Raw genomic sequence first — 1149487 nt, forward strand, 5'->3', positions numbered from 1 at the left:
TTATCCCAATTATTAGTACCATTGCATTTATTGCTATGACCGTGTACTAACTTTACTAAAATTAAAACATTGCAATTGCATAAATTAATATTAAAGTTTCAAAGATAATTACAATTACATAAATTATAAAAAAACATAAAAATGCATAATTACAAATTATGCAAATATTTATTAAGCACATTGCAACAATGCACAGTATAAAATAAAATTCAAACTAAAATTTAATCCCACTCATCTGTATATTAAATAATAATGTACAGACCTACTGGCCTGCAGAAAGGTTTTAAAATTAACTGTTCTCTCATAAAAAGTGCATTTAGGTGAAGAGCATTTGAAATTTTTCTCTGTAGTACTAGAAAGTGCATTACTTCTCCAGTAGGCAAGACTGTTATCACTTCTGGGGATGGGGACTTCAGACAGATAACCATCTAGCTGTTGAGCAGTTGAGCTTGTCATCTGCCTGACATTTGAGAAATATTTGAGAGAGTGTATTTAAATAGGGCCAGGGCATAAATAAACATTTTTATCAAATTAAAGCAGAAATCTAGCAAAAAATCTAGCAGAAATATGGCTACAATCTGATATTATGCATGTATATGTATATGTGTGTGTATTATATATGCAGAGACGAGTCTTTTTTTTTTTGCGCTCTGATCTCAGTCTCCTGCGCTTGGCGCTTCTCCGTCTCCACGCGGGTTCTCCGCATCCAGCGCGGCCTGGAGCATTTCTCGTGTGCTCTGCCATATTTCCGCGTCCAAGTAATGGTCTTTATAACGCGGATCAAGCACATTCGCGATGAAGTGCGGAGGATCCGAAAAGATCTCAGTGAGACGTGTGCTAACAGACTCTATAAGACTGTACTTTTCTTTGTTTTCACTTCGTGGTCCGTCTCAATCTCTTTGTTAGGAGACGCTTTAGTGCTGCGAATAAAGGAATAAGAATAGAGAGAATGTTCTCTATTAAGACCCACTGGTGTGAAGTGAATGACGCGGGGAGCTCGTGGTCTGCGCTATGCAGGTGCACGTGCAGGTCGCGGTTTCTGTTTGCGTCATCATAACATTTCGGCCGTGTTGTTTCGGTAATAAAAGTGTTTCGGCCGAAAACCGAAAATGCACTTTTTGGCCATTTTCGGCCGAAAATTTTCGGTGGCCGAATATTCGGTGCATCCCTAATATATATACATATAAAACAAAGATTCATTCCAATTACAAGATATTTATAATGTTCACAAATTTATTACTAAAAATTATATGACCTGTGGTGCAGACCTGGATAATGTCCTAATTTAAATTCTTCAGCTTTCATTTTTCAATCTAGTTTATCAGCATCACCCCAGAGTTTTGGACCCCACTGTTTGTACTTTAAAAATGTTGACCGCCAACAAACTTCTTCTGAAGGAAAAGGTTCACGTACTGTAGATAAAACTGACTCAGTAGCTTCTTTATTTTTTGTGGAAAAAGACAGAAATCATAAAGAGACACCAGAAAAGATCACTCATAAACAACTTTACATACGTAGACTTAATAGTAGGTGCAAATTCTGCAAAATTGAAGATATGAAAAAATAAAATCTTGATGGGAAAAAAAACACTAAACAACGGAAGGCAAAACTGCAAAACTGGTTGTCCTTCACCACAGTTCTGATCAGTCGTCAATCAATCTGCTTCGACGTTGCTCGGGTCATTATTTTTCTCTTTTCCTTCTCTCCTGATCTCTCTGTTCTTCCTCCGTGTTTTTCTCTAGCACTTGCCCCTCTTGTCACGCTGCTGGAATTTCCTGAGCCGACGGGCCCACAGGTCCTTCCACGGGATGAGCAGGCTGCCCTTGTCCGCCACCACGCCGCTCTGACCGCGGGAGTCATCGTCATCAGAGCCCATCAGCAGGTACTTCCGTCCCAGTTTAATTTTTGGGCATTTGCAGGCCACATCTTTAGCGCGCACCCACAGGAGCTGGTCTCCTCTGCGAATGCGATGTCCACCCTGCTTATAGACCGATATGATGTTGATAGTGAATTTCCACCATTCGCCCGCCTTATCTCCTTTTAGCACGTGAACCTGGACAGCTGTGGAGAAAACAGTCTGATTAAAAGATGTTAGAGGACACATTCACAGAAACAAAAAAGTTGTATATTAAATAAGTTGTGAGATAAAATTTGTAAGTTTTATTTTAAATGATTTTTGTAATTATGAAAATAATATTAAAATGAAATTATGTGTATATATATATATATATATTATTGATTTCTAAATTGACATTATTATTGAATTATTAAATGACTTCTCTTTCTACCATTAAAACAACTTCTCTTTTTGACCTCGATTTATGTTGCCATACAATCTCCTTCCTTCCATCTCCTGATACTGATAAAAAGGAAAATTGGAGACCAGCCCATTCCGTTCTCTTCATAATCTTTTGTGTGAAACATCAAGCTTTTTTGTTACTTTAAAACGTTTATCTGAGTACCACCCATAGAAAAAAAAGAAAAAAACTTGTTTCACTTAGACAGCAATGAGATTGATTGGAAAGCAAATGGAGATATTTCCTAAAGTCTCCTTTTTTTTTTTACTTGTCTTTTTTTTTCATAAGTTTGAATGAAAATGGTATTGTTTTAATTAACCTTAAAAGTAAAAAAATTATAAGAATAATACATTTTGAACAAAAAGGATAAGATACAGTAAATATAAATATATAAACAAAAATATGTAAACATACAATTGAACTCATATACTAAAACTTAAAAAAAAAATGTATTGCCTTTCATGTAAGCGTAACAATTTGTAATAATAATACTGTAATAATAATAATTGAAATACTCCTCCAAAATCCTAAAGTTTTTAAAGGTTTACATTGAAAAAAGCAATCCAGGACTAAGTCTTTTGGACACAGTTCACTAAGTATCCACAACTACGGTGCAAATGGAAGGAAAAAGTCAGACATCAGATGTTAATGTCCAGTCCATGTGGTAACTGCTAACAAACACAGAGATCCCCGCGGGTCACACCATTTGAACTATCATCAGACTCACAGATTGCGAGCTAATCTGTACTTGACGTGGAATGGTTTCACACAGGGAGGACACCCAGAGGGAGAAAAAAACCACCTCTATTACACATTTAGCATGGACCCGGTGTGTAACGGTGAGGCATGGCTGTGCCACCCTGAAACACTCACACACACCCTGCGGCCAGTAACCCATGAACCAGTGGCACGTCATGTTTAAGAAATATGCCATTACAGCATTGTGTGAAAATGACACAGGAAGTGCTCTTTCTTTCCTAGCGCTTTTTCTTTTCGCTCTTGAATGTGAACACTCTCTTTAGAGAGGGAGGCAAGGATCACCCCGATTGCTGAAAGGAATGTCCCAATTGAGCAGCAGGGGGGGAGGCTGTGAGCAAATTGCACCCAATTTGAGAGAACTCACTCCCACAGGCCCGCCATTCATTGCCTGTGTTTCTCTGGGCCAGAGCCCGCTTCACCATCCAAATAACAAGAGGTAAAAAGAAAAGAAGGGTGTGCGGAGGGTAGCACGGCCCAGAGAGGAGGGAGGCCACTGTTTATCATCCCAGCCACAGAGAAGGTGGCAGAAGAATGGCGGATGTGTTTGGAGCTCATGAGCTATCAGAGCCCGGCTGGCGTGAGAATTCTGCTCCGGGTCTCGCTCTTGACCTGCTCTCGCTTCTCCACGGCGGGAGACGGCAGCGAGCCGAAAACTGACTCAAAATGTGCTATTGGGCTTCTTGAAATAGTTGAAAACAATTGCTTTGACTTAGTGGTGATACGAATTTCTGTTCATACGTGTTAAACATCGATACATAGCTTGTCTGGGTTAGAATTATGTTTTGTTTTCTAATGAGTGTTATTTTGAGAGGGAAAACTAGGTCATATTCATGATCATAAAAGCAAACACATCTCAATAGATTAGAATGTCGTGGAAAAGTTCATTTATTGCAGTAATTTAACTCAAATTGTGAAACTCCTGTATGAAATAAATTCAATGCACACAGACTGAAGTAGTTTAAGTCTTTGGTTCTTTTAATTGTGATGATTTTGTCTCACATTTAACAAAATAAAACAATTCACAATCTCAACAAATCAGAATATGGTGACATGCCAATCAACTAATCAACTCAAAACACCTGCACAGGTTTCCTGAGCCTTCAAAATGGTCTCTCAGTTTGGTTCACTGGGCTACACAATCATGGGGAAGACTGCTGATCGGACAGTTGTCCAGAAGACAATCGTTGACACCCTTCACAAGGAGGGTAAGCCACAAACATTCACTGCCAAAGAAGCTGGCTGATCACAGAGTGCTGTATCCAAGCATGTTAACAGAAAGTTGAGTGAAATGAAAAAGTGTGGAAGAAAAAGATGCTCAACTAACCAAAGGAACCGCAGCCTTATGAGGATTGTCAAGCGAAATCGATTCAAGAATTTGAGTGAACTTCACAAAGAATGGACCGAGGCTGGGGTCAAGGCATACAGAAGTGTCAAGGAATTTGGCTACAGTTGTCCTATTTCTCTTGCCATTCCTGAACCACAGGCAACGTCTGAGGTGTCTTACCTGGGCTAAGGAGAAGAAGAACTGGACTGTTGCCCAGTGGTCCAAGGTCCTCTTTTCAGATGAGATTTCATTTGGAAACCAAGGTCCTAGAGTCTGGAGGAAGGGCGGAGAAGCTCATAGCCCAAGTTTCTTGAAGTCCAGTGTTAAGTTTCCACAGTCTGTGATGATTTAGGGTGCGATGTCATCTGGTGGTGTTGGTCCATTGTGTTTTTTGAAAACCAAAGTCACTGTACCCGTTTACCAAGATATTTTGAAGCACTTCATGCTTACCTCTGCTGACCAGCTTTTTGAAGATGCTGATTTCATTTTCCAGCAGGATTTGGCACACTGCCAAAGCACCAAAAGTTGGTTAAATGACCATAGTCTGGGTGTGCTTGACTGGCCACCAAACTTTCCAGACCTGAACCTATGGGGTATTGTCAAGAGGAAAATGAGAAACAAGAGAGCAATAAATGCAGATGAGCCATTGTCAAAGAAATCTGGGCTTCCATACCATCTCAGCAGTGCCACAAACTGATCACCTATCTACAAATCTATTTGTGGCGGTCAGTGTTAATATTGTGGTGGGCCGCCATTAATAAATCAATGTATGGGAAACCCTGCAGTATGGTATAGTTAATGGTCACACTGACAGGTTTTACATGATAATCCCATTCAAGTTCAAGCAACATCCTGGCAACCACAAAGAATATGTTAGCAACAGCATAGAAGAATACTGAATGCTGGACATTAGCAACTACATACATGTAGCAACATCTTTAAACTACAAAGAATACATTAGCAACCACAAAGCATTGTGTATATTGTAATGGTCAACCTACCAACCAACCTAAATGCTTAGTGCTGAAAATATATTAAATGTGTCATCACTATTTGTTTTACATATATAAAGTGTGCGTATATTGAGAATGTGTTACTGTAATATATCAAATCTTTCCCCCTCTCTGTGTGTGATGCTTTAATGCTGTGATCACTGGCACTGGTTTCATCAAACCCTGCCAAAAGGGCACAATTCCTGTCTGAGTGCAGCACTAAACCACAGATACGCCATGCGGGTGGCAAATGCTTTCCAGATTTGTCCAGGTATTGAGAAAGAACCGTTTTTTCTTCGGCAAATGAAAGGTTTTGTTTGTTAGTAGGTTAACTTTGTTTCTGCCCATGTTACAGCTGTAGAGACTAAAATTGTACAGAGAAAGGCAATCTTTTTTACAGTCAACAATGACATGAAATGGAAAATCTGCTGCTTTTTTCTTAAAGAAAAAAAGACCCCAGTAAACTCAAGATGAGTGTTTCTTTTGGAGTCTCATACAGAGTGCTCAGATTTACCAAGATACCAGATGAGAAGAATTCATACGATATTAAGGGGGTCATAAGATGCTGCTAAAAAGAACATTATTTTGTGTATTTGGTTTAATGAAATGTGTTTATGTGGTTTAAGGTAAAAAAAAAAACACATTATTTTCCACATAATGTACATTATTGTTTCTCCTCTATGCCCCACCTTCTGAAACGCATCGCTTTTTACAAAGCTCATCAGTCTGAAAAGCAAGGTGTGCTCTGATTGGCCAGTTATGCAGTGCGTTGTGATTGGCCAAATGTTTCAAGTGTCTGACGGAGGTGTTACACCCTTCAACATTTACTGTTATGGTGTGTCCCGGTCAGGACACTGGCATGACATGACAAAAACAATAAAACCCATTACAAACGAGACATTTGTTGCATCCAGTGGGGACATAATTACTGATTATAATGACTTATACCGTCTTTTTACACGTTGCATTGCATATCTCGCCATGTAAACATAAAACTATGTCTGCATTTGTGATCGGAGAAACGAAAAACAACAAGTGATACTTTACACTGCTCAAAATTTGCGTTTGAATAATCAGTGGCAAATCCTTTACATATATAAACCTACTTACATACAGTGAGTCAGAAGCGCCAGACTGTCCTTGCAAAAAGTGAGGAACGGCCTGCGGCTTGAGTGAGCAACAGCCAGCAGCTAGAGCGAGGAACGGCCGCGAAGGAGCATCCGTTGGGCTTGCAGCAATCACGTGTGACAACCCTGGGCAGTGTTATACAAATCTTCCCAAATCGTGATGTAGACATGTGGGGGCGTGTAAGAACGAGCCGTTTTGTGTGGTGGTGGACAAGTCTTAACTTTTATAAAGAATATCTCTTTGGATTTGAGACTTTAGTCTTTGTAACATTACATTTCTTCTTTATGCACCAAGAGCTTGTAACACTCCAAAGAGAAAGGAACAATTGAAATCACATCATATGAGCCCTTTAAAACAGTGAGAAATTATGAGTATGCTTGTCAGATTCACGTCACGTTCAGGAGTGGCTTTTAAGAGGATTTCAACAGTTCTGTCATTTGGGTGTTTTTTTTTTTCTTTCTCTAAACATATTTAAGTTAACAAAGCTGATATAAATTAAATTAAACATGTTTAATCATTAATGAAAACTAAATGGGACTCCATTAACTCTGATCAGAGACAATGAGCAACATGAGCAAATTTGGGTTGATTTTGACCAATACAATTATAATTTCTCAGCATGAATTGTTGTAATCATTTCGATTTATGGCTGACATAAAACTTTCACCTGCTGTGTGACATGCCATCCATCCGACATTACTTTAAACCCCATTTTGTTAAACTTTTATAATTATCATGCATACTGCTACTGCCTTCATGAGCTCATATTAACTGATTAACATGACATTTGCAGTTAAAAAAAAAAATCTTGGTCACACTGCAGGGAAGTTGAAATGTAGACAAAGTGAAGTGAAGACAAAGAACTGATTAATAATAATGTAAATACATTCTACATTTTCCCTGACACATTCATTATTCATTATATATATATGATATCTATATCCTGATATATCATGGTGATAACAGAAGTGAAAGCTATGCACAATGCAATGCGACTATGTTAAAGTGCCTGTTTAATCTGGCGAGTTAAACTCTCTTTTGCATGAGGCCACAAGGCACAGGCCAGCAAAGCCATCCATCTCCAAAGCTCCATTAGATCGGCTGAATGGGATGAGACCACTTTTCTTCTCCGTCATGACAATGTGAAGAGAAAGAGAGAAAGAAAAAAACTAGAAGGTGAGGGATTTCTCTCCTGATTGAGAGTGGGAGAGAAATGAATTTAAAAAGAGGAAGAGGCCCATAGATTTGCCAGGTGTCCCGCTGGTTTTCAGTCTCCGTGGCCAGTGTGCTGGAACACGAGCCGCACGCGGTACACAAGCCGGCCTCTAATCTAATTAGTGCGCCTGATTACCACACTGAAGCTCCTGTGAGCTCCCCGCTGGGACGCCCTACGCCCAGCCGCTTACGCCAGGGCACTGACTGATGCTCCGCCGCGTGTGTGTGGCAATGCTAAGGAGCTCCGTACACACACTGACACACACACAAACACACGGTTCTTTGATTCATTGTCATTCTTCCCCCACCCAAGAGTAGAAGAATGCGCCTCTTTCAGACTGCTGTCTCCGTAGTGACGGCAAACAAAAGCGGATCAACAGGGAGTATTTCTTTCTTTCTCGCCTCTCTGCCTGTCTCATCTTCCAGCGCTGGGGAGATTTAAAACTTCAGCAACAGAGAGCTGGATGTAACAGCTCTACCTGGTAGTGTAAACGTCCTCTGGGTTCTGGACGATTTTTATTGTGTTGATACAAGCATCTGCTGCCATTTCACTGAGACTGTCTGATCAGACAAGGGTGCAGAATCTAAAATAACATTTGTCCAGCATCTCTGTTATGAAAAGTCATACTTTTTCTGCTAATGGTTTCCTAATACGCTTATTTGCTGCTTAAGAAACATTTCTTATCAATGTTGCTGCTGAACATTTTTGTGGAATCCATGATGGGGATTCCACACACTTTATTTTAAGATGTCCATGTTACACATATTACATGTACTTACTATTATAATAACAATTAATTATGTAAAATTACATGCAAGTAACCCTAAGTCAAACCCTTACAACCATATAACTCTTGGATCAGTTCCCAAAAGTAAAAGGGTTAGTTCACCCAGATAGCAAAATTATGTCATTAATAACTCACCCTCATGTTGTTTCAAACCCGTAAGACCTCCGTTTATCTTTGGAACACAGTTTAAGATATTTTAGATTTAGTCCGAGAGCTCTCAGTCCCTCCATTGAAGCTGTGTGTACGGTATACTGTCCATGTCCAGAAAGGTAAGAAAAACATCATCAAAGTAGTCCATGTGACATCAGACGGTCAGTTAGAATTTTTTGAAGCATCGAAAAAACATTTTGGTCCAAAAATAGCAAAAACGACGACTTTATTCAGCATTGTCTTCTCTCCTATGTCTGTTGTGTGAGAGAGTCCAAAACAAAGCAGTCTGGATATCCGGTTCGCAAACGAATCATTCAGTTCACCAAATCGAACTGAATCGTTTTAAACGGTTCGCGTCTCCAATAAGCATTAATCCACAAATGACTTAAGCTGTTAACTTTTTTAATGTGGCTGACACTCCCTCTGAGTTCAAACAAACCAATATCCCGGAGTAATGCATGCACTCAAACAGTACACTGACTGAACTGCTGTGAAGAGAGAACTGAAGATGATCACCGAGCCGAGCCAGATAACGAACGAAAGATTGACTCGTTCTCGATTCGAGAACCGAGGAGCTGATGATACTGCGCATGTGTGATTCAGCGTGAAGCAGACTGACACACAGAGCGTCTGAACCGAACTGATTCTTTTGGTGATTGATTCTGAACTGATTCTGTGCTAATGTTATGAGCCCAGGTAAACCGAAGGCTTGAATCAAGGGCAATCATCGCAAATGATGCCATTATACGTCGAGCGCAAAAGAACCGGTGAACCGTTTTCTTCAACCGGTTTATTGAGTCAAACTGTCCGAAAGAACTAAGGGTGATCCGAAAACCGATGCAACCGGTTCTTGACTCATGAACGAGTCAGTCTTTTGTTCGTTATCTGGCTCGGCTCGGTGTTCATCTTCAGTTCTCTCTTCACAGAGTGAAGTCAGTGTACTGTTTGAGTACATGAATTACTCCGGGATATTGGTTTGTTTGAACTCAGAGGGAGTGTCAGCCAGAGGTGGAAAGTAACGAATTACATTTACTCGCGTTACTGTAATTGAGTAGCTTTTTTGTGTACTAATACTTTTTAAAGTAATTTTTTAAATCTGTAATTTTACTTTTACTTAAGTATATTTTGTTTAAAGTATTGTACTTCGCTACATTTTAAAACACATTAATTACTGAGTAAAAAAAAAAAAAAAAATCGCTCCCTGGAAACTACGTCAGTAAATAATGGGCAGGAGGGCAAACTGGCGCTAAAATCACAAGAAAGATGCAGACGGTCAAAACAGGCGTTAGTGGTGCAGACACCGCTGAAAACGAAACCCCGTCATATTCTGAAGTTGAACTCGAAGGAAATGAAGTGAACCCCTGGCCATATGTATGCTCTATTATGCAGTGTAAGCTGTACTTGCCTAGGAAGACCAAACTAGCAGCTTATAAAATCTCGACAAGACATCAACCCTTCGCAAGAATGTAGAGGTAAGCTAAATAATTGCATCGTTGCATTGGTGGTTAAAATGAAGCTTTGACATTTTAGCAAGAGGTTTTGCACAAATTAGCCAAAAAGACAGTGGCGAGGAGTTTGCTATATATATCATCTGCGATAATATCATGTTTTTTGTTTTAATGATGTGCGCGCTTATAGTGCGTTCTTTCACTGTGTGATTCAGTCTCCTAAAATGCATTTAGAATCATAGGCGCCGATACCGTGGAGCACCCACGGAAAATACCGAGCACCCACGGAAAATGAGCACCCACGTGTGCCAGTGCCAGACTGCCAGTAGGCTACATTTATTTAAAATTAAACATTGCAGTTGGCGCTATGAAGCGTCTGCCACACTGTGATTGGTTATGTTGTTGTCAGTGACAGTGACATAACCAGTCGCATGCATGTTCCATATCCTATCCACCAATCACAGCGTTTCTGAAAACGTCCCATCCCCCACTTTACAGTGCCGTGCGAGTATGTAATCATTTAATGCTTTCCGTAATCACTAATCATTAATCAGACTAAAATGGACAGATTTGTTATAAAAAAAAGCCAAACCTATTAATATTGATATATCGACATTATTTTACTGGATCTAGTGGCTTTGGCTTTTTGTGAATAAACGTCCAGTATTTTTTCTCTTTCAAAGTTTTGTCTGTCATGTTCTTCCACCTCATTTCATACCCAGCAGTACGTTAATATGTAAATGTTACGGTACATTCCCTAGACTCCTTAAAGTTCGTAACAGGGTTTAAATGGGAACATTTTTCTGCTCAAGTATAGGCCTATATACGGTTTAAAAGAGGAAAAACTAATGGACACAAAAGTAGCCTACTTTTGGACAGAATACAAGTTCTTTGTTAAATACATAAAATAAAAAAATATTTTTTTAGCCTATATGAATAATGGATTCGAAACCTCAAAGAAAAGCCATGCCACTATCAAAAGAAACCTCGAAACATAAATGAGGTAGACATTCCCAGAAACTCATTATTTTAGTCGCAACAATCGGTTAATGGAAACGCTGTCCTTTCGCAATAGTCTTTTAATCAATATTTACAAAACATTAATTTCCCAAGAAGCTGAACGCATTAGCGGTTACGTGTCAGTTAAACTTTTCATCTCCAATCCTGTTTGTATTTTTGAGAAGTGACGCTGTTGTGTGTGTTTGTATCGGCCGCTGTCCATTAGCCTAAGGTTCTGAAATGCAATATTTTTTTAATAGCCTAGTCTATTTTTTTATTTTTTAAATGGCTTGCGCCCTTGAGCACCCACGGAGAAAAACATAAATCGGCGCCTATGTTTAGAATGATCACAAAATTGAAGATATAGGGGCAGAAAATTCACATATTTATATAATTTCATACATTAAATCAAAATCACACAAAGAATGCCGTCTTTTCCTCCAAAAATCATCATGTATATATACATACATACATATATATATAACAGTTCAGTAAACAAGTTAATTAAGAGACTTGCGTTTTAGACACCATATTGCCTTTTTTTAGCTCTATTTCTACAACCGAAAATAATTCCAAACACAGCCACCAAAGCACAGTTTTGCGTCTCTGAGCAACGTGACAGTGTTTCGTTCCTGAATGAATCAACCGTTTAAATGATTCGGTTCAATCGCAATGACTCACTTATTAACAGTGACTTGCTGACACATACTGGCCATTTTAATATCACATTTAAAGTATCTTTTGATTTTTTTAAATAATTAATTTCTTATCATTTCAAATGAGTATTCAACATTTTATGTCTTGTATATCAAAACATTATTCATGCATTTGTAACTGCAGGTTAAATGCATTCTTGTCCTGCACTAGTGTAATACATCTAAATGCCACTTCCAATGAATCTTCTGCATTTCCTCTGCATTAAAAGATGAGTTTGTTGATACTGGTTTGCCTGGTAACAGCCCAAATGTTTTATTATTCTAAATAACTGATTCCTTTAATTAAAAACCACTAGTTTGAGATTAATAGACCTATCCCAGGGGTGTCAAACTCAGTTCCTGGAGGGCCATAGCCATAGTTTAGTTCTAACCCTGCTCCAGCACACATATCATGTAGTTTTCAAATAAACCTAAATGATTAGATTAGCTGGATCAGGTGTGTTTAATTAGGGTTAAATCTAAACTGTGCAGGACTGTGGCCCTCCAGGAACTGAGTTTGACACCCTTGGCCTGTCCCATTTTTGACTCCCTCCCACTGTTAAAATGTAACTAAGTAATTTTTACTCTGAGTAAATTTTAAATGAGCTACTTTTTACTTTTACTTGAGTAGATTTTTAGACTGGTACTTTTACTTGTACTTAAGTAAAATTTCATTATTGTAATGGTACTTTTACTTGAGTAGAATATTTTTGTACTCTTTCCACCTCTGGTGTCAGCCACATTAAAAAAGTTAACAGCTCGTTTTTGCTATTTTTGGACCAAAATGTATTTTCGATGCTTCAAAAAATTCTAACTGACCCTCTGATGTCACATGGACTACTTTGATGATGTTTTTCTTACCTTTCTGGACATGGACAGTATACCGTACACACAGCTTCAATGGAGGGACTGAGAGCTCTCGGACTAAATCTAAAATATATTAAACTGTTTTCTGAAGATAAACGGAGGTCTTACGGGTTTGAAACAACATGAGGGTGAGTTATTAATGACATAATTTTGCTATCTGGGTGAACTAACCCTTTAAGTTAATATATGCTTTTATTTAGCAAGATCATATTAATTTGATCAAAAGTGACAGTAAGGACATCTATAATATATAATGTTACAAAATAATTTGGTAACACTTTACAATAGGGTTCCATTTGTTAACCATTTAATGCATTGACTATGCATTAACATTAACCAACAATGTGCAATACATTTGCTTACTACAGTAGGCTATTTCTTAATTTTTATTCATGTTAGTTATAAAAACACAGCTGTTCACTGTTAGTCCATATTAGCTCAGATCAATTTAATGACATTAATAGATACAACTATGGATTTTAATAATGTATTATTAGTAAAGGTAGAAATCAACATTAACTAAGATTAATAAATGCTTTAGAGGTACTTTACATTATTAGTTTATTGTAAAGTATTACCAAGATTTTTGCTTCAAATAAATGCTGTTCTTTTGAACTTTCTATTCATCAAAGAATGTATCATGGTTTCAACAAAAATATATAAATAACCAATAATAATTGATAAAACTGTAACAAATCATCATATTAGAATCATTTCTGAAAGATCATGTGACACTGAAGACTGGAGTAATGATTGCATCACAGGAATAATTACATTTTAAAACAGAAAAACAGTTATATATATATATATATATATATACTGTATATACTGTATACATACACAATATACACAATATATATATATATATATATATATATATATATATATATATATACATATTTATATATATATATATATATATATATATATATATATATATATATATATATATATATATATATATATATATATATATATATATATATTAGTTCTTAGCTAGGCCTGCAAACATAACTGTTATTGTCTGTTTTAAATGTGAATATATATATATATATATATATATATATATATATATATATATATATATATATATATATATATATCATGGGGTCTCTCTGACACATGGGGGCCGGTTGAACAGGGACACACCATTAGCCCTTTCATACTCCCCACCCAACGAGATTTATACTGCAGTCGGCTTAGCCAGTGTTACCTGTCCTATATAACATCAACATGATGAATAATTTCCTATGAGAACAACCTCCAAGTATGAACGCTTGTGGCTAAGAGTGAAAAACGAATGAAACTTAATACCATTGCCTGAACGATAGCAGCTCCAGATGACCAGCAATGCCATTAATAGCTCCTTCTCTCGCTTTCTTGGATTGATTTTATTGTTTTGCTAATCTGTGCCGTTGCTGATTCAACCGGTGGATATTATCTATATTAATATTATCAGCTTCACCCCAGAGGATGCCTAAACATGTTTTGGAAACCAGAGAGGGATTGTAAATGAGACATCTCAAGCAATGAGCAGTAAGAGATGTTAATATAGATAAGGTGCTACTAATTAATGAGGAAATTGCACTTCAGATGGCCTGTGTGTGTGGGATAAATTGGAAACTTGTGTATCTACAACTTTGATTCTGTGTTCGACAGTTTTATCCGCAAAGTCATATTTGAATTTTTGCTAAATGTTGCAGGCACGCTGAGGCCTTCATATACACTCGCATTTAAGCCTGGATATAAATATGTTTTGTATATGAAAGCAGGGGCGGCTTGTCGGGGGAGGCACAGCTTCCCCAAAATTTTGAGGTGAAAATGAGGAAGATTTAATGATAATAAAATTCACAATTCTTATGGGTTCTTATGGGTGCCAATAAAGTACCTTAATTTTTAAGCATGTACAGTTTTCAACATGCTTTTATCAGGGATTTCTCACATATGTTTACATATACAATGTTTGGTTACATTTTTACCAGGTTCCAGCACAGCCAGAAACATTTCTTATGTTAGAAACATGCATTGCATCTATTTAGGGACACATGTCTGTCTGTCTTTCTTCATTTTTTTCTTTCTTTCTAGCTTGGCAGTGTCTTGAGCAGAGGCAGTGCGGTCCTCACTGTTGGACACCGCAAATCTCAGATGTGTTTCCAGACTTGAGGCCAGTCAGGAATGAGTTTATGATATCACACTGTGAAATCAAACATCTTTCTCTCCACTCTGCAAACAGCCAGAGGACCTGTGTGCAGTCAAACAGAGATTCTACCTCTACCACATTTGCATGCAAGAGCCTTTATACTGCACCCTGATATAAGGTGAAGTACAACAAATGTTGTTTAATATACACATTCATTTCATATAATTTAGGGATCTGACAGACAGTTTAATCCAGGGAAATTTACAGTAAAGTTGGGTCAGTAAGATTGTTTTTAAAGACATTAATATGATTATCAATAGGAAATCATTCCATTTTGAACTCTATTTATCAAAGAATCCTGAAAAAATTTCACAATATTACGGTTTTTACTTTGTGCTTTTGGTCAAATGAACGCAGTATTGGTGAGCATAAAATATTTTTTTCTTTGTAATCTAATATGTTTCTCATATCTGGTAGAAGATGATAATTCACATTTTTGTTTTGCCACTTCTAACCTTAAAACCTATAACTACATTCTTGGACTTCTATAAGTCTGTTATTATATTAACTATATTAGTATTTAAACCTGTGAAATCTCTGCTTTCAACAGGAACCAGCTGTCCCCTTTGTCCTCTAGATGCTGCGAGGCACTTTGAGCGTGTCCATCTGGAGAAACCTGCTGAGTTCACACGCTTTGATGCTATAACACAAACCTTTAGCCTCTGAATAAGCTGTCAGCGCTATGAGAGAGGGGGCACACATAAAGAGAGAGATAGAAAAGACGTAGAAGAGAAAGATGTCTAGTGATGTGAAGTGAAAAGGAAGCAGGCGTTTCTCAGTAGGAGCTACTTACCGAAATCTTTTTTGCAGTATTTTTTCATGGTGACCTTCATCTTGCCCTTGGGAGTCTTACAGTGGGAGTCACAGTCTGAGGAAGATAACAGACAGAAAACTCGTGAAACGCAGGTAAAATCTGTGTGAAACAACAAAATGAGTTTGTCAGATGTGGAGGAAAACACGAGGAGGCATAATCTGGCATATTTGTTGTGTTGTGTTTTTTGTTGAGACATCAAGCTTAAAGTATGGAACTCGTGCTCAAAGAAGAAAAACACCTAAGTTTTACTCAGAGGCCAAAACTAAAATGAAAAAAAAAAACATTCCATTTGGCACAGTTGCTGATATTTACGTATATGTCCAAAAAACTAAGATGAAATTCTAACAGCTTGTAAATCAGTGAGATCTATAGAAGACTACTTAATTAAAATGCATAGACATGTCAGCTGTCACTCTATATTTCCTAATAATATGTCTTAGTAAGATGATATTTAAATGTTTTATGGTCAAAGCGCTGTAGTTTTTATTGTGGGGCAAAATATACAATTTAATGCAAGACTAAGAGATTAACAATTCAATTCAATTCAAGTTTATTTGTATAGCAGTTTTTACGATACAAATCATTACAAAGCAACTTTACAGAAAATTACGTTTCTACAATATTTAGTAGTAGCTTATGTGGTGACTGTCTGTTTGTGCACGTATGAAAGGATTTTTCAGAAAAATTAATACAAGACGTAGTCAGCCAGACGATGAACACTATTAACCGCAATTATTATATGATGCAGTCACACTTGTAGCAATATAAAAAATGTAAAAAAAAATCAAAGAAAAATTTAGATTACACTTTATTTTGTGTCCTTGTTACAGTGTAATTATACATTTAAGTGCTGAGTAATATTAATTAAAGGCATGTTTTCACTATATGGTTAGGATTAGGGTTTGGTTTAGGGATACTTGAATGTAATTATGCATAATTTATTGGTATTACAATACCGAGTACATGTAACGTTTAACAAAGACACTGTAAAATAACACGTTAACAACATTTCCCGAAAGTTGTATCATATTTGAAACTCATATTTTAACATGATTTTTCTACAAAAAATAAATTCCACTTGTTTTGTATTATATTGTCTAATGCAATAACGCTGACACACTTTTAAGTGTAACTCAAGTGATTTTGAAGCCTCTGCTACATTCGCATATTTAAATAGATTCACGTAAGACCTAATTAAGACTTAATGACTATTTAATCATTAAATCTTTTCTTCACTTAACCCAGTCATTTTCTCACCCTAATTATCAGCGCCCCCACCAAATCCCCCCACTTACTCTGCAATGTCAGGGCCGGGGGTTCACAGGTCATTTAAACTTCATTCAGGCACAGAACACCCTCATCACAATGCCCACAATAACGAATCCTCATTCAAACAGCTCTTTCCACATATAAACCTCAGGGATGACGTCCAGCGCGCTATGATTTATGTATTCAACACCGCCGTGGAGATTTGAACCCCACACTGAGGCCTGGCCCGTGGAGTCACTTCAACGCCAGCCATCTTCTAGACCCAAACCAGAGCGCTGGCTCGGTTCTCCTGACGCAAACCGATACCCGAGAGCCTCTCGTTGCAGCTACTTCAAATAATAATACGCAATAACTGCGAGATTTTTGGCCGACTGGAAGAGATGGGAGCGAGAAGACCTTTCAGCTTTCGCCTGAATATGGACAAACTTCATTATTTTCTCCGGCCCTCTGTCCAATCCACCCTTTTCATGTCCCTTTATATTCCGTTTGAATGAGGTTACCTGGGCAACGGCGAAGCAGGAAAGAACCACCAACCCGAATAATAAAAAAGTTTGAAGGGGGAAGTAAAAGGGGGGTTGAGGGCTAGAAGAGCGAGATGTCTGGCAGCTTTGGGGGGTGGTGGTAACACAAAAAGGTGGTGCGCAGAATTAGGATGTGAAGGACTGTGGGGGGAGAACTGGAGGCAGGAGGTGAGAAAAAGTGCGGAAAACGGGTGGCGTCCCAAAAAAAATAAATGATTCTGGCGAGTCCATATCAGCCACGCCTGATTTCCATGTAAATGCATGAACGGAGGACGGGGCAGCTTTTGTGTGGCGACGGCCCCTGTCCACCTCATCCTGCCTCTCTTTGATAAGACTGGGCGGCTATAGGGAAGCGGCACAATGCCTGACGCTGCCCATTACACCCACGTCCCATCCATAATGGACGTCCCCTGTGGAGGGACAAATGTCTGCTTAAAAGAGTCCCTCAAGCACAACTGTGCTGCTCCGCTGGGGAGCCACAACAGTGTCCTCACAGTAAACTACAGCAGGACAGGTGAACAGAGGAAGAAAAGAGGTTCAACTTACTATTAGATTTGGACACTTTTTAATGAAATCTGTTTAATCTTAGAATAGTTTATGTTAATATTAATAATTCTATCTAGAATTTCAAACTTTTAAACATATTCTATGTGCCATTCAAAAGATTATGGCCAGAATGTTTTTGAAAGTAGTCTCAGGGTTGCATTTATTTGATCAAAAATACATGAAATCAGTAATATTGTCAAATATTTTTACAGAATGAATCTGTTTTTATTCACATACATTTTAAAGCATAATTAATTCCAGTGATGGCAAACGTTGAAAACAGTTGTGCTGTTTAATTTTTTGTGGAAACATTGATTGATTGTTATTTACTAGAAAGTTTGAAATACTGTAATAGCATTTATTTCGAAATAGAAACACTATAAATGGATTTACTGTCACTTTTGATAAATTTAATGCATCCTTGATGAATACTTGATGAAGTATTAATTTCTTAGTAATCACAAACTTTGGAATAGTAGTTTATATAATTTATAATATAGTGATGTTTCGTGTTTTGTATTATCATTCTGTCATTTTAATTTCTTTATAGTATTGACAGAAAATCAAAAAAGAATGAAAATAAGAGTTCTGAATCCACTTACATTTATTTGAATAAAAATACTTCCTTATTGTAACATTGAAACAAACATTTTCCATAAAGCAGTTTTCAAACAATATGTATTGTGAAAAAAGTGCTATACAAATCATGTTGACATTAATAAAAACAGGTTTGTAAAAAAAAAAAAAAAAATACTGTGCTAGCTGCAATATTTTAAATATTTTTTAAATCATTTTAATCATTTTACTTTTCAATTTATACATTTATATTAATTATTTATTATATATATTTCACATTTTATGTAAAATGTAACAAGTTTCTGGGGGAAAATATTTGACACAACAAAAGCCAGACCCAAATTCATGTCTCCCAGATACAGTATAAGTACCACCGATGCAATATTAAATTATTAATTAATAATAATTATTACTCAAACAAAATTGATTGCTTGGTCAGATGGATGCAGACCATATAAGAACCAGCACGTCACACTGACCACTGTGCTAACCAGGGAAACGTAACTGCTGTTAATGAAACATCTCAGAGCTGATAGAAGCCAGGCAGCATTCAGCGGCTGAGTCTGGCTCCACGGGACGGCTGCACGTCACAGGCGTTACTCCCACAGCGCAGACAGTGATCGGGCTGCTTGGGTAATTGAGTATGAATAGAAATACATGGGTGTGTTCTCCCTCATGGCACAGCGCTGCGAGAGTGTGACGGGAAAGCAAACGCATTCAAATGAAGCATGTAATCAGATTAGAGTCCCAGCCAGTTTCGATGGTGACTGAGACCGAGCGAGTAGAGAAGGAAAGCCACAGCTCATGTTGATATCCTCACGATTAAGAAAACCTCACGTTGATCTTATAAATCAAAGATCCACTGCTGCATTTTTATGGTTCTGTTTTGGCAATCTAAGGCATGCTGTAAAGTCAGCACGCTGATGGGGTTTATTGTGTAATGTTGACACAGGTGGCAAATAAATACATAAAAAGACATGAAATATTGATTAGATTTGTTTTGGCATGAAATGAGAGACAAACTAACACGGCTATGTAGACAATTTTTTGTTGTAACACTATTCTAAAAAACTGGAAGACAGATTAATGTATTATTATTAATATATATATATATATACTTAGTATACTTTTATAATAACTTTTATAATAAAATGAATTCATTTTAAGTTAATTATATGTAAAAGTTATCGAAGCATGTTTCTGCCATTAAGAAATTAAAGAGTAACTAAACCCTAAACCAACTTTTTTTAGTTAATGATCTATAACAATGGGGCTTTATTAGTGCTGTTCATTGATTCGAGTAACTTTTTTGACATTTGAGTATAAAGTGTTTTAATTCTACAATATATGGTGTAAAAACGTGTGAGTGCTGCCCTCTTCAGGTTGAACGGTGGCTACTGCAGTTGATTTTTCCTATTGGATGTTGCGGTGGCAAGTGAAGTAAGCGGTGGCAGGTGACGTAAGCAGTTTCCAGCTCACCACGCCCCTTGGTACGAGCTACCACGCCCTTGGCAGTATAAAACCATTAAAATCACTGTAGTGAGTCAGGAGCTGGAATAGCGAGTATTGGTAACGACCAGGATAGACTAATATAGCATCTATTTAGCATAGCAATTATATAGTTATTTAGATCTTCAAGTTAGCGTAGATTTATCTGTATTTAGTACAGTGGTCAGGATGGTACGGAGGTGTGTTGCTAGTTGCGACAGCACTGCTGGACTGCATAGTGTACCAGCAGACTTTAAAATTAAGCACCAGTGGTTGCATGCATTTGGCCTGGAAGACCGCAAGTTCCCGCCTAGAGCTCGAGTGTGCAAACTGCGTTTTACACGGGATTGCTTCTCCAACGCAATGGAGGTGGAAACTGGCTTCTCCACACAGCTCGTGCTGAAACGCGACGCGGTGCGGGAGGTAAGACCGCAGTTTGAGCCAGCGGCTCGAATTGATATGAACAGACACCTCGACATCCTCGACTCCAGGTAAAAGTGGGGGAGAAAAGTCCTCTACTTCAAATGATCGCTCTGTTGCAAAGCTACTTGCGTCATTACAGTCACTCTCCATTTTAGCGTCTCTGACAGCAGCTGTCAATCAATCCTCGCATTAGAGTCTCAGGATCACGCCGCACTCGCTCAGCCCCGCCTTAGGTTCATCCCCTCTCCGCTGTGATCTGCCCACTTTTCAGCATTTTTCAAATATTGTCAGTGGGTGGAGTCAGGCTCTGAGCAGGGGTTTAGTTACACTTTAAGTAAGAGAAGACTTTATTAAATTTATTAAATTTTATTAATATAGAATTCTTATTAATATATTATTTTAAATTAGTAGTAGTAGTAGAATTATTATTATTATTATTATTATTACACAATGTAGATTTTTTTTTTTTATGATTCTGTAATTCTCTGTAAAATGTTGTTAATTATTATTATACTGTTTATTTTCACGTAGCATCAATTTTTGGGTAAACATTTAGACCATGTAAATTTTAGAACTTCCACCACTAATTATGGAACATTGATTAAGTACATATATATATATGTATATATATATATATATATATATATATATATATATATATATATTTTTTTTTTTTTTTTTTTTTACTAATTTTACATGGTTTTTTTTTTTTTTTGAATTTTTTGCAAGAATTGGCACATTTTAAAAGTTTCTGGAACATTTCAGAACATTTTGGGACTAGTAATTAAAAACAAAACTGTACACATTCAGCGTACACTTCTGAAGTTTTGGATGATTCACTCTTGGTAACCGTTTATGTTACCAACTGTTACAACTGTCTGTTGTTAGCTCAGTATTATGCATGTGCTGTATGTAATTTTTATGCATGATTAAAAATAGATTAGTAAGTTATATATATATATATATATATATATATATATATATATAATTATTATTATTTTTTTTCATGAGTACTGTTAATGGCACACAAAAGGTAATGTGTTTTTTGTATTCAGCATGTCAAACTCCATAAAGAAACTTAAAAAATAAAAGTGAAACAAAAAACGTTCATGGTGTAATTATCAACAGTTTGCATAGAATGTTTGAATCAAAGCACAAAAAAAATTGTGTTTAGACTATCTTCCCATATAGAGCTACACACATGCATTATTAAGAAGTGAATCTGAAGCTCCTGAAAGTATTTTTAAATGCGGGTTTTCTTTTCGTTCCTGGACTCACCTGTGGGCTCTTCTGAACTGCTGTAGGTGGCTGTGGGTGCAGCGACAGGAATCTCTGCGACAAACAGTCAAGAACAAACAATCAGAACCTCGTGGAACTTTATACTACCTTCAATAAACACATTTGAACTTTCATTGTTATTTTTAAGATGAGGTTAATAAGACATATCAGGTTTATAAGACATTTCACTGATGACGTGAAGATGTGGCGGTGTCTAGTTTTAATGGGTTTCCTGTCTAAAGCCCCTACTTCCTTTTTAAGTGTTCTGCTGTCACATATACACCGATAGGGGATTGAGGATTGTTAAAATGTGCAGTTGGCAAAAAGTGTGATGTCGCAAAAATTTAATATCAGGCTATTAAAACAAAGGCACGTTATATCAAGAAATATATGAGAAACCAAATATTTTCCACTCAGTTGACGGGGCTCCCTCTTTCTCTCCAGGTTTAACAGCACATTTGTTACCTACCCTGAGAAATAAAAGGAAATCTAGTTTCTCGGGGATTTCGGGGTTTCATTTGTCTACATGAATTCTTGCCAAGCAAATCTGAATGGCTTCGTGCGTACAGTTGCTTTTGTCAGCAGTCCAGATAAATCTTTATTTCGATGTCATCAGTTACTGCATAATAGAAGTGGTTCACATTAATAGGCACGTATTGTATTGCGCTCCCAGCGAGTATCTAATCAAGAAATGCCAGCTGCTGTGTGGGCCTGTCCTTAATCGCCACAGAGACCGTCTGCTGCCTTGTTGATACTGCCAATAAACATATCACCCATCATTGCCCCGGAGCAGGCTGTGAGATTTATGAGTTGAAAGGCCGTCAGCGAGGTTCAGGGCAGACTAGGTCATGTCAGCCAGGGCTTTATGGTCTGTTTGACTTGGTGGAGGGCAATCAGCAAATGTCCATCCAAGGAAATAATGGAACAGGGGAACGATACGGAAATTAAATGGGCCGGGGCCATGAAATCATGAATAATAATAGGTGTTTATGCAGAATTTCTTTGGAGTATTATTATTGATGTCTCTGTGGGTGGTAATGGGACAACAAGTCATGTTGGACCACCTCATTCAGGGCAAAAACATTTTTGAATAATAGACTATTATTTGTGCTTTTATAACAACCATTTTGTGTCACTGTGTTATTTATTTAGAGGTCACCCTCATTTTTCAAGAGGTAGAGGAGAGATAATTTAGTGTACTTCAGCACTGTTTTCCCACTAATGTGTTTGAAAATGGCTTTTTATTTAGTTTTTTACTATTATTTTTTGTTATTCAAAATTATAGTACAATTGCAAAGTAGGAGGTGTGAAATTTATTCTACAGTACTCTCATTGATATGAATAAATATTTTAGATAAAAATACACATACAATTTTTTTTACCACAACCAAGAAATAGGAAGCTATATAATAGATTTACTTACAGTAGACTAAGGATTATCCTATATGTTACCCAAATTAGGACATAAAATCTTGATTTTGCTAGTAATTTTTCACCAGTAGTGGTTTATCTTTCAATTATCCTTTTTATCAAGCAGTTTTCTGTAAAACGATGTCTTTGGCAACATTTCTATTGAAATGACTATTGTATATTAATGGAGGCTTTCTTATTTCTTGATTAAAGATTGGAATTTTTAAAGCTATTTTTCAACACTAATAATGAACATAATCCTTTATAAAGACATAGAATGAGAAAGAGAAAAAGAAGCCAGATGAATCTTACTGATACAGGGGGCGATAGGTGATCTGCTTTGCTGGTATCCTTTAGCGCAGCGGTTGCAGGTGATGCCAGTCACACCATCTTTACACGGGCACTGTCCAGTCGTCTGGTTACAGGTCTTTCCAGCTGCTCCAACCGGATGACAATCACAGGCTGAAAAGAAAACACAAAACCAATGGTTACTACTGCAGTACTGTAATGCTTAGATCTAGTGACTGAGCAAGTGTATTAGATCGCTCTGTTGAAATTAGTTCAGTGAAAAAAATCATCAACTCAGCTTTCAGGTTTAAAACAACCAGCATTCGTTTGAAAATCAGACTACACAAGTCACCGTGTATGTTTGTTGATGCGCTCAAAATAACCGGCTCATAAGAATTATTTCATTCTGTAATCAAATCACGAGTCCATTCACGACGATCGTAGTTGTTTCAGTAATAAGAATTGGCCCATAACAGTCATTAGTTCACGTTTATGCTGTACAGTTTGCACTGAATGTTTTGATTTACTAAAATGAACCAGCTTATAAGAGTCATTTTGAATATGACTACATGGTGAACAGTTATTATATCACATTCAATACAGACTACAAACTGGTAAAATATAATTTCTTTTGTTTTGGTGATGAAGATTTTGAGGCGGTGGAGTGCAAGGTTATGCCCCTTAAAGTAATATTAAATCTGGAAATTTACTTTAGCATATTACAAACTAGAAACTTCTGTTTGAAATTAGATTGTGGCGTTTTAAGAATAGTTATTGCCCACACCTGTGTGTGTGTGTGTGTGTGTGTCTGTGTGTGTGCGTGCGTGTGCACTGTGCCTGGATCCTGTCCAGACTACTTCCACGTGAGTGTGTAGGTCTAAGTGGAAATGGTGGATACCCGCTGTGTTGAAGCAACAGGTACCTGGCATGTGTCAGTGTGTGTTAATACTTCTTGTGATCTGACATAGCACTGTCATATGCAGAGGCTGTGCACAGCCTGATCAAGTTTCCAACGTAAAGACATTTGGCAAAACATAGCCCTCGCAAAAAAGGCTGAATAATGTTCCCATTAATGACGTAACGGCGTGTACTTCAAAGATTCTCTTGCTGAGCTGTTAGTCTGGATGATCACACGTTAAAATGTGAGAACTTCTTTGTGCGCTTGCACTGCCAAACATTTACCATAAAGCTGTTTGTTTGAAGTGTCAACTCAACTCTTCCCTTCAGCCGTTTTTAATGTAGCAAGGGATTCATTTGGAAATTTTATAAAGTGGTCTAGCCGCAGCGAGAGCTCAAAGCTCTTGGGACTAAAAAAAGTTGATGAATATTAGAAGTCACTTCTTGAATTAATAACAAAGGCAATTGTTTGTCTCAGATTTATGCCTGTCCAAGAGAAGCTGAACACAGTCATAACAGTGCCAGAACAGAAATGATTGTTCTGAAGAGACGAGTCACTGTGCCGTTAATCATTTGCAATTTTTCTTTTCTCGCACTACATACTGTAGGCAACAACTTTTCAAGCGTACCTTACAAATAGCTGTCTGTCTGGTGGTCTGTCTGTCCATTCATCTATCTGTCTGTCTGTCTGTCTGTCTGTCTGATCATATGTCTGTCTGTCTGTCTGTCTTTTTGTCTGTCTGTCTTTTTGTCTGTCTGTCTTTTTGTTTGTCCATCTGTCTGTCTGTCTATTTGTCTGTCTGTCTGTCTGTCTGTCTATCTGTCTTTTTGTCTGTCCGTCTGTCTATCTGTCTGTCTTTTTGTCTGTCCGTCTGTCTTTTTGTCTGTCCGTCTGTCTATTTGTCTGTCCGCATGTCTGTCCGTCTGTCTGTCTATTTGTCTGTCCGTCTGTCTGTCTGTCTGTCTATTTGTCTGTCCGTCTGTCTGTCAGTCTATTTGTCTGTCCGTCTGTCTGTCTGTCTGTCTCTCTGTCTTTTTGTCTGTCATTCCGTCTATTTGTCTGTCCGTCTGTCTGTCTGTCTATTTGTCTGTCTGTCTTTTTGTCTGTCCGTCTGTCTATCTGTCTGTCTATTTGTCTGTCTGTCTATTTGTCTGTCTGTCTGTCTGTCCGTCTGTCTATTTGTCTGTCTGTCTGTCTGTCTGTCTTTTTGTCTGTCTGTCTGTCTGTCTGTCTGTCTGCCTGTCTGTCTGTCTGTCTTTTTGTCTGTCTATTTGTCTGTCTGTCTGTCTGTCTTTTTGTCTGTCTGTCCGTCTGTCCGTCTGTCTATCTGTCTGTCTATTTGTCTGTCTATTTGTCTGTCTGTCTATTTGTCTGTCTGTCTGTCTTTTTGTCTTTTTGTCTGTCCATCTGTCTATTTGTCTGTCCGTCTGTCTGTCTGTCTGTCTGTCTATTTGTCTGTCTGTCTGTCTGTCTTTTTGTCTGTCTGTCTGTCTGTCTGCCTGTCTGTCTGTCTGTCTTTTTGTCTGCCTGTCTGTCTGTCTGTCTTTTTGTCTGTCCGTCTGTCTATTTGTCTGACCGCATGTCTGTCTGTCTTTTTGTCTGTCCGTCTGTCTATTTCTCTGACCGCATGTCTGTCTGTCCGTCTGTCTGTCTATTTGTCTGTCTGTCTTTGTCTGTCTATTTGTCTGTCTGTCTTTTTGTCTGTCCGTCTGTCTGTCTGTCTGTCTATTTGTCTGTCTGTCTTTCTGTCTGTCTATTTGTCTGTCTGTCTTTTTGTCTGTCCGTCTGTCTATCTGTCTGTCTATTGGTCTGTCTGTCTGTCTGTCTATTTGTCTGTCTGTCTGTCTGTCTTTTTGTCTGTCTGTCTGTCCGTCTGTCTATTTGTCTGTCCGTCTGTCTGTCTGTCTGTCTGTCTATTGGTCTGTCTGTCTATTTGTCTGTCTGTCTGTCTGTCTGTCTGTCTGTCTTTTTGTCTGTCTGTCTGTCTGTCTGCCTGTCTGTCTGTCTGTCTTTTTGTCTGTCTATTTGTCTGTCTGGCTGTCTGTCTGTCTTTTTGTCTGTCTGTCCGTCTGTCTATTTGTCTGTCCGTCTGTCTGTCTGTCTATTTGTCTGTCTGTCTTTTTGTCTGTCCGTCTGTCTATCTGTCTGTCTATTTGTCTGTCTGTCTGTCTTTTTGTCTGTCTGTCTGTCTGTCCGTCTGTCTATTTGTCTGTCCGTCTGTCTGTCTGTCTGTCTGTCTATTTGTCTGTCTGTCTGTCTGTCTGTCTTTTTGTCTGTCTGCCTGTCTGTCTGTCTGTCTGTCTTTTTGTCTGTCCGTCTGTCTATTTGTCTGACCGCATGTCTGTCTGTCCGTCTGTCTGTCTATTTGTCTGTTTGTCTTTTTGTCTGTCCGTCTGTCTGTCTATCTATTTGTCTGTCTGTCTTTCTGTCTGTCTATTTGTCTGTCCATCTGTCTGTTTGTCTGTTCGTCTATTTGTCCATCCATCCATCCATCCATCCATCCATCCATCCATCCATCCATCTATCTATCTATCTATCTATCTATCTATCTATCTATCTATCTATCTATCTATCTATCTATCTATCTATCTATCTATTGACAATTGACGCCATACAGAAGAATTGTAGAAATCATGCTTTGAGAACAGAAAATGATTTTAATAACAGAATTTTAGCAGTTTCAATTGGATTGGTTTCACAATTTCCCCTCACTGATGATTTAGCTGATGTTAATAAATGCTACACAAAGGGGTGGGATGCTTTGAATTTCAATGTCCACTTAACATTCTGTAAAAAGCAGCTACAGTTCTGCACTTAAGCCACCCACCAACCAGCCCACCGCCTGCTGAATTACGACACCACTCTTACGCCTTCACAGACGACCCTACAAATCTACAGCACATAATCTAAACCAGAGCTACTAATAATTCAGCAGTAGTAAGAAGAGATGCTGAGGAAATGAGTGTGAAGCAATGCGGAATGGACTGTAAGTTCTCATGGCTGTTGAAAACCCCTCTCCATGTTTAAAGGAACAGTTCACCCAAAAATGTAAATTCTGTCATCATTTGTTCACACTTATGTCATTCCAAATATGACTTTTTCTTCAGTGGAGTACTAAGGGAAAACGTTTTTTGATTTTTTTTCCCCCCAGGCCACACATTTACATGCAATTACAGTGAATTAGGCCTAAGCCTTTAAAGCTTCAAACAGGGTGCAAAAGCATGATAATAGCAGTCCAAATGACTTGTGTATTATATTCTACGTACATATGCTGTCATAGTTATTCACTAATATCCCTGTAGAGGGCAGATAATCACAGTGAGTCAGCAAAATTGTCACAGAAATTACTGTAGCCTGATTTGTGAACTACTCATTGAGACCTGTTTTGTAAACTGAATCAAATTATTAATTGAAAAGATCAGATTTAAAACAATGTTTTGTTTACAAATCAGATAATGAGACAGTCTGCTACTTTCTTTAAAGTTGGTTTAGATTAGATTTTTACATTATTTAGATAAACTTTTGAATTTAAGTTATTGTCCAGCCATTTATGCTACATTTACATTTATTTTCATTTATGGCTATTTTTGCTTTTTTAATATTACTTTTTTATTGCAACTGCATGGACAATAATTATATTTCAAATTATTCTGAGCTCCACAAAATAAAGTAAGTCAGGATGCATTATTATTATTATTATTAAATAATAATAATAATAATAATAATAATAATAATAATAATAATAATAATAATAATAATAATAATAATAATAAATGGCTTCATTAAACATTAAACCCTAGAGCTTTTATTTTCCAGTGAGCTTTTAAAGCTTCACAGTTTTATTCACAGTGCTTCTGGAAAGATGGTCGCACATATTGTGTTTTCTCTCCGAACTCTGCAGATGTAGAAATGAGTTTGTGTGGAGCAGCATTTACTGCAAACCGAGCCGACCTGAGACAATGAAAACCTGGATCATGAGTTGCTTGCATAAGAAAACAGTGCTGCACTTCACTCTGAAATACTTTGTATATACCCAAAGTTCTGTCATAAATCTGTAGATGGTGCAGTGGTTCAACAGGTCAAACTCAATCTGACATAATGACATCATTAACACAGCGGCACAGCTGATTGGTTCTTTTTATATCAGCAGTCAATGCGCTTGCTGCTCAACATTCAAATACTTGGCTAGTGGTTGCTGTAGCAGTTGTAGTGTAAAAACCCTTCACCTTCCCCAGCTCCACCTGTATAGATCTGCTACCGGGTGATTATGTATGCTTTATGTGGGGTTAATTCATACAGTATATACAGCAGCAGTTTTTCTTACTCATAGCAGCATGTCTATTAATGTATTGACAATTGCAAGTCTCAGTTCTAGCTCTGCCGCAGAAGCCGCAGTGTAGCATATCTATTCTGACAACACTAAACACATTAACATTGTCATGTAAATTACCATGCTAAACCCTCAAAAAGTTGTCATAATAGAAATGTATTTTATTAAATTGCAGCCTTTGCAATTTGAAAATCAGATACAGTGATTTCGGTTTTATTTGGATTAATCAAACAATGATATGAGGGTGAATAAATAATGAGAGAATTTTTATTTTTAGATGAGATATTTCTCAAAGTGCAAAGGTGAGAGAAAGAAATTACATAGTTCTTGTGGGTGGCATAGTATTTACACTGTCCTCAATGAGGGATGAAGTTGTTAATCTACAATGTAAAACATACGATGTTCCAGACTGCCATTGACAATGGATCTTGTTTGAGGTCCGATTTGTCTTGGTAGGTGCTTTGTCGCCTTATTTACAAGCGATATTCTTTTCTTTTCCAAATGACCCCCTATAGAATTTCCGAAAGCACTGAACACTTTTGGCACAATGTTGCGTTTCCTGTCCAAAACAAGCACAATGAGATGGCTGGCTGACATGAACAATAAATACGGCAGTCCGCTAGATGACGTCACAATGTTAAGGAGTTTGTCACCTGAGACGGATGAAGCAATCATCTTGACAAAGGTAACTGGAACTCCTCAGCATTTCCCGAACAAGCTTTGACTTTACCGGTCATTTACTGTATGTTAGGGTCATTACAAGAGGCTGCTTTTGTAAAACTAGCATGCCTGTATCCCTCGCATTTGGCCTCCAAGCATCCCATATATAGCCTGAGTAAATGTTTTGGCTGGCAGAAGAAAGCTGTTGAAACCCTCATCTGAATCAGATGCATTCCTCATGTGATAATACACAGCAATGTCAATGAAACTTGGGCAGTGTTTGCCATCCATCACATCTGCGCTTTGGAACACGACAGTCCACAAAAAAGTAAGCTGCCCCAGTGATTGGGTTAGCAGCCTCTCATATCAATTATGCTGCGGTTTGTTGAAGTTTTCAGTCTGTCAAAACTCTGGGTCTGCGAGAGTCAGATGAGAATACAAGTTATCTTGGCTTGAAGGTGGGAAATATGCAAGAGCACAGAATGTTTTGTGAGTGAATGGACTATGGGAACACTGGGGAATGACATTGTGAAATTCATCAGTGAACCAACAGTGGATAAAATCCATGCATTTAAAACTTAGAGCCGTCTTGGTATGTATTATTTCAGATGGCTGTGAAAGACATAATGTAAGGTTCCATGTTTTATAAGAAAGGTATTATATGCATTTTCTCACTTCATGTCCACAATCAGGCTCTGTTACAAAACATAGTGAGGTGCAAGTTGGATAAGTGACTGATTAGGAACGTTCTACTTGTGAAGTGCATGGGAGATTTGACTCACAACTGATTCAAACTGATTTTGCAACAATAGAATTAGCACTTTATTTTCTAGGCTAATTTCAATATACTCTAAGCACAGAAATACTTAAGTTTATATTTTGCAATTCTGACTTTTTCCTCGGAGTTCTGATTTTACATATTGTCAATAATGTGTTTTTTTTTTGTTGTTGTTTTTTTGTAATTCTGAGGTTATACCAAAATTCTGTTTGTTTATTTTTTTATTTTTTGCCACAGAATAAAAAATAAAGCGGTAATTGCAACCTTTTATCACATAATTCAGACTCTCCCTATCAGAACATTGAGTTTATATTGCAATTCTGAGCATATATATATATTTAACCATTTGGACTTTTTTCCACAAAAGTACTAGATTATATGTCTTAATTTCGAGTTTTTTTTCAAGCAAGCTATAGACTGTACAATTGTGACTTTTTTCCTCAATTGTGAGATATAAACTCTTTGAATTGAAAGGGGGAAAAAAAATCCAGAATTGTGGGATAAAAACCAATTACATTTTTATTTTTATCCAGCAATGGAAACAAGGTTACATTCATTTATCTTGAACGATTGGACGATTATTTTCACTAAATTATGTTTTATTAAAGGTTCCCTGAAGTGCCTTGAAACAAGCAGCATTATTCTATGTGGTGACGTAATTTCAACTGAAACAGGAAGAGATGGCGGGACATATCGAAAAGCCCCGCCCCCTTTTTAAAATAGCCAATATATTTTTTTGTTTGATTATGTCTGCTCGGGCCAGAGACGTTGAGCTCGGTAAAGCCACATTTGACAGCCACAGTCTAATAGATTACCCCCTAGAATCAATATGAAACTCTTAGTCAAACAAAATAGTGGTCATAATCACGCTGAGGCTGTGTAGTTGTAAAAGTTTTTAATAAATGCAGACTCATGCATATGATCCGCTCCATGCGATTGCTTCTCTGGACCGGAACCAAAGTTCCGATGTGTGCTGACATGGTTCGTGTGGAACAAAGTGAAACCAGACCTCATTTGCAGCAAATAATAATAATTCCTTACATTTATATAGCGATTTTCTAAGCACTCAAAGCGCTTTACATTGTCAGGAGGTATCTCCTCATCCACCACCAGTGTGCCGCATCCACCTGGATGATGTGACGGCAGCCAAATGCATATTAACAATGTCTGAATCATTCCCTATCACCTACACAGTGCACTACAAGGCATTCACTGTACAGGAAATACTACAGTGTGACTGATCTCAGCCAGCGCTTCAGCATCTGTTGTTATAGTGCAGGATTCTAAAAGAGCATTTGATTGGTCTGAAGATTTGATGAGAAGATGAAGTATGATGTGACATCAAACAATGTTCGGGAGGAGCGCATCTTTGCCTAATTAACACAGGTGGAACACACTCAAGTTAATCAACACCATGGTATAAATACAGCTGATCTATCCATTGACGGTTTATCAGCATCCCTCCTCCACCCCTTTTCCTCACTTCGATTTCATATTACACTAATACGGGGATACTCTAGGTTCAGGCCATTCCCGAGCTCGCAGATATGCATTACTATACTTCAGCTAATTATATGCATTGCTGCCTTAGAATTTGCCCAAAAGAAGACATAATCATGCTACAGCCTTCACATCAGGAGTGTGCCTTATGGTCTTTAAAATGCTGCCTACATAGCTCACAAAGTTTTTGAACAGAGCCTTACAGAACATCTGACCTTTAAGTGTGAACGTGAGGTCTCTCAGGTCTAGAACATATGGGTAATCTCGGGTGCCTTTACATTTATTTTTCTTTCATGGAGTGAGTGAATAATTGGCTTGTTTCACTATTATTGTTAATATTCTCTGTTGTCCCAAATTCCATAGCAGTCCTACTTGTCTACTTGGCCTGTATTCATTTTCCAGGAAACCCTTTTGTATAAATACTATCTTAATCTCTTTCAGCTAAAACTCATTAGATTTATCTAAATCAAGAAAATAAAAAATAAGGCATCTAAAACGAAAAAATCTGGGACATATTTCAAAGCATTTTGTGGATTTGAAGAAGGACATTTCGAACCAAACCCCAAATTTACCATGTTTAAGTATATTTTACCAGATGTTTTACATAGTTGTTTCTCAAATTGATTTATAGTCATGAATTACGTTATTTACTTTTTTTATTTTTTATTACTGACTTATAAAATAATAGTTCTCAGTTGGTTTACCCTATTCGCTACATTCTATATTCCTAATCCAACTATCTTATTAACTATTAATAAGCTGCAAGTTAGTAGTTTATTGAGGCAAAAGTCATAGTTAATGTTTCGTTAATAGTGAGAATTGGACCTTAGAATAAAATGTGACTGGATTCTTAATAAGAAAAACTCTTATGAAACTTTATCTGTCAGGAAGAAAACATCCTGTAAAACAATTTAAGCAAAGCTAATATTTACAGTTGTCTTTTCTCTACATTTCTGCATTTAGTTTCTGCTCTTGTAACTTGCCATTGCTATACTGTGAATAATATTGATTCTCTACGGTAAATTGTGTGTGATGTTGTTAGTCACTCTGGACAAAAGCATCTGCTAATTTTATTAAATGTAAATATATTTATATTCATGCTGAACACTGAAACCCTGCAGCACTGGGATATTCTCCTTGGACAACATTTTGGGGAATATTGTTGATCTAACATGTATTTTTATCTGCAGTATTTGTAAAGTAATTGACATTTTCCCAGTGTACATGGTTGCTTACCTTTGCAGGCGCGTCTGTGTGAGATGGCCTTGGTCATGTCTCTGTAGTAGCCCTCTTTACAGTAGTGGCAGTGCCGTCCGGCTGTGTTGTGTCTGCAGTTGAGACAGACTCCTCCACTCCTGCGGCCCGATAGCTTATACAGCTCCATGTTGAAGCGGCAGCGGCGGGCATGTAGGTTACAGTGACAGACTTTGGGAAAGAAAAAAAATGAGAGTTGTTTAGTACAAGCCACTGAATTCTCAGAAATACCTGATCATGTCTTTTATACATGGCTTTATAGAAATAGTTCACGCAAAAATAAAAAGGTACTGAAAATGTGCTAACCTACAATGAGAGTCCAAACAGCTGATAAAAACATCACAATAATCCATAATTAATCAACACGGCTCCAGTCCATCAATTAACTTCTTGTGAAGTGAAAAGCTTTGTTTGTAATAAATCCATCTATAAGACGTTTTTAACTTAAAAAACCCTGCTTCCAGCTAAAATATGAGTCCTCTATCCATAATATTGGTTTCTGTGAATAAATGTTTTCAGCAGATTTTCATTTTTGGGTGAACTATTTCTTTAACTGACAGGAAATTGTCCTAGTAAAGGGCAAACGACTAAGAGATCACATTCCCACATTTTTACAGATGCTTATCTGTAAAATACCCATGACGCTCATATTCACCCTCACAGAGTATCATATATTTTAGTGAACAACCATACAATTGCTTTATTGCCGCAGTATTCTTCGGTGCATGTAGCTCCTGGCAATGTACAATCTACATCTGATGTGATGTGAACTGATTTAGGTGGTGTTTTCTGTCCCCTGGTGATCATAGAAGACCCTTAACACAGTGAGCGAGAGGAGAGGCCAGAATCATCGAGACGTTTGACTAGTATCCTGAGAGAGCTTTATTATTTTAATGACATCACTGGATCTCTGGGCTTCCGTCCATTTACAGCATCTCATTTAGAGACAACAGCTTCATAAAACGACTCGCTCCAGATCCTGTGCTCTCACACACACCTGCTCATGGCTTTGACCTCTGACCTCTCCTGGTGGTCTAATCATCTATCTATCTATCTATATGTCTATCTGTCTGTCTGTCTGTCTGTCTATCTATCTATAGTAGATAGTGTATCTATATATTCTTATATCACTCTATAGTTCCATCCACCCATCATATTGTCCATACTGTTGTTTGTTAAATCGATCATTCTATCTATCTATGGTAACTCCATACCTGATATAAAACTATGAAATATCCATAACAATCTGTAATAACCATAAAAGTGAGCAAACCACAAAAGAGAAACAGTATTTCTGCTTCTACACAGATACTGCAGCCACACTCACACCCAGTGAGGAGTCTAGATGTTAGTGACTAAATAGGGACATGGACTGTCACTCACACATACACAGGAAAGAAGTGTTAAGCAGCTGTCGTGTTTTATTCTGCAGACACCTAGAACACTTTAACCACTCAGCACAGGGATAACACACCAGGCTTTGACTGTCTCTTCCTCTTTTACAAACTATCTTCCGTGATACTTCTGATAATGACACAATTTTCACCTTTTTAGAAGCAGCAACGTGTTCATACTTAGTCACATCAGTTTTGAGTTAAGGCCTATAAGTTTAAATTATAAAATACACAAGTACAGTTATCTTTTTCAGTGGAAAAACACAAAACAACTTAATATTGTAGTAGAATTGAAATGAATTGCTCTCTTTGCACCAGCTCTAGGCCACTTACTCCTTTCTCCAGTCCTCTGAAAAGAATGAGCATGTTTTTCCATTATATTACCCTAATTCATTATGATTCTATTTGTGCCGCAATTCTGTCCTCTCACTCAGCAGCTCTGTGTTTGTGTAATGTTTCTCAAAACATTCCATGCACATTAAATGTTTTTTGCTTTTATTCTGCTTTCTTCTGATAGTATCACAGTATCATTACAAATGTCAGTTAATCAGACTATGTGAAGATGATTTATTGTTGGTTGTCTAAACTAGTTGGGAATGGAAAAAAGTCTGGTAAATTTGTCATTCATCCAGCTGATTGTGAAAAGCAGACCAAGCCCCTTTTTGCATGTGAAAGACATCCAGCCAAGCATGGCTCCATTATTTACAACAGTGACCAGCTCCTCTCACTACGGAAGCCTTGCAGGGCTTTTGGGTGAGTGACTGGTAATCCTCAGAGAACTGAAAATCTGAAGCAAGAGGTGTAGAAATGGGGCGAATTATCAGGCTAAACTGAGATGGTATAAACATGGTTAAATGAACTGAATCCCGCCATTAACGTCAACACTGAGTGCTTCCAAATGGTGCATGTGGACCAAAGAGGGCGATTAAATCTGTAAAAAAGACGGGCTATCAGTGCTTGCGCACATACTTTTAACAGGTGTCCAGAATATATGCACACACACACACACGTTTGTTTTTGTGAGAAGTTGAGACATCCCATAGGCGTAATGGTTTTTATACTGTACAAACTGTATATTCTATCACCCTTCACCAACCCTACACCTAACCCTAACCCTCACAGGAAACTTTGTGCATTTTGAGCATAATCATATACATATACAATACATAACAGTATACAGACTGCTTTTAGAGCTTGAACTACTGTTAATTTCCACAGCATATGATGGAAAGTAACAAAGCTTCCAGGAGAGTGACTGTGCAATGCTAAATCATAGTATTCTAACTGCAATACTTCTGATGGCCTTAGATAAATGTAAGCTCATAGGAAAAGAAGACTCATTCATGAGTCACTTGTAATCTATGTGAAGTGACTAATATAGTCATTGATATGATAAATTGTCATGTGTGTGTTGAAAGGAGTGGATGTACAGTATGTGCTGTGCTTCAGTCTCTTGCTTTTGTCATTCTGTCAAGAATAATAGTCAACAGAACTGTATGAAAACATAATTTGAATCGCTACCAGCTATTGGAGTAGCTTGTGGGCTTTTAAATGTCAAATTAAAGTATGGACTCATTTAGCTAAAGAGAAGTGCATACTATATACATTTGAGTAACAGTAGGGTCATCTGTTTTTCAAGTAACAAGCTAGTTTTTTTTTTTCAGTGAGTGGTGGACAAACACTACATTGTTTTTTTTAGTTTTTTTTTTTTTAGTTTTTTTATGTCTGAGGTGAGAATAATAAAAGATCCACCTCAGCAGTCCTGTCTCCTTTTCTGTAGAGCTGGAAAGTTTGAATCATTATAGTCAATCGATTCACCTGAACCAATCTTCCTCTCATAGTAAGTGCTGGACTTTCTGATTCATTCTAGTGAATCAGTTAAACAATCCTCTTTCTTGCATAGGCAATGCTGAAAAGTCAGACTCATTTTAGTGACTCAGATGGTTCATGCACTGAAAATCATTTAAGTAAAAAAGTATTCATGATTCAAAACCCTGTAATATGTTTTATGGTTTTTGAGATGTAACTTATCGTGTATTTGTTGCATTTAGTATAAATTTACCTGTTCAACTTAAATACTGTCACCCCAATTGAGTTAATTCATTCAAAACCAATGTCTAATAAACTGTGAAATACAAAATTGGCTTCTTATGTTGTTGAGAGAATATATATACTTCATTAGTTATAGAGCAGGGCCCATAACGGAAATAACCCCTTAATTCTCACCCGTACTCTCGGGCGAATACAGGCCTTTCCAGATGGCCACGCGGGAGAGGAAAGATTTAAAAAAATTACAAAAAGAAGCAAACCTACTTTAAATAGAGCGTTTCGGTCTATTTATTTATTTATTTTTGTTAAAAATTACAAAAAGAAGCAAACCTAGTTTAAATAGAGCGTTTCTATAAATATTCTATATTAAGAATATTTATTTAGAGCGTTTATATTATTTAGAGCGTTAATATATATATATATATATATATATATATATATATATATATATATATAGATAGATAGATAGATAGATAGATAGATAGATAGATAGATAGATAGATAGATAGATAGATAGATAGATAGATATATTGGCTTTTCTTGGCTTTATATTTATAGACACACACACACAATATTATTACATTATTACAATAAATAACAATGTATTTTAATTAAATATAATTAATATGATAATTAATATGATATAATATTAATATGTAAATACACTTATATTGTTGTCTTATGAATAAATATAATGTCGGTCACACTTTATTTTATGGTCCAGTTCTTGCTATTAACAAACCATTAACTATGATTTTGCCTCAATATACTCCCAATTTGCTGCTTATTAATAGTTAGTAAGGTAGTTGTTAAGTGTAGGTTTGGGGTAGGATTAGGAATGTAGAATATGGTCATGCAGAATAAGTGCTTTATAAGTACTAATACACAACCTATATGTTAATAATAGACATGCTAATAAGCAACTAGCTTATAGTGAGAATTGGCCACTAAAATGTTACCATAATGTATTTTTATAATTATGTGTATTTATATATTATTGAATTTACAATCCAAGTAATCCATACATTCAAAGAAAGCAAATAAATAAACTCAGAAATTAGGCCTAAGTTCTGTGTAGTAAAATGTGAAATGGCACAGGGAAAAAGTATTGAACACATGAAGAAAGGGAGACGCAAAACGGCATGGAAAACCAAGACACCAGCAGAAATCTTGTCAGTGGAAATTAATATTAGCTGGTTTGGTCCCAAATGAGGGCCTATAAAAAACTTGTGTCTCATGACCAGCGTGTCATACAAGAAACATTTTACGATGGTTAAAAGCAAAATGCTCTCTCAATACCTTCACAACTTTATTGTTGCAAAACTTACTGATGGTATTTGTTACAGAAGGACTTGTATACTTCTGAATGTTCCAATGAGCATTGTTGGGGCCATAACCTCGGAAGTGGACAAAAACTAAATTTCATCATAAACCTGCCGCGCCTAGGTGCTATTTGCAAGATTTCTGACAGAACAGTGAAAAAACAAATTATCAGAAGAGTTTTCTAAGAGTCAAGGACCACTTGTGGAGATCTACAAAAATGCCTGGAATTAGCCACGCAAGGCTCTATTTTTTGAAGAAAAGCATGTTGAAGCTTGTTTAAAGTTTGCTGCACAACATTTAGACAAGCCTGTGAAATACTGAGAGAATATAGTTTGGACCGATGAGACCAAATTTGTACTCTTTGGATGCCATAATACACTCCCTGTTTGGAAGTCAAATGGCACTGCACATCACCCCAAAACATCATGATGTGGCACTGGCAAATTTCATATAATTGAAAGAAGGATGAATGGAAAAATTTACAGACATTCTTGATAAAAATCTGCTGCCATCTACCAGGATGATGAAGATGAAACAAGGGTGGACATTCCAGCCAGACAATGATCCCAAACACACAGCCAAGGAAACTCTACTGGTTTCAGAAAAAGAAAATAAAGCTGCTAGAATGGCCCAGCCAATCACCTGACTTGAATTCAATAGAAAATCTATGGAAAGAACTAAAGATCAGAGTTCTTAGAAGAGGCCCACAGAACCTTCATAATTTGAAGACTGTGTGGAAGAATTTGCCGAGATCACACCTGAGCAATGTATGCAACTAGTTTCTCCATACAGGAGGCGTCTTGAAGCTGCCATTAAGTATTAAATAAATTTCAGTAAGCAGGTTCAATACTTTTTCCCTGTGTCATTCCATTTTATTATACATAACTTAATTTCTGAACTTATTTGTTTTGTTTTCTTTATATGTATGGATTAGTTGGGTTGTTACCAACATCTGGTGAACATTTCATGTCAACCGCACCTTTAGAAATATATTTACTGAGGAAAAATGGTAATGTGTTCAATACTTATTTTACCCGCTGTATCTAAATATATATATGTGTGTGTGTGAAATTTTTTTAAATTATTTTTAATTTTTATTATATATATATATATATATATATATATATATATATATATATATATATATATATATATATATATATATATACACTGTATATATATTATTCAAACATAATATATTTATAAGTGTAAATATTTACACTTTTTAAAAAAGAATTATCTTATTAGAATATAATAATATAATATATAATAGTAGCACCTGTCCATCAAAAGCTCACTATCCAATCAGAGTAGATCACTGGTAACCCCGCCCCCACGAGAAGTTTGTGTCAAAACTCCAAACGAAAAACTGCGAAGCAAAAGCGAAATCTGAGGCAATACATTCAGAATCCATGATCAGCGAAAACGAATCTTTGAAAAACATTGAGAACATTGAGAAAAACAAAAATGAAGCATATTTGAAGAGCCTGTTACATTTGTGCAACTGTGTTAATTTTTTTTATTTTCAATGTGTTTTTTTTTCTTTTGTAATTGAATATTTTTGATAGTTTCTGAAAAAGTTACGTTCAGTTTTATAAAGTTTCGTTCATTTTTATTGAAGCAAATGTAATTCCATATAACTGGGCCTCTTAAGTTGTTGTGAATCTAAGGACATCTAAAATACTCAAACGGTCTGTAAAATTTTATAATTATCCAATCAGTAATGTCCAGGTCTCTATTTCTTTTATGAATAAATATTGCTAGTACACTGCGCCAATGATAACAATATGTAATCGTTAATAATACATAATAGCCAGAATATCTCTGCCCATTTCTCCTGTTTAGAGAGCTGGAATGGGCCCAGGTCATTCCATAAGGAATCCGGCTGGTACTGTTTCTACGCTCCTTGCTCAGAGGGAAGCGGTCCAGCTCTTCTCAGAAACATAACTTGTTTCTCATGGCCTGTGTATCTTCATGTCGCACTCTATTGACTCCTCGTAGAACCCCTGCGCTGTGTTATTAAACTTCCAGGAGGCTTTCTGAATCAAAATGGCAGTGTGTATATGAGTCCTTACAGTAACCGTGATTTGTCTGCTTGGGCGGGCAGCGCTGGAAGACATTTGCCCATAAAAATTTCCAATTAAATCACTGGCTGACACATTAGTCGTGCTAATATTTCAGGGCTTCTGAGCAATTTATGAAAATAAACAAAATAGGTGGGATGTCGGCATGTTCTGTTAAAAGTGTATGTTTCCTTTTGGAATATAATCGCAGCAGAAATGTGCCAGGATGAAACTCATTGCACCTCGCTGACTTATTGCATCAGCCAATCATTGCCCAGCTTGTTAGTCATTTGATTTATCTCCGAGCTTTGCCTGTTTGTTTTCCTAAACGCAACACACCCATTGAGTAATTGGTGATTAATTTGCAGCGCTTTAATTTTCTTTACATGTACAGTGTTAAGAGTGTTAGAGCAGCTGTAAATCTCAGGGAACCTGCCAACAAGACCAGCCTTAGGACTCTTCAGATGCTTTTCCAATTCAAATGAAAACATCCTGTCACACTGAAAAACTTTCATCAACGAATATACAATTGGATCCATAACCAAGATTTAATGTCTCTAATTGGACTTCTACTGGTGTTCCTGCAGCTTAACTAGTATAGCATGACTCTAGCTATGCCAAGGTCAAGGGGTTGATTCCCAGGGAATGCATGTACTGAGTTGTGCACTGTTCAAAATGTAATTAAGAATGTAAAAAAAAGGTAGAAAAAAGAATTGTAAGATGATTGTGACTGTAATAATTCAAATATATATATTTATTCATTTTTATTTTCAAGTTTATGATGTGTTAAATTCCTTTGAATTACAATTCAATGAACTCTTCTTCCTTTTCATTTCAATTTATTGTTCAGAATTCTTTTGATACTTAGAAAACAAACAGCATGCACACTTTGAATAAAAGTGTCTGTAATTTTAATAAACTATATTCTACATGTTTTAACTGTATGAGAAAACAAACTTGGGCACATTAGTTTACATTTCTGCCACATCTAAAAGTCACACGTGTGTGGCATAAAATTCCTGCTTCTTCACAATAATACATTTTGGACATATCGTTACTAGACATACCTTGTAAATGTTGATATTACTTAAGTACAGTATATATAAAATGCATGCATTTATAAGTATAGTATAAAAGCATTTATAAACAAAGATATTCATCTATTTACAATATATATAAAATATATACTGTTGAAATATATGGTTATAATAATAATCATTGTATAGACAATATGTCCAAATTTACTATGGTTATTTTATTAATTTAAATCTTCATCTTCCCAGAAAATTATATATTGCCTTATAGGTAACATATATGTCATATTCTGTATTACATTTTCATATGAAATAAAGTCACCTACTATGATTAAATATGCCAACTTTAAGTTGTTTTTTCACAAGGGTGGACACTACTTTTATGCTTGCATAAAATGTAAATAAAACTACTTGAACTTTTACTTATGTAACCATGGTACCATGAGTAGTGAATGAGACACTGCGTCCTCTAGGGGTTGCTATGGGGAATGCCTCATCGTGACCCGTCTCTGAAGCATACATTGAAAAACACCAACAACACATTGGCCAGTGACAGCCCATGACGTCAATACCGGTGCAACTATAGTATAAATAGGTGCCAGGAGAACACATAATTCACTACTTCATCTGAAGCTTGCGTCCGAAGCATGGCAGGAAGCCAGAGGATGCAGTGTCTCATTCCCTACTCAAGGAACCTTGGTTACATAAGTAACCTGAGATGTTCCCTTTAAATGGAACTTCAAACTGCATCCTCTAAGGGTTGCTATTGGGAATGGTATACCCACGCCACCATGCTGAGGGGAGTGCAGACCAGAACCCGGGCAAGCCAACTCTAAGTACCAACTCTAGCATTTCCATGGAAGTTGCCCCTGGGAAGTTAGATGGCTGTCTGTGACATTATCCCTTACGGCCAAAGGCATAGGTTACATTCCCAAACTTACCTGTTAGAGCTCAAGGCTTGGAATCAAGAATATATTCCTTTAAAGGGATACGACCTACAGCCTAGCATCATATTAAGTCTTGGCCTGTCACACAGGGACTACCATTTGCTCTCGCAAACGCTTGCTAAAGGAACTGTCTCAACAGACCCCTAGTAGCAACAACCTGTTTAAATAGGTATCCTGAGGACACATAGATGGAGTGGTGCCCAAGATGAATGTGGCTTTTACCAGCTTTTACCATCAGGGGAAATGGGAAGGGGAAGGTAAGGGAAGATGTAAAACCCCCAAAGGGGATGAGTAGATACTCAAATATCACTCTGAACCTGATGAAAGTGCTGAGGCCTTGTCTGGATCACAACCCTCAGGCCTTGCCTACAGTACCTTCCTTTGACCCACGATTCCTCCTACCCCTACCCGCAGGTGGGGGAGGAGCGTGAGCCGCCACACTGGCCTTCTGTGCCCGTCGCTGATCCTCAGACCAAGACGGACCAGGACCTCTATGTTGTATGGGCTCAGACCTGGACCTTCATGGAATTAAGGATTTGAAGGCCGCTAAGCACGCCTTCGCCTCCCTGAACATCTCGACCACCATCTCAACAGAGGTAACGAAAAGTTTGGAAGGCGAAACAGGAGTATCGAGAAGAAAGACCCTTTGTTTCTTTCCGATATCTGCCAGGTTCACCCACACTTGTCTCTCCGTTACTACCATAGACCTGACCATTGTGGAGGTGGTCTGCTTAGTAGCATGGAGAGCGAGATTTTTGGTGCAGCACAGTTCAGCTACCTCATCAGGAGAAATTCAGGTCTTTCAGTAGATCAGCCTGATATGCCTGGAGCACCGCCATCATGTGCAACGAAGACACAGCCTGACCTGCTGCTGCGTATGCCCCAACATTTAAGCAAGATGTATCCTGAACCGGCTTAGATGGCAAGGAGGGAGTATTAAGAGAGGACGTCTCACACATAGAGAGATAGATAGTCAGTGTCTTAGGGCATCCTCTCGTAGCCGTATTCGTGCATCACCTCGATGTTGGCATAACTCATATGCTGGAATTGATGGATGCGTGAAGAAAAGGGCCTCTTCCATTCCTTCTCAATCTCTGTATGGAGATCAGGAAGAAATGGAAGGATCATCTGAGCTGCAGGGCTATGGCCAGAAAGATAACACACATCGAGACGACCTCGCGGTGTCACTTTCTTAATGGTTCCACAATAAGTTCAGCCTCACCGTGGAGCAATCCATAACCTCGAACAGCTCATCATATGCAGGGCAGGAGGATTGGGAAGGCTCAGCCTCAGCATCTTCTCCTGCTCGTCCTAGGCCGAACACAGCAAAGCACTGGCCCCCTGATAATACAATGTAAATAACATTATCCTCCATCAGCTCTCTCTCATCCACAGCCGACAAGCATGAGAAGGAAAGCCCCTCTTTAAACTCATCGGCCAGATCCATCTGGGATCCCCACAAGCTTATTCTCCTCTGTGCCTCAGCAGTGGTGGGTCCTGGACCGCAGTTGGCTTCTGACAAACGAGAGCGGAGCTTTTTTATCTGAAAATGTTCACAATGAACGCAAATTTCCCTCTCAAGGACATCACGTGCATGCTCTTCGCCCAAACCAAAAATGGAGAAATTGTGTCATCAGGCGTTAAATAAAAACGACACAGATGCACACATCCTCTAGACGTTTTGCTAGTGCTCGCCATTATGATAGAATAAATATCACTCTTACCACGTTTAAAATGCACACTTCAAACAAAACAGTCAGTGAAGATGAAGAAGAGGATGATGTGTTCTCTCGGCGTCTATTTATACTATAGTCGAACCAGTAGTGACGTCACGAACGTATTGTTGGTGTTTTTCAATGTATGCTTCAGACATGTGTCACGACAAGGCATTCCCCATAGAGACCCCTAGAGGACGCAGTTCGAAGTTCCCTTGAAAGGGAACCAACTTCTCAATGGCAGCTACTGTACAATGTATTTGAGACTGTGACTTTAATTCTCTCCATTCCAATTTATGCATTTGGCAGATACTGTACTTTTATTTTAAGATACATATTTTATCTGTAAAAATGTGCTTCCAGGAGATTTAACCCATGACTTTGGCATTTTTGTTACCATCTTATGATCCAGCATAAAAATTGTTCCAGACAATGGCAGCATTTACTGTAAGCTTTGTCCAACATCTTCAGGTTTCTCACAGTTGTGTAAATTTTGGTAAGTTTTCAAAGACTGTTCTACTGTGTATTTACTGTACTACTCTGGGTAAACACTCAGTAAAATTCAATAGAGTTGAAGGCAGAAGACAAGTGGAATTGGTGGAATTCTAGATTGGAGCTGAGCTCAAAAGATAAAGACATTTGTTTCAGTGCTGGACTCCAGACACTGAAGAATTTGGCAGGGCTGGATAGGCTTCCCCACTGAACATAAATCAGTTTGAAAGGGGGGACCACAATGTGAGCACTTCCCATCATTTTGGCATTCCTTCTGTTTTTCAAGCCAAAGTTAATCATCCTCACGACAGGCCCGGGCTGCAGATGTGTGGCCCATAGGTTTCACCGCAGCCGGAGTCTGGGGTCCAAATCCCAAATGATCCGTAAATAGGAATCTCCCTTGGATTACGGCGTGATACGGCATGGGACGGACGGATTGTGCTTTTCCACTGCAGGTGTCGTCACTCTGGCCTCATTGTCTCTCACCAGCTGAGATTTACAGCCCTTGAACGGCACTAAGAAGGCTCATTGAGGCTGCGTTACTGGAATAAAGCTTCACGCTGTGGGAAGGCCTCCATGATAAGCTTTACAAGGTGTACCATTGATGTGGGTGATTGCAAGGCAATGCACATCTATACTTTCAGGAAAAAATGGAACATCTTTGTACCTTATTTAACACAAAATTGCACATATCCTTAGATATACATATAAAGTTCATACCTTCTGAAAGGGTATAGCCATTGTGATAGTTTTATACCTTTTTGGTTTCAGTGTGAATATAAAAGGGATGCATGTCATATTAGAACTCTTTTTTTTTGTCAGTATTGTATACTTGTTAGCTGATGGAGGGTATTTAATTGTAAACTCAGATCAGTGAGACCTATAATCAATCAGTCCCAAAAAGAAACAACAAAACCTGTGCTTATCGAAAGAAAACAAGTTGACAAAATCTAATTCAATATTTAGTAATAACTTAGCCTTGCAAGAAATTCATTAGAAATTATTTGTTGGCTGGTCACTGCTGAACACCACAATGTATTGAGGTGGGGATAAATTCAAAAATACACAATTTATCAAATTTTTAAAGTAGTTGTTATGCCTTATGAAAGAAAAGTCAGTTAAGTTGTAGTCCAGTGCGATAGTATTAAACTAGCCTTTTCAGGAAAAATAAAATCTTCTCTGGGTCAAAGTGACATAAGGGTTAAATCCATTCCACAGGTTTTCCTCCAAAACCAATGCAAAACATGCGGAAAAAGTCTAAATATTACTCTCCTTAATATCTCAGTGCACAAGAATGTCTTAAATGGGTCGTATCATGTGGAATCAAATTTTCCTTGATCTGTTTTTTTTTGAAAACTTTGAAAACATAATGTAATTTTAGAATTCAAGACATCCTCCTCAGAGGAAAAAAATTCCTTTTATTGAAGCTAAGCTGCTTATTCATTACTAACATTACTAACATTATAAGTGGAAAAGAAATGACATGATGGGACTCTTTTAAGATCTTAGCCATTTGTATTGCATGCTAGAGAACAGTTTGTAAGAAAGAATAAAACTAGGGATATACTTATCTATAAGCCAGATCCAAGTAAATGAAGAATATGAAGGTGTTTCTAAAGCTACTAATTAAAAGTTTGCCTGAGGAAACAGAGAGCAGTAGCCTGATGTCAGTCAGATTCAATTATAGAAGAACCAAGAAAATAAGATGAAACTTGCAGTCTGGCTGTAGGTGTGTTTTCAGTATGCCACAGTGGGCTGAAGCTCAACCAATCTGCCACACGCTCGACCTGTAAATTACAAACTCCAGGAGATTGTTCATCCTAACTGTGGTTTGACTGTGCTGTTGCAAGCCTGTCATAAATAACAGCACAAACTCCACCTTGTCAATGTTTTGGGCTGAATAGCCTCTAAACTGAGACGTAATCTGAGATTCCATGACTGAGATTTTAAAATAGCCTTCAAATAATGGAGTTTCCTGAAATAAACATAGAAAATACATTTTAAAAATACTAAATAATACTTAAAGAAGTTTTTTTTATAGAAGATTATTAGTCAAATAATAATAATTTTTTCAAAATGGTTGATTTTTAATAATTTGATTCATTGAAAATATTACTTCATTTTTACAGCTACACAAATTCATGTTCAAATCAGTGTGTTGCCATTTCCTTGTAATTGTTTGTAAAATTTACTAGTAATTTCTGAGTGAAAATTGTTTCTACTGTTTCAGCGCATGTTTATTTGAAAAATTAATATGAAAAACAAGGTTTTGCAAAAAAATGTAAGTGGTGTTGTGAGTGGCATTACTGTTGTTGTGTATATGACAAAATTTCTCGCTACTTAATAGCTTTTGTTCAGACAGGCAGCAAAAATCCTATTATTATTATTGTATCTAACTTGTAAAAAAAATACAAATAAACAAATAGTTTTTTACTGTATTCGAACAAATAATTAATTATTAATTATTTTTCAAAGTTGTAAATGAAAGATTATTGTAGTATTGTAGTACAAGAAAAAACTACTTTCTACTTCAAAATTTCATCTTTTATTCAATGTGATACTTGATGTTTCTTTGTAATTATTTGTGAAATTTATTAGCACTTTTTGTGTGAAAACTGTTTCACCACCAATTTTTTTCAGTCCTTTCTAAAAGAAAACAAAAAACAAAACAAGCAAACAAAATAAAGCATGAAATGTTTAGAATTTGGAAATGTATATTTTGAACCTTCAGAGCTCTGTTTTTTTCGGTCATACAAAGTTTACAATATCGCCTGTTGAAATACACTCATATTCTCTCACTCCTTCCTCCTAGTAAACTTTTTTATTTATTATATGTGAAGTGTACAGTGAATAATTTAACATTTGTGTGCAATGTAAACAAAGCCTATGATATTCTGGTGCATAAATATGATTTCTTCCCCGTTTTATTAACCGCCAGTCAAAAATGATACTATAAATGTAACAGCACAACAACACATTTTCAGGTAGCACCATTATTTATCATTTTAAACGACAGCTGTCTAAGAAAGCCTAGACTCACTGTGCCACACACTTTCTAATGAAACACACCAGAAATTAGGTGGCTTCCAGCAACAGGGTGGGAGAGGAAGAAGGAAAGAACTTCCTGCTGTGAGCCACAAGTGTCTTGGGAAACACACTGAAGCCAATTACGTCCTGAGCTAGAGAGCACACACAATGCTCTGACCTATGCAACTGTTTGTCTGGTAACCCTTGGCAACACCAACATGCAATATGTCATCGCTCTGTGACCGGCTTCCCGCATCTGTCAATACAATGTGGTGCATCATCAGCTCCAGGGAGTGTTTTTAAAGAAGTCTCTTTTTCTCACCAAGTCTGCATTTATTTGATCAAAATTGCAAGAAAAACAGTAATACTAAGAAATATTATTACAATTCAAAATAACTGTTTTCTATTTGAATATATTGTAAAGTTGAATTTTCAGCATCATTACTCAAGTCTTCAGTGTCCTTCAGAAATCTACCTAATAGGCTGATTTGCTTCTAAAGAAACATTTATTATTAGTAGTATTATTATTATTATTATTATTATTGTCAGTAACACTTGTGCTGCTTAATGTTTTTTAAAACTGTGACTGTATGCGCATTTAAGTTTGGAGTATTTATAGTGCATTAAAAAAGAGTTTGCTAAGGAAATGGTGAGTGTTTTAACTCAGACCCTTGACTCTTCAGAGCAGCTGCTGAGTGATCTTGACATTTGCATTTTGTTGTGTTGGACACAGGACACAGAATTCACTCTGTTTCCCATTAGAGAGCGTAGAGGGCAGATAGCATATCTCTACAGAGTTATCCTGCGGAAATAGAGGTCACTATCTGGACAAATATACCAGTTATAGGACCCAGGCCTTTGGCGTGATTAGAAAAGTGTCCAGCTAAACGCTTAGCTTACACAGGAAGGATTCACCAGTTTCCAAAAAGTAAGTTTTTCTGTATTCATTTACTGAATAGAAGAAATATTTTCCACACTGCAAGCGAAATGCTAACGTGAAATGATGAAATCAAAGCCAATCAAAGCATATTTGATGTCTACTATAGAGTGCTACAGGGATGATGTATTTTTGTAGGTCAAAATCCAGAAAGAGGTTAGTACCTCCGGTTCCATCGTTCTCAAGTGAAATTGTGTCTGGTTAACACAAGCCCAAAATATTTTCACATTTATTTTACAACATTAAATACATTATTAATACCACCTTAGGTGTTTTAAAGCTTTTGCATGTCTTGAAAAAGGCAGTTGCTAACAGGTAGCTAAATGTGATTACAGAGGTCGTCGGGACATTAACTGTATATACACCGAACAGACAAACTCATCTACTCACTAGTCCACTTTGACAGCCTCATTGTGTTTATAATCATGCTCTTGCAAACTATTGAAACTAAAACACTAAGCGGAAATTTTTAATTGTATTTTATTTTTATTTTTTAACTAAAGAGTTAACGGAAGTTTAATGGTGATGACATTGAAGTCATGACCATGGTGCAGTTTGTTCGTAGCCTACGTTTAGCTTTTTACTTTTGTTGATTGTTTTTACATAGGCTTCCAAATTCATAAAATATTTGTGATAATATGAGAATATACAAACAATATGATGGTTTCTGTGTATGACTGCACGCTCATGAGACTCTGTGAGCACAGCAGTTCACTCAGACTCACCCAGGAAAAGCCAAAAGTTGTAAAAAAAAAAAAAAAAAGATGAATAAAATCAACATGAAATACAATCTATGTGATTCTTTTCTTTCTTGTTCTGTTGTGCTCATCGCAACAAGAAGTTATCATGTTCATCTGCCATCTGTTATTCTGACTGTCATGACAACCAGAGTTCCAGTCCAGAGATAGGCTACGTTAGGCTACATCAAAGTCCTTTCAGGCAAGTCGTGCCACTCGGCCGCCATCTTGGCAATGCCTCCGGGCAGCTATTTGAATTTATAAATGAATGGGCAGAGTCAGAACTGCACTTTCACTGGTCACCGGGACATAAAAACTGCATGTATAGAAACAGCAGTGAAAAATGATAAAAATAACTGTAATTTTTTTATGACTTTGCCCCAAAATAAGGTTTAAAACACCTTTTTCCCCACAGGTTATACCTTTACTACGCATGCGCAAGGGTTCTTCAACTGTGCGCATACGTCAGTGGAACCAGACGATAGGCTTAAATGTTTCCCGGCTTGACTGTTAAAAGCAGATGATTGGCTATCCAGCGGGAGGGGCGGGACATGTGCACACAACCTCCAGCAATTTTGACCCTCGAAAACTGAGACTTTTAAAAACTCATTGCATTTCAGTGTAAAAGGACCAAAACGATGGCATAGCTGCCCATATTCGCTCTGCGTATCCTCGATGACCTTATAAACAATAACTTCCTGCTTATTGTTGTACACATATATTGTAAAAAAAGATGGACGACGCACCTTCACTCACTTCTTTTGACGGAAAGTGAAGCCGCCATTGTATTTATTGCGTTGATTTGGGGCCTGAGTCTGTGCAGTAGAGAGCGAAGTGGAGCCACGTCCCACTCACACTCCTGCAGGGTCAATCGCAAACACCACCCCTGACCCTTTTTAAATTAGCCTGACTGTTAAATTTTTGAGTTTTTAGTCTGCTGATTGCTGTATAAGTGGCTTGTGTTAAAATAAGGTTAATACATCTCCAGTCTCTTCCTGAAGATCAAGAAAAAGTTAATTTGCCCCTCAGTTCACTCAGAGAAGCTGTCAGTCTCAGCTGTCAATCATGACGTCACATCCCGTTTTATAGCATCACTTAACTAACTAAAGCCAAACTTATTTAAAGAGATCATATGACATTGCTAAAAACAACATTAACATTATTTTGGGTATTTGGTGGAATGCCATGCGTTTATGCGGTTTAAGGTTGAAAAAACACATTATTGTTGCTCCTCTATGCCTCACCTTTCTGAAACGCGTCGATTTTTACAATTGTTCTGAAAAGCGAGGTGTGCTCTGATTGGCCAGCTAGCTAGTGCATTGTGATTGGCTAAATGCCTCAAGCATGTGATGGAAATGTTACACCCCTTACCATACTGTGATGGCGTGTCCCGGCACAACGAGACAAAACCATTGAAACCCATTACATACAAGGTATTTGTTGCATCCATTGGGGACATAATTACTGATTATAATGACTTATACTGTAATTTTACACATTGCGTTGCATATCGTATTCACATGCCACGTAAACATAAAACCATGTCAGCATTTGTGATCAGAGAAACGACAAACAACAAGCGCTACTCTACACTGCTCAAAACTCGCATTTGAATTGTCAGTGGCAAACTCTTTAAATATATAAACATAATTACAGGCTGTGAGTCAGAAGCGCCAGACTTTCCTTACAAAGTTGGAATTGCCCCACTGTATAGAAACAGCCTTTGTTTTCTAATTACTTTTTCTCTAACTGTTTTCTAATCTTGAACCAGTCCTCCATAAAATGCGCTGCACACACTCGAATATTTGGGTTGAATTGTTCTAGAACAGTGTTGTAAATACAACTTAACCACTGTTTCTTAGTTGTGTTCTCTTTTGGAAGGCCAAACAATGTAGTTTCGCGTTCACAACAGATCACCCAGCGTCTCCACAACATGGCGACAGCAGCAACAATATTACAGCGAGCATAAAAGTTACGCCTTCTTTCTTTGCGTAAACATTTGCATCCATTTAATAATTTAAAGCGCCCCTTTATGCCATTTTAAAGGTTGCTAATATTTTTTTATGAGTCTTCTAAAACAGGTTTACATGCAAGGTCAAAAAACATGTTAGTTTTCTCAGAAAATAGATTTAATTTCCCTAATTTCTAAATGATTTATAAACAACTCGTGCGAAGCAGTTCAAAAAATCAGTCTCTTTAAACCCTTCCTTTCCGTGAGCCCTCACTGCTGTGATTGGTCAGATGTCGCAGTCCTTTGTGATTCATCCAGAGCTGTAGAGAGATCCCACTATGGTTCTGGATTGGTCTACTGCAAACAAAGCCAGCAGGCCAAGGAGCTTGTGTGGCGCTAGGGCGGCCTCCGGGAGAAAGTTCAGGAAGAACGTAGCAGGAAGCTTAAGTGGGGCTGGTAAGGCAGGGGTTTGGTTGGTGCTGGCAAAGCAAGAAGCCTGGGTGGATCCGGTAGGGCAAGGATCATGGGAGAGACAAGGAGAACAGACAAAGAGAAGAGTCCTCCAGATCCACCGGCCTTGGGACCACCAAAGTCAGGCCCTCCAAGCAAAAACACAAGATATTACGAAGCATGAATTTGTAACAGCAAAAGCAAGTCTGAAAGACTGAATTGCACAAAACAACCAACATACTGTACGTATATACACCAGCAGGATAATCAAACTAACAAGACACAGCTGAAACCAATGAAACAATGAGGATGCATGGGATGACAGGAGCAGAGTGAGGGGAACTATGGGAAATGCAGTCCAGTTAAAACATTAACACAAAGTCCAAAAGAGCTTAAGGGCACTCCAGCAGATGACTGTGATACTGCCATTATATGTACAAGTACACATGGGACATTTTATTTTTAAAATCTCCTTAAGAAGGGCATACGGCATTAAGAACAACACAAAGCTGAATCAATTATTTAATTTTCAGTTTCCTGTGAACTATCCCTTTAACCAATGAGATTTCAATGTGGGTGGGGCTATCCAGCACGAAGCAGTAAAAATAGAAGCCTAAATCTTTTCAGAATATTTATATAGTATACAACATGCAGAATTTGAATGCTTTGCAAATACTTCATTTTGACTTTACTGATGAGAAAGACAGTTTCACAACAACTAAGCCTCAAATACAAGGCAATCATCCCTATCTGGTTTTACAGACAGAAATCTGATCTTCTAGATGGTATAATATGTAGAATAGTTATGGCTTGAAAATGCCTCTGCTTTCTAACAGCATGTGGGCCACCCAGTGGGAGATCACGACTCTGTCTGAATCATCTCTCAACAGCCATTGACAGAAGAACTTAATCCATCTTTTCCTCCCCATTGGCAGCCATTGTGCAGACGTAGTCATGATTGGACTCATTTCTGCGTTCACTGCAAATGCGCCTTTGATGTGATGGTAACAGCAATGTTGAGGAGGCTAGTTTGAAGCTGTTATTCAAGCTACATTACAAGCTACTCATCATTTAAAATAGTTCAACTACGGATTGTCCCAGCAGCGGCAGCAGATCTGAAAGGAATTTTGGGTAATTAGCTGGAATAAAAAAAAAAAAAATTGGGTAGTAGTAAAGGAATCTGATTTTTAGCCCTGGCTTGAATATGTGGCAGCACAAAAAAAGAGTCACTGAATCAAGAAGTACGAATTCTGTTTGTCTGTGCCAGTGTGTATAATCCAAAAGAAGTGTTTGTGTGTGTGTGTGTGTGTGTGTGTGTGTGTGTGTGTGTGTGTGTGTGTGTGTGTGTGTGTGTGTGTGTGTGTGTGTGTGTGTGTGTGTGTGTGTGTGTGTGTGTGTGTGTGAGAGAGAGAGAGAGAGCGAGGGAGAGGGAGACAGAAAGAGCAGAAAAAGTGTCATTCATTATTCCACCTTTTTGTCTCTCTAACTCAGGGTGGTCCTGCGTTAGCCAGAGCACTATCACAAACACAGGCAAAAAAAGATTCAAACTGGCACAGCAAAATCCAACAGAAACATAAATGTTACACCACACAAGCAGATATTGACTCTCACACATACACAACTACCCACAACCCTTAAACCCCAAAATACATGTTTACTTCTGAGCTGCTGTTGTGGTTGCCCACTAAAAGAATGTTAGCACGGTCAACATACTGTGTCATCAGTTTTTCAAACAATACTTACCCATACGGTGTGTTTAAATACTTAAATGATGCTTTTAAGGAATTTCTTGTATATGTGGCATGGTAATACCATGGTATTCTTTGAATGCCTCAGAGAATCATCTGAAGAACCATTTTGGAATGGAAAGGTTCTTCATCAAACCATGAATTCCAACAAAGAACCTTTTTTTTCGGTAGGGTAAGCTATATCAGAAAGGCTAGTGATAGCAAGCTAGCTTTGAAAGCAAAATCCCCCCCTTCTCTGCATAATCACTCTGCAAAGCCACTTTGTTACGCCTCCCGCAAAACAAATGAACACACTCAGACAGACCAGGGGCTAACCTGTGACATGATGAGAGATGGCTTTGGTGCAGGATTGAGTTTACCTCATGTCTCATTCACCACTGAGAAAACATTACAGTACAGTGCATATAATATTATAATAATAGCATGTTTCATTCATGCTGGAATGCACTGAAGACGTATCATGTCTGCCCAAACAGGGTGCACATGTGTACTACATGTTCAGTCTATATGTTCAGTGTTCACCTTCTTGTTTTTCTTCTTTTTTAATGTTGGTTGGCCTCCATCTTTTTGGTGCATTACCGTCCCCCTCTGTTCTGGAGTGTGGATCAGTAAGTAAATTAATTCTACTATACATTAGGGGTTGAGGGGGACAAATGAGGAAAATAACACACAAAAAAAAAAAAAAAACTTTCCGGTACCCAACCCCCCCACCATCTCCACTGTATATACTGCTAAATTGTTAGATGTTCTTCTATTCCTCTTGCTGGAACCACCACACCAATTCCCGTCACTCCTGTCTCCGGGTTCTTAGTACCGTCAGTAAAGATTTGAGTATAGTTTTTATATACTTCTGTAACATGATCATTAAACACCCCAACCTAATCAGCACGTTTTTCTCTCCTACAGATGCCAATCTACCTCCGGATATTTCATCTTCCATGGAGCCATGACTGAATTTACTATTATAGAACTAATTTTCATAATCAATCACCCCAAGATCTTTTGCTATTTTGTTCCCTATATGACCAAAGTTGTCCTTTTTTACCTCTCTCTTTCATCCAGCACTCATTCAGCACTTCTATTGTGGGATGCAAGTCATTGTGCCCCTGCAAATTAACCCAGTAGTTTTAATCAGATGCTTCCTTCTTACTTCCAGTGGTATTTCTCCTAGCTCTATCTGTATAGCTGAGACAGACAATGTCTTAAAATCTCCACTACACACTCGCAATGCCTGAGCCTGAATTACATCCAATTTTTTTCTATCTAGCTGCTGATGTATACACTATACTGCCATAGTCCATCGTAGATCTAATCCAGGCATAGCGATAAAAAAATGGACACAGCGACCCCATTGGAACTCAATTGAGACAAGTGAAGCCCATTTTTAGTGATTTTTAGCACTTCCGTTTCTGACGCGCAGACTCAAACTAAGCTTGATGACGTCAGCAACCTGTCTGACAGATGTAAATCTTCTAGTAGCTGTGCGTGCAAACTGCCATTGTTAATCTTGCAGAGACGGCGAGCTTGAGCAGGGAGTTCTTTGGCGCGAGTGAGCAGGAGTAAGTATTCTGATTCATTATTTTGTATAGTATTTTAAAATGTAACGCCAGGGCTTGTATCTATGGGCTTCTCTCTTGACGTCTCCCCGATTGCCTGCGAGGTTCTCCTCCTGTCTGTACGGTAATTTCTCTACTGTGCGACAGAGAGTCGAGTGGTTATGACGCAATCGTTAGCCTATTTTTACAAAAATTGTTTCTACGGGGCCATAATGTAACATAGAAGGTAATGGAGCCCTTTATACATTGTCGTGTATCTTTAGAAATAAATAATGGACAAATGGAGTCTTTAAACGCCTCAGATGTAAAGTTATTCACTGTCAAAGTGACGCCAAAATGAATGGGAGTCAATGGGATGCTAATGCAAGTGAAGTTCTGCTACAAGATGGCGGCACCCGGCCGACTTCAACTTCCGGTCGACTTCCTTCCCGCCTGAATCCAGGCCACATAAATTATATTCAATGATTGGCAATTTGCAAAACCCATTCTCTACCAACCAAGCATCTCATTACATTTGGCATTGCCATCTACTGGCCTGGCATGCATAATACAGTGGCTTTAGTTGTTTTTGCATTTCCATTTGATGGGTATCATTTTGACAACATTGTCATTTGTATGCAAAACATTACTGTCAAGTAAATGTAACCTAAGAGTGTACTGTACAGTGGAGGATTACTCAAAATAAAAATTTCAATTTCAAGTGTAAATATCAATATACGTATAAATATATAGAAGATACTTGTTGTGAAAAAGATAGAAATTCTTTTAGTCATTTATTCATTATAATAGTAAATATCATTTGTTACTGTTCAATACTGCCACAAATCCATTTTATTCAGCATTTCAGCATTTCACAGATGAGCCTTTATTTTTCCCAAAACAGGTGTATTTTGAAAGTGACTTCATCACAGGACCTGAAACCTGCCGGAAAGCTTTGGCAAGAATTTCGACCCCATGGATGAAACACCAGCACAGACATCCAAAAAGAGATTCAAATAATACTCAAAAGGCCGATCGTAAATATACACAGACTGACGGGGGATTAAAAACATAAATATTAGCAGGGAAACAAGCAGAAGGCCAAAGCAAGCAGACCCTTCCACCAGAAAACGGACCATCTCTTCTAACCAGCCTCTAAAAGCAGGATATATCGTGTTTTCTCTGAACTCCCATAAAGCCAAACAAAGCCTTTTGGCTCATAAGTCATGTGTGTTTTGAATTATGAGCTCAACAAAACAAAATCCCTAAAACATGGAGCTCTTTGCCCAGAGCACTGGTGATACACTGGGGTTTGGATTTTGAAATCCCAAAATACATCCCTTTTGTGTTTTCTTTGTCTTGTTCTGTTCTGCTGTTTCTTTTTTCTTCCCCCTGTACTTTACCACAAAATCACAAGCCTGCGATCCTACAGTTTTGGTTAGTCAAACAATGCTTGTGGTTTCGTGGATGTTTTTAAAATGGCTATAAATAAAAGAAATGTAATATTAAAGATTTGTTCTCTACAGGAAAAGTATTGCATAAACAGTCAATAGCAAGTAAGTGTTTTTTTTTTTCGTCTTCATTTTGTTTTTAAAATGGTGTTTCCTAAAGAATTATGTTAAAAAAAAAGTTTCTTCAAAACACAAAAAAATATATTTTGAAGACCAAATAGTTTATGTTAACCACTGACCTCCATAGTATTGGGGAAAAAACTACTATGAAAGGCAATGGCTACCGTCATTTTTTGAACAAACACAAACGTTTGCCTACGATCTTCAAAATATCTTCTCTTGTGTTCAACAGAAGAAAGAAACTTGAACAACAAGAAGGTTAGTAAATAATAACAATTTTCATTTTTGGCTAAACTATCCCTTTAAGGTTAAGGATGTGAGCAAATACATAAGTATTTGTACATGTTATACATGTTACACTTATGTGCACAAATTGTGTTGAGCAGAGATGTGGCACAGTTAACTTTGCGGGAAAAAAAACGTAATGAAGGAAGCTCACATTTATTTATTTATTTATTTTTTAGATCTGATAAAGAAGTAACAGCTATCTCAATGGCAGATCTTACTACACTGCGGATTGTGTGTTTTCTGCCCTGATGTTGAATGGTTTGCCCTGAGTGAGTCATTGAGTCAGCTGACTGCAGGGGCATTAGGAGATGTGTAAGTTTCCATGCAGTTGGTGTCAGAAGCAGCTCTAAAGGACTGACCAGCAGTCCACCTGCTTCCGTTTAGCAGCTCAAACTTTTTTCTATCTCTTAGCATTTGTTTTCATTTTTGTGGCTTCATTTTCTTCTCATTTAGGGACAGGGATCACACAGACATAGTTTTGTGTTATTTAAACTATTTAATTTCCTGTTTTTAACAAATAACTTGATATTCTGAAGCACATTGATAACAGAAGGTTCTTAAAAATTTGTCTAACCACAAACTGCTTTGTGTCGAGAAAACCTGAAGATTTTTTATGTTTATTTTATGCTTTGATATGATATGCAAGATTTTAGACCAGTCAGATTTCACAGTGGGTGGGGCTGTACTCATTTGCATTTATGCATTTGGCAGATGCATTTAATCAAAGCGACTTCTACTGAATTTTAGGTCTATCACTGCATGCATTCCCTGGGAATCAAACCCATGACGTTGGGCTTGCTAGTTCCATGCTCCATTGTTTGAACTGAAAGTGCTTTCCCCTTTCTACTCAGTGTGATGCTAAAGTAATGCAAACTAAGTTATAGATTTGTTTTTAAATCTGGAAAAATAAATAATGGATGTATTATTATAAATAATGTATTAAAATAAAATATAAAAAAACTATAAATTGCTGTTTTATTTTGTCATGATTTTAATAATTGCAATACTTTTTATAGAAATCAAGTAATCGCTTGAAAATAAATATAATCTCATTATTATTATAAATAATATAATAAAAAAATCAAATATCATTTCAAATTTCTGTAAAATACCATAATATAAAAAAATAGGTTAAAATAACATTTGTTCCTGAAAACTGAGCAAGAGGAATTTTTCTCCTTTTTACTCAATGTAATGCAGCAGCAAGAAACTAAGAAATTTATTGATTAAAAAAAAACAGTTGAAAAAAGAAATGTAATTAAAGTAATTATAATTTTAATTATATATATATATATATATATAAATATATATATATATATATATATATATATATATATATATATATATATATATATATATATATATATATATATATATATATATATATATATATATATATATATATATATGAAGAGTTCAGATGCAAAAGCCTCTAAGTGCCATCTGAAATATTCATCTAAAATTAGGATTTTTATCAGGCTCCTATATTTATGTTCAGTTATTTCACTTTAATAGCCTGGAAAAGGACTTGCACATTGCAATTAAAGTAAAATAATATCAATAAGATAATAATATCAAATCAAGTAACTGATAAAAAAAAGTTAAAAGAAAAAAAGTTAATAATGTTATTATTATTATTATTATTATTATTATAAAATAATACAAATAAAATATTATTTAAAAATATATAACGTTTTTCAAAATTTGAAACTGTTTTAGTTGAATTAAATGAAATTTGTTCGTGAAAGCTCCACAATCACGTTTAAACACACACGAGGAACTGAATGTCTAGCAGTCATTGTTTTCTGCAGGGGGCTGCAGAGGTTTTATGACATCACCCTTTTGCACAACTCTTTCATCAGACTTTGGTCCGAAAACCACAGATGGTCCACAGATCTCGAGCAGCTCTTCATGGTAGCCCAGAAATCTGCTCATGGTTCCTTTTAGTCTGCTCGCATCACAGCTGGCCACAAAACACCACGACCCCGAGGACCACAGTGGAACAATGCAGAGAGATCCAACACAAGACAATTCCAGCAGTCTGCTCTGTGTCAAGAGCTGCGATGCACGTCTGCCTTAATTAGCTTCCATGCACGGGTTAACTTGCTTATGTGAATGTTTAGTCCACAACAAAATTTTGCTAACAGAAACAGCAATCTGTAAACTATATTTCATTTTATTTTAGGGCAATCCCTGATAGAAGTCTACTCATATATCTGGAGCGCAGGAATGCCTCATGTTGTCATTTTAACCTATTTTTTTTTTATATTATGAACTTTGTGTTGGATGGAGGTTTGAGCTAATTTGGTATTGATTTAATCACAAAATATTGAAAACCTCCTGCCTGCTGAAGACATATTTGTGTACAATGAAAATTAATGTTTTGAAAGTTTCCAAAGAAGCTGAATTTTCATATGGTTTCCAAGTCTGCACATGCTTTTAGTAAAAAAAAAAAAACAAAAAAAAAAAGATGAAAGTTTTGATCTTAGGATTGCTGTGGGTTATTAATGAAATGTTGTACTTTTATCATAGGAGATTTTATCATCATTGTATGAAAGCCTGTTTCCAACATGGAATAAAAAAAAAAACTTTTCTCATTTCTCATTTTTTCAGAATTGCGAGATATAAACTCAGAATTGTGAGACAAAATGTTGTAATTACCTTTTATTTTTTTATTCCATGGTCTAAAAAAAAAGAAAAAAAAAATCACAAGATGTAAGGTCAGAATTCTGACCTTCCAAATTGTGAGACATATACTCAGAAATTCAAGAAGAAGTCAGAATTTTGTGTGTATATCTCGCAATTCTGAAAAACAAAGTCCAGAAAGTAATTTGTCCTGTAACTTTTTCATTATGTGGTGGAAACAGGAGTCCATACCATTGCCTTTTTCAATCTAAAGTTTAAACACTAAAGAAGCTCTAAAATAGATAGGTGCATTATGATAGATATATATTTAATTCAATATTATACCAAAGATCCAAAATGACACATTTAGCACTTTTAACTCCACAAAAGTGATTTTTGCATTGTGTCTGTGTCATATCTGTGTAACTGAGAGAGATCCTGAGTCTGATAATCAGATTTTGTTATATCGCTTCTCACATCTTACAAAGATACAGCATTCACATACCAAGCCATCAGTAGCTCTGATAGATAGTTATGCTTGAATAGTTTATGAAAGGTTAAATGCGTCATAAACAGTGGCATCATGCATCTGATTTTTGAGGAGGTGTTAGTGTCAATTCTGGCTTACTTGACAAGCTAATGTTGCTCAAAATAAACTCCTGTACTTCTTTTGACTGATTTTAAATATTTTAACTAATTTTGAAAGCTGAGGTCTCTTAAGTTGTATCTAAAGTGTTTTATCTTTATTCTCCACAATGCAAATGTGGAATATATGACAGGTAAATACACACATATACATTTTACAGTACAAAAGTACAAAAACTCTGAAAGCTACTATATACTGTGAGATCTCTATGTCTTAAACAGTTGATTAATTTAAAATACATCAAAATATTTTTAATAAATTGTGTCATCAGTGTCCATTCTGGATTACTAGACAAGATAAAACATAAAAAATACTTTATTTTTTAGCTATTTCATGTAGCAGAACCTTCTGTTTGAACCAAATGATCATGATTGGACTGGCCAAATTTACACAAGCAAATAAATGATTTATTTCAAGGCATTTTAGAGCTTTTTAAACAAATATGCAAATGTATTTCCACTAATAAATAACTGTTTTCAGAAGCTGCATTTCAAATTGTCGAAACTGCACAAGACATGATGCTTTTAATTGTAAAATCCACAAATTATTATTTAAACAGTTTTTAGGTATTTTTCTATCAAATAATCTATAGTATTTATTATCAATAAAAGTGACACTGTAATTTTAACCTCTGCACATATAACTTAAAAAATATTATATTATATTATATTATATTATATTATATTATATTATATTATATTATATTATATTATATTATATTATATTATATTATATTATATTATATTATATTATATTATATTAGATCTTACTCTGTATTTTTAAAGTAATGTGGTGATAGTTAATGCATTTATTTCAAATAGCAGGCGTGGTTTTAGTGTTAGAAAATGAACTGAATGCGTCTTCAAGGTTAGACCTTTATCTTAAATATTTTTATCATCATAATGCACAAATTTGGAATAAATAATAATAATAATAATAATAATAATAATAACAGTATAACTGCATGACATATTTTAGTCTGCTGGCTTTTTGCCCTGCATGTTTTTGCAAGTTTGGCAAAAAAAATGTACAGTGCATACATAAAATCTGGAAGTATCTAGATAACATTCCTATCTTCATGTGAATACTACACCTAATTTGCCACAAATACCTGCCTTGCCCACCTCATTCCACAGAGTAGAATGGACAGAAAGACTTACTCTTAATTATGAGACACCTAATCAAAGCAAGCTAATTTGTACCAGATGTAACAATCTCTTTGAAAAAAGTTTGAGACAAAACTTTTGACCAGACTTTTTTCTTCGTTTCTTTTTATTTATGTTTTTTGGCTGATCTCATTTACAATCAGTCTTCCTGTTCACCTCTGGATTGTCGCGTGCAAAAGCACACAGTGAGAAAACAGCTTCTGTCAGTCATCTCTCATATCATGATGGTGCCCTCATTCTCCATTCATGGGAATGAACTTTTATTTATAACCACAGGCCCACTGACACACATTCATCTACTGTGCAACAATGTTTGCATGTGCTTGACGGCCATCTGTCAGGAGCGTTTGATATCTGTTCACACGTTTTTAATTTAGTTTTTGAGTTCACCAAGTGACAACAACCTCATCAAATAGAGCATTTGCTGACAGATATTTTTTTTTTTTTTTTTGTTAGGGAGTCATGTTTAACACGGCATGAATAGAATAGAGAAAATCTGTTTATGATAGTAAATGTGACAGGCCATAAAAAGAGCAACTTAGACATTCGATGAAACTACTGAAGGAGCCTTTATGATGAATCCAAAATTATTAGTCAAAAATGAAAGTAATTATACAGTTCTTTCACAATGACACAGATACTATTTTTTTCCTCAATTGGAAACTGACTTTTCATCTGGAACCCAGAAGTTTACTTTCAACTCGACAAAACAAACAACAAGACTGATGTAATCTTCCCTTCAATCTGATAATGACACCTGTCTTGCAATAACACGACAAGTCTTTTCAGCAGATCTCGCCCTCCAAAATGCTTCCTTCCACAGAATGGGTGTTGAAAGGCACTTCCAAACTCAGTTACACCCACCCACCCATTAAGCGGAACAACTATGAGCACTATATGGCAGCCTGTATAACATGAGTGATTCCAAGCTAAATTTGTTGCAAAAATAAAAATAAATAATGCAACAGTAGTATGTTTTAAAATGAGATTACAACAGATTTGTTTTAATCTATAATCAAATGTCTCAAATCGAATCTATTAATCACTTGCAGGAGTAATGTGAATTATGTGGGATTACTGTAAATAATAGGATTTATGCGGAAACATGGACACATTGTTAGGCGTTCACATGAGTAAAATGTGGGACATTTTCTGAAGTATTCCTCCCATTAAATGTGTGAATAAAAGGCCTATTCATCTTTTTAAAAAAACTTGCAATAAAGTAAATAATATCTAAATTAATTTACATATTTTAAATTACAATGAATGCAGTTTGTTTGGAGCATTTCAACTGCCTAATCGAATTAGCCAGTGTGGACTGCTCAGGTTGAGAGTCTTCATTAGATTCATATGTTCAAAAGATTCTGATAGGAAAATGATGCAATATAAAAAAATAAAAAAATAAAAAACATCCCAATCATCGCTTCAGAAATTAAAAAGAAGTCTAATTTTGATCCAGTGTGTTCATTTGCAGTAAGTGATGTTATACTTTTGGAACTAAAGTTGATCAATTAATAAAAAAGAAAAAGAAAGGCTGAGATCTATGCAACCTACAATGAAAGTTTTGTGTTCCCTTCATACTTTTATTAATTACATTATGCAGATCTCTCATTTCTTATTTTAAGCTTATTACCCAATTTTTTTTCATTTCTGCGATTTCTGCATCTTGTGAGGTCCAAAAATCTGAAACCACTAATGAAATATCAACATATTGAGCATTTTTCTAATCTAATATACATTTCTTTAATCTGCCTATATACCAATTTGAGAGAAAATTGCTTTCAGAGTAATACAAACTATTTCAAAGTTTCAATGTATATTTACTGTAGCCTCGGACTTTTGGACTATAGGAAAACACTTCATTTGAACTAACAATCGTCACTGCATTATATATGTAAAAAACACAGATCCTAGTTAAAGCAGGAGACTTTCATTCATACATTTTCATATTTCACTATACCACCATAATAACATTTACGCATGACTCATTGATGAAACCTATAATTAAATGTTTGCCTAAAAACAAATCATCAGCACCTGTTGAGCAGAAGTACATCAGAAATAACTCACCGACTCATTGTATATTAAATGTAGCCTCAAACTTTTAGACTGGGGAAACACCAATCATTTGCATCAACAATCGTCACTGCGTTATATAGGTAATAACCACATACCTTAATTAAAGCAGGATACTATCATAATACCATTTATGACTCATTAATGAAACCTATTCTGAAATGTTTGCCTCAGGCTGCACTTGGAGAGATAAAGCGCATCAGAAAGGACTCACCGACACACTCGTTGGCCTCTCTGGCCGTCGCGCGTTGCCACGGCCGGTCGTAGTGGAACGGCTTACATCTGTCACACTCCGGTCCCGCCGTGTTGTGCTTGCACTCGCACACTAGGTTCCCTTCGCGATCCTTTACGCACTTTGACGCGTGCCCGTTACACTTGCACCGACCGCCGACCTGCAGGTCAGACACGGCGTAAAAATACGAGTCCCTGGCGAGCTCCGAGTCATCCTCGTTTTCATCCCCGAATGTGTGCAGCCGGTTGAAGGTCACTTTGATATCGGTGGCCGTGACCCAGTCCTGCAGGACGGGAGAGTTGTCAAAGTCGTGCGCGGAGGGTCTGCCGTCCAGCGTGCTGAACGCGATGAGGCCGCCCGTTAACGGCTGCATGTCCGTGTGCGAGTCCGTGCAGATCGCTTCCTGCTCGTTCTGCTTGGTGATCGCAGCTTTGCTCGGTTTGTTGTACATTTTCTTGCACTGGGTTGAGTAGAACTGAAAGGGCACCCAGGTTTTTCCGTAATCCATGGACTTGAAGATGGCCATGGACTCAGGGCGAGGAGAGCAGAACTGGAGGCTCACGTAAGTCACCTCGAACTTCTTCCCCAAGGACAGCGTCAAAGTCACGTTTTGCGGGTATTGCACGTAGTTTTCCGACTGCCAGCAGGTGAGGTTGTGAGGGTTGTTGAGGTCTGTCAGGTACGCAGGGGGATGTGACTTCTTGGGGTCCGTGGCATCGCAGATGTTGCAGTCCCTAGATCTTTCCTCGTCCTTCTCGGTCACCACGCAGTACCGTGACGCCGGAGCGCCGCAGGTGCTGGATACGCGCACGTCCTTTCCAAACGCGGAGTTCACAAAGTCGGGGATGCAGCGTCTGGGGTTGCCGTTCTCGTCGTAACACGGGTCCGGAGGAGAGGATTGAGCCGCGAACATACTCATCCCGTATCCACCGCGAGCACCGGCCACCATCCCGATGATGGACACCGTGGAGACGCACGTTACCAAAATCCTTATCATTGCAACGGGTCCTCGGTGTCCCTAAAACAGCACTGAACAAATAAAGAAACTTTTGCATTTAAAAAAAGAAGAAGACCGAAATGCATGTATTTATAATAATGTAGCTTGCAGTTTCCAATAGCTATGCTATGTGTGAAAGATCTGTGCCTAATTACAGGCAACTTTTTTTAAAGACAAATCCACAAAGTGCACTATACCTCTTTGCTCTGGTGGAGAAGTATGGCAAACCCTTCTTAAAACGAAATTATAGGGTACTCTCCCCTTCTTTTCTCTCTACCGGAAATGTTGTAATCTCTTTTCCCACTTTCAACCGATATGAAACAGAAAACCCGCTATTACTTTCCAAGGCTGCCTTTCTTCCTCTGCCTAACTCATTCACACCTCTGCCTCTCTGTGACTGAGTGTCGCAGCTCAGCCCTTCTCTCTTTCTGCTGCTCTGCCTGTGTTCAATAGGGGGTTCAGTCGTTTACCATTCTCTCTGTGCGCCTGCATGAGTAAAGCACTTTATTGCCCATGTGTGCAAGAAGCACAATGGAATTCTAATGTACGTTTATCTATAGTTGCATTCCCAGCTATTCATAGGGAAACTTTTGAATAGGCCTATCTGGAAAAGTAAAACTTTATTTATTATTTATGCGTGTTTACAGCAGTTATTTGGGAGGGGGGGGGCTTTGCGTTATAAATAGGCTACAATTCGAATATTCATCTATATGTGTGTATAGGTTTTTTGCATTATTTTTACATTTTATTTAAAACTAAATGCATTGTTTTATATATATATATATATATATATATATATATATATATATATATATATATATATATATATATATATATATATATATATATATATATATATATAATTGCATTAAATAAATATGGCAGAAAAAAATCACTATGAAAAAAACAAATGATCACTAAATCACTCTTACTTTAAAACAGCAGACAATATAAGCATACAATACAACATAAAGCAATACAAAAAAAATGAATTAATAAACAAATAAAGGTCTTGGTGGATAGACAGACACACAGATTGACATGCAAATTGAAAATTTTGCACTATAGCATAGTCGTACATTCCGTTTTGAGTTGTAACCCAAACCTCTTTCACTGGATGTGGCGTTTAATCTGTGGAAACGTAAATAAATAGCATATGTACATCATAAATGTGCATTAAAATCCAGACGCAGATCTGATAACGCAAATCCTCTGTTGGCCACCCACCGTGTCCCGTACTCACTTGTTGATTCACCGTTCCTCACAATAAAGAAACAGCGCCACCGTGTGGTAGAGTGGAGAATAGTCTGACCAGCAGGAACTGACCTGACTAAGCACTCTCTTCATTTACTTTTATATTTGAAAGTTGTTTTGGATCAGTGCAGGCACGATAATTGAGTAGGCATATCAATTACCCAAACGATTAATTTCCAATCGTGTGGCATTTAATATTTGGCCCAACTGGCCATTTTATAAGATTCTATGAAGTAGGAAATGTCGAAACTTTTTTTTCTTTTTTTCTTTTTTGGTGTGTGTGTGTGTGTGTGTGTGTGTGCGTGTGTGTGTGTGTGTGTGTGTGTGTGTGTGTGTGTGTGTGTGTGTGAACGATGTTCAAAGGTGTGTGTATTTTTTTTTTTTGCTCCAAAGTTTTAGGTTTCAACTTAATACTGCTAATACTATAGTGTATTTTTAAGTATTAGAGACTTTCATGATAGGCCATATGTAAACTGCACACATACAGTAGTATGTTTATAAACTACTAAAACAATAAACTTGTTAGAAAAAAAAAAATAAATTAGCAGTAGAAAAAAATCTATAAATTAGCAGGCAGCTGTGTTTACTATGGAATTTGTGATGTTTCAATAGAATATGAAGAGAAGTTTGTGCTTGTATTCTGTTGTTGTGTGTTGTGCAGGTTAACTGAAAGCCACTGTAGCAGAACAGTCATGCTGCTTTAAAAGAGCAACAAATTCATAAGTAGGGCCTATTCATCTTCTTAAAATGACTAAATAGATCACACATACTTTTTTGTTTCTATGTTATATTTCTTATCCTGCGTGTCAGCTTTTCTCGCCACTGTCCTTGGTGCTGAAGTCATGGACAAAATGGAATATATAAACATTTGTATGTCTTCTGAATTGTGTAATGTTTTTTTTTTGTTTTGTTTTTTAAGTATCCTTTAATATTTATGTTTATTCAATAATGAAATGTTTACAAATACATTTTTATTTGAAAGTTCATCAAAAAAATTAGGATATCCCAGATGAATTTGTTGCTTCATCAGAGCAGATTTTGATAAATGTATCATTACATCACTTGCTCACCAATGAATCCTCTGCATTGAATGGGTGCCATCAGAATGAGAATCCAAACAGCTGATAAAAAACATCACATCAATCTATAAATAACATATATGACTCCAGTCCATCAATTAACATCTTATGATGGATTTGTTTCTTACAAACTTGCACTATACAAGACATTAATTGATGGACTGGAGTGGTGTGGATTACTTGTGCATCATTGGGATGTTTTTGTCAGCTATTTGGATTCTCATTCTGATGGCACCCATTCACTGCAGAGGGTCCACTTGTGAGCAAGAGATTTAATGCAAAATTTGTCTCAAAAACTAAGAGTGAGGTTCCCTCAAACTGTGGCTGCAACACATCATTACACAGCCTCTATTTTAGCACCTGATGGGTTGTGGGTTGCGAGCTACAAGAAAACTTCAGAGTTTTCCATCAGTGTATGGTTTTATTTGATTCATGTAGGCACAATGGATTTTTATGATGACTGACCAGTGAGGACTCACACATCTATGCACAGATGCTCAAATACAGAACTTAGGTCAGTTTTTAGGACCACTAAAAACAGGAAATGCATGTGCATGTCACTGTTCTCAGGTCCTCTTTTTCATCAGCAAAGGTTAATGTCACAGATGAACTTCTTATTTTAGCTCTTTGGTGGTAATGTCATAACTCCGCCTATGTCTATATATATATGTGTGTGTATATATATATATATATATATATATATATATATATATATATATATTATTTTTTTTTTTTGGTGCATGTAAAAATATGGTACAGTAATTTGTCATTAGTCAAGCTCTGTGTCTCCTTATCTTCTCATTTTGGGGTGAAATGACATTAAGACCTATGGTAATGAAAAAAAAGCCACGTGTGAAGTGTTCTCAGTGTTGTGGTCTATGAAAAGGAAGTAAACCGTTTCCTCACATACAACAAGAGCTGTGTTCAAAAAATAAAAAATCCTTATTAAAAAAATAAACCTTTTAGCTGGACTGAGGTAGGCTATGGGGGTTGGAGAGTTTGTAGGCCTAATCATAGAAATCAAATATGGTTTTATTGGTTTTGTAAAAAGAAGGAGAAAACATATTTATGTCCTTGCTTACTTTCTGAAACGCATCACTTCTCAGAATGTAATCATTCGATCAAGCGATTTCAAAGACGTCATTGACAGGCTTTGCTGATTGGAATGGGAAGTGCTCCACTAACGCGATGTGACGTAGGCCGAGCGGGCGGGACTTCGTCTGCGCTGCTCTCCTCTGTCATCTGTAAAGTGAGAATGAATTGAAGCGGATTTGCATCAGACAAACAAAGGTAAGCCGATTTAAAGTGTTCTGTGAACGTTCAGAACGTGCTTTAGTGAACCTCATGGCACAAAAATCTGCCTCCAACAAATTGTTCTCTTATGTGTTAGCAAAATTATGGCGATTCAAATGCATTACAAATTGTTTACCTCAGTCATGGTGCTTTACATTGTGTCACCATAATGGATCTAAAAGATTTGTTAGTTGACAATTTTATATAGTCATTTAAAACGGATGCTTTTATATTAGTTTAAACATGTGAAATATAAAAGATAAAATAATATTTTATATATGCATGTTAAATATAGGCCTATTTATTAAAGTAAAAAAATTAATTATTAAAGTGGTGCTCACGATCATTTGTGAAACATTCCTTCAGAGGAATGAAGTATGAATTAAACATGATTTCAAAAAGTTGTTCATAATAGGCCTACAGAAATTTATTTAATTAAATTAAATTAAAATTGCTATGAAAAAAGAATAAGTAAAGGTCAAATTTGAAATATTACGTGACTGAAACGAAACCTGTTAGTTACAGATGTTAGAAATCCACATGAGGGCTGAATTTTTATTTATTTATTTATTTATTTATTGCCCTTAATTCTGTTTCTGTATTTAATTGGTCAATGAAGTGCAACCAGAATGACCAGATCCCTTTTTGTTGAAGATCTGAATGCATTTAAGATTTCTTTTTTCATTAATTTATTCATTCATTCATAGATTTGTTCATTTATTTTTCCTAAAACTCTTTATTAGGGGTCATGTGCATCGTTGAGCCTGTCACTGATCTGTATATTGTTCATGTACAGGTGCTTCTCAATAAATTAGAAATGGTTTAAGTCTTTGGTTCTTTTAATTGTGATGATTTTGGCTCACATTTAACTTAAACCTACTTCAGTCTGTGTGCATTGAACTTATTTAATACACTAATTTCACAATTTGAGCTGAATTACTGAATTAAATGAACTTTTCCATGACATTTTTTTTTTATTCATTGAGATGCAACTGTATGTTTTATATAGTCAGTCATTATATCTGTCACTAGAAGATCCCTTTTCTTCATATTAAATGTAATAAGAAACAGGGGTGGAGCTCGAGTTTTGGCCTCCATAAAGGTGTTATGTCCAGTCTTTTCACATGATAAAAGAGCTTATATATGAGGGTGATTCACTGCCATTCTCATACTCTGCATGCTGGTTAAAGGTGAAAGAAACAGGAGTCTAAAAATAGCTGCTTAGCTACACATTTGTATTGCAGGAAACCAACCGAGTCTAATCTTCAGTCTATGTATGAGAGAGAGAAAGACAGCTTTTAAATGTCAAGGCAGTGAAGTGCCTGTTTCTTCCCTTTAGCACAGGTAGGCACTCATACAGATGATCTGACAGGAAAAGAGACTTCCTTATGAGTGATTATTCAAATACCTTCTCTCGACTGGGATTGCCACAGTTCCACAGTTCCTTGTAACAGCAGTGTTATGCACAGAAGGTAGGAATTTACTGTGCATTTCTGTTTTGCACATTATTTTGGTGTGGATAGTACAATAATAATCAAAGAATAATTGATTAGAATATACTGTTTTGGGTAGGAAGAAAGCAAAAGCATTTGTCTTTCCAGAGTGTCAAAAGTATAGAAATAAGGTTGTTTAGTGCAGTTCTCAGTTGAGCATCAAGCTGCGACCCACTGCAATGGCAAAACGCTTAGTATAGAGAAGTAACCTTAAAATAAATCAATCGTCAAATGATCATGTGACATTAACTAGCTGCATATTAACTTGTAAAATCTTAGAACTGCATGTTTTTGCCATGTGGACAATACTTGTGTTTATAGATCACTCTTAATTGTAATGTAGACATTTCTGTACAGCTGCTTTGAAATGATATGCATCGTGTAAAGCGCAATACAAATAAAAGGGAATTAAAATCAAACAATAAGTTTATTAATAGTACGATAAACCACACAGGCCCAACAATATGCAAAACTTATAAATTAAACAACTGCATAAACAACTAAAGTGTGATTTACTAGTTGAACACACGGAGCAAACACTATAGTATATTAAAAGTAAAGTACTGTGCAGCCCTTGCCATGACAACAAAAGATATAGGAAGCATTTTCTCTTTTTTTTTTTTTTTTGCTATCCTATGCATTTTAATATTTGCAGTTTACATTGTTTTTTGCCCTGCCATCTGCGGCCTGTTTTTGGGTTGTGAATCAGTTGAGAATCACTGATTTACTGTGTTTGAAGCTCATTCATTTGTTAAATGTAGATATATAACTATATGTCTAGTGTAGTGGTTCCCAATCCTGGTCCTGAAGAACCCCCAACACTGCTCGTTTAAGTGTCTCCCTGTTCGCACACACCTGATTCATCTCCTCAGCTCATTAGTGAAGACTCCAGACCTCAAATGTGTCTGTGTCAGATAAGAGAGACACCAAAAGCCTGCAGTGTTGGGGGTTCACTAGGACCAGGATTGGGAACCACTGGTCTAACACATGATTTATGAGAAATAACAACATTTCTGTCAATGTGAAATCCCCTGAGGTATTCACACCTTTGAATTCTGCTTCCTGTGCCGAGAACTGTAGGGTCTTTTCTGCATCGGTGTTGTGCTCTCTATTTTGACACACTGTAATCTCAATGCAGGGACTGGGCATAACATGCAGAATAAGTATATTGTGCCAAAGTAATCATGTTGTCAAGTTCCTTCATCAAGTTTTGCGCTCATTGTGATATATTGCTGATGTGTCTGTGTGCTTACAGAAGAGCATGTTCTCTCTTTTTTGTGCTTGCAGACATGAAGGACCTTTCTAACTGACTCATCCATGTCATGTGGACATTATCTGAGCTGTGAACCCCACCATGGAAGGAACATGTACTAAAAACACTCTTTCTTGACACTTGCTAGTCTATTATAGATTACCGAATTTCGTTTCATACACTACGTTTAGTTTTATTATTGCACGGAAACATTCTTTCTGAGGGATTTATATTGATGTTAAAATGGAAATTTAAGTTGTATTTTATAGTCTGGATTTCTTGGATTTTAGAAGTTTTATTCACCTAATATTTATTTAATAGTGTACACTATAGTATATTTCTGTAGACTACAAAAATTACTGTTCAAAAGTTTAGGGTCAGTAGGATTTTTTTATGTCAATTTATATATTGTTTTATAAAATGAAAATGAACATAATAATAATAATTTATTATGTTTTTTCTTCAACAATATGAAGCAGCACAACTGTTTTCAACATTTAAAACAATATGGAATGTTTCTTGAGCAGCGAAACAGCATTTTAGAGTGATTTCTGAAGGATCATGTGACTGAAGACTGAGTCAACAAACAACAATTGAGTTAATTGTACATGAAAAACTTAATTAATGATGACTAAATTTTTTAACAATGCCATTTTAGAAACCCCAACCCCTTTAATTAGAACTTAATAAGTCCATAACACCGAATCAATCAATCAGAGTGCAGCTGCTTCATACAACTCATCATATAGACCTTTTTTTAATTACAGTTTATGAACATATCACAAATATACCTGAATCACAATGTTACATTTGAAAGTTTTTGTTTATATATTCGCTTTGTTCTAAAATATATATCAAGCTCATTGACTCAAACTTGGTAATTTATTACTCACATACATATCTAATAGTGCTACACTTCTGCAAGAGGGTGACAGAACAACAATTACCCATAATACACTGCAAAATCCTCAGCCAATGAGATGCAAGTCTGTATTGGTTTTAATAATCTGTTATTTTTATGCAACAATGTTATGTTGGCTGAACAAATAATTTTTAAGTAAAGCTGACAATACACACTTTTTTGTTGAGCGAACTAGATTAAATTAAGTTCACATCGTTAAATGTATTTTTTTTAAGTAATCACAACATGAACGGATTAAGTAAAATCGGCAAAAGTGAAAGTAATTTTTTTATGAGTGTATATATATTACTATATATTAAACCTTCAGATATGAAGGTAAGCTACGAAATAAGCTGGGGGCTCCGTGCGGGGGTCCCCAGACGAATAAGTAGTCGTGGACCAACAGCAGAGGTCTATCAGGTATGGAGGGACTAGTTGAGTGGCATCACTAGATCCGTTGCAAAAACTCCATTTATGCCAATGATATTTCTCGACATGGCGAGTACAGTCCGCCATTAAATAAGACGGCTGCCTCCACTGCTCTGTGGGTAGTCTTCCGTGAGCATTTCGTTTCCTCAAGACAAGGCCGCGTTGGGGACACGCGAGAGGCAGGCTCAACAGACAGAGACCTGGCAGCCCCCTGCAACTCCACCGTCCATCTGGTTGTCTAGAGTTTATCTCCTGCCACTAGATATTGGATTCTGGAGTGAAGCTGTAGAGATAGGGTTTGCGCACCTCTCTCTTCACATTAATCCACTCTCTGCGTATGCTATCACTTCACCGTACAAGTCCTTCGGCGATAGGGTAAATGTGACGGAGGCAGGTCTTGGATCAGACTGGCAGCCTTTAGCATGAGCCCTGCACGGAGGCGGCACAAGAGTGATGGTCGTTGTGTGGATGGGTTGGAACAGCGTCCACCTTCGGTAGCTTCTTGTGTGACTGAGCAGCCCTCTTCAGGGTCCGCACTGCTCACCCCCAATCGGGGGGAGGGTCTAGAAAAGGTGACCCAAACATTGCCTGTTCCCTACACTCCTGGGCGGCGCACCGCTGTCGTCAAGGCATCCCATTACGCGGTCGGAAATATAAATCGAAACTATTAATTTTGGCTACATGGAACGTACGCACACTTCTTGATGTGCAGATTGGAACTGACCGACCACGCAGGCGCACTGCCCTGGTTGCGAGCGAGCTTAACAAATACAACATTGACATTGCAGCTTTGAGTGAGACCCGACTCGCAGGAGAGGACTCGCTAATAGAAGTCGGGCAAGGATACACCTTCTTTTGGAAGGGCCTTCCAGAAGATGCCCGCCGTCTATATGGAGTAGGTTTTGCCATTAAAAGCAGACTGCTACAGAACATCCCAGAGTCTCCTGTGGGAATCAGTGAGCGGCTGATAACTTGGCGCATTCCCCTTGCGAAGGGTCGCTATGCAACCTTGATAAGCACTTATGCACCAACTCTGGATGCTGAAGAAAGCATCAAAGATGGCTTTTACGAGTCTCTTGACAGAGCTCTTCACAAAGTTCCTCACACTGATAAACTTATGCTTTTGGGAGACTTCAATGCCAGAGTAGGCACCAGCAACATGCTCTGGCCTGGGGTAATCAGGAAACATGGTTTAGGTAACATGAACAGGAATGGCCTGCGACTCCTCTCCCTCTGCTCTGAGCATAAACTGGTCATAACCAACACAACTTTCCAAATGAAAAATAAATACAAAGCATCATGGATGCACCCCAGATCAAAACACTGGCACCTACTGGACTACATTATAACCCGGCAACAAGATCTACATGAAATCTCCATCACCCGAGCAATGCGTGGGGCGGAGTGCTGGACAGACCATCGGCTGATCAGATCCAAGATACACCTAAAGGTCCGACCTCAACACGCCAGGCAACAACCCTCAAGACGGCTCAACAGTCGAGCTTTAAAATATCCTGACATCACTGCATCGTACCGTCGCTGCTTGGCTAGTAACCTTTCCTCCACTATTACTCATCCCCTACGCAATACAGCTGAAAGTGTATGGGCTAACCTTAGCTCAGTTATACAACAAGCCGCTTCCGATACAATTGGTTTCACCTCTAAACGTCACCAGGACTGGTTTGACGACAGCTCCCTTGAAATACTCAACCTCCTGGAGGAGAAGCGTAAAGCCCTATCTGCCCACCTCTCCAATCCACAATCTCCCTCTCTACGCTCACACTGGAATAAGATCCGTGCTGAGGTGCAACGACGGCTTCGCATAATGGAGAATGACTGGTGGCTCAGGAAAGCCCATGAAATTCAAGGTTATGCGGACACCAACAACTCTCAAGCTTTTTACGATGCAATAAAATCACTATATGGACCCCAAAAACGCAGAATCACCCCTATCAGATCTGCAGACGGCACAATTCTGTACAAGGACAAACAAGAAATTCTTGAGCGTTGGGCTGAACATTTTAACACCCTCCTTAACCAATACAATCCGACTGAACCCACTGTCCTGCAGCACCTTCCACAGCTCCCACCTGTGCATGAGCTAGATGACCCTCCCAGATTCTCAGAAGTCCTGGCAGCAGTACGAAGTCTCAAGGACAATAAGTCTGCTGGTCCTGATGGAATCCCTGCAGAGGCTCTAAAGAAAGGCGGGTATCTGCTCACCAAAAATCTCCACCAACTTGTCCAGATAATATGGGCACAAAAAGCTGTTCCACAAGGCTGGAAAGACTCTCACATTGTTACTATCCACAAGAAAAAGGGGGACATGTCTATCTGTGGAAACAGTCGTGGGATATCCCTGCTCTCTGTGGCAGGGAAAGTATTAACAAAGGTCATGCTGTTTCGTCTTACTAAGCACATCACAGAGAGAATCCTTCCTGAGTCACAGTGCGGCTTCAGAAAGGATCGGTCCACCTCCGACATGATCTTTGTTCTACGCCAATTGCAGGAGAAGGCTAGAGAACAGAATAAAGATCTGTTCATTGCCTTCATCGACCTGGCAAAGGCATTTGACACCATTGACCGCCAAGTCCTTTGGGTCATTCTGGAGAAGTTTGGAGTGCCTCCAAGGTTTCTGGAAATCCTACAACAGTTTCATGATGGCATGCAGGCTTCTGTGATTGTGGGTACATCTCTATCCCCCTCCTTTCCTGTACAGGTAGGAGTGAAACAGGGGTGTGTACTGCCTCCAGTGATCTTCAATCTCTTTCTGGCAGCAGTCACCCTCCTCTCCCGCAATTCCCTCAGCCCCGACGATGGTGTTTGCCTACAGTTTCGTCTGGACGGGAACCTCTTTAACCTTCGCCGCCTGCAAGCCATCACCAAGACCACCAACACCACAATTCATGAACTGCAATACGCTGATGACTGTGCCCTCCTACTGCACTGCAGCACACACTGGATGTTGTATGCGCAGTCTACCAAGCTTGTGGTCTACGAGTCAACATCAAAAAGACTGAGATCATTGCACAGACCAAGGCCCCCATCCTTACACCTCCTGAATTCTACATCCATGGCACACCAGTAAAGGTTGTTCAGCACTTCTGTTACCTCGGAAGTATCCTAACACCCACCTGTCTCATAGACAATGAGATCCAGGCACGCATAAACCTCGCCTCCTCTGCCTTTGGTAGACTTCGATCTCGAGTCTTTGCTAATAAAGATCTCCGTACCTTCACCAAAGCGGCCGTCTACCAGGCAGTCTGTGTTTCCACCCTGCTGTTCAGTGCGGAAGCTTGGACTCCCTACCGCAGGCATATCCGGTGCCTTGAGGGCTTTCACATCAGATGCCTCCAGCTCATACTAGGTGTCACATGGAAAGACAAAATCCCCCATGCGGACATCCTACAGCGCACTAACTCCAGCAGCATGGAGGCAACCATTGCTAGGCGGCAACTGCGATGGGTTGGACACGTTATCCGCATGCCCTCCCACCGCCTACCCCGACAGGTCCTCTATGGGCAGTTATACGCAGCCAACAAGAGACCTGGGGGTCAGAAACGTCGCTACAAGGACCACCTCAAGTCGACCCTGAAAAACTGCAGCATCAACCCTGGAGTCCTGGAAACAACTGCTGCCGACCGCCAGGCATGGAGCTCTGCATGTGGTCTGGGGGCCCAATTAATCGAATCACATCGTACCCAACACAGAACTGTGCTACGTCAGCGCAGACACCAACGCGCCCAGCCACAACTACACCCATCCTCAGATTCAGCACTTACATGCCCCGACTGCGGCAGGGCATGTGGCTCTCGGATTGGGCTTTATAGCCACCTTCAATGGCACCGCCGACAGCAGCGGCTGCCTCAACACTCCAACAATGCATCCTAGAAGTGACGTCATCTTCGAAATCGATGGACTGCATAAGAAGATATATTAAAATAGAAAATGCTTATTTAAAATTGTGATAATAGTTTGCATTTATGCTATATTTATTGTGTTTGATAATATAAATGAAGCCTTTGTAAGCATCCCTAGTAAAGAAAAAAAATCACATTCCATTATTTATTTAAAATGTATTTCATATTAAATATACTTTAAACCATTAACATATTTCCTGACATATCACTTAAGACTTACTGATATACAATTATAATTCAACTTTACTTGGAGTATTTCTTTACTGCACAGTGCACAATGCACATTTCTTAATAAAATGTTTAAATATCACTATTAATAAGGATTTAAATGCAAGGTATTTACAGTGTACCTGAAGTATTCTTGCAATAGTTCCACTTTAGCACAATCAAATTTACTTTAAGCATTAATTATAAACTAGTTTTAAGTATAGCCTACAAGTTGAGCATACCAAAAGTACAATTACAGGGTATTTTTATTAAGCACATTAATATGAAAATATTTTGTAGAACAACTTAGCACAAAACAAATGTATTTCAAATAGATTTTAGTATATATTTGTTCTCTAGGGATAAGAGTCTTAAAAAATCTGACACGAAACCTTTGAACAGTAGTGTATATATAAATACTTTTTCTTAAAAGCCAAAATCTGGGAATTTAGGACTGAAGTTTTCAAACTTAATTGTCCATGTTACATGAGAATTAAAGGAGCTGTGTGTACTGTTTTGCAGTCGGTGGTGTGTCCTCAGTCGTGGAGTCTAGTCTCTACCACAATGTCCATTCTATCCTCAGAGAACTGGACGCTGAACCTCAGGCTGGATCAGCCTGCAATAAAGGTACCTGCTTTACTATGACAATCTAAACTGAAAGTTAATACAAATCTGTGCATCTCTAAAATGTGCCATATAGCCTGGAGATATCATGTGTTTGATATCTGGATACAGATGAAAGAAAATACGCTATTCCCTTGTTTATGAAGTGATTAATGGAACAGTTCAACCAAAAATGCTCCAAACCTGTTTGACTTTTCTTAATTTTCTTAATGGAGCTCGATATGATAGTTCATCATAATCACATCTGCCAATCTCCGACAAAGAACCAAAAAGTACACAATTCAAGATTATATGTTGTATTGTTTCATATATTTAAAAGACATCTTTATGTGTGTGTGTGTGTAGGCATGTTGAGATGGACTCTGCATAACAGGGTGGACAGTAACCCATCTATCAGTGTCCCTCTTTTGAGGGTTCTCATAAAAGAGCTTGAAAAGGTTTGTTCCTCAGTCATTGTTTTATAGAATATCCGAAGATTTGTACAGCGAATAATAAGCTGTTTTGTCCTTAATTTGATTTATTACAGGCGGAGAGAATCGATTCCAAGATTCGCATTATTCCTTTACTTCACACACTTGTCTACACGGTCCTACAGGTCAGATTTCTAGCTTTGTTTTTCCACAGCGTCTGCGAATGCTTTGTTTGTTTTGTTATTGTTTCCAGTCAGTGATGATACGGAATGCGTCTGTATGCAAGTTCCCGGCAGATTTGTTATTGCAGGAACAGTTCCTTGTGTCTGGAAAACAACATGATTGGGTTGTTTTCCAGCCATATGTGATGCGTGTTACTCATCGGGGTTTCTGCTTTATTTCAGTCTGTATTTATTCCAGAAGATCTATATCGAAGGATGTATTTATGCTTGGAAAGTTTAGTTAAGTTACCTGAACCCTACTGTGCAGTCGCTCTCAACTATGCAAGACAGATGAAAATGGAACAAAATGCACCAGGTAATATATGCAGTTAACGTTAAAGCAATAAAAGCATTTCTGGTGTAAATCTGGGGTTAAACCGGAATTAAACTGGGATGCTTTCCATGAATCATATTAATTGTTAAACTGGATATTTGGAGTTTCATTTTCAGTAAGATACACTCATTTAGCCAGATTTCTTTTCATGTGTATTTCTTTCTAACCACCATTCATGTGAGGAGACAGCATGTTTGGATACAGTTTATCTAAATACAATTTAATACATTCAGAAGATGTACCACAGATACAACTTAAATATTCTGTTAACGCTACTAGCATATTCATAAGCAAATTGCATTCTGTGGAAATCCCATCCTGCAACTTTCTTCAGGTGCGGTTTCTTTTATCTTTTTTAGGAATACTGTATCAGAGGAGAGTCAGTGCCGAACATAATTTATGCAATGATCTTTATCCACTCCGTGAGAAGTAAGTGTAAACCAGGTTATTAATATTCTCATCATTTTACACACGTACGTTCCAAGATTTGGTGACAGTAAGAATAATTCTTAACAAATTAATGCTTATTTTAATAAGGATGCATTAAAATGATAAAAAGTGACAATTACTGTAAGACTTTTTCACATTATTACAAAAAAAAAATATTTCAAATGAATGTATTCATGCTTATTATGATTATTTGTAATCATTTATATTTTAGCTTTCACAAAAAATAAATAAAAAAAATATCAACATTGATAAAAATGTTTTTTTTTTTGCCATCACAGGAATAAATTCACACCATTACTATTTCTATTTTTTATCAAATAAATGCTGCCTTTGTGAGCATAAGAGACTTTAAATATATTATTATAAATATATTATTTATATATTATATATATTATTTCTCTTCTTTATTTGTATTATTTTTAAATGTTAGCGAACTATTCTTGATAACTAATTCCACCTACATATTTCAATTCGGCCCACATTGCTCAGTAAGTCAGACCATAGTGACTCATTTATGATTTTTTTCACTTGAAATCAAGGTGTTATTACAATGCCTTTTTACAAGAAATAACTTTACATGTTTGTGCCTAATCCACAATTCATTGTTTTATTCATAAATACATAAATGTTTGCATGTTATTGTCTCTGTATTCACCGTGCGCGACTTTCTCCATCTTTCTTTCATCAGGGTGTTTGTGTTTGTAGATCCTGTTGTGTTTCCTCTGTCTCTGGTGAGTGCGCTCAAGGCTGACGTGGAGTGTGCACCAGGAAGAGACTCAATGATCTACAAACGCAGAGTTTTACTGCACACTGTGCTAGCTGGATTAGGAAAGAAGTGCCAGATTGACCAGCTCTCACAGTCTCTAGAGGTTTGTTGTGTTTAAAAAACATCTGTTATACAGTATAAAGTATATTTACCCATACCATACCCATTTATATATAATACCCTTCTAAGCGGATTTAAATGTATTTATATATATACAGTATATATATACTGTACACTACCATTGAAAACTCAGAAGTCAATATATTTTTTTTAAAGAAGTCTCTTTCACTCAACAAGGCTACATTTATATGTTTAAAAATACAGTAGAAACAAAAACAAAAAACATAAAAAACTTAAATACAATTTTCTGTGAAAAAAAAAAACATTGACTAGATATGTAAGTTTTACATGGGTTAATATACTTAAAAAAAGTAAAATAAAATTACATTTTAGTATATATATATATATATATATATATATATATATGTACAGTCTTATGGAAGATATTGCAAACTTATGTGTTTGGAGAAACTATAAGAGCGTATTTCAGTAGCAAAAATACCTGCAGCACAATATCACATGTGGTGAACCTTGATAAACATAAGCAAGTTTGATCCTGTTAATCATTTAAAATGTCCAGAAATTCTTTGCTGAAAGATCCTGTACCCTAAATAATTGCATATTTTGTTAATTTCAGCATTTAGGTGAAGAGCTGGATCTCCACTTCCAGGATCTCATCACCATCCTAGAGCAGAGAACAGAAGATGGACCTTCTGATGATAATCAGTACAAAACAAGATTACAGGAGTTCTACCAAGACATCCTGACTGCTGCCAAAGGTAGAAATTATCCTCAACATGGTCCCGAAAGACACTATTTATTCCAAACAAGCTCAAACATGTAGTTATTTCACACGTTTGGTCATTTTAGATCCGTCATGTCCAGCCTCACAAGCAGAAATTCAGCTGCCCAGTCCTGAGGTCAGCTTCCATGTCTGGACCAAAGAGGATGTGATATGTGAGCTCAACTGCTGTTATTTCAACAAATGCTTGTACACTTAAAACTAAGACTGCTTGATTCCACCAAAGAAAATAAATAAAAGGGTAATTGTGACCATCAAAGTTCATAACAAGTAGCTTTCCCACAAGCTGAAGTATATAGTTATCTACAGAAAGTGCCCAGAGTCATTGACGGAAACACAAAACACCTATATGGTAACACACATGACACTAAAATACTGCAATAAACAGTCACTAGACAACAGAAGATGTAACATAAACCCCAAATGTACATAACTGATAACATAGACTATTAAGAAACATTATTTAAACAAAATAATTTCAAATGTGGAGTGTCACGAAGGGAATTCTGTGAATATTAGTTTACATTTTTTGACTAAATTATAGATTGACTTGTTCTTTTTTTACAACTTTACAATCTTGTGTTTTTTCCTGTATATAAAGGTGCTGGTCATATAATTAGAATATCATCAAAAAATGATTTATTTCACTAATTCCATTCAAAAACTGAAACTTGTATATTATGTTACACACAGACTGATATATTTCAAATGTTTGTTTCTTTTAGTTTTAATGATTATAACCGATAACTAAGGAAAATCTCAAATTCAGTATCTCAGAAAATTAGAATATTGTGAAAAGGTTCAATATTGAGGACACCTGGTGCCACACTCTAATCAGCTAATTAACTAATTAAACACCTGCAAAGCCTTTAAATGGTCTCTCAGTCAAGTCCTGTAGGCTACACAATCATGGGGAAGACTGCTGAATTGACAGTTGTCCAAAATACGACCACTGACACCTTGCACTAGGAGGGTAAGACACAAAATGTCATTGCAAAAGAGGCTGGCTGTTCATAGAGCTCTGTGTCCAAGCATATTAATAGAGAGGCGAAGGGAAGGAAAAGATGTGGTAGAAACAAGTGTGCTGTACAAGCAATAGGGATAACTGCACCCTGGAGAGGATTGTGAAACAAAACCCATTCAAAAATGTGGGGGAGATTCACAAAGAGTGGACTGCAGCTGGAGTCAGTGCTTCAAGAACCACTACACAGAGACGTATACAAGACATGGGTTTCAGCTGACGCATTCCTTGTGTCAAGCCACTCTTGAACAACAGACAGTCTCAGAAGAGTCTCGCTTCAAAAAGGACTGGACTGCTGCTGAGTGGTCCAAAGTTATGTTCTCTGATGAAAGTAAATTTTGCATTTCCTTTGGATATCAGGGTCCCAGAGTCTGGAGGAAGAGAGGAGAGGCACACAATCCATGTTGCTTGAGGTCCAGTGTAAAGTTTCCACAGTCCGTGATGGTATGGGGTGCCATGTCATCTGCTGGTGTTGGTCCACTTGTGTTGTCTGAGGTCCAAGGTCAAGCGCAAGGTTGGGGGTTCGATTCCCTGGGAACACATGATAGGTAAAAATTGATAGTAAGTCAACGTTCCTGTAAGTCACTTTGGATAAAAGCGTCTGCTAAATGCATACATTTTATTTAATTTACACCGGGAAGTTTTAGAGCACTTCATGCTTCCTGCTGCTGACCAACTTTATGCAGTAATTCAGGCAAAAGGAGCCCTAATAGTAATACTAAGTATTGAGTGCTGTACATGCTTATACTTTTCATGTTCATACTTTCAGTTGGCCAAGATTTCTAAAAATCCTTTCTTTGTATTGGTCAGAAGTTATATTCAAATTTTCTGAGATACTGAATTTGTTTTTTGCTTAGTTGTCAGTTATAATCATCAAAATTAAAAGAAATAAACATTTGAAATATATCACTCTGTGTGTAATGAATGAATATAACATACAAGTTTCACTTTTTGAATGGAATTAGTGAAATCAACTTTTTGATGATATTCCATATGACCAGCACCTTTAGTTTAGTGTGGGAACCTACTATTAACCAGTTAACAGTTTTTTTTTTTCTTGAAGCGTTTTTACAATATTTTACAGTTACAATTACAAAGAAATTTACAGTGTAGAGCTCACAACTGTGAGATGGGAAAATTCTGAAAAAAGTTGGAATTATGTGATATAAACTCACAATTATGAGAAATAAATCAGAATTGTTAGATTAAAAAAATCACAATAATTTTTTCTTGTTATTCTGTGTTAAAAAAAAAAAAATTACGAGATTGTTACAAACACGCCAGGTTCCACCTCCACGCAATCACTACGCACGCCCTCACCGGAATACTAAGCACATCCACCTGATCCTCATCACCACCCAATCACCTCAGCACCATAAAAACCAAACACACGCACTCAAACGATATCTGGTCTCGTTCGCGACAAGGTCTTACCTGTATGCTAACTCTAAGGACTAACTCTTCTTCTACTTACCTCTCTCCAGCGATTCTCCGAAGATCCAGATCCCCAGTGTGCGTGTGTGTGGTTCACCTTCCTCCTCTGATGTCTTCACCCAGCCTGCACGGATCCATCCCTCACTCCACCCTACACTACCTGCTTCTCTGCTTGTGTCTGTTCAATAAACCATTCTGTCTGTTACTCCTCAGCCTCCCGAGTGATCCATAACAGAAGACCGGACCCACAACGCCAGGCACAAGCATGAGCCTCACGGACCCCTTTCTAGATCTGGTTAATGCACTCCGAAGGACACTCATGGCTACAACTGCATCCCCAACACCAGCGAGCACTTCCATCAACGATGCCAGCACTTCCTCACCTTCCATTCACGCCAGTCCCATGGCCCGGCCAGCGCCCTACTCTGGTGCGGTCGAAGAATGCAGCGGTTTCCTCCTACAATGCTCGCTGGTCCTGGAAATGCAACCGCACTTGTACCCCACTGAGAGATCTAAGGTAGCCTTTGTAATTTCTCAACTGCAAGGTAAAGCACTACTGTGGGCAGATTCAATATGGACTCAAAATAACCCAGTTATCCAGTCTTATTCCAGCTTCTTCGACCATTTCCGTGAAGTTTTCGGCAGACCAGCTTGGGACTCTTCCATTGGTGAGAAGCTGTATAATCTCAAACAGGGGGAAAATGTCTGTCAATGAATATGCCCTTCAGTTTAGGACTCTAGCGGCCTCCAGTGGATGGAACGAACAGGCTTTACTGACTACCTACCGTCAGGGATTGGAACCTCGAGTGCGGTTGCATCTCGCTGCATACGAGGACACCATCGGGCTAGAATGATTCATCCAGCTGTCCATCCGCTTCGCCACTTGTATGCAGTCGTGCCTCGAAGAGTGCCAGGCGTATTACTCTACGCCACTCTGCCGAACAGAGGCCCTCAGCTCCCCAGAAACAGCCAGTGAACCCAGTGGAAAACCAATCCATCGCCATCCCTCACTGCTACGCCCCCTTCAGTGATGTCTTCTGCCCCAAACGGGCCTCCAAGCTGCCTCCACACCGGCCATGGGACTGTGCAATCGATCTGCTGCCGGGTGAACCAGTGCCTAAAGGAAGGATATACCCCCTATCCATTCCTGAGGAGAAGGCCATGGAGGAGTACATCAAGGAGGCGCTGGCTCAGGGTTATATTCGTCCATCGACCTCCCCTGCTGCTTCGAGTTTCTTCTTTGTGGAGAAAAAGGACGGAGGTTTAAGACCATGCATTGATTATCGGGTTCTCAACAATATAACAGTGAAGTTCAGGTACCCAATTCCCCTCATCCCAGCTGCCTTGGAACATCTCCGTGGTGCCACTGTGTTCACCAAGTTGGACCTCCGCAGCGCCTACAACCTCATCCGGATACAAGAGGGGGACGAGTGGAAGACCACCTTCCTAACCCTACAGGCCACTATGAATACTGCGTGATGCCTTATGGACTTGTTAACGCCCCTTCCATATTCCAGGACTTCATCCACGAGGTGCTCCCGGAAGTTCCTCCACAAGTTCGTCCTAGTCTACATTGATAATATCCTCACCTACTCCCGGAGCCTGGCAGAACATCAACGCCACGTTGCAGAGGTCCTGGAATGCCTGAGGGTCTACCAACTGTATCTCAAGGCCGAAAAGTGCTCTTTCCATCAGCCCTCAGTGCAGTTCCTTGGATACAACATCAGCAGCAGTGGCATCTGGATGGACGGGGGGAAGGTAAACGGCATCAGAGATTGGCCCACTCCAACCACCATCAAGGAGTTACAGCGGTTCCTTGGCTTTGCCAACTTCTATAGATGGTTTATACAAAACTTCAGTACCATCACCAGCCCTCTCACCAGTCTCCTCCGTAACAAACCCAAATCTCTCTCCTGGACTCCTGCCGCCACGGAGGCCTTCCACATCCTTAAGGAGGCCTTTATGACCGCCCCACTCCTGGTCCATCCCGATCCCGACCGACCCTTCGTCGTGGAAGTCGACGCCTCTACCACCGGAGTGGGAGCGGTCCTTTCTCAGCAGCAGGGGAATCCCTGTCGCCTCCACCCATGCGCCTTCTTCTCCCGGAAACTCAACCCGGTGGAGGTCAACTATGATATCGGCAACCAGGAACTGTTGGCCATCAAACTGGCCTTGGAAGAATGGAGGCATTGGTTGGAGGGAGCCAAACACCCCTTTCTGGTCCTAACAGATCATAAGAACTTAGAGAATCTTTGAGTGGCCAAAAGATTAAATCCGAGACAAGCCCGCTGGGCGTTATTCTTCATCCGCTTCCATTTCACCATCTCATACCGCCCTGGGGTGAAAAATGTGAAGGCTGACGCCCTCTCCAGGTGTTACGCCCCTGAAGAGAATCCTGAAACTCCGGAAACCATTCTTCCAGAAAGAGTCATCGTCCCACTCCACTCATACACTCCGCTCACACACCGCTTGGCACTGGTCACCCGGGGGTCAATGAAACCCTCTCGTTGCTGAAGGAACGCTTCTGGTGGCCCAACATGGCCTCGGATGTCAGGAGGTACGTGAATGGATGTACAAGCTGCGCCATATCAAAAAGCCCTCGCCATCTTCCATCAGGCAAGCTCCATCCTCTGCCCGTTCCCAATCGCCCGTGGTCACACCTAGGGGTGGACTTCATAACCGATCTTCCTCCTTCAGATAACAATACCTGCATTCTTGTCATAGTGGATAGATTTTCTAAATCCTGTCGTCTTCTTCCTTTGAAGGGTCTGCCCACGGCCATGGAAACGGCTGAACTGTTATTTAATCATGTCTTCAGGTACTTCTGCATCCCGGAGGATATCGTCTCGGACCGAGGCCCCCAGTTCATCTCCCGGTTATGGAAGGCTTTCCACTCACTCCTAGGTGTGGCCATCAGCCTGTCCTCCGGGTGCCATCCCCAGTCAAACGGGCAGACGGAGAGGAAGGTTCAGGAGATTGGACGCTTCCTCCGTACCTTCTGTCACGGCCACCAGGACTCCTGGAACCAGTTCCTTGGGTGGGCCGAGTACGCACAAAACTCCCTTCGTCAACCTACCACCGGACTCACTCCATTCCAGTGCATACTCGGCTACCAACCCCCTCTATTCCCCTGGTCAGGTGAACCCTCGGATGTCCCCGCCATCGACTACTGGTTCCGGGAGAGCGAGAGGGTCTGGGACGCGGCACACCACCAACTCCAGCGGGCTTTACGCAGACGTAGAACGACAGCCGACCTTCGCCGATCAGAGGCCCCAACGTACCAACCCGGTCAGAAGGTCTGGCTGTCCACCCGAGACATCCGCCTGCATCTGCCCTGCCGCAAGCTAAGTCCCAGATTCATTGGCCCATTCACCATCATCCAGCAGATCAATCCGGTCACGTACAAACTCCAGTTACCCCCTGAATACTGGATTCATCCCACATTCCATGTGTCTCTCCTTAAACCTCACCATCCTTCTGTCTCTCCCTCCACAGAACCTGGCAAAACGGAACCCCCACCTCCACTCCTCCTAGACGACGGCGCAGCCTATGCAGTGAGTGACATCCTGGACTCCCGGCGGCGTGGTGGACAACTGGAATATCTAGTGGACTGGGAATGATACGGTCCAGAGGAACGTTCCTGGGTCCCACGCAACGACATCCTGGATCCTAACTTACTCGACACCTTCCACTCCAATTATCCTGACCGACCAGCTCCCAGGGGAAGAGGACGTCCACCACGTCGTCGGGGTCCACGGCCCTCAGGAGTGGGCCATGGGGAGGGGGGTACTGTTACAAACACGCCAGGTTCCACCTCCACGCAATCACTACGCACGCCCTCACCGGAATACTAAGCACATCCACCTGATCCTCATCACCACCCAATCACCTTAGCACCATAAAAACCACACACACGCACTCAATAGATGTCCGGTCTCGTTCGCGACAAGTTCTTACCTAACTCTAAGGACTAACTCTTCTTCTACTTACCTCTCTCCAGTGATTCTCCGAAGATCCAGGTCCCCAGTGTGCGTGTGTGTGGTTCACCTTCCTCCTCTGACGTCTTCACCCATCCTGAATGGATCCATCCCTCACTCCACCCTACACTACCTGCTCCTCTGCTTGTGTCTGTTCAATAAACCATTCTGTCTGTTACTCCTCAGCCTCCCGAGTGATCCGTAACAGAGATGTAAATTCAGAGAAAAAAAGTCGGAATTAGGAGATAGAAAATCTTAATTCAAGAGAAATAAAAGTCAAAATTTTGAGATGTTAACTAGCAATTTCGAATGAAAAATGTCTGAATTGTGAGATAAAAATGTTGATTACCATTTAATTTTTAATTCTGTGGTGGAAAAAATAATTGTAAGATTTAAATGTTGAATTCAGTGAAAAAAGTCAGAATTGTGAGATATTAACTTACAATCAAAAGATAAAAAGTGGTCATTTTTATTTTGTATTTGTGGTGGAAAGAAAAAAAACTGAATTGCAAGATGTAAACTTAACATGCAGAGAAAAGGGACAAAATTTCAGACAGAGTTCTGCCTTTTTTCTCTGTATTGTGAGTTTATAGCTTATAATTTGGACATCTTTTTTTTATTGCATGAGAAATTATTTTTTTTGTATTTTGATCTCAAGGTGGACACAAATCATGTAAATTCATGTAAAAAAACACGGTGCATTTTACATTTTCTTTTAAACAGGGAATGAGCTTGTTAACTTTGCACTTTACACGGACCGAAACCCTGCTAGTCTGGATGAGGATGACCTGAAGCGTACCTCTGTCGTGTCCACGGACAGCGGCATAGAGGGAGACATGCCCATCAGCGAGCTCTCCTCTATAATGCTGGAGTCTCAGGGCGGCCCAGAGGAGCAGAGCAGCTCTCAGTCTTTCTACAGGAGGCTGTGTATGCGATGTCCCAAAGCTGGCAACAGAATGACGCTCATGATGGAGGCCATTAAGGGAAATGGAGGATCCAGCCTCACTAAAGAGCAAAGGAACCTCACGGCTCGGATCCTTGTAATGGGTGACGACAGAACGCTAGGACATCTCGCAAGGACTCTCCACACTATACGGTAAGAAGTTTACATCCATTATTTTACACGTTTTACCCTTGCATTTAAAAAAGGTTTGGGTCTAATTTGTGATGCTTTCATCTTTCTGTGTTTGTGCTCAGGAAAAGGGAGGCACGACATCTGCTGCTGACAAAGAGAGTAAACATAGAGATGTATTACATTCCAATGACTGACCAAACACTTTCCCCTGTTCAGGTAAAATATATTTTGCTTTTTTCATTTAAAAAACACCAGCAATGACAGCTCACTGTAATGCATGTGCTTTCCAGGAGGGTGTTCCTGAAGACATGCTGACATTGGCAGGATATTTGGGAAGCGTGGACCCATGGTATGACTGTAATATCAACGGTTTGGGAGCCATGATACTAAAACTGGCCCAGATGGTAATTATTACACTTTTGAAGAGTCCACAATATGAATGGGAATTGTTTAAGTTCTTGGATAAGGTCCTTTTATCTACTCTGGATCCTTTGCACTCCCATTAACAATATTTTAATGGGATAAATATGTGGAAAAAATAAATTAAATTCTATTATTGAATCAGATTTTTTTTCATACATTACATTGAAAAAGATTAATGAGAATTACATTTTTACATCTTGTCATTTTCAAAATGACAGTATTTTAAGTTTGCCTTAACTAGGCTATATATAAAATAACAATACTAAACAGACTGGAAATGTGATAGCATATTTAATTATTATATTTTTTTTTATACTGAAAAATTGCATAATATGTACATTTAACATCACTTTGTTATACTATCATGGCTAAAAATATCGGCCCCCTTGGTAAATATGATCAAAGAAGGCTGTGAAAATAATCTGCATTGTTAATCCTTTCGATCTTTTATTTAAAAAATTCACAAAAATGTATCCTTTCATTGGATAATAAGAATTTAAAATAGGGGGAAATACCATTATAAAATAAATGTTTTGGTTGCAATTTATTTTACAGTACGTGTACTTACATGTACTTATAGTGTACTTACAAGTGTATTTATCTAAGAAAGTTCTGGTAATACAAGGTAACTACATGGGGTAGGGTTAGGTTTAGGGGTAGGTTCAGGGTTAGTACCTAGTTATTACATAGTTATTGTAATTACTATAATAAATACATAGTATGTACATGAGAAACAGGACTGTAAAATAAAGTGCTGCCAATGTTTTTCTCTAATACACATTTGGCCACAATTAAACAGCACACTTTCATTCAATACTTTTTGAAACCTCCATTTGCCAGTTTAACAGGTCTAAATGTTCTCCTATAATGACTGATGAGGTTAGAGAACACCTGACAAGAGATCAGAGACCATTCCTTCATACAGAATCTCTCCAGACCCTTTAGATTCCCAGGTCCATGTTGGTGCTTCTCCTCTTCAGTTCACTTCTCTCATTTTGTACAGGGTTCAGGTCAGAGGACTGGAATGGCTATAGCAGAAGCCTGGTTTTGTGCTCAGTGACCCATTTCTGTGTTGTTTTTGAGGTTTGTGTTTGGATTATTGTACGGTTGGAAGATCCAAACATGTCCCATTATAAGATTTCTAACAGAGTCAGTCACTTACTGATTTTTTATCTGTTGGTATTTGATAAAATCCATGATACCTTGTATCTAAACAAGATGTCCAGGACCTCCAGCAGAAATATAGGCCCACGACATAAAAAAATACAGCAGTATATTTCATTGTACACATGGGGTACTTTTTATACCTGTGTTCACCAAACCCATCTTGAGTGTTTGCTGCTAAAAAGCTCATTTTAGTTACATCTGACCATAGAAGCCAGTCCCATTTGAAGTTCCAGTCATGTCTGATAACTTATATATGCCTTAGTTTGTTTTTGGATGAGCTAGGATAATTTTTCTCGAAACCCTCCCAAACAACATGTGTTGATGTAGGTGCTTGTTTGACAATTTTTTTTAAGGTTTTCTGAACACGAGACTCAACAGTTTTCTGCAATTCTCCAGCTGTGGCATTTGGAGAGTATTTAGCCACTCATCCTCCTTACCATGCACACGTCCTCTACCAGGCAGTTTTGTAACTTTTATTGTTGGTTGGAAATTCTTAATTATTGCCCTGATGGTTGAAATGGGAATTTTCACTGCTCTAACTCTTTTCTTAAAGCCACGTCACTAATTTGTGAAGCTCAATTATCTTTTGCTGCACATCAGAAATATATTCTTTGGTTTTTCTCATTTTGATGGATGATTAAGGGAATTTTGCTTTGTTTTGCCTCCTCTTTATATTTCTGTGAAACAGGAAGCCATGGCTGGATAATTTCATGTTTATAATCACGCTGGAGTGCTCAAAATTTTAAATATGAATGGGAATATACTTCAGAGATATTTTACTCATAAGAATTTCTAGGGGTGCCAATAATTGTGTCCAACGAGTATTTGAGAAAAACCTTTATTTCATAATGATATTTCCCCCATTTTAGATTCTTATTATCCAAATGAAAGGATACATTTTTGTGAATTTTTAAAATAAAAGACCAGAAGGATTAACAATGCAGATTAATTTCCACAGCCTTCTTTGATCATATTTACCAAGGCTGCCAATATTTTTGTCCAGGACTGTATGAACAAATAGTCAGACACAACATTGATTTATAAAGGTATTTGTAAATGTGTTCGATTAAAAAAGAACAGGATCATAAGAGTCATTGGTTCAGGAGCCAAACTGGAGATGGTGTATATATCTGAATCACTAAAAGGAATCGGCTCATAAAAATTATTTGTTTGGGAGTCAGACTACACTGCGGACACTGCACAGTATGTGTTTGATTCGCTATAAAGAACTGTTTTATTAAAGTCATCCGTTTGAGAGTCAGAGTACACTTGGTGTGCTGAATGTGTTTGATTCACTATTAAAAATATAAAATAAAGGTTCGTAAGAGTCATTCATTCGACAGTCGAACTGGTTGCATTGGATTTTTTGGACACTGGGGATGTTGTATGTTTTTGATTAACTAACTAGCTCATAAGAAACATTTATTTGGCAGACAGTTGCACTCTATGTGTTGATTTTCCAAAAATAACTGACTCAAACAAGTAATTTGCTAGTTTTTGATTCACTGAAAAGAACCAGTTCATAAGAGTCATTTGTTCTGTAATCAGACTGGTTTTTGGCTTCCAACCCTAGTTGACCCTCTGTTACTTTAATAAGTGTACATTTGTGTAATTATTTCACTGAAATTAAGATCACGTAGGCTAAGTGTAAGAGCAAGAAAATGCTTGATAGCTCTAAAGAATCTGAGCAGCAACTTAATTATAGAATGCAAGCTTATAATGTACATATTTTCTTGGTGTTTGAAAAATGCTGTAAAAATTGGTGTTTGCTTTTTGTGTGCTTCTGTTTTGCTTGTTTAATTTTATTTTTCCTATTTTTACCTATGTATGTATGTCTGTCTACAGTTATTATTTGCCAAATGAAACCGAAAATGCTTCTCTACTTGATATAAATATATATGTATATTTAGCAATTCAGGGTGTTTTTAAACCTTCCTCTTAATTGATGTCATTGTAGAAATCAACTCAGAGTGAATCTTCAGGCCCCAACACCTTCCTGCTAGATATCATCTCATACTACACACGTGTCAGTCTGCATCCGGTGCATTTACCCATCTACTCTGTCAAGGTTGGATTGAATCATGCAATGATTATTTTAATTTAGTCATTTAGCATATGTTTTTTATCCAAAGCAACTTAACAAATGAGGCAAATGGAAGCAATTAAAATCAGCAAAAGAGCAATGATATGCAAGTGCTATAATAAGTCTCGGTTAGCTTAACGCAGTACACGTGGCAAGACTTTTTAAAAATTGTATAATAAAACATAGAATACAAAACGTTTAGAGCAAGCTAGTGTTCGTTTGTTTTTGTTTTGTTTTTTTCTTAAGAAAACAAGCAATTAGTAAACGAATAGAGTCTAAAAGGGGCAAGTTTTTTTAAAGAAAATAATTAGAATAGAGAGTGCTAGAGTTAGAGGGTCAAAATAAAGATGTAAGAGATGTCTTTTAGGTGATTCTTGAAGATGGCTAGTGACTCAGGATTGAGTTTGGCAGGTAATTCCACCATGAGGGAACATTTATTTAAAAAATCTTTGAAAGTGATTTTGTGCCTTTTTGCACAATAAAGTGAACGTTCACTTGCAGAATGCAAACTTCTAGAGGGCAAATAAGTCTGAAGTAATTAATTTTGGTAAAGGGGTGCAGAGCCAGTGGTGGTTTTGTAGTCAAACATTAACTCCTTGAATTTTATGCGAGCAGCTATTAGTAGCCAGTGCAAATTGATAAACAGAGGTGTGATGTGCATTATTCTCAGCTCATTAAAAATGAATCTTGCTGCTGGATTATTTGTAAAGGTTTGATAGAACGGTCTGGAAGACCTGTCAAGAGAGCATTGCAAAAGTCCAGCCTGGACAGAACAAGAGCTTGAACAAGAAGATGTGGAGCATGTTCCTGTTCTTTTGATGTTGAATAAAGCAAATCTGCAGGACCGGGCAGTTTTAGTAATGTGGTCTGTGAAAGTCAGCTGATCATCAATCACAACTCCAAGGTTTCTGGCTGTTATTGAAGGAATTATGGTTGATGTGCCTAACCGGATGGTGAAATTGTGATGAAACGATGGGTTTGATGGAACCACAATCAGTTCTGTCTTGGCAAGGTTGAGTTGAAGGTGATGGTCCTTCATCTAGAAAGAAACGTCTGTTAGACAAGCTGAGATGCAGGCAGCTATCGTTGGATCAGGATGGAATGAGAGGTAGAGTTGAGTGTCATCAGCATAGCAGTGATATGAAAAGCCATGTTTCTGAATGACAGAAGTCTAGTGATGTCATCTAGACAGAGAAGAGAAATGGTCCAAAAATTGAGCCCTGAGGCACCCCAGTAGTAAGATTTGTTGCGATCTGCGATTTGGATACCTTACCTCTCCAAGACACCTCAAAGGACCTATCTTCTGAAACCAGACTGGTTATGGTTATGGATGTTGTTCTGTGTGAGAAAGGCAGAGACTTGGTTGAAAACACCTTGTTGTTTTTGCAGTGAAATTCAATTTTATTTGAATAGTGCTTTTTACAATACAAATCATTGCAAAGCAACTTTTTAAAGAAAATTAATGTTTCTATAATATTTAGACGTAGCTTATCAGTGGTGACTAGGGGTGCACGATATATATCAGCCGATGATTAATGCGCATATAGTCAGTAAAGCTGGAAAAAATGCACATGATGGTATTTACAGCTGATTAGATAACCGGGTTTACTGACGAGATGCACATTAATCATCGGCCAATATATATTGTGCACCCCTAGTGGTGACTCAGTTTATGTACATATGGCTTAAATGTATGGAAAACTCAATTAACCTTTTCGCACATGAATTTAATATATTTTAGCTGAGCCCCCAGTGTGAGTTTTTTTAGTCGACCATTTTTTTAGAATGTACCGCCTTAATGTTTTCATGGCGATGCGTCATGCTTGTCATGTGACACAACACAACCGCATTAGATCTGAATGAAACATGGATCGCTTTTATTTAGTTTTTCCTGTTTTATTCAAAACATTCACAAACATGCTCACTATATAATGAAATAGTCAATGCAAATATCTGATATTCCAATTCTAAAATATGTGCAAGTAAACCTGTTTGGTAGTTTAAACACATTTATACTGGGGTGTTGTTAGCGCAGTGGATAAGACACATGCCTTTGGTGTGAGAGACCCAGGTTTGAATCCACTGTGAGACACCAATGTGTCCCTGAGCAAGAAACTTAACCCCTAGTTGCTCCAGAGGCATGTGACCTCTGACATATATAGCAATTGTAAGTCGCTTTGGATAAAAAGCGTCAGCTAAGTGAATAAATGTAAATGTATATCGACCGTATTAGTTGATCAACACCGGGTGATGGGCGCTGCCATGTTAGTTCACACTGAATCCATCCTCTCCTCCAGAAACACATTAAAGTAGGTCTCCAGTAAACTGGGAGAAGAGCAGAGTAAACTTTATAGTTACTTACACAATCTGTATATGATATCAGTAAAAACATCTAGTCAGATTATATTTGTAAGTATCATTATCGCCGTTTCCATAGACATCAGCGTGTATTTTACAAACTGTAAATGTATGGTTTTGCTAGAACTTATGTGTATTTAAATGTATATTGTTGAAAACACTGAATATTTGTGATAATATGACAAGCACTCAGCGTGTCCGATCTGGCTCTGTGCCAGCCAAAGCGCGAAAGCGGATTTAAATTCAGCAGTTGATGACATGACTCACTGAAAGTTCTTATCACACCGGTGTGATCATACACTTCAGGGACCAGCCAAAACTGATCACACCAGTATGATCGTATGCGTTATGGTTAAAGACGTAATCAAACAGATGACGAACACTATTAACAGCAATTATAGTAGCTTGTTTATTTAAGATGCAGGACAACCCCTTAGCAGTGCATTACAATAGTCCAGTCTAAAGGTCATGAATGCATGAACTAGCTGCATCAGAAGCAGGTAACAACAAGGAAGAAGAGAAACTGGTCTATAGTTCTTGAAAAGAGATGGGTTTAGGGAGGGTTTCTTAAGTAGTGGGGTTATACGAGCGTGTCTAAATGCTGAGGGAAAACACCAGTGTGAAGGGATGTGTTAATGATGTGAGTGTGTGAATATACAACTGCAGGAGAAATGGCTTGAAGGATGAGATGGAATAGGATCAAGTGGACAAGTAGTAGGATAATTAGAAAAGATGAGTTTGGAGACTTCTGCCTCAGAGAGTGAAGAGAAAGATGTGATTGAGTGTATGTTTGCTGGTAAGATGTGCTTGACAGATTGTGGTGTGGAAAACTGTGCACTGATGGTTTTAATTTTGTTAATGAAGAACTTGACAAAGTCGTCAGCTGTTAGAGTTGATGAAGGAGGGGGAGGAGGAGGACAAAGGAATGGAGGAAAATGTTTTAAAGAGCATACAAGAGTAAGACAAAATGTTCATTTTGTTATGACAGTATGTCCTTCTAGCAGTTGAAACATTAGCAGAGTAGGAAGAGAGGAGTGACAGATACAAATTGAAACATTTTTTTTTTATTTGTGCCATACCCTTTCAGCAGCCCTGAGCTTAGAACAATGTTCCCGGAGAACATCAGATAACCAAGGGGCAGAAGTGGTGGTACGGGCTGGCCTGGAAGACAAGGGGCAGACAGTGTCTAAACAAGATGTAAGAGAGGAGCAGAAAGTATCAGTAGCACTTTTAGCATCAAAAGATGATAACTGTTTAGGGGGAGGAAGCAAAGATTAAACCACAGCAGATAGCAAAGAGTGTGAGAGTGAGCATAGGTTACGTGTCAATTGTCATCATCTTGTCTTACTGAATGAATCAATACTTGTGTAAAAAGGAAATTGTCCTCGTGCTTATCAAATGTTTGTCATGATTGTAGAGCTTGTGGGTTGTTTCCATGTCAAAAGGTGAAAGTCTCAATGTTCTCATGTCTAGATCTGCTTCTCTGGCCTCAGCAGCACCACAGTAGAGGAGGTGTTTGTGGCTCAGCTCACCGTGGACTTTCCCGAGGTCAAACGCTACAAAGCCACATTTAAAGACACAATTAAAGGTGCTGATTTCATTTTCATTTTTGAAATGTTTTACTTTTATTACATCATAGCCTGTATCTCAGTACTTTTTCATCTGCTTTTTACAAAATTTTGCCTTAAAGGTTCAGTGCGTTACAAAAAATACAACCCACAAGAATTTCATGGTACAGTTGTGTCAATTAATTATAGAAAGGTGAGTATTTTATTGACTTTTTTTATTGACAAAATCAACAGAGTATTTTTAGTGTCTTATGCACTGATCTTAAAAAAGTGAGCTGGTCGCACAAGTGCAACTGTTGACCCCAGTGAGTTAATGTTTCAATATACACTACCATTGAAAGTGTGGGGGTTAAATATAAGAATTAAAAAATGTTTTACTGTTTTTAATATACACTACCATTTAAAAGTTTGGTGTTGGTAACTTTTTACAAGTGAAAGAAATATCTTATGCTCACCAAGGCTGCATTCATTTGATAAAAATGACAGTAAAAACACTAATACTGTGAAATATTATTACAATTTAAAATTGTAAAAATTATTTCTCTTTGAATATATTTTAAAATGAAGTTTATTCCTGTGATGCAAAGCTGAATTTTCAGCATCATTACTTGTCTACAGTGTCACATGTAAATAAAAGTAATAAAATCTTTCAAAAGAAATAACTTACTTTTGAATAAAAACTCATTTAAATTAAATACTTACTTAGTGTGCAAAAAATAATATGCAGAATAATTGCATAAAGTTTCTACTGTATGCATAATGTTCTTTTGATACAGAATCCGTCATAAAAGTTCTGGTGTTTACATTTCTTTTAGGCTTCAATAAGTGATAGAGAAAAGGAGATGGGAATGTCTTTGGCAACAAGTGGAATGTTGATCAGTGTTTTGCCTTCATGCAGAGTCAGAAGTATGTCACATACTTAAAAAACTAAAACAGTCTTTGTCATTGTTATAATGACAGCATTTCTATTAGTGTTAACGTTATTTTATTTTAGTCTCATTAGAATACTTTTGTAGTATTAATTATTTTAAATAATTTTTTATATTTTAGATATTTATTTTAATTTTTGTTTTATTTTTTGTCATTTTAGTACTATTAGTAAAGGAAAATTTGAAATGTTAGCAATGCAGACACAGGTTTCCTCACTTGTAATGTGGCACTTTGGTCTACAGGTCTACACAGTGTCAGCATAAGTTTACAAGATATGAATCCCACAAGGCCCAGCACAGTAAGTGAACATGTTATACTTATAACAGAGTGATTTTTTTTTCTGTTCTAGATGTTTAATTTAGCAATCTTGAATGCAATACTGAGGTAACGATCCTGTTTTCTCCCTAGCAATCATTCAGAGCTGTTAGTGCCAATATCAGAGTTCTAGAGGAGCAAACATTCACAGTCTGTTTGGATAAAGACCCACGTAAAACATTTAGAAATGTCCATAGGTGAGCATTCATATTATAATGCCTTTCTAATTGTAAAATAGCAACAGTATTGACCTCTTTTTTTTTTTTGCTTTTATTAATGGCCAACATGACCTATTATGTATAACATATGTTCCTGAGGCATCATACATTTCATCTTTTGTCCACAGCATTAAAGTTTCTCCATGCTTGGACCCGGGATACTCCCATCAGCCGAGTACAAAATCCAAGTACAGTTTGGGAGAGGGAAGTGAATCGCTGGGCAAATATGTCAACAAGACCCTCAACAAGACCCTCACGCTACCAATCAACACCTTCTGTGGCACTGACCAATGACTAAACGACTCGAAATCATGATAAAAGAGCTTGAGTCATGAGACAAACTGAAACCTGATACCTCAAAGAGGCTTTTATTGTTTTTTGTGTGTGCATTTCCTCTTTTATCTTTTCTCTGTTGCCTAAAACACATGTAACCTCAAGAGGCCATGACTTCCTGCTGGACCGTGAACAAATATGGTGTTCATAGACTAACTAAATGTGTTGAATTGGTGTCTGTGAATTGTCCTTGATATTTGTAAAGCATCCTGCAGTCTGCAGATTTTAAAAAGTCATGTTTACACTACTTTTTTTTTTTTTTTTTTACTTTCATAACAATAATGTGTCTGTATGATACTTGGACATGTTATTTAACACTTTGGAAGCACTTAGACTTTCATTTGACACTTGCCATTAACTAACAAGATTGCATTTTAGATTATAGCTGCATCCGAAATCACATACTATCTGAGTAGGTACTTCTTTTGAATAATTAATTACTTTACGACTGTTAAAAAGTATGTTATATAATCTATATAGCATGGAAGTGTGTACTACATGTAGATGTACTACAATTGACATGTTGTCACTGTCATGTGACCTATCCCATCACATGTGTCCCATAACTTAATATGTTTACTTAAGAATCATCATCTGGGTACTTTACACCTAATGTTTTATGAATAATTTTAATTTGGACATACTACTCTTTTCACACATTGTTTTTTTGGCTACAAGTGAAGTATGCAATTTGTATGCAGCCTTGTAAGCATTTAGATTAGAATAGCATGGTACCCTATTTATTCTGCAGTATGCAGATATATATATATATACTGTGTGCAATATGCAAGTATGGAAACCTGTTACATACATATGTGCTGTGGGCTACAACATCACACTTAATGGGGTTATTGTATTTCACAATGCACCTGCCTTTTATTTACTTGAGCTAACAAACATTTCTTCTTGACTAATTTTTTGATCAGACAGCCAATAACTGTAGAGTAATTTATATTATAACTCATTGAATTAAAGGTGCAGCATAAAGGTTCATGTGACTTCTAATTTTATACTGTAGGTTTAGTCAGTTTGATGCAGGCGTCGTGTTTGGAGTATACGGCGATTGACATAAACTGGTTTATGACTAGATGAGATGAGATGATTTCTGGGGTAGTTGATGAAGATGAAATGAGTCAGATGACTGCAATTGAATAAGTAGTAGGAAAGGACTAGAAAAGAGAAAGAGTGGGCGAAATCAAGGGAGTTGGGTAGATATTCAAACAAGTAAAAGGAAATTAGATGGAAACAGCTCAGAAGAAGATAATAGGGTTGCATGTAAAAAAATATCGTAAGAGAGGAATATAAAGTAATTCTTAAATTCAGAAAGGAAGATGAACATGTTAATCTAAGTCCAATAGTATTGTCTAGAGAGCTGAAGAAAAAGTTAGGAGAAGTGGATACAGCTAAGATTTTGAGAGATGGAAGCCTGTTTGTAATATGTAAAACAGAAGAACAAAAAAAACAAAGCACTAAAAAATTGATAATGTGTGCAAGAAAAAAAGTAAATGAAAGGAATTTGTTGGGTGAGAGACAAATGAAACAGGGAGTGATAAGAGGCATTCCAATCGAAGAAGACCTAGAAAGGCTCAAACAAAGTATTTCTGGAAGTGAAGTGAGTACAATAAAAAGGTTGCAAAAAACAATGTTGTACATTTAGAAGGGAAAATCATATGTTGTGGTGATTTTAATGCTCATAGCACGTTATGGGACAATTGTCAAGTCAAGTTTATTTATATAGCCTTTAAAAAAACATAAATGCTGACCAAAGTGCTGCACCACATAGCAAACAAAACATACATTGTACAATACAATTTAAAGACTAATAATAAAATATGAAAAGAAAGCAAAACAAAAATAATAGAATTAAGACCGGAAACATCATGCAATTTAAAACAATAATTAAGACTAAAAAATAATAATATTAATTTAATAATTAATATCAAGTTACGCATATTCCTGAGAAAAAAAAAATAAGTTTTAAGAGAAGATTTAAATGTAAAAAGTGTAGGGGAAAGTCTAATGGACAAAGGTAGGGAATTCCAGAGCTTAGGACCAAGAACTGAGAAAGCTCTGTCGCCTTTGGATTTAAGTCGAGATTTTGGAACATTTAATATCATCTGAGTGGAGGATCTGAGTGTTCTCATTGGACAATACGAGTGGAGAAGGTCTGATATATATGAAGGAGCAAGACCATGAAGTGATTTAAATACAAATACTAAAACCTTAAAATCAACTCTGAATCGAACAGATAGCCAATGAAGTGATGATAACACAGGTGTAATATGTTCTCTCTTTTTTGACCCTGTTAAAAAACGAGCCGCAGCATTCTGTACCAGTTGTAATCGTGAGAGAGAGGACTGATTTATTCCAGCATATAGAGTGTTACAGTAGTCCAGCCTGGTTGAAATAAACGCATGAATAACAGTCTCCAAATCACTAAAGCTTAGAATATTTTTCAGCTTGCGAAGTCCCCTAAGCTGCAGAAAACTGGCTCTAACTACAGAGTTGATTTGTTTATCAAATTTTAATTCAGGATCAAGTTTTACTCCCAGATTTTTTACTTTATCACGAATGCTATCTTGAAGGGGGCCTAGAGTAGAACTTATATTATTTAACAGGTGTGAAGGGCCAAACAACATAACATCAGTCTTCTTCTGATTTAATTGAAGGAAATTATTGTCCATCCAAGCCTTAATGTCCTCTAAACAAGAAGAGAGGAAACTGAATCAGTACCTGATTTTAATGGAAATTAGAGCTGAGTGTCATCGGCATAAATATGATATGAAACTTTATGGGCCTCAAAAATGGAACGAAGAGGGAGTAAGTATAAGGAAAATAAGGTTGGACCCAGAATTGAGCCCTGGGGCACCCCACAAGTTACAGGAACTGAGCTTGATGAAAATTCTCCAATATCCACCAAAAAATTCCTGTTTGTGAGATATGATGCAAACCAATCTAGTGCACCATCACGAATGCCAACTTCAATGTCCAATCTCTTTAACAAGATACGATGATCCACAGTATCAAAAGCCGCACTTAAGTCTAATAATCGAAGAATAGTACAGTCGTGGCCAAAAGTTTTGAGAATTACATAAATATTAGTTTTCAAAAAATTTGCAGAAAACTGCTTTTAGATCTTTGTTTCAGTTGTTTCTGTGATGTAACTGAAATATAATTACAAGCACTTCATACGTTTCAAAGGCTTTTATTGACAATTACATGACATTTATGCAAAGAGTCAGTATTTGCAGTGTTGGCCATTCTTTTTCAGGACCTCTGCAATTCGACTGGGCATGCTCTCAATCAACTTCTGGGCCAAATCCTGACTGATAGCAACCCATTCTTTCATAATAACTTCTTGGAGTTTGTCAGAATTAGTGGGTTTTTGTTTGTCCACCCGCCTCTTGAGGATTGACCACAAGTTCTCAATGGGATTAAGATCTGGGGAGTTTCCAGGCCATGGACCCAAAATTTCAACATTCTGGTCCCCTTAGTTATCACTTTTGCCTTATGGCACGGTGCTCCATCGTGCTGGAAAATGCATTGTTCTTCACCAAACTGTTGTTGGATTGTTGGAAGAAGTTGCTGTTGGAGGGTGTTTTGGTACCATTCTTTATTCATGGCTGTGTTTTTGGGCAGAATTGTGAGTGAGCCCACTCTCTTGGATGAGAAGCAACCCCACACATGAATGGTGTCTGGATGCTTTACTGTTGGCATGACACAGGACTGATGGTAGTGCTCACCTTTTCTTCTCCGGACAAGCCTTTTTCCAGATGCCCCAAAGAATCGGAAAGGGGCTTCATCGGAGAATATGACTTTGCCCCAGTCCTCAGCAGTCCATTCACTATACTTTCTGCAGAAGATCAATCTGTCCCTGATGTTTTTTTTTTGGAGAGAAGTGGCTTCTTTGCTGCCCTTCTTGACACCAGGCCATCTTCCAAAAGTCTTGGCCTCACTGTGTGTGCAGATGCGCTCACACCTGCCTGCTGCCATTCCTGAGCAAGCTCTGCACTGGTGGCACTCCGATCCCGCAGCTGAATCCTCTTTAGGAGACGATCCTGGCGCTTGCTGGACTTTCTTGGACACCCTGAAACCTTCTTTATAAGAATTGAAGCTCTTTCCTTAAAGTTCTTGATGATCCTATAAATTGTTGATTTAGGTGCAATCTTAGTAGCCACAATATCCTTGCCTGTGAAGCCATTTTTATGCAACGCAATGATGGCTGCACGCGTTTCTTTGCAGGTCACCATGGTTAACAATGGAAGAACAATGATTTCAAGCATCACCCTCCTTTTAACATGTCAAGTCTGCCATTCTAACCCAATCAGCCTGACATAATGATCTCCAGCCTTGTGCTCGTCAACATTCTCACCTGAGTTAACAAGACAATTACTGAAATGATCTCAGCAGCTCCTTTAATGACAGCAATGAAATGCAGTGGAAAGGTTTTTTTGGGATTAAGTTCATTTTCATGGCAAAGAAGGACTATACAATTCATCTGATCACTCTTCATAACATTCTGGAGTATATGCAAATTGCTATTATAAAAAAAAGATTTGTAATTTGTCCTTCTTCCATTGTCTTTCTGCTCTTCTACATTTTTTTCTTAAGACTTTTATGTCACTATTGAACCATGGTTGATTATTTGATTTCAGTTCTTTGGTTTTATAAGGGGCAATTATGTTTAAAATTTCTAAACATGAAGAATTGAAACAATTTACCAACTCCTCAACATTCTGATTCTGCAATGATATCATATCACTATGAGCTGGAAGGGCCAAAAAAGCATCCATAAATTGCAACGCAGTGGAAGGGTTAATAGACCTTGAACGGTAGGTATTGGGCTGGTTTACATGACTAGGACAGGAACTCACACTGTCAAACAAAACTGGCCAGTGATCAGACAACCCAGCATCACTCACAGATTACTGATATTAAGGCCTAATGATAGAACTAGATCAAGCGTGTGACCCAGTTTGTGTGTTGGTCCTGATATGTGTTGTGTGAGGTTAAAAGAGTCTAAAAGATGAACAAAATCTCTCACAAGAGGTTTCGAAGGACAACAATAATGTATGTTAAAATCACCAAGAATCAACAACTTGTCAGTACTTGAAACCACATTGGATAGAAAATCTGAAAACTCTCTTAAAAAGTCATTGTTAACTTTTGATTATAATGATGGTAATGGAATAGTGATTAAAGAGTTAATGGAGATTAAAAATTTAGTATGTTTAAATGATGGAAGGGGAACAAAGATTAATGTTAAAACAGGAACAAAAACAGCTATTGGGTATATGAGGTGTTTAGAAAATCGACATAGGGAGTGGTAATTATCCCATAATGATTGAAAAAAAATTAAGTACAGGTGTAATACAGGAGGAGACAAATGTTTTTTTGAAAAGGCAGATTGGGAAGCATTTAGGAGTATTAATAAACAAGAAATGGGGAAAAAAATGAAGTGAGATGAAGAAGATGTCGATAAGATTAATAATGATACTTTTAATGCTAGATTGTAAGCAGCAAGTCAGACTATTCCGAAGAAGGGAGGTAAGAAAAAAGAAGATTGTACCATGGTGGACAAAAGAATGTGATAAAGCAATTAAAACTCGAAATAAAGCTATTAAAATGTGAAAAAAGAATCAGAGTTTTCAGAATTTTATTGAATATAAAAGGAAGCAAGCAAATGAAAAAAAGGAGAATCATTAAAAATAAAGAGTTTTGGAGGAAGTTTTGTTACACGGTGGGAAGGGAAACAGGAATATGGCAAGTATGGGGAATGATAAAAAAATGAATGGGATAAAAAGAGAGTTTGGGTATCCAATTTTAGGGGTGGAGATATAACAGCTGTAAAAGATGAAGAGAAAGCAGAAATTAAGGTGAAAAATTTGGTTAAAATATATAAATCAGAAAATATTATGAGGAGGTTAAAAATAGGAAGGGAAATGACATTGGAAGCAGTATAAAGAAATAATACATAGTGAGGAATACAATAATGATCAACTAAATATGACATTTACGAAGTCAGAGTTAAATTGATCTGATGGATCAGATTTGCTATTTAAGTAATCTCAGTGAATTATCCAAGGATGTTTTATTAAAAATGTATAATAAAATTTGGGAGGGAAAATTACCACAAAGTTGGAAGGAGGCAGTTATAATTCCAATATATAAACCTGGGAAAGATTGTACAGATCCAGGAAATTGTAGACCTATTGCTTTGACGTCTAATATTGGTAAGATAATGAAAAAAAATGGTGAGTGAAAAGTTAATGTATCATGTGGAAAATAGTAAACTGTTATCCAAATATCAGAGTGGTTTTTGAAGATGGAGAAATACAATGGATCCAGCTGTGTGTTTAGGACACAAAATAAGGAAAATAAATGGAGAAAATGTAGTGGCTGTCTCCATTGCAATAGTTGAGGAATGGTCATTTAAATGGGGTTTTAAATTCTCAGTTGACAAATCAAAGATTATGTTTTTTACAAGGACAAAAATGGAAGTGAAGTAAAACTAAAATTATATAATCAAGAACTGGAAAGAGTGAAACATTTTAAGTATTTAGGAATATGGTTTGATGAAAGAGTTACATGGGTGGTGTATATTCAGAATATAGTGAAAAAAATGTAAGAACATAAATACAATGAGGTGTTTAGTTGGCAGTGAATTGGGGCAGATAGGATGGCATTAAAGGCCATGTATAGTGGATTGGTTAGATCTGTGTTACATTATGGTTGAGTGGTGTATGAATCAGCAGCAGAAACGTCTCTTAGAAAGTTAGTTAATATACAGCATCAGGTATTGAGATTATATACAGGAGCAATAAGAGATTGTGAGAGCTGAGATTTTTTGCAGTATTTTTTTCCGGGACCTGTGGGTTTCTGTCCTTTCTAGGTAGGTCCTCTGTGAGCACCCCCCTTGGCTGGATTCAGAAACCAGGTGCTCGCCTTGCAGTGTTACTTCACTCGTCAATATTGTGTCCAGCCGGTATTATAGCCCTGGTTCTGACTTCATGCTTCCTGGATTAAGCGGCCAGGTCATAGGCTTTGGCGGGAGCCTTCTTGATCATCAGGCCCCCGGCACAGCACTGCAAAATTTCCTGGATGTCTGGCTAGGTCGCCCTGGGTGGCTTCCTGGTCACCAGGATATCCACCCTTGCTGAGGCATCGAGCGGGAAGTATAGGCGTTTGCGAGAACCTTCTTGGATAATGTTGTCTCAGGAAGTGCTCCCCCCACCGCAGAGGGTTGTATTTGAGTTTGCCTCTCCTTTTGGTCTCAGTTCTTCCGGGCATCTGTGACAGATGCTTTGGAAGCTTAAAGTACACATGCAAAGTTATGTGTACTTTCTGAAATACACATGTTGGTAAGTGTGCAACTTGAACACTTTGCACACTTTCTAAAATCTACATAAGTTTTAATTGTTTACGTAAGACTCACCTGTTCGGTGAGGGTTACGTGTATTAGCTTCATTCCCTTTCTCTGAGTTGTTTAGGCCCCGGTACCTTAGGCTCCACTCAACCAGTGTGTCTCTAACACTAATCAGTGAACAGATGCTTGGGAAACTTTAGGTACACACTCTAAGCTCTGTGTACTTTCTGAAATCCACATGGTGGTAAGTGTGCACTCTGTGCACTTTCTGAAATCATGTACGGTAAGGTTTACGTGTATTAGCTTCGTTCTCTTTCTCCAGAGCACCTGGAACCAGCAGCATTAGGTGAATTAGGCCCGTCCTCCACCTCTCTGATGCGCTTTTGGCTAGCTTGCAGTACGCTTACCCTTCTGATTCTAACAATCATGCTGTAGGTCGAGCCCCCTCTCTCGTTGAGAGCTGGGTGTGTTCCTCCCTCAGCTAAGTAAATTACTGCTAGCTGTTCCAGCACTGGAACATGCGGTAGGTCAAACTCCCCTTTCATTTGAGAGCTGGGTGTTTGCCCCTCCCCTCGGCTAGATATTTACTGCTAGCCACTGTAGCATTATACCATATATCGAGTTGATGACTCTCAAACATACTGGTTTTGGGATGTAATGGTAAGTGTGCATGTGAAGTCTTTGCACACTTTCTAAAATCCACACTGTGGTAAGTTTGCATGCTAGTACTCTGCATTCTTTCTTAAAACCTATATGGTAAAGGCTTTGCGTGATTGCTTTGTGCCCTTTCTTGAGTTGGTAAAAGCTCTGTTCATCCTGGGCACCACTCCACCTATGTGGGGTGGTGTTGGTGCATTGGATAAGACACATGTCTTTGGCGTGAGAGACCCGGGTTCGAATCCACTGTGAAACACCAATGTGTCCCTGAGCAAGACACTTAACCCCTAGTTGCTCCAGAGGCGTGTGACCTCTGACAGTTATAGCAATTGTAAGTCGCTTTGGATAAAAGCGTCAGCTAAGTGAGTAAATGTAAATGTATTTTTTTCTAAATAATGATTAATAATATTTTGAACATTCAATGAATTGACAGATGCACTTCCACTTATGATTTACTTTAGCTATTTAATTTTATTTACAATTTATTCACTTTAAATAAATTATAATATAAAATTATAGGATTAACAGGAATTGTAGTTGCTCAACACCACAGGAACAGTTAAAAAAAAAAAGTCTTAACTCACAACTCCAGAGGTTCACGGAAAGAGAAGGGGGAGGAAGGATGGTGAACTTGTATGTTAGTAAAGGCAGGCGCAGGAAAAAAATACTGTTCAGTGTTCTGGGGACACCTTTAGGACTCAAACCTTTTCACCAGCATCTGAATCAAATAAGGAAGAAAGATAAGATACAGAATTAAAGCAACATTCATTTTTATGATAAGCTTCCAAATGGTTTTCCAGTATAGACAGAGGAGTGCAAACCCATCACCTTCACAAGGTGACTACAATACAAATAGGTGCCAAGATACAATCCTATGCAAAACACTGACATATTTTGACCTAAAAGGCTACTGTTTCCTAAAAATGACACATTTGCACCCCTGTAGACAGTCCATCAATGTTCAAAATCAATCAAACTTCATCTTAGACAAATGGGGTTTCTTACCTTCAGGTTTCTTCTTGAACTTGTGTTTCTTGTTGGAGCGTACAGCATTGAGGAGAATCTCCTGCTCGATATGATGTAGCATGTTGGACAGTGTGATACACACTCGTCACCTCTGCAGCAGTCACTTTGTCAGCTAAAGAGTCGTTTTTAGGTCGGAGGAAAGTCTCTTTCTGTCGGACACGTTTCTTGTGAGTCTCCGTGAGTCTGTGTCGTTTGACATCATATTCCCCTCCATGTCCGATTGAGAAGGACGTTTTGCAAAGGTCACAAAAAGCCCTCTCGTTATCCCCCTCAACACCTTTCAGCCACAAATATTAATTTTCCCAGTCTTTCTTGTACCCACACCTTCTCTTTTTAATTGATGATGGCGGTGCCTCAGACTCAGTCTCTTTCTCCATTTTTCGAATTGGAAAGCGCACATCTAAAAGTTCCTTCCCAGTGTGTCTGGTATGCACGTGCGTGTGTGCTGTCATGACAATAACAAAAAAGTTGACAACAACCTAATCAGCAGTTCAACTGAGGGGTGGGTGTGGCAACAGTAACATGCTGAACTGTCAAGTAATGTTCGTTTGGCTGCCTGGGGCTCGAGGATATAGAGCGACCAACTTTTTGACGTCATGGGCTGTAGCTGGCCAACGTGTTGTTGGAGTTTTTCAATGCATGCTTCAGAGACGGGTCATGACGAGGCATTCCCCATTGCGACCCCTAGAGGACGCAGTGTGTCGTTCCCTACTTAGGGAACTATGGTTACATAAGTAACCCGAAAATGTTAAATGTTAGTCCAACTGTACCACTAAATTTAATTTATCAGTAAGGAAAAGGATCATTGATGAGTTATCTATTTATACAGGGGGAATTATTGCACTGCTATTAGCAATACAGTGGATAGAAGACATAAGACCTTTGAAATCAGTTGTTTGTTCAGATTCATGTTCATCTTTGGCTAGTTTACTACAGTCACTCGAAAAGTAGACCAGACATTTTAATGGAAATAATTCAAACGTTATTATTATACAGTGGTATTTGTATAGGTGCCGGTGCATATTGGTATCCAAGAAAATGAAACTGCAGATAAAGAAGCAAAAGAAGCAGTTAAAAACAACTTAATTGTTAATCTAAGTAAGAATGAAATCAAGAGTATTATCAAGAAAAGACTGAAGGAAAGGTGGCAAAAATACGGAAGTTCTAAGCGGCCATGCATTATAATTTTTTTCCTTCTTGTTTTCTCGTTATAACGACTTAATTTTCTCGTTATCTCGACATAACGAAAAAAGTTTTCTCGTTATAATGACTTAATTTTCTCGTTATCTTCACATAACGAAAGTCATTTTCTCGTTATAATGACTTAGTTTTCTCGTTATCTTGACAAAAGGAAAGTCGTTTTCTCGTTATAATGACTTAAATTTCTCGTTATCTTGACGTAAGGAAAGTTTGTTTTCTCGTTATAAGGACATGACAGTTTTACCGTTGCTATAGTAACGAACTTAACTTTGACAGGCATCTGATGGACAACCATGCAGGCGCTCTTACTGTAGCATATATTTCAGCAAATTTTGCTTCGCCTAGGTAATAACGTCTACAATACTGTACATAAATAAAGGCTGATCAATCACTGTTGATTTGTCCAGAGACAGTACACCAAACGTTTTGTTGTTGTAATTAACATGTTTAAATGGCAACACCACGAACACAGAAAGAGTGCCTTCAGAAGAATGCAGAACTATTCTAAGATCTTGAGCTGCTTGGATTAAACTCACTTTTAATTTTCCATTTATTTGAAATAAAATTATATATAATTTGTAATTTTTAGTAGTCATTATATGCTGTGACAGATATATCATGTGCGTTACAAGCTTCTGTTTGAAAAGATCGTTCATGTGCAGTGTATGTGTGTGTGTGCAGAAAAAAAATAATTAAAACATTATAGAACACAACTGAATTAAATTAGCCTATGCACTTTACATATACATCACATTTCTCATCAATATGGTTAACAATAAAGATTAATAATAAGGGAAAAAAGCACATCACAAATAGCCTACATCGTTAAATCCTGTCCTACTGTAGATAAATAGAACATCTCCGCTTATTAACTACCTAATCATAAAGATAAAGGTATAGGTGCAAACAGAATACAGTGACATCAACCTTGGTTTTAATAAGCAGTTTTTTTATGACCCAGAACGCATTGGTGAAACTCGTGCATCTAGCAAGAACTTAATACACAAAATAATCATATTGATTCAAGCATTTAACATTTATGAATTAATTAAATGTCAGTAATGAACAAGACTGCACAAATTATAGCGATCACGAGGAAGGTCCGTGTACAGTAAAGTGGATAGTTTGTACAACACCCCATCAGTTATACTCAGGTCTATAGTGCCACCTGCTGGCGCAGTTTTGTAACTTCTTAGAGAAAATTAAGTCATTATAACGAGAAAACGACTCACGTTATGTCGAGATAACAAGAAAATAAAGTCTTTATAACGAGAAAACAAGAAAGAAAAAAATTATAATGCATGGCCGCTTAGAACTTCCGTACAAAAACAATGGGATAAGGAAAAAAAAGGTCAGTGGTATTTACAGAATTAAAAGGAAAGTGGGAGAGATGAGAAGTGCAGGAAAAATCAGGAGAGAGGAGATAGTAATATCGAGGATGAGATTTGGACACAAAATATTAAATAGTACACTTTTTAAAATGGGTAAACATAAGTGAATTTTGTGGACAAGAAGAAACAGTAGAACATGTTATAATGTAGGCCTACTGTCAAAAATATGACACTGAAAGGTGTCTAATGCGAAATTTAGAAAAAATAAAATGCCATTTACACTGTTATTATTACAATTTACTCTGTTATCATTTTACAAAATAACTCAAGGAATGAATGTTATGGTTTTATTTTTCAATGGCTTAAAATAACTAATATGTGGGCGAGAATATAAAAAAAAAATTGGGTGGAGAGGAAGTATGTCCTTTTGATCCACACTCCATACAAGTTAGTGGCTGAAATACACAATTTTTTTGTTTGTCAACCAGCAACACAATTTCAAGAAGGATAACTTTATACTGTACGTTCATCTTCTCACCAACAGGTGGCGGGGGTAAACTAGAGTTTGCTCGATACGCTGAGGTCGGCCATTGGTTGTTTTTCAAAGAGAAAGAAAACTTGTTACACTTTACCTGGATACGGTGTGGACATGAAAAGCCAACGAAACCCTTAATCGACAATATTCTGTCAAGCAAACCATGAGTTTACGGTTACGTTAGACTACGATAGATCTCAGGTAACGTTAAATAGCAAACCCACGGCAATCTCGTGACGTGTTACAGCAGGTGCACTATGATGACGTTACCTGTACTGAGAGTTTGTCGTGTAGGCTACTTGCAGATGTTAAAAAGTCTGTTTTTATTATTATTAATATTATTTAAGTCAGCTCATACTATTTGCAAGATTACAAAAGGCTTTTGTGGAAAATATCTGCTTCAACTCTTAAGTCTTTCAGGTTTCATTTTGTGAAATTGCGATACACAGCATGCTCTCTTATTTTTTATTTTTTTACATACACATTTATTTTCCTCTCATACAATGTTTCGTTTTATAGAAGTGTCCTATTTTAGTAAATTTTGGTGAGGGGATGTTTTGTGTACATAAGATTTAAATGCAGTTTACTGGACACAGTTTTGCGCCATATGGTGTCAATGAACCCATGCTGTTTGATAAGTAATATAAAGTAAATATAAAGTAACGTTACAATGATAATGTCATGGGAATTAAACACCTCGAAGTACCATTTAAATACAATAGTGCATTTTCTCTTTGTTCTAAAATAGTGTTACCCATTAGAAATAGACAATGTAAAGTGAAATAGAATTTATATCAAAGAGTACAATGGTATTACTAGTACTGATATAATATCATTTAATTGTGTGTGTGTGTGTTTGTGTGTATATATGTATATGTGAGTGTATTTATATATATATTATATATATATATCCAAAAAGTACCATGGTACTACCATAATAATGCCATGTCATGATACAACAACTTTACCATTATATACAGCTCTTGATTGACCTGTAAAGTTGCATATATTTTTTCACTTAATTTAATCGTTTTAATTCACACAGAGCGCTAACTGAAGTCGACAAACATGATGAAGAAGGGAGCAATGCAGAAGAGCAAGCAGTGGAATGTGAAGGCGGCTTTGCGGCTGTCAGGTCTCTTTCACTTCCTCCATTCCTGTGGCTCTGGTTGCCTTCTTCCCTTCCTGACCCTCTACTTCCGAAACTTGGGTCTCAGCGCCACCATGATTGGTATCATCATGGCGTCCAAGCACCTGCTCGCTCTGTTGTGGCGCCCGTTCTCCAGTGTCCTTGCCAGACAGTACGACAAGCGGCGGGCGGTCATAGTGGGCTCTCTGCTCTGCTCTGCATTGGTGGTTTTGACTCTTTTGCTCTTCCCGTCCACAGGAAGCCAAGCTGAAAGTGGACGGTGTAACACTAGTCAACCCGATGCTGATCCCACTGCCATTCTAGAGAGGACTATGGTCCCATCGCAATCAAACGCTACTGTTAACTCTATAAATCAAACATCTGTAAGTACCGAGCCCTCTGTTGAAGTTACCCCACTTGTAAGCTCCAACTGGTCAGCAAGAGGCCTAAAAACTTTGAAGAAGCCTGAACAGGAAGAAGATCCTCACAGTGAGTTCCTTGGGAGCCTAAAGGTGATGGATGCCCGGCATCAGATGTTCTTTCTGGTTCTCATTGTGATGGGTTTATGGGAGTTAATGGCCGCCCCATTGGAGTGGACAGCGGATGATGGACTCTACGAATACTTGGATTTCGTAGATGCCACCGATCACTATAATGGTGTGAAGGTCTGGAAGCCACTTGGAGCTGCTTTTGGCAACTGTGTGGTTGGGGTTCTTGTAACCAGCCTGTTTTGTCTTACAGGAACTACATTGGAGTTTTACTCCTACACTGTATTTATGATCCTAACCATCCCAACAGCTGTGCTGCTACCTATCTACCTCCGCAAGCGTGAGCGGCCCACTAGTGGAGGCTTTAAGGCACTACAATTGGTGCATGGGAACTTGCAGGCAATACTTTATGCAACCACTGTCATCTTGATGGGCATGGTGAGCTCAGCTGTGTCAGATTTCCTCTTATGGCACATGCAGGACTGCGGTGCAACCGAAATCCACATGGGCATCTCTTTAGCCTTGGCGCACTTAAGCCAAACTGGCTTTGCTCTATTTGCTGGGCGTCTCTCACTGTTTCTAAAGTGCAATGGTTGGTTGCTAGTACTCGCCGTTGTTAGTTTAGCCCTGCAGTCTCTTTATTATTCCTTCCTGTGGGGCCCGTGGGCTGTAATACCCGCTCAACTGCTGGCAGGCTTCAGCACTGGCGCCCTCTGGAGGTCCGTAACATTGCAAAGTGAAGACATCGCCACTCCCGGCATGGAAAAGACCATTTTAAGGCTGTTTGAGGTGCTTTCTCTGGAGTTGGGAGCTGCGTTTGGCAGTCTAGCAGCTGGGTTTGTGGTGCAAAATTTTGGGGTCCAGGTGCTTTTCCAAGGCACTGCAGTCACTCTGGCTTTGTGGAGCAGCGCTCTTGCCGTACTCAAGTGGAAGATTCCTCGGCAGCGCCGGATAAACTACTCACGCCTGCTGGCCGCCAACACAGAGATGAGCGAGTCTGAGTCAGACCAGGAGAAAGACTGGCTTGAGACGGCTATGGAAGACGACACCAGGGGGATCAACAAGTGGACAGCGGATCAATCTTAATCAATGGAAACAAAGACTGATTTATTAACAGAAGGCAAATTAAAAGAACTAAGAGTGTAATAACACTGGAACTCTTCAGTACACTGAAAAAATATATATTTTCTTACTATGTATTTTTGTCTTGTTTTCCATTGAAAAAAAAAATGAGTAATGACAATCAATGACAAGTTTTGTTTTCTAATATAATGTATCAAAATTAAGTAAGTTTATGATTAAAAAGAAATATATTTGTCAGTGGAGAAAGAAAAATAACTTTGAAGTCAAAATGGGAAGATTATTTTTTCTAATCCTATTGATACCCTATTTTTTTATTATTATTATTATTATTATTATTATTATTATTATTATTATTATTATTATTATTATTATTATTATTATTATTATTCTTTAGAAAACAAAATGTCTTGTCAATATACTTCTCAAGATATTAAGTCTTGTTTTCTGGGTGCGGGGGGGGGGTGTATGTTTATACTTAAAACAAGAAAAAATGTCAGTGGGGTAAAAAAAAAAAAAAATTAAATTTTTTTATTTATTGAATTCTTATTTTTTAATTATTCTTATTTTTGTGAGTATTTGTTGTTTTACAGGCCAGTAAGACTTTGTAGAAGTCGGAGACTTTGTTTTTTATTTATTGTGCTTAGGTCTTTCACATTTTCCACAATTAAGTGTCAGTAGCACATGGGGTTTATTGAAGATAATCATAATAAAAGTATCTACTTTCCAGTTTAAGGTATTGGGAACACTTGGCTTAGAAATAAAGTTTGCCAAAGCTGTAATGAGAAAAAAAATCTTCCCAAACTTGTTCTTGAGTAAATTTTCCTGTATAGCTTGTAGAGCAGTTTGTACAGTAGCATGTCTGTGACTGACAACTCTTAAAAAAAAAAAAAAAAGGAGAGAGAGATGGGAATCAATATTCTTAACATTTTATTGTTTGAAATAAAAAAGATCTATTAAATAATTTCATCTTTCAACAAATGCATGAAGTCAAGCGTTCATCATTTTGTCTAAATGTCTTGATATGCTCTGCATTGTATGGTGTACTTTGACCCAGTGTTAATCGTTTTATGGCATTATTACATAATCAACGAGTGTAAATTTGCCATGTTGATATTTCATGGCACAGCAATATGTCAGTGTTGATGTTGTCTCCTCACGATCAGAATTAAATCTCTAAATCAAGCAGCATTGACCCCAGGGTCAGACCACACAGCTAAAAGTGTTTTCTCCTCAAAGGGTTGTTTCAGAAGCACAATCTATCAATGCAGCCAGGCTGTTAATAGTTTAGCAAGATCCCTTCAAATTATAACACTCCCTTAAGATGAAAGCCAAACCACACAAACATTTTCTGTAGGCCTCATTCACGGTGCAAGCATACTGTGTGTTTAACACTTGTGTCCTGACTGTTAACTGGGATAAAGCAGTTTAATTACAGTTCAATTTCATTAAGGCACATGCTCGTGTTATCATAGTAGAAAGGCTGTAGCGCTGATAAAATGTTTCTAAGAATTTGTGACATGGATAAATCTACTACTGATAGGGATTTGTTAAACTGAAAATGTTTTCTAATAAAGCATTAATGTTGCAGTGCTTGTCTGCTTTTTTTTTTTTTTAATTTGAACATTACAAAGGGATCGAGTCCACTGGCCCAAAGATTGTGCTTATTTAGATCTGACTAATTTTTAAACTCTGTCATAAAAAAAATAAAAAATAAATGTTATGTGGTTTTAAATCAAAATATGACTTTTTGTTATGTCCAAGAGGAGAACAGACACAATAAAAGAAAAGGGAAATAAATAATATGTTAATATTCCTATGAACTATTAGATATTATTATTATTATCAAATTACTCTTAATTATTACTCCCATTATTACACTTCTTTTGTTTTCATAACATGTTGCCCCAAGAGCACATTAATATGCAAATTAGATACAGTGTATAGATACAATGGGAAAACCATCTTATGACCATTTTAAACACATACTTCTTAAAGCAACATGGTATATCAAATCATTTTGTTATATTTTTCATAACAAATGTATTTTAAGGTTTATTTCAGGCTAATAAGAAACCATTAACTTTGACATGTGCATCAATAAACTCCTAATTTGCTGATAATAATAGTTAGTAAGGTAGTTCTTAAGTTGAGGTATTGGGAAGAATTAGGGATGTAGAATATGGTCATGCATAATTTGTGCTTTTTGAATAATAACAAATCGCCAATGTAGGCATGTTAATAAGCAGTTAACCAGTTACAGTAGAAAATGGTCCCTATGTAACGGAGTTTAAATAATGCTGTTAAATTCATGCATTAATTGGGGGAAACTCGACATTGGCTGGCTGTTGAGTCACTTGCATTTATGTGCGTGATATTGTGGGCGGAGTTATGTAATTACCAGCAGAGTCCAGTGTTCCCAATTTAGCAATTTTGTTGCTAGATTTAGCAACTTTTCAGACTACACTAGCAACTTTTTTCCAAAAAGCACCTAGCAAAAAATTTAGCAATTTTTTACATTTATTTGGCAACTTTTGTGTGACCTATGACCTTTCAATCCTATTGGCCAAATAGCGCTTGGCACCGCCCCACGCATGCGTACGCATCGTATACCTGGGTGCCGCACGCTATTTAGCTCAGATTTCATTTCTTTCAGGAAAGCGAATCATCTGTGCCCTAGGAATCATCTCGCGTTCTCAGCGGTTTTCTCCGAGCAGTGTTACCTCCTCTTCGCGGACGCGATGAATTTTCGGAAGTGTAAGGAACCGTGTACCAGTTTCATCACGAAGGGAGACTCTCATGAAAGGTGTGTAGTGTGCTTGGGTTTACATCATGCACAGGCAGCACTTAGCGGCCTTTCTTCTTGCCCTCACTGTGATGGCCTGCAGCTTAGAGTACTGCGCTCGAGAGTAGAAGTGTTTTCTAAGGTCGCCCCCGCGTCTAACCCCCGCCGTGTCACTTCTGCGGCTGCCGAGGCACCGCACGAGGAGATGGCTTGGGGAGAGATGTGCGACATGGATTACGAGGACAGTGCTGCACTGGAGTTTTCTCCACGTCGCTCGCTCTCCCCTACCCTAGTGCAGGAAGCGAGCTTTGTCGAACCAGTCGTGTTCTCAAACAAGGATTTACAGCCCACCCCGGAGGCATATGATTGTATCTCCTTCGGTTGTGGGCGATATGATGATGACATCTTATCCACTGCGGCCTCGGGGTCTGAGGACTTCGCGGCCGACTCTAGCCATCTCCCTCCTAGTGGACAGGAGAAGCGTGTTTCCTCCTCCTACAGCGAGCTGTTGGACGTTGTTTCTCACGCGGTGGGTAAACTGGGACTGGATTGGGAGGTTGAGAAGGCCGAGGCCCAACCTTCATCGAAGCTGGACGACCGTTTTCTGACTAGTCGTACACCTGCGTAGCCCCGAAGGCCCCTGCCTTTTTTCCCGGACCTCACTGATATCAAGGAAAAGGACAAATCTTTTCTTATGGACGCCCCTGTTTCTAAGGACGGTTTGTTTGGAGAGGCGGTCACTTCGGTGGTGGATAAATTTAGGGCAGCGAAATAGCAATCAGCCGCCTTCCGCCAGCTGATTCCTCGCAGGCCCAGGGAGATTGAATGCCAGCAGGCACCCGCGCGTTCTCGCTCTACCTCCTCTCACCGCCAACGAGTTGCCTCACGAGAAGAGCCTTCACCTATGGCGCCCCCTCGTAAGGATTGGGGTTCTAAGGTTTTTCCACCGGCTCACCAGTGACAACGAAAGAGGTTAGACCTGAGCTCGACTGCTAATGCCTCTCATTCTTGGGCCCCGAATAGCAGCTCCTGATACTCTCGCTACTTGCCAGGGACTGTGCCCTACAACCAAACAACTAGTTTGTCACGATCGATCTGAAGGATGCATATTTTCATATTCAGATCATCAAGAGACACAGGAAGTTCCTCAGGTTCGCTTTAGAGGGCAAAGCGTATCAATACCGCGTTCTTCCCTTTGGCTTAGCTCTGGCTCCCCAAACTTTTTCAAAATGCATGGACGCAGCTCTGGCCCCGTTGCGGCTCCAGGGCGTTCGCGTGTTAAACTACTTAGACGATTGGCTGGTGTTAGCACAATCACAGACTCAAGCACACTCTCACCAGGATCTTGTGTTGAATCATCTAAACAGCCTGGGCTTATGCACAAATTTCCAGAAGAGTGTTTTAATTCTCTCTCAAAGGACAACCTTTCTGGGAATAGACTTGGACTCTCGCGTGATGAGAGCAAGACTATCTCTCTCGCGTCATGCGTGCGTCGCTTCAAAGCGGGCCGCACAATGACGGTGAGCTTGTGCCTCAGACTTTTAGGTCTAATGGCAGCGGCATCCCCTGTAATCTGTCTGGGCTTACTTCATATGCACCCTTTTCAGTGGTGGACGAAAAGTCGGAACATTTCACCAAGTTGTCTTCCGCATCGGATGATTTCGGTGACACGGAGGTGAGTTATGTCAATAAGACAGTGGATGTCAACCAAATTCCTTCTAGCCGGAGTTCGGCTGGGGATTTGACGCGTCTTTGACCGGTTGGGGAGCTGTTTGTCAAGGGCGCCCAGCTCACGGAGTGTGGATGTCGACACAACGCAGTTGGCATATAAACAGGTTGGAATTACTGGCAGTTTTTCTATCTCTCCAGTACTTCTCGAATCTGCTGATCGGCCGTCATGTACTTCTCAGGTCAGACAACATAGCGGTTGTGTCGTATCTGAATCATCAAGGAGGGTTGTGCTCTCGCCCCCTGTGCAGGCTGGCGAGAAATATTCTTCGTTGGTCTCAGAACAGATTTCTGTCGATCCGAGTGGTTCATGTCCCCGGACGTTTGAACTTCGGAGCGGATTTGCTATCCAGACAGACTCTGGAGTAGGGGGAATCGAGGTTGCACCCCCAAACGGTGAGCCTCTTATGGCAGATTTTTGGAGAAGCAAGAGTGGACTTATTTGGGCCGAGCATGACTACGCATTGCCTGCTGTGGTTCTCCCTATGCCCTCCATCGCCCCTGGGCTTGGATGCGTTAGCTCACAATTGGCCCAGAACCAGCTTGTATGCTTTTCCCCCGATTCGTCTAATTCCAGCGGTGTTATCCAGGATACGGCTGGACAGAGTGGAGCAGCTGCTGCTGGTGGCTCCATGGTGGCCCACACAGCTGTGGTTTGCAGACCTGGTCAGTCTGTTAGCGAGCTCTCCATGGGAGATTCCCCTCAGACAGGATTTATTATCGCAAGCACAGGGAATGATTTGGCACCCAAGGCCAGATCTATGGAAGCTGTGGGCGTGGCCTCTGAGCGGAGTGAGTTAGTATGTTCCGGTCTTTCTGTTGAAACCACCGAGACTATAATGAATTCTAGAGCAGCTTCTACGAGACGCTTATATGCTTTCAAATGGAAACTGTTTACGACCTGGTGTGGAATTCGTAATATGGATCCGGTTTACTGCCCAGTGGCTTCAGTACTGGAATTCCTTCAGGACCGTTTCTCTGATGGAGTAACGCCAGCCACTCTGAAAGTTTCCATGGCAGCCATTTCAGCTAACCACGTATATATAGATGGTGCTTCAGTGGGCCGTCATCCGCTGGTTTCTCGTTTTATACAGGGTGCGCGACGGCTGAGGCCTTTCCGCCCTGTGCGAGTTCCTTCATGGGATTTATCCATTGTGTTGCAAGGTTTATCAGGGCATCTGTTTGAGCCCTTAGAAACTATACCGGATAAAATCCTGACTCTAAAGACAGTTCTTCTTGTGGCTTTATCCTCCCTCAAGAGAGTTGGGGATTTACAGGCTCTTTCTGTTTCACCCTCGTGCATGGAATTTGCACCAGGCTCTGTGAAGGTATTGCTGCGACCGAGGCCTAATTATGTCCCTAAGGTCGCTTCTAACCCTTTCCGCTTTCAACAAGTGGTCTTGGAGGCTTTACCCCCTGCAGAGGCGGAGCCAGGAGATTTGAGTCTTTGCCCTGTCAGAGCGCTAAAAACTTATGTTGATCGAACAGCCCCATGGCGCGAATCTGACCAGCTGTTTGTCTGTTTCGGACACAAAAATAAAGGCCATGCTGTCACAAAACAACGCATGTCCCATTGGCTGATGGAGGCATTATCTTTAGCCTATGAGGCTCGCTTCGCCCTTAGTGGCTTCTTTACAAGCTTTTCTGAGTGGATCTTCTATGGATGATATCTGTGCTGCGGCAGGATGGTCCTCACCGAACACTTTTATCAAGTTTTACAGTCTGGATGTGAGGACGGCTCCTGGCTCCCGGTTTCTCTCTGCTTGAGCAGATGCTTCCAGATGCTTCCTTGGATTCCAGCTATCAGGTACATCAGGCATTATGGTATAGGGTTCCCATATGGTGACGTCACCACAGCATCGAAGTGACCTATGAAAGGGAACATCTCGGTTACGTATGTAACCACGGTTCCACGGTTCCCTGAATAGGGAACGAGATGCTGCGGTCCCGGACGTTCCATACCTTGATAGTATTCTTCTTCAGTTCATGAAATCTGAGCGAAATAGCACGCGGCACCCAGGTATACGATGCATACGCATGCGTGGGGCAGTGCCAAGCGCTATTTGGCCAATAGGATTGGCGGGATGGTATGGGGCTTCAGACATTCGTCACACCGAGGGATGTTCCCATACGGTGACGTCACCGCAGCATCTCGTTCCCTATTCAGGGAACCGTGGTTACATACGTAACCGAGATGTTAATTGCTGTTTGCAATTGTTTGATTTATTAATAATAAATCGATGTTAGCTTGTAACTGTGATTGCTGATCACTTATCACATTGCAAGAACAATATCTAGAAAAATGGAAAAGGTACTAGTATTTTTCCAGGACATTATACATTATCCACTGTAAACTGAAAACACTAAATACAATGCGTAATTAAAAATGCTGGTAAAAAACCTGTGAAAAATCTATACGAAAAATTCCTTCATTCTAACATAATAGATTTTGCCCTATTTTTAGAGTGTAGCATACTAACTAATACAATACTTAAAACTATTGCTCAGAATGTGTAGTAGTTTTACTAGTTTACAAGCTAAAAAAATAAATCTGAAATTGTTCAAAAGATTTGTAAGTGTTCAACAATTCAAAAAATACAGTTGTTTATATTTTAATATTATATTATGCATTATTATTATTTAAATTAAAATATAAATCAACATACAGTATCATATCATATATTTTTGCTTAGATTTGATGCAGTGACACAATTTTGCATAGTGATAACGTAGCGCCCTCATCACGCAATGACATCACAGCGTCATTTAGCAACTCTTAGCAACAAATCAACCTTCCTTTATCAACTTTCTCTGAAAATTAGTTGGCAACACTGGCAGAGTCTCACATCTCTCACTGCTGGTAAGTCGCATCAATAAGCGCTGTGTCATAAACGGAGTTTAGATTCTTTTCAAGTGCAAGATTTCTGAGCAACGTTGATGCTTTGATGTAGCCTACACTAACCAGCTTTTGGTCGTGTTTGTCCCAGTTTTGTCTGTCCCAGGCCCAGTAAAGCAAGATTTTAGTAACCATCCACCTGCTCTCAGTGTGATTTCATCCACACACACACAAACAGTCACAATGGTGCCCATGACCCGTTTTTTCTTCAATCAAGATGGCTCCTGAAGGGTTCATCTTAAAGCTTTCACTGGAGTCAGGTGGACACAATTTTGCTCAGGAACTTTTTTTTTTTTTTGGTACAGTGACTGCACTTAAGCAATTTGCGATTTCTACTAAGGACAATTTGCTATGCGGACAACAGCACATTTTAGGATTTTAATTTATTGTATTCATTTTTTTTTACGAGTACTGATATTCATTATGAGTGGTTTTGATAACTATCACACTCCAGTCTGTGGAAGTAAAGGTAGAGGATGGGGTTTATTGAAAGTGCCAAAGTCTTTACAGTTCAGTGGGCCTGATGTACAGAGTGATGCTCATATAGTCACAGACAGTTACAATTCAGATTCTGATCCGTTAGTTTGTGAGGGATCATGCAAGTTTTGCAGCGGATGCTTCAAGGGAACAAAAGGGTGTGTTTTCATCTACTCCATACCCTAATGCACAGCCGCCAAATGTAATAATTGAAATGACTGACCTAATCAGCCAGGTAGGTCAGCAAATTGCTGACAGTATAGTCACCAGAATAAGCCCAGCACATAAAGTTGACACACATTCAGTTGATAAATCCTCCAAAAATGTGATTGCAGATGGAACAGCTTCACAAATGTCATCAATTCCTGTCTCTACTTTTGAATGTGGAACGATGGAAGGGTGAAGACATGCCTGATAGAGTGGGGACAGCTAAGTTGAAGGAGAAAATTACTCTAGAACCGCATCATGAACATCTCGCTTGGGCTCAGCTTCCAGAGTCAACAGCTGTTTCTGTTGGCAGCACAGTCATTTTTGAGCCGAACCTCTGTAAAAGCCGTCCAAGCAACGTGATCATAGGGAGAGTCATCACACCTATGTGGAGCAGCAGATGGGTGCCATTCAAAATAATTAACCCTACAGACAAAGTAATTATTCTTAAGAAAAACGTGAAGATCGTTGATGTTTTCACTTGTATAGCAGTAAAGGAGTTGTCTACACCCGAGTCCCTGAAGAGTAATGTTCAGTGTGCTGCAAGTCCTGTAAGTCATGTGCAGACCAGTTTTGGAAGGAGAAACATGCTGGATAAATTCGGACTGCACGATCTGGATCTGGATGATTGTGAAGTGTCAGAAGAGTGGAAGGATAGACTTCTGAATCTCATAGAGAAGTATGAGTCAACCTTTTCACATGGAAAAATGGATTGTGGGGAAGCCACTGACTTTGTCCACAAAATCCACTTGGTGGACGAGAAGCCATTTCGACTCCCTTATCAACATGTAGCCCCCTGCCACTATGATAAGCTGCGCACTGCCTTGAATGAGATGGAAGTTAAAGGCATTATAAAGGAAATCTCAAAGTGAATATGCATCTCCGCTAGTTTAAGTGTGGAAAAGGAATGGTGACCTTCGTATTTGTACAGATTTTAGATGGCTGAATGCAAAGACAGTGAAGGACGCTCACCCACTCCCACATCAAGCTGATGCTCATCAGCTTTGGCAATCATCAGCGTAGCTTTGGGGGGCAACGTTTTCTTTTCAACCATGGACTTGACTTCTGGCTTTTATAATGTTCCCTTGTTTGAAGATCATAAGAAGTACACTGCTTTTTCCTCTCCTTTCGGCCTTCATGAGTACAATCGTCTACCTCAGGGTTTGACCAACAGTCCAGCAACCTTTATGAGGATGATGATGTCCATTTTCGGGGATGAAAATTTCACTAGCCTTCTCTGCTATTTGGATGATCTGATGGTTTTTGCTCCAAGTGAACAAGTAGCCATTGACCGACTGGAATTGGTTTTCTCACGCCTGTCTAAACACAACTTAAAGCTAGCGCCAAAGAAGTGCATGTTCCTCAGGAGATCTGTCAGGTTCTTGGGACATGTTGTCACTGGAAATGGTGTCCAGACCGACCCAGAAAAGGTGAAGGTGATCAGTGACATCCAGACTACTGACCTCATGGAAGCGGATGGCATAACACCTTCTCAAAAGAAGATCAGATCTTTCCTGGGTATGGTTTTATATTATCAGCATTTCATTATAGACTGTTCTGCTAAGGCAAAACCTTTTTTCAGTCTCCTGTCAGATCGGTCACAGAAAAGAGCTCAGAGGAAGTGTGGTCGGATGAGGAAACCACTCAGTGTCGTGAAGCTTTCACCCGAGGATTGAACTAGTGAGTGTCGTACTGTTTTTGAAACTCTGAAGCAAGACCTACTGCACAGTGTGACTCTAGCACACCCAGATTTCAGTCATACCTTTATTCTCTCTGTTAATGCTTCATTCGATGGCATAGGAGCGGTGTTATCTCAGGTGCCCCCAGGAGAGAAAATTGCACGTCCAGTTGCTTTTGCCAGCAAAACACTCCCCAAGTCTCAGATGAACTACCCAGCACATAGACAGGAATTTCTGGCTTTAAAGTGGTCCGTTTGTGACATGTTTAGCCACTGGCTAAAAGGGAGACATTTCACTGCATGGTCTGATAATAATTATTTGACCTATATTCTAACCAAAAATTGGATTCGGATGAGTGTGAGCAACGATGGGTGGCGAAGCTTGCAGCATACGACTTTGACCTGAAGTTTGTGCCTGGCACGAAGAACGTTGTTGCAGATGCCTTGAGCAGAGAGCCCTTCGTCAAGTCCTGCGTCAGCCATCGTCTGTTGAAAGAACCATACGTTTCTCTCTTGGATGAGGTAAATGGTGTTGTTACCGGGACCGTGCAAGATGCCTTCCGTGTCACTAACAACTGTCAGAATGTGCAGGCTACCAGTGACGATGGAACTGAGAACAAACTACAGGATGGTGTGAATTACTCATGTCCTGGATCCATTGATGCTGTTGAAGTTTCTGCTTTTCTGGGTGCTCACTGCGATGGCGGAGTTAGCCCATTACCTGTGACAAGTACCACATCACTCCAGCTACCTGATGAAGATCCATCTGTTGCAATCCCGTTTACCAGACTGGCAAATCTCCAAGAGCAGGACAACATAGTCAGTAGAGTCATTGACTATGTTCTGAGACATAAACGTACTTCAAAGAGTGAGAAAGCAAAGTTACCTAGCTCAGTGACAAGCCTTTGGAAGCACTGGAAAAAGCTAAAGATTCATAATCGTGTGCTGTATATATATGTTTATATATATATATATATATATATATATATATATATATATATATATATATACACACACACAGGCAGTGTTGGGTATAGTTACTTTGGAAAGTAGTTAGTTAGGTTACAACGTTACCATCAATTAAAAGTAATCAGTTATGATACAGCGTTACCTATTCATAAAAGTAACGTGTTAGAGTACTCATGCGTTACCAAAAATTAAAAGCCGTTTGCAGCAGCTCGCACATGACAGACACAGCCCCCGGCCCCTTTAAATGCACCTAGAAGTCGTGACTCCCGACAATGAATAACATCAGTCATCCGACTAAATTAACACTGCAGCATAACAATAACACGAAAGACAGTCAGAAATAGGCTATTCCACATGGCGTTTTATTTATTTATTATCACAGAACATATCATTAATCAAAATTCGCACCTACCCAGCCCGGGTAGCCTAGGCTACTGTATATTATGAGCACCACAAGATAACTCCTGATTTTTCTTTAACTTTAAATAATGCAGTTATCAAAGTACAAGTATGCTTACTTGTAAACACAACCTTAAACAGGCTTGCAGATTTAAATCCATTTAGAAATGATGAACAACCAGCCAGCCAACGATCTAACAGAAATTAACAGCTGCCTGTCAAACAAAAATGATAACAAACCGAATTAAATCCTTCACTGCCACACAGGCAAATGACAAATCGCTTAATAGCCGAACTAATTATTAATAAAGTGTCACTCACAGTCACAAGCCTAAATTCGCTTTAACACAGTCCTCTCACATTTACTCTTCAAAGTAGTGATTAAAACGTAGCAGAAGCAGATTTTCGAAACGTTTGTCCGACAGTCGATTTCTCCTGGGAGTAAGAACGAGACTCCCGAGGCTGAAAAGCCTCTCCACGGGTGCGCAGGGCACAGACGTATCACAGCCATTGACTTTACGATCACAGAGCTTCGGCTCCGCTGATACATCCGCAGGTGGCACAGTAGACCTAGGCCTACTGTCTGACAAAAAGCAGGCTGCAGTCGGGATTTTCCTTTTCTTAAAATAACGGATTACTTTTTTAAAAAAATAACGAAGTTACTGATTACTTACGCACGAAACTAACGCGTTAAGTTACACATTTCAGGAAAAAAGTAATTAGAGTACTCTAACGTGTTACTTTGTAACGCGTTACCCACAACACTGTAGGCCTACATAGGGAAATGACAAAACTAATGGGGAATTGGCTTAGTGCAATGATTAATGACCAGGGACAGCTGAGTGCAATGAAGAGACAGGGATCGTGGGGAATGTAGTTCAGGAAGTGACAGACACCGTGGGGAAAGAGGACATCTTGGTTACCCAGGGAACACAAACCAGACACTGTGACACTCCTATAGTCTGTGCTTAGTGTGGAACCTGGTACCATTCCATTCTTTCCTGGGGAAGAGATTAATTCTGACATACTGTATTGTAAAGCTCTTTTACACACACCTTTTTTTTTTTTTTTTTTTTTTTTTTTTTTTCTTCAATCTCTACTGTAGATTTAGTTGTTACAAATGCTGGTTCTACCCCAATTTAGCAGAATTTAGGGGGGTGTATGTAACGGAGTTTAAATAATGCTGTTAAATTCATGCATTAATTGGGGGAAACTCGACATTGGCTGGCTGTTGAGTCACTCGCATTTGTGTGCGTGATATTGTGGGCGGAGTTATGTAATTACCAGCAGAGTCTGACATCTCTCACTGCTGGTAAGTCGCATCAATAAGCGCTGTGTCATAAACGGAGTTTAGATTCTTTTCAAGTGCAATATTTCTGAGCAACGTTGATGCTTTGATGTAGCCTACACTAACCAGCTTTTGGTCGTGTTTGTCCCAGTTTTTGTCTGTCCCAGGCCCAGTAAAGCAAGATTTGAGTAACCATCCACCTGCTCTCAGTGTGATTTCATCCACACACACACAAACAGTCACACCTATACTAAAGTATTTTTCTTTTCTTTTCTTTTCTTTCTTTTTTATTATTATTATTAGTAGTATGTTCTAAACAATTTAGGCTTAATGACCAAACATTAAATTCACAAAACTTTTTTTTCTAGGCATAAAAAAGTGCGGATATAATAGCACATATTAATCACATTTTATAAGATTAAACGGTTAAGTCTCATAAGTGTCATAAGGGTAGCCTATTTGATCTTAAAAATAATAAAATAACTAATTTCGGAAGGAAAACAATTTGATTTTAACTTAATGTCACTTTCTCCTTTATTCACAGGGTGGCGCTTTCAGGTGATGGGAAAACACTTGTGTTGAGCATCAATGTGTCACACTCACTCACAGCATCGGCAGCAGGCGCGGGCGCGCGCATCATTGTGCGCGTCACCGAGGACATGGAGTGAAAATCTCCTTCAGTCAAACTGCGCTTTGATTCACCGGCCGAAGAGCACAGCAGTGGCAGTCTGATCCAGCTCAAACTTCAACTGTGTTGTGGAGCTTGAAAGCATGGAGAAAGGACGCAGCAACCCGAAACTGTACGGATCCCTGGATCCAACAGAGCTCCGCGGAGACACTGTCAAACAAGGTGATGAAATTCATCTATCTCTGCGTGCGTTTATGAATGTTGAGTGCTTTCTCGTGGCATACTTGACTTCAGTTTGACATATGCACGAAAGATGTTACTTTTGCATTGATGCAGTTCTCTTTAACATCGTTTAGAATTTAAGTTATTTATAGTGTCGCTAATTCAGTCCATAGTTACCTAAAGCAACGTGTATGTGAAAGGTCTATTTAAATGAATTCATGTTTTGAACGGGCAACAGACGATGTATTTTATATTAGTAGGCTGTTTTGAACAATTATGAAACATACATTATGTTTTCACGATTTTTCTAAAAGTAGCCTATATTAAGTGAACTATTAAGTGGGTGTTCAAAAATACACCCACTTAACACTTTCTTTTAAGTGTTTTTATTATTATTATTATTATTATTATTTTACCTGAAGTGTAGGCTACTACCAGTAAAAGCCATTGTCTGTCTCTCATTTAACAGTTGGCTACATTTAAAGTTATTTTTCCTGTTAGGTTCCAGTATTGCTTTCACACCAGGAAGCAGCTTTTTGCTCATTCCTGCATTCCTGCTTTCTTCTAATGATCTGACAAAGGAAATCCATCAAATCATATTTTCATCATTATACAGATTCTGACAGAAGGGTGGAAAGAGCGAGACTGCTGTCGGCTGGCATGACTGATTTTTAGCTACTAAAAATTCCAACAAACGGATCTTGTGATACCTGAGCAACTGTAACGCTATACCCCTTTCATGGATTTTCGTTCCCATATAGCAAACTGTTTTGTTTTTCCCCACTCATTGTTTATTTAACTAAAGACCATGAGAAAAATGGAATCCAGTTACGTTCTCATAATCTTCGCCAGTCACTGAGTTGAAATTAAAGAACTGAACAGTCAGATATGTAAAATATATAAGCTTATTTGTTGGAGAGATTCAACTAATTGTATCCCACATAAGAGAGAATATCTTTAACAGATGGGGTCCCTAATGTGAGGTGATGCCAAGAATGCGTTCTGTTAACATCCCATCATTATCATTTTCATCACGAGGCACAATATAGCAAGATGTTAATTTTTTTAAATCTGTTACAGAAACACTCAGCTTCATTAAGTGAAATAATTCAGTTCTCCTCATGACTGTGCCGCAGAAAACAGCCGTGCAGATGGTTAAATCGGAGTGCTGTGCTCAAGAGATTTTTATGCAAAGTTACTTTGCAAATTGAAAACTGTCTTTGTGATTCAGCTTTTCTGCGTGACATAACGGAATATCGCAGTGAACTGAATAAGAGAGGAGGTCCATCGCAGATGGATACGTTTGTTAAAGGCTTTCACTTTAATTTAATGCGGTCTGGGGAGTCTCAACTGTTATCCAAACTGTCATGCACAGCTTATGTAAGACATTCTGTTGTGATTCTCACAAAACAAACACAGATCCCATTAATTAAAGGAATAGTTCACCAAAAAAAGAAAAGATTTGCTTAAATTTACTCACCCTCAGGTTGTCCAAGATGTGCAAATTTGTTTCTTCATCATAATTTGGAGAAATGTATCATTACATCACTTGCTCAGCAATAGATCCTCTGCAGTGAATGGGTGCCATCAGAATGAGAGTAAACACAGCTGATAAAAACATCACAATAATCCACATGACTCCAGTTCATCATTTAACGTGTTATGAAGAGAAAAGCTGTGTGTTTGTAATAAACAAATCCATGGAGTGGTATTTAACTTTAAACCATTGCTTCTGGCTAAAATACAAGCCTTCTATCCATAATATTACTTTCTCCTGTAAAAAGAAAAAAAAGTCTTCGTGGTGCAATTTTATAACAAGATGAAACACCAGCGCTGATTTTGCAACAAACAAACGCACTTCGCTCCAGGCAAAATCATGCAAATCCACTCTGCAGCGATCGCACACTCTGACATGTGCCAGCTACAAAAGAGTTTTGACTTTACAGCTGAAAAACCTCATATCAAGTCAGAAATGTGCTTTCTAGACAAGAGTGTTTCAGAGCAAAGCCTGAACTTTAACCTGTATTGAAAATCGGCAGTTCACTAGTACTTCTCATTAAATCTGAGAGAACTTGACAGGCTCTGAAAACTTAAAGTGCCAATTCTTTGGCACAATGATCTAACTAGAATCAGGATTCAATGACTTTAATGGTTAGACATTCACCTTTCAAAAGACATAAATACAAATAAGTCATATAAAGTGCTGTTTTCCTTACATCTCTTGGGCTATAACAAGGCCGCAGTGCGTGTTTCGTAGGATTTTAATGCTGTTTGTGCTCAAGCAGAAGAGACGTGGTTTTAAATTCTGTCTAAACACTTAGTGTTGGTTTCAATGACACGTAAATATTATGCCTCAGTACCTCCTTGCATCTTTAAATGAACACTAAATGTAATTGCATAAATAATGCCAAACAGGTTTCCTGATTACTTCCCTCCTTTCCACACTGGTTGGACAAACAGATTGCTTTGAAGTGGTTATAGTGCTTTACAGAAACTTTTGATGTTCAATGCGGTAGTTCCTGTGGTAAAATGCAATCAAATGCTTTGTGTGTGTGTGTGTGTTGTCGTACTGCATGAGCTGGTGTAGTCGCTCCAGGCATTGTGACTGAAACTGTGAAGACTGATTGACACTGTGAGATAGCGTTAGATCCCAACGCCTCCTCTGTTCCAACAGGAATGATGCATATTTACAATCTCCAGGTTTAAGGGTTTTCTCAAGCGTAGGAGATGTGCCAACCTGATCTGTTTTTGTCACATTAATGTTTTAAAGGCTGTTGATCCACCTACTATCATCACTAACCATATATTGTGTTTAAGTTTTTTTTATATAATATAGACACTAGTAGATGACCAGCATGAATATTTATGATATCACCAGTGATATTTTGCACACACACACACACACGCACACACACACACATGTGCACACACACACACACACTAATCATAGGCTTATATTATAAGGCTTATTATATTATATTATATTATATTATATTATATTATATTATATTATATTATATTATATTATATTATATTATATTATATTATATGTTTTTAGCAAAGATGGACAATTATTGACACTTTAAATAACACTCACCCCCAAAGAATGATTTAGACTCGTTTATACATCATTGTATAGGGTCCACAAAGCAAAATCTAAAATTTTCCAAGTTCCTGTTCGGTCACACACCCCTCTGGTTGAGAATCACTGATCTTCAGACATGGTTTTACTTTTTACACATGATTAAGAAGCCTCAAGTTCACATTCTTGCATCTCCATCTAAATCCTCTCTGACTTCTTATGTTCCCTGTCAGAGTATCACGGTTGTTTTAAAACATGAAGCTGTATGAATGTTCTGCAGTCCTGCAGAGTTCTCCACGTGTGACACAGAACAAGTCTCTAGTGAACTGACACATGTGAATAAATCTGTCAGGACTGATCTGAAACATTTGGGTGGGCGGCACTGACTCGTCCACACACACACACAAACACACACACACGTCTCAGCACACTAACCAGACCACATCAGGGTATCCCATAATCCTGCTCTTGATTTATTACCCGTTTTCTATCCCTTTTGTTTTGCCTTGGTGGATATGGTTTGTTTAGACATCTTTTCTCATTGAGTGTCAGGCAATTAAAAGCCAATATCTGCTCAGACCTGTGAGGTGACTCATAGCTTATAGTGTTTCTGAGGGCAGAGAGAGAGAGAAAGCATTGAAGTGGAGAGATGGAGGGATAAAAGATGTACCTTATATCAGAACAATGTGTTCGCTCTCAGTCTGATGAAGGTGTCTGTGTCAGGCGGCAGTAAAAACACAGATAGCAGCTGTAAGCCAGTGAACTCGCCTGGGTGTTCTGTTTACCACTAGATATAAGGTTGAACCCCTTAAAGATGCTCTGTGTGTTGATATAAATCACACACTTTCCTTTAAATAGGTGATTTTGTGGGATTTCTAGTTTTCCTGTGAATGCTTTTATTTTTAACATATACTGCATCTCTGTCCCAAACCCACTCGTTTTACTCGACACATAAAATGTGTCATTTGTTAAATCGATTGTCTAAAACTGTTTTTTTTAAGTGTTCTAAGCAAATACATTTTTAAAATACATTTGTACACTTTTAAAAGTTTTTTTAAATTTTTTTATTCAGATCAATTCAGCAAGGATGTGTAAAATTGATCGAAGGTGACATTAAAGACATTTGTAATGTTACAAGTAATTAGTAATAAATTCTGATGTTTTGTGCTTTGTATTCATCAGAGAAAAAAGTATTGGGGTTTTCACAAACATATGAAGCAGCACAACTTTTTTTAGCATTGATAATAATAGTTTCTTTAGCAGCTAATCAGCACATTACAATAATTTCTGAAGGATCATGTGACACTGAAGACTGGAGAAATGATGCTGAAAATTCAGCTTTGCATCACAAGAATAAATTACATTTTAAAATCTATTCAAATAGAAAACAATCATTTTTAAGTGTAATACTATTTCACAACATTACTGTTTTTTTTTTTTTTTACCATATTTGTGATCAAATAGCCTAAATACAGCCTTGCAAAAAAAAATCATAATAACAGCACTGTTCCTTTGACTCGGTTTTCTTTACCTGATTTGCTTTGGCATTTTAGAAAATGACAGCAATTAAAAATATTGAATAACCCCAATTGCCCATACAGAGACACACATATTACAGATTACATACAGTACAATATTTGTAATATAAGTCTGTATACATTTGTAATTATAGATGTGGAATAGCATAGCATCATTCCAGTATGACATAATTCTTATTCATTTTAGTCTCATGTTTACATGCATAGGTGTAAATTAAGTGAAATGCCACGTGTGTTTGCTTTGTCGATCTGCACTAGGGATTGCAGTGGCCTTAACCATAACACTGCTGGATTTGGGGGTCAGTTCCATTGTTTTGAAATCCAATAACTGTGTAAAACTGAAGGCCCAAGTTGTTGCCATAGAGACAGAACTTAGTTTATGAGGCATTGCAGTTGCTGAACGCATCATAGGATAAGCCAAATGAGTCATCGGAGGATACGGACTGCCTCACTTTTAAGGTGCAGAAAAAAATTCTGCTGTTTTTCTCAAGGCTGAAGGTCTTTAAAATACAGACATCGAATTGAGAAGTGAACCTTGTATTATTTTGAATTTAAGACAGAGTTGTTTAAAGGAGTAGTTCACCAAAAAATTTAAACACATTCTGCCTTAGGCCATTCAAGATGTAGATGAGTTTGTTTCCTCATGAGAACAGATTATGAGAAATGTAGCATTGCTCAGCAATGGATCCTCTGCAGTGAATGGGTGCCGTCAGAATTTGACTCCAAAAGCTGATAAAAACATCACAATAATCCATAAACACTAATTTTTTTAAGAAATCAAATCAAATTCTAAAAGACAGCTTTGAATGTTTAATAAGAAATTTAGTGCCAGAATGTACGCTTCACTATTATTATTATTTATTAATTTTTTTTAGATGTTCTTTCAGTTTTATTAGTATCTGCCTGTAATCATACATCCATATATAGAGCACTGACTCTCTGAATTAATGCTACGTGTGATTAAAATGATGTTGGTCTGTCATAGAGTGACCAGAACGCTCTCGCCCACCCTCGGATTCCTGCAGAGTTCAGTATTAATAACACGAACCCAATTAGCACAGTGACGAGCATCATACACAACACACACTGCAGCACCGTCACACAACTCCTTAGATTCAAATGTGGCTGGACAACACCAGGGTGCTTATTAGTTGATTCCAGATTAGAGAAGCCCTGCTTCTGAAGAAATGTGTGATGATGCTGTTATTTTTATCTTCAAGGGAAAGACAACAAACTGGCAAAACAGTATACAGTATCTAATGCAAAGTTTTGGTCATTGTTTGCTTGCCCGTTCCTTTGGAATACTGTCATGCGTTTCCATCCAAATATATTTTTATTATGGTTTAATATAATAGTGTTTTTGTTTAGTTTTTCTGAAATTGCTTCTTGACATGGGTGTAATGTAATGTGCTTGAGCAGTTCTCATCATAGCTCATGCGTTCTTCATCACAGCTGAAGAGGATGTGGTGTCCATGGCTGATTCCACCATCACTGTGGAGGACATCGAGGGAGAGCTGTTCAAAATCGAGAGGATAAAGGATGCGCTGGTCCGAAAAGAGTCCGAGCTCAGATATATGTGAGTCAGGTTGTTTAAAATGAGTTTTACTGTGTTTTTGTACTATGGTAGAACCTGAGGTAGCTCTTTTACATACAAGACGAAAGGAATCGTTCACCCAAACATGAAAAATTGCTGAAATTTTACTCACCCTCAGTCCATCCAAGATACATCTACATGCATTACATCACTTGCTCACCAGTGGGTCTTCTGCAGTGAATGGGTGCCGTCAGAATGAGAGTCCAAACAGCTGATAAAAACATCACAATAATCCACAAGTATCTCCAGTCCATCAGGTAATGTCTTATAAAGTGAAAAGCTCCATGTTTGTAAGAAACAAATCTATCATTAAGGATTTTTTTTTACTTTAAATAATTTCTTCTGGCCAAAATACAAATCTATAATCCATAATAATGCTTCCTGACATTAGACCATGTCTAATACATTAGACAACTACAGAAAAATTTAAGTAAGTATCCCATAACGCAATGTGACAGCTGATGCTATCTAAGCTGACATGACCATAAAAAAAACAACATAGAAATGAATAGACACAGAAATGGAGGTTAGGACATGACAATAAATGAACAATATTCCTGCTGTTAAGTTATATTCACACAGATGTATCAATATTAATTGTTAATCGTAAAAAATATCTACAAAGATATAGAATGAGGACAATTCATATTCATTATTTGTAAAAGAAAGACACATTCAGCAAAAAGTTCATTTAAAAAAAATAAAACTCTGAGAACGTGTCACATTGACTTGTTTGTTTTTCATTCAATACCAGTTTGAACACAAATGCTGTATATCCAGCATCAGTGCAGAGCAGGAGTGTGAGATGCCAGGAGTGTGAGATGCAGGCGTATAGATGAGACAAAAGCAGGGGAAATTGTTGTGGACATTTACAGATAAAGGGATGCACTGCATTTATTTACAACAGTAGCGTCTGATGGAGTCTGTCACAAGCCCTGCAAGTGAGATTTGTCTGTTATGGCAATAATATGTGTCTGCCAGAGCTAAACATCAACTGCAAATATATGTGTCTGTGTTGTTATTTGTGTGTGTTTGACAGCAAAGTGAATACTATATAGGACAACATATTATCTGTTATTTCATTGCTGAACAGAGACAACCAGTGAAATATATTTTCAATGAAATCATGGCATTCACACTTACCTGGCTAACAAAATATGATATAAGAACATTTCTATTAATTTATGAAAATGTTATGTCTAGATGTTAAAAGCACAATTTTTTAAACCATGTTTTTTCTTGCTTATCCAATGTTAAAGGAGGGTTGTATTTTATAATTTCGCAAACATTATGAGATTGTTACTTTTTAGTGTTTTCTAAACATTCTGTAACATTAACTTTTAAAAAACTGTTATTCAAACATCCAGCTAAAGCATTTCTGAACTTCAGCCAAATTTCTAAGAACGTTCCCTGTTAGCTTGGTACCTTGATTTCTGAATTGGCCTAAAAAATGTTTTAAAGCATGAAGACAGCTTTGTGAGGTTATGAGGTCATTTTTGCATTTATTCAATTATTAGCGCTGTCAAATGATTAAACACACACATACATTATATATTTATTTAATATTAACATGTCTATATTTATATTCATATAATTTATATTATATATATATATATATATATATATACTTTATATATATACACTGTATATATATATATAAATCAATATATATATTATATATGAACAGAACGTATTATTCTGAAATGTATACATGCATGTGTATTTATATATAAATAAAAAATATTCACAGTACACACACACGCAAAATATTAGGGAAACAAAAACTTTTACACAATTAATCGATTGACAGCACTATTTATTATAGAAAGAAACTGAGATTTTTGAATGATGGTAAAAAAAAAAATTATAAAATAGATTTAAAAAAAATTCTCATTTGTCAGGACGGATGACATCCAGTTGTGTAAGGAGATCACAAGGCTCAAAAAAGAACTCCAGAAATTGGTTTCCATCCCAGGTATGTTCCCCAAAAAATGCTGTACCAGAATTTGAAGCAATAATATTGTGCTGTTGCATTGAGCCTGTGAGATGATACAGATCTCATTCTCAGTGGTGAAGAACATCTGTTTTTAGTTCAGAGCAGAGACAACGAGCAGCTCACCGATGCTTTAAACCGTTCTAAAACAAACATCATGTCTGTTAGGTACTCAAGTAATATTATTTGTTCTCCAGTCCATTCAAAATATTAAATTGCAAATTAGTCCCACGGCATATTAGAATGATTTCTGAAGGATCATGTGACACTGAAGACTGCTGAAAGCTTTGCCATCAAACAGACTATAAGAGAATTTAAGAAAAAATGGATTGGCTATCCAGTATAATACAACTGCTTTTAATTTCTGCATGTTGTTTATTAGCATCATTCCTCCTGCTTTCATGTCAGCTTGTCTTCAGCACATGCTTGTGACATACTTCACTATAGGTCTCCTGTTTCCAAGGAGATGCATGAGATGCTCCATGTTTTGTTTACTGCAGAAACCTCATTTCACAAGTGCATACAAAGCTTGTGCGCACGGATGAGGTTATTTATCCACACCGTGCAGATAATAATGTCTTATACTGTGTACCATCCCAACCCAAGTGGGGAACACACTTCAGTGCTAATGATCTACATTTATTCTGAGACCTTCAGGTCCTTTCTGGCTCATCTGTGATCAGGATTTTGAAGTACTTTTATTATATCATCATTTACTCATACCTCATGTTGATCCAAACCAGAATGATGTCCTGTCTTCACAACAACAAAAAAACGATATTTTGAAATAATTTCTTATTTTTTATTTTAAAAATACAATGAAAAAATGTTGTAGGATTTGCTTAAAAAACCTAACAAAAAAGGAAACAATTTTCACTTAGAAACTGATTATACATTTTACAAATAATTAGAGAAACCACAAGTAACAAACTGAATTAAACGTGACATTTTTAAGTAGAAAGACTGAAGTAACTCTGATAATTAGTTTTAACAAGTTAACATAAACTAAGAATGAACAATACTTTTTTTATTTTTATTAACTAACATTAGCAAAGATTAATAAAGAGTGCAATTAATGCAGTTTTCATTGTTCGTTCATGTTAATTAATACATTAACTATTGTTAACAAATGATCAAAAATGCAATATTGGGAAATATTATCACTCTCTCTCTATATATATATATATATATACACAGTGTATATGTGTGAGTGTGTGTGTACATATATATACACACACACACACACACACACACACACACATATATATATATACAGTACAGACCAAAAGTTTGGACACACCTTCTCATTCAAAGAGTTTTCTTTATTTGCATGACTATGAAACACGTGGAATTATATACATAACAAAAAAGTGTGAAACAACTGAAAATATGTCATATTGTAGGTTCTTCAAAGTAGCCACCTTTTGCTTTGATTACTGCTTTGCACACTCTTGACATTCTCTTGATGAGCTTCAAGAGGTAGTCACCTGAAATGGTCTTCCAACAGTCTTGAAGGAGTTCCCCGAGAGATGCTTAGCACTTGTTGGCCCTTTTGCCTTCAGTCTGCGGTCCAGCTCACCCCTAAACCATCTCGATTGGGTTCAGGTCCGGTGACTGTGGAGGCCAGGTCATCTGGCGCAGCACCCCATCACTCTCCTTCTTGCTCAAAGCCCTTGATGCCTTCACTGTGAATCTACAATTTCATAGTCATGAAAATAAAGAAAACTCTTTGAATGAGAAGGTGTGTCCAAACTTTTGGTCTGTACTGTATATATACATACACACACATATATATATATATATATATATATATATATATACTCTATGAAAAATAAAGGTGCTTCACAATTCCATAGAATAACCTTTTTGTCAATGACAAATAACAATTCAATAAAGAACGTTTAACATCTGAAGAACCTTTCTGTTTCACAAAAGGTTCTTTGTGGCGAAAGAAGGTTCTTCAGATCCTAAAAAGGTCAGAAAGAGATGGTTCTTTAAAGAACCTTTGACTGAATGGTTCTTTGTGGAACCAAAAAGGTTTCTTCTATGATATCACTGTGAAGAACCTTTTAAGCACTTTTAATTTTAATAAGTTATAACTTTTGCCTGATTCTCTGACTAACAAGAAGTTCAAAGGAACAGCATTTATTTAAAATAAATATATTTTTGTAAAATTATGAATGCCTTTACTTCCACGTTTGCTCCAATGTTCTTTGCAGACAAAGACAAGTCAAATGAGGACAGACAGCGTGAGGAAGAGCTACTTCAGCAGATCCAGAAGCTGGTGGAGACGCGGGACTTTCTAGTGGATGACATGGAGTTTGAGAGGCTCAGGTCAGTTTTAAAGAGCCGCTGGTCTTCAGGGACAGGAACGTGGGCCGCAACCCTTTAGATTGCCAGCTAGCATGCGTGACTGTCGGCCCCAAGAATGTGTTTTGTGCCTCTTGTGGCTGTTCCCTCATCTGTGAAGATACTGCAATCCAAGAAGATACTTACTCTCCACTTGAAGCCAATAATCCATGCTTACCTCACACACACACACGCACACACACACACCACGCTTACAGACGGTCCCAGCGGCTTGATTCTGAGAAACCAGAGAGATTGATTTGCAGGCAAGAAAGAATTGGAAAAAGAAAAGAGGTGTTTTTTCGGTGGGTTGGGCTGATTGCCATCTGCCAAGACCTCACGATGATGTGTGTGTGAGTAATCGTGAGTGACGCACGCATCAGAGCCCAACACCAATAAGGTCCTCACAGTTTATTCATGGGATAAATGAGCCGCCGTCACCCACAAGTAGTTATTACATGGATGGATGGATGGTGGAGAGAGAGAGAGATGTCTTGGTTTGCACACTAAACTGATGTGCTAAGTCAATAATTGATTGTTTGATGTTTGAGTGTGAATGTTTGGTTAATGTTCTGTGTCTCTCTTCACAGTTGTTTGTGTGTGGTTCTGGTTTTACATTTCAGGGACTGTGAAATAGTAAATCCTTTTGGCGTTGTTGGGAACTAACAACAACTGAACAAGAACAATGGCTTTATAAAAATGCTGAATATAATCTCAGTGAAAATATATAAATACAGAAAGCTTAGTGTGATTTATTAGCTTGGAAATTAGGATCATTTGCAATGCTTTTGTATCTAGAGCTTTAAAAAACAGTCAAATTTATTTCATTTAAGTCTGAAATATTTTGAAGCAAGAACAGATTCAGAGTAAGGTTCAGTTTTAATCACAAAATCTTTTTTAATATAATGTTGTAATTATGCATTTTAGCTTTAGTGAATTGATACAGTTTAGACAGAATAATTAGTGGCAAAAAAATGCAGTTGTGTGCCAGATTAAAGGTTTGGGGTCAGTAAGATTTTTAAGAAATTAATATTTTTATTTGCAAGGGTGTCAATAAAGATGTTTATTATGTTTTAAAATATTTATTTTACAGGTAAAACTATTCCTATGGAAAAACTATTCCTTTTCATCAAAGAATCCTGAAAAAAATGAATCTCAGTTTCCACAAAAATATTAAGCAGCACAATAATATTAATGAATTTTTCTTAAGCAGCAAATCAACATATTAAAATAATTTCTGAAGGATCATGTGATACTGAGTAATGATGCTGAAAATTCAGCTTTACCATCACAGGAATAAATAGCATTTTAGCATATTCAAATACAAAATCGATATTTTAATAATATGTCACAATATTACTGTTTTACTGTATGTTTCTTCAAATAAATGCAGCCATGGTGAGCACACAAGATATTTAAAAACATAAAAAATCTTACTAACCCTACACTTTTGAATGGCATGTGCACATGAAAATGTATCCTGACCAGTGTTTGGAATAACGGCGTTTAAAAGAACGACGTTAGGTAACGACGTTATTTTTTCAGTAACGGGGTAATCTAACTAATTACTTTTCCCGTCGTTACAACGCCGTTAACGTTACTGAACGTTAAATGCGGTGCGTTACTATGCATTGATTTAATAATCACTCCTAAAAAAGGACAACACTTAAAGTCTTTGGGGTCATTTTTACCCCAAACTTTTAAAAAGCGATTGCATAAGGAAATATACATTTTTTATATGGAAAACTATATATCATTTTTTTTATTTACTTCTCAACTATACATTTATGCTGTGTTTTTGTGGACATTTTGAAGTTTTTTACCTATTTACTGCACAATTACATAACTAGGCCATAAATTGGCTCATGAAAAATGATTTTTTAAAGAAAAAATCACTTAATATGCAATCCGAACGCACCCCTGGCTCACACAGAGAGTGAGCAGGTGGGTTAATAACGAGATAAGCGATTATGATTGGCTAAGGCAGAGTCATGTGTTTCATGGTAGCCAATCAGAGCCAGTGTTTTTACACACACGCGCCAGCGGCGCCAAACACACACAGAGACACACACGCAACAGCTACACAGAGATTCGCAGCAGCAGGAGAAATGGCGAGTCAGGGGCAATCCGAAGAAAAGTTGGCTCTAGGTGGAGATATAAGCACTACTTCAAATTCATTGTAGTCAAAGGCAAGAACGTGCAAGTAATGTGTACATGTAATGTGTGACACACGCATCTACAAAGCTAGTGGCCAAAAACACTTTTCTTACAAAGAGTGCAGGATAGAACTCTTGCTGTCTGTTGACGTGCAATAAATCTCGAAAGTTATGTACGAACACCTGTCTGTTCTACTTATTTCAACTGACTTGTGAAAACTGCTAAAAAAAAACAAATTCTTTGACATATACCACCTTTTTTTTTTTTTTTTTTTTTTTTTTTTTTTTTACAGTAACACAAATAGTTACTTTCCCTGGTAACGAGTTACTTTTATTATAGAGTAATTCAGTTACTAACTCAGTTACTTTTTGGAACAAGTAGTGAGTAACTATAACTAATTACTTTTTTAAAGTAACGTTCCCAACAGTGATCCTGACATATGTATTTGTATGTATTTCCGCGTTTGCCTTCCTGACGCCTTTTATTCTCCACTCAGAGAGCGAGAAGAGGACAAAGAGATGGCTGACTTCCTTCAGACCAAATTTCCCAGCAGGTGCAGCATGAAAAGTATGTATGTGTGTGCTACTGTGGTGCTGTGAGCTCAAGGCCAAGGCCTTAAACCTCTGTTTTTCTGTGTTGAATGTACAAATTAACATAATATATTCTTTGAGCATCTTCCTATTTGTTTTACTCACTGCCTGCTCAAGTTTAATGAAAATGGAAACTAGAGAAATTAATAAAGAAATTAATTCTGTTCTCAGGGTGTTAAAGGGAGACACTGCAGGCAAAAAACACAGTTTTTCATGCACCTGTCAAGTTTGAGATTTTGGGCTTTTTGGTTTTTCATAAAGTGTTTTTTCAGAATGGTGGAAAGAAAACATCCAAAAGACACTGTTTAGTGTTTCTTTTATAGCACTTCTATCTATTTGTGTCAATAGATTTCAATTACAATACAGATATTTAAAGGCCGTTTTCTCAAAATGAGTTTTTTTCTCCTACAATGAGCCATAAATCTCCGCTTCAGTATTACTTACACACACCAAACTTTACATTTTTATTCCTGTCTATATCCTGAAGGGTTTTTTTACAAAGGGATTTGTTCATATATAATTTGCCTGATTATATAAAACATTTGAATCCCCCCAAAATTGTGAAAATATAGTGCTTTCTGTCCGTTTTAAGCATTTTCTGAATTATTCTGAAAAAGGAGAAATTCCCTCTCTAAACACTTTTGACTCTAATATGCCAAAACAATTAAACAAGAATTTTGAAACTGACATCATCCAGTGTTTAGATTTTTGCACTACAAATTTATGCAATTTAGTGCATATTTCTTTAAATGATTACTTATTTGCATTTCTAAACCTAACATTTTAGAAAATTTGTAATACAAAACTGTTTTGCAGTTATCAATGTAACCAATAAGCTGGGTAAGCAATAACTATACTTTTTTTGTTGTTGTTTTATAACACTATTCACGTGCAGTGTCTCGCCGCTGTCTTCATTGTTTTCTTTTAGTTCAAAACTAATGAGCTAGTTCAGAACCAGAATAAATAATGCAGAAGTACGTGAATGTCACTGAAAGTGGGAAGGCTTGACTGTAAATTAGAGAGAACACAGTCAAATACTAATCAGTGTTGTGGTGAGAGTTTGAAACATCTCTCAAAAATATAGAATATATTCCATAATCATTAGCCTCTTTTACAATCTTATGAACTGAGCTTTTCACTCAAAGTAAACATATTTTAATTCATCAGAACTCAGTCCAACAGTTCAGTTCAGTGTGAATCGAGATTTATTTACATAGCGCTATTTTCACGACACATTATTTTCTTCTTCTCCAAAGCAGCTTTACAAAAAATCATTATAAAAAAATTAAATAGAAAATTCCAGTTAAATAAACCAGCACAAGGCACATGGCAGAAAGAGTGCAAACCATTGAAGTAAACAAACCGCAAAAGAGCTTATTCAGTCTGATTAAAGTGACAAAAAGCTCAGAGAGCAGTTCTTTATTTAAACTAACTCAAGAAGTATTTGAATGAGGTAGTGAGCAGACCAGTGCTTCACAAAGTGTCTGGTGCAGGTCACAGTTTGTTAGTGGGAGGGGGGAGTGGAAGGACCTGGGGATGTGGGAGCTGGGAGCAAAACAGTGTAGGGGGTTCAGAGTTCAGTGGTGCCTGGGGAAAAAGAGGGGAGGGGAGAGGGGACAAGGTCGGGAGGGAGTTCAATTTCATGTCCTTCAGTCTGCTGGTCCTGGCCTGGAGACTCCACAGTTTCCTCCCTGATGGCAGCAAACTGAAGAAGCTGTGTGATGGGTGTGTGGGATCGATGCAGAGGACTTTACTGGGTTCCTTAAATGTCCTGGAGGGAGGGGAGAGAGACTCTAACCATCTTCACAGCTGCTCACACTATGCGATGATGGGTCTTCTGGCAGGACGCGTTGCAAGCGCCATACTACACAGTGATGCTGCTCGTCAAGATGCTCTCAATGGTGCCTCTGTAGAAGGTGTACATGATGGGGGGTGGGTCTCTGGCTCTTCTCAGTTTACGGAGGAAGTAGAGACGCTGCTGTGATTTCTTGGCCAGTGCTGCTGTGTTTTCAGTCCAGGAGAGGTCCTCTGTGATGTGCACACCCAGGAACTTGGTGCTGCTCAATCTCTCCACAGTCGCACCGTTGATGGTCAGAGGAATGTGCTGAGTGTGCACTCTCCTGAAGTCAACAACAATCTCAGAGAGAGATTGTTGTCACTACACTACCCAGCCAGGTGGCTCACCTCGCTCCTGTAGTTTGTCTCATTTCTGTTTCTAATGAGACCAACTACAGTTGTGTCATCCGCAAACTTAATGAAGAGGTTGGAGTTGTGTGATGGTGTGTAGTTGTGGGTCAGCAGAGTGAAGAGGAGGGGGCTCAGCACACATCCTTGGGGGGCCCTAGTGTTGCTGCCGACCGGTACTGCCTGAGGTCTTCCAGTTAGAAAGTCCAACAGCCAGTTGCACAGCGAAGTGTTGAGCCCCAGCTGGACCAGTTTGTGAATGAGCTGTTGAGGGATGATTGTGTTGAATGCTGAATATGCTAAGTCTATGAACAGCATTCTGACTTATGAGTTTTTTTTTTCTCTATACGTGTGAATGCTGAGAGGACGGCAATGTGGCGATGGTGTCATCGGTCGAGCGGTTGGACCAATATGCAAACTGGAATGGGTCCAGAAAGGGGGGAGGGCACACTTGATATTGTACATGACCAGCCGTTCAAAGCACTTCATGAGAAATGCTGTCACAGGTCCGCGGTAGGGGCTTGTAGTCCTTAATGGTCTGTATCCCCTGCCACAGGCTCTGAGTGTCTCTATCCTCCTGGAGTACTGTCTCTTAGCCTGTCTGATGCCGCAGGTTAGGTTGTCCTCCGGCCCACCTCATCTCCAGCTCTGAAGTCAGTGTTCTGCGTCTTCAGGAGTCTGTAGACCTCCCCTGTCATCCACGGCTTCTGGTTGGCCCGGGCAGTGATGGTCTTTGTGACTGTTACATTGTATGTACAATATGCGTATAAATTTCCAATTGTTTACATTTTGCAACAATTACATCTACCTTTTTTTGTTGCAATTACGTTTTTTTTAAATAGTATACTGTATATTACTTTTGTTTGTATGCAGGTAAAGTCAGATGCACTTTATATCCAAATATTTATATATTGATGGGTGATAATATATAGCTGATATAACAATGAAACAATTGAGATTTCCCTTAACATAAGTACAGTACTATATACCAAATCTCAAAAGCTTGATTGAACTGAAATAATTCAATTCAGTTTAATTAAAATCAACTCAAATTATATGAACTGTGCTTTTCAAATTAGTTCAGACTAAATCTGACTCCTAAAATCAAATCAGTATTTTCCACTTAAGTATATATATATATATATATATATATATATATATATATATATATATATATATATACTGTATATATATATATTTTTTTTTTTTTTGGTAGAACTTTCCTAAATTCCCTAAAAAATATATATTTTATTGAAAATTTTTCACTCAGAAGTTGTTAGTACATTTCACATTTAATTACAAATGGCAAGAAACACATTGAGTTAAACATTACATTTTGAAATAGAAAGATTTTAATAGTAAATGTATAATCTTTATTCTATTTACAACTATTGAAAACAAAAATTGTACAGTGCACAGATAAGTTAAGCTCATCTAATTCAATTAAATTCATTTAAGCCCAATATATTTGCAAATGTTCTGGTATGAATATACCTCAGCGCTGATGCTCAATGGTGTTCAGAGATGCTTGAGAGTGTGATTTAGAGAAGGTCACTGCATTTCTCTTGCTCGCTCTCATTCAGGTCATACCAAGGACAAGAGAATGATGTCCAGAGCCCAGCAGACATCGTCTCCGTACGTGACCAAGACAGGTGTCACCCTGCTGAAAGAGTGCTGCGGCTTCACCTGCTCCATCATGTAGATACGTGAATGTAAATCAGGAGAGAGTGACGAGTAAACAAGCCCCCAGATCTGTGATTCAGCACAATATTTTCAAGCACTCTTTCACATTACACTTCAGACCAGACGGCAGTGCATGAGCGCCAAACTGATGTGCATATTATGAAGAATTATTGCATTAACCTAATCGAGGAGACATCTAGAATTAGCGGTGTGATTAGATGGTACGGTGTAGTTTTAAAGGCACAGTTCACCCAAAAATTAAAAAAAAAAGAAAAAAAAAAAAAAAAGTGAGTGACGTACATGTACAGTTCTCTCTCCACCTTCAATACCACGACTTAGGTGCACTTGAGCAAGGCATCGAACCCCCAACTGCTCCCCGGGCGCCGCAGCATAAATGGCTGCCCACTGCTCCGGGTGTGTGCTCACAGTGTGTGTGTGTGTTCATTGCTCTGTGTGTGTGCACTTCGGATGGGTTAAATGCAGAGCACAAATTCTGAGTATGGGTCACCATACTTGGCTGAATGTCACGTCACTTTTTTTTCACGTCACTCTTGCTACACATTATTTGCTCCCTTCCTTCCTTCTTGCAAAAGACCATATTATCTGTTGTGGAGTTGCATCACCAGCCAACCACAATGAATGTCACCAAAAACACTGACATTGTCCTTGGGTTTCGAAGGAAAAGTTCACCTAAAAATGAAGATTCTGTCAATATTTGGTGATAGGGAGGGTGATAAGGATCTGCTCTGTCCAAAATCTCTCCAGTTAGGCTAGAAATTGAAGTTTGCTAAAGTTCATATGGATTCAGTGAAGAGCAGGGTTAATATAAATGTTAACTAACATGAAATCATGTATATAAAAAAACGTATTAAATCAAATCAAATTACTAAAAGTTTATTATAATAAAAATAAAAATAATTTCATAGTAACAAGGGATTTGAGGTGAAATAATAAACCTTTACAAATGTTTCATATGCTTGTAGTACTGAGGAGTACTAGCATGTTTTATTATTATTTTTTTTTTTTTAATGATGGTGTACAATTAAACAACCGAGACTGCCAGAAGATCTGCTTACTAATTAGTGAATGTGCACCTTTGCTCCTGACTTCTACCTTCACAGATTTCATCTTCATTTATAACTATGACGCTGATGAAAGTTGTATAGTTTTGTGGTGCCCAATATGTATCTTGACATAATACAAATGCAGTCTGAAAGTTAAAACATATATTTATATATTTTACAATTTTAGTTAATTTTCAAATTTAATAAGGAAATGCCTTTATCTTTCTCCACTGTAATGTGCTTTAGTATTAATAACATTATTTATATGTACAAATTGTGTACACTACTGTTTAAAAGTTTGGGGTCAGTAAGATTTTTTTTGGATGAATACTTTTTCAGCAAGCTGCATTACAGTATCAGTGAAGATGTTTATAATGTAACAAAATATCTCAGTAAAACATATCACAGTTTCTGCAAAAATATTAAGAAGTACAGAAGGCTTGTTGCAGAACATGATGCTGTAAATTCAGCTTTGCAACATTTTAAAACCTAAGAAAATGCAAAAAATTATTTTAAATTGTAATAATATTTCACAGTATTACTGTTGTACTGTATTTTTGATCAAAAAAATGCAGCCTTGGTGAACATAAAGATATTTTAAAAATCTTACCGACCCCAAACACCGGAATGATAGTGTATTTGTGATGCATCGTATTAACTAAAGTGTTTATGCAAAAAAATGTAATCTGTTTTTCTTTGAAAAAGAAATCAAATTGTGAAGCTGGTGATAATTGTCTATTAATATGTGCAGCATCAAAATATTGAAATATAATGCTCACAGACATACTTGACATGTACTATGCTGCTTAGCTGTGTAGGAATTTATTTATCTTCTTTTGTTATTTTCATGCCTCTAAATGATATTTTTCCACTAATGAATATAAAAGAATTATGATGAATGAATCGATGCTTCATTGTGTTTCAGTGGACAGCTAAATATACTACAGACACGTAACATTATCTTTTATTGAAATAACAGAACTATGATAATCAAACTCGAAAATATAATATGAAACAAACAGAAAAGGAAACATCTTACAAATCATAGTACAACATCTTAAGTTTGAAGATCCACATTCAGTGACCATTTCTTAAAAAGATTTGTCGTCCTGTAAAACTGTGGAAAGAGTGATTTTATGTTGATTTCACATTAGTAAAGTCTCCACACACCAAAACAAAAGTCCCAACAAATCTCATCCTGAGCACTAACATTACTCTTATTTAATAAACCAAGGTCACTGAGTGTGTGGCTGCATTGACTGGTTCCGGCAGGAAGGAACCGAGAAATTACAGGCAATAAATGTCTGCGGATGTCAGATCTGCTGGTATTTTGAATGAGCAGACTCTCGCTCTGAACAGTATAATCAGGATTCAGTTTACATGGCCGATTCTTCTTTATCAAGCTCTCGCAGAGGATCCAGCGTCTGTGACATTTCGGTTGATTGGCTGAACTCTGTCCACAGCTGTAGGGATATCCAGCTCATTTCCCCTGTCGCTGCTGGCAGTCTGATATTTACCTCTGCTGGCACGATCATGACAAAATGATCAAACTCATAATAAATATCTCCTCATTGGTCTTGACAGTATCGTCACGTGAGGTCGATTATTGACACTCAGCTGAAAAATGAAAAGCTGATTCTTTTTCAAATGGATTATCGACTCTTATGAAATGCTTTCTGCTCTAGCAAAGACCATTTTATTCTTGTAAAGAGCTTTTTCCCTTGCTTTGTGTGCTGCTGACAAGATTGTTATGTCCATTATCTGCACAGGTTATTTACTATGAACACATGGAGGATTTTTTTTTCTTTGACTTTTTTTCTAGAGCTCCTAAAATCTGTGTGAAGATACGCAGTACCATTTGGGGTCGGTATGATTTTTTTAATGTTTCAGAAAAAAGGCTCACTGAGGCTGCAGAACAGTAATATTGTGAAATATTAGTACAATATAAGATTGTTTTATATTTGAATATATTTTAATATGTAATTTATTCCTGTGGTGGTAAAGCTGATTTTTCAGCATTTTTACTTTTTACTAATTTTTCTCATTTATTATTGTCACTTATTACCCTTTATTATTATTATTATCAATTGTTATCAAACATTTATTATTATTATCAATGTTGAAAACGGTTGTTTATAATTAAAATATTCATGAAAACCATGACACGTTTTATTTTTCAGGATTCTTTGATGGAAAGAGAACATTCAGAAGAGCAGCTTTTATAGAAAGGTTTTATTACAGTGTTAACTGTCACTTTTGAATCAGTTTAATTTAGTTAGTTACTGGTTTACTTTATTTTAATAATTAGCTAACCAAAATGTGTTTTCTCACACTCTATATTATTATTATTATTAATATTTTTTTTTTCAACCTCTTCAACCTTTTCCTCTGTTGATCGTCATCACACTCCGAAATGTGGCGCGTGAGTCACAGCTGACTCATTCGTGAGCAAGTTAATTACAGGAGGATGTTCTCGTGACTTCTGCCTCTAATGAAGAACTGTGAAAAGCTTTGAAATTTTCTCAGGTATGTTAATCAGCAGTCAGACACACGCCAAAATAATTATTTTTCTGTTCATCTGTCATTTTCTTGCCGCTATTATTAGAATTATCTGAAATGACGTGCAATGCTAGGACAAATTTAACACCATGAAATGAAAAAAATGACAAATTAATGAATAATTCGCCATTTTATTAGCCTACAGTATATATCTGCAGTGTAACAAAAAATGTATAAAAACATCTTTCATATTAAAACAATGTTATTTGTTAAATTTAATTTTTGATGTATTATTGTTATATTTATCCCCCATTTTTGTTTATGTTCTGTTTGACGGTAAGTATCTATATTTTTGTTTTTGAAAGTGAAAAAATAAAATGCAGGGGGAAAAAATATCTGTAATGTACTGTGAATTTCTGATCTTAACTGCTGTATTTCACGTCAGTTCCACATGTGTTTTTTTTTTCTTCTTCTTCTTCTTTTTTTTGCTTGCTCTGACGCCACCAAGTGGTTCATCACAAAAGTTCATTGACTCGGACGAACTATTATATTGATAATAGTTCTTATATCAATGTCGTTCTTTTACGTACAGAATTTATTTCAAATGACCAATTTATTACATTCTTATGAATAATTGTTTTTTCATTTATCATTTCATTTTAAATATTTCCCCAAACTTTAAATGAAAATGTATTATGGTTTGTACCCCAATAGTTTGTACCCCAAAATATTAAGTAGCAATAACTGTTTTAAACATAAAAAGAAAACGAAGAAGAATAAATGAAACAAAGGATGAAATACTATGCTTATTATAAGATTATCTCAGCAGTGTATAGTGTATGTCAACTAAATCTCTTGAAGTTAAGAAACTGCAAGGCCTGAGATGGATAAGTACTGGTTTGGTGGCTTGTATCTCTAAACATGGTTGACCTTTAGAGACAAAAAGTCTAATATTACTGCAGACAGATGTGATAAAGTCTGACGTGCATCAAAATTGTCTTGACCTCCCTCAGTTTTTATAATACCAGCTATAAATCATATGATTCTAGTCTTTACGAGACTAAAATAAATAAATAAATAAATAATGCATCTCATACACCAAGGATTCAGATGTTTTCTGTGAGCGCACACACACCCTGACAGGTCACCAGACTGGTTTTGTTATGAACTCTCAAATCAAATCATGTGGGCAACACACTAGGGCAGGGCCTGCATTTCACAACACCACACCTTATACAATGCATAACTCCATGGTAATAAGACTTTCCATCTCCAAACAATAAGAATCTAATATGCAACCTGAAAAACTGCAGTATGCCGTGTACTGTGCACAATATGTAAGCGCTGAACACCTGGTTGACCTACAACTTTTACTATAATGTGCAACACATATAGGCTACAGAACTGAATGCATGGAATATGCAATGGAATGCATGCAATGGAATCTTACAATGCAATGTGTTCACACACATCCTTCAATTTCCAGTGAGATGGGTGAGAATCAGCAGTTCCAGAGTTGTTTGCACTGCACTCTTCTGTCACTTAATATTTTATTTTGTGTGTCAATCTATTAGATTACTTCGTGTATAAAACCATAATCCGCACTCACTAAATTAGTCTTATTTTTATCGTTTTATTTGATCTGTGTAAAACAAAACGCTAAAGACTTTTTGTTAGTGCGAATCATGGTTTTATATTGGCTACTGAGTAATATCAGCAGCAATTTTAAAATCTTTGTACTTGGTTCATTATTTGCTCTTTTTACTTTTAATTTTAATTAAAAAGACACAAAATTGTCTTAAATTCCATCTTGTTGACATGCAAAATAGCTTACTGCTGTTCTAGACAAGACTGTAGAAAGCTACTGTTTTAAACGTTTATTGTTGCACAATGCATTCTGTTTTACATACTAGCGAAAACTGTAATCAGCATACAGTGTGCACTGTAAACTTAGAAAAACCCCGCCAGTGCTACTGTCTCTTTAAGAGATGACGTAATCGGTTAAATTTGTTTCAGCTGATCAGTCCAAAGCCGAAACACTGAGCAGCAGAAACGCTCGGAGCCTGAGGATGGAGTTTTTCATAGGAAACCCTTTTTCTACACACGTGGGTCAACTTATAGGTAAGTAACACGCTGGATGAGATCACAAATCATAAGCAATACGTTTAAGCGAGCACCAGAGGAACAGATAAGCGAGTGAAAGTAAACTTGATGTGTCCAATTCGACTGCTTGATATTTACATATATTTCGATAATATTAGCCGTATATTCGTGGCTACTTCACTTGCAAGACACACGAACACGTATGCATCGTTTGATTAAGGATGAAAGCATAGGATACGATTAAATTTCGATTGACACTTCATTCGTGCAATCCAATGTCTAAGGCGGGCTCAAAGCCCCGTCGGTGTGTTCGTGATTGGTGGAAATATGTGTCAATCAATGCTGTCCGCAAATAGATGATGAAGGGCGGGACGAAGAGGGTTTGTGTTGGTTGCAGGTCTCAGAATACCCTAATAACGTTTTGACCCATTTTCTTCATCGCATTTTGTTTAGAAAATAACTATTTACATCTAAGTATTAAAGCGGTTATGTAACCCATTCCAGAATTTACTCTCGGTTTCACAAGAAATCCAATATTAGGGCTACTTTTCATTAATTCCAAGGGCTCTTCTGCTTCCCTTGATAGTGTCATTGCAGCTAGACACTCTTTTAAGTGGGCTGCACAGAGCAATTAGTTGAGGAGGAACTGTTTGTTCCAGCCAAACACGATAATTATGCATTAGCAGCAAAATTGGCTTTGCAATGATTTCTCCGTTTGATGAATAGAGTTGACAGATTGCCCAAATAAACTTACAGGAAAGGTTCACACAAACATTGAAATTCTGTCACGATTTCACAGTTAATTTTAATTTGTTATTTTTCTGCGCAACATAAATTGATTTTTAAGAATTTTAATTCACATCATCTCCTAAAGCGTTCCATTTGGAACATTATGTATGGAATGGATATATGTGTATATAATGAAAACAGCATGGGTATATAATGACCGAATTTCTATTTTTGCCTAAACTGTCCCTTTAAAGATGCTATTCATGTTATTCATGTTCATGAATACCAGTGTAATGACAGCGCTTTTGATGGAGCGCGCCCTTTCATACTGTTGTAAAGCCTGTTTTCCCTGCCTAAGAACATAAAGCACTGTAAACAATACAGCAAGTCACATTAAACTCCGTAACCTGGTTCAAATGATCAGTTCAGCATATGGGTGGAATATCTCTAATCCAGAATAAATTCAATGCGAGTATAAGGGGTCTTTTTAAAGTTAGTCTGGGCTCTTCTTTCAGAAGTTCAGTGTTTATTATGGAGTCAAAATAACGCCTTATGTATACGCAAAAAAATTAAAATTTGCAAAAGAAAATAAAGTTTTTCAAACGAAAATTAAAGTATTGAGGAAAATAAACTTGCTTTTTGCAAACAAAAATTTAGAATTGCAAAACATAAATGAAACGGTGCGAAAGCAATTTGCAATACATATTCTCCATGGTCATATCTATTAATTTATCTGCAACGCTGCTATTATTTTGCGTGTCAGTCTAGTTTGAGCTTGCGATACCGTTTTCCCTTTGCGCTTCATTTTTCTCAGGCGGGAAGGAAGTCGACCGGAAGTTGAAGTCTACCGCGTGCCGCCATCTTGTAGCAGAAATTCACTTGCGTTAGCATCCCATTGACTCCCATTCATTTTGGCATCACTTTGACAGCGAATAACTTTACATCTGAGGCGTTTAAAGACTCCATTTGTCCATTATTTATTTCTAAAGATACAGGACAATGTATAAAGGGCTCCATTACCTTCTATGTTACATTATGGCCCCGTAGAAACAGTTTTTGTAAAAATAGGCTAACGATTGCGTCATAACCATTCGACTCTGTCGCACAGTAGAGAAATTACCGTACAGACAGGAGGAGAACCTCGCAGGCAATCGGGGAGACGTCAAGAGAGAAGCCCATAGATACAATCCCTGGCGTTACATTTTAAAATACTATACAAAATAATTAATCAGAATACTTACTCCTGCTCACTCGCGCCAAAGAACTCCCCGCTCAAGCTCGCCGTCTCTGCAAGATTAACGATGGCAGTTTGCACGCACAGCTACTAGAAGATTTACATCTGTCAGACAGGTTGCTGACGTCAGTGGGGATTTCTTTAAGACTGCAAGGGAAGCTCAGCTTCCCCTCTAATGTAAAAAAAAAACAACGGTCAAATATGTACTATTGTGTATTATGTATTGAGTTAATCAGCTACATGTCGGCTGACTCGATTTTCTTCTCATACATTCCCGTAGCGTCACAGTGCATTTCCCTGTTGAAGCCGAGCGTCCATTGACTTCAATGGGGCTGCTTTGAACAGTTTTTTCAGTGCTCCGAAGCTAGACGGTCATTGGATAAATGCTGCGATTATGTCCCGCCCACGGACGCTCAGCGTCTCTGGAGGTGAATGAGGAGTGGGCTGGTGAGCTTCCGCGTGATGATTGGAGGATCTGTCGATCTTCTTTTGACTGACAGCGGTCTGCACCATAAGAAGTCGGTGAAGCTGTTTCACGCTCAGTCCCATGATCGCGGATTTCTCAAGTGTATTCGAAAGACAAACTGCGGCAATATTTCTTGATATTTGTAAAATGCAGAACCACCACAAAATTAAATTGGTAACTAAGACAGATTGAAAATGTGCGCACACACACACACACACACACACTATAGCCATCTAGTGGTTAAAGTGATTTATTACAATTTTTAAACTGAATTTTCCAAAAAATGGGCAAAAATCTTACATTAAACCTTATAAAATTATCCATGGTATCCCCATGTATGAAAGTTAGAAATCTGGGTCTTTTATGAAGTGAATTTTACCTGACATGCTTTTTTCTTTTTTTGTAAAAAAAAGCCTATTTAAATAAATATTTATTTATTTATAGAAATTTAAAAGATTTAAATCCTCCAAAAACTGTGCAAATGTTTAGTAAAAACATAAATGAACAGAGTAAAATTATATTTGTAAAAAATTAAAATATTTTTCTATTACAAAATTAAACGTTATTGTCTGGGGTCAAAAAGACCCCGAGTGTCACTACAAATGAAGACCATCAGAGGGTTATAATGTAGGCCGAAAATGAGCTTCCCCTCTTTGAAAGACTAGCAGCCGCCACTGGCTGACGTCATCAAGCTTAGTTTGAGTCTGCGCGTCAGAAACGGAAGTGCTAAAAATCGCTAAAAATGGGCTTCACTTGTCTCAATTGAGTTCCAATGGGGTCGCTGTGTCCATTTCTTTTACTGTCTATGATTTTTCTGCACGTCTCTCTTTGTGGCACTGTTTTGACGTGGGGGTGGAGTCGAGGGATGGGGGCGTGTACAACATGCCTCCCTGGAAGTGACGTCATCGGCCCGAGACGCAGCTCACTGATCCAGGTCCTGTCATGATGAGCAGAGACTTTCGAGTGGATCGTTTCTTTTTATTCAATAGCATTAAAACATTCACGTTTTCGTTTTATTAACAAATGTATGTGTATTAGCAGCGTTTGCTCAAGTTAAAGAAGTTGTTAACATGAACATCTGCTGTTTATTTCTCTCGATGTGCACACTTTTATAGCGTTAAAATGTGTATTGTTTCATTTGGTTAACTGCAAGTGTTTGTTTAAAATCTCTTAACTTATAGAGGACGCCAGCGCACAGAAGCGTTCTTTGTTTACATTAGTTCAGAGGAAAACGCAGCCCTGAAGAGTTTTGTAAATAATAGCCTATACTGTAAAAGCCAGACATGCCAATAAAGCTTTGATTATGCTATGTGACAGGAATTTTTACTGGAAGTGCACTTTAGAGGATGAATTTAACAATAACTATATAAATATCCTAACCCTATAATAATAAATAGTAGAATTATAAATGAATAATTGTGAAAACACTCATTTATCACAGAACGTTAATTAGGTAAGCAATACACGAATTGAAAGGGGAAGTAAGCATAACAATAAATATAAAAAATATAGCACTAATTAATATAATATTATTATCAATTATATACGGTTAGCCTATATGAAGGAATGAATAAATGAATGATGCATTTATATAGAGCTTTATTGTGTATTGTTGTCCACCCAAAGCACTGTACGATCATGTGTGTCTCTCCTCAACCACCAGCAGTGTGCAGTATCCACTTGGATATATTATATATACCGTATTTTCCTGACTATAATTTGCACTTTTTTTCATAGTTTGGCTGGTCCTGCGACTTACAGTCAGGTGCGACTTGTTTATCAAAATTAATTTGACATGAACAAAGAGAAAACATTACCGTCTACAGCCACGAGAGGGCGCTCAGTGCTGCTCAGTGCTCCTGTAGTCTTCACTGAAAACAGACCGCTCTCTCGCGGCTGTAGACGGTAATGTTTTCTCTTTGTTCTTGGTTCTAAATAAATATGATTTATAGTCCATTGCGATTTATTTATTTTTCCTCATCATGACGTAATTTTGGACTGATGAGACTTATACTTAGGTGCGACTTATAGTCCGAAAAATAATAATAGCCTTATATGAACATATATTACATAAAAAGACACGATCAACGGACTGTGGGATGGATAAAATATATTTTATTAATCTCTGATAATCTCAGGTTGCTCTGGTCACCCTGGTTTGTTTATTTATTAAACTCGTGGCCATGACATTATCACGTTCCCAAGAATTAATCTCGTGGCCACTACAAAACTAAACCAAAAAGACTCGAGTAAAAAAAAAAAAGTATCTTACACTGACAGTCATTTATTAATTTATGCCAGTAGTTAGGGTTAGTAACCCTATGTAAATGAAAAACGAATTCGCGATCGATATGAAACTTGTCGTAGACCTCTTTAATGATGTAAGTTATAGTTTATGAAGTGAATTGCATTATTTTACATTAAAACTAGCAGTAACCCTGAACTAATGTAAACAAAGAACGCTATAAAAGTGTGCACATTGAGAGAAATAAACTGCAGATTTTCACAGTAACAACTTCTTTATTTTGAGCAAATGCTGCTAATATACATTTGTTAATAAAGCAAATAAAACGAAAACATGAATGTTTTAATGCTATTGAATAAAAAGAAACGATCCACTCGAAAGTCTCTGCTCATCATGACAGGACCTGGATCGGTGAGCTGTGTCTCGGGCCGATGACGTCACTTCCAGGGAGGCATGTTGTACACGCCCCCATTCCTTGACTCCACCCCCACGTCAAAACAGTGCCACAAAGAGAGACGTGCAGAAAAGTGAAGCGCAAAGGGAAAACGGTATCGCAAGCTCAAACTAGATTGACACGCTAAATAAAAGAAGCGTTGCAGATAAATTAATAGATATGACCATGGAAAATATGTTTTGCAAAATCATTGCTTTCGCGCTGTTTCATTTGTTTTGCCATTCTTTATTTTTGTTTGCAAAAAGCAAATTTATTTTCCTCAATATTTTAATTTTCGTTTGCAAAACGCATAGTTTGATTAAGGATGAAAGCATAGGATATGATTAAATTTCGATTGACACTTCATTACTTATAATCAAAACAGTGCCACAAACAGAGACGTACAGAAAAATGAAGCGCAAAGGGAAAACGGTATTGCAAGCTCAAACTAGATTGACACGCAAAATAAAAGCAGCATTGCAAATAAATTAATAGATATGACCATGGAAAATATGTATTGCAAAATAATTTCTTTCGCGCGGTTTCATTTATGTTTTGCCATTCTTTATTTTTGTTTGCAAAAAGCACATTTATTTTCCTCAGTACTTTAATTTTCATTTGCAAAACGTAAATTTTTTGCGTATATATATAAGTCGTTAAATTGAGTCCATACGTCTACCAGTGTTATGAATCATAAACCACACTGCTGCTGATGAGTAAGATGACAATAATGTGCTGGTGTAATATCAGGCCAGTCGACTGATGATTCATGGACGCTTGTTATGTGTATGTGAGCTGTTTGAAGGCAAGAGTAAGTTCCTTTAAAAGTTAAATGTTGATTTTGTTCATGGGGAACAATGCTTATTAGCTTTTAAACAACTACATAATCACTTTGGGTTTGTGTTTCTGCATGCAAAATTCAGTTGTACTTCTCAAAAAGAGATTATAAGTAATGTGATGTAACCATGTTGTATCCATTCAGTTTAGATTGAAGTCTTTGTGTGTGTCTCTGACTGTTTCTTGGTCTCTTGCTCAGAACATGCCACCAGTTCTTCTCTCCCGTCTGAAGACTGGGGCCTCAACATGGAAATTTGTGACATTGTCAATGAAACAGATGAAGGGTGTGTATGTTGTCAGATACAACAGATTTCTGTTTATATGGTCATGGTAATTCTTTTTAAACTCTCCCCCAGTTGTATTTGGACGTCAATGTATTAGACCATGAATTCCCAGACTAACATTTCTATTTTGTCAGCTGAAATGATTTGACCTAAAATATTAGCTTGAAATCCCTCAGGCCATCCAAGATGTGGATGAGTTTGTTTCTTCACCAGAACAGATTAGGAGAAATGTATCATTACATCATGTATCATCTGCAGTGAATGGGTGCCGTCAGAATGAGTCCAAACAGCTGATAAAAAAAATCACAATAATCCACAAGTAATCCACACCCCATCAGTCCATCAGTTAATGCCTTGTAATGTTTGTAAGAAATGAATCCATTATTCAGATGCTTTTTCAATTTAAACCTTTGCTTAAATCCGCTATCCATAATATTAGTAATATTGCTTAATATTGCTTTCATCTCATCTGAATCGGGAGTGAAATATGCACCAATCAAGCACTGTTTACAAGCAAATACAATCCTAAACGGTTCTAAACAAACATGTTGGTGTATTTTGACAACAGGGGATGACCTTTTTAGAGTAAATGTTATTGTGAATTATGGAGTCATATTTCGGCCAGGAGCAATGTTTTAAAGTTAAAATATGATAATTATGAATTTATTTCTTACAAAAACAATTTTTTTGCTTCACAAGGCATTGCTTGAAGGACTGGAGTTGAATACTTTGTCATTTTAGATGACCTGAGAATGAGTACATTAACAGATTACATTACATTCATTAACAAGTAATCACAGTAACACTTTATTTTAAGGTGTTTTTGTTACGCGTTAGATGTATTTGCTATTATAATAACAATAAATGATGCATAATTACATGCAAGTAACTAAGCGAAACCCTAACACTAACCATACAGTAAGTAAATGTATTTAATCAATATTACTCAGTACTTAAATGTATACTTACACTGTAACAGGACATCTTAAAATAAAGTGTTACCAAAATAACTAATATTTCACAACCAGAAAGTATCAACAATTTGTCTTCATTTTGAGCTGTATAGCTCAATTAAACTATTTTTGCCACTGTTATCATTCTATAAATTACATACATGTAATTTATAACATAAAAGAACATCAAATAATAATAAATGGCTTAAGTGTCTGAATATAATTATTTAATTTAACTGTATGGTGCTTTGAGGTTTTTGATAGTATAACTTATATTATGTAACATTACATCATTTTTGTGATGCTGCTGCTCTGTTTGCAGACCTAAAGATGCAGTCAGAGCGATAAAGAAGAGGATTCTGGGAAATAGGAATTTCAAAGAGGTTATGTTGACTTTGAGTGTAAGTGTCAAACATAATGTCATTGCCATCGACTCAATGTCTTATTTCACATAATCTTTGGAATCATTCTTCTGGTTTTGCTGCAGGTGTTGGAGGCCTGTGTGAAGAACTGCGGACACAGATTCCACATCTACGTGTCCACCAGAGACTTTGTGGAGAATGTTTTGGTCCAGACGATCCTGCCTAAAAACAACGCCCCATTGGTTCTTCAGGACAGAGTCCTGAGTATGATACAGGTCCAGATAAACCCTTTATAAACTCTGAGTAAACCGTCTTTGTGCAGCTCACATTTTTTGCTGTGAAGTGTGAAGTATTCAAACAAAGCTCTGGGTGTGTCTGGCGTCTGGTTCTATCTTTCTCTCCCTCTAGGCGTGGTCCGATGCCTTTCGTAGTTCTCCAGATTTGACCGGGGTCGTGACCGTCTATGAGGATCTCAGGAGAAAAGGCGTTGAGTTTCCCATGACTGAACTTAGTGGCTGTTCCCCTATACACACTCCCAACAGGGTATAAACTGCTGCACATTCAAATCAAGCAGCTTTTAATAAACAATTATAAATCCAAGTAAAGATCTATTGGGAGTCATATGGGGTTTATAAAAAGTAAAAAACATAAGAACATCTCAAAATCAGATAGTATATCGTCTGTAGAGTGCTAACATGCAAATATGTGCCATTCCTTTGCGTAATCTCAGAGTTAGATTTATTTATTTATTAATGCTTGTCTCCAACAGACCATTGAGTCAGTGTGTCCAGTAACAGCTCCCACAGAAAGTCACTCCGTCACATCCTTACAGCCACAGAATACAGAGACGCCCATCACACTGTCACCTCAACAGGTAACTCACACACACACACAGCCAGCACTTCTGACTCAGGCTGAAGTGAGGGTGCGACTGGAACAGTTTAGTAATTAATAAAATGCTATGGATGGACTAAATTGACTAAGCCGACAATTAATATTTAGTCATTTGTATACATCTGGTACATGATGGTCATTGCACAATTAACCCCCAAAAGTGTGAGTACATAAGCACTACTTAAGTATTAAGTATTTTAATATTTGTATTCTAATTAACATATTTAAATTGTAATTTGCATGATATATCAGCATTTATTTATTATTAATAGTACATTTTAAAAAATTACATGAATTCAGATTAATATTAACTATTTATAAAAAAAAAAAAAGCTAATATACATAATGTTTGTTCATAGTGCATTAGCTAATGTTAAATTCTACATCTTAAAATGTAAAAAAGTATATGTAATGGTAAGTACATGATGTAAAATGCTTTTTTTTTTATGACCGTATTATTGAATACTGCTGGTTTTAAGCATGTTTGTGTTGCAGATGAAAACGCTGACGACTGAGCTGGAGGTGGTGCGTAATAATATATCAGTGATGTCAGACATGATGAGACAGATGGAGCCTGCGAGTCTTGAGCCATCAGACACAGAGCTGCTACAGGTTACAATCAAACACGGCCACAAATACACATCCTTACTTTCTGTTCTCAGCATGTACACACTCATCCTTCAGTCATGATTTTAGGCCTATAAATGTGAAGGATTGTTGCTGTTTCTCTTCTCTCTCTCTGCCGGTCAGTAGCAGCTTTACTCCATGACCAAAGATATGCAGGGCCGGATGGTGGAGCTCATACCCAGACTGAGCGATGAGAAGCTTATAGAGCAGCTACTCTGTTCCAATGATGACGTTAACACCACGTTTGCACAGTATCACAGGTTAGAGGCAAATTGCCTTGATGATAAGATGTTTGTGAACATGCTATGAATAATCCATCTATGAATGATCATTTCATGCACATGGAGAACTGCAAGGTTTAAATGTGTCATAAAAAACGGTAAATAATTATATTTTATTTCTTTATAATACTAAAACCAGATAAACTACACAAAGTTAAGGCAAACCGTTCCATAGTTCAATATGTGTTTTCCTTGCTTGTCTCACAGAATCTCACATGCTATAAACGCGCATTATGAGTGAACAGACATCCCCATTTTCCAGGGACAGTCCTGGTTCTTAGTGTCCTGTCCATGACCTGTTCTGTTCCTGGACATGTCCCTGTTTTTCAGCACATCCAAAACACCCACAAAATAATACACTCTAAAAAAATCCAGACAAAACTAGCCTGCTGGTTACCAAAGCAGTTATTATTTTCACCAGTAGTTGCTTGGTTGCTCTGCTAATTTAGACCTTAAGAATTTAACCTGGACAAGAGCAGAGCCCAATTTTCATCAATTATATACAGTAGCTTCAATGTAGTTTTAATGTTGCCATATTCATATTAAAATTGAAGTAATACTGTTTGTGTGTATTAAATAACAGGACATGAACAGTGTGCAGAATTGCTTTGCACACAATTGACATGTTTCAAAAGTTGACAAACACACATCTTAGTTATGCCGAGTGGGTGGAAATTAATAGATAAAAAGTTGAACAGTTGTACCTGCAACAGTTACGTATGCAGAAAGCACATACTTTGTGAAAATAAGCCTAAAATTCAAAATAATAAAAGAATATAATTTGGGGGTAGTAAAGCCACATTTAAAAAAGCATAAACATTTGAAGAGATTAAAAAGTTGAAATTACTCTACATTATGTTCAGTTTGTGAATATTAAAATAAAGTATATTTTTAAATGCATCATTTTTGAAGATTTATCATATTCATTCATTTAGTGATGTGCTTTTGTAAAGTCATAATTGCAATAATACAGTTTTGATCTGTTTGCTATTTGCCATGGTTACTATTTAGCATAATATTATATATATATATATATATATATATATATATATATATATATATATATATATATATATATATATATATATATGGCAGAAATAGTAATAGTAGTATGCTATTCCAAACCCCTTTAAAAACTACATTTCCCTGATGACCAAGACTTCCTAACCTTAGAGGCTCTCTTTATCTGCAATTTATTCAGTGTACTGCCACCCTGTGGACAACAAAATCATGGGCCTTGGGAAGTTTATGGAAATAAATAAAATCCTAATCATTCATGGGGATTTTTATTAATAAAAATACAAATAAATACAATTGTTTTTATTCAGCTAAAACTGCTCTTTGTGGGTGGTTAAAAATCCTTATAAAGTTAGCATGAGCAACTGGAGAAGGTCATGAAAATAAATTCACTGAAAGTAGTGGAACCCTGAAATATCACAGCATTTAGATGTCATATCTCGCTTCAAGGTTTTTTTTATTTATTTATTTATTTAATAACACATCTCATCAGTGTTCCCTAACGTCTCTTTTTTTTTAAGATTTGAAAGACATCTCAATAGACAGAGCAGTGCACAATCGGTAAGAATTCATACATTTGATATCAAATCCACTATAATGACTGTGTTGCTTGTTTATTTGATTCATTCATTGTTCATTGTTGTATTTCAGAATCCAGCTAACACAAATCTTATTGATTTGGGAACTTCAAACCAATCAAATGCAGCCAATGGAGCTCATAGCACAATCAGCCAGTCGGCAGTCACCACACTATCCAATCAGATGGCAGGACTGAGTAAGTTCTGCTTTTGCTTATATTTCTGGATCATTTACACTCAGATTTTATTGTAATATTAGTCTTCACGGTTATTAATAAATTATTTTTTTGCATTATTTGCTACAGGCACAAAAGCTGATGATTTAAAACGAAGTGAAAGCAGCTCATCACAGAAAAGGTAAGAATTTAAGGAATAGTCCACTCAAGAAAGAAAGTTTGCTCCTTCATCAGAACAGTGGGATGCACTTCCAGGGCACGCAGCTCCCGTTCCACCACATCCCAAAGATGCTCTGTTGGGTTGAGATCTGGTGACTGTGGGGGCCATTTTAGTACAGTGAACTCATTGTCATGTTCAAGAAACCAATTTGAAAGATTCGAGCTTTGTGACATGGTGCATTATCCTGCTGGAAGTAGCCATCAGAGGATGGGTACATGGTGGTCATAAAGGGATGCACATGGTCAGAAACAATGCTCAGGTCGGCCGTGGCACTTAAACAATGCCCAATTGGCACTAAGGGGCCTAAAGTGTGCCAAGAAAACATCCCCCACACCATTACACCACCACCAGCAGCAGCCTGCACAGTGGGAACAAGGCATGATGGATCCATGTTCTCATTCTGTTTATGCCAAATTCTGACTCTACCATCTGAATGTCTCAACAGAAATCGAGACTCATCAGACCAGGCAACATTTTTCCAGTCTTCAACTGTCCAATTTTGGTGAGCCCGTGCAAATTGTAGCCTCTTTTTCCTATTTGTAGTGGAGATGAGTGGTACCCGGTGGGGTCTTCTGCTGTTGTAGCCCATCCGCCTCAAGGTTGTACGTGTTGTGACTTCACAAATGCTTTGCTGCATACCTCAGTTGTAACGAGTGGTTATTTCAGTCAAAGTTGCTCTTCTATCAGTTTGAATCAGTCGGCCCATTCTCCTCTGACCTCTAGCATCAACAAGGCATTTTCACCCACAGGACTGCCGCATACTGGATGTTTTTCCCTTTTCACACCGTTCTTTGTAAACCCTAGAAATGGTTGTGCGTGAAAATTCCAGTAAATGAGCAGATTGTGAAATACTCAGACCGACCTGTCTAGCACCAACAACCATGCCACGCTCAAAATTGCTTAAATCACCTTTCTTTCCCATTCTGACATTCAGTTTGGATTTCAGGAGATTGTCTTGACCAGGACCACACACCTAAATGCGTTGAAGCAACTGCCATGTGATTGGTTGATTAGATAATTGCATTAATGAGAAATTGAACAGGTGTTCCTAATAATCCTATAGGTGAGTGTGTGTGTGTGTGTGTGTGTACAGGACATACATACATTACATGCATACATCACTTGCTCACCAATAGATCCTCTGCAGTGAACGGGTGTCTTCAGAATAAGAGTCCAAACAGCTGATAAAAACAAAACGATAATCCACATGACTTTTTTTGTCTTGTGAAGTGAAAAACATATTTAGTACTGTTTGAGTATTTTGTAACAGTGCTTGATCTGTGCATAATTCTCTTGAGATTCAGACAAGGTGACTTATTCACTGGAAAAAAACAATACTGTGATTACAGGGCTCATATTGTAAGATAAGAAATTCTTTATTGATTTGTTTCAAATTGATTTGTTGGACTGCAGTTGTGTGGATAACTTGTGGATTATTGTGATGTTTTTATCAGCTGTTTGGAGTCTCATTCTGACGGCACCCATTCACTGCAGAGGATTAATGCATTCAATGCTGAGCAAGTGTGTGACATTTCTCTAAATCTGTTCTGATGAAGAGGCAAACTCATCTACATCTTGGATGGTCCTCAAATTTTAATTTTGCTTATTTCGCATGATTTCAGTTACTCTTTAAAAAATAAAGGTTTCAAAAGGGGGTTTTCAGATTGATTCCATAAAAGAACCATTTTTGGTTCCTTAAATAATTTTTCTTCTAATGTGAAGAATCTGAAGAACTTTTTTTTTTCCCTATACAGAACCTTTTGTGCCATGGAAAGGTTCCATTGATGTTAAAGGTTCTTCATGGAACCACAAAGGCCAATAAAGAACCTTTTATTTTTTAAAGTGTTGATTGTGTTCAAAGCATAAATGTTGAGGTGCATCAACACTAAAGTGTAATACTTGATCTTTCTATAACATATTTTGTGTGATTTTATTACCAGTCCAGAATGCTCTGCAGGTCCAGTGGGACTTGCAGCCAGTCAAAGAGGGCGACAGGACACTGGGGTGGTAAGTGTCTCTGAATTATTTAGTCCTGCAGAAAGGATATCATGTTGGAAATAGAGCTTTCAATTAGCTTCTCTTTGTATTACGACAGCAGCGTTCAGTAATGAATGTAACACCATTCAAGCGGTTTCTGTGTGGTGTTTTCACTTGCCATTGGATGCAACGATACATGTCCATCATTTAAACCGGTTGTGTGTCTATGTTAAGGATGACAGCCTAGACTCCACCCCTCTTGGCAGCTCGCCTCAGTTTCATTGGATGCTTGAAAAGGGAATGGTGGGTCTGATTGGCTGATAAAACAGTCGGCCTCCAGTGTGACATGCTATTGGTCAAGCTGGGAGCTTTTATCTTTTAGCATGTCAACGTTTTTTTCTCATTTGGTGAATGTGTCTGCTGTCTTGCTTCTGAGTGGCCCGCATGGTTTGAGGAGCTTCATTATCTTTATTTGCTGACGGTTCTGTGGGAATTTTGGTATTTAGCTCATTCTGTATTTCAGGCCTGGATGCTGAGCGATCCATAGCTCCTCAGTGCCTTATTTTATGGTGTTGCCAAATTTCAAAACGGCTTACTTTCCATCCTCAGGACTGAAGCATATTGATTCTTCCTTTACACATTAAAGCACTGAGAAGCAGGAAGCTTGTTTGAGATGGGTGTGGTTTGCGACAAATTCTATTGCTTTATTGTGCTGACATGAAGTAACAAATTATTTTCTCCTGCTGTCAGATTCCTGTCAATCAGAGTGAAGTGATGGATGACATTGAACAATGGCTGGACGTAGATGATGTAAGTGACACAAACTGGGTGCTAAGCATTGAAATTGTGAGGAATATAACCATTCTGGCTCTAATTCGGATTCTACTTGACGATTCTGATTGCATTGCAAATTCAAACTCTTCCCCCTCAAATAATTGGGCATATAACAATAACACTATTCATGTTTTAAAACAACTTTACAAATATCAAAATTCACTTATTAAACCACAGCTCTGGGTCTGTATTCTGAGAATCCTCTCAGAGAGCTCCCAATTTAGATTAAAAGTGATTCAGGACCAATTTGAGAGCACCTCTGAGCTAGGAAAAGACAACAACTTTTATCTTAGTGAGGAAGCGGGGCAGTCCTCGTTGCTAGCTATGACACAGTCTTTTAAAGACTGTGATTGGTTGGTTGTCCAAGAAGGAAATTAAAGAGTGCTTTTATGAGTAGGGTCTATTCACATTGAAATTGCAGGTGGATTTTTTCCTATTTTACTCACTCTCTCTCACACACACACATTTTATATATATATGTATATATATAATATATATATATGTGTGTGTGTGTGTGTGTGTGTGTGTGTGTGTGTGTGTGTGTGTGTGTATGTGTATACATATATATGTGTGTGTGTGTGTGTGTGTGTATACAGGAGCTGGTCATATAATTAGTATATCGTCAAAAAGTTGATTTATTTCACATTTCACATTATTCCATTCAAAAAGTGAAACTTGTATATTATATTCATTCTTTACACACAGACTGATATATTTCAAATGTTTATTTTGATGATTATTACTGACAACTAAGGGAAATACCAAATTCACTATCTGAATTATTTTAAGGGTTTAGAGGAAACATTTTAAGAGGAAACATTTCTAAGAATTTTCTTAGAACTTTGTTACTAGGAGCAACTCTTAGAACTAAGACTTGTCATGAATACGGGCCCAGAAGTTTGAAATGAATACTTTTATTTACGCAGTAAGTTGATAGAAAAGTCATGTTAGAAAAGATTTATTTCAAATAATTGCTGTTCTTGTCACGGTGTCAGTTTCCACAAAAATATGAAGCAGCACAACTGTTTTCACGTTGATAATAATGTTTCTTGAGCTGAAAATCAGCATATTAGATTTCTGAAGGATCTTTACCATCACAAGAATAAATCATTTTTACAGTTTTACTGTATTTTTTATACAGTACAGTTTTACTGTATTTTTTTTATATAAAATAAATGCAGCCTTTTTTTAAGACAGTAGTGTATACGAATATGTATAACTATAAACTGTCATGTGAACCAGTCAGTAATTACAAAAGTCTTAATATAAAAATAGTGAACGATGAACATGACAAAAGTAATAAGCGGTTCAATACATTCAAGTTCAGTACTACTTTACATCAAGTTGACTGAAAATTGCACAATAAGACCTTTTATGAAGAATAAAACATTATTCAATATAAGTGATTTTATGTCTTAAGACATTGATTATGGTTTATTGTATTTCATAAGTGTATTTGTGTTTGATGTTTTGGGACAGGAAGATGATTCTGAAGGAGTGACTAGTGAAGGTAACCCCCCTTAATATGGCTATATGATAATGCTTCCAGCTAGTACTTTTAGCAAACACATTTAATCTGAGGTAGCTTTTAATTGACATCAAAAATGTGGAAAAAGCTTCAGTCCTTCTGTGCCATATGCTAAAATTATATTTGCATGCTCACTTATCTTTTCTTCTGCATATAAGACAGTTGTCAACATTTCTAGTTTTTAGAGAATCTAATCCCATTCTGTCAGTCTTCTGTATGACTAGTCTTCCTGCTGTAAGAGTATCAGTCTGTGTAGCTCATTTCTGATCTGCCGGATGTCCTTACATACTCACCTTCATCATCAACACTTAATCCTCCACCTTTCACTGGTCACCTAGTTTGTTGCTTGTGGTTTCTTTACATTCGCTGTACCCTCTTTTGTCAGAAACAGAATGGGGCAGTAGTTTAACTGTCTGTGACTCGTCACATAGCACATATTTGCTTCTGCTGCTTGTGTCCAGTGCAGACATTACTGACACTTTAGAATTTGAAGTGGTTTCGTGCTAACATGCTTAGTGACTTAAACATTTGTTTTCCACAGACCACCTATTTAGGAACTGATTGGGGTTCTTATAGCACATTTTAAAACATTTCTTAGGCTATTTCATGTGCTATTTTTTGCAGTATGTCTAATATTCAGCGATTATTTTTTCAAATCAAACCACATTTCTTACGACTGCAGATTAACTTCAGTGTCTCCTTTCTGTTTCACCCTCAGAGTTTGATAAGTTCTTAGCAGAAAGAGCGAAAGCAGCGGAGCGTCTTCCTTCAGTAAAAGCATCACCGCACGATCCTGGCCGTTCACAACTGTAGTTTGATTTTCTCTACAAAACCCTGTTCATAACGTCCAACATTTGTTTTTCAGTTGATTAACCATGTGCTCACTTTTCACTTAATTTATAGTATTTTGGTTGATTTCTAACCATGTAATGTCTAAAAATTAGGTGTGGGATTTGGAGATGTTTCATATTTACACACATTTAGTTTTTTTTTTGTTTTTTTTTTGCAGCTGTGTAACCATATGAAATATTTTTATAACCAGATATTAATTTCTTTAGTACAGTCTATTGTAGCGGTAATTCTTTAATATTTTAATGGAGAAAGGATCTACGGTGACCCATTTTAGCGATCTTTATTAAAGATCTTGATTGTTGAAGTTAAAGCCATTGTATGTGTATATACTAAATATATTATATTAGGCTGTTTTGAAGGAAAGAAGTGGATTTTACAGAGAGACTTTTTGTGGGTTTATGTTTCTTTGTCATCTGTTTCAACTTTACAGTTCTGGAAAGTGGAAATTAAAAAAGAAAAAAGGAAAAAATAAAAAGGCACAAAACTGTGTTTTGAAATGTGCTTTAGAAATAAAGAAAATAAACTTGGAAATTACAATGAATGTGGTTTGTCTGCAGGCTACTGTATGTCTCTAGTATGAGTGTAATATGTACAACCTTATACAGGTGCTGGTCATATAATTAGAATATCATCAAAAAGTTGATTTATTTCACAAATTCCATTCAAAAAGTGAAACTTGTATATTATATTAATTCATTACACAGAGACTGATATATTTCAAATGTTTATTTCTTTTAATTTTGATGATTATAACTGACAACTAAGGAAGATCCCAAATTCGGTATCTCAGAAAATTAGAATATAACTTAAGACCAATACAAAAGAAAGGATTTTTAGAAATCTTGGCCAACTAAAAGTATGAACATGAAAAGTATGAGCATGTACAGGACTCAATACTTAGTTGGGGCTCCTTTTGCCTGAATTACTGCAGCAATGCGGCATGGCATGGAGTCGATCAGTCTGTGGCACTGCTCAGGTGTTATGAGAGCCCAGGTTGCTCTGATAGTGGCCTTCAGCTCTTCTGCATTGTTGGGTCTGACATATCACATCTTCCTCTTCACAGTACCCCATAGACTTTCTATGGGGTTAAGGTCAGGCGAGTTAGCTGGCCAATTAAGAACAGGGATACCATGGTCCTTAAACCAGGTACTGGTAGCTTTGGCACTGTGTGGAGGTGCCAAGTCCTGTTGGAAAATGAAATCTGCATCTCCATAAAGTTGGTCAGCAGCAGGAAGCATGAAGTGCTCTAAAACTTCCTGGTATACGGCTGTGTTGACCTTGGACCCCAGAAAACACAGTGGACCAACACCAGCAGATGACATAGCACCCCAAACCATCACTGACTGTGGAAACTTTACACTGGACCTCAAGCAACGTGGACTGTGTGCCTCTCCTCTCTTCCTCCAGACTCTGGGACCCTGATATCCAAAGGAAATGCAAAATTTACTTTCATCAGAGAACATAACTTTGGACCACTCAGCAGCAAATTGAATTTGGGATTTTCCTTTAGTTGTCATTTATAATAATCAAAATAAAATAAATAAACATTTGAAATATATCAGTGTGTGGGTAATGAATGAATATAATATACAAGTTTCACTTTTTGAATGGAATTAGTGAAATAAATCAACTTTTTCATGATATTCTAATTATATGACCATGCAGCACCTGTACAGTTTATGTTGAGGTTATGTTAGAATATATTCAATAAAATCTGTTGTTTGAAAATCTTTTGTTTTTATTTTTATTTTATTTTTTACTTAACACTGCAATACTTTATGATGTTTAAATTCAGCCCACAAAGACCAAATATAAAAATGGCCCAGTTCAAAACCGTACATTGGCCTGATTCTTAATACTGTGTTTATACCTGGGTAATTCATGGCCAGGGGCGGACTGGCCATCTGGAGCACCGGGACTTTTCCCGGTGGGCCGCTAGCCAATGTGGGCCGGCCCACCCGGTACAGAAATATATATATATATATATATATATATTTTTTTTTTTTTTTTAATTGACGGAAATCATAATATTACATCTCTTTTCTACGCAAATGGATGAGTGAGTCGATCGCGCAGCCAACAAGCGCGTTTTCGTCTAATTTAGAGAGAGACAGATTCATCTGGTACAGCGAATTTCTCTGAGCAGCAGACCACTGTATACATTCACTTAAAACATAACCGACTGTGTTTACGAGAATACTTGCAGAGACAATTATTTTGAAATAATTGTGTGTGTATTTGTTCATTCAGAAGTTACGATACCCAAAAGATGAATTAATTCTTTGTACGCGCATTGTCTGAAATGCTGCTCACAGCGCGTGCTTTGAACGAGTGCGCGCAAGCTTCGGACGCGCGCAAATTGTTTAAAAAAGTTGAATCAGCAAGATTTAGAAACAAGTGAAAACGATCAACTACGATACATTTCACCCCTCCAAGCGAGTGAACAACGCGAATTTTAAATCACTATTCACGATAGCCCGTCGGGAAGAGCAGTGATACATTTTGGAGCCCGACTGCAAAACACAATAGCCCCTGGACGATAGCTAGCGATTTTGCGAGCCCTGCACCTCAGATCTATCCAGTTTGTGAACCACTGGTTTCCACAATGTTTTCGTTAAACAAAATAAATGATTATTTTAAAAGATTTACTCAAGAGAATAATCTGTTCACGAATCGGATCATGAACTTATATTACCGCATATTCATGCATCTGTTAATTGCAGTGTTGGGAAGGTTACTTTGGAAATGTAATAGGTTACAGATTACAAGTTACCCTATTTAAAATGTAATAGTAGTGCAACTTTTTCAATTACTTTATTAAAGTAATGTAACTAATTACTTTTGATTACTTTTTGATTACTTTTCAAAATCTCCAATAAATGTTTATTTGCAACTGTTAATCATCTTCAAACATTTACACCATTCAGGTTTAACCTTACAGCAGTGCTCAATACTGTCAGACTTTTACAATCCTTCATCACTTGAATTAAGATGATCAAATTTAAACACATGTCTGCATGTCTGCTTCATTAATTTCCACATGGGGCGGACTGGGATAAAATTTCAGACCGGGAAATCTCAAACTCATACAAACAAATTCATGGACAACACTATTTTTTGTATGGACCTGATATAAAAAAAGATTTAAATCTTTAGTTTGGGGACATGCAAAATAATTAAAAGTTCTCTCCTGAACTTCACCTTCACTTCATTTCTTTTTTCTTTTCAGTCTCTTTATTTTGCCCTGTTATCCATCTACCTCATGACTTTAACACTCAAGATTTAACAAAACTATACTTTCTAAATTGCCTACATGTCAAATTGAGTGCATCACTACAATATAAAATCCTAATACTGAACATGAGTCATGTTTTTCCCTCACAAAAATTAACTGCTTTTATTACGTAAAAGTACAGTAACCATGTTTTTTTTTAATTATTATTATTGCAAATGGATTACCATTTGTATTTATTTTTAAATAAATAAATATGTTCAATTTGGGAAAGAAATCAATTACATCTGTATGTGGATGTGTGTAAATATTCAAATGTAATCCCCACTGTAATCTTTAAAATTTTCAGAAGTAACTGTAATTTAATTACTCATTTTTTCTTAGTAACTGTAACTGATTACAGTTACATTTATTTTGTAATTAAATTTCGTAATTAAGTTACATGTAACTAGTTACTCCCCAACACTGGTTAATTGAATGCAAAGTGTGAGTTCTAGGAGAATGTTTGTCTCGTGATGAACATGTATCGCTCACTAGGAGTCGCTAAATGAACAGCTGCAGCACGCAGGTTATCTTTTTTTTTTTTATTCAATGGAGGATCAGTTGCCCTATTGGTTAAAATCCCCAAACAGTATACTTAAATACCAAATAAATAAATTACATCAAAACAGGGGCGTTTGCGTTTTGATGTGGTGGGCTGCTGTGGGCCAGAATGTCCAGGGCCACTTTTTGGTCCCAGTCCGCCCCTGTTCATGGCTGTTTTTATGTTTCATGATAAACTTGTGACCTAAACTCAATCTGCTGTTATTTTTACTGTTAAGGCGCTGAATACAAATGCAGCTGTTGCGTGCAGTAGGCAGATTCTGGTTCCTCACTAAGCAGACCAGAGCCTGGTCACTACACTGCTGGGAGACCCTTTGTGAAAATCTAGTTGGCTGCTGCAACTAATTTCAGTCCAGCCAGCAGGAGGCGATCATTCCATGTATTGAATGGTTGTAAAAGTCCTAGTGTAATGCCACCTCAATTACAAATTTGACTTTGTTTTGTTTTTGTAGCTGGTAGCACATTCTGATGGCTGGTAGGCCGTTGTGAAAAACTAGCTTGCTGCTATAGCTAGCTTTAGTCCTTCCAGCAGCAGTTGCTCATTCCCTGACTTGTATGGGTGCAAAAGTACTAGTGTAATGACACAGGTTTTAGACTGTGAAAAGGAGCATCCTTCAGAAGAGGCATTAAACTGGCCTCCTGACATTCTTTTGTCATGAATTCCTCACCTCAATTACAAATTTGACAATGGTTTTGTTTTTGTAGCTGGTAGCACATTCTGTTGGCTGGTAGGCTGTTGTGGAAAACAAGCTTGTTGCTGAAGCTAATTTTAGTCCTTCTAGAGGGGGGTGCTCATTCCTTGATTTGTATGAGTCCACAATTCTTAGTATAACGAATCAGACTAGAGCCTGGTCACTACATTTGCTGGGAGACCCTTTGTGAAAATGTAGTTAGCTGCTGCAACTTAAAGTTTCAGTCCAGCCAGCAGGGGGCGATCATTCCTAATATAATGACGCAGACTTTGGAGTCCAAGGTGTTTTGGGGCCCTGGTGAAGTTTTGACATGTCCTGACAATTGTGCATTTTTCATTAACTTATAACAATATTAATGGCTAATGTCTTACTACACTGTAATTTGCACAAACTGTGCTACAATAATATGTGAGCAGTATGTAGTTTGTATTTGGGAGAAAAACACTTGGTTATTGAAAAAACAAAATAAAAAAGTTACTGAGATAAGGCCGTTTGTTTGTTTTACTTGCCCGTCCGGTCAAATAGCCTGATAAAAACATAGCCTAAGTGACAAAAGAAAAAAAATCGAAATAATTCTATAAATAATAAAATACTATCAAGGCCGCGCTGAGGTTCACTGTTTGTCTCTTCAAAACAAATGAGCGTAACACACATAGAGAAACTCAGAAGGTGGTAACTATTCAAAATGTTAATTTACTCCTAGCATGACATAGTTAAGTAACATACCATGACAAGTGAGCTATTTTGCTGAACATTCTCATGACGCAAAAGAAAAAAAAAACCATGGCACGCATTACGTGAAGTCTAGTGCACGTGCGCATTTAAGTGCGCTCTTTCACTGCATACTTCAGTCTAATAATATACATTCAGAATTAACACAAATTCAAGACATGGGGACAGAAAATGTATATGTTTCTACCACCTCATATAGTTAATCAATTGTATATGAAGAGTCCATTTTTAACTCCAAAAATGACCATGATTACACGGTTTTTTAGTTATTTTATTTTATTTTTATTTTTTATACAACAGTTCAATAAACTAGAAGACCCATATTGCCTGTGTTTGTATTTCGACAACATAAATAATTCTACACAAAGCCACAGTCACTAATATAGAGATCAATGGTCACAGCACTGTTTAGCAACATGACGGTGTTTCGCATGTGAATGAATCAAACATTTAAAAGATTCAGTTCAACCGCAATTACTCACTTATTAAAAGTGACTTAATTTCACATTTAAAGTATCTTTTTTATTATTTAAATAATTTCAGATATCAGTATTCAACGTTTTATGTTTTATATCAAAACATTATTCATGCAGTTTTAAAAATAGGTCTTTGTAAAGGTAAATACAAATATGTAGATATGAGTATGTAAAAGCTGACAGAACACTGATGAAAATATTGCTTCAGAATAAATAGTTACTGTAAATATGAAGACTGTACTGTAGCTTCAAGATTGTATTGTACAGTATTGTATCTTCTGCCATAAAAAGAACAACATTTACATGTTTTCAACTTAACTGTGTCTGTGAACAATCCTTTATAAGCCTTTCTTTTCCTAATACTTCAAAAGCTAGAGCTGTCCAAGTTTGTTTAAAGCCACATAACAATTACACAATGCCAACTGGTGAATTATTTAGCATTGAGACATTTTGATGCTTACAAACAATATATAAATAAAGCTTGAATAAATGAAGAAGAGAATAGAGCATTTATTTAGGCCTAGGCCTATTTGTGACCAGTGCAGTGCATAATATTATGTCATGCTGTACATACAGTGCAACATTTGCATTTGTTAGCAAATCACACTTATTATTGATCTCTTTCACTCAACTAAAGCTAATTTCATCACAAATCAAATATGGCAAATATCTCTTTAGGTATGTATTTATAAAACAAGACAAGATCTGAGTGGTCAGTATTAAAATGCATTTATTATTAAATTACAAAAAAAAATTGTAAAATACAACACACATATTATCTTAAAATACTGAAGTCTTCATGCTGTGAACTGTCCAGTGCTGAATGGAAATGGTGATGTGATGCAATTTAAAAGTGAGAGTGAGTTATTTACTTTACAGTGATTAGAAAAATAACCTTTAGACAAAAAAAAAACGAGAATAAATAAATAAATAAATAAATAAATAAATAAATAAATAAATAAATAAATAAAACCAAGAAGCATTTAGGATTTTGAAGACTTGAATAACGTTGTGTCGTCCAGTATGAACTTCAAAGTTCGGAGAATCTCATTTCTGACGATTTCCCACGCGCAGTAACTGAAATCCTGCACAGAAAAATGACAATAAGCATTAGAATGTTTATTATGTAACACAAGAGATGACTTAAGTTAGAAGTTGAGGACACAAGAGTAAGCTATACCTTTTCTTTCAGAGTTGAGGATAAGGTCTCGAAGTAAACCCTGAGTGAAGCTTCTCTGCTGGGAAAATCCTGTGCCTCTTCAGAATTTCTCATGATCTATATTTGCCAAGACCCAGAAAACATGAAATACAGAATATGAAAGTCATTATCAATTTCTTGTTAAACACAAAACTTTTGATAGCTATTCGAAGATCTGGAATTTCCACACTGTAAAACCCAACAGTGAAATTAATCAAATGAAATTAATTGCACTCAAATAATAAAAGTTCATTGGACTTAATTTAAATAAGTTCTGTAAACTCAACTCTGTTGTAGTAAGGTGAACTTAAAATGATTGCGTTTTTAGTTCCCAGCATGCTTTCCATCAGAAAACAAGGGAAATAAATGTAGAAATTAAGTGTTATTGTGTGTTTTTACACAAGATTAACATAGAGGGACATAAGTTAGTACTTAAATGTTGTGTAATGATAGAATTTACAAAGGTTTCTGTTATGTTGGTTTTGTGTTACCGTTGCGGTGAGGAGTACGTAGAGCCTGTGGTTAGGTTGAGGATGGACAACGAAAGACTAAATTTGAGTGAATTTCCCACATTATGCGAGTTATATAAATATTTATAAGATAACAATTTAAGGCAACTGGAAATGTCATTTTAAATTTTATGTAAACTTAAAACATTTAAAAACATCACTTAAATGTTTTTGTGCAATCTGTTACAAAATATTTTTTGATTTCTGTGAACTTATTAGGGTTTACAGTGCAAAAGATTGCTCGGATGAACTAACCTACAAAGAGACAAAAGACTCAAAGAGCTGGATGAGCGAAATAAAGACAATTTACTTGTATTGCAGAATAATAATAGGCTAATAATCAGTTAATATTGTGTGTAGCCTTTTTTCTTATTTTCTAGGGTGTCTACTTTCCTCCCAGAATAATTTCATCTCTAAAGTTTAAGATATTATCATAGGAAAATCAAGTTAGCTCTTTTCTTACGCATTTGCTTTTCACAGTCTGCTTGTATATGAGGCCTCGAAAATTGATCCACTTTTGTTCATCCCACTGGTCGAACTCTGGATCACTGGAGTTCTCGAAAAGTGCGTCAATATTCTCCAGTGTCTGGTAAACAGCCTTTTCTACACCAGTAACCTTCAGGAATAACAGTTGAAAAGTAAAAACGTGCACAAAAGTCAACCAGAAAGTATTACAATTTAATTAAAAAGATTCATTCCAATTTTGTACCTGATCCGTATTTTCGGAGTAGAACGCATTTTGCGGGAAATGAATGGCAACCTTTTCCTCCAGGCACTGACTAGGGAAAAGACCTCCCTAAAACAAAATTAATATTCGTTAATGAATAGTATATATATATATATATATATATATATATATATACGCCTACCACTAAATTACACCACTTACTTACCGTAGTATTTAAAAATCTGTAGGAGTCCTCCATTAAATCCTTACTAAGGACGCAGTTGGTTGGCAATGACCAAACCTGCGCAAAGAAGAAAAAGGTGCACAGCAGGGCCACACGAAGAATGTCCATTCTGACTGATGCCTAAAGCAGAGACCAAGTGAGTTTAAAACAAGGATTCATCATTATTCTGATTCTGATTCTGATTATGAAGCAATGTATAGGCTAATCAGATTCATCACAATAAACCACTGATTCGACTGCTTACCTATGCCGTTTGTCTTTCACAACTTGTTTGTCGTTAGATATTGTATGAAGGACTCACGGTAGGTCTACAGTTTATATAGCCGACTGCGTTTTGCAAACAGATCGAAAAGTGAAAGGCCTGACTGTTACATCCATTTTCTGTCTACATCTTATTAGAAATGCATGGAGACTATTGATGAATTTCCATTTTCGAGACGTTTGTGGTCGTTTCATTCAAGTGCATCTCAAATGAAGAGCGATTTCCCCTTCGTTCATGCGAAACTAAGATTATGTGTCGTAATCTGGTTTTGGAGTTACAACCATTGCTTTTAGATTAGATTTAACAAACAAATACATTCCAGCGAATATGAAAGAATTATGACAGATGAGTTCAGCAGAATAACATTGTGGCATGCAGACACTTGTTTTTGTTCAAGACGGAACTAGTTGACAATTTGGCTACTGTTACTGTTCAAGTAGACTTAGTCAAGATGAGCTTGACAAAATAGCATACAATTTCAGACATACAAGATGATTCATATAAATAGGAATTTGCAACCGATTCATCAAATCATAAAATACTAATTGTAATCAAAATGATGGCTTTTGCTTTACAGTCCCTGGTGACTATGATAATTACATATTTGCATAATTTGCAAAGTGTCCTGGTGTAGCTGCCATGTAAAAAACGAACAAAAAAAGACAGTGCTCTAGAGGAATGTGATATTGGGAGGTTAACCATGCTCATAACACTGCCTACTCTATGGCCAGTAACAGATGTTTGATGTGTGAGATCCTTTCTCGGGTAGTCCTTCATGGCCTCATGTCTCTCACCTCTGGTTTTGGTCTGGGCCTGTGGTTATAAATTAGACCAACAAATGCTCAAATTATTCATTTTAATATTTAGCTTTATGAAGTAGAACTAATTTTGCTCTAAATGTAGCCCATCGTCATCTATTGATTATATTAGTAATCCCCAGATAATATTATTATTTTCTTATGGCTGTAGTAAAATGAATAACATTAATGACACTTTTTTTTAACAACGTTGTCTTTATAATATGATCTATTTATATCTGAATGTTACATTTTGAAAGCTGAATAAGAATGTATGACCATAATAACAGACTGGGATTTGCCCAAGTCTGTATGTAGTCTGTGGTTAGGGTATGCCAATAAAAAAAAAAAAAAAAAACTTTTATCTGCTTCTAATGAAATACAACAACTGCTATTTTTCAACCTCGTGGGTATATGGAGACCCCCACTGGCGTCTTACCTTAGAAAGTGAAAATGAGGACCGGGAACAGAAAGTGCTGAGTGATGACGAAAAGCCACATCTGTCCCTCCCTAACGGTTAAAAACACTAGCCTACTGTGTGAGGTCGTTTGAGAGCAAAAGGAATCAAGCACTGGTGCTGGATGTTCTGCCAAGCGCCTCAGGGAGGATTTCTCGGTGAAACCATGGTCTCTGGTAACTCATAAACTCTCGGTCTCTGGCTGCCGGCTCATAAGAGTCAAATAAACATGTACATACAAGACCAAATTACCAGTGGTTCCTGATGACACTGGGTTCTTAGGATTCATTTCATTTACATCTTTAAACTGAGGCAGAAGTCAGAATAAAAATGAACCAGCTGTTAAGATGGTAGTTTATATGTAGGTCATATACTGTATGCGCTCTTAAAAATAAAAAGGTGCTTCACATGTCAGAGGAACCATTTTTGGTTCCACAAACAACCATTCAGTCAAAGGTTCTGTAAAAGAACCATCGCTTTCTTACCTTTTTATAATATGAAGAACCTTTCACCACAAATAACCTTTTGTGGAAAAAGTTTTCAGCTGTTAAAGGTTCTTTAATGAACCATTTAGACAAAAAGTTCGTCTGTGGCATCTTGAAGCACTTTTTCATTTAAGAGTATATACACGGTTTAACTTTTAAGTGTAGAATAACATTTAAAAGAAGCATAAATAATATTCTCTGAACTGGAAGTCAAGTCATGGTTATTTATAGCGCTTTGTACAATAGGCTGTCAAAGCAGCTTTATACAGTGTGACGAAGGAACCAAAACTCCACCGTTCTCCTCTTGCCAGACAAAACCTCCAGTGCAGAGGACTCTGGTCTGGTTCCCGGGGTCTTGTCCCAATAGCCTGTGGCGGGAGGAGCAAACATAGACACAGTGGCGTGGCATTTATTAACAGAAAATAACGAATCACATGGAGGAAAAGGTGTCCAGAGGGGAAGAGTGTCCAAAATAAAACAGGGGATGTGGTGTCCTCGTCGTGCTGCGGGGTAGCCTATGTGAAGGGCAGGTAGTGTTCAGGAAGGGAGGGTCCAGGTAAGAGGCGTCCTGTGGGCGCGCGCACGCACGCGCACCCCTCCGGGTCGCGAGGCGAGGGGCGGCGTCTTCTTTCAGCGGCTGCATCCTTCTCGCTGGCTTTGAAGGGGGCTAGACGGCCAGGCTTCCTGGCCTGACGGCCATGTAACGGATTCAGTACTGGTCCGGCAGTTCACGGGAATACCTCTACGCACCCCTCCTGAACCCACGAGGACACCAGCATGCAGGGGGAAGAGACCGGTCTCTCGAGGAGAGGCGCGCTCTGCATTTAAACATGATGATGAGGCTCCATTTGCCTCAGGTGTGCTCCATCACACGCCGCCAGCACTGACTCGTCCAGCGCCCCTCCTCTCACACGCCCACTTCTGTCGGGAGCCTGGTGAAGGGAGGCGATTAAGGGACGGGGTGCCGATGATAATTCAGGAGAGCAGCTGACTCGTCACAGGCCATTTAGGCAAGGTGGTCTTCGCTGGGTATCTGTCTCTGGGGCCCATCTAGTTGTCCTGGTCTCCACCGACATTCAGGGCTGTAGGGGTCGTTTTCTTATCCACCATCTGTGCTGGATACAGTCTGGATCTGGGTGGCACCATTACCTCAGAGAAGGAAAGAAACAGACTAATATTAGCGCAGATGCCAATGAGAACAAGTACATTTTAATTGTAGTAAACACTCTAATCATTTAAACATATTACCTGGAAAGAAGACAATAAAGTCTTCTTCGGTCTGGAAAGTACACACACACACCCTGTAGTTGAAGTGAAGCCGTCTGGTCACGCGCCAGTGTTTGGTGCCTTGAAAGAACTTGTATCAAATTGGAATGAGGACAAAGCACCAATGGAACCTTTGCAATGGAATTTACAATGTAACAATATTTATATTATATTTATTCATTTAGCAGACGCTTTTATCCAAAGCGACTTACAGATGAGGACAGTGGAAGCAATCAAAAACAACAAAAAGAGCAATGATATATAAGTGCTATAACAAGTCTCAGTTAGGTTAACACAGTACATGTAGCAAAAAAAAAAAAAAAAAAAAAAAATATATATATATATATATATATATATATATATATATATATATATATATATATATATATATATATATATATATATATATATATATATATATATATATATATATATATATATACATACAATTGCATAATAAATGAAAAGAAAATAGAATACAAAAAGATTAGAAAGGTAGTTAGATTTTTTTGAAGAAGAATAGAATTAGAATAGTGAGTGTTAAAGTTAGAGGGTCAAATTAAGATGGAAGAGATGTGTTTTAAGCCGATTCTTGAAGATGTCTAAGGACTCAGCTGCTCGGATTGAGTTGGGGAGGTCAACCCACCAGGAGGGAACATTTAACTTAAAAGTCCGTAAAAGTGACTTTGTGCTTCTTTGGGATGGCACAATCAAGCGACGTTCACTTGCAGAACGCAAGCTTCTAGAGGGCACATAAGTCTGAAGTAACAAATTTAGGTAAATGGGTGCAGAGCCAGTGGTAGTTTTGTAGGCAAACGTCAATGCCTTGAATTTTATACGAGCAGCTTTTGGAAGCCAGTGCAAAATATCAAAAGCAGGTAATTAACCTCTTTCTTTCTTTTTTTTTTTTTTGGCACACAAAAAAATCTCATAATCCATTGTACAGCACAGGGAGCCCTGATGTTGACTGTGTTCATTTGTTGCAGGGATTTAACAAATCTTGTATTTCATATTATAGTTCTACCTTAAACAGCATAAAAATAATATCAAACTATAACGGTCTGCCTGCTGTTAAATAGCATGGTGACGTTTTACAAATTGATCGATTGTCCCAGTGTTTACTGAGCTACGGTCTTATCCAGTGCAGGAACTCGTGTGCACGATCTAGTGATTCACTACCGAGGGAACTGACTGACACATACCCTGCTTTGACAACGGCCCTTTGAAAGCATTAAGTTTATTTTCGTTCGGAACGAAAAGAATTAAAATGAAACAATCAAGATGAAATTGAAGTGCAGACTTTAAGAGAAATTTTTGCAGGCAATGACAGCCTTAAGTCTGGAACTCGTGGACAATTTTCCTTCCATTCTTCTTTTCTTCCTTTGTGATGATTTGCAGGCCTTCATGCAGCTGACTTCAGTTGTTTGTTTGCAGGTTTTCTGCTTTTAGTTCTTGTTTACATAATAATTACACAGTACACATATATTATGTATATAATAAAACACACACATACAGCATTTTGAAAATATTTGCATGCATATTCATATAAATTATATAATATATAAATAAATTTAATATATAAATGTAACATTTTTCTTAAATATATACATGCATGTGTATTTATATATACATAATAAATATAAACAATACACATATTATGTAAACAAAAACCTTTATTTTGGATGCGATTAATCACAATCAATCGTTTCAACATCACTAATATTCATATAGCTAAATATACGTGATGGTACGATTTGACTGCATGATTTTTTTTAATGACTTTTTATTTTTTTACTTTGACAAAATGAAAAGGAAATTGATGATATAAAAATAAACTTATTCAAAATACAAAGTACTGGCCTTGTACATCTGTATATTACCTTATGTAATTTTACAACATACTAATTAGTCAGTATTATCAGAAATATGATCATGTACTTTATATAATTTTAAAAAGTTCCCATCTGTGTATTATCTGTTTGATTTATAATCATGCCAATGAATAGACGCAGGGAATTTTAGGTCAACTGTGAAGCCTGTTTTTATGGCTCTAATGATATTATTCTTCAACCAAAACACATCAACTTGACAAAGAAAACTCAGTAAACTGAACAAAAGCAGCAAGGCAAAAGCAACATATAAGAGAGGGACATAATTAGGATTCATTGCTTCAAGTATATTTTATTTCACACAACATAAAAAAAAGCGAACATACTAAAACCTGTCTTAATGTATTCTAAGTTAAGTCAAATCAGTCAAACAAATAGGCAGATCATGTTCAGTACACACGATTTTAGATGTTAATGCATTTTGGATGTCTTTCTTGGCTTGACCACTGATCTATAATATAGAACATATACATGCATACATATAAATATATATATTAGTCATATATAGATCAGTGGCTCTGACCTTTAAACTTAACCTGTATGGTCATGCTAGTATCAGCCATATAAAATAAATAAATAAATACAACCTGAGAATTGCTTTGGAAATAGTGAAGAGGAATCTGAGGTCAGTTGCACTGAAATTTGGAGGTTAACCACAGAGGATAAGCGTAATGCAGCACACATTATGGTCAATACCAAACATTAAAGAGAAAACTTATATCATTTCCAGTGGTCACTTATCCGGAAAACACTGGCAACTGTGTGGGTTGAAAAAGTTGAGTGGGTGTCAGTGAGGGAGGTCTACTGTGAGGTCCCATGGGAAATCCTCCTCAGTATTACTGTCCGCATCTTCAAACTCATTCCACGAGATGTCATTTACCTGCCACATAAAGCAATTGGCTATTAGACCATGTAGCCCTACGATTGGTTGATACTAAACCACTGACCAGATAAGAACTGAAAGAGATTGGCTAGTCCCTCATAGCAATGGTTGATAATATTAATGACCCTTATTACTGAGACTTGGGACACATTTTCATACATTTACTTCTCTGTACATAATAAATTTAATGCACCATGGACCAGAATGTTCAAAGATCTTGAAGGAACACTTACTTTTATGACTCCTCCTGAGTTCTCTTCTGGAAGGATCTCATCTGGATCATACTTGATCTCAATCGCTACTTTCCCATTTCCTATGGGACAACAATGACAAGAAATGGATGTTACCGCAAATTATAATGTACTGTATAATGGTTATGTACAGTAGGTTGCTAAAAATACTTACCCAAGATCATGAGAAGCACTTTTTCAAAGGCAGCCACAACAGCTTTATCTTTTGCACGTTTCATTAGCGTCCCTCTTTTTCTTAGCTTTTCTTCTGGATCTAAAATAATTTGACATTTTAGCAGATTTTACATTTAGTCATTTAGCAGATGCTTTTATACAAAGCGACTTACAAAGTACAGTCGTGGCCAAAAGTTTTGAGAATTACATAAATATTGGAAATTGGAAAAGTTGCTGCTTAAGTTTTTATAATAGCAATTTGCATATACTCCAGAATGTTATGAAGAGTGATCAGATGAATTGTATAGTCCTTCTTTGCCATGAAAATTAACTTAATCCCAAAAAAACCTTTCCACTGCATTTCATTGCTGTCATTAAAGGAGCTGCAGAGATCATTTCAGTAATCATCTTGTTAACTCAGGTGAGAATGTTGATGAGCACAAGGCTGGAGATCATTATGTCAGGCTGATTGGGTTAGAATGGCAGACTTGACATGTTAAAAGGAGGGTGATGCTTGAAATCATTGTTCTTCCATTGTTAACCATGGTGACCTGCAAAGAAACGCGTGCAGCCATCATTGCGTTGCATAAAAATGGCTTCACAGGCAAGGATATTGTGGCTACTAAGATTGCACCTAAATCAACAATTTATAGGATCATCAAGAACTTTAAGGAAAGAGCTTCAATTCTTATAAAGAAGGCTTCAGGGTGTCCAAGAAAGTCCAGCAAGCGCCAGGATCGTCTCCTAAAGAGGATTCAGCTGCGGGATCGGAGTGCCACCAGTGCAGAGCTTGCTCAGGAATGGCAGCAGGCAGCTGTGAGCGCATCTGCACGCACAGTGAGGCCAAGACTTTTGAAAGATGGCCTGGTGTCAAGAAGGGCAGCAAAGAAGCCACTTCTCTCCAAAAAAAAACATCAGGGACAGATTGATCTTCTGCAGAAAGTATAGTGAATGGACTGCTGAGGACTGGGGCAAAGTCATATTCTCCGATGAAGCCCCTTTCCGATTGTTTGGGGCATCTGGAAAAAGGCTTGTCCGGAGAAGAAAAGGTGAGCGCTATCATCAGTCCTGTGTCATGCCAACAGTAAAGCATCCTGACACCATTCATGTGTGGGGTTGCTTCTCATCCAAGAGAGTGGGCTCACTCACAATTCTGCCCAAAAACACAGCCATGAATAAAGAATGGTACCAAAACACCCTCCAACAGCAACTTCTTCCAACAATCCAACAACAGTTTGGTGAAGAAGTTGTTTTTTCTTTCTTTTTTATATAAATAAATAAATACAGAATAGGATAAAATAAGAATAGAATAAGTGCTAGAATTAATTGGTCAGCTGACGGCAAAACAGATGTTGTGAATTTATATATATATATATATATATATATATATATATATATATATAAAATGTGTATATATAATTACACCAGTCATTTTGTCTATTTAAAAAAATGAATGAATGAATAAATTAAAAAATACAATAAATAAACGAATTAAACTAAATGAACAAATAAACATGGAACAAATATAAGAAAAAAAACAAGATATAATTTTTTTAAATTAATTATTGTTAATTTAATATTAATTTGAATATTAGTATTATAAATGTTTAATTTTGTTCTTATAATTAATATATATTTATATAAATATATCAGTGTTACATTACTTAAACCTCTAGAAGTGTTGTTTTTACTTTAAACAATTACCTTCTGGGAAAAAAAATTAAAAAAATAAAAAGATTATTGCATGCCTCAAGCCAAGACTCACCTCGATCGTTGTCTATTATCTCCTCTGCCACCCCGACCCCCTGGCAGCTCATTCCATGCTGTTGGAAGGTCAACTCTGCTATGCAACCATATTTCAAAAGCACACTCTGGTCATCTGTTTCTTCTTGGCACCCTGCGTCCATGCATCTTGAGATGTCCTTCAGCTGTTGAAACACAAAAAATGTTGTTTACAAACCAGCTATGAACAGGAGCACACTTAGAATTGAGGGTCAAGAGTCTGTTCGGTGTATATGATCAATATTGCTGCTTACAGTAACGATGCGAGTAGACCAGCCACCAAAGCCCAGGTAGTGATTAGCCAGGTTGTGACATTTGGAAAGGCTGAGAGGTTTAGAGCTATAGAAGGACAGATTCTGTTTCGTGCTCAATCGGACCTGAGGGATAGATTGAAAGAGATAATAAGAAATGTATTTGCAAAACAACTTTCAATTGAAACATGCAAACCTTCTTTAAAATAAATATAAAAAGTAACCCATATGTAAAACATGTGCGAATCACATTACAGCTTTATCTGTAGCTGTAATACATTAGGCTACCTTTAAAGGAGAAGTTTGGAAAAGACACTGTTTATCAGTGGCCCGCTGAGCTTTAGATGCCTGTGCCGATGAGTAGAACTTCACCAGTGCATAGAACCCAGGTTCTGCCACCGTGGCATTGGGACAGACCTTCAACAGGTAAAGAGCTCCAAAAGCTGAATACACGCTCCACAGGGACTCCTAAGAAGTTAGAGGAGCCGTTTAATCAAAAGTAATTAAGCTTAAAGTTGGGTAAATTTATGCAATTGCTGGTGATTTTACACTAAAACTCCCAGCCAAACAATCTATGACTTGTTATGCAAACATAATGTAACCTAATTTTTTTTTGGCAAAGGTTAATAAACATAACCTAACTCAAAGAGCAGTTGAATTGTTTATTCATTGGTCATTTATTAGATACGTAACAGTGCGATGAAATATAATAATATAATATAATATAATATAATATAATATAATATAATATAATATAATATAATATAATATAATATAATATACTTACATAAATGTAGGCCTCTGAAAATGTTGGCTGAATGTCCCAAACGAAAATAGTTTTGTTGTTTTCGAGAGGGACTTTAAAATCAATTATATCGACCTCAATATCCATGAGATTTGGACTTCAAAGAAAAAGTTACAACTCGAAAACGGTGTAATTACCTCATAAAACATATGACTAAAATTAAAACGCCAGACAAATCTGAATAATCAGTTCAGGCGGTACCCCTCTGTGACTTCCGTAAACAGAATCGCATTTGGCGCGGTTAATGGACGTCATATTACGTAAAGCGCTGTGATTGGATCAGTGGAAGGATTCCGAAAGGGTTTCCGCGGTAACTACGAACGTTCCAAACGTTCTAAAAGCGTTTACAATAATAAAACAACATAATTTATGAACATTTTTACTTAACTTAATAGCATACGTAAAGACCCGGAGTGTTGCGTTGCAGAACAATATTGCTTTTATTTTTCATTTTATTTGTTAAACTAAAGATTAGATAAGCGCCTGTAGAAATAGTACAATTTTCGGATTATTTTATCTTGTTCATTGTTTTGGGATGCATTACAGGAAAATGAAACCACACAGGTCAAGAAGATTGGATGCAATTTTTTAACTTTAATGAAGAAAGACACAGAACTTGAGAATAAGATGCGCTAATAATAAGGGCATAATATATGAGACAAACGAATGTTTACATGTATACAAGAGTGAGTCTATCCATTTAGATTACAATTTTAACATAATACTAATCTAGGCTTTTTGAGCAATAATATTGTACACATTAAAAGCTCTTTGACTAAGGCCAATCTGGCCACATTTTAAAATATATTGCCATAAGCACCACTGTGAAATCAGATCCATCCTTTTTAAAGAACAGCTTTAATTTAAGAGCATTCCCTTATGAGAAGAATAAATACAATAGTGGTAGACAATGTTTAAATATAGGAGGGAAAAAGAAAAGACAGGCATAGCCATGCAATTGGTTGACAATTCCTGTATATATAAGACCAGATCATTATAATTTAAGGAAGTTTTAAGGACTTAAACTGGTTTTAGATTTGCAGGCATTGACTAGCAATACATCGGCGCCCTCTACAGGGTGCAGTTGGAATCCAGGGATCTCCTGCAATTTGCAACCCTCAGGTAGGTTTCGACCTTGTGCATGTCCTTCTTAAAACAAGCCAGCAGACGAAAGCTCTCTCTGAGGTTGTTCTCCCCCATGGTCAAGTAGAAGTCCTCAAAAGGCAGTGGTACGGAGTCATTATCATCTATGTTTGGTTGACCATCGAGACATCCCTGTGCAGATACAAATACAAAATGATCTTACAGCTGCCCAAATAAGCCCTAAAGATGTGAAGATGCTGTCACACCTCCTGGTACAAGTTGTATGAAAAAAATAAAGTAGCCTGGAAGCTTGTCTCTCTAACCTTAATGAGCACATTGATGCCCATTTTCAAGTCGGCCAGCTTCTCAGTGATCTGGTTGGGGTTTCCGGCGGTCAGGCTGTTTGAGACGGTTCCGCTCAGGGTCTGACTGGGGTACTCCCAAGACTCAGTGAGGCGGAAAGAAATGCGAAGGAGCTTCAACATCTGAAGAAAGAAAAAATAATATGGGAGGCTTTAAACCACAGGCCTTTTTTGATGTGTATGCTTCCCAAACTATGATATGTAAAACAATGTGTAATGATGGAGATATTTAATCTCTTAGCATCTACTGTGGTTTGTAAATATGTTCTTAAGGATTTCCATTACCTATAAGAAATTTAAGAGTAAAATTGTCATCCACTTATGTGAAAACAAAAATATTTCACTCGCAATATGCATGTTTTCTAATGTTGTATTTTTTTTTCATTTGATACTATTTGTTTCATAATTGTATATATTATTGATCTTTCAGATTACACATACCCCTAAATATGATTATCCTCATGAGAGGGACCCCAGCCTAAAATTTAAAAGGCAGCTATATATATATATATATATATATATATATATATATATATATATATATATATATATATATATATATATGACCCAATTTATACAGTGAAAATTAATATTATACATTTGTTATATGTTATTTTAAAATATTTAACTATTATTATTATAACTTTTTTTCTGCTCACTATAGTACAAAATGTATTTATAATGCAACTTTCTATTATTTTTTACTTATTTGTTATTACTGTTTGTTATTTTAATCATATCTGTGTTTGTTAATACTAAATTTAATCATATCTGTGTACTTCATTCTTCTTATTATTTATTTTTATATTTAACTTTTCCACAGACACCATAATATCCCTTGCGGCGCCCTGGTTCGAAAACCCCTGGAACAAAGCATGTTGGGATTACATTTTTAATGATGTCGTTTACTCACAGAGCTCTTCTGTGTTTCATCTTTTCCAGTGGGCGCCTCAATGTAGTCAGAATTGCAGAAAGACAGCGGGAAGATTTTACTCAGCTGTCTGCGCTCCTCAGGCAACAGGCTGTCCTCCTAGATAAAAAAAAAGACAAATTGTATTTAGTATTGTATTTAAAATGTATAATTTATAATACATTTAACTCACTCAGATAACTAAAGAAATGCATCTGCGAGCAGTGACGAGTTCTCAAAGTCCTACGCTTTTAAACCTGAACAGGTGTGACCAATCACATTTGCTGTAAAGGAAAGGTTAGAATCTAGTTCTGAATAGATTTGAATGAGAATCTTACAAAGTCGTTAATCATTTTAGCGGCGAGCTGGTGCAGGTGTTGTACACGAATGACTGCGTTATTGAAGAGCCGCTGGTTATCTGATGCTCTCCCCTGGTTCACCAACAAACTAACCAGCACCACCGACAACAGCCCTAATGCTAGGAGAACAAAAGAAGGAGATTTATTTTTCATTAATGTTTTTTTTCCATGCTCCAATAAACTCTTTAAACTAGGATTTTATATAAATATAATATTATATTATATAATCTATCATTTATATATGTCAAAAATGAGATATGATATCATGTCCTAGGTTCTACAACTAACATGCAAAAGAAAGCCACCACAGAATTACCTCTAGCCATTTCGCTCAGGGTAGACCAACTCTTGCAGACTTAGTTAAAAGCTTCTGAGTGTTTGTTTTTCTGGCTCAGATACTGATATTTATATGTGGCATGAACATGTTTTGATGCATCTTAATGCATGAGAGTTGAAACTCGAGAGTTTCCATGAAAACTATGCTTTAATATGCATTGTTATGTGTATTTAGACACCATACGTTCATGATGTAGTGGTTCCAGTCATTTATGTGTATGGCTATTTCCATGACTCTGGGATGATGTTAGCACAAAGCCGAAAGACCATTGTTTTTTGTTTATTAAAAGGAATAATATTGATATGAAATGGATAAAAACCAAGTTTATACTCCATATGAAAGTTTGTAAAAACGATATATATATATGGTGGTCTTTATATTCTGGAAATGTTTTACAAACCACTCATTATATACAGGAGCATCTCAATAAATTAGAATGTCATGGAAAAGATCATTTATTTTAGTAATTCAACTCAAATTGTTTAACTTGTGTATTAAATAAATTCAATCCACACAGACTGAAGTAGTTTAAGTCTTTGGTTCTTTTAATTGTGATGATTTTGGCTCACATTTAACAAAAACCAACCAATTCACAATCTCAACATATTAGAATATTTCATAAGACCAATAAAAAAAAAAAAACTTTTAGTGAATTGTTGGCCTTCTGGAAAGTATGTTCATTTACTGTACATGTACTCAATACTTGGTATGGGCTCCTTTTGCTTTAATTACTGCCTCAATTCAGCGTGGTATGGAGGTGATCAGTTTGTGGCACTGCTGAAGTGGAAGTCCAGGTTTCTTTGACAGTGGCACATCTTAATTTTTTGGTCTCTTTTTTTCATTTTCCTCTTGACAATACCCCATAGGTTCAGATCAGGTGAGTTTGCTGGCCAGTCAAATGAAATCAGCATCTTCAAAAAGCTGGTCAGCAGAAGGAAGCATGAAGTGCTCCAAAATTTCTTAGTAAACAGGTGCAGTGACTTTGGTTTTCAAAAAACACAATGGACCAACACCAGCAGATGACATTGCATCCCAAATCATCACAGACTGTGGAAACTTAACACTGGACTTCAAGAAACTTGGGCTATGAGCTTCTCCACCCTTCCTCCAGACTCTAGGACCTTGGTTTTCAAATGAAATCTCATCTGAAAAGAGGACCTTGGACCACTGGGCAACAGTCCAGTTCTTCTTCTCCTTAGCCCAGGTGAGATGGTTCTGACATTGTCTGTGGTTCAGCAAATTCCTTGACACATCTGTGTGTGGTGGCTCTTGATGCCTCGACCCCAGCCTCAGTCCATTCCTTGTGAAGTTCACTCAAATTCTTGAATCGATTTCGCTTGACAATCCTCATAAGGCTGCGGTTCTCTCGGTTGGTTCTGCATCTTTTTCTTCCACACTTTTTCCTTCCACTCAACTTTCTGTTAACATGCTTGGATACAGCACTCTGTGAACAGCTTCTTTGGCAGTGAATGTTTGTGGCTTACCCTCCTTGTGAAGGGTGTCAGTGATTGTCTTCTGGACAACTGTCCGATCAGCAGTCTTCCCCATGATTGTGTAGCCCAGTGAACCAAACTGAGAGACCATTTTGAAGGCTCAGGAAACCTTTGCAAGTGTTTTGAGTTGATTAACTGATTGGCCTGTCACCATATTCTGATTTTTTGAGATTGTGATTTGGTGGGTTTTTGTTAAATGTGAGCCAAAATCATCACAATTAAAAGAACCAAAGACTTAAACTACTTCAGTCTGTGCACTGAATTTATTTTATACACAAGTTTGACAATTTGAGTTGATTTACTTTATCTGAAATAAATTAACTTTTCCATGACATTCTAATTTATTGAGATCCACTTTTAATCCAGGGGCTGTAATTGGCACGTCGCTTTATAATGAGAAGATGCATGTAACATTGCCACGTAATCTGTAAATGGTGTCAGCTCCTTCCAAAAGGACATGTTTTCAATAATTATGAGAGTAAATCAGGTCATATACGTGTTTGCTTTCACTGCGGGGATGCAGGAGGATTTTCCTATTCAGATGTGGTCTGGCCTGTGTGTAATATTCAGCAGTCTTGGGGTTGTGAAATGTCAGAGTGACATTAATAGTTTAATCTCTTGCGGGGAAAAACAAAATACAATCTGTTTACCTGAACCTCATGGCTGTTTGGCCTGTCACTTTAGGTTGTCGGTAAAAGGACAGTGTAACAGTGTGTTCTGTGACAGTTCATGTAGGATAATTAGTTACATGGCTGAGAATGTCAAGAAACATCTGGGCTATATTTAAGTAAATAAATAAAAATATATTTATATAAAAATATATAAAAAATATATAAAAAATAATAGAATATAAAATTGTATTACAGTTTCTACAAAATATATTAAGCAGCACAACTGTTTTCAACATTGATAATAATCAGAAATGTTTCTTGAGCACTAAATTAGCACACTAGAATGATTTCTGAAGGATCATGTGACACCAACCCTATCTCACGGTGGATTCGTACTAATTCGTACGATTTAGCCACTTGGTTAATTTGTACGAATTAGTACGAATCCGCCGTGAGATAGGGTTGGTGTCACTGAAGACTGGAGAAATGATGCTGAAAATTAAGCTTTGCATCACAGGATTAAACTACATTAATTATATTAAAATATTTAAAAAATTTCATCCTCAACAGTAATGAGAATAAATTTGCAGTAAAACAATGAAACTTTTTATAAATAATGTCACATCATTTCTTACATTTCTCAAAATATTAGGAAATAATTTATACAAAATATAGGCCTATATTTATTTTCTTTTGATTCTGGAGTTTAATATGTCCTCTTCACACAATAATATGATATTCACACAATATTCACAAAATAACTATATATATATATATATATATATATATATATATATATATATATATATATATATATATATATATATATGTGTGTGTGTGTGTGTGTGTGTCTTTTTTTCACAGAAGCTGGTCTCAGATCAGCTTGGCAGAGAAACATCTAAAGAGTGAGCAGAACTGAGAGGCAGCACAAGCATTCATACACTGTAAGTTACTTCCACCCTGTGGTTACAGTCGGAATGGAAGCAGGTGCCAGAGGTAAATCCCTCATGATGCCTCAGCTGTTCATACTGGGCATTGTGATGACTGTCTATAGCCTACCGCCTGAACTTGGCACCTGTCAGTCAAGTGTGAGGAACCAAAACTCCTTGAAGAAAGCCCTGTCAGGTGGATCTAGGAACACCGTCATAACTCCAAAAACCAACTTAATGAAAAGGAACAGAAAGAGAATATTAGGCTAGTGACTTTGTTTTGTATAAGAATGCGTTGTCAATGTCATCTCATTTCTAGCCACAAGAAGGCGCCACTAAATTCTAGATCTTTTCTAAAGAAGTTGCATTCACGAAATTCGAGCTTGATGTTTAAAAGCCTTGAGTTATTTAATTTGGAAGTCTCGGACATTCACAGAAAATAGCTTACTTCCACTTTGAAAACTAAGGTGGATAGCACTTTAAACCCCTAGAAATGTTGATCAAAGCATTAAATATCTCTAAGAGAATGCTTGCAATTACTTTTGAGTTGAAGTACTGTACGATATCACTGATTACACTGAAGTAAATGGAGATCAGTTCCATCTCAAGTTAAGGAGAGCTGGCTCAATGCTGCTACGATCCCATGTCCAAGTAGACGGCTTTACATACCGGACACATTTAAATAACACGTTCTATATAGAGAACACTGTCTAACAGTCACCGACCCGCTTCCGCTTCTGACTGCCGACTGAACCGATATGGGATATGACCCTCTCTTTGCTCTGTAGGCCTATCACTTTTTTTAACTTTACCTTTGGCTTCGTTAGTAAGACGGTTTCTCAGTCAGACACACAAAATATGAATTGTCCAAGCAGCTTGTCCTATGTACACACACACACACACACACACACACACACACACACACACACACACACACACACACACACACTCACACACACATTAGACAGCATTTACATTATGTATATTTTATAAATAGCTTCAATGGAAGCATGAAAATCAACTAGATTGAAGTCTGTACAAAGAGATCAGACTGAACCCACGGCCTTGGTGTTGCTAGGACCATAATATAGGCCTATTCTTGACAACTTTTAGGCAAAGAAGAAGCACCTGGGCCTGAAGCCACCTGCAGCATGTTCACAATGACCTTTGGCCCTTTAATTGTAAACTCTTCTTGAAAGTTTGACACCATTGATGTTACTCATGGCCTTAGCTTTTCTGCACAAAGATAAGAGCTGTATTTCTGTGTCCTTAAACGGTTTGAGGATGGGCTCTTCCTTTAAGGCAAACTCCACCTTGTTCCCACTTCTCGTCAACTCTTGTTTCAAAGGGGGCGATGTTACACATCTACCCTGGAATGCTCTGACTCCGTCCCTCCCGCTCTCCGGTTCCACAGGCTGCTCATCACAGCTCTCCAGTCGTCTCATGTTGCATCTCTTCGGGCAGCTGCGGCTTCTTTGCTTTGGAGGCAACCACTCGTTGACGGGACGAGTTTCTCCATTGCTTCCTTAGCTTACATAGAGGCTGAATCCCAGGAGAGGCTGTTCACATTCCTGTACAGCCTGTAAAGGAAGCAAACAAAGGTTGTTCAGGTCAAGTGCGCCACTCTAAAAATGCTGAGCAATGAGTAATGTATTCAGCAATCAGTTAACGAATCGACTCGCGCATGTTTATTTGGAAAAGTTACCGAATAAATGTTGGACCTGTGACCTAGCGGTTAGTGCATATCCTCCAGACACAGTTGTGTTCGTGTGAGTTACTAACTCCACAATAATGACCTGTCAACTGTTTCCATTAATAAGCAGCCCCTAAAAATAAAATATAATTAAATAAATAAAGGCAAAAACCCTAATGACCAATGTAAAAGAGTTAAAAAAAACACAAAAGAGGACAAATAAATAAATCAATAAAATAGAAGAATGTGAAAACTGGAAAATGTATTAAAAAAGGAAGGAAAAGCAAGCAAATATTACATATGTTATAGTACGTTTATTATGATTCTAGTGATTTTTTTTTTTTTATACTATATGAGTGTCACGGTCATTGCCATGAAAGAATGTGTCTCCAAAGACACATTTAAAACTACAAACCAAGTTTTAATTAATGGTTTCAAATGTCTGCTTTCAGTGGCATTACAAATAAAGAGGGTTCATTTCATTTCAGAATCTTCTCTCCAGTATTAAACTGGACACTGAGTGTGTCACTCAAACGGCAGTGAGAATGAATGAGCATATTAACACCACTCGGCTTCCACTCATCAGAGTGAAAGAGATGCAGTGAACACACTGACCGGCTGTTCTGAGGTCACGCTTCACAGCTGACCTCTGACCTCATTTGTATGCATGGCACTTGTGCGGCTGTGATCCAGGGGACGCCGCAGTAGTTCTGTGACGTCCAGTGAGGGGCATGTGTGCTTATGTGTATAGGTTTGAATACGTGTGTGTATGTACAGTATGTGTGTGAGAGAGTCACTAATGCCTTGACTGAAGTATTCAGTGCACCTTCAGTGAAGCCTTCATTTACCTCTGCAGTTCATTCATTTTAACAGATATTTATGCCTTTAAATTTTATTATTATTAAGCCTTTATTAAATATGATAGACTGCACGGATGAAAGAATATAGCATTGCTGTCTTAAAAGTCATCTCAATACTATAAATAGTAAGTATTGTGACCACAGCGTGGCATATGTTTGCAGTATCAGCTGGAAAATTTGCTATATATATATATATATATATTTTAATATAATGCAACAGTTCAATTTACCATCTCTTAATTGCATTAAATGGATTAAAACCCCAAGGCTCAAAAAACAAGTTTATTTCAGTCATGTAAACAGAGAAAGAATATACAATAAAATTTACAAATGTTTCAGTTCTTGAATTTTTTGTTTTTGTTTTTTACAAGTTCTATTGCATGCATTCAGCAAGTGACAGATACTGTGAGGTGTCAATACATTCAGCGCATGAAAGAGTGTTATTAATGTTAAGCAGAACATTATAAAATAATCTAAAAATGATTAAACTTAAAAGTTTCACAATTTTCTGATATTTGAAAATTAAATGACCTGCAAGATTTTGATCATTGCATTACATGAAATACATTTTGATTAATATTATTAATAATATGTCTTGTACAATTGAATAAAAATGATAAATGAAAATGTTTTTCTGAAAAGCATTTGGCCTCTGTAAATACTAGCATTCAGTTATTCTGCATTCTCTCTGGTATTCTCTGCTTCTGCATTCTTATTTTTTTCTCTGTCACATTATTATTGCATGAACAAACTGAATTATGGATAGGTTACATTTGTCCTTGTAATATTCTGTCTCTCTGCTCACCTCCCTCACTGTTGGTTTGCATTCTACAAAGAAATATAATAAAAGTGAAAGAAATGCCATTAATAAACTTTTGAAAGCATCAGAAACTTAATGTTTAAGTGTTCCAACATTTGTAGCACGGAGGGCTTAAATAAATTGGTAGCATCGGTAGCCAGTGCATGTTTAATCACATAAAATGGATCCTCAAAAGTACAAAATGTTTCACCAATTCAATAAAAAATAAAATGTGAAATGACAAGCAAAAAAAAAAACAAAAAAACTTCCTAATAACTCTTTAAATCGGTTATGTGAGAGACAGATGAATTGTTAACTTTGCAATAAACTGTTGATTACCAAAATGAGAATACATTTATGAGTGTGCAACTGTAATTCCTGGATGAGTATATTAAAGCATAATAGGGATGCTAACAGTCACATTAGCTTATTGTAGCAGACATAAGTAATGTGTCCACAGAACATCATGCACAGTTTCCACACAAAGCTTATAAAAAGCTGGCTAGTTTTTTTTTTTTTTACTTATGACCCTGACACATCCATAGATACATGTTAGTTTTTCTGACATACAATGACCTGGTGAAGCAATCCTTTGCATAGTTTCATCTACAGATTATTCTCTGTATGTTTTGTCATTACATCCATTATCACAACTGGTCAGAACAACCTGACGTTCAGGCCACAACTGCAAATCTTTCTCATTTATAATAAATTATATCTAAAAGTAAAAATAAAAAATGACCTACATAAATAAGCCAAGGATTTCACAGACTATATACTTGCATTAAACAATTTGCAAGCACACCCCACACACATCACCTCATGAGGCAATTTAAACATTACAGAATTCATATTTACAATATATTCATCTGGGGAGCTAACTGTTGGGAAGACTCTTTTACAGTTTGTGTGTTTTATGGTATGCCTTAGTTAATCTTAAAGTGTTGTTTTGTCTTGGGGCCAACTAGAGATTCTGCTTTTACTTGATTTAAGGTTTAAAATACTGCCAGAGTCAAAAACCAAATTAACTGCTGTTAGTAAAGTCTGCATAAAGGCAAATACTGTTATTTACAGTGAACTGTTAAGACTTTGCTAAATGCTAATAATCAGGTCATTTTTAATGTTCATTTTATTTACTGCAAAAGTGTTTATTTTGAATTGAATTGTAAAAATCATTCAAATTAGCTGTAAATATAGATCTCAGATGTGTTAAATGTTAAATGCAATAAAATTAGATACTACATAAACATATGCAATTCAGGATTTATTTTAGGCTTTGCCAGGTATCATGACAAGTCCCTCCTGTTATTCCTCTTAATTAGTTAAGTAAGGATTAGTAATCATTACCCTTTTACTTTTAAAAAATGTTGTCATGTCAGGTTCTGTGCATTAAAATCATTGATATCTGCACTAAGAGCCCAATCATTTCCATTGTTATTAGACAAACAGTTGGTGATCATCTTCTCAAGGGCAGTACTGAGAGGAGCCATCGACTGCATCAATAATATTGATTACAACTCGAATCTTCCCCATACTGACTCCATGAATTTCTTTCATTCTGGCTGTTGTGTGCCAAAGTATAACTCTGAACAGTCTCCTAAGGGGGTCTCAGTATTGCTGGGCTTTTTTTTTAAGTGTACATGTCTTGATCCTGTTACACAATGGACTCTCTCGAGTTTTCTGCAGTGGCTGAGGAGTCAGGAACGGGGAAAGGGGCAGAGTGCAAGACCACATCGCTCTGAACTCTCACCGGGGGACGCTTCACCCCATGTTGTGGCTTCCCATGTTGAGAGAAGGAGAAACCCTTAGGTTTGTCGTCTTCAATAGCTTGATCTCCATACAGACAACTCATTTTCTTAGCTATCATCCCCACTTTTTCTGGCGCCTCTTCACCTTGTCTCTTCGAGTCCGTCTTCTCTCTGTACATATACGAGGCGTGTTTGAGGCCGCGTTTGAGGACGTGCTTGCGGTAGGCTCTTTGAATGGTCGAAGCGGACTCTTCTTCTTGCTTCCGTCTGAGAGTGCTGGTGATGGGCTCATACGAAACCTTCGAGGGGTTGTTGGCCATGAACTTCTCCTCCATAGTTGCTTTCATGGCATCCATGGCATCAGAATCTCCCAGCACCTCTGTAGTGAGGGCCAGGAGGATGTCCAGACAGTGGATCTTATCACCAGGGACCATGGGAAGGTCCATTGTGATCAGCTTAAGGGTGTTCGGCTTCGGGATCCTCAGGGGGTCTTTCAGCGTGTCGCAGAATTCGGACAGTCTACTGTAAGCGATGAACTGAGAGGCGGTGGGGTCAAACTTCTCCCAGGTTTCGTAGAACATCTCAAAGTCGTCCTCGCACAAGGGGTCGCTGCTTTCTTCTGTCGCTACGTTGAAGTTTTCAAGGATAATGGCTATGTACATGTTGACCACGACGAGGAAGGACATGACAATGTAGCTGCAGAAGAAGACGATGCCTACCGCAGGGCTCCCGCAGTTTCCTCGGACAGGCGATCCCGAGTGCTCCACATCCGGGTCGCAGTCTGGTGGGCTGTTGAGTATAGGTGCCAGCAAACCATCCCAGCCGGCCGAGGTTGTGATCATGAACAAGCATATGATACTGTTCCCGAAGGTCTCGAAATTAAACATGTCATCGATGCCACCTTCTTTTTTCACATAGCCAAAGTTGGACATGCCAAATATGGAGAAAATGAACATGATTAAGAATAGAAGCAAGCCGATGTTGAAGAGGGCAGGAAGTGACATCATCAGCGCGAACAGTAATGTCCGGATTCCTTTGGCGCCGCGGATGAGCCGCAGGACGCGGCCGATTCTGGCCAGTCGGATGACGCGAAACAGCGTAGGCGACACAAAGTACTTCTCGATGAGATCTGCCAGCAAAAGACCTGTGAGAGAGACAGGAAATATTATAAGCAATGATATATGAGAGAAAATCTAGTCTACAACAAGGTACTTTTTGCATTCATGTTGCTGTTTATATGATTTTGAAGTTTAATGACCCTAAAAGTAAATCAAGTAAAAAATATTTAATGGATTATATTACTTTAATATAATAACTTTAAAGTAATTAAGTAATTAAATTTTCCTTACACCTTAAGAATGTGTGTGAACATAAGTGAAAGCAACACACACACACACACACACACACACACATATATATATATGATATAAATATATATATATATATATATATATATATATATATATATATATATATATATATATATATATATATATATATATATATATATATATATATATAAATAAGCAGTGAAGCAGATTTGTTAAAGTATTAATTTTTGTATTAAGATTGTCATATTATCTTCTAAAAAAAATTTTTTTCTTTAATGTAATATCAGGACAGTTATATAACCCTGACAGTTTCTCTGGCTTCATGCCTGACAATAAATAAATAAATAACAAAAATATAATGTATATGATAATAAATACTATATAATGTAATGAATTTGTATTCAGAAAAACATTCTCATTATTTAATGGTATAAAAGATGAAGCCACTGCATTAACTGTATTTGGATTGTAAAAACATGGAAGTAAAAAATGAGCATCCTGTCCCTGACCCTTTAACATTTTTCTGCTTCATGATTACTTAATGATTACCATCAGTGAAGCAGACTTACCTAAGATTGAAAGAATGACCACCACAAAATCAAAAATATTCCACCCAATGGAAAAGTAGTGATAGCGCAGGGCAGTGATCTTGAGAATACACTCCCCGGTGAAGAGTACGATAAAGACGAAGTTGATAAAGAACAGAATATATTCCTTCTCTTCACTCTGGTCATCGGTCTCCACCATCATGGTCACCATGTTCAGGCAGATCATCACCATAATGAAGATGTCAAAGAACTGCTTGGTGACCAGGTCGAACACCAAACCTTGGAAGCAATTCTTCAAACATCAGAAGAGAAGAGCACCCCAAGGAAAAGAAGGTGCGAGTTAGTACAGATTCAAGTCTTTTAATGGTTAATCTGGGGCGGGGGGGACTATTACCGTAGGTCTTGGAATTGGTTTCTGTGGCTTTTTGGCGCCAAGTTTCTTCATGGCATTGTAGTATTTTTTCTGATCCTCGGTCATGAAGATGTCAGTTCCTCCTAAGTGTAGACACAGCGACAATTATTTCAAGACAGAAGGCATTTTAGTGTTTCTACAGATCCAGAAGACCAAGTGCCAACACTTATCTTTGCCTTTTGTTGGTTGAAATTGTCAATGATGACACCGATGAATAGATTGAGGGTGAAGAAAGAGCCAAAAATGATGAAGATGACAAAGTAAATGTACATGTAGAGGTTGGACTCATAGTCTGGCTGATTTTCAACCTACACAGAGAACAAAAACAATGTTTAGGAATAAAACATATATTACAGGAGAACAATTAAAGATCTCTTAGTCAAAGGCTGAAAATCAACATTACATTACGTGAATCCACAGCACTATACATGATGTCCATCCATCCTTTGAATGTTGCCTGGAAACCAAAATATATATATATTTTTTGGTTTTAAGTATCCAATTTTTTTAAGTTTTTAACATTGCAGTTGTTTATGGATGGCAGACATTTGAAGATTAATATAAATGCTCACCACTTGCAGTAAGGAGAGGTATCCCATGCCTACGTTATCAAAATTAACCTTTAAATTCATCCATCGCACACTTGGATCATCCTCTACGAGCATTAAACAGTCACTCTTATTGTTGACCAGAGTGGCTGGAAAACGTTCTTCGGATGTCATGTTATAGCAGTAGAAAAACTTTCCAGCAAAAAGGTTGACTCCCATGATGCTGAAGATGAGCCAGAAGATCAGGCAGACCAGGAGAACGTTGAAGATGGATGGAATGGCCCCCACCAGAGCGTTCACCACCACCTGTGAATACACAGAGTGTGAGTGCTTGGAACCGTACCTTAAATTGTTTGTGGTTTTTAACTTTCAAATGTATTAGATGGACACGAGCACAATATATGAAATGTGAGAACAAGGAGAGCTAATAATATTAGGGATTTGCTGATGAACAAATGATGTCCAGGTGAGGGTGGGCAGCGGAAAACTCACCCTCATTCCTTCAAACCTGGAGAGAGCTCGAAGAGGTCTCAGCGCTCTCAAAGTCCTGAGAGACTTAATGGCCCCCAGATCAGAGTAACCTAAGATATTTGCAGTCAAACTGATCAGGGACACCTGCAGAGATATTCATTAAAATACTTATTTTTCATCAATAATACATCTCTCAACAGTTATAACCATTTAAATCCATATTATTTATCAGGAATGGGTTAAAAGTGACAAATAATATGCATGGTTAAAAAATATCTATATATTTCCTAATATTTTCTAAAGAAAGTAGGTCAAATATTATAATACAAATGTTAATAAAAATAAAATTATAAATAAAAATCATTGATTTTCTGTTTAAATGTAATGATGGCCATTGGCCTTTTACATTATTTCTTTTCAGTGGCTGTTAAAATGTTTTTGTACACCACTGCCTGTCCTGCAAAAGCCACTGCATTTTGTTGATCTTTAACAATGATTTTCCAAATATGTTTTTAATCACATAGTGATCCCTGTCACCAATACAAAAGAAAAAGAAATTTTTGTTGTTGTTGTGAATGTGTATTCACACTCTGTACTGCATGCAATAAAAAGCAAAATAACATAAGTGAAATATGAATCAAATTCAATTAGAACTGGGATTTGTTGTGACAAACTTCAGTAACAATGATTCAGATTGAATAGTGAAATATGTAAAGACCAAACTTCTTGCGATGAGATGTATGCTATCCATACTTTTAGCAGAATAGTGCATATGAAATGAACTATAATCTGCATTTTAAGATGCAACCTGGTCCTGTATAAGCATGAAGACATTGAACCTTTCTCTGTTGGCCGGCAGCGAACAACTTGACCCCACCCACAAACACATAATTTTACTGACGACTGCTTCTCTAATCTTGGGGAGTTCACCGTGGGATTCACTAAACACTTGCTCTTGAAAGATGGATCAGTATCATGTTTATCTGGACCAGCTGGCTCCACTGAATCGCAAGTATGATAAACAATAGATGGTTATATTTTCTAACAAGTGTTCAAAATACGGAACTATGGCAATGGGCCAAATTGTTTCCGACATGCGCTGTACGCGGTAGACCAATCACAACAGACTGAGCCATCTGACCAATCAGAGCAGAGCAGGCTCACGGAAAGGAGGGGTTTAGAGAGACTGAATCTTAGAACTGTTTTGCACGAATCATTTGAGAATCGCTGGAAAATGAGGTGATATTAAATGCATGTTTTGAAAAAACTAAAGCGCTTTTTGACCTTGCATGCATGTAATCCTATTGTAGAAGACTCCCAAAACAATATTAGGAACCTTAAAAATGGCATAATAGGGCCAATTTAAGGATCACAGATGAACAAAGTTTCGTATAAAACAATAGTGTCAATTTTATATGTACTTTAACTTGACATTTTCTGTAAAATTAGGAACAACTGATACTCACATCAACAATGAGAAAGTCCAGCCAACACCATGCGTTTGTGAAATAGACCTTGAAGCCATAGGCTACCCATTTCAGAAGCATCTCAATGACAAACACATAAGTGAAGACCTGATCTGCATATTCAAGGATGATTTTAATCATTCTTCGTTGTTCAATATATATGTCCTCAAATGCCTAATAAACAGAAACGAGGTTTCAGTGTACTGTGATCAATCAAGTATCATTTTTTGTTTCTTTCAATGGACTCACTAATGCTCCACTGCTGAGGAGGATCATGAAGATGATGAAGGTTTCAAAATAGCTGTGCTCCACAATGGTGTAGCAGGTTTTACGGAAATTCCACCATGTCTTCCCTTTACCTTGGGTCACGTCAAGCTCCAAGCAAGGACATCGCCTGAGGCAGTCTGGGAACGCAGACAAACCAAAACATTAATAAGAAGAATATAACCCAGTACAGCATCATGATAAGTCATAGTTCACGTCTCACTCTCTGTGTAACAGTCTTTAGGGATGGTGGAGTCCTCTTCTTCCTCTTCTACCACCTCTTCTACGTCAGGAGGTTTGTCCACTGTGCTGCAGGTTGATGATTCATCTCCATCTTTCTTCTATACAGATGAGAAAACTGGAAATCAATTTCTGGTAGGATTAGTACTTTTACAAACTCTTTTTCTAATATCGTCTGCTGGTCTGGCAACTGGCGAGTAAAGTCGAGGTCACACTAGACCAGGGATGTTCAACCGTCTGGCAGACTTTACTTCCAACCCTGCTCCAACACACCTGATTCACTATACAATGCATCGAAACACTCCATTTTACTGCAATGCTTCAGTCTTGTAGATTTAAAGGTATTTTTGTTTTAAATTGTCTAAGAGTTGATGCTGTGACATATCAATCTCCTATTGGTCACACATCTTCACGTCATACAAATTCGCAGGCCAGAGTTCACCACAAGTTTCGCACAAGTTTGTGTTTCTTGTCTCTAGCGTTCACATGTGTACAAACTAAATCAATGGAAATATATATAGTGTGATTCAAAGTGAAAGATATACAAAGAAAAACAAACCCTTAATTTTTTGCTAATTACCTGATACAAGCATGCAAATAAAAATGTCTGGAAAAAGTAAAGGTTAGATAATCTTTTCAGCTGTTCATTATCTCAGAAACCTCATATTTCACTTCAGATCTAGTTCGATTCTTCACACGAGACTTGAGTACAGATTTGCGTTCATGTTCCCTCTCTCTGACACATAGCTAGATGTGAAATGCAGTGCTGTGCGACACATGGGGGCATGACATACGAACTGTGTTACTTGATCCAGAGGCATGCCAACAAGCAGTTGCCTAATGAATTAGGGCCAGTGTGCTTCTACAAATAAAATATGAAATAAAATGCATGAACTGAACTGGAAAAATGTAAATTTTACAGGGAATTGGGATTTAGTGAGGTAGGGATTTATGGCACTGACATGCTTTAAACGTGTTGTTGTAAAATGGGTGCTGATCAGAACGTTGTTCAGTAAGGTAACTAATCATGCTGGGGGTCTTTCCCACGCCCTGTCACCGTGTCACATGGTTTCTGCCATTCCTTAGACATACTCTCTAAACAAGATGACCCGGGGGGCTCCAGATGGACTTTGCAGGTGTCACAGTATTTGAGACACATGTCTAGGTGTCAAGAGATGTTGATGGACAGATGTCAGCGATACTCTGGCAACCCTTTTTGCATTTGTGTGATCTTTCACATTAGACTGTAGGAACATAACTATCAACATTTTGCACTGAAAAAAACTCACTTTAGTATTTTTATCGATGTCCTCTTTGTCTCCATCCTCAGAAGAACTGTTGCCATCATCATCGTCATCCGATTCACCGTTGGCTATAGGCACTTTGACATCAGACAGACCGGAATTCATGGTGATTTTAGAAGTGCTTTCTTCATTTGCTTTCACACCTTCTTCCTTAGGCTTCAGGCCCAGAAATTTTCTCAAATGTCCGATAACAAAGGCCTTTACCCAGTCAATGCCTCTTGTAATTCTAGCAACAGCAATCTGCAGATTGTTCATCTCCCCGTCATCATCAGACGCTGCCAGGTTGTCTCCGCTGAAGGAGCTGAGCAGCAGAGCCAGGAAGAGGTTCAACACCTTCAGGACGAGAACAAGAAAAAAGAAAAATAATAATAATAATTCAAAGATTAATACAATGACATACTAAAATTGTAAAGTGATAGGGATCGGTGGCCCATGAGGCCACTGAAGAATGGGATAGTTTGAAAATAGTATTTTCATTGTCAATAAAGGGATAGTTCACCCAAAAATGAAAATTCTGTCAATTACGCACCCTCATGTCATTCCAAACCCGTAAGACTTAAGAATTAAGATTTTTGATGAAATCCGAGAGCTCTCTGACCCTCCATCGACAGCATTGTAATTACCGTGTTCAAGGCCCAGAAAGGTAGTTAGGACATTTTTTAAAAAAGTCCATGTAACATCAGTGGTTCAACCTTAATTTTATGAAGGCTCGAGAATATTGTGTTGAAGACTGGCATGGAAAAGAAGAGATTTTTGAATAAAGTCATAACTTCTGTTTTCGTTGAGCACAAAACATATTCTCGTAGCTTCATAAAATTATGGTTTCAGTTGCATTGCTGTCTATGCAGGATCAGAAAGCTTTTGGATTTCATCAAAAATATCTGATATTCTGTTCTGAATATAAACTAATGTTTTACAGGCTTGGAACAACGTGAGGAGGAGTATTTAATAATTTTCATATTTGGGTGAACTAACCTTTAAATTGTCATGGTCATTAAATTTTAAGGTCATTAAAAATCCAAATGTAAAAATAGCATTATCTGAAGAAGGCTGTCTATATCTATCTATCTATCTATTGGTCGGTCGGTCGGTCGGTCTGTCTGTCTAAGATGGAAATCCACTCACCACTAGGTTTCCTATAACCATGACCATCATGAAGACGACGATGCACATGCCTTGGCCAGCCACTTCCATGCAGTCCCACATTGTTTCGATCCATTCCCCACACAGAACACGGAAGATGATGAGGAACGAGTGAAAGAAATCTGTCATGTGCCAACGAGGGAGCTCACAATCCACTGATATCTTACACACACATTCAGTGTAGCTTTTTCCGAAAAGCTGCATCCCCACCACAGCAAAGATGAAGACAATAATGGCCAAGACGAGGGTCAGATTCCCAAGAGCACCTACAGAATTACCGATGATCTTTATCAGCATGTTTAGGGTTGGCCAAGATTTTGCCAACTTGAACACACGCATCTGCAACCAAAAGAGCCATGATTTGAATAAACAGTTTAGTCCTGAAATTTTGAACATTGCAATTTCAACAATTTTTGTATATAAAATACATTAAAATGTACAATTTTACAATGCAAAACACAATTTCCCCCCACAGCCATTTCAAGTTTGGGGTCAGTAATTAAAAAAAAAAAGAATATTCTTATTCAGCAAGGATATGTTAAATTGTTCAAAATTGTAAGTAAATGCATTTATAATGTCAGAGAAGATTTCCTTTTCAAATAAATACTATTCTTTTGAACTTTCTATTCATCAAAGAAACCTGAAAAAAGTAGCATGGTTTAAACAAAAATTTTTACATTTTTAAAAACTGTTTAAATTTAATAAATGTTTCTTGAGCAGCAAATCAACACATTAGAATGGTTTCTGAAGGATCATGTGACACAGAAGACTATTAAAAATGCAGAAAATTCAGCTTTGCATCAATAAATTACAATTTAATATACTGTAAATTCAAACTGATGTATTTGTGAAGATTGGTGAAAAATCCCTTTAAGAGGCAGTCAAACAATGATATTTTACCTACCAAACGGAAGGACCTCAGCACAGACAAGCCCTGAACATCGGCTAAGCCCAACTCCACCAGACTCATGGTCACTATTATGCTGTCAAAAATGTTCCAGCCAACTTGGAAGTAATAATACGGGTCCAGTGCGATCAGTTTTAGCACCATCTCTGCTGTGAAGATACCGGTGAAAACCTGCAGGGGAAAGAAGACATCATAATGTAAGGAAAACACCAGATTTTGTGTGCTGGCAAAATAACTATAGTATAATAAACATTAAGTTTTCAATATACATTTTAAAGGTTCAAGTTATGATTGATAGGTAGGTCTATGTACCAGGTTTCCCACTGACAACATGTGTTCGAAATGTGCAGTCATAGGATAGTGCTCCATAGCCATGAACATGGTGTTGAGCACAATGCAGATGGTAATGCCCAGATCCACAAAAGGGTCCATTACAAATAGGTAGATAAGCTTCTTGAATTTCACCCATGGCAAGCAGCAATCCCATTTCAGGAATATGTCAGCAAACTTGTACCAGTAGGGAGGACATGGCCTTTGAGTATCCTCCAGCTCTATTGATGAAATTATTTTAACACACAAAACCCAAATGTATGAGTTGGCTTCTTTAATTACTGTGGATCTCGCTATTTAAACTAAAGTGAAATGTGAACTTACCATCTAAAGCATTGTTTGTGGTGCTCACCGCACTCCGTTTTCTCATCTGCGAGTCAGGGACTTCCAAATAATTCATGCTACCTTTGGATCCATTTGACTTCGAGAGGGGCTTCAGTGCAATCCCGTCATAGTCGTTCTGCATTTGGTCATCTTCGTCTTTCTTTTTGCTGGATAGTGATGTTTTACTGCCATTTATCATGTTGTTCTTCTGCTGCTTTATGCAAGGCAAAATCAGAACTGACAATTAGTATTACTCAAACTATATGATCCAAGGATCTATGACAAAGTTTGACAAACCTCAGCTTGTTTTTTGAGCTGATTCAGGATTTTTGCATACTCTTCCTCCTTTTCTTTAGCTTCTGCAATGGTGGCTTGATTCTGTTCAGCATATGCCATGGCCACCACAGCCAGAATCAGATTGATGAGGTAGAACGAACCCAAGAAGATGATGACTACAAAGAAGATCATGTATGTCTTCCCTGCTGCACGGAGCGTCTGAAACATTTAAGAGACTTTTTATGCTTAATTCGTGTTCTTGTTCAAGTCACAGAAGCATAGAAAACAATAGTGCTGCGGATACTTTTTCTTTGCTAAAGAAAGTTCAAATGCTCACACGTTATTTTATGGTCCAGTTCTCGATATTAACAAACCATAACTATGATTTTGCCTCAATATACTCCCAATTTGCTGCTTATTAATAGTTAGTAAGGTAGTTGTTAAGTGTAGGTTTGGGGTAGGATTAGGAATGTAGAATATGGTCATGCAGAATAAGTGCTTTATAAGTACTAATAAACAACCTATATGTTAATAATAGACATGCTAATAAACAACTAGGTAATAGTGAGAATTGGCCACTAAAATAAAGTGTTACCGTTCAAATGAACAGCATTAATTTCCTTCTTCATTTACTGTGTCTTTTCTGAATAAACACATTTTCTTATTCAAAAATAAAATAAAATAAAAACTAACCATTTAAATGGCAGCACACCTGAAACAAGCTTTGTCTTTATGTTAAGCTGTGTTTTTTTTGCTGCAATTGAAAGTATTGGACAATCTTAAGTTTTGTTATGGAGCAATTTGTGCCACATAAAAGAGAGCAAAGAACAACGTGACTTTAACAAGATACATATACCCACCAACTGGAACAAGTTCTCCCAGAAGTCTTGAGTCATTAGCCGGAAAAGGGCTAAGAAAGCCCACGCAAAGTTGTCATAACTAGTGTAGCCATAGTTTGGGTTTTGTCCAGCTTTCATGCATGTGTACCCTTCAGGGCACTTCCTGTGAACAGCAATGGCAAACAGGTCATTTAAACAACAATATATGCATATTTATAGTTCGTTGACAATGGCTTCGTTGGATACATTTAGAATTGAAATTTCTACTTGCTTCTGGTAATCCACAGTGTCAATTCAAAGTTGATTAAGAGGATTACTTATGAGGAAAATAACATATTTGAATAGCGTACCCTGCATCAGAGCTGTTCCCACATATTAATGGATCCGCTTGGCCAGGCACATAGTAGTGGTTCGCTATGGCAGAGGAATGGAAATCAAATAATCAATACCGCTGCAAGGAGAATCTGATCGCTAAAATAATTTAAGCAACAAGTTGTTTTCTTAATAATTCATATGTGCAGCAATTGTGGGCTACATTTCATGTCACATTACTGATGCAAGAAGTCACCTGGGTTTTCAATATATTCCTGAAAGTCGAATGTGCTGTTGGCAGTGCCATTGATGTCAGTGTAATTGAAGAGCATGGTCAGGTTATCACTGTTGATCCAGGCAAAAGACCGGACACACTTTTGCCGCAAATTTCCCATGAACAGTTGCAGGCCAATGAGAGCAAACACGCTGAGACAGAAGACAGTGAGGATCATGACATCCGCCAATTTCTTCACCGACTGAATCAAGGCGCCAACGATGGTTTTAAGACCTGGAATTTGCAGTTCAACAAAATCTCAGCTCAGGTATTCCCAAATTATACAAAAACATGTTATGACTTCAAGTTAGTAGCATTCATATTTTCTGTTGCCAGGTGAAATGACATGCTGTATTAACCTGGAATTACAGTTATTGTTTTCAGGGCGCGAAGAACACGGAAAGTCCTCAGAGCGGATACATTCCCCAAGTCCACAAACTCAGTGAGGTACCTGTGGATGAAGTGAAGAGGATTATTATTGGCTTATTATGCTTATTCCTTCAAAACCTCACAATTATACCACTGACACTTCATAAAAACACCTTGAACATTACATAGATTTTTACAATTTGGTATTTTACCAAATATTGACTATTACTGTTATTTTTAAAAAAAGGTATACTTATAATTTAGTACAGCACTATTATAGACAATGTAATTACATGAACAGATAATAGTCAATGTTAGATTTAATTACTTGCAACTGCTTCCAACATGTCTGGTTATAGATTTCTGTACATCTGATCATTGGCAGTGAACATGATTTATGTAACTGTTCTTTTGAAATATTCAAAGAATTCAAAGAAATCTCTTTTACAGAAAGGAACTTTCTTAAATCATATTTTCATCAGAGTTTGCTCAAGCAGAGTCTCAGCATGTTATTAGTGACACTTTGTTTTTCCTCCACAAGTATGGTCTTCTGAGAAGTGTAGAAACTGCTGGGGTCAGAGATATGTTCAGTGTAGACTATATTTAGCTGGAGTGCAACAGTCGATCACAGAAGCCAAATGGCATCATTATGTGTATACTATGGACCAATAGCAAGTTTGGCAACTGGATCACGGTGTGTAGTTTTCAGTGCAACTGAATTTATGTAGAAGTAGTTCAGGAGATGTTTACCGGTATTAAAATACTGTGAGAGAATATTGAGAGAATTAAAACTCAAAACCTGCTCTTAAACTTTGTATATTAAGGATTCAATTGACTAGGCATCAAAGGGAAACACACTAGAAATCACATTTATTAAATTTTTCTGATAACCTACAACAAAAATAGTTCATAGACTACTGTATACTAAAGTATACTAAAATACCTTTAGGTATTGGTACCAAGGAATACTATGGATGGCAGCAGAGGGAATGCAGTGGTAATAACAACCATGTGGGATCTCAAAAGTCCTCGGACACCATCAGAACTACAATCAAACCGCAGCCTTCCTTGTTCTGAGGAGGGCCAAAGTGGGAAGTTAAGAATTACTGCTAAAAATAGGTCTGGTAAGTGATCTCGCTTTACAAGTGGATAAACATTTTCATTCAGCCAGGCTGTGATTGTAAAGGGAGATGGGGGTGGACCTCGGGGACACGTATGGAGAAGCTGAGGAGGACTGCCTTGAGAGGACCAGGACCTGCACGCAGCCTCATTACACTTTTGGTGATGCTGTAAACAAACTGACCCTTGACCTCTCACATCTGAGCGCGTATTTTCACAATGCTTCTGTGTCTAATGTGGTTGCCAGACCCCACCTATCTCATGCACCACATACCCTGACAGAGCAAAAACTGATTAGTCACACACTATGTTGACTATTTGGATCGGCATCTGATTACGGAAACTGCTGTTAAAAATAAAACGGTAAACTATTCCAATCCTCTTCTGAACAATCCGTTTGCATTTAATCACACTGCGAATTGAAGTATTTATAATGCAGCATTTTGCATGTACTGTCACACTTTTTCTTTTGTTTTACACATTTTTTACATTCATCGCTACATTGAAAGCCATAACAAATCTTTGCACTGGCTTGTTTAACCTCGGATTTTACACTTATAGTGATTCAGGGTCATACTTACGCCATGGAGATGACCATAAAATCCAGCCAATTCCACGGATCTCGCAGGAATGTGAAGTCACCGATGCAGAAGCCTCTGGACAGCACCTTTACAAGCGCCTCAAAGGTGTAGATGCCTGTGAAAACGTACCTAAGAGCGACCAAATTACACAATAAACAATCAATGCATATAAACCTGTCTTAATAACTTCCACATTATGTTGCCGGTTGGCTCATTTTATAGGGATTTTATGTCAAGAGCATTAATTATCAGGGTTGTGCACCAGAAATAAATTAAGAATGTCATTAAGTTTCCCTGAATTTGAATGAAATTAGTATTGAGAATGGAGAATTGTCATTCAAATTCAAGGAAGCAGAATTATTAAGAATGCTGGGATAGATTTTGGAGATATGTTGCAAATCTTACTCTACTGTTTTGCTCCATTCTGGAGGTTGACTCATCGTCATGAAAACGCAGTTTGCCAAGATGGTTATCATGATGAACATGCTAAATAATTTGTTTTGAAGTAAAGGAGAACTCAGAAGGAATGATCTGTGGCTCTAAATGAAACAGGTCAAAGCATTACACAAAGTTAAGATGTCACCCTAAATAATATATGGAAATCAAAGAACAGATGGAGAACATCGTTATATGTTGATATACATTGACAAAATGACATTATATACAGTATATATAAGTAGTATTTTCACGGGCTATATGAAGGATATGAATGTATGAGTATTCTTATGGCCACTCGTCGAATAGGGCTGAATGGACTTATAATGTAGCATGCAGGTTCAGCATTGAATCGGTATATTGTATTGCCTTTGGTGACCACGATGAACGTCTGCAAAACAAAAAAAGAGACACAAAATCTCTTGTGGTATAAACAATGTTCTGTTCAACCAGATTTGTAAATATTTATGGACATCTATGCTTTGGTATTTCGCTTTTGCCACTGACTTTTTTGGCTTTGTAGAATGGATCCAACTCTTCCAAAGGAACATTGAGGAGATTCGGTGGAGGGTCTCCGTAGATGAAGGGTAGGGGCTTTCCTGCTTCCAAATCACTGGTGGGTTTGGGCAGATCCTCCTCAGGCACCTCGATATTCTGGGCCTTCATCTGCTCCTGCTCGGCGGCCTCTTCTGCCATCCGCCGCTCGATCTCGGCGAGCGACTCCAAAGTGAAGGGGCGGAACACATCGGCACCTGTGGGAGGGAGCAGGCTCGCCATCTTGACATTCTGTTGAAGGAGGGCTGCCACCACTTCGGGGTCTCTCAATTGTGCCCTGCAGGGACAAAATGTATTAATATTTTACATTATAAATAGCATCTACCATCACAGCTTAATTTCTGCACATACATACAAAAGTTTTTCTAAGAGTTTGAAATAAAACAGGTTATTCTGAGATTTGAGTTTAAATAGTTAACGTGACATTACGCTGCATTGGAATTATAAGTTCCATCTGCATTCTGAGCAGTTTTGACACATTGAGCTTCCAAGTTTTTGCGTTCCATAGACTCCTGTAGATAGAAACCTTTTTGTTTTCTTAGAAAAGGTCCAAAATGCACACAGCTTACAAAAGAAACCTCACATGATGATGTAAATACTGTAAGTCGTCACAGAATAAGAATTTGGACAAAAATGTGAGATAGCGTATAATTCCTAGGTGACAATTCTATACACTACTGAACAAAAGAAGTTTTCTTTTTAAAGACATTAATACTTTTATATCATCATGATGCATTAAACTGATTTTGTGTTACATAACATTCTATTTCAAATAACTGCTGTTCTTTTCAACTTTTTTTCATAAAAGAATCTTGGGAAAAAATTATTCACAAAAATATTACAATTTTAATAATTTTTTTATAAATTTTTACTTAATTTTTGATTCAATAAATGCAGCCATTAAAACATCAACCACAAACTTCTGAAACAACACACAAATACACTTTTTTTTTTTGCTTTGTAGAAAGATCCAACTCTCCATATAGTGAGATGACTTTATTAACATCATATTTATTTATTTATTTTTAATAACTGTGAGATATAAATTCAAAATTACAAGAAGTCTAATATACAAGGCACTTTCTTTCTTCAGGACACAGAAAAATAAAAAAGACAACACTAAAAACTAAGAATAATATTCCAGTTGAACTAAACTGTACATCACATTTAAAGCACTATTAATATCACAGCACTGTCACATACAACAAAAAATGCTGTATACAGACCAAAGAAGTAACCTGTTTGAAAAGTTTTCAAACTTACAGTTGACGTGGCCATAGTTTTAGGTTCTTAGCTCTGTTTGGATGAGCAGCACGATTCCTGCGCCAAACCTCCATTAGGTTTAACTTTCGCTTAGGCATGGCTGCTGTGTCCCCAAGTTCTGTGTACAGTTAAAAGCTCTCGACAAACTGAAGGATGTAACTTCAACTGCGCGCTGAAATTTGGGGCTGCTTTTCTACTTTTGGGTCAAGCTTGACCAGGATGAGAGCCTGCCCCCTCAGAAACACAAAACAATTCAGATCACAAAGATTTGATTGAGGCCGAGTTCATTGGGTTGTCTACAAGTGGGTCGTCTGTAAGTTTCCACTTTAAGAGATTTGCTCCAGACAACCCTCACTTTTCTTAGAAAAGAAACAGTGATGAGAAGTCTCACTTACGTTTCTAAATATGTAAGAACAAAGTTAACATTTTTCAAAACGTTTTAGTATATTCTCCAAGTTATGATATGATAGAAATCATTGGGATTTTAATGTGAAGAATCAACAAAACTGCAGTCTTTTCAAGTGACCTTAGTCAAGTGGGCTTATTGAAGTGGGCTTATTGAAGTCTTTCTGTAGACTCCACACAGTGGCTATGTGAAGCGGTGAGTCCCTGCACATGTGCGTACATGGAGAGCAGAGCACTGCTAACTTCCCAGAAGCTGTGTTCTGGTGCCAGATCCACCCAGCAGGGGGATGGTCACTATCACATCTTTCTTCCATCTTCCCAGTTTTTGAAATACATTTTGTAATGTGAATGGATTTCTTTGGTCATTTTGAAAACAGCAATAATTAATTTTATTGGCAGCCTCTATAGGAGGGATGGTCAAAAAGTTATTTTTGTAGTGTTCATGCCATCACATTTTGAAAGATATTAGGTAGGTAAATTTGAAATAATTTACTCCACATGTTTGGTGGACTATAGTATAAAAGCAGCTTATTTAATTAAAAAAGGAAAAAGTCACACTTATTGACTAATACAATGCCAAAACAGCTGCCATGTTCCACCTGGTCATTTCATGTGTCTAAGTGATCTACAGTACAATTCAATTAATTTAATTTTTCATAACAGAATGCAATTTTTGTATTCAGATGGTGTATAACATTAATGCAACCTACATATACCTCAGTCATTGAATTTTATGCATATGAAAACAAAGCTTTGTGGGACATAGTTAGGGTCTTTAATGTCATGCATTGTATAAATGTCCTAGCTCACATGTAATTTTATGGAGTTTTTGTCTACTGGAAGATTTTTGGAAAAAATGTTTTGTCAGCTAAACAACTGTTTGGTTGTTAAATAAGAGCACAATTCATTGAACATGCTGTACTTCCATCCCTCATAGCCGCGTTTTTTGCTGGGTGTATGCCGCTCCTTTAAGCACTGGTCAGGGGCCAAAGGCGAGCTTGGGTCATTCTGCTGTTACATAACACAAACTCACCTGTTTTCTGACAGGAATGTGATACGACCTACAGTCTTTAATGAGGCCTATTATGCTTGGCACGCCTGCCGGTGATTAATATAGCTGTCACCCTCTGGCAAACAGGTGTCTGGGTCCTTCAGATTGTGCTACAGTGAATTTATTAAATTTGTTATGATTTAAAACGTTGGTCTGAAGTTGTGAGCGACTGAAGTCGAGGACTCATGCTGTACCTCAGCAGCTGCTGTAGGCCATCACCCCGAACGGCATCGGGTTACTGGTGACTCCACTCATTCCTGCCGTGTGTTTGCACGCTTACATTGTGCCGATAGACAAGCCCCGCCTCCTGCTAAATTCCTCCCCGCCCACCACTCGATCTCTCTGTGGAGTCTTTGCTTTTTTATTCAAGGACCCCTAAAATCATTGCATCCTTTCTCAGTGCCTTTTTCTGTGTTTTAAATATATACACCAGTGGTGTGCAGTGATGTTCTGAAACGAGGCGGCAAAGTCCTCAAAAATGTTTAGATATATATATATATATATATATATATATATATATATATATATATATATATATATAAACTTAATTTCATGTCCCAGTCACAATTTCTTGTATTAAAAAAAAAAAAACATTTAAATTAAATTAATATATTTACATGAATTTTCTATTTATTAAAGCCCAGAATCTCTTTTTTGGGATCATCAGTCATAAGTGCTCAGTAAATATTGGTCACAAACGCAAAGAGGACACAAGAGGATTTGTTGTATGAACCAATCACAGCCGAATATAACCAATCATATCCAATCATATCGAGATGGAGGCATTGCCTTCTCTCATGTGACTTTTCCCCATTCATTCTCAATGACCCCCCACCAAACACTCTGCATGCTTTAGAGGATCTGTTAAAACTCAATGGGCTCAGGGGAGGCAGGAGAGATGCAGACTCAGAGTCGCAGAGTCGCTGTTGGACAATGTTTCTTTAGAAAAACAAGTATACACTTTTTAATGTTATGTTTTGTAATACTGGCATTGTCTTATTTTTGTACTACAAATTTTTTTCTCATCCAATATTTTGAGGAGGCACTGCCTCCCTTGTCTCCTCAGAGGAAACGCCCCTGATATACACACAGGGCTGTTATCAATATTGACAATTTTCTGTTATCTCTCTCTCTCTCTCTCTCTCTCTCTCTCTCTCTCTCTCTCTCTATATATATATATATATATATATATATACGAACAGTAAACAATAATATTATGAAATATTTTTACTGTTTAAAATAACCATTTTATATTATTTTAATTTATTTCTGTGATGCAAAGCTGAATTTTCAGCATCATTACTTCAGTCTCAGTTCAGTGTCAGATGATCCTTTAGAAGCAGCCTAATATACTGATTTGCCGCTCCATAAACATTTCTTATTATTATCAATGTTAACAACAGTTGTGCTGCTTAATACATGTGTAGAAACAGTAATACTGTATTTATTTTTAGGATTCTTTGATAAATACAAAGTTCTAGAATAGAAAACCTTTGCAGCATTATAAATGTTTTTCTGTCACTTTTCATATACAGTACAGACCAAAAGTTTGGAAACATTACTATTTTTAATGTTTTTGAAAGAAGTTTCTTCTGCTCATCAAGCCTGCATTTATTTGATCAAAAATACAGAAAAATATGTAATATTGTGATTTTTTTTTGTGAATTATTTATTAAAATAATTGTTTTTAAATGTATTATACTTTAAATTATCATTTATTTCTGTGATGCAAAGCTGAATTTTTAGGATCATTATCACATGATCCTTTAGAAATCATTCTAATATGATGATTCATTATCAAAGTTGGAAACAGTTCTGCTGCTTAATATTTTTTCAGAACATGTGATACTTTTTTAGGATACTTTGGTGAATAAAAAGTAAAAATAAAAAAAAGAAGCTATGTTTTTAAAAAATAAATATATTTTGTAATAACAATATACACTACTGGTCAGTAATTTGGGGTCAGTAATTTTTTTTTCTTTTTTTTTTTAAATAAAATCAATACTTTTATTCAGCAAGGATGTGTTAAATTGATAAAAAGTGATAGTAAAGAAAATATATTATTAGAATTTTTTTTTATTTTGAATAAATGCAGTTCTTTTTAACCTTTTATTGATCAAATATATTAGACAGCAGAACTGTTTTCAACACTCATAATAAATCAGAATATTAGAATGATTTCTAAATGATCATGTGATAGACTGGATGTTACATGTAACACTGAAGGCTGGAGTAATGATGCTGAAAATTCAGCTTTGCATTACAGGAATACATTATTTTTTTTAAAAAGTATATTCAAATAGAAAACTATTATTTTAAGTTGTAATAATATTTCACAATATTAATGTTTTTTCTGTATTTTTGATCAAATAAATGCAGGCTTGATGAGCAGAAGAAACTTCTTTCAAAAAGATTAAAAATAGTAATGTTTCCAAACTTTTGGTCTGTACTGTATATAAATTAATAAAACCTGTTCGTTTGCACTTTTTGTCATCAACAAATATTGAAAGATAACATATTGTAGTTATATTTAAGATTTTATTTTCTATTTTGATATTGTTTAATATATAATTATTTTGTTTACTTTATTTTATATTTTATTATAAATTACTTATTTTATTTTAGTTTTATTTTATTCCAATTTATATATATATATATATATATATATGTGTGTGTGTGCATGTGTACATACACACACACACACACACACACACACACACACATATATATATATATATATATATATATATATACACACACACTCAGAGAGAAGATTTATTATATTGTTAGACAAGGCCTGTGAAATTATTAAAAACCTATTAAATATGATAATGAACTAATTGAAAGTGACAATCTTTGATAATAAAAGCCCCCAAATGAGGATATATCAGAGACATTACTTTGTAAGGCGACCATTGTTTGAAAAAACAAAAAATAAATAATATATATACATATCTATCTATCTATCTATATATATATATATATATATATATATATATATATATAATGAGGACATGAAAATGCACTGGTACTGCGTAACAGGGATGACTGTGTCTCTCTTGTTGCCCTGGTCTCTCTGAGAGATGAAGAAAGGGAGACAGAAAGCACAAACTCAAGAGTGTGTGATCAGAAGGAGACCAGATTGGCACAGTGAAGCCCAATAGTTGTGGGAAAATATCAGCCATCATTCATCTCTGGCAGCTGAGATGAAAAATAACCTGACAGGAGCATGTTTGGAGGAGGGAACAGTTGAGGTGGCTTGCAGTCCAGTACATGTAACCCAATCTAAAGGGTTTACAGTCCTTTGGAAGGCCCTGTCCCAAATGGAGCACTTGATGAATAAAAGGTTAAAAAGAACTGCATTTATTCAAAATAAAAAAAAAAAAATTATAATAATATATATTCTAATAATATATTTTCTTTACTATCACTTTTTATCAATTTAACACATCCTTGCTGAATAAAAGTATTGATTTTATAAAAAAAAAAATAAAAAAAAAAAATTACTGACCAGTAGTGTATATTGTTATTACTATTTTTTATTGCTATTTTTTTTTTTACTTTTTATTCATCAAAGTATCCTAAAAAAGTATCAAATGTTCTGAAAAAATATTAAGCAGCAGAACCGTTTCCAACTTTGTTAATGAATCATCATATTAGAATGATTTCTAAAGGATCATGTGATAATGATCCTAAAAATTCAGCTTTGCATCACAGAAATAAATGATCATTTAAAGTATATTCAAATAGAAAACTATTATTTTAAGTTGTAATAATATATCACAATATTACATTTTTTTCTGTATTTTTGATCAAATAAATGCAGGCTTGATGAGCAGAAGAAACTTCTTTCAAAAACATTAAAAATAGTAATGTTTCCAAACTTTTGGTCTGTACTGAATATATATTTATATTATATCATGTTACATGGCTCATGTTTTCTTAATCTCTTAAAGGAACGGCATACACAGAATCACCCATCAATGGTTTTTAATGGATTGTGTCAGACTTGGTGACAGCCACCCGGGCCACCAGAGCTCACAGTCAGCAGATCAGAGACACGCACCATATACTGTGAAGCAGGGGGCCCAAGGTGAGACCTGAGAACTAGCGTCTCCCTGACACAGACGCAATCCAAACAGGCCATTAAAGTCAGAAAATCTGATACATCCAAGCTGACAATAAACAGACAGGAGTGAAGTTCCAGATGGCAACATGTTCAACGAGTGTTTTCACCCGGCAGAACAAGACATCAGTTGTGTAGGGCCAGTATAGGGTCAATGGGGATTTACACTAGTCGTGGACTCTTCACTGTGCTGACAATGCCACCAGTCACACGAGCAGAAAGGCTAAACTGGGTCTGTAGCGGCTAGAGGTTTGCCGTAACAGGGCCTTTCTATTCCAAATGCTGTTTAGGATCATACTGGTCTCATAACAACACTTCATTTTAGTCAACATACAGCAAAGACTCAAAATACTTTTGGATTGAAAAATAAATAAATACATAAAAAAGGTAAGATGCTAAAATATTAAAAAAAAAAAAAAAAAAAAAAAAAAAAAAGAGAACATGGAAAATGTTGATTTTCAGACATTGGAATTCTACCATTAAAAAAAATACAAATAATAATAATAATAATTAATGCTAACATATATTCTGAAAGGTTGCGTGCTGTTTTACCACAAGTCCATTTTCATATCTCAAATGATGCACAGACATTACATTTCAAACATTATTCAGAGAAATTTCTTTTTCAACTTTTGCTAAGGTTAATTTCATAGCATTTTACAGTATGTACTGTATACACTATATATATATATATATATATATATATATATATATATATATATATGCGTGTGTGTGTGTGTGTGTGTGTGTGTGTGTGTTTGTGTGTGTGTGTATTTTTGGAAAGCTATAAATATAATTAATAAATGAAAATAAAAATGATTCAATAATAAAACAAAATTACTCAATTACTAAATAAACCTTAATATATGATATGCCAGTATCAAATTTTCATTTTGCGATTTGTTTCTCATGCTTTTATCATGGTATACGGTATTACCACGGTATTGAAATTTACAGTAGTTTCAAAAAAGTGGCCATAATACAGTATAACAGATTTAATAACTTTTTTCTTATAACAAAAATAACTGAACATTTAAATACAATAAAGCAATACAGAAAAATATATAAAGTTAAAAGTTTTACACAGATTAAAGTGCAAAAGAACTATAAAGACCCATAGGTATCACTTTACAATAAGACCTCATTAGTTAACCTTAGTTAATGCATTAACAGTCTCAATGTTACATTTGATAGAGGAGTTAATAATCTTTGTAAAAAAAAAAAAAGGTTTGATCATGTTAGCTCCTTAAATAATGCAGTTTCAACTTTCGATTTTCGTTGTAGTCCAGATTAAAATTTTACAAAAATTATAAATAGCCTATTAAGTCTAAATATTTAAGTATTTGGTGTTGTGATATAAATCATAGCAAATCCACAAATCTGAAAGGCTATTAAAATAAATGTTAAAAAGTAGCGCAGCTGCTTTATTTAAGGGGTTTCCAGGGTAGCGGCTGCATTTTCTGCAGTTTAGCGCCATCTGCTGTCAGAGAGTGAATGTGCTTTCATTCAGCACTTCTCTCACGTGTTCCCCATGTGCTTCTCTTATGTGCTTGTTTACATCAGAGCGCACAGAGTCTTTCAAGCAGCATACAGCGGTGTTGTGCATTTTGACCAGTTGATGGGAAAAGTATTCTTAAAATGCATTACAAATTCTGATTAATTTGTCATGTATAATTATTCACAGTATTTAGAAGTGCCCACGATAACAATATCGTGCATATTCATTACCATGATATATCGCATTACCGAATACCAGCACGTGTCTAGTTTTAATTAATATCTTTCACCAAATTTTCATTTATATATTTCAAATATGTATAGAAATAACCATTTGGGAATTGGCTTTCTTGACAATTCTTTTTTAAGACTAATTTCAAAACATTATGTCTTTTGTAAACATCAGTTCAAACAAGTACACACAAACTGATGGAACGAACTGCATACACACACACTGATATTCTATTTCATACATTAATAACCATTTGATATTTTTTATTCATAGTTTTAATTCATGTTAGATTTAATCTTTTTATGATGGATTTTCTTAGTTCTATTTAAAGTCTAGGTCTGAGACATAGGTTACTTAATTTATTTTTTATTTTTTATGATTTATTTATATACTTTAAACAAATAATAATAATACAAAATAATAAAATACAACATTTACAGAAACAGGGGAAAATGAAAATACACAAAACATTACAGAAAGAAGATGCACTGAGAATTATTTTCCCCTCAAAACAAATAGAATAAAATGAATAAATTAGAGTACAGTACAATCACATACAGTAACAGTAAACATAGCAGTGTACTGGCCAGGCAATACAAAATTAGTATCAAGTATTACTTATTATTAGTATTAGTATCTAGACTGGTGATAGATGTGGGGAGAGACAAGGGGATCACACACAAAGAGCAGGGTCAAGCTGGAGAGTTTTGATATGTTCACAAAGGGGTTGCCAAAGCTTGATGAAAATGGTGCTAGGTCGGTGAAGAGAGTACCTAATTTTCTCCAGTTTCATAAAATAAAGAACATCTCTTATCCAGCGAGTGTAAGATGGAGGGTGAGGGCTTTTCCAATCCAATAGAATTAAACGCCTAGCTAAAAGAGTCAGAAAGGCTACGGAATCTGAAAAGTGAGAAGGCAAAGAATGGCCAGGCAGGAGAACCCCAAATAAAGCTGTGACTGGACAGAGTGGGATATCTGCCGAGGTAATGGCAGACAATGAGACAAAAATTTGTCTCCAAAAGGAAGACAGGGCAGGGCAGGACCAGAACATGTGAATTAAAGTGGCTGAACCAGAATGACACCTGTCACACTCCGAGTCAATAGACGGGTTAATGCGTGCTAAGCTGGTCTTCGACCAGTGGGCTCCATGAACCACCTTGCACTGTATGAGTCTGTGACGTGCGCAGAGGGATGAGGAGCAAACCCTTTTCAGGACAGTCCTACTTAAATTTTTTTTAAAGAAAATGCATAAATAAATGGCCTGGAGGGACAAAAAGGGATGAACGTGTTCATACATATTGTAAGATCTGCTGTGGCTCAGGACCTGCCACATGAGAGAGGGCAGATCAGGCCAGCAGCGTGAAGGTGATCAACACAAGACTGTCTCTCAGGAACAAGTGTCACTCCAGCATCAGGCTATTTTGTTCCAGAAACAATGTTGCACGGCTTTAGGCCTTTGGCTCCAGTGCCAGAGACACTGAAGGAATCCACCGGCATGTTTAAAGCAAGGTGGAGGGGAGCTTTAGAAACAGGATGTTCGTGGAGAGCTGCCGATGTACCGTATCATGTGGAGGACTGACAGCAGGCCATGTTTATGAGCCTCTCGCACATTCTCAGTTTCACAAATAAGAGAATTTACATAAAGTGGAGCAGCAGCCCACTGTTAGCACAGTGAAATGGTAAGAGACTACTGATTCTACAGTATATCTATTCATTTCCCCAGTAAGGCTATTTTTAACCCAACACAGCAGTGAATAAGAGTGTAAGCTGTCAAATAAAATCTACATTTACATTAATGCATTTAGCAGAAACTTTTTTTCCAAAGCTATAACTCAAGGCTTAAAAAGGCTGATGTAATAAAGTTGTCTATCACTAATACAAAAATAGACTTTTCTCATTTTACTAAATGAGCTGTAATGACAATCAAAAACATTTATGCATAAAATACATGAAATGGCTTGACAAGCACAGTTTTCATATTAAACAACGTTTAAAGTTTGGGCAGGTCATACACTTGAGTTCAAAAGAAAGGGGTCAGTATGAAGTTTTTTTTTTTTTTTAAGAAATAAATACTTTTATTCAGCAAGGACCCAATAAATTGATCAAAATGACAATGATAAAAACATATATATTTTTAACCATTTTAATAAATGCTGTTCTTTTGAACTCTTTATCAAAGAATCTTGAATAAGGTTTCATGGTTTCCACAAAAATATTAAGCAGCAAAGCTGTTTTTAACATTGATAATGATAAGAAAATGTTACTGGAGCAGCAAGTCAACATCTTCAACTGATTTCTGAAGAATCATGTGACACTAAAACTAGAGTAATTAGGATGCAAACAAAATAGTTTTGCATCACAGGAATAAATGACATTTTACAATATATTCAAATAGAGAACTCTTATTTTAAATTGTCATAATATTTAATAATATACTGCTGTTTTCATTGTATTTTTTTAAACAAATAAATACATCCTCAGTAAGCATCAAAAGAGATTTCTTTCAAAAAATCGTACAAACCCCGAACTTGAACAGTAGTGTATATTTTTTAAAGTTGTCGATAGACTTGAATTATCATTGTCAATGATTATCAATAATCATCGCCATTAACAATGATATGCTATACTTTCTAATATTTCCAGAGAGCATTTGATTTGACAAAAATCTGTAGCACAACTTGAGTCATCAATATTTTTGGTCAAGAGAAAGATCACATCAACTTTTAAGAGTATACAAGCGTATAGTTAGCCTCAAAGCTAACAAACATAGATCAAAAGCCACATATAACTGTAATAAAGTTAAAGTAAAAGAAAGTAAAAAGTGACTGTAGGGAAACAGTACTAAAGAATGCCGGACATATAGGAATCACGTCAGTGTTCAGAGATGACTAACAATGAATAATGTGTCCGCTTATTCAAGTAATGACGGTAGGAGCTTTTTTGAGCAAGCATTACAACAGTGTTCATGACAACACTTTGTCACAGCTACAAGTGGCCACTACACTGTCCCATCACCCCGCCGCCGCTGGGTCGCGCAGCCCCGACCGCTCTCTCAGATATGAAATACAGTACCGTTCCTCCATCAGTGGCCTGTCATAAAACCACTCGTAGCTCTGATAAAGTGACGCCATAACGTGGTTTCAAAGAGCCCTGGACACAGACAGCTTTTACTAAAGTCTCTCTCTATCTTCTTGTTCTCTTTTGCATGCACACATTGTGTTCTCCTTCTCTCGTGGAGTCATATCTCGTTTGTACTCTGACACACTTCAACACTCTGACGCTTAGCGATCGCCTCTTGTCTAGCATCCTCACGCTGTGTGACTGCACGCGCTCCAGCCAAATACTCCATGTATGTATTCTGATGTATAGCAGACGGCCTCAGATCCTATTCTTGAACATTTCATGAGGAAAGCAAAACCATTTCAAGTTCAACAGTGAATTCTGCTAACACTGCACTGATACTAAGAAAGAACTCCAGCAATGTTATGGCCATGGCAGTGTCCCCGCTCTCCCCTCCTGTGACCTCTGACATTACTAACCGCCCTGAACAACAGCTATTCTGCTCTTTCTGATTATTTGAAATCATACTCACGTAGCTGCTTCACAATGTGACAGACCTAGAATATGCAGCAATACTACACTATTCTCTGTGGAAACACTGAATAAGCTTCAATCACACACCAAAACATTTGACAGTGCACTGAAACACAACTGGTTTAGAATTGACTTCACTCAGAAGTTCTTAGTAAGTTTCACAAATAATTACAAAGGAACAGCAATTACACATTGAATTTACTGACAGAAATATTATTTTCTTGTAAACATACTCTAATAATCTTTGTTTTATTTACAGCTTTGAAAAATAGTTTTTACAGTCTAGCTCTAATAACTTCTAAATATCAAAATGTTGTTGTAATTGCACCTAATAACAGTTTTAAACTTGAAAAATAAAATAAATAATAATAAAAATAATAATAAATCACTGACCAGCTTAACATGTTAAAATCTGTATTTTTGTCAAGACTTACAATTAAGATTTTTCAATTAATCTTATACAGGGTTTTGTTGTCTTTATCATAACACACAATGAAAAAATAAAATAAAATAAATTAAAAATAAATAAATTATAATAAAAAAATAAATAAAAAAAATAAAACAAACACAAAAAACAGGGTATTGTTGTTTATCATAACCACAAAAAAAATCATAATAATAATAATAAAATAATAATAATCTAGGACATAGTCTTCACACACACACATGACTTCTCACAATATTTCCTCATGTCCTCCCTGACATGTTATCAGGGTTGTGCACTCAAATTTCTCAATGGCTTATCATTCTGTTAAACCCATTGGGACTGTATTTCTCCAATTTCAGTGCTAGTGGCCAAGCAAGCATGAGAATCAAGACCTTGTCACAGCGGCCAAGAACAAACTAAACTCTAAGGCTAAACTCTACTGCTGTCACAAGCTTGGATCACTTTACATCCAATGCTGCTGTCTAGCGTGGCCCAGTTTTATTTTCCAATGACGAAAAGCATAAAACATCTCAATCATACGGTCATCACGCAGTCACAGATCACAGGTACACACACATACTTACACATATTTACAACTATTTATTTGATCAAAAATACAGTAAAACATAAATATTGTGGAATATTATGACAATTAAAAAAAAAAATCTGTTTTAATATATTTCAACGTTAATTTTTTGTGTTATGCGAAGCTGAATTTTGAGTCTTCAGTGTCACAGGATCCTTCTGAAATCTTCTAATATACTGATTTGAAACATTTATCATCATTTACAATTTTAAAAACAGTTGTGCTGCTTAATATATATATATATATATATATATATATATATACATATATATATATATATATATATATATATATATATATATATATATATACGTATTTTTTTAACTGTTTAAAAATTTAAAAGGACAGCATTTATTTGAAATAGAAATCTTTTCTAACATAATGTTTTCACTGTCAATTTTTTCAGTTTAATGTGTCCTTGCTGAATTTTTTTTTTTTTTTTTAAATCCTGACCTGATATATATATAATGTGTTAAAATAGAAATAAAGAATAAAACAGCAGCACTTTCACAAGTGTTCTCAGACTTTGAGAGCCACTGTACCCCATTGCACATTTATGAAAACATCTCCCTGCAGAGTCAACCAAACTAGATGAATGCGTCTTCAATGTCAGCACAGGCAAAAAAATCTGCGGACGTAAGATCTGAGGCTTCCAAGTGGGAAATGTATACCATTAATGCATCTTTATTAAGTAATCATGGTATACATTTCCAGCGCTGAAGGGCAGCGTAGGAAGTGATGATCTGCCTTGTGCAAGGCATGCATCTGAATTGAACAGGCAAACTAATTAAACGCAGAGGTGTGAAACTCATGTGCCCCAGTCTCAAGATACCCACATATCAACGTCATCTCATGGCCGACTGTCCCAGACATGCTTTAGGGCTCCCATACTGGGAAAACGGGACATCTTCCATACTGGAATTCGGGACATCTGAAATCTGAATTCATTCAATCTCACAAGGAGTTTGGCTTTTACCAGGAAAACATCTCTAAACAATGAATCAGTTCAGTTCAGTTCAGTCAGTTCTTCCATTCCCATGCACAACCAAGCCTAGCAAACTCTCAAAGAGGAGGTCCAGCGAGCAGTAGCGCAGGCGTCACTTCGAGGAGCCAGAGTCAGGACTTAAATGGAGTTTGGGCTGCTGACAGGTATTAATACGAGACAGAGACTCCAACCTGATCTGTGTGTCTAATGAAGGCCCGCGGGACAGGGGGCAACCTGGCCCCCTGAGATATCTTGCTCTCTTACTCATGGCATAAGCCTGGCAAGGATGTCGCAAGCTTTGGTAGGGTCTGGCAAAGAGTAGCAGGAGAGTAGTTGATCTGGGCCTAGACGTTCAAGAACATGCATTTGATCCTCTTAATTCCAAAAGGCAGCAGATGAAGCCATCGGCTCCCTAAAGACAGCCCTCCACTCACTTGCAGGACAGCAGGTGATCATTTAGCAGAGGCTCGCATAGTGAGGTTGTCACGATACCAGAATTTCTCTAGTCTATGACCTACAAATTGAATTAGAATATTCTTGATTCTAGTTTCAATACCATGGAAAAAGCTAAAACAGCATTAAACACACTTGCTACTGAAAAAGTTCGGTGACATGTAGTTCATGACCTTGTTCTGTTTGAGTAGCTATAGCAGCACTACTGCTTGCCACTGTGTTTTGCTGCTGATTCAAGCGACATTTCCAAGTTCAACTGCACGATCTTACTGTGATGAGGGCTTGGCTCATGAATATTAATGAGTTTATGTGACTGCATGCACCATGAAAGTTAGAAAACAACATTAGCACGACCAAATAACATAACATTCATTAAACAGACCATGCTTTCATAAACTATGGCATTCAAATATTTGGGGTCAGTACAATTTTGTAATGTTTTTAAACAGCAGTTCAGACCAAAAATAGAGCAATATTGTGAAATATCATCACAATTTAAAATAACCGTTTAGCCCATTCGTTTTCCAAGATACTTCAAATCCTGAAGCATTTATTTGAAATAGAAACGTTTGTAACATTTTAAATGTTTTTACTGTCACTTTTGATCAATTTAATGCATCCTTGCTGAATAAAAGTATTAATTTCTTTAACAATCTTACTGACTCCAAAGCTTCGAACAGTAGTGACTCATTGGTCATTTTGCAAGCTCTTACTGTATTGTACAAGAGCCACATTTCTTGCCTCATTAAAACAGACAAAAACAGAACAAGCTGAGAATAAAGTCATGGAGTTTCAAGAACAACATTACAAAATCAAAGCAGGAATATTTTGAGAATAAAATCAAAATTATGATAATTAAGATGATGCTTCTAAACCCATTAAAAATGATATTGTTACTTAAACCAGACTTATATCTACTTATAATACACAGAACTAACAAATATTGCTACTTAATATGCAATCACATTGTAATTGCTGTTAATAATGTTCATCGTCTGGCTGACTACGTCTTGTATTAATTTTTCTGAAAATTCCTGTCATTTGCACATAAACTGACAGTCACCACTTATAAGCTACTACTAAATATTGTAGAAACTTAATTTTCTGTAAAGTTGCTTTGTAATGATTTGTATCGTAAAAAGCGCTTTACAAATAAACTTGAATTGAATTATGGAGCAACTAATGCCTTTTTTAATTTGAACCTACAACCTTAGAATAAGCAGTCTACACCTCAGGTTGGTCTTAAGATATGTTTCTCAAACCTGCCTTTCTCATTTAACCGTAAATGTTAAAATAATTCAATGTTGTACAAATAATCCATAAAATGTATAAAGAAAAAAACACCTAATTGAATTATGTTCACACTGTATTACAGACGCTTATATGCTTGAATGGACACACAGATTCACACATGTGAACTAGACCGTCTGAGGTCAGCATGTCTGTAAACAGGATGTCTCTGGAGGTGAATATCTATGCCGAGAGATGGAAGAGAGACAGAATGTCGGCTCTAATGGCCAGATCAAAGGGAACTCCTTCCAAATAGACATCCTGCAGTGACATGGGACAGTCTCAGCCATGCAGTGCATCTGAAATCTGAATCTGAATCTCAGTGTTTTATCCAAGGGTAGGAGGAGATAGTTCATGTACATAAGTGTCTGGTCAGGAGTTAAAACATCTAAAAGTATCTCCAAAAATAAAGCCTGGCTATAAAAGAGCAATTCTATATTCATGCAGCAAGTTGCCTAGCAAAGGTAAACAGCTGACACTCTGCTTAGCGTCGTCATCTCTTTAAGCGGTTTAAATGGTTTGTGAATTTATCCACTGAAAACAAAATAAAGCTATTTGATAGTATATCCGAAAAATCACAAATCCATAGATATTACATTTCTTAATTTTACATTATCTGAAGGATTTATCATATCTGGAGGATGTTGTCATGTAAAAATTAAATATGTTATATATATACAGTTCAAAAGAAAAAGTCTATTACGTTTATTTAATCAAAAATACAGTAAAAACGGAAATGTTGTGAAACATAATTTTAAAAAGAATCTATTTTATTATGCTTTATAATATAATTTCTTTCTGTGATGCAAACTGAATGTTCAGTATCACATGATCCTTCAGAAATCATTGTAGTATGCTGATTTCACTTGGTGCTTAAGTAACACTTTTATTGTTATAAAAGTTGAAAACGTTTGTGCTGCTTAACATTTTTTTGCAGAAACGGTGATACATTTGTTCAGGATTTTTCAATGAATAGAATATATTCATTATTATTTTATTATTTTACAAATAATATTTGGAACAATGTCGAAGTCTGTGCTGTCACTTTTGATCAACTGAATGCATCCTTACTAAATAAAAGTTTGGTAACACTTTATTTGAAGGTGTCCTTGTTACACATGTTACATGTAATCACTACAATATATTATGCATAATTACATGTAATTAACCCTAAATCAAACCCTAATCCTAACCATATAGTAAGTACATGTAGTTAATTAATATTACTCAGTACTTAAATGTATACTTGCACTGCAACAAGGACACCTTAACATAAAGTGTAACCAAAAGTTTATTTGTTATACAGTGTCCATCTTATTCTTCTCGTAAAAATGTGTGCGAACATTTGTAAATTCTGTCTTTGGCCTCCGGTCTCATTTGCTTCAAACTGATGTGTCATATTATATCAGTGTATTATCTGAATTATGAACACACTGGTTTGTAATGCAAACAGTTTTACCATTTACTGTACGTTAGCCTACTCTTCTCCATATTTCCCTATAGCAGCTAATGAACCAGAAATCTTGCACACAGGCTTACTTCCACGTTTAGGAATAAGGTGGATATCATTAGAAATAAAGTGACATTCTTGTCTTTTCTCACTTCTTATTTCATCAAGATTCAGAACAGCACAGATTTCTACCCTAAACTCTCATTGCACAAATGAAGATGTGTTCATTATACATAAAAACCTCTGTGATACTAATCAGTCTTTGACCCTGTGTGCTCTCTTCTAAAGTTCCTGATTCAAATCAAACTATTTCCTCTCACCTCAACTGACTGTGCTCAGTATTTCAGAGTATCATTCATGCAAACCTGCAGCAGAACCACAAACAACAAGAAGTGACCCATCCTTAAATAATTAGCACATGGCACTAAGCAGGGCTGTCATCCGGGGGGACAACAAGGAATGTTGTTTGGGGCTCTGTGATGAAGATGCGCACTAAGTTCCTCTGAGAGAAAATAAAAAAGTTTCTTCAGGATTACAATAACAAGAAACGGCTGAAACTCCTGATAACTGATTTTAGGCTTTATCTCAGTATATCCGTGGACTTCTCTAACCAAACGAACTGCAAAATGAAGTGCAAGTACATGCACTTCTTCTGTGAGCATCATCTTTAAGAGAAAAAATTATCAATAAAGTGAGACATAGACAGTTGATCAAAACAGAATCAGAGAGACTGTTGGTGGGTACTGTGAGTGACCTCTCCACTGCAATCAGTGCCTCTGTGAATAATAATCAGTATTTATCCATTAGTTATTTGACAGAAAATAATTTATATAGAGAGAGTAGATCTTACAACTTGAGATGAGTACTTCAAACACTGAATGTGTAAAAATATGAACACATTGTTTGCCTTAAAGAGCACCTATTACAACCAACAATTGGGCTCAGCAGGTGGATCTTTGTAATCCATACTATAAACAGAATATGTCATAATAATCACAATAACAGAAAAATTAGGAAATAATAAAACTACAAAGCACAGATATACTTAAGTTTTCTAAAAGTAAAAAAAAAAGTAGTAGCCTATCAGTTATAGCTGACGTTTTGAACCAATAGAATATTTGGAAAAACTTATTCAGCTATGTTGCATAAAAGCACAAAGCAACTCTGAAGTTCAAACTTCAATGCCAAGTTATAAAAGACTAAGAAGATCAAGAGTGCTTTTAACCAGCCCATTAACATCTGTTGCCAGTACATGACGATTACAAAAATATCCTTATTACTTTTTCTTTCTTTTTTTCATTACCTTTCTCAGCAAGACAGAAGGTTTTCCTTGTATCCTACGTCCGAAGGTTAGTGTTTGTTCAAATCCACGCCGAAACTTCTGCTGGTCTGGGAGAAAGTCCAGGCTCCGGGCAGCTGTCGCTCACGCGCGGGTGTCTTGCATGAAACCTGAGAAACGCCTCAGGTAGGATCATCACTTCGCCTTAAACTTCGGACTCTCTGCCAACTTCCCACAACCCTCACACTCCTGGGGGATAAAACCCGGATTACGATATAAAATTCACGGTAATTTTCAAACAGCATAGTAATGTTCGTGGATAATGCAGTCACGTTCACTATATCTTAACATGCTGACAGGAGTGAACAAGTTTGTAGGCTAATTAAGACAGTTCTTAGCTGGCTGAAGGTGGATGTTCAACATCATCTAGAGAATTTTAGAACTAATAACATTAACTGTCTCATATATGTATTGAAAATTAAAGAGCTATCCTATTGAATTTTTAAATAGTTTACTACTTCTTCACAGGCCATCTGTGCCATGTCAAACGATTGCAACATCACCATAACCTGACATTATAAAATACGCGTGTCTTTTCCTCTTAAAATACACACATGCAGGCTAAACACACTACATTTCTTACACTAACCAGATTATTTATACACATATATTAATTTAATAGAGAAATGTTTCGAGGTTTGCTCAAGCGGCCACAGTCAAATGCGACAACAGCCGTCTCGATACTCTAGTATCTGTTTTCCAACGAATCGTTGATTTTAAAGGAGCGTTTCATTGGTTGAACAGACTGAACGAGTCTCTGTTTTGAATTTGAACGTGACTCAAAGCTTAACTGAACTACTCATCTTTCTTATTCATAAGTGAACTGAACGAATTCATACACGCTTTCTGGAATCCCGTAGTCAATTTGTAGACACGCACATTTTACTAAACAAAAACATTCGTTCATTCATTTGGTCGCCATTGAAAGACTTGGCATTTAATGAATCGGTTGAGTGAATGATTCAGTGAATCACTTATAGCCTAACCTATGAAAAAAAAATCCACCACTTGTCACCATCAACTGTAACTTGCAAATGACATGTTAAATAGCAACTGTAACGTGTCTACAAATTTCAGTGTCGGGGAATATGCTTTTAAAAGTAATGCTTTGGAATACTGCGTCACTCCATAAAAAAACGTAGCTAATTAATTGCATTACTTCATTACTTTTTAATGGAAAGTAGCCTAATGCATTGTTACTTTTACGTTACTTTTTGTCACCTGGGCTATGCTTGCATATTTTTTTTTACTTTGAAAATAAAAACCCAAAAGTTGTATTTTTGTTAACTGTAAAGGCCCTTTCATCAAAAAGTGAATTAATAAGGCAGGCTGGAGGAAGTGCCTCACAGTACTCCAGATTTCTCTCAACATGGGACAAGAGAGCTGTCAGTGAATAAATGGAAAAGCAAAATAACTTGTGTTACTTATTTTAAAAAGTCACTCTAAAGTAAATTTAAAAGCAATGTGTTGCTTTCTATCTGGATATTTTAGATCGGTCGTGGGCCCTGTGTCTCACCTGGATACCCGTTGATGGTAACATTTCCCAAAGTTCCCAACATTGCTCAAAAAGCTGCCCATGCAGTACATCAGCCAGTTTCATGAATGCGGACCATATAGCCTACGATGTGAAGAGAAACTGATATGTTAATAAAATATGTGGGCTATTATTAAGCATATATACAGGCTTTATAGGGTTTGTCTTTCAGTGAACAGAATTGTTCTATTCATTTCTGCCAAGTGGCTCTTAGAAAGCACATTTTTTTTTATATAGTTCATAATGTTCTATGATGAACTGTATTAAGTCATGTTTTTGAATATCTGTAGATGAAAACAGGAAATCGACTGAATAGACTGCATTCATGCATATGAGCAGATCAACTGTTCCCTCTCTTCATGTAGTCTCGTGTGTATATTTCCAGAGGATTTGGAAGAGGGTAAATCTGGTCCAGGATTTTCCAGATACAGACAGGCTTTGTGGAAGAATAAGCTACATCATACACAACAATACTGCATTCAGAATTGTAATTCACAATGAAAACTCAGTAATGGACTAGAGACACCAAGTAGTCTGTGACATGATGGATTGATATCCAGCATTAATTTAATATTACTTGAGACGTCAAACACAGGTCAGCCTTATTTTGGTGTCAATGCTGCAATGGCAAATATATAATATAATAATATAATATAATATAATATAATATAATATAATATAATATAATATAATATAATATAATATAATATAATATAATATAATATAATATAATATAATATAATATAATATATAACTTAATGATTTAAAAATGAACCCAGTGTTCTGAATGGTGTGACTGATAATGCATCTAAATGAAATTGGAATAGTTCTTTAACAGACTTGTGCTTGAACTCTCTTTCCAGACAGAAGTTGTCAGTCCACCCGTCTTAACACCTGTCACTTCAGCTCATTCTGGCAGCACAATGGCTCAACCTACTGGTCATTTGTAGTAATACACTAATGTGAGCATCAGAACATTAAAGACTAAAAATATAGTAGTATAGTAAAATAAAGTACACTAAACTGGATATAACAGCAGTATCTTATCTACTCGCTGTATTGAAAAAGCCCATAGCCTATTTAAAATAATAATAATAATATGTCTAGAAATACTGTATATCGATAGAGACAGAGATATAGAAAACAGCCTTGTTACATTTATGTAAATTGCAGCGTTCACTTTAAATTCTCAAATAACATTTGCCCTTTTGAATAATCAACAGCAATTCAATATCAGCAGCTTCTACAATTAATTAATGCTGCCCTCGTGAGGAGCATAAACAGAAAGACTGTAGATAAAGGTAGCAATTTTGTAGACAAGAGAATCTCGTCTATTCCAGTGCTTTAAGTGGGCCGGTACGCACCGGTACTCAGTACCACCACTTCCAAATATAGCTCTTGAGCGTACCGCCACCTCTCCGTGCGCCCAGAACGTGCTTTTAGCGTACCGGTACGCTCATTTGGACATCTGTTTTAAGGTTTAATCTTTCGCCTGCGCTTCCGCTTCTCAGTGCGCCCTTCACAATGCAAGCTTCCAAATTCGTCCCACCGAGAGCAGAGACTACATTGCCCATAAAACCTTAAATTTTACAAGTGAAAAGCGCACGCGTCGCTTTTGCCATTGTCAACCACTCAACGTGTCCGCAGAGAATGTGTGAAACGCGCACATTCTGCTCAGTGGAACTGGAAATTCAAATATAGTGAACTACTATTGATATGCTCTCTTGGCTTAAGACTCGAAGGATTAAAAGAACACGGCCAGAATTAAATAACTCACTGACTGACATCCCACCAATCCTGAATAATATAGCTGCAGGTCAGACGCAAGCTAATAAAGTAATGCAGTAGCTCTTTCAGGTAGGATGACCAGACGTCCCGAAAAATTCGGGACAGTCCCGAGATCTAAACTGTTGTCCCGAATCCCGAATCTGGCCCTAATTGTCCCGAAAATTATACTAAAGCAAAATCTTGAGTAGTTATTGTTTGATAAACATTAAAAACTGTCTGCGGAGGTTGAGTCGTCCTGCAACCAGCCCCCGCCGGCTGCTCATTGGCTGCAGCATCTTTTTTCTAAGTTAAAAAAAAAATACCGTGGGCGGCTAGGCACGAATTTAGATATTCATTTATCTAATTAATCTATATGCACAAAGACAATACGACCTTTTGTCCCCTTTTTGTTTTAAAGCTTGATGTAGAGAGCACAAGTTGCTGCAGCTGCGAGGAGGACAGTGATGCACGCGTACAGGAGTAATTGACAGTTAGCGGCACTGTGTACAAAAAATACGTTTAAGCTCAATAGCGTTAGCGTTACAGAAAGGTCTGATTTACGCACTGTTACAACAGTCAATGTTTTTTTTTTTTTTTTTTTTTTTTTACAATGACATTTGAGTTCATGATTTTAATGTTGTTGTTTCTTGTGACAGACTAAAGAGTAATGACAGACGGTTGATCTTTGAATAAAAATGTGTTTAGTTAAGGTTTGAAATTCATTATCTTTTATTATAGGCTACGAAGTCTAATATCATAAGCCCCCCATCCCGTCACCCAAGACCGCAGAAAATGCAAGAGCTCAGATCAGGTGATTATGAATTTGAAATGCATTGATGTTTGGTACTGTTTCCAATAGGATATAGATGGAGAAAGGCCGTTCTATTTTAATCTTGTTGTCTCACATTTTCCTTTTAGGCACTACTGTCCTCTGCAGTTATCAAGAGTCCTTCAGCCCAGCTATGCTCTCTAATGCCCTTGAACTATTTTCCTATATGAGATTTATTTATTTATTTATTTTTTACTGAGTTGCACAGATTTTCTGTATCATCAGTCTAAACAATTATTTTGAAATGCATTGCAAGGAGCAAACTCCCTCCAAGTGTATTCAGAAATTGAATGCATTTGTTGGTATATATAGACTATATTAGGTATATTTGTTCTCATGAACTTGTGTCAATGATTTTTTGACACACTGTCAGTTGGCATAAAAATAAACAAACATCAAAATTAAAATGGACCTTGCCTCAACGGCATCAGTTCCTACTTTATACGAAACATGGAGCAGATTTTCTCATAAAAACTTTTACAGAAACAGCTAGAAAGAGAAAAGACTCTGGATCACTAGTGTCTGTGTGTATTACAGATTTACAGGATGAACGATAAAAGGAAATACACATTACATGTGTAAAACATTTTTCTTCTAAGAAAGTGTCTTAGATCCTCTATAGATTTGCATTTTGGTTAGTAGTGGTAAATGCTTTTAAATAAAGTGTTTTTGTTGTAAATGTGATGTGATATGGATGGAGTAAACAAAAGATATATCATACTGTGACTTATGTGTAATTACTGATGTAGTATCCAGAGTTTTCAGACAACCGATGCTCAGATGTTTGTTTCTTCATGAAGAGGTTTATTTTGCGACAGTGAACGGCTAACTGTTTATGTTCTCACTTTATCCCATGTTAGTACAGAATTAAATATTTAAATATTGATTTGAGCTCAAACTATTTTATACATTTACCCATGTGTTATTCTAAAACCCAAAAAGTTGTAGAAAATGCACTGAATAAAAGCATTGCCCTATAGCAACAACAAGACATTTTCACTTAAAGGGACACAGAGTTAATTTCACTGTCAACAGTTGTTTGTATAAAACAATCAGTCACCAGTGTGATCACAGAGACATGAATTTTGATTCAATTTCAGTTACACCAACAAACAGACTGATATTATACAGTGTGACCATTATTAGAAATGTCTGACCACTAGATACCTTGATTGACCAATCAGAATCAGGGTAGCATATTCCAGAGAGGCTAGGTGAATAAAATTATCCACAATTAGTGTATACACACATGATTACATTACAGACAGCTCATTCTTATGGATTAGTGATAGACCTGTGTGGGTCCACAGCTGGCAAGTGTTAATTCACAGACCAGAAGAGCTCTCCATTCAAAGGCTATTATATTTTTCATGTTTGTCTTTGTGGCTCATGGCAATGGAGATGCTGTCATTTGTCTCCCTTATTGTCAGGCTGTGGGACGCAAGCATCTCCTTTGATTTTTCAACACAATGACTCATAATAGCACATTAGCTTCAGCTGTGTCCAGCAGGATTGAGAAACGCTGAGGCAGAGCGGGTTATTGTGTTAGTGACACATGGAGTGGTACGAAGATACACACAATCTATAGCAGCAGCAGCAGCAGCACAAGAAGGGATTCTTCACATTTGCAGCCAAAGCTGCTTCATGGATTACTGTGAAGTTTGTTATGCTAAATATATTTACATCCAGAAATAAACTGCTACTTCCTGTCTTGTTGCCAGGATACCTTTATATTCACAGTTTGAATAACAATGTTCAGTTCATTTTAGTTGACTATGGCCTGTATATTCCCATGCAGTCATAGTGTAACATTCTCTTGAAATAGATTTGCAGGAACACCAAAAAACAAGAGGATAGCTATTGAAGACATCATTTAAACTAGTGTTGTCTTATCAATTATATAAAATCCTGGGGCTAGTTGTCAGGTTTTATTTCAGTAAATATTTTTCAGGATATATTTTGTATTGCCCTGGAAAAAAAGCATGCATTTACTTAAGTTACGATTAATACATTTACATAAAATTACATCATTTAAATTACTCAAGTGCTATTATAAAAAAATATATATATATTCTAATACTTTTTATTAGATTACAATTCTAGAACGTTTTGAGCTATTGAGTACTTTTTATTTTTAATTAAACAAGTGCATACATTAATATCAAAAAGTCAGATTTATGCTGAAGAGAAATCTCAGTCCTGAAGAAGAACAGACAGTCATAGTGACAAGGCTGAGACGCCACCTAATGGCCAAAAGTGTTTGTAACAGCCAGACTTTATCTCCTGTAGGAAATAATGCAGCAATATCATCATTTGACATTTTAAAGTTGGTGTATCAAAACATATTGAAATAAAGAGGGGTTAAAAATCCAACCCAGGAAGGCAAGTCAGTGCAAAAAACATTATCAGTGTCCTATAGAAAACATCAAAAAAAAAAAAAAGATGCCTACTCATTCACATGTGGTCTACTGCTGAGCAACTCCCACCCTAGCCCAACCTCAACCGAGCGCTCTCAGAAGAGCATCTCACACATCTGAAGAACACAGGGACATTGAGAACATCAATAGCATCGCTCATTTTCATACAGTATTCTGAGATAACCTATTATTGGTGTTGCATGTAAAAGATCAAGATAACTTGCTAAGCAATAGGAAGGTGAAGGAATTTACATTTGATTTTGCAATTTCTCTGTCTTTTGGGATAAAACAGCAGCAGGTTGTGAAGTGGTGAAACAGAGGAGCACAAGGACTCTTACTGTTAATGTGAAGCTGTCCAGGTGAAGGACTTGGCTTGGTATGTAACTCAGGGGAATATGGCTGAATTTGGGGGGCAGATGGTGCAATGTGTGTGTCTGTGTGTGTGTCTGTGTGTGAGAGAGAGCTTGTGTGTATCATCATTGACTGTTAAGATTAGACTGTGAAACTATATTGGGGTTGATCATAAAAGCACACTGTTTTTAAAACAGTAATGCATTAGCTTGCTGCGTTCATTGTGCAGTGAATCAGCAAAAATCTGACCCAAATGTCTAAGACTTACTGTAGAACCAGCTCAAAATAACAAGAACGGATGTCATATTTCCAAGTCTCAAATATGATAAGCTTTGGATGACCTTTATAAACACATTAAAGCAAGGATGTCCAATCCTGCTCCTGCGGGCCAACATCCTGCAGATTTGAACTCCAACACACTTGCCCAGAAGTTTCTACAGAGATGAAGACTTTGATTAGCTGGTTCAGGTATTTTTATTAAGGGTGGAAGCTAAACTCTGCAGGACAGTGGTCCTCCCGGAACAGGTATGGACGCCCTTAGTGTTATTTTAGTATCATTTACATACTCTATACTTTTCATTTAATTATATTGTTATATTTGATGCTTTTAGTAACATTTTATTTAGTAATTTTCTGTTTTCTGTCATTTTTTAAATGTCTACATATTTTTTTATCCCTTCAAGTAAAACTGAATGAAAATGAGAAATTATGCTTAAATGTATTTTTAAATTGTATTTGATTTGTTAATGTTTATTTTATTCCAAGTAATAAAAAAAAAAACAAAAAAAAAACTTGTAGTCACAGTAGCATGTTTCACACAAAATCTTTAATAATAGTCTCTGCCAGGGATTTTCAAACTGAGGTCTGGGAACTTTCAAGGGGTTTCTAAATGGGTCCATGTCTTTTTCTCACATAGTATAAGCTCCTTATAGGCCTATATGGGAAAAATCAAATATAAAAAATAAAAAGGTTTGTTAACCCTTACTTCATTTTTAGAAAGCATCTGCCAAGATAATAAATGCAGATGATCACAACGCAGTCACCCTAAAATGTAAAATATAATGTAACACACAGGATAGCGGTCGGTCCGGTTGTGAATATGATAGAAATGTGATGTTATTAGTAGTGCACGGAGCTCATCCTGACATCATTCTTGGTCTCTCTCTCTCTCTCTCTCTCTAGCGCCATCCTCCCTTTGCAGGACGCTGAAGGAGCTGGCGGGGTTTGTTCATGCTGACTGCTGCAGTTGGACAGACAATAACTCAGTGTGCCACAGAGGTAAGTCAAACCGCTTTACAAACTCAAAGACTTGTATTTAACAGCGATTCATCATTGATCAAGCACTGAGATATGCTGTTAAGCCATAGCACCAAGTTTTTTGTATTTAAAAAAAAAAAAATTACCCCTGCGAACAGTGTAACGTTATTGGTGTTGAGATGTTAGTGAATCCGACTGCTGGGTGTGTGACTGAGACATAACGGGCCTGATTTTCTTTAGTTTAATCTAGAGATTAAAGAAAATGCATGTAGTCTCAATGAGATTGCATCGATAAGAAAAACTGTTAATAAATCGGATTGCTTTCTTCATGCATTCGCACCAAAAGATAGTTGCTTTCATGGATGCACAATATAGACAATAACCATTTATTTATTTTCATTGAAAAGAATATTACATTGCATTATGTTTGCCTTTTAGCATGACATGAAGGAATTTCATGAGATCTCGATGCAGTGTGGTGACAGAACGCATGCAATGGTTCACGTGCACGCGGTTTGCCGGTGTGGAAAAACCTAGAAGTATTGAGACACTGACGATGGAGCATAATGTGGCTCACACCGGTGCGTAAAGTGAGTCGGGATGAAAGGTGCCAGGTTTTTTTTTCCACAGGTCCGTTGTGGTCATAAAGGATGACAAATCGATCATGGGGTTTTATGCGGCTTTTGCGCGCGGTCCTGATCCGCCTGACAGCGATAAGCTGACTCGACGCGTCGCTGATCCTCCGGCGTAAAGCGATTTTCGCAGTTTACTCTCGGCTGAGAATGTTGCTGATGTTGCGTGTGTGTGTTTCGCCATGGCTACACAAGGTTCTCCTTTATCTGTAGATTTAAGGTGATTTAGAATCCACGTCTTCGAAAGAACCCTCTTTTTCTCCTAAGCGAACACGGCTTATTGAAGATGCTGACCGTTGTAACACCACATGGGGCTTTTGTCTGGGCGACTCAGCAAATAAAACAGTCTATGGAACGAAAATGTGATATCACACAAAAAGACTTCCACTAGCCTAATGGGAAATAGAAGCAACAAGCCTGAATCGGTAACATATAATCAATCTCCCACGTATTTTTATTGCTTCAGTTTACATGTAATCTGACCGTTAAACTACATAAAACTCGCTGTTTTTCTTCTGTTTTATGATTTGTATGAGAATAGAAGGATGTATAGACTTAATTCTGCATTTTCAAGGCAGCGGACACACCTTGCTCCCCCGCCCTCCCCGTCTCTCTCTCTCTCTCTCTCTCTCTCTCTCTCTCTCTCTCTCTCTCATCACGGCTGTTGCTTGGCCACACTCTCATAATCATCGCCCATTGTTCGCTCCGTAAGTAACATTTCTTTTTAAAAAGAAACATTATGAATTCGAGAATCTTGGCTGTAACATTTAAAAACCTAACGGTCGACTTGCATCTTTCTAACCCCCCTACGCCCATCTCCGCCGAACATGCCGCCTGCCTTCAGCCCAATGGCACAGTCGCCTTCGTATCGATTATTTATGTAGTCTTTCATTTTTATTTATTTTTATAATATTTAAAGATCACGAAATGACATTTGCGGTTGGTATTTCAGCATGGTTTTACAGCAGTGGCTCTTTCTGGAGAAGTTGATCGATATGTAGAGTAATGGTCGGTCGGTTCCTATTCTGTAATAGCCTACGTTTTTGTCATTGCCTGTCTGTGGAAATTATAAACACGTAGTTGACTAAACTCGTTATTTTGAGCCAGTGTTATTAGATTGTAGAAAAAAAGGAGGAAATTAATAAAGTGACCACAGAGTTCAAATATCCGAACAAAAAGATACAGCAAGGGATGTACAAAAAGAGCTGAGGAAATTAAGTACTAGTCCTCATTATTAGTTTTGAACAGATTTACAAAACGAGACATTCCAGTAAAGCTGACAAACATGATTTAAAATTCCCACTCATTAACTGAAGTTGTTATACTAGATGCTGTCTGCAAAGCTGCTATAAAATAAAAGCCAAAAAAAAAAGTTAATTAATAGTCTGGGGTGGGCAGAGGGGGTTGCTTTTGCGTTCATAAAACTAAGCCTATTTCTGACAGTAGATCCCACCGTTATTAAGAACCAGAGTGCCTTCTGTCCAGTTATGCCAAGCATAATCTAATTAACCATGGCAATTAAGGAGACCCATGGAACATTAGGTAAATCTGATCCGTTTACAGATCTCGCGATGAAGTGTGTTACTCCTGTCAGACAACCGCCTGTTACTTGCCTCAGTTTCTCACTGTTAGTCACTTATAGCTTCAGAATGGAAGAGGTTGGTCTTGATTTCGGATCACAATTCTCCTTGCATTTAGAAGAAAATTTGCTTCTTATAATGACTGCATCATAATTTAGCTTACTTCATTAAAAAGTCATAATGATAAGTCATTTAATCAATATTCTCAATGAATTACATTACTGTATGTAGTAATTGAGTCATATGTTTTCGACCATATGTTGTCAGAGGGTCTCCACAAGGGGGATGTGAGCAATAGAGTTCACTTTAATTTTATTAGAAGAACCATTATCGCCCAATAAGATCTCAGGAACATCCAGGGATACGACAAATACGACAAACCAGATTCAACAAGTCTTGAAGACATTGAGACAGTGTCTCTCTGGTCTGGTAGGCCAGATCCCATGTAGTGTGCACTGCAGTCCTGAACTCCCTGATGCACCATGGCAACAGATGACTAACTTCCTGTGTGCAGCGGCTGGAGATTACAAATGTGTCTTGCACATACACGCAAGCTGATTTCATGGCGTTTATACATCTTATATTCTCAATATTGAAGCCATGTGAGTAGTTTATGATGTCTGTGCCTCTCAGCTATCTGCATCCGCACACATTTAGTGGTGGATGTATATCACCAGATTGACATTTTCCTCTTCATGACAGCATCTGTACAACACATGTTCACGTAAATGCCAACCGTCCTTTTCAGGGACTGAATATTTTCATATGCTAAGTGGATCATGCTGTTATCAGCAGTGACTTTGTCTGGCAGCATGAGCATTATTTCATGTCAGCCAGAGTCCGCGCACACAAATACATTGACTGCTCAGCCAGTTGGTTCATTTAACGTGCAGATTCAGTTCAGTGGGGTGCGAACTGAACTCTTGTGGAGTCTGGGCAAGACTTGGGAGGTGGGTCTAGACCACATGGCAAATGGGAAGGTTGCGTCTCTCGGTTAGATCAAGGACATCTCTGCTGTTAGAGCAGGTGTGACATGGGCAAATCACCACAGCACGGTTTATGCATAAATGAGGCTTTTAAGTCATGACTTTCTGTAATCTGTGTGTGGAACTCAAAAGGTGCATCTCTGAAGAATATCTCAGTCACTTTGTTACATATCAATTGAATAAGGAATGAAGACATCAAGCTCCAGAATGACCAATTATTTATTAATTAATCATTATTCATGGAAAGTCTCTGCCCTACAGCTCACCTTGATGTGTTCATGAGATGTCCAATTTGTAAAGAAATCATTGTTTTCAATTCAGTGAATCAATTAATTTGCTCAAGAATCAGACCATTCTAGTTCTCACTAACTCAATGATCATGTCTCACTGAATATCAGAGCAATGGAGTGAAGATTAATAGTGAATAACCACATACATTCAGTTTTTCCCTCAAACAAAACTATCATGTGGCTTCAGAAGACATGGAATATAGGGAAGGAGCTGAATGGACCACATTAATAATACTTGTATGATGCTTTCTGGAGGAATTTTGGAGCCATACAGTCATGGTCTCGATTTGCTTGATCATATTGAAAAGAGAGCCTAGATTCTTTTTTTAAATGTTCACCTGTTTAACAGGTGAAACAAACCTAAAGAGGTTTGAAATGACATTTATTGACAGAATTTTGTGGGTGAACACATAAGCATGATTTTGGTGAGGGCCAATGAAAAGATAAGCTCCTAACCACTGGATTTAGTGTTTACCAGTTAATCTTGCTGGCTGGTGCAAGCATGCTGCAATGCTTGAGAAAATACTGAACAATTTCTTGATCAAGCTGCACCTGCCATGCATTTGGCACATGCAGACTTCCAGCCATCGCCCTCACTGATCTTGCTGCCCAGTGCTGGAGCTCTGCGGGAACAGACAGAGAGAGAAAATGAGAAAGAGATGGAATAAAGGGTGGAGACATGAGATGGATGCACATTTTTGAAGTGATGCTGCAATCTGCACTGCCAGCTGGGATGGACAAAACTAGGTCAGAGGCAGAGCGGCACCTAACTGTGCACAGACAGGGAAGCTAGCAGTGTTGCCCACCCTTCAATAACAACCAAAGCACACACACAATTATTACCGTTCTACAAATTGTAAAAAAAAAACAGTAAACAATTTCACACTAAACTGCCCCTGGGAAGTAGTTCCACCTGAGTGTACTTGACTTTGGTGTTTGTTTTTGCTGCTGCATTGTTGCAGAGGCATTCCAGAACCATCTCCTGGACACTTCAATTACACCACGTATAGTGCACTTATGTAATTGGTCCGTCTGAAAAACTCTGAGAGAGACCCATAAATTTAGTGAACAGAAACGCTGAGCTGTAAAGGACAGTCTGGTTCATTTAAAGTGGTCATTGGATGCCTATTTTCCACAAGTTGATATGATTCTTTAGGGTCTTAATGAAAAGGCTTTGACATAGTTTGGTTAAATGTTCTCAATGGTAGTGTAAAAAACTGCTTTTATTTACCCTGTCAAAAACAGCTCTATTCAGAGCAAGCCATTTTCTTGCATTTTCCTTTAAATGTTAATGAGCTCTGCTGACCCCGCCCCTCTCTTCCTAGCCACTCTCTGAGGGACTGTTTAGCCGCATTAATTGTGAAACTTGCTAATTAGAACATTATTAGGAAAGGCCATTGGCAAAGATTCAATAGAAAACCTTATACTCACTTCTTCTGTAGGTGAGGCTGGATCACGAATGATTCACGCAAACATAAACGTATTTAGGTAGATCGGGGGTGCATTCTCTTCAAAAACAAATGTAATCCACTGCATCTTCAGCAGCTCAGATGTCAGGAGTAAATGACGACTGCTATTTTCATTATTACATCAAACTAGTGTTGTCAAAAGACCCGGTACTTCGGTACCAAGTCGGTACTAAAAAAATGTAAATGTGACGGCACCAGGTTTCTTTAAGTACCGGTGGTACCGAGGACCCGTTCAAACCCGGTTCAGCGCTATGATTTCCGCGAAGCAGAAAACGAGGACGGAATCTCAAAATCCAGTCATGAAAATGAAACTTACATTTTAATATGGACAGTCATAGAATTTGTCAAAGTTAGCATAAATTAATCAAATCAAATCTCCATATGGACCAGTATCTGTAAATGTTAAGCCGCAAAAGTTGTTTGAAATATGAATCCGTGTTCTGCGCGTCTCTGTGTGAATTAATGAATGGCAGAGACGTGCGGGTTTGTTTACTACATAGACCGAAGCGCATGACGCTTGCATTAATTTCAGCATCTGAGCTTCAGAGTTCTCTCTCCATCAAGCGATCTTTTCAGTTTCTCACACATGCAAAAGAGAGAGCGAGAGTCTTACCACGCTGAATCGACACGCTATATGTAAACTATTCTTTATTGTCTTTTCCTGTAATGGAGATCATTCAGAATTATTCATATTCATTTTTGAACAAGCAGAAGACATACCGGTTTCTCCGGTAGTGGGCGGAGCTAATGCGCAAATGGCAATTTCATTGGCTGGCGCTGATTTAGTACCGTCCCTGTTTTGATTTCAGCAAATCATTTTGACCGAACGCGGACAACGTGATTAATATTCATGAACCCAGCAGCTCATCAATTCATAGTGCATTGTATATACATTAGTATGATAGTAGAATTAGTAGTAGTATTATCTTTTAATAATAATTCATATGAATAATAATTAATATGATCTATTACTATTTTTTTACAGAAACCATCAATGACCAAAAATATCTTAAGCATCACCACCAGTCTTAAGTTCAGTTAAAATGACAAATATGCATTCATTAGGCCTAAAAGTTAATTTTTACATAAAGGCATTGTGCTAGAAATATTACTATTATTTAGTAAAATGTATGTGATACTGCTACTAATGTTGAAAAAATTTATAAAACTTTATTTTTTAAAGAAATAAATCACAATATTTCTTACATGTTTTAATTTTAATAGAAAATCCCTTTATTTACCAGAAATAAAATGTGTTTAAATTTCATAAATTAAAAGACAAATTAAATTTGGGTGAAACTTGTTTACTGTTTTTCATAATTATATAACTTGTAGAAAAACTTTAAACACGATTGTAAATAAGTATAACGAATGGCATTGGTTTTATTTTTAGTGCTAAAAAGTTTTTTTTTAATTAGCATATTTGTGTGTTTTGCTTTGGTACCGAAATTGGTACCGAGAACCGTGGATTTTCACTGGTATCGGTACCAAATACTGAAATTTTGGTACCGTGACAAAACTACATCAAACACCTCGATCACTTAGGAGTTATTTTCGTCTACATCTGCTCCGGCGGTGAAACATTGGTGGACTGATGACAGTTCACTCAGGGCGGGTCTAAGGTAAGACACCAGTCCAGTCTGTACTGAAATGCTACTGTCAATCGGTTCTCGATTTGAGAAAGGCGTAAAGATTTTAGTAGATTAATAAAAAACACTGGGTGGATTTTTATAATTAAAGGGTGGTTGTGTACACACATTGCCAACACACATTTCAGTTCAAACAACTTGGAAAAGTGCATGTCGCATCCAATGACCCTTTTAACCCTCAGAGAAGCTAAGGTATGAGTGTATCTCTGGGCTGTTAAAGGGGGCAGATGATTAACAAGCTAGTATTTTAGTTGTAGGGCATTGACCACCCAAATATGGAGCTGTGTTCAGAGTATAGTAGGTGGATTTAAGCTCAGACATACCGTCTAAGGAATAGCTACCATGTCTAGACAGTCGTCTAGACAGTCATAGTTCATCTGCCTCCAGCCTGTTAAGGACAAAGTATGTAATTTGGTTCAAAAAATTTTTTTGTTATCCTGGTTCAAAAAGTCTCTTCACATCCGATAGCAATCATTAAGTTAAGTTGTCTAAATGTATTTACATGTATTCATATCTGTGTAAGGCATAGGACCATAAAATCTTCCAAGGATTACGAAAATCTCAACATTTGTATGATAATACATCATCAGCATGTTCCATTATTATTGTAATATTATGAGCTTTGTACTGTAATGAAGGTGAAGGAGACATGAGGTAATCTGACAGGGTAGCGTTCAACCCTATACCAATGCCATCTCTCATCGTGTCTCTGGTTAGTCTCTGGTCTGCCTGTGCACGTTCATGTGTTTTAGAGGTGTGGCTTTGAAGAGTGATTATCCAGGGAGGGTGAGATATTATGCTTCAAAGTGAGCTATCGCTAGCCTTTCCAAAATCACCTACCCTAGATTTGACCTGGACATGACAGATATTTTGATGTAGGACTGACAGATTCCTCAAGATATTCTGACTAACGCATTATTAAACATTAGCACAACCAGGGTAACTGAAAAAAATTCTGCATGAAATGCTGTTTGCAACCGAATTTACTTCTATAATGTGTATTCAACCATAAAGCTGATAATTATTTTAGTTAAAATAAGAGCTTTTGAGATGACAGTCCACAAAGTCTTGAACAGAGTTATTACATTTAAAATAACATGAACAGATTCATTATTCACAATAAAACCAGGAATGTTTATTAAGAAATAAATGAAATAGAGTAAAAGTTTAATTCATGTTGACCTTAATGAAAACCTCAATGTATTAGAGGCTTGGAAAGCAGACAAGCCATAAAACATAGAAAGGAAATGGAAGAGTGCAAACGGATGGCTTACAAATAATGAATTTTAAAGCCACAAGGGTCTAACATAATTATTCAGAGTTCAGGACACTTATGTCATATGTACTGTTCTCATTTACTCTTTCCATTAAGTCATTAACCTTTATTATGCTGCAAAGATCAAGATTCTTAGTGCTGGAAAAGCTATGGATTATGAACATTCTGAGGCACCATCCAAGCAAAATGATGATGAATTTCATGTGGAAGGAGGGTGTCTGTGTGGGAATTGACCATATTGACTTGGTGGGCTGGTTACCGTGGAAGCAAGAAATGTCTTTGAGAGCATTATGGGTATACATATTTAACTTGCCAGGTTTTTTCCTGCTTGTTGTTTGGCTCATTGAAGATGACCGATTATTGATTTCTCTTCTTATGGCATCAGCTGGGTTCTGTCGACGTCTGCACTTTTTTTTCACAGATTAATCTCTGCCAGCAGAGTGTTTGCCTCATTTTCTGCCCTTGCTAAGGGCTGTACATTTACTGACAAGCCCTAATTTCAGAAAGAGTCATACATGAGGTAATGTGAGGTTATGTATCGCCATGTCATTATGTCGTGGCACACACACACCCCTACCTCCTGGTATCTGGGGTGCTGGGTTTGACAGATGGTCATTTTCCAATTGAATAAGCAAAAGTCAGGTCAGTTTTGCAGAAAAACGTCCGATCTTCACCACACTAGGACCACTGACAGGTTACATAGCATCACATTTAGCACGCAAGACTGGATTAGCATCATGCCATATTGAGAATTGGCCACTGGTTCTTCAATATATGACAAGGTTTGCCACGTTTACACTATTTGCTTCTGATCATAAGTCGACAGTGCTGATCTTGACCATCTATGTACAGCTTTAAAAGAAACAAATATCTGATTGATTTGAAAAGGCTCAAACAAAAGGTTGTGGCAAAAGGTTTCATTCACATCACAGCATATTCTGGTGAAGAACCGCCTACTAAGACAGGAAGAGACAGAATGATGAAATGTGTGCCAGTATTTTACTAAAAAGCCGAAATAGATTTTTTCAAATTATTTGGCATAATTATTGCATCCTAAAAAAGTGCCTCTTATGTCAACTTGGTACCTTATTAACTTGACTTGACTCTTGATTGTTAAAAAGCCCTGTGTGCACTTTGATCCAGGTGATAAATCAGGCCCCCCTCGAAATCTGGTCTCCATTAGGACCCCAGTTTGATCCCAGTGGCTCAAATGACTATTAATAGGTACCAGATGCTGTCTGCAAGCACCTGATTACAATTCCTTCAAAATCATGTTATGATAAATGCTGTTTGAACCACGTTATAATGACCGTTAATTGATGTATTATTAGTAAGCTTATAGCATACAGATAACCTGTTTAGCCTGATAGCTTATGAATATGCACTCACCTTACATGTAATCAATTTTTTTGCACTATATAGTAAGCCATACATATTTTACATTGTAACAGTGTAAAAACTTCATAATCTCGAGAAGGAGGAGGCGGGAATCGGCGGACATTCAAATCAAAACTTTAATAACCAAGTAAACACAAAACAGCGCAACAGCCCCTCGCAGACAACTGTGGCGCTCAAATAAAAACCAAACACAAAACTAAGCCCAGGCCTGGTCCTCTCTTGTCCTTCACTGTCATTGCTCCTCTTTTGTATCCTTCCATCTCCTCCGTGGGGCGTGAGACCGGTGAATGGAGCAGGTGTCGCTCATTTCCCAATCACTCCCGCCCCACTTGTCACATACATTCATATCATTCACATGAATTTAGGATAATAATTAACTGATAGTTGATGGAGACCTCCTTTCCAAGGAGGACACTATTTGTCATGACACCAGATGAGGCACGAAGACAACCATCCTATGGCGCTGCTAAGGAGACATGGTGATGGAAATATGAGATGAGAGGAAACATTATACTTTAATGTTTACTCACAAAACTATTGCATTCCCTCAAGAAACTTTGGGTTCTCTTGCAAAACTGTTGCATTCCTCCAAGAAACTTTGGATTCTTTCGCAAAACTGTTGCATTCCTCCAAGAAACTTTGGATTCTTTCGCAAAACTGTTGCATTCCACCAAGAAATTTTGGGTTCTCTCGCAAAACTGTTGCATTCCTCCAAGAAACTTTGGGTTCTCTCGCAAAACTGTTGCATTCCTCCAAGAAACTTTGGGTTCTCTCGCAAAACTGTTGCATTCCTCCAAGAAACTTTGGGTTCTCTCGCAAAACTGTTGCATTCCTCCAAGAAACTTTGGGTTCTCTCGCAAAACTGTTGCATTCCTCCAAGAAACTTTGGGTTCTCTCGCAAAACTGTTACATTCCTCCAAGAAACTTTGGGTTCTCTAACAAAACTGTTGCATTCCTCCAAAAAACTTTGGGTTCTCTCACAAAACTGTTGCATTCCTCCAAGAAACTTTGGATTCTCTCACAAAACTGTTGGGTTCCCCTGATAAACTTTATGATCTCTTGCAAAACATTTGTGTTTGTGTGCAAAATTATTGCATTTCCCAAAGAAACTTTGGGTTTTCTCTCACAAAACATTCACTTGCAAATCTATTGCATTATCCCGAGAAACTTTGTGATCTCTTGCAAAACATTTGCGTTCTCTTGCAAAACTATTGGGTTATCCCGAGAAACTTTGGACTCTCTCACAAAACTATATTGTTCCTCCAAGAAACTTTGTGATATCCTTTGCAAAACATTTGTGTTTGCTTACACATTTATTTCATTTCCCAGAGAAATGTTGTTGTTGTTTTTGCACCTCATATTATGTCAGGCACAAAGGTTTTGCAAAGGAGCGCAAAGTTTCTCAGGTAAATGTAAAGGTTTTGTGAAAGAACACACTGAGATATTACTTTTCCAATCTTTAATTTTTTTTCCATCACTATATGCCTTTAGGGGCTCCATTACCAATCAGATCAGAGTATACCAAATTGAGAAGGTCATCAAATGGTCAGCAAATGTACCGACTACATGGATACATGTCGGTGGGCCATGCACAACCTCAAGTAAACTTTCAGATCTGCTGTGCTGCAGGATCATTTAGCTCAGTGTGCTCAGGCAAAATAACGTGATTTGATGAGAGAAGACAGGGCTGAGTGCAATGAAAATACCCATGATGCCCCAGTCCTTTAGATGTGATGGCAGCCTATTGCACTGTTGTAGCAAAATCAGTGAAAGTCCCTCTAGAAATCTGCTGTATCATACAGTTGCAGGCTCTGTCTGTGTGTCTGTCACTCTTTCTTTTCTCTCGCCTGAAGTCTCTTCATCCTTTCATTCCCAAAGTGCTCTCTTTTTTTGTCCTCCTCCCTTTCTTTTTTTCTCATTTGCTGAATTCTTTCCTTCTGCAGTTTTGTCTTTGTTGTTTTGCTCTCCTTTCCGCCTACACGCTCTTGTCCTTTCAGCTCAAAAACCCTCACACATTCCCTCTCTGTCTCTCTCTGTTTTGTCTTCCTCATCACTTGTTCTCCTTTGCTCACTGTTTACTGTATTGTTGCAAGCAGGGCTCAGCGATAAGGCTTATTTTCGGCTTGTTATTTACTGGCTAGTCTGGGCCAGTAATTCAGTAATTACTTCAATGCCTAAATTTTTACTAGCATTACCAATTATGCAATTTATTTAGCAATGTGTATAAGATGTGTCAAAATAAAACTAAATTTCTTTAGGCATTTTTCATTCTTTTTTATACTAACAAAAATAAACGAATAACTAACAAAGTAAATAATAATATATTTTAATTTTAATGTTTAAAAATGTTATTTAATAATAGGACATTTTACAGCTACTCCATGACAGCTGTAAATTCATGAACACAGTTTCTGGAATATGATGATATACTTTGCAAAACATTTCTGACCGACTTATAATTTTTAACCCATTCTTACTGATATTTTCAAGTAGGCTAACTAACACCTAACAATTATTTTGAAAATCAGATAAACTGTTCAAGGGTTAGTTAGTTCACCCAAAAATGAAAATTGGCCCATGATTTCATGATTTAATTATTCCCATAAAAAAATCTGGATTTGACACAAAAAAATCCATATTGTGCAAAAACGTGCACTTGATCTGAGACGTGATTTTTTTTTTTTTTTTTTGCAATTCACCTAGTTTCTTGGTGATGCTAAAAACATCAGTGTAAACCAAATAGTTATGTTTGCAAGGCATGCAAACAATGTTCAACAGTGTAGTACAGTCCAAATAAAGAAAGTGACATTTCTGTCAAAGGGCCCAAAACTCCCAGACGCTGGCTCTGAACCAGCGTGTCATCCTTGTTGTTGAGCTGTTCTGTTACATTAGTGTACTACACACTTCTTTCTTTTTCTGCCCCCCTCCTTCCTCTTTCTCTCAGTCTCCATTTCCCTTTCACCCTCTTTTTTGCTCTCTCATTCTCTCGTGCTTTCTGCAGTAATGTGTCTTGCATATTGATGAGGTGAGAGTTGCCCGTCCCTGGCTGAAGGCCAACTCACATTACAATTCTCCGTCTCACCCTTTGGCCACTTCAGTCAGGGCCACCCCTTAGCTATATCGACCACATGTTGCCCTGCGTTGTCTTTCATGAGCCCTCTGCATTCCAAGGCCTACCCTTCATAAATCCAGCATTGCCCTTTCTGCTCCGTGCCAAGCCCTTAACCACAAATAAAAGACAGAGAGCGAGAGAAATCCATCGTCAGGAAGTAAGGCGTCGGCTTCTTAAAGGGGCACTTACATTTTCACTGCACTGCCCAGGAAGGATCACAATCATTCAGAGCATCGTGAACAGCAATTTTTTTGTAAATCTGAATTCCAGCCAGAGGAGACCAAATTGCATGAACATAAAACTCAATAAAACATGAAATCTCAAATTGTACTGTAACATACTCCTGGTTATTCATTGTGCATGTGATTGCACAGAGAGAAAATGTTTGTCTTTGCAGTCTTCTATCAGGATGTAATACCTTGCTCTGCCTACAAACTGGTTGATGTCATCAGTTCCTCTTATTCTTGAAACCCATCTGGTGTCTGCTCTCCACAATCCAGTCGATTCCCTATGGACAAGATCAAGTGTTCAACTGATGGAAATTGTCATGCTTTTCATGACATGCATTCAGAGCCTTCTAGCAAACATTGAATTACACGCCAAACACATTTTTTCTTCTGTCCAGACCAGCATGTGCTTCCTCAGGCTAGTTTATGCTAGTTAGTTCTAGCTGGTGAACCAACATGGCTATGTTTTTTGCCAGCAAAGTCTGGTAAACTAGCAAGTGAAGCTGATTGATTGACTGAACTGTTTAAGATGGTTAAAATAAATGTTCCATATAAAATACAATTTTGTAACGTTTTACAAACTCGTAATTCAAAACTTGTAAATTTTCTTCTGTGGAACACACAAACACAAAAATAAAGCATGTTCACACCGCTTTTTCAAAAAAAAAAATTAAATGAAAAATTAACCAGTAACCTGGGGCTATACTTAAAATTGGGTGGCCATATGCGCTGTTCATACAGGACACGTCCCGGACAGAATTTTAATATTGCCTAAAACATCCAAAGCAGTTTGACCAATAATATGCAATTAATGTTCCTAATCGACCAATCGTGGGGCTGCGCGTGAGAAGGTGAGATCTACAGGGAACAATGAAAGCGATGCAAATATGCGCACGTGTTTGTTTGTTCGTTCGACTTGAAACATTGCTGTGCACGATCAAATAAAAAGACACCAAAGTAGGTGCGAGAGTTATTCGAAAACATAAGGAGCCGTCTGCTCTGCTCTCTAAATCTCTCATGAATGACACACAACGATTGACCTGCACATTGCAAACAGCCAAAACCTGGATATTTTAGGCAATATTAAAATCCTGGCTGGGACGCATTAATGGTGCATATGGTCAACCTAACTTAAAAGCATCATTAAAATTATTGATATGGCCTCATGTACGCTATATTTCAACATCATGTGAGGAAAAGAAAATCATGCAGAACCATGTGAGAACCAATGGTATTTGAAATATTAATTTAATCTGAAGCCACTGAACCTATAAAGTCATCTTAAAAAGAAAGTTGCAATCAATCTTTTTTCCCTATTGTGACATTGTGATTGAAATGACTTCTTGAATAAGGATATAGGCTTGGACAATTTTTTCAATCTGTAATTGATTGGATAAATCTCTTTTGCTAACTTCTAACTTCTCATATGAGTGATGGGTTGTTGGAAGAGATGGATTATGGTCTGATGGGGATTCCAGGATACCATGCTGAGGACCATCATCCTAAACGTACCATCTGCTGAAGACCAGCTCCAAGGCTATCCTCACTTTTTTTTTGTTGGCGTTTTTTTTCCAGGTTTTAAGCATTTTAGATGTTGCTCCCCAGTTTGTGTTTTCCGACAAATATTTTTGGTAAATAAACCAGTCCCTAATGATGTGGTGGTTTCCACTGGTTATCTAGTTCTGGACTGACTGTGGCTGCAGATGGTTTCTAAGCTCTGTTTACTGATATCACAGCTCGCTCTGAATAATGCATAAGGATCCTGCGGGAGTCAGGCTTGAATTTGCACCACAGCTGCCTCAGGGAAACCCGGCTTGGGAGAGTTTATTAAGGTGGTGACAGATTCTCCCTGGAGAATTTGAAGAACGACGCTTCCCAATCTTCAGCGCATTTGTGCAATCATGGTACTGGGGACAAAACACCTTCAAATACAAAGCATAAGGGAATAGTTCACACAAAATATGTTTTTCCAAACCCATATGACTTTGTGGAACATGAAAGTTGAAAATGTAATGATGTTTTCCATATTCTTTGCAATTAAAATAAAGGTGACTGAAGCTTCAAAGCTACAAAATAACCATAAATTGGTCCAAATCATATGGGTTAGAAATGAAGACCGAATTTTCATTTTTGGATGAACTATGGCCTTTAAAGGCCATTTTGGCTTCTGGTGTTGTTCTACCCTGCTGGTCACTGCTGACTTTGAGGATGATGTAATTGACAAATGTAAACCCACCCCTGCAGCTTTGGCACTATTTTCAGCTCCACAGCACTTCGTGCCTAAAACAACTTGGTTTTCATTATGACTCTCTCATCCAGATGACCTTGATGTGTGGGTCTCGGAGTGCAGGCGAAACATTTGGGTGTCCGATAACATACACAGCGGTCATCCACAAAAAGGAATTATGGGATGTGACAATGTCGTGTGTGAGCCATCTAATCCATTTCAACACAAATGGAATTCATGTTTACGGGCATCCTGTGTAAGGCAGATGGATGGGTGTGTTCACTTTTCTGTCTCCAGAGTTTACTAATAGCTCTGCTGGGACTACATAAATTTGGCTTAACATTGTGTAAAGTATAACTGCTAAAAGAAAAACCACATCTTAGTTGTATCAGGAAGAACACACTCAGACACACACAGCACACCATTGACCATAAGTAAAACAACAGGAAATGGCTTCCCCTGGGCATGATTTAAGTGTAAAAGAAATCCCAGTGCCATCAATCCATCATTTAATACCTTCAAACAATATCTAATCTTGCTCTCTTCATTGGATGAAAGGTTCTGGTACCTTCTATGTATGGCAGAGAGACTCGAATTGGCTTTCTGTCAGCCAGTAATTGGTTTTTACCTATAATGGACAACACGTGCACATTAGCAATTATGTGATTTCTACATGTTAAGAAGCTACATACCAGAAGCTGTTTTTGAGGAAGAGAGGTCTCTTACCACTTCCTGCTGTCCTGCTGTTTCCTGTAATCTTATTGCCTTTTGTGTGTTTCATTCACCATGGCAGATATATTCACTTTGTATCATGGGATTGATTGAACATTGATCATATAGAGTCTGAAAACTTGGGAACTTAATCATAATTTATAGTTTTACGAAATAAAATAACTTGTTTTCCATAAAGGGTACATTTTTTGACAAATAAAGATCAAACTGAGCAGAACAGAATAATTGCTGAATGATTAGACTGAACACTCACTGCTCACATTGGGTTTATTAATCACTTGATTTATGGACTATCATTTGCTTGTATTTGCCCATCTTATCTCTTTATATACAGTTGTCATTACAGTTTTTGGTCAAATTATATTATGCATCTAACTTCTTTTTAGAAGATGTTTTAACACCCAAGCAACAAGAAAAATACATATCTGACTAAACTTCCTCCATGGGATGAATTTATACTAGAAGGTACTAGAAAATGACTTTTTCTAGTACTGCAGCTATTTTGTCTCTATGGTATTTGAATTCCATTTTTGTCATTTTGATGATGTTTTTTTTTTTTTTGTTTATTTATAAAAATCTTTATATTAGAATCTCTTTTAAAATGGACTTTTCTTGTGTTATTTGCTCTTGCCAGGTCACTCTTTTAATCTCAGCTAATAAAGTAAGCTAACTAAGATCATAGTGTAACCGTAGTTAAAAAAGGTTACTAACCAATGAACAAACCAACCAACCAACCAGCTAACTCATGACTCTATGTAAGTCATTTGTATCATACACTGGATCAATTTGTGATCGTTGCTCCTGCCTGAGCTAGATCACCTTTTTTTAATCTCAACTAACTAAACTAAAACAACAGCTAACAAACAAACAAGTAAATATGTCTGTGCTGTACTAATAATATTAATTGGAAGTGAGGGAGGAGACGTCTTATGGCTAAAAGGCAATGCAGCACTTATTTGTCACATTGCCACATTAACCCCTGATGACTATTTTCTTTTTTTAACTCTACAGACTGAAATCATCTCAAAATGGACCATCAGGACCACATGAATTCTGGACAGGTGGGTGACTCTCAGCACTCTCCTGGGAACAACATAGCATCTGGAGTAGCCAACATGACCATCGGTGATAGCCATCAACAAGACATGAAGAATGGGAGAGCAGCGCATATGGGACCGGGTGATGGGCCAGTGAAAGGTCTGTATATAAAGAGGGAAAAAAAAGTAGTTACTGTAATAAAAATAGGGGGAACAAAATGTAAGCCTGAAAACCCCCTTTTCCTCACAAAGCGCAGAAGAGCTGAGTGATACTCACGACAGTGTGTTTCTCGCTTATGTCTTGTCTCATACTGAGAAACCTGACACATATGCTGACGGTGACACTCAGCCATGTGTTGGTTTCAAATGTCTGTGAAGATTTTCATTCATTCAGGTCCACTGCAAAATGTCTTGTAGAATTTATTTGTTGGGCCTTATTTTTCATTTGTTGAAGGACAACGGAGATCACAATCACAGTTTCCACATAACTGGTTTACAAAGTATTGGTTTACAAAGTGATTGTGATCCTTATGAAAATGTGGTACACAAACCCTTTCATTTTAAGGCATCCCGATTCCCCACCAAAGGGTTCCCACTTCCAATGGAAAACCTGGGAAATGAAGAAGAAAAAATTATATCTCCAGGTGTTGAAAAGTTAGAGAAATCAATCAAATTCATGGAAAAATTGCAGAAATCTCTTTGTAGAAAATATTAAACGTAAATATATTTGCGATAACTAAAGAAAGACACCTAAAGTTTTTGGACAAAAGAGATGTCTTCAACTGTTGGAAAATGAATTTAAGAATAGCTTCTATAAGACATTTTGTCCTGCCTGCATTGTGTGCCCACAATCATTTTTAAAATGTATATTTGGTCATATAACATTGATCGATTTTCTTTTGGTTTCTTATGATGTATGCTTGGATGAGGCTCAGATGTGAGGAAATAGGTCATAGTTTACAAAAAAGGGTAATCTGTCTTACCCGCTTTGAATTGTTCTGGTACAACTGACAAGCTTTCAGCAAGCCCCAGGCTCCCTCAGAGAGCACAGACGAAACCTTCTTATCAACCAGCAACCTAAAATTACATCTCAATTGTGCTGGCAGAAGTCATCAGAGCAGAATGTCTCTAAAATGACAAATTCTGTCAAATAAATTTAGAGAAACAGAATGACACTGGCTTTTAGAGTTAGTTTGTCTATTAAGAAAAGCTGTTTGAATGGCAATTATAGCTATTGTCTCATGAACAAACTAACAGATGCATCAAGGTCTTGTTCTTTGTTTAGGAGGAGGAAATAATTTTGACTTTGTTTGCAATCTAAACCACCTCAGTCCTCTGCTGTCCAAACTAAAAGCTCACCGTTCTCTCATAGAGGACACACATGAACCGACGCCAGAGGTGACCACCCAAAAGCCTGTTTTAGAAGACTCCAAACCCAAGCCCTCCTTTGATAAAGATGTTCCACTGGGTATGACCCTCCTCGCTACAGTTGTGCGACTCGCTGTACTGTCCTGCCTGTTGCTCAGCTTCATATGGCCAGTTCCCTTGATTGCATTACTCCTTATTACGCTACTGATTTGACTTTCAATTTGGTCACAGCTTTGATTAATTTTTTGATTAATTTTAGGATGCAAATTAAATTATCTGCATAATTATCAGTGAAATAATTAAATAAATAACTGACACTTTAATGTTTTTTTTTTGTAATGAATCATGAAAGCCAGCCTCTCATATTTCTCATGGACAACTGAGAGCGCTAAATACAAATGTAGCCATTTATCATCCACGTCTGCTGCTTTTCTCCCAACACTATGCTTTGATTTCCAACGGAGGGCCCTATGCCTATTACGCTTATTAACAAACATTTTTTTCTATTATTATTTTCCCAAGTCCAGGCTGTAGGGTTCCCACGGTCATGAAAAACCTGGAAAAATCTGAGACTTTGAAAGTGGCTTGGAAAAGAAATACAACTTTAAATGCTGTGATAAAAATTATATGAGAAATTTATAGTGACAGTAAATTTCCCTGATTATTAGGGATGTCCCGATCAGGTTTTTTTTGCCCTTGAGTCAGTTTCATTTGATTTTGAGTATCTGCCGATACCGTGTCCCGATCCGATATATCTATAATACATTAAAAAAGAATAAAGAAGAGTGAAAAAAAACAGATCCAGGATGTTCAGTAAATTACATTTTGAAATATATTCAAATAGAAAACAGCTATTTTTAAATAGGCTAGTAATAATATTTCACAATTTTACTGTTTTGCTGTACTTTGGATCAAATAAATGCAGGCTTGGTGAACAGAAGAGACTTCTTTAAAAAAAACATTAACAAGCTTACTGTTCAAAAACTTCTGACTGGTAGTATATTGTATATACTGTATGTATTTGGCTTAGAAATCTATAACTTCTGGACGATAACAAATAATAATGATTTGTTTATATACTACAAACACTTTTTATCACATAATAAGGCAGAATAGTTTCTGTACTGTAATAAATGCTATGTCAGTCAGCACTGCATTGTTCATATACTTTATCACCTGCCGGAGATTACTTGAAAAACCGTATTTTGTCGTAATCGTATATTAATGTCTTCGTGTTTCCAAAAGTTTCTGTTTTTCTGTGAAAACAACTGTTTTCATACAGCGATATCTGGATGCTTTTGTTCATATTAGGAATTTTCTGATATGACTTTCTGCGCGAGAGCGTCCTCTGGCGTCGAGTATGAATGAAACACACACTGCATGAGAGTTCAGCGCTCCGTGGTTCATCTCGCTGTATTCTGGGTCCGAATAAAACACCAGATCATGCGTAGACTATCCTGTCTTTTTACATTTAAATCTATATTTATTCACACCTTTAATATATATATATCAGAGTCCTGATCGGGAGGTACCGTCCGATTCCGATTGAGTCTGAAACCACGTGATCTGACCCGATTTCCGATCACGTGATCGGATCTGGACATCCCTACTGATTATGCTATGTATGGAGAAAGCCAAATCCTCCATTGAGTCACGTTCAAACCTTTTGTATTTTTAGAAATTAACTGATGTACAAATAGAAATCATTGTAAAAAATCATAATAATAATAATAATGAACAACAGAAAAAGTCACACTATAAACAGTAGGAACCTTAACACTAATATAACATTTTGCCTTGCTTTGCCTTTGTTTATAACAAGTTTCCAAAAAGAAATGCTTATTACATTATGAACAGTGAAAATGACATTGATTTTTTTGGACCAGCATCAAGCCTAGAACTTCTCAGGAGTAACCTTGTCATGTTCTTAGAAGCTTTTTGGAAACTTAGTTGAGTTTTTCGCTGATGTTGTGATATGCTGATGTAAAGCAGCACTGAAAAAAATCATTGAAAGCTAATTGCATGCCTTCAAGCTTGTAAGATGCAGTTGCAAAAGGAAGTAGTGTTCCCAAGCAACATAACTAGCTCTTTAAAGGTTTCAAGGCCAGTAAAAGCTCAGAATATTTGTCATAGAGCTATTAGGCAGGTCTACTCTATCCTTCCTTTTGCATAAGAGAATAATGCAAGTTCTAGGCAGGGTGGTTACTAGACTAAATAGTGGTGCCCAGAACATCCATTTAGTATTTTAAATGGTCAATCAGTAAGTGACATAAGCACTAGAGTTGCTAATGGCTTAGATGGATGCAAATGTCTGGTGCCATGACCTGGACATACAGGCTGTAATAATAAGAAGAATAATAATTCTTGTTATTAAATCAAAAGATTTAACAGCTCTAGTTATCACTATTATGCCAAATGCCAAAACTTATAACAGCCAAAAATATTTACATTTGAGTGAATATAAAAAAAATAATAAAAAGAAAGATAAAAAAAAATGCACATTTCATGGAATTCTACTGTCGCTTATTTTATTTTAATTGTACTATTTGACTTTAAATTAGAGTTAAATAAATAAGTACATTTGCACAAAATGTAACCATAAATAATCAGACACACACACACACACACACACACACACACAAACATAAAGTCTGCCTTCTGCCATTACATTGGACATATAATTACCTCACAAAAGTTCAAGGTCTAAGTGAATGGACTTTAAGACAATCTTCATTTATCATTTATCTCCCAGAACCACAAACTCATTGATCTTGTTAGAGAATTAGCAGTCTAGTTGAGACAAAGGCAGTAAGATGGCGTTACGTATGTTGTATGCTGTGGTTCTATGAAGTTGGGAGTGATGTAAATGTATTAGACTACCATTAGCCATCAGCTGAATATTTCATGTTAGAGAACATGTTGCTGATGTTTGCAGTATGGCTGAAATGGGTCTGCAACTTTAATGGCTACTAAGTCGACTTTACAATCGAGCTCTTCACTTTTTATGAGCTGACAGAGAGATCAAATGTCTATAAAGTTATTCATAATGTAGACTTTTTCCATTCATTTCATATGATAAGCCCATTTTACTTTAAAGCTATAGAGGAAGGGTTAACTTAATAAAAACAATTTTCTTAGCTTCCTGTGATTTATAGGTTGATAAGCAGTGTGCTTGTCTGACACCCATCAAGGACATAATATCAGCAAATTTACAAGACAATTTATTAGCAAAATTGCATAATAAGATCAGTTCACCTACCGAACAGGGCAAAATAATCCTATAGCTGCTGTTAATGTTCTCCATATATCATCTGCTCTTTTAACTTGCTTCCATGTGATCACACAACTTTGACCGGTCTGGACGGACAGCAGGAGCTGGAGAAGGTATGGTGGGCTCACCACCCCCTTATCCCCCTGCAGTGTGAAAGCCCACAGTATTTACATCTAAACAAACATACATTGGGCTCATATTTCGCCACAACTTCATTATTTCATTGCTTGTGCATACATGCAAAAATGAAAAAAAGAGATCTCAATGGGAACCATATTCTTCCCAATTAAGTCTGTTCATATTGACTCTATCTCGCATAACTGTATCTAAGAAATGAAAAGTCTGAGAATAACGAAGCATTCATTTAAAACTATAACTGAATGCATTAAAAATGTTTCAAATGCATTCATAGCACAGTGTCAAACATACACTTTACTGCTTAGATCAGATCCAGAAGGTTCTATCTGTGCATTAAATGATACTTGCTAATGGACAATGCACCAATTCATTGCTTCACTGGTCATTTTGCTACAAGTCATCTATGCTTTACACACTGAAGCTCACAGAGATGTGGGTCATTGTGGATATTGTGGTTTGATTGGCCAGTTCATATCGTTATTAATGGTTTTAATTGTTTTTGTTGTGATTGAATGAGTGATGAGGCACTTTTATAAGCATTGATCTTATAACCCCTTGACCCTTCTTCACTGACCCCCTCATTTGCTACTGTAGTTATTAGATTTTAAAGTACAGTCCATGTTTATTGTCTCCTGCTTGCTAATTTAGATGACCAAGCATCAATTATTGTAAAAGTTTCTTTAACTCAAAGTATAGTGTGTAAAAACAGATTTTTGGACTGTTTAACTTGACATGAAAACAGAAACTTGTGTTTTGTGTTGTGTTCGGGCCCCTTACGTGGTTCTGTGCATTGAGTTCCTTTCAGTTCCTTAATTCCTTTTCTTTCTCTGCTTCTAATGTTGACTGTGGAGAGAGCGTGGTTAAGTGTTGCTAATTCTATAGTGTTGTATGTGGCTGTTCCTATCATTCTGCCTTCCATGTCATCAGAAGATTTAACACCTGGAAGTCTGCCCGAGAGTGGCCGGAGCAGTGCGGCATCAGTGGATGGGGAGGGAGAGCGAGAGAATGGGCAAAAGGAGAGCTCTGTCAGCTCAAGAGAGTCTCCAGTGTCTCCACATCCACTACCGACAACTCTAGCTGATGATATGGGTTCAGGGATCATGGGCTTTGACAGCCAGGTGAAGAGGAGTCCCTCAGAAAAGATGACTGACCATCATAGTACCAGTGGCTCTGAGGAGGAGGAGAAAGAAGAAAATGAGTTGGAGAAATCTGAGAGAAGATATGGTTCTCCTAGTGCGGAAGAAGCTCCCAGAAGTGCTATCAACATTAAAGAGGACGAAGAAGAGGACAAAGAAACAGTTAGTGATGAAGAAGAGGAAGAAACTGGAATTTCTTTGGTGCCCTGTTCTGCCACCCCAGACTTGACAACCCAGAAAGGTGAAAGCATTGACGATGAAAAAGAAACCCCTTCTCATCTTCCCATGACTCCAGAGGAAGCTAAAAAACGTGGCCTATCGTTTGACTACACAGAACCTCAGGATCCCAGTCGTCAAAGTGGTCCTGTGGGCTGGGAATGCAGCTCTGACAAAACACCACCAGAAAGCAAGAGCCCCGACTCCTGCAGGGCTGATCCGGGATCACCTCTTTCTCCCAGTGCTGCTGCCGAACCTAACCAAGAGGAATCATCTCTAACAGACTTACAAACAGATGCTCAGGAGGAAGAAGAGGAAGTAGAGGTACCAGAACCTGAACAAGTAGAGGAGGCAACAACCATTTCTCCATCCTTCCAAGAAGTTGCTGCGCCCAAGATACAGCCTAAGGCAGAGGAACATAGAGAACATGAAGAAGAAAAAGAGATCAAGCATGAGAAATATTTGGAGACGAGCGATGATGATCAAATTGATACGGAGAAGGTAAAGCCTGTTGCCAAACCTGAGCCTGTTGCTGTTCCCCAACCTGTTGCAAAAACCGAACCTGAAGCTAAGGATGCCGTTAAGCCCGGTGCCCAATTAATGGCCACAAAAGCACCAAGCAAAGCAGCTCCTATCAAAGAATCTCCTGCAGAAAAAACAAAGAAACCCGTCGCTACAGTTGCTGCCACTCCTTCCCCTAAATCTGCTCCTAAACTTCAGAAAACTCCCTCTAAAGATGCTGCTCCGGCCAGAAAAGCAAGTGTCCCATCCAAAGGTCTGTTTTCCGTTCTGTTCCTCCAAACCCCTCACAGATCTTCTTTATTTCACCTTCCCTTTTCTTCTTTTTAAAGTAGATCAGTAGAAATACGCAGTACCCTTTCTGAAAAGCGCACACTGCAATAAGAGTGTGTTCGGTTGAAGAAACGGACTGCTTGTAACCACAAAATCTCTCTCTCTCGATCCTTTGTACCCTGTGTGTCTTTCTCTTCTCCTTCCCTCTCTGTGTGTGGTCAGTGTTATTTGGCTTGTGTCTGTGGCTAACTCTGTGCATTGATTGTCCGTTACTGCTGGCACAGTTTTCACCTGCCCCTCTCTATTGCATGTTACCTGTGCATGTGTGTTGAATGTATCACTCACAGAACTGTGCTTTACCTTTATGGGTCCAAACCTCTCCCAGATGTCTGTGTTATTAAACATAACCAAGTGGACCCAAAGGCCCATGCTGGTGGGGGTGACTATAACACACACTGAAAGGAGAAGGTCAGCAATCGCTGCTGGGTTCAAGACGAAATCCCCTAAATGTCTCCCACAGCTGTGCAGACATCTTCTACAAAAAGATCAAATAGCTCACTCAATAATGTGAAACATTTATTTTTGCGAACTATTTTAAGACAATCTTTTGGTACTCAGCAATCTAGCAAGCTAAGTTTGGTGCTTGCAAGGCAACTTCATGATTTTATTTTATATATAAATACGAAATTAATATATATATATATATATATATATATATATACTGTCCAGTTCAACGGTATGATGAATAAATATTAATGGTAACACTTTACAATAAGATGTCTTTTATTAACTAACATGAATGAACAGTGAGTGAACAATACATTTATTACACAATTTATTAATCTTTGTTAATGTTAATAAAAATAGTCGTTCATTGTTCATGTTAGTTCATAGTACATTAATGTTTACAAACACAACTTGAGATTTTAATAATGCATAAGTAAATGCTGAAATTTACATGAACAAAGATTAATAAATGCTGTGAAAATATTGTTCATTATTATTTATGTCATTTATATGTGTTAACTTATGTAATTAACAAATGAACCTTATTGAAGAATGACCGCAGATGAGGCATTAAGTGCATGGCACTGAAACCAACTTAGCATTTTACAGAATTTAATGTAGAAATGTGGTTGCTCAGTTTTTCAAAATCAGTTTTAATCATGTGACTGTTAATAGATTTGAACGAAGAAATAAAGAGTTACTCCACACAGGCGATTTATTGCAAATAAAAAAACAAAGACAAGTTAAGAAAACGCGGTACTTATTAAGATAGTCACCCTTTACTTAAGTATATGAACACAGAAAACCGCTGTTAATAGGTTATATAATATTTCCCAGTCTATGACTTGTAAAATAATGTCAACTTACTCTGATGAACACGGCTCTCCTCGCAGCAGCTGAGAGCGCTGCGCCTTCTTCTTGTGTGACAGTGTCAGCGTTAAGGCACAATACTGCCACCTGGGCACTCAACCAGGTACTGGCGCTTGAGTATTTAAATGTGGTGTTATCATAAGAGAACTGTTCATTTTAAATATTGCGGTATATCATCACACACGAAATTAACACGATATCGATAATTGTTGCTTTAAATATCACGGTTATCGTCAATACCGGTATATCGCGACACCCTTAATTCAAAGCTTAAAACCCAAGTTTGCTGAAACTTTAACAACAATCATTATTATTATTTATTTATTTTAGTATTATTATTTTTTTGCCTTGCAAGCACTGTTATTTACTTCAGGATTTTTTTCCTTGTACAAGTTTAAAACATTCTTAATTCTTTGCATTTTATAATAATGAAACAAGCTCAAATCGATTGATGCCAAAGAGGTCCTTGTAAAAGTATAGGTTGCTGAAAATGTACATTTTGTCATCATTTACTAACCCTCATTGCACTAAACCCAAATGACCGTGTTCAAGGAATATCCTGACCTCTCCACTGGACTGTTTTCATGGACACCGGACCATTATGTTAGCTGAAATTGAGAAGCAGACCAGTTCAATCATTTAAATACGTTGTGTGAACTGGATTCATCAGTTCATTTAAAATGAATCCGCGATCACTCAAAGAGAATTCCTTCATGAACTCTCATAATGAATACACCAAGAAGAGAAAGGACAGATTTTCAGTGATTTTGGTCTGTTCCTCATATAAAGCTAAAGAATGGCTTCAGAAGATTTAAAATAAACTCTCCTGTTTCATGGAAGAATAAAAAAAGCATACAGGTTTGGAAGAAAGAAACTAAAACATGAGGAGGGTGAGTAAATGGTGACTCAATTTTCATTTTGCAATAAGTGTTTGTTTCTGAACGTCTATCATAAACAAACATACCAAAATGAAAGGCTGGAATCGCTGCTTCGGGAAACAGGACTTTCAACATCACAGCTTGAGCACTGATGCAAAAACTTTTCTTCGAATCAAGTAGATTGACATCTTGATAAGTCTTAAGTTTTCAGGCCACCAAAATGTCAATATATGAGCTTGCTCTTACTATTACTTCTTTTCTTACAGCCAAGGCTGGAGCAGGGGCAACTCCTGAAAAAAAGGTACATTCATTATCATGCGTGATGTTATGATTTGTGGGAAAAGCAGCTATAAGTCCATAGCCAGATGTGCTAAAATACGCAACAACTGAGGAGTCATTAATTTAAATCATCTTCAATTTTATTTTGGTATTTTTTCCATTGCATTTTAGCATCTCTTTAATTTTTCAGTTAATTTCCTGATTGCTTTTTGCCATTGTTTTACATTTTTGTCTTTATCACCTTCTCAAACACATAAGATATCCACCACAACCCCGCATGCAAAATCTAGACCCACTTCTGCCCCCGAAAGAGGGTCTTCAGTCTCAGGCATCCCCAGCAAAAAGCCCTCAGTCTCTTCCTCAACTCTACCAAGTCGCTTTAGCACTACAGGCTCTGCAAAATCTGTAAAAAGGCCCAACAGTGCAGGAGCAAGAGAGTCCAGGGCCACGGTGAGTACTGCCACCCATCCTTAACCATCGGGCCTAGTGAATTCCCCCTCAAAGAGAAGTCCCCCCAAAATGCAAACCCTACAAGGAGACTGAATTTACAAAACCTGCGACTTCACAACATCAACATACTTATTACCAGAGCAGAAAGAGAAGCTAAAGAATGGATTTCTGTCATGTTTTGCATGTATTGTTTCAATTAAATGGTTATAAAAACTCCCTGAAAAAAAGCTGAGAATGTACTATTGGCTGATTGTTGTTTTTATTGTTCATATTTAGGCTGGAGATGCCAAGACAAAGACGGCAGGTGCCAAACCCCAAGGAGTTGGCATCAAAATCCCTGGTAAGTGATTTTCATATGCATCTTTTCAAGGGTCCACATTAATCTTTGTTTAGTACCATGAAAAGGAAGGATACTTGCTGACGCAACCTTTAATTTACCTTCTTGCCAGTCTGAAAAGGAAATTGAATGTTATTATGTGAACTAAGCACTTTCAGGCAATGTCCTCACGATTTAAAACAAATTTCACTTTTTAATGCATTCTCTCATGGCATTCAGTGTGACATGACTAATGAAATGCACTGATTACAAATTCATAAGCAAGTCGAATCTGGAAGAGCTGTGTGGTTCAGTGTATTCACTGCATGTCAAACTGCAAAAGTGATCAGAACTTCTCATCATTTTACTGCGCACCATTTAACAAGTCTTCAGGAAGCACATAATATCTGCCTACTTGAAATGGGTTATGAAACCCCAAGGGAATGATTCTCTATTTATAAAGAATTTACATGACTGATTTGTACCACTTTGATTTGTGAAATACAGCTGCTTCGCGGATGGAGCAGCGAAAGGCAGGACCAGGGTCCATTGAAAGAGGTAAAAAAAAAAAAAAAAGGAGGAAAAAAAAAAGCCTCTTTTGTGTGGTAGCTAGTTTAATGCTTGCAATCAAAAATTCTGCACAAAACTCCATGAAAGCTCCTATATATTCTACAGATTTTCAAAGAAAGGCTGGAACGCGATGGTGAGCATGAGTTCATGTTCCTGGATCATCATTCATATGACTTTAAAGGAAATACCTGTTTTAGGCTTTGATCGGGGTTAGGTGTTTCTACACTCTTGTTAATCAGCTATAATTTCACACTGATTTTAGGAATAAATTATGGGTAGGGTTAGGTTTTTGGGGCAGGGATTGGGGTAAGTCTATATTTTTGGACAGTAATGTTGGTCCAGGATCAACAAAAGATGTTGATCCAGGAACATGTCTTACTTGGTAAAATCACGGTGACTGGAAAGCGATAGTTAACTAAAGAGTAAATAATCAGAAGAGCATAAAAGTACTGAAATATTTTGGTCTTCTGATGTTTTTCATCGTCAGCTGACTCACCTAAAACCCCAGACCGTAGTGGTTGCAGCAGCCCAGCCAGTCGGTCCTCCACCCCTGGACAACAGGTGAAGAAAGTAGCGGTGGTGCGCACCCCTCCCAAATCACCTGGTTCATTGAGATCTCGCGCCCCGATCACTCCTGTTGCACCCATGCCTGACCTGAAGAACATCAAGTCCAAGATCGGCTCCACCGAGAACATCAAATACCAACCTGGAGGCGGGAAGGTAATTCGCTCATGCATGATTTTCAACTGGTAAAATCAAATGTCTGAAAACAAAACCAGCTGGTTTGGATGACTTTATTGTGAAGTTGAAAGATTTGAATACAGTCCAGCTCTAGGAGACAACTTTGACCACATCTGATGGAAGTAGGCCAATCATGTTTGAGTGGAGATTTGGATTCATTTTTTAGGTTCATATATTTGACAGAAAAGCCTATAATCAAGTTCACTCATGTTGGAGACAGTTAACCATTGTGAGACTGTAAATTGGAAGTAAGTCAAGACTGAAAAGGAAATGTTATGTTTTTAACAATTGAAGAAACCTCTTTGCAGAGCCTGGGATCTTCAGCTCGACTCAGCATCGGGTTAACGCTCTTGACTCTCCTTGTCCTTTTCCAGGTGGCTATTGTTCATAAGAAGATCGACTTTTCTAATGTTCAGTCTAGATGTGGATCCAAAGACAATGTCAAGCATGTTCCTGGAGGTGGTGATGTGAGTAACTGATAGGGCTAGAGCTCCTCACTAATAGAAAAAAAAATAGTGTAGTTTGAAGCCGTTAACATTAGATACAGCTGTAAAATAGTGCAGGAAAAAAAGAGAAAAACAACCAAACATACTATTATTTTTCTGCTGTTTGATTGAAAAAAGGACCCCACACAGACATGATGTATATGAAATATCCTGTAAAAAGATATGTGAATTGGAGCAGTTTCTTCAGGATATTACCCCACATATGTCTGAGTCTAATAATCTACTTGATGTTTTGAAATTATCAAAAACGATTGACTTAAAAACCTCGAGCTTTGACTATGACTGCTGCACATTTCTAACAGAAAGGTTCAAGTATGTAAAGCTCCCAAAGACAGTTCTGCACACTCAGTGTGGATAGTTACCTTTTGTAACGAATGAAACCCTGACACACATACCCACAGTCAAAGCTTTGAAGTAGCTCTCCATCAACAAGTCAAGTATTTTCTACCAAACACCCACACAGCCAAAAGACAAGTGAAATAATTGTTAGATTAAGTTAGATTAAAATCCATTCACCTGTTTTAACTTACTAATGAGCATGAACATCCAAGACTTAAAAAATGCTGTAATTTGAGAGTTTTTTATTAAATACATCGTTTTTATAGACTTTCTATTACATTAAAATAGAACTTACACAGTATAGTCTTGCATCTTAGCATATTAACAGTCCTGTTCATACTATGTATTTTCTATAGTGATTACTGTTACTAGGTAATGACCCTGAACCTACCCCTAAACCCCTAAGTAACCCATTTAGTTACCTTATTTTACCCATTACTTTCTTAGGTAAGTACATTGCAAGTATACATAAAGTCACTGCAAGAAAGTGCAACCAACTTATTAGCTTTTAAGTAGGGATGTCCCGATCAGGCTTTTTTGTCCTCGAGTCCCAGTCATTTGATTTTGAGTATCTGCCGATACCGAGTCCCGATCCGATACTTCTATAATACATTAAAAAAAAGAATAAAGGAGCGAAAAAACTGATCCAGGACGTTCAATAAATTACATTTTGAAATATATTCAAATATAAAACAGCTATTTTAAATAGGCTAGTAAAAATAACTATTTTTTCTCTAAGTTCTAGCTTTTAATTGGCTTAGAAATCTATAAATGCTGGACAATAACAAATAATAATGATTTGTTTATATACTACAAACACTGTTTATCACATAATAAGGCAGAATAGTTTCTGTACTGTAATAAATGCTATGTCAATTAGCACTGCATTGTTCATATACTTTATTTATCACCTGCTGGAGATTACTTGAAAAACAGTTTATTGTCTTGTTCGTATATTAATGTCTTCGTGTTTGCATAAGTTTCTGTTTTCCTGTGAGCACCACAGCATAGCTGGACGCTTTTGTCCATATTAGGAATATCCTGATATCAGCGCGAGAGCGCGCTCCGGCTTCGAGTATGAATGAAACACACACTGCATGAGAGTTTAGCGCTCTGTGATGTTCATCTCGCTGTATCCTGAGTCCGAATGAAATATCAGGCCAAGGGCAGACTATCATGTCTCTTTGAGTTTGAATCTATATTTGTTCACACCAGCTCTTGAAAACAAAGTGATGTCATGCCGCACGCGTTGCTGTTTCTGCGTGGAGTCAAAAGGGTCTAATTCTATGCCACCGCATAACTAAAGATGTGTTAAAAAATAATGAGAATATATATATATCCGAGTCCTGGTCGGGAGGTAACGTCCGATTCCGATTGAGTCTGAAACCATGAGATCGGATCTGGACATCCCTACTTTCAAGCTCATGTTGATCTCGCAAGAGTTAACAGTTAAAATGTGAACTGACTAGTGGCTTTAGCTATGAGCTGTGCTAAAAAATGCCAGTTTTGTGAAGGTTTGGCGAGTCCAGGGACTGCAGCATGCCTGCTCTGGCAATGCATTTGGGCAAGACATCCATCTAGATGCCTTTGCACAAACTAGGTTCAATTTATTTGCCTGAATCCCCAGTGTTGGTATCTCCTCTTACCTAGTGTTCCTCCTGGTGATGCACTCGGACCGCTGACTGGTTGCTGTGTTGCAGATGTGCTGTGTAGATTGCATGCATGTACAATAAATTCCTCTGCAGGTGGAGATTGTGAAGGGGTTTCAGGTAGTCAGATATGCAGAAAAAAAAAAAACCTCCATTACAGTGCTTGCAAGGTGAATTCATATCCATTAATCTGCATTCAAATACTTTTTTTTTTCCACAAACTGCTTAAAGTCTCAATTCAAACAATGCTTTGTAGATCATTTCATCCTTTGGTGTGCTACTTTTCTTCTCTTCTTATCTGGATCACTTTGCCAAAGAAGTTGTTTTTGTTGCCTTACAAGCGCTGGTATTGCCTTCAGATGTAAATTTAGTTATATCTGAGTTTCGCCTGAAGCAGTTAATCAGATATAACATGAATTCTTGCATTATAATTTCTTCCCTCTATGAACCCATGGGTCCCTTTGACTAAAATATTGAGTGATGCATAAATTGAGTGAATCTCTTTTCTGACTCAGTATTTGGGACAGAGAAGAAAATGTCCATGTCAAGAATATTTTTTGAAAAGGTATTTACACATTTTGACATGTAATCATAAAAAGATCGTGTGTAAATGCCCTCTAAGATGTATTCAGACAGATAGTAACCAGTCTGTCATATATCTGATGTCAACCTAGTCTATGTACATACTGTATATTTTATGCCTCCTAAATTTAAATATGTCACTCCAATAAAATAGCATGAAGCTTGAGTATATAAATTGGATTTAGATCTATTTTGTGGTGGCAAGTTACTTCTCTGTCCCATGAACCCTGTTGTTGTGAATAATGGTAGTTTTCCTACTCCAGATCATCAGCTCCTCGGGTGCCTGAGCATGCGGTTCATTTCCTTCCAAATTGCTCTGTTTGATAACTGACTCGATTTATTCCTCATGCTTCAGGTTCAGATAGTGCACAAAAAGATCGACCTAAGCAACGTCCAATCAAAGTGTGGCTCCAAGGTCAACATTCATCACAAACCGGGTGAGATTTCAGTCAGAAACATGACCAATATTGCTTATTCAAGACATAAAATGTTTCTGCATGTTTCATATTGTAAAATTTCTTTACATCTTATTTACCCGAATAGATTAGAAGTGCCATCCCTATCTCTATCTTCACCTTCAGTACACTAAAAACAATTGGGAAAGGTTTGATTTAAACAGAAGTTGTCCACATTCATCTGTATTTTAGGAGGTGGAAATGTGGAGATCAAATCTGAGAAGCTGGATTTTAAAGGCCAGTCAAAAGTTGGATCTCTGGAGAACATTGGACATGTTCCTGGGGGCGGACAGAGGAGGGTATGTTCTTGACTTAAATGAGTCACAAATGTGCAATACTGTGTTGAATAATTTGTCATTTGGATGAAACTAATTCACAACAATAATACAAATGCGTAAGACAACAATGTGTTTCATGATGCATTTTGATGGTTTTTATCTACTCTTGCCTGCAATGCCCACTTGAAAGTTTCCTCTTTATGTTAGATCTTGCTATGGCCAGCATGCTTCCTCCTGCTTGGCAGACCTCAGTGTACTTGTTTTGCACATATTTTTGCAGACTCCTTTGAGTTGCCTTTAAGATCTAATTTTCTGCTCCTAATCTAGATCAAATGTTATTATCCTGTGGCCCATTAACTAGTTATTTAAATGTTTATTTCATCCAAAATCTTAAACTTGCTCAGAATTTACTCATGTTGTTCCAAACCGGCATGACTTTATGTCTTCCATGGAACACAAAAGAAGACGTTTAGCAGAATGTTTTGACTCCTCTTCTCATTTAATGAAAGTGAATGGGGGCTGTTGGGCTTCTCTAAATCATACGACATGAGAGTGAGTAAAAAAAACACTATTTTTATAGCGTTAATCTCATTTAATTCAGTCACAACACACAAAACCAATGCATATAAGGGTATTACAATTATTCCTATAGGCTCTAATGAATTACATATAATTACCGTATTTTCCAGACTATAAGTCGCACTTTTTTTCATAGTTTGGCTGGTCCTGCGACTTATAGTCAGGTGCGACTTATTTATCAAAATTAATTTGACATGAACCAAGAGAAAACATTACCGTCTCCAGCCGCGAGAGGGCGCTCAGTGCTGCTCAGTGCTCCTGTAGTCGACACTGAAGACAGAGAGCGCCCTCTCTCGGCTGGAGACGGTAATGTTTTCTCTTGGTTCTTGGTTCTAAATAAATGCGACTTATAGTCCGATGCGACTTATATATGTTTTTTTCCTCATCATGACGTATTTTTGGACTGATGCGACTTATACTCAGGTGCGACATATAGTCTGAAAAATACGGTATATATTAAATGAATGAATAAGGATGATTTTAGATATGTAATAAATGAAATCAATGTACAGCACAGGATTTATTGTATGATAGAAGCTGGGTCTTGCTCTCCTTCATCTTCTCTCTCTACTGAGTATATTTTCAATCATTTTTAAGATCACTGCATTTTCTAGTGTGCTCCCTTGCTTAGTGTTAACTATTCTTCCATTCGGCGATCTGCTGCTCCTGTGTCCCTTTTTTATCACACTTAAACTAAAACTGTTGACTGAGTGCTGCTTTCATGTGTTCACACTCAGAAACATTCAGTGATCGAGTAGGTGTGGTGATCTGAGAACTATATCTGAGCGCATGAAAGAAAATATACTTATGTCAAATCATGGAACTGGATCTCGGATGAAAGTTTTTTATAAATCAGTAATAATCTCAGAATTATTGTTTGAGAAAGATGTTTTACGGTGGGTGACATTTAAATTAATTACATTTTTAGTCTAGCACATCATAATTATGGATCCAGAACACATAAATAAATGAAATTTAGTCTTCTGATCAAACAGTTTTTGCTATTAACTTATTGATGGGCATTATTATTTGATCCACAGGAGGAAGATTATAGAGTAGACTGGCACTCTTACTTGGAAATACTTAAATATTGAAACAGCTTCACGCTTTCTCCCAGCATTCCCTCTAGTTTGAGTGTTTTTATATATATTTTTTTTATCCCTTCATAACCTCATTTCATACTTTGCATCCCAACACATTTTGTTTTGTTTACCCATAACCATGTGAACTATGTGGCGTCCACACTGTAGAGGGAGAAGGGGAAGGAAGCAGAGCCGCAGGCCGCGAATGCTTCCTCTAATGGGGACGCTGTTCACTCTAATGATGTGGACATGACCTTTGACCTTCCCTCCTCTGAAGGGAACAGTCTGGTTAAGTCAGAGGGCCTCAGTAAGTATAACACTGGAATCGTGGGTCTTTTTTCAATTCAATAGTGCATTATCTTTATAAGAAATATTTTAGTACATTTATGATCCCACTTATGTGAGCAAATATAACTATTCTTATCAAAATGAATGGGGGATGGATTCAGAAATTAAAAGTACTGAATGTTTATTTTATATATATATATATATATATATATATATATATATATATATATATATATATATATATATATATAGACATACTGTACTGTATTTTATAAGACTCACCTTACCATATTGCATCTAGTTGTCCATGTAAGTCCACTAGAGGGAAGCCTTACTGCATGACTTTCTGCTGTCTCTGCAAATGAAGCTGGGACAGATATACAGACTATTATAAAAAAATACACACTGCCATTCAAAACATTCTAGTTTTTTAAAGAAATTAATACTTTTTATTAAGCAATAACACATTAAATTGATCACAAGTGATTATAAAACTGTCAAATAAATGCTGTTTATTTTTTATTTTCTATTAAGAAAAAATAAATCACGGTTTCCAGATAAAACTTTAAAAAGCACAGTAAATCAGCGTGTTATGCTGCATTCATGCCATATCGTAATTACAGTAATTTCGAAAGGACTAAACATGAGGTTCTATTTGGCGCTGTTCGTATTCTTGTGACTCGAACACAGAACTATCGCACTATCAATGCCTAAACATAGCCGTGGTCAGAAAACCCCCAGTTCACAAGTTACAATTACGAGTTCTACGACTTTTTACGAGTTGGTATATCATAATAACGGTAATTACAATACGGCGTGAACGCACCTAGAGAAAGATTTCTGAATGATCATGTGACACTAAAGACTGGAGTAATGATGCTGAAAATTCAGATTTGCATCAGGAATAAAATTTAATTTCAAAACATATTAAAATATATATTTTTTTATTTTCCAGCAAGACTGTTTTAGTTTGTATTTGCTCAAATAATGGCAGCCTTCGTAATAAACTTGGTGATATATAAAAATAATAAACCTTAGTGACCCCAAACAATACATACCACCTTTCATATTATGTACATATTATCTTACAAAACCTGACAGTTGTTCATATGCACCCAATTTAATCCGAATTCCTCCTTCCCTCCCGTCAGATTGAGAGCCACAAGCTAAGTTTCCGAGAGCAAGCCAAAGCGCGCACCGACCACGGCGCTGAGATCGTGTACCAGTCCCCCGACATTTCCATGGATGGATCGCCCCGTCGCCTTAGCAACGTGTCTTCCTCCGGCAGCATCAACATGACCGACTCCCCACAACTGTCCACGCTAGCTGATCAGGTGTCGGCCTCCCTCGCTAAACAAGGCCTGTGAGCTGCCGGCACCAAACCACACATTGAAAAAAAAAAAAAAAAAAAAAAGTTACAAATGTATCTCCTTCAGTCCTTTCAAAAGAGGTGCTTGTCGGATTTCTCCTAACTAAAGGTTGTCCCAGCGGCTTGTCTGCTTGTGAAATAATTTTTGCCTCCTGGCACGGAGAGACAGGTATTGATGTTATTGACTTAGTATTAACAAAAGAGAGAGAAAAAAAACTTCAATTTAAAAGGAGCTGGTGGTGTATTGGTCCAAATGGTCATTTACAGCACTGAGTAGCCTGATTTTTTTCGTTTACTACCCCGTTTTTTAAAAAGAAACAATAATGACATTTGCTTTCAAAGCTGTATTTGCTTCGTTGCCTTATTGTGAATGTTTTTATTTACCATAACTTATGCACTCCTGTTTTGACATGCAGCGGTAGTGAAGGCAAACATGCTACATGGTTCTGAAGGATAGGACATTTGATAGGACAGAAACATTTCAAACGCTCCTAGGTAAAACTTACAATCAGACACAATAGAGGCCCGCTATATAGTTATTTCAATCAAACGCATCAGCAAGCTCTATAGTGCATGCTTTGGTGTTTAATAAAAGCTTTTAAACTCACAAAACACCTCAATTGTGTGTTGATACAAATTAAAACAGTAAAGACTTTGATAAATCATATTTCAGATGAGTCTAGGATACAGTAATTCTATTATCATAGTTTGGAAATGTCGGTTTCAGACTTTACCTGTGAACTCTATTAAACTGCACATCCTCATTCATCACCAGAGCAGATTCTCAAGGCTTATCTGTCCTCGTAAATGCACAGAAAGTTGCATCGCTGAATGAAATCTTGCTTGGCCTCTAGCGACTCTTTGACAGAGAGGAAAGCAAATGTCAATATATAAAAATAATCACAAAAATTTTAATAAACTGTTGTACAGGGCTCAACAATAAGGATTTTTGTCTATCTGGACAGTTGTTTACATTTTTTTTATATTAAATTTTTAGCAACATAATTTGTCTCTACAAATATACATTTTAATTCTAGATTTTTAAACATTATTTAAATCAAATAATTAGAAACATAACTCCATTTTACATAGAGCTTTTTTTTAAAAATATATTTATTAAATTATTTTTAGCAACATATTGTTTAGGATGATTTTTTTTTTACACTGCTAAATGACAAATGTAAAACCTAACTGATAATGTCTAGTAATTAATAACAACCATTGCATCATTCTCATGGCGTCATTGCTTGAAGTTTCCGTTTTCAAAACAAAAATGCTTGCTATGTTTAAAAAGATTTACGAGACCAAATATAAGATGTAGTGACGGCCTCACACAGGCCCCAGATCACACATTGTCATTCTTATTGTTGAGCTCTGAAGTCGTTTGCCCTGCACAAGCACCATCAAACTCAATATATATCACTCGGTACATCCTCTCATTGTTTCCTTCTGCTTATATCTGTATGGTAATGATGCTTCTGTGTGTAAAATGCTGTTCCAAAGCATGCGTGTATGGACCACTTTAATAGACATGAGAGGATTTCAGTTAAAAGCACTCAATAAAATAACTAACATCACATCAGGAAATCTCATATTGAGGACAGACAACAGAAAAAGTGCCTCCCGGTGTCCATCAGCTACATTTGAGAAGACCGTCTATGTTTTAGAGATTCTCTTTGGTCTAAGATGGATCATTTGGTGTAAAACACGGTGCAGGACATTTAACACATAGCCAAGCTCCCCTCAGTAGCCTATTAAAGCCTTCAATAGCGTCATCAATCCAACCCAAACCAGATTCCCAGCATGCAATCCACTTCACCCATGGTTGTGAATATTGGAACCCAATCACCACACCCCTGTCCAACTACCTTTTTACTAGAGCGTTAAACTCATCTTAAAACACGAAAAGAAAGAAGAAAAAAGTGGACTAGGATTGAAGGAACAATGCTACCTGCTAAAATCCAGGTTTATGTTGCACTATTTTTTTCTAATAGTATTGTGTGGACGATGTCAAAGATGTACGAATGCGTTCAGAAGATCTGATTTGGATCGGACACTAAGCTTTTTGTTTAATATCTGCAGTGCATTGCAGCTTTAGGCTCATTTGAAAGTGTATGCACGGATGTGACAGAAGAGCTGCCTTTACACAAACTGCATTACTCATTTAGATGTATATCTTGCATTTAGAAATGTGGAAAAAAATATATAATAATAGGTAAAATAGAGGAATAATTTGCATCCAGAATATCAGTTTAGGACTTAACTAGTGCCACCTGCATCTTAACATGAGCCTGAGACGCTTTAGACGGACTGCTGTAAACCCAACACTATGGCCGTCCTACAGCATGCTGCTAACATAAACCTGAAGAACACAATTATCAGATCAAATGTTTAAAAACGGCACTGGATAAGGCCTTTTAAGTCATTCCGCCCTTTATCTGGGTTTCAAACGATTCTGTAATAATCTGTTAACCGGTTCCGAGGTCTCTCTATCTCTCTCTCCCGTTTCATTTCCCGCCTCTGCTCTTCTCCTCGCAGTTCTTCATTCTAGCTTGACAGTTGTGATTGTCTTTGTCGTAATGTGTTTTATTAAATGGTTTACACTGATACTCCTTGCTGTAAACGTGAATTTGGAAATAAAGTCCTTATTAAACTGCTTTGTGTGTTCTTTGTTTTTCTGGAAGATCACTCTTCTCTCTCGGTTTCCTTTTCCCTTCAGATGATTTACTCAGTGGATGCGTGTTATTGGACGTGGTTATAAACACTAGATATACTTAAAGGTACAGTGTCATTTTTTTACGTTTGAAAGATTCACATGTGAAAAGCTAGTCCAAGACTTGAAATATCGGTTTAAAATCATGAATACTGACACGAGACTAAAAGGTAAACAGGAGACAAACGAAAGCAGTTTTTAAAGTTGCATATAGCGGGTCGCCTCATGTTCAGATCACATGACAAGACGAATACTACAGAACCAAGTCAATTACGGAGAATATGGCTTTTTTAATGAAATGTGCAAGCATATGAATGTGAGTGATGCAGTATCATCGCCGGTAGATGGCAGAACAAAGACTAAATCGCTGTTTTTCCAACCGAGTACCTTTCAAAGCATCCTGGGAACGTAAATGGGAAGCTATTTCAAGAATGCAAATTTGAAAACGCTATCATCAAAATATTGCTGCTTTAGTTTCAATTATAGAAAAATAAATGCCGTTTTCCCCTCTTTTTACAGGCTGCTTCAGCTAAAGTGCACAGAAGTGCTGCAGTTAAAATACAATGATATATATATATATATATATATATATATATATATATATGCAGCCTGGTTTTAATTTTACCTGGCCATAACTTTATCCAGATAATTACAGTGCAGACAAATAACCACAACCTTTATCTACTGACCTTGAACATTAGTGTGAACAACTGTAATATGTTTGTAAGGGTTTAACGTTATATATGGGGAATTCGTGGCCTAGTGGTTAGAGTTTGACTCGTGGGTTTGTGGGTTCGAGTCTCGGGCCGGCTATACCACGACTGAGGTGCCCTTGAGCAAGGCACTGAACCCCCAACTGCTCCCCGGGAGCCGCAGCATAAATGGCTGCCCACTGCTCCGGGTGTGTTCACAGTGTGTGTGTGTGTGTGTGTTCACTGCTTTGTGTGTGCACTTTGCATGGGTTAAATGCAGAGCACAAATTCTGAGTATGGGTCACCATACTTGCCTGTATGTCACGTAACTTTCATATAAATACGTCAAATGCATATAAACATGTTAAAGAAATGCAAGGTCTAATTCAAATTCTTACTGATCATAGAACATCTCACAGAACAATTGAAATTTCTACATATAGGAACCTGATGAAAGCATGTTTCTAGGACAACAGAAAGACAGAAGACGCTTGAGTACAATATAATTCACTTTTAATTTGAAAAGCACAAACGGTTGCCTGTCTGTCAGATAGTTGCCAATTATCCATAAACTTTTTTTCTTTTTTTTTCTTGATGCCTCTCCATAAAGAAAGTTAAATATTCGTGTGTCTTCTCCCTAAACAATCAGGACAGCTACAGCCTGAACATCAAACACAGTAAAGAATCAAACAAGGTATGTACAAAATAAACTTTTTTGTTGTTGTTGTTGTTGTTTTGTACAAACTATTACATGCTAAAGTATAGACCAGACTCACCCAACCCTCATTCCCCACACTGGAAATTCAAAGTATGAAAATAACTCACACGATACAATATTGGCTTTCGAAAGCTAGTCAAACCTTATGGTACATTTGCCTGATAAGTACACAGACCCCCATAGAGAGAGAGACATAAAACCATAATTAATGATATTAAGAATGAATGGGACAGTCATAGATGGTCCCCTTATGATTTGCCACACAACCTCAACAGATGAGATTTCTCTGACACTATGAACGCTGATACACTCCAGTGAGATAAAAGGAATATATTAAGGATTTCTGGTTTACATGACATCCCTTAAACAAGAACAAATGGCTACAATAGCTAGAAACGTGTGACGACAGATACAGAGAAGCTACTTATAAAAATCTTAAGTAACTGGTGTCCGCTATTAGACTTGTACATTCGTATTAGTTCAAATAACAGGAAGGAGTAGCAAGCAGTGACTCACTGACTGGGGAGCTAACAGAAATCATTCCTCATCGTTACACAATGGAAAAAAACCGGGGCTGTGACCGCCAGCAACAGAGGAGCCAACGAATGAAAATTTGCCAAGTCCTTTCCTATCAAGCACTCCAGCTGACATTATTACTCGAACATCAAGTTACGGGATTCGATGGCTGTAGCTACTGCAGATTGTTTTATTAAACAAAGAGTTTAGACTTGACCAATCAATGAAGAGCTATTTTATATAGGGTTCGAACGAAATCGAGGTCAAGTGGCAGCAAATTTCAGTTTATATTGGAGTGACAGAACGTTTTCTGGACTAACCTGATCATGCACAGCAACGTCAAGTGCTTTAAAATTCACACTAATGCAGGCCCACACGAGAAAGAGCCATCTTGTTCCACGATGCTACGCTACAGAGTGCAATCTTGTCTCAAATGTTCACATCCTGTGCGTTTATTCAGGCAATTGTAACTGGCAATCGTGTCGTGCAAGAGACCAATTAAGTGCTCTAATCAAACAGACAGTGGCCTTTAAAAGGTGCATGAGAGCAGTTTGGTTTTCTGGCACCTGCTCTCTCTCCGTCACTTTGACAGAAGTGGGGCACAGACAAACCACCGTATTAACGAGAATGTAGGACTGAAATGAAACCAGAAAGTGGAATTCATGCACTTCTCGGGCAAGTTTGTCTGTTTAAAATAATAGGCAGGGAATGTGTAGAGAAAAAGAATTCGAAGTGCTTTCACACACTTTGTCTCTTGCAATCCTTATCATTGGCTTTATTTTTGCGTTTTATCACTCCAGTATAAACTTCAAATCTGAAGGAGTAATTTTAGGTGGGATATTGGAAAAATCTGGAAGGGTGCCACACACAATGCAAGCTGAGCCCCTCAGTACGACAGCATGCTAAGGGGGAAGTGCTCTTCTGTTACATACGATACGTTTCGGAGCTTCTTATTTTGGTTTAGCCCTCAAGCTAATTTAATTTAATAAACTTTTTTTCTCCAGTGACCCAAAAGCGAGACTGAATTAAAACAGGTCTTCATATACATCTCCATACAATTCACTAAAAAGCGTGAAAGAATTAACTGATGTTTGAATATCAAACAACAGGGTCTTTCATTCGTTTCGTCGTTGGTTATTTTTTTCCATCTATGCTGCTGCTGTTTCAGGAGTTTGTGAAAGCTGGTGGGCGGGGGTTCGGTGGGTGGGCAGAGTCTGGGCTTCATCGGTGAGTAGGTTTGGGTGGGTTGCTTTGTTTTTGCTTGGCGCAGTCATCGTCGAGAGGTGACGAAGGCCCAGCGTCAGACTCTGACTTGGACGACCTGCACCCGGACACCCGTCGAATGGTCCTACAGGGCCTCTCGCCAGCTGGACTGTGTAGGGTTTCGCTCTCCTGCTGCGGATCCACATCCAGGGGAAAGGTCCGGCATTCCCACGGCTGAACCGGCTGGGGAGCCTGTAGGGACAGAGACACGGAGTAAATGTGATGCCATCTAAGAAAACCCACCACATGGTGAAATTGGACCTTTTTTAGGTTTTGATGCAATATGAAAGCTTGAACATGACAAAAAGTTATGGCTATCTGAAGTTGGCTGATGGCTATGACTTTCAGGAATGGCAAGGACTTTCACTGACATCAAGCAGATTTAGAGGAGCACGATTGTTTATTAAGTGAGCAGCTACCTCAGACAGCGTTGTTCTCTTCCGTTTCACCATCTCACGATATTAAAAAATAAATAAAACTTTGCCTGCCTTAGTTTACACAGGACAGGACTGTGCATTGATGCACCTTTATTATATGTTAGGTGGTTTATTTTGATAGGTTAACTGTTTTTGTAGTGTACCTCCGCAGCGCCTTCTTAACAGTTTTCTGCTTGCTGCACTAAACCGCTATTTTTCTGCTCTAAACAAGTGAATTTTGCCAAGATATTTTCAGAGATGATAGACAAGAGATATTATGGAATAATAATTAAATGAAAACCTAATTTTGACGAAAATACTGACATTCAATATATTTTTCACATTTTCTGAAAATGTCCCAGCATGACATCTGACAGGGTTTTCCCAGATTGCATCACAAGTATCCGAACACAGAGTAACCAAAAGGTTTTTTGTTTCCCAATTCCTCCTCAGCTGGACCAATGTGACAGTCCTTGTAATAAACTGAGCGCATGTGAATTTGAATGTTCAATAACCTGAAACACTAGCCAACATAAAGGAAATTTATCAATGCTTCTTCTATATCAGGAGCCTACCATTTCCTCGTAGGTATCTGGGGAGGAGCAGCGCGTGTCCTCATTGGACTGCAGCCGCTGCGAGTCTCTGGAGCCAGGCGTGTGGAGGCCGGACAGCATCAGCATCTCTGGACTGACAGGGCTGGAGGGAGATGTCACCGAGTTGTAATCATGCAGCATGTGGAAATGCGCCGTGTCTGGAGACGAGGGCTGCGGTGTGGAGGGGTTTGTGCCGAACAGTAACGGGGTTGTCCGTCCGTCCACAGACTTGTATGACCTGTGGAGACAAAGATAAGTGCTGGTCATCCAGTGTGTTCAGACTTGGCAGGTTTGATTCGATTTAAACAAACTCTAGTGCGATTGCTGCATTCGTGCTGTGAATAAGTGTAAACACTGGCAATTAAACCTTGGTGCACACCATACAAGAAAAGATGTGGTTTACCTGAAATATGAACGCAACACAGACCAACGACATCTAAACTAACCAAAAGCCAGTACAGTTTGGAAGAAGCATCAGAACTGCCATGTCTTTGAAGCAGATCTTTCTTTGTGCGTGGAACAGGAGTTCCCGGCGCCGTTTTGACTTTTCACATTTGATAAATTTTTGGTGTGTTCTCAGCTTGTGAAAATTCAAAAAAACGACGAGTGTTTAGCTCTGCACAAAACATTGTTTTGGATGTTTGGTAAGATCTGTTACAAAATATATGTCATAAAAGCTGCCCAATCAGGTTATGACCATATCCTCATGCCTTTGGCTTCGTATCTTTAGGTTTGGTGTTAGAAATGAGTGTGAACCAGGACTAATGTACTGAGTGGAACTGAGGTGACGTCGCTGAAATGCATATTGCGTCAATAAGTTCTAAATGTACTGTTGAGGTAAGCGAACTGCCTGTAGTCATTTTCTCTTGTTTAAAACTAGAACGTTACTCATTTGGCATCACAAAATGGAAAACCGCAGACATTTGCAAAGTTGTTAATCAGGAGAAATTGCACTCTTTCCTAAAAAGGGCAGAGAAAAGCGTTGCCCCACCTGCTGCCTCTTCTCTTTGCGATGTTGCTGGCAGTCCAACTCCAGCGAGAGCGCTCCTGCTCCTCACACGGAAGGTGAAGCTGAGAGAAAGTGACGTCAGAGAGATCCTCAATCTGAGACAATGAGAGAAGATCACTGAAAACACTATTCAGGGCTACAGGCTATAAAAAAAATGAAACATTAACAAACCAAATTACAGAATCACTAGATAAGAAGAAAAAAAAAAGTATCGGCTCAGAGTCATTTTTCAGGAATCAGACATTGTGTGTTAACACTAATTAATGATATTTGACAAAACTGCTTTCCAGACTTGTCTAGATTTTTATTACATTGTCAGCCAGTTTAGATCTTAAAACCCTAATGAGCTGCCAACCAAGAAAGCATTTTGAGGCATCATCATCCTGCTTAAATGTAACAAACCATTAACACCCTAAATAACACAGCCTAAAATAACTGCTAATTGACCAATTGCAAGGCGTACCTCCACAGCATCATCCTCTTCAGATATTGGTTTTGCAAAAATGTCCACTTCTCGCCAACTGCAATTAAAAAGCAAAAGGCAGCATATTTAGCAGGTAAAGAACGATTCTTTGAATATATGATGCAGGTATGGATAGACAGCTTGTGTCTTTGACCTTGGGGTAAGGATCTCTTTGTACTGTAGTTTCTCCACGCGGGTGGTGGCGGCCACAGACATGGGGATGACGATGTTATTGATGTCGAAGGGGCTCTCTCCTCTCCGTCGGCGAATAGTCTGAAAGAGTCACATACAGGCCTAAGTAACATGATCTCAAGAGTTTCCACAAACAGACGCTTTGAAGAGCATCTTACGGTAGCGCTGCTGTTGAGGTGGAGGGGTGTGTAGGTCTCGGATATTGACGGCTGTCTCATCAGAGGACTGTGGGTGGGTGTGTTGAGAGCAGACAGAGATGGGCACGGACTCCCTATGTCCATATTCAACTTTGGAGCATCTACAGACAAACCAAAGACAGTGCTGAGTCACAGGACTTCACTCGATGAGTTCGAGGGAGATGAAAGTAAACAAGACTGAAGCGAATAATTGAATGAGGAGGGGAAAAGAATGAATGAATGAACAACATACTTTCAGTACAGTCCAGCAAGGGTTCACGAGGTCGCTTTCGGCCGTGAGTCCTGTCAAAAGAACTGCTCCGGCAGAAAGGCTGGCGAGAGTCATGTTTACTGGCACTGATTGGGATGTCTAACTGCTGCTGAAAGACCTTCTCTGAGCGCACCTTAGGATGCGACAAACCTGAGAAAAATGGTAAACAGGAAGATTGTTGAATTGATGTAGAGGAAACAATTTTTTTTAACATCTTAATCTCTGCATATCTTGACGTGTTACAGCGATTGTGCTTTACACTTTCTCTACCTTTTTTTCTAACTTATCTTTTAATCTGTACTGTTTTCCATTTTAATCTTTAGTTTTTTGTGTTGTTTTCCAGAATCTGAATATCTAATAACATCCTTTCTTTGCCAGTATACTTTATTTTATGTAATGTACATAGTTTTGCAATATTTTTCTTGGACATATGCAAATTGTTTTTGCAAAACAAATGATTGTCATGCCAAAATATCTCAATAGTTTGGACTAAATACACAACTACCAATAACAGTAATATGTTTCTTTATATTACACGTGACTCAACTCTACAATACACAACACTACATTTGTACGTCCTTTAGAGTTCTATAATTCATACATGGAATATGAAAGAAACAAATGGAGTCAGCAACTGTGGCTGGACTTGTATGAAATAACTGAAATAACTGCTGAGACACTGCAAAGAGCGTCTGGCAGAGAGCAGCTAATGACAGCCAGACACTCAAAGGTCACTTTAAATGCCCATAGGGCCCATCACATTTAGACCAAATTTAGATTCTCCTAAAGGTGTGAGAATTTGCCTCCATTACACAAAAAACAGCTCCTGACATTTCAGATGCTGAGGAAGCAGGGAATTTTCACTCAATATTTTGCATACTGCCAAAGCCATGGCCTACTCGCGTACAATAAGTATTTCCGTCGCTTCATATGTTATGGTTGAACCACTGATGGCAGATGGACTATTCTAATCATGTCTTTCTTACTTTTCTGGACCTTGACAGTGTAACTTACTTGGCAAATATTTGAAAATATCTTAAATTGTGTTCAGAAGACGAACGGAGCGCTTTTATAGGTTTGGAACAACACGGGGGTTAAGTGATTAATGACAAGTTTCAATTTGGGGAGGAGTATCCTTTCAATATTTTCTATTTCGTTCTTATTTTCAATTTTAATAAAAGCCCTTAAAGGCAAATAAATAAGGGGTTTTGGGGTCTCTTGTCGTTGTTTTCACACTCACGGACTGTGGAGAGGAGAGAGTTGGCGAGCTTGTGTCGGTCTTTGGATGACGGGTCTGATAGGCGGCTACCCAAACACAACTTGTGCTTGAGCGAGATCTTCTTGATGGGCTTGATCTTATCCAGAGGACGATTCTGCCAGTGTCCCTTCAGCACACGCTGCATATGGAGATTCATCATCACATCTGACAGAGAAAATGACAGTTTATCATCTGAAACATGGTCTCACACTGTCAGAAACCCATGCTTCCAGGTAGATCATGTCATCTGTTCCTCTTCCTAATCAGTCATCAAAATGTAATAACTTTCTCCACCTCCAAGAACCTTGCAGACTTCAAGTCCTTTTTCAATTCCAGATAGACAAGTCTCACATAACATTCTCCTTGTTGAATATCCTGTTTCACTTTAAAAAACATCAGATAGTGAAAGTAAAATCGGATCAAACTGGCTTTATAAGACTTCCATTGGATTTTTTTTTTCATTGATGGGCTAGAAACAGCATTAAGAGGTCAGGTAATTATGGGAAACGGGATTGGGATTCAGACAGAAGCATTTACATGTAACTACCTTCCATCCAAACTGATTTGAAATGCATTTAAGGAAAGCATTATAACTTTAGGCATGTTCATTTATGAATCACATTTCACACACAATTCAAAGTGTTTTTTCAAAGTGTCAAATTATTGATAAAAAATAAATAACCATGAAAGAGCAGGGCATCCGGATTTTTCAAAAATATCTGTTTATAACATAGCTATCCTTAAATTAAAACAATCTGCAAAGTTGTAAATCAAAAAAGTGCATGATAAAGATAATGTCTCTCTCTCTGACAACTCAGAGTCGCCTTAACGAGTAATCATATTTTCAAATCTTGTGCCCGTCACTGGGTAACACATTTGCATAATCCTTGCCTGCCCACCGAAATATGAATAGAGTCTGATCAGCCCACAAACACTTCCACTAGTTAGTGTGTTTACATCATGTTGAGAAGACCCTGTGTTCAAGGATACCACAGAAATACGATTCAAACTTTTTTTTTTGGCTTTTATCTTCTTAATTTGGACTAAACAAGCTCTCTGAAACACAACTTGTAAGTACGATTGAAATGTTATGCGTACATTTTCAATTGAGTGCTCAGTGTGATGTATACCTTGTGCAGCTTTAGGTTTCCAGGTAAGACACTACTTTCTTATTGAAGTAGTTCTGATCATTTTCTGTGAACCGACAATTTCCTAAGAATGTGTTCGATTATTGTAGAGTGATGTTGTTCTTAATTACTTAATTAAATAAAGAATGTAGTTTAGCACAGTTTTTTTTTCTTGCTGTACCGGTAGTTATAGGGTTAATGCGAGAGAGACTGTCATTCTTCGAACATTATAGTAGACAGATTTTGGCTTAAAAACTGTATTGTTTCATCAGTTAGTCACGTTAGCACTCAAGTGTTCACAGTTTAGCAGCTAAACTTTAGCTGTTGGCACGATTCGCTTGCATAAGTGTATTTGTATTACATCATTATTATAAAGAATGGATTGGCGCTGTATATTACTGTTTTATGTAAAGGTGCTCTGTCAATACTAGCGCTGGCTAACTGGCTCAAGAACTGCTCTCTGTGCCAATCACAACAGGCTTAGCCAGTTGACCAATCAGAGGGGAGGGATTTGCTCCGAACTTCCTAGGAACGGGTCATTTATGAATCATTGGCAAATGACTAATATTAAATGTTACAATGTCTTCTGACCTTAGATGCATTCATTCGGCCTGTTTTAGTCTTCTTATTTTTTTTATTTTAGACATCCATTAATTAGCAACAGGACACCGTGCTATCACGACTGTCAGGAGTGGCTCAACAGTGTTTAGTGTCCCGCAGCAGCAGCAATAGTGTGCAGTTAGTAATCACCAGCAGAGGGCATCAGAGCTCACCTCTAGTGTTCATTGTACCAAGGTTCCACTTCCTTTTTTCCCTCTATCTACTCGAGTTTCACCCATGCTGTCACCTGCCTCTTCCATGCCCATCATTCATTTGCACAATAGACACCAGATTAGAGAGGACAACCGGTTCATATCAATGAGGGAAAATACCTCTCTCTCTCAGCCAGTCTGACTAAGCTAGCTGCTACTGGCATGCTTAGTCAAGAGTCAGATTGCACTGCTCTTTAAAATGGTTATCACTGCAAAGGTCAGGGAGACGAATGCTTGATCAGCTAATTCGACCAGCACAGCACAGGACTGCTGATCTAAGACCAGCTCCTCAAATCTAATGCTAATGAATTCTCACATACATAAAAAGCAAAAACTGTTCTGAAATCTCAGAACTAATGACCTGCTCTAAACCCAGAGCAGCCTGCAGGTTATTTTAAGAGGTGCAATACCCAGATCCAGAATTATTAACACTTAAATTAACACCTAGTTGTCATGGAAAAAAAAAAAAAAAAAAAACTCCTCCTTGAGGCAGACTGTGGGAAATTAACAGCAGTGATAGATAGAGCTTTGCTAGTCATGTGTGAAGACCTAAGTATACTTCAGGCGTCCATGTGATGCAATTGTCGTCATCAGAAGTGTCTGTAGACGTCTGCACAAGCAGTCCACATGCAGCCCAATTTTGTGACTGCATGGATGGTAGGCATTCAAGAGTGAAGGTGCGAGGTGAAATGTTGAGACAAAATGAGTGGTGCTGTACATGTATCAAACTCTTCCATGCGCGCTCGTCCACATTTGAAAAAAACGTTGAAAGCTGTGTGGATACTGCGGTGCGCGAGACGGAGCAGAACAAGGAAAGTTAAGCATACCTGCTTTAATGCTGTTACTGTTTTTGTCTACAAGTGGGCATACCGGAAAGAAAGAGAGAAACAAGCAATTAAAGGACCGGGGTGTGTCCTCACCATCTGTGAATGAGAGGATGGGGTGAACGCAGGGGTCGAACTGTGCCAGTCTGTCCAGTAGAGGGAGCTGGTGCTGGGTGTCTGCAGGAGGAAGAGCACGTCCACTGCACATCACACACTGAGCATTCAGCTCACAGCCACAGCGAGGAGCCACTGACCTCTGAGCCTGGCACAGAGAATGACAAGCACAGAAGATAAGAGCAGATGTTGATAAACTTAATTAAATAGAAACATCAGCCCTGCATTGATACATGACTGCACAAAAGAATAAATATTCAATGTATACTACAGTTCTTTTTTAAGAAACTAATACTTTTAGGGAGAAAGGATACATGCTGTGCTTCTGATCAAAGAATAGTGAAAAAACACATTACCATTTCCATTTAAATAACGATAAAAGAAAAAGGTCTAATATAAACCAACTGTTTTCAACATTTAGATGAGGTTTCAATAGTAATGATGATTTGTGTTAGGAACAAATTCTGGACATGACCATGAACAAAGTTTTTTTTCAAATGTTTTGCAGCCTTAAATTCTGAATAGTGTATTTAAGATAGTAAGGATTCGTGAACACGCTGCACATTGTTCTTTTTTGTCCAGCAGCAGAAAAAAGCTCAACACCAAATAAACAAACAAAGGGGTCTGAAAATATATTATAAAAAAAAAAGACTGTGAGAGAGAAGTATTATACTCTGTATAAAACCAGACATTTCTCTGTGTGCTCAAAATGCATGCATGGATCATCATCAAATATGCTTTTTATTCATCTTAAAAACAAAAAACAAAAAAAACAAACAAATCAAGTCTTTCAAGTGCCGTCCTCTGCGATCTTGCTTTTTGTGACCAAAATCTCAAAAGCACCAGCATCCGAAATGTCTATCTGGCAGTGATCAGCCTTTCCCTTTGTCTCCGTTGACTTGAGTCAACCCTTCCAACCTGATGCTCTCACACAAATCTCTGCAGCAGATGACCACACACCAATCCTGAGCTGCTGACCCAGTTTTGCATGTGTGCCTTGTGCTCATGTGCTCGTGTCATTAACCCAGAGCACAGCGCTGGAGAGAAAGAGAGAACGGGTTGCTATTGGCAACTGTGCCCAGTTTTTCCGAGCCTATTCAAACAAGAGTGCTTCACATTAGAGCAGGACAGTTGTACAGGGACTATCATCGCTGCAATCACAGAAAACACCTGGAATTACAAAACTCAATGGGTTAATTAGTTGCAATGTACTGCAAAATTGGTTGCATTTCAACAAACAAAAAAGTGTTTCCAGATCCATTTTGCACATTTTGAAACATGTCAACTAAAGAACTAACAAAGCTTTTATGTGCAAGTTAAGCAGAACTATTTAACTGACAAATGTTCTGCATAGCTGCACATTTAAACATCGACAATATTCAATCGTAATCTGTAAAGCAGCCAAAATTTTTTTTAACCTATTAAACTGCTTATATAAAAATTTTAATAGAAATGATATATTAAAATATATATATTAGGGCTGGGCGGTATACCGGTTCATACAGAATACCTGTGTTTATTTTTCTTATGATATTTCTTATGATATATGATACTGATTTCTGGCAGTATCATATGATAAGCTAATAAGCTGGCAGTATGTTTCTATCTGTCCTTGTTCAAACGTAATGGTGGAGACTTTAAAAGCCATTGAGCTTCTGTCCCTATCTGGGGCAGCGTTCATCAGGAGTGCCGGACATAAATTTAGCAGGTAGTTTATAACTGGCAGTGTGAGTGAATCTGGCTGTTAGTACACTGATGACAATAGTGGCATTTCTCATAACATTTCAAGAGTGTTGACTCTGAATGACATCCAAGCGCTGTTATTTGTAATGGAGCTGAGCTTGACTGGGGTTGAGCTTATTGTTTTAGCACATGCCTGCACATTCTCGCTCACAGTGTGCCTGCGTTATGGGAGGAATCGAATTTTTAAAGGCTGTTCAGAGAACAAATAGATCTGTAAAAGAAGAGCTGAGACTTTGTAGCCATCTTATGAATATGATAGGACAGCTGCCTGTTAGACATGGACTGTTTCACCATGTCCAAACCAGAGATGGGCAGATGAATGATAAACGTGTCTTTCACGTAAATCCAAGTTTCTGTCCTAACCAGCCAAACTAAATTTTTACAGCCGCTTAGTTTCTATTACACATAGAAACACCACTCGACCAAGATCCTGACCCTATAAATTAAACCTCAAACAAAGTCAAAAATGTCCAAGTTCTAAAACATGCAATATTATGTGACAAATCCATCAAACTCCACACGGGTAACCATTAAAAGGATACTGCGGAGGCTTTAAATATGGTTTTCTGCTTTCTAAAGACTGACACAAATCACACAATTACTCCCTATATTGATCGTTTTTAAGAAAGTTAGAATGAATAATAAGTGCTTTAAAACACGTATTTATTGCATTTCTCTCTGTTTGCATGTACATATTTTCGAGAATAATTTATATCTTTAGTTCAATGACAATATAAATACCAATAATAATTTTACACATACAAACACACAACTGCACTAAAGATATGATAAATTATTCTTGAAAATATTTGGATCCAAAGATGCAAGATATGCAACACATTTTTTCCCTATTATCATATTCGGAAGATAAAACTTGCTTTAGTCAACCATTTGTCATTCACAGCAGTGACAGTTCTGAAGCAGTACTGTGATCTCTGTAACACTGCGTCTATTTAATCTGTAACCTTTATAAGAAGCCCACTGGGACCTTAAAGAGCTCACTACATCTAGAGTAAAACACTTCCACAGGTGACATTGAAAGCGCTTGTTTTAGCCGCTTCGCACACCTCTCGCTCACTACTTTCATACCTACTGATCTTCACTGACATGTCATGTCAAAAAATTAAAATGAGGGTTAAAAAAAAAAAAAAAAAAAAAAAAGGTAATTTGTCATTAGTGTACAGTTTTAGTGCAAATGTGTTGTGTTAAGTGTTTAAGTGTAAACAGCCCTCTCTGCTCAAAACCACAAATCTCCTTACCTTACGATTGAGACTGGTGAGCGAGCCGGGCCGGAGGACTCTGCGCTTCCTGCATGAGAGCAGCGGACGTGTGCGGGCCGCAACACATGTGCTGTCTGGTGCAGGAGAAGCCTGAGGGCCCATCTCCAGCTTCTGCTGGGACTCGGAGCGGCTCTGCTCGTCTGGGTCCAAAGTGACAGGGGAACTGGGCAGTAAGCTGAATGAGAAGAAATCATCTTGAATGAACATGACAATAAAAGTGACATTTCTCTTTTCAGTGAGGAAAAAAAAATGAATGAATGAATGATATATGGTCTTTCATACCTGTTGATAACACCATTGACCTGTTTCACAGGTCCACAGCTTTTCCTCAAGTCAGTTTCTGTGACGATACCATTAGATGATACAGATGTTTCCACTGCAACAGTATCAAGCTCCTAAAAACACAAAAAACAGATGTGATGTTGGAAAAAAACATCCCACCAATTTTGCCCCTGAGTTGGTCTGGATTAGTTGAATGGTTCTTGCTGCATTTCTTCACTACTCTGAATGGATGAAAAGGTCAGCAGTGCTTTGCATATGACAGACAAAAGGACTGAGTGTTTGTAGCCCCTCTTCTCAATTCTCTCGCTCAACAATCCCAGCATTCTCTAAGGCTATGCGTGGGCCCGTATCATGAGCGCTTTATCTGTTTGTGTGGGAATTAAACACACTAATGGGTCTTTTATTATAGATAATTCATTAGTTATAATATGGTGTAAGAGAAAATAACACGTTTGTCTTACATGATAGTTTAGACTGAGTTCAGGACTAGGCTGACTGTGTAGTAGTCTGTTTAGGGTTTTTCAGTGTGGTCATGGGTCTTACCCGTGGGACAGGGCAGGTAATGGTCTCTGTCTTTGAGTCACTGCTGTTCTCTGGTACTGACTCACACACTGAGCTCTCCCCAAGTGCAACACAGCCCTATCAAGGCAAAAAACAGACAAATTATAGACCAGAACTTCAGTCCGTCAAAATCGTCTCAACCTTTCTATTTTTGATTTTCTAGAAAACAAACAAAAGTAATTCAGATCAGTAATTATTATTATTATTGTTATTTTTAAAGAAATTACTACTTTTACTGAGCAAGGATGTGTTAAATTGATACAAATTGACATTGTTTCCATCATTGATAATAAATCAGTATAAATTCTGAAGGATCATGTGACACTGAGAACTGGAGTAATGATGCTGAAAATTCAGCTTTGATCACACAAATAAATTATATTTTAAAAGTATAATAAAATAGAAAAATGTTGTTTTAAATTGTAATTTTTGCAATATTACTGTCTTTCTCTGTTTGATCAAATAAGTGCAGTCTCGATGAGCAAAAGATACTTTAAATAAAATAAACATTTTTACTATGTAGAAAATAAAAACGAAATAAAGTTTTACAGTCAATATTACATTTATCAACACTTGTCTCACTCTTTTTTTTTTTTTTGAAAGAAATCTTTTGCTCTGCATTGTTGCAATTATTTGATTAAAAAAAGACAGTAAAAACTTAAACAGTTAATATGTATAAAATATCATGAAAACTGTTTTATGACATCAACCAATACATATCTACAATTTCAACATTTCATGTAGAGTCAGAATGATCTTAAAACACAGCCATCATTTCACATTTCTGGCAAATAGTGCCAATTCATGATATTCTCCAAATGATCTGATTGTGATTAAATCACACAAGGAAAACAAGTTGTAAAAGTGTCAGTTATACAAAAACAGAGCAAACAAATGATGAAACAATGCCACGGGAACATGAGAGAGCTCCCACGTTGCCAAGTTACTGTGGCAGACGCTGCCTCTGCTGGGTTAAAGCTTAAACTACACAGTAAACAGCACAAAGTGAACATGCACACCTTGCTGGAGCGGATTTGTCTGTAAATGTCGGTCTGTTGGCGTATACGGTACTCCAGATCTGAAACCTGGGCCTGCAGCCAGTTCCAGTGACTGATGATGGCAGCTCGGTCAACAGCATAACGGCCTTCTGCTCTCCTACATCTGGAAAACACAGAAATATACTGCTTACAACTCACAGCAAGAATCATTCATGTTTACGAAATATTTGTCTTCATAATTAGCATTCACACTGAAGTTTTAGATAAATGCACAAATGCATCCCCAGTGACTTTACTTCTAAAAGACTTGTCAAAAGTTGTGTCATGGTACTTAGTGTGGACAATGAGTTATAATTTGGTTTGAGTCATTTTCAGACGCAGTTCTTCACAAACTCCAGTCCTGTTTCTACCCACAGTTCTACAGTCCTTTTTCTTTATTAGAGTAATATATAATGATGTGGAGTGAAAAACATTGAGTGACCTTTGTCTGCTGGTTATTGCCTCCCCACAGCACATAGTGACATGGAAGTGTGAAAACTAAATCTGACAGGAAGTTAACCAAGAACATCAGTTCCATCCAAAACTTCCTCTAGATGTTTGTGTGTGTGAGAGAATTTAGCAAGCCACTTGACAGACCATTCGGTGAGACTTTTCCCATAAAAACTCAACTTCATCCCTTTGAACATCACAAAAAATGAAAAAGATATAACCAGGGTCAAGCACTGTCAAAAATGCACCGAGCTGACCTCCGACCTCTTTACATTAGCCCCAGTACATTCTTGCATAACCTCTGCTCTCAGCTCTTGCAGTGTGGCAACATAAACCAAGTAAAAGCAGTGCACATTACTGAAAATAAAAAGATTGCAAAACCAGAGGAGAGAAAAACAACATCTTTTTCATCTGAAGTACAACATGACTCAAGATTTCCCTGAATCAGAGCAAGTAAGAGATTTGAGAGATACAAGTGAAGGGGAAAAGGAAAAGCATCACTGTAACCACAGAAGAACATGATGAGAAGAGAACTAAAAGCGTACTGAAGACAGAAACATACACTTATCACTACTTTTTGTGTTTTCTTCTAACAGGCCAATAAGTATGCTTTTTATAGGCTGGAATTACACTCAGATCTGCTTTAGAGGAGCTTGACAACAACAAAAGCTTGTCTGAAGCCTCACTCTTTTTCTTTTCACCAGAGAAAATACCAATCAATAGACTCTCGTTCTCAACTTTTAAGATTTTTGTGTTTTCGTGCTTTTATCCTGTGGGTTTCAGTCCCAGATATACACAGAATGAAACCAACTTTTTAAGGTCATTTTCGCTAAAATCACAAGTTCCCAGTTGGTTTTCAATGGGAAAAAGCATTGGTTGCTGCATGCCATTGAGCAATCACATGTTATTGACAACCAATCAAAGGACATTGAGTTTTTATGCAGTCAAAGAACCACAATGCAGCAAAGCACTAGTTATCTACCAATAACATGTATGAAAAGGGTTTGTGTCTTGAGTCAGCACTAGCAGCTAAAGGTGTGTGATATATCGTCTATGATAATAACGTAATTCTTGTTTAAACAATATGCAATTTTACATTATCGAGTGTATCGCAACAACCAAACAAACACCCAGAGAACATACACATAAACATGATTTAGATTAGACTCAAGCACATTAAGAATTCATGCTTTCACTCTGTGATTAAGTCTATTAAAATACTTTTAGAATTCCCCCAAACTTTAAGATAATTGGGCCAAAAATGTTACTGATAATTAAGTTAATATCACACGTAGAGTGAAGTTTTTTCTCCAAATATCAGCACGAGTGCAAATGTGATGTTGATTTGAAAAGTAAAATCTCTGCATCTCCGAGCAAAACTCAACGGTGTTTCGTCACGGAATCTATCAGCCGTTTGAAAGAAACCATTAAATGAATGACTCAATGACTCACTCTTGCATTAAACAAGTATACTGCCACTTCAGATGCAGATTCTCAGTTTCCTCTGCCCTAGTGTCTTACTATTAGAATTTGATTCAATTTAAGCTTGAGACAAAAATGATGCTTACATTTTGTAATTTCAATTTTTTTCTGACATAAAAGGTAAAAATGTCCATAAAAAGGTAAATATCAATTTTAACTTACTGGAAAAGTTCATTTGTGTTATGCCTGCAAACTAACCACTGCACAGAATATGAAGAACATTAAATGCTTTGGGAGTCAGCTTTCTATGGCAGTCCTAAACCTGTGAAAGTACCAACACAATATCATCCAATTATCATATCAACAAAATTCCTTAAAATATCTAGATATCACACCCCTACTACCAACACCACATAGACACTGGATTGCATTAAATTATTTGGACTAAACTTGTCAGATGTACTGATACTTCAGGAACATGCCAAACTGTATTCCCACTGAGAATCTGGAAAGATAACTGGCCCAGATATGAGCTCACAATCTGTGATCGTGAGGAGAGCTGGCATTTATCTGTGCTACAGCCTGCACACACAGACAGAAAATCATGCTCCACTTCACTTCAACGAACCTTTCAGTTTCATTCTTAAAAAAATGTAAATAAAAATTCACTAACATTAAAGGGATAGCCCATTCAAAAAAAAAAAAAAAAAAAAAAAAGGTCATGATTGTTGACAGCACACTGACATACAGCGCCATTGCACTACGGGAGTTCGAATCCGGACTCAAGGACCTTTGCTGATACTGCACCTCCATCGGCTCTGATCATAATAAAGGCAAAAATGGCAAAAAAGGTAATCATTTATATTTTCAAGGAAGCTGGTAACCAACTGGTTTTGCTTCCTATATGCTTCCATTCTATGGACAAAAAAAGAAAAAGAAAATATAATGCAAGTCAATGGGAACTACAACTATTTGGTTCCCAACATAATACTACAATTAAAAACATTACTAATAAACAATTAAAATGTATAAATATATTATTATTGATCTAATAATATTATAAACATCATCAGAACACCATGAACAGGCATAATAAGTATAACTGTTCATATTTGGACGACCGATTTTGAAGACAACGTGCATATAGATTTCACAAATAACAAAAATCTATTACGAAGAGACTGACAAAGAAAGGAATGAGGCTTCTGTAAACATGCTATGATTCCCTGGAACAAGCTTTACAAACATTGTGTGCAGTCTTTTTTTCTCTTTGCTGGAATGCCATGTTACCTCTCTTGCCAGTTCAGATGAGCGTTTTGTATTTCTGGGCATTCAAAATGTTTCCACATGGGTTCAGGGTGGGGGAGGGACTGACACGTAATACACACAGCTGCCGCAAGAGGCAGCACATGAACATAAGTGAATATGATGCATGTTTCATGCCAGGAAGAATGTGATATTTTTTTTTTTGTCTGAGTGAAAAGTGCTTTTCAAATGTCTGTATGTGTGTGAGAGAATTATCTTGCATGCATACAAGTATTACATTTGATCCGAGCAAGCTATTGTGGTGTAGAGACCCCAAGTGAGCACAGATCAGATGCTTCCCAACCCGTTGTCCTCTGAGGAAACAGGAAACAAGCTGGAAGCGACCACAAAATTAAAACAAGAGACTGTGTAAAAATCAAAGGCAGGTCATGTCAGCACAACACAACACAACACACACTCCTTGGTTGGGTGCGAGTAAGGGAAATTTGCATAAGCTAATTTGATCTACGAAACATTTCGATGACATACGAGCCTTCAAATGTACGTCACATGCCTGCTATAACACGTCATGCCTATGTAGACTAAAAACAATGCAATTAAGTAGAGATCGGCCGATATGGGTTTTTCTATAGCCGATGCCGATGATTAGAGGTCAGGGTCAGCCGATGGCCGATATGTGCTGCCGATTTTTAGGGCCGATATCTTGAAGTTTTCCCCTTCATTTGCATGCAAAAATGTCACACTAATAATAAGTGGATGCAAAACATTTCTAAACTTATCATCATTTATTGAGCACTGACTGGTATTAAAATAAAAAATGTATCCAAAGTTAACCAAACAAAATCAATAAACTGACCAAGTATTAAATATATAAAACGGGTCATATATATATAAATAAAAGTCAATCATTTACATAAAAGTTTTAGAGCATTTATCAAGTAATTTTTTTCAAGTTTGTTGGAACATAAATGTAAACTTAAATATACATTTAAATAAATACAATTTTAAAAATAAAAATCTGAAAAATATAAAAAATAAATATATAAAAAATAAATAACAGTAGTGCTGCAAACACACTAGCAACCAGCAACATTTGTGTTTGGTATAAATGACACAGAACATCTAAAGTGCATTCTATTTTCAAACTTACATTGCAGTCTGTTCATTATTAAAATAAAGTAGAGTCAACCAAACATATAAAAGGTTACACTGGTCAGTTTACCGGATACCGGTCCACTCTGCTGTTATGCCAAGGACGTTTTTGCTCATGTGAAGAGGATGATCTTTATCGTCTAGTTTACATTAAATAAATAAAAAATATTATAGTTTAACATTTAGATACATTGCAAATATGGAAACATTTGGATATGTGCAGAACGAGACGTGAGCAATAACCTCCAAATACATCTAGTCAAACCCGCGCTCGCTCGTCCTCGTATGGATCGGATCATTTTTCGGATCAGCAAAAAAAAAAAAAAAAAAAAAAAGGCCAAGACAAATAAACATACGTTTTGTCTTTTTTTTATTAACATTAAATTATTAAATTAAAATATATGAAATCAACTTAAAGTGCACGTAATATCTTCTTTTTAACATAATAGCCCGACTTCTCATCTCCCAGTCTGCTGTGATGGTGAGCAGTTATCGTCACAGAGCTCTCCGTCCCCCTGGACGTCCACCCGTCTGTCGTGAGCGCAACAGAGGATGCTCGGGATAGTTCATCCACAACTGTTTTCTTCTCCTGTTCATAAAGATCTGGCACAATATTTTCACTCTAACCTCTTTCCTCATCATTATATCTGACAGGGAATCCAAAATGAACCGGCCGTTCAAGCTCCTCCGTTCCTCCGCTCGCCATGACCACTGAATGTGGATTAAACATGCGCAACTTTATTTTTTTTTCATAAATCAATCCGCGGGTCACGTGTGTGCCGAACCGAAGATATTGATGCGAACGGATCACGGATCAATGATGATCCGTTGCACCACTACTATAGTGTGTCATTTGAAAACATTGCAGATGCGTTTTAAAATACAACAATGAGCACCACGAAACCATTTAAAGAGGCGCATTCAGCGATCTCCTTGACGAGAAACAGTCAACAAAGTAAAATGATCTCCAACGTATGGCGCGCTCTCTTCATTTTATCAAATGATCATAATCACATCTATTCATTTTACAGTCCTGCTACTAGCATTTTATTCAGACTGAAACCCCTTTAATTCGGGTGAGAAAGCTTTTTTTCCAAGTGGCTTTTGCACATAATAATAATAATACCGCTGCAGACGCATTTTGCAGCATTAAGTAATAAATTGATCATTAATTTAAACGACGATCGATCATGGAAATTATCGAATATTGACATCCCTAAATACAAATGAGTTGGATGGAAAACTGGTTATTGTCTGCATCAAACCATGCTTCCGAACAAATGTGATTCACCGTTCTGGGCAGCTCCAGGACAGCTGTCTCTCCGAGCATGGTGCTGTCTGTGAACGGGACGGAGTAACGTCAAAGACAGTTTACTTTGGTAACGTCACGCTGCAGTGTTTGTTAGAGCTGCCAACTTCTCCACCCCATTTACAGAGTGAAATTCTCTGACTACCTTTATCTCCCAGGACTGCTGTTGAATCTTCCAAAAGTTTTGGCTTGGGGTGCTTCACATGCAGTGGCAGCAGCAGCACTTTCCACCGCACCAATAACACGGGGCTGCCCGTGTTAAGTCGACGTGCCTGACTTAAAATCGGCGCTACTAAACACGGATATCGGCCGATGCCGATATATTAAAAAATGACAAATATCGACAATTAAGTAGTATTATATGTAACTTTACTCAAATGCCCTTCAATTTGTCCCATGCAATCTTCCGGTCCACTTTCGTCAAAAAATAAAGAAATAAATGCATTTGTTTTGAAGGAATTTAAACATTAAAAATAAGCCCACAATTCAAATCAATAAACCCACAGGTCTACTGAATTTGCCACCATCTCGTACTCTGTCAGTGATAAAAACACAGCCAATTAGCATTATAAAAACACAGCCTATTTTCCAGGACCCAGATTTAGCTTTGATTAACAATTACCCACTCCATTTGACACAAAACAGAATCCTTTTAACAGGACAAATCACAAGCCCTCTACAGAAACAAGTCACACACATACAGCCAAACATTTATAGGCCAAATAATCCAGAAACCTTCAGCTTGATGCCAAGTAGTTCATCATAAGAAAAGGCCCACGTTCACTAGGGTTGGCAAAGTCAGCTGATGGCTGACAGACATCATGATGTTAAGCTGACATCGTGATTCCTTCAAAAAACAGCACTCTTTCAAATTTCTGCATGGAAAGAAAGATGCAGTGATTAAAGAAGAAAGCAGTCATGTTTACAACTGTGGTGATGAGCACTTATCTGGATCAACTAAACACTAGATTTTCAAAACTTTGGAAATATTTAAAGTCTGCTGTACAGGCTCTTTAAAAATATGTCCTCTCTCGGTTTTAAGATCTGCTTTATGCAATTGACCAATACCGGTATCGGCCGATAGTTGTTTGTTAAAATCAGTATCGGCCAAAAATAAAAAAAATCCTAACTGTGTATCCCCACATAATATTACGTTTCACTTTCACTATGCAGAGACATCTATAGATTAGTCATTTGTAGATAAAATCCCCCTGCTGTGGTACTATCAAAATACTTTTTCCTGACACAAATGTTTAGAGTTGGGGGCATGACTATATGTTTGAGGAGTAATATTGCAAAAGGAATTAAAAATTCTTGATTGCTACATGCTTCTCCAAAGCAAACATTGGCTGTATCAATGAAAAAGTACATAAACCATACTGATTCTTGGTATAAAAAAAAAAAAAAAAAAAAATGAAAGCATTACTAACCTCTTCTTTAACTCAACTTGAACATCACATGATAATGTGTAGCACTTAAAATCATAACTTGCAAGCAGAGCGCAACCACTCAAAAATCTCACCAAGTTAAACGAGATGTTCTGAAGCGCTGATGATCAACAGAAAAGTAGGGGAGACAGATAAATAAAGCTGCTTAACCTTTCTCTGAAGTTTCCTACAGACTGTGACCTCTGCACAGAACAAACCACGATAAAGTCTAACATTAGCACTAGCGAAGACAAAATCACAGCCCAACTCAAGTGGGAATGGGTGGAAGGACAGGAGCGTCCCATCTCAAGGTCAGAAAACTACAGAATCTCTCTCTGTAACACACACAGTGCCTGGGGATTTTGTCAACTGAAGCAGTACCAGGACTCTTGTGATCAACGCTGCAAATCTCAAAAGCAAAACTCTCTCTAATTAAATACAACAGTCATAATTATCATTATTTCTCATCAAAAATAACAACTGTATACACACATTATAACATTATATATTAATATACTACTATTACTATATTAATAGTGCGATGATTTATAATAATAAATCACGTTTTGTTTTGTTATTACTATTATTTTAATTACACTACTTCATTACATAATAAATGTAATTAAAAAAGGATACTTTTATCACTACTGCAATGTTGGTGTCAAACCAAGAGCATTTTCAGGCTGGACTCGCATTCACATCATTGCTTTTATGATGAATTCCTTTGCCTCCGACACTTACATACACACCCTGCTTTTTCAGGAAATGACAGAACGAGGTGGAGAGCAAAATGAAAACACAGGAAATCTAGCCTGCGGTGATTACGCGGGTAACATGCAGACAGCTGAGACGAGAAGACTGAATACACACTCCTGCATGCATGCAAATAGCAACGACCTTGAGCACAATCATTCATAATAGAGTTAAGGTGGTTTAGGAAGATGCCGATGGCATGGGGGAGTGGGGTAAACTGTTGGGCAAAAAGTCAAAAAGCATTACCCTGCATTTGTAATCACGGTGAGAAAGTGTGCATGTGTGTGAAGGGCAGAAGAGTGCTGACTTCAAGGCCAGGGACAGAGCCACTCTACTGTAGACATGATATGAGCGTTGTCTGGAGAACAAAGAGTTTGATGTGATGAGAGAGAAAGAGTCCCGCCCCCTTCAATGTCACATGACTGGCAGGAGGCAGACATGGAGCAAAATAAAGGAGGAAAGAACAGAGAATGGAAAAAGAAAGAAAAGGCACGCCAAGTTTACTGCATGAATATAGTGTTTAAGCATGCTTAAAATAGCTTTTATTGTATTGTTTAGGAGCTGTACAGGGCTGAAAAACTCATTCAAAAGCATTCCTTCCAACGATGAAAAAATATACAAAGAAGCATTTCCTACATCACTCTTAATCATGTCTATTTCTGTATTTCACCAAACTTCATTATTTAGTCAAATCTGACTATGATTTCTGCTACCAATAACTGAAGTCTGTAGTAATCTCAAAACCTTGTTAATATTCTTCACCATATTTCATATTAAACTGATATCATCTAAATAATCCATGGCCCATAAACTCAGAGCAGTTGTCTTTTACGCACGAGTATGTGTGGCATGTGTGGATGGTGGGCCTGGTCTCTCACACAGGAAGCCCATGCCCCCATTTTCCAGCTCCCAGTGCATTACTACAAGTCAGCAGATTTCCACAGTACTGACCATACGCTCCAAACACACTCCCATATATCCCCCACTGCTCTCAGTTTGTGCTGGAGGCCGTGGTTTGCTAGATAACGCTGTGAACTCGTAAATAACGTGCCCATAGTCATGTGTGGGGGGTGTTAGTACTGATAGAAGAGGGTCTGGAGGGTCTGATAATAAGCATGTGTCTTTGTTGACCACAACACAAACCGACCGTTGCTCCCGCTACAAAAGGGCTAAAGTGGCGCCTGAGGCTAACAAAAGAAATTAGGGTTGAATTGCTGTGCTAATGTTTAACTTCAGCAGCTAGCCTACATGAAAACAGTCTCTGACTAGTATTTGAACATTCTTGATGAAGAAACATTCAATCACCCTTATTTTTATTTTTGAGCCGAGCACTATGAACTTCATAAACACATCCCATTGCTAAAAGGTACTGCTCACAGATGTTAATCTCAGGTGTTCCTACAGGAATATAGTCTCCACAGGTTCAACTACAGGTCAGAGTAGGACATGATCAGCTGATCACCGCTGCACAAGGACAGATATGATGATTGCAACATATATTCCCAAACATGTAAATATTTCCAGCGTAGTTTAGAGAAAAACAGTGATCCATCTGGAGAGTTTCTGTAACTGATGGAGCTTGCATGTAAACTCTTGCATAAACGGGGTGACGCTGAACTTTTTTAGCCACTTGAACAAACACGTGGCCTATAACCATTTAAGATTTATTTGTAGATGGTGAGAAGGTCAGTGCAGTGCTGAAATTTGTTTACTATGGTATTCTGCATATCAGTTTAAAATGCTTTCTCCACATTATTTAACTACGGGAGGAAGCCAATTTAGGTGTTTAAAAAAAAAAAAAAAATGGAAACCGGACGCGCTCCGAGAGAAGGCCGTTAAAATCAATTTTCCTATTTCCATTTTCAAAACTTGTGTAGGTTGGTCCTAGGGCTGTAGCTATCAAATATTTTAGTAATCGAGTATTCTACCAAAAATTCCATCGATTAATCGAGTAATCGGATAAAATGTGTTTTTGCTTAAAGTACAATATTAATTATGCAAGAGAAAATAAGAGTCCTGTGTCTCTCAAAATAAACAAAGTTTCCTTTTTTAGAAAAAAAATATTTTTATTTTTTAAATGCATAGAATACAATGCATAAATCAAAAATAAACTAGGGATGGGCATTTTCCACAAATATCACATTCGAATATTTGAGCTCACAAAAAACGAATATTCAAATATTCGTTTATTTAAATTAAGTTTAATGAGTCAGACATTATTTTTCAGCAACATTTGTTTTTGTCATTTTGAACAAGCTTACAATAAGCTTGAACATTACACATCGTGTTTTGTAGCTGAAAACCTTTAACAATGCGTGCAAACAAACAAAAGTACAGATTAAAAGCAAAAAAAAAAAAAAGTGAACAAAGAAAAAACGTAAAGCAGCCTGCAGCAATTATGCTATTGTACAGAACGCGCTCTGAGGGCACAGACGTTGGCGGGACTCACAATAACGCTCTGCTAAGCGAATACGTTTTGTGAAGCGCTTCGTGTTTTCGTTTCACCACTGAATGGGATCCTCATCTGGTGGAATACATGGCTCCAGTAAGAACTGTTCCCACTCGTCTCGGCTGGACTCTCTGTATCATCGCTGAAGAACTGGCTCAGCCTTTTCCGAGGAGTGGGCATTGCATCTTCTTCATCGTGGCGACTGCATCCGCACCACTCGCATCAAGGAAAATGTTCTCTCTTTTTTTTTTTACTTCTCTCATGTTTTCATCGATTAACCTGAGATGTTTGTGCCGAGGGTCTAGGGCAGACGCGAGAAGAGGAGTTTTCACTGCATTCTCCAAGTTAGCTGTGTTTATTCGTTGCTTGAGAGATGCTGCAACAATGTTCTTGGATCACTTTCTGTGATTCTCACGGCATATTTGAAGTACTAGAAGACCGCAGTTCTTTTAGGGGGCGTTCACATATCGCGTCTTTTGCATGCTCAAGTTCGTTATTTCCAATGTAGGCGCGCGGTATGCGCGCTCATAATGGAAGCGACGCGGTCCCGTTTTTTCCAGGCGCGTCCGAACACCATCGATTTAAAAACATCTCAACTTTCAGAATGCCGCAAGCGCACCGCACGTCATGTGACAAGAACTTAACATTCAGCTTCATCCTTTCCTGTAACAACGTTGAAAGTTCAGCCAAGATGAAGGAACAGCTGATCATAGCGGTATATGGATTGCCATTTTGAAATAAATTTAGTAGCAGAGCTACTGAAAGCGATTTTTTTTTGTGCTGCAAATCCATTTATCCTTTGCTGAAATTTCCGCGTCTTCATGGAGAGAATGCGTCGCCTCAGGAGCGCTTCTGCCCGAGCGCTTTGGAAAGAAGGAGAAAACGGAGCGCATAGCCTTTTCCACGCCTTATTAGGCGCGATATGTGAATGGCCCCTTAATCATTCATTATTTTTTGCTTGCATACACCTTCAAATATGTTGTGGAGAATCACAGAAAGTGACCAAATTAGGTTTTATTGTGAACCTTTTTTTTTTTGCGAAATTCGAATATCATTTTTATTTATCGAATAATTAGAGCAGAACGAATATTCGAATGTTCAACTATCCGTGCACATCCCTAAAATAAACATTTAATTATTACCCATTGTTTCTCTGTCTGTACTTGTACTGTGAACAATGACAAAGTTGACAGATGAATTAAGTGCTGTCTTTCGGACAGTTCAATTCAATAAACCGGTTGAAGAAAACGGTTCACCAGTTCTTTTGCGCTCAACGTAATGCCGTCATTGTCGATGATTGCCCTTGATTAAAGCCTTTGGTTTACCTGGGCTCATAACACTAGCACAGAATCAGTTCAGAATCAATCACCAAAAGAATCAGTTCGGTTCAGACGCTCTGTGTGTCGGTCTGCTTCACTCTGAATCACACATGCGCAGTATCATCAGCTCCTCGGTTCTCGAATCGAGAACGAGTCAATCTTTCGTTCGTTATCTGGCTCGGCTCGGTGTTCATCTTCAGTTCTCTCTTCACAGCAGTTCAGTCAGTGTACTGTTTGAGTAAATGAATTACTCTGGGATATTGGTTTGTTTGAACTCAGAGGAAATGTTAGCCACACAAAGTTAACAGCTTAAGTCATTTGTGGATTAATGCGTACTGGAGACGCGAAGCATTTAACCCTCTAGAGTCGATTAACGCGGATACGCGTTAGGAGTCATTTTCTCCTGATAACCCTGAAAAGAACTTAAATTACACTTTCAGTTTTAATCGTACAGATAAGAGCAATACATCAATCGAATCTGTAAAGGGTCTACTTTTTTTGGATACAGCCATAACAAAACTTTGTGCACTTATAAAATAAAGATAACAAACAAGGTGTTCTGTCTGCAGCCTTTGTCTGCGCTGATCTTCATTTACAAACATGTCATTAAAATGAACTGTAACTCAGTGAATACTCAACGAAGAGACAGAGAGATATATCTATAGAAAGCTTGACAGGTCTACTTTTAAACTAAACAAGTGCTGCCGAAAACAAATATTCTGTGATAAAGTAATCCATATGAAAACAATGCGATGTCCGTTTTTCACGTCTCCCTTCATTATATCTAATGTGACCGCGCTGAACGCGCTATTCAGATTCAAACGTAACTTTTTGGTAAACAGGGGATTTACTATAAAACAAAAACATGGAATAAATGTTGTGTGATTTAAACCTTAAAAAAAATGTTTGATTTTTCTTTTTAGTAGTAGGCTATGTACATTCTGCTGAACAATAGTAATACATATCTGGCAAATACTTGTCTTTAAACTAAACCGGACTTTTATTTTGAAGGGTTGACATACCTTTACAGTTCTGTGTATGTATGTGATGTGACAACGGTCAAATGATCATGAAGTGACTGTCAGAGCAGTTCGGTTGATGTTGTTCATGTGTTCACGTCCTTATTTAGTGAGACAGCAGAAGCTGAAATCACCGGAGTGTCACGTGTGCAACCATCATCTCCACATACTGGGTAAAAGAACATCAGGTTCTCAAGCTCAAGGTACTAAATGCAGTTTAATCTGTACACTGGTAATGTCTGAGTGCATCAAGGAAAACATATGTGGTAGGACTTGTTGACTATGACTCATATAATAGGCTAAAATAAGACTGGGGACTGCAATTTGTTCAAAAACTAGCATGCACATAAGAAATACAGAAGAGCCAGATGGGTTAAAAGGTAGCCAGGATGCAATTCTTAAGTAACTGAAAGATGCACCTTTACCATGCCGTTCTTTAGCATGATGAGAGGTAAAACCCCATAAGCACTGCAGCTACAGCCATCAAAGCAGCACTTTTGTACAAATTCAGACACAAAAAAAAAAGTCACAGAGAAAAAAGGGCTAAACAAACCATAAGATGTGATAAACTTGATTTTTTTTAAACCCAGAATAGTTCTGGTGTAATGGTTATGAACTCTTAAATGCAGAGCGAAGATTGCTATACATGTAGAGCCTTAAGATTTTCTTGATGCAGAAAATGTGGACGCAATTGTGGATTCCAGGCCTGAAAATGGAATTTACTATATAACATGGAATGTTTTATACATTTTAATTTAATTTATCAATTTGCTAATTTTGGATAAATAAATGAAAAGTAGGTCAGTACACTTAATGATATGGACTACGGTCTATGAATATTAAGAAGCAAAGCACTATTTAAATATGAATTCAACATTTTCTGTGTGCCTCTGAATGAGGTAGACACACTGTTTAATTTACTACACACATACTTAACCATGCGTTATGCCCACTGTGATTTAAGTCAATGTCACCTCAATATGAGTACATGAACAATCTCTAAAACTGCTCTGAGAGTCACTTCATTAGCATTTTTACATTTATTTTGAGAAAAACTATAGTCATATCTTAAACTTAAAAAAAAGTCCCTGTAAAAGTCAATTCTGAGAATGGTTTCTGAATGCATCATAAATGTTAAAAATGTATTGTTGAAACACATTAAAAAGAATGTGTAGTACTGAAAATTGAAGTTAGACCGGATTCATCAATTCTGTGTTCAGGATTTTTTGGGCGGGGCTAAAAAGAGGGTTCGATGACACACTAGAGACCCGAGCCATGGCCCCTCCAATAACACTATAACTAGAGCATATTCGCATCAGTTCATCCACTCAATCTTGAGTTTTCAGTATTGTTAGTAATACACTAGGACAGTGGTTCTCAATTCCAGTCACCCAGCTCTGCATACTTTGCATGTCTCTGTTAACACAACAGATTCAGATAATCAGCTCGTTAGATGTGAGCTCCGTGCATGAACGGTGTTCTGATTGACATGGTCCCTACATAGTGTTTATTGCTCCTTACTCCCTGAGCAGGGAAAATCTGTTTAAGTTGATCTCACTTTCGAACATTCATTGTACAGATTTGCGTTGCGCAACGTCTTCACACACGGACAAATACCTCTGTAAATCAATACAATTTAAATTCACGTCTCGCACACTTCAATGCACTTTGAATGGAACATTACTAGATTTTAAATCATTCAATTTTGTCTGAATGTTTAATACATTTTTCTGTGGTGCGACAAACTCAGAACACATTAAATATTGCCTTTACAGGGACTTTGTTAAGTCTTCAAAACAACCCATCAAAATAAAAGTTTGGTTTAACTTGAAGAAACTGTGACAGAAATATTACTTAATGTGATGATAGTATTATTACTAATACAATTATTATTAAAACATTACTTTTAAGTTTAGATGCACCAGTTACAATTTTCTTGGCCGATTCCAATTTCTTTTTAAAGTGTGGCCTGCCGATCTAAAAATAACAACAACTGATAGCATATGCAAACAAAAATTTATACTTTAATTTATATGGATTTTTTATTTATTTATTTTTTTTACATAAATTATTAAACATTACAATTCCCCCAATCTGGACAGAGTTGCAGATGCTCTCTCACTTAAACAACTCTCTGTTAAATAACGTGCTCTGTGACTAGAAAAATAGGTAGAAATAACAATTAACTGAAAAAGAGTAGCTGTACTATTTAACAAAACAGATGTCTTTTCCCACCATTTGTTAAATAGTTATTTTAGATTAAACTTATTAAATGTCATCTTTTACATCAAATTCTTACATTGTTTTTTAATTCAGTTAGAATAATAAGAAACTGTAAAGCTGTTACCTTTAATTTTTTATAAAAAAAATTAATAAAAATAATTAGCATATTTTTGTGTTTTGCTTTGGTACTGAGAACAGTGGATTTACACTGATACCGGTATCGAATACTGAAATTTATGGTACCGTGACAACACTAGGATCTACAAGTTTCTATGAGTGTGGTTGCGCTCATTTGTTTGGTTTTCTGCACAAGTCTCTCTCAAAAACTCACTCAGGCTTCGCAAAATCATCTGGAACGACACAAATACATTATCAATCGCCGTAAGTGTGACGTCAAAACAGACCGGCTCCGATTCGGCAGACTGACCGGCTGGTCACTGGTTCGGGCCGATCATGCAGAAAACCGGCTAATTCCAGTCCCTGGCCGGTCGATTGGTCAGACGTATTTCTGGAGAAAATAAAATCTATTAGTTTTTCATAAAATTATTATTTAAAAATGCTTTTAATTATAAAATTAAATTAAATTTTTTTGATTCATACAATTTAATCAACCATTAAAAGACTAGAAAAATTTGAATGGAAAAACTATACAGAAAAAAAAAACAATGCAATATCGAATTCATAATCAATGGTAATTTGTGATTATGAACAAGATATTGCACAGCTTGTCAATGATCTACAGCTCTGTGTATTAAATGCCACTCCATTTGAAAGCATGTGATTGAGATTTACTACTTATCACAGAACCAGCTTTACTGACGAGATGTGCATAATAAGAGTATGCGCCTTATGCAGCCCTACTGGATGTTACAAAACGGTTACAGAGAGAAGATTTCATTTCACACCACAGATGTGTGCTGATCAAGGGAGCGTTTAAGCCAGACACACTGTGGTGATCAGATATAAACCAGCTTGATCAAACCACTAAAGGAGGAATCAGACACTATTTGGAAATGTGTGCATCTGTGATGCACTAAACACCTGCTGGTGTGACATCAAACACGCTCTGATCTGAAAAGCAATCACTCACAGCCTTTGAGAAACAGACACCTCGAACAACCAACGAAGAGCTAGCACTACGCTAATGTTTCAGTCATTGATGCACAAGCAGTGTGACCAGACAAACGTGTTTGTACGCTCATCAACAATAGCAATTTCAGTGACAAAAACCATGTTAAATATAACCATTTACATTTATACATTTGGGAGACATTATAAAAATTGTATCCAAAATGACTTGCATTGCATTCAAGATAGATTTTATCATTTCAAACAATCAGACAAATACTTGAATAAAATATTTTCTTTTAAATCTAAATGCATATAATCCACTGTATCAGTCAATCACCATTTACTTAAGCTGTGCTGCAAAAAGCATGTTGCAATGCATATGCAATGATTCAATATCACAATGCATCAAAATATAGCAACTAGAAGAAATTATGAAATGACAATTTCAGAGTTTGTGCTCATGTAGACTATCAAAACAAAACTTTTACACAAAAGCTTAAAACACCTTTAGAACAGGTTTCGATTTCTTCCCAGTATTTCACAAAAGGAAGCTGAACAGTTAATTGATTTAAAGACACTGAACTCTGCTGAACTTGTTTAGACACAAACATTTTATTAGACTGAAAAACAAACACCATTGCTCTAAAGTTACTTGAGCAGCCAGCAAAACACAACCACATGTGGCTTCAGCTTCCAACAGTTCGGGGATTGCTGGCTGATGTGAGCCTGTACTGCATCCAGCCAGCCTTTTTGTATTTGCGGTGGGATAAAAAAACTATTTTGTGTGGAGTGTGAGGAGTGATGAGATCCATGTGCATGGCAAACCTGAAATTTCATTCCACCCTTTCAGGACTGTAGAAATCGTTACACATAGTGGCACTCCCAAACAGCACAAGGGCACATTCCAGTAGATAAATCTGATGTTCATCCAGTGTTTTAGACACAGCAAGAGGATCTCCTCTTGAAAACGGTTCCTATTGGAGTCAGGTCCAATCAGCTCATAAGCTTTGGACTGAAACCGAGCCAAAGTAGCGGTCAAAACCCAATGCTGGAAGAGAGCAGAGACTCTGTGCTTCCACCCCAACACAGTTCAGCAGCTCAGGAATTTGTATTGTGGTCCCCAGACAATGTTCAAAAACAATAAGATTATCTGCAGCGCATTAGTGCTGCTTCCCGATCAAACACACACACATACACTCACACACAGATCTCTACATGAGACTAAAGTCTTTCCACAGGTTTAGGATTAAGTGCTTTAAACAGGTTTAGGCTTACAAGTCAACTTCAAGTCTAACACAAGCACGACCTGCTGACATAAGATATTACAAACTAAAGAGAGACCAAGCAGAGAAAGAAAACTTGACTTTAAAACAATAAAAAAACTCAAAGCAGAATCATTCTGTCGGTTTTCTTCACAAGACATTCTTCAAAATATCTTTTCATGTTCAGCAGCAGAAGAAAAAAAAACAGGTTTGGAATAAGTCGAAAAGTAACCATGTCCCTTTGAGGTATCATAGAGACAAGCAACTCAAATTAAATACAATTTCTAAATTAAAGATGTCATCTTAAGCCATGCTCACACTACAGGAGTTTTAAAATCCTAACAGATTATGAAATCTGTTTTCTTTGTAGATTATCTTCCCTCGAATCTTAAACATGCACACACCACAAGATATTATTAAGATTATGATTCCAAAGGGAGCACCTAACGTGATCTCACGCAGCTGATCGTCAATGATGTGTCAGTTATGCTTACATATGTTAGCAAGCGTGCTAGCAGCTTTCTGCACTTACCCGGTATGTTCAAAACTGAAGCGATTTCACTCCAGCACTTCTCTTTCTCCTGATGGTTGTGATATGTTTTTGACATTATACAGACAAACATGTTACAACAAAATGCCAAGAAGCAGTTTCCTCCTATTCCTCCACTATCCATCTCATAGAGCAGCCGTTTAGTGGTCACGCATTGGCTATTGTGAAAGTACTGATAATATAGCAGTCATCAATCCCAATTTAAATCCTGAATATCAAACATGTTTGATATGATCAGGGCAACCAAGATTTGTGAGCGAGCAGATCGGGAGGTGCAAGATTTGACAGGTGAATGACATTACCAGATAATCCACACCGAACATCGGGACTGATCAAGGTGCTCGACAAGATTTTTGCTCCGATTGTGGGGAGGGGTAAATCAGGCTAAAAGTCCTGTAGTGTGAGCCCGGCTTTAGTGTTTTGATCTGGAATATGCAAAACTTTTCCACTTTTTTTCATGACACTCTAATATTAAAAAATTTGGGCTCAGTAAGCTTTTTATAAAGACTTTTATTCAGCAAGGATGTATTTAACAAAAAATAAAAAATAAATAACAAAAGAAAATAGCAAAACAGCTGTTTTCAACAGTGATAATAATAAATGTTTCCTGATCAGCTAATTAGCATATTAGAATGATGTTTTTGCCAACACAGAAAAAAAAGATTACTTTTTTTGGTTCAAATAAAAGTTAAAATTTTCTTTTAATACATATTTAATGTTCTAATAAATAAAAATATATATCTATTTTTTTAAATCAGTAATCCAGAGAGCTTGTTCTTTGGCCAGTAGTGACTGTATCTGTCCAACAGCTGCCTGACATATTAACACAAGACCCAGTTGTTAATGGCTCTGATGGTGAAAAAAAAAAAAGCACAAGGCCAAATTGTAAAAAGCTGGTTGCTGATGTACTGCCACATCTATAAACTTCTTGCTTGTTTGCAAAAGGCTCCATACATATATTGGCCCTAGAAACAGTAAATGAGTACCATTATTTGTGCTGTTGCTTCTAGAAGGTTTTGGCATTGTTAATTTGACCACCCGGGAATAAGTGTTAGAGACACAAGGACTTTAGCAAGAATCTCTTTACTGCCAAACAACATGCAGCCTAAACTTCATCCTACTGGTGCAGACTGGGGAAATTGACGAGGTGATTATATGACATCACGATAGTGATGAGTCATACTAATGAACCACCAAGTGTGTGACATCATATTCATTAGCTGTGATCCACACCAGCACAAAGACACAGACAAACCCTCGGGAAAGGTTATGTGACCTGGACCACAGTTATGATGCTTGCATATTTCATTACAGAACAAAAACAGGCCAAAGAAAGAGGCAACACATTGAGCAGTTTTATTCAATCACTGTACCACACACATTCACAGAAGCACGCACACACACACACACCCTTCACAGAGGAGTCTTTTTATTATGGGCCAGGCACTGCAGGCGCTGCCAGGTACAGATGATAGTGAGCCATACAGGCAGAAAGAGGAAAAAACCCACGCTGTAGGTAAAACTCTACCTTATCAGAAATAAATAAAAAGTGCTTAAAGACCTCATGAAAACCAAATATCATGACAAACCATGTTTATAAGCCAGTTATATATCAGTGTTCTTTTGAAAGTAGACAAAATGTAAATAACCCCTTAAAGGGATAGTTCACCCGAAAAATGTAAATTCTGTCATTAATTACTCACCCTTATGTTGTTCAAAATTCTTAAGACCTTTGTTCATCTTTGGAATACAAACTTAGATATTTTTGATGATACCCAAAAGCTTTCTGAGCTTTTCGCATAGACAGCAAGGAAACTACTACAATCCAGGTCCAGAAAGGTACCAAGGACATCAATAAAATAATTAATGTGACATAAGGGTTTCAAATGCATTTTATGAAGCTACGAGATAGTGTTGTCAAAAGACCCGGTACTTTGGTACCAAGTCGGTACAAAAAAAATGAAAATGTCACGGTACCAGGTTTCTGTAAGTACCGGTAAATGAGTAAATGTTTTAATTTTAATAGCAAATCCCCTTTATTTACCAAAAAATAAAATGTGTTTAAATTTCATAAACTAAAAGACAAAATTAAATTTGGATGAAACTTGTTTACTGTTTTTCATAATTATATTACTTGTAGAAGAACTTTAAACACAATTGTAAATAAGTATAAAGAATGGCATTGGTTTTAGTGATAAAAAGTTTTTTCTTTTTTAATCAGCATATTTTTGTGTTTTGCTCTGGTAACGAAATTGGTACCGAGAACCGTGGATTTTCACTGGTATCGGTACCGAATACTGAAATTTTGGTACCGTGACAACACTACTACGAGATTACGTTGTGTATTACTTTGTGTATTCAGTTTTGGAACAACATGAGGGTGACTTATTAATGACAGAATTTTTTAATTTTCATCTTGGGTTACTGTAAGGAACTGAATTATAGGGCCCTACTTCAACCAGACAGGCACATGTTCAGCCTTAATGAGACTGAGACCTAGTGATTCAAAAAAAATTCACCCTCATCAACTAGGGCTGCATGACACTGGAAAAAACTCACATTGCGTTATTTGGTTTTCTGCGATATATATCTTGCGATATAAATAAAGAAACAAAGATACAAATGAAATAATCAGTGATTACATTTTTTTTCCAGGAGTTCTTAACAGTACTCAGGTACAGAAATTAAATAATCAAAATGTACAATAACACTGCATAGTCTTCACTGTATAAATTATATCTTACAAATCTGTTAAAGCTACAAAAGTGATTGTTCTGTTGTTTGATTAACACGACACAGAAAACCTCATTAAACTGCTGAACCAAAATACACTCACACATCCATTTCCTTGTTTACATTCACCTAAGTCATAGGCAAATTAAAAAGGATTCTCTTGCAGAGACATGCATTCTGCCAAATTTCGCGCAAATATACGCGGAAGTTAAAGGAATTCAGTGTTCACGTGCATCTGCATGGCTTTCACTGTGTCTACACTGGACGTGAGCAGTGCGGCACAACAAAATACTGAACACATTATAATCCGCGATGCTGTCTACAGATGCTGCGCGACACGACAAGTGTCACTATCTCGACAAGTCCCCGTAAACAACTGCCTTGTAGGGCTGGACGATATATCTAGCAATATGATCATGTGCATCTAGCAGGGATGGAAATTAACTTTTTGTACTCGGCCACTGTGGCTGGTGGATTTTAAAATCTACCAGCCACTCAATCTTTTTACAAGCCACTTTCTTGTTTTTAACTGGCAATGTGTAACTGCATGTGAAAATTAATACTACAAGATCTACAATACTTAAACAGTTTATTTAATCTCAAGTCTCAATGAAATACTGACATTTTATCTTTCAGTGATGCTCAAAAATGCTGCCTATCTAGGAAACAGCAGACTTGCTGAAGCAGCTCATTCTCTCAACTCCGTAGCCCAACCGGATGATACACTGCACTGAACTTTTTTAATGCACAGAAACATTTTACGATATTCTAAGTTTTCGTACGCATTAATAATGTTGTATTTAATCCCAAAGGAAAGGATTCACCAGTATTTGTATGTGTAAGGTATTTGTGTTTATTTTATTTTTTTCTGTCGTTGAGGGAACACGTGGGGAAAAGTCCCGTTCAACACGATCACTGAAAGAAATCTCGGCTCGCAAACGTTTACGCCGTCGACAAATGAACGCACAGCGTTTTTAATACATTGTGTTTACGCGTCTCTTCACGCCAGAGCTTGGCAATCGCCATTGGCTAGTAATTATTTTAGTTTACTCGCCAGTCAGTCAACTTTTATAATAATCAAGTGTTATTTAAGAATAGAAGTTTAGTAATTAGAAGTAAACTTGAAAACAATGTTTGAATGCTTAGTAGTTGTTTTGACTGAACATTTTAACTGGACTGGTGGTGGTGCTTTTTTGGTCATTCAGTGTTTCTGTAAAAAAAAAAAAAGAAAAAACTTACAAAAATACTGATAAGATATTAATAATACGATTCCTACTAATACAAACTATAACACACACTAAGGATTAATGAGCTGCTGGATTCATGAATATTAATCAGGTTTTGTGTGTTTGCTTGAACTGATTTGCTGACGAGTGTTCGCGAGTGAAAATATCTTTGCTAAACTTAGCCTCCAACTAACACACTGGCGAGTAAAATCAGATAATTTATTAGCCATTGGCTAATATTAGACAATTTAGTAGCGAGAAGGAAGATTTAATCGCATATGAGAGTGATTTACTCGCAATGTAGAGGGTTGACTTACTACCCACAGAGCTAACTTCTGAAAAAGTACTTGAAGACTGGAAATAAAATGCATCCCCCGGACAGCAGTTATTAGACAAGCGACCGATAATACTGTTTGTTACTTTGCTTATTATGCCGTTAAAAGCAATAAGATAAACACAAACTGTCCATATAATCTAAAATGTTGCAGAATGCTGGAGGAAAATGAATTTACCGGGGTTTGACAGAGACGTGACAGTATGTGGAAACATGTGCGCGATAAATTCAACTCTTCACACGATCTTGTATAACATGAGCGCGTGCTATAAAACGTACTGTAAACAACCAACAAATATATCACTCTACCGGTGGCACTAACTTCAGCTGCAAACACTGTACTGGGAACACCGCCGCCGTTTCGAGCCTGGTTTACACCGCCTTTCTCCACGGAGCTGCTTCGGATGATATTACACTTTATTGCGTGTTGTACACACACTGGGGATGAAAATTAACTTTTTTGTCCACCGGCCGGGTGAAACAGTATGCCATTTTTATTTACCCGCCACGGTGGCAGGTAGGTGAAGCGAGTTTACCCACCACAACACAAAATCACCCGCATTTGGCTCGTGTTTATTTCCATCCCTGGCATCTAGTCATGAAATCTGGTTCAGTGATAACAGCTAAATTGCCATCACCTGTTTTCAAATGGAGCGACATTTAATAGACAGAGCAGTAGATCACTGACAAGCTATACAATATCGCGTTCATTAGTGCAGATGAACTGACTTCGATAACGAACGCGATGTTGCGTAGCTTGTCAGTGATCTACGGCTCTATTAAATGCCACTCCATTTGAAAGCAGCTAATCACGGAACCAGATTTACTGACTAAACGCGCATGATCATATTGTGTCTGTGCGGGAGGAAAACATTGCACATCCTGCGATGTGACTATCACAGATGTGCATTAGGGCTGCAACTAACGATTATTTTGATAATCGATTAATCTGTCGATTATTTTTATGATTAATCGATTAATCTTTATGTACTTATATTTTAGTTCTGCCCATCTTTATCATTCAACATACTTTTTAGAGATTAACCATTTTGCTTTGTCCTATCCTCATCAAAAATATACCTAGAGTTTTGTTTTATTATGTGTTAGTAATCCTTCGTCAAACTCTTCTGCAATCAAAACACTGACCCATACTCAAAAAGGAAATTTCACAAGGAGATTTCAAATAATGTTTTCACCATGGCAGTCCTTAGAGCTCCTAAAGTAGTTTAACACCCCGAACAAAGCTTATTAAGGAATCTTTCAGAAAATATTTTCATGAAGAATAAGAATAAAACAGAATAAATTTGCAGTACATTGCAATTTATTATTTTTTTCCTGTAAACACACAACTGGGAAACAGCTTTATAGCTTTTGCTGTGAAATTGTAAACAATCCTTCGAATAAAGTGCCAGTGGCATGAAACCTGAATGGAACTAACAATTTAAAGTAAAATCCATCAGAAGTTTGTATAAAAAAAAAAAAAAAAAAAAAAAAAAAAATATATATATATATATATATATATATATATATATATATATATATATATATATATATATATATATATATATATATATATATATATATATATATATATATATATATATATATATATATATATATATATATATATATATATATATATATATATATATATATATATATATATATATATATATATATATATATATATATATATATATATATATATATATATTTGCCACACAAAAAACTTGTGTAAAAAAAGAACAGTGAATACTTAGGGGAAAAAAAGGGCATTTCAAATACATTTAAACATTTACCTCTCTCATTCAGTCATAATTAGGCTGCAAGACGGAATTATGAACTGGTAAACGACAAACTGATCACAGAACATGTTTGTAAATATTTAAATGTTAACTGTTAAAAAGCAATGTTATTAGCTTTTACGACTAAACATTTACAAACAACAACATTGTACTGGAGAATCTGCACAAATAAAAGTCTTAAACAGTTAAACAGTTCAGTAGTGCAGAGTTTACAGGTTCCTCTTCTTTTTTGAAGGCTCAGAGTAAAGTTCTCCCACACTTTGGATGACTTCGTTCGATTAGTTTTATCTTCCGCTTTTTTCTTTTAATTTCTTTTTCTTTCTCAAGCTTACTCCACTGCCGTCTGTCTCAACCATCTCGCTGAATACTGCAGACGCAGTTCGGGAAGCACGTGACAAAACGAGGCCAGCTATTGGCTATTCGCTACTTCTCCTACTGTACTGGCTGAATAAAACCTCCGGGTGGCTCATTACTGCCACACTTTGGTCACCGCAGATTTGAAATATGCACAAAATGAGCCGCTTACGGCAAATAAAAGTTGTTTAGCAACTAAACGATTACTAAATGAGTTGACAACTATTTTAATAATCGATTTTAATCGATTAGTTGTTTCAGCTCTAATGTGCACATCATGATATCGATGCTGAAATTATATCGTGCAGCCCTATCATCAACCAAATAGAAAGTAACAAAAATTACATGATCAGAAAATCATGTTGTCATTTCATTATTTTCACTCTTAGTATTAGGAACAACTATTAACTGTTGTTTGTTTATTATCACAACTATACAATTTTATTATTTTTTATTAACAACAACAATTACTATCATATTATATTTTTGTAAAAAGACAAGCCGTTCAAAATGTCGTTAAGTTCATTTCAAAAGAAAATGTCAATGCTAGTTTGAACATTTATAAGGCGGTTTAAAATGGTTAAATTGAGCCAAAAGGCAGCACAGGCTCAATTCAAGCACATTTCTACCTCACAAACTACCAAACATCAATTTTTCAGTGCAGAAGTCTTTTGTACTACGTGCAGGGTAGTACTACCACACTTCCTACAGCAGCATACTGCAGCTCTGAAAGGTCGTGGACATGAGCTCCGAATGATCACCAGACAGACAGAGCATGATAGACATCTGACAGTGGAAAATTGAAGGAAAAAAAAAACAAAAAACCCACCTTTACATGGTTTCCACGGAGATACTCTACCATCACCAGTAAGACACAAGAGACAGTGGGGGCTGCTGTATCCCGCAGTCCAAAGGGCAACAGGGTGGATGGAAAAAGCTGCTGGCAGTTTCAAAGCAGTGCTGATGTTTAAAAGGATCCCCTTAAATATTCATTTGAGAACTGATTTACCATTTCTACACTAATGGTTAAGATGCATACTCAAGCAGAGAAAACCGGTGCTTAAGCAGTGGGTAAGAGCAAATTAAATAATTTTCAATTAGCTTTGAGATGGAAGTTAAGACTGATGGAAGAGAGACCAGAATGCACAAGCAATGGAGTGAAACAGATGACCGAAAAGCAGTAGAAACTAGGCAAAACAGGCATTTCCTTTTTTTTTACTAACTCATGTCCTTCCCTTTGTGTAACATTTAAATAATTTTTAAAGCACATTCTAGTCATTCTTTAATAAATAATTCAAAGTAATTGAGGGCCGTCAAGTTACAAAATTACAAATAAATACATGCATAACAGTAGTCCATGTGACTCATGCACTATATTCAAACATTTCTATGATAGTTTGGCCTGAGCAACAGGCCAATATTTTTGTCAGTAATTACTAAACATCTTGACATCTGCCCAGGTACCCCTCGGAGAGAAGCAAAGTTTGATTTGTGAACAAATCTTTTGAGTTTTTTTTTTTTTTTTTAATAAATAATTAATTTCTCAAATGCTACAGTTCTGTTACAAACTAAATAAATCTTTACAGATTGGACAAATCTGGTTCGAGTTCAAATCCCTGACTCAAAGATCTGGACACAGCAAACCACAATCACTGGAAAGAAAGCATTTAGTGCACAATGAGAAAGTTGAAAATATTACATCTGCTAATCACACAAAGCCATTGCAGCTTCAGTTGCATGAACTACTTTCACTTTATGGCACGTTCATGGCACATTTCTTCTTTTGTGTTTTACTGAAGAAAGGAAATCATTCAGATTTCATACAGGTTTGGAAGAATGTTCAGTTTTGGGTCATCTAAGCCTACATTATAGATCAAACATCTTTTTACAGATTCAAGTCTGTGCATAAACAGCCCCTTTGCATTCATTTTACTCATGTATATAAAGGACAACATCAGCTGAACAGAGCTGCCTCATAGTGATAGCCCTGGAAGCAACAGCGCACAGCTGGGTCTGCCCTTTAAAAATCAGTCAATCTTTCTCTGCTGCAGTCTACCACAAACACAAACAGTCTCACAATCACTCAGGACCTGTTGAGATTCTCAACATTTCTTGGGTCACACCAGTCGGTGGCTACAGCAAACGACACACAATCACCCTGCAGTTAGGTGTGTATAACACATGACTGTCTGTCTCATTGTCGGAGTTTGTTGTTCTCTTGTACTGAGTGTGCGTACCGGAAACCACAGTGCCACAATTTAAGATCTCTCACTTCCTGTACTCACTAATGTGGGACACTGAACACAAATTTTAAATGGCTGGTGACAGCTTTAACTGTACTATGCCCCTTTAGTGATTTTGTAAAATAGAACTTAAAGTAAAGGTTAAATCTTTTTTTCCCCCCAAATGTTCATATTAGGGCTGGGTTTTGAGAAATTTCATGATTCGATTCTCATTCACAAGATTGTTATTTGATTACCAATAAGACTTGATTCAATTCAATATAGATTATTTTGGATATATAACAGGTACAGTACATCCCAAATTTCTCAAATGAAAAAAAATCTCAACTAATGGAGTAAAATACAGCCTACATGAGAAACAACAGGGGGCAACGAGGAGTAATTGTCCTCTAAAATCACCGGTGAGTAGTAGTCATTTTCCGGTACAAGATTTCTTGCGTGGTTGATGAATGAATCATTTCTCTATGTAAAAAAAACGTACTTCAAATAAAAATCCTTGGACAAACTATGCAAAAAACCATATGCATAGTTTTCCATCAAAGGGTCAAAAAGCACCTGATCGAGTTTAAACTTCACATTAAGGTGAAGACACCAACGGTGTCGCTGTTGGACAGTGTTTTCTCTACTTCCTGTTGGCCTTCTGTAGCAAATTGTAGCTGTTTTTATTTTATTTTTTTCTCTAGAATCTTTATCTTACTATCACTCTCTGTTTTTTAAAGTGGTAAAATAACTTAATTCACACCATATTTCTGATATTATCGATCAATCTTATCAGATTAACTTTGATCGTTCACTTTTATTTTATTTCGTGAGTGCAGTACACCTGCAAAGCGTTAGCACTCGTTAGCTTGTCATTAGCGTCTTCATTCGAACCTATCGCTGTTTTCTTTTCTCCTCTCCCTCGCTCCAGTTTTTCACAAGTTCATCAAACAACCGCAGTAAGAATTTTCATCAAGCACGGTGAGTAATGGCTTCTCCTATCATTGTTTCTTGCACCTCTTGCCACATGTACAGTTTATCTATCTCTGTCGCTGATGAGGGATTCACATGTGATAAATGCAGGGAAATAGTTAGGCTGACAGAGAAGATTTCAGAATTAGAGACACGCATCCAAACTTTAATTGAGGACAGTAAAAATGTTAGGGCTCTAGATACGGCTTTGGATACGTCTAGCTCAGGGATTCCTGTACATTGTTCGGTTCCGGAAACAGAGCCCCAGCAGCAGGGCAACTGGGTGACAGTGAGACAGCATAGTCGTGGGTCAAAACACCGCTCTTCTGTTCCGATCAAAACATTAAACAGGTTCTCCCCACTCAGTGATGCACCCACTGAGAAACCTGATGAAAGTGCTCTAGTTATTGGTGATTCTATTGTACGGAACGTGAATATAGAGACACCAGCCACCATAGTCAAATGTTTACCGGGAGCCAGAGCGCCTGACATCTTGGCAAATTTAAAAGTGCTGGCTAATGCTAAACGTAAATACAGTAAGATTGTTATTCATGCCGGCGCTAATGATGTTCGACTTCGCCAGTCGGAGATCACTAAAAATAACATTAAAGAGGTGTGTGAACTTGCAAGCACGATGTCAGACACTGTAATATGCTCTGGTCCCCTCCCTGCTTACCGTGGTGATGAGATGCATAGCAGATTGTCATCACTCAATGGCTGGATGTCTAAGTGGTGCCCACAGAATAACATAGGTTTCATAGACAATTGGACGAGCTTTTGGGGCAGACCTGACCTGTTTAAAAGAGATGGTCTTCATCCCTCCTGGGGTGGCGCCACTCTTCTCTCTAGAAATATGGCAAATAGTCTTAGTGTTTATACTTGACTAACTGGGGCCCAGGTCAGGAAGCAGACAGACTGGCTAAACCGACCGTCTGCTAGCTGTCTCCCGTCACAGAGGTCAGTTAATTCTCAGCACATAGAGACTTTTTCACCTAGATATCACACTATAGAGACTGTGTCTGTTCCCCGAACGTCCAAACCAAGTTAAGATTAACAATTTAATTGAGGTTCAACAAATAAAAAACAGAAGCAATATGGATAAACAAATGATAAAGCTTGGCTTATTGAATATCAGATCCCTTTCTACGAAAACACTTTTTGTAAATAATATGATCACTGATCATAATATAGATGTACTCTGTTTGACAGAAACCTGGCTAAAACCTGATGATTACATTATTTTAAATGAGTCCACCCCCCAAGATTACGGTTATAAACATGAGCCACGTCTAAAAGGCAAAGGTGGAGGTGTTGCTTCAATTTATAACAACGTTTTCAGGATTTCTCAGAGGGCAGGCTACAAGTATAACTCGTTTGAAGTAATGGTACTTCATATAACATTATCCAAAGAAACAAATGTTAATGATAAATCCCCTGTATGTTTATGGAGTACCTCAAGGCTCAGTACTAGGGCCGCTACTCTTCACGCTTTATATGTTACCCTTGGGAGATATCATCAGGAAACATGGTGTTAGCTTTCACTGTTATGCTGATGATACTCAGCTCTATATTTCTTCGCAGCCCGGTGAAACACACCAATTTGAAAAACTAATGGATTGCATAGTCGATATAAAAAACTGGATGACGAGTAATTTCTTACTGCTAAATTCTGAAAAAACAGAGGTGTTAATTATAGGACCTAAAAACTCTGCTTGTAATAACCTAGAACACTGTCTAAGACTTGATGGTTGCTCTGTCAATTCTTCGTCATCAGTTAGGAACCTAGGTGTGCTACTTGATCGCAATCTTTCCTTAGAAAGCCACGTTTCTAGCATTTGTAAAACTGCATTTTTCCATCTCAAAAATATATCTAAATTACGGCCTATGCTCTCAATGTCAAATGCAGAAATGTTAATCCATGCATTTATGACCTCAAGGTTAGATTATTGTAATGCTTTATTGGGTGGTTGTTCTGCACGCTTAGTAAACAAACTACAGCTAGTCCAAAATGCAGCAGCAAGAGTTCTTACTAGAACCAGGAAGTATGACCATATTAGCCCGGTCCTGTCAACACTGCACTGGCTCCCTATCAAGCATCGCATAGATTTTAAAATATTGCTTATTACTTATAAAGCCCTGAATGGTTTAGCACCTCAGTATTTGAATGAGCTCCTTTTACATTATAATCCTCTACGTCCGCTACGTTCTCAAAACTCAGGCAATTTGATAATACCTAGAATATCAAAATCAACTGCGGGCGGCAGATCCTTTTCATATTTGGCGCCTAAACTCTGGAATAACCTACCTAACATTGTTCGGGAGGCAGACACACTCTTGCAGTTTAAATCTAGATTAAAGACCCACCTCTTTAACCTGGCATACACATAACATACTAATATGCTTTTATTATCCAAATCCGTTAAAGGATTTTTAGGCTGCATTAATTAGGTAAACCGGAACCGGAAACACTTCCCATAACACCCTATGTACTTGCTACATCATTAGAAGAATGGCATCTACGCTAATATTTGTCTGTTTCTCTCTTGTTCCGAGGTCACCGTGGCCACCAGATCCAGTCTGTGTCCAGATCAGAGGGTCACTGCAGTCACCCGGATCCAGTACGTATCCAGACCAGATGCTGGATCAGCACCTAGAAAGGACCTCTACATCCCTGAAAGACAGCGGAGACCAGGACAACTAGAGCCCCAGATACAGACCCCCTGTAAAGACCTTGTCTCAGAGGAGCACCAGGACAAGACCACAGGAAACAGATGATTCTTCTGCACAATCTGACTTTGCTGCAGCCTGGAATTGAACTACTGATTTCGTCTGGTCAGAGGAGAACTGGCCCCCCAACTGAGCCTGGTTTCTCCCAAGGTTTTTTTCTCCATTCTGTCACCGATGGAGTTTCGGTTCCTTGCCGCTTGTCGCCTCTGGCTTGCTTAGTTGGGGACACTTCATCTACAGCGATATCGTTGACTTGATTGCAAATAAATGCACACACTATTTAACTGAACAGAGATGACATAACTGAATCCAATGATGAACTGCCTTTAACTATCATTTTTGCATTATTGACACTGTTTTCCTAATGAATGTTGTTCAGTTGCTTTGATGCAATGTATTTTGTTTAAAGCGCTATATAAATAAAGGTGACATTGACATTAAACTGCTTCTGCTTCATACAAATGCCAGCACAGACATACATGTTCGGCTAGAATCACCCTGAACTCATGCATCTTCGTAGGGTTGTGCGATTAATCGAAATTGCGATTTGAGACGTTGCGATTTGCTAAATCGCAAAAACCTGCGATGTGGAAGCGATATTACTCTGTTCCAGCATATGCATTACTGTCAGTCTTGAGTGACAGTCTTATTAACCAATAGAGTGAGCACACCTCCATTCTCCCCAATCAGCTCTGCTCTAGGCAGCTGTGTAAACGCCCACCATAAAAAAAATAAATAAAAAATAAAAACCACCGGAAAGCAGGAGAGAGACGGAGTGGGATTATGGCGTCTACAGGGTCAGGTCAATAGTTAGGCAAATTAAAACTAAAGAAAAACGTTTGTTAACTTAAACTTTGAAAAGACAGACAATGAACAAAAAATATAATTTACAAGAGCTGTGTCACAAGCATATCAAGAGCATCTCTTATTGCATGTTCGCTATTCCCAATTCAGAAGACCGCACACACAGCCTGTGTTTCTGAATGCTTCTCATACTCGCTCCTCTCTTCCCTATGCGGTGCAAATCCCGTGTCATGCGAGCCGTTCACACTCGCCGCACTCACGCAGTCAGTATCGTAACGCTCTGTTATATTCTCGCGCGGCCCTGCACCGCAGATCTCCACGAGCGCATCTGGCAGTATGGATGAGGCTCGACGCAGGTTCGCGCCTGGCTCTAGTTTAAAATGAATGTAAATTCAGTCTAACGGTTTGCTAATTTCTCTTGAATGAAATGAAACAGTCAGCACATTTTCCACTTGTTCTTAAAAATCCCAAATACAGTGTAACATGTAATACTTTAATGATTGACTAAAGAAATAGTTCTTCATTTATATAAAAAATTTATATTTCCAGTGAAATTCAGTAACAAAATTAATTCTATAAAATTAGTTATACCATTATAATCTTGTCTGCTGAAAAAAAGTAAAATAATAAATAAAAATATATACATACATATATAATATATATAGTGTTCCTGAGTTGGTAGAGTATTGCACTATCAAGCGCAAGGTTGGGGGTTTGATTCCCCGGGAACACATGATAGGTTCAAATTGATAGCTTGAATGCACTGTAAGTCGCTTTGGATAAAAGCGTCTGCTAAATGCATAAATTTAATTTTAATTTTTTAAATATATATAGGATAGATCAACAGTAATTCCTATTGGATTCCTAATTTTGTAATGGTTTCATGGAAGCTATAATTTTTTTTTTTCAGCAGGGTTATGATAATTATACTGTGTAATCACACTGTGCTGCACATTATTGACAATATTAAGCTGAAGCTTGAGTTTGCAAAAAAAAATAAATAAATAAATAAATAAAATCGCAAATCAAATCGCAATCGCTATATCTGTCAAAAAAACCGCAATTAGATATTTTCCCCATATCGCACAGCCCTACATCTTCGGATGTGGAGCTGCACAGAAAGTAAAAAAAAAAAATGGCGTACACAGCGCCACGCAAAATGAGTTCGCGCACTCAAAGTGAACTTCCGGCAACTCCACGATGACGTCATATTTGTTGCAGATGAATAGAGTATAAATCAGCCTTAATAGAGATGCAGATGTGATGGAGGCCAAGTGGATAAGCATGGTCAGCAGTGAATGTGATCTGAACTTTTGCTTGCTTCTCCCAGCATATTCTTCCCTCATGGAGTCTCTGAGAGAGGAATACTTTAAGTCACCATAGACGCTACGAGAACACAGCATTGTCTTGTCTTCCACTACACCTGCTCCTCTTTCCAGATCCCTCCAGAGGATCAACAAGTTGAGGCTGTTGGCGTGTTTCTAGCGCAGCATACATGATTTAACACACGTTAAAAACAGATTAATGTGAAACCCACACTGAAGATTGTTAAATGTTTTTAAGTGGGCCATATTTATTTATTTTTTTTTCAAAAGCGATAGCTCATTTTAAAGTATATTTTAAAGAAAATGTAGTTCTTACATTATTTTTCTATACAATGACTCGCTGGGGTCTCTAACCTGCAATTACCCTAAGCTTGTAAAAACCATAGAATACAGTACAATAGAACAGAAGATAATTGAACCTCCAAATCAGAATTATGTTGCGTTTAGTCCATGTCTGTGTGCTTTGAAGTTAGCTATATAATTTCCAAGTCATTTTCTTCAAGGAAAACATAGCAGAAATATTGATAATTCACCTTGCACTCAGACTTGCAAATTTGTGTTCAGAAATATGCTCTTTAAAATGAAAATGTCACCTTCCTCCAGTACCACCTGCCTCGGACTAGCAATAGCAAAAAGCTAGTCATATGCTGTGTTCAATTTACCTCGGATGTTGGAGCTGGGAATGATGTCACACCCAAGTGAGAAGTCAGAAAACCAAGATGGATGCATTCATAGATAAAAAAAAAGACAAAAGCAGTATTTTGGACCGATAAAGCCATAGTATCAGGTCCACAAATATTGGTTAGTACTGTGTTGGCCGGGCAAAATGGCAGAAAAAAAATCTATTTTGCACTTAAATATTACCAACATTAGAATTATATTCGAGTTTAAAAGACTTTTAAGACTTAAAAAAGGTAGAAAACAGCTTTTGGCTTCTCTTCTAGAGGCCACGAGAGGGGATGAATCGGGCAAAATATTATTAAAGGGGTTCAACAATGTTTTAAGCATCAATACCAGTCTTAAGGTGTGAGTAGAGGGTTGGATTATTAGAACGATTAATCGACTAATCTTTGATTATTTTGCGGATTAATCAGTAGACATTTTTGGATGTTTCATGTTTTGCAATTAGATAAAAAATTGTTATACATATTCTAACAAATAAATAAATGTAATCACTTCAGCATTTGAAAGTCATTATTTCATTACAATGAATTGAATTTCCAATTTCCCAGTACAAATGGAATGCAGTAATATTCATGGTTATTGGATATATGGATATATCAATTAATAGATCAATAAGATTAGAATGAAAACTAGGTGGCCTATCCACCATGCATACAAACAGAAGTACTTACACATTTGTGCTCGTGCACACACACATAGAACACACAATAACATGCAGACAGAACAGGTGCAGCAACATGACTGTGGACGGGATGCAGAGACAGGATATTTTCCTGGCAGTGCTTGTATTTTAAGCAGCAATGTGTGTGAAGGAGAGGGAGCAGAAGATGGAGAGAAGGCAAAAAGAAAAAGAAGCAGAATGCAGGAAAAGCAGCACAAAAGCTTTCAGAGAAAAGGAAAAATGAGAAGGAAGAGGAAACAACAGAAAGTAAGATAAACATAGAAAGTGCAACGACAGCAGATCCATGAGAAACTGCTTCTGTTTGGCAAATCAACTGTACGCACAATTTTGTCCCTCAACATAATTAATTGATTTTCATGACAGATGATACAGAAACGGAGCACATCAAGCCCTTAAATATGGATCGCCCATGAATGTCATGATTCAGTTCATCAGAAAGAGAAGACAAAAATGCAGAAGACCTCAGCTGTCTGGGAGCACTTTAAATTGAGTGAGGACAAGACAAAGGCAGTGTGCCAAATATGTGATTTGAAACTGGGTTACCACAACAGCACATCATGTTTGAAAAATCGCCTGAGTTCTGTTAGTATGCCTATAGTATATTGTTGGTGTAAAACAAACAAAAACAAAACAAAACAGCTTTTATCCGGAATGTTAATCAATAATTGTACGCATTAAAAAAACATGCACTTAATTTGCTTGTAAAATACCTGTGAATAGGGCAGTAAAAAAACAACAACAAAAAAAAAACCCTACAGTAGCCCAGCCTAATAATATTTTGTCTATATTAAAAGTATTGCACCAAAATGCGACACTGCACTCCCTTGGGTCCGCAGCAACACACCCACCACACGTGAAGTCAACTGGATGAACGATTCTCGACATATGAAAAATGCAAATAGACAGACAAACACAGAGATTCTTGCCTTTATTACATGGTGTCGACAGTTGTTGTGTTGCACCATGCCACAACAACTAAATCTGTCTATAAGGGACGTAACAAAGCGACTGTTGAAAATCATTTTAAATGTGTGTCAGACTGTGTCATAAATAGAACGCAGCAGCAATTTACAGTTGGGAATAGGCATGGGGCAGTATGAGATTTTGATGGTATGATAACCTTAAGCAAAAATATCACGGTTTCACAGTATTATTACAGCTTATTTATTTACAGCTCTGAACTGGATAAAAAAAAAAAAAACTTTTCTCAATGGACACAGTATATTTTGTTTTTGAGAAACATACAGAATATTAGAAACAGTAGAATTAATTTTTTTCTTTGATTTATTTCCTAAAAATAAAATAATGACCTATATTATTTAACCTAAATCTGTAATTAGTTATTTAATTTTAGTTATATAATTAATATACATATTTCATACCATTTAGTTATATAATAATAATCATACACAATTTGATTTAATAATAATCCAATTTGAAGCAAAAACTGAATGTTCTGACAAGCTGTGTGAAATTATACCAAGTAAAATTTTCAGTAGATTCCCCTCAGAAACACATTCATCTAAAACTCAAAATCAATATTGAGGATTTTCTTCCAATGCTTTGTGCATCATGAACAGTGAGTGATCTGCCTGCTACAGTATAATTTTTTTTTGTTACCTTGAAAGGCTTTGTCTTTACAAAAGGGAAATTAGTTTGGCTGTACTGCTCAGACAACTTGCAAAATAGTAAAACCAACATGACAAAGAATTGTAATAAATTGTAATATTTATAATAATAATAATAATAAAAAAAAAAACAACGTGATTTTATTTTATCCATATTGCCCACCCCTACTCTGAAGCGCTGTCTTCTCTTGAATTGCATCAAGGAGAGCCTGGTGGGAAAAAAACTATTTTTGAAGACTCTTGACAGCAGAAGGCTGCATGACAGGTACAAATGTCTGATGTTTGACCAGTTCAATGACTCACTTTCATTCAAACCGGTTCTAGCTAACAGGATTACAACACGGAAACAATGAATGCCACCAGCTGTTGCATGCAAGTACGTGAAAGCTAATAGCTAGTCCATGGTACCAAAAGGACACTAGCACGAATGAGAAATGTGACCGCACTTGTGTGTTCATAATGGATTTAGATGCTGGTCTTCATGGAAACTTGGTTATTTAGTGTGTTTTTGTTCCAGGAGGGACATGGATCCATGCTACACCTTATATGGGCTGCTTGTGGCAAACCGGGTTAATCATTAGCAGTGACTGAGCTTTCTTAATCTATTTGAAATAAGGAAATAACACAAAATAGCAACAAAATCTCAGTAACTCTACATAACAGAACACAAAGCATTACATCCTCCTTACAATGACTTCTCAGAAATTCAACCCTGTTTACCATCTTTGAACCAAACTAGCACAAATGAATCATTGGGTACAGACAGCACTCAAGTGACATCTCGGCTCATCAAGACACTGGCTTTAATGGCTGATTAAGCAGCAACACAAATCAGCTACCTATTAACAAAAAGGCCTTGCATGCATTTACAACATGCAGTCATGTGGTACTCAATCCCACAAGGAAATCTGTTGCATTACCAGCAAAGGACTAAAAAAACTCATGAAAAGAAGTGCCTATGGATGTGTGGAAAGCAAATGGTGAAGTTAAAAAAATAAATAAATAAATAACATAAGCTAGACAGTCCTGTGCGTCAACACGCTTCACTATGCTCGTCGCATAATCTGCAAGTAAGCCTATTTGTCCTTGCGCAATAGTCATGTGACTGACTCTGCTGAATGTAGGTTATCCCCGCATGGAGTGGCCTTAGACTGTTTTACTAAAAAAAAAAAAAAAAAAAAAAAAAAAACCTTCTGACTCACTGGGCCGTTGAGACAGTATCCAACTACAATGATGTAGTAAAAGAGACTGATTGAGGAATTGTTGTCAAGGAGTTGATTTTTAAAAATACATCAAGTGAATTAGTCAAATGTGGAATTATTCTCAGCTACACATCTTAACATGACTATGCTATCATCAAATATCAGATCTGCCTTGTGAAGAGGATTACTTTCCTTGAGTCTGAAATATTTGCTAGGTTTGAGAAACAAGGCACTTGGAAAACATGGAGAAAAAAAAATGGGAAAGATGGTACAAAAAAAAACAACAACAACAAATAAATATAAAACAAACAACAACAGGATGTAGAAATTAAACACCTCATCTTTGCCCTCCACTTATTCAGTGTGTTCTTATCCAGAGTTTTGGATGGGTGAAAACAGGCCCAATCACTGAGTGACAAAGTGTACTTATGGGTTTATGGAAGTGTCTGCCTTTCAAGAAAATTCCTTTGACTTTTGAGTGTATTATACAAGGCTCAGCCCTTGGAAAGAGAACGGCTGACTTGGTGTGTGTTAGAGAGAGTGCGGGCTTTTGTCCTCGTCTAACCAGGAGAGTAATGATATTCAAGAGATGAACACATACCTCAACCATCAAGAAATTCCATTGTAGCAAAAGTAATTGGCATGATCTCAAAATAAAGAGAAGAAATCTACACTTACAAATGAACAGTGATGAACAACAGCCACTCACTGATTGTTCAATAACTTTTGTAGATCACATAACACGCGAGAACACAATGGTTTCATGAAACAGCTTGACCCAGCCTGCATCAGCACTTATCCTACATCAGAAAAATTTACCATCATACTAATTAATCCATCTGGATTGCATTTTCGGAGGAATGATGAAGGTTGGTACTCACAGAGGAATGTGGCGTTGCTCGATGTCGACCCGAGCCAGTTCATCCTCCTCTACATCAGTTTCTCCTCCTGAGCTGCTTTCTGTGGCGTCAGAATCGAACGTGCATTCGGTGGAATGCAGGTTGGTGGTGCAGCTCAGGGACAGTTGCTCTAACTCAGCCGGCATGGATCCACTCTTCAGGAAACGTCTTAGTCCGTCCCTTTCCTGAGGGGTGAGTGAGTCATCGCCGTAACGCCCCCTCGGACGCCTGGCATTCAGAGCACCCAAAGTGCTCTTTAGTAGTCCGCCTAACTGTTGTTGCACGTGCCGCTCTACCTGCTTGGCCTGCACCACCTGAAGCCGTTTGCGTAATCGCCGTAGCCGCGACTCGATCTCCCCTTGTCTGCTCTGGCTGTGCTGAGTACGGTCGCTTAGCTCCACTCCAGGACCAATTAATGGATCTTGGTGGGCAGCGAGTAAGAGTGCTAACGTATCTTCACTGCCTAGCGGTGGACAGTCCGAGATTTTGTCTTCTGTAAAAGGTGCGATGGAGATGAGAGATGTTGAGGGAGGTTCTCCATTACTGGGACAGTTCTGGGACTCAGCCGTTGGTGGCTGGTGCTGCTCCACACCTTCTCGAAGAGGACCGTTACTTGTCAGTCCTCTGGTAGAATTGATATCTTCAGTCTGATTTGACAAATCCTGCTCGATGGTATATTGGCCACCATTTAAGGTCACCGCATTGTCTTGGTCAGTCAGTTTAGTCACTTTCTTTGCTATGCCGTTGACAGTGGCACCTTGCACGGTGGGCAGCCCACATGGTCCACCTCCTCCGCTGGCACTCATGATGCTCTTTGGCTGCTCCTCGCAGAGATCTAAAGCCTGGTGCTTGCGTGGTATGAGGCTTGGCAGTATGCTGTGCGTCTGCAGTAGAACACCTTGCAGCTTCAGGGACTCTTTTGCCGAGGACACATCTGAACAGTGATATGAGGTAACAAGGGGCTTGCAGGGCCCGGCCCCACGAGAGGGGCGCTCCTCCGAGGCCTTGCGCTTGACGGCACCGTTACTGGACACGAGGATGTGGTTGCCGGTGCCACTTCCCTCCACGCCACTCGGGGAGAGGGTGGAGGAGGACGGAGCCAGTTTGAAGCGTATGCGGTGAGCTTCGGCCGGAGCGTCGGTCAGAGCGGGCGCCATTGCAGCCATGCAGCACTGGGAGGGGGCGGGCGAGGGGGCCTCTCCCGGTGCCGAGGCCAGCTCCACACCACCCACCTACCACTGTGCCAGGGGGCAGCCTGAAGAAACAAGACACAAAGAAACACCACGAGTCAAATTTAGTGGTTCATCATGGATTGACTAAACACAAAACGGCAAACAAACAAACCACACTTCAAGTATAAATGAGAAGATGCACAAATAAACGCTGAAAATAAACGTGGATTTGCGCATCTTCTCAGTTAACAATGGCTCTGTGTAGTAACAGCTGCTCTATGTGAAATCACGCACCTGATGGAATTTACCGCTGATTAGAGAACCGGCTTTACTGACGAGATGCTCATAACGATCGGCCGATCGTGATCGGAGCAGCCCTACTTTTATTTATTTATTTTTAGACGTTTTTATCCAATACGACTTAAAATTGGGGAATACATAAAGCGATTTTTCTTAAAGAGGCAAACAAAGGAGATAGTAGTAAATATTAGGATTTTATTTTTGAGTTTACTATAAAATAAATGTATTTGTATTTAATACTAGGACTGCCTTTTATTTTTAATAATATTATCACACACTATTATTTAGTTTATTTGCTATTATTAAAAAAAAAAAAGACTAAATAAATAAAGTGCAATAATATTATAACTATTAATAATTAATTTTTTATAATTAAATCTAATGGGTCACACTATATAAAGTGTGAGGCCCAAACCAAATCTCGACAAAAATTATGTGCACCCTTATGTATATACACAGAGCTCTTCTTAAACCAGAGACAGTACACAGACTTGTGTTCTTAGCTAAAAACGTGTGTGTGTGTATATATATATTTAAATGCAAATGCAAACATAGATATATGTATCAAATATCGTAAAAAAAAAACTGATAATAATCAAGATACAATTTCTTTTTCCATATATTGTCCAGCCCTACTATAAATGCAGGTAGTAGTTGACAGCACCAATAACTAGGCTGAACCCGGAACATAAACCAATTCATTCTGCACTCTCAAAACCCTTTAGGTTTAACCCATTCTTATTAAAACTAATAAAGATGACGTTATGTGCCTTAACAGAAGGTTCTTAAGAAATATAAAAATAGAGTGGGGTGACTCACAGTAAAGCAACAGGGCTCAAAGCTGAAATGTCACCTTGTCCTGTCAGTTGGCCATTACAATAAATTATATGTGAGAAAGAAAAGACGGTTAAACTCCCTCTTCTCTAGGCCGCTCACGATAACAAATTTTGCTAAACGATAAACTATCCAAGAAATTATCGTGATAAACGATAATGTTGTTCTAAGATCAGTTTCAACTAATATAATGATAATGGCATAATAACGCAGGTACACCTTTTCAAAGATCAATAAACTTCCAGGTGCGTCAGCAAGACAACTGAAGCGAGCGAAAAGTAGGCCCATTTCGACAGAAAGGGCAACGAAGTTACTTGCACAAAGTTATTGTATTTTATTTTAATACCGCTTCACATATTTTGCAAGTACAATGCTGAATCAATTGAGACGCAAACATCCACAAGCAAATGCAAGGCGCTTCCCAAAGCTGGTCACTCTAGCGAGACGTTATCTTTTTATTCCCGGGACATCTGTGCCATCGGAGAGGGTGTTTTCTACGGGCTGTCCACATGCTGCGCTCCAGACTAACCCCAAATCATGACATGCTACATTATAAATTGAAAACGTATCGCGGCCTGAAAATATTAAATCGAGCTCATTTTTTTTTGCGTGATTAATTGATTTATCGCGACAGGCATACTCCTCTCAAAAATGAAAAGAGCTTAAAAAATTAAAATGTATAAAAAAAAATCGACGTGCAGAAACTGACAAAACAGTAGTCACTATCTTCCATGAAATTACATTTATTTTTTATGAAACATTCAAACGAGATTGGTGAAATACTGCAACTGCTTCACTGATGATAAATAATTATAGAAAGATCACTTTTGGATGAACGAATCCTTTAAGGTGCAAGCAAACTGAGTGGACAATTTTTTTTTTACTGAAATTAATGTCATTTTCCATTTTAAGGTGTTTTTTTTTTTTTTACTTTAATACAGGCTAGTTCCAATGTTTGGCTGACGTGTAAAGAAACAATGGATGTTTACTTGGCATGTGTGTGTATAATAACAAGAACACCGCTATTGCGGAAGGATCATAATCCTGTGGTAGGGAGAAAAAAAACAAAAAAAAACTTTTTATAATACCAAAGATGACAGAAGAAATTGAGTGGGGGCGAGGTCGTGGTTAGAACTTGGTTGAGTGCATCACACAACATGACGACGAAGTGCTGCTGTAGCCTCAAGTTTTTAAAGTTATTACACATGCACCTGAATAATTATCTATGTAAGTAGATGTTACAATTATGAATTTTTTTTTATAAATTGCTTACAGTGACATACTGGCCAATGATGTAATCTGCAGAATTTACACTTCAATTATGAGACCTCAGTGTTTGCCATACATTGAGTGCGGGTGTTTTTACATCACTGTATCTTCAAAAGAAAACCTACCGTCTTCAGACAATTGAATGACATTTTTCTTTAATCTTGCATGTAATGTCTGATAAAGCAGTGTTTTGTTTTGAGCAGAGAGGTTTGTGTACAGCGTTCAACCTCGATCTCTCCCACTGCTGGCAGAGAATGAGTTTGCATATATATATGCCGCCTGGGAAAGACTGGACTATAGTTTTATCAAAAGACCCTGTACTTCGATACCAAGTTGGTACTACAAAAATTAAAATTGTACGTTTTTAAAAAAATTCAGGTCATGAATTTTCCCAGGTTTATTTTTTGTATTTTTTTTTTTTTAAGTATTGTTGGTACCGAGTACCCGGTTCTTGATGCACTATCCGAGAGGTTCGCAGATGTGCTCTCTTCATAAAAGCACAGAAGTGGCCACATCAAAAGGATTAAACACACCAAACTAGCAAAACACTTTAAAAGACAGACACCCAGAACAAACCTCACACCTCAGCGCTTATTTGATTAAAGCCATTACTAGAGAAAACCTATATATTTCCCACTCTACAAGCGCCTCCTGCTGGCAGAGAATAAATTTGCATATATATATGCCGCCACAAATAAAGTGCAAGGCTGTGGAAAACACAGCCACTGTTATAAATATTATTAAAAATTTTAATTTGAATGTCGGATTTAAATGAACGATGTTTATAGAGTTATTAATCATTAGCATAAGTGCGGTTAATGATAACAATGAGCATTAGAATGAAGTTTCTTTAATTGATGATCTAACTTATTAGGGTAAAAAAAATTCAGGAGGACATGATGGTATTTACTGATACTGAAAGTGAAAGTATAGCCCTACACCAAGCACAAACGGTGAATCTTTTGCCCACTGTAGATGGTCCTTTGCCAAATGTCAGAGGTGTGAACAATGTTTGCCAGGGTCGGAGTGTTCATCGCAAAATTAGCAGGCGTGTTATTGTTGCGGGGACGAGGCGGGAGATTTTTTACCACGCTAGACATGTATATTTGTCTTCTGACTGCACCTCTCCGCAATCGCGGCGACAGTATTGTAGTGGAGACTTTGTCTAATGCCACTGGGTATGTTATGGGACAGTTAGGAGGCAAGGTGGGGAGTCGCAATGACACAGACAGTAGTCCGAGCTGTGCACACTCGGCGCGTGCGCGAGGCAGATCTGCCCGCGCTGCTCGTTGCAGGAGCAGAGGCGATGTGACACAGGGCTTAGCTTTTGAACTAAACCGGTCTTGTCTACTTGTGTTTGTGTGTCATATGAATAATATATATGTGCCCCATACATGGAATCAGATTGCCTGCTCTATGTATTAAATTGAAAATCTCTACAGCAAAAGACCGCTACATGCATTCGATTTGTTTCTACCATTTATTAGTAATGATTTACACAGTTTGTTCACTACTATTCACCTGAGCATTCAGTATTGTGCAATAAAGCACACAGAAGGTGAGGGACATTTTGGGGGGAAAGAAGTGCTGCATTTTATCATTTAAACGTGACTTTTCTTGAAAATCCTATAATTCAAGATGACCACCCCCATATGACGTCATAATATGCAAATTAGATGGGAAAATGTAATCCCTACATAAACATTTTTATAATTGACAGAAAGTCTTTATCTTTTATCAATTTTAAGATATAGCCTTTTGAAATTAAGATGTCAAAATTGAATGTTTTAGGAAAAAACCTCTGGCGCCTAAAGGGTTAAATAAACTGTGCAAAAAATATGTTAAAGAATGTATTAGAAATGGTTAATATTGTGTCATCAGTCAGAGAAGCAGTTATGGGTCTTTTTTTATCCAACTTGGTGGTTAAGCTAGCCTTTAAAATTCAAAAGCACTTTAAAATTATATACACTGTTTGGATTAAATGAAAGTATAGTCAAATTTGTTTAATTAGCATGTTATTGTCTTTTGCTTATTGGTATTGGTACCGAATACTGAAAATTTGGTACAGTGAAAACACTACTGGACTATGGAATATAAATTCAACTGTATTTCACTTTGACTGCAATTCATGTTATAATGTTAGAATTGAATAACAGTACACAGTAAATGCAGTTATTTTTAAGCGGTTGTTGACATCCTATCTAAAAAGGTGATTTAGCCAAAAAATAAAAAATAAATAAATCACACCACCAATCACACCGCACTGGGATAGCCTATCACATCACATTTTGTTTTTTGGAAAGCGGGCCTTCAACATACCCAGAACTAATAGAGTTGTTTGTGCAAGGCTGGGGAGAAAGTATTGTAATAAATGTAAAAAATAATGCATTTTTCAAATCACCAAGCATGGGAGCATGTTCTAGTACACCCCCAAAACAAATTCAAGACACTGTAAAAGAGCATAATAAGTAGGGCTGGACGATTATGGCCTAAAATCAAAACCTTGATTACTTGAACATTTTACGTCGATTACGATTAATGAACGATTATTTTGTTTCCGTTTTGTTTTTTTGCCCTCATAGTTCAATGACAAGGTTTGTACTGTAAATATGATTGACTATCAGCAGTTATTTTATCTATGTTCGTAACAATTCTTACTATCATTTGAATTTTATCGATTCCGATTCTTATCGATTCCAATAAGATAAAAAAATCCAATATAAAAAAAAGTTAAGTCAAACATTTAGACGTCAAACATTTTTACAAAGCATTCTGTTGCAGCTGAATAACATGAGCAAAAATCAGCAGCCTACAAAACACTGCAAGAGGAATTTTGCCTGTGATTAAAAAAAATACCATAGCAAAAACAACTAGATTAATATAAATTTCAAATATTAAAGTGTTAAAGACAAGTAATAAGATAGGAACAAAAAAATCAATTAACAATATCCTAAATACAACTAAACTAAATTTCAGGTACAGAAACTTTATAAGTTTAAAAACACTGCATAGTTTTCTTTTTATTAATAAAATAAAGATTAATCAAGTTATTAAATATATTCAGTCAAGATCAGTGAATGATTTTTTGTTTTTGATTAACATTAATGACAACGCGTTTATTAGGCTGTTGTCTCTTTGAGCAAAAATACTGTATATGTGAGTTCTCTCATCTGTTTATGTTCACGTAAGACAAAAACGGCTGAGTTTATGATATACTGATGTAGTTTTCTGTATCGTAGTTTCGACTTGGAACAACCTTTTCTACAGTTAAAATACACAGAACAGTCCAAGAACGGACACAAACCGGGAACCCGCAGCGCGACCGCCGACCGCTGCTCTCTATGCACGCGCTTCTGCTTCATGTGCGCTGCACACAAACATGCTATAAGTTATGATATTCTAAGCTACTTTATTGATAAATCACAGAACAACGCTGATGACTAGTTTCTGTGTTCCTCTGTGCGCGCGATCTTCATAGCTACTGTTTATATGAGTGTTCCTGCCACAATGCAGCTGTGCGAACATGGTAGCTCGATATAATAATACACATCCAATCATCTAATCGCTTGAATGTCCAAACCATAAAACAAATACAACTGTCAAAGTTTAGTGAAGACTCAAGGCTCACCGCTTACGCGCCATCAGTATGTGTGTCGAACCGGCGTTCACCTCCGTGTTTTGCTTTTATGCCACTGACTGGACGGGGCAGTCATGAGGCTACACACGCGCTAGTATGCTTTTAGGGGAGGGGGGGGGGTTGTTAATTAATCGTCAAGCCCTAATGAGAAAACTCCTTAAAGAAGGTTTACATGATTAATCACTTAGCATCACATTTTTGTGTTTTTAACCATTTTAGGTGCACACCCTGAGCTAAAAGATTACTTTTTACTAGAGCTGAAACAACGAATCGATTTAATCGATAAAAATCGATTATTAAAATAGTTGTCAACTAATTTAGTCATCGATTCGTTGGTAAATAACTTTTATTTGCCGTAAACGGCTCATTTCGTGCATATTTCAAATCTGCGGTGACCAAAGTGTGGCAGTAATGAGCCACCGGAGGTTTTACTCAGCCAGTACAGCAGGAGAAGTTGCGAATAGCCAATAGCTGGCCTCGTTTATGTCACGTGCTTCCCGAACAGCGTCTCTGCAGCATTTAGCGGGATGTGGGAGAACTTTACTTTGAGCCTTCAAAAAAGAAGAGTAACCTGTAAACTCTGCACTACTGAACTGTTTAAGGGGACGTTCACATATCGCGTCTTTTGCGCGCTCAAGTTCGTTATTTCCAACACCGCACCGCATCGAGTTAAAAACATCTCAACTTTTCAGAATGCTGCAAGCGCATCGCGGGTCATGTGACAAGAACTAACCAATCAGCTTCATCCTTTCCCGTAACAACGTTAAAAGCTCAGTCAAGATGAAAGGAACAGCTGATCATAGTTGTATATGGATTTCCATTTTGAAATAAATTTAGTAGCAGAGCTACTGCAAGCGATTTTTTGAGCTGCAAATCCATTTATCCTTTGCTGAAATGTCCGCGTCTTCAAGGAGAGAGCACGTCATGGTTGCTTATCAAAGGCAGACGCCTCAGGGGCGCTTCTGCGCGAGCGCTTTGGAAAGAAGGAGAAAGCGGCGCGCCTAGCGTTTTTCCACGCGTTTTTAGGAGCGATTTGTGAACAGCCCCTAAGACTTTCATTTGTGCAGATTCTCCAGTACAATGTTGTTTGCAAATGTTTAGTCGTAAAAGCGGATAACATTGCTTTTAACATTAAAAGCTTTACAAACATGTTCTGTGATCAGTTTGTAGTTTACCAGTTCAAAATTCAGTCGTGCAGCCTAATTATGACTGAATGACAGAGGTAAATGTTTAAAGATATTTGAAATGCACTTTTTTTCTAAGTATTCACTGCTCTTTTTCACACAGCAGGTTTTTTGTGTGTGACTGTCCAATTTTTTTTTCTGGACAACCTTCTGATGGATTTTACTTTAAATTGTGTGTTCCATTCAGGTTTCATGCCACTGGCACTTTATTCGAAGGATTGTTTACAATTTCTCAGCAAAAGCTATAAAGCTGTTTCCCAGTAAATAATACAATACAATGCACTGCAATTTTATTCTGTTTTATCCTTATTCTTCGTGAAAATATGTTCTAAAAGGTTCCTTAATAAGCTTTGTTCGGGATGTTAAACTACTTTAGGAGGTCTAAGGACTGCCATGGTGAAAACATTATTTTAAATCTCCTTGTGAAATTTGCTAGAGTATGGGTCAGTGTTCTGATTGCAGAAGAGTTCGACAAAGGATTACTAACACAATAACACAACTCCAGGTATATTTTTGTTTAGGATATAACAGTGCAAAATGGTTAAAATCTCTTAAAAATCTATGCTGAAGGATAAAGACCATTTATTAATAATTTACTTGGGGAAAAAATGGAAAAAAACTAAAATATAAGTACATAAACCGATTAATCGATTAATCGTAAAAATAATCGACAGATTAATCGATTATCAAAATAATCGTTAGTTGCAGCCCTACTTTTTACATGTCCGTGTTCTGTTCCTTCTGAGTGTATCACAGAAATTCTCCTGAGGAAAAACATAAATAAATCTAATACACTTCAATAAATCACATCCCATAGGCACATCACATTTAGCAAAAGTCATGTTACATGATTTTAGTGATTTGCATGTGAAATTGGGCTTCATTTATTCAGCTTCAATAATGAGACTTTCTACTAAAGTTCCTACTAGTACTACTTTTTTTACTCACAGCATGTCTGGTGTGTATACTTAAAGTGTATGGGAAAAATTAAAAGAAATTAAATGAATATTTTGCAGTGACAAAAGTCATGCATCATGCTGTAACATTATGAACATATAATGCTTTTCTAGCAGAGATATGAATGACTAAGAGATTGACTTCACTTTATGTTTTCCTCATTTTATGACACATTTGTGTTCAACTACACTTCACAAAACGACTTCCTGTCATGTGGAACTAAACTGAAATCTGGTATTGAACACCTTGTGCCACCACTGACGTGTCAATCAGAGTGGTTGTACTGCAGCTCATATGACCATTACCAGTACTAGATAACTGATCTTCAGGCTATTATTGGAACGAAAAATAAATAAAATAAATAAACTGTCAGCCACAAATCAGATTGTGTCAGAAAAGCATGAGACGATCTTTGTGAACTCTGTGTGTGCATCCAAACCTCCCTGGGTGGGGTGAAGGCTTGTCACAAAGCCTTTTATCCATTATTTCTAAGGAACTACTAGTCAGAGCAACTCTGATCTTACTTAAATTTTTCTGCAGAGCAGTGTTCCATAAAAAAAATGTAACCACACCTATAAGAGCAGCAATATCCTACAAAAAATGAATAAATGGCATATACCGACAAGTATCTTCAAATTAATTTGGTGGATACAATGCAGATACACAAAGATGTAAACAAACTTGCTGACTTTAAAGGGAAACTGTGTGCACTACGCATCAACAAGGCCGATTAAGGCCTGACATGATCGTTGATTCTGGAACTGACACTGAACAGTAGGGGTGCAATGGATCGTAGATGATCTGTGATCCGCACAGAGCAGGCTACATGGGAGTGACTGATCGCTGTAGCTCCTCAGTTCAACAACAGCGGCAGTGCGTAACGCACATGAACCAATCATCTCCTCCACATTAAAACCAGTTTCAGCACAAAATAAACATGAGTCATGACTAAACATCCGAAGGCAAGTTAAAAGAAAGAGTACAACTTTACAATCCGTATCCTGTCTCATGAAATCGCTCAATGTTTCAGCCATGCAAATACGTCAATATAAAGTCCTGTAAACAATGTCACGTAACGTCACTTTTACCTCAGAAACAAACATCCGCGGTTCATATGTCTTAAGTGAACAAACAGCTGAAAAAAAAACGGATGTATGTCAGTATTAGGTCCGTGCATTTGGTCTTAAAGAGACAGCAGCCAATAAATAGCCTGTTTCTGTCTGCTAATCAAACACCACCACAGTTCTAACAAAGATTAATCTATATTTAACTTTATTTGCAGAGGAATTTGCCCTCTATCATTTTTTGTAATCGAGTTACTCGAGGAATCGTTTCAGCCCTAGTGCCGATATTTGAAAAATGACAAATGTCGACTGATATATCGGCCTTGGTGATATATCAGTCGACCACTACTAAAAAGCTCACGCATATTGAAGGTCTAACCAATACAGAAAGCTAAAAAAATTATTTTGGTAATTACCAATACTGTTAGTTAAGAGCAGCAGTGACGGGCTCTACAAATCACAAAGGAAGTTTTCAAAAGACCTGCTTTGTGGACTGAAATGTGTGAAGGTCAAAAACATGCATTTCAATGACTCCGGAGTGGTGGAGGGAAAGAAAAGCTTCCCTGGTGCCCATCTCTCACACAATCCAAGAATTTGCATTTGGGCACTCATTTACAGACCACGGACTATTCTTAGACAGGTCGAGAATGTCATCAACTACTGACTCGTATTTTCCCAGGGGACACTTTTTATCCTGAGCACAGTGCAGTTGTGTAATTGCAATTAGCTAAAGCCTCAACAACACTATCAACACTGATCTCAGCACCTATGCCACACACAGTGCTGGCTTCTGAGAAAACATAAGGTACTTACTAATTAATCCTATTCCAGTTTTTCACAGGAAATATATTTGTTCTCTCTCTCTCTCCATAGATAGATAGATAGATAGGTACACATACATACATATCTTAACTGAATATATCAGCTAAAAGGCCCAAATAAGTAAAAACCTTGTTCTTTTTTTCCTTCTTTAAACTAAAACAGGGATGGTTTGTCGCAAAATAACCCCTTAACTGTCACTCGTGTTTTTGAAGATAGACTTGAATGTGCATGATACAAACCTAAATTTTTATAATTCATGACTGAAAACATTTTGTAACATGATTTTGATGTGCCATTTACATGGTAATGCAATGTCTGATTTTAAAATGGGTTTTAAAGGATGAATTTTGAGATTTTATGTTTTCAAGTGATATATAACTTCTGATGATTTCTAAAACATGATAGAGAAAAAGGCAACGAGAAAGTCTTTTTTTTAAACAAAGGTCAAAACTCATTTTGTAATGTAGATTTCTGAGGGTGCACTCTTGTCATAAATTAATCTATTACTTTTCCTACATAATTTTTAACAAATAATATTGGAAAAATATATATTTGGGAGTCTTGAACCTTTCCAACGATATATAGTTTGTCAGGATTAGATTAGATTTGATTGTAATATAGTATAGTCAACGTAGGCGTCCCGTATACGGGATATATACGGGGTGACAGTTAACAGGATAACCTAGGCATTAATCATTCACATTCAATTGTGATTAAAACTCACCTTTACTCATTTCAATTCAATTCAATAAAAATGATTTCAGGCGGTTGTAATTAGCGGTGTGCACGGATAGTCGAACATTTGAATATTCGTTCTGGTCTAATTATTCGATAAATAAAAATTATATTCGAATTTCGTAAAAAAAATAAAAAATAAATTAAAAAAAAAAGTTCAAAATAAAATCTAATTTGGTCACTTTCTGTGATTCTCCACGGTAAATTTGAAGATGTATGCAAGCAAAAAATAATTAATGCATGAATAAGGGGCCGTTCACATATCGTGCCTAAAAACGCGTGGAAAACGCTAGGCGCGCCGCTTTCTCCTTTCCAAAGCGCTCGGGCAGAAGCGCTCCCGAGGCATCTGCCGTTGCTGAGCAACAATGACGCTCTCTCTCCATGAAGACGCGGAAATTTCAGCAAAGGATAAATGGAATTGCAGCACAAAAAAAAACGCTTTCAGTAGCTCTGCTACTAAATTTATTTCAAAATGGCAATCCATATACAGCTATGATCAGCTGTTCCTTCATTTTGGCTGAGCTTTCAACGTTGTTACGGGAAAGGATGAAGCTGAATGTTTAGTTCTTGTCACATGACCTGCAGTGTGCTTGCGGCATTCTGAAAAGTTGAGATGTTTATAACTCGATGCGGTGCGGAGGCGCCTGGAAAAAATGAGCGCGTCGCACCCACTGGTATATAGATCAGTGGTCACACCGCGTCGCTTCCATTATGAGCGCGCATACCGTGCGCCTACATTGGAAATAACGAAATTGAGCGCGCAAAAGACGCGATATGTGAACGGCCCCTAAGAACTGCGGTCTTCTACAGTATTTCAAATATGCCATGGAGAATCACAGAAAGTGACCAAATTCAAGAACACTGTTGCGGCATCTCTCAAGCAACGAATAAACACTGCTAACTCGGAGAATGCAGTGAAAACTCCTCTTCTCGCATCTGCCCGAGACCCTCGGTACAAATAGCTCAGGTTTCTCGATGAAAACATGAGAGAAGTAAGAAAAAAACACTTTTTTTGAACATTATCAGAACAGTTTCCTTGATGCGAGTGGTGCGGATGCAGCCGCCGTCACAAACGATGAAGAGGATGCAATGCTCACTCGTCAGAAAAGGCTGAGCCAGTTCTTCAGCGATGATACAGAGAGTCCAGCCGAGACGAGTGGGAACAGTTCTTACTGGAGCCATGTATTCCACCAGATGAGGATCCCATTCAGTGGTGAAACGAAAACACGAAGCGCTTCACAAAACTTATTCGCTTAGCAGAGCGTTATTGTGAGTCCCGCCAACGTCTGTGCCGTCAGAGCGCGTTCTCTCAGCGGCCGGCCTTATTGTTAACAGACTAAGGAGCCGACTTTCCCCCGATCATGTTTACATGACCGTATTTCTTAACAAGAACATGTAAAAATAGAAAAAAAGCAAAAAAAGATTTGCTGACAGTTTCAAAGTTAAGTAGGACGTTCTACAATAGCCTAATTGCTGCAGGCTGCTTTACGTTTTTTCTTTTTTCACTTTTTTTTTTTTGCTTTTAATCTGTACTTTTGATTGTTTGCACGCATTGTTAAAGGTTTTCAGCTACAAAACACGATGTGTAATGTTCAAGCTTATTGTGTGTAAGCTTGTTCAAAATGACGGAAACAATAAGTGTTGCTGAAAAATAACGTCTGTCTCTTTAAACTTAATTTAAATAAACGAATATTCGTTTTTTGTGAGCTCAAATATTCGAATGTGATATTTGCGGAAAACGCCCATCCCTAGTTGTAATGTTTAGATTAAATTTCTCAGTCTGGCCTGAGGAGGAAGTGCCCGAATGGGAGCTTATCTTTTTGACTGTGTACTGCCTTTTATTAAAAGACCTTCATTTGTGAAAGGTTGACATCTCATGTCCATGAACTACTTAAAAAATGTATTTTTTATGAAAACTGATATGAAGATGAAAGAAATTGTACATATTCTGAATTCACTATTGCAAGTAAAACGGACTTGAGGTGTTAAACCTAAATTGCAAAAGATGAAATGTTCCATATGACGTAATTTCATAAAAGCTGCAAATATAACAATCAAAAAGCTGTTTAAAATAGGTTAGATGGAATCCAACATCACACCACTACACATTTCAACTTCCCGAAAGTGATTTATGTCCGCTACCCTTGTGGGAGGTAAATGAACTTTAAACCCTAGGTTTGGACTAACCTTGGCTAACAACTTAAGAACACTGACACAGCTGGTTCGATAAAAACAACAGTAGTGGATACGTTCTTTAAAGTATAATTATTCTGTGCTATCATTCTCTTCAGAAGATCAATCTACGAAAAAACTAAATAAGAAAATCTTTGACTTCAGAGACAGAAGGGCAACTCAACATTCTCATGGAATCTTGAAGTCCTTGATTTCTTCCATATGACTCAAGTATTCCCAGCTGGGTGAATTTACTTTCAGAAGCCCTTAAAGACTGAAATCAGAAAGCATTTCATTTAAAAAGACTTAAAGCAAATAACTAATAATAAATTCACCCACAAAAAAGACATGTTGTTTGTAAAACAGACACACTCGCCCTTGTAACAGAGAATCCATGTTACCGTATTTTTCGGACTATAAGCCGCATCTGAGTATAAGTCGCATCAGTCCAAAAATTCGTCATGATGAGGAAAAAAACATATACAAGTCGCACCTGACTATAAGTCGCATACGGTAATTGGATTTGAACAACAAAAATCTCTGGGTGCAGGCCTCCGTGTCAGGTTATTTTTCCCAAACACATTAAGCAGGTGGTCCTGTCTTACAATCTAACTGACTCCTCTACCTGCTCCCAGGCAAATGGCCCAGTGGATGTCTCCAGCCCTGGCCTTGAACTTTCCAGAGAATCCGTGATGTCTCCAGACACTGTTTGTCAGCAGCTTGCACTTTCTTTCACTTTTCATTTTTAACCTCCCAGAGAGCAAAGTCTTGCCAATCTCATCCCCTGCCAAAAAGAACAGTGTTCAAATTTTGCACTTAATGGATACAAGTTAGGAGCTAAGCCTTTTAAGTTTAAAATAAAACCAGGCCTTGGGGTTTGGAGTTCAGACAAAAAGCAGGTACTGTATGTAGGTGGCATTGATGTATACTTCAAACTGACATTGATTGTGAATAACACAGTAGTATGGGTATCAATACTCAAATGGATCATAACAGGATTAAAGATTGATTGATTTATATGCCTCAAAGAAATAATTATATTCTCTTTAAAATTCACTTTGACAGCCTTCAACAATGTGGGAGCCAAAAATAACAATTCCATGCAGCTCAACAGCAGAGATCTGCAGCGGCCCACACAAAATTTACATCAAGAGAGTAACAGACGAATTAAAAAACAATATATACAAGTGTGTAAACATGACTTTAAGGTCACATTGCTCTACCTAGAGCTCATTTCTTGCCCTTAAAATCACAAAGGGGGAAAAAAAGTGATTTCCAAATGACTGCACCACTTTGAAAAAATTACGGCACTTAGTCAATGGTATTGATGTGTTACATAGCAGCTCATCCTGTGAGGAGGGGATGTAGGACAATGATAATGGATGGAATGAAAAGAAAGTACATAACAGCTCATAATCATATGCCAACCCCCAAAAAACTCTTAAAATATTAATAAATTTGTTTCAACCATTTTTTAAACCCCATCTGGGGAAATACAAAGGGTTTCAGAGAAACAAACAGGCCTCAATTTAATAAATAACAGTCGATTTATTGTGGGACAGACAATGTGTAATATATCTGAACGTCCTAAACAGATCAAGGTACAAATGTCAAATTTACCACGAAAGGCATATAATAAAATAGCGTCATTAATCAGGAACAAAGCATCACGGATGTCTCTTTAAACCATAAACATCACGTACACATGCGGAACGGAACCTGTTATATTTGAGACCTGAGATCAAGTGAGTGCTGCGAAAAATATGCAACGTAACGCATTATATAATGGAAAAGTACAGCGCGTTACACTAACCACAGGTTGAGCAGGTTAATGTTCTATTACACATAAAGCCCTCTGATGTCCACAACCACACGAAATACTGCGATAAATATAAATAAACCCCCAGATTATACAGAAAATACGGGTTAGGGCGAGCTTAAGGCCATGAAGAATCGCTGCCAGCGTTTCAAAAGCTGGCGTGATGCCTACTGAAGCGGCATTTTTGTACATTATTAGAACGTTTCGAGACGTAAAGGGTTCTAATGAGAATTCTCGGTTCGGCGGGGCGAGGACAGAACTGGAGGGGGAAAAAAGGGGAAAGCAACCAAATATTATGTAATGCAGTTAGTTACGGAAAACTCCCCGTGTCCAGGCTTGATGCAGAAGTTGTAACTGTTTACCACCCGATTGCATCATTTTTTTGCACATACATGCGTATATTTAGTATTGAACAGATACCGGAAATCAATTTGTGCAATTATTTTCTTCAGAAGATATTATAATAACATTCCTTCTCATATTTTTTAGCACCAATGCACAGTCTTAAAGGGCCAGCTCGCGTCGACTGTTAAAATTAATCTGTATTACTGGAAATCCATGTAACGCATAGGCCTGGGACAACATCGAGTAACTGATAGTATACGCTTCGCACCAACACAAACGAAAGCCTACTGATGTAGATACAGCAGACATATACTGCGCACCCACCCCGCGTGCGTTTAACCTACTCAATGTAAAGCGTGAACGAACTGGTCTCGCGTTTGATTGCCAGCTATGCGCTTTCATAAAACTGACACGTATATTTATGTCGGGCTGATTTTGCAACCTTGATAGTCTGACTTTCAACGCCGCCTACTTCACGGGTTTTACCAGAACAAACGGTGGAAAATAACTAAGGAGAGCGAAAAGCGTCCGCATTTGTGGAGTTAACGTGCCCTCGACGTGCTCCGTTTCACCGCGCGTCGATTTAAGTTCATAAATGCGCTAATAACGTCTCGAGTTGCCTCACGCCAGCGAGTTTTAAACTAACAAAGAGAAAAGGAGGAACCTACCACGTGATGAGGAGCCGATTCCGGGGGAAATGTATGTGATAAATCCCCACGCTTAAGAAATATAGCAGTAATAACTGACAGGCATAGGCAATTATCCAGATGCAGATTCCGCTGTTGCACGTTCAGGTGGAAAAATCCCGGGCCTCTCGCGCGCTCCGGTGCTCGGTAACCCCCTCCTTTTCCTCCTCCCACTCCTCCGGGCTTCGTTTAGGAATCACGAAATGGGCGAAAGAAACGGGGGCAGTCGAGCTATAGGAGCCCAGTCGGCTGTTTTTCAATCGCCCCTTACAAAAGCCGCGAAAATGCAGTGAAATGTATCCCTTTTCCGGTCGTTCTTTGAGCGCGGTCCCTTCTCTCCTTCTCCGGAAGGTCTTCGTACTCGTTGTCGGCTGAGAAAACCCCGCTTTTGTCCGTTTTTTATTGTTGTTCGTTCGAGGGGGAAGCGACGAGCTCGGAAAATGGCGGCTCGATCCTCTCCCTCGGATCGCGAGTCTGACAAACAGAAGAGCGGAGCGGCGCAGTGGCGGGAGAGACACGTTTGCTCCGAGCGGCCAATAGAGGCGCTAGGCTTCCTGTCATGACGCGTCAGGACAACAGGTGGCGCCACAATGAGAACATTTACTCTAGCACCAAAATATTCGATTGAAATGTCATTTATTTAGTCGAAACCGACCAAAATATGTATTTGCCCATAGATAGAATGTTTAAGTCCGAAGAAAATAGCATAGCATGACACAGTGTAACATAAAGATGAAATTAACACAATAAAGAGTACCTAGAGCCCTGCCCAGTGTTGAATGTTTCTAGAAAGAAGCTCTAAAGTAAATGTGCCAGTAGAGGGAACTCAAGGGTCTCTAAAATGACTAAGAGACAGGAAGTGTTTGAGAAAATCATACTGAATGAAGTGCAATATGACCTAAAAACACTAAAGAAATCTGAATTGCTATGCATTAAAATAAATGTTATTCTTGACCTCTTCATGTAAACTGAACTAAAATGCAAGAATTAGTAGTCAGTGATAGTAGTTATAACCAGGAAGACAAAAAAAAAGGTAAAAAATGGATTAATTAAATGTGGATTTAAAATCTAACAATACATTTCTATCTTAAAACTCTGTGGCTAAGGCATATTTTAATCACAGCAGATTAGAAATTATGAAACCTAGTTCCTAGGCTTCCTGTTTCTAGAGGTCCTCATAAACAAAAAGACAGCACCATCTGCTGTTTATAAAGGGAATAGTTTTAACTACCCTCCAGTGGCAACATATTTAGCTGACTATTTTGCCTGTTTATTCTAATAACTTTAAGTATGCATACGGCAAGTACATTCCCCTAAAATAGTACGTGTGAATGTATTAAAACAGATGGTGTCCGACCTTAGAAATGACTGGGTTCAGTTTGATCTGATGGTTTACTGGGACCTCCATTATAAATCCAAATGTGACTTGTAGACTCCGAAGCGAACAAGACAGTGGTTCAACCTGCAGTCTGTTAAAAAAAAAACTGTTAGCATTTACATTTATAGACAAACTGTTGGATACATTTTTAAATATTAAGTCTGAATTACATTAATTCATAAAGCACTTTTAATTCCTCTCGAAATTGTTTAAATTTTAGATTTTAAGGTTTAAATATCAAACCAAAAACATTCGTTACATGAAATAGAGCTAAAGTACTGTAAACACGTCGTTAGTCTGTCACTATCAGATCTCGGTGAAACAATAAAAAGAGATTTTAAACGTATTTACGTACGTAAGTTAAGCTTAAAAGATCATTAAATGTAAATAAATGAAGTGGGGGAAAGACTAACAACATCAACAACAAAAAAGTCAAATTCAAAACAAAAAACGGCGCTTTAGCAACTGCGATTCCGAAAGTGGATGGTGGAGTTATTTCAAAAGTACACAAGCTGCCTACCTAGACAGCAATTCTGACGCCATACGCGCGTTCCAAATGCTGTTTAAATAGTCAGTTAACTAGGTTTTGAAACACAACCACATACAATCAATTCCAATGTAATAAAAACTTGTATAGAAAACAAATAATGGATATTATGAATAAGAATATTACATCATCTATTCACGTTAATTAGATAAGTTCTTTAAATACAGTCCGATATTAATTGTATTTACTCATAGGCCCGTTGACTGTAGGTTTAGCATGCTAACATCATCAGATGATAGTCTCTGCTGTATTATAGCCTTTCTTTCATCCGCGCTCACATCTTGAAGACGAATTTAAAGAGTACATTTTTAGCGGACATTTTCATCTGTAACTACAGGAAACATGTACATTTTAGAGTCGTTTTAATTTTATCTGGAGGTTAATTCTGACAGACTGAGAGATTTTTTTTTGTACCCAAACAATTTTTGGCCTGTTGACTTCAATCTCCGGGATGAAATTACTTTGTCCTAATGTCTACCGCTCACTGAATGAGAGGGAAAATAAAACACTGTTTTCTTCTAGATCTTATGCGACATTTTACGTTGAAAGCTGTATTTTGCCCATACGAAAATAGCAAAACTAAGTCAATTTTAAATGACAGAGTACAGAATTCACGTTCACTTACCTGCACAGAGCAACCAGACATGAGCCGGAAGTACCGCCTCATTTCAACCTGTGATTGGTCAGAGAACGGAAAGGCGGCCGCTGATTGGCTGGTTTATATGTTTTTAGCAAGAGATGGGCTTACGAGTGAAAGTAAAAAAAAACTGTTAACTTTGCTAAAGAGTTGTTTATTTGTTAGATGTTATTGTCTGTTTAATGCATATGTACTAAACACACGGTCACGTTTGAACTTAAATTAGGCCTAACATGAAGCTTAATATCACCGTATCACTGTTAGCTGTTGTCAGTCTCGCAAACGATTTTATGAATGTCAGCGCTTATCTATGGAAATAACTTATTATTAGACATTCGTAATCACGCTATAAGTGCTGAAACCTTCTATAATTGTCCACTGAAGCAAGATCGCATTTTAACTTGTTATATTTCACATTAGTATCAATAACTAACAATCGTGGCATTTTCGGGTAAATCGTGGTTCTACAAACCCATGAACCCTCAAAGACAGTATTTAGGAAAAAACAAAAGTGTGGATCAATGTATAACGTATTTTCCTTCAATGACCACAGCAGGACTTTCAGTCAAATTTGTTTATTCTATTACCTTTCAATTCATTTAAAATATACAATAAGAAGCATTTAGCAGAGATCAAAAACATTTTTTTAAATAATAAACGTTCTGGTAAAATAAAATCCATTAAAGATGCTTTGTGCACATTTTCTATGTTCATCAGTATTGTTTTCAACAGCACCAACGTTTCAGAAAATTGTCTTAAGAAGTCTGACCACTGGTCACTGTGCCATACAGTAGTGTTGTTCATTTGGACAAGGTGGTCTGGTTTCCTAAACACAGATAAAAGTGTGTCAAGGAAACCACCCCACCTATACGCTCATTTAATCAACAATTCTCTAATCAATGTCTTACAGCTGGGCACATGGATTTGGATGTTTTGAAGGTAGAAAAGAGCAGAACAGATGAGTGTGAGAGTGGCACATTTTTCTAATTAAGACATTATTATTATTTTTTTTTTTAAACATAAGTGCTTCTTGAGCATCAGTCACACACACAAGTTTTAAAATACGGTGGAAAAACATCTGCATCCTCCAGAACTGTTACTTTCTAGCTAACACTCAGAAACATTGCTCTTCTAAACAGATGGTAATCTGATAGAAGATATGCAGTTTATGTTGAATCTCTTATGCCAAACGCTTTTTTGATGTGGGCAGAAAGTGCTTTTTTTCTCCCAGCAAATACGTTCCATGATCAAAAAGGGAGGTGAGAGGAATCAAAAGACTACCAACTCTTACACAGGTCTTTATTCAGAGTAAATGCTGATAAAATAACATAAAAGGCCTAAGCATTAAGACAGGAACATCCATGAATGTCTGTGGCTCTTTTTTGAGTCTTCAACTGACAATTAACTTTTTGAGAAGACAGTGGCGTCATTGGTAAATCTGGGCAATTTGAGTCTGCGATAAGGGATGCCTGCCAGTGACGATGAGGGATGAGACAGGACCAGATGATCAGACCGATGAGAGACCTCGAAGGCATGATGACAAGGGGATGGAAAAAGGCAAGAACGAATGATGAAAATAAAACGACAGAAATGAGGAGGTACTGTTATTAGCAGCAGTTTGTTTTCCTTTTTTTCTTCTTCCTCCTTTTTCAGAGCTGAAGTCTTCAAGTAGCCCCCAGATTGGCATTGTAAAGTCCAGAGTGGTGTCGGGGGCTACAGAACCTCATCGCTCTCCGTGGTGTGGAGCTGCGTGTCATCAGCGTCCGTCATACTGCTCTCTTGTGACTCCTCCACCTCCGCTGCTGAGAGCAACAGACAACATTACATAGAGCACACAGGTCCACATGCATGGCTCACTGCATAGTAGACTTACTTGAGTAGTAGGGATAGTCATCAGGAGTGACAGGTTCGTCATCATCTGGGAGGTATCGCTTATCTATGGCCTCTTTGATCTGATTATTGGCCCCTTTAGGGTCCAAGTCCATGGCCCAAGAGAAGTTCATTAGCGCCAGATGAGTCTGGCCAAGCTTCTTATAGACCTTTATAGACGATGAATATTTTTTAGTAAAAGATATATTTTTATTAAAAAGATCAAATAAGTACACAGAAGTATACAACTGAGTTGTAGGAGTACCTTTCCTATTAAGAAGTAAACAAGGGACTCTTTGGGCACTATTTGTTTCAGCTCTTCAAGCTCCTGCAAAGCCGCCTATAAGGAACAAATTAGTTCATTTTCAAAAAGATGGTTTCTGAAGGCTTTTTTTTTTAGACCAAGTAAAGAAAATTCAATATGGTGTCTAAAATGTAAATGTTTTGCATTAACAATGCTTCAAAGTTGCTTATTAAGAAGCTTTTGGCTTGAATACCTCTGCTCCAAATCAACAGAATATGAAAATTTTTTTACCTTTTGATCATACTAATGTTCTTTCTCTGTATTTTGTCTTGTTTTTCAGTATAAATATCCAAACATTCTTAAATTTGTTCATTTTAAGCATAGACTATTTAAATTGTTATATTTTTTTAGGGTGCATCTCAATCTCAAGTAAATGGATCTAAATGTATATTAGACATTTGTTTTACAAAACATAAGGTGCAAGCAACATTTAATGCCATAACTTTAAGACTTTCTGCTGCAAAAGACTTTTGATGTCTTCATTAGTGAATGCTGAATCTTGACTGCTTAATGTCATGATACAAGTTGGGGAGTACCTTGTACTTTTCATTGGCAAAAAGAATAGAGGCCCTGTGGAATTTGCATAGCGGGTTCTTGGGGTCGATGCTTATGGCTCTGTTGAGGGTCTCAAGTGCATGGTCTGATTTCTTCAAAGCATGTTGAACCTGACATGGAGCACATGAGAAAGGATATGAAGATGCAGCAATGCAACAAACAGTCTGCACCATGTTTTACATCAATTTATGTAAAATAAATGCATTAACAAACTCAAGCAACAATCTTGCACTATTATTTCCCAAAGATATAAGCTGCTTCACTTTAGATTAACATTATTTTCTCTGCATTAGGTTTACTTACCACTCCAATATGACAAAGCAGCACAGAACTCTGAGGATTGATGCTCAAAGCCTTCTTGAAATGAATTTCGGCTAGGTTAAATTTCTCCTGCTTGTAGTAAATCATTCCCAAACCGTACCTAAAAGACAAACACTGAGCCTTTTTACTGTAAAAATGACAAGCGGTTTTCATAATTTCACAATATAAAATGAACAGTTAAGATTTTTTTTCACATTTCTGGTTTCATTTAAAGTAGTGTCTCATTTCCAAAGCCAACGAGTAGAGTCTGAACCGTACCAGGCATTGTAGTGACGTTTATTGAGGCGTATAGCATTGCGGAAGCAGCCCAGGGCTTTCTCCAGCTCCTCTGTGAGAACTAGTTCATGCCCTAATAGTGTGTATGCGTATGCAAAGCTGGGGTCCACCTGGATGGCCCTTGTGAAGAACTTAATGGCTATGTCATGTTCCCGCTGTAAGCTGAAACAGTTACCAGCTACACACCAGGGCTGTACACAGAGAGAGAGGATGATATAAACCTTAAGAAAAAGCATTCAAGATCTGCAAAGCCTGTTCATTTGCTATACTACTCCGAGAGATGTACCTCTGGTGAGTTTTTGTCCATGTCAGTGAGATCTTTAGATAGGGCAGAAAGTGCAACATCCTTTTGTAAATGCCAGAGCGTTGTGGAATAGATCTCCATACCTTCCACTCGATAGCTCTCAATACGCCGGACTTCTGAGAAAATCCTCTCCGCCTGGTAAAACAGACACATTTACATTTATTCATTTAGCTGACACTTTTATCCAAAAAAAGGATAAGAGGTCGCACGCCTCTGGAGCAACTAGGGGTTAAGTGTCTTGCTCAGGGACACATTGGTGTCTCACAGTGGATTCGAACCCGGGTCTCACACACCAAAGGCATGTGTCTTATCCACTGCGCCAAAACCACCCCAACACAAAATTCAGTCTTATCTTTTCTGCAATTCACAGTTTGAATCATTTTTCAGCTGAAAACTCCTAATTTGAACAACTCTGACTCACCTGCATGTATTCAGCCAATTCAAAGTGAGCTCGCCCGATCTGACCCAGCACCCAGCCTGTGTTGTAGTGGTGTGAAGGCAGCTGACTCAAGATGTTAATGGCTTCTCTGCAGTTGTACGAGCAGAGAGCAAGATAGCCCCTCCCAATATCCCGCATCAACGTCATCAGCCCATCTGAACGAAACAGAGCAAACAAATTCAAGTTTAGGTGGAGTTACATTTTCAAAATACATCATATTTAATAATCCTTCCTTTTTAACAAATGTTATAATTTGTTTAAAGTTCTTTGAAGTCAACATGAAACCGAAGCTGTGATGGTGTTTTCTTCTCTATTGTAACAGAGCTTAATGACTTCTAAGAGATATTTTGATTAAATATTATGAGGGCACATAATACAATTTTTTATTTATAATATTATAATTAGTTAATTAAAATATAAATACTGCATTATTTCATAAAAAATAAATTGCATTTGCATTTGATTAGATTTAATTCCTTAAATACATCTTAAAAAGACGACAGATCTCAAATACCTGCAGCAGCCTTTTGTAGACTAAAAGCCTGGAACTGCGGTGAGCTGATGTTGCCTTTTCCTTCTATGGAAGAATCAAGCTTGAGGATCTCGATGCTCTCATTCAGGTTAGATGGGGTGATTCCTCCCTTACCCGTTTTCGTTTTGGTCTTTCGGTTAGGAATCTTGGTGGGGAACTTCATTTTCAGCTTCTTGCTGTTCTCCTGCTCAATTTCATCATAAAGAGAGTTGATAACACTTCCTCTAAAGAGTGGTTGAGGATTTTGAGGAGTGTATGAATAAACTTGTATGTGTGAAGACAGTACCTTGGCAGTGGAGCTGGCACTAGTGAAGAGTCTTGAGCTCCGCCGTGGCTGCACATTTGGGGGAGCAGCAATGGTTGGGCTCAGCACTTGTGGTGTAGAACTACAAAGCAGAAAGAGATGTCATCAGAAGCCATTATCATAGCCATGAGTTGCCGGTAGAAATGTGCGATGACATATACCTGGTCTGTGGGGCAGTGGTCTGAGTTTGGTTGAAAGGGTTTGGAATGACCTCTCTGCTGTTTCCACTCTGTGCAAACACTGACTTCGTCCCCACTTGGCTGATTCTACTGACGGCCTGAAATGGCAAAAATTCTTGATTTAAAAAGACATAATTTATCATTTGCAGTTTTATTATATTAAGACTATTTTTGTCATTTTAATAAACCTTACATAAATATAATTTAGAAAATGTTATTTGGATGGTTTGTATTATAACTAGGACAAAGAGTTTTTTTCCACACTCTTTTTGAATAAGAGTTCAATGTACCAGTACTACAGTGAAATTAGTTATTATCTTGCTACTAAACTCCACAATTAATTACAAAGAAACATAACGTAAATTTTTAAGACTAGACAATTTAAATGTTTAAAGACTAACCCAGACATTTAAAGAAAAAGCTGCAAAATCACATTTACATACAAAGTACGCTTCAATACCATTTTTGTATTAGAAACCTGTCCGTTTCTGCTAAAATTATCTCAGTAACCAAAGGTTACAAACAAAGAATTAATGTTAAAGTAATACAAACAGGTGTACAAAAAGGTTGTTAAAACTAAACTGCATTACTCTTTTTTTTTTCCTGGTGAAATAAACCTTGACTAATGTTTTAAGATTTTAAGGGAAAAACACATTTATACAAAATCGTAGATCACAGCCCATGGAACTACTTGAACTGCAAGCTGCTAGAAATAAAGCTGACTAACCTTCTTTGGAGGGCCAGGCGGAGGAGGAGGTTCCATCCCACTTCCACTGTGACTGTAATTTTGAAGGTATGTTGGGTCTCCCGGGCTCGGCTCCAGAGGCAAAATTCCAAAACTACACCGTTTTAAACAGATAGATACATAAGAGCCAAATAATCACATCCATAATTTGAATCATTAAAAAAAGTACTAGGGAATACATTAAGAAAGCCTCGTGCACGGTTAAGTGTGAGGTGCGATGGCCTTAGTGATGTTTGGTCATTACCTCGGTGTGAGGGGGCTAAGTGTGGCCGTGCCCCCCAGCAGACATCGGCCACTCTTGGGTTTGTTTTGCACTTGTTTGGATAATAGTGAACCACCAGTGCCCAGTGGCACAGAGTCTGGCGAGATGACGGAGGAGTCGATGTAGGACACAGAGGAGTCCGTATTCAGGGAGTACTTTGAGTTAGAAGATTCTAGATTGAGCCGGTTTAGCTCCTTTAGAGAGAGAAGAAAGACAATCCATTTGATATGTCCCTAAACAATATCTCCCTATAAAACACTATAAAAACCACAGGAAAGACATACCAAAGTGTCTTGTGGGGTCTCCATTAGGATGGTGTCGACTTGTCGGTGTCCCATGTTGTTACTAGGTGTGTGTGCAGGGCTGATGGGAGGAGGGGGTACGACTCCTCCACTGCCTCCACTGAAATTCTGCAAGGAGGTAAATCTAAAGATCTGCTCTGGATCCGGTCGCTCTCCTGTAGCACAGAGAACAGAGTTTAAAATCAGATTATCAGGCATCCTCTCCTAGGAGAGTCTTGTAACTGTGCTGCTTGGATGAGGTTCTTATGATGACCCTAATTAATAACGAGAAAGGAACTCACCGATTTGACATAGAGACTCAAATGGAGACCATAAGAAAGGGTTCTCGCTCATGCTTTTTTGGTAACATTCAGCTCCTTTTGCTATCCGGTCTGTTTTGCTGCAGGAATAACAAAAGGAGCAGGATAATCACAATTTTAGTTTCATAAGATGCCATTTGGGGTTTTCCACAACTTGAAAATCCAATAACAATCTTAGACAAAGAAAACAGCAGATTTTACTGGATTTAATGTAAATAACAATGGCTCATTGGCTAAAGGAAAATGTCACATTTACAGTTTCTCTGTGTTCGGGAGAGTCATGAAGAAACCAAAGAAACAGTGAGAACAATAAACCAACAAACTTACTGATGTCTATGGAGGTATACTGCAGTCAAAATACAAACAATACCAATTTAATCCTATGTAGTAAAGTCCACATCCCCCGAAGTGATCTTTCTCTTGGTTATTAGCACTTGAACGAAAAGTGTAAAGACTATGAGGCTATTTAACAAAACATCTCATTAAGAACAGGAAGAGAGGAATCTCTCATATGAGAATATTCAGAACTCTAAAAGTAATCTATCAATAGTAACTGAGTCCTGCTCTACACAAGTGCAAAAACACAAGTCAAAAGAGCCCTGTCTGCCTCTAAATCCATTACAGGTAAAGACCTTTGGAACCGGCTTGCTTTCTCCAACAAATTAAACACAGCCTCTCACTAGTGTATTTTTCCCAGGAAAAACTGCAAAGCAGATATTTTCGTAATTCAGTAAGGTTCATTGATTTCAGTAGGTGAAGGCAAGTAGCAAACAAGCTCAACGTACCAGTAGATTTGCCCCAGCAGAGCCAGAGTGAAGCAGGCCGAGTCTCCAAACTCAGTAATGATGTCGTCTTGGCTCTTCTGTTTGTTCAGGACACCTCCGGTCAGGATTTGCTCTCCCTCTGCCAACCTGCCAGAGAAAAACACAAATCAATCAAAACGGCAAGAAATTTGTAATCAGATTCATAAGATGAGAATCACTGTGTTTAGACCTGATGTTAATCTCCTGCCTGCCATAGTATTCATGGCTAATAAAATGTAATTTTAAAATAACACTCATTCTAATGATTAATGTCCTCTTGTATTTCATTACATTGCTCTCAGGTAGGGATTTCAAAAGTTACTCTACTTCAATACTAAAGTAAAGCATTATTTCCTATACATTGATTTATTTATGACAATATTCACATTGACTACCACAAATATCCACCGCCCCCTGCCCTCCCACATCTCACACACACACACTAGCGTGACTTTAGCACTATATTTAGCACCTTTCAGACCCATAAAAGGTACATACTGACAAACCTAGCGACTTTTTTGGATAAACCTTAGTTATCATTCTGTTGGAAGATGTCACCATTACTGCCCTGTGAGCTCGAGGTCTGATTCTCCTGATGCAGTATCTAAATATGAGCATAGTTCATCTGTCAATATGCACATAGTTTGTTACTCAGACGCTGACAGTGCGCTTAATGGGACAAAAAGGTAATATAGCCAAAACCACCACATATAGCCCCTTTTAAGTGTACATGCACAATGGTTTTATCGGATTATAAATCAGGATTTAAGGAGTTAAGTGCGAGTGATTCCTGGTTAGAATGTAGTATATTAATGGGTCGTGTTTAGTCACTATTTATACTTGTTTTATGTACGACAACAGAAAATATGTAAATGGGAACAGTTTTATTGGGCATTCATTTGTTTTACAGTACGAGACAGCATATCAGGTAGAACAGATCTGAATGCAAACTTGACACAATGATATCATTAATATGCAAATTAATATGTATCATCACCTGCTGCCCCAAGTCTCACAGAATCCTGTGGGAAACACTGAACACAAGGCTCGTTTGAGATTAGCAAATTCTGCGCAGAACTGATCACCACAAGATGCATGGCGGTTAGAATTGTGTCCGAGGGTTGTACACCTTGCTTTGATGTCACGCTGACGTGTGCCCAAAATCTCTCGCGACAGCGACCCAACCATGAAGTGGAGCACAGTTGGTCTCCCCCAGCTTCGCTGAACAAAAGCACGATGGGAAACGACTTGCTGACGAGACAGCTTCATTCTCATTGGCTCAAATAACTGTTATGTTGCATTCTCTTCTTAAATATTAGATTTTTATATCTGGTATCATGTGATTATGTGTTTAAGAATTAGGCGTGAATATTCACAATCACAATGGCAGTGCAATCTCTGTGTGAGATATGTGACGGTTGTCAAAAAAAAAATAATTCTAAACTACGTTTGTATTAAAGTAGAAATGGATGATAAATACACATTTGAATGGAATTAAATAGCAAATACTTTGAGTGTCATTGTATCATTGTAATTATTTACATATAAAAGGAACAGAATTGAAATTATATCATGTTCATAAGTAGGGGTGTGCACGGATAGTCGAACATTCGAATATTCGTTCTGCTTTAATTATTCGATAAATAATAATGATATTCGAATTTCGCTATATTTTTGTTGCCATAAAAAAAAAGAAAAAAAGTCAACAATAAAACCTAATTCGGTCACTTTCTGTGATTCTCCACGGCATATTTGAAGATGTATGCAAGCAAAAAATAATTAACGAATGAATAAGAACTGCGGTCTTCTACAGTACTTCAAATATGCCGTGGAGAATCACAGAAAGTGGCCGAATTCAAGAACACTGTTGCGGCATCTCTCAAGCAACGAATAAACACCGCTAACTTGGAGAATGCAGTGAAAACTCCTCTTCTCGCGTCCGCCCTAGACCCTCTGCCTAAACATCTCAGGTTTCTCGATGAAAACATGAGAGAAGTAAGAAAAAAAACTTTTTGAACATTATCAGAACATTTTCCTTGATGCGAATTGTGCGTCACCAACGATGAAGAGGATGCGGCAATGCCCACTCGTCGGAAAAGGCTGAGCCAGTTCTTCAGCGATGATACAGAGAGTCCAGCCGAGACGAGTGGGAACAGTTCTTACTGGAGCCATGTATTCCACCAGATGAGGATCCCATTCAGTGGTGAAACGAAAACACGAAGCGCTTCACAAAACTTATTCGCTTAGCACACCGTTATTTGTGAGTCCCGACAACGTCCGTGCCTTCAGAGCGCATGTTTACATGCACGTGTTTCTTTACAAGAACATGTAAAACAATAGAAAAAAAATATATATAAGATTTGCTGACAGTTTCAAAGTTAAGTGTAAGCTACATTCTGTACAATAGCCTAATTGCTGCAGGCTGCTTTACCATTTTTCTTTGTTGCTTTTAATCTGTACTTTTGTTTGTTTGCACGCATTGTTAAAGGTTTTCAGCTACAAAACACGATGTGTAATGTTCAAGCTTATTGTGTGTAAGCTTGTTCAAAAAAGACAGAAACAATAAATGTTGCTGAAAAATAACGTCTTTCTCATTAAACTTAATTTAAATAAATGAATATTTGAATATTCGTTTTTTGTGAGCTCAAATATTCGAATGTGATATTGCTCTCAACCTTTTCTGAGGATGGTACTCCCGTAGTTATGCTTGGAGATTCCAACATCCATCTAGATAAACCTCTGTTTGCTGATTTCCACACTCTGCTTGCCTCTTTTGATCTCAACCGAGTGTCAACTATTGCTACTCACAAATCAGGCAACCAACTGGACCTTATTATACGCGACATTGCTCTACTGATCATGTTCTGGTTACTCCACTGCACACGTCGGATCACTTCCTCCTCAACCTCAACATGGTCCCTGCCACATCACTTACCCCTCCACATGTCATCTTTCGACGTAACCTACACACACTTTCACCCTCCTGGCTATCTGCAATGGTTTCATCTTCACTTCCTTCCCCTAAACTGTTTGCATCTTTGGATGCTAACAGTTCTACTGATACTTTCTGCTCCACTCTTACATCTTGTTTAGACACTGTTTGTCCCTTATCTTCCAGGCCAGCCCGTAACACCCCTTCTGCCCCTTGGTTATCTGATGTTCTACGCGAATACCGTTCTAAGCTTAGAGCTGCTGAAAGGGTGTGGCGCAAATCCAAAAATACTACTGACCTTAATGTGTATCAGTCACTCCTATCTTCCTTCTCTGCTAATGTCTCCACTGCTAAATTGACATACTACCATAACAAAATTAACAATTCGTCTAACTCTCGCATGCTTTTTAAAACATTTTCCTCACTTTTTAAAACTTTCCCCACTTTGCATAGACTTGAACACTTTGTTGGCATCAGTGGAAGTGCATTAGCATGGTTTAAATCGTAGTTATATGACCGCCATCAGTTCGTAGCAGTGAATGAAGATGTATCCTATCGATCACAAGTGCAGTATGGAGTACCTCAAGGCTAAGTACTAGGGCCTCTACTCTTCACGCTTTATATGTTACCCTTGGGAGATATCATCAGGAAACATGGTGTTAGCTTTCACTGTTATGCTGATGATACTCAGCTCTATAATTCTTCGCAGCCCGGTGAAACACACCAATTTGAAAAACGAATGGATTGCATAGTCGATATAAAAAACTGGATGACGAGTAATTTCTTACTGCTATATTCTGAAAAAACAGAGGTGTTAATTATAGGACCTAAAAACTCCGCTTGTAATAACCTAGAACACTGTCTAAGACTTGATGGTTGCTCTGTCAATTCTTCGTCATCAGTTAGGAACCTAGGTGTGCTATTTGATCGCAATCTTTCCTTAGAAAGCCACGTTTCTAGCATTTGTAAAACTGTATTTTTCCATCTCACAAATATATCTAAATTACGGCCTATGCTCTCAATGTCAAATGCAGAAATGTTATATTTGGCGCCTAAACTCTGGAATAACCTATCTAACATTGTTCGGGAGGCAGACACACTCTTGCAGTTTAAATCTAGATTAAAGACCCATCTCTTTAACCTGGCATACACATAACATACTCATATGCTTTTATTATCCAAATCCGTTAAAGGATTTTTAGGCTGCATTAATTAGGTAAACCGGAACCGGAAACACTTCCCATAACACCCTATGTACTTGCTACATCATTAGAAGAATGGCATCTACACTAATATTTGTCTGTTTCTCTCTTGTTCCGAGGTCACCGTGGCCACCAGATCCAGTCTGTGTCCAGATCAGAGGGTCACTGCAGTCACCCGGATCCAGTACGTATCCTGATCAGATGCTGGATCAGCACCTAGAAAGGAACTCTACATCCCTGAAAGACAGCGGAGACCAGGACAACTAGAGCCCCAGATACAGATCCCCTGTAAAGACTTTGTCTCAGAGGACCACCAGGACAAGACCACAGGAAACAGATGATTCTTCTGCACAATCTGACTTTGCTGCAGCCTAGAATCGAACTACTGGTTTCGTCTGGTCAGAGGAGAACTGGCCCCCCAACTGAGCCTGGTTTCTCCCAAGGTTTTTTTCTCCATTCTGTCACCGATGGAGTTTCGGTTCCTTGCCGCTGTCGCCTCTGGCTTGCTTAGTTGGGGACACTTCATCTACAGCAATATCGTTGACTTGATTGCAAATAAATGCACAGACACTATTTAACTGAACAGAGATGACATCACTGAATTCAATGATGAACTGCCTTTAACTATCATTTTTGCATTATTGACACTGTTTTCCTAATGAATGTTGTTCAGTTGCTTTGACGCAATGTATTTTGTTTAAAGCGCTATATAAATAAAGGTGACTTTGACTTCTTTGTCCTCCTCCTCCACCTCCTGCTTAATCTCTAATAGCTGACGACTTTGCAACGTTTTTCATTAATAAAATTAAACACATTAGTGCACAATTTTCCACACCACAATCAGTCAAGCTCATATCACCAACAAACATACACTCATTTACTACCTTCTCTTCACTCTCTGCGGGCAGAAGTCTCAAAACTCATCATTTCTAATCACCCTACTACTTGCCCGCTTGATCCTATTCCATCTCATCTCCTTCAAGCCATTTCTCCTGCAGTTGTACCTGCACTCACTCACATCATCAACACATCCCTCCACACTGGTGTTTTTCCCTCATCATTTAGACAGGCACGTATAACTCCACTACTTAAGAAACCCAACCTCAACCCATCTCTTTTAGAGAACTACAGACCAGTTTCCCTTTTTCCTTTCATTGCAAAAACACTTGAACGAGCTGTTCAACCAAGTCTCTACATTTCTCACAAACAACAACCTCCTTGACAGCAACCAATCTGGCTTCAGAAGTGGACATTCAACTGAGACGGCCTTGCTCTCAGTTGTTGAAGCTCTAAGACTGGCAAGAGCAGATTCCAAATCTTCAGTACTAATCCTGCTGGATCTGTCCGCTGCTTTTGACACGGTTAACCACCAGATCCTCCTATCAACCCTACTGGCAAAAGGCATCTCAGGAACCACACTTCAATGGTTTGAGTCTTACCTATCCGATAGGTCCTTCAAAGTATCTTGGAGAGGTGAGGTGTCCAAGTCACAACATCTAACTACTGGGGTGCCTCAGGGCTCAGTTCTTGGACCACTTCTCTTCTCTTTCTACATGGCATCATTAGGTTCTGTCATTCAGAAACATGGCTTTTCATACCACTGCTATGCTGATGACACTCAACTATACATCTCATTCCATCCTGATGATCCGACGGTTGCTATTCGCATCTCAGCTTGTCTAACAGACATTTCTTCCTGGATGATGGACCATCACCTTCAACTCAACCTTGCCAAGACAGAACTGCTTGTGATTCCAGCAAACCCATCGTTTCATCACAATTTCACCATCAAGTTAGGCACATCAACCATAACTCCTTCAAAAACAGCTAGAAGCCTTGGAGTTATGATTGATGATCAGCTGACTTTCTCAGACCACATTGCTAAAACTGTCCGATCCTGCAGATTTGCTTTATTCAACATCAAGAAGATGAAGCCCTTTCTTTCGAAACATGCTGCACAACTCCTTGTTCAAGCTCTTGTTTTATGCAGGCTGGACTATTGCAATGCCCTCTTGGCAGGTCTTTCAGCCAATTCTATCAAACCTTTACAATTAATTCAGAACGCGGCAGCAAGATTAATTTTTAATGAGCCAAAAAGAATACACATCACACCTCTGTTTATCAATTTGCACTGGCTTCCAATAGCTGCTCGCATAAATTTCAAGGCATTGATGTTTGCCTACAAAACTACCACTGGCTCTGCACCCATTTACCTAAATTTGTTACTTCAGACTTATGTGCCCTCTAGAAGCTTGCGTTCTGCAAGTGAACGTCGCTTGATTGTGCCATTCCAAAGAAGCACAAAGTCACTTTTACGGACTTTTAAATTAAATGTTCCCTCCTGGTGGATTGACCTCCCCAACTCAATCCGAGCAGCTGAGTCCTTAGACATCTCCAAGAATCGGCTTAAAACACATCTCTTCCATCTTAATTTGACCCTCTAACTTTAACACTCACTATTCTAATTATATTCTTTAAAAAAATTCTAACTACCTTTCTAATCTTTTTGTATTCTATTTTCTTTTCATTTATTATGCAATTGTATGTATATATATATACAAGGTTTGGAGGACTGGAGGATAGTGAAATTTGAATACAACTACTGAAATTTTTGTGTAGTATCAACCCTAACACTAAGCTTCTGGCAGAGATAAACATAGATACAGACATTGGGATATGATGATGATGAGTCATGAGTTATGATTAGTTGGGGAATAATTAGTCATCCATACTTGTTCAGTTCCACACAGCACTTGGCCAGGAGGTATTTGCATTGTGGCGTGGTGCAGCTGTGTCCTTTCAGGAGGTGGTAGGCCTTATACGCCTTCCCTGAACGGTAGTAGCACGTAGCCAGCAGGAAGAGCGCTTCTTCTGAATGGACTGATAGGTGAGAAGAAAAGAAATTCAGAGGAAGCTAAAATTTGCCAAAGCTAAGAAAATAAGGAATAAATGGAATGGACCTCAATACTTAAATGTCTTGTACATGTCTTCTCTTGTATTAATAAAATGTTTACAATTTTGAAAATACAACTTTCAACAGATCTCAGAAAAAAAGCTTATGGCCAGAATATCTCTGTTGCCAACCATTAGAATATGAAAATATTTTTTTACTGTTCCTTCTGATCACACTGCAAAAAAGTGATGTACTTCCTCAGTATTATAGTTTTGTGTCACACAAACTTGTTTTAATGCGATGCCTGAAATGCCAGCTCTGAAAGACGAGGGGAAATGGAGGATGTTGTCTGCCTGTATGGAGGACGATTTGTGCAATTACCCTCAGCATAGAGTCTCTCTGCCAGGAATACTGCATCTCGGTAGGCGTAGTGGTTCAGAGCATGCCAGACAGCAGCCTATGGAGCAAAACACAATGGCTGTTACCTTCATCCCTTTTACAGTTGACGAAACGGAGTATGCATCACAACAAAGATAAACCATAGCACTTTATGAATTAGGGTTAATGATTTTATTACCACCTGACAGCAAGTATACACTTCTGAACATCACCATTACAAAAGAAATGGGCTTCCACATAAACAATGATACTGACTGCAGAGATTGTTTTTTTTACATATATCATGTATATGATATTATCTGCTGTCAGTAAGTCACGTCTTGATCACAGTTTTAAGAAATGGAGAATGATTTCAGACACTATATACAAAGTCTGAAGGTAAGGAGGGAAACCAGATGATGTTGACAGACGGGATAAACATAGGTGCGCTTGGACGCCCTAAAATACTGTCTAGTTAGGCTGCTCGTTCTTGATTTGAGACACAGCCAATGTATACACATTGTACATACATTTGAACTGACAAGACACACACACACACACACACACACACACACACACACACACAGGTTTAGCAGCTGTGCTTGATGAACCGTAGGCTAGTTGGTAACGTTATTTGACAAAGACTTACTAAACAAACAACCTTTGACTTTTTTTGGCTCATTACACATCATAACATATGAATTTAAAGTCCAACCTAAAAAGGAAATCATATGTTATGATTTTATCGCTGATTAGCTTCTATTTCAGACAACTGACCAGCTCCAGAAATTGCTAATTCACCAAATCTCTTCAAATGCACTAATTTGTGTCAACTTTACTCTTCATATATTTCGTGTTTGTGAATACCAGTCATCTCTGTAAACATTCAATTTCACAACTTAATTATCCTCATCACCGCGATATTTTAACCCAAGCGTCAAAATAAAACATCACTATCCCAACATAAATCCCAATAAATCAGAGATAGCTGGCTAACCTGCAAGACAACACATTAGCTTCCTTGAAAACTACTAACAAGCAAACTGCCCCGAGTTGACAAGCATCGAGTTTATTACAACAGCTATTGTAAATTAAAATAAAAGCAATGTGTGGGATGTTTAAAGGCAGGTTTTGTGTGAAGTAAAGGGCATAGGCCGTTAGCATTAGCAGCTAACTAAAGCCGCGGTGTAGCAGTGTTCAATCATCCGGTCTCTCGCGCTGGATAAAAGTCTTCTCCCGCCACTGTGTCTGCAACAGAGCGCTTTACCGTTTAGCTAAAATACCTGGACAGGTTCCTGCAACACCGTCATTCCGTAGCCAGGCTCCTCTTCACCACCTTTTTTTGGTTTCTTTGCTCCTTCTTCAGTTGCCTTCTTAGCTCAGTATCCACTCCAGGCCAGAAGTAGCAAAACTAGCATCGAAGATTTGAACATTCCAACCGTTATCGGTGAATCCGGAAATGCCCGAACACGACCGATTCAAATACATACTTTACGATAAGGGCCGATGTCTGACGGAAATTTCCGATTAGGAAAACTCAATTTTCGGAATCATAAGGTGAAATTCAGGTAAAAAAGGTAAAAATTTCAACTAAGTATAGTGTTGTTAAGTTAAGCTTTAACAAATTATAATATTAAACCTCAATACAACACCGTTTTTACGATTTAAATGGGCAATTTCTTTATTTGTTTGTAAAACATAATCATCTATAGTATTTATGGGGACCAAATAAGCTGGTGACAATACAAGAAAAAATGTTAAAAGTTATTACTGCACCCCCAAAATTGAAAGCAAGCTAAACTAGCATAGCCTACTTTACCTAAACAGATATTTAGGTCGAGTATGTCTAATATAGCAGTAGCCTGCATGAGATGTAATAAACAATACTATAGTATGCTATACTATACTATATACACTATATTCTGATGGATAGATGGAAATTGAGAGAGTTATAAGTGTTTCGTAAGGCATCATCATCTTCAGTCTCACTTTCTGTCCAAAAATTGTGCATGTGTTTGTGTTTATGGGGACAAAATGACCCTACAAAGATGGCAATATCCAAAAACCTTGTACTTGTAGGAAATTGTTTTGGCCCCCATAAGGAAAACTATAAATCATACAGAATTACGTTTTTTGATAGTCTAAAAATGCAGAAAATTTTGTGTGATGGGTAGATTTAGGTGTATGGGTTAATGGATAGAAAAGACAGTTATAAAACCCATTTATAGGATGTTTATAGAATGTCCCCATAAAACATGGAAACCCAACATGTGTGTGTGTGTATGTGTGTGTGTGATTTGAGCTAAAGAAACACAATTTATTATAGGATAAATGACAAACAGTTTCTGAGATTTATGTCTTTCTTTAATAATAATAATACAATATATATATATATATATATATATATATATATATATATATATATATATATATATATATATATATATATATATATATATATATATGTATGTATGTATATGATGGACTGGTAATAGGGGAAAAGTGGGGCTTACCAAGTGGATTTGTCTAAGAAGGAAGGAGGAAGGGACTGAAATGGTAAGCCAATCACATCAAACACCAATTCAATCACCAATTTGAACATAAAAAACGTTTTTAGTGTAATTCAGTAACAATTACAAAAACCAAAACTACTGGCTACTTTTTTATGTGGCTTGGTCTGAAGTTGGTCTGAAGATATCTTGATCAAATAACCGCACTCAGTGTGATACATTTCTCACTTAATAAGACTGCCCTTAAACAGAAACATAAACAGATGTCTTTACCCCAAAGGGGGTATTTAGTGATTATGATATATTGGCCAGAATCTGTATTTCCCAAATGTCAGACAAGAATTCTAATACTGAACCGCTCATATCATCTTTTCAATGCAGTGACTTCATGTGGGGTATTCAGTCCAAATGCATGTCTTTTTAACTATACTTGTACATAATAATTCCATGCATTTATATAGCACTTTTCTTGGCACTCAAAGAGCTTTACATTGTCAGGGGGTATCTCCTCATCCACCAGCATCCACCTGGATGATGTGACAGCAGCCATATTGCGCCAGAACGCCCAGGAGAGGAGAGGAGACAGAGTGATGAGGCCAATTAGCAGATATGGGGATTGTTAGGAGGCCATGATGCCAAGGTCACACCTCTACTCTTTTTGAAAGACATCCTGGGATTTTTAATGACCACAGAGAGTCAGGACCTTGGTTTAATGTCTCATCCGAAGGACGGTGCTTGTTGACAGTATAGTGTCCCCATCACTACACTGGGGCGCTAGGACGCACACAGACCACAGTGTGAGCACCCCCTGCTGGCCTGACTAGCACCTCTTCCAGCAGCAACCTAGTTTTCTCAGGAGGTCTCCCATCCAGGTACTGACCAGGCTCAGCCCTGCTTAGCTTCAGTGGGAAACCAGACTTGGGCTCCAGTCTCCAGGGTGATATGGCTGCCGACATCAGTGTCTTGCCAATGTATTAGTAGCAGTAACATGGCATGGCATTGCAACATTTGTTATATAATATTTATATTACCTACTAAATAATATGCTCAAATGAAAAGTACGATTGCTGCCCCAACAAACACTGAATTCCAGCAACTGTAGCACAATAAAAAAGACAGCTGATTCAAAACATGCAATCCAACAGACAAATATGCAATGCTTTTCCTGCTGTTTGTCAGGTGTGACAGTGTGAACTTGCCTTAACAGTGGATGCAGATGTGCTCCATTAGATGGCACTAGTGCTATTCATAATGTATCTTGTCTGCATCTTTATGCTGACAGTTCGTAAAGCTAATTCTGCATAATATCACTTTTATATGCAGAAAACATTGATCTATATTACATACATATTACAGACATTTTTTTAATGTTTTATGTAAGCATGATGATATGACACAAAATATATTTACATTCAGATTTTTGGCAATATATGAGAATACAGTGGACACAAAGAGTGTGGTACATAGTTAACACAAAATGACTATTTGCTGAACACTTACTCACCTTGATCAGTTGATTTCTTCATCACAACAGATTTGGAGAAATTGAAGGTTTGCTCATCAATGAATCTTTTGAGAGTCTAAACATCTGATTAAAACTTTACAATAATTCACAAGTAATCTACATGACTCCAGTCCATCGGTGTATTTATGTTTGTAATAAACAAATCCATCATTACAAATTTTTTACTTCAAGCTGTTGCTGACTCTCAATCTGCTTGAACTCTTATTCTGATGGCACCCATTCACAGAAGAGGACTTGTGAGCAAGTGATGCAATACTACATTTTCCAAATCTGTTTTAATAAGGGAACCAACTTCTCTACATCTTGGATGACCTAAGGTGAGCAATTTTTTTTTAAATTGCCATTATCTGCAATAAGTAGAATAAATCTTAGAAAATCCAGCTTTTTGTGTAAATATAATCTATCACAAATAGCTGCTGCCCTTTTTTTTTTTTTTTTTTTTTTTGTTAGTTAAATAATGCATTGATACTCATTGATATGATGCAACGACACTGAAGTGTTTAAGAGGCCATTGTATATAGGCAAATGCCTTCCACTACTCCAGGCTTATTTGAATGCTGGCTGCATCTTCTTGGGTCTAATAAAAACTTAATGAAAGTTCCTTGTAGGTTGAATGAGTATCTCAGATTCTGCACTCTAAATTTACTCTCTTCAGTTAAAGTGACACACTTAATTGATTGGAGTTGGGATGAACTCCAGCACGGGATTGAGGATACTGGGATACGATCCTAGGGCACACCAGCACTGATGATGTGACATGCTCAGCTGGGATGATGTGACACTGGGTCGATAAGTAATTTAGCTGTGGTATGTTCAGCTGGGTGCTGCATTTACAACATTTAGTGCAACACTTTTAGATCAAGTCTGGTAATTCACACTGTGAACATGAGCCAAAACCAATGCAATTCTGCATCATGTCGGATTTAGAATGAAGTTGGCCTTTAAAGCGCATCACAGTTTACCGCATTTTGAATGAAAGAATATTATCTAACAGTAGTCTAGCTTGAGCTAGTTTTAAACATTACAATGTCTGCATGCATTCCTTTAAAAATAGAGCATTTTTAGCTGATCTGTTCTTGAAAATTTTTAGTATAATATATTTTATTCATTAATATAAATTTTTTATGACATTGGAGATTATTACATACCACGCTCCTGGAAAATCCAGACTTTGTTTCCTCTGGTTTTTCATGATGTCTGGTACCTGGTAATGAGATCTATTTACATGTTACTCTACATTTCACTTGGTGGCACTGCAGAACCACGTTCGGCTCAGTCCGATTAGTCATTGATTCTGAACCTCGGCTTTTAAGAGTAATGGAACATGTTAGTGATTACAGCTTTATTAAACATAGTTTTTTGAGAATAGCTATGCCTTGAGGGCACATGGACTTTTGGGAGAGAGGAAGAATGGCTCACTGATTTTCATTAAGGTTTGGGAGAAGTTCATTGGGACACTTTTTGATTTGAATCTGCTTTCTTCTTAGAACCAATTACATTTTCTTAACCGAATTTGTAATGATATGGTTAACAGTGGTTCGATGACGGTATATAAGATGCCTAAACAACAAGTCAATTTTACGAAAACAACACTCATGTTTATAATATCTATAACCCAGACCTTTTTGGTGAATTTATTACATATTTTGGCTAATTTGTACCTGTCAGCAAGAATGTACTACTTTCAGCTCAGTTTGACATATTTTACCATGTTTAAATCCATTCTTCAGAGCTCTACAATTACTGAACAAAATGTGAAAAAAAGTCTGTAGATTCTGTCTGCCTGCATATGGGCTGAGAGAATCATATGAAAACATTGTTATTGTTCAAAGATGTTTGATGTTGCATTACATCGACTTGCACTCCCCATGAGAAGCTTTATTATTATTATTATTAGATGTTGCAGATGATATTTTCCTTTTAAGATGTAATGACCTAAATTTGGGCCCACTGGTATTTGTTTATGCTCCAAGACATCAAACAAAAGATAATCAATTAACGAACAAAACCAGCACTAAGAAAAGACTCGTTTGGCATCAGATCTAATCATTCTGAGATACAGCAGACCTCAATCACTGTCACAAATCACCCCACCAAATGTACAAGATGTTGTTTTGTGGTAAATACAGTAAATGTGGTTTTAGTTTGTTCTCTTTTGGGTTTTTTGGGGGGGCTGGTCATCCATGGGAAAGAAATATTAATCTCAAATCCTTATGCTGCGCGTGTGGCTATTTCAGAGCATCATAAAATCAGCAGGTCCATTTCTTCCCACGCCAGGCTTCCTCATTCAGCTGCCCAGTTCTGATCAAGGCCCAAGCCGCCTGGTTCGCTCCATGCTGCCCTTTGTGACATATAACCGCATTCGCTTCTGTTGATATTGCTCAGGATTGAAACCAAACATCTTATCCTAATGCTGGGTACACACCAAAAGATTTTTTTATCATATAAGATTTTCAAAATAGACCACAAACATGAGGATAAAAAAATCCTAGATTTGACCGTTTTGCTCCTATAGTGTGTGGTATGCTATGGTGTGACAAAGACAGCACACCACACATGAACAGATTTTCTACCAGAGTCTCGACTGTGAACGCAGGAAATCTCGCAAGACTTCAGAATAAGCATTACGGATGATATGCAGGAAGAAATTGCAATGGTAGTGTTTGGAATGATTTTATACACGACACATTGTATAAACATTTGTGCTGTTGCCACAAATCAACAAGCTGGTCCTCCATCTCTGCTGTCCACATCAATTTCACTATGTGCTGCACCATGACTGCTTCCGTCTTCCATCAACTCACTTTCTGATTGGATATTGTTTCGTTTCACGTGATAATTTCCAGAGCGTCTGCGCATTTGTCCTCGGAGTTCCCCCCTCACAACACGATTTCTGATCGTAAATATTAAACATTTTGAATATTTACGATTTGCGATCGGGGCAGATCCGAGGTTCTTCCGATCAGGTTCGGACACACACCTCACACCAAGAGAAAATCTGATAAAATAATCTGTAGAACCATCAAGATAATCAGGACATAGCTAGGACTGTCTGGAGGGGGGAAATCGGCCCAAAATCTGACTTTTGGTGTGTCCCCAGCATAAGCCATCCCTTTTTAATAAATGACTAATCCCATAATGCACAGCAAATGTTTTTCCCCATGCTGGTTATTAGATGAATGACACAATTTATTTTAATGATCACTTAGATTATGTGTGAGGTAGAAAAAATAAAATAAAATAAAATCTGACTAAACCTTTCATTTGGATACATAAAGGGATGTCCTAAAATGAAAGGATGATTAATTATATATGTATAAAAATTTTAAGAATCACAGCTTTCATGGTTTTTAAAAAAAACTTAATGCTTAATTAATATAGACCACTCATATTATGTAAGGAAATTAAACAGCAGTGTTATTTAGCCAGGAAACCATGACCTGTGGAGGTGGGACCATGAGTGGCTCTTATTCAAATGGGAGCAACACAGTTTTACATTGCCACAAGAGAGTCAGTGGGCACTCTGAGATCATATCAAGCTAAGAGAACTTTGTCCTGGATCCATTTTACAATTCATGGTTACAAATGGGAAATCAAGGCCAAATTCTAACACATTGGATGAAATAATCATCTGTTCTCAGGCATCTGCTTGTTTCAAGTTGTTTAGTTTCAAATTTCAATATTTTATTCAGAATACAACATAGATGACATATCAAATGTTTAAACTGAGAAAATGTATAATTTTAAGGGAAAAATAAGTTGATTTTAAATATCACAGCATCAACACATCTAAAAAATTTGGGACAAGGTCATGATTACCACTGTGTGGCATCGGTCACTGTGATTTTGTCAAGTAAGACATGTTCCTAGATTAACATCTTTTGATGAGCGAATGGCACGGTGGATTGTGTTCACCAACAATGTTTTCTGGAAGTATTCCTGAGCCCATGTTTTGATTTCCATTACAGTAGCATTCCTGTATGTGATGCAGTGCCGTCTAAGGACCCAAGATTATGGGCATCCAGTATGCTTTTCCATGACTGTTACAGATTCTCTGGCTCTTTGGATTATATTATGCATTGTAGATTATGATAACTTCAAACTCTTGGCAATTTTTCTCTGAGAAACTCCTTTCTGATATTACTCCACTATTTTTCGCCGCATCATTGGGGGAATTGGTGATCCTCTGCCCATCTTGACTTCTGAGAGACACTGCCACTCTGAGAGGCTGTTTTTATACCCAATCATGTTGCCAATTGAACTAATAAGTTGCAAATTGGTCCTCCAGCTGTTCCTTATATGTACATTTAACTTTTCCGGCCTCTTATTGCTACCTGTCCCAATTTTTTTGGAATGTGTAGCTCTCTTGAAATCCAAAATGAGCCAATATTTGGCATGACATTTCAAAATGTCTCACTTTCAACATTTGACATGTTATCTATATTCTATTGTGAATAAATTTATGAGATTTGTAAATTATTCCATTATTTTTACTCAAAATTTGAACAGTGTCCCAACTTTTTTGGAATCAGGTTTGTAATAATAATACATTTTATCTGTAATGCACCTTTCACAATCTCAGACCTGTACTGCCACAGTAAATGACATTGAGATAAATGGAAAAAACATGCAGGGTTCTGGCCACATTATAGACATTCTTGGTTTGAACATATGGAACACCTCAAATGTCTATGGAAAGGAATCAATAATCTGCATCGCCTGTAGTTTTTTTTAACAAGTCACTGAGGACTTAAGTTTACTCATGGGTGTCGTTAGGACATTTTTAGTGGGGCTATAGCATGAAGTGCTCCAAAATCTCCTGGGCCCATATTCATAAAGAATCTTAATCCAAAAAGTAGCTCCTAGTGACAAAATTCTAAGAAAATTCTTAGAAATGTGGGCGTTTACTCTTAAAATTAAAGAAAAAGTAAAGAAAAAAGTAATTCAGAAAGCATCTTAACCCTTAAAGTTTCTTTAGCAGAGGAGAAACTGGCAGAAAGACGAAGAGGCAGAAGAAATGTGTTGCAGACAATGGATGACAGTGAGTTAATAAGACGCTATATATTAAATCGTGCAGGGATCATGTTTGTGACTGATCTTATTAGAGACATGCTAACATCTCAGACACAGCGTAGAAATGCCATAGTGCCAGAAATTAAAGTAATCACTACATTACGATATTTGGCAACTGGGAAAATGCAACAATGCAATAGTGATGATTTGGGTCTGTCACAACCTTCTGTAAGCAGAGTGGTCACACAAACATTTACAGCACTTTCAGAACATCTTATTGTGTCGCAGTTCATTTCGTTTCCACTGGACATTCCCACCTTGCAGGCTCAAAAAACTGCATTTATGAATATAGCAGGCTTATAGGTGTGCACAAGCAGGGGGAATGAACTGTTAATAGTTTGTGCTATACGCTCCCATGTCTGCTTCTTGTCCCTTGCTGTGACACCCGGCCCGAATCTTCCTTTAGGAATGGCCTTGTGTTCATCCACTAACTGGGCTAACAGTAAACACTGTTCCTCTGTCCAGTTTGGCTTTCTCGCCCTTCTTGGTTTTGATTCCATGTTTGATACATTAAAACCAACATTCAAACCACCAATTAAATAGGACAGCAATCACTGTAATTGGAAAGAGTGGAACAATTTTTATCATTCTAAGCCAATCAAATACCTTATAGGAAATTAAAAGCATGGTAAATAAAAAAAGGATTTATATACACGCATATAATGTGTGTGTGTGTGTGTGTGTGTGTGTGTGAGAGAGAACGGTCAAATAGGAAAAATTATGCATGTAAAACCTTTAATGGAATGTAAATTCACATCCAAGCTTAGCAGCAGGAATCTGCGAGGGCAATGGACAAGAACAGTGGTGCAGGCTTAGTAACAATTACTCTTGTATGGTTGTCTTTTTACAGTAAACATTAGTGCTGTCAAAATGAATGATTAATCCAAGTGGTTAATCAAAAAATAAAAATGAAAAATAACTCATAATCCTGATACCTTCTTGATTGATAGCTTCCTGTATTTGCTACATACGTCTGCTATGTCCATTGTTGGTGGTGGTGGGGGGGGGGGGGGGTTAACGATACAAAGTTGGTAAAGCCTAGTTATCACAACATTGTCAATCGCGTTGTCAATCACAAACGCTAATTTATTCAAACGTCTCGCTACTGAACTACCTACTGGAGCTTAATTTGCAGAGGACGAAGAGAAAGCACCCATTTGGTAAATGAGCCAGTAGTGAGAAATAATAACTTTTAAGTAGGGTCCGGTGCCATTTTGATACTTTAAAAACGTTACCAGTGCCTGTACCAAAAAAAAAAAAAAAAAAAAAAAAAACCTTGGATAACATTAAAGAACATTACAAATATTTAAAATAAATCCATAGCTTTCACACGCTCCTTGAATGCTCTCATTTCTCAAGTTGTGCTTTCATTACTCTAAGGCTAATAAATGTATTTCACAATCTGGGTCATTATTTAATACAAAACCACACATAATGTTTCTACTGTGTCTCTGTCAATCTCTCTGATATTTAGTTAAAATGAGTGCTGTCTGTCACTGTCTTTAATCAGTTCTGTGAATTACTGTATAGTCATTCTTTATAAAGTAGCAACAATGTCGTTTGTAAAGTACAGTACTGTGCAAAGGTCTTAGGCACGTTAGTATTTTCAGCCCAAAAAAGGGTTTTAAGCCAGTGATTTATGTGTCAGTAGGAAATATCAGTTTGCCATTAGTTTTAATAATAATCTAGTGCGATTTTGAATGCACAAGCAGTCTGACAACTGCAAAATGAACGTTTGGAAATGTAAACTGATATTTTTTACTGACACTACAGCAAAATATATAAATAACTGGCAGAACACCATTCCTTTGGGTGAAAATACTAACGTGCCTAAGACTTGCACAGTAGTGTATGTATAAAGTATGCATGATTAAATTAAGCATATTTAAATAAGTACAATTGAAGTATGCCTTCGTTCATATGCTTTAAGGGCTAGATTTTCACTGGAGGAAACAGCTGTTTAGTGATGAGCGGTGAACAGAGAGAAAACTTTACAGTAGATGAGAAACCGACTGCTCCCTCGTGACCTTTTGTAACATGTATTTATGACAAAGAACTGCACAGATACAGATATTCTAATAATCTATCGATAAACACACACCTTATATCCTCTGTTTCTGTTTGAGTCCGTTCGCACTGCTCTGCGGGGACTACAGCGATTGCGAATTTGTGTACAGATTATGGAGCTAAATGCTATAGCCCCGCTAAAAAAGTCTAGCGACGCCCATGCTTCTTGTGTAGGCCTACATTTCGGAGAACCAGGACAAACATTTCAATCAATCGCCCAAGCATTTAAGAGGCACCAAAAATGAGGCACCGAAATCTGCGTCCTTATTCGGTTCGGTGCATACCGGTTCCATACCCAGCCCTACTTTTAAGAAATATATTTTTTGATAAATGAACCCAAAACTGGCTATGTCCTTGCTGGAGTGTGATGTGATTTGTGTCATGTGCAGGTGCGATGAATCGCGTACAAACCAATAGGGTGTCGGAATTGTATATGTTTATACTTCTCTTCCAACCACAATCAAATTCACTCCATCCGGATGGCGCGATTTATCTGGATAGGTTTTTTTTTGTTTTTTGAATGATGACAAGCCGGAATGGCTTACATTTATTTTTAAAATGTAAGGAGTAGAAAGTACAGATACTTACGTGAAAATGTAAAAGTGTAAAAGTAGAAGTAAAACGTTTTGTTCTCATTCAATAGCGTAAGCAGTCAAACTGATAATGCAGTATTGTTAAATAGTAGTGTCTTCTAAAGGGGTCATCGGATGTCCATTTTCCACAAGTTGATATGATTCTTTAGGGTCTTGATGAAAAGTCTACAATATACTTTGTTTAAAATTTCTCAGTGGTAGTGTAAAAAAACACCCTTTTTACCTAATCAAAAACAGCTCTGCAGAAATCAACTTGATTTTTGGAAGTGTCTTTAAATGCTAATGAGCTCTGCTGCCCCCGCTCCTGTATTCTGTGGGCTGACTAACCGTGCTCTGAGAGACTGTTTACTTTAGCCACATTTAGCAGCCAAACTTGCTAACCAGCACGTTATTAGGAACAGCTATTGCAAAGATTCATAAAAAAATAAAATAAAAAAAACTTTCACTTCTGCCATAAGTGAAGCTCGATCACGAATGATTCACATGAACATAAATGCATTTAGGTAGATCGGGGGTGCATTCCCTTCACAAACAAAACTAATCCACTGCATCTTTAGCGGCTCAGATGTTGGGAGTAAATGACGACTGCTATGTTCATTATAACATCCAACAACACAACACCTTGATCGCTTAGGAGTCATTCTTGTCTGGATCTGCTCCGGCGGTAAAACAATGCTCACTCAAGGTAAAACGTTACTGTCAATCAACTATAGTGGGGCCTTCATCTTTATGATGTGACAGAAAAGAAGCTGAGAATGGCCTGATTTGAAAAAAGGGGATATTATTTTTAGGGATTAAATAAAAACCACTGAGTGGATTTTTATCATTAGGTGTGTTCAAACAACATGTAAAAGTGAATTTAGCATCTGATGAGCCCTTTAAACTCCATGTAACAGGGGCGAGGCTACATAAGGGCCAGGGTTGACGGCTGGCCCACCCAATCAGAACAGACAAAAAAAAATTGCATATATGACAATACTAATCACTTAAACACGTACAATAAATTTCATAAAAAGATAATTAATGTAGAGCGAAAACTTTTTCATATAATTGCCCTACTGCAACAGCCAATCAATAAGCTTAGTAGTACTGTTTAGCCAATCGCATATTGTTGGAAGGATGGGAAGATGAGTTAACATCTGCTAGTGAAATAAATTTTTAACATACATGACACGAGACGAGCATGTCGAAACAGATATCTTTAAATATATATATATATATACAAAAAAAAACAAAAAACAAGAACAGATCCCGAAACATCGACATCAACCCGGTCTAATCGTTGAGAAAAGCAACTGATTTATCCACACGTAATGAACCACTTGCTCAGCTCCATTTACGCGAGTTTCCGCGCACAACAATAAGTCTAGACATTTTGCTTCTAAGTGGTGGATACACAAAGTTCCCATTTCTAGAGTACAGCCAAATTGTCTCTGGTACAGCATAAAAGACAATGCAGTGTACTGCAAGATGTGTCGTCATTTTAATGACACTATGCTTGAGGGAGTGTTTAAAGATGGGTACCTAGACTCGAAACACATCACGCAGGCTTGTGTATGGCACCAAACGTTAAGCAACATCTGATCGCTTTCGAAAAGTATAACACCTGTCAGAAATCAAGTTTAAAATGAACACAATTACTGAACACTGATGTCTTGTTACTTTGTCTTTGTATTTTAACCTTATCAAAGAACCTAATAAAATATGAAAATATATGGCATTATTTTACTGACAAATATGGAGAGAGCGCATTATTGTAGCGCGGAAACACATTAATACAATGTGTGCGCACAAATCTCTTTGCTCGCGCGAAGATTTTCTTGATCTTGCACAAAACCGGACACACGCTCAGATTTACTCTGCTTTCGTCCGAAAAAGCGCGCTCACTTAAAACTTGTCTCTCCTCTCGCTCAACTGTGTCCTGTGCACGCTCAAATCTCTCTGGGTTCATGCGCGGTAGATAGCTATTAATTATTTTCAAACATGAATTAAATATTGTCAAAAGTTATCAACCAATCAGATTTCAAAGATGGATCTGTAAATTCTTTACAATTTAATTGTATTAGAAAGTAATCAGGTGTTTGGATTATTTGTAAATAACTTAATTTAACAGTTTGGTCAAAACCTTCTGAACAATTTATCTAAACAAACAAGAAAGCATATTATTCTTAAAATTAATGTGGTCATATCGAGCGCCAACCTCCCGGTCTCTCTCGTGAGGCCAATAAGGAAGTGACTAAAACTGCAATTCATCGACTGGCCGCTTGAGGCTGGCTGCAAAAGGGAGTCAGTTCCATAGACTCCCCATGTTAAAATGCCCAACTTTACAGCAGGAAAAAACATGTTTACAGCCTGGTTCAAAAAATGATTTTGGTCTAAATAGCTAATTTTGCCCTTCATGACAACTGTGAGGGAAGTGAATTTTTTTATAACTCATCCGTTTAAATTATATTAAGACTTAAAGTTCTGCATAATTAAAGGCGTAGCCACTTGAGTGACAGGTGGATTGCCGCTGCTGACACTGCCGTCGTGCTAGGTGGGTGTGGCTACAGCAACTAGCTCCCGCCTTTTTGCCCATTTTTGATTGTCTGGCAGAGTCGCGCGGTGACGCGCTGCCAAGATGGCGACGGCCGCTCTACACACTTTAGGCTTCAAAAACATACTTCAGGAGACTACGGGTGACGTCACGGACACTACGTCCATGTTTTTACACAGTCTATGGGTCATATAGGCCTATATATATTGTGTACTTATAGCCTATAGATAGATAGATAGATAGATAGATAGATAGATAGATAGATAGATAGATAGATAGATAGATAGATAGATAGATAGATAGATAGATAGATAGATAGAAATACATTTATATTACAATAAATTGATTTTATTATTTTTTTTTCCTACTGACCCACCCCCACGGGTAATGAGTCGACCTGCGCATCACTAGTAGTCATTGACGTCCACCCTCCACCAAGGTCCACTCATTTTAAAATTTCTGGCCTCGCCACTGCCATGTAAGGAAGCCAAAAGCAACAATAGCAAGCAATCCAAACTCCATCATGTGACATAAATGGAGAAAACCAGTCTCACTAGGGTATCAGCTTTCCTCTTGCCAAATGATCAAACACAATGTGATTTATGATTCCAGTCTGCATCAGATTTGTGGATTTGTATTATTAAAAAAATCCAATCCAGCTCCTTCTGAAAACCAGAATACGCCCCGTCGGCATTAGGTGTGAGAGGGTTTTACTATTCAGTGAATTCCTAATGTATAAAATTAGGTCTCTTCCTAAATTTTTTCTTCCTCTAAATATCTCGTTTGCTTCAGAAATACATCAAATTACAGAAGTAAATGGCTGTTCACAAACACGCCGTCTTCTACTTGGTTGATCTTTGACCTCATGAAGATGTATTTAAAAAGTGATGTGATGTTTACTCATTAGCACCATGTTCTATCTGAAATTGCTTGGCATGACATTGAAGCTTCAGGGTCAATTTTCAGGCTTGTTCCTTTGTTAGAGGGGGCTGGGTTTATTGAAGTCATGGTGGGAGCTCTACAAAACCAGAGAAAAACACTGAGAAGCGTCTAAGCTGTTTTGACACCTTGTTGTTCATTAAGGCAATGTGCTATTGGCATGAGATGTCCCTTTAAATAGTACACAAGCCATTTAGTTTTCTCTTAGCTCTCAACAGGTCTTTGTTTTTCCTCTTCTTGCTTAGCATTATGAAAGACGTTTTAATTTGTTGTCATTTTGTTTTACTTGTACTAAATACATGTGCTATTGGTCGCTTGTGTATTTTCTACTTATATCTGGATCAGTATTTTGTGGTACTTGAAGAAATTCTTAGAGAAATTAGATTTGGAATTATTAGCAAGATATTTTTTTTTACTTTTGAGTAAAAAAAAAAAAAACATGACCACAGGGAAATTGCGTGCAAACTGAGCCTTTTTAAAATTGTGTCAAATGCTGTGCCTGATGTTTACAATAATTAAATTAACTGCAAGGTTTATTTACCCTAGTGAGGTTAGATTGCTACAGATTTGTTGAGATTGTTTAGTTGTCATTGCTTGAGGGCACATGCATGATTTAATATCTTTTCTGAGTGAACCTTGAAATACAGTGAAAGAGACTGAGACTGCATTTAGGGGAACAGTTTAGTTTTCCCGCTCTAAAAGGTCTTAAAGGCTTTTCCTCATGAATGCACGTAAATGCAAATATTCTCAAAGGTCAAACAATGTCTGTGTCCACATGATGAGATTGGGGTCACAACCTTTTACTCTTGAGACACAATTGCCTGGAAGACAGCAGGTCAAAAACTATTGGGCACTAATCTCACAAACTGGATGAATTCGATCCCAGAGGTCAAAACAGAGAGACTGTGATCAGGCTGTCTATTTATTTGTCCCTTGAGGGCATATGAGAGGAAACATCATACCGTATCTCAAATTTAATTTCACAAGGAAACCAAATATATATTTACAATGGAAGGTTTTAAAACCACTTATATTAAATATATTGAAACAGGAGCATAGTCACAGTGAGTGGACTTATGCCCCATTCCAGCAGATTTGAGAGCATGTAACTGCATCTGATTGTGTCAATTAGTATTCATTAGTGTCATCCAGTGATGTGTGTGTGTATATTTGTTCTAATGCTGTTTGCCTAGATGCAGTTATAAGGGTTTATGCTCATGGACTGGCATAGATATTGTCTGACCCATATCATTGTCATTTGTTTGTGTGTTAATGACAGATAGTGGTGAGCAACAAGATATGCGATGTTGCTTTAGATTAACATTTAGGGAAATTAATACCTATTTGGGGTGTTTATTTAGCATACAAAATAATTAATTTTGTAATAATTTCTTGGCAGTGTTAATTGACTGAAATCCTAATCCTAATCTTTGTTTTTGTCTTCATCACCTGTGCTCAGTTTTACTTGGTTCATGTCTTTTCCAGCACATCACCTTATAAATAAATGTGTAAACATTAACTTGAGACACCTCCATGTTCAATTCCATATGACAGTATTCTATTGCACATGTTTGTCAGTTCAGGGCTGTGACCAGCTCACACTCAATTCTGATATTGCCCATTTAAAAAAAAAAATAATAATAATAATGTTACCCCCACCTCCCCCCAAATAATTTAAAGAAATAAATAAAAGAAATAAAAGATATTGAATCTTAGCAATAAATCAGAAGTGAGAACTAAGACTTGCAGTGTGAATATAGCCATGGATACATTCTTTGGTTTTTTTCGCAGGGGAAGGACAAAAGCCTCCATTTGATCTCCATTTAATCTCATTACTCTCTAGGAAAAAACTACTGAGATACTACAGAGATCTCAGTTGTGATATTCCTCCTAACATTTCACATTTACATATTTATTTGAAATGATGATTTCTGCAGCAGATAAAAGATATTGATGTTTGTGTTCTGTTTCATGTGGATTTCTATTTTTCCCCTCTCTGTTTTCATATACAATGTATTATTCATATCGAAATGACTAAAAATTTAAACTGCTAGCCTTTCATCCTCACCTATGTAAACAAACATACCATAAGATCTGAAAACAGCAAAATGGCAATCGCATTCACAAAGACTGGCTCATTCTTAAATATAGAATGCAATCAATTCTGTGCATACTGCTGTTTTCCTTCATTTGCTGTGACATTACTGTAGCTCACAAGGCTCATTTACCCCATATCATTGTCACACCTGTGTGGTGAACGCTGAATCATTTGCAGCTCTGCAGGAACAGAAGTCACTAAAGCTCTTTGACAACTGCCCATGCAGTTCGAATCATTAAAGGGTAAATACTAAACCAGAAAGTTTGAGCAAAACACTACCCATCTTCAGTGTTGGGGAGTAACTAGTTACATGTAACAGCGTTACGTAATTTAATTACAAAATAAATGTAACTGTAATCAGTTACAGTTACTAAGAAAAAATGAGTAATTACATTACAGTTACTTATGAAATTTTTAAAGATTACAAAGGGGATTACATATGAATATTTCACACATCCACATACAGATTTAAATGATTTCTTCTGAGACACAAGGCCCTATAATTTCCGCGATGCAGAAACAGTCTGGTTCGTAGAATCCAGTCATAAAAACGGGATTGCTATTGCCTAACGCGGACAGAATATGCCACATTTTGGACAAATAAATCAAAAGTAGGTCAGTACACTTGAATCAAAGCATGGACTAGTGTCTGTGAATATTAAGCCGCAAAAGACATTATGAATGACACTATGGGAAAACAGGCGCGGACCGGACATCGGGAGAACCGGGACAATTCCCGGTGGCCTGGTATAATTGCCTGCCGAATGTACAAAAGCGATCATTTCCGAATCCGCCATTCGATAATTAAATCTCTAATAAATCATGGATCGGTTAGTCGTGACTCGCGCGCTCTCCGCGCCTCCGCCAAACGGTTTGGATCAGACTCCGAGTAATCAATGCGAGAAAGAGAGACCGGAGTGGACTGAAGCGCACAGCTGGAGCAGAGAAGCGCCACTTCTGTTCAGGGTTTCAATGCAGGTCAGTTTCATCTGTAAAGATGCTTTTGTAGTTTTGTATTTGTTCACTTAGTCAAAGAGCAACAGCACATTGATCACACTCACTCAAAATATTGTATAAACGACATCAATATTATCTATTGTAATGTTACAGTAGCCTAGTAATTTAGCTGAAAAATAATGAGATATTATTATAGGTTTAGGGGAAGCTACGACAGACAACTACACCTTACGACAATTAATGTTTTAATATTTTTCTATAAATCCAGAGACAAAAGGTTACTATTGTTAAACCATGCCACAAATTAAAAATTATTTTACACATTTATTTATTTAAAAACAAATACAAATGGTAATCCATTTGCAAATAAATAAAACACGGTTAATGTAATTTTATATAATAAAAGCATAGTAAATTTTTGTAAGGGAAAAACATGATTAGGATTAGGATTTTTCTATAAATATATTGAAGTGATGCACTCATTTTGACATGTAGGCAATTTAGAAAGTATAGTTTTGTTAAATCTTGAGTATTAAAGTCATGAGAGAGATGGATAACAGGGCAAAATAAAGAGACTGAAAAGAAAAATGGAAGTGAAGGTGCAGTTCAGGAGAGAACTTTTAATTATTTTGCATGTCCCCAAACTAAAGATTTAAAACTTTTTTATGTGAGGTCCATACAAAAAATAGTGTTGTCCATGAATTTGTTTGTATGAGTTTGAGATTTCCTAGTCTGAATTTTTTTCCCAGTCCACCGCTCATGGAAATTGATGCAGACATGCGGTTTCATTTACTATACATAGGCCTACTGAAGCTCGAAGTGTTTTCAACCTCTGCCGTCTCGATATATTAGTACATGAACACATAAACACAATCTCTATCATGAATCACTTCATGAGCATTTAACTTGTTTTGAGAAAACTATCATCATATACAAAGAGCAGCAATGTTTCAGGATTTTAGTACACAGAATAGGAGGTATGCTTATTAGATATAACATATTTGAGTTGATGTATATGCTTTTATTTATTATTTTTTAATTAACTATTTTTCTTTCCAAACTATTAATAGTTAGAATGCTAGAAGCAGTGTTTCCTGGAATTATGCAAAAATTTGGTTTCAAAAAAAGTTTCACTAAACAATTTCTTATGATTTTAAATTTGCATTGAACTTCAGATCAATCTTAAAGTAAAATGCAGAACTAAAGTCTGATTGTGTGGTGGATGTTCAAATTTGATCATCTTAATTCAAGTGATGAAGGATGGTGAAAGTCTGACAGTATTGAGCTCTATTTAAACCTGCATGGTGTAAATGTTTGAAAATTATTAACGGTTGCAAATAAACATTTATTCGAGTTTTTAAAAGTAATCAAAAAGTAATCAAAAGTAATCAGTTACATTACTTTAATAAAGTAATTGAAAAAGTTACACTACTATTACATTTTAAATAGGGTAACTTGTAATCTGTAACCTATTACATTTCCAAAGTAACCTTCCCAACACTGCCCATCTTCCTCCTTTAAAGGGGTCATGTGATTTAAACCTTGGACACTTTGGAGTGTTACAAGCTCTTGGTGCATGAAGAAGATCTGTAACGTTGAAAAGACTAAAGTCTAAAATCCATAAAATATAAAATTTAACAGCCATCCCTCCTTCCTAACACGGCTCGTTCTAACACGCCCCCACATGTCTACATTATGCTGTGAAAAGATTTGCATAATGCCGTCCAAATGTTCACTCAAAGAAAGAAGGCTTAACTTTTGTCCTCACTGTAGTATTGTTGTTGCTGCCGCCACCATGTTGTGGAGATGTGGTGTGTTTCATTGTGAAAAAGCTAAACTACTTTGTCCTTCCAATGCCTAGAGCATAATCCGCCGGCCGTCGTTCACTCAGCCCCGCCGGCCATTCCTCAATCTTTGCAAGGACATTCTGGCGCTTCTGACTCTCAGTCTGTGAGTAAATTTTTTATATTTAAAGAATTTGCCACTGATGATTCAAACTTGAGTTTAGAGCAGTGTAGAGTAGCGCTTGTTGTTTGTGTTTTCTCCGATCACAAAGGCAGACATGGTTTTATTTTTACACAGCGCTATGGGCGATGTCAAGTCTGCTTTATTGTCAATTCTTCCACATGTACAGTACATACATACAGAGAATTGAAATTGCGTTACTCTCAGACCCATGGTGCATACCAGTAGATAACACTAACAGTAGAGCCTAAAATCTAGATCAAATATAAAATACAATTAAAGCTGCAAGCAGCAATGAACGGACCCTCGCACCCGGGCTCACTGCCAGTGAGTGGCTTTAGTAAAAAGGTGAACGGCGAGAAATATGCATTTAAAGTCGTAAATTTAATTGGAATATGTCAAAGTCATATATATATGACAATCTTCCTGTTGCCAGCAGGTGGCAATATCATTATAATGGAATATTGGCCTTTAGATGTGTTCAGGTCAGGACTCTTAACGCACATGTGAAGTTTTGGGAATAGCGAACATTTTATGCCTGAGTTACAACAACTTCTCTTCCTATGGCGAGACATCAAATTTTGTCACAACGCCATGGACACACCCTTTAACAAATACTCAAAATCTCCACAATTTAACATTGCAAAGACCTTTAGATTAGACTGACCAAAATAAATTGTTGATGTCATTAAATTTCTTGGAGTATTTTGTTACAGCGTAAAATATGTCACTTTGGTGTTTTACGTGTCTACCAATTTTTGTACATGTAAATGAAACGTAGCTCGAGGCGCAATCCGTTGAAAGTGTATAGGTGGCGCTGTCGAGCCATTTTGCCACACCCGATGGAATATTGGCCTTCAGATGTGTTCAGGCCAGGACTCTTATTAAACATATGAAGTTTGGGAAAGATCTGACATTTTATGCCTGAGTTACAACAACTTTTATTCCCATGGCGAGACTTTGAACTTTGTCACGGCGCCATGGACACGGCCTTTAACTAAAACTCAAGATCTTCACAATTTAACATCAGACAGGCCTTTAGATTAGATTGACCACAAAAAAGACATTGATGTCCAAAAATTTCTAGGAGTAGTTTGTCGCAACGTAAAAAAAGTGACTTCCTGTTGCCAATAGGTGGCGCTATGACTATAACTGAATATGGTTTGGGAGTGAGTTCAGCTTCCTAATAGCCTGATGAATGAAGCTGTCCTTCAGTCTGGTGGTCCTGGCCTAGAGACTCCGCAGTCTCCTCCCTGATGGAAGCAAACTGAAGAAGCTGTGTGACGGGTGGGTGGGATCATCTGCGATGCAGAGGGCTTTATGGGTGAGACAGGTTCCATAAATGTCCTGGAGGGAGGGGAGAGAGATCTTTCAGCTGCTCTCACTATGCATTGTAGAGTCTTCCGGCAGGACGCATTGCAGGCGCCATACCACACAGTGATGCAGCTCGTTAGAATGCTCTCGATGGTGCCTCTGTAGAAGGTGTACATGATGGGGGGTGGGTCTCTGGCTCTTCTCAGTTTACGGAGGAAGTAGAGACGCTGCTGTGATTTCTTGGCCAGTGCTGCTGTGTTTTAAGTCCAGGAGAGGTCCTCTGTGATGTGCACACCCAGGAACTTGGTGCTGCTCACTCTCTCCACAGTCGCACCGTTGATGGTCAGAGGAGCATGCTGAGTGTGCACTCTCCTGAATGCACTTCTCCATATTCAAAAAGAGATTGTTGTTACTGCACCACCCAGCCAGGCGGCTCACCTCGCTCCTGTAGTTTGTCTCATCTCTGTTGCTAATGAGACCCACCACAGTCGTGTATTCCGCAAACTTAATGAAGAGGTTGGAGTTGTGTGACGGTGTGCAGATGTGGGTCAGCAGAGTCAAGAAGAGGGGGCTCAGCACACATCCTTGGGGGGCCCCTGTGTTGCTGCTGACCGGTACTGCCTAAGGTCTTCCAGTCAGAAAGTCCAACAGCCCGTTGCACAGCAAAGTGTTGAGCCCCAGCTGGACCAGTTTGTAAAGGAGGGATGATAGTGTTGAATTCTGAACTGAAGTCTATGAACACCATTCTGACGTATGAGTCCTTTTTGTCTATATGTGTGAGTGCTGAGTGGAGGGCCGTTGCAATGACGTCATCGGTCGAGCGCTTGGACCGATATGCAAACTGGATTGGGTCCAGAGAGGGGGGGGGGCAGACTTGATATGGTGCATGACTAGTCGTTCAAAGAACTTCATGATAATAGGAGTAAGTGCAACTGGACTGTAGTCATTGAAGCAGGATGGAGACTGCTTCTTCGGGACTGGAATGATGGTGGTAGTTTTGAAGCATGTGGGGACAACAACCTGACTAAGTGAGATGTTGAAAATGTCTGTAAAGACATCAGACTTCCACTACACAGTCTCTCAGTACAAGCCCAGGATTGTTGACCGGACCCGGAGCTTTGCGTGCATTGATCCTGCTGAAGGATCTCCTCACGCTGTCCGGGGTCAGCGTCATCACTTGGTCACTGGGAGGAGGTGGAGTCTTCTGTGCAGTGGACCCGTTTTGTTTCTCAAAGTGAGCGAAGGGGGCTTGTAGTACATAATGGTCTGTATCCCTTGCCACAGGCTCTGAATGTCTCTGCTGTCACTGAATTGATGGGTTATCCTCGTGGAGTACTGTCTCTTAGCTTCTCAGGCCCACCTCATCTCCAGCTCTGAAGGCAGCGTTCCGCGTCTTCAGGAGTCTGTAGACCTCCCCTGTCATCCACGGCTTCTGGTTGGCCCGGGCAGTGATGGTCTTTGTGACTGTTACATCATCAATACACATCAATACACTATTTGGCCAATCACAATGGACTGGATAGCTGGCCAATCAGAGCACACCTTGCTTTTTAGAACGATGAGCTTTATAAAAATCAACGCAGGGCCTAAAACAGGCCGGGCCGGGTGGGGCTCACAGCCTCGGGCCAGTAGCACTGAGGCCAGAATAGCGCAGGGTTTCCACAGTCAGGGCCTGAAGTACGCTGCGCGTCACTAAAACACGCCCCTTTACACGTCTCTCAGAACAACGTCATGCAACCTCATCATTTCACCAACAAAGAGAAGTTGTCAGAAAACTAAGAAATAAGTCACTGGAACATGCGCGACCACACACAAACATGATTAAAGAGGCGTTTGTTTGCATGCTTTGTTAAATATTAAAATTCAAAAGCATCAATGTTTTACTATAGAATACCTGATACATTGATCATAATGAATTAATTTATCAGGACTCAAAATCACACAGAAATAAATGTATTTATATTTTATTTATTTATTTTTAACGCTTATGAAAATAGACTGCATATTCAGTCGAGTCTGTTTCTGTTTATTTGTAGTCACATTTAGAATGAATGATAATATCTCTATTTTTATAAAAGCTCCCGAACATAAAACATTATTATATTTCTATGATAGGCTACGTGGAGCTAAACTCTCGAGACGAGACTTATGACAGATAATATAAGTTACTAAATAATTACACAATTGTGATAGAGAATAAGAAGCTGACATGTGATTTCTTCAAGCGGTCATATTTACCATGTTTACTATGGTAATGTTAATGCCTAGTGTGCACAGTCTTCTGCATCGTTTATAAATATTTCTGACTTGTATGGTGATTATAATTCACATCAGATCAAGTTATTGCAAAGACTCCTGCTGACTGAAAGTGAGTTTTGAGCTCAACTTATTTAAAAAAAGTGTTTATTGCTGGTGTTATAGCTGTTAGCTTTCTGAAATGATCCTCAGCGCAGACTCTCTATTTTTATAAAAGCTCCCGAACATTAATCATTAGGCTATTATCTTTTGATGATAGGCTATGCAACGTGGAGCTAAACTCTCGAGATGAGATGACAGATAAAATATGTTACTAAATAAATACACAATTGTGATAGAGAATAAGAAGCTGACGTCTGATTTCTCCAAGTGGTTGCATTTACCATGTTTACTATTGTAACATTAATGTTTAGCGTGCACAGTGTTTTACATCGCTTATAAGTATTTCTGTCTTGTTTAGTGATTGTAATCCACATTGGATCAAGTTATTTCAAACACTTGCTGCTGACTAAGAGTGAGTTTTGAGCTCAACTTATTTAAAAAAGTCTCCAGACGTTGAGAAACTCCGCCTTTGTTCATAACCCCTCCTCAAGCCCCAGCTGGCCCGCTTTGGCCCAAGGTTTTTGGCGGGCCAAAAAACCCTGGCCGTTGGCCCCAAGGAAGCCCCGACGAGGCACGATCAAGCCCCGGAAGTGACAGTGGAAACGCAACTGCCCCTGGCACGCACTAGCACGCCCGGTTTACGCCTGACAGTGGAAACGTGGCTAATGAAAGCTGCCATGAATTCCAGACCTTTAGTCTGAAGCAAACATTTGTTTGTCATATAATTATCCTTTAGTCAATTTTATCTCCATCATTTACATAGTCCTCTTCATGTTTAAATTAGCAAATGCACGAGTAAGCGCTGTGCCAGTTTGAAAATGGCAGCCAAAGCATCACGAGGAAAAAGCAAGCACATACAACGTAACATGAGTGGGGGCCCCCTTGGGGGGAAGCAGATGTATTGCTCCATGTTATATTAATAAAGACATTTCCGATTGTTCAAATGGTCAGCTGTCGGGGCCCCAGGCTATTGCATGCCCTATTGCTACGCCTCCAAGGACAGGTTTGGGAACCACTGATATAAAGTATTATGCATTTATACTCAGTTGCTTTCACAGATACAAAGTTTGACATAAATTAGACTTTGTGTTTATTATTATCAGATTTTATTTTCAGGGAGGAGTGTGTTGATATGCAAGGTATTATGCTGTGTGTGTTAACACAAGCTGGTTGAGTAGTGAATTGATAAACCTGCAATTTTGTTTTCAGAACAGGGACACGTCTCTGTACTTAACCATCCAAGTGTACAGTATTTGCTCTTTAGATGTTTGTTCGTTGTTCCCAGTGATTTAGTAAAAAAGTGTTCTGCTATCTCATGCTCAACATAATTACCATAATTATGTGGTATCCCTGATTTTAACAGAACAACAATCCTAGTACTTTTAGTCCCCATTGTAACTGCTAAGTGGTTTTCCAAAGATCAGCTTAAGAGCTTCTAGAGTGGCGATTTAGGATTTACTTTTAGTGTTACAGTATAAACACAATGCTGGCAGGGGACCAGCATTACATTACAGGCACCCCAGGTTACTCATAAGATTAGATTCTTAATGGCAGCTGCTGGGATGCCAAATTGGAAAGGCTTTAAGGAGCAGATTCATGACTAACCTGTAAGCCTTTTGGAAGTTTGCCTTGCCCTTGACTAAAGGACAAGACTTTAGTTATGCATAAATGTTCCTTAAGATCTTCAGGTGTCAGGTGTGTAACTATAATTTTAAGGGTAACTAAAGTTTCCTCAAAGTGAAAGTCGTGACATCTGCCAAGTATGGTAACCCATACTTGGAATTGATGCTCTGCATTTAACCCATCCAAGTGCACAGACACAGCGGCTCAGGAGCAACTGAGGTTCAGTGCCTTTGTTTAAGGGCACTTCAGCCATACAACTCCTGCCAGCACCGAGACTCAAACCTGCAACCTTCTGGTTACAAGTCCAACTCTCTAACCATTAGGCCACAGCTGACCCCTCAAATTAAGTTAATGATTTCTACTGAGTAACAGTTACAACAAATACAAGTGTCTAGGGAATCCTTTTATATCTAGTTATTAGTCCTAGCAGGTTATTATCTAGTTATTATCAGGCAGGATGGACATTAAGAGAGCAGAAACATCATGTGATGGATTTGATGTAAAGAAATATTTAATATGTAAAAATAAAACAATTTTAATTCAGTCAGGCAGCCAAAAATAATGTTGCAAGAGTAGCAGTGTAGCGTATCATAATACAACATGACATTTAATGCTAGTTAATAGTTTTTTTGAAGTGTGCTATAAACACACGATTTTAACCACGATTAAAAAAAAACATTATTATTTAAAAAAGATTAACAACGATTATTGGCGCATGTTTAACAAGATGACACAATTTCAGTCTTTCTACTTTTAAAATTTAATTTAATTTAATTCAGTGTGTTACTTCCCATTTCTTTAGAATGAATTGTGAAAATTGTTTCAAATTTTTTTTTATGTATTCTCTATAATTCTCAATATAATGTGACGAGGGAATTGTAAACTACTTAACATGCAAAGTCGAAAACAGCAAACGTGACATAAATGACGTGAAAGTGATTATTTAAAAATGATGGCTATGAAATAATGACAAGAAAACACATCTTTTTATTAAGTTGTCACAAGTTGCACACAATAACATTGTAGCCGGTCTGATTCACAAATAAATTACTCTAATGAACCACTTTTTTTTAGTGAATCAAAAACATACAGCATTGCCAGTGAAGTCTGATTCATGAACAAGTGACTCTTATGAACATAATCTTTTTAGTGAATCAAAAACATACAATAACACCAGTGTAATGTAAACATGGACAAATTCATCTCTTGAATTGGTCCTTGTAGTGAACTGTTCAAAAAGACTCATAGATATTTAGAATTAATCAGGTGATTTATTCACTGAATAAACTCACTAAACCCATCGGAGAAGTTACTGAATAAACATCACCAAATCCAAATCGAATCGAAAGCTTGTGCTAATTGAAACTGAATCAGGAATTGTGTATCCACCAGGAGCCATACTGACTACATTAGTCTAGTATATAATAATACCTAAGAAAACTATCATTACAAGCCAAACCAAAATACAGAAAAAGACAAACACTCACATGTAGTGATGCCATACTCCAATTAACTGCACAAAGAACTGTGTTATGAAAGACAAAATTAATACAAACCTCCCCTAAAGATTGAATTAAATGTCTAATGACTATATGGAGCAATGCCAGAGAAGCTAACTTAGTCCAGTTCTGGATCTCAATACATTTTTCTCACTTCATTTATCCTGGCTGCTTATGTGCTTAAAATGTCCACACATAGGTTCTGGTCCATTTCTCTTCTGTTTCACCACAGTAAGTCGTCTTGTTAAAAATTTCTGTCCACTTTCTGGGATGTACAGTTAGGAGCCCATCTGTGAGGTGTGAATGGAAAAGCTGTCAGCTAGATGTGTTGAACAGCTGAAAGCTGTGAAAATGTTGACGCAAGCCATATTTGTGCCCATGTCCAGAAATAAACCTACTAACTGTCTGGAGTGCCAATACAGGTATTTATCCATTAGGACACCACATCTCCCTCAGATGTCACTTGATCACTGCAACATCAAAGTTTTTTTTTTTTAAAGTCAAAGGTTTCTCTTGAATTCAATCATGGTAAAGTACAATTTTCTGATCTCTCAAAATACCTAATACTTCAAAGGATTTTTAGGCTATAGTTAATAATACATTTTAACAATAAATCCTATAAATCATTTCGCCAGTAGGTGGCGACAAAAAGCTCTCTTTATGAGTCACTAAAGCCCCGTTCACACCAAGAACGATAACTATAAAGATAACTATAAAGATAATGATATTAGCGTCCACACCAGCGAACGATATTGTCTGTTTATTCTGAGCGCACGTGCGTCTGCCGCTTTAAATCCTCGAGCTTATTATAGCAGGATGAATTCTGATTGGACGTCAGTGTTTGTATCGTTCATCAGTTGGAAAAAAATCATTCTGAAAATGATTCCAACGATACCGTTTCTCTATGCCTTTATCGTTATAGTTGTAGTGTGGACTCTGCTATTCTTTAATATTGAGAACGATTTTTAGAACTATATCCTTATCGTTATCTTTATAGTTATCGTGCTTGGTGTGAACGGGCCTTAAATCATTCAGAACTGATTCATTCAAAAGCATTGATTCACACATTAATGTCTGAAATGTTTAACCAGTTTTTGTCCATAACAGCTCACTACTACCACAACAGATGTGCAACAACACATTTTTTTGCTTTGTTTTGAAAAATTTTCATTGGTGGGACAAAAAGACAAAGCAACTGTCGCCAGATCAATATTAACTTCTTTATAAAGCTCAAAGCAATATCACATTCACAATCATTTTGCTTGTCTGAATCAGCAAAGCTGTTTTGATATACGCTAAAACATAAACACAATATGGATGTCCTGACAGCATAACACAAAGTATTCAGATATATTTAGCTTTATAAACTTCAACTTCAGATCAATTATAAAACAATAACAAAACAATAAGTCTAACCATTTCACTGTTGAAAAGTGCACAGGCGCAATGATATTATGCAGTGCCTGACATTAGTCCCTATCACTGCGCTTGCTGCACCAATGGCACAGCAGTGTAGTGTAGTTCCTAGCCATATCGTCCTAGAAAATCGCAAATTTTAATTTCCCGTCAGTCTTAGTACATGATGTAACTACAGAAGAGTCAAGTTTTAAATAGGAAAAATATACAAACTCTTTGGTCATTTCTGAACGAGATGCTTAGGGTCTAATCGGATTCAATGATCTATGCTAAGCTACAGCTAAATTGCTACTGCCAGACCCGGGGATCGGGTGAATGGATTCAAAGATGGTAAAACTCAACTGTTTAACTCTAGGGGAGTTGGAAAATGAGCATTTTTCAAAAAAAGTGGAGTGTTCCTTTAATTGTAAGAATGATAACATCTTTTTTAAAAACAAGATCAGTACTGAATTTCTTACAACCCGAATTCCGGAAAAGTTGGGACGTTTTTAAAATTTTAATAAAATGAAAACTAAAAGACTTTCAAATCACATGAGCCAATATTTTATTCACAATAGAACATAGATAACATAGCAAATGTTTAAACTGAGAAAGTTTACAATTTTATGCACAAAATGAGCTCATTTCAATTTTGATTTCTGCTACAGGTCTCAAAATAGTTGGGACGGGGCATGTTTACCATGGTGTAGCATCTCCTTTTCTTTTCAAAACAGTTTGAAGACGTCTGGGCATTGAGGCTATGAGTTGCTGGAGTTTTGCTGTTGGAATTTGGTCCCATTCTTGCCTTATATAGATTTCCAGCTGCTGTAGAGTTCGTGGTCGTCTTTGACGTATTTTTCGTTTAATGATGCGCCAAATGTTCTCTATAGGTGAAAGATCTGGACTGCAGGCAGGCCAGGTTAGCACCCGGACTCTTCTACGACGAAGCCATGCTGTTGTTATAGCTGCAGTATGTGGTTTTGCATTGTCCTGCTGAAATAAACAAGGCCTTCCCTGAAATAGACATTGTTTGGAGGGAAGCATATGTTGCTCTAAAACCTTTATATACCTTTCAGCATTCACAGAGCCTTCCAAAACATGCAAGCTGCCCATACCGTATGCACTTATGCACCCCCATACCATCAGAGATGCTGGCTTTTGAACTGAACGCTGATAACATGCTGGAAGGTCTCCCTCCTCTTTAGCCCAGAGGACACGGCGTCCGTGATTTCCAACAAGAATGTCAAATTTGGACTCGTCTGACCATAAAACACTATTCCACTTTGAAATAGTCCATTTTAAATGAACCTTGGCCCACAGGACACGACGGCGCTTCTGGACCATGTTCACATATGGCTTCCTTTTTGCATGATAGAGCTTTAGTTGGCATCTGCTGATGGCACGGCGGATTGTGTTTACCGACAGTGGTTTCTGAAAGTATTCCTGGGCCCATTTAGTAAGGTCATTGACACAATCATGCCGATGAGTGATGCAGTGTCGTCTGAGAGCCCGAAGACCACGGGCATCCAATAAAGGTCTCCGGCCTTGTCCCTTACGCACAGAGATTTCTCCAGTTTCTCTGAATCTTTTGATGATGTTATGCACTGTAGATGATGAGATTTGCAAAGCCTTAGCAACTTGATGTTGAGGAACATTGTTTTTAAAGTTTTCCACAATTTTTTTACGCAGTCTTTCACAGATTGGAGAGCCTCTGCCCATCTTTACTTCTGAGAGACTCTGCTTCTCTAAGACAAAGCTTTTGTAGCTAATCATGTTACAGACCTGATATCAATTAACTTAATTAATCACTAGATGTTCTCCCAGCTGAATCTTTTCAAAACTGCTTGCTTTTTTAGCCATTTGTTGCCCCCGTGCCAACTTTTTTGAGAACTGTAGCAGGCATTAAATTTTAAATGAGCTAATTAAGTGGATAAAAGTGTAAAATTTCTCAGTTTAAACATTTGCTACGTTATCTATTTTCTATTGTGAATAAAATATTGGCTCATGTGATTTGAAATTCCTTTAGTTTTCATTTTATTAAAATTTAAAAAACGTCCCACCTTTTCCGGAATTCGGGTTGTATTTACATTTACAAATATACACTTATATAACTGCAGCTCTGCTAACACATGCTATACTTCTCTAACCTGAGCATCATGTACCTGCACACCCACAATGCTCTTTTGTCACTTCAATTTGAAGGTCAAGGCAGCAGAATTCGCCGCGGGAGTTTCACTCGTTCATTCTGGTTAGTGTTTACATCCCTCCTCAAGCGCAAGTAAGTCTGGCTTTACAGAAACTCGCTGATCAGATCACAGACACAGAACAACAACACCCGGACTCTGTTTTAATCATTCTTGGGGACTTTAATAAAGCCAATCTCTCCCGTGAACTGCCAAAATACAGACAGCATGTTACCTGTCCCACCAGAGACAGTAATATACTGGATCACTGTTACACCACAATAAAGGATGCATATCACTCTGTTCCACGAGCAGCTTTGGGACTTTCTGATCACTGTCTGGTTCATCTTATACCGACCTACAAGCAGAAACTTAAATCTGCTAAACCTGTAGTAAAGACTGTGAAGAGATGGACCAGCGAAACAGAGCAGGATTTACAATCTTGTTTTGACATCACAGACTGGAGCGTTTTTGAAGCTGCTACCACCGATCTGGACGAACTCACAGAGACCGTAACATCCTATATTAGTTTCTGTGAGGATATATGCATTCCTACCAGGACTTATTTAACATTCAACAATGATAAGCCATGGTTTACAGTAAAACTCAGACACCTTCGTCAGGCCAAAGAGGATGCCTACAGAAATGGGGACAGGGTCTTGTACAATCAGGCCAGGAACACACTGAACAAAGAGATTAGAGCAGCTAAAAAGACCTACGCTAAAAAGTTGGAAGACCAGTTTACTTCCAACGACTCTACTTCAGTTTGGAGAGGACTGAGAGCCATCACAAACTACAAGACACCATCCCCTTGCACTGAGGCTAATCAACGACTTGCTAACGACCTGAATGAGTTTTATTGTAGATTTGAAACCCCCAACACCCACTCTGACCATCTCCCTACACAACCATTAACACCTCCTGCAATCCCCCTCTCCATACCTCCTGCTCTTCAAATCTGTGAAGATGATGTGCGCCAGGTCTTCAAGAAAAACAAAAGAAGAAAAGCACCAGGCCCAGATGGCGTTACACCAGCCTGTCTGAAAACCTGTGCTGACCAGCTGGCCCCCATCTTTTCACAGATCTTCAACAGATCTCTGGAGTTGTGTGAAGTGCCTTCCTGCTTCAAACGCTCAACCATAATCCCCATTCCAAAGAAACCCAAGATAACAGGACTTAACGACTACAGACCTGTGGCTCTAACGTCTGTCGTCATGAAGTCGTTTGAAAAACTGGTTCTGGCTTATCTGAAGGACATCACTGGACCCTTACTGGACCCCCTGCAGTTTGCGTACCGAGCAAACAGGTCCGTGGATGATGCAATCAACATGGCATTGCACTTCATCCTGCAACATCTGGACAAAACAGGGACTTATGTGAGGATCCTGTTTGTGGACTTTAGTTCGGCTTTCAACACCATCATCCCAACAACCCTCCAGACCAAACTGACCCAGCTCTCTGTTCCTAGCTCTATCTGTCAGTGGATCACCAGCTTTCTGACAGATAGGCAACAGTTAGTGAGACTGGGGAAATTCATGTCAAACAGCTGCTCCACCAACACTGGTGCCCCTCAGGGATGTGTTCTCTCCCCTCTGCTCTTCTCCCTGTACACCAACGACTGCACCTCTAAAGACCCCTCTGTCAAGCTCCTGAAGTTTGCAGACGACACTACAGTCATCGGCCTCATCCAGGACGGTGACGAGTCTGCTTACAGACAGGAGGTTGAGCAGCTGGCTGTCTGGTGCAGTCTTAACAACCTGGAGCTGAACACGCTCAAAACAGTGGAGATGACTGTGGACTTTAGGAGAAACCCCCCTGCACTTTCCCCACTCACCATCATGAACAGCACTGTGACTGCAGTGGAGTCATTCAGATTCCTGGGAACCACCATCTCTCAGGACCTGAAGTGGGACAATCACATTGGCTCCATTGTGAAAAAAGCCCAACAAAGGTTGTACTTCCTTCGCCTGCTGAGGAAGTTTAACCTGTCACAGGAGCTGCTGAAACAGTTCTACTCAGCCGTCATTGAGTCAGTCCTGTGTACTTCAATTACTGTCTGGTTTGGTTCAGCAACAAAATCAGATATCAGAAGACTACAGAGAACTGTTCGGACTGCTGAAAGGATTATTGGTGCTCCCCTGCCCACCCTCCAAGAACTGTACACATCCAGAGTGAGGAAAAGGACTCAGAAAATCACTCTGGATCCCTCACATCCAAGTCACCCCATCTTTGAACTTTTGCCATCTGGCCGGCGCCTCAGAGCCGCAAATACAAGAACAGCAAGGCACAAGAATAGTTTCTTCCCCCAGGCAATCTACCTCATGAACAGTTAAATGTTTCCCACTTAAACTTATGTAAAAATGTGCAATATCCTTATATTTATTTGTTACCCCTCCATCCTAGAACATTCCTGCATCTCACTCAATCCTATTCCATTATCATTTATAGCACAATTGTTTATACACTTATTTATTTGCCAATTTGTAAATCTCCTGTAAAGTTTTTTTTTTTTTTTTTTTTTTTTTGTCTGTGTGTTGTTGTCTCTGTTTACTGGAAGCTTATGTCACTAAAAAAAATTCCTTGTATGCGCAAGCATACTTGGCAATAAAGCTCTTTCTGATTCTGATTCTGATTCTGATTCTGAATGAACTTGAAGGTTCACATTTAAAGATCATCAAGAAAGCTCCACTTGAACCAAGCGGTGTGATGCTTTCTGCTGTCAGAAATCTTGATGAGAACCACATGGAAAAAATGTATCATAGTATGCTATATCAGATTATGAACATAGCACTGTTTGCTGCTGTCAATTAAAAGAAGTTTTCTTCTTTTTGTGCAGAAATCCTTTCCACATGCGACATTGTCTCAAGAACAGACAACATTCTGAATCCAGAGTGTAGCGCTCTGTTTACTATTTTTCTCATAAACTCTAGTTATATTTGGGACTGCAACCAAAAATCCTTATAATATTTAACATCTCTGGCACTTGTGGGCAAAATCTCTAAGGAAAGAAATATTCATTTTAGTATTTCCAGAAGCTGGTGGTAAACCACAACTTCAGATTCCCCCAAGAAATCCTGTTTGTGATATGTTAAAATGAATGTACCGCCCTCTCTGGGTCCTTCACTCTCCTGTGGCGCAGTCCTCATACCATGCATTTTAACTGCTTGACAGGATGCTTTCAGTAGTGCGATATTGTAAACACATCTCAATATCTGGAGGCCTTTCTGATCATTCCCAAGAGCGGAAGGCAGCAGAAGCTTTGCAGTGTTTTCCTGATCAGGTTGGTGAGTGCTTCGCATAAAGTCCAGTGTGCAAGATACTTGAAGAAGCTCCAATAATATCAACTGAGTAACTTTATTGCATGTCGCTGCTCAGTTGTGGCATCTAGCTTTCTGATATTTCCTAATATTAGCTGTCGTTCATGGCATCACTGTGTAACAATACATTTGTATACAGTAAGCTATATTTAACATATTTCCATTGAACTTGTACCAAACAAAAATAATAATTAAAAATCCTAGGGAAAGCAATTATACAGTCTCTGCAACATTTGATTCCCTCAAATGCATATAAAATATGATTTGCTCAAAAAAATGTTTGCCCTGATGAAAAAAAAAGAGATGAAAAATGTGGTATGTTTCATATATATATATATATATATATATATATATATATATATATATATATATATATATATGGGTTCAATGGAAGGTAGCTAAAGACATTTAGTCACTGCAAAATGTTGCTAGCCGTCAAACTGGTGAGTCATGAAACCTAGATAAGGTTTATCAAAGAAGTAATTTGGTTTGTTTTTGTTTTTTTTGCCAAAGGGGTCTGTAATGTCACTAAGTTGGCAAACAACATCCATCGCTACTTTTGTGACTCTCTTTCATACAAATGCCTCAATTATGGATTGATAGGTTGTTTGCAATGACATGATTCTGATGATTCTATGCAAGCTATAAAATGTACTAACATTGCAATCTGAATAGCTATCCATACTGCTGCACAAAAGTACTTAGAATTCCAACTGTCCCTTTATTAAATAAGCAAACAACCAATTAACCAATTAATGCTTATTTTGTTGTGAAGAGTTCTGTAAACCCTGTTGAATTGAATAGCAAAATAATAAAATTAATATTTCACCTAAAAAGTTCACTACTATCAAAGCGTTATCTTATCACTGAAATTGCATGCAACTAAATCTACTTTCAGCTTTAATAATTGTAAAAAATATCTAACATTGTATCTGAATTTGCTATGCTTGCTACTGCTATTAAAATTCACTAAACTTGCAATCTGAATAGCTATGCATAATTCTGCTACAGCTGCACGAAAGTACTTACAATTGCTATTAGCCTCTTTATTAAATAAGTAAATACTATAAAATAATACCTATTCACTTTGAAGAGTTCACAAAATCTACTATGAGCCCTGTTAAATAAGGAAAATTAATAAAATGCCTATTTAAATTTAAAGAGTCACTTACTCTCCATGCATTATCACCATAGCATATACTGTATAAAAACAGGCTGTAATAATTAAAAACTCCATAATCATCGGGAAGAAGGAGGCGGGAACCGGCGGACAATCAAATGAAATGAAAATGAAACTTCAAATGAAACTTTAATAATCAAAATAAACACAAAACAGCGCATCAGGCCCTCGCGGCCGACTGATGCGCACAAATAAAAACAAAACATAAAATAAAGCCCAGGCCTGGTCCTCTCTTGTCCTTCACTGTCGTCGCTCCAGTTTTATATCCTTCCATCTCCTCTGTGGGACTCGAGACCGGTGGTGGGTCGCAGGTGTCGCTGATTTCCCAATCACTCCACCGGCCTCGCTTGTGTTCCCACATCCCTCAGCTCAAGCTCACTCAGCTAGAAGTGTTGCATCCTCCTGGGTGCTGGCTCGGGGTGCCTTGCTGACAGATATTTTTAGAGATGTGGGCTGGGTGACCCCCAACACATTTGCTAGATTCTATAGCCTTCATGTGGAGCTCGTATCTTCCTTTATTCTCACCTCAAATCGGTAGTGGCTCTAAGAGGCCCCGGGGAGTGTCGGCTTGCTAAAACTACTCCAGAGAGTCCATATCATAGACCCTGTCCAGCTCCTACGTCCCTTTGGCAGCCAGATGTGGTGGAGTGTCTGGCACCAGGCCTTCACTCGCTGGGTTCCATATGTGAGTAAATCCCATATGTGTAAAGTCCACAGCATAGCCTCAGAGCCTGTGTTTCCCCTGCAGACTTCTGCCATTTTCCAAGAAGGTTACAATCACTTCCATTTTTCCATATACACCTAAATAGATCATATGTGTATTTGCTCCCGAGATCTCCTTCAGGAAGGATGGAGCTTCCACAGCATAGTTTTCCCAGTGTTATCCAATCTCACTGAGTGGGTAGTGCTTCGACAATGGTGAATGGAACTACTTGTTGTGAGCCCCAGCCTACACCAAAAAGGGGTGCAGGCGGCTCGCACTGGGCACGGAAGGGGCAGCATTCATGCCACTTTGGTAGGGAAGGAGGGAACGGAAACGTCACATACTGTTGCAACGGCTGCTGTACCACCGCTGAGCGGCGGGGTCATCGGCTCGGCTCCTCAGTGAAAATGTGTATTTTTTGTATTTGTATATACACACACATTACATCCACATTTTGAATTATTTGATAGCCACTAGCAAATGTACAGTAAGCTATTTATTACTGCAAAGTAAACCCCAAGACTCTTATGTGTATGGAATGTTCATATGTTTGGTAATTTAGTCCTTCATTTATCACATCAATGAAGCTTGAAACAAACCTTGAGAGAGAATCTTCTTAAGCTCTCTTTGAAAGAATATCGAAAACTTTACCATATCACAAGTGACATTTTCTGTTTAAGTTAAAATCAATTTGCATCAGTGCATGCTATTTGGTACACACATGAAAGCCAGCAAATGAGTCTCTGTGGTGGCAGATGCTAATCTTGGCCTCCTTTACCACAGTAATTTAGTAAAACTGGCAGCAGTGCCATGCTCATGAGCGTATAGAACTTCCATTAAAAATAAGTGAAGATTGGACATGCTCAGTCTGTTTGCAATCTACTGCATGAGTTTGCAAAGAGTAAAAAAAAAAAAAAACTTTGTGGGAAATGGGATCATTTAGCTATGGTTAAAGAATGTTTTGCTGATATTTCAAGTGAAGACTTTAAAATGCATGATTTTTCCCCTATAGTGCTATAAAATGAGTCATGTTCCAGAACTGGAGGCTAGTTACTGTACATTTGCGTTTGTTACATATTCTTTATGTGACTTTCTGAGTACAACAATGAAATCCAAACTAAGCAAAATGGGAAATACATAAATCAGGCAAATTAGTCTGTAAAAAAATCAACACTTAACAACTGTGGTACTGCGACATGCAGTATTTTATCATTTGTTTAAACATCATATTTAAATGAAATCCACATCTTTTCTATGCAAATTATGCTCATTATAATCCCCCCCCCCCCCAAACATTTGGATTTTGTGAACACATTTGCATCTTTGTCTGGTTTATGAATTGCATTGGGAGCTAAAACAATCTAAACAGTGAATTCCTCCAATGATATTTCGTTATTGTTCTGAGAATCCAATAAAGTTTTGTGCTGTTAGTGAAAAGTGTTTCTTCATTTTTGTTCTCCTTATGTCCTTCATGAATAAGTAGGACACAGGTGCATCTCTTACACATTTGATATCAGTGTTTGCATTTTTATGTTATGGTAAAGGTTAAAATTTGGATAGAAGAGAATAAATCCTCATGGGATCCTTAGTGTGCTGAAAAAAAAAATACAGTAAAAAAAAATAAAAATAAGAAGAATACGGTGACATATGTACACCTCTTTTCTGTCAAACAGCACCCAGTTTTGCATATTTTGTCAGTAGAATAATCTCAAAGAAGGTCAGGTCTACATATAGGCCGATTTTTATTAGAAGGAAACAGGGAGTATCACTGGTCTACAAACAAACAAAGAGAAAAAAATCTCCTTTTTTTTACGCCGGTTTTTAGCGGAAGTAATGTATAGAAAACCTCACGGTAGCCCAGTTAGAGGAAAAATAGGTCACAATGGATGCAAGAATCATTACTTTTTTTGTATTTAAGTTAGAGGTAAAGGTGAAGTAACCTCAAACATGTCATCCTTGCATTTGGCTTTTAAAAAAGGGTATCGGTTCAAGGGTGTATAGAGGTGGTTGTAATGAATACTGGACATGAGACACAAGTAGGTTAGACAGGTCTGCTAATAGTGGGAGCAGCAGGCTGAATGTAGGACAATATTTTTCAGTTCAATCAAGTCAGGAGATTTTCTGAGATAATTACTTTTTAACTTTATCTTAGAGTTCACATTATAATTCACTATTGAATTCACTGGATTCATTCCAGTTGGATGCACTGAAATGAGTTCCAATGCTACACTGATACTCAGAATTATCCTTCTTCACATATTTTAATGGATTAATTCACTCAAAAATGAAAATTCTCTCATAATGTCATACCAAACCTGAATGACTTTCTTTCCTCTGTGGAAACGATGTAAGAGAAAAACATTTTTTAGCTGTTTTCTTTTATATCATGGATGGGGACCAGATGCTCAAAAATTGAACAAACTTCAAAGTGAAAACATGATAAATGTAAAATACCATTCTACTACTACTAGCTTTTTAAAATATATTTTATATATATATTATTTTAGGGTTTTCATTTTTTTATTTTAGGATTTTATTCAGTGACAGTAAAGACTTTTATAATGTTACAAAAGATTTCTAATTCACATAAAAACTTTTACTTTGATCTTTCAATTCATAAAAAAATTGTATCATTGTGACATATTATCACAATTTAAAATAACTCTTTTCTATTTTAATATATTTTAAAATTGTATTTATTCCTGCGATAGCAAAGCTGAATTGTCAGCATCATTACTCCAGACTTTAATGTCACACGATTCTTCAGAAATCCTTCTAATATATTGATTTGCTGCTCCAGAAACATTCTGATTATTATTCATGTTGAAAACAGTTGTGATGTTTAATAGTTTTGTGTGATTCATTTTTTAGGATTTTTTGATGAATTGTAAATTTATAAGAAAAGTATTTATTTGAAACAGAAATATTTTGTAATATGTAACAATATTCTTAAATTATTATTAATTTTTGTTTTTTGTTTTTACATGGTCACTATAGTTAGTCTCCTCTAAATATGTCTTTGTATTTCGGTCCATGTTATACTTTAGTTATTAGTGACCAGAAAAAAGAAAATAAATTCAAGCAAAAATTTACTGGTGTAAGAGCCAGTACTTAACTGTGGTTAAGTCTTTTACAGAGCCAAACTTTCCTGCACAAAATCACCTTTTCTTCAGTGGAGAGGTGTGGAACAGGTTGAACACCAGCTACTCAGTGAAAAAGGGGTAAGAGTGCCTCTGCTGGTTATGTCCCCACATCCAGCTTATGCTGTTCTCCCCTCAGAAAGCTTCTGGCACTTTCACAAGGGCTTTCAGTCAGCTTTATTCAGTAGTGTCCCTTGGTTGACACACCATGCTGGGTGTGTACGTGTCATTCAGGAAGAATACCTGAGAGTGTTTGGAGCCAGAAAGCTTTTAGATGTCAGCCAATGTTAAGCAGAAAACCAAGGAAATATGACTAAGAGTCTGTCTGAAAAGACATTTGAGCAGATTGCATATTGGCAGTTAGAGAACACTAGCCACAGAATTAAGGTTCAGCTCCATTTGCAATGCTTTCTTTGCAGGAGCATGAAGATTAGACAAACAGTGAGCATACATAATACATGCTGCACTGATGACTACAAAACTCCTAAATAAATAAATAAAAAACCCACATACATGTGATGAAGCGAAGGCAAAAAAAAAAAAAAAAAAATATATATATAGTATACCAGTTTCAACTAGATTTGCGCCAACAATTTCTTCATTGTGATTTTAAAAACTTTAATAAAACTCTGTCAGAAATATACTATAATATAAGAATGATTTATGAGAAGAAAAACATATTTCTAAATAAATAGATAGATAGGCTCCAGCATCCTATGACTGAAAGAAAAGAAAAGCGGTTTGGAGAATGGATGAACTGATGGATGGAAACAAATGGCCACACTTGTTCATAATATAATGCTATTAACCTAACCGCATGGATGTGCTATATCGCAGCGGTTTTGCAAATGTAACTGTGATTGACAATTTAAATTGTGACTGGTAATGTAATGACGGCAGAAAATCCTCCCGTGTTGATTTAACACATACTGAGTTGACAAGATGTGGCTGGACTCAGTTAAGCTCACATCTTGCATAACTCCCTCCACACAGTTTTCGTAGAACTTGACATTTTTTTCCAGGTAACTGACTTTCATGTCCATGATATTTTTTCACATCATTAAAAAGTACTTCAGCATCTCCATTTGGCTACTTTAGCCATTCTGGGCAAGGTACCTTTGAAGGAATTCAAGGAAGCGAGCATGTAATGCCTCTCAGGACAGCTTTTCTATTACAGTGTACTATGTTTGTGTGTTTATCTATTTATTAAGTTAGAACCAACAACAATAGCGATTGGTTTAATGCAAACCAAATTTTATTTATTTATTTATATTTCATATGCTTCAAATAGGGCTATAATGAAAAAATGAGTTGTGTGGTTCACCCTCTTCCCAGCATGCATTAGTAACTTATCTTCTGATGTCAGGATGACCTTGTTCCTCTAATCCAAATGATCATTTAACCTTATCATGTTTCATATAGCCACTTTTGAGGTCTGTGTGATATTTCAAACGATATACTGTATGTGCTTGCCATAAATGCTTAACTGCTGGTGTTATGAGATATCAGTCACTTTGTTTTCCATACTAAGCATTTCTCTTGTTTGAGAAATTGAGCAAAACAGACAACATTGTGTCTAAAATAACACAATATTAACTTGATGAACTGTTGTATAAGATGAGTATCACATTTTCACTAGTGTGATATTGCACTTAGCCTAAAGCTCGTGTGATATCTCTTAACTATGTGATGTAAATATGAGACACAATCTCAAATGGGTATTTTGCCCCATATCTTGAATTTTAGGGACATTTTCTAGGCTCCATCATGCAGTAAGTTGTTGCTCTGCCTCATATTAGTCATCACTCGACTGTATGAAATGGCAGATGATACACATAGGTCTGGGATGGGGCAAATGCGTTAATAATTTTAATGCGTTATTTTTGAGCCCCAACCTCCCGCTCTCTCTCGTGAGGCCAATAAGGAAGTGACTAAAACTGCAATTCATCGACTGGCTGCTTGAGGCTGGCTGCAAAAGGGAGTCAGTCCCATAGACTCCCCATGTTTAAATGCCCAATTTTACAGCCTAAAAAAACATGTTTACAGCCTGGTGCAAAAAATTATTTTGGTCTAAATAGCTAATTTTGCCCTTCATGACAACTGTGAGGGGGGTAAAAATTTTTTATAACTCATCCGTTTAAATTATATTAAGACTTAAAGTTCTGCATAATTAAGGGCGTGGCCACTTGAGTGACAGGTGGATTGCCGCTGCTGACACTGCCGTCGCGATAGGTGGGCGTGGCTTCAGCAAGTAGCTCCCGCCTTTTTGCCCATTTTTGATTGTCCGGGAGAGTCGCGCGGTGACGCACTGCCAAGATGGCGACGGCCCACTCTGCACACTTTAGGCTTCAAAAACTCTCTTCAGTAGTCTACGGGTGACGTCACGGACACTACGTCCATGTTTTTATACAGTCTATGGTTATTTTTCTCCATAATCTATAATCGAATTAACGCTTTAAATGACCAGCCCTACTAAATAGTATACCTAGTTAGTAGATACTTCGACAGAAAGGTTCAGTCCAAACCATTTAGAAAGATGAATTTTAAGTTACCCACAAATACCTCATTTTAGTTGAATCAGTGGTAACAATACTACACTTCAATATGCCCTTGACATTTGACATGAGTTGCAGTACAAAAAGTTCAGTAAGAAGCAACTCACAGAAACTGTCACTGAGAAGCAAATTAGAGACACAAATGTGAACAACAAGTTAATTTCATGGTGGGATTGTTGGCTGAAAGCTTGACCATGGTAACATAGCCCACATCAGTTGTTGATACGGCGCTAATTAAATCTGAGAAGTCTATCCAGGATCTCCTCATTGGACCTCGGCACCCATCACATTCTGTCATGAAAACCCCTTTTCCAACATATTTGGCATCTTTCTTCCACTCTCCACATCTCACTGCTGTCTCCCTGGGTCTTATTTTCTCCAAAAGTCTCTCACCCCTGTCGACAGCAGCTCTGCTTAATTGGAAAGGACAGCATCTCACCCAGCACCCAATAATCGCCTTTGACGGGCTCAGAGCCTGGCATCCCACAATGCCCCTCCTCCTCTGGATTTCACAGCACTCACATTTAACATACGCCAGCCTTAATTATCAATAATCTCACCTGTATCTGCATTTTAACCTTTATTATTGTTGGAAATAGGGAATGTGCTACTCTTTTACAAGTGTCAGTGAAACAAATTTCTTTCAACAGATGACCGAATAGATTGAATAGATTTATATACATATACTGTATGTATACACACACAGAGGAAGGCAGACATTTAGATTGACCTATATATCAAATATCAGTTTGTTTCTTTCTTTCTTTCTTAAAAATAAAATATAACATTTTGAGCCATAATCTACATAAAGGCCCAATAGTGTTTGTAATTGTGTAATATTTTTAATGTCTTCACTATTATTAGAAAAGGTACTACTACAACTACTACTACAATTTGCTATAAACTTCTACAAATGCTACTAAAAAATAATAATAATAATAATCACATAAGTATTCAAAGCATTTGCTCAATACTTTGTTGAATCACCTTTGGCACCAATTACAGCCTCCAACATTTTTGAGTATGATGCTACAAGCTTGGCACACCTATTTTATGGGCAGTTTCTCCCATTCATCTTTGCAGGACCTCTCAAGCTCCATCAGGTTGGATGGGGAGTGTCAGTGCACAGCCATTATCATATCTATCCAGAGATGTTCAATTGGGTTCAGGTCTGGGCGCTGGCTGAAAGACATTCACAGAGCTGTCCCATAGCCACTCCTTTGTTATCTTGGCTGTGTGCTTAGGATCGTTGTCCTGTTGGAAAATGAACCTTTGCCCCAGTCTGAGGACCAGAGCAGGTTTTAATCAAGGATGTCTCTGTATATCACTGCACTCATCTTTACCTTGATCCTGACTAGCCTCCCAGTTCCTGCCACTGAAAAACATCCCCACAACATGATGCTGCTATGCTTAACTGTGGGATGGTATAGGCCAGATGATGAGCGGTGCCTAGTTTCCTCCAGATATGTTGCTCGAAATTGAGCTTCATCAGACCAGATAATCTGGGGGGGGGGGGGGGGGGGGGGTTCATGCATCTTTTTTAAGTTATCGTCCTGATGTATCCAAAATCTTTAGCATATCCAAAACCTCAGAACAACTTGATGATGTAACAGAAACTACGGACCGGACTCTCTCTTTTCTAGCATTTTAAATACAGTTGCTCCTTTACGCTTAAGGAAGGTTAAGGAAACAGTATGACACCATGGTATAATGAGAATACTTGCACCCCAAAGAGAGCAGCCCGAAAAATGGAGCGCAGCTGGAGGAAAACAAAACTAGAGGTATTTCGTATTGCTTGGCGGGAAAGTAACCTATCCTACAGAAAAACATTAAAAATGGCTAGATCCGATTACTTTTCCTCTCTTTCAGAAGAAAACAAACATAAGCCCAGGTATTTATTCAATACAGTAGCTAAATTAACGAAAAATAAAGCCTCAACAAGTGTTGACATTTCCCAACATCACAGCAGTAATGACTTTATGAACTACTTTACTTCTAAAATCGATACTATTAGAGATAAAATTGCAACCATTCAGCCCTCAGCTACAGTATCGCATCAGACAGTGGACTATAGACCCCCTGAGGAACAGTTCCACTCATTCTCTACTATAGGAGAGGAATAATTGTTAAATCATCTAAACCAACAACATGTATGTTAGACCCTATACCATCTAAGCTCCAAAAAGAGGTGCTTCCAGAAGTCATAGATCCTCTTCTGACTATTATTAATTCCTCATTGTCATTAGGATATGTCCCCAAAACCTTCCAACTGGCTGTTATTAGGCCTCTCATCAAAAAACCACAACTTGACCCCAAAGAAGTAGTTTATTATAGACCAATCTCGAATCTCCCTTTTCTGTCCAAGATACTAGAAAAGGTGGTATCCTCACAATTATATTCCTTCTTAGAGAAAAATGGTATATGTGAGGATTTCCAGTCAGGATTTAGACCCTATCATAGTACTGAGACTGCTCTCCTTAGAGTTACAAATAATCTGCTCTTATCATCTGATCGTGGTTGTATCTCTCTATTAGTTTTATTGGATCTTAGTGCTGCGTTTGACACAATTGACCACAACATTCTTTTGCATTGCCTTGAACACTTTGTTGGCATTAATGGAAGTGCATTAGCATGGTTTAAATCGTACTTATATGACCGCCATCAGTTCGTAGCAGTGAATGAAGATGTATCATATCGATCACAAGTGCAGTATGGAGTACCTCAAGGCTCAGTACTAGGGCCGCTACTCTTCACGCTTAATATGTTACCCTTGGGAGATATCATCAGGAAACATGGTGTTAGCTTTCACTGTTATGCTGATGATACTCAGCTCTATATTTCTTCGCGGCCCGGTGAAACACACCAATTTGAAAAACTAATGGAATGCATAGTCGATATAAAAAACTGGATGACGAGTAATTTCTTACTGCTAAATTCTGAAAAAACAGAGGTGTTAATTATAGGACCTAAAATCTCTGCATGTAATAACCTAGAACACTGTCTAAGACTTGATGGTTGCTCTGTCAATTCTTCATCATCTGTTAGGAACCTAGGTGTGCTATTTGGTTGCAATCTTTCCTTAGAAAGCCATGTTTCTAGCATTTGTAAAACTGCATTTTTCCATCTAAAAAATATATCTAAATTATGGCCTATGCTCTCAATGTCAAATGCAGAAATGTTAATCCATGCATTTATGACGTCAAGGTTAGATTATTGTAATGCTTTATTGGGTGGTTGTTCTGCACGCTTAGTAAACAAATTACAGCTAGTCCAAAATGCAGCAGCAAGAGTTCTTACTGGAACCAGGAAGAATGACCATATTAGCCCGGTCCTGTCAACACTGCACTGGCTCCCTATCAAACATCGTATAGATTTTAAAATATTGCTTATTACTTATAAAGCCCTGAATGGTTTAGCACCTCAGTATTTGAATGAGCTCCTTTTATATTATAATCCTCTATGTCCGCTACGTTCTCAAAACTCAGGCAATTTGATAATACCTAGAATATCATAATCAACTGCGGGCGGCAGATTCTTTTCCTATTTGGCGCCTAAACTCTGGAATAACCTACCTAACATTGTTAAACTCTTGCAGTTTAAATCTAGATTAAAGACCCATCTCTTTAACCTGGCTTACACATAACATACTAATATGCTTTTAATATCCAAATCCGTTAAAGGAGTTTTAGGCTGCATTAATTAGGTAAACCGGAACCGGGAACACTTCCCATAACACCCGATGTACTTGCTACATCAGTAGAAGAATGGCATCTACGCTAATATTAGTATGTTTCTCTCTTATTCCGAGGTCACTGTAGCCACCAGATCCAGTCTGTATCCAGATCAGAGGGTCACTGCAGTCACCCGGATCCAGTACATATCCAGACCAGATGGTAGATCAGCACCTAGAAAGGACCTCTACAGCCCTGAAAGACAGCGGAGACCAGGACAACTAGAGCCCCAGATACAGATCCCCTGTAAAGACCTTGTCTCAGAGGACCAACAGGACAAGACCACAGGAAACAGATGATTCTTCTGCACAATCTGACTTTGCTGCAGTCTGGAATTGAACTACTGGTTTCGTCTGGTCAGAGGAGAACTGGCCCCCCAACTGAGCCTGGTTTCTCCCAAGGTTTTTTTTCTCCATTCTGTCACCGATGGAGTTTCGGTTCCTTGCCGGTGTCGCCTCTGGCTTGCTTAGTTGGGGTCATTTCATCTACAGCGATATCGTTGACTTGATTGCAAATAAATGCACAGACACTATTTAAACTGAACAGAGATGACATCACTGAATTCAATGATGAACTGCCTTTAACTATCATTTTGCATTATTGACACACTGTTTTCCTAATGAATGTTGTTCAGTTGCTTTGACGCAATGTATTTTGTTTAAAGCGCTATATAAATAAAGGTGACTTGACTTGACTTCACTGAGGAGAGGATTGAGTTTGACCACAGCACCATAAAGACTGGATTGGTGTGTCGCAGTGATGTTTGTCCTTGTGTAGGTTTCTCCCATCTGCATATATGAACATGGAGCTCAATTAGAGTGACTATCAGCTTCTCACCAGTTTAACCAAAGCCCCTCTCCATCAATTGCTCAGTTTGGCCAGGAGACCAGTTCTAGGAAGAGTCCTGGTTGTTCCAAACATCTTCCAATATGGATAATGGAGGCTAGATGCTTCTGTGAACCTTCAATACTCTTCCCCAGATCTGTGCCTTGACGCAATCCTGTTTCTTAGCTCTACAGGCAGTTCTTTTGACCTCGTGGCTAGGTTTTTGCCCTGATGTGCATTGTTAACTTTGGGACCTTATATAGACAGATGTGTGCCTTTCCAATCAACTGAATTTACTCCACTCCAGTGAAGTTGTAGAATCATCTTTTTTTTTTTTTAAATACATTTGCAGAGATTTCAAACAAACTTCTTTCACGTTGTCATTATGGGGTATTGTTTGTAGAATTTTGACGAAAATAATTAATTTAATCTTTTTTTTAGAATAAGGTTGTAACATAACAAAATGTGGAAAAAGTGAAGCACTGTGAACACTGCCCGGATGCACTGTATAAAATCTCTGCCCTTGCGCCAGTAACAAATGGTGCAGGGGCAAAGATGAAATCCCAAGTCTCTCAGAGCTGTACTGACCCCTGTTTCAAACATCATCCATGCGAACCAGACTCACAGAGGAAGTTAGTTCCATTTTTCCATTACTTACTTTGAAGTGACTTATGGTACGTTAATTGCAGGGACAGTCTTCCCCTTGAGCAGCCTGGTGTTAAGTGCCTTACTCAAGGGCAAAAGACAGAACTGCAGTGGTGCTGTTACACATGAAGTGATGTGATGTTTTAGTCAAGAAGGAAAACGTGACTAAATCAATAGATACAGCATCAAATATTCATGTCTCAAAGGTTGGCATGTCAGTGCATGGGTACGTCTCTAACTTGACAAATAATTGCGCTGAAAGGGTTTTTATTCATTTATTTATTGCCGGTTGTGCAGTGGTGCAATATATCATATTCTGTGTCACAATCAATCATATTTTAAACAAACTGGTTATGTAAATTTAGTGGATAATGTGTGTATATACAGTCGCTTGTTTCAGTCAAATGATTTAATGAATAAGCGTTTTGATAAAAAAATTATCCAGAAAGATAGTAGTAGCTTGTTTTGTTCCTAAATAAGTCACTTTTTAATGACTCAACTGAGTAAATGAATGAAGCAACTCACTCATAAAACAATTCACTTGTTACCAATTAAACCTGCAGAAAGAGTCAATTACAACCACCCATCACCGAGACACAGACTGGCAGCATATCTTAAAAATTATGTTGTTATAATTTATTTGCCATTCACTGTGAAATAATGAAGCCGAAATGGGAAGACACCAGGGAGTGACATTAACCAGAACTATTGGAAAAATATCTCAGTTAATTCAAACAGTGTCTTTGTTTGATGTTGGACATATTTCATAAGATTTCATGATATTCTATTCTAGGCCTTTCCTCTGGGCTTAATATTTCTTTAGTGCAGATATTGTAGTGACCTTTAACTGTCAAATATCTGTATACAGTGTCTCAGAGGTTGCTTGATGTGTAGCTGATGTGTTTATATATATATATAAAAAAAACAACTGGAAAAAAAATCCCAAAAAACTCTAATCCCTGAAGCAGTGATAGCATAAATATAAATCACGACAGTAGCTGTATAATTTAACATACACCAGTTATAGCCCAAATATTAAAAGGAATAGTTTGCAATTCTTTTTGAAGATTTAGGGAGATTTTGCATTACATCATTTGCATTCGTGGAGCCTCTGCGTTGCATATTGCCAATTTGCAGATTTTAGCTTCACAATATGTTAATTAATAGACTGGATTTATGTGGACTGCTTTTTGATTGATGTAATGTTTTTATCAGCTGTTTAAACTCTTATTCTGATGGCAACCATTCACTGCAGAGGATCCATTAGTGAGCAAGTGATTTAATGCCAAATTGCTCCAAATCTGTTTAGATAATGAAAAAAAAAAGAAAAAAAAAGAGTTATCATATATTATATACCGTACTCCTTTATTTGATATTGGTTTTATAATTAACAAATGTAATTCTTCAGATTCTTAGCATTGATTCAACTGAAATAACTAAACCATTTGATTTAATTCAGTTGATTAGAATAAACACTCTTGAAAGTTTCAGAAGTTAAAATAGATTTTTGATTAGAGAACTTTTTTTCCTGATGCAAGAACATATTCTGCCTTTTTATTTTAGAGTACTGGCAGAATATCTGGAAGACATTGAGCAATAATAGTACATTTTGGTAATGAGGTGGCCATAACACACTAATAAAAAGTGTTTCAAAACAATTGCCAAGCAACCCGAGGAGAACAAATCTGAAACTGAATTCCATGCAGTAAGTTCAGTTTCAGCAAGATTTACAACTTGATCCTGCAGCAGTAGGTTAATTATGGTTTCATACAGCTAAGCTATCAGGCTTCCCAACACAAGAAAATTGTTTTGGGGGACAATAGAGCTGGAATAACCACATTATTATTAACTGTGAGTTGTAACCAGTGTTCAGAATTTAAAGTGATTGGCATCTCTGATTAAAAGCCGTCGAGATTCATTTAACGAACAATGCAGCGTGAAGCAAGTGCTGCTGTGAATACCCGCAGTATCCTTGACCCGTATAACATACAAGAGTGAGTCAGTCATTAAAAAGGCATTTTCTCCTCTCTGTGAATAGACCCAGATGGAAACAAGAAAAAAGGACACAGGTGCATGCGTTGACCGATGTAAGGAGGCGATAGTGGAAATTGTCTTGTTTTGCCACAAGCCTCTGATAAAAATGTATCTTTGCTAGAGATGAATGAAAGGACTTATGCTAACAAAGCCCTCTGTTAAGTGCAGGTCAACTGCAAGGAAGAAGTAGAGCTCTGATTTCATGCAAGACTGACATTAACACTTCTACATTCTAAGAAAAGTCTTTCAAAATATGGTCCAATATAGTGTGTTAATGTGACATTTTTTCACAGGTGTTTTACTCTGTATTTTAGGGTTAAAGCAAATGTCTTTAAACTTAACCGATATTAACTAGCTTGCAGAAAATTACATGTACAATTTTCCTTTTATACTATATACTTTCTTACAGTGTATAATACAGAAAAGATATACAGTGTATAATACAGATTATTACTCGTACCTCCAAATGACCAAAAAACATGTTGTGAACAGCTAATGTTAAATTCAGATGCAGTATAGAGACATTTTATTAACTTTTATTATATGTTTTAGCCGTGATTCCCATCCACTTACTAAAAATCTCAGTTTGTATTCTACCGAAGAAACAAAGTCTCCTACATCTTGGATGCCATGGGGGCAGGAGTGGACTTACCCTAAAACCAGGGGGCCCCTAAAATGCTTTTCACAAAGGAATTGCACATTAAGCACTGACACATGAACAATTGCCGTTTACAGTGTTTATAGGCTTTAGGCCTGTGTGTGTCCTGTATTTCTGTCCACTGAATCATCCATGCCATTAATTATGAATTTATCAGTTTTTTGCATGCCAGTCAATTTCTGCAGAGAAATATTATGCCAAATAGAAGCAGAAAATCGTGCTATACACACTTTCATGAGATCGGGTTAGCCTACAAAAATTAATTTGTTGGCTATTTTACCAATGGGAATACAACAAATTCATGACATGGGTGATAAAAAAAGAGGCATTCAGGTATTCAGAACAGAACAACTTAAAAAAAATTGTTTTTACTGAGTAAATGACTTGCCATCTCCTTATTAGATATCCCTTTAAAGAGAAATGTACGGATTAAGTAATGAAAGTGTTTCTATTTTACCAATGGGAATACAACAAATTCATGACATGGGTGATAAAAAAAAAGAGGCTAATAAATAATTTACATATCATACAAAATTGCATTGCAGAAAATCCTTTACATGTTAAGGTATTCAGAACAGAACAACATAAAAAAAATGTTTTTACTGAGTAAATGACTTGCAATCTCCTTATTAGATGTCCCTTTAAAGAGAAATGTACGGATTACGTAATGAAAGTGTTTCTATTTTCGATTTTAATTATTTTGTTTTAAAGTAGGCTAGTAATCTAAAGCGTTTCTTTATTTTATAAAAGCACAACATTTTGTTGATATTGTGAATGCACACAAATAAAACTAAGCCATTTTTCAGTTTAGAATGAGGTATTACTCAAACCTTTATTAGCAAAAATGACTGCGTATTAAGTTGTTTCCACTGTTGGAAAAAACTGCAAAATGATCGCACCTTTGCCTCCGTGTTCTGCAGAGTGTGCTTCAGCTTCAAATATCCTCACAAATGGGACAAATTTAAACCAACATTGTGATATGCTTGAACTGTTTTATATCTATATATTTTAGGAAAGTCGTGATGATTTGAGAAGGCTAAATTAATCAAACATATAGGCTATGATGAATTCACTGTCTGCCGCTGGCTGTTAAAAAAACAACAACAAAAACAACAACAAAAACAACAAAAAAACGTACATTCAACATTTTTCTAAATTTATTTTATAAAAAGACGAAACAAAATATAATCACTTTTCCATTACATTAAAAAACTGAACTATTTTAATAGCTGAAACAGTAGTATACTTTTTTTGGGGGGAAAGAGGAGAAATACAGGTTAATCCACTTTATGTAACGCTGTTTTGTTCTCATCTGTGAGCATGCTCTTGATATATGTATTTAAAGCCATTTAACATGAACATTAAAAATGCAGAAACATTGGATACAACAATGGGGCACCATTGTGCATCAGCAAGCATCAAAACAAAAAAAGAACCTCAAGGTTGATCCAAGAAACTGTTTGAAAATGTATAGGGGCCCCATTCCTATATTTTGCCTGGGGCCCCCAATTCACTAAATCGGCCCATGCCTGGGGGTAAGCAGTTAAATATAAAAATTTTATTTTTGGGTGAACTATCCCTTTAGCGGTTTCTTCATTAAAAATGCTTTGCAAATAAAAAATAAGTATTGAAACTATAAAAGCTATATAGCACAACAAACTAAAAGCACAACAAAATTAAAATAGAAATAAAATAAAAGCTAAATAACAATGTTATAATAGTTTATAAATAATACTAATATAAATAATGAATAGTACATTTGTAAAATACATTTAAAATTAATCACATGAACTGAAGAGTCATGTGAGGTGCTGTTCTGCATTCTGGTGATTTTTACTAATAAGCTCCAAAAAGGACAAAGAAGTAGTAAATAAAGTCATAAAAGTATTAAAAAGAAAATACATTCAAAACAGTCTTGTCAAACCAGGTTTGATGTCAAGCACCTTAGGTTCTAGCATGTCACATAACCAAGTTTAAAAATATTTAAAGAAAATTTCTGAATTATCACTAAGGGGAAGATTATCAATAAAGAATAACTTAAATTTTCAATTTGAATTTTTTTGCACAAAGCTATGGCTTGAAAAGAATTGGAACATTCATATGGACTTTTATGATACCATCATGCTGTTCTTTTTTTGTATTTAGAGCTTGGCAGCATAAATCATCATCCCCGTCATCACATGGAAATTAGCAGTGCAGACATTCAGCCTATAGCATTTCCTTTTGTATTTCACAGGGGAAAGAAAATGATAATACGGCATCAGAATGACACAAGGGTGAGTAAATGATGACAGCTGTAACTTTAAAACATTTCACACACTGAAAGTGCTTTGTGCAACAAAAGAGCAGATTTAGAAATGGTGCAGAAATCACAGAAAATTCAAAGGGGCTGGCTCGAAACATCTATGAACAGCAGGAGGAGCAGAAGCAATGGCACAGTAGTTCCTGAGATAGATATGGAATATAAACACAAAACAATATGCTCAGTCACGTAGAAGGTATGCTTGTTGTGTCCATTCAGTCGATGCCTCGCTGCTCGGTGGTCTTCGCTTTCATCCCAGGGCAGCTTTGCAGAAGGGCGCGTCTAAGATAGGTAAAGGCTGAAAGGGTCAGATGGAAAGGAACATGGTCTTCATTCAAGTCGACATAGTGGGCACACATGAATACACAGAAAGAATGGAAGGAACAAAACACGATTACAGTGATGTCTTGTGTTTGGAGGAGAAATGTGTGTGATAATGTGTGTTTGTGTTGGAATAAGGCCTGTTTGAAGTGGATTTAGGTCCACTTCAGAGAGTCTCTTCTCAGAATGTGAAGCACAGATGATGCTTTAAATAGCCTTGTTAGCCTTGAATTGGAATTTTTTTGTTCAAGAGTTGGAGTTTAAGTTGAGTTGGTCACAGCGGAAGTTGAATTGGAAATTGATTTGAAATTACATAAAGAATTTACTGAATTGCCATTAAAATTAATTTAAAAAAGTCACACAATAGAATAACTCTTGTTAGTTTTACTATCAAAAATCAAGAGTGAGTGTTCTGTGTATGTTAACATCTTTTAAATCCTCTTCATGTCGATCATAACCATTTTGGGTAACGTTTTTTCCACCATTGTCCATAAAATGAAAGGTAATTACTTACAATGAAAGTCAGTGTGGTTCAGTGTCGCTGTAGTCTTCTTTTCTTCCACTAAATGATAGCAGATTTATCTATTCATTCATTCATTCATTCATTCATGAAAGGAAATATAAATGAATTTAAAAGGAATACTCTATTTTATTCTCTATTTTATAATCTGCATTTAATCCTGCACGGTGCATGATGCTTGAGGAAGACCATGACTAGAGCTATTAATGGAAATGTGTAGCACTATCATCAAATATAAGCTATTCATTTTGCTCCAGGTTGCTATTCATATATTTTACTTTGAAAAAGAAGCTCAGCACAACATGAGACATTCACCTTCACACATGTCTGTGTAATCTAGCTTGAGGTTTCGAAACCCTCCTTTGCTTTCTTTGACATATGAATTAATCTCCGCCTGCACATATTTAAAAGGTCATCTGCACTGGCTCATTGCTGGATAATGATGACTGCTTCACTTCCCTCTGTGCTGCTGTACTGTGTGAATCTCTCTAAAACCATTGCTTTTGTGGAAGAAATAGAAGCAGAACCCTAGACATTTATGGGTGCTGCTGTTTACTGAACATTCCTATATTTTAAAGTGACCACTTCCTTTCAGTAATGAAGTAAATCCATCAGGAGAGAGATGAAGTTTATAGTGACGTTTGGAACACATTACATATGTGTACCACACATAACTTGTGAAACCAAAGTCATTTTAAGGGCTGTTCCCACCAAGATAAGAACTTCCCATGAAACACATGCAAAACAAACTCTTAAAATGGAGTAATCGATAAACCTCTTCTGACTTATTCCAAAATTTTTTAAAATAGATTTCCTGTTTATTGCTTAGGCTAGGGTGCTTTATAATATGAATACTCAAATACTGAGTTAGGGTTAGGTTAATAAGTTAACCTAGCTCACCAAACAATTCTGTTATTAATTTGTCGTCACAAACCAGTAAGACCTTCGTTCATCTTCAGAACACAAATTAAGATATCTTTGATGAAATCCGAGAGCTTTCTGACCCTGCATACACTGCTATCTATCTACATTTGGTTGATAATTTGTTCAGCACCCTAAGCTCAGATTGTTCAGAACCCAGTTTGTACCTTATCACTGCTGTTTTGCCACCCACTAGAACTGGATGATACCAGTAAGAAACTAAAAGACAGATAAGATTGTGAGTGAAAAATGCTGCTCCAACTGTGGGGAGAGCAGATGGAAACAGGGTTGCTTGCAAAACTGCAATCAGTTTCACAAATAGCCTATTAGAAATCTAGAGGAGGCTATTAATATTTTAAAAAGCCTGTTATTAAGTTAGGTATTGGGTAGAATTAGGGATGTAGAATATGGTCATGCAGAATATGTGCTTTTTAAGTACTAATAAACAGCCAATATGGTAGCTAATAAGCAGCTAATAAATAGTGATAATTTGTCCCTATACTAAAGTGTTACCAGTTTACATTGACTTGATATATATATAGTACAGACCAAAAGTGTGGAAACATTACTATTTTTAATGTTTTTGAAAGAAGTTTCTTCTGCTCATCAAGCCTGCAGTTCTTTGATCAAAAATACAGAAAAAAACAGTAATATTGTGAAATATTATTACAACTTAAAATAATAGGTTTCTATTTGAATATACTTAAAAAAAATAATTCATTCCTGTTGTCACGGAGACGAACCCCGTGATTCCCTCTGATGGCCAGCAGAGGGCACCCTCACCTGAATACTGACACACACACATCCATTCACTCACTTACACTGACAACACTACATTTCCCATAAGCCCCGTCCTTGGACTCTGATCACCTGCACAGGTGCCAATCATCAAGACTGTGCATATAAGCTGGACTTTCACAGTAGTTTGACGCGAAGTCTTGATTTGCTGTGTCTGTCATTTCTGAGCGTTATACCCGTGTTTGATTTCCTGTTATCGATTCTGTCTGTTATCTTCTACGTACCTTTGCTGCCTGCCTACCGACCCCTTGCTTGTTACTGGATTTTGATTCTCTGATCTTCCCATGCTGTTGATATTGCTGGTTCCGACCATTGCCTGTACGACTACGAGTCTTTACAATAAAGCCTGCATTATGGATCCCATGTTGTGTTCTGGATCATTACAGAAGACTTCGCCACAACAAGATCCAGCGGCTTTTGAAGGTCTTCACACCACCATGGCGGCCCAAGCCAGTCAGATTGCAGCCAATCAGTTTCAGCTGAATCGACTGACATCGATCACAGAGGAACTCGTCAAGGCCGTGCAGAATCTCCACACAGCTCCCGCCGCCACACCAACGCCGAAGGCATCCGCCATTGCCCACGCGGCAGGAATGCCATCTCAGGCCACTCCCCGTCTTGCTTTCCCGGATAAATACAACGGTGACGCCAGCAAGTGTAAGGGATTTCTATTACAATGCTCTCTGTTTGTGGAACAGCAGCCCTCACTGTATACTACGGATACTGGGAAGATCGCCTTTGTTTGTTCATTATTGACTGAGAAATCACTAGAATGGATTACGGCCGTGTGGGGTTCCGATGGATCTGCATTTACCTCCTTTCAGGATTTCCTACAACAGTTCCGGGCAGTTTTCGATCATCCTAAGGAGGGAAAAGGAGCTGGAGATCGCTTATTGGAGTTGTCACAAGGCAGAATGACGGCGGCGGATTATGCTCTACGATTTCGCACTCTGGCTGCACAAACTAACTGGGTGAGCGACACATTAAAAGTACTCTTCCGCAAGGGGCTCAATTATGATCTGCAAACGGAACTAGCATGCAGAGACGAGGGCAGAGATCTCAACAGCTTCATCAAACTGACCATATCCATTGATAATCTGCAACGTGCCCGGCGACCCAACTCCCGTCGCACTGAGCATTCAGCACCCTTGCCCTCTCAGGAATCTACTGAACCCATGCAGGTCAATACTTTCCACTTATCTACGGAGGAAAGAAATCGACGTATGTCCAATAGGTTATGCATGTATTGTGGACTGCCTGGCCATCAACGCAACCACTGCCCCACTCGTACCTCTACCTTCTCCCAACGCTCGGTGAGTACTCCTCTCACTTCCATGTGTAATACCCAGAGTGTAAGCATTCCCGTTGAGTTTTGGATTAATAAAAGTTATCACCTCTGCCTTACTCGATTCCGGGGCTGCAGGCAATTTCCTTTCTGAAGAGTTTGCTCAGAGGTGTAACATTCAACTCATTCCATGCTCTACCTCTCTCTCAGTGGAGACAATAGATGGTCGTCCACTGGGTTCAGGATCCATCACTCACCTCACCCGCAAAGTCATAATGGCGGCTGGCTTACTGCACAAGGAGAGGATCCAATTCTACATCCTTCCCACATCTCACACACCCGTGATTCTTGGATTACCCTGGCTACGTCTGCATAACCCCCAGATCTCATGGAGAGAGGGTCAAGTGGTGAAGTGGAGCAATTACTGTCAACAGAACTGTCTTTCGCTGGTCAAACCTATTCCTGTCTGTTCCGTGTCACTTACCTCCGTTCAAGAGTCCATTCCCGATCTGCCAGAGGAATACGCAGATCTTCTGGAGGCCTTCAGTAAGAAACAAGCCAACACCTTACCTCCTCATCGCAAATATGACTGTGCCATCGATCTTCTGCCAGGGCATTCTCCTCCAAAGGGTCGCATCTTCCCACTGTCTCAACCAGAGTCAGACGCCATGAAGGATTACATCAAGGAGGAGCTCCAGAAAGGGTTCGTCAGACCATCCACATCCCCTGCTTCATCCGGGTTCTTCTTCGTAAAAAAGAAGGATGGTGGCCTCCGTCCCTGCATCGATTATCGTGGACTAAATGAAATGACGGTAAAATTCCGATACCCGCTTCCGTTGGTTCCTTCAGCCCTCGAACAACTTCGCACTGCCCAATACCACACCAAATTGGACCTGAGGTGCGCCTATAATCTCATTCGCATCAGGGAGGGAGATGAATGGAAGACCGCCTTCTCCACTACCACTGGACACTATGAGTATCTTGTGATGCCGTTCGGACTGGCTAATAGTCCATCTGTATTTCAATCATTTATTAATGAGGTTTTCAGAGACATGCTGAACATATCTGTGATCGTATACATCGATGATATCCTGATCTTCTCTAACACCCTTCCTGAACACATACAACACGTCCGAGCAGTTCTCCAACGCCTAATTCAATACCAGTTGTACGCCAAGGCTGAGAAATGCGAATTCCATACAACTTCCACCACTTTCCTAGGTACATCATCAGTCCAGGAGGAGTAGCCATGGACGAGAAGAAGGTCAACGCCGTGCTCAACTGGCCTGAACCCACAACCCTCAAGGAACTGCAATGATTTCTGTGATTCGCAAACTTTTATAGAAGATTCATTAGGAACTTCAGCACTGTTGTCGCCCCGCTCACCTCACTGGTCCAGAAGGGAACTCATCGACTCCAATGGTCAGATTCCACTCACAAAGCTTTCCAAACCCTGAAACAACGATTTAGTAACGCGCCCATCCTCTGTCACCCTGACCCCTCATTGCCTTTCATTGTCGAGATGGACGCATCCAACACAGGCATTGGAGCTATCCTGTCACAACGCCCAGATCCTGCCGCTAAACTTCATCCATGTGCCTTCTATTCTAGGAAACTCAACTCGGCAGAGCGCAACTACAGTGTCGGGGATCGGGAACTTCTTGCCATGAAGGCAGCCTTTGAGGAGTGGAGGCACTGGCTAGAGGGAGCCACACATCCGTTCACTGTACTAACGGATCACAAGAACCTGGAGTACTTACGCACAGCCAAACGCCTGAATCCCCGTCAAGCTAGATGGTCTCTGTTCTTCACAAGATTCGACTTCTCAGTAACTTACCGACCCGGCTCCAAGAACACTAAGGCAGATGCCCTGTCACGTCAGTTCGAGGAGGAGAACATTCAACCTGCTACAGAACCAATCTTACCGTTCCATGTGGTGGTTGCTCCCATTCAATGGGATATCATGACTCTGCTCCAACAATACAGGGAGCAGAACGAGAACCCAGTAGCCTGTCCAGCCGATAGAATCTTCGTTCCTGAAAATCTTCGTGACCAGGTCATCAGCCAAGTTCACTGCCATCCATCATCCGGTCACCCAGGTATCACTGCCACCATCAATCAACTGGAGAACCGCTTCTGGTGGGAATCACTGCACAAGGACACAGCTACTTACATACAGCAATGCAATAACTGTAATATTAACAAAGCATCTAAACAATCTCCCGCCGGTCTCCTGCAACCACTACCCATTCCTCAACGACCTTGGTCTCACATTGCCATTGACTTTATTACAGATCTTCCCAGTTCACAGGGCTATACCACCATACTCACCATCACAGATCGGTTCTCCAAGGCTTGCAGATTCATTCCATTACCCAAACTACCTACCGCTCTCCAGACGGCAGAACACCTGTGTAACTGGGTCTTCCGATTGTATGGTTTACCCGAGGACATTGTGTCAGACCAAGGACCTCAATTCACTTCTCAATTATGGTCAGCCTTCTTCACAGCCCTGAACATTAATGTCAGCCTCACCTCTGGGTATCACCCTCAAGCGAACGGACAGGTAGAGAGGCTCAACCAAGAGCTAAACCGTTTCCTCAGAGCTTATTGCAACCAGAATCAGGACGATTGGGCTCGATACTTACTATGGGCAGAATACGCACAGAACTCCCTTATCAAACCATCTACCGGTCTAACTCCCTTTAAATGTGTACTGGGGTTCCAACCACCAATGTTCCCCTGGTCAGGGGAACCAACGGACGTCCCAGCAGTAAACGCCTGGATGGCATTCAGTGAGGAGGTTTGGAATCGGGCTCATGTTCACCTGCAACACGCTGTTAGGAGGCAAAAGGAGCAAGCGGACCGCAGAAGGCGCCCAGGTCACGATTATCAGCCTGGCCAGTGGGTATGGCTTTCAACACGGGATCTCCGTCTCCGGGTTTCTAGGTTTCTATTTGAATATACTTAAAAAAAATAATTTATTCCTGTTGTCACGGAGACGAACCCCGTGATTCCCTCTGATGGCCAGCAGAGGGCACCCTCACCTGAATACTGACACACACACATCCATTCACTCACTTACACTGACAACACTACATTTCCCATAAGCCCCGTCCTTGGACTCTGATCACCTGCACAGGTGCCAATCATCAAGACTGTGCATATAAGCTGGACTTTCACAGTAGTTTGACGCGAAGTCTTGATTTGCTGTGTCTGTCATTTCTGAGCGTTATACCCGTGTTTGATTTCCTGTTATCGATTCTGTCTGTTATCTTCTACGTACCTTTGCTGCCTGCCTACCGACCCCTTGCTTGTTACTGGATTTTGATTCTCTGATCTTCCCACGCTGTTGATATTGCTGGTTCCGACCATTGCCTGTACGACGACGAGTCTTTACAATAAAGCCTGCATTATGGATCCCATGTCGTGTTCTGGATCATTACACCTGTGATGCAAAGCTGAATTTTCAGCATCATTACTCCAGCCTTCAGTGTCACATGTAACATCCAGTCTATCACATGATCATTTAGAAATCATTCTAATATTCTGATTTATTATGAGTGTTGGAAACAGTTCTGCTGTCTAATATATTTGATGAATAAAAGGTTAAAAAGAACTGCATTCAAAATAAAAAAAAATTATAATAATATATATTGTAATAATATATTTGCTTTACTATCACTTTTAATCAATTTAACACATCCTTGCTGAATAAAACTATTGATTTTATTTAAAAAAAAAGAAAGAAAAAAAATTACTGACCCCAAATTACTGACCAGTAGTGTATATTGTTATTACAAAATATTTATATTTTTAAAACATAGCTTCTTTTTTTTTATTACTTTTTATTCATCAAAGTATCCTAAAAAGTATCACATGTTCTGAAAAAATATTAAGCAGCAGAACTGTTTCCAACTTTGATAATGAATCATCATATTAGAATGATTTCTAAAGGATCATGTGATAATGATCCTAAAAATTCAGATTGCATCACAGAAATAAATGATAATTTAAAGTATAATAAATTTAAAAACATAGCTTCTTTTTTTTATTACTTTTTATTCATCAAAGTATCCTAAAAAGTATCACATGTTCTGAAAAAATATTAAGCAGCAGAACTGTTTCCAACTTTGATAATGAATCATCATATTAGAATGATTTCTAAAGGATCATGTGATAATGATCCTAAAAATTCAGATTGCATCACAGAAATAAATGATAATTTAAAGTATAATAAATTTAAAAAACAATTACTTTAAATTGTAATAATATATCACAATATTACATTTTTTTCTGTATTTTTGATCAAATAAATGCAGGCTTGATGAGCAGAAAAAAACTTCTTTCAAAAACATTAAAAATAGTAATGTTTCCAAACTTTTGGTCTGTACTGTATATATATATTGTGACGTGTGTCCCGAGCTCTCATCAGCGTCGCCCTGGAAACGGAGCAGACACACCTGCACCTGCTCATAACGGGCTGAGCGGTCACACCTGCACCTGGTTGTTTTGCTCACGTCCCCTTCCTTTTTCCCAGGTGGCGCTCCTCCCCCAACGAATGGAAGATCTGCTGAAGCACCTCACCGAGGTGAGCATCTGCCAGCAACAGATCATGGAGCACATGGCCTCCCGACAAGGTGAAATGGAACGAGAGCTCGCCGCCCTCCGCATGGCCGCCGCCCCACGAACTCCGCTACCTGAACCCCGAGCCCAGGCTACCCAGCTCATCCCCAAAATGACGGCGGATGATGATGTCGAGACATTCCTTCAGATGTTCGAGGCGATCGCCGCGGGACGAGTGGGCATGGATCGTGGTGCCGTTGCTGACGGGAGAAGCGCAACGGGCATACTTTATGCTTACCCCCAAGCAAAGCGGTTCATATGAAGAGCTGAAGAAGGAGATCTTGGGGCGGGTTGGACTGTCGCCCATTAGCGCTGCCCAACTGTTCCATGACTGGTCCTACAACCCACGGCAGCCCGCCTTGCGCACCCAGCGACCAGTCGGCAGGCCAGCGGTTCCCGGGCCACAGGATGAGCCCATGCCTACCGAAGCTCCCCACTCCCCTGGACGCACTTGGCTGGCAGGCTGTGCCGTACATGCAGAAACTCCAAAGCAGGCCCCACGGGCGGAAGTTAAGATAAATGGCCGACCGGTCTTCGCCCTCCTCTATTCTGGCAGCGCGGTCACCCTTGTCCGGCCGACTGTCCTTCCTCCACGGCCTGAACCCAAAGCCAGACTGCCCATCACCTGCATCCATGGCTGATACCAGGGAAGTACCGGCGCGGCGCGTCACTATTACGGCGCCCCCTGGCCGGTGGAAGTCGGGATCGTCAAGGATCTGCCAGTTCTGGTCCTCCTCGGCAGGGATTGGCCAGGGTTCGACCACCTGTCCGCCTCCTCTAGCCAGCCTGTCAGCCCTGCCGGGAACCGCCCCAAGCGTCGGACGACCATGAAGCCCCGACGGCTCCCCGTGCTGCTGGCATCGGACAGCCCCAGAGAGGGTGAGTCTTCCCATCATAACCCTTACCTCTACTATGACCTCTTCCAGCAGGTGACTGGGGCTGGGGCCTTCGCCCGGGAGCAACATGAGGATGACCGCCTCAAACACTGCTGGGCCCAAGTGAGGGTTGCTGATGGGAAGGACTTCCAACCAGCACCCCACCCAACACCAAACTTCGTGGTAAAAAACGGCCTGCTGTACTGTGTCACTGTACCGGACCCTTGCTCATCTTCCTCCCGTGGCTGTTGACATGCACCCCCACATCTCGGCCGCCCAAAAGTCGGAGCTGCAACACCTGGTCAGTCAGTTCACTGATGTGTTCTCTCCCCAGCCAGGGCAGACCCACGTTCTCAAGCACTATATCCGCACAGCACCCGGAGTGATCGTCTGGCAGCGGCCCTATCGTGTTACGGAGGCTCGACGACACGCCATTGAGGAGGAGGTACAGGAGATGTTGAGGTTAGGGACCATCGAGCCATCACGCAGCCCCTGGTCCAGCCCCATCGTCATGGCTCCGATGCCTGACGGCACCTTCCGCTTTTGCAATGAATTCCTCCGCCTAAACGAAGTCTCGGAGTTTGATGGCTACCCGATGCCGCAGGTCGATGAATTGTTGGACCGCCTTGGAAGGGCCTGGTACATTTCAACCCTCGACCTCACCAAGGGCTACTGTCAGGTCCCCCTAACCGAGCAGGCCAAGCCGAAGACGGCATTCTCGACCCCTAGTGGCCACTGGCAATACCGGGTCCAACCCTTCGGCCTGCATGGGGCTCCCGCCACCTTCCAACGTCTAATGGACATCCTCCTGTGGCCCCACCAGGCCTACGCGGCCGCCTACCTGGACGTCATGGTCATACATTCCGAGACTTGGGAGGATCACCTGGAACGGCTGCTGAAGGTGCTGTCGGAACTCCGCCGGGCTGGGCTGACCGCCAACCCCAGTAAGTGTCACCTGGCCCTCACCGAAGCCAAGTACCTCGGCTACCAAGTGGGCCGCGGCCTCATTCGACCCCAGGAGAAGAAGGTGGCGGCGATCCTCTCCGCACCGCGGCCCACCACCAAAACTCAGGTACGGGCCATTTTGGGGTTGGCAGGATATTACCACTGTTTCATTCCTAACTTCTCCTCCTTAGTCTCTCCCCTGACAGACCTGACCAGGAAGGGGCAACCAGAGAAGGTCCCGTGGAACCCGGAGACGGAGAGCGCGTTCCAGCGGGTGAAGGCCGCCCTCACATCCGAGCCCATGCTCAGGGCCCCCGACTTCAATCGCCCCTTCCTGTTGCAAACGGATGCATCCGATACCAGGTTGGGAGCCATCCTCTCCCAGGTCCTCGGCGGTGAGGAACACCCGGTGATCTATATCAGCCAAAAGCTGACCTCAGCGGAGCGACGGTATGCGACCGTCGAGAAGGAGGCACTGGCCGTCAAGTGGGCAGTCCTGGAGCTTCGCTATTACCTCCTCGGCCACCAGTTCACCCTGATTACAGACCACGCCCCTCTGCAGTGGATGGCCCGGGCGAAGGACACCAACGCCAGGGTGACTCGGTGGTTCCTCGCGCTCCAGGACTTCCACTTCACCTACAATACCAGGCGGGGACGGCCAATGCAAATGCCGATGGTCTCTCGAGGATATGGTCAGCTTTCGCAGGTCTGTCAGGCTCCACTCCCCGCCCTCCCCAAATCTCCCACTTCTCCACAGGGACAGGACGACGCTTAGGGGGGGAGTGTGACGCATGTCCCGAGCTCTCATCAGCGTCGCTCTGGAAACGGAGCAGACACACCTGCACCTGCTCATTACGGGCTGAGCGGTCACACCTGCAGCCCTTCAAGGACGGGCTTTATAAGCTGCTACTTTATTTTAGCTACTTTTAAATACATTTCGCTGAAAGTTAGTTAACTAAATTTATTTAAATGTAGCTAAAATTGATTGCAACCACTTACCTTAAAAAAAATGATATAATTAATCCAGTGTTTATGAAAATCTTAAAATGTGTGTGTTTTTTTATTACATGTTTAATCATTTGAATATAATCTTTTCATGGCAAACACATTATATATTTCATCTGGGAAAATACAAATCAACTCAAAAAGCCAACTTATATATTGACTTCTATATATAATATATGTAATATACGTACACTTATATGTGTAATATGCTCGGCAACAAAAATATATTTTGGCATACATACAGGCTTTGGTGTATCAAATTATGCTGTAGAGGGAGATCTTCAGAGTTCGTCTGCCTGCTGCCTCCACCTGTCAAATGTGTGAGAGACACAAAGTGTGTGCTGTTTTTTCCTAATATTATTGTACCAACATAGAATATTTATCCCCTTTGGCCATAGATTCAAATGAAAGGGAGGAGGGGGGATCACCCTTACTCTCTCAAACGCTGCCTTTCAAATGCAAATTATGGTTGTTGGTTTCACTAAATGCATTTTTTTTTTAGTCTCATTTTTAGCTTCACAGAGATTGCCGTCTCTGATGTATTGGGAAGCTATATGATGAAGGAACTGACCTTTCTTTTAAGGAAAAATAAATAAATCTAAACAACAATTTCCTCACCTTTTGTATTTTGTATCCTCTTTTTAAACTGTTGTCAGTGGTTTGGGACTTTACAAAGACACCCAAAGCCGTGTGTGAGCTTGTGAGAAATGATCAGATTCGACATGCAGGAAGCTGTCATTCACATACAATAGGTGGCTGCATTGGGTGTCAAGAGGGTGTCAGCCGGCGAGGATTATGGTTTGAAGTGTTGGTCTTTTGGAGATAAAATATCTCCAGGCAACAGCTGCAAAGGTGTATGCAGAATTCTATGGAAAGTCAGGCAGAAAAATTTTAATGTATTATGCAATGGCAAGAATTTAAAAAATCAAGTTTACAAAGCAGTCGTGCTTTTGAAAGCCATTGTAATTGATTTTCAGAGCTTTAACTGTCTTGCTATGTCTGGGGTGTCAAAGACCACAAGGCCATTTTAAAAGCTTTAAAAAGCATTTAAAAAGATTTTAGTTAAAGAACTTAGTTAAAAGTTATGTATTCTTTGACTGGTCTACACACTGCCTTTTCTCTGTTTTGACCTTTTAGGTACTAACATGTCCACTTTAGATACTTATATGTGCATTTAAAGTACCAATATGGGCCCTTTAGGTTCAAATGTGTACTTTTTGATAAGGTACTACCCCAGTGACAGCTTTTGTAGATTTATTTTTTTCCTGAGCGTTCATGCACAAAATGATGAATAAAACGAGTGTTTTTTGCTTAAGTTTTTATTAAATTAAGAATCCACAATAAAAGTATATTATTGGTTATGTTATATATTATATAATATGAAAATATCCTAATTGTGTAATACTATGGAGTTTTGCAAATAGGCTATAACTTAGCTCGTTTTATTGTAAACCAAAAAAAAAAAAGGGTGTACATCCACTGCATACAATGTGAAAAAGTTTCCCACTCGTAATTCCGACTTTCTAGTGATGTTTATGTGCATTTCCTATGCCTATGATGTCCTCAGCAGCCACTCACCGCAGTATCTGCTTGAGCGTTTGGTTGAAGCGCTTGACCAGGCTGCCCATTTGCGGGTGGTATACGGTGGTGCAGAGCTGTTTTATTTGGAGGAGCTTGCAGAGGTCAGCCATCACCCGGGACATGAAGGGGATGACATGGTCAGTCAGAAACTCAAAAATATGATCTGTCCAACATGACTTGAATGCACCAAAAGCATCTGAACAGTAGGAACAGTAAGCAAATTCCTACCCTATACTGAATCAGTTACAGAATCTATGTAGGGAAACCTTTTGCCGTCACAGCTCATTTGGGTTTCATTTGAAATGGTTTGATTTCCCCAGTAAAAATGTATCTAACAATGTTAAATGTGACACCATCTTTTCTGATGATTAAGAAAAAACTGCTAACTTTCTGCTGGAGAATGTTTGTATGGTTTATATGGTCTTTGTAACACCATACAAACTTCATAATCTCGGGAAGAAGGAGGTGGGAACCGGCGGACAATCAAATGAAGACTTTATTAACCAAAATAAACACAAAATAGCATGACAGCCCCTCACAGACGACTGTCGCACACAAACAAAACCAAAACACAAAATAAAGTCCAGGCCTGGTCCTCTCTCATCCTTCACTGTCGTCGCTTTCTTTTGTATCCTTCCGATCTCCTCCATGGGACGTGAGACCGGTGAGTGGAGAAGGTGTCGCTCATTTCCCAATCACTCCACCGGCCCGTCCCACTAGTCACAGTCTTGTAAATGCATAATCAGCAAGTTAACATGAATACGAAGTTAACGTTACATTCAATGTTAAATCATAACATGAATATGGGATACAGTGTGGATCACAAACTTCAGGTCCTCAGTGTTTAAACTTAATTCTTAAACTTCCAAACTTATAATGATCTAGTCAATATAGGCCTAACTATTATATTCAAACTACAGTACTTTCTCAACAGTGTGCACAATAAAGTGCACATATCACGATACTGGCAATTACCGACACAGCCAGCTGAGCCAAATGAGTCACACAAAGTCATTAAAATCAGTTTATGCATGCTGGCTCAGAATGTAGGTTTAAGTACAATACAATAATGTGTTATGACTGATGGTGGTGGAATCATCTCTGTACATGAAGACTTCCAACTACACAAGGAAAATTTCAAACAATAATATATTCTTGCTTAAAGGGGTCATCGGATGCGACATGCACTTTTACAAGTTGTTTGAACTGAAATGTGTGTTGGCAGTGTATGTACACAACCACCCTATAATGATAAAATGATTTTTTAATCTACTAAAATCTTTACCTGTTTCTCAAATAAAACTGTTCTCAGATTCTTATCAGAATCTCACAGAAGAAGGTCACTCCTACTAGTTGATTGATAGTACGTTAGCGTTTCAGCACAGACTGGACTGGTGTCTTACCTTAGACCCGCCCTGAGTGAGCTGTCATCAGTCCACCATTGTCTCACCGCCAGAGATGCAGAAAAGAATGACTCCCAAACGATCAAGGTTTTCTGTTGTTGGATGTAATAATGAACATAGCATTTGTCATTTACTCCTCCGACATCTGAGCCGCTGAAGATGCAGTTGATTACATTTATTTTTGAAGAGAATGCCTGGCCCGATCCACTTAAAAACGTTTATGTTCGTGTGAATCATTCGCGATCCAGCCTCACCTACAGAGGAAGTGAGTATAAGTTTTTTATTAAATGAATCTTTACAAATCGCCCTTCCTAATAATGTGCTATTTAGATGAATGCACGAGAGGGGCGGGGTCAGCAGAGCTCATTAACATTTAAAGCGACATGCAAGAAAATGACAGGTTAAAAAGGGTGTTGTTTTACACTTCCATTGAGAAATTTTAACTAAACTACTGTGTGTTACAGACTTTTCATTAAGACCCTAAAGAATCATATCAACTTGTGGAAAATGGGCACCTGATGACCACTTTAAAAAAGTAAAAGAAAAATAAGAAGAAAATTATAAATACTAGTTGCCTTTTTTCCTTCCAGCAACCTAGCTGTTTACTGACTGACAGTAAATTTGATTAAAGGTAAGGTGATAATAACTCTGGGAATTAATTTTGTCAGTTATAAGTGAGAATAATGTAGCCACATGTCTGTTCAGAATGTTAAGTGGCCTGGGACCGCGAGTGCTAAAACGGGCACATCTCCGGCTGGTTACAGTATTGATTTGTGCGATGAAAAGCATGATTACAGTGTCAGAAAGCAATCTTCATGGACCTTTTAAGGTACAGTTAAGAGCTGAATGAGACAGATTTGTCCATAAAGTCGTCAGGCTGAAGAAATGGAGAGAAAGTGCTTTGTGATTGTCACTGCAGTGGTTTGGTGGATCCATATGCCAATTTCTACAGACTTCAAATGCTCCCTATTCAAGAAAATGTGAAGAAAGTCGAAGCTCAGATAGCCTGCAGCTTGTGTGATTGGCAAGCGTAATGCAAGAGGCCAAGAAATGACCTTGGCAGCCTATACAGGCCACACAGATCAAAAGACAGTTTGCCATTACAGACTAAAAGCATCTAGGTTTACTCTCTTTTGAGTAGGAAATAATTGCTTTTATCTTTCTATGACATGTAAATGAGTCAACAGTTTACATAATGGCAGAGGGTGACTGAGAATTAAAATCAGTTTTTCTGTCCCATTCCTTCTCAGGGTTTCACATGTGCTCTTCTTCTTTGTACAGAAGGAAATAGTTACAAATAAAGACAGTTTTGGCAAGAAAATCGAGGCCTGGAAATATTGGCCCAAAATTACCCAATAGGGTCTTTTAATTCTGCATAAAAGTAATGGGGTTATAAATGAATAAGGAGGCTGGCAAAAGTTCAGATGAGCAGTCATCCATGGTCGGGTGCTCAATGCATTGTTCATTGTACAGGAAGTAGAATTTATTCCTTTGTTAACACTCTGTTAAGTCACATTTGGAAATGAGAGGAAAGCATGTGATGCTCTGAGATCAGAAAATATCTTTGTGATCTTCATTTGGGTAAAATTAACGGTAAAAAAGGGTTTCCTATTAATATTTGCAAGGAGGTTAAGGAAATTGTTGTTATTTTAAAGAATTTCTTACTATTGTGCAAAAATGTTTAACTATTTGAAAATCCACTGATGACAGATGTACTATTCTGACGATGTCTTTCATACTTTTCTGGACCCTGACAGTATAACTTACTTGGCAGTCTATGGGACAGTCAGAAGCCTCCCGGTTTTCATCCAAAATATCTTAAATTGTGTTCCGAAAAGGCGAACATAGCTTTTACGGTTTGGAATGACATGGGGGTAAGTGATTAATGACAAAATTTTCATTTTGGGGTGGAGTATCCCTTTAAGACAATGACTTGTTAAATCAATCAGTGATGACATTACTAAATTAATCTGTACTTTTGAGCAAGTTGCTTCAAAGAATGATTCAAGAGTCTCATCGATAAAAACAGGCACCTGTCACCACCAACTGGCCAGCTTTGTTACTGAAATAAGCATATTTCATGATAAATATAATATTTAAACTATAACAGCTCAACCGAAATCAGAGTTCAGATTACGTGTATCTTATTATCTTTAATGAAATTATTCTTAACCTGATTACACAAGTTTTTGAGAGATGACAGAATTGAATTTTAATTGAATACTGTCAACTTGTTTGGATTTGTAGCAACAAATGCCTTGATCTGACTTTGAACTGACTCAAACTCAAGTCCAATTTCACTGAAATACATTCAAACTTCTTACACAATGAGGTTTGATTAAAGTGACTAAATAAATCAGTAAAGGCAGTCCAATACATTATTTTCTCTAACTCCTGAGTCAGTTTTAAACTTCTCCAACTCTTCCAAACCTAAACTTTTATGAATACACAAACCATATGGTCTCAGGGACCAAATATTTTACCTCAGAGGGCAACTCACCCTATTCTTTGTTATATGAGAAGAGCATGAACCAAACTCTGGGTTATCCAAAAAGTGATCCAAGAAAATGTAAGGGAGTAAGGTGAAATCGGTCAGAGATGGGAATGAAAAAAGAAATCAAAGTGCTTTATAAAAGATATAATATTCTGTCTCCATTATAACTTTCTGAACACTTCTCTTATATTTCCTCTCTTAGTGCGTTGTGTCTTCTAATACACAGCATACAGTATGTCTGAGGGTTTATATAATGGCTTACATATAAAAATTATAATTTTTGATTTTATATCTACATAACTAAATAAATATTGGAATTGTAATTGAATGTAAGTATTCATATATTCAGCCGAAAAGTTTTTAAAGCATGAAACACACACACACACACACACACACACACACACACACACACACACACACACACACACACACACTTAATTTTTTTTATCCATGTTGCTGGTTTCATTGTGAACTATTCATCCATGCATTAGTTTTCTTCTTCATGAAAATTTTATTGGCCTCATTAATAATAAGCTAGAGGTAATCAATGATATATTTTTCATAATTTGTACTTCTTTTAGTTCATATGTTTAAGCTTTTAGGCTATTCCTCACCAAAGCACTCCATTAACTGCAATACACTTCTACAAGAGGGTGAGGACAAAATAGCACATATCTAAAAGGTATGCAACATCTTGCTGTTTTACGCAGTACATCCAGGCACCTCATTTGGTTTTGAAGCAGCCTTATTATCTCTATCAGCCACCACTGCTTGTCATTTAGATTTCTCTCATCTTAGAAATCCTGCATCAGTGTGTGAATGGCCAATCTCTCAGACACAATCCAAACGGACCACTCGGATTTCTTTCATGCCACACAGCAGCATCCAGATGGCTGTTAGTCACAGTCACTTCCTTTCAACCAAGAAAACCGCCTGATTCTGCTCTTCTGTGAGGCTGCCATCCATGCATAAATGTTATTTGACTCTGGAAAAGACATCATAACTTGGTGACAATGGGGTCTTTGATGGAAAATAGGGGTTTAAGCCTCAAACAGCTTTGTGGCTAAACTAGCACTGACGGATTTGGAAACTCAGCTTTCAGTCTATGACAGGCCAACTCTGTAAAGCCAAGCTGTTAGCTAAATTAACAATGATAGCTTTGACTCCACTAAATGACAGACCTGATTTTCATGACGACTGTATCAATTTAGGGCATATTGTGCTAGGATCAGAGAACAAGCACATGAATTTAGCAACCTAAATGAGTGAAATTGTAGACATTTTCTACTAATTGAGCCACTGTTTCTCACGTTTCTTAATGTAAAACTTTAATAGTGTTAAATCATACTATTCTGTAACACTATACAATACTACACTGCACTGTACTATTATACTGTACTATCCAAACTGGGGTCAAATCAGAGCAAGTATTATATGATTTGTGTGAATTTTTTTTTTACATTTTAAATGTATAGTGTTTGGCTTGCCAGCCATGTTTGTTATAGCTTTATATATTTGTATAATGCTTTTTGTACTGTGACTTTATAGCATAACATCTATAAAACTGCTTAAACTACATTGGCTTGTCAAGTCATTTTAATTTATGCAATGTTCAAATACCCAATAGTTTATTAATTATAGATGTATATTAAATTTGAAGCAAAATGGCTTTCCAAACAAGGATCCTATGTTATGAAAGCCCATTTCTGCCTCAGAATAAACATAATGAATGGAGAAGGAAAAAAAGGGAGTCAGAATTACAAGATATAAACTCAGAATTGCCTGTAAAATGTTATATATATTTACATTCTGTAAAAAAAAAAAAAAAAGAAAAAAAAAAAAAAATATATATATATATATATATATATATATTTCTGCCTTTTTTCCTTAGAATTACGAGAAACAAAATCTGAATTGTGAGATAAAAAGTTCAAAGTACCTTATGCACTTTTTTATTCCCTAGTGGTAATGGGCTTCCATACTTTACAGATACTTTTACGTTATTGAAATGATGAGGTCAACCAATATTACAAAATCACTTCTGACAGATGCCACGGAGAGAAGCAAAATAAGGCATTAGTGACATTCTGTCTGAGACTTTCAGACATTCTACATTTACCTAATCATGACCAAAGTACATAAGACATGATTTAATTAAATGTGTTGTAAAGCATTAACTGCATTTTTGTTGAAAGCTAGTATTACTCACAGCCTTTATTTTAATAAGGCAAAGGCTAAATGAATGGATGAACTCTGTTTCAACCCCTCTGTGAGTGTTACTGCCCGGAATAAGGAAAGTACTGCTTTAAAAACCATCAACTTTTTAAAATAATTGCAAGATAATTAGTGGCATTTAATATAAAGTCTGAAAAGCACTTTGATTGAGCTTGGTTCAATTTATTCTGCTCTCTACATTTAATTTCTCTAAGCTTGTTATTATTTTAATTATTTAGTTTTTACATGATATGCCTATTTTTTTATTAACCCTTGGAGTCAAGATAGCAATGTTGTGAAGGGTAAATGTTACAATTTGTTTATATAATTAGTAGACTTTTGTTTTTCTTTGCATCTTGTCTTACAACACAGGTGTAACCTGAAGTCAGTCAACTGATCTCCTAAAAGTGCCTCCAGTCAAATGTTTCCGCCCTGTCTGAATCCATCTTGAGATGATGCTGTCACCAGACATGCCTTGTTATATCATAATGCCTGAAACTAAGACAACTAAAGTAACTGCCTTTGTCATTTCTACTTGTGCTCATGTTGACTTTTTTTTTTTTTTTTTTAACCCTGAGGACGAGCATTAGTGGAAGTTTCTCATGTGTACAAGAGCTCAACAGATGGGCTAGTGTTTGTCATTGAGACTCCTGGCTCTACTCCCACCCTGGCCACAATCCAGAGACACAGTCCTGGAGTCCCTTCCATCCTTCCTCCAGCAATTACTAACAGATTCACCAGAGAAACTCTGAACGAACATTCATGCCCCTCAGAGAGCTTCTCTTCATGAAACATTAGGAGAGGATTCTCTCATTTCAAGAGACTTTCAGTAAAATTTTACACTTCTGTTGTTGCTGTACTTATGATGAGAATGAAGAGAGGTACAAGTAGAAGTTCAGATTGCAAAAAAACAAACAAAAAAAAAACTACTCAATATCCTGAACCAGTGTCCGAATAAATGTTTCATATCATTTTTGGATTATATCTTGTAAACTAAAGCTATATATAATGTGATACGATATAATATAATGAATTGATATTGATCAAGCCTCAATACTGTAGCATCCCATTATAAATAATCCTATTGGAAAAAAATTTATTTTTAAAAATTTAAAGCTCTACCAATTTCTAGAATGCTGGATTGGATTGACTGAATGATCATTTTGTGTATGGAAGCCCGTTTCCACCACTGAATATTAAAAATAAAAAAAGGTAATTATGAATTTTTATCTCACAATTCTGACTTTTTTTCTAACAATTTTGAGCTTACATCTCACAACTGACTGACGCAATCTCGCAATTCTGACTTTTTTTTTTTTAGAATTGTGAGATGTAAACTCATTCTGAGAAAAAAGTCAGAATCGTGAGATAAAAAGTCGCAATTGCCTTTTTTATATTTTTAATTCAGTGATGGAAACGGGCTTCTATACATGTGACTAATGACACTACAGTCCCAAGAAAAATGATGTCACGGCAACATTGATTGGCTGATTGCACCAAGAACAGACTAGTTCCCTTTCAGTCGGTCACGTTCGACGTTACGAATGGGATCTCGCCCGAGAGCCCAATCACCTTCGAGTGGTACAAAACGAGCCAATGGTACACAAAGTACCTTGGTCTGCGGAATTTGCATCGCGAGCTCTGCCCCGCAGAGCGGGTATATAAGGAGCAACGCGAGCAACTCGCATTCAAGCTTTCGCTCCGGAGCCGAGCACATCGCTTGCTGCTTTCACCGGAGTGCTGCAAGAGTCACTGGTGTTGGTGTGACGGCGCGATTCAGCGGTTCGTCTGGGTTTCCTGCGACAGCTCCCGCGTTCCCCTGAGCGCTTCAACACCGCTAAAAGAGCAATTTCTCTCACAAAAGAGATACGGGCCGATTTGCGTCTTTTTAAAGATGTCATTTCGCCCGTGTGTTTCTGGGTGCGGTCGATATATCGCTCCTCGTGACGGTCACGATCGCTGTGTCACGTATTTGGGCTTCCAGCACGCTGAGACTGCGTTCGTGGATGGCTCATGTTCTCATTGCGGGGACATGACCATCTCGGCGTTGAGATCGAGACTCGATTACCTTAAAAGGTATAGAGTCCCCTCTGCCACACCCCATTCTAGCTCTTCTTCTCGTAAGAGGGCTACTTCGGCTGGTGGCCAGGGTGATCTGAGGGTTACTGTGTGGGCTTCCCCGACGAGCGAACCTCCTCGGGCCACACCCCCCTCACATACGCCGCAGCCGGTCGAGTTTCCGGATGAGTTTGCTGGACCCTCTCAGGCTCCTGACATCTCATTCGGGGCTTGCGAAGAGGACCGTATGTCGATCGCTGCATCACAAGGCGGGCTTGAGTCCTTGGGAGATGAGGATTCGGCTGCGTTGCCTCCCTCGGGAGTGCCAGCGTTGTCCGAGTCCGATCCCGAGCTGAAGGCCGTGCTTTCCCGGGCAGCAGAGAGCATCGGCTTGAGTGGAACCCTCCACCCTGTCCTGAGCGCTCGAGGCTGGATGATTGGTTCCTGGGGGCTGCTCATGCGGATCGCCAGCACCCCCCTCTGGTTCCTTTCTTCCCGGAAGTGCACCAGGAGGTAACCAGTTCATGGAAGGCACCTTTAACTGCCCGAAACCGTTCTGGTACTTCCTCCGCCTTCACTGCCCTCGATGGCGGGGCGGCCAAGGGGTATGCTGGGATTCCCCCGGTGGAGCGTTCTGTTGCGATGCAACAGAGCTCCTCCGCTTGGCGTGGTGGTCCTAAGCTGCCCTCCAAGGCCTGTAAGTTCTCATCCACGCTTGTGGCCAAGGCTTACAGAGCTGCGGGCCAGGCCGCTTCTGCCCTGCATGCCATGGCCTCACTTCAGGTCTATCAGGCCAAGCTGCTCCGGAAGCTGCATGAGGGCAGTGCTGACCCAGGGGTTTTGCAGGAGGCGCGCACTGCTACCGACCTCGCTCTCCGGGCGACAAAGGTCACTGCGCGCTCCTTGGGTCAGGTGATGTCCACTTTGGTGGTCCAGGAGCGCCACCTATGGCTGAACCTGGCAGACATGAGGGAGCCTGACTGGGCTCAGCTCCTCAACTCCCCGGTCTCCCAGGATGGTCTCTTCTGCGACGCGGTAGAGAGCTTTGCCCAGCAGTTCTCTGCCGCCCAGAAGCAGTCCGAGGTCATCAAGCACATCCTGCCCCGGCGGCCCTCTGCTGCCTCCACCCTGCCGCTAGCGCAGCCGCCTCAGCCTGCTCGTCGCCGAGGGCGCCCCCCTGCGGCCTCCTCCACTCCTGCTCGGCCACAGCAGCAGCCTTCACCCCAGCCGCAGCGAGAAGATGGCCGCAGAAGGGCGGCACAACCCGTCTCTGCCCCTAAGCCTGCCAAACGCCAGGCCAAGCGGCGTTCCTTAGACGGGCGACCCGGAGTTGGAGACGTCAGCTCATCAGGAGATGGTAGCAGGACCACTCCTTCCCCCAGAGAATCCTTTGTTCTCATTTTCTTTTTGTTCTGCCACTGGCCCTGCGGCCGGTGGAACCCAAACCTTCACTAAAAGACTTGTTTCCTCTACCTCCGGGTCCCAAGAGGCCACAAACGACAGTTGGCGACGTGCTTCCTCGCCGCTCTCGTTCCCCTCTCCCCTTGCCAGTTTCCAGGCAAAGCCGACCCGAGAACGCTCCGCCTTCTCATGCCCTCTTTGCTACTTGGAGTCAGATGAGTGCCCGCACTCTGCCCCCGCTAAGGGACGCTATGCCTCCCATGCCGGGGCTGTCTGCTCCACCACGCTGCCCCACTGTGGGTACGCCTGTAGTCCCCTTGACCCCGCTGGTTCGGTTCCTGGGAGCCTGGATAGAGCTCCCCAGGCCTTCCCGCTGGCTCATCCGGATGCTCAGGCTCGGCTACGCGATTCAGTTCGCCCGGCGTCCCCCCAGGTTTCGGGGTGTCCACGCAACGATGGTGGGCAAAGATGCCCCCGTCATGCGCGCGGAGGTCGCGACCCTGCTGGCAAAGGGCGCGATAGAACCGGTCCCTCCAGCCGACATGAAGTCCGGCTTTTACAGCCCTTACTTCATAGTACCCAAGAAGACAGGTGGGTTACGGCCAATCCTGGACTTGCGTGCCTTGAACCGAGCTCTACACAGACTCCCGTTCAAGATGCTAACGCCCAAGCGCATTTTCGAATGCATTCGTCCGATGGATTTGTTTGCAGCGATCGACCTGAAGGACGCGTACTTTCATGTCTTCATTCTTCATCGACACAGACTGTTTCTTCGGTTTGCTTTCAAGGGGCAGGCATATCAGTACAAGGTTCTCCCATTCGGGTTGGCCCTGTCTCCCCGCGTCTTTACGAAGGTCGCGGAGGGAGCCCTGGCTCCTCTCAGGGAACAAGGTGTCCGTATCCTCAACTACCTCGATGACTGGCTGATCCTAGCTCACTCTCGAGAGCGGTTGTGCGAGCACAGGGATCTGGTGCTCAGACACCTCGCCCGACTGGGTCTTCAGGTCAACTGGGAAAAGAGCAAGCTCTTCCCTGTGCAGAGGATCTCTTTTCTCGGTATGGAAATAGACTCGGTCGCCATGTTCGCGCGGCTTACGAACGAGCGCGCGCAGTCACTGCTGAATTGCCTGAGACAATTCGAGGGCAAGAGAGCGGTTCCACTGAAATTGTTTCAGAGGCTCCTGGGGCATATGGCGTCCGCAGCAGCGGTCATACCGCTCGGGTTACTCCATATGAGACCGCTTCAGCACTGGCTTCACGACCGAGTCCCGAGATGGGCATGGCAACAGGGCACGCTCCGAGTGACCATCACTCCAGCCTGCCGCCGAAACTTCACCCCGTGGTTGGACCCCTTGTTTCTACGGGCCGGCGTACCCCTAGAACCAGTGTCCAGACATGTTGTTGTATCAACAGATGCCTCTGCCACGGGCTGGGGTGCCATGTGCAACGGGCATGCTGCATCAGGTTCCTGGACAGGACCCCGACTTCAGTGGCATGTCAATTGCCTCAAGTTGCTAGCAGTACGTCTTGCTCTGCACCGCTTCAGGGCCCTGCTGAAGGACTAGCACGTTCTGGTCTGTACGGACAACACTGCGACCGTAGCGTACATCAACCGTCAGGGTGGTCTACGCTCCCGCCGCATGTCGCAACTCGCTCGCCATCTCCTCCTGTTGAGTCACAAGGAATGTCCGATTGGGTCAGTGCTTTCCTTTCTTCAGGAGGGGTTGGAACGAAGGCTGTCTCCTTCCACCCTCAAGGTCTATGTGGCCGCCATTTCGGCTCACCATGACCCTGTTGAAGGTAAGTCTCTTGGGAGGCACGATCTGATCATCAGGTTCCTGAGAGGAGCAAGGAGGCTCAATCCGCCTCGCCCTCAGCAAGTCCCCTCTTGGGACCTCACAGTGGTTCTATCAGCACTGCAGAGAGCTCCCTTCGAACCCTTGCTCTCAGTAGAGCTAAAATTTCTATCTTTGAAAACTGCGCTCCTGACGGCTTTGGCTTCGGTGAAGAGGGTCGGGGACCTGCAGGCATTTTCAGTTGACGAAGCGTGCCTGGAATTCGGGCCAGCTAACTCTCACGTTATCTTGAGACCCCAGCCTGGGTACGTGCCCAAAGTTCCCACCACTCCTTTTAGGGATCAGGTGGTGAACTTGCAAGCGCTGCCCCTGGAGGAGGCAGACCCAGCCCTGGCGCTGCTCTGTCCAGTACGTCCGCTCCGCACCTACGTGGACAGAACTCGGTGCCTTAGGACCTCAGACCAGCTCTTTGTCTGTTACGGAGGCCAGCAGAAGGCAAAGGCTGTCTCCAAGCAGAGGTTATCCCACTGGATAGTGGATGCTATTCTCCTGGGTTATCAGGCTCAAGACCTGCCATGCCCCCTAGGGGTGAGAGCTCACTCAACTAGGAGCGTAGCTTCCTCCTGGGCGCTGGCGCATGGCGCCTCGCTAGCAGACATCTGTAGAGCTGCGGGCTGGGCGACACCTAACACATTCGCGAGGTTTTATAATCTCCGTGTAGAGCCCGTGTCCTCCCGGGTACTCGCCCCTTCGGGCCAGTAAGGACCTGCTCGGTGTTAATCCGCTTGCTGCGCCATTCCACTCCGCGGACTGGATGCGTGCGCTATTCCCCTCAGGTGAGTTCCTCAGTCAGAACCCTGGGTTCCTCCAGCATTGTTGATGTCCAACACTTGTGTACATGCCCCTTGGTCAGTCATGTGTGGGACTAGGTGCCTCCATGTGTCGTGATTCCCCTTCTGGGTAATCCCACGTGTGTATGTCCACAGTAAGTCTCTCCGCAGCATGTGTCTTTCCCTTGGCAAGCCCCTTGCCAGCTCTGTCGTTGTAACTTCCACCCTGTGGGCTGGGTACCTCAGAGTTCTTATGTATCACCACCTTGGTAGATACCTGCCTTCTGTAAGTCCTCCCACGGGCAGGCAGCCTGCTAGCATATGTCCAGCTGGAATATGCTACCCAGTGTAGTCTGTGTGAGCTATAGGCCCTCACTCGTGCTGGCCTCACGACAGGGTGCTATCACTCACACGGGTCGCTGGAAGACAGCCATGTGGCGTTTTGTAAGGGACCCCATTCGTAACGTCGAACGTGACCGACTGAAAGGGAACGTCTTGGTTACGTATGTAACCCTCGTTCCCTGAAGGAGGGAACGGAGACGTTACGTCCCCTTGCCACATCGCTGTTCCGCTGAATGGTCGGGTCACTGGCTCGGCTCCTCAGCGAAGACTTGAATGCGAGTTGCTCGCGTTGCTCCTTATATACCCACTCTGCGGGGCGGAGCTCGCGATGCAAATTCCGCAGACCAAGGTACTTTGTGTACCATTGGCTCGTTTTGTACCACTCGAAGGTGATTGGGCTCTCGGGCGAGATCCCATTCGTAACGTCTCCGTTCCCTCCTTCAGGGAACGAGGGTTACATACGTAACCAAGACGTTCCTTTTCTGATGACTATCCTGAGACATTTATGTATATGTGACTGTCACTTGGGGTATGTTTGTAGCAATAGCTACAAATACATTGTATGGGTCAAAATTATTGATTTTTATTTTATGCCAAAAATCATTGGGATATTGAGTAAAGTTGAATAAATGTTCCATTAAGTTATTTTGTAAATTTCCTACTGTAAATACAGTATATCAAAACTTATTTTTTGATTAGTAATATGCATTGCTAAGAACTTCATCTTGACAACTTTAAAGGTGATTTTCTCAGTATTTAGATTTTTTTGCACCCTCATATTCCAGATTTTCAAATAGTTGTATCTCGACCAAATATTGTACGATCCTAACAAACCATACATTAGTGGAAAACTTATTCAGCTTTCAGATGATGTATAAATCTGTTTAAAAAAATTTACTCTTATGACCCTTATGAGGTTTTGTGGTCCAGGGTCACATATATTCATTCACACACAGAAAATATGAGATCATGTTAGATGCAGAGATAGTGTTGTGTTTGAAAGAAATGTAAGAGAAGAGAAAGCCTGAGGGTGATGGACAGTAATGCATGAAGACCCTTGAAACATTTTAATCCTGTAAAGCTTTGACATATGTGCCCAACCCCATTAAAAAGCTTTCACCTACTTTGTCATCCAGTGCCTGGAGTGCTATTGCAAAATAAATAAATAAATAAAAAGTTTTGTTTAAGTTTTAAAAGGTTTTATGGAAATGTGTTATGTGGGTGTAATTGCACTAACTGCATTTCACTTTAGATGTTATTGTCTAATAATTCTCAGAGGGCTGATCCAGTATGTCCCTTGCATTGATTAATTTAAAACTAGTGATACAACAGTTCTGAATTTTAGCCTTCCACATACAGGCCAAAAGCATATTGTCAGGGAATCATCACGGTCACATCCACCTCCATCATCACAGACACCTGTTCCCACTCACACTCGATCCCTGTCACTGGATTACTGATCACCCGCACCTGCACTCACAAATCAAGTCAGCTACAAAGCCACTCTCACCACAGTGTTTCATCATCTGGTCTTCTGTTCACAACCTGAACTGTTTCCTGACTCGATGTGTACTTACTTGTGTTGTTCTCCAGTTAAGACCCATTGAACTGTCTCCAATATTCAAGATTCTCACCTGCCATTTGCTCCTCGCCTGTTGTTTCTGGTGTGATTTATGATGCATATTGGACATTTTATTTGTTTTCATGCGGTGCTGTCGATTTTTGCAGAATGCCAGACTAGAGTAAGTGTGCGAGTGTAATGGAGAGTTTGTTTATTTGATAAAAGTATAAAACAAATCTGAAAGAATTTAGTATTTTTTTTTGACAATTGAAAATTTGACAGTGGACTGAAATATACAGAGAGCTATATATATATATATATATATATATACACATTTACATTTAATCATTTAGCAGACGCTTTTATCCAAAGCGACTTACAAATGAGAACAATAGAAGCAGTCAGGTCAACAAGAGAAAAACTACAGTATACAAGTGCCATGACAAGTCTCAATTAGTCTAGTATAGAACACATAGCCAGGTTTTTTTTTATTTTTTTTATAAATGAAAAGACAAGAAAATGAAAGGTGCAGGCGAAAAAGATGAGTCTTTAGATGTTTCTTGAAAATGAGTAAAGACTCAGCTGTACGAATTGAGATTGGGAGGTCATTCCACCAGCTGGGCACAGTCCAGGAAAAGGTCCGTGAGAGTGATTTTGAACTTCTTTGGGATGGCACCACAAGGCGTCGTTCACTTGCAGAGCGCAAACATCTGGAGGGCACATAAGATTTAACCAGTGAGTTTAGGTAAGCTGGTGCCGTGCCAGTGGTCGTCTTGTAGGCAAGCATCAGTACCTTGAATTTGATGCGAGCGGCTACTGGTAGCCAGTGTAACCTGATGAGGAGAGGAGTAACGTGAGCTTTTTTTGGCTCATTGAAGACAACCCTTGCTGCTGCATTCTGGATCAACTGCAGAGGCTTGACAGTACATGCAGGAAGGCCCGCCAGGAGAGCATTACAATAGTCCAGTCTGGAGAGAACAAGAGCTTGGACAAGAAGTTGGGTTGCTTGCTCTGACAGGAAGGGTCTAATCTTCCTAATGTTGTATAAGGCAAACCTGCAGGACCGGGTCGTTGTAGCAATGTGGTCTGTGAAGCTTAACTGATGATCCATCACAACTCCTAGGTTTCTGGCTGTCCTAGAAGGAGTAATGGTTGATGAGCCCAGCTGTATAGAGAAGTTGTGATGAAGCAATGGGTTAGCTGGAATCACCAGGAGTTCGGTCTTCGTAAGGTTAAGCTGAAGGTGATGGTCATTCATCCAGCTAGAAATGTCACTCAGACAGGCTGAAATGCGAGCAGCTACCGTCGGGTCATCTGGCTGGAATGAGAAGTAGAGTTTGGTGTCATCAGCATAGCAGTGATAAGAAAAGCCATGCTTCTGAATGACAGATCCTAATGATGTCATGCAGATGGAGAAGAGAAGTGGTCCAAGTACTGAGCCTTGAGCAACCGGCATAGCAAGGTGGTGTGACTTTGAAACATCACCCCTCCAAGACACACTGAAGGATCTGTCAGAGAGGTAGGACTTAACCCACAGGAGTGCAGTTCCAGAGATGCCCATCTTTCTGAGGGTGGAGAGGAGAATCTGGTGATTAACAGTGTCAAAAGCAGCAGACAGGTCCAGTAAGATGAGTACCGAGGATTTTGAAGCTGCTCTTGCTAGTCGCAGGGCTTCAGTAACCAAGAGCAGAGCAGTCTCAGTTGAGTGGCCACTTTTGAAGCCAGATTGGTTGCTGTCCAGGAGGTTGTTCTGTACAAGGAACATAGAAAGCTGGTTGAACACAGCTCGCTCAAGTGTCTTTGCAAAGAATGGAACAAGGGATACCGGTCTGTAGTTTTCAAGAAGCGCTGGATTTAGAGATGGTTTCTTGAGCAGTGGGCTTACCCGAGCCTGCTTGAATGCTGAGGGAAATGTTCCAGAGTGAAGAGAGGAGTTGATAATGTGAGTAAGCGAAGGTATGACTGAAGAAGAGATTGCTTGAAGGAGGTGAGTGGGGATCGGATCAAGTGGATAAGTAGTAGGATGATTGGACAGGAGAAGTTTGGAGACGTCCATCTCTGAGAGTGGGGAGAAGGAGGAGAAAGAGTGTGCGTCGGTCATTGTGAAGTTGTCTTCAGTCTGCGGTGTGGAGAATTAGTCACTGATGGATCTTGTCTTATTTGTGAAGAAAGCTGCAAAGTCGTCCGCTGTAAGAGTCGATGGAGGAGGTGGTGGCGGCGGATTAAGAAGAGAAGAGAAAGTCTTGAAGAGTGTCCGAGCGTCACAACAGTTGTTAATTTTGTTGTGGTAGTAGGATGTTTTAGCCATGAAGACATTTGCAGAGAAGGAAGAGAGGAGAGACTGATACATACTGAGGTCGGTAGAGTTTCTTGATTTCTGTCATTTCCTCTCTGCAGCCCTGAGTTTAGAGCGATGTTCACGGAGAACCTCAGACAGCCAGGGGGCAGATGGGGCGGTGCGTGCTGATCTAGACAACAGTGGGCAAAAATTGTCCAAGCAAGATGTTAAAGTGGAGCAAAGAGTGACCGTAGCGCTGTTCGTGTCCAGAGCAGAAAACTGAGAGAGTGCAGGAAGTGAGGATGAAACCACAGAAGATAGGCGAGATGGAGAGAGTGAGCGTAGGTTCCGCCGAAAGGTGACCTGGGTTGGAGTGTGAGGAACTTCAGGAGTAAGTGCTAGGTTAGCAGTAATGAGGAAGTGGTCTGAGGTGTGCAGTGAGCAACTGAAGAGTTGTCCACAGAGCAACAGCGCGTGTAGATGAGGTCCAGTTGGTTGCCTGATTTATGAGTCACTGTAGTAGACACTCGCTTGAGATCAAATGAGGTAAGCAGAGTTTTGAAGTCAGCAGTCTGGGGTTTATCTAGATGGATGTTGAAGTCACCAAGCAGTACCAGAGGAGTACCATCTTCAGGAAAGTTTGATAGCAGCACATCCAACTCCTCCAAGAAGTTTCCCAATTGACCTGGGGGACGATAAATGACCACAAAGTGGATTTTAACAGGGTGGGTTACAGTAATGGCATGTGATTCAAATGAACCAGTACCTGTAGGTGATGGCTGATGATCAAATTTCCATTCTTTTGATATAAGGAGACCCGTACCTCCACCCCTCCCAGTGGTACGAGGAGTTTGGCAACAAGTGAAATTAGTGGAGAGGGCTGCAGGGGTGGCAGTATCTTCAGGTTTGATCCAAGTCTCTGTCAGTGCCATGAGGTGGAGACCGGAATGAGTAGCAATAGAAGAAATTAAGTCTGCTTTGTTAACTGCAGACTGGCAGTTCCAGAGACCAACTGGAATAGAGAGCGTAGTAGTAGAGGTCAGAGGGACAGGCCGTAGGTTTGTCAGACAGGCCTTCCTGCGACGTACATAGCATGCTCTCCGAGTGATAGTAGTGATAGTAGAGATCTGAAAGCTCATAGTGACTACAAGTGTAAGAGATATTTGAGAACAAGGTATACAAAAAGTAAAGAAAGAGGAGAAAAGCAATACTCAAGTGCCCTGTTGGTGTCCTTGCTTGGTGGAATCGCGCAGGTAGAGTCGATTGTCTTTACACTCGTCGGTCTTCACACGAGGAGGATTCACACGAGGGCTGCCGCGACTTCTGCCGCGGTGAAACCTACCGCTTTTGTATTTGCCTGATTACCTGTGATTGAAGTCAGCTGGACACGCCTCACTATTTAGCAGATCTAAACTGGGCAGTCGCGCGACCAAGCGCCACTTTCAGCACGTATTTACCAGGGTAAGACACACACAATTTAAACCAAAAACTTTCCTAGCAATGACGATCACACAGTAGTCTAATGAGAAAACGACACAAAACACTCACAAGCTGCTGTCCTTCTCTGTTGCTCGACTGTTTCTTCTGACAAGTGCTTGCAAAACAGCTAATTAAGTACTTTCTGGCTTTGGCCACGCCTCACTATTTAGCAGATCGAACTGGGCAGTCGCGCGATAGGCAAACGCAAAACCAAGCGCCACTTTCAGCACGTATTTACCAGGGTAAGACACACACAATTTAAACCAAAAACTTTCCTAGCAATGACGATCACACAGTAGTCTAATGAGAAAACGACACAAAACACTCACAAGCTGCTGTCCTTCTCTGTTGCTCGACTGTTTCTTCTGACAAGTGCTTGCAAAACAGCTAATATACATGACATTCAGCCAAGTATGGTGACCCATACTCAGAATTCTTGCTCTGCATTTAACCCATCCAAAGTGCACACACACACACTGTGAACACACGCCCAGAGCTGTGGGCAGCCATTTATGCTGCGGCGCCCAGGGAGCAGTTGGGGGTTTGATGCCTTGCTCAAGGGCACCTAAGTCATGGTATTGCCGGCCTGAGATTCAAACCCACAACCCTAGGGTTAGGAGTCAAACTCTCTAACCACTAGGCCACTATAAAGGCTGCTTAAATACATTTGCACACAAAAACATTTACATATTTTAAAATATACACAAAATGCTTGCAAAAAATTACTGGTAGAAAATAAATTAATGTAAATATATTTTGAAACATTTTAGATTATGTTTTTGGTGGAGATCTGGGAATATGTATTTATATATTATGTACAATATAATATGTAGAATGTATTTATGTATTAGACTTTTATGTTTTCAAAATTTTAGTTGAACGCTGCATGCTTTATGAAATGATAAAATGTTATATTAATAACATTATATTAAAGATTAATTGCATTTTCTAAAATGATATTTAGCATGTTAACATATACTGATAACTTCAGTTTAGTTTATTAGTTATGTAAGAATTTAATTAAATTGAGGAGACCTTTTCCACACAATTAATTCAAGTTTATTGAACACTTATATTTATTTTTCTAGAGCTTTTAATTTGGATTATAATGCTTGGAGCATTTGAATAAAAAAACTGATCCTGTTAAACAACACAACAAAATTTGTTCTGCAAAAGAAGTATATCATTCTTTACCAGCTGTCAGTCAGTGTTCTGCTCAGTCGTGACTGATGTGTGTCAGTATTCGTCTTGACAGATATCAAGCAGCACTAAGTCTGTTAAATATTTGGCATTTAGAATATCACCAGGAGACCCCAGTGAGGTGTGTATTTTAATCGGTGCCATCCCTAAAATGTGCAGCAATGTCTCTTCGGCAGGCAGGTTTCATTAATATAACATGGCATGCTCTGTTCTAACATCTGACCCATTAGGCTTTGAGTTTGGGTAGATAAATCTGACCCGGTTGTGTCACCACCTGACCTGTCCAAACCATTTTATGACAGTCATGTTTCATATATTCAGCTCTGGCTCTGGCTATTATCTTAATTCACTGTGAAATCACTGGGGCTTCAAACATTCAGGCAGATCTGTTCTTTCACAAAGGACCATAGAGAAGCTGTGTTACGAAATAATCCCTTCTTGGCTATGTCCAACCCTTTTAAATGACTCCTGTTGTGTAATGATTTTCAGGGATCCATGAATCTTTTTAAAGTATTTGAATTGCTTAACACGTACTATGACAGCAATACATGTACGCAATACCTGTAATGAGGTCAGTGCGTTAGCTTAAGTAGAATCTCTATTATAATTATAAATCTTCCAACATTATTTATTTCTTGTGATGTTCAGCAACTTTCATGTAAAAAAATGACATAACTGAATGCAGTGTAATGTACTGTGTGTGCTAGTGTTTTTCCAACATTGAAACAATCTACTGTAGGAGGATTTAATTTGCACCCTGAAAGCTCTGATGGGTCATTTATGGAAATTTATCGATGTGTGTCATAGCAAGTGACTTTGTAAAACTGATGAGATGTTTTTCTCCCCATATGTCAATATATATACAGTATACAGTATATAAAGTACACATACTGTATGTATGTGTGTATTGTTCCATGCTGATTTACAATTAAATGTGTTATATGTTAATGCAAATTATGGGCAACAGGTTTTTAAGTATACATTTTAAGTATATTTTCTTGGATTAAAATATATAGAGCATCTTAAAAATGCATTTGTATTTTCTAAATTAAACAAAAATTGTCGAATAGCATATTAGGCTACGTTCACACTGCAGGCTGAAACGACCCAATTCAGATTTTTTTGCCCCTATGGGACCTGTATCTGATCTTTTCATGACAGTCTGAACGACACAGATCCGATCTTTTCAAATGTGACCCAGGCCACTTGGGTATGTGGTCCTGAATCCGATACGTATCCGATCTTTTGAAATGCGACCTCCGTCTGAACGGCCAGGCCACATGTATCTGACTCGTACGTCATTGATACGCTACAAACGTCATAATTCTGCGTTGAAGTAGGCGGGAACGAGAACATAAACTGATGAATTCTGTATTAGTGAAGCCACTCACATCAGTATCCCACCACTCCTGGCTGCGACTCCGCACCCACACATTTCTCTGTACCGACGTTGCTAACACTGATTCACAAAACGCCATGGCCAAAAACCTTGCTCTCCTCCTTCTTTTTAATTTTATTCTTAAAACGAGAAGATTGTTATTGTGCTGGCTCCGTTGGGAAAATAACTTTAATATTGCAAAAAGAGCTCCGCTGTTGACTACACTGTTGTTGACATCCATGTTTAACGTTAGCTACTTCCGGAAACAACGAGTGACGTCGTTGAGCGTTGAGTACTCTTCTGCGCATGCGGGTCACTTCTGGGTCATTTCACGTTCACACAGGAGATCACAAAAGGTCGCATTTAATTGGAAATGTGAACGACCTTGCAAAAAAATCTAATTTAAAAAAAAAAATCGGAATTGAGCATTAAGCCTTGCAGTGTGAACGTAGCTTTATACACAGTTTTGGGGTTAACACATTACAAGTAATCAGAGTTATGTAATCAGATTTTTTCAAGTAACTAGTAACGCATTACTTTTTAATTTACAAGAAAATATCTGAGTTACTTTTTCAAAAAAGTAACTGCAGTTATTTTGTTTTCCCATTCACTGACTGACAAGTCTCCTGTCCCCATAATAGGAGAAATCGGAGGTACAGAGGCATTGTGTGTGCTGTGTGAACATGATGTAGTTCTAGACTAAATGTGAATGTGCATTAATTTATCCCAGTCACAAAAAAAAAAAAAAAAACGTATTTAGTATTCATCAAAATTAATTAAAACAGTGAAATGCAAACTCAGGATGCAAAACTGCAATAATTAAATATGTTAAATAAAACAAATTTATCTAATCCAATTTTATTAACTAATGGCCTCGCTGCTGACCTTTGATGATCCTGTTCAACCATACTAATAAGTTACTGTTAATAAATAAATAAACTAATAAATACTGTTTTTTTCAGACCTTCTTCTCCTGTGTTCTACTCTACAGACGTGAATTAACTTTTCCTTCAGCCTGAGGTTTATTCATTACACTTTTAGGTGTGAAAGGGCTTTTACATATGCTATAAATAGAACTTCTTATTAAAAACAATCAAGCCCTGCTTATATTTAAAAAGTAACGTAACGCATTACTTTCCATGAAAAGTAACTAACTTAATTAGTTAATTTTATGGAGTAGCACAATATTGTAATGCATTACTTTTAAAAGTAACTTACCCCAACACTGATTATACATGCCTATTTTTTTAATATGTTGAAATATATTGTAATATATACCAATATAAATATTGATTGGTTTATTGACCGATGTATGGATCAGATCCTGGAGCAAATAAGTTCCAGCAGATATTATAAAATTGTCAATAGTTCCTCCATAAAAGAAAATAAATTAAGCATGATCGATGTTAAGCACACTAATCGGCAAACTCATTAAGATGTTTTATTTCCATTTGGATAAAAGTAATATTTGTTTTTTACATGTTTAAATGTTGTTATTATTATTATTATTATTATTATTTAACAATTTGATCTACAATTTGACAATATATATATTATAGAATTATTATTATTATTTTTTTTTGTTACCTAAAGTTTAGTTGAACACTGCAGGCTCTGTAAGTCTATAAATAGTTATATTCATCAACAATGACTCCGATCAGGCAGAATTAACTTATTTCCTTGGTTCCCTTAAAGAAAATTAGCCTTGTTGATAATGTCATTACAGACTCCAGGCAGCCATTTCTGGTCCTAATGTACAAGACTATTTTCAAATGGTTTGGGGAGCAAGGCAAGTTCACTCTTTGACCGCCATCTTTACCATTACAATTGAACCCTGGACTGATGGGATTTTTCCTAAAGTCTCTGTGCATGGCGTGCAAGTTTGATGGCATATGTCACAAGATAAACCTGTCTGCAAGTTCTGTCTAGCATTGCTTTCCAATCCTTAGACAACAATACCATCTCTATTTAGTAATATTGATTCATTTAGCAAATTGTTTGCTTACAAAATCAATTTTTACAAAGCCAGAAGCCATGCCATCAGCGAGTTACAGTTAGGCTTTACCTGGAGTCTCTGGGGTTTAGTGTATTCCCAGGTTAATTTATAACCCATTGGTTTAAATAAATGTAAAAAACAAACTTTGCGCAGAGGTTAACCTTCTGGTGTCGATCAACGCAAATACGCGTCTTAAGGCATCTTCTCCTCATAACACTGAAAATAACTTAAATTACACTTTCAGTTTTGATCATACAGATAAGAGCAATACATCAATCGAATCTGTAAAGGGTCTACTTTTATTTTTATACACACATAATAACAACAAAACTTCTCCAGGCCCCCAAAAACCCCTTAGACCTCAGAGTTAAAGGTAGATATGTTATGTTTTATTTAAATTACTGTACATGAACGGATAAAAATTAATTGGCTTTATCCTATATGTATTGCTCCATTTGAGTACAGACAATACAAGGCCCAGTGTGAATTAGAGTTTAGGAAGCACTATTATTTGTTCCATTTCCTGATGATGTACAGTATTACTTAATGCCTCAAATGCAATAATTACTTCTTACTGTGCCAGAAAGAAGATTCGTAGGACATGACTCATTTTCAATCTAAAGAATAATGCAAAGAGTGCATGAAATCTACATACTTAGAAATTTACATAACAAATGACTTCAAATTTTTCATGTGCATCTAAATATTTTTAAAGGTTCACTGTAAGTTCACTGCCAAATATCAATCTGTCCTGACTGCAGGGATGTAAATAAAATAACTATACTGTAAATACACACACACACACACACACACACACACACACACACGCACACACACACACACACACACACACACACACACACACACACACACACACACATTTTAGGTACTAGTTTGTTTAAGGTCCTTTAAAAAATCCTTTCTCTGGTTTGAATGAATCATCAACTTTTTTATTTATTTTTGATTGCAATGCTTTAAATAAGCTGAATAAGCTGTACTTTTACAGTTATTCATGTTGCTTCTCTGGTAAATCACAAACTGTCTGTTGGTCATTTCAACAGAGGGACTGATATCTGAGATCTCATGCTTCCAGACCAACATTTAAGTGGATACATGAGGAATGCAATTCCAAGTGAAATTCTTCCAGATTCGTACATTTAACAGCTCCAACACATTTAATGCATTCCAGTGATGTTATGAATACTGTCATCTGAGCCTGGATCTTGTGTGTTTTGCTCTTGGAAACGTTCCCTCATGAGGTATGATGGAATGTCAGAAGTCTGTATGGTAGTATCTGGTAGGGTCTGTCAAAGCAAAGCAACACATGTGATATGATTTTTTTCAGTCATAAATAAGCTTGGAAAGCTTGGTTTGCGGTGTTGAAACATTTTATATTCTATTCACATTAAGATAAAAAGTTATGATTTTTTTATTTTCAAATGTTTTCTATTGTAATACACTATAAAAAAATATTTTTTATTTCTTGTGCAAAGCCAATTTTTCATCAGCCATTATTCCAGTCTTCAGTCTCACATGATCCTTCAGAAATCAGTCTAACATGCTGATTTACTATAACTGTTAGTTGTGCTGCTTAATAATATATATTTTTTAGGATTTTTTAAATAAATAAAGAATTAAAAATAACAGCATTTATTCAGAATTATTATAATTCTGCAATAAAAGTCTTTACTATAATTTTTTAAAGAACAATTTAACACAACCTTGCTGAATACAAATTTCCTTAAAAAAATAAATAAAATAATATATATATATATATAATTTATATATTAATATATATATATATATATATATATATATATATATATATATATATATATATATATATATATATATATGATATTATATTATATTATAGCATATTAGAATGATTTCTGAATGATCATGTGACACCAAAGACTGGAGTAATGAGTACTGAAAATTCAGCTTTGCATCATCAATTATATTTAAAAGTGTATTAAAGTCGAAACATTTATTTTAAATTTCAATAATATTTAATAATTTTCCTGTTTATTTCTCATCTGTATTTTGAGGAAATAAACACAACCTTGATGAGCTTAAGAAACTTCTTTAAAACAAATCTTACTGATCCCAAACTTTCAAACAGCAGTGTAAATATTTTAAGATTTTTTTATATTGTCTTATAATATGCAATATGATACCTATAATAATTTTACTAAGTATTGTCACAGTGCCTGAGGCAGAGATGTTCACAAGTCTTTATTGCTGGAGTTAGAGTGAAGTCTGAAGTCTTTATTGCTGGAGTTAGAGTGAAGTCTGAAGTCTTTAACCTGGAGTCTGAGTCAAGTCTGAAGTTTTTATCACTGGAGTCTGAGTCAAGTCTGAAGTTTTTATCGCTGGAGTCTGAGTCAAGTCTGAAGTCTTTATCGCTGAGGTCTGAGTCAAGTCTGAAGTCTTTATCGCTGAGGTCTGAGTCAAGTCTGAAGTCTTTAACCTGGAGTCTGAGTCAAGTCTTGAGTCTTTGGTCACGAGTCCGAGTTGAGTCTCAAGTCATTTAATGGCTTGCTGAAAAAATCTCATTCAGAATTTCAGAACCCTCATGAATTGAAATCTTCGTATTTACGAAGCTGTTTTATAGGCTATAGACAAAATGTATGATCTATGATCTGCTTTGTAAAAAATAAGAAAGCAGTGTTAAGATGTAAGGTTACTGTACATCAGTGTTGGGGAGTAACTAGTTACATGTAACGGCGTTACGTAATTTAATTACAAAATTATTGTAACTGTAATTAGTTACAGTTACTACGAAAAAATGAGTAATTAAATTACAGTTAATTAACAGTTACGTTAATTTTTAACGATTACAAAGGGGATTACATTTGAATATTTACACACATCCACATACAGATTTAACTTATTTCTTTCCTAAATTGCACTGACTATTCTGAGACATACCGCCCTAATAATTTCCGGGATGCAGAAACACAGTCTGGTTCGTAGAATCAAGTCATAAAAACGGAATGCCTAACGCGGACGGAATATGCCACATTTTGGATGACTAAATCAAAAGTAGGTCAGTACACTTGAATCAAAACATGTCATTGACTAGTGTCTGTGAATATAAAGCCCCAAAAATTCAATATATGACTTGCACATTCTGCGTGTCTGTGGAAATCAGGCGCGGACTGGACACCGGGAGAACCGGGACAATTCCCGGAGGCCTGGCAGCCGATTTTGCCCCACTATTTAATATCATTATTGTATAATTGCCTGCCGAATGTACTAAAGCGATCATTTGATAATTAAATCTCTAATAAATCATGAAGTGTTAGTCATGACTCGCGCGCTCTCCGCGCCTCCGCCAAACGGTTTGGATCAGACTCAGAGTAATCAATGTGTGTGTGAGAGAGAGAGAGAGAGAGAGAGAGAGAGAGAGAGAGAGAGAGAGAGAGAGAGAGTGGACTGCTGGAGCAGAGAAGCAGAACTACTGCTCAGGGTTTCAGGTCAGTTTCATCTGTAAAGATGCTTTTTTTGTCTTTGTTTATTTTTTTTATTTATTCAAGCAGCAGCACGTTGCTCACCAGTCATCACTCAAAATACTATATAAAGGACATCATTATTATCTGTTGTAATGCTACAGTAGGAATTTATCTGAAAAAAAATCCGATTTTTTATAGGTTTAGGGGGAGCTACGACAGACAACAACACAACCCTTATGAAAATTAACATTTTAATATTTAACTATAAATCCAGAGAAAATGGTTACTATTGTTTAAATGTGGTAACCAAAAATGTAAAATTATTTTACAAATGTATTTATTTAAAAATAAATACAAATCCATTTGCAAAAAAACAAAAACATAACAAGGTTATTTTACTTTTATATAGGCTAATAAAAGCAAGGTTAATTTTTGTAAGGGAAAAACATGACTCGTGTACAGTATTAGGATTTTTCTATAAAGATATTGTAGTATTGTAGAGTATTGTATTGTACAGTATAGTTTTGTTCAATCTTGAGTATTAAAGTCATGAGAGAGATGGATAACAGGGCAAAATAAAGAGACTGAAGAGAAAAATAGAAGTGAAGGTGCAGTTCAGGAGAGAACTTTTAATTATTTAGCATGTCCCCAAATTAAAGATTTAAACCTTTTTTATGTCAGGTCCATACAAAAAAATAGTTTTGTCCATGAATTTGTTTGTATGAGTTTGAATTTTCCAGTCTGAATTGTTTTCCCAGTCCGCCCCTCCTGTAAATTAATGGCAAAGACATGGTTTCATTTACTACACATAGGCCTACTGAAGCTCGCAGTGTTTTCGACCTCTGCCGCCTCAATATAGGAGTACACGAGCACATAAACATAATTTCTAGAACTGCTCTGTGTCACTTAATGTGCATTTTACTTATTTTGAGAAAACTATCATCATATACAGAGACAGCAGTTTAAAAAAAACACCAATGTTTCAGGAGTTTATTACAAAGAATACGTCACATGCTTATTAGATAACTGTATTTAAGTTGATGTATATGCTTTTATTTATTATTCTTTAATTTTCACAAATTTAGAAAAGTAATCAAAAAGTACTCAAAAGTAATTAGTTACATTCCTTTAATAAAGTAATTGAAAAAGTTACACTACTATTACATTTTAAACAGGGTAACTTGTAATCTGTAACCTATTACATTTCCAAAGTAACCTTCCCAACACTGCTGTACATCCAGCCTGTTATTTATAGGCCATGTTTTAATCCATTAACATGTTCAAAACATTCAAAATGTTTTTCTGTAATGAAAATTCTATAATAAGAGTATGGATCTACCATGACACACAAAGAAATATGTGACATTGATATTACAAAACCACAATCGCGAATATGACACATAATTACTGTATTTGCATTACTGTTGTGGTATGGGTAGGGGTAGACATTAATAAACAATAACTTTACAGGTAGAATTTTTCATTGTCGAATTGTACTACCCACTGTTTTAATGGGAGGTAGAAAGTAGGACAAATAGACAGAATGCCGTCACTGAAAGGGTATGAATAAAGCACGTTTGGCTTTTGATAAAAATACTAGAGGATATAGCGCTAAAAGATATTTACTATAAACGACCCTGGGCGCTTGTTATGTGATCTTCTCCGCTGTTTTGACACGCTGTTCTCAAAAAAATGGTGCTGTGTTACGGTTGGCAGTCAGGACGGAAGCCGGGGGTGCAGATGCGGTCCCCTTTTTTGAATATAATTTATATAAGTATTTAAGGAAAAAAGACTCAAGTTGCTTTTACAATTTTCATAAGTACTTTTCCTCGAGTCATGTCTGGAGTAATTTCTGGTAGAGTCTTAGTCAAGTCTGAAGGCCATCCTGGGCACACCAGATGAAGACTGTGACAGGTATTAAAAATACCTACTTTATAATAGTTTTATTTGTAAATGTAATATGAGTAAGATTAGGTAAGATAATGGTAATTAAGATAAGAATCACAGTAATTAGTATAACTGGATGCTATTGCAGTTGCCAAGCAACTTTTTTTCATTAATATTGAGTTCAACAGCATGAGATTCCAAACACAGGTATATCACTACTTTCTCAGTGCTGTTGTTGTTATTTTTTCTTTTTCTTGAGCAGACCTGAGTTCCCGTGAGCCAGCTCCTCTCTCAATAGCTTACTGCATTATCTGACATTCTCCATCTGTAGCTATTGACCAACCACAGTAATTTAATCTATGAAGCAGTGTGTCTCCTAAAACACAACCTGGGTGTTTAGGGTGGTCAGGCAGATAAGAGGTGGCTTTGGAGCAAGGCCTGCACCCCGAGCACTTAACCTTATCTGCAGAGTTCTGATGCGCATGTGTGTGGCATTGCTGTGAACCTAAAAGTTGGGTAGCACAGGATGATAGATTAACAATTGTGATACAAGACTTTTGAACAGCATAACACAGAAAACACAGAACAATAGCAGCCAGATACGCCTTTGGTCACAATGGGCAGATTTATAGGTCATTGAGAATGCACCTGGAATTTAATGTAAAAATAGTTGTGCAGGCTTTTAATGGACATACAGTTCATAGTGTCTGTAAGGTCACAAACTGGTTTCAGAATTAATTGACCCTCTCAGGTCCTTTTCTGGCCAAAAATTTAAATATAGGTGTGGAGGTGCAATAGCACAGCAGGCTATTTTTAAATATGCCTGTGCTTCTATAGAAAAGAAAAGTCTGAAATAGCTCAGGTAAAGGTGACCCTACAGACAAAAAAGGATATTAAAGAAATTTTAAGCTGTACCACACAACTATATTGCAGTAGATGCAGTAAATATTTAAATGTAAAATAAATGTTTTGAAATAATTCTCTTATGCTCACCAAAGCTGCATTTATTTGATCAGAAATACAGTAAAAACAGTAAAATTATTAAAAAATGTGACAATTTAAAAACAGTTTTCTACTTGAACATTGTCACACCATGGACTGTTTGTTGTGTTGTCTTCCTCATGTGCTCTGTTTGACCTAGTTTCTGTGTCCGTCTGATTATTGTCATTGGTTTCAGGTGTGTGGCATTAAAGTGCCCCTATCATGCCATTTCCAATATTGCATTTCATACAGTGTGTAATATAGCTGTATGCAGTGTTGGGGAGTAACTAGTTACATGTAACGGCGTTACGTAATTTAATTACAAAAAAAATGTAACAGTAATCAGTTACAGTTACTAAGAAAAAATGAGTAATTAAATTACAGTTACTTATGAAAATTGTAACGATTACAAAGAGGATTACATTTGAATATTTACACACATCCACATACAGCTTACTTATTTACACACATCCACATACTAAGACATATGGCCCATAATCTCCGAGACGCGGAAAACACATTCGTAGGATCCAGTCATAAAAATGTAATTCAGCCTATAACGCGGACGCAATATGCCACATTTTGGACGAATAAATCAAAAGTAGGTCAGTACACTTGAATCACAACCCGATATGGACTGATGTCTGTAAATATTAAGCCGCAAAAAGACTGAATATGAATCCTGCACATTCTGCGTGTCTGTGGAAATCAGGCGCTGACTGGACATCGTGAGAACCGGGACTATTCCCGGTGGCCTGGCAGACGATTTGGCCTTCTACTTTAATATTGTTATTGTATAATTGCAGGCCGAATATACTAAAGCGATTATTTCCGAATCCGCCATTCGATAATTAAATCTCTAATAAATCATGAATCGGTTAGTCGTGACTGGCAATGGTTGGGCTCGCGCGCTCTCCGCGCCTCCGCCGAACGGTTTGGATCAGACTCCGAGTAATCAATGCGAGAGAGAGAGACCGGAGTGAACTGTGTAAGCGCACAGCTGGAGCAGAGAAGCGACACTTCTGTTCAGGGTTTCAGGTGCAGGTCAGTTTCATCTGTAAAGATGCTAATGTAGTTTTGTCTTTGTTTACTTAGTCAAGCAGCAGCAGCACATTGCTCGCAATCACTCAAAATACTGTATAAACGACGTCATTATTATCTTTTGTAATGTTACAGTAGTAAGTTAGCAGACAAATCATCATATTTTATCATAGGTTTAGGGGGAGCTAGTGGATACAAAAACACAACCCTTAGGAAAATTAATGTAGCCTATGGTATGGCACTAACCGTGGTTTAACTATGGAATTTGTAGTAAAAATAAATACAAGTGGTAATTCATTTGCCAAAAAAACAAAATTGCACTTACAAAACATGGTAAAAGTCAAATAAAAATCTTAAGTATTAAAGTCATGAGAGAGATGGATGGATCATGGAAGTGAATGTGCAGTTCAGGAGAGAACTCTTGATTACGTTGCAAGTCCCCCAACCTAAGGATTCAAATCTTTTTCATGTCAGGTCCAAAAAAATAATAATAGGGTTGTCCATGTTTCAGAATGGGTTGTGGGTGTATGAGTGTGAGATTTCCCAGCCTATTTTTTTTTCCCAGTCCGCCCCTCATGGAAATTAATCTCTAGAACAGTCACTTCATGAGCATTTTTTACTTATTTTGAGAAACTATCATCATATCATATCATATACAAAGAGACAGCAGTGTTTCAAAAAGACACCAATGTTTCAGGAGTAGTACACAAAATAGGACACATGCTTATTAGATAACCGTATTTGAGTTGATGTATATGCTTTTATTTTTTTATTAACTATTTTTCCCCAAACCATTGTTAAATGCAGTTAGATGCCTGTAGTTATGCAAAGATTTGGTTTAAAAACAGTATCTATAAACTATTTCTTTTGATTTTAAATCTGCTTTGAACTTCAGATCAATCTCTAAGTAAAAAGCAGTACTAAAGTCTGATTGTGTGGTGGATGTGTTCAAATGTGATCATCTCAATTCAGGTAATGAAGAATGATGAAAGTCTGACAGTATTGAGCACTACTGTAAGGTTAAACCTGCATGGAGTAAAATGGTTCAAGATGATTAACAGTTGCAAATTAACATTCATTAGAAATTTATAAAAGTAATCAAAATGTACTCAAAAGTAATTAGTTACATTACTTTATTAAAGTAATTAAAAAAGTTACACTACTATTACATTTTAAATAGGGTAACTTGTAATCTGTAACTTATTACATTTCCAAAGTAACCTTCCCAACACTGGCTGTATGTGAATGTACTGTAAATTATCTGCAAAGTTGTAAAGCTGAAAGTGCACGATGAATAAAGTTATTGTCTCACAAAATAAAGAGTCGACTCTGAACAGCTGAAACGAGTCGTTATTGATAAGAATCCCACTTCTGTGATGGCTAAACGTCACAAGGTAATACATTTTCAGAATTTTCGCCAATGTTCAACGTTGGCCAGCCGCAAACAAATTGACCGCGTCCACAAAGGCATCATTCTACTGATGACTGCTTCTCTAATCTCTGGGAGTTCAATGTGGGATTCACAAAATATTTGCTGTTGAAAGATGGATCAGTATCCTGTTTATTTGGACCAGCTGCTCCACTGAATCACAACCTGAAAGTATGAAAAATAGTAGATGTTTTTTTCTAGATATTTTAGATATTATATATTTTCTATAGAGCATTCAAAATACAGAACTATTGAAACCGTATGCCGTAGACCAATCACAACAGACTAGGCCATCTGACCAATCAACGCAGAGCAGGCTCACAGAAAGGACGGGTTTAGAGAGACTGAATCTTTGAACTGCTTCGAACTAATAATTTGATCGCTTGAAAATTAGGTGATATTAAATGCATATTTTGAAAAAACAAAAGCATTTTTTGTCCTTTCATGCATGAAATCCTATAGTAGGAGACTCCCAAAACATTATTAGGAACCATAAAAATGGCATAATAGGGGCATTTTAATTACCCTCATCAGTCCTACTATTTAAGTTGTGTTCTGTTCACTTTGTGTTCTGTTTATGTTTGTCGTGCAGTTGTGCATGCGATTCCGCCTGTCCATCATGTGTTTGCCCTATTGTGGATTATTAAAGACAATTTAAATTTTTCATCATCTTCCTCATGCGTTTCATTCAACCGTGGCATGACAGAAGACCGGAACTAGAAGAGAAATAGTAAGCTGTGCTTTTTTGCACACCCTGCTGCTCAGAGCAAGAGCCTGAGCCCACCACTGACAGAGAGCCAGAGCCTCGAGACTTCATTCCTCTGGCTAAACCTCATTCCTCCGTCCCTCTGGCTCTGTCAAGCTCCTCTTTCTCTCCAGCTCCACCTTGATCCTCTGACTCTCCAGCTCCACCGCAGCCTTCCGGATCCCTGCCTCTGCCTCGGTCGCCGGAGCCATCTGCTCCACCTTGACCCTCCAGACCCGTCACCCTGGCTCTTCAGATCAATGTCTCAGGCTCAGGCTCGGGCTCCATCACTTACTGCTCCGCCACCATCGACTGGCCCCCTCGGGCCATCAGCCATTCCTCCACCATGGCTCCTCTCTGTCGGCTCAACCATGGGCCGCAATCATGGCTGTGGCCTGGTCCCTCCTGGCTCCTCCTGCTCCTGCCTGTCTCCTCCCTCTGTCACCCAGGCTCCTCCTGCCCATGCTACCTGTCTTCTCCCTGGATCCTACCTCCATCATCACCCACGACTCTGTCGGTCGTCTTTCTCCCAATCATATTACCTCTAGATCCATGCATTCATAGACAAAAAAACTAAACAGAATCTAAAAAGAATCATTGCCCTTAAAATGGCAATAAATGAAGAAAATTTTATTTGAAACTAAGTAATTTGTTAAGCAGTTCCTGATTTTCGTTTACACAATAGAAAAACAGAGCATTGCTTTACATTATGATAGAGGCATTTACATCTGGAGAACATGCATGTTTGTTTATTGGCTTTGAGACACTCTAATTGCTGCCAGCTTTTTACAATGATGAAGTAAAAAGGAAGTGAGCATCTTCCTATCTGGCAGTCTTAGAGGGCAATGTGCCTTTGGGCAAAGTCATGACGCTGTTCCTAACATTAAGCGGGGAGCGAGGGACTGTTAAAAGCACTGCTGCCACATTAGAGCATATAAACGTGTCACAAACTCAAGCTGCCATCATCTTGTGCTATCAAGTGAATTTATGTGAAAAACACCACATCTTTTAACTGTTTGTGCATACTTAATAGGTGACAATAATCTATTAACCATCTGTCATAAATTTCCAATTCATTAACTCAATCACAAATGACATCTGAAATAAAACAAAGGACACTGTAATGCTTCTAGTTTTTTTAGATAGCAGTTTGCTCATATTGAGTTTGATGTACAATTACTGTAGCTTAACAGTTCAGGTTAGGATTACATCAATTAGACGTGACTTTCAAAATGCATCAGTCACCATTTACTCTCCATTGCTTAAAATATGAATATGCATGCAAATAAATGACTTTAGAGTTCAATGTGATGGTGTTCAACTGGTATTAGACCTGGCAATCAAAGCCGATTGTTTTTTGCACACCTACACACATTTCAGCTTATAATAAATAGGTTAAGACAGTGACCTTGCTTTCAGTTTTCTTGCTTTTAAGTTTGCTCTGCATAGAGGAACTGGCCTTATGTATTGTGGAAAACATTCCATCTATTTCTTTGGTTTGAGAATGTCTTTCTGAAATTGTAGTTGCTCTAGTGTTGGTTAATGAAACGAACCACGATCAGACAAAGTCCAGTTCTTCTCTGGTCCCTGTGGACATTGTTCTTAAGATTTCTGCAGGTTTTCTGTGGTCTTGGGTGAACTCTACGTGTTCAAAACCAATTTCTTTTTGCGATCTTTCAAGAATTATTGAGGTCATAGTAACGTGACCCTCTGCTCTGACCTCTCTCTTGGTCTATGTGGGAATTTAACCAGATGAGTGAAATAAAGAAAACCAGTGATCTGGTCCAAATGTCAAACAAAGACCCTCTCAGAAGCTGGAGCTGTGTGGGGTTCTTTAGCCAAATACATGGATCTTTGTTATGAATGAGAGGAGATTACATAGTTTAACAAGATTTATTTTCGCATGAACTAATTTATGCTTGAATTGAGATATCTTGAAGCAAAAACCTCCTACTCTTTGTATGATAAAAGTTATTCTCAATTCTATTACAAAATGTCAGTTGCATCTGTTTTTTATTTTAGCTAACTTACAAAAAACTGAATATTCAAAAAAACCTGCTGAATATTTTTTTGCATCCATTTGGTCTTTTTTATTTTTTATTTAATATGTTTATGACGCTCTTACAATTTCCAGGACCATTATGCTTATTGCTCTGAAGCAAGTTTTTTTCAAAAGCTTCACTGTCGCTGTAATCATGCAAAATAAATCCACCCAAACATCCATCTCACATCAGCTTAATCAAACAGATATATAAAATTTTCCATATACATTTCTGCATTTAATACTAATGCATCCTAAACTCACAGACATTTTCCTTTTTTAAAATGGACCATACCTTACATGATCCATTATTTATTCTCACTTTGATTGCTGATGTTTTCATGTTACATTTGGTCTTGAAAACAGTTCAGCCAAATTATCTGAAAATGCAGTCCAAGATGTAGAAGAACTTGATTCAGATTTGGAGACATTTAGCATCACATCACCTGGTCATCAGTGGATACTCTGAAGTGAATGGGTGCCATCAGAATAAGAATCCAAACAGCTGATAAAAACATCACAATAATCCAAATTTTTTCAACTTGATCTGTACTCCTGGTTAAGATGTGATGACTTTTTCTCGTATTTTACAGCATATTGAGCAGGAAGCAATGGTTTGAAGTTAAAAATGTTCTGAATTTGTTAATTACAAACACAGCTTTTCAATTCACTGTATGTTGACTGATGGACTGAAGTCATGTAGATTACTTGTGGATTATTGTGAGGTTTTAATCAACTGTTTGGGCTCTCATTATGATGGCACCCATTCACTTCAGAAGATCCACTCATCTACAAGGGGGGAAAAATTCAAATTTCATGGTTTTTATCTTGTGTGTGTATAAAATAAATAAAATAATTTTTCATTAAAAAAATTGTCTGGAAAGATTTGGTACAACACTCAACCACATAATGGATATTGTACAAGTCTAGTAAAAGTGTAGGGATTTCCCAAGTCAGGTGTTGCTGTGTGTATATAATTTTCCATGTCCAAATCATTGCAGCAATCATCTCACTTACATTTATTGGGTGTTAGTACCCTCAAAAGAATCAAAAACATCTCTGTATATGGAAAAAAATATGCTTTTAACATCTGTACCACAAGAAAAAGTTATTTGTGTTTGTTTGGCCTCAGTGTTCATGTGCTGTCAGTGATGTGTCTTCACAAGCTGGGCCTTCTAGGGCGTTTTCACACCTGAACGACATCTGAGCTTTCTTGTCAGATTAATTGTAGGTGGTATTCCTTATTGATGGTCTTAAGCAAGTCAAGGTTCGGTCAGAGGAAAAGCATGAAAGAAGCATAAAGTGAAAGTCTACAAGAATGATTCTATGAAAAAAGGTGTAAAGGTAATCGAATGTGCTTCATTATAATGAGAAACAGCTTAGGAATTAGAACAGGTAACGGAATTTTGAAGAAATGTTGTTTTTGAGCTTTTCAAGCCAAATGAACCGGAAAAAAATTGCCCTTTTTGGGATTTGTTTTCTACTAAAACAGATCAACTTTCTCCACAATGTTCTGGCTCAGATTGCATGTTATTTCAAAGCGTCCAGGACATCCTGAAGAATATATATCATTATTACAGATAGATCATATGTCATGTTAACCTGAAGAAGGCTTTCAAACATTTCTGTAGAATTACAAAAACATGATGTAATGACGCACTGAAAAGATTAAAGTCAATAGCATGCCCTTTTAAGGAACTCAGTATATTTGAAGTGATGTGATGTTGCTACTGTACATACAGTGTGATTTAAATGAATACTAGCAATTTTTATTTACCGAACCTGTGGAAATAAACACACCACAATGGAAACATATTTAAAAAAGAAAAACAATTTAATGCACATCTTGATCAGCACAGTACTATATGCCTTCAACATATGACTTTACTCTTTGTGTAGTTGATTTAATATAAATTTCTGTACAGTTCCTAAATTCTCTCAAACATCGAATCAGTCATAAACAAACAGGAGCAAAAGTAATAAATAGAATGTTCTTGAAGCACTGCAGAAAATGACAGAAATGATGGAAAGATTGTCTCACAGAACCACAAAAAGCAAGACATACAAGGTTACATCGTCTTCACACATTCTGGACATTAATGTGATGGATATATTGATATGAGTCACGTGTGTGGGCTCGTGTTTTCTGACCTATTTAAATAGTGAGATAAATATATAGATATTTTTTCTGTGCCATACATGTATAAATAAATATTTTTTTCTTTGTACACTTTCACATCAGCGACTAAACACAACAGAAACACCCAAAAAAGATCACGTTTTGACATCGTTGTTACAAATACAGCTACACAGCTTGTACTTGTTCGGACCTTCTGTACATTTTACAACTTTGGAAGAACTTATTCACAACCTCAAAAAAAAAAAGAGAAAATAAACTTTGCAGAAATCCTTTTCTGAATCAGTATTTTTGTGTTGTTTTCCAGTAAAACAGTTAAACATCTTTAAAACAAGATAAATGTACTTATTCAGTTTACTTAACAAAATAGATTTATTTTGAATAGTTTTTAAAATAAGAAAAAATATATATTTACACAGTTTTATTTGTAAAATAAATGTATGTTTTAAATGCATTAAATACTTTACTGGAAAACAAGACTAAAATAGTGACAAAGAAATTATTATTATTATTATTATTTTAGTGAATAAAGAAACAGAAACAAACACAGACACCAGTGTTGCTTCTCACAGATACAGAAAATTAAGCCAGGGCTCACCAACACAGAAATGACAACACTACTAGAAATGACTGAACTAATACTGAAAACGTACAATTTTGGGTAAAGGATGGTGGCCAACAAATCTGATACAGACACTGACCTTACCAAGAATGGTGAGTCTGGACATTTTTATCTTTGAACAGAAGAAGGTATTGGAGTTATGTGCAGAGACAAAATGATAAGTCATAAGCAGAGACTGTTTTTAGGCCTTCTTTGAGGTACGTTGGAGGAGCACACCGTGTATGCCGTACTTTGGAACATTGCATATGTTGGAGGGCATGGAGAATGCTAGCTTGCTTTGGAATGGGGATGGCTGTCTGGAGGTCACATGACCTATAAACAAACTAAACATATACAAACAAGCCATAAAACCCACAAACCACTATTATATCTTGTGTTTCAAAGCTGAAGTGTGTAATTTATGTGCCTCCAGAGCTGTTCTGAATTACTTAAAGGAATAGTTTATTCAAAAAAGAAGCTTTATTATGGATTATTTGACTCACATTTTGACCAGAAGCAATGGTTTGCAGTTAAAATGCCTTGTTTTCACAAACATGCAGCTTTTCACTTCACATGACGTTAATTGATCATTTGCTGAGCAAGTGATGTAATGCTACATTTTTCAAAATCTGGTTAAATGAAGAAACAAACTTTTTTTTTTGAAGAAATATTCCTTTAAACACAATGTTATGTGGTTGCTAGGGAGTCCTGGGTGGTTGCTAGGTTGTTGCTTTGGTTACCTCCTTTAATTTAAGTCAGGGTTTTATCACTTGCAGGAAAAAAAAAATCTAGAATCTGGTTATCTAGAAAACAAACAGCACACCAGGCAGTCACACCTGAAATTCATTGCTTGAATCAAATCTGCTCAAGCAAACAGAACAAAGTTCATAGAGCCATAACGTTAGAATTATTATTTTTTTTAAAGTCAAACTGTTAATGGCTTACATACAGTTGCCTGCATATTAAAATGGGACACATTTACAATACACACTTCACCTTTAAAGAACAGCCTGACAGATATATATCCAGTTCTGAGAGAGCATTTTACACTCCTAAACATAAAGGGCAGTTTTGAACCAGTAGGCCATAAAGAACTACTTTGGGATCCCAAAAGAACCTTTTAAATGAACAATTCTTAAAAGAACCCTTTTTTTCTTAAAGTGATGAACATTTGAATAATCGAGTGAATACTTCCATTCTCTTTAGTGAAATTGCAAGTTTCCGTGCAAGTTAAAGGTTGCTCATGGAACCATAGATGCCAGTAGGGAAGCTTTAATTTTAAGAATGAATTTGCATCTAGTGCCAATGAATTTAGTAAAATTGTGGCACTACTTTCAAGAACAGATTGATTTGTAAATAATATATGTGATTATGTTTTATGTGGTATACAGTATAAATGGTTTAGGTATGGTTAGACCGTAAACACTAGAATATGTTTCTAACTAACACTTAATTCACTTAGATATGTCACTAATTTAGCTCTTCAGGAGGAGAATATATTGTAATATTATTTAATGTTGTATAGACTGTACCTTTGTCTCTAGATGGTCTTTTTGCTAGTAGCCCCACAGGTTCGTTTACGAAGTGAACATTTGAGCTGTTTAATATTAAAGTGCTATAAATAGTGAGGCAAAGACTGATGGAGTGTGTCTGAGCAGTGCTGTGAAAGTCTTCAGGCCCATGAAGCTAAATCAGATACCTCACGATTCCTCACGCACCAGCGAACAGATCTGTTCGACATAAATAGTAACCTAAGCTTCTCTCATTTCTGTCCACATCACATCCATCACTGTCTGAGGTGTTTTGCTCTTCAGCATCCAGCTATTCTTAGTTTCTCTATTTTCATTAGGCTGTTTTCTGGGATACATGAATCTGATTGGTCAATCGCAGTCAGACTGACCACTAAACTGCACGCTTAACCATTGTCCCTGAAAACCTCTGCAGACTCTTTCTTCTGACATAATCAAATCATTTCACATAAAATCAATATTTCATATCCATTTATGCATTTAAATGATAAGCACTGGTCTTAACAAGTGGAATAATGTACAGACAGATGGTCATTATCTCATAAACCCCTTAATGACCGGCGGACTGTACATTATCTCCTGATATATTTTTGTCCACTGGTATATTGTGCTGTGAGAGAGACTTGTTTGAAAATTTCGTGGCTTGCCAGTAAATTGATGGGATGATTTGTTTCATTTTTGTAAGTTGATCTTCCTTTGCTGTTGCAATTTGAGATCAACTTTAACAGGCCATTATATAGGCTTTATTTAATAAGTAACCACAGATCAAGACAACATCCATATGTGGTTTGAAATCATTTAAATCTCAGATTTTAGATATTTTAATCATGATTTGGAGTGCTACAATATGTAAAAAACTACAGTTCAAAAGTTTTGAGGCCAGTGAGATTATTTGAAAGATGTTAAAAACAGTAATATTGTGAAATCATTTCTTAACATTGTCAATGTTAAAAACAGTTGTACAGCTTTTTTTTTTTTTTTTTTTGGAAACTGCTTTTTCAGGATTCTTTGATGAATAGGAAGTTCAAAAGAACAGCATTTTTTTTATTAAAAAATGTAAAATTTAATTTAAGAATATAATTTTAATGCATCCTTGCCAAATACAAGTGTTCATTGGAATAATAGCTTACTGACCACAAACTTTTGAATAACAATACACAAAGTGCTCAGTATTGTTTGGAACTGTGTCAGAATGTACTCCCTCACTTTTTCCTCATTTTGTTTACTCAACAGTGAACAAAAAGGTGGTTTGGTACACAAGTTCAGCAGAGTGGAGAGATGTCATGACAAAAAAAAAAATCTACCTTCTGTCCTCTCAGTTGCTGACATCCGGATATTTAAAAATGACTGTGCACAGCCTAAAAAAAAAAAGAAAAAGAAAAACATTCATAGCCTTAGTCTTAAACTTAGTAAAATTACCCTTGTGTTTCAGTTTACTAGCAGCAGTGACACAGCTTGGTCCTCAGTTTGTCAGGTACACACACTGCTATATGGTAATTAGCAAACTTCACAATGCTAGTCATCCTATATATACACAACTAGATATCTAACTCGTATATATGGTGCTACTGGACACGTACACAACAAGCATGACTGAATGTGGAATCTGCTGAAGCCTTTACAAATGATTCTCACACAAGTACTTCAGGAAGGTCAGAAGAGCACAGAGGCATAGATGAAGGTCCTGAGTCAGTTTTTTTTCTTTTAAACAACGTTGCTCTCCCTATCAGATGTGATTGATTGGATGTATGAGCACAAAAGCTAAATCTGCTTTACTGTGCTGAGTCAGCAGTGAGCGGTCACAGGACTCGGTCATTGGCGGCTCAGCTTGGCGAGGGATATAACATATGGATAGATGTTAAATGACTCTACGTGATACATGCAGATCTCTCTTGACTCTAATGATATAGGAGCAGATTTGGCTGAGGTGATTCTTCTGGACTGATTCTATTGGGATTTGAACTGAAGAAGCTGGTCCTAGAAAACACCAAAGCTCACTATTCGACAATTTTTTCAAATTTACTTCTGCACAGAACAGCTGTCCAGAGAAACTAGAAAAAAAGGTACACAAATGACATGGTGACTTCCCCGCCGTCCATAAATTTCTGCCCACACCAGTAGTAATGTAAATATTGAAATGCACCTTGTTTCATATAAATAACTGACATTTTAAAATAGGATGGTTCAGCCAAAATGAAAACTGTCATCATTTACTCACCCTCATGCTGTTCTGAACCCATTTCTTTCTACCATATTAGATATATCTACAATTTTAGATAAATATGAGGTTGAGTAATTGATGACAGAATTGTCATTTTTGGGTGAACTATCCATAAGGCTCTTGGGCAACAAAACCAACGTCTTTTTTGAAAGAGTCTCCAGAGTCCAACTTCTCAAGTATTTTGTACTACGATCATCTCTTAAAACTGCTTGATAACTGGGAATTTATATGAAATGGAGAGCTGGAGTGGTCAATTGAAATACATTCAATCACCTGCTTGGCTGAGGCTCAAAATGCAGGATAAAATCAAAATCCTTTCTTTGTTCTGTGATAAACCCCTTATTTAAAAGATTGTGTTATGTGTTTAGCATTGGAACATACCGTCTTCTACCTTAGCAGTCATGAGAGTCTTTCATGATGTTGTTCCCTTTCCTGTGAGCTTCCTTCCTCCTTTTCCCCAGGGTTTAGAAATATCCTTGAGTCCCAGGATGCAAACAGGCTTAGAGAGCATTAATACATACCTTTCATCTTTGTAAAAACTGTTGACAATTTTCACACTACATGACATACACGGCAACAGATATACTCATCATATCACAGCGAAAACTGTCCATGTTGAATGAGTTTGATCACAGAAACTATTACTAGCTGCAACAACGTGGGCAATGATGAGCAGCGAGTGAAGAGTAGGCAAAAAAATATAAGGGTCACAATCTGAACATCTCGGAGAAAACGCCAAACATTTGTCCCCAATTTATCCAGCCAGAAGATTCAATCACAATAATGAAAGTTCGCATTGAGATCTGTTAAAGATACTGTTTGTTTTCCAATTGGAAAACTGGTGGGGTTTTTTATGATTACGTCATTTTGTTTTAAAAATCCTAAAACTATTGCACTATATGGCCAAAAGCAATTAATTAATATATGGCCAGAAGCAATTAATTCCCAAACTATTTGGCATAAATAGAGTTTATCCTCCCTAACAGCTTCCAATCTTCTGGGAAGATTTCCAGTAGATGTTGGAATATGGATTTGATCCCATTCAGACACATGTATGGCTAACAATCGTAATACTTTTGGCCATCTACTGTAGTGTATATCATATAGTATCTTACTCTGATAGTTAGGAATAATCTGAGCTCTTCAATGAGAGAAGAATTGAGAACAGGATGCGACAAACTCTGTCTATTGAATAAATACACTCTGCCAGTATTTAACAGCCTTTTTTGTGTATGTGTCAGATTCCTCCCATGGTCTCCCATTGCTGTCTGAGAACACCAGTGCTCTAATCTGTTTCTGAAACAGTTTTTCTCCCTCTGTGTTTGGCAGGTGGACCTCATTATCTCAGTCAATTTCCACCCTTCATCTATGTTTCAGCTCAGGATCATACCCTGTTTGGCCCATAGCTGTTATCCCTGGGTTTTGCAGAGGATGTGGATGGTTGGCTGAGGACAGAAAGAGCGGGAGCAGAAGAAACGGGGACAGGTGCTTCACTTCAGTTATGGTCAGACGGCCGACGACTGCTTGATGCTGTGGAAACTGACCCGTGTTGGAGAGGTGGGTATAGACATGGCCCGTGCCACCCGTGCTCGAATGGAGTGCTTGTCCTGCCAGCGGTGCCACCGCTTACGAACGGCTGAGCGTACCTACGGACAAAGAAAGAGACTTTACTATTGATATTAAGAATTTAATGTATAAAGACCGAACAAGTTAGTGTCACTACAAATTTTTAAGAAAATGTATCTTATTTGCAGGAGTATAATTTAAATTAAATATTTATCAAATTAGCAGTATTTATCTGTCACATACACACACATGCAAAAGCATTTTAAAAAATGTGTGTGTGTGTCTGTGTGTGGGTCTATATATATATATATATATATATATATATATATAAAATTGAGAATGAATGGGCAAAAAATGCCTCCATCATGATATGACTAGATATGACTGGTTATGATTGGCTGTGATTGGTTCATGTGATAAATCCTGCCTCTTATTCACGAATCTGTCTGAACGAAAATTAAAATGGTGCTAATGGGAATTTAAAAAGTAAGCAAATATCTCACACACTTACATGTATCCACTCTGTTACAACGAAATAAGACTTGTGTCTTAATGTCCTGAAAACACAATCTGTCTTGAGTTGTTTGGTGAGCTTGGTGAAATCTCTATGATCAATATTTACCAAGCTTTGATGAATGATGATCCAAAAAATTCAAAAAGAGTTTAAAATTAAATATTAAAAGAAAAACTGAACGTAAGTTCACAAATAAAATATGTCGTTTCAACTGTTACTGCATTGAGTTATTATTTTGGAATACTGTAAATCTACAATGCTTAAAAAGCATAACTTAATGAGATTCATAATTGGCTTTAATAAATAGAATATTACATTGTTCATGTAAAAATATAAAATGTATTGCTCTTTTTTCTCATAGTGTAAGTAATGTTTAACCGAGAAAATCCCAAACTCAGTATCTCAGAAAATTAGAATATTACTTAAGACCAATACAAAGAAAGGATTTTTAGAAATCTTGGCCAACTGAAAAGTATGAACATGAAAAGTATGAGCATGTACAGGACTCAATACTTAGTTGGGGCTCCTTTTGCCTGAATTACTGCAGCAATGCGGCATGGCATGGAGTCGATCAGTCTGTGGCACTGCTCAGGTGTTATGAGAGCCCAGGTTGCTCTGATAGTGGCCTTCAGCTCTTCTGCATTGTTGGGTCTGACATTTCACATCTTCCTCTTCACAGTACCCCATAGACTTTCTATGGGGTTAAGGTCAGGCGAGTTAGCTGGCCAATTAAGAACAGGGATACCATGGTCCTTAAACCAGGTACTGGTAGCTTTGGCACTGTGTGGAGGTGCCAAATCCTGTTGAAAAATTAAATCTGCATCTCCAAAAACTTGGTCTGCAGTAGGAAGCATGAAGTGCTCTAAAACTTCCTGGTATACAGCTGTGTTGACCTTGGACCTCAGAAAACACAGTGGACCAACACCGGCAGATGACATAGCACCCCAAACCATCACTGACTGTGGAAACTTTACACTGGACCTCAAGCAACGTGGACTGTGTGCCTCTCCTCTCTTCCTCCAGACTCTGGGACCCTAATATCCAAAAGAAATGCAAAATTTACTTTCATCAGAGCACATAACTTTGGACCACTCAGCAGCAGTCCAGTCCTTTTTGAAGCGAGACGCTTCTGACGCTGTGTGTTGTTCAAGAGTGGCTTGACACAAGGAATGCGTCAGCTGAAACCCATGTCTTGCATACGTCTCTGTGTAGTGGTTATTGAAGCACTGACTCCAGCTGCAGTCAACTATTTGTGAATCTCCCCCACATTTTTGAATGGGTTTTGTTTCACAATCCTCTCCAGGGTGCAGTTATCCCTATTGCTTGTACACTTTTTTTCTACCACATCTTTTCCTTCCCTTCGCCTCTCTATTAATGTGCTTGGACACAGAGCTCTGTGAACAGCCAGCCTCTTTTGCAATGACCTTTTGTATTTTGCCCTCCTTGTGCAAGGTGTCAGTGGTCGTCTTTTGGACACCTGTCAAGTCAGCAGTCTTCCCCATGATTGTGTAGCCTACAGAACTAGACTGAGAGACCATTTAAACGCTTTGCAGGTGTTTTGAGTTAATTAGCTGATTATAGTGTGGCACCAGGTGTCTTCAATTGAATCTTATTGAACCTTTTTACAATATTCTAATTTTCTGAGATACTGAATTTGAGATTTTCCTTAGTTGACATTTATAATCATCAAAATTAAAAGAAGTAAACATTTGAAATATATCAGTCTGTGTGTAATGATGAATATAATATACAAGTTTCACTTTTTGAATGGAATTAGTGAAATAAATCAACTTTCTGATGATATTCTAATTATATGACCAGCACCTACATTTGATTTAAAAAAAAAATAGGGGATAATCAGATGCCTGTGGTCACATGAGAAAAACCTGAACCGCTTTAGATGTAATTTGTAGGGGGCCATTTCACTGAATCAATGTGTCGGCTCTCAGAAAGACTGTAAAATGCCTTGCTCTCTGCAAATCAATCAGATGGATGTCGGAGTAAACATTTAAACCACCTCTCTGTCTCCACCTCAGTCAATACACTGTAGGGGGACTGTCTTTGAAGCGGTCAACGGTCAAATATTTGCCGCTATGGACAGCGTACAGCTTCCACGCCTGTTGCTCTCTCGCCAGATTAGGTTTTTGATTCAAAGTCACCAAAGCTTGTGTCAACAATGCTGCCTGTGCTGAAATTTAAACCAGTAAACACTTCACAAGCCGCTGAAGCAGAAAGACAAGTAAAACTTCCAAACATGTTTAGAATTCAAATCACTGTGATTCAAGTCAGGAAGGAATTTCTTGTTTGCACAGGGAGTCTTGAACATTTCGGAAAGCGGATGTTTAGGTAAGTTCTACGCCAAGTTTTGGTACCATCTAGTGGTTTTGTGGAAAATAAAATCGAAGGCACCTTTTACCCCGGGATGTCTTTAGCCTCGATGTACCCTATCTAATTAAAACGGCAAATTATATTAGCATTACCAATTTTGTTTACCTACAATTATCATGCAATTTAATTATCAAAGAAGTTTAATTCAGAATATTCTTAACTTAACGCTCTGAGTGGACAGAGGTTGAATAGACATGAAACAGATGCTGGCAGCCTATGGCACAGTATCAACAGTTGCCTATGCCCATGAGGGTCAAAGGTTAGTCTCCACAGTAGATCAAAAGTGAACAGCAAAGACCTGGTGCTGTATGTAATTAACCTTGGTGGTGGGTGTGAAGTGGGGGTTTCAGAAGATGAATCCGGGAGGTCAAACTCATGACACGCGATGAAAAATCATTCTCAAGAAGAAACTTCTGACTTAGCTCTAGGAGCTTGACTCACTCTTTTTCTGTATTTCTCTAAAAGCATAAAACCCCTTGGGTCAGTGACTGCTGATACTTAAAGCAATGTTTGAAATACAGCTTTCAGAGTATTTGCTGAAAATAATCCCCGACATTCACTTTTTCTTTTAGCTCACACAAGCATGAAAGTCTAACTGTGCTTTCCTAAGTACATAATTGTAACTGAGACAGTAGACTGAGGATTTCAGGGCCGATTACCATCTATATATTTAATCATAAAACTGCACATATTTAACATCGCAACTCTTTTCAACCTTTCCTTCAAAACTAGCTTTAAAACTGGTCATAAATAAGCTTAATTGACCTTAAAAGAGAGAGTCGATCAAATCACTGCACTGATTTGTCTGTCAAACTTACTGAGCTGTCTGTGACATACAATATGTAACTACTTTTTTTTTCTTTTGACAAATTCCCAGCATCATGATGGTGTTGTTATGGTACATGCCATAAAAGATACGACAGGCTAGTGAATGAAGTTTTGTTCATTTGCAGACTCTATCTTTCGTCTTCTTAAGTTATATTTAGTGTTTCAACATATTTTTATTAAAGATGATCTACAATTAATTCCAAAATCATCTGGTACATCAGCGAAAAATCAAACTAATAAAGACATTTTTTTTGACGGACATAAATAGACTAACCAAGCTTTAAAAGAGGTAGGCCTGGTTCAGTAAATCTTATACAGTCAATTATTAAAGCTACACTCAAATTTCACTGATTCTCATGTGTATTGTGACTCAACAGTTTAAATCGTGAATACAATTTCAAGATTTTTTTTGTGAATAGAGATTACAATTTTGGCCTGTTTCTCCCTAGCAACATAAGAAGTCATGTGAACCTTTTCTGTCCTTTTACTGGAGCATAAAAGTGTGCATAGACAAACATTTTTATTGCATGCTAAAGAAAAAAAAATATGGACAGTGTACACAGTGTACAAGTTTGGAACAACAATGATGACATTTTCATTTTTGTTAAACTATCCCTTTAAATAGCTTTCACTGGTAATCAAATAATAATAATAATAATAATGAAAAACTAAGATGTAACACATTGAGAGAAAGTGAGCAAAAAGCAATCTGGCTGCAAGAAAGTGCTTTATTGTGCTTCCAAGCCAGATCATTTCTCTGTTGTCCTTTGACAAATGTTTGTTATTGCAGCTGTAATATAGTACTACAGGCCTTTCATGTTGGAGCCAAAAGTACCTTCTGAAGTATCACAACGCGATGACATTGGTATTTCTTTGGAGGTCTTGTGTCTGACATTGCGGTGTCCCTTTCATATGTACTTGGAACAGATCAATGTTATCGCTTTGACTTTAAGCAACACTGTACACTCTGCTTTGCTCGTGTATTCTGATATCTATCTGTGATTCAGGGTGACCTCAGATCAAGCCCCACACTTGTTCACTGGCTAAAATGACAAAGAAATCAGCCCCGACGGATCCAATCCTGGATCTTTTTACAGCATCTGTTTGCTTAGAGGTACAACATGATGCTTAAGATATGCGTGCGTTTGCGATCTGGGCACGACGCTAAAGAGGAACATTTTGGCTGGATGTTCCCAAGGGTTTACTGTCCTTTTCAAAGGTCATGTAATACAAGCCAGATTTAGACCTCTCAGGAATTAATATTTTATGAGCAGAGTCTGTTTTTATAGTTATTGACTGCCAAAAGGGTGGTTCTGGGTTAATGGTGAGTTAGGAGGGTCTCGATGTGTACTTTTTTTGGCTGGGTCTCATTGGAGAGCTATGGCTGAAGAAATCTCAATTTCTTTCTCGCTTTAGTAAAGCTCTGGGCATACTTGGGCAGAGAGTGGAATCAGAAGAAGAAGCTTTCTTACCTCACTGTTCAAAAAGCAGTAGAACACTGACACAAAAAAGCCCTGTAAAGAGAACAAGAGAATGAGAAATTTACATTTACAAGAAAAAAAATAAGAAATAAAATTTTGATAGCCTAAAAGTAATATCTCAGCATAAAACAGGGTTCACAACCCATTTATCTCAAGTATCTTCAAATGAAATGGGATATTCAGAGTGACAAGTAGAACAAATGGGAATGATTTCATCCATAATAACTGTATTATTAGCTGTCAATCATAAATGAATCATTATCAAATCATTTTAATACTGCTTGTGTCTGGGTTACATGAACAAAACATGAGTGTGTCAAATAGCTGACGCTGAAAGCAGAAGACTCATTTTTGTGTAACCTTCAAAAGGGAAATCTGTGCCAATTACATCATCACAGAAATAAAAAACTTGAATAATACATTGCCTATCAAAAAAAAAAAGGTATATGATTTTGAAAAGAAGAGAAGCAATCCTCAGCATCACCCCTTCGAGGAATTTAAGTAAACCAATAAACGGTTTTGCTGTCATTACGGTTACATAATATCCTCTTTTTTCTGGCATAGTATTTTGCAAAGAAATTTGGTAAACCTCTGATAATGCCTACAGTAAAAGCATTTTTGGGGATTTTCCCCCCACCCATTTAAAGCTAATTAATGCACTTTTATTTACAAATGAATTATCTGTATTTTATAAGAAAATGTGTTCTTTGCATATAACTGTGCGACAGTGAAATGGACAAGCAGAGCCACTATGGACCATCAGTTATACTGTATAGTTTTGTATTATCCATTATATAATCTTTTTTTTTTAATTGCTTTTTGATTTTATTAATGATTTTACATTATTTTGTCAGTTTGATCAGTATTGTGCCAAAACTAACCAAAACAATCAGTTTCCTAACATGACCACCCTAAAATTCAATTTTGCCCACAGATGAACTATCATTCCCATGAGGAGTCGGACAGATGTGTGAGCAGATGAATCTGTTGAAAACATGGCTTCGACATGCGTGAGAGACCCCCGGGGAATGCCAGGAAGCAAATGGTGCAAAACAGGAGACAGAGTTGACCTTGTGTGCTTCGGATGTCAAGGCAGACTTTAAGAGTCTAGAGAACACTAATAAAACACTAAAACTCAAAATACACATTTAGTCGTGCAAACTAATTGTGTTTTGCGAAAACAAAATCCTTAGCATGTGATGTTTCAGCACAAAACCTGTGTCTTACACACTATGCACCTGCAATTCAGTATAAGCAAGCATTTAATGCATTTAAAAAACACTGCCAGTATTTAGATTTAGTCACTGTTGTTATTTTCAATGCAAATTAAGCTTATTTTACAATGCAACTTATTCACAAACCTCAGCACTTTTTGTAAAAAGCAGAAATAAACAACTCAATCAGCAGGTGCAATTTATTCTTAGTGAAAATCATAAAGATTTGTTTCGGATCTGCTTTAAGATAATTAATCAGGGTCAAAACTGTGTTTGCTCACCTGAAAGGACTCTAGGAAAGAGTTGAAGTAGATGAAGACAATCTGTGAGATCTCATCTTCGCCTGGGTTGACGAAGAACAGCATGTATGTGATGCCCAGCAGCGGCAGAAGAACCAGTGTGGCCTTTACTGCTTTCCTGTGAGAGTCAGAGACGTACAGATGATAATAGACCAAATTCACAAATTAAAGAATTTAGAAATAATTTTTCAAAGTTGTAAATGAAACAAGATTATTCAAGTTTCTTACAAGAAAATAATATTAGTTTAGTCGTTCTACTCATGCTTGAATTAGTGTGTAAATTGCAATTTCTTTGCAATTATTGTCTAAATTATATTATATTAATTATAGGGGTAGTGTTGGTGCATTGGATAAGACACATGCCTTTGGTGTGAGAGACTTGGGTTCGAATCCACTGTGAGACACCAATGTGTCCCTGAGCAAGACACTTAACCCCTAGTTGCTCCAGAGGCGTGTGACCTCTGACATATGTAGTTATTTTAAGTCGCTTTGGATAAAAGTGTCAGCTAAATGAACAAATGTAAATTAACTAGAATTTCTGAGTAAAAATTGCAAAATTTTACACAAAATAATGTGACAGTGGCTAATACACAAAGAATTCAACAGGATGACATTGAGATGAATTTGGTTTAACCAGTATGTATTGCATTTGCTATGGGCCACTGACTGTGACTGTCAAGACATTAGTTATAGCTGGAGGGAATATGAGCTCCACACACACACACACACACACACACACACACACACACACACACGCGCACATATTTACTTAGATATCTAAATGGGCACATTCCATCGGCGTAATGGTTTTTATACTGTATATACCGTATATTCTATTGTCCTAACCGCAACTGTACACCTAAACCTACCCCTTACAGAAAACTTTCTGCATTTTTATAAAAACTTAAAAAACGTATTTTTAAACCAGTTTTACAAATGAGGACAGCCCCAAAGGGAGGTTTTTGGAGATTTTCTCAGGTTTAGCTCACTTTTGGGTAAAAATTTGTCAACAAAATATGGTTAAGTAGGTACTGTCTCTCTCTCTCTCTCTCTCTCTCACACACACACACACACACACACACATAAACACTCTCCCTTCTCTCCTCTAACTCTCATCCTAAATACACATCAATCATCTAAACAATCATCCATCAATCCCTACCTCCCTTATTTATGCCACAATTTTGACACAGCACACTAACAGCTTATTATAAAGTTCCAGACCTCAGAACAAACAGCAAACACCTCTAAATTCAGCATCTCAATCCGCTCATCCTCTTCCATCTTTATGCTTCACTCTCAGGAAAGGCAACTCACACATTAGATCTCTTTATAGGTGAAGTGTGTAATGTTTTGGATGATAAAAAGTACAGACAGTTGCAAGCAAGCCCATAAAGTATGATGAATAGCCCATATAGTGTAAACACTGTGTTTTTATTAAAACCGCTGTTTGTCACAGCATCATTAGCTTGCACAACAGTCTTATGCTTTCCAGATTCATTTTATAGCTCTAAACGTTAACTGTATGCAACTGTCGCCTTGCATCTACTATCCTTTTATATCTGTTATTATTTTTCATAAAGTATTTTAGGATAATTGTCTGGAAAATGATACCCAACTGGGCCCAGACAACCTTTAGAGTGTTATGTATGGCAAGTCTTCTGGACTAGCAAAAACATTCCTGTAGGATCTGTCAGTGCTGAATAGTCCTCCTCACCTGTACTGAATGGTCTCTGAGGTGGTGGAGGCCCTCAGTTTAGTCATCAGGATCCTCACAATGTTGAAGAGAAAAATGAAGTTAATCTAAAGATGGAGAGAGGAAGAGAGAAAGCACTCGATTTTGCTCACTTCAGTATGAATATGAACACTATCAATATGAAATTACAAACATAAATCATAGAAAATGTAATAAGACTTGTGAAAGGGGAAGCGCCAAACAAATAAAAAATGCTAAATGACCTGCACACACCAAATCTCATGAAACATTTGTGTAATTGCACAGAATCCCCACTGTGCTGACTCACCAGCAGGACCAGGATCATGGGCCCCTGATAAATATAATCAGTGTAAATGCCGGCCCGCTTCCCAAACCAGCACCTGCACAGACAGAAAAAGATCACAAAGCCCAGAAAATTATTATACAGTATATATAATATTTCGAGCCAGTTTCTTCAGATACAGCGTGACTATTTATCGATGTAACAATATAAAGGGATTTTAAGATAATTATATATGATTCTAGCACAATGATTAAACAAGCAAGTCTAGTAAAGTGAGTAAAGAAGATCCACTGGAAAATATATAAAAAGAAGCTTTTCTATATATATATATAAAAAGAAACAAAGCAAGGAAGAGAAGGCAGCCAGTGTGTCCCTTGGGCAGATATGCACCAGATTTGTTAATCTTACAGTTTCAGTTGGGTACACGGCACAATCAAGACTGTCTCGGCTGAGTGTGTCAGTTTTACAGGAAGAGAGGAACATATTTTCTTTGACCTCGTGTTTGCATATATATATATATATATATATATATTATTATGTTGAAGGCAACCTGTCCATCCGGTCGACGGTCAATTTGTAAGGGATAGACTAATTTGGCTAGCCTCTATTTAATGGAGAGTTTGTCACGGTTGGTAAACCGTGATCTCAGGGTTTTTCACATGTGGGTGAAGTCTGTGTGTTACGCGTCAGCATTGATTTTTCTTGTGGGCGTCTCCGCTAATTGTCATCAGCAACAGCTGTCACTCATTACTCATCCCTATATATTGGCCTGTCTAGCGTTTGTGAGAGCGTTGTTTCATGTACTTCATCTGATGTTTGCTTTCTTGTGTGTTTCTGTGTTGGATGTCCGTGTCTCCCCGGAACCCCGTCCATTCTTCATCAGCATCATCACTTACCTTCGGCTCACTTCCCCGCAGTTCCTGTGTCACCCTCTCCTGCTGCCATCTCACCTCCGCCATTCGGATCCTTTACTCACCTACATCTTCCTGGACTGTGTATTCCCATCAAGTATCATCCGTGTTTCATCTATATGTACTGTGTCATTAATTTCATTAAATATTTATTACTCGCACTTGCTTCCTGCCACTCTTTTCACCCAGTCATTACAGAACGCTCTCACCAAGCATGGAAGCAGCAAGCACCACTTCACTCTCAGAATTCATCCACCACAGTGTCAACTGCATGGATCAGCAGCAGGAGAGCATCGTGAACACCGGACGCGCGATCCAAGCGCTGGTGACACAGGTGTCCGAGCTCACCCAGCAGATCCATCAGCTCACCTCTCCCGCTGCGCCAACTGCACCGCCTGCGCCGCCCGCCCCCCGGGAGGTCTCCCAGGACCACTCCCACGGTCGGTCCCGTCTACGATCACCAACCCATGCAGGTGGGTAGAGCTCGGCTATCCCGGAAGGAGAGAGAGAGGCGGAGGTCCCAAGGACTATGCATGTATTGCGGTGGCTCGGGTCATTCCCTCCATTCATGCCCGGTAAAAGAGCCAGCCCGGTAGTAAGTTTTAGGCTACTATCGGGTGGGATCTCCGCTGGAAAGTCCTCAACTACATCTTCGACTCTCCTTCCGGTTAAACTGTGGTGGGAGAACCACACTCACGACTGTCACGCCCTTCTGGACTCTGGAACCGAAGGTAATTTCATTGACTCTCTCCTTGCACGTCACCTGAACCTTCCTGTCCTTCCCGTGTCTCGTCCCATCCATGTCACCGCACTCAATGGCCAGGAACTGCCTCACGTCACTCACTACACTGACCCCATAACTCTGCTCACATCAGGAAACCACATCGAAACCATATCCTTTTACCCCATGGACTCCCCTGTCGCTCCCATTGTTTTAGGTCACCCCTGGTTGGTCAAACATAATCCACGAGTGGATTGGGGTTCCAACACAGTCACTTTGTGGAGTGAAAGTTGTAATGAGTCTTGTCTGGTTTCTGCGTATCCTGTTGTGCCTGTTTCTGTCTTTCAGGAGGAGACCATGGTGTTATCAAACGTGCCCGCAGAGTACTTGGACCTGAAGGAGGTGTTCAGTAAGTCCCGTACTGCTTCTCTTCCTCCTCATCGTCCCTATGACTGTGCTATAGATTTAGTTCCAGGTAAGTCTCCGCCTAAAGGCAAACTTTACTCTCTTTCTATTCCGGAGAGGGAGGCCATGGAGAAATACATTTCTGATTCCTTGGCATCGAGGTTCATCTGCCCTTCCTCTTCTCCAGCGGGGGCGGGATTCTTTTTTGTGGATAAGAAGGATGGTTCTCTGCGACCTTGTATTGACTACCGAGAGCTGATTAACATCACGATAAATAATACCTATCCTTTACCGTTGATGTCTTCAGCTTTCGAGAGGTTACAGGGAGCATCCATATTCACAAAATTGGATTTACGTAATGCTTATCATTTGGTCCACATCAGGAAGGGGGATGAATGGAAAACCGCCTTTAACACCCCTAGAGGGCACTTTGAATATTTGGTGATGCCGTTCGGGCTCTCCAACTCGCCAGAAGTTTTCCAAGCCCTCTTTAATGACGTGTTGAGAGACATGGTAGATCAGTTTATATATGTTTACCTGGATGACATACTGATTTTTTCTTCATCTCTCCAGGAACATGTGCAACACGTCAGACGAGTGCTCCAGAGATTACTTGAGAATGGTCTTTTTGTCAAGGCAGAGAAATGCTTATTCCATGCACAGTCTGTTCCCTTCCTAGGGTATATCATCTTGTCAGAGGGAATACGTATGGATCCTGACAAAGTTAAGGCTGTGATAGATTGGTCATCTCCAGATTCCCGTAGGGCCCTGCAGTGGTTTCTGGGGTTGGCCAATTTTTATCGACGTTTTATTCATAACTACAGCCAACTAGTCTCGGCTAGTCTCCCATCCTAGTAGCCCCTGATCCCACACTGCAGTTCGTGGTGGAGGTCGACGCATCAGAGGTGGGAGTAGGTGCAGTTCTTTCCCAACGTGCTGCCTCGGATGATAAGATGCATCCCTGCGTGTTTTTTTCACATCGCTTATCTCCTGCTGAACGCAATTATGACATTGGTAACAGAGAATTGTTGGCTGTCAAATTAGTTTTAGAGGAGTGGCATCCCTCATTGGAAGGGTCAGGGGTACCTTTCATTGTTTGGACCGATCACAAGAATTTAGAGTACATTAGAACTGCCAAAAGACTCAATTCCAGGCTGGCTCGGTGGGCACTTTTTTTCAGTCGTACTGCCCGGGTTCCAAAAATGTTAAACCCGATTCTTTGTCACGTCTTTTTAATCCTTCCGAACGCCCGGTGACTCCCAAGTGTATTTTACCTGAGAAAATTGTCGTCTCAGCACTTGTTTGGGAGGTCGAATCGAAGGTCAAGATGGCCTTAGAAGGGGTAACTCCTCCGCCCGGATGCCCACCGAATTGTTTATTTGTGCCGGAAGAGTTACGGTCCGAGGTTATTCAGTGGGGTCACTTCTCTAATGTTGCTTGTCATCCAGGGATAAGCCGAACCAAGGGTTTAGTTAAGCAACGATTCTGGTGGCCACTAATGGCTCGCGACATCAATGATTTTGTTTTGGCTTGCTCAGTTTGCGCCAGTGGTAAGTCATCTAACCGACCTCCAGATGGGCTTCTTCAACTGCTGTCTGTCCCTTCGAGACCCTGGTCACATATCTCTCTAGATTTTGTTACAGCCCTCCCGCCCTCTAATGGCATGACGGTCGTTTTGACCATAGTGGACCGGTTCTCGAAGGCGGCACATTTCATTCCCTTGCCCAAATTACCTACAGCCAAGGAGACAGCGATCACTGTCATTGATCATGTCTTTCGGTTACATGGCCTCCCGGTAGACGTGGTTTCTGACAGGGGATCCCAATTTATATCCAAATTTTGGAAAGAGTTTTGCAAATTGTTAGGAGCGATTGTTATTCTGTCTTTGGGTTACCATCCCCAGAGTAACGGGCAGTCTGAGCGATCCAACCAAGATTTAGAGAAAACGTTGCGATGTTTAGTCTCCAAGAATCCTTCTTCCTGGAGCCAACAACTCTCTATGGTGGAGTACGCTCACAACTCGTTACCAGTGTCAGCCACGGGCCTCTCTCTGTTTCAGTGTAGCTTAGGTTACCAGCCACCGGTTTTTCCTAGTCTGGAGTCTGAAGTTGTGGTCCTCTCCGCTCACGGATTAGTTATTAGTTATCACATTATTAGTCCGGTGACATTCCGCCTCAAATTACCTCCAGCGTACAGGAGAATTCATCCCGCCTTCCATGTGTCCAAGATTAAACCCGTGTTTTATTCACGTATTAATCCGCCTACCCCGGTTCCCCCACCGCCGCGTCTCGTAGATGGGGAGCCAACTTATTCGGTAAATCAAATTCTGGACTCGAGACGGAGGGGACGATGATTCCAGTACTTGGTGGACTGGGAAGGTTACGGTCCGGAGGAGAGGAGTTGGGTACCTGCTAGGGACATACTGGATCACTCCCTTATTGATGATTACAATCAGCAGGTAGGCCCTTCTGGGAACTCCAGGAGGCATTCCTAGAGGGGGAGGGGGGTACTGTCACGATTGGTAATCCGTGATCTCAGGGTTTTTCACATGTGGGTTAAGTCTGTGTGTTACGCGTCAGCACTGATTGTTCTTGTGGGCGTCTCCGCTAATTGTCATCAGCAACAGCTGTCACTCATTACTCATCCCTAAATATTGGCCTGTCTAGCGTCTTGTGTTTGTGAGAGCGTTGTTTCATGTACTTCGTCTGATGTTTGCTTTCTTTTGTGTTTCTACGTTGGATGTCCGTGTCTCCCCGGAACCCCGTCCACTCTTCGCACAGCACCATCAGCATCATCACTTACCTTCGGCTCGCTTCCCCGCAGTTCCTGTGTCACCCTCTCCTGCTGCCATCTCACCTCCGCCATTCGGATCCTTCACTCACCTACATCTTCCTGGACTGTGTATTCCCATCAAGTATCATCCGTGTTTCATCTATATGTACTGTTTCATTCATTTCATTAAATATTTATTACTCGCACTTGCTTCCTGCCACTCCTTTCACCCAGTCGTTACAGAGTTCGCCCAGAAATGACATTTCTGTCATCATTTACTCATTCACCAACCTGTATGAATTTCTTTCTTCTGTTGAGGAGAAAAGAAGGCATTGTAAAGAATGTTGGTAACAAACACTTGTTGGTCCCAGATGACTTCCACAGTATGTAAAGAATACTATGGAAGTCAAGTGGGACCAGAAACTGTTCAGTTACCCACATTCGTCAACAGATCTTTTGTGAAAGAAACTCATACAGGTTTGTGAGTGAGTAAATTATAACAGAATGATAATTTTTGGGTGAACAATCCCTTTAAGTGAAAAATAAATTTTCAAGACACCCTAGCGCCCACCTTGATGTACAGCCTTTGACACTAACAACATAATCCATGTCCTATTATATGGTTAGCATTGTTTGCTTGCTGTGCAGAACTGTGACCCATTTTTGGGTCAAATGCACCAGTCGAGAACCACTTCTCTCTATCGTGTATAGCAGATGTAAATGAGAAAGAGAATTAGAGTGGTGTTAAGGACTGTAAACAGAGACTCTTTAATTACTTTGTGCAGGAAATGGAACTGTTTAGTTTGTTAGCACTTCAGAGCCATCAATTAAGAACTATTCACACACAAGAATTAAGTTCAAATTGGACAATGTTACCCATTTCCTATTCACAGCCAACAGAGAATAAAAAAGTCCACTTGTAACCATCCATCCATCAATCATCCATCAATCATCCATCCATCCATCCATCCATCCATCCATCCATCCATCCATCCATCATTCATTCCTCAATCATTCATCCATCTATCCATCATTCATTAACCAACCAACCGTCCATCCTTCCATCCATCCATCCATCCATCCGTCCATCTGTCATCAATCATCAATTATCAACCAACCAATAAACCATCCATCCATCCATCCACCCACAGTTTTTAGGGGTATCTATCTATCTATCTATCTATCTATCTATCTATCTATCTATCTATCTATCTATCTATCTATCTATCTATCTATCTATCTATCTATCTATCTATCTATCTGACTATCTATCTATCAACACTGGCTTTCTTATATTACAATAAATATAATTTTTCATTCACTTAAGCCCAAATGTAAAAAAAATGACAATTATATACCATCTACCCCTATTTAATATGAAGAAATTAACATTTCTTATTCATTGTTTGTTTGTAAAGTTTCCAATCTTGACACTGAAGAAGCTAATGAGGAATATCTGCCCTAATCCATCCTTTTAAAATGTCTCATAAAGCATGCTTGTTTATTTGTTTCTTTTTATACAGGGTGATCTTGTACTGTATATATATAATATCATGACTATTGAACTGTAGGGCGTTAACATCAATTTTGTGAGTAGCAGGCGTTAATTAGCCTCACTCAGAGCGCAGAATGCTTCTCTGGCTTTATCGTGAATCGATTGTTTAATGACCAGAGTGAGGGTAGATGACGGAGATAATTGGAGTTAATCTAACCTTTATTGCTTTTATTGTAAATGAGGTGAGGCAGCTTGTGTGTTTAGAGTAAAATACAGGAATTATACAGAGATAAATAAAGAAAGAAAATGGAAGAAAAGCTCAGCATGGGAGAAACTCACTTTTCATTGTCATAGTACAGCTTGCCAATGGCCCAAGCGACGATAATGGGGAATGGAATACCTGATGAAAAAAGCAGAGCAAATTTCCACCCACTCTGATTAGTTCGAAAAATCAAAGACATTGTACAAACAGTATAATTGATACTATTAAGGAACTGTGTGATAAATCCTCGGCAATGACTCATTTGCAATGCATTTTTAATGAGGAAAATCCAAGGCTTATTATTCGCATAATAATAATTTGCCCATGGTTCAGAAGAGAACCTGATCAAATTGCAGTGCTCATTAGTGTAATTATCAAATACTGTAACTGTGTCTCCTTTTCAAGTTATTAACTGACAGTAATTTAATCACTGCTGTACTTTAAAGGCAACATGAAATCAGAAATGACCTTATTTGCTTTCTCAGTTCTTGCACTGTGTCCATAAATGTTTGTCTGCTTAATTTTAAATCATAAATACTTTGTGTAAAGTGGATTTCTTTTTTCTTTTCTTTTCTTTTTTCTAATCAGGCATATAATATGTTTGAAGCAGGGCTGTCAAACAATTAATCATTTAATTACATGCAAAATAAAAGTTTGTGTTTATATAATATATGTGTGTACTTTATATAAAATATAAATAAAATATATAGATATATTAATAAAGACATGTATGTGTATCATATATACATAATTAATATACACAACACTAACACACATATATTACATACACACATTTTATTTTGCATGCGATTAATCGTAATTAATCATTTGACAGCCCTAGTTTAAAGTGTTAATAAATAATTAATAAATAAATATTTTTGTTACAACTTCTTATTGTGGATAAAAATATTTTAAGTTAGCCTAAGCTATTCATAGATTTTTAGGGCATTATGGACAAAAACAAGTACTTGATGTGGAATAATTCTATATCAACAATGTACATGTTCATCTCTTAATACATGTGAGGGCACATGCCATAAGTCATAAATTATTTCAATATGCATGATGCAAAAACTGCATAATTTCCATCATAGCACATCAGGGTATACTTACACCAGCCTATACAAATGAACATCCATTTCCTCAGTTTGTCGGTGGAGTATGTCAGTACTATGGCTGTGTGCAGATAGCAGCCCTCTCCAAACATCCAGAAGAAGTTGGTCACATGGAAATAATTATACGCTGCTGTGACCAGCCTGCACCAGATCTGACAGTGATGAGAGAAAGAGAAATCCAGTTAGATGTTTAGAAACTGTCCTAAATTCTGCCTTAGGAAATCACCATGCCACTTCTTGTTAGCATTCTCTGTTTTAAAATGCTTTTTATTTTAATAGTTTAAGGATATGAAATCTTGCGCATATGTGTGTGTTTGCATGTGTGGAAGGGTTTCTCTTTATGACTGAATCAGAGTTCAAACACCAAGCAGGGGATAAAACCTTTTTACTCCAGGGATGGGACATTAAAGATGGGTAAATTGGGATGGGGGGGGGGTCTAAAACGAAGCCTCGGGATGGAACAGATTTAGATTAAAGTATGATGAAAGCCAGTGAGTTATGGCTTCTCATGACAGGACTATCAGAAGCACAATACCTCTTAGGACGTAATACAGATGGTCGCTGTCAAAATGAAAGTCTTATTTCTGAATGTGAAATATTTAAGCTTTTGGCAGATCAAAAGTAGTTTGATCAGATCTGAACAATTTCTAAGGCAGTTTTATGAGATTTTTCTTTTTTTTGTGTGAAGAAAACAGTGTAAACACTAGTGGTAATATCCTCAATGAAGACTATGGTGAAAAATGTATGTTGACGAATGTTTTCCCATTACTAAAATGAGACGATGACGAAACGGAAATAAGGTCAGTAAACAATAACTGTGACTATAACAACATGCAATATCATTGATGATAAAATACGAAACTGAAATGTATAGAAAATTATATATATATATATATATATATATATATATATATATATATATATATATATTTTTTTTTTTTTTTTTTTTTTTTTTCTTTAAAAAAATATATATATATTATTAGAAAATAAGACAAAACTATTGTGGACTGTTTTACACGCCTCTATTATGCCAGCATTCACGTTTGTGGTTGCCACATATAAAGACTTCAAATCCCCAAATCAGAGCTTCTCTGTTGAAAAGATACATTTTCGGGAAGGTTGTTTTCTTTAATTTATGCAGTCTGGCAACTTCGGTCTTGTGTTCTGTCTTGAGCCTCTTGCTACATGGAATAAATGCACTTACCCAACTGCTGTTGTTTTAATAGAGAATTACTGGAACTGGGAATTTTACTGTTATCATTTTTGTTTCAGTTTTCATAATATAGACAGAGAGAGTCTAAATCTTTGATATTCATTTATATAATAAATAGCTTATACTGAAATAATTGCATTCATAAGAATCGTATTCAAACTGTAAAACTACATGAAAATTGTATAGATTTTTTTCACATCTTATTGGTATTAAATAATATAGGTGTATAAATTAAATAGTTCATATGAATAAATAGCAATTTACACAATTAATAAACAATACTAATTTCTACTTTAAATAAATTATGTTCTTTTCACCATTCTATTACAGTTTTTCTCAGTTGCTTTGGTACATTTCGCCACCTGATGACATCTTCTCCTGGCCGAAAGCTACAGTCATGCAATACAGCCAGTTACTGAGCAAGATAGCATCATTCAGATGTTTTCAATAGTATTTCCCCTGGGACACCAGTGACTTCCAGGAAAGGCTGGATGGAAACCAAGGAAGATTGGTGACGCTGGAAAGACAGATGACCTCCAGGAAAGACTGGCGTGGGTGGGCGAGGCTAGCAACCACAATCACAGCACTCGCAAGAGGGCACCAACTAAAGCTACAGAACAAAATAATGAGCAATACCCCCAGGGTCTCCCGAGAGGGGGGGAAGATGAGAGACCCAATAGGACGGACACAACGGTTATGGCTATGGAAAACACACAGATTACGAGACGGCTCACCCAAACCACACTTACAGGGGAAGTGTTGGAAGTAAAGTGCCACTGCGGGAAGCTTTGCAAAAATGCAAGGGGACTTAAAATACACCAATCCAAGACCCAATGTGGAGAAGGGAAGAAGCAGACGCAGCGCATAGTGGAGACACTAAGTGAGACGCAGGAGGACTCCAGTCAGGAAGCGCCCCACAGCACAGGAGACCTCTCAGCACCTGCTCCATCCCAAAGCCACAGGAGGGGCTCTCCTAACACTACCTCAGACACCCAACTTATGAAAGAGAAAGTGAGATGGCCCCAAGCAAACAACAACACTGCATGGAAACAACTAGACGTGGACCTAGACAGAGTACTTGAGGCCACTTTAGCAGGAACAGCTGAGAAGAAAATCGACAGTATGACAACAATCATCACCACCATGGCCAGAGAGCGCTTTGGCACAGAAGAGAGAATGGGTAGCAGCAAAACTCATGTAAACCGGCCAAACAGGAGGACAAGAGAGATCTGGCAATTGAGAAAGGAGATCAAGATCCTCAATAAGCAGTTCAGAATAGCAAGTGCTGAAGAAAGGAAGGGCATACAAGAGCTAACTAGTGGGCTTCGAGGGCAACTCCACAGACTGAGAAGGGCAGAAAGGTCTCTGAAACTGAGGAAAAAGAGAAGGAAGTGAAGCGGGCTCAGTTCATTAAGGACCCATACAGGTTTACCAAAACACTGCTTGGTGAAGCAAGATCTGGAAGACTGACCAGCCCTAAGGAAGTTGTAGAGGAGTTCCTGAAGGAGAGCCACAGTGACGCCCTCAGAAACCAGGCTTGTGGTGCACACCCAAAGATCAGCAGAACTGCTGAAACTCCTGAGGAAGAGCTTGATACCAGTGAACCAACATGGAGAGAAGTCCAGGACATTGTGCAGAAAGCCCGTTCAGCATCTGCCCCAGGACCAAGCGGTATACCTTATAAAGTATACAAGAGATGCCCGATGCTCCTCCGCAGGTTATGGAAACTGTTGCGAAGGATATGGACAAAAGGTATCATTCCAACATCCTGGAAAAGAGCAGATGGGTGTTTTGTACCCAAGGAAATGGACTCCTCTGACATCAGTCAGCTCCGAACCATTTCTCTCCTAAGTGTTGAATGCAAGGTATTCTTTTCTGTCCTGGCAAAAAGGATGACTACCTACATGGTGAAGAATGAATATGTTGATACATCAGTCCAGAAGGGTGGCATTCCAGGTTTCTCCGGGTGCTTGGAACATACGGGCATCCTCAATCAGTTGATCAGAGAGGCCAAGAGGAGCAAAGGAAATTTAACGGTTGTCTGGCTCGACTTGGCTAATGCATACCGTTCAATCCCACATGGCATCATTAACACAGCTATGGAACACTACCATATCCCCTACCACACCAGGGGTATAATTACCAGCTACTTCGGAGGATTCAAACTAAGGTTCAAAACTGCCCACTTTACAACCCAGTGGCAGGTCCTGGAAAAGGGAATCGTGACAGGCTGCACCATCTCCCCCATCCTGTTTGTCATGGGAATGAACCTGCTCATAACAGCTGCAGAAAAGGAATCCAGAGGGCCATCAATGGAGTCTGGCATCCGCCAACCTCCAATAAGAGGTTTTATGGATGACCTTACCATAACAACTTCAACCCTTGTGCTAGCAAGATGGATCTTGAAGGCCCTTGAAGATGGAGCAACATGGGCTCGGATGAAATTCAAACCAAGGAAATCAAGAAGTATGGTGATTCGAAATGGGAAAGTGACCAGCAAGTTCCAGCTGCGAGTACAGGGGGAGACGATACCATCAATTGAGGAAAACCCAATTAAGTGCCTAGGTAAATGGTACAACGCATCCCTGACCGACAGATGCAATGTTTCCAGGACAGAGAAACAGGCAGATGGATGGCTGAGTAAGATCGAGGGGTCAGGATTGCCAGGAAAGTTCAAGGCCTGGCTCTTCCAGCACGGCCTGCTACCACGGCTTATGTGGCTACTGACAATCTACGAAGTACCTATGACAGCAGTGGAAGGAGTCGAGAGGCGAGTGAACAAACACCTTCGCAAGTGGCTCGGAATCCCACCAAGCTTCACGTCAGTAGGGCTATACACCAGGTCTGGTCAGGTACAGCTGCCCCTATCATCAGTGGTGGAGGAGTTCAAGGTGGCAAAGTGCCGGCTTGTGATGATGTACCAAGACTCCACTGATGAAAAAGTCAGGAGAGCAGGTGTCACTACGAGATCAGGACGCAAGTGGGTGGCTGACACATCAGTGGCACAAGCCGAATGTGCATTGAAGCTGAAGGACGTCATCGGGAACCCATGCGTAGTGGGGCAAGGATTCGGATCCACCCACTTTCAGCAGTGGGGAAAAGCAGACCCAAGGCAGAGGAGGGACATGATTCAAGCCGAGGTCCGACACCTGGAGGAAGAAAGGCGCATGTCTAGGGCCGTCGAACTTGGAGTACAAGGTGCCTGGACGAAGTGGGACCTGCCGAAGCGGAAGATCACATGGCCTGAGATCTGGAGACTGGAGCCCTTTCGCATCTCCTTCCTGCTCCGTTCAGTTTATGACACCCTTCCATCACCAACAAACCTCCACAGATGGGGTATGAGGGAGGACCCATCGTGTAGGCTATGCGGAGGGAGGGGAACAATGGAGCACATACTGGCAGGATGCAAAACAGCCCTTAGCCAAGGAAGATACAGGTGGCGCCATGACAAGGTTCTCTTTGCACTGGCTGACATCTTGGAGCGGGAGAGGCAGAAAAAGCGCCAGACTAGTACAAGGCCGAGGACATGCATTCAGTTCATCAGAGAAGGGGAGAAACCAGCAGCCCCCAAGAAGATCAAAAATAGCCTCTTGCAAGCAGCACCATCCTGGGAGATGGTGGTGGACCTGGGAAAGAAACTAGTCTTCCCCCAGGTTGTGCAAACGCTGCTGAGGCCAGACATGGTCTTAGGGTCTGAGGAGGCAAGGAAGATAATCTTGATCGAACTGACGGTCCCGTGGGTAGATGGGTGTGAGGAGGCCCATGAGCGGAAAGCCTCAAAGTATCAGGACCTTGTTGAGCAGTGCAGGGCAAAAGGGTGGCAGACCTGGCTATTCCCGGTTGAGGTCGGGTGTAGGGGTTTCCCGGCACAGTCTGTGTGGAAGACACTCACTGCTTTGGGTTTAGCAGGAAGGGAGAGGAAGGCAGCTGTCCGTAGGTTGGGTGAGGCAGCAGAAAGAGCGTCTTGTTGGCTCTGGAGTAGGAGGGAGGAGTTGAGCTGGGGGCCAGGAGGAGGAGGGCAGTGACTGGCCACCACTGCCGACCCGCCAACTGGAGGGTGTTGTGGTTCAGGGTCGAAACACCCCGTGAAAGTTGGACGCCACCTGATGACATCTTCTCCTGGCCGAAAGCTACAGTCATGCAATACAGCCAGTTACTGAGCAAGATAGCATCATTCAGATGTTTTCAATAGAATCATCCTTGAGATTTGCAAAACAGTAAGTGCAATTCTCAAAACAACTTGTACAAATAGCAAAACACAATGGATTACCTGCAAAAGCCAGTCTCCTGCTCAAAATCCTTAGTTCATCTCTCAAAAATAAATATCTGTGTCAATGAACATGTCAGTGCCATCAGAATGACAAGTCCTTGTGTCATAGTTTATGAATAAGACAGTCAAATCGCTTAGTCATGTTGTCAATATAACAGTGTACTCTGGAGGGATGTTCTGATGTAAACTATGGCAACATTTTGGATGACAGTAACTGTACTGAACAGTATGCCATATGCTTATGTATGCCATATATCCATTTCAAAAGTACAAATTTACACATTACTGTATGTGGGATATTTATTTGAAAGAGACTGGATAGAATTCCCAGTTACACTTTTACTAGTGGTCTGACCAAAAAATAACAATAAAAAACCTTAACAATGCCTTTGTGTTATAGAAAAGGAAAAAAGAAATATGGGCACAAAGATGAAAATAAGTAAATTTTCAGAATGTGTAACTCTTGTGTTGTCCTCTGTCTATACAGTATAAGCTTTCCAACTGAAGATTCATGAGATGAACCTTTGAGCTATTTCAGAGAAATGGTTTATCATTGGTTTATCATCTACATTCTCTTCATTTACTTGCATAATTCATGCCAAATTGACAAAAAGTCTAATAATAATTTGTAAAAATAAAAATAAAAAGTGTGCTTGGCAGTTTATGACAACTAGATTAACCATTTTGCATTTAATGACTTATACGATGAACTAAAGACTAGATGTTTTGAGGGGTAAGACTATTGCACAGAAAACTATATAATACATTTTGAGCGATATGACATTAGCAAATGATAATGTAGGAAACCGCAGATAAATGTACGTAATCAATTTCATGAATGTACAAAAGCAATCGCAACTTGTTCAAAAGAATGAGAAAATGGTTTTATGATGTGTATAAATGACTAGATGATGTGGAGGTTGTACAAGTAGTTTTGAGAATTTCATTTCTGATTTGAGAAATGCACAAAAGTGACTGAGAAAAACTGTAAGTGCTAAAACACAAAGCTGTAAAAGGAAGAACAAGTACATAAGAAAAATACATTTACATAACTTTTTTTTTTTTACAGTTAACTTAATACTATTCCACATACTGCTGTTATCCCACATACTAAATATTACTGTTTTTTTTATTAAAAACATTTATAAGAGATTTCGTAAAAAAAAAAAAAAAAAAATTCACTGCCCCCAAACTTGTGACCGATAGTGTAAATACTTCTAAAAAGCATAGACTGATGATAAAGAAATCATCTAACAGACCAAAAATAAATTAATAAAAATAAATAAAAACGTGAATGACAGAGATGTTAAAAAAACAATATAACAGAACTGCAGCTGGATGGGAAAGCAAAGATCTTCTGACATTTGCAAGAGACATCCAGATCAGAGGGGCTTGTGTGTGTCAGCCCTCTATTTAATCCTGTGTAATCCCAGCCGCCGCTCCTTTGTTTTGACCATATTTCATCACTGTGCCCTGTCAAGCTGTTGTCTAACGAGAAGATAAAAAATCTGTCACTCTCGGCTCAAGATTGAAGATTACAACTGTGAGTTATGACTGAAGTGGGAATTCAATGGTCACAGAAAGATTATACATTTTCAGACCTCCGAGTTTTCTTTAAATCTGTAAGAGATTGCAAAATCTCAGGCTAACACTTGTCTCGGATATATGGGCTTGAAAAACCGATGAAAGTTTATTGTTTCCCAGCATTAATCAGTGAGCTAATAGTCCATAGACCATTACATATGTACAATTTTTTTATCATGTCGAAAAGCGGAGGGAAATAAAAAGCTTCTTCAGTCATAAAGTCCTCTGGCTCTCAGAAGTACTTCTGCAGAATTTTACAACCATCTTCCATAATAGGCCCCCTGGTGTGACAGGAATTTAGGGCCATGTAGAGATTATAAACTTCTTTGGGATCTTTATTGCAAATTTTACAGTTAGTTACTGAACAATGTCTTTCATTAACAGGCATTTCGTAAATTCTCCACAAAGTGACACTTTTCACAATAAATGTGTCATTTGGTGCTATAAAGCTCAGCGAAGAGCTGTTTGCTCTGACTTGTGAGCCGTTTCTAAACAGATGCATCTTGTACATATAGAAAAAAAAGACATAATGCAAAGCTCAACCTCGTTAAGCAAAGAGGATTGAGTCAAGATGGTCTTTGTATAAACCAAGAGGCAACCGGGTTCACGTGCTTGAACTCTAATTGAAACGATTCAAAACAAGTGCATCAATGACATGGCGTATTTACACAATTTCCTTCACATTTAAACAGCCTCTGGCTTTCCATTCTGTCCAAGAATGCTCATTTTATTTCATCTAGACAGGTTGACGGAAGGCATTTGTCCACAAATCTTTTTATATCACTTTAAAACGTCTCAAAGCTTTCTTTGAATGAAAACTAGGAGAATTAGGCCACTGCTGTCTGCACAAAGACCTGGAGGAATGCTTAATAACCACTTCTGCCTTGAAACCCATTGTAACTTTTTGCTTCCTTTTTTTTAAGTTTCTCACTAGGAGGGTTCAGAGGTAGAACAAATGTGTTGCCTTGGAAAATCTTAGCATGAAGAGCCAATTAAGTCAGTCCTCGCATAAAATACAGATAAACAGGTACAAATTTTGCTTAGCACATACAAAAGATAAGTATCAAGGACAAACATGGCGCAATCAAACTATGTGCATTATAAAGTATGAGGCTGAATTTCGATGTAAATGGTAAAGCCTCTTGGGACTGATATTGACGTGGCAGTATATGAATTAATTGCTCGGCTCAGTTGACTAAGGAAGCACAGAAATGTGGAGGGTAATTCATTCTTGGGGAAGCATAGCGAATGGTGACTCAGGGGCCGAAGTGTTTGCATTCCCATCCAAAACACCCACCAACACACATCTAGTGCCAACAACACCATACACTTGAGACTAGATAGATTTCCATGTCTGTTAGACAGCAGAAACAGAGACCCAGGTGTCAGGGGCAGGTTTTGAATGCAATTAAATGAATAGTTCACCCAAAAATGAAGATTTGCTGACAATTTACCCTCAGACCATCCAAGAGGTAGATGAGTTTGTTTTATTCATTACAGATTTGGAGAAATTTAGCATTACATCACTTATGTCCAATTTAACCACTTAAGTGAATGGGTGCTATCAGAATGAGAGTCCAAAAAGCTGATAAAAACATCACAATAATCCACCAGTCAACATACTGTAAAGTTAAAAGATACAAATCCATAATTAGGGAGTTTTAATTTTAAACCTTTGCTTCTGGCTAAAACACCAGTTTAAAACCCATAACGCTGTGTGAATCTGTTTTTCAGATCTGTGCATATTTCTCTACTGTTTCAGACGAGATTACTTTTTTACTGGAGAAAGCATGATTATGTTTTGTTGACTTCTATTTTAGTTGGAAGCAGGAGTTTTAAGTTAAAAAAGCAATAAGTAGCCTAATGGGTTTGTTTCTTACAAACATGCCGCTTCTTACTCCAAATGACGTTAATTAATGGACTGGACTTGTGTTGTTTACTTGTGGATTATTATGAAGTTTTAATCAGCCATCATTTTGATGGCACCCATTCACTGCAGAGGAACCATTAGTGAGCAAGTGATGTAATGCAAAATTTCTCCAAATCTGATCAGATTAAGGAAACAAACTTGGAAGGCCTAAGGGTGAGTACATTTTCAGCAAATTTTCATTTCGAGTGAACTATTCCTTTAATAAACTTGTGTTTGTCTGCATGTGTGCCAACAGAATGAGAGAATAACAGTAGGGTGAAGAGAGAGAAATAGCGAGAACGAACAATGGATGGAACAAAAATGTGGGAGTGCACGTGTTGTAAGAAATAACAATGGATTACGTGTGCACTGCTTGTGTATTTTGAAAAGAAAAGTAATAGGAGAAGGAGAGAATATTCGTCTGCGTGTGTGTTTACTCACCACATTGCTTTCATGCACCTCTGGGTTCATAGTGAGCTGCACCACGAACCAGGTGGCATTTCGCAGGATAAATGCTGTAATCAGGTTCCAGTGGATGATATTTCTCAGACACCGGATACTCCTGAGAATAGAGGGAAGGGAAGATGGAGGAGGCAAAAGATGGAAGGAAAGAAAGAGTTAAGATGTTAGATGAAATACACTCCTCGTATCAAGGCTTTTTGTTGTCTTTTTCAAAGGGTGTGAATGCATTCACAGCATGACTTCATGTTGTTTTATTGGTAGATCCATTGTGCTGTTGAGTTTTCTCAGCGTGCGGTCCCATCAGAGCACATTATGTTTATCTTTAAATGGCTCACCAACTGCGTGAAGCAGTTGCATCTTCAAGTACACACATTTCATATTCAGAACTCATATGATAATACACACAGGGATAATACTGATTAAAAATGTATTCAAATTAATCAGAGTATATGCCCTTTAAAAAAAACAAAACAAAGGGACAGTTCACAAAAAATAAATAAATAAATAGAATAGAATTATAATAATCTATGATCATTTAATCACTCTCATGTCATCTATGTGATTTTCTATATTTTGTGGAGCACAAAAGAAGATATTTTGAAGAATCTTGCAACCAGACTTTTTTTTTTTATCTTTTTTTAATATTTTTTTTTTTTTTTTATGTTCCACAGATAAAAGAAAACAGCCACAGGTTTATGAACTGTTTTTCTTGAGTAAACTATCCTTTCAACAACCACCTCTTTGACAGTGAAAGTGTGCTGTTTTCCCATCATCATTCTTTTGCTTGATTCATATCCGTTAGAATTTTGGAGTCAGGGAGAGAAGCAATGAAAAATGGTTTGGTACTTCAAACGATAATAAACATGGTGCCTAACAGGCTTTCATTGTGTGTTTTATACTGTTGAAAATGTCACCAGTGCCTCAAGAGAAATATTTGGATCGGGCTGCCGCTTCGAAAAGCTACATTCCAACTTTTCAGGATTTTACAACAGGTTTCCTGGTTCTGAAAGGCTTAAGAAGAAGCTGCTCCAATATCAGTCGGAATAATGTTGATCTGAAGCAGGTCAAGAAGTTGAGGGCAAACTCAATGCACTTTGAGTGAACTTGGCTTTCAGACTGACCTTCTAGTTTTGTGTCATCAAGCGATGAAAGGTTTTGCCCTAACAGCTGTACATAAACACAGTCAGAAAGGCTATTTACTGCACAATATTCCTTGTCTTTATGTTGTATATTCTCTTGTGTTCTAGTATATAAAACACCATCAAGATGCATTTCTCTGCAAGCTTCTATTTTCACCAACACATCTGCTTAAAACTTTTATAACTGGCTGTTTTGTTTTACTGCTGCCTTGCGACTGAGTGAGAATTTGTTAGTGAATGACCTTTGTTTGGCCTCAGGGCTGTTTATATGTGACATCTATCAGGGAGTCATGCTGCTATTTTTTTTTTTTAAATGGGACTTCAATGCCAGTCCAGGCTCAACATTGCAACACTGGCAAGATAAAATAATAAAACAAGAAAAACAAACAAACATGTTTCAATAGTTAAGGGTAAGATGTGTTAACTTTTGATTAGCATGCAAGAAGACTATGGTTTAAAACATTTTCACAAATAAATTTATCATAATTTGACAGTCAGTGATCCTCATGAATTTTTATTCTTTAACAGTGTGTTGTAAATGACTTTCTTTTTCTGCTTCTCTCTCTCTTGTTCTCATAAGTTATGGCATAAATAATGGCAGTGCGACTCAAAGGTCAATTTGCCTGTGATATCAGCTTCAGGCTGGAGTCGGTATTTACGACTGACCAAAGACCAACAGTGACCTCCAGATCAAAGCAGTCATTATGGATAAGCAGCAGAACTACCCAGGTCAGAAAAATAAAAGAATAACTTACAGTACAGAAGCATGAGTAAACTCTTAGGGAAGTTTCTCAGTGCCACAAGCAAACACCAACAGGGTCAAAAACCAACAGAACTGATTTAGCAGCCATAAATGAGAAGAAAGCACAATTGAAGAACTCTATTTTGAGGAATGTAAATACTTCAGTCTCACTGCAGAGGACAGACGGGTAGGCACAGTCATCTCTATAATGATCCCATGAGACACATTTATAGATCTTAAGGAAAATGGGCTGATGCATGCATGCATGTTTAAGGTTGAGTTATGCCATATGAAATGCACCCTAAAACATTTTATTTTGCATCTGCTTCTCTGTAAATGTCAGAGGGATACTCCACCCCAAAATGAAAATATTTACATTAATTACTTACACCCATGTCATTCCAAACCCATAAAAGCTTTGTTCATCTTCATAACACAATTTAAGATATTTTGGATGAAAACCGTCAGTAGTTCAACCGTAACGTTATGAAGCGACAAGAATACTTTTTGTAAAACAAAAAATAACGACTTTATTCAACAATTCCTTTGTCAACGGTCTCCTCGGTGTCTCTTCATATCACCGTATGCTGCGTATGCTTTTCTGTGTCAGCTGCGCACAAGGACACGCTGTTTCTAAGCATATGTATGCTTTTGATTTGAAAGAAAACAGCGCATCCTTGTGATGGGGCTAACACAGAAGAGCATACACAGCGTACGGTGATATGAAGAGACACAGACAAAGGAATTGTTGAATAAAGTCGTTATTTTTGTTTTCTTCATGTACAAAAAGTATTCTCGTCACTTCATAATGTTACGGTTGAACTACTGATGGAAGATGGACTATTTTGATGATGTCTTTCATACTTTTCTGGAGCTTGACAAGTTACTTGGCAGTCTATGGGACAGTCACAAGCCTCCCGGTTTTCATCCAAAATATCTTAAATTGTGTTCCGAAGACAAATAATGCTTTAACAGGTTTGGAACGACATGGGGGTAATTGATTGATGACAAAATTTTAATTTGGGGTGGAGTATCCCTTTAACCTGTTAAGGGTTATTAAGCAATGATGATTTTACATCACTTATTTAACCCAGTTTCTCATATTTTATTGATTAGTTTAAGTTCCACTGGCTGCTGGACAGGAACATAATGTTGTCATGCATGTTTATGCCAATAAAAACTGATTAATATACATCCTTCAGTCTCTCTATGCACCCTTGACCTCTTTTCCAGTTAACTCTAACAGCTCAAAAAACAAAAACAAAAACAAACGTAAAAAAGAGAGATAGAAAAAAGATAGAGGTTTTGTGGATTTGACCTTAAGCAATAAAATGTGCCAAACAATTACATTTCCTGTCAATGAAACAGGATCATATGCTGTCATAGATTTAGATTTCTAAAAAAAAAAAAAAAAACACTAACATTCTTGAATGCATTTATTTTCATAAATGTTTATGAAACATTTCATTTCATTTTCATTTCACGTTCATTTTCAATTTCATTTCACGTTCACCTCTGATCCACACACATATTATCAAACACAGATCCCATAAACACACAGTTAGCAGTTTCCTCAGTTGTGCATTTATGTGTCATCTCAGCAGGAAGCTGCTAGTCTGGGGAAATTCATTTACTGCAAGGGATGCAAGGAAACAAATTATGACATTGCTCAGCACCAAAGCCTTTGTCTCTCTGCCTGTGCATCTCATTAGCAGATCAAAACTAAAGAGAAAACAACATCAGCATGAGAAACAGAAACATTTTTAAACATTTCCGAACAAAAAGTCAAAACAAGAACATTAGCTTTTAAATATGCTTTAGTTTTGCAGTTATATGCTTAAATTATTGCCAGCCCAGTCAGAATCTGCACGTTTCTTGCAAGTTATTCACCTTTTCCAATGCTGAGTTTGAGGGGAAATCTGCAGAATTTATTTCAAATATAGTAAACAGAGCTGCGATAACCAACATTTTATTCTTAACTAAAAGCATCAAAAAATTAGAACAGATAGAATGACTGACATAGATAAAAGGACAGAATGGTGGATGGACAGATCTTTCAAAATCATAAAAAATAGGTAGTGCACCACTAGGATTGTTTAATTTTTATTTATTTTTTTCTCCAGAAATGGAAATGCTAATGGACATTTTTCTCTAGGTGTAACACACCTCCTTGAGATACAAACAGCCATTCAGCTGTAATGGTAACATATCAAAGAGATGAGATGTCTTGAAAGTGACATCAGAGTGGCTCCATTAGAGCTCTAGAATAAAGACAAAAAGTATCAGTCAATGCTTTTTGTAAAAGCTTCTCTCACACAGATATGGAGTCACTATTCTTTACCCAAACCAGATCCTTTACCCGAGACGAAACCGCATTTCTCAGCTGGAAGCTCCACCTCAGCTAATCATTTTGACTGTTTGTCAGATTGTACAGCAAGATCAAGGTACCGAAACCACATTTTGTTTGAGAATGGATATAAATAAACTCCCGCCTATCAAAATTATCTGCGATAAACACGATGGGGAGAAAGCCATCTGACATCTGCAGGATAGATGGATGGATTGTGAAAATGATGATGCAATTTTCCTGGTGACAGATGGGAAGGCGCGCCGTCTTCTGAATGGTAATCGCCAGCTTCAGAGATTTATGAAGAAGAGATGAGATGAAACTTGACGTTTAAACTCAAGTCATCACTGATGTTTATGAATGGCGCCTCTGGTTTATAATTGCATATTAAAGGTTATCTGACTAAGCGCTAAATCTGCTGTCAAGCTTTCTCTTTTCGTATCTTTTTCATCCAATTTGATCATTAATATTACAATTACAGCTGTCAATTTAACACGTTCATCTAGTACAACTAATTATAAAAGAATAATAATAATAATAAATAAAGAATCTACAAAGCAAAATCCATTATACCAGATTTATAATGGGGGAAAATGGATTATGTTAAATTTTATGGAAAGAAAATGAATCACAAATTGGCTTTATTTGCAAAATTATTTGAGTATCTAATGCTTTACTCCCGTCACAATGTTTTATTATTAATTATTATTATGTCTGTAGTATCTTAATTCAGGGACTGTTTCTAAACAAATATTGAACTGTGACTGATTTAAGCAATAAAATAGCATATTGTGTGATTAATTCATTATTTTGTTATTAACTGAAAGCCCCTTGGTCTATTATAATATGTAAACAGGCAATCAAAATTATCTGTGCATGCTATTCAAAAACATATATCATATCTACTGAAAGCACTGTGTTTCAGAGGTTTTTGCCACAAATTTGTATTTGATTTAATTTATCTCCTCAGTTAATTGATTGCAATATCTAGTGTGATGGATGTATGTAGACAAACAATGGGAGCGGGTGAGGATGACTTTTATCTTGAAGAAGGATGGCTGTGAGGCCAGTGTTGTCCTTGGGAAGACACAAGCTCTGGGCATTTAGCAGCAGAGTATCTGCCGCTTTTGCGGTTCCCTGACCTCGTTCACACAACACTCTGAGCAGCTGCTTCTGACATTACTTTCTCATTAGTTACGGATGGTACACCCACAAATCTTCACACACAAACTGTACACACACACACATACACACACAATCAAACTGGCAGTGTAAATACACTATGCTGGCAAGGCTTTGTGGTTAAATGTGGCTGCATGCAGATGTGGCTGTACTTTCTGTTAATTAAGTCATGTTAACATAGTGCATTGTTAAAGATTTTTCTAACATTTCCCACACAATGCCAACTAACAAATTTGTCTTTTACTGCATAACTCTCATTAATTTAACCCCCTGCAGTTTTCAGTTACTTTATTTCACTTTCAAAAGGAGACCTGATTAATGTTTTGCGAGTTTACAACATGTATGTATATTTTAAAATATTGTTGTTAAATGGAAAAAAAGCATGCCAGGAGGGAGCCCTGGAGTATAAAAGGTTGAGAACCCCTGCCCTAAAGCTCAACAATTTTTTCAATAAGTGACTCTTACCTCCCAAAGAACTCCTCCAGTGGAAGTACACATGGATGTCCACTGTGGCTCTACTGGAGTGCGCTGTGATTGACCCTTTTCCCCATCCCCCTGAGCCCCAAATGAGCCTTTAAATCCCTGTGAGCCACACAAGAAAAGGCCACATACTCGATACCGATCCAGCCCACATCATCTGGACTCTATGTGATAGCATGTTTGTGTGCGACACATTAAGCATGTGCAAATACATAAATGATTCATCATTAAAAAACAAGCACCGGAAAATCCATTCCGGATCTATGAAGAAAAACAGCGTTATAACAGATGAAGGAATCTGTTCCTTCTGGATCGATGAGCACAAGCAAACAAAGATGATGAGGTTTGAGAAGTAAGATTAGAAAAAATGACCTCAGCTAATAGATGAGGGCTTCTGCTTCCCATTCAGAAACAATTTCCTAGATAAATAAGGTGCACACAAACACACACACACTCTCCCTAAGCCATAGTGGGTTTTATACTCTACAAACAGTACTTTCTATCACCCTAAACCTAAACCTACCCCTTACAGGAAGCTATTTCAGATTTTCAGTACACTCCATTCTGTATGATTTATAAACTTGTTTCCTCATGGGGACCTAAAAAATTTCCCCACAATATTTACTTGTATTACTATTCTTGTGGGGAGATTTGATTCACTATGCTTCATTAAAATAAACAGCCAATGGTGTAAAACTGGGCCACTGCTGCCTCCGTTTAACTCAAAGGGTTACAAACTGTACATGACAGTATGGATCAGGGGCACAAGCCTTCTCCAATTACCACCCAAGCAGTTAATCAGAGCACTATTTTTGCCATGACAGCCCGCAGATGATAAAATGCAGAATAATTACCCTTTTTTCTTAGTCTCTTTATAACATCTGTCAATGCCTTCACACTTTTAGTACTATTACTATTATTGGTTGTCAGAAGTAAAGTTGAATTGACTGAGCAAATGAGCATGAGGACATTTATGTTGATTCATATTTCAGACATGAATGGCAGGCTGTAGAATTCTTTTAAGCGGCTATAGATGCCATAACGCCTCTCTCGTCATTTTAATTGGCCGATGTTTGACTTATTAGATATAAAAAAATATGTCCATTATGCACCCCTCACACAAAAAAATGTCCATTTATAAAAAACCTTTATCACTCAGTTTTAAAATTACAGGCTAATGTAATCAGATTTAAGGGAAATAATTTAATAATTTGATTAATAAGCATTAGCTCCATTGAAAGCAGCCCAACCCTTAAAAATACAATTTCAGCCTATAATACCTCAACTTGGGAGGCCTGGACATCTCAAACTGCTCGATCCACACACAGGGCACAACTCGTGTTGCCAACCATCACCGTAGTATCTGAGGGTGGGGGTCAGGGAGGCGCTCTCTGTGCTGACAGGCTGGCAGTGCTGGTGACAAGTGACCATAAGTTCTCCCCAGTGGAAACCTGGGAGTGTGCCTGCTGCAGCACTCATGAAACAAACTATTAATACAGGACTAATCCTATTCATGCCGCATAATAATGAATGAAATTAAATCTCTACTGCAATAGGTGTTATGAACAGCAATATGATCTATAATGCAGTTTAATAAATATAATGTTAATTTTCAATACTTTTAAATAACAGACAGAGTTATGATAACTAAATGTATATACATATATACAAAATATTGATTTGAGCTTCATTAAGAAAGGTCCTTTTTTTAATAAATTACATATCCAGAGTTTTTTATTACAGTATTGTAACTAGTGTGACCATCTGTCCAGTTTTATGTCCACCTACTGTGCAGGCTTGAGTCAGGTGCTCATTTGTCCTCCTTTTAATATCATCAATATTTGATACTTTATCTGATTTTAGATAATAATAACAATGATTATATATTATACATATATTATTGAATGTTTTTGTTCTATTCCACCAAAAGAAATAGTTAAAAACAAAGTGGCGGCAGAATTATTGTGTCTCTGACTAACAGTGGTGTTTTGTTCTTAAATGATTCAGCTGTTTTGATTGACTGTATTGTTTGAAAGAATCAACGATTCACTCATTTAAGCCCCGTTTACACTAGTGCATTTTCGTTTTAAAATGCATAACTTTCGCTACGGTTACGTCTATCGTTTACACTTCTCTGGCGTTTTCAACCCTCGAAAACTGAGAAAACGCTGCAGACCCTGTTTTAGTTTGAAAACTCTGGGGTTGCGTTTCAGTGTAAACAAACCAAAATTAAGACTTTTGAAAATTATGGCGTGGCTGCCCACATTCGCTCTGCGTATCCTTGACAACCGTGTAAACAATAACATCATGCGCATTGTTGTACCCATGTATAGATAGTTTCATCGTGCGCACACGCCTGGCCCTAAGTTAACTTCCGGTCTGTGTTGTGTATATTGGTCTGGCTGCGGTGCCTTCTACAAATGCAGTTAAAGTTAAGGTGTTGAGTAGACTGAAGTTGGGCTCAGGTGGTTGTGCTGTGGGATGTGTTTCCCATACATTTATTTATTTTTGGAGACTCGCCACTGAAAGATTATTTGTTTTTAATTAACTTTGGTTGAATGTATTTGCTATCAACTGTATGCAACTGTACTTTGTTCACAATAGTGTGAAACAACTGGCACATATAAACAGCCTCTTAGGTCAACATCAGGTCAATGAATGGGCTCTCCATGGGAGAGATCCTTTCAATTCATCAAAAGGTTACACTATCATTAGCTCTCCATGTGGTGTTATTGTATTGTTTGTAGCACATTTGTTAACAGGTATAAAGGTCTGTTCTCACAGACAGTACTTTGGGTTAAGACTGTTTGAAGGATGACATGCTAACATCACTGCTGAAGAACTGCTACACTGCTACCTTCAATAAATTCTTCTCCCCACAAGAACTTTGGTCAAGCTTACTTATTTTATGTATTAGAGAAATCTAGTACATTGGCGAGCCACCCAAACTACTGCTCAGTCAAATACAGCAAAATCTAACACCATGATTTTTAAACTGAACGATTTTCAAAAAGGCTTCGTTGAATAAACATGAGTAACGTTACGTACTGCAGGTTTAATAATAATACTTCCTTACATTTATGTTTAAATATCAAAACGAGGCCCGGGGGTTTTTATATCACTATTTCTGAAGGAAGACTAGCATGTTATATGCCTGATAACGCAGCGTTTGTGAGCGTAGCTCTGCTTTGTTTACAGCTGTTACTGGGGAAACCTCTATTTCTCACGCTTTATGCATCTCCTGCTCGGAAAAAAAATGTATTTGCATTTTCATTAAGTCCACCTGATTTACACAGCAAACATATTTTTTTTTTGTTATCAAAAAAATTATCTACTCTAGAGGGACTTGGCTGTTGTTATTGATTCTATTTGGAAGTCTACCGGAAGTTAAGTTAGGTCCACAAAAGCGCGCATGCGCAGTAACTTTTGTTTATGTTGTTGCCGTTGAAACCGTCTATAGGTAGTAGATTCCCTATTCGATCGCTCTAAGCACAGACGCATCCGCAATCTAAATAAAAGGGAATCTACCTATTCATAACAATTTCTATAACTGCATGAATGGTCACGTGACATGCGTTTTAGGTTGTGTATACTCATTACTCATAGAATTTCTTTATTCCGTTGACTTCAATTTATTTCTAAATGCTATGTTAGTGAATGGCTACCAGCAACTGTTAGGTTACCCACATTCTTCAAAATATCTTCTTCTGTGCTCCGTGGAAGAAAGAAGCTCATACAGATTTGGAACCAGATGAACATAAATTAAGTTAGAATTTAAATTTTGGGGTGAACTATCTTTTTCGTGGATGAATCTTTTAAGTTTAATATTATTTTTCACTTTTTATCCTGGCTTCACTGAATCCTGCAAAGTGTGCTCCTTTCTGTTGTTTTAGCAATTGCCACCCTAATTGTAAATTTGCAAATGACATTCTCCTCCTCCTCAAAAGAGTACTTAAGTGCAAAAATCAATCGTAAACACTTGAATCACTTGAATCTCCACTCATACAATTTGTATGCTTTTTAAGCAACTCTTCCTTTCAGTCTCTTCTGAGTCTCTGCATGGGTCTCGCAGTCTTCCGGTGCCTGCACACGACTGAATGTGTTTTGGTTATTAGCATTCCCACTGCCTGCACTAATAGGAGTCCGTTATCACAGCTGTCTATTCAAGTCCTCCCCCTCATCACTCACTTCCCATTGATCCACTGCACCAAGCCTTTTCGGCTTAAGATGTGTCCTTTCAAGAATAATCGCCCGCTTAGAGTCGGGCTCCACAATCACAATCCTCTGCAGCTAATGTTGAGAGGGGTCACAGGCAAAAAGCACTGAGTAATGCAATTTTAGGCCATAAACATCGAACCAAAATCGTAAACTGCAGGGAGCTAAAGCAGGCCGTTCTCTCTGCAGGAGGTCGGCGCTAACAAGCTGCGGCTGCTTTGCGCAGCGCCTGCGGCACCAGAGGAACGAGCCTCCTAGAGCGTCCTTCAGCACAAATGGTGTGCAGATGTACTGGTAACGTTTCGTGCTGGGGCCCAGTAAGAGTGACCTGTCTGTCCACTCGCAGAGTATAGCGGGGGTGCTGGCGAAGTGCCATTGCCTCATACAGCGGCCATGTGCTCCGAGGTCTGCTGACTCTATCACCCTGCTGACCCTCATTGCGTAAGCATGGACGGAAATAGAAGAGCAGAGGTCCTCCTCATCTAGTACTGCTTAAAGGAAGAACAAGTTTACTTCTGACTGTTTCGAGAGTGACTACATAAAGACAAGGCACTTTTCAGAGGTTAACAGATGGTTATCATATCTCTAAAGCACTATTTAGATGGAAGTAGTTTTATGTAGTAGTTTTATATATACTTTATACATACACTACTTTTCAAAAGTTTGGGGTTGGTAGTCTTACTACTATTAACTAAAACTAAAAAAATAAAAAAAACTTAAGATCAGTTATACGTCATTTTTTTAAAAACATAAATTACATCAATGATGCTAAAATAACACTGAAATATTTTTTTTTAAAGAAGTCTTATGCAGACCCAGACTGAATTTATGCAAGTACCTTATTCAGGCATTTTAAGCAGCTATTACTCCATTGTCACATGATCCTTAATAAATGCTGATTTGGTACTCAAAAAATATTTCTTATTATCGATGTTGAAAACAGTTGTGCAGCTTAATATTTTGTGTGGAAACCATTACTTACTTTTTTTTAATTTCTTTTGGGAGGAGAACTATTTTTTTAGGATTCTTTGAATAGAAAGTATAAAATAACAATGGGAAATAGAAATCTATTGTGTCTTGACTGTAACTTTCAAACAAAATAATGTGAAATTAAATATATATGCAACGAAGAATATATAGAAACAGTGTTCAGATGGGAAGTTAGCAGTACTACCAACTGATATTTTACTTAGAAAGTTGGCGAAACAGTCCATAAAGAAGGCTCACTGGGCAAAACATCAACACATTTCGCTCACAGTAGTTGACAAAGGTCAAAACAAATGAGGTGAGGCTTTGTGTAATAATAATAAACCACAATTTATTCCAATTCAGACAGGGTTACAGCTCTCAGACAACCATAACTGCTCCGTGATTTTAACTTAGGATTTTAACACAATCTCATTCAATTCTGAAAGGATTAAAATCACAAAACGCATCTGTGAAACACAAAGATACATGACCTCCTCAGGGAAAACCAGATTCATCCAAATAAACATCAACAGCCGAAAACTGCTAAAAAGCTTCTACCACTAATGTGGCTGATTTAACAAAGCGCTGTTTGTGATTTTATTAATACATTTGTTTTTGCCAGAGGACATCTAATGGACAATTGTTTAGCAAAATTTAGCAGGATACATGGTACTCTAGTTAGAGTCATGCAATCGCTGCTTTCATGGATTTGTTTGCTTGTGTTTTCAGTAAAAGCTCTGATTGTTTGAAATAATGAAGCATTAATCAATTTAGTTGATAACATAACATAATCAAAACCACTTTGGAGTCTTCAAAGATGAATACATGCTTTCATTTGAAAAGTACTTTTTATAGGTAGAAACGCTTTCGTTCTGGGATAAAGAGTCTTGATTTCAACTGGCATTTATTGTTGTTTATTTTGAGGCATTAGAGAAATACTGTCATTCTGCTTCTCTGTATTCCCTCCTGTCTCTGCCCTGAGGCCACATGTAAGAAGGGTTTTTGTGTCACACAGGACAGGAAGGTTCTCCCAGTCTAGCCTTTTGTCAAAAAACAGGATGAAGAAGAAGAAAAAAAAAACTGCCAACAGTGGCTTGTCACTGTTATGCTGACCTGAGCTATTGTGGCTGAGCCCTTCAATGGTGCCGCTCACAGCAGCTTTGCTCTCCCTCCTGCTTTTTACCCATCACCATTCATTCTGTGAATGACGGGTTTAACTCAGCTGACAGGTGAGCACTGATATGGAATACAAGGGCATTCCTGAAATTTTGTGAGGTTACAGTGCTCTATAATCTTAGTGACATTATAGTCAAGTCACTCTTGTTCCTGTAGGTACTGGCCTATTAGCATTCATATAGGATGATTGTATCTAATAACCAGCTCTCAATGCAGGAAGGTACCAAACATGACAACTGGATGTGCTAAATTCAATGGGATAAGATACAGTAAGTACTTCATTCTGGGTGCTGAACTGGATCTTGTATAAACACTATAGTTTGATCAGAAAATCATATTTTGATTATTTGGCAAATATTGTTAATTTTATAATAAATATACTGAGGCTTGTAACTGTTCATGTTTGTGTCCACCCATAGAATTTGTTAATAGAAAAACATAAATTATGTATGGATAAATTAATATTGCTCTTTCATTGTATTTTGTATATATATATATATATATATATATATATATATATATATATATATATATATATATATATATATATATATATATAATGCTATGATATATATGACCACGGACCACAAAAGTGTCAATTTTCTGAAACTGAGATTTATACATCATCTGAAAGCTGAATAAATAAGATTTCCATTGATGTAAATGCTGAAAATCTGAAATCTGAGGGTGCACAAAAATCTAAATATTGAGAAAATCGCCTTTGAAGTTATCCAAATGAATTTTTAGGAATACATATTACTAATCAAAAATTAAGTTTTGATATATTTATGGTAAGAAATGTACTTAATATTGTAATGATTTTTGGCATAAAAGAAAAATCAACAATTTTGACCCATACAATGTTTTTTTGGCTATTGTTGCAAATATACCCCAGCGACTTAAGACCAGTGTTGGGGAAAGTTACTTTTAAAAGTAATGCCTTACAATATTGCGTTACTCCCTAAAAAAGTAACTAAATACGTTACTTAGTTACTTTTTATGGAAAGTAATGTGTTACATTACTCTTGCGTTACTTTCACGTTACTTTTATATATGAGCAGGGCTTGATTGTTTTTAATATAAGAAGTTCTATTTATAGCAAATGTAAAAGCCCTTTCACACCAAAAAGTGTAATGAATAAACCTCAGGCTGAAGGAAAAGTAAATTCACGTCTGTACAGTAGAACACAGGAGAAGAAGGTTCAACACTCTTCAGCAATAAAAAAAAAAAAACATTGAAGCACAATTGCTAGTTTATCTAAAGTCATTTTTTAATTATTAGTATGGTTGAACTGGATCATTAAAGGTCAGCAGCAAAGACACTGTTAATAAAATGGGAATAGATACATTTGTGTTATTTAATATATTTAGTTATTGCAGGTTTGCGTCATATTCTGAGTTTGCATTTCACTGTTTTGATTAATTTTGATGAATACTAAATCTGTTTTGTTTTTTTGGGAGTGGGATGAATTAATGCACATTCACATTTAGTCTAGAACTACAGTAACATGTTCACACAGCGCACACAACGCCTCCATACTTCCGATTTCTCCTAATATGGGAACAGGAGGCTTGTCAGTCAAAAAATGGGAATACAAAGTAACTGGCGTTACTTTTTGAAAAAGTAACTCAGATATTTTCTTGTAAATTAAAAAGTAATGCGTTACTTTACTAGTTACTTGAAAAAAGTAATCTGATTACGTAACTCGCGTTACTTGTAATGCATTACCCCCAACACTGCTTAAGACACACACAGACACACACACACACACACACACACACACACACACACATACAGTTCTTTAGATATTAAATAGAATATTATGTGTATGATTATTTCTTCATTTATTAAATAAAGACTGTAATAAATATGTTATTTATTAATTAGTGTTTTCTGCAATTTATGAAATGTTATTATATTATGCAATTTAAAAAAACTTTATTATTTATTAATTTCTGATTATTTATAATGTTGTAAAAATTTAATATATATATATGCATTTATATATTAAACAATTTTATATGTGTGTGTGTTAATTATATCTTATCTATTAAATATAATAATATGTGTGTGTGTATATGTATGTATATGTATATTCATGGTGTCTCAGAAACACTTCTAAATCCTGGATCCCTTGCTGTGCAAATGCAGTCTGCTGAAACATTAATAAGCCAATTTAATACTCCTGTCCTTCTGTCATTGTGGATAGACACAAAATGGCTGGAGGGTCCGAGTGCAAGAACTCTCTGTGTTTACCCTGAACATCTGTTCACCGTGTATTTCATTACACTTTCTCCCTGCTAGAGGACCCGCTTGAGCCCAACTACAACTTTACAGCCTCTGTACTCGCACCCAGCCTCAATTTATCCATGACGCACTGACTTGGGAACATTAGCTAGACAGACAGAGGGTTATCAGCAGGGCACATCGTTGTGAAAAGCAGCATCCAATAAATCTGTCAGCTGACTCCTAGCGTGATTTTGATTAGAAATCCAAGGAAAGATGCCAGAATATCTTCCCCGGATTAATCAAGGCAGATTAAGTCTGGGATAATCTAGTCTAAATAATCCTAAACAGCAGGGTTATTTCAGCTGCTTACCCGCCTCAATCTGTGGCCAAAACACCAAAGAGTGTGTGGGAATGCTGAAATACGTGACTATTCTCCTCCTCACATCCAGTTTGTCATATTGATCCAGGCTAATTAAGGCTTGGGCATGTTCCCATAGAAACAAGTCTCCCAGTTTGATTGAGCATAATATAATGAGTGCCAGCTCACTAAAGACCTTCAGTTCTCATCCCTAAACCATGGCACTTCTGGACTGGAATAATCATGAAGAGGAGCGTGCGTGCCCTTGATGTGCTGCTAAGATGTCTTCATTTCTACACCATCAGTCTAAAATCTCATTGCTGGGAGCACTCCAATGACCCATGACATATCGATTTCTCAGGTGCCCTGACAAGAAAGAGAGATAACCTAGACAGGTTGTCCTTGGACCTCAGAAGCCAGCGAGCATATACAATTCTCCGTTCTCTGCTATTCAGCTGGCCAGCCGATGAATAGTTTCTGTCAGCAGCTGGAAAATCAATTAATGTCCTGATGGGATGTGACAAGAAGACAGCCTATATTTGTGTTGGGGGCTGAGCCCATGTCCCTCTCAGTTAAACTGATTTAAAGTTGATCCAAGTAAAGGACACTGGACATGTTAGGAAGGCTGTCCAGAAAAGGGATCATATAGGGATATCTGGGATTATTTTTTGCACACGCAAAAGCGATCTACAGAAGATACAAAATTGAAGCTCCCACTGATGTGTGTGTTCAGTATTTTTATTAGGGATGTGGGATCTTTCTATCTATCTATCTATCTATCTATCTATCTATCTATCTATCTATCTATCTATCTATCTATCTATCTATCTATCTATCTATCTATCTATCCACACACATATACATACACACACATTAGTTTTTAAAGAAAGATACTGATATATGTTCAGATATTTTTATTTAAGGAGAAAATCTACAACCATGTTAAAACCCAAATTGTTTTCTTCTGATAAGCACTGCTTAATTTGTGAGCCAATGGTGTGCGTTTGGAGCAGAACTTTTGGATATGATTATCCAACCAATAGCAGAATGAGGAGTGTTTGGAAAGTCTGTTTGAAACATCAAGTCATTATTTTTGCAATTCCATTTAGTTGGTGGGACAAAAATTACACTTTACTATATTATCATACAGGACACTGATAACACCATACAGCCAAAACAAGCACTGCTGATGGACACTATCCCAGCTGAGCCCTGCCCACAGAGCTCCTCACAGACAGACTGTGATATATCAAAACAGCTACAAGATTCACCACCCAAGGACGACTTTCTGGAAAACAGCCAGGGAAGCCAGGACAACATATCACAGCCACCGGAAACACCAGAGCCACAGCCCATCTCACCAGACACATTATCCCTCTCTCCAGAATCTCCACTTCTGTGCTTCTCACAGAAAATGGAGGAATTGGTGTATGCTGGGACTAAACTCTCTCACTCATTCGCTGCTAGCCCTCAAAAAACGGCGGGCCCCCAACAACCAAAGACTGTGGGCCATGTTCCTGTGAGAGCTCTCAGACCGCTGCCACAATGCCAGGGCCCAAACCCTCTATCTGCTGAAGGTGAACCAAAAACAACTGATAGCAGCACTCAGTGATATGTGTCGGGTCCCCGCTATAATAGCAGCAACATTCACAAATGCTTACAGAACAAGCGGGAACCCAGTGTTCCTGTAGCTTTCTCTATTTCAGTTTTATCACGTGATAGAAAGTCTAAGGCCTTCTCAAGCCGAAGGGCAAACTCATCTAATCTGCGGCCTATTATGCATCCAACTAAGATTGATGTAAAGACACAAAGCACTGCCATCAAGTTAGCACTTTTAAACATTCGCTCACTAAAAAATAAATCATTTCTAATCAATGACTTTATAACCACAAACAATCTGGATTTTATGTTTCTAAATGAAACATGGCTAGAAGACAGCTGCAGTGCAACAATCCTAAATGAAGCAGCCCCTCGTAACTTCACTTACATGAGTGTCTGCAGGACTGTTAGGAGAGGTGGAGGTGTAGCTGCTCTATTTAAAGATGTCCATCAATGCAAGCAAGTGTCATTTGGTCAGTACTTGTCTTTTGAATATCGAGGGATTGTGCTGAAAGGGGATCCACGCATTCTGTTTATTATTATTTACAGGCCTCCAAAATACTCTCCAGCCTTTGTTGAAGAGGTCACAGAAATGTTATCAATGATTTCCTCAGAGTTTGACTGTTTTGCTATTGCAGGGGATTTTAATATTCACATAGATAATGCAGAAAACAAAAATACAAAAGAAATGATTGAGGAAACGGTTCTAAACACTTTTGACCTGATTCAGCATGTGCATGGACCCACACACAAAGGTGGATACACTCTAGATCTAATCATCAGTAGGGGTCTAAACATTTCATCCATTGTTACTAAGGACGTAGCACTATCTGATCACTTCTGTATTTTCTTTGATATTTTGATCTCTGCTACCACTGAATCTAGATCTGTCTCTGTCAGAAGGAGATGCATAAACGAGAACACAAGTGTACTATTTATGGAGGCTATATCTTTAACACCAAGCATTTCTGCAGACTCTGTTGATATTTTCCTTGATTCCTTCAACTCAAAAGTTAAGAATGTTATTGATGATATTGCACCAATAATAGTAAGTAAGAAAACAAACAGACAGAAATCAGTTTGGAGAAGATCAACAGCAGTTCAGACTATGAAAAGACAATGCAGAAAAGCCGAGCGGATGTGGCGGAAGACGAAACTTGAAATTCACTATAGCATCTATAAAGACAGCCTTTAGGCTTTTAATGTGAAACTAGCCACAGATAGACATAATTTCTTCTCAAACCTTATAAACAGTAACTTAAATAACACTTATACTCTTTTTGCCACTGTTGAGAGACTAACAAACCCCCCAAGTCAGATTCCCAGTGAAATGCTATCAGACAGCAAATGCAATGAGTTTGCTTCATTCTTTTCTGAGAAGATCACCAATATCAGGAAGGTGATTAGCACATCCTCAGATAATGCAGAGGTCAGACAGATTCGGCCACAATATCAAAAAGATACTATGTCTATTTTTGAAACAATTGATAGCAAAATTCTGAAAGACATAGTGCTTGTCTTGACACACGTCCCACATCTTTTTTCAAAAGTTTGCTTAACTGCTTATGAGCAGATCTTTTAGAAGTGGTGAATGCCTCACTTCTTTCTGGGACGTTTCCAAACTCCCTAAAAACTGCAGTTGTTAAGCCCCTCCTGAAAAAGAGAAATCTTGATAACACCATTTTGAGCAATTTTAGACCAATATCTAATCTTCCTTTTATAGGCAAAATTATAGAAAAGGTAGTTTTTAATCAGATGAACAAATACTTAAACTCAAATGGATACCTGGACAATTTTCAATCTGGTTTTCGACCGCATCACAGCACAGAGACAGCACTCATTAAGATAATAAATGATATTCGCTTAAATTGTGACTCTGGCAAAATATTGGTGCTGGTATTGCTAGATCTCAGTGCTGCGTTTGACATTGTCGATCATAACATACTACTAGAGAGACTGGAAAACTGGGTTGGGCTTTCTGGGATGGTACTCAAATGGTTCAGGTCATACTTAGAAGGGAGAGGCTATTATGTGAGTCTAGGAGAGCATAAGTCTAAGTGGACGTCCATGACATGCGGAGTCCCACAAGGCTCAATTCTTGCACCACTCTTGTTTAGCCTGTATATGCTTCCACTAAGTCAAATAATGAGAAAGAACCAAATCGCCTATCACAGCTATGCTCATGATACCCAGATTTACCTAGCCTTATCTCCAAATGACTACAGCCCCATTGACTCCCTCTGCCAATGCATTGATGAAATTAATAGTTGGTTGTGCCAGAACTTTCTTCAGTTAAACAAGGAAAAAACTGAAGTCGTTGCATTTGGAAACAAAGATGAAGTTCACAAGGTGAATGCATACCTTGACTCTAGGGGTCAAATAACTAAAAATCAAGTCAGGAATCTTGGTGTGACCAGGAGACAGACTTTAGTTTCAGTAGTCATGTCAAAGCAGTAACTAAATCAGCATACTATCATTTAAAAAACATTGCAAGAATTAGATGTTTTGTTTCCAGCTAAGACTTGGAGAAACTAGTTCATGCCTTTATCACCAGCAGGGTGGACTATTGTAATGCGCTCTTCATTGGCCTTCCCAAAAAGACCATTAGACAGCTGCAGCTCATCCAGAATGCTGCTGCCAGGATTCTGACTAGAACCAGAAAATCTGAGCATATCACACCAGTCCTCAGGTCCTTACACTGGCTTCCAGTTACATTTAGGATTGATTTTAAAGTACTTTTACTCGTATATAAGTCACTAAATGACCTAGGACCGAAATATATTGCAGATATGCTCACTGAATATAAACCTAACAGAGCATTCAGATCACTAGGATCGAGTCAGTTAGAAATACCAAGGATTCACACAAAACAAGGGGGGTCCGCCTTTAGTTACTATGCTGCCCGCAGTTGGAATCAGCTTCCAGAAGAGATCAGATGTGCTAAAACACTAGTCACATTAAAATCTAGACTCAAAACCCATCTGTTTAGCTGTGCATTTATTGAATGAGCACTGTGCTATGTCCGAACTGATTGCACTATATTTTCACTGGTTTTTTTTTTATGTAAAATTCATTTTCATTTTCAGTTTCAGTTCATTTTCTAACTGTTTTTAAATTCATTTTAAGTAAATGTTTTAATCATTTTAAAAGTTTTAAAATTGCTTGTTTTTTTTTTGTTATTATTTTTCTTCATGATTATTTTACTTTCTTTTATGTAAAGCACTTTGAATTACCATTGTGTACGAAATGTGTTATATAAATAAACTTGCCTTGCCTTGCCTTGCCTATTAGGTCTCCTGAGCAATAAAGGAACCACCACTGAGCAATACATTTCCCTATATTTGTACAGTCCTAAGAATCCTTAGTTGCTTATTCATCCACACACTTCACAAGGCAGTAGCAGTGGTTCATACATGAATCTCTCTCATGAATCCACCTGTGTGGCTAATGCTGATGTTCAATTCTGTTGAAAAGCACTCACAGCAGAGGCACTCACCCACCTGAGTCTCATGAAGAGGATGAAGGCGACCAACAGGGCTCCCAGAGAGATACAGTGTCCCAGGTAGTTTATGATGACTGCAATGTGGTAATGCAGCTTGCTCTTCTTCTGAAAGATCACAAAGGGACAGACACACATAGAAACATATTAGGAAGATGAGAGACTGATGTCCTGGAGATATCTGACATCTAATCCCAACATGGAATAACTCCTAAAAGCTTTCTGGGGCATTACAGGGACAAAAAAAAAAAAAAAAAGTTCCAGAGGACTCTTAAGAGCTCTATGAGGGACAAAAATACCCCTGACTGCCCTCTATAATAGTACAGTATATGTTATTTTGCTACCTGCTATTATCCTGCAAATTTAATTTCAGAGAAAACTTGACAAAACCATTGAAAAACATCATCTGGAAGCTATTCAGGTGGCAGGTATTGAAAATATTCCTTAGTCAACAGTCTTCAAAGCAAGTTTTTTTTTCTTCTTTAAACTATTCACATAAAACGGCATCAAAGGGTTAGTTCACCCAAAAAAGAAAATTAGCCCATAAATTACTCACCCCCAAGTCATCTTAGGTGTATATAACTTTCTTCTTTCAGATGAATCCAGTCAGAGTTATATAAAAAATTGTCTTTGATCTTTCAAGCTGTTTCATGGCACTCAGCGGGTGCTGCATGCATCAGTCCAAAAAAAGTTAAATAAAAAGCACCCATTAATTTAAAAAAAAGTATCTCACATGGCATGGCATTCTGTAGCAAATTGATGAGTTTATTTCACTATTTTTGGACTGAAACACTGCAACACTCACTGAGTGCCTGAAAGAAAATTGAAAGACAACTTTTGATATAACTCTGACTGGATTCATCTCAAAGTAGAAAGTCATACGAGGATTACTTGAGGGGGATTTATTTATGGGCTAATTTTCATTTTTGGGTGAACTAACCCTTTAATATGTAGTGTTGAATTTGTTATATTAAGAAACTGTAGTCCCTCATCATACTACTGATTGGATTGGACACCTTTAACATCCTGTAATCTTTCAATTTTCTAGATTATTACACTTATCTGGTGAGTGCTATATGTGAGTGCCTCAGTGGACATTAATTCTAAATAAGCATTAAATAAATAACTTAACATTACACAGCAGCCAACACATGTACTGACCCTTAACCTAATCACATACTAAAAAAAAATAGTCTCATCCATAATAATTAGCCTTGCACACGATCGTATTACACCACTCTGCCTGACACTAATGCTAACAGCATCCAACCAGCAACTGTTATGAATATTTCACTCTGTGATGAGTGAGGCAGATGTTCATGGTCTCCGCTATCACGATGATTGCCAACCTGACATAATTTCTTTAACTAAGCGATTAGCTTTGACTAAGTCAAACGATTGCTTGCTTATAGCACAGCAACTCACATAAAACTGAAGTTTATGCTCATGTTTGAGCTAAAATGTCATGCTTGTAGGGGGAAAAAAAACATATTAATAGCCTGGCCAAATGATTCCATGAGGCATATGTTGATCATGTAACACTCAGGTTAGTGTCTGTGAGCATATAGGCATCATGTGCCCTTTCATTGCCAGCCCAGCACCTTTCCTTTCTCTAGCCCCTCACTGCGTCCTCCTGGTGCAAAAATCTGTCGCTATATTCTTACCGTCGTCACAGGACGGACCTATGAGGCAAACCCCCACTGGCCACTGCAGACCCTGCAGACCACTGAAACTAGAGCACCAGACTGTCCAAGCAGGGGGAGGAAAGTCAGTTCTAGAATCCAGTGCCTACAAATCCACAAGGCTCATGACACAAGCCAGCTAGCACCATTTAATTCATCAGAAATCGCTCAGTTGGCAGATCAATCAGAAACTGCAAGGACTGATGTGCTTATTGCTTTAAGGAAGAGGTAATGCTTTAGGAGAGAATTTAGAGAACAATTAATAATAATAATAATAATAATAATAATAATAATAATAATAATAATAATAATAATAATAATAATAATAATAATAATAATTTCTCAACAAAACATAGCAGTCTCCATAAGATATATTATAAAATGAGATTGGGTCTTCAAGGGTTAATTTATACTAAAATGATTCTCAGTTATTCACTCACCCCCACATTGTTACAATACCTTCATATAAAAAACACAAAAGAAGATTTTTTTTATCAATGTTTTTCTACTGTTTTGGTGAAACAATACAATTCAGTGGGGTCCAAAACAACAGTGGACTCCATTAACAAACCATAAAAAAAATTGTGTGTTTGAGCGTGAGTAAATGATGACAGCATTTGAATTTTTGGGTGAACTATCCCTTAACAAAATATAGTGGATTCACACACACTACCATTCAAAAGTTTGGGGGGTGGTAAAATTTTTAAAATGTTCTTTTTCACCAAATTTTAGGGGCACCAAAGCTACTATTTATTACACAAAGCTGCTATCTATAATAAATAAAAAAAATAAATAAAAAAATAAAAAATAAAAACAGTTTTTTTTTTAAATAAATGTTTTTGATAATAAGGTATTTTCAGATATCATTTATCTATCATTTATGATTGAGAAATCAATCAATTGAATATGTTGATTTACTGATCAAGAAACATTTCTTGTTATTAAATGTTAAGAACAGTCATAATGCTTAATATTTTTGTGGAAAACATTATAATTTATTATTATTATTATTATTACAGAATTCTTTGATGAATACAAAGCTCATAAGAGCAGCATTTGAAACAGAAATATTTTGCATTCTGAACATTCTGAACGTCTTTAATGTTACTTTTGATAAATCTAATAAATTCTTTCTCAATAATGTGTAAGTTTATAAAAAAAAATAAAAAATAAAAATACAAACAGCAGTGTAAAATTAAATTTTTAAAGGTCCCAAATATATCTACTGACTGATGATTGGACAAAAATATTAGCCAAATATATAAAAAAGGAATTGGACACTAAGGGATAGGGGCAACATGACCAGAATCTTATATCACGATATGCAACGTGATCTCATGAGAATACGTGTGTATTTTTACGTTAAATGTGGTTCTACCACACGTACATTTACTTACGTTTTCATGCACATAAAAACGTACAACTTAGATGTATTTATAGCAGTAAAACGTACAAATACTTACGTGTTAGCAGCTAAAAAAACGTAAATAATCTAACGTAAAGTGTGAATTTATATGAATTCCCATGTATTAATATTAAAATCGTGGCTTTAATGATTTAATATGTTGTATTTAATTGTCATATCAATAAATGTTTTATTGAATTTATTGAAAGCAGTTTACTAATCTACTTAATAGGAAATAACATTTCTGTGCATGCTGCAACACATAGATACACAAAAGCACAGCATACAATTACAAATCACATCCATTTTATTTGTTTGCTGTATTCCATATCTTTAGAATCCAGATGTTTGCAAGGAACATATCCATATCAATCGATCTTCCTCTTCATTCTCAGCAACAGCGTCCGTCACAGTCAAAGCCCGTGCTCGTTATGATTCGAATTTGAAAATAGCGCCAGTGCGCCACAGGAACGTTACGACATGGTTTACGGCACTAATATCGAACTCTCATTGGTTCTCACATAATTCGTCACAGATTGCGACATGTCGTGTTTCAGTTGATAGACATTTGAAATCAGTACTGCTACTGCGCCAGAGAGAAGACAGATACATAATTTCACGGATTAATAAATTAAATTCTGCTCTGTACCCTATAAAAACTATTACCTCCAGAGAGGACTGCGACTGGAACTCATTATCATTTGAACTACTTTTGGTACCACTTTTGATATTTTTTTGCAAAAAATAAATGATTAACATTATGTTTGTTTGTCTGTTATTTGTTTATTTATAACAGTAACGTTATGTAGTTTTAAGAAATGGTTATGGGTAGGTTTAGGGGTAGGTGTAAGATTAACGTTAGTGGCTCAAAATAACGTTTTAATGTTATATTTTTACTAAAATTGTGTTTTATTATGTTTTTTTCTTTTAACATTCTGTATAAAATTGGTAGGTTTAGGTTCGGGTGAGGTATAGGGATCTTACATTTATCAAAAAAACTTATAAAAAGGGAAAATATACATAAATATTTAAAAAATTAATCCGATACGCATTGAAAAGCAGCCTCATGAGCAAATTTCTATGGATAACTGACTGGTCAGAGAACACGTTCTATCTGTACGTATTTGAGGTTGTTTTTACGTAAATTTCGATACGTATCGAACCTGTAATTACGTCCAGATAATACGTAAATGACACTGTAAATACGTAAAGGCACATACGTATTGGACAGTTTTAATTTACGTCTAAACATGTACGTTTTGATTGTGAGATCAGGCTGCGATATGAGTAATTTTATTTCACGCAAACAATATATATATAACAATATCGTTATTTTTGCTTTAAATAAGGTCTTCATGATATCAACATTTATGATACCACAGAAATAATATAACATAACATAATTATTGTTGTTAGTGTCAGTATCACAAACAACATATACTAGCCTAAACAACAACAACAACAACAACAAAAAGTGATTATTAAAGTCATAAAAGTGATTTAGTCAAGAGCAGCGAGAGATTTTCTCTCTTTTGTTGTTTTATTAACATGATTGACAGACAACAGGAATATAAGACTGCTGTCACTTTAAGAGCTGCCTGATCCAAAACACTGTTACATGTTTTCTCTTTCTCAGCTGTTTGTTTTCACTTATAATTACCTATATTACTGTGTTTACGAACATGTTTGCAAAGCATTTTGACATACTAACAGCAAAACGTGAACTAAGAAAAAAAGATCCACTACCCGTTAATGAATAATAAATAAATACAAATAAAAATAAAAATAAAACAATCAATCAAGTTAATCAAAAAGGATAAAAACTAAAACCAAAACAGGATCACTCCTGCAAGGAAATGCCATCACCAGACGCCATCAATGCCATTAAAGTTTTTATAGTAGAAATCCCCAATTCCACTTTCAAGGATTAGGGAAATCTCTCCTCACAGGGTAAAATAAATAGATCACACACGGGACAATTTCTCTCTGTTCAAACCCATGCATCACAGTGCAGATAGCAAAATTAGTTTTCTTTCGCTCATGATTACATTTAAACAGCTTCAAATCACTTTTTCATTTTAAACTAATGCTTAAAAACACATGCAAACTTTACGTTTTCATGACCACATTGCACAGTAACATCACGTGAGCGTATAACCGCAAAAGAGGTGAAAGTCCAAAATCTCTACTGGTTGACAAATTTTAAACCGGTTAATTGTTTCTGACAGTATTTCACTCACCCCTATTGGACACATATCAAAGATGTCAAAGATCCAGAAAAAAACTCCCACCCCAAACTCACTGCGTTGGTCGATCCAATGGCAATATGTCTGGCCCAGTCAGGCTTTTCAAACTAAACTATTACAATTCTGTTCAGTGCTGCTCTGAAATTACACGCTTTACCTTTAAACTCTCCCTTTCAACTGTCAGACTAAAGGACTCTAACAACCCTCCACATTTTCTATGATTTGGGCATTAATAGGGGTTCACACTCTCCCCTCTGATGCCACTTCTTTTAACTAAATCCTAAGAGAAGGGCTCTTCAAAGCAGCCTCAACTGATCCCTGCATTGTATTATGCTTGCCCTATTTTAAGAGGAGGCTCGATGCACCAACACATCCACAGTATGCTCACCAATACAGAGCAAAATGTTCCCCCTCGGGATGCTGCTGTCTCCTGGTTAGACTACAAGTCGTCTATAGGTGGACAGATTCGCACCCAGAGAGCCTGTGGGAGTGGCTGCTTACGCATTCTGAATTTTGCTGTTAGTTTGTATTTTTACAATGCAAAGCCTCTTGTAGGCTTTCTGGAAATTTCTACTTCACTAGATACATGAAAAAGCTACAAAAAGTGGGCCATTCTCTGTGGATGCTAGCTGGAAGGGGGCTGACTACATTCTTGCATTAGCACCCTATCTGTTACAGACCCCGCAGGGAGCTTGTAGGCAATGGCAGACGCATTGGCGATGCCCTCTTGTTGCACTTTCCTCTGTAGAGTGCTTTCTTGAGTTGAGAGAGCATAAGGGTTTAGCAATCTTAGCACCTATGTGGCTTGCAAAATACTTTAGGCAGCTGAAAAGAGGAAACATAGTCTTTTAGAGATGTCTTGGCTCTTTAACTTCTGTCTATAAAGGGCTGCAATGCAGGCGGAAACTTCATCGGTGTAACATTTCATTAGGTTATTATGCTTTTGAAAACATTTCCTTTACAAAATCCACTACAAAATTTTTACTAGCAGCTGGATATGTCAACATCTCCTCTCTGAAAAAAGCATATACAAGACTAAAACATATTTTAGACACTTGAACCATTTTAAACTTAAAGGTTCTTTACTGGCATTTATGGTTCCCTAAAGAACCTTTAACATCCATGGATTCTTTCCATTGCACAAAAGGTCCTTTAAAAAAGAAAAAGGTTCCTGATATTATTAAAATGTTCTTCAAAAATGGTTCTTTTAAGGGCTGTTCACTGCACAATTTAGAGTAAGATAAAAATCAGTTGACACTTTGCTGATCTTGTGCATGTTTCTGTCTCATAGGTGGTTTGAGGCCAATTGCTCATTGAGGTTAAGCACTATCAAATCGAATGGCATCCCTTATGATCTCCATCCTTGCCACAAAGAACAATTCATTGAGAACACAAGGCATTTGTTCTGTTTCTCAGCAATAAAAAGGATAGGGGAAGTGGGGGAACAGAAATTTGGATAAATATGGAAAATATGACAATTTTTTCAGCTATAATGACAATACGTGATTGTGTGTGTGTGTGTGTGTACAAACGCTAAACCTTAGCAAAAAAAAAAAATGTAACAAGATAAAAGACCACAAATTATTGTGGCTCATTGATCTGAAGGTAATGATTTAATTGTGCAATTGGATTAAAAACATGTCAGGCTAGAGTGCCTGAACCGGTCACTGGTCTTTATTAACTTGTTGCACTCTGCATGTGGAGATTCCCTTAGTGGTTCAAACTGAAATCTTATTATTTCTATGAGACACTGGATTGCTGTGTGCTCCTTCTGTGATAGTGTTCCTATATTTCTGGCTCGGAAATCTCACAGGTAAATGACAAAGCTGCTTTTTACTGCTTAAATCAATCCCCAGATCACCCTTGGCTCTCTTCATTTTTGTAAAAATATGTTTTGAATCTTCTAGATGGGAACACACCAACTTTTGCATTTGAAAGAGTCAGGGAAAGGTTACACAGGAAGGTTCAAAGTTCTGAATTTCCCAAGAGATTCAGATGATCTTGGCTATCTTCAGTGTTTTGATACTTAAAAACAGATGAACAATAAACTGTTCTGGTAATAGATTCCTCAAAATTTCAAATCAAGCTCTGGTGATTGTCAATAGTGACAGAAAGAGTGGATCCTTAAATATTAAAAAAACATATGTCACAGCAAACTTGTAGTTACTGGATGCTTCTTCATCTGTGGGCACTTTTGGTCTTGTGGACTAACATACTGTAAATGTCATTAAAGTACTATTTGATCACCACCATTATTTCAACAGTTTCATCAGTGCATTCAGACATATTTGTTTAATTCTTTCCCCTAGAACCACCATGAACAAATTCAATTTCCACCATTTGTGGAATAAACTTTTGATAAACTTTGTATGTTTTACAAAGTCTACGTGTGTATCTAGCATGTTACATATCCCAAATACACACAATTAAATCATATTTTCATGCTTTTTGAATACTTTGACTTAATTACAGCATGACTGCAATGACACACAATACATATTTGTTAATTAACTTTTTTCTTTGCACATTGCATTTCTAAAATTTCATTTTAAGCATGCTTTTCACTCACACTGTTTTCTCATTAGTGAACAAAGACACTAATCTCTGGGTATTGTAAAAATGTCTTTCAAAACTGATACAATGAATTTTCATACAATAATTATGGCATTCTGTATCAGGCAAAATTATAAAATCGGTATAATAATGCATTTGAAGAGATAAAATAAATGATGAAAAGTTTCCAAGGACTTAATGTGGCCTTGTTATTTAGGAAGAAAAAAAAAAGTTTTAGTTTTTTTTATTTTAGTTTTAATAAAAATTTACCCATGGAACACAAAACTTCCTATAGCCGCAGAAACATCCACCTACTGTCATAAGTACACATTTCACGCCATTATGATCATGTTAATCAAAGTCAATCCATTCTGCTTGAATCCTGTGATAGCTGCCACACCACACAGTCTCTCATTTGTTTCTTTTCAGCCTGAAGTGCAGCGATTGTAGGTTTATTCAACCTGCCTGGCCACGTATGTCCCCCAAGGCGAAACCCACGCAAGTGAAGCCTCCCCTGCTGGCTCCATTTCCACATTTGCCTAAGCTGTGAGTACCACAGAGTCACCACATGTTCTCCTATGTGAGCGAACTTATTAATTATTAAATCAACAATCCTGTAGAAAACAGATGGCACAGATAGTGGGCAGCTAACGCACGTCTGCCTGGTATTTTGTATGTGTGTGTGTGATACTTTAGGTAAGTGGGTGGTTTTAGACTGCCAGTTGGCTCGGATGCTGAATTGTGTGTATTGCATAAATATCGCTATAGAGGATAATTGCAGTTGTTTTTTTAATATATTTTTTTATTATAAGTCCAAACAAAAGCGTGCTTTTTGTTTGTTCTTTCTGTTACACTGTGTTTACAATGACAGGAGCTGAAGTGCTAAAAAGCCATCATCACCTCACATTTAACTTGCGTTTGTTATCAATAAACAATACTGTGCTTATTTTAATGCATCCTAAGTTTGGATCAAGAGACTTGAATGAATACATCATGCTGTGCTACTATAATGAATGGTGTTGCTAAAAACGAACTTTTAAAAAAGCCTCATCTATTAAAACTCTGCATCAAAGAGAACCCGTCAAGCCAGATTCATTCAGATTGTTTTCTCAAAATGTAACTTTCAGCTAATGTGTTTGCATTGGGCAGAAAATAGATTTAATGATTAATTTAAGGCACATTTCACACAAGAATGAAAATTCTCAAGTTGTTCAAAACCTGTTTGATGTCTTCTGATGAGCACAAAAAGTTGGTAGCCATAGTAAAAACATTTCAGACAATGGAAGTCAATGGCTACCAGCAGCTGTTTGTTTACCAAAATTCTTCAGAATATCTTATTTTGTGTTCAAAAATAGAAAGAAACTCGTGCAGGTTTTGAACAAGGATGTGAAATAATGACAGAAATTACATCTTTCCTAACTATCTGTTAATATACGTGTAAGCACAGGTAAAGCTACCTGGTATTTCTACCAGACGCACTCCCGCTAGTGGCAGTTGGGCAGCTGCAGGGTCATCAGCATGGAGCCCTTGATGTTTCACTGCTTTAATCAGTTCCCCTAGGATCTGTCTCTCCCCGAAGCCTTGTCTTTTCTGCATATCTAGAGCCAAAATCTGCCCTGCTTGCCTACCGGTGACAACAGGGACCTATCCTGTACGAAGCTGCTTAGTGCCTCTCCCACTTGCCTAAAAAAATTGAATAGGCTGGTATGATGTTGACATGCTGTCTTTGTTCACTTCGAGTCTGCGTTCTTCAATAACCTCTGCTAACTTCTGCAGGATGTGCTTGTGGCGCCACCCATACCTGTCCTGGGTCAGAGCAGTCTTACAGCTGGAGAGGATGTGTTTTAGGCTGGGACATTGGTGGCCACAGAGCTGGCAAAACTCTTCTAAGCCGTACCAGCGGTGCAGGTTCTGGGGGCTTGGGAGGGTATCATACGTGGCCCTGATCAGGAAACTTAACCTTGCTTGGGGCAGCTTCCACAGATCAGACCATGTGATGGTCCTGTTGATTACGGCCTCCCAGGTTGTCCATTTCCCTTGCTGGGATTGGCTCACAGCTTTGACCCTATAGCTTTCCCCTTCCTCCTTCATGACCTCCTAAACAATCAGACTATTCCTGTCTATCTTTGCGGTTTTGGACCATATCCTGGTTAACGTTGTCCATCCAAAGCCTGTCCTGACATGTTGTATCAAAACCACTACCTCTTGGTGTTTCAGACGAGTTATGACCTGATGCACTGCTTGTTGTGCATCCCATCTTCTTCCGGTACGAAGTTGGGCATTAGCATTTTGTACCACTGTGTCAAGAGAGTCTTTCAGCTCGAACAGCTGCCCTCATCTTTTCCAGTTTGTAGCCCAAGCTGATGGAAGCCTCAAGGCATTCTTCCCAAACAGTTTATTATTTATATAATATGCTGATTTAATAATCAAATTAAATGCAAATCAATCATGTATGCAATCACATACATCAATATTTGCTAAAAAAAAAGCATGCAAATAATGCAGTATTGGGGCAGAAAAGTGACTCACTGAATAGACAGTTCAAAAAGTAGCCTAATATTTGTGTACTAAATTAATGTGGTAAATTGAGCCTGATATTAACATTTTCACTGAATTTCACAAAATAATTTTAATAACACACACCCGCTCCTGGAATGCAAAGTAATATACTTGGCTCTATGGTGCAGCTAATGCTGAACAACTGGCTTAATGTATATTTTTTTCATGGTAAAGTGAGTTTTGTTAATTGCCAAGGAGATGTGTTCTGGGAAAGTTGCTTTCCAAATAATATGTTTATTTTGTTAATAAATCTGGCTTGATGAGCTCTGCTGCTTGGCTGAGAGCAGACGCTCTCTCTCTCTCTCTCTCTCTGAGCTTTATTGCCTTCTGTTTCTGATTCTAATTGAATGTGAATGGATTCTTCATCAGTGTTGACTTGCTAAAATATTGTTTTCGAATGGTGGCCGAGTGATGCCAAAGCCTTCACAACATCACTTGCTTAGGGTGACCAGGCAACTGCTTGTGTCTTGAAGAACTCTTCACAGATCACAATAGACAGACACAATGACAGAAGATCAGCACTGAAAAACCATTTCCCTGGGGGGAAAATGCATTTCAATTTACAATAGCCTGAGTGATAATGTAAGAACAAACATTTATTCAGTTCTTCTGACAGCAACATTTGAAATATTCTGCAGTGGGCACTTGCTCCACAGTGCTTCATTTGCTCCACAAGAGAGGCTTAAAGTTTAAAAGACACCGCCGTACCTCTGAGTACCACTGTTAAGCTTTTAAGCTAAGATACCAAAGACTTCATGACCCTGCATTTTTGCACCCTTTTTTAGACTCATTGTGTAAAATGCTTTGAATGAAGTGGCAAGAAAAAGCATTTGCAAGGAAATACATAAATTACTTAAAGTGAGAGGAGGACAGTATATTGGGCCAGCATTACATTAGTATTATTTCTATAATATTACAGATTTATTAATACTTTCACTTAGCTTTATTTTTATATTTTAATTTTTCATTTTAATTATTGTTTAATGTTTGTAATTTTATTGTGTGCCTTTAAAAATATATATTTTTTTATTTATTTGTATTTTTACAACAGATTGCAAGATTCATTGGCGAATCAGATTGGACTTTGAAGGTGTGTGCAATTTATGGAGTGAAAAGTATGAATTACTTTCATGAACTAAATCTGCTGTAAAAGGTTGAGCTGTTTAGTCCCACTGAAACGTGGACATGTCTGTATTTGTGTGTCCCCATCTGAACGGAGTTCAATCTCAGAAAAGAAAGTGCAAAGCTGTCATTGGGGAGGTCCCAGTGCTAGCTCTGTACTTTCTTTTCTGAGAGTGAAACCTGTACTTTGTATTTTATTTTCTAAGTAACAAAAGGCACATCTTTGATAACTAAACTATATGGTGCAAACTATGTTTGAACCTACGTGCCTGGATCAAGAAAAGCCACTAACTACAGTACAACATCACTCCTCCAGCTGATCACGTTAACAGCATGACCTGATTAAGTGGCTCTTTTTCTACTTTAAATACAATGCACATGAATTCCAACAGTGCTCTCTATAATGAGGGAAAACCCTTATCGCTAGCTAAAAAACAGCATCTAGTGGTAATCACATGCTCCAGTAAGCCACTGGCTGTGGTGGAAGCCCTCCCTGCTGTCTAAATATAAATCTGAGCATTATCCTTGCTAGCCCACTCCTCCGTCCTACTGATTGGATGAGCGATTTCGCTTTTCGCCATCCCTGTGTGAACAAAGGCTTAGCACAGCTGGTTAAATTGCTTCCTTTGAGGGAAAATAAAAGTCCATACATTATTAATCCCCCCTCCCATGTTACTTCTGTAACACCAAAGGACATCTAATGAATCTTGTAGATGTTCAACATCTCTGTCTAACAGCTATCCTGTGTTTCACAGAGAAATTCACTTACAAATTCATTCAAACAAGTGTTTTAGATGCTGTATACTGACATAAATACAGTAAAAATATATACAGTACAGACCAAAAGTTTGGAAACATTACTATTTTTAATGTTTTTGAAAGAAGTTTCTTCTGCTCATCAAGCCTGCATTTATTTGATCAAAAATACAGAAAAAAATTTAATATTGTGATATATTATTAAAATTTAAAATAATTGTATTTAAATTTATTATACTTTAAATTATCATTTATTTCTGTGATGCAAAGCTGAATTTTTAGGATCATTATCACATGATCCTTTAGAAATCATTCTAATATGATGATTCATTATCAAAGTTGGAAACAGTTCTGCTGCTTAATATTTTTTCAGAACATGTGATACTTTTTTAGGATACTTTGATGAATAAAAAGTAAAAAAAAAAAAAAAAAAAAGAAGCTATGTTTTTAAAATATAAATATTTTGTAATAACAATATACACTACTGGTCAGTAATTTGGGGTCAGTAATTTTTCTTTTTTCTTTTTTTTAAATAAAATCAATACTTTTATTCAGCAAGGATGTGTTAAATTGATAAAAAGTGATAGTAAAGAAAATATATTATTAGAATTTTTTTTAATTTTGAATAAATGCAGTTATTTTTAACCTTTTATTCATCAAATATATTAGACAGCAGAACTGTTTCCAACACTCATAATAAATCAGAATATTAGAATGATTTCTAAATGATCATGTGATAGACTGGATGTTACATGTGACACTGAAGGCTGGAGTAATGATGCTGAAAATTCAGCTTTGCATCACAGGAATACATTTTTTTTTAAAGTATATTCAAATAGAAAACTATTATTTTAAGTTGTAATAATATTTCACAATATTACAGTTTTTTCTGTATTTTTGATCAAATAAATGCAGACCTGATTAGCAAAAGAAACTTCTTTCAAAAACATTAAAAATAGTAATGTTTCCAAACTTTTGGTCTGTACTGTATATATATATATATATATATATATATATATATATATATATATATATATATATATATATATATATATATATATATATATATATATATATATATATATAATGCATTATTTTAAAAGTCTTTATAAAGACTTACTTAATTTTCAATAAATTCAATATTTCTTCATTTGTAAGAAAATGTACATAAAGTTATACTTAAAAAAAAACATCAATTTAATATCCTATACAGTACGTACTGCATTTAAAAGATGCTATAATAAAACAGCAAGTTGGGAGTGCATTTACTATTTATATCCAAGAATCTAACTAACTTTGGCAAGTAGCATCCAGCAGGAACATTTGGAACACATAAAAGAGTATAAAGATAAGCTGCAAATAAAAAGCAAACCATGTTTATGAAGGTCGTATAACAGTCTTGCTAAAGATTCAAAAGTGACAACTCTCAACAAGAATGCATGGACTCTATTGTGTTGATTTTACAGTGATCTACCTGAACGAAGAACTCCTGAAAACATGACTAGTGTCCCACATTCAGTAACACTTCCGTATCCTTCACATTAGATTAGATTCACAAAGTCTAAATGCAGTAAACTGTGGGAAAAAAAATTATGCAGGGTGCAGAGAAAAGCTTATATTTTGCATGTTACTCTTATTTAATACAACAATTTTCATAAAAACAACAACAACAACAACTATATTACAAGCTTTATAAGCTGTTTCTTCTACTGTGCAAGCAAGAACAACTGTCCTTTTGTACAGAGAGGTTCATGTGGTCAGTGTCAAATTTGCACAGTGATTTAGAGATATTCTTGTTTTGATTTTTAAAAAAAATAATATTATTAAAATAAAAACCTTATTATAATAAACTTTTAAATCAAAATTGTTTGATCACACTGTATAAAACAATTTATTGACCAATAATTATTAGAAAACATATTATTTATGTGTCTTTGTGAAATAACTGTAAGAAAGTATTTTTTTAAAATAATTTTATAAAGTGCAATTACGTACCTCCTCATTGAGGATTTCCTGACATTGGGAGTAGTTTCCCTTCTTCGCCCAGGTGCCATTGGCAAGACATTCTCTGTACACGTTATCTGAAGAAAACACACACACACACACACACACACACACACACACACACACACACACACACACTGGTTATTGATTGAACCCCTTATTTGACTTCTATGGCAGATATCGAGCATCGCGTTAGTTCAGTCAGGCCACGTTAGTCACGCTTGCATCAGCTGACAGTCAGCAGTTCCTGACGTGTACAAATCCAGTCTTGACACCTATCACCTGCGGTCTATTTAAATTCCCATTCTTCAGTGTCTCTTCCATCGCATCGCTGCTTGCAATTAACTCCCTCCTCCAACCCCAACTCCACCAACTGAACCTGTAATCCGATCTAACTTTGTTCTTTCTTTACAGTCTCTTCATTGGAAGCAGTCTCTACCACATTCTGTTTACAACTCATGTAATTGTGAATAGTAATTATGTATGCTTATAATGGTTCTGTTCTGTACCCCAGGGGGGTTTGTCTTGCTGCTCTCCCCGCTCTGTCCAAGCATGGCTGCATACATAACCATACCGCCAACACTAACTGTATGCAATTATAATTGTCATTAATATACTTGACGGAAGTGGTCCTGATTGAAAAAATAGTTTATATAATGTTCATTCTGAACATCTGTGGACAGATATGCCACTTCTTCATGCATGGTATGTAATCCATTACATAATTCAAAAGTTATGCAATATGACCCAAAAACACTAGGAATATTAATAGGGCAACAGTCAATATTCAACCTCATGGTGAATGTAGGTTTGACCTTAGCATGGATATTTAGTTAACCTCAACTATATGTTAAAATCTAGTCTCACATAAAACTGATTTATGACTGCAAACCCCCCATAATGTGCAGTGAAGAAACAAGTGTAACATAAACTGAAAGAACGGAAAACATCAAACATCTTTTACTCAATTTTGGTTTACAAACATCTCCTGAAACCTGAAACGTCTGTGGTAAAATCCGTCCTGGGTGCAGATGTGTATGAAGCGATTTCAGGTTTCATTTCTCATTTCCATTTCAGTGGTTTCCAATTTCATTGTAGGACATTTCCTCTACAAGGCTTATATTGTGCATTGAACAGTCATTGTTAGATCTGTTTGAAAGTTTTCTTCTTCAAAATTCCATAAAATAGGTTGAAATCCAACAACATGAGAATCTGGGGCACAGTTATTTTCACTGAGCACTCAGAACTCTGCTGACAAGAAATGTTGAAATACAGTAGAGCCATAAGCATTTTATTCAGCGACACTTATATTACTCTCTTGCAGGAACAATCCGAGTGTCTTCCTCTATAGTATTAAGGTTGGAAATGGGGTTAGTATTGCATTATGCTTCCGGGAGCTGTCCTGTTCAAGACTAACAGATACCTCAACCAGACTAACTTAATCACTGATCTGAAACCCACACAATAATAACTGTCTGTTACCACTTCAGCCATGGGAGGAGCTAATTTAACCTGTTAGCTAGCACCCCCCATTATGGGACTCACAGCTGAAAGTGCTATACCTAACTTATAATTGTAACAGTTTCCTACTTCAGTGTGTTACAAACATATTTTTGGTGTCTTTGGAAAGAAGACACTTTGGGCTTTACTTTTTACCAGATTTGATAATGCTCAAAAATATAAAAAGTTATAGACACTGAAGTGCCTTGAAATTTTTTTTTACCACACTTAAATATTTTTTTATTTGATATAAAAATACATGAAATGAGTCCTGGAGCAATCTAGAAAAGTAATGGGTTGAAAGCCACATGTCTCATGAGTTTCTATTTCAAATCTGAATAAGATATCATGAAAAATGAGACTCCTGCAAATATTTTTCTGAGACTATGTCTAGACCCCCCACCCCACAAATATAAGAAAATATATTTCCCAATAGTATTGAATGCTTCTACAAACTATTTAGTCAGTAAACATACCACTGCATAGTTTTTTCTATTATAAAACACTAGACAGAAACTTAGACATCATATAAGTGATTTATTTTAACACTAGAAAAATACAATAAGAATTAAAGCTGCAAGCAGCGATGAAAGGGCCCTCGCACCCAGGCTCACCACCACCCGGTGCCCATAGGAGGAACAGTGAACGTTGGGGCATATGCTTATAAAATAGTAAATACTTGTGCCACATTTCCTGCTGCCAACAGGTAGCGCTATGATTACAACTGAATATCGGCATGTCAATGTCTTCATGCCAGGACTCTTACCAAACATGCAAAGTTTCGGGTAGATCAGACATCTCATGTTTAAGTTAGTATAAAATAAGTAATTGAATATTTGTTGAATATTGTTGAATATAAAAGTTGAATATTGGCCTTTAGTTGTGTACAGGCCAGGACTCTTATAAAACATGTGAAGTATGGGTCAGACTGGGAATTCAGGGTATGCATGAGTTACAACAACTTCCTGTTTCATAGTATTAATAGCATCCTTTAGCACATATTAAGTGTTGCTAGCATGTTTGAGAAGATTTCTAGCATGATTAGCACACAATGGCATATTTTAATGTGTTGCAAATAGTGCATTAAAGTGTTAAACATGACACTTCCTGTTGCCAGCAGGTGGCGCTATGACTATAAACGAATACAGGCATGTTGATGTGATGTGACACTTTTTAATTTGTTCCTAGGAGTCCATAACAGTGTTAATCTTGTCACTTTCTGTTACCAGCAGGTGGCTCTATGACTATAACTGAATTTGGTCATGGGTGTTTGTTCGGAACAAAACATCTATCACACGTGTGAAGTTTGGGGAAGATCGGACATTGCTTGCCTGAGTTACAGCAGCTTCCTTTTTCATTGCATTAGTAACATGCTTTAGCCCTTAGCTAAGTGATGCTAGCATGTTTTAGTATGCTTCTAGAATGTTGCCAGCCTATTAAATACTTATTGTTGTTTTTTATTATTTTTCAAGGAGTCCATAACAGTGTTAGACATGCCACTTCCTGTTGCCATTAGGTGGCGCTATGAATAGTATCGAATATGGGCATGGTTATGTGTTCAGGACAGGACTCTAATCAAACTTGTTCAATTTGGGGCAGATTGGACACTGTATGCCTGAATTACAGTAACTTCCTGATTCACTGCAGTGATATGATGCTTTAGCATTTAGCCAAGTGTTGCTAAAATGTTTAAGTATGTTTCTAGCATGTTGCCAGTGTATTTATCACTTCCTGGCACTTTTTGATATGTTGCTAGGAGTCCATAACAGTGTTACACATGACACTTCCTGTTACCAACAGGTGGCGCTATGACTATAACCGAATACGGACATGTTGATGTGTTCAGTACAGGACTTTTGTCAAACGTGTGAAGTTTGGGGCAGATCAGACGTTGCAAGCCTGAGTTAGAGCAACTTCCTTATTCAATGCAATAGTTGCATGCTTTAACATTTAGCTAAGTGTTGCTAGCATGTTCTATTATGCTTCTAGAATTTTGCCAGCCTATTTAACACTTTTTGACACTTTTTAATTTGCCCCTAGGAGTCCATAACAGTGTTAACCTTGTCACTTCCTGTTACCAGCAGTTGGCACTATGACTATAACTGAGTTTGGTCATGGGTGTTTGTTCGGAACAAAACAACTATCACACACATGAAGTTTGGGGAAGATCGGACATATCTTGCCTGAGTTACAGCAGCTTCCTTTTTCATTGCATTAGTAGCATGCTTTAGCCCTTAGCTAAGTGATGCTAGCATGTTTTAGTATGCTTCTAGAATGTTGCCAACCTATTAAATACTTATTGTTGCTTTTTATTATTTTGCAAGGAGTCCATAACAGTTTTAAAAATGCCACTTTCTGTTGCCAGCAGGTGGCACTATAATCAAATACGGGCATGTTGATGTGTTCAGGAGAGGACTCTTATCAAACTTGTTCAATTTGGGGCATATTGGACACTGTATGCCTGAATTACAGTAACTTCCTAATTCACTGCAGTAATATGATGCTTTAGCATTTAGGTAAGTGTTGCTAACATGTTTTAGTATTTTTCTAGCATACTGCCAGTGTATTTATCACTTCCTGGCACTTTTTAATATGTTGCTAGGACTCCATAACAGTGTTACACATGCTAGGAGTCCATAACAGTGTTACACATGACACTTCCTGTTACCAACAGGTGGTGCTATGACTATAACCGAGTACGGGCATGATGTGTTCAGTACAGAACTCTTGTCAAATGTGTGAAGTTTGGGGCAGATCGGATGTTGCTAGCCTGAGTTATAGCAACTTCCTTATTCAATGCAACAGTTGCATGCTTAAGCACTTAGTTAAGTGTTGCTAGCATGTTTTATTATGTTTCTAGCATGTTGCCAGCCTATTTAACACTTTTTGACACTTTTTAATTTATTCCTAGGAATCCATAACAGTGTTAACCTTGTCACTTCCTGTTACCAGCAGGTGGCGCTATGACTGTAACTGAATTTGGTCATGGGTGTTTGTTCAGAACAGAACACCTATCACACATGTGAAGTTTGGGGAAGATCGGTCATTGCTTGCCTGAGTTACAGCAACTTGATTTTTCACTACATTAGTAGCAGGCTTTAGCACTTAGCTAAGTCTTGCTAGCATGTATTAGTATGTATCTAGTATGTTGCCAGCCTATTTAACACTTGTTTACACGTTTTAGTATGTTCCTAGGGGTCCTTAACAGTGTTAACCATTTCACTTCCTGTTACCAGCAGGTGGCGCTATGACTATAACTGAATTTGGTCATGGATGTTTGTTCAGGACAGAACACCTATCAAACGTGGGAAATTTGGGGAAGATCGGACATGGGTTGCCTGAGTTACAGCAACTTCCTGTTTCACGGCAAAACATCAAATTTTGTCAGGCCGCCAGGGACACACCCTTTGACGAAAACTCAAAACCTTCGCAACTTAACATCACAAAGGTCTTATGATGACCCTCACCAAATTTGAAGACAATCCGATTTAAACTGTAGGAGAAGTTCGTCAAAGTACGAGGCATGGAAATGGCAAAAACTGCAAAAAAATTGTAAAAGGAAATTCAAAATAACTTTCTTCCTGTTGGGTTTTGGATTTTGTACCAAGAGACTTTTTTGTAGATAATGGTGTGCTACATGTGTGTACCGATTTTCATGCATGTACGTGAAACGTAGCTCGAGGCGCACTCCCTTGAAATATAACAGGTGGGGCTATCGATCCATTTTGCCACACCCACTTCTGAAACCTATATTAGATGTCCTGATGCGTGTGCAAAGTTTCGTGAGTTTTGGAGCATGTTTAGGCCCTCAAAAATGTGATTCATTTCGAAGAAGAAGAAGAAGAAGAAGAAGAAGAAGAAGAAGAAGAAGAAGAAGAAGAAGAAGTAGAAGAATAAACGGAGTAATTCCAATAGGGTCCTCGCACTGCAGTGCTCGGGCCCTAATAATTTGAAAAATATTATGACTTGATCATCACAGCATCAGCATATTCTGATATGATCATTGATCATCAGCATATTCTGAAATAGCTCCTGGAAATTCAGCTTTTTTTTTATTAAATAAATGTTGCTTGGTATAATTCAGCATATTTATGTGAATTACTTCAGCATTTTTATTTTATTATATTTATTTTTATTTCAGTATTTCAAAAACAAACCAAAAAAAAATAATCTAACCTACCTCAATAAATATTTTCCTTAAAGGACACATAAATATTTTGCTGAATAATAAGACAATATATTTGAACATTTAGGCTATACGGCTTTCCTTGGAATACTGTAATGATGCATCTAAATATTCCTTTCCTTTGAACTGACTGTGCACAAAGGATGCTCGTTAACTTTTAGCTAATGTGAGAGTCATTCACTGGTTGAAAAAAAAAACACTTTGTCACAGAATCTTCTGTACTATATTTTAGTTTCCATGGGAACTGGTGCAACTGTTGCAACTTTGCCAATTTGAGCATGTATGTAGAGCAACGATTCAAGTCGAGGTGATGCTACAATATAATGATTAGACCCCCGACATCAGCACCCATCATAACAAGAAGCAATTACTGGAGTGATATCAGCTAGAGCTTGCTATCCATCATAGAACTGTGACAGCAGAGGACAAGGACATGGCTGTTTTTCTTAATCCATGCAGGCTGGAGGCACACTATTCATCCAGGGAATGTTAAACATACAGCAACAGTTTTCTTGTCATTACACAATGTTAGAAGTTTGGTGAGATGCAGAAGTCAGGAAGTTGAGAGGAATCTGTCACTCCATCGATCACGTGTGCACTGACTATCTATCTATCCTATTAACATATTAATTAATCGAACTTTAGAAATATGAATTTTTTTTTTGAAGAAGAAGAAAATGGCGGACGTTATGTCACATTTTGCACTAAAAGTCTGTGTGACTTATTATTATTATTATTATTATTATTTGAGTTGTTTTCTTATGATCTCCAAAAAACAAAAAACAAAAAAAAAAAAACCATGCACTCACAATTTCTCTGGACAGCCCCAAACTAAGTTAACATCTGTCAAACATCATCCTATAGCCACAGCCTCAAGCTGAATGGCAATGAAACTGTCCACGTGATGATGAAATTATAGCCTCCTTCTCAAGTGTCCGACAAATATATAAAAATGCTTCATCAATGAAAGACATTGGTCTGTTTTAACCTCATTGAGACCCTGGTCAAATTAACAACAAATTCACTCAACTGTGATGTAGCATTTTATATACTGCTTTTAGAAATGTTTTTTGTTACGGTCACACCAAGTAAAGAGCGATGGAAAAGTTGGAATCACCACCAGATACTAATATTTTCCTTTTAGATTTTCCTTGTACAGTTTATTCTCTAACTGTTTTGTCTCATGGGAAAGACTTTAATACTAACATAGACAAGCAGTAAACAAACAATCAAAAAAAAAAAAACAGTAATTAGGACGCTTCTGACACAAATCTAGACTTTAACTCGACTGGTAAAAAAAAGCTGAAGGGTCCAGAGAGAGCCTTGAAACAGTGACTCAAACTCACTTGCATTTAAAAACAAAACTCAACCCAAACACTTACTGAAGCGAAGGAAACACTCTTTCCATTACTCTCTCTTACTAACTTCCTCTCGTCTTTGCCTTTTGCTCATGGCGATATTGATTGAGCATCTGAAGGTGAATGGCAGCTCCATAGATCACACAGGCAAACAGGGCACAGAGGAACCGCTCCACGGTGAGTCATCTGCCTCCTGTAAACCTCCACATCCAGCCGGTTTGATCATCCGCACAATTGCCTGAAGCAGATCTGATGGTGTGACGAGACAGATAGAAGGTTGTCACTGCTTTCGCAACCAGCATAGCCATTTCTGTGGGGATGTGTAGTGAACAATGCTGGAAAACAATGCAGCACTGTGACAGAGTGCTGATGTATTAGTTAAACAATAGCTGTGCGATTAGGAGGAAGAGTAAGATGAAGAGAAGAGAAGAGTGGAAATTCCCCTAGAAGTGGCTTGTCGTCTTTTCTGACTTGCAGCACAAAAAGTATGAAAAATTCTATTAACTGCTGAAACCACACCTTCTTTCTTTGCGTGAACATTTGTGTGGCATTATGCAAATGTTTCCACATCGTGACGTAGACATGTGGGGGTGTGTTAGAACGAGGTGTTTCAGGGGGGCGTGGCAGAGTCTTAACTTTAATAAAGAATATCTCTTTGGATTTCTTCAGGAATCTTATCTATGCACAATGCACAGTCTATGCACAATTAGCATAGGGAAACTTGAAATTGCATCATATGGCCCCTTTTTAAATGCTGTTCAAACCACAGGAACCAATTACATTATATATATAAAGAACTTCAGCAAAGCAAAAGCTGTAAAAAGGTGATTTTTTTTTAAGATTAAAAAAAATTATAAATATGATACTACCATATGAACCAAAATAACGCTATACATATGCTGACGTGCTGCCCACGAGACTATTGGTGCCAATGTAATAATTTTATAAAGTAAAAATAATAATAATAATTAAAGCTGCAAGCAGCGATGAACAGGCCCTCGCACCCGGGCTCACCGGCAGCGAGTGGCTTTAGTAAATAGGTGAACGGTGAGAAATATGCATTTAAACTCATAAATATAAGTGGAATATATCAAAGTCTATTCCATATATGTGCCAATCTTCCTGTTGTCAGCAGGTGGTGCTATCATTATAATGGAATATTGGCCTTCAGATGTGTTCAGGGCAGGACTCTTATCGAACATGTGAAGTTTGGGGAAGATCAAACAAATTATGCCTGAGTTACAACAACTTCTCTTGCTGTGGCGAGACATCAAATTTTGTCATGGCGCCATGGACACGCCCTTTAACAAAAACTCAAGATCTCCACAAGTTAACATTGCACAGGCCTTTAGATAAGACTGACCACAAAAAATACATTAATGTAAAAAAAAATTGTAGGAGTAGTTTGTCGCAGCGTAAAACATGTCACTTCCTGTTGCCAGCAAGTGGCGCTATGACTATAACTGAATATGGGCATGTAGATCTTTTAAGGGCAGAAGTCTTATCTAACATGTGAAGTTTGGGGCAGATTGGACAATGTATGTCTGAGTTACAGCAAAATCCTTTTTCATGGCGAAACATCGAAATTTGTCAGGCCGCCATGGACACGACCTTTAACGAAAACTCAAGATCTTCGCAATTTAACATCGCAAAGGCCTTTAGATTAGGCATACCAAATTTGGTGTTGATCTGAATAAATCTCTAGGAGGAGTTCGTTAAAATACAACGCATGGAAATGACAAAAATTGCACAAAATTTGCTCATAATATTAAAAATAACCGACTTCCTGTTGGGTTTAGAATTTTGCTCCAAGAGTCTTTTTTGTAGGTATTGGTGTGTTACATGTGTGTGCCAATTTTCGTGCATGTACGTGAAACATAGCTGGAAGGCTGTTGATTTTTTTAGTATAGGTGGCGCTGTCGAACCATTTTGCCACACCCTCTTCTGAATCCTATATCAGATGAAAATTTTCACCAGGTTTGACGCGTGTGCAAAGTTTCATGACTTTTTGAGCATGTTTAAGAATAATAATAAGAAACAGAGCAGATACAATAGGGTCCTCACACCATCGGTGCTCGGGCCCTAATGAACAAAGCAGATACAAGAGGGTCCTCGCACCTCGGTACTCGGGCCCTAATTAAAACAATTAATGAATAAATGAATGCATTCATGCATTTGGATCATTACTTAGGGGTCCAATATAGTATGGAGCAAGTGATGGTCGCATTTCCAAAAGCCTACTGTAAAACAATGTAGGAACGATGACAAAAAATGCACACCGCTACATACAGAATGTTGCACAGCTCCATTTCTCTCACATGCTCCGCCAGTGACCCATGGAGAGCAAATGTCACTTAGCATAATGAAAAAAGACCCTGCTCAGCTGCCACTGAACTGGCTTTCTCTGTACCAGTCAAGAGAGCTCACTGAAATGGTGCTGAATTGCAGCATTTGCAAAAAGGCCCAGGCAATAAAAGAGTCTGTCAAGGTCAGACAGAGACTGACAATGCCTGAAGGAGAGCAGGAAAAGGGAGCGAGGAAGAGAGATTGACAGGAGGAGAGAGAGAGGAGGGATGAGGAGTTATGTCATGCCATGTAAAACCCTCCTCCCACAGTGGGAGTATAATTAACTTTAACACACTTGCCCTGAGGTGGCAATTCAGAAGCTGAAGATTTTCACTTCACATTTCTTCCAAGGGTTGTTGTATGCTAACACAAACCTTTTATACAATATTCTATACTTTAAAGATGAGAGCACTACATAGGAAGTAGTAAATGAAAATGACTGTGTGGAATTCAATTTTCAATCCAAACACTGTGCTCTAAAGAGATCAACTGAACCCAAAGATCTTTGGTCAGCAAACATAAATAGAATAAAGAAAAAATATTGATATTGTGCTTACAATATTTTAGCCTATTTGTATTCCTAATCAACCATTTCTAGATAGCATGATCTAGATAACATGATCAGATCTCCTTGGGACAATTTTGGTTGAGAGCTTGATTAACTGAGTTCATTTTTTCATTGCGTTTACAATCAAGATTGACTTTATATCAGTATACTGTAGCTGCAACAAATTAAGGTTTAAAACTGATATTGCTGTGATAATTTCTTTTGCATCGACAGATGTGTAGCACAAAGCATCAAGAGTGAGTGGGCCATGTCTTTTCTGACCTATACATTGAACTGAATGTACTACATAAAACAACATCTTTTGTTTGCTCCTAAGAACTGAGAGAGATACCTTGAAAAAATAGCATACATTTGTGCAATTGCTCTAATGCTCGAAAAAAAAAAAAAGTGGTATTTTACTGTCCGCCATCTGACAACATCTTTTTAACTATAAAAAATATGATGAAAAAATACAACATGTGGAAAATCTGACTAACCATTTCAATAGCCTATTTTTTTCTTATTTTCTAACTTTATTGAGGCTTCTTATATTTTTGCCACCAAAAATTTTCTCCAACAAACCACTATTAGATGTGGTTTACCTTAAATGAAGTCAAGGCAAATTGCTGAGTTCAAAGCTCTTTCATGAATTTGATAGATAATTCAATGTTAACTTCAATGGCAATGAATGCATATTCTTTTCATTACTGTTAAATAGAACTATGTCACCCTGCATGAACTTTAGAAATGAACACAAAGTAATTATATTTAATTAATTTAAAGCCTTCAATGTCATTTCACTCAATCTAATGTGCTAGAAAAAAAAAAAAGAAAAAAAACCTCTGCAAGCATAGCTGCAATTGATTCTTAGCACACTTTTCAAAACCTCAGAACAAAATGACAGATCTTTAACACATGTAACACATATTATTTCATTCAAAACTTGCTATTGTGCTACTGTGGTACTGGTATCTTTTTTTTTTCCTCCACATAAATTCAAACAGAATTTTCTGTCTTCATTTTTCCCCCTCTCAAATCCTTAAGCATATTTTAGTTAACTTGGTACAATTTACCTTCCAAATGTAGTTAATGTTAAACTTTTCATTTGGACCTGTTCTCATTTATTTAATTGTGTACAAGCACAATCTGACAACAATAACTTTAATGGTTCATTAACAAATGCTTTGGCATCCGTGCATCTGATCATCATCTGATAACCACAATATATGTTTACCAGGTACATTCAAAGTGTTTGTGTGTATGCACTGACTTTGTGAATGAACAACGTTACAACTGCCCATTACAGAGATCATGAAGATGGGCAAGTACAATTTTGAAAGTCAATATTATTAACAGTACCGACAGACTGGAGAACCTTATGGCGGTGTCATTAGATATTACCAACATTATGGATTTTATGTCAGTTTGTTTGGGTAATACAAGTGCATTTTGTAATGTGGCATTTTTCATTGATTTGAAATATGTATCTTGATTGTTTACTATTGATTTAACTAATATCCACCTCTTGAATCTGTCTGATAAGCCCTCATTTCCACAAAGACTGATTGGTTCATCTCCCTTACAGTCTATGCTTTTCTGTGCTGACAAAAAGCAAATGCTCAATAACACACTGGTGACTGTCAATTCTGTGATGAAAATTCATTATTTTTGAATTTGGATTTCATTCATTATGTTTTGATGTGTTTGAAACTTAACAGACTCAACATCAAAACATTTGTTGATTAAAAAATAAGTCCACTTGATTTAAGTGATGGTGAAATTTGTTCAAATGAATGAGTACAAAAGCAGATAATTTATTATTATTATTATTATTATTATTATTAATATTATTATTATTATATTGGCAAATACTATTACTCTTTTGGTGTGTTGTTATAAATTAGTTCTAACTCTAAATTCAAAAATTCATTACCACCAAAAAGCATGTACATAAAAACAGTTTTTCTTTCAATTTTTTTTTTCTGTCATTTAAAACAGACAGATTTCATTCCACTGGGGAATAAAAACCATGAGAAAAGCCAATATGAGCACACAGACTGTGTGCAGTGCCCTGTGAATATTGTGAATGTTCCTGATTTGTGCTACACACTGCCTGAAGCTCTACAATATGCTGCAGCCACGGGACTTTAAAAATCAATCATGCTATCAGCTCCAGTGAGTCTTAATACACTAATCAACTTACCCAGCAACTGTGGGTGTATTGCCATTCCTTCATGCGTATGTGAAAGTATATCAACCACACACATTCTCACAAATATGCAATCCCATGACAGCAAGATTGTTACAAGCACCTGCTTTATTACATATTTCACGGTCTTTCTAAGCTTTGTTCCAGGTGTAAGAGAAAAAAGGAATTATTATTAAGGATAAAGCAATGCAAACAAATCATTACTCCTGAGTTCTCTCTGTCCCCTGGCCACACGTCCGTATTCTCATATAAGTCATCTTTAATAATGACTTTAGCATCAGACTTCATTCTCTCAATCTCCTCCTCTTTAGATCCTCTTTTCCTGTCTATTTTTCACTTTTTTGCTAAACAAGTTACATGTGTTTCAAGAAATATGACTACTGGACATTCTCTCACCGAGAGCCTTGGCTCCACAAGAAGAGTGAACACTTTCATCTCCCCAGATATAAATTAAATTAAGGATTAAGATTACATTCAGTTTTAATGTCTAAGCTTTAACTCATCTCAGCTACTATTTCTAAAACTTCAAAAAGACCTTAAGGCTTGTGAATCTGGAGCCACAGGGTTTGTTTGATGGACGTAAATCAAACCGAACCTTTGAGAAAGAAAGAAAGAAAGAAAGAAAGAAAGAAAGAAAGAAAGAAAGAAAGAAAGAAAGAAAGAAAGAAATGTAATGAAGGGTGGGGATATAATGGGAAAGAAGGGAATAAATAAGGACACAAAAATGAATAAAAACAAGTGGAAAGATGAAAGGAAGGATGGAAAGAAGAAGGAAGGAAGGATAAAAGAATGAACGAGGAAGACAGAAAAGACAAAAAATAATGAAAGAAAAGACATAAACGAAAGAAAAGACACAAAATGAATTAAAGAGAAGGCTGGAAGGAAGGAATGTTGAAAGGAAGGAAGAAAGAATAAAAAGAGAGAAGGGAATAAAAAGAAGACATAAAGAAAGAAAACAAAAGGAAGGAGGGAAGGAAATGAGAATAAAAAGAAAGAGGGGAATAAAAAGGAGACAATGAAAGAAAACAAAGCAAGGAAGGAAGAAAAAGAAAGATGGGAATAAAAAGAAGACAAAAAAAGAAAACAAATTAAGGATGGAAGGAAAATAAAGATGGGTATAAAAAAGACAAAGAAAGAAAACAGAAAGAAGGAAGGAATGAAGGAAAGGAAAAATGAAAAATAACAAAAGGGATGGAGGAGAAAATGGGAAGGAATATTGAAAGGAAGGGAGAAAGGAAGAATGGAAGGAAGGAAAAAATATGAAAAAGAAATCAATAACGAGAAAACAAAAGAAGGAAAGAAGAATGAACAAAGAGAATGTGAAAATGCATCATTTCGTAAAAAAACTACACCTCTGTCCACAGGGAGCATTTAGAACTCGTCTCTGAGGGATACTGGAACTCTTTTATCACAGCAGTGAGTCTCGCTCATTAGAGCTACACACACAAACACACTGGCAGAACAATTAGTGTGCTTGTTAGCAATGGTAAAACATAAATTGGTAGCATGCACCAGCTCAAAAACGGCACACTCTCTCCCCCTCTGTCACCAACACACAAACATGAATCTGAAAGCTTGTTACTGTATGTAGTGTAGCTCTCAGCTGTTGGCTCGGTTATGATGCTCAAACTGCTGTTGTTCCTATCAAGCAGTGCCAGATGTATACATTCATCCAAAACATGACTTCAGCAGGTTACAGGCGTTGAAAATACCCCCAAAGACCTGCCATTGTTTGAAGTCCAACAACATCGGCTTGACAAGAGATGTGAAATATATAAGTCAAGCGCCTAGGTCTTCTATAAAACGGATATAAAAAAGAAACAGCTTGTGCTGTCATAAACAGGAGCTAACGGGACTGTGATGTGAGATGCTGAGCACTTACTGGTGGTGTTGTAACGGACTCCGAGGAAGGTCTCTGGACAGGGACGGGACACCACTTCTCCAGCACTGCTCCTGGGCCAGCATGTCCCAATGCCATCAATCGAAGTGTTACAGAACAAACCTGAAAAACAGAGGGACAGAGAGAATGCAGGAGATTACAGAATCCTGGGAAATCTATCATCATGAAATTGTATACTGGGATATAATTTTGTCATAATTTTGTGTGCTATATAAATACATTATCGGAGAGGACCATGCAAGGTTGCTCAGTGAACATACATTAGGCTACATTGTGTTAGAGCGCTATACACAGTTTAATATATGGGTAAATTTATATAAAGGCTAATTTAGAAATATATAAAGTTATAATCTCCAGATACAGGCAGGCCCAGTTCCTGAATCAAATCACTGAGGGTGCTTCTGAAATCAGTGTGGGTGCTCTAGCCCCTGTTCAGTGATAGTGGCATCTGCATAATGCTGTGTTTAGGCTACACAGGGTTCTAGACTCATTCTTCCCATTGGTCGCTCTTTTGCGACTAACTTTCTCAGTTGGTCGCATGAGCACATCATTTGGTCGCATTTGTAATTTTTTTTTTTTTTTTTTTTTTTTGCTACAACACAGCATTAACCATAATCATAAATATCTATACACATTTAACTTTTTAAGACTAAAACAAAAGACTGATTCATTGTAGTTCTTAATTTAAAAGCACAACAACAATAAAACAGTAGGCAAACTAGCTTACATAATATTTACTAAAAAAATTGAATAAGATGAGGTATGCTCCACATGCTATATTATATACAGACAAATACATTACAGAATGTTTAGCAAACACTGAGGAATCAAATAAAAAAAGCTTAACATGAGGTAAACAGCAAAGAAAACAAGCTTTTTAAAAGAAAAACTAAAAAGAAAAGGGAAACTAAACAGTGACAGGTGACAGTGACAGGACTGCACGTTTTTGTTTGTTTGTTTTTTTTCACAAGAATACCAACATGTTCACCTTTTCTGGTTAACGAAGCCTTCTTTTATTTTATTTTAATTTGCATATTTTGAGAAAACAAAAGGGTTGTTTGACCTTGAATGCATGTAAACCTAATGTAGGAGACTCCCAAAACAATACTAGGAACCTTAAAAATGGCATAATAGGGGCACTTTAAGATCATAAAAATATTAAAGTTAAAGGCTTTAATAAAGCAGTCATGGTAGCCATGTCAGTAGTGCGAGAGGGTGCTAGCATCTGTCTAGAGACGCTAAAATGGTAGAAATTAAATTTAGCATATATATATATATTAGGGCTGAAACGATTCCTCGAGTAACTCGATTACAAAAAATGATCGAGGCAAATTCCTCTGCCTCGAAGCCTCTTTTAATTTATTTGAAATTTCACGTCAGGTTCTTTCGCAATTATTATTTTTTTTTATGTGACACAACGCGTTTACGTCACCCACAAAGAGGAAGGAGACACAAGCGGCGCGGGCAAACGTAAAGAGAACGCCGTGGCGTGTGTCCATTGCAAGATAGAGCTGGCATACCACAACTAGGACCCTATGATTTCGGCGATGCAGAAAAAACAGAGGTAATCGCGGAATCCAGTCATATAAACGTCTCGGTTACGTATGGTAACCCTCGTTCCCTGAAGGAGGGAACGGAGACGCCACGTCGGTGACCGACGAATATGGGATATCGCTTCGATAGACCATTCTACTTCGAGTGTAAACTAAAGGAGCCAATGCACATTGGCATGCAATTATTGCATCCAGCTGCCGCTGATCACTGCGTGAGTATAAGAGGGCAGCAGGTGCAATGCATACCAGTTTTTCGCTGAGGAGCCGAGCCGGGGACCCGGCAGCTCAGCGGCGGTACAGCAACCATGGCGACGGGACGTGGCGTCTCCGTTCCCTCCTTCAGGGAACGAGGGTTACCATACGTAACCGAGACGTTCCCTTTCAGTCGGTCACTCTCGACGCCACGTCGGTGACCGACGAATATGGGAACCCTATCAAAGCGCCATGGGTGCTGCCCCTTCCAGTGCCCTGTGCGAGCCGCCTGCGCCCCTATTAGGTGTAGGCCGGGGCTCAGAACAAGTAGCTCCACTCACCATTGTCAAAGCACTACCTCACTGGGTGAGATTGGATAACACTGGGAAAACGTACCCGGTCCGCTTGGAGCCGGGACGCTGCGGAAGCCCCATCCTTCCTGAAGGAGGTCTCGGAGGCAAATACACATATAGCATCCGTTTAGGAGTATACGGAGAAATTTGAGGTGATTAGAACCCTCTTGGGGAGGCAGAAGTCTGCCGGGGAAACACGGGCTCTAAGGCTATACCGTGGACTATACACATATGAGTACCGCTTAGGTCTCAATATGGAACCCACCCTTCCATGGTTCTCACAGATTCATCATGAAGGTCTGGCGCCGGACGTTCCGCTGCATCCAGCTGCTTAGGGGTGATGGAGGATCTCAACAGGGTCTACAATACGGACACTCTGGAGCGGTTTAAGCAAGCCGACACTAACTGGGGCCTCTCAGTGCCACTACCCGTTTGAGGTGAGAACACAGGAGGATACCGGCTCTACACGAAGGCTATAGAACCTAGCGAACGTGTTAGGGGTCGCCCAGCCCGCAGCTCTACAAATATCTGTCAGCGAGGCGCCACGAGCCAGCGCCCAGGAGGATGCAACACTTCTAGTTGAGTGAGCTCGCAACCTGAACGGGCAGGGCACATCCTGAGCCTGATAAGCCAGGGTTATGGCATCCACAATCCAGTGGGCCATCCTCTGCTTAGAGACGGCACTCCCTTTCTGCCGGCCTCCGTAACAGACAAAGAGCTGGTCTGAGGTCCTGAAGCTTTGTGCTACGGTCTACGTAGCACCTTAATGCTCGGACGGGACAAAACAAAGCCAGGGCTGGGTCTGCCTCCTCCAGGGGCAGCGCTTGCAGGTTCACCACTTGGTCTTTGAAGGGTGTAGTGGGAACCTTGGGCACGTAGCCTGGCCGGGGCCTCAGGATTACCTGGGAGTCAGCCGGCCCAAACTGTAGGCACGAATCGTCGACCGAAAATGCATGCAGGTCCCCTACCCTCTTGATGGAGGCCAGTGCAAGCAGGAGCAGAGTTTTCAATGAAAGAAACTTTAGCTCAACTGAATGCAAAGGCTCGAATGGGCCCTGCTGTAGTGATTTAAGCACTAGAGACAGGTCCCAAGAGGGTATACAGGGGGGGCGGGAAGGATTTAACCTCCTGGCCCCTCTAAGGAACCTGACGATGAGGTCATGCTTACCCAGAGACTTCCCATTCACGGGGTCATGGTACGCAGCAATAGCGGCAACCTGGACTTTGAGGGTGGAGGGAGACAGCCTTCGCTCCAACCCTTGCTGCAGAAAGGATAGCACGACCGCAATCGGGCATCTTCGGGGGTCTTCTCGGCGAGAAGAACACCACTCAACGAACAGGTTCCACTTCAAGATGTAAGCGTGTCTCGTAGACGGTGATCTCGCCGAAGTGATGGTGTTCACTACCTCTTGGGGTATAGGTCACCTAGAACCTCCGCGTCCCGTCCAGGGACCAGACATGGAGTTTCCAGAGGTCTGGACGCGGGTGCCAGATGGTGCCCCGTCTCTGAGTCAGTAGATCCTTCGTCAGAGGAATTGGCCAAGGAGGGGCTGTCGCAAGGAGCACTAGTTCGGGGAACCAGGTCCACATGGGCCAATACGGCGCTACTAGCAAGACTTGCTCCTTGTCCTCCCGGACTCTGCACAGTGTCTGTGCGAGAAGGCTCACTGGGGGAAACGCCTACTTGCGTAGGTCTTAAGGCCAGCTTTGTGCCAGAGCGTCCATGCCGGGAGTTCCCTCGGTCAGGGAGTAGAACAACTGGCAGTGAGAGGTCTCTGGAGAAGCAAACAGGTCTACCTGAGCGGCTCCGAACCATCTCCAATTCAGCTGGACCGTCAGGGGATGGAGTCGCCATTCTCCCGGGAGCATTGCTCGAGACAGCTCGTCGGCTGTACGACTGAGCAGGCCTGGAATGTGAACGGCACGAAGTGACCTCAGAACCTTCTGACTCCAAAGGAGGAGGTGGCGAGCGAGTTGCGACATGCGACGGAAGTGCAGACCTCGGAGGCAAATACACATTGATGTACGCAACGGTCGCAGTGTTGTCCGTTCGGACCAGCACATGCTAGCCTCACAAGAGACCTTTGAGATGGTTCAAGGCAAGGTGTACTGCTAGCAACTCTAGGCAATTGATGTGCCACTGCAGCTGCGGGCCCGTCCAAACCCCTGAGACTGCATGCCCGTTGTACGTGGCCCCCCAGTCGGTGGTGGAGGCATCCGTGTAAACCACAGCATGCCTGGAGATCTGCTCTAGGGGCACCCCTGCCCGGAGAAATGCAAGATCTGACCACGGAGTGAGGGTTTGGCGACAGGCCGGTGTAACTTGGACCCGGTGAGTGCCGCGCTTCCACGCCCACCTCAGGACTCGGCCATAAAGCCAGTGCTGGAGCGGTCTCATATGTAATAGGCTGAGCGGTGTAAGTGCCGCCACGGCCGCCATATGCCCCAGGAGCCTCTGAAAGAGTTTCAGTGGGACCGCTGTCCTGCTCTTGAACGTATTCAAGCAGGCTAGCACCGACCGCGCACGTTCCTCTGTGAGGCGTGCTGTCTGTTCGACCGAATCCAACTCCATATCGAGAAAAGAGATCCTCCACGGGAGTTTGCTCTTTTCCGAGCTGACCTGAAGGCCCAACAGGCTCAGGTGCCGGAGCACCACATCCCTGTGCTCGCACAACTGATCTCGATACTGTGCTAGTATCAGCCAATCGTCTAAGTAGTCGAGAATGCGAACACCCTGCTCTCTGAGAGGAACGAGAACTGCCTCCGTGACTTTCGTAAAGACACGGGGAGACTGAGACAGCCTGCAGGGCAGGACCTTGTACTGATATGCCAGTCCTTCGAACGCAAACCGCAGAAAAGGCCTGTGGCGCGGAAGGACGGACAAATGAAAGTACACGTCCTTCAGGTCGATCGCTGCAAACCAATCTTGGGGACGGACGCACCCGAAAATGCGTTGCTGTGTCAACATTTTGAATGGTAGCCGATCGAGGGCCCGATTCAAAACTCGCAGATCCAAGATCGGTCGTAACCCACCGCCTTTCTTGGGTACAATGAAGAACGGGCTGTAAAACCCCATCCTCATATCGGCTGGAGGGACCGGCTCTATCGCGTCCTTCGCCAGTAGGACTGCGATCCCTTCCCGCAGGACAGGGGCATCGGACGCTTTCATTGTAGTGGAGCGGACACCGCAGAGCTTGGGGGGGAGCCGGGCGATCTGAATCGCATAGCCGAGGCTGATGGTTCGCAGAAGCCAGCGAGACGGGCTGGGTAGTGCTGACCAGGCGCCTAAAAACCATACAAGCGGGACCAGCGGAACCACAGCCGTACCCGCAGTGGGGCAGCGAGGTGGAACACAGGGACCCAACTCGGGCGGCTTGTGAGCAGGCCGGAGTGTGGTGCGAGTGTGGGGTGCAGGGCTCACCTGGTTCCACGGGTTGGCAGAGGGTACGTGAGTAGGGCCTTTGTTGACGCTCTCGAACCGCCCGCTGCTGCCATCTGGCGAAGGAGGAGGATGAGTGAGGTCCGGAGCTTGGCCGTGCGCAACTCTCCGTGCCCTCCTGGGACCCAGAGAGGAAGAAAACTGCTCTCCTGTCGAGATTCCCAGATTCTCCGCCTGACCCTCCTCCAGGGGAGGGAGAGGTGCCTTCACCATCCCCCAGAAAGCAGCTACCTCTCTCCGGGTCACCCGGCCCGGGGCCTCTTGCTCTTCTGCTCACTGCCAAGTTTGACGGGGGCCGGGACGGGAGGGGCAGCCTGCCTGCGCCCAGCTCCACGGCACCACTTGGAGGCTGCTGCAGATGCGGCGTGTGAGCGGGGGCGGATGCAGGGGGCTGCCCTTGGCGACGAGCAGGCTGGGGCACTGCGGCCGGTGGGCGGGTAGATGCAGCAGCTGCCCGCCAGGGCAGGATGTGTCGGATCCCCTCAGTCTGCTTCTGGGCAGCAGAGACTTGCTGGGCCAAGTTCTCGACTGCCTCGCCAAAGAGGCCGGTCTGGGACACAGGGACATTAAGAAACCGGACCTTGTCGGTGTCCCTCATGTCTGCCAGACCCAGCCAGAGATGGCGCTCCTGGATCACTAATGTGGACATCGCACGACCCAGGGAACTCGCGGTGACCTTCGTCGCTCAGAGCGCAAGGTCAGTGGCGGTTCGGAGCTCCTTTAGAACTTCCGGGTCATGACCACCCTCGTGCAGGTCCTTCAGTGCCTTAGCCTGGTGCACCTGCAGTAACGCCATGGCGTGTAAGGCGGAAGCAGCTTCCCCGCAAGCCGTATAGGCACTGCCGGTCAGACCAGACGAGTGCCTACAGGCCCGGGAAGGAAGCACCGGGTCTCCACGCCAGGAGGAGGCGGACTTAGGACACAATTGCATCGCTACCGCCCGCTCCACCGACGGGATTCCCGAATACCCCTTCGCTGCACCGCCATCGAGGGTGGTGAGGGAGGAGGAGCCCACCGGCCGGTTTCTGGCAGTAAAAGGTGCCATCCACGACCTGGTGAGCTCGTCATGCACTTCCGGAAAGAAAGGCACTGGGGTGGGGTGCTGAGAACCAGCGCGCGCCACCCCGAGAAACCAATCATCCAGCCGCGAGGGCTCGGGACGCGGTGGAGGATTCCACTCGAGCCCTACCCTCTCGGCGGCCCGGGAAAGCATAGCTGACATTTCGGGGTCCGACTCAGGCCTTGCCACCGTCCCAGAGGGCAGCAGCACAGCCGAATCTTCGTCCGACAGCTCTCCCTCCGATGCTGAGATCGACATCCGGTCGGGGGGAGGCCCACTGGATACCACTGGTACGCTTTTAGAGAAATTTGCTCTTTAGGAAATGCTCTTTTAGTGCTGAGGCGCACAGGGGAATTGGCCGTTTGCAACACGACAGGGGTAATGCAGCCTGAAGTGTGCAATCCACTCGACACAGGAACGACCGCCGCTGAAGCGCCGTCTCGCCAACACACGGAGCTTCCGAGAGCGTGCTGAACTCGTAGTTCACAGCAGACACAGTTGAGCTGAGCCATACTAACGCTCGGCTCCGAAGCGAAAAGCTGGTATGCATTGCACCTGCTGCCCTCTTATACTCACGCAGTGATCAGCGGCAGCTGGATGCAATAATTGCATGCCAATGTGCATTGGCTCGTTTAGTTTACACTCGAAGTAGAATGGTCTATCGAAGCGATATCCCATATTCGTCGGTCACCGACGTGGCGTCGAGAGTGACCGACTGAAAGGGAACGGAATTTACAGTTTAAAGCGGAATGGCACGGAATTTGCCAAATTTTGAATGAATTGAATGAATCAAAAATAGGTCATTGTACTTACATCAAATCACGATATGGACTAATATCTGTAAATATTAAGCCTGAACAGTCTATTTAAATATGAATCCTGCATGTTCTTCGTGTCTCTGTTAATGAATGGAGCAGAAGCACGACTTCCTTTATCAGCGCGGTGACACACTGGCTGCGTGGCGCAAGCATCTCAGCTGCGTGGCGTGTCCATTTTTAATTCAGCTCCCATGTTAACAGGTTAGAGCTTGCAGACTGCCTGCGTGAGACGCGCGTCCCAGGCGCGTATGCTAGAAACAGAACCAACACCTATTTTTCACGTGACACGCAAGCGTGTTGGAAGCGTTTTCAGGCAAACTAGAATAGGAAAATATGTTTATGTCATTTTGTACACAAATACATATTAATTCATGACATTTTGATGTTTGAAAGTCTATAGGTTGACATAAATTCAGAAAGAAATGTAATTAAAAAAAATAAATAAATAATTATCGATTTTCAAATATTGCACCTGTCAAATATAGTCTATTTTGCCGTCAATACTGTTGACGGTGTCCTTTATCAGTAGGCTTTATATTTATGCTTAACATGAAGGTGTAGGTGTGTAAAACAAAGTTGAAATAGACAAGAGCCTGGTCTGTCGGCGGCCTCCCTCTATGTCACCTACAGCAGCAGCAGCACACCAGGCAAGATTCTGGTGCCATGCAGAAAAAACGCCACGCTCACGCCACGCAGCCAGTGTGTCACCAGCACACACTGAAGCGCGCGTGACGCTCGCGGTAATTTCAGCGTCTGCTGTCCCACTAAATAAGGACGTGAACACATGAACAACATCTCCAGAACTGCTCTGACAGTCACTTCATGAGCATTTGACCGTTTGAATTAAGTAAAACTAGCACATCATCACATACACAGAACTGTAAAGGTTCGTCAACCTGTCAAAATAAAATTCCAGTGTCCTGACATTTTATCCTACCCGTCAGATTTTCCTACCCGGGTTTACTGCGCATGCGCACATCAATATCGCTTCAATATAATTACGCAAAAACACATTTTATCCGATTACTCGATTAATCGATGGAATTTTTGGTAGAATACTCGATTACTAAAATATTCGATAGGTACAGCCTATATATATATACATACATAAACAAGCTTTATATAATTTTTGAAATAATGAAAATTTGTTTGTGTCTGCTTATTTTATTAATCAGTGTTTCAACCATTAAAGAATAAACAGCATTTTCCATATTTAATTTCTGGGTTAAAAAATGAAAAACGAATGGACGCAAAAGTACACAGACCGTTTTTGTCTTTTTTAGTATTTTTTGTGTATTAGTATTTTTTTTTGTATTTATGTGTCTATAGCTTTTATTATTTTTTATTTCAGCTTTAGTTAATAATTTTAGTTATTTTCGTTACATATAGTGCACTGAATTATATCAAATTAAAATATAAAGTTTAATTTCAGTTAATGTTTCAAGTAACATTTTATTTATTTATTTACTAATATTTTAGTTTAATAGCTTCTGTTTTAGAAACCCTGGAAAATAATAAACAGAAGACAATAAATAAAAGTAGTGATGCCACTAACTAGCTATATATTTCTGTAGCATGATTGTAGTTTAGTTGTTTTAATTTATTTTTTATGTATAAAAAAAAGAAAAAAAAGAAATTCACTTTTTACAGTGAAATAGCCCATTCACACCAATAACTATAACAATAACTATATTAGCATAGCACACTAACGATACATATAAGAGGAAAAAATGTTTTCAAATTGATAATCAGTAGAACCATTATTGATAATTGAGCAACAATAATAACTGATAAGAACTGAGCAACAAATCAACATTAATGATTTCTTATGAATCATGATCTATAGTGCAGAAAATGCTGTTTTTCCATCAGAGCAATAAATTATATTTTAAAATATATTCAAATAGAAAAAGTTATTACAAATTGAAATAATATTGCACAATATTACACATCTATTTTTACTGGGTTTTGATCAAAGTGCAGCATTACATTGAGTGTAAGCATACAGGGACTCCTTTCAAAAACATATATTTTTTTTAAATAAAAGAATAAATGAAATGAAATAAAAGAAAATATGTATTGTTGAAATGCAGTGTTATTTATTGGTAGCTGAAAGCATAATCTGATTAAACAAAATATTTATTAAACAAACACTGAAGATAATGTGCAGAATTCTGTGACTGGTGTTCCAATATTCGATGATAATGCACTGAGCTTTCCGCTACATGCACAGAATCAATACTTACCGTTTTAAAATTGAGTCAATCAGCACAAAGTGTTTCCTATTACATGCGCAGGAGATCATTTAACACTGGCTATTTTCTATGTGGTTTCTCAGCAACGATCGAGTCTTATGTTTCCTAAAGAAATGTTATTTCTTAAGAAACTGGAGAGTAAACATATTCAGAGGCTCTGGTATAAGCACTTAAGGCTATTAACGGTGATGGCTGCATGGGAGGCACGTGGGATTCATGAAAATGGTTTCAGTTGGATATCTCTTTATCCATCTTTATCTCTGTGGCTTTTTTCTATGTGTTTGTGTGAGCTGCAGGGCACACTCGTATCATCTGAATTGGCCTCTTTTCCAGAATTCCAGAGTTTTTTTTTCACACATTTTTCTTATAAACAGAGAGGATCTGTGGAACCCAGTAGAGATTAGAAATTGTTTTAAAAAATTTCTTAATCTTCCCTTGAGACTTTCACATATATGTCTTAATCCACTGCATTCTGGGTACATTTCATTACAAAAAAAAAATTATAATAATAATAAATACATTTGACCATGGGATCTGTTTGACAAACAATGGAAGACATAGGTTGTGCTTGCGAAACCTGTTTTATTTATTTATCTATTTATTTATCTTGTTATTCTATTGGCACAAAAATTACATCTTTCCATTTTGGAATTTACTGTTTTGTTATTTATTATTAAAAACAGAATCTCTAGTGCATGATATCATGGCCAAAATTTATTGCAGCATCTGAAGTAATTTCACATGCTCAAAGCCTACACTAAATATTTTTTTGGGGATATCACTGTCATGACCACTGGTTGAAACACTGTGTTTCTGTTTGCAATTTGTCATATCGAGTTGTAAACTGACCTGTAGAATTGGTGGGACTAGACGTCTGATTCCACAAGATCAAAGTGCGAGCTGGGAACAGAAAAGAGAAGAAGAAGAAAAAAACATTTATCAATCTCATACATCATTTTTTTTCTGATTTTAGTTCACCCAAAAACGAAAATGAAAAATGAAATTGAAAAGAATACGAGAATACTTTTTGTTCGCAAAGAAAACAAAAATAACTTTATTCAACAATTTCTTATCTTCCGTGTAAGTCTTTGACGTACTTTCATGACAATACCATGCATGTGTGTGGTGCTGCTGACGCAGAAATCAGCGTAGAAACCAGATGCGCTGTGGAATAGATTTTACGGGTTTGGAACGACATGAGGGTGAGTCATTAATAACATAATTTTATTATTTGGGTGAACTAACCCTTTAAGGGTTTGGAACGACATGAGGCTGAGTAATTAATAATGACTTTCATTTTTGGGTGAACTGTCCCTTTAAATAAATCCATAAATAAAAATTTTAATAAATGAAATAAATGCATTTTTACAGTAATAATTTTGAAAAGCTAACAAAAAAATGATATACAGTAAGTATTACTTTATCAGCATTATATTATTATCAGCATTTCCTGTGCAGAAATACATGTATACTGCAGTGCTTCATACAGATAATACAATCTCATACACAACCTTCTCCAGGTTTAATGGCTTGAAACACCATATATTGCTCAATGACTTGTGGATGATGACAATCCTGGCTGAAAGTGTGACACTTACAAATGCTCCCACATTCACTTTTTCTTTCATCTCAACACAAGCTGCCATCAGATTTACTTTACAGCACATATTTCTGGGTTTCTTGCTGACAAAAGATCAAAGCCTGCAGATGATATCTATGCAAATAAAACAAGGAAGACAAAATGTTGCTATAGCAGACAAGGCTGTTTGTATAATATAATATAATATAATATAATATAATATAATATAATATAATATAATATAATATAATATAATATAATATAATATAATATAATATAATATAATATAATATAATAATTTTATTTTTTGTGTGTGATTCTTTCTGCAGGTAACATTATTACACCCATAGGTTGTGATAAGTGACAAGTGAGTCATTGAATCAATTACAACCAATTTGCTCAAAAGCTAAATAATATAATAATAACTGTAATAATCGTGCCCCCTGACCTTTATGTATATACAGAAATATCTCTACCATCAGAGTAATTCAAGCTTGAAGTACTACATGGAATGCATTGGTGTTTGAAAGTTGAATTATACTGTTTATTTGACACTGTGTCTTTAATAGAGTGCTGGCAGTACCAAGAAAAAAAAAGCCTGTGTGAGACTAGTGTCTTTAGAGTTACAAATGACCTGCTCTTATCATCTGATCGTAGTTGTATCTCTCTATTAGTGCTATTGGATCTTAGTTCTGCGTTTGACACTATTGACCACAGCATTCTCTTGAATAGACTAGAAAACTTTGGTGGCATTAATGGAAGTGCATTAGCATGGTTCATATCATACTTATCTGACCGCCATCAATTTGTTGCACTGAATGAAGAGGTATCATATCGATCACAAGTGCAGTATGGAGTACCTCAAGGCTCAGTACTAGGGTCGTTACTTTTCACGCTTTACATGATACTCTTGGGAGATGTCATCAGGAAGCATGGTGTTAGCTTTCACTGTTATGCTGATGATACTCAGCTCTATATTTCTTTGAGACCCGGAGAAACATACCAATTTGAAAAATTAAAGGAATGCATAGTCGATATAAAAACCTGGATGAGGAGTAATTTCTTACTGCTAAATTCGAAAAAAAAAAAACAGAGGTGTTAATTATAGACCCTAAAAACTCTGCAAGTAATAACCTAGAACCGAAGGTTTGATGGCTGTTCTGTCATTTCTTCATCATCAGTTAGGAAACTAGGTGTGTTATTTGATAGCAATCTTTCCTTTGAAAGCCACAATTCTAGCATTTGTAAAACTGCATTTTTCCATCTCAAAAATATATCTAAATTACAACCTATTCTCTCAATGTCAAATGCAGAAATGTTAATTCATGCGTTCATGACCTCAAGGTTAGATTATTGTAATGCTTTATTGGGTGGTTGCTCTGCACGCTCTAGCGAGTCCAAAATGCAGCAACTAGAGTTCTTACTATAACCAGGAAGTATGGCCATATTAGTCCTGGTTCTGTCAACACTGTACTAGCTCCCTATCAAACATCATACAGATTTTAAAATCTTGCTTATTAATTATAAAGCCCTGAATGGTTTAGCACTTCAGTATTTGAATGAGCTCTTATTGCACCATGGCACCTGGCTTAGATATAACACTTACACATTTTTCATTTTCAAATCCGTTAAAGGATTTTGAGGCTGCATTTATTAGGAAAACCGGAACTGGGAACACTTCCCATAGCACACAATGTACTTGCTACATCGTAAGAAGAATGACATCTACACTAATATTAGTCTGATTCTCTCTTATTCCAAGGTCACCGTAGCCACCAGATCCAGTCTGTATCCAGATCAGATGGTCACTGCAGTCACTCGGATCCAGTACGTTTCCATCCCAGATGGTGGATCAGCACCTAGAGAGGACCTCTCAAGCCCTGAATGTCAGCAGAAACCAGGATAACTAGATGAGCCCCAAAGACAGATCCTCAATATAGACCTTGTCTCCTAAATGGCCATTAGGACAAGACCACAGGAAACAGATGATTCTTCTGCACAATCTGACTTTGCTGCAGCCTGGAATTGAACTGCTGGTTTTGTCTGGCCAGAGGAGAACTGGCCCCTGACTGAGCCTGGTTTCTCCCAAGGTTTTCTGGCTTGCTTAATTTCACACTTAATTTCCAGCGATATCATCGACTTGCTTGGACAGATACTATTTAAACTGAACTGAGCTGGATGATGACATCATTGAATTAAATGATGAACTGCATTTTTGCTTTATTGACACACTATTTTCCTGTTTAATGCTGGTCAGTTGCTTTGTTACAATCTATATTGTTAAAAGTGCTATATAAATAAAGGTGACTTGACTTGACTAGAAATGAATTCGGGTCATTTCAGCAGAGATCTGAACAAAGCCACTGAGCATCAATATAATTCATTGTTGTTTTCACCAGATATTTTCAGATATTGGGCCCTATCATACACCCGGCGCAATGCGACGCAAGGCGCAGCGCAAGTGTGTTTGATAGTTTCAGTCCGGCGCTGTTCGCTTTTTCCCGTCCAGCGCCACGTCGTTTAATTAGCGAATGCATTGCGCCCATTTGTGCACCCATGGGCGTGCTGTATTGCATGTATGGTCTAAAAAATAGGTGTGTTCAGGCACATTGCTGGCGCATTGCTATATTAAGGAGCTGAAAATACACTGCGCCATAGACCAACTCAAACTTAGTCTAAAGTCGGTAGAAAATGCGCCTCTGGGCGGGTCCACAGTGCGCGTTGACTTTGCTTATTACACACAGGGATGCGCATCACACAAACATGCCAAATATTAAAAACAAAAGGATTACAGTGTAAAAGAATATTATTGTGTACATAAATATAAAAATTTAATGATGGATAGTCATTGCATGTATTAGAATTAGGCTACCTATTTGCTATTCAGCATATTACTACTTATAATGATGAATGAAATTGGCAAATTAATTGAACAATCGTGCCAATACACACACATATATATTAACTGACTCATCGCGCGGAGCTATTTGAAAGCCTGCACTGCTACTTCATCCCACGCCTTCTTCACCTCGGGAAGCTTTGGTGGATTCCTGCTTGTCCCATACATGATCTGCTCGCATGCTTCAACTTCGTGCACGAGCAGATCGGTTTCTTGCTTGAGAAGCGTTCAGCTTTTCCGCCAACAAATTCTGCCATGTAAATAGCGATCTGCCATGGTGCGAGCGCATCTCGCTCTTAAAGGGCATGGGAGATGACACTCTGATTTGTTTATTGAACGTTACGCCCATTACTTATTAAGAGAATAGGGACAACCCATTCCAAAATCTTGGACAATTTTCCAGTCGTTAAAATATCAAAATTGGATCTGCACCTTAGCTTTGATAATTTTGGATGTTTAAAACAATTACTTATAGACAAAGTGAACAAATAAGAAAAAAAAAATATGAATCAAAATGATTCTGAGAATCTTTTTAATTGTAAAATACTTTGTTTGTCAAGCAAATAGCATTTGAATCTTTACTATAGGGATTTGTGCACCTTTTTTATCAAATCTTGGTTGAATTTGTTTCTCTATTCACTCTCCTGTCTGCTGTTCACCGAGATAAAACAAGCACACATCTATTAATCTTCTACTCACAAAAGCAATGGACAGTTGCTCTGGCTCCATGGCACTGAAGCAGAATACAAACACACACACACTGGAGCAGAACAACCCAAGCTAGCATGTCACTGTGTCTGTTCATCCTCTGGCCCGGAAATAACAGGTGAACGAACGGGGATATCGCTGCTGAATAATTCATAATGTATATGAGCAGCTCTGCTCTCAAAGTCTTTTCAAATCGCAGAAACGCATGTGCAAAACAATGAATTCTCAGTACCGTGCCATTAACATATTCATTCAAAAATGAGGTCCCACCCTGCGGAATGAAGTTTGTTTATTTGGCAGCACAATGAGGGTCACTGCTGTTCCTACAAATGTAATTTATCCTGACATCCATGTTTTTAGATTTTATGGGAACAAAATTCTGCTCAGGAAATAAACACATATGATATGACTTGCTTTATACAAGTTACTACACATCTCTCTCTTGGATAGGATCGACTGTGCTGAAAAACTGTACTCATAGTTTGAGGTTTACTTTCATAAATTTCTCAAAACATCTGCTGATCTTAGCATTGGAAAAAACATAATAATGGACACTGACCAATAATTGTGGCTATAGTATATGGCGATACAGCAAAATCAACTCTAAAACAAGGAGGCTGCTTAATAATTATATTATAATGAATAGAATTTGAATTATTTAACTAATCAGGCTATAACCTATTGACTAACTGCTAAAATGCTAAAATGATTTTCAGCTGTATTATTAAAGGAGCTATGTGGAGGTTTTTACTTAAAAAAATCTTTAAGATAGAGTTTTCATTTGCACATGTATGAGCCAACCATGATGTAAAAAAAGAATGACACCTCGACTGTCCACCACGGTTGCCTCTATCAGCCTGTAGGCTCAATTTTGTGTGGAGGAGTCGGGCCCGAATTGGCGCGAAAATTCACAAAATGTGACGTCATGCGCGTTCTCGTCTACTTGGGCTTACAACCGTTCTGCACGCAAGCCATTATAGTAAGCAGCGGCAATAGTGTTTTCAAATGGACTCTGCAGATGGAAAGAAGCAACCAGCCTCCAGCACAACTCAGACACCCACGGACATTCCTCGTAAGTAAAAAAAAAAAAATAGCGTGCGCACTGAGAACGAGCATGAGACTGGCTGCAGTTCCTCTAACGGCCACTGGTGTCAGTAACGGTTAGAAATTTCAGAACCTACGCAATGCTCCTTTAAGCAATGAGAATCATTCAATCAGAATTTGAAAAGGGCACTTATTTAATGCATATCCATCGGAACATGGCTTGTACTGAAAATAAAAAAACTAAACATTTGCGATCACACATTTTTTTTTTCACGTAATTTACAAGCATATCTTTTTTTATGCATAACCTACTGCACTTGTTACAAGACTAAGTTTAAGTAAAATACATAAATGGGATGGGTCACTGAAATGCATAAAATGCATTTAAATTAAGACGATAATAATAATAACAAATATTAGAGTTTTATTTCTTATTGTGTGATTAATTACATATTCTATGAAACTCCACATAGCCATGATAAAGAAAAACAAAGTCATTTGAAAATAAAAAAATACATGCTACTTGTACTTCAGTGTTATTTACATTGAGTGGGCTCAGTATTAGTTAATCACAGCTTTGTTGTGAGAACCCTGGTCTTTACACATGCTTGGATCTGTGAATTTTAATTTCAGAATTACGTCAATTATAGCTACACAAACAATCATAAAATGGCACACGAAAGAAATCTGATCACTTCAGCTCTTGATATTTTATAGGTAATTATACAAAATATGACCTCCAGGAGACATGACCACCAGTTTTATTTTCACAAACAATATTTCAAGCTGGTTATGTCATGGTAATCTGAGTCATGGTCATGTTAAATATTTGCATTTGCATTAAATTTAAGTTTCAGACTTCAGTCGATCAAATGTATTCCCTTGGCTAAATAAAATATGTTTCATATTATAGTATGGTTGGTGAGCTGAGTTGACCTGCAAATTTGTGTAACTGCTCATACAAATTACAATTGTGTATTTATTAACATCATAAATTAATTACTAAATGTAAAAAAAAATATTTATTAATTTAATATAATTTCAGCTGACAAATTAATTTGAAATAACCCTGCTTCTCTGTTCTACAAAACTCGGGAGACCAGTAATAAATGATAAAGCTCTTGACCTGTCCTGATACAAACACAAACAGCACCTTGTAAAACAGCAGGCTGTAATCAAAGGTCAGTTTGTTAAATGACTCTTAAACTTCTCTTCGTCAAGACTCTCAATTAGTATCACTAAGGTTACCACAGACAAACAAATCAGGAAAATCCAGTTAGCCAGAAACACTTGATTAGTCAATTGCACTTCAAAACACAGGCCATTTTAGCTACTCTTTCTCAAAGCACAGTGTTTACCGCCAATTTAAGAACTAGACGGTACAAAACTCTGCGTTTACAAACTGTCCAAAACAATCTCAAAGACATAGACACTATAAAGAATCAAAGCCAAAGAGATAGTTTCTGGTACAGAATACACACAACATATCCACCCTCATCTGTCCCGAAAGACAGCATAACTTGGCATAACTTGAAAATCAATTTTCTTTGAAAGAGCAGGCTACATTTTTGGACCATATGACAATCATTTCAGATGCAGATATTCAAAAGATGTTTCTATGTGGTTCGGGAGGCCAGATTTTCTCATGAGAGCACCTAGGAGGGAAGGTAACATTCAACATCAACTGTCTCTTTGCGTCGATACTGAGCATGACAGATGCGTTGAAGGTATTACTCGGCATTTCCTAATCATCCCCACGGGGACCTGCGATCCCTAGACAGCCACATTCCTGGCCTGTTTTCCTTCCTTGTGATGCAGCACATGCAAAATTGAATCTTAGACTGGTAGACACAGAACATCTATTAAAAACTTTTCATCATTCAGCTCAGCCAATGTGAGTTTTTTATCTAGTGATATTACACAACATTGACTCCTTGTGAGTTCACAATTGTTGCGCTGGCACCAGCAGGCTTTGTTGCCGCAGCTGCACTGGAGATTAGGGGTTGAATTCCACAAGACTTGTGTAATCATATCATCACTTGATCGAGCCAGTGTAAGGTTTTGGGTTTACAGGCATTAAGGACAGATTAATTATCCGTTATATGGCGAGCATTTAAAAATACGATGTTTGGTTTCATCTTGGAAAATCTTATCTGAAATCACTCACAGTTTTATAGTTGTGTTAATGCTGCATGAAGAAATACGACTGTAAGACCTATCAGATATTTGACAACTGCAAATAACTGCAGGTTTAACCAGTGAGCTATTGACTCACCGAATGGTTGTAAGGCCCTGTACACATATATAGTTCAGTGGTGTAAACTTGATCCATTAATCTGTCTACCAGATGGATTAGCACGTGTCTCTTTTAAAGAGGAAAGCCACGGTAACTTCACCGTGTGTGAGAGATTTACTCTTTGAGGTTTTAAGGAGGCATCATTTGCCAGATTTCACACCAGATTGGTCTCAGCTGGCCTGTTATGAATATCTGAACATAGGTTCAACTTTTCAGCAAAATATAATATAATAAATGAGGTAAAGAGTGTGACTCACGCACCACGATTGGTCGATTATGTACAATACCTGCATGCTATTGGTCAATCTATTTTGGATGTTATATGTGGACAATATAAAATTTTTGTAACAAAGTTAGCACTTTTTAGCTAACATCTAACATGTTAAACTTGGCATTCATGCTTCTAATTAAGTGTTTAAATTGTTAAAATATGAATTCAGAACAAATATGAAAAAAAGAAAATAATATATATATATATATATATATATATATATATATATATATATATATATATATATATATATATATATATATAGGAGTACTTCAAAATCTTGACCCCCATTCACTGCCATTATAAAGTTTGAAGGACCTTAAATATAGCTTAAATATAAATATGACTATATATAACAAGAAATTTAACATCTAAAAGAAAAAGGTCATTTACACCTTGGATGGCTTGAGGGTGAATAAAACATGGGGTAATATACATTTTTGGGTGAACTATCCCTTTAAGTTTTTAAATTGTTAATATACAATTTCAAAATAAATGAAAAAATAATAACTTATAATAAATTATGATCTCTTAGAAATTAGAAAAAACAAAACAATAAAACGTTTAAACAATAAAATAATAATAATAATAATAATAATAATATAATAATAATAATAATAATAAAAACTGTTGGCATGGTTATGAAGCCTGCATTACAAAAAACAAAACAAAAAAAAAACACATTAAAACATTAAAAACTTAAGCAGTTCACAGCCATATTTGCATGGTGACTGTCAATCAAACATTTTTTGCAGCATGCACATGTCTATGTCAAATACCAGCAGCTACTTAAGATTTTTAACATAACATTTAAACCAATTGCTCCATGCAAACCCAGACACTGAGATTTTTTCAGAAATTAAATGATCAAATTACCCTATTTTTTGTTATGGTCAATTACTCTTGGTATCATCTGGAATCAAAATTTTTTCGAGACAGAATTATAAACGGCATGCTATCGCATTATCGCATTATGTTTTTTTTTTTTTTAATTAGGGCTAAATGTCATCTTTTTTGGGGGGGGGTGGTAGGAGGGGGTATTTTATATATATTTTTATGAAGAGACACAGTCGATCCTCAAATGAAACATACAATTTTAACTACTGTATAAAAGATCAACCATAGAGCAATTTGTTCAGTTTAGTGTACAAAACATAAGGCTTAATCGATGTTTACAAATATTACTAATGAAACATAACATTTGCAGTTGAAAAAGAAAATCTGATACTTTTTCCCTAAGAGTTCACACCAATTCACACTCGCTAAGACTTTGCAAAGCTCTGAATGCAAACAAATCTGTAGTGTTTTCTAGCATTTTTGCATTAGTGCTCGATTTACCCCTCATCTTCAACTGCAAACCAAAATAAACCCCAGTAAGTCTTGAGCTTTTCAAAGCAGAGCGAAAAACAACAACTGAATCCAGCCATCACAACTTTTATCTCCTTATATTGCCTTTTCTGAGCAATAAGAGTTATGTTTGTCACGGATTATGTTTTGTCTACATTGAAAAAAAAAGTCACGTATCCCATGGAACACGTTCAATTATTCTTGTTGCACCCTATCCCCATTCGCGAAATGAAAAAATTAGTTCAGTTCAGAATAGAAAAGCATTAAACCAGGGTTTCTCAGCTTCAAGGGCCACACTGCTAATATTTATAGTATTATTTTTTATAAAAGAGCTCATTATTTACTCAACCTTATGTTGTGAAAATGTATGAGCTTCTTTTGTGGAAAATAAAAGAACATATTCTAAAGAATGTGCATACTTTGAAAGTCTATGGGGTCCAAAATGAGGTCATACCACACTGACTCTCAATTAACAGGCACAACCATTTAAAAAAGTATACTCTTTTTGTGTCCCGCAGGTTCATGCATGACATGTGTAAAGCCCAAAGTCTCCTGTAAATGTGTTTAGTAAATGTTCTCAGATGTTTTCAGATGTACTGGTGATATGCAGCTTAAGAACAAATCCCATGGTCCACCCTGACACTTTATCAATACCTCAAATGGGAGACCATTAACACCGGCCATTAAGTTGACTTGTGTAACTGATCTATGACCACGTTTCCCAAACCAAATCTAAACTCTTATATACCTCAAAGCAAAATCGGCTTAAGATCCGTTATGGAGACTTACCTGTAAGATTTGTGGAGAGCAGGAGCAGAGCGTCGCAGGTCAGGTCAGCGGTGGCCCTGGAGATTAGCGTAATCCAGATGGTCAACACCTGCAACGGTGGTGCAAAGAAAGGAAATTTGTGGAGGGAAAACAAAAGTGTGGCTTTAGCATCCATCTGGATATCCAGAAAGAGACAGCATACAACGGAAAAGTAAATCAGGTCAACATCTGTCTCATGCTAATGCAGGTACGCCTGTCACACGGTTGTGCTACTGAAGTCATGCACTAGCTATGTTTGAGAAACAGACTGAGATTAAAGCTGCTTTCGAAGGCATGAAACTTTACTCTCCCACTGCTTAATTGGTTACCAGTAAAACCTTACAGTTATGTAAACATAGCATGTTCATTTACAAGGAAAGTCCCCAGGGAATTACATATTATTTCCCCAATTCTGTGTTATCCATTTTATTTGTATTTTTTGGATTATGTGTTTTTGTCAGGCCTGTGTTCCTGTCTTGTCTTGTGTACTTTGTTTCCCATGTCCTAGTTTCTCCCTCCATTCCCATATTTGGTCCTTCCTGTTTCCTGTTCCAATTATGTTTGATTTATGTTGGCTGTGTTTCCCCAATTCCCTAGTTTCCTCCCTTATTACTTTTTTAAATTATTTTAAACTTAAACTGAAAATTATTTAAACTTTTTTTCTTAAATTTTCTTTGTCCAGTATTGCATGTCTAACCCTACTACTAAGTGCCTGTTCCTGCCTGTTCCATGTACTTCCCTATTTGGTTAAACTCCTTCGTCTCCTTGTCTCCTCCACAGCAGCAGCAACCGTGACAGTTTTAAGTTATAATAATAATAATGATGACAATAAATAATACAATAAAATTTGTGAAATTAATTACAATACTAAATATAAAAAAATATATAATAAATTAAATTAAATTAAAACTTGCATTTTTTGTATACTTGTATACTCTTTAAAAACATGGAAAATATGTAAAAATCTTGGTTGTTTGAAACAAACAAATGAACGAACAAACGAAGGAATGAATGAATAAATTAATTAATGAACGAACAAACGAATGAACAAACGAACGAACGAACAAACAAAAGAACGCGTTAATGAATTAATGAATTAATTTTATAATTTTAGGTAAATCTTATTATAATAATATATTTCTGTCATAATTTCTTCAAGTTAAATTGGACTTTTATTTTGGTTGTTTCTTGTGAAGACCTTTGTGTTGCAGTGTGTATTTGACCATACGTTTTAACAAATGAAACAGCTCATGAAGTGAACTATAAGAACAGCTTTGGATATAAAGTTTATGTAAAGTGAGACAGCAGACGCTGAATGTATACTGTATTGTATATGTATTATTAGTTTATTGTAGTGTAGTATAGGCTAAATATTGAAAATTGTTAAAAAAAATTATCAATATCATGGACTTATTTTTATGATAAATATAGATTTAAATGTTTTGCCCTGCTCTAACTGTAGGTTTAGATGCACTTTAAAATTATACATTTCAGTCAAACTAAAACAGTGATTTCTCCATTAGAATTGTAATGTGACATTTTCGGTCCAGCTGATATGGTTTTAACTATTTAGTCTCAGACCAGTCAGTTTTTTTTACATAGTCAGACTAAACTGTAGCAGATGTTACATGTATTTATGTGCTAAATATCTGTAATTCAGGTTATTATTTCTTATTTAAAAGGATAGTTCTAATTCTCATCAACAATGTAGCACTTCATTGCACAGTTATTTTATACTAAATTCTTTCCAGCTTTTATTTAAAAAAAGATTTAAGCTTCAAGATTTAAAGATTTAATACCCAGAAGACCAGGGCTTTTGTTTCAACATTCATGTTCAGGACACGAGAGGGAAAAATCACAGATGTGACCCTTGTGTCCTAACATCACGCCGACTAAATGACTCCCTCTAACCGAACTAAATGCAGTTTATTATTTTCAAGCGGAATCCATTAGATATGATTTACTAAACCACAGCTTTAAGACTAATGGCTCTTTGAACAGAAAGAGAGACAGTGAGGTTCTGCATGTGCTTGATTTGCTATAATGTGACCGTCTCTAATTCATAACCCTGGATAAAAATACCCTTACAGCACACTAAACCCACACAAAGAATAAGGATGAATGAAATGATGTCACCTTCCTAAAACAGAAACGGACAGCAGTCAATGACTGAGCCCATTAAATTGCACTTCCATTCTTAAAGGACTTGAGGCCTCAGTCATAAAGACTGCAAAGACCCCGGATGGTCACATGACCTCTAAAAGCTTTCAGGGCCAGCTGGATAATCCTTCCACACCCCATAATGAAACCATGAAAATGTATACCACCACCACAGACTCATTATGTCAATGGAAAGCAGCATTGTCACATTGAGTGAAGTCTTTCAGCTAGGTGCAAAATTTTTTACTAGCTGTTCAAAAATGACTAAAAGCTCCCAGTGGCGTGAGGTGAACAGCCCACTGTCTTCTGGTCCCTGACCTCCGTCACATGAGGACATGTTTATAGAGTTCAATGTTGACAGCTCTAAAGACCATCTGCAGCACATACTTGAGCTAGTGGGAGACAAACAGTGGGACTGAGGAGGGAAAAACGTAAGAAATACAGCCCCTGGTGTGTTTTATGAACTGGCAGACTAGCACTCCTCTCGCTGGTCAGCTGCTGGCTCACTCGCCAGTATTCTTCTTGAAGCCTTGAACTGCTTTTTCCTCAGGTCCTTCCAGAAACATCCCAAACACTTATACTATTTTCCCCCCAGCTTTCCCAATCCCTCCGCTGTCTCTTTCACAGACTTCATCCAGACTGGCTTGTTCCGCAATGTCGCTGAAGGCTGGTTTCATGTCGAGGGAAGGTTGTGCCTTCAGACTTTCCTGTCACTTGGAACAGTTTCACTTCATCGCCCTCAGCCACCAACACTGGAGGGCCATTGTATAACCCATGTGCTGGACAGCATTACCCAGGAGGGCTTCAAGCTGTACTGTACGCACACAATAGTTTGACAAACTACTAGAGAGCTTTGTGCTGACATAACCAGCGGGGAGTAACAAACTAATAGTAGAGGTGCTACTAACTTAACTACATTTTTCAGTAGCCTGAAAGCAGTTAAGCTCTATGTAGTAATGTAACTTGTCCGGTGTCAGTCTCTCGCTTATGAAGCATTTTAAAATCTGATTAGTTTAAGTGATTCCATTCATTCAAGTGAACTTCAAACAAATGACTTACTGATGTCCTGCAAATATGTCTGCCTAGATAATATAAATTATTATTATTATATATATAAAATACAACTTTATCAAGTAAAATATCATTAAGTTAAATACTGTTGTTTATTGCTGTTCTTTTTTTAAATGGATGAATAAATGAAGTGGAAAATGAATGAATGAATGAATTAATTAATTAACTGATTAATTGATTTATTGATTGATTTATTAATTAATAAAAATAAATAAACAGCATATGAAAGGGATAGAAAAAAACTAACACTCAAAATAAATAATTAAATAAATAAATACATTTTGTGTGTTAAAGACAAAAATAAAACTAACACTGAAATGAATGAATGAATGAATGAATGTGTGTATGATAGGAACAAATATAAACTTAACACTGAAATGAATGAATGAATGAATGAATGAATGAAATGTAAGGGATACGTAAATATAAATCTAACACTGAACTGAACTGAATGAGTGAGTGAGTGAGTGAATGGATGAAGGAATGAATGAATCAATCAATCAATATAAAGCCAAAAATATTAAAACATGTCATTAAGAAGCACAATGCAAGTCTAAGCTCATCTTTTCAACAACAGTGCTTTTTGATCTTGATCAAAGCCAAAGCCAAGTACTTAAACATCCTCGATCTCCTTCAAAAGTAAGAACAGTACAAAACACACATTACTGTTCATTATCAAAACACCCCAGACTCCACAGGGAAGCTTTTAAGCATCTCTCTGATACTCCTCCTAAGAGACTGGGAGCTAATGAAAAGGCATCAGGCTCAGAAATGAACTACTGTTTTCTCAGTATACCTCACCTCACATTTTAAACAAAGACCACTCTGTCTAATGCTATGCTCCAGGCAACCCGTAACCAGTGTTTTTCCAACCTTCTACCTGTGAAAGTGCACCAGAGCGGCAGTGAACTCATACTAGATCGATGTACTCCCAGATCCGAGCTCTGACGTCACATAGCCCATGAAACAACAATGGCAGGCCCTCGGATAATATTGCATACTGATGCAGTGTTTATGCAAGTGGTACACGGTGAGGCAGTTTGGTGTGACTTGCCTGGAACGCTACAAAGTTGCGAGTCGTGATCTGAAGTCATGATTTACGGGTTTAAAAACCCGTCAAAAAACAAAAACGCAGCATAAGCTTATGGCCTTTACCTCATTTTGCCTCCTTCTGTCTCTCTCAAGGAACTTCAGACTGGCCTTGAAGGAACACCCTGCTGCAAAGCAGAACGGAGAGCTCCCCTATCACGCAAATATAGGGCCGGTCCCTAAAGAACCGTGGACGAGGAGAGACTCCTAACTGCCTGAGAGGTGCAAGAGAGCTTTAGCAAAACCCCAGGTCTTTTTGCAAATCAAGGATGAATGCAATGGGACACTGGGAAAATCAGCCACGTGGGATAAAAAGCTCTGCAGCTATCTGAAATAAGCTGATAAGTGAGGGAAGATATAACACCAGGAAATCAGATGACACTAAACAGTCATTACTTGAGGAGTCACAGGCCTCATTCTCTTGAAAGGTACTGCATCAGAAAGGTCTCTTGATTTATGATCTATGATCATAAGACCACCTGAATAGAAAATCTGCCTCAAACTCAATAAAATGTGTTTATTTTAACTTATTATAATGGATATAATTTAGTTATTATCGTTAATGTTGTTCAAGTGGCCATTATGATGATGATTCAATAATTTCATAATTTCTGCTTTTCTAGGTTAAACACAGGAAATCTGAAACCTCTGGAGCATCCTAAAATATAGCACTCTCGGGGCATACCTTGGGAATGACTGGTCTAAGCTATTAGACACTTTGTTGAAACAGGAATGAGATGTGACAATTCTCCATATGCTTTGGCACAGTACATAAACTATTTATAAGAATGATATATGAAAGATGGCATCTTAGTGAATTTATCTAATGACTCTCAACCGTTGCTTGCCATCTTTCTCATTGTGACTTGCAAATAGGATGTAAAGGAAATGCAATTTCAACTCCCACCCCTAGCACTGATCCGTATTCTAGCAGAACTTTATAAGTCTGGCTCTTTAGAAGCCATTGTTGAGCGGCTTAGAGCAGATCAAATTCTATCCAGCGTTGCCTGCATGTTTCTCCAAGGCAGGTCTATTTTGGGCAGAGAATCAAACATCTAATCCTCCTTACAGTCCGAGAGGATAAAAAAGTCACATTTTAACTAGCTATGTCCAAACTACTCTGAACAATATCCTCTTCTTTCCTTCTGATTCTGTCTTGCCATCTCTGCCTGCACTTTTTCTCCTCTTTCTATTTCCACCCTCCAGTTGCTCTTGATGCTAAACTTTTTGGGATTAAATCCATCAGTCTGAAAGCGCAGTTGGAGAGGAAAGGTCCAGTTGTGCTGTTGTGTGCATTACGGCAAAGCCTTTCTAGGAAACAATAACCAGACTTAGTCACAAGTGTCTTATCGCTGTCATACAAAATTAAAGATGGTGCAGCTATTCAACTCGATCCATGTTTGCAAAAGCTAGGTTAGGGTACTAGACATAAAAAAAAAACTAAAGTTACAATAAAAAGGAAAATGTATACATAATGCAATGAAAAAATAAATGTTTCAAAGTGAAAATGTTACAGAAGATTTCTTTTTCGAATAAATGATGTTCATTTGACTTTCTATTCATCAACGAATCCTGAAAAAGATCATGGTTTCCATAAAAATGTGAAGCAGTGAAGATATGAAGAAATGTTTCTTGAACACCAATTCAGCATATTAGAATGATTTCTGAAGGATCATGTGACACAGAAGACTGGCTTTGCCATCACTTTTCATTTTAAAAGACATTAAAGGGGTCATATGATGCTTTTTTGGAAGATCATTATTTTGTGTATTCGGTGTAACAGAATATGTTGACATGCTTTAATGTTCAAAAAACACTTTATTTTTCAAATACTGTATTGTAGGTCCTCGATGCCCCGCCTCTCTCAAACACGTGATTTTCTACAAAGTCCCTCCTTCCGACAAGCGCAGTCTACTCTGATTGGTAGCATGGATATATTTTCACTCACTGAACACTAACTGAGCGCTTCAGAGTTTCGCTCTCCATCAACCGATCTGTACTTTTTCACTTCATCTAAATGGACACACAGCGCACCTGTATTTGACGCTGTAAAATCTAGTGTGAAGGCGCACGACTCGCCGTCACTTTGCTGATAGTGCTGCTTCTCACACATGCAAAGAAAGAGAGAGAGAGAGAGAGAGAGAGAGTCTTACAACGCTGAATCAACACGCTACATGTGAAATATATTCTTTGATGTATGTTCCAGTCAAAATAATGGAGTTCATTTAGAATTATTCAGCTTTTTAGAACAAGCAGAAAATATGCAGGTTTCTCTTGTAGTGGACGGAGCTAATGTGCAAATGGCAATTTCATTGGCAAGTGCTCATCTATTACCTCCCTGTTTTAATTTCAGCAAATCAGTTCGACCGAACGCAGACAACGTGATTAAGTCAGAAGGACCTCCTCTCCTAGGTTCACAAAGTCGTCGTACATGAAATGCGTTGCTCTTCTGTTGTAAGTAATCTTAAATATTCCTAAATGCATCTACTTTCAGAAGGCCAAATAAAGTGCTTTTGCTTTCACCTAGATACACACAGCATCTCCCTGACAAGGCTGCTTCAACACTGAAACCACACTTTCTTTCTTTGCCCGAACATGTGAACATTATGCAAATATGTCCACATAGTGACATAGACATGTGGGGGCGTGTTTGAATGAGCCATTTTAGGGGTGTGTGGCGGAGTCTTTACTTTGATGAAGAATATCTCTTTGTATTTGAGACTTTAGTCTTTGCAACTTTACAGATCTTGTTCATGCACCAAGAGCTTGCAACACTCCAAAGAGCATCATATGACCCCTATAAAATCTAAAAGTTATTTAAAAAATATATTTTTACTGTATATTTGATCAATGCAGCCATGGTGAATGTAAGACACTTCTTAAAGGGATAGTACACCAAAAAAAAAGACAAGTCTGTCATGATTTATTTACCCTCAAGGTATTCCAACCTTTCTTTCTTCTGTTGATTATAAAAGAAGATATTATGAATAATGAGGGTAACCAATTTGGGTGTACTATCCCTTTAAAATAAAAGAAAAAAGAAAAGAAAAAATTAATACATACATATAAAAATACATTTTACTGATCTCAAATGTTTGGTACTTTATGTTTTCTTCACAAATTTTGCAAAAAACAGGACTGAAAAGGTTATATAAACAGTTAAATTGTCACATGCAGTTACATTGCATCTGAACTCTTGGAACACTTCTTGTCCAATCAAATCACTGGACTAAAACTAACCATTGTATAAAATGTTAATGACAATCCCTGTCTCTAAAATAGCCGCTGCTAGTGAGAACACTATGATTTTATGAAGACCAGAATAAGACACTATTACATGCATGCAATGCTTTGCATATTTTGCTCTTTCGAGGTTCCCACATTCGTTAAGGCTGCTCTGTGCCTGTTTAAAATTTCTTTGTAAAGATCCAATGCAGCATAAAAGACTCAATTATGCCTTCCCACCACATCCCCTAGTAAATAAATGCCATAAGTTATCATTGCTTTTTAAAGGCTTTATGCCACCTCTGATCACATTTAAACAGTCTGTGTAAAAACACCTATATTGCACCTCACAGGTACTTCTGTGCCACCTCTGCACTGTAATTGGGTATGAAACTAGCAGTCTGAAATGGAAGTACCAGGTATTCATATATATTTACTAAGCTTATAAATTATACAATTTTGCTTTAAAAGAGGTTACAGTTGAGTTTAAAGAGATACTCCACCCCAAACTGAACGCAAGCAGCGATTCTGCGTCAGCCCAAATGTATCCTTGTGGCGTGGCTGACAAAGAAGAGTGTACGCTGCCTGCGATTAGCTCAAATTCTCCAAAATGGCATTACGCTGATGCAGAGAAACACAGAGGAGACAAATTGTTGAATGAGGTCATTATTTTTGCTTTCTTCACATACAAAAAGTAAAATCGTTACCTCATAAAGTTACGGTTGAACCACTGATGGCAGATGAACTATTCTGACAATGCTTTTTATATTTTTTTCTGGACCTTTACAGTGTAATTTACTTGGCAGTCTATCGGACAGTCACAAGCCAAAATATCCTAAATTGTGTTCTGAAGATGAACAAAGCTTTTACGGGTTTGGAACGACATGGGGGTAAGTGATTAATGACAAAAAAATTCATTTTGGGGTGGAGTATCCCTTTAACACTGTGGTTTGGGTTAGGAGTAGGCTAACAGATGGAGCTATCAAATATTTAAAAAAATTGAATCCTGGTCAGTTTTGTAACATATCAATCATTCCAAAGTAAAAAAAAAAAAGCCTCGCACTGTGATTTTATTAGTATTCATACAGTAATTCTAGAACACATTCTGTACATTTTCATATGTTTGAATAGACACTGAAACATGCAATACGTGTCAATATATCAATCTAAAATGCAAACATTTTTAGAAATAAACATCTTTAGAGATTTACAAACATGAACAATTCATTTGAAGTTCCCAAAATATTATATTTATGAATTAATGGGTTGATTTGATTGTATTTTTAATCCTTTTTTATGTATGACTTTGCTGTCTAGTCTTATCTGCATTTCATTAATAAATAACTTTACATTTAAAATATGTATTTATTAAGCAAAAGTTCACCATTATTTTTTTTAAAAAGTCCTGCTATAGAATCATTAAACTCTTGTCGTCGGAAGAAATGCTTGTCTCTAAAGTGATCTATATATAAAAATGTTTACATTTTAGATGCTGTCAATATCATGATTTTAATGTCTTTCAAGTAAATTGTATTCCATTAAATACCCACAAACACTAATAAGGCATCTATTTCCAGCTCAATGCAATATTAAAATGACTATTAATAAAGCATTTCATTTGTGAATAAATAAATATTCCTGTGCTGAGGTTTAGCAGAACATATATTATGCAAAACTAACTCTCCAATCTGACTCAGTTCATTTGATTTTCCGGCCCTGGACAGTCTGTTCTCATAACAGCAACGATAACAACCGTAAGCGGTGTGTTGACCCTGTTTCGCAGTTGTTTGAAATTAGATATTATATTTTGTGGTCAGTCCTCTGAGGTCAGCTGAGGAGACTGGCAGCAGTTCCCTGGCAGCAGTGTTGCTAATGTGTAATCCTGCTCTAACAATAGCCATTAACACACAAGAACAGCACATGCAGCGGTGTGTTCCACACACTTCTCCTCTGTCCACTGGCACAGCCTGCGCTGAGACAAATGGCTTGATTGGCTGGAGCCAGCCACTGTGCTGTCTAAAGAAGTGTGCAGTGTGAGCATAAGCCTGGATCCTTCCAATAAAGACTGCACGACGGGCTGCTGAGCCACAGGCGCTGGAGATCGCCAGCAAAGGAAGGATGATCTTGGGATGCAAAGGCTAGAAATCCTAGGGATTGATGCCAGCCTGCTGGTTGAAAGCGCAAAGCCAGTGTGATCCCACAGCTCCATCTGACAACTTCAGTCTTTAGGGATTTAAATCTGAGGGCCAGAGGTACTATACAGCCATCTTATGAAATGTTCTGGGGGTTAATAGAACTGCGTTTAGCTTATATCACTGATCACTGATATACTCTTCAACCCTTCAAATCTTCTTTTTCTTCTTTGAAAATAATTTAAATTCACAATAATTAAACACTAACATGTAATTACATGCTTTCTAGACTGATACGAAGCAAGGTTATGATCAGTAACAAACTATCATGAATTTTAGTGAAAACATAGGGTCAGCTAAAAGTTTGCAAGAATGAAAATTAAACAGAGACTATAAATGTGCACTAAAAGAATAATGATAATAATAATAATAATAATAATAAAACCCCCCAAAAATGTCAGAAAGCTACTTTTTGCACTTTCAAACAATGTTAAATGTTTTGTGTATAAAAGAGATAACACTGAAATAAATTAATGGCTGACCTTGAAAAATGCTGTCAATTTTATGCTATGATCATTTTTACTAAATTAAATGAATGAATAAATAAATAAACAAATGAATGAATGGATGAATGAATTAATATGTATGTATGCACTCAAACACATTTTCACTCCCATGAAAACATAGATACATATATTTATTAGTAATTTTCCAAAGATTAAAAAAATATAAAAAACTATTTATAAACAAATATATATATATATATACATATATATATATATATATATATATATACATATATATATATACATATATATATATATATATATATATACATATATATATATATATATATATATATATATATATATATATATATATATATATATATATATATATATACATATATATATATATATATATATATATACATATATATATATATATATAGCAGAGTTTAACAGCTGCCAGATATATAAGGGACACATTACTATTCACAAGTTGTATACATGACACAGTTTTATACATGATGTTGTGATATATTGTATTGTGTACAGATACATGCAGACTGCATGTATGTTTAGAGGGTCTTAAAAAATATCTTACAATCTAACATTTACCAATAGGAACATTCAACAGAATAAAGTAGGTTTATGTGGCAGTTTAAGCTCATAGGTGAATTGTGGACCATTTCTCTAATTTCTCTAATTCCAATTATTTTTTTATTTTTTATCCAAAGGGTCTGACTTATGAGGTGTCTGTCAATGCATCATCTCAATGTGACTTCAGACTTTTACAATCCAACACACTGCCATTCACCAGCTCCTGACTGTCTTAGTGCCAAGCCACAGACCACACCATGACCATATGGCATGGTATGAGATGCCAAAGCAGGAGAAAGAGAACACAAGAAAGTGAAGAAAGTAATAGGGCTGGGGTGAAAAAAAAATTGGAATCAAATAATTTTAAAAAATGTTACACATCTACATTAATTTGCCAATGTAGAATGCCATACTACAATACCAGTGTCTGTCTCAGACAGCAACCCACAGGCTGCCCACAGTCCATTCAGTGCCATACATATTGCAGACAAAACTAAAAAGCACTTTATCAGTGTGGAAAACGTACTCGGTTACTAAACGTAACCTCGGTTCTCTCTAGAAGAGCGAACGAGTACTGCGTCTTAGCTAAGACGCTACGGGAAAAGTCTCTTTTCACGAAATACTGAAGCAAAAAATTATCCTTAATTTTGTATTTTTGTAAAGCGCATTTGCAGCAGTACACAGCCATAGGCGAGACGGCTCGCTCGCTCACTGGCTTGTTCTGCGGCAACTGCACAGCCTATCGAGCGCAGGCTGATGCAACATCAGACCAATAAGGGCGCTTCGCGCCCTACTTGCCACTTCCCGCCGAAACGGGTGTGGCCCAACCTATAAAAGGAGCTCGAAAAGGCTGACTCACCTGATTTATTTCATCGCCGAAGCGAACCAGAGTGAATCGTACGCACGGCAGAGAACGCAGTACTCGTTCGCTCTTCTAGAGAGAACCGAGGTTACGTTTAGTAACCGAGTACGTTCTCTTACGAGAGCTCTCTCGTACTGCGTCTTAGCTAAGACGCTACGGGAACCCGATGTAAAACGCCGTGCGCGCAGGGATCACACACCGATAAACCTGAAGCAACGCCCAGGATATACAGTGCACAGTCACCTGAGGGACTCACAGAGAGTCCGGGACAGAAAAAAGGGGGGAAAAACCCTCCGTCCCATATCTAGCAGCATCCGTAGATGCGGCAATATGACATCACACAGTCGAGGCAAGGCCTGACCAATGTGGCAATGCGGGTCTTACGCAATACTGCCCATATAACAGTCGGCAGCGCCTAGCGCTCATGAATTCAGAATTCCCCTCAGGGCCCTGATTCTTCTATACCGACAGCAGCCTTGCTTGCAAGGCGGGAACCTCCAGGTTATAGAACCTGATAAATGTAGACGGCGAGGCCCAACCCGCCGCCATACATATATCCTGCAAGGAGATCCCAGTAGACCACGCCCACGATGAGGCGACGCCTCTTGTGGAGTGTGCTCTGACGCCCAACGGGCACTGAAGGCCCCTGGAAGCGTAAGCTAACGCTATGGCGTCAACTATCCATCTGGATAGAGTCTGTCTCGAAACAGCCATTCCTTTGGAACGTCCACCGAATGAGACAAATAGCTGCTCCGTCTGCCGAAAGGCAACAGAGCGAGACACATAAGCTCTTAAAACCCTGACAGGGCAAAGAAGACTCGAGTCTCCATCCTCCCCTGACACCGGCAGGGCGGACAGGGCAATAACCTGAGCCCGAAACGGTGTGTTGAGGGATTTCGGCACATAACCGTGCCTAGGTTTGAGTATGACCCTTGAGTCATTGGGCCCAAACTCCAAGCACGACTGGCTCACCGAGAGCGCGTGCAAATCACCCACACGCTTCACAGAAGCGAGAGCCAACAAGAATACTGTCTTGAACGACAGATGCTGAAGGCTAACCGATTGGATAGGCTCAAAAGGGGGACCCTTCAAGGCCTCCAAAACCGCCGCGAGGTCCCACATAGGGACTGACGGAGGTCTGGGAGGATTCAGCCTCCTAGCTCCTCTGAGGAACCGGATGACTAAATCGTTCCTTCCTATTGACTGACCGGACGCCGTTTCAGAAAACGCCGCGATGGCCGCCACATAAACTTTGAGCGTGGATGGGGCTCTGCCCTTATCCAACAGCTCCTGTAGGAAGGAGAGGACCTCCGTCACCTCACAACTAAGGGGTGAATAACCTCGAGCTGTGCACCAGCTGGAGAACACCGACCACTTCGAGGCATACAGACGTCGTGTCGACGGAGCTCTAGCCTGAGTGATGGTATTTAGCACTCCCACTGCGAGATCAGCGGGTAACCGTTGAGTGCCCATACATGGAGGGACCACAACTCCGGTTGAGGGTGCCAAATCGAGCCCCTGGCCTGCGAGAGGAGATCTCTCCTCAACGGTACCGGCCATGGGGCGACATCTGCTAATTGCATCAAATCTGGGAACCATGGTTGGTTCTTCCAAAGAGGTGCCACAAGCAGTATTGAACATCTCGTTTCTCTCACCCGTTCTATCACCTGCGGAAGGAGGGAGACGGGAGGGAACGCATAAAGCGGGCAGCACGGCCATTTCCGTGACAGCGCGCTTTCGTTCTTGGAAAAGAATGCGGGGCAGTGAGCGTTTTCGTGGGACGCAAAGAGGTCCACCTCCGCCATGCCAAATCTCTCCCACAACAGCCGCACTGTTTGCGGGTGTAGAGACCATTCGCCCGTAGGGACATTGCCTCTGGACAGCCTGTCTGGACCCAGATTCTGCAGTCCAGGCACATGCACCGCTCTCAGCGAGCGCACGTTGCGTTGAGCCCAAATCAGGAGGCGTTCCGTCAGCCTGTACAGGTTTCGGGACCCGAGACCGCCCTGGCGATTTATGTAGGACACCACGGACATGTTGTCCGAACGGACTACGACGTGGTGATCCTTGATATGGGGACAAAAGCGCGTCAGCGCATTCTCCACTGCCAGCATTTCCAGGCAGTTGATATGATGGAGCTTTTCCCGTTCTGACCATAGGCCAAAGGACGGTCTGCCTTCGAGCAGCGCTCCCCATCCCGAAGTGGAGGCGTCCGTCGACACCATTTTCACACTCGGGGAAGTCCCCAGGCTTACACCTGATCGGTACCAGCCGTTCGCTGTCCAAGGTGCTAGAGCCGCAACACAGCTCTGATCGACCTTGAAATGCAGCCGGCCAGACGCCCACGCTCTGCGCGGCACCCGAGCCTTCAGCCAGAACTGCAGGGGGCGCATGCGGAGCAGGCCCAGCCGCAGAACCGGAGATGCTGAGGCCATGAGACCCAGCATCCTTTGACAGTGTTTGAGCGACACAGTCGCGCCGCAGCGGAAAGAACTCGCTGCGCGCTGAATGCCCATCGTGCGCTGTGGTGACAGTCGCGCAGTCATGGAGCACGAGTCCAGAACTATACCCAGAAACAGGATCGTCTGACTGGGGTTCAGCGAACTCTTCGCCCAATTGACACTGAGGCCGAGCTTCTCGAGGTGATCGAGTAAAACAGCCCTGTGGTCCACGAGCTCCGCTCGTGATTGGGCCAGAACTAGCCAGTCGTCCAAATAATTCAGCACTCGTATGCCTCTGAGTCTGAGAGGAGCGAGCGCTGCATCCATGCACCTCGTAAACGTACGAGGAGCTACGGACAAGCCGAATGGCAGGACTGCAAACTGGTATGCCTGGCCCTCGAAGGCGAATCTCAAAAACCGCCTGTGGTTTGACGCTATCTGTATTTGAAAATACGCGTCCTTCAGATCTATTGACATAAACCAGTCCCCTCCGCGAATCTGCGCGAGGAGCTTCCTGGTCGTGAGCATTTTGAAACTGCGTTTCATCAATGCCTTGTTCAGCTGCCTTAGATCCAGTATGGGCCTGAGACCCCCGTCTCTCTTGGGCACCAGAAAGTATCTGCTGTACAGCCCCCCCTCGCTTTGAGCTTGAGACACAGGCTCTACAGCCCCTTTGCTCAACAGTTTCGATATTTCTGCCCGAAGTATGTGTGCTACTTCTGTTTTGACCGTAGTTTCGACGCGCGCTGAGAAGCGCGGCGGGCGTCGAGAAAACTGTAGCGAGTAGCCTCTCTTTATAATGCCTAGCACCCAATCCGAAACCCCTGGAAGCGCTGACCATGCATTTGCATGAATGGCTAAGGGCTGGATGTGACACGCGCTCCGTTGACTGGGCAACGGCGGCGCTCGAGTGTGCTGTGCATCTGAGGCGGGGAGCGCGCTGATCACAGCGGGCAGATCGCTCATCCTCGACCCCGTTCCGGCGCTTAACCGACTGGAGGGAGGCTGAGCGGGTCCCGTGGGACTCAATATATCTGCGAGTAACCGTGGGCTGCATGTGTGCACTTTTACCACTTCCAACTCGCCGTCTGCCTGTGCAGAATGTACGTGCACAGGCCTCGTTTTTACAGAAGCCCCGCGCCGTAAGTGACATAGTGTATGTGGGCACTGGGAAGTGGGCACGTTTACTATGCGGCGCGCTCGACCGATCTGTGTCGATCTTATGTGCGCCCGCCCTGTGTGCAGGGCTGTGCTTACATGTGGGGATGGGCACTGGGTAGTGGGCATCGTCACTGCATTTAAAGCACCATCGGCCATGGCCGGACGAGCGTGCACGGGTTTCGTTTTTACAGAAACCGCATGACGCGTGTGACATAGTAATTGTGGGCACTGAGGGGTGGGCACGTTTACTATGTAGTGTGCGCGACCGACTTGAGTCGACATTATGAGCGCAGGCCCTGTGTGTAGGGCTGTGCTTACATGTGGAGATGGGCACTGAGGAGTGGGCATCGTCACAACATTTATAGCACCATCGGCCGTGGCCGGGACACCAGAAAAAACGCTGCTTTTGTGAAACATCTGGGTAGCCGTGATAACGGCTTTTGTGTGCAGGCAAGCGGGCACTCGTGCAGGCTTGCTCATTGCAGAAAACACTGAGGCAGTCGCAACTCTTGGAACTGCAACAGCGGCGCGCTTGGGTGAGAGCTCGGCCGCAGCGGAACTCGAACACCGGCGCTTTCCCAGCAGTGCTAGGATGCTTTCGGGGCTTCTGGCTTCACCGCAATCCTCTGCCGCGGCTCCCGCGGCGCGGGGCGACGGCTCGAAGAGCGAGAACGGGGTCCCGAGCTGCGTTGCTGACGCTGTCGTGATGGCGCAGCAGGAGGCGGTGGGCGTGACTGAGAGCTCTGTGGGGCCGGTCTAGAGCGGCTAGCTGCAGAACTGGAGTGCTTCGGCAAGAAGTGCTTGAACGCCTGTGAAGCTTTCTGGTCCTCGGCGAATCTCTCCACAAACTCGTTGACGGAAGATCCAAAGAGGCCGGTAGGAGTTAGCGGAGCGTCAAGAAACGCAGCGCGCTCAGACTCCTTGATGTCAGAAAGCGTCAGCCACAAATGCCTCTCAGCCACCGTAGCGGAAGCCATAACCCGTCCCATGGCCTGTGCAGCGGACTTAGCAGCGCGGAGGGAGAGATCCGAAGCACTCCTCAGATCCGCGAGACAGATCGCTTCAGGTCCCATCTCATCCAGCTTGCGGAGAAGATCGCCCTGGAAAATCTGTAGCGTCGCCATGGTGTGTAACGCAGACGCAGCCTGCCCAGCAGCAGAGAATATCCGTGTGAGCAGCGATGACGTCATGCGGCAGGCTTTGGATGGCAACGCCGCCTTAGTCCGCCGTCCAGCAGAGGGCGGGCAAAGGTGCGCTGCTATAGCCTGTTCCACCGGCGGAAGTGACAGGTAGCCTCTGTTCTTAGCACCGTCCAGTGTGGAGAATGCTGGCGAAACAGATGAGCGGATTCTCGCCGAGAATGGAGCGTCCCAAGCCTTCGCCACTTCTTCGTGAAGCTCAGGAAGAAAAGGGGCGTGTTTTGAGCTTGAGGAAGAGCGCTCATCCGGAAGATATTTACCATCCAGCCGGGAACGTGAAGGGGGCGCTGGTGCAGACCACTCGAGGCCGAGGCTCGCCGCGGCCAACGAGAGTACACGCATCAGCTCCTTATCGATATCCCCCCGTCTGCTGGGCCTCTGAGCAGCTGGCGCGAGATCCACGGAGCTCGTCCAACCCTCACTGCCCGAAGCAAGCAGAGAGCACGTGTCTTCTTCCTCCGACGCGGGCCTGAGATCCACTTCCTCCGATGACGCGTCGGCAAGCAGCGGACACTGAGCATCGGGAAGCGATGCAGGGGAGACCGGCGAAGCGGAGGGAACCGGCGAGCTCGGCTGAGCTGGAGGCGGTTCTGGTAGACGCTGCGAGCGGCGCTTCTTACGGCGCTGCGGCGCAGCGGATGATGCAGGCTTCGAGAAGTATGCCAGGCGAGTCCTCAGAGTCACCATAGGCATCAGCTCGCAATGAGGACATCCGCCATCAGCGAGCGCGAGCGCTGCATGGTCTTCACCCAGACAGGAGACGCAGATGACATGACGATCTCCTTCGCTGAGCGGGGTTCTGCACGAGCCGCACGAAGGCATCTTTAAAAAGACGCAGCTCTTTTGTGAATGTGCGTCGCAGGGCGAACACACACACAGATTATGACAGAACAAGGATTATAAAGGATATGGGCGCCGGATAGCGCAGCAGGAACGGCAGTGGAAGGCGGCGGTGCCAGCGGCTTCAGGATGGCTCGTCCTGCTGATATGCTCTTCCAGACGGCGCTTGCTTCCTCGTGATCCAGCGATGCGTGAGCTTCGCTGAAGAGATGAAAAATCAGGTGAGTCAGCCTTTTCGAGCTCCTTTTATAGGTTGGGCCACACCCGTTTCGGCGGGAAGTGGCAAGAAGGGCGCGAAGCGCCCTTATTGGTCTGATGTTGCATCAGCCTGCGCTCGATAGGCTGTGCAGTTGCCGCAGAACAAGCCAGTGAGCGAGCGAGCCGTCTCGCCTATGGCTGTGTACTGCTGCAAATGCGCTTTACAAAAATACAAAATTAAGGATAATTTTTTGCTTCAGTATTTCGTGAAAAGAGACTTTTCCCGTAGCGTCTTAGCTAAGACGCAGTACGAGAGAGCTCTCGTAAGAGAACTGTAATCTGTCTGGTTGACCTTACACAACTTTGATACACTTCTGAAGAAGAATCAGTCACTGGAAGTTACTAATAACAATGTTACTATACATTCATAAGCAGAAGTGTCAAATAGAATAAACAAACCAAATAAAAAGTATTATAAAAAATATCAATTTAATTCCAAGTCAAATAATGTTGGACTTGGATAATAACACAAATGTCATTTCTTTACCACTTTTATGGTGCTTCTATGTAATTTAGGAGCTTGACAGGGGAACAAATTGAGTATAAACACCTCTCAGCACAGGTGTGCTCGTGCCTGCAGTGAATCATGAAGTGCATGAGTCAAACAAGGCTTAACTCATTAGGGATGCTAATACAGCATCCCTACCAACTGCTGATTTCTTTAGTAAAGACTTTTAAAATAATTTTTAATTGCTGTTACAAGAAACAACACTATATTAATTCACCTTAAAACTCATTGGAAATACTGGTAGGAATTAATCACAAGTCTCTTAACTTCGATAAAGACATTTTCTTACCATCCTTACACAACACTAAGCTCATGATTCATGAACCCTGGAGATTAAAAGACAAAAGCATTCACATTCAAGGGCTTGGAGGCAGATGGACACATCCCTTATTAAAGCAATTCCTAGCAAAAAGTGAACACAGAGTGATTGTTCCTCACAGCCATATGCGCTTCTAGTCAGGGTCAACACTTTTCCTCACGAGGATACCCTGAGATTATATTTTACTTGCAACGAAACGTCAACATCGCTAGTTAACGAAATGCGTCATCACTACTTAGAGACTTGCAATCCCCTACACTAAAAAAGCTCAGTCCAAACTTTCCGTCTACTTTTCTGAAACCAGCGAGTGACTCATGGGTGCTAATTTGGAAAGAGTGCAAGAAAACAACTCTCCCCATCTATCTTGGGCTGGCTCAAATGGACAGGAAGATGGACGGGGGTGGGTGTCACTTTTTTTTCACACAGTGATGATGATGCATCTTCATCTGCCCACAGAAACTTCCTGTCTCTTCATCTGGTTTAATGACTGGTCTGGTTGGCGAAGATGGCTCGAATGCGTCGTGTATGTGTGATTAGCTTGCTCTAATGCTGAATGTGTGCGAGTATGTGTTTGATTAGATGCATGTAATTAGCATGCAGAAGCTTTGTCGTGGACAACAATAAACAGTGCATGTGTGCAAGCATGCAATTTGGTTTTTAACCTCTGCCGTGAGTCAACTGATTGGCTGCCTGATTAAACACCTCCAGCACTGTGGTCCTCTGCGACGTGATTGGTGGAGGGAGAGAGTGTAGCTCTGTTTAATTAAATTGACATTAATTAATGAGCTCTGTGACCCAAAACCATGAAGATCATAAATTGCTTGCAAAGCAAAAATAAGTGATGTGTTGATTACCTCTGTTTTTTGGTGCTTTTAAGTCTGTCAGTGCCAATAATCATTAGTGTTTTGGGATTGCTTTATTTCAATGTATTGTTTGAAACACTAAAGAGCCTTAAAGTGACGGTGCCCTGTGTCTTGTGTTCTTCTGATGGTTTTTATATGCAAATAGACATACAGGGGTTAGATAAAATAATGTGAACAGCTGGAAAATAGGTAGTATTTCATTATCAGTTACCCACCCTCAAGTTGGCCCAAAGCTGTATGAAATTCTTTTTTCTGTTGTCCATAAAAGAAGATAATTTGAAGAATGTTCAAAAGGAACCATTCGCGGTAGCCATTGACTTCAATAGTACAAAAAAATATATACACTAAACGTATGCTCCGGTGAGAAGAAACGAATGCAGAAGCATTGAGGAGGGAGCAAAAAAAAAATGAATTTGCTGCAAACAAAACATGGTTCTCACAAAACTTGCAAGAACGCCGCTCTCTCCTTTTTTTGATTTTTTCACTGTTACCTCCACAAATTATATTAACCCCTTATTATAATTGGTGTTCACATTATTTTGTCCATTGTACTTTGCCTTTTCCACATATCTGTTAAATCCTCAGGTGCTTTTTATTACATTCTCATGTTGCTTGATTACAAGCAGTAAACAGAGCTTTGAAATATGCTCTTTGGGCAGCTAATAATCTGTTCAGGTTTCAATAACCTCCACTAACACTATGAACAATCACTGAAGCTGTTTATAAAATAAAAAGAGAAGGTGAAAATTGGCCCTGATGATATGAAGTATTAATCATCTAGCACTGCATGAAAGAGTCATTTTAATTCCGTGAATGAGTGCTTGAAGCTCAGCTTGTCAGGTGGATTCACAACTAATTCATGCCAGGCTGGTAATAGATATAGCAAATTATGAATCTAGCATCAAGCCCTGTCATCATGGGACCAGACTGATGGCAGATGAAAGAGAACTTCATTAGACCCGACTAACACCACAGGAACTCTGTTGGTGTTCATATTGGAAACTATTCATGGAATAGCATGGCAGTGATCAGTATTTCCTACAGGATTTAGTCTTGGCATTTGTATTCGGGAGGGGTGGTATCTATGCCCTCACCCTGGCCACAAACCAACTGAGCCTAACAGCAAAATAAAATTAAAGCAAAACAAAGACGATTTTTGTCATGATCCTGGCTCTTTCCTTCTCTTTTTTCATCCCTTACCTCCCTCTGCTGGTTGTTTTTTGTCCTACTCTCACTCTTACCCCTCATTACCGTCAGCTGAATTCCATTCTCTCATCATCACACCTGTTCTCTATCTGCCTCCTTTGCCTTCGCTATATCTAACTTTCTTTTTCGTGTTTGTGTTGTCGGATTATTGTTTAACCTAGATGCACGGAGCTGAGTGTAACCATTACTTCGCTATAGTCGTGTCTTGTCCTGTCTAGTCCAGTCCAGTTCTGTCTAATCAGTGTTTCACATAGAGCCTCAGTATAGCAGTTGTTTACCTCTTCTGTGCTGTACCCAGCAGTCTTCGTAGAGGGTTGAAGAGTACTTCGCATCTCACCTGTGCCCCTGGTCTCTCCGTTCAAGAGCCACCTGGATCTCCAGCTGAAACCCTGAGTTACCATTTTGAAGAAGCGGTCAAGGACCCTGAAATACTTTTGTGAATCTTTCAGTTCTGTTTGTCAGCCATGCGGCACATCCTTATTTTCTCATTAAACAAGACTGTACCTGCTTAACGTCTCTGGACCCCTCTGTTTCATCACAGAATAATCCGACCAACGAGGAATGGATCAGGCTGGGAGTCACCCTTTCCAGACGATTGTCTGACCAGTTACATCTGGTTAAAAGAGGAGATGTTACGTGTTTCAGCCCTGGTGGCCTGTTACATTGAGGGGCTTGATGCCGAGATAAGGGACGAGGTGTTGGCCCGAGAGGTCCCGACTCGCCTTGATCCTCTGATCGATTCCGCCTTACGAGTAGAGAAGCTCTTTGAACTGCGCCAACGGGCTCGCCGCGCTCAAACCACGCCTACCCCGTCATCCACTGGATGCTTTCCATCTACAGTCTCTGTCGCTTCTGAACCGATGCAGCTGGGAGGGATCCGAATCTTTGCTGTTGAGCGCCAGCATCAGATCGTCAATCGCCTCTGCCTCTACTGCGGCGCGGAGGGACACTTTGCCGCGGTGTGCTCGGTAAAAGCCAGAGCTCACCCATCATAAGAGGGAAACTGGTGAGCGCCTCTTCTCTGGCCCTTCCACCGCGCTTCTGGACCACCTTCCCTGTTTCTCTCCGCTGGGCCTAATCTGCTGCTTCCCTTCCAGCCTTAATAGACTCTGGAGCGGAGGAGAATTTTATGGACAAGAGCTGGGGATTCGAACAGTAGATCGGGATTCCTCTCGTAGATCTTCGGGATTCCACTTCTATCTTTGCCCTAGATGGTAGTGTTCTTGCCCAGGTTAACAGTTCTACAGCACTGGTGAGTCTCACAGTGTCCGGTAACCAGAGAGAGACTATTTCTTTTTTAGTTATTAATTCCTGGAGACCCCTGTAGTTTTGGGTCATCCGTGGTTGTCTGAACATAATCCTCATATTAATTGGGCTAAGAATTCCATATTCTCCTGGGGTTTGTCATGTCATGTCAGATGTCTTGTGTCTGCTGCCTCTCCCGTGTCTTCTGTTTCTGTCTTTCAGGAGGAGCCAGGCAATTTGTCTGGGGTTCCTGAGGAGTACTTCGATCTGCGGGTGGTTTTCAGTCGTTCCCGGGCCACATCTCTTCCTCCGCATCGGCCATACGATTGCAGTATAGAGCTTCTTCCGGGTACCACTCCCCCTCGAGGGAGGCTTTATTCTCTTTCTCTCTCTCATAAGGCTCTGGAGAAATATCTCTCAGAATCGTTAGACGCAGGCACTATTGTTCCTTCCACCTCTCCTGTGGGGGCTGGGTTCTTTTTTGTGAAGAAGAAGGACGGCACGTTGCGCCCCTGCATAGACTACAGAGGCTTGAATGACATAACGGTTAAGAATCAGTACCCGTTACCCCTTGTGTCATCAGCATTTGAGATCCTGCAGGGGGCACAATACTTCACAAAACTGGACCTTCGCAATGCCTATCATCTTGTACGAATCAAGGAGGGTGACGAGTGGAAGACGGCGTTTAATACACCTCTTGGGCACTTTGAATATCGTGTTCTCCCGTTCGGGCTAGTTAACGCCCCATCCGTATTTCAGGCTCTTGTTAATGATGTCCTTAGAGACATGTTAAACCTGTTTGTGTTCATTTACCTTGACGATATTTAGATTTTCTCTCCGAATCTCCAAGTTCATATGCAACATGTTAGACAGGTTCTTCAACGACTATTAGAGAACCGTCTTTTTGTCAAGGCAGAGAAATGCACCTTTCACGCTCAATCTGTCACGTTTCTCGGTTCCGTTATCTCTTCCCAGGGTATTAGTATGGACCCTATCAAGGTTCGCGCTGTTACTGACTGGCCCATACCAGAATCTCGTGTCGCTCTTCAACACTTTCTGGGTTTTGCTAATTTTTACCGACGTTTATCCAAAATTTCAGTCAGGTAGCAGCCCCCTTACTGCGCTTACTTCGGTCAAGACTCAATTCTTGTGGACGGAGGCCGCCCAGGCAGCCTTCGAACATCTCAAATCGCTCTTTTCATCCGCTCCTACCCTTATCTCCCCCAACTTAGAAAGTTCATTGTCGAGGTCAACGCTTCAGAGGTGGGTGTTGGGGCCATCCTCTCTCAGCGCTCCTCGGCTGACCATCAGATTCATCCCTGCGCCTTTTTTTTGCATCGCCTTACTACTGCTGAACAGAATTATGATGTAGGTAACCGAGAGCTTTTGGCCCTTCGTCTCGCTTTAGGGGAGTGGTGGGACTGGCTGGAGGGATCTGCGGTCCCGTTCGTAGTCTGGACTGACCATAAGAATCTCGAATACATTCGGTCAGCAAGGAGACTTAATGCCCGTCAGGCTCGTTGGTCCATTTTCTTTATGCGTTTTGATTTTACGATCTCCTACCGGCCGGTGTGCAAGAATCTAAAGCCCTTCCGTGAGCAAGACATCCGCCGCTTTATCGCGTCCTGTCCAGTCTGTGCCCAGATGAAGGTCAGTAGTAGACCCCTGCTGGGTATCTAAGACCCTTGCCTGTGCCATCTTGCCCCTGGGTGCAGATCGCCCTTGATTTCATCACTGGTCTCCCTCCCTCCAGAGGTAACCACGCTATCCTCACCGTTATAGATCGCTTTTCCAAGGCCGCCCACTTTATTCCCCTCCCTAAGCTCCCCTCCGCCAGGGAGACTGCTCAGACAGTCGTTTTTAGGATCCATGGTCTCCAGGAGAATGTAGTGTCTGACAGAGGGCCACAATTCTCCTCCCTCTTTTGGAAGGAGTTCTGTCGCCTTATCGGTGCCTCAGCTAGTCTCTCCTCCGGGTTTCACCCACAGACGAATGGTCAGGCCGAACGTGCTAATCAAACTATCGGTCTGCTGTTGCGTAGTCTCGCATTTCGTAACCCCACGTCTTGGGTAGAACAGCTTCCTTGGGCAGAGTATGCATACAATTCTGCCCCTGCGTCTGCTACCGGTCTGTTGCCTATCCAGGGTTATTAAGGTTACTAGCCCCCCCTCTTTCCTTCCAACACCGAATCCAAGGTGCCATCCGTATGAGCGTTCATCCAGCGTTGCAGACGAACTTGGAGAACGGTCCGTTTGGCTCGCTACCACTAACCTTCCCCTTCAGTACCCCTCGCGTAAGCTGGCCACTAAATTCATTGGACCTTTTTGCATCATTCAGATTCTTAGCCCGGTCTCTGTCAGACTCCGGTTGCCGGCCAATCTCCGACGTGTTCATCCTGTGTTTCATGTCCCGTTTCGTGTTGAGGGCTCCCCCGTCTACCGAGTTCATAGGTTGCTCGATGTTCGCCCCAGGGGGAGGGGTCATCAATTTCTGGTTGATTGGGAGGGTTATGGTCCTGAGGAGATGCTGGATCCCCTCCCGGGACATTCTGGACCGCTTGCTTATCGACGATTTTTACCACTCCCGTCAGTCCCCGTCTTCTAGTGCACCAGGAGGCGCACCTTGAGGAGGGGGTACTGTCATGATCCTGGCTCTTTCCTTCTCTTTTTTCATCCCTTACCTCCCTCTGCTGGTTGTTTTTTGTCCTACTCTCACTCTTACCCCTCATGACCGTCAGCTGAATTCCATTGTCTCATCATCACACCTGTTCTCTATCTGCCTCCTTTGCCTTCGCTATATCTAGCTCTCTTTTTCGGGTTTGTGTTGTCGGATTATTGTTTAACCTAGATGCACGGAGCTGAGTGTAACCGTTACTTCGCTATAGTCGTGTCTTGTCCTGTCTAGTCCAGTCCAGTTCTGTCTAATCAATGTTTCACATAGAGCCTCAGTATAGCAGTTGTGTTTACCAGTCTTCTAGAGGGTTGCAGAGCACTTCGCATCTCACCTGTGCCCCTGGTCTCTCCGTTCAAGAGCTGCCCGGATCTCCGGCTGAAACCCTGAGTTACCATTTTGAAGAAGCGGTCAAGGACCCTGAATTACTTTTGTGAATCTTTCAGTTCTGTTTGTCAGCCGTGCGGCACATCCTTATTTTCTCATTAAACAAGACTGTACCTGGTTACGTCTCTGGACCCCTCTGTTTCATCACAATTTTAGCAACATGTTTTTTTTTTTTTCTGTGAATAAATGAAACGTCTCGGGTTACTTGACTGTAACCCTGTTCCCTGAAAAAGCGGGAACGAGATGCTGCGCTCAATAGCGCTAATGAGAACATTCTTTGTTCGACCGGTTGTGAAGCACGTGTGTCAAACACGCCAAGAATTGGCTTACATAACCTCGGCAGGTGACGTCACTGATAACGTGCACCTGCAGGTTATAAATAGACGTGAAACGGAAACATCCTCAGGTTACCCCTTTGTCTGAAGAGACGTCCGGACACGTCGACAGTGTGGCATTGAGGCGCAGCATCTCATTCCCGCTTTTTCAGGGAACAGGGTTACAGTCAAGTAACCCGAGACGTTCCCTTTCAAAAGCTACTCTCGATGCTGCGCTCAATAGCGCTAATGGGAACGAGAATACCAACGCCACCACACTGTAAGTGTCTGGACCCCCAAGGCTGTGTAGTATGTGTGCACAAACATCGAAGAGGTCTCAGACATGACTCTGGGATGTGGACTCAAGGGCATGGGAGCCCGGAGTAGCATCGACATCCAAACTATAGAATCTGACAAATGTCTGCGGAAAGGACCAACCTGCCGCATCACACACTTGCTGCAAGGGCGCACCTCTTGCTCAAGCCATTGAAGATGCAACCCAACTGGTTGAATGGGCACTAACTCCTAGAGGCGAAGTTTGACCACGTGCCTCGTAGGCTAGGGCAATAGCAACCCTCACCCAATGTGAAACTGTTTGCCTGGTGGCAGCCGCACCCATGACTGCGGCCCCCACGGCATATGAAAAGCTGCTCTGACTTACGCCACTGGCTAGTGCGTTGGAAGTAAATCTGAAGAGCACATACTGGGCACAGTAAGTGAAGTCTCTTCTGCTCCGGTGTTGTAAATGGCGGAGGACAGAAGACTTTGGAAATTAGTAGGATGGACATCCAAACTATAGAACCTGACAAATGTGTGCGGAGAGGACCAACCTGCCGCATCACACACTTGAGCAGGAACATCCCTCACCCAATGTGAAACTGTTTGCCTGGAGGCAGCCCCCCCCCCGGTTGCGGCCCCCATGGCATATGAAACGTTGCTCTGACTTATGCCACTGGCTAGTGCGGTGGACGTAAGTCTGAAGAGCACGTACTGGACACAGTAAGTGAAGTCTTTGCTGCTCCGGTGTCGTGAATGGCGGAGGAAAGAAAGCTTCGAGAATGACCGGATGTATGGTCGAGAAAGGAACTTTTGGAAGATAGTTAGGGTGAGGATGCAAAATAGCTTTGAATCACCTAGGGGCAAAATCGGAACAGGATGGCAGGACTGACAAAGCCTGTAAATCCCGAATTCTCCTTAGAGATGTAACGCCCATAAGAAAAACAATCTTTAGAGTCAGAAGCCTGGCAGGCGCTGATTCTAATGGTTCGAATGGGGGGCCAGCCAACCCTTCGAGCACTATGGCTAAATCCCATGAAGGGACCGTAGCTCTAGTGGGTGGCCTCAACCGCTTAGCCCCACGAATGAAGTGGGCAACTAGAGGGTGCTTTCCAACAGAAACCCCATCAATCAGAATGTGGCAAGCCGAAATAGCGGCCACATAGGTTCTGAGAGTACTAGAGCCTGTGCCTGAGGACAATTTCTCTTGCAGAAATTCCAGTACTGAAACAATTTGGCAGTGAGCTGGGTCTGCATGGTGTGTCATGCACCAGCCCTCAAAAACACTCCATATGAGGGCATAAGTTCTTTTAGTGGAGGGAGTCCTAGCACTTAGAATAGTCTCTATTACTGTGGCTGGAAGGCCAGCATCTGTGGTTGGTCCCCTCAGGGGCCAGACGTGAAGGTTCCAGAGCTCAGGCCGGGGATGAAATACTGTCCCCTGTGCCTGAGAGAGAAGATCTCTCCTGACTGGAATCGCCCAAGGCGAGCCATCGAGGAGGGATATTAGATCTGGGAACCAAACTCCGGTCGGCCAACGGGACGCTATCAGTAAGAGGCGAGACCCCTGTCGACGGACCTTGGCCAGGACTCCCGGGAGCAGAGCAATCGGAGAAAAGGCGTAAAGACGCAGTCTTGGCCACGCATGGGCCATAGCGTCCAGACCCAGCCCAGGAATGTAAATCGCCCTGAGGGACAGGAACTTGTCCTGTGCCCAAAGCAGAACCTGGTGCGCTAACTCATTCGAGTGGCGCGACTGCAGTCTGCTCTGGCGATTCATTTAAGAGTCTACAGATGTGTTGTCCACCCGCACTAGGACATGGTAGCCTCTCAACTGCTGGAGGAAGTATTTCAGGGCCAGAAATACAGTCTTCATTTCGAGGCAATTGATGTGCCAATTCGAGAAGATGACCTCTCCAGATCCCTTGGGCTGGACAGCCAACTAAGGCCGCTCCCCAGCCCATGAGGGAAGCGTCTGTCATTAGCATCTTGCGATGACAACACGGACCTAGAGTGGGACCCAAAGTGAGAGACCGGGGTCTGAACCACATAGATAGGGTACGAAGCCCCTGGCGCGTAACCCTTAATTGCCACTGGGGATTGGCCCTTGGATGAAATCCCCTGGCTCTGAGCCACAACTGAAACGGTCTCATGTGCAGGAGGCCCAAAGGTATTACCGTGGATGCAGCTGCCATGAGACCTAAAACCTTCTGAAAGTGATGAACAGTGACTTTCTGGCCTAGCTTGATGTTCTTTAGGGTGTTTAGAATGGATTTGATGCATGCAGGAGACAGCTGTGCCTGCATTATGATCAAATCCCATACCACACCCAAATACGTTGTCCTCTGAGCCGGAGAGAGAACGCTTTTCTTGCCGTTGAGTCTCAACCCCAGAGATTCGAGATGAGCTAGGACGACATGCTGATGTCGAAGCGCAAGCCCTTGAGACTGGGTCAGATTCAGCCAGTCGTTTATATACATTTTAAATGTGGATGCCCTGGAGTCGTAGAGGAGCCAGAGCTGCATCCATGAATTTCGTATAAGTGCGGGATAACAAAGCTAGGCCGAATGGAAGAACCTGAGACTGGTAAGCTTTGCCCCCGAAAGCGAACCTCAGGAACCTCCTAAGTTGTGGCAATATTTCAAAATGAAAATACACGTCCATAGATCTGTGATTGGACGCAGCCCCCCGTCTTTCTTGGGAATCAAGAAATACAGACTGTAGTAGCCTGACTCTCTGTCTGGCAGGGGAACACATTCTATGGCCCCTTTGACCAGCAGAGTCTGTGATTCCTGTGTCAACAGATATGCAAGTGCCGGTTTCACAGAGGTGGAGACCACGCTGTTGAAACGCAGAAGACGATGTGCAAACTGAATCCCGTAGCCCTTCACTCCAGTTCTTTTGACTCATGGGGAGATATTTGGCAGTAGCTTCCACGCTGCCAGCTTCTCCAAAAAGAGCACTTAATTGTGACACTTTGTTTGTTGGGGGGGGGGTGTCCTGAAACGTGGCAGGAAGCAACAGAGCATGTATCATTTTACTGGAGGCCACTGCCCCCCGAAACACCGGTGGTGGCGGAGGTTGTTCAGTGATCCCCTAAGGGTGCCAGGGAGGAGCCTTATACTTCTGATAGAATTTTCCAGGGCCCTCCCTGAGGGGACACACCCTTTGTCCTGGGCACAGCTTAAGGCCCTTGCTTTGGTCGTAATGACTGTACTTTAGTCCAGCTCCATCTGCGGCTGCCAAGTGCTACAAGCTGCTCCCCAGTCTTATGAGGGGGCGCACAACTCGCCACACTCTCTGTGAACCTCCTACCCCAGAGGAGCTGGATCGAGTCGGGACTGTTTATTTATTTATTTCTTGACAGCCCCGACACTTGAGCACAGTGAGTGAGAAACATATTAAAGGTCTCCTCCTGGCACTCAGACTTATTTCTTTATTTATTTTAATCAGCCTGATACGCCTGCAGAACCTATGGTGTGCAGGGCAGTACTAGTCTGACCCACAGCATGAAATGTGTTCCATCCAAGTGCAGATGCTGCTGCAGTACGTGGCTTGGCAGGAAACAATTGCTGTCCTTTCATATATATATATATTTTATATATATATTTTTCATCATCATAATCATCATCATTTTCATCATCATTTATTTATATTTTTATTTAAATGATGTTGCTCCAATAGGGGAGAGATAGCAGCTAGCGTCTCTCTCACCTTTGAAATCATAATATACAAAATCTAATTTTAAGGCTTTAATCTGGTCACTGCACGAGTCACTACCTAGTAACTCCTCATGTCCTTATAATCGCGAGAGGAGCGCTAGGAGAGAGCACTCTCAATGTCCATTTCAACAGAAGCTAGAGCTACAGCAGCCTCTGCCCAATCCGAAGAAGTGCTTGGGCACGCTTCGGAGGTGGGCGCGAGAACCGTCTGATCCTCCAGATCGGAGCGCGATCTTAATGAGTGGGAAGCAGCTCGTTCCTCGTGAGAGCAAAGAGCATAGCGCGGATAGGAAGTGAACCGCGGTGCTTACAACTGCCACTCTAGAACGCAAAAGCAGCCTTTTTTTTTTTTTTTTAAACAATAAACATGCGATTTCTCTTCAGAGATCGGCCATGGAGAGCGAGGCACACATCTCATATGGAATCAGCAAGAATAGTTAGAACTTTCTTTCTCCCTTTTTTCTTTTTATAACTCTCAAAATACTTTCTTTTAAACTAATACTTTCATCAGCGTGACACACACACACACAATGCGGTCTCTGAAGACAAAGAAACCTGAGGATGTTTCCGTTTCACGTCTATTTATAACCTGCAGGTGCACGTTATCAGTGACGTCACCTGCCGAGGTTATGTAAGCCAATTCTTGGCGTGTTTGACACACGTGCTTCACAACCGGTCGAACAAAGAATGTTCTCATTAGCGCTATTGAGCGCAGCATCGAGAGTAGCTTTTGAAAGGGAACTGTGCTACTCATTGACTCTGAGACAGGCAGAGCAGGCAAACTTTGTATTTAAATAGCAATATTGTTTGTATTTTAATATTCATGGACACTAGACCATATTGCGATTTGATTAAGAGTACAGCTCTAGTTTTGATATATTCATCTTAAATTTGCCAAATTCCATGACATTACAAATTATACTGTAAATTGCATTTTTATGATGGGATTCTGCAATTACAAGCATGTTTTCCTCATTACGGAAATCATAGTAGGGAATAGTAGTATGGATTTTTCAATTACTTTAAATGTGATTATTTTACATCAATACACCAGTAGGTGGCAACAGAATATTTCAAAAACAGTGATTCATTCTTGAATTAAACAAATTAAAAAGCTTGAATATACTTGCTTACTAAATAGTAGGCAAAACAACAATATGGAAAGAGTACTATACAACAATACAGCCATACTGTAGTTCCTCTTCAGGAACTCGAGCTGCGTCGAAAACGCTACGGGGAACGTTTCTAGCGTGAGCGACTCTGAATATCATGTGTAATCTGTTTTATGGAAGAGCATGACGTCACGGGTGGGGTGACGTAAGCGACCAGGAAGCTATAAAAACACATGCCGCGCAGCTGGCATCAGGGATTGAAGCACACTGTTTCGGCTCTTGAGGGAGCCGACTGCCTGCCCTGATACGAGCCAGTGTGGACGCTTCGATCCCGGAGGACTCTTCTCGAGAGTCTTCGCCAGCGTTCCCCTGCTTTCGTCGAGGCGGAGCGGTGCCTGCATTCGCTGGGTTCGCAGATAGATCTGCTGGAGGGTACGGAGACTGGCGAGTCCCTATCTCCTTCCTCACCCACCAGATCTACCCGATCTCCGGGTTTGGAAGCCTGAGCTGCGGTCCTTCCCCCCGAGTAACGGCCGTGACGCACTGCCTTTCTTTCTCCGAGGAGATTGAAATGGAGGGCGTCGATGAGCTCACAGTTGCACAAACATCAACTGCATAAATATCATTTGCAAAAGCATCAGTTTCACAAGCATATTATGCCTAATTTTATAACGGACAGCATTAATGAGGAGCGCAGCTTGCGCAGTCAGCACTCTGGAAAAGTAAGGGGGCTGACTGTGCTTCTCACATATCTGGGGACGGGCTGAAGATGGCTCTTCCTATCTCCACCCGTTTCCCTAGATCTAGAGTTCGTTCTCGAGGTTCGGAAGTACGCACAGCCGATAGTACTGCAGGCCTTCTGCCCTCCTCCCTTCCGAGAGTCTGACCAGAAGAAGCTAATTGTATGTATCCAGCACGAGTGCTAGACACATACGTCCACAGAGCTGTCCTGTAGAGAAAATCGGACCAATTGCTAGTGTGCTACGGTCCCCCCAAAAGGGGCTTTCATGCATCTAAGCAGACTATTAGTCGTTGGATAGTCGAGGCTATCAATGCCACCTATGAGTCCTCTGGTCTTCCCCCATTGTTGGGACCCAAGGCTACCTCTACACGGGGTATGGCGGCCTCCAAGGCCTTCCTAGCAGGTGTATCCATGCTGGACATCTGTAATGCTGCGGGGTGGTCCACACCACGCAAGTGTCTCGTTCCCTCAAGGAACCATGGTTACATGCGTAACCTAGAGACGTTTTTTTATGAATGAGTCATTTAATCATTTAGTCATCAGATTCATTCAAAAACACTAGTTAATTCATGAGAGAATCAAGTGTTTATCTTTCTGACTCACTGATTCATTCATCAAGATCATTCGGTAAGACTTGACAGTGTCACATAAACAATCAAAAAAAAATTATAATTTTTTTATGTTTACTGTCAATATGTCTTTTTATAGCACCCAGTCTTTCTGTTTATCACTTAGCCTACAATTCATAAGCTCATTTTGTTGTGGCACAAGAGATTTGGTAGCAGCACAGGATGCAGTAAACTGATTTGCATGTTAGAATAATTTTGGGCTATATTTGGACAGCTAATGTCTGTGTACAATGTCTCAGCTCTGCTCACATGAGGTCTAGATGATGGTGGGCTTGATTTGAGTCATCATGCGCTATGGCAGATTCCCCACAACATCACACCCAAACTCATCCAGCTTAATGAACGATCACTGAATGATAAGAAATTAAGCAGCTGGAACATTAAGCAGATTAACAGATCAAAGACATTGCACTCTAGAAACATGACTGGCTTCAACACAGACACCAGTGCATGTTGGGAATCCACATATATGAGCGTAAATATGACCACAGACTTTAACAGATTATCAGATGATTAAAAAAAAGAGGCAAGAAGTACCAGCTTGGCTCCAAATCCAAATGTGTTTTGTGTCAGTCTCAGCGCAGAAATAGCTAAGCTTTTTTTCTACTTTCAGACTTTAATAGACCAGTCTATCAAGAACTGAATGAGAATATATTGATGCTTACGAAAGCAAGACAAAAATAGCCTTTCCTCCCCAGTGTGTCTGGGTTTCCACTCTCTGGCATCAATATTGTATTGGGGCAGCTGAGCTTAGAGCAGCAAGGGTAAGTTTGTGCACATGTGCACATGCGTTTGTGAGGACTATTGGACATGCATGCAAGCACATAAGTAAATATATATATATATATATACACACACACACACACACACACACATATTTAAATATGAAGAGTTTGGTTCCAAAACGCAACAAACCCATTTTGATTAATTTAAGTAAAAATGTGTTTTCTTTACCAAAACAGTGGCTAAATGAAAACCACTATTTTCTGTTTCAAACTTTCACATTGCATCTTTAGGTTATAATAACATTACAAATAGGGATGCAGATGAGAGCCAATAATGATTTTGTCTGAGCTATGAATAAAATATAAATTTATATATATATATATATTATATATAAATATATATTTATTTATAAAAATATTTTATTGGACTATAAGTCGCACCTGAGTATAAGTCGCATCAGTCCGAAAATATGTCATGATGAGGAAAAAAACATATATAAGTCGCACTGGACTATAAGTCACATTTATTTAGAACCAAGAACCAAGAGAAAACATTACCGTCTACAACCGCGAGGGGGCGCTCTATGTCTTCAGTGTAGACTACAGGAGCACTGAGCAGCATAGCGCGCCCTCTGGCGGCTGGAGACGGTAATGTTTTCTCTTGGTTCATTTCTCTCGGTTCATGTCAAATTATTTTTGATAAATAAGTCGCAACTGACTATAAGTCGCAGGACCAGCCAAACTATGAAAAAAAAGTGTGACTTATAGTCCGGAAAATACGGTATCTTATTTTTTTTAATGATTAGAATAAGTATGTTTTGGTCTAAATTAATTATCTGAGCCCCATATCCTTGTGAGTCATGAATAATTCTCAACTTGAGAGGACATGAGAGGACTCTCTTTTCGTTATTTTCCCACTTTAGCAAGTTAACAAATCTTTTTTATTTTTTATTTTTATGAACCTGCTAATAAAAAAGGGTGGTGGACTGAGTCATTTCTGGCTGAATTGAACAGGCGATTTGAAGCAATGGCCTTGAGTGTGGTGTGTAATGCAGTATTCAGCTGAAGCATTATGCAAGCCTTAAGATTCATCCTCGGCTTGTGACAGCTGAAGTAGATCTTGTGAAATGTGCGATTGCATCGCCGATTACTCTTGAGAAACTTAAAGATAAAGTAGGCAACAGAAGGAAAAATAAACCCAACTTTTCAGACTACTGCAATTGGCACTCACGCTGCCCACTGGTTCGGCTACATCAGAAAGTTTCTCAGTTATGAGGAGAATCTGGCTCCGATCGTCATTGGCACAGGACAAATTCTCAGCTCTATCTTTACTACACATCTTTACTCTATCAGAAGAGAAGAGATAGTGAAAGAAAACAATGGGCATCAATTCGGAAACCATGAAATGTAGAACATATAAAAAAGTGTTTGTGGCTCGTCTGCCAGTGGGTGACCCACCAAGCATAAAAGTGAAACTCTGCCTATGGTATCATTTGTGGTTTAATAGACACATTTTTTTCCAATCTGGACAAGTGCATTTACAGCCCCACTGGAGAGACATTTCTGTGAAGTATATAAATAATTTATCCTTTATTAGAAAAAAAAGGCATTAAAAGATTGTACTTGCCTGGCTGCGACATAGACTGTAAATTGGTTAACCATGGACAAAGCAGAAACCCCAGTCATAAGTCTGTCTAGCAGAAGCAAGAGGGCCAATTTCCTCTTTATCTGCTTCATCTCTTCAGATGAGGTCCTCTACACTTGAAAGCTAAAATTGCCAAAAATTCACTCTATTACAAATTTGGAAAATTTGAAGGTAAGATCTTGAATCTTGAATGACTCTGCTTGTACATGAGGTACTGTAGTTTAGCATTAAGTCTGAACATGTTACTGAAGCTGTCACTGAATATATAGACACATAACATAATTAAATGTGCTGTGGGCAGTATTATTTTAGACTACTGCACACAACATATTCATACTACCAGACAGATATTACTGAAATCTGTCTCCTCCCAGACATCACACATGTCTGCGACAGCCCTAGGCTCTGTAAACACCAAAATGGGGTTTTAGTTTTTAAAACACACTGTTTTAGCCAATCAGATAAGAAGCCAATCAGAAAAGTTATCTGGAATTGAATTATTTTGCCTAGTTTAAAGGTGACTTCAGACTGGCTGCCGAGTCTTTAAAGAAAGAGTGTGATGTTGAAGTTAGAAAAATCACCTTTCAAGAGCTACTTCACCTAAAAAGAAAGATTCTCTCCTTTGTCACTCTCAATCCGTATTATTTATTTCTTTCTAAATGTTGAAACTTCAAAAAAGACAAATGTATCGCCATAAAAAAATAGTCTTTATGACTCATGCTGTGTATTCAAGTCTTCTACTTCTAATTCATCTGATAGCTTTATGTGAGTGGCACAACAGGTTTGACATTAACGATGCAAACATCTGCTTCTTGTGTGTCCCAGTTAATCATGCAACAATATAAATATGTGCAAATTCAAATTGAGAGCAACAGCAGAGAAAAAGTTTTTCAGTAAATAATGACTGTAGAGCTATTCTCTAGTTTCTTACACTGCTTTTTTACACTGTTTGCTTTAATGCTTCTTTTAATAGCACATAGTTTGTCATTCATTATCAATCACACCCACAATTTTCTTTAGTGGCTGAAATAAAGAAAGCACAGAAATAGAGCAGCATGAAAGTGAGCATATGGTGACAATTTTCATTTTGGGGTGAATGAACCCTTTAATATAAGAATGATTGCTGTTATAGTACAACTATAAGCCTCGCAGAAGCAATAATTTCAGGATGAGAGCTTTCTGTTCATTCTCAGGCACACAATTTCTCTTTTCTCTGTGTGTTATATTGGTCCATTTACAGTGAGAATCTGGGAACAACAAGAGAATGCTTTCAATTGTCACATGTCTTCCTGGCAGTGCTAGACAGCTTTAGGCAGAGTCTCTGTGGGCTATTTATCTGTAAATGCAGGAGAACAACTGAAGGATGCTTAGAGACTTTGAGACGCTAACCTCTCCTAAAATCAGTTCAGTAAGGTCCCACAGCATTCCTGCCTGGACTCAGATGGTTTGTGCTGCCTTTGTACAAAGATGATAAATAAGACATTTGAACATACGATTTTTATTATTTGCTTATGCAGTGATTCAATAAATGATCATCCATGCTGTCTACAAATAAATAAATATAGATTTTTTTTTTTTTTTAAATTTCACTGTTTTATGAACCTGACAAAATGACCAGCTAACATTAATTGACTAATAATATCAGCAGCACATGTGAAAGTGTGAATGTGTACTAGTTAGGTTAATATAGTGAGGTCATACTAAATAGATTGTAAGAGCAGACCGATTGTTATAAAAGGAGGGAAGAAGGGTTTTCAATCATTGTGTTCTTGTTAGCAATGGTTACCTCCAAAGAAATACTTGCAGCAAGATGGCCTCACATGCAAGGAAATTGATGCAAAGAATATTACACCTGAAAGAACCATTTAACAGATCATCAAGAACTTCAAGGGGAGTGGTTCGACTGCAGTGAAGAAGTCTTCAGGACGTCCCAGCGTGTGCCAGGACGTCTCCTCCTGAGGAGTTAGCTACAGAATCGTGTCTCAAGCAGTGCAGAGCTTGCTCAGGAACAACAGCAGGTTGGTTTGAGAGCAACTGCACGCACAGTGAGGCCAAGACTTTTGGACAATGGCCTGGTGTCAAGAAGGGCAGCAAAGAAGCCACTTCTCTCCAAGAAAAAGTCAAGGACGGACTGAAATTCTGCAGGAAGTACAAGGATTGGACATCAGAAGACTGGTGCTGGTGCAAAGAAGTTATTTCTCTGATGAAGCTCCCTTCCAACTTTTTGGGACATCTGGAAAATCGATTATTCGGAGAAGAAAAGGTGAACACTACCATGAGTCCTGTGACGTGCCAACAGTGAAGCATCCGAAGAACATCCATGTGTGGGGTTGCTTTTCAACCAAAGGAGTGGGCTCGCTCATAATTCTGCCCAAAAACACAGCCATGAATAAAGAATGATATCAAAACATCCTGCAAGAGTGAATTCTTCCAAAGATCCATGAACAATTTGCTGATGATCTGTGCATTCTCCAGCACGATGGAGCACCATGTCACAAAGCAAGAGTGATAAAGAAGTGGCTCGAAGATAATTACATTTAACATTTTGGATCCTTGGCCAGGCAACTCCCCAGATCTCATTCCCACAGAGAAGCTGTGGTTAGCTAGTCCTCAAAAGGCGAGTGTACAAGCAGAAGCCCACAAATTGTGATAAACTCAGAGAATCAATAAGGCAAGATTTGGCCCAGAAGTTAATATTCAGCATGCCAGAGCAAATTCCAGAGGTTACGAAGAACAAAGGTCAACACTGTCAATATTGAATATATATAATATTTATTTATTTTTGCCAATAAAAGCCTTTACAACTTATTATATACTTATGGTTGTTTTTCACTATACCATAGAAACATGTAGAAAAAAATAATCTACAAATACCGAAGCATCAAACTTTGCAAAACACAAACTTTATGTCACAGCCATAAGTTTGTTCATTCTGAAAATGGGTTTTTGTAGGAAAGTCAAAAGTACTGGTTTATACTAAAACAAGAAAATATATCAAATTAAATTGGGTCTTTTTGTAGTATCTGTACTGTAGCTGAGTGCTATCTAATTTGAACATGGAGGAGAACATACATACTGCTGAGTAAACAGTTTTGAGCGTATCTAAACTTCAGCATACACATTTTAATTGCCTAAAAGAGGTGTTTAGCAAACAAGGAGTTAGCTATTAAAATTTACAGCTTATCGCTGCTTTGAGTTCCAATTCTGAAAAAGGCCAACGACGGGACAAAATTATAACTGCCATTAAATTGTCACAGTGGAGGTCAACGAGTGTGTTGAAAGTGTTAAACACATCTGTGGTTTAAGCACCAGTCTAATGAAAACCAAATTACCAACCTCAGGGGTTCAAACACGTGAGACTCTGCCAGGGAGCAACTTCATACTTGCAAACCACAAGAAGTTTAGAAATCTGACATTCTTTTGAGAGTTTCTGCCATGAAACAAGTGGACTTCATTAACTCAATAACTGAAATGATGAGGATACGTCTGTTCCTGCCATAAAGTTCAAGACAGTGAACTGTGATTAAAATTGACTCCGAACGGCCAAGTGAGTGTAGAATGAGGGATGAGATTCTATATTCGTTTTGCCTTTTCTTCTCTCTGCATGACACAAACAATATATAAAAAACAATATATAAAAACAGAAATGCACATGTATAGCTATTTGTGATGACAGTGATGAATGGCTTAGGTACCTTCAAAACAACACACAAGTTCTAGGGCCCTGAAACACTTCAAACGCCTGCGCTCTCCCAAATGCTGAAACTTACAGGGAAGTTAATTGCAAAATACAGAGAGCAACTCCGAGAGGATCGGAGAGCATGCTGTGAATCCATCTGGCTCATGTGAACGCTCCTGCTGATTGCTTTTGCAGGCGGAATGCAATAGGAATCTAATCTTCTAATACAGTATGTAGGTCAGCTTGTTGCAAAGTCCTCAAACTGATCCGTGGAATCACCGCCGCCTCTTAGTTGTGGGAGAACCTGATAGTAAGCCCTGAAAATTGAATCCTAGCCCTCTCTGCACTCAGACATTCTCCCCGGCTCAACGCGGGCCTGTGGGGTTGGGAAGCGGGAAGCTGAGAGGAGGAAGCAATCCTCACAAGGTGGTCAGGGTTAGATTAGCTCCTCTCCTCTCTTGTTGAACGGTCACCCAGTCGCTACGCATCATGGGTGCCATGGAAACTGAGATGACAGGGGGAGGGGTTTGGCACGGACGATCACTCTAAGCTGTGCTCATCAATTATAGAAAGACTTTGGGAAGACGTACTTTCACTTTCACAACTGAAACCCTTTCACCTTTTCAACAAATGGACACAGTTTAACTTTCATTAAATGTTAACTGACAAATTCACAAGATCAAATTAAATATTGCATGAACTGTTTTAGTTTGCATTAATTTTATATGAGGCAATTTGGTCAAGCATTTTAAATATGCTTGAGCCATACATTTGGTCTAAATACAGTTTAACAGTTTGTCATCCTCTACTAATAAAAATCTGATAATATTTTATTTTCTTTATAAAGTTTAAAAGTATTATTTTGTATAATTTTTTTGTTAATAAAATTATAGTTTAAAATTATTTCCAATATATTACTATATATTAAGTTACAAATATAAATAAAAATGTTGGTTTATAATTACTGATATCTAAAGCCTGGTTCACACGGGACGATTTTAAAATTGTCGGCCGATTCTCCAAACCTGAGAGACCCCACACACGGCGATAAAAAATCACGGGTCGAACAGTTTTACTCGTACAGTGTGTGGTGTGCAGCCACACGGCAAAATCAACACATCACACACGAACCGATTTGACTCCCGAGCATTCCCAGGTCAGACGGGAAATCTCGCAAAATCCCTTGTGACGACTCATGTGCGTCATCCCTGTGGTGCAATAGAAATGTGCCGCCTTCCAAAGGAGTTATTGGTGGGCGTTCTTATCGAGGACACCTGCTATTGCTTTCCGGTCTCTTCCTTTAAAAAGGGCCTTATGACAAATGACTGGAAGGAGGGGCGCGGCTGCATTTCGGACTTTGTTTGTTTGCTTTCTGTTTATGCTTTGCATTGCATCCAACATTACTACAGCCCATTACACTTCATTCATTCTAACTTTACACCACTGATTCCTGACAGTTTCATGTTACTTTGTTTCTTTTCTGTATAGTTCTCTTTTGTTAATAAATTTCGTATATGTTTTGGCACTTCAGCGTGTGTCCCCATCTTTGTTGCGTCCTTCTGAGCCATGGGACGTAACATCCCTCGAGATCAAACGTGACTTCACAGTAAACAATCATGGCGGAAGAAGAGGATGCAGTGGCCATAGTTTGTGCTTTGTTTTTAACCGAAAAAAAAACCCCACAAGAAAACGCGAGCATGGACTATACTTGCTACATTATGATATGGAGGTGAGTTGTTGTTTTATCTCATAGAAATGTCGTTACGTACTACACTGATTAATTACCGTTGAAATAAACGTTCATATATTCGTTTCCATGTACTCTGGTGGACTGCAGTTGTGGATGTAGTTATGCCCATCGACTTTCTGGTGCGCCATGCCGCCGGCTGTTTTGATTTTGTTACCCGGTACTTCCTCGCTGCCTCGTCACCTCGCTTTCTGATTGGCTACACGCCACAGTCCACAGGCTGCGTGATCGTTTGTCCTCGGGGGACACCACACATGAGAAGAAATCGGGCCAAATAAATCCAACATGTTGGATATCCCCGATTTGAGATCGGAGCAGTCCCGACGTCCTTCCGAGCAGAGGAGAGCAGTCTTAACACACCACACACGGCAGGAATATCTGGTCAGATTATTTTACGATAATCGGAGCAACCTTAAGATTGTCGGAAGGGGTGAATCGGGGCTAAAATCGGCCTAATTATCCTGCCGTGTGAACCAGGCTTTAGTTGTCCAATAAATTAAAAAACATTTTTAAAAGCTGAAAGTGAATGAATGAGCTTGACAATTGTAGTCAATATTAGCTATTATAAATAAACACACAAATAGATAAATAAAACAAACAAATTAATACATATAGTTAACCCAGTACACCACATTAGTGGAAAGTGTGTTTGTGTTCCAGTAATTTAAAGATTTTTTCTTATAATAATTGAAAATGAATGGCTCACCTTGACAAATATGGTCAACATTATGCTATGATAATCGTATTTTAATGCTTAAAAAAAAGGAAATACATTTAGTTTAAAATGTCAAAATCATAAGATAATTGAAAATGAATGGTTGAAAATGAATAGCTTCCTTTGATGTCTTTTAAATTAATAAATAAAGAAAAAATATGGGCAACCCAAATATATTTCATTTGTGCAAAGTGTCTTCTGTTTAAGCATTTGCTTGTGTCCAGTCTGTTTGTTTTAAGATGTGTCTTCTGTTCTTCATCTCTATGAAAGAGCCTGTTTATGGCCATAATAGTATTTACACAGGTTGCCCACTTTTACCCCATTGTTTATTTACCCCATAATAATCTCTGTGTGTGTGTGTGTGTGTGTGTGTGTGTGTGTGTGTGTGTGTGTGTGTGTGTGTGTGTGTGTGTGTGTGTGTGTGTGTGTGTGTGCGTACGTGTGTGTGTGTGTGTGTGCGTGTGTGTGTGTGCATGTATGTTTACTCAGGAGGCAGTCCTTTCAAAGGACATGGGTGCTATGCAAGTTCATGTGTGTGTGTGTGTGTGTGTGTGTGTGTGTGTGTGTGTGTGTTTGTACGTACTGTGAATCTATGCTAGAGTGTATGGACAAATGCATAACGTAACTTTCTCTGTGTGCTTTCAGAAGTGGGATGCTTCGCGCTTATGTGGGACGCAAATGAATGAGTAACCATGTGTGGTATTTGGACAGATTGTACAGGGTGTTATAGTTCATATTTGTGTATGAGTGCATGGATGTCTACAGATACTAGTTGGAGACTAATTGTGACAGTAGCGTAAAATCACTTCAGTCACTATGTGTGTACTGTTCTCACATGACAGCTGGTCTGAGAATGCCAAGCAAGCAAGAGTACAGAAATGCCTTTCAAATCAACTTGCCAAGCTTCCATAATGAAAATTGTGCTTGATTTTGCCTAAAACTAGTCTAAGATCAGAGCCTTTCAACTTCAGCCCCTTGACACTGTATGAAAACACACAGCATCTGTATTATTCATTATATTTCTGCTCCTCTATTTTTAGAACAACTAGAGCAAGGTTTTTTTATGGCTGACATATGTATGCCTAATCTAGATCCCAACCTCAACCTAACCTCAACCTTGTTTCAAAAATAAACTCAACCAAATCCTCAACTTAACCCCAGTCTAACCCAATGCCTCAAAATTCAACTGAGTTAGAAAAGGCTTCTGCAAGGAGAAGTTTCAGAAGAAGTTTTCACTTCCTGCAACCAGCTACCTTTTCAAAAGTTATTTTTATGGGCCTTAATGCCTTTTATTAGAATAGGACAGTAGAGAGATGACAGGAAAGCATTGGGTGGAGGAATCCTTGAGACAGGAATCAAACACAAAGTTGCACTCTAAGTCGATGCACTGACCATGAGGCTGTCAGCACCAATGGCTACATTTTATTTCTAAACACTCTGGAAAAGCAAAACAAATCTTTTTAATGTCTCATGAAATTAGGGCCAAAACAATTAGTCAACATAATCAACAACGTCAAAAATAACAAATTGTCAACAAATATTTTTGTTGATGTCATTTGATCTCATCACCTAATATAAGAGCATACAATAATGCGGTTTGACCAGTGTGGCGCTGTAGCGTAAGACTTTTAATGGAAAGTAAGTAATTAGAAGACACAGCACATTAGAGCAAATGCAGCCGAACCCAGTGTTGCCAAGTCTACAGTTTTCTACTTTAACATTGTTGCTGCAGGTTATTTTTCATGTCCACAGGTTTGAATGATCCCAATTACATGATATTTAGCCCATGGAATTGAAATTTTACCAGGCTCCATCCCCCACCCCCACCCCATTGAACGTGATTTTTCAACAAAACTAGCCCGCTCGAAACGGGCTAGTTTTAAGTAGCTATTTGGGCGGTTTTGTTGTGAAAACCTGCCAACCCTGGCCGAACCTGAAGTTGCTGATGTGTTTGGATGAATATGTAAATATATGCTGTGCTCTTTTCTCCTAATAATGCAATAAACAAAAACAACCAAACACTGGTGAGAAAGCAGCAGCTAAGAACGTATCTGATTACAGCAATGAGGGTGTTTGCAGTTTGGTATTCTACACCAGTAAAGTTCAGTCATGTCACGTTTATTTATATAGTGCAATAGATAGCTTTAAATCAGGCAGCTTTGCAGTATTAAACATGAAAAGCCAGAGTCAGTGTCACTTTCATTTAGAATTAAAACCTGATTTTCTGTAACAAAGCAGTTATCCAGTGTGGAGCTAGCTAATGATCAAATCTTTTTAAAATGATTGTTTGATCTAGCTCTGGACAGTTTTGATTATCATACCCCTATAAGGTATTTTAAATGGGATTATGTTTATACAAAAAAAAAAAAAAAAAACTTACCACTTACCTTTGTTTTTTTTTTTGTTTTTTTTCGTTATGACTTACAAAAGGAGATGTCATTCAGTTATTTTTTTCATGTGTGACCCTGGACCACAAAACCAGTCATAAGGGTCAATTTTTTTCAAATTTAGATTCAAACATCATCTGAATTAAGAAGCTTTCCATTGTTGTATGGTTCGTTAAAATCGGACAATAATTGGCTGAGATATAACTATTTGAAAATCTGGAATCTCGGGGAGCAAAAAATTGAAATGTTGAGAAAACCGCCCTGATTTTGAAGTTCTTAGCAATGCATATTACTAATAAAGTTCTGATATATTTATGGTAGGAAAATTACAAAATATCTTAATGGAATATGATCTATACTTAGTATCCTAATGATTTTCGGCATAAACTAAAAAATAAATCATCCATGATCCATACAATGTATTTATTGTTGGCTATTGTTACAAATATACCAGTGCTGGTTATGACTGGTTTTGTGCCCCAGAGTAACTAATTAAATGCTGAATGAGAGTGTTTCTCTGTCAGCTCATTTTATGTACCAAATATATTTATTTGTATAAATTAATTGTGTAGTAATCGTAATTACATAATATGATTTTCAAAAGCTGAAGTGATTTATTTTATTTGTTAGAATATTTATATAACTCTGTATATAAGTCTACTGATTAATCAGTGAAATAATCTGCAATCAGTTGATTAATTGTTCTAAATAATCGTTAGATTAAATGATTATTCAAATAATTGTTTGTTGCAGCCCTACATGAAATCAAAACATAGTCCATGTCTATGAGCTTTAAAGCCATCTACGTATTATGCTAATATCCTGCTTAAAAGTTATAAAATACTTACACATATACACTTTTTTTTCATGCTTTTTCTTTTGACAAAGATGGTAGTTGGTATTTTGGATCAGGAAAAAACTTAATACACTTTTTTTTTTTTATAGTAGTAGTTAAAATAAATCTGACCACTGATAACATAATGGACATAAAATGTGATGACAAAAGTAATAAAATTACATGAACTAAAATAATAACAAAACTAGAACCAAATAAATAAATAAAAATAAACTGAATAAAGAATTAAAATAAGCAAATACAACAATACAATAAAATAAAAACAAATAATAAACTAAAAATACTCTACTAATAAAATCTAAATAAAAAAACAGCTGATATTTCATTTTTGAAAGAAAGGAAAATATAAATAAATAAAAATAAAATACAATTCAGAGCTTGTTTTGCATGCAGATTTAACATTGTGTACACTATTAAAAATAAAGGTACTTTAAAAGGTTCTTTACAGCGAAGTCATAGAAGAACCATTTTTGGTTCCACAAACAACCACTCAGTCAAAGGTTCTTTAAAGAACCATCTATTTCTTACCTTTTTATTATCTTAAGAATCTTATTTTACCACGAAGAACCTTTTGTGAAACAGAAAGGTTCTTCAGATGAACCATTTCTTTATTGAACCATTTAGACAAAGATGGTTCTTCTATTGCATCGTGAAGCACCTTTATTTTTAAGATTGTACTGTACCCCTGACCTTGAGCCTGCACTGCTTGGCTCTTCTCGCTGTGGGGCCGTTAATTGTGATAAATGGAGATGACACAGGCTGCAGTGTTAGCGCAAGGAGTCAATATCTTTTATGCCAGCGTTCCACGCAAGCATAGCTGGGTAATTAATGAAAGATGCTTGGATTCTGTGCCCCTCCACCTGCCTGCACACTTCATTCAGTAACCCCACAAGAGTGAGAGTGAGGCAGTATATACAGTAAATGAGTTACATTTGTCAGTTTGCAAAGCCATAAATAGGGGTGTTTTCTGTTGCCCTAGCATAATGTGGATATGTCTGAAAGTCTGTGTGAATCCATGTGAATATGACCGTTACTAACACGTAAGCGTTTTTTAACACAGGAAACATGCTCAAACAAATAAACACACTAGTAAGTATGCTTGGAAGAGAGGATGTCGCCATGGACTATATTCCTATGGGACATACAATGGGGTCCAAAGGACCACATTGAAAATCTGGGATTCAGGATCCAATTTAAATCCACAAATAAACACAAGGTTTAAGGATTCTGAATTGTTTAAAACAAAGAAAAGTTATGGTGTAAACTGAAGCCTCAATAAAGAGAACTTCCTGTAAATATTACTCCAAATTAGCTCTCATGATTTTGAAGGTCATCGGTGCTTTTGAACTTACTATCATTTCTGAATTATAAACACTGGTCCATATTTGTAGAGTAAAGTACATTTGATGTTGTGTCAGTGTCAACTATGCATAGGGGATGGGGTGCACCGTCAGCATAAAAGCAATTTTAAAAGGCACAGTACAAACTACAGTATACTGTTAGAAAACGTGCTACCTTTCTCGTTCAAAATGCACAGACAACAGAGACAGAAATACCTTAAAGACCCCATCTATTTGATGAACACAAAGACTTTTAGATACTCAGTACACTTAGGCTTGACTTACTGTCATGTATATCAGGGACAAAGAATATATATATCTTTATAACTATCTTCTCGCTTTCTGCTATAATGATTATTCACTAGTGTGATGCATTTATGCTTACTTTACCTTTAAATAAGGCTGTCAATTTAACACATTAATTAAGTGCAATTAATTAAAACAAAAGCAACATGCTAAAATTACCTAATTAATCATAGGTAATAATAATAATAATAATAATAATAATAATAGTAATAATAATAATAATAAAAATAATTAAAAATAAGATTTAAAAAAAATCCAGATTAACAAACCACTTCAAAGGACAGAAATCAAAATTTAAGTCAGGAGATTCTAGCAAAAAAGCATGGCAGAGTAACACTATATATATATATATATATATATATATATATATATATATATATATATATATATATATATATATATATATATATATATATATATATATATATATATATACATACTATAACTATAATAAGAAGAATAAAAACAACAACAATAATAATAAGCTTTATTAATATTGAGCCTTTTAATTAAGCTCAAAGTGCTTTACACATACGCATGAACATCAATACATCACACATAAAAGACAAAAAAAAAAAAACATAATACATGAGAAACAATATATCAATGAAATACATACAGCAACAATTTGAACTAAATGCTACAGGGTAAAAATATACATTTTTAACTTTCTTTACTATTTAATTTACTTATAACAATTTACTATAACTGATGATAACTTTTAAAGTTGCTTCTTGCGAGATCTATTCAGTGCCCATCACAATAATTTAACACTTGTCTCATCAAATACTGACACGTGCCATAAATAGTGATTCAGTGAATTAATGATTATTTCATTATTTGAAAGAATTTTATAATTTATGTATTATTTAATTTTATAACCAATGGATAATATAATTAACATGAATAAGTATTATTTAAAACTGATTGAGAGTATGTCTGTTAATCATTCTCATTTTAGCATCATTTATTTTGCACCGTTATTTCTTGCACAAAGCTAAACTGATGTGTGCTGCAGGCCGTTAGCTTTATTCTTGCCAGTAAAACTGAAAACTGAAATTGAAAACTGAACTGAAGGAAATAAACACAAGAGAAAAGGGAGACAGATTTGATAAAAGGCTTTGCTAATATTGTACTTTTCATGATGAAATCTTGGATTTGACACAGTTAAACAGATCATATTTATATCTCTTCAAACAGAAATTATATTCACAGAATAGAAAGAACAAAAGAATGCAAAAGCCAAAGCTTTCGGCAGAGATCTAATTTAGTCTTCTCAAAACAAACGGCTCTTGCTAATTTGCATGTCTAATTTGCTGTGAGAATACATTTCCCTCCAAAAAAGTAAAAAATAGAAGCAAACAAGAACATCAGTCCCTTTCCTAACATTGCAGCATTTGCAATGAACCAATACAAAGGAAGAAAGTCTTCTGGGAAGCCACTGCAAGCCCCTCTGATGTAAATGTGTTCCGTTTTAAGTGAGACACAAGTTGTGAAAAATGCCGGATGGAAAGGGAAAATCGATTGGAAAGGGATGAATGAGGTTTTGTCTTTTCTTGCAACAGCTGCCAGGTACCAGCTGCTTGTAAAGAGCCACTGACAGGCTAATTGAGTTAATTCACTCATTTCATATAAAAAAGGACGTGGATCTGGGACAAAGTCGGCATAGTGATCACTGACTCAGCGAACAGAATATCTTTCTTACTCATATTAAACCGTGGCAAGCTGCGAGAGAATCCCATCATTCTCTGTAGTACAAAACAACATGTGTTGCATGGGCACAGAATGTCATGAAAACACCCATTCACATTAAACATGTCAGTGAAACTTGTAAGTGTGGGGGTTGCCAAGTCACAGTGAAAATGCGTGGCAGGATCAGATGCAATTTTGACTGTGATACAGAAAAACATATGGATTAATATTAGAAAAAGTCAGTTTCCACTTCATACTACTGTGACATTTTTGGCTTTGACGTTTTGACTTAACGTATGAACTAATTCGATGAAGTGTTTCATGATTAGTAATGGGAAATCAAGGATGGAACAATATGTTCAAATAATGAACGATATCCTGGACTTTATCGTATTTCTAAACTATCATCTTCATGCATTAGCTAATATTTCATTTTAAAACGTCCAACGATTCTCCAAAATTTTTCTGCATTCCAGACTGTCATTCAAAAAGGTTTGGAGTTTTTAAAGGGCCAAAGGACTTTTGAAATTAATGCAAGTTTAATTATCCAAAGTTTGTAATTGTTCACATGTTCTAATATACCTTTTTCAGAGATTGTGAAGACACATTACCACAAATATTACATCGTAATTATATAAAAAAAAAAAAAAAAAATATATATATATATATATATATATATATATATATATATATATATATATATATATACATACATATAGTATTGTCTGTTCACCACTATAGAAGTTTACCTAACTATGAAGACTTGTGCTTCTGAGAACCCTGGAAATCTGAAAAGGGTTTGTGATTTTGTCACTTTGCACAGTATTTGACTTTACAAGTAAGGACATTGTAGGGAAGAATGCTATATTTAGGGTACTTGAGATCTGATGTATTTCTGTAGGTTACCGGTCCATTGTTTTTAAGGACTCCTAGATCGCCAGATCCAGCTCAGGTTCATCTATACTCCTCATTTGCTTTAAACACAGGCATTTTAAGTGACTCATGCTAAATCTATACCGCAACCTCATCTCTTACAGAGAACTTGCCATTCAGCCTTTAACAAAAGTGCACTTCCTGTTCCCTCATCAAAAGCCCCTCTCTGAAATCATGGACCGACCCCTTCATCAGAGTATGTTCACTATCGTGTAATACAGCTTTTGCGCAAGCCTTGGCACTCTTTACACACACTTTTATTCACACTTTTTCGATTGCCAGCTATCTCCACTTCAGGCAGACCGGCTGTGCTCCATGCCTACACTAATTAAGTGAGTTTAAAGAACAAATGCATTTGGTCTGAGCCGTCCAGCTTTTAAAATGTCCAAAAGCTTCCAACAATTCCCTAATTACCTTATTAGGTAAAGCACAATATTTATTTAAGTGATTTATGATAACCCATAAATTTACTTTGACACTCTGGAGGTGATAAAACCAAGTCTTTAAGTGAGGTTATTATGCCAGCGCACAACATTAAATCTGTTATGTCTTTCTTGAAGAAAGAAGCTACTATGAAGTCATTCTTTTCCTAATGTTAAACTATTCAAACCAGTATTTAACAAACCTGATGGAAAATCTGAATCCTTTCCATTAACCAGTTTATTTGAACCAGTTCATTCAGCTCATTTTTTGCGTAATTTCGTGTGTCCCACTTTAGTGGTCCCAGTCAAGATTCACCTTCTACAAAACATAAAACCTTTTAGAATGCAAATATAACTTGCAATAAATATAAACAAAAAAGTCCCCTTTCATCCAAAATGAATTGTTTAAAATAATTATTTATGCCAATATCAATTTGTATATGTGGATTAATTTTTTGATAATAATGCCCTTGCTTCCCTCACTTTCAAGCATGTGTAGGTTCTTGGCTCATTGTGAACTAGACATATCTGAATGATCCATTCAAACCAAGAAAAAAAATAAAATTAATAAAATTAAATTAAATACAAACACTCACTCAGTCCAATTCATGAATTGAGAACCAGTTCAATTAGTTTGTTAACAAGATTTGACTCAAGAGAAAAACTTATGAATACTGTATATAGATATCATTAAGCGATAAACTTTTTATCACATATGTGTGTGTGTGTGTGTGTGTGTGTGTGTGTATAATTTGTAGCGCTTTCTTTCCTTAAAAAGGAACTGAACATGTAAGGTTCAATACAAGATTGATCTTGATTTAACCCATTAGTAGTAGTAGTATTAGAATTCTGCATAGATTCTGCAATAGTAGTATTTCTGTTTTATCAATTTAAACAAAGCAGAACCAAAATGTTTCCAAGTACCCTCTGGAACCCCCCGGGACTTGGTTGGGTATTACTGTTTTAAACTGTGGCCTGTTCTGGTAATGAGAAAATGACAAAATAGCATTAATGCCGTTTCCGATGATGAAAGCTATGTGAACAATTGCGTCTAATCTCTGTTTTCATAACGTTAATTTCATACTTCCCCTAATTCTCTCCCACAACACCCAGAGCGGAGAACCAAGCAATATTTAAACAACCAATTCAAGACCGGTATGATCTGAAGCTATTAAATTCTGAGTGACAGAGGAGGGTAAGGTCGCATATAAAAACCATCCCTAAATGGCAACGAGCTGGAAAACTTGAGATCCTGCGATTCTCGGCAGCAAGCTCATTTTCAGAGTTTGAGAACTGCAGAGGGGATTTGAAAATATACATTCAGAAAAGGAACTCCCAAATGGCTTAACATCATTATAATGATCTACATTTCCAGGAGATGCAGCAGAGGAGCAATCACTGAAAGAGCTCCTAAAAGAGAGACAGTGCTGACAAAAAATGCCCAGCAGGGCTTTAGCACTAAATAAGCCACCATTTACATTGCAGTATATATTAAAAACTAATTTTTAACTAATTTTCGTCTTGACTGCTTATGAGAATGTGAGCCTGTCATCAAAAAGAACAATGTGGCCCAACGCAAAGTCCAATTCTAAGTACTTTAGAGGTTGTTCGCTGCTCTGGGAATCCTTATCTGTGTTTATACTCAGTACATGTTCGATTAGTCATGCAAAGACACTGTGGTGCATGAACCATGCTAAATAATAGACACAATATTGACCTCTGGGATATTAAAACTACAAAAATAATGGGCTGTACCTGCCGTTGCTAAGACACAGTGAGTGCTGAATGCATTTGGATGAGTCTGAAACCCCTAAACCTCAACAGTACCCTCGAAAAGGTTGATCCAGCTCCACAGATTCAACTTTTCCCAAAAAACTGCAAGCATGGCTTGATAAACAGGCTTCCTTCTTCAAAACAGAACATGAGACATGCACACCATTCAATATGTACACTATAGTGTGAAAGAATCCAAACAGCCACAACGGCTACAATGAATCAAGGCAGCAAATTTATAAGCAAACCAGACTGCCACAAATAGCACAAAATATACTGTCATTTAAATTGTGACATCTTGAGGAGAAACACATGCATCTGAAATGTTGTTTGTCTTTATCTAAAAGCTTCAGCTCGAAGCTGTTGGGTCTGTGGAGAGTGAGAAGCTTTTCCGCTCCTTACTTCTCTGTGATGAGTTAATTAGACCTGTGTGCTTATTGAACTGCACTGGGTCGACTGTAATTTGACAAAAGCTTCCGTGCCTAACCAGCCCGAAGGAGTCGTGTGTACAGGTGAAATGATTCTTCCTGTGGGGTGCTATGAACACACAAACAAACACGTGTCCTGTGGGGCGAATGACCTCAAAGACTCTCATTTCTTGCAGGACGGGTTGTAAAGGATGCCTTCTGAGCTCCCGTCAGGTGTGCCAAGGTGTAAATGAAGGGCAAACAATTGACTTGTAAACAACCGGCGGCATTATGATGGAAATATGCGATCAAAAGAGCTATAGGGAGGAGAATGAAATGATAACGATGTCATTCACGGCTAAAGAGGGCAAGATTACACATTCATAAGCCTTTTCTTTCTCACAGATGGCTCGGTTTTCTTCTGGCCTCAATTTTATCGCAATCATCAGCACAACAAGTCAATCATCTCGGATCTGACCTTTTGACCTCTGTAGCTGCTGGGAAAAAAAAGTTAGTCAGCCTTCAAATGCCAGGAATTAAATGTGGGTATTGCATTTTTGGAATTTAAAATTTCCTCTGAGATCACAGCAACCACGCCGATGTGCTGAGGCAATGAAAAAGAGTCAAATATAAGTCGATTAGCAGTTGTATGGAATCCTAATAGCTTCTTTGCACCCCTGCCAGCCACTTGGGACATTTCATAACACTGGCAAAAGCTGCAAAGCCAAAATCACGGGACCAACTCTTCACTCGCTAAGTATTTCAAAACTCAGATACGATAAATCGTCACCCAAATCATTTTTCTGGGAAAAATATTACCCGCAGCACTGAAAGTGATAAAACATATTATTGGTAGCTGAAAGCTTGTATGTTTTGACTGTCAGAGTTTCAGCACATTACTTCAGAATGGTGCCAAACTGGGCCACGGTCCAGAGTGAAGACTAATAAACTTGCTGCATCCTTTATAAGGCTAAAAATAAATGCTCTTTTCTTCTTCACCTTTCAGTGATGTCATTTTATATTATTGAGAATCTATGATATGCTTGTGATGCATTGCCAAGCTTCTATTATAAGCTAGAATTGACATTCTTTTAAAATGTCTTGCGGCTCAGCTGAGGACTGGCAGGGGATTGTGTCCTGTCCCTGCTTGTATTTACTGTCTACAGAATTCAATAGCACACCCACACACTGCTGACTCACATTGGCAATGATCTCCCCCATCGAAGGATAGTCATTAATTACCGCCACTGTTTCCCTTAAAATCTCAGTGTCAAATGATAATGACGAGTCTTATTTTACTATATTTAAACAAGACAAATAAAAAAATTAGGATAGAAAGGATTAGAAAAGCCTTTTTAAATCCAACATCAATTTAAGACTTTTTAAATCCAAAATCAATATTAATAATAACAATGATAACAAATACAACTAGTGTGGAAAAATTTGAATGGCAAAAGTCATATTTTTTATGACCATATTATGTCAGTTACACTTTAAAAATACCAATCTACTTGAGTCATTAAAATCTATTTGATACTGTTCTGCATTCCCACTAAACACTAGTGATACAATGGAAAGCCACACGATGTACTTTTATAGTAACTGTCACTAGAACCAACAGACTGAAAAGAGCACAGTGTTACCCACACAAACATAATACCATTAGGTTAACACACACAATGATAAAATATTGCTTCAAATATGACTAAAGCAATACTCGGAATGCACATAACAATTAATCAACACAAATAAGAAGAATCTAATCTTTTAAATGACATTTTAGCAGCTGTGATTGTGTGGGTTTGTAGGATTATGGGAAAGCCTCATCTCGAGGGAGAACATTTTGATTTTGGCATCAATTTGCCGTACACGTATGTGTATTGCCTTTTTATAAGGTAATTTATACGTTGCAGTTTAAACAGTGTTACAACAAAACTGCATGTGTTGACTTCTACAATTTTACACCGTAGCCTATGAAGGTAATTTACAGTTAACCAATTAAAAGGTTTCCATTGCATTGTAGCATGTTCACTGTTAAAATCACCAACATTTGACCAGTTAAGCTACTATGCGCTTTCATGGGCTGATATTCGTACCTGTGGATGGAGAATGCGTTTCATTGCTCCAGTGTTTTTCTGCAGAAACCTTCAAACAAGCACAGAGCTCTTTGCTCCAGATGCAGCTGTCCGGATGCTCTGCTCCGGGGGGACAGACCTCTGTTTGAAAAACAACAGATATGCACCCAAAGGATGGTCAGGGCAGCGCTCACAACTGGAAATAAACGGATGAATTCTGCGTGTATTTGAACCACTGTCTCATTTTCACCCAGTTCCAGGTGAGTTATTAATAACACAGGAGGATATATCCTTATTATTTAGTGATTCAAATGAACGCTTAATCCTCGGTAAATAATCTTCTGTCAGGTTTAATTCTTAAGGTCTTCGGAGGCAGGTGTTTATTCAGACACGATCCAAGTCACGCGCAACACTCGGTCCAGTCAGTGTTCCCTGTTTGATATTAGATATGAGAAGCGTTTCGAACTGCTCCCCTGCAACTGGAACTCAACTTTTCTGAGAGTACTGTCACTAATTGCTCTGTTTCTTCTCCAAAACGATTCGTTCCTTGTAAACACGTCGGATCCTCTTCACGTTGCTTCCTCACACAGAGAGTGACCCTCTTGCGTCCCATCGGTCAACAGCAATGCGTTCACATGTAGCCCCTATATGACAGCGAGGAGGCGTTACTGCGCGCAGATAAGAGAAATCGGCGTTCGGATTTTGCGCGCGTGCGGATAAATGTTGTCCTGTGAGAGGAATGTGACGACAATTGTAAGAAGTCTTGCTGACGCGCGAGTGGAGCTCGCCGGTGCAAACTAACCCGTGCCGTTCCCACGCGGGCTGCGCGTCTTCATCCTATCCAACCAGTTCATTCTCTCGCGTGCGCACAGCAGCAGGCTCAACGTGGAGCTTTCATAATGAGTCAATTCCATTCCAAAGTGAGCATCACTATACCCTGCTCACTCTTAAGGGGGATAACACTTGAAGTGTATTCTCTGGAGGGAACAGGGTGCATTACGGTTATTTGGAACACCACGCACGAATATCTACCGCCGTCACTAGCTCTTTATTTTTCATCATAAAGTTGAGCTTAATAATAAAACGTGCTGAACAACATCGCGTTACCGTCGTCATTTGAGTCAAATGCAAACCATACTGTGTAGCCTGTCGTGTGGCGCTTAAATAACTTAAAAACATAATATAATAAATATAATATATATATATATATATATATATATATATATATATATATATATACGATGATCATGTCTTGGAAAGAATCACGAGGACCCACCAAGAAGGATCACGTAAAATTACATTAGAGAGCAAAAAACATTCCTTTTTAAAGGCATATTTGGACTTCATCTGATCTAATGGTGCTGATCCAGCAAAAGAACAGTTGAGACGCAGATTATAAGGACCTAAAAAAATAACCTAAAAATTAAAATTCCTTCATACCACCCCGAAAATGAATTTAATTCGCACACTGATTAAAATCAAAGCATCACAGAGGCGCTGCTTAGGGGTTACATTATACCTCCTTCTCTACGCTTTGATCGAATGGGTTGTTGTTTTGTGTGTGTGTGTGTGTGTGTGTGTGTGTGTGTTTGATTTTTTCAAGCAAAAATTAAAATTAATGTCAAATCTTTGAAATGCTGTTTCATATGCTATTTTTTATTAGCCTACTTTGGAATGAAGGCTGGCAATGGATGTGATAATTTGTTTCTCGTTCATATAAGGTAGGTGTATTAAGAAACTGTGGAGAGGAGAGTTATTGAATGCATGTTTTGTCGCACAGTTGTGCGTGCATCATTCTAAACGGACGCGATGTTGTCGCGTGGCTTCAGTGGATGCTTCTGCTGCCCGCGCTTCTCAGTACACAGAGTCTGTCAGATCTTGGTTCCAAAGCAAAATGTCATCTCATCTTTCCAAAGAACTGGAAGTGCTTTATATATTTTTCCTAAGTTAAACAGAACGCATGGTACTCTTCGTTTTCATTTCAGCTCCATTCATTCATTCATTCATTCATTCATTCATTCATTGAGAGTGCATAGCCAAGAATAAATTCTTGTCACAGGATTTGATCTTACCTCAAATCAATGAATAAATAAAATTATAGTCTATTCTATCCATTTATAATATTTACAAATGAATCCATTCATTGAAACATTTACAAAATAAATGTATTTAACACCATTTACACTTCTTTAGAAGCTAAATCTTTAATGTAACATTTCTAAAACTCCTAATAGTTCAGTTATCAAAGATCGCTCACAATAACATCTACAACTTGCAATTTAAAGTAGACAAAATCAGCTAATTAATCCTAATACTTGTCATTTTTCAGCTTTTGAGTTCAGTATTGTTTGTGGCACTAACCACTCTTGTCTAAAGGTGACAGCACTGCAAATCCTGCACAAGTATTTCCAGACACAGTCCTCTTTAGATTTAAAGGGTCTGGTGTCACAGGAGCACAGACAGTCCTGGACAGTGGTGTTGAAAAGAACAGCTTGCTACATTTAATCATTCCCCATATCACAGTAATGTGACTGTTCATTCCAGTTGCTTTAAAAAGACTTTAGATGACTTTGCTTTAGAAAGAAAGCAAATGTTTTGAAATGCATTTGCCTCCACAAGCTGATCTGAGAACAGTGATATGCCTGCTGATTCAAATTGTTTCGCATTATTAAAATTGTTATGAGAGCATTGACAGAAGCGTCTACTTTTAATATAAAAAGATGTATTACAAGATCTCTTTTTTAAACTTAAAGTTGATAGTTTACCCAAAAATACTGTCATCATTAACTTAGCCTTTCGTTTGTTCCAAAGCAAAATATTCCTAAATAAAAATTCTAAAATATTCCAAATATATATATATATATATATATATATATATATATATATATATATATATATATATATCCCTCTATAGAACAGAGTTGCCACATGGCAACAATAAATTTCTACTTATTTCATTGTTATTTTGAAAACAAATTAATAATAATCAGAAATGTATTTCAAAGGACCAGCCTTAAGGTAGTCAATAATGTGTAATTTTTAAGTCAAATGAGTTAAATGTTCCTCCAAAACACTTTTTCCCACAGTCACCCTCACATGGAGATCACCTGTTGAAGTGCTCCAGAAATTGCTCCTTTAACCTTGTTTCTGAACATATCTTCTTCTTAAGGAGGATTTTTTTTTTGCATCATCTTTGTTTAGTAAAGTGCATATTTGTATTCAGAAATCAACATTGCCTAACATAGATTTACTGTAAATTGAGAAAATTTCAATTTTGCCATATGGTATTACTTTATAATGGAATTGAAGTAAGTATTTTCCCATTGCAATTTATATATATATATATATATATATATATAGTTATTTTAATAATACGATTGCAGTTATTTATTTATTTTAAGTGTTCACTGTAGCATAGTTGTATTGATGTATGAATAAGAACATTCATTATTCTTTTCAGAAAATTATCACATCATCTATTTGAAAGGGCAATATGAAAAGTGTAGAGCTGGCTCTTCCATGTGATGACAATGAGGATGAGTTGACTTTCAATGACTATAACGATGAGTGTGAGTGTGTGTGTGTGTGGGAGGGGGGGGGGTGTATGTGTATATGTTTCTATAGGTGTGTGGCAGATTTTGATGGAAATTAAGATCGGATGCATCAATTTCAATTGAAATGAAAATCACAATTTAATAAAAAAATTTGTTTGACATTTTCCATTGTGATACAATGTTGCGATATGGCAGCTTTTTTTCAAATAATATCTTCCATCTACATACATCTCATGTCATTATGTCAGAAATCTTTCTCTCTCTCTCTCTCTCTCTCTCTCTCTCTTCCACACTCTCCGAGAGAACCATTCATGACGAAACCATTCATTATCACAACACCTGCAGTGGCATGCATATCATTTTACTTTATGGCATGCTGTCAGCTCGGCTGTGACATATTGACATTCGTTTTGATGGTGCATGGTGCACTTTTCTATATGGCGCACATGTCTCATTCATATCGTCACTAATCGTCACTGGGGCATTTTTGAACAGAGATGAAATGGTATGGGTGATCTTGTCCTCCCATAGGGAATTGGCATTTTAGGCAGACTGAATTTAAAAGCAAGCTCTAAAAGCAATAGGAATAGACATTAATAAAGTATAAGCTTATGTACTTGACAAGATCAGATTCTGTTTTCCTTTTAGGCTTGGAAATGGAAACGAGAGCTCTTCTCATTTTTAATAGGCAGGGGAGAGATTCTCCATATATATATATATATATATATTCCATTTATCATTTATTTAGGAGATGGTTCGACCCCCACACAGGTAATTGGTTGAGTACAGTGTAGATATGTCCAAAGAAAACCTCCCCTTGTTTAAATGGAATAGCCTTTTCATTTTCAGTCTAAATATAACAGCCTAATTTGATCTAGGGTATTTTTATGGTTTCAGTTGTACTGTTTAATTTGTCTTAGTGGTCACTGCTAATTTAAGAGAAAGAGGATGACATCATAAATGCTCTTGTGAAAAACCAAAGGCCAAGTGCATGAAAATAACACTCAGTGTCCTAAGACTTCCATTTCCATGCAACATTCCATAGACAAAATTATTTTTATACAGCACAAACTGTATTTTCTGGGAATACCAGGTACACACACACACACACACACACACACACACCATTTGAACTACCCATTGTTTAGTATTGGTTATTACTACTTAAAGGAAAAAATTATATTATTGTTTACTCGTGTCATTCTAAACAGTGTTATTTTAGTATTATTGATTTACTATTATATACTATTATAGTTTTTTTGTAAATATGTTCATATGTTTTTATTATAATATTTATATTTACATTCTTAATTTTAATTCACGTTTGTAATTATGTTCTCGTTTTTTTGTTATTTTTAGAATTTTTTAGTGTATGCAGTTTTTATTAATTTTATTTCAGTTTTAGCTTTAGTTTTTTAGTACATGCTGAATTGAAAATTAATTAAAATGAGAAAAAATGGCAGACAGCTTGAAATAAGTGTGTTACGTTTCATAATATCATTATAGTTATTATATTATTTTAAGTAAAATTATTTGTATTAACATTTTGTTTTCAGTTTCAGTTTTAATTAACCATAATTACCCATGTGTCCAAGTCTGTATTTCCAGTAAATGCCAAAATATGAAAAATATGAAAATAAAGTTCACTGTGGTCAATTTATTTGTTATTATCATTTTATTCTACTTTTTTTCTTTGTATGGATATTTTTTGATAAATCATTTAAAAAGGCAGTTTTTCATTTAAAAAAGAAGAAGAAGAAGAAGAAGAAAGAAATAATGCAGGTGAGTTAATGTTAAAAATGTTTATGTGTATTTTAAACTTCTACAACTGTGTAAATGGGTTATTTTTTCTTCCCTTAAATTATGTATTCTGAGAGTGCAAAGCTCTAATGTAATGGAAGTCAATTGCAATTTGCCATTAAACCAAATATCTTGTGGAAAGTTACATCATTATTTCATTTGGAGTAAGTTAAGTAATAGCAGTAGAGCTGAATGAAAAATTCCCTGGATCGTCTGGAATAAAAGGTAGACATACATAGATGGCTGCTTTGGCACTTTCATCAGCCATACTGAATTTATGTTGTCATAAATGAAAAACACAATGACACATAGAGAGGAAAGTCATAAAAAATATTAGAAAGGGTCAAAGGTAATCATCCATGGCAGCAACCTGTAACATCAAACTTGAAATAGGTTGAACAAGCATCAGAGGGTTCATTTAGATCTACAATTTGTAGACCATCTGGAAATATAAAGATAACAGTCTTGCATGTTACCCTGATCCAAACAGAGTGAACATCTCCAGTTAAAGCTGCAAACCTTGGCTGCCACGCACCTTAAAATATACCCAGGCATCCCGTAATGCAATGTGCAGTATAGATACCCAGCAAACATTTTTTAGTCTTTTTATGAATGTGGTGGTGACAAGGGGCATGAAGAGATCCACGCCAACATGCCACAGAACACAACATCCTTTTGAAGCCAAACCACATTTGTATGCCTCGTGGAAAAAAATAATGAGTGCACTGCAACATTGCACGACTGATCAGATCATTTTAGTTTGCAGAAACAAAGAAGCAGCGCAAAGCAGAGATCGTTCGATCACAAGTCTCTAATCTTTATCTGAGTTAAAAATTATACTGAGATCAAGTTCTGACTTTTGCCATCCTGTTCAGAAAGATGTTCTACACCACCCAACAGAGTTTCAGAAATAGAAATAATACATTGACTGTGACTCATGTGTCATGCGGATATGCTATGTCCCAGTTTTCAGCCTGAGACTGATATCTGTAGGTCTCTGAGTCGAGCTATAATGATAGACTCTAAACACTTACCCCTCTCCAGAGGAGTTGAGAATGTTAGAGAATGTTGTCTAACTTGCTTCTCTTGTTCTGCAGAGGTCTTTGACAACATTTCAGACCGTTTCGAAAACAACTTCTGCTTATAAACTAATGCTATAGTGAAGGCTTGTTTGTGACCAATTTCAGCTGCATAAAAATGAAAAGAGGAAAAATAAAATCAATTTATATACCTGCCCAAGTCAACTCTGACACCACAATAAATACCAAGTCTGACAAAATTTGTTTCTCAGATTTAGAACATGCTGAGACTACAGTGATGCTTATTATAATTATCTGTTTTACTATACATTTTCTACTATATGTTTATTCCTAGTCCTGAGCCCATCCATATGTTGACCGCAAGTTAAACCTTTTTTTTTTTTTTTACATTTATCGCTCATTATCATCATTAATGCACATGAAATTACGAAATTATTTTAATCAGGCTTTCTCTTTAAAAGAAGGCAACAGATGTCAATATGTTAAATAAACAAATAAAAGTAAAAAATAAAAAGTTATTAAAGATCAAAATTAAAATAAAAAAATAAAATAGCAATTTAATGCTATAATCTGACATTTAGGGTAACAAGATTTTTAACGAGGGGAGAAAATATACTTCAGGACTTGATTTCATCTATTGGAAATTCAGTAATTGTGAAAGTGTGTACTAAAATAGACCAAGATGATAATAATTTGAAAAAGTATTTTCTGACATTAGCCAAAAATGCTATTTATTCAACGGCAGAGCGAGTTAATTTAGTTAACAAAATTTTACAAAGTCAGTTAATCACACAAAATAAGAATGCTAAAGTGCATTAGGGTTACTTTCGGTTTCATCTTGATTTTTATCTCTAAATATCTGCAACAGGGAATTAATGCAATAGTGTTAAGGATGATTAAAGATGTATATTTTTTTAAATGGTTAATCCACTGAGTTGGGCTTTATTGCTCTATTTCTCATGCCCCGACATTAAGCATTTCTTCAGGATGTCATGCATCAAATGCATATAATCTATCATAACAATGCTTATTTCAGACTGAAAAAGGAAGCGAGACGGAGAATGTTTACACAATAAACTGTGCTATGAATAATTGCCGCTCTCACAGAGTTTAGTCTCCAGTTTCTGCTGATTTATTCAGTGTCGTGTGATTTGATTACTATGGTTTTATTCACCGTAGTGTAACCTGAGAGGTCTACAGAAATGCTCGCACACAACAAACCCTTGACCCACATCCCAGCCCCCCAGAGATTATTGACAATCAGAGTAACCTGTCCTGTCTGTCATACACTGGGCCTGGAAAAAAAGGTGACCAGGTTTGAGCTGAAGCCAGAAAGGAAAGCATAAACACAACACTCATTTTCCAGTCATCAAAAGTAGAATGAAACGATGTCCTCTATAATCAAATAAAACTGGTTTTCCTCAAAACTCTATAATTAATGCAGGCAACCCTGACAGCGACAAACCCCATGCAAATACATCGTACCTGAAGTGCTGAGCTATGCAAAATATGAGTCAAGGTCAAAGCTGATGCAGATGGAGACCAGATGCAGCATTCCTCTTCTGCAGTATATTTTCATTTGTCCTAATCATTAGCCATTAATAAAAAATAAAAAAGTCTATTTAAAGATAGAAATAATGTTAGTATTCTATTATAACAATTATATCAACCCTGTGAGACCCAAATTTAGAGAAAAAAACTGTAAAACCATTTATATGTTGTTGTGGGAGGCCTTTAATGCAGAAATAAATGAGTTTAATTGTTTTTATATAGTTTAGTATGTTTTTAGTTATATGTAGTAACATTACAACGTCAGGCCTTTAGGGTAGACAAATTTAACTTATTTTACTAACTTCCTGAACAAATCTAAAGAGGATCTAAGGGTTCATTTGCAGGGTAAACAGCAGCTTATATATCCATACACAAATGATCACACAATAATAATAATCAGACAAGTCATGTTTTTATGAATATTATATTTATTATAAACAAATGTTAAATTGAAACCATTTACTGGTATTTACAATGTCTAGCTCTGTTCATAGCCATGTTCAGTACCCATAGTCTCATAAGGATTTTATAACTGCTTCTTTCTTTTTTAAACTGTACTCATTGGTGTTATCTGTCAGAGCCACAAACCTTCAGAAGTACTCCAGTGGTGTATGATGGGAGACTGCATCATTAGTGATATTGTCATCAGAGAAATGAATGTTGAGACAAATCAAATCCTTTTGCAGACAGATGGTCTGTGTTCTTGAATGGCCTGGTTTTGTTGGCTTGATGTTCACAGAATCATCAAAAATGGGTGGTCATTTTAATTTTCCAGTTCACAGGCATCTTTATTTTACTTTTTATCATTTGTATCAGAGTCCATCTCAAAGTCTTTGTTCCCATTTTGGATGGCATCAATGACACCATAATCATTAAAAATTATGAGCTTACTTGTCTAGTAGCTTTCTAAATGGAAAAAAACTAAATAAAAAAGATTATTTTCAAGGATAAATAATTGCCTTGGCAAGTCGAACCCAATCATACATAAACATTTTAAAGAATTCACCAATTTAGCAAAAACTACACATTCCACAGATTTCAGACAATACAGTCTGATGGCTTATTGTGCTCTACTTATCATGATAATAGCACATATAACCACCATATTCTGGAACATTATCACGTGGCCCTCATGCATCAAGCACACATTTGAGCAAACAAGTTAAGCCCAGAAAAGAAAGCAGAAACACTAAAGTATATTTTAAAATATAGTTGTAAATATTGCATGACAAATAATTTTAATTCTCAAAGAAATCATTTATTTGTTAATTCAACTTGAACTTATCATTTACTGTAATAATCATTTAATTTGGAATAAATCTCAAAATGTTAACAAATAAGACATCAATACTATATTTTGTCACAGACAAAAATGGTCAAAAAGTAAGTTGCTAACAAATTAGAAGTACAATTTTTCAGAGGTGGACAGTAGTGAAGTATTTTTACTTTACTTTACTCAAGTAAATGTTAAAAATTATCTGTAGTTTATCAGAGTGTTTTTCTTTGGAAAACTTTACTTCATTACATTCCAAAACATAATGTCATACTTTTTACTGCACTTCATTTAAAAGTTGTTTGTTTTACCTTTAATACTTAAGAACATTAAAATTTTTGTACTTTCTTGTACTCAAGTAAATCTTGTAATTACTAATTAATAATTTTACTTGAGTAAAAGTAAGAAAGTAATAGATTTCTAATGTAATTATATTTAATATGAAATGTAGCGCAGTAAAAAGTACAATATTGTGCTCTGGAATGTTGTGAAGTAAAGAAAAACACTCTGATGAAGTACAGACACTTGAAAAGTACTTTTACAGCAGAGTAAAAATACTTCACTACTGTCAGCCTCTGACAAATCATTCATGTAATGTATAAGGTGCAAGAGAAGGTAAATTTTGCTACCACCTTTGCCCAATGTTGTAAAACTCAAAAACTTTTAATTTAATCAAATTAACTTATTTAATCAAAGTATTTAACAGTACCTATATTAGTATTAGTAATATATCTAATATAATATATAATAGTAGATATCAGTAATATCTGTGTGATTATTACTAATCACAAAAAAAAAAAAAAATACAAAAATAAATACAAAACATATTTTCTTGGGATTGGGATGAATCATGCTTCTTTGTTTGTTGTTTGTAGTCTGATGGTGGAGTCTGGGTTTGACAGGTGCCAGGAGGACATTACCAGCCTGACTACATTGTGCCAATAGTAAAGATTAAAGTTGGGCTGTCATGATATCAGATTTTTCACTACATGATTATCGTGGACAAAATAATTCACTACATATATGTGTGTGTGTGTGTATGTGTGTGTTTACGTATATATATATATATATATATATATATATATATATATATATATATATATATATATATATATATATATATATATACGTTGGTTTTAAACTACCACAGTGTACCCCTAATTAATTATTATGATAATTTTTAAACCCCTAGGAATAATAGTATTAGGCTGTTTTTCAGGAGTTGGATTAGGTGCCTTACTTCCAGTACCTCAGTACAGTCCATAAAGACATGGGTGGATAGGTTTGGTTTGGAGGAACTTAATCCGCACAGAATTCTAACCTCAACACCATCAAACACCTTTGGGATGAACTGGAACGGAACACTCCAAGATCTTGTGGAAAGCCTTCCAATAAAAGTAAAGGCAATTGCAACTGCAAAAGGGGACCAATTCCATATTAATGTATTTAAAATGAAATGCCAATAAACTCCCTGATGGTAAAGCAAAAAATGACAGTATGCATCTGTACACAAGAAAATATCCAAAGTTATAAAAAAATAAAATAAATAAATAAATACAAAACTTTGAGTAGACACTATCAGAGATGACAATCCCTCACTTAGCAATGGCTAACTGCAGCTCTTTTGTTCCCTCCTGCTAAATTTCTCTACAGTTGCCTAGGCAATCAAATTATAGCTAATAAAATGTATGTGGCCTGAGTCTTACAAGAGCATATTTCTGAAACTCTGTTACATCCTTTTATAGAAAAACGTACATATGAAACTGGCATGTTCATTTTTAAAATGTTACAATGCTCAAATGGTATTTCATAACAGAAACGATCTAGATCATTCCAGCAGACACACATGCAAATGGTTTCAACTATAATGTACAGACAATGTAAAAATGTGGCTCTAACTGCTGTCTTCCTCTATGTCCTGGCAATATGAAAATCTAATAACCGTTAGTACTTCCTGTCAATTAATTATTCAGCGTCACCTGAGGACAGTCCGCAGTGCGCTCAAGTCAGTTATGCTATCTCTCAAATTCCGAATGCCACAGTAAAATGCAACCTTTTCAGACAAGCCAGAAAAGAATCCACTATTTTTAGGTCCTTGTCACTGGATACTTCTGAGTGCTTGGTAATGAGCTGTACTGCGTGTATTCTTCATGCAGTTGTCTCTGTTGTCCCCACTGGTTGGCCCGCAGTGACTCACCTGCACTCCTTGATGGTTATGCTGTTGCTTCCTATCGCAATGTTCTTTATTATTCATTATGATGTATTTATGATTTTCTTCCAGTGTTGAGCTTGTGATTTTTCGCTGTGTTGACTGTTTGCTTTGTTACATACATGTCCTTATTGCACTCAATGATTTAGCCTAACAAATTGTCTCTTGTTGAAGACTGTGATACCATACTCCTGAGGTCAGTGAGCTTGGTGGACGCACACTAGAGATGATGTGACTCGCACGCTCTCAATTCACACTGAAATGAGTCTGTTGTCCGCATAACAAAACATACTCTGCTGTGGCTTCTATCGATTTCAGTCACTCAAGGTCAGCACTAATTGAGCATAGCGGCTCTCAGACAACAAAGAATTGACCTGCTTACAGTGACACACACACACACACACACACACACACACACACACACACACACATCAGCTGAGATTTATGAAATGACTAGGCAAAGTTCTCTCTCCAAGTTTTTGTTTGTTTGTTTGTTTTGTGTAATGCAATTCCCCAATTCTGAAATTAAATTTACTGTACCCTAGATTGTCAACCATACAATCATATATATATATATATATATATATATATATATATATATATATATATATATATATATATATATATATATATATATATATATATATATATAATAACAAATATAAAATAAAATAAAGTGTTAGAAAAATCGTACTCGGTTACTAACGTAACCTCGGTTCTCTCTAGAAGAGGGAACGAGTACTGCGTCTTAGCTAAGACGCTACGGGAAAAGTCTCTTTTCACGAAATACTGAAGCAAAAAATTATCCTTAATTTTGAATTTTTGTAAAGCGCATTTGCAGCAACACACAGCCATAGGCGAGACGGCTCGCTCGCTCATTGGCTGCTCTGCGGCAACTGCACACCCTATCGAGCGCAGGCTGATGCAACATCAGACCAATAAGGGCGCTTCGCCCCTTCATGCCGCTTCCCGCCGAAATGGGTGTGGCCCAACCCTATAAAAGGAGCTCGAAAAGGCTGACTCACCTGATTTATTTCATCGCCGACGCGAACCAGAGTGAATCGTACGCACGGCAGAGAACGCAGTACTCGTTCCCTCTTCTAGAGAGAACCGAGGTTACGGTAGTAACCGAGTACATTCTCTTACGAGAGCTCTCTCGTACTGCGTCTTAGCTAAGACGCTACGGGAACCCCATGTAAAACGCCGTGCGCGCAGGGATCACACACCAATAAACCTGAAGCAACGCCCAGGATTTACAGTGCACAGTCACCCGAGGGACTCACAGAGAGTCCAGGACAGGAGGGGGGGGAAGCCCTCCATCCCATATCTAGCAGCACCAGTTGATGCGGCAATATGACATCACACAGCCGAGGCAAGGCCTGACCAATGTGGCAATGCGGGTCTTACGCAATACTGCCCATATAACAGTCGGCAGCACATAACGCTCACGAACTCAGAATTCCCATCAGGGCCCTGATTCGACTATACCGACAGCAGCCTTGCTTGCAAGGCGGGAACCTCCAGGTTATAGAACCTGATAAATGTAGACGGCGAGGCCCAACCTGCCGCAAAACATATATCCTGCAAGGAGATCCCAGTAGACCACACCCACGACGAGGCGACGCCCCTTGTGTAGTGTGCTCTGACGCCCAGTGGGCACTGAAGGCCCCTGGAAGCATAAGCTAACGCTATGGTGTCAACTATCCATTTGGATAGAGTCTGTCTCGAAACAGCCATTCCCTTTGGAACGTCCACTGAACGAGACAAACAGCTGCTCAGTCTGTCGAAAGACAGCGGAGCGAGACACATAAGCTCTTAAAACCCTAACAGGACAAAGAAGACTCGAGTCTCCATCCTCTCCTGATACCGACAGGGCAGACAGGGCAATAACCTGAGCCCGAAACGGCATGTTGAGGTACTTCGGCACATAACCATGCCTAGGCTTGAGTATGACCCTTGAGTCATTAGTCCCAAACTCCAAGCACGACTGGCTCACCGAGAGCGCGTGCAGGTCACCCACATGCTTCACTGAAGCGAGAGCCAACAAGAATACTGTCTTGAACGACAGATGCTGGAGACTAATCGATTGGATAGGCTCAAAAGGGGGACCCTTCAAGGCCTCCAAAACCGTCGCGAGGTCCCATATAGGGACTGACGGAGGTCTGGGAGGATTCAGCCTCCTAGCTCCTCTAAGGAAGCGGATGACCAAATCGTTCCTTCCTATTGACTGACCGAGCGCTGTTTCAGAAAACGCTGCGATGGCCGCCACATAAACTTTGAGCGTGGATGGGGCTCTGCCCTTATCCAACAGCTCCTGTAGGAAGGAGAGAACCTCCGTCACCTCACAACTAAGCGGTGAACATCCCCGAGCTGTGCTCCAGCTGGAGAACACCGACCACTTCGAGGCATACAGCTGCGGTGTCGACGGAGCTCTAGCCTGAGTGATGGTATTTAGCACTCCCACTGAGAGATCAGCGGGTAACCGTTGAGCGCCCACACATGGAGGGACCACAACTCCGGTTGAGGGTGCCAAATCGAGCCCCTGGCCTGCGAGAGGAGGTCCCTCCTCAACGGCACTGGCCACAGGGCGATGTCTGCTAACTGCATCAAATCTGGGAACCATGGTTGGTTCTTCCAAAAAGGTGCTACAAGCAGTATTGAACATCTCGTTTCTCTCAGCCGTTCTATCACCTGCGGAAGGAGGGAGATGGGAGGGAAAGCATAAAGCGGGCAGCACGGCCATCTCCGTGACAGCGCGCTTTCGTTCTTAGAAAAGAACGCAGGGCAGTGAGCGTTTTCGTGGGACGCGAAGAGGTCCACCTCCGCCCTGCCAAATCTCTCCCACAACAGCCGGACAGTTTGCGGGTGTAGATACCATTCGCCCGTGGGAATGTTGTCTCTGGAGAGCCTGTCTGTAGATTCTGTAGCCCAGGCACATGAACTGCCCTCAGCCAGCGCAAGTTGCGCTGAGCCCAAACCAGGAGGCGTTCGGCCAGCCTGTACAGGTTTCGGGACCCGAGACCGCCCAGGCGATTTATGTAGGACACCACAGACATGTGGCCTTTGATTTGGGGACAAAAGCGCATCAGCGCGTTCTCCACTGCCAGCATTTCCAGACAGTTGATATGATGGAGCTTTTCCTGTTCTGACCACAGGCCAAAGGACAGTCTGCCCTCGAGCAGCACTCCCCATCCCAAAGTGGAGGCGTCCGTCGACACCATCTTCACTTTCGAGGAAGTCCCCAGGCTTACACCTAATTGGTACCAGTCGTTCGCCATCCAGGGTTTCAGGGCTGTAACGCAGCTCTGATTGACCCTGAGATGCAGCCGACCAGATACCCGCGCTCTCAGCCAGAACTGCAGGGGGCGCATGCGGAGCAGGCCCAACCGAAGAACTGGAGATGCTGAGGCCATGAGACCTAGCATTTTCTGAAATTCTCTGAGCGAAACGGTCGCGCCGCAGCAGAGAGAATTCGCTGTGGTGACAGCCGCACCATCATGGAACGTGAGTCCAGAGCTATACCCAAAAACAGTCTTGTCTGACTGGGGTTCAGGGAACTCTTCGTCCAGTTAACACTGAGACCGAGTTTCTCGAGGTGATCGAGTAAAATGGCCCCGTGTTCCACGAGCTCCGCTCATGATTAAGCCAGAATCAGCCAGTCGTCCAAATAGTTCAGCACTCGCGTGCCTCTGAGTCTGAGAGGAGCGAGCGCTGCGTCCACGCACCTCGTAAACGTACGCGAATATGCGCGAGGAGTTTCCTGGTTGTAAGCATTTTGACACTGCGTTTCGCCAATGCTTTGCTCAGCTGTCTTAGAACCAGTATGGGTCTGAGACCCCCGTCTTTCTTGGGCACTAGAAAGTATTTGCTGTACAGCCCCCCCCCCCCCCCCCCCCACTTTGAGCTTGAGATACAGGCTCCACAGCCCCTCTGCTCAACAGTTTTAATATTTCGGCTCGAAGTAGGTGTGCTACTTCTGTTTTGACAGTAGTTTCAACGCGCGCTAAAAAGCGCTTAGGGCATCGAAAAAACTGTAGCGAGTAGCCTCCCTTTATAATATCTAGCACCCAATCCGAAACCTCTGGAAGCGCTGACCATGCGTCTGCATGAATGGCTAGGGGTTGGATGCGAAGCGCGCTCTGTTGGCTGGGCAACGGCAGCGCTTCGATGTGCTCTAACATGGGCGTTAAGCCTGTGACATTTGAGGTGGGGAGCGCGCTGATCACAGCGGGCAGATCGCTCGTCCTCGACCCCCCCACGGTGCTTAACCGAGTGAGGGAGGGCTGAGCGGGTCCCGTGGGACTCGTGCTGTCTGTGAGTAATTGTGGTGATCGACTTGAGTCGCTTTTACGGGCGCGAGCCCTGTGTGAAGGGCTGTGCTTATATGTGGAGATGGGCACTGAGCAGTGGGCATCGTCACTACATTTATAGCACCATCGGCCGTGGCCGGGACACCAGAAATTCCACCTTTTTCGGGAAATATCTGTATTTTTGTATTTATTTTTTTTGTGCAGGCAAGCGGGCAACCGTACAGGCTTGCGCATTGCAAAAGACGCTGAAACAGTCACAATCCCTGGAACTGAAACAGCGGCGTGCTTAGGTGAGAGTTCGGCCGCGGCGACTCGTACACTGGTGCTTTCCCAAGATGGCTTCGGGGCTTCCGGCCTCACCGTAATCCTCTGCCGTGGTCCGGCGCGGGGCGACGGGTGGTAGAGCGAGAACGGGTTCTCGAGCTGCGTTGCTGAAGCTGTTGTGCTAACGGCTTTTGTGTGCAGGCAAGCGGGCAACTGTGCAGGCTTGCACGTTGCAGAAAACGCTGAGACAGTCACAATTCCTGGAACTGAAACAGCGGCGCGCTTGGGTGAGAGCTTGGCCACAGCGCAACTCGTACACCGGCGCTTCGATGAAGCAGCAGGAGGCGTGCAGAACCGGAGCACTCCTAAAATCCGCGAGACAGATAGCCTCAGGTCCCATCTCGTCCAGTTTACAGAGGAGATCCCCCTGGAATATCTGCAGCCATCGTGTGTAGCGCAGACGCAGCCTGCTCAGCAGCAGAAAAGATTCGCGCGAGCAGAGGTGACGTCATGCGGCAGGCTTTAGATGGCAACACCGCTTTCGTCGGCCGTCCAGCAGAGGGCGGACAAAGGTGCGTCGCTATCGCCTGTTCCACCGGCGGAAGTGACTGGTAGTTCCTGTTTTTAGCATCATCCAGTGCGGAGAATGCTAGTGAGACAGACGAACGAGTTCGCACTGAATATGGAGCGTTCCAAGCCTTTGCCACCTCTTCGTGAAGCTCAGGAAGAAATGAGGCGGGCTTTGAGAAGTACGCTAATCCGAAAGGAAACTACCATCCAGCCGGGAACGAGATGGGGGGCGCTGGTGCAGACCACTCGAGGCTGAGATTCGTCGTGGCCAGCGTGAGCACTCGCCTCGGCTCCTTCTCGATGTCAGCTCGTTTGCTGGGCTTCTGAGCAGAAGGCGCGAGATCCTCGGAGCTCGCCCAGCCCTCACTGCCCGAAGCTAGCAGAGAGCACTTGTCCTCTTCCTCCGACGCGGCCCTGAGATCGACTTCCTCGGACGACGCAGCGGCAAACAGCGGGCGCTGCCCCTCGGGAAGCGATGCAGGGGAGGCCGGTGAAGCAGGGCGAACCGGCGAGCTCGGTTGAGCTGAAGACGGTTCCGGAATCCGCTGGAAGCGGCGCTTTTATGGCGCCTCCGCGCAGCAGAGAATGAGAAAAAGGCCAAGTGAGTCCTCAGAGTCACCATGGCAACAGCTCGCAGTGAGGGCATACGCCGTCAGCGAGCGCGAGCGCTGCATGATCTTCACCCAGGCAGGAGACACAGATGACGTACCGGTCTCCCTCGCTAAGTGGGGCTCTGACGAGCCGCAGGAAGGCATCTTAAAAAAGACGCAAGCTCTTTTACAAGGCTCTTTCAAAAGACGCAAGCTCTTTTCGCAGGGCGAACACACACACACGCATAAAGAACAGTTGGATATAACAGAATTGAAAGGATATGTGCGCCGGAATGCGCAGCAGGGACGGCGGCGAAGGCCAGCAGCTTCAGAAGTGGCTCGTCCCGCTGAGATGCCTATCAGACGGCGCTTGCTTCCTTCGTGATCCAGTGATGCGTGAGCTTCGCTGAAGAGATGAAAAATCAGGTGAGTCAGCCTTTTCGAGCTCCTTTTATAGGGTTGGGCCACACCCGTTTCGGCGGGAAGTGGCATGAAGGGTGCGAAAGTGAAAGTGAAGTGACATTCAGCCAAGTATGGTGACCCATACTCAGAATTTGTGCTCTGCATTTAACCCATCCGAAGTGCACACACACAGAGCAGTGAACACACACTGTGAGCACACACCCGGAGCAGTGGGCAGCCATTTATGCTGCGGCGCCCGGGGTTCGATGCCTTGCTCAAGGGCACCTAAGTCGTGGTATTGAAGGTGGAGAGAGAACTGTACATGCACTCCCCCCACCCACAATTCCTGCCGGCCCGGGACTCGAACTCACAACCTTTCGATTGGGAGTCTGACTCTCTAACCATTAGGCCACGACTTCCCACTTCCCACAGCGCCCTTATTGGTCTGATGTTGCATCAGCCTGCGCTCGATAGGCTGTGCAGTTGCCGCAGAGCAGCCAATGAGCGAGCGAGCCGTCTCGCCGATGGCTGTGTGCTGCTGCAAATGCGCTTTACAAAAATTCAAAATTAAGGATAATTTTTTGCTTCAGTATTTCGTGAAAAGAGACTTTTCCCATAGTGTCTTAGCTAAGACGCAGTACGAGAGAGCTCTCGTAAGAGAACTTGTATTTGTTATTACTACTGACTGCTATAATAATAATAATAATAATAATAATAATAATAATAATGTTCTTATTTTCATTAAGAATATAATACAAATATAATATTTGATATATTCAAATTAAAAAGAACATTTTGGCTATAATTCATTAAGATTTTTCTATTTAATAAATATAAAAATGTATAACATAATTTTTTAATAATAGTAAAATAATAAAATATAACAGCAAAACAAACTATAGTGTTACAAGCATCTTATATTTGTTACTACTGACTGCTGTCATAATCATCACCATCATCGTCACACTAGTAGTAGTAGTAGTAAGAAATACAGTTAATGCATCCATAAAATTACATTTGGACCATTAATCAATTTCTTGGTTTACAAAAAATAACCTCTGGCTAATCTATGTGGGGTAAAACGATACACCTTTGTGCTCATGGTTGGTGACGCAGACATTGCTTGCCAAATCAGTATAATAAGGCATGATTTTGCAGTTCATCTGGTAAGGCTAGGCAAAATCTATTCAAAGAAGCAATCAGTCGAAAGCTTACAAAAGTGTGGCAAATGTCCTACTTTGTCTAAAACATTTTGTAGACATGAAAACACTATGAAAGGAAGAATTGCGAAACATGGAGTTTTGGTGTAAAAATACAACACCAGTTTAAAAGCTGTAAAATGTAGGTCACAATTCATTGTCCAAAGAGCTGAACAAGACCTGAAATGCACATAAATTTTTAAAGCTCTGAGAACGAGCGAGCACATTCTATGTCACATTAGGTTAATTTATTAGCAGACATGTGAATATTAAATCATGCCCCGCGGAAATCCTTCAAGGCTTTGCTTCTGGAAACAGTGACACTAAATTCCCTTTTCAAATCTGAGCATAATAAGTTATGACAATTTTGATATTCCATCTATCATACACCTTTATGTTATCTGATGGCTAGTGGGAGTTCTTGTTCTGTCATCCACAGTACAATGTCTGAAGCTGAGCTCTTGAGTTTGATTTGTCATGAACCAGTGTTTGGGGAAGATTCTGTTGCTTGTCAGAAGTAACTCATGAGCTACGCTTTTCCACTCAAGCTACACTTTAAAATAAAGTAGCTAGTTTCACTACACTAAAAAGTAACATAAGAAGTCTAAAATCTAAAAAAAGAATAATAATAATTAAAAAAATACAAATTTAGGATATTAATTAGGGTAAAATATATTATGTTGCAACATTTTCAAAGTAAATTATCTAGCGAGTGGCACTTAAAAAATATTCAAGTAATATAAGTTTAATTCAAAACAGATGACCATGAATCTGGCCATGTTTCACAGGACTTTTAACCGAGTGCTCAATATCGTAAAAGCAATGCTGTACCATTTGAGCTACCGAGCAAGTTTACCTCGTCAGAAAAGCCATACATATGGAGCTGGTTATGTGATGCAAATGGCAAAATGTAGTAGGTGTGCAAGTAACAGTGTGAAAATAAGTCTTTATTAATTACAAACCCGATTCCAAAAAAGTTGGGACACTGTACAAATTGTGAGTAAAAAAAGAATGGAATAATTTACAAATCTCATAAAGTTATATTTTATTCACAATAGAATATAGATATATAAAATGTTGAAAGTGAGACATTTTGAAATGTCATGCCAAATATTGGCTCATTTTAGATTTCATGAGAGCTACACATTCCAAAAATGTTGGGACAGGTAGCAATAAGAGGCTGGAAAAGTTAAATGTACATATAAGGAACAGCTGGAGGATCAATTTGCAAATTATTAGGTAAATTGGCAATATGATTGGATATGAAAAGAGTGGCAGTGTCTCTCAGAAGTCAAGATGGGCAGAGGATCACCAATTCCCTCAATGCTGCAGCAAAAAATAGTGGAACAATATCAGAAAGGAGTTCCTCAGAGAAAAACTGCAAAGAGTTTGAAGTTATCATCATCTACAGTGCATAATATCATCCAAAGATTCAGAGAATCTGGAACAATCTCTGTGCGTAAGGGTCAAGGCCAGAAAAGCATACTGGATGCCCATGATCTTTGGGCCATTAGACGGCACTGTATCACATACAGGAATGCTACTGTAATGGAAATCACAACATGGGCTCAGGAATACTTCCAGAAGACATTGTCGGTGAACACAATACACCGTGCCGTTCGCCGTTGCCGGCTAAAACTCTGTAGGTCAAAAAAGAAGCCATATCTAAACATGATCCAGAAGCGCAGGCATTTTCTCTGGGCCAAGGCTCATTTAAAATGGACTCTTGCAAAGCGGAAAACTGAGACGAATCAAAATTTGAAATTCTTTTTGGAAAATTGGGACGCCATGTCATCCGGACTAAAGAGGACAAGGACAACCCAAGTGGTTATCAGCACTCAGTTCAGAAGCCTGCATCTCTGATGGTATGGGGTTGCATGAGTGTGTGAGGCATGGGCAGCTTGAAAGGCACCATCAATGCTGAAAGGTATATCCAAGTTCTAGAACAACGTATGCTCCCACCCAGATGTCGTCTCTTTCAGGGAAGACCTTGCATTTTCCAACATGACAATGCCAGACCACATACTTCATCAATTACAACATCAAGGGTGCGTAAAAGAAGGATCCAGGTACTGAAATGTCCAGCCTGCAGTCCAGATCTTTCACCCATAGAAAACATTTGGTGCATCATAAAGAGGAAGATGTGACAAAGAAGACCTAAGACAGTTGAGCAACTAGAAGCCTTTATTAGACAAGAATGGGACAACAGTCCTATTCCTAAACTTGAGTAACTTGTCTCCTCAGTCCCCAGACGTTTGCAGACAGTTATAAAAAGAAGAGGTGATGCCACACAGTGGTAAACATGGCCTTGTCCAAAATTTTTTAGATGTGTTGATGCCATGAAATTTAAAATCAACCTATTTTTCCCTTAAAATTATACATTTTCTCAGTTTAAACATTTGATATGTCATCTATGTTGTATTCTGAATAAAATATTGAAATTTGAAACTTCCACATCATTGCACTCTTTTTTTATTCACAATTTGTACAGACTCCCAACTTTTTTTGGAATCGGGTGTCACGGTTGGTAAACCGTGATCTCTGTGTTTTTGCACGTTGTGGTGAAGTCTGTGTGTTTCGCGTCGGCACTGATTAGTTTGTGGACGTCTCCGATAATTGTCATCAGCAGCAGCTGTCACTCATTACACACTCCCTATATATTGGCTTGTCTCACGTCTTGTGTTTGTGAGAACGTTGTTTAATGTCGCTTCCTCTGTCTGTTGGCTTCAGTGTTGTATGCGTTTGGATGTCCGTGTTTTCCCAGGAACCTCATCCACTCTCCGCACTTTCACTAAGCAACAAAGACTTACCTTCGGCTCTATTCTATTGTTAAACTCGCTATTGTTTCCAGTCCTTCATTCACCCAGTCGTCACATTGGGTTTGTAATAATCTGCCCCATAATCATAATTTGTCTGAAATGTCCTAAAGTTGCTGACATTTTGTTGCCTTATTGTTTTTTAAAGTGTACGTTTTGGAGTTCTGCAAAAATGTAGGTAGAGGCATGTTTTTCCAATGAACCTATGTTTAAAAACAACCCAAGTTAATAAAACCCTAGTGAATTGAAAACAGTGATGACTGTCACAATTTTAATGAAAATATCACCATATTGATTGATCAGTTTCATTACAAAGAACAGGGAGTTCAAATGGACTAAGGATTCAGATGAATCAGTAATTTGTATTTTATTTTTGTACCTCAAAGTTTGTTATAACCAACTAAACCAAAAAGCTCACTGCAATGATTCAGACTTCCCTCAAACTTAATTTTCTTTCCCCTCAAGACATTAGAAGAACTGAATTCCATTACGGAGAATGGCTGTCAGCCATACACCGAGACTTCTTCAGTTTTGAGTAGCTGTTGGTAGAGGTTATCAAAAAATGCTGATTTCAGACAAGTTTCTACATGTATGACCCAGATTATGGTTACAGATGTAGTTGCAAAATCTGATGCTGTTGGCAGAAAGCTGCTTTTACCTCGAGAGAAATCTGGTTGTTCAATCAACCTTACTGTCAGTCCTTATCAGCTAGATGCCCTCAATACAGCGTCATGTGACTGTCTGACATTTGAGGACTCCTATAGGGACTGACTGCACACAGGGGATGACGTGGGCCTGTTTTTTGAGGGGTGCCAGTGGCAGTCCAGAATCAGTCGTTGACCCTGGTGAGAAAAGACATATATTTTTTTTGAAAGAAAGAAAGAAAGAAGGAAGGAAAGAAAGAGAGAAAGAAAAATAAAAAAAGTAGCCTACCAAGTATGTGTGACATACTGTATATGGTTTGCTGTTTTTGACCTCCTTTGCTTAATGCCTGATTAGAAAGCATCTTATCATGAATTCTTGTTATGTTTATTTAAAAGAGTTTCTCTTAGCAGAAAACACTATGTTAAGCTTGTAGGCCAAGTCATTAGATTGTTATCCATAGGCTTACTGAAAACACATTTCACATTATTCTCATATATATATATGAAATACTATTTATAAGTTTGGAGTTGGTAAGAATTAAAGTATATATATATATATATATATATATATATATATATATATATATACTTAAAGCCACTTATACTCACCAAGGTAAAAATAATAATATCATGTAATACTATCGAAAGTAACTTTCAATGGTTTTATATATTTTTAATTTATTAAAAGCAGATTTTGCAGCATCAGTACTCCAGTCTTCAGTGTCACGTGATCCTTCAGAAATCATTCAAGAAACATTATCTTATTATTATCAATGCTGAAAACAGTTGTGCTGTTTAATAAAACATGAAACTTAAAAAAAAAAAAAAAAAAAAAAACATTTACAAGCATTTATTTGAAATAGAAATCTTTTGTAACATCATAAATGTCACTTATCAATTTAATGTATTATTGCTGAAAAAGGTTTTTAAACAAAAACATGTCATTTTTTTATTTACAAATACACAAACATCATAATTTCTAACCAGGCTCTGAATAGAGTATCAGTAATTACCCATCATAACTTTCTTTTCATCCCTTGCCATCATCATAGTGCTTCCACACAAGACTCATTACTCCTCAGTCACTCCACCATGACATGTGGATCAAGGGTCAGCAAAGCCTGCAAACTGTGGGACAACTGGACCTAACAAGGTCAAGGTGGAGTTGGTGGCAAACTTCTGGCAAACCTTGTCTGTTTGATATATTTATGGCAACCGGGCATCCCGGTATATGCCATTCTCCTTCTAACCTACTTTCCTGGAATGACAGCTGTGGGTCATAAAGCAGATGATGGCTGAGGCACTGTAAACACCTTTTATTTACTGGGTATTCTTGATGCCAAGTTCTTAGCTTGTCTAAATAGAGATTGGGGGAAGGGACAGCAGGACTTAACAGCCATGCCAACTGTTTCCATGATGATAAGGCCCACCTGAGATATGCGGCCATTAAACTTGCTCAGTAACTCACCTGGTACAGCACTGCACTTGTGATGCAGATTTCAAAATGACAATTCCCACCACTCTCAACACAACAGCACAATGTTTTGAATCACATGTCCTAACCAATCGTCTACAAATCAAAATACTTTGTATTATGAGGAATGGTACAAATGAATGTCGAGCCCATGGTCGAATGCTAATCAACATGTGTTTTGTATCATACTTTGTTCACAGAAGCAACCTTTGCATGTTTTTCTCTTGTTGTCAATGATCACTTAACCTTCTGTTGCGTGAGAGGAATATATACCTATTTGTTCAGAAGCGTATGCTTTTCAGTAGCACTAGAACATGAGACATGGACATGTGTGAAAATGAACTGACAGCAGCCTGCAATTAAGTTGCTAACAGGAAATACACAAATCCCTCTTTAAATGCCATTCAATACCCTTCTTTCAATTGTTTTTCATGCACTGTAGCTCAGAATTTTGACAAGGTCTGAAACATGACTCGCATGCCCTTTAAAAAGATGCTTAATGTGCCTGTCACTGCAACGTGTTTAAACACTCATTTCTGCTCAACATTATAATCAGCTTAAGATATTCAAGAAATGGCTCTATATTGCATGTGTATGGACCAATTAAAACATCATGTTAGAAACCCTTTCTTACAGGCCTTTTAATTCTCAGTTGCTATCTATAATTAGACTTTAAACTCTGTTCTCAGTAGGACACTGAATCTTAAAGGGGTAGTTCATCAAAAGTTAAAAGTCAGTTATCCTTTACTCACTTTCATGTTGTTCCTGATTGACTGAGTTTCTTCAGTTTTTCTCTCTGTTATCAATAAAATTAAAGACAGCAGTTTCCAACATTGTTTTGGAGCCTCATATTTCATTATTATTATTATTTTTATAACTTAAGAGTCTATAGAATGACACAAGTTTGGAATGGCTTGAGGGTGAGTAAATAATGAATGTTCATTTTCATGTGAACTATCTCTTTAAAGGTTTTTGCAGGAAGAAAAAATTAAGGGGCAAACTGCATATCTAAACATGACATCATAGCCTGTTATGTCCAAAGCTGAATTTGTAGTTAAACTGGACATTTTAGGTGGGTGAGATACAAGGTGATACTGAACATGTCTGATTATGTATTGGAGCAGATCTCACACTTTCACTTCATGTTGCGTTGGGACTGTGAGCTAAAGACGGGATTAAAATGCCGAAGTGCTGTCCCTGCTGTTTGATTGTGGATGCGGAGAAATCCTGCTATGTACTTAAGACCCAGACAGAAAGATGAGAAACACTGTCAACATGTTTTCTCAGTTCACTAGAGTTTACTCTACCTTACATATCACACTTCTCTTACTTCTTTACATTTCAAAAATAGCTATATATATTTTTTTAAATACTGAGGCAGCAAAACTGTTTAAACATTAATGAAAATAATTCATGTTTCTTGAGCATCAAATCAGCATATTAATTTAATTTCTGAAGGATCATGTGACTGGACACATGTAATATTGAAAATTCAGCTTTGCATCACGGGAATAAATAAAATTTTAAAATAGAAAACAGTTCATAATATTTTACTGTTTAACTGTATTTCTGATCAAATAAATTTAACCTTGAGCGTAAAATACTTTTTTTCAAAACATTTAAAAATCTTACAAATCCCAAACTGGCTGACACAACAAAAGTATAAAAAAGATGCAGTGAACTGTGTTACGGATCACTCGGGAGGCTGAAGAGTAACAGACAGAATGGTTTATTGAACAGACACAAGCAGAGGAGCAGGTAGTGTAGGGTGGAGTGAGGGATGGATCCGTGCAGGCTGGGTGAAGATGTTAGAGGAGGAAGGTGAACCACACACACGCACACTGGGGATCTGGATCTTCGGAGAATTGCTGGAGAGAGGTAAGTAGAAGAAGAGTTAGTCCTTAGAGTTAGCATACAGGTAAGACCTTGTCGCGAACGAGACCGGACATCGATTGAGTGCGTGTGTGGTTTTTATGGTGCTGAGGTGATTGGGTGGTGATGAGGATCAGGTGGATGTGCTTAGTATTCCGGTGAGGGCGTGCGTAGTGATTGCGTGGAGGTGGAACCTGGCGTGTTTGTAACAAACTGAAACCTTAAAAGACTTGTATCACAGCATAAATTCACAAAAGGTGATTCTAACTACAGCACTGCCAAAAAAGAAACATTCAGTAGTAACATAACATCTTTGTGTGTGATTTCTAGCCTTTGCTATTATACTCATCTGACACCATCAGAAAAAAATCCACTTTGAGTGCTGCTATCATTTAAGCACAATATGACATATCAATACCAAGAAATTCTTCGAAGCATGAAAAAATATTTTACTCCAACTTTTCACTCAAATTATTATGCTGAAATAAAATATGCAAAACTGAAGCATTTTCACTAGTGGTTTCAAACTTTTGGACTCCACTGTATATCCAACGAAGGCTTACTTGATGAGTGAATATAAATGACTTCCGGTCAGTGTTTCAAGCCACAGAATTGTATATCCATGTCATATGTACATGAGCAGAGAGTCACTGCAGGCAAGACTGAAAAGAATAGCAAAATAAAAATGAAACAAGATCAAACCGAAAAGGTTATTTACCTTTAGAAGTAGAAGTAAACAAAGCGCAAGATGAATAATAATCAAGACTCGGGTTCAGTAAACTAATTCTTGCCACTTGAACGCTCTACATTCAATCAGTCTGACAGGTGTATTGCTCAATAATAATGAAAAGGACTTTCTGAAAAGCTGTCAAATTGCAATGGAGGGTCACCTTCAGCCCAAAATCCTCCTTATTTCTCCCACAGAAAGCTTTTCCTTAATCTGACATGTGAGAAATCAGGCATCAGTGAGCGAGGGATATGACCAGTTCATTCAATTGTATGGCCATGAAGAAAGAAGGATTCCTTCAATCAATTCTCTATTCATCCATCACCTCTGTATGTTATTTACTTTACACCTATAGTTAAGGTCAAAGGAATTTCATGGATACTCATTAATGTCAACAGTGTCATTCAGTACAATACTGAATGAGTGGGTGTAAAGGTAGTTCCCATTCAGTCGGTCATGCTCGACGTCACATCAGTGATGACAGATGAATTAGGTTCGTCAGAGAGACAATCCACTTCTAGTGTAGCTAAATGAGCCAATGCACATTGGCATGTGATTATTGCATCCAACTGCCGCTGATTACAGCATGAGTATAAGAGGCAGCAGGTGCACCGCATTCATTTATTTTTTCGCTTCGGAGCAGAGCGGTAGTGCATCACTACTTCGGTACTGCAAAGCAGATAGCCAGTGAGTTCAGGTGTTCATGGATGGTGCATTTCCTTTTTGGGGGGACATGACCATCTTGGAGTTGCATGAAAGACTCCTCTGACGCGATCCAGTGTTCGTCTCTGCAGTTGGGGTGGCGCTGCGTCCAGTGGACTCAGATGTGATTTCAGGATCACGGTGACTGCTTCCCCTGAGTGAGTTCATCACCCCTCAAACATTCTGCAGCCGGTGGAGCGGCTGGAGGGACGTGCTGGCCCCTCTACACTGTGGAGGGAGCCAGCCGTTTCCTTCGGTTTGCCCCTTGAGACCAGATGTCAATTGCAATTGGTGATCTCTCTCTCTCTCTCTCTCTCTGGGGATGACGACTTGGCTGCGTTGCCCCCTTTGAGTGTGACAGCGTTGTCTGAACCAGACCCAGAGATGGCTCTGGGCTGGCGAGAATGTAGGGCTCGTGTGGAATCCTCCACCACGCCCCCAATCCTTCATGGCTGAACGAGTGGTTTCTCAGTGGATGTTGCACTGGTTTTCAGTGCCCCCCTCCGGTGCCATTCTTCTCAGAGGTGCATTAAGAGCTTACAGGATCGTGGAAGGCATCTTTTACTGCCCTAAACAAATCTTGTAGGTCCTCCACTCTCACCACCCCTGATGGTGGAACTGCTTTGGGGAACACGGGCATTACCTCTGTGTAGTGGTCTGTGGCCGTGCAACTCCATGTGTCCACATACTGTACATTATTGTTTCTCCTCTATGCTCCGCCTTTCTGAAATGTGACAATTTTTACAAAGCTCATCATTCTGAAAAGTGAGGTGTGCTCTGATTGGCCAGCTATCCAGTGCGCTGTGATTGGCCGAATACCTCAAGCATGTAATTGATCTGTTACGCCCCTTAACATACTGTGATACATGGGTCCCAGTCAGAACACCGGCGGGACAAGATGAAAATGAGGCATTTGTTGCATCCAGTGGGGACAAAATAACTAATTATAATGACTTATACTGTCTTTTTACACATTGCTTTGCATTGCACCGTGTAAACATAAATCCATGTATGCATTTGTGATCGGAGAATTGACAAAAACAAGCACTACTCGACACTGCTCAAAACTCGGGTTTGAATCATCAGTGGCAAGACCTTTAAATATGAAAACCTACTTACAGACTGTGAGTCAGAACAGCTGGCATTGTAGGCTCCTCTCCCAGATGCAGGATACAGTCCTCCATTAAATGCACTGCACACATCTTAATATTTCGATTGAACTGTTCTGAAACAGTGTTGTAAATACAACTTTTAACCACTGATTTCTAGTTGTGTCCACTTTTGGAAGGCCAAACTAAGTATTTTCCCTCTCGCAACAAAATACAGCATCTTCACAACTAGGCAGCGGCGGTAGCAGCAACAATAAAGTTATGCCTTTTTTCTTTGCGTGAGCATTTGGGCAGGGTTATGCAAATCTTCCCACATCGTGATGTAGACATCTGGGGGGCTTGTTTAAACAAAGCGTTTTAGGAGGGCGTGGACCAGTTTTAATCTCTCTTTGGTTTTGAGACTTTAGTCTTTGCAACTTCTTATATCTTATATATTCACGAACAGCTTGTAAAACTCCAAAGAGAAAGGAAAACTTGAAATCGCATCATATGACTTATCATATGAAGCCATTCCCTGTATTAGAGTCAGTTCATATTCCAGATCCAAATGTTTGTATTGTCAGAGACAACAGGAACTTTAAACAACAGCTGCAGCCCTGGCAGCCAAGAAATGTAAAAATTACTGAGCACCAATACAGAGAAAGGCATAATGGACAATCATCCAGCCACCCAAAAAATAATAAATAAATAAATACAAATTCTTTAAAATTAAGTAGGGTTAGAAAATAATTTACACTAGTGTTCAAAAGCTTGGAGATGGTACAATTTTTTTTTTTTTTTTTACAAAGTTTCTTATACTCATCTTAATCTATTTAATTAAAAATATAATTAACACAATATTGTGAAATATTATTACAATTTAAAATAACTGTTTTCCTTTTTAATATATTTTAAGATGTAATTTATTCCTGAGATGGCAAAGATAATTTTTTAGCAGCCACTACTCCAGTCTTCACTGTTATGTGATCCTTCAGAAATCTTTTTAATTTGGTGATGCAGAAACATATTAGAAAATGAAGCAATTTTTTGATACCATCAAAATATTTACAAGCAGTTGTGGAGATTTCAGTCTTTCTTCATTCAAGGAGACTAAGCAATACTTGTATGACTGCCGAGTCAACTGACTTCCCTTAAAGGAATTTTGGTACAGATTAAATATAATTTTTTTCCTGCATCATTTTATGCTTTTAACTAAAATGTAATGTGGAGGGGAATTATTTTTATTTATTAAATAACAAAATATTTAAATAACAATATATTTTAATATAGTTACTAATAAATGCTGTTTTTAGCACTACCCAGAATCAACTGAACATCAGAAGTCCCAATATTCTTGTTGGTCTATTATATAGTCCCAATATGGGGGAATCTAAGATCAGTCCAAAACTTATTAAGCTTCTTCCACACACAGGAAGGGGTTCATCTAGCCAGCATAAAATCCAGGAAATAGAAATTTTGATGTATGGAATGCAAATGTTGTAATTCTTGATGAAATCCAGAGACTGACTGTAAAAGATAAGACAGAAGTCTGTGCAGGAGTACCTGTTAAAGGATTCTATTTCGAATATCATTCCATGAAGACTTTAACTGGAAAGAAAATGCATCGAAATGAAAATGCATAAATTGGAACCATCAAATTATCAGGAGAAAGATGTTGAGTCAGGTTTGCTGTGTGGAAATGCTTCATTCACTCTGAATGTTACTCTGAACAAGGATTCTGATGGGCCAAACTATGTCAGCAAAACCAGCTTTTTTAGCTACTGCATAAAAAATAGGAAATGCTAAATTCGTAACATAGTAAATATAAGAGGAAATATTTGCATTTTGATTGCATTCTTTTATTAACTTTGCATGAAGCAGTGCACTTGCATAATTTTTATTCTACACCACACATTTTGGCCTCGGTAAATATATGTATTTTTTTTTTCTAATTAGATTTAATTTCTAATAAGACCCGAAGAGAGCAGAATCTGTGTTGTAGGCATCAACACAAAGATGAAAGATGGCACTCATTTTACAAAGTGTGAGAATGGATCATTGCACAATATTAAACACTGAAATCATGTTCAAACAGCTGTTGCTTTTATGTAAAAAAGATCTTCATGCAAACTGACTCATAAGTGACTTTAGAAAGGTGACTTTCAAACACGTAAAAAAAATTGAATAGTTTTACTGTAAATTAATCGAGCAGTTTACTAAAATGTCTTCTTTGTCTGTTCATGAAAGTCACAGGTCAATTTTGATTGAGAGTATAGTTTAGGGATTACTGCTTATTAGAATGCATATTACTAGCACATTGGCTGTTTATTAGTACTTACAAGGCACACTTTAATGCATTATTCTGAAATTTATTATTCTACCCTTAATCCTTCCCCATACTTAAAACTTAACAACCACAACACCATTAATAAGCAGCAAATTGGGAGTTTATTAAGACTAAAGTCAGAGTTAATATTTATTTCACAGTGAGAATATATACATACACTTGTTCAAATAGTGAGCATTAAATGCTTCGGTAAAACTTTCTATGAAGCCTGTATTTATAATACATTACAAGGGTATTCTTAAGTAATTATAATAAATGCATAATGCACTATAAAAAAAAAAACTTATAATATGTTATATCAACTCATGAATAATCATAACAACAATTATAATACATATTACTTACATATTTGTGGTTATAAATTTAAGAGTATGATTATTTATAACACACAATGAACACCATATTAAATCTACTTCATTTACAGTATAATGGACTGTATCATATGGTGACATTGTTTATTAAAGATCTGCAAAGTATCTTACTACAGCTTGTGAGTGGCTAGATGTTGAGTGTTATTTGAGTGTTTCCTGTGAAGCTAATACTAATTTAATTTATCGATGTCAGCTTAATACTATATTTTTATATGGTTAAATTTTATTTTGATGGTCCCCTTAATCAGTCAACTATAAGAAACTTTGCAACCACATGCCAACTAACTCTCATTAGAGTATTAGTATGCTCAAGAATGGTAGAATCTAGTATGGTAGAATAAGCTGACGTACTTGTAAAGACACTTATAGTCATATTACACATTCATCTGATCAGATATCTGATCTTATGGCTGTTTGAGAGAATTCTTTATTATTATTATTATTATTACTACTACTACTACTTATAAGTGGTCTTTGATCGCTTTAAGCAAAGTAGCATCAGAAAAATGCAAGATATGAGACTTATAATACATTATAACTATGAGAAGTATACAGTCGTGGCCACAAGTTTTGAGAATTACATAAATATTGGAAATTGAAAAAGTTGCTGCTTAAGTTTTTATAATAGCAATTTGCATATACTCCAGAATGTTATAAAGAGTGATCAGATGAATTGCATAGTACTTCTTTGCCATGAAAATGAACTTAATCCCAAAAAAACCTTTCCACTGCATTTCATTGCTGTCATTAAAGGACCTGCAGAGATCATTTCAGTAATCATCTTGTTAACTCTTGTTAAACGAGCACAAGGCTGGAGATCATTATGTCAGGCTGATTGGGTTAGAATGGCAGACTTGACATGTTAAAAGGAGGGTGATGCTTGAAATCATTGTTCTGCCATTGTTAACCATGGTGACCTGCAAAGAAACGCGTGCAGCCATCATTGCGTTGCATAAAAATGGCTTCACAGGCAAGGATATTGTGGCTACTAAGATTGCACCTAAATCAACAATTTATAGGATCATCAAGAACTTCAAGGAAAGAGGTTCAATTCTTGTAAAGAAGGCTTCAGGGCATCCAAGAAAGTCCAGCAAGCGCCAGGATCGTCTCCTAAAGAGGATTCAGTTGTGGGATCGGAGTGCCACCAGTGCAGAGCTTGCTCAGGAATGGCAGCAGGCAGGTGTGAGCGCATCTGCACGCACAGTGAGGCCAAGACTTTTGGAAGATGGCCTAGTGTCAAGAAGGGCAGCAAAGAAGTCAATTCTCTCCAAAAAAAACACATCAGGGACAGATTGATCTTCTGCAGAAAGTATAGTGAATGGACTGCTGAGGACTGGGGCAAAGTCATATTCTCCGATGAAGCCCCTTTCCAATTGTTTGGGGCATCTGGAAAAAAAAAGCTTGTACGGTGAAGAGAAGGAGAGCTAATATCAGTCCTGTGTCATGCCAACAGTAAAGCATCCTGACACCATTCATGTGTGGAGTTGCTTCTCATCCAAGGGAGTGGGCTCACTCACAATTCTGCCCAAAAACACAGCCATGAATAAAGAATGGTACCAAAACACCCTCCAACAGCAACTTCTTCCAACAATCCAACAACAGTTTGGTGAAGAACAATGCATTTTCCAGCACCGTGTCATAAGGCAAAAGTGACAACTAAGTGGCTTGGGGACCAGAATGTTGAAATTTTGGGTCCATGGCCTGGAAACTCCCCAGATCTTAATCCCATTGAGAACTTGTGGTTCAAGAGGCGGGTGGACAAACAAATCCCACTAATTCTGACAAACTCCAAGAAGTGATTATGAAAGAATGGGTTGCTATCAGTCAGGATTTGGCCCAGAAGTTGATTGAGAGCATGCCCAGTCGAATTGCAGTGGTCTTGAAAAAGAAGGGCCAACACTGCAAATACTGACTCTGCATAAATGTCATGTAATTGTCGATAAAAGCCTTCGAAATGTATGAAGTACTTGTAATTATATTTCAGTACATCACAGAAACAACTGAAACAAAGTTCTAAAAGCAGTTTAGCAGCAAACTTTTTGAAAACTAATATTTATGTAATTCTCAAAACTTTTGGCCACGACTGTAGTCCATTGTGAAACGTTACCAATACTTCTTTCAAAAAACATCTTACTATATATAATAACATATATTAAATCGGTCATAACCAGGGTTCTAAATTAACTTTTTTGATCACCAGCCAATGTGGCTGGTAACTTTCTAAAGTTACCAGCCAATCAGAATTTCCACTAGCCATTTTTTTTTTTCGGTAAAAATAACAAATTATGAGTGCCACTGAATGCATTTGATCATTTTATTAACATTGTTGGCATGAAAAACACATATAAAGATATAACCCGAATTCCGGAAAAGTTGGGACGTTTTTTAAATTTTAATAAAATGAAAACTAAAAGACTTTCAAATCACATGAGCCAATATTTTATTCACAATAGAACATAGATAACATAGCAAATGTTTAAACTGAGAAAGTTTACAATTTTATGCACAAAATGAGCTCATTTCAATTTTGATTTCTGCTACAGGTCTCAAAATAGTTGGGACGGGGCATGTTTACCATGGTGTAGCATCTCCTTTTCTTTTCAAAACAGTTTGAAGACGTCTGGGCATTGAGGCTATGAGTTGCTGGAGTTTTGCTGTTGGAATTTGGTCCCATTCTTGCCTTATATAGATTTCCAGCTGCTGAAGAGTTCGTGGTCGTCTTTGACGTATTTTTCGTTTAATGATGCGCCAAATGTTCTCTATAGGTGAAAGATCTGGACTGCAGGCAGGCCAGGTTAGCACCCGGACTCTTCTACGATGAAGCCATGCTGTTGTTATAGCTGCAGTATGTGGTTTTGCATTGTCCTGCTGAAATAAACAAGGCCTTCCCTGAAATAGACGTTGTTTGGAGGGAAGCATATGTTGCTCTAAAACCTTTATATACCTTTCAGCATTCACAGAGCCTTCCAAAACATGCAAGCTGCCCATACCGTATGCACTTATGCACCCCCATACCATCAGAGATGCTGGCTTTTGAACTGAACGCTGATAACATGCTGGAAGGTCTCCCTCCTCCTTAGCCCGGAGGACACGGCGTCCGTGATTTCCAACAAGAATGTCAAATTTGGACTCGTCTGACCATAAAACACTATTCCACTTTGAAATAGTCCATTTTAAATGGGCCTTGGCCCACAGGACACGACGGCGCTTCTGGACCATGTTCACATATGGCTTCCTTTTTGCATGATAGAGCTTTAGTTGGCATCTGCTGATGGCACGGCGGATTGTGTTTACCGACAGTGGTTTCTGAAAGTATTCCTGGGCCCATTTAGTAAGGTCATTGACACAATCATGCCGATGAGTGATGCAGTGTCGTCTGAGAGCCCGAAGACCACGGGCATCCAATAAAGGTCTCCGGCCTTGTCCCTTACGCACAGAGATTTCTCCAGTTTCTCTGAATCTTTTGATGATGTTATGCACTGTAGATGATGAGATTTGCAAAGCCTTTGCAATTTGACGTTGAGGAACATTGTTTTTAAAGTTTTCCACAATTTTTTTACGCAGTCTTTCACAGATTGGAGAGCCTCTGCCCATCTTTACTTCTGAGAGACTCTGCTTCTCTAAGACAAAGCTTTTATAGCTAATCATGTTACAGACCTGATATCAATTAACTTAATTAATCACTAGATGTTCTCCCAGCTGAATCTTTTCAAAACTGCTTGCTTTTTTAGCCATTTGTTGCCCCCCAGCCAACTTTTTTGAGACCTGTAGCAGGCATTAAATTTTAAATGAGCTAATTAAGTGGATAAAAGTGTAAAATTTCTCAGTTTAAACATTTGCTACGTTATCTATGTTCTATTGTGAATAAAATATTGGCTCATGTGATTTGAAATTCCTTTAGTTTTCATTTTATTAAAATTAAAAAAACGTCCTAACTTTTCCGGAATTCGGGTTGTATATACACTGACTCAAATTTAAAATTATTAGTTCCCACCACGAAATTGCTTGTTTTGTTTTTTCTTTTGCGTAACTTATGCCGCGTTCCAGGCAACCTGTAACCCGTGTTTTTCCAACCTTATACCCGTGAAAGTGCACTGGTACGGCAGTCAAACCCATGACTTCCCACCCGTGAACTCGTACTAGGTCAATGTACTCCCAGTTACGAGCTCTGACGTCACACAGCCCGCAAAACCAAAACAACAATGGCAGCACCTACGGATGCAGTGTTTCTGCAGGCGGTAAACGGTGAGAATATTTATACTTTAGGAAATTATAACGTTGCAGTCAAATTAGTAATAATAATATAGTAATAATGCTGGTTTGTTTACATCTAGCTACTACCACAATTCCTTGCGCTCAGGTAGTTTCACGTGACTGGCCTGGAACGCTACGAAGTCGTGAGTCGTGGTTTGAAGTCGTGATTTACGTGCTCAAAAACCTGCCTGGAACGCAGCATTACATGTGGCAATCCTGACAAAGCATTACGACATTCTTGTGATCAAACACAAGCCATCATGACCCGTCAGCCATTTGGCATTAAAATTTCTTTTCTTTGTTTCTCTGTCCGTAATACGGAGCCCCGCACGTCACCTGTAGGAGAAAAAAAATCAATCCGTGGCGACGGTTTTGCAATCCGTCCCCTCAGTTTATAAACCGTACTCACAAATTCATAAACTGTTCCCTCGGTTTAACAAATCGTGCGGCGCTCAGATTTTGTAAACCGTTCCCTCGGTTTTTGAATCCGTACTCACGAATTCATAATCCGTGATCACGCTTTCGCAATCCATTCCCACGGATTTGTAAACTAGCACGCATTTGTGGCCCCGCCCCCACCGGCAGATTCATTTCTGTTTATTAAACATTATTTTTCATAGTATCCAACGAGACCATGATCAGCATTCACAAAATAGTCTTCTTTTTAGCGTTTATTTTACATTAATCACCCATAGGATAAGACATAGTCGCCTGTGTTTTATGGCCAAAAAAATAAACGCTAAAAAGAAGAAAATAAGGGTAAAAAGCAATACAGAACAAATAATATGCCGGTTATGTTTTCATTCCTTTTCTCTCTAACTGAATGCAATGTTATTTTTGGCCTAATTATTTAATAATAACATTAACTGTGAAGCATGCATCTAACTCCGGCAGGTGGGGTGGGGTGGATGGAGTTTAGTATAATAAAATCACAAAAATAAGTCTTCATGTTAAGAAAGAACTGTACACAAGCATTTCCAAAACTGTCAAAGGTTATTTAGATATAAAGCAATTCATGAATTATTTTATGACAGACATTTTTACTGTCTTGTAATAATTTATTTAGCCTACAAATTAAAATTATAAAAATAACTTTCTTTTTATTTTTATCATTATTATATATTATTATACAGGTTATGCATAAGAATCTTTTATCCAAAACAACTTACAAAAGAGGAAAACTAATTTCTCCAGAGTCAGTCACAATGGCAAGTTTATTGTACAATAATAATCAAGTGCTATTATAAGATTATCACAAATTTAACAAGATTTTGATGCACATCTTTCTTATTAAATCTTTGTATTCCACCTCGTACTACACTTGATAGAGAATCTACACTTTGCGTCTTGAGTAGCGTTACACCCCTAGTTGGTTTGATTCAAGTCAAACCTTTTCTTTAATGTGTCTTAACTGACCTGACTATGTGGGGTTATGCCAAATAAAATAAAATAATAATAATATTATTTTTTATAAGGGTCAAACAAGTAGCTATTTAAAGTCATGATTGCATGTTTCCTCGTTTGACAGCATCAAAAAACTTATACCACCTATCACTATAGCAACAAAGTGTAGTACTTCTGCATATATGGACACAGATATAGTGCTCCCCCAGCTAACACCTTCAGCTGCATGCGATTTTCCCTGGTTCCCCTGGTTACTGGAAATGTCTGGTTTAACCTCCTCAGCATATGAAGCTAGGCAATTACATAACAGAGGAGCGGTTTGTTCTTACAGGGGAAGATCCGGGGTTCACGTGTTAAAGGTCTCAGCTAGAGACAAGTTGCATCTTCATCAAACAACCGTTATATTGCCCCTGCTATTCTACAACACAAGTCAACAAATCCTGTTTGCTGCAGCTCTGTACACTGTCATTATTTCACCCGAACAAATGTTCTCATTTTCTGCTGCTGAACTATCCATATTGAATGAAAACAAATGGGCTTGACAATAATTTATGATTATGCAGACATGATGATAATTATACGTAACTTTTTGTTGTTTTGTTAACAAACACAAGACAAAGTCACTTTAAAATTAGTTTGTTATTTTCTGTCAGAGCTGCAGCACAAAGAGTAGCACATTGTTCTCGTATAAAGAGCTGTTGTGCTCTTGGGGACACGGTTTTAAGTTAAACCTCACTCCCCGATCTCAAGAGATGCACTAGCATTAGTCTGAAGACTGAACAGACTGGGGCTTAAATACATAGACAAATGAGGGTAATTAACCCATAAACGACACATTAAATAAAATAAACCATAATTTGTTACTTCATGTTACTGCATGTCGTCACCTTTATTTATATAGCGCTTTACACAAAATAGATTGTGTCAAAGCAACTGAACAACATTAATTAGGAAAACAGTTTGTCAATAATGCAAAATGACAGTTAAAGGCAGTTCATCATTGAATTCAGTGATGTCATCATTCAGCTCAGTTCAGTTTAAATAGTATCTGTGCAATCATTTGCAATCAAGTCAACGATATCACTGTAAATGAAGTGACCCCAACTAAGCAAGCCAGAGGCGACAGCAGCAAGGAACCAAAACTCCATCGGTAACCAAATGGAGAAAAAAACTGGTGTAAAATAACGAAGTAAAAATACTTCTTTACAATACTTAAGTATTTTTTTTGGAGTATCTGTACTTTACTTGAGTTTTTATATTTCAACCAACTTTTACTTTTACTCCACTACATTTTCTAATAAAAATTTGTACTTTTACTCCGATACATTTCCCCAAAGTATATTTGCTACTTACTACAAAATAGTCAGAAGAACACAGACTGCAGGAAAGCAGGTTCGACGAATCAGTGGTCTGGCGTTTGCAACTTAAGACTCCTAAAACAAAACACCTTTGCTCACGTGAAAACAACTGCGCGCTGCTCACAACTGCGGATGATTTCATTTTCCACTCAAGTCGAGTTTGGGTGTGTGCAATACAGCATTGTCTGCAATAATATGGTAGGTGTTGTTGTAATTATGTGCAATCTGTTTATTAAGTAGGAAATATTACCAAATCATGCACAGAGCGCACTTATTTATTGGTCTATTAAAACTCAAAATTCCAGGCATTCTAAATTGTAGATGACAACAATGCTTCTGTATGCATTTTATATTTATATAACTTCATGTAGGCCTAGTTAACTTAATCTTGATCACACAAAGAGTACCGTTTTTCTGCAGATGCATAAATATATTTAATGATCATTTTATATCAGTTCAGTAAAGCAAGTGACTTACATTTTAGACATAATATTGCTTGTTTTTGCTCAATTTTGCTAACATAAATAGTTCCAAACAGATCACAGCACTGTTTTGTGTCTCTGAGCAATGGACGGTGTTTACTTATTGAATGAATCAGCTTTTTGAACGAATCGGTTGAATAAGTGATTCACTCATTAACACAATCAAATGCTTTGTTTCTGAATGAATCAGCTGTTTGAATGAATCGGTTGAATCTCAATGACTCTAATTAACATTTATTCACTGTCGCATTAACATTTATTCTTTTTTTTTTCTCCATGTTTTAAATTATTTCTAATATCAGTATTCAACATTTATAAAAACAAAACATTAGGCTTATTTACGCATCTGTAACTGCAGATTAAATGAATCCATGTGCCCTCTTAGATACATACTGTTACACCCCTGGACTCATTTAGTGTGCTTTTGCCCCTGTGACCCAGTTTCTGTCTCCCGTGTTTGGTTTGATTAGTTCCCAGGTGTGTCTATTTTATTGCCCATGTGTTCCATGTCCCGGTTAATTTAGTCATTCCATCCACCTGTGTTTCCCCAATTATCCCTTGTATTTAAGCCTTGTCCTTTAAGTTCAGTTTTGTCAGGTCTACAAACCGCTTACGTGTGTCTTCCTATGTGTTCCATGTTGGATATCCCCTGTGTTGGATTTAATAAAGCCTTATTTCGTTTATCCTCGGCTCCGTGTTCCTTCCGGCAGCATAACGTAACAGAAGACCCTACCTAAAACGTTTAGAATTTCGTGTGTTCCCTCCGTTTTGTTTTCCGTTTTTTCACAGTATTTTCTTTCCGTAGTGTGTCGATGGATCCCCTCTTTCGCCCCGAATACCTCCTCATCCTGCTGGAGCAGGAAGGGCGTTCTCTTGAGGACCATACCAGACTGTTTCTTCTGCTAGCGAATGCCACCAGCTACCCGGACTATGCGCTCTGCACCTGCTATAACGCCAGCCTGAACTCCAAGTGCAGAGCGTTATCGTCCGCAGATGGTCCTCAGGAGGATTTCGCTGCTTTCGTGGAGTGGGTGCTGGAGAAAAATGGATCCGCATGGACCATCAGCACCATCGAAGAGGATATCTCCAGCCACACTCCCGACCCAGAGACCAGCCAACCACCTTCAAGCCGCACGGAGCCAGAGCCCACCGCAGCCGCAGAGCCCGAACCATTCACGGACAGTGAGCAGGATCTCGAGAGCGCGACTGACCAGGTGTGTGAGCCGGCAACACCGTGTGTCGTGGGAGTCTTAGTGGAGATCGAGGGCGTGGAGGAAAGCCCTTCCCACATCCGTGACTGAGGGTGAGCTATATTCGGTCTCGGGAAATATGGAGCAACTTATGGATCTTATGGACTGGTCTATGGAGGTAATCCCTGAATCCCCTGTTTTTCCAGCTCTGAATTTTCTGTGACTCCGCTGGTTCCGCCCAGCTCTGAATTTTCTGTGTCCCCGCTGGTTCTGCCCAGCTCTGAACTTCCTGTGTCTCCGCTGGTTCCGCCCAGCTCTGAACTTCCTGTGTCTCCGCTGGTTCCGCCAAGCTCTGAATTTCCTGTTTCTCCGCTGGTTCCACCCAGCTCTGAATTTCCTGTGTCTCCTGTGTTCTCTCCCACCTCCTCCTAGACCTGCCAGTTCCCCTACTCCACTTCCGCTGGTTCCGTCCAGCCCTGATCCTCCTGTGTTTCCTCCCATCCTTCCCCTCTCTCCTCCTCCTAGACCAGCCCGTTCATCGACCTCCTCTCTGCTGGTGCCAGTCAGTCCCGCAGCTCACCCTCAGTCTGCGCCATCTGGGCGCGATGGTTCGCCGCTGGACTACCAGTGTCCAGCTCCGCCTTGGCGTGTTAAGGCCCTGTCTCCGCCTCCAGCCTCCGAGCCCTGGACTCCTCCTCGGTCCTTCGACCCAGCGGCTCCGCCTTGGCTCTTAGCTCCCTCGCCTCCACCGTGGCCTGGCATCCCACCTGCTCCACCGGGCTCCCTCGTCACTCCGGCTCCACCTTTGTCAGTTGTCGACCATCCGCCGCCTCAGAACTCCACTCCTCTGGCTTCACCTCGTCACTCCATCCCTCCGGCTCTGTCAGGCTCCTCCTTCCCTCTGGTTCCACCTCCATCCTCGGTCGCTCCGGCTCCACAGCGGTCTTCCAGGACCCCGTCTCCGCCTTGGTCGCCAGAGCCTTCTGCTCCACCTAGGCCCTCGGGATCCTCGACGTCACCCTGGCTCAGCGGTTGCGCTGCTCCATCTTGGGCTCCTCACCCACCGGTGCAGTCTCCTACTGTCGGACCCCTGGTGTCGTCGGCCGCTTCTCCACCGTGGCTCCTCCCGCCGTCGACTCCACCATGGATCTCCGTCCTGGCTGGTCTCTGGTGGACCATCTGGCTCCTCCTGCTCCTGTCTCCTCCCTGGCTCCTTCCTCCGTGGTCCCTGTCAGCTGGCCCCCTCCTGGGAGTCTGTCCTCCACTGGAACATCCTCCCAAGTTCCCACCCACGCCTCCCTCTGTTGTTTCTACGGTGCGAGGACGCACCTACCGGGAGGGGGGAGTAATGTTACACCCCTGGACTCATTTAGTGTGCTTTTGCCCCTGTGACCCAGTTTCTGTCTCCCGTGTTTGGTTTGATTAGTTCCCAGGTGTGTCTATTTTATTCCCCATGTGTTCCATGTCCCGGTTAATTTAGTCATTCCATCCACCTGTGTTTCCCCAATTATCCCTTGTATTTAAGCCTTGTCCTTTCAGTTCAGTTTTGTCGGGTCTACAAACCGCTTACGTGTGTCTTCCTATGTGTTCCATGTTGGATATCCCCTGTGTTGGATTTAATAAAGCCTTATTTCGTTTATCCTCGGCTCCGTGTTCCTTCCGGCAGCGTAACGTAACACATACACTGTTGGCTAAATGCTATTTCAGATGCAGATTCCAAAAATGTTTACTTATGTTGGAATGGAAGATACTAAGTACTGGATGAAGTGCTTCTTATTCTTACCCAAAAATACAAAATGGAAGAAATAGTTAAAACTGAAGACAATCTTGCTACTCAAACTGTGCATGAACATTTTTTATATAGATTTATTTGCTTCTTTTCCATTGTGCATTTACTTGTACTTTTACTTTCAATACTTAAGTACATTTAAGATTTAAAAAATACTTTTCGTACTTAAGTACAATAAATAGCACATACTTTACAAAGTAAAGTCATTTTCTGGTAAGATATATGTACTTTTACTTGAGTCTCTTAATTGACCTGACTATGTGTCATTACGCCAAAAAAAAAAAACATATTTTTTTTATAAGGGTCAAACAAGTAGCTATTTAAAGTAATGATTGCATGTTTCCTCGTTAAACTTATACCACCTATTACTATAGTGTACTTCTGCATGTATGGAAAAAAATGTTTTTTCTTATTTAGTCTTAGGAAATTTTCGAATATTTTTACCGGTAGATGCTGGATTTTTGACTTTCACAAGCTGTAAGCTCTTATCATCAAAATAAAAATAAAAAAATCTAAAATATAAGAAAGTTTCACATTTTGAAATAAGTAAAAAAAAAAAAAAAAAAAAAAACTTTTTCACAATATTCTTTTTTCTTTTTTTTTTTCTTGTTTGTTTGATACACCTGTACAGTAATTTCCAGTATAGCTACTTTAGCTAAATCAAATTTGTTTAGAATTGACAAATTCTGCATCCTCAACACTGTTACTGAACTGAATTAAATCCCCATTGAACTGACTGGAGCTGAATAATTATACTATTGTCTTTTTGGAGCTGCTTTAGAGTAGAATTTGGATTTATCTTATATTTGATTAAATTGGCATCACTAATTGTTACTTCCCTGTTCAGTATGCGCTTTGAAACAATCTGTATTGTAAAATGTGCTATATAAATAAAGATGACTTGACAGTTCTTGATCAAAATTAGCTGAAGATGTGAACTAGAATTTATGTCATTATTCAAAGACCAGTTAAGCAGATAAATCCACCTCTACATTTACCAACACAGCTGCAGAACCCAGATGCAAGAAGCTAAAATGCATACAACAATTCAGCAGGAACAGCTAATCAGGCTATCAGGAGTGAATATTAAATAATAGTATGTATATTACTATCAAGATTTAATGTTCACATCAGGTCAGTGCTTCTCATATGGGGGTTCATGATTCACTCTCATGCACTCATTCAAAACCGCTCAGACCTCTGGCTGGGTGCATGTAAATATGATACTTTCATTTGGATTATGCGGAGGTAATTTTCCCCTGTGTGATCAAATTTTAATGGAAACTAAATTAACTGAAACAGGTCTGCAAGAAGTATTGGTTCCTTGTGGTATTATAAGGTTCAACATTAGTTTCCGATGATGCCAGTGATAAATATTACATTTGTTCCTACCATTATTGTCTGCGGTTAGAACCACTTAACATGCAAATTAACTTGTTTTCTAAAACAGAGAGGAGGAGAGGTAATTTCCATCTGATTGTTTATGCGTAGGGCTCCATCCCTACGTCTTTTTATCGCCATCTCAAATGGCATGCATTGATCTCATAAAAAGCTATTTGGATTTGATAGACCTTTTAAAGACAATTCGCTGACGCACTGCTCTAGAACCGTGCTTTTGTTTAATTGATGCTACTAAGAGTTCAGTCCTCTGGCCGTACGTTGTTTAACTCAATGTCAGCATTCACAACGCAATAAGATTATGAATGATGATTTGGTCATTTTCTGATCCATGCTAACTTCACATCACAGATCACAGTAATTCAAAATGCTGGTTACTTGAAATAGCAAAGAACAACCTATTTAACCCCACCATTAACAAGACAGAGTCAATGGCATGCATTAGATTTTGTTGCATTGTCCAGGACACAAAGACTGCACTTTAAACCTATGTGCATATTGATAATTAAATTTCCACGCAGTTGAGACAGAGTGAGACATAACTCACACGAGGAGTATAGTGTGGTTATGTTTCCGCTGTCAGCCTTGTAGTATTTATAACAAAAACCACCTCTGTCACGGTCAAAAGCAGCTTTAAATAACTGAGTTTTGTGGGCAAATTAACAGTTTTGTGTTCTATTGTACTTTAAAGTAAGACATAGTAGAACAGAGTGCAAATGACTGGGATTACACGGTGGTCTTCAGTTGAAAAAAATAAGAATAATAACATAAAGAAAATATTTTTTGAGAAAAAAAAAAAAAATGCAGGATTTTTCCATAAAGTGGACTTGATTGGGTATCAATGTAGGCCCAAACTGCAGTTTCAGTGCAACTTCAAATGGCTCTGCATGACCTCAGCCAAGGAGCAAAGGTGTTTACGTATCCAGTTTTTATTTTTTTTCTGAAAAAAAAAAAAATAATAATAATTAAATACTTTTTAACCACAAATGCTTGTCTTGCACTAGCTCTGCAATGTACATGTTCATGCATTACGTAATCATGTTGGAAAGGTCACACAAGGTTAGTTTTCTGTGTATGACAGCTCAAAAAGGTAGAGTAGTGTGAAAAACTCCATCCCATTTCTCCCCCAACTTCAAAATTGTCCAACATCTCAGTTTTTTTTTTTTTTTTTTCAGGTGGGATCCTGTAAAGTCCTTCGAAGCTGAATTGAAACTGCATTTTGGACATTCAAGTTTATTTATTTGTATAGCGCTTTTTACAATACAAATCGTTACAAAGCAACTTTACAGAAAATTATGTTTCTACAGTATTTAGTAATAGATTATAAGTGGTGACTGTCAGTTTGTGAACATATGACAGGATTTGTAGAAAAGTTAATACAAGACGTAGTCAGCCAGATGATGAACATTATTAATATTATTAATAATTAATAATTATTATATGATGCAGTCACACTTGTAGCAATATTTGTTAGTTATGTTTGTTGATTCAGGGTTAGCATCATCTGAGGTCCTCTGAGGGTCAGCATCATCTCTTCTCAGATGTTCTGGATCCAGACTGGAGCTTGTGTATATCCTAGATTTACATCCCGTGGCAAAACATAGAAAAAAATCGAGACATCATTAGCATAGCTGCTGTTCCAACAAAGTAAAAAGAATTAGTTTAACCCAAGCTAAAGAATAAAAATGCGCATTTGATCAGATGCAACTACACTCACAATTTAAGATACATTATTCGAATGCTTGGCGAGATGCGTTTTTAATCTAGATTTAAACAGAGAGAGTGTGTCTGAACCCCGAACATTATCAGGAAGGCTATTCCAGAGTTTGGGAGCCAAATGTGAAAAAGCTCTACCTCCTTTAGTGGACTTTGCTATCCTAGGAACTACCAAAAGTCCAGCGTTTTGTGACCTTAGGGAGCGTGATGGATTGTAGCATGGTAGAAGGCTAGTTAGGTATGCAGGAGCTAAACCATTTAGGGCCTTATAGGTAAGTAATGATAATTTGTAACTGATACAGAACTTAATACAGATATACAACCCATTGATCCCGACTGAATGGAGAATAATCCTGGACCGTTTTCCTCAGAAACCTTAATGATGTCTTTTTGACTGAAGAAAGAAAGACATGGACATCTTGGATGACATGGGAGTGAGTAAATTATCAGGAAAATACTATTCAGGAAGGGAACTAATCCTTTAAGACAAAAAAATTGTGATAGCGAACACTAACACTTTGGAGGTATGGAACGGAACCAAGAGGCCCTTTTCTGAATAGACGTCAATGGCGGAGAGGCTTCTGTAACACGGCGCCAGAGGTGGGTAGAGTACCCAAAAACTGTACTCAAGTAAAAGTAAAAGTACTTCTAGAAATATTTGCTCAAGTAAAAGTAAAAGTACTAGTCTTGAATAGTTACTTGAGTAAGAGTAAAAGAGTATCGGATAAAAAATCTACTCAAGTAGTTAGTTACTAGTTACTTTGGGTCATATATACTGAGACTATTTTTATTTAGATATATAGATAAAATGTATGTAATGTATGTGTGCGTGTATAAATGTATATATTTCATCAGCCTTTACTCCAATTTATGTAATTTATTATAAAACCCTGTCTGTTTACTTAAGTAACAGATATAGGTGTCATGCCATAACATATTTTTAATATGACTGACTTTATATTAAATGTGAATTTAACATGGAAAGTTAATGTGATATAAATATTGCTACTAATCTTTCATTGTTCAGAAAGAGAGCAAATAACATTTACATTTATCAAAGATCATTTTCACTGACAGTCTAGATTTCAATCACTCTCAGAAACTACTATTACCATTACTCATCGGAACACAGCAGCTGATGATATGACTTGCTGAACGTACTCGCACCGGTGTGATTGTATTAAAATTTATAAAATCTTAATCGGCTATTTTTTGTCTTTTGGAAGCTGCGTTCAACTTGACTCCCCTCTGTTATAAGCCACACACGTACAATTTAATGTCACAGTGGTATTGTGTACTGTAATCGAATGTAGCCCAAGTTATTACCTGTTAAACAGTAGACAGCACACACGGTCCCTTACGAAAATTAACCATGGTTTTACAACAAATAAAACCAAAAAATCATGGTTACTATAGTTAAACCATGGTAACCACAAATTAACCATGGTTTTGCTAAATTAACCATAGTTTAACCATGGTATTTGTAGTAAATCTGTGGATATACAAATGGTAGTCAATACGCCAAAAAACCATGGGTTACTACAGTTTTACTATAATAAAACCATGGTTATTTTTCGTAAGGGGTGTTCATCTATTAAGGATCTCCATCGCTAGCAAATAATAGCCTTTGCAGATTTGCTTTCAATTCAGTGCAGTTCCAGCCACGTTTCCAACGCTCTTTCTGTTCTTAAACGTTACAACTCCGAGTGAACCACTTCAGACGCTCAACGCGTGCGGCAGGGAACTGAACGACTCATTCAAACTGATTCATGAACCAATTCACTCGTTTGCCAATTGGTTTGATCAAGCCTTTGAACAGAATTGACTCAAAAGAATGAATCATTCGCGAATGGGCATCGCTCATTGCCCAGAGAAAAGTAGACGGCGCGTTTGGAATAAACTGAAGCATTTATAACATTTATTGCATTAAGATAAAGTAACGAGAGGAGCGTCGCCCACAGTAACGAAGTAAAAGTACAGATTTTCCCCCCAAAATTTACTCAAGTAAGAGTATAAAGTACCCATCTTTAAATATACTCCGAAAAGTATTAGTTACCCCAAATAATTACTCAAGTAAATGTAAGAAGTAAATGTAACTCGTTACTACCCACCTCTGCACGGCGCACACGCTTTGTTCAGTTAAGTATATTGTTGGGATAGGCATCACTCATAATATCGACACCACTATTTGTATTCACCATGTTCTAACTGCTAATCAGAAAATATAGGAGCGGCTCTCTAGAGATGGGTAATCACTGGAAACTCACAACCAAGTATTATGGTAAGTATAGTACTTTTAATCAAATTTTTGATTAAAGTATGAAGTAGGCCTTTTTAAAGAAAATAGTATAGAAAATAATGTAAATTAACAAAATAAACACCAAATTTCAATATAAAATTTAAATTAAAATTAAACTGGGTTTTGAGTACTCAAATCTTTGGTGGTATACACTCAGTTACCCACACAGTGAATTAACTCTTCCTTTCAGGTTTGCAACCCACATTCACTGTACAAAAGAAAGAAATACATATTCCTTAAAGAATCCTCTTTAAGTAGATCACTGTTCAGTTCAAGTCTGTTCAAAACGTTCTGATATCAAATAAAGTTCAGATTCTCAATCACTTATCTCAACTCCAACAATGTAGCAGTAATTCACTGTCCACAGTGTATTCAGAAATCCTTTCCTCTTGGACAGAAAAGCAAAAGTTTCAGTTCTTGTAAATCTTCTCAACTTTTGTCCTCTGCTTCCTTCAGATTCAAGCTGGGTGGCTCGCCATCAAAGGATCATCCAAAACAATCCACCGACAAAAACCTGACCTATTAAAATAAGCCAGTGATTCAATAAAACAATCATTTTACATGGTTTTCAACTCCAAAAACCAAATACTTTCAGATAAGTATTTCTTACATTACGATAAACTTTCTGTTTACCAGAATTTAACAGTAACATTTGCATAAATTGACTAACATTTCAATCAATCAACATTTATTTGTATAGCGCTTTACAACAACCGTCAGGTATCCAAAGTGCTTCACATCATAGAATACAATAAACATCATATCATAAAATACATATAACAAAAAAGAAAACAGCAAGAGGGAAATTGTGTCACCACTACTATGTATTAAAAGCCATCCTAAACAGGTGGGTTTTAAGTTTAGACCTAAAAAGAGTTTCATCTGCAGTTGTACGGATATCAGGGGGTAACTTGTTCCAAAGTCTTGGGGCAGCAACTGCAAACGCCTGATCACCCCAACGCTTGTACTTTGACCTTGGGACTTCTAAAACCAGTTGATTTGAAGACCGTAACGACCGGCTGTGCTCACGCAGGGTTAAAATCTCACTTATGTACTCTGGTGCTCGGCCATTTAGGGCCTTAAAAACGAACAACAAAATCTTAAAATCTATTCTAAACTGTACTGGAAGCCAGTGTAAGGAATAGAGGACAGGAGTAATGTGTACACGCTTAGGTGTATTTGTTAAAAACCGAGCGGCAGCATTTTGCACAAGTTGAAGTCGTGCAATAGAGCCTTGACTTAAACCTACGTAGAGAGCATTACAATAATCCAACCTCGAACTAATAAAAGCATGAATCACCTTTTCTAGATCATGCCTATTAAGAAAAGGCTTAACTTTAGCTAGAAGACGAAGCTAAAAAAAACTCATTTTGACAATATTGCTGATTTGCTTGTCAAATTTCATGTCGCAATCAAAAGTAACCCCTAAATTTCAGACAGCAGGCTTAAGGTATGGAGCCAAAGCCCCCAAACTCACCGCTGAACCGTTTGGGTTGCCGAAGATGATACACTCCGTTTTTTCATTATTTAAACTAAGAAAATTTTGTGACAACCACATCCTAATATCATCGATACAACTAAGTAGGGAGTCAAGTGCGACATTATCATTCGGTTTTAAAGGCAAATAAATCTGCAAGTCATCAGCATAACAGTGAAAGGATAGATTGTGCTTTCCTATAATACTCCCTAACGGCAACATATATAAAGAAAACAAGATTGGGCCAAGAATTGAACCCTGGGGTACCCCACAAGAAAGAGGAGCAGCCGACGAGGAGCATTCACCAATCATAACAGAGAAGCTCCTATCTGCTAAATAGGAGCTAAACCATTGAAGTGCCAAACCTCGAATGCCCACACAATGCTCAAGACGAGAGAGGAGGACTGCATGGTCCACCGTATCGAACGCTGCTGTGAGGTCCAAAAGCACTAACACAGCAGGACTCCCGGCATCCACAGACAAGGCAATATCATTATGTACTCTTAGCAGTGCAGACTCGGTACTGTGACGTGATCTAAAACCAGACTGAAATTTTTCAAGGACAGAATTTTTCTGCATAAAGGCTTGTAACTGTATAAAAACAACTTTTTCCAAAACCTTTGACAGAAAAGGCAGATGAGAAACTGGTCTAAAGTTAGATAACACTGAAGGGTCAAGATTTGGTTTCTTAAGTAGGGGCCTGACCACAGCATGTTTAAATGCAGCTGGGACACAACCTAGACTAAGACACAAATTAATTAAAGTGAGTAAACTTGACCCAATGGCGGTATTAAAAACTTCTTTCACTATCCTGGCTGGGACAATGTCTAACGGACAGTTGGTGGGTTTCATGTGCTGCACTACCTCAGAAAGCAGTGTAAGTGAAACTGGCTTAAAATCCTCAAAAACAGCAGAAAGCACCGGAGCAGCAGGTACAAACACGTTAAAATTAGCACTGCAGTTTTGCCTGACAGCTGCTACTTTGTCAGTAAAATAACCAAGAAATTTCTCACATGTACTAAATGAAACCTCTGTCGGATCAGAGGTGCATGGATTCAACACAGAGTTAATGGTATTAAATAAAACTCTAGGTTCATGACAACTGCTATTTATGACCGAAGAAAGATAGTGCATCTTCGCCGCCTTCACAGCCTTCTGGTATGTGGCTAGGCTGTCTCTTAATAAACCTAGTGAAGAAAATAATTTGTCCTTTTTCCACTTTCGTTCGGCTTGCCTACAGTGTTGCCTAAGGGCCCTTGTGGTGTCATTTAGCCAAGGATCCACCTTAGGTTTAATAGATTTAGTCCGAAAAGGGGCAATAGAGTCTAGAATTTCAGTGCTTGTGGAGAGAAACACAGAAAGAATATTATCTGGGGATGAAGGAGAGACCAGACCATTCATAGCATAAAACTGTGAGCCCATAAACGCAGAAGCAAACTCTACACCTACGGAGGGTGTGATGCAGCGGCGCCTAGAGGCTGAGGAGACAGGTTTACTAGTGGGTGGTGGAATACTGATCTCAAATCTAATGGGGAAGTGATCTGAGATACCAGATTCTGTTATTTCTTCAAGTGAAACTGAGAGCCCGTGTGAAATAATGAGATCCAACGTGTGGCCAAGTTTATGTGTCGGACCTTCCACACATTGATTTAAGCCAAAAGAACTTAAAAGAGTTTTAAAATCATGAGCAAGTGGGTTTGAGGGACAACACACATGGATATTGAAATCCCCACAAACCAAAAGCTTATCATATTTAGGAACAACATCAGCTAAAAACTCAGAGAACTCGTGCATAAAATCTTTGTTTGGCTTTGGTGGGCGATAAATAACTGCAAACAATACAGGATAATCTAGATCAGCCACAAACAGCTGAAGTTCAAAACTATTATAGACAAGTGCAGGTAGTAACCGGCATCTGTACTCATTTTTGAAGAGCGTGGCCAGCCCACCGCCTCGACCTGACACTCGTGGGGAGTTGTAGAAAGAGCAGCCAGGGGGGAGGAGCTCCGAGAAGGCGCTGTCATCACCTGGTTTCAACCATGTTTCCGTCAACAACAAAAAGTCCAGAGCGTTTGTCATAAAATAGTCATTCAATATAAAAGTCTTATTTGTAAGTGACCTAGTGTTGATCAGCGCCATGTGAATTGAGCGCCTTTCAGTCCGTTGGGAAGCAAGACTGAGCGGGCGGAGATTCCCAAGCACGCAGCCTCGCTTGGAGGAGCGCTTCCTGTTCCAGTAGCGGGGAGATGGGCACTCGGAGCCCGGTACAATCGACCGGAGCCACCGGTAATTGCATGCCAAAGAACGCACATTGCAGCCGATAAACCCAGCTGACGACCCAAAACACGGATGACCCCGATCGCAGGTGGAGGATGATGTCAGGTACGCTCTGAGCCTGACACGTATTCCGCCTCTCTTCCCGCGTTTCCTGCGGCAATTTCTGCGGAGTGGCAGGCAGGGTTCACGCCATAGATAGGCAGGTATGGACGCGATGAAAGGCGGCAGCGTGGCTGACTGACCAACAGAGCCATAGATCGGCACTTTCTCCACAGAGTTACATATACTTAACAAAGTCAGGCGGTCATACACCAGCAACGGTGACACATTTCGAGTGACAAGCAGTAGAAACAGACAAATTAGCAATAATCCCAGCAAAGGTAAACGGCGAGCCACACACAGCGGCGCCATTTTTGATAGATAGAACTTTTCTCTTTCTCTCCCATACAGGCTCTCACGTGTATCGGATATTGCAGCCACGTGAACTGCAGCTCATGTGTAGGCTAATTAGCAATCTCGACAATTTAACAAATACAGTGCAAAATACATACATACATCAATTTCAATAAAGATTAAACAATTAAACTGTTTTCATGCGCTTATTTTTATAATGAACAACTTTGGAACAAAATAACTCACCATATCCAGTATTTCTGTATAAAACTCAAAAATAAAATCCTTCCGAACAAAAATAATGACTGGATGTCAGCACTTTAAGTCTCCCCTCTTGAATTACAATACGGATTGAATATTTTTTTACTTTTTTAAAGTATTATTTCCTAAAGGCGGACATACACTGTGCGATTTCGCAACCCATTCTCACTCCAAAGGCATCAAAAACCGAAGCATGGTCAAGCGCCCCTAGCGTCTCTTTTATGACGCCAAATGTGCCTCTTGGCGTCGAAATATCGACGCACTACGTCCTTCATTGCTTTCAGTGGGAAACATTTGGCATCAGAATTTCGACGTGAGGACATGAGATGTTTATCGCTATGAAATCACGTTCAAGAAGTCACACACATCGTGATACTTGCTTATCAGTTCCACAGTTTGGGTGAGTAGTCATAAATTCGCTCTTTTAATGCCTTTTATATAATGTATTCTGTCTTCTTTATTAATCAGATTAGTGCCATATGTTTAATCGCTGTATTATATAGGTCATCCGCGGCTGTCTTTGAGTTTCATTGTGTTTAAATAAATGAACACAGCTGCTAATTAGTGAGATTAAACTCTACAGTATCTGTCACGTGACTTGCCATACATCTTCGATCAGTTTTATATTAATTTCACTTCATGTAAGTTCAATGATGTAAGTTGTATTTGTAGTAAAATCATGGTAATCACGACACTTACAATAGTAATAAATGAAATGTGAAGTTAAAACACAGTAAACGGGACATTTACTATGTTTTTACCACAGTAACTGTAGTTTTACTATGGTATATTAGTAATCAATACAACAATACAATAATCACCAAACCAGCTATGTTTGTATTACTGTAATGTTAGTGTTATTATGTGCTTTTATATGACACATATCACAGTAATCATATGTTCTGTACCATGCTTTTAATACCTTTTAATGTAAATCCAAAAAAAAAAAATAATTAAAAATAAATAAATAATAAAAAATGTATTTTTTCATCTTGCAGTTCATTCATATCAGTTTATATCTAAATATTTAGCTCACAGATCATTATTAACATTCTTTATATAATTCAATTTTATTTTCTCTCCCCTTTTTTATTATTTTTATTTTTAGCTGAAAATTTTTTGCAAACATTTGCAGCAGTAAGTCTGTGATAGTTTGTCTCTTTTATCAAACATTCCTGCTGTTATAATTTGTACAGCATTTGTTGTTTCTTAAACTGTTGCACTGTCCAAATACCCACACTTGCCATCTTTGCACTTGACCACTTGATTACTTATTTGACGTCTTTCCTGTATTTGGCCTAGTGTTCTAGTGAGCATGATGACCACAAGTGTGTGTCGAACTTTTCATGACCTGATGACTGTGGTTCCCAATCCTGGTCCTGGAGACCCCAACACTGCACGGTTTTGGTGTCTCTCTTATCTGACAAACACACTTTTGAGGTCTTGGAGTCTTCACCGATGAGCTGATGAGTTGAATCAGGTGTGTTTGATCAGGGAGACATCTCAAAGGTGCAGTGTTGGGGTTCTCCAGGACCAGGATTGGGAGCCACTACCTTATGGGACACTTATGTGTTTACAGAGATTTTTATAATCTAATTATCAATATTTCACATACTGTACATTGGACAGCTTTCCGTGACCTCTTGTGAGATCTCGGCAAAAAGTCTGATAATTTATTCCAAAACATGATGTTTGATGGGATACACTAAGCGTTGTATAGTGCTCCGGAGCAGTATTGGAGAGGTTTAGTGTGTGTTAAGGATGCTGTGCTTTGGCATTATTAAGACCGGGGACAGTCTTGTGCACACACTGTCATGTACACACACTCTCAAGTGGCCAAGGCTGCAAGTGTGGGTATCTGGACAGGGTCAAAGTCTTAAAAATGAACCCTAAACACAGTCACACATCACAGTCTTAATAATTCAGTTTAACACTTGTATGATATTGTACAAGCCCCAGGACTGTCGAATCTGGAACTATCAAAAGAATTCATATGACTATAGCTTGCTATTAATTACTTGCTTCCAATAATGGATGCATTTAACATTTAATTATACAGAATCTTTACAGAGGCTGCTTTTATGGTCTAAACAAAACCCAGTGTAATGTACAAGTTGCACGTAATTAATAATATTTCCTTCCTTTCTGTCTTACAGGATTGTTTGCAGATAACACTGTAGTTTTTCCTATTGATAAAGCATTATGTTCTCTTTTTCAAGCTTCATACAGTAAACTTTACTTGGTGTCTTCCTAATGCTTTTATCATTAAAAAAAGCATCAGTTCTCATCAGGAGTTTTAGTAAAGGAGATATTCATACACAGTCTTCCCCTAGTTCCAGTCATGAAGTGAATTCATTATGTTATTGTCAAAGGTAGCAGGTGTTTATTTTCCTGAACACTTTCTCTGTCTTCCATTGTTCGGACAATCAGTGTTTATTTGATGCTTTGCTGATAGAGTTTTATAGATGATATTGCACACTTGACATGCATGTCTCCATGGTGTTATTTTGTGAGTTTGAAACATTTACATTGTGTTGTATAACATTTTGGTCAATTTAATTTTTAAGAAAATTTATCTTTTTCCAGTGTTCTCTGAAAGACATACTGTATTTATCCAACTTTCTTTTTATTTTCCAATTTTCACTATTTATTTACAATTTACTTAGTTTAAATGAACAATTATACAGATAAGAACTTTAAATATCAGAAACTATTCATAATAATTATATACAAAAATAATTGTAAACCTGGAATAATAGGTAAGTCCGGGTTACACTTCACTATGCTTAAACAGCTTTTGTGAGGAAATAGCTTATGATTTATTGAATCAACAGCCTGTTTGTTAATCTCCAACATGTTTTATACTAAATAATACTTTAGCTGATAACCATATACAGACTTTGCCTTGATAAAAAATAAAAAAGGCAGAGGAATGTTGCAACAGGTAGCTAATATACAGCATTACTACCAACAAATGTATCACATTACTAATAATAGATGTTGTGTAATATTGTGTGTTGACTAAAAATATTTATGTTTTCTTTCTTTGGTTTTTAGATGATACCTGAAAATTAGACTTTAATTACTAGTGACTTATTGTCTTTCCAGTGGTATGTACTACCGACCCTCACATCTCTCAGTAATAAGGCAATCTCTGACTGTACACAAGCAATCCTTATACCTGCTAACCAAACATACATACTTTTATAACAGACATTGGAAAAAAATGGGTAAAAAACAGAAGCGATTCAACTTATTAGAAGTCTGCATGATCGAAACTGATTTTTCAGTAACCCAAAAAATAACCTAACCTATTTTCACCTGTAGCCAAATAGATCTAGCCTGGTAATACCAATCTCTGCTACTTCGCTTTGCTTCGTAGACAGAGTCTGGAAGGGCATAATTTAATTGTCAACCATTTTCTTTCTTTTGTGTGTGTGTGTGTGTGGGGGGGGGGGGGGGGGGGGGTTGGATATGGCGGCCACTTGTCTGAAGTTTAAAATCATTGGCTACCCGTAAGCCAATCACATAACATTTGGTTATGCAGAGGTGGGTAGTAACGAGTTACATTTACTTCGTTACATTTACTTGAGTAATTTTTTGGGGTAACTAATACTTTTCAGAGTATATTTAAAGATTCTTACTTGAGTAAATTGTTTGGGAAAAATCTGTACTTTTACTTCGTTACTGTGAGCGACGTTCCTCTCGTTACTTTATCATGCAATAAATGTTATAAATGCTTCAGTTTATTCCAAACGCACCGTCTACTTTTCTCTGGGCAATGAGCGATGCCCATTTGCGAATGATTCATTCTTTTGAGTCAATTCTGTTCAAAGGCTTGATCAAACCAGTTGGCAAACTAGTGAATTCATGAATCAGTTTGAATGATTCATTTAGTTCCCTGCCGCACGCGCTGAGCGTCTGAAGCGGTTCACACTCAGAGTTGTAACGTTTAAGAACATCAGCAGCGTTGAAAACGTGGCTATGGAACTGCACTGAATTGAAAGCAAATCTGCAAAGGCTATTATTTGCTTGCGATGGAGATCCTTATTAGATGAACACCGCGTGTGCTGTCTTCTGTTCAACAGGTAATAACTTGGGCTACATTTGATTCCAGTAAACGATACCACTGTGACATTAGGTTGTTGTACGTGTGTGGCTTATAACAGAGGGTCAAGAGTCAAGTTGAATGCAGCTTCCAAAAGACAAAAAATAGCCGATTAAGATTGTATTAATTTTAATACAATCACACCGGTGCGAGTATGTTCAGTAAGTCATATCATCAGCTGCTAAATTCAGATCTGTGATCGCTGGCTGGCGCTGAGCATTTTTACAGCACTGCGCATTATAACCAATCACACACGATTCTGTTGAGCTTTTGAATGCAATGGGCAATCAGAGGTGTTACGATGAGTCATCGCTAAAATGCCGGTGCTTCCTTCACTCGCTCGCTGACTGGAGACCTCTTTCTGGCGAATTCTCTCGTCAGAAACAACAAAGTGCAGATGTGTGTACGAATCTATAATTAAGATATTGATTTCACAGTATTAACAGTTTCAGTGATTTTAATGGGAGTTTCTGAGAGTGATTGAACTCTAGACTGTCAGTGAAAATGATCTTTAATAATGTAAATGTTATTTGCTCTCTTTCTGAACAATGAAAGCTTAGTAGCAATATCTATATCACATTAACTTCCAATGTTAAATTCACATTTAATATAAAGTCAGTCGTATTTAAAATATGTTATGGCATGACACCTATATCTGTTACTTAAGTAAACAGACAGGGTTTTATAATAAATTACATAAATTGGAGTAAAGGCTGATGAAATATATACATTTATACTAGGGCTGTGAATCTTTGGCAAGGCAGCGATTCGATTCGATTACGATTCATAGGTTTTCGATTCGATTCAAGAACGATTTTTGCAAATTTAGAACGATTCAATTCGATTCGATTCACAATTAAATTCGATTCGATTCGATTATAACGATTCGATTCTGCATTCTTTAAGTTCATTCACGGGATTACTTAAATGCTTCTACTAAATTCTTTAAATGCTTAGTCAGGGGCAAATTACAGTAGCATTTATGGTTAGAGAAAAATAGGTTAGAAAAAAAAAAAACTTTTGTCCATTGTTAAATGCTAGTTTAATGATCCGACATGGCATACATAAAAATGTATGTAAGCCAAGTTTTTAAAAAAGAGCTTAAAGAGTATTATGTATAAGCTAACATTTTGTCACACCAGGGGCGTAGCCATAATTTCAGAAGTGACAGAAATGTCAAATACAATCATTTTATGTATGTAGCCTATATAATAATAATAATAATAATAATAATAATTATTATTATTATTATTATTATTATTATTATTATTATTTATTTATTTTTTTACAAAGAATTATCTTCTTTTTTAATTACTTTTAATTAGCTGTAATAAATCAAATACACTGCTGGATAATAATCAATGATTTGTAATCGATAATTTTATGATTGTTTTATATACTAGGCTAAATTTAATTAGCAATTATTTAAATTTTCTGCACAGAATAAGGTAGAAAATATACTTTATAGTTTCTGTACTGTAATAAATGTCAATTAGCACTGCATCATTCATAAATTGTTTGTGTTTTTTTTTAATTTCATCAGTTCATTCTGCTTTTATTCAGTTTAGCTAAAGATATAGCACGTCTATGAGAGCGAGATCGCTTCTCTTTCAGTGTGAAAACGTCTTCATCTCTATTTAACTTTTCCTCTCCATCAGCGAATGATTCTGAGAGAAAACGTGCCAGATGTCTGTTTGCTAATGAAACAAACGCTACTTTCATGCATCTGATTATCAGATAAATCTCGCGTTCTTATTTCAAGGTCGTTGTTAATGCTGTGGTTAATTTTAAAAGTTTCCTTCGTATATTCGGTTCATCCGCATTGCTTAAAAACATTTATCATTCAATGGATCTGTGCGTATGATTTAGACATTTACATTTCTGCTCCGTCCATGCAATAAATACAGCTGTAGACGGCTCCGGTAACTCCGTCGGTAAGATGCAGAGAGCCATTGACAAGCTACAGAAAAGTAAAACTACTTCACATTAGCATTACTGGCCACGAGTCCTTTAGATCACACGTCAGCTGCGTCAGAGACGAACGGAGTGCGAGCGCAATCCTGTGACAGTCTCAGTCGGTAAACAGTGGAGCGCGTGAAGGACAGATAAGAGGCACGATTCACGAACACTCTTCAAGGTCTCCATTAATTCGTGCGTGTAGTAATTTAATGTGTATACATTTTGAAAGCATTGAATCGCTATAGAAATCGCGATTCATTCGATTCTTAGCATTTTGAACCGATTACTGTCCAAGATCGGTGATTCACGATTCAAAAATCATGTTTCAAGATCGATGCATATGAATCGACAGGGTTTGTAATCGATGCATCGAGAAAACGAGTGAATCGTTACACCCCTAATTTATACACACACACATACATTACATATATTATATATATATATCGAAATAAAAATAGGCTCAGTATATATGACCCAAAATAACTAGTAACTAACTACTTGAGTAGATTTTTTATCCGATACTCTTTTACTCTTACTCAAGTAACTATTCAAGACTAGTACTTTTACTTTTACTTGAGTAAATATTTCTAGAAGTACTTTTACTTTTACTTGAGTACAGTTTTTGGGTACTCTACCCACCTCTGTGGTTATGACGTGCATTATGCACCGGCTCAGCCGCCTCGAACTTCCACTTAAAACACTGAAAAAAAAAAACATAGAGTGAGTTTCGCTGCCTCTTTAACCTGATCCTGCATGAGAGCAGCCAAGGGGGACACAATCACAGTTATCACCTTGCTGGACTTTGGCCTACCCAGTTTCTCGCTGACGATTGGGTAACAGTTGATAAATTAAACTTTTCCCAAAACCTGTCGCGATTAGGGCCACAACATCACCTCCATTCAAAATGTAAAACCAAACACTGCGAATAGCATCATGTGTCTCTATTAGGGCTGGGATAAACAATTATTTTTTAAACGATTAATCTAGCGATTATTTTTTCGATGCATCGGTTAATCTAACGATTAATTTTTTCCAGAACGATTCGATTTCGATTATCTCCCCATTAATTGACTACTAACAATTTATACACGTTGATTTATATATCTGAATGAAAAAAAACATGAATTGCTTAACATTGCAATATATGTTTATTGCTCTTAAAATTACAAAATAAAAGACTGACTAAGAATGCATTACTTTGCACTTGTATAGAGATAGCATTCAATAAAACCTTGAAGCCTTGAAAACACATAGCTTACTGAAACAAGCTTACTGAACACATAGGGCCTAACTTACTGAAAAAAAGTTCTTCTTTCAGATGAAAATAACAACAACTTGATGTCTAGCATTCAATAAAAAGGTCACCCAAAATACTTGATTAGAGCAATTGAAAGAATACAGTAACCAATGTAAACTTGAGGGCTTTAAGCTAATACAGAGTGCTTTTCCCAAAAAAAAAAAAAAAAAATTAACAGTGGGAGCCAGCAGCCTGTCATATAGAAAAAAAAATCTCCAAATGCTCCACGTGAAACTTTGGCATCCCGCCCTTTTTCTATCGTGTCTAATGATTTTGGTTAATATGCACGAGGGAGGGAGGGGGAGGGAGAGAGAGAGAGAGACAGAGAGAGACAGAGAGAGCAAGACAGCGCTCGTGTAGTTTGAAGACTGTGAGTGCGCGAGCGCGCGTGAAACTTTGGAGTTTTTCTATCGTGTTTAATGATTTTGATTAATATGCATGAGAGAGAGAAAGAGCAAGAAGCGCTCATGTTGTTTGAAGACTGTGAGTGCACGCGCAGCCGGGGCTCTCTCTCGTACACGCCCTGTCACTGTCACTCACCGATCAAATAAGGCTTAGACAAGGCACCAAAAAAAAGATCAATGCAGAAAAACCCCTGGATTGGTTATATAACGTTGGACAGAATGTTGATCCGGCCATCGCGTATATTCAGCGCACATAAGGTAAACGTTTTGCATACGTTTTTTAGAGAAATAAAAACAGGTCGATGAATCGATGCGCATATTTTGCGCTGACGTATTTTTTGCGTCGACGTCATCGCGTTGTCCCAGCCCTAGTCTCTATGTCCGCTGTCATTTTCGATTAACCTAACCTAAACTACAATCTTACATTTGGCACTCAGCGTCTACATCACGGCTCTCAGCCTGCGCTCTGTTCGTTGATAGGCCAGCTGTTTTGAGGCCAGAGGAAAATGTCTAAGGTTACGTATGTAACCCTGGTTCCTCGAAGGAATGAGATGCTGCGTCAAGAACGTTTGGGGAATGCCTTCAGCATGACATCTCTGAATAACGTGTGTAATCTGTGTGGCACTGTGACACAGCATCTCATTCCTTTGAGGAACCAGGGTTACCTACGTAAACTTAGACGTTCCTCTTCAGGAACTCGAGCTGCATCGAGAATGTTTGGGGAACAAGAATGCCCATGCCGCCAGACTTTCAAATCTCTGCCTAGTGTGGAAGAGCACAGCTAAAGCAAGAGAAGGAGACAGGAGCCTGACAGTAATCGGGGACAACCCGTCCAATGGCCAAACTCCAGAAGGAGTGAGTCTTGACCCCCAAGAGAGGGGAGATCAGAGGACTCGAGGCTTAGGATAGCATCCTGATCACCGCTTAGCATAAGCTTCTTCTGGCCAGAGGCCTCAGCCTCAGCGAACCATGGAGGAAACATGTAACCAGAGGGTTTCTGCCTCGGTTGAGAGACCGGAAGCTAAGATTTGTGCCTCCTCAGAGACCACACCTACAGCCTCTAAGCTCCATGTGGGGGCGCACCCTCCGCCTGCGAGAGGAGATCTCTCCTGACGGGAACCTCCCATGGAGTGCCGTCAAAAAGAGAAATCAGCCCAGGAACATGCCCGGCCAGAACTAATAGCAGCCGGACTCCGTCCCGGCGAACTCTCTCCATAATTCCCAGGAGCAGAGCAATCAGGGTAAAATGTACAGTTGAAGCCTCGGCCAGGTCTGTACCATGGCGTCCACCCCAGTGGAGCTGGATGAGTCAGAGGAAGCCAGAGGGGACAGTGCGATGTTTCTCGAGCCGCAAACAGATCCACCCGAGTCTGGCCAACCTCTCCAACTCTGCTTCATCACCTTGGTGTGAAGCCGCAATTCCCCGGGCCTCAGCCCCTGTCTCAACAGGATGTCTACTCCCATATTAAGATGCCCAGGAATATGGACTGCTCTCAGCGAGAGGAGTTCACCCTGGGACCACACAAGGATCTGGTACGCTAGTTTGTATAAACGACGTGAACGCAGAACTCCTTGGTGGTTGATGTAAGAGACCACTGCTGTGTTGTCGGTGTGCAGCAACACATGGTGACCTGTTAGGTCTGGGAGAAAGTAATACAGTGCTCGAAGCACAGCCAGCATCCAACATCCATTATCCAATTTGGTGTACTTGTTCTGCTCGAGAAATCAATACAAAATACAATCCAAATCAATACTAAATTTAAAACAAACCACTGTCTTAATATCATATTAAGTATTTCTCTTTCTAAGAGTTCATTATACATTGTGCTCCATAGTGATGAATGAAACTGCAAAGTAAATATGGTGCAATAATACATGTATTCCTGAAATACAAAACAAGCCATACCAAACATAAGCAATTCAATATGAAATTGATATTGAAATTGAAGAAATTGGTTGTAGACAGCAAATGTGCCTCATAGAACCTGAAAAGTGAAGCTGTGGGGTCTTTGTTCACCCCCTTGGTGACTGGCTGCAGTACAGGTCATTAACCCCGCCCTCTCCAGATGATTTTAATCATTTAATGTAGTGGACAGCGATTTTTTTTAAATGGAAGAAGCAAAAATTATGTTTATAAAAATACCCGTATGTGTGTACATTGCCTCAGACTCCCTGACTAAGGTGACAGGGACTACCTGCCAGTGCTGACAACTGGGATGTTCTTACAGTTTCCATTGATGTTCTGAATTAATAAAAGGTAGAAAGAAAGAAAGAAAGAAAGAAAGAAAGAAAGAAAGAAAGAAAATAGACTGACATTGTTATAGCAAAAATAAATAAAAAGTTAATAAACTTTGCAGTAGTAATATTAAATAAATATGAATAAATAATGGGAGAAAGGGAGATAAAAGGAAATTCTGTCATGTCACTCCAAACCCTTATGAATTCTTATCAGCTGCTGGACATGCATGAGCGATCCATTATTTATGATATGCATTGTGTTAAATCACTGCTAGAAGTCATTCTAAGTGCTACAATAACACAGCTGAGCTCTCACTGAAAGTATCCTTTCAGAAGAGGCACTGCATGTGCAAACTGTAAGTGTCCAAGGCTGCAGCAACAAATACAATATTATGAGTCAAACCATTACAGGGCATTTCTCTTGCTGCCTGCAACCATGTTCTTTCAATCACATTTAAAATCCCCATGACTCTGAACTCGTTTACATTTTTTAAAATGAATCCTCCCACAAGGAAACATTCTTATCTAATACCCACGATTCCAAAATATTTAATCCTAAACATTTAACCTTAATCATAGCCTATGACTCACTTCATGTCTATTATGACCAATAATAATAAGACAAGCCATTCCCTAAATGGAGTTAACATCAATACACATCAATCTCTAAATGAAACCGAGACATAAAGCTTAGCAGCTCTCCTGCTGTGCGCTGCATCTCCTCACGCCAGACAGCTATTTAAAACTCAGTACAATCCCAATGTTAATATCATAGTGCTTATTATGTATATACTACTAATGTGACTTTAATTCAGAATACATGCCATTAAATAACCCCTTCAAAGTGTACAGTACAGTTCTTGTAGGGTCAATTCACTGGGACATGCTGGGGTAACGTGCCTTGCTCAAGGGTACATACGACTTGGTTTTCTCTGTAACCATCCATGACCTTGAGAGTTGCTGTTTTATCTGTGGAGGAGGGTTGATTTACAGTACATATTATAAGGCATTGTGCTTCATCTTTTTAATGCTAAAATACTAATTTTCTTCTTAATTTACTGTGCGGACATAGGTATAACAAGCCAGTAAGTGTTAGTACCAGTATAGGTCTAATGCCCAGGGTAGTTATCCATGAGCATAACCAGTCTTCAATACAATTGCTCAGCTAGTGCAGGACATAATATGGACCCTATTTTAACGATCTAAACGCAAAGTGTAAAGCGCACGGCGCAGGTGCACTCAAGGCGTGTCCAAATCCACTTTTGCTATTTTAACGACGGAAAAACGGTCCATGCGCATTTTTGGAATGGGTTGTCCCCTATTTTCTTAATGAGTAAAGGGCATAACGTTCAATAAACCAACCAGAGTGTCATCTCCCATTCCCTTTAAGAGCGAGATGCGCTCGCGCCATGGCAGATCGCTATTTACATGGTGGAATTTGTTGGCGGAAAAGCTGAACGCTTCTCAAGCAAGAAACCGATCTGCTCGTGCGTGAAGTTAAAGCGCACGAGCAGATCATCTACGGGACAAGCAGGAATCCAACAAAGCTCCGTGCGATGACTCAGTTAATATATATGTGTGTGTATTGGCACGATTGTTCAATTAATTAGTGAATTTCATTCATCATTATAAGTAGTAATAGGCTGAATTGCAAATAGATTGTCACGGCTCGCAGATCCTTTTGCTCATTCTGTGTCGCTGCTCTGATTGGCCATCAGCGAGCAATCAGATCAGTGATAGGTGCGTCTTGTTTCTGTGAGCCTACTTATAGTCCTGTGTTTGTCTTGTCTAGTGTCAGATCGTTTGTTACTGTTCTCTGTCATTCTCGCTCCTTGCAGTGCCGTCTAGTCCAGTTTGTTGGAGTTTCCTGCCGTAGTGCTTGTGCTTGGATTTAAGGTTGTCGCCTTCGCTGTTTGCTGTTTCGGTTCCTGTCTTCGAGGTTATGCCCACTGCAGTCCCTGCGCTGCCAAGGAGTGACTGCCGACCGAGAGACTTGTTTCCTACCATCTGGCCTCTTTGCTCTCTTGAACATTCAAATAAAGGCTTTGTTCATTCACAACTGGATCCAGTGTTTGTTTGCCCTGACATAACGATCTGACCATCATGGATCCAGTGAATGTAACCGAGGTACGAGCGATCCTCAAGAAGAACGACATTCGATTTGATCGTCAGGATGAACAGATCACGGCTACCGGTCGAGCAGTTCAGGCCTTGGTAGTGCAGGTCTCAGATCTCACCACCCAGATACAACAGCTGAGAGTCGAGCCTGTCCACGTGCCCACTGTGCCTACACCATCCGCTGTTTTACCCACCAGCCGACCTACCAGCAACACAAAACCCCGACTGTCACCGCCTGCTGCCTATTCGGGTGAGCCCAAACTCTGTCGTGCATTTCTGACTCAATCTTCACTGTTCTTCGCTCTGCAGCCCTCATCATTTCCCACAGAGGAATCCAAGGTTGTACTCGTCATCACGCTGCTATCAGGTAGAGCGGTGCTGTGGGGAACAGCTGTATGGGAGCAGCGACATCGGTGTCTAGAGTCGTTCCAAGCTTTCAGTAGTGAACACAGGAAGGTGTTCGATCGGGCTGTGTCTGGCAGAGATGCGGCCAGGGTACTGGCGGATCTATGACAACGCAACAGGTCAGTGGCAGACTACTCCATCGAGTTCTGGACGCTGGCAGCGTAGTGCAGCTGGAACGACGAGGCACAGTGGGACATGGTTCTGCATGGGTTGAATGACCGTATCCAAGACGAGATATACACTCTGGACTTACCGACTGCATTGGATGGATTGATTGGATTGGCCATTCGAGTGGACGCAAGGTTGCAATGTCGAGATGGTCTGCGACTCAGAGACCGGGTTCCAGACATGGAGGCTCGTCCCCCCTTTCCTCCTTGCGATACAGTCAGTACCGCACTCAATCCCGAACCCATGCAGGTGGGCAGAGCTCTCCTTTCCCGGGAGGAGAAGGAGCGCAGAAGAGCGCAGGGTCTGTGTTTGTATTGTGGAGCAGCAGGTCATTTCGCTACTAAATGCCAGGTAAAAGTCAGGGCCCGTCAGTAGCAGGGAGGTTACTGACGGGTGGCATTTCCCTATGCGAATCCTCCCGTGAATCAACGCTCCTCCCGGTGAGACTGCAGTGGGCCACCTCTCATCATCAGTGTGAGGCTTTGATGCACTCTGGGGCGGAGGGAAGTTTCATGGATCAAGGCCTGGCCCACAGACTCGGGATCACCCTCATTTCCATCAAGCCTCCTATCCTTATTATTAGCCTTATTATTATTATTATTATTATTATTATAATGCTGTTTCTATTTATCATGAAAAAGTAGATAATAAAAGTATAAGTAGACATAAAAGTACAACTGTTTTTTGAAGATCATATGACACTGAAGACTGGAGAAATGGCGGCTAGAAATTCAGCCTTGCATCACAGGAATAAATTACATTACATTTTTAAATATATTAAAATAGGAAGCAGCTACTTTAAAATGTAAAAATATTTCATAATATTAAAGGTTTTCATACTGTTTTTTTGATCAAATACACACAGCATTGGAGTGCATTTGAAGTTATTTTTTACAAACTGTACATAATATAATATATTATTTTATTTGATTTTATTTGATTTTATTTTTTGTGACGGATGGGATGCTGCCTTATTGTGTGGCTAAAACAATGCATCTTAGAAGGCAGCATAATCACAACACTTCACCCAGAGGAGTGGTTCTTATTTCACAACTCAAGTTCTGGATCCATCATAAAAGCATACGGCCAAGAGCTCTTTTCATGAAACAGCCTTTGATTAGCTGCCATATTGCTTCAGTGATCAGTAAAGTGGAATAGATCCTGACTGGGACCTGGCTGACATTTGCTGATCTCATAGTGGTACTGAACCCTTTCTAACTCATCTCTCTGGTGATGAGAAGATCATGTCCTCGGGGTGGCCAATATTTAGCAGGTGACTAATCACAGAGCGCTATCGATTGGGCTTCATGAATGGAAACTGCTCTCGTCTCTTCAGGGGTGACTGGTTCATGCTTCACAGGACTCATTCTACCCTATCCTTCCTCTTGCCATATTGGCATAAAAACTCATTTCTTCACATGGCCACAGCATGTATCATTAACTGAATCTGTCATCAGCTAATTCAGACTGTGGCCTCCTGCCAAATGGCCATGAAGGCCATTAGCTCTTGAGTAAGACATCTGGCCTCTTTGCTAACTTCGTAAGAGGAATGTGTGTGTGCATGATGGTTTCTCTAATGAAAAGGCCATTGCACCAAATGCATAATACAGTTAACAGAATACTCAAAAAGAGGAAATTCTGTCATAATGCACTCACTGTAATGTCATTCCAAAACCCCTTTGACTTACTTTCTTCTATGTAACAAAAAAGACTGCACTTTCCCAAGTAATTATAATGAATGAGGACTGAAGCTGTCAAAAAGCACCATAAAGGTACAATAAATGTTTCATCAAAGAAATCCATATGACTTCTGCACTACATTTTCACTAGCCTGGTTTCCATCCAAAGTTGCTAATTTAATGTGTGCATAAAATTGGCAAATAAGCACTATTTCTATCCAATGAGTCAAAGAGAAAAAAAGTTTGTCACTTCCTGATAAACTGGCACTATGTATCCCTAAGAAAAGGGGTAAAAGCCACTGAATATAATAATATTCATCTATAATAAATTACTTGAACCTCAGAGCGAGCAGACAAACACAATAAATGTCAGCATGGCTTTTCAGAGGCGGATGCCTGCTATTTGCTGTTGTAAGATAGTTCTGGGAGGCAATCATACAGAAATACTTTGATAACAGACTTATGTCACACATTTTAGAATGACCATAGCAACATTTCAGATGCTGTGAAAAGAGATCTGTCTGCTGGTTAGCCAGGTTTTGCCATCCTATAGTACAAAGTCACAACAATTTTTTGATAAGCATGGAGGGATTTATTTGGCAAATTTGTTTCCATCTCCCATTAATTGCATTAACCCTTTTTCACACAAGTCAAAAAAACACTTAAAGCAGGCATAATTTTTTTTTGCGAATTAAGGAACTTTTATTCAAAATTTGGCATTACCATCTCTCATCTCTGTTGCGATACTTCAAAATGTGCACAAAAACAGGGTGAATGGATCATTCAGGCCAGTTTACGTGAACTGGATCAACTGATAAAAAAAAAAAAAGATTAATTTAATGAACTCTTGATTTATTGTCAAGATGTCAAGATTTTAAGTGAATAATCACTTCCAATAATGACTAAATGTTTTTTACTCAAAACAAGAAAATTAAGAAAGTTAAAACCCTTTAGGAACACCCCTCCTCTTCAGATAACCTTCAGGAACTTGCTATGGGAAAATGCTATGGGAATGCATGCAGTGTGACCATGCCCTGAATCCCATGTGCAATCACTCCAATGGAGTGGCAAAACATCACAGACAGGGTGACGTAGAGACCAGGAAGCTTAAAAGCACACGCGCACCAACAACAGAGCGTGGGTCTCTTACATCAACCACCATGAATGTCTGCACTTATGTCCACTTTACAGGCTGGTGCACTAGATCCTCTGGTTGGCCCATGGGAAACTCCTTGAGAGCAGTTCACATTCCTGGGCATTTCAACAAGGGACTAGACATCCTGTCAAGCCAGGGTCTGAGTCCCAGGTAATGGAGACTCCACCCCCAAGTGGTAGAGCAGATTAGGAGAGCTTTTGGCCAGGCTTAGGCAGACCTGTTCGCGTCTCAAGAGACCTCTCGGACTGGATGCTATGGTACAGACTTCGCCAAGGCTTCATCTGTATGCCTTTCCACCCAATTGCCCTGCTCCCAGGAGTTCTGGAAAGAGTGTTCCACGACATGGTCTGTCTTCTGCTAGTTGCCACATTCTGGCCAGGATGAGTATTGTTCTTGGGCCTTGTGTCACTTCTCAACGGCTCTTCATGGGAGATTCCCATCAGGAGGGACCTCCTTTCTCAGGCGGGGGGCACCATATTTCACCCCCGCCCGGAGTTATGGAAACTGTGGGTGTGACCCCTGAGGGGGCACAGCTCATAGCTTCCGCCCACATGGAAAGAACCTATATGTGTATATATGCGCATATATGAAACCTATATGCAGTGTATATGCACATATACGCTGCATATATGCACATATATTATAATATAAGCTGCATATATGCGCATATATGCTGCATATATGCATATGTATACTGCATATATGCCACAAATAGGCAAAATTGAGGTGCATATATGTGCATATACAGGAAATATAGGTCTCCTGTATTGCTTCTTCATATCCACATAGAAGCCCTATACATACAAGATATGTCTTCTATATAGCTAATGGCAGGATCTGGTCATTTTGTAGCTCATATCTAATTTTTGATATACTAATTTTTTGACATATCTAATTTTAGATTTTTGTCATACATGATGCCTAGCTTATATTTTCTATCATCAAGGCAAGAACTTATGTATGTGTGAACATGTGAAATTGGTATCACATGTAATTGGCATGTTATGGAATTTAACTATGGCAATATATTAACATTATATACAGAGCCGGACAGTAACGGAGTAGCCTACATTTACTTGAGTACAGTAGGCTACTTAAGTAAAATTTTGAGGGATCTGTACTTTACTCGAGTATAATTTTTGGGGAGTACTCATGTAGTATACATGCCAGACCAGCATGTGGCGCTGTAATTCTGCCACAGAGATACACTTAAAATGGAGAAGAAGACATGGACTGAGTCCCAATTCGCCTACTTATACTACGACCTAAAAGTATGTACTTTTTTTGTGAGGAAAAATTACATACTTTTGAGTGTGTAGCAAAAGAGTATGCACGTTCTGGGATATACTTCGGTGACGTCATGCAACGTGAACGACAACGTGGTTGCCTAGTTACGCACACCACAACTGTTAACGTTTCATTCATTCTTGTATGTCCAATAACATTTTATTTACTATTCCCATCTTTTTTTCTCATCGTTTTTTTTCACAATACATTTTACAATGTGTTCTTCTACCAAGTTGAGGAGTGAAGAAGCAGGGCGGCGTCGTCGTAGAACCTCCCGCACGCAATGGGTTCTGGGCAATATTAGCACTTAGAGTGTGCATTGATCTGCACTTCGAATTCTAACCGGAAATAGTAGACCATCCGGGTATCTTTGGAATACTCTTTTCAACATACTACGATTTGGGACGTACTAATTCTAGTTTTGCATACTATTTAGGATGGATAGTATGCGAATTGAGACTCAGCCATGGATTTGCTGATAAACCTTGCGCATGGTACACAAACGAACATGGAACAATACATTTATTAATCCGTGTTAATGTTAGCGTTCAGTGATTGTTCATGTTTTTGTTGCTGTTACGTGATGTAGTGGTGTTTGACTAGGGGCGAGACGTGGGCTGATGGCTTCATATTTTCAGAAAATGTACTGATTCGCCGTCCAGACGAAACGCAAAGGCGGCATTTTCAAATATATCCACTCTGGGACCCGGTTTCAAAACATCGGTTTCACTCTTCCAAAATGCCGGATCCGCGTGGACGAAAATGCTTACCTATTAAAAAATTTGTGCGCCAAAAAAAAAAAGGAAAAAATAAAAATCTCGGACACCCTATCAAACGTCATTGGATAGTGCAGGAAGGAAGAGGAGGAGAAGGAGGAGGAGGAGGATGAGGCGCGTCATGACAGACCTTCAAAGAATAATAAAGAATTTTTTTTTCTTTCTGTTCAGTTTTTTGTCTTATTTTTGTTCTTGTACTATTTGATTGTTCTGGTAAATACGTAATGTACATTTCTATATTTTGCACTTTTATTTATGTGGCCTAGCAGGTTTTTTGTCTTATTTTTGTTCTTGTACTATTTGATTGATCTTGAGTAAATAAATAATGTACATTTCTACATTTTGGACTTTTATTTATGTTGCCTAGCAGCTATGGATTTAAATTTTACTATTATAGGTGAACATATAGGTGCATATATACGTGCATATATGTACCTACAGTATATAGGTATATGTATGCACATATATATGTGTACATATATGTGTAAATATATGTGTGCATATATGTACATATAATATAGGAAAACGGCCAATTTTATATACGTCACATATATTAAAAACCTATATGGAAACATATATGTTTATATAGGTTTTTTTCCATGTGGGTGGTCTCTCAACTGTTGTTGTTGAGATCATCCTTCAGTCCAGAGCTTCTTCAATGAGGAAAATATATGCCTTGAAGTGGAACTTGTTCACATCTTGGTGTAGCAACCACCAGCTTGACCCAGTTTACTGCCCAGTTGTTTCAGTGCTGAAGTTCTTGTAGGGTTAACCCACTCATCCTTGAAGGTATACGTGGCAGCCATAGTTGCTTATCACGCCCTTCTTGGTGGTCAATCTTTGGGGAGACATCCACTAGTTACACATTTCCTGCATGGTGCACTGAGGCTGAAGCTTCCCTCTCTCACCCAGTGAGTTTTGTATGGACCAAACTTTTTTGTCCTTTTTGAAGCTTCAGTTCAGTTTAAATAAGTGCATAGAAAAGATCAAAATTTCTTCTTTTGTACTCCCTAGAAGAACGAAAGAAGCTCACTAACTGGAAAAGATGAGAGGCTGAGAAAATGGTGAACATAATCCTAAAATCAATTCTACACATTAAATTTGAGTTTACTTTTAATATCTAGATCAGTCATGAAACTCTAGATGCCAGATCTAGATTCTCAACTAATCACAATAGCTCATATAGTTGCATGAATCTCACTATGCAGGTCAACATCACTCCATCATAAATCTCCTTTGGTTTATCTCAGCTTTGGGGCACAGATATCCCATTTCTTTTGTCTCAGATTGATTTTATGATCTTCTTAGTCAGGAACCTTTTGAGGGTATAACAGGTCAAAGACCAGTCTTAATAATACATTACCACTCTACATTTCATGCACTGACAGCAGTCATTTACCATGTCAATGAAACACATCAACCTTCTCCAAATTCAATTGTGCTCTGAATTTTTCATTTTGAAGGTGAAGTCTGCAATTCTTCTATGTTTAAATTAGAATAGCATACTAGCATACCACTTTTACTATGTCTGCCTGCTTGGTGATGCCAGCAATGTAGAAATGACAAACAAATTCAATCGTCGCTTTCAAAATGTAACAAAATTGTTTGTTTAAAGGGTAACATTTTATAATAAAGTTCCATTTATTAACATTGGTTTCCTAATTTAGTTTAACTAGGGTTAATTGTAATATTTACAGAACCTCAGACACTGTTATCTTCTGAGACACACAATACACACACAGTGCATTAACATACAGACATCTGTTTCCACATCCCACTGAGAGAAAATGTGGGAAGATGCCTCTCTCACATATGCATCAGTTTATTTTCATCCCCTTCCTTCCCCTTACCCATCCCCCCTCCACTTGTTTCACTCAGAATTGTCAATAGTATAATGTTCTACATGAATGCAAGTGATATTTACAGTCATGTTTGGTATCATTTGAATAGTTTCAGGGCGAGTGGTACAATGGTCTCAATCTTACGAATGTAGACTAAAAGATAATACAGATCTTAAGAGTTAAGAGATATTTTGATTACTGTAGAGGGTGTGTCATTCCATGCAAATTTCTGTGTCTAAATGTGTAAATTTGGCTTGATCAATACAAATTCAAATTGTTAGTTCCTGTCTCCATTTCGGGGGATGTTTTGTCTTGGGCTGAGTACTTAAGTATATCTTGCAAGTAGATCAGGGCAATTCTGTAGCCAGAAAGCCCATAGTGTGGTGTGTGTCTCTATGTCAGGATTATGGAACTGTCTGTGTGTTTTTGCCCCTGTGACCCAGTTTCTGTCTCCCGTGGTTTGTTAATTTGATTCCAGGTGTGTCTAGTTTCTTCCCTGCGTGTTCCATGTCCCTGTTAATTTAGTCATTCCATACACCTGTGTTTTCCCCATTATCCTGCCTTTATAAGCCCATGTCCTTTTTGTTCACTTTTGTTGGGTCTGCTTATCATGTATGTGTGTCTTCCTCATCATGTATGTGTGTCTTCCTCCTGTTCTCCATCTTGAATTTACCTGTGTTGGATTAATAAAGACTCTCTCGATTATTTCTGGCTCTGTGTTCCTTCTGGCAGCATATAGTGTAACACTCTGGAGTCAGGTATGTGTCTTCTACTCTTAGATTTATCTTTGAGAGTTTGATGATTGTATTGATATGATGTGATCCCTTTGAATTAGCTATGTAATTGGCATAATACATAATTACATTACCTGAAAATAAACTCTTACATTTGACTTTATTCTGATTTACTCTGTAATTATTGACTCTAGTAGAATGTTGTATCCTTGTTAGCATATGTTCTGCGTCAGGTTAGTAACCGACTAAAATTCAGTTAAGCTTGAGCATGGGGCACACCAACTGTATCTTTAGAGATCTGGCTAACACTTGGTATTCATTCAAGTGTACTTAGAAGGTCTTATAGGGAATTTCTGTTTAGGTCAACTGGATGTTCAACCAGCCTAACCTATTCTAGCTAAGAGTACATGAGGACACCATGGCATGACCATACCAAAGCTACTATCAGGGAAAGTAATGCTGGTCAGCTTATCTATACTAGTGGTCGTGACCTCTGACTAGAAATAATGTTTAATTAAAGTGTGTACAAATCTTTCGGGGCTAATTAAAAGTACTTTTAGAATGAGCAAGCATGGGAGCGGCCATCTAAATTATTAGCCAATTACCTCTGTCTAATAACCAAGACTGATGAGAATGTAACCATAAGATATGCTAACGGCCAAAGCGATATCTTTGAGTGACATCAACACCCGAATGAACAAGTATAATGATAAAGAATAATCAGATGTCTACATATTATCCTATAAATGATCAATGATAATTGACGTTCTAACTCAAATGCGAGGTCATAATATAATGGAGTCAGAATTGAATTTAACCTAAATTTAATAACGTTGTGTGCTGAAATGAATGAAACCTTCATCCACCATTGGAAACCTCCGTTTGACCGATCATGTGGACCTTACATAGTAAATGTCATAGAAGCATTATTTTTAATGCTAACATACACTACAACTACAACATGCGTCTTTGTTGGTTTCCATTAGTTAATGCACTGTAAAATGACGCGACCATTAACAGTTATTTTTCATTATCTAACATAAACAAAAATAAATTAATACTCACTGTTAAATTGTTAGTTAACGTGTTAACTAATGTTAATTACTGAGACTCTAAAATGATACCGTTTAAAGAATGAATGATTTTTACCAGTCAAATCAAATTAACCTGGGCAAAAGCTGAATGAAAGCACACAAAGAGTAGGTATATCACAAAATACCTGTTAGTACACTATAAAACAGTTATATCTGGTTCTAGACAACTAACAATATTAGTTGTTAGTTACCAGTAAATACCGGCAGTATTATTTTGGAGACCAGCATGGTTAACCTACAATCTGCAAAATTTATTCCATATACAGAAGAGTCAGGTGGCAGGGCAATTAGCTTATCTTAAGATCCTCCTCAGAACGTATGCAGGAGGCTGAGTAAATTTAAAATATAAAACAATCCATCTATAGACTTCTATGACAAAAGGTTGGCACTCTTCCCTTCCTACACTTTCTCCTTACCCCCCCTCCCCCACCCCCTCTCTCTATCCTTGATGTTTCAAAGCATGCCAGGTGGGCTAAATATAGCAGATTCTTTCTCCCTGTTCAGCAGTCTTTGAGACTGGGAAGCTGGCCCTAGATTTAGGGATGGCAAGCTGACAGAGAAGAAAAATATAGTTTAGCAAGCCTGGATTCAATCAACAACTGCACACTATAAATATACCTGTGACTTTCACGTTAATTAATATACTGGTTCTCACTCAATTCTCACTCAACTCAGTTGTTGATGTAAATAACTGTGATTACTGTAAACATTTTTGTTAAATTCCCCAGATTGATCAACCCAAATATTGTTACATGAACCCACCATACTACAACACCACCATAAACAGGACTTCCACAATACGAAGTTCACAGCAAATTTCCCAAGTTTACAGTGGTGGCTCTAAATAGCAAAAACGTATGTAAAATTGAGTTTTCTAATTCCAAGTGTGATTTTCTATCTCTGAATTAGGGGTGTCGCGATATACCGTTATTGATAACAGTGATATTCAAAGCAATAATTATCCATATCGTGTTAAGTGGGTCGTCCCTGTTATACAGTGACTTTTATATCTCATTGATTTTTAAATCATTTTCTCTAAAATTAGTCACATATTTATAAGATATGGCTTATTTTTTTCATTATTATTTATTCAGGTCTTTATCAGTTAAACAGAGATAATAGAAATTATAAATACAATTTTGTATTTTACACACCTTTTTAATGATATATGCGTTCAATTTTATGATGTCCTCCACAAGAAATATAAACCATTTAATTATTTAAAAAAAAAATTGAAATATGTTTTATGTTATAGACTGCCTCTAATCATACATATAAATCATTTGAAAATTATTTTTGTACAGTTTTATTCAATTACCCCGTTAGAACATACTTTCTCGCCTTCCAAAACTGACTGCAATTTCATTGAGACCATTTTCAAGAAGTGATTTATTTTTTCCACTGCAATTCAACTGTACAAAATGAGGTAAGCTTCAACTCTCACTCCTAATTTTTTTTTAGTTTTTGAAATGTTATCCTGCTTATGTTAAAAAAAAAAAAAAAAACAATTATGAAAGTTTTGAAAAAAAACAATGTTTGAAAAAAAAATTATGAAATGTTATCCCACCCTTAAAGTTCCACCCTGTTAGGTTATATTGTGGAGAATGTTTGTCCTATAAAAAAATTGTAAAAACAAATTTGAAATGGTTATAAAAGTTCTGTTAATCTGTAGCAGGTTAACTAGCTAAATGTTGATCACTCAATGAGCAATGGCTAATTTAGCTCAATTCCCCCCCCTGTTAGATTACACCCTGTTAGGTTTTTACACCTAAGGGGTTGGAATGTACAACTAACAGGGTGGAAATTCTAATATAATAAATTGTATTTAGTGTATATAGCACTACTGTGCAGAACCCTTAAGCTCCCAGGTCACTGGTACAGAACTCTATCTTGGAGGTAAAAAAGACCACCCACTAGGCTGAGCATTGAAATATTAAAATTAACATAAATAATGCAGCATCAATTTTTTCCATCATAATTATCATCATAATTAAAACCTAAGAATGGCATCACTGTTCATTACTATTCCTTCTTGAGATGTTTTTTGTGTTTGTTTAATCTAGTTAATTCAAATAATTCATAACATCTAAAAAAATTTATGTCTGTCTCTCCAATTTGTAATGCATTCTCTAGCCGTCTGAACAGATAATTGTTTTGCCACCTTGATTGATTGTAATAAGGAACCACATCTGTATTTTTTGTGTCCCTCCACCAAAGGAAATCTGGATTGATAATTTTTCTATTATTATTTATTTATTTATTTTTATTGTTTTGAAACAATATTATATACGTGCAGTTCTATGGAATTACATTTGGTTCAATAAAAAGGAACAAAACTTTATACAACTGAACGTAACTCTTTTTTCAGAAACTATCAAAAATATGCCATTACAAAAGAAGAAAAACACGATGAAAATGAAAAAAATGAACTCAGTCGCACAAATTTAACAGGCTCTTCAAATATGCTTCATTCTTTGTTAATGTTTGTCAAAGATTTGTTTTCACTAATCATGGATTCTGAATTCATTGCCTCAGATTTCCCTTACGTTTCGCATTTTTTCGTTTGCCGTTTTGACACAAACTTCTCATGGGGGCGGGCTTAACAGTGATCTACTCTGATTGGATAGTGAGCTTTTGATGGACATGTGCTCTCTTACCGGGAAATACAGACACCACTCAGTGGCATGCATATTGGAAAGGTCTTGTGATTGAGATTTGTATTACTAAATATGTAAATAATATTTGACCTTCGATCGTCTCAGTCTGTAAAGCTCTTGTCCTTCAAGGCAGCTTGAAGTAAGCTTGTGTTACTGAATGACAATAATAACCCGCAACAAACTGTTGCACACTGTAACATGAAAAACTTGTATCGATGTTATTGGTTAGTCTTGTGCACTGCCTTTCAGTATCCTTTTGTTTGTTGAGTCAATAAAGTAACTCAATAAAGTAAAAAAATAATTAATCCCCGCCCCACAAGGTTTCTATAGATATCATGATATATCGCTATCAGGCACACTTCTGTGTAGTAATTGAAACATGTCTGCGCCATTCATTACCAGAGACACGCAGAACATGCAGGATTCATATTTAAATCGACTTTTGTAGCTTTATATTTACAGATACATATCGTGATTTGATTTAAGTGTAATGACCTACTTTTGATTAATTAAAAGTTTGACGCATTCTGACATTTCGGGTAAAAATGTGAATTCTGTTATGACTGGATAAAGACTACACTGCGTAATTTTCCATTACGTAAGAGTCCACATAAGAGTCCACTTGCCTGATGTGAACATAAAATATCTTACATGCCACCACTGGTGAAAAGGCCAGTGTAATGCAAATATATTTGAAAGGTCTGGGCAGGATATCGTCACCTTCTTGCGAAACCAGTCAGACCTCATGAGACACATCGGATCTTGCGAGATCTCGTGCCACAAGATCTCATCACACCCCTAATCGTTACCAATTAATTATTACCTATTATTATTTAGCAAGGTTGCAGATTGAAAGTCACAACCAACACTGATAATAAGAAATGTTTCTTGAGCAGCAAATCCACATATTAGAATGATTTCTGAAGGATCATGTAAAACTGTAGAGTAATGGCTTTGCCTTCACAGGAAATAAATTACATTTTAAAATATGAATATAGCACCATGGTGACATTTACTGGAGGTGAATCAAGAAAAAGTAATTAGAGTGAAGTTTCCTGAGAAGGAAACTAAACCTGAAACATTTTGTGACATTGTATGAGCTGTGTTCAATCCTCATTTATGTGCTCTCCAAATATTGACAAGGGTGGCCCATTTTCTGAGCTTAAGTGATTGGTACACTAAAATGAATAACTTGAAACAAATCCCTATTCTAACATCATAGCCACCTTTCATACAACACTGAATTTAGTCCTTGTCCAGAGGAAAGATGCTTAGCAGTGCCTTTTACCATAAGGCAGTCAGTTTGAGTAACATTAAAATCATGTTCCAGCCTATTTTGCCCAGTACAAGCTGAGAGCAGCGGAAGAACACGTCAGTGGAGACAATGAAATGAAAGATATTGTTCCCAGAAGCCCTTTTAGCGCCTTGTGACAAAGTGACGCTTTTTAAATATATGTGGAAAAAACAAAGTGTTCGGGCGCCAGTTGATCATGGTTTTTAAATGGACTGAGGGGAGTGCTTCAGTCACCGCTGTCAGGAGCTGACGACAGTTTTTGTTTCCATTTAATAAAAAGGAAAGAGGACAGAGTATAAAATTGTTTCCACTGCTTCTCTTTTTTCCTTTCTTTCTTTTCAATATTATGTGCTTCAAAAGTCTTAAGATGGTCCTAATGTGAATGTAAAGTAAACGTCCCTAATTCAAATTAGATAAACCAATTTGAGATCATGGAGGGAGGGAAGAGAAAGTGTCTGTCAGTCTTGCTAATAGGAGGGAATTTTACTGGTTGTATTAGTCTCTGAACATGTTTTTCTCACACTGGAGATTCCAAGCTTCATCTGTGATGTCATTTGACTGAAGATTCAATGAGCCGTGTGCTTCAGAAACAGCGAAACGCAATGGCTCCCAAATGCCCCAGTGATGTAATGAAGGGGCGAGTATATATGTGTGCATTTACCTTCAGTATTATGAAATCAGATTAGTACTCTAATGATCTGAGTCAGAAGAGATAATGTAATAATACAAATCCCTCTAATGGTTAAAAGTTTAACCTGGAATACGGATGAAAGAGGGGAGGTTGATTATGGATATCTTTAGAATCTGAAGGAGGAACACCTTCATCTGCAATGATCGGAGTAAACAAATTACTCATTCACAGACTCTAAATTATGTGTAATTGTGTATTGGGTATACTTTTCGATTCTAAATTGTCAGTACATGATTTTTTTTTTAATGCAATTTTCAATGAGCAACATTTACATAACATAAGTGTGAAATGCAACAGATATTTTCAAAGTTTTTTTTTTTTTTTTTTTTTTTGTATGATGTGAATAGGATGACCTTTCTTGAGTTGCAATGCTGAAAAAAAGTGTGATATTAATCCTTTTGCTTTCTAAGTGTGTGAGCAGCTTCTAGAAGCTCAACTTTATAAAGTCAAGCTGATTCAGAAATACAGGATTCAGCATGACATTAATAATAATAATAATAATTCATATTTGTGGGCACCTTTCAAGACACTCAAGGGCACCTTAAAATTCTAAAATATATAATAAAATAAAAAACACAAACAATAATACAAAGAAATAGCAATAACCAATAACATTTTATTGGTAAAACTAATAATAATTTACTAAATTACTCAGGATAGGCTAATCTTAAAAAATATATATATTAATAATGTTTTGAGACTAGGGTGACCACCGGGACAGTCCCGAAATTTGAAGCTTTGTCCCGCATCCCGCAAGTCATAAGCAGTGTCCCGCATTTTAATTTTGTCTTCGTCATTTTATTTCATCATTCTTTAAATTACAATTCTACAATAAAAAAAATGTTAATAAGAAAACACTGAACATGCGCAGCGCAGCCGTTATTATTGGTTCTAGCCAGAGCGGGAAAATAAACACTGAGAAAAAACCCCCCACACAGACAAAAAAAATACGCAACAGAAAAATGGAGCTATCCGGAACTCCCGAGAAGAAAAAGCGTCTTTGTTCGTATAATAAGGAATGGGAGAAAAAATATACATGGTTAAAACCAGTTACAGGTGACCCTAAGAAAGGAGATTGCAGTGTATGCCACCGAAGTTTCACCATCACGCATGGAGGTGAGGGGGATGTAAAGGAGGCACGGAGATGGGGAAAGTTACAAGAGAAATGCACAACAAAGAAATGCTAACTCTAGCATGACAAGTTTTTTTTTCTCCACCGAAAGATGGGAACCAAAATAAAATCACAGCAGCTGAAGTGACAAGTGTCTACCATAATGTGCAGCATGGTTTCGTATAGGTCAGGCGACTGTACTACTAAACTAGCCCCAGTCATTTTCCCCGATTCAGAACTAGCAAAGAAGCTGGCTTGTGGAAGAACGAAGAGTGCATCTATTGTTACAGGTGTGCTTGCACCAGCATCTTTAGAAACATGCTTGAAACAGTTAAATACGCCAATGATTGCAGATAGACCGGATTCTCTTCCACACTTTTCCATTGCGTCTGATGCATCAAACCATGGAACAACCAAGTTATTCCCGTTAGCATTAAGATATTACACACCCGACCTAGGAGTGCAGAACAAACTGTTGTACTTTTATGATGATTGCAATGAAAACTGATGCAATTTTCAACCAGGTTGTTTCAAGGCTCGAGGAGCGAAACCTGGGGTTAGAACGGATCTCTGCATACTCAGCTGATAACGCCAGCGTCAATTATGGTGTGCATAACTCTGTGTATAAAAAAACTGACGGACAAGAATGCATCAGTTATCAAGGCCAACTGCGTGGCCCATATTCTGCACAACTGTGGGAGGTATGCAGGCGATAAGCTGAGAATTGACATTGAGAACATAGTCACAAAAGTTTGCAACCACTTTTCGTCTTCAGCTAAACATGTGCAAGAATTAAAGGAAGAGTTTGTGGACGAGGAGTGCACGGCTCTTTACAAGAATGTGCCAACACGGTGGCTAAGTTTGTGGCCTGCTGTCAAACATCTGCACGACTCCTGGCCAGCTGTCAAAAGCTATTTTTTATCTCTTGGAGAAGAGCGCTGTCCATCAGCACTTTGGAAATTGCTCGGAAATTGTGAGGATGGAGAAGACGTGCCCTGTGAACTCCAGGCATACTTGCTGTTTTTTGCAAAATAGCCTCAAAGTTTTTTTCAACGCAGAGCTTAAAGTTGAGGGAGATGAGACAACTGTGTGTGAACTTTTCGAGTTAATGACCAATCTCAAATTGAAACTAGAGCAAAGGAAAACTATTGATTCTTTGGATTCGATACCAGTACTCTCCTGCAACAGTTTCCCACCGCACAGGTTGCTGTTATAGAGCAGGACTTTCTTATGTTCTATGAAAGAGCGCTTGCTTACCTACACAAGTGGTTTGATTTCACTGATGGCAACTACCTAAAGCACATCTCATGCCTGGCTAGCAAGAGGGACTTTAGCTTCCAAGACCTCCGTGGAGCAGCTGAAGCATTAAAAATGAGCTTTAAACTGGACATGAACCAGTTGTATGATGAATTCTGTGTTCTTATGCTGCACGTAAAGGAAATCGCAACAACAACAAATCCTGTTGCATCTAAGTGTGGACAGTTCTGTTGAAGCACATCCGTGCACCAAACATAACAAGACATAACATGACCAGGACCAGGACCAGGACCAGCGGATTAATGGGTGAATGAAAACGGGCTTTAATTTGGATACATGAAACACCGGATGAATTCTCCTGTACGCCAGAGGGAGTTTGAGGCAGACTGCCACCAGACTAATAATCTTGGTGACAATAAATGGGCCAATAAATTTGGGAGCAAGCTTATTACTGACGGATCGGAGAGGAATATTCTTTGATGAAAGTCACACTTTTTGACCTACGACGTAGACGGGAGGTTTCAACCGGTGGTAATCGGCCTGAACCTTGGTGCGCGCCCACCACCTGGAGCAGGGTCAATCTGGCCCATTTCCATGTGCGTCGGCACCTCTGGATAAATGTGTGGGCAGAGGGAACCGCGACTTCTGATTCCAATTCTGGAAAAAGTGGTGGCTGGTACCCTAAACTACACCGAAAATGCAATATCCCGTAGCTGGTAACGAATTATGTGCGTATTCAACCCATGAGAGCTGCTGGCTCCAAGAGGAGGGGTTCTGAAAAACCAAACATCGCAACACTCGTTCTAGATCTTGGTTGGCCCTCTCCGTCTGACCATTACTCTGAGGATGAAATCTAGAAGAAAGACTAACAGTCACCCCCAGTAATTTACAAAATTATCTCCAAAATTTGGAAACAAACTGAGGCCCCCTGTCAGAGACCATGTCCATCGGGAGGCCATGTAAGCGATAAACGTGATCTATGACAGTAACCGCTGTTTCTCTGGCAGAAGGTAATTTAGGCAGAGGAATGAAATGAGTTGCCTTCGAGAACCGGTCCACCACGGTCAAAACCACCGTGTTTCCCTGTGAGGGAAGGAGACCCGAAACGAAATCTAGAGAAATGTGGGACCAGGGTCTCGAAGGAACTATCAACGGCTGAAGGAGTCCAGCAGGGGGTTGATTGGAAGACTGCGAAACAGCACAGACAGAGCAAGCCAAAACAAAAAGACGAATGTCACAAGCCATGGCTGGCCACCAAAACCGCTGTTTAATGAGAAACATGGTACGATTAACCCCAGGATGGCAAGCTACCTTGGAATAATGACCCCATTGGATAACTTCGTACCTTAAAGCCTCTGACACAAACAACCGACCCGGTGGGCATCTGGGCGGGGGCGTTACCCCTTGCGAGGCTGTGCGAACCTTCGACTCGATGTCCCACGTGACTGCAGAAATAAAGACTTTCTGAGGTACAATGGGTTCGGAAAACGATGGGTGATCCGAAACATCAAAAATACGGGATAATGCGTCCGGTTTGATGTTCTTAGAACCTGGACGATAAGAAATAGAATAATCAAAACAACCAAAAAAAAAAAGAGCCCACCGAGCCTGCCTAGAGTTTAATCTTTTAGCGAACTTGATGTATTCAAGATTTTTGTGATTTTCTTTTTGTGAAATTGCAAATAAACAGCCAGTAGAAATTGGCAAAGCCCAGAAACCTCTGCAGGGCCTTACGAGACTCTGGGGTTGGCCAATTTACCACAGCCGGGATCTTGTCAGAATCCATGCGCCCCCCCAGGCCGAGACGATGTATCCCAAAAAAGGAATAGACTGTGCATGGAAAATGCATTTCTCCGCCTTGACAAAAAGCCCATTCTCTAACAGCCTCTGAAGCACTCGCCTGACGTGTTGAACATGTACCTGGAGAGAATGAGAAAATAAGGTATGTCATCCAGGTATACATAAATGAACTGATCTACCATATCTCTCAACACATCGTTGACGAGTGCCTGGAATACAGCGGAGGCGTTACAAAGGCCAAAAGGAAGAACAAGATATTCAAAGTGCCCCGTGGGGGTATTAAAAGTGGTCTTCCATTCATCCCCCTCTCTTATGCGAACCAAATGATAAGCGTTACAGAGATCCAATTTCGTGAAAAATGACGCCCCCTGCAGACGCTCGAAAGCCTACGACATCAACAGCAAAGGATAAGTATTCTTCACCATGATGTCATTCAACCCTCTATAGTCAATGCAGGGAGGAAGAGAGCCATCTTTCTTTTCACGAAAAAAATACCGCACCGGCTAGAGAGGAAGAGGGGCGGATGATCTTGGCTGCAAGAGAATCAGAAATATATTTCTCCATGACCTCCCTCTCCGGATTGGAAAGCGAATATAATTTGCCTTTAGGCGGAGACGTACCTGACAATAATTCTATAGCACAGTCATAAGGACGATGCGGAGGTAGAGAAGCAGCCCAAGACTTACTGAACACTCTCTTCAGGTCGAGGTACTCACGTGGCACGTTAGACAGGTCAGTGTGATCATCCTGAAACACAGAACAAGACACAGGAGAACATGCAGACAACAGACATGACGCATGACAATATTCACTCCAGGACAAGACAGAATTTTTTCCCCAGTTTATGTGGGGATTATGGAGCACCAGCCAGGGATGCCCCAAAACCACAGGAGCAGCAGGAGTGTCAGTGTGGAGAAAGTCAATGTTCTCAGTATGTTGTCCAGAAATGATGAGTTTTACTGAGATTGTTGAATGTGTGAAGGAGGGTAATGGCTGCCCATTAAGTGCCACCGCAGAGATGGGCTGAGAAAGTTCCACCATGGGTATATTAAGTCTTTAAGCAACTTTAATGTCCAGGAAGTTACCCTCCGCCCCCAAATCCAAAGCCTCACAATCAAACATTAATGAATGAAGTGTCAGCCTTACCGGTAGCGAAGTGACAGAAAGAGAGGAATTATTAAGAGTTGCTCCACCCATCAGTAACCTCTTACCTACTGGCGGGCACCAGCTCTACAGTAAAAGCATAAACCTTTCTCTCTGCGTCTGCTTCTCCTGCTGTGAAAGGCGAGGCCTGCCCATCTGCATGGGTTCGGGATCATGGAAAGAGAACTCACTCTCCTCAGTGACTGAAGACAGGTTGCTATGATGAGTGACGTCAGGGATCCTCCGTAGTGTCTTCTGTTGGACACGCCTCCTTACTCTGGCATCCACACGAATAGCCAGAGTTTATCCACCCCTGCGGGAAAATCCATGGAATAAATTTCATCCTTGATGGTGTCCGAAAGTCCGTGTAGAAACAGGTCCAACTGTGCCTCAGAATTCCAGCCGCACTCCGCGGCTAAAGAATGAAATTCGATAGAATAATCCGCTATGGTGCAATTCCCTTGTCACAGCTCCGCGAGAAGTCTAGCTGCCTCTCTGCCATAAGCAGCGTGATCGGATTGGTGGATTGGATTCAGGTGGTTGCTGAGAAGAAACGGTTTCTAACTTGAAGCTCTGAAACTGAGTGGTAAATTCCGAAACCTGAGCGACCAGGGCTTGGACAGCATGACCCGTAGCCATCATCTGGTCCTCTTGGCATTCCATGCGAGAGTTACTACTGGTTAAAAAGTCTCATAATTCTGCCGAGCTCGCTGGATCCATTCTGGTTGGTTCATTCTATCACAATGATTAAGTCTCGAAATCCAATTGCGAGGGCAAAATGGTTTATTTGCAAGGGAATAAGGTCCAGAGAATACCAGCTGGAGGAACAGGAACACAAGTAGACAAGAGAGACAGACGAGAATCAACGAACCAACAACACGAACAGGATTGCCAGCCAAACTTAAAGGCAGTGCAAATGAGTTGCAGCTGGTGCTCATTAATGCAGCTGCTGCTAGTTAACAGACGCACACAATCAGACACAATCAATACTTTTTATCAAAAGTATTGATAAAAGTCCTGAATCCACAGCCATTGACAAATAATTTGTGACTTTAATAAGTGCTGTCTCCATGCTATGAAATGGAAGAAAGGCAGACTGAAATTGCTCAAACAAGTTAGTCTCCATTAAATGAGCATGTACCTGCTGAGCAATATTTTTCCCCCCAGTAATTTAGAAAGAAAAGGTAAATTAGAAATGGGTTGAAAGTTTTCTGGGTTGTTAAGATCCGCAACAGGTTTAATAATTATGGGAGTTATAGCTGCTACCTTAAAGAATGAAGGAATAATACCAGTGATAAAAGAATGCATGATTTGAGTTATCATTGACATATTCATCAAAACAGACAGTATTAGTATTAGTATTAGATTTAGGTAGGATGGTAAACAGTTGTTATGATAGTGGGTACTGGTCCATTAACTTCTTACACCATGGATTCAAAAGAATCATAAGACGGTACAGCTATAGCTGACACCTTCCATTTCTTATTATATAGCATTGCTAGACCATCACCTCGACCCGAGACTCGAGGCTGGCAAGCGTAAGAAAAACCTGGAGGAATGGACTGGTTCAGTTGAGAAAGTCATTGTGTTGCTGCCATATCTCACTCAAACAGAAAAAAATCTAACTTACAGTCTTTACAGGATACAGGTTACTTCAACTGAAGCAACGACTGAGTCATGCAGCTGCATAGCATAGCTAGCAACATAGTACTTGTTTCCATATCTCAGGGAACCAAGGTAACATTTATAACAGAGAACGTTCCCTATTGATACTTCTCTTATACTGCATCTGCTAAGATGCTATGGGAACCAATACAATTATGCCGTGCTATGGCAGAGGAATGACTACATGTGTAGCCTTGCTAAGTGGATAATAATAGTTAACACCACCCATGGTGAACGGACTAAGATCACAGAGGTCACACCTGGCCTGAGTAATCGTTCCAGAAGATTAACACTTCCCCAAGAGTAGGCTAGCATAATTTCATCAAATATCCACTTAGAAAGTGTTTACTTTATGACCGGAAGCACAGCCACTGAAGCAGACAAAGAGCTGTTCAGACTGCCTAAACGGGGCGGAACGCTTGATATAAACTTTCAGTGCCCTGACGGGGCAGAGTAAATTCAACTCCTGGTCCTCATCTGAGGGAGGAAGCTCAGAGAGTGTAATTACCTGTGCTCTGAATGGAGTAGAGAGCACCTTAGGTATATAACCATGCCTTGGTTTCAGGATGACCTTAGAGCTTCCAGGCCCGAACTCCAGGCATTTGTTAGACCGTTGCTAACGCCTAGTAGCTGAGTGATTTTCAACAACAGATATCGAAGGTCAACCGACTGTAATGACTCAAAGGGAGGACCCTTCAGGGCCCTCAGAGCAGTAGGCCTTGCTCTGAACCGAAGTGGGGACCACCCCACTGAAACGTGCGAATTTGAATGAATAGCCTCACTTTGTTATCCCAAGAACCCACTCTGACATTTCGGGATGGCTTGCCATGCCTCGCCCCAGAAGTCAGGGGTTGGTTTGAGTACCTGGTGGCTGCAAGGGAACACAGTACTTGTGAGAAATGGAAGAGGAAATCTGTTCTCTTTTTGAAAATGCATGCTATAACAGCGAATCGCCGCTTGGGTGCTTGAACGTCTTTTCAGCAAACACATCGCCAACTGCACCTGGAACTGAATGGGATGATTAGCAGCTTAAGAGAGGCAGCTTGGGGGTGGTCTGGCAGCAGTGAGACTTGGCCCCCTCCTCTTTCTGTCCCGTAGAACAGGACGACAGCTGAGGCACAAGGTGCAGTACTATCTTGGGCCGGGGTCCCTGGTGATTTGGAAACCAGCAGCTCATCATCACTCCCAACGAACAAAACCAGATTACTCGCACTGGGATGCTGGTCAGGCTGGGTACAGAGGACGGGGGAAGCCTCTCTGTATGTAGAGAGTGACACACGTGGGACAATGTGAGCTATATCGCATCCGAGTGCTGCGATCCTCAGCCCCACAGTTTTTTTCCTCACATGTTCCTGGGAGGAAGAAAATGGAAAAGCGTGAGGGGTGGAGTGCCTTTCTGAAAATAAAGCTATCCGCAAGCACAGAGAGGCAAGACTCATGTTCTCATAGTTGGAACAATCTGTTTAGGTGAGCGCGGACTCCACTTTCTCCAAGCAGGAAACACACTCACAGTGCCCGTAATCGGCATGCAGGTGGTGACCTGTACATATGGCAGTCACCGCTTGTTATTTGAAACAACACTGTAAAAATTTGTTTTTAGACATTTTCTCTTTATAAGGCTTGCCAGATGGTGGCAGGGGAAGCTGGACCAATACTGTGTGGCACTGAAGGGCAGCAGGAAAGGCAGCAAATCAGCTAAGCAGAGAGGTCGCTGCTCCTCTGCAAGGTGTGTCAATGGCAAGCAGGCTCTTCAGTCAGCAGAGATTAGCATGGAATGTCATCTTCGCTGAAGGAGAAGAAATTTTAATCCTATGGCCTTTCTGGTGGGCTTTAGAGGACTTCTTGGTTATAGATTTGTGCAGAACCGCTTCCGAGACACTGGTTAATATTTTAAAGTGTACTGCACAAACCAAAAGGCTTCAGTTCAGGAAAAAAAAAATTCCCATAGCATCTTAGCAGACACAGTATGAGTAAAGTATTGATAGGGAACTAGCAGTTCCAGTTGCTTCTATAAAAGCCACAGATTTTACTATGTTGACCCAAATTATATGTACTGTTAATGATGTTTGAATTGGATAGCAAAATTTGCATGTCTTCCAAATAAAAAAAATGGGTCTGAAAATGCATTAAGGAATAAAAGAAATAAGAATTTTCCCCAATATTTATTGCTTTGAAGTAATAAAAAAATATATAAATGTCTTTATTCAAACCATTAAGGAACCAGAATCATTAAAATCAATCAGAATCTTTATATTCTGTATGATACCATCTCTAGTAAATGGTAAGTCAGAGGACTGATGAGGGTTTTAAACCACTTATATTTATCTTAAATACAAAAATATTCATATTTACTCACACAGTCCTTAATCTTGATCTCAAAATCTAATAAATTAGAGCAACATTGTTGTGATTAGGTGGTACGTGAATGTTCTGATTTGACCAGATGTGGTACTTAAGGACTTTGAGAACCAATGGAGACACTACACAAATATTGAAATATTACACACTCACCCAAGACAGAATCTGTAGTTTAGACTAACCTGTAACAATGTTCTTTACTGCCGAGAACTCTGTTTGTTGCCAGGGATGTTTGATTGTCACCCTTAGTGTGAATCAGTGGTGGTGTTATTAACTTCTGTTGAAATGTAGGACAAAACTCGTTTGCAGAGAAAAAAACATTTGAAAATAAGGTGTATATATGATGGCAAAAAAGCAGTTGCTGGGGAAAAGAACAGTTTGAAAACAAACCGCAGTGTAAAAAATTTTTATATAAAGGTTGTTACAAAAAATTACAACATGGATTACAAAAATATAAAATAATGTAATGTAATATAATATAATTCTGAACTGTCTTTTCAAACATCCTTGAAGACAGAATAGTTGTCCTAATTGAAGAATCACCAACTAATGAGATCATGCTGAGCACAAACACACACTAGAGATAGTCATGGAACAGAGAGAATGGAATGCTATGAAAATACAAACCAAAGCACACACACACAAAGTCTGAGTACAAGACACACTGATGGAGAGGCAATCCGGTGATGTCATAATCTCTGTGCAAGACAGTCATGCATGGAAATGCTCACTCTCTCTCTCACACACACAACTACCCAAACAGATCCACACCCACACAAATGCACTGAATCTGGGACACTAGTCATTCATCAGCTTGTACAGTCTCCAAACACTTTCCCATGGTTTTTTTCACAGTAGCAAATTTTTAGCATTATATGCAATAAAAGATAGTTATTTTAAGACACTGTGACAACAGCGTAAACAAATAAATCCCTTAACACCACAGCCAAAAATGGTTGTTTTTTCAATACACTTCTTGGCTTGTGTTGGAACACTGGTTTGTGTGGGTCCCACTGGACTTCTTCAATCTTCTTCAACAGCTCCTGATGCTAAACAGACATCCCAGTGGTACAAGCAACTCAAAGAGAAGCCTAAAACTCCAAAAATACACGTCCTCAATTCGAATTTCATTTTCTGAAATACCAGGATGCTCAAACTACAGCAGGTGGTCTGCGTGCTTGTACAGAAAGCCTTATTCATGTACAGGAAGACAACAGCATGATGTTATAATGTGTTCTTCCAACCATTTTTCCTACTTTAATGGTTAGTTCACTCAAAACTGACAATTCTGTCATCATTTATTTACATTATTTATAGCAGTTTCTGCAGCTTCTTTCATTTTTTCAATGATTCATTCTTTTAAGCGAAGAAAAATGCAATTACAACATTCATTATGTGTGTCTAGATCATCAGGACATCATGTTCACCTCTTTGTACATGCAAGCCACCAGCTGGCATTGTACCATGCTGATATTTCAAGAGAACGATTGAAAAATGTTGTTTCATATTGCTTCATCCACAGACCAACATCAGGACAGACATTTAACTCACAAAACACAATACTGTCATAAGGGGAAATAAAGAACAATCACTGAAACTTGTTTTATATGGTAAGTACAAAATGCGCTCATATGGAGCGCAACTGGTAACTATTGAAAACGGGTTGTAATTTGTGTTATCTTGCTGTAACACGTTCAAGCATTGGATGCTAAAATCTGTTCAGCTTACCTGGCACAATCTTCTTTTGGTTAAATGGATACAGACAAAAAATAAGAATATTATTATTACAAAATAGTACATATTTAAAGTGTGGATTCCTCCACTGGCCAGTCTAATATACTGTAAATGAATTGTTTTACAAGCAAGTAATGTCCTTGTTAGTCCCATTAGCCCTGCTGGTAGATGTCATAACTACACCCTTCGATAAACAAAAAGCATCTTTCTCCATTGATGGCCATTCAAAAGTACCCATGTACTCTGATGAGTCACTACAAGTGGTCATGGCAACAAAAAAAAATTGATAGATAGATAGATAGATAGATAGATAGATAGATAGATAGATAGATAGATAGATAGATATCACAATATAGATATAACACAAAAATAGATAAAAAGGATGGAGATGAAGTGTTGACTAGCTACAATAAAAGTTCTATATAGACTCTATAGAACTATTTGTTTTCACCTTTGGTACAACAGAAATTACCAAACCTTTATTTTGAAGTGCAGATTTCAATTTGTATACCTCTGTAGTCCTGCACCAGCCAAGTAATTGATATTGACTGACATAAATGAGAACAAGTAGCTTTCTCCAGGTTTTATGGACCCCTTTGGCTCTCCCTCATCTCTGTCTTAAATGTTCTTCCTTCACTCTTGTTCCACATAAACTGAATAGTGAATCTGTGTAAGTGGCTGCAGAGTGTATTGCGAGCAGCGGCTCATTCATTCCCTCACCATATTTGCAGTAATCTATTTATCGCCCAGTGCAGAGTCACGACACGCTCTCTAGTGAGTCTACATTAGAAGTGAGAGCTGAGGCATGAAGAGATTTACATGTTAAATGTCACTTCCTTGGTAAACATTTTTAGGGGAATGTGTATGCAGCATGCTGTGTGTCATTAGTTCCCTGCCATGACAGATGATATTCTCTCTAGATTTTATTCTTGTTTTCCCTCCAACTGCAGAGAGAATACACAACATACCCAATAATGTGTGGACAACCTACTTCAGCTACATTGCTTTACTGGCACCCACATAAAATCAAACAAACATTCAGGTTTATTTTTCAGCCATTCACTGAATTATGAATGCGTTCCGAAAAGAATGCAATATCTGACTCCACCAACATGCTCATTACAGATTTTACACCCCAGTAAAGACTGTTTGGTCATTACAATTCTTTAGTCCTCTGAGGAACAATCTTGAGGTTACCATGGTTCTTGGCCAAGTTTTCCAATCAAAGGTAATAGCATTTTAAAAATCTAACCTCAAACTTGAATATTCAACGTATGCATATGCATAGCAAATCCAAGTTGCTAGAGCACTTGCAGGTGTAAAATAGTTAAGTAATTCAGTGGAGACAGAGGAAGCTAAATCTTTAACATGCACAGAATCACAACAAGGTTTCTGAGTGGCAGGTTTGAAATGGAAATGAGTTTGGATCAATGTTTAACTTAAACACCTCTTTCTGATAGTACCAACTTTTTTTTTTAATAGCTGTAATATACATTTCTTTAAACTGCTGAGGAAGTGTCAGCAAGTGTGAATAATACATCACACACACAAAGAGACAGACTTAAAAAAAATATATATTGGATCATTTCATCATCCCAATCTGTCATGTGTCACCCAAGATAGACACAAAGCTCCCTGCGAAACCTCTAAGATCATTCAGAATTCATCACTCTTGCAGTTTTGGCACTGGAATATGCTTTTATTCACTCATTATGGCAAAATTAATCTCAAAGGTGAATCTATAGCTCTCTTCTAATCACCAAAGATTCAGTGGTGCCAAATATCCCCATAAAACTCTACAACTTCCAACACATTTTTTAAATTATTATTATACATGTATGAATGCACATGGTATATTGATGAACAAGTAAAAAAACAACATCAATACATACAACAACAATATCATAAACATATAATGTGCCCTGTCAGAACATTATCTAAATGTACAGTACCTCTACCTTAAAAGATAAGTCAAAGTTTAATGACGTTCAGTGAAAAACTATATTGACTTCAAAAGCATAATTCTTTGAAATTAAAAACAAACAATCAATGTTATTATTATAAACAATTAATAAAAGTATTAGTATTATGTTTATACATTATAGAATGCAATATAAAATTGTGTATTTTACATATTCCTTTAATCATATAATTAATAACAAAAAACCTGAGAACTTTCATCCTGTTCTTTTCCAGTTTCTTCTCCCGCACAACACTTCCCATGAGCTGAGTAACTGTCTTTTTCTAGAATTCATAAGAAAAGTCATAATTTATAAGTAACAAACTCTTGAGCATTACACTGACACCCATTAATTTCCATTAAAAAAAAATGCATTGCAGGTTTCTTTTGACTAAAAAATTGCTAAGACCAGAAAGTACATCTGAAGCAGTCAAGTAGGAAATAAATGTAATATCATGCATAATTAGATGTTGGATATAAAGGTTGCTTGTTAGATGATTTTATGTAAATGATTATAAAGACACAGTATGACATACCGCTTTGTAGGCATGTAATTATAGGAATCAACAAACTTTGTTTACATTAAACATTATGATGCATTGGGTGATTGAAAGCCTTTTTATGTCTGTTGAGTAAATAAAAGTACACTGCCTGCTAAACTTCTGTCTAGATGTTTACTGTTGTTGGCTTAAGGAAATAGTTTCCAGTCTTTTGTGTAAATTAACAATGCCAATCAATAGAATTCCAATAGAACCAAAATAAGAATGGGGGGGAGGGAGTGAAGTTATGGGAAAAGGTAGCGTTTAACACTGTTCTTTATACAGATATTTGCCCGACATTTAATGTCTCAGAATTCAGTGTGAGAAATCAGTGCAGTTATAAATAATGAACTGATTTGCAATGAAACTGCCTAACAAAGGTCTTTTATTCAGCAAGGACATATTTATTAAAACTGGCAGCAAATACATTTATAATGTTCAAACGATTGCTGTCCTTTCAAAATTTTTGTTTGTCAAAAAATCCCCCAATACTAACCAGCACAATTTCAACATTGATAAGAAGAAATATTTCCTGAGCACCAAATCAGTTTATTAGACTGACATCTGAAGGATCATGTGACACTGAAGACTGCAGTAATGCCTTTTGAAAATTCAGCTTTGCATCACAGGAATAAATACAATTCATATATATATATATATATATATATATATATAGACAGTACAGACCAAAAGTTTGGATACACCTTCTCATTCAAAGAGATGTAGACTCACACTGAAGGCATCAAAACTATGAATTAACACATGTGGAATTATATATGGATTTATATACATAACAAAAAAAGTGTGAAACAACTGAAAATATGTCATATTGTAGGTTCTTCAAAGTAGCCACCTTTTGCTTTGATTACTGCTTTGCACACTCTTGGCATTCTCTTGATGAGCTTCAAGAGGTAGTCACCTGAAATGGTCTTCCAACAGTCTTGAAGGAGTTCCCCGAGAGATGCTTAGCACTTGTTGGCCCTTTTGCCTTCTGTCTGCGGTCCAGCTCACCCCTAAACCATCTCGATTGGGTTCAGGTCCGGTGACTGTGGAGGCCAGGTCATCTGGCGCAGCACCCCATCACTCTCCTTCTTGCTCAAATAGCCCTTGATGCCTTCAGTGTGACTCTACAATTTTCATAGTCATGAAAATAAAGAAAACTCTTTGAATGTGAAGCTGTGTCCAAACTTTTGGTCTGTACTATATATATATATATATATATATATATATATATATATATATATATATATATATAGTAGTCAGCTGATTTTTAATTTTACATTTTTGAGTTGTTAATGAATGCTGAAGCACCTGAAAAGAAAGCTTTTGTTACCGTTATCACTAGCAGTCAATGACTGCGTTTACATGCAGCCAATAACCCGTTCAAAACCGGGATATTAGCAATAACCGGTCACGCACGGCCATGTAAACACCGGCAAAAACCCGGATTTGCGGATTTACCTGGGGTACCCCTTTTCCAACCCGAATATTTGGTCTTGTAAACGCGTTTCGGCATATCCCCATCAAAATGTGTGTTCTGCGCATGTTCTATTCGCAAGGAATCTTGGTCTTTTGAGTAGAGACGGCGCATAAAAAACCGCGTGCAGTATAGAGGCACAGTAGTGTCAAGTGCTGCTGGTGGATCAGTACCAGCGCTAAAGCGCAAACAAAGACTATCGCTATCTGCCCCAAACTATTCATTATCCGCCTGCTGCTGCTGTTGTTGTTGTTGTCTTTGGATACAGGAAGAAGAATCGGAAATGACGCATATTGCGTCTTGTTGTCCGTACGTCCAGACGCTAACCGTGCGTCGCCGTTTAAATCGGGATTGGCGACTGATTACACATTCATGCATACAGGAGTAACTCTCTCTGCTCACGCATGTAAATGGGTTATCCCGAATGTTTCAGAAACTCGAATAGTGACCTTAACCCGACCATAACCCGAATTTTAACTGCATGTAAACGTAGTCAATGTTAATTAAGTCTTTCACAGGTAGCCTACTTGGGTCCAGAGTATCAGAGCTTTTCAGGAACACTGTTTAGATTATTTGAGCAAATAATAGTAGAGAAGATGTACTGTAGAGAGGAATTAAAGCAGTTCTGTTGAGAGAAGAATTGCTAAGCAACAATTTCCTTGGTGTGACATTGTCTTTAACAGAAACATTATAGCCAAGAAAGCAGAAGTGTGTAAAAAGAACTCAGAACTGAGATCTTGTCCTCTCAGCAAAATGGCTATATGGAAGAGTGGATGCTATATGCATAAGTGAGGAGGTTTTACTGATAATTTTTTTATGGAAATTCACATGATGAGAGGTTAAAATGTACATTAAATGTACATTTAATTTACATTTAATTACATTTAAAGTTGATAGGAGAGATTCTATCAGTACTAGTACACTAGAAAGAAGGTTTGACCTTTACAGACCTTGTCTATTGGGAAAACAGTGCTTGGGTGTTTAACAGATGGTGTACTTTTCTAGTTTTCCATTAAATTGAACTGAGGAAGTAAGTACATGCTGATGTAACTGAACATATGAGATCAGTCTGCAGTGCAGTGTTTGTGTTTTTTTACTTCTGCTTCTTGAAGCTAGAATTAAAGAGTCTGCAATTGTTTTTATACATCCAAAGGACACCAAATTAAAAAATTGTAATTCATCACAGCTATTTTTGATTGGATATTGTTAGACTGATGATGGGATACTCGTGTTTGTAACAAGTAAAATAACAGAACAATAACTGTAAACCACAATGTAACAGAAATAACAAAAATTAAAGGGGTCATATGACATTGCAAAAAAAAAAACCCACAACATTATTTTGTGTATTTGGTGTAATGCAAAGTATTTTATGAAATGTATGGTTCAGAAAGGCCTGATGAGACCAAACATAATAACCAATTATAAATGAGCCATTTGTTGCATCTAGTGGGGACATAATTACTGATTATAATGACTTATTCTGTCTTTTTACGTGCTGCGTTGCGAATCGCTCAGTGCAAACATAAAACCATGTCTGCATTTGTGTTCAGAGAAACAACAAACAACAAGCGCTACTCTACACTGCCCAAAACTCGTGTTTGAATCATCACTGGCAAATTCTTTAAATATGTAACCCTACTTACAGGCTGTGAGTCAGAAGTGCCAGACTGTCCTTGCAAAGTTGGAATTGCTCCACTTTATAGAAACAGCCTTTGTGCACTGAAGCATTGTAGACTACTGGTTCAGGAAACAGTCCTCGTCCTCCGCAAAATGCACTGCGTACATCTGTATATTTGGGTTGAACTGTTCTGAAACAGTGTTGTAAATACAACTTAACCACTGATTTCAAGTTGTGTCCTATTTTGGAAGGCCAAACAAAGTAGTTTGGCTTTCACAACTAAACACACAGCGTTTCCATGACATGGCGGCATTGGCAACAGCGAGAATAAAAGTTGTGCCTTCTATCTTTGCATGAACATTTGGGCGGCGTTATGCAAATCTTCCCGCATAATGAACTAGATGTGGGTGCACTTTAGAGTGAGCCATTTTAGGAGGGCGTGGTTGACTCTTTTATAAAGAATATCTCTTTGAGACTTTAGGATTTGAGACTTTAGTCTTTGCAACTTCACAGATTTTCTTTATGCACCAAGAGCTTGTAACACTCCAAAGAGAAAGGAAAAATCATATGACCCCTTTAATCTTAACATTCGGAAAACAATCAAATTCTAACAGTATCACATGATAGCATTAACAAACAACAGCAGATATCCAAAACGCTATATAAAGGAGCTAAAAATAATATGCTTTAGACCACCAGAGGCAGTGAAACACAGAACTGGTTGGGTAACAACTGAAAATTAAAAACAGAATTTTATTTAGCCTAATCACTAACATGCTTACAAGAGGCAAGATCCTCTGGTCAAGGATAATGGTGCTGTTAGTGGCTCAAATTGCATTGGTAGTTGTTCAAATGACTTTTAAAGGGCATACATAAATGACATATGGCAAGGAAAGGAAGACCAAAACCAGTTAAAGTCATTCAACTCATCTTTTTTTTGTGAGTTTTTTATTTATTTATTTTTTTTTTTTTGAGGGTGCATAGGTGGGATGGGAGCTCGTCATGCTGTAATATACAGTATGAGTATAATTGATATAGGCTTACATTATTTATTTTTCCCTTTTTTTATACTACCAAACATATTAACTACTTCACGAAATATCTCAAATTCTCAAATTTGTATATGTATAAGTAAATTAAAAGGAAATTTTAAGCACTCTCAAAAACTCTCATTATAATCCCTGAAGCTGTTTACACTGTGAAATATCCTGCTTACATCATATGCACATCTGCACTTTGCTGTTTCTGATGAGAGAATTTGTCAGAACAGAATTGAATTCCTTTCAATGACTCATCTGAATGCCTCTGATTGATCATTGATTTCATAAGTTCAACAGAATCGTTTGTGACTGGTATTAATGCGCAGCGCTATAAAAACGTATCTCTGGCTCAGCGCCAGACAGAGCACAAACACAGATTTGAATTTAGCAGCTAATTCTGTGCCGCACTGCACATTCTAATCATGCCGGTGTGATTATATAAAATATAAAAAAATATAACTTTGCTATTTTTTTGTCTTTTGGAAGCTACGTTCAAAATCCACTTGCCTCAAAAATCTGTGAATGGGCATTATGCCACTGAGCTCGCCCTTTAGCCATGTAACATCCCTGGGCAGCTATTTCCAATCATGCAAGTACAACTCTTATCTGCCTAAATGGGATCAATAAGACCAACATTATTTGTTAAAACAACATTAATCTGTCAGTAAAGCATATACCTTAAAAAAACTAATCCTAATCCTAACTCTATGGTAAGTGTATATTGTTAAATAACATTAATCAGTACTACTCGTGTAAAAGTACACGGGTAATAAGGACGCCATAAAAAAAGTGTAACTGATTAATTTAGATATTAATGGTAGGGCATTGCAGAAATGCTAGCAATGGCAAGCTATAGCTTTATTATTTATGATTAGACGGATTTTTTTTTTTTTTTTATCTAATCAGATTATATAAATATAAATAAATAAATTTAAACCCCTTACTGCTATTGAGATGTGAAGAGACTTAAACCAGCATAAAAAAAATGTTTTTGAACTAAATAACCTACCCTGCCTTTATAGGCTAGTGACAATGCCCCTGAATTTTTGAGAGACCCCTACCGGAGGTAGAACTAAACCCAACAATGTTTTTCCTCATCTCTTAGGTCTCCCATATATGAAATGGATTCTTGGCTAAAAAAAATATTTTACTGCTAAAATTGTTAAATTAACAGATATGGAACTTAATAGGTAGCCAGTGCAGAGACTGTAAAATTGGGGTAATATGATCATATTTTCTTGACCTGGTAAGGACTCTAGCTGCTGCATTTTGGACTACCTGTAGCTTGTTTATTGACGAAGCAGGACAACCACCTAGAAGTCCATTACAATAGTCCAGTCTAGAGGTCATGAAAGCATGAACTAGCTTTTCTGCATCAGAAACAGATAACATGTTTCGTAGCTTGGCAATGTTTCTAAGATGGAAGAATGCGGTTTTTGTAACATTGGAAATATGATTTTCAAAAGACAAATTGCTGTCTAATATAACACCCAGATTTCTGACTGTAGAGGAAGTAACAGTACATCCGTCTAGTTGCAGATTGTAATCTACAAGATTCTGTGTGGTGTTTTTTGGTCCAATAATTAATATCTCTGTCTTATCCGAATTTAATTGGAGAAAATTATTTGTCATCCAATCTTTTACATTTTTAACACACTCTGTTAGCTTAGATAATTGGGAAGTTTCATCTGGTCTCGTTGAAATATATAGCTGAGTATCATCAGCATAACAGTGGAAGCTAATTCCGTATTTTCTAATAATATTACCAAGGGGCAACATGTATATTGAAAATAGAAGGGGACCTAGGACGGATCCTTGTGGCACTCCATATTTTACTGATGATAAATGAGATGACACCCCATTTAAGTAAACAAAATGGTAGCGATCGGACAGGTAGGATCTAAACCATCTTAGAGCCTGCCCTTGAATACCTGTATAGTTTTGTAATCGATCTATGAGTATGTCATGATCTATGGTGTCGAACGCAGCACTAAGATCAAGTAAGACTAGAAATGAGATGCAGCCTTGATCTGACGCAAGAAGCAGGTCATTTGTAATTTTAACAAGTGCAGTTTCTGTGCTATGGTGGGGCCTAAAACCTGACTGAAATTCTTCATACAGATCATTTTTATGCAGGAAGGTGCTCAATTGAGCAGACACAACTTTTTCTAAAATTTTAGACATAAATGGAAGATTTGAAATAGGCCTATAATTTGCCAGTACACTAGGATCTAGTTTTGGTTTCTTAATAAGAGGCTTGATAACCGCCAGCTTGAATGGTTTTGGGACGTGACCTAAAGATAACGACGAGTTAATGATATTGAGAAGCGGTTCTTCGGCTACAGGTAACAGCTCTTTTAGTAATTTAGTGGGTACAGGATCTAATAAACATGTTGTTGGTTTAGATACAGTGATAAGTTTATTTAGCTCTTCCTGTCCTATATTTGTAAAGCACTGCAGTTTATTTTTGGGTGCGATGGATGAAACTGAAGTGTTAGACGCTGTAGAATCTACATTCGCTATTGTATTTCTAATGTTATCTATTTTATCAGTGAAGAAATTCATAAAGTCATTACTATTTAACGTTGGTGGAATATTTGAATCAGGTGGCGTCTGGTAATTTGTTAATTTAGCCACTGTGCTAAATAAAAACCTTGGATTGTTTTGGTTATTTTCAATGAGTTTGTGGATATGCTCTGCCCTAGCAGTTTTTAGAGCCTGTCTATAGCTGGACATACTGTTTTTCCATGCAATTTTAAAAACTTCCAAGTTAGTTTTTCTCCATTTGCGTTCAAGACTACGAGTTACTTTCTTGAGAGAGTGAGTATTACTGTTATACCATGGCACAGTACGTTTTTCTCTAACCTTTTTCAATTTGATGGGGGCAACAGCTTCTAATGTATTAGAGAAAATAGTGCCCATGTTGTCAGTAATTTCGTCTAATTCATGTGTATTTTTGGGTACAAATAGCAGTTGAGATAGATCAGGCAGGTTATTTGCGAATCTGTCTTTGGTGGCTGGAACAATAGTTCTGCCCAGACGGTAACGCTGAGACATATAGTTAATATCAGTTATACGCAGCATGCACGATACAAGGAAATGGTCTGTAATATCATCACATTGGGGTACAATATCTATAGCAGTAAGATCGATTCCATGCGATATAATTAGATCTAGTGTATGATTAAAACGATGAGTGGGCCCGGTGACATTTTGCTTGACTCCAAAGGAGTTTATTAGGTCAGTAAACGCAAGTCCTAATGTATCATTTGCATTATCAACGCGAATATTAAAATCTCCCATGATTAGCGCCTTATCAACTGTCACTAGAAGGTCTGAGAGGAAATCTGCAAATTCTTTTAGGAATTCTGTATACGGCCCTGGTGGTCTATACACAGTAGCCAGAGCAAGAGATACATTAGATTTCTTTTGCATGTCTGACAGTGTAACATTTAGCAGAAGTATTTCAAAAGAGTTAAACCTGTATCCTGTTTTCTGGGTAACATTGAGAATATCACTATATATTGTTGCAACACCTCCGCCACGACCAGTCTGACGGGGCTCATGCTTATAACAGTAGTTTGGTGGAGTAGACTCATTTAGACCAAAATAATCATTTGGTTTTAGCCAGGTTTCAGTCAAGCAGAGTACATCAAAACTATTTTCTGTGATCATTTCATTTACAATAACTGCTTTGGGTGTGAGTGATCTAATATTTATGAGCCCAAACTTTAAAAATTGTTTTTGTTCATTTACTTTACATTTTTCTGGTTTAATTACGATAAGATTTTTTCTAGATCCTACATTATATTTTGACCTCACTATTCGGGGAACAGACACAGTCTTAATAGTTTTTACAGCACAAGTACTTTTATCATTTAAGCGGGTGGAACAAAACTCATCATAATAGTTATTAGAGAATTGTCTTACTAGTCACATGGAGCGAAGTGTCCTGGAGATGTTGTCAGAGAGCAGCTCCGCTCCGATTCTGCTGGGGTGTAATCCATCAGCGCGAAACAGCCTAGGACGCTCCCAGAAAAGATTCCAGTTATTAACAAATAGCAGTTTCTGTTCTTTACACCATGACAACAACCATTCATTTAAAGCAAAAAGTCTACTGAACCTTTCGTGTCTTCGTCGATACGTGGGCAGTGGTCCTGACACGACGATCGTCGCCGCGGGCGTCGTGCTGCGAACCGTCTCGATCAGGCTGCTGAAGTCCCTCTTCAGCGTCTCCGTCTGCCGCAGCGTGGTGTCGTTAACCCCGGCGTGAAGCACGACCGCTCTGGGGCTCTCGTCGACCTTCAGGATCGCGGGTATCTGCGCAGAAACATCGAGAACACGAGCACCAGGCAAACAATGAGTGTGCACTTTACCTTCGGCTAACGTAGCACTTACGTGTCGGACGATGGAGTCTCCGATGATCACAGCGTCGCGTCCTGTCTCGCGGAGGGGAGCGAAGCGGTTCCGGATGGAGATGTCGAAGGCTGGAGGGGGAGAAGTCGTCGCCCGGGACCCGGCTCGCGTCCTCCGCTGTGGATGCACCCAGGGTCCGTGGTGTCCCGGCGTCGCAGTGAAGGACATCTGGGAAGATCGCGTCCTTGGTGCACCGGGCCTGTGCAGAGAAACACACGGAGTAGACGTGGTGGGACTGTTAACAGATCGCTGTATACTTACCCCGGACTTGTGAGCGTCAGCCCGGGATGATTCCAGCGCGGTTCTCCGCTCTCTCAGCTGGGCCTGCCTCACCTCCAGGTCGCGAATCTGCTTTCCCACGGCCTCGAGCTCGAGCTGCACAGAGTGGAGACATTCATCCGCCATTAAAGCAAGTAACAGTGAGTACAGCAGTGGTAATGTGTGTGAATAGAGTATTAGCAATGTTAGCGCAGTTAGCTGCAACCACGCCGCTGATGCTAACGGGCTAAAAGCTAATAGCGGACCCGGGAGATCAAAATAAAACTAGTGATAGCGAGGCGCTCTGATTGTTTTTGTTGTAGAATACAATAGAGGATATATTCACACGTAATATAAACGGAAACGATGATGTATACAATTGATTTTTGAGTTAAAAATAGTCAATGAAAAGAATATAGTGATGGAGCTCAAACGCAGTACAGCCGCCAACAACAAACAGGAAGTGACGTCTTGATATATCTTACAGATATATATCTTAATGATCTTACAGATCATTAACTAGAAAAAGTTGGTTTAGGGTTTAGTTACTCTTTAAGAGCTATTCAAATCTAATGATTGTGGTTACATACATCTTCCTAAACTCCATTTTAAACATTTAAGAGCTATGAGTAATGCAATACCAAAATACTAGGCTGTCTAAAATAGGCGGAAATTAATCTGCCGCAAACAAAGTCGGCGGTCGCGTTGAGCCTTTTGACAAGAGAAAAGGCTTCAATAGTTAACCAACGCTAACTGTGGTTACATACATCTTCCTAAACTCCATTTTAAACATTTAGGAGCTATAAAAGTGAAGCAGAACAAAAAAATATGAGGTGACTAGGCTGTATTAGGCGGAAATAAGCCTAATCTGCACGCAAACTTACCTTCGTGGCTCACGGGCTTCCTTCTGCACAGAAGCATTACAGCTATTGATTTTTAACAAATCAAGCCTACTCAAATGTATCTAACCTAACTATTTTCACTCGTTATGCAAAGATAGGCTTAATCGGCTCCAGTAGACAGACCTTTTATTTCTCCCATAAAAAAACCTGTTAGCCTACTTGGGGTATTTTACATGCACAGTGCCAACTTCGAGTCAGTAAAATAAAAAAAATAAAAAAAAATTTAATGCTGGTATCCAAAACATTTAATTCAATACAAGTAGAATTAGAAATTAGATACATTTTAACACTTCAATGCACACGTATAATAAGTCTAGTAATAAGTAGACATTTAAAAAACATCAATAACTGATATAGTTTAACACAGATAAAATCAGAGTTAAGGCTTGCTTTACGTGTTGCTCGATGAGGATTTCTCCATCGTTGCGACTTTAAATCCTGAGGACATAAATGCCGCGGAAGCTCCTGCCATGGAGTGAAGAAGAGGAGGAGTTACAAGGATTCTCAGACAGTTAAAGTGTCCAATGCAGTTAAGAGATTTGCTCTCAATTTATTTTCAACACTTTAGATTGTTTAATAATATGTAAAAATAACAGAACCACGTGGGGACTGACCAATAGCATTGCTTTGTGAAAAAAAATGAAATTGACAATATTTGGACATGTGAGGTTCCCGTTTGACAGCACATTATTTTAATATAGGTGTTCCATTCCAATGTTAACCTGATTCAATTGGATCTGTGTTTCATATGAACTGTATAGTATACTGTGCCTTATGAAATATATCATTATTAAATGTATCATGCATATAGATCAGCACTTACCTAATGTAAGTTACTTTGCAGTAACAATGAAATTGTCAACATTCTTCTCACCACTGATAATGTGATCTGGACTTGAGACTATTTTGTCCGGTGTTCTTTCATTTTGGACACCTCATACATTGAGTGACAGAACACTCCTATTTGTGATGCTATATTTACATATTTGGTATTGCTGGATTCAGCACAACCCCACCTTTCCAACATCATATGTGTTTCTATGATAATCACTTGCAAAGCATCCACAAAGTAAATGAAACATTCTGCATAGATATTAAATTTGTGCATGTCTGCTTATTTTATGTATGTGTTTACATGTCTCTATTTATTGCATCAAGATATTCACATCCAGTCTTTTCTAGTAGTTAAATCAACTACCTGACTACAAACATGTCAAGTTTTCACAAAGCTCTCAGAGCTTGTGTGATTGATCTGCATTAGTTTATATGCCTTAACTCCCATACGGACAGGCTATATTTTAGTCCTTTATTGTTTTTGGGGTGTATAACAATATCTGTTAATTTAACATTCTTAACAGTAAAATATTTTTAGCCAAGAATCCATTTTATATATGGGAGACCTTAGAGATGAGGAAAAACATTGTTGGGTTTAGTTCTACCTCCGGTAGGGGTATCTCAAGAACTAAAGCACTTTTTGAACATTTGTCACTAGCCTATTGAGAGAATGTATACGTGAGTGTAACGTGACGAATCAACAAAACACACTTACATTCAAGATACAGACTTAATGTCTTATGTAGTGCTGCTTTTCAGGGCAATGTATCTTGTTTCAAGAGCTCATTTAATACTCATAAAATGTAAATTTTTTGCAGTGTGTGCATGTACGCTCTCTTAATTAAGACAGTACCCCCATTTTAAACATGGCAATGACTCTATCAATAAGACAACTGTCTCTTTTAAGTGTCAGGACTATGTGGCTGCCATACTGAGCAATGCAATTTTTCATATTCGTGTATGTAATTAGGGGATCGTCTCCGCAGTAAACAGTCTCTGATTAAACAGACCACTTAAATTTTACAGAACACATCCTTCTTCTCTCATGCAACGAGGCCATAACAGAGATTATGTTGAGAGATCATGCAGTGGAGGTCTCAGCAAAATGGTTGAGCACACAAGACACTCAATCAAACAAACCAGTCCTTGGTTAGTGGCAAGCACGTACACACATAGGTCGCGCTCAGTGCTCAGATCACTCCTTTTTTTCCCAAAGGCTACCCGCATGTGAAGTTATTTTCATAAATCATGAGCTGCTTGGGATGCACAACTGTTCACATCAGTGTTTGTTGTGAGGCAAGTGATGCTGTACCAGTTTGGAATTTGACAGCTCCCAAGGGCAACGCTTGACACCTGTCAACAATTACAATGAACCATTATTGCATCACAATTAGCATTCAATATTCAAGCATTGTTTGCATAGACTAGTTCCGCACTCATTTATCACTGTGTTACAATTAATGTTATAAGATAATCAAACAACTTCTCTATGTGATAGCATAATGGCTAGAGACAAAATGGCAGGTCTTGGGAAAACTCTCCACCATTGTGACTACAGCTTTTTGATGGAGACATCACTGTGACAAAATTCATCAAGGTGACCAAGGAAAAAAACGACAACAAAAGTAATTAGCCATCATGAGGAGCAGACCCTGCAACACAATATAGACACGTGTTGAGACAAAGAGACAGCCTGGAGAACCAGGTTGCTGCCGTTGTGCCTTGTTGATTGGGGACTCAAAGCCTCATCTTATGGGTGAAACCAATTTAGACCTCAAGATAATTGGATATGCTTTCTCTTCCATCTACTTTAACATTCTGGAAAATCGAACTGTATGGGGAGGAGTGTCTGGTTTACATTTTTAAAATAATTTCCAGAATATCTTAATTTAATCTTAAATTATATGTATATATCTTATTATATAAATGCAAATGAATCATATATATATATGATGTAGTGACATATATGATAGATATATGACAATGGACAAATGATGGACGTACCTTGCTTAGTTGTAGAAGACAAAAGAAAGAGTTTTGATTATAATATAAGCACAACTGCATATTCACAACTTTTTTTTTTTCCTGATAGTAGTTCATGAGTCCTGTTTTGGTCTTGAGCAGTTCAAGTACATTATTTGGTTTTCCAGCATCTTCTGCATATTTTTTAACCTTTTTAAAAAGTGACTATGATTTTGAGCTCCATCTTTTCGCACTGAGAACAACCGAAGAACTCATATGCAACTATTACAGAAGGTTCAAATACTCACTGATGCTCCAGATGCACACAACCTTTTTCAAAATCCCATTTAATATTCACTTCAAGTCTTAAATGTTGCATATATTAGAATCACAGCTCTTTATTTTGTCTTCTACAACTAAGCAAGGTGGGTCCATCATTCATCTCTAAAGCTGCCACTTCACTGAAGAATGTACTTTGTTTATTTGACTGTACTATCTCTCTCTTCTTCAGTAAACCTGATTTGTCTTGTAATGCCCCAGTGTAACTTGAAAGCATCCTTTCCCATCCTTTTTTAATATACTTTTCTTTGTACCATCTAAAAGGATCAAGCAATTTGCTCACCTGGTGTCTCCTTGAGAACCCACTGATTGCGCCAACACTTTCAAAACATCTTTTTTTTTTTTTTAAATGCCTTTCCCTGTGAAAGATCAAGCAATGATTTTCCTTACCTGCTGTCTTCTTGGTAGTCATTGCAAGCGATTGATTCCAGCATCACTTTCAAGACAGATAATAAATAACTGAAGGAATTTAGAAGACAGGACTGTGAGGTTTTCCCAAACTCGCACCTAGTGTCTGCATGCAAAAACTGGTTGTATACACAATTCTCAGAGTAACACAGTAAAAAAATAACCGTAATGGCAGCAACCAACATTGTTATCATAAACTAACATATGCAATTGCATGAAATCGTTTATCTCCTTTGCAAGGGTCTATTTTCTATCTGGAACCAGGGTACATTATTTTCTCTCAGCTTAAGGAAAGTATAAAGGTAGACAATAAAGAAAGAACACATTCAAGCACAGAATACTTAATCTGACACACTCACACTCAGAAGGGCAGAACAAGATCCAATGCAACACGATTTGTGTCACAGAACACAAAGCAGATACTTAGAGACAGAGGCGAGTTAACCTGCAGACAAATACAAGTGTAGTTACTAACTGCAGTGTGTATTTCCATGCACTGTTTACATTTTAAACACCTGATCTGCAAAAGTAATTATGCGAAACAGGCTGAAAATATGGCCAAAAATCTATGAGGAACAAAATTTTCACCTCACAAATTAGGATTAATCATGCCACGATTTATAGATTTATAGCAAGCAGACAAAAAGCAAAAGTTTCACAACTTTGCAGTCTAAAAAGACATCCACTAATATAAAAATTCTGGCCAATCCTGACAAGATGACAATTGTACCAACATTTTGGCAACCAAACAATGAATCTTCGGTTTTAAGTTCTGAGATGACAAATTTTTTCTGTCATTGTCTATTTTGTGCAAACAGTGTGGGTAAACTACAACAGGTAAGCATATCAGGATGGCTAAAAATGATGCTAAAGTGGCAATACGGAAAATTTGAATTAAATATTGAGATGCAGAACTTCACTAAGACTGGTTTAATTTATCGCCTGAAAACACAACAACCTGAAAAGTTTAATTTTTTAAATTTAATTACAGAAACTCGGTTTTGGTTGTTGGCTAAATGAAAATGTTTACTTTGGTTTAAGCATATATATATATATATATATATATATACATATATGTTGAGACATCTGTAATAATTATTTTCCCAGTAATCGTACCATACAGGAGCAACCATAACCATATTCTTATTGAACCATTTTGAGGGTTTCAGTTCGGTACGCATTATAAACCAAACAAAGTAAAATATTATATTCTCAGTCTCAGTGTCACTGCGCTCAACAAGGGGGCCCAAACGACGTAACAGCCCCCAAAGAAAAACACACTACTCCAGTCAGGCATAGGCTGGACAAGACCGTTCGTTGCAATATGGCTAATAATTAGGGTTTGACAATTTAATATCAATATGCCAGTATCATTTTTTGCAATAACGGTGATATGATTTTAAAGATATTTCCGATATTTTGATACACATTACCAGTGTTTCCCATACACTGATTTATTTATGGTTTGACTTCGTTGAATAGACATGAGCACTGCCAAAGTCCTTTTAGGCAAGTCGTGCCACTCGGCCGGCATCTTGGCAACGCCTCCGGGCAGCTATTTCAGACTAACAAGACCAGGCTCCTATCTAAATGAATGGGCAGAGAGTCAGAACTGCACTTTCACTGGTCACCGGGACATAAAAACTGCATGTATAGAAACAGCAGTAAAATATGATAAAAATTGCTTGAAAAGTTTGATGACCTTGCCCCAAAATAAGGTTTAAAACGCCTTTTCCCCACAGATTATACCTTTACTACGCATGCGCAAGGGTTCCTCAACTGTGCGCATACGTCAGTGGAACCAAACGATAGGCTTAAATGTTTCCAGGCTTGACTGTTAAAAGCAGATGATTGGCTTTCTGGCGGGAGGGGCGGGATATGTGCATACAACCGCCATCTTTGCCATTACGGGTTTTCCTTATATAGTTGTATTGAGGATTGAGGAAGTGGCATGTCTCTTATAAATTGTCTCTGGCACTGCATGTTTTAAAATCAAAACAGAGCACAGGTGTTTTATATGAATGTCTTTTTCTAAGAATAATCAGCCTATGTTATAGTTTAAAGTTAAATATATTAATATTATTAAGTTGTGCCTAAGAGTGTTTTATATTTATTTGACAGTGATTTCACTTAGTTTGTTTGTATGAAGGCTAAATACAAAAGAAAAAAAAGAACAATAATTAATTTGTGCAGTTATATATATATATAGAAGTTTAGAATATATAGAGAATTATATATAGAAGCTTCAGAAGTTTGTAGGTACAAATATCTGTTGTGGACATTCTTGGCAGTTTGAGGCTTTTTAAAATGTTGATACTATTGATAACACAATTATGGAACTAGACAAAAACGAGGAGATAAACACTCTACAAATGCAGCATTTAGTCAGGAATTTCCAACTGGTTTAAACAGGGCAAAACAAATCACTGTAACAAATCATGATTAAAAAATTGTAAAATCAAGGAAATTTCTCTAGCATTTCTTTTTTAATTTTTGAACTGTGAATTTATGAACCGATACACCCCTTTGGATTTATTTTGTCTAAATTAATATATATATATATATATATATATATACAAAATAAGTAATCATTTGAATTTAAACTTCAAAATGCATTACTGAATGAAAAAAAGGATTTGCTGTTGATTACATTTAACAGTATTAATAGTATAATTTTTAGAGTTCTTAAAGTTTAAACAGAATGAGCATTAAATTACACCAAAAGTATATCTAAATATTAAACAACAGATCATTTGATTTAAAAAAAAACAACAACAACAATAAAGTATTTCATTATGTAACATTGGGCAGTTTTGATGTATATGCTGTTCAATGTTTAATGATCACATTATTTTATATACTGTACTGTATGCATCTGCCTACATATTCTATTGGTTGTTTCTGCTTCTTCCTTGCCTGTGTTTTGATCTGGAGATTCTGTGATCTTACAGAAAAAGTTTAATAACGCCCTCTACAGAAAAAGTTCTGTCAATGGCAGGGAAGCGTTGTCTCATTAATGATGAAAAATTCCATCATTGGTGGAAAAGAGTTAAAGAAAATTCTAATAATATTACTGAAATAATGTGTGTTCATACCTTTGAGAGAACATTGCCAGAACATAAGCCAACATTCTGAGAATTCCCTGTAAGCATGGTGAGTTCTGGCAGACTGAAATAAGAATTTGATTTAGCTGTTAAACTTACTGAGTGGATTTCTCACGAGCAGTTCTATGCAGTATAAAAAGAAGAAGAAGAAGAAAGACCAAATATGATTCGGATTGCTTTATTTAAAAAATATAATCTATATTTATACTATAGTCATGTATCTTGTATTTTAATTATGTATTCTGTATAATTATTAGTGGGGTTATTGTTCTAGTGGGATTATTGCCATGAGTTTTTATCAGTCCTGAGTAAACTGACTGACTAGCACTAGCTTGTGCAAATGTTGTGAGTCCAAGCCCACAAAAAAAAAAAAAAGTATCCAAGTTGCTCAAGGCTAGCGGATCCATCAGGTGGAGTGTGCTGGCAGGTCTTGTCGTAAAACTGTAGAAAGATCCACTCTCCTTCTATCACCTAATAAATCTACGAAGCAACATGCAGCGCACAGCTCCGCTGTTCCGTAGCATAGCATGCTAACCAGAGACGAGTACCTGAAAGTCATGATGAAGTGAGGGGATAAAAAAAGATTGCTGATGACTCTGTCCCCAGTCATGGTACATCACCGTAACTAGGTGTCTCACCAAGATATAGCAAATTAACTCAAAAGGGAAAATGTACATAAGTAATTAGAATTAATTATGATTAATTACAATTAATTATATCAGCTGCCAGTAGTAACTGTAGCAGAATTAAATTGCCATCAACTAATCTATTCGTCCAGCTAATATTCAGTGTAAGTTCATATCAACTCTAAGAAAGGATATTTTTGTCGCCACAGAAAATATCTTTCCTACAGTATTATAGAGCATGTAGCTGGATCAGAATCGTAAGGGGACATTATTCACAAGCAGGACAAGAAACTAATGTAATATGTACACAAATATTTTATTAAATAAACCATAACACACATAACTAATCTTAACAAACAAACATACAATCACTCATACATTGTGAAAGGGGAAATTAGACTTGATGGATGAAACCATCAGGAAAAACAGAGAATGAAGCTATGAAAAGAGTCAGTTAACCACCTGAGTAAACCATCAGCGCCATTTTACGATGGGGTTTATATCTTATACTAAACCTCTGTTTTGTTTAGTTAAATATACGATACTTGCATTGCCTTGGTCATTGACTAGTGTTCGGATGCAGTCTCGGTGGAAAATCTTAATAGTTTCAGGGTCTGGATTGCGATCATGTTCTTCCGGGTTTGAAGAGTGATGAACTCCAATAATGTTCTGACTCGTTGATGATTGGGAGTCCTCCCAGGTGGAGATTGAAAAAACATCTGTAGAAAGACATCTGTTGAAATCCTTGGAGACTGGAAAGACGAGGCCACTTAGGGGGTCCAAAAGGGTTCTTACTCAGCACCCCCATCCTCTTAGGATCTAAAAGATCCACAGACTGAACTGTGTTGAGGCCTGCCAGCCACAGCAGCACCAGTTCTGGGACTTAGCAACCAGAAGATGGGAGGATGATGAGAGATAAGTAAAGAGAATAAAAGCTAGGCGGGTCACTGAAGTGAGGCCTTTTAAGTTCTGTGGAGGTCACACCTCTCGGGGGTCAAAGAGCTAATGGTGACCTGCACTTCTGGAGGGATAGTTTGCGACTCTTTGTCTCCGAACATAGTAAATTGCATATATAACTGGACTGAATGCTGATGCAAAGAATACTAAAGATTCTTATAACACTATGTTGCATATGTATAAACATAATATGCACTCTCAATTATATCAGCCAAAGATGAAATCATAAACACCAAACATGGTATAGATAAGGTTACGTGAACGAGTGGTTCTATGATAAGCATGCCCAAAACAGTATACAACACAAAAGACAATATACTACAAGAACAGTAATAATATACTCTACACACTGACCTGAGGATATGTGATAGGAAGGTCAAATAAAGGTTTGTTTGTGAGTGAGAGTCCATTTATATGGCATTGTGTGTCTTTCCTATAGGTAAATGTATTGAGAATTGCTCTAGATGCATTTCAGGGGAAGGGTCCATAGACCCTCATAGTTCGCTTGTTGATGTTACATCTCATATATTTCTGTCAAGTATAAGAGTGCCACAAACATGTGGTATTTGATGAGACTTGTTGTAAGTAGGAAGGGATGATGGTAGTACTGTAGTGGTAGGCTGATATTACATATTTAAATTAGATTTGAAGTTGACATGAAATGAAAAAAACATTCTCAGATTTTTCTAAAAGTATATAACATTATGCTATAATAGTTTTCTGGGTAACACTTTAGTTTTACCTCATTCCTGGAACATTTTTTTCCAAAGTATTAGGACATTCTACAATTTTATGTTTGCAAAAAGAAACATTTACATTTAGTCATTTAGCAGATGCTTTTATCCAAAGCCACTTACAAATTAGGACAATGGAAGCAATCAAAATCAACAAAATAGCAATGATACGCAATAACAAGTTTATTTTTATTTTTTATTTATTTAACCAGGAAAGAAGATTCACTGAGATTAAAATCTCTTTTACGGGAGTGTCCTGGCCAAGATAGGCAGCTGAGTTTACATAGACAATTTTACATTTAAGTTAGAACACACAAACATAAACAAACATCATTACATAAATATAAAAACATGCATCTGATTAGAAACATTTACACACCATTAATTTACTCTGATGATTGTTTAATAAATATTTAAAGTGACCACAAGATACTAAATTTTTAAACTTCATCTCAGTCTGGAAAAATTCCAATCCGAGGCCGTGGCATATTTAAAAGAGGTTAATCCCATCTTGGTTCTAGCAAAAGGCACACACAGACAGCAAAGATAAGGGGGCAAATAACCCAATATAGCTTTGTAAATCAAGAGATACCAGTGCTTTTTCCTTCTAATATTCAACGATGACCAACCAACCATTTTGTTTAGGTCACAATGGTGTGTTGAAAATCTACAGCCAGTTATAAGTCTAAGAGCACCATGGTACAAAGCATCCAAAGAAACAAGAAGATAAGAGGGCGCGTGCTGATACATCCCCTTAGTCAAGAACTGTTAAAAAGGAAGTGCTATGACAAGTCTCAGTTATCTTAACGTAGTATATATAGCATGTTTTTTATTATTATTATTATAATATAATAAATGAAAGGAAAAAGGATAGACGAGAAAAATAATAGCGCAAGCTAGTGTTAGAGGCCTTTTTGCTTTGGTTAATTATATAATATATAAAAAGAAAAGAAAAAGATATAATACTAGTGTGTTCGAGTGTTGTTTTTTTAAATAAACAAGCAGTTAGTAAATAAATAGAGTGCAAATCTAAAAGGGGATAGTCTTTATAGAATAGAATAGAATAGAATAGAATAGAATAGAATAAGAGGGTCAAATAAAGTATGAAGAGATGTGTTTTTATTCGATTCTTGAAGATAGCTAAGGATTTAGCTGCTCGGATTGAGTTGGGCAGGTCATTCTACCAGGAGGTAACATTTATTGAAAAGTCAGTGAAAGTGATATTGCGCCTCTTTGGGATGGCACAATAAATTGACGTTCACTTGCAGAACACAAACTTCTAGAGGGCACATAAGCCTGCATTAATGAATTTAGGTGAAGGGGTGCAGAGCCAGTGGTGGTTTTGTAGTCAAACATCAATGCTTTGAATTTTATGCAATCAGCTAGCCAGTGCAAATTGATAAACAGAGGTGTGATGTGCGTTATTTTCGGCTCATTAAATATTAATTTTGCTGCCGCCTTCTGGATTAATTGTAAACATTTGATAGAATTGGTTGGAAGACCTGCCAAGAGGGCATTGCAATAGTCCAGCCTGGACAGAACAAGAGCTTAAACAAGGAGTTGTGAAGCATGTTCTGAAAGAAAGGGCCTGATCTTCTTGATGTTGAAAAATTCAAATCTGCAGGATGGGGCAGTTTTAGCAATGCGGTCTGAGAAATTCAGCTGATCATCAATCACAAGTTCAAGGTCTCTGGCTGTTTTGAAGGAGTTATGGTTGATGTCCCTAACTGGATGGTGAAATTGTGATGAAACGATAGGTTTGCTGGAACCACAAGCAGTTCTGTCTCAGCAAGGTTAAGCTGAAAGTGATGGTCCTTCATCTGGCAAGAAATGTCTGTTAGACAAGCTGAGATGCAAGCAGCTATCACTGGATCAGGATGGAATGAGAGATAGAGTTAAATGTTATGCAGAGCATAGCAGTGATATGAAAAGCCATGTTTCTGAATGACTGAACCTAATGATGCCATGTAGAAGAGAAGTGGTCCAAAAACTGAGTCCTGAGGCACCCCAGTAGTTAGAAATAGTGACTAGGACACCTCACCTCTCCAAGATACTTTGAAGGACCTATCTGATAGGAAAGACTTAAACCACTGGTGTGAGGTTCCTGAGATGCCCTTTGGCAATAGGGTTGATGGGGGATCTGGTGGTTAACCATGTCAAAAGCAGTGCACATATCCAGCAAGATAAGTATTAAAGATTTGGAATCCGCTTTTGCTAGCCTTAGAGCTTCAACAACTAAGAGCAAGGCAGTCTCGGAGTGTCTACTGAAGAAACCAGACTGGTTGCTGTCAATGAGGTTGTTCTGTGTGAGAATGGCAGAGAAATAAAATTATATGATAAAATGTAATGTTCCCTTAATGTTTGCATAACCAAGAGAAAAACTTTGAAACATTTAGCGATCATACAGAAATAATGTTTGTATAATTTAATGGGAACGTAAGCAATCCGTTCTTAAAATATATTTTTGTCAGCTTGGCATCTACCACCCTGTCTACTTAAAGAAGCAAATCTTGATGTTTATATACATACATCTTGAAATTGATGCATAGCTTCATATTTTATATTTAGAAGAGATTCTGGTTAGCATACTATGCTAAGCAATAACAGAGTTGCACAATTCATGCTGCTTCATAGATTTATTAGGTGAATTGGATCTTCTGACAGTTTTACAACTAAACCTGCCAGCAGACTCTACCTGATGAATCCGCTGCATTTTTGTGGCCCTGGACATAACATTTTGAGTGCACGACTAGCTCAGTCAGTCTGTTTACTCAGAACTGATAATAATTCCTGGCAAAAGCAGAGATAATTACATACGCCAGTCTGGAAATGATCTCTAGGGGTAGTGCTGCCATGCTAATTCACTGAATAATCAATCAAGGGCATTGGCTCTGACATTTTACTGATTCGTCGCCACCTCCTTTGCTACCTCTTGTAGTCTCCTGCGCCTGAAATATTTTTCTTATCCCCCACTTGCTTCCTCCATGCCAAACCGGTCTCTGTGGTGTTATGTGAGCAGATGTGCAGAGTGTTTTTGGCTGACAGATAGACAGCTGCTCTGGCTTTCACATCTATCATTCTCCCACAGCCTCCCATGCATGGGTTAGGACCACCACCACAACAGGATTAGATCACATACTGCACTTAAACCCTCACAAAGAAGCGTTCATCATTCACTCTTTCTCCTTGTTTCACTCAGTCTAGTTCCTTCAAAGTCCAGTCCGGCTTTCCTTGTTTATCGTAGACACTTAAGTTGATCACATTTAATATGACATCTGACATCGAAGGGCAGCAGCACTTCTATTTTGTTTACACAAGCTGAAAAGCTTAGCTGGAGAGATGTTAACCAAAAATAAAGGAATAAATTATGTGGTAAAGTGATAGTATGTTAGCAAAATTCAATTGTACTCCATGGTACACAAAATCTTGTAAAAAGATACTCTGATGAGATCAAATTTATGACTAGATAAGTAAAGTTTCCTAGATTTACAGTATGTCAATGTTGTAAGTATACTTTGAAAAAAAAAAGACTTACTTGTGATTATTAGTATCAGGCTGGATCTTTATACCTTTCAAATTGATATTTTTTTTTTATTCAGCAAGGAAGCATTAAACTGAACAAAAATTACAGTAAAGAAATGTATAATGTTACAGAAATTGCTATAAATAATAAATGCTGCTCTTTTGAACTTTCTATTCATCAAAGAATATTGGGGTTGGAAATTATCACAGTTTCCACACAAAAAATACTGAGCAGCACACCTGTATTCAAGATTGATGTTAGAATGATTTCTGAAGGATTATGTATGTATTATGTAATATCCTGAAGGATATTAACACTGAAGACTGGAGTAATGACTGCTGAAAATTCAGCTTTACCATCATTGGAATAAACAACATTTTATTAAAATAAAAGAGGGTTATATTAAATAGTAATATTTCAGAAAATTACTTTTTTATTATTTTTTTATTTTTACTGTGTTGTTTTAAAAAAAAATCTAATTAATAAGGCCTTGGTGAGCATGTGAGAAACCCTTCAAAGATATTCAGACAAAAAGCTCTACTGTTATTATTAACTATTTGTGTAATATCCCTCTTGAATTTACACAGAATACATCATTAACACACAATGCATAACTGTATCATAAAATACAGATATCACTTGTTAAATTAAGCTCAAAGATTAACTAAACTTAATCTCATTTGTTTGTTTCCTTGTTAAGCCTAACAAGAAATATTAAGTTTGATTGCAAAATCATAGGCTTAATTCAGTCTTCCATTAGCTACGCATCTACACCACCCCTGCTTCAAGAATGATATTTATATACTTGATTGTTAATAATGAATATTATTATTCTGAGCTGAAAATGGAGCTAAGAATCACTTTCAAGATATATTTAACCAGAGAGAAGACTTGCCCTGGGACTTCATTACCCATCTCTCACCATCCTGACACTCGAAATATTGGGAGGAGCATTCTGGTGAATATTGCAAGACGAGACATACCACAGAAGCTTGGGTAAATATGAGGACAACTCAAAACACACTAGTATTCAGAGGAAGGGATAAATATATCTTGTGATATAGCAGAAGAAAAAGGATAAACAAACCGTGTGAAAGTGATGGCAGATAACACAAAATTGGGGGAGGTGGGTTCTTTTACTAGACTTAAAACCTTTTTGAATGATGTTAACTATATTTTTGTCCAGTTTTTCCATCTAAAATCCAAAAGGTTTATCAAACAGCATTGCATTGCTTTGGGCGCCTGAATTGTCTGTATTCGTTATAAGGTCTCATGCACCGAACCGGGATGTCCGTACCGTGACGGTTCAGTTTATAGATGCGATTTTGAGGATTTCAGTCTTGGTGGCTCTCAGTCCCTCTGCTGATGTAGCTTAGAGTAATATTTCTTATTTTAAGTACAAGAGGTCATGAGTTTCAACCTTCCACATTTTAACAAATATAATTAAATTGCAGCTGGCAGATTTGTTTGCATTTTAATGTGATTTGACACAGTGTGTGCATCTGAAGCCTGTGTCATGGGAAGGATAGAACTTTAATGTAAGAAACTTTCAACTTTCATAACTACTGGTAAGGAAAGGATTCAGAGTGAAATATCTTCAGTTTATAGAAGCTGCTTTTTCCAGTAAACAAATAAAGACATGTAGAATAATCACAGATTGTAAGGGTGCTGACATCTGAATTAATTGCTTGTTTTTAAGCTGAGATGAAAGTGGCTGAAACTGGCCTAAATAAGAGAAATGCCTAGGGGATGAACCAATGCTGCATCAACACACCTTAGCCACCCCAATGAACATAATCAATATTTCATGAGGAAACAGAAGGATTTACTTGAACACAATATTTCATTAGTATTAAAGAGGATACATTGGGTCAGAAAATATAAAAGTTGTCTCAAACCACACTTTGACATGAAATGAGACACACACAACATATTTAGCTTTTTATGACATTCCAATTTCAATGTGTAAATCATCTCTACTTAAGTGTTAAAATATATATATTTTTGCAAATAAAATATGAAAAAAAATGAAATAAAGCAGAGCTGCGGTATTGACATATTACGTCGGTAAGGACTCAATGTTGAAGTGCCTTGAAATCAAAATCATAAAAATTATCAGTAAAAAATAATAATAATAATAATTAAAAAAATATATAAGATTTTTAAGATAATGTAAATTAATATGTATATTAAACAATTCCAGTTGAAATAATGTCAAATTGTAATTCTATTAGCTTTTTTTGAGTTGTGGGTCATGAACAAAAATGGTGTTTAGACCTATAAATGCTTCATAATTTTATATTAAAGCACATTAATCATTAATTATATTTTTTGTCAAGGTGTTTAATGACACTGAATATTTTTTATAAAGCAACACATGACAATTTTAACATAAATCTACAATTTCATTGCTGGGACTTAAAAAAGATCAGATCACATTTCATGACAATTTAAGTCAATATATATATATATATATATATATATATATATATATATATATATATATATATATATATATATATATATATATATATATATATATATGCACACACAGAGACAGAGTGGCAGAGTGAGGTCAGATATCTGAGAGTTTTTTAATTTTCTGTTATCCATAGAGCATTGTAAAGTCGTGAAACTATGCATATTTCCTCAGAATGACTTGTTTTCTGTATGTAAAAAGTTTTGAAGTGTTTGGAAGCTGCAATTTAATAATATAAGACAATTACTGTTTCCTTTCTTACTGTTATATAATACAACTGTTGTATAAATAAAAAATTAACAGTAAGAAAGGAAACGGTAATTGTCCATTTGGCTATTGTAACTGTCCGCTTGTCCACATGTGTGTGTGACAGAAACCCCACTCACTCTGGCCGTACAGACGGAGCCGGGCGGAGGGGAGATCATCAGGGTGCTGGTGATGGGGGGAGCTCACATTGACTTCAGGGCAAAGGATGGCTTGACCCCTCTCCACAAGGCTGTCAGAGCCCATGTGCACACTGCCCTACTGGTAACACATAGCATCTCAGAACCATGATATATATATATATATATATATATATATATATATATATATATATATATATATATATTAGGTGTGGAATGGTACATAGATGTCACGGTTCGGTACGTACCTCGGTTCGGGGGTGGCAGTTCATAAAGACAGAGAAAAAATATCTACTATGCTCAGTTTCTTTTCCTTCATTATGAACAGACAGTTGTACAAAAAAATTTGAAAATTCTACATATTATTACATTGTCATATATTCATAAAATCTGCAGTAGCAGACATACAGCATATAGGCCTGCATACAATAAATAAATTATTGAAATATATTTGCTATATATGCTTAGTTTCAGTTCATTTTTGTGACAGGCTTCATTTGTTCAAAGAAAGGAAACTCAAATGGCAGAAAGGGACATCCTATTTGTTTTCTTTATTTTAAAAAAGCACAATGTTTCATTTTCATTGTGAGTGTACACAAATAAAAGCAGACCTTTATACAGTGATGCATTATTAATAAGACAATAAGTGTTTAAAGTTGATTCTGCTGGTATAAGGAAACGGTTGAAGTGATTGCACCGGCACGTGCACACACACAGTTCCAGCAATGCTAACTTGACAGCACAGTTGATACTTTATCAAAATAAAATACAGTGAACCAAACATCAGCGTGCCCTCATCTGTGTCACCTTGGAAATACAAAGCCTATATAATTTACATAATAAATTAGTTTAGCATTGAATTTAGCATTCACATACGTTACATCGCAAACATGGCAATATTATGGAATATTTGGATCAAAGCTCCCTTTCATGAACAGTTGAGTGCACAAGCCTTTAAAGTATAATCCTTTGTCAATCTGTGAGAGAAGCATTCAGAGTCAGAACATGGTCACTGTCTAGCTTTGTTTTCAAGTGCGCAACTCACGGCATTCACTGTTCTACTGCTGGCGGCCGGTTATCAAACAGCATTGCATTGCTTTGGGCGCCTGAATTGGCTGTATTCGTTATAAGGTCTCATGCACCGAACCGGGATGTCCGTACCGTGACGGTTCAGTTTATAGATGCGATTTTGAGGATTTCAGTCTTGGTGGCTCTCAGTCCCTCTGCTGATGTAGCTTAGAGTAATATTTCTTATTTTAAGTACAAGAGGTCATGAGTTTCAACCTTCCACATTTTAACAAATATAATTAAATTGCAGCTGGCAGATTTGTTTGCATTTTAATGTGATTTGACACAGTGTGTGCATCTGAAGCCTATGTCATGGGAAGGATAGAACTTTAATGTAAGAAACTTTCAACTTTCATAACTACTGGTAAGGGAAGGATTCAGAGTGAAATATCTTCAGTTTATAGAAGCTGCTTTTTCCAGTAAACAAATAAAGACATGTAGAATAATCACAGATTGTAAGGGTGCTGACATCTGAATTAATTGCTTGTTTTTAAGCTGAGATGAAAGTGGCTGAAACTGGCCTAAATAAGAGAAATGCCTAGGGGATGAACCAATGCTGCATCAACACACCTTAGCCACCCCAATGAACATAATCAATATTTCATGAGGAAACAGAAGGATTTACTTGAACACAATATTTCATTAGTATTAAAGAGGATACATTGGGTCAGAAAATATAAAAGTTGTCTCAAACCACACTTTGACATGAAATGAGACACACATTCATACATTATTAAAGTTACACCTTATGAGTACCAATAGAATTCAATTCAATTCAAATTTATTTGTATAGCGCTTCTTACAATACAAATCGTTACAAAGCAACTTTACAGAAAATTATGTTTCTACAATATTTAGTAATAGCTTATAAGTGGTGACTGTCAGTTTGTGCACGTATGACAGGATTTGTAGAAAAATTTATACAAGTCGTAGTCAGCCAGATGATGAACATTATTAATATTATTAATAATTAATAATTATTATATGATGCAGTCACACTTGTAGCAATATTTGTTAGTTCTGTTGTTGATTCAGGGTTAGCATCATCTGGGGTCCTCTGAGGGTCAGCATCATCTCTTCTCAGGTGTTCTGGATCCAGACTGGAGCTTGTGTACATCCTAGATACCACGGGATGTAAATCATAGAAACAAATAGAGACATCATTAGCATAGCTGCTGTTCCAACAAAGTAAAATTAATTTGTTTAACCCAAGCTAAAGAATAAGAATGCACATTTGATCAGATACAACTATACTCACAATTTAAGATACATTATTCAAATGCTTGACTTTGCTATCCTAGGAACTACCAAAAGTCCAGCGTTTTGTGACCTTAGGGAGTGATGGCTTACAGCGTGGTAGAAGGCTAGTTAGGTACACAGGAGCTAAACCATTTAGGGCCTTATAGGTAAGTAATGATACTTTGTAACTGATACGGAACTTAATAGGTAGCCAGTGCAGAGACTTTAGAGAGAGTAAAATTGGGGTAATATGATCATATTTTCTTGACCTGGTAAGAACTCTAGCTGCTGCATTTTGGACTACCTGTAGCTTGTTTATTGAAGAAGCAGGACAACCACCTAGAAGTGCATTACAATAGTCCAGTCTAGAGGTCATGAATGCATGAACTAGCTTTTCTGCATCAGAAACAGACAACATGTTTCGTAGCTTGGCAATGTTTCTAAGATGGAAGAATGCAGTTTTTGTAACATGGGAAATATGATTTTCAAAAGACAAGTTGCTGTCTAATATAACACCCAGATTTTTGACTGTAGAAGAAGTAACAGTACATCCGTCTAGTTGCAGATTGTAATCTACAAGATTCTGTGTAGTGTTTTTTTGGTCCAATAATTAATATCTCTGTCTTATCCGAATTTAATTGGAGAAAATTATTGGTCCTCCAATCTTTTACATTTTTAACACACTCTTTTAGCTTAGATAATTTAAAGGTTTCATCTGGTCTCGTTGAGATATATAGCTGAGTATCATCAGCATAACAGTGGAAGCTTATTCTGTATTTGTAATAATATTAACAAGGGGCAACATGTATATTGAAAATAGAAGGGGACCTAGGACGGATCCTTGTGGCACTCCATATTTTACTGATGATAAATTAGATGACTCCCCATTTAAGTAAACAAAATGGTAGCGATCGGACAGGTAGGATCTAAACCATCTTAGAGCCTGCCCTTGAATACCTGTATAGTTTTGTAATCGATCTATGAGTATGTCATGATCTATGGTGTCGAACGCAGCACTAAGATCAAGTAAGACTAGAAATGAGATGCAGCCTTGATCTGACGCAAGAAGCAGGTCATTTGGAATTTTAACAAGTGCAGTTTCTGTGCTATGGTGGGGCCTGAAACCTGACTGAAATTCTTCATACAGATCATTTTTGTGCAGGAAGGTGCTCAATTGAGCAGACACAACTTTTTCTAAAATTTTAGACATAAATGGAAGATTTGAAATAGGCCTATAATTTGCAAGTTCACTAGGATCTAGTTTTGGTTTCTTAATAAGAGGCTTAATAACCGCCAGTTTGAATGGTTTTGGGACGTGACCTAAAGATAACGACGAGTTAATAATATTGAGAAGTGGTTCTTAGGCTACAGGTAACAACTCTTTCAGTAATTTAGTGGGTACAGGATCTAATAAACATGTTGTTGGTTTAGATACAGTGATAAGTTTATTTAGCTCTTCCTGTCCTATATTTGTTAAGCACTGCAGTTTATCTTTGGGTGCGATGGATGAAACTGAAGTGTTAGACGCTGTTGAATCTACATTCGCTATTGTATTTCTAATGTTATTTATTTTATCAGTGAAGAAATTCATAATGTCATTACTATTTAACGTTGGTGGAATATTTGAATCAGGTGACATCTGGTAATTTGTTAATTTAGCCACTGTGCTAAATAAAAACCTTGGATTGTTTTGGTTATTTTCTATGAGTTTGTGGATATGCTCTGACCTAGCAGTTTTTAGATTCTGTGTGGAGATCTCGAAGACCGGAGGGGGAGAAGTCGTCGCCCGGGGCCTGGCTCCCGTCCTCCGCTGTGGATGCACCCAGGGTCCGTGGTGTCCCGGCGCCGGAGTGAAGGACATCTAGGAAGATCGCGTCCTGGGTGCACCGGGCATGTGCAGAGAAACACACGGAGTAGACGTGGTGGGACTGTTAACAGCACGCTGTATACTTACCCCGGACTTGTGAGCGTCAGCCCAGGATGATTCCAGCTCTCTCACCTGGGCCTGCCTCACCTCCAGGTCGCAAATCTGCTTCTACGTGTCCTCGCCTGCAATCAAAGGTAGACATTCATCCGCCATTAAAGCAAGTAACAGTGAGTACAGCAGTGGTAATGTGTGTGAATAGAGTATTAGCAATGTAAGTGCAGTTGTTCACACGTTATATAAAAGGGAACGATGGTGTATAAAATTTATTTTTAAGATAAAAATAGTCGATAAAATTGAATATAGTGAAAATTGAATATAAAAAAAGAATATAGTGACGGAGCTCAAACGCAGTAAGGCGCCAACAACAAACAGGAAGTGACGTACTCTAGTCAGAGTACATCAATGTACATCAGAGTACATCAATAGAACAATTGACAATCAGATATAACAGAAATATATGATGGAAGACACTAAAACTGTTTAACTATCTGTGAATGCAGGAAGTTGTGAGCCTTGTGAAACTTCTTACATCTCTATATATATTTATCAGATTTTCAGTTAGTGTCTGACTTGACTGCATGTCCACCTACGCCTGCTCTTGATCATAATGCCGTATCTCTAAATGCTTGCTTCCTACACAAAGATGTAGCAAGTAAATTGCTCTCAGGCTGAAATAATAAAGGGAAAACTAGTGAAACATTTCATATCAGTCCGCTAATGCTCCCAAGTGACAAGATCAATGAGGATGGTCTGTAAAATAATTCAACCAGAGGCAAGTTATAGGGAGAAACTTGCTGGGATGAAAGAAAGAAAGAAACAAACAAACAAAAGAAAGAAAGAAAGAAAGAAAGACATTAACTAGATGAAATATTTTCCTTGATGCAATTATTTCTCAGCTGGGCATTTTGCACCATAAGAAACAGATCAGTCAGATTTTATTAACTACTATGGAAAAAATAGATGTTACAATTTTTCTATTAAAGGGTCATGAAACCCCCCATTTCAGCACAGGTTAGTTCTCACCACGGTTTTAAAAAATGCTAAAAAAAAGTGGACATGGTGTGCAGCGGACCGGGGGAGGGGGAAGAAAGAGGGGAGACAGACAGCACACAAAGCTTTGCGTTCAGAAAGTTTCATTTCGCTCCCATCGAGGTAAAAGCACAAATAAATGCACAGCCATTTGCACTCTGCATCGAAAACATATTACACATTCAGTCATTTAGCAGACGCTTTTATTCAAAGCGACTCACAAATGAGACATATATATTATTCTGTGGCGTTTATATAAGCCTTCTGACAAGTTGTGTCACAGAGCTATAAAAACGGTTACACTCAACAAGTGAATGAAACGCGTTTGTGCCGAACTCTTATTACAAAGAAAAAACAAACACTCTTCTGCAATCCATGAATGTTTCTCTGTTAATGTGTGCGATGTCATTTCACAGTCTGATGAGTCTTTCATAGCAAATGAACACATGCTGTTGTGAATGTCACCTTTATTTATATAGCGCTTTAAACAAAATACATTGCGTCAAAGCGACTGAACAACATTCATTAGGAAAAGTGTCAATAATGCAAAAATGATAGTTAAAGGCGGTTCATCATTGGATTCAGTTATGTCATCTCTGTTCAGTTAAATAGTGTCTGTGCATTTATTTGCAATCAAGTCAACGATATCGCTGTAGATGAAGTGTCCCCAACTAAGCAAGCCAGAGGCGACAGCGGCAAGGAACCGAAACTCCATCGGTGACAGAATGGAGAAAAAAACCTTGGGAGAAACCAGGCTCAGTTGGGGGGCCAGTTCTCCTCTGACCAGACGAAACCAGTATTTCAATTCCAGGATGCAGCAAAGTCAGATTGTGCAGAAGAATCATCTGTTTCCTGTGGTCTTGTCCTGGTGCTCCTCTGAGACAAGGTCTTTACAGGGGATCTGTATCTGGGGCTCTAGTTGTCCTGGTCTCCGCTGTCTTTCAGGGATGTAGAGGTCCTTTCTAGGTGCTGATCCACCATCTGTAAATAGATAAACTGTACATGTGACCCTTTAATTAATTTGTCTTGAAAAACTGTATACATTTTTTTTTTTTTTAAGATTTGTTGCTATATTGTTACGCCCCATCTAGCAGTAAAGAACACAACATGAAAAGAGAGAGAGAGGAAGCTGGGATTCTTTTGAGGGTTTTTAATGAAACCAAACAAAATACAACCACAAAATCAATAAATAGGGAGTTGACCAGGCAAATAATAATCAGAACTTCCTTATTTTTTCCTGTTTTTCTTTCCTAAACCCCAACCAAAAGAAAAGAAATGTGCAATATATTAACCTAACTCCCTAACCCAAAAAAAAGAGATAAAAAATATTACAATTAATAAAATGGTATCAAACTCCTAACTTCCTCCCAACCCTCTAGATTTACAATTATATACACACTATTTACAAGATCAGGCAAACAGAGTAAGAACAAGAATCCAAATCCACGTCAAAACAAGAAATGGGGTCAAAATACCAAACAGTTGCTACTTAAAAAAATTCTTATCTCTTTCAAAGATCAAACAATGCTCACTCTTAACAAACAAGCTCAACTAAGTGCACACACAGCCAAAACCCAACAACACTCTCTCTCCCTCTGCTCTGGTAAAAGGAAGTGACATAAGGGCTTTTAAGGTGTGCCTAGTTTCAAATGCACCAATCCAGATGGGCCAATCATTAGCCTGCAACATTGTACCTGGACACAAAGACTTTTGAAAACAAGAGACAGAAACATTTACACATTTAGCAGATATTTTTATCCAAAGTGCATTCAGGATCTACATTTTTTAGGAGTATATTTGTTCCCTGGGAATTGAACCCACAACCTTTTGCACTTCTGACACAATGCTCTTCCATTGAGTCACAGGAACCACACGAAATGAGAGAATACAAAACAAAGGGTTGTAACAGTGTGCATGTTAAAGACAGGATTAGTGAAGGAGATTTTTATTTATTCAGTTTATGAATAAGACACTGAATCTTTTAGAGAACCAATTCATTGAGATTCACTGATTTATTCTGTAACTAAAATTTGAGTGAGTCAATTAATTGTTCCCTTTCAGTCAGTCACATTCAACGTTATGTCAGTGACTGACGAATTGGGATCTCGATAGAGAGGCTAATCACCTTCGAGTGTTAACAAAACAAGCCAATGAATGTTGGCGTCACGCACATGATTTGCATCACGCACCCCGCTCCGCAGCATGGATATATAAGGAATGCGCGAGCAGTCGCACATTCAGCTTTTCGCTTTGGAGCTGGGCCTGTCATCTTAATAAAGTGAGTGTCGTCAAGACATCCGCATCTGCTGCCACTGTCACACCACTCAGGATGCTTTATATGAGACCACTTCAGCGTTGGCTTCACGATCGAGTCCCGAGATGGGCATGGTAACGTGGCACGCACCGGGTCTTGGTTACCCTGTCCTGCCGCCAAACCTTCAGCCTGTGGTCAAACCTTGCTTTTCTACGGGCAGGGGTTCCTCTAGTGCAAGTGTCCAGGCATGTTGTTGTTTCAACAAATGCCTCTGCCATTGGCTGGGGTGCCATGTGCAACGGGCATTCAGCATCAGGCACCTGGACAGGGCCTCACCTGCAGGGGCATATCAGTTGCCTCGAGTTGCTGGCAGTATGGCTTGCTATGCGCTGCTTCAGATCGAGGCTACGCGACAAGCACGTGCTGGTCCTTATGGACAACACTGCGACCATTGCATACATCAATCACCAGGGCGAGCTACGCTCCCTTTGCATGTCGCATTGCCTGCCATCTCCTTCTTTGGAGTCAGAAGCATCTGAGGTCGCTTCATGCCATTCACGTCCCAGGCGAGCTCAATCGTGCAGCTGGCGGGAGAATGGCGACTCCACCCCGAGACAGTCCAGCTGATCTGGAGACACTTCGGGGATGCTCAGGTAGACCTGTTTGCCTCTCTGGACACGTCCCACTGAGCCTTCTCGCACAGACACTGTGCAAGTTCAGGGAGGACAAGGACCAGGTCCTCTTAGTAGCGCTATACTGACCCAGTCGGACTTGGTTCCCAGAACTGATGCTGCTCATGACAGCCCTTCCTTGGCGTATTCCTCTGAAGAAGGATCTCCTTTCTCAGAGGGGGGCACACTCTGGCACCCACACCCAGACCTGTGGAATCTCCACGTATGATCTCTGGACAGGACGTGGAGGTTCTAAGTGGTTTACCTCCAGCAGTAGTAAACACCTAACACGTTTGCGAGATTCTATAATCTCTGTGTAGAGCCTGTGTCCTCTCGAGTACTTGTCTCGGATGGCCTGTAATGCTGGACCAGCTCGATGTCAATCACGCTTGCTGTGGAGCACCAGACGGCAGATCCAGCACTCATGTGTGTGCCCGAAAGAGACCTGTAATGTACTACACAGAACCGACCCGGACCCGTCTATTATTTCAAAAGCTGGACCCGGACCAGTGTAGATCCGAGAAATGCCTACCCGGACCCGACCCGGACCCGTATATTATTTGAAAGCTGGACCTGAACCCGCACATATTCCACATATTCCACCTTAAATTGCTATTACAAGTCAATAAACCTGTTGCAAAAAATACAGCTTTTTGTCTTACCTAATTTAAGGAGCCGTAGTCTCTCTTCCTTGTTCCTGACTGCCTGTGATGCATTACAATCCTCCGACAAGAAAGTTATCCATGTTATTCCTCTCGTTATTCCAAGTCCAAGCTTAATCCACTCATTATTTCAGTTTCAAGAGTCCACTTGATGTCATGGTGACGGATGACAAATGCAATGTACATGTACATTCTGACTCGAGTTAACTCGCATAATAACTTCGACTGTTTGCCTTTTTGAACTATAATAACGCCACTGACGTTATTTATTTGCTATCATCTCTGTGCTCTCTGCTCTGCGTCAAGTCTGAATCTGACCAATAAAACTTTAAGATTTAACGGTTCATTTATATTATTATAAAAATGGGAGAAAATGTAAAGCGCGGTTTGGTGGTTGAAGTGTCCCTCACTGGTTGCCATAGAAACATGAAGCATGCTGGAGACTGCACATGCGGCTAGCTGTATCAACCTAAAATATGTTTAACGCAATTTGAGCGTCATAGAAAACATTCATGTTACAGTTCACCTCAGATTGTGTTGCTGATTTGAAATATATTAAATATTAGTGTGTCAAGCCTGCAAGCATTATTACCGTGCGGGCACTTGCATTAACTCTGAGTCTGCGCGCTCTGCTTCTAACGGCAGAGAGAGAGAGAGCGAGAGAGATCACTTTTTTTGGCTCACACTTTTCTTTTCCTAATTTTACAAGTTGCAAGTTACAAAAAACACAAGCAGTGTTTGATCACGGCAGTGTTTGTTCTCCGAGTCCGATGACTCCGATTGCACGGGTATTACACACAATGTTAACCCCCCCTCTGGTTCCTTTCTTCCCTGAAGTGCACCAGGAAGTAACCAGTTCATGGAAGGCACCTTTAACTGCCCGAAACCGTTCTGGTACTTCCTCCGCCTTCACTGCCCTCGATGGCGGGGCGGCCAAGGGGTATGCTGGGATTCTCCCGGTGGAACGTTCTGTTGCGATGCAACTGTGTCCACAGAGCACCTCCACTTGGCGTGGCGGTCCCAAGCTGCCCTCCAAGGCCTGTAAGTTCTCATCCATGCTTGTGGCCAAGGCTTACATAGCTGTGGGCCAGGCCGCTTCTGCCATGCATGCCATGGCCTCACTTCAGGTCTATCAGGCCAAGCTGCTCCGGCAGCTGCATGAGGGCAGTGCTGACCCAGGGGTTTTGCAAGAGGCGCGCACTGCCACCGACCTCGCTCTCTGGGCGACGAAGGTCACTGCGCGCTCCTTGGGTCAGGTGATGTCCACTTTGGTGGTCCAGGAGCGCCACCTATGGCTGAACCTGGCAGACATGAGGGAGTCTGATCGGGCTCAGCTCCTCAACTCCCCGGTCTCGCAGGATGGCCTCTTCGGCGATGCGGTAGAGAGAGCTTTGCCCAGCAGTTCTCTGCCGACCAGAAGCAGTCTGAGGCCATCAGACACATCCTGCCCCGAGCCTCCACCCCACCGCCGGCGCAGCCGCCTCAGCCGCCTCAGCCTGCTCGTCGCCAAGGGCGCCCCCCTGCAGCCTCCTCCACTCCCGTTCGGCCGCAGCAGCAGCCTTCAAGAAGGGCGGTGCAACCCGTCTCTGCCCCTAAGCCTGCCAAACGCCAGGCCAAGCGGCGTTCCTGAAACGGGCAACCTGGAGTATGAGACGTCAGCTCATCAGGAGATGGTAGCAGGACCACTCCTTCCCCCGGAGGAGAGCCGGGGGAGAATCCTTTGTTCTCATTTTCTTTTTGTTCCGCCACTGGCCCTGCGGGTCCCAAGAGGCCACAAACGACAGTTGGCGACGTGCTTTCTCGCCGTTCTCCTTCTCCTCTCCCCTTGCCAGTTTCCATGCAAAGCCGGCTCAAGAACGCTTCGCCTTCTCATGCCCTCTTTGCTACTTGGAGTCAGACGAGTGTCCGCACTCTGCCCCCTCTAAGGGACGCTATGCCTCCCATGCCGGGGTCGCAACCCTGCTGGCAAAGGGCGCGATAGAGCCGGTCCCTACAGCTGACATGAAGTCCGGCTTTTACAGCCCTTACTTCATAGTACACAAGAAGACAGGTGGGTTACGGCCAATCCTGGACTCTTGGCACAGACGCCCTGGCACACAGCTGGCCGCTGGGCCTGCGCAAGTATGCGTTTCCCCCAGTGAGCCTTCTTGCACAGACGTTGTGCAAGATCAGGGAGGACGAGGAGCAGGTCCTCATGGTTGCGCCTTTTTGGCCCAGCCGGACCTGGTTCCCCGAACTTGTACTCCTCGCGACAGCCCCTCCCTGGCCAATTCCTCTGAGGAACGACCTTCTTTCTCAGAGACGGGGCGCCCTCTGGCACCCAAGTCTCGATCTGTGGAACCTACATGTGTGGGTCCTGGACAGGTCATGGAAGGTTTAGGTACCTTGCCACCACAGGTGGTAGGTACCATCACTTCAGCTAGAGCCATGTCCACCAGACACGCCTATGCTTTGAAGTGGAACCTCTTTGTCACTTGGTGTTCTTCACGGCGTGAGGACCCCTGGAAATGTCCGATTTGGTCAGTGCTTTCCTTTCTTCAGGAGGGGTTAGAACGAAGGCTGTCTCCTTCCACTCTCAAGGTCTATGTGGGCGCCATTTTGACTCACCATGACCCTGTTGAAGGTAAGTCTCTGGCAAGATCTGATCATCAGGTTCCTGAGAGGAGCAAGGAGGCTCAATCCGCCTCGCCCTCCGCAAGTTCCCTCTTGGGACCTTGCAGTGGTTCTATCGGCACTGCAGAGGGCTCCCTTCGAACCCTTGCTCTCAGTTGAGCTAAAGTTTTTATCTTTGAAAACTGCGCTCCTGATGGCTTTGGCTTCGGTGAAGAGGGTCAGGGACCTGCAGGCATTTTCAGTTGACGAAGCGTGCCTGGAATTCGGGCTGGCTAACTCTCACGTTATCTTGAGACCCCGGCCTGGGTACGTGCCCAAAGTTCCCACCACTCCTTTTAGGGATCAGGTGGTGAACTTGCAAGCGCTGCCCCTGGAGGAGGCAGACCCAGCCCTGGCGCTGCTCTGTCCAGTACGTGCGCTCCGCACCTACGTGGACAGAACTCAGTGCCTTAGGAACTCAGACCAGCTCTTTGTCTGTTACGGAGGCCAGCAGAAGGGAAAGGCTGTCTCCAAGCAGGGGTTATCCCACTGGATAGTGGATGCTATTGTCCTGGCTTATCAGGCTCAAGAACTTCCACCCTGCGGGCTGGGTACCTCAGAGTTCTTATGTATCACCACCTGGGTGGATACCTGCCTTCTGTAAGTCCTCCCATGGGCAGGCAGCCTGCTAGCATACGTCAAGCTGCAATATGCTACCCAGTATATTCTCTGTAAGTTATGAGCCCTCACTCGTGCTGGCCTCGCGACAGGGTGCTTTCACTCACACGGGTCGCTGGAAGACAGCCATGTGGCGTTTTGTAAGGGACCCCATTCGTAATGTGACCGACTGAAAGGGAAAGTCTTGGTTACGTATGTAACCCTCGTTCCCTGAAGGAGGGAACGGAGACGTTACGTCCCCTTGCCACATTGCTGTTCCGCTGAACGGCCGGGTCACTGGCTCGGCTCCTCAGCGAAGACTTGAATGCGAGTTGCTCGCATTGCTCCTTATATACCTGCTCTGCGGGGCGGAGCTCGCGATGCAAATCCCGTAGACCAAGGTACTTTGTGTACCATTGGCTCATTTTGTACCACTCGAATGTGATTGGGCTCTCGGGCGAGATCCCATTCGTAACATCTCCATTCCTTCCTTCAGGGAACGAGGGTTACATACGTAACCAAGACGTTACATACACAACTGAGACATTCACTTAACCAATTCGTTCTAATACACTGTAGCAAGTTCGTTGGAGGAAAGGAAGAGGGCAAAGGGGTCGGCTGGACTGCTGACGTATTTATTTAACAACTATAAATGAAACTTCACAAACACCAAATGGTGACTTCTATTCTGACACGTTGGCACAACACTTTCAGTTTACTCTTTCCGGTTTCGGTTTCCGGTTCGGGTCAGCAGTCCGTCTCTCTCTCACTTGCTTCCGTCTCTCCTGGCGTTTTATACTCTCTCCATGCCAATTACTGGAACAAGAAACAGGTGATGATAATTTCTGCCCAAACCACTCACTTACTGCTCGTCTCCTGATTCCATGCCCCCCCTGCCACATACCCCCACCGCCCCCACTGCAGCCCCCCCCCCACCCCCCCCCACATTTCTGGAGAGGAAGTTGGCCTCCGCCATCTGAACACCCGGCCTGTGGACCACCTTGAACTTAAAAGGCTGAAGAGCTAGATACCAAAGAGTGATCCGCGCGTTGGTATCCTTCATGCGGTGGAGCCACTGCAGCGGAGCATGGTCCGAACAGAGGGTGAACTCCCGTCCCAGGAGATAATAGCGGAGGGTGAGGACGGCCCATCTGATGGCAAGGCACTCTTTCTCTATGGTGCTGTACTTAGCTTCTCTCTTCGAGAGCTTCCGGCTAATGTACAGCACTGGCCGTTCCTCCCCCTCTATCTCCTGGGACAGGACTGCCCCCAGCCCCCTGTCCTACACGTCTGTCTGCAACAGAAAAGGGAGAGAAAAATCAGGAGAGTGTAACAACGGCCCGCCACACAGAGCAGCCTTGACCCCAGCGGTCCCGGCTCAGTTTCTCCCACCTGTACCCGCGTGGTCTCCTTCCGTGCCTTACTTTCCCAAGAGGCATCCGCACATAACGACCCCAATAAAACCGTAAACGCGGGCCAATTTGTTCCCAAAATTATCGGATGCCAGAGGTGGGGACTAACCGCCACCTCTACACTATGCTTTTTTCCCTGGAATTGAATAATAATTGGGACGACCGGATACTCCACCACATCCCCGTGTACGCACCACACCTTAACCATGCGGCTTGTATCCAATGCCCCCGGTTGAATCAGGCTTTGATGGATTGAGGTTTGGTTGCATCCTGAATCCACCAAGGCCGGATATGTACCCCCCTTGATACTCACAGGTATTTGGTACTCGCCAGCCTGACCGGGGGTGACCAGTGGGATGTCTGGGACCCGGATCATCGTCCCCACCTCCATCACTGGACACCTGTCCACGAAGAATTGGCGCGGAGAGAGCGGAGAAATGGAAGCACTGTCCCCTCCGGCGGGGCGGGACACGAGTTAGAGGGCAGGGGTTCGCCGACCCCTGGGCACGCCACCATGTGGTCCTCCGCCTCCGTCTTCTTGGGCAGCCGAGCGACGAACTGCTCCAGCACCACCAGGTCGATGAGATGCTCCACATCACCTCCCTCGGCCAGTAGCCATTTGCGGCAGGAGTCCCGGAGCTGTTGGGCCATCGCGAAGGGCCGACCGGCTTCACCCAAGTCCAGGGACCGGAAGCGCTGACGATGTTGCTAGGGCGACCGGTCGACCCGCTGGATGATGGCCCTCTTTAGGTCGTGGAAGACCAGGAGGTTCGCCACCGGAAGTTGTTGCGCGGCCACCTGGGCTTCGCCGGAGAGCAGGGGAATGAGGCACTCCGGCCACTGCTCGCGGGGCCAGCCACACGCCTCCGCCGACTTCTGGAACAGCTCCAGGAAGGCCTCCGGATCGTCCTGGGGCCCCATCTTGGTGCGTGGGCGCGGTGGGCAGCACGGCGGCCTCTGCGCGAACTTCCCAATCGATCCAGCCTCCGGAACCTCTCGCGGTCCTCCTGCTGGGCCTGGACAGTGGCCTGGAAGCGCCTCTCCTGGTAGGTTCTCAGGTCCAGCAGGGCCTGGTGTTGCTCGCGGTACAGGAACACGAGGGAAGCGATGATGTCCGCAAGCGGCGTGGAGGACGGGCTTTGCATGGCGGCGGCGGCGGTCCTGCTTCCTTCCCGGGTTTCGGCACCAGTGTAGCAAGTTCGTTGGAGGAAAGGAAGAGGACAAAGGGGTCGGCTGGACTGCTGACGTATTTATTTAACAACTATAAATGAAACTTCACAAACACCGAATGGTGATTTCTATTTTGACACATTGGCACAACACTTTCGGTTTACTCTTTCCGGTTTCGGTTTCCGGTTCGGGTCAGCAGTCCGTCTCTCTCTCTCTCGCTTGCTTCCGTCTCTCCTGGCGTTTTATACTCTCTCCACGCCAATTACTGGAACAAGAAACAGGTGATGATAATTTCTGCCCAAACCACTCACTTACCGCTCGTCTCCTGATTCTCTCTCCTGCTGCAGACTTCGCTAAACCACGCCCCCCCTGCCACATACACAAACTCAATCATTTGGTATGTAAAGCACAAAGTTGATTGTGACTAGCTTCATTTGGAACAAGTGTTGTTGGCAAAGCAAAATAGACAATTATTGTGTGTCTGAATGTAAGACAAAGATATGTTGTGTCTAAATGTAAGTTATTAACCTCTTGTTTGTTAAATAAGCTATAAAAACAATAAGTCATAATCTCAACCGGTAAAAAACAGATATGAAGTCAAGAATTCCATATATCGTGTTTCTTATATTACATGTCTTTCTTTCTTTCTTTCTTTCCCTTAAGCCTTTTATTTCTACCTCAGAAATATTATTGTCACAAAATTTTATAATTCTTCAATATTGGAATTATTTTTCTTTCTCTCATTATTCCTGCAATCAGTCACAACCAGGAGCTCAAAATTCTTATAAAGCCGACTGTCAGGATTTAGCCCTGCAGTATGGAAACTACTGGAATATGCTTTCATGCCCACTTTGTGTCAACAACAGTGTAATTTCATCCTGAAATATTTTTCATTTCAGTCTGGCAGGTCTACATGGTAGAAACGAGACAGCATGTTTATTTATTTATGTTCCATAGATGGAATGTGTAACCGCTAATCTCCTGGATCATTTGCCTAGACATACGGCTTGCCATCACAAATCAGGAATTTTGCATTTGTGACAGACACTGTCTGCTGGTTTAAACATCAACGCAAATCACAATATCATAGAGCTTACTTAAGTCCTCACAACTATGACGCTACAGCTGATCTTTAAGTGATCTTGAAGTGTTGTGGACATTTCTTTTAATGAATCAAAACTGTAAATATTTACTTTAAAGGCTACTCGCAGGCTAATATTGTGCAGAATCCATCACTACGGACATAATTTCTCCCAAATTAAAAAAATAAATAAAAATCATACTGTCATTTATTTACAGACAATGACAACTGGTCAATAAATAAATAAATAAATAAATAGGAAAATGAAAAAAACCTATAGGCTACATACAAATCGCTGCAGTTCCCAGTTGAAATAAACACTATAGATGCAGTAAAACTTTTATTCCTTTTAACATAAAGTATGATTTGCAGGTCCACAGTTTAGATTAATAAAGCATTATTTTTGCATAATTGCTTGAGGAATTTCATGTTTTGAATGCAAAACTATTTTAACGTGCTGCGATATTTGAAAACTGACACTTTTGAATGTTAGAGTCACAAATCCAGCTTCATATGCATTGGTTTCTATATTTAGTAAGTAATAAAAACAGCAGTATGTGACTATATCAACCAGCGTAACAGAAATGTGCCGGGATCACATATTGAACCCGCAATTTAGCACCACTCATTGGATGTTTCACTTTGAAACTGCCCCGAAACGTGCAGTAAGGTACATAATAATGGTGTTGCAGAAATGTATTTAGAGGCATGTATTTCCAATTAGCCTGGGTCGCAAATTCAAACAGGAATTGGCTATGTTTAATGGCCTGTGACCATCCATCTTCTTCTTGATCACTGGAGATTGGGCATGCCATGATAGGGACATTATAAGGCTTTGGAAAAACATAAGAGTAAATAATGACTGAAATAAAATTTTTAGGTACTTTTTTATTATTTCAGGCCTCCAGTTCTAATAAAGATATAGCATATGAAACAATAGGAAAGAATTCACTGGGCCCCCTGGAGGGCAGATATGATTATATAGCAGCTTTCAGACACTTCTCAGTGCCACTGCTTTATTTTCTTCTACTTTTCTAAAATTATTTGAAGTTTTCCCTCCACAATGAATCATACTCAAACTCTCTCAGTCACTGGAGTACCTTTGTAACTCTCCCTTCATGTTATTTGAAAAAGAAACCTCAGAATGCAATCACTTCTTTTCAGCTCGCTGAAATGCGATCATTCATCTCTCGCACCTTTTCTAGCCTTTCCTTTGAATCTGCTTTTGGAGACAGATGGCCTGATGGTTTATTGATTATTTCTGCTTTTGAGGCTTGTATGTATTGGACATTCTTGGGGTTTTGCTCTGGTCTGTAGATAGTTTCTTCCGAGTTTGAATCAGTCTCATATCTAATATTAGTTTAGTTCATGTCATGATGATTTTCAAATGAACCAAGCTATATTTTTGGCATCAGATATATTGCACTATGGGAAGTTTTTGCATAACTAAGAGGCTGTTTTTTATATGTTTTTTCAAAGCTTGTAGAAAATTGATCTATGGAACTAGAAGAACAAACCTACTTAAGAAAACAATGCCACTAGAGGGTCTCTCTCCCACATGGGCAGATATTTTTGGACATTTAACCCTATAAAACCTATGGCTTGTTAAGTAAAAGGCATTTGTTCCCCCATAAAGACACTCCCTTTAGGTTGTGGAAGATGTTTCTTCTTACTGTGAAATCTGGACTTATTTTATGAAGTATCTTTTATATTGTTATTAAAGTGCCCCTATGTTTTGGTATTTTGGTATTGGGAGTCCTCAACAAAAAACACTATCATTGTCTTATAATATGCATTTATTTTTACTTTACTTGCTCAAGGACTCCCAAACGACTTGCTCAACAATACATTTTTCCAGACTCCTCCTTTGAACGCTAATCTGCAGTGATTGGTCGATTGGCCTCATTTTAATTTCATCATGCCAGTAATGCCTGATAAAGCAGTGTTTGTGAGCACAGTGCTGCTTTTTGTACAGCAATACCTGGGAAACCACTATTCTTACCGCTCCAAAAGCGACAGCATTATGACAAAGAATAAATTAGCATTTTCATTTAGACCAATGCGAAAAGACCAACAAGCGGATGGGCAATATGCTAATGAAACAACTCGTTTCAATGAGTCAGAGTGATTTCTTTTGAGAGATAACTTCATATACGGTGCACCTTAAGATTTAAAACGTTGAGTTAAAACGGTGTATGAATGGTCATTTTAAATATTAATTGATTAAACTAAGCATTTAAATATCATCTTACTAAGACATATTTGGAATTACAGAGTGATAACTGGTGTTTATATGCAATTTACTGTTACTTTTTGGCCATGTAAATATCAGCAACTGTACCAAATTGTATATTTTTCTCAGTTGAATACATTTTTATTTTACATTTTTAATTTATTTATTTATTTGGGTTGAATGTTACTGGGTAGTCATTTGACAGTTCCCCCTTCTGGTAAACAGGAGAAGGTTGTTTAGCAGTCACTTGCTGTGATGAGATGGACTGTGTGTGTAGGAGGTGAGCAATCAGCCTTTACCAGAAACGGATTCACTGGAACACAAAACCAGCTGGACAGAAGTGCACTGCAACTGCCTCCAACAAACATGATAGCAGATATTACAGTTGTACTGTACAGCAGAAACGTCTCAGGTTACGAATGTAACCATGGTTCCCTGAGAGGGAGCGAGACTCTGCGTCCTCTGAGGGGACACTATGGGGAACACCTCGTCGTGACCCGTGTCTGAAGCATACTTTGAAAAACGCCAACGTGTTGGCCGGCGACAGCCTCTGACGTCACTACCAGCGCAACTATAAATACGTGCCCGTAGAACCTGTCACTTATCTTCTTCATGAAGCTTGCGTCCGAAGCATGGCAGGGAGCTAGAGGACGCAGTGTCTCGTTCCCTCTCAGGGAACCATGGTTACATTCGTAACCTGAGACGTTCCCTGTCAAGGGAACTTCGAACTGCGTCCTCTGAGGGGACACTATGGGGAACAGTATACCCACGCCGCCATGCTGAGGGGAGTGCAGACCAGAATCATGGCAAACACTAAGTACCAACTCTACCACTTCACCGGGAGTCGCCCCTGGGACGGTTCGACGGCTGTCTATGACATTATCCCTTACGGCCAAAGGCCTAAGCTACATACTCAACTTACCTGTAGGGCCCTGGCCCGGGGTAGAGCTGAAGCCTTGGAATCACAAAAGATTCCTTTAAAGGGATACGGCTAAGAACCTAGCACTTTCTTCTACCAAGTCTTGCCTGTCACACAGGGGCTACTACTAGCTTTCGCAAAAACTTGCCGAAAGAGCTGTCCCAACAGTACTCTAGTAGCGGCGCCCTGTTCTAGATAGGTACAGAGGATACCTAGGTGGAGTGGTGCCCAAGATGAACGGGGCTTTAACCGACTCAAGAAAGGGCACGAAGCAGCCGCGCGAAGCCCTTACCATATAGGATTTTAGAAAGAAAGCAGAGTACTAGCGTGCGGACTTACCACAGTGTGGATTTCAGAAAGTGTGCAAAGACTTCACGTGCACACTTACCGTAACATGGATTTACAAATACTGTTCCTAGGAGTTGCTCTCGTGGAACTCTGATAGAGCAGCTCGTAGATGGAATGGCCCGGGAGCAGAGCAATTGGAGGACGGAATGTACAGATGAAGCCTCGGCCACGCCTGTACCATGGCGTCCAGCCCCCAATGGCGCTGGATGAGTCAGAGGAAGCCAGAGGGGATAGTGCGATGCTCTCTCGAGCCGCAAAACCGATCCAAGTCTGCTTCAACACCTTGGTGCGAAGGCGCCATTCCCCGAGCCTCAGCCCCTGCCTCTGCAGGATGTCTGCTCTCACAGTGCGTCTCAAAACAGTATGTAGTACTGGAGCGCTCTGAAAGAACCGAGAATCAGTCTCCCAAGAGAGGAGGACTCCGAGCAACATGCTCATAGGCGACCCTTTCAGAAAAGGGGAGCGCTGCTAAACTACCGCGAGAATTGCCCACACAGCCCCCCATGTTGAGGGGCGATGCTTGAGGTGTATAACAAATACACACCGGTTGGATGAAGCCCAAGGAACCCCAGGGCTAATCATCTCAAGAAAGGGATCGAAGCGAAGTGCGTAACCCTTACCGTACAGGATTTCAGAAAGTGCGCAGAATCTTGCGTGCACACTTACCACTTTACGTGGATTTCAGAAAGTGCGCAGAGTCTTGCGTGCACACTTACCACTTACGTGGATTTCAGACAGTGCGCAAAGCGTTAACGTGCACACTGACCTCCATGTGGTTTTGAGAAAGTACACAGGCTTAGCGTGTGTACTGAAACGTTACCTGACAACCACAGTATGTGGGATCTCACATTCAGAGAGACCTGTGAAGCCTGCTACCTGATAACCACAATATGTGGGAGTTCACCTACAGAGAGGCCTAGAGAGGCCTACTACCTGTTACCAGATAACCACCTCAAGTGGAAACTGAAAGTAATATGGAACTCGACTCCAGGGAGGCCTGGTGAGGCCTACTACCTGACAACCACAAACCGTGGGAGCTCGCTTTTTAGTGGAAACGCACAGTATGTGGGAGCTAAATCTCCAGGGAGGCCTGGTGAGGCCTACTACCTTGCAACCACAGTATGTGGGAGCTCGCCTTCAGAGAGACCTGGTGAAGCCTACTATCTGAAAACCACAATATGCTATTTAGTGGAAACGCACAGTATGTGGGAGCTAAATCTCCAGGGAGGCCTTGTGAGGCCTACTACCTGGCAACCACAGTATGTGGGAGCTCGCCTTCAGAGAGACCTGGTAAAGCCTACTATCTGAAAACCACAATATGCTATTTAGTGGAAACGCACAGTATGTGGGAGCTAAATCTCCATGGAGGCCTGGTGAGGCCTACTACCTGGCAACCACAGTATGTGGGAGCTCGCCTTCAGAGAGACCTGGTGAAGCCTACTATCTGAAAACCACAATATGCTATTTAGTGGAAACGCACAGTATGTGGGAGCTAAATCTCCTGGGAGGCCTGGTAAGGCCTACTACCTGACAACCACAGAATGTGGGAGCTCACCATCAGAGAGGCCTGATGAAGCCTACTACCTGATAACCACAATATGTGGGAGTCCACCCAGCCCCTCATGTTGAGGGAAGTGATGCTTGAGGTGTATAACAAATACACACTGGTTGAATGAAGCCCATGGAACCCAGGGCTAATCATCTTAAGAAAGGGAATGAAGCGGAGCGCGTAACCCCTACCGTACAGGATTTCAGAAAGTGCGCAAAATCTTGCGTGCACACTTACCACTTACATGGATTTCAGAAAGTGCGCAGAGTCTTGCGTGCACACTTACCACTTACGTGGATTTCAGACAGTGCGCAAAGTGTTCACGTGCCCACTGACCACTATGTGGTTTTGAGAAAGTACACAGGCTTAGCGTGTGTACAAAAAGGTTCCTAAGCATCGCAGAGGCGCTGGATCGCACGGGAGAGGCGAGCTCCAACCCTCAAGTGAGGGGAGCATCACCTGAGGCAGTACATACAGAAGAATTCCGTAACTACCACCTCCCCGGATGCGCCAAGCGGCCAGGCGGCCCCTCAGGGTGACCTGGCCGGACATCCATGAAATTCCCCACAGTGCTGTGCCAGTTCTGACGATCAGCCAGGCTCCTCGGGAGGGGGTGTGGGATGGACAACCGCAGAGCGCTTGCCCCCCACACGCGGGTCCGATTCCATGGTGGGTGTCGCGCCCCCGGGGGGGTGGAACCCAGACGGTGCGGCCGCCTGCCGAAAGCCTGTGATCTTGGCCACCTAATACCTAGAGCACTGTAAAGGAAACTCACAGAGTTTGTTAGTAGACATATAACCATCAGCAACATAACACCCATAAGCAGGTAAAGCAAGGGAACGTACTCACCAACCCTCCTGTACTGGAGTCCCGCTTGCTGGGCGCCCCCTTCTGGTCCGGACCGTCAGTAAGGCTACTATGAACATAGAACCAACCAAAGAATCATAGGTCCAGGACAGGAGACTGTTATGTGAGAAACTTTCCACCTAACCTCGGTCAGGTGGAGGGCTGGTGGCTACAGGGGAATTAGGCAGGGGAGGATAAAAACAGAAGTTAAAACAGAGGTTAAAAACATCCGGAGCTACTAGGTATCGCTCTGATCTGGGCGAGGATGCTGCCTCGCCTGAATCACATCCCTCAGACCCTGCTTACCTCTCCGTGACCCGCGATTCCTCTTGCCCCTGCCCTTAGGCGGGGGAGGAGCGCGAGCCGCGACAATAGCCATCTGCGCCCGTCTCCGATCCTCAGATCGAGATGGGCCAGGACCCCTTTGTTGTTCGGGCTCGGACCTGGACCTTCGCCTGTATCCAGGTCCTTCAGCAGGCCAGCCTGGTAAGCCTGAAGCACTGCCATTGTGTGCAACGAAGCCACAGTCTGACCTGCCGCCGCATATGATTTGCCATTTAAGCGGGATGTATCCTGGAGGGGCTTAGATGGCAAATAGGGAGATTTAAGAGGGAGATTTAAGAGAGGACATTTCCCCCACAGAGAGATAGCTAGCCAGCATCTCTCTACAGGGGGCATCCTCTCATAGCCGTTTTCGTGCATGCCTTCGATATCAGCATAACTCGTATGCTGAAACCGATGGATGCGAGAGGAAAACGGCCTCTTCCATTCCATTTCGACTTCTGCATGTAAGTCAGGCAAGAATGGAAGGCTCACCTGGGCTGGAGGGCTATGGTCAGACAAATAACGCTCATCGAGGCGACCTCGCGACATTACTTTTCTGGCACGCTTCCATGGCAAGACTAATTTTGCCGTGCCGTGATCCATAACCTCTAACAGCTCCCCATACGCAGGGCAGGAGGATTGAGAAGGCTCAGCCTCAGCTTCTTCGCCACTCTCAGACATCTCCTGCTCTTCCTGGGTAAAACCCAGCAGAGCACTAACTTCAGTGCCAGAATGGGTTAATGACAACGCATCTTCCTCCTGAAGTTCACTTCCTTTGCCGCCGGAGAGTGTGAAAGGAAAAAAGTCCCTCTCTACACTCCTTAGCGAGATCCACCTGTGATCCCCACGAGCTCATCCTCCTCAGTGCCTCGGTAACGGTGGGTCCTGAGCTGCGGGATCCAGATGGCTGTCCCTCTTTCCTTGAAAAGAGAGACAAACGAGAGAGGAGCTTTTTCACAGAAAAACGCTCGCAGTGCACGCAGATTTCCCCCTCGAGGACATCGCGCGCGTGCTCTTCGCCCAAACAAGAGACGCAAAGAGTGTGTGTGTCGACAGGTGTCAAATAACACTGACACGGATGCACACACTGTTTAAACGCCTTGCTAGTGGATGCCATGACAACAATAATAGATCGCTCTTACCATTTTGGTCGTTTCTCAGATGCACGCTTCAAACAAAACAGTCAATGAAGACGAAGAAGATAAGTGACGGGTCCTACGGGCGCGTATTTTTTAGTAGCGCTGGTAGTGACGTCAGAGGCTGTCGCCAGCCAACACGTTGGCGTTTTTCAAAGTATGCTTCAGACATGGGTCACGACGAGGTGTTCCCCATAGTGTCCCCTCAGAGGACGCAGTTCGAAGTTCCCTTGACAGGGAACCGAATGCAGCTGTCTGTCTGTCTGCGCCTGTCTGCGCCTGTCTGCTGCAAGCTGCAACCACCACACAAATCTAACATAGCAAACATAAAGATGCCAACAAGATGCCATGAAATTATTTAACCTCCCAAAAAAAATAGCTTTATGTAAGTCTGTGGCTACAAGATTATTTCCAAGACACTAAAAGCACCTAAAGACACAACTGGCAGCCTAATTCATAGATGAAAAATATGCTGTAAAAATTTGCAAAAACAAAAAAAAACAAAACCTTGAGGGCGTTGAAGATAAAGCACATTATCATCAAGGGAAATAAAATGTTTGATCAGTGAAACTGAAAAATCATCGATTTTACTGCCAATGACTTGCAAGATGACCTTATGAAAAGAAGGGGAAAACATTTTAATGCAGAGTATAGGAACAACACTAGACAAACAGGGCATTCATGCTGGGACACATTGCTGAATGCTGCTGTTGATCAAGAAGAACATAAAAGACAGACTTAAATATGCTAAAATCAGTTTGGATAGATCTGTGGAGTTTTAAAAGAATGTTTTATGGAGTGATGTGATGGAACCAGAACTTTTTGGACCCATGGACCTGCATGAATCTGGTCTAAAAAGAGCAAGGATTATGAGCTAAAGAACATCCAATCGAGAATCTCCATGATCAAACACAGAGGCCGAATACTTGTTATGGGTGTGCTTTGAGGATGCGAGAAGGGAAAATCCTAACTATGAAACACTTTGAAGTATCAGGGCATTTTGGCAAAGATTGTGATGCCTTCGGTGCAGAGACTGAAGCTTGATGATCACTGGACTTTCCAGCAGGGCAATTCTAAAATATACATCCAAATCTACTGAAGCTTGGTTCAGGGTTCGGTCACAGGTCGTTCTTAAGTGGCCCGTTTCAATCATTTTAGTTCTAGTCTTTTCCTGTTTTTCCTCATCCAGTGTTAAAGTTAACGTTGTGTATGTGCGGGTGACTCCTGCCTGCCTTTTGGGGATACCCTCTATGTGTATAATTAAAGACTGTTTACATTATTATTCATGCCCCTTCTGTACATCACAGCTATGACACACACACACATAAATATGAAAATGTCATTATATTATTAAGTTATATACACTGATGACACATACTTATCCAGTAAACTCCATACAGTCTTCATGAACTGTTAAAACTATGTTCATAATTCAACTTGCATCAGATTCTGCATGATTAATATGCTCATTTAAAGGCTACTGCAAAAGTAATCAATCATAAAGGCTTTACATGTTTGGCATGAGCTTCATGAGCTTATTCCATGTGCACATTTTTTCCCTTACACTGGGCTCACGTCTGCTCCCAAAAAAGTACAAATATTCTCTGGACAGAGAGAATTTTATATATATATATATATATATATATATATATAAACAAATCAAGTAAAAGTATCTAAAAATCTGATGTAAACAAAAAAAAGAAAATTGTAATAAATCCTGACACTGAATATTTCTCTCTGGGCTCAAAGATGAAATTGTGATTACGAATGTTTTTTCTTTTTTTTTTCTTTAAATGATACTCTGGTCTATTATTAAAATTAGTCTCTGTGATGCTATTAAAGCATTAAACATTAATGAAATACCACTACCATCTTTCCAAAATTTACTACTGTGGATCAGCTCGCCGAAATGAAACTTCAGTAACAGATCATTATATATGTATCTCAGACCATTTAGAATATTTTATGCTGGGCTTCCTTGAATTCCATAGTAGCATATTACATTTCATAGTGTCAGGCATTTTGTATTATGCCATGGCTATAAAAAAAATAAAAATAAAAAAAAACCTTAAGCATCAGATGGATGTGGTGAGGAATTTTGGCATGATAGAAGATGCTGTAAAACCTATCCATTCAGCATGCAATGAGACAGCACAACAGAGTGAATTTGGCCTCACTTGATTTTTTCTCACTGATACACCTCAGGTTCTTGCCCTAGGAAAAAAAGCCCTTCAGAATGAGGGATCATGTAGAAGGGAACTTCTCAGCTGATTCCTCTCATCTCTATACCACTGAGAGCCAAGATGGGAATGGGTAAGAAATCTCAAAGCAAAACACATTTGGAGAGTCCAGATGGAAGCATAGGTCACCCCAACCAAAGTTTTGACAAATAACAAAAAAAATGTAAAATGCATTCACTGGAACACAGTGACTATTTATAGTTTCTTGAAGGGAAAAAATACAAAAAAGAGGGGCAAAAATACCAAAAGGACAAAATAAAGAAAGAAAAAGGTGAACTAAAAGTAAAACATTACAGAACATTTTACAAATATAACTATATATAATTTGTATAATGTTATACACAATACTTTTTGAAAGAGCTAAAGATATGACAAAAGAAAGAAAAGGAGAACAAGTAAAACACTCAAATACAGTATATCATTTTTTTTTAAATGTAAAAGGTTTTTTTTTACAATAAAAGAACAAAAAACTAAATGACCAAATAAATAATGAAAGAACAAAAGAAAAAGCAAGAAAAGAAAAAGAGGGGCAAAAATACCAAAAGGACAAAATAAAGATAGAAAAAGGTGAACTAAAAGTAAAACATTACAGAAAATTTTACAAATATAACTATATATAATTTGTATAATGTTTTACATAATACTTTTTGAAAGAGCTAAAGATATGACAAAAGAAAGAAAAGGAGAACAAGTAAAACACTCAAATACAGTATATCGTTTTTTTTTTAATGTAAAAAGTTTTTTTTTTACAATAAAAGAACAAAAACTAAATGACCAAATAAATAATGAAAGAACAAAAGAAAAAGCAATAAAAGAAAAAAAGAAGCAAAACATGAAAGAAAACAAAAAAAATGAAAACGGATGAAAGAAAGAGCAAAAGAATGACAGAAAGAAAGGACAGAGGAAATAAAAAAGAGAAAAGTTTTGTATGCTGGCACAAAGTTTTGGGCAGAATACTTGAGGATTTAATTTCAAAGAAGGTCAAGTTCTGAATCAACATCTAAACACCAAATGTACTTAATAAACTGTGTGATGAGAAGCCGAAATGAAGGTGTTTTAATAAATTATATCTTGGATATCAATATTATGCCTTTCACAATGACACCCATCACAAACAGACCCCTGAGTGGAGCTGGAACTTCCACAATCGTATCAGCTAACAATCAGTGTGAGCGGAGCAGCCAACCCAAAGATTGAGGAGAAATATGATTGCACTTGTAAAGGGAAACACACTTTAATGCATCTCTCAACCTAAACAAATGTTGCTTGTATAATTAAAAGAAATATTCCATGACTTAAGCCAGCAAGGTGGAGTAAGTGCCTTTAAATGAGTCTATACTCACAAAAAAATAAAATAAAGTGATGCTTTCTTTTTACCTTGCTCAGCATAACATTCAACTTCATGATAGAGGTCAAGGCTTTTCCAGGAACACACACACTTGAGAAGTGCTGTAGGAAATAAATGGATGGTATCTTCCGCAAAATTACTTTAAAAAGCAATATAACACCTACACAATATATTCATTTGGAAGCAAATCTTGGCTGAGTATAATGACCGTTTAGCAGCCATTTTCTGTAATCGCACCTTGCTGCTACATTAAAGGGAGTATTAATGCCAAGTGATCCATCTGATGCAAATGCAACTCATTACATTAGTGTGCGAATATAAATGCTTCCATTAAATATGCCAGTGGTGTGCAAGGTAGCAGAACACAGCACAAGGTGATAATCATTAAAGGAACAGTTCACCCCAAAATGAAAATTAGCTAAAAAATGTATTCACCCTAAAGTCATCCAAGATGTAGATGAGTTTGTTTCTTCATCAGAACAGATTTGAATAAAATTTAGCATTATATCACTTGCTTAGCAATGAATCATATGGGTGCCATCAGAATGAGAGTCCAAACAGCTGATAAAAACATCACAATAATCCACAAGTAATCCACATGACTGCAGCCTATCAATTAACATCATGTGAAGTGAAAACTGCATGTTGGTAATAAACAAATCAATTATTAAGACGATTTATCTTTAAACAGTTGATTTCAAGTCATAATATACGGAGCCCCGCACATGACATGCAGGAAAAAATATTAGGCTAAATTGTGTGCACGATTTACTAATTCGTTCCCTCAATGTACTAAAACAGATAGTTCCCTCGATTTAGCAAATCGAAGGGAACGCAATAGTAAATCGAGGGAACGCAATAGTAATCGTGTGCATGTTTTAGTACATTGAGGGAACGAATTAGTAAATCGTGCACACAATTTATTTATTTTTTCTTGTATGTCATGTGTGGGGCTCCATAATAATACGTGGATTACTTTTGGATTATTGTGATGTTAATATCAACTGTTTGAACTAATTCTGATGGCACCCATTCACTTCAGATTTCTCTAAATCGGTTTCGATGAGCAAAAAAACTCATCTACATCTTAATGGCCTGAGAGTTGGTACATTTTAAGCAAATTGTATTTTTTGGGTGACCAATTCATTTCAAGCAAGCTCTAATTTTTGACTCATTATTGAGCTTGATTATTGACAGAATATATCAGGAACACAGATCTGCAGAGATTTTGTTATGGTGCAATTTAAGCCGACTAGAAAAAGGAGAGAGATGTCTTTCCTTGAGACCCATCCCAGTCACCCCAAGTGCAGTGACCTATTTGGTGTGTGATGAATTGTGGCAAGTGAACTCAAGCCCTAGTTTTCTGTTATGCAAACTGCCAACAAATGTTTAAGGACCCCTGTGGGAGCCTTTACCCAGGGCATAGGTTGCCCGCATAAGCTGATCTGCAACAAAAGCTCCCAAAACACATGTGTAAGGACTTTATTGTGTCAGGCGTGCCACTTTATTGACCTCTTTCCGAAACTGATCAAATCCAGCATGGCTAAATTGTGGCTTTGGCCCTATAAAAGACCGCTGTTGAAAGAGAATTACAATAGATTATTAGACCACAGACAAATTTAAACAGAAACTTTCTAGATTCAAATAAGGAGAGGTAAAATCTGTATGGTGCATTACTGTGGAACATGTCCAGTTCTTGCATTATGCCAGAGGAGGTCACAGGCATTTTTTTTTAATCAAGATATTCTCAGTACCTGGCCAAAACTCTCATATAATATAACAGAATGCCACAGTTTCCATTAGTTTGTCTCAAAGTTCCTGTGAGGCTAAGCAGCACTACTGGCAATTGCATTAGTCATCTAAGCATGTTGGGATATTATTAAAATTAAATGAGAAATGTTTTTAAACAAATTTTAAGGTTGGCTTGACAAAGCCTTGTTTGAAACTAATAACTAGCTTGAAGTCAATAAAATATTATTAACATTCTAGCACATTGCTAAAATGTTCAAGCAAGTTGCTTACATCATTTAACATGAATCTGACCTCTTAGCATGCTGCTAACATGAATTAACATGTTGCTACCATGTTTTAGTATGGTGTTAACTTGTTTCAGCATGTAGCTAGCATAATTTATCCTAACACATTGCTAGTATGATTTAGCACATTGCTAACATGTTTAAATGTATTGGTAGCATTATTCAACACTTTACCAACTGCTGTAATCTCAAATTCTGAATATCCTGTTTATCTGAACGTTGCCTGTTTTGACTATGATTTGGATTCTGATTCTGTTTTGCGTACACCCTTAAACTTTATAAATAACTTTGTAAATATATATAAAGTTTGCCAAATTAAGAGACGTAGGGTGCTAGACACCATTTTATTTATTATTTTTTTATCACTTATTTTATGCTTGAGGGAGGTAGGTAAGTTGTTAAATTTAAATTATGACTGAATATATTTAAAGAAAGAGCAATCTGTTCAGTAAACTATATATATATATAGTATATATATAATATATATATATATTAGTTTTCCCCATGCTGTTTCAAAATCATACCGAACTGTGACATAGGTGACCAAGGTACGTACCTTATATATAAATATACAAATTAAGAGTGGAATTAACATTATTTATATTCTGAAAAGCTAAATAAGTAAAGAAATGAATATAAAACATCAATTTCTAAATGCACCAGTGTGAAGGCATTTTAACTGTTTTATACATAAGATACACATTAAGAATATGAACAAAGAAACAAAGTTAAACAAACTGACAAATACAATAAAACAAATATACAATTGAAATGAAATAAACAACTGTGAGTGATTTTGTCTTTGGATTTTGTTGTTTGATTATCATTGATGACCCTATCGCCAGTCATATTGACACTCATCTGATTTTCTCCAGACATAAAATACATAAACTTTAAGTAAATACTCTCCAAGCTGGCCATTTAGACATATTTTATGTGCATGTGATTGTTTGGACGTGCACCCAAAGCCCAAAGTGTAATTAGATTGTCTGTTTTGGAGCACGCTGCACTCATACATTTCAGACTGGGGAACAACGTCTCTTGTGCAGATTGTGCTTTCAACATTTTTTTATCAAACATCTCCTACAGTTAGCAACAGTATAAGACTGCATTTTACAACAGCTTAATATCACAGCCACAGGCCTAAAGTGTAAGCAGATGAATTCTCTCCTCTATAATTATAAACAGCAATCTCGCTTCTGAATTGCGAATAGCAAAAAGGCATCATAGACAAATGTTTGAATATTATTGAATATAAAAACAGCTGGCAAAACTGGTGAGATAGAATTTGCAATATATTGTGTATATAAAGCAAAAATTTATCTATGGGTGATTTCTTAATCTCTCCAATACCTACATTATAGCAGAACCGTTAATGTCAAAGCTTATCGATACTCCGGTCTTTCATAATTTAGCCCTGGTACCGATTAACTGCTGGGTTTTGGTACCCATCCCTAGATACAGCATACCAAATAAAACCAGTCTGAATGTCTTACACAAGTTTGGTGGTTGTAACTTAAAAATTCTAGGAGGAGATACCGTTTTAATCTCCAAAAACAAAGGACAAAGGAGAAGCTTAAATAGTAGATCAGTCGAAGTCGTCACACAATAGTTGTCACTAATTATTAATATATGTACAGTATACACCAGTCTTACCAGTGTTGGGGAGTAACTAGTTACATGTAACGGCGTTACGTAATTTAATTACAAAATTATTGTAACTGTAATTAGTTACAGTTACTAAGAAAAAATTTGTAATTAAATTACAGTTACTTATGAAATTTTTTACGATTACAAAGGGGATTACATTTGAATATTTACACATATCCACCTACAGATTTAACTGATTTATTTCCCAAATTGCACTGACTATTCTGAGACATACCGCCCTAATAATTTCCGGGATGCGGAAACACAGTCTGGTTCGTAGAATCAAGTCATAAAAACGGAATGCCTAACGCGGACGCAATATGCCACATTTTGGATGACTAAATCAAAAGTAGGTCAGTACACTTGAATCAAAACATGACATCGACTAGTGTCTGTGAATATTAAACCCCACAAATGCAATATATGACTTGCACATTCTGCGTGTCTGTGGAAATCAGGCGCGGACTGGACACCGGGAGAACCGGGACAATTCCCGGTGGCCTGGCAGCCGATTTGGCCCCACTATTTAATATCATTATTGTATAATTGCCTGCCGAATGTACTAAAGCGATCATTTGATAATCCGCCATTTGATAATTAAATCTCTAATAAGTCATGAATTGTTAGTCATGACTCGCGCGCTCTCTGCGCCTCCGCCAAACGGTTTGGATCAGACTCAGAGTAATCAATGTGTGTGTGAGAGAGAGAGAGAGAGAGAGAGAGAGAGAGAGAGAGAATAGAGTGTACAGCTGGAGCAGAGAAGCAGAACTACTGTTCAGGGTTTTAAGGTCAGTTTCAAAGATGCTTTTTTGTGTTTGTTTTTTTATTTATTTAATCAAGCAGCAGCACGTTGCTCATCAGTCATCACTCAAAATACTATATAAAGGACATCATTATTATCTGTTGTAATGTTACAGTAGTAATTTAGCTGAATAAAATGCAGATTTTTTTAATAGGTTTAGGGGGAGCTACGAAAGACAACAACACAACCCTTACGAAAATTAACATTTTAATATTTAACTATAAATCCAGAGAAAATGGTTACTATTGTTTAACTGTGATAACCAAAAATGTAAAATTATTTTACAAATGTATTTATTTAAAAATAAATACAAATCCATTTGCAAAAAAAAAAACTTTTATATAGGCTAATAAAAGCATGTTTAATTTTTGTAAGGGAAAAACATGAATCGTGTACAGTATTAGGATTTTTCTATAAAGATATTGTAGTATTGTAGAGTATTGTATTGTACAGTATAGTTTTGTTCAATCTTGAGTATTAAAGTCATGAGAGAGATGGATAACAGGGCAAAATAAAGAGACTGAAGAGAAAAATGGAAGTGAAGGTGCAGTTCAGGAGAGAACTTTTAATTATTTTGCATGTCCCCAAATGAAAGATTTAAACCTTTTTTTATGTGAGGTCCAAACAAAAAATAGTTTTGTCCTTGAACTGGTTTGTATGAGTTTGAATTTTCCAGTCTGAATTGTTTTCCCAGTCCGCCCCTCCTGTAAATTAATGGCAAAGACATGGTTTCATTTACTACACATATGCCTACTGAAGCTCGCAGTGTTTTCAACCTCTGCCGCCTCAATATAGGAGTACACGAGCACATAAACATAATTTCTAGAACTGCTTTGTGTCACTTAATGTGCATTTTACTTATTTTGAGAAAACTATCATCATATACAAAGAGACAGCAGTTTAAAAAAAACACCGATATTTCAGGAGTTTATTACACAGAATACGTCACATGCTTATTAGATAACTGTATTTAAGTTGATGTATATGCTTTTATTTATTATTCTTTAATTTTCACAAATTTAGAAAAGTAATTAAAAAGTACTCAAAAGTAATTAGTTACATTACTTTAATAAAGTAATTGAAAAAGTTACACTACTATTACATTTTAAACAAGGTAACTTGTAATCTGTAACCTATTACATTTCCAAAGTAACCTTCCCAACACTGAGTCTTACACAGAATTGTCCAAACAGAAAGTAAGAAGAAGAAAGATGGATGCCAACTTACTGTGAAGCATGACAAGAAATAATGAAGTATCTGCTATCTTAGAAGTCTGACATGTCCCTTCGCTGCTATAATAATAATCTCAGCTGTGCGCACGTGCTATAAGCACCCGGGTGATAACAGAATGAATGACTGCTCATATTCCAGAATACGGGATTCGCGTTGAACAAAAGTGAATGATTTGTCCAGGGTTAAGGTTTCTTTATTTTCTTTTTCTTTTTCCTCTCATCGCTGTTGTTGTAATGTCTGGGAATTCAGAATGCGCATCCATCAACAGAAACGTATATTAGCTGAACCCTGTTTGTTTTAGGCCTACATGTTATTAATAGCAAACCATATTACAGATATATATATTACTCCAGCAAAAATACAATGAGTCTTAAAATCCCTAAGGACAGATAAATAGCTTGAAGTGGCATTGAACTGTCAAACAAGTTTTGAGATAATGGTCAAATTTAAAGAGAGTTGGTACCAACTGTTTTCACCATTTTTATTCTCTTGCTTGCTTTTTAGTACCTTTTACATAAAGAAAACATTATTTGAGTGGGTTGTTTAAACTGACAGCTCAAGTGAGTTTAATTCAGACTATGATAAATGCAATTTCAGTCTTAAGCTTTCAGCTCCGGACTGCATGTTTAAAACATTTCTGTCATCAGTTCAATTTAAATAAAGCATGTAAAGATGCATCATTTCTGCATAAGGGCAAATAAAAGAAGATAGCATAGGCGGAGCATGTGTAAGGCTGGGCTTCCCCTGGCCATATAGGTATTGAAGCAAAAATGGCACTAAATAGGATAAAAAATACATTGACTTATTGATGCCTAACACATATTATTTTTTCCACTCAATTATGTCATAATAACGAGATGTAATGTCGTTTTAACGTCATCTTTACTGGTTAAAACAAATTTTTTTCGCATGAAAAACAGATGTTATGTCGTTAATATGACATAATTATCTTGTTAAAAGCACATCTTTTCTCATAATAACGAGATGTTTTCTCGTGAAAATTACATCTTTTCGCGTAATAACAAGATGTTATGTCGTAAGAACGATAAAATTATCTAGTTAAAACAGCATCTTTTTTTGTTAAAACAACATATTTTTCTCGTAATAACGACATATGTCATAAAAACAATATGTTTTCCCATTATTATAGATATGGTACATTATGTGAGCAATAAGCGACTGTCCGCACTGCTGTTGCGGGTCATGAGTCTGAGTGCAGTTATTGGATAGCAGCACTATATTGTAGACAGATTGCAGGTTAATACTAATAAACATGCCACTACAATTAAAACCATTACATACATTTAAAACAGTGTATTTCAATAAAAAAATTAGCATCGTGCAGATCCTCATTTATGTCATACTGTGGCAACAGCAGCGCAGACAGTCGCTTATCATAATGTACCATATCTATGATAACAGGAAAACATTGTTTTATGCTAATATGTCGTAATTTCAAGAAAGATTTTGTTTTAACAAGAAAAATATGTCATTTTAATTACATAATTATATTGTTTTTACGACATAACGTCTCGTTATTACTAGAAAATACTGTATGTCGTTTTAACGAGAAAACATCTTGTTATTACGAGAAAAGATGGCGTTTTCATGAGAAAAGATGACGTTAAAATGACATAACATCTCATTATTATGACACAATTGAGTGCAAAAATAATATGTGTGAGGCTGCAATGGGTAAAAAAAAAATGCCCCTGCACCGTAAAAAATGCCCCTGCACATACAAATTAAATCTATTACAGTACAGACCAAAAGTTTGGACACACCTTCTCATTCAAAGAGTTTTCTTTATTTTCATGACAATGAAAATTGTAGAGTCACACTGAAGGCATCAAAGCTATGAATTAACACGTGGAATTATATACATAACAAAAAAGTGTGAAACAACTGAAAATATGTCATATTCTAGGTTCTTCAAAGTAGCCACCTTTTGCTTTGATTACTGCTTTGCACACTCTTGGCATTCTCTTGATGAGCTTCAAGAGGTAGTCACCTGAAATGGTCTTCCAACAGTCTTGAAGGAGTTCCCCGAGAGATGCTTAGCACTTGTTGGCCCTTTTGCCTTCTGTCTGCGGTCCAGCTCACCCCTAAACCATCTCGATTGGGTTCAGGTCCGGTGACTGTGGAGGCCAGGTCATCTGGCGCAGCACCCCATCACTCTCCTTCTTGGTCAAATAGCCCTTACACAGCCTGGAGATGTGTTTGGGGTCATTGTCCTGTTGAAATATAAATGATAGTCCAACTAAACGTAAACCGGATGTAATAGCATGCCGCTGCAAGATGCTGTGGTAGCCATGCTGGTTCAGTATGCCTTCAATTTTGAATAAATCCCCAACAATGTCACTAGCAAAGCACCCCCACACCATCACACCTCCTCCTCCATGCTTCACGGTGGGAACCAGGCATGTAGAGTCCATCTGTTCACCTTTTCTGCGTCACACAAAGACACGGTGGTTGGAACCAAAGATCTCAAATTTGGACTCTTCAGACCAAAGCACAGATTTCCACTGGTCTAATGTCCATTCCTTGTGTTCTGTAGCCCAAACAAGTCTCTTCTGCTTGTTGCCTTTCTTGAGCAGTGGTTTCCTAGCAGATATTCTACCATGAAGGCCTGATTCACACGGTCTCCTCTTAACAGTTGTTCTAGAGATGTGTCTGCTGCTAGAACTCTGTGTGACATTGACCTGGTCTCTAATCTGAGCTGCTGTTAACCTGCGATTTCTGAGGCTGGTGACTCGGATGAACTTATCCTTCGCAGCAGAGGTGACTCATGGTCTTTCTTTCCTGGGGCATGTGAGCCAGTTTCTTTGTAGTGCTTGATGGTTTTTGTGACTGCACTTGGGGACACTTTCAAAGTTTTCCCAATTTTTCGGACTGACTGACCTTCATTTCTTAAAGTAATGATGGCCACTCGTTTTCCTGTACTTAGGTGCTTTTTTCTTGCCATAATACAAATTCTAACAGTCTATTCAGTAGGACTATCAGCTGTGTATCCACCTGACTTCTGCACAACACAACCGATGGTCCCAACCCCATTTATAAGGCAAGAAATCACACTTATTAAACCTGACAGGGCACACCTGTGAAGTGAAAACCATTTCAGGTGACTACCTCTTGAAGCTCATCAAGAGAATGCCAAGTGTGCAAAGCAGTAATCAAAGCAAAAGGTGGCTACTTTGAAGAACCTACAATATGACATATTTTCAGTTGTTTCACACTTTTTTGTTTTGTATATAATTCCACATGTGTTAATTCATAGTTTTGATGCCTTCAGTGTGACTTTACAATTTTCATAGTCATGAAAATAAAGAAAACTCTTTGAATGAAAAGGTGTGTCCAAACTTTTGGTCTGTACTGAACGTCTATTGCTAACAAAGTGAAAATGAATAGAAGGTGTCGATTGCGGCATTGAGTTAAGGTCTGCGCATGTTGCATCATATTTCATTTTAGGCATTTTTACAGTGTTGCGCATTATAACCAATTACACACGATTCTGTTGATCTTGGGAATAGCCAATCAGAGGCGTTCAAATGAGTTATTGGTGAAACTCAGTTTTGTTGAGTGCGCGAACATTCGTTGACTGAATTCCGGACTCTTGCGAATTCTCTCATCATGAACAACAAAGGTGGATGTAGCCTACGTACAAAGTAAGAGAATCATTTCATAGTGTAGACAGCTTCAGTGATTATAACGATAGTTGTTTTTATAGAGTGATTAAACTCACCATAGATCAAAGTTAGTGATAATAATCACTTTCTATAATTGATTTGCCATTTGAATAACCATGGAAAGTAAACGTTATATAATTTTCGATTTCTAATATTTTAATTAAATTGTAATCACGTTAAATACAGATTCGGTACTATTAAACATATTTTATTAGCCTACATGACACCCATGTCTGGTTCTTTCCTAAAAAGATGGGTTTATGATGTTTGTAGTTAATAGATTTCGCTGTTTTTAGCCTTACCCTTTAGCCTTACCCTTCACATATGGAGAAAGACTATTTATTTTTGGGTGATTAAGCAAATTAAAATGAATCAGTAAGTCAAGATTCCTACATTACAAGACAATCCGTTAGCAAAAGTTTGCAGAGACGAGTGTAACGAAATTATTCTTTCTGATGATAAACACACACCTGCAGAATAAATGTGAGCATAACATAACACCTGCTGATGGTAGCATTGCCATTTTGTTTCCTTACACAACAGTTGGCTCTTGTTGAGAACACTGATTAGCAGCAGAGACATGAATTAGCACTTGTTAGCAGTGAGGACTGATCACACTTTCGACTCTGAATCATTCAGAACACTTATAGAAATACTTATACGAAAGCTTCTTAGTCATGCACTACCACAAAAAAAAAAATTTATTATTATTTTTGAGAATCAGAATTTTCACTCTGACATGAAAAGGTGGCATGAAACAACATAGTGCTATAACTGTAAGAAAATAGGCCGATTTCAGTTCCATGTTAAAATAATTTACACCGGTGTGTCTCCTCTGTTCCCCTGAAGGCCAAATGCATTTCCATAGCTTAGAAACTGGGGCTAATATCCCTCACACCTAATAAAGTTTCCCTGGGTGGTTTGCCTAGCATATTGACTGTATCTAATTAACTACAAAAAGGTGTAACATTTTCCACTACTCTGTGTTCATCTTCAGTTCTCTCTTCACAGCAGTTCAGTCAGTGTACTGTTTGAGTGCATGCATTACTCCGGGATATTGGTTTGTTTGAACTCAGAGGGAGTGTCAGCCACATTAAAAAAGTTAACAGCTTAAGTCATTTGTGGATTAATGCGTATTAGAGATGCGAACCGTTTAAAACGATTCAGTTCGATTTGGTGAACTGAATGATTCGTTCGCAAACTGGATATCCAGACTGCTTTGTTTTGAACTCTCTCACACAACAGACACAGAAGAGAAGACAATGCTGAATAAAGTCGTAGTTTTTGCTATTTTTGGACCAAAATGTATTTTCGATGCTTCAAAAAATTCTAACTGACCGTCTGATGTCACATGGACTACTTTGATGATGTTTTTCTTACCTTTCTGGACATGGACAGTATACTGTACACACAGCTTCAATGGAGGGACTGAGAGCTCTCGGACTAAATCTAAAATATCTTAAACTGTGTTCCAAAGATAAACGGAGGTCTTACGGGTTTGAAACAACATGAGGGTAAGTTATTAATTACATAATTTTGCTATCTGGGTGAACTAACCCTTTAAGAATGAAATGGCACTAGTTGTAGATGCTTTTCATTTGACTGTAAATAGCCTGCAAAGTATACTTCACAGGGTATAGTGCTATTGAGATTCCAATCCAAAGGAAGGAAACATGTTCAGTTTAAACTTAGAGCACTGCAATCAGCAAAGATAATAAGGGAATGTCAATACTTGAATCACTTTACAGGGAGTAGAGAAGAAGATTTACCCACAAGTAATTGCATATTACTTCAGCACTTAATGGATTAGTTCACTTCCAGAATAAATATTTACTTATAATTTACTCACCACTATGTCATCCAAGATGATTTTGATGAAATTAAGATTTATTTATTTATTTATTTAGGAAAACATTCTTGGATTTTTCTCCATACAGTGGACTTCAATGGTGGCTAATGGGTTCAAGGTCCAAACTGGAGTTTCATTGTAGCTTCAAAGGACTGTACACGATCCCAGCAAATGATAAAAACATTGTCACATGGACTACTTTGAAGATGTTTTTATTACCTTTCTGGACATGGACAGTATACCGTACACACAATTTCAATGGAGGGACAGAAGGCTCTCTGACTAAATCTAAAATATCTTAAACTGTGTTTCCGAAGATGATCGGAGGTCTTACGGGTTTGGAACGACATGAGGGTGAGTCATTTATGACATAATTTTCCTTTTTGGGTGAACTAACCCTTTAAGCCCACTGGATATAATTTAGCATTACAATTAATGTTAGTAAAATGGCTTTTAGTACAATGACTCAATAAAAAACATCAAATTCTTTGGGTAAAAACGTTTCCCACTGCTTTCCTTGGTTGGGAATCACTGTCTTGGATAAAATCAAGAGATAAAAGAAAAAAAAAGGTTGTTGAGTGATGACATGCTTTAGTGCCTTATTATAATAATCCTTTAGATAAGATATGTTCTCATATTCCCTAATTAATAGTTTCTATCAGCCATCTTTGTTTCCACGTAGATTTACATCCATGACAACAGCTATGATTACATGCTGCAATATGTTGATCAAATGTCAAGAATGCATTCACACAATGATTGTTATTTTGCTATGCAACAACACAGGGGAGGACAGAGCCAGACATGGTTGCCATGGAGAGACTGTTATTTGAGACAATGCCCTGGAACTGAACACGACCAAAATTCAAAGACTAAGATTTAAGTGGCACTCTATGCCATGGTGCTTATTCACAGTGTGCCAATGTGCCATGTAGCTACATGAACGCATACACAAACAGATTAAGCGTGTTCTTCTGGTCCGTGTTTATTTTTTTTATTTATTTTTTTGCATGTTACAGGCTCATTATGGTGTTATGCATGATTTTTAAGCAGAGTAAACAATTAAGGCCTAAGTTAAACAAGAGTGTGGCATTTTAGTTTCCATAATTAATGGATAAACTCAGTCTAGTATGACTTGTGAAATGTTCGAAATGTTAGCCCTGGTTTAACAAGTAGTTAAAGCCATTATAAAAATAACCTGTAATTTATTTCCACCCCTTTGGTTTTCACACTTAAAGCCTGATGACCAGCACTTGTGACACTGTGGGTGGTTTGTTAAATTACATATTTCTCAAAACTTTTTCCTATAACAAGTGTCATAACATGAGATATAGAGTCATTTTTCCCCATGGCCTCTGCAGAGGTTAAATACAAACCTATTTGCATTTAATGATCTTCTCTCATTACAAAGGCTGGTCCAGCCTGTCAAAGCATCCTTCTTTTTCTAATTAACATTTTATTGGATTTTGTATGAATGAGATTTAAAGTTTAATCGGGGTGAAGAGCCTGCTGTATTAATGCATATTAATATTGACTTGTAATAACTGTCTACGGACCATTCTTTCAGATAGCAGATGTGGCTATTTGCAGCACTTTAGGACATCGGTGGTTCAGAAGTTGAATTGGAGTGTATGTGTGTGTGTGATCCATCACCCTATGAGACATTTGTACTGTGAGATGCCAGTTTACGGATATGTGACACATTATAATGAGAGAATGAGACGATGAGGATCCGACAGCCTCTACACAGAACTTTGAACTACTGTCATTAGTTCTGACCACAAGTGAACCCTTCTCTATTTTAGTACTCCTCCTCTGTCTCTGATCCTTGTCGTGAATTTGCATGTCTAAAGTGTTTTGAACTTGCAGCCAACAATAGCCAGACATTGCTGAATAAGATTCAAATTAAAAGGATAGTTCATCCAGAATTTAAAATGTAGTCATCCTAATGTCGTTACAAACTCAAATGACTTGCTCTCTTTTGTGAAACTTTTTTTTTTTAAATCTGAAATTCTCTTAATATAACGATTGCTCGTTAGCATGAAATCCAAATGAAAATTATGTAAAACACCATAACAGTAGACCATTTGGCTTGTGCTCTACATTCTTTTAATTAATGGCATATTGCCTTATGATCAAAACTGATGACAGTATTCAATGATATTTCAGTAAGCTCTCGATCATTAAGAACTAATCAGTCGGATTAGGAAACAAACCATTTTTGAATAAAGTCAGCCTGTTCAAAAAAAGATCTGATTCAAAAGAACAATTTGTTTATATTTACTCCTTTCATAAACCTACCAAGATGTACTTTTGTAATACTTGTGTAATATACAAATGCCAATGTTGTTATTATTAAAACTAATCTTGTTGACTGAAATAAACTTACATAAAATATAAATATTAGAATAAACCACAGAATCTTAAGTATACATAAAAACTATATATAAATATATATACACAAATAAAAAAATTAATAAAAAATAAAAAAATAAGAAAAATGACAGAAGTACACAAAATCCCTAAAAAGAAAACAGGAAATATAAAAAAGGCTAACTCAGAATATTAATAAATGTTAATGGCACTACCTAAAATGACCACTTGGTTTGTTTTCCAAAAAAGTAAATCAATGAGTCTATCAATTTGATAGTACAATGTCCTCCAGATGCTTTCTTGTGTATGAAATGCAATCCTTGCACTATAAATTATTTTTATTACTTATCCAGGTCTGTAATTGTCTTCTTTGTCTCCCTTGTGGGTCCAATGCCAATACCACAGAAATGACAACATGAGGGTCAAATGGCTTCACCGTCCCATTGTTATCATAACTCCCCTCCATGAAAGAGGTTAAAATGTACTTTGTGTAGCTTCCCAAGTGACCCTCATCCCATTCTGGCTGCATTGTGCTTCATGATAAATCTATGAGAGCTACCCTACCACGGCCCACATCAAAATGGAGGCAATCAGTCAGTATGGGATTACTAAAGGCAGCACACCAGAGGACACCTGCATTCTAAACAGCAATTTAAATTTAATGAGCTGCTGCTTGAAAGAGAAGGAACCAGCATTCACTGTGAACTTTTGTTTTTCTTTCACTGCTCTGCACAGAATTTATACACATACATACATATGTTGGGTTTGGTGAGAGTTTTTAAAATATTTTTGAAGGAGAAGTCTTTTATGCTCACCAAACTGCATTTATTGGATCAAAAATACAGTAACACACTGATATTGTAAAACTATGATTAACTATACAAAACAACAGAAGCCGAGAATGTTGCACTGGTCTTGTCACACAGCCAGTGTTGCTCTTTGGATAACTGGAGGTAAATATCAAAATAAGAAGATTAAATACTTCACTCATGGGGTAAAATAAAAAAGACTTTCATTTGCTGGGTTAAATGATTGAAATTGTTAAAAGTTTAGATCTATGCACTACAGCTTCACAGCCCTTTTCAGGATACACATCAAGTGTTCAAACAAGTCTTCTGCTAATTGATCAAGACTCTCCTTTTCGAACCACCCATAACAATATTTAATTCAGAAAAAAAAAACTGAAATACACACACACACACAAACATACACACATTGTGTTTCCATGTTTTATGGGGACTCTCCCATTGGCATAATGGTTTTTATACTGTACTGTACAAATTTTATTTTTTATGGCCCTACACCAACCCTTAACCTAAACAACCCCTCACAGAAAACTTTCTAATAGTGCAATAAATACCTGTGACTGTACTTTTATTTGCCTGTTACGTGTTTTATATTGTTCAGAAGTGGGTTGGTTTAGGGTAAGGTTACATGCTCCAATGAAAGTATACATTTATATAAAATTATTTTTATTTAATACATATGCACAAAAACCATTAAATTAAGACAAACAACTGAAAACTATGAAGGACCCTGTGCTTCGAAAAATGATGCTAAAGGGCTTACCTTGAACGTCAAAAAGTGACGCCAAGGTGTCCTGACCAAGCGTCAGTATATGAAAAGATGGGAGTGAGACTGTGTTGAAATGACAGAGCAGCCATCAAGTGTTAGACAGTGTTCCAGATTATTACATGCGGAGGTTTTAGGTCTGATAATTAACACCTTTGTTTTTTTCAGAATCTAGCAGTAAGAAATTACTCATCATCCAGTTTTTTATAGACTTTTTAATGCAGGATCCACGAATAAAAAAGGTAAATAAAAAAAAAAAAAAAAGAAAGAAAGAAAAAGGAAAAAAGGCCTGCACTGACAGCGGAAAATATTTGGGTGCTACATTATTATACAATGTCATTAATCAATATATTAAGATAACCCTTGCTATTTAAATTACTAATATAGCCCATAGACAATAATGAGCAATAATAATTCACCACACTGCATAGGATGATGCTATGACAAATTCAAGTGCACAGCTGAATATTTATTAATTTGTTTAGTTATATCATTTATAGTTTGAATAAGAGAACACCACCATTAAACTTGGGTAATCAAAAACAAAGTTTATTCATTGCATCATCGGATTTTAATTTTTTTATTTCTTCAGCAAACGGCCGGACTGGAATATAAACACAGTAGAGAACAATATACGATATGGCAAGACGAAAATTAAATAATTAAACCAAAGTTTGACCAATTAGAGTAATGTTAAGCTAAAACATGTAAATATGATAGTAAATATGAGATCTGGATCACTGTCAGATGAAGCGTCAGATGCTAAGCTGAACCAGGACTCAACCATCAGACTTTCTATCACTCATATGTTAAGCTGATGTTGTGATTCGACATCAGCTTAACATGACACTCTTGCTAGGTAAACATTGTTACTATTAACGAAAACAAAGCGATTTGACACTAAAAACAGTAGGCTATTTAAGATGATTGTACAAGGCTCGAAATTGGGACCATTTTGGTCGCATGTGCATTTTTTTCTCCTGAATTACTGCGGGGTGTGACAATTGTGCAAAAAACATTACCTTCAATAAACAAAAAACCTATCCAGTGATGAAATGTTTTCTGTGTTGACACAAATCTTGTGCGAGTTCCTAAACTGCCTCGATAGTCACACAACGAGTGCTGTAGTCCGCTAATTACACGTTTCGCGAACTAATGACTCATGTGAACCGATTCACTTTAATGAATGGTTAAAACAACTGATGTGTCCAACACTGAACTCATGAGAATCGGTGAATAAAAAATCTGTAACACTTTACAATAATGTTCCATTTATTAAATTCTAGTTAACTACATTAGTTAACATTTACTATTAATAAACTGCACTTCTACAGCATTGTTAGTGTTAATTTCAATATTTAAGCTACTACTAGCCTATATTATTGAAATCAAAAGTTGTATTTGTTAACATAGTTAATAAACTGTGAAGTTACATGAACAAAAAATGAACCGCTGTATTTTTATTAACTAAGATTAATACAGCATATTAATAGCAATAAAGTGCCAAGGCCCAAGTGCCAAGCAAAAAATGCAGAGACAAGTGTGTATCAAACAAATCAGGTTCATCAGATTCGATTATTTAGGCTTTTAATCGGCAGATTCTGCTCTTAATGCTGCTGGTCATTGTGCTCTACTGGCAGAGCTAATTATACGTCAAATTTAACACCACATACACACCATTGCCAAAGAAGAGCTTGCCTTCACTAAATTTAAACCTATGTTGCAGCTCATGGAAAAAGAATGTAGTTGCGATTAACATAAAGTATGCAAATGACAAATCATGTGCCAATATCAACTACTTGACTAGTCTAATAGGGTTTACATACACTAATCAAGTCAAGCTCTTGTTTTTGTGATATATCAGGACACAACTCTGTATAATCACATGGGCATGACACAGGTATTACAAGGAGAGTGTGACCTATGAGGACATAACCCATGTCCCCATTTTTCAAAACACTTACATACAAACTCTTAGAATTTGTCAATTACAAATACAAATTTATATTTTTATACTGAAAATTGAGTATAAAAGATCAGCTATATACAGTAGTTCACAATAGAAATTTATGCATATCTGTAGCATTCCAGTCATTTACAAGATTTAATTCAAGATGCTGCCTTAAAAGGCAATGGTCTATGTAGGCAGCTCACTCAGTTCTGAAGCAGAGCTTTACTTCATTGTTCCAGAACTGATTTTCTACCTTGTATTTTAAACATAAAGGCCACATTTCAGCCACTCTCTCCTTTCTAAAATGTCACATGGGAGTAAGTTTGGCACTCCGCATGATTAATTCACTCTCATCCATGCCTCAGTAAATAAATCGATAACATTACATTTTCCCAAAATGGAAATGCAAGTTTTCTGATGCCCAATTTTTGGGTCTAAATGTAAAACCGAAAGGTACAGCCTGAAACTAACTCTTGATTCTGCACTTTTTTTTTTAAAGTTGGCTTCTACACAGGGCACCTTCAAAAACATTTCACAGCAGTAATAATCCTTGAATGTGGCCCATTATTTTATAAACAGTCATGTCCTCAGCTGATGAAGATTGAAGGCTCTACAGATAACTTCAGCATTCTGTAGAGCCCCAGCGATTAATCACACCATATTCACTCAGATGTTAAACACGACTTTGGCTGCAAGGAGCACCAGACAATGAGATTATATGGCTGTTGCGGGCAGCGTTACTCAGTAATCACTTAAGGTATCATTCAAAGAGTGACTCCGCATCTACTGTATGCTTCCCCAGCACTCCATGTCTTTACAGCTCTAGAGCTCCATTGTTAATAAAGTAAGCATGAAGGACAGAATGGCTGCCTGATTGTACATCAGTGAGGAAGCTTTTTCAGCTATGAATGGCGGGTAAAGGAAACCAGACACACAAAGTAGTAGGAGAGGTTCCTGGATCAACATCCTTTGTCCTTCCTAAAACGGAATTTCAATAAAACCAACTGCAGCCCAATTTTACCAACCTAAAATCCCTGCTCTGCAGTCAAAGGGTACTAATTGGTTGATGTTTTCCAGTAATGACAAAATATGATCATTCCCATCCTACTTGTGAAAATAACATTGAGAATAATGTGTTAGGATAAAAATAAATAATAAATAAATAAATGGCAGTCAAAATAAACTCAGTGCCAAGTAGTTAAGGATAATCAGTGTGAGATTTGCATTGAGTGCAGCTCCAAGAGAAAGTTGATTTTGTACTCAGCAGGTCATCATTAAGGCTTTCAGAAAATAAAAATAATAATAATATTGTTCATGAAATTGTATAGTTTTCAGAGAACATGTCATCAAAAAGAGGCTATTACCTGGTCTAGGTCTACCTGTTCTGCCAGCCATAAGGAATATTATGGATTCTGTTCATTCTGAGAAAAACAAGCCCTTGGCACCAGCTTTAAAACATCTAAATCAGCCTGCACAGTTCTCTGAAATAATTGATTCTGAGTTGCAGTTACTGAAAAACAAACACCAGCAGCATAAACAGAAACTTCACGTGAAGCAGAAAAGCAAAAGCAAATTTTACATTTTACTTTAAGGTACATAGTTTCAGCAGGTGCTCACACTGGTGAGAACCAGATACATTTTCCTCTTATAAAGTCTAGATGAAATCAAAACTGGCCTAGTTACTTTTTTAATACACATGTTTGGTCTAATAATAGACAATTGAAGGAATACTTCACCCAGAAATGTAAACTTGCACGATTCCAGTCCATCAATTAACATTTTAATTGAAAAATTGCTGCATCAGATAATGCAGATAATGCAGCTTTTCAGAAATCTTGACAATGGTCAGCACATTAACAATAAAAGATATGCCAATTATAGCAAAAACGATATATTGGGGGGGGGGGGCAACATTACTACATACCGAGACCTTCAGCCACCATGTCCAGGATAAAAAGCCTAAAAGGAGTGCTTCAGAATACGCTAGCATTTAAGCCTTGCTACATTCAGTTATAAAACAGCCACTTTTCATGATCCAATCAATACCTAATGGATAAAAACAAGTCTTCAATTTCTTCTCAATAAATTTCCAAAAAATGCCACACTGCAGACATAAAGTGGATTGGGAAGTTGACATTTTATATCCCCAAGTAGTATAATATAGCATAGCTGTACTAAGCTGGTGTTTAGCATTGGAAATGTGTAATAGTTTGGCAGTCTTTGTGTTTATACTATTTGACGTCTTCTCTTTTCATAATCCACTGTGCACTGTAGACCATGTCAAAACATGTTCAAAAAGTACACCGCAGTTTCCAGAAGTCATTAGGAGAAAAATGTCATTGAAATACCAAAAGGCCTTTGTGTTACAATATCCAAATGGACATCTATTTCAGACCCTACCTTTGATTTTTATTCATTTATTTTGTTTTGTTTTCATGTCCTACAGCAGCTAAGCACAGAGTGAAGATTGTTCCACTGTTAGATTCCCTGAAGGCATCAGATTAATCTGACTTCCTGACTCTCATAGCAAGTCATTCTGTGAGTTGTTAAACCAATTTTCAGTTGTTCCTTTAGTTTGGATAGAGCACCCGCTGCAATGAAAACACTGTGTCCTTAAAAGTGCTACTCAGTGGTACGTGGGTTCTGCACTTTTCCGTTAAGATTGGTGGGAATTATTTTTGCGTACAGTCAGCTTTTGTGAACTATGATTAGAAAGAAATGAGTGCCTGTAGACACAAATATTTGTGGCAAATTAAGTTAGTAAATGTTTGTATAAATTACAGTTTAAGAAAAAAATATATATATATACATATTGTGACGAGTGGGGCGGAGCCGAGAGCCGTGGGAACGAGCGAGGCCAGTGGAGTGATTAGAAATCAGTGACACCTGCGACACTCACCGGTCTTGAGTCCCACGGAGGAGATGGAAGGATATAAAATGGGAGCGATGACAGTGAAGGACGAGAGAGGACCGGGCCTGGGTTTTAGTTGTGTTTGGTTTTTATTTGTGCGCGTCAGTCGTCCGTGAGGGGCTGACGCACTGTTTTGTGTTTATTTTGTAATTAAAATCTTATTTGATTGTCTGCCGGTTCTTACCTCCTTCTTCCCATGAAAGAACTGCGTTACACACATGTATATATTGTCACGGTTCATGAATTCACTCTCTCTCTTTCGTCTAGCGTGCTGTTGTGTGTGTGTGTGTGTGGGCGTGGTCACTGATCAGCGATGATCAGCAGCACCAGCTGGTTTCAATTGTTTGTCCCTATATAAGTTCAGTAACTGGTGTTTCATGTTGTCAGATCGTTGTTTCTCCCCGGTGTGCTCCTGTGGTGTTCCTGTGTCCTCTGTTCCTGCCTAGTCTTCCTGTCTTCGTCGTTCGTTCCTGGATCGTCACTCAACACTGGATTACAGCTTCGTCACTAGGATTACTCACTCACCGGGATTCAAGGGATCGTCACTGGACCGAGCACCACCACCTGTTGTCCACCGAAGTCCCTGCGTCATCTGTCCATCAGCCTTGTGTCCGCCAGCCTGTGTCTCCTGTGATCTTGCTCATTTTCCTGACCTTTCAGCTTTTTGTCAATAAATACGCCTTGCGTTTACATCCTGTGTCTGTCATACGTTACAGAACGATCTGACCATTATGGATGTAGCAGGTGCTTCTACGTGGGACGAGTTCGTGGCTCGAAGTATCGCTAGAATGGACACTCAGGAGGAGAACATCTCCCTCACAAGGAGGGCGGTCCAAGCGCTTGTGACGCAGGTGTCCGAGCTCACCCAGCAGATACAACAGCTCCGAGTCTCCACTGCGCCACCCACACCGCCGACTCCACCTCCTCTTCCAGAGCAGCAGCCGCGGCGCGAACCGAGATTACCGACACCCGAAGGTTATTCAGGTGAACTAGAGTTTTGCAGAGCTTTTCTGACCCGATGTTCTATGCACTTTGAATTACAGCCTCAGACGTTCAACCAAGAGCGATCCAAGGTGGCGTTTGTGCTGACGCTACTCTCCGGCCGGGCGCTCTCTGGGGAACGGCGGTGTGGGAGAATCAAGACCCATGCTGCGCCTCGTTCCAGGCACTCTCCGAGGAGATGAAGAGGGTTTTCGATCAGGCGGAGGCGGGTAGGGAGGCGGCCAGACTACTCGTCGATCTTCGCCAAGGTCACGGTTCGGTGTCGGAATATTCCATCCAGTTCCGCACCCTGGCTGCAGAGTGCCGATGGAACGAGGAGGCGCAGTGGGACAGATTCCTGCATGGGTTGGCTGACCGTATTCAGAGGGAGATTTACATGCTGGACCTTCCTACTAGTCTCAATGGACTCATCGAATTAGCACTTCGAGTAGATGCTCGGCTGAACAGAATGGGCCATTTCCAACAAGGTCATCCAGTTCGCGGCATGGAGAATCGACGTTCTGAATTCCTGGATACGGATAGCCCCTCTTACGATCCGGAACCCATGCAGGTGGGTAGAGCTCGGCTTTCCCGGGAGGAGAAGGAACGGCGGAGATCCCACGGACTGTGCCTGTACTGCGGGAGGGCGGGCCACTTCATCCACTCATGCCTGTTAAAAGACCAAGCCCGGTAGTGACTATGAGGCTACTATTGGGCGGGATCTCCACAAGGAAGACCTCATCCTCTCCATCATCATCTACTCTCCTTCTGGTAAGACTAAGGTGGGCAACCAACACTCACGACACCCAGGCTTTATTGGATTCAGGGGCAGAGGGTAATTTTATGGATATTGAACTGGCTCACCATCTCCACATTTCTACCACCCCTCTCACATACAAGCTTGCTGTCAATGCTCTCAACGGACAACAGCTCTCCAACATTACACATGCCTCTGAACCCATCACTCTCATCACGTCTGGCAACCACACTGAGACAATAACATTCCTCCTCATAAGCTCACCCCTGGCACCCATCGTACTTGGTCATCCTTGGTTCACACAACACAATCCCAGAGTCGATTGGGGGCACAACACTATTTCTATGTGGAGTAATAAGTGTCATGAGTCATGTCTGGTGTCTGCGTGTTCATCTGTACCTGTGTCTGTTTTCCAGAAGGAGGTGGTGAATTTATCTAACGTGCCCGAAGAGTACCAGGACCTGAGAGAAGTGTTCAGTAAGTCTCGTGCTGCTTCTCTTCCTCCACATCGTCCCTATGACTGTGCTATAGACTTAGTACCAGGTGGGTCTCCGCCCAAGGGCAAGTTATATTCACTTTCTGTTCCAGAGAGGGGGGCTATGGAGAAATATATTTCTGATTCTCTAGCATCCAAATTCATTAGACCTTCCTCATCTCCAGCGGGGGCGGGGTTCTTTTTTGTGGGGAAGAAGGATGGGTCTCTGCGACCGTGTATTGATTACCGAGGGTTGAACAACATCACGGTAAAGAATACTTATCCTTTGCCGTTGATGTCTTCAGCTTTCGAACGATTGCAGGGAGCATCTATCTTTACAAAATTGGATTTACGTAACGCTTATCATTTGGTTCGCATAAGGAAGGGAGATGAATGGAAGGCCGCATTTAATACCCCCAGAGGGCACTTTGAATACTTGGTTATGCCCTTCGGGCTCTCCAACTCGCCCGCGGTCTTCCAAGCACTCGTCAATGACGTGTTGAGAGATATGGTTGATCAATTCATATATGTTTACCTGGATGACATATTGATCTTTTCCTCTTCTCTCCAGGAACATGTTCAGCACGTCAGACGAGTGCTTCAGAGGTTGCTAGAGAATGGGCTTTTTGTCAAGGCGGAGAAATGCGTATTTCATGCACAGTCCGTCCCCTTTTTAGGGTACATCGTCTCGTCTGAGGGAGTGCGTATGGATCCTGACAAGATTAAGGGTGTGATAGATTGGCCAAGTCCAGATTCCCGTAAGGCCCTACAGAGGTTTCTGGGATTCGCCAATTTTTATCGACGTTTTATTCATAACTTCAGCCAACTAGTCGCTCCTCTGACCGCCTTGACCTCCCCCAGAACGATGTTCAGGTGGTCCGATACAGCGGAAGCTGTATTTGCCAAACTCAAGAGCCGATTCGTTTCGGCTCCCATCCTCGTTGACCCTGATCCATCACGGCAGTTCGTGGTGGAGGTCGACGCGTCAGAGGTGGGGGTAGGAGCAGTTCTTTCTCAACGTTCTGCCACAGACGATAAGGTTCACCCTTGCGCGTTTTTTTCTCATCGTTTATCACCTGCCGAACGTAATTATGACATTGGTAACCGGGAGTTGTTGGCAGTCAAGTTAGCACTGGAGGAGTGGCGACACTGGTTAGAAGGTTCTGGGGTACCTTTTATCGTTTGGACCGATCACAAGAACCTAGAATACATTAGAACTGCTAAAAGACTCAACTCTAGGCAGGCTCGGTGGGCACTTTTTTTCAGCCGTTTTCACTTTTCTCTTTCGTACCGCCCGGGTTCCAAAAACATCAAACCCGATTCCTTATCTCGTATTTTTGACCAATCCGAATGCCCGTCTACTCCCGAGTGTTTTTTACCCGAGACATTAGTGGTCTCCACTCTCAGATGGGAGGTCGAATCGAGGGTCATGAAGGCCTTAGAAGGGGTAACGCCTCCGCCTGATTGCCCACCGAACCGGTTATTTGTGCCTGAGAAGTATCGGTCTGAAGTCATTCAGTGGGGTCATTGCTCCAGTATAGCTTGTCATCCAGGAGTCAATCGTACCAGTTTTTTGGTTAAGCAACGATTCTGGTGGCCGTTAATGGCTCGTGATATCCGTAGTTTTGTTTTGGCTTTCTCTGTTTGTGCCACTGGTAAGACGTCCAACCGACCCCCTGATGGGTTACTACAACCGCTGTCAGTCCCTTCGAGACCCTGGTCCCACATCGCGCTAGATTTTGTCACCGCCACCGGTCAAAGCCTCCCGTATACGTCGTCGGTCAAAAAGTGTGACTTTCTACTAAGAATATTCCTCTCTGCTCCGTCTCTAATAAGCTTGTTCCAAAATTTATTGGCCCGTTTCCTGTCACCAAGATCATTAGTCCGGAGACAGTCCGCCTCAAACTTCCTCCTACGTACAGGAGAATTCACCCCGCCTTCCATGTATCCAAAATCAAACCCGTGTTTTGGGCACCTATTAATCCGCCTTTCCCGGTTCCTCCCCCGCCGCGTCTCGTAGATGGGGAACCTACTTATTTGGTTAGTCGTATTCTGGACTCGAGAAGGAGGGGGCGCGGATTTCAGTACCTGGTGGACTGGGAGGGTTACGGTCCGGAGGAGAGAAGTTGGGTTCCTGCTAGAGACATTCTGGATCACTCTCTGATCGATGATTACAATCGGCAGGTAAGTCCGCCAGGGAACGCCAGGAGGTGTTCTTAGGGGAGGGGGTACTGTCACGGTTCATGAATTCACTCTCTCTCTTTCATCTAGCGTGCTGTTGTGTGTGTGTGTGTGTGTGTGTGTGTGGGCGTGGTCACTGATCAGCGATGATCAGTAGCGCCAGCTGGTTTCAATTGTTTGTCCCTATATAAGTTCAGTAACTGGTGTTTCATGTTGTCAGATCGTTGTTTCTCCCCGGTGTGCTCCTGTGCTGTTCCTGTGTCCTCTGTTCCTGCCTAGTCTTCCTGTCTTCGTCGTTCGTTCCTGGATCGTCACTCAACACTGGATTACAGCTTCGTCACTAGGATTACTCACTCACCGGGATTCAAGGGATCGTCACTGGACCGAGCACCACCACCTGTTGTCCACCGAAGTCCCTGCATCATCTGTCCATCAGCCTTGTGTCCGCCAGCCTGTGTCTCCTGTGATCTTGCTCATTTTCCTGACCTTTCAGCTGTTTGTCAATAAATACGCCTTGCGTTTATATCCTGTGTCTGTCATATGTTACATATATATATAAAAATACAACAATAGTTATAGTGATAGAATGACAGAGTGCCAGATAAATATGATTAAATAGAACAATAGAAACAATGACATAAAAATAGATCTAACCAATTAACGACAATGATAGATACAACAATAGATCAATAGATACAACAGCTTTATCAACGAACGCTAGTTACAACTTTAAAATTATGTCTTCCTTGTGCTTTTTTTTAGCTATAGACAATGATAACTATAATACTTTTTTTGTTAGGTCTAGAGTTCACATAGCGAAGTGATTTATGCCTATAGCTTATGCAATTTGTGCATCTAATATTGGACTGATGTGCAATCAGATAGTGTTTAGCAGATTTATTTTTGCATGCAAAAATATCATAAGCCTTATTTTCTTCTCCAACGACAGTTAAATGCTGAATGTAATAGCCTTTCACATTTCACCCTGTTGGGTGAAACTATGCATACATGCTTCAGGAAAACAATTACTGGCATGCTAGGCTGGTTCCTGTCAATCATGCTTTCAGTAAATACATACATTGAAATGAATTTGGAAATGCCCAGTGAAAGGCCTGTTTCAAATATGTTATTTCACATGGCATTGCCAGCGCTGCTGTGTGCATGTGATGTGGGGCACTGGGGGCACAGCTTGCTGGCTGCTTAACATTAAAATGATAGAATAAGCCATCACCTTTTTCTATTCTCATGTGAGGTCTGTGGACTGGTTTGCTGTGTGAGCAGAATAAAAAAATTTATATTTACTGAATATACCACGAGATATAACAGCATTCGTTGAGAAAAAGATTAAATGAGAGTCTCCTCTGACAAGTGACCACATCATTTTACAATTAATAGAAGGCCTTATGAAATGAAGAAGAATATCAATTGTGCACTATGTGCTACATCAACAGTCAGAGTATGTGGTAAGCCATAATGGAAAGATTTTATCAGCAAGGAGCATGCTGCATTTTCAAATTTTCAAAGCTGATTGATTACCAATTAAGGTGAATGCACATCAGGTCAATTAGAACAGAGTTTATAAAGACTTCTAGTGTTTTCCTACTGAATAAAAATGGCTTAACTGGCTTAATTAAAAAATATATATCATAATTTTAACTGTAAAAACAATGCTACAATAAAAACATGCTAGGTTGGTTAACTCTAAATTCCCTTATTGCGAAAAAATTTACTAAATCTAATTTAATTCAAGATGCTGCCTTAAAAGGCAATGGTCTATGTAGGCAGCTCACTCAGTTCTGAAGCAGAGCTTTACTTCATTGTTCCAGAACTGATTCTCTACCTTGTATTTTAAACATAAAGGCCAAGACATTGTGAGTAATTCACAGGGAAATACATGTACATTTACAGTGTTTTGTAATTTAAAACAGACATCTTATGATTTTCAATGAAACAAAAATGTTGACATTCACAGAATTTCCTGTATTTTACCTTTTAATGGGTTTTCATTTAAATGATGTGTCTTTATTTTATTTTATTTTTTTAATCGGTTATCTTCATTAAGGTTTTGTTGCATCTCATGTTTCTTCATTTCATGTTACCATTATGGTGTCTTTGCATTTTTATTTTATGGTGGTTTTCAGTGTATTATAAACAAATGTACAGTACAGACCAAAAGTTGGGCACACCTTCTCATTCAAAGAGTTTTCTTTATTTTCATGACTATGAAAATTGTAGAGTCAAACTGAAGGCATCAAAACTATGAATTAACACATGTGGAATTATATATGGAATTATATACATAACAAAAAAGTGTGAAACAACTGAAAATATGTCATATTGTAGGTTCTTCAAAGTAGCCACCTTTTGCTTTGATTACTGCTTTGCACACTCTTGACATTCTCTTGATGAGCTTCAAGAGGTAGTCACCTGAAATGGTCTTCCAACAGTCTTGAAGGAGTTCCCCGAGAGATGCTTAGCACTTGTTGGTCCTTTTGCCTTCTGTCTGCGGTCCAGCTCACCCCTAAACCATCTCGATTGGGTTCAGGTCCGGTGACTGTGGAGGCCAGGTCATCTGGCGCAGCACCCCATCACTCTCCTTCTTGGTCAAATAGCCCTTGATGCCTTCAGTGTGACTCTACAATTTTCATAGTCATGAAAATAAAGAAAACTCTTTGAATGAGAAGGTGTGTCCAAACTTTTGGTCTGTACTGTATATATATATATATATATATACAGTACAGACCAAAAGTTTGGAAACATTACTATTTTTAATGTTTTGGAAAGAAGTTTCTTCTGCTCATCAAGCCTGCATTTATTTGATCAAAAATACAGAAAAAACAGTAATATTGTGAAATATTATTACAACTTAAAATAATAGTTTTCTATTTTAATATACTTTAAAAAAAATAATTTATTCCTGTGATGCAAAGCTGAATTTTCAGCATCATTACTCCAGCCTTCAGTGTTACATGTAACATCCAGTCTATCACATGATCCTTTAGAAATCATTCTAATATTCTGATTTATTATGAGTGTTGGAAACAGTTCTGCTGTCTAATATATTTGATGAATAAAAGGTTCAAAAGAACTGCATTTATTCAAAATAAAAAAACATTTCTAATAATATATATTCTAATAATATATTTTCTTTACTATCACTTTTTATCAATTTCACAAATCCTTGCTGAATAAAAGTATTGATTTTATAAAAAAAAAAAAAAAGAAAATTACTGACCCCAAATTACTGACCAATAGTGTATATTGTTATTACAAAATATTTATATTTTAAAAACATAACTTCTTTTTTTTTTTTACTTTTTATTCATCAAAGTATCCTAAAAAGTATCACATGTTCTGAAAAAATATTAAGCAGCAGAACTGTTTCCAACTTTGATAATGAATCATCATATTAGAATGATTTCTAAAGGATCATGTGATAATGATCCTAAAAATTCAGCTTTGCATCACAGAAATAAATAATAATTTAAAGTATAATACATTTAAAAACAATTATTTTAAATTGTAATAATATATCACAATATTACTGTTTTTTCTGTATTTTTGATCAAATAAATGCAGGCTTGATGAGCAGAAGAAACTTCTTTCAAAAACATTAAAAATAGTAATGTTTCCAAACTTTTGGTCTGTACTGTATATATATATATATATATATATTTTTTTTTAAGTCCCTGTAAAGTCAATTCAGAGAATTGTTTCTGAATGCATTATAAACGTTACAAATGTATTGCTGAAACAATTTGAATTTTACCAGGGGAACCCCATTAAATAGCTAGTATTGAGTAGTAATTGAGCAGGTTTTGTTAGCATCAGTTCAATCACGATTGTCAGTACCATTAGTGACAAGTAGGAGCATCCATTCAGGCTGTAGCAGTATTTGCCAGGGGGCCGGAGCCTGCTGCCTCCGTGAAGGTATCCAGAGGAGCAGGGAACGGGGGACTCCTGCCGGCTGCCCAAAACCAGAGGAGCCGTCGCCGTCCACCGGGCGGCGGAGGAGTGTCGTGCCGTCCGCCGAGGGCCGTCCAGTGCCACTGCCAGGCACTGCGGAGGAGATCGCCCAGCCGGTGGAGGGCCGAGCAGCAGTGCGTCTGGGAACCGGAATTTTTTTTTTTTTTCCTCTCTCTCTCCCCTCTCTCGTCTCTGTCGCTCCTCCTTCCATCTCCTTTTCTCTTGCCTCGTCTGTCCTGCCCCCAGGTTCCCGCAGGTTCCCGTGAGCCATCCCCCCCGGAGGGAGGTGGGGGGGGAGTAGAGCGCAGTCTCGTGGGTACCCCCCGGCCTGCGAGGGGCGATGGGGGTATGTGGCGAGTGGGGCGGGGCCAAGGGACGTGGGAACACGAGTGAGGCCGGCAGTGATTGGGCAAATCAGTGGCACCTGCGGCCCACCGCCGGTCTCGAGTCTCACGTAGGAGATGGAAGGAAATAAAACTGGAGCGACGACAGTGAAGGACGAGAGAGGACCAGGCCTGGGTGTTATTTTAGGTTTTGGTTTCATTTTGTGCGCACCAGTCGTCCGTGAGGGGCTGGTGCGCTGTTTTGTGTTTGTTTTGTAATTAAAGTTTCATTTTGATTGTCCGCCGGTTCCCGCCTCCTTCTTCCCGATGACTAGGAAGTCTTTTATCGTTACATACAGGTTCTGGCTTTTTCTTTTTCTTTTTAATTATTATTTCATGTGTTAATTATTTGTGTTTTTTTTTCTAGTGCAAAGTCATCAGATTTATTGTCCGAATCCATTTACAAAGAACCTTACCAAAATTGGCAACCCATCAACAGTCCCAAAATTGCTAATTAACAAAAATGTACTCACACACACACAATTAAACACTGCAATTTATTTGTATATGTATATGTATTTGACACAACCTTTGATCTGAAAACCGCACATTTAGTAGCAGTTTCTAAGAGTTGATGAGCCTATTTATTTTCTTATCATTTTTCCTGTAAGTACAAGATAATATTCCTATACATTTTAATTACTCTAAGAGACCACTTTCTCCAGAACTCTTGGATCTAGTTATTTCCTAAAACCATGGTCTTCTGCTCAGTCACTCAAAAAAAAACCTGTCCTCCTCCCTCACTGTGAAGCATTTGTTTCTTCTAATTACTCTGACCAGTGGCAACAATGACCTTTATAGGTCAAGGCTCCGTTTCACAGGAACACAAGTTAACAAAATTATGACAGGACAGGACATTGGTGATAATTAACAAAGATGTTTGTGAGTGCCTGTGTGTGTGTGTATGATTTGTGTCTGTGCTTGTTTGAGCATGTATAACACTCTCCAGCTGAGCAAACCAGACCCTGTGTGATGCCTTTCCTTCACACTAAGTACAGTATAGAGGAGACTGGGGATAGTCGTCACATTTTACTACAGTGACTCGTTTAGGATTTTATTTCAGGTGAATTTGTAGGCAGATATGAATCTTTGCTTTAAAAAAAAAACACACACACACACCCCTAAACATTTAGGCCATTATTGTCCTGAAGAAAAAAAAAAGATACAGTTCACTAAACACACATTGACCTTCACACTATATTTGGCAATGTGTTACACTGGGAGCCTGCCATTAGACAGCTTATTGTAAGTTTTCACAAAAAAAAAATAAAAAATAAAAAATAAAAAATAAATAATAATAAATAAAAAAGTCAAACAACTACAGCATTGGGAAAAACAACTTAACTTCATTGATTGAACAATTAATTGATTATTTGGTGTTTGAAACCAATATGCAAAACACTATAAAAACTTAAGTTGACAGAACATAAGGTCATCAACAAATAAGAAAAATGTACAGTATTGCTCAGTGTTTGCTTTTCCTAAACTCAAGAGTTAGATGAGATTCTCATATACCTCTCATTTTAGTATCAACAGCATTTCAAAAGTTTCTACTAAAATTCCTTCAAAGAAATGGAAGTAGACACAAATGAGACATAACAAATGAGAAAAAAAAACACAAATGTGTTGGAAGAAAAATAGAATCTCTCTTTATTGTCTTGCTGCGATTTCGATCAAGACTACATTAAAATATTTTCTTTCTCCGTGGTTGCCCTTTCTAACCTCAGGAAACAGTTGGAGAGATAAAAGTAGACAAAACAGAGACATGAGAAAGTCTGAAAGAAAAGTATCCAAAATAACGGGAAAGAAACGTGTGAGAAACGTTGGTGACACTTTAGAATACTGTTTCTTACTTACTACATAACTAATAAGGACTTATTGAAGAACTAACAGGTGATTATTCATTAACACTTAACTCACTACTGTTAACTACTAAGGAAGATGTGTTAATTAATCAGTATGTAATATAATTTTATGATTATCTTAAGTAACAGTTAGCTAATAAATAACTAATGTATTCTGTCAGACCTCCTGAAGAACTACTATTAATTATCTACTAGTTAGGGTTCAAGAAAAATAACTATGAAGTAACTACTAATGAACAGTTGTACACAATTACATTGAATTGTGGCCCTTTCATATAAATGTTATTAGCAATATTAGTAGTAGTATGAAAATGCAATATTAATAAATGCAATACATTTTATAGAGGTTTTGCCTGTGTAGTAAATTGTTTTGTGAGTGTGTTTTGTAAGAAATCAGCTTCCAATAGGAACCTCACCATGACTCCAGTGCCTTGCGATAACTTACCTTAGTTTTTATTTTTTATATACAGTACTGTATGTGTGCCTCCTCAGCATATACCACATTATCATTAATTCAATTTCTGTATGTAAGGCAAAGCCTGAGGAAAATTGAAAATACAGGTATCCAATTTGTAATTAATAAATATCAAATAATTATGCAGGACTTATTTTGAACCTGAAACATTAGGCCTATTCTAAAATGAAAATATTGGGAACCCATTAATAATTAATAAAGAATTAATAGGAAATAACATTTCTGTGCATGCTGCAAACTCGTTTCGGGGATTACATAATGTTAAACGAGACTACACTTTGAAACCTTAAAATTAATACAATTTATGTAATTGTTTAACCATTTTGCGATTTTCTCCTATCCAATGACTGGCATTACAACCATAGATACACAAAAGCACAGCATAAAATTACAAATCACGTCCATTTTATTTGTTTGCTGTACTCCATATCTTCTTTAGAATCCAGATGTTTGCAAGGAACATATCCAAATTCAGCCCTTTATCAATGGATCTTCATCTTCATTCTCAGCAACAGCGACCGTCACAGTCAAAGCCCGCGCTCGTTATGATAATATGATTCGAATTTGAAAATAGCGCCAGTGCGCCACACTCGAGAAACGTTACGACATGGTTTACGGCACTGATATCGAACTCTCATTGGTTCTCACCTTATTCGTCACAGATTGCGACATGCCGTGTTTCAGTTGATAGACATTTGAAATCAGTACTGCGCCAGTGCGCATTCACGGAGAGAAGATTCATAATTTCACGGATTAATAAATTAAATTCTGCTCTGTAACGTTACCTTATAAAAACTATTACCTCCAGAGAGGACTGCGACTGGAACTCATTATTATTTGAACTACTTTTGGTACCACTTTTGATATTTTCGCAAAGAATAAATGATTAATGTTATGTTTGTTTGTCTGTTATTTGTTTATTTATAACAGTAACGTTATGTAGTTTTAAGAAATGGTTATGGGTAGGTTTAGGGGTAGGTGTAGGATTAACGTTAGTGGCTCAAAATAACGTTTTAATGTTATATTTTTTACTAAAATTGTGTTTTATTATGTTTTATTATTTTAACATTCTGTATAAAATTGGTAGGTTTAGGTTCGGGTGGGGTTTAGGGATCTTACATTTATCAAAAAAAATTATAAAAAGGGGAAAAAAAATAATAATAATAGATGCGCATTGAAAAGCAGCTTCATGAGCTTCTATGGATAACTGACTGGTCAGAGAAAACGTTCTATCTGTACGTATTTGAGGTTGTTTTTATGTAAATTTAGTTACGTATCGAACCTGTAATTACGTCCAGATAATACGTAAACGACACTGTAAATACGTAAAGGCACATACGTATTGGACAGTTTTAATTTACGTCTAAATATGTACGTTTTGATTGTGAGATCAGGCTGAATTATTAGATAATTCCTCAAGAATTACTTAGAATCTGAAACAGTATTCTAAAGTGAAAACATAGGGAACCCATTAGTAATTAATAAAGAATTATCAGATAATTTTGCAGGACTTACAGAATTCTAAAGTGAACCTATTAATAAATAATAATAAACTACATCATTTTGACTAAGAACAACCTATAAAAGTAATCATAAACTTTGTAAAATACTCTCATCTGTTTATTTCAGATGAGAACATTTCTTAATACAGCATATTTTATTCCATTTTAACATGTATACTGCCCACATTTGAACTAATTTAACAAACCTTTCATAATCAAAAGTTAAACATTTAGAAGCAAACAAAATCCATATTTCATTTCCATTATAGGCTAATAAGTGGGCTGTAACAAAGTTGCTACTGTAGTAGTACTTTGTACTTGTCCTTTTACTCAAGTAGTTTTGAAAATGAATAGACCTACTTATAATTTTACTGGAGTAATATTTTATTGGGGTATCTGTACTTTTACTCAAGTACTTGATTTGTGGGACACAGCCTGATTATTACAGTGTGTTTTTTTGCGTATAACTGTTCAGTAGTAGTTATTTCATAGTTATTTTTCTTGAACCTTAACTAGTAGATAATTAATAGTAGTTCTTCAGGAGGTATGACAGAATATATAAGTTACTGATTAGCTAACTGTTACTTAACACAATCATAAAATTATATTACATACTGATTAGTTAACACATCTTTCTTAGTAGTTAACAGTAGTGAGTTAAGTGTTAATGAATAATCACCTGTTAGTTCTTCGATAATTCCTTATTAGTAATGTACAGAGGTGGGTAGTAACGAGTTACATTTACTTCGTTACATTTACTTGAGTAATTTTTTGGGGTAACGAATACTTTTCGGAGTATATTTAAAGATGGGTACTTTATACTCTTACTTGAGTAAATTTTGGGGGAAAAACCTGTACTTTTACTTCGTTACTGTGGGCGACGCTCCTCTCGTTACTTTATCTTAATGCAATAAATGTTATAATGCTTCAGTTTATTCCAAACGCGCCGTCTACTTTTCTCTGGGCAATGAGCGATGCTCATTCGCGAATGATTCATTCTTTTGAGTCAATTCTGTTCAAAGGCTTGATCAAACCAATTGGCAAACGAGTGAATTGGTTCATGAATCAGTTTGAATGAGTCGTTCAGTTCCCTGCCGCACGCGCTGAGCATCTGAAGTGGTTCACTCGGAGTTGTAACGTTTAAGAACAGAAAGAGCGTTGAAAACAGGGCTATGGAACTGCACTGAATTGAAATCTGCAAAGGTTATTATTTGCTAGCGATGGAGATCCTTATTAGATGAACACCGCGTGTGCTGTCTACTGTTTAACAGGTAATAACTTGGGCTACATTCGATTACAGTACACGATACCACTGTGACATTAGTTTGTTGTACGTGTGCGGCTTATAACAGAGGGTAGTCAAGTTGAATGCAGCTTCCAAAAGACAAAAAATAGCCGATTAAGATTTTATTAATTTTAATACAATCACACTGGTGCAAGTACGTTCAGCGAGTCATATTATCAGCTGCTAAATTCAGATCTGTGATTGCTTGCTGGCGCTAGCCAGAGATAGATGCGTTTATACAGCGCTGCGCATTATAACAAATCACACATGATTCTTTTGAGCTTATTAAAGCATTGGCCAATCAGAGGTGTTCAGATGAGTCATCGCTAAAATGCCGGTGCTTCCTTCACTCGCTCACTGACTGAATACCTCTTTCTGGCGAATTCTCTCGCAGAAACAACAAAGTGCAGATGTGTGTACGAATCTATAATTAAGATATTGATTTCACAGTGTTAACAGTTTCAGTGATTTTAATGGGAGTTTCTGAGAGTGATTGAAATCTAGACTGTCAGTGAAAATTATCTTTAATAATGTAAATGTTATTTGCTCTCTTTCTGAACAATGAAAGATTAGTAGTAATATTTATATCACATTAACTTTAAATGTTAAATTCACATTTAATATAAAGTCAGTCATATTAAAAATATGTTATGGCATGACACCTATGTCTGTTACTTAAGTAAACAGACAGGGTTTTATAATAAATTACATAATTTGGAGTAAAGGCTGATGAAATATATACATTTATACACGCACACATACATTACATACATTTTATCTATATATCTAAATAAAAATAGGCTCAGTATATATGACCCAAAGTAACTAGTAACTAACTACTTGAGTAGATTTTTTTATCCGATACTCTTTTACTCTTACTCAAGTAACTATTCAAGACTAGTACTTTTACTTTTACTTGAGTAAATATTTCTAGAAGTACTTTTACTTTTACTTGAGTACAGTTTTTGGGTACTCTACCCACCTCTGGTAATGTAGTAAGTAAGAAACAGTATTCTAAAGTGTTACCGAAAAGTTTGAGATCTCTTTACTATCTTGATGTAATCTCTTGCAAGACCCCATTATAAAAAGGTTTTACTGCTCAGAGGTTACGGTTGCATTTTATTGCAACAGGGGTTTTTACCTTTAATGATCAGGACAGTTGGAATAGAGACAGGAATGATCTGGACAGGTTAGAATTAAACATGAAAGTACCTTTAGATGGGATTCAAAACCGTGTTGTCCAAGGTGCAGATATGCCTTCATGCCCACAAGGCTACGGCACTGACAGAGATTAAAAGTCTCAGTGAGATATCAGCTTCTATGCAATTGGGTGGGGCTATTAGACTTGTTTAGACTAATTGAAATTCACAGGGTGGGTCAGTTGATTGTAAGGCCTATATATCCCTTTATTAAATGTGTTCACCGTTTGCCTGAAGAAAACCCAGCAGGGTTGAAACACTTTTTTTCTTAAATATGGGAGTTAAAAGCAGTGTTGTGGACATTTTTTCTCTCTCTCTTCAGCATTGTATAAACACCACTTTTTCCAAACACACTAGAAAGGATTTACAAGTGCAAGATGTTTAGTATAAGAGCAATATCTTTTTTTTTTTTTTTTTAATGTAACACTAGTGTACAAATGTTTTTTTTTTTTTTTTTTGTATTAAAATCTTGTCTTGTACAGCTCATTTTTGCATGCATGTAAATATAGGTTATGGTTTCTGCTGTTAAATCACTGTGCAATAAAACACGGTCTTCATACAGTAAAACTTCAAATATGATAATGCATGTATTGTTTTTTATTGAAATGGTGTAGATAAATGACATTGAAGCTAGCCAGAGGGAAGAAAAATAAAATAAAAAAAGAGTTCTCTTACCATTTCAAATATGTCTCCTAGACAGAAATTAGGTTACCTTAAGATTGAATGGAAGCTTTTCCTTGAGTGTGCTCAGATTTTCTCCTTAGGTAGACTCTGGATCTCTCACATTTGTATCTTTTAAAGGCGAAGAGACTCAACAACTTTATAAACTTTGTTGAGATCTATTCTAAAGCTTTAAAAGAGACGAATGTGAGAGATCCAGAGTCTCTAGCTAAGGAGAAATATCTAAGCACAATTTGTGATGTTGTGGAGATCTATTCTAAAGCTTTAAAAGAGATAAATGTGAGAGATCCAGAGGGAGAAATATCTGAGCACAGTGAGTGATGTTGATGAGATCTATTCTAAAGCTTTAAATGAGACCATTGTGTTAGAGTGTTAGAGTTTTTGTCTCAGGAAACAAGTTTGAGAAAAATCAAACTTCAAGCAAAAATCCCTATTTGATCTTAAAGTAACCTCATTTCTGCCCAGGAGAAATATTAGAGATGTTAAAGAGTCACTTTTGATTTTTCTTTCCTATGGGAACAGCAGATAAAAAGAAATTGGGTTTTAAGCCACCATAAACACTGGAACCCTCAGACAGAGACATAAACAGTAGAGTTCATGTCACAGACCACACTAAAATTATTTTTCTTATAAACCCGGAACACACTGCTTATTTTATTTATTATAATAAACACAAATGACACAAACGAAAAAAATATATATAGTGTTAATATTGTGCACTATTTCTAAGTCACTACTCAAGTAAACAATACTCTGACACTCGTGATGTGAACTACTAAGCATCAGATGTCTTTGATTCTATTGAAGCAGCTCTATGGAACATTCTCAAATCATGAATTAAAGCATTTTCACTAGTGGTCTCTGACTATCATAGCCTGTGCACAGTCCAACCCAATACAACCCTGAGAATATGAAACAAACACATTACCATAAAGACCTCCTCTTCCTCTCCCTCCACTCACTGTTAGCACAATTTTTTTAACTACTCCAGCCAGTCCTGGATGTGCCTGCAGAAAATTAATATGTCAACCATGTACGCCTTTTCATTGTATTAATAGAAACAACCTCCGGGGCCTCTCTGGTTTTAGGTGATTTCATTAGTCCTTTGTGCATCTTAGGTTGGCAGCCTGTAGGGGGAAACCAATTACTTATTTTTGGACAGCACCTGGATGGCAGGATGTGGGATGACAGAAGACAGAGGAAGCTCAGAAGAGGAGCGATTCAAGCAGCCTGCTGAAATAGCTCTACACAGACCATCAGAAGCACAGTTTGATATAACCGCTCACACTCGCCATATCTGCACATACAATTGAAGCTATTAGCAGCATACCATCAATTTCCAAATGAAACAGTGAGGCAGTAAGATCGAGTAAATGATTTTAATTGAGAGACTTGTGGAAAGCTACAATAAGGGATTTCCCTGCTAGTTAAGCATTTCAGGTTTGAAATATCAAATGCAACATGCTTTTGTGCAAGTTTTTGTTTTGGACATCAGCCAGGGATGCGTTTCCCAAAAGCATCGTTAGCTAACTATGGTAGTTAGTTTCATTGATATCTATTGGTAAAAACGGAACTTGCAACCATAGTTGCTTTTGGAAAACGCACCCCAGAACAAGATTAGTAGAGAGTTTCTAGTTAAGCCTTACACAAATCCGATTCATGCACACATGGCTATCTTAGGTCATTTGTTTAAATAAAGCTTATGGGTAAGCTAGGTTAGTTAAATGAGCTTTAGACCATCCCAGGCTGGGGACATATTACGAGGCAGGACACAAGCAATTTAAGCCTTTCGGTCAAGCCGTCCATGTACATATAATGAGTCAGTCCATTAGCATTGTGCAATTCAGTCAAGCTGGGCCAGAACACAAGAGATAGTGCACACACAATTAGCATGGCTCTGTACAGCAGTGGCAAGTCTTGGCATGTTGACAGTCACATTTTCATTACAGCAGCAAGTCGTAAAGTCTCGCAGCTAATATCTTACTTTTTTTTTTTAGTTGTAAAACTGATTATTTCGTATTTAATTCAACATGTTACTTGTAGTTTCTGTGTAATTTTTGGTCATTTACTAGCCATTTCTAAGCCAATATTGGTTTTAAACCAATCTTTTGTAAATTAAAAAAATGGACAGACAGATAGATAGATAGATAGATAGATAGATAGATTATATTGGTGTTAAAGGTCTAATGTACCCAATCATTCAAAAGTGTTTACAAATTTTCAAATCTTTTCCAAAGGTTATATGAATTTTTTTAAATGCTTTTATATAGCAGTGATGCATTAAATTAAAGGTCAGAGGAAAGACTTTTAGATATTTACACACACACACATATATATATATATATATATATATATATATATATATATATATATATATATATATATATATATATACAGTATTTGTGACGAGTGGGGCGGGGCCGAGAGACGTGGGAACAGGAGCAAGGCCGGTGGAGTGATTGGAGATGAGCGACACCTGCTCGACCCACCGGTCTCGAGTCCCATGGTGGAGATGGAGGGATATAAAACTGGAGCGACGACAGTGAAGGACGAGAGAGGACCAGGCCTGGGTTTTAGTTTTAGTTTGCTTTTTATTTGTGCGCGTCAGTCGTATGTGAGGGGCTGACGCGCTGTTTTGTATTTATTTTGATTATTAAAGTTTATATTTGATTGTCCGCCGGTTCCCGCCTCCTTCTTCCCGTGATCATGGAGTTTTAATCATTACACTATATATATATATATATATATATATTTTTTTTTTTTAATAAATTAATTACTTTGAACTTTTTATTAATCAAAGAATCCTAGACAACTGCACGCCTGTTTCCAGCATTGATAATAACTGCTTTTTTTATTGACACCAAACTTTTGAAAAATATTTTGTCAGATATATAGCTTTCTTAGATGATGTGTATCTGTGTCTCTGTGTAAGTGTATTCTTACACCTCTTGCCTTAGGGAAAACAACACTTGGACGCAATACAAATGGCACCTCTCATATCAGATACTGTCAAAACCTTGTCACAATGTTAACAGTTTTGAGAAGTTGCTGTCCTTCCCAAACTATTTATTTACTTGTCGTGACACTGCCAGCCTGTGCCAATCCTGTACAATTCTTAGGTTTCTGCCATTACAAATCCCAAAAAACATGAAGTAAATCAATTTAGTCAAGTCAACCTTTTATGAAAATCACAAGTGACTGATGTGCTGATTCCAAAAAATCAGACCGCTATTCAAAAGAGCTCTTCTGATATTTTAAAAGCCTTGTAAGAGGAATCCAAATTACCAATGTACGCCTACACTCACACCTGCAAGGGCAGAGAAAAGTCGGTGGGTGCATTGGTTTTCACATTTCCTCTGAGGATGAAACATCACTCTTTCAGCAATAGGAAAAGCTGGGATTGATTGATTTGGTGACATTTCTGAAGATGAGCTAAGAGCCTCTCAGACAGATTTTCTCTCTTTGTCTTGTCTGTGTTTAATAGAAGTATTGGTCTTGACAGAGAGTTCAGATGAACTGAGGTTCAATTGGATAGATCCCCAAAAATTCTGTCATCATATACTTGTTCCCAACCGTGTACTTTTATTTTATTTATTTTTTTGTGTGTGGGGGGGGGGGGGGGCACATACGTTTTTTTGCATATATTAGAAGTTAATGGTGAATATTATCTGTCAAGCTCCAAAAATCACAAGAAACACAAGAACTCTCAAGCCATATTTTAGATTTGTGTGAGGAAAAACAGCTGAAACCAAAAGTCATCTCCTCTGCTGCAACACCGAGGAAGATTTTCAGTAAGTCAGAAATTATATTTCAGTGTTTTCATCATACAATGTTATTGTATGACTTCAGAAGACTTTGAAAGTGCTGCACTTTCAGAAGAAAAAAAAACTTGCTTACCTTTTAGTCACCAATGTGTACAATTTAGGTGATAATATACAACTTTAATGTACCAATAATGACCCTTAGGTACAAAAGGTGTACATAGAAAATACTTATTAAATCATAGAGAGACAGAGAGAAAGAGAAACAGACCATTTTGTACTTCCAATGTCAAGCACTCCACATCATGAAAATCAACAAAGTGTTTGTCTATGTGCACCATGTATGTACGCTCGTGATGGGCTCATCAGGAATGTCAGTGCTCATGTTTTTACTGTGGTTCCCCTCTGCAACAGTGGGCTTACTGTTTAATGAGAGCACCTTTGGGCCATGGTGAAAGGCCAAGAGCCTTTGTAATTATTGTGATTACAGTGAGTGGCAATCAGGGGCCAACCTGTCATCTCTCTTCACCTCCACACCACCAGCACTGCAGGGGGGATCTCCAGGACACACGCATGAGTGTGCTTTCGTGCTCCACAAGAGAGCGGTGTGTGTGTGTGTGTGTGTGTGTGTGTGTGTGTGTGTGTGTGTGTGTGTGTGTGTGTGTGTGTGTGTGTGTTTGTATGATGTGAAGTGTGTGAACAGTTGTGTGTGGTGGCCACAGCAGCATCTGTCAATTTGTACGAGCTGTCAAGATGACAACTACACGCACACGCATACACACCCAGTATTAATTAGCTCATTCTTCATGTCATACAGTACTAACTGTGTCACATCCATTTCTATCAGCTCAAACGGCTTGACAGGCAGCAGGATTTACCTATAATAGCCATTGGGGTGCTGGCTTATTAGTGCGTTTCATTAGTGGTGCTTGCTAATGCAAACATCACTCTTAATATTGCTCAAGCGTGCAGTTAAGGATTCAAGGAAAAAACACTTCTAAGAATTAAAGTAATGTAATAAAGTAATAGCGGGGTACAAATTAAATCATGGGGCTTACTGAGAAGATGTGTGTTATTACTATTCTATAAAATTAGATTTTTCTCCATGTGTATCTTAAAACGGGTGAAATCCCAAATTAGCAGGTAAGTTAGGCTCGAAAAATAAACAGCCAGCAGAATATAACACAGCTTCGGGGTATAGGCTCTTTTTTGGTGGGTTAGGGGAGGGGGCAGTAGCACCATAGTAAACCCTTAGCAATGTGGTAAAAACACCTTAATAATCCCTGGCAACAATTTACAAAACCAGCATTGTGGCAATGATTTTTATGTGGGCAATATAGCCTACCAATGTGTCCCCCCAACCCCAGCCCACCCCAATTTTAATAAAACTGAAACTTAAAACCGAGTTTCAGTTTATTTCGATCAATCATGTTACTGCCAGCCATCCAGCAATCCCTTAGCTACTCATGACCTGTAACACTAATGCATTGTGGTAGGAAGTGGCACAAAGACTAGCACCTAGAATCCAGCCTGAACACTTTCTTCAGACAATGTTAAAAATCTAGTTACTCTGTCCGTCTCCATGTAGAGCAAGACACTAATGAATTAATGAATATTAATGCATCAGAGTGGAGGTTTCTCATTAGCGCATAGTCAAAAAGGAGAAGGTGCACTCATAAAGGTAATGTAAGGTTATCGAGTTAATTCATCAAGTGCAGTCTTGTGCTTAGAGTCGACACTGTCATTTACATTACCCTCATAACAATGGAGAAGACAGAGAGGCTTCAGCTTCCTTTATTTTTGCTTGGGGCATCCTGCAGGTTGGTCATACAACTACACAAACTACCTAAATACTATGAGCCCTAGGCTTGAATGTTGGTAAAGTTACTAAATCAAGATTTTAAAATTCAAACAATTCATTTTTACAACTTAAACAGATCTTGGGGATTCTTTTTAACCCTTTGATATTCCAGTACTAAATCTATTATGTTTTTTTATACACTGTAGATCACAGAAGTCATAAATTTCAGTCAAAAACTGATTAAATTGCATTTTTAACAAGCTTGAATATTTTGCCACTGTTTGCAAATGGCGTTTTCCTATGTCTGCTGCAAGGATTTCTAATAGGGCATTTAGTTACATGGCATTCATGGCCATTGAGATAAACGGGAATGCTAACAGATAGCTCTCTCCTGGTATATTAGACCTCACTGACCCATACTAAGGTCCATTACCCCTCTGAGCCTATTTTGAATTTCTTTTATAACGGTTTCTTTTTCACCATGTACTTTGAAGCAGATTAATCAAAAGCCTTGCTCTTATAATGACAAGCACAAGTGGTGTGGGCTATTGAACCTCTGCATGGACTTGTCATGCAAATGGAAACAAATTATGCTTGAAACACCCAAATAACGAAACTAATGTGTTTCATCCAAAGCTAACCAAATAGTAACATTCAGGGATGTTTTTGGTTTCTTAAAAGGAGTTATGACATATTAGGTCAATTACTGCAAAGCAGTTGCCCATAATGTATTGCTGGGGAACTCCAGAGAGTGTGCTGCATAATACGTCTAGTCTAAAAAAATCAAAATCCTAACATTACTTATGGAAACATTAGATAATTCAATGCAGAGAATATTTTTATATATACTAGAATGTCATCATCAATGTGTCTGGTTTGCACATCTGTTCTGCTATATGAGGTTTCTTATGCCATGTTAATAATTTAAAAACAGAATTATTTACCAGTTTACCCATAATGAAAAGCATATTATTTCTCCATAAAATTAAACTCTTTTCTCTTCTACAGCAACATAATATTGTACATGCTACAAGTGTCCTATTGCAATGGTTCTCAACCGAAGGGTCCTGACCCAAAAATGGGTTGCAGGTCTGTTATAATACAGTTGTGGACAGTGGGGTGAAGGGAAAAAATGCTATATATATAGCACCTCTTTTATAAATGAGACTGAAAAATAATGGAGTAAGATAAGTGCTTTTGGCCATTTAGTACCATTAGACAGGAATGCAGTATCTTATATACTTTAAAAGTCAATCTGCTTCAGCTACTTTCTGCTAATTAGCAATGAAAAACTAGTAGAGATAAGCCTCTACACAAACTGTCCATTCCACATAATTTTTTCAACATAATGATACTTTTTACAATTCAGCAAAATTTGACACTCTCTGGCCCTCCAAAATGCAAACTGGCACAATGAACGACACTAAAAAAGGATTTAAAAGCTGAATCGAGTGAAGAACATGAATCATAACTCTGCTGACAACAGGAAGATTTATTCGGCACAGCTAAGCAAAACAAGTCTGAAGCAGGCGCTTGGACGCAGCAATTGCCAAGAGCTCTCTAACCAAAGCCAAACACACGCAAGCTTCGGAGTAAACAATTATCGCTGTGTAGTTACGCTCCACTTCATGCTGAGGAGCATTTCATGAGAGTCAAGCTAAATGTTACATCTGACACATCATCTGACCGATAGGAAATCAACCACTTAGATCAGGTTTATCATGATTCAATCAGTGTCTGTCTTTATTTATTGTAAAAGTCCCTATAAGCTGTATGAATCATAGGAGACTAAGGCATGTAGTGGCATTCAACTGTAAATAAGTTCATGGTGGAATTCAAGAACCAAATGCCCCATGTGCTCTCTGGTGTACTGAGCCACTATTCGAATAATGAACATTAGAATAAGCATTCTAAGTTTGTCCTAGGCTCACTGTTAAACTTCTAGGGACTTGCAAACACTTAGCAGTCATAGCTGATGCTAATGCATGTAAATGTGTGATGATTATGTGCATGATTATGGTAATTACATAGCTGCCATACTAACACACCCATTTAGTTATAAAAGTAAGAAACTAATTTAGAGTAAATTCTTGCTAATGACATGTTGGATTTGTAGGTCTAGTCTGCACTGCATGAGCCTTTTAAAAATTCAAAAAATATGTCTGGATGTCTTTTGCTTGATGTTTTTACCCACATTGCGGAAACTCTCCCATATTACCACAGTTTCAATGGGTAAAAAAACAAAAACGGTGGCGGACAGCAGCAGTGTGGAGTGATGACTTTTGAATTAACATAGTGTAGAGTTCCAAAAGTTCTACACTTTGATTTGATATATATATATATATATATATATATATATATATACACACACACAATCACCTAAAGGATTATAAGGAACACCATACTAATACTGTGTTTGACCCCCTTTCAGAACTGCCTTAATTCTACGTGGCATTGATTCAACAAGGTGCTGAAAGCATTCTTTAGAAATGTTGGCCCATATTGATAGGACAGCATCTTGCAGTTGATGGAGATTTGTGGGATACACATCCAGGGCACGCAGCTCCTGTTCCACCACATCCCAAAGATGCTCTATTGGGTTGAGTTCTGGTGACTGTGGGGGCCATTTTAGTACAGTGAACTCATTGTAATGTTCAAGAAACCAATTTAAAATGATTCGAGCTTTGTGACATGGTGCATTATCCTGCTGGAAGTAGCCATCAGAGAAAATATTTCAGTGTGCAAATGGATTATTCAGTGTTTTTGGATGAACAGACAGTAGTGAATCAGAATCAGAATCAGAATCAGAAAGAGCTTTATTGCCAAGTATGCTTGCGCATACAAGGAATTTGTTTTAGTGACATAAGCTTCCAGTAAACAGAGACAACAACACACAGACAAAAAAAAAAAAAAATTTACAGGAGATTTACAAATTGGCAAATAAATAAGTGTATAAACAATTGTGCTATAAATGATAATGGAATAGGATTGAGTGAGATGCAGGAATGTTCTAGGATGGAGGGGTAACAAATAAATATAAGGATATTGCACATTTTTGCATAAGTTTAAGTGGGAAACATTTAACTGTTCATGAGGTAGATTGCCTGGGGGAAGAAACTATTCTTGTGCCTTGCTGTTCTTGTATTTGCGGCTCTGAGGCGCCGGCCAGATGGCAAAAGTTCAAAGATGGGGTGACTTGGATGTGAGGGATCCAGAGTGATTTTCTGAGTCCTTTTCCTCACTCTGGATGTGTACAGTTCTTGGAGGGTGGGCAGGGGAGCACCAATAATCCTTTCAGCAGTCCGAACAGTTCTCTGTAGTCTTCTGATATCTGATTTTGTAGCTGAACCAAACCAGACAGTAATTGAAGTACACAGGACTGACTCAATGACGGCTGAGTAGAACTGTTTCAGCAGCTCCTGTGGCAGGTTAAACTTCCTCAGCTGGCGAAGGAAGTACAACCTTTGTTGGGCTTTTTTCACAATGGAGCCAATGTGATTGTCCCACTTCAGGTCCTGAGAGATGGTGGTTCCCAGGAATCTGAATGACTCCACTGCAGTCACAGTGCTGTTCATGATGGTGAGTGGGGAAAGTGCAGGGGGGTTTCTCCTAAAGTCCACAGTCATCTCCACTGTTTTGAGCGTGTTCAGCTCCAGGTTGTTAAGACTGCACCAGACAGCCAGCTGCTCAACCTCCTGTCTGTAAGCAGACTCGTCACCGTCCTGGATGAGGCCGATGACTGTAGTGTCGTCTGCAAACTTCAGGAGCTTGACAGAGGGGTCTTTAGAGGTGCAGTCGTTGGTGTACAGGGAGAAGAGCAGAGGGGAGAGAACACATCCCTGAGGGGCACCAGTGTTGGTATAGTGCAAAAGGGATAGTGCAAGTAATAACAAGCTTACTGTTTTTTGCTTGTTGTAAATAAATAAATCAGTCAGATGGAGTGATGAAGAGGCGGAGTCGTCTGTGTATGGTGTGGGAGGGGGGGGTGTCAGAGGGCAGAGTTCAGCAAGGAGACAGCTGTGGGGAAAAAGCCTATTGAAAAAGCTGGTCCTTGTCCGGAGACTCCTGAAGCACCTCCCAGAGAGCAGGAGGTTAAACAGTCCATGGTCAGGGTGAGAGGAGTCCTTAAAAGGGATAGTTCACCCAAAAAATGAAAATTATGTCATTAATAACTTACCCTCATGTCATTCCAAACCCATAAGACCTCCGTTTATCTTCGGAACACAGTTTAAGATATTGTAGATTTAGTCCGAGAGCTCTCAGTCCCTCCATTCAAACTGTGTGTACGGTATACTGTCCATGTCCAGAAAGGTAAGAAAGACATCATCAAAGTAGTCCATTTGACATCAGAGGGTCAGTTAGAATTTTTTGAAGCATCGAAAATACTAATCGAACTGAATCGTTTTAAACGGTTCACATCTCCAATATGCATTAATCCACAAATGACTTAAGCTGTTAACTTTTTTAATGTGGCTAACACTCTGGTTTAAATTAAATTGGTTTAAACAAACCAATATACCGGTACACTGACTGAACTGCTGTGAAGAGAGAACTGAAGATGAACACCAAGCCGAGCTAGATAATGACTTGTTCACGAGTCAAGAACCTTTTCTGTCAGACGCGTCCGATTCGAGAACCGAGGAGCTGATGATACTGCGCATGTGTGATTCAGCATGAAACAGACTGACATACAGCGTGTCTGAACCAAACTGATTCTTTTGGTGATTGATTCTGAACTGATTCTGTGCTAATGTTATGAGCACGGGTGAACCGAAGGCTTGAATGAAGGGCAATCATCGCCAATGACGCCATTACGTCGAGCGCAAAAGAACCATTTTCTTCAACCGGTTTATTGAATCGAACTGTCCGAAAGAACTACTGGTGATCCGAAAACCGATGCAACCGGTTCTTGACTCTTGAACGAGTCAATCTTTTGTTTCTTTATCTGGCTCGGCTCGGTGTTCATCTTCAGTTCTCTCTTCACAGCAGTTCAGTCAGTGTACTGTTTGAGTGCATGAATTACTCCGGGATACTGGTTTGTTTTAACTCAGAGGGAGTGTATATATAAAAATTATTATTATTATTATTATTATTATTATTATTTATTTATTTATTTATTTATTTACAGAAATAATAAATGACCAGTCCCAAGCAAAAAAAAAAAAACTGTGCCACTTTACTAAGATAAAACCAAGCCATTCATACTGTATCAGAATCAGAATTCAGATTATTCGCCAGGTGTGCGCAAACACACAAGGAATTTGTTGTGTTTTTTTGAAGGTGCTCCTGGTACAAACAAACATACATGCATACAGTACATATGTTAAGGAAGCAGACGGACAACCAGGTAAACAATAGTGAAGGTGGTTTATTAAGAACAGCTGAGTGGCAGAAAGAATGGACGTGCAGGAATGGGTAGTGAGAGTTCTGATGTGTGGAATCCTTGAGTTCGACCCGTAAATGGATGACAGTACTTTCTGTATTAGGAACAGCGAAAGGCGCTTGCCAGGAAGGGTTTGGACTCGGGTTGTGGAGGATGACAGACCGATGGCACACACACACGCACCAAAGACTGGGCTGACTGGATTTAGGCTCGCACACTCCTGGAGAAAGGATCTTGACAGACGGGGATCGCCAACGGTTACTGGTAAGTAAACACAAGAAGATTTGATTAGTGACACTCACAGAGAGAAGCACTATGAGTCCGCTTCGAATAAACGAGCCCGGACAATGAGAGGTGCGTGGTGTGTGCTTATGAAGCAGAGTGGCTGATGGAGTGCAGGTGTGAATTGTCGGAACTCAGGTGACTGTGAACGCTGGGTGATTGTGGTGGAGGAACCTGGCCAAACTCCGGCGTTGTGGTGGTCTCCCTTGTCCACGAGGTGCAGGGTACTGAGGATGGTTGGCATGGAACTCCTCCATGAGTGTGGGATCTAGGATGTCGACTCTCGGGACCCACAATCTCTCCTCTGGTCCGTATCCTTCCCAATCGACAAGATATTCCAGTTGACCACCGCGACGTCGGGACTGCAGGATTTCTCGAACGGAGTAAACGGACCCTTCCTCCAGCATCAAGGGGGGAGGGGGTTCCTCTTCGTGGCCAGGTTCTGTGGAGGGAATGAGAGGTTTGTGAAAGGGTTTGAGCAACAAAACATGAAATGTGGGGTGAATTCTGTATTGCGGTGGTAGCTGGAGTTTAAAGGTGACGGGATTGACCTGTTCCAGGATGGTAAAGGGGCCAACATACCTGGGACTGAGTTTTTTAGAGGGGAGTCGCAGACGAATGTCACGAGTGGAGAGCCAAACCTTATCTCCCGGAACATAGACTGGACCAGAAATCATCCTCTGGTCAGCGACTGTCTTGGATCTGCGAATTGCCCTCTGCAGATGGTGGTGAGCTTCGTCCCAGACTCTCTCGCTCTCCCGGAACCAGTAATCCACTGCGGGGACCTCCGATGGTTCACCATCCCAGGGAAATAGAGGGGGTCGGAATCCAAGGATACACTGGAATGGTGTGAGGCCTGTCGTGGATTGCCGCAGTGAATTTTGGGCATACTCCGCCCAACCCAGAAACTGGTTCCAGGAGTTCTGGTGACCACTGCAGAAGGTCCTGAGGAACCGTCCCACTTCTTGGATTTTCCTCTCCGTCTGGCCGTTGGTCTGAGGATGATAGCCAGGGGAGAGGCTGACTGTCACACCTAGGAGTTTAAAAACGACAGCGACGGCTGGAGGAGCAGACCATTCGATGGGACTGACGATGATCTCTTCAGGTATTATTGTGCTCGTGGTCTCGGGTGTTTCTGGAGAATCATGTAATCTGGATAAGGCATCGGCACGAACATTCTTAGGGCCAGGGCGGTAAGTAATGGAGAAGTGGAACCTTGAGAAAAACAATGACCACCTGGCCTGACGGGGACAGAGTCATTTGGCGTCACGGAAATAATGGAGGTTTTTATGGTCAGTGATAATAATAATAATAATTCATTACATTTATATAGCGCTTTTCTAGGTACTCAGAGCGCTTTACATAGTCTGGGGGTATCTCCTCATCCACCACCAGTGTGCAGCATCCACCTGGATGATGCGACGGCAGCCATAGTGCGCCAGAACGCCCACCACACACCAGCTTACTGGTGGAGAGGAGACAGAGCGATGAAGCCAATCAGTGGATCTGGGGATTGTTAGGAGGCCATGATGGTCAGAGGCCAATGGGCGAATTTAGCCAGGATGCCGAGGTCACACCTCTACTCTTTTCGAAAGACATCCTGGGATTTTTAATGACCACAGAGAGTCAGGACCTCGGTTTAACGTCTCATCCGAAGGACGGTGCTTGTTGACAGTATAGTGTCCCCATCACTACACTGGGGCGCTAGGACCCACACAGACCACAGGGTGAGCACCCCCTGCTGGCCTCACTAGCACCTCTTCCAGCAGCAACCTAGTTTTCTCAGGAGGTCTCCCATCCAGGTACTGACCAGGCTCAGCCCTGCTTAGCTTCAGTGGGAAACCGGTCTTGGGCTCCAGGGTGATATGGCTGCTGGATCACCTGAAATGGATGGATGGCCCCTTCCAACCAATGTTGCCACTCCTCCAGGGCGAGCTTGATGGCCAGTAGTTCTCGATTTCCGATATCATAATTCCTCTCCGCCGGGCTAAGCTTCCGTGAGAAGTAGGCACATGGAAGGAGTAATTTGGGTGTCCCATGATGTTGAGAGAGGACGACTCCAACTCCAGAGGTTGAGGCGTCCACCTCCACGACGAAGGGGAGTTCTGGGTCTGGATGCGTCAGGAGTGGGGCTCGTGTGAAGGCGGATTTGAGGGATTGGAAGGCTGCAGCCGCTTCAGGAGTCCAGAGAAGATTCTTCGGTTTACCTTTGAGTAAGTTGGAGAGTGGAGTGGTGATGATACTTTATCCTCGTATGAAACGTCTGTAAAAGTTGGCGAATCCAAGGAATCTCTGGAGTTCCTTTACCGTGGTGGGTTCTGACCAGGTAGTGACTGCATCCACCTTCCTCTCATCCATGCGGACCCCCTGTCGGTCAATGACGTTACCTAAGAACTGAACTGATGGGAGATGAAATGAACACTTCTCGGCCTTCAGGAAGAGGTGATGCGCTCTTAGTGTGTGGAGGACCTCCGTAACGTGGTGACGATGCTCAATTTCTTTCCAGTAATAGATGAGGATGTCATCTATATAGACGACCACAAAGCGATGCAGAAACTTCCAGAGGACCTCATGTATGAAGTTTTGGAAAACGGAAGGGGCGTTGACTAATCCATAGGGCATTACCAGATATTCATAGTGGCCAGTAGGGGTCACAAAAGTGGTCTTCCATTCATCCCCTTCACGTATTCTCACCAGATTGTAAGTGCTGCAGAGGTCCAACTTAGTGAAGATGGTAGCGGATCTAAGTTGTTCGAGGGCTGCAGGGACGAGAGGAAGGGGATATTTGAACTTGATGGTGCTTTGGTTAAGGGACCGGTAATCAATGCATGGCCGTAGCCCTCCATCCTTTTTGGCCACAAAAAAGAAACTGGATGCTGCAGGAGACGTAGAATGCCGAATATACCCTTGACTGAGAGCCTCCTGAATATAGTCCTCCATGGCCTTGGTCTCTGGAAGTGACAACGGGTAGATCTTTCCTCTGGGCAACGGGGCATTTGGAATCAGGTCAATGGCGCAGTCCCATGGCCGATGAGGTGGTAGCTGGGAAGCTCTCTTGGGGCAGAAGATGTCATGAAAAGATGAGTAGAGGTCAGGAATCTTCGTGGACTGTTTATCGAGTGGACTTTCGACTGACGTAACATAGACTGGGACAGGATTCGGAATTGGTCGGGGAAGAATCGGGAAACATCTTGGTGAGCATTCCTTGCCCCATTTTATCCCCTCCCCGGAGCCCCAAGAGATGATGGGATCGTGCTTCACCAGCCACGGCCGCCCAAGTATGACATCCACGTTGGCTCCCTCCAGAACCAGCAGCTGAATATCTTCCCGGTGTAAGGCTCCGATCTGAAGTGTAATGGTCTCACTTTTCCGGGGAATACGTGGACGTGCTGTGATGAACTTATGGGTTATGGTTATGGGTTAGACCTGGTAAATACAGGATGAGGCTTCGGTACGGAGCTGGCGACAGATGGTCCCTGAGATGAAATTTCCTGCTGATCCGGAGTCGATGAGGGCGTGAACTGAAACAGAGGATGTGTGGGTGGTTAACTGGACACAAACAGTGAGGGGATGCATCTTTTCATCATCAGTATGGAAAACACTCACCGATGTTCGTATGGGACAGATTGGACAGTTCAACTGAACATGTCCACAGGCTCCGCAATACATGCATAGACCCCGGGTCAGCCTCCTCTGTCGCTCAGCGGCGGTAATTTTGCCATATTCAATGATCATGGGTTCTGGTTCTGGAGGACTGGCGGCTTCAGATGAGCGGAGGAGTGCATTAACGGTAGAATGGGACTGATAAGATTGTATGCGGTCTGAACATCTGATAGATTGCTGATGAATTTTTCAAGCCCCATATTGTCATCCAACGCGGCCAGCTGTAGACGGAGTTGAGGTGCAAGCCCCAGCCGGTAGGTGGTTAGTAAGGATCGCTCGTTCCATCCGCTAGCTGCCGCTAGAGTGCGGAAACGAAGGGCGTATTCATGAGTAGACATCGTACCTTGAGAGAAATGATAGAGTTGCTCACCGGCTGAAATCTCTCCATCCGTTCGGCCGAATACTTCTCTGAAGTGGGAGACGAATGCTTGTAAAGAGCTGATGGCTGGGCCGGCTGGCTTCCAGATCATTTCGGCCCATTGGAGAGCTGGACCGGTGAGGAGAGATGTGATGAATGCTATTTTGGACTGGTCGGTAGGATATAGAGTTGGTTGCATCGTGAATATTAGGGAGTATTGAAGCAAAAATCCTTTGCACTCCTCCGCCCCGCCAGAGTAGGGCACCAGTCGGGCCATGGGACTGGAAGATGCGGTGGTCGAAGAAGAGCTCGGTGGTGGTGGTGCCGGTGGTGCAGGAGGCGTGATGGTAGGAGAGGATGTTAATACCCTCTTCAAGGAATCCACCAGCTCTTGGAAGGGATCTGGAACACTCATGCTGTCTTGCTGTCGTTTTTGGTCCGGGCTTCTGTTAAGGAAGCAGACGGACAACCAGGTAAACAATAGTGAAGGTGGCAGAAAGAATGGACGTGCAGGAATGGGTAGTGACTGAGTTCTGATGTGTGGAATCCTTGAGTTCGACCCGTGAATGGATGACAGTACTTTCTATATTAGAAACAGCGAAAGGCGCTTGCCAGGAAGGGTTTGGACTCGGGTTGTGGAGGATGACAGACCGATGGCACACACACACGCACCACAGACTGGGCTGACTGGATTTAGGCTCGCACACTCCTGGAGAAAGGATCTTGACAGACGGGGATCGCCAACGGTTACTGGTAAGTAAACACAAGAAGATTTTATTAGTGACACTCGCAGAGAGAAGCACTATTAGTCCGCTTCAAATAAATGAGCCCGGACAATGAGGTGCGTGGTGTGTGCTTATGAAGCAGAGTGGCTGATGGAGTGCAGGTGTGAATTGTCAGACTCAGGTGACTGTAATCGCTGGGTGATTGTGGTGGAGGAACTTGGCCAATCCGTGACAACATACACATTTGACATGAGAACAAAAGGATAAATAAATAAATTTAGCAAGACTTAGCAATAAATTATGTGAAAGAATCTGGAACAGTAGATTGATTTATGTACAGATTTGTGCATTTTTACTCTATATAGAATTGTATAAATAATACAGATATGCATATGTATTTACATTATACATGAGAAAGGCAATAATTAAAGATGTAGAACACAGAATTATAGAACACAGGTAATGATTCATATGTTAGCTGTTTAAGCTGGAGATGGCATGGGGGAAAAACTGTTTTTATGTCTAGATGTTCTAGTGCTCAGAGATCTGTAAAGTTTGCCAGAGGGGAGAAGTGCAAACAGGTTGTGTCCGGGGTGAGATTTATGATTGATGATGATATTACCAGCCTGTTTCTTCACTCTGGAGTTGTACAAGTCATGAAGACTGGGCAGGTGCACACCAATGATCCTTTCTGTAGTCCTAACAGTCCATTGCAGTCTTCTTAAATCTGATTTGCTGGCTGACCCAAACCAGACCAGTTATAGAAGAGCACAGAACAGACTCAATAATAGCAGAGTAAAACTGTGTCATCTGTGCCTGTGGCAGGTTGAAATTTTTCAGCTGACGAAGGAAGTACAATCTCTCCTGGGCCTTTTTCACAATGGAGTCAATGTGATTGTCCCACTTCAGGTCCTGAGAGATAGTTGAGCCCAGGAACCTGAATGACTCCACTGCAGTCACAGTGCTGTTCATGATGGTGAGAGGAGGGGAGGAGAGAGAGAGGGAGAGCAAATGATTATACTGTATATATAGATTATCTTTCAAGTAAACTAAAACAAATTACTAACCAAAGGTGATTTTATTGCCAAGGTGTTAGTAGAGGTCTGACTAAAACAAAAAGTATCCCCTTTTCCACTAATATATTAAGCAGCACAACTGTTTTGAACATAATACAGTAATGACAAATATTTATTGAACAGCAAAACATAATATTAGAATGATTTCTGTAGGATTGTGTGACAGAGAAGAATGGAGTAGCTTTGCATCACATTTTGCATCACATCAATATGTTCAAAGCGATTATTGCCCCATCTTTACCATAAAATATTTCCATTGGCCAGTCAACCATTTGTGACTATTTAGTTTGACAGAATAAAAAATCAAGTCTAGCAGTTATTTAGGTCATGCTGCACAGAATACCAGAAAGGCAATAACTTATAATATACAATATCCCCCTCAAGCTGTAAATTGATAGTCCCAAATTTTATTATTTTATTTGCTGCTAAGCATCAGTGAATTTGTAAACAAATCATTATGAGTGAGTGTTCTTATTTTCCTGTTAGTTAGAAATGTGAAATATAAATGTTGAACATCATGCCATCAGTTGGCGCCCTGTGCAATGAATCTGACTAAACAGGATCATTTCATACCCTGAGAGAATCAGAATTGTAATCCAGCTGACAGTTTACTTTCAAATGATCCGGGTTATTATTGTGAATGTTAATATGTCGCTATGATGTTGCTAGGTGGTCAGAAAAAAAAGAAAGAAAAAAAAACACTGGTCTCAAGATTAGTTTAGTTTTTTTAACCAAGTAAAAATTCTATGTCTGATCACTTAGAATACCACATCACTCTTCAGCAAGCAGCGTATTGGATATTACAATTCAGTTTTTTTTTTACAAACAGACCAAAATATAAGTCATCTTGCATAATATGGATATATGTAAAGAATTTGTTTTGTGACAAATAGCAAAATGGCAGATAGCAAAGTTTTACACTAAATGTTATACTATATAAATGCTATAATAAAAGTTTTAAATACTAATAATTGTAAACTAAACAAAAAAATTTTTGTACATTGAAAGTGAATTTATATTCTACTGCCTATATTTAAATGTTTTTTTTTAAATCCTCTAATCCTCACCATTTTCAATCTAAACTGCAGTTATATGATCAAAAACACAGTAAAACAATACAACTATGAAATATTATTCAACTTTTGTTTCATATATATATATATATATATATATATATATATATATATATATATATATATATATATATATATATATATATATTTAAAGGTAATTTATTCCTTTGATGCCAAGCTGAATTTTCAACATCATGACTCCAGTCTGTTGTGTCACGTGATCCTTCAGAAATCAATTTAATATGCTGATTTGCTGATACAGTAGCTTGTGCTGCATAATATCATTGTGGAATCAGTGACACTTTTTTTTTTTTTTAAGGATTCTTTGGATTAATACAAGCCCTAAGTGTATGAATTGCCAAAGGAAGTCATATTTTTATAAGTGGAAAATTCTGAACCCTATACATAATACACAAGATGCCGAGTTGTGCCGCGACATTGAAAGAGACTGACTTAAACATGCTGGAAAAATGTAAAAAATATCACATAATATATCTGTATATAGAGAGAACAGTAAGTGGAAAGCAGAACCATAGCGAATGGAGTTAAAACTGAAAATCTCTTTGGGGACTCTCTCTTATACTCCATATCAAATTCGAACTCACTATGGAAAATATATTCTGAGCTGTACAACACATCACTAAGGCACAACAAAACACAACAGTCTGAGTTACAAATGAGTCCCATTTCCATGACCATGAGCTATTTTAGAAGTCTTTTTCTGAATAATCTTTAGAAAGTCACAGAACATGGATGAAAGGAATGTGACCATGCAGTCTGATAGCGATGAGTGTCAGAGAAATGATTGAGGTGCTACCCTTTTTCCTTCATCTATACATTATTCCAGCCTTTTGTGTTTTCTTTTCCTACATCACGGGCTTGCATTTCCATTAGACATTGAACCACTCAAGGTTTCCCATTTTCCTCTAAGACAACAAGTCATTCAGCCTTAATCTGGATATGGGCTAGTCAAGTCAGGATTCCCATCTCCCTAGATAAAACTGTATCTAGGACACACCGTAAAAGCTTTTTATGAATTAGGTTAATGGCTATTCTGTCTGAACACAGTGAAACATGCATTTTTCTGGTGTATAATTGCATAGGTAGTGGTAGCACAGCTACAAAAAAATTGTCTACTAGGATGTGATTGCTGAAGGCTGTTAGGATGTTAAATGACCACATTCATATTTAGTGACTCTGTATTCCAGTCTGCAATAAAAGACTGGTAAAGGAAATATGTCTGCTAGTTCAATTTATGGGGAGTTCATTGGGAGAGTTCATGGGGAAACCACCAAACTGTGGGTGGAGTGGAGAACACATTTTATTTGGAACATTGCTGATATGAAAATGCAGATGCATTATTCAACTGTAACATAGTGTCCTAACCAAATCTATCCAAAACAAGCTGATCTCTCTTCAATATAAATAAAAAATGCAATTTTATTTGGTTTTAATCTGATATTTGGGTTTTAGTTTCAGCAGCATCATACCAAGTAGTCCTTCCCGTCCAAAAAATTCCATTAGTGACAAATTGCACCAAGAATAGGCAAAAAAATAATAAAAAAAATTGTCACTTGGAAGAGGAAACTTGGCTAGGACTTTTGTTAACACCAAGTCTTTTGAATATGAACTTTAGGAAAATTGAACATTAAACATTTTTAATGGCAAAATTATTCACAAGAAGTCCAAGGCAAATAAATAAATAAATAATCTGAACTAGATTCTAGATAATGTTTGAATATCTGAATGAGTTGTTGACCTTGCTTTTTGTTTTGCCTTTAAGGAGCGCTGATGCTGAAGTAAAAGTGCTGCACAGAATCCATTTCATTCAGATTCCTGAAACATAGTCGCTGATGTGAACAAGTGATAATTTAGGTTTAATAATGAGACATTATGCACTTGAATACATCATAAAGTAAACCTGACAGCAAACAAAATGTCATCTCATATGAGTCACTTACTTTGTTCAAGGCACATGGTGCATATTTTATTGCTATGAGACATGAAATGCTCTGCCATTAACTATAATGAGACTAATATCCTAGAGGGCAAAGTGACCCCTCACACATCATACTTTCTAATTGCCTGTAATTCTACGCCCTAATAATGTCTGTACATTATCAGCCTATAATTTTCAGCCAGTAGCCTACATTTTCTGTCCAAAAAGGTCACTTGAAGACAGTCCTGGCATATATGAAGCTCTTTCTCAGAGGATACATGTATGAGCCCCCCCAAAAAAATTTTAATTAAAAAAAATGCAATACATTAAACCCAAAACTGTTTCCATAGATAAAGTGATATATATTAACCAACATTCTCATGAAGAAAATCATTTCCAGATCTAGCTAATTAGCTACACCAGCTCTCAGTTAAATGCTAAACTAGACTTTATTACAATATTTTGCATTGATATGAATGTGCAAATTAATCCTCCTTCCTGGTGATTATTCCAGTTAAGCATAGTGCGACAGCCTGATAAAAATAGAAAAACACAATTAACTGAAGCTAATACTATTCACTTTCGATTTCATATCCCATGCCTGATTTATTAATATATATTAAGTGCCATCTGAAATTTTCATCTAAAATTTGGATTTTTATCAAGCTGCTATGCTAAGGTTGAGCCATTTTACTTTAATGGCAATATGCAGGTCCTTTTCCAGGCTATTAAAGTGAAATAACTGAACATAAATATAGGATCCTGATAAAAATCCTGATTTTAGATGAAAATTTCAGATGGCACTTAGAGGCTTTTGCATCTGAACTCTTCATATACATATATATATATATATATATATATATATATATATATATATATATTAGGGGTTGCACGAGTACTGATTTCTGCTAGTCGATTTCTTATTTAATAACTAATCTAGTTACTCGACTACTCGTGGTTCATGCTACTGTAAATGAATAGACATAAAATAGTTTTTTATCAATAAACGTTTACTAATTAATGAATTAATAGCCATCTATATATATATATATATATATATATATATATATATATATATATATATATATATATATATATATATAAATGAGAACAGTTTACTATTTCACAATATTATTGGTTTCAATATTATTGGTTTTACTGTTTTTGTTGTTGTTGTTGTTGTTGTTGTTGTTGTTGTTGATGATGTTTTGATTAAATAAAAGGGAGAGTATAAGAGACATCTTTCAAAAACATTTTACAAATCCTATACTCCAAACTTTTGAAAGGTAGTGTGTATAATTTATATTTTCTGTCTGTTTAACATTTACTTAATCCTTCTTGTCTTTCACTGAAAATATAAAATGTTCAGACTCTGAGAGGTCAGTGTAAGCCTCTGAACTTGAATGGCACTTAAACTGTGGTTAGTGTACCATTGGTGGTCTGTGAATGATTTAAAGGTCCACTGCTCTATAACAAATCAAACCTCTTACTCATGGTTCCCTGTAACACACACACACACACATTACACAAATTTTCATCCTTCTGCTTCCCTTTTCACTTGTTGCTCTCAAGCGTGAAAATTCTTCGGCTTGCTTCTCTCTTGAAAAAGGCATATTTGTGGAGTAATACAAAAGTTTCACTTTCAGAGCTTAATACTGTGAGCTCAGAAAGAACAAAAGTTTGACTGTCCTTTTAAACTGAGATTGTAGAAACAACATATTCTTCTTCCTAATCATTGAAGACAAAAACATGGTTAAAGCAGCAATCTGAAATGTTACAGACAATGTGACAGCCAGCAACAGTCACGGTTTCTTTTGAAATTATCATCTGTAGACACAGTAACTGTATATGACAAAGAAGTTCTTAGATATTTTCAAATCAAAGAGTTGCTCAGTTTTCAAATCAACATTCTCCTTTTAAAAACGCAACCCAGGCTCACTGAATAAAACAGGCCTGTGGCGACATCTCTGCAAAGCCCAAAGTATACTTAATTTTTGTATTCGTACAGTGGAACGCATAACCTTTGAAAGAATAGTTCAGTGGGTGCGTAGAGTGCGCAGACACAGGCAATTGACACGTGCGCTCTAGAAAGTTTTATCTCTGTTTGTACTTAAACTAAAGTTGCAGCTATTTCATAACCCTTTCACGTGGGCTTGTCAAAGCAGGTGTTATTGTTGTTGTTGTTGTTGTTTTGTCCCTTTAATTTCATTTTCTACTGTGAAACAATGGCCCACAACAGTGTTGTCACGTTGTGAAACAACTTATTAGAGCAAAGCAAATTCAGAGTGCATGTACAAAAATCAGCGTACTATTCTGGTGATTAAATTTGTGTCACACACACTGTATGCAGACCCTCATGTGCGTAAAAAAATTCAGAAGGCTCTATGCACATTTTGTGACACTTTCAAAATTTCATTTTTTTCCCAAAACAGATGAATGTGATTGTGGCAACATTATGTTCAGGACTGAATTTTCCAGTGGCCCCAATGCGCTGTTTTTATTTATTTATTTATTTTTATATATAAATAATGTACCTCCTGTTAACAAAAACAAAAAGGAGATAAAAATGAAGATAGATGCAAGTTTTTTCCAATGAGCCTATGTGGTCAAATAAGCTTCCTAGAAAATTATCAATGCCAATTATGAATACAACACATCAAGGGAGCAAACCTCCTGAAGACAAAATGCAGATCACAACAAGTGACCCAAAAAAAGAAAGTAGGCCACTAAATAATACCTTGAGCCTCACATAGTGTGTGTGTGTGTGTGTGTGTGTGTGTGTGTGTGTGTGTGTGTGTGTGTGTGTGTGTGTGTGTGTGTGTGTGTGTGTGTGTGTGTGTTGGGATATGTGGTTTACACGGACAACACGCCGGACATTTCACCTGGGCTCCAGGGACCTAAGGGTAATACGGGGACTATGCCAAGGTCCTCGTAAATCAAAGAGTGTAACTGCATTTGTTAGTGTCTGAACAACATAAATTCTCTTTTTCTTTGAAAGTCCTCATTTACCACTTGACCTGATTTTGAGTGTATCCCAGTGTATAGAACAGCGACCCCACAGCTGGGTTATATATTGCAGTTTCATACACATTTCTGATACACACGGGGCATTTTGGCGGGCCGTCTTGTGATTGGCTGGTTTGCGCACGTGGGCGGTAACAAACGGAAGTCGACGGGAAGCTCCGCCCACAGCACATGGCCCAGCTGTCGCTAATTAAATGCCTAATGGACCACACCTCAGAAGTGTCAGCTCGACGTCGTTGGATTTACTGGATTAAATACATACAGGTAATAATTATATTTATAAATATAGTTGCATTTTTGCATGAAGTGTTTCTTATTTGCAAGAAATTGTAACTTGTGACTTAAAATTACTGTAAAATGCTATATATTTACCACAATGTTAGCTGAGCTAGCTTGAGTGGCTATCAACATGTCCTGCTCATTAAGCCTCAGGCTAAAGAGATGAGGATAGAAGTAACATTGCCAGCAGGTCAAATGTGTTAGTTTTGTTTTTAAAATGAAAGCTAGCTAGGTTAAGTTGAGCTGTGGCTTCCGCATGGCTTAATGAGCAGGGCGAAGCTACGTGGCCTGCTCGTTAAGCCTCGTTTAGCACGTGAAGTGGATGCCTGCAGAGAGGAGAGGAGAGGAGGACTAGAAAGCAGCTAGTTGACAACTCTGTTTTTTTTTTTTTGAATTGGAACAATAAAAGACCTAAGAGGATGTATTGATATCATCTTTGGTTTTCCTGGTCTGTAAGTAACTCAATAAGTTGATTAACAAGCTGTAACTGCCTCTCTGTATCCACTTGTAGCTTTTGTAATGGCTAGAGTCTGGACCTTTACTACAGACATTGTGTTTGTTTTATATAATTAAATATTTTCTTAGTAGCCCAACATTATTGTATTTTTATGAAGTTGAAGTGACACAGGAAGGCTGTGATATCATTAATATGAGTACTTTCAGGCCATTAAATAAATGTAATGTGTTTATGATGTTCTGTTAGTGTACTAAACCTGTAAGATAAATGAATTGGTACCATAGTAACCAACCACAATGATCAATATACAAAACATGAGGGGCAACAGACCTAACAGGTATCTTGTGCAGTGTGTAGAGTGTTATTTAAAAAAAAAAAAAAAAGTTTAAAACAGTGTTTACTGTTAATATAGACCTTTACCCTGTTCATTTAGTTAGTTGAGGAGTACAGAGGCAGTAGTATAAGCACCATAGCAACCAGCACATGCTTACTGAGCCTCCTGCAATGTCTGGGTTTAGACTACTTTCCAAAGATATGACTATGTTGAATCTAGTAAACTTGTAGAGGGGATGGGACTGCCTTTTCTCTTGTAGTTTTACTTACTTTTGACCAGTCAGTTGCATGTTAATTATTTGAATAATTCTAAAACAGATCTAATGCCAAAAGCATCACAGTGATAACATTTCATGTCCTGGTTCTTTTTAATGTCATAATAATCTGTAATTCATATTGACCAAAGAAACCAAATTTAAAAGGACTTTGAACCCAAAAACACACTGTGAGTCCCATTACTGTCACATGAAGAAAGAGGAAAAGTAGAGAGTATGATATAAAGAGAAGAGAATCTGACAGAATATGTAGGCTATCAATTTAAGATTTTATCCTGGAAAACTATACACAGCTGCTCTTAGTTAAAACTTTTTTTCTTGCTACCTGTCTGTTATTTTTGGATGATAACACTGAGCAATATGGTCTATTAAGCCTACTAGAGATTCACTCGATTTGGTTTTTGATTAGATAAATTATCTTATGTGGTCAGTGACTTTATACAATCAGAAAACAAAATCAGTTGGAGGAAGGATGAAGTTTAGTCTGAATGTGGTCCAGCACAGCTGGAGATTAAAGCTGTCATCCTCCTGTTATGTAGTACAGACTCCCACCAGCCTGTTACTTTGTGCAAAATATGCTGTTACACTTTTCAATGTATGCTTAAAAGAATCAATAAAATATGCATGGTCCAGTTATGAGCACATAATTTGGCTTCTGGCCAGATACATAACTATGTACATTACTAATTTACCCAGACTTTTGTTTTCTGATCATGCTTGTCCCAGTGAACATTGTAATCCTGACAATAACTTTTTGTAATTTAGGCTGTGGCACCTGTAAAGAGTAAACATGAAGCGGCGTAGACGCATTAATCCAAAGGATGATGCAAGATTTTATATTACTGCTGAAAGTGACAAAGTGGGACTTGACATCAAGTACATCAATGCTGAAAAGGGTAAGTTGAATCTTCTGATTGTTTAATCATGATTCGACTTTAATACATATTATTTTTGCCACTTATTGTTGTTTTGTCTTTGATGAATTAGGTCGCGGCATCTTCGCCTCTGTTCCATTTGAAAAAGGAGACTTTCTGTTGGAATACAGAGGTGATCTAATAAGCAAGCAAGAATGTGAGAGGAGACAGAGAATTTACCATGACCTCCTTAAAGTGTTTATGTTCGAGTTCCATTTTAATGGAAAACTGTGGTGGTACGTATGTCACTGGTTAATCTAATCAGAATTATGACTCTTTTTCTCTTTTCTCACATCAGGTTAATTTACATTGCATTAGTATAAAAACTGATTGTTTTGAAAATGTTACTTGTGTTTTTGTAGTGTTGATGCAGCAACAGAAAATTCGTCACTAGGCAGACTTGTGAATGATGACCATATTAATCCCAATGCCAAGATAAGGTACCTCACTGTGCAAGGGAAGCCCCATCTCTGTTTGTTTGCAGTTCGAGACATAAGTCCAGGAGAGGAGATCACCTATAATTATGGTGACTCAGACTGGCCATGGAGATGCAAGGTGGGCAAAATTTGACTTTGTGAAATTGATAGTTCTCATATAAGAAATACTTTAACCATAGAACATTTCACATACCAAAATACTGTACATTTTCCATCTAGCTTCAAGTGGAACATGATTTTTATAGCTTTTGTTAGCAGTTTGTTAGCACCACCTAACCAGCACACCATAGATGATACTGACCATTACAGACTGGTAGAACAAAAACAATGAAGTCATCAAATGCTGTGTTCATCAGAGTGTAGTTTTCATAGTCCACGGTCTACAATATATATATTTATTTTCCTTTTTACAGGGCCTTGATGATGAAATGGCTCCAAAGATGTGTGGTACCACAAATCCCCCATCCACAACTGATGACACTGAAGAGGTATATCTTCACAAAAGATAGATTTTTATTAATATCTTGCTCTGATTGTTAATATCAAAGAAATGTTCAGTGAGTTTTAAAGCAAGGTTTTCCTCTGTCTTTGTCAACAGTAGAATGGTTTCTTTTTTTACTCAGATGTCAAATGTCCTCTCTAGTGTCACGCTCCCTGGACTTTCTCTTTATTGTCCTTTGTCTCTGTTTCATCTTCTACAGCTGACCACTGAGAGCAAGTGCACCCATACAGCCGTCAGCCACCCGAATCAGACTAGTCCAGAGCTCAGCCCATGCACCAAGGTTGGAGAGGTAAATTAAATCTCATGTACAACTTATTTGTGGCAAAATGTTAAATCTACCAACCTATTTCAATATGTGTGTGTGTGTGTGTGTGTGTGTGTGTGTAGTCGCCTGAGTAGAACATGCTTTATGTGGACAGGCGCCTGAGTAGAACGTGCTTTATGTGGACAATGGAATGGAAGGACATTTGTCTAAACGTGCCTTTTCAAGCTTCAGTCAGTATAATATCTGAGTGTATGTGTATCAAACCCTGAACCCCACCCAAACATGACTTGGGAGGTCCATACAGTTTAGAGGGTCCCGTCCCCAGAGGCATCACTTTGGTTTTTAAGACTGCCTGCATTGGATCTTTATGTTGGTTTAATGTGAATGCTAAGTTGTTTGGTTACATGTAATGGAAAGGCACCCTATTAGTTATACTGGGCTCCAATAAGTCAGCTTCTGGCACTGAGGCTAACCACAAATTCTCCATCTACAATTTAAAAATATGAAGAAGGTATATCTTCATATAGGATATGCAAAAACTCAGATAACATCTACAAGGGCTAAGTAATTTCTGCACAAACCTTCAATTTCAATCTCATCCAGTGACTTCCCCTGCATGCTGGAAAGGTTTCCTTTCTCCATTGACAAAAGGAGTTTGGAAATCTTAGCCAGTTGTGTTGTGGGAACTGGTAATCTGTAGAAGTCGCGGTGAACACGAATGTGTTCATCAGAGTGTAGTTTTCATAGTCCACCACGGTCTACAATATATATATATATTTTTTTCCTTTTTACAGGGCCTTGATGATGAAATGGCTCCAAAGATGTAGGGCTGTACTGCCCTAGTCGATTAGTCGATTAGTTGGTCGATACGTTCTGGTTCGACCAAAATTCTGATTGGTCGATTTTCTGCCGCGTTTATTTCATCAGTTTTGCCGCGCTGAGGCGCGCTCATTTCATCAGGTGGAAAGCACTAACTGCTAATGGGGGTGTTTTCAGAGTACCCTTGTTTCACTGTAACAGTCTGTCTTCAAAACACCCCCCTTGTTTTCACCTTTTTTGGATTAGTCCAACCCAAGAGAGAGCGTCGAGCATAGAAGGTTTGATGCTGAATATTATTTATTTAATTGTGAGAGCGTTTAATAGTCAGTCCTCTTCTAACATGTCAACAACAAAGAAATCGACAGTGTGGCAGCATTTTGTTAAAATTGATAACATGAAAAAGGTCGAATGCAAAGTTTGCAAGCAACAGTTTTCCACAGCTTGACGACAAACATGACATATCATCTAAAAGTGGTAACGTTAAGCTCACTTGTCTGCGTTAGCTTGCCCTGTCTGTTTTGAGTAGGCTATATGAACATATTAGAATTTGCATATTTCAATGTTTTAGTGTGATAACCTAACTTTTTTATTTTTTATTTGGAGCCTAATGCGCAATTGCGCTGTGCTGTTGGTTGTGTTAGTTTTGAGCCTAGGATGCTTTATTTTTCAGTTATGCACTTTATTTCGTTTCTGCTCTTGATCTGGTTTGTTTAATAAATATTATTTTTTTATTAAAGTGGACGTGCCTTTTGTGTTTATTAAGAGTAAAAGCTTTAATTTAATATTAATAGTCTATTCGTGTCTCAGCTGCGACGCTGAGCTCATGTTCAGCCTCGCTCGGTGCGAGGACATGCACGGTGAAATGATAGCGTCTGACAGTTATAACTTATTATAACATATGACAAAAATAATTGTCTAAATTATGTTGCATATTCCTCAACAGTTCTTGTGATGATATCACTAGTTGACAACATAGTACTATTTTCGGAAATCATAAGCTATGATATTGCGCAGGTGCACGTGATGCAGCGCCGTCAGAGCTGACAAACTCGAGTGTCAGACTCATTTCAGTGCAAAATAATTAGGTCAAAAACGATTTAATATACTGCAAATAGCCTACTAGTTGTTTATGTTTATTTATAATTCATTTAGGCGGACAACAAGGCTACCAAGTCCTGCGCACAGTGCGCATCTAATTAATTTAACGGGTTTTTTTTCTAACGTAATTTTTAGTCGATTTTAGTCGATTTCTAGTCGAAAATTTCAGGACTTCGGTCGACCAAGATTTTCTTTGGTTGAGTACAGCCCTACAAAGATGTGTGGTACCACAAATCCCCCATCCACAACTGATGATACTGAAGAGGTATATCTTCACAAAAGATAGATTTTTATTAATATCTTGCTCTGATTGTTAATATCGAAGAAGTTGTCTGTGAGTTTTAAAGCAAGGTTTTCCTCTGTCTTTGTCAACAGTAGAATGGTTTATTTTTTTATTCAGATGTCAAATGTCCTCTCTAGTGTCACGCTCCCTGGACTTTCTCTTTATTGTCCTTTGTCTCTGTTTCATCTTCTACAGCTGACCACTGAGAGCAAGTGCACCCATACAGCCGTCAGCCACCCGAATCAGACTAGTCCAGAGCTCAGCCCATGCACCAAGGTTGGAGAGGTAAATTAAATCTCATGTACAACTTATTTGTGGCAAAATGTTAAATCTGCCAACCTATTTCAATATTTGTGTGTGTGTGTGTGTGTAGTCGCCTGAGTAGAACATGCTTTATGTGGACAGGCGCCTGAGTAGAACGTGCTTTATGTGGACAATGGAATGGAAGGACATTTGTCTAAACGTGCCTTTTCAAGCTTCAGTCAGTATAATATCTGAGTGTATGTGTATCAAACCCTGAACCCCACCCAAACATGACTTGGGAGGTCCATACAGTTTAGAGGGTCCTGTCCCCAGAGGCATCACTTTGGTTTTTAAGACTGCCTGCATTGGATCTTTATGTTGGTTTAATGTGAATGCTAAGTTGTTTGGTTACATGTAATGGAAAGGCACCCTATTAGTTATACTGGGCTCCAATAAGTCAGCTTCTGGCACTGAGGCTAACCACAAATTCTCCATCTACAATTTAAAAATATGAAGAAGGTATATCTTCATATAGGATATGCAAAAACTCAGATAACATCTACAAGGGCTAAGTCATTTCTGCACAAACCTTCAATTTCAATCTCATCCAGTGACTTCCCCTGCATGCTGGAAAGGTTTCCTTTCTCCATTGACAAAAGGAATTTGGAAATCTTAGCCAGTTGTGTTGTGGGAACTGGTAATCTGTAGAAGTCGTGGTGAACACGAATGTGTTCATCAGAGTGTAGTTTTCATAGTCCACCACGGTCTACAATATATATATTTTTTTTCCTTTTTACAGGGCCTTGATGATGAAATGGCTCCAAAGATGTGTGGTACCACAAATCCCCCATCCACAACTGATGATACTGAAGAGGTATATCTTCACAAAAGATAGATTTTTATTAATATCTTGCTCTGATTATTAATATCGAAGAAGTTGTCAGTGAGTTTTAAAGCAAGGTTTTCCTCTGTCTTTGTCAACAGTAGAATGGTTTATTTTTTTACTCAGATGTCAAATGTCCTCTCTAGTGTCACGCTCCCTGGACTTTCTCTTTATTGTCCTTTGTCTCTGTTTCATCTTCTACAGCTGACCACTGAGAGCAAGTGCACCCATACAGCCGTCAGCCACCCGAATCAGACTAGTCCAGAGCTCAGCCCATGCACCAAGGTTGGAGAGGTAAATTAAATCTCATGTACAACTTATTTGTGGCAAAATGTTAAATCTGCCAACCTATTTCAATATTTGTGTGTGTGTGTAGTCGCCTGAGTAGAACATGCTTTATGTGGACAATGGAATGGAAGGACATTTGTCTAAACGTGCCTTTCCAAGCTTCAGTCAGTATAATATCTGAGTGTATGTGTATCAAACACTGAACCCCACCCAAACATGACTTGGGAGGTCCATACAGTTTAGAGGGTCCTGTCCGCAGAGGCATCACTTTGGTTTTTAAGACTGCCTGCATTGGATCTGTATGTTGGTTTAATGTGAATGCTAAGTTGTTTGGTTACATGTAATGGATAGGCACCCTATTAGTTATACTGGGCTCCAATAAGTCAGCTTCTGGCACTGAGGCTAACCACAAATTCTCCATCTACAATTTAAAAATATGAAGAAGGTATATCTTCATATAGGATATGCAAAAACTCAGATAACATCTACAAGGGCTAAGTCATTTCTGCACAAACCTTCAATTTCAATCTCATCCAGTGACTTCCCCTGCATGCTGGAAAGGTTTCCTTTCTCCATTGACAAAAGGAATTTGGAAATCTTAGCCAGTTGTGTTGTGGGAACTGGTAATCTGTAGAAGTCGTGGTGAACACGAATGTGTTCATCAGAGTGTAGTTTTCATAGTCCACGGTCTACAATATATATTTTTTTTTTTCCTTTTTACAGGGCCTTGATGATGAAATGGCCCCAAAGATGTGTGGTACCACAAATCCCCCATCCACAACTGATGATACTGAAGAGGTATATCTTCACAAAAGATAGATTTTTATTAATATCTTGCTCTGATTGTTAATATCGAAGAAGTTGTCTGTGAGTTTTAAAGCAAGGTTTTCCTCTGTCTTTGTCAACAGTAGAATGGTTTATTTTTTTACTCAGATGTCAAATGTCCTCTCTAGTGTCACGCTCCCTGGACTTTCTCTTTATTGTCCTTTGTCTCTGTTTCATCTTCTACAGCTGACCACTGAGAGCAAGTGCACCCATACAGCCGTCAGCCACCCGAATCAGACTAGTCCAGAGCTCAGCCCATGCACCAAGGTTGGAGAGGTAAATTAAATCTCATGTACAACTTATTTGTGGCAAAATGTTAAATCTGCCAACCTATTCAGGGCTCCAGACTGCGACCAAATGGTCGCATTTTGCGACCAAAATTTAAGAGTGTGCGACTGAATTTTACATCCAGTCGCACATGTGCGACCAGTCTTTTTTTTTTTTTCACGTTAAACGTGGAAGCGGCGCGTCAATGAATCCGGAATGTGTGGTAGGCCAATGAGTGTGAGAAGAATAGGGAATGGCCACTGTAACTGGCTAATGTGTGGAGGGGGAGGGTCCTAGAGATAATCGAGCGCGCGCGTAAACGTCCGTGGGAAGGAGACGGAGACAAATATCAATATCACAGACAGACACAGTCGGATGATGATTCAGAGTCAGAGGTTTTATTAGGTGATAAAGACCCGAACCCACCATTTTCGGGAAGACTGGCTAAGAGAATTCAGGTGGTTGAGGTACTGTAAGGAGATGAACTCCATGAGTTGCGAATGTTGCAGTCGCTACCCCAGAACTGCGGGGAAAACTAAGTTTGCAGACAGTGCAGGCACTTCGCAGTTTAAACACAATACGCTAGTTAGACACAATCTCAGCCTCAAGCATAGAGTATGCCGTGACATGTTAATAAATCAAAACAAAATGAAAGTGGAAAAAAACTGCGCGACTCATTCTGCTTCACTGCCGTTTAATAGTTCGAACCAATAATAGACCGTGCAGAGCTTCTCTCGCCAGTCACGGGCCGATCTCGATCACGCGACACCGTTACATCGTGGAGATCCAGTGAAGAAATCCATTGAGTTCGCGACTGAATTAATAACATTGCTGCGAGATCCAGTCAGAAACATTCAGATTTTACGCAGAATTCTCTGTTATAAACCATATTAGATCAAACAGCGCTGACATGGAAACCAGGAGAAACATGTGCCATGAACGAACAAGTAATAGAAGGCTTTAGGTCCACAAATCAGCAACATTCATCACTTTGAATTTAATGTAGTAATACTAACTGTAACTATGGTATATTGTGGTTATAACATAGCCTACACATCTTTTTCCAGCACTTTAAAGCTATAATATCATATTTAAATGTTATTTTTAATGTGTTGACCAAAACATTTTTGTTCATCCTTTAAAGATTGTCCATATTTATAAAACTAAAAGTTTCAAGAAGTAGGAAAACTCACACTTATTTAAAAAAAACAAGAAAAAACACCCAAGATTAAATTACCATTGTAAACATAGCTGCAGAGGTCGCTTATTGGCTATTTTCACTCCCTAATATCTATTTTGTCACTCATTTTGCTTTTGAATTAATATTAAGACATTATGAATGATAATAAGTAAAGTTAACTTGATCTATACACCTCAAATTTAGCTCAGTGCTTTGTCATCCCACACTGCTACCAAATACTTTCAGTAATACAGTTATTTTGGGGGAAACTGTGAATAATTGCATTGTAAGGCAATATAAGGTGTGCTCCTAAATTTTCTGCTTGCGCTCCTAAAATTTTAAGTCAGGGGCTACAGCGCTCCTAATAAAAAAAGTTAGTCTGGAGCCCTGCTATTTCAATATCTGTGTGTGTGTGTGTGTGTAGTCGCCTGAGTAGAACATGCTTTATGTGGACAGGCGCCTGAGTAGAACGTGCTTTATGTGGACAATGGAATGGAAGGACATTTGTCTAAACGTGCCTTTTCAAGCTTCAGTCAGTATAATATCTGAGTGTATGTGTATCAAACACTGAACCCCACCCAAACATGACTTGGGAGGTCCATACAGTTTAGAGGGTCCCGTCCCCAGAGGCATCACTTTGGTTTTTAAGACTGCCTGCATTGGATCTTTATGTTGGTTTACTGTGAATGCTAAGTTGTTTGGTTACATGTAATGGAAAGGCACCCTATTAGTTATACTGGGCTCCAAGAAGTCAGCTCCTGGCACTGAGGCTAACCGCAAATTCTCCATCTACAATTTGTATATCTTCATATAGGATATGCTTTAAATAAGCTGCATATAAATAAGATACACTATAAATAACAAAATACAATGCAATAAAAGGGTAATCATATGTATGAGGTAAATTAAATGTCACATTGGTATTGGATTTAAAATGATTGGATATCAACATGTAAATATGAAATCTTTCTGTCCAAACTATGTGACATAAATAAATACTACAATAAAAATTTTTGCCAACAGTGTCAAAAACACCGCCTTGTGTGCGCAACAGTATCCTCCTTGGACAAGTGTGTTCGTTGTGTGGGACCCGTATCTTCCTTCAAGTGGCTTGGCTATCAATGCACAGGTTAGATATTTAGTGAATTAGTATAGAATGTAATGTGTTGTGCTCTAACCACTTAAATAGACCTGTAGTGTTAACATTATTTTAATCTAATGTGTTCCAGTTTGTTCAGGGGTCTGGCATAAATCCTGCCTCAAGCTAATTAAAAGAGATGACTTTAACAGCACAGCACAGGTGAGTATCTACTAAGTGAGAGTTGAACTTGAACTGTCTATAAGATTCAATCAACATGTAAAATAATTTGCTTTCTCACCAATTCAGGCGCAGCAGTCTCCTAAGGCTTCTGAGGATGAACTGCTGTCAGATCAGGACAAAATTCCACATCCAGAATTGGACCAAATATCATCTGATGATGCTGAGGACATGTCTGACAAGGAATACATACCTGATTCGGAGTCAGAATATGAAGATAAATATGATTCCGATGCCAGCATACCCTTAATGACAAGTCAGGCAAGAGCTGCACATATTCAAGTAAAACCAGTAGTACCTGATGTTGGAACATCTTTTGGGTCAGACACAGGCACCCCAGTTGTGCCCAGTATATCAAAATGTTGGCCACCCCTTAAAAATAAGATGATTCCAAATGCTGATGACAAATCTAATTCAGCAAATTCTGTCAAAGACTCATCAAAGGAAAAGTTAGGGGATGAAGCTGTGACTCATGAACAAGAATTACCACATCTGATTATGAGTAAAAAAAATTACTGTTATGTTTGTGGTAAGCCACAAAGCAAAATTTCCCGCCACTTGAAAACACACAAGACGCATACTGAAATTGTCCAAGCATTTTCCCTTCCTGAGGACTCAAAAGAGCGCAAGATATTATTAGAAAAAATGAGGAATAAGGGAAATTTTAAACATAACATTGCAGTTTTGCAAGATGGAACAGGATCACTGAAAGTGAAGAGAAAGCCAAAAGCTAAAGCACTGGCAGGAAAGTTCATCCACTGCATGTATTGTCAAGGGATGTACATACGCAAGGAGCTTTGGAGACATGTCCGCAGATGCCCCTTTAAGCCAGAAAACGAAGATTTGGGTGAGACACCTGGGAGAACCAAAGTACTGGGCTTGGCTGCAACTCTGGAGTCTACATTCTGTCAGCAGATCTCAAGTGGAGTGTGGAAGCTCATTAGTGTCATGAAACAAGATGAGGTGGCCTCAGTTGTGCGAAATGACTTCTCTATCATTCAGTTTGCCCAGTCACTCTACAACAAACATGGACAAGACCCTACAAAATATGAATACATTCGACAAAAGCTCCGTGAAGTGGGGCGTTTGTTGTTATGCCTGCGTACAGAATTCTCAGTACATAACCTAGAGGACACTGTTAAACCTGCTAACTTCCAGAGAGTTGTGCAAGCCGTAAAGAAAGTTTCAGGTTTTGATGAACAAAAACACTCGTACCAGAAACCAAGCCTTGCGCTGAAACTGGGGCATACACTGAAGAAAATCGCGGACATTATTCATTGTAGGGCACTCATGGCAGAAGATGAAGAACTGATCAGGCACACTGACATATTCAAGAAGTTGTACACCTCCAGGTGGTCTGAGTTGGTGTCTCACAGTGCCCTGAACACACTGAGTGATGCCAAATACAATAAACCATCAACATTGCCCTTCACTGAAGATGTTCAGATCCTTCATCAGTACCTAGAGAAATCTGCAGAAAGTGCCTTCTGCAGCTTGAAGGAAGAGGCCACCACTCAGAACTATGCTCAACTTGCAAAACTCATACTTGCACAAATCATTGTCTTCAATCGAAGACGTGCTGGGGAAGTTTCGAAAATGCGTCTCAAAAGTTTTCATGAAAGGGACAACACAAAGCTCCATGAAGATGTTGCACTGGGGTTGTCGAAGACTGAACAGAAGCTTTGTAACTATTTCAGCCGAATTGAAATCATGGGGAAAAGGGGCAGAAAGGTTGCCGTTCTGCTCACACCAAGTGTGGTGGATGCTTTGTCACTACTTGCCAGTAGAAGAACTGAATGTGGCGTTTGTGCCACAAATGTCTTCCTGTTTGCAAGACCAACGTCAATGAGCCACTACAGAGGCCAGGACTGTTTGCGTGTTCATGCAAGCCAGTGTGGAGCAAAGCACCCTGAGTACCTTAGGTCAACGCAACTCAGGAAACATGTTGCCACACTCTCACAAGTCCTTAATTTAAAACACAATGAACTTGATCAGGTTGCAGATTTCCTGGGTCACGACATTCGTGTTCACCGCGACTTCTACAGATTACCAGTTCCCACAACACAACTGGCTAAGATTTCCAAACTCCTTTTGTCAATGGAGAAAGGAAACCTTTCGAGCATGCAGGGGAAGTCACTGGATGAGATTGAAATTGAAGGTTTGTACAGACATTAGCCCTTGTAGATATTATCTGAGTTTTTGTTTTTTCCTTTGAATGTTAATTTATAAACGTCTAGACTTGGCGTCATCAGCATCCCTTTCCAAGAAAAAAAATCACCTTTCATGTCCAAATATGAGTCGAGGACTACTATTCAGAAATATAAACTTAAGTCTACAGTATGGCTGGACAGTAATTCAAAATTGCTTGTGTAGGTGCAGTCGATTTGTTAAATATTAACCTAAAATCATATTGTGTAATAATTTATCTTATGTGCTCATGGACCACATTAAACATAAACGCAGGTATAATAGCTCAAAACTACTCAAGTAAAAATAGTTACTTTGCAAAAAGTGGCAAATACAAAACCAAGTACTATCTTTTCCCTTGGTCTTTTTATTTGATGTGGCTATTTCAACCACAGATTTTTATGTCCAGCTATTTATGAGAGTTTTACCAGAGCTGTAAACTATTTGAGTAAATGTAATTAGTAACTGTACTTGAGTATATTTTTGGCTACTTTGTAGTTGTATTGAGTATCAAAGATATTAGCTACTTTTACTCTACTTGACTACATTTTTGAAGAAGTAAATGTACTTTTTACTCCAATACATTTGTGATGAGTAATGCAATTACAAATTACATTTTGCATGGCACCTAACTTGCAGCAGTTTGTTTCTGCTATAAAGAAGTGATATTTCCATCTAAGTGGCATTGACTGAACTATATCTTGTGCATTTTGCCCTTACTCACCCAAACCTTTCAACAAGTCTACTTTGTGTGAATGCGAGGGCATTAGTAGGTGCTAAATCGCAGACGTTTAATTTAGGAGATGAGGTCATGACTGCAGCCAGTGATGAGTCCAAAACCAGCACATCCAGTGCAAGTAGACTTTGACTATTTAATTTTACTTAACATTATTTTATTTATCCACTATATTGACAAGGCCTTTTTGAAGGATATTGGTTTATGTGTGGCCTTTTTGTGCACTTGAGCTTAGCTGAGACTTGAGAGTTTGTAGACACTTAAATAGATGGTTCACCCAAAAATGACATTTCTGTCATCATTTACTCACCCTCAAGTTGTTCCAAACTTGTCTTTGTTCTGCTGTACTAGTCAATGGCTGGCAAGATCTGCTTGGTTACAAAAATATATAAAATGTCTATCTTTGTACACGTACAGCAGAACAAAGAAATGTATACAGGTTTGGAACAACTTGAGGTTGACTACATGAAGACAGAATTTTCATTTTTGGGTGAACAATCCCTTTAAGAGGCTGTTGTGTCGACCCTGATTTATTAGACTATTGAGGTGTTCAGATTTATTTAGATTTTAGAAAATAAACATGACTTCTCATTTTACAAATCAACTGTTTCTTATTTTCACCTGCATGTCTCAGGTGTCAAGGACTAGTGCATCTTAGAGCCTAAATTTAGTATAAGTAAAATGCTAAAGTACTGTTAAAATCACTTTTACTCGTATTGGTGACTTGTAACTTGTAATAGAGTAATTTATGCTGCAAAGTATCTGTCTTTTTACTCAAGTATGGTTTTCAGGTACTCTTTCCACCTCTGAGTTTTACTAATGCCATTTTCCAGATGAGATTGCGTTAAGTGATGCTGAAGACAGTGGGAGCGAATCTGATAACAGCAACACAGATCTCACCGCATCAGAGCTTGGAACTGTGGAGCCTATGGATATTGACTCTACAACCACAGAGCAAGACCATGACATGGGAGACTTTGGTATGTTAACTCAATTCATATTCACTGCTGATAAAATTTATTTTTTTCCTGTGACAAAAGTAACTTGTTAAATTGTTTTCAACAGGATCAGTTTCATTTGTGTCGTCCACAGTAAGTGAGAGTGTACCTCCCTCTGAAGGTAAGATTCAGATTCAAGAGGTTTATTGTCTATGCACAGAAGAAACACAGCGGTTTATACCCTACAATGAAATTCTTACTTTGCCCAACTCCCTTAAAGGGATACTTCACCATTTTTTTTCAGTTTTTTTACTTCAACTGTTATTCCCTTAACTAAGACGAGTTGATGCAAACCTCTCTCATCTCAGTGCGTGCACTCAATCGCTCTGGTGCGTGGCGACACTTTGAAAGCGCTTAGCCCAGTTCATTCATTAGGGACCAAACAGAGATGAAGCTAGCAGCGACCAAACACCTCCACGGTTTCCCTATTTAAATAGAGTTACACGAGTAGTTACACGACCAAGTATGGTGACACACTGTCACTGTCCTATAATGTATGGTGGAATAGCACTGGAAGCACTTCGACTGGGCGCAGTAAAAAGTCACGTTGGTTCTAATGACAGAAGTGAGAGGGAGGGGGGAGAGGATTTTTCAAGTGTGACTTTTACTGCGCCCAGTCGAAGTGCTTCCAGTGCAATTGCGCCATACATTATAGGACAGTGACAGTGTGTCAGCATACTTGGTCGTGTAACTGTATTTAAATAGGGACAACTTGGAGGTGTTTGGTTGCTTCTAGCTTCATTTCTGTTTGGATCCTACTGAATGAACTGGGCTAAGCTAAGTGCTATCAAACTGTCGCCGCGCGCCAGAGCGATTGAGTGCACGCACTGAGACGAGAGAGGTATGCATCAACTCGTCTTAGTTAAGGGAATAACATAGTTTAATATGAAAAAACGGTGAAGTATCCCTTTAACAGAAGGATTATTATGCACGTCTTTGTGATGTATTCAACTATCAAAATGCAAGAGTAATCTTAAAGAAAGAGATATAAATGAATAGCCCTAAATTTAACTGTACTGCATTTGTACAAAACATCTTGTCTGCAAGGGAGCATATACACTTACTTTATTATCAGGAAATGTATATTGAATTTGAGATAAAAGTAAAGTAACCTCCTTCTCTTCACATGTTCTCTTGATTGCCCATGAGTACGTTCTATTAATTCTCTTTTTAGCAAGTTGGTTAAAAGACTAAAAATGAATTGGTCTGAATGACTGAGTCACAACATGCCACAAAATCTGGAAGATTAAGAGGTTAAAAGTAGTATTAAGTTGATTGTTACATACGGTTTCAATATCAAGACTAAACTTTCAGACCAAGTTCCAACACTATTTAGCTAACCTTATGAAATCAGATTTAAACTGAGAATCAGACCTTAAACCCCATAGTCTTGGTTTCATTTAAAATACGGTGTGTTGAAGTACAATGCCAAAATTACTTTATTTAACATGACATGTTACTAATTGTAGTATTACTTACTGCAATAAATTCAAATAGCAAAAGGTTTGGCCACATAAATAGATGAACAGCAAAGACATACTAATATTACACTCCATATTGTCCACACTCTAGTGGGTTAATAAAGTTGGTGAAATCACATCGAGTGAGCAACCAACTGATACCCAGAGTGAATTAAGAAAAGTAAACTGCAATTTCTTGTCAACTGTGGCATTAACTGAACTCATGTTTTGATGGCTTCAACTGGACAACACATTTTGTTTGTGATATATTCTTTTTTTGTTTGCCTATTTTCCAGGGAACTATGCTGATGAGGAACATGGATCCAGAAGAGTGGCGAAGAAAGTGTGGTCTAAGGCTGAGGTCGCCGCAGTAATGCGACACTTCAAAGGTCATGTAAGCAGGGGGAAACTGGCCACCAAAACTGAATGCAGTCACTGCAAACTGGTGGAAGACCCTGTGTTGGCACAAAGAACAGTGCAAAATATAAGGGACTTTGTTCGAAATAGAGGAATAGCTGCAAAGAGGCAGTCAGAAAAAGAAAAGATTTAAATACACTGACAATTGTGGTGGTGTTTCTATGTTTGTGTTAAAGGAACACGCCAACTTTTTGGGACATTAGCTTATTCACCGTATCCCCCAGAGTTAGATAAGTCCACACACCCTTCGCATCTCCGTGCGTGCTGTAACTCTGTCTGACGCACACACCACTAGCCTAGCTTAGCACAAAGACTGGAGGTAAACGGCTCCAGCTAGCACATTGCTCCCAATAAGTGACAAAATAACACCAATATTTTCCTATTTACATGTTGTGATTTGTATAGTCACAGCGTGTACGAATAACAAGGTCACATGATACATGGCCATCTTCTAACCGTATACATACTATATTCTCAGAGTTCGCTCAGAGGGTTGCGCTAATCACTCCAGCCAGCAGTGCTTCGCCTTCTATATAGTAAATTCTATGAGAATATAGTTCCCAGTATGTAAACTGTTAGAAGATGGCTGTGTCTCATGTGACCTTATTATTTGTACGTGCTGTGACTACAAATCACAACATGTAAATAGGAAAATGTTGGCGTTATTCTGTCACTTATTGGGAGCAGTATGCTAGCTGGAGCCATTTACCTCAGTCTTTGTGCTAAGCTAGGCTAGCGGTGGGTGCGTCAGACAGAGTTACGGCACGCACGGAGATGAGAAGGGTGTGTGTGGACTTATCTAACTCTGGGGGATACGGCGAATAAGTAAAAGTCCAAAGTTCCTTTAATGTTTTAAAAAGTGTGGCTCTTGTGTTTTAAGTTGTTGTCTGCCTGTTATAGTTTGTATTGATGTTCAGTACAAAAACAGAAGTTCGAATGACAGAGGCCATCACAAAAGCACACTGTAAAACAGCTTTTATTTTTTTTACATTTTATTTATTTTTGTTATGAGCAACCATGGGTCTTTTGAAGTTGGGTAAGAATAACTTATTTGACCTTTTTTGCTCAATTCTCATTGTCATGGCACTTATGTTTTGTGACAATCTATTGTTTAGCTCTTACAGGCTGTTATCTGGCTGTTAGACCGTGTCACCAACTAACACTGGTGATGTTAGAGTTGTGCAATAAAATAATAATTCAAGTCCCAGTAATGCTTGGTGGTGTCAGGTTAATGTGTATTTGTGTTAGTGTATTTATGTTAATGAGCAAGTGACGTCATTGTCCCTTTAAAGTCCCATTAATGCTTGGTGGTGTCAGGTTAATGTGTATGTGTATTTATGTTAATGAGGAAGTGACGTCATTGTCCCTTTAAAGTCCCAATAATGTTTGTTTTGGTCCTTATAAGTCACATATTTTTCAAAATGAGAACTGTCTCTATAAACCACAATAGTTTTAGGGTGGTGTGTATCACGCTCTGAAGGGTGTATCTGAAGTCTAAAGTGTCCTGAATTTTTTTCAAATTTTTTTGAGTGTTTTAATCGAACTCTCATAGCTCTAGGACCTCAGGAAAGGGTAGTCCATCTAAACCACCACCGGGCCTGTTTGGAGAAAAAGTCTGGCTAATCCACATAAACCAGTATGTGTGTGTGTGTGTGTGTGTGTGTGTGTGTGTGTGTGTGTGTGTGTGTGAATAGTATCAGTCAAAGAATGGTGCTAAACCCCTTCAACTGTAGCAGAGTATTTGCCCATCCAAAAACATTAAAAAAAAAATTTGTTTGAGGGCAGACTACTGCAAATGACTGATGGATTCAGGTTGCAGGCCTGGCACTTGTTGGCCACGGTATACTGACCTGTCAACACGACCTCCATCTATAGCTTCAGAATGACCAATTGCTAGAGGAAATCTGAGTGTAAATTACAGTGTCCTTACTGCCAGCCAACGGGCTATTTCAGTGGTGGGGCATGCCCCAAAAATGGGTCGCAGACAGAAAAAAATAAAATAAAATGCAACTGACCATATAATCAAGCATAATTATGATAGCAAAATGAAAGGGCTTATTAAAATGGAGACACTCTTCCCATATCTACTGTTATTGATGTCAAAGGCCATACTAATCATCATGTTTTACTTGTTTGAAGACATATCGGACAGATATCAACAGATAACAAAATAAATTCACTACATTGACTAAAACATTAATTTCCACAGAATTGACAGAAGCCAATGACTTCCATAGTACGAAAAAAAAAATCCCTTTAAAGAAACAAGCAGTGAGTATGAAACCATTTCTACTCCAGAAGTCAAACAACCATTTAGTATATTACCAAATTAAATGAATGAACTTAAAAAAAAAAGTATGAATAAAATCTATATCCAATTCATTTGAACAAAAAAATGCTGTAGCAACAACTAGAACACTTTTTTTGTGATACGGGAGATGGGCTGATCACATTAGCATTTGTCTCGTGAGCGCTCTGAATTCATATTTAGCAGCACTAAACTGAAGATCCCTAGTAACCCTGGCAGTTTGCTGACTGAGACGCTTTGTACAACTCGCATTCAGAGCTTTCATAAGAACCCATTATCTGTCATGGATAAGACAGAGCGGAGGTGGAAGAGAATGTGCGTAAGCAAGTGAGCAGATGAGGACTTTAAAAAAATGATTTTGCTTTTAAGTTATGCAGTGTGCGAATGTAGACTGTGTAGGTGTGTGACAGTCAATGAGACACAGAGAGGTGCTATACTATAGTAAAGCAGTGTTGCTGGCTCTCAAAAGAGCTGTTCACATTTGCTTTTTATAAGAGCACGAGTCGGAAAAGAATCAGCATTCAGCTGCAGCGAAAACCACACAATGACTACAGTCTTTAAAGCCAGTGCAAAAGCAGCAGGGAATATGCATTACCTTCAACTTTAGTTCATTTTAGTTCAACCTTAGTAGCTGTATCTCAGTTAGCATACTTAAACTAGAAAGTACTTCTATGGTAATATCAAAGCAAATACTTTTGGTTATGCTTCCAAAAATATGCCAGATTTGATACATATGTGCATTAAATGTGTGTCTTCATTAAATATGGGATGCAGCGATATTAATATTTTGGGCTGATAACAATATTTACTTTTTTTTTTTTGCCTGAAACAAATGGTCAGTAATAAAATTTGTTCATATAATGAAAACACTTGTTGATGCTTAATAGACTTGCACCGATATATTGTATAGCACTATACAATCTCTGTTTCCTGTCAATATTTCCTGTCCTATCCTAATAAAAGGCAGGCAAAGGTTTTATTTATTTATTTATTTTTTGCTACAGATGAATTTATGCACACGGCATTATAATGTACAGTTTATGAATATTAAATGAAATTCACTACTATAAAAATTAGTATTATCCCAGCAGGCACCATATTAGTCAAGACTTGATCAAGATGCTGTAAGATCTTTTTAAATTCAGTTTGGATGGCAATTCCTTGATGTTCAATTTACTTCAAATCAAGGTCATGTCAAGTTTGTGATGTCCGTTTGATTTGCATATTTAACCTGTTTTTGATGTAAAGTTGATGATCATAAATGTAATACATGTAAAACAGAGGAACTGAGCATCAACAATTGCCAATAAATAAAAAAAAAAAATTTTTATATTGCTTAATATTGTACTGGATATATTGCACATAACTACTGATAATTTTGTCAGCTAAAAATTAAACTGTAAGACAAATATGAAAGACAATTTGAGACGATCTTAATTCCATTTGGAGGCGCCAGATAGTAGAAACACAATTCAATTTAAAAGTATTTAATCAACTGAGCACGCTCAGCCTGATGTTAATAAATCTGATCTTTATTAAATTAATGAAAATTTCATTCAGGATGGTACAATGGTTCATGCATTTCGGATATTTTATAATGTCAGACTGTTGTTCTTTTTCATCCATCTTCCACAGAGGATGCCAACATTGCATCATAGGGTAACAATACATCAGGGTAATAAAACGGCTTTCTTCCATGTTGTTTATCTTCTGTAATAAATTACACAACACCAAACCAAGTTCAAGGTCTGTAAACAAATAAAACCACATGCTTGTGATGTACTGCTCCCTGGGTTACTCTCCGTAAATCAACAGGAGATTTGAATATGTCCCAAAATGTGGTATAGCACGCTTCTGTGCTAAATTTTGCACGCTGTTTTCTGTTTCTCCGATTGTTTTACCTCAGCAGTTAAACTGTTCTGTTTCTAACGTGAAAAAGTCTATGTTTTTGACTTCTTGAGGTGCATTAAAAATCAAAGACTCTTTTTTCAGAAATGAAATGCAAACACATTGCCATCCAGGGCTCAACTTCCAAATGCAATAGTGGGTCAGAAACAAGATTCTTTCCCAGTCTGAAGCAGCGTTTCTCCTCATGCCTCCGGCTCTCCAGGAAGTAATGAAAGTATTTCAAAAGGATTTTGGTTTAACTTGGAGGTATGCAGACTTGCAAAACCAACTCAGATATATATTTTCAGGACGAGACTTTCCTTTCCAGCTAGACTTTCCCCTTGTGAATCAGTATGTGGTGTGATACTGGATATCAGCGAAAAGCACTGGGCATTTAGTATCATGTGGTAATGCAAAGCACTACAGGGATTCCCGTACGTAACTATGGAGAGATTCATTACCATTAATATGACATGTAATGAGTCTAATGCATTTTCGTGGATTAATCTGATTTACAATGTTCAGAGAGAGAACAAAAAATGATATGCATGATGTTTCATCAGCAAAACATTTAATTTTATAAACCATCAGTAAATTTGGCCACATAAAATTTATGCCCCTGGTGATTGTAAAACATCCTTCTGACCAAGAAGCTATGCTTGAATGATTGAAATATGTTTTGCAGACAAATATCAAATTTAGAATAAAAATAAATGAATAAATAATAATAATAATGATAATGATCATTGTAAAGAACAATTTGTCCAAACTTCCCAGGTGAAAAACCTCCAAAGTGTACTTCCATAATGTATTTAGAGTGCTCAATTTTAACATAATAAGTTTGTACTTACAGTAATATACTAAAAATTATTCTTTAGTACTTTAGATAAACTTAAGATCATCTAAGTGTACTCAACTATGCTATTTTAGGACACCATGAATATGAACTAAAATGCTCTTTTAATATATTATCTCTGTATTTAGTTACCACTTTTAGTACACTTGAACCATCTTTTATACACTAGTACACTCAAGTGTACTACAAGTGGTGATACTTGATACTAATAAGAGCAGAGAGGCTTCAAATATCCTGAAATAAGAGCAGTTACATTCATTTCTACTGTCAGATGAAAAAATGAGTTATTATTCAGAGCTGGAACAATGCCTAATGCTAGGTTTATCTATTACTCACTAAAATTATTGTCATAATAGCTTTCACAATAGCTTGTGAAGCTTTCATTCTTCAAAAACTAAGCATAAATTATATTATATTATATTATAAAAGTGATCCATACTAAAGCTGGGTGACATGGCCAAAAAACGTATATACAATATCAATATCTATCACAATACCAAAAACGATCTATACTATACTATATACTATACTATGTAAAATATATATATATATATTACATATTGTATATGTTATTATATATCATACTAGTACCAATGCCATTCTTTCTTTTGTTTGTTTTTTTTGGGGGGGGGGGGTTCTGTGCCCCTAAAAATCAGCAGAAAGCACCACAGCATCTCTTGCATATTCATCTTTAAAATAATTTGGAAAATGCTAATGCTTATGCATTCAATTACATCAATAGCTAATAAAAGTCCATGAACTCTGATCTTTTTTTTTTTTTTTGTATTGTTTTGTTTTTACTAAGAATATTTTTCCCCCTTACAGTTACAGTTTTAAGCAGTCATTGCCATTTCACCAGAGGAGCCGGAATCATCACTGGGTTGCAATTGTTACGGATTATGGCAGATCATTTGTCTAGTCAGGCTTAAGGCCGGATTAACTAAAAGAAAGGGCAATGCATGATGGGCAGTCTGACTGTCAAAAAGATTACAGGAAATGAGACTTTTCTGTTTACATATTTAAAATGACAATCAGGTCATGGCAAAATTTAGGAGATTATCTAAACTCTCCAAAGCATCCCAAAATGGTACACAGCTTTTCATGCGATTTTCATAAAATTACAGGAAACACTTTTGAGACAGCTTGGGGAAAACGGAGAGTACTCTAATACAAATGAGATTTCACAATGGAATGACATGGCTTGGTTTAGTTAAGACTTTTGATTGACGATTATTACTTAAAAAATCGAATGCTTCAGCAGAGTTTGGTGCTGAATATTAAACTGAGATGAAATCCCAATGGATTTTTGCTAAAGAATTTCCCTTAACCAGCACTGTACAACTAACAAACGTGCTGACTCCTCAGGCAAGATGTGCAAACACTAAAAAAGACTGCAGGAATTGTGGGAAAGCAGGTTAATAATGAATCAAGTATTTTCATTGGAGTGGTCTTCACTTCTAGAAAAGGTTAAATGTATGTGTTGCTTTGTGTACTAATTCCAGTAGAGCTCACCTCAATCAAAAGAAAAAAAAAGATGAGCTGTGGTTAAATTAAGGACAACTATGCCAAAGAAAGATGTTTAGGACTTATTTTGAATTCCAGCGCGCAGCCACAGGGACAGCGATCAAAACTGACAGGCCACACTGCACATATTGGCCAAAGCCATTCCTGGAATTCCCATTAAATATCCAACGCCCTGTACATCATCACACAGGAGCCCGTGAAAGTGCTTGTGACATAAAACTGTTAAGAGGCCTGCATCAAGAGTATATAGCTTAACTTGGAACATAAAGTCATTCCATTATGTCAGTGGGCAATGAAGCGTTTGTTTGCGGTTGCTGCTGAACCTTCGGTAATGAAATGCAATGGGATCTGCTTGACTAAGGAGACAGCATCCCATGTCAGAAGCCTTATTAATGAGCATATGGGGAGAAAAGAGTATGTATGCCCAGCACCAAGACTGAGTCTAAACCGAAATAGGGCTGCAGGGTTTCAGCTGGCAGTAATTGGAAACCTTTTGGTTTAGTCTCTCATCATATCCCAACATGTCAGACTCAAGGGACTTGCCTGACAATTTACTAGATACTAAGTCTGTCTTGTAGAATGAGCACTGTTTGAAGGAATACAATAAGGATACATAAAGGCATATTATATATATATATATATATATATATATATATATATATATAGGGTACAGATGTCTGAGAGCACACTGAAAGTCTAGAATGCAAAATCTAATTTTAAATCTGAACAAGCAAAAGCAAAAAGTTCAAGGATTATGAATCAAATAAATAAAAAAATCTAAGAAATGCTACGATATTAAATGCTGCTGCTATTAAAGCAAGATACAGATCTACCAAATACTAATAAATTCAGCTTTTTACTCAAATTGTTATGCTGAAATTATACAGTACGACTGCTCAAAGGTTAGGGGTCAGTAAGATTTTTTATGTTTTTGAAAGAAGCATTTTATGCTCACCAAGGCTACATTTGTTTGATTAAAAACACAGCAAAACAGCAATATTTGGAAATATTAGTGGCTACAATACAGTATCAAATAATGGTTCATTTTATATATACAGTATGAAGAGTTCAGATGCAAAAGCCTCTAAGTTCCATCTGTAATTTTCATCTAAAATTAGGATTTCTATCAAGCTCCTACTTACTTTAATTGTACTTTAATTGCAATGTGCAGGTCCTTTTCCAGGCTATTAAAGTGAAATAACTGAACATAAATATAGGAGCCTGATAAAAATCCTAATTTTAGATGAAAATTTCAGATGGCACTTAGAGGCTTTTGCATCTTAACTCTTCATATACATATACAGTATCACATGACCCTTTAGAACTCATTTTAATATGCTGATTTGATGGTTAGGAAACATTTTTATTGTTAACAGTGTTGAAAACTGTTGCGCCCATTAATATTCTTTAAAAACTGATTTTTTTCCAGGATTCGTTGATTAACAGAGAGTTTGGAGAACTGCAATTTTTAAATGATTTTTTTATTATTATTATTATTTGTAACAATATAAATGTTTTTACTGTCACTTTTTATCAATTTCATTAACCCTAATTGAATAAAAGTACTGGAAAAAATTTTTAACTGTAGTGTGATTTATAATGAAAATGCAGAAGGTCTAACCTTAGTACCCCATGGTATCAACATTATTAACATAAAGCAAAACTAAAGTAAAACTAACTAAAATGTTTTAAATAAATCTGCAATATAAATCTATAATACAATCAAAGCATTGCCTTCTTCCTTGTGGGGGGCTTTAAACCTGAATCCAAATATCTTTAAAGATCTGTACCATCTGGTTACGATGGATAAAATTTTTCTATGAAGGAAAACTTTTAAGGTTTCATTTGATGCATCATAGATTTTGCATGTGCATTGCATTATGGATTACTAACTCCATATGTATCCTCAAAAATTCCAATAAAACCATTTCAGTCTTTTGGAAATAAAAATCTAAACGCTGAGACATGAAGTTTGTTCTAAATGAATCAATGGATACTGTATGCTACCCATCAGATTGAGATCATTATTTTTATTTATTTAGAAGTATTCATTCAAAATCAGTAGCAGCTTTCTTCTTAAATACAAAAGCATATATAGCAACTTATATTGTCGCACTTTTTTTCAGACTTTTAAAGTAAATATTTAAATGGATTTCAAATAGCTAATATAATAGCTAGCGGTTTTAAGAGTGGAAAGCTGGTTGCTCGATCAGTTGAATGTTTGACTCTGATTCACTTCTCTGGTCAGTTTCCTATTTCCCACAGTGCCTCACTTATTCACGGTGCCTATTGGGACTGGACGAAAAACACTGACGGGCCTCCTGTGTGACAGATCTGGAGGATCTCTTGGGATGAACTTCCAAGATAAACTCCCTAGCAGTACACTGAACACAAAAACAACAATTCTCTCTCCAGGATCAACACGGACCCCTTCCTGCTGCGGGACTGAAGATTCTGCTGAATTTTCTGCTGGTTTGATAACCAAAATATGTGGTTTTCTGATATAAATGCACATAAATTTGTACGACAGAGCATAACATGGCTTCTTCACACATAGTTCACATAACTTTAAGAAATAAATATTTCTTCTGTTAATAATACAGCGATAAAGTTTCTTGTGATATGTGTGTGTCTTCTTGCCTCTTTATTGCACAAAATGCATATATACTAAAGCTGTTAATTCCACATGATTTAACAGGATTTTCTTTTTCTATAAAATGCAAGTTAATGTTAATGCATTTTTAACACTGGACTAAAATGTACTGATTATTCTCATATTACAACTTCCTTAAAACTGGATAATTTTTGGTTTGTTTGTTTTTTCACCTTGTAACACTTGTGGCATTTCTAGTCAAAATGGCATGTGTGGCTCTCAAATATTGGAGTCAATCTTTATATCAACTGGTTTTCTTTTAGTTAGAATGTGTTTTGTATGTCTTGTTAAAAAGAATGATCATAGGCCTCATTGATCAAAGCTTATGCTCAGTTTTTGAGAGGACATTGCCAAATTATCCATAAAAAATGCTTTATTCACTCAAAAACTGAGATGCATCGGTTCAGATCAATGTACAGTAGTCTATGATCAATGAGTTACAAAAAGAAATTCAAAACCTGTGCTAAATGAAAGAAAACAAGTTGGCAGCAATATTAAATCTAACACCTGATGATAAAATACAATTCGAGATTTACAAGCAAATTTTAAAAGGCCAGTCATTTTTGACCAGGAAACGCAAATTTGGTTAAGGATATTCAGCATCAGAGCAATTCAGCTTAGTACCATCTAAATACAAAGCCATTGCTGGGTAAAAAGTACCATATTAAAAAATAATAATAAAGCATAATTCACTGCAATTATAATGATCTTTTGATGGAAATCATTTAGAAACAAACTGTGAAATTGCTTCAGCCTCAAATTATGCTCATACATTTATGCAAGTGAAGACAAATATCAGGCATGCTACAATGCATTCAGCAAACCACCCAAGTCATTTAACTTTATTATTATTATTGTAAGCCATTCTTAATATGACACAGGCATATTAATATAACATCCAGAGTTGTAAATCCACAGCTCTGTTGACTTGCCATCTTTATTTTGAAATGCAAACTAAAAAAGTGAGAGTTCATTTACTTTCTATTTATTTATGTATTTTGGCTGAAATTGTCCACAGTGATGTCACACAGCATATGGAGCACAACAGAAGGCTAGATAGTACTGGCGCTAGATGTCCAGTCGTCTGTGTGTGGCTTTTTTGTTTAGCTATTCTATTGAAAGAAAGATGAACCCTGTGTTCATATAAGCCAGCAATTTTCAAGCTCTCTCAGCTCAGTAAGTCAGCTTGTGTTCAAGGTTGCCAAGTCCAGACTCCAGCAGAAGAAAATAAGAGACACACTTAGTATCTTTTGGGGAAAATAAAAGATACTTAGAATTTTTTAAGGCCACATATGCCATTACAAATCTATTCAAATTGTCACAATTGACCACATTGTAAACAAAAAACTACTGCTAATTCAGCCAAGACCACTTACATCAAATTAACAGAATTGCTTCAGATTGTCAATTATTTGGGGCAGCTGTGTACTAATGGTTAGAGAGTTGGACCTGTGACCCGAAGATCACAGGTTTGAGTCTCAGTGCCGGCAGGAGTTGTAGGTGGGAGGGAGTGAATGAACACTCTTCTACTTTCAATACCCATTGCTAAAGTTCCCTTGAGCAAAGCACTGAACACCCAGTTGCTCCCCCGGCACTGGAGCAAATAGCTGCCTGCTGCTCCTGTGTGTGTGTGTGTTCCCTACTCACGGCTGTGTGTGTGTGGAATGCAGAGCACCAACTCTGAGTGTGGGTTTACATACTTGGCAAATTTCACGACTTTCACTTCACTTTTCACTTTCATTATGATGTGTATGTACCGTGGTCCTGTTCTAGGCAAAATGCCCCAGCCACCCATGTGGCCATGCCTGGACAGAGCTGAGACAGTCACAAAACAAGTTCAATGCAAAACACCCCCAACCAACTGATGCTGAACACTTATGCATCACTAGAACAACCCGCTGAAAAATGCTGCGAGCATACAGTAAATCATAAAACTATTAAATTAATTACTACCAACACTGCTACTACTACTACTACTACTACAAAAAAATGCTGATTATTTACTGAATAGCTAATCTAAAAATAATTTATAAGTAACATTTATTCTGTACCAGTAGCACAGCCATATTACCTAAATATTATTTTAGAGATTATTTTACCACCTGACATTATTTGAAAAGCTTAAAGCTTTAAATAGAGCAAATTGTAAAATGTTGTGCAATTAACACTCAATATATATGTGTGTGTGTGTGTGTGTGTGTGTGTGTGTGTGTGTGTGTGTGTGTGTGTGTGTGTGTGTGTGTGTGTGTGTGTGTGTGTGTGTGGTTGTGTGTGTGTGGTTGTGTGCGTGTGTGCGTGCGTGCGTGTGTGTGTGTGTGTGTGTGTGTGTGTGTGTGTGTGGTGTCATCTACTTCCAGCTACACTATTTTTAGCTGTACAAAAGCATTTTACTGCATGATATTGCAAGCATTAAATACTTAAAATAAAAATAAGTTGGATAGTGTAAATAATAAATGTGACACAGCATGCATGGTTACCTGGCAAAGATGTTTACCTGAACATGGCCAATAAATAGAGACCTTGTAAATTCAGCAATAGATCTTATAACAATGAAAGATTGATTCAAAAGCTTTGTATATTTGGTATTAAGCAACAAAAATGTCATCCTTAACTCAAAACAAACTAATTAAATTAAGTTTAATTACTTTACTTTATTGTCCTTAAAGTGCATTCTTTATGTAGGCAGCACATACACATACAGCAACCTAACACACATGAAATAACAGACGTTTATCATATATAATTTAAGTTTACATAAACAGGAACGTACACTAAAGACACTAAAGGCGCAGTCACAAGGAAATTTCACTTGAAAAGGGCACATTGTTAACATTGCAAAGATTATAGATAATTACATTTTATAATAGTCTACCAGTATTGTAACTCAAGTCCATTTGCGAAATTTGCTTTCACATGGTTTACTATTAAAATGATTGGAAAATTAGCAAAAAAAAATGTGATGGCAAATGTTTTGCTTTAAGAAATAACTGTTTAAACAAACAGAACAAGAAAAAGAAAAGCACAAGATGAATGTCAATGCCAAAATATTGCAGAAAATGAGTTATGAAACCCGAGGACGTAACTTTTCCAGACAGGAACGCCAATGGGACGTTGTCTGATTGTGTGATAGATTGCCACACAGGAAAGGCCTACAACATGGGTGATCATGTTGAGTATTATATGGTAATAAGATTTAATGCCAGTGGTAACTGATTTTTTTTTTTTTTTTAAATGGTAGACTTGACTAAGATTGTTTAAAACAACGCTATATCCACTCAGTATCAAGGTAGCTGAAGGTATGATTCAAATAAAAACGCTCTGAAAGATTCGTAAATATTTAATTAAATGACTACTGATGCTTTATAGTTAAGTAGATGGTCTTGTTTGGGTGTTTCTTAAAATTTTGTACACTGTTTTATTAAAACAGATTTCAACCTTTTAATTTTTAACCTATACTTCCATATTAATGTGTTGTTTTATTACAGTGGCAGGCTAAATGGAAAAGTCAGTTGAGGTTCCCAGGAAAAAATAAAATAAAATCTCATGACATTATTAAAATAAACTGCAAGAGAAAAAGGCCATGGGGACATTTACTTGATGTGTCTATCAACATTGCAATATTTGGTCTTGTTTCATTGCAAATAAACATGCACTTCATTCCAAAAGTACTTAATTAAAAGCCTAATATATTTTAGCCTTATCTATATACAGAACACAAAATGTGTGTGTGTGTGTGTATATAAATATATATATATATATATATATATATAAATAATTATCTGGCATATTTATCACTATTCTTAAGAAAAGCGATAAACATGCCAGATAGTACTTATCATTGATCTGGATCATGTTACATTAAAAAACAACTCACTGTCTTTATTGGAAAGTGAAATGTAGGGAGAGCAAGAGAAATATAAAACTGTCCAGCAAGTATGCATCATGTCAACATGCATCATGTCGCAATTGCAATTTCTGAACTCCTAGGAATTTACCCAGGAGGACATGAATGCAGCATGAAGTGATGCTTGATAAAAATTAACATGGAATGTTACAGCATGTCATTATTTGAAAGCATTTATTTTTTGCAATCACCATGAATTTGACACACAAACTGTGGAAAATACTGGCCATAAGGTTTTGTTTACATTTACATTTACATTAAATTTAATCATTTAGCAGACGCGTTTAGTCAGCCAGGGTAATTTTTGTTCTGTTCCGGCAGATAGTCGTGCCTGATACACTGTCTGCTCAGCCACTGGAAAGCACTCAACTTAAAAGAAGTGATATGTGTGCTGGCCATTGCTGATTAGCCATTGCATGACTTGCGTTTGTGCTGAACTGTTACTTTTTAAACAAATGCACGAACCGTTTCCATGGATTTAGCTGTGACCTATAGTTTATAAGCTTGAAAAACAGTGATTACTTGATATTTGATGTAGAGTTTCCTCAGGTTGATTTAATGTGCAAGCCAGTTCCATTAGTCCTTTCAGGTGACGTGTAATTTTTTAGATGGTAAAACACCTTCTCCTATGCCAACGCAACTCTCAAACACCCACTGTAGGAAAAGTGGTTTAAACACTTGTTTAAAGCAATTGCTCTAAATAATACCTGTTTGACAAAATATGGGCTACACCACTCTTAAATGTATCATAGCAACAGGTTTGGCAGAAAAATATTGAAAATGTGAACTTCCCAGCATTCCAAAGTCACAAAACATGGCCACTCTGCCTATTGGCACCATTGCTGACAAATTTAGCAAACTTATAAGTATAAGCAAGTCTCAGTCAGTGAGTGTGAGAATCTGTTTATGTTTCTGGTGATTTTGTTTGATTTCTTTACAATATATCAGAGAGATGAACACACTTGAGTTTCTTGGAAAGCTTTTACAAAGGTCCAAGCAACTGCACCATATGGGCCAAAATATCAGTTCTCTTACGAGAGTTCTCTCGTACTGCGTCTTAGCTAAGACGCTACGGGAAAAGTCTCTTTTCACGAAATACTGAAGCAAAAAATTATCCTTAATTTTGAATTTTTGTAAAGCGCATTTGCAGCAGTACACAGCCATAGGCGAGACGGCTTGCTCGCTCATTGGCTGCTCTGCAGCAAGTGCACAGCCTATCGAGCGCAGGCTGATGCAATATCAGACCAATTAGGACGCTTCGCGCCCATCACGCCACTTCCCGCCGAAACGGGTGTGGCTCAACCCTATAAAAGGAGCTCGAAAAGGCTGACTCACCTGATTTTTCATCTCTTCAGCGAAGCTCACGCATCGCTGGATCACGGAGGAAGCAAGCGCCGTCTGAGAGGCATATCAGCTGGCTGGATGGTAGTTTACTTTCGGATGAGCGTACTTCTCAAAGCCCGCCTCATTTCTTCCTGAGCTTCACGAAGAGGTGGCGAAGGCTTGGAACGCTCCATATTCAGCGCAAACTCGCTCGTCTGTCTCGCTAGCATTCTCCACACTGGATGATGCTAAAAACAGGAACTACCAGTCACTTCCGCCGGTGGAACAGGCGATAGCGACGCACCTTTGTCCGCCCTCTGCAGGACGGTGGACAAAAGCGGTGTTGCCATCTAAAGCCTGCTGCATGACGTCACCTCTGCTCGCGCGAATCTTCTGCTGCTGAGCAGGCTGGGTCTGCACTGCACACGATGGCTGCACACGCCGCCGTTGCTCAGTCAACAGAGCGCGCTTCGCATCCAGCCCTTAGCCATTCATGCAGATGCATGTTCAGCGCTTCCAGGGGTTTCGGATTGGGTGCTAGGCATTATAAGGAGAGGCTACTCGCTACAGTTTTTTCGACGCCCTCCGCGCCTTTTAGCGCGCGTCGAAACCACGGTCAAAACAGAAGTAGCACGCATACTTCGGGCCGAAATCTCAAAACTGCTGAGCAGAGGGGCTGTAGAGCCTGTGTCTCAAGCTCAAAGCGAAGGGGGACTGTACAGCAGATACTTTCTAGTGCCCAAGAGAGACGGGGTCTCAGGCCCATACCGGATCTAAGACAGCTGAACAATGCATTGGTGAAACGCAGTTTTCAGAATGCTTAAGACCAGGAAGCTCCTCGCGCATATTCGCAGAGGAGACTGGTTCATGTCAATAGATCTGAAGGACGCGTATTTTCAAATACAGAAGTCACAGGCGATATTGAGATTTGCCTTCGAGGGCCAGGCATACCAGTTTGCAGTCCTGCCGTTCGGCTTGTCCGTAGCTCCTTGTACGTTTACGAGGTGCATGGACGCAGCGCTCGCTCCTCTCAGACTCAGAGGCATGCGAGTACTGAACTATTTGGACGACTGGCTGACTCTGGCTCAATCACGAGCGGAGCTCGTGGAGCACAGGGCCGTTTTACTCGATCACCTCGAGAAACTCGGTCTCAGTGTCAACTGGACGAAGAGTCGCTGAACCCCAGTCAGACGATACTGTCTTGGGTTTAGTTCTGGACTCACATTCCATGACGGCACGGCTGTCACCACAGCGTGTGTTGGGCATTCAGCGCGCGGCGAGTTCTCTCCGCTGCGGCGCGACCATTTCGCTCAGAGATTGTCAGAGGATGCTGGGTCTCATGGCCTCAGCATCTCCGGTTCTGCAGTTGGGCCTGCTCCGCATGCGCCCCCTGCAGTTCTGGCTGAAAGCGCGGGTACCGCGTCGACTGCATCTCAGGGTCAATCAGGGCTGTGTTACAGCCCTGAAACCCTGGACAGCAAACGACTGTTACCAATCAGGTGTAAGCCTGGGGACTTCCTCGAAAGTGAAGATGGTGTCGACGGACGCCTCCACTTCCGGATGCGGAGCGCTGCTCGAGGGCAGACTGTCGTTTGGCCTGTGGTCAGAACGGGAAAGGCTCCAACATATCAACTGTCTGGAAATGCTGGAAGTGGAGAACGCGCTGACGCGCTTTTGTCCCCGAATCAAGGGACTCCACGTCTTAGTCCGTTGGGACGACATGTCTGTGGTGTCCTACAGAAATCGCCAGGGCGGTCTCGGGTCCCGAAACCTGTACAGGTTGGCAGAACGCCTCCTGGTTCGGGCTCAGCGCGACTTGCGCTCGCTGAGGGCAGTTGATGTGTCTGGGCTACAGAATCTGGGTCCAGACAGGCTGTCCAGAAGCAACATTCCCACGGGCAAATGGTCTCTACACCCGCAAACAGTCTGGCTGTTGTGGGAGAGATTTGGCAGGGCGGAGGTGGACCTCTTCGCGTCCCACGAAAACGCTCACTGCCCCGCGGTATTTTCCAAGGACGAAAGCGCGCTGTCACGGAGATGGCCGTGCTGCCCGCTTTATGCTTTCCCTCCCGTCTCCCTCCTTCCGCAGGTGATAGAACGGGTGAGAGAAATGAGATGTTCAATACTGCTTGTAGCACCTTTTTGGAAGAACCAACCATGGTTCCCAGATTTGATGCAGTTAGCAGACATCGCCCTGTGGCCAAAGCCGTTGAGGAGGGATCTCCTCTCGCAGGCCAGGGGCTTGATTTGGCACCCTCAACCGGAGTTGTGGTCCCTCCATGTGTGGGCGCTCAACGGTTACCCGCTGATCTCTCAGTAGGAGTGCTAAATACCATCCCTCAGGCTAGAGCTCCGTCGACACGACGGCTGTATGCCTCGGAGTGGTCGGTGTTCTACAGCTGGTGCACGGCTCGGGGATGTTCACCCCTTAGTTGTGAGGTGACGGGGGTTCTCTCCTTCCTACAGGAACTGTTGGATAAGGGCAGAGCCCCATCCACGCTCAGAGTTTATGTGGCGGCCATTGCAGCGTTTTCAGAACAGCGCTCGGTCAGTCAATAGGGAGGAACGATTTGGTCATCCGCTTCCTTAGAGGAGCTAGGAGGCTGAATCCTCTGAATCCCTATATGGGACCTCGCGGCGGTTTTTGGAGGCCATGAAGGGTCCCCCTTCTGAGCCTATCCAATCGATTAGCCTCCAGCATCTGTCGTTCAAGACAGTATTCTTGTTGGCTCTCGCTTCAGTGAAGCGTGTGGGTGACATGCACGCGCTTTCGGTGAGCCTGTCGCGCTTGGAGTTTGGGCCTAATGACTCAAGGGTCATACTCAAACCTAGGCACGGTTATGTGCCGAAGTCCCTCAACACGCCGTTTCGGGCTCAGGTTATTGCCCTGTCTGCCCTGTCGGTGTCAGGAGAGGATGGAGACTCGTTGCTTCAGGTTTATTGGTGTGTGATCCCTGCGCGCACGGCGTTTTACATGGGGTTCCCGTAGCGTCTTAGCTAAGACGCAGTACGAGAGAACTCTCGTAAGAGAACGTGAAGTGGCGTGATGGGCGCGAAGCGTCCTAATTGGTCTGATATTGCATCAGCCTGCGCTCGATAGGCTGTGCACTTGCTGCAGAGCAGCCAATGAGCGAGCGAGCCGTCTCGCCTATGGCTGTGTACTGCTGCAAATGCGCTTTACAAAAATTCAAAATTAAGGATAATTTTTTGCTTCAGTATTTCGTGAAAAGAGACTTTTCCCGTAGCGTCTTAGCTAAGACGCAGTACTCGTTCCCTCTTCTAGAGAGAACCGAGGTTACGTAAGTAACCGAGTACGTTTTGTTTCAGAACATCAAATGTCTGTTGAATTAGCAGAACGTTTTGTTGCGGCTCTTTAACAATATAATTGCAGGAGGGTTCTAAAAAATCATTATTTTTGCAGTTTTGTTTGTGCTGCAGAGATTACACACCTTATATTCTTTTATTTGTTTTGTTTGTTTGTAATGAGACTTTCAAGCTTTAATTCGGAAGGCTTTTTCGTTATGGTCAGAAGTGTAAAGTATGTCTATGGGTTTATAGCTGTCTGAGAGCGGAGCTGGCAGTACTCCCAGACCTCAGTCTTTTTAAGCGGTTATCACCCAGTTAACATCAGGGGCTGCTGAATGACAAGAGCACAGTTTTATTTACTGGTGCTGTGAATCTGTTTGGATGAATCCAGTTGAATCTCTCACAATGTCAGAACAAACACCTTTTGTTTTGTTGTTTACTTCCATCTTTCTTGTGTTAGAAAAAAAAAATACATAAATGAGTTATCACGTAATGATCCCTGATAAGAGATGCTAGCAAATATTTAGTATTGCCCTGGTTTATCAAATTAGTGTAACACTGATTTTCATTAGGCTCAACACAAAATGACACAAATGTTGCCATGGTATTTGAAATCTCAGCTTCCCTAGTACATGGAAATGTGCTCTTTTTCAAGGGTGCTGGCGGAGGAGGAGCACTCTAAACCTCTGTGTGCAATATCGTTCACAGCCAAAACTAAAAAATAACTGAGAAGTGTCGCAGAGTGGCCTGCCCACATTACTCTTCTACCCTGCCATTAATATCATGTTCGTGCAATTCATGAATTATATCGCTGGAGGGTTAAAATATTTTTAATACACCTTTGCAAAAATCTGAGATGCTAGCATTACTGTCTAATTGCTGTAGAGAGTAAGTGTTACATGGTTATGTTGCCATCTAGTGAGAGAATGGTAAACAGGCATAGATGTGCACGCTGAACGTGGTTTCAGTGAAAAGATGCTGATGTTCACATACAAGAGTGCTTTTGACTTTTGAAGCCTGCTTTCACAATAAAACTTTCAATCAATAACGTTACCCTTTTGTCTTTTCTACCACCTGAAAAGGGAATATTTCTGTGTGCCCTTGAGTCTTATTTTGCCTGGCTGCCATTTTATGATTCAATAAATCTCTACACTTCGGCAATCTCTACAGTTCTGCATAATGGCTATCAAGGACAAATGGCATGTTCCTACTCAACAGTAAGCAGCTTTAGAACAACTACACACGAATCTCAATATATCTCAGGTGGCTGCTCTGAAATGGCTTAAAAAGCTTTTTACATGTAAAAAGTAAAATACACTGTGTAGGGGAATTTATAGTTAGGATCTAAGGACCAGATATGTGACAGATATGTGATCATTGCAGATCATTAGGATGTGAAGTAAAGTTCATGTTCCATGAAGATATTTTGTAAATTCCCTACCATAAATATATCAAAACTCAATTTCTTATTAATAATATGCATTGGTAAGAACTTCAGTTGGACAATATTAAAAGTGATTTTGTACCCTCAGATTCCAGATTTTCAAATAGCTGTATCTCAAGCTGTCCTATATCCTAACAAGCCATACTTCAATGGAAAGCTTATTTATTCAGTTTTCAGATGATGTATAGATCTCAATTTCGAGAAATTGATCCTTATGAGTGGTTTTGTGGTCCAGGGTCACATATGATGAACAAAGACCAGGAGTCAGAGATGCAATCAACTGAAGATTTAACATTTACTGAAGAAAACAGTTTGCAGTTTCATCAGCAGAAGTCGAGGAGTTCATAGACTGCTCTGCATATCAGAATCAGAAAGAGCTTTATTGCCAAGTTTGCTTGCGCATACACGGACACACAGAAATCTTAACAGATTCTTAACAGATATCTTGTAACATATCTTTACAACAATATTTAGGAAACATAATGACTGGTCCAAAATCATGACTGTTACATATCATCCAGCCCTAATTTGACGTTTGGTTACCACTGAGTGTTACAATGACTCAAGGTCAGCTAGCAGTCAGCAAACCACAGCTATCAGCTGGATAATCATGACACACAGCTTCACCCTCACTGGTGAGAGGAAGGCTGGAAGACAGGGCGTGAAAATGGATGTGTCATCGCCTTCGATTATAGGGAGTTAGAGGTGTGCGCAGGGAGACGCTTGCCTGGTGTAACCCGACCTCAGTGGGGTCTTCAATGTACAGATGATGAATGAAACTCTTGAGTGAAGGACAGGTCTATAGGCTGTGTGTGTGTGTGTGTGTGTGTGTGTGTGTGCGTGTGCGTGTGCGTGTGTGTGTGTTTATGTGGTGCAGGTGGTCCAGTTTGATTATGATTAGCTTAAATAATGCTTAATGATGTTTTTTTAAGTCAATGTATGTAGCTAGTTTTTTTCCACCTATGTAACAAAACAATAATAACTGTTTTCAAAGAGGTTTCCCACTAACATTGAGTAAAAGTTCTATGGTCCTTTGGGAAAAAAAATGTATAAAATGAAATAAGAACTGATCATCCAATGATGCCAACTTCATTCATTAAAAATGAGTAATGAGTCAGAAAACTCTTGATAAATGACTATCTGAAATGTATTCCCCCTTTAGGGCTGAAATCACCTACCTTTTCATCTGACAGTTTTAGTCTTATTAGATTTGTCATCAATAATACATACAGATGGCCGAAGTAGCAGGCAATAGCGGATGTAATTTAAAGACTGTCTGGAGGTACTACATTTATCTATCAGTGGACAAAATTGACTAGAAACTTTTTTTATTCATTCACTAAATTCTTCTGATATATTCACAAAAGTTCCGGGCCTTTAGCAATGTGAGTATATATATATATATATATATATATATATATATATATATATATATATATATATATATATATATATATATATATATATATATATATGCGTGATTTGCTTTTTGGTATGAATTGCTCCTGAGCAATGAGCTCCTGACATGATATGCAAGTCAGCGTAAAGGTGCAGAGGAGTTTGACCTCTGCTGCTAAAAGAACAGGCACTGATGTGAAACCCCTGAGGCCTGAGTAAATTTGAAAAATCCTCCAGTGGAATCCAATCCAAAATGATACCCTTCTGCACTTCTTACATGACAAAGCCCTTGTGCTGCTGGGGTGACCAAATGTAATCTTCAAATGCGGGAGGGGTGGCCTGATTAGATTTAGTACCTGGTTCTGGGGCTCTGCAGAAGCTCAGAAAACGATTTACAGATGGCCACAGGTTGAGGATGGACAATGAATGTAAACCCAACCCTGTCCAGGGGAGAGACTGAACAAAATGAACATAAATCTAAGAGCCGGCTAAAACCGCAGACTGAGGATGTAAGATAAGACCAACTGAAAAAAAGAATATTGAACTGGAATCTTAATATCGCTTTGACCTTAGCAAGACCTAGACTCTTTTTCTTAGACATCAGCTAAAAATATTTTGAGTCATTGGTCTCATTTGTGTACCTCACTTCTCTTTCCAAAGACAGATATTTGCTAGAATTTCACAGAAAGGGATGTTTTCGGGAATATCTGTGATTTTTGTATAGCCTGGGACACACTTTATAAGTCAAGGGTTTCAGAATGTCCACAGATCATTTGAGAGATGGATCAGTCCATTTCAAAAGTTTCAAAACTAATATATATATATATAAAGGGGCTTTTAATGTTTTGACCGACGTAAGATTTATTTGCAATAATTGCATAAAGGACTTGGAACTGTATACTGTAGCTGGCCTTACATTTTAGTAAGGATTTGTCACACAAAGATATTTGAGTACTGGGCTTCAAACTGTGTGAAATCCCCTGGTTTAGGTCATATGCAATCACCCCTGGATCAAGTCTACACTAATGGATTTTATCTTCTTGTTTTCCAAATATTAGCCAAGAGTTTCACATTTCTAGACATTTCACAGAAGTGGGTCAACCATTCTAACCTACTGTACTTGTAAAGCACAAATCAAAGGGCATCATCCCTGCTCCAGAAGTTTTGTGGTATGCTTTTATCTCATGCCCACAGAATCTCAAATAAATGTATATAAATACAATCAATGTAATTTCGTAGTGAATAAGTGAAATGGTTCATTTGTCAAACACATGCACTATACAAACTAACCATTTTCATCTCTTTTCATTTGAGTCCTCCAAGTGTCCTTCCATCAAAAGCCTCGTCAAATACAGAAGACTAATCTTTTCCCCTAAAAAGGTAACCTTATAGTTCCTATTCATGTTTCACTCATATCAACCTATCCCGATTAGACCTACATTCATACTCTATAGAATGTCTATAGAATATAGTATCTCTATAGAATACTCGATAGAATGTCACCGAAGCTCAGTCTCAAACTGTGGAGCCATTGTTGGGGTCGGCCATGTTATCTAGTTTAGTTTTCTTTTCCACCCTTTTTTCTCAGTCACTTTAAAAGAGCTTGCCACTTAAAGGCGTAAGCAGATATAGACATGGACTACTTTTTAGAACAACACTCATATTTACTTAAACTTGTGGGTTGAAATTGAGTTATGTGTGTATTTGGATTTGGTCAGCACAGAATGAAAGCACAGAAGTCTGCTTTCTTTGCTGTATTCTTTACTATCTTCACAATATGCCTTGGCTCCTGCCTGATTTTTATCGCCTACTAAGATCTAATCTTTCTTCGTCTTAACACTTGCTTGGTACTTGCTTTGACACGTCTTAATCCCTTTCAGTCGTGACTACCTCAGAGGAATATATGTGAGCCTTTTTGATAAAGCGACTGAATCAAGTCCGACCCTCAAGCTTAGCTCCTCTGGCAGGTGAAACCCCAGAAGAACGACTGTTGGTTTTTGATAAGGAAATCCAATCGGTGCTGGAAAGGAGACATTTAGCATACAGAGAGAGTCTGAAAGCAGCGCCTGGTTCTTTTTGGTTCTTCACTTAACACCTGATGAAACTGCAAGGCTTTTCTGTGACAGTGTACAGGAAAGATCAGGCCAGCGGACAAAGGAAGGCAAGGTGCAAACTGAGGGATCCATTTGAAGACGTCACAGGGTGACATGCAGATGGCCAAATATATGAATGGCGTGGCTGGATTTGCAGCACATGATGTTGATGACTCTTCTAGATCTGATTTAGAATCAAGACTGCTAACTCAAAATTCATTGCTAAAGGAGATCTAGATTACAAAGAAGACAAGCTGAAGAAGAAGCACCATGAAACCCTTGTCCAAATTCAGCTTGATCCTAAGGGACATATGGTCTGGCTTGTTTTTTCGTGACATATTCTGTGAGTTTTTGGCAACTGTTCTTTTCCTCTTCATCAGCCTCTCTTCTGTCTTGCTGTGGCCACATGCAGGGCCTCTGTCATTGGACTCCATCACAGATGAACCCCTCCCTACGCTGGACTCTTCTTTGGCATGCTCACCCGACCCACTGCATGTTTCTTTGGCTTTCGGAGTATCTATAACCCTGGCCTCTGTCTGCCTGGGTGAGGTGCATCTCAACCCGGTGGTTACCCTGGCTTTGGTTGCAGGCTTGAGGGTAAGCCCCTGGCGGGCTGTCCTTTTGGTGGGAGCGCAACTGCTTGGTGCCCTCAGTGCATGTGCTCTCCTGTTAGGCATAATGCCGACTGCCCTAAAGAGCAACCTGGGGGTTAATGAGGTGAGATGTGTTGGATTCTACAGGTTTCTCTTAATCTGTCTATAACAGGGGTTCTTAACTTTGGTCCACTTTACCACAAATTTTAGCACCAACCTTGAAACTTACCTGACTGTAACTTTCAAGTAATCCTGAAGATGTTGTTTAGCTTGTTCAGGTGTGGTTGATGAGGGTTGGAGCTAAACTGGACCTGAGCCAGAGCTGAGAACCCCTGGTCTATAAGCTTCCCTGATATTACTCTGATATCTGTGTTCTGTGTATTCTGATATCTATGCTCTGGAACTTCTGAACTCTTCTCTTCATCAGTGTTCCCACACCCTGTTCTTGGAGGCACTGAAACAAAACCTTCCTAATCACCTGATCAACTCGTAGGTTCATTAGTATAGATTTCTAAACTTGAAATGGATGGGTCAAATTAGGGTGCTATCCAAGATTTGAAGTGTTGGGGTACCTCCAGGAATATCTGTGTTCTGGATCATCTGATTACTGTATCTTTTGATACTGTATTGGTCTGGATCCACTCATATCTGTTTTGTTATCTGTGATCAGTGTGGCCAACTTTGCCAGGATCAAAATTGAATGTAGTTTAATGATTCGAATGTAGTTTAATGAGCATTTGATTTCTCTCAAGATCTGTTAAAATCTTATTTAAAAGAGACCATTTAAATCTATCTAAAACATTTCTGTGTCTATAGTTAATGTGATTGCTCAATAAAATCAAGGCTTTTATTCACCATTATTACGTTAACGCTAGGTAATTACCAAGTGATTAAGCCACTCTCATTTATTCCACAATGTAATTTAATGATTTCTTGCAAATTATTCTTAATTTCATTGTGACATGCAGAGTGTTATACTTTTCATTCTCCAATAAGCCAATTCTCCTTTTAATTTTGATTAACCATTGATGGTTGTTAGTTAACAAAATGCATAATGTAGAGATTGGGTTGTAAGGGTAGAAATGTAGGAAACCATGTTATATTCTGTATTATTCTTGCTCAGAATGACTCAACATCCTAGTGCACCTGTCAAAGTGGAACACTGCATTTTATTCTGTTCTGTCCTTTTTATGTTCTTTTTAGTACAATACAGATCTGTCAAAAAGTTTGTAATAGTAAACAGAAAAACAGAGGCATTGTGGTAGAAAGATTGAACATTAAAAAAAAACATTAGAAAGAAACAGCTAATCTCTGAAAAATCAGAAACGAGAATGGAGTGTACGGAAGGAGTAGATCTGTAAATCACTAAGAAGAAGAAAAGAGTAGGAAAGTGTCAAAATAACAATGTGCATGAAAAATATCAATTTGATGGCAAATGTGCTCTGCGTATGTCAGAGAAAGTGAGGAAACAGTAAGATGGGCATGGATGGATGGAGGGAGATAGAAAATCAGAGAGAGAGAGAGAGAGAGAGAGAGAAGGGAAGAAAACATAGTTTGTCCGGTAATTGGAGTGAATGAGGAAAGGAGATAGAGGCAGTTAGAAAAGACAGATAGTGTCCAACAATAACAGATAAAACTCCACTTACCCTCCTTCAGGTGGACCCAGGAGTATATCTGTATCAGGCTCTGTTAGTGGAGATGGCTGTTACATTCCAGCTAGTGCTGTGTGTCCAGGCTGCCACTCATCCCAAATCAGCATCAGCCCTCCATGGCCCCAGCCGTCATCGGCCTGTCTGTCACCCTTGGTCATCTTGTGGCAGTAAGGATGCCTGATGAGATATCTTTGTACTTATTTAAAGATATGAATAACATTGTTCATTATACAAACATTGAAGTGAACTGAATGCTCACTGTTTTCTCACATGGATTTTGTATGGTTAAGTGGTGGTATTTTTACACACTAAATTTTGTCTTTTGATGAAAATGTTCTTTACATTTAGTCAGCACTTAGTTATATAATATTACATATAATATTTAGTCCATATTAATTCATTAAAGTCTATTTTCTTTGTCTGAAATGTAATTCAAGTCCATTAATGGCTGAAAACTTCTGGTAGACATTTGCTGCATTTTTTTATTAAACATAAAATAACTACTTAATAAATAGGGGGAAATTTGGCAAAAAGTGTGAATTTGGCAGGAGACCCAAAATTGCCCTTTGTTGTTTGGTCTGCAGATTGGCTTCACAGGCTGTGGAATGAATCCTGCCAGGTCATTTGGTCCAGCTGTGCTAACTATGAACTTCCATAATCACTGGGTGAGTACCAAAATAATAATAATATATATATATATATATATATATATATATATATATATATATATATATATATGTAGTAGTAAATTATTATTTTATAAATTACTTGAATGTATTTATTTTGCATGAACAAGCTTACTCTCAAAATGACTTGTACTTAGTGCGTAACTTTATGTAATAATTGAAGGTGAATATGAAGGTTTATGTTTCACCTGGCCTTATGCAGGTGTATTGGGTGGGGCCTTGTGCTGGCTCTCTCCTTGCCTGGCTACTGAATGACATGGTTCTCCATCCTCGTTGGAGCTGCCTTGGGAACTGGGTGACAGAGTGTAAAGAGACACTCCTGAAAGATCTTTCCCAGCAGTCCGGAGACCCTGAAAACCATGTGGAAGCATAGTCATTCAAATAAACCATGTATCTCCATGCAATATTTTAGAGCGTCACTGATTCATTGCCTAATTTGTTTAGAAGTTTGTTTAAAAGACCACCTGTAACTGACAGAGTTTGGTGGATTGCGGATATGTAATTCTGAGATCAGATGCTCATGAATCCATTTATTCAGGACTTGTCCAAACAGCATCTAGTCTCTCGCTCCACTTGTGCGACACATGGACCTATAGCCGAGCACTCTGTTTTTTGCATCATTTTTTGCATGTATTCTGCTAAAATAAGCTTCCTTTTATTAGTCTAGCTGCTATTGTGTTGTGTTGTTTTGTTTTTGTTTTCTTATCTTTATGCCTCTTATCTTTGTGTAGTTTTGTCAAATAAATTCAGTGCAGCATAGAATATTGCCAATGTCCGAAAATGAGCTGAAATTCACTCTGGGCTTATAATTATGTAACACTTCTCATTTTATTGTAAAACAGATTGTCTTGGGTTTTGAGACTTAATAGCAATGCATATGACGTTCAACAATCAATAAGAGAATACATATTGCGTACTCATGCACCCCTTTGAAACCCATTGAAATTAAATATCTTTCATGTCAATTCGCTATATTATTTCTATAGTGATTAATACAATACAGATAGTGACAAAGCAGATCTAAAAGACAATAGTGTGATTATTTAGCTCAAGTCAGTTCATTGTTGGTTCAGTTCAGATCAATATCAGTGTGAAGTTCATCAATTTGAAATTAGTTCAATTCAGTAGTTCTACAATAGACAGTAATAATGATGTTATTCAACTCAAGTCAATTTAATAGTGATGATCCAAATGTGATTCAGCATCTCTTGTGGATGGATAATGTTAATTATGTCTCTCTCTCTCTCTAAATATTTATGATACATATTATATTAATCATTAACTAAAAATGATTTTTTTTTCTCATTTTACATGAAAAAAGCACAGAAATAAAGTCACATTTTCAAAATACCCAAACCTACTATATCTGTATGTCCCCCAGGGGTAGGATTCAATAAACAGAGTAGGAAAGACATTCACCAGAGCCAGATAAACAACTTATACATTTATGGGAAGGCATGTTGAACAGCAGGTCAATGTTTCATACTTAAAGAGCAGCTGAATTGCTTCAGGGTGCACTCAAACCCAAATGTGCAACAAATCTAAACGGGAAACTGAAAAATGTAATAACGACTTTGTGTTTTTTAGATGAGTAGCTATAAGTGCATAATCTCTTAGGGTGAGACTTCCTGAGCGTGGCTTCTGCTTACACATTTCTGTCACTTCTCTGCTAAACTTTTCCTCCCTTTTTGTCTATTTTGAGCTGTTTAACTCTTTAACGTTCTTTTTTGGTAAATTAGTAATATTAGTATTTTTGGTTTCTCTACTATAATGTGGATATACTGAAAGTTGTAGTTGTAGTTGGATGTTCCTATTATGGCATCTAATAACAAAATTAACTGCAGTTACTTTAAACCAGCAAATTCCTAATAATAAATGCCACAAAGTGCTCACCGAACATCAAGGAAACCCATGACATGTAGCTCATTTTATCTGAAGGAAGCACATCGGAAACATACCCACAAGTGTCATGTTAACTTCAATAACCACAGCGTAGTATAACAAGTGGTACCGAGCTCTCCCAAAGGGACAGAACAACATTACCTTCTTCCTAGTGGCAGAGAGAATTGTGCAGAACGGCTTTGGGCGACTATAACAAGCATCTCAGAGAAAATGGAGCCGAGGCTGAAAGTCAGTCTGCGGTTTTTTATTGTGTTTTTGTCCATACTCATTTATTCGAATCACATCAGTTGCTTTAACCTGAATCTGAACAACTGCACAGTCTTCTCTGGCCCTGAGGACAGCTACTTTGGTTTCTCAGTAGACTTTTATCAGCCAAGCAACAAAAGGTGAGTGGTGATGGTGTCTCTGCGTATTGATTAGTTGGTTGACTGCGACGGAATCTATTAAAACCTTCACCCAAACATGTTGTACTTATGCTACAATTACACAACAATAATTATAACTTCATTCAACTATTGTAGAGCACCATTAAAATTTGGGGAGTATTAAATGTTTTTAAAAGTCTCTCGTGCTCAACAAGGCTACATTTATTAGATCAAAAATACAGTAAAACTGTAACATTGTGTAATTATTACAAATTGTTGAATTTTCTACAGCCATTACTCCAGCCTTAAATGTTCAGATCCTTCAGAAATCATTCTGATATGCTGATTTGGTGCTCATGATACATTTGTTATTATTCTAATCTGTATATTACACTGCATGCAGTATAAGTGTGGTGGCTGGAGCCCCCAGAGCAAACACCAGTCAGCCTGGGGTCTCCCGAGGTGGCTCTGTCTTCATGTGTCCTTGGACATCAAGCGGAGAATCGTGTCAAACTTTAAAATTTGACCAAAAAGGTGAGTAACATCCTGCAGTGGGCTATACAAGTATGCATTATTTAATATTTGATATCACAAAGAAAAAATGATTGACTGAAAAATGAAATTTTCCCTCTCTCACGCTCTCTCTCTCTCTGTCCATGTTTCAAAGGTGATGAAAACATCACATTTGTTGAAATGCTCCTAATGGCTCACAAGTCCAACCAGTGGTTAGGTGCTTCGGTTCGAACCTACAAAAACTACATCTTGGTGAGTTACTGCAGTTCACAAACAGCCCTCACAAACCAGTTACAGTTGATTTAACCATGTTTCTTCAGCCAAATTATTTTAAGTTTGACATAATTAGTCAGATTATGCAGTATGCTAATTATTTAGGGATGTTTTATAGAATTTGTGTCAGCATTTCAGGTTTGTTTTAGTATTTCGCTGCTTTAATCACCTTCAACTTTAATCACCTTTCAACTTCAACTCTAAAACACCAACCTAACCTAATTGAAGTACTTACGTTTTTTACTGTAGACGTACTGTCCCATAACAAATGGTTGCGAGTGCATTTAAGCCACGCCCACACTGGGGGGGTGACAATCTAATGCTCTCCATTGATTTTTTATTGCAGGAAGCCTTGTCATTTCAGACTTATATCAAACAAACAGAGCAATGCATAAAAGCTGCTATGTGACAAGGTGTACAGCAAACAAGCTAAACAACCCAGAACTACTGTACGTTTTTAAAAGCTGTCAATTATGACACGTGTAGCTCTGTCTCTATTGTTACGTCGTCACGCAAACGTTTGCAAACAGGTTTTGAAATTAAAGGGATACTCCATCCCAAAAATAAAAAATAAAAACTTAAACTTAAACGTAAAAACTTTGTTCATCTTCGGAACACAATTTAAGATATTTGGATGAAAACCACGAGACTTGTCATGGCAATTGTATACTGTTGTTGTTCTCTTGTTGGTCTGATTGCTTCTATTGTTCTCATTTGTAAGCCGCTTTGGATAAAAGCGTCTGCTAAATGATTAAATGTAAATGTAAATGCTTGTGACTGTCCCATAGACTGCCAAGTAAGTTACACTGTCAAGGTCCAGAAAAGTATGAAAGACATCGTCAGAATAGTTAATCTGCCATCAGTGGTTCAACCGTAACATATGAAGCAACAAGAATAATGTTGTTAATTGAAGAAAACAAAAGTAACAACTTTATTTAATTTCTATCCTCTGTATCTCTCCACACCAACATACCTGTAGCGGCATTTTGGAGAATAAGAGCTGAACGCAGGTAGATATCCTCTCCTGTGTCAGCCGCGACACAAGGATGTGCTGTTTCCATTCAAATCAAAGGATAAATACACGTAGAAAATGTGTCCTTGTGACACAGAAAAGCGTATGCAGTTTGCGTTCAGCGGATATTCTTCAAAATGGCGCTACGGTGATGCAGAGAGACACAGAGGAGACAAATTGTTGAATAAAGTCATTATTTTTTTTTTCTTGATATACAAAACGTATTCTCGTCATTTCCTAATGTTACGGTTGAACGACGTGGGGGTAATTTTCATTTTGGGGTGGAGTATCCCTTTAACACCTATCAACCCGCTAAATGTGTCTAAAAAGAAGCTGTGGCGGGTAACGCTGTCAAAGCACTAGCCAATTTGACTTCATATGCTTCTTCTGCAAAGATCAATTTTGTTGATACTTATTTCATTTGAGTAGTAACAGCCTCAATGTATTATTATTACAACTGACTGATTAAATGTATGAACTTGACTCAAAAGAAGATGCACACTTTAAAAAAAATGGCTTCATATAGATAAAAATGCCCATAAAAGGTAAAAATCAATTTAAACTTATTGAAAAATATTCATTTCTGTCACTGCTGTGAACTGACCATACAGAATATGAATAAAATATATAAACTATAGGAGTCAGCTGTCCAGTGTGGTCTTTAAGATATCAGCACAATAACACACTCAGCAAAATAATGTCTAATTATATTTTATCCATAGAATTCCAGAAAATATTGAGATAATATGTTTTTGTTAATATCGCACACCCCTAGTACTGACACAAAATGATTTGCAACGGTCGCTTTGTCACATCCAGTGTAGACAGCCTTAAGCTGTGGGTTTATTTGTTTGTTTTACTTTTTTTGGCTAGAAGTTATGAATGGCCGGTAACTTAAAGATCTAGTAGCCAAATTGGCTGAGTGAAAAAGTTAATTTCAATCCCTGTTTGCAAACGTTCACTAGTCCGTTTATTAGCGTGATTTGATTCACTTGTAATGTAGCTTTGTGGATTCTGAAACGTTATTTAAAAACACAATTTAAACATTAGTTCTAATGCATCATGTATTTATTATCATTATATAATATATGATGTATTTAGTATCTAGTCTTAAAATATATACCCGGGAATTTGCATTTACAAGCCTATGGAAATTCCAATAGGTTATATATATATATATATATATATATATATATATATATATAATGTATTTCCTGTTTGGCAGGCCTGTGCTCCCTTGTTCCACTGGAACGTGCTTAAGAAAGAGGATGAAGCCATGAATACACCTGTTGGAAACTGCCAGCTTTTGGACATGGAAACAGGAAACGTTGTAAACTATGCCCCCTGCAGGGAATTATATGTAGAGGGGGATTATGCCAATGACTGTAAGATGCTGTATTTACTGCAGGCCTATTCAGGAATATAGCCGCTATGATTACAGTTCTGTTTATAAATATGCATTATAAATTCTCTGTAATTATTCTTCAATGTCTAATGTTTCATGCACTCTGACCAATAATGACCCAATCCCTATGTGCAGATCGTGACAGGCGTTACTGTGAGGCTGGATTTACCACAGATATCACAGAGGTTCTTTGCTTCTCTTTTAATGACAGTGGAGTAATCTGAATAGCTATTTGAATGTATTTGCATATCCATACACCTGTTTGAAGTCAGAACTAATTAATGGATTAATAAATTCCTTGGTTACCATACAACGCCATTATATTAAATTAAATTTATGCATTTAGCAGACGCTTTTATCCAAAGCGACTTACATTGCATTCAGGCTAACAATTTTCTCCTAACATTATATGCAGTACATATGATACCATAAATATTTATTAAATGCTATAACATCTCTTTTTTCCTGTATTTAAAAACAATGGTTGTGACAGAATGGCAGATTGATACTTGGTGCACCAGGAGGCTATTATTTTCAAGGTAAAGTATGTTAGAAAAGCTTCAGCATGTGGAGGAGGCGATCTTACAAAGAATGTTCCCTCTAGTCTAGAGCAAGGCTGATTTTACAGTGATTCAAATATTTGAAAATATATTTTTGTTTTAAATGCGAATTGACATAGCACTTTGAGTTGAGTTTATGTGACTTTGTGAAGTGTGCTGGGACTATAGCGGCACTGTCACACAGCTTTTCTCTTTACTTCAGGTCAGATCATCACTGCATCTCTTGCTAGCATCATGAGTAGTCGCAGTGCATTCTCTCGCAGTCACTCGGTGAGCGATGAGACCAAAACTCTACAAAGACATGACAACTTCGACCTGTATCTGGGTAAGATGTGATGTCTGACGTTAGAAAAACTGATACTAAGTTATCTCTTTTCTATATAATAAGTATGATGATAAAATCATCCAGTTAGGTTTTGCCATTGTTCTGCATCATAGGATACTCTGTTGCTGCTGGGCATTTTAATAAAGACACCATCACAGGTTATAAGCATAAATAACAAGCCATTTATTTTTTTCATCTATTCAGTTTTAAAAAAAAATGCAATACTAGTTTCATCTGCAGCTCTTATCTGTACTGTTTTCTGACCTTTATCTGATGATGATTGCAGATTATGTTGTTGGCGTCCCAAACGATTTGCACACCGCAGGCTCTGTAAGCGCTCTTATAATGTTACATGGATGATTATGCTCTTCAATTATCCTCTTGTACAGTTACACAATTGATTATGGACTTGATCGGGGTAATTTGTTGTTGTACTGTGCTTGTTTTTAGGTTAAAATAATAAATGGAGCAACTGAGCCCCTGCAAATCATGAAGGCGATTAGTGGCATTCAGGTTATTTGATTTGATTTGTAAAACAGGATATGAATGAGTACAATTCTGTTTACAATTCTAAATAGTCTGTTCTTGTTAAGCTATAAGAGTACTGTTTAAAAGTTTTGGGTCAGTGATTTTTTTATATATACAGGTGCATCTCAAAATATTAGGACATTGTGGAAATGTTCTTTTTTTATAACTTATTTCAAACAGTGAAACTTTCATATATTCTAGATTCATTACATGTAAAGTAAAACATTTAAAGGTTTTTTGTTGTTGTTGTTTTATTGTTTTTTTGATGATGATGATGATTAGAACTTACACCTCATGAAAGTCAAAAATCCAGTATCTCAAAATATTAGAATATTTACATTTGAGTTTCATTAAATGACCATCCCTACAGTATAAATCCCAGGTATCTATTGTTCTTTGAAACCACAATAATGGGGAAGACTGCTGACTTGGCAATGGTCCAGAAGACAATCACTGACACCCTCCACAAAGGGAGTAAGTCATAGAAGGTCATTACTGAAAGGGGTGGCTGTCCACAGAGTGCTGTATCAAAGCATATTAAATGCAAAGTTTACTGAAAGGAAGAAATTGGGTAGGAAAAGGTGCACAAGCAACAGGGATGACCGCAAGCTTGAGAATACTGTCAACCAAAGCCGATTCAAACACTTGGGAGGACTTCACAAGGAGTGGACTGAAGATGGAGTCAGTGCATCAAGAGTCACCACACTCAGACGTCTTCAGGAAAAGGGCTACCAGACCACATCTGAAACAAAAACAACGTCAGAAGCATCTTACCTGGGATAAAGAGAAAAATAACTGGACTGTTGCTCAGTGGTCCAAATTCTTTTTTTTTTTTTTTAGATAAAAGCAAATTCTGCATTTCATTTGGAAATCAAGGTCTGGACTCTGGAGGAAAACTGGAGTGGCACAGTATCCAAGCTGCTTGAAGTACAGTGTGAGGTTTCTGAAGTCAGTGATGATTTGTGGTGCCGTGAGGTCTGCTGTTGTTGATCTATTGTGTTTTAGCAAGTCCAAAGTCAAGGCAGCTGTCTACGAGGAGATTTTGGAGCACTTTATGCTTCCATCTACTGACAAGTTTATGGAGATGCTGATTTATTTTTCCAACAAGACTTAGCACTTTAGTACCAAAACCACTTCCGAGTGGTTTGCTGACCATGATATAACTGTGCTTGATTGGCCAGCAAACATGCCTGACCTGGACCCTGTATGGAACCTATGGAATATTTTTGAGAGAACGATGAGAAACAATACAGCACACAAGCACCCAACAATACAGATGAGCTGAAGACTCAGTAGTGGCTCAGCAGTGCCACAGGTTGATCGCTTCCATGCCACACCTCACTGATGCTGGAGTTTGTGCTAAAAGACCACCGACCAAATATTTAGTGCATAAATGAACATACTTTAAAGAACTTGAACTTTTCTGTTTTGCAAATAATTCTAATATTTTGAGATACTGGATTTTTGACTTTCAAGAGCTGTAAGCTCTTATCATCAAAATTAAAAATAAAAAAATGTTTAAAATGTCTTACTGTACATGTAATGAATCTAAAATATATGAAAGTTAGCATAAGAGACTTCAGAAACATGAAAAAATCCTACCAAAACCCAAATATTTGAATGGTACTGTATGTTACTTTTTTTATGCAGTAATGATACTTTTTGTTCTCTTTTTCTGTAGATAGCATCTTATTTTGGACATTCTGTGGCAGTAACAGACATCAACAGAGATGGGTAAATCATTCCTGCAGAGACCAGTTTGTCGTTCTGGTAGTTCATGAGAATTGATCAAATGATTTTGTGAGACGAATTATATCCTCTCTGTGGTCATCAGGCGTGACGACATCCTGATTGGAGCACCTCTTTTTATGGAGCAGTTATCCACTCAGAAATTTCGAGAAGTGGGACAAGTCTATGTTTACCTGCAAAGAAAGGGCTTTTCCTTCTCCTTCAAACCCAACCAGATCCTGACAGGGATATATGCCTTTGGGCGTTTTGGCAGTGCTATAGCCCCTTTGGGAGACCTTGACCATGATGGCTTTAATGGTAAGGACTAATCTGACATTACAGAGCAGGGTTTGCAGTGAAAATGACATGGAGTTTAATATTTTCATAGATAATTCTGAGCACAACCCATCTGTGTATAAGTACAAGAACAAAATGAACAAACAAATGGTTTTAATGAAGACATAAGACAAATCTGAAGACAAATCAGGCAGTAGGCCCAAGTATTGGTATTTACAGGCTGTAAAGTCTTTTACATTAGGCATTGTGGTTGCTGTTATACAAAAGTACATTTAGCAACAGAATCTTATTTTTTTCTAGTTACAATGAAAATGAATCTTGTCACTTAAAAACAGCAGGAGCTCAAGCAGTCTCATTTATCTCAGTTATGTAAGCAGCATCTGAAAGTGATTTGACCTAAATGGGTCAGGTGTTCTTCGGCTGTCACAATATAATTCAGATTCATGTTAAGTTCTAGTGCTCATCTTAAGCTTTAAAATATATTAAACTATTAAAAAAATAAATAAAACTCATACTAATATCAATATTATATAATATATGACATGTATAATAACACTATTTTACCAATATTTTACTATGAATGAAAATGCATTCTGTTGCTAAATACAAACCTTTACTGTTAATTATGAGGTAATTTATACTCTTTACTTTACTGGCTGAAGAAACTACATACATACATATATATACATATATATATATATATATATATATATATATATATATATTATTGTTATTATTATTATTATTATGTGTTATTATTTTTTTTATTTTCATTTATTATTCCTTTATCCTCAGATGTGGCTGTCGGGGCACCTGGCTCTGGTGAAGGTGGTCAAGTGTTTATTTACCTGGGTCAGAGCGATGGCTTGACCAACCAGTATGTTCAGGTCATCGAGAGCCCATTTAAGACCCTCAAAGATCCTCCGATGTTTGGCTTCAGCATGAGAGGAGGGACAGATATTGATAATAATGGATATCCAGGTATGTGATATATTCCTTAAAAATAGTGGAAAGAGCCAATGCTTTATTTCTTCTCTAGGACTGAAAAGAGGAAAAATCTACAATACAATGAGATACATGAAATACATAAAGCCATAATAAAAGTATGTTGAATCTTATTGTTTGGATCTCCATTTGTGTTCACTGGAAGAAAGAAAGTACTATAGGTTTGGACATTTTGAGGGTGAAATGAGATTTAATTTTTGGGGTGAACCATCCCTTTAAATTGAAACCTCAAATGTTTTATTTCGTTACATTTATTAATTTTGTCTCCAACCATTGTCAGCAAATGCTAGCTCTTTTCAGCAGAAGAGTGGGACCACTGTGCCTCCTCCCGTTACCTTCCATTAAAACCTGACCAGTAAACCTTAGCTGGGTCACTGCATCAAAATACCATAACCTTCCCAACAACCCCATAAAGCCACCTATGAGTCATGCTTAGAGTACAAAACCTACAAATAACCAAATGGTAGAGCCAACCAAAGCTTTAGAGATTGTCCTCAAAGTTTGAATGTCTGTTGTGAACAATCTCCACATAAGAGCCCTTTCCCTCAATCCCTTGTGAGGAGCGAAGGGCTGTCTGGGCAGCACGAGAGAGTCACCATGAGACAGGAATGCTTTAGTCAGTGTGGCTCTGACACTGGGGTCCAGTGTGGACATGGCAATGCTTTTTGACACACAGCACCTCAAGCTCTTGAAAGGGACTCTTGGCGCTCTTTATCTCACTCTCTGTCTGTGGTGGCTGATCTGTTAGGTCACTTCTGCCAGACAAAGTAGTCCCCACACTTCCTTTCCTCCAGTTTAACATGACTGTCATGTACCTCAATCCCTCTTTTACTCACTTTGATTTCGCTGGTACAGCCATTCTAGATTTCTAGGCATATATGCTTTGGTTTTTCCCCCTTTAGATCTCATTATTGGCGCTTGGGGTGCGAGCAAAGTGGCTGCCTACAGGTAACAGTTTAATCTAATCCAGATAACTGCAAAAAACCCTAAATGCCTTATTGTAATCATATGGTTATATACGCTTCATATTTTCAGTATATTGGTCTAAACCACAGGTTCTCAACTGGTTTTTAATTCAGGACCTGGATTTTTAACTGGACATCAAACGGTGACCCAACACAAAAAAAAAAAAAAAAAAAAAAAAGTCAAACTGTTAAATCTCTTATGAAGATAAAATTAAAATTATGAATTAAATAGATAAAACATGAACAATAATTCATATATATATAAAAATACAACTAATAATGTATTTGTTTATTTAAGAATAATATTTATTGATGAATTCATTCAGTAATATTACCATGAAAAAATCCATATGTACCAAACACACCATAAAATTATATACCCACTTGTATATAGTCTATATGTGTGACCCTGGACCACAAAACCAGTCTTAAGGGTCAATTTTCAGGACAATATTTGGTTGAGATACAACTATTTGAAAATCTGGAATCTGAGAGTGCAAAACTATCGAAATATTGATCCAAATGAAGTTCTTAGTAATGCATAATATTATTTCAAAAATACTTTTCGATATATTTACGGTAGTAAATTTACAAAATATCTTCATGGAACATGATCTTTACTTAATGTCCTAATGATTTTTGGCATAAAAGAAAAATTGATAATTTTGACCTATATTGTTGGCTATTGCTAAAAATATAACGTTTTACTTATGACTGGTTTTGTGCTCCAGGGTCACATATACACTACTTAAAAAAAAACAATAATAATGCCAAATTTCACAATACTCTGGGGGGGAAATGCTATAGAGTTTGTTGGTACACACAGTCAAAAAAAAAATCCCTACTGTGGGTTGGAAACCACCAGTTGAGAACCACTGAAGTGATTCTGCTTGTTGGATCAATATCGTGTTTGACTTTATCAGGGCACAAGCTGTAGTGAGGACACAGGCTCGAGTCTCATTCTTCCCTGATCTTTTGAACCCCGAAGACAAATTCTGTCAACTCCACCAGAGCAGCACCTTCATTACTTGGTAATGCTTCTGAAGAGATAGCTTCATGTCATCATGATTCAAGTGGCTGACATTCATGCTTGATTAGTCAGCCATGAGAAGCTTTTCAAGGATTAGCAGAGTTTGGGTCAGCAATGGTACAGTAAGCTATTGATTGCACCCACGTCTTTTTTTAGGACTAACGTACAATCACAATGCAACAAGGACATTCACTGATCAGTGATGGAATCCATATTTTCTGCATGCTTTGAATTCAAACCCACATAGCTGCAGTACTTCTATGGAATATTTATAATAAGCACTTGTTTTCTCTTTCCCATAGCTTTATAATTATGGCGTGCATCAGTGTTTCTGGCCACAGGATTCCTGGGGAGATTGGTATGTGATTCATGAAAATGAAATTATTCAATGAAATTATATATATATATATATATATATATATATATATATATATATATATAGTACAGACCAAAAGTTTGGACACACCTTCTCATTCAAAGAGTTTTCTTTATTTTCATGACTATGAAAATTGTAGATTCACACTGAAGGCATCAAAACTATGAATTAACACATGTGGAATTATATACATAATAACATAAAAGTGTGAAACAACTGAAAATATGTCATATTCTAAGTTCTTCAAAGTAGCCACCTTTTGCTTTGATTACTGCTTTGCACACTCTTGGCATTCTCTTGATGAGCTTCAAGAGGTAGTCACCTGAAATGGTCTTCCAACAGTCTTGAAGGAGTTCCCCGAGAGATGCTTAGCACTTGTTGGCCCTTTTGCCTTCTGTCTGCGGTCCAGCTCACCCCTAAACCATCTCGATTGGGTTCAGGTCCGGTGACTGTGGAGGCCAGGTCATCTGGCGCAGCACTTGATGCCTTCAGTGTGACTCTACAATTTTCATAGTCATGAAAATAAAGAAAACTCTTTGAATGAGAAAGTGTGTCCAAACTTTTGGTCTGTACTGTATATATATATATATATATATATATGCCAAGTTCTGTCATGAAACTCTATGGCTCAGGCTGATAGGTCTTCAACGCAAACCAATTAAATTTACAGCATTAACCTCCTTGGCACAAGCTTAAATGGTTCAGGTTGCACACACTGCCAAAGTGCTTGCTGCTTTATATTTTAATGGCTGGTTAGCATACACTAGAGCATTTTACTAGAGCATTTGTCAGTGTGCTTTCAGAGTTCCTGAAATCCTGCACCTTCCTCAACTCCACCTGTATAGATCTGCATTGTCCTATCCATTACCATGCTAAAATCTTCAGAGAGTTGTCATGATAGATAGATTAAAACTAAAGCATTAGCATTGAAGAATGTTAGTTTTAAATTCAGCTTATTGTACATAGTGTATAAAGGGTCTTAAAAAAAAATACTGCATGTGGGTGCATTGAATGTGTCATCAAAGATTTGCAGGTTTTTTGCTGTTTGCAACATATTTTTTGTAGTGCTAAACACAGAGCTTCAGCTGGACAGGATGAAGCAGAGCATGGCCAGAAGAACCCTCCTACTGGACTCCAACCAGCCGTACACTTACTTCGACCTCTCAGTGGGGAGAAACTCAGCAGATGTCTGCAGGAACTTCACGGCCTACCTACTGGTGTGTTTCATCCTCTTCAACTATTTTTCAAAACATTGATGTGCAGGAACTGAGACTTGTGTATGAGAAGCACGAGTCCAGTGACCTTCACGTCGCAGAACACTGAATGTTTTGAGTGCTGTTGAGAGTAAAACAATTATATACATTCATAAATTAGATCTAGTTAGCACTAGGCACAAACCCAAATGCTTTTGTGCTTCCAACTGCACAACAGGTCATTTGTGTGATTTTCTTGCTATAATCAAATTCTCTCACTTATCCTTTTTTGTCATTTAAAATGCAAGCTGTTTTTTCAGTTGGTTATCTTTCATCTCATTCGATTCCTTTGTAGCCTGAGTTTAAGGACAAGCTGAGTCCAATCTTCATCTCAGTAAACTACAGCCTGGCTGACTCCCAAGATGCAGTGCTGCATGGACAAACTGTCGCCATTGGACAGGTGAAGGCTGGAATATATTGTTTTTGTCATTACAGCGTTACATACACATGTATATGAACCTGTTGAAAGCTTTTGTTGTATCTAGACACGGATAATACTAAACTGTGGTCCAGACAACATCTGTATACCAGACCTGAGGTTGAAGGCAGTAGCGTAAGTTCCTTTGTTTTCTTGTTACTGTTATAGTTATAAATGGGTTGCAGACAAGTAAACATTTATCAAAAACAGGTCAACACAACCAATCCTGATCGGAGATGAGAATCCAGCGCTGCTGATTATCGAGGCTGAGAATCAAGGAGAGGGAGCGTATGAGACTGAGCTATATATCAGCCCGCCGGCACACACGCATTATCAGGGTGTTGTGAGCAACCAGGAGGTGAGGGTTTAGTCACTTCCTGTTTGTTGCAAACAGGATCACAAGTTACAGAACATCAATTCCTATCATGCTGTTGTGTGAACAGACCATTACTGTTGTATTCTGAGAAATTGATATCAGTTCGCTAACACAAAAGCAACAATGTTTAGTGATGTGCCTTGAGGTGTTGTCACATTAGTGAAATTTTGGCATAATTTTGTTGGCAGAAATGTCCATTGTCAAGTGTAGCAATACTTGAAGCACAGCTCAAACAGAAGTCACTTTTAAATTATGTTGGTCAACATGGCAAATTTGCACGACAAACTTTAACCCAGTGCAAAATCTTTCCATTCGAATGGATTCCTATTGAAATGAAAATTATGAAAATTCACTGAACAACAGTAAATGTGACAAGAGTCAGTTGGTTCAATCAGAGTTATTTTGTATATAAATATTTATTTATTTATTTATTTTGGTTTTTATTATTAATTTGAGTTAATTTTTTAACAATTTTATGTGCTTTTGTTTGTATCTATATATCTATCTATCTATCTGTCTGTCTGTCTGTCTGTCTGTCTGTCTGTCTGTCTATCTATCTATCTATCTATCTATCTATCTATCTATCTATCTATCTGTCTGTCTGTCTGTCTGTCTGTCTGTCTGTCTGTCTATCTATCTATCTATCTATCTCTCTGTCTGTCTGTCTGTCTGTCTGTCTCTCTGTCTGTCTGTCTGTCTGTCTGTCTGTCTGTATTTCTGTCTCTCTCTCTCTGTCTGTCTGTATCTGTCTGTCTGTCTGTCTGTCTGTCTTTTAGTGTGAGTGTGTGTGTGTGTGTGTGTGTGTGTGTGTGTGTGTGTCTTTATATATTTATACACACACACACACACACATAATGTGGAGGTTTTTAGTCTAATAATTATGTTATATATGCATTGATTGTGTGTGTGTGTGTGTGTGTGTGTGTGTGTGTGTGTGTGTGTGTGTGTGTGTGTGTGTGTGTGTGTGTGTGTGTGTGTGTGTGTGTGTGTGTGTGTGTGTGTGTGTGTGTGTGTTGTCCAGACAACTAGAGCAAGCCTCACAAATGACATCTGACTGGCCTCTTTCTGTCATCACTCTTCTTTTATGTGAATGGTAGCATTATTGCTGGGTTGAGTCACATTAAGGTGTAAAATGTGTCGTGCAGGACTTCATTCACTTGGTGTGCGGTCAGAAAAAGGAGAACGGCTCAGTCATTGTGGTTTGTGATCTGGGAAACCCCATGGAGGCTGGACATCAGGTCAGGGTGACATGATCAACATAATAACCCACCTTGGGTGACCATGCATGTTCTGCCTGTTATAGAACATTTCACTCTCTGTTGTTTTCAGCTGAAAGCCGGTCTTTACTTCAGCATGGGTGGCCTGGAACAGGTGGAGAACCACATCACATTCCAAATGCAAATACGAAGGTGTGAACATTCATATACACAAACCATCTGTGCTGTTAACAAGACAGAACAAAATCATGTCTCTGTTTTGTTAGCTTGTCTGCTCCATTTAAAACGCTAAACTGTTCTAGTATGTTTTGTCTATGATAACAACAATCATTATCTTCTGATTGATCTCTCTTATTGTTTTCAGTAAGAACAGCCAGAACCCAGACAGTAACCTGGTCCAACTGCAGGTTGAAGTTAATGCCGTAGCTTCCCTGGAGATGCGTGGGTTAGTGCTGCTGCCATTTTCTCATATCATTTTGTTTCCCCCATTACAAAAAAGCACTGAAACTGAAGGGAGATAATGGTGTGTTGGCTAAAAAGTAGAGTCAAAGCAACATTTTCATTTTTGTTTTTTTATGAAGTACTAAAATAATACAACTAAACACAAACCTTAAAAACTATATAGACATATTAAAAAAATAATAATAATAATAAAAACTAATAAAAACTGCAGTCAAATTACCAACACTTTAAGAAAAAGGCCCTTTCAAAATTTTAACGAAATCTGTAACTGTATATTGATGACACTAAATTAACTGTTACAGAGTCTCTTCTCCGGTTGACTGTGTCCTGCCTATTGCTAAATGGGAGCAGAAGGATTTCCCAAAAGACTTGGATGAAGTAGGCCCACTCGTAGAGCATGTATATGAGGTAATACACTCAGTCTAGGATTACAGTTAACAACTTCACTTAAGTGGTTTCGCGATACTAATGCACAAGTTTTTACTCTCCGGTCTCAGCTAAGAAACATGGGTCCCAGTCCAGTCAACGTAAAGCTTACATTGGAGTTTCCTGTTTCACAAAATGAGTCCAATCTGCTGTATGTGTTTGCTAATGCCTCTGAAGAGCTCATCTCCTGTCAGACTGACTACTCCAACATCGACCCACGTGGGGTGAGAGTGCCCCCTACTGACCATCATTTCTAAATTAAACTCTCTAAACAAGTCATTTGTCAGCAGATATAATCTTAACACACTTTATACTATTTAAAAAAGCACACCAATATCTGTAAACACTGGATTTTACCCTAACAACAGTTTACTGTGGCGGTACAGTAGTTCAGTATTACCATTTATTTTAATGCATGCTATATTGATACTGATTATGATACTGAATGATTACTATCATAATCTTAATTGTTGGGTTTTACATATCACTCCAAGATACTGTGGTATAACTATGGAACCATGTAAGAAAAAAATGTAATTATAATACAGTTTATTCAATGGCAATAACTGCTACCTTTCCTATTTATTTTGGTCCACAGTTAGTAAAGTTGGAGCCTTCCAGCACCCATGTTCATCACTTCAACAAACGTGACCTGTCACAGAAAGCAGAATATCAACAGCAGTGGCAAAATACTGTCCATGTGGTACGGTTTGGATTAATTAAATTATTATGTAGGAAAAAAAAAATGTAAAAACAGTAATATTATGAGATGTTATTGCAATTAAAAATACCTGTTCTCTAATTTGAGATATTTTCAAATGTGTTTTATTCCTGTGATGCAAAGCTGAATTTCAAGCAACCATTACTCCAGTCTTCTGTGTCACATGTTCACACAGAAATTTTTCCAATCTCTTCAATAATTCCTCTCCGACGAGTTTTCTAGTGACTGGTCACATCTACATTTTTAAATTGGCATAATTTAATTTACAAAATTAAATTCACACTTATTCAGTTTGGCCAAATGAAACATTTAGATGTGATCATTTGTGATAACTTATTATGTCTTATTTCTTATTTTTATCAATGTTGAAAACAGTTGCGGTGCAACTGAAATCTTTTTTCAGAAAACTTTGATGTATAGAAAGTACAAAAGAATAGCAATTTGCAACAATAAAAAAAATATTTTGTATTTTGTAAAAAATGTAAAGTTTTGTTTTTTTTTGTTTTGTTTTGCCAGTAGTGGGTGATATCACAGATTGGTCCATTTTATTACCAGTAGCTGTTTATTCATAGAAATGTGGATAATTCTACAGTTTAAACACATACGTAGCTTGTGCAAATGCCTCCATCTTTCATGTGACATATTGTTATATCTGTCACTGTGCAGAACTGCTCTAGTGATGACCAGTGTCTCCGGTTTGAGTGTGAAGCTGTGGGACTGCAGAGAGATGAGAGGGCCATAGTGAGAGTGATGAGCAGACTGTGGGTACAAACCTTCTTAAAGGTGGGCAAAACTTTAAAGACCAAACATTAGGCATTTGATGAAATTATCTTATGTCTCCGTTTCTATCTCCATTTGCCGCCCAGAGACCATACGTAAATTTCGTTCTTCACTCCACGGCTCACTATGAGGTGGCAGATGTGCCCTCAAAAATCAAGCCAGATGTGCTGCCCAGAGGAAAAGCAGAGGTGAGACATTAGTTCTTTGGTTTGTATCAACAAATATAAGCAACTCCTCATTAAAACTCCTTGTAAATCTATTTAGACACATACAAATATAGTATGGAGACGTCCAGATGGACAAGAAGAGGTACCTGTGTGGTGGATAGTAGTGTCAGTCATCGCTGGACTGCTTCTACTGGCTGCACTGAGCACCATCTTCTGGAAGGTACTTCTATCTGGTGAACAGCAGAGGGTGCTTTGTCCCATACAGAGCTCCTGGCCAGCAACAAACAAAGCATATCAGTGTCATATATATATGTATGCTAACCACATACATCTCCATTGAATTGAACAAAAACACTGTATGTTTAAGGTGGGTTTCTTCAAGCGTAACCGTCCTCCATGTGCCGACGATGGCGAGGACATGCAGCAACTGAGTGGAGAACCTAATGAGACATCTTGATGAGTCATCACAATTATTTTTTTCGCTTAAGTTTGTTTGCTAATTTCATTCTATTTTTCCATAATTGCATTAAATATGTACTATGGTTATAAAGCCAGCATTTTGGGATCAGTTGAATGAAGTCTCTCATGCTCACCAAAGCTACATTTAGTTGAACTAAACAGTAATAATGAGAAAAATTTATTTTAATATATTTCAAAATGTCATTTATTCCTGTGATGCAAAGCTGAATTTTCAGCATCATTACTATAGTATTCGATGTCACATTATCCTTCAACAATCATTCTATCTAAAATGGTTTATATTCAGGCAGAAATAAAAGATACACTGACACTCATGGCTTGCATTTCAATTATGTTAAAGAAACGAAGATGAATATGTAGATAAATGAGCATTGACTCCAACCCACTGCCCTTATTAGTAACATTTGAAGTATTTCAGATGGGGGAGGATGCATTTTGATTACATCAGTCATAATCAGATTATTGAGCTGTAGAACAGACAGACTATGAACACTCAGCCTAATTTAATAAACCATTGTTATTTAAACTGTCACATTCATTTAATAAATCTTAAGAACAATTTGCACCAAAATCCATTATGCTTATGTTACACTCATTGTAAGTCATTTCATTTCTGCTGTTTTTCCTTGTTATTGTTGTTTTTGTCAGTCATTATAATGTCTCGCCGGCACTGAAGTGTGTAATCACAATGCTTTGGGTTCGAGTAAGAAATTAGACATTTGTTTGTGAGCACAGCTTAAGGATTTGAGTACATTTTCATGACTAGTGAGGCAAAAACAGTGAACTCTGTATGGATTAGAATCACATAACTTGTTATCATAAAACTATGGTGTGTGGCTCTTAGAAGTGCACTCAGTAGTTTACATTTAGCTGAAGACTTACTTGTCTCCTTTCTTTGCCTTGGGTGAGTCATATTAATCATATTTCTCAAAGTTTTGTTGGTGAAAAAAAGGTTGTCTCTCCTGATTTAGGAGTAATGTGCTTAAATCAAGCATTGTTTACAAATAAAACCCATCCTAAACAGTTCCAAACAAATATATTGATGTGGGAGGATAACAGGGGATGGACTTTTTCACTGGAGGAATCATTATTATGTTGGCCTAGCCCTATCATGAATTCATATTTTGTCCAGAAGCAATGTTTTAAAGATGTTTAAGTTTTAAGAATGTTCATTACAAACATGCCACTTTTCACTTCACAAGGCATTAACTATAGTTGGACTATATTTGTGTGGATTAGTGTGATTAGAGTTCAGAGGGTCGATTGCTGAGCAAGTGATGTAATGCTAAATTTCTCCGAGTCTGTTCTGATGAAGAAACAAATTCAGGCTGGCGTGAGGGTGACTTCATTTTCAGTCAGTTTTCATTTACGGCTGGGCAGAAGAACGCTGGAAACGGCCTTCAAATTATCCAAACGAAGTTGCATGAGCCTCGGCCGACAGAGGGCGCATGGAGTCACTGCACTCCAAACTCTCCCCCTCCCTCTGGGACAACAGGACTGAAAGAAGCGGAGCAGTACTTGAGAAGGGAGTGGGCACCCGTGTCAACCGCACTTTGGAGCAGTCAGTCTTGTGCCATCCCGCAACGAAACATGGATGAACTGCTACTTGAGGAGGATCTGACGATACCGCTGTGAGAATGCGTCCACCGCACACCTCCCGCTCTTTTTTTCTTTTGCTCTTCCTCTCTGGTGCTTGGAGGACGCTGGCGAAATCCCTGCCGACCCCGGGACCAGTTGGTGAGTTTGATTTGGGATTGTAGCATCCATCTTTGAACGTGATATTCGTGTAGCGCGGCTCCTCCGTGGAGAACAGAGCATCGACTCGCGGCTTTATTATGTAACTGCCGCATTTGCGCTCACAGCCGTTGCTTTTGTACACATTTACTTTAGAGCCTTATGGGAGTTACAGTTTGGAAACAAAGGATTTCAATCTGTTCGGCCCTTCAGATGACCCTGCGGTATATCTGTAAAGTGAAGAACTTATTTAAACGGGCCTTGAGCTTCAGAAAAACTGTTGCATGTAGCAATATGCGTCATTCCTATCTTGATTTACACATAGTACATTATCTAATAACTAACTCCAGACTAAAGCTAGTATCGTTTCGTATTTTAAGCCCACCCACACTGTAAAAAATAAACAATAAAGTTCACTGAGAGGTACAGTAATAGGCCTAACTTATCTCTTTGATTATGCATCTATTATGAAAGTGTATAAATAGGGGAGACCGGGGTAAGTTGTCTCACTTTTTTGCCAGTAATATTTCTCAGGGTAGGTTTATATTTGAATGTTTGATTAGGTGTTATATTAAAGTCTTTGCTAACAAATATATATATATATATATATATATATATATATATATATATATATATATATATAAAACACATGTTGACCTTTTGTGCCAACTTTCTCCAGTGGTAACCTGTCACAGCATAATGTGACAGCAGAGCATTATCATTATTAATATGAAACTGCAAGATTATAAATGTATAATGTGGCATAAATAAATATCAGAACATTGTATTGGCCAACACATGAAGAGAAAAACAAAAAATTGTGTAATTGGACTCAAAACATTGTAACAATTCCCCTGTGTGATAATAGGCCCCCGTCTCTACTGTACTGAGACTAGGATATATACCTGTATTAAAATCTTATTTGTTTGCCATTAATTTTAGTTTAAATAAATGCCTTATCTTACAAATACCATCCTAAAAAAAGTAAAGGAAAATTGTAAATTGAGGGTAGTTTTATTGACTTTCTTGCTCTAGTTTTTTTACTCTGGTCTGGTGGCAGTTTGTCACCACAGGACCAAGCGGATCTTTAGGAGCTGTTTGTGCAAACTCTTTTGTGGACCCTTTTTCTCCCTCAGCAACTCCCAGTGAATATTAATGTGGGCTTTGAGCTTCTTTTCTCTTATGCACTCCATTGGTGCTTGTACTAAGTAGCTCACAAACTCAGCCACAGACCTAAGAGTTCTGCTTTATCTCTGAATCATTCAAATAGAGAAACTTTAAAGAAAGTCTAGATACTGAATTTGAAACTTTGAAAGTCAGCATTTGTTCAGTCTTTTTGTGGTTAGTTATCTGTATCCTGCGAAGTCATTAGAGGTTTTTTTGACCCACATCAGAAGTTCACTACTGGACTCCAGCCTTTACTGGGACCCTTTGAAGAGAGACCTAAAGGTGAAGCCACATCATAAAACCATGTGTGAGTTCCCAGTTCTAGACCTGGGATGACGTTTTAAAAGTCTGGGGTCCTTTTTATCCGTGTTTTATTGCAATGCAGTCTACTGGAAAAGGCTCCGCTGACTAAGCTGTCCTTGTTGTGCTGATTGGAAACATTTAAGACAGATTCGGTCAAAAACATGTGAAGGTTTCCCTGAAAGCTATAGACATATATGAATAAATAAATATTATTATTTAAGAATAGATCAAGGAATCAAGGCACAAGCGCCAAAGTGCATTATCATTCCCCTTCCAGTGAGATCTTTTTATGCACATATTAAGTAAGTCATACATATTAATAAGTTGTTTTTGAAAATGAATTTGTTTGGGAAGCAAACAGGGTTTGTCTTAACCAGTAAGAGATAATGTTATTCAACACAGTTTGTCTATCTATCTATCTATCTATCTATCTATCTATCTATCTATCTATCTATCTATCTATCTATCTATCTATCTATCTATCTAATCATGTCATGCCAACATCAAAGTGTGCCCTTTAAACCTAACCCAGGCTCCAAAGCGTGAAGAGTCTTTAAATGTAAATTATTATGAATAATTATGTTCATATCCTGCCGTTAGATTGGGAAGAGAGCAGCTAATTAGCGCAGCATGACTCATTTTCCAGCATCATTATTTTCTTAGAATTTCTACATCCTGCTTCTTTCAACCAAAGTCTATACTTTTTAAAAAGTGTGGCATTGCCATGTTGAAACAAATCTATTACTTTTCTTCTCCGCTTCAAGAATTATGAATCCGAGTTCAGTGTGGTCAACCCAGCATCTAAACACAATAGCAGGATGACAGCGCAGTTTCCTGTTACTTCTCTAGTTTCATCTTGATGTTCAGGAATTTTGACACTGATCTTAGCATACATTTGTGTGTACATATAGGATTTTTTACTAAACATACATATTTATATGACCTTGCATCTCTGTTAAGCAGCATGGCTTTACAGCTGTGAGCTACAGGGTTGTTTGAATTGCATTGAGGCATCAGATGTTTGCTATTGACACGGTGCAAAGTATCAACCAGAGCGTGAAATATTGTTATCCTGATGGGTTTTTACAGTGGCACGGCATGCACATCACCATCCTAATCAAACTGACACATAGAGCCGCCACCTCTGATTTGGGACAAAGGCCTGGCGAAGGAAGGCCAGCCAAGACACTAATACAAACTGACTGCTTGAGATTTTAGTGCATCCTTCTGTGCCTTTAGGCAGGTGTTGACCCAGCATGTTTTGCACAGTTTTTATAAAACAGCTGTACAGTTCCTCATATAATGGTTTTAGGCTGATATTCAAGCCAGAACAGGGTGGTTTAATTGAAACGTTTGAAAAGAGTTGTTTTGCTCTCCTCTTTTGTCTTGCATTCATGGTTGTGTAGGATAATGTCCAGTCACCATATAATGAGTCACTGCATTGTCAACTTCCAGTAGACTTCATGAGATTCCCCTTAAGGGGATATTACATCCTCCTCCTCTCAAGCAAAAACAAGAGTTTCCATGACAGCGCTCGTTTGAGTGCTGCCCCGGCTTGCCACTCTAGGCTTTTCTTTGGGACACAATTGCAGCATTGTGCTGCATGACGCTTTTATTAGATGTCATTGAATTTTGGAACCTGTATGACTTCATAGTGCCCCAGTGAAATCAAATCAGCCATGATATCAATTATAGGTCAGTTTATAATAGAGTGCAACAGTCAAGTTCTTGAAGAATGTATCCCATTAATTTTCTCTACAGAGGAATTGACTGTTAATGATGTTTTTAATTGATTGATTTTTAATAACTTCTAAAACTTACCGAGCGCAATGAGGATGTTGATTGATAGTGCATGATTTTGTTAAAGCCATCAGTCCACATTATTTCAATTTCAAAGTTAAATTACCCCAAAAAATGCCACCAATCAAAGAATAGTGACAAACAAATTGCACCAAATGAACTTGTTTAGTGGCTGATTACCCCCATGAAGCACTGCAAATGAAATGAATGCAATAGAGTATTTGTATATAACATATTTTCATGTACATATTTATTTTGGTCAGTGTTTTGTCCATAACAACTAAAGATTTCACGGTGTTGATGCATGGTAGAAACATTATGTTCACATACACTAATATAATCACTCTTTATCACTTTCAAACAATGCTTTCCTTTCAGATGAATTTATATTACTGCTTAATTACACACGTTTTTAAAAAAAAATGAGATTAAGATGGTTTGCCATGTCGCAATTAATTTCAGTCTGAGAGTAAAATCCAATTTTTTTTACCTCTTTATGATCAATTTTTAACTGAAAATCTTGCTGTTCATTCCTTGTTCTGTGAAACTTGACTGAGGTTATGTTTACATTAAAATAATATACTACAAACTACTTTTTTTTCCCTTTAAATATTTGAAAGGTTTTGCATACTGTATGATAATGTTGTCAATATGATCCCGTTCAGTTGGATCCTTGAAAACAATTAAAACGCTGTATTATGCATGCCGGCCCAGTAGTTGGCGATGCCACTTTGTAAAGAACTTCTCACACGCCTATATACTGAACACGTAATACACATGCCAATGACAGAAGTTTTGACAAGGTCACGTTTTTATAGTTTACACGGAGATCATCATTTTCTAAAACGTGCACTATGAAATAAATTTTTGAAAGTTTGCATTTTCAAAGCACTGTTATTGTGTAAACGACCAGCCAAAATACATGAAAAGTAACCAAGCGGCCAGGGCTTAGCAAAAGGTCAATTGTTTTTGGTAACCGAGAGACAAGTTTTTTTTTTTTTTTTTGGTAAGCAACAGATGTTGTCAATAGAGTGTAGCTTTTGTTGAAAACGGTCCATTTACCACCATTAGGGATAGATGTGAAGTGAACTGAATTCTGTTTTAGTCTGAATTTGCAAATTCAAAGCACCTGCATGAGCTTTGGCAAGTCATAAAAAAGGTCTTTCTAAGGTCATGTTATGTGCTTTGACAGCAGATCTTTTATTTAAGGCTCTGTATTGCATGGACTTTTGTGGGCGGAAAGGTACAGAATAGCTCGGCAGGATTTTCTGGTTACACGGGCCGTCACAACTTTAAGGAGTGTGCGTCTGGCCATCAGCCCACCATGAACTCCCCGGGCAGCTGTTCAAAGGTAGGAATTTCTTTGTTGACACCAGACACCCTAGCGCTCAGAGGAAACGGCAGATTTATCAGCAGCAGAGCCCCTGTAAACCCGACCTCTGAGGAGATCCTGCTTCACATCATCACAATGTGTCCAGATATTTTGATTGGTGGGCGTGAAAAGCTTCAGGAAAAGAATGCATGAAAAATTGGAGATTACATCATCTACATTAAACCCGAAATGACCCAAATGCCTATAAAACATAAACCAGCCAGACGTCTTCTAGTACAGCAGTACAGGCTTGTTTATAATGTTAAGTCTGTGTTTTGCTCAGTTTATTACTAGTGTCTAAAATGAGTTTAGTGATGTTTTGAAACAGTAATCTGGATTAGGCTTTAGAAAGGGTTCCTAATTCTGCTTGTAATCCTTTTGGCCATGCAATATTATTCATAAATAAAATGCAGTAATGAGAAGTGGAATGATTCTATCACATTACAATATGTTGCATTTGCTTGATAAAGTCTCTCTCTCTCTCTCTCTCTCTCTCTCTACATATATATATATATATATAATTTATTTTATTTTATTTTTTAGTGCCCACCAATGACTGATTTTAGGCTCAACATTTCAGACATTTCCTCTCAAGCCGTGCAGAAGTCTATAAATTCCCTGAGCAACAATGGTTTCATTAGCGCTGAGTCAACACATTTCTACTGTGCTTTTCCTCTCCGGGGTTGTATCAACACCTTTAGAGCCCTTAGAAGATTATTTTTTCCCTTCCAGCAAAATCTCGCACTTTGGATGACTGGTTTGTTTTTGCAGCCCTTTAAATCTGTAAAGATGCCAGAGCATACAAGCTAAACGTGTACCGAGTCAGACATTGAGCTATTTGATTCTTCTCAGATCCTAGTAGTATTTTCCCCTAGCACCTCAGTTATTTTTGTCACATAACATCCAAGATGCTGGAAGTATCTGCAAAAACTCCAGAATCCTGGTTCATAAGTATCTCATGAGGTTGGCTAGAGGAGACGGGGGATCGCATGCATCTCAAGAGTTATCACATGAAGAGTGGATGTGCTCCAGTTTTAGCAGAGGAATGAATAGCAGGATCTTTGTTAGATGTTTTTGTCTGATTATTGCATAAGGTTTTATCATGCTGAGCAGGACCTGGGTTACTGTTTTCATCGTCCAGCCACATTAATCATTCACAAAATCATCACATTATGATTGTTTCTTATATTTTAGTCTTGGTGGCCTTTTATGTGAACAGTGCACGTCACTTCAGCAACAGTACAGTGTTTTAATCTTACAAATCAACTGAAACTATTCCTTGTGTATTATGTTGTGGCCAAATCTTTACTTGCAGTTAGGTCTGAGTGAGTGTTCATTATGGACCCTGCTACAATACATACATCCGTGTCTGTTTATTCAGCCATCACAGGAATGCAATGCATGTCTGAGACTTTGGAAGCATCCCAGTAGTTTTGCCCAACAAGCTCCTGACAGGCAGACATTCCTGTTTGGCTGTTAACACATCATCTGCCTGTCTGAAAAAACAACAGGGCCGTCTGGAACCATCAGTGTCATCAGGACCACCTGTCAATTAATCTATTACACCTTTTTGCCTTAGTGTAACATGGAGATATAGAGTAGATATCTGTCTTGTAGGATTTCTCCTTGTAGGATCAAGACTTGTAGGATTGATGTTACACTTGCTTGGACAATGAGGCTTTCTAATTTAAAACCCAATGGTGTCATTGTTTGGCAGTGGAACACATTAACAAGAGATAGAAAGAGGAAGAGTTTCACAAATCCTCCAGTTAAGCTTTAGCAACAGCACCAACGCCATTTTGACTGCTAAAGAGTCTAAAAATGGCAAAACTAATTGATTAATACTGATAATTGTGCTATTTGAAATGTTTATGGTCAATTAACAGTTACTATTTGCAAATAAGACATTTCAGCAGGGTAGAAATGTTTGTTGCTGTTAGAAATGTTTATTATTCATATATGAGACATTCTGACAAATGTCCCATAGTACTTCACTCAAAAGTCTCCGTCTCCGTCTCCGTCTCCGTTCAGTCTCATCAGCTGCCCATAACATAGACGCTGCTCCTGACTGCCACTGTGTTCAGTGGTGAGTGGAGGAGATTTCGCTCCTTAATACAAGCAAATAATGAAGTGCACAGTGGATTGGACTAAACATGGAAAGAGTGGGAAAATGTAGGCTTTGTTTTCACCTTCCACTTAACAGGAGATAAATATTTATATTTGCCAAATTTAGGTTTTAGTTTTCAATAAACATTTAGTTATAGTAAAAGAAAAGTTATTCTGAGTTCATTTTTCTGCTGAGGCTGAGAGCTTTTCTGTCGCAGAATAGTTTCTTGGATTATTTGCGCCTTACGCTTCGGCTTAAACAATAGACAGGAAGTGGAATTGTGTACAGGAAATCCTGGTGGTTGAGTGGAAGTGAAGATTCTTTAAATTCTGTTAATGTTCCTCTTAGGGATCATGAATGTGTAATATTACACACACACACATATATATATATATATATATATATATATATTCAATCATGTTGCCCTCTAAAAGGATCTAAATGGTTATATAATAAGGTTATATTGTGAAATATGGTTAAATGTCGTTATTGTTATGGCTATCTAAATGGTTATATTGTGTTTTTTTTTTTTTACAATTTAAAAGTCTATTTTCTATTTTAATATATTTTAAAATGTAATTTATTCATGTGATGGTAAAGCTGAATTTTCAGCATCATTACTCCAGTCTTCAGTCACATGATCCTTCACAAATCAATTTAATATGCTGATTGTGCTGCTTAATGTGGAGACTCATGATTTTTTGATAAAAACTTCAATAGTATTTTTGAAACAGAAATCTTTTGTAACAATTGTCTTTTATATTTGTATTTAATGAAGACATCTCAACAACACTTTTTCAGGCCAGCTGTTTTCTGGATATTTCTTCTCTGTTCTAGTCCTTCTTGCTCCACTGAGTTTTACTCGTGATATTATGAAAGTAAGGTAGCCAAACAGTTCTGTAAGGTAATATGACCTTTTCTGTTTGTGCAGGTGGATTGTTCCTCTGTGTGATTCATACGGGTTGTTTGAATATTATAATCATCTGTGTGCGATTAGATCTGCAGCGCATGGCTGGTTCAGAAGATCTTATTTTCTGAAGCGAACTTGTGTCCCCTAGCCAGGAAATGCAGGGACCCTTTTTTTCCCACAGTTAGCCTGCTGACATCTAGTAACCATGGTAACATGCATCAAATGACCCATTTAGAATCAAAAGAATGAGAGGTTCTGAAGGACACTGCAGCATGTGAGCATGAACAGGAAGCGAAGCAAACATGGCATGAACGAAGTAGAAAACGGTTCCGGTGGGGAAACCCTTATCAAGTAAAATGTTCATTTTTCACTGAACAAAATAGTCACTGACACTAAAAACTGTTTTATAATGTATTTCCAGTAAAGTATATTGAATTTATCTCCCCATAAGAGATTTCATGTACCCAGATCCCCAAAAATCAGGGCAAAGACTTACTGTATTCCTGGCCTGTTTACATGTGCCCTTGTAAAAGTTCTGGGGGGATGAACCAGGTCATCCATTTCAAACAGTAAGCACATGTCCAGGAACTCAACTAGACAGATTTGCTGCATTTGCCCAGTGTCAATCGAACATGGTGGCAGACATTCTGGCTCACTGAAAGTGGCTCAAAGGCTCGCCATCCTTTCAAGACTTTAATGTAAACAAACCAGAGTCCTTAACGTGTCGGATCAGGACAAACACTTCTAAACATAGTCATCTCATCTGTTGAATGTAGACTGGGTCTACATGTGTCTAACATAATGCAGTTGAGGAACAGGTTGATTTAAAATACCACAATAGTAGATTTAACTCGTATAAAAATTAGAAATCAGCATGACCAATTACAGCTTTGTTTATGATCAGCACACGTGTCTACTGAACTGTCTGCTTATTAAAGGAGTGTTTAATGCATTATAATTATTCATAATGTGCCTTGTAATACATCATATCTCATCGTAAATAATTATTACAGAATTTAAAGTGTATAAGATATATATAATAATATATAATAATAAATATATAATTTATTAACTGTGGTTACAGTTGTTCATGAGATTGTACAATGCATTATAAGGTGCATTACAAGGCCTAATTAATGCATTAAAATTACTTTTATAATGCATTATATATAAAGGTTTTTAAGGAAAGTGTTACTTCTATTTTAAATGTGTCTATAGATTTGTTTCATTTAATTTTAAGAAAATTAAACTAGATGAAAATGAGAAATATTGACTTGGTAACTAGCTGAAACTAAATAAAACGCTTTTTATTTCAGTTAATATTTATTTTCTTTCAAGGAAAAATTTTTTTTTATGGTTTTAGTTAACCATAATAACCATTACCTATATGTCAATTATGTCAGTATATTCAGAACTTATTGTATTAAAATGATTTTCTTTTATAAAGAAATATTTCTTCTTTCTACAGAGGTGCTGATTAAAGTCCAGGTATTTGACAACAGCGACCTGTCCCCTTTAAAGGAATCCACAGTTCAGGTGTGTGGAAACCAGACGGTCTTAGCATCCAGCCTTGCAGGAGGGGATGGGATTGTCACACTTACGTTCCTGTACCGGCCAGGAACATGGGTCATCGTCACGGCATCAAAGCACGGATTTGTCACAAACTCGGCACCCTGGCATGCCAGTCGCATCCCGCGTGAGTACTTCCTATACCACTATAGCACTGAACATTTTTGACATGGTGTCAGGGAAAGCCTGCAGATTATTATTAGAAACGGAGTGTTCGGTTTCATTCTGAAACTCACATGCATTAACTGGACTTCCTGTAAAAAGTGTTAGAGCAAGAGCAGGTGGTGTTTATGGGCTTCTCTGGAATCATGTTAATCCCTTATTAAAAATGAGAAGTATAGCTTAAGCATTTGTCTGCAGATTAAAAGGTCCCTGGTTTCAATCTAGACGCCCCAAATTTTACCATTTAATTAGGCTTTTGAATAACCTTGGAAAAGAAACAAAAACAAATTGTATCCAATAAGCCCTGATTTATGTTCTGTATTTAGCACATGCTTTTATCCAAAGCATTTTAAAGTGCATTTAAGGTAAATGTATTATTGGTTTATTAGCCATTACATTGCTGTTTCTAATGTTCAACTGTTAGCATGATGATATTTTTGCACATGGCCTCAGTGAACTTTTCAAATCTGAGGAGTGATTTGCGATCTGTTGGCTACATCCTATTATTTAGATGAATTATCTCGATCTGTAATCCAGATGGAGCTTTGCACACAAATGGACAGGAATGTTAAACAACACTCACTGGGGTCTGGGTCGTGCCGACCCGCGTTGTGATAGCAGCTGTTCGGAGTCGGGCCCCAGACTGTTATATCCTCTTTTGACTCTCTCGCTCTGTGATTGGTTTAATTTATTTGCACAACAGTGTGTTCTCCGTCCGCCCCTCTCTCCACCCAAACCCCACCCAGTTATGCGGTCAGACCTCTGGGGAGGGGAGGCAGTGAAATCACGTATTTCAGCATAAAGCTGTCTGTACAAGCAGCTGGAAGTCACTTAGCCAGTGGGGTTACAGATATGGAGGCAGCCAGCAAATGTGGCTCCATGTCGTGCCAGACCAGACGAGCTAGTGGATGAAGGCATCTTTAGTATGACATTAGCCTCTTGGGGGGCATTACACACATTCCTATTGAGTCACACCAAATTAGGAAATGCTGTCAGAAATTGGACGACCAAGATTGTGTAGATGAAATGAAATGAGGTTGAAAGGAGGTTTCTGAAATGAATTCAATTGTGGAGAAGGATCAGACGAAGTTTATGTTATACGGGTCAATTTACAGCAATCAATTTAAAGGGGTCATGACATGAGAAATCAGATTTGCCTTTTGGCATACAAGAGGTCTTTGTACCATTAAAACATCCTGCAAATTTCATAGCTTAAAACAACCTCCTCTTTATAATCACAGCATTTATTCAATCAAGCTTAAATCACAGCTTGTTATGGACCTGAGGGGCAAGGTGACATCACCTGGGAACAAACATTTGCATAAACACGCCTCCAGAGCAAGACATAGACGAATAGTCTTCTTCTCACCATATTCCACTGGCATTCAGTCGCTTAATGGCTTCACACTTGACAAGGACAAATGGAGTGAAATAACTTTTTTTTTTGGTTAAAACCGCTTGTTCACAACTTTGTACAGATATCAGAAGGATCCCAGCATAAGGAACAAGTCGATATATTATTTGGATTGTTCGGAGCATTTTGTTTTTTAAACAAGGCACAGTGTCATGGAGAGTTCACAAAGAAACGTTTGTTGAAAGATGAAGCTTGGATCTGACTGAAGCTGCATCGCAAAACATTGTAATGATTAGTAAATGATTTCATAATGCTGTCTGGATATGACCGTTTTATTTTGATCATGTTGTCAAAACACTTTCATGCAATAATGAGGGAGCACTGATACCATTTCTTATGCAATGTCATTAGCCAATCATAACATTTGGTATTATTTTAATGTGCTTTTATTTGGCCACCTAAGTTTCTTAAAGACAAAGTTCCCTTGCCAATAAACTTGTTTTATGGCTGCTCCTTGTGTCACGACTCAAATTAAATACACTTGGTAAGTAAACTTTGGAATTGATAAAGATTTTCTTCACAAGCTCCGTTCAATGTATTTTTTTTTTAATTCAAGATTAATTTAGATATTTTTGTTCAACTACTCTGGTTCTGCCATGTTTGTTTTTGCATGCAGGCCATTTTATCTGTAAAATAATTAAATCATTGAAAACAATAAATTAAAATATTTTGATATTTTTACAAATGAAATATTTTATACGTAATAACAATTAAAAATGTATATCAAATATTTTAAATGATTGAAAAATAGAGAAAATATTGCATTTTTCAATTCAGTTTCATTTTTAGGATATTTTAATAATTTAAATATATGTGTGATTACTCAGTAACATTTATATTGTTTTTATTTGTTTTAAATACAGTGTGTATATATACAGTCCCTGACAATGTGCATGTCCATGTGCATTTACATCAGTATGTGGCTTGCCACATGCCTGTGATGCCAGTAATAACTGTAATAGTACTACTAGTTGACAAAATCCTTTTAATTGGCAGACTCATGTTTTGATCTGGATGGTTTTTTTAATACAGGGCAGACGGATTACATGACTAGCAGGGGAGTGACAGCTGTGTGAAAGTGATGGGATGCCAGTCATTTGGCCTGATGTACTCCAACCCCAGATTGCATACTGAACATCTCTATAGTAATGTTACCATTTTTTGTATACATGACTCAGCTTTCTGAAGGTTAGCACTTTCAAGTCTCATCTATTTTGTAGAAAAGCCATCTGCCCCCATTCCTACTGCCTTTAGTCTCTCGGCTATGCTGAAAAAGGGTTTCTAAAAAAAAACTGATGGTGTCATGGAGTTTTAACTGTCCCCACAGCACTTTGATAATCTGAGTGAGTCACGCAAACTCAGAGAGTGAGAGAGAGAGAGACAGAAAGAGAGAGAGAGAGAGAAAGAGAGTCATTCTCATGGAGTGATGAAGCAGTTGCTTGCGGCTCAGATTAAATCAACTGAAGTCAGGAACACTTGTTATTTCCTCCACTGGCCTATATCTCTTATTCCATTATGGTTTAACTGAATAACTCTATTTTACTTCTTTTAAAGAGCTCATGGTGTCAAAATTGGATTTTGTGGCATTCAGTCCAAGTTAAAATTAGCCTGAAGCCTTCTACAGTGACACAAAATCATTTGTATTATTTGTCTTTATTTTTTTCTGTAACACAAAGTAAGGTATTTAGAAAAAAAACAATTACAGAAAAAAACATCATATAGGTGTGGAACGGCACAAGAGGTGAATAAGTGTTCCTTTTTGGGTGAAATAAACGGTTTAAGAGGCGTTCACACTAACACCAATATGCAGCATCATTTTACAATTCTGACCAACAAAACTTCATATTATAGTGTAATGTTAAAATTCTATATACATTTTTTTGTCTAAATAAATTATAAATAAAACTGAAATCAATTTAAATTTAAACTAAATTTAGACGTATAGTGTGTAAAATAGATAATTATTTTGAGGTCTGCAAGATTACATTTAACAGTGCGATTAAATTATTTGTGTTTTTAAAGATTAATCAAGCATTAGATGACCCTCTAATTTTGGCTGATGACATAAAGTACCAATATATTGTGCATCCGTAGACATTCTGGCTGATTTCTGTATTATCAAAGCAGAGAGTGCATAGATGTGTATTGTGTTGTCACAATGCTCCAGAAGATTGCTAAGGTCACAAATGATGCAAAATGGAACCACACAATGCCAATGCAGTACCCTCCCTCTCTTCATACACACTTTTCTTTCAGGTTCTAGCTAATGCAATGTGGGCTGTATTGTTGTCACTGCCTCTATTTTGTGCACTTACCTACCAAGCAGAATATTAAAGAGACCAGAGCCCCTTCTGTTCAGGGCATCTGTGCTGTGTTTGCGTGTGTGTGTGTGTGTGTGTGTGTGCTTCTATGCATAACTGCACGGGTGTAAATGTGCATGAATCGCCTGTGTCACATTTCCCAGAGTCTGCTGCATCAAGTGACAAGCTTTTTGATGTCAGAGCTGGGGAAATCTGAGTGTAATATACTGATTTAGGGCTGTAGCTATCGAATATTTTAGTAATCGAGTATTCTACCAAAAATTCCATTGATTAATCGAGTAATCGGATAAAATGTGTTTTTGCTTAATTAAAGTGCAAAATTAATTATGCAAGAGAAAATAAGAGTCTCCTGAGTCTCTTAAAATGAACAACTAAGTTTCCTTTTTTAGAAAAATAAAATATTTTTATTTTTTAAATGCATAGAATGCAATGCATACATCAAAAATAAACATTTAATTATTACCCATTGTTTCTCTGTCTGTACTTGTACTGTGAACAATGACAATAAAGTTGACAGATGAATTAAGTGCATTTAAGTGCCATTCAGTTGGGGTTTTGAATAAAGCATTTTATGAGATGCACATTAAACACATAAAACATTAATTTAATTTATCTTTTAATTATTGAAAATTAAGCAAACTTAACTTTTTGGTAAACAAAGGGGATTTACTAATAAAAATAAAACATGGAAGAAATGTTGTGTGATTAAACCTTAAAAAAATAATTTTTGATTTTTTTTAGAAGTAGACATTCTGCTGAACAAAAGTAATACATCTCTTACATCCGTACCTTTACAGTTCTGTGTATGTGATGTGACGCTAGTTTTACTCAAATCAACGGTCAAATGCTCATGAAGTGACTGTCAGAGCAGTTCTGGAGATGTTGTTCATGTGTTCACGTCCTTATTTAGTGAGACAGCAGAAGCTGAAATCACCGGAGCGTCACACGCGCTTCAGTGTGTGTAAATAAACGAAGAAGCACTTCTGCGCCATTCATTAACAGAGACACGCAGAACATGCAGGATTCATATTTAAATAGACTGTTCCGGCTTAATATTTACAGACAATATTCCATATCGTGATTTGATGTAAGTGCAATGACCTATTTTTGATTTATTCATTCAAAATTTTACAAATTCCGTGCCATTCCGCATTTTCTGCATTGCGGAAATCATAGGGCCCTAGTTGTGGTATGCCAGCTCTATCTTGCACTGGACACACGCCACGACGTTCTCTTTACGTTTGCATGCGCTCTCAATTCAAAACACTGCTGACTCCTTGCAGTATGCGATTTCGGACACAGCGCTTGTGTCTCCTTCCGCTTTCTGGGTGACGTAAAGGCGTTGTCACATTAACATAATCATTGCGAAAGAACCTGACGTGAGATTTAAAATAAATTAAAAGAGGCTTCGAGGCAGAGGAATTTGTCTCGATCATTTTTTGTTATCGAGTTACTCGAGGAATCGTTTCAGCCCTATACTGATTACTTGGATATTAATATCAGGTGACTTGTTTAATATAAGCAGACAATCCCTATAGAATCTTATCAAACTTTTTTGTGAATAAGCTTCCATTAGATTGAAGAGCTTGATTGAAATCATGAAATAAATACTGGAAAACATGAGGTGTGGGTAGGCGGGGGGACGTTTCAATGTGCCATAGCAGATGGGAAATGGACACAGAGGATTTCTGCTCTCAGCATGCATAGGTCTTCTGGAGCATTGCCAGCATATAACCTCCAGCCCATAGAGGGGCACTGAAGGGTGAGGTACATTTGGATTAGCTGACAAAAATAGATGTTGTTGGTGCCGTAGTTTTAGTGCAAGAAAATGTACAACTACAAAAAAAGACTTTTAAGTTAAAGAAATATTTAAGGCTGTTATTATAGCTGCTATTACTAAACATGATAGGTCAAAGGCTCTGATTTTTACATTTAGATGTCTGCCCTCTGGACAAAATATTGATGGGTCCAAAACAAAGATCCACTGAAGGTCAAAGGAGCTGATGGTCTGGTGATGTTTAGTAGGAAGTCATACACCCCCTTACCAAAAAGTAGTATACTTAAGTATAGTTCAAGTATATTTTTAAGTATACTTAAGTAGCAAGTATACATATATCAGTGTTCTAGTAGTGTACTTGTAAGTATACTGTTTCAATACTCCTTGGGACTAAATTGGCTCACTTTCTAGTATATAAAAGTATACTTTTAAGTATACATTAGCAAACTTTGAGTCCACACCTAGTTTATATCTATGTTTGTAGTTTGTACTGCAATTATACTAAAAGTGAACTTATAGGTATACTAAAATAGTTTATTAATTAAATACTATGAACATTTTGAAGTATAGTCTCAGTAAACTACTAGTTTAGTAGTTTTATACTGCAAGTATACTCATAAGTTTTCTTTAAATAAACTTTACATCGTACTTTAATTTAAGTATACTACTATGTCTCTATTTAGGTTTTACTTTGTATATATTTTGTTACATGAATATCTGAACATACAAAACATCCAAAGAAAGAACAGGGCATCTGCTTGTAATCAAAAACATTTTATTGTAGCTTCATGCATTCTTTTTTTAAACACTTTAATGTGGGTAAGTTTCATAAAAAAAATAAATAAATAACATTTTGAACAAAAAGCAGAAAAAAAGACTATGAATTGGATTCAGAATGATAATCAAAACATAGATGGAGTTGATCAACTCCCCAAAGCTTGACTTAATTATTACCTCTTCATCGGTCAACATTTTATTCCATAACATTACAGTTTTCATGCTGTTTCATGTCAGATGATTGTGTTAGATTACATGTGTTAGTATCTGGTGTTTCTTTTTTTCTTCTTCATTTGTGTTTTACTTTGGAAATTCTGTGCAGAAGATGTGTACTAGCGCCCTATACTGTATAATAATGAAAACACAGATTCTAGGAGTATCACTCAAATATATTTAGACTTTTTATAAGTCAAGTATACTTAAATTTAAATTTAAAAGTATATTTCTTCTTTTGAAGTACATAAAAAGCATACTTTCCTATTTTTAGTTTAAAAGAAGTATACAAGCACACTAATGAATGACAAACTTATTTTTTTGTAAGGGGCTGCAGGACTATCTCAGATTTTGTCAGGTTTTACTAGGGCATATCAAAGACTCTGATATCTGATGCAAGATCACATGTTCCTGCTGTGTTGCAAACCTGAGGATTTGACCATGCTGAGTCACATCTCACACCTGTGAGTTAGCAGCTACATCTGGTGAGCTACTGTATATTCCCACAATAAAAAAACAAAAGCCTTATGTTCTCTAGGGTCAAAGATCCCTGAAAATGAAAGAGGCTGGGCAGTTTACTGATTTAAATGGACAAGGAAGAACAATAGCATACAAATGATGCTAAGTAGGGCTGTCAAAATGGAATCGAATTCGAATTTGCAAATATTATCGAATTATATTCAAATTTAAAATGCATAATTTCAGTTAGGGTAAAGAAAAGCTTTTGGCTTGTCTTCTGAGGCCACAAGAGGGCGCATTGGGCAAAATATTACTAATGCAAGTTTATTCAAAGCATAAGAAAATATGACAATGTTTATAAACCAATTATAATTAAGTAGCTTAAAGAACTATAAACAAAACAGCATCATGTGTGCATGCATAGTTTAATACAAAGGGGTGAAAGCCAATCACACAGAGTACAGTTTTCATTTAAACATGAGATGCAGAAGGATGGGGAAAACACACCATAAAGTCTCAAGAAATGTTTTTGAAAAAAAATTGAACCCACCTTAATTTTACATGGCTTTCTAAACATGCGGCTCTGTTGTGCGAGACGCGAGTGCAACGGTGATAGAAGATATCCCTCTCTAGAAAATTCGTAAACAAGATCTTCTCCACATTCTTTTTCCGCGATATTTTGAATGAACATCGCAGCAGCACTGCATCTTGTTGCTTCAACTGTATAGGTTAACAGAAACATTATAATGCAATGACACTTATATTGTCATCGCATCTCGTGCGCCACTGATAAAGACCAAAGTATAATTTGACTATCCGCAAAGCAAAAGTGGGCGTTTATGACCTTTTGGGTGTTTTCAAACTACTGGGTGTTCCTAAATCATGCAATCAAAATGATCCCCATTACCTAACCCCACCCCTAAACCTACCATCACTATGACGTCATCAGGTATCATGGCCTAAAAACACCCTGATCTGGTAACTCCCATTACTTTTCTGCAGAGACCTATACTTGGAACAAAACGTGGAATGTAAAGTATACCCGGGGCGGGCCTTAAAGCTGCCTCCTTAACGCACACCTAAAATGTGGATTTTTATTGTAAATTCAACAAATATTCGAAATTCGATTTATTTTATTTTTTTGACAGCCCTATAAGTAAGGTGTAGTAAGACAATGGTCTAACCCTAGTCCTGAAATATCCCCAACCCTACACAACATTTGGATGTCTCTATTATCTGATCTCATTTCAGATCTTTAAGGCCCTGTTTACACATGGTATTAAGATGCAATTTGGCCGATCGGATCACAAACTGACATGGGAGACACATTCTTACACCCGGTATTTTAATCCATCTCCTTTGTCTTCTTTCTACCACTTCTGTCCAGATTTTGAGGGGAGTCTATGGGTGAGTGTACGCATGGGATTTGTCTGATCTATTGATATAATAAGCTTGCACAATTTACATAAGAACGCAAAAGGAGACAACAGAACATGATACAAAGAGCAAGTTTTGTTTCTGCTATGATAGCTGCAAAACTATGTTGAACCCTTTGGTTTTGTTTTAGAATCTGGACTGACCTTTTGAACAGCATATGCTGGTTAGGTATGGTTTGAAGCATGGATGCCACTTTGAGCTGGTCCTGAGCAGTAGCTAGTTGCTTATGACCAGCTTAAACCAGCTCAAACCCTCTATCATGCTTAAAACATACCTTTTCAGCAGGGTAGTAAGAGAATTTCGAAATTTTTCACCTTCATATCAAACTCACGATTTCAGACAACAAAGTTTAAATCCTGGCAGGCAGAGAGGAGGAGGTCTTTTGTGGCTGTTTGAACTCATGAGGGTCCACAATACAAGAGCAATCTGATTGAATGTGTTTTCGACTACCTCTAAAAATTGACAAGCTCAAAATGTTTTAGACCCCGTTAGCACTTGTATTTAGCATCATTCACTTGTGGTCAGATCGTCCAAAACACAACTTAAAACCAGGTGTAAGGGCCTGTGTCTCTCTAATGAGATGATGAATAGATTCAGCTACATTTTTGAACAGGGAAAAATACCAAATGTGCAGAGTTAGGGTACTCAAGGACCAGGGTTGGGAACCACTGCTCTAAGATTCTAAGTAAGAAGATAAATGGAAAGTTCAAAAGAACAACATTTATTTTAAATAGGAATGTTTTGTTATATTATAAATGTCTTTTCTGTGACTTTTGACCAATTGAATGCATCCTAACATTTTTAAGTGTTTTAAATGTAAGTGTTAGTATACTAATGCCTAGTGTTAATATACTAATTTTTATATTTTATAATTAATTTACTAGTTTTTGTTTCTTTCTCACTTGTGTTGCAGTGTACGCCTCCGTAAGTCTGTACTTGCTTCCCCAGAGAGCAGCCACTCTCCTGCTGTATGATGATGTGGTGCAATTACTGTTGGGTTCACCAGGTGAGTTCTTTTCTGTTTTTAGGACAGTTCATCCATTAATGTTCTGTCAACATTTGTGAACCTGGATCACAGTCTTAAGTCACAAAGTTATATTGTATAGGGCAAAATTGTTCATTATTCTTTTATGCCAAAAATCATTAGGATATTAAAGGGATAGTTCATTTTCAAATTAAATTTTGGTATGTTTTAGCTTACCTCAAGGACATCCAAGATGTAGGTTTCTCTGTTTCCTCAGTATTTCCCATTTTGATATTTTTAGGTCCAACCGTTCTTGTCTGTGACTCACATAATAGATGTCTATGGTCACCACCTCAAAGAGCATGCACAGAGGAGTCAAAATTAAACAATTCCCCATCGTAAGTACACATTGATGACCTAAGACACGAAACGAGCGGATTGTGTAAGAAAACGAACAGTATTTATATAGTTTTTACCTCTTGTACACAACCACGTCCAACTGATCTGAGTTCGCGAGTGCTTCCCGATGTGACGTGCGCGCGCGCTCTGGCTTTAGTCTGCGCAAGCGCGGAAAGCGCCGGAAGCGATCTCTCGCGCGTGTACATCACTCATTGTTTACACTTACTGCCTATGGTTTACACAGATTTCGGAAGTATTACCTTTCACTGTGAAGATCTAAACATATTTAGACGTACAGGAAATTGCAATGGAAGACGATTTCAATATATCCATAGACAACGTTGAATTTTTTTCACAACCATATTTATTTGAAACAGAATACACAGACCAAGTACTCAGGAGCGATCCGCTGCAGCAGCACGTCTTCAAGCCTCAGAGACAGAGATCTCTTCAAAATTGGTGGTGTTTTAGTAGCAAGTGTTGTGAGATGCCGACAGAAGTGGAGAGCATATGTTGTCACGAATGGAACAACTAACGTTACAAGATGACAACGAGGACATTGACAGTATCACATCACACGCCTGCCTGACTGAAGATCCTGATTTTTCTCCGCTGTTGAGACGCAGCGTTTTGCACGTTGTGTTTAGTTTGCCACGTATAAACTGGAGGCGACGTCCAATGCCAGAGGGACCCAATGGCACGCTGTCAATAGAGTGAGTAATGTGTTGTATTTTTATTATAAACGCAACGATTATAGGGTGCATTATAAACATTAAACATTATAAACATTAATTTATTACAATTACTGCACTACAATTACTACATATTTCAGACAGTGCAGATTGAAAGCGTAGCGTGTGGTAAACAATGAGTGATGTGCATGCGCGAGACATCACATCCGGGGCTTTCCGCGCTTGCACAGACTAAAGCCAGAGCACGCACGCACGTCACATCAGGAAGCACTCGCGAACTCAGATTAGTTGGACGTGGTTGTGTACAAAAGGTAAAAAATTTATCAATACTGTTCGTTTTCTTACACAAACCGCTCGTTTCTTGTATTAGGTCATCAATGTGTTCTTATGATGGGGAATTGTTTAATTTTGACTCCTCTGTGCATGCTCTTTGAGGTGGTGACCATAGACATCCATTATGTGAGTCACAGACAAGAACGGTTGGACCTAAAAATATCAAAATGGGAAATACTGAGGAAACAAAGAAACCTACATCTTGGATGTCCTTGAGGTAAGCTAAAACATATCAAAATTTAATTTGAGAGTGAACTATCCCTTTAAGTAAAGATCATGTTCCGTGAAGATATTTAGTAAATTTCCTACCCTAAATATATTAAAACTTAATTTTTGATTAGTAATATGCATTGCTAAGAACTTTTCTCAATATTTCGAAAAAACATTTTTGCACCCTCAGATTCCAGATTTTAAAATAGTTGTATCTCAACCAAATATTATCCTATTATAACAAGCCATACATCAATGAAAAGGTTATTTATTTATTTATATGCTTTCAGATGATGTGATATACATCTCATATCTCAAATATATATCTCAATTTCAAAAAACCGACCCATATGTCTGGTTTTGTAGTCTAGGATCACATTTGTTCTCCATTATGTCCTTCGAACAAGTATAACGTCTCAAGGTTACGTATGTAACCCTGGTTCCTTGAAGGAACGAGACGCTGCGTCGAGCGCTTTTGGGGAACGTCCCTGACGAGACTGACTCTGAATATCGTGTGCAATCTGTCCATCGGAAAGGCGTGACGTCACGGGCGGGGTGACGTAGCGACCAGGAAGCTATAAAAGCACGTGCCGTGCAGCTGGCTTCAGCTTCGCGTAGGGAAGCAAGCGCCGGCAGGGGTGCCGGGAGTATGGCTCTGCGACGCAGCATCTCATTCCTTCAAGGAACCAGGGTTACATACGTAACCTTGAGACGTTCCTTTTCAGGAACTCGAGCTGTGTCGAGCGCTTTTGGGGAACGATGTGCCCACGCTGCCAGACTTCCAAATCCCTGCCTAGTGTGTATCCGAAGAGCACAGCTAAGGCGAAAGAACAGAAGAGCCCGGTGTGGCTCGCATATCAAGGTTGTAGAATCTGACAAATGTAGAGGGCGTGGACCACCCCGCAGCGTTGCAGATGTCCAAGAGGGACACACCTGCTGAGAAGGCCTTAGAGGCCGCCATACCCCGAGTAGAGTGAGCCTTGGCCCCCAAAGGAGGGGGAAGACCAGAGGACTCATAGGAGACATTGATAGCCTCGACTATGCAACAACTAAGGGTCTGCTTAGAGGCAGGAAAATCCTTTTTAGGAAGACCGTAGCAAACAAGCAATTGGTCAGATTTTCTCTACAGAGCAGCTCTGTGGACGTATGCATCCAGCGCTCGAACTGGACACATACAGTTTAGCTTCTCCTGGTCTGGCTCCCTGAAAGGGAGGAGGGCAGAAGGCCTGCAGTACCATGGGTTGTGGAGTAACAAAGGGAACTTTAGGAACATAACCCGCTCGAGGGTATAAGAATGCTTTGGCCATACCAGGGGCAAAATCTAAGTAGTTAGGGGCCACCAAGGGGCCTGAACCTCTAACACCACAAACGGGTCCCACGGGGGAATACGGAACCGTACTTTAGGTCTCAGCCTCAGTGCACCGTGAAGGAAACGTGTAACTCGGGGGTGTCTACCCACTGACTGACCATTGAAAGGGACATGGTAAGCAGCTATGGCCGCCACGTATACCTTTAAGGTGGAGTGAGTTAACCCCGCAGAGAGCCTAGCTTGTAGAAACTCCAGAACTGTACCAACTGGGCAGTTAACAGGGTCAAGCTGGCGGTCTCTGCACCATGAGGAGAAGAGTTTCAACCTCAGGGCGTACAGTTTCCTCGTAGAGGGAGCTCCGGAATGGAGGAGGGTCTCAACAACCTCGGCTGAGAGACCGGAAGCTATGAGCTGTGCCCCCTCAGGGGCCACACCCACAAATTCCACAACTCCGGGCGAGGGTGCTTTATTTTGCTCTGCGCCTGAGAGAGCAGATCTGTCCTGATCGGAATCTCCCATGGACAGCCGTCAAGGAGAGAGATCAGATCTGCAAGCCATAACGGGTACAACCAGAACGGGGCTACTAATAACAGACGGACCCCGTCCCGGCGTACTCTCGCCAGAACTCCCGGGAGTAGAACAATAGGGGGAAATGCGTACAGACGAAGCCTCGGCCAGGTCCGTACCATAGCGTCCAGTCCCAGAGGAGCTGGATGACCGAGAGAGAAACAGAGGGGACATTGCGATATCTCTTGAGTCGCAAAGAGGTCCAAAAAAAACTCTCCATATCTACTTCACCACCTCGGGGTGAAGCCCCCCGGGCCTCGGCCCCTGTCTCGACAGTATGTCTGCTCCCACAGTCAATCTCCCAGGAATATACACTGCTCCGAACAAGAGGAGTTTGTCCTGGGACCACAGAAGGATCTGGTGTGCCAGCTTGTACAAGGGGCGCGAATGCAGATCTCTCTGGTGACCGATATAAGAAATCGCCAATGTGTTGTTGGTGCGCACCAACACATGGTGACCTCTCAGGTCTGGGAGGAAATATTTCAATGCTCGATGCACAGCTAGCATCTCTAGACAACTGGTATGCCATGCCAGATGGCAACCGCTCCACAGACCGCGGGCAGGGTGGCCACTCATGACCGCACCCCAACCGGTGAGGGATGCGTCTGTCGCTAGCGTTACACGGCGACAAGGAGCTCCCAGCACCGGGCCCTGATTCAAGAACCAAGGTTTCTTCCATATGTCTAAGGCACGAAGGCATCGCCGCGTGACCTTGATACTTCGTAATGGATTCCCCCTTGGGGAAAAACCCTTGGTCTTGAGCCACCACTGTAGGGGTCTCATGTGCAGGAGGCCAAAAGGTATCACGTTGGACGCAGCTGCCATAAGCCCTAACAGTCTCTGAAACTGTTTGACAGTGAGTGACTGGCCTTCTTTGACTCTCTCGACTGATGTGAGGATCGACTCAATCCGAGCAGGAGATAGACGTGCCTGCATCGTGGTGGAATTCCACACTATGCCTAGATAGGTGGTTCTCTGAACTGGAGAAAGTACACTCTTCTTGGCGTTTAGTCTCAAACCCAACTCCCCCATATGTGCGAGAACGACATCTCGATGTCGAACCGCCATTTGCTCTGATTGAGCTAAAAAAATCAACCAATTGTCGATATAGTTCAGAATGCAGATGCCTTGCATACGGAGGGATACCAGAGCCGCATGTACACATTTCGTTAACGTGCGGGGTGAGAGTGCAAGGCCGAAGAGAAGTACTCAATATTGGTAGGCTTTGCCCCCAAAAGCGAACCTCAGAAACTTCCTGTGTTGTGGAAGGATGGATATGGAAGTATGCGTCTTTGAGAACTATTGTGACAAACCAGTCCTCGGATCTGATTTGAGCTACAACCTGTTTGACAGTGAGCATTTTGAACTTCAGTGACATTACTGAGAGGTTTAGATGACATAAGTCTAAGATTGGACGCAACTCCCCATCCTTCTTTGGAACTATGAAATACCGGCTATAAAACCCGGACTCCCTGTCTAGAGGAGGGACCACCTTGATGGCCTCCTTCCTTAAAAGGGTATTTACTCTTTGTTCCATAACCAGAGCCTGCAGGGGGCCGACAATTGTTGGTGTAACCCCATTGAATGTCGGCGGTGGATGGCCGAACTGAATGCGATAGCCTCTTTCTACTATGTGCAGGACCCATTGAGATACATTGGCAGTAGTTCCCATGCTGCTAACTAATGTACTAAGGGAATCAGTCTCTCAAGACTGATCTCTGGTGTAAAATGCCCCCGAAGGGGAGGCGAGCATCTCAGCTCCGCTACGCTCACGGGCGGAAATAACTGAGAGTAGTGCTCGCTGGAGGCCGCTGCACCCTGAAACTCTGGCAGGGTTGGCAGACCCACCTCCCGAGGGCACTGAGGTGAGACGGGCACCGTGTAATGAGGTGGACACCGCTCTACCCCAGTAGGGGCCGCCCTCTGTAGTCGTGACCGAAATGCATCATGACTTCTTGGCCGTGGACCTCCCAGCCTGAAGTACTCCAATTCGGATTAGGCTGAGAAGTCATTGGCCCAGAGCGTTGCTTCAGCCTCTGGTCCCATTCCTTAAGCGGGGAACACGGGCGGCAACGCTCTGTTTGTACGCAGAGGGGGCTGCTCCCGCCCAGCAGTCCCTCCAGTACATCTAACTTCATGAGTCAAATAACTGTCATTATATTCCTCAGAATTTAATAAAATCAAACAATCAGACAAGTAAATACGGTCTGGATTGTGATACAATACACATTGAAGTGATATATTGAACTTCTCGAAGTTAGATAACAGTCATTAGATTCCTCAGAATCCAATGTAATCCAACAATCAGACAAGTAAACACGGTCTAGATTGTGATAAAGTACACATTGTAGTGATATATTGACTTCTCAAAGTCATATTCCTCAGAATTTAAAATAATCAAACAATCAGACAAGTAAACACGGTCTAGATTGCGATAAAGTACACATTGAAGTGATAGAACTAACTCCTGCTAATTAAATGGAGTTTAAATAACCAGACACGCGGTCGGGTATGGAAAAATTCACATCAAAACTGAAAATGATGTAATACAAGCATTGCCTGGACAGCGCGCGAATAGCTTAGTTACACAAACAATATTAATCCCCTCGGAGATTAAATATCTGCTCATTAACGCTTATGCAACTTTATGTTTGTGCAACTACAAGCTCGCCGACGCCCTCCGTGTCAATCTCCTTGGAGAAAGAAAGGCAGAGCGTCAAGCCCGATGCTCGGGGGGGGAAGAACCGAAGCTCGGGCTTCCGAACCCCGGAATCAGGCAGATCTGGTGGGTGAGGTAGGAGATAAGGACGTGCCCGTCTCCATTACTTCCAGCAGATTGATCTGCGAACCCAACGAATGCCGGCGCGGCTCCGCCTCGGCGAAAGCAGAACCGGCATCGTGAGGAATGCTGGCGAAGGCTCACTTCTCGAAGAGAGCCCTCCGGGATCCCAGGCAAGCCACGCATAAACTGTGTGTATCCCCACACGTAATGTAGCGAGGGCAGGGAGGAACACATAATCTATAACGTGGCTTGGAATCGCCCTTAATATGTTGTTCTTTGCTTTTACTTTAGGCATATTGAGCTGTTTTAGCGATCTTTTAATGGCTAAGGGACAGACAACAATAAATAGGACCAACGGGACAGACTTTGACATGCACACACAGAGCGCTTGCTGACAGACGCGAAGCTGAAGCCAGCTGCACGGCACGTGCTTTTATAGCTTCCTGGTCGCTACTTCACCCCGCCCGTGACGTCACGCCTTTCCGATGGACAGATTGCACACGATATTCAGAGTCGGTCTCGTCAGGGACGTTCCCCAAAAGCACTCGACGCAGCTCGAGTTCCTGAAAAGGAACTGACTTTCTTCTGTGGAAAATACAGGAAGATATGGAGAAAAATCACTTTTTTTAATGGAAGTCAATGGACTCCAATAATGTTTGGTTTCCAGCATCCTGCAAAATATCTTCCATTGTGTTGCACAGAAAAAAAGGTTTAAAACAACATAAGGGTGAGTAAACGGTAACTGTCCGTTTAACCGTAGCCTTAAAAAGCCTCAGCTCTTATCACTCTTAATCTTTTTATTTATAGTGCTATGAAAAGGGGAAAGGGAATTGCTAGGGAGAGAAAGCGATCAGGACATCCCAGTTTGGTCTCATATCTATGATACCCATATGAGTACCACAATGTTTCAGTAGGTTAGACAGATGCTTTATGTCGATCTTTAATATAGGCTTACTGATACTGTGTGGCGGCTCAGCCAAGCTTTGTTCCACATGGTTAGCTTGGAATCTGAGATCTGAATGCAGCTTCATTGATTCACACACATCCTGGGGTGGTTACATGTGCAGATGTGTGGAACTCAGATGTGTGGAGTCAGTTGTTTAATAATTAGGCTTACACTATAGTCTAGTATCGCAGGAGCTGCCAATAAGCAGACGTGATTTAACTGAAATTGGACGCAGTGCCTGCTAGCTATTTCACCACATTGCATGTGCAATAAATGTCTTTAAGATTTACAAACATGATCAAATGACACATTTACTTTGGAAAGAGGTTGTTTCCTCTGGCAGCGTTAGGGAGATTTAGAGAAACTGTTGCCTGGGTGGTTTGTGTGTTTTGCAGTGCCAGTCAGGCGTTTTTTAATAAGGAGTGTTATGGCTCAAATTATGGTTGTAGGAAGGTGACTCTTAGTTGAATGCTAACTATGATGTAATGCGCATCATGAAGACTTGACTATTAAAGCCCTGCATATCCTCGCTCTTTTTCTGCGTGTGTGTGTGTGTGTAGGCATCCTGATGCAGTTCTTTCTGTCTGATCCTTATCAATGTAATGAGCTTGGGCTCTCTGTGCATACAGGGGTGTAGCTTTGTGTGTAGGTCCCTGATTGCTCAGTGATTATACTAACATGCACTCAAATAGTGTGTCCTCCCAATCACACTTCTGCTGACAAGCCAACAGCTTGCTCTCATTCCCTCTCCACATTCAGTTAGAGAGGCTCTCGTTCTAGAATACCATCAGTGTCTCCAAGCTGTTCACAAGAAAAATTGGCAACTTGTTGGGCCCAGCACAGAAAAAGGCCTCGCTGAATGATTTAGACATTTAATAAGGGTATAAAGTCCTTGAGTAATTGTACCATTACTGTACCAAAGTTTTTTGTTGTTGTTGTTTTGTTTTTTAGGTGGCTTGAGTAATGCTGAAACTGAATACATGAACATTTCCAGTGAAAATTGCCAGGAGGCCACAGATTCTTTATTTATTCCGTTAGATCTTTCAATCTAATAAAAAAAGCTAATGTTGATGAAATAAATAATATAAATATTAATGTAATGTAATTGGCCCCAAATATGTTCCTTTGTCTTAGGGAAGTGGTATCATATCACAGTTGTTAACTGTGAACTTGAATGGAATTTGAACACTGTTAACAATCAGTCTATAAACAATTTTATTAAAATGTCAAACAACTGTGAATAATTTTTTGTATTATATATTATTATTATAGAATTTAATAATATTTTGAATTAATTTTTATTTACTTAAATTTAATGTTTTTTCTAATATTTGTATTTTATTTTATTTCACCTTCAATTACTAAAAATATATCTGTATTCTTTTATAATAATTGTCAGGATAATGGTTTCAGTTTTAATATCTGATGTACATTGGATGATTACATAGTCAGGTATTGAGAAAATTTAAATTAAACAGATTGCTTTACAATTTTGTGCATCAAAGCTACTGCAATGATAATCTAGCCTTTATCTCTTGATTTCATATATATTCAATATTATTCTACGGACAGATATTTAACATTTTATTTTTTGAAAACAGTGAAATAATGAACAACTTCAGATTAATACTATAAATACTATTTGTAAAAACTATATTATATTTAACATATTTCCTGTATTTACTAGAGCAGAAGTTTAACTATAGTATTACAGAGAAAATTATTTTATATTATTATATTTTTAGGTATTTATGGAATATATTATGTTTTGTTTGTATATATATATATATATATATATATATATATATATATATATTAGTGCTGTCAATCGATTAAAAACTTTTTCTGTGATTAATCCCAATAAAAAAATAAATGTTTTTGTACGTTTTTAATATATTTTTTAATGTAATAATTTCACAGTTAATCAAATTAATGCAGAAACAACATAAAAACAGTATATTTTAAATACTTGTTTAAATGGCATCTTTTTATGAATGAAGGCCAGTATTACTGATATTAATACAGCTACTGATTTTTTTTTTTTTTTTTTACATTTATTATTAGGCTTCAAAAATATAACAGTTTAAGCAAACTTAACACAATGCTAACATAAACCCATAATAAATGTCATGTTTACTCCTGCCCTTCCTGTCTTAACAGTTAGGAAATATACAGAAATTTAATAAAGTTATCAAAGTTATATGCAGTCTGCACTGCATAAACTATAAATTAAATAGTTAATCCTTATTAAAACTACAAAAGTTATTTAGTCAAGAGCAGCGAGTCATTTTTTCTGTTCCCTTTGTTCTTTAACTTTACTGACAGGAAGCTTTATTGGCTGCTGTTCCTTTAAGAGCAGACAGACACGCGGATCTCACCGTTTATATACTGTCTATGGATCTCGCCTCATTCTCTCACAACTCTTTTTGTTCATTTTAGACTTTATATAAATCATTTAAGATTGCTCTTATGAGGATAATCGACAAAACTGGCACTTTGGGATGTTTATTGTTAGTTCAAGCGCTTAAGAGAACTGGATTCTGGCGCCCTGTCTATGCATTGTGTGTGTGGTGTGTGTGTACGTGTGTATGTGTCACATAAGGGCATTCACAGACAGCGCATTCTCTTTTGTCTTGCCGCGCTTGAAATGTTTAAAAGCATTTAAATGAATAAGAGCGTGATCATAATGTAAAGCTAGCCAACGGATGGCAGAAAATACGGATGCTGCGTTAATTGCGTTAAATATTTTGACACGTTAAACCAGACAAAAATTAATCGCATGCGTTAACGCGTTAACGTTGACAGCACTAATATATATATATATATATATATATATATATATATATATATATATATACAGTACAGACCAAAAGTTTGGAAACATTACTATTTTTAATGTTTTTGAAAGAAGTTTCTTCTGCTCATCAAGTCTGTATTTATTTGATCAAAAATACAGAAAAAACTGTAATATTGTGAAATATTATTACAACTTAAAATAATAGTTTTCTATTTGAATATACTTTTTAAAAAAAAAAATTATTCCTGTGATGCAAAGCTGAATTTTCAGCATCATTACTCCAGCCTTCAGTGTTACATGTAACATCCAGTCTATCACATGATCATTTAGAAATCATTCTAATATTCTGATTTATTATGAGTGTTGGAAACAGTTCTGCTGTCTAATATATTTGATGAATAAAAGGTTAAAAAGAACTGCATTTATTCAAAATTTAAAAAAAATTCTAAAAATATATATTCTAATAATATATTTTCTTTACTATCACTTTTTATCAATTTAACACATCCTTGCTGAATAAAAGTATTGATTTTATTTAAAAAAAAAAAAAAGAAAGAAAAAATATTACTGACCCCAAATTACTGACCAGTAGTGTATATTGTTTTTACAAAATATTTATATTTTAAAAACATTTTTTACTTTTACTTTTTACTTTTTATTCATCAAAGTATCCTAAAAAAAAGTATCACATGTTCTGAAAAAATATAAAGCAGCAGAACTGTTTCCAACTTTCTAAAGGATTTCTAAAGGATCATGTGATAATGATCCTAAAAATTCAGCTTTGCATCACAGAAATAAATGATAATTTAAAGTATAATAAATTTAAAAACAATTATTTTAAATTGTAATAATATCACAATATTACATTTTTTTCTGTATTTTTGATCAAAGAAATGCAGGCTTGATGTGCAGAAGAAACTTATTAAAAATAGTAATGTTTCCAAATTTTTGGTCTGTACTGTATATATGTATGTATGTATGTACATATATATGTGCATATGTATGATCTATGATCTATATTGATATATGAAATTAGTTAAATAGGCATGTTTATGCATCCATTTAAGTTATTGCACCATTCACCCTCAGAGTGCAACATGATGCTTACTGAAAAAAGAAGAGGGAGCTCAAGACTCACACTGGTGTGTGTGTTTTTTTTCATGCCTCAAAACCCATTACCATGGCAACTTTGGCAGTGGCAGTAGACTGTGCATTTTGTAACAGGAGGGGGTTATTATTAAAGTGTTGCATATCTGTCTCTGTTGCGTGGGAGGAACGTGTCATCTAAAACCTGATCTGAGATCTGCTAGTCTCTCTCTCTCAATCAGGTTTGCTGCTGACCACTGTTATAAAGAACTTGTTAAAGTCTCCTCTATTGAGAGAACTCATGCACAATACAAAAGGTGCTTTAACTGTTTTTTTCAAACATCCACTTTCAGAGTGTTTGTTTGCAGAGTTGGGTTATGGTTTTTGGAAGCGTATTTTGTAAAAAGTGAGTCGAGCAAATGTACAGACAGAAACAACCTAAACTCTGAGCCATAGCGTGGGAGGACTTTTGTGTCCACAGCATGCCAGCCTGAAAAGAAGCCACTCAATTGATTTGGGCTTCAGGGTTTGTTTAGAAACATGCAAGTGTAAATGGTGAAAGCGAATGTTTGAAAAGGCATTGTTGTATGTCATTGAAGTGTTTGTATATCTGGATGTCTTTAGGTGCATTTTAATTAGTGTGAAATCAGAATAATAGTGGATTAAACCATTTTTGATTCACTTGTCAATATTTGCATTGACTACAACCACTTTACAAGAAAGGAACAATTTATTATGATAGCCCTATCTCTAGTTAAATCTACCTTCAGTCATCTTACATCCTCTCTCTCCTTCATTTTTCCATTCTTTGGCCAAGAGGGGCATTATGTCTTCCTCTCCCAACAGAGCTCAAACACATCTGTAACTGACAACATTTGCAATGAAGAGAGAGATGAGAAATGAGTCCCTTGACTAGAGAGAGGCAGGGTGAAAGAGGAGGGATGTGTTTTTCTGAGAATAAACTGGTGAGAATCAAGCAGGAGTGTGAGTTGAATGTAAATCTCCTGAGACCTGCTTGCATGAACAGCTTCCAGGCCCAGGGCCTATTGAGATACAGATAGCTATTGAGTCATTCTTAATGCTGTAAATCAAACCATTGACAATATAGCAGTCTGCTGGTGATCTCCATTGAAAATTTACATCATTCAGATGTTGGTAATTATATGACTTAATGTGGTTTTCCAGTGTGGCTGCTACTTGCTCAGAAAGGGCACCAGTCCTTTTGATTGATAGCTAACCACCAGTACCGGATAAAGATTACATAAGAAGGGCTTGTTTGGATGAACTGACTGACTGCTGTCGAATCAGGGTGGGAGGTGTGACCAAAATCATATTTCATAGTATGAGTATTTTTAATACCATGAAATATTAATCACAGCAATAGTATGTATGAAAAAATATACATGCAGGCCGTTTAACGAAAAACTAATTTAACAACAGTGTAACAAAGCCTATTTTTAGACTAAGAATGAATTACTTTGCAAATGAAATGTACTGTAGAGTTAATTTTACTGGAGGTGACCTATAATAATGGTCATCCTTTTTGAGGTAAAATCTAATATTATGTAACAATTATCTCTGATACTTAAAAAAATTCTGCTGTTTTTTTTCCCTAAAATTTACATTAATTTAGCAGACACATTCATCCAAATGTATCATTTATCCAATGAATGTATTAGGGCTGTGCCGATCACGATCGGCCGATCGTGATGCGCATCTCTTCAGTAAAGCCGGTTCTCTAATCAGCGGTTATTTGCGCATCTTCTCAGTTAACAATGGCTCTGTGTAGTAACAGCTGCTCTATGTGAAAAAACGCACCTGATGGAATTTACCGCTGATTAGAGAACCGGCTTTACTGACGAGATGCTCATAACGATCGGCCGATCGTGATCGGCACAGCCCTAGAATGTATACAATTTATATTAATAGTTATTTGTAAGCAGATGGTACACATTCATTTAACTCATTAACTCATTCCCACTATTGAATGTATCTATATGAGAGTGGGTAACAGGCACTCAGCATTAACTCATTAACTCATCATTGTTTTCCTCCGACTGCTTGACCCGAAGGTCAACAATACTAATCTACAGCATTTGATACAAAAGGTCCACTGATGCTACTAGCATATATGGTTTTGCCATGGAAATGGTGATAAATTTGCTGGTGCAGTTGAGGGAAGTGCACTTTAGTGATTTTTCATGAGTGGTATGTCTCTTTGGTAAACTGACTCCCTCAGGGGTTTTCCTTTTCTCAGTCTAGCTCCCTCTCCGACTTTAGAATGAAATGTGTCAGTGAACACTCCCCTTTGAATCAGAAAGGTTTCGGGTTTTATATGTGGGTTTTGCTTAACTAATAACTAAAAAAACTAAAAGATAATAAAGGAAACCTAGAAGTTTGGGAAGACACATTGGTCAGTGATAAGAAATACAATATTTTACGTTTAATTTCGATGTTATCTGTAACTTTTAAGGGGATACGTTTTTATACACCGTTATATTCATGCTATTCATGAAGCCAGCTGACATTTGTGATGTTTATCACTGAGCATCTATGATAGAAGGTGGTCCCATCGGCGAGGCCAACCACATGATTCTGCACATGAAGGGATTCTCTATGCAATTCAAAATGCCCAAGCTCCTTAGGAGGCTTGCCAGTTGGCGAAGCACCAGTCCCAGCTAGACTGTTCTGTTCTTTTACTGCATATTCATAGTTTTCAATGTCATGTTTACAGGGGATCAACCCATCTGCAGTCAAATCCTTAGTGCAATCCTAAAGGAGTTGCAAGCTTTGTTGGCCAGACCAATCGCAGGCCTTCTTGTCATCATGTAAGATGCAAATCACTGCTAGTGCCACGGTATGCAACTAGGCTAAGAGCCAGAAACCTAAAGATATTAGTCAGTGAGTAGACTATCACATTAGCCTTGCTTTATATATAGCCTAATTGAATCTCACACCTGTCTTAAATGCTGGTATTTATGTTTGTTTTTGTTGCTCAAAAGGAGACAGCTAGGAAAATGGTATCTGGTTTCTGGTTTAATTTTAGAGATTCCTGTGGATGATTTTTACTGTATTAGTTTCTCCTCTCACCAAGATCTGGATATGTTAAGTAAATAAATTAATAACTGTGGCCAAAACAGGGAGTGTCACAGCCTGCCTACATTTAGTGGTCCCCAAGCACTGCCAAGCTATCCTGGATGTCTGGGCTAATCAGTGACCAGCTAACCCAACACTAATCAGGGCAGACAGCCTACAGTGAGAGATACACGCTTATATTTTTAGGCCTTCTTATTCCTATTTGCCTCTCGCACACTAAGCAAGCCAAGTGGAGGAGGGGAAAGGATTACTGCAGTGTAGGTCCTGAGCTCTGTATTCTTCTTGTAAAATGTTTCAAGAAATTTTGAAGAACTCCATAGTTACCTTCATCCTGGGAAACATCTTGTGATATTTTTAGCAGTTTCTTGGAATTATTGGCCCTGCCCCACATATTTCATATAAAGTTATCTTGCAATTCCTCTCTCTGTTGGGCAAGAGAAGAGAGTAAAGCAGCTACAGCAGAGAAAGGTTGAATCACCATAATGCTCATTATAACAGAAACATTGGTTAAAGGATGTGGTTGTTGACAGAATCCTATAAACCTGCATTCACAAGCAAAACACATGGAAAAAACAAACCCCCGAGCAGCTCATTATTAGGGCTGGGAAGCAATTACTGGTTCTTTTTCAGTTCAGAACAACATTCATACAGGGCAGAAAATGTAGTCTGATTTGCAAAATAGCCATGAGTTCATTCTTTGTCATAAACATTACATTCCTTACAATTAATTTATACGTATTCACTATACCTGTACATTTTTATTAAAGTCCTTTTATAAATCCCTGTTGTCTAGGATCCCGGAGACAGCCATGGGTGCAGCTTCAGAGGAGAGCCATCCGACCACCACTAAACACCTCCCAAATCACCCTCTCTGCAATGCTCACCTCTTCCCGCACTCAGTATGAGCTTGGGGGCTTTCCTTACCCCCTTGCCTTGGAGAACAACTCAACAGGTCTGTTTATCTGAACACCTTCCATGGATTTTACTCATGGATCTAGAATAACTTTTTTACCCATCATTTTAATAAATCATCATTGCTCAGAATACTGCAGTAAACAGAGGCTTGCAAAAGTGGCTTCATGGAGTTTAATGCATTTTTTGCTTTTACTGTCTGACTTGATTCAGGAATTAATAGTAGCTGGGTGGAGCTAACTGCTCTAGCTGCAATGTGTGCTCAGCTCACTAGTACCAACGGCACTGAGGTCCAGGTGTCAGAACCCATCCACATCTCCATCCCCCTTCCTTCTGATTCACCTCTAAAGACTGCCACCAGTGTCCCAGTATGGAGGTTCGAGGACCAGACAGGTAAACAGCATTTGACAAAATTTTGCTTAAGCCTAAATAACATTATGCAAATAGACAATTTTATCCTAAGTTACTCCTTACAGGGCTTAAACCAGAAACTACATCAGTCTGATCAGGAGGTTGATTACGAATACCCATTTTAATGACACCATGTTATATTCACCCTTTTGCTGATCCAGATTCTTATAAAGTCTAGTACCGGATTGTCCAATCCGGCTCCAAGAGGGCCACTATCTTGACAAGTTTTTTCTTAATTAAACACCTGAACCAGCTAATCAAGGTCTTCTGGAATACTAGAAACTTCCAGGCAAGAGTGTTAGGGCAGATTGAAGCTAAACTCTGTTGGACATTGGTCTTCCGGAAAAAGACACGCCTGCGATAGTTCATGCAAAATTAAGTCACAATATGAGGACTTGGAGTAAAATTACAAAGGGCGTAACTCAACATTTTGGAGAGGGGTTTGTACTTGTAAATTGGTAAAAAGTATACAAGAAGCAAGAGAGAATGAAAGATGGAGAAAGGAGTGGAATTTCTAGTTGAGACCCATTTAAGCAGATTCAGATAAAGTGAGTGTAGATGAAGATAGTGTGCAGTACAAATCAAAGAAAGCTGTTAGGTCTTCTCACATTGAAGAGATAATAGCCTGACAATTCATAAAGCAGAAATCATCTCCAGACATTGACCCCATCACGGCATAGCTCCCAAAACAGGATGTGATTTAGTGCCTGGCAAGCTTTGCAGAATTCCCTAGATCTTTCACTGATGCCAGCTTAATAAACAGAACTGCACTGATGGAAAAATCAATATTAATAAAAGAGGGTATCGGCTCACTTTCTGGCTTTAAATTCAAGTCTTATTTTTCTGTAGATTACTCTTCATACAGTTGCACGTCATTGCAGGTAATCTAGTACATCTGTTACATTTTTTCATGTCTTCAACCCAATGTCTGAGCTGCTTATTAGGATCTCTCCTAAAGTGTGGTTAAAGATTCATTAAGCCTCTCTTAGCTCCACAGAGAAATCTCAAATGATTTTAACCTAAGCAGCTTAGTCTATGTCGACCTAATTCCAACTCCTTGTTTTACCCACCCATTACAGTATTGGTCTGGGAATGTAACCATGTAAAGTTTTGACAGATGGCCATCAAAGGGCATTAGACGTTGTTGTTTAGTGATTATTTTATTAGCCAGTATCCTATTTATGAAACTTTTGATTTGACATATTTTGTTGTCAGAGTATCGCCCCCTACTGAACTTAATCAATGTATATCATATTTGCCTACCAGTTACCAGGATTCCAAAAGTCTATCTAGATAGAGAATGCTAGATAGCTTCAGAGAAAGAAACCCTGAATATTCAGTGTGTGTGTAGGTGGTCAGAGAGAACTGTGTTTCAGAGAATTGTTAGTTCTGGAGAACAGGGGCCTGTATTCCTAAGTGGTGGGCGAGTGTGTTTTTGACCATGTGATAGATTCACATGGCCGAAAACTACGAAAGCCTGTATTGTCTTGGACTTTGCTCTGTAGACTGAAGAAACATGGATGTGGAGAATGCAGCTGCACAGCACACCCAATAGCCCCGAGTCACTCTCAGAGTCTAATTTACGAATACAGCATAAATATATATGATGTCACCAACTACTCAGTCCCAGCCAACTGTTTTTTCTAAAAAGGGTGGGGCCTGAATACCCCAGTGTGTTCAGATTATGAAAACATTCATTGTGTCCCAAAAATTTGCCATGTGGCTACTAAGACCCTGTTTGCTTTGGAGACAGATCACAGACAAAACAACCCATACAGAGAGAGCCGGATGCTCATACACATGGTACTTCTAGGGGCTTACTATACTGGGAAAGCCCCCTGCTTTGGAGAGCAGGTTTCCCTGCTGAGCTGAACATATAGCACCTTCTAGTGTGCTTAATTACACATTGCATGCAGCTGCCTGGGTTGGTCTTGTGCAGTTTTGTACCGTAGGTAGCTGGTACTTATGATTTTGCCGTGGGGCTTAAGGTGAACAAAGTTGTGAAATATGAAATTCTAAATAGCAGTATTTAATTAAATTCAAAAGCATCAGATTCCAATAAAATAGTTCAATGTTATTGTGGATTTTATATATGTAACCCTGGACCACAAAACCAGTCTCAAATCGCTGGGGTATTATTTTTTTTTATTTAATGAATGGGTCAAAATTATTAATTTCTTTTATGGCAAAAATCATTAGGATATTGAGTAAAGATCATTTTCCATGAAGATATCTTGTAAATTTCCTACCATAAATATATAAAAACTTTTCTTTTTTCTTTATTAGTAATATGCATTGATAAGAACTTAATTTGGACAACGTTAAGGGCGATTTCCAGATTCCAGATTCTCAAATAGTTGTATCTCGGCCAAATATTGTCCTATATCCTAACAAGCCATACATCAAAGCTTATTTATTCAGCTTTCACATGATGTATAAATCTCAATTTTAGAAAATTGACATTTAAGACTATTTGAAACTCTGGAATCTAAGGGTGCAAAAAAATCGAAATACTGAGAAAATTACCTTGTGCAAATGAATCCTTAGCAATGCATATTACTAATCAAAAATTAAGTTTTGATATATTTGCAGTAGGAAATTTACAAAATATCTTTGTGGAACATTATCTTTACATAATATCCTAATGGTTTTTGGCATAAAAGAAAATCAATCATTTTGAACCATACAATGATTTTTTTAGTTATTGCTACAAATATACCCCAGTGACTTAAGTTTTGTGCTCCAGGTTCACAAATGGTATAATATTTATTTATAGTTACAAGTTTATTTTGTATGCTCCAGTTGTAAATTCCTGCACAGAGAGAGCATTTTGTCTTCAGTGGAGGGAGACATTTGAAATCATATTTGTCAGAGTTCACCCTGTCAGAACATATTAACTCTCTGTGCTCTTTTGTTTGGCCTTAGAGCTTGTTGCAAAATTTGTGCTCCTTACTGTCCAGCTTTGGTACAACATTACATTATCTGTGTGATTTTGAATATTGAAAGGTAACCTAGACTCATCCTAGATCTAAAATTACTTTTTAATGAATAAAAGCTATTGAATGTGTGATTTGGCACAGTTTGGGTCTAATCTGTCCCTGGCGCACTGCCCATTCACATTTAATTGAGCCTTTCCTGTAAGCTGAAGCAAGATTTCATTGCATTTATCACTGTCTGCTCATTTTGTAATAAAGTACTGATTTGCTGCAGGTCTGTGGGTCAGAAGTGGTGCTGGATACATTAAAAAAGAGGGCACTCAGATGACATGGAGTTTTGTGGCTCCAAATTTAGGATACTGGCTTGCAGCATTTCCCTCAACCTCAGGTGAGACCAGCAGCAGTTACACCAGTTGAAGTATTTACATTTTCCTTGATCACTAACCATTAAATTACACCAAATTATTTTAAAGATTCAGTTAATTTAAAAAATGTTGTTTAATATCTATATTCATCTTTATATAACATTATTTTCATCTGCCTGGTTTACTCTTGGTTTAATTAGTTTACTTTTTTAATGCTCGAGATATTATGGGTAGATTAAAAAAAAATCTTATTTTTGTGTTAAAGGAGCAGGCCTGAACACCTCTGGTCTAAGGGACATCACTACCTACCACACTATTTTCCTGCTAGCGATTCTGGGTGCCATGGCCCTGCTAGTGCTTATTCTGCTGTGTTTGCTACTGTACTACTGCAGGTATCGTTGCTCTGTGTGTACATTTGTTGTGTGCCTGAAAAAGTGATTAATAGCTTATTCTTGTAGGCATGGTCTTAACAAGATGTAAAACCCATGTCATAGCAAGACTTTTATATAGGCATACACAGAAGTCTTGCCATGAGCTTAAGATCACTTCCATGAGCAAAATATCAACTCAACAAACTTTATTTGAATTTGTCATTATTTTGGTAAAACTGTATTAAGTAGCTATGTTAACAAGAGTAATAAATGTTTTCTTTATCTTTATATGCATATTTGGTATAAATATCTAACAGATATTATTATAATATTTCAGGAGGCGGTGTCTAAAACCTAGGCAGCATCGCCGTAAAATGTACCTCTCATCCACTCTGGATAGCTCAAAGAGAGACCAGGGGACATCCACTTCCCACCTAAATCTCATCAGCGGTGGACACATGGAGATGGCGTCATCGGCTGCCGACCATGATGGCATCAAATCTGACCTTTCCTCCAACCGTGATCTCCACAGCTCTCGAGAGGACTTCTTCAGACATGGCCCCACCCAGAGACCACGCAACTCCAGGATGAACGCTGACACAAAGCAAGGAGAGAGCTACCCATTGAAGACCACTTACTCCTCAAACACAGGAACTCGAGACCCACTCCTGCAGGAAGACTTTAGCAAAGGTTACAGCTCTGCGGAGGACTCTGATGAGCGCAGATACCATCATCACAATGCTAAAGACAACCAGGGCTATTCATCAGACCCACCATCTCCACCTCCACTTTTGCCACCATTTACTGGGCAATATCAGGATCACATTCGGGACAGCAAGCCACCAGAGTATTATGCATCGGCAGGGGATCCCCTCAGTCGGCCCAGTTCCGTAAACACCCAGCCTGGTCAGCTGATCTTCTGTCACTCCATGGAGCAGATGAAAGAGAGCATGTACCACAGCATGGTGCCAACGCTGGTCATCCCTGCACATTATATGCATCTGTCCTCTGACCTTTCAGCGGTGGAGCAGGCAATGGAAAGGCAGCAACAGTTGCAGCATGATATGGAGGGCATCCAGGTTAGCATGACGTTGCCACGGCAACAGAGTCAACACCAAAATCAACAACAACAACAACAACAGCAGCAGCAGACCAAACAAGAAAAGGAAGATGAAGATTCTGGCCAGAAAGCAGATGAACCTTCAGAGGAGAACTGGGGATCGGATCAATCCACTGCCCCCGTCCGTATTCCTGTCCTTTTCAATGACTCCACCATTGCACAAATGAATGGAGAGCTGAAAGCGATGACGGAGAAGAAGCTGCTGGAGCTTGGAGTAAAGCCACACCCTCGTGCCTGGTTCGTTTCCCTTGACGGCCGTTCAAACTCTCTTGTTAGACACTCCTACATTGAGCTAAGCAATGAATCCTTGCGTGCACCCATGGGCCCCAGCAGTCTATCCCAGGACCACCGTTCTGAAGCACTCCCCATGAAATCAGGGAGATCTACTCATAGGAAGGTAAAAGACGAGGGCAAAGCGAAAAACGGAGGTGAAAGAAAAGCTCATGGAAAGATTTATTCCAAGCTTCCCGTTATCGAAACGCCAGACTCGAGCAGCGAGAGCCATCCAGCCATGTACTCACCTGAGGAGAACTCCACAGCACCACTGCTTGATGAGACCTCTGAATCCAGAGGAGGGACGTTCCCTCGTAAAAAACACAGTCGGGAGAACAGCACCCGCAGTAGTGCCAGCGAGGTCCACAGAGATTCTGTCACTAGTCCTGATGAAGATAATGAAGCTGACGACAAAGATGACGATGGAGAGAATAAGAAGAGCCCCTGGCAAAAGCGTGAAGAAAGGCCCCTCATGGTGTTCAATGCCAAGTAACTCGCATGCTGTCCAGGACCAGTTATGGCAACATCTTGGCTATACCTTAGAAGCTTACTAGCAATTAAGAAGGAGCATTGGAAAAGATTCAGATGAAAAGCACAATAAGAGACATGGCACTTACCCAAGTGATAGGAATCTGTTCCAACCATCGCTTTTCTTAATGACACCCATTTTTTGTAAGAATGGCCATGAGCCATTTTAAACTTTGGGAAGCAATCCGTAAGCCTTAAAGAACTTTTACTTTTCAAAAGATATATAAATAAAAATGAATATTCAATGTGATATAGGTGAAAAAAGAGGGATTGAAAGATTTTATCAGTCTAGAATGACTTTTATTGTAGTGGTTTACTCAAATATTTCATTTGTTTATATTACTATGTAGAGCTGAACCATTAAGATGTGTGGAAATTGTAGATTTCTCAACAGAAGTGAAATGTTTGCTGAATAAATGTGTGTGTTTAGTCCAATTTGACTTATCAAATCGTGGTTGACACATAATGACACTGTATTTTGTACCACTGGTAAAAGTTCCCCTTTTGTACTTATCTAAAACCAGTGTTGCCAGGTTTTTTTATATGTTTTAAGGAGACTGTTTGGGTTAGGAAAGCTGCTGTTTGATATGAATAAAAGGTTCTGCTCATATACTGTACAGAACTCATTTTGTACTCTGAATAAGCCTTTCCTGTTGGTTCAATGCAGCAGTAGGAATTGTGTTTTGAGGGACTTACCTTGGACACCTGTGAAAATGTTTTCACACTAATCTTTGCTGCAGTACATTGGAATTTTTGCCATGAATCAGAACCACTGCAACTCTGCTCTGTTAACTGTTGGAAGTACAATTCTAAACCTTTTTCTTTTATGGACTTTTTGTGTGTGACTGAAGATATAGATTGTGCTTAAAATGGATGTGCATGGATGAATTTACACAAAAATATTGTACCAAGTATTTTTTTAAAACAAGTATTGCTTACTAAACTCTGTTAACCACTTATTTGTAAATAACAACTTAGTAAATTTACACTCTCACTTTAGTCTTATGCATTTTATTTCTGGCTACTAATCACCATCGTCCTCTGCTTATCAGCCAAAGTGTTCATTACACACTGTACCTGTTATTTTTATTCAGTAGTTGACATTTTATTGCAATACTGACTTTGAGCCTTACCCTCTTAACATGTGAAGCATTGGCAAATATTTATTGAATAGGCCTACAGTATTCCTAAAATCCAAAGAGAATCTACCATGTAACAACAGTAGTCTCTCACTATTCCTCTTCATATGAACTGCTGAATTTTCACAAGTGTCCTCAACTTCCTGGGAAGTGTATATATATAGTTTTCCTTCCTTAATGTTCCTATCTCATAACAGAAGTTATGCTGAAAAATCTATTATATTATATTATATTATAATGTTTTAATATACATTAAAAACATTTTCTTATCATTTAGATTTGTCCATCACCACCTGTTAAATTGATTTTTTTTTTTTTTTTTTTTTTACATAACAGACTTTGGCAAGTATATTTTGGAACAGTTTGTGGTGCATCCCTATCCTTATTTCTTTGGTTTTACTTAACCGAAATAAATATTTTTTATTTAATATCGTGTGTCTACATATGACTAAGCATTTGTCCTCTGGGTGTGGGCTATAGGCAGTCACTAGGTGGCACAAGGTAACAAGAATTTGTCCTTTTAAAGTGCAATGTAATGACCTTCTATGGGTTCCCATAATTTTAGGAACATTGCTTTTTACACCGTTGACGTTTACCACAGTAATCCATGCATAGTTCAAATCATTTCCACATAAACACAGTAGCCTAACTACTCATGTTCTGGAGGGCACGTGGTCGGTGGCGCGCCTAAGTATCCTCGAGAGCGCGCATCAAGCTTGACAGCATAATGCGCGCTCCCGTGTTCCCCCGGATGCGTGTTTACTCAGTCTCCTCTCTCCATCCTTGAAATGAGAGAGGTACGGAGTAGAAGGGACATCGTTTTGCAAGAAAACCTCCACGAACGGACATCCAAGATCAAGACCGTGCGGCAGACGAGGGCGAAGCGCGAAGAGTCCAGGTGTAGCGCGTGGAACAATTGATTCGACACCAAGGTCAATTATCTTCCTATTAAAAAAAAAACTTCAGACACGGAGAAATCACGAACCTCTGAGGATGGAGCAGGCATACGGGGCTGGCAAGGCTGGCGGCACCTTCGATCCAATCACGTTCTTTCAGCAGCCGCAGATTATTCTTCGAATAGTGTCATGGGTGAGAGGCATTCTGCTAATTGCATAGTTTAAGAGCGAGCCCGGGCGTCATGTGATGACGCGTTAACGGCAAGTAAGGCTTTGCCGCCTAAATGCACAATCTCCCGCTAATCTGGTCGTTTACAATATGTTGTTTCGGTTTTTATTTTTTACTTTTTTCTAGTTAAATAGACATGTACATGAAAATGTTGAGATAAAATCCTATCTTTCAGTACTAACGAGTGTGCATCACATTTGAATTGAAAATGTGATATAGGTGCTATAGACTGATTTTCTTAAACTATTCTGGAATTCTCTATTCTGATTGGTCAGTCGTGATATTCAGCATACAAATATTGCTGTATGATGGCTTGTCCAGGGCAACACTGTCTAACTAGCTATAACAGACCACTCATTTGTTACCTAAATAGCTATACATGTTTATAGCTAATTCCAATTTAATGTAGCCTATCTATTTATGTTAATAAAAAAAAAGAAACAAACTCACACAGCATTAATGGAACTTATATAAAGAATAAAGCATGCAGAGGTTTTGAAAGCAAGGGCCAGTCTGTGACAGAAGCTTAAGAAGCTCATTATTCATAAAGGAACCTGGCAATGTCTGCTGCCCTGTTACCTTCATAGGGGATGTTTCTGTCTGTTAACTAGCTAAACAACATTTAACACTTTGTTTCTTTGGTCATTTCCTCGATCTCAATTTAAAATCAAGTGGCTCCTGATTTGTTTAAACATTTGGCCCTTGCATGATCGAGCATGCGTGCACTTTTTGCTGATAAAACCGTTTGGTGTAGAGACATGGTGAGGGGGTGCTGGGAGATTAGGCGGATGTGGGGGAGGGCTGGGCAGGTGTCTGAATCCGTGATTAAGCCACATCTATGAATCATGAATGAGCACTGACTCGGGGTTCATTGCTTGTCTATAAAAATTGCATTCATTGCCAACAGACATTAGCAAAATGCTAAAAGTCGTGGGAAATGTTTATGAAACAATTCTCTGGTTATGCTCTATATGAAGGCTTAGAATGATTACTTTTTTTCTATTATAGAACTTATCATTATGGTATAGATCATTTTGTCATGTCCTTTATTTCAGTTTTAGTTATTTTAATAATTAAACATATTTCAGTTTGCAGTTTCAGTTAGTTTCCAAGGCAGCGTTTCTCGTTTTCATAAAGTTTGTTTTTATGTGATATTGATATTAAATTAATGATGTTTAGAAAAATAAATAAGTTAAAAATACTCTTGCAGTAATCACGAACAACCTGAAAAAGTCATGGAAATTCATTGACTTTGGTTGTATTGGATAGCTTTTATGCCCCTTTTCACAAAACTGTGATGACACTATTCTTTGTATTATATTACCTTTGCATCAAATTACAAAAAACAGTTAACACTAATGCAAGGGTGTTAGTAATGCAGCATTTATGGGAGGGATGGTAAATTTGACATTGTTCTCTCTTCTGACTGCCATTATCACTGTCAATTTTTTTCCATTTATTGAAAGTCATGAAAACACTATCGTGGCGTTTTTCCTTTTGCTATTTGAGCAAATGGGAATGCAAAAAATATATTTGTGGTACTCTCCCATTCACTGCTCTTCAAGTTAACCCAACTATGATGACATCCGTTGCTGAGAAACAATTGGGAAATTGGGTCCATTGGGAAAGTTTAGGCTTTTGGATAAACCTATGAGATATATTATTGATCATTGTGACCATGTAGAGTCTTTTATATATTCTGGATATTTGTTAGTATGAAAGTTGAGCTACTTTAGTCTCATTTACCTTGATTCTTGGTTTTTGTCATGTATGCTTCATTTTTAATGCTTATCCTGTTGCAAGCCTGCCCTGTGTGTTCTCTATAAACTGTCCAGGTGCCGCACTGCCTTCTCTGTCTTGACAAAATCACGTTATTAACAAAAACATTTAAATCGTAACGTTTTTAGAGCTGTCAAATGATTAATTGCAAATAATCATATGCAAAATAAAGGTTTTTGTTTGCATAATATATGTGTGGGTACTGTGTATATTTGTTAAATATATATAATTATAAATGCATACACTATGTATTTTGAAAGTATTTTCATGTATTTACATAAATATTTATATTCATATAATTTATATTATATATAAATACATGTAATGTATAAACATAACATATTTTTCTTAAAGTGGTCATATGATGTTGCTAAAAATAAAACATTTGTGTATTTAGTGTAATGCAATGTGTTCAAAAAGAACATTTATTTTCCACATACTGTAAATTATTGTTTCTCCTCTATGCACCAACTTTCCGAAACACATCGTAGTTTCGCTTTCACAATGAAACACACAGCGTCTCCACGACATGGCGGCGGTGGCAGCGAGAATCAGAGGTTACGCCTTCTTTCTTTGCGTGAAACATTTGGGAAGTGTTATGCAAATCTTGCCACACAGTGACATAGACGTGGGAGCGTATTTAAACGAGGTGTTTTAGGAGGCGGGGACGAGGCTTAACTTTTATAAAGAATGTCTCTTTGGGTTTGAGAAAATCTTTTTATTTGAGAACTTTTTGTTTTGTATGCGATTAATCACGATTAATCGTTTGACAGCGCTAGCCAAATTTTTTTTTTTTTGTGAATCAAATCGAATCAGCTCAAGATAGAACCGTGATTTATAAGTGAATCAATTTTTCCACCACCCCTAAGTTCCTGTATATGCAAAGAAATGCCAACCTTCACCTTTAAGAGGCAACCAACTGTTGATTTGCCCGAATGTGTGCAGTCTGCTGTGAGGAATCTTCAGGATGGACTGGAGAGGTGTGTTCTTCTGATTCATACTCTGATTGGCTGAGTGAGTGCTGCTTCTGCGTTGACATGACAACTACCTGAGACCCCAGGCTGGATACTAACAGGCTCACTATGAGGAAAATGAAAATGGATAAACAGTAAAAGGCATTAATGGGATTGCCTCTAGAATATTTCTGGATTTGAACCTTTAATGTATTCTCTTTTTGGCTCTTTTTATAAACTGTGACATTAGTGTGAAGCAATCTCCTTAGTCATGTTTGAGTTCTTGTATATACCATGATGGATCGTGTCTGATTCAGGCTTGGAGTCTTTCCTCATTTCTTGTTTGTAAATAAGGTCTCGCTTTAAAATTGATGATCTTTGACTTACCTAAGCAGTCTCTTTCCCACAGGAACCTTCACTGACACATATTTCACAGACAGAGTTTGATAACATGGGCATTAAAAATGCTCTAAGCAAGAATCAGTAGTTTTCATTTGTTTTCCAAGCTGCCACACTGTATTCATCCAGCATCTAACTGCAGTCTGTTTCTCTGAAACACAGAAGTGCCACATCATTTTCAAGCTTGTCTATTGTAGTTACGAATATGAATTATGGTGAAAACCCTGGCTGTTCTGTCCTTTACAAAGAGCATGTGATGCTTTAAATATAGCAGGGTATTTTACTGTAGTGTGTTCTGGGACTAATGGTACAGCTGAATACTGCTGCAGGGCAACTTACTCTCCATCTCTCTCCATATGTCCACCTTTTTTCCTGCACAGTCATTACGTCAAGAGGGAAAATAGAGTTTGCAGAGCCTCTTTATCCCTCTAACAATATTATTATAGTTTGTGATTCATTTATTTCCTGGCAGGATTTTCCCTTGTCTGGTTGTGATATATTCTGGCAATGGATCACTGTAAACTCCTGCATTGTGTCTCATTCCTAATCCACATTTATTATATCTTGCACTCCTATTAAGAAGCCTAATAGGTAAAATAGATCTCATATGTACATTTTAATGAATTTACAGAATGTCAGAATATATATATGACCCTGGACCAGAAAAGCTGGGTTTTTTTTTTTTTTTTTTTGAAAAGCTGAAGAAATAACTAAATATAAATAAATAAGCTTTCCATTGATTTATGGTTTGTTAGGATATGACAAAATTTGGCCGTGATACAACTATTTGGGAATCTGAGAATGCAAAAAAATCTAAATATTGAGAAAATCGCCCTTAAAGTTGTCCAAATTAAGTTTTTAGCAATACGTATTACTAATCAGAATGTAAGTTTGATATATTTACTGTAGAAAATTTACAAAATATCTTCAGGGAACATGATCTTTACTTAATATCCTAATGATTTATGGCATGAAAGAAAAATCATAATTTTGACCCATACAATGTACTGTTGGCTATTGCTACAAATATAACCATGCGACTTATGACTGGTTTTGTGCTCCAGTGTCACATGTGAGAATGTATGTGCTGTAGTTTTTATTTGTATTTTTTTTATTAAAATATCTTTGACATGAAGTATGCTATTCACCAATATAGAAGAGCAGTTACAGTGCAGTTTAATTGAACTTTCCTGTTTATATCAAAGCACACCTATTGCTCTACATATGACTGATGTTTGTGAATATCCTAATCTTGTTTCTACCATCACGGACGCATGGTTTCTGAATGCTGTGAAGCAGTGGTCAGGTTGACTGTGGGGGAGCACTTCAGATGTATAGGCGGTCTTCATCTGTAGTCTTATGACTCAGTCTCTCTCCCTCTCTCGTGATCTCTCTTTCCCCGCATAGTGAACACAAGGTCAGGGAGATTAAAAGCGAACGATTGTTGGGGGAGGGGAGAGAGGGAGGCGAAGCTCGGCAGGCATGTAACAGACTGAGAAAAATGATGAGGGGCACTATGTCTTTTTAGTGCTCAGGAAGACATCCTTTCAACAATAACTTACACCATTCAGACCATTAGTGATGTAGAATGGTTGCTCTTTTCCATGCAATTACAATAAATGGATGCTAAATGAATACAAATGCACCATAAAAGAATCATAAAATGGTCCATATGTCCATTAAGGCCAAACATGCCAAAATTGAAGTCTGTATTCACTCAAGATTCAAATCAGCCTCAATTCATCAATGATTCATTCAAAATATTGATTTGTTCATAACAGAATTTCCAGTTTTCTCAATTGTTGTATCGTAATTGATGTTAGAGCATCACTGCTGAACTGTAGATTCATTTTACTCTATAGTAGGTTTACTTTAACCTGTCATTGTCCTGCCCACTATCTAACATTACACAAGGGCTTGTGTAAAGAGCCCTGTTGAATAGCTGGACAGCTCTATTCCACTGTATTTCTCTTCCTTTCAAGGTGTTGATTGATTTATATGGTGTGTGAGCCATAGTTGCTGGCTCTAAAATGGTACAAGCCCAAACCATCCACAGCTGATATGTCTGGATGATTGAAGAACCATAAATTACAATGAAGACCAATGAAAGCTAATAAAATATGACATACTGACCTTGTGGGATGCGCTGAACTCTACAAAATATGACATATATGTAATATTTATGATAGGGTAGCACTTTATTAATCCTCAATGGAAAAATTGTTTATCAATCCACTATGGGAAATAAATGCAGTACAATACAGAACAATATAAGTTAATAAAAATATGGAGAATAAATGTTATTGTAATCTTAATATCCAAGATGACAAGCTGGTGAAAAGAGAAGAAGTGTAAATGGGTGTATGAATGAATATACAGTGGTGGTCAAAAATATTTTTAACACTACTGTTTTCACCAACTGAAAATGGTTTTGGTCAGTTATTTCTATCTTTTGCTGTATAGTGTGCCATTAGAAAATATCAGTTTACATTTGCAAACATTCATCTTGCCATTCATTGTAATAATCCAGTGAGAGTTTTGTTTGCACAAGGAGTCTGACAACAGCCAGTGCTATAGAGATCTGATCTCACCATCATCCAGTCTGTCTGGAGTGACAAGAAGAAACAGAACAAGCTGAGACAGAATAAATCCAGAAGAACTGTGGCAACATCTCTAAGACGCTTTAAGAAAGCAGCTTTTGCCCTCGGTGCATTTGTGCATTGACTCAGCTAGCTTTGCAGGTAGGCTTCTTGAAGCATCTTGAAGGCATTGCCACAGTTCTTCTGGATTGAGTGTCTCATTTTTTTCTTCATGTCACTCCAGACAGACTGGATGATGGTGAGATCAGATCTCTGTAGCACTAGCTGTTGTCACACTGGATTATTACAATTAGTGGCAAATTGAATGTTTAGAAATGGATACTGACATTTATACTGACACTACAGCAAAAAATAAAATTAAAATAACTGACTTAAAACCATTTTTAGCTAGTGAAAATGCTAGTGTTCTGATCATTTTGGCCACCACTGTTTATGTTAAATATAGAAAATGTGTGAGAATGGGTAAGTTTATGCTTTAATTTAAAGAGACTTGAAAAAACCTCATTGTCATATTTAAACAAGGAGACATCGCTTGTTTCACAGACACATGTGCCTAAAACACTACAATCAGGTTAAAACGGAGCATGCAAAGCCCTGTTCCTGATGATCACAAGATCCAGATCCCGTGTGCTTCTTGGGTGGGCAAAATAAAAAAATCTGGAAAAGGAAAAGAAATAAAGATATGTTGAAGAAGTGAGATGTTGATTAATTGTTGTTTTTTGGTAAATCAGACTACATTGACCACGCTGTATGTTTTTGATAAACTAAAAAAAGAACTGGGCTCATGAACATCTTGTTCATGAATCGGTCTACATTGGTTGTGCTTGATATGTTTTTGATTCACTAAAAAGAAGTGGTTCAAAAGAGTGAGTTGTTCATGAATTGGGCTACATTGGGTGTACTTTATGATTTTGATAAACTCATAAGTCTCATTAGTTCGTGAATCAGACTGTATCATTTGCATTATGTTCTTTCTGAGTTCATCCTGCAAAAACGACACAATAGAAAGAGATTTCTTGCCATTAGTTTGAGGTACATAGTTCTTTAATTGCATGACAGTCAATACAGACCTACATTCACAATTCAGTTTTTTAGTCCTAAATTCCACTTCTAAAATGCAATGCAGGAAACACTGTTAAGTGCTGAGGATTTGGAAGTAAATCCCATGGAATGGAGATAAAATGTGATAAACAGAGATTAAAGTCCTATATTATACTATAGGGCTTGCTTTTACCTTAATTTATCCCCAAGTCAGCCGTGTTGATATCTTGTTTATATGTGCTTGGTAAGATTAAGATAAAGGTTTGAATGAGACATTGAACCTTTATCTTAAAGAGTCTGTGTTTATTGGATTTGATGTTGCCAAACCCCTTAACATTAGATTTAGATAAAGCTGATTCCCTGGATGAAATCAAGGGCTTGTAGCTGACAATTAGGGAATAACTATGGAACAGTTTGCTGGTAGCCAAGAGCATTTTAACTTAATTGCATGAGTGGAGTAATGAAGTGTCTCTTTCTCACTCTCACACATTCAAACATACTGTACAGCTGCACAGGCCAGCTGTTAAAACCCTGACCTTTGCCAAAAATTGCCTCCATCCTCTTGAAGATTGTCTATTCATCTGAATCCAAAAAGCCACTTATTATTATGGAAGTGTCAAACCTACCTTAGCTTCCCTGTAGAAAACAAACCCAGTGACAACAAGCAAGAAAGTAAAATTAAAAACAGACACGTTTAATGGCATATGTGGTGATAGATTACATCTGCACACAGTATTTTTGAGCAAGAACTTGTGGTTGGGTGCAAAGAAATTTAATTTGTGCTTGTTTGTTTACTAGAAGAGCTAAAATCAGCACTACAGTGGACATAAATAATATTTTATCAACTCCGTAGCGCTTTTGACCCGATTCTAATGTTTCTTTTTAACCCTGGATTAAAGATGTGGTCACATTTACTGTTGTTCAGCAAATTTTTGCAGACAAATTCCAGACATTAAACAGTGTAAAAAAAAAAAACAGTGTTTTTTATAATTATTATTATTCATTTATTATTAAATTACTGATACTTCAGTATTTCAACTTGGAAAACAAGACAAAAAATAAAGTTCTCTTTGTAGATATCTAGTTGACTGGCTTTTAAGTGCCTCAAACAAAACACTGGCTGTCTTTCATAGATTTGATGCTACTAAACTGAACCTTTTCCAAATCCAGTGATTAGTTTTTCCTCAAAAGCACTTGTATTTATGTGGTACCTTGCATTTCACCTCTTCTCCACCTCATACTAATCTAGCTTACACTTAAAACTTGGTATTATATACTATGGATACTGTTGGCTTTTATGAAGAGTTGTTTAGATATGTTTATCATTTCTAAGTTGCTTTGGATAAAATTATCTTGTAAAGGCATGTGTGTTAATAAATGTACAGGGAGAACCCCCAAAACCTGACTACCTAAGACTAAATGAAATGAAGTGTGATAAGTCCATATCACCTTCATTTCATCTTCTTCCTTCATCTTCTTCTTCTTTTCATTCCCCTCCTCAGATCTTTTCCATTGTGATCTTTGGATGCATTGCTAACGAGGGCTATGTGAACCGTCCGGACGAGGTGGAGGAGTTTTGCATCTTTAACCGCAACCAGAATGCCTGCAACTATGCCGTGGGTATGGGATCCCTGGCTTTCCTCTGCTGTGCTGTTTTTATGGCACTGGACGTCTACTTTCCTCAGATAAGCAGCGTTAAAGACCGCAAGAAGGCTGTATTAGCTGATATTGGTGTTTCAGGTAAACTGCTGATATTACATCTGATATTGTCCGTATTTTTCTATCAGTAATAACGATGCATTTACTGCAAGCCTCCAGCCACTCTCTTTTCACCATACTACAAGTCTTTCTAGGAAGGTACTGTTTCCCATATACAATTGATTTTAAGTTGTTCTTGGCTCAAGAGCACCCCTAGAGTCTAGATCTGGACTTCCACTACTGCAGCATTAACTTAAGCTACACTGGCCTCTATTGGTAAAATGTAACTCCAGCTAGACTTATTGCAGGCCTGTGCTGAATCTGGTGCATCATGAATTGACTGCTTTGATCAGCTCACCATTACAATGTGCTGTAACTCTATTTTCAGTTCATTTGTTTTCAATCAAAGGCATTTATTGTAATGCTTTATTGATATGAAATCTGCACCTGCTTATTTTACTCCCAGCCTTCTGGTCTTTCGTGTGGTTTGTGGGATTCTGTTTCCTGGCCAATCAGTGGCAGGTGGCTAAACCAGAAGATAACCCACTGAAAGAGGGCAGAGACGCAGCCAGAGCAGCCATCACCTTCGCCTTCTTCTCCATATTTACTTGGGTCTGTACTGACTTAATTATATCGTCTTCTTCTTCTGTCATTTTTCATTTTAAGTTAATATTTCCTACACAGTGTAATTGATCTGAATCATATTAAATGTGCAAGATTCAATGTCTACGTTTTCTTCTCAGTCCGAATTTTCATTTTATTATATAGATGATGGCTGGCCCCTTTCCTCTTCCCAAGGCCTTTTATTAGATCAGATTACATTGGTGATGAACCAGTTTTATTTGTATTACTTCTTTAGTTTTATAGTTTTTCTTAATATGTTGAATTAGCTTCTTTATATTTTCAGTTTTCATTTCATTCTATTTTCATTCTATTTCATTTCAGTTTGACTTCCAGTAATTTTGTGTGCTTTAGTAATTTTTGTTTTTTAAAAACATACTGTACTACTATATCACGTTAATAAATTTTTAAATTTTATTTCTGTTTTCGTTTTAGTCATTTTAGTACTTTTTTTTTAGTTAGTTGCCATGGTAATATTTCAAATTTTCTTTGAAGTTTTTCCATCTAATAATTGCATCTTATTAGACTGCATGCATGTCATGCTTTCTTCTCACTAATCTTCTTCCTGTACTTTGCTCTCTAGCTTCTTTTCCAGAGAATTCACTTATTTACCCCAGTAATCTTTGCTTCGCTGTTTGCAGATTTCTCTCTAATCTCTAATTCCTTAAAGCAGTTCTCTTACAGAAAACACCTAACTGCATCAATAAGATTAACCCAGTGTTGTTCAAATGTTTTTTCCCATCATTCTTTCTGTTGATCGTTGGCTTTGGCTGATCTGTTTTTCTTTAGGGTTTTCTTACATTCCTGGCCCTTGAGCGCCTAAAGAAAGTCTCATTTGAAGAGGAATACAACAAACTGTTCACCCCTCATACGCCACCTCCATTTGTCTAGCATTTACTGCACACAAATACTTGTTTACTATGCCATAGACATCCACTACAGAAGCACTCCTCAAAAAAATCCAGCAGTCATGGAGACCAATGAAGATGTGATGTTTTTTTATATGATATGTGGTTTGTTTTTTGTTACAGTGCCATATCACACCCTGAATTTCCTTGTACGGACTGAGAAGAGTTTTAAATAACATATGATTCATATCTGCCTGGAATTATGAAATGATGGATCTAAAGTCAGTGTGATGATCTAATTTTCACCTTTAGGTCTATTCCAGCATTTATCATACAAGTAAAGACTGGGGTTAAAGCTACAGTACTTTTCAGAAGTTTAGGGTCAGTCTGATTTTTTGAAAGAAAGTAAGACTTTTGTTCAGCAAGGATGCATTAAATTAACCAAACATGGAATTCATTTATAATATTAAAAAAGATTTTTATTATACAAAAAAAAAAATGCTGTTGATTTTAACATTCTTTAAAGAATCCTGAATAAAATGTATGTTTCCACAAAAATATGTTCAACATTGATCATAAAAAGAAATGTTTCTTGTGCACCAGATCATCCTATCAGAATGATTTCTGAAGGATGATGTGATACTGAAGACTGCAGTAATGATGCTGAAAATTCAGCTTAGCATTACACAATTAATTACATTAGGTAGAAAAGAGTTATCTTTAATTGTAATAATATTTCACAATATAACTCTTTTCACTGCATTTTTGATCAAATAAATGCAGCCTTGGTAAGCATAAGTGACTTCCTTTAAAAACATTAACAAATCTCACCAACCCTAAACTTTTGAATTGTAGTTTGTGTGCTAGAAAATCTATGCTTTCTCTGTGATCGTTTGTATTTTAATTGCAGTTACACTTTTAATTGACTAGGGGGACCAGTCGCACATTAAAATGTTCAGCCGAGCTCTACAGAATTGTTTTGTAACATTATGTAAGATTGTCTACTCTACAGGATTTGTGGCCTGATACTCCACTTCTGTTGTTGTCCTGGCATTTCATGATCTTATTTTAACACAGTTTGTTTACAGTTGAGCTGCTGCTGTTGCATAAAATCTTTCATGTGTATTTATCCTGTGATTGATCTGGCAGATTTGCTTGATTAAATTGTCTTAAGTTTGTCTCAAGTTCTGGTTTTACGTTTTGTTTTGGAATTAGGTTTTCTAAGTGTATGTTTAAAGAGTTAATTTTAAAGGTTATAGCTAAATGTATTCACGACTCAGTTTAGCTTAAAGCTGACTAACCGTCTAAATCTTTTATTTTAATCAAACTAATGATTTTCTCTTCTCTTTCTCTCTCTCTCTCTCTGGTCCATCATGTCATTCTTGTTAATTCCTTTCATTTAATTCTTACCTGTTTCCCTTAACTAATACCATTTCATTCACTTTTCATCATCAAAACTGAAAATTCCTCCTTTCTTGTTGCTATAATCCTATCATTTGTATTGAAATCCCCCGATCCCACCCTCTAAACCTCTCCTCCTGGCATCTTCATTTTCCTAAAGGCCGTTCAAGCTTTTTTCGCGTTCCAGAGGTACAAGTTAGGTGCGAGCTCATCTCTCTTCTCTCAGGACTATACTGATCCCAGCCAGGATCCCGCAGGAGTGCCTGCTGCAGGCACCGAGTACACTGGATACAGCCCTGACATGGAGGCCAATTATGACGGCTCTGGTGGATACCAGAACCAAGACTACTAAAGTTGAGTATAAGGATGTACACAACAGCCTTAACAAGCTAGGCTGACTGGGTTACATAGAGAAAACAAAATATTTAGGGTGAAAAGGAACTTATTTTGGGGTAGAATATGGGGACCAAAGCAGGCTGACAGGAATTCAGGGGTTTGTTTGGTGCTAAAGGTTGATCAGATTGATTGATCTAGATGTGTGTCCATGCTGGATTAGTAAACTTTATCCAGATTTGTGAAAATAAATTTAAATGAAACTAATGGAACTTTGTCTATAAAACAATCATAGGAACTAACTAGCTTAATATTGGCCATACAGTCGAAGGGAGTAAACCTGACCAAACTAAATATTTCTAAAGACCACAGTGTCTTTTTGTAGGTAAAGTGTAGGCGCTTCAGTGGAATATAGGCTATATGTGACCCTGGAGCACAAAACCAGTCTTAAGTCGCTGGGGTAAATTTCTAGCAATAGCCAAAAATGTATTGTATGGGTCAAAATTATTGATTTTTCTTTTATGCCAAAAATTATTAGTACATTAAGTAAATATCATGTTCCTTGAAGATATTTTGTTAATTTCCTTATATAAATATATTCAAATGCAATTTTTTGATTAGCAATATGCATTGCTTAGAACTTAATTTGGACAACTTTAAAGGCGATTTTCTCAATATTTTAGATTTGTTTGCACCCTCAGATTCCAGATTTTCAAATAGTTGTATCTTTGTCAAATATTGTCCGATCATAACAATACCATACATCAATGAAAAGCTGACTAATTCAGCTTTCAGGTGATGTATGAATCTCAATTTAAAAGATTTGACCTTTATTACTGGTTTTGTGGTCCAGGGTCACATACTGTATATCATTAACCCTTAACCTGTCACTAGAACAGATACTGCATTGATAGCTCTCTGCTGCCATTTTGTCAATGCCCAGGGATCTTAAAAGATCATTTTTAATAGTATCATGTTCAGGATTAAATCAGTCTCTGCACTGTACCAAGAGAGAAACTGTATGATATAGCCTGTAATGTAATACAGAGAGTGAAAAATATGGAGAAAAAAAAAATTAGATAAATATTTTGAAAGCTGCTCAACTGCAAGGTTTTTTTTTTTTTTTTTTTTTTTGAAGTTGTGCAGCTATGATTGCATTATTAAAGATACGTTTCTTTACAGAAAGGCAACATTTCATATGCACAGTGGTTGGACTCTTAAGCAACATTAGCATTATGTCTGTAATTACACAAAATATCAAACCAATGTTGTTTATTTTAAAGAAAGACATCATAGGCACACTTTTCAAGCAGAAGATTTCACACAAAGTAATTTGTTGGTTTATAAATTCTGTAACTATGGACCTATTGTAAGACATCGTCAAATAAACTAAATTTCGTGGGCAGAAAGCTCCAATGTCTTTTGGCGATAGATTAGCAATATACGAAGCACAGCCCACACAGAAACCACGTTCAAACACAGACATCCCACCTCCACCTTCCTGAAACGAGTTTCAGTTGTCTGAAACCAATCCATTTTCTGTTAGTGAACAAATTCTCAAGTCGACTTAATGTGAAATCTGTGGGGATATTTCGCCCTCGCGTCAAACTCCTTGAAAATGACTCCTTGAAATGACTGAATTTAGCCCGCAAAAATTTTTCTGTGAATTTAACCACACATTTAATATGATAAAAACCTGTGTGAAATTGGGCTACATAAACTACAATCACCTCAGAGTCAGTTCATGCATTTTAAAGTGTGACTTAAGAGTCCACATATGATTTAGGACTGCTGTGCATGGCATCTTCATCATGGTAAATGTTTACATTTTTATCTAGACTAGGCATGACCTTTGACGTTGTTATTAATAGGCTATCTTTTAATCACGAATGTAAACAATGTGGTGCAACACTAACATCCCTAGACTTTGAAACGCGTTTTTGTGAGGGAAACTGGCCAGGCTAACAATAGGCTGCATACTAATGCTTTATGCTTCACTCTAAAAATGTGAACGAAAATGAGGCAGAACCCCTGAGCATGAAAAATTAGCACATTGTCTTAATATGACAAATTAGTGCTAATGACTACAGAAGACAAACCCAGCCAATACCTCACAATCATGCTAGGAAGAACAGACTAATAGACTTCATTTCAATGCTAATGTGTCAAACCTTTAGGGCAAATGGTCGTCATTATAATGGTCTGTCACTTGTGGAAATAGTATTCATGATTATGTATGCTAATGAGTTCCTTTGTAGCACCCCTAGTATTGTTCTCTTGCAATCTTTTTTTTAATCATTTACATTTTTTTTATCATAGTTACTGTAAAATCTCTTGCACTAGAGCAGCAGCGTTGCGTTACAGAGAAATTATTTTTTATTTTAAATTAAGTTTAAAATAAAAATAGAAATTGTTCATAATTATGTATCTGAATATATAAAACCAGCATATTTTTATTTAATGACAAAGATGTAATATATAATTAAGTACACAAGATATCTTTATAAATTTATTACCAAAATAACTGTCATAAATAATAATATTAATTGTGTATTTTGCATTGATAAGTGTTGTAGCATAACATTTACCCTTTATCTGTTTAGAAAGTGACAGTGTTTTCTGAATCAGGAAACTTTTCTCTTAATTTATTTTTTTGTTGAAACTCCTGAACAAGGAAAGCTACAAAACAATCAATATACTATATAGGTGATGTACCAGATGTGTTCTTATATAATGTATATGTGCAGTTATGGAGCTGGGATAAAAAATATTCTTTTGATGTGGTGACTGTCCATTAACTGAATCACTAGATTAAAATGGCTCGGTGTATTTTGTCCTGTCTTGTATGTTGCTTGTCTGGTAAGATGTCTGAGATAACTGAAAATAAAAAATTTAAATTGACTGATGGACATAGTTGCCTATTGTTTCTGTTTATAACTGGGTTTGTAAAAAAATTAATTTGGATTTTCATTTTTATATACTTTTATTAAAATACTTTTATTATTTTATTACTTTTATTATATTAATTCACAAACTATATGATTTTTAGAATGTTCATGAACAAACAAATACATATAAATACAAAATTTGGATTATAAATACACACAAATTATTGCAATTTATGAATTTCTGTTAACTTATTTTATAAGTTGGTATGTAGTGTCTGAAAATATTTTACACTACTTTTCAGGGACACTGTAGGCCTGTACAACCTTATAAAAATGTTTAATTACTACTGTATACTACCATATAAAAATGTATCTATTTATTGAACCATACATAAAAAGGATTTTATGCTTTGAAATAAATGTTACTTCACTCATTTGTAATTTTATGCAATGACATTCATTTACAGTATTGCATAAGCAAATAATTTTTGTGTATAGTGTATGAACATGCATGACAGGAAACAAATTTAGTGGAGTAAATATCTGGAGTGATGTGGCGTTTCCTGGTTCATACCATAGTGTGCTGAGTGGCCACATTGCAGGAGAGGGATGGCACAAGGGTGAGATCAGTTCCTGTAATCGTCCGGTGCGTCACTAAGAGAGCAGTCAATGACAGACAGGGGACAGAATGTATGTGTAACACGAGAATATGACTGTCCACACAGCACTATATTCATCTGATGAGTGAATACAGCACCGCGCTCACTTGCTCCATCACTGAACACATGCTATGACTATGCTTTTCCATATTAACTATATTTTATAGTGGTTGTGTGAGAAGAGAGAAAGAAAAAAAAGTAACGTGATGAAATTTGAAGTTATTGATCATTAACCAGTGGTAGTTTTCTACAACTTCACAACAACATATTTAATCTGCATACATCTTTTTTTTTCTTTTATGTGATATCTAAACAATGTTTATTTAAGGGATTATTATTTGCAAAAGAAGATAAGTACTGAACATTTGCTGCCACATGTTTATAATCTCCTGTCTGGTTCCAGAGCCGAACACTGTTTACTTTCCATTGAAAGAAAGCCTTTTGATGTCCGTTATAGGCTCAAGGAGGAACAAATGTCATTCTGATCATCAGCTACAGAATCCATAAATAGATAGATAGATAGATAGATAGATAGATAGATAGATAGATAGATAGCAACTGACATACAGATAGATAGATATATAGATAGATAGCAACTGACATACAGATAGATAGATTAGATTTGATAGATAGTTGTGAATGTGTCATGGAAATGTGAGTTGCTGGGGATTTCTAAGGTCTCAAGAACCTAACCTTTCTTAGGTGTTCAGTGCTGTGCTACAGTGTGAGTGTGAACGTTTTGATATGTGGGTGTGTGAGTGTCAGGTGTCTTTGTAGACAAAGTACGGAGTGATTCCATCAGACAGAAATAGCAGCAGAGCTCTATAAAAGTCTGACATACGCAGGCAGACGATCAGACAGAGCAGGAAACAGACAGACGAGTCCTCCCTCAGGAATCAAGAAAGAGAAAAAAGCAAAGACAATTTCAAATCTTTAAAACTAAGTTTTTAAGCGGCTCACAAACAGAAGTTGAAGATGCCGATGTGCACAGTCTTGGAGAAGAAAGGTGGATGTGTGGTTGGAGCCGAGCTCAGCTGCAATGTGAAGGAGGAAAATCCAAATAAGAGAGAAAGTTACAGCGCTAACTGGCGCAGCATTAATATGAAGACTCAACATGAGGATCGGTGAGTGCATAGACATTCACATCTATACAACTAAATGGAAGATATTTATTTAGAATTAATTGAATGTCAATGATCTCTATTAAAGCATTCAAAATCTTTTAAAACAGATTTAATTATGATTTTTTTTATAAAAACAAAAATATAAAAACCCATCGCTTAATTAATATTTTTGTCAGGATTTTAAATAGTCAATTTAGCTGAGCAACAACAACAACAAAAAAAAGAGAGACTTATTTTCAGATAACATGCTGAATTACAATGGCAAATATTTTTTCTTGTTTAAAACATAAACTTCACGAAATGTTGTCATAAATGTATTCAAAAGATGAAAACAACAATTTGACATACAGAAAGAAAATACATGAGCTTTGATAAAAAAATATATATTCTCTAAAAACAAAACATTAATATCTTTGTATCTTATGCAGTTCAGTTCATCTGGATTTAAGCATCTGATTTTTTTTACTGAAAAAAAAACTTTCATATATTTAATATTTATTATTATAATAATATTGAGGTTTTACAGTGCAGCTTGCATAAAATACGTATAAGCACACAAATGTCAAAACTTTCATTCATTATTATCCAATTTTCTCCCTGTCCAGCCAATCGATGCTGATGTCAGACGACTCTCGCCGGGAGACCCTGTCCCGTTACTGGCAGGCGCGTCCTCTGAACCAGGCTTGCCCATCGGGTGTTGTCAGAGTGGGCACTGTGGACACAGGTGTAAGGGAGCACCAGCTCTTACCCTACAGGAACAGCCTGCCCCTGCCCATCTTCAAGCCTGCTGAACTGGGTGTCCGCCTGGGCCGCGGAGCCCCACACACCCTGCAAGATCTGCCCCCCGCCAGGGTCCCCGATGGAGCCTGTCCAGACAAGAGGCCAGTGGAACAGATCACCAGGGACCTGCCACCCATCAAACCCATGCGAATGGAGTTTGCCAAAGCATCCACAGCCCTGGGCCGATCCATATCTCAGGAGGCCCAGAGGGGCTGAAAATCAGAAACACAAATATGACTCAAAGACTGTATGGACATTATTAAATAATGAGACAAAAGGCAGGATGCGACTGAGGCAGTAAGCAAGTAGAAACAGGTTTTAGGGATAGTCAAACAGCATTTGCATTGAGTGAAACTTCAAATAATGAAATGATGGAAATAAGAAAGTTGATGGTCCTGATAAATAATCTTGACAACAGGAATAATGCTATGTATGGTGAATTTGAGTTGTAAATAGTAATTGCTTGTTTTGTATTGATTATGTTAAAAACAGCACTTTTTTGTTCGGTTGCCATTAACTGAATGTGCACAGGTTCAGTTTTGAGCTCATGTTGATGTGTTTAACATGCTGTCAAACTTAGTTATGCAAAAAAAAAAAAGATGTAAAAGAGAAAAAGTTTTATTTTTGTTAAAAATAAGATATTGCACTATTTATTGACAGTTTGTATTTGTTGTTGAATTCATTGATAGTTGATATTTGCTATTTACCTTAATCACTTCAATAAAGTTTTATTAGTAGAAAATCTATTTTGTTTTGCTTTTATATTGCTATTGATGAAAAGAAAGTAAGAAAGAAAGAGAAAGAAAAATAAAGTGTGATGAGAAAGTCACTCAAAGCAAATATCCGAAAAAATATATATATGTGTCTGATCAAGTAACATAATATGTCGTCATATTGATCTCTGTAAGTAAACATGATAGGATGAACGAAATGAAAAAGAATCTCCTGCCAAATCCAACCTGACCCTCAAAGTATAAATTGGGCTTCTAGAGAGCTTTTCACTGGACAAACATTTTAAATGCCCCCAATTACAAGAATATTTTTGCCCATTCTATTACATTTTACACATAGATCATTTAAATCATATAAACAAGGACTGTACCTATGTTCTGTAATAAGATTATTAGTTCTGGGATGGGAAATGAAAAGACGGAGGAATGGAATGTGAGGAGGCAGTCGGGCAATGGTCAGAACAGACAGTGCCTTGGCATCTGTGCCACTCTCATTAGTTTGTTCTTTATAGCAACCCTAAAAGACTTCAGCTCAGTTTATGGGTGTTCCAGCATTATCAGTCTGGTTGTTTTTTTGTTTTGTACAGTAGTATATTATAAGGGAAAATTATCTAGTCTGCACTCATTTTACTTTATTTTATTGCAACAAATACTGGCCATTTTTACAGTTTGTTAAAAGATTTTTTCATGCTTGAGAAAGAACAGAGTAATTGAATTCTGAAATAAATGATATAGGAGCTGAGATTTTTTGATGGATGGCAAACAAGTCTAGTCTATAAGAAATAACAAATCAGAAGTGTTCGTTGGTAGAACCGAGTGCTTCAAAAAGGACAAAAGGGTGAAGCTGTGCTGTGACTCTGGTACATGCTGTCTGCTTCGGCGTTCTGTGACTTTGTGCCAAAAATGTTATCGTCAGGAGGACACACTGTCTTGCTCGAATGCATCAGTATCAGTACTATTTCTTTCTTTTATACAAAAAGACTTATGGTGTATTTAAGCTGTCTACTGCCATAGCAAAGCTTAAAGGGTTACTTCACCCAAAAACTTTGTCATTAATCACTTACCCCCATGTTGTTCCAAAATCGTAAAAGATTTGTTTGTCTTCGGAACACAATTTAAGATATTTTGGATAAAAACCGGTAGGCTTGAGACTGTCCCATAGACTGCCAAATAAATAACAGTGTCAAGGTCCAGAAAAGTATGAAAAGTATGTTCCGAATACGAACTGAGTTTTACGGGTTAGGAACGACATGGGGGTAAGTGATTAATGACAACATTTTCATATCATTCAACTCCATACTGGAAAACAGCTAAAACCAGATCTGACAGACTGCTTTGACTGGTCTCCCAAGCTGCTTTTAAAGTGGTTTTGGCCATTTTTTAGCAGGCCAGGCTGGTCTTAGCTGATTTTAAGCTGGGTTTTTTGTTTTTGTTTGTTTTTTTGTTTTTTTTACTGAATTAACTGGTTTTAGCTGGATTAGCATAGAAAAATGCTAACAACATGCTAGTAGCCTGCTAATCAGGTTAGAAACATGCTAGTGACATGCTAATGGTATGCTAGTCACTTGCTACACTTGCGAATCCTGCTAGCAACATGTTAGTAACTTGTTAATCATGTTAACAACATGCTAGTGACATGCTTATCATGCTGGAAACATGCTAGCAACATGTTAATAACTTGCTAATCATTCTAGCGAGAATACTAGTTACTTGCTAATCATGCTAGCTACATGCTAGTTTACTATTTCTTATCTGTTTATCTATCTATCTATCTGTATTGCCTTCAAAACTTTAAAACTACTTTAAATTAGTTAAAACTGAAAACCCTCAATCTTTAAGCTTTTAAAACTACTTCAAACTTTCTTGCTAGGCTTTTTCAAGCCAACTTAAAATTTGCCTTCAAACTTTACTATCTAGTTAAAAGATATCCTTTTATTCTAGTTGTAATCATGATAATTTTCCTCAGTATGTGCTGGTGTCCCACTGATGGCTGTTAGATATTTATAGTTGAATAAACAGAGCCAAAGGACGAGATACTAACAGGACGAGAGGGAGGAGATGTGCTGGTGCTGGTGGTGACAGGGGGCTTCTGCACCCCTCCACTGATCCTTTAATCCTGCTTGTTCGCATTCTTTCTGCGGATGGTTTTTTCAGCTGCTGCAAATGTCGCCACACTCTTTCCCAACATATCAGCTTTGGAAACAAGCCTTGGAGTTTATTTCTGATTACTGAACATTACATGTTACATAATTAATAACTAGAAATTGTAAGTATTTCAGATTTTTGAAATAAAGTAATTATAGGAAATTAAAATTCTAAATTACATGTGCAGTGTCAAGTGCAAGACTTTTTTTAATGCATGCTAGAAAAATAAATCAATAAATAAAAAAGAAGCTGGGTCCTCATGTGACCTTTTAAGCTGTATTATAAATGAAATTGTTCAAATTACTTGTAGTCTTGCTATATACGCCTTTTTATTATGAATCTAGAAGTGATTGGTACATGTACATGATCGTTCATCTTGTTTAAACACCAGCTTGAAGAGCATGTGTGCCCATGTGGAGTTTTGGTGGGGTGGGTAGTGAGCTGATTTTATTTTGTCCTCCGTCTATCTCCTGGAAGCTTATGAAGAATCTTCACCATTATGTGCCAGCATCATTAATGTGCTTGAGCTCTCAGATAACAAGCATAACAGATGTGTGTTATGAGTCATTGCATGGCAACACACACAGATACACATTTATTTAGAGAACGAGTGTTGTTGTGATGTTTTCTGCAAATTCCAAAGTGCAAGTTTATCTATGTAAAACAGATTTCCTTTCCCTTCGAATGCTTGTGAGACACTATAAACAGCATGACTTCTGTTCCTTCAAATAAATGTTCCACGTGCTTATAACTCCAAATAGAAAACTACACGTGCTTAACTGGTTTGGTGTGGAGAATTATATTGCAAAAGAGAGCAGATCTGATACATCAGTCATCACTACAACAGGCTTTACAGACACACAGCCTGTAATACACACCACTGCTAAGGCACTTCAACATTAAGAGTGTGTGTCTGTATACACGGGCACAAGTCTAAGTGATGACAGTGCACAGTTTCTGCAAGTAAAGGGCAAAGACTACATTGCAAAGCACACGTTCTTCTAACCCACACAAGACTAATACATGTGACTTAACATTTAAAACCCCTTTGTGCATTTGTGAGAAACGCGCTCGCACATGCATACCCTCTTGTGGTAAGAGTAGGTATTCCTGCATGTTTTTCCACAACAACATCTAAACAGTAATGACATTGAATGTGTGTGAAAATATTTACATACATAACTTATACAATAATTATTCCATTCCCCAGCATCCCAGTGTATTCCACCATATCTTTTTGCGTCTATCCCTTATTTCCTTCTTTTTTCTTTTTTTTTTTATGAGTGATCGGGTCATGCACAGACTATCCTGTCTCTTTGAATGTAAAACCTCTATGGGAACACACTTGCCTGAAAAAATGGCGGGGGATGAATTTGCATGATATTAGAAGTGGGGGGACACATGGATCTACGCCCATGAAATAGGTGAATCTCATGAAGAAATTACCAGGCCGAATTTGACCCCAAAATCAAAGGGGAAAAAAAGAGAAATTAAGTTTCACATTAATTAACTTTGATAATTAAGTATATTTTCACACATAGGCCATTTTCATTACGGTGATGCAAAAATGCTCATTAGTGGTGCTTGCTGGAGGCAAAGAATCACTATTATTATCTCACATACTTATTATTCTTCTAGATCCGTACAAAGTTTGGCGCGTAACTTGTCCCACAGTTTTTGTCACAGACCAACGAAACAGGCTTCAAATCGTGCGGCCTATTTGGGAATGGTGTGCTATGACTTTAAGTGATCAGGCATACGATGTTCGCACACCGGGCGAAAAATCGGGCGATAAATCCCATAGACAATGCATTACGGCCAACTTTGACGGATCGTAGATCAGAGAGAGAATTTTGCAGAAACATGTGAATCACCACATTTGGAGAGGCTATCAGGCTGTGCGAGAACATACCCCGCAGTGGGGTATAAGTTGTACTCCTAGGGTGCAAGAGCCCCCCAAATTTGCCCCATAGGCATAATATGGTGAGAGATTGCCCATGAATCAATGTGTTTTTCCTACTATGATAAATTACATAGGGATTTTGTATTGAAAATAACTCTGCATCACAATGTCATAGAGACAATGGGGTGGGCTCATTGTAATCAGGCAACCAATCAGTCACTCGGGATCATTTTGAAGCTATCAAGCCACGCCCTAGCAACCATATAGCGCACCTTAGTAACAAGCTCCATAGACTTCCATTGAAAAAGATCAAATTAATATCTTTGGATAGAAGTATCATAGAAACATGAGAGTGGGATCATTTGACTTGAGTCATTTAGAGACAAGAATGAACGATTCAAAGCTTCAAACTGTGAGAAGAATGTTTCTCTTGTAGTGCTTTATTTGGGACAGACAAGAAGGAAGTGTTTCTCATCCTCTGTTTGATTCAGCTCACAGTGTTTGAACAGTCTCTCTTCTCTCGGTAGCCAGGATCTTTTATGTCTACCAATCTCTATTTCCAAATCATGATCACTGAGTCGATATTTTGAAAGGATTTGTCTTTCTTTTAATGGCTTTAGTGATAAGTAATTTGCCAGTTTTGTGGTTCTGTTTAGGGCCGAATAACACTGGAGTTTGGTTTGGAGCTCAAATTCATTTTTTCATTTTTCATCTTAATTATACTTCAGATTTTTGTCAATTAGTTTCTGAATGTTGGGGTTGTGATTGGAGTCAGACTCAGTTTGGGTTTCCTTCATCAGGTAAAGCACGAGTGTGTTTCTCTCTCTCTCACACACACACACACACACACACACACACACACACACACACACACACACACAATCTCTATCTCAGAGTATATCCGTAAGTCATTACCTCTATTACAAGGTATTGCACTTGCAAAATATAAGATTCGAGAGAGTCTTGTCTGCAAGCCAAGCACGATGTGGCCTATCCCACCATTTATGCGCCACCGGTATGCGCGCTCATAATGGAAGCAACGCGGTCGCGATGCTAACGCGGTGCGACGCGCTCGTTTTTTCCAATCGCGTCCGCATCGCATCGAGTTAAAAACATCTCAACTTTTCAGAGAGCCGCAAGGGCACCGCTGGTCATGTGACAAGAACCAATCAAGCAGCTTCATCCTTTCCCGTAACAACGTTGAAAGCTCAGCCAAGATGAAGGAACAGCTGATCATAGCTGTATATGGATTGCCATTTTTAAATAAATTTAGTAGCAGAGCTACTGCAAGCGATTTTTAGTGCTGCAAATCCATTTATCCTTTGCTTGTCATGGAGAGAGCGCGTCATGGTTGCTTAGCAACGGCAGACGCCTCAGGGGCGCAACTGCCCGAGCGCTTTGGAAACAAGGAGAAAGCGGCGCGCCTAGCGATTTCCACGCGTTTTTAGGCGCGAATTATTGACGACAAAAGCGATGACCCTCTGTACCCCTCAAGCTGAGATGTTACTGTGATGTGATATCTGATCTAAGTGGGCGTGGTGTGCGTAAGGTAGAGAGGGCATGACTGATGATAGTGTCCTGATCCAGTCATGACAACGCGATTCTCAGCCTGCGCTCCAGCTGAGTAATCAAATTTATTTTTAAAAATAATTTATATATTTTATATTCAAACTGAAAACATGATGTGATTAACACTCAAGTCATTCAAGTCATCCTGTCTCAAGTCAAGTCAAGTCCCGAGTCTTTAACTTCCAAGTCCGAGTCAAGTCTCAAGTATTTTATTTTTTGTCAAGTCAAGTCACAAGTCCTAAAAATAGCGACTCGAGTCGACTCGAGTCCAAGTCACCAAGTCACAAGTCCCCATGTCTGGCAAACGGTCATTCACAAATCACCTTCAAGACTTCATAGCCACGCCCTAGCAACCATTTGGAGCACCCTAGAAACCCAAACCACAGAGAGATATCTTCAGATCTGAATATCATAAAGGCATAGGGGTTGGTTTATATCATTCATACTGGCAAGCAGCCTTTGGAGTATCATCATTGGCAGCTGCCAGGCCACTCCCTAGCAACCAAACAGAGTACCCTAGCCACCATTTAGTAAGTCTTATATTTTTGCAACAGAAAATCGTATAGACATGGGAGTTGGTTCTTTTGTCCCATGCTCGTAAACAGGAATTCCAACATGCTAATCATGCTAGCAGTGAATAGCTACAGGCTAATAGTGATTAGCTAAGATCTAAATCAAGCTAAGAGCTCTATAAGGCCTGGTTCACACCGGACGGCGAAGCGACGCGGAAGCGGCGCGGAACAGAAAATCACACGTGGTCCGGCACCTGCCTGTTCACACCAGACGCGTATTCTCCGCGGCAGTCGACAAGCGCTTCTGCTCAGTTGTTGTTTATTCAGAGCACATCATGGGTAAGTAAATAACCTCATAAAATGAATACACCATGTTTCTGTAACCAAGAAGTTTGTACACTTCTTTTATTAATCCGTTGTCGAGACACACAAGCAGCCAGAGAGAGAATATGATAGACAGTAGTAGTGTAGATATACCGTTGAAATATACATCCTCTCTTCAAATTTATTAAATCTATTCCTCTTCCTGTTTCCCAGTGCGAGTAGACAGGAGGAGAACCCTTGCCCTATACCTATTGCTTCGCAGTTTTCGCCGGAGAAGAAGAAGAAGAATGTGGTTCCACCCCATTAAAAAAAAAGAAAAGAATTTGGTGTGTTTCACCATCTTGTGGCGGAATTGTCCCTGGACAGAGATCGCCACGTGAAATACTTCAGGATGTCTGCTGAAAAGATGGATGATCTTCTGTCTTTGATTGGGCCTGATTTAAAAAAAAAAAACCCACCAATTACCGGGAATCTATCCAGCCAAAACAACGTCTTGCTGTTACACTGAGGTAAGAAAACAAATAAATAAGCATTTTAAGCACAATGTATAGTGTGATTTTTTTATTTTTTTATTAACAACTGCAAAACTACCATCTAAAACCTTAACTATAATACAAAAAACAATATAATTTAACAAAATTAGAACTTCTTAAACAAATGTAAACATATAAATAAAAAATGAAAGTCTTTGAAACAACAAAGATTTATTCAGGTTCTCACAGTTCTACTCAAAATGGTGGAATGTTGTGGGGGGCGAGAGGTCTTCAAGCTCCTCAAGCATAGACATGCTCCTCTTCACACCCCTTTCTCGAGCTGGAGTTCGCAATGGGGTGTATTGTTGTCTCTGCTGTGAGTGGGACAATGGGGGTTGTGTTTGTTGTTGATATGATGGGGTGGGGGGTGGAAGGTGGCTTTGTTGATAATAGGATGTTAATGGATCTGAATAATCTGGTGTTTGTGACTGGGTTGGCTGCTGCCAAGATAATGGGGTTGGTTGGATTGCTTGGGTCAGTTGTTGTTCTTCTTTTTCCAAGTCCGTGAGGTACTTTAAAATATGTATTTGAGCATTTGTTTGTGAGCTATGGCACAGTCTGTTAAGTCTGGGGACAAGGCTGAGGGCGAAAAAATACATCTCCTCCTCATCTTTGGGGACATGCGGAGGGACCGGTGCTTGTTCGGCTGTGAGGAATTGCAGGAGCCGTTGTTCTGTTGGTCCTTCTACAGTTGACCTTTGCCTTTTTTTTCTTGTTTGTGAAGTATCAGTGGCGGCTCCTGATGACAAGGCCTGAACTCTGTGGTGTGTTGGGGGGTTTGCAAGCTGGGTAGATGTATGTCCTCCATCGATTCGATGTAGAGAGGAGGATGCAGACCTCAGTGTCGGAGTTCCTGGTGTTGCAGGTGTGAAGCAGTCCAGAGGGTCCAGTCTCATCACAGCTTAGATCTGCCGATGTTCCTTCGCTCAGATCACTAGGCCGGAGAGTACTTTTCGAGCTTTAAAAAAAAGAGAAAAACCTTTTGTTATGATATACAGGCTACAACCAAAATATTAAAAAATTATAATTTGCAACAATGAGTATGAAAGTTCACAAGATCAAATACATTTATCAAAAAAAAAAAACACCATTTGGAAAACAAATACTAACCTTCGGGGTTGCATATAAGGTATCAAAAAGGACATGATAGTGCTATATTTCCAGTCCCTTGCACTGCCCCCAGTGGACCCACTCGGAGCAGTTTTGTTTTTGTTCTTCACAAATGTGTCCCGTAATTGTTTCCATCTCCTTTTGCATTCTTCCACTGTGACACAGTAACATACATTAATTAATAGGAAACAATGCAAGAACTCCTTTTAATATTATCTGTATTATTACACAGTTATGATATTTCTATTATGATATTTCTTTTTAAATACTAAGTATTGTTTACTGTTGTTCTTGAATCATATACTTTTACATAAGCTACACACTTTTCCTCCTGGCATCAGGCTCACATTTATTTCCTGCTTTTATCCCACAGATATCATTTAAAATTTAGTTACATTTTCTTTATTTCCACAGATTCCTTGGTATAGGGGAAACATTTTACACCCTGTCTTTCCAGTACAGGTTAGGGAAAAGTACTGTGTCCACCTCCGTACACATGACCTGCCGGGCAATAGAGAGGCGGATGAAGGACACCCAGTTTCCCAGGCCCGCGGAGCAGATGTGGAGAGACATCGCCTCTGCATTCTGGATGAAGTGGAATTTTCCGAACTGCCTTGGCGCCATTGACGGGAAACATGTAAACATCAAAGCACCATCACAAACCGGAAGTTAGTACTTCAATTATAAAAAAACATTTTCCATAGTTTTATTAGCACTGGTAGATGCAAACTACCGTTTCATCAACATCCAAGTGGGGGACTATGGACGGGCAAGTGATGGAGGTGTGTACAGTGGATCGGACTTTGCATGGAGAACAAAACGTTGCATGTTCCTGCTGACTGTCCTCTACCAGGAGCCGTCCAAAAACTCTGTGTACGGCTTCACACGGGCAAGTCCGGTGAGAGAGATGTCAATAATTATGGAACTCTATTAAGTAATGCTGTCAATGCTATTTTATTCACTTAAACATTAAATTAAGTGATTATTTTCTCTTTAATACATGATGCCAATGTATTTTTTGATGAGTCTGCTATGTTAGTAATAATGTTACCTTCTTGACGGAAAAGGTTGCCAGGTGTTCATTTACATGAATTTAGCAGAGGCTTTTATCCGAGCTTTCCTGGGAATTGAACCCACAACCTTTTGCACTGCTGACGCAATACTCTACCACTGAGCCACAGGAACAGGAATTGCAAATGCTACTCAAAACTAGCTCAAACTAACTATATTTCAAGGGGGTCCTCCAGTAAAAATTGTGTTCCGGGGGCTCAAATACACATTATTGGGGTCACTTCAACCTGCGGCATGACAGTGTTCGAATTGAGGGGGGGCTGGGGGGGTCCGGGACCCCTCATAAGTATCAAGGGACCCCCCATAAGGCCCAAAAAATTGACCTTGGTAGGGTCCCCTGGGTTTTCATTAAAACTAAAATAGAAACAGTATTTGACATAGCCTTATCTATTTTTTATCGAAGTATTGCGCTGCCGCTCCCATAAAAAAGCTACTTCAAATTAGATGTGCGTCTGAAAATTTACATTTATTCATTTAGCAGACGCTTTTATCCAAAGCGACTTACAGATGAGGACAGTGGAAGCAATTAAAAACAACAAAAAGAGCAATGATATATAAGTGCTATAACAAGTCTCAGATAGGTTAACACAGTACACGAAGCATGGGATTTTAAATAATAAAAATAAATAAAAATTAAAAAATAACCGATAGAATAAAAAAAGAATAGAGCAAGCTAGTGTTAGAGATCTTTTTACACACACACACATATAATTGCATAATAAATTAAAAGAAAATAGAAAACAAAAAGATTAGAAAGGTAGGTAGATTTTTTTGAAGAATAGAATTAGAATAGTGAGTGTTAAAGTTAGAGGGTCAAATAAAGATGGAAGAGATGGGTTTTAAGCCGATTCTTGAAGATGTCTAAGGACTCAGCTGCTCGGATTGAGTTGGGGAGGTCAATCCACCAGGATGGAACATTTAATTTAAAAGTCCGTAAAAGTGACTTTGTGCTTCTTTGGGATGGCACAATCAAGCGACGTTCACTTGCAGAACGCAAGCTTCTAGAGGGCACATAAGTCTGAAGTAACAAATTTAGGTAAATGGGTGCAGAGCCAGTGGTAGTTTTGTAGGCAAACATCAATGCCTTGAATTTTATGCGAGCAGCTATTGGAAGCCAGTGCAAATTGATAAACAGAGGTGTAACGTGTATTCTTTTTGGCTCATTAAAAATTAATCTTGCTGCCGCGTTCTGGATTAATTGTAAAGGTTTGATAGAACTGGCTGGAAGACCTGCCAAGAGGGCATTGCAATAGTCCAGCCTGGACAGAACAAGAGCTTGAACAAGTGTAAATTTTCTGAAGGAATTTACAGACTGCGGGCACGATGTTGCTGTGTGATTGGCTGGCAGAGTGATCATTCCTCATTATTTTACCTCACGATGATGGTAAGATAATATTTCTTTGTTTTATGATTGTTTGGTACACCTAATTTACTGCTACTGAATAAGTGTTTATCCTAGAATCGGACAGTCACTTTTATTATAATCTGTCTGTCAATAGTTGTTTTTTTATCTTATGATGCTAGCTCACTATCTGATTGTTAGTTGTAAATTAGCCATCTAACGTAATTCCTATGAAAAAAGCTAGCATTGCACCCATTTTGAATTAAATAAATAATTTTAAATCTAGTAACCTTAAGCTAACCAATCAGAGCGCAGGAGGGGCGGGCCAAATTCCTCACCAATCAACTGTAACAACTGTTATTTTGTTACAACGGCGTGTCAACAAGTGCAACAACGAGAAAAATGGAATAGAAATTAATATTGCTGGTTTCTGAGCATCCAGAGCATTTAAGTCAGAAACAAATCATCTACCAAATCAGATACAAGTAACAGTTTAGTGGTTATTCCGTATCATAGCAACCAAAGCATCTCAACTGAAAAAAACGCAGCCCACAAAAAGCGCTCTCAAGCGCTCACAGCTTTGGTCGACACAGGGCCTAACTGCTCAAAAACAGTGTTCATTTAATTAAGGACATTATTACTGATGAACATGTTCATCAGGTGAAGGCTTTTTTGTGTCAACGATGACAAAGCAGGGTTGCTAACTCTCACAAATTGTGCGAGACACACATGCACTGATTATTATGACGAAGACAAACATGCAAATCAACCGTTTTTGTTATGAATTGTATCCTATTTTCCGTTATTACGTATAGCCTAATACAATTAGTGTAGTATTTAAGATTAAATGGCTTTAAAGGGTTTTAAATTCAATGCAAAGAGGCAAATTAAAGTCATTTTGTGGCCAGAAAAATAATAATTTCCATTTGCAATGACATTGTTTACCCAATCTAATAAATATACATGTATCTAGTCTAGTTGCTCAAAAGAGTATTGCAGGTCATAACTGCTTATTTCTTTTTTAAGTTTTGCATTTGAATAAATATTTAGACATGATCAAACGCTAGATTTTCAAATGATACATTTTAAAAAGATACTCGTATAAGCACACACAAGTGAATATTAATTAATGCAAGAAAATACTGAATTTAACCCAAGAAAAAAAAGTACAGTAGGCCTATTCATGTGAATTGATAGTGAATCAAGAGATCGAAATTGGTTAATGGTCATCAGCATCGTAATCGTATCAAATTCTTTCTATTTTTTTCCCTCTTGTAGAAACACAATTGTGACAAAACATATATTTAATGTAGTCTCTCATTCACCACCATAGAGGTTTACCCAACTATGACACCTTCCGCTAGAAAATATGAAAGGGTTATGCAACTACATTCAAGATAAATTTGTTGTTTAATGAAATAAAATGCATACATGTGCACTGTTCAAAGTATATAGATTTTTATTTAATTTTACATATAGTAAATGCTCAGCTGCAAAAACATGTTCTGAAACACACAAAGTAAATGAAATTCACAAGTAAAGTAAATGAAATTATATTATTGTATGAAATAAATAAATACCAATATATATTATTATTTATTTTATTTTTTTATGTATTTGTTTGGGGTGGGGGTGGGGGGGGGCAAGAGCTATGACACAATTCGATCACTGGGCATGGACATGAAAAACAAACAGCCTACTGCAACAAATCAAGTCAAGTCACCTTTATTGATATAGCGCTTTTAACAATACAGTTTGTGTCAAAGCAACTGAACAGCATTAAACAGGAAAATAGTGTGTCAATAATGCAAAAGGGCAGTTCATCATTGAATTCAGTGATGTCATCGTCCAGCTCAGTTCAGTTGAAATAGTATCTGTGCAATCAAGTCGACGAAATTGCTGGAAATTAAGTGTCTCCAACTAAGCAAGCCAGTGTTACAAACACGCCAGGTTCCACCTCCACACAATCACAGCGCACACCCTCACCTGAATACTGAATCATCACCATCTGCTCCTCATCACCCACTCACCAGCGCTGCACCATAAAAGCCACGCACTCAGTCATCGTCCGGTCACGTTCGCGACAAGATCATTCCTGTATGCTTACTATAAGGACTAACTCCTCTTCTACACTCTCTCTAAGGATATTCTCCGAAGGATCCTATTCCCCGAAGTGCGTGTGTGTGGTTCACCTATCCCTCCAGAAGTCACAGCCTTACCTGCACAGATCCCAACTCCCATTCACTCCTCACTACCTGCTCCTCTGCTTATGTCTCTCAATAAACATCTTCGTCTGTTACTCCTCTGTGTTCCGTGTGATCCGTAACAGCCAGTGGCGACAACAGCAAGGAACCAAAACTCCATCAGTGACATAATGGAGAAAAAACCTTGGGAAAAACCAGGCTCAGTCGAGGGGCCAGTTCTCCAGGGGCAGAGTCAGGGGTGGCCAAGGCCACCACTGACGAAAGCTTGGCCACCCCACTCACAACTGCAATTTTGTCCCTATTACACTTGACAAGAAATGCATTTATTAAAATGTGGAACCACTGCACTTTAGAAATTAATATGCATGTGAGTGAATAAATAACTACAGAAATTTAATTTTAGGGTGAATTATCCCTTTAATTACAGTAGGCAGCATGTACCCTACTGTCCCATTAAGACCTGCACGCATCTAATATACAAGCACACATCCATTTCTCTATATATAGTCTATATATAAACCTTGTGTGTTTTGACAGTATCATGCTCAGAAAAAGTGCTTGTCAGAACATCACATGAATGAAACGTTTAACCAGTAAGGCTTTAAAGCAGATGCAAAAAATGTATTTATAAGTGCATTGACAGTAACCCTACCGCTAGGTTAACATTAGATGTTAAAGGGATGGTTCACTTCCAAATTAAATTTTGATATGTTTTAGCTTACCTCAAGGGCATCCAAGATGTAGGTGTCCTTGTTTCCGCAGTAGTTCCCATTTTGATATTTTTAGGTCAAACTGTTCCTGTCTGTTCCATGGACAGAGGAGTCCAAAACTAAACAATTCCCCATCTAGGCCATAAGGTGAACAAGAAAAAAAAGTGGCTAGAAAGTGATTTTCGTTCCCACGCCTGGGCACTACATTTTAAATGCATTTTTGCATAGACAACACCATACTGGACTTTATGTTAAAAGTTCTCCGCAAAATATCCTGCAGTTTTTTTGTCACAATCCATAAATGTGTATAATTGTGAATATAAAAAAACGAAAATCTTATGCTGCTGGTTTTGCTTATAACTTTATTTATAATTATTTTAGCAACACAAAATATATCTTAAACTGACCATAATACATGTACCTTTACATTTGTATACTATATAATTTCTGTACTACTATATATATATATATTTACATTATATACTTAAAGGAGCATTGCGTAGGTTCTGAAATTTCTAACCGTTACTGACACCAGTGGCCGTTAAAGGAACTGCAGCCAGTCTCATGCTCGTTCTCAGTGTGCACGCTCTTTTTTTTTTTTTTTTACTTACGAGGAGTGTCCGTGGGTGTCTGAATTGTGCTGGAGGCTGGTCGCTTCTTTCCATACGCAGAGTCCATTTGAAAACACTATTGCCACTGCTTACTATAATGGCTGGCGTGCCGTACTGTTGTAAGCCCAAGTAGACGAGAACGAGCATGACGCAGGTGTGAGCACATCTGCACGCACAGTGAGATGAAGACTTTTGGAAAATGGCCTGGTGTCAAGAAGGGCAGCAAAGAAGCCACTTCTCTCCAAAAAAAAACATCAGGGACAGATTGATCTTCTGCAGAAAGTATAGTGAATGAACTGCTGAGGACTGGGGCAAAGTCATATTCTCCGATGAAGCCCCTTTCTGATTGTTTGGGGCATCTGGAAAAAGTCTTGTCCGGAGAAGAAAAGGTGAGCGCTACCATCAGTCCTGTGTCATGCCAACAGTAAAGCATCCTGACACCATTCATGTGTGGGGTTGCTTCTCATCCAAGGGAGTGGGCTCACTCACAATTCTGCCCAAAAACACAGCCATGAATAAAGAATGGTACCAAAACACCCTCCAACAGCAACTTCTTCCAACAATCCAACAACAGTTTGGTGAGGAACAATGCATTTTCCAGCACGATGGAGCACCGTGCCATAAGGCAAAAGTGATAACTAAGTGGTTCGGGGACCAGAATGTTGAAATTTTGGGTCCATGGCCTGGAAACTCCCCAGATCTTAATCCCATTGAGAACTTGTGGTCAATCCTCAAGAGGCGGGTGGACAAACAAAAACCCACTAATTCTGACAAACTCCAAGAAGTGATTATGAAAGAATGGGTTGCTATCAGTCAGGATATGGCCCAGAAGTTGATTGAGAGCATGCCCAGTCGAATTGCAGAGGTCCTGAAAAAGAAGGGCCAACACTGCAAATACTGACTCTTTGCATAAATGTCATGTAATTGTCGATAAAAGCCTTTGAAACGTATGAAGTGCTTGTAATTATATTTAAGTACATCACAGAAACAACTGAAACAAAGATCTAAATGCAGTTTAGCAGCAAACTTTTTGAAAACTAATATTTATGTAATTCTCAAAACTTTTGGCCACGACTGTAGTTACCTCAGTTGACTATGTTGTTTCGGTACCTGATGGATGAGGTAGCCTGTCTATCAGCTTGTCTGCAGACAGTGTCTCAACAAAAACCAGCTCACTGATGTTGCGCTTTTTGGGCGAGTGAAACACTAGCTGGGGGAAATCATGGATCAACCTCCTCTTCAATTTATCCTGCCTTGAACAAGATACAATGAAAGATTATCACAATGGTATAAATAAAGATATATTTACAGGGAAAACAAAGTGTAAAAAACAAAGAGTTTAAATACACTGTGTATCAGCTTTAACATTTTATATAATGATTATGATTATCATTATTATAAATTAAATTTCTGAGAGAAAAAAATAAAATGTTGCATAACATTCTTTCCCAAGTTGCGTATTAAAAATAAACTTTTGGAATTTAATTTATCTGTAGTTTGAAGCATCAAGATCTTCATTGTATTATCACAAGATTTAAAAAGATCCTTCTTAGCTGCATCATTGTCAGCACCTCTTGGTTTACAATTATTCTATGGCAGATGATCCTCTCACAAAAGATCTTGTAGCTGGCATCGAAGGTTGGCTCATTTCTGGAAAGAAAAAAAAGATATAATACTCTGTGTCTTAACTATTTTACAAATAAAATAGAATAGTTGGTAATAAAACATTTTGAGTTTATTCTACCTTCTACTACACATTTAATCATTTTGAATTGCTGTGCCAAGAGTTGTGCAGCCAAAACGCTGTTTACAGACAAATATGCCGACTATGTAGATGGTCAATGCTTTACATTTGAAATGTACTACAATCTTGAATTATCATTTGATATTAATATTGATAATAACTCACTGTTCTTCTGAGGTGCCAGTAACTGTTGCAGTAGACTTTGTCAAGAACCTGGTCTTCTGTCTGTAACAAGACGTATGTATCGCACCTCCAGAAACACACAGTCTTTGTCCTGAATATGCACAAAAATGCTAGTGTCTTCTTTCATGTTAGCAGCTTTCAGCAACTGGCCTGTGGATAGATATATAAATATAATGAAACAAGTTTGAAAATAAAAACAATTATGTAAAAACTGTTAACAATTAAGCATTATTGAGTGTTCTGGCTGTAGTTGTATGCAAAATGCAAATCTGTAAACATAAAATAAATTATGTAATTGTAATTTTAGTTCAGCCATGGTGTCCAACATATGGCATAAATTTACAAAGTTAAAACATGTGTTTGTTTACCCACCTGCTGACAATGTTTCTGCCTGTGAAAGATGGTCCTTCTGGCGTTTGCCTGCCACAGTAATGTACAGTACTTGTCCGTTTTCTTACAAATGATGCACAAGGCAGGAAGCACAGGACCTGCACAAGCTACTGGCAGGCCCGTCCTGGACCTAAGTTTCTTTGTCGGACATTCAGTTATTGAGATACTACTACCCGATGACACAGACTGGTCTGTGTGAGTATCTTGAACTTCAGGACGCTGTGTGACACGTTTCTCTCCCGCATCCAAACGTTTTTTGTCAATGAAACGCATGTAGCATGTGGAGTGAAACCCGCCGTCTTCGGGAACATTTCCAAACTCGATTTCCAGACAATGTTTGTATGTTTCAGCTATTCTCTGATTCTCACCCTGAAAAAACCAAGCCACCGTTTGACGCTATTTCTAAATGTATCCCACCGTGTTCGTGTAAAATCCTTTGTTTCTTCTTTCTTTATGGATGTGAGATTATATGTACATAAAGCATTGTTTATATTCCTTTTTACGGAGTTTTGAAGGAGGCCTGGCCATAATTACCTCTTCTTCGCTACTCGATGTTGACAGCATGGGCGCAGACATCTTGAACTCATGTTAACACGTCGTTCCAAAAAGCGGCCGCCTTATTGGTTGTGCTTCCCACACGTGACGCGAAGCCTAATCACTCATGATCAAAATACGATTACGCGGGTAAGGAACTATCGTCGACTTTAGACACTTATAAAAAATAAACTGCTGGATAATACATGGAGAACTTTTATTTTTTCGCTCAAAACCAATACATATTTTTTTTAAATGAAAAGAATTTAGTGCCCCATATATAGGAACAGGATGAAATGAAAAACGGCTTCACCTTAAGGCCTAATCGTAAGTACACATTGATGACCTAAGACACGAAACGAGCGGTTTGTGTAAGAAAACGAACAGTATTTATATCGTTTTTACCTCTTGTACACAACCACGTCCAACTGATCTGAGGGCGCTCGTGCTTCCTGATGTGACGTGTGCACGCGCTCTGGCTTAGTCTGCACAAGTACGAAAGCCCCGGAAGTTATCTCTCACGCGTGTACGTCACTCATTGTTTACACTTACTGTCCATTGTTTTTTACAGAGATTTCGGAAGTGTTACCTTTCACTGTGAAGATCTAAACATATTTAGACGTACAGGAAATTGCAATGGAAGACGATTTCAATATATCAACAGACAACGTTGAATTTTTTTCACAACCATATTTATTTGAACCAGAATACACAGATCAAGTACTCAGGAGCGATCGAGGAAGCATCCGCTGCATTAGCACGTTTTCAAGCCTTCAAGAAAGAGATCTCTTCAAAATTGGTGGTGTTTTAGTTGCAAGGGTTGTGAGAGCATATGTTGTCACAAATGGAACATAGCAATGCCGCAACTACAAGGCGATGACGAGGACATTGACAGTATCGCATCACACACGTGCCTGACTGAAGATCCTGAGTTCCCTCTCGAGGCGGTAACTCAACATTACGTCAGCTAAGACGTATATGGGAACTCCTCCCTTCTCCACTTTCGCTGAAATCTTATTGGCTAACGCCAGCTGGGGACAGGTGGCCAATTGACGCAAAGCATGCAAATACTGACAGGTCAGCTGGCAGTATAAAATGCATGGGCGCGAAAATTACGTCAGAATCTCTTTCTTCAGGCTAGAAATCTTATCTAAGTAATCGTGGAAGTTGCAATAGAGGACTACTCACCCTGTTTTTCCTCTCTGCATCCGATGGCTGCTACTGCTAGATTCGGACCTTCACCAGTTCTGTGTGACCTGCCGGGGAGCCTCACATGGACCACACGTGCATCCACTGTGCCAAGCTGCCAGTGCGCGCCCTCAGAGCCAGAGTGGCTCGGAAAACAGCGGGAATGAGGCCCACTGCTGCCAGCGAGCTGCTGGTGGACCCTCCCCCGCCCGAAGACGAGTTTGACATCGGCTTGGTGGACGATAGCTTCCGCCCCGCAAACTTCGTCCTCTTCGGAGCTGGCGAGGAAAACGACTCCATGTCGCTTTCGACATCGGAAAAGCTTTGGCCGTCTCAGTGGGGCGGAAACCCCCCCCCACCCCACCGCCGTCGAGGAGACTGTTACCGCGCACACGTGTGCCCGTCTCCCTCTGCATTGGGTTCGGACCACAGCCTGCCTTCCAAGCCATGCGGTTCACGGCCCATAGACGGACAAATCCTATACTTCTGAGGGAAGGCAGCTTCTGCTCTTCATGCCAGGGCAATACTCAAGGTGTTTCAGGCAGACGGCGGCATAGTAGCGCTGACGTCATCAGGGATCTGCGCGCAGCAACTGATCTCGCGCTGATGGCTACTAAGCGCTCTGCTCAGCCGTTTCATGGGGCTCATGGTCATCCTTACAGGCACCTATGGCTTACCCTAGCTGACCTGGAAGACATGGACCGTAGGACGCACCTAAACGTTACAGTTGCTCCCTCCGGCCTCTTTGGTGATGCTATGGAGTCATGGAGCGTTTCTCAGAAACACAGAATGAGCCAAGGCGATGAGCCACGTGATGCCCCGTCGCTCACTCCAGTCATCATCTGCGAGGTTCCGCTCTTCTGCACCTCGTCAGGCTCTAAGTCCAGCTAAAACTGCCTGCCGTGGCACCCCGCTCTGAACCGGACGCTCGTTTCGGCCGAAACCAGCAGTGGTAAGAGGCTAGGAGGAAACGTCAGGGTCAGTTGAGGACCCCGCACCGCGAGAGAGCCAGCGCGCCATCCTTGGCCACCGAGCTGTCTCCCTGATGGACCTATAAAGTGAAAGAGTGTGTTCAAATGCATCATGTCCCCCATGTTCCTTCGGGCGACGATTGCTATGTGTGTTTAAATGCTGTTTGTGTGAGTTCCACAATAGAAGCATGTACACAATCAACAAAAGAGCTTTTTCTTTCTCTTACACTCAACACTGTGTCACTCACCCATGATTATAATGGCCTCGCGAGGGCGCGAGAGTGCCAACACCACATTAACACGGTGTCACTCTCCCTGTTCAGATGCATCATTACCCCCATGTTACTAGGGGCGACGATTGCCGCTGTTTAAATGCTGTTTGTGTGAGTTCCACAATAAAAGCATGTACACAATCAACAAAAGAGCTTTACTTCCTCTTACACTCAACACTGTGTCACTCGCCCTGCCTCAGAACAGTGCAGAGCCACAACCCATGATTATAATGGCCTCGCGAGGGTGCGAGAGTGCCAACACCACAAAAACACATGCATCATGCATCATGTCCCCCATGTCACTATGGGTGAAGATTGCTATATGTGTTTAAATGCTGTTTGTGTGAGTAAAATTTTACAATAGAAGCATGTATCCAAATTCTTGCACCCAACACTGTGTCACCCTGTCTCACACAGCGCAGAGCCACAACCCATGATTATAATGGCCTCTCGAGGGCGCAAGAGTGTCACACCAATATATAGCCGACGTGAACCGCTCTCCCGCCAGGGCTTCTAGCCTCGTGGGGGTGGAGCCCTGGTCAAAACAAGCCATCAGTGGCTGTAGACCTAACGCGTCCGCGGTGTCATTTCATGGACGGTAGGAGGGCTATCCCGGGCGTTTCACCGTGGATACTGGGAATAATTCACGACGGATATTCTCTCCAATTCAAACGCAGACCTCCCTGCTTCAATGGCGTGGTCCCATCACTGACTTTGCCCCAAAACCACCCTGTTCTGGGACAGGAAGTTCTCAGTCCGCTCGAGAGGAGCGATGGAGCGAAATTACCCCTGAGATCGAGCGGAATGCGCATGTTGAATTATCTGGATGATTGGCTGATTTTAGCCCACTGAAGAGATGTGCTATCAATCACGTGGAAAAAATGCTTCGCCATTTGGATATGCTGGGACTGCGAGTGAATATGCGTGTTTTTACCGAGTCGGACCGTAACATATCTGGAAAAAAGAATATGTTTGGACTCGTTGGTGATCAGAATCAGAATCAGAATCAAAATCAGAATCAGAAAGAGCTTTATTGCCAAGTATGCTTGCGCATACAAGGAATTTGTTTTAGTGACATAAGCTTCCAGTAAACAGAGACAACAACACACTGACAAAAAAAAAAAATTTACAGGAGAATTACAAATTGGCAAATAAATACGTGTATAAACAATTGTGCTATAAATGATAATGGAATAGGATTGAGTGAGATGCAGGAATGTTCTAGGATGGAGGGGTAACAAATAAATATAAGAATATTGCACATTTTTGCATGAGCATAAGTTTAAGTGGGAAACATTTAACTGTTCATGAGGTAGATTGCCTGGGGGAAGAAACTATTCTTGTGCCTTGCTGTTCTTGTATTTGCGGCTCTGAGGCGCCGGCCAGATGGCAAAAGTTCAAAGATGGGGTGACTTGGATGTGAGGGATCCAGAGTGATTTTCTGAGTCCTTTTCCTCACTCTGGATGTGTACAGTTCTTGGAGGGTGGGCAGGGGGGCACCAATAATCCTTTCAGCAGTCCGAACAGTTCTCTGTAGTCTTCTGATATCTGATTTTGTAGCTGAACCAAACCAGACAGTAATTGAAGTACACAGGACTAACTCAATGACGGCTGAGTAGAACTGTTTCAGCAGCTCCTGTGGCAGGTTAAACTTCCTCAGCTGGCGAAGGAAGTACAACCTTTGTTGGGCTTTTTTCACAATGGAGCCAATGTGATTGTCCCACTTCAGGTCCTGAGAGATGGTGGTTCCCAGGAATCTGAATGACTCCACTGCAGCCACAGTGCTGTTCATGATGGTGAGTGGGGAAAGTGCAGGGGGGTTTCTCCTAAAGTCCACAGTCATCTCCACTGTTTTGAGCGTGTTCAGCTCCAGGTTGTTAAGACTGCACCAGACAGCCAGCTGCTCAACCTCCTGTCTGTAAGCAGACTCGTCACCGTCCTGGATGAGGCCGATGACTGTAGTGTCGTCTGCAAACTTCAGGAGCTTGACAGAGGGGTCTTTAGAGGTGCAGTCGTTGGTGTACAGGGAGAAGAGCAGAGGGGAGAGAACACATCCCTGAGGGGCACCAGTGTTGGTGGAGCAGCTGTTTGACATGAATTTCCCCAGTCTCACTAACTGTTGCCTATCTGTCAGAAAGCTGGTGATCCACTGACAGATAGAGCTAGGAACAGAGAGCTGGGTCAGTTTGGTCTGGAGGGTTGTTGGGATGATGGTGTTGAAAGCCGAACTAAAGTCCACAAACAGGATCCTCACATAAGTCCCTGTTTTGTCCAGATGTTGCAGGATGAAGTGCAATGCCATGTTGATTGCATCATCCACGGACCTGTTTGCTCGGTACGCAAACTGCAGGGGGTCCAGTAAGGGTCCAGTGATGTCCTTCAGATAAGGCAGAACCAGTTTTTCAAACGACTTCATGACGACAGACGTTAGAGCCACAGGTCTGTAGTCGTTAAGTCCCGTTATCTTGGGTTTCTTTGGAATGGGGATTATGGTGGAGCGTTTGAAGCAGGAAGGCACTTCACACAACTCCAGAGATCTGTTGAAGATCTGTGAAAAGATGGGGGCCAGCTGGTCAGCACAGATTTTCAGACAGGCTGGTGTAACGCCATCTGGGCCTGGTGCTTTTCTTCTTTTGTTTTTCTTGAAGACCTGGCGCACATCATCTTCACAGATTTGAAGAGCAGGAGGTATGGAGAGGGGGATTGCAGGAGGTGTTAATGGTTGTGTAGGGAGATGGTCAGAGTGGGTGTTGGGGGTTTCAAATCTACAATAAAACTCATTCAGGTCGTTAGCAAGTCGTTGATTAGCCTCAGTGCAAGGGGATGGTGTCTTGTAGTTTGTGATGCTCTCAGTCCTCTCCAAACTGAAGTAGAGTCGTTGGAAGTAAACTGGTCTTCCAACTTTTTAGCGTAGGTCTTTTTAGCCGCTCTAATCTCTTTGTTCAGTGTGTTCCTGGCCTGATTGTACAAGACCCTGTCCCCATTTCTGTAGGCATCCTCTTTGGCCTGACGAAGGTGTCTGAGTTTTACTGTAAACCATGGCGTATCATTGTTGAATGTTAAATAAGTCCTGGTAGGAATGCATATATCCTCACAGAAACTAATATAGGATGTTACAGTCTCGTGAGTTCGTCCAGATCGGTGGTAGCAGCTTCAAAAACGCTCCAGTCTGTGATGTCAAAACAAGATTGTAAATCCTGCTCTGTTTCGCTGGTCCATCTCTTCACAGTCTTTACTACAGGTGTAGCAGATTTAAGTTTCTGCTTGTAGGTCGGTATAAGATGAACCAGACAGTGATCAGAACGTCCCAAAGCTGCTCGTGGAACAGAGTGATATGCATCCTTTATTGTGGTGTAACAGTGATCCAGTATATTACTGTCTCTGGTGGGACAGGTAACATGCTGTCTGTATTTTGGCAGTTCACGGGAGAGATTGGCTTTATTAAAGTCCCCAAGAATGATTAAAACAGAGTCCAGGTGTTGTTGTTCTGTGTCTGTGATCTGATCAGCGAGTTTCTGTAAAGCTGAGCTCACATGCGCTTGAGGTGGAATGTAAGCACTAACCAGAATGAACGAGTGAAACTCCCGCGGCGAATAGAACGGCTTGCAGTTGATAAACTGCGTTTCTAGATCAGGACAGCACATCTTCTTTAACACAGTTACATCTGCACACCACCGTTCATTGATGTAAAAGCATGTCCCGCCGCCGCGCGATTTCCCCGTTGATTCTGCTTCGGTTTCCGTGAAACACAGAGCAGCAGAGTGAGAGAAATCCTTATTTGTCAGAGAGAGCAGAAGGAGTTCGTCCGTTTTGTTGGGTAGAGAGCGGAGATTTGCGAGATGGATGCTAGGCAACGGCGTTCGAAATCCGCGTTTCCTGAGTCTGACGAGCGCTCCCGCTCGCTTTCCCCGTCTGCGCGTCCTGAAGCGCTTGATCAGCGCCGCTGCTCCTCCGATAACAATGTTCAGTAAAACGTCTGTATAATAGAAATCCGGTAAAAATTTCATGTGGTGTGTTCTGCCGAATGTTCAGCAGTTCATCCCTGGTGAAACTGATCGTGTTTGTTAAACAAAAAACAGGAAAAACGAACAAAAACAGTACAAACTGTACAAACTGAGTGATGCGAGCCCATCTCTCTCTAGAGCAATTTCATCGACTCTGCGCTGTTTCAGACCGGGCAGGTCGTTTTCACTGAGGGAATTTCAGAGGCTTCTGGGACTAATGGCGGCGGCTTCTTCAGTGTGCCATCTGGGTCTGCTACATTGCGGCCGCTACAGTTTTGGCTGTAACTCAAGTTACGCCGAGGATGTGGTCTTTGATCCACAAGCACATAATGGTCATTCACAGTTGCGTCAGCACTCTGAGACCGTTGAACAGCCCGGATATGTTCAGCCCAGGAGTTATTTTCTCTACGAACGTGTCTACTTCAGGCTGGGGAGCAGTGCGTCTGGGCGTACCTGCCTCAGGCCTGTGGTCGGAGTCACAGAGAAGGTGGCACATAAACCGTTTGGAATTGGAAGCGGTGTCCTTAGCCCTGCAAGCCTTTCGGTCGAAATTGGAGCAGCAACATGTACTGATTCAAACCGACAACACGTCTGTGGTCTCGTACATAAATCGCCAGGGCGCCGTGTGCTCCAGAGCTCTATTCAAACAGGCAGCGAGTCTCCTGTTGTGGGCAGACCGACACTTAATCTCCATAAGAGCGTCGCACATCCCCGGTGCTCTGTACCGTGGAGTGAGCATGCTGTCGAGGAACGGGATTCCTCAAGGAGATGGAGGATCAGATCTAATGATTTGGGAGGGAGGAAGTGGATTTGTTTACCACGAGCGAGAACACGCACTGTAAGACGTTCTTCTCGCTATCTCACTCCCCCCTGCCGGGAGATGCTCTGACATCGCGTTGGCCAGAAGCCAGGCTTACACGTTCCCTCCGGTGAAGATTCTGCCTGTGTTGTGCAAAATCAGGGAGGAGGGCGCGTCAGTTTTACTCGTGGCCCCAAACTGGCCGAATCAGCCCTGGTTCGCGGACCTGAGAGAGTTAGTGACGTAATGTTGACTTACCGCCTCGAGAGAGAACGTCTCCGGATACTATCATAACCTCGGTTCCCTGAGAGGCGGGAACGAGACATTACGTTAGCCGCCGTGGTCGCTGTTTGATCAGCTGTGCTAGCGTTCAGTCGTGATTCTGACGTAATTTTCGCGCCCATGCATTTTATACTGCCAGTTGACCTGTCAGTATTTGCATGCTTCGCGTCAAACGTTAGCCAATAAGATTTCAGCGAAAGTGGAGAAGGGAGGAGTTCCCATATACGTCTTAGCTGACGTAATGTCTCATTCCCGCCTCTCAGGGAACCGAGGTTACGATAGTAACCGGAGACGTTTTCTCCGCTGCTGAGTCGCAGCGTTTTGCACGTTGTGTTTTGTTTGCCACGTATAAACTGGAGGCGACGTCCAAAGCCAGAGGGACTCAATGGCATGCTATCAATAGAGTGAGGAATGTGTTGTGTTTATAATAATTGCAACGATTATAGGGTGCATTATAAACAAATTCATTAATTACAATTACTGCATTATATTTCAGACAGTGCAGATTGGTGGCGTATCGTGTGGTAAATAGTAAACAATGAGTGAAGTACACGCCCGAGAGATCACTTCCGGTGCTTTCCGCACTTGCGCAGACTAAGCCAGAGCACGCGCACACGTCACATCAGGAAGCACGCGCTCCCTCAGATCAGTTGGACGTGGATGTGTACAAGAGGTAAAAACGATATAAATACTGTTCGTTTTCTTACAAAAACCGCTCGTTTCGTGTCTTCAATGTGTACTTACGATGGGGAATTATTTAATTTGGACTCCTCTGTCCATGCTCTTTGAGGTGGTGACCATAGACCTCCATTATATGAGTCACAGACAAGAACGGTTTGACCTAAAAATATCAAAATGGGAACTACTGCGGAAACAAAGACACCTACATTTTGGATGTCCTTGAGGTAAGCTAAAACATACCAAAATGTAATTTGAAAGTGAACTATCGCTTTAATGTATGTGGCGTTGTACAGTATACAGACACTGAAGGGACGCGCCAGAACTGCAAATGACAGAATGTGCACTGTAGCACGATACAATGATATTTCTTCAAAAACAGATCGTAATGACATTTTTATTGTCCACTATCAAAAATCTTCAAATTGCACAACCCAACCCTCAGCAGAAATTACAGACCGGAGGCATCTAGACCACAAGAGTGTAAGAGCAGTTTTGCGTTGGAACCAAGTTACTTGTAACTAAAAAATATAGTAGCCTACCAGTTATATTTTTCCTTAACAAGAAGAGTATAATTAAATACTAGTCACTATTGAAATAAGTACTAGTATCTAATGATTAAGTACTAGTATCTAATGAATAAGTACTAGTAACTTTACAAAAGACACTAGTACCTAAAGAATCAACACTAGCTAAAGAATAAGCACTAATATAATATGTAAGTAAGTAAAGTTTATTTATATAGCACATTTATCACAGCAAAGCTGACCAAAGTGCTGAACAAAATAAAAGATAAACATAAAATAAACAAGACAGATGATACAGTAAAACAAAGGAACATACTAGTACTATGAAAATAGATACTAGTATGGTTTATAGATGTTAACACGGCCTTCCATATCAGTTCTCATATCGGACGTGTCCGAAATAAACGGTTCTAGTCAGTGGCGTAACTTAAAAAGTGGTGGGGACATGACCCAGTCGCAAATTACGCCTACGGTTCAGTGTACTGGTGATGCAACCAACCGATCTTTGACTCGAGAACCGCTCTAACCAGCACGCTGCAGGCACGTAGCTCTGCTCGGAGTTGGTGTGGGGGCGCTGTTAGGATTAGGGGTGGGGTTGGATTAGGCAATCAAATAGCGATTTCAACAAGGGGGTGTATAATCTAGCAGGGGTGCAGAATACGGCACAACACCGGTTCTTGAGTCGAGAACGAGAACCGCTCCAGCAGTGGGCGTGTAGCCTACGTAACCCGGCACGTGGCTCTGCTCGTGTGCATCTTCAATTATCTCTACACAGCAGTTCAGTCAGTGTGTTCGAATGAATGAATGAATTACTCCGGAATATTAGTTTACTTAGACTCAGAGGGAGTGTTAGCCACGTTAAAAAGTGAATAATTTAAGTAATTTGTGGATTATTAGTGTTTACTGGAGATTCAAAACACTTCAAACGAATCAGTCCGCTTGTGTGAACTGGTTCAACCGATACCTGACGTCACTACTCTACACACCCCAGACCCAAAAACCTGTAAACACAAGAATCTGTCGAAAATGACTAATTGTTCTGCTATTTTAAAAATGAAACGACTTCCACTGCACTCACATTTAACAATGGTGTCTAGTCCAAAATTATGAAATCATACAGGTCTGACAAGTTTAGAATTGTGAAGGGCTACATAATGGTCTTTTCTCTGTCTTGGTAAACCACCATAAACCACAAGTCTCATAAGCAGGGCAATGGTTTGGTAAATATGTTTGAATATATTGGCTATTGATCTCATGACATTTAAAGGAATATATTATTTTATCCAGTTTACTTTATCACAATATCACAGTTATCACCTGAATTTTAAACCATTTCATTACTTCAAACATTCAGCAAGATATTACCATTTTGGATAGCTATACATTTTTATTATTCATACACGTTTTTAGCAACCGGTGCTTCTAACTTCTTCTTTTATTGCAATTTAAACAAAATCTAACATTTATAGACATTTAATAAGCTGTGAATTCCTTTCTCTGTTTATAAAAATGTTGAAGAGTCCTAGGTACTGCCTAACATTATTTTACAATATTATGTAAATATTTTTTTTACAATAATTTTAATATTTCTCAGCTCTATTGATAATTATCACCTAACCACAGCTGTTTGTGTAGGAAATAGTCATGTTACAGCATCAGCTTTTGCCAAAGACATTTTATTTTATTTTGAGGATATCATGTAAATAAACAAAAAGATAGTTACAACATGCTGCAAGTCCTAAATCGCAGATTAAAGTCGTGAATGATCAGGAGAAATAGAGAGGTGACGCAGGTTAGCAGCTACTCCGTCTTCACATGTCAGCATCTTTATTAATACATATCAGTATCTCTTATTAATGTGAAAAACATATCATAGCAGAAAAGCGTTTTTATAAATATATACAACTTATTATTCAACTTGAAAGTAAGCCTATGGGCGATACTTCTTGTTCATTAGTCGCTATAGGAAAATAACAAGAAGAATCAAGCTACAATGTGCAGTAAATTATAAAATTAATTGCACTACAAATCAGTGTGTTCATAATTAAGTTCAAGATTAAGTAAAACAATATGGTAAGACACACCAATCTGCATTCTCAATCAGCAAAACGTGCGGTTTTGTACAGCTAAAAATAGCTGGAAGCAAGACCCATAGAATTTACAACTGGTCATGCCTGCTCTCACAGCAGGAAGAAGGTGATTAACCTAAGTTCAATTCACACTTCGATTTCTGTGACAATACTACAATAATAATCATGTTTGTATTTGCAGATGTAATTGTAACAATCACATAAATATAATATAAAAAATAATATCTTTCTTTTTGTTTACAAGTTTCACCACGTTCTGGCATATTAGTTTAGTTCACTCAAGAAATACATGACAAATCTTCTTGAATAAATTAGACAAGTGTGTGTGTGTGTGTGTGTGTGTGTGTGTGTGTGTGTGTGTGTGTGTGTGTGTGTGTGTGAAGTGTTTTCAGTGTGAGCCGGTTATACACATACACAGCGGTTATGAAAATTTGCTTAAGTTGCTCATAACAATTTCACTACTTCAAACATTAAGCAAGATATTTACATTTTTTATATTTATTTTTGACATTTATGGTAATTCAATAGTGTTGAATGAAAAAATAAAAATAAACTTTGTTACTGAATTTGATTCATGCTAGGTCTCAGAAAACACTTTTACAGATCTCTTGTTACCACAAACTTTCGCCGATATTTTCATGTGTTACATATTAAAACCACCATCCATACAGAGATGGATTGCAAATTAAATGGAAAATATAGGTGGGGACTTTATCACTTCAATCACACCAGTAAACGAGTGTATGTATTTTATAATACATGTATGGATTAAATGATGAAGAATTATGGACTGTAGATGTTCTTTTTTCTGTGTTCTACATGCTTCTGCAAGCTTTAATTAGTTTTTATAAATTGTTGGAGACAAGTCCCACCCACATCCGCAAAAGACATCTGTGAATAATCTCAGAATTGGTGTTGTGTAAAAGCCTTTTTTTCTGGAAAAAACTAAAACAAAACAAAGATAAATGTAATGGAAGGTGGGGCCAAACAACTGTTGATAAATGTGGTGGCTCTTGCTTTACATCCCAGTAGATACCTGATTGTTGAAGAAACAGCAGTCAGGTCACAGACCAGAAGATAAGCATGAACTTTAACACAGCTTTGATTGTTGCCGGAACCATACTTCTCAACATAGGAGGTAAAATCTTTCTAAAAATCTGTAACATTACAAAATTAAATGTAAGTTTAATAGTGTTTCTTTTAATAACTGACAAGCAATTGAATTCATAAAAACCTTTGTAAAAGTATACAACACACTTGTCTGAATTTGTTTCTCATGATTGTAAAAAAAAATGCATCTAAAGATAGACTCATGCTTAAATACTTGAAACTGGTTTTGTAGATAAATCTAAATTGTGCATTTTTATTAATCTCCTTACACATGCAAAATGTATGTAGATATTTTAATGGATCAGTGTAATACATGTGAATTCCTTCAGTACTGTTTAAAAAAATCCTCTGAGGATGCAGCTCAGAGTGGGCTGAGATAGTGTTTACAGTGTACAAAACTGAATTATGAACAGCTGGTTACTTCAAAGAAGCTATACATTTAAAATAAAACTAATAGTTTTGATTTGTTTAACATTGTTTAACATCATAAATAGTGATAAAGACTAGTGTCCAAACTTTTGACTGTTTCTTAAATTATATGTTACTATTGTAAGTATACTGTATATTGTAATAATTGTAATATTTTCATACTTCAATAATAAATAGTTGTAAATAAATAAATGACAGTTTATAGCTAGTTTCTTTTTCATAGGTTGCTTGCTAAATTGCTGTACGTCTAAAAAATAAACCAAGTTATTTTTATGGCATATTTATATTTTATTTGCATGGCATAATCAATTAAGGAAACATATGGAAATTATGGAGACAGCAGCTCTAAACAGCAATATTGCAATTATTTCAAATGATGAAATCTGTGAAATATGATTGTATTATTAATTATTGTTAACTGAAATAAAATAGTTAAAAACAGTAAAACAAAGTTTATTGAAATAAAATAGAGTTCATGGTTACAAAGCAATGGCATGATTCACAAAAAGATGCATATTTAAAACACTTTAATAATTGATACTTTGAAACTTCAATATGTTCCATACATCACTATCAGCTCTGTCCAAAATGATTGTCTACATAACTTTGTATTTGTCTACCACAGGTTCCCTCTGCCAGTTAGATGGTAAGTTGTCATAATGACCACACAAGTCTTGTTTCACACAGAACTTTTTTCATGAGGGTGAGTAATTTTTTCAGGGAATTCTCAAATTAACATTCCTCTCATCAGAGTGTGGACAAGCCCCCCTCAACAAAAAGATCTTTGGAGGGGAGGCTGCAACAGCAGGGGCTTGGCCGTGGCAAGTCAGCCTTCGTATCTCCTGTGATGGGGAACTGTGTTATTGTGGCGGGAGTCTGATCAATAAAGACTGGGTTTTATCGGCAGCTCACTGCTTGCAGGGGTATGTTGAAACCTTAAATAAGGCTTAAAAGGGTGGTTTATTGCGATTTCAGTTTTTTTAGCATTAGTGTGTAATGTTGCTGTTTGAACATAAACAATATGTGCAAAGCTACGAAGCTGAAAGTTAAAATTAAAAAGTAAAAAATTCTGGCAGTTTGATGTCTACAAAACTGGCTGGTAGGGACTACAACAAGTTACTTCCCGGGTTTTTGATGTAACAAACTCAGCTAAACTCCACCCTCCGGAAAAGGCAACAAAGGGGGCGAGGCCATGCTGCGCTATTTAAAAGAGGAAGGTTACATATGTAACCTTGGTTCCCTGAATAAGCAACGAAATGCTGCGATGACATCATCGCTTTGGGAACATCTTCGGTGTGACGAATGTCTGAAGCCCTTATACCATCACGCTAAGTTTTTGGGCGAATAGTACTTACCGCCCAAACGCGCACGTGAGATTTCTAAATCAGAGTGCTGTGCACTATTTCATCAGATTTCCACTTATTACAAAGAAAGTCCTATCACATGTATGGAACGCCCCACATCACAGCATCTCGTTCCCTATTCAGGGAACCAAGGTTAGATACGTAACCGAGATGTTCTCTTTCATAGGTTCACTTCGATGCTGCGATGACGTCATCACTTTGGGAACGCTATACCATAACCCCTGACATACCTTAGATACCTAGAAGACCAAGGAAAGAGTCTGCTTAAGCGGATGAGACCCAGCAGGGAGCCGACCTCACGTCCAAACTGTAGAAGTTGATGAAGGTGCTAGGAGAGGACCATCCTGCCGCAGCACAAACATCCTCCAACGAAGGCCCTTTGAAGAAGGCCTGAGAAGAAGCCACTGCTCCTGTAGAATGAGCACGCACCCCTAGAGGCGAAGTCAAACCACGCGTCTCATAGGCCAGAGACATAGTCTCCACTATCCAGAGTGACATACGTTGTTTGGTCACCGCAGAACCTCTGCTTTTACCATCAAAACATACAAATAACTGATCAGACCTACGACACTGAGCTCTGTGGTCAAAATAGATCCTAAGAGACTCAGGCTAGTCGACCCTGCATTAGCAGGGGAGAAGGCCCCTAAGACCACCTGCTGGAAACGAAACAGGTTCGAAGGCACCTTCGGAGCATAATCGGGCCTAGGTCACAAAAAGACTTCCTATCCTGGGGCAAAGTCCATGCATGAAGGACTGATCGATAGAGCCTGCATATCCCCCACTCTCTTAAGGGAGGATAAAGCCACCCAAAGAACCGTCTTGAGCATCAAAAGTTTCTCTGAAACAGACTCCAAAGGTTCAAAAGGGTGGGCTGTCAGGCCCTCAAAAACGATTGATAAGAGTTTTATTCCAACCCTGCTCCAGGGTTATACCCATAACTTCCATAAGTTAGGTCGAGGGTGCCAAATCATGCCCCGAGCTTGTGTCAACAGATCGTGTCTGAGGGGCACCTCCCATGGAGGGCCTGCCAGCAGATTGATCAAGTCCAAGAACCACAACTGATTGGTCCACCACAGGGCTACCAGCAGTAAGTGTTCCACCCTGTCCGATTGTACTCTGAACAGGATTACTAGGAGCAGCCGGACAGGGGAGAAAGCTGAAAGATTGGTCTTGGGCCATTCATGGGCCAGAGCATCTACACCTAGAGGCGACGGGGGAGACAGGGAAAACCAGAGCGGGCAGTTCGTAGTCATGCTTGAAGCAAACAAGTCCACTTCCGCTCGGCCGAACTTCTGCCATATGAGATCCAATACCGGAGGGTGCAATCTCCATTCTCCCTCCTCCAGACTCTGTCTCGATAGCAAGTCTGCTCCTGAGTTCAGGCAACCTGAGACATGGACTGCCTTGACAGATTGACAGAAACTTTGTTTGAGCTCAAAGAAGAACAAGCCTCGCCAGCCTGTATAGGGGGTGGGAATGTAATCCTCCTTGGCGATTGAGATACGGAACAACTGTCATGTTGTCCATCCTGACTAACACGTGACAACCCCTCAGCTGAGGTAAAAACTGTTTGAGAGCCAGAAAGACAGCTAGCATATCCAAACGATTTATGTGCCAGCCACGGTGCGCCTCCATCCAGAGCCCACTGACTAGATGACCTTGATGGACTGCCCCCCAAACCATGAGGGATGCGTCCATAGTCATCATCTTGAAATGACTCAACGTCCCCAGCTGGACTACTTTTTGAAGGAACTGGGGTCTCACCCACGGGCTTAGAGCACGAAAGCCCTTGCATGTCACCGTAATTCTGTGAAGCGGATGACAATGAGGTGATATGTTCTGACTCTTTGCCAGCCACTGAAACAGTCGCATGTGGAGCAGGCCCAACTGAACGACAGGGGATGCTGCCACCATCAGACCCAACAGTCTGAGACATTAGCCAACATGCACTAGGCGCCCTGTCTTGAACTGACTTAAACAAGCCTGAATTGACTGCACACATGCGGGAGACAGACATGCCCGCATCATGCAAGAATCCAAGTTTACCCCCAAAAAGGTAATTTGCTGACACAGCTGCAGGACACTCTTTGGTTCGTCCATAACCCAAGGCTCTTCAGATGATTGAGTACTAAATCTCGATGTGACAGTGCCTAATCCTGAGATTGAGCTAATATTAGCCAATCGTCCAGGTAATTCAAAATTCTGACGCATTGGAGCCGCAATGGGGCCAGAGCTGTGACAGTACATTTTGTAAACGTTCAAGGAGCCAGGGCTAGACAGAACGGAAGAACACAAAATTGGTAAGCCTTGCCCTCGAAAGCAAACCTGAGGAACTTCCTGTGTCTCTTAACAATCTGGATGTGAAAGTATGCATCCTTTAGATCAATGGTTACAAACCAATTCTCGGATTGGATCTGAGACAGAATGGACTTCATTGTTAGCATCTTGAACTTGCTCACTCTGAGCACAAGATTTAAACGACGCAAGTCCAAATCGTACGTAAGCCACCGTTTTTTTTTGGGCACAACAAGATATATGCTGTAAAAGCCTGACTCCATCTGAGTGGGGGGTACCTCTTCTATAGCCCCTTTCTGTAAGAGTGACACAATCTCTTGATTTAGAATTGAGGCCTCCTCAGGACATACCGTCGTAGGAAGAACCCCGCTGAAAGGAGGTGGCCCTTATCAAAATTGGATGGTGTAACTGTGTCGAACAGTGCATAACACCCACTGTGAGATGTTGGGCAAGTGTCTCCATGCGGACCAAAAATCCGCAAGGGGCCTTAATTGTTCCACTTGTGACATATTCGTCTAATTTTCCTGCATAGGGCACCGAGGCACCTGAGTGGCATAACAGGAAGGTGTCCAGATGTCCTGTCGGGCCGGCCCACAACCCCAAGAGTGGGGGCTTTGAAGGCCATCATAAACGGGCCATGCTGGCATGATCTTTGGACTTTTCCTAGAACTCTGAAGGCTGGAACTCGCAGAGTATCCGAGGATGTGCTCATCATAAGGACTCAACCTAAAACTGCCCGAGGCGCAGTATGCGGCAGGACCATAAAGATCTGAGCCGGGTGGCCACAATGAAAGAGGCGAATATGCTTGTGCGGTTCATCCCCACTCTCCAAAGGAGGTCCTGGCCTCTGAAGACGTGCGAAGGAATCAGGAACTGCTATTGGGAGCCTGAGCCATTGTCGTTGGCGAGCAGGTGGGCAAGACCTAGGACCCCAGTTCTTGCGAGGGGGTAATCTAGGTGAAAGCTCATAGCGCTTAACCTAGAAGAAGGGCGCTGCAAAGAAGATGAGCATGAACGAGCCGCAGGTGGCTGATGCTCTACTTCCCTAGCCCTGCGTGGAATAAGCTGGCGAAATGCGGCAGATCAATGTTCACGAAAAAAAAAATTTGCAAACTGTAATGAAGCAGAGATCAGTTAGCTCCTCACTATCCATGCTGAAGGTGAGATCATTCGCCAGCTTAAGTGAAAGTTAACGTGGCTAGCGTTTTCGACTCATATATCACACACATCATGATGTCACGTGTCATTACTGGACCTTTAGGCCTTTTACGCCATAGGCTAAGCGTCAGTTTTCATTTATACTTCTGCGTCGATGTCCGCGTCGACATACAGTACACATGCAGACCACTAGTCTGCAGTGTCCACGGGCATGTTGTTGGTTTAACCTGCAGTACCACGACAAAAACTGAAGAAGAAGCAGCTTGTCGGAGAAGCATCGCCATGATTTTGCCAAGTAAGACATGTTCCTGGATCAACATCTTCTGATGATCCTGGATCAAAATTACTGTCCAAAAATACAGACTTTACCCAATGCCTACCCCTAAACCTAAGCCCCTACCCATAATTTATTATAATATCAGTGGGAAATGATAGCTGATTAACAAGTGTGTAGAAGCACCTAATCCTGATTGTAAGCCTAAAACTGACATTTCCTGAAAAAATATATCTCAATTCGGATTGGTTGATTGGAATGTTGTTCCAGGATCAACAAGGATGTTGATCCAGGAACATGTTGTACTTGGTTAAATCATGCTCACCGGAGAGGTATAGCCGTGACGGCTGCAAATAAATATCAAATCATTAAATCATTATTTAAAACTATAAAAGGAGACAACAACGGAACAGGAGAAGACAGCATTCTTTCTGTCTCCACAAGGACTTGTATCAGGGACGGCAGATCAACACTGTTTGTCACGGACAACTAGTGATGTATAATGCAGTGAAGTATAATAAATGATAAAAGCTCCTGGAGGCACGCCCTGGGCGGAGCAAAAGAGTGACGAGCGCCAAGTGCCAACAAAATCATGACCGGAATCTTTTATAGCTGGGACCATTCCATCTTTCAGTATCAACTGCTGTGCAAATCCAGTGTCGAACTGGGCCTTGTTTATAAAACATTCGTCAACAAACACACTTGTGTAATTAATTCCATTGCTGCCCCAGGAAAAACAAATTGCATCCACTGTTTACATAACACTGGGTTCTTTAGGAAGCTTACAACCAAAAACACACTTCTTTAGAAACATTCTTCCCGAGTTAGTCCCATAAAATGCGGCCACCAGATGAAGCTTGTTGATGGGCGCAATCTCGCTCTCGCTCTCGCTCTGGTCGATGAATGCACAGGCACGTTTTTCCAGGAGAAATGCCCATATAAGGAGTTCCACCCTCATCTACGTCATAAAGAGCCATGATCTAAAAATTAAGATTTGCATGAGAATCCAACCCTTTAACAGTGTAAATAACTTAACTGAATCCATGAAACAGCATTTTACCTCCCTTTTAAGATGCCATTGAACACAATACAACCGGAGCACATGCCACTGAGGTGAGGGGCGGGACATTAAGATGTGCACTAGAGGCAGTTTAGCCAATCACAATACACTGGACCAGCTAACCAATCTGAGTCCATTGTGTATTTCTGAGGGAAAGGCTTCATAAGAAAAGGAACCAATCAGCATGTTTCTCAGAGAAGGGACAGATTGGTGTGGAATAAAAGTAAATTATGTGAAAAATAACGTGTTTTTTAAAAACAAAGCACTAACACATGTTAGACTGCACTCCATTAACACAATTAAACCTATAAAAAAACAGTGAACCACCCCTTTAAAATACAACAGTAAATAATAATTATAATAGTAATAATAATAATATTGGGATTAAAGCAGACTTTCTCTTTACAGATTTGATACATCTGATATTATGATGTACTTCGGGCGCCTGAGACGATTGGGCTTAAACCCTCATGAGACAAACAGGACAGCGAGTCGAATCATTGTTCATCCTTCCTATAACAGTTCTACCCATGACAATGACATAGGACTGATCCAGCTCTCCTCCCCAATGAATTTCACTGATTACATTAGGCCAGTCTGTCTGGCAGCTGCTGGTAGTAACTTTACTGCAGATACAGAGACCTGGGTCACTGGCTGGGGCAAGCTACAGTCTGGAGGTTAGTAAAGATTTGTCTGCCATTTAACTGAATACAAAGTAATACTGTTAACCTCAATGTATAAAAAAGACATTAATGTGTCATCTGATCTGTGTCACAGGTCCATTTCCTGACCTAATGCAAGAGGTGCAGCTACCAATTGTGAGCAACAGTGATTGTTATAATGCTTATGGAGGGCTCATCACAAACAACATGATTTGTGCTGGATTGATAAAAGAGGGGCACAAAGGTTCATGTCAGGTAAGACAAAAATTATTAATGTTTTTAATCCAAAGTAATTTGCAAAACACTACTCACCAGTTTTTTGGTCCTCTGCCAACTTTACACTGCCAATTAAGCTGTCTTTACTCCACTGATCATGAACTAATACACTACGACTGCTTTTACTACACCTGATCTGCAAAGGAAAGAGTTGCAATGCAGACTATATATCAATAGAGTAAACAACACAGGCAAAATCATGATCATGTTTTAAATCAGCAAAGTTCAAAAACACCTGCATTAAATTATATCAGCAGTTTTATTGCTGCATTTTCACACAACTTCTAATGAACATGGATTGGATCCATTTAACATTCATCAGGCCTACATGAATACAACAGAACAAAGATACATATTAAATAAATTGTGCTTTTTAGGTACATTAGGTACATACATTACATTATACAGCTCAATGCCTTCACGCAGTTAATTAAAGGGATGGTTGATTGCGATTTCACTTTTTTAAATTAATTCGTTTGTAATGTTGCAGTTTGAGCATAAACAATATCTGCAAAGTTGCAGCTCTGAAAGTTCAATGCAAACGGAGATATCATCTTTTAAAATTCTGGCAGTTTAATGGATACAAAAATGGCTGGTATTGACTACAACAAGCTTCCTCCCAGGTCTGTTACGTCACAAACCCAGATAAACCCTGCCCCCGGGAACATGTAGCAAAGAGGGCAAGCCATGCTGTGCTGCTTTAGAGGAAGAGAAAACAAGGGGTGCACGAAAAAATCTGTTCATACATGAATTGCGATTCTGTCTTCTAGCATTTCACAAGTTTCAAATCCAATGTTCTAAAGCAGCGGTTCTTAAAGGGGTCATATGATGCTGCTAAAAGAACATTATTTGGTGTATTTGTTGTAATGAAATGTTTTTATGTGGTTTAAGGTTAAAAAAGATATTCATTTTCCACATACTGTACATTATTGTTTCTCTTCTATGCCCCGCCTTCTGAAACGCGTCGATTTTTAAAAGCTCAACAGTCTGAAAAACGAGGTGTGCTGTGATTGGCCAGCTATCCAGTGCATTGTGATTGGCAGAATACCTCAAGCATGTGACGGAAATGTTATGTTCCTTAACATACTGTGATGCCCTGTCTGGCCGAAGCGATGAGACATAAACATAAAACCCACTTTAAACATGATTTCTCGTCGTGTCCCCTTTTGGAAGGCCAAACAAAGTAGTTTCGCAGCAAAAAAGCGTCACACACCGGAGGCCTAAAGTGAGCCATGGTCGGCTTGAGTGAACAGAGTATGTACAGTTGCTGTGCTGTATTAAAGCTTTAATCAGAATAAAACCATATATTAAAAGCTAAAAGATCCAGTAGCATTTACAAACAACAGTGTATTTAAGTATGAGACAACAACAAACAAACATATCATTAAGAGCTGTTCTTGCACAGGTTCTGCGTGATCCTCTTAATTAATATTCTCTGCATCTCAATCGGGCTCAAATTGATAAGCAATATTGAGGACGTCATTGTTTGGTTGGAAATCGTTAGAAATTATCCGGTTCCGGTTCCACCAAACAGTTCTGGTTCAATTAAAATCAACAACTATTAAAAATGCACAATACTCAACTACTTAATGCTCAGTACTGTTTATTACTTACTGTCAACTTATTTTAAAGGTTGCCAATGTCAAAATTCAACATATATTACGGTCTACACATTTTCAGGTTACGATTTTGGTTCCATTTAAATGAATTATTATTATATTTTTTTACTATTTTACCTTCATTGAATGTAGTGTTGCTGGTAGGTAGTAAGTAATGTACTAGTACTAATACTAGTCCATCAATCAGCATGTGTTTCAAAGTTGATGTTTTTTACACTATCAATAACATTTTTCTTTTCAAGCAGGAATAAGCTGGTTGGCCAAATAGTCCCTATAGGGCTGACACACTTGTTCATTACCCTAAATGAATGAAATATAAACTATTATACTTATAACTGTGTATACACACTCTCCATAAAACCCCTATTTTACAAATAATAATGCAGTAAGGAGGTGGCGTGATGCAATGAGTGGTTTCCACATTTTTAAACATTTAAAATGCATGCAAATAAATATGATGATATATTTACAGTAAGCCTTAATGATGAATGGTTTGTGCTAATAATGTTGTTAATAGTGTTCAGTTTCTTGCACAGACCAATCAATTAACGTCATAAGACCTCATAAGGAGACACAGGTATTAATTTTGTGTTGCCCTTGACTTTCAAAATAGTGGTAGCTGTGGAGATGCATTTTATAAATCAACAAGAACCATGAATTCTACATTAAAAAAAATTTCTTTGCCGAGGGAAAGAAAATCACCTACATCTTGGATGGCCTGAGGGCGAGTAAAAATGTCACATGTATATTTACTGTATTTGCAATATAGAGTATTCACTATTCACTAATAGGAATTCACTAATAAGCTGTGCATACTGTGCTGATAAAGACATTTACACTCACCTAAAGGAGTATAAGGAACACCATACTAATACTGTGTTTGGCCCCCTTTCTCCTTCAGAACTGCCTTAATTCTACGTGGCATTGATTCAACAAGGTGCTGAAAGCATTCTTTAGAAATGTTGGCCCATATTGATAGGACAGCATCTTGCAGTTGATGGAGATTTGTGGGATGCACATCCAGGGCACGCAGCTCCCATTCCACCACATCCCAAAGATGCTCTATTGGGATGAGATCTGGTGACTGTGGGGGCCATTTTAGTACAGTGAACTCATTGTCATGTTCAAGAAACCAATTCGAAATGATTCGAGCTTTGTGACATGGTGCTTTATCCTGCTGGAAGTAGCCATCAGAGGATGGGTACATGGTGGTCATAAAGGGATGGACATGGTCAGAAACAATGCTCAGGTAGGCCGTGGCATTTAAACCATGCCCAATTGGCACTAAGGGGCCTAAAGTGTGCCAAGAAAACATCCCCCACACCATTACACCACCACCAGCAGCAGCCTGCACAGTGGGAACAAGGCATGATGGATCCATGTTCTCATTCTGTTTATGCCAAATTCTGACTCTACCATCTGAATATCTCAACAGAAATCGAGACTCATCAGACCAGGCAACATTTTTCCAGTCTTCAACTGTCCAATTTTGGTGAGCTCGTGCAAATTGTATCCTCTTTTCCCTATTTGTAGTGGAGATGAGTGGTACCCGGTGGGGTCTTCTGCTGTTGTAGCCCATCCGCCTCAAGGTTGTGCGTGTTGTGGCTTCACAAATGCTTTGCTGCATACCTCAGTTGTAATGAGTGGTTATTTCAGTCAAAGTTGCTCTTCTATCAGCTTGAATCAGTCGGCCCATTCTCCTCTGACCTCTAGCATCAACAAGGCATTTTCACCCACAGGACTGCCGCATACTGGATGTTTTTCCCTTTTCACACCGTTCTTTGTAAACCCTAGAAATGGTTGTGCGTGAAAATCCCAGTAACTGAGCAGATTGTGAAATACTCAGACCGGCCCTTCTGGCACCAACAACCATGCCACGCTCAAAATTGCTTAAATCACCTTTCTTTCCCATTCTGACATTCAGTTTGGATTTCAGGAGATTGTCTTGACCAGGACCACACACCTAAATGCGTTGAAGCAACTGCCATGTGATTGGTTGATTAGATAATTGCATTAATAAGAAATTGAACAGGTGTTCCTAATAATCCTTTAGGTGAGTGTACATCACAGTAGTCATGCATAAAATTAACAAGTAAATAAATAAAATGAATAAATGCATACATAAAAAAATGTAGGTCAGTCAGCCACCAGTGGACGATCAAAATGTTTTGGATTTCCTTTTGAGAACGGATATTTTCCCTTAATGACAATGGGAAAAACCTCCTACACTGACAAACAATTGAAAAAGTACACTTCCTCGGAAAAAAAAGATTAAATAAATGCTTCAAGGAGAATACACAGTCAGCATAACTATAAGCTTTGTGCTACACTACCATACTTATGTCTGTTAAAGTTGCTTGCTGTGTACAGTCAGAGATATAACTGCTAAATGTTTGTCAATACAGGGTGACTCCGGAGGTCCAATGGTCAGTAGGAACGGCTCCCTGTGGGTTCAGTCCGGCATTGTGAGTTTTGCTGGAGTCAAATGTGATGACCCCAGATATCCCGGTGTGTACACCAGAGTCTCTCAGTACCAGGACTGGATCACCACTAACATTGCCAGCAACCCTCCTAGATTTGTCGAATTCATCAACAATGGATTCAGAAGTTCACTCAACCTTTTTTTATTTTCCATATCTCTCACATTCTCCATCATTCCTTTCACATTCTCCCTCTATCTCTATTTCTAAAGATTGTTTAAACTGAATTTCTCAGGGTTCTTTGATGAAGGAAACAGTTGTAATGTTCTTGCTCTCATAAATAGGTGAAAAGAGTAGTTATATTTTGGCCCTTTACTCTTTCTGTTTTAAAAAATCTTGAAAAGATGATGTTAATGACATTAAAAAGCATAGACTAATGAAGTTGCATGCTTGCACCTTGTGAGATTTAGGATGTTTGATCAGCCAATATAGATTTTTTTATAACAATTATTTGTACGTTTATATGTCTGATAATCAATATGCAGATCCAGTGTATAGGGTCTGAAGCTTTGCAATGTGATCAGCGATTGTGGTTATTAAAAATTAAATTATCTTTAATTACTTTATGTTGTCTCTCTCTTCATGCTGCCTCATTATTTTTGTGATACGCTATGATACAAAAATCTTTCAAGATTATTTGATACATACAAATTTCAAAAAAGATTTAGAAGGTTTAGAAGATACACAAAAACAGTTCTCCAAACATTCAAAACATTTAAAAAGATCTTAACTATTCATAACTTTTTACACACACTTTGGTTTTCATGTTTTACTGGGACTTGGTATGTGTCAAACATTTGGAATATTTAAGATCTGTTAAGAGAACTGTTTTGTGTATCTTCTAAACCTTTTTCTAAATCTATTCTGTGTGTGTGTTCAGCCCACTGTGCTTAACTAGAACAGAAATAAAAATTGCACACACAAGGTGGGTAAACAGACATTATCAATGGCTTTAAATGGTTTTAATTAAAGTGGAGGTCTATTCATACACATGTACTGAGGCATGTTGTCACATAATGTCAAAGTGTATTCAAGAAACTGAATGCTTTTGGGGCAGTATACATTATGTGTGTGTATAAATAATTTGTTGATTTTCGGTTTTCTTTTTCAAATATTACCAATGATGTCATCTTTTTTTGTTTGAATTTTGTGATAACATGGGCAGAATTTGAAGCTGAAACATTAATTCTTATCAAAGCAAACATTCCTGCATGTGCACAGTTAATAAGTTTGAGCCTGCAGGTCCTCTGCCACAGCACCAGATGGCAGTCTTAACTAAACTCCAAGCAAAATCAGCTAGGCGTCATCTGCCACTCAACAATTAGACTAAACGCAATTTGACCCACAGCTCATAGCTCAATAGCTCAATATAAAATGTAAAAAAAGAAAATCAAGTACAGACTTCAGATCAATTATACATCTGGGGCCATCAGTGTGCATTAGTTACACTTCTTCCCTTTTTATTAAGGAGGGCAAAATATTAGATTACAGTACACGGTTATTGTAATTGAGCAAAACTTTATTAAAATTAAAAGTGACTGCAGTGCATTTGTTCTTACTCGTGTTAACAAAGGGTCTATATGGCTGTGTGTGTGTGTGTTTGTGTGTGTGTGTGTGTGTGTGTGTGTGTGTGTGTGTGTGTGTGTGTGTGTGTGTATGCCTACACACACATATACATACTAATAGTATTTATTTTAAAGAGTACTAATAACCAAAATGAAATAATAAAAAAATCAAGAAAATAGAAATAAGGAGAAAATCAGAGAAATGACTGATGATGTGAGAGAAAGGGAAAATAAGAGGAGACTGGGTGCGCCTGAGCTTGATTCAGTGGAGGTGAATGAGACGAATCCTGGTAGATCGCTGCTTATTTGAGAGCTGATCCAAGACTGGTATTGAGACACTCTGGTATAAACACCGGGGAACTTGGGTATCCCACACTCTCGACCGAAACTCACAATCCCAGACTGAATCCACTGGGAATTGTTTTTATTCACCATTGGACCTCCAGAGTCTCCCTGCATAGATTAAGATCATGTAATGTTAATATCTCTGACAGTATACAAGGTAAAGCAAATTTAACCTTACAACAGGGCTAAACTGAATCGAACACTGCATCATTTCTCACTGTACAAAGTTTGACACTGCAGTCCTCCAAGTCCTGCAAGGATTCATAACCCCGGTTCAAAATTGGTGCTAACACCACATCTATATTACAAGTGTGAACTGCTTTACCCAGGGATAAAAGCAGGGCTTAGAAAGATGATAACCCAGGGAATAAGCCAGTGTGAAAAGTTGAAGTGATATTATACCTGACATGAATCTTTTCCGCCCTCATTTAGTCCAGCGCACAGCATGTTGTTTGTAATGACTGCTCCGTAGACCTTACTACATTCACTGTTGTTTACAATTGGTATCTGCACCTCTTGCAGTATGTTTGGAATCTGGGTGTCTTTTACATAAATTGCATGGTGGAAAAAAATTTGTAAATAATTTTTTGGTGGTTACATGCAATGTTTGAATCATAGACGTGTTTGATTAAACTCACCTGCAAAATTGAGTTTGCCCCATCCAGTGATCCAACTCTTAGTACCTCCACCAAATAAACTGCCAACAGCCGCCAGACAGACTGGCCTAATATAATCAGTGAACGTCACAGAAGAGGAGAGCTGCAGCAGTGCTATGTCGTTGTTTTGGGTAGTTGAGCTATAGATGGGATGGGTGATGACCCGAGTCACTTTCCTGGAGATCTCATTCGGGTTTGAGCCCGTTTGGAGCTGACGGCCGAGGTAGATTTTTACATTAGATGCAGCGGTGCTGTAAATAGAGACAAATATCAATCTTAATTCCTCTACCATCTATCTTTATAGTGTTATCCCTTACCAAAAAGTTTTATACTTCAAGTTTATTTTACTAAGTCTACTTAAGTATAGTTCAAGTAGTAAGTATACAAATATCAGTGTTCTAGTATAGTGTACTTGTAAGTATACTGTTTCAATACTCCGTGGGACTAAATTGGCTCACTTTCTAGTATATAAAAGTATACAGTACTTTTAAGTATACTTTAAGTATAACAGTAGTAAACTTTGAGTACACAACTAGTTTACCTCTGTGTTTGTAGTTTGTACTGCAATTATACTAAAAGTGAACTTACAGGTTTACTGATAGTTTACTAATTAAATACTTTGTACACTTTGAAGTATAGTCTTAGTAAACTAGTAGCTTAGTAGTTTTATACTGCAAGTATACTCATAAGTGTTCTTTAAGTATACTACTATGTCCCTATTTAGGTTTTAATGTGTATATATTTTGTTATATGAATATCTGAACATAAAAAACATCCAAAGAAAGAACATCTTTCTTGTGATGTTAAAGAAAGTATCTGCTTGTAAACAAAAACATTTTATTCTAACTTCATGCATTCTTTTTTTAAACACTTTAATGTTGGTAAGTCTCATAAAAAAAAGAAAGAAATTAAATTTTGAACAAAAAACTAAAAAAAAGTGAAAAACTATGAATTGGATTAAGAATGATAATCAAACTCGATCAACACCCCAAAGCTTGACTGTAATTATTACCTCTTCATCAATCAGATGATCATTATAGATTACATGTGTTAGTATCTGTTGTTTCTTTTTTTCTTCACTTGTTTTTTTTTTTAATTCTGTGTAGAAGATGTGTATTAGCGCCCTCTACTGTATAACAATGAAAACACGGATTCTAGTAGTATACCTCAAATATATTTAGACTTTTTATAAGTATAACTCTTATATCTTAAGTATATTTCTGAGAAGTACATAAAAGGTAAACTAAAAGCATACATTCCTATTTTTAGTTTAAAAGAAATTATACTAATAGCACACTTGAATTAACTTATTTTCCGTAAGGAATACTTCATACCTCTGGAAGCAGTGAGCTGCAGACATAACCCAGTCTTTATTGATCAGACTCCCACCACAGAAATGACTTCCAGACGTAATTCTGTGAAGGCTTGCTTGCCAAGGCCAAGACCCCTGAACTGCAGCTTGTCCTCCAACAATCTTGGTGTTGAGAGGAGCCTGACCACACACTGATATGAGGAAAGAAGGCAGATTTTTCTGGTTGAAATCAACATAAATTCAAAATTAATTCAATTTTCTTTCTCAATAATCTTAAGTAGTTAAAAAAAAAAAAAAAATATATATATATATATATATATATATATATATATATATATATATATATATATATATATATATATATATATATATATATACAGAATTATGAATGATATCTATATTATTGTGGAAGATTGTTAATGCTCCAATTTATTAATTCCAGGCAAATTAAATCTAAACACAAATGATGTCAATTAAACTCAAATGTTTTGTTGAAAGTGTTTGTATGGGCATTAAGAGCACAGAAACTTACCATCTAGCTGACAAAGTGAGCCTGTAATAAGACAAACAGAGAAATAACAAGTATTTTGAGTTGTTAAAGGGATTAGAGTGGTATTCTGTGTTTTAGTTTTCTTGACAATGACTTCAGTTCAGAACTGGTTCACACAGAGATATGCGGATGTAGATGCCCAGACACAGAGCTGATAAACTTGTTCTTTGAGTGGTGTGTATCTGTCATTCATGATATTATCATTAAAGACTTGGTTTACCCGAAAATAAAAATCATTTACTCTTAATCTCATTTCAAACAGCATGACTATATGGAGATATTTGGAATCATCTATTTTTATAATTTTTCATATATAATCTAAAATCAAAAATGATATATTTATTTATACAGTTTTGAACATTAGCTATCTTTCTTTAAGGACATATAGGCCTACCAGTGATTGAGCTCACTTAAGTTTATTACAACAAAAGAATATCTGTACATGAAAATTGTGTTTTTGTGATTCATAAACACCTCTTAAATGCTCTCATTTTATTCAGGAAAGAAATTAAGAAATAAAAAGAAATAAGCCAACAGACAGTTTAATTGTACCCTTATTATTTCCTAAAGATTTTTAATCAGAAATAATTATGCTCTTCAAGCTATGAAAAATAATTCTGTTTGTAACTCATTCCATTTGCTTTTAATATTATAATGATATTGCACTTTACTATTCAAATTTTTTTTTACCAAGTAGTAAAATTCATTTCAAGTATAAATTTTTGGTGTTGCAAAGAATATTATAGAAGTTAATTACCAAAAGGTCTCCCATCATCTTTTGGCGAATATGCCTATAGTTACAACCAAAATACAACTTTAAGGTGGTTACTGTAAGGTTAAACCTAGGATTGTTGCAATGTCATATCAGATCTTACCTGTTATATTAAGAAGTATAGCTCCTGCAAAACACACAGCTTTACACAACGTCATCCTCGTGAAATTTTCTGTGTAATGTTTGCTGTTTCCTTTACTGAGAAATGTCTAATGACAAGTAAAGCAAGTGCTGCCGCATTCAGCAAGACCCTGTTTAGTTTACCTCTGACACACCTTGTTTTTCCTTTCAGCCTGGTGCCAGTTGTTTGAGTACACACCCTGCTTATCTTTGATGGCTGGATGCTTCCCTTATGCTTCTAATTTGAGTAACAGAAGGTCACTTTGCCACCAGCTGCCATTAAATGGCGATTTTATACAATGGTTTCATACACAAGCAAATCATATGTTACTACTTAATGCACCTTGGGAAAGTTAGTTGTCACATGTTTTACTCCAGCCAACACTGTTGTCTATGTTGAGTGTATGTGTGGATATTATGTTGCCACAAGACTGCATCAGTCCTATGATCATTGGAATAGGCCTCAATTTTTGGGAAACACTTTTTTTATGTATGAAATTCATTTTTATTCAGAGGCCTGACCAGAGCAGCAATAAGCCATTTTTGTATATATATATATATATATATATATTTTTTTTTTTTTTTTTTATGACCAAAGGATGAAATTCTGATGTAATGTAAATCACTGAAGTCTTTATATCAGTAGAGGAGAGTGCTTAATGAATATAAATATCAATTATCACTCTATATCTCCCAATAATTTGTCTTGCTAAAATAATATTTAGATGCTTAGTTTTATGATTAAAGCTCTGTAGTTTTTATTGTGAGAGGCAAAACATAATGCAACGCAATACAATTATGACCGAGAGATGAGCAATTAAACAATCCTCAGAAGCTTCATGTATAATATCTGATACTCACATTTAAACATAATAATAAGGTTTACATGGTTAATCAATACAGTCAGTTACATGATTGATTTCCCTTGTCTAATGTTGTAAAGGTCATGAAAGAGAACAACTATTTTATCATCCATTAATTACTTAAATCACACTGAGAAATATGAAGTCACATAAAGTTTGTTTGTTTTTGTTGTGTATCTCTAAACACAATCCAAAGCACACATGCTTTAATTACTATTCAGACCCTGAGATTAAATGTTATTGTAAATAATATAAAACTTTAATACACAAGAAGCCCTTTTTTTTAAATACAGACAATCAATAAAAATTGAATAGTCTCTCAAAAAAATTGTTCAAAGCGAAGACAATAATTAGCTATGCATTATAATTGCAAGTATCACTTATGACTCCTATTTAGGCCAAATATCAGAAAGTGTATCCTCACTATGCAAGAATTCTAAGGGGAAAAGCTTGCTGAACCTCATTAGTGTGCAGGAAATAAGATTAAGATATTTTCAAGAATAGTACATTTTTAAAAAGATAAAGAACTAACGACAATATGACTATGAACTTACTTCACATATTTATAAAAACTTGTACAGCACAGATGTGCTCTTAATCAAAGAACCCTGAGAATTGTCATTCAGACGATCTCTACGAAAGGAGATATAGGGAACATATAAAAGGAATGATGGAGAATGTGAGAGAAAGTGGAATTAAAAGGAGGTTGGGTGAGCTTCTGAATCCATTGTTGTTGAATTGGACAAATCCAGGAGGGTTGCTGCCTATGGTAGAGGTGATCCAGTCCTGGTACTGAGAGACTCTGGTGTACACACCGGGATATCTGGGGTCAGCACATCCAGTACCAAAACTCACAATGCCGGACTGAACCCACAGGGAGGCATTCCTGGTAACCAGTGGACCTCCAGAGTCTCCCTGTTTTGATTAACACAAGATTAATATATATCACATTTAAGTATCTGAACATATAAAGTGAACTGTTAAAAACTATTAAAATCCATGCAGAATCAATCATCAACTGGTCAAGATGCATGCCAGTTGGAAATATGTACAAATGTCATCTGACTTGCTCTATTGTCTTGCTCTGACTTGCTGTGATGTCATGCTGATGCAGTACAAAAAGTCATGGGTGAAAAAAAATGATATTATCATGGCCACGGCTTCAGTACCTGCTCTCATGACTTGTTCATTAATGGCGGCATTGCACTCATTTGTTCCCTCATTTTGATTTGACTATACAATAAAATAATTTTGTTTATAAGGCAAACAAACAGAAATTATGTGGTAGTGGCAAATTTAGACTTGTAATGTTTGGGCTAGGGTCACTGGGTTAGTGGTGATTGCACATTAGACTTTTTGTATCTTGCAACACTGATAGATTGTTGATGGTAATGTAAAGCATGCAGGTGATCCAAAATATGTTAATTAGGGTTTTGTAATAAAGGTTCACATGAACGACTGATGTCTTACTTGACAGGAATCTTTTCCTCCCTGATTTAACAATCCAGCACAAATCATATTGCTTGTGATGCCCCCTCCATAAGCATTATCACAGTCACTGTTGCTCACAATTGGTATCATCACCTCCTGCAGTATGTTAGAAAACGGACCTGTGACACAAATCAGAGGATGATTTTGGGTGCTTTTAATGGCCAGTTATAGTAAATTATTGAGCTTTACATTTCTGTTGTTTTGCAAGCAAATATGTACCATCAGACTGTAGTGCTCCCCAGCCAGTGACCCAGGTCTCTGTACCTCCAGGCAATACACTACCAGCAGCTGCCAGACAGACTGGCGCAATGTAATCAGTGAAAGTCACTGAGGAGGAGAGCTGGAGCAGTGCTATGTCATTGTCATGGGAAGTATTGTTATAGTCAGGATGGACGAAGACACTGGCTGTCCTGAGAACTTCATTAGGGTTCAAACCTGACTGGCTCTGAAGTCCCAGGTAGATCTGAATGGTACCCAGGGTGCTGTGCATAGGAAAAGTCTGTGTTAATTCAACTAGCATCAGTTCAGAATAGTGTCTTGAGTTGTATTTAAACTTCATACCTCTGGAAGCAGTGCGCTGCAGACATAACCCAGTCTTTATTGATTAGACTCCCTCCACAATAACACATAGCCCCGTCACAGGAGATATGAAGGCTGGCTTGCCACGGCCAAGACCCTGCTGTTGCAGCCTCCCCTCCAACAATCTTGGTGTTGAGGGGGGCTTGACCACACACTGATGAGAGGAAAGACAATGTGACAATTAAAATGATATAATACACACAAGATATGTGGAATGATGGTTTTATGGTCGTTACATCAATGACAACTTACCATCTAACTGGCAGAGAAAACCTGGAAGACAGAGACCAAACAATTAGAAGGATGCATGGAGTTGATGAGCTGGTCTGTGTGTGGCTTGCAACTTCACTCTTTCACCTTTTACATAAGTGTTGGCACATCCCATTGGCATGAATCAATATAATAGTTTTACGTGGATTATAGTGTTAAAGGATTATTAGCGTGGTTGTGAAATGATTTCATTGTATATATATCACCCTGGAGCCCAAGACCGGTTTCCCACTGAAGCTAAGCAGGGCTGAGCCTGGTCAGTACCTGGATGGGAGACCTCCTGAGAAAACTAGGTTGCTGCTGGAAGAGGTGCTAGTGAGGCCAGCAGGGGGTGCTCACCCTGAGGTCTGTGTGGGTCCTAGTGCCCCAGTGTAGTGATGGGGACACTATACTGTCAACAAGCACCGTCCTTCGGATGAGACGTTAAACCGAGGTCCTGACTCTCTGTGGTCATTAAAAATCCCAGGAAGTCTTTCAAAAAGAGTAGAGGTGTGACCTTGGCATCCTGGCTAAATTCGCCCATCGGCCTCTGACCATCATGGCCTCCTAACAATCCCCAGATCCACTGATTGGCTTCATCACTCTGTCTCCTCTCCACCAGTAAGCTGGTGTGTGGTGGGCGTTCTGGCGCACTATGGCTGCCGTCGCATCATCCAGGTGGATGCTGCACACTGGTGGTGGATGAGGAGATACCCCCAGACTATGTAAAGCGCTTTGAGTGCCTAGAAAAGCACTATATAAATGTAATGAATTATTATTATTAATTATTGTCATTTTATATTCTCAGAGTAACACAAAATGTCATAAATCTTCCAAGACCAACCTTATCAATGACATACTGTACATGAAAGAAAAAGCTGAAAAGCTGTTTGCAAAAAACAATACATGACAAAAAATGTCAAAATATTGCCTACAGACAGTTAACAACTACGAGCAATATATAGCAAAATAATAATAACGATAATAAAATTGGCGAATAAATACAGGTGAATATAAGTTAACCAAGACGGTTCATTGGACGGCTCATTTAACATTAACGGATCGCCAGGCAGGCATTATAAAGCAGTGACATGCGGACACATATAACGGTGTCCTGTATGGAAAGATGTTTCCCAGCTGACAGCCGTCCATTTTCACCTGTACAAGTGAACAACACTGAGCATCGGCAGCTAATGAGGTGCGTTAGAGCGACGTCACCTCTTCATCTGATTGGCTAGTTTCCTGTTTTCCAAGAAACTAACCGCAACATTTGGAAAAACAAGCGCAGAACATGGAAACAAGAGCGAATAGAAAAACAGCATACAAAAAAAATAAAAAATATAAGCAGGAAATGCCTGAGAGCAGATAAAAACACAACCAAAATATAACCAAGGAAAACGTGATCTTGTGCCCTAGTCAGACATTATTTGCATATTTAAATTTTGTGCAATATGGTTTTAAACGTGTTTAAAGTTTTGATTCATACTTAGAACTTTTAAAAATGCTTTATTACTTTTTATTTATTTATTCTTTTTCAATCTGTGACGATTGTTTGCTATTCTGAAAACTTTGCTTTCATTTATAAGTCTTGTACAATATATTTATATACATCTAAATTATGTTTTCACGCTTGTTATTTTAGCCTTTTTATTTATTTAAAACTTACGCTACCTGCTACGTGTACTGCACCCTCTGGGCTTCTTCGCCCGAAAACGGGCGAAAACTTGAACGTTTTGAAATGTTTAATTTTTTTGCTTCATCGGATGGGGATGAAACTTGGTGACTTTTGTTGTATTACCTATATGAACACACAAAAAAATCAAGGAGATGATTCTGATATGTTAAAGGGTCGTAAAAAAAAAAGTCACACTTAGCTTCCTCCCGCCCGAAAACGGGCGACATAGGAAATGAATGGGAAATACGAAAAAATAGGAAAACTCAGAGAAACTTTTGGTGGTACAAGCTACAGATCAGCAACTGTGCTGAAAAAAGTGTACAGCAATGAAGGGGTGACACTCTAGAACATCAAGAGTGCAAATAAGACCCCCCCCCCCACACACACACACCCACGCACACAAACACACACACACATACACAGATAAACTGGCGACTGCAACAGCAAATTTGTAGAATATTCCACATAAAATCAATAAATGAAAAAAAAAACTTGCTCAAATGCACGCACACACACACACACACACACACACACACACACAGAGAGAGAGAGAGAGAGAGAGAGAGAGAGAGAGAGAGAGAGAGAGAGAGAGACTGGTAAGACTGCAACAGCAAATTTTGAGAATATGCAAAAATAAATATATAAAAAATACAAAAAGAGACTCTCGCTCAAATGCAACACACACACACACACACACACACACACACACACACACACACACACACACACACACACACACACACACACACACACATTGTGTTCCCTTTCTAACCAAATGCTATAGTTTGATTGTAATCATAATGCAAAATCTGATACTTATCTAAACATTTTTGTTAAGAAAACAAAGTAATCATCTTTTAGAATATCTAAATGTATATCTAAATAAAAAAAACGAAAAAGATAGAGAAATCATGTCTAAAACAACAAAAGGAATCAAAAAGCCTTTCTATATAGGATATATAGGAAGCTATAGACAGCCTACAGGCTGGTACAGGACATTACACAAAAGTGGCTATTTTTTAAAGCCACTAGATGAAGTTCTTCTCCTGGAACATTTTTTTTTTAGGCTGGCACTCTATTTTGATGTGAAATGCTGCATTTATTGATTTTTTTTTTTAAATAAATATAAAATTAAAAATGATATATTAATTCTAATGGAAAAAATAGCTCATAAAAATTATATAATTAATGCAAAGTATCATAAAAAAATCTAAAAATTTTAAATAATAATCAGAAAAAATTATAGAACAAAAATATATTTGATTGGTTATCCTGGGAAAAAGTAAAGTACAATTTTAAGGCTTCGCCCGTTTTCGGGCGGGAGGAAGCTAAGTGTGACCCATTTACGAAGAAGCCCAGAGGGTTAAGCTAACTAAAACTTGTTATAGCACTTACATAGCCTATCATTGCTCTTTTGTTGATTTTGATTGCTTCCATTGTCGTCATTTGTAAGTCGCTTATGACAAAAACGTCTGCTAAATGAATAAATGTAAATAGACGTGAACGGTAGGCTACGCTTAATGCTAAAAAACATTCTATTTTTTCGAATTTTAGAACTAGTTAAAAGTCTGCATCCCATTTTATAGTTAATTTCAAGCAAATTTCAAATCAAAAGGTGTTTACAATCATGAAAAACACGTAGTTTATGTGTTTCCACCTGTTTTTTATATAGTCTACTGTATGGTTTTCACCAATTGCCATATCAGCCAGAGCGTCTTCCCCTGGCCATGGACTTGGAGAAAAAATGCCACTAAATTGGACAAAAATGCACCTGCACAAACAAATTAAATCTATTACGTCTGTTGCTAACAAAGTGAAAATGAACAGACAGTGTCGACTATGACATCAAATTAAGATCTGCTCATGTTGCACCGCATTTAATTTTAGGCATTTTTTACACCAATCACACACAATTATGCTGAGCTTAGGAATGCAGAATTTTAGTCACTTTCTAAAAATGTATTCGTTTTTTGAATAACCGTGGAAAGGAAACGTTATATAGCCTAAATATCAATTTCTAATCTTTTTTATTAAATTGTAATAAAATTCGTGTCTGTTTGTTGGCTAAAAAGAGGGGTTTAATGATGTTTAATACATTTGGCTGCTTTCAGTCTTACCCTGGAGTTGGTTCACCCTCCGCCTATGCATATCAGGTATCAGTGTGTTTAGTTACAGAGTTCATTAACAACAGGAATTCAATTGATTTGTCATAATTAATCCATTTAAACATTATTACGTCAATAAATCACTGAAACAAAACCAAGACCAAAATTTACCTGCTATGTTGAGGAGTATGGTTCCAGCAACACTCAAAGCTGTGTTTAACTTCATGCTTCTGCTCTGCTCTGTGATCTGACTGCTGTTTCCTTAACTCTCGTCTCTAATGAGACATAAAGCATGTGTTGCTGTGTTTACCAAGTATGCTCTGCCCAACCACCATGATTGTGCGACTCATCTTTTTTTTCTTTATTGTGTATTTACTGCATGTCCCAGTCACCTTTACAGGTAAAGTTAAGGATTACTTATCTTCCAGTTCAAGGTCAATTCACTACACTTTACCACATTACATTTCAATTGTCTCCACATGGATTTTAATGACATCACTTATAAATATTAATACAAAGCAGAATTCTGAATGAGCATGACAGAGCAAACCTACATTATAAGTACTTAATAAGTTTTCTGTTTTCTTTTTCGCTAATAAACTTTCCTGAAAATAAAAAATAAAACATCCAGTGAGTCTAAGAATCTTAGTCTTCTCTGCTTTGATTATTTTATACAACATCTTAAAATTAATTTGTGCTATAGTAAAAAATAAATATACATATGAACACGTGAAAATATTTAGGAAAGACTCTTACACAAATATTACAATTAAAAATAATGGTTTTCTATTTGAATATATTTTAAATAGTCATTTATTCCTGTGATGCAAAGCTGAAATTTCATTACATAACTCCAATCTACAGTGTCACATGATCCTTCAGAAATCATTCTAATAAGCTGATGGTGTTCAAGAATCATTTATTATTATTATTATTATTATTATTATTATTATTATGAGAAATGTTAAAACCAGCTTAATATTGTTGGTGAAAACTGATAAATTTATTTCATGAATTTTTGATGAATAGAAAGTTGAAAATAACAGAATTTGTTATTTTGTATTTGTATATGAATGTTATGTTGTATTTGGTTACTGTATATGTTAATAAATTCAAACGAGAGAGAGAGAGAGAGAGAGAAAGAGACAGAGAGAGACAGAGAGAGACAGAGAGAGAGAAATATAATGTATGGACTACAAAAAAGTATTTAAAGAAACCGATATAAATCTGTCTAAAAAAAAATTGTATGCTTGTTGCTGACATATCTTAATCAATGTAGTGTAAAATAAGTGATTTGTATTATTACTATTTTTAACCAAGTGGCAGTTTCATATAATTTTAAGTGTCAAGTGTCATTTGCATTGATAATGACTAGCTTTAGTCATCTAGTTTTACCAGTATTATATGGACAAACCTGAATAGCCTCAGGTGATGAGCTCGTGTGTATTCTTTAACTGCACATTCACATGTGATTTTAAGTATGTCATTATTTCTTAATATGAGAAATTAGATATTTACCAATTATAAACCTGCTCTTCATAAAGAATTTAATAAAACATTAAAAGGAAATGGATATGGTTAACAGGAGTTTTTACAATCTGTTGATCATCTCTTAGTTATTAGCAGCAATGTCACAAGTACACACTACAAAAATTCTAAACTGACATCCATGAAAACAAATCATGCTTATTTCATGTCATAGATACCATTCTCTTGTGTACGGTTGTATTAATTCAATAAATATGTGTTTATTCTGCAAATACATCAATTTGTAATGGAAATTGTTTTTGTTGTATAAAGTATCCTGGTTTATCCTTTTGTTTTGTTTACTTTTTGTTTTTGTTTATTTAGCAGGTTCCAATTGTATAGTACAAAAAAAAAAATCGAATTGTATTATTTTTGCAAACAGTCATAATACAACATGAATAAACATTATTCCTACACAGGACTTTGTCAGTTCTCTTTCAGGATAAACCATGGCTCATTCACATGTCAGTACAGTTTCAATTACTTTTGTTTTGTTTTTGTTTATGTTTGGTAATGACATTTTTTATTGATTACATTGGCCTCAGTGTATACATTTTTATGTACCTGCCTGTCAATAAAGTATGTTTGGATATTGAACTGATTTTATTTGTTTTTATTTTTTTGAAAATTAATAATAGTTCAAAATAAATTAATTCATATGGGTAAGTAACTGGCAATCAATTTACATTTACATTTATTCATTTAGCAGATGCTTTTATCCAAAGCGACTTACAAATGAGGACAATGGAAGCAATCAAAAACAACAAAAAGAGCAATGATATATAAGTGCTATAACAAGTCTCAGTTAGGTTAACACAGCACATGTAGCAAGGGCTTTTAAATAATATAATAAATAAAAAGAAAAACAGATAGAATAGAAAAAGAATAGAGTAAGCTAGTGTTTTTTTCGCTGTTTTTTTAAAGAATAGAATTAGAATACAGAGTGCTAGAGGGTCAAATAAAGATGGAAGAGATGTGTTTTAAGGACTGCTCGGATTGTGTTGGGGAGGTCATTCCACCAGGAGAGAACATTTAATTTAAAAGTCCGTAAAAGTGACTTTGTGCTTCTTTGGGATGGCACAATCAAGCGACGTTCACTTGCAGAACGCAAGCTTCTAGAGGGCACATAAGTCTGAAGTAATGAATTTAGGTAAATGGGTGCAGAGCCAGTGGTGGTTTTGTAGGCAAACATCAATGCCTTGAATTTTATGCGAGCAGCTATTGGAAGCCAGTGCAAATTGATAAACAGAGGTGTAACGTGTATTAGTTTTGGCTCATTAAAAATTAATCTTGCTGCCGCGTTCTGGATTAATTGTAAAGGTTTGATAGAACTGGCTGGAAGACCTGCTAAGAGTGCATTGCAATAGTCCAGCCTGGACAGAACAAGAGCTTGAACAAGGAGTTATGCAGCACGTTCTGAAAGAAGGGGTATGTTCTTCTTGATGTTGAATAAAACAAATCTGCAGGACCGGACAGTTTTAGCAATGTGGTCTGAGAAAGTCAGCTGATCATCAATCATAACTCCAAGGCTTCTGGCTGTTTTTGAAGGAGTTATGGTTGATGTGACTAACTTGATGGTGAAATTGTGATGAAACGATGGGTTTGCTGGAATCACAAGCAGTTCTGTCTTGGCAAGGTTGAGTTGAAGGTGATGGTCCATCATCCAGCAAGAAATGTCTGTTAGACAAGCTGAGATGCGAATAGCTACCGTCAAATCATCAGGATGGAATGAGAGGTAGAGTGGAGTGTCATCAGCATAGCAGTGATATGAAAAGCCATGTTTCTGAATGACAGAACCTTATGATGCCATGTAGACAGAGGAGAGAAGTGATCCAAGAACCACTTCTTTAGGCAGCAAAATGTTTAAAAATGAACTTCATGTTGACACCCTTTTTAAAGAATTCAAAAGTAAATTTTTTGGGAAAAAACATTAGCTTTCACAGAGAGATTGGACCCAGACAAAATACCTTTGCACTTCAAAGTGCATATTATCTATCATTATTCATCCCTTTTCAAACTTCATCAGTTTCGGCTGGATATTTCACCTTTGTGTCCTTTGATCAGTCGATTTAACTGCACTAACGCCATGAGATGAGAACATAATTTAAAGTGAACACTGTTACTGAACTGAAATTAATCAACATTAAACTGACTTGAGCTGAATAATAGTATTATTGCCTTCTGTAAAGCTGCTTTACATCTGAATTGAATTCATAACTTTTGAACTTTGAAAATGACTGAACTGAATTGAAAGAAAATTAAACTATAAATGAGCTGAATAATGATAATATAGTGCTGCCCTAGCTGCGGCTTAAAATGTACAGCATTTCCACTGTTATTGTCCTGTTTATTGATGTGAAATTTCTTTGAAACAATTTACATTGTATTAAATAAATGCTAATTGATTTGACTTAATTTTACTCTTGCAATTACTCTTTGTCACGTTTATGAACTTTCTGTTTCCATTTTTGGTCTTCCTCTTACATTTACATTTTACATTTATTCATTTAGCAGACGCTTTTATCCAAAGCGACTTACAATTGCTATGTATGTCAGAGGTCGCACGCCTCTGGAGCAACTAGGGTTTAAGTGTCTTGCTCAGGGACACATTGGTGTCTCACAGTGGAGACTCTTCTTGTTTTAGTTAATTGATTGATCCTCACCTGTCCCCAGTTCCCTCATCGCCTGTGTGTTTAAATACCTGGTCTGTTTAGTTCTCCCTTGTCCGTGATTGTTGTTTGTTGAATGTATACTGAATATATGTGTAAATGTGTCAAAGCTGCATGTGAGTGCTAACCTGAATGTTAATGCTGTTATTTGTTATATTGTCTTGTTAATATAGTCTGTACCTCCTTCGTCATCAGTAAACTCCTTATTTGTTCCAGATCCTCATCTCTCACTTTGTTTTACGTTTAGCACTACCTCAGTTTGTAACATAATCACGGACCCACAACAGTGTAGTTAATTTAGTGGCGTTTTTTCTTTCATTTATTTATTTATTTTTTTCCTCTCCCACTCCTACCTCCTCCAGTCAGTTCCTATGCTCCATTTCCGCTGGTTCTGCCCAGCCATGAATTTTCTGTTTCTCCGCTGGTTCCGTCCAGCCCTGAGCTTTCTGTTTCTCCGCTGGTTCCGTCCAGCCCTGAGCTTTCTGTTTCTCCGCTGGTTCCGTCCAGCCCTAAATTTCCTGTTTCTCCGCTGGTTCCGTCCAGCCCTAAATTTCCTGTGTCTCCGCTAGTTCAGCCCAGCTCTGAATTTCCTGTATCTCCGCTGGTTCCGCCCAGCTCTGAATTTCCTGTATCTCCGCTGGTTCCCTCCCAGCCTCCCTCTCCCACCTCCTCCTAGACCTGCCAGTCCCTCTGCTCCACTTCCGCTGGTTCCGTCCAGCCCTGATCCTCCTGTGTTTCCTCCCATCCTTCCTCTCTCTCCTCCTCCTAGACTTGCCAGTTCCTCGTCATCTCTGCTGGTGCCAGTCAGTCCCGCAGCTCACCCTCAGTCCGCGCCATCTGGGCGCGATGGTTCGCCGCTGGACTGCCAGTCTCCAGCTCCGCCTTGGCGTGTTAAGGCCCTGTCTCCGCCTCCAGCCTCCGAACCCTGGACTCCTCCTCGGTCCTTCGACCCAGCGGCTCCGCCTTGGCTCTTAGCTCCCTCGTCTCCACCGTGGCCTGGCATCCCACCTGCTCCACCGGGCTCCCTCGTCCCTCCGGCTCCACCTTGGTCAGTCGTCGACCATCCGCCGCCTCGGGACTCCACTCCTCTGGTTCCACCTCGTCACTCCATCCCTCCGGCTCTGTCAGGCTCCTCCTTCCCTCTGGTTCCACCTCCATCCTCGGTCGCTCCGGCTCCTCAGCGGTCTCCCAGGACCCCGCCTCCGCCTTGGTCGCCTGAGCCTTCTGCTCCACCTAGGCCCTCCGGATCCTCGACGTCACCCTGGCTCTGCGGCTGTGCTGCTCCATCTTGGGCTCCTCACCCAACACCCAACTGGAACAACATTCCAATCAACCAATCAGAACTGAGATATAACTTTTCAGGAAATATCTTTTTTAGGCTTACAATCAGGGTTAGGTTCTTCTACACTCTTTTTAATCAGCTATCATTTCCCACAGATTTTAGGAATAAATTATTGGTAGAGTTAGGTTTAGGGTTAGGTATTGTGTTAAGTCAATATTTTTGGACAATAATGTTGATCCAGGATCATCAATAGATTTTGATCCAGGATCCAGGTCTTACTTCACAAAATCATGGCGACCATTGTATGGGCAGGCGTATGTTATGGACAACGAAAACAGGTGCATTTTATTGATGGCATTTTGAATGCACAGAGATACCTTGATGAGATCCTGAGGCCCATTGTTGTGCCATTCATCCATGACCATCACCTCATGTTGCAGCATAATAATTCACAGTCCCATGTTGCAAGGATCTGTACTAAGGGTGCTCCGATTGATCAGCGTCTGATCACAATCGGCTGATAATTGCTTTGGGATGATTGATCGGCAGTCTCTAAAAAGGCAGATCTCAGAAAAAATTATCTCAAGTTGATGATGTGCCTGCTGTGAGAGGTTTTGCATGACTTGCAGCGGCACCGTCTCTGTCTGGTGCGGGTGAAATAATTATAATGCTATATTTCTTCATTAAATAATGTTTAAAGTAATTTGAAAACCTTGTGTGTGAAGTAACTTGACAAACAGTGGGAGTGAATCACCACGTCTGCTCTTTCTCTCTTCAAATTCCCCATTTGCAAAAATGAAATTCAGGCCCTGAATAAATTTCTAAAAATCCTGATTGGAGTATCCATATATATATATATATATATATATAGTTGTTTCACTTTTTTTTTATGTATATAATTCCACATGTGGTAATTCATAGTTTTGATGCCTTCAGTGTGAATCTACAATTTTCATAGTCATGAAAATAAAGAAAACTCTTTGAATATATATATATATATATATATATATATATGCGTGCCTTTCTGTGACCTTTTCAAGATGGCAGATTCCCAACGCCACTCTTCACCGGAAACACACGGTAAATAATTTTGACCTTCTTTCCGGTTGGCTCCCGCCCCACGAAGCCATTTTGCGTTTCCTGGACAAAAAAGGGGGTTAGATAGAAAGACAATCGGACACATAATAAGTCAGTCTTCAAATCATACCGAGAATCAAAAGTGCGGATGTAACTGTGCAATATGCTAGGCGCGGGAGCGGGCGAGCAGGTACACCAGCCGCGGCCCGTATTCAAAGAGCAAACCTTTGGCTAGCTGGCTAACGAACCGTTAGCGAAAGGGTGAGATAAAGACTTCATAGACACTAAAGTATTGTACGACATTCACCGTTATCATATTATACTCTTAAGCACGCTAGAAGGCGGACGTTTGTAGAAATATGGACCGTGTGTTGATTTGAAACGTCGCAGCGGACAAAAAAACAGCAAAAGCCACGGTTATCTGCAGAGGAAGCCAGATAACTTTATTCACACGGTATAAAGAGCAGGATCGCAGCACGCCACGGTAAGACACTCTGTTTTAGTTGAACACTTGAGTATATAACATAAAGGTGCTTGGGAGACTTTTCTAGCTGTACAGATTTCAGGCTGTCGCTGTTGACAGACTCATCTCGAGCCTGTCATGAACTAGCCGGACATCGTCCACCATTACATTATAACCGTGGGTTTGAACCCAAATCATTCCCTTTTAAGTTCGTGGATCTGTTTCAAAACCTAGTGAGCGTCTTAGACAATACTGTGTCTCTAATACCCCAAAATGCAGTTTGGAGAGACAGCTGATGTGCTTCTCTATTGTTTAGTTTCCCTTTTCCAGCAGAACACCGGAAACTGATTCTGTCCCTCCATCCCTAATTAGCATTTATACAATAGTATGCTAATCTTCACACTTTTTTTTTTTTTTTAAAGCACTTGAAAACTCATTCAGCCCCGAGGACAACAAAAGTGCTGCACTGCCTGCACACAAAGTCCAAAGGTTTTAGTAATGTGGAAGGTGTGCTTCAGCTGCACAAACACATTATGGACTTAAGTGCACTCAGTGAAACATTACTGGCTACCGTTTAAGTACAATAACAGCACATCATGCTGAGTGTAATCAATACTTGATATTTATTGTGTGATGTTAGAAGACTGTCAAAGACCTCATCAATGCTTTGTAAAGATGCACTTGTCAGTCTTGGATGACACACCCAGGTCTGGGAGCCTATATGTGTGAACTGAAGATAGAAATCAGGTGGGGTTAACAGATGTTTCATCCATAATCCAAGTCTATATGATGATTTAATGAAGATGTTTTTTAAATAAACCTGATATATTTTACTCCTTAAATTGAAAACCACTGTCTAAAACTGTGATTCTTCCAAAAGTTAATAAAAGACATGGTAAGCATAATCAAAAGAAGAAGAAAAATCATTGCTTTATACAATGTACAGATTTTATATTTATGATTTTATTTACATTTAAACAATTCATCATTGTTTTTGGGATTTTTTTTTAAATCCAAGTTTGGGTTACATTAACTTAAAGTTAAAGGCCATAACCCTCTTAGGCCTTTATAAAATATCTTCATTTGAGTTTCAGAAATGAACGAATGGGTTTGGAATGACACGAGGGTGAGTCAGTGATGACCGAATTTTAATTTTTGAGTGAACCATCCCTTAAATATACAGATGTGCAAAAAAAAAAAAGTCATATTGTGGGTTGGTTTGCCGCTGTGGGTTTTCACTTGGATCTTACGTGAGCCTCCTTTCTTTAAACAGGAAGTGTAAAATAGGCTTCTCCATCCCATAGACCCCCACCACCCTGTAATCAGGCTGTTTGAAGCAAAGGAAGTACTGGTGATCCACTGAGCCCAAACGACATGTGCGTCTCCTTGATGGATTTTCTAGTCTTCATTACAGCAGCCAGGAATTACCAAAGTTTCCTATGCCTCTAAAAGCTTTGAAACTCCGATGAACTTGTTTGGCTTTTACTTTCTTGCTGGTCTCCTGCGGTGTGATTGAGTCACCGTCTGACTTATTGTGCAGGGGTGTCTGGTTGAAGGATTATATTTCGATCAGTGTGTCTGTTCTGGAGTTGTTTTCTGAGTTGTTGTCTATCACAGGTCCTCTGTGCTCCACGTCAGATTTGTTCTGAGTTAGCATGAAATGAAGATTATTTCCTGAAAGCCTGCAATCGATCTTGTTGTGAACAATTGCACATGTTTCCGTTATTAAAATAGGTTTGGCCTTGTAGTGTTCAAAATGCCCCAATGCAACTTTTTAGTGAAATCAATCTATAGGATTTCTCTCAAATTGTTTAGACCATTTAAAACCAGACCAAAACTTAAAATCCAGTCAACAACCAGCGAATAGAGTCCACCCTAGATTTTAGGTTTTTGATAATCTGTTGCACTTGAATACTGAAGAAAAGGTCAGTTTGTCACAACTTTTAAAGCCAAAATGGACCCTAATCGAAATGGACCAAATTGCTTTCTTAATCTGTTATTTCTGTTACGAACACTGTTGTCTTAGTAATCATCTTTAATATAAGGAAACGACTCTCCTTTCCTACTGATACATCCCTGATCCCCATTTTTCAACCCCCTTGCTTTCAGCCATCTGGCTCCATTGTCAACTCCCAATAGATCACATCAAGTCCCACCCTTTCCCATTTGATATTGTGTTTCATTCAGAAGCTTGTCAGATTACAGAGGTAAAAATAGGTTTCGAACAGTCCATGTTGACTTTATAGGCCTCACCCATCTCTTAAATCAAATATCTACGTGGTTTCTATTCATTTACATGTCACTAAAACGTATCAAGGGCAAATCCTCACGCCTAGACTCAAACTGACAGTCTGTTGTGTTTGTTAAATCATAGTTTAGTATGCAAGATTGCGGTGTTTCAGATTTAAATTTTTGTGAATTGATACAACAGCTCCGTGTTTGTGGTTTTTCACAGTTCTGCAACAGACTCTGTGAAGTCAGGAAAGGTGATACAGTGTGGAAAATTGTTTGGATTTTGTTTGTGCTGTTGTAAAACCTTGAGCCTCAAGAGCCAGTAAAGACATCAAGATAAGAGAGAAAGAATCCCAATAAATGCAAGTCTCCACCTGTCTGAGAAGAAAACTAATATGAGAATGTGTTCATGGTCTTCATATCTGAGTGTTTTTTAATTCGAGTGTAGATGGGCTGCTACCACCCAGTAAACATTTAGATCAGATTTCAGTATCGATCATCCCCAGAGCATGGAGATCACGTGAATAGTTTCATCAGGTCAGGTTTCTGCCAAATATTTTCTGTAAATCATGCAAATATTTTTCATTTTTCAAAGTTGCTGTTTTTTTTCTTTTTTTTTTTCTTATATAAGTTCTTATTGTAGCTGTTTTTAGAGTAACATTAGATAAAAAAAGGGAAATTACAGTAACAAGAATAGTTAATTGCATCACTATAATGTAGCCCAAAATATTGTTTCACTCCCTCACAAACATTGTACTAAACCAGTCTGCCTGAATACATATTTATGTTTCCCACTGTCTGTGCATAATCTGTGAGTTTGAAATGCATATTCAAATGAGATGGAGGCCATCAGGATTTTCTTTACATTTAGAGAAGTGCGTGTACTTTATGGATTGTATTTGAATGTAAATTAACCAGATGAGATCTTTTTCTTTACCATTTTTGGCAACATTCAAACAATATTCCCACAGTGCACACAAACAGCATTGGGTGTGCTAACATTGGAAAAGATGAAAAAGAAGGAACGACACATCTGACTTTGAATCATCCAACCAGGGCAGATTACTGCATCTTCATTATTAATGCGCAGCATCAAGTCTCACAACTTCTAAGTGGGTCACAGACTTCTGAGTGTTTTATGGTGTGCTGCAGATGCCAGATTGTGGCATATATGCTAAGCCAGAGAAGAGATGAGAGGAGTTCACGTTAAAAGTTTAGAGTGGTATCTTGATTATTTTCACACTTGGTTCCATTTCTGAAAAACATTTTCACCTCAACCAAAAATGTTTTTTTTTTTTTTTTTAGAATTATGACATTTCTCCTTTTTTTTTGTTAAATGTTTTATTCATTTATTTATTATGAATCTTTTTTGTGTGTGTGTGCGTGAACAAGAAACATGTCAGACTGCACTAGTATGGGCCGATATTTGGGATTTTATTTTTAAATATCGGCATTGGTCGATACATTTTTCTGCTTGGCCGATGTGTTCGAGTCGGGACTTTTATTTTGACGGCGCTGAAAACGGCAGCACCTGTGCGCACACAGTGCTCACATTCTCCCTCTTGTTTACTGTTGTTAAGTCTAATATGGATGTCTAATAACCAGATGGAACGGTTAAGCAAATGAATTACTGTATACAAAAAGTATAATAACGATTGCTTTTATATTATTAGTAATAGGCAAACATTATAATACTTTCTCAGTTGCTGTCAGCATTAAGCAAATACGCATTTATATTATTTAAATACATCTTTGAATGACTAATGAACATTTATTTTCACAAACCTTGCAAACATAGAATCCAGCTGTGAGATCTTGTGAAGTGTGCGTGTGTATCCAGCATGATCGCATGTTCTCTGTGTGACTGTCGGCCCGTGTGAATGCTTTAAACTAGAGCTGAAACAACGAATCGATTTAATCGATTAAAATCGATTATTAAAATAGTTGTCAACTAATTTAGTCATCGATTCATGGCTAAATAACTTATTTGCCGTAAGCGGTTCATTTCGTGCATATTTCAAATCTGCGGTGACCAAAGTGTGGCAGTAATGAGCCACCGGAGGTTTTATTCAGCCTGTACAGCAGGAGAAGTAGCGAACAGCCAATAGCTGGCCTCGTTTTATGTCACGTGCTTCCCGAAACAGCGTCTCTGCAGCATTCAGCGGGATGTGGGAGTACTTTACTTTGAGCCTTCAAAAAAGAAGATTAACCTGTAAACTCTGCACTACTGAACTGTTTAAGGGAACGTTCACATATCGCGTCTTTTGCGTGCTCATGTTCGTTATTTCCAATGTAGGCGCGCAGTATGCGCGCTCATAATGGAAGCGACGCGGTCGCGATGCGCACCGCGGGTCATGTGACAAGAACTAAATAATCAGCTTCATCCTTTCCCGCAACAACGTTAAAAGCTCAGCCAAGGTGAAGGAACAGCTGATCATAGCTGTATATGGATTTCCATTTTAAAATAAATTTAGTAGCAGAGCTACTGCAAGCGATTTTTAGAGCTGCAAATCCATTTATCCTTTGCTGAAATTTCCGCGTCTTCAAGGAGAGAGCACGTCATGGTTGCTTAGCAAAGGCAGACGCCTCATGGGCGCAACTGCACGAGCGCTTTGGAAAGGAGGAGAAAGCGGTGCGCCTAGTGTTTTCCACGCGTTTTTAGGCGCAATATGTGAACGGCCCCTAAGACTTTTATTTGTGCAGATTCTCCAGTACAATGTTGTTTGCAAATGTTTAGTTGTAAAAGCTGATAATATTGCTTTTTAACAGTTAACATTTAAAGCTTTACAAACATGTTCTGTGATCAGTTTGTCGTTTACCAGTTCAAAATTCAGTCGTGCAGCCTAATTATTACTGAATGAGAGAGGTAAATGTTTAAAGATATTTGAAATGCCCTTTTTTTTCTGAGTATTCACTGCTCTTTTTCACTCAGCAGGTTTTTTGTGTGTGTCCGAATTTTTTTTTCTGGACAACCTTCTGATGTATTTTACTATAAATTGTGAGTTCCATTCAGGTTTCATGCCATTGGCACTTTATTCGAAGGATTGTTTACAATTTCACAGCATAAGCTATAAAGCTGTTTCCCAGTAAATAATAAAATACAACGCACTGCAATCTTATTCTTCATGAAAATATGTTCCTTAAGCTTTGTTCGGGATGTTAAACTACTTTAGGAGCTCTAAGGACTGCCATGGTGAAAACATTATTTGAAATCTCCTTGTGAAATTTGCTAGAGTATGGGTCAGTGTTTTGATTGCAGAAGAGTTCGACAAAGGATCACTAACACATAATAAAACAACTCCAGGTATATTTTTGATGAGGATATGACAATGCAAAATGGTTAAAATCTCTTAAAAATCTATGCTGAATGATAAAGACCCTTTATTAATAATTTACTTGGGGGGAAAAATGGAAAAAACTAAAATATAAATACATAAACCGATTAATCGTAAAAATAATCGACAGATTAATCGATTATCAAAATAATCGTTAGTTGCAGCCCTACTTTAAACTATAAACTTATGATTTAAAATTATGCTGCTCTTTATGCATTTGCCCACTGTCACATTAATGTCATTATAACTGTGTGCTGTATGTAAAAATATGATTCCCATTTCCCAATGCACACAAACTTCCCAGAATACTGAGTGCCCTGTTGGTTAGTGTTTACTTCCTTATTAATTATAGTTTTATTAACTAGTTATTTATTTGAGTAAAATACATTGTCATCTAAAGTCTTTCTTAAATATTAAAAATAAAAAATAATATAAAAAATCGGCTATGTATTGGCCACCCTGCTTTTCAAGATATCGGCAACGGCTGTTAAAAAAAACAATATTAAAAAGAAATAGTCTAAAATCGTGTAGTCTGCTGAACTGAGCTTTACACTGCCATTCAAAATATTTTTTAAAATGTTTTAAAAGGTTTATGCTCAACAATATACAATATAACAATACATAATTTTTTGCAGTAAAAAAAATGCTTGAGATATTGTCTTCGAAGACAGTATGTCCTTGATTCAAATCACACACATCACTAAGGCTATATCAAGGTCATTATCTTACTACTTAAACTATGTATTATCATCTTAATGAAAGTAGTGTCTGGTGACTTAATCCATTTTTACTGGCTCTAAGATTAGGTTTTATTCATTTTGGACGTAGGGCTGTCATGATTGCTCTATTTAACTTGAGTACTCAGTTTTTAAAAAACCTTGATTACAATGAAAAGTAATCAGTAAAGTAATTTCTTGATTAATAGTCACGATGATCGACCGATTTCCGTAATCATCAATAATGACAGTCCTAATAGGAAGTCCTGAGTTATATCTCAGTAAGGATTCGGCCTGTTGAGAAGTGCCTTGTTTTTGTGATGTTGCAGATAGACATAATGCAACACAATTGCTTATTTCGCATACATAGTTACACTTTCATCTCTCTCTATTTCTCTCCATCCTAGGAGCGCGTCATGCCTGCCAGTGTGCGTACTGGGACCCCGAAGGACTCGGAGGTGTCTGAGCTCTTCTACAGGGATGATCCTGAGAAGCTCTTCTCTGATCTCCGCGAGATCGGTCATGGCAGCTTTGGAGCCGTGTACTTCGTAAGCAAACCATGCCAATATTTGTGTGCCGTGGACATTTGTTTACGAGCTCTGTATGACCGTATATTTCTTTCAGGCTCATGATGTGCGTTCCAACGAAGTGGTGGCCATCAAGAAGATGTCGTTCAGTGGCAAGCAGTCTAATGAGGTCAGGATCAAAATGCAATTTGAACCTATGTAGTACCGAACCAGACTGATTAAAACTCACAGATCACATTTTTACTAATGCCTGGCGTGTTGGTCCCCAGAAATGGCAGGACATCATAAAGGAGGTGAAGTTCTTGCAGAAACTCAGACACCCCAATACCATCGAATACAAAGGGTGCTACCTCAGGGAGCACACAGCATGGGTAAGCACGTACACACACGTATGTGAGCGACGTGTTTGTCTGCCGTGTGCTAATGTTGTCCATCTCTCCTGTTAGCTGGTGATGGAATACTGTCTAGGATCAGCCTCTGATCTTTTAGAGGGTGAGTAGTTCATGTTTACCCTTCCTCACGTCCGCCTCCTTTTTCAAATAAAGCTGTCCTGCTCTCCTCAGCCGTCCTGTCTGACATTAGAGGTGTCTGTTTATATTTGCTGTGCTGTAGTTGTACCATCATCACCTGGTGTATGTAGGTGTAAATATTGTCATCATCAGATTTCTAGACTGTGTTGTTTTTTCCACTATGAAATATTTAGTCTTTTTATCCTACAGTGCATAAAAAGCCTCTGCAGGAGGTTGAAATAGCTGCTATTACCCACGGTGCACTTCAGGGCCTCGCCTACCTTCACTCTCACAACATGATACACAGGTGAGACCCTTCCTGATCTCTGTTTTTATCTTTACACCAGCTCGCTTTGCTGAGGTTTCTCAACTTGTTGTCAATAGATTGTTTTTTTGTTTTTTTTTCAGTGCTGAAAGATGCATGGCTCTTTATTTCTATGTTTTTTTTTTTTTCCAGAGATGTGAAGGCAGGTAATATTCTGCTAACTGAGCCAGGTCAGGTGAAGCTTGGAGATTTTGGCTCTGCCTCGATTGTTTCTCCTGCCAACTCTTTTGTGGGTACACCTTACTGGTAAGTTGAAAATGCATTTGATTGATTGTTTGGTTGAGGGGACTTTATTCTATGATTTGATTTTACTTGAAGTCATCATATAATCATAGTCAGGATTTCTTCTCCTAAATTAGTGTGCACAAATAATTATAGCATTTTTATACATTGATATAAGAAATACACTGCAGTTTAAAAGTTCGGGGTTAGAAAGATCAGTAAGAAATAAATACTTTCATTCAGCAGGGAAACCAGTCTTTGGAAGTTAACACACTTGCATTGTCCCTAAATAATTATATTTCAAATAAATGCTGTTCATGTAAACATTGAAGGTAGTAAGGACATTGTTAAAAAGTTCATGTGACATCAGTGATTCGACAGTAATGTTATGAAACTATGAAAATACTTTTTGTGCACAAAGAAAACCAAAATAATGACTTTATTCAACAATTTCCTCTTTTACGGATGAGTCTCTGCCGCCATTCACGAGAGTATCACGACGGATGCTTGTGGTGCTGCTGATGTTGTGGTACTGATCCAGAAAAGAACCAATCATTAAATAAAAGTCTTACAGTTCTGGAACAACAGTAGGGAGAGTAAATAATGACAATTAATGAATTTTTATTTTTTGGGTTAACTATGCCTTTAATACTTCATACTTGTAAGTCATGGCAGGGATTGCATAACCCTTTTCAACACATTTCATGACCAAAAAAAAGGCAGTCATATTGATGGCCATAAAATCTTTGTTGTAAATTGCCAAATTTGGCATAGTCCTTTGTCCAAAAATGGGCTGGGTGAACTGGGAAGAACCTGTATTGTGAATATTAAAGTTTCTGAGCAGTAGATTGTGCTTTTATTTGTTTCAAAAGAGCAAAGACAGTCCTGTTTATCATGACTGTCCCCTCTCGTGTTTAGGATGGCTCCAGAAGTGATTCTAGCCATGGACGAGGGGCAGTATGACGGGAAGGTGGACGTCTGGTCTCTTGGCATCACCTGCATCGAACTAGGTTTGTGATGGTTTGAAACTGATCCATGACCTCCCACTGACCTCTGAAACTCCAGGTCGTGTCGAGTATTAAGGGGGTTTATTTAGGCCAGCGTGTTTCGCTGCTTGTGAGTCTGTGTTGTGTCTATGTCTTTTGCTAGTGGAAGGGATTTGTTTTTAGTCTCTAAGCTGCTTTGGGTTGTAAGATAACTTCTACTCTTCCCCTTGGTCTCACCCTCAACCTCCTATCGTTTTCATTTATTGACTCGCACCTCTCTATAGTCTCTGTCATTGCAGCACTAATTCTGATCCCCCATCCTTTTCTTCTGAATTAATTCTTTTTGTGTGTGTTTGCACTGGTTTTATATTTCTCTTTGTCCTTCTGTTTAGCTGAAAGGAAGCCACCCTTGTTCAATATGAATGCTATGAGTGCCTTATACCACATTGCGCAAAACGAAAGCCCTGTCCTGGCGTCAAACCACTGGTAGGAACTTTGATTTCGATTTTCTTCCTGTTCTTTCCTTCTCTTAACCGTTTGGTTTAGTCTTATTCCTCTTCATTTACAATCAGTTTTTATGTTTCTCTGTTTTGCAATTTGTGGATAAACTTTTATTTTATCAGCTGCTAAGTACATAATTCAAAGTATAATTCTAGAATTTAGTGCTACACAACAAAAGCTGAATATAGATAGATAGATAGATAGATAGATAGATATTACAGTAATTTATTGTAACAAAATAATAAATCATCCATTATCAATGTGTCCATGGACTATGTACCTGTAATGAAAGGGAATGTTCTCTGATTCTTAGAAAAAAAAAAAACAAGAGGAGATTGTATTTTGTACTGTTTCACTACAGTAAAAACAATATGATATGTTTACGATCTCTATCCTGAAAAACAAAGCAGCATGATCAAGTGTTTTTGTACAGCTCAATTAACTGGAAGTTGCTGGCTGGAAGCCTTCCACAAAAAAAAAAGACAGTTTCCATTTTTATTGTAGTGTCTTGTTTTCTGTGTATTTATTTTTTAATGCATTCTGTGTGTGTTTAACTTTTCCTTTGTCTCTCCCTCTCTTTAATGCAGGTCGGACTACTTCCGTAACTTTGTGGACTCTTGTCTTCAAAAGATCCCTCAGGACAGGCCTACCTCAGATGTGCTGCTCAACGTGAGACTTGAACACACAAACACACACACTTTCTGACACCGTATTCATTATTTCAATAAAATATGTGACCCTGTACCACAAAACCAGTCTTAAGTGTTAATTTTTTCGAAATTGAGATTTATAGATCAACGGAAAACTTATTTATTCAGCTTTCAGATGAATTATGGTTTGTTAGGATATAGGACAATATTTGGCCAAGATACAACTATTTGAAATCTGGAATCTAAATATTGAGAAAATCACCTTTAAAGTTGTCCAAATTAATTCTTAGCAATGCATATTACTAATCGTAAATAATAAATATAAATAAAAGTTAAGTTTCGATATATTTATGGTAGGAAATTTACAAAATATCTTCATGGAACATGATCTATACTTAATATCCTAATGAGTTTTCACATAAAAGTAAAATATATAATAAGATCATTTTGACCCATAAAATGTTTATTTTGGCTATTGTAAAAAATATACCCCAGCAACTTAAGACTTTTAAGGTTTTGTGCTCCAGGGTCACACATTTTCTCTCCTCCTTGGAAATTTTGTTGTTGCTAGGTCTGTCATCATTACTTAATGGCCTTGTTGTTATTCGTTTGAAATAATCACAGTTATTATGCACTTTATATTCCAGTACAATATAGAAACAAAATTGGGTGAAATGTCTTTTTCAAATACTGAAAAAGAATGTATGGCAGAACCCATGTGAAAGGGGCGGTTCTTAGCTGAAATGGGTTTTTGAATATTTTTGGCTGTTTGAACTGTAAATTCAACCATTACTTCCTTGGCCATTACATGTGATCAGTTTGATCCATCAAAGAGCGTTTATGATATCTCATCAGCAGATTTTTAAGACCGTATGACCTAAATTTAGAGACATTTGAAAAAGTACTGGCACTACTGTATCGTTCAGAGGATTGAGGTCAAAGACACAGAATTTTTATGAGCTGCAATTCATTTAACCAAAATACAGTAAAACCAGCAATACTGTGAAAAGGTACAATTTAAAAGTAACCATTTTCAATTCTTATGTAATGTAAAATCTGATTACTCCAGTCTTCAGTGTCAAATGATCCTTCAGAAATCATTCTAATATGCTGATTTGGTGCTCAATAAATGTTTCTTATCAATGTTGAATGTGTGATCAATATAAAGTTTAGCAGTTATGAAAGAATTTTTGTTGTAACAAATGGTAAATGTTGCAGTATTGAGTCTGAGCAGCAGCAATTCTTTGAAACAGAACTCTTTTGTAACATTATACGTTTCTGTTTTGCAGCTTTAGTGCATGATTGTACAGGTTGCCATTGATTTGTATTATGCAAGAAACAGAATAACAATCACAAGAACGATAGAAAAAGTAGAAATAGTCAAATTAAGAAACAAAAGGTACCTTTACACTAATGGCTAGTGACTAATAGCTCATACTGGATTCCTAATAAATCCCATCGTATTTGTACTAGGCATATACTGCAGGTGATAAAATTGATAATTAAATCATAAATAGCTATAATTAGTAAGACAAAAAATGTCACACTGAGATTGTGTAATGAAGCTCTGTGTTTCACACCGTGTATTCCCTTCACAGCACCACTTTCTATGCCGAGAGCGCCCCCGTTCTGTAGTGATGGATCTGATCACACGCACCAAAGACGCCGTGCGAGAGCTGGACAACCTGCAGTACAGGAAGATGAAGAAGATCCTGTTTCAGGAAACTCACAATGGCCCCACACAGGAAGGAGGAGAGGAGGAAGAGGTACATCCAAAGGATGGCCAAGCATTGTCTTTGATCCTTCTGACCAGTTCAGCCCAGTGTCTGCTCTTTTGTGATATTCTATACTGCAGAAAACAGGAAAATACCATGACATCCTTGTGTGTGTGTGTAGGAAGCAGAGCAGTACCTCCTGCAGATGGGCACGGTGAACAGTATGGAGAGCTCTCAGTCTGTTCCCTCCATGTCCATCAGCGCCAGCTCCCAGAGCTCCTCGGTCAACAGCCTGGCCGATGGCTCCGATGACAGTGCGGAGATGGCCATGATGCAGGAGGGAGAGCAGACAGTCACGTCTAACAGCTCCATCATTCACCGCCCCACTGTACGTAAACGAGGCCAGACAGTGCACAGTGTCTTCTGAAACTGTCTTTTCCTTGATATCTTTCTAATTGTCCAATCCGTCTGTCAGGCACGTGATAATATTTACGACGACCCATATCAGCCGGAGATGGAGTCTCTACAGCAGCCGTCGTCGGCCGCTCGGAGGAGGGTGCACAGGAACAGAGACCATTTCGCCACCATCCGTACAGCCTCTCTGGTGAGCTCCTGACTAACCTGCAGCTCAGAGTCCATGTTTTTTCTTTATATCGGAAGTTAAGACAACTTTGTCTTTCCAGGTCACGCGTCAGATTCAGGAGCACGAACAGGGCTCAGCTCTGAGGGAGCAGATGTCCGGTTACAAGCGCATGAGGAGGCAGCACCAAAAACAACTGCTGGCTCTGGAGAACAAACTCAAGTCTGAGATGGATGAACATCAGCTCAGACTGGACAAAGAGCTGGAGACCCAGAGAAACAACTTCAGCGGTGAAGCCGACAAGTTGAGTAAGAAACATCAGGCCATCCTGGAAAAAGAGGTGAGAAATAAAAAAGAAAATGGTACTAGACCTTTCACAATCCCTTGTTCTATTTCGTACAACAATGGGAATATCGTTTTCTTACAAAGGCTGCATTTGTTTGATCAAAAATACAGTAAAAACAAATATTATAACAATTAAAAATACCTTTTTTAATTTGATATATTTGAAGATATATCTTCTTCATTTGATGGGAAAGCTAAGTTTGCTGCCATTACTCCAGTCTTCTGTGTCACTTGATCCCTCAGAAATGATTCTAATATCCTGATTTGGATGCATTGTTTTTCATTATTTATGGTGAATATAAACAACATTATAAATACTTTTACTGTCACTTTTCATCAGTTTGATATATCCTAGTTGAATAGAAGTATTAATTTCCCCAAATCTTTTGAATGGGTGTATGTTTAAATTGGGTTTTTTTTTTTAGATTAAAGCTGCACAGACGGAAGAGAAAAAATTTCAACAGCATATATTGAACCAGCAGAAGAAAGAACTCAACAGCCTGCTGGATTCCCAGAAGCGCCAGTACAGGCAACGCAAGGAGCAGCTCAAGGAGGTACGCTGTCGAAGAGTCAGCTGTCCTTATGGCTTTATGACTATGAAATCAGAGTAGCTCTACTTGATGTAGCAAGAAATAATACATTGGTCAACTTGTTCACGTCTTTTGCATCATATTCATCAGTCCCATTACTTATCCTTAACTTGCTCTTGTCACCCTGAAATCCTTTACTATGGCACCAGGAGCTGAGTGACAACCAGTCCACGCCGAAGCGAGAGAAGCAGGAATGGTTGGTGAGGCAGAAAGAGTGTCTGCAGCAGATCCAGGCTGAGGAAGAGGCTTCGCTGTTACGGCGACAGAGGCAGTATTATGAGCTGCAGTGCCGACAATATAAGAGAAAGATGCTGCTCGCCAGACACAATCTAGAGCAGGACCTGCTCCGAGAGGTTAGACAAAGACATTTATGAGGGCCTTTTCCATTCTTTTTTGCTTTCTACCTCACTTTTTGATCTGGCATCTCTTGCTATATCTTGACTTGTCTCTGTAGGACTTGAATAAACGTCAGACTCAGAAGGATCTGGAGTGTGCGATGTTGTTGAGACATCACGAGACCACTCAAGAGCTGGAGTTCAGGCAGCTGGGGCTGGTCCAGCACACTCGGGCCGACCTAATCCGAACGCAGCACCAGAGCGAACTGGCCAACCAGATGGAGTATAACAAGCGGCGTGAACAGGAACTCCGTCAGAAACACGCTGTGGAGGTCCGCCAGCAACCCAAGAGCTTAAAGGTGAGGGGATCTTTAGTGCTTGTGAGATGCACAACAGGGTTGGACTAAATTCAGATTTTTTTTTTTTTTTTTTTTTTTTCAAATGGACAGATTATTGCCTAGTTATTATTATTTTTAAGGTTATTAATTACCATCTAGAACATTTGGGGAATATAATTTCTTACATGGTCTAAAATCATTAAATCATTATTTTGTCCATGAATGAATTCTACTTCATTCAAATGCATGCCAATGCATCATGTTTGTTATATGAATTCACTGATTGATGTTTGTTTTTGAAAAGACATGTTTGGCAGTTGCAAGCGTGAGATACCACACAAGAACTTCTGTTAAACTGAACCATCTAAATGACATCTAATCAAAGATTCTAGTGATGTAAATACACACCAGAGAAATAGCTATTGTCAAGTGCTCAAGTATGTTTCTTGCACTTTGTTCTTTCAGACGAAAGAGCTCCAGATCAAACGTCAGTTCCAAGACACCTGTAAGATTCAGACACGACAGTACAAAGCCTTGCGCAACCACCTGCTGGAGACCACGCCCAAATCAGAGCATAAAACCGTACTGAAGAGACTCAAAGAGGAGCAGACACGTAAACTGGCCATCTTGGCTGAGCAGTACGACCATTCCATCAAAGACATGCTGTCCACACAGGCTGTGAGTAAGGCAAGGAGAGACCTTCTTTTATGCTTTAGTTCACTTTAAGTGGTGCACAAGCACAGAATGACGTGCAGTAACCAGAATGAATAATGCATGTATGCAAACAGTTAATGTCACATAAACCAGTCAAGAACATTTTCTCCCATTCACATTATTCTCATTGGCTTATTTTAATTCTATCTTTATGTCTGCGTAATATAAACGCAATAATTAAGTGCTTTTAGTAATGTTATCTTTTTCATATTTCTTACATCTCAATAGTGTGAAAAAAAACTAATTGTCCTAAAATATGCTTCATTTTCTTTTAACAAAAGATTTTATTGAGATTTCGAAGAAAGATATGATGGGAAATTTTCTTGACATGTTTCATGAGGCTTTCCCACTTAAACCACAGTTCCTGTTCCACACTAGACCTAAATCTCTTTATTGGCTGCTTCTCTACTGATGTCCTGCCTCTTTTGTTTACCAAACAGTTGCGATTGGATGAGACTCAGGAGGATGAGTACCGAGCACTACGCATGCAGCTGCAGCAGGAATTGGAGCTGCTGAACGCCTATCAGAGCAAAATAAAGATGCACACAGACACGCAACACGAGAGAGAGATCAAAGATCTGGAGCAGAGAGTGTCTATACGGAGAGCTCTCCTTGAACAGAGGGTAAGAGAGAGAAATGGGTTGAATAATCCTTAATGGATCGGTTATGATGGAAAAAACCTGTTCGAAACATAATGATCTGCTTTAAAGGGATAGTACATTCTGTCATCATTTACTCACGTTTTTCCAAACATGTACCAATGTCTTTCTTCTGCTGAACACAAAAGGTAATATTTAGAAGAATATTGGTAACCAAACCATTTCCGGTCCCCATTGACGTCCATAGCATTTTCTTTTTAAATATTGTTTTCATATCAAACTGTATGGTTACCCGTGTCCTTCAAAATATCTCAAATGCTCATCAGAAGAAACTCACTCTTGCAGGTTTTGAAGAAGGTGAGTACATGATGACAGAATTTTCATGTTAGAGTGAACTGTCCTTATGTTATTTACACTAGCTTTCAAAATTGGGGATTTTTTATATATATATATATATATATATATATATATATATATATATATATATATATATATATATATATATATATATATCCTTCTCACCAAGGGTGCATTAAATTTATCAAAATGTCAGTATTACATTTTATGATGTTAAAAAATAATCCTGCAAATATATCATGGTTTACGCAATATTAAGCTGTAAGATGAAACTGTTTTCAGCATTGATAATAATATAAATGAAACTTAACTCTCAATTGATTTCAATAAGATGACACTATAATACTGTAATAATAAGCATCTAATGCATAGCCCACTTTTCTCACTCTTTTTCTTTCGGTCACCCCTTTGCCTCTCTTCAGATCGAGGAGGAGATGTTGTCTCTGCAGAATGAGCGCTCTGAGCGAATCCGGGCTCTGCTCGAACACCAAGCTCGAGAAATTGAGTCCTTTGACTCGGAGAGCATGCGCCTGGGCTTCAGTAACATGGCTTTGAGCGGCATCCCTGCTGAGGCTTACAATCAGGGTTACCCCAACCCTCCCTCATCCGGACCCGGGGGCTGGCCGTCCCGTCCCGTGCCCCGCTCAGGCAGCCAGTGGAGCCACGGCGTCCAAAACTCAGCGGCGCCGCCCTCTTGGCGAAGTCAAAACAGTACAGCCAGCTTCAGCCAAGGTGAGCAAATCTCCAGCCGAGAGAGGGATTTAGATGGCAATGGCGCCCGTGGCTTTCCAAGCTCTCGCTCTTCTGCCTCGCCAGCTTCCTCAGCGTCTTCGTCCTCGCACCATCACCTCCGCTACATACCACAGCAGTACCACCACCACCACCACCAGAGCACGCCACACCTGTACCGCGACAGCCGAGAGAGAGAGTGGGGAGGAGGAGGTCACCACCACTCATCTTCATCCTCCTCTCATGGCCACGCGCATCACATTTCTTCCCATCCCTCTGCCCAGTCCCTTGCTCTCCTCCCTCCACCACCACCTCCTCCGCCCATCTCCCTTTCCTCATCTTCTCCTCCATCGTCCTCCTCCTCTTCTTCCTCTCAGAGTGGCTACGGAGGAAGGGGTGAGTGCTTGGCGGTGAGGGGCCCCAGCCTGATGGCTTTGAGAAACAGCCCAGGGCCACTTCGGAGAACAGCCTCGGGCGGAGGTCCCGGCGGGTCGGGCGCAGATGGAGCCTTGAGCCGAAGTACATCAGTGACATCGCACATTTCCAACGGATCCCACCTCTCCTACTCGTAGAGGGTCAGACAGGAAGTTCAGATGGTGCAGGCGAACGTTTTGAGGAGAAAAGGCCTTTCGTAGCTCATGTAGGAGTCCAGGGAGGCAGAGTGAAGAAACAGTATTTAGATGGGCACACCTTTACTTAAAAGAAGATAGATCTCAGGGTTTTGGGATGCGGGAGGGCTCAGGGTTTAGATCAGGAACAGGAAGGACGAGAGATGTACTGTAACAGGAGCAGAAAGCTATGCTGTTGAGTTTGTGTGGGAGGGAAGAGATGAAAATAACAAGTGGTGCCAATACTGTAGATTGGGCTCATCCTCAGCCGGTTCAGTTTAGTTTAGTTTTATTTTTAAACCGTCAGACAGAACCATTGAATTCTGCTTTCATGTCCAGGTTTTTTCTTGCACATTTAGGTTTAAGTTTTAAGATTTGAACATTTAAAAGACAATTTTTCAAGATATTATTTAATGCTTAATCCTGGATCATATTAAGCTGAATTCGTTTAGTGCAATTTAATTAAAGCCTGGGTTTACTTTTTAAGGAATAGCTTGCCAAAAATGAAAAATCTGTCATTTATCTCACCCTCACGTTGTTACAAGCCCTACATATATTTTTTTTTTCGTCATAAAACAAAAAAGGAAGATTTTAAAGCAGCCCTATTCTATGCAACAAGTTCTGTTTAGATCTAAAATGGTCCAGAAAGCACCATAGAAGTACTTCATTTGACTTTTGTGCTATATTCAGAGTTTTCTGAAGCTGTCCGCCTGCTTTGTTTGAGCAGACTGAAATAGAAAATTCATGCATTAATCTTTTTGCACAACCAAACATTCGCTTTGTCTTTGTTTTGGAGCTGTGAACCTACATTATATGGAAAAGAGCTGCATTAAAGAGACTTTTCATAATTGATTTACCTGCATGCCGTTCCAAAATTTTAACTATTCTTTCTGTGGAACATAGAAGATGTTTTGAGAAATTTGTTCATACATAGAAAAATCTTCTATTGAAGAAAGTAAGTCTGTGGGTTTGAAATGACAAAATTTCATTTGTAGGTGAACTCACTCTTTAAACTCTTTCTCTTTTGTGTTTCGCAGATGAAATAACAGCATGTAGGTTTGAAATGACACAAGGGTGGGTGAACAATGGCAGAATTATTCATTGACTCTGTCTGATGAGTGGAACTTGATTTTGAGCCGAGTATGACGAGCCGTACTAATGTCAGTTTTACTGCTAACGGGAGCAGAGCGAACGAGTCGGATGCAATAGAAGGTGCTGTAGCATGTTTCAGGGAGAAGAGGCGTAAACTGAGGAACTAAAAGGGTGATTAAACTGATCTTTGTGTAATTATGTAGATAGCACTAAAACAATACTAAAAGAACATCTCTCAGTGATGCTTTTTAAACTGTACATTTGAATTTTAGGTAAGAGCAGGAGGCAGTTTTTTTTTACGATTTTTGTACTCTGTATTGTTTTTATTATTATTATTAAACGAAGCCACATGTCATGCTGCCATCTAGAGGCTCAGCTGGCCTAAAGCAACTCTGCCCGCTGTCCTTATAAGGGCAAGCTGCCATTTAAGTTGCAGTTGGTTTTAACTGGGCTGTAATCGAGTGTCTGTTTTTAGCATAGGCATGATAAAATTACTTTTAAAAAGAGATTAAACCTGGCTGGGTTAAGAAGCCATTTCCTTGACTGTGTAAATATGATGTACATGTCCAAAAAAAGAGTTGGGTTACAAGTTTCTGTGCATGAGACTGATGTACAGAGACCATTTGTATACAAACATACACAACAGACATTTATATATGACTTTGAGTATAATATGTGTGTATAATACATCACCTGTCAAAGGTTTGACAGCGAAAGTCGTAAGATTGTTTCCTGTTCAACACTTTTGATCTATATTGTACTTATACATGTGTATATACAAGCACTAACTCTTATATAGGGTAATAATAATAGATACTGTCATTATTATTATTACACCTACTACTGTTGCTGTAAGATTTGTGTTGAACACTAATTTTTCTTTTCAAAACGTTTTTAATCAATGCTTACCACTAGGTGGTAAATGTTGGCAGTGTCACAGTAAGAATTTTAAGTATCTACATTTTAGATAAAAAAGACAAATAGGACTACCTATCCCAGCATTCCTTGTTACATCTCAGGGTAGGAGTCTGTTGTGCAGTGCGTCGTCAGGAGAGTAGTATTTTAGAGCCAGTATTAAACTTGTACAGAACATTTTAAGAGAATTTAGCTGTATAGAACATTTCTAGACTGTAAAGTGTCTCAAACACCCCCCTTCGATCCAGCAGGTTTTTTTCCTCCCTTTTCTTTTCTGGAATGCATTACTTTTTTTTTTCTTTTTTGCGCATTTTATGTACAAAACGGACAAAAGGCATCACAAGCTGTTTACATTGACAACCAAAATCTCCAGCATAGCCGTAAAAATGTGGTGAAAGACGAAGCTCGATTTTGCCAGTAATGTTAGATTTTTATTTCGGGAAACCCGAAATCTTTTGCTCCCACACTGCCAGCTCTCTGTAGACACCAGCGTTCACTCGGACTCTCCCTTGGCTCTCCTGAACCGAGGAGACGTGCAGTACCTCACTCCCCTGTGCCTGGCAAATCACCTCTTACTCCCTTTTCAGTGTGCATTCCCAAATCCTCCCAGCACTGCATTCCCTTATGTCTTTCCTTACTAACATCTACGGACAGAAGAGGAGATCTGTATCTCCATCTGTAGCGCTGGGCTACCATGTAATGTGTTTACAGCATCACATGCTGGAATCTTATTAGTGTATCCTCTTGAGGGGGTGTTTCAGTATCTGGTGGTAGGAAACTTACGGTAAATGTATGAAATTGCTGTCATCGATCTGCAGTGTTTGAAGAACTGGAGCTGCAGGTGTCTGGAAGAGTGTGTGTAGCCTGTGCCGAAATGTATTGCAAAATTGTGATGTTTGAAAGGGCGATGGAGAGCTTGGTTGTTCAGGGAGCTCAGAAAAATAGGCCAAATGACGTTCAGGTGAAATGACTACAGGAGGACTCTTTAACACATGGGCTATAGAACTTGTACAGAAAATGATTAACAGGTCATTAAAAAGGATTGAATCAAAACGACCTTGTGTGATCTGTCTGGACTAATGCACATTTTGCTTTTAGCTCTAACCCGTTTTCTGAATGGTGAGAGTGAAAAGACTGTTTCCATAGAGACCGATGCAATACTAAATGGAAATTACTGGTTGCTTACAAAAAAAAAAAAGCACATGTTGGTTCTGGTGTAGGGCTATTTTTAGCCCTAGTTACAAAATTATTCCATTTAGTTATAGGACATTTTGCAATTACATTCTTTACAAACAGTAAGATAACTCTCAGGTTGGAACATCAACATGTGGCTAAATTTATTTTTTTTTTTTCATAAAAAAAAAAACGATTGTTCCCACAACTTTGCATGGAGGTTTTTGTGATTAACCTGACATAATAAAAGAACTAATAAAAATGATTACCAGAACTTATGCAGTGCTCTGAAAAGGTTATGTTAAGGTTTTTATTAGCTAATATAACTATTGTTAATGTAAATTGCATGCACAGATAGATAGATTATCCCCCACGCTTTCACAGTGCTGTCATTGACACACGGCTGATTTGGGGTCAGCTGTGATTCGTTCAGTGACAGAGCACAGAGCGCGCCAATTAAAGGGGAGGATTCCTCTGACGGCGTGCGCGTGCACACATGGAACATGACGTCAAGCGGCACGCACAGCCACAGTCCTCTAGCAGCAGCAGACGGAGGGGATTGAAGAGGGAAATAGAAAAACAGACACCTAGAAGAGAAAATCCAGGCTGTTCCGTCCAAACAGAAACGCTCTTTAGCATGGCCGAAGAAAACATCTTCCTGTTCGTCCCGAATTTGATCGGTGAGTGTCAGCCGAGAGAGTTGACGTTAGTTAATGAACGTGAGCCCTGCGCACGTTTGACTGCCGCTCTCTGACAGATAATGGCTACTTCATTTAAAATGTGTATTTAAAGATCACAAAAGTGTTTTATGTAAGTATTCTAGCGTACAGTTTTCATGATTATTGTATTTGACAGCGGGTTTTGTTTTTTACTTCCGGCGGATGTTGACATGATGCTGTAGCTGTCAGTTTATAATCCAGGGTGAAGTTCATTCTAATCAAGATATCGAATTAACAATTAGTTCCTGTGTTTTAATTAATTTGTTTTATTTAAATCATGGCTACAAATTTAAAACTTGTTTCTATGCCTAATAAATTAATTCCTTCGTTTTAGTAAATCGGGGGCCACATTGTACTAAATAATTCCCTACTTTTAATGAAATCAAAACTTTGTATAACCAATTAGTAGGGTAAAATGAGGGAACAAATTCCTAATCTGTGGCTATGATAAATCTATTTTTGTCCCCATGTTATGTTCATTCATGTGCACTCATAATCCCTTTAAATCTTTTCTACACTTTCATTAGGATATGCCCGTATTGTGCTGGCTCTGGTGTCCTTTTACCTGATGCCCTGTTGCCCGGGCCCGGCAGTGTTTTGTTACCTACTGAGTGCCCTGTTGGATGCCTTCGATGGACACGCAGCCCGCGCTCTTAATCAAGGTAGAGATAATCAGCTTTGTGCTGTATGTTATTCCTCTTACCATGCTTTCTCTCTATGCCCATCCCTGCCTCTTTCTTAGGTACAAAGTTTGGTGCCATGCTGGACATGTTGACCGACCGCTGTGCCACCATGTGTTTGCTGGTGAACCTGTCACTGCTGTACCCGTCCTATACTTTCATGTTCCAGCTCAGCATGTGTCTGGACATAGCCAGCCACTGGCTGCACCTGCACAGGTGTGTCCAAAACATCTTGTATCCAACAGAGTGCCGCAGGAACGAGTCCTTAATCCCGAAAATTAGGCATTTTTGAATTTCTGGTCCCATGGTTAAATGCTTGAAATAAGGACTACATTAAAAAAAACATGATCTATATATAGAATGAATGTAATCTTTGGGTCTCTAGAAATCTCTCTTCATGTCTACAGATTATCTTATCCCAAATTGATAAGCATCATCCGTCAGAGGCAGATCCTGGCATAGGCTACATAGTCATTTTGCCTAGACTGTGCAACATGGGACACGACCCCCACACATGGCTCTCAGACGCATGCTTCACTAGTCTAATTGCTAGTAATTGCAGTCTGCTTTTCATTCCAGTGAAAATGCTCAATTAAAAGCTCCCCCATTTCTAATAAACATCTACTGATAAACAACAATCTATTTATGTATTTAGATCTGGCTTCATCCAATTAACAGTCGATTGAGAACCTGTTTTAGATGTTTTTCCTTTTTTTGAGATTTTTTTCACAATAAGGAAGAAATGAATTGTTGCTATTTGCATTTTATCATGACCTCAAAAAAAAACTTTTGAGCTATGTTTGAACCCACAGTCTCTCAGATAGCTAGATGTTCCTTATAACACTTCATCAAAATCAGTAATGAACACTATTATATGATCCATGTCAGAATATTAATTAATGTTAATAAAAACATCTGAATTGTCAGAAAAACTTTGTCTTCTCCATGGAGCCCATGGAGTACTTTCATGGATCTCCACAGGCCTCTAGAATCTTTTTCATTTATTTGTTTATGTTCTGCATAAGTCATTGTTAATAATATGAGTTGTTTCTTTCAGTTCCATGATGAAGGGAGCCACCAGTCACAAGACCATTGACCTCTCTGGCAACCCCATCTTACGGCTGTACTACACATCCAGGGTAACACATTCATTCACACAGTCAGAAGCTTATTTAGATGTTCTTGAAGCATGCATATCTAGTACAGAAGTTTACACGTACAGGCTGTTCTGACATCAGTGTTTTTCCACAGCCGGTGTTGTTTTTCATGTGCATGGGGAACGAGCTGTTCTTCTGTCTGCTGTATATAATGCACTACATTGAGGAACCCAAGGGTGAGTATCAGCAGACTGCTTCTCGCTGTCTTTATAATGGACTTCTATTTTTACAACACTATACTTTGTGTAATATAACCATGGCAACTAATAAGTGCTGTTGCACTTTTTTTCATTCAAGTAGTACTTAATCCATAAGGATGCACTGTAGCAATGCTATAATATAAATGATAGTATATTTAAACATCAGTTGGATTTTTTTCTCTGCAGTGTGGCTGCAGTGGCTGCTGGGAGTTTGCGGTGTGGTCTGTGTGCTGAAGTCTGGCATTAGTCTCCTCCACCTCATCACCGCCTCCCGTAACATGGCAGCTATCGATGTTGCTGACCGTGAGAGAGAGCAGAGGAAAGCACAGTGAGACCTGAGAGTGTGCAGAAACCAAGAAAACTGAGACAAAGGCCGTGAAATAAGAACGCTGGCCAGTATAGATGAGGATGAGATCATGGAAATCAGTTATGGGACCTTGCAAAGCCTCACTGGGAATTTATATTTATTTGAATATAGATCATCCATGCTATAATGCCAGGGCAAATTCCTTACGAGTTTGATCCATATTCCTGTAGATCTGCTTTTTATTTCTGTTGATGGAACTAGTTGCACTATGAGTGTACCATGTTTATGTCATAATTTTTAATTGTTGACGGTTAATCTATTTGTTAATGGAATCATCATCCATCATTTTAATGGGATTTAGAATAGCTCTGCGATTTAAAACCAACATTTCCACACACAGAGAGAGCGAGAGAGACTGACACATTCCACGCTTCAACTGAAAGCCACTCAAGTATTACTGTATTTGCCCATTGTTTTATCATTACTTGTGATACTGAATTATGTTTGAACACTTTGTACGAGCCTGTTTACTACTGTTTTGTTGCAGGTATATCAAAGAACTTTGAATAATAATTTGAAGAGTGCAAAGCCATTATTATATTAAACAAGTAGATCTGGCATCATTTTCGTCCATTGCCTTCTGGATGTATTATTTGTGGTAGGGGGGTAAAAATACTGTTTGCTGTCTGAAGTTTTACAGCTGTTGTGATAAATAATAGGAAATATATGAGAGTTATATGATTGTGAAGAAAAGTCCTTTGTACTGTTACCTGATGATTTGACAATAAAGATAACCTGATACCAAGATACAGCTATTAATGATGTTATTACTTCAAGAACGTTTAATGAATTTAGAAAACAGTACACAGAATCTTGTAGATTACATTTTGCAACTAGACGGATGTACTGTTACCTCCTCTACAGTCAAAAATCTGGGTGTTATATTAGACAGCAACCTGTCTTTTGAAAATCATATTTCCCATGTTACAAAAACTGCATTCTTCCATCTTAGAAACATTGCCAAGCTACGAAATATGTTATCTGTTTCTGATAAAGAAAAAATAGTTCATGCATTCATGACCTCTAGACTGGACTATTGTAATGCACTTCTAGGTGGTTGTCCTGCTTCTTCAATAAACAAGCTACAGGTAGTCCAAAATGCAGCAGCTAGAGTTCTTACCAGGTCAAGAAAATATGATCATATTACCACAATTTTACAGTCTCTGCACTGGCTACCTATTAAGTTCCGTATCAGTTACAAATTATCATTACTTACCTATAAGGCCCTAAATGGTTTAGCTCCTGCGTACCTAACTAGCCTTCTACCACGCTATAATCCATCACGCTCCCTAAGGTCACAAAACGCTGGACTTTTGGTAATTCCTAGGATAGCAAAGTCCACTAAAGGAGGTAGAGCTTTTTCACATTTGGCTCCCAAACTCTGGAATAGCCTTCCTGATAATGTTCGGGGTTCAGACACACTCTCTCTGTTTAAATCTAGATTAAAAACACATCTCTTTCGCCAAGCATTTGAATAATGCATCTCTTAAATTGTGACTGCAGTTGCATTTGATCAAATGCGCATTCTTATTCTTTAGCTTGGGTTAAACTAGTTAATTTTACTTTGTTGGAACAGCGGCTATGTTAATTATTTCTCTATTTGTTTCTCTGTTTTGCTTATACGCAAGCTCCAGTCTGGATCCAGAACACCTGAGAAGAGATGACCCTCAGAGGACCTCAGATGATGCTAACCCTGAAACAACAAACAGAACTAACAAATATTGCTACAAGTGTGACTGCATCATATAATAATTATTAATTATTAATAATGTTCATCGTCTGGCTGACTACGTCTTGTATTAATTTTTCTAAAAAAATCCTGTCATATGCACACAAACTGACAGTCACCACTTATAAGCTATACTAAATATTGTAGAAACTTAATTTTCTGTAAAGTTGCTTTGTAATGATTTGTATTGTAAAAAGCGCTATAAAAATAAACTTGAATTGAATGGATTTAATCCTGAATATTATGTGTGATGGCGTTTTTGGTTTTATTTTAATGGCTAATTCTACAATGGATGAAAATAAGACGGTTTTTTTTTTGCTGCTGGTATAATGTTGTAGAGAAGTGAAGTGAACGTTAAAGCAACGTTCTCTGAAGCAACACGCGCAGCCTGAAACAAACGTTCTGTTTCCTTTCAAAATACACGAGTGTTCTGTTCTCAGAAGGTTTTGTGAGACTCAAAAAGCAACGCCCTGGGGGCCCAAGCTGTTAGTTGTGCGTCAATCTGACTGATATGTGTTGAAAACTATTGGGCGCGTACAATTATTATCGGCAGTGATCTGGAGCCGCTTATTATTTACCGGGGCTGCGTCTGCGTGCGTCTTTACCTTTAAGGACCTGCGACATTTTTTTCCCCATACGAACATCCAGCTGTCTTACCGCCGAGAATCTCTGTGTTGTAGGGCTATTTTTTGGGAAAGAACGCGCGGATGGTTTCTTTTAACTGATCTCGATGTTTATGCTGTAATTTGCGTCGGCCGAACTCGAGCGCCGGAGGGGCGCGAGAGGACACCGCGCTCGAGAACATCGCGTGGAGGAGGGGACGAAGGCACAGAGGGGGTGTTCACTCAAAATACTATCCCTTTAAAACAAGGGGGACACGGCGGTGGGGGAGATACAGCGGGGCAGAGAAGACGGGATAAAAAAAAAGAAAAGGAAGAAAGAGCGAGGGTGGGAGGGTGAGATTATTACAGGAAAAAAAGGAAAAAAATGTCATCCTCTCGATTGAAATGCCGAGGCGGAGCCATGGACGACGACCGGTGAGGCGCTCGCCAGACGCGAATGAGATTTAACGCAACGCCGAGGCTCGCGTAGATGCCGCTCCGGGCCTGGAAGGGGAACCTTATAATAAAACTGATGACATTATTTTAAACCACGCCATGCGAGAAAATGACACATTACACTGCCTTTTGAATTCTGTTACTTTTGCATGACTTATTACACAGCGGTCTGGTTAATAAGAAAACATTACAAGCAGAAATTCTTTCTAGATTATATTTTTTAAGCATGGTCGGCCACTGTGTTATGTGACAATGCGGCGTTAATAACACACCGTGACTGACAGCTGACATTTATTATTTTGTACTATTTAGAAATACGGTAAAATACATATTTATCTTCGTCCGTGTAATACGCATTCTTTCACGTTTTAAATTTCACTGTCATTTTATATTTGGTAGCTTTACATTTTATTATGTAGATTTGATGAGGTAATAGAAGGAGACGTTGTCCATTAGGAGAAACAAAAAATCGACTCGTTTATTTAAAGCGACGCCAGTACTGTTCTACACGTCATGATGGATGCAGCTTGGAGCAATTTCCTCTTTCAGGTAAGAATATGCTTATGCTTTTTAGTCATTTAACGTTAGTTTAAATGATCGCTAGCATTTGTCCGTAATGGCTCCGGTGTACTTTCATTCACAAGGCAAAAAGAATGTTTAAAATCTGTGAATTTGCCCCTTCTCACGACAGACTCCGCCTTCACAGTCCCAAACTGACGGGAGCCTCCAATCAGATCTTCTCCCAGAGCTCACGGATGCCGCTCAGGACCCGCCCCCTGAGCACATGGCCCCGCCCCCATCAACGGTGGACACCGCGGCGCTGTGCGAGGAGCCCGTCCCGGGTGAGGGAGGGGCAAAACAGGAGGGTGGGGGAGTTGACCGGGGGACTGGAGAGAGCCGAGGTTCGGCTGTTTGCATTTGTGGCTAGAGAGGGATGTAAATGAGTGGAGATGTTAATTAGCCACTTATTTGCATAAAGTTGGAATATCATTTAGGATGCCTGCATGTATTCTCTCTTCGATTGTTGCCCTCGAAGTGTGTTGGAGAAATCAGATTGGCAAGATTAACACATGAACGGGATCGCACTGTTTGAACATGGAGTGTCAGTGGGGTTTCAGAAGTAAATATGTAGTTAATTTTCTCTATCAACGAATGTGTTTTAGTGATCCTGCTTAATTGTCAGAAAACTACAGTACCCACAATACCTGAAGAGGGATTCGCCAAATCAGAGAAGTCGCTGTATTATGGACACAGAAACAGGGTTAATTAAACCAGTGCTGTTATTGTTAACTAAAACGAATAAAAAACGATCATTGCAATAAAGCAATATTGTAAAATGAAGTAAATTTAGTAAATTATAAATCTATAAATAAAGCAATAAACTAAATGATAAATAATAGATGAAAGTATTAAAATAATAATAATAAAAACTTCAATGACAATTAGAAAAGCTGCTTTCGCAACTAAAATAAGTTTAAGTTAAAATAATAAAAATACTCAATTATTAAATATACTATATATATATATATATATATAATTTAAAGATTAAATATATTAAACAAATTATGTAAATGCTACAATAATAAATACTGTAACAGTCCTGCTGCCCTTTCAAGCTACTCTGTATTTATACATTTTACTGTTCCTATCAATTTATAGTGATGTGTAGTTCATTGAGTAGCTCATCACAGACATACACAATCTAATATCATTGTCTTTTTTTCTCCAACTTTTCAAAGCCGTCGTGTTTTCAAAGGTTTTAATGATGTGAATCATGTTGGAGCTGCTCAATAATCATTTTCAGATCCCTAGGGTAAAAAGATTGCAGATTGGGCCATTTTTTTATCCATTTCATGTAGTCCTGATGAAGAATAGCAGTAAATCATGCTTCGTTCTCTAATGGTAAGAGAAGGATAAACACACAGATAAAGCATCGGTTTTCATAACTAATGTGCATATTTGGCACATTATTGTGATGCATTTGTACTAAAAAGTTTCTTGTTTTTGTCATGAAGTGGAATAAGGGAGAAAAAAGCATGAAATTTCACATCTCATTGTAATTACTGCTTCCAAGCTTTTTGAGTAGAAACTGTTTTAATAAAGCATAGCGTGCTTCTTGAGTGTAGACTATATCTGCGTATGAATACCATCTCTCTCTGTTTCTCTTCCCCAGTAAAGCCAGTCACTCGACCGGCCCGACCTGCACACATCTGCTCCATATGTAACAAGCAGTTTAAGAACAGCTACAACCTGCGGCGTCACCAGTCTGTCCACACTGGAGTGAAGATGAAGGACCGAGCCGCTAGAGAGAAAATAGATGAAAGCAAGGCCGGAGCACGAGTAGAGAGGCAGACCATCCCTCTCTCTCTCCTCCAGCTGTCTATACCTGCCTCCATACCCACGGCGGTCGACCCCATGGCCCAGCCTGCCACAATCAGCAATCAGCAGGTAGAGACGGTGGCTCTCTCTCTCGCCCCGGCAACGGTCGCCATGACAGTGAACCAGCCCCTCCCTACTGCAGTGGTGGTTACTGGGACAATGGTTCAGGTCGGCTTGGTTTGTGTCTTCGGTTAATGCTTTGCATACCTTTGCTTCACTTCACTTGTTCTTGCTGTGACATATGTCATATTTACTCACTTTAAGGCACTTTTCATAAATAGGGTTCAAAATAGGGCTTTAAATAAAAAACAATAAAATGTATAGGCTATATATATATATATATATATATATATATATATATATATATATATATATATACACACACACACACTACTGTTCAAATGTTTGGGTTCAGAAAGAGTTTTAATGTTTTTTAAAGAAGTCTCTTATGGTAATCAAAGTTGCACTTTTTGATAAAAAAGATAATGTGAAATACTATTGCAATTTTCTTAATATACTGTCAAATATAATTTATTCCTGTGATAATAAAGCTGAATTTTCAGCATCATTACTCCAGTCTTCAGTGTCACATGATCGTTCAGAAATTATTCTGATTTATTAACAACAGGCTGACTTATTGTCAATGTTGGTTTTTGCTGCTTAGTATTTTTTTTAAAAACCTGTGATACTTTTTTTAAAGAATTTATTTTTGGATGAATAAAAAGGTTAATAGAAAAACTGTTTTCAGTACTGATTATAAATCATCATATTATTAGAATGATTTCTGAAGGATCATGTGACACTGAAGACTGGAGGAATGATGCTGAACATTCAGTTTTATATCACAGAAATTAATTATGTTTTAAATTATATTAAAATAATAAACCAAAAATAATAAACCATTATTTTAAATTCCAATTATATTTCATAATATTACAGATTTTTCAGCATTTTTGATCAAAGAAATGCATCTTTGATGAGCATAAGAGACTTCTTAAAAAAACATTAAAAAATTTTCTGATCCCAAATGTTTGAACGGTAGTGTATAAACACACACATAAATGTTCAGTTGAAATCAGGGGCTTAACTATCAGAAAAAGTTGATTGATTTTTTAAAATGAATCTAAATACAGTTTAAACCTCGATTTGTTATCATGCCTTTATTTTTAGTAATACACATTTAATAAACAATTAAATGTAATATTTAACATTTATTGAAAATATTTGTGTATGTGTATATATATCCATCCTAGGAATACATATATAGATCATTTTATTTTTTATATTAATCATAAAATAATAATAATAAAAACAATGCCAGAGTGAGTAAAAAGTTTGCAGATTTAAATAAAGCTGGCTTGGAACAAATACTTTCTGACTACGGATATTTACTAAATTTGTTTATTGCATTATCATTTTTTTCATGCAGTATCTAAAGTCTGCAATACACAACATGACTTTTGCCCAGATATAAAACATGCCTGATATTTTGAGCTGTTTGTAAAACACATTGATTCAATTTGTGATGTAATCTCCTAGCAGCGTGGTGCATGTTTCTCTGTGAGTCTGTTGTGTTTGTAAAGATTTGAGTGTCTTAAAGGGAGATCCTCAGCCATTGCCTGTTTTAAAATGTATTCCAGCCCCTAAGGTCAAATAGCTGATTAGGTTTGTCAAACAAATCTCCTAGTTCTCGCAACACAAAAACATGATACGTGTGATTTTAAAACAGTATTGGGACACCAGACTATAAACTATTTATGGAAAGTGTCATTTACCATATTTTCATGATTGTTTCTCCATATGCCTGCTCTCCCACAATGAACTAAAGTAGTTGCAGTCAGTTTCAAACCGTCCAATTCCCAAGACTCTGCCAAAATCAGGCTAACAACAGCTGTGTAACGTGGTCTCATTCCAGCTCTCGTCTCATTTGTCGAACAAGTACAGTCAGTTGGTTAGTAGGTCAGCAAACAATGAACATGGTTTGCCCACAGAAAGATTTGCTCTGTTTCTGGCATTAACGATAAAAAAAATCTGTCTGACATTGTTTTTCAGGCTGCACCAAATACCAACATCAACGATACTCTAAATAATCCCACCCCCATCCAAATATCTATCCCAATAACAAACCCATTACCCATCAGTCCGACTCCCAACCCCAGCCCTAATCCGGTCAGGAAGAACCATGCGTGTGAGGCATGCGGGAAGGCGTTCAGGGACGTGTACCATCTTAACCGTCATCGCTTGTCCCATTCGGACGAGAAGCCGTACTCCTGTCCGATCTGCCAGCAGCGGTTTAAGAGAAAGGATCGGATGAGTTATCATGTTCGGTCACACCAGGGAGGAGTGGAGAAACCGTATGTGTGTCCACACTGTGCCAAGGGCTTCTCGCGGTAAGAGATGAAACTCTGCACACCTGTACACACCAAAAAAACAACAACATTGCATTCATTTTTAATCATTTCTTTCTATAAACACATGCATGCTTGGTATAAACAAGACCAAGCTGTTTATCATGCCGATTCACAGCAGGCTTCAACCGTGAGCATTATACTGTAGATCTGACAGTGCTGGAGGACTGAATGTTGTCATTTCACTAAAAGCTATGGAGAGATGCCCTAATTACTAATTTGAGACTGAAAATGGGTTAGATGAGGAATAAGTGACCTTCTGTCTGTATTTATACTGTATATGTAATATATATTTAGACACATCTACATCCATATGCAGTCCTGCAGCGTAGTAAAACTGATTTTTTTTGGGCTCATGAGGCCCTGAGGTAATAAGAAATTATTTAGCAGCAACATTTTTAATGAAGAAGTAATGCATATTTTATACACTTTATATAAACTACCTTTTTTTTTACAATTAAATTAATACCTTTATTTTTCAGGAATGCATTAAGTTGATCGAAAGCGACAGTAAAGATATTTATTATGGTATAATATATGCATAGTTTATGTTAAAGCATCTCCTAAATAAAAAGAAGCAAATAATTGTCGAAAAGCAACTGTACAAACCGTGTCCTTTAGTTTTGAAGGAGCCTTGAGGCTACAGACAGAGGCAGATCTAGTTCACATGGAGATGAGCCCCTGCTAATTCTTGTGTTTTTGTACATATTGTGTTTGTTGTTTGAGCCCTGTGTCTGTCTTCTCCAGGCCCGACCATCTTAACAGTCATGTGCGACAGGTGCACTCCACAGACAGACCCTTCAAATGTCCGGTAATCATACTCTTCTAGTTTCTAGAAGATGCATGCTCTGTGTGATTCGATGTGCCATTGACTACCAATGGAAATAATTTGACCTCGTCCCTTAGAATGTAAAAACCAAGACAAAGTATTCATTACAATTTTTGCTGAAGAAATGCATGCATGTAAATGCATTTTCCAAATTTTTTATAAGCAATATGAGCTATATATATGGTATACTTTAGCAAATTACATGATAATAAAATTGCAGCCTTTATTTGAATAAAGACCACATTTTTTTATATTAATGCTTTTACTGTAGTATACATACTACTGCTCTAACATTTGAGTTAAGATTTTATTTTTTTATAAATATTTTTTTTTTATAAAAATTTATTTATTTACTTTTCTTTAGCATGGATACATTAACTTTTATATTCATCATAGAATAATAATAAATCTTCCTTGAACATCAAATCATCATATTAGAACGATTTCTGTTTTTATTGAATAAATGCAGCCTTTATAAGTACAAGAAACTTCTTTCAAAAAGAAAAAAAACTCTTACCGACCCCAAAGTTTTGAACAGTAGTCTTTACGGACCCATGTATGAATAATATTATTTTCTATGATAATCAACTGCATCATACTAGAGTCAATACCTAGAATATAGTCCTGAATATTCTAGTAAATCATTCTGCGCTGTGTGTTTTGGCTCTTTATTATTAAACTGAATTACGTGTTCTTGTATGTGTGTTTGTGGTCATATGTGTGCTGCTGTATGTGTGTGTGGGCTGCAGCCGTATGTGTCTGGCAGTGTGTGAGACAAGTATGAGTCATGATGTGTGTGATGAAGGCAGATCAGAATAGACATGAGCCGTGTTGTTTGTTTGTGCAGACATGCGAATCCGCATTCGCTACGAAAGACCGGTTACGAGCTCATATGATCAGACACGAGGACAAGGTTCCCTGCCACATATGTGGCAAACTTCTCTCCCCTGCTTACATCACGGATCACATGAGAGTGCATAACCAGTCCCAGCATCACGTCTGTCACCTCTGCAACCGCAGTGAGTATCACTGATTATTTCATACCATTATACTTCTGATCATTTATTACCCTGTTTTTAATCTATTTACCAAGTCATCAATTTAGTCCAAATGGTAATAGTGTGAAATATCATAACAATTTAAAATAACTAAATAATTAAATATACTTTAAAATGTAATTTATCCTTTGATGTCAAAGCTGAATTTTCAGCATCATTACTTCAGTCTTCAGTGGCACGTCACGTGATCCTTTAGAAATCGTTCTAATGCACTGATTTGCTGCTCAAGAAATGTATTATTGAAAGCAATATTGCAAACAGTTGTGCTTTTTTTTATCATGTGTGTTTCTTTTATATTTTTGTGGAAACTGATACATTTTTATCAATTTATTGTTTCCTAGTGAAAGAAAGAAAGAGAGAGAGAAAGAAAGATCTTACTAACCACACATTTTGAACAGCAGTATAAACAGATATCAGAAGTAAGATAAAAATTCAACAACTGCTCTGACAAATATGGCAAATAATTTGTTCGAATTCTTTTAATTCAAAACAATAATCTTAGTGAGTCTTTTTTAAATGAATGACTAAATAAAAATGAGAATTGGATTTTCTTCATTCTGCTATATGTTTATGCATGCAGCCAGTGACATCTCAAAAACACGGTGACTATTTATCGTCTCAGCTCATTACATTTATTTCAGACTAGGGCTGGGATAAACGATTATTTTTTAAACGATTAATCTAGCGATTATTTTTTCGATGCATCGATTAATCTAACGATTAATTTTTCCAAACCGATTCGATTTCGATTATCTCCCCATTAATTGACTACTAACAATTTATACATGTTGATTTACATATCTGAATGAAAAAAACATGAATTCCTTAACATTGCAATATATGTTTATTGCTCTTAAAATTACAAAATAAAAGACTGACTAAGAATGCATTACTTTGCACTTGTATAGAGATAGCCTTCAATAAAACCTTGAAGCCTTGAAAACACATAGCTTACTGAAACAAGCTTACTGAACACATAGGGCCTAGCTTACTGAAAAAAATAAGTTCTTTCAGATGAAAATAACAACAACTTGATGTCTAGCATTCAATAAAAAAGGTCACCCAAAATACTTGTTTAGAGCAATTGAAAGAATACAGTAACCAATGTAAACTTGAGGGCTTTAAGCTAATACAGAGTGCTTTTCCAAAAAAAAAAAATTAAGAGTTGGAGCCAGCAGCCTGTCATAGAGAAAAAAAAAATCTCCGAATGCTCCACATGAAACTTTGGCGGTCCGCCCTTTTTCTATCGTGTCTAATAATTTTGGTTAATATGAAAGAGAGAGAGAGAGAGAGAGAGAGACAGCGCTCGTGTACGTGTAGTTTGAAGACTGTGAGTGCGCGAGCGCGCGTGAAACTTTGGTGTTTTTCTATCGTGTTTAATGATTTTGATTAATATGCACGAGGGAGAGAGAGAGCAGGAAGCGCTCGTGTTGTTTGAAGACTGCGCGCGCGCAGCGGGGGCTCTCTCTCGTACGCGCCCTGTCAGGCGCAACACAGTCATTCTATTCTAAATCACTCACCGATCAAATAAGGTTTTGACAAGCCGCCAAAAAAAAGATCAATGCAGAAAAACCCCTGGATTGGTTATATAACGTTGGCCAGAATGTTGATCCGGCCTTCGCGTATATTCAGCGCACATAAGGTAAACGTTTTGCAAACGTTTTATAGAGAAATAAAAACAGGTCGACGAATCAATGCGCATATTTTGCGTCGACGTATTTTTTGCGTCGACGTCATCGATGACCTCGACGCGTTGTCCCAGCCCTATTTCAGACTATAACTTTAATTATTAATCTTTTACTATGTCTCTATTCACTGAATAATGGTGAAGGAATCATTTCTGTGAATCATTTTACTTCTGACTCCTTCAGCATAATTCCATTTACAAACAAATGATTCTAATGAGCTGATTCTTTTTAGTGAATCGAAAACAAAACATACTCTGCAGCCACTCTAGTCCCAAATATCTTTTAAAAAAATAATATAAAAGATTCACAAATGTTCATTTCCATATCATGGGATTTTAAACAAATAACAGTTGATCTGCATACTTTAGGACCTGTTGTTAAGTTTTACATTTAGGATTTGAATAATGTGTCATGTTAGAAAGTTCCTTGAATAACTTACAGCACTAAGAAAGTGACAAGAAAACAATAAGGATTTTCATAAAAATCCTTTTTTGTTAAGGTTTCACCACTCTGACGTACCTGCGTGTCCACGCTCAGAAGCATCATGGGCAGGAGTGGAAGGATAGTGGGATCGGCCGTGGCTCAGGCCCAGGCGGGGTGCTGTTATGCCAGCTGTGCGGGGTACACTGCAAAACACCCACACAGCTGCAGGGTCACATGGCCACGCACGCAAACCAGACGGACCCCAATGTTTCTTGCCCCATCAGCAGCAGCAGCAGCTCTGTGGCGACTGTGGGGATAGCCACTGCTGCTTCCAGCACTCCGATCACAGTCGGGCTGCTGGTGACTGACTGCTCCAGCATTGCTCCTCAGAGCCACAGCTAGCCAACAGCACACCACGAGGAGGAGGGGGGGGGGGGGGTAATGGGTGGGAGGGGAGAGAAATCTAAGAGGATGGGCCAAACCTGGACAGGTGAGCAAAGAAGCAGACAGATATTCACATTTACCATGATTTTGCTGCCACTGAATTGAATGTCACAGAGATTTTAATTTGGCCATCATCTGGCTTAATTAAATTAATCAATTCAGTGTATTGTCATTCAGAAATGTTATATCAGAAATCCCCATGTGGCATTTTACATACACTACCATTCAAAAAATTGAAGTTTGTAAGATTTATGACTGTGTTTTAAAGAACTGTCTTATGTTCACCAAGGATGCATTTGTTTGATTAAAATGTTGTAATTGTGAAATTAATACAGTTAACAATATTATATTTTATTTTTATATGCTTTGGAATTTGATTTATTTTTGTCATGGTTATTATTATTATCAATGTTAAAAACGGTTCTGCTTAATATTTTTGTGGATTATCTTTGTGTGTGCTATTTTTTTCAGGATCCTTCAGCGATTAGAAGGTTCTAAAGAACAGCACTTATTTGCATTAGAAATCATTTGTAACATTATAAATACCTTTACTCTCACTTTTGATTAACTTAATGCATCCTTGCTGAATAAAAGTATTCATTTCTTTCAGAAAAACATACAAAAAAAACGTACGAATCCCAAACTTTTAAATAGTAGAGTACCTTAAAATGTTTTGAGAAAAAAATATATTCAATTATGTTGTATAGGTAAACATTACTGCTCGATCGGTTTTATTTGACTTATTTAAAATATTGTTTCCTTATCTTTCATTTAGAAACTGTTAAAAACATGCTCTTGATTTCTTGACAGTATTTTACTTTTTGCGTTCATTATTGTAAATCTACTTGATAACAAATTTAAATATAAAGTATTTATATATTATTGTATATATATATTTGTGTGTGTGTGTGTGTTGATTTTATTAATATTACTCGGTCCTATTGTTAAGTAATAATATGTTTTTATAATGGCATTGTCCATCCACCAGTTTGTCATCAGTCAATCAAACCAAACAATGTTTCTCACTTCAGGCTGCCATTGAAATGCCAACACAATGTTAACCCACCAGTTACCTACCTCTCTCATCCACCTCAAATCTAACTGGGACTGAGCAAGAACTGAACGCCTCATACATGTGACTTTTGAATGAACTCAAGAAACATCACCCTGCTTCACACTCACTTTTATTGTGCAGGCAGAGCAGCAAGTCTCCCTGGATTTACGCTTTGATCTGCTCTGATGGATACAGACTGAAAGTGTTTAGAAGAAGAGCTTAGGAAGATCCGATGGGCGACTGGTTCGGGTGTCAGTACATTTCCTCGCAGAGCCCTATTGGAGAGATCACTGGTTTTAAATGTAGGCTGTTATTAAGTGCTGTCCCACTTAATTATAAAAAAATCCAGCGTTGAGGAATGTAGAACACTAAGAGGAATTGACATACTATGCCTCCCAACCTTTCCTTATATAATAATGGCTCGTAGCTACATGATCTTCAAATCCAGACAAGATACGTTTTATAAATACATTTACTCTGTTGTAAGAGATCAATCCATCATAAATGATCTTGACAGAAATGACACCTCCACAGACATATGAGGGGATGAAATATAGGATTAGAAAATAAAGTTTTAAAGATGGTCACAAGGACAAAATATTTATATTTGAAATGTACGTAATATGTGAGTAGTAAAAAAAGAGTCTATCGTTCAATTTCTCTTTTGATATTTTTCTCATTGATCTTGATCTTTTTATTTCATTTAAGAAGTTAAACAGATGTAATAATGTTGATTATGTTGCATAAGATCTGTAACCTATGTTTCCAGTTCTGTTTGTGTTGATGCTTGTTTAAAGCCAATATGTGTCACTGTGCTCTTAACCTAAATAATCTCTGTATAATGAACATGCACCTAATTATACTGCATTTAACTTACTGCTGTCTCACTTGCTTTATTGGGATATCATGTGTATGTGAAGTTACCTGGTGCTTTTCTGCAGCTGATATTACACACAGCTGCTACCGTGCTAGAAAATGAAAAGTGATTATTCTAAAAGAAAGGGATGACACTTTTCTGCGAATATATGGTGTAATATTAAATTTTTCACAAATCCTACTTTTTTTTATTTAAAATAAATATTTAAAAATGTTTGTTGAACTTTTTTTTTATTCTGAATGTATTAAACTATTAAATGTTACATACAAAACTAAAAAAATAATAATAATCATGTCATTAACATAGCATGAAATAGCTATAGTTTTAAATCAAATGCCAGTCCCACCTCAGAGGTCTCGACCTTTTAGACTAATAATATCATAGGTCATAATCATAGACTGTATGTCATAATATTTCTGATACATGGCTTCAGTTTTTAGTTCTTTTATTTTGGATGTGACTAATCGTGATAAATCTTTTGACAGCACTAATGATAATTAATATATAATTTCTTATAATATAATCACTTTCGTTTTTTTTATAATTATTATTATTTTGTTTTTACCTTTATTATGATAGGAAAGTATTTAGGATGGAAGTGAAGTTGGGGGTTGGGGGATGGGGGTACAGGATCAGGAAAAGACTCGAATTCGGAACTCCCGAAGCAACGGCCATCAAAAGGGTTATTTATATATATATATATATATATATATATATATATATATATATATATATATATATATATAACCCTCTAACTCAAGTAAGCTCTATCTTATTTTTCTTTTTGTATTTATTTGAAAAAATAAAATAAAAAATAAATACCCTCTAACAACCTCTTCTTTTTCTGTTCTATCTACTTGTTTTCTTTTTATGTATTATCTAAAAACCTTGCTGCGTGTATTGCTATAGACTTAAATCCACGTTTCCACCGAGATTACCCCGAACAATTATACAACTGTACCAGGAACTTTTTTCTCCCCAGACCTGTTGTTTTCTGTGTTTCCACCGCGGTGTAAAGTACCGGGAAGATTAGGCAAATAGTCTGGTGACGTGGGTCTGTGCACGTTTCAAGTGCTAGTTGGACTCGGGAGTGTGATCTCCCGCGGACTGGACGCAAATACGGTAATTCTGCAAACAGCAGCATACTTGATAACATCAGTCAACTCGCCTTGGCTACTGCAATTTTCTACAATGTATATTTACAATAATACGAAATATGATGAAATGTAGTTCAGGCAAATGTGTGTTGGCCTAATGTTACATTTCAATGAAACAAAATATTATATCTTTTTATTTTCATTTTAACATATGAATAGATTAATTGAATACAGTCCAAAGATTACCCGTTAGATTTACCCAAAACAAATTACATTAGATGTTTAACCACTAAAGAGTCATCAGAGCCAGCGGCGAATGTCATATCGAAGGACTAGCCGATATGAGGCTGAAGCACCTGCTTTGACTTTTTTTTTTTAAGAAACAAGTTTCATGTTCCGTTAACTGCATCCTGTTCCTGAGTATAATTAGCAGAACCGTGAACGGTTAACCCGCGTCCCTCGCATTATTTACACCGGTGACGGTGGTCCTCCTCTCCCCTCCCCCACACACTCATCCCTCCTTTCTTTCACTCCTCCTTCTCCCTGTCCGCCGCTGTCTCCAACAGCTGATTTCCAGATCAGAGAGAGAGGAACACTGCGAGACGGTTCAGGTTTGGAGTCGGCTGCAGCAGAAAGATTCACCGCGGCAGAGATGCGGGGAGAGCGCTGCGGTCCGACAGCGTCCGTCATGAAGATCTGAGCTCCGCCGCCACCGCCGCTCCGGGAGGTTAGCCGCTGTGCTAAAGCTAACTTTACAAACATCTGCAGACAATAAACCGACATTATCGGCCTTTACCACGAGTTTCAGCTCACCGCTCCTTTTCCGTGTGCATTAAATTGGGTTATACTCGCTTCATGTTATTATTTTCTCTCTGAAACGGACCATTTGTGCATATAAACATCATATATAGGTCACGGAGCAGATTAATTTGCTAGCTAGCCGGGGGTAACAGCTGGTGAGGTCGCGTTAGCTACATTATTATTAGAGTTAACTGGCTTGAAATTATATCAGACTAAACAAAAAAAAAGTGGAGGAAAGAACTATAGGCTGCCGTGGTGTGTGCAAGGGCTTAATAGCAGCATATAAATATTAACCTTGTAGCGAGTTGTGTCATTGAAGGGTAGCTTGCTAGCTTGGGTTGAGGAAAGAGCAGCTTGCGAACAAAGATGAGGAACAATACTAATGTGAACTTTCCAGACGTGTTGCAAGCAGAAGTTTTTGCAGACTATTCACACTGATATTACAGAGAAATGTGCTGTTAGACCACCGAGCGAGCGCATTATTAAAGTGCATCAAGCTTTGTCTTACATTTGGTCTAGTAATGTTTCTGAAGTGAGCTGCACTGTTGCAATGCGGCTGCAGGAAGTGAACACTTGCTCCACAACTTGTTTGTATTTCCTAATATCGACCTATATGTTTAGGTTCACTATTTTGTTATTTATATATACCTAATTCTTTTTGGACAGGTAAAGTAACGAGAAAGTCTTCACCTTAGAAAATTACCATAGTGCTATCACGGCTATTCAGACAACACAGTTGAAAGGAATAACGTTAGTTACAGCTATATAATACATAGATTTAAACCGATTTAAACACATAATGTGTAACCTGTCATTTAAAACTTTTTTTAATTTGACCAACATTTTTAAGCCCCCAAAATATCAAAAGTCATTTCTCCACAACATTCTGAAGTCATATGAAAACTTTGTATGAGGAGCAAGCAAACATAAAAGGCGTATTTCACTGGAAACTGCAATGCAGATTTTGATTGTCATTTCATCTTCTACATATTCAGACTTGGAGTTTGGTTATGACACACATGAGAACTGATGTTGCAAAGTTATGAATGGCGTTTAATTGAGATTCATGGGTTTCAACAGATGTGGAGATTTTCAGTGGATGATGCCTGTTTTATTCCTTTTGTGTTTCATGAACATTTAGTGGGAATTTTCTGTCATTTTGGTACATCGCAAGTTTGTCATAATATGAAGCTGTTTTTGCACTTATTTGTTAAGAAGCGGCAAATATAAGTGAAAATTAATACATTTTCCAGGTTTTTCTGTCAGCTTGGTACATAGTTTTGCCTCATAATTTAGAAATGTGTGTTTATAGATACTTTTGGACTGCAGGTAATCCATTTAAAGGGATAGTACGCCTAAAGGGAAAATTTTCATACTGTACTCGCCTTCATGTCACGCCAAATCTGTATGGCTTTCTTTTTTCTGTGGAAAAACGATTTAATGTATATCTTACTGTATGTGGGTAACTAAACAGTGTCGGGTTCCCATTGACTTCCATTTTGTGGACAAAAAATACCATAGAAATCAATGAGAACTGAACTGTCTGGTTAACAGCATTCTTCAGATGCTGACAAATTTGTTATTGTTTTGGTGGACAGTCGCTTTAATGATAATTCCTCACCCGTGTTTATCATGTAGGATGGCTTTCCATGGATCCTCTCGGCCAACAGTGTGTGGTAACTTGTTCCCTGGATCAGAGTTAGGCCACAAGTATTTCTGTGTCAACACCACGACCGGCACTACCTCAACGGGCCTCAGCGCAACACCAAATCCGACCGGACCCAACGCTCCCGCTGGGACTCCCAGACACCCGGCGTCTCTCGGAGGCAGCGCAGGCGGAGGGGCGGCCATCCCGCAACCTCACAGTAACCCAGCAAGTGAGGTTCCAAGTCCTGCTGAGATGGAGCCTGATCGGCCTATCGGTTATGGTGCATTTGGGGTGGTCTGGTAAGTCCCGCTGTCATCTTAGCACACTGATTTATGATGAAAAATATGCTTATAATTTAAAAATTCTTTTTTTTTAGAATGTTTTAAAGTTTCATAAAAAATTTTACCAAACCCCCAAGGTTTTGGCAGTGTAATATATATTACACACTCTGGCTGTCCTTCTGCATTGATAGGTCTGTGACGGACCCACGGGATGGGCGTAAGGTGGCTCTTAAGAAAATGCCGAATGTCTTCCAGAACCTTGTCTCCTGCAAACGTGTGTTCAGGGAACTCCGGATGCTATGTTTCTTTAAACATGACAATGTAAGTTTTGCGGGTGTAAAAGGGAAGCTGGCATGCATTGTTGGGCATAAAAGGAGAGAATGGGTTTATTGTGAAAGACAGTGGCTACATTTACATAAACACTTTTTGGTTCAATCGGACTGAATTCATTACGATTGATGAATCTGATTGTAGTGTTTACATGAACACTAAATAAAGTGATCAGGTTGATGTGTGGGTTTATATGTCACAAGCTACAAATCGGAATAGATTTTTTGACGTGCACACTGCTCAAATAATGAAAGTGAAAGTGACATAATATAGAGTTTCTCACTGATTGCACATAATAACCACTCTCCTACACGGTTTCTTTATTTGTTTTAATATTTACCAGTTTATGGATAAATATACTTGTACATATAAACCGCTGTGCTGCTCATATTTATCACGTAAAAAAAAAAAAGCTCCTCCCCACTCCCAAACCGTGTTGCCTGTGGATGAGTCTCCAAAACAAGGGTGTCCTGCTCACTTCTCAGCTGCCGAGTGAAAGAGTTTTATAATGACAGGACACGCATTTATACAACACTTTATTCAAAAGTAAGAGCCGCTTGTTCTGTGAGTCATATTGTCATTACCTTATTTCTGCGTCATTGCACATGCGCAGTCCTTTCAGTTTCGTGGTTCAATCCGATCGAGTGTTTACATGCATGCTCAATCGTGTTAGAAGAGGAATAAACCACCCCCTTCAATCCGGTCGAAATTTCATTCGGATCGAGCTCAATCGGATCGATTAACGTGTTTATTTGAACGTTTTTCAGTCCGATTGAGCCGTCAATCCGATTACTAACGGATTATTTGGGTGCATGTAAACGTAGCCTGTGTGTTTTCAGTCTTTGAACTCGATTGGTTGTTTTTTGTAATGATGGGAATTTGCTTTGGTAGGTGCTGTCTGCCCTTGACATTCTCCAACCTCCACAGATCGACTGCTTTGAGGAGATGTATCCTTCAGACTCAAGTGGTTGCCCTCTGAGACTTTATTATTTTATTCTCTTCATGCCTTAGTACTTAAGGGGATTCAAGGGATGTTCCACTCAAAAATGAATAATTCTCTCATTATTTATTTGTCCTCACGCCATCCCCGATGTATGACTGATTCTTTTCAGTTGAACACAAAGATTTTAATAATCTATATTTTTTAGTCCATATAACGCAAGTGTACAGGGCCCACAAGGCTGATGCTTAAATAACCACACAAAGAAACTCAATGGCATATGACCCCAGATAATGCATCAGTCTCTTCAGAAGTGCATTGTCTTCATCTGTGTTCAACTGAAGAATGTTTTTCTAAACCTGTGTGAGCTTTTTTTTTTTTCTGCTGAACACAAAAGAAGATATTTTGAAGAATGTTGGGAAACAATCAGTTGCTGACAGCCAATGGTTTCTGGCAACTGTTAGATTACCCACATTTTTCAAAATAGAATTTTTTGTGTTCAGCAGAAGAAAGAAACTCATACAAGTTTGAAACAACTTGAAGGTGAGTAAATGATGACAGAATTTATATTTTTAGGTGAACTATCCCTTAAAGTAGTTGATTGGTTTCCATTAGAAGTGTTTGACGATATATATCATGTGGCAGATGTGTAACGTTAAGCTGCAGTAGCTGTATTTGCATGTATATCAGTGTTGTGCTTTATCAGTATGAAAGTGAGAGAGTGGAGTAAAGGCAGACCAGAACACAACCCAAACATGTGAATTTTTAACTCCGACTGAGCATAATGTGAAGCTGTTTTATCACTTATTAATTTATGAATGTCCTGGTTTGCATCCAACATTCAAAGTTCACACTTTGCCAAAGGCCAAATACAAGTGAAAATTAGCTTTGGCGAGTACATTTGCAAGTAGCTGTGTTAGGAAGTGCATAATGCAGGAAAAGTATTTTTGTATATTTATTATGTATTATGTATATTTATATGTTAATACCAGAGATGGGACCAAGTCACACATGTGCAAGTCTCAAGTAAGTCTCAAGTCTTAACCTTCAAGTCTCAAGTAAGTCCCAAGTATTTTTTTCTTGGGCAAGTCAAGTCAAGTCCTGTAGTAAGTCAAGTCAAGTCCAAGTCAAGTCACCTTATTATTGTAATTTTACCTGCAGAATCTGATCTTAATAAAGTTAAAAGACAAGATATAAGTAACTGTCAGTAAATTAAAATAATTTGGATTTGCATTGTAAATACTCATGTTCAGTAAACATGGAATCAAACAAAATTGTAACTTCATAAAATTATTTATTTTTCACTTCTGCCAACAGTGTTTGAAATGTTTTACATTTTCAACATTGAGTCCATAAAACAAATAACAGCTAAACATCCAACAGACTCCTCTCTGAACACCTCTCTCTCTTTCCCTCTCTCTCTCTGTAACACGACTGACATGACATTCAGCCAAGTATGGTGACCCATACTCAGAATTTGTGCTCTGCATTTAACCCATCCAAAGTGCACACACACAGAGCAGTGAACACACACACACACTGTGAGCACACACCCGGAGCAGTGGTCAGCCATTTATGCTGCGGCACCCGGGGTGCAGTTGGGGGTTTCGATGCCTTGCTCAAGGGCTCCTCAGTCGTGGTATTGAGGGAGAGAGCACTGTACATGCACTCCCCCCACCCACAATTCCTGCCAGCCCGAGACTCGAACTCACAACCCTTCGATTGCAAGTCTGACTCTCTAACCATTAGGCCACGACTTCCCCTCAAACACAGTTTACATACAACATTAAACTCTCTTACATTTCTCCTCTCTCTCTCTCTCTCTCTCTCTCTCTCTCTCTCAAGTTCAAGTTCAAGTTGCTTTATTGGCATGACATTTGAGTTACAGTATTGCCAAAGCATTTAGATACAGAATAAAATATACAATATTATATTATTAATATATATAATATTAATAATAGTAATTATATACAATTAAGAATATAAAATAAAACAGTTGAATACAATAAATTATCCCTTTCGTATGGTGTATAAATATTTAGCAGCTATTGTGACTGCCGTCTCATTTTCTCCAAGTATATAGAGTAGTTTCTCCGAGTCATTTAGAGACAAGAATGAACGATTCAAAGCTTCAAACTGTGAGAAGAATGTTTCTCTTGTAGTGCTGTATTTGGGACAGACAAGAAGGAAGTGTTTCTCATCCTCTGTTTGATTCAGCTCACAGTGTTTGAACAGTCTCTCTTCACTCGGTAGCCAGGATCTTTTATGTCTACCAATCTCTATTTCCAAATCATGATCACTGAGTCGATATTTTGAAAGGATTTGTCTTTCTTTTAATGGCTTTAGTGATAAGTAATTTGCCAGTTTTGTGGTTCTGTTTAGGGCAGAATAACACTGGAGTTTGGTTTGGAGCTCAAATTCATTTTTTCATTTTTCATCTTAATTATACTTCAGATTTTTGTCAATTAGTTTCTGAATGTTGGGGTTGTGATTGGAGTCAGACTCAGTTTGGGTTTCCTTCATCAGGTAAAGCACGAGTGTGTTTCTCTCTCTCTCTCTCACACACACACACACACACACACACACACAATCTCTATCTCAGAGTATATCCGTAAGTCATTACCTCTATTACAAGGTATTGCACTTGCAAAATATAAGATTCGAGAGAGTCTTGTCTGCAAGCCAAGCACGATGTGGCCTATCCCACCATTTATGCGCCACCGGTATGCGCGCTCATAATGGAAGCAACGCGGTCGCGATGCTAACGCGGTGCGACGCGCTCGTTTTTTCCAATCGCGTCCGCATCGCATCGAGTTAAAAACATCTCAACTTTTCAGAGAGCCGCAAGGGCACCGCTGGTCATGTGACAAGAACCAATCAAGCAGCTTCATCCTTTCCCGTAACAACGTTGAAAGCTCAGCCAAGATGAAGGAACAGTTGATCATAGCTGTATATGGATTGCCATTTTTAAATAAATTTAGTAGCAGAGCTACTGCAAGCGATTTTTAGTGCTGCAAATCCATTTATCCTTTGCTCTTCATGGAGAGAGCGCGTCATGGTTGCTTAGCAACGGCAGACGCCTCAGGGGCGCAACTGCCCGAGCGCTTTGGAAACAAGGAGAAAGCGGCGCGCCTAGCGATTTCCACGCGTTTTTAGGCGCGAATTATTGACGACAAAAGCGATGACCCTCGGTACCCCTCAAGCTGAGATGTTGATGTGATGTGATATCTGATCTAAGTGGGCGTGGTGTGCGTAAGGTAGAGAGGGCATGACTGATGATAGTGTCCTGATCCAGTCATGACAACGCGATTCTCAGCCTGCGCTCCAGCTGAGTAATCAAATTTATTTTTAAAAATAATTTATATATTTTATATTCAAACTGAAAACATGATGTATGTATGAAAACATATATGTATGTATGTCTGTACAGTATGTGTGTGTATGTATATCAGTCTGGTGAGTAAACCAAAAAATTTACTAGCCAACGGTGATTAAATTGCCAAGGTGTGTGTAGAGGGTTGTATGTACTGTGTATATTTATGTATATGTAAATGCACACATATATGAAGGAAAATGTATATATTAAATATTTATATATAATATAAATTATTTACAAGTATAAATATACATACAAATATTAAAAAAAATATATATACGTGTGTGTGTGTGTATTTATATACACAATAAATATACACACATAGTATGTAAACCAACTTTATTTTGCATGCAATTAATCACGATTAATCGTTTTGCAGCCCTAGCATACAGCAGAAGTTATGATTGTGGCTGTAGGTGTTTTGCAGGTCAGTTGTTTTCTTAACTGGGTCTGTAGATACGTGATCACTGAGCTCATGCAGAGTGACCTACATAAAGTCATCGTGTCCCCTCAGCCTCTCACCACCGATCACATCAAGGTGTTCCTCTACCAGATACTCAGGGGTGAGTTCACATGGGCATATGTCACTTTTGGATTACATTTCTTTTCTTTTTTAATTTCGGGAATCTGGAGTATTTAATCAGGACAGATGAAAGTTTGATGTGTTATGTGCCTGCGTAGCAGAATGGGATTATCTTTGACCTTGTAATCATCCTGAGAAGCTTTAATCTTATGTTCTGAAAATAAAATTTGTTAGCAAAATCCCACTGAACTGTTAATCTTGTTTGGGGCAGTTTTTCCTCTTGTTGCTGGGCGAGTTCGGTGAAGCTTTTAGCTGAGGCTGTATTCATGTTTATAATGAATCTGGAGTAGGGATGACATTATTAATGGAGTCATACTTGTGAAATGCTTTGAATCGCAAACTCATCCCAGTAATTATATCCGTAGATGAGATTGATGTGTGATTTCACAGGTTTGTCATTGGTGCTTGTCCATTGTGGTCATTTTATGATTTTCATCATTATTTTAGTTAGTTAGTTAGGATTTTATTTTACACACACTACTGTTCAGAAGTTTAAGATTTGTTCAAGGTTTTTGAAAGAAAGTCTATAATGCTCATCCAAGCTGCATTTATTCTATCAGAAATTCAGTATGTGAAATGATGTAAAATGTTATTGCAGTATAAAATAGGTGTTTTCTATATTAATAATATATTTTAATAATTTATTCCTGTGATGGCAAAGCTGAATTTTCAGCGTGTCTTCAATAAAGTTAAAGTCTTTCAGAAATCATTCTAATATGCTGATTTGGAAGAAACATTTCTCATTATTATCAATATTTTTGTGGAAATAGTAACAGTGACTTTTTTTAGCATCATGTTATGAATATAAACTTTAAAAGAACAGCATGTATTTGAAATGTAAGCCTTTTGTAACATTACTGTCACTTCTGATCCCAAACCTGTAAGCAGTAGAGTGTGTGTGTGTGTGTGTGTGTGTGTATATGTTTATATATATATATATATATATATATATATATATATATATATATATATATATATATATTTACGCACACGCACTACTCTCTACTTATGCCATGAACTAGTGGAGGTAAAGTACCAACACAGGTGTTGGTTTTAGCAAGTACAGGAAGTATTAATTTCCTAATTAGCACAGTTGGCGTTTTGTTGTGTGATATGTTCTTCCTTCATGTTCATGTCAGCGTCAGTGTCCTTTATGAGATGTCCTCTCTCTGTTCCTCGCAGGGCTGAAGTACCTGCATTCAGCAGGCATTCTGCACAGAGACATCAAACCAGGGAACCTGCTGGTCAACAGCAACTGTCTGCTTAAGGTAACGTGTTCATCAAATGTGCTCAATCAAATAATAATGGCAAAGCGAAATGTATCACTCTTCCTTCTGGTTTAGATTTGTGACTTTGGCCTGGCGCGAGTGGAAGAGCCGGATCCTTCTCGTCACATGACCCAGGAGGTGGTGACGCAGTATTACCGTGCTCCTGAGGTCCTGATGGGATGCCAGCATTACACTTCATCTATAGATGTCTGGTCTGTAGGCTGCATCTTCGCAGAGTTGCTGGGCAGACGTATTCTCTTCCAGGCTCAGAGCCCCATACAACAGGTAATAATGTACACTTCCGTTCAAAAGTTTAAAAAGGGGACTGTTTATTAAAGAAATCTGGGGGGGGGTCCCATTTACAGAAACAAAAGCAGCTGTTTTCAAAATTTCAAATCTATTGAGCACCAAATCAGCATATTAAGATGATTTCTGAGGAATCATGTGACACTGGAGAAATTAAATAATGGGATAATAAAAATGAATAATGAAATAATGAAAATGAAGCTTACGATCATAGGAATATACCGACCTCAAACGTTTGTACAATACTGTACTATATATTAAAGGATTTTTTTTTATATACACTCTAATCTTGATGAAAATGAGGTCTTTTTAATTAATTTGATTTTGAGAAATAGTGAATTAAAGTGTTTCTCCTCCTCTCTCTTTCTCTCAGTTGGATCTGATCACTGACCTCCTCGGGACTCCTCCTCTTTCTGCCATGGCATCCGCGTGTGAAGGAGCACGAGCGCACATTCTTAGAGGAGCCCACAAACCAGTTCAGTGCCCTCCTTTTCAATGATTCATTAGTCCATAAATATGTAATGCACAAATCTGTCCTCAAATCAAATACAATATTCTAACTTTTATTTGTGCTTTCTCTCTCTTAGCCCTCACTGTCTGTTCTGTACATGTTGTCAGATGGAGCAACACATGAAGCTGTTCATCTTTTGTGCCGCATGCTAGTTTTTGATCCAGTGAGTATGACTTTTCTAGATCACGGTAACTGTCTGCATTTTGGCTAATGTTTTTGTGTGATTTATTTATGGCAAATACTTAAAATAATAGTTATTTTGAGGCTGTTTACACGCTTCTGTATTTATATTTCACGACATTTACATATGAAGCACATTAAGATAAATATGTGCCCCCTGAGCACGAATCTTAAGTCTTAAGTCACTGGGGTATATTTGTAGCAGTAACCAAAAATGCATTGAATAGGTCAAAATTATAGATTTTTCTTTTAAGCCAAAAATTAGGATTATAAGTAAAGATCATGTTCCATGAAGATATTTTGTAACGGTCCTACTGTAAATATATGAAAACTTAATGTTTGATTAGTAATATACATTTCTAAGAAGAACTTCATTTGGACAACTTGAAAGGATTTTTTTGGACCGTCAGATTCCAGATTTTCAAATAGTTGTATCTCGGCCAAGTATTGTCCCATCCTGACAAACCAAACATCAGTGAAAAGCTCAAGATTTAAAAGCACAATATTTAAGTTTTCGCCACTAGAGGTTGCATTTTTAAAACTATAACAAAGGCAAAGCTTGAAGACGCTATGAAGGCGGATGTTCACAGATGAGGTTATTAATACATTTTTTTATTACCGGTACCTTCCACAGTTATTCAAACAGCGAATAAATTATACAGAGAATGCGAGCAATGAACAGATGACTGACTTAAAGGGTTATTTCACCCAAAAATGAAAATTAGCCCATAAATTACTCACCCCCAAGTCATCTTAGGTGTATATCACTTTCTTCTTTCAGATGAATCCAGTCAGAGTTATATCAAAAATTGTCTTTGATCTTTCAAGCAGTTTCATGGCACTCAGCGGGTGCTGCATGCATCAGTCCAAAAAAAGTTAAATAAAAAGCGCCCATCCATAAATAAGAAGTGTCGCACACAGCTCTGGGGGGTAACCAGAGGCCTCCTGTAGTGAATCGATGTGTTTTTGTAAGAAAAATAACCATACTCAAAATGTAATAATTTAATGTAGCTTACACTCACTGTTGTACACTGAAGCAGCTCCTGGCGGATGAAGTTTGAGGTCAGTGTTGTGCATGCGTCGCTCAGAAGTGACGAATGTGGAGAGATAAAACAGCGGTCACTAATTAGAAGTACAAAACGAGGATCTGTAAAGAAGAATTTCTGAGAATTTCGATGTAAGCCTAGAGGAGACTGGTTTTCCTTTGCTAAAGTAAGGAAACTTTGCTGCTTTTGATCCTGTAAACAAACGCTGGTTTTCACGAGACTCACCAGCGTATGCGCAGCGCTGACCTCATGCGTGTGTTGGTTATGATACGCAACACTGTAAAAATGTGAATAAAAATCATGGTCCAACATTAAGCAGATCTAAATTTAATTCTGCGGTCAACACTTTTCATTTAATTTGCGACAGCTGTAATTAATTTAGTTAATCTGCACAGCGGCATTTGTGTCCATGTGTTGCCATACCCTACATCCCAATGTGCCTACTATCCACCCTATCTGCACTTAATAGAAACATTACTATTTGTTTTACATAAAAACTACTATTATCACGTAGAATTACAGTCTTACATATTGTTCCTTTAATATGATTTTGTAATAGTAACGAAAATATAGTGAATCATCATTTGAATCACAATTGATCGTTGCGATTGAACTAATTGTCTTATCACTGTTGAAAATTGTTGCACTGATAAATATTTTTGTGGAAACTGAGATGCATTTTTCAGGATTCCTTTAATCTGATCAAAAGAACAGCATTCATGTGAAAGAGAATCTGTTGTAACAATTGAAGTGGCTTTACTGTCACTTTTGGTCAATTTAATGTGTCCTTGTTCAAAGTATTAATTTCTTTAAGAAAAAAACACTTGACCTCATACTTTTGAACAGTAGTGTTTTTTTTTATTTATTTTTTGTACTATTACTATTATTTTGGAGTGAAAATGACTTCAGTTCTTCTTGAGGTAATAGTCTGTGTGTGTCTCCATCTGTAGGCTAAGCGCATCTCGGGCAGTGATGCTCTGTCTCATCCGTATTTGGATGAGGGTCGTCTGCGGTACCACACCTGCATGTGTAAGTGCTGTTACTCTGTGCCCAGCGGGAGGGTATACACCCGAGACTTTGAGCCGCCTGCGGATCGACCTTTCAGCCACAACTATGAGCAGAGCATGCACTCCGTCTGGCAGGGCAAAGGTGACTCACTCTGGCGCTTTGTTACGATTAAACTCCATCATATTTTGACATGAAGGACCTATTTTGATGACCTGTTTTCCCTCTGCTTTCAGAGCTCATCCATCATTTCATAACAGAGCACCAGCAAGGCAAACGAGTGCCTTTGTGCATCAATCCCCAGAGTGCAGCCTTCAAAACCTTCATTAGGTGAGTATAAGAACAACTGTTTTTTGGCAACTCATCTCTTTTTCCAGTACACTCATATTAAAAATGACACGGCTGTAGCCCCTGCCCTTTTTTAAAATGAATCAAACAATGATTAACAATACAATTTGGCTCAAAATGGCTCACTTAAATAGTACCACCTCGGTTAAGCTGCACCGATACTAAAATGTGACGTCTTAACACTGCAGATCACTGATTGGTCAGAGATAATTGTTTTTACCAGCATCATTGGATTTGCGACACAAGACACCAAACCTGCTAGATTTAACTTGTCAGCAACAGTCACCGCAGTATCGGTCGTACGACTTAAACAAGTTGCTTTAAAAATAATAATAATTTAAGTCTGGCTCCTGTCTTTTTTTTTTTTTTTTACACATTTTTTATCACCGTCCCAATGTCACGGCAGTAGAGGTGGCGTAACTAGAATATAATTCAACCCATATTGAAGCTAAATAACCCTTAATATACAGCTTACCTTTATATATATATTTTTTATTATGTTTGTGATGTTACAGTGTGGTCTCTATAAAAGCTGTTTTTTTTATAGTTATTAAAGAGATGGTTTACCCAAAAATTAAAATTCTGTTATTAATTACACTCATGTCCTTCCAAACCCGTAAGATCTTAATTAATCTTTGGAACACAAGATATTTTTGATGAAATCCGAGAGCTTTCTGACCCTGCATTGACTGCACCACAACTACTATGGTCAAGGCCCAGGAAGGTAGTAAAGACATCATTAAAATAAGTACATGGGACATCAGTGCTTCAACATTAATTTTTTTTTAGGCTACGAGAATATTTTTTGTGCAAAAAGAAAACAAAAATAACGACTTCATATTCAATAATCCACGTAGCTATAAAAACATAAATTTTTATGCAATCTTGTTAAACCATTTATTTCTGTTTTATTTCTTTATATCAGATCCACAGCCTGGCATTCCTCAAAAGTATCAAGGAAAGAAGAGAGATGAGGGATGAGGTGGATTCTGGGAAATGTGGATCATAGGAGCAAGCATGCTTTGGGGATAAAGATGGATCACATGCTTTTGAATGAACTCTCAGCACTCATTCCAATTCGACATGGGAATTTTCAGAAAAACACATTTTTCTATTTTTTTTTTTTTTTTTGTCCAGATCCACTTACGACACTGATGAATAATGCTTTTGATGCTGCTGAGAACACTTTTATACTGACTCTGTGCTTGAGGATTATGGGAAATAGAATTTTCCACACAAAAAAAAGAAAATGGATTGTTGAATATGACTAAATGAGCCAACGTCAATGTTGTGCAATACAAATATCTGGAATAATGCAAATGAGGAGACTGCGCTGACCATGATTTCACTATCAGATGAGATGACAGTGCCCACAAGCCCCCTTCAGTCTGCCGCTGTATCTCCAAACTCTGTCTATAGACTTTAATCACTGTGTTCCTTTTGCGGGTTCTTAGGTTTTATTCTAAAAATAATTCTGCTAACCAAAAGTTCTTAAGTCTTCTTACTTTGTTACTGCTTCCTCATTCAGCTGAATGCTTTCTGTTCGATATCACTCAGATTTTCTACTATTCTTTTTTTCTTTGCTCTTTTCTGGGGTGGGGGGGGGGTCCTCTCAACATTTCTTATGAAGCACCCTGTGCAAATGATCCCTGAGCAAATGCATTCGAAGTTTAGAGATGGCATCGTCTCGTGATGACAGGTACTGTGCCGTTCCCACCTGAAGCATCTTCCCAAATGTCCCGCCCCCCTCCGAGGACCAAACAAGATCGTTATCAGCATCCTGCTCTCTGATTGGGCGAGGCTCTGTAGGCAGAGAAGATAGATTGAATATTATTTATTTTCTCTTTTTATTTATTGTCGTCTTGTCCATCTTGTTAGGTCTTTGTGTTTGGCAGACCAGGTGCATGAGGTTTCATGGTGACATGAGCGAGCCATCTGGTCCGTGAGTGTTTTTGGAAAATCTCTGCGGTTTCAATGTGCAGTGTTGTAATTTTTTTTCTTTTGTTTATATATATATATATATATATATATATTTCATTACCTCAACCGGCCCTTATTTCACTGGGCTGGTGTATATAGACTGAACCCAATCGTTTATCAAAAATGTACTGTAATGCAGGCGAATGACGTCAGGTGTGCGTGTGTGTGTGTATGTATGTATGTGTGTGGAGAGCTACTCCACTGGGCCACAGGCTCTCTCTGAATCCATCTGCTTTTCTTTGTCCTTCAGAGCGGATTTTCAAGACGGTGGCTTATGGTTAATTAATAGTTGTTGGGGAAATGCTGCTGTTTGTGTAATACCTCCAAAACCTCCCCGACTCATTTGTAAAAGTGACACGTCTAGAGCTCAGGTTTCATATTCGACAATATGGACTAGACTGTAGACACTGTAGACGTGGGTCCAGGCAGTCGCTGTTGCTCTCTGGGTTTACTGCAGAGCTGAATACTCAAAAATGCCCAGTACTGGAAGAGTTTGCCTCCTACCAGCAGGTGGCAACACAAGCGCAGGGCACGATTTGTATCAAGGCAGTTATCGCTCATCAGTAATGTCTCTCAATGCATGTGTGTATGGACTTCACTTAGATTTGCAATTGCAGTGCATTAGGAGTTTTATTTTAGAAACGTTTATAAATGTGCTGTTATTTAATTTTAATATAGGAAAGTCTCTCTTTTTTTCCCCCATGTATTGTGACCATTTTTTTGGGGGGGTTTAAATTTTTCGTTTCTTAAGTTGATGATGTTTTTATGACCGGTTTTGCTATTGTGTTGGTAGAAAAACTAGCAAAATAGTGACGTGAATGAAGATCAGTGGGTTGGTTCAGTCTTACCGACTGCCAAGCAGGAAGGAAACATTTTAAGTAATTGGTGAATTTCTTTTAGTCGTAAAATAGATGTTAGACATTTTTAAGAAATTCAGAACTTGATATTTGTGTTAATGACTATTATGGCTTTGATAAAAGGATTGAACAGTTGTTTTAAGATGGTTATTACTTTCTTGTTATCAGTTTTTTTCTTCTTTTTTTGTCTTTGCATTTTAGAAGAAAAAAAATGTTTTTGGACTTTTGTTTTGTTCCCAACAAATACTTGAAGTTTTTAAGAGAAAAAAAAAAGATATGGATTATGGTAAAATAGTAATTAAAGACACTGGAACCCCTGCCTCTGCATCTTATTGGTCTGTCATCAAAAACTGCATTGCAGGTATGGGACAGAACTATGGGATTTCATTTTAAAAGGTTTGAAGAGGTTTTTATGTTTTGGAACTAGGGATGTTTAAAATCAGCATGAAATGAAAATTCGAAAATCTGTCTACTTTGTGTTTTTTTTTTTTCATTTTGTAATGTTTAATCAAAACGTCACTGAAAACAAACTTTGTCAAACTGTCGCTACTTCTGTTTCATCATGACTTTAAAGTTATGTAATTTAAAAGGTTACTTTAAAAATCTAATCTTGAGGTTATTTTAGTAAAGGTACTCAATATTTACATTATCTATTAATGACTATGAATATAAGTAGTTACATCTACACCGAGGGCCTTGTGTATGAAAGGCTATGTGTATCATTCAAATTTGTAAAACCATATGTACATCAGAATCTGCACAAGGTTCGTTTGACTGTAAGTGCATCCTCAAGCTTTTTATTGTTCTCAAATCCCCAAAGTAACCACAAATCGATCCCGGGATACCTTTTTTTATGACTGCATCTGCATAAAATTTCCATATGCATATTGGCTTTTTGACACAAAATAGTATCTTATACAGAATAGTATCTTATACAGGCCAGCAATGATATGAGATTACACAACTAAAATAATTTACCTTTGGTTTAAAAAAAAAGGAAACATTTATCTAAAATTGTGTGAGATCAGATTTCAGAAAATGTATTTTGAACTTACACAAAATATATTCTCACCCCACATATAATTTGGGAAACCAAAGATGCTGCTCATAGGATTTATTTTGTGGACTACCTTGACTGTAAAACTCAGTGGATCATCACATCACATTACTTGTAATGATAGCTGCAGTAGAAGTAAGATGATCACAAGGGAACATGCAGTGAAAAGCTGAACCCATATGGTGCGAAAACAGAGTTAACATTGGGAACTGGTTGAAGTTAAGTTGGGACCCATAGTGACCCATTTCTTTGTGCAATCTTGTATAGCACAAGCACTGAACCAAGAAATCATAGTCATTAAAAACATGCTATCTTTGTTGAATGCCATAGGAAAGATTTCTAAAAGCAGCACATCCATTAAATATATTTTATGGCAAGTTTTTTTAAGCTCCAGGGGACCGATGTATAAAGTGAAATTTCCCATTCACACACTGGTATTTATAAAAAATAATAAACTTGGCACATGCACACTTAACTGGTGAGAGCGTAGTATTAACCATCTTTCCCCGTCATGCCTGACAATAGAATACTGCATTTTACAAAAACACAATATACTGCTATTAGGTAAAACATGCACTGACACATTTTTTTTTGCACATCAAAACATTCTGCCATGTCAGGTACTAAGCCTTTAGCAAAGTTATGTATGGTGGTTTTGCTTTATACGTTATTAAAATATTTAATTAAAGATTACGAGAACATATGAATATAAACACTGCAACATTCCATAAAAACAAGTACAGTCGATTTAATGGTAACTTTAAACTCATACACTACAACTTGCTCTCTGCCTGCGTGTATTGGGCAAAGAAAACTTATTATTTGAGCAGAACAATCATAATTATGTACGTTTAGTACGGACTATTGCAACAATAAAAGACGACAAAAAGACGTCGCCGGGCCATAAATAGTTAAAGCGGTCTTGCACCATCAGGTCACTTTGTTTTTGCTCGCCATTGGTCAATTTTACTGTAAATCAAAGCTTAACCCAATCAATGAAGGGTAAATCCGTCGCGTTCCTTTTCGTCTGACCCATCAGCAGTTAGTTACTAAGACTCGCGGTGCAGATTTAAAAGTAAAATTAATCTCTTGTCAACGCATTTAGGACGGGGGCCTGTCGAACAGACGCGACTTCTGAACCGATAGCGATGAACAGTAAGTTAAGCCGGCCTTTTCGCGTTTCCTTGATATATTTATATATTTATTTGAAAAGACAACGGAGGGAGACCACGGCTGTATTTATCCGCTAAGCAAGGCTCTTAGTCTTGTTAGCACAGCGCTAGCCCGAGAGCTAGCGTGACTATCTTTCTCTACTTTGCATACAGGCGAAATAGAATAACGCCATTATTTAGATCACTTTCGGCATTTGGTTTAGGATGTGCACATGTTTTGTAGTCAAATGTGAGAACACTCCACCTTCCCTGCCTTCCCCAGTCCCCACTTGTTCCGTCTAATCCTAGCGAGGCGGTCAGAGAGACAGAGCCGGGGACCAGAGCGGTTGCCTGGAGACCTGCTTCTCTCTTCCTCCGTCTGCTGCAGGGATCGGCTCTCCGCCACGGCTAGCCCGCATTTTCATTTAAATAAGTAATTTGCAAGGCTAATGTGTGAGTGTAGCCATATCTGACCACTGCAGCTTTTGATCTGCTGACTCAGCTTGAGTAAAGCGCTTTGTGAAGACCAGATGGACGCGGATCGGGTCTTTTAGATGTAAGTTAGGGATGCATTCGCTTCCTGGACAGCTGGATGTAGACAGACGACTTTTGCAGTACTACGATTGCTCTGTCTTGTTTATATATATATATATATATATATATATATATATATATATATATATATATATGTGTGTGTGTGTGTATATATATATATATATATATATATATATATATATATATATAATCTATAACACGTGTATTTTCCCAGCAGGTGCTGACAATCTAAATCCTGTGCAGCTTCGGATACATCATCATGTGGACCGTCTCACAGATGCCTCCTGGACCCTGTGATCCGATTTCTGGAAGACTGTGACAGGATCGTCCTTCCCTGTAACCGACGCTGCTCAACCTTAATGTAATCTTCTGCCTTTTTTGCTCCTTCTGCTCTTGTCTAATATGTCCCTATCCCCCTGCTGCTTTTCTCTAGCATCTTTAGGATCACTTTAACCCATTCAGACTCAGTTATGTTATAACTTACATCACCTTTCTCTGGTGTTTTTATGTGTAGTGCTGCAAAACTGCTGCTTAATATGGTTTCAGTAATGCATCCTAGAAAATTTTTGCTCTCTTCAGCAAAATGATTATTTTCAGACCGTGCCTGACCAAAGTTATTATTGTTATTATAGAGTGAATTAAATGCCTATAACAGCAGCAGACCAGTACTCATTAGTGATGCGCGGGTCGTCTCATAACCCGCGGGTCGGGTTGGGGCGGGTTAAGAAATTGGCACTTTATTGCGGGCGGGTTGGGGCGGGTCACTAAATATGGTGCGTGGAATTAAGTGGTGGAAATTTGGATTATTTCAAGAGATTCGTTGATTTTCAGGTCGTTCACCAAAATGATTCATTCAGATTTGTTCACTGATTTTTTATTTCTTCATATTATACACAAATATGCCACAGAAGGTGGCGAAAAAGAGTGTCTTATGTGTTATGGCTTAAGTCAACGAACGTATATTTACTTGTTACAAAAACTGATTTGGCTTTATTAAAGTGTGTGCATCTGCGCATTAAATAAATAGTCTAAATAAATTGTTCAGATGAAAAAAGCACAAGTTTTTCTTGCATAATTAAACATTTTAATTGTTTGGTCAGACTGTTCATATATAATATATTCACATTAATAAATCGTGGATTAAACGTGGAGTTATGTTCTGTATGCTAAATATGAAAACAAGCCTATGTGCACCTATAACTGCGCTTTGTATCTGCTGATTGCTTATCGAGATTTACATGCTTGGCCGACTGACTCTGTACACTCATTTCATTCACAAACGAGCTATGTATCAGTTCATTCAACTCGTTCACAAAAGGGAATATCATATTTGTTCACTACATTCAACAAATCACATGCTCCGTCACATATTAAGTTGACAGGATGAAACAGTTCACAGAGCTGTTCACGAGCTGCGCATGCGCTGCTAATAACGCCGAGCTCACGCGCTGCTGTGGAGGGAGGAACTTCAGGGAATGAGAGAGTCAGTGGATTACATCAGTGTTGCCAGACGTACGATAATTATCGTATTTGTACGATAATTTTTACCTCTGTACGATGTACGATCAATAATGAAAAAAATCCCGTAATGTACAATAATCTCAGAATTTTATGAAAATTTAAATGATGATAGTTGCAGACATAGGGCTTCTTTTCTCATACACGAATCGGCTCATTACAGACACTCTAAATGCGTTCGTGTGCACCTGAGGGTGTGTTAAGAATGCAGGAGAGTGCCCTGCTTTAAAGCCAACGAGCACTAGTTGCGGTCCATGACAGCAAGAACCCCTTCAACATCTGGCAACACGCAGGATTCCGATGACAGCGGCTCAGATGTGGAGTTAACTGCACCACGCAGCAACAGCTAAATTCCTTCTTCACTGGACGCGACAAAGGAAGTGTTAAAAAGCATTTTAATATGTTTTAATATGCGCCGCGTCGCAGACAGTTACTGAAAATAAAGGGATAGTATTTTGTCTCACTGCTTCCGTCCAACAATAAGCCTTGTTATATTATGGTAATTTGCAGGTCGTGTCAAAATGTTGTTGGTTTAGAATAGATAAATAACTCTTTTGACTCGTGTACGATAATTTTCTTCCAAATACGACAATTTTGAACTTCTGGTACGATACTTGGACATTTCCAATCTGGCAACACTGGATTACATGAACGAAAACGATTCGTTCACCTAAAATATTCGTTCATGAACAAACCATCACTAGTGTAATTCCCTATAGCCTATATTAAATATTTGGAATATTTTTATATTTTATTGGATTATTTGATAAGGTTACAATACGAATGTCTAAGTAGCAACGTAACTTCCGTGATGTCCCCGAAGCGCGGGGCAGGTCGGGGCAGGTCGAGAAATCGTACTTTATTTGCGGGGCGGGCCGAATAATTTCAGAAAAGCGGGACCCACGGGTTTGAAAAAAAAAATATATAACAAATACATATTTGTTAATAACATTTATAAAGATTTTTTTTTATTAACAGTAAATTAATATGTATAATATTATGGATGTCTTGGCTTTCCATTGTTACGGATGTCAGAAAAAATAAAAATAAACACAATTTATCAATTTATTGTAACTAATAATTCAGGTTTATCGTATTTTTGTTATCTCTGGGTCTGAACGAGTTGCATGGCACGGATTGAACACTGGCGTACAGTAATCATATTGTGTTTGGGGGCTCTTTTTGCAACCGGTTTTTTTCCATCAACCATGTGGGGAGGAAAGCGATTCATTACTGGCTGCCGTCAGCACACACACACACACACACACACACACACACACACAGAGCCAGCGGGCCTGTCCGCGAGACTCCCTCCGCCTCGCGCGCTGCTGCTGGACTCACTGCTGGCGAGGAGGACACAAAAGGATGGATGCCGCTAGCCTGCTAGCTCTGAAGGTAGCGTTGTGAATGCGCGAGCCGTTCGCGCTGCTTTGCTGTTTACGTGAACGGAGAAAATCCGAGCGTGACCGAGATGATGTAAGGAACGGCGGCGGGTTTTATAATATCGTTTGCGCGAGATTAGAGTTGGTTTGAATCCCAAGAGCATCACGTGTCGCCTCTGTGGTGTGTTTTTGTAACAGAATTTGTCGCTGCTCGATCTCTTGCATTATTTGCGTGCTGCATTAACAGATTCGTTCGTGCAAGCTTTAGAATAATGAATAACGAACGCACATTGGCTGTCGTGTTTGTAATGCACTCCTTGGTTTTAATATGATGTATGATGCAAGTTTGGACAGAAGTCTTTTTACGCTGCTTTTGTGCAGACACGCACTCACAGTCCCACTGTAGCAATATAACAGGAATAATACACTCCCGTTCACCTCCTCCCACAAGGTTACCCTCACTGTACCACAGGATTAGGCCTCCACCCTCCCACACATCCCCTTTCTTTCTTCTCGGTGTCCCCTCGTCTCGCTCCCCTCCCTCTCCCTGCGGTAATCTTCCTAAATCTCTTGCTTGCTAATCCTTTCCGTGCTTATTTTGGCATGGACCATCCCCTCCACCTCCACCCCCTAACATCCCAGCCTCTTCTGCAAACATGGCAGTTGTCCGGAATGATTTAAGAGCTCCTTACAAAGCCATAATGAGATCAGTGAAGGATGCAGTTGAGTGCAGTTGAAATGGTCTTCCTGGAGATATGTGGGGAATCTGTCTGTGCCATGCTGTCACAATGCATACCTTGTAGTCTGTCATCTGAACTTGGCTTGAATGATGAGTGGTGTTTTAAGTTGATGTATTCACATTGATTTAAGAAGGCATATGTCTTGTTTGTCAAGTGTTAATGTGGATTTTGTGGTCTAACTTTCCTTCTTTACTCTCCCCGTTTTTGTTTCATCCTTTTGTCTTCGCCGTACTCTTCACTCATTTTTTAAATACTTCTGTTGCTTGTCTATTTAAATCATTCTTTTTTTAATATTGGGTTTTCACAAATTACAAGGTTGTTTTTTTAGTATACATCCTATTATGAAAAATATATGTACTTTTTAAGATGCACGTTAAAATGTGTTATATTTATCCTCTATAGACACACATTGACTTTGAGCACCACTGCCCGAGATTATGCTGAGCATCCTTGCAGCTGGCTCCATATTCTTCCCAGGCCTCTTCCTGCTGTCCAAGCGATTCCTGAAACATGCTCCTGGGCTCAAATGGAGCGAGAAGGATGCTGTCATCGTCTCGTCCAGGTAAATAAAGGGAAGAGTAAGTGAGATGTGTTGAAAGGTGCTGTCAGGCTCAAGCTACCTGGTTTCATTTACTTGAGTATCTGTACTCATATTGTTTATAAAATATAAAGTCCATCATTGTATGTTTGTGTGATTTATTAAGGTTCAATTAAAAGGATAACTTGACAAACCAGTTTTTTTTAGTTGTTTAAATGCATCAGTCAATGTGACTTTTGAATGATGTATATGTAATATCTATAAAATGTGCTGAGATAACTTATTTTAAAAAGAAATTGTTAAAGTCGCTAAAATATTTGAAACCGGTTGCCTGAATGAGGAAGATAATCCCATAATGATCAAATATCTGCAGACTCCGTTACTAAATGTGTTTCTGGTAAGTTTATGTGAAATGTGTCTGATTTAAAATCTGCTAAAGTTAAAGATGTTGCATGTAAGGCTACATTTGATTGCAGTGCATGTTTGATTTTCTGCTTGGCTAGGAAAGTTACAGAGTAATATCCTGCTTAAATGACCCTTCCTTTAACTGGTGTCATCAAAATCGGCTGTTGATGGTTTCAAATATCTCCTATCCAAGGGTGTTTGCAGTCTGTTTCGGTCTCTCATGAATGTTTTATTTCTCTCACCCTTTCTCAGACTGGTGTCCTCCGTTCAGGCCATTATGGCATCCTCTGCCGGGTACATCATCGCCTGTTCATGTGAAGACATCATTGAGGACCAGTGAGTATCAGCTGAAGATATGTAACAAGATATAACAGTGAACATACTTTTTTTTGACTATTATGATTGAGTGTATATGCAGGGCTCTGTGTATTACTATGCTCAACACTGTTTTACTTAGGTGTTTGTTTGTTTTCCCATGTGCATGTGTCTCTCTCGCCTCTTTTCACCTGTGTCGCGTTTGCATATACAGCTGAGAATTCTCTCATTTTCTATGGAAATGTTCCCAGATGTGTAGGGGTGTGAAAGTATTCCCTTCAGTCTGAGTGTTTCTAAGAATGAGCTATTCCTCCAATGCACACCTGTAATCTAATTAGAAACTAATTAGGTTGCGAGCCTTTCTGTAAATCCACAGTGGCGCACCAAGCCTGGGGGAAACGGAGCGAGAGAGAGTAGACTGGCAAAATACTTTGGAAAAACTTGACGGTGACTTTTTATTACAGCTTTAGTCAGCGATTGTAGTTAATACTTGAAAGCTGCCTCTTTACGCTCTGTGAAACCCATTAGGAGGTTTGTGGAAAACAGTTTGCTCTAATTTGATTTGCCTCGCCTAATCGAATTGTAAATCTTGTTTAGAACTGTTTATCTTGTTAAATTTTTCCTTAACCCAAAGGCGCACAAGTAAATTAAGAACGACAGTTCAAATAGGTCAGAGCAATCATGTTTCATAAATGATTTAAGCCAGGTAAATTCAATTACTCTGTGTATGTGTAGTAAATTCATCAGTCAAGATACAGGAGGGCTGGCAATTAGACAAGGGCCAAGTCAAATACTAGGCCTATTTTTACATTTTATTTGTCAGATTTCTAATTTATCATGCTAATTTAGGTTTTGGAAGTATTATATTAATAAAAAAAGTACATCGGTATTATGATTGCTTCAATATGTTTTTAATTATTCATGACTGTAATAAAGTGTAAATTCCAATGTAATATCTTAACAGTAGTTACTAAAAACAGTAGGGATGCACAGATACCACTTTTCCCAGCACAGGCTGATACTGAGTCTTGTACTTGATACTTACCAATAACGAGTACCAATACCTGTATTTTCTTTGCATCTGTGATTTTTTGAAATATTTTTCCTTGTGCACAAAAAGTATTATTGTAGCTTCATAACATTACAGTTGAAGCACTGTTTTAACAACGTCCTTACTATGTTTCTGGGCCTTGACCGCAGTAGTTGCACTGCTGTTTATGCCGGATCAGAAAGCTCTCGGATTTCATCAAAAATATCTTAATTTGTGTTCCAAAGATCAACAAAATTCTTACGGGTTTGGAACAACATGAGGCTAATTAATGTAATTAATGACAACATTTTCATTTTTTTGTGTGAACTATCCCTTTAAATGCTTGGGATTTTTTTTTCTTCAAGAGAAGATGCTTTTTGATGCTAGAAATTGCAATTCATTTAATGCTGTTCAAAAATAGATTTTGAAAGAAGTCCCTAAATCTCACGAGGCTGCATTTATTTGATCTAAAACACAGTAAACAAAATGACCATTTTTCTGTTTGAATGTATTTTAAAATTGAATTTATTCCTGTGATGTAAAGCTGAATTTTCATTGATCAGCCACACACAGACGTACATATTTATATATAAATTGTTGAAAACAGTTGAGCTACTTATTTTTTTGTAGAAACTGTGATATATTTTTGATGAATAGAAAGTTCAAAAGAACAGCATTTATTTAAAATATAATTTTTATAACGAAGTAAATTTCATTTCTGTTACTGATCAATTGAATCTTTTCAATCTTTTACTGACCCCAAACCTTTGACGGGTAGTGTATGTTTAACTTTCAGAAATGGACACATTTATCCCATTTTTCATGGGTATGTGCAGAGAGTAGTTTACTGCCTCTACATTCTGACTCTACTTGATTTGCTAGTCAAATTATAAGAGAACATGTCACCCAAAAATGAGAATGTCATCATTTACTTTCTCTCATGTTGTTCTAACCTGTATTAATGCTTGTCTAACATGAGACACAGAATGAGAAATTGATCTTTTCTGTAATGCCCAGTAGTAGTAAGCACCTTGGCTTGGACTTGCTTTGGTTTTAAAGCTGATTTAGAAAAGTGATTGAATGTAAAAATAAATCTGCATGTTTAAGATGTTAAGTTGCCTTTCTGAGCATTATTTCTTTAAATATTAAATGTATAGAAATATTGAGTAATGAGTGACATCCATCACGGGAATTTAATTATGTATATAAACAGGGGTAATTGTTGCAAAGTAACCCTAAATCTGATCTCGGTGTTTCTCACTCTTGTTCTTTCGTTCCTCATCTCTTTCTCCTCCCTTTGTTCAGGCATTGGCTTACCAGCAGCTATATCCTCTTTGCTGTCCCCTACTTCGTCTATGACATCTATGCCATGTTCATGTGCCACTGGTACAAACTTCAGGTCAAAGATCACGAGGAGGAGGGTGAAGCCAAACCGATGAGGTCAGCCATCAGCGGATATCTGCGCCGAGAGTTCCTTATGGTCCTGCACCATGTCGTCATGGTTACTGTGTGTTTCCCTGTCTCTGTGGTGAGTGGCAGGAGGGTTGAGTGACTCATAAACACACATCAAGTGCATCTTTTTAGAAATCTGATTCTGGAGGCCCGTCAGAGCCAGTCTGACCATGTGTTTGGAGTGTAGTAACATGGCTTTGGCTTGATGACTGTTTAAGAGTGATTTGATGGGATGATGGTCTGTGGGTGGCTTGAAGTGTGGCTGAGTCAAACTTGTCCTGAATGGGACTGTGTACTTTCACCCTGTAATCACGCTCTCCATCACTCTCCATCTGTATCCATGGAGACTGTTGCTGTCGGCAGCAGTGCAGCAGCCAGCACCCTGGCATTAGCTGCACTTAAATGGCAATGAGTGTTTTGGCCTGATAAGACAGAGAGACCCTCTACAGCGCTTTCCTCTGATAAAACCACACTAAGCTTTCCTACATCTGACACAATGCACAAGTGTAAATTTCTTCTTTTTCCATCCACCCTTCTTCTCTTCTTTCTCTTTCAATTCTCTTCTCTTTCCTCTTCCCCTTTCCTACCTTTTCCTCTTCCTTCCATTCGCTTTCTACTTCTTCTTTCATTTACCTTTTTCTGTTCCACTTCCCCTTTCCTCCCCTTTGCATTCCATTCTTTTCAATTTCCTCGTCCCCTTTACTTTTTAATTTCTGTCTTTTAAATTTGTTCTTCTTTTCCCTTCCTTTCCTTTTTTTTTATTTATTCCATATTCTCCTTTCTTTCCTTTTCTCTTCCTTCCCTTTGTTCAATTTCCATGCTCTTTTCTTGCTTTCTTTTCCCCCTTTTTAATTATTTTGTTTCCAATTCCTCTATCCCATCCGTCTCTTTCCTTTTCCTTCCCTATTTTCTTTCTCCCCCTCTCTTTTCATAGTTCTGGAGACAGGGAAAAGGGGATTATTTCCAGGGTGTGATGTTCCTGGCAGAACTCAGCACCCCATCCGTCTGTCTTGGAAAAATACTCATCCAGGTACTAAACACATTCATCCTGTCTTTCTGTATCCCTCCATCTTTCTTTTGTTTAGTGACTCTATCTTTCTGTTTAACAACCTAGGTGAACAGATTTTTGCACTACTTTCTTTTCTTGGAGTTGTATGGGTAATTTCTACTAAATGTACTAATCTTAAAACATCTGTTGATTGACCAATGATCTTTCACTGACTTTTTTTACTGTTACAACTCTCTCGTACACATCTCCTTCACTGCTTCAGTGTTGAGTGTGTAGTGGGGAATATTGAATCATGGTTTTCAGGGTTCATTGCTCTGCCTATTAATATTTTTCTATCTGTTAAACGCTCTTTCTTTCTCTACTTCTCGTTCTCTCCTTTGTTTGTTTCTTTGCCTCAGTACAAGCAACAGCACACTCTCCTACATAAAGTCAATGGAGCTCTTATGCTGGTCACTTTCTTCATCTGCAGAGTTCTTCTCTTCCCCTACCTCTACTACGCCTATGGCAGGTAACGATCACTGTTTAACACTCTCTCTCTCTCATTCAGTTGTTCACTCTATTTTTTTTCTATTGCTCATCTATTCCTTCTTTCTTTAATCTTCTCTTTCTCCCGTGAGTCACACTGCCTCTGATATGAACATGGATTCTTAAATCTTGAGGTTTTCAGACAAACATATTTCTCACTCGGTCTCAAGCCAGGTTTTGATTTGCACCGGAGACATTTAAACATTCCTCCTAAAATGATTGTAATAACCACCAAAGATCAGGAGCCGTGTTGTTTTGTATTGATTGTAATACCCAGACAACCCTGCTCAGTCTGGATGGCATGTTCTGATTTTAAAATTACTGCCCTGATGTATTATTCATAAGATTGGAAATTTGAGCATCCTTTGACTCAACACTTGTGCTCCTAGTTACATTTTCTGGTTGTGATCTTTCCTGGCAAACTAATATAGTAGGGATGGACGATAATATCAGAATGTTATCGGAATTGGACAAATAAGAGAAATTAGCCGATATGCCTTGCCAAGTAGATGAATAAACTCACTTGTGCTCAGGGTTTGGTGCTAGTGATATGATCATGTCAGCAGTGGGGTCATTCTTTAAGCAAAATCTTGCCTGAACTGGGATTGTGTTTGGATCACGTACAGAATAAAGCTTAGAATAAACCAGATGTGCGATCGAGTTAACAGTCACTAGCACGTGCAGCAGCCACAAGAGCCTCCCCGTCTTCTAATGCCCATCCAGTAAGGTTTTTTATTTATTTAGGGGCAAACTAGGCGTACTTGTAATAAAATAAATGTAAAACACACACACACACACAAAAAAAACATTAGGATAGTTGTGTTTCTGGATAAATAAAACAAGTCATAAAATCACAAGTCTTTTTTGTTTTTAAAAGTCAGAAGATGTAGCTTGGATGAATAAAAATCACAAACATGACACTTGTAAATAATTTTCTATACAGATTTGTTCATTAGTGTGTAAAATATATTTTTAAATGATTTATGAAAACTTAAATACAAGGTATTATTTTGCTTTAGACCATCTACAAATGTTAAATCTACAAATAAAAAAGCAACATAAAAACAATTTGTTTATAATCTTTGCACAGGAGAGACTAAAACGGAAATATATCGGTACCTGCATCAGCTATTGCCAAAAATATTGGATATCGGTAAAAATCCAATATCGTGCAACCCTAAATTATAGTAATCATCATTATAATTATTGTCCCTGGTGTGAAATGATTCCCACATCCTAAATAAAAAAAGCCATCTGCTAATAAGTAAAGACTTTTCATTACCGCAGCCATTGGTCGATACTGTGGTTTCCATAAAAACTTTTTCCCGAGACACACACTTGGAACTGCACATGTGCAATGGGTGGACCAACCTGAAACATGCATTGTTTTTTTTTTTTTTTCATTATTTCCCCATTAAAGTAGATAGGCTTTGCAAATATGGCCTTGAGTGATTTTCTTGAAAGGGACTTTGATTATAAAAAATACAGATAATTACTTATTCTCTATACGCTTACTATATGCAAATATTTGTTTGTGCTCCTATCACAGGTACGCCTCCATCCCCTTCTACATGGTGCCGCTGTCTGTGCCCTGGCAGTGTAACGCAGGTGCAGCTTTGCTCATGGCCCCGCAGGTCTACTGGTTTTCCCTCATCTGCAGGGGCGCCTTCCGTCTCTTCACCAGAGCCTCACGGCACAAAGCTACTCCTAGCACCACAGACTCTGAATCAAAAACCTCACTCCTGCCCCCTGCCAACGGATACAGCCCCAGAGAGACCGACTCGCACTGAGAGAGGAGTAGAGATAGAGATAGAGATAGACAGGGTTGCTAGGTTTAGACCAAACAGGAAACCGAAGGTAGACTGACTTATTACCATGGGTGGATCTACCTTGGACGCAGTGGCGTGGGTTAGCAAACAAAGAAACTGGAGGTCTGTACCCTCGCTATTCACCAACCATCATCCTCTCATTGAGAAGAAAAAAAAAGACTGCAGACCAAACCAAACGGATGGTTTTCCCCCTAACATGCACGTTCTCTATGTTGGAGCAGTAGGTCGGGGAAATGTCATCTGCTGCTTTGCAGGTTTAGGGCATCATTTGTAGATTACCATGGTCATAAGCTTCAGGAAAAGAGACTGATGTGGATGCAACGGGAACAGTATTAAAAATGATCGATGGATGGGAGGATTGATAGATCCCTCATATCTCTCTTTGTGTGGTACGGTTGCAGAGAGGATATGAAAAAGGGAACCGAAAGTTCTCAGTCGATGTGTACATAAGGTTTTATTAATATATTTGCGTTGGATTCCAAATAGATTTTAATTTATTTTAGATTTCTGTAGAACCTGTTTGTTTATTATATATTCAGTTCTATTGCTAAGTACGGGTGGATAAGTTTAAAACAAAACCGTTCACAAAGTTGTTTGGTTCAAAACAATCCTTCAGACCCTCACTGTGGGTGCATGGCCTCCTTCCAGCTGAAAAAACAAGATGGCAGTGGCTGCATCCAGTTGGTTAGTGAATCAGCAGATATAAAGTAGAAGGGGGGTCACTGAAAGGATTCGGATGAGGCTGAGTGTGACGAGTGGGGCGGGGCCGAGAGACGTGGGAACAGGAGCAAGGCCGGTGGAGTGATTGGAGATGAGCGACACCTGCTCGAACCACCGGTCTCGAGTCCCACGGAGGAGATGGAGGGATATAAAACCGCAAACACAGAAAAAAAGCAAACACAGACTAAAACCCAGGCCTGGTCCTCTCTCGTCCTTCACTGTCGTCGCTCCAGTTTTATATCCCTCCATCTCCTCCATGGGACTCGAGACCGGTGGGTCGAGCAGGTGTCGCTCATCTCCAATCACTCCACTGGCCTCGCTCCTGTTCCCACGTCTGTCGGCCCCGCCCAACTCGTCACACTGAGGTAATGCATTAGCATATCCCTGCTGCAGTGCTCCAATCCTTTTAAGATCCAGACGTCAGACGGAGGGGGAAGAGACCGAGCTGCCCAGTGAAATACTGCACTTGAAAACCATGCTGAAGTTGGCACCTGAGCCAGTCGATTTGTACGTTGCGTACAGTTTTATGTGAGGAGGCTGCCATCATAAATGTCCTCGCTCACCTCTTAATGGATCCACACCACAAGATGGATTCTGATGCTACCACTGATTGTAATCTGCACACTGAACGAGTAACAACTGCTGTTATTCTCCACACTGATGCAATGTTTCTTAACAGGCAGTCAGCCTTTATTTCTGTCCGGATATATAGGAGGTCCACTGATTATGTGTTTTGTCACCAACTAGTCCTCGCTTCTATGGTGAAAGTGTCATTGGCGTAACAATGCTGTCACATACCTCCCTTAGGCCTGATTGTTGTGCTCCCAAACAGGGCTCTGCCACTCTGATGTTAAACAGTATTATTAGAGGTGGCACACAAAGTGGATCCTAGAAGTGAATCTTGCACTGAATTATCCCAAGAAGGGGTGCTAAACTAAAATCCCAAGTCTGTGACATACTGTAATACTTTTAAAATCACTGCATAGATCTTTTTAGATCAGCGTCCTGGATGTAGTTCTGGACCACTATGATTGGAGTCTTCTAGATTAGTCATGTTTCTGTTACGCACCAGAATGTTTTTGTTTTGCTGCTTTTACAGTTAGCTCGTATGCCCAAAGGCATCAATGTAGCCTTAGAAGTAATGCTTTCAACATGCTCTTTACACAAAGTACTACACTGGGCCCTCACAACACTTACTCAAAGGGACTGCCCAGTGCTGGGCGTGAATTAGGTACTTTCAACTCTAGCAAAGTCTACTAGTTTGGGAACTGGTTAAAAATCATATTTTGAGCTAGGAATGGACTGTATCTTTTTATGTAATTATTCATATTGTTAACTTATTCTTTTAAGTTTTCTGTATTTATTTGGCCAAGTCTGAATGTACATAGGAATTCACATCTTAAATGTTCTTCTGTGTAGGCTTCTGTTAATCTAGCTGCCTGAAGACTGTTCTGTAATTCTGGTTCTCTCGGCTGAAATATACTCTCGCTCTCTCCTGCTGTGTGCTCTGATGCTGTGTTTGACCTCCTTTTGTACTGAAACAAAGGCTCTGTGTCACCTGCTTGGTGTGTGTGATTGTGTGTGAGAGACAAAAGGATAATTGCATACCTTAGTTAAATGAAATTTGCCTGAATGTGTTTTTTTTAGTATTGGAGCACCATGTCAGTGGCTCTTGGTTTCCGTATTCCCAAATTCTCTTCTCTTAGTTATGTTAAATGGGAAGTAATGATGCTCCTTAATTTGGGGAATTGACTAAAACCTTGACTTGAGATATCAGGGTTATCTCTGCAACAGGCAGAGGCTGTGTGTGTGTGTGTATATATATATATATATATATATATATATATATATATATATATATATATATATATATATATATATATATGATTCAGCCTCCACGACATCAACGAGCGGATCTCGAGTTTATTTCATTTAGATGATAAAGCAAGTGTACACACGACCACCAGAGGACGACGTTTAACATATTGTTCAGACCTTCACGGATCCAACAGAAAATGCTCCTTCACGATCTCAGAAGTGAGATTCAACCTGCTAAATCTGCTGTAAATTAACCATGAATCTACATTTAGTTTTATCAGTCGAATAAAGGAAGCATCTTGGTGCTTCTCTTACCGGAAACTCGTGGGCTGATGTATGAACACAGAATTTAGGTTTGAGATGGTTCGTTTAAATGATAATTAGTATATTATTATTATTTTATATTACCTGCAGATATATATATATATATATATATATATATATATATATATATATATATATATATATATCTGCAGGTAATATAAAATAATAATAATATACTAATTATCATTTAAACGAACCATCTCAAACCTAAATTCTGTGTTCATACATCAGCCCACGAGTTTCCGGTAAGAGAAGCACCAAGATGCTTCCTTTATTCGACTGATAAAACTAAATGTAGATTCATGGTTAATTTACAGCAGATTTAGCAGGTTGAATCTCACTTCTGAGATCGTGAAGGAGCATTTTCTGTTGGATCCGTGAAGGTCTGAACAATATGTTAAACGTCGTCCTCTGGTGGTCGTGTGTACACTTGCTTTATCATCTAAATGAAATAAACTCGAGATCCGCTCGTTGATGTCGTGGAGGCTGAATCATGTCTAACGCCCGTGGCGTATTATTTTACACAAAACTGCTGACTTAATAAGAAAGTATTATTACGTGGATATTTGCTTACGTTGATATTTCAGGTGCTTTTCTCTCGAAATTTTAGAGGAGACCTAGCTTGTTTGCCACACACCGTTTTCATTCTGAGATAACCCACCTAAAATACACCTTTTTGCAAATAAAAATATATAGAATAAATAACACACACATTCTGTCCTGCCACATGCTTCGCACGTTTCCTGGTAAGTGTGACTACAGTTATGTTGTGTTTTAATATGGCAAACTGGTTGGTATAGTGTTTACTTGCAGGCTTTAGTTTTCAGAAACAAAGGGAAAAGAAATAATAAGGTTTACCTGATACGCATTTACCTTATACTAATTTGTATCGACGTGATTTATTTATAATTCATTTTAACCACTGCACAACGTTTTCTACTCGTGTTATCTCTTTAAATTATTAAAACAACCACTAGGAAGTACTCCACACATGACCGTTGTACATGTTGTTAATATTATTATAATCAGCCATTTAAAATCATGCGTGTGTGTGCGCGTGTTCCGATCGATCTCGCCTGAATGCTTGTTGATTATATTACGCTTCAGATGTCTGAGAGAGCATTCAGAGGATGTCTTTCTGTGGCCCGGTCTCCTCAGCCGGAGTGGACACGCAGCAGCGGAGGGAGGGGTCTGAGCCGCTCCGCCAGACTAGAGGCTCGATGCAGCCTGCGCCGAGTGAAGTCCGGCTGTCTCCAGACCGCGATGGCTATGGGTCTAACGTCGAAGAAATCCTCTTCTAGAAACAGCGGCGTGGAACGCAAGAATCTCCTCACCGTCTGCAGGTAGTCTTACTGCATGACACACAGCGAGCCGCGTTCCACGGCACGAAGCGTGTTCTCAGTTAGCTTGTCATGTCACCTAATGCCTAGGTAATTAAAACTGTCTTGAGGTAGATTTCTAATTGTATGTTTTTAGTTATATATATATATATATATATATATATATATATATATATATATATTTGTAACTAGAACATAGGACATTGGATAAAGCATCTTTTTTATTTGCCCCTTTTTTTGGGTTGCGTAAAAGCGTTGAAGATGAGACGTTTAAGGACGTCGGTCCCTTATTCATAGCAGCATCCATGACGTCATTACATCCATCCGACCATTTTCATGCTGTGCACTAGATAGATAGGCCAAACCCACAATTTGACATTCTCCCTCACAGAGCCTTTCTCAAAAAAGTGAATGGGATCTATATATGGGTTTGGTAAAATATTTTTCTCAAATAAAGACAACACTACCTAATTAACAGGATCATACATTAGCACTGATTTGTTCTCTATGTAGCTGTTAAAGTCAATATTAAAATACAAATTTAACCTATTTACTTTCTTAATGCAGATTCCTGTTATTCTGTGCATGATTCATCGTCATTGCATGGAATGTTATTTCTTCATCTTAAATAAATAACTTCTTTTTTTTTTTCTGATGTCACTTAGTCCATAATGGCTATTGGATGTTAACCAATAAACAAATCGATATCATGTTGATTTCCCTTGCATTTACTGTGAATAATTAACATATCAAATGCAAATCTGTGTTTTAAACAAACTGTGTGTGCATTATTTTCCTCTGTATGATTTTATTGCTCAAAAAAATTACACTACAATGAATGTATTGTCAACTTTGCTTCATTTGCATCATTCATTCAGCATGCCAGTGGATAAGTCAGTTTACTAAATAAATCTCATCTACAACTCAGTATTAAAAGTAGTTTACAGATGCTTCATCAATTCAGAAATGGAAAGCTGTTACACGATTTAAAAACAAGGATTTTTTAATTAGCATCAGTGGTTCCATGAAGAACCTTTGATGTCTATAGAACCTTTCAAAAGCAGAAAAGGTTCTTTATATTTTTAAAATGTGACCCTGGAGCACAAACCCAGTCTTAAGTCTGGGTAAAAATATTAAAAATATATATATATATTTGTAGCAATAGCCAACAATATATTGTATGGGTCAAAATAATATAATTTTCTTTTATGCCAAAAATCATTAGCATGTTACATAAAGATCTTGTTCCATTAAACTATTTTGTGTATTTCCTATATACTGTAAATATAAAAGCGTAATTTTTGATATGTAAAATGCATCACTATGGACTTCATTTGAACAACTTTATATGTCATTTTCTCAATATTTTGATTTATTTTGCACCCTTCCATATTCCAGATTTTAGTTGCATCTCGGCAAAATGTCGTATGTAAACCATACATTAATGAAAAGCTAATTTGTTCATCTTTCCTGATGTATAAATCTCAGTTTCATATAATTGACCCTTATGGCTGGTTTTGTGGTCCAGGCTCACAAATGTTCTTGAAAATAGATAATTTAACAACTGTTCCCCAACCAAAAATGGCTCTTCAATGGCATTACTGCAAAAACACCCTTTTGGAGCATTTATTTTTAAGGGTATATGTTTTCTAGCCCCTATCAGGAGATCCACATCAGGATCTTGACTCCGTCTCAGTCCAAATGCCACTTATTGTACGCATGCAATGCTACGTGCACATTTTGTCCCAGCACACTGTGTAATGTGTGTTGGTGAGTCATGGCTGAAGCGTACGAGGCACAAACTGAATTCCATCACTGCATTCAGTTCTGCAGGGCTGTGTGGGACTGCACCAGAGCTGCACTTTACCGGTTGGCTGGTACAACACATTAAGTGGGTGTTGAATAATTCATTTTTAGGGGCGCCCCAGGCATAGGACATGTACAGTTGCTGAACGGACACAGAACACTGTCACTTCTGTTGGGACAGCAGCACCATTGTGTTGTCATAATGGAAATGCAGTCAAAGAGATGATTGTGATGTGGCGAGCTGTTGTGACATCATCATCCCCATCTCTTTGCCTGTAGTATGGAAGAATATGGGTTGTAAAAGTGTTAATATTAATTCTCCAAAAAATTTATTTTTGGATTATAACAACATGAAAATAGACCTTCATTAATGTCAGCACATATTTATTAAGTATACAGCACAGTGGTTAGAACCAAACTTTCCAAGGTTCTACCATCTGGATGGCATAATGTAGGAATTGTTAAACACATGAAACGCATTATGCTATGCTAATGCAGAGTGGAAAAATGAACAAGAAAGTATTACAAAAATGGACTTCAGACAGCACAGATTATTATAAACACAAAGACGCTTTTTTGAAAAGGGCAGAGGCCTTTCTCCCCTTCCCACACCTCTTGTATGGCCATGCCAGATCTGTTTGAAACATTTAAATGACAAGTTACACAGGACAAAGGACTTGACGAAGAAAAATAAATTTGAATCTTAATTAATGGCTGCTAGCAAAGAAATCTAGAACACTGCTTAATTGGATCGTGATTAGCTCAGATTACTTGTTGCAAATCTCCCGTGCTTCTCTCATGTGTTTGTATTTCTCTGGTACATTGAGATCAGGAGACCATTACGTTCATTTCCTTCACTCTCAATCATCAAACCCTCACTCCCATTGTCATGTCTCTCAGTCCACAGTGAGATGCTCATTAATGAAAGTTGTTGTTCAGTCTTCAGCAACCTTTAAACCAGATTGAAATTGTCAGGGACATGTTTCTATTTGGCCCCTAAATCACATTGGGCAGTGTAGTCTTCATGTTAGATGATCTAAACCGGAAATCAGGTGCAAATCTAACCAATATAGTTCTCTAAAGCATTTTTGTTGAAACTGAGAGCTGTTGACATTGTGGAGAAGGGTTCTGACCAACAGAAACATGGTTATTTTCACTCCCCATAACCTACCCACTTATCTCAAAGCTGAGTTTGTTCTGTGCTAAGATCGAAACATTAGTGATGTTGCATTTCTGCTGCTTTTTTTCAATGGTTACACACACTGTCTGGATCTCTGACATGCTATAACTATAGACAGTCACACATTTTACACAGTTTCAGTTTTTACACTCAGACTAAACAAATGTCAGTTTCAGAGGGGATAAATAAAGATTTCAATGTAAGGGCACTCAAAATAGGTTTACATGTTTGTCCGTTGTTGTTTTTTACCAATGGGATACCTCAAATGCACTGTAAGTTGTTTTGGATAAAAGAGTATTCCCAACATTGTTTCCATGTAACAAGGCAAGAGCTCAGTACTTTGAACCATGAGATCTGTAACAGTGAATGGCAGCAATATCATCATTGATAAAGGGTGAGTTTAAGACATGAAGCAGTGTAAAATAGGGCATGATGACTGCCTCCCAGGTCAAAGTCGAGAGGTAAGAGTTCCAGCGGTAAACGAAAGGCTCGTGTTGATGTCCCCATGTCTTGACTTTTCAATATAATGGAATGGCCAGTTTTGCTCATCTCCTTGAGAAAGTTTTCCAGAGTGCTGAAGCTAGTAATGTAAAGGTGTGGACTCCGATGATTCAAGAACTCTGCAAGGATGAGCATTTGAATTCAGTGTCAGTCTTTGTATAGCACAATCAACAGCTTTAGTTTTGTGTATGACTTTTCATCTGAAATTACATACAGAAGTCACTGTAGATGATGTCTTATGGGACATTTTTTCAAAGGGACATAGTTGTCTGGATAATGTGTAGTTTCTTAAATTAGCTTTTCTCTATTTCTCCTAAAGGTGCTGGGGATCAGTGTTATTCAGACATTTAAAAACGGGTAGCAATTGCCATATTTCATCTCCATCCTTAAGATCTAGTTCTCTGACCATCTAATTTCTTAGGAACATGTCAAAATCATATTTATTTTACCAAACCTGTCTTGGCATCAGCTCAGCTTCCTCTGACTGGTTCTTCCATGATCAACTTTAATTCAGAGCAATGAGGCTGAACCCACAAATACACAAACCATCATTTTCACTTACTTAGCTTCCCAGCACATACCTAAACCACTGAACTATCCTACAATTATAGTAAAAAATTTATACTGTTGTCTGTAAGATGTGCTGCAGTCTGTCTGGGGGGCCTTTTACTGAACAACTATTGGATTATTGGTGGGAATGCTTAACCAGAATTAGCAGTCAATGCTGGTACTGCCTACAAGATTGGTGATGGAAGGGGAGTGAAAGAAGTTAATTAAAAAGTTCAAAACAGAGACTGGGAGGGAGATGTAGTGAAAGGGTCGTTGGTCAGGCTTGGGAGAGGAAGGCAAGAACAGTGAAATTGAGTGAAGTTATATGTAGGCTTTAAAAACTGAGAACAATCCATAACTGGGAGGTTATTCATAGTGTCTAGTCAACGGTGTTCTGAAAAAAACTTACCGTAACAAAATCTTAAGGAAAAAGTGCTATGAAGTAATATTTCATAGAAGGTTCTGGCTTTTTGGCTTGTTACCAAGGGGGCGAGACCAAGGACACAAAAGCCATTTGTTAAGTGGCTGCACGTTTGTTTTTCAGTGTCAAATTGTACCAAGACAGTCTTGCTGCCACATTCCTATATTAGCATTTTAGCCCTCACCCTGCTGACCCTCAGAGACATGCAAATCTTAATATTTACATTTACGCATTGTACAGTTGTCAGACTTTATCATATCCGTGTGTTTTTCACAGCCCTTGTGACCAGGCATTGTGTCCAATCAAGGTAATTGGTTGGCTGGTGTTGGGAGTTATCCTTCCTGCAATGATTAGGATTGTTCTCGGGGCATGGGATTGCCCTACCCTTGTGGAAGACACCTCTTGGTTCATTCATTGAGCCAAAGAGAAAATCAAAACTCAAAAATTGTTTGTTGTTTAAAGTATCCAAATCTAACTGGGTTGTCATTAGTTGCACAAATTTTGCCCTGGTCAAATGACGAAGCAATGAAACAGCCAGAATCAAACAACTACAGGTGACTAAACTGAAATCCAAGCTGGCAAGATCAGTAATCCTTGTAGAGCCTTGGAATATCGATGTAACATAATGAAATATGTTAATTAGCACAATTTAAATTATGTTACACAGAAGTAATTCTATTATTGCTACAGATAAAAGTCCATGGCATAACCATCATCCTTTGGAGTTGGATTCATTAATTACTAACCTGTATCCAGGATGTATTCCAGAGAAATTTTTAGGTGAACAAAAAAGAGACTTGGTCCAAAAGGTAAAGTGTTTGTTGTGAATGGCAAAAATTATTCAAAATGCAATAACTTATCTCCACAGAAGGTATGCTCTGATGATGATGATGATGTTTCCTCAGCTGTTGGTGATATATGTCTATGTTTTATTTGTTCCCAGCTTGGTGAATCTGTCCCCCCATCCCACTCCCAGCACTATGCACCCTCCCCAAAGATTTGGCCTTACTGCCCATTAAAGAGTCTTCCTCTTGGGCATAAAAGCCTTTCGGAAGGACGTAGTCTTGGTGCCTCGGCTGAAGGAAGCACCACCCATGGAGATCTTCGTCTTGCCACTGGTGATGGTGGAAGAGCCCAGGGATGTTGTGCTCTTCCCGCGGGAGATAGAAGAGTTTCCCATCATGAGTTTGGTCTTGTCTCTCTTGATCGATGTGTTCCCCAGATTGAGGGCCGTCTTGCCCTCTGTGAAACTGGTGTTACCCATGGCGGAATCGAAGGTGGTGGCGGAGAAGCTCCAGGAGGTCTCCTCCAGCAGCCAGCCTAGATGACTGGACTTTGAGCACGTTCAGGGTTAAATTTTCTCAACTCTCCCTTGGGAAACTTCTGCTCTCCTGATTTTACAGGATGAGGTGATGATGGCTCATCGCGTGCCCTGGCAGCAACGCATCCCAACGCGCACAGACAGTGTCTGGCTGGGTGTGACAGTCCAAACAGCTAGTGTCGGGATGGGACCAGAATGCTAAGCGTGGTGAGAGCAACCCCCATACAGCATAAAGCTCTTGTTGAGCAGTGTAACGTGGGATCTGCAAGGCCACATACCTCCCCTGTGTGCCGTGAATGGACAGAGGCTGCCGTAGGAGGCCTTAGTTCTATCTGGGGGCAGAGCGGACAGTAGACTGCATTGTCCTGTCACTAAAGCAAAGCACTGAAGAACACATTGTTGAGCGACACAATTGGTGGTGACATCACTACCGTGGCATTGTGCCTCCCTAGAACTGCTATCCAATGTTATACTGTACATGGCTTCTGAGAAGGGTATCTTGTTGACTGCCCAACACAGAGTGTTGAGACTGTAGGGTGTGGTCTGCTTTTATTAGTTTATGTCAGATCCCCAAAATGTACAGTCAAATAAGTTATTGTTGAAAGTGTTTTGTTCAGTTCTTTTCTGTCCAGCTGTGAAAATTAAAACATTTCCTATATAGCCAGTTCTTGAGATGCTTGCTAGTTGTGCCCGCTGCTAGGTAAAGCCAGGTTCACACTGTAAGACTTTGGTTTCTTGTCAATAAATCTAAACTTGACAAAGTCTTACCACTTCTACTAGCTGTCCATGAGAAAACTGGGACCAAAGTCTTGGCTATGATTGCACAGTCTGATATAAAATAAACATTATAGTTCGCTGGGACTTTTATCTAAGATCTGATTTGGGTCACATTGTATATTTTGACAACCAGTGTGTGCCCAGCTTAAGGTATAGTGAAACAAACCCTCTGAAATATTTTAAAGATAGACACATTGAACAATGACCATCTCAAAGGTCTATTTATTGACAATTCTGATTTAATTCATTGTTATACTGGTTGATTCATGCTACATTTAATGTAAGATTAACAAGTCAAAGAATGAACAATGCACATTTTTATTGTAAGGCTATGGTTGAAGTTAACGTTTTTTACTATGACTTGGTTAGTCCATTTAAATGATACAATTCCACTTGCAAAACAGAATCTCAGATCTGGATTCTGGATCATTATTAAACTAAGACCCTCTTCTGCATGTGGACAATAGCAGCCATTCTAATTGTGGCAGTGCACACCCTCACACATGCATGCATGTTCTCTTCATGAAAACCAGATTGGTGTCTGATCTCTGAACATGTTCTCAGACAAATCTTTAATTTAAAATCATCTGTATTCTCTTTCAGTGACAAACACATCATGCTCAGTTCCAAGCCAATTTAAGATACACTTACACTTCATTTTGCATCTAGAATGCATTTGTGTGCGATTCTAGAGCAAGCTGGCAAACACTTGCACCTTACAAGACATCCAACCTGCTTAAACGCTCTGCTACAGTTATTCTTTGTTATTCTAAGTTATTCTTTGTGGAAACACATACATGTATACTGTACATATACTGTTTGCAGTTGCATTTGTGTCTTTAAATCACAGATGAAAATCCCAGTAGAGATTCCATTGAGTCTCTTTGCCTCTTTTAAGGGAAGTCTTAACAACAGTGACAGACTTCTCCCCTTGACTTAAAGTGGCCTTGCTCAAAGAACTAGTAGTCTCCCCGTGAGTGATTGTAGTTGTACCCACCACAAACGCAGTCTCTCCCTTCCTCAGTTTGGTCTTGCTCCTCGAAAGAACCGTCTTCCCCCATGAGATGGCCTTCTTGCTTTTCATGAGTTTGATTTTCCCTTTTGAAAAGCAGGTCTTTCTCAGTAAAAGAAAAGCCTTGGCTTTTGAGTCTTCCTCTTGCTGTATATTGGTTGTCTCGTCCTTCTCAGTGCTCTTTCTTGCTTTTGAAGTCTTGGTCTTTGTTTCAGCGTTTGTGGATCCCTTTTCCATCTACTTGGTCCGGCGCTTGGGCATGAGGGCCTTGCGGATGGAGGTTGTAGTTTTGCCTCGGCTGAAGCTGGCTCTGCCCAGGGAGATGGTGGTCTTGCCTCTGGTTATGGTAGAGTCGCCCATAGAGGTAGTGGTGACCCCACGGGTGATTGAGGACTTGCCCATTGTGATGGAAGTCTTGCCCCTGGCTATTGAAGAGCCGCCCACAGACAGGGCAGTCTTCCCTTCCGTAATACTGGTGTTCCCCATGAAGGCATGTAGGTCGTCAGGTTCTCAGACTCTCAGTTCTCTCTCTGTTTTCTCTACCCTTTGAGTGGGCAAGAGTCCTAGCATACCAGCGCCTTACAGGTTTGACTGTTCTGGGAGAAAACTGTACACTGTATCGGGACAGCCCTAAATAGATCACACCACCAATTCAGCAAGTGAGTGGGTGGGGAAAGTGTGCGTGAGTGTGTCAGGATATGAGGGAGATTCGCTCACTATACTGTTGCTTTTAAAAAAAAAAACAACAGGCGCAGAGGATGGAATGGAACCCAGGCGAGGACAAAGGTCTCCACGCCGACAAGTAGCATAGAGATGTTGGCAGGGGCACAAGGACTCCAATTGTGATGGCAGGAGTGGTAACGTGAATACGGCATCAAAAGGGCATTGTCTAGCACACAAGACAATTGGGATTGACCTCAGTAGTCCACTGTGGCACCACTCCCGAAAACGCCTGTCTTTACATCAGCTAGAATAGCAGCGTTGAGTAGGGCCTGCACTGATGCTAGTGCTTGTGTCTGTCTTTAAGATGCAAATCATACTGTTAACAAAGTGTGGAATTTCACTGCGTGGTTTTGTTTTTCTGATGAATTTGGACTTTCCAAATCGGATATGCTAAGTAGCATATCTAGATAACTAAACTTACTATATCCCGCCTCTCTGTTGCTGTCTTAGGTTCTCTGTGAAGACATTGTTGGAAAAGTACACTGCAGAGCCTATTGACGACTCATCAGAGGAGTTCATCAACTTTGCAGCAATTTTGGAGCACATCCTAAGTCATCGTTTCAAAGGTATATGTTAAATCAACTTTTCCGGTCAATTGACCCTTAGCAGGGATCTTGATTGACAGGCGATCTTACTAATCATAACGCAGAATCCACCATTTTTGTCCAACTAACAAATCAGAAAGAAGAGTATAGATTAACTTCGGTGGACTTAAACTTGAAAAATGGTGTGTATTGACATCTTTTCACAGTTGAAATAAAATACCCGATGTTCATTCATATTTATTCTTTGCTTTAACTAGTGAATATGAAAAGTTCACATCAGTTCACATGTGCTGCTTGAACTAAGGCGCTACAGCAATCTGTCGTGACACATTAAAGAGCCACAAAACAGTACTTATTGTTTGAATTTCTTTAAAACAAAAAAGCAAAATTTGTTTCCTACCAGAAGTAACCTGCTGTGTCTGGTCTGTCAGTGTGTTGTCAGTTTCCTCTTTGGAAACAGTTTACTTACTCCGTGATGTATTTTTCACTGTGTGAGAACATGACGTGTGGCATGAGAGCACCATGGCCAGGAGTTAACTCTCAATGTTTGTTGGTACTCGCTAATAATATGTGGTGATTTTTATTTTATCAGGTCCATGTGGTTGGTTCAGTTCAGATGGCCAAAGGAGTTTCTGGGACTATATCCGTCTGGCCTGCAGTAAAGTCCACAACAACTGCATCAGTAGCATTGAGAGCATTGAGAACATTAGCACGTCACGAGCAAAGGCGAGACACTTTCATCTTCAAGCACTCTATCTTTACACTCCTGAGACGATTAGCATAGCATGTGTTTTGTTTTGGATGCTGATGTGTGGATTCATTCCATCCTGCTTCACTAGCAAAGCTTTATCTGTAACTGTTTACTCTCCCGTTGTCCTACAGGGACAAGCCTGGATTCGTGTAGCTTTGATGGAGAAGCGTTTGTCTGAATATGTAGCCACTGCGTTGAGAGACACTCGTACAACCAGGTTATAACTCTGCTCTCTTTCAAATGAGTTTGAAAGCTGTCTTTATCATTTCAAAGTAATTTGATAGATTTGTAAATCTACATTTGCACTGCAGGAGATTTTATGATGATGGTGCCATAATGCTCAGGGAGGAGGCTACTGTTCTGACAGGGATGCTAATTGGACTCAGTGCCATTGACTTCAGGTGAAAATTGCATATATGCTCACAACTCACAAATGACACTTATTTAAGTGTGAAAGTTTTTTTTTCAGCAACGTGTCATTTCTTTGTCGCTAGTGGCACTAATTCAAATAATGAGATATGATACTGACTGTATGTCTTTTTTTTTCTGCCATTAGTTTCTGTCTAAAAGGAGAAGTTTTGGATGGAAAGACACCTGCAGTGATTAACTACACACCTTACTTAAAGTTCACCCAGAGGTAGGTTTTTCATTTGCTGAACAAACACAAATCCTTAACCTTATAGTAGCCTTTCAAATATCATTACTGCCCCTGCAGCTATGACTACCTGAGTGATGAAGAAGACCGCCGCAGTGTGGACAGCAGTGCCAGTGATGAGAGTGTAGCCGAGCATCCTTACATTCCTTTGGTCACAGACGAAGAGACCTGGAGCAACAAATGCCGAAAGATGGAGCAAAGATTCAAGATCGTCTATGCCCAAAAGGTATTGGGAGCTTTTGACTTCCAGTCACTGGGTGATCTGGTTGACAATGTTTACTACTGACAAATCCATCTTAACTTTGTAGCTGGTTTCTTGCTGGTCCAAGATACTCTTGCAACTAATGACCAATTTGGATCAGAAAGAAACCAGCTACTATGTTCTAAAACACAGCTGATTAAAGCAGAAATAGTGCCTTCAAATACTGATCGATAAATCCTGGTGATTTTAGGGTTATTTAGAGGAATTGGTTCGCTTGAGGGAATCCCAGCTGAAAAATGTAGAAACTGAGAACAAGCGGCTTGATGCTAAACTAGAGGAACTACAGGTCCAGAGTCAACAGGAGAAGAAAGAACTGGAGGCAATTATACTGGAGCTACAAGCACAACTGTATGCACACACACTATCACACCTTCTGCATTTGTGTCAACTAGAATCCTAGTGAAGAATAAATATACTAAAATGTATTTGAAATACATTTATTGCATACTAAGTATACTAATACATTTAACATATTTATGTGCTTAACAAAAATACCCTGAAATTGTACTCTTGGTATACTGAACCAGTATTCTTAAAGTCTGCTAAACTGGAACAACTAATTTTGTATGTAAAGTAATGAGGTCCAACTAAAGATACACTGAAGTATTTGATTGTGCTAAAGTGGAGCTATTGCATGTACACTTCAGGCACACTTTATCTTGCATTTAAAGAACGCTATTACTTGAAGATCATACACTCCTTATTAATAGTGACATTAAAACACATTTTAGGGTTAATATTAAGAAATTTGCGTTTTGCACAAGTAGCACTCCAAATAAAGTGTATTTATAATTTTTATATCCGGAAGTCTCGAGCAATATGTAAGTATCTTAATAGATTTGAACTACACTTAGGATGAAATGAATGTATTTTATTTTTTACTAAGGAAGTCTCTAATGGCTTTATTCTGGTATGTTGTGCAGCACTGGCATCATTCCCTGCGAATCCTCTCATTTGGCAAAAGGACTGTCTATTCCACTCATTAACCAATGGACAACTGCACAAGCTGCCAACAACCAAGGAAATGTAAAGCTGTTCCGTCGGTAAGCACTGACTCGAAATGTGAAGTCCAACAGGAAAGCACCGCTCAATTTAGTCAATCTAGTAATAAAATGTTTGTTTGGTTTTAGGAGAAGTTTTCACAGTTTGGACCTCTCAGTTGATGCGAGTTTGAACTCTGACTCTCAGAAGGAAGACGGCAATCAGAATGGAGACACAGCCTGGTCAGCAGGTAAAAACACACAGATTAACACACAATACAAGCATGTCTGAATACCGATTACTAATTAATGCTCCTCTCCTCTCCTCTCCTCTCGTCTCCTCTCCTCTCCTCTCCTCTCGTCTCCTCTCCTCTCCTCTCCTCTCCTCTCCTCTCCTCTCCTCTCCTCTCCTCTCCTCTCCTCTCCTCTCCTCTCCTCTCCTCAGCTAAAGACAACACTCCCTCTATGCTCGGTCTGTGTGGTTCTTTGGCTTCTCTACCCAGCTGTAAGTCACTGGCAAGTCTCAAGTCCAGTGAGTATTTGGTCAACATCAGCACAGAGCCTAGTCCTGCCCTGTCTCCCAGCTAGAGGGCGACAAATTCTGATCAACAAGACACTGTCAGTCTCAGATGTACTTTCCTCCAAGAAACATCACAACTGACCTACCGACATCCTTCAAAGATCCCAATGAGCTGAAACAATGTATTAACTATACAAGGTGTCTTATCTGAATTAGTTTTTTCGTCAATTGTGAGATCTTAAAAATCCATGAATGAAAAACCCTCCAGCGCTCTCTCATTTTCCTATCTTTACTTGCCAGTTTGTTGTTCACTCTATGTCTTCCACTCTTCGGTGCAGTCTTCATCAGCATGTTTGAGTGTCACTCCCTGAGCCTGATATTAGAGCCCAAAGACACCGCAGCTTATCTCCGTTAGCTCTGAACCCATCAGTCCTTGAATTCCCAGCACCAAATGCACAAGTAGATCAAAGTGATGCATAAAACTCAAGACTTGGCAGTTATTCAGTATACAATCTGAAATGAACATGAACATAGAGAGTGGCACATCTGGTCATGTTAGCCACTGCTGAATCTCTTATTTAGATGTATTACCTTATTCCTATGCTTATAAGCAAAAGATACTAGGGAATGAAAGAGAGAGACCAGGGAAGGGAGTGGACGAAAGCTGTTGCCTGTATCTGCATGTGAAATGCGCTCTATTCAGGCTGAAATTGCCTCTGCTGACTTGATGTACTTGCTCTTTTGACAGTTGTATGATTTGACTGGAAGTAACTGTGAGGGTAGTCAGCTAAATTCAAATCTTTTGTCATATTTCTCTTATTGGTGTTGCGTCATTTCTTGTGTTTCTTCAGTTACATAATTGTATATTTTGTTATGCGGTGGCAGTGCTCTGCAGTTTTGAATTGTAATAAATGATAATTTTGTTATGTCAACTCAGACTTGTCTGTATGAATATTTCAAAGCATGTAAATCTCACATTCTTTGCATAGATTCAGGGCAAACAGCAGTCATAACAATAGCAGCACTTCCTGGGACAACTCTGTGTCCAGTGCAGATTGCTTGAAATGGCTTTGCTTTGCAGGAAATGATCAGACAGAAAAATCACATGATAGATCTGCTTAGAATTGGCTTATGCTACATACAGATATTGCCACGTTTCCTAAATAAGGAAGGGTAATGAATTATCTGATGTGAAGAAACATCTGAAGCAATATAAGCATATGATAATACAAATACGTTGGTACACACAATTTCTGTTTGTTTTACTCATAAGAAAAAGAAATCAGCAATCAGTTTCTGATGGATAAAATTAACCCCTGCACTACATTTTCTTACTTACTATCCCATTTCACTCTGAATATTATGGAAATAAAACCGGTCGCAAAAGGCAACTCATATTGACTTCAAAGAAATATTTTATCTGTCACTTTGTGGTCAACACCCGCCCTTCTTCTGCATATATATCAAGCATATACTTGCATGGGTACATATCTGTAAACATTGAAGGAATGCACTACAGTACTGTGTTACGGCTATTTTGTCATTTTGGTGGCACAGAAGTAGGCTTGGTCAGAAATAGCGTCCACCTGTTTGTCCGAATACATGCATAAGTGCCATACATGTTTCAAAGTTTCCCTCAAGCAACACATATTAAACTTCAACTATTAAAAAAAAAAAAAAAAAAACATACTGATAGGGGGAGGGAGGTTTAGGAATGTACAAATTAGTTTGAGAGTAAGCATATGAGTGTATCCTATATCTATCCATCAGCCACTGAAGGAAAAACAAAACTATATTGGTGCACGACTTATTTCCTATCATATTTACATTCACTTTAACAACGCTTGGCACTTTTAATATCCCATCAAAAAGCATATTGGTTAAATCAAAATTGTTTTTTTTTTATTAACTACTAGTTAAATTGTAATATTTTACTCCAGTTCTGCCTCAACAGCCACATGTTCTTTCAGTCAGGAGACCTTTTAACCTATCACGGCACGCATTGCGCTGCTGATGGTGGAACTCTGTGGAAAGTTTGAATTGTAATGAAGTGGGCGGGGAGAGTCGCCTTTGAGACCCACCCCTAATAGATCGATGCTGCCATCGACCAATGGGGTGTGAGTAGTATTTTTTCGCAGCCAATCAGAGTGGAAACATGTGTTAGACACTGTGCAGAACTCTGAATCCGACACGAGTGTGTAGTAGGTTGTCTGTTGTCAGATTGTGCACTTGAAGAATTGTCAGCAGCCCATACAATGTATTCTGCTCCTCAACTACAAGTTTACTAGGCCAGGTGGAATAAACCGTTTAAGGACGGTGCATAAAAGTTTCTATGCTATTTCACACAGGAAAACAAAAAACGTATTTTGTTATTAGTTAGGGACAACTTCACTATCATCACAAAAGATAGTAGCTGACTAGCTAGCGAGTGTGCTAAATCAAAATATTTGCATACAAACTTTTATTTTTGACGGCTAAGTTGGACGAAAACCTTTGATGGGGTATCAGCTGTAGGTGAACGCTGGAGTTTGCGAGGTCGGTGGACTTTTTAAAGGCTTTTGAAAGCACAAAGCGACTGTGGGAATGTCGTGTCGGAGTGGGATGGCCCGGGTGAGTAATCAAGGACTGCAGCCTGTCCGAGCCACGGTCCCGTTTCAGCTCCAGAACCGAGCAGCACCGCGCTGCAGAGACAACAAAGCAGGTAAAACCCCAGATGAATCACACCAAAGCGCTTTATAATGCAGTGGAGTAGATTTACTGACATGGCCAACTCTTCTGTACATTCTAAATCTGCTTAGAATTCGAACTCTCTCCTGTGTTGTGTATAATGATAATATTGATTATGTGAATGGATCGTCTGCAGAAGTCCTTCAGTTCAGATGCACTTTTCATTGCTTCGGTGCAACAGAACTGTTCTCAGTGCACTGAACGACCCCCACCTTATTCCCTACATGTTTTGGGGCCATTATGGTTACAAAGCATGGCATGGGATTGATTAAACCTAGCAGGTCTGCCCTATCAAGTCACTTTTTTTTTTTTTCAGATGTTACTGTTTGCGTGCAATATTTTATCAGCTCTCATCACTGTTTTTGCTTGATCAGCACATAAACAGTGTGTACAGTGTTGTTTTACTTCATTATAAATATCTACAGGCAGCATCAGGAAAAACAAATTTAACAACTGTCACATTCCAGCGACCTGCTGTTATACACCAAGATGTCAGATTTGGAAACAGTTATTGCATTGTTTTGTGTTGCTAAAGCATTGTACTATACAGAACTATTTTATTTGCAGGTTTAGTATCGTATGTCAGGGGGCTCCAACCTTTTTCAGGCCCCTTTGGTGGGGAGAAAAATAAAGCAGGTGCTCACTGTTACATTTTGTGTAAAATTGAGTGTAGCATATTAAGTTTAGTCGATAAAACCATGTGTTTGTAAAAAAGTGCATTTGCATACTTTATAATGGTTATGTTTCAAATCCTTTAGTTTGATTATTATTGATTGGCAGAGTTGTATACTTATGTATTGCATATGAATTATTTAATACATTTTAATATGATTCCAAGAGTAGTTAGATGGACATTGTGAACTCTTGTTTTATAATGATTGGCATAACAGCTACACACACACACACACACACACACACACACACACACAAAATGCTTTACAAACAATTTTCACTCCACACGTTTAATAAACAGTTACAAAGAAACAGCAAGTAACACACTGAGTAAACGTGAAATTCTGAATTAGAAAAACTGAAGTTGTATTTTCTTTTAACAAACACTTATTAACATTTTCTAGTGTATATTGAGCAATAGCTCTGTGTTTTTAGTAAACTTTGGTCTTAGTGTGACATTTTTCATAGGTGTCGGGCTGTCTCGGGTATTTTACATCAGCGTATTGTCAGATTTCCTCAACTAGGTGAGAATACTTTGAAAAGTCCCGTCTTTAGTTTAAGGACAATGTGCGAATCACAAAAGGTCTTTGATTCTGAGTGCAACAAGATCTTCACAATGCACGAGGCTGCTGGAGAAGAGTAGCTCTGCCACACGACAGTCTACAAACAGAGATAAAATGACTTAAATCACTGTTTTTTATTGTGAATTACCAAGGCAGTAAACAGCAAATCCCTCTGGTCTCTTAGCATTTGTGTTCTTGCTCAGTAAGTCATGTGTGCAACCCACACAAAACGAGGTATTAATCTCCTCAAATTCCCACAGAACTAAAACAGCAGTCATTCAAGAAGTTGTACACATCCCTTCTCACGTCTTGCGTGTTAATTAAACATTTAGACTCACTGGCAGTACTTTCAGCTACCAATATGAGTATAGTATTCTCAGTTTTAAATCAGTGCTGAAAAAGTGATCATATTTATTTTTCCTGGTCTGATCATGAGTAGTCTGTTTATTGAAAGAAAAATATATGAGCTTAGTCTTTTTAAGCCTTCACTGAACTTGGCCCAATATCATGGCATGTGTTTTTATATTCTGTGGAATCAGAAAGGAGCACAAGCGGTGGCCAGAGCTTTAGTTCATAGTGTTAACATGTTTGGCTGTGTGTAACTTTAGTCCATATGCCAGTTTGTGTATTTTTATATCCTGCCCGCTATGCTTGTAGAAGGAGGATATGATTTTGAACTATGCAGCTCCTTGGCAGTTTTCACCAGGACTGTGAAACTCATACACGAGCTGTTGGAGAAAAACACACAGATGATCTCATCAAGCCTGTCAGGAACATGTCCTGGTCACGTTTAAACCCAAATTCCTTTTGCATAAAGAGAACAAAACTTGTTTTTTGGGCAAATCAAGACTTTTTTTTTTTTTTTTTTAAGTACATTCCACCTCATTCTAATTACAATAATGCAAAATAATTGCAATTTAATGCCTAAAAATTAATTTGTACATTACAGTAGTATTTTTGTACTGTTTACTTTGTTGATTTGAAATTAATAATTAATATATTTAAGTGCTGACAAACATTAATCGCGATTAATCGTATCCAAAATAAGTTGTTGTGTGTACTGTGTATATTTATTATGTATATATAAAATCACAAATATGCATGCATATATTTAAGAAAAATGTTATGTTTGTACATTTAACACACACATATATATATATATATATATATATAATATCAATTATATTAATATAAATATATATATATATGGAGATACTTGTAAATATTTTCAAAATATATACTGTATTTGTGTGTATTTATATACAAAATAAATATATACCGTATACACATATATTATGTAAACAAAAACTTATTTTGGATGCGATTAATCATTTGAGAGCACTAATAGACACACACACAAACACAAATGCATATATACACACACGCTGGGGTTAAATGTGACCTGAATTTGTTGTTCGTGAGACTCCTTTACACATTGCACCTTATCAGACAAACCATACACCTCAACCCTTACAGTGTCACAATCTCATACACAGTCACCCAACCTGCTTTACACCACACCCTCAAACTCAGTGAGAAAATAGTCTCTGTACTACACAAGTGTCCCTTGTTTAACACCCACCAGTAAACTTCCACCATCAGAAGTGTCCCAAACCCACTGAAAAGACCCCAGGGCTGGGAGGAGGAGGTGGACCCAGGAAGGACCTGACAGGGTCCGAGATCAGGTGTAGCATTATTAGTTCCTATGACATGATCAGTGCACGGAAGAAAGAAAACCATCTTGTGTACATGTGAAAATGATCCTCTGGAGTATTTTGGGCAAGAGCCTGATAACTAGCTTGTCTGCAGTACGTTGATGAAGCACCAGGATGTTCAGCATCCGTTACGACAACAGCGTCTATTTATAACGGGTCTTTCGTGCATGGAATGTGTTTCAGGGCCATTTACAAGCATCTGAAAGTTCCAGCTTTACTGCACACATTTCAAACAGTAGTATGTTAATTCATGTGAGGGGCATCCAGTATTCATATGCAATCAAATGAATCAAAAAGAAGTTTCACTTCTAGTTTATTGCATCCATTCTAAATGGCATTCAGTTTTCCATGCTATGTGTCTTTTTTATGGTTGAATTTCATTTATTATTTTAAAAACATCTCACAGTTTCATTCTCTCTCTCTGTTTTCCCTTTCCTCTCTTTGTAGCCGAGTACAAGACGAAGGGTCGCCCGCCGAAGCCAACCTTGCGACGGACACTGTCTCTGGACACTCTGGTGGGACCGTACCTTCAGGGCACCTGGCCTAGAGACCCAGAGTGTCAGCCGGTTACCTGTGTCAATGACAAGGCCACACAGGTGGGATCCTTCCCACTCAAATTTTCATTTTTGGGTGACCTATTCCTTTAACACAGTCTGTGATACTAATTGCAAACAAAGGAGTTCCTGTCTGACCACGTGGAGTGGAGACTTTACTACTCAGTGGGGAATAAAACAAACCATTGGTTTGATCTCTTTATATGATACACATATAGAATTATGCACAGCTGTTTTAACACTTGTGTTGTTTGTGAAGTATATTTCTGAAAAGGCCAGGGGACACGGTGTTTGTTTTAGAGAGCTGAAGTCAAGCGGTTGTTAATGAAAGATCTTTGCTTTGGGGAGAGAGAGAGTTTGGCTGGTAATGGAAGGAGTGTAGGAAAACTCAGCCTGGAACGGCAGCCATATTGTTTTTTTCCAAATGGGTTCCATATGGGTTCCTGGAGCACTGCTCCAACATGCCTGCCGGGGTGTGCTATATTCAGACAAACACAAAAGGTGACAGTCTTTCTGCTGGGGCTGTTTGTTTTGATTCAGCATCTCGGTTTGGGAAAGGTTTTGCACTGTTCACATAATTTGATTCAGTAAGAAACATTATGTTTGTGCAATGCTGCTTATTTATGAGAGTCTGTGTGATATTATTATATTTATGAAATCAGACATGAGAATATCTCAGTCAGTACGAATTATTAAAAAAAGCAAAAAAAAGAAAAGGGTATCTAAGACATTCCAATCCTAGCCATCCATCTTAATTTACTTCAGGTTCACAAGCTCTTGATTCCGTTTAGTTTTTCTCTGGTTACAGTTTGATTCTCATTCGATTCGCAAGATTTTCTGCAAGAAATGAATACCTGTATTTAACATTGGTGTATTATATTGATCAAAAGTAAAAGATGATGTTACAAAAGATTTAGATTTTTTTTCCCCCACTGTTTCAACAAAAATATTAAGCAACACAATTGTTTGGAATGAAGACTTGGAGTAATGATGTTGAAACTTCAGCTCTGCCATAACAGGAATAAACTGCACAATTTTAAATATCTTATATTATAATATATTATGTGTAAATATATTCAAATAGAAAAAGTGATATTTTAAATTGTAAGAATATTTACAATATAACAGTTCTATTGTATTTTTGATCAAACACTGTAAATGCAGCCGTAATGAGCATGAAGACTATTTCATTTGATTACATGTGAAAGAAATTCTCTCTCTGTTGATGCTGTGATTTGCTGTGATTTTTGTTTTTGAATCGCTTGGCAATCCCCTGGGAAACAACCCTACAACTGAAAGTTGTAGTTTTATTTATTATTGATTAGAGAGCGGCGCTCTGTGAGTCTGTTCAGATGGTTGATGCTTCCTTATAGATGCTACATCCAGTTTGGCTGTGTCTCTCAGCAGGTGATCTGCTATGCTTTCACTGATAACCGTTCACCCAAAAAAAGGTTTTGTTTAACATGACCTTCATAGTGACCGTCCCCCTCAACCCCTGCCACACACACATACATACAATGCTCAAGCAGAACCCCCACTCACACCCCTACTTTCATATATTCACGTTGCATCATGCATTTCTTTCTTGATGAACAAATGCAACCCACTTTCTAGTGGACATTCAACAACAGTTAACAATTGTACAGTCTCAAGACAGTCTGCCCAACCCCCCCGTCATCTGACCGCCCGTCCGGTCCACTTGAGTGCAGAAGGGGACTTCTGAAACTTTAGCCAGCATCTAGCGTGCTGCGCATACAGACCCTCAGACTCAATGTCCGTTTATAGGCCTATTCCCATGGCAGCCTGAGCCTGTGGGCGGGCGGTCAGGCGGGTGTCCAGGCAGAAAGGAATAAGGGCTGAATTTATATTTAAATCAAGCCACAACCCTGCCCCCACTGGGCCATGTGAAATTTCCAGCCACTAAGCAGACACGGTTAGTCCTGATCTCGCACCCCAGGGGCCGGGGGTGATGACATGTTTTAATATGGCTCTCTTCAACTACATTTTGTTGCATTAGCATCCCAACCGCATAAGATATTCGTGACCTCCGGCAGGGACAGGAAGAGAGGGACAGAGACACCGAAGGAGGACACTTTTTGGGTTACGATAACCTCTGAGATGGAGCTCGGTGATTGTGGGTGACTTGGAAAATAATCAGTTGGTGTTCGGTGATATAGTGTGCACTAGCTGGGCTCCCACGTCTTCTCAGAGGCCTGGGACGGTAGGACGGGGGTATCATGACGGTACGCTGGTGTCTGTCTGTGTGAGTGCACTTGAGGACAAACACATGCTGTTTTTTCCTCTACATCTTTAAAGCGTGGTGCAGCGGAGTCAGTGGTTTCTATCATGCACCTCACGCACAGCTGTGTGTGTGTTTGGGCGTGTCTGTGTGTTGCAGGTGTGTCACATTTTCTGTTCCGTATTCAAATACATTTAGTGAGGCGCGGAAGCAGCTTTCAGTTCCATTTGTGAAAAAACATGTCAACGTCGCTCTCAGGAAAGGATGCTTTATCTTGAACTGGTGCATGAAAGAGCAGCATTTAAAGGAGGGTGGGTGTTGTGTTGGGGGGAAAAGGCTGGATTAGTTTATGTAAAGTCTGAGAGATGGTATTCAGTGAGGGGAGGTTCAGTTCTGATTATCCTGAATGAAATGATGCTTTGATGTCTCACTGAGAAACCAGTGTGGGCGTGAGCTTTTGTAAATTAGTAACTTTAAAATAACGTCAAATGTACGCTTGTTTTCTTTCTTTTCTTAGACTCCCAGTTCCTGGATAGAGGAGACACGGGGGCGGAGAGGGGGTGGTGGTCATAAGCGCTCGGCATCATGGGGTAGCGCTGAACACCTCAGAGAGGTAAGTAATTGATGATGGAAAATGTTGTTTGAACTTGAACTAGTTCAAATTAAATTTCCAACAGAATAATTGTGCTTTCATGTACACACACTACCCTTCAGAAAAGTTTGGTGTTGGTAAGATTTTTGTAATGTCTTTTGAAAGATTTCTCTTATGCTCACCAAGGCTGCGTATTTTGTTCTTTATTTAAAATAACTGTTTTCTATTGTAATATATATGAAAAGGTCATTTATTCCTGTGATGCAAAGCTGAATTTTCAGCGTCATTACTCCTGTCTTCAGCGTCACATGATTCCTTCAGAAATCATTCTAATATGATTTTTTGGTGCTCTAGAAACATTTCTTATCAATGTTGAAAACAGCTGTGCTGATTAATATTTTTGTGGGAACCATCTTTTTTCAGGATGATTATGAAAAGTAAATTCTGAGGAACAGCATTGACTGGAAATCGAGATCTTTTGTAACTTTAGAAATCTCTTTATTGTCACTATTGATCGATTTAAAGGCAGAGTATGTGATTTGGTTCAAATATAATCTTTTTGTCAGGCTGGATAAAAGTGTCTTCACATCCCAATAGCAATCACTAAGTTAAGTTGTCTAAATGTATTTATATGTAATTATATGTTTTTTTTATGTCTTCTGTGGAAGGTGCAGGATCATAAAATGTTCGACCAACAGAATATTTGGTCCAGTTCATTTCTCGGGTATTTGGACAAATTAACATCTCAGTCGGCCCCCAAAGGCTTCTCTAAGATCTAGTCTGTTGTGCAGCATTCTACTAATGTACTTTTACATAGTTTAAAAAAAAATGTTTTTATAAAGTATTAAAAAAAAATAGTCCGGGCCACCCATTTTCAGGAAGCATTCTGTACCGATTTTCAATTCTAGACCTATTTTATTTCTTTGGTATCTCAGCTGCTTTTTACAAGCATATCCACAGAGAATACTCTACTCTTGAACAAAAAATATAACCTTTATTGCATGTCAGCATAAAGGCCATTGCAGTTAGGTTTCCCCTCTTCTCTGCACCTTATAAGTTTACATCTGATAATATAACTCTCATATTTCTCTCCTTCAGGTTGCTAAGCTCCGTCAGTCCTTGCAGAAACGCTCCAGACATGCACCTCCTGCCATGGACCGTGACCACACACACCAACATGTTCACAGCAGCCAGACACGCACGCCTGGAAGTACACAGGTAAACAAGAATGGAAACACAAACCACAATTCTAAACAATGTCTCAGTTTATTTTTGCCCAGCTTGTTAGTTTACAGTAGCGAGGCTCAGGGACATCAACAGAAAGGTGGGGGGCATTTAGAAAGGTTGTGCTTGTTTATGATCAGTCATTATGAGATAAGCCTCTCAGATTGGCCCACATCTCACTAGCAACAGAGAATTAAAAACAGAGCAGCTTTACTTAGATGGTGTCAGTGAGCTACAGCCACACACACACACACACGCGCTCACACATAAAGCTGGTTATGAGCCTCTGTTTGTACACTAGTATATTTAGAGGTGACAGTATGCATAAATCTGTGTGCATTGTATGCTATGCATGCTTATTATATTACACACATGCAGGACAATTATATGTGTTCAGGTTACAATCAACTGCCATATATCTCATACACACACACTTTTTTTTCCTTTCAGCTTGCACTTGTACACATATTGGTCTATGTTTGTATTTCTCTCTGATAGTCAATTCAAGTCACCTTTATTTTAATAGCGTTTTTTACAATACATATTGTGTCGAAGCAGTTTTACAGTAATAAACAGGAAAACAGTGTTGATAATGCAAAAGGACAATAATAAACACTTCATTTTCAGTTAAAGTCATCATTGATTCATTGAGAGTCATGTGTGTGTGTGTGTGTGTGCAGACGATGCCTCTTATTCCACTGAGCCGATTGGCCCCCAGACTGAGACGCAGTGTTGAAGGACTAAATCTGGAGCTGGAGGGAGTCTTTGTGTCCGAAACAACAAAAGAACAGCACAAAGTCAGTGTGTATTTGTTTGTATGTGTGTTTGTCTGTATCTACTGTGTTAGGTTCAGAACCATCTGAAACCCATGTGATTTTTTTCAATTTTTTTTGTGTGTGTGTTTAGATTCTTGAGGTACCAGATGGTCACAGAGCCCCTGTCCCAGCTCAGAGGTACAGCAGCGCTTCCCAGAGCGACCCTTCTCCTGCCCAGCTGTCCCCCTCACACTCTCCCTGCCCCATCACAGACACCGGTCAGTATCTGTAGAAACACAGAAACAGACTTTATAAACTCTATACTTCATGTTCCATGTAAAACTGAGACAAGACGGCCAAAGATGGATGTGCTCTGAGTCTAACAATTGAAAAAATTGCACAAACTGAACTTGGTCTGAGGGACATCATTCATATTTTATCAACACATGACAGGAAGTTCTGTGTGAAACTGTTAATTGTGTAATGTGTATCTGGCTGATGACTGTCTGTATCTGTGTGTGTGTGTGTTGTGTATAGATATGGTTGTGTGTGGGCCGCTCTGTCCATCTTCCTCCCCTCCTCTATGTATTTGTGAGCCACCATCATCTTCTCCTCGTCCCAACAAGACGTATGTCTTTCAGAGAGAGCCTCCAGAGGGCTGTGAGAGAGTTCGTGTGTCTGAGGAGGCCATGTAAGTTTAGCACAAACACACACCGCTGTATGTGTTGGATAGGAAACACTAACTCTTTAGTTTGGGGACCAATTCTCTCTACTAACTGACTGCTTATTAGCATGCATGTTATTAGCTTATTGGCTATTTTATTAGTATATATAAAGCACATATTAATGCCTTATTCTGCATAACCATATTTTAGATCCTTACGCGTACCTAAACGTAACAACTACCTTACTAACTATTAATAAGGAGCACATTAGGAGCTGATTGAAGCAAAAGTCGTAGTCAATAGTGAGAATTTGTCCCCAAACAAAAGTGTGACCTCTAAAACATATTAAATAGGAATGTCAGTTTAACACAATAATGTAGTGTTATTAATGGCATTAAGAAAATAATACAAGTCTATTCTGTATTCTTAAAATGACCATACATTTACATTATCTTGATCTTGGGCCTTTTTTATGCAAACTCTACTATTCTGAATATTAAGGTTTCAGTGCATCTAATTAATCAACAATTTGTGCAGTTAATTTAAATGAATGATTTGATCAATCTCTACTTTCTAGCACTCTCTGTCCTGTAAATGCCCTTATGCCTTTTTAAAAAATAAAAGAAGTAAATAAATAAGATGATATTTTTCTTTTCATTGTCTGTATTCTCTAGGTTGTATATCAGTGTAGTGTAAGCTGTTTAGCAGTGGTTAGTACAAGCCCTGGGTGAAGTGTGAGAGTTGTCAGACTTCCAGAAATGGCAAATCAAGGAAGTCTGAAGTCTGCACATGTAAATGTCCTTAAACAGTTGTTTGGAGTTTAACCTCTTGAACTCTGCCCCCAGCCCCACCCCACTGTGGAGTACTAAACTAGACATACATGATATCATCTGAAACCTTAGAACCTCAGCGTTCTTGTCCACCCCATCACTATTGTATTTATGTTACATCGACCTTATAATATTCATATTCATACTGCTCAAACTTGCCAAACATAGATGAGACCTATATCAAATGAAAGCTTATGTAGATCATGTATAAATGGGCACCGCCCCCTAGCGCCAGCAGTTAGCTCGATGCAGAGTTGGGATACTTTGTATTGTGAACAAATGCAATAATAATTATGAATTATTCCACTCATGTATTAAAATTTAAGGTATTTTGTGAAAACTTTGACCACTTTTATCAAATTAGCCCAATGTATGTGGGTTTGGGACTCTTTCAAATGCAGGTGTGCCTGATCTTGCAAAATAGAGACCCCTAGTGGACGTATATTCTTATACGTATCTCCTCTATTAAATATTGGAAAACCTTTTTTTTTTTTTTTTTATTATACAAAGAAAATTATTTTTTCCCTGTTCAGTGACACTTAGTGGAATCAAAAGACACTGCAGGGAGATTAACCATACAGATCTTAAATAACAGATTTTCAAATAAAAACTTAATAAAACAAAATCTAAATTGATATTTTTTTATTTGTGTTTATCATAAAATTATGAAAAAAAAAATCATTATTCCACCCGTGTGTTCGCATTTAGGATAGTTTCTATTAAATGAGACCATTTTTATCAATTTACTCTACTGTATGTGAGTAGGGTGCTCTTTTAAATCCCGCTATGCCAGAATCAGTTAAAAGATCTGTATGAATGCTGCAAAGCTGAAGAGGTTAAGAACAGGCTTTATAATCATGACTGCGTACACAAAGCATGGCAAGACTTCATCAGCAAAAAAAGAAAAGTATTCAAAAACTGAAAGTGTATGATAGAGATTTTCATGCCAGTTAGGCACATTTAGCCCCAAATATTTGTTAATAAAAATTGCATTATATTACTGACGTGTGTGTGTGTGTGTGTGTATGTGTGTATATATATATATATATATACACACACACACACACACACACACACACACATATGCAGTGCTTATTTATAATATGCAATCAATCTCCTATTTCCAGCCTTCCCTGTCATGGAAATGTTCCTCTTCAGCCTTCCTGTCCTGACCCTAACAAGGTGAACTTCACACCTCATGGTGGCTCCGCCTTCTGTCCTGTCAGTCTCCTCAAGCCCCTCCTGCCATCCATGGACCTGTTATTTCGTGGCCTGTCGGTTTCACCCGTCACTGGCTGTTCGGCTCAGAGTGCTGCCCCCTGCCAGACACCGGGACACGCCGTGGGTGGTTATTTGAGCGGTACCCTCCCAGACCCCACCAGCACCTCTATGTGAATGGAGCACATTCATGACGAGAAAAGAAAAACTAAAGATGGTTGTGCCTTCGTCTCATCAGTAACTGTGACATCAGAGCGTCTCAAAGAAAAGAAACCGCTCGTGCCATCCACTCAGTGTCTGACTTGTTTTGATCGACACAGAGAGGGGAAAAATCATGATGGAAGAAGACAATGGAGAACTTTTCTTCATCTAAAACTCCGGTGGACTCTCTCCGATCTGATTTGTTGACGACCTTTTGACCTCAGGACACTCCACTTGGCACTTGTGATCATTTTGTTTCCCATTATAGCATTTACCTATTGCTATAATTTCTATAATTTCTACAAAACAATACTGATGGCTGTTTATCGTCTGTGTATGAATATGTTTTTACCTCTGTCCGAAGAGTCATTCTGAACAGATTTTTTCTATCAGACAGACTATAAGTGCGTTATAAGCCTGACCCACTCTGTGATGATATTATAGTTGTGGTTCAGAAACCTCTGTTTCTTAATCGAGTATTCACAGACACATGTCTTTACTGCATGCTGGACTTTTTTTTTTTTTTACTAGCACAAAGAGGCAGTAATAGACCAGAGAGTCTGTCATCAGCCGGTGTTTTTGAATCCTCTCAGCATGTCTGTTCAGTATTTAAAAATATATACATTTAGACATTAAGTACAGCTCTGAAATGAAGGTGTTTAATGAATGCCTCCAAATGTTCAGCAAAAAGCTATTATCCATAATCTTACAAAGCTTGTCAAAAATGTCCCATCATATTTCACCACAAATTTTTATTGTGTCATAATCATAGGAAGGATCATAAGTAAGGGGCCTATTTTGTTACTGTATTAAAGTAAAAACAAAAAAAAAACGTTTATGTATAAAATAGGTACTAAGATAGACCTTTTCTATTTTATCTTTTGAGTTTGGATTGAAATATGATGGGGATAATTTCTTAATAGATTCTGTGAGATTCACCGCTCCAGAGAAACTGTGTTTGCAGTTTTAACGTAATGAGGGAAAGGAAGAGGCCATTAGTACTTGTTTATTCTGAGGTCTTTGTGCATTGTGGGCCGCTGACACTTAAATTTGGTGTAAGACAAGAATACCGACGGGACCCCAACAAGGGTTTATTTTGCTACACACTTGATTTGCGTGCTGTATGTTTTACTGAATTTCACTTCAGACTTGACTACTAATCTTACCATTAGTAAGATTAGTGTGATTACTCTGTGTTCATTTGAGCACAAACTGGTTCTACAAACACTTCACAGAAGACACAAGCAAGTTTACTGCATTCAGGTACAATATGTGCATATCATAAAGAATGAGACTTCCAGCAAATGATTGTTTGCTGTCATTTGAAGCACTGTTATTATCCCATATATCTGCATGGATTGTGTCTCAGTCTTGGCATCATCCGTGCACCAATCCTGTTTTTGTCCTCTATATTGTACATTTATGTTACTCAGTTTTGGCTGACATAAATGAGAAGTGCAGAGAAATAAGAGTGTGCCTGTTGTTCTGTATATCAGCTTAATAATTATGCATTCTTGAGCATAAGTCTCGCGTCTGTCTGTCTGTCTGTCTATCTATCTATCTATCGTTACACTGTAATGTACATTCATATGTGTACATTTAATTTAACTCTTGGAATTGGAATCCTGATGGACACGTGATGCATGCGGAGGAACTCTATGCCCCGCCCTCTTAAAGATCCCAGCCACGTGATTGGCTGCATGTCGTCAGCTTTTGCTTATTTGGACCAATCCAAGTAATACACATCCCGCTACGTAAAAATCCTAAACGTTTATTTTCAAGAAAGGCCCCCCAGATTTGTTTACAGAGACTGGAATCTAATACCTAAATAAACCTCCAGCCGCGTACTGAAACACAGACTGAGCCGAGAACCTGTGCTGTGAGAGAAGTCAACGCGATTCAGCAAATAACGAGCTGTTCCTGGCCTCATTCTGTGTTGAATTTCTCTCTTGGATCCTGATAAAGTTACAGGCACATCATCAGAGAGCACCTGGAGTTCCTCAGGTCCTTCTCCTCTAGAGTCATGTGACGTGTCAGATGAAAACATTTATTAGAGGCAGCCTCGTTAAATGTTAAAAACAGACCGTTAATTCAGCATCTCGAGCGGAGAATTACTTAAACGCTTGAGGTTCCTCGGAGTATCTGGAAACCAACGCCGCGTCGTGTTCAGGATGCGGCTATTTGCACACAGCCAGCGTCACTGATCTGTAAATTGCAGAAAGCAAATAAACGCATGGTTATTATAGCTGAAGTGTAATATCATTGTAACCGTAAGTCGCTCTCAGACTGTAATATATCAGAGGAAGGAGAGCCTCATCATCCGAGCAGAGAGAAGAGGGGGATCTAGAGTCGCGTCATCATTTCCGGGCTCCCGGTCATCGCCGATAGAGTGGATCGGGACGCGGGAGCGCGGGGGACGGGGAGCGGAGCGGTGTCCGTGTCCATACCGAGACTGCTGGAGGAGAGCATGGCCTCCGGGAAGGCAGCGAGCAGACTGTCTCTGTGGCAGAACGAGCGGCTCCGGTTCATCGTGTGTTTCTGCGGAGTGTTCGTGTGCTACTTCTACTACGGGATACTGCAGGAGACAATGTGAGTAACGTTACCAGACAGCACTGCATTGCGTTCTACACATAGATTCATTTAACCAGATATTGCACTTATGTTTTTTTGTTTTATTTTTTCATTAATTTTACTATTGCTCCTTTAACATTTCATTCATTTGAAAGAATCCTTAGTTGCTGTTATGGCACAAACAAAATGACTCTCTCTTTGTGGTTGCAGTAGTAAGTAACGTTAGAGAGAGTGGAAACGACTCTTCAGCTATTTCACCTTGAGAGTTGGCTCTATCTCCATTCTGTTCAGTACATGAAGACAGCTCTAGCATATGTTTCTGTTATCCCAAGCTTTTGACTCCTAGGGGGGTCTTTGTACAGAACAATATTTGTAAAATAAGCCAATTCTATCTAAGCTGATATGAACCCCTGGTGCTTCTATTGTGGAAAAAAAATATATATATATATATATATATATATATATATATATATATATATATATATACACACAAACTCAAAAAAGGTATTTTTAGTGTAATTTGTACATATTTATTTGAACTAACTTATTTTTTTCTGTAACTGAATTTAGAAAGTTATTATCAGTTTTGAAGTAAACCAATAAGATGACAAAATGTTTAAGACTAGTCTAAGTAGTTTATGCAACTGACCCCTGATTATGATCCAATGCTTTAAAATAGCTAGTATCTACTAGCATAATGAGTGAGTGATGTGACATACAGCCAAATATTATAATATTACTGTAATTACTAGTAAGTTACCTAAGAGTCTATTTCAATTTTGTTAATAACTCTTCATTAGATACTAATCAGAAATTCCACAAATAATTCAAACTAGTATGTCGCTGGAACTGATTTTACTAGTAATTATTCATTAGCTACTAGTGCGTATTCATACTAGGATTTATTCCAGATTTAGGAACACTAGTATTCAGACAGCCGTGTCGATCCCAGTTGCTAGCTACTAGTAACATTTGTTATCTTACTAGTTAGAGTTTTTTTTTTTTATTATTTGAGAAATGGCTACATTATTGTTCAAATGAAAATCTTACTAGTACGATTATTACTGTAGTATGATATATTACTATAAGGATCTAGAATGACGCAGTGTGTATATTAAATATGCACCGGTGTCTATTCAGTAAGTTCAAGAAAAACTGCACTAGAGTCAATTCGTTATACTTTAACCATTTCATCTCTACATGCTGCTTTGAACCCCCACATATGAGTTGACCTTTCAGCATCCTGAAGAATATTTTTATCAAGCTCTAAAATTAGTCGCTGTTCTAAACAACAATTTCTTCCCCAGCCACTGTTGGTCATATTAAGTCTCCTTGTTCCACACAGCTGTTCCCTTCAATCCCATAATTCCCTGCCTCTGTCTTCTGTTTCATCCAGCACGCGAGGAGACTACAGTCAAGCGGGGAAGAAGGAGAAGTTTCGTTATGCCACCACACTAGTCTTCATCCAGTGCATCATCAATGCTGCTTTCGCCAGACTCTGTGAGTCAAACAGATGTCCTGATCGCATGTGTGGAGATCATTGAATGGGTGGTCTCATGTTATGGCACATAAATGTTGCTGCAGGTGTTTAGAATCTGAATTAGAAGTAATTTTAGCATGCTCTCTGTTCTGTGTATGTAGTAATTCAGTTTTTCGAGGGCTCGAAGCAGGACCACACGAGAAGCTGGCTGTATGGCATGTGCTCTCTGTCTTACCTGGGTGCCATGGTGTCCAGTAACTCGGCCCTGCAGTACGTCAACTACCCCACACAGGTCTGCACAGATCTCTACTCGCCAATGTCGGAGTCTCTTCCTCATAACATCACACTCATGAGTCTTTGTTCTTTCTAGGTTTTGGGGAAATCCTGTAAACCTATACCAGGTGGGTATCTCTATCTGTTTTAATCACAAAACGCTTGGCTTGGATTGTAGTTTACATCAAAAACATAAGGATTTACAGTTTAATTTCTGCATACACCACGATTCAGAAGTTTAAGGTCAGCAAGCTTGTTTTTTTTTTTTAAGAAATGAATACTTTCCATTAGCAAATATGCATTAAACCTCACAAGTGACACACAAGACATTTATAATCATACAGACAATTACATTTTTAATGAAATGCTGTTCTTTTCAACTTTACTGTTTATCATAGAATCTAGAAAAGCTGCATCATAGATTTCACAAAAATAATTAGTAGTTTTTAGAGGCATATTGGAGATATTCGAATATTACAATGATATTTTGAAGCATCAGGTGCACCTGAAGACTGGAGTAAATAAACTCAGATTCAGTCATCATTTTAAAATATATTCAGTTAGAAAAGTTATTAAAAAAAATATTAACAATATTTGTCAATATTACTATGTTCTGATCAAATAAATAAAAGCTTCGTATAGATAAGATCATTTTTTAGAAATCCAACCTCAAATGTCTGAATGTTAGTGTATAAAAGACTAAACGGTGGGCTCAACATTTTTTTGGACCCTTGTTAACTTTTTTTTGACACCTAAGTAACACTAAATAATAAAAGATTAATTACAATAAGAAAAAAATCCATTTAGATGGCCTTCATAAATCATTATAAAAAAATCTTAAAAGTGAATTTCCAAAAAATGGTTTCGTGCCATCCTGCTCCCCCACCATACAATTAAGTATTTAAATAATTTTTTTGGCCACTGTAGTTTTTATTCATATCTCATCTGGATGTATTTTTGTTTAGACTGTTCAATGACTAACTGCGAGCATATATTCCCATATGGCCATATTTTTTGACTCATGTTTGTTGGCCATATGGCAGACTCTTCTCTTTTCTTGCCCTTCTTTTTTTAACACCCAACAGAAACGCCTGCAGATTGATGGTCTTGGTCACGTCTTCTCATTGTGCTTTTGTCCCCTTGTCTCCACAGTGATGATTCTGGGTGTCACAATCCTAAGGAAGAAATATCCCATGACGAAGTATCTGTGTGTGTTTCTAATCGTCACCGGGGTCGCTCTCTTCCTCTACAAACCCAACAAGGGCTCCAGCACATCAGATGAACACACATTTGGCTTTGGAGAGATGCTGCTGGTTGGTCACTCTTTGAATTTCCTCCATTCTCTCACTTCTATACCTTTTGTTGTTCTCTGGTTAAAGCTGATCTGATGTGTGTGTGTGTGTGTGTTTGTTCGATAGCTGCTGTCTCTGACTCTGGATGGGCTGACCGGTGTAGCTCAGGACCACATGAGGGCACGGTACCAGACGGGAGCCAATCACATGATGCTGAACATCAACATGTGGTCCACACTGGTCCTAGGAATACGTGAGTTATTAAACAGAAAGACCTATTAAATTATAGGAACACTGGCACTCTGTTAGTGAAAGTACTGGTTATTAAAGATGAAAGAATAAATGTTTATCACTTGAATATTTATTAACTCTTCTATCTGGGTTATATATTTGAAAATTCTTTTTTTTTCTCATGACGTCTGTATATGAGATTAAGATATTTTACGGTGTGTCTGATGTTAAACTCAGTATTTAAAAAACAACTTCCTCTTCCACACTTCCTGTGTTGTGGTTACAGTACACTATAGTTAAACGGTTTTGGGGCAGTAAGATAAAAAAAATACAATTTTATTAAGTTTTATTTAGCAATGATACATTAAACTAATCAAAATTGACAATAAATATGTTGCAAAATGTTGATATATTTCAAGTAAATGCTGTTCTCTTGAACTTTCTGTTAATCCTAACCCTTAAAAAACCCTAAAAACATTTATATTTTCCTTAAGAAAATTAAGCAACACCACTGTTTTCATTAATTTCCTTATCATTAATAATGATGATAAGAAGTAATGTTTATTGAGCACTGAATGAGCATTACTAGGATTTTCATTTTATTTGTCATATTAGGATGAAGGATCATGTGACTCTGAAGACTGGAGTAATGATGCTGAAAATTCGTGCGTGCAGTTCTGTTCATTAACCGCTAGAGCGCCAAAATGATAGTGTTGCTTTAAATAGTATTTCCATCGTTGCCAGTGTATTTTCCTCCAGCAGGGGGAGCTCTGGCTCTATGTTTAGTGTCGCTGTTATTATTTCAGGCCTGACAGAAGCAACCCCGCTGATCTCCAGCAGCTGTTCAGTCTGTCTGCCTCAGCTCTGAAAGGCATCTGTTCCTCACTTTTAATCTTTAATCTCACCACACATGCAGCAAACTTCCTTCCTTCCAAACCTCTCATTATGAAACCAGAGCTGTCCTGTGGTGCTCTCTGAAGTTAGCAGAAATAATGAATAGTTTTTGTAAAGTTTCTCTTTCAACTATGCAAATGCGAAATAATACAGAGTCCAGAATTAACGCTCTGCCAAGCCCAAATGTGAGTAAAGTTACTTGCCAGCCTTGTTATGGCGTAATAAACACTATTAAATGAGGTTATAAAAAAGCAAAATGTGATCACTGTAGCTAACAAGAGAAGTTTAAATCTAAAATGATCTCTGGCTCTTTCTTTCTGCGTAGTTGTGCTTTGGACAGGAGAGGTGTGGGAGTTTCTGTCATTCACCGACCGCTATCCCGGCATCATCTATAATATCCTCCTGTTCGGCATCACTAGCGCTCTCGGACAGGTGGGTTTCTTGTTTGTATAATATATCTTTCATTAAGACTCCAGCACTGAGGTGATAATCCAAGGTTTAATTCACCTAGACGTTCATCTTCATGACCGTGGTGTATTTCGGGCCGCTCACCTGTTCCATCATCACAACCACACGGAAGTTCTTCACCATCCTGGGGTCTGTGCTGCTGTTTGGGAACATCATCAGCACTATGCAGTGGTTTGGGACCATCCTCGTCTTCCTCGGTGAGTGATGCGTTCTCAAAACTGTATTATGTATGTTTATATTGTAATGCACACCCACACACAAGCACTACGATTCAAATAAAGTCTCTTGTGCTCACCAAGCCTGCATCAGAAATATTGGTTTTATTATATTTTAAAATATAATTTATTCCTGTGATGCAAAGCTGAATTTCCAGCATCACTACTCCAGTTTTCAAAGTCACATGATACTTCAGAAATCATTTTAATATGCCCATTTTCTGCTCAAGAAACACTTATCATTGTTGAAAACAGCTGTGTTGCTTAACATTTTTGTGGAAACGTAATGCATTTTTCAGGATTCTTTGAATCGAAAGTTTTACATTTTTACATTTACAGTTTTACAAAAATTTACATTTTGTAAGATTACAAATGTCTTTCCTATCACCTTATAAATCTTAAATTCTGATTAAAAGTATTAATTTCTAAAAGGAAAAAAATATCACTGACCCCAAACATTTGAATGGTAATATAATTTAACAATATAAAATATGTTTTAGTTAACTGAAAAAAAGAAATACAGTTAAAGACGTTTATACGTGGGTACAGTTTGTTTACAGACTTTATTTGCAGCTTTTGAGCATAAGGTTTTGGATTAAAATGTTCGTTAGAAACGGACACATTTAGAGACGCATGTCCACATTTTTGACTACCCGTATTTTTCGGACTATAAGTGGCACCTGAGTATAAGTCGCATCAGTCCAAAAATACGTCATGATGAGGAAAAAACCATATATAAGTCGCACTGGACTATAAGTCGAATTTTTTTAGAACCAAGAAAAAACATTACGATCTACAGCCACGAGAGGGCGCTCTATGTCTTCAGTGTAGACTACAGGAGCACTGAGCAGCATTAGAGTGCCCTCTGGCGGCTGGAGACGGTAATGTTTTCTCTTGGTTAATTTCTCTTGGTTCATGTCAAATTAATTTTGTAAAAATAAAATTAAAATAAGTCGCAGGACCAGCCAAACTATGAAAAAAGTGCGACTTATAGTCCAGAAAATACGGTAGTCATGTACTTCTGAGCTCATTAAAGGTAATTAGTTCTATATTGAGCTGTACTAATAATCAGTCCAGAGCTGTATGAGGGTAGTGAACGGATATATAATGAGCTCAACCATGACTGTTCTCTGTCTTTCAGGCCTTGGACTGGATGCCAAATTTGGAAAGTCTCCTAAGAAGACGACACACTGAAGACTGGAACCCTGTGTGTGTGTGTGTGTGTGCACATGTATGCTTGCGTCTGAACCCAAGACAAACATCAATGTTTATTCTAAACACTTTACACTAACTCCATCACTGGTGTACTTCAGAGATTGTTTTTAGCACTTAAAATACCGTTATAATGCTGATGTTCTGAACATTTAATTATGGGATATATCTATCTGACCATCATCTTGCAAAACGGTATCCATGGTAACAGTGCAAATGTGTGTCTGTGCCTAATCATAATCTGTCATGAGGCCAAATCAAAAAGATCAAGTTTGAATAAAAATCCAATTTAAAATTGGGAGTCTATAAAAGGTAGACACACCACAGCTGACTGTCCTTCATGGAAGACTCCCTCCAGCGAGCCAAACATTGAATTTTCTAACTACCACAGTTCATACCTTTGACACATTTCTATATATGTACCTTGTAGACATTTGAGAAGTCAGACAGGAGTGTTCTGTCTTTACTGTAGTTCTAATTTAGGCAGTAATTTGTTAAACGTCTGATTGTCATTGCATTCCCCAAGAAGTGTATGTGTGTGGTGTTTAATTTGTGCATGTAATGCACAAACACCTGTATAGATGAATTATTTGTCAAAACATGGCTTTTTCATACCAGATCTCATATTTATATTCATGTGTCTTGTTTGAAGTCAGCAAAAAAAAAAAAATATTTAGAAAGGTGACATTTTTTACAAAAAGAGAAATATCATCTGCATTATACTGTATCCTTATGTCAGATTAAAAATGGAATTTTATAGATTACTACTTCTCAGCATCTCTATAAAACGATCTGTTTAGAATCATAATGGTGTTTAAATAAAAGGGATACTCGATCATGTTTCTAGAAGATGCTGTTGACCATCTGTCATCGAGGAACGTCTGCCAAACACGCTGTTCACGTCTGCCAGCATCGTGTCTCTCTGTTTGGACGGAGAAAAACAACCAAATGACATTAAACACGCACTCTGGACATGAATGGGTTTGTGGTGTGTCTGTTTGCAATCGCACCTTTACAGAAGTGCTGGGCGCTTTCGAATCGAAACTGCTCCGTGAAGCTTCGAATCTCTTGCGAATCATTTGTTTCGAACTATTGATTCAGAACGCCAAAGTCACGTGATTTCAGCAGAGCCCTTGTGAACCAGTGGTTTTAATGACTTCTGATTAATTTGATAAATTCGTTTTAATAACACAGCCTTGTTAGCCTAATTAACAAGCTTTCCATTAAACAAACAAAACAAGTTCAACAAATTAATCAAACAACACACATTATACAGACACTTCATATTTAATAGTATTATAAGATTTGGTAGTTTTCAGTTAATAGATGAAACCTTCAGTTAAAGAATTCGCAATTGTTTTCATACATGCTTGAGCTGAGTTTTGGTTTGTTGTGGAAATTCTAATTCAACAACAATTTGTAGAGACTGAGAATGAAAAACCACACAGAGTTTTGTCTTTGTATTGCTTTAATTCTCTGCAGAGAATGATCTGGTTTACACACAGCTTCTGAGTCTGTGCAAAGAGATAACACACAGACTCACAGCCCACTTTTTATAGAATGTAAAAGATACATTGAAGGACAGGTTAGGACCTCTGAGCCAATCATGTTGCTCAGTGCACATCACCCCATAACACATGCACATCTCATACACATTACATCGTAGACCCCTGGTTACTCTCAAAAACTGTCTGTTCCTGGTACACAGTTTCCCCTCAAATGTTGTTTTTCAACCTAAAGCAGTTATGTGCACAGGTTTCATAAAATAACTCATTGTCCCTATGGACTATATACTACCATATTCATTGTAAGTTAAAAAGATACTTAAATTAGATTAATGCAATCAATGCCACATTAACAAAATTACAAATTTCCATAACAGGTTCATTTCTGACCAGTAGGCGTTATCAGCCTGTGGCTTTTTGAACGCTTAGAGAAAAAAAAGAAATAATAATTTTGCGTTTCAGTTTTTCAAGAAGCGTTTCTCTCAGGATCGCTATAAAGACCTGTTGCAGTATAGGTGCAAAACTACGGAGACATGCGGACAAAAATGTAATCTTGGCCACGAATTAGGAACTCGTCTTTACACTTATTAATTTGTTTCCTTGTTTTAGTAATATTTGCAATACTTTGGAGGTTACTCATACTTGAATTAGGCACGATTTCACTCAAACGAGGGAAGGGAAGTGACCAGTGGCATTGGCCTGTCATGCACTGACTTGAATGGACTGAAGCAGAAGATGCAGTTAAACTGGATGAAATGCAGTCTACCTGACGAGATTCAGCCCTCCACCTCTCTGATTCATAATCGTGATCGCAACACAGAACAGTCACCGTTTGCTCAACGAGAACTCCGAGGAAAGGTTAATGTGCAATTCAGATCAGAAAATGAAATTGTAGGGAAACAAACACGGCCGGATGTCAGGAAGGCAATCTGATTAAGAGTCAGCAGAGAACTATATTTCGTCCACACTCAGCGTTTGAACAAGCTGCCCCGAGGCTGTCCTGCACGACTAAAACCATGATGAAGAGCTTTTCTCCTTTTCTCTACCTCTGTGTTATTTTAATCTTATGCTCATTTTAAAGCTGAGCTCTTTTAGGCCATGCAAATTGAATTTTAAGGTGCTTTTGTTAACACATGCCATGAATATAAAGAAGAAAATGCAGGATGATGATAGTTGTTAAAATTGAGAAATCTGTGAATTCATAAACATATGTTTATGAATTCACATACATGTAACATACACTTTTTTACATGTATGTTACATGTATGTGAATTCATAAACATATGTCCTTGTAAACTAACATTTTCAGAGGTAAACAACTATTGTTCGCTTAAATTGTTTAATTGCATCGCAATGGAAATAACTGCAAGAAGTAATGATTATATTGTGTAAAATTACAATACATAAACCTTTTTTTTTTGGTGACGTTTTAAAATAATTTCTTGTGACTACATGTCTGTGTCCCATATTTGTTGACAGAATTATATATTTTTTTATATATAATTTAGAATACATTTATATATTAATATATAGCTTTATTTACAATTTTTGTTAAAATCAATATTTTGTATAATTTGCAATAATTTGTATAATTTGTCATTTGTTTAGTCAAGTGTATTATTTATATAGAAATATCTCTAATATACATTAGAGATGCATATTAGTCACACATTAGTGTGCAAATGTCCTTAATGTATGAAAATAATGGCACAATGCAAAATAAAAATAAAATAAAATAAACATTTAATTTCAAAGATAAACGAATCTAAACGACTTAATCAGTTGTATCTTCTTTTTTTTCAATTATTATTATGAGGTTCAATCTTTGATGGGAAATATGACCCAGACATGTTCTTGACAGATTCTGTTAGACTTACATTTGCAACAACACAACTCGTTTATTGTCCATGAGCAGCTCAGGTGAAACAGACCCTTTACACAGACAACAAATTAAAACGATTGAAGGAAAAGAAATATCGTGCAGCAAATAGAAATGTATGTGCGTGAGTCAAACATATATATATATATATATATATATATATATATATATATATATATATATATATATATATATATATATATATATATATATATATATATATATATATATATATATATATGTACTTCCTGCACATTTAAAATCATATACACACATTAAATCAAAGTCTTATCAATGTAAACACAATTTCGACCTAGAACAAGATGCTGTAAGGTCCTTCTCGTTTGGGATCAGCTATCTGAACTCACTCCAGATAACACTGTAGTGTCCGTGCGAACTCTCAAACTGACCCTAGATCAGCTCAGCGATCAATCAGAACAAACACAGCGCTTTCCAAAGGGTATCCACAGCACCGCCTTTACAAAACACTTCCGTATATAATCATGTCATCATCGATTTATAATTTTTATTATCGTTATTTTATGAAAATGTCAAGCTTTACATTGTACTAAGTATTTTAAACTTAAATGAGAGGAAAGGTATGTTAAATTATAAAATAAGAAAACAGGCGAACTCTATAAACAGCTTATTTTTCTCTCAGTGCTGGAGCGGTCCTCTGCAAGAGCTATTTAACGGGCCACGTTTAATTCTTTTTTGTTTGTACATTTTTGGGAGATTTTATATCATCTCAATAGTCGCAATGCTGAGCACGGTCAGCCGGCAACTCAGAAGCCACCCTGCCGTAAGTGAGCGATGATTTCGAGAGGATTTCTCCTGTAAAAGACGAGTTGTCGAAACGTTAGTGAAAAGTTAGCGTCCCTGCGGAGGAATGCCAGACACGCCAGCAGTATAGCTATTTATAAGTCTGAAGAAACAAACATACTAATTAATCCCAAAATACCTATTAAAATAGTGGTTCCGAGGCCTGGAGATTTAAATTATATGACTTTATTGTATGTGCGCACTTAACGAGGAGGACAAAAGACGAGCGATATTGGCCAAATACAGGATTACTTTTGAACTGTTACAGCTCTTATCTTTTTCTTAATATTTCTTTGTTGGTTGGCTCCATATTTTAATTTCATGGTCCACATCTTCTGAAGCTCTGTGCTCGTGAACCGAAGTTTTGAAGCTGTGGGAGGTTTTTGGGAGGAACTCTTATTTGCTATATTTGAGTCATTGAAGGCTTTTGTGTTTCATGAGGCAACATTTGTGAGCCGTTTTATGTAACAGTAATGAGTCATTCCTGTATAATCTAGATTTGTGGTTCTCAACTGGAGGTCTGTAATATAGTTTTGGAAATGTTATCTGCTTATGTACACTAAATAATATTTTGGTTTGCCAGTTGATAATATACAATCAAATTTACCTTCTGAAGCAAAACCAGCTGCGAACCACCTTACTAGATGGCCATCAACCATAATTTTGAAGTTTAGTGCATCACCTTCAAGTCATCTGACTTGCTTTATATATGTTTTTATTTTGTGTTTTGTTCACCTCTCATCATAGTTGATCCCGCTGTTTTTTTTCATTGGCGGTGGATGCACCATGTCTCTGACATATCTGGCTCGCCTGGCCTTGCGTAACCCAGATGTCTGGTAAGCATCTGTTCTATGGTAGATACAAACTCTGTCTCTCTCCATAGATAATAAAAGGCCTGGTGCCTTTCTAAATTGAGGAACGATTGTTATCGAGAGTGATCAATCTGATTTGTGTTTCTTCATACCTTGAGCCAAACCCGTTGGGAGAGAACAACAGTGCTGCTCAGATGTTTATCTCCTCATATTTAGTTTTTATCATGCGTGCCTCATTCATTTCTGCACTCATTTGCTTTATCCACAGCTGGGACAGGAAGAACAACCCAGAGCCCTGGAATAAACTGGGGCCCACTGATCAGTACAAGGTATGATACATGTGCATGATCATTTAAACCAGGGGTCCTCGAATCTAGCCCACGAAAGCCACTTTCCTGCAGAGTTTAGCTCTAACCCTAATCAAACACACCGGAGCATGCTAATCAATGTCTTAAGGATGGTTAATGCTAGATGGTATACAGCTTCCTCTACTGGGCATGTCACACTGCACACAACAGTAATTACTATTTCTGCATTATTGTAAGGGGTAGGTTTAGGGTTGGGGTAGGTGTAGACGTTAATAAAACAGTCTAATAAGTAGAAAACTGAATTTATTGTTAGCTTCCAGTTTAAGCTGTATCCCTTGTTGCCACAAACCTTAAGGATGATTAGAAAATCACAGGTAGTGTGGAACTGTGGAACTGAAACATAATTTGGACTTCGTCCTTCAGTTTGCAACCATTGTGTTTACACGAAAGTACATTGAATGGAGGCCTATTGAAATCAACTGAAAGGCCCTTTGCTTACAAATTTTTAAAGCGACAAAGCATGACAGCGATAATGACAATCAACAGTAGGCATGAAAAAACTGAGCTTTTCAATAATGTCAGAATACAGAAACCTGGTGTGTGCCTATTGTTTCATGGGAAACATTTAACAAAACTATACCATAATAATCACTAGTATTATTCATTTACAGTATTTTATGTAATGTTTTATTTAAAGTGTGTGTTTGTTAGTATATATAAAAATATTGCTACAATTGTAATTTTACTGTGGGAATGTGAACTGTAGTAATAATGTGAATTCTTTTTTTTTGTAATATATATTACAGCAGTAAAATTACAATATCACTATTCATGGCTGTTTTATTTATTTTGCTTTCATACATTAAACCATTTTCTAAATGTTTCTAAACAATCTCCATTTTCAAGATGGCTGGGTTGGCCTGAACTTAGAACAGATGCCAATCCACACATTTACTGTGAAATGAACTGCTGCAGTTTACTTTGAAACGCTCTTCATTAGACTATAAATTCACTTTAAATAGTGAGATTTCATTTTGGATCCTCTATACAACGCTTCATGATCTTTGATCAGGTCACTCACAAAATGTTGAGCCTAAATTTTTCACATTTGTGCACAGTAATTTGGCTAGAGTATAGAGCCATTGGCATGAACTTGAAAAAAAATCCCAGTGTAAAAAAAAAAAAAAAAACAGATTAGCATGATACACTTTCTATTGAAAAAATAATAGTTTTTAGTTTAAATGTGGTGATAAAGCCCTCTTCAAGATGTTTAGCATCCAGCATGCAACAGTAGTTTTGAGTTTGCAAGCTAACTGACCAGCAATTAAACCCGCCATTGTTACCGGAGCGCCTGAGGGAGGCCTATTAAAAGATCTGACTGTAGGACTGTATCAGGACCTAATCTGATCTTAATGGGTTTAATTCATTAAGCGCTCCATAAGCTCATTTTGTGTGTTCTGTTAGTTGGTATAAATCTAATCATGCGCGTGTCTTAATGTGAATTTGATGTAGAGTCGAGTTCAAGTTCAATACTTAACAAGCCAGTGGAGTTAATGGATTTTGCAGAGTGCATGTCGTTAAATTGCTTATTTTGTATTCTCAGTTTTCTGTTCTTTTTCAAGTTCTATGCAGTCAGCATAGACTACAGCAAGCTGAAGAAGGACCGTCCTGACTTCTAGACGGATCCAAGGAATCCAGACGCCCAGAGCTGGACCAAAGGTTTAAAAACAAACTAAAGATCAACAAGAAGTCCTATTTCTGCAAAGAGTCTAAATGGTACTTGTCTTTGCTTTTCTGGATTCCTTTTTAACATCTATGGTGTTTTGTATTTTCTCTCAATTCTTTGTAGTCAGAAACGATTAATAAAGGGGTTTTCTCCCTCATACAGTGAAAAACGGTTCATGTGTCGTGATTATTTGGGAGTTTATACCAGTGTTTCTGAGACCAAGCTTTGTTCACACTGCGCACACACACACACACACACACAACCCTGATTTAGTTTTCATGTCTGATTTTACTGTTCATATTATTTTGCAAAGCTAAAACACTGCCTTTGATAGAGTTGCTGTTGATTATTTTCAAATGTATGTATGCTAAAGTAAATATTGGAGAAAGTTCTTTAAGTTCCCTGAAAGCATAAGTAGAAAGTGATTAAAACAATTAGTGTCATTTCTGCTATCCTGCATGAAAATCCTTGTATCTGCTTTCCACAAATAAACAAGAGTGTGAAATGGAGTGAAAGTCTTCAGTAAAACACCTCCAGAATTAAACATGGGAGGTCCTGAGTGATGCTGCAGCAGCAAACTGTGGGGAAAAAAAGGCGAAAAGTCCAGACTTCCTCTTCTCACTTCGCTTCTGGACTTGAACGATGGTAATCAACACCCCTGTATTTTCTAGCTGATGTCAAACACAGCTCAGAGCCCTCTAGCGGTTGACAGGAAGATGACCACTTCACACACCAGTCAGAATGTATAAAAAGGCTTACATGTGTTTATTAGCTTGGGATCGAAACGGAAAATGTCCAGAAAGAAGAGCGCATGTGAGAGGAAGTCTCTGATGAGATCTATGCTGTGTTATCCATGTTTTTCTCCAGGTGAGGGGGAAGGTAGGCCAACAACCTCTAGGCAATATAGTTGTATTGTGTGGAACGACACAAGGGTGAGTTTTTGGGTGAACTAACCCTTCAACAAGGTTTACTGTTCTGTACTTTGTTTATTTTTTTGTTATTGGCTTCAGGAAATGTGTCTTAGTATTTGGGGAAAATGTAAAAGGTTGTATATGTTTTAAATGTGTATATGTTTTTATTTTACACTAGTTGACTTCTACTGATGTCTGGGATCAGCAGAATTATACAGTGAGGGTCGGTAACTTAGAGGAGATAATAAATATTATAGGCCTTTTTTCAAGCTTTGCAGTTGACTTGCTTATACAGTATGTTCTTCTAAATCTGGTCCCTGGAACAGAACAAGCTGCTTTTAGCTGTTTCTTTGCTAAACCCATTTTTTCCCGTTCTTGATGACTTTGGTAAATGTCACTGGGGCGCACACATCTCTTCCCTCAGACAGGAGAAAACGTTCGAGAAGATGAGCGGCAAAATGTCAAGGAGACCTTCGCATGCCAGCGGCTTTAAAACTTCACCCGCCTTCGCAAAGGTTATTTCACATTTTTGCTGATAATGAAAGAATTGTTACGATGGCTGTTGAGATGGGAGATGCTTCGCACCTAGTGATCTCAAAGACGAGCTGAAAATCAGAAGAGTTAAAGGTGCTTTAAGCCTTTTCAGCCGTTTTCCCAACTTCCACTGGCGTCAATTTAAGGATTGACAGGCGTAGAGCATTCCTGATTGGCTAAAAAATGTGGGCTGCTCCCTTGAATTTTTGTTGTTTACAGAGACTAGAGCTAAGATAATTATGATGCATTCAAGTCCTGTGGGATAGATCATATTTATGTATTAACACCATAATAAAGTCATTATTACGAGTGGGAGAGTTTCGAGTTAGGAGCATATCAGTGAGAAAACATGTCGTATGCAATGGATGCAGCCAAAGACAAGACTATAGATATGTAGCATCTGTATTGATGGTAAATTTGTTAAAAACTAACAAAAATTATACATTTTTTGTCATGTAGATACAATAAAACTAAGTTATATATTCATTTTGTAGGTGTAGAGTAAATAAAAAATAAGTAGAAAAGTTACATTTGACCAAAGTTACTTGAACGCACCTAATGTCATAATTACAACTTGTCAAGTCTTCCCAGGAAGACTTGAATTCACCAATAGACTAATCAAGACACCTTAAGTGGGATATCTGTCAGGTCAGGTGTTGTAAATTGTGATTAATTGAGATTACATTAGAAGTTTTGGCAAACTTGGAGAAACAGGTCAAGCACTCATTAGAGGAACATTGTCAAAGAAAGTAAATGATTCAGTTACTTGCTCCCCAGAATCAGAATGAACAATGATTTCAACTGTATTTTTGAGTGTGCGATTGAAAACACATAAAGCAGGTCTGCAAAGGTATATTTCATTCCATGCTATTCCTGTATCTACTTCCTGCGGAGACATGATTGGTCAGAGTTGAGTGACAGCAGTGCTGTATTCAGTTACGGTGGCTTTAAAACAGACTTATGTTTGGTGGATCAGGCTGTCCGTCACCCCAGGGGTCACTCTCACAAATCAGTCATCCATCTTCCTGACCTCTGACCTGCGGACACGGGCCTTTGTGTCAGATTGAACTGCAGGTAGAATATAATGAGTGGGTGAGGGGAGAAAGTGTCAGTGTGCTGAAGAAGATCTACTGCAGGTCAGACGAGGGATCAGCGTGGTCTGAAACAGACAGAGTCACACACACTGAGAGAGAATTATTAGCTCTGTCAAAACCTCTCTTTAAATGTTTTCTTGGTGCCACACACACACACACACACACACACAAACACACATACACTGGACTCTGTCATCAGAAGTGCTGTCTGCAATTTGTGATATCTGGAAATGGATGACATTTAGAGGAACCAAAATAACAGGTGTGTAAAGGGCTCCCTTACTGTACATTAAATGGGAAATGAGCCATTCAGTTTGCAAATTTCCCATTTGTTGAGATTTATTTACTTTTGAGATGTACTGTACTTTGTGAAGACTGATATGATTAGTTTTGTGTTTGTCCATGTAGTTTTGTTGGAAAGATGAATGCTGATACCTTTCTAAGCAATCAAACTTGTCATTTTTGTCTTGCAGATAAAAAAAAATAAAAATCTTATAGACTGAAGAAGAACCAGAACCATGGACCAGAATATCATAGAAAAGTTGGACGTCCACTTGGACTTTTAAGCAACCACCCAAAACAATATAGTATTGCATTTTGCACAGGTAAGCATCCTTCACATTTTCTTTAGAGAGTGCAAAAACCTAATTATTATTTACTGCTCAGACAGTAATGTCATAAAATGTCTTTTAAAACACATTTTACCCACAGCCACTGGCAATCATGCAGTATATCTAGAGTACGTAAGTGAAAGAAAATAAAGCTTTACTTCATATCTTAAATCATATTTTATACACTATTAATGTCAGCATTAGTATGAATTTAACATATTCAGTAATTTCAAGGTGTACTCTTAGAATAATTTAGGTATTAAAATCAGTGATCAGCTGCACGGTGTGTTTTCTTCGGTTTGGGCCGAAGTTTTATGCCCTTTTTCTTCCTTAACTTTTTATATTAGTCTGTACTTCTGTATTTATTGAGCTTAGGGAACTTGACTCTGATTGTCTTGATGAGAGATGGGAGGATTTCTTGGTAAACACCAGAAAACGTGGCGTATTTGCTTTAGTTTTCTTGCTCACACAAGATTTTATTATATTGCCTGGCATGTTATCTTAGAATAAACATCAGCTATAAGTGTAGCTGAAGTTGATATCAATTTTTTTTTTTAATCTGACTGATCAAATAGCAAGGTTTAATAGTCTTTGTATCCACCAAATGTTCTCGAGCTTGCAGTTCATTAAGCTAACATCGACATCAACTATGTTTACCCAAAGTTAGTTGTGAAACAGTGTCATTATCTCTTATCCATCCTAGGCTCATAGATGTGCATCAGCTGGATGGGTGCAGCGTTCAACTATATTTATTCCTCACAGCACTGGAAAACATTTAGGTTTCTCTCATATAAATAGTTTATGTGAACTATAACAAACCCAAATGGTTAAAAAAGTAATTTAATCGACACAATTTCCTTTTACTTCAGGGATATTAAAACAGCTGTTACTTAAAGAGACATTTAATTGGGTTTTGTCATTTTAACACAAGAGAGTCTTGGGGCAAGTTCTTCAACAATGTTCTGATGATTGGCACAATATTTATAATTTAACCAGAACAAAACTGATTTATTTATACATTCATCACATCAGGGCTTTAGTAGAAAAAGACTGCATGAACCAATATCAGAGTTTCATCATGGAAGACCTGGAAATATCGGGGACTAACATGTTTGAAGTCAAAATAACCAACTCCCATGTCTATACGATACTCTGATGCAATGATATAGGACTTGTTAGATGGTAATGTATCTATATGCATGTATGTATAGGGAAATATTTCTTTAAAGATTTTTTTTTTAAACTTAGTTTTTTCTCCCTATTGTAGTTCATCTCACTGGGAGTTAGAATTTTATTTGATGTCATTATTTTTGACATGACCTTTCTTCACCTAACCTGCTGTCCAATAGCTTTAGATGACTAAGGCCAATCAGATGCCTTGCCTGACACAAGCTCAGTGGTGCTGACAGGTGGAGTAGATTGTCATCTGGGAATGTCCCTGTTTCGATTGGATTATGAGCTGAGTGTGCTTGTGACTGATTGGATTAAAGCGAGCACTTAAAGTTGATTGGGTTACAGTGATGGATGGCCTCAAATGTTGACAGCAGCTATCTCTGCTTCAGGCACACAGTTTTCCACCTATGTGTGTGTCTAGATCATGCATTGAGAAGATATTATTCATCAGACATATTAGAAAATGCCGGGATAGCTTGTCTGCTGTCATATTTTAAAGGACAGCACTTTTTTGCTGGATGTAGACAACAGTATTTTGTGGAAATGAGATTCTCGTTGCACCCTCCCTCTGTCGCTTACACACTCCTACAAAGGTCAGCCGTGCTCCTGCAGTTTAGAGCAGTATTGGGTGCTGCGTGATCTCAGGATCAAATCCATATTAATAGCTGTGAGATGGTGCAGTACATCAGCCTGCAGACATTAGCCTGAGAATGATATCAGAGTTCAGGGTGTGTGTGTGTGTGTGTGTGAAGGCACTAGGTGCGAGCTGAACTTAATCAGTGCACAGTAAAAAAAGAGTCTGAGTTTTCTTGACTAGAGATCAAACAAAGTTGTTTTTGTTTAAACAGCCTTAATGTTTTCAAGTGTCTGATAACTGATATGCAGAACTGTTTTATATTTTACTTTTTTGTCTGACTCAATGGTATAATTAAATATTGATTAAACTACATTTAAAATTGCATTAGGAATATTTTAATAATCAATAATAATCATTATATTTGTATAATGCTACATATAAACCATTAATAACTGTTTTGGGAAATGACAAATGTAATTAATCAGTGAACACTGTTACTTCGTGTTGATTGCAGTGGTTTAATGATAATGGTGGCGTGTTATTCCTTAGAAAACATACCTGATTGATTTTATTTAGAGACTCACCAGAAATGTATTGGACCTCATATTTAAGAACAGATAACTGATTAAGTATGGAGCCCCTAAGCAGAGGTGGTGATGGAAAACTATATGAATGGGAAGGAAGGAATTATATTTAAATGATTTTCCCCTCCCAAAACTTTTGAGAAACTTTGCAACTGATCAGAAAAATCTGGGTTTACCTGAAAAATGGAATATAGTTTTTCACCAGTCAGTGAACGCAAAGTTTCTCGGGGGAAGGCAAATGTTTTTCAGACAAATGCAAAAGCATTCAAATATATGTTTTTCCATCATTATGCTCTTTTAGGGACTCCTAAATCATGTTGTTGTGCATAATTCATAATTGAAGAATTGATTGAAATATGAAGGTGTCACATCCCACAGGAAGTGATTTTAAATATGAGTTAAGATATGAAGTATGTGTATATATATATCTATATCTATCTATCTATATATATATATATATATATATATATATATATATATATATATATATATATATATATATATATATATATATATATATATATATATATATATATATATATATATATATATATGTGTGTGTGTGTGTGTGTGTATATATATATATAAACAGTTAATTTTATATATATATTATTAATAATAATAATTAAAATTAAATAAATAAATAAATAAACGCCAAAGAAAAAGAAAAAAGACTTCCACATCTGCAGGTCAGATTACACTATGGACTCAAACATTTTTTAAATTTAACTCCAAATTAATTAATAAGCTAATTTATTTTATAGCTGAGTTCTCTTACCTTTTGTCTATTTTTATTTCTCCTAAGAGATTTTAGTATAAAAGTCTGAGACACAATTGCTGCCTAATTTAGAGCTCCAATAAGTCTCTGGAGCTATGAAAGAGCGAACTCTGAGGAATAAAAATCTACTCTGGGCTAATAACCTTGATTACTGATAAAATATGCTGTTCAATGATTCATGAAGGTGCGGGTGAGCAGCAAACTAAACAGGTTTAAAACTGAATGTGAATAAACAAAAACTCAATAAACTAATTAAAATATTAGGGCATGAGTGAACAAACACATTTATCAAGCAATTTCGGTGAATAGCTCTGTGCAGTAAGATGTGTGTGTGTGTGGATGGCATCTTCTCCACAGATGCCTGAGCAGACTGACAAGTTAAACAGGGTTAAACTTCTCTGTGCTTTGTCAGTTTTTTCCCAGATTAAAATCAACTGATCGTGTGGAGAAAAAAAGGTGTGATAATCCACACCAGCATCTTTCCGACTAACTTGGCATGTGCTGTTGTTGTTGATTGAAACCCCTCCATCTTTTTCTTCTTCTGCACGAACAGAAGCAGGAAAAGCAGGTCAAAATTTAAATAGCTCAAAATAGAACATCTGGCTGGGGCTCTGTCGCTCAGCTGCGTGTAATGAAATATGGAAATGGGGGGGGGCTCTTCAAAGAGCGCTCGAGCCCCTCCGCGGCACACGGCCCCATCATGGGCTCGTGGTATCCCCACCTCCCCGTCCGTGCTGTGGCGTGCCGAGCGTCCAGGTGCCTCTGTGCTGGCACCGCCAGATCGTTAGTGCCTCCAGGCTGGCAGAGCCGGCAGCTGGCATCATTAAACTTCAAACCGAGCGCCACAGTCCTGGGGTACCGCAGTGCCAGACCCGGACCACCCGTTTGGCCAGTGCTGCCAGCCACTGATTAGCGTCATGCTATAGCAGTCCCATCCCACCAGTGCTCACCTGAAACAAACTCACAGGCTAGCTCACCTGACATTGATATTGTAGAGTATTTGTAATGTTCAGAAGGCATGAACGTGTTCATCTATTGATCTATTGATCATCTCTCTTTCACTCACTCTCCTTTCAATATTGCTTTTGAGAAGAAATTTTGAATCATGTAATTTCAATAGGCTACTGATAATCTCCCCTTCCAGAAAGCTGTTAAAATCAAAATCGAGTCCGTTTTTTGAACTCCAGAACTAAATCAGTTTGATTCTTGAATGAATCATTCAGACACGTTTTATAAACTGGATTAGCTGGTTTACTGAAAAATTAGACTCAAAAGTGACGTCCATGAATTGGACATTGTTATATTTCCCCTGTAGCCTACCTACACAGTGACTTGTCTCCTTTCAAAAATAATTTGACTTCAGAAGACCCATAATATACAGCATACAAGAAAATGTTATGATACTTTTAAGAGTTCAAACAGAATGCATCTTTGCATTTACTGTGCTACTTTACTGTTTTTTTTCTATTTAAACATGCATTAGACAGACGTGTTTGGCTGTTAAAACACTGTATAGATATTCTACTTTAAAAGGGCTGCTGTGTTATTGGCCCTATAAGGCATTTCACTTTGACAACAGTGACCAGAATATTCTCCAAAACTGCACCTTTTGTATACCAGAGATGAAATACAGTCGAAACAATGTGAGGTTGAGTAAATGATGACTGAGTTTTTTGGTTGAATTTATCAAGTTGTGCTGGCTGGCGCTCACAATGACTTCATATTCCCCGAGCGTGTAATTAAGTCATGAATGATAACGGTTCAATTATTTGCCCAAACATGTCTCTATAGATTCATTACATACTCACTGATGATGGAGAGTCCCCCTGACTCATTCCACAGAGAGAAAAGTAGGAAAAAAGAGAGACGACGATCTTGACAACGTGTCCTTCAGGCTTTGTAATTATAGCATAATTTGCTTTTTCGAAATCAGATAGGTTTGTTGTGCGAGAACGGTGTGTCAACAGAATGACTGAACTATTGACATTAAAAGTAGGCCTAATGTTTGAGGAGAAACTTAATGATTTAGATTTTTAAAAAGTATTTTTAATATTTTCCAAAGCATTAACAAAAAGCTTAATACAATTGCAAAATTTTAAATTTCCCCCACATTAATCCTTTAGGCTAACTAAAAATATATTTACGTATATTTTTTCGTAACAGTGGATGCGGCCATCTGTAATTTTTATGGGTCTGGTGTCACAGTGTCTGGTTGTTGTGCCATGGACTGGCCACTTGATGGCGCTCTCCCCTTTCACTGTTATGATCTCTATTTCCCATAGTCCTTTGCTTAGTCTTTTCTGTTCTGATTATCATCACCTGTAGGTCACTTACTCATTATCCGATCACTATTTATACCATGCTCTGTCTTTTGTTGGTGCAGTATTGTACCTGTTACGTTGTGTATTCTGTTACCTTGTGTTTTGGATTACCTTTTGCCACGCTTTTTCTTTGTTCTGGATTATTGTTTGAATTTAATGAAACTGCACATGGATCTAATTTTGTCTTCTCCTGGAATTCTGTGACAGAATACTGAATCCAGTTCTAGATACAGCAATTTTTTTAATTGGGATTATGGACCTTCATATTTCCCCTACTGCGTCAAGGAAGGAGCGAATGGCTTGACACTGGAATCTTATGGCTTTGCGTTAGCAGGGCAAGGAGGTAGGACGCTTTGCTCAAACCTTCTGGACCATCACGGTGGGGCTGGAATATAATGATGGGGCACTTAAGAATTTCTTTAATGTGTGCCTGGATAATCCCTTGTCCTATTGGGAGATGGAAGGACTTGGGATCATGTACTTATTGAGCTACATCAGGTAACTTTGTCGGCCAAGTCAGTGGGCTAAACCAGGCAAACTAGAACCCTTCCGCAGGGATTTTTGCCACCAGCCCTGTCCTTCCAATTCCCACTGAGAAGCGGAGGGCAAGAAGGAGGAGGGCAGTTAAGTATGCTTCGGTGGTCCCAGGTCCTGTGGTTCTTTAGGCACTGACTTCTGTAGTCCCGAATCTAAAGATCCTGGAGGAGTTGACTTCAGTGGTCTCTAGTCCGGCTGTCCTGGAGGACCAGTCTCCAGTGGTCCCAAATCTGGTGGTCCAGGAGGAGTCAACTCCTGTGGTCTCAAGTCCGGTGGTCCTGGTGACCCGGGTCTGGTGGTCTTGGAGGTTATGACTCCAGTTGTCCCAAATCCGGTCATCCTGGAGGAGTTGACTCCGGTGGTCCCGAGTCTGGCGGTCATGGAGGACTTGACTCTGGTGGTCTCAGACATCATTACAGAGCTGCCCAATTTAACTGCTGCTGCCACAATCAAGATGGCTGTCTTTGCCTCTAGCCTCTGGGCTGTTCTGCGGGCATGGGCTGCTTCAGAGTCCCCTCCAGAGCCTGGTCCAGTCCAGGAGCATTCAGAGTCCACTCCAGAATCTGCTCTAGTACAGGAGTCTTCAGAGTCCACTCCAGAATCTGCTCTAGTACAGGAGTCTTCAGAGTCTACTCCAGAGCCTGCTTCAGTACGGGAGCATTCAGAATCCACTTCAGAATCCGGTCCAGTCCAGGAGTCTTCAGAGTCCACTCCAGAGCATGCTCCAGTCAGGGAGCATTTACAGTCCACTCCAAAGTCTACTCCAGTCTGGGAGCCCTCAGAGTCCACTTTAGAGCCCGCTATCGGCCCAGAAGCCATCCCAGCGCCAACCAAGCTCCTTGGCCTGCCGCCTTTATTAGCTTTATCCTTGCCGTCAGCTCTGCCCTGCTGGCCCTGCCCTTGACTCATGCTCTGCTGGCCCTGCCCTGGCCTCCTGCTCTGCCGGTTCCACCATGGCACCCTTTTCTATCTCTGTCTCCAGGTCCTCTTCTGCTACATGGGTCTGGCTCTCCTCCTTCCCCCTGATCCGCCTCCTTTCCATCTCCCTCCTGAACTTTTTAAATTTCTGGTGGAGTGTCTAATATCCGCTCCTTAGAGGAGAGGTAATGCCACAGTGTCTGGTTGTTGTGCCCTGCTGGCCACTTGATGGCACTCTCCCCTCTCACTTTTACATGCTATAAACTCCATTTCCCATAGACCTATGCCTAGTCTTTTCTGTTTTGATTTTCATCACCTGTAGGTTATTTACTCATTGTCCCATCACTACTTATACCATGCTCACTCTGTCTTTTGTCGCTGCAGTATTGAACCTGTTACGTTGTATTTTCTGTTAGCCTGTGTTTTGCATTTACCTTTTTCCCAGGTTTTTGCTTTGTTCTGGATTATTGTTTTAATTTAATTTTTATTAAAATTAAAAATTTAATTGTAATTTAATTAAAGTGCACAAGGATCTTATTTTGTCTTCTCCTGGCAATCTGTGACATTTGGCTTCCGGTCTCATCCGTATCGGGCTATTTTTAGCTGTACAAAACAGTTTTGCTATTGATTTGTAGCGAATCAGCTCAAAGGGGAAATATTAATAATTAATCATAACTAGTTATTATTGATTATTCATATTTAATATTTAATAAATATTTAGATCCACTGTAAGTATTACTTGACCTCTCAGTGTCAACTGTCTGTCAATTCTAAGAATGTTTATTTCCTGGTTAAGGAAATAACTTTCTTACTGTACAATACTACTCAGAGCATGTAGCAAAAATCTGCATGAATAGGGACTTCATTTATGAGCAAACAATGAACAACCTCAAGTGGGATACAAGTAAGACTTTATTAACTACATAAACACTTAAACTAGTCTAACATACACACATGCATACATTGGGCATAGGAAAAAGGGTTAAAGCAGTGGTTCCCAACCTTTTTTCAGCTCGCGACCCACACAACCACACATGTATGTTTGCGCGGCCCACTTCAAAAAAATTAACTGACCCCGCTATTGTTGGGTTAATAACTTAGTACTCAGAAGCTTCAAACAACATTGCGTTGTCAGTGTTTGTGTTGTATCAGACACAGGCAATTAACATTAGGCTATATGAAAAACAAGCTCAAATGGAGTTAACAAGTCCTTTGGCCGGCGAATGAGGAGATCTGTGTTTTGTTCGCATCTGAGGCAAGTGCAGCACATTATAGCCTATGCTATCATCACCTTTTACAGGCTATATAACGTTTATTGTTGCTATATGGGCACTTAGTTTTTCTTGTTGTTTAGTAAACTTGGCCAATGTCTCATAATGAAAACGATAAAGCGCTTATGCACAGGATATTCAAAACGTACAAAAGTATATTGGCTAGATGGCAAAAAAGTACTTCTCCAGTCTTCAAACACACAAAGACATTAGACTTTACAGAAATAGTGTTTGAGTAAATAAAATGCTGTACTATACAAAAAAACGCTGTACTATTTATTTGTTTACCCTTGCTTTGCGAATAAGCGGCGATCGGTCTCTTCCAGGCTGTACGCGCGCGTCAATCTGAGTCGAGGCGGGGGAAGTGACGAGGTTTCACTTAGAGCTTGAGGATCCAATGGCGTAATGAAGTTTTACTGACAAGCTCTTTTAAATACTTATCATTGGTTAAATATTTGTAAAACCCTCAGATTTAAAATAATAATAACTAATTATAATAGAGATATGAATTTTGGTAAATTTTTCACGGCACATATCTGTCTGCCATACGGAAACGCCACCCCTGGAGGAGGGGGATCCGCCAAAATGAGGTGAAAATTAAGCCCTGATTATTATGTATTATCTTCATCATGAACACTGATTTGTAGTGCAAATAGTTTTACAGTTTACTGCACATTGTTATTCTAATTTTTAATGAACCGGAAGTCTCACCCATAGGCTTCCGCATTGAAAAATTAGGTGGTAAAAAATGTATATGAATAAAAATTAAAATATTTTGATAGTTATTTGACCAATTAAATGTTTAACATCACATATGGATGTTCATGTGTCCATATACATTTGATCTTGTGGTGTAAGTTAATTGCGGTGTTCAAATCTATGCATAATTTGCTGAAAACAAAGAACCCTTGAAAATGCATTTTTAAGTCTAGATTTTACAGGATTATTTTTGCCGTGTGGTACGTGAAAGCCTGGTCTCCAACTGTTTCTCTGGACCCCTGAGAAGAAGTCTGTTGCTGACCTCCCATCATGCCTTGCAATGCCTCTGACTGTTGTCATGGTGATATGGCCCTACTGCCAGGGCCAGTGGTCATTCTGAGTCTCGCAGGCTGTCATTTTGCACAGCGGGAGACTTCAAGCTGGCTGAATCAGTCCATGCCCGAGAATCGTCAGTCCATTTTATCCAAAATGGCTGACTATATGGTTTTATCGTCATAAAGGGGTTGAGGGTATTCTGCTTTTGGCTGCAAACCCACAGTGCTTATGAAGAAAGTGTCTACTGTTGCAGCCAGGGCTGCAGTATGTCTATTTTATGGGACGGGTGAGGATTGCTTAATGTGCCATTGTGGATCCGGCGGGAGCTGTGTTGATGGACGCGAGGCGAAACGATGCAGTTTTGTGGCTGTTGCGGAAGATCACTCCTTAGACATAACTCAGATGTACAGTAAACGAGTGCGCGCTTGAACCACGTACACAAAAAACTGGAACAGGGCTGAACTGAGATACTTCCTGGCAGGAAATGAGACAGATGTAGGTCTCATGGACCCTTTAGAGTTGTCTAGTTATTTATATATTTATTTTCTTGTTTATTAAGGGCTTTATATTGCCTCCTGTGTCGGTGCTTGTTTTCTCCCCACAGAGGCAGTAGTCATTGATGTTCATTTGGCTGCTGTTGAACACCCTCCCTCACATGCGTGGTATTAGTCGACATGAACGCCATCGGTTAAAATTAACCCACGGTACGGTTTACAGTTCAACAAATTAACATCATTAGGTCCTCTAGGACACATCCATACTCATGGCTTAGTCATTTACTGGAACTGTGACCAGTCACCCACAGGATGAGAAATACAGGAACCATCTCATATCAACTTGTGGAGTGTAGAGGGAGTAGAACGTACTGCAGAATAAAACACACACATATTAACCCCGGGAGAACACAGACCTCAGATGCATTGATTGTTGTCTTTTTTTGAATATACTAACACACGGAAAAGAGCAAACACACATTATTAAGGTTTTTATGCTTGTTCAATTGGATTCTTACTCCTAGGTTGGTCTAGCTCCAAAAAGTTTTTGGAGTTTATTTAGTTTTATTTTGGTATCAACATTGTCTCAGATATTTCACATTCCAGGATATTGACAATACAGACTATAGTGGGGAACAAACAGATACAGAGTTCTTAAAAACAATGGTAAAGTATATAAAGTAAAGAGTGAAATGTTTTAAACATATACCGTTCAAAAGTTTGGGGTCAGTACAATTTTTTTTTTTTTTTTTGAGAGAGAGAGAGAACTTAATACTTTTACTCAGCAAGGTTGCATTAAATATTTCTAACTTTTAACTTATCTAACTTTCAAATCATGAAAGAATCCTGAAAGAAAAAAATACAGTATATCCTAGATTCCACAAAATAATTAGTTAATAATTAAACCTTTTAAACATTGATAATAACAGACGGGAGTAATGGCAGCTTCACCATTACAAGAAGAAATTACATCTTATAATATATTAAAATAAAATAAAAATTTAAATTAAGATTTCACAAAAATAGTTTTGTGCAAAAAAACTTAAATCCTTGGTGAGCATAAGAGAATTTCAAACACATTTAAAATTTTACAAAAACTATAAATAAGTGAGATAGTTGACATGTAGTAAAATAGTAGAAGTATACAACAAATGTAGACACTGTAGCTCATAAAAATTTTAGTTTACATTTGAAATCTGAATTTTGATTTTGTATCCTATGAAATCTCTCAATTTAAAAATCACAATTTACTCTGAAACAATTCCGATATTACAGAAATGATTTCAGAGATTGGACGAACTTAATATTTATTTTGTGGTTTAACTGTTCCTTTCAAAGAATCCCTTTTTCTGTGATGTCTATTGACCATCGTGTTTGACTTTACCATTTTAAAACGGTTCGATTTCAAGGATTTCACTTCCTTCTGTATTTATGACTACAAATCAATTTTACGCTTCTTAATAGCTCACGTGAGGGTTTTTGTTGCCATTCATTCGGTCTTGACCCTCTCTGTAAGCAGTTAACCTGTGCTACTGTGAAGAGTCCAAATGAGCAGGCCAGAATGGACCGACCGAAAGGAACAGGCCGCAGGGAGGAGCGGTGAGAATACATCAGAATCTCTGGACTCCATCTGTCACCATGGAGACAGCAGAGGAGGTAGGGGGATGCATAGACAGGTGGACCCACCCCACCAGCTGTCGTGACATCAAACACCTGTGCTGATGCTCTGGACAAACTTTCTTCTTCTCTTTCTGCAGCTCCATCAGTCCTTGAGGTCTGAAGTGTGTTTAATTAGTTTCTGTATGCAATATATATCACAGTCTGTTCCACTGTGTTTCTGGTGTCAGAGTTCATGGGATTGTTCGTTTCCCATTTGATTGCATTCAATAATAACATCCATAGAGGGCACTATTACACTGAGCGGGGAGTCTTCAAAGCCTCCAGTGGGACACTGAGACGTGTGGCTATACTTCCAGCATCCTTTGCAGGGTTGTGGGGTGTAATGCATTATTATTCTTGACTGGTCCTCGCAGGAATCAAAGCGCAAGGCCTTTTATATTTTTATACACTACCCCCCCTCAGTCCCCACGCTGGAACCAGACCTGGACTCGCGATTGCCGCTGACCCATAGAGAAAGACAGAAAGAGAGAGCGATAAAGAGAGGCAGAAGGAGAGAATGCTTTCCACATTACTGATTCCAATGCACAGGCCTTTTCCATTTAGTTGCAAATTGATACAAGGACTGGAAGAGAATTTTAAAAAACAGGCAATCACCCGTGCTTGATTAGTCTTTGTGTTGCCAATTATCCATTACAGTCTTGCCTCTGTGTTGCAAAGTCATCATAGGCTTGACTGTTTCATTCCCTTGTAGAAATAAGGTCTGTACGGTGACACGACCATGTTTCTTGATGAGGTTATTGGAGATAATAAGTCAAATTATTGGCACTTCTTGGTTCTATACTGTACATTTTCCACATTTATTAATTTATCCTATTCTCATGAATAGGAACTCCTCTCAGGAACTCCTAATTATTTCCTGAAAACTTTAAATTAGCATTACATCACTTGCTCAACAGTAGGCCCTCTGCAGTGAGTGGGTGCCGTCAGAATAAGAGTTCAAACAGCTGATAAAAACATTACAATAATCCACAAGTGATCCACATATCGTCAGCCAATCAATAAACATCTTGTGAAGTGACAAGCTGCATGTTTGTGAAAAACAAATCCTTTGTTAAGATGCTTTAACTTCAACCGGTTGTTTTAGCCATTGCTTTCAGCTAAAACTAGTCCTCTATCCATAATATTGCTATCTGCATTGAAGAAGTTGGCTTGTCACACGAATCAGGAAAGAAATGCCACGGATCAAGCACCATTTACAAGTGAAAACAGTTCTAAACAAATATGTCAGTATTTTGATATGAGAGGATAACAGGGGCGGTGGATGTTTTACTGGTGGACATGATATTTTGGATTATGTACTCGTATTTTGGCTTAATGATTAATTTATTTATTATAAAGACACAGGTTTTCACCTTCACTGGATTCGTGGATTATTGTGATGTTTTTATCAGTTGTTTGGACTCTCATTCTAATCTCGCTTACATTGCTAACTCTCTATTCACACACATTACCATTGTTTTATTCACTGTTATTTGCTTTAATGGCGGATATGTGTCTACCTTTGAGTGCAGGTGAGGACACGTTCAAGCTGAGCTGGAGGCCATGGAGAAGCAGATCTATGCACTCCCTTGCACTCATGTTCTCGATGTTTCTGTGCAGATACTCGCGATCCTGAAGGACAACGAGAGCACAGGAGCAGTTGTACTGCACGCAGGGGTTAACAACACCAAGCTTCAGCAGACAAAGACTCTGAAGAGGGACTTCAGGAACCTGATCAAGACGGTGCTCAACAAATCGCCAGCGACAACGATCATTGTGTCAGGACTGCTTCCCATGTATCGACGAGGACACAAAAGGTTCAGTAGACTGTTTGCTTTAAACGAATGGTTATTGTCATGGTGTAAAGAACAGAAACTGCTCTTTGTTAATATTTGAAATCTTTTCTGGGAGCGTCCTATGCTTTTTCGTGCTGATTAATCAGCTTTTGCACAGCGCGATCTCAGATCTTGTGCCAGTGGTGTGTGTGTGTGTGTGCTCATCAATTAAAGTAGCGGATTGATATTGAACTGAACGGTTTTAATGCATTGACCTTGTTACACACACAGTCACACACACACAGTGATGTTCAGGACGGTCACACTGTATTTCTGCTGTTTAATTAACTTTTGAAAAGTTTAAAAATACATTTATCAAACAATCTTCAGAAACTAGCTATCTGCATGAAAATCAAATGCAATTTTTTATCGTATCATTTAAAATGTGTATGTACTGTACCGTGCATTAAATGGGAGGCTGTGGGCACAGTGGTTAACCAGAAAAATAAAAATGTCATGTCATGCCGAAAAGGTTGCCGACCCTTGCTCTAAAAGCTACCAGGACCGAGCATATCCGCAAACTCATAGACAGTAACCAAAACAATCCTAGGTTATTTAGCACAGTGGCTAGATTAACAAATAACCAGACACCAGCCTATAAACGAATGTAGTGCTGCATTCTTCCATCTTAGAAACTTTGCCAAGCTATGAAACATGTTGTCTGTTTCTGATGCAGAAAAGCTAGTTCATGCATTCATGACCTCTAGACTGGACTAATGTAATGCACTGCTAGGTGGTTGTCCTGCTTCTTCAATAAACAAGCTAATTTGTCATACATTTTGTGCTTTTCCCATGGAATTGGGGTACTTTAACACTGTTGCTGCAGGTTGTTTTTCATGTCCGCTGGTTGAAGCGACCCCAATAACATGATATTTAGCCCCAGCAATGCAAACTTTACCAGGGGAACCTTGTCAAATAAACATGTATTTCCCCCCCGGAATGCAATTTTTACTGGGGGATCCACCTCGAAACACCACTGGGCTAGTTTTGGGCTAGTTTTGAGTAGAAATTGGGCGGGTTTTGTTGTGAAAACCTGGCAACCCTGAGCTTGAAGTTGTCTAATTTGACACGGTCTCCCTGTTACACTAATAGTAGTAAGGTTTTCCTCTGTGTATCCATACAAGTACAGTTTTAACTGTATTATTTGTGTCCCCTTCCAAAATTTCTCTTGAGAAATTGTATGTTTATTCTATATGTACAATAAGCTGTTTTGAAATGTTCTTCCTATAGTACTTTGTTTGTATTTAAAAATGATATTTAATTACTCTGGTCTTCAGTGTGTTTAGCAAATAGAATATATTGCTACAAAAAAAAGAAGAAGAAAAAAGAAATATAGCTTGTACGTACTTGTACTCTTATTTCTTATGATTGGTGTGCAGGGGTGTGCAGAAAGACGGTCATGATGAGAGGCGAGAAATAATTCATTCAGGCCTGAAACTTAAGAACTCCAGCCGGATATAATGAGACGACACTGTTCATATTTGTGTTTAAGAGACAATTACGTGAAACCTTAGCATTGGAGCAGACAAGTCATTAGCCCCGAGTTTTGAGGCGGTAATAACGAGCCTTTTAAAAGCTCCCTCGATCATGTCACATTAATACATTGGAATTCTGTTCTCTCTTTCCTGTTTTTCTGTCGCGGGGTACGTGTTAAGATAAATATTAGCTAGTCTTGGCAATTATCCACACGTTCATAGTGGAATAACAGGCTCGCTGTGTTTATACATAAAATTTACCAAGACATCTGAGTCCAGGTGCATGCTGGGTAGGCACCAGGGGAATGCAGAATTTGAGCGTTTGCCTTTTGCATGTCTGTCTCCTCCTCCGCAATGCAAAATATCATGTGTTCCTTGGGTAAAGTGCTAAAATAGTGTTAATGATGGCTGTATGAGAAATCCCATCACTTACAAAGATACTGACAGAGCCCAGAATACACACAAAAATGCGGTCAAAACGCCGAAACTTTCAAAAGAAGTGAACATTACACTGACCACGTTATTTAATGGTGCCGTTCATGTTTTGAGGCATTTGGAAATATGGTCAGGTAGATGGATTTCTTCCCAAATGTGTAAAACACAGAAATGAAACGAAGACAAAAATGGTTTAGGCTGTTGTATTATTTGAGGTGAAGGCTTTTTTGTGCTGCCAGATAGGTGAAGAAAGTGTTGCAGGCAGAAAAAAGTATTGTTGGGGGGAAAATGTTCATTTTCCACCTCGACAGCTTGTAATGGGATGGGAGATACCTGTGAGAACAGGAACTAAACTCACAATCAGAGCCTGGAAATGGCCCTGGCCCAGTAACCGAGGCGATTACCACGGACCCTCTGACTTAAATTTCCACTCAGGGTTTGTAGGGAAACGTTATAGTATGAATATCAATAGCCGTTCCATGCTATTTCAAGCGGCTAGCAGGAATCCCTCATCATTCATCTCAAGAGCAGGGGCGAACGAGGCGAGATTCCATTTTAACACTGGGGGGAAACAAGATTTAGGATCTTATTTTAAAATCATACAGTTCCCTGAGCTCTTTGATGACTCCCGTGACGAAAAAACCAGCTCGGTCCAGAGTAAATATCCTGTTTTTTAGTGCTGGTTAGTGTTGGTGTGCATGAGGGTCAGCAATGTTGGTTGACAAAGGTTTGCATTTTACAGTTATTCATTTAGCAGACATTTTAGCAGACAAGAGCCAACATGTTCATAGTAAACATCCGGGTTTAAAGTATAAGTGTATAAGAGTAAAATGCAAAATGCAAAAAAAAAAAAAAAGAGGAATTTTAAAAATATATAAAATATAACAGAATATTATATGGTTTTTTTTATGATTTATTTTTTATGAATGTTAAATAATGTTTACAATTTTTATATAGATTAAAAGCAGATTTTAATTCAGTCTTATTCTCTTTCTCATATTATTTGCATTTTATTTCCCTTCTAGCTTGTGTACTGTTTATTTATTTAATTTATTGATTTAACTCAAGTCTTTTGTAGACCCACGGATTTTAAGGAATATTGTACCTTAAAGCAACAATGGGGTTGAATCTTGCTTGTCTTGTTGGTTTAGAAAAAAAGGAAGAAAATCAAAGGGTAAACTAAGTGGCTCCCCTCCTGTCAGGAAGTTATCCCTCAAATGAATCCAGGGCGTGCCATTTCCTGGAGTTTTATCCGCTCGTTCCCCAATAAGAACTTTGGCGCATCTGGTGCAATAGTCTTGATAAATGTCCAGATTCTCCCATTTCCACGTTTTATACAAGTTTAATTCCATTTCCAGATATTGCCTTCATTTGTCTTCCACATTGTCGTTACTTTAACGGCAATTGACATTCCCACGAGATTCCTTCTCAGCCTGCTCACCTTCCCCATCTGATTCACATCTAATATTCACGCTGGTGATGGACATTCACCAATTGCGTGGGGACCATTATGTCTATCTTCAGATCATCTGTTATCTGTGCCTGAACATATTGGGTCATTGATTTCAGGAGTTGTGGAGCCCCATGCCATGTGTCAGAAGAGAAGAAGGAGGGAGAGAGAATGAGTGGGCTTTCTGAAATCACCTTCTCCTGTAACCTGTCATCCGTTACACCGGAGCAGCAAGTCTCTTTCTGCTGTTATATTCACATCTCTGTTTTACTAGCCTAAAGGAATAATTCACCAAAAATGAAAATTCTGTCATAATTTATTCACTCTTATGTCATTTCAAACCTGTGTGACTTTCTTTTTGGCGCAGAACACTAAAGAAGTTTTTTTTATTGTTGTTTTTTTTTTTGTCTGTACACTGTAAAAAAAAATGATAGTAATTTTAATGGTGCAAGTTCTGTTACTGTATATAGTGATAAGCTGTAATAAATCTAACAGGACATTTACTGTAAAATAATGTCACATTTACTGTTTTTGGAAGCAAAAAAGAACAAGTCATCTTAAAATTTATAGTGCAAAAAAAAAAAAAAATACCGGTAATTAGAAATTCATAGAAAACCCTGTGTGACATTTGAGGGTTTTCATAAAAATTGTAAATAATATTGAGCTTCTTCTTAGTTTTTATCTTATTGGTTTTATACATTAGGGTTATGTTATGTTACATCTCATGTTGTGAAGTGAATGTTTATTGAATTATTACCATGATACTGTTTTGTATTTGCATGGGAAAATTGCTTGTTGAGCTTCAATTCTACAATGCGTTACTCATTTACCACGTTTGTTTTTGGTGGTTGTCAGTGTATTCTAAAGGGACGAAACAGATTTTTGTACTTCAGGAGGTTGATATTTTATTAGTTCATAAAAAATCTGATTTTAACAGTTCCGGCAACCACAGCTTCTGGTTCTGAATGTTTTATATCTTCCATATAATGAACATCAATGACTTTCACCCAACATTGGACCCCACTGACTTTCTTTATATGGATAACAGTAGCTGAAACCTAATTCAAATGATCTTATTTTCTGCTACTCACAAAGTGAAAGAAAGTCATACAGATTTGGAATAACATGAGAGTGAGTAAATGATGACAATTTATGTTTGTGTTAACTATCCCTTGAGGACTTCCATGGAATTGATACACATATTCTGTATTATATATGCTTCTTTAACTATTACTGTAGCAATGCCCAAATCATAGTTCTTTACATCCTCTTATTTTTTTAACTTTATATCTACCTTATTGTGTTGTAACCATTGCGTGGTTTATAAAGCAAGAGAGAGAAAGAGAAAGGGCAAGAGAGAGAGAGAAAACGAAGGAGGATGCTTTTTGACCCTGGTGATTTCAGGTCACTCAATATAGGCAATGAGAAGCGAACACGCAACTCAACCACAAGAGGATTTACAGACACACACGGGTCTCTATCAGATAGAGAAGACAGGGTGGGGAAAAAATAGCAAAGTGCAGCGAGGTCATAAGAAAGCTGTTAATAATGCAATAAAACATGTAGACGTACACCCGCACACAGGCAAAGACAGGACCATCTGGTCTTGGACATGTCCTCTGTGGAGATTAATTGGTGATGTGTAGCTGTAGTCTCAGCACAGCGCTGGTGTTCTGTGTGGAGGGAAAGATGGAGGAGAGGTGGGGTACTTCTGGTGATGCCATGAGTCAGTACATCTGTTAGGGAAATAGGAACGATAGGAACACACACAAGAGGAAAAGACCTGGGACCACAAATGGATGCTTATTAATGGATTTGGTGTGTGAGAGTTTTTGTGTGGTCTTGTCCATGTGAGATGCTATCTGCTGCTTACATCACACAAGCGGTCACTCTGTTGTGTGTGCATTCCTGTGCCACTGATAAACATATTAAGGGCAGGATATGATATATATATGTATATATATTTATCAAAAAGCATTCAAAACTACAAAATCAAAGTTTTTGTATCAAGGAATGAATTTGACTGAATCTGTTGACATTCTGGCGTGTTCAAGGCTTCAATGTTCTCTCACAGTCTGTGTTTTTCAATTGTCTATCACTCAACTTGAGATGAAAGTAAGACTATGATGATGAAAATGTCAAATTAATGTATTAAGATTATATTTATTATCATTTTATACAAAATTTAATTCCATAAATTAAATTCAACTTAGTTTATTCTAGGGTTGCTAGCTAGTAAAAGGACCTATAAGCAAAATTACCTTTGATCTTGATGTTTGTTTGTTTTTCAATAGAAATCATAATCATATTTTCCCCCCATAGATATAATTTTTTTTTTTTTATAAATATGTATGTATACACACTCACACAGAGCTGGGTAGATTACAAAGTATAATATAATCAATTTGTTGAAATTAACAACATGAAGTGCATTAAGCATTACATTACAGTAAGTTTTCACTATATCAATCAATCAATCTGTCTGTCTGTCTGTCTGTCTGTCTGTCTGTCTGTCTGTCTGTCTGTCTGTCTATCTATCTATCTATCTATCTATCTATCTATCTATCTATCTGTCTGTCTCTCTGTCTATCTGTCTGTCTCTCTGTCTGTCTGTCTGTCTGTCTGTCTGTCTGTCTGTCTGTCTGTCTGTCTATCTATCTATCTATCTATCTATCTATCTATCTATCTATCTATCTATCTATCTATCTATCGATCTATCGATCTGTCTGTCTCTCTGTCTATCTGTCTGTCTCTCTGTCTGTCTGTCTGTCTGTCTCTCTGTCTGTCTGTCTGTCTGTCTGTCTGTCTGTCTGTCTATCTATCTATCTAACTATCTATAAATAATCTTCATCTTTAAATGTGCATATTCATATTTATTTTTCTTAGCAGAGTCAGTGACTTGTTTCTATTGCTTTTACTTTACAAATATTAATGAATTGTTTGTAGGAATCACACTTTTGTGTGCTTTTGTATTATGTTTTCTCAGAATGTGCACGGTACATGTATACAGGACTGTTAGAAACATTACTTTCACAATAAATTCTCAACCAGATGCATTTGTTTGAATGTGTTTGTGTGTTTGTGCCTCTGGGTATATTTTTAGAGAAGCATCGCATCTGTCACTGGTGTGGTTAACGCTCAAGTAAGAGTCGAGCTTTGCCTCGCGACCTGAAATGTCACAAACTGAACCTGCATTCTGAACCCGGCTAACACACCCTCCTCGCTGCCCTTAGGGAGCCGTTGTCACCACATCTCATCTGTCCTTGTGAATTAGTAACATGCAGCGCTGCTAATGTGATCTAATCAGAGACACACACACACACACACACACACACACTAAAACACATATGGGTGAAATCTGTGCACACCTGTGAGGTGACACGTTTAGGCCCTCCAACCTAGTGCGGAAAAACCTCCCTGAGGAACAGTGCAGAGTGTCACCCTCTCAAGATGGCTAATTACTGTTGATGAATTGTCCATATAAACCACATACAGAGTGCAGAGAGAGACAGATGGAGAGGGAGGGAGGAAGAACAAAAGAAGAGAAAGTGCAAGGTGGAATTTAAGGGTTGGGATTTTCCCCTCTGTCAGCAGGATTGTGGGTGTGTTGTTTGTAAATCATGATCACTTTGTGAGGTGCATTTAAAGGGATAGTTCACCCAAAAAATTAGCTTTTTTTATTATTTACTCAACCTTGAGCTCTTCCAAACCTGCATGCATTTAGTTCTTCTGCTTAACAAAAAAGAAGATATTTTGCAGAATGTTGGCCAATAAACAGATGATGGTTCCCGTTGACTTCCATAGTAATTTTTTTTTTTTGATGTGAACCATCATCTATTTGGTTTACCAGAATTTTTCAAAAATATCCTATCTTATGTCCCAAGGAAGAAAGAAACTTGTATAGGTTTGAAACAACTTGCGTGAGAGTAAATGATAACAGAATTTTCATTTTTGTGTGAACTATTCGTTTAAAGAGAAGCATTGTCATATTTGCTCTCTAGTGACATCAAATGGAACTGCAACAGTGATGATTGTTTTCAAACTGGTTTCCTGTATATTTTATAGGTAATAATAAAATAATAAAATTCCAATTATTCATTATATTAATCTATGATAGTTGGGACATTATATGTATGGTAATACATGTAAAAAAAAAAAAAAAACTTTACATTTTGCTTTATGAAATGCATATAAGTCATAAAACAAAGAAGGTACTGATATATAAAAAAAACTCTCTTATAAAGAGAGGGATAAATAATATTCTTATGCATGCCAAAACGTTTCCATCCAATCCTGTGTTGGATTTACATATGCAAATGTGAGCCTGCTTCGCTTGCAGTTCCGTAATTAAACAAATTCCAAGCTTACAAACAAACGTCGCTCTCTATTACCTTCCCTATAATAGAGTTACCACAGCAACGTGCATAAGTGGCCAAGCTCATCAGCCAGCAGTTCTCTGTTTCCACTCTGTCTGGTAGCCGGCTAATGCTCATTTCTGCCGTGTGACTGGAGATTACTGTCTGTCCGTGAAGATCAAACACTGTGAGAACATCAGTCCAGATTCTTGACCTTTGATTTCTGTTCATCGTCTGGTGTTGAGATTAATGCCAGGACCTCAAAAACTTTATTAACTACAGTTAATTTGCCTTTAGAGGGGACTTATTAAGAAAACTTAAGAATTCAGAAAATACTACCCCTTTTCTACGTAAAATTGTCATGTTTAATTCAATGTATTGCTTGGTGTTTGAAATTTACTAGCAATTTCTTTGCTTCAAAGACATTTTTTTCGGTAGGCTATATTGTTTTATTGAATTAAGAAATATTGATATAATAATAATAATAATAATAATAATAATATAGAAGATTAGATCCTCATTGTAAACATTTCAGTTATGTTTTCTTTTTTTTAATATATAGTTTATTCTTTTAGATGAAACACAAGAAGTTCTCCCCAAGAGGATACATAAAAAAAGCTTTAATATTTATACAAATATGAATAAAATTAATGTTAATGTTGATATTAATATTAATTGAAGTATTTTTCTATTTATTTATTTATTTTTGTGGAGAACTTCTTATATATGTTACTATGTTTGTAATAACTAATAATTAGTAATAATATAAAAAAATAAAAATTCTAGGTGGGTATTGGAAAGTGTCATTCAGTAAACAGATAAAAAAAAATTACCTAGAATCAAGAGTTATTTATTTGTCTGTACAAAAATTATCATATAATATATGTATCTTATAATAAAACTCATAACCTTCAGAGGTAAATAAATCAATATTTGCTGGAGTCACTTATACACTTAAATGTCAGCGCTGGAAGGCAAAAACAGACACCAACTATATGGCAGTATTTTTATAGTTGGTATCTCTGCTTTTGCCTTCCAGCGCTGACATTATATATATATATATATATATATATATATATATATATATATATATATATATATATATATATATATTTTTTTTAAATCTCAAAATCTAAACTTGACAAATATAATATGATCTATTATTCAGTCACTCTTTTTACATTTCCATTCAACACTCATGTGCTTTATGTGACAGTACTGTGTGTTTTTGTGTAAGTGTGTGTGTGTGTTTATCACAATTGGTGAAATGTACAGCTTGCCCTCTCTGTGTGCTGAAAAAAAAGTGCAAGCTTCAACAGATTTAGGGTTTGTATTTAAGCTTGGAGGTCACCCTGACCTGCTCTGCGCTGTGTGTGTGTGTGTGTGTTCGCACTCAGTGGACGTCCCCTACAGATGGAATGAGAGGGATTCAAACCCCATTTGTGTTTGAAGGCAGAAACGGCTCCGACCTAAGACCACCAAATCCAGGCCATACATTGCTAACCTCTTTCTCTCGCTCTCTTCCTCTTTCCATGTCTCACTTTTCCGCTCAGCTTTTCGATACATTTCTTTTTCATCTGAAACCATCCCCTCCCCATTTTCATCACAACATGGCTTTTTTTTTTTTTTTTGGCAAGATATGAATGTAATGGATGAATAGATATAGTTCTGCAACAGGCTGTGGGCTTTTCTTTTTGGCTGATGATGTATTAGGACACAGCTTTGTGTGAAATGTTGAGTGTCTTGTGAACAGGCTAAGGACACTATAGAGTTTGCATATTGATTACATTTCTATCTCTCAATCCCCCACACACGAGTGCTGGTAGCACCTCAGGCACACTGATTGTGCTCTAATGAGGTTTAATTAAAAATTCGATGACATCTTTATTGAGTCCAGTGTTGAGCTGTTTGTGTGGTAGTTTACCAATGGAAAATAGAAATGGAAAAAAAGAACACACAGAAGCTTTTTCCCACCTCAGATAAAAAAATACAAATAAAAAATTGAGATGTTTAAAATAAGAAATAACAAAATGCTTTAGAATATTGTTGAGATATTGTCAATTTGTGACATAGAAAGTAGAAAATAAATCTATACAATGCACATACACAATATTTACAAAATATATTTTGAAGTAATTGCAAGATGCAAAGTCACATTGAGATATATGAAATCATGAGTCATGAGAAATATAGCTGCAATTCTGAATTTTTAAAAAAAAATAATATGGTTATTTTACTATTCTTATACAGTCCCTTTAATGGAGTTCTCGGTTATGTTTTAAGTAATGTTATAAGGGATCGTTCACCTAAAAATTTAAATTCGGTCATCTTTTACTCAAATTATTCTGTCATCCTCAAATTGTTCTAAACCTGTAGGAGTTTTTTTCTTCTTCTGTTGACCACAAAGGAAGATGTTTTGAAGTATGCAGGTAACCAAACAGTTAAAGGTAGCCATTGACTTCCAAAGTATGCAAAAAATACCATGGAACTCAATGGCTATTGACAACTGATTCTTTGGGGAAGTTAAAAAGTTTATTTGTCTGGTTTTGTTAAGTATGTTAAAGAAACAAAAAGAAATATTACTAATAAATACCCTAAAATAAATATTCATGAATGCTGTATGCTGTTTTGTATTATTAAGTGCAACACAAAAGTAGATAATTTTGACGAAAAATCTGTTGCCTTAAAATGACATAGTGACCAGAGACTGTCAATCTCCAAGAAGGACAAAAGATATCGTTACATGTGTTCATGTGAGTGTGTTACTGTAAATTTCAGGATGTTCTGCTGAATAGATGAACACATCTCCTGTCTTTTGTTCTCCTCTGCCCTGAAAATCAGTATTCCATCCTTCCACACAGCGATTAGAATTCCACGAGTGAGACTCTGGAAACAGGCTGCATCCTTCCAGGCAGCTTTCAGATCAAATACCTCAAACGCACTTTTCATGTTTCACAGGCTAATTAAGATATTAATAATTGACACTTCTGAGAGTCGACACAGTCTGGAAACTCTGAAATAGCAAACAGGGCATTCATCTGGCAAGTATTGCAGGAACTGACTGAGATGTTGTAACATCGTAAAAAAAAAAAAAAAAAATCAATCATATTTACAGCAGTGCTGTTATTCTTAACTAAAACTATTAAAAATTGTTTTCAGTAATTAAAATAATGTGGAAATAAAACAACATAAATTTTAAATGAAAAGCTATTACTTAAATATTGTTTTTTTAAATAAAATGTTATTCAACAAAATAAAAATTAAAACTCGTAACAAAATTACTAAAGCTTAAACTAAAATGTAAAATATGAATTAATATATATATATATATATATATAATGTATATTAAAATACATTTTTAACAATTTATGTAAAGTTGTTAAGTATAGTATATTTTCAATATTAATTTTAAATAATATTTGTAAAATATATTTCAGACTTTTAATAGAGTTGTGCTTCATTTAAATGTAACATTTTAACTTGTTCTCACATGTTTCTCCATTTGCTTTCCATTTATTCTCATTGCTTCTCATTACAATATTAAAGAGCTCTCATTTGTGTTTTTATCTTTCTTTTCCATAATGAAGATCTTTCTCCTCAGCGAAGTATATGCGAGAACATTTCAAGCTCATTTAAGCTTGTCATTAGAAAGAGACTCTGTGCACACATGGTACTTGCATTTTCTCTCCGTGGGGTAAAATGGAACGAGCTACACAAACAACATTTGAAGATCATAAGACTCTCTTCCAATGGTTGCCTCTAATTGGAAGGAAACTGTGTGTGTATATATTCATATTAATTTGTTTGTATTCATCTCGGTGTGGGTCAGAGCTGTCTTGTGTAGAATATTAAGAGGATGCCTTTTAAGGCAGTAGATTAAAACAGGCAATATTAGAACCAGACAAGAGTAAATATCTGTCTAATCTGCCCCTGCAGAAGAGCATTTAACTGGTCAGCTCTAGCACACACACACACACACACACACACACACACACACACACACACACATCTTGTTTCTGTCTCACATCGCTGAGAGCTCTATTCTTTTTAGAAGACCACAAAGATGCAGCTCTGCTGCTTTTGCACCATATGGCTTGGTGGTGCATTTGAACATAATCAATAGTTTTCGTTGTCCCACCCTGAATGATACTCTTTCTCATTCTCGCTTTTTCCTGTTCATTTGTTCAGCAGTTTGTGCACTCAGTTGTGCACTGAGGGCTTCTGGCTGCTCCCAGAGGAGATGCAGCCTCAAGCAACATAATCAGCTGTGATGATGTGTGTGTTTGTGTGTATGCGCCTGTTTGTGTAATTGCAATTTCATCAGGACTTTAGGGATGGCCAAGGTATGTTCAGCTTACCACAATCATAAATGTTAATAATAGATAAAGAGAGAAACAAAATAAAGGGGACATATTAGAAGGAATCTAGTTTTCCTTGACCTTTTGAACTAGTTCATTGTATTGTGAAAAAAAATTGTAACTTTCAGAATAACTGAGTGCCAAAATTTTTTTGTGCCATCAAATCAATACACACAGACACTTGACCACTCACATTTACACGTCAAAGACGGCTATTTGGTATTCAGTAACAGTACTTGGGACCCATAACACTCAAAAAATATACATAGGAGTTTCTCAATAAAATTTTAATACTTAAAATGAAGTTTTGATTGCTGTATTAGACCTGCTTATGTTACATCATATTTAATTTTTACGCATTTTTACAGCGTTGCTCATTATAACCAATCACACATGATTCAGTTGAGTTTAGGAATGCAGTAGCCAATCAGAGGCGTATAGATTAATCATCGCTGAAACGTTTTGTTCAGACCAGACAGAAACTTGTGAATTCCCTAATCATAAGCAACAAATTGCAGATGTGCGTACGATGTAAGTAAGAGATTAATTTATCATACCGTGTATGGACAGCTTCATTGATTATTCTTCAGTTATGAGTGCTTAAACACTAGCTAGAGTTATAGCTCATTTAGAGTGTGTTCTGGCGCTGCATGATGAATAAATGCATTTAGAATGCTCCAAAAATTCAAGATTTGGGGGCAGAAAATGTAGGCTGTATATTTATATAATTTCATATATATGATCAACACGAAGAGTGCCATTTTATCTCAAAAACCACAAGTGATATTGATGTTATACAACAATTCATTAAACAAGAAGTTAATATTAAGAGACTTACGTTTAGACACCATATTTCCTATCTTTTGCTCTATTTCACCAACAAAAATTATTCCAAACAAAGCCACAGCACAGTTATCTGCGTCTCTGAAATACATGACTGTTTCGTTCCTGAATGAATCAACCGTTTGAAAGATTCGGTTCAGTCGCAATGACTCACTTATTAACTATTGGCGGTTTTCATTTTACATTTTAAAGTTCCTTTTTAAATATTTAAATCATTTCATTTAAATCAAGCATTTAAAGATTAACATATCAAAACATTATTTATCCATTTGTAACTGCAGGTTAAAGCATTCATGCCTTGCATTAAACATATATTTAGGAACATATTTAGATCTAAGAACTCCATTTGGAGGAACTAAATTAGTTCAGAGCAGGGACTGAAACAGTTCTATAGGAAGAACCCTAAGAACAATATGAAGAGTTTGCTTGGAAGTGGACCGAGACCTACTTATGTGTTCTGTCTGCTTGTTTGGTGCAAACACAAGATTCAGATGGCAGCGTTGATGCTTATTTTAATGAACCGCACTAACACAGCAAATAATTTTAATTAAACAAAACCTGCCAAGTGTAAACAGTCCCTTGAAAAAAAAAAATCCCCCCAGTTTTTTTCACTCTATAAAAATCTAGGTAAAAAGGTTTTTTTTTTTAAAAAAAGAAAAACTTTAGTAAATATTTTGTGACCCCTAGAAAAGAATTATGACCCAGTCATGTATCTGGTAGGAGGAGAGAGAAGAGGAGTCAAGTGAGAGTGGAAGCATGCATATGAAGAAACATCTCAATGTCTGTTGTTATGCCCACATTCTCCACTTAATATACATTGTGTGGGTGAAACGTACAAAATATATAAAAAATTAAGTTAAATTCTGGCTCTGTGTATGTTGTTTTTTTATGTGTGTGTTTGTGTGTGTGTGTGTGTTATTGTGTCTGCATGTATTGCTGTCCCTGTATGTGTGTGTTGTTTTCTGAGTTCCTCTTACTTAGAACTGATAAGGGACTGCTGTCTATTCCCTAACTAATTATTATGCAGATTTACTCTGAACATCCAGCTCTCTGTGGATCACAAGGCATATTTGCACATTATAGCAGCGCTGCACACACGCACACACTGCTGTTGGTCCAACAGGCACAAAGATGTTTGAGCTTTTCCCTCAACCAAACTTGCCGTCTTTGACATTTGGACTCATGTTGACATTTGGAGCAGGGTTGATAAAGATGCGTCAACAAGAGCCGTAACAGATTCGTTTCAACGTCATTAGAACCCTGACAGTGGAACCCATTGAGTTTAGTTTTCAAAGAATTTTCAGCCCTTTTTTCAACTATTTCAGTCCATTCTCTCTCTCTCTCCTTCTCTCGCCCTCTTCAGCCCTTCTCTTTGAAATGCCCTAATCTACGGCGTGCTTGTGCAAACAACACATTCAAGTAATTAAACTGCAAGAGCCTCATCAAAAGAACCTGTTACAATTAATTATTCATATTATCTGCCATTGTGTTTTAAAGTGCAGCCAAGCAATCAAATTAGTTTTTTCTTTCACTCTTTTATTTATTCTCCTTCCCCCTTCCGCTACATGCTGTCTGATTTGCTGATTTTTTTTTTAAGCATGTACTTCGACAGGCCTTCTTTTAGTACAGAGTGGCTAAATGGGGAAAAAAAGGCAGCAGTTATCACACGCTCACAGGCAAATCCTCTCTAAATGCCCTTCTATATATGTTCATAATCTATTGTATTTACCATGGAACTTGCACTTATTCTGTAGTCCCTTCCTTTATTTGTCTCTCATCCTCTCTCTCGAGTAATTGTTGCTGTAAAATCACTCACAAAGGGGCAGAAGAGATAAAACAAACACCTGACATTGAGTTTGTCCCCTTTGTATCAATTTGATTCATTAAGAAACAACTGTAAAGTTCTTCTTGTGAAGGTTTAGTTCCAGCAAGAAATATTTTGTATGAATTTTCTCAAGGATGATGTCCTCTTCATGGTTGGTTTGATCGCTTTGTCTTGGCATGCACACTTTTAATAGCAGGTGGAGAAGAAGACATTATGTTCATCATGTGACCAAAGCTGACAAACCACAGAAGAATTTTAAATCAGCTAACCCTCCAGGAAACATATTCCAATTATTTGGATATTATTAGTCTTTCTGCTCTCTGATTGCTCATACTTTGCTCTTGTTTAAGATGCACTGTGTCATTTTTCCTTATTAAAAAAGTTTTACACATAAATAAGTGAAAAGTATCTTTTAAAAGTGTATTTTTTAAATGGTGCCCTCTCTGACAGTTGCCTAATAAATGTGGTTTTATTTTACATGGATTCACCCCCCTCATATTAATATAGCATATAGGCTAACATGATTCTGATTGTTCAACCATGGTATTCAGCGGTCATGTAGGCTAGTTCCTAATATCTGCAGTCATTCATGAGAATGCAAAATAATAATCAGTTGTATACATATTTTAAATCAAAGGTAGGGTGGCGATTTCAGAGAGGCTAGCAATAGCAAGCTAGCTTTGAAAACAAAAGATCCCATCCTCCCTGCAAATCACTCTCAAAAGACACGCCTCCTCCAAAACACATGAACACTCACAGGCAGAACAGAGACTAACCACCCAATGAAATGCTTTCAGATTACCTCACGTCTCATTCACTGGTTAGAAAACATACAGTACAAAGCGTATAATATTTAGGGTGACCATATGCGCTGTTCATACGGGACACGTCCCAGCCAGGATTTTAATATTGCCTAATATCCAGGTTTTGGCTATTTGCATTGTGCAGGTTGATCGTTGTGTAACATTCATGATAGCTATAAAGAGCTGTAAGGGAAAAAGGTCAATTTAGCTCAAAGGGAATCATTTAAGATTTTAAAGGGAATTTGAACAGAATCACTGTTTCACGGCTGATCACTGAGACGCCCTGCGATTCACTGAACGAGCCTTTTAACATCAAATCTGCTCTGGATATTAATATCCAAAGTATAGTGAAAACACTATCAATTAGCACAGTAACAAGATCGGCAGTTTAAGACATTAACTTGTAAGCACAAAACACAAGATACTTCTCTTTTCAATATGAATAAGGTTTTATTAGATAAATCTAAGACATATAAACTAATCTAAAACATGAACGCAAGCACTCACACATTCACACAAGTTGCAGGAAGATCGAAAGTTAGGGAAAGATGAGTTTAAGAGAATGGAAATGTGGAATCCCAAGTTTACAGCAATACGTGAAATTGCATAGACATGAACAACCATCAATCACTTAATTAACCCTCGCACTGAGTTCCTCAATGAGGTTAAAATTATATTAGATACACCAGTACAAATGTCTGAAGGTACATTGCCTGTGTTCCTGTTGTTGTCATTGAAAGGGGTTTTTCCCGATGTCGCTGATTGGCTGGAAGTTCAGTAGTCGCTGAAGTGACATCTTGGGAAGCCCGTGGTTGGGCGTTGGCTGAAGATGCGTAGTTGTGTGGCTGGTTGAAGTTGAACGGGCACTCGAGGTCACACACGGCGTTACATAAACTTAACTCAGAACACGAAACTCTCAAACGGAAAAGAAAAGAAATAAAGTTTGACGAGACTAGGTGGTGTTTCTTCTCATTTTGGCTAAGTAGCAGCAGGCGTGCAGGCCGAAACATGCTGGAACCGCGCTCAAAGAACAGTGATGACTAACAGCATGGCTAAAAGCTAAAGCTAAGAAGCAAAGCTAAAAGCTGGCATGACTGATAGCAAAAGCAAAGCTAAAACTAAAAGCATACATGACTAATAACAGAGCAAAGCTAGAAGCTAAAAGCTAAAAGCCTACATGACTAATAGCAGAAGCAAGGCTAAAACTAAAATCATACATGACTAATAGCAGAGCAAAGCTAGAAGCTAAAAGCTAAATTTTATGGTGTCCTGAGTATTTAAACTGGCCTGTTGGCCACACCTCAAATGTTGTCTTGACCATTCAGATATTGTCTTGGCTCGGGGGTATCATAAATCATATGTTATCTTATCAAGCACATGGTCCGAATTTTCCCGCTCTTGCAGGGTCTAATTTTGGACATGATTCCTATAACAAGAATATGATACATTTGACAAATAACTGATGGTCATGACTGTTTCAAGCAAGCAGATTCAAGCACATACATATGAAACATGAATATGTATTGTGACGGGAGGAGCACAAGACCGACAGAGTGGGCGTGGCATCAGGCCTCGGAGAGGCTTTTATTAACAGATATCAAATGAAACAGGGGATAAAAGTGGCCAAAGGGGAAGAGTGTCCAAAATAAACAGGGAATCTGGTGTCCTCGTCGTGCTGCGGGGTTCGTGTGGGTCGGGCAGTGTTCATGGAGGAAGGGTCCAGGTAAGGGGCGGAGTCCGGCGGCCGCACGCGATCCCCTCTTCGGTCCGGGGCGCGAGGGGCGGCGGCTTCCTGTAGCGGCCGCATCTCTCTCGTTGGCCGCGGCGCTGGCAGGGCATGGACGGCCCGGCATCCTGGCCCGACGGCCGTGTAAACGGGTGCGGTTCCCATCCGGATCGCGGGTCCGGCAGCTCACGTCTCTGGTGGCGCGGGAGTCCCTCAACGCACCCTTCCTGGACCCACGAGGACACCAGTGTGCATGCACGGGGAAGAGACCGGTCTCCCGAGGAGAGGCGCGTTGGGCTTTTAAACAGCGGCAGTGATGAGGCTACATTTCCTTAAGGTGTGCCCCATCCCACGCCGCCAGCCCTGACTTGTCCAGCGCCCCTCCTCTCACACACCCACTCCAGTCGGGAGCCTGGTGAAGGGCGGCGATTTAGGACGGGGGGCCGGTGACAATCAGGGAGGAGGCAGCTGACTCGTCACAGTATCCTTAAGCTATCCAATAGTTATTAAAAGACATAGACAATAAGTGATTATAAACATGATAGTCAAATGTGTGGGTTACACATAAATGAATATGGAGTGAAGCGATGGACTGATATTCATTTATAAGTCTTTTTGAGTTCATTTTCGTCCATATATATATGTAGAAAAGACCGTTTTCTGTGCCATTATCTGACAAAGATTTCTGTGGAGACCAGAGGTTACAAGGCCCCCCTTAGGAATTTCAGTCTGGTTCTGCTAGGTGGGGGAAGTCAAAGGATCTTGTGTAGTACTCTCATGGGTTTACATGTGATGTCTGGAGTTGCCTATCAATTACGAACAACTAATTTGACAATCTCTTCTCCGAATTGAAATTGTCAATAATTGTTCTAGTGGTGTTAATGTTGAAAGCTGTTCTGTGAAAGCGTTGGTTGGTTGGTTATCTTGCTTGGGACATGTGGCACAGAATGTTTTATGACTTCCTGTTGCCTTACTGAGGAATTTGGCTCGTGTTTCAACCACAGTCCTAATCGACTCTTTAATTTGTCTGATTGGAGTCAGATCCGCTACAGAGCAAAGCAGACGGCTCCTTATGCTTTCCAATCGCTTTCACATGTTTGTTCGTTCGTTTGACTTGAAGCATTGAGGCGCACTTTTTTTTGGACTTTTTTGGATTTGTGCGCAGCAACACTTCAAGTCAATCGAACGAACAAACACGTGCGCATATTTGCATCGCTTTGATTGTTCCCTCTAGATCTCACTTTCTCACACGCAGCCCCACGATTGGTCGATTATGTACAATACCTGCATGTTATTTGTCAAACTGCTCTGGATGTTTTAGGCATTATTAAAATCCTGGCTGGGACGTGTCTCGTATGAACGGCACATATGGTCACCCTAATAATATTTACACTTAACATAGTTTTTGAATGCTGTAAGGATGTGAAGAGATTCTAAGTAGCATAATTTTTTTTCCCGAACCAAATCATCTACCCTGCCTAGGGAACCATCACCGGAGTACTAGTCAGCCTTTTGGACTTCATTTCCCCAATCCCCCGTACCTGAGACTAATCACCTGCACAGGTGTTTCCCATTGTCTGACCTATTTAAGGCAGGGCCTTCGCTGTGTTCATTGCGAGGTCTTGTTTTGCCTTGCATACATTTCTGAGTGGTTTCCCTGTGTCTGATCTCCTGTTTATTACCTGGACTGTTTAATCGTTGACGATTGATAAGTTGCCTACCTACTCTGACCATGCCTGTCTTGTGGTATTGTATCATTTTCTGTCTGCCGCCTGCCCTGACCCTGCTAACAAACTCTGTTTATGATTCTGCCCAATCTGTGTTATATCTGACGCCAGTAACCGATCTCTGCCTGTCTGATCTGCCTTGTTATTTAATAAAGCTGCACATGGATCCCAACGCCACTGTCTCCCGTTACAGTACTGTACATTATCACATACTATTTTGTTTTCTTAGCAGAAACTTTAAGGTCATATGCAGGTGATTTGCCAGTACAATTAATATTAACTCAAGTCAATATTTCATGTTCACTTATTTATTTGGTACCATAATAATGTACAGGTCATTTGTCACAAAAAAAACCCCTGTCAAAAACTCACTCAATGTTTTTGAGAGAAAACAAACCTGTGAATTCAGTGTACTTCTACCTCTAAGAGCCTTGTTGTTGTTCATATCAAATTTGATATTGTGTCCCTGACCAAGGTCCTTAATTAGAAAGCATTTTACCATGGTAACTGGATGGTGCTAATGTGCACAGGTGGAACCAAGCATCAGAGATGAGCCTTTCTTTCTCATCTCTACCGCTCTCTCTTCCCATAATTTTCATCTCTCACCCAGTGTTCATTCCTTCAGGTCCCCAGTGAGAGCTAGCCTTACATCTCTCACTGTAATGTGCAGGTAACCCAATTCCTCTCTGAAGATGCTTAATTATTTTTGGAGGGGGCAATGGAATGGTAAGTGATACACAGACACATGGGTTGGAAATGGTGTGTGTGTGTAAATCAGTCACATATTCCCTGGTTAATATGTGTGAGGTTAGAGCTGCTTTAATTACACTGCCTTTATTTTCTCTCCTCCACTCCCCCGTTGAGCTGTGACTTCCTCATGCTTATTTATGTCTGATTACATTACAAAACTAAATTGTAGGCACACTGATAACAATACACACACACAGAAATGGATAACATGGTGGCAAAAGGTCACTTTTAATGGCGTAGCCATTAGTGACCAACAAAGAACCAGAAAGAGCCTTGTTATTTATAGTCAGCATAAAAATGGACTGCAACCCATTTTTATTCCATAATTTCATTACTTTTCTTAGTGAAACAGAATATTCAATGAGAAAATGTAGGGCGGGACTTGATTTGATCCTTTGGGAATTGATTAAATCCTAAATATTTACCAAATGGAACCAAGTTTCCTTCAAATAGGTCCTTCAAAGTATCTTGGAGAGGTGAGGTGTCCAAGTCACAACATCTAACTACTGGGGTGCCTCAGGACTCAGTTCTTGGATCACTATTCTTCTCTGTCTACATGGCATCATAAGGTTTTGTCATTCAGAAACATGGCTTTTCATACCACTGCTGTGCTGATGACACTCCACTCTACCTCTCATTCCATCCTGATGATTTGACGGTAGCTATTCGCATCTCAGCTTGTCTAACAGACATTTCTTGCTGGATGATGGACCATCACCTTCAACTCATCCCAGACAGAACTGCTTGTGATTCCAGCAAACCCATCGTTTCATCACAATTTCACCATCAAGTTAGGCACATCAACCATAACTCCTTCAAAAACAGCCAGAAGCCTTGGAGTAATTATTGATGATCAGCTGATTTTCTCAGACCACATTGCTAAAACTGTCCGGTCCTGCAGATTTGTTTTATTCAACATCAAGAAGAACATATCCCTTCTTTCAGAACATGCTGCATAACTCCTTGTTCAAGCTCTTGTTCTGTCCAGGCTGGACTATTGCAATGCCCTCTTAGCAGGTCTTCCAGCCAGTTCTATCAAACCTTTACAATTAATCCAGAACGCGGCAGCAAGATTAATTTTTAATGAGCCAAAACTAATACACGTTACACCTCTGTTTATCAATTTGGACTGGCTACCAATAGCTGCTCGCATAAATTTCAAGGCATTGATGTTTGCCTACAAAACTACCACTGGCTCTGCACCCATTTACCTAAATTTATTACTTTAAATTTATGTGCCCTCTAGAAGCTTGTGTTCTGCAAAAGAACGTCACTTTTACGGACTTTTAAATGAAATGTTCCCTCCTGGTGGAATGACCTCCCCAACTCAATCCCGAGCAGCTGAGTCCTTAGACATCTTCAAGAATCGACTTAAAACACATCTCTTCCATCTTCATTTGACTCTCTAACTTTAGCACTCACTATTCTAACTATATTCTTTAAAAATAATAAAAATAAATCGAACTACCTTTCTAATCTTTTTGTATTCTATTTTCTTTTCATTTATTACGCAATTATGTGTGTGTGTGTATGTGTATATATAAGACCTCACTAACTAACACTAGCTTGCTCTATTCTTTTTCTATTCTATCTGTTTTCTTTTTATTTATTATATTATTTAAAAGCCCTTGCTACATGTACTGTGTTAAGCTAACTGAGACTTGTTATAGCACTTATATATCACTGCTCTTTTTGTTGTTTTTGATTGCTTCCACTGTCCTCATTTGTAAGTCGCTTTGGATAAAAGCGTCTGCTAAATGAATAAATGTAATGTAATGTAAAGTTGTCTGGAAAAAATAAAACTGATTGGTGACGTTGAGGTTTGTCTGGTTTAGCATAATGCCACAACTATACTATTTTGGGCAAATTGCATCTTTCTCCATTGATGTTCATTCAAAAGTAGCTTTGGATTCTGACTAAATATTTTTTTTAATTTTTGTCAGAGAGACAAAAGAGGCTCTGTTTTTCAATGGCGATGCAGAGCTTTTTCTAAGGGCTTAGAATCACAGTTAAAGAAAGTTGAGAAGAGTTTGAGACTATGTGCATTTTTGTGGGGCCATCAACCAATCAATGTTTTTTCTGTACAATGGCAAAACTCACCACTTATCTGCCATAGTATGATGCATCGTTTGAGAATTTGTCTGCTTTTCAAACATGATAAATCCAACACCAAAGGGCAAATGTGGCTGCCATATTGAAAACCAAAGTGCTCAAAAATGGCCACTTCAAAGGGCCATTTGGAGTGAAATATAAAAAGACACAATTGATAGACACTTCATTCCCACAATTCTTTGCATAGGTTCAATTGTGTAGTAATGGCGCCACCATTAATTGGCTCGGCAAGATACTGCAAAAGTGTGTCCCAAGGAACAGCTCTTTGGTCCCCTACCTACATCCTTCATCCGAAGGGTTTAGGGCATAGGGTTGAGAAGGGAATTCAGCATTCATTTACAACACCAGAAAGTTGTTCATTGTGTTTCTTAATTATGTTCGCATGCGTTATGTAAATGGCATACTCCCGTAGGCTATATATGCTATTCATTCAGTCAGCGGCTTCCTCCACAATGTCATTTCTCCAAAATGCTGCTGTAATGAATCTAAGGACTAATAGACTATTTTTAAACCATGTTGTTTTGCTTTATTTCATGTTTGTTTCATTAAAGATTCCCTCTTATGTCATACTCCGGAGTTCCTGTGATTGTTGACATGCTTAAGTATATAGATAGGATATTACGTATAAATATTTAAAGGGTCAGTGCACCCAAAAATTTTAATTAGCCTGTGAATTATTCATCCTCGAGTATGCAACTTATCATTGCAGTGGGCGGGTGTTTTTGTTTAACAGTCCAAAACATGTCAAATAAAGCAAGCGCAACCATAGTAAAACGTGCCTCACACGGCCTCGGGCATGAATAAAGGCCTCCTGTAACGGATCCATGCATTTTTGTAAGAAAAATATCTATATTTCAAATGTAATAAACACTTCTCTCGAGGGTGAATAAATCACAGGCTCCTTTTCATTTTTGGGTGAACTAACTCTTTAAAAGGAAAGATTTAAGGTAGAGCTGTATAAATACACCAGTTTGTGATACTGTTCTTGAATGTTCAGTAAAAGCATGGTTTGAATGCAGAACTATGTTAGAAAAATTGGAACTTTCAATCATATTTGGCTAACATTGCTTTTGGGAAACACAACCCAGAGTAGCATGCCAGGACGTTTTTTTTTTCTGTGGCTCCATGCAGAGTCAGTCACGTGAAATTTATGGTTCATATGATTGGCTAAAAAAGTCTCCAGAACTGAGTGCACATGAGAAAAGACGGCAGACAGCCAAAGAACTGCCACTGAGATGAATGGGAATGGCAACGGATAGCCTTCTCCAAGTTTTATAGACCTCCTTGGTACTGTCAGCTAAAACGGAAAGTCATTTGAGAAACAAAGCAAGTTATTATGTTTTGATGAAATATTAAGAAGACAGATATTGTTTTCTTTGCAATATGCACCAATGAATCGTTCACAATAAGACCGGGGGCAGGAATATATATTAAGAAAATAAACAGAGACCATTTTGATTCATGTTGATTAAAAGATATGCTTAATGATGAAAATGACCATTGAACATTATGACTATCAAAACAGTATTACATTAATCTTGATGGCATGAATGTTTCAGCTGTGTACTTTGTGTTTGAGCTCTGCATTAACATATAATTTTCACTCTTGTGAAACACCCTCAACTAATGCTGTGAGTGTCAAGTACTGTTAACAGTGTAATTTGTGGATGGGATACACTGGCCTTCAATGCTTTAATTGGTGTCACATATTAACAACAGAACTCTAAACAGCATTCAGATACCAAGAACTCTAGTTCAACACTATTACCACAGTTAATGGGATCATAAGGGTAGACTAACTTGTTGTCATCAAGTAAGACAGACAAACGTTTAAGTCACCATTCAGAAAAATATATAATTAGGAATATATTCAAAGCTGATTACCTGCACCTCAAGGCCACAGCAATACCGAGTTCAGTAAAGATACTATCTCCTGTGATATTTCTTTCATACAATTAATTAAACAAGATTTTAATATATACAATAACAGAGAGCTGTTCACTGAAGAATTGTTTTTCTATGGCATCACTGCAATAAGATTCTTTTGGAATCTTACTGAGTGTATGTATAGATTTTTGCTAACACTTTTCATAAAGCCTTTATATATGCATTATTAAGGGTTATCAAAGAGTACAATGCATTATAAATAGGCCTTTTCAGAAAGTGCATTGTAATACATTATATCTTGTTGTAGATAATTATAAATGAATTTAAAATGATACAGAAACAATGAACTAATAAGAGTTAGAATGTATTAACTGTGGTTATAATTATTCATGAGACTTTACAATGCATTATAAGGTGGTAAATATAAAGGCATAATTAATGTACTAAAACTACTTTTATAATTCACTATACAAAAAGGCTTAAAGTCTCACTGATTTTTTGTTTATTTTTTTTTCCAAAAACAGATAGTTTGAGTACAATATTGCTAAATTAACACGGTTTATTAATATCAAAGTTTAAAATATCACACAGTTTATGCTATAATTCACAGAGCTTTACATAGCCATAAAGAAAAATTTACAATAGCAAACACATAAACATTAAAATTATATAATTTATGTTTTTATTTTATGATATAGGCAGGCACATTTGCGAAACTTCTATGACAAACAGTGAG

The 1149487-nt window shown here is 38.5% G+C and overlaps 33 protein-coding genes, 1 long non-coding RNA gene and 1 pseudogene across 57 annotated transcripts; 21 read left to right on the plus strand and 14 right to left on the minus strand.

The window, feature by feature from the left end:
• Positions 1 to 1177: 1177 nt before the first annotated feature.
• On the minus strand, positions 1178 to 64341 carry LOC132142773 (netrin-1-like). Its single transcript, XM_059552886.1, has 7 exons — positions 64096 to 64341; positions 62884 to 63930; positions 32878 to 33066; positions 23500 to 23649; positions 21778 to 21831; positions 15656 to 15730; positions 1178 to 2061 (listed from the first exon to the last, which is right to left on the minus strand). The coding sequence occupies exons 2-7, from the start codon at positions 63896 to 63898 to the stop codon at positions 1739 to 1741; spliced, it is 1806 nt and encodes a 601-aa protein (XP_059408869.1). The 5' UTR covers positions 63899 to 63930; positions 64096 to 64341; the 3' UTR covers positions 1178 to 1738.
• A 4483-nt stretch (positions 64342 to 68824) lies between these two features.
• LOC132114402 (phosphoinositide 3-kinase regulatory subunit 6-like) lies at positions 68825 to 96788 on the plus strand. Of its 2 annotated transcripts, XM_059522520.1 has the most exons (20): positions 68825 to 68996; positions 70305 to 70384; positions 76249 to 76353; positions 76696 to 76787; positions 76877 to 76945; positions 77165 to 77297; positions 77675 to 77744; positions 78454 to 78634; positions 79229 to 79370; positions 79462 to 79548; positions 86549 to 86921; positions 87023 to 87116; positions 87191 to 87304; positions 90448 to 90558; positions 94405 to 94519; positions 94622 to 94692; positions 95315 to 95405; positions 95672 to 95727; positions 95838 to 95941; positions 96091 to 96788. In XM_059522520.1, the coding sequence occupies exons 2-20, from the start codon at positions 70372 to 70374 to the stop codon at positions 96254 to 96256; spliced, it is 2187 nt and encodes a 728-aa protein (XP_059378503.1). In that variant the 5' UTR covers positions 68825 to 68996; positions 70305 to 70371; the 3' UTR covers positions 96257 to 96788. The 2 variants fall into 2 exon arrangements, with proteins under 2 accessions (XP_059378503.1, XP_059378586.1); XM_059522603.1 differs by lacking the exons at positions 68825 to 68996; positions 70305 to 70384; positions 76249 to 76353; positions 76696 to 76787; positions 76877 to 76945 and having other exon boundaries at positions 78471 to 78634.
• An 11646-nt stretch (positions 96789 to 108434) lies between these two features.
• LOC132114522 (major facilitator superfamily domain-containing protein 6-like) lies at positions 108435 to 111245 on the plus strand. 3 transcript variants are annotated; one of them, XM_059522717.1, is made up of 2 exons: positions 108435 to 108611; positions 109456 to 111245. In XM_059522717.1, exon 2 carries the CDS (start codon positions 109479 to 109481, stop codon positions 111111 to 111113), a length of 1635 nt encoding a protein of 544 aa, XP_059378700.1. In that variant the 5' UTR covers positions 108435 to 108611; positions 109456 to 109478; the 3' UTR covers positions 111114 to 111245. The 3 variants fall into 3 exon arrangements, with proteins under 3 accessions (XP_059378700.1, XP_059378774.1, XP_059378858.1); XM_059522791.1 differs by lacking the exon at positions 108435 to 108611 and adding an exon at positions 108656 to 108725; XM_059522875.1 differs by lacking the exon at positions 108435 to 108611 and adding an exon at positions 108656 to 108700.
• Positions 111246 to 124168: 12923 nt separating this feature from the next.
• LOC132114689 (bMERB domain-containing protein 1-like) lies at positions 124169 to 141812 on the plus strand. Its single transcript, XM_059522993.1, has 6 exons — positions 124169 to 124384; positions 130457 to 130580; positions 132500 to 132573; positions 134811 to 134925; positions 137594 to 137664; positions 141455 to 141812. The coding sequence occupies exons 1-6, from the start codon at positions 124306 to 124308 to the stop codon at positions 141571 to 141573; spliced, it is 582 nt and encodes a 193-aa protein (XP_059378976.1). The 5' UTR covers positions 124169 to 124305; the 3' UTR covers positions 141574 to 141812.
• Positions 141813 to 147103: 5291 nt separating this feature from the next.
• tom1 (target of myb1 membrane trafficking protein) lies at positions 147104 to 163825 on the plus strand. Of its 2 annotated transcripts, XM_059552898.1 has the most exons (16): positions 147104 to 147238; positions 153364 to 153448; positions 154724 to 154802; positions 154889 to 155038; positions 155172 to 155306; positions 155533 to 155637; positions 156153 to 156269; positions 156411 to 156544; positions 158104 to 158143; positions 158234 to 158357; positions 158466 to 158517; positions 160497 to 160563; positions 160768 to 160836; positions 161284 to 161343; positions 162847 to 162877; positions 163614 to 163825. In XM_059552898.1, exons 1-16 carry the CDS (start codon positions 147187 to 147189, stop codon positions 163706 to 163708), a joined length of 1395 nt encoding a protein of 464 aa, XP_059408881.1. In that variant the 5' UTR covers positions 147104 to 147186; the 3' UTR covers positions 163709 to 163825. The 2 variants fall into 2 exon arrangements, with proteins under 2 accessions (XP_059408881.1, XP_059408889.1); XM_059552906.1 differs by lacking the exon at positions 160768 to 160836.
• Positions 163826 to 170465: 6640 nt separating this feature from the next.
• On the minus strand, positions 170466 to 172216 carry LOC132120117 (interferon alpha-1-like). The gene is made up of 5 exons (XM_059530081.1): positions 172083 to 172216; positions 171899 to 171985; positions 171653 to 171805; positions 170663 to 170758; positions 170466 to 170567 (listed from the first exon to the last, which is right to left on the minus strand). The coding sequence occupies exons 1-5, from the start codon at positions 172206 to 172208 to the stop codon at positions 170466 to 170468; spliced, it is 564 nt and encodes a 187-aa protein (XP_059386064.1). The 5' UTR covers positions 172209 to 172216.
• A 5312-nt stretch (positions 172217 to 177528) lies between these two features.
• Positions 177529 to 181659, minus strand: LOC132114758 (RAD52 motif-containing protein 1). Its single transcript, XM_059523108.1, has 7 exons — positions 181364 to 181659; positions 180865 to 181044; positions 180580 to 180702; positions 180309 to 180471; positions 178545 to 178643; positions 178373 to 178452; positions 177529 to 178136 (listed from the first exon to the last, which is right to left on the minus strand). The coding sequence occupies exons 1-7, from the start codon at positions 181466 to 181468 to the stop codon at positions 178044 to 178046; spliced, it is 843 nt and encodes a 280-aa protein (XP_059379091.1). The 5' UTR covers positions 181469 to 181659; the 3' UTR covers positions 177529 to 178043.
• A 415-nt stretch (positions 181660 to 182074) lies between these two features.
• On the minus strand, positions 182075 to 184476 carry gh1 (growth hormone 1). Its single transcript, XM_059553084.1, has 5 exons — positions 184412 to 184476; positions 184075 to 184214; positions 183740 to 183856; positions 182788 to 182949; positions 182075 to 182656 (listed from the first exon to the last, which is right to left on the minus strand). The coding sequence occupies exons 1-5, from the start codon at positions 184419 to 184421 to the stop codon at positions 182453 to 182455; spliced, it is 633 nt and encodes a 210-aa protein (XP_059409067.1). The 5' UTR covers positions 184422 to 184476; the 3' UTR covers positions 182075 to 182452.
• A 5811-nt stretch (positions 184477 to 190287) lies between these two features.
• Positions 190288 to 366710, minus strand: scn4ab (sodium channel, voltage-gated, type IV, alpha, b). 4 transcript variants are annotated; one of them, XM_059552969.1, is made up of 25 exons: positions 225276 to 225520; positions 206566 to 206890; positions 206329 to 206449; positions 206029 to 206116; positions 205624 to 205752; positions 203914 to 204005; positions 203537 to 203788; positions 203319 to 203382; positions 202990 to 203131; positions 202151 to 202348; positions 201854 to 202064; positions 201512 to 201750; positions 201197 to 201370; positions 200275 to 200631; positions 199135 to 199482; positions 197829 to 197946; positions 197591 to 197745; positions 197342 to 197515; positions 195897 to 196019; positions 195429 to 195710; positions 195260 to 195313; positions 195027 to 195164; positions 194839 to 194943; positions 194466 to 194736; positions 190288 to 193709 (listed from the first exon to the last, which is right to left on the minus strand). In XM_059552969.1, the coding sequence occupies exons 2-25, from the start codon at positions 206833 to 206835 to the stop codon at positions 192472 to 192474; spliced, it is 5343 nt and encodes a 1780-aa protein (XP_059408952.1). In that variant the 5' UTR covers positions 206836 to 206890; positions 225276 to 225520; the 3' UTR covers positions 190288 to 192471. The 4 variants fall into 4 exon arrangements, with proteins under 4 accessions (XP_059408952.1, XP_059408933.1, XP_059408942.1 ...); XM_059552950.1 differs by lacking the exon at positions 225276 to 225520 and adding an exon at positions 207877 to 208039; XM_059552959.1 differs by lacking the exon at positions 225276 to 225520 and adding an exon at positions 207877 to 208039 and having other exon boundaries at positions 194839 to 194939; positions 195023 to 195164.
• Positions 231960 to 268754, plus strand: maptb (microtubule-associated protein tau b). Of its 5 annotated transcripts, XM_059553036.1 has the most exons (13): positions 231960 to 232234; positions 233392 to 233487; positions 250056 to 250241; positions 251454 to 251549; positions 255786 to 256985; positions 259524 to 259558; positions 260263 to 260326; positions 260810 to 260860; positions 261360 to 261592; positions 265045 to 265126; positions 265337 to 265443; positions 267252 to 267390; positions 268523 to 268754. In XM_059553036.1, the coding sequence occupies exons 3-13, from the start codon at positions 250073 to 250075 to the stop codon at positions 268525 to 268527; spliced, it is 2181 nt and encodes a 726-aa protein (XP_059409019.1). In that variant the 5' UTR covers positions 231960 to 232234; positions 233392 to 233487; positions 250056 to 250072; the 3' UTR covers positions 268528 to 268754. The 5 variants fall into 5 exon arrangements, with proteins under 5 accessions (XP_059409019.1, XP_059409003.1, XP_059409028.1 ...); XM_059553020.1 differs by lacking the exon at positions 267252 to 267390 and having other exon boundaries at positions 231964 to 232234; XM_059553045.1 differs by lacking the exons at positions 251454 to 251549; positions 267252 to 267390 and having other exon boundaries at positions 231964 to 232234.
• On the minus strand, positions 272642 to 342537 carry kansl1b (KAT8 regulatory NSL complex subunit 1b). Of its 3 annotated transcripts, none has more exons than XM_059552928.1 (16): positions 342423 to 342537; positions 324052 to 325324; positions 302017 to 302097; positions 286783 to 286924; positions 285746 to 285841; positions 285203 to 285315; positions 284900 to 285095; positions 281880 to 282045; positions 279003 to 279185; positions 277745 to 277912; positions 277474 to 277613; positions 277278 to 277396; positions 277124 to 277181; positions 276643 to 276755; positions 275634 to 275889; positions 272642 to 274834 (listed from the first exon to the last, which is right to left on the minus strand). In XM_059552928.1, exons 2-16 carry the CDS (start codon positions 325233 to 325235, stop codon positions 274601 to 274603), a joined length of 3249 nt encoding a protein of 1082 aa, XP_059408911.1. In that variant the 5' UTR covers positions 325236 to 325324; positions 342423 to 342537; the 3' UTR covers positions 272642 to 274600. The 3 variants fall into 3 exon arrangements, with proteins under 3 accessions (XP_059408911.1, XP_059408902.1, XP_059408920.1); XM_059552919.1 differs by lacking the exon at positions 342423 to 342537 and adding an exon at positions 341048 to 341577; XM_059552937.1 differs by lacking the exons at positions 302017 to 302097; positions 342423 to 342537 and adding an exon at positions 341048 to 341573.
• Positions 344913 to 709155, minus strand: cdc27 (cell division cycle 27). 3 transcript variants are annotated; one of them, XM_059552992.1, is made up of 20 exons: positions 709149 to 709155; positions 359810 to 359867; positions 358530 to 358605; positions 357988 to 358135; positions 351104 to 351229; positions 350301 to 350398; positions 350002 to 350174; positions 349700 to 349911; positions 349438 to 349549; positions 348693 to 348808; positions 348514 to 348613; positions 348210 to 348411; positions 347678 to 347850; positions 347239 to 347391; positions 346935 to 347143; positions 346659 to 346776; positions 346337 to 346465; positions 345762 to 345836; positions 345501 to 345666; positions 344913 to 345429 (listed from the first exon to the last, which is right to left on the minus strand). In XM_059552992.1, exons 2-20 carry the CDS (start codon positions 359834 to 359836, stop codon positions 345341 to 345343), a joined length of 2502 nt encoding a protein of 833 aa, XP_059408975.1. In that variant the 5' UTR covers positions 359837 to 359867; positions 709149 to 709155; the 3' UTR covers positions 344913 to 345340. The 3 variants fall into 3 exon arrangements, with proteins under 3 accessions (XP_059408975.1, XP_059408991.1, XP_059408982.1); XM_059553008.1 differs by lacking the exon at positions 709149 to 709155 and having other exon boundaries at positions 348210 to 348272; positions 348342 to 348411; positions 359810 to 359973; XM_059552999.1 differs by lacking the exon at positions 709149 to 709155 and having other exon boundaries at positions 344913 to 345426; positions 359810 to 359973.
• crhr1 (corticotropin releasing hormone receptor 1) lies at positions 464347 to 613178 on the minus strand. Its single transcript, XM_059553061.1, has 14 exons — positions 612224 to 613178; positions 559949 to 560036; positions 549865 to 549915; positions 539328 to 539447; positions 525291 to 525376; positions 510974 to 511080; positions 491017 to 491137; positions 481598 to 481751; positions 480562 to 480622; positions 473943 to 474015; positions 473636 to 473721; positions 471901 to 472036; positions 470397 to 470438; positions 464347 to 465274 (listed from the first exon to the last, which is right to left on the minus strand). The coding sequence occupies exons 1-14, from the start codon at positions 612245 to 612247 to the stop codon at positions 465134 to 465136; spliced, it is 1290 nt and encodes a 429-aa protein (XP_059409044.1). The 5' UTR covers positions 612248 to 613178; the 3' UTR covers positions 464347 to 465133.
• LOC132142881 (uncharacterized) lies at positions 656313 to 711681 on the minus strand. The gene is made up of 2 exons (XM_059553071.1): positions 710845 to 711681; positions 656313 to 656455 (listed from the first exon to the last, which is right to left on the minus strand). The coding sequence occupies exon 1, from the start codon at positions 711496 to 711498 to the stop codon at positions 710848 to 710850; it is 651 nt and encodes a 216-aa protein (XP_059409054.1). The 5' UTR covers positions 711499 to 711681; the 3' UTR covers positions 656313 to 656455; positions 710845 to 710847.
• A 91684-nt stretch (positions 711682 to 803365) lies between these two features.
• Positions 803366 to 803482, minus strand: LOC132153981 (5S ribosomal RNA; annotated as a pseudogene).
• Positions 803483 to 849742: 46260 nt separating this feature from the next.
• On the plus strand, positions 849743 to 855927 carry LOC132114832 (lens fiber major intrinsic protein). The gene is given in 13 exon segments (XM_059523221.1): positions 849743 to 849791; positions 852411 to 852497; positions 852657 to 852696; positions 852817 to 852983; positions 853036 to 853340; positions 853495 to 853519; positions 853612 to 853667; positions 854672 to 854725; positions 854727 to 854777; positions 854873 to 854980; positions 854982 to 855035; positions 855453 to 855533; positions 855757 to 855927. Coding segments are annotated over 13 exon segments (1248 nt in total).
• Positions 855928 to 857574: 1647 nt separating this feature from the next.
• On the plus strand, positions 857575 to 874726 carry itga2b (integrin, alpha 2b). 2 transcript variants are annotated; one of them, XM_059553096.1, is made up of 30 exons: positions 857575 to 857842; positions 858225 to 858355; positions 858489 to 858586; positions 860845 to 861004; positions 861160 to 861209; positions 861518 to 861563; positions 861787 to 861909; positions 862023 to 862067; positions 862196 to 862239; positions 862360 to 862422; positions 864119 to 864171; positions 864272 to 864483; positions 865258 to 865443; positions 866370 to 866415; positions 867356 to 867463; positions 867765 to 867820; positions 868904 to 869055; positions 869387 to 869491; positions 869577 to 869644; positions 869720 to 869867; positions 871031 to 871123; positions 871215 to 871294; positions 871467 to 871547; positions 871867 to 871972; positions 872062 to 872214; positions 872589 to 872693; positions 873378 to 873494; positions 873578 to 873679; positions 873756 to 873878; positions 874026 to 874726. In XM_059553096.1, exons 1-30 carry the CDS (start codon positions 857667 to 857669, stop codon positions 874113 to 874115), a joined length of 3120 nt encoding a protein of 1039 aa, XP_059409079.1. In that variant the 5' UTR covers positions 857575 to 857666; the 3' UTR covers positions 874116 to 874726. The 2 variants fall into 2 exon arrangements, with proteins under 2 accessions (XP_059409079.1, XP_059409088.1); XM_059553105.1 differs by lacking the exon at positions 862023 to 862067.
• Positions 874727 to 875624: 898 nt separating this feature from the next.
• On the plus strand, positions 875625 to 916367 carry fam171a2a (family with sequence similarity 171 member A2a). The gene is made up of 8 exons (XM_059553117.1): positions 875625 to 875875; positions 885000 to 885227; positions 894574 to 894666; positions 909635 to 909793; positions 909967 to 910146; positions 913375 to 913488; positions 913731 to 913857; positions 914174 to 916367. The coding sequence occupies exons 1-8, from the start codon at positions 875776 to 875778 to the stop codon at positions 915720 to 915722; spliced, it is 2550 nt and encodes an 849-aa protein (XP_059409100.1). The 5' UTR covers positions 875625 to 875775; the 3' UTR covers positions 915723 to 916367.
• Positions 916368 to 917624: 1257 nt separating this feature from the next.
• syngr1a (synaptogyrin 1a) lies at positions 917625 to 930998 on the plus strand. 2 transcript variants are annotated; one of them, XM_059553128.1, is made up of 4 exons: positions 917625 to 917985; positions 926296 to 926533; positions 926958 to 927103; positions 929522 to 930998. In XM_059553128.1, the coding sequence occupies exons 1-4, from the start codon at positions 917890 to 917892 to the stop codon at positions 929711 to 929713; spliced, it is 672 nt and encodes a 223-aa protein (XP_059409111.1). In that variant the 5' UTR covers positions 917625 to 917889; the 3' UTR covers positions 929714 to 930998. The 2 variants fall into 2 exon arrangements, with proteins under 2 accessions (XP_059409111.1, XP_059409115.1); XM_059553132.1 differs by lacking the exon at positions 929522 to 930998 and adding an exon at positions 927902 to 928163 and having other exon boundaries at positions 917626 to 917985.
• Positions 930999 to 934092: 3094 nt separating this feature from the next.
• On the plus strand, positions 934093 to 935889 carry tcap (titin-cap (telethonin)). The gene is made up of 2 exons (XM_059553133.1): positions 934093 to 934365; positions 934971 to 935889. The coding sequence occupies exons 1-2, from the start codon at positions 934217 to 934219 to the stop codon at positions 935359 to 935361; spliced, it is 540 nt and encodes a 179-aa protein (XP_059409116.1). The 5' UTR covers positions 934093 to 934216; the 3' UTR covers positions 935362 to 935889.
• Positions 935890 to 964572: 28683 nt separating this feature from the next.
• LOC132142958 (chymotrypsin-like protease CTRL-1) lies at positions 964573 to 976864 on the plus strand. The gene is made up of 6 exons (XM_059553140.1): positions 964573 to 964710; positions 965737 to 965757; positions 965863 to 966034; positions 971671 to 971939; positions 972040 to 972179; positions 976225 to 976864. Exons 1-6 carry the CDS (start codon positions 964656 to 964658, stop codon positions 976507 to 976509), a joined length of 942 nt encoding a protein of 313 aa, XP_059409123.1. The 5' UTR covers positions 964573 to 964655; the 3' UTR covers positions 976510 to 976864.
• Positions 976865 to 978012: 1148 nt separating this feature from the next.
• zgc:112038 (uncharacterized protein LOC553673 homolog) lies at positions 978013 to 981763 on the minus strand. Its single transcript, XM_059553148.1, has 6 exons — positions 981603 to 981763; positions 980710 to 980730; positions 980200 to 980368; positions 978848 to 979116; positions 978612 to 978751; positions 978013 to 978317 (listed from the first exon to the last, which is right to left on the minus strand). The coding sequence occupies exons 1-6, from the start codon at positions 981655 to 981657 to the stop codon at positions 978033 to 978035; spliced, it is 939 nt and encodes a 312-aa protein (XP_059409131.1). The 5' UTR covers positions 981658 to 981763; the 3' UTR covers positions 978013 to 978032.
• Positions 981764 to 982770: 1007 nt separating this feature from the next.
• On the minus strand, positions 982771 to 988832 carry LOC132142977 (trypsin-like). The gene is made up of 6 exons (XM_059553157.1): positions 988753 to 988832; positions 984805 to 984825; positions 984535 to 984706; positions 984193 to 984455; positions 983953 to 984092; positions 982771 to 983397 (listed from the first exon to the last, which is right to left on the minus strand). Exons 1-6 carry the CDS (start codon positions 988805 to 988807, stop codon positions 983116 to 983118), a joined length of 933 nt encoding a protein of 310 aa, XP_059409140.1. The 5' UTR covers positions 988808 to 988832; the 3' UTR covers positions 982771 to 983115.
• A 6319-nt stretch (positions 988833 to 995151) lies between these two features.
• On the plus strand, positions 995152 to 1015572 carry taok2a (TAO kinase 2a). 2 transcript variants are annotated; one of them, XM_059553258.1, is made up of 20 exons: positions 995152 to 995620; positions 1002290 to 1002430; positions 1002507 to 1002578; positions 1002679 to 1002780; positions 1002856 to 1002901; positions 1003129 to 1003225; positions 1003376 to 1003489; positions 1004384 to 1004475; positions 1004844 to 1004937; positions 1005540 to 1005621; positions 1007201 to 1007368; positions 1007499 to 1007705; positions 1007793 to 1007921; positions 1008001 to 1008237; positions 1008668 to 1008796; positions 1008982 to 1009185; positions 1009287 to 1009526; positions 1009971 to 1010192; positions 1010660 to 1010842; positions 1011598 to 1015572. In XM_059553258.1, exons 2-20 carry the CDS (start codon positions 1002299 to 1002301, stop codon positions 1012474 to 1012476), a joined length of 3429 nt encoding a protein of 1142 aa, XP_059409241.1. In that variant the 5' UTR covers positions 995152 to 995620; positions 1002290 to 1002298; the 3' UTR covers positions 1012477 to 1015572. The 2 variants fall into 2 exon arrangements, with proteins under 2 accessions (XP_059409241.1, XP_059409247.1); XM_059553264.1 differs by having other exon boundaries at positions 1009971 to 1010183.
• A 601-nt stretch (positions 1015573 to 1016173) lies between these two features.
• On the plus strand, positions 1016174 to 1019562 carry cdipt (CDP-diacylglycerol--inositol 3-phosphatidyltransferase (phosphatidylinositol synthase)). Its single transcript, XM_059553297.1, has 6 exons — positions 1016174 to 1016372; positions 1016939 to 1017073; positions 1017154 to 1017307; positions 1018149 to 1018230; positions 1018343 to 1018424; positions 1018635 to 1019562. Exons 1-6 carry the CDS (start codon positions 1016189 to 1016191, stop codon positions 1018778 to 1018780), a joined length of 783 nt encoding a protein of 260 aa, XP_059409280.1. The 5' UTR covers positions 1016174 to 1016188; the 3' UTR covers positions 1018781 to 1019562.
• A 1432-nt stretch (positions 1019563 to 1020994) lies between these two features.
• LOC132142986 (vascular endothelial zinc finger 1) lies at positions 1020995 to 1030825 on the plus strand. The gene is made up of 7 exons (XM_059553160.1): positions 1020995 to 1022151; positions 1022294 to 1022444; positions 1023776 to 1024149; positions 1026034 to 1026371; positions 1027137 to 1027200; positions 1028066 to 1028237; positions 1030464 to 1030825. The coding sequence occupies exons 1-7, from the start codon at positions 1022116 to 1022118 to the stop codon at positions 1030787 to 1030789; spliced, it is 1461 nt and encodes a 486-aa protein (XP_059409143.1). The 5' UTR covers positions 1020995 to 1022115; the 3' UTR covers positions 1030790 to 1030825.
• Positions 1030826 to 1036271: 5446 nt separating this feature from the next.
• Positions 1036272 to 1048092, plus strand: nlk1 (nemo-like kinase, type 1). Its single transcript, XM_059553167.1, has 11 exons — positions 1036272 to 1036607; positions 1036781 to 1036910; positions 1037811 to 1037866; positions 1041692 to 1041798; positions 1043001 to 1043086; positions 1043162 to 1043371; positions 1043766 to 1043867; positions 1043980 to 1044066; positions 1046080 to 1046278; positions 1046371 to 1046464; positions 1047408 to 1048092. The coding sequence occupies exons 1-11, from the start codon at positions 1036300 to 1036302 to the stop codon at positions 1047454 to 1047456; spliced, it is 1428 nt and encodes a 475-aa protein (XP_059409150.1). The 5' UTR covers positions 1036272 to 1036299; the 3' UTR covers positions 1047457 to 1048092.
• A 3212-nt stretch (positions 1048093 to 1051304) lies between these two features.
• On the plus strand, positions 1051305 to 1063175 carry tlcd3ba (TLC domain containing 3Ba). 5 transcript variants are annotated; one of them, XM_059553184.1, is made up of 9 exons: positions 1051305 to 1051531; positions 1051811 to 1052083; positions 1052297 to 1052443; positions 1056125 to 1056284; positions 1056918 to 1057001; positions 1059316 to 1059538; positions 1060397 to 1060492; positions 1060870 to 1060979; positions 1062546 to 1063175. In XM_059553184.1, exons 4-9 carry the CDS (start codon positions 1056160 to 1056162, stop codon positions 1062784 to 1062786), a joined length of 879 nt encoding a protein of 292 aa, XP_059409167.1. In that variant the 5' UTR covers positions 1051305 to 1051531; positions 1051811 to 1052083; positions 1052297 to 1052443; positions 1056125 to 1056159; the 3' UTR covers positions 1062787 to 1063175. The 5 variants fall into 5 exon arrangements, with proteins under 5 accessions (XP_059409167.1, XP_059409179.1, XP_059409160.1 ...); XM_059553196.1 differs by having other exon boundaries at positions 1052300 to 1052443; XM_059553177.1 differs by lacking the exon at positions 1051811 to 1052083.
• A 2921-nt stretch (positions 1063176 to 1066096) lies between these two features.
• rundc3aa (RUN domain containing 3Aa) lies at positions 1066097 to 1079962 on the plus strand. 2 transcript variants are annotated; one of them, XM_059553217.1, is made up of 11 exons: positions 1066097 to 1066433; positions 1066795 to 1067030; positions 1075768 to 1075883; positions 1076455 to 1076830; positions 1076925 to 1077014; positions 1077170 to 1077250; positions 1077329 to 1077494; positions 1077721 to 1077878; positions 1078454 to 1078573; positions 1078661 to 1078761; positions 1078956 to 1079962. In XM_059553217.1, exons 2-11 carry the CDS (start codon positions 1066795 to 1066797, stop codon positions 1079096 to 1079098), a joined length of 1587 nt encoding a protein of 528 aa, XP_059409200.1. In that variant the 5' UTR covers positions 1066097 to 1066433; the 3' UTR covers positions 1079099 to 1079962. The 2 variants fall into 2 exon arrangements, with proteins under 2 accessions (XP_059409200.1, XP_059409193.1); XM_059553210.1 differs by lacking the exon at positions 1066097 to 1066433 and having other exon boundaries at positions 1066744 to 1067030.
• On the minus strand, positions 1069201 to 1072499 carry LOC132143071 (uncharacterized). Its single transcript, XR_009434179.1, has 2 exons — positions 1072231 to 1072499; positions 1069201 to 1070633 (listed from the first exon to the last, which is right to left on the minus strand). It is a non-coding gene; the product is annotated as an uncharacterized LOC132143071 (long non-coding RNA).
• zwi (zwilling) lies at positions 1073785 to 1075280 on the minus strand. Its single transcript, XM_059553225.1, has one exon. The coding sequence runs from the start codon at positions 1075078 to 1075080 to the stop codon at positions 1074832 to 1074834; it is 249 nt and encodes an 82-aa protein (XP_059409208.1). The 5' UTR covers positions 1075081 to 1075280; the 3' UTR covers positions 1073785 to 1074831.
• A 1256-nt stretch (positions 1079963 to 1081218) lies between the features above and the next one.
• On the plus strand, positions 1081219 to 1093817 carry fam117aa (family with sequence similarity 117 member Aa). Its single transcript, XM_059553235.1, has 8 exons — positions 1081219 to 1081731; positions 1085155 to 1085303; positions 1088018 to 1088113; positions 1089191 to 1089310; positions 1089997 to 1090113; positions 1090223 to 1090349; positions 1090609 to 1090762; positions 1092694 to 1093817. The coding sequence occupies exons 1-8, from the start codon at positions 1081614 to 1081616 to the stop codon at positions 1092959 to 1092961; spliced, it is 1149 nt and encodes a 382-aa protein (XP_059409218.1). The 5' UTR covers positions 1081219 to 1081613; the 3' UTR covers positions 1092962 to 1093817.
• Positions 1093818 to 1094953: 1136 nt separating this feature from the next.
• On the plus strand, positions 1094954 to 1102385 carry slc35b1 (solute carrier family 35 member B1). Its single transcript, XM_059553243.1, has 9 exons — positions 1094954 to 1095574; positions 1096953 to 1097056; positions 1097198 to 1097328; positions 1097407 to 1097437; positions 1098462 to 1098622; positions 1098728 to 1098854; positions 1100052 to 1100158; positions 1100238 to 1100391; positions 1101551 to 1102385. Exons 1-9 carry the CDS (start codon positions 1095453 to 1095455, stop codon positions 1101601 to 1101603), a joined length of 990 nt encoding a protein of 329 aa, XP_059409226.1. The 5' UTR covers positions 1094954 to 1095452; the 3' UTR covers positions 1101604 to 1102385.
• Positions 1102386 to 1105649: 3264 nt separating this feature from the next.
• On the plus strand, positions 1105650 to 1108843 carry ndufa4a (NDUFA4 mitochondrial complex associated a). Its single transcript, XM_059553251.1, has 4 exons — positions 1105650 to 1105807; positions 1106575 to 1106663; positions 1106908 to 1106968; positions 1108570 to 1108843. Exons 1-4 carry the CDS (start codon positions 1105766 to 1105768, stop codon positions 1108624 to 1108626), a joined length of 249 nt encoding a protein of 82 aa, XP_059409234.1. The 5' UTR covers positions 1105650 to 1105765; the 3' UTR covers positions 1108627 to 1108843.
• A 2472-nt stretch (positions 1108844 to 1111315) lies between these two features.
• On the plus strand, positions 1111316 to 1118697 carry LOC132129642 (E3 ubiquitin-protein ligase RNF12-B-like). The gene is made up of 3 exons (XM_059541315.1): positions 1111316 to 1111474; positions 1111711 to 1111817; positions 1117464 to 1118697. The coding sequence occupies exon 3, from the start codon at positions 1118104 to 1118106 to the stop codon at positions 1118695 to 1118697; it is 594 nt and encodes a 197-aa protein (XP_059397298.1). The 5' UTR covers positions 1111316 to 1111474; positions 1111711 to 1111817; positions 1117464 to 1118103.
• Positions 1118698 to 1149487: the final 30790 nt, after the last annotated feature.

This window comes from Carassius carassius, chromosome 1 (assembly GCF_963082965.1).
Source record: "Carassius carassius chromosome 1, fCarCar2.1, whole genome shotgun sequence".
NCBI classification, from domain to species: Eukaryota; Metazoa; Chordata; class Actinopteri; order Cypriniformes; family Cyprinidae; genus Carassius; species Carassius carassius.

Excerpts from the sequence above, each read along its gene's own strand:
- slc35b1 (XM_059553243.1), top strand. The coding sequence starts at position 1,095,453 with ATGGCCTCCGGGAAGGCAGCGAGCAGACTGTCTCTGTGGCAGAACGAG. Across the intron at positions 1,098,623-1,098,727 it reads GCTTTGGAGAGATGCTGCTG|CTGCTGTCTCTGACTCTGGA; the intron begins GTTGGTCACTCT and ends TTTGTTCGATAG. Across the intron at positions 1,100,392-1,101,550 it reads GACCATCCTCGTCTTCCTCG|GCCTTGGACTGGATGCCAAA; the intron begins GTGAGTGATGCG and ends TCTGTCTTTCAG.
- LOC132114758 (XM_059523108.1), bottom strand. The coding sequence starts at position 181,468 with ATGGATATTGAGGTCGATATAATTGATTTTAAAGTCCCTCTCGAAAAC. Across the intron at positions 180,703-180,864 it reads TCCAAACTTCTCCTTTAAAG|GTCCGATTGAGCACGAAACA; the intron begins GTAGCCTAATGT and ends TCTATCCCTCAG. Across the intron at positions 178,453-178,544 it reads AGTGCTTCTCATGATCTTGG|GAAATGGGAAAGTAGCGATT; the intron begins GTAAGTATTTTT and ends GTTGTCCCATAG.
- tcap (XM_059553133.1), top strand. The coding sequence starts at position 934,217 with ATGCCGATGTGCACAGTCTTGGAGAAGAAAGGTGGATGTGTGGTTGGA. Across the intron at positions 934,366-934,970 it reads AAGACTCAACATGAGGATCG|CCAATCGATGCTGATGTCAG; the intron begins GTGAGTGCATAG and ends CTCCCTGTCCAG.
- LOC132114522 (XM_059522717.1), top strand. The coding sequence starts at position 109,479 with ATGATGAAGAAGGGAGCAATGCAGAAGAGCAAGCAGTGGAATGTGAAG.
- LOC132129642 (XM_059541315.1), top strand. The coding sequence starts at position 1,118,104 with ATGACTCCAGTTGTCCCAAATCCGGTCATCCTGGAGGAGTTGACTCCG.
- zwi (XM_059553225.1), bottom strand. The coding sequence starts at position 1,075,080 with ATGGGGAACACCAGTATTACGGAAGGGAAGACTGCCCTGTCTGTGGGC.
- syngr1a (XM_059553128.1), top strand. The coding sequence starts at position 917,890 with ATGGAGCAGGCATACGGGGCTGGCAAGGCTGGCGGCACCTTCGATCCA. Across the intron at positions 926,534-926,957 it reads AGCTGATATTGGTGTTTCAG|CCTTCTGGTCTTTCGTGTGG; the intron begins GTAAACTGCTGA and ends TTTTACTCCCAG. Across the intron at positions 927,104-929,521 it reads TCTTCTCCATATTTACTTGG|GCCGTTCAAGCTTTTTTCGC; the intron begins GTCTGTACTGAC and ends ATTTTCCTAAAG.
- rundc3aa (XM_059553210.1), top strand. The coding sequence starts at position 1,066,768 with ATGCTTGTTGATTATATTACGCTTCAGATGTCTGAGAGAGCATTCAGA. Across the intron at positions 1,067,031-1,075,767 it reads AATCTCCTCACCGTCTGCAG|GTTCTCTGTGAAGACATTGT; the intron begins GTAGTCTTACTG and ends TTGCTGTCTTAG. Across the intron at positions 1,077,251-1,077,328 it reads TACTTAAAGTTCACCCAGAG|CTATGACTACCTGAGTGATG; the intron begins GTAGGTTTTTCA and ends CTGCCCCTGCAG.
- LOC132120117 (XM_059530081.1), bottom strand. The coding sequence starts at position 172,208 with ATGGACATTCTTCGTGTGGCCCTGCTGTGCACCTTTTTCTTCTTTGCG. Across the intron at positions 171,986-172,082 it reads ACAGATTTTTAAATACTACG|GGAGGTCTTTTCCCTAGTCA; the intron begins GTAAGTAAGTGG and ends ATTTTGTTTTAG. Across the intron at positions 170,759-171,652 it reads AGACTGTGAAAAGCAAATGC|ATCATGAGAAATTCTGAAGA; the intron begins GTAAGAAAAGAG and ends TGGCAAATATAG.
- LOC132142986 (XM_059553160.1), top strand. The coding sequence starts at position 1,022,116 with ATGATGGATGCAGCTTGGAGCAATTTCCTCTTTCAG. Across the intron at positions 1,027,201-1,028,065 it reads ACAGACCCTTCAAATGTCCG|ACATGCGAATCCGCATTCGC; the intron begins GTAATCATACTC and ends TTGTTTGTGCAG. Across the intron at positions 1,028,238-1,030,463 it reads CTGTCACCTCTGCAACCGCA|GTTTCACCACTCTGACGTAC; the intron begins GTGAGTATCACT and ends TTTTTTGTTAAG.
- crhr1 (XM_059553061.1), bottom strand. The coding sequence starts at position 612,247 with ATGAAACGCATTCTCCATCCACAG. Across the intron at positions 560,037-612,223 it reads AACGCATTCTCCATCCACAG|GTGTTGACCATCTGGATTAC; the intron begins GTACGAATATCA and ends CCACCGTTGCAG. Across the intron at positions 470,439-471,900 it reads CTTTCCTAGAGTCCTTTCAG|GGCTTTTTTGTGTCAGTGTT; the intron begins GTGAGCAAACAC and ends TTCTCTTTACAG.
- nlk1 (XM_059553167.1), top strand. The coding sequence starts at position 1,036,300 with ATGGCTTTCCATGGATCCTCTCGGCCAACAGTGTGTGGTAACTTGTTC. Across the intron at positions 1,036,608-1,036,780 it reads GGTGCATTTGGGGTGGTCTG|GTCTGTGACGGACCCACGGG; the intron begins GTAAGTCCCGCT and ends CTGCATTGATAG. Across the intron at positions 1,037,867-1,041,691 it reads ATCGACTGCTTTGAGGAGAT|ATACGTGATCACTGAGCTCA; the intron begins GTATCCTTCAGA and ends CTGGGTCTGTAG.
- gh1 (XM_059553084.1), bottom strand. Across the intron at positions 183,857-184,074 it reads CTAAAATGATTAACGACTTT|GAGGACAGCCTGTTGCCTGA; the intron begins GTAAGATTCTCA and ends TTTTTTATCTAG. Across the intron at positions 182,657-182,787 it reads GCATCAATGTGCTCATTAAG|GGATGTCTCGATGGTCAACC; the intron begins GTTAGAGAGACA and ends GTATCTGCACAG.
- LOC132114402 (XM_059522520.1), top strand. Across the intron at positions 76,354-76,695 it reads TGGATCAGCCTGCAATAAAG|GCATGTTGAGATGGACTCTG; the intron begins GTACCTGCTTTA and ends GTGTGTGTGTAG. Across the intron at positions 76,946-77,164 it reads TTGTCTACACGGTCCTACAG|TCTGTATTTATTCCAGAAGA; the intron begins GTCAGATTTCTA and ends GCTTTATTTCAG.
- LOC132142881 (XM_059553071.1), bottom strand. The coding sequence starts at position 711,498 with ATGTCCTTCACTGCGACGCCGGGACACCACGGACCCTGGGTGCATCCA.
- scn4ab (XM_059552950.1), bottom strand. The coding sequence starts at position 207,974 with ATGCCTAAGCGAAAGTTAAACCTAATGGAGGTTTGGCGCAGGAATCGT. Across the intron at positions 203,132-203,318 it reads GGGAACAGCTCTGATGCAGG|GAAGTGCCCTGAAGGGTACA; the intron begins GTACGCTATTCA and ends TGCTGTTCACAG. Across the intron at positions 196,020-197,341 it reads TGGACTTTCTCATTGTTGAT|GTGTCCCTGATCAGTTTGAC; the intron begins GTGAGTATCAGT and ends ATATCTCTGCAG.
- cdc27 (XM_059552992.1), bottom strand. The coding sequence starts at position 359,836 with ATGACGGTGTTGCAGGAACCTGTCCAG. Across the intron at positions 358,606-359,809 it reads TGTTGCAGGAACCTGTCCAG|GCTGCTGTCTGGCATGCTCT; the intron begins GTATTTTAGCTA and ends TTTGCTCCATAG. Across the intron at positions 347,851-348,209 it reads TCTACAAAAGGCTGCTGCAG|ATGGGCTGATGACGTTGATG; the intron begins GTATTTGAGATC and ends TGTTTCGTTCAG.
- zgc:112038 (XM_059553148.1), bottom strand. The coding sequence starts at position 981,657 with ATGACGTTGTGTAAAGCTGTGTGTTTTGCAGGAGCTATACTTCTTAAT. Across the intron at positions 980,369-980,709 it reads CTCACTTTGTCAGCTAGATG|TGTGTGGTCAGGCTCCTCTC; the intron begins GTAAGTTTCTGT and ends TCCTCATATCAG. Across the intron at positions 978,752-978,847 it reads GGGCAAACTCAATTTTGCAG|ACACCCAGATTCCAAACATA; the intron begins GTGAGTTTAATC and ends TTTATGTAAAAG.
- ndufa4a (XM_059553251.1), top strand. The coding sequence starts at position 1,105,766 with ATGCTGAGCACGGTCAGCCGGCAACTCAGAAGCCACCCTGCC. Across the intron at positions 1,105,808-1,106,574 it reads AACTCAGAAGCCACCCTGCC|TTGATCCCGCTGTTTTTTTT; the intron begins GTAAGTGAGCGA and ends CTCTCATCATAG. Across the intron at positions 1,106,664-1,106,907 it reads TTGCGTAACCCAGATGTCTG|CTGGGACAGGAAGAACAACC; the intron begins GTAAGCATCTGT and ends CTTTATCCACAG.
- fam117aa (XM_059553235.1), top strand. The coding sequence starts at position 1,081,614 with ATGTCGTGTCGGAGTGGGATGGCCCGGGTGAGTAATCAAGGACTGCAG. Across the intron at positions 1,081,732-1,085,154 it reads CTGCAGAGACAACAAAGCAG|CCGAGTACAAGACGAAGGGT; the intron begins GTAAAACCCCAG and ends CTCTCTTTGTAG. Across the intron at positions 1,085,304-1,088,017 it reads TCAATGACAAGGCCACACAG|ACTCCCAGTTCCTGGATAGA; the intron begins GTGGGATCCTTC and ends TTCTTTTCTTAG.
- LOC132142958 (XM_059553140.1), top strand. The coding sequence starts at position 964,656 with ATGAACTTTAACACAGCTTTGATTGTTGCCGGAACCATACTTCTCAAC. Across the intron at positions 971,940-972,039 it reads GGGCAAGCTACAGTCTGGAG|GTCCATTTCCTGACCTAATG; the intron begins GTTAGTAAAGAT and ends TCTGTGTCACAG. Across the intron at positions 972,180-976,224 it reads GGCACAAAGGTTCATGTCAG|GGTGACTCCGGAGGTCCAAT; the intron begins GTAAGACAAAAA and ends TTGTCAATACAG.
- itga2b (XM_059553096.1), top strand. The coding sequence starts at position 857,667 with ATGGAGCCGAGGCTGAAAGTCAGTCTGCGGTTTTTTATTGTGTTTTTG. Across the intron at positions 862,423-864,118 it reads AGGCGATTAGTGGCATTCAG|ATAGCATCTTATTTTGGACA; the intron begins GTTATTTGATTT and ends CTTTTTCTGTAG. Across the intron at positions 867,821-868,903 it reads CAGGATTCCTGGGGAGATTG|TGCTAAACACAGAGCTTCAG; the intron begins GTATGTGATTCA and ends TATTTTTTGTAG.
- taok2a (XM_059553258.1), top strand. The coding sequence starts at position 1,002,299 with ATGCCTGCCAGTGTGCGTACTGGGACCCCGAAGGACTCGGAGGTGTCT. Across the intron at positions 1,007,369-1,007,498 it reads AAGGAGGAGAGGAGGAAGAG|GAAGCAGAGCAGTACCTCCT; the intron begins GTACATCCAAAG and ends GTGTGTGTGTAG. Across the intron at positions 1,010,193-1,010,659 it reads CCACACAGGCTGTGAGTAAG|TTGCGATTGGATGAGACTCA; the intron begins GCAAGGAGAGAC and ends TTTACCAAACAG.
- LOC132142773 (XM_059552886.1), bottom strand. The coding sequence starts at position 63,898 with ATGATAAGGATTTTGGTAACGTGCGTCTCCACGGTGTCCATCATCGGG. Across the intron at positions 33,067-62,883 it reads AGAGGCCAACGAGTGTGTCG|TCTGTCACTGTAACCTACAT; the intron begins GTGAGTCCTTTC and ends TCTTTCCCAAAG. Across the intron at positions 15,731-21,777 it reads CAGTTCAGAAGAGCCCACAG|ACTGTGACTCCCACTGTAAG; the intron begins GTGAGTCCAGGA and ends TATCTTCCTCAG.
- tom1 (XM_059552898.1), top strand. The coding sequence starts at position 147,187 with ATGGAGTTTTTCATAGGAAACCCTTTTTCTACACACGTGGGTCAACTT. Across the intron at positions 153,449-154,723 it reads GTCAATGAAACAGATGAAGG|ACCTAAAGATGCAGTCAGAG; the intron begins GTGTGTATGTTG and ends CTCTGTTTGCAG. Across the intron at positions 161,344-162,846 it reads AATGGCTGGACGTAGATGAT|GAAGATGATTCTGAAGGAGT; the intron begins GTAAGTGACACA and ends GTTTTGGGACAG.
- LOC132114689 (XM_059522993.1), top strand. The coding sequence starts at position 124,306 with ATGGAGAAAGGACGCAGCAACCCGAAACTGTACGGATCCCTGGATCCA. Across the intron at positions 134,926-137,593 it reads ATGGAGTTTGAGAGGCTCAG|AGAGCGAGAAGAGGACAAAG; the intron begins GTCAGTTTTAAA and ends TTCTCCACTCAG. Across the intron at positions 137,665-141,454 it reads CAGCAGGTGCAGCATGAAAA|GTCATACCAAGGACAAGAGA; the intron begins GTATGTATGTGT and ends GCTCTCATTCAG.
- LOC132142977 (XM_059553157.1), bottom strand. The coding sequence starts at position 988,807 with ATGAAGTTAAACACAGCTTTGAGTGTTGCTGGAACCATACTCCTCAAC. Across the intron at positions 984,707-984,804 it reads TTTTCTCTGCCAGTTAGATG|TGTGTGGTCAAGCCCCCCTC; the intron begins GTAAGTTGTCAT and ends TCCTCTCATCAG. Across the intron at positions 984,093-984,192 it reads GGGAGCACTACAGTCTGATG|GTCCGTTTTCTAACATACTG; the intron begins GTACATATTTGC and ends TTTGTGTCACAG.
- kansl1b (XM_059552928.1), bottom strand. The coding sequence starts at position 325,235 with ATGGCTGCAATGGCGCCCGCTCTGACCGACGCTCCGGCCGAAGCTCAC. Across the intron at positions 277,913-279,002 it reads CTCTCTCCTCTCCACAGTCC|GTTTGTCGCATCCTAAGGTG; the intron begins GTGAGTGTGAAA and ends CATTTTTCTCAG. Across the intron at positions 275,890-276,642 it reads GCAAAGAGAAGAGGCAGCAG|GTCATACAAGTCTGTGGACG; the intron begins GTGGGGCAACGC and ends TTGTCTCCACAG.
- tlcd3ba (XM_059553184.1), top strand. The coding sequence starts at position 1,056,160 with ATGCTGAGCATCCTTGCAGCTGGCTCCATATTCTTCCCAGGCCTCTTC. Across the intron at positions 1,060,493-1,060,869 it reads TTGGAAAAATACTCATCCAG|TACAAGCAACAGCACACTCT; the intron begins GTACTAAACACA and ends TCTTTGCCTCAG. Across the intron at positions 1,060,980-1,062,545 it reads CTCTACTACGCCTATGGCAG|GTACGCCTCCATCCCCTTCT; the intron begins GTAACGATCACT and ends CTCCTATCACAG.
- fam171a2a (XM_059553117.1), top strand. The coding sequence starts at position 875,776 with ATGCGTCCACCGCACACCTCCCGCTCTTTTTTTCTTTTGCTCTTCCTC. Across the intron at positions 894,667-909,634 it reads ATTACTGTTGGGTTCACCAG|GATCCCGGAGACAGCCATGG; the intron begins GTGAGTTCTTTT and ends CCTGTTGTCTAG. Across the intron at positions 910,147-913,374 it reads GAGGTTCGAGGACCAGACAG|GTCTGTGGGTCAGAAGTGGT; the intron begins GTAAACAGCATT and ends GATTTGCTGCAG.
- cdipt (XM_059553297.1), top strand. The coding sequence starts at position 1,016,189 with ATGGAACATGACGTCAAGCGGCACGCACAGCCACAGTCCTCTAGCAGC. Across the intron at positions 1,016,373-1,016,938 it reads GTTCGTCCCGAATTTGATCG|GATATGCCCGTATTGTGCTG; the intron begins GTGAGTGTCAGC and ends CACTTTCATTAG. Across the intron at positions 1,018,231-1,018,342 it reads GGCTGTACTACACATCCAGG|CCGGTGTTGTTTTTCATGTG; the intron begins GTAACACATTCA and ends GTTTTTCCACAG.
- maptb (XM_059553020.1), top strand. The coding sequence starts at position 250,073 with ATGGACCATCAGGACCACATGAATTCTGGACAGGTGGGTGACTCTCAG. Across the intron at positions 250,242-251,453 it reads GGGTGATGGGCCAGTGAAAG|AGGACACACATGAACCGACG; the intron begins GTCTGTATATAA and ends GTTCTCTCATAG. Across the intron at positions 251,550-255,785 it reads TGATAAAGATGTTCCACTGG|AAGATTTAACACCTGGAAGT; the intron begins GTATGACCCTCC and ends CCATGTCATCAG.